This window comes from Saimiri boliviensis, chromosome 1 (assembly GCF_048565385.1).
Source record: "Saimiri boliviensis isolate mSaiBol1 chromosome 1, mSaiBol1.pri, whole genome shotgun sequence".
NCBI lineage: Eukaryota > Metazoa > Chordata > Mammalia > Primates > Cebidae > Saimiri > Saimiri boliviensis.
Genome location: NC_133449.1, coordinates 206,175,558 through 207,087,953, shown reverse-complemented (window position 1 = coordinate 207,087,953; position 912,396 = coordinate 206,175,558). Strand labels below are relative to the sequence as shown.

Here is a 912,396-nt window from a genome sequence, read left to right as displayed (position 1 = left end):
ACTGCCCGATAAAAATGAGATTCTTGAGAACTTGTCTGCTTTATTTTCGGTTCCTTAAATGTATTAACATCAACCATATCCATCAGAAAGGGGCAGGAAGCAGAATGCTCCACTGCCATCCTTCATAAAGTTAGGAAAGTTATTTGAGCCTCTCTTTGTTCTCGCAAGGAATGTAAATAACGCTATTCAGTATGTATAATCACTCGTGGGAAGCTTTAAATCACTACCTAGCAATTATTAACCAGAAATGTGGCAGGTGAAAGGCAAGTGCAGATCTCTGTAGCAACGAAAACGTCTTAGCCTTCCTAAAGGGACACGTATTAACTCAAGAGTTTTTTGTTTGTTTGTTTTTGCTGTTTGTGTGGGGCCTTTTTTTTTTTTTTGAGTTTTAAACTGCGTATAAATGAATGCTGAATTCCTAACCCCTGAAGGCCAGATCTTATATCCAAATGACTATTCAACAGATGCACTTAGATGTATAATAAACATCTCAAACTCAACATGTTAAAAACTGAACTTCTCTTTTCCTCCTCAAACATGCTTCTCCCAGTCGTCCTCATCTTAGTTATCAGTTACTCCATCCTTCTAGTTATGTAAGCCAAAAGTGTTTGGCGTAATCATAGACACTTCTCTTCCTCTAAATCCCTACATCCAATATGTTAGCAAATTCCGCATAATGCAGCTTCAACATATAACAGATAATAACCATTTCTTATCACTTCCTTTGCTATTGTTGCCATCATCATCTCTTATCTGAATTATTATTATTTTTTTGGTATTTTTATTTCTTTTTTTTAACTGCATTTTAGGTTTTGGGGTACATGTGAAGAACATGCAAGATTGTTGCATAGGTACACACACGGCAGTGTGATTTGCTGCCTTCCTCCCCATCACCTGTATCTGGCATTTCTCCCCATGCTATCTCCCCCCAACTCCCCACCCCCTGCTGTTGCTCCCCTATTTCCCCCCAACAGACCCCAGTATGTGATGCTCCCCTCCTTATGTCCATGTGTTCTCATTGTTCAACACCCACCTATGAGTGAGAACATGCGGTGTTTGATTTTCTGCTCTTGTGTCAGTTTGCTGAGAATGATGGTTTCCAGGTTCATCCATGTCCCTACAAAAGATACGAACTCATCGTTTTTGATGGCTGCATAGCATTCCATGGTGTATATGTGCCACATTTTCCCTGTCCAGTCTATCATCAATGGGCATTTGGGTTGGTTCCAGGTCTTTGCTACTGTAAACTGTGCTGCAATGAACATTTGTGTGTATGTGTCCTTCTAGTAGAAGGATTTATAATCCTTTGAATATATACCCAGTAATGGGATTGCCGGGTCAAATGGAATTTCTATTTCTAGGTCCTTGAGGAATCACCACACTGTCTTCCACAATGGTTGAACTAATTTACACTCCCACCAACAGTGTAAAAGTGTTTCTATTTCTCCACATCCTCTCCAGCATCTGTTGTCTCCAGATTTTTTTTAATGATCACCATTCTAACTGGCATGAGGTGGTATCTCAATGTAGTTTTGATTTGCATTTCTCTGATGACCAGTGATGATGAGCATTTTTTCATATGTTTGTTGACCTCATGTATGTCTTCTTTTGTAAAGTGTCTGTTCATATCCTTTGTCCACTTTTGAATGGGCTTGTTTGATTTTTTTCTTGTAAATCTGTTTTTGTTCTTTGTAGATTCTGGATATCAGCCCTTTGTCAGATGGGTAGATTGCAAAAATTTTTTCCCTTTCTTTTGGTTGCTGATTCACCTAATGACTGTTTCTTTTGCTGTGTAGAAGCTGTGGAGTTTGATTAGGTCCCATTTGTTTATTTTGGCTTTTGTTGCCAATGCTTTTGGTGTTTTGGTCGTGAAGTCCCTGACTACACTTATGTCTTGAATGGTTTTGCCTAGATTTTCTTCTAGGGTTTTTATGGTGTTAGGTTTCATGTTTAAGTCTTTAATCCATCTGGAGTTACTTTTAGTGTAAGGTGTCAGGAAGGGGTCCAGTTTCTGCTTTCTGCACATGGCTAGCCAGTTTTCCCAACACCATTTATTAAACAGGGAATCCTTTCCCCAGTGCTTGTTTTTGTCAGGTTTTTCAAAGATCAGATGGTTGTAGATGTGTGGCATTGCCTCCGAGGCCTCTGTTCTGTTCCATCTTACCTGAATTATTAGCAACAGCCTCCTAACTCATGCTCCATAGCCTTTTGTCAGTCTATTTCCTTCCCAGCTGCTAGAATGATTTCCTTAAAACCTGGAGCAGACCATGGCATGCTCTTCAAGTACCTCCAGATGATTCTCATTTTTCTCAGACTGAAAACAGAGTTCATACAATGGCCTGTGAGGCTTGAAACAATTTACTCTGTCCCCCTTCCTCTCTGAGTCCTATTATACTCCCTCTTAGTCTGTTCTAAGTTTCCTGGGCCCCATGCTTTTCCTCAAAAATACCAAACACAGAAACACCTCAGCGTCTTCGAACTTGCTGTTTCTTTCCCCTAAAATGTTCTTCCCCCAGGTATACACATGGCTTCTCTCTTCATTTTCAACAAAATTTCCACACATCACCCTCTTCTGCAAGTTGGTTTTCTGCTCCCTATTGTGTTCCTGAATTCATTCATGCTTTTCTTTGGCAGCTATAATGTATTTATTTCATTGCTATATAGTACTCTATATGAATATATGACAAATTATCTAGTCCATTGTTACTTATCTAGGATAAGTTGCCAATGTTTTGCTAGTACAAAAAAATCCTGCTATAAACATTCTTGAAAACAGCTTCTTGTGCAAAATTCCTGGGGTATAGATAGACTTGTGCATCTTTGATTTTACTCTATAATGTAAAATTGGTTTTTAAATAGTGGTATTTGGTATCAATTTACACACTTAGCAGTATTGTATGATGGTATTATCTGCTCTACATACTTTCTAATACTTTCATTATTGCTAACCTACTTGGTATTAAATGATCTCTAATAATTATTTTATTTCTATTTTCTGGCTACTAATGAGATTGGACATTTTAAAGTATTATTATTGCCTGTATTCCAACAGGGAACACATGACAAATTCAGATAATCAAAGAGACTAAATACAAAGATGTACATGGAGTGTAGGAGAAACCAGGGCTATCAACCACAGCACTGTTTTCATCTCTAGGCCTAAAAGGCTGAGTGGAGGAAGAAATTACTGGAAAACCCAGAATAGAGTCTTGTATAGTAGGGACTTTTATATGAAAGAAACAGGCAGAGGGAGTAAAGAAACAAGGAGAATAAATATCTCAACTTCATTCTTCTCCCACCTAATCTTCCACCAAAACATTCATGGGAATCCCTATTGGCCAATCCCAGCGGCAAGTCAGAGGGTATTGGAACCCTCCTGATATATTCCACAGAGGCTAGGATTCTGGTGAAGAATTCAGGAAATATTATTCAGTTGTATCCCCCACTCAAATCTCATCTTGAATTGTAGCTCCCATAATCTTCACATGTCATGGGAGGGACCCAGTAGGAGATAATTAAATCATGGTGATGGTGACCCTCATGCTGCTGTTCTCTTGATAGTGAGTAAGTTCTCATAACATCTGTTGGTTTTATAAGTGGCTTTCCCCCCTTTCGCTCAGCACTTCTCCTTCCTGCCATCATGTGAAGAAAGACATGTTTGCTTCCCCTTCTGCCATGACTGCAAATTTTCTGAGGCCTCCTAAGGCATGCAGAACTTGTGTTTCAATTAAACTTGTTTCCTTTATAAATTACCCTGTCTCAGGTAAGTATATAGAGGCAAAATAACAATAATAATAAATTTAAATAACAAAACAATAGATAAATGCATGAGCAATTTGGCTTTTCTCTTCTATGAAGTACCTAGCCAACACTTTTGTCGATTTTAATATTAGCTTATTTATTTTTTATTTTTATTTATAGGAATTCTTTATGTGAACAATTATTCCTATAAAAAATAAGGTCAATTTTCTTTCTAATCCTAATGCCTTTTCCTTTTTCTTGCCTTAATATGCTGAATAGAGCTTCCAGTACCAAAACAGTTATAAGTTGCCATTATCTTCAGAAAATATTTTCAGTGAGTTCTCCATTGTGTACTATACTTTTTAAAAAATTTCCAGTGAATAGCAATATTCAGCAAATGCTTCTTCTCCTTTACTGGATTAGGGGTCCACAAACTACCACCCCACAAGCCAAATACAGCTCTACTATCAAATATCTAGAAATTGATATTTCTGTAAATAAAATTTTATTGGAACATAATCAGACTCGTTTATTGAGTAGAGGGCTGCTTTCATCCTAAAATGGCAGAACTTTGTGTTTCCAAGATTGTATAGCCCAAAAAGCAGAAAATACTTACTACCCAGCTAGCTCTTTGCAGAAAACGTTGCAAAGAGATGATTGTGTAATTTTCCTTTGCTGATGTGTTCATATAGTTTTACTAGTTATTCTCAGTTTACCCACCCTAAGTTAATTCTCTTTCCTTTTCTGCCCTATTCCTAGGAAGCTGATTTTTTTGCCGCCTATGTTTCCTAGGCCCCTTGCTCTGGCTTCCCATGACTGCTGACTAATGAGGCAATAGTGCGAGATGGAGGGTGGTACGGCATGGGACATGGGTTTGACAGTAGTTGTCACATTTATAACCTGTCATGGTTTGGGCATGGATAAACTCTCTGCCATAACTCCATCTCTCACTTGGTATGTCCTCCTGCAGGCATAGAGGTTTCTGTCTATTGCTAGAAACAATCTTTTGTTTATTCCCTTTGAATAGTTCCTTAAATTCTCTTCAGTTAAAACCATTAGTGTACTTCATCTCTTTCTTGCCAGGTCTCCTTAAAAAGGTACTCATTAACTGTACGAATGACTTTTCTAACATTAAACCAATCTGACATTTTGGTAATCCACTCAATTTGTTTATAATGCATATTGTTCTATTTGTATCTTTGTATTTGTGTTCCTGAGAGATAACTTGTTATTTTCCTTCCTCATTCTGTCATTCCCATATTTTGATATAAAGTTTACACTGTCCTAATAATATGAATTAAGAAATGTTCCATTTCTACACTATGAATAATTTTTATAAAATTAAAATTATGTATTTCTTAAATTTTGTTATAAATGTTTGGGAAAATCTTCTCACATTATTTCTTGTTAAATCTCTTTTGTAAGTGAAATTTTTCTAAAATTTATCAATTTCATTAAAGTTTCATTAATGTTTATTAGAATAAAGTTGTAATATCCTCAGTCTTGTAAGTATGTGCATCATGTATGGTTATAGCACATTTTGCATCACAATATTGCTTATTTATAAATTCTCTAGGATTTTTCTCTTATTTTTATTTTGATGAGTTTTGTGATATTTGTGTCCATTTATGTGTATTTTGAAAAAACAACTTTTGGCTGTAGCTCGCCCCATCATTGTATGTTTCTTTTCTCTTCTTCTTTTTTTTTTTTTTTTTTTTTTCTTGGATGAAATCTCACTGTGTCACCCAGGCTGGAGTGCAGTGATGAGATTTTGGCTCACTCCAACCTCTGCCTCCTAGGTTTAAGCAATTCTCCTGCCTCAGTGTCCTGAGTAACTAGGACTACAGGTGCATGCCACCACGCAGAGCTAATTTTTTGTATTTTTAGTAGAGACAAGATTTTTGCCATGTTGTCCAGGCTGGTCTTGAATTCCTGACCTCAGGTGATCTGCCTGCCTTGGCCTCTCAAAGTGCTGGGATTGCAGGTGTGAGTCACCATGCCCAGCTTGTATGTTTATTTTCTTTTCTATTAATTTCTGTTATCTGTATGATTTCAAATCTTCTTTCTTTTGGCTTATTCACTTGTTCTTGTTATACTGCATTAAATTGGATACTTTGCTCTTTACTTTTGACCTTTATTTTTAATCAAAATAAGCACAAAATACATAAATTTTTCTCTGAGCAGTTTTAGTTGCATCCCAGAAAAATTTTTAAGAAGTTTTACTGAGATATAATTCACATGCCATACAATTCACTCACTTATAATTCAATAGTTTGGGGTACATTACATTATTAATTTTTAGAAATTGTGGTAAAAATATACCTACCAAAAAAGTTACCATTTTGACCATTTAAATATAATTCTGTGACATAATTGAATTCACCACGTTACGCAAATATCACCAGTATCTATTTCCAAAACATTTTCATTACACTAAAGAGAAACTTTGTAACCTTTAAGCATTAAAGATTAACTCACCACTTCCCTTTCCCCTGCCCCGATTACTACTAATCTACTTTCTATCTCTAAAGATTTGCCTATTATAAATATTTTATAGAGGTGGTATCATATAATATCTGTCTTTTTATTTATTATTTACTTAGCATAATATCTCCAAGGTTCATCCATGTTGTATCATGTATCACTTTATTCCTTTTTCACTTAGCATAGTATCTCCAAAATTCATCCATGTTGTATCATGTATCACAACTTCATTCCTTTTCATGGCTTAATAATCTTTCATTGTATGTATATGCTACATTTTGTTAATCTATTCATCTATCGATAGATCCTTGAGTTGTTTCCACCTTTTGGCTACTGTGAATAATTATGCAATAAATACTGGGTCACAAATATCTGTTTGAGTTCCTACTTTTAATTCCTCTGGATACATATCGAGGAGTGGAACTACTGGATCATATGGTAATTCAGTTTAACTTTTTGAGGAACTAGCAAATTGTTTTCCACAGTGGCCACACCATTTTAAATTCCTATCAGCCATGAGAGTTTCCAGTTTCTCATATCCTCTAATAGCCTGATGGATTCATCTTGCCCACTGCCTAGAAAAGCCAATGCACTGAAGACAGTGGGTACTGGATCAAAGAAATAATTTAATTATCATAGGGCCAATCAAATGGAAGGATGTGAGGTAATTCTGAAATCTGCCCCTGCCAAGAATTCAGAGGCTAGAGTTTTTCAGGGTGCTTTGGTAAGTAGAGGGCTGAGGAACTGAGACAACTGGTTGGGTGGGGAAGGAATCACAGGATTACTGAGACAGGGCTGTCTTTGTGCAGCTGAGTCAGTGCTCAGGAGAGAGTCTCAGGACCTGGTGGTGTGTCTCGGTCTTCCAAAATGCTATATCTGAAAAATACCTCAAAGACCAGTTATTTAGGTTTCACAATAGTGATGTTATCTATGTGAGTAGTTGGGGAAGTTATAAATCTTGCAATCTCTGGTTACAGGACTCTGGGGCAGTAAGCAACTTACAGAAAAGCAAGCTAAGCAATGGCAGATCATTGTTTATGCCTATTCTTTAGCAAAGTTCAAGCTCTACCATAATTCTAACCTTGCCTTATGAATGCAGCTTAAATCTCTGAATAAGTAAAGACCAGTTTAACCTGTGAGGTTAGCAGCAAGACAGAGTCATGTAGATTTCTCTCATTACTTAAAATTCTACAAAGGTGGTTTCAAACCTAAGCAATATTTGTCATATTTCTTTCTTTTTTTTTTTTTTTTTTTTTTTGTAGGATATGATAGCCATTCTAGTAGGTGAGAAGTGGTATCTCATAGTGGGTTTGATTTGCATTTCCCTGATGACTAAAAATGTTGACCATCTTTTCCTGTGATTAATGACCATTTATGTATCTTTTTTGGGGAAATATCTAATAAAGGGTCTTGCCCATTTTAAACTTGAGTTATTTTTGTGCATTGAGTCATAGTTCTTTATATATTCAGGATACGATGCCTTTTTCACATTATATATTTTTTAAGAAACATTACCCCTGTAGTAACTACCTCCGGTAAAACTAGTAATTTTATTTTATTTTTTTGAGACAGGGTCCCAATCCGTCGCCCAAGCTGGAGTACAGTGGCATAATCATGGCTCAGGTAGCTACGACTGGAGTCACATGCCACCATACCCAGGTAATTTTTGTCTTTTTGTAGAGATAGGGTTTCACCACATTGCTTAGGCTGGTGTTGAATTCCTGGGCTCAAGTAATCTGCCTGTCTTGGCCTCCCAAAGTGCCGACATTACAGGCATGAACCACTGTGTCTGGCCAAAATTAGTGATTTTTAACATATTTGTGATATCTTCTGTACAGATTAACAGAAGCCTGACTCTAAGTTTTATTCTTAAGGTCTAGGCAGATTTGCCACTGATTTGCTTCAAGCTATGAGCAAGTCACATAAACCATCCCTATCATTATTTTATTACTGTTTATTCACCATATAAAATTGAAAAATGAATAATATATGTATGTATTTATAAGGATGAAACTCTAAATGGAAATATAAAAAATGCAGAATAAAATACTGTCCAGAAACCCAGAGGCTGTAGGTTATATATTACTATGCAATCAGAAAACATAATTTTGGAGGAAGGGAACCATTCCATTTAGTATTTTTCCTTCTACAACTATATGAAAGTGGTACTGAAAAAGTGAAGGAATCCAGACTCCCTACCCCTCAGCCTTTTCCCTATTCTCCATTTCAACTCCTGGGGCTTCTTCTCTCAGAACTAACAGAAGCTTAAAGGGGATAAAGGGGAGAAGAGGTTGATATGTGATCTCCTCCTACCGACCATGCCAAATAATTGGCTTTCCTCTATCTGCTTCTGCCAAATCCCTTCAAAATTTAGATAATAAGGAGGTCATATAAGGGAAATCCCCTGGGCCCAATATTCTTTAACTGATAAACAAAATGTGGGTGGGGAAACAAAGGAAGCAGCATTAATGGGGTGAGCAAGTAAGGGAAGGAGTAAGGAGGACATTGACAAATTAGAAGTAGAAGAATAATCTTGCCTGGGCCTCAAGCTCTGGTTAAGCTACCAATTTAACTATTTATTAATTTAATGGCACTTAACCGATCTTTGCCTGCTTAATATGAAATTTAACATTGCACAAAGCTAACATTTCTCCCTCAATAATAAAAAGTTTTGTATAAAACAAAAGTTTGAAACTACTTTCTTAAAATGCACATTTTGGTTTTTAATTTTAATGATTAGAAACTCCAACACTGGAAGTGAGTCACACAATCATTTTTAGGCATTTGAGCAAAATATTGTTACATTTTTCTGCACAGTCATAAAATCAGCAGAATGGAATACTTATGCTTTTTACAGCTTAAGATAGGGATCCCAATAAGATGTCTGTGCAAAAATCTACAAGTAAAAATTTTCACATTAGATGTAAGTGAAGAACTGTATTCATAAGAATTACTGGTCACTATTTTATTATTCTACTAGAATATAAGTTCTAGGAGAACAGGGATTTTTATCTGTAACTGATACTTCAGTGCCAGAAAAGTACCTGGAACATACTAGGCATTTAATGTATATCTTCTTTGAATGTATAAATGAATTACATAGTTTAAAAATGTAATATGTTTTCTTTCATAAATCTCAGTGAGTTACTCTTTTTAATGGTAATATAATAAAATTTTACACTTGATGGTAACCATATTTTAAGATAATTTTTAAACAAGGAAATTATTCCCATTGAAAATACAATATTCCTTTATTATAGTTCAGCATCTCCATTTCCTTCTACATAATGCTTTGAACAGTACCACAAGGTGGCATACCAAACCTCATAATAAAGACATTTTAGATGTTTTCGGTCAAAATTTTCTTGCTTACAGAAAAAAAATCCCTTAAGTCCAGGAAAAGGGGATCCCATTCTGGACCCTTTTCTTGAAAACAAAGCTGTATCCTCCTCTCATGCCACTCCCTGCCAGGTAAGAGCTGAGGGCCCTGAGATGTACTCCTCTTCACCTGGAGAACGTCTTTCAGCTCCTTCCTGGTCTGTCTACAGAGGGTGGACAACAATTGAAAGAACTAATTCTAAAGGCCTGGGCTGGTCAAAGGGCACCTCTACAAAAGCTGAGGTCACTTATCCTTGGGAAATAACAGGATTGAGACAGAGACCAGTTCTCCCTGAGTTGCCATTCACTAGTGTGGGGCTCTAAGGAATCCAAGAATCCTAGGAACCTTAGGTATATTTGCTGAGGTAGGAAAAGTTTCTTAGCTTGATTTAGCCCTCCTAAATATTCAGGTATACAGCATGTGAACCTCCATTTTTACTCTTGACAGGGCACTGCAAACACAAACATTAGAGATAAAGACTGTATGTATAAAAATCTCTGGGTATTTTCTGTGCATATTTGTTTATGTAAAAATTGTATTTGGAATCTCTGCATCAGAATTCTGAGATTTCAGTAATAAAATCAGCAATTTCTTTGAATACCATACATTGGTTATTTATCAGGCAGTAAAACAAACTTTGATAATAAATGGCCTATAATAGAATTTGAAAAAAAAGAAAAAGAAAAAGAAAAATACCACTGTGACAGCTATTAAGGCTATCAACTAATATTCTGCTTCTCCTTCCAGGAATATGGTAGGGCTGTACTTAACTGTCTTTGGTAGTAGATATGGCTGTGTGGCTATTTTATTTTTTTAATCTGTGGTTTAGACTCTAACAGCTTGATAAGATAAAATTCATCTACCATAAAGCTCACTTTCAAAAAGTTCATAAAAATATTCAGGAGTGACATAAATAAATATCAACAATCGTCTGGATGTAATGCTGTTAGGGTAAATAGTAATTGAGAGAACTGTAAAGTTGTTTCTATGGCTGATTTCTGATATAAATTGCTGTTGCATCCAGAATTATTTCATAACTATTCTTCCTGTATGTATTTGCCAGATTTGAGTTAACAATGACCAATAAAAATTGTCAATATTCACAGCATACATAGTGACACTTTAATGTATACATTGCAAAGTAATTATAATCAGGCTAATTACCATAGCCATTACCTCACATAATTAACTTTTGGGTGGGCTGTATGGTGGGAACACATAAGATCTACTCTCTTATCAAACTTTAAATATACAATAAAGTATTATTTACTATGGCCACCATGGTGTACATTAGCTCGCTAGAATTTATTCATCCTGACTGAAACTTTGTACCCTTTAACTAATACCTCCCCATTCCCCTCACTCCTAACCCCTGGCAACAACTATTCTACTCTCTGCTTCTGAGTTCAACATTTTTGGATTTTACATATAAGGCTGAAAAAAAATATTCCTTTGTATGCATACATACAACATTTTCTTTATCCATTCCTCCATTAGTGGACATTTAGGTTGATCCATATCATGGCTATTGTGAATAATGCTACAATGAACATGGAAGTGCAGATACCCCTTCAAGATACCTATTTATGTTCCTTTGGATATATAATTCAAAAAGGAAATTCTAGATCATATGGTAGTTTTAAAATTATTTGAGGAGGCTTTATACTGTATTTCATAATGATTATACCAATGTGTCCTCCACTAGCAATGTACAAAGGTTCCCTTGTCTTTACATCCTCACCAGAGCTTGCTCTTTTTTGATGATAGCCATTCTAACAGGTGTGAAATGACAAGTCATTGTGGTTTTAAACTATATTTTTCTGATGATTAGGAATGTTGAACATTTTTTCATGAATCTCTTGGCCATTTCTATGTCTTCTCTGGAGAAATGTATATTCAAGCCTTTTGCCCATTTTTAAATGTGTTTGTTTTCTTGTCATTGAATAGAGTTTCTTATAAATTTTGGATATTAACCCCTTAAACAGACGCAGGGTTTGCAAATATTTTCAACCATTCTATGTTGTTTTCACTGCTGTGCAGAAGCTTTTAGTTTGATGAAATCTTTGTCTATTTTTGCTCTCATTGCCTGTGTTCATTTTTAGATTTTGTACAAAGATAATTGCCAAGACTATTGTTAAGAAGTATTTTTCCTGTTTTCTTCTAACTGTTTCACAGTTTCAGGTCCTAGAATTAAGTCTTTAATCCACTTCGAACTGATTTTTGTATACGGTGTGAAGTACAGGTTCAATTCCATTCTTTTGCATGTGGATAACGAGTTTTATCATTTATGGATGAAGGCGGGTTTTTCCCATTGTGTGTCCTTGCAAACTTGTCAAAAATATACCATAAATGTACCATAAATGCATAGATTTCTTGGCTCTCTTTTGTTCCATTGGTCTATATGTTTCTTTCTATTCCAGTATTTTGAAGTAGTGTAATGTCTCTCGCTTTGTTCTTTAATTTTTAAATTTCATATTACATTCCAGGATATATGTGTACAATGTGCAGGCTTCTTATACAGGTATACATGTGCCATGATAGTTTACTGCACCTATCAACCCATCCCTTAAATTTTAAGCACCACACCCATTAGCTATTTCTCCTGATGCTCTCCCTTCCCTCACCACCACCCCCTGACAGGCCTTGGTGTGTGTTATTCCCCTCCCTGTGTCCATGTGTTCTCATTGTTCAACTCCCACTTATGAGTGAGAACACATAATTTTTGGTTTTCTCTGTGGTAGTTTGCTGAGGATGATGGCTTCCCGCTTCATTCATATCCCTGCATAGGACATCATCTCATCCTTTTTATGGCTGCATTATATTCCATGGTGTGTATGTACCACATTTTCTTTATCAGTCTATCACTGATGGACATCTGGGTTGTTGGTTCCATGTCTTTGCTATTGTGAACAGTGCTGCAATAAACATACGTGTGTTTATATCTTTATAATAGAATGATTTCTATTCCTTTGGGTGTATACCCAGTAATGAGGTTTCTAGGTCAAATTGTGTTTCTGGTTCAAGGTCCTTGAGGAATTGCCACAGTCTTCCACATGGTTGAACTAATTCACCTTTCCTACCAACAGTGTAAAAGCATTACTATTTCTTCACAGCCTCACCAGCATTTGTTGTTTCTTGACTTTTTAATAATCACCATTCTGACTGGCGTGAAATGGTATCTCATTGTGGTTTTGATTTGCATTTCTCTAATGACCAGGGATGTTGAGCTTTTTTTCATGTTTGTTGACCACGTTTTTTCATGTTTGTTGTCTTCTTTTGAGAAGTGCCAGTTCATATTCTTTGCCCACTTTTTGATGCGTTTTTTTCTTGTAAATTTGTTTAAGTTCCTTGTAAATTCTAGATATTAGTCCTTTGCTGGATGTGAAGACTGCAAAAATTTTCTCCCATTCTGTAGGTTGCCTGTTCACTCTGATGACAGTTTCTTTTGCTGCACAGAAGATATTTAGTTTAATTAGATCCGATTTTTCAATTTTAGTTTTTTTTGTAATGGCTTCTGGCAAGTTCATCATAAAATCTTAGTCAATGCCTATGTCCTGAATGGTATTGCCTAGGTTTTCTTCTAGAGTTTTTATGGTTTTGGGTTTTACATTTAAGTCTTAAATCCATCCTGAATTAATTTTTGTATAAAGTGTAAGGAAGGGTCCAGTTTCAGTTTTCTGCATATTGCTAGCCAGCTTTCCCAACACAGTTTATTAAATAGGAATCCTCCCCATTGCTTGTTTTTGTCTGGTTTGCTGAAGATCCGATGGTTGTAGATGTGCGGCCTTATTTCTGAGGTCTCTATTCTGTTCCATTGGTTTATATAATCTGTTTTGGTACCAGTACCATTCTGTTTTGATTATTGTAGCTTTTTAGTATAGTTAGAAGTCAGGTAGTGTAATGCCTCCAGCTTATTATTTTTGCTTAGGATTGTCTTGGCTATGCAGGCTCTTTTTTGAATCCATATGAATTTTAAAGTAGTTTTTTTCTAATTTTGTGAAGAATGTCAATGGTAGTTTGATGGGAATAGCATTGGATCTATAAATTACTTTGGCAGTATGGCCATTTTCACAATATTGATTCTTTTTATCTATGAGGATAGAATGTTTTTCCATTTGTTTTTATCCTCTCTTATTTGCTTGAGCAGTAGTTTGTAGTTCTACTTGCAAAGGCCCTTCATGTGTGATATGGTTTGGCTTTATGACCACATCCAAATCTCATCTTGTAGTTCCCATAATTCCCACATGCTGTGGGAAGGACCTAGTGGGAGATGACTGAATTATAGGGGCAGTTCTCTCCGGTGCTGTTCTTGTGGTACTGAATCAGTCTCACAAGATATGATGGGTTTTAAAATGGGAGTTGCCCTGCACAATCTCTCTTTTCGCCTGCTGCCACTTGCTCCTCTTTGCCTTCCCATGATTGTGAGGCCTCCCCAGCCACGTGGAACTGCAAGCCCAGTAAACCTCTTTCTTTTGTAAATTGCCCAGTCTTGAGTATGTCTTTATCAGCAGTGTGAAAATGGACTAATGAAGTAAACTGGTACCAGTAGAGGCGTTGCTGAAAAGATACCTGAAAATGTGGAAGCAATTTTGGAATTAGGTAACAGGCAGAGGTTGGAATAGTTTGGAGGGCTCAGAAGAAGACAGGAAAATGTGGGAAAGTTTGAAACTTCCTAGATACTTCTGAAAGGCTCTGACAAAAACACTGATAGTGATATGAACAATAAGGTCCAGGCTGAGGTGGTCTCAGATGGAGATAAAGAACCTGTTGGGAACTGGAGCAAAGGTGACTCTTGTCATGTTTTAGCAGAGACTGGTGGCATTTTGCCCCTGCCCAGGATATAGGTGGAACTTTGAACTGGAGACAGATAATTTAGGGTATCTGGTGAAAGAAAATTCTAAGCAGCAAAGCGTTCAATAGATGACTTGGGTGCTGTCAAAAGCATTCAGTTTAATACGAAAACAGAGCATAAAAACTCGGAAAATTTGCAGCTTGACAATGTGATAGAAAAGAATATCCCATTTTCTGAGGCAAAATTCAAGCTGGCTGCAGAAATTTGCCTAAGTAATTAGGAACTGAATGTTAATTCCCAAAACAATAGGGAAAATGTCTTTGGGGCATTTCAGAGGTCTTCATGACAGCCCCTCCCATCACAGGCCCAGAGGCCAAAAAGGAAAAGATAGTTTCCTGGGCTAAGCCAGGGCCCCTCTTCTCTGTGCAGCCTATGAACTTGGTACCCTGTGTTGCAGCATTATTTGTGATGGCATAGATTTAGAGGCAAATGGTTATCCATTGGGGTTGATCTTCTCATGGAGGACCTTAGTGGAGTTTTCTGTATTTCCTGAATTTGAATGTTGGCCTGTCTTGCTAGGTTGGGGAAGTTCTACTGGATAATATCCTTAAGTGTGTTTTCCAACTTGGTTCCATTCTCCCCATCTCTTTTGGGTACTCCAATCAGTGGTAGGTTCAGTCTTTTTACATAGTCCCATATTTCTCAGAGGTTTTGTTCATTCCTTTTCATTCTTTTTCCTCTAATATTGTCGGTCTACCTTTTTTCAGCAAGATAGTCTTCAATTATAGTCTCTAATATTCTTTCTTCTGCTTGATCAATTTGGCTATCAGTATTTGTGTATGCTTCACAAAACTCTTGTGCTGTGTTTTTCAGCTCCGTCAGGTCATTTATGTTCCTCTCTAAACTGGTTATTCCAGTTAGTGTCTTCTGTAACCTTTTATCAAGGTACTTAGGTTCTTTGCATTGCATTAGAACATAAGCCTTTACCTCAGCAAAGTTTGTTATTGTCTACCTTTTGAAGTCTACTTCTGTCAATTCATCCATCTCACTCTCTATCCAGTTCTGTGCTCTTGCTGGAGAGGTGTTGTGATTATTTGGAGGATAGGCACTCTGGCCTTTTGGGTTTTCAGCGTTTTTTCATTGATTCTTTCTCATCTTCATGAGTGTGTCTAGTTTCAATCTTTGAGGCTGCTGACCCTTGGTGAGGTTTTTGTGAGGACATTTGTTGATGCTGTTGTTGTTGCTGTTTTTTTTAATAGTCAGGTCCCTTTTCTGTAGGCCTGCTGTGGTTTGCTGGAGGTTCACTTCAGGCCTTAGTCATCTGTTTTGCTTCCATGCCTGGAGATTAAAGAGGCTGTTGAACAGCAAATATGGATGCCTGTTCCTTCTTCTGAATCTCTGACCTTGAGTGTCATTGACCTGATGCCAGTGCCAGTAGGAACGATCCTATATAGGGTGTCTGCCAACCCCTGTTGGGATAGTCTCATCCAGTTGGGTGGCACGGGGAGCAGGACCCATTTAACAAAGTGATTTGGCTGTTCCTTAGTGGAGGATGTGTGTTGCACTGAGGGAAACCTCACTCATCTGGGCTGCCTGGATTCCTCAAAGCTAGTGGGAAGAAAGATTAAGTCTGTTGGTCCACGGAGATTACAGCCACCCCTCCCCCTAGGGGCTCAGGGCCAGGGAGATCAGAGTTCTGCCCCTGAGCCCTGGGTTGAGTTGTTGGAGTTCCTGCAGGGAGGCCCTGCCGAGGGAGGTGGGATGTATCAGGGTCTGGCCTGAAGAGGCAATCTGGCTGTAGCCTGTCACAGCCGGTGTGCTGGGCTGTGAGGATACCTCTTGGGTCCAGCCATCCAGCCTCCCTGGCTCCAGCAGGGGAAAAGCATGGCTTGGAGCTATAGTGATGGCTGCCATCCTTCACCTTCAGGGAGCTTAGTGTGTTAGGCAGCTGGCAGCCACAATGTTGGCTGCCACCCCTCCCCAAGGTGCTCAGACGGCTTAGACAGCAGGCAGCCACAGCAGTTGTGATAGCTGCTCCTCCCTTCAGGAACTCTGCAGGCTCAGGCAGATTCTAGCTGAGTGGATGCTGAGAATCTGCGTGGCTCTGTGGTTGGAGTACAAGGTCCCAGTGGTGTGGGCTCATGAGTGGGATCTTCCAATCCATGGGTTGCAGAGTTTCATGGAAAAAGGATGATTACCCAGGCTTGGTAGCATGCTTATTCACTGCTTCCCTTGGCTGGGGATGAGGGAAGCCTCCAATTCAATGGGAGCCTCCAATTGCTGATGCTTCTAGTCGGCCATCTTGGCCTCACTAATCCTAGCTGTTTTTTCAGCTCAAGAATGATGTGACTATTCATTCTTTTGTGGTCCCACTCAAATTTCAGAATTGTTTTTTCTATTTCTGTAAGAAAAATGCTGTTGAAATTTGCATTAAATCTATAGATCACTTTCTGTAGTATGAACTTTTAAATAATATTAATTCTTCCAATCCATGAACATGGGATGTTTTCCATTTACATATTCTTCAATTTCTTTCTTCAGTGTTTTATAGATATCAGTATACAGAACTTACACCACCAAAGTCTTTTTTTGCACTACTGTAAATGAGATTTCCTTGATTTCTTTTTCAGATGGTTAGTGTATAGAAATGACGCTGATTTTTGTACATTGAGCTTGTACCCTGCATTTATTTGCAAAATCTATGCATATACTCCTGTAAACTTTAATTTTTAGGTTACTTATAATACCTAATACAATTTTAATGTTAAATAGTTGAGTAGTTATTTTGTATTTTTCATTACATGTTATTTTGTTTGAGTATTTTTCATCTATGATTGGTTGAATCCACAGATGCAGAACCTGCAGACATGGAGAAATAATGGTACTGTACTGAATAGTAGTGGTGTGAGTGGGCACCACTGTCTTCTTCCTGTTCTTACAGGAAATTTTCAGATTTTCACCACTGAGTATGATATTAGCTTTGATCTCATCATACATGGCCTTTGAGGTATATGTTGAGGTACTTTCTTTCTGTACCTAGTTTGTTGAGAGATGTTATCATAAAAAAATATTTATGTCCAATGCTTTTTCTGGATTGATTGAGATGATCATATAACTTTATCCTTCAATTCTATTCATGTGGTGTATCGCTGTTATTAATTTGTGTATATTGAGACACCCTTGCACATCAGGGATACCTTGCATTTGTTTATGGTGTATAATTCTTATATATTGGACTCAATTTGCTAGTATTTTGTTGTGAATACTTGCATCTATGTTCATCAGGAATATTGGCCTAAAATTTTCTTTCCTTGTAGAATCCTTATCTGGCTTTGGTATCAGGGTAACAGTAGACTGTATAGTAAGTATGTACAGTGAGTATGAAAATGTTTCTTCCTCTTCAATTTTTTTTGGAAGAGTTTGAGAAGGATTGGTGTTAATTCTCATTAAATGTTTGGTAGAATTCCCCAATGGAGCCATCAGGTTTTGGTCTTTTCTTTTCAAGAAGGGTTTTTGATTACTGATTCAATCTCCTTACTTGTTACATTGCTCTGTTCAGATTTTCTATTTCTTCATGATTCAATATTGGTAGTTTGTCTATTCTCAGGAATTTATTTATTTCTCCTAGATTATTCACTTTGTTGGCATATAATTGTTCACAGCAGTCTTTTATGTGCCTTTGTATTTTGTTGGTATCAGTGGTAATATTTATTCTTACATTTATAATGTTGAGTTTTTTCTCTTTTTTCTTAGTCACACTAAGGACTTATCAATTTTGTTTATCTTTCCTAAAAACTAACTCTTCATTTCATTGACATTTACTATTTTTCTAGTCTCTATGTTGCTTATTTCTGCTGTCATTTATCTCCTTTTTTTCCTGCTTTGTGCTTAGTTCTTTTTCCAGTCCTTCAGATGCAGAGTCAGGTTATTTCTTTAAAAAAAAAAAAATGCTATAACTTATTCCCATAGAACTGCTTTTGCTCTATCCCATAAGGTCTGGTTATTTTGTGTTTCCCTGTTGTTTGTCTCAAGATATTTTTACATTTCAGTATTGAGTTCTTTTTTGGACCCGTTGGTTGGTTGTTCAGGAATACGTTGTTTAATCTCTACATACTTGCAAATTTTCCAGTTTTCTCCATTTGAAATTTCTAGTTTCATACCACTTGAGTCAAAAAAGATACTTGATATACTTTTATTATCTTCCTAAATTCATTAAGGTTTTGTGGCTTAAAAACCTATCCTGAAGATTGTCCTGTACACACTTGAATGGAATGTGTATTCCACTACGAATGAATAGGAATGTTCTGTATATGTCTGTTAGGTCCAGTAGGTCTATAGTACCTTTCTAATCTGCTGTTTCCATGTTGATTTTCTGTCTGGATGATCTATCCATTAGTGGAAGTAGGGTATTAAAGTCTCTGACTCTTACTGTATTGCTATTTCTTCCATCGATTCTGTTACTTTGCTTTATTTATATATTTAGGTGCTCCAATGTTAGGTGTATATATATTCATCATTGCAGTATCTTCCTGATGAATTGATCCCTTTATCATCATATAATAACCTTGTGAAAGCTTTGCACTTAAAGACTATTTTGTGTGATGTAAATGTTACCACCATGCTCTCTTTTGAATACCATTTGCATGGAATATCTTTTTCTATCCTTTCACTTTTAATCTAACTGTATCCTTTATCTGAAGTCTACTCTAGTCACCATATAGTTACAGCTTGTTGTTCTTTAATCCATTCAGCCACTCTGTCTTTTGATTGGAGAATTCAATGCATTTAAAGTAATTACTGATAGTAAGATGTACTACCTCAATTTTGTACACCGTTTTCACTGTTTTGTAGTTCCTTTTCTCTTTCTTATTCTTTCTGCAATATAACAATGTCTTGTGGCGGCATGCTTTGACTCATTTCTCTTTATCTTTTGTGTACCTACTAGGGTTTTTCTTTGTGGCTACCATGATGCTTACCTAAAACATGTTATAATTGTATCAGTCTATGTTAAGCTGATCACATACAAAAACTTTACACTTTAATTTCTTTTCTCCCCATGTTTTGTTATTAATATCACAATTTGTCTTTACACAATGTATCCATTAACACATTATTGTAGCTAGTTTAACAAATATTTTTGTCTGTTAACTTTCATATTAGAGTTAAAAAGCAATTTACAAACCACCATTACAGTATTCTGAATTTGCCTATATTCTCACCTTTACAGTAAGTTTTATACTTTCATATGTTTTCACGTTGTAAGTTGGCAACTTTTATTTCAACTTGAAGAACTAGCATTAGAATTTCTTGTGAGTCAGGTCTAGTGTGTCAAATTCTCACAGCTTGTTTTCTTGGCACATTTTTCTCTCTCCTACATTTCTGAAGGACAGCCTTGGTGGATATAGTTTCTTGGTTGAGTTTCTTTGGCCAAATATATCATTTGACTCTCCTGGTCTGCAAGGTAACTGCTGATAGTTTTATAAAGGTTCTTGTGCATGTAATAAGTGACTTTTCTGTTGCTGCTTTAAAAATTTGAGAACTTGATGTTTCAGTAAAAATTTATTTATACTTCATCTATGTGGGGTTCCTTGGGATTCATAAACATGCATGTTCATTTCTGTCTCCAGATTTGGGAAATTTTATGTCTTTATGTCTTTTAGCAAGCTTTCTTCCTTTTTTCTTTCTTTGCTTCTTCTAGAAGTCCCATAATGCTCAGGTTTGTTTACTTGATGGTCTCTCAAAGGCCCATAGGCTTTCTTCACTTTTTGTTTCCTCTAACAAGGTAATTTCAACGGCTGTCTTTGAGCTTGTTGATTCCTTATTTTGCTTAATCAAGTATGCTGTTGAAGTTCTTTATTGATTTGTCAGTTCAGTTACTGTGCATTTGAGTTCTAGAGTTTAAATGTGTTTTCTCTCTCTTCATTAAACTTCTCATTTTCTTCATGTAAATTTCCTTATTTTGGTTAGTTGTCTGTGTCCTCTTGTAGCTCATTGGGCTTTATATAATCATTTTGAATTCTTTCCCAGGAAGTTTTTAGATGGCCATTTCTTTATGGTCATTTATTGGTACTTTTTTTTTCTTCTTCTGGTGGCATCATGTTTCTCTGATTATTCATGATGCTTGTAGTTTATGTTGGTATTTGCAGATTTTAAAAAGTAGGCACCTCTTGCAAGCTTAATAGACTGGCTTTGGCAGAGAAAGCCCTTCACCAGTCTGCCAGTCCAGAGGTTCATGGTGGGTAATCTGGTGGGGTCCTCATGGGGGCTGGCCTGATGCTTGGGTCCTCAGGGGCCAGCCTGCATCTAGGGTCTACTGGGCAGACCTCGACCTTGAGCCACAGGGACTGGCCTGGAGTCTGGAACTGTGGAAGCCTACCTGGGGCTCCATTTTAAATTGCACATTTCAGTAGATGTTAGTATATTCAGAGTTATGAAACCATCACCACTAAGTTTAGAACACTGTTATCACCACAAAAAGAAACTCCATACCAATTAGCACTTTGTAGCTATGTTTCACCTTTGTAGAAAAGATGTGCATAACTTTGCAGTAACTTTTAAGATGTACTGCTCAGTTCACCATGTTTTCATTCTCTAGTCATGATGACCTGTTATTCCAAAGATGGGGAACCATGGCCCCACCATTTCACCCTAGAAGTGGTGATGAAAATGCAGACAAGCCCTTGATAAACTAAGAGAAATATCTGGGTGTCCAAGAAATAAAGCTTTGTTAAGCTACTAAGATTTTGGCAATGGTTTTCAGACACGAAATAATGTAGTCTAACACAACTAATAAACACAGGAAAAAGTATGTTTAATGAGAAACTACCTAGGAGAAGCAAAAATTTTAAAAAAAATGTTTAGAGTTGATTATTTAAAAATGACTGAACACTAATCAGCTTCTTGAAATGTCGAAAAAAAGAGGCTGATTTTGAGTCAGGTAATCATTAAAAAGAAGTTACTTCATTTGAGCTAAGAAAAAAACAGGGGGAATGCTGGGAAGATGGCTGCCTAAGAACAGCTCAGGACTTCAGCTCCCAGTGAAAGTGCAGAGGGTGAGTGGACGCCGCATTTCCAGACGAACTCTTATTGCCCACAGACCAGGAGATACCCAGGCAGAGGGGTCGCCAGCGTCGCAGTCCCAGCCGGTGCAGCTGTTTTGGCCCCCGCGGGGCTGATTCCGCCCGCGCGGCTGCTGTGACCACTCCCTGTTGCTGCGGTTCTCCGTACAAAAGCCACTGGTCTGGGAGCCCTCTTAGCTGGCGAGCAGAGCCCTGAGACGGCAGAGCTGCCCAGTCAGCTGAAATAGCGAGTCAGGCCAGGAGATTCCTAGGCAGAAAATCCGCCAGGAGCTGGCGCCGCAGTTCGAGCCGACTCCGTGAGTCGCAGCACGGGAGATCCCGGCGCCTTTTCAACAAGCGACCAGAACGCGGGGTCTTCAACTTAAAAGAAAAGACTCTGAGTCAGGGAGCCAGGTGATCAGGCTCGGTTGGTCCCACCCCTCCACGCCCAACAACAACGAAAACAAAAACAGTAATTGGAATTCCTCTGGGTTGAGCCCTTCAAACCAAGCACAGCTGAACTGGGACGGTCTGGCTCTGTGGGGGAGGGGTTTCCGCCATTACTGAGACTCTCCACCACTACGGAGGCAGGCTGCCATTGCCGAGGCAACCTGCCACAACAGAGAGAGTCCACCATAACAGAGGCGGGGCCACCATTGCCAAGACAGTTCTAACTACGCCCATATAAAAAGGACTACAGGGAAGAGCTCAGGGCAGCTGGGCGGAGCCCACAGCAGCTCAGCAAAGCCCCTGCGGGCAGGCAGTGGCTAGGCGTGCTGCTAGCTGGGCGGGTCCGACCTGAAAGAAAAATCAAAAAAGGCAGTAGTGCAAGGGAAACTCATAAAGCTCCAACTCCCTGGGACAGAGACAGACAACAGGTGGATAAACCCACAAAAATGGGAAGAACCCAGCGCAAAAAGGATGAAAACTCCCGAAACCAGAACACCTCTCCTCCTAAAAGGGACCACAACTCCTCACCAGCAAGGGAACCAGACCGGATGGAGAAGGAGGGTGATGAAATGACAGAATCAGACTTCAGAAGGTGGGTAGTAAGAAACTACAATGAGCTAAAAGAACATGTTCTAACCCATCGCAAAGAAAATAGGAACCTTGAAAAAAGATTGGACGGACTGCTGACGAGAATGGACAGCATAGAGAGGAGTATAAATGAATTGATGGAGCTGAAAAACGCAACACGAGAACTTCGTGAAGCATGCACAAGCTTCAACAGCCGAATTGACCAAGCAGAAGAAAGGATATCAGAGGTCGAAGATCAACTCAATGAAATAAAAAGAGAAGGCAAGAACAGAGAAAAAAGCGCAAAAAGGAATGAACAAAATCTTCAAGAAATGTGGGACTATGTGAAAAGACCTAATCTACGTCTGATAGGTGTACCTGAATGTGATGAAGAGAATGAATCCAAGCTGGAAAATACTCTTCAGGATATTATCCAGGAAAACTTCCCCAACCTAGCAAGGCAGACCAATATTCAAATCCAGGAAATACAGAGAACACCACAGAGATATTCCTCAAGAAGAGCAACCCCAAGGCACATAATCGTCAGATTCACCAGGGTTGAAATGAAAGAGAAAATGCTAAGGGCAGCCAGAGAGAAAGGTCGGGTTACCCACAAAGGGAAGCCCATTAGACTCACAGCAGATCTCTCAGCAGAAACCCTACAAGCCAGAAGAGATTGGGGGCCAATATTCAACATCCTCAAAGAAAAGAACTTTCAACCCAGAATCTCCTATCCAGCCAAACTCAGCTTCATAAGTGAAGGAAAAATAAAATCCTTTGTGAACAAGCAAGCACTCAGAGATTTCATCACCACCAAACCTGCTCTATAAGAACTCCTGAAAGAGGCTCTACACATGTAAAGGAACAACCAGTACCAGCCACTCCAAAAACACACCAAATGGTAAAAAAGAATCAACACAATCAAGAATCTGCATCAACTAACCAACAAAACAGCCAGGTAGCATCAAAATGACAGCATCAAATTCACACATAACAATACTATCCCTAAATGTAAATGGACTAAATGCCCCAATCAAAAGACACAGACTGGCAAATTGGATAAAAAGACAAAACCCATCAGTGTGCTGTATCCAGGAAACCCATCTTACAAGCAAGGATACACAAAGGCTCAAAATAAAGGGATGGAGGAAGATCTACCAAGCAAATGGAGAGCAAAAAAAGGCAGGAGTAGCAATTCTCATCTCTGATAAAATAGACTTTAAAGCAACAAAGATCAAAAGAGACAAAGAAGGACATTACATAATGGTAAAAGGATCACTGCAACAAGAAGAGCTAACGATCCTAAATATATACGCACCCAATACAGGAGCACCCAGATACATAAGGCAAGTTCTTAATGACTTACAAAGAGACTTAGACTCCCACACAATAATAGTGGGAGACTTTAACACCCCATTGTCAATATTAGACAGATCAACCAGACAGAAAATCAACAAGGATATCCAGGACCTGAATACAGACCTGGAACAAGCAAACCTAATAGACATTTACAGAACTCTCTACCCCAAATCCACAGAATATACATTCTTCTCAGCACCACATCACACCTACTCTAAAATTGACCACATAATTGGCAATAAATCACTCCTCAGCAAATGCAAAAGAACAGAAATCATAACAAACAGTCTCTCAGACCACAGTGCAATCGAGTTAGAACTCAGAATGCAGAAACTAACTCAGAACCGCACAGCTTCATGGAAACTGAACAACTTGCTCTTGAATGTTGACTGGATAAACAATGAAATGAAGGCAGAAATAAAGATGTTCTTCGAAACCAATGAGAACGAAGACACAACATACCAGAATCTCTGGGACACATTTAAAGCAGTCTCTAGAGGAAAATATATAGCAATGAGTGCCCACATGAGAAGAAAGGAGAGATCTAAAATTGACACCCTATCATCAAAATTGAAAGAGCTAGAGGAGCAAGATCAAAAAAACTCAAAACCTAGCAGAAGACAGGAAATAACTAAGATCAGAGCAGAACTGAAGGAAATAGAGACACAAAAAACTCTTCAAAAAATCAATAAATCCAGGAGCTGGTTTTTTGAAAAGATCAACAAAATAGACAGACCACTAGCCAGATTAATAAAAAAGAAAAGAGAGAATAACCAAATTGATGCAATAAAAAACGATAAAGGTGATATCACCACAGATTCCACAGAAATCCAAACCATCATCAGAGATTATTACAAACAACTCTATGCACATAAACTAGTAAACCTGGAAGAAATGGATAAATTCCTGGACACCTGCAACCTCCCAAGCCTAAATCTGGAAGAAGCCAAAACCCTGAATAGACCAATAACATGGTCTGAAGTCGAGGCAGCAATAAAGAGCCTACCACCCAAAAAAAGCCCTTGACCAGATGGGTTCACAGCTGAATTCTACCAGACATACAAGGAGGAGCTGATACCATTCCTTCTGAAACTATTCCAGACAATCCAAAAAGAGGGAATCCTTCCCAAATCATTTTACGAGACAAACATCATACCGATACCAAAACCCGGCAGAGACTCAACAAGAAAAGAAAATTTCAGGCCAATATCCATGATGAACATAGATGCAAAAATCTTCAATAAAATACTGGCAAACCGATTGCAACAGCATATCAAAAAGCTCATCCACCATGATCAAGTAGGATTCATCCCGGGGATGCAAGGCTGGTTCAACATACGCAAGTCCATAAACGTAATCCACCACATAAACAGAACCAAAGACAAAAACCACATGATTATCTCGATTGATGCAGAGAAGGCTTTTGACAAAATTCAACAACCCTTTATGCTAAAAACCCTCAATAAACTAGGTATTGACAGAACGTATCTCAAAACAATAAAAGCTATTTATGACAAACCAACAGCCAATATCATACTGAATGGGCAAAAACTGGAAGCATTCCCTTTGAAATCTGGCACTAGACAAGGATGCCCTCTCTCACCACTCCTATTCAATATAGTACTGGAAGTTCTAGCCAGAGCAATCAGGCAAGAAAAAGAAATAAAGGGTCTCCAAATTGGAAAGGAGGAAATCAAATTGTCTCTATTTGCAGATGACATGATTGTATATCTGGAAGACCCCATCATCTCAGCCCAAAATCTCCTGAAACTGATAAACAACTTCAGCAAAGTCTCAGGATACAAAATCAACGTGCAAAAATCACAAGCATTCCTATACACCAGTAATAGACTTCAAGAGAGCCAAATCAAGAACGAACTGCCATTCACAATTGCTACAAAGAGAATAAAGTACCTAGGAATACAACTAACAAGGAACGTAAAGGACCTCTTCAAGGAGAACTACAAGCCATTGCTCAACGAAATAAGAGAGGATACAAACAGATGGAGAAACATTCCATGTTCATGGTTAGGAAGAATCAACATCGTGAAAATGGCCATACTGCCCAAAGTAATTTACAGATTCAACGCTATTCCCATCAAGCTACCAACGACCTTCTTCACAGAACTGGAAAAAAACACCTTAAACTTCATATGGAACCAAAAGAGAGCCCGCATAGCCAAGTCAATTCTAAGCAAAAAGAACAAAGCAGGAGGCATCACACTACCGGACTTCAAACTATACTACAAGGCTACAGTAATCAAAACAGCATGGTACTGGTACCAAAACAGAGATATAGACCAATGGAACAGAACAGAGGCCTCAGAGGAAATACAACATACCCACAACCATCTGATCTTCGACAAACCTGACAAAAACAAGCAATGGGGAAAGGATTCCCTGTTTAATAAATGGTGTTGGGAAAACTGGCTAGCCATGTGCAGAAAGCAGAAACAGGACCCCTTCCTGACACCTTACACCAAAATTAACTCCAGATGGATTAAAGACTTAAACATCAGACCTAATACCATAAAAACCTTACAAGAAAATCTAGGCAAAACCATTCAGGACATAGGTGTAGGCAAGGACTTCATGACCAAAACGCCAAAAGCAATGGCAGCAAAAGCCAAAATAGACAAATGGGACCTAATCAAACTCCACAGCTTCTGCACGGCAAAAGAAACAGTCAGTAGAGTGAATCGGCAACCAACAGAATGGGAAAAAATTTTTGTAGTCTACCCATCTGACAAGGGGCTGATATCCAGAATTTACAAAGAACTAAAGCAGATCTACAAGAAAAAAACAAGCCCATTCAAAAATGGGCGAAGGATATGAACAGATACTTTACAAAAGAAGACATACGGGAGGCCAACAAACATATGAAAAAATGCTCATCATCACTGGTCATCAGAGAAATGCAAATCAAAACCACATTGAGATACCATCTCACACCAGTTAGAATGGCGATCATTAAAAAATCGGGAAACAACAGATGCTGGAGAGGATGTGGAGAAATAGGAACACTTTTACACTGTTGGTGGGAGTGTAAATTAATTCAACCATTGTCGAAGACAGTGTGGCGATTCCTCAAGGACCTAAAAATAGAAATCCCATTTGACCCAGCAATCCCATTACTGGGTATATATCCAAAGGATTATAAATCATTCTACTACAAGGACACATGCACACGAATGTTCATTGCAGCACTGTTTACAATAGCAAAGACCTGGAACCAACCCAAATGCCCAACGATGATAGACTGGATAGGGAAAATGTGGTACATATACACCATGGAATATTATGCAGCCATCAAAAACGAGGAGTTCACGTCCTTTGTAGGGACATGGATGAACCTGGAAACCATTATTCTCAGCAAACTGACACAAGAGCAGAAAATCAAACACCGTATATTCTCGCTCATAGGCGGGTGTTGAACAATGAGAACACATGGACACAGGGAGGGGAGCACTACACATTGGGATCCGTTGGGGGGAAATGGGGGAGGGGCGGGGGGTGGGGAGGTGGGAAGAGATAGCATGGGGAGAAATGACAGATACAGGTGAGGGGACGGAAGGAAGCAAAGCACACTGCCATGTGTGTACCTATGCAACAATCTTGCATGTTCATCACATGTACCCCAAAACCTAAAATGCAATAAAAAATATATATATATAAAAAAAAAAAAAGAAAAAAAAAACAGCCACTTATATTTATCAAAAAGATGTTCCAATATGACTCTCTCATGAACTTTGCTCTGTGGAGGAAAGCAGGATAGGTAGCACTCTGTGATACAATTATGCTTTTTTTTCTATAAAAAAAAAAAAGATTTATTTTTTCTTTCTGGAATTCTGTTTGAAATTTACTTGGTCTGTGGTATAAGATGATGTCCTAGATTGATACCCTATCCTAAACACTTTTCCTTTAGCCTATACTAAACATAATCTTTCTTCTTAAATGAGTAATCAGAATACCCCAGGTCTCTATTTTTGATATCACATCACTGTTCAGTATAGTTGCGAAATAAAATATGTGAGATATTCCGTAATGATCTTAAGACTGACTCCATTCATTACCAATGCTACAGGCCTATGTTTTTATTATTCATCATCACTGCAAAGTCCTCTCAACTAATCTCCATGCCTTGTTTTTTCCTCTTCTAATCTATTCTTGACTAATTGCCAGAATAAATGTCCACAAACACAGTTCTAATTATGAAACTTTCTTATACAAAGAGCTTCATTAGTTTTGTTCTGAGAAAATAAATAATTTAGCCAGGCATTAGTATTATTTTGCTAGAGCTACTGTAACAAAGTCCCACAAACTGGATGGCGGAAGCAACAGAATTTTATTGTCTCACAGTTCTGGAGGCAAAAGTCTGACATAAAGTATTGACAGGGTGTTCTTCTGAGGAATGAGGAAAAATGTATTCAATGCCTATCCCCTAACTTCTGGTAGTTTTCTGGCATCTTTGCCATTTCTTAGCTTATAGAAGCATCATCTTAAACTCTGCCTTTATCTTCACATGGTATTCTCCTTCAGTCTGTGTTCAAATTTCCTCCATTTATCAGAACACCAGTAACACTGTATTAGAGCCCACCCTACTGAAAGATGATCTTATCTTAACTAATTATACCTGCAACGACCTCATTTCCAAATAAAGTCATATTTTGAGGTGGTAGGGGTTAGGACTTTAACACAAATTTTGGGACACATACGAATCCTTAATAGTATTCAAAGCTCTCCATAAGGTTTCCTACTTGCCTTTTCAGCGTTATCCCTCATTACCTTGTTTCTTCACTTTATACCCGAGGTAGTGTATACAACAAGAAGCCCTGCCCTTTTATGAATCATTTCCATCTCTGTGTATTACTTCTCTCCAATTGATTTGTATTTATTCACTAAATCATATACATTCTTCGAGGTCAAGCTTAAATGATCCATCTTCCATAAGGATAAACACAAATTTCCTATCTAAAAACAACTTCTCTCTTTTTTGCCTCCCTAAGTACATTATTTATACCTGTCTTCTGCAATTTTGCATTTTGCAATAGACATTGCAATACAAGTCTTAACTTGTATTGTACATGGCTTACCTAGTCTGTTACTACCAGACAGCAAGTCCTTTTTAAGAACAAGGTACACATTTGACTCATCTTTTACTTTTCCCATGGTTCTTTTCATAGAACTTATAATAAGTATTTATTGAACAAGGTTGTAAATATCACATAAATTACAGTTTAAAGTCTTTGATACTGGTTATTTTATCAGGATTATTCTTTAAGATTGCAGAAAAATTCTTAACAGATGTTTTTGTTGTTGTTGAGACCCGACTCGCCCTGTCACTCAGGCTGGAGTGCTGTGGCATGAGCACAGCTCACTGCAGCCTTGACCTCCTGGGTCAAGGAATGCTCCTACTTCAGCCTCCTGAGTAGCTGGGATCACAGGCGTGTGCCACCACACCTGGCTAATGTTTAAAAATTTTTTGTAAAGATGGAGTCTCCCTATGTTGCTCTGACTGATCTTGAGCTTCTGGGGTCAAGTGATCGTCTTGTGTTGGCCTCCTAAAGTCCTGAGATTTATAGGGTATGAGCCACCATACCTGGGTGATACTTTTCTCTTTTATAGTATGAAAATGAACAAATGTTTTCCAACCAATACACAGTGTCAGACCCTAATCCTGAACCTATCTAACCAATTAGATAATTTGATATTACCAATATCCTGCAAAAGCCCATTAAATAACCCTATATTTTTCATACAATCTTGTTTTTAGAAGTTCTAATAAAACCAAAAGAAGTTTCATTTCATTCATGGTTACAGTTGGTTCAGTACTTATCAAACCCATTCAAAGCAGTTCAAACTTATTGTTGAAAAGGTAGAGAATTTCAGAAAATTTAAAACTGAGAAACGGTACCAAAGCTAGACAAAGATTTTAGAGATTTGAGCTAGAATCTACTTCCTAAGACGTAGGGGTGCTTTGCCTATTCTCTTTTTAGAAGAAAAAGTGAATTCTATATATTACATGCTTTCTTTGCCTTCATATAGATGTATAAGGATATTCAAATGTAGCACAATTTTAAACAAATAAATAACTATAAAATAAAGCTTCCAAATTTGTCATTAAGAATGTGTCAAGATACTTCTTCTATACAACCGTTTTTAATGAATAAGATATCATTAAGAGTTTATACATTCTAAACAAGCACTTTAAATAAATTTTGGTATTTACTAACTTAAGTATTCAAGAACCTGGTTTGAAGAGTCCAACAGACTAAAAGTCTGCTTTTCAAGAGTACTATGATCGTCTATCAATGGAGAGATTTTTGTATTTCTATATTCTAATAGTTCACGATCCTTGCTTGATGTCAGTAATTCATTATCAACTATACCAATAGTTGCATCTTCCACCAGAATATTTGCTTGGTATGCTCCCACCGGAATTTCAGGCACTCCAATGTAGTCATGATCTGCCACTACTGAACTGTGCAAGAGATACAGACTTTCTGAAAGAAGAGAAATCATACATTTGACTTTTAGAATAATAATTAAACATATCTTAAACAATGCTAAGTGAGAAATAAAATCCCAAGTAATAAAAACTAACTATCAAGATTAACTTCTAGGGAGTTCTACTGTCTACTAAATAAATATGAATGTCAAAGAATAAATTAAATGAGATATAAATTTGACAGTTCATACAAAAAAATGCAGGAAAGATCAAGGATTTTAAAACAGCCATTTTTCTGTCCCCTCGACCTGTCCTTGGTAGATATGTATGTATGGTGAACAGCGGGTAGAAGGAGTGAGAATTATGGCATAGATTAAAAATAAAATTATAAGGCTAGGCATGGTGGCTCACACCTGTAATCTCAACACTTTGTAAGGCCAAAGCCAGTGGATTGCTTAAGTCCCAGAGTTCAAGAGCAGCCTGGCCAACACAGTGAAACCCTGTCTCTACAAAAAATACAAAAAAAATAGCAAGGTGTGGCTGCCTGTGCCTGTGGTCCTAGCTACTCAGGAGGCTGAGAAGGATCACTTGAGCCTGGGTGGTTAAAGTGGCAATGAGCTGTGATGGCACCACTACACTCCACTGTGGGCAACAGAGGAAGACCCTGTCTCAAAAAAAAAAAAAAATTATAAAACTATTTTTGATAATGGTATCCTTAATATGCCTCTGTAAAGCATTTTTGGGTGAATTAACAGGGTCATAGAATGACTTTAACAAGTAAATTATTAAATCCTTGCATTTACAACTTGAGATAATTTTCTTATCTTTATAAACCCCATATTGGGAAGATAATATCAAATTGTTACAATATGAAGTTAAAAACAACATGCCAACTCATATCACTCTTCATGTGATAGAAATGTGTAAGAAGGCAGGCTGCAATGAAGTAGCTTAAAAAGCTTAGTTTATTTAAATCAAATTTGATGCCAAAATTCTTAGGAACTTTTAAGGTCTACCTAAGCCATACTGAAGTATTGACAGGGAATCTTCCTTGTCAGCATTTTATTGTATTTTGAGCAAATTTATCATCACCATCAGAAAAAAAATGTTTAAAATGAATGTTAAACTGATGGCAAATCTTCTAAAGAAAGATTAATATGTATGAAAGGATTCCTCCCTATCTGATATTTTAATTCGTTGCAAGAAGACATTATTTTACCAAAGCTGATTAACTTCCTGAACCCCTGCCTTCTCCAAATTTGCCCCCAAAACATCAAAATACAGATAAGGATATATTCATTTATCTCTACTTATTTTTCATTGATTCACCCATTCATTCATTCATGGTCTTACTCTGTCACCCAGGCTGGAGTGCAATGGCATGAATAGCGGGCACTATAGGCACATGTCACCATGTCCAGCTAATTATATTGCCTAGGTTGGTCTCCTAAAGATTTTAAGGGCTTAAGGAGTCCTGAAATCTTAAATTGGAGAAAGCAAAAGAAGATTAATTTGCCTATTTAGATTAGAGACCAATGAAAGTGTCTCAAAGCAGACAAATTTGCTAGTATATTTTGAAAAACAATCCTACTCTACTCAGCCTCATAATGTTATTATGAACAGCTCACTGAACCTATTTCAACCCTAGAAATTAATGCATTTAACAACTTTCAATTTACAAACTTTAATAGATCACACAAAGTTGTTCTCTCTACCAAAATATGGCATAAGTAGGCTTGGGCTTGTATGGCCATTTATTCTGCCTATAATTCTGAAAGACAAAAAAATAAATCACGTGGCCAGCTGCCGTGGCTCATGCCTATAATCCCAGCACTTTTGGAGGCCGAGGTAGGTGGATCACTTGAGGTCAGAAGTTCGAGACCAACCTGGCTAACATGGTGAAACCCCATCGTTACTAAAAATACAAAAATTAGCCAGGCATGGTGGTGGGTGCCTGTAATCCCAGATACTCAGGAGGCTCAGGTGAGAGAATAGTTTGAATCCAGGAGGTGGAGGTTGCAGTGAGGTGAGATCACGCCATTGCACTCCAGCCTGAGTGACAGAGCGAGACTCTGTCTCAAAAAAAAAAGAAAAAGTCATGCAACACATGAGATGCATTATGTCCAATAACAGCAAGAGGGAAGAAAAAATGATCAATAAAATTGAAACATTTTCAGTTTTAACATCAAAATTTGCAATTACTCTACTGTTAATACTGGGTAGGAAGTAGTTATTAAGGGAATTTTAAAAGGTTAGGTAGGGTAAAAATTTCATGGTTTTAAGGCCTGTACACTCACTTCTGCCAAGTTACCAGTGATGGCAGATATCACAGGCATTTAAGAAATGTCCAAAGACTCTCTCAGAGGATTGATAAAGGAATTTTTCTGTCTGAAAAAGCTTTTTTCATACGGATGAAGTAGGTCTATTTTGGAAAAATTTGTCTATATATGTCAATAGGGAAAAATATGCCTAGATGTAAAGCTCTTAGAAATTATCACTTTAATTTGCTGAAATGGACTCAGAGACCTTGAACTTGAGTACCTCATAGTTACACTGGTTAGAAAAAAATGAACATTACTAACCTCACTTGATTTTAAGAGAAGAGCTTCTGTATATAAGTCACACACATACATACACACACACAAACTTTTTCTTCTAAAAACAGTTAACCTTTAAAGTAATTTATTGTAATAAAACCATAGAGAAGAAGGACTACACTCAGCAAATTCTAAACAAATCACTTTATACACAATGGAAATCTACTCTGAATTATGTCAAAGGCCTGTTTGTTTAGAAAAAAATAATTCTCATTTATTCACAAAGCTCAAATATGTTTCAACTCCTACTGTGCTCTAAATCTACTGGAGCTAAGATAAATGCTCTTTAATTTCAATAATCAGAAGAAGACTCTTGAGGCCTTACATGTTGAACAAATAATATTTTGGATACACTGGGTTATATAAAATATATCACTAAAGTTATTTTCACTTATTTCTGTACTTTTTAAAATGTGACTACTAGAAAATTTTAAATTACATAGCTCTTGTATTATTATTCATTGATTAGACAACACTAATTTAAAACAATCCTGAGTTAGGGATAAAAGAACATGATTAAACTTTTTGCCCTGAAAACACAGCGATGGGGAGTAAACAAACAACATATTAAAGGTCTTTCCTAGTCAGTTACATTACACAATATATTTCACTAAGTATTTTTCTTTCCTCACTCTATTAATATGACCTCTGTTTTAAAGCATCATTTCGGTTTTTACCAGACTGAATAAGTAAGTCTTTAGTTTCTTTGAAACTAAAGTATTTTCAAGACATTTCGGGAAGGTGTTAATCAGCAGTTTTGATACCCATTTTTACTATTATTTTTTATTTTCAATTTATTTATTTTGAGATGGAGTCTTACTCTGATGCCAGTCTGGAGTGCGTTGACGCAATCTCAGCTCCCTACAACCTCTGCCTCCTGGGATCAAGCAATTCTCCTCTCTCGGCCACCCGGGTAGCTGGGATTACAGATGCCTGCCACCATGTCCAGCTAACTTTTGTATTTTTAGTAGAGACAGGTTTTCACCATGTTGGCCAGGATGGTCTTGATATCCTGACCTTGTGATCCAACCACCTTGGCCTCCCAAAGTACTGGTATTACAGGCATGAGCCACCACACCCAGCACTGATACCCATTTTTAATGTAGGGTTTTTTAAAGAGATGGGGTCTCAGTCCAGCGCAGTGGCTCACACCTGTAATCCCAGCACTTTGGGAGACCGAGGGGGGCAGATCAACTGAGGTCAGGAGTTTGAGACCGGCCTGCCCAACATGGGAAAACCCTGTCTCTACTAAACACACAAAAATTAGCTGGGTGTAGGGGTGGACACCTGTAATCCCAGCTACTCGGGAAGCTGAGGCAGGAGAATCACTTGAACCCAGGAAGCGGAGGTTGCAGTGACCCAAGATCGCATCATTACACTCCAACCTGGGCGACAAGAGTGAAACTCCATTTCGAAAAAAAAAAAAAAAAGATGTGTTCTCACTCTGTTACCCAGGCTGGAGTGCAGGAGTATGATCTTGGCTCACTGTAGCCTCAATCTCCCTGGCTCAAGTGGTCCTCTGCTTCAGCTCCCTAAGTAGCTATTACCAAAGCTGCACATCACCATGCCCAGCTAATTTCTATATTTTTTCGTAGGGACAGTGTTTCGCTACACTGTCCAGGCTGGTCTTGAACTCCTGAGCTCAGGCAATCCACCCATCTTGGCCTCTCAAAACGCTGGGATTACAGGCATGAGCCACTGTGCCCAGCCTTAACGTAGTTTTAAGGAGTAAACTTAATAGACTAAAAAATCAATTTTTAAATTCCCCTAAGGAGAAAAATAAATAAAAATTACAGCTTCAAAAAAGTCTGATTTGGATTATTTCTTCAATCAGAAAGAAAAAGACAAGGTTTCAGACTACTTAATTTTCTTATTTTAAAGAGGCGTGACTAAACTAATCCTATATATGATCTGATAATCCTCAAACTATTAGAATGTGCTGCCATAGTAGTATATCCTTTCTCAAGACAAAATAACTATAATTTGATACTATACCACTGTCATTATAATAACTAATACTGTCAACAGAGAACTGAATAACTATTGGTTTAGAAATATATAACTGGACTGGGCAGTGACTCACATCTGTAATTCCAACATTTTGAGATGGAGTATTACTCTGATGTCAGACTTACTTAAAATAGCAATGACAAATATTGTAGACCTCGTACTGAATGTGCTCACTCTACATTCAATTCTAGATAAGAATGGATAAGAGGTTGGCAAAAGAATTATATCTGCTTTAGACAGTGTCTTTAATACAGCTATGAAATCTCAAGGCTAGTAACAGCAGCAATGACAAATGTGGATAAATTTATAGTTCTTTTGGCTAGAGCACATCAAAATTTATATCAAATAAAATTTCAATGATTATTCAAAATCATTTTGTTTGCTTTAATCCCACTCAAGGACTCTTTAAAGAAAATCAACTTGTGAGGTGGTTTTCAAGAAAATCGTGAAAAATATTTTCAAGAAAATATGTGATACTGAGGAAAAAGATAACAGAAATTACATTTACTTTGAATTTCTACAAATCAGAGAAATGTAACCTTTTTTTTCCTACTTAACGTGCAGAAGAGAGAGATAATTAAAGGTAGCTCACAACTGAGAGGAGGCACAAACCATGAAAGCAATTATCTTCTAACAAAGAGAATGAAAGTACTTGTGAGTTTTCAGGATTAGAACATAGCTCAAGGTAAGTTTATACTAAACAACTGGGTCTGTCACAAGAAGGCAAGTGCTAAGAGGTTTTAACACAAGAGTTGTACGCCAGATTAGAAGCAGAGTTGAGCTACCATTACTGAGCAGCCCACAAGGGCTTTACCTCTTAAGAAAAGGTGTAGGGTAAGTGTAGGTTATTTATACTGTTGTTACTCTTTTTGTTATTAATATTTGCTAAAGCCTGTTACAGAACTTGTTTATGTTGTTTAAAAATATATTTTCCATTAAATGTTACTCATATCCAAATAATATTAACGCTTCATCTGGCTAAGGTACCAATTAACTCCCTCTCAGTTATCCACCTCAGAGAAGTTCTACGGAAGCAGACACATTAGGACAAAATAAAAGTCTTGATAAAGTGGAGAACATAATCTAAAAGCCATGGCAAAAACATCACTTAACTAGGCTATGAAAGAAAGGGTTACAGAGAACAGGATATCTTGACTGTTCAGAACCAAAGTTAGGGGCAAGCATAACCTTGTTTAGAGTGCTATCACCTCTTCTTACAGCACCTTACAGCATTCTGAGGATACCCCACTCTGTACCCACACCTGGCCCACAACCATGACCTAACTATAAAGCAATATTAAAATTTAATGACATTTTTAAAGTACCCTAATATTTATCTCACAACTGGATTCTCGACAGTATTGTTGTTTTTGGCATTAATGATCATAGTGACTGTTTTCATGCTAAAAAGAGGCAATAAGTGACTAATAGGACATTGTAAGGCCAGGTGTGATGGCAGATGCATGTAATCTCAACACTTTGGGAGGCCAAGCCAGGCAAATCACTTGAGGCCAAGACTTCAAGACCAGTCTGGCCAATGGTGAAATCTCTTCTCTACTAAAAACACAAAAAATTAGCCAGGCCTGGTGGCACATGCTTATAATCCCAGCTACTTGAGAGGCTAAGGCACAAGAATTGCTGGAACACAGGAAGCAAGAGGTTGCAGTGAGCCCAGACTGCACCACTGCACTCCAGCCTGGGGGACCGAGTGAGATTCTGTGTCAAAAAAAAAAAAAAAAAAAAAAATTGAGAAAGCAAAAATAGAGATGATGTTAAGATGTTATCTTTCCTTCAGAGGAAAACAGGTTTAGTATCTCCCACATAAACTATGAAAAACATAGTAGAAATTTAAAAAACAGCCAGGCACGGTGGCTCACACCTGTAATCCCAGCACTATGTGAGGCCGAGGTGGGCGGATGACCTGAGGTCAGGAGTTTGAGACCAGCCTGCCTAACACAATGAAACCCTGTTTCTACTAAAAATACAAAAATTTGCTGGGCATAGTGGCACGAGCCTGTAATTCCAGCTACTAGGGAGGCTGAGGCAGAATTGCTTAAACCCTGGAGGCGGAGGGGGCAGTGAGGTGAGATCACGCCATTGCACTCCAGCTTGGGCAACAAGAGCGAAACTCCATCTAAAAGAAAAGTTCGGTGCTGTGACTCACACCTGTAATCCCCGGCGTGAGGTCAGGAGTTAAAGACCAGCCTGGCCAACATGGACTAGTAATACAAAAATTCACCAGGTGTGGTAGTACATGCCTGTAATCCCAGCTACTCCAGAGGCTGAGGCAGAATTGCTTGAACCCAGGAGGTGGAGGTTGCAGTGAGCCAAGATCATGCCACTGCACTCCAGCCCGAGCAACAGAGTGAGATGGGCTCAAAAACAAAAACAAAACAACAATAACAAAAATCTCATAGGCCTGACAGAAGAGATACTGTCATAAAACAGACTACCTGGGATAGTTAAAACTGTAACAAATTTTATGAAGATGAGAAGGAAAAAGAAAACCTAACAAAAGAGGGGAGAAAGGTTTCTGCTATTTTTAACTTCTCTCCTTACCAAAAGGAATAAAAATGTAGAGAAGTGACAGATAATTTACCTTGTTCACTGGATTCTCTTATATAGGGCTTAAGGTGAGACATTTTGATAGGTCTTTTCAGTCTAGCCCCAGTGTTGTCTCTCAGGACAGCACATCCACTTTCTGTAATATAGTCTATGACACAAGGACCAACCCATTCAGACTGAAAACGACCATCCTTCCACCAATTTTTTCTTTGTCTTAAAACTTCATGACCCACTTTTAAGTGAAATGGATTTAATTGCTTTGGTTTCTTTTTAACAATGATCTTGCTTTTATTTAGTTCATCCAAATTGTTGTTCTCCATCTACAAGCGTAAAAAGAAAAAGAACGAAGAGATGAAAGAGTTATAGCATCTTGAAAGTAAATGCAGATAATGAGAATATTATAACAAAATGGTTACTTATTGGGATGCTACTAAAAGATAGGCATGAATTATATTTAATTCTTAAAACAACATTTCAAAATCAGTATTATTAACCCACTTTATATGAAAGGTAAACTAAGATAGGTTAAGTAATTTGCCAAACTCAAACAACTCAAAGTAGTTAAGATTATAGGTTTGAATCCAGCTCTACTTGATTCCAAAATCCATAGCTTTCTCATTATTGCCTCTCAGCATTTCATAGCAAGTAAACCAACTACTTAATCAAGATAAGCAAAATTTGATAGATAAAAAATTTTGGCAGGTAAGGGTATTGTGTGTGTGTGTGTGTGTGTGTGTGTGCATGCATACATGTACATACTGCAATTTTAAATATAACTTTATAAAGTTTTAGATTACAATTTTTTCTATTAAATAGAATCACCTGGCCCATTGAAGTTGTCTTATTATCCATTATTTTATCAGCTTCTTTAATTGCATCTAGAATTTTGGCAAACATACTTGTATTATCATCATCCACTTCATGAAGACTATCTGAGGTCTCAGGCATATAAGGATTTCGATTAAACATTTGAAAATATGGTGTATTTTTTGTAGACTCCTATTTTAAAGAAAATAAATGTCAATTTTATAATAAAACATTTATCTGGCCAAGAAATAGTCATAACTCAGAAGTACAGAATTATAAAAAGGCACATACCAAGTGAGTTACATTGAAGGCAAATGAAACAGCTGATAGGTGATCATCCCAATTGTTTGGGTGGTCAGCACAGTGTTTGGAGAGAAATGTTTTGATTGTGCTAGGTGTACTTTCTATTGCATTAACATTTCCAGAGGTGGGAGAAACTACAATTTGCTTTATGCCAAACAATCTGCACAGTTCAACATTGATCTGAAAAATATATAAAACAAAGCTGGCTTTTTAAAAATTTGTGTTTTATTTTTCCATTGACTTAAAAAAGTCTTCAAAAGAATTAGAATCTTGCCTTTTTATTGACCGTAACATTCTATATAAAAACATACATAAATATGTAAAATTTTATGCATATAATATGTATAAAATAGTGGTTACCATTTATTGAGTCTTTACCATATGCTGATCATCACACTAGACATTTTACACTATTGTCATTAAATCTTACAAGTTTTTGAGGCTGAAGCTTTAAGAGATTAAGTACCTTGCAGAATACACACATACAACATGGAAGAATAGAACTTAACACTAACCTTGAGTTTAATTTTTTTCTTTTTTTGTGGTGTCGGGAGACAGGGTATTGCTCTGTCACACAGGCTGGAGTGCAGCCTCCACCACCTGGGCTCAGGCAATTCCCTCACCTCAGCCTGCCCAGCAGCTAGGACTACAAGCATCTGTCACCATGCCCAGCTAATTTTTAAATACTTTATACAGATGGAGTTTTGCCATGTTACCTAGGCTGGTCTCAAACTCCTGGACTCAAGCAATCCACCCACCTCAGCCTTTAAAAGTGCTGAGATTACAGGCATAAGCCACTGAACCCAGCCCTCAAGTAATTTTTTAATTTAGTAGACAGTCTCTCAAAAAAAAAAAAACAAAAAAAAACATACACACTAGGTCATAAGTTAATGTTTAGAAAGCACTTAAAACAGTTATTGGCAGTAATAAGCATTTTATAACTTTTATCTGCTACTATTATTGTTACGATATTATGTGCAGCACTTAAAAGAAACCAAGAAGAGTTTACAATACTTGTAACAGTAAGCCTGTTAAATATAAAATAATTTTTCCTATGTCATCCTTCAGACTTATTTTTTCCTTATTATTTTGGGTTCAGTAAACCTTTGGCTCATAAATCTGTCTTTTAAAACAAAGACTATTTCAGATGAGTAGTATCAGAATAAATAAGCAAAGTTAATGAGGGGAAAGCAACAAAAAGAAAACTGCATTTCCCAGACTCCCTTGCAGCTTGGGGTGGTCAGGTGACGTTATTCTAGCCAAAAAGTTGTAAGTAAAAATTGTTGGGCAAACTCAGCTGGTACTAGTTTTGTTTGCTCATTACTCTTTCCCTTCTTTCTGACTGAAATGTAGGCATTGTGGCATGTGCTCTGGCAGCCATGCTGTGAATACAATAGGAGTGACTATCACTGCCAACATTTTTTGGGATAATATATATAAAACATATATTAATGTTTTGGGATAGGGAAGGGCAGTCTGTTACTTCGATTGAATACACTTCCTAGCTGATATACATACTAATTCAGGCTGCCTGTCTTTAATTAAACAGTAATTAGAAAGAAATCCCAGAAAATAGGTGTCATTTGGGTCAGCTTCAATCTGAGTCTTGATCAATGGTTTTAAATGACCCTTGAAAAAGCCTTTAACTTCTTTGTTTCAAAAGGTTGCCTAGGAATGATCCAGGGAATCCATTTGTGAAATGCTATCTTGACAGCCTTGCCCTAGCAGCCCCTCAACCATCAAACCAGATATTCAGTCAGTCCTTACAATTTTAGTTTTCTGTCAGACATTTAAAAAAATTAATTTTCTAACTGATAATGTTTACGATTTTTCCTTCAGAGGCTTACAAAAAGTTCTTTGTGCATTTTATTGAATCAATTTAGCAAATATTCTAAGCTAAGCTATGTTAGAAACATCTGTATTTTTATTCAACTATATAATAAACCTCCCACACTGTCTATTATGTTATAATCTTTGGCAGTGTTTTCTGTATCAGTATTTGCTGACAAAAGAGTTCATTTTGAAATGTCATCATTATGCTTTCTGTGGAATAGTGAGTCCATTTTAATCACAGAAAAAAGAACATGTTTTCCCAATGATATGTCACTTTTTTGGTTTTTTGTTTAAGCAACCTCACAAAATAGGCCCGCAAGTGTTACTTGTTACCCACGCCCCCTTTTTTTTTGAGACAGGGTCTCACTCTTACCCAGGCTGGAGTGCATGATCTTTGCTCACTGGAGCCCTCAACCTCCCGGGCTCAAGCAGTCTTCCCATATCAACCTCCCGAGTAGCTGGACTACAGGTGTGTGTCCCACACACCTGACTAATTTTTGTATTTTTTGTAGAGATTGTATTTCACCATGTTGCTTAGGCTAGTCTCAAACTACTATGCTCAAGTGATCCACCTGCTAGGATTACAACAGACATGAGCCACCCACCACATCCTATTATTACTTTTTTTTATTTGAGACAGGGTCTCGCTGTTGCCCAAACTGGAGTGCAGTGACGCAATCATAGCTTACTGCAGCCTTGATGTCCTGGGCTTAAGTGACGCTTACATAGCCTCCTGAGTTGCTGGCATTATGGGTGTGCAACACCACACCCAGCTAATTTAAAATAATTTTTTTTTTTTTTTGGTAGAGACAGAGTCTTGCTATATTGCATCAGCTAGTCTTGAACTCCTGATCTCAAGTTATCCTCTCACCTCAGTCTCCCAGAAAACTGACATCACAGGTATGAGCCACCACACTTGGACCTATTGTTACCTGTAGTAAAATGGGTTACCAAATAACTTTAAACACAATTGGAAAAACTGCTAGCTAACCATAATGGCTTCACATAATCATTTGCAAATACCTTGAAACATTATATGCACTTAGGGTAAGGCTCTTCATTAATAAAAGTGGAAGTGAACCAATATTTCAAAGAGTATTCTTCATAATTTTGAATTTGATGGCCAATTTCCTATCATATCTGATATATGTGGTTTCCCTTTATCTTCAGAGATTATGTTCCAAGGCCCCTAGTGAATGTTCGATACCGCAGGTAGTACTGACTCTAACTATACAAAGTCTAACTATACTACATTTTTTCCTTTATGTACATACTTATGAGAGACTTTAATTTATAAATTAGGCACAGTAAGAGATTAATAACTACTAATAATTTATAACTAATAATAATACCTATTTTAATAGGACGAGTAACAATATGCCAACATCACTACTCATGCACTTTGGGGACATTCTTAAGTAAAATAAAGGTAACTTGGATACAAACCATGACATTTGATCTGATAACCAAGATAGCTACTAAGTGACTGATGAGGGGGAGGGAGTAGCATATACAATGAGGATATGCTGGACAAAGAGATGATTCACATCCCAGTTGGACAGAACAAGACAGCATGAGATTTCATCACAATACTCAGAATGGTGTACAATTTAAAAACTTATAAATTGTTTATTTCTGGAATTTCGTATTTAATATTTTTGGGCTGTCAGTTGACTATAACAACTGGAAACTCAGAAAGTAAAACTGCAGATAAAGAGGGAGTATTCTAGTTACTATTTGTTTTCATCTCATTGATGTGTCTAACAAAGAGCTGGAAGTTAAGTAGATGTGCCAGCACTATTTTCTTGTGGTGGATGGGTGCTTGCCTTTTAGTATTGTCTGGTTTCACTGTAAGAAATCTAAGCTCCCTGGCCACTTTTGAATAGTGTGGTGAATGGTAGATGATATCCATACATTCAATCAACTGCTGAAAGCAAAAGTATGAGTGAGGAAACGTGCATTCACCCTTTTCTTTCAGGATACCTTCTCATAGCATGTGTGACATACCTGTCTTGTTGACTAAGTTAGGATGCTAATATCAATCTGTATACATTATTAATAAAGCTTCATTTCTTTTTTTGTTTTTAAATATAAACAGAAGTTCTAATAGCCTTCCCCCAAACTGGATTGCACCCACAACCACGCCCAGCTAATTTTTCTGTTTTTTTGTAGAGATGGGGTTTTGCCGTCTTGCCCAGGATGGTCTTGAAGTCCTGAGCTCAAGTGATCCACCCATCTCAGCCTCCTAAAGTGTTGGGATTATAGGCATGAGCCACCAGGCCTGACCGATCATGGGTTTTTAATCTAGAAGTAAAGATTATTTGGTCCAATCTCCTTATTTTAATCTGAAAATAGGTTTACAACAACCCACAGTAAGTATTAAAATCTAAATCTCCTAATTTCCAGTACAACTATCCTTGTAGTATTTAATATCATACCTCTATACCTATAGCAATTTATCTGAATTTATTAAGCACTCTGTAATATAATGCACAAGGCACTGGTTCTGGACACTGAAAGGGAGAAAGATATGATCCCAGACCTAAGTTGTTTATTTGTCTTACCTGTTGAATGAATTCATCTCTTTGGTCCATTATTACTTTCTGAGGAGGTCCATATAAGAAAAATATGTTGATAATAGCTTTAGAAACTTCTGATGCTGAAACATCACAAAGAGGCAAAATCATAACCCATTTGGTGAACAAATCTGTCATGATTATAGCATACACATGACTTCTGTTGCTTGTATGAAAAGGCCCCATCAGATCAGCAGTAACTAAACTCCATGGATTGTCCACCTTGAGAAGGTGCTGTTTCGGTGATACAATAACTGTATTTTTTGCTACTTGGCAATGCCGACAAGCGTATACCTACAAACAGGCACACAATAAAGAAAATACATGCAAATGTTAATACTCAACACAATATAAAAGCAGTCTTATAAATCTGAATTTTAAAATGATTAATAGGTACACTTTGTGTTTTGAAGGAGAAACTTCCGGACAGAGAATCACTGGATTAAACCTATTTAGAATGACAAATAAGTAAAACAATAACAAACAACTGTAGTTGCCATTACAGCTGACCCTCAAAAAACATGGGTTTGGACTGTGAAGGTCAGCTTATACATGGCTTTGTTTTTCAACCAAACACAAACAAAAAATACAGTATTGGTAGGGAGGGATGTGAAACTCAAGTAAACAGAGCTGACTTCTTATATATGCAAGTTCCACAGGGCTGACTGCAGGACTTTGGTATAAGTACATTTGGTTATATGAATGTGATGCTGGAACCAATCCCGTGCATATACTGAGGGAAGATTATACTACCAAATGACCATCTTATGGGTCTTGTTCACATGGAACATAAATGTGGTTCATAATCAATATTTATTAAATGCTTAAAAAGATCTTAAGTTTCCTATAATTTAAAATCAGCATGAAGATTTACAATAATTTCTATATGCACAAAATGTTTCCTTTAAAATTATCACATTAAGAAGCTGATTCATTAATCTATTCCAACCATATTTATTGAAATATAATTTCATTCATAATATATGCTAGAAAAATTTTCTAGGTCATGGAAAAAGAATAAACATAAACAAAACCCATGCTGTTCTGTAGCTTTCATTTGAGTGAGGTGGGAAAAGATTAAAGATTAACTGATCAATTTATGGATAGGTGCCATTTCTCTGTAGATTTCCGGAATTCTACCCTGGAAACTACTTTCAAACTAGCTTCTAAAGAAAAAATTTAAAGTTATTTAATCACATTATAATCACAGTTACTTTTGATCAGAATTTTCATTTTCCAGTTTAAACTTATTTGTTGGATTTTATCACAAATAACTTCTGATTATTCCCCAAAATCATATCATTCTTAAATGATAACAATTTGACAGATTTTACTGAATGCTTGTAAAAAATGCACGGCAGGGAAAAGATATAAATTATCAAAGTCTTTGGAATACCTGAATAGATCCATAAACCAATAACTCACAAATGATACTTAAATGTTGGTTTAATTCCTTATGCTTGAAATGCCAGTCTTTTTGATGCACTGCTACAATTATTAAGGAGATCTTACATATATTCCAAGGAATTCCTACCATTTGGCATATAGTGCACTGGAAAGAGTAGTATCAGTTGACTTCCAGCAAGAACCCCAGAAGTCCTATAAGTGAATTTTCTATTAGGAGAAGTTGAAGGTTCCAATGGGTTACAAAGTTACAAAACTCAGACTTATTTCATTATCCTCAAAATTTGATTTTAGTTTTATTTGGTTTGGGTTGACATTCTAGCTCAATATGAAACAGGCACAAAAGATGAAAGCACATACTTCCCTGTTCAAATTATACTTAAGTGATTTAAAACAACTGTGAAGGAAAATACAACTCCCTTTAAGCAGTTTTTTAAATAAAAATAACCATGCCAAATACACTTAACAAGAGGTGATACCCAGAATAAATCTGGAGAAATAATAAACTTTAAGTATCTATCAGAGTCATTATTCATAATATTCTAAATACATAAGCCATACCCACTGTTTGACATCATTGGTCACAGATGTCCAATAATAATTGGATTCTACCAGAGTGAGGGTCCTGGATATACCATGATGAGCTCCATTGTCATTTTCATGGCATTCTCTTAAGACTTTCTTTTTTTCCTCTTCTGAAACAATTACCAAACGATTTTGTTTTCTGTCTTTTCCAACATAAAACAGCTTTTTTTCTAGAATAAAGGATAACAAAAAGATAGAACTGCAATTTTTAGAGATCTATGTATTTTAAAGACAATCATAGCCTTCTGTTTAAACCATGAAGATTTTTGTTTTGTTTTATAAAATCTTACCGCATTTAAAATAGAATATTTATTTGTAATGATGCTACCACACAAAGGTTCTTAGCTGTAACGTGTACTAGATACTTAGGAAGGGCAGTAACTGCTATAATTTTGTAGATACCAATATAAGTAGAGCAAGCTTTTTTACCAAAGCACATAATAACTACGGAAATATGAAATTATCTCTCTATGGGAGTACTCAAAGTAAGAAGATTTTGCAGGCACTTTCTAAAAATGGAATAGATTAGCAAATAAATTATGTACAGAGAAACAACTTCCTAGAACACAATTTTCTAAAATAATGTTTAATCATCACTGCATTTTTGCAAGCAAACAGCTCTCTCAGCTTTTTCTGGATTTGAGTAGAAGGCAGGGATGGTGAAGTGGGAAAGTGGAAAAAACCTTAATCCTCAAGACAATTCTCTGTTTCCTAGGACACATGAGAAGAATCTGCAGCTGTGAAGAAACCAGGGTATTGGCAGAATCACCTCACTTTAGTCTAACAGATAATGGGTCTGCCTAATCTTAAGTATAAGGGAGTTACTGGTAGGGAAATACACAGGGAGACATGAGCGGGCATTTATTGATTATCCTAGAATTTTATTAACCTGCTTTGGGATAAGCCTAAGAGGCAAAATTCCCATTTAGAACACAAACATTCATTTAATTATCTGGTGACTACTTGTTGCTTATCTCATCCCAAAGTTCTCTCCTCCTTTATAGGTGAAAAAGAAGAAAAAATTATCATGACATTCCAAGATAAATATCCCACTGCCTTTCAAATATTTAATTCATTCAGGGAGATTCAAAGGTCCTAAAATAAATGTGATCCTGAGAATATTTAATAGCACTGGTGGGGGTTAGGGGGACATGATCACAGAAATATAGTTAATTCCTTTCAGTTTTTATTTCAGTAAACAACCCAGTTAACTTTGTCAACATTTTCATATCAAGCATCAAAAATGTTCCTCATTGACAGTGCCATCAGTGCTAGAAAGTGCACCATTAGAGAACACAAGAGAGCAAAAGCAGAAGTTGTTAATTTAGAAAAATGTTTTGTTTTGTTTCATGGTGTCATATTCTGTCTATGAATAAACCTTCCTTTACATGCTTACTGGCCTTCAGTTAGCTTGAGTGTAATTTTAATTTTGCTTTTGATTGAGTAGCATCATCAATTCAACTGCTAATTGTTTAGCAACAAAAATTAATACAGAAATTCTCAAACTTCTACAAAGAAGAATGTAAGGAAGCATCTACACATCTACAACTCAATAAACAAGAGTTTGAACATTCATTTTACCTTTAAAGACAAATTTTTTTGCTGCTCTTCTTATGCCACTTCTCTCACTTGGCAGTGTAGTTGGATGATATTCACCAGTTCGTTTGTAATATGCAATCTGTTTAAGATGAAGATCACCATTTTTTCCACTACGGACCATTGTGAACCTAGGTAAAATGTATTTAAAAAGATAACTTAAATTTTACACTAACTGAATTGCCATTTCAGTTCAGACTTCTGTCATATTTCTACTTACATATGAACTGAGAATTCTCAGAATTTATTTGAGGAAGATAACTGCAGTACAGGAAAGGAACACTGATGTATGTGAATGAAAATACTCAAATGCTATTTTTGAGATATCCCACGACAAATTATCTTATCTCTTTCCATTTGATAAGAAATGTTGAAAATTTTCCACATACTGAGAGAAAAGGAAATGAACCAGTATACTTCAAAAAGGTTTAAAATTTCACTGCTATCAAATGAAATGTTACTTTCATAGGATGGTAACACAGGAGGATCCTGTCATGTGACATTTAAATAAGTAAGTTATAAGAAATAAAATACGGTTTTATATTACTTGTAAATAGATTCATGGTATTTCTTCTTGCCACCTTAGCCTGAAGGTGGTAACTATTTTTGCTCTTGATAGTCACTAGGTGTCATGTCGTTTACTTTGTTACAGTCTATAAAAATGTGCTCCATTAAACTGATTTCAGACATCCCACCAGAATGTCTTCTGTTTTCTGCTAGGATTCTAATACAAATCTTACAACTTTGAAATTATTTAAAAAAAAAAAATGTTTACTGACCACTGGAGGATCTAGGAATGAGACTAAATACTTACCAGAAAAAGAATGCTGGGACAGAGCAGAGCAGACTGTGCCTGTTGCCGTGGCTTAACCAGCTTATCAGTTCACTTCCCCTATGATACAGCTCTTTGCAAATGTAAAAACCATCTTTCTGATCTATTTTTAACCTCCAGAGAGAGTAACAGCACATTTCTTACCTTAGGTTAACATAAAGTATACGTCAATTTAAAAGCAAAGGTTCTGAAATGTTAACACAGTTCCATCATAACCTAAACAACATGTTAATTATTGCTATAAAGTATTATAAGATAATTAGTTTGTTCTAAGTTTAATTCACTTGCAATTGATTATTATATACATAATTTTTCTTTCACTTTCTAATAGCTAGCTGTACCTCAAACCAAAAACATGTACAGTTTCTAAATCATCTCAAAGACAAATGGCTCAGATTTAAGACTTTTTATACAAATAAATAAGACACGCCAACTGGCATAAGGACATACAAATATATCACTGTAATTGAACAAGGAGTCCAGAGTTATATCCACACATGTAAAGTCAATACATTCACAATGAAGGTATCAATATAATGAGGAAAAAGATGGTCACCTCAATAAATAATGCTAGATAACAACATTTTCCCCCCAACCTGTATTGGGGGGAAAAATGAACCTTAACCACCTGCCTCACATCTTACATAAAAATTAATTCTAGATAAATCATAAACTCAAATGTGAAAGATAAACAATGATTCTCGAAGAAAACATAAGAAAAGATCTTTCAAATCTTAGGATGAGCAAAGATTTCTTAAATAGGACACATAAAACACTATCCATAAAAGAAAAAAAAATTAGCAATAGGGATTTATCAAAATAAAAATGTGTACTCATCAAAGACAACATTAAGAAAGTGAAAACACAGGACACACATTGGGAGAAGATATCTTTAATATGCATATCTAACAAAGGACTCAGAACCAGTGTATGAAAAGAACTTGTAAAAATCAAAAAGAAAAGGGCCATAAGCCAATTCAAAAAATGGGGTAGAAATTTTTACATAGCACTTCATAAAAGAGAACATCCAATGGTCAATAAGCAAGTGAAAATGTGCTCAACATCATTATTCCTCAGGGCAATGAAAATAAAACCACAATGACTTGGCTAAAATTAAAAACCACAGACAACATCAAGTGTTGGTGAGGACAGGTAGCAACTGGAACTCTCAAACATTGTGGGAGGGTAAAATGTTACAACCACTTTGGAAAACTAAGCTTCTTCTAAAGCTAAATATACATTTACCCTAAAGGCTTGGCAATTCTAATTTCATATACCAGTGAAACGAGTCTATGACTACCAAAATATGTCTACAAAAATGTTCATAGATACTTTACCGTCAAATAGCCACTAAATGGAAACAGTAAAGGCATCAAGAAGCTTTACCATGTGTTTACTCTGTCCTTGTCTTGTAGCCACTTTTATTGTTACCAAGTTTCATATTGCTTTAGGTCAGTGATTTTCAAACCATCTGTGGTGAAACACTAGTGGTACCTTACTGCTCTCCAATCGGCCACATAAGACCTCTTGATGCCTTTACTTTCCATGTCATCCTCACTACGCTCTCCTCTGCCAGGATTCTGTGGCAAACTTCTACCTCCAAATCAATTTTCAATTCATGAAGCCTTGTATGGTTTCAAGTTGGAAATATAGAACCTGTTTCTCCACCTATCCATTTGCCTGCCTGTCACTGTAGCTCTGCATTAATTGTCCTCAACTCTTAAAAAAAAAAAGAAACTAAAATCATTTTTTCTTTGTGTCCTCTATTTTCATCTCTATACTACAGTGACACATCTTCTTTCAAGTCTAAGGGACAGAAATCTGTCCCTTCTCAGTTTAGATGAAATCAATATACAGACTATATACTGTGAAATTAATAATATACTGTATATAACTTCCTGTTATAGTTTTCCCTTAATAGTTTTTAGAACTATCAATGTCCCAAATCATCTAAACAACCTAAAGGAAAATCTAGAAATATCCCATCCTAGACAGTTGGGAGTATGGTATCTGTAGGAAGATGAGGTTTATAAAGGGCAGATAAAAATTGTGTATTTCCTTCCTTTTAGAAACCAGTTAAAGGTTGCAAAAAAATTCCTGGAGGACTTTAACAGAAAAGGTGGGAGGGAGCTGTTTCAGACCTGTAAAAGTCCACAGTAGGAAAAGACCAAACTCTCACACCTTAGAGAAAGTACAGGCCCCAAAATACCAAGGGGTATGGGTAACTGGAACTGGCTGAAAACAAACTAGCCATTGAAAAAAAAAATTGTGAGTCTGCATAAACCACAGTAGCTTCCATATTTTGCTCTTATATTTAAAAACCTCTTGGTTCCAAGTTCCCACCATCCCTTGTCCTCCTCCCCCTACCCATTTACCTACTGCAGACACAAGAAACTTTTTCTATGTAATATAAGATGAAGTCTTCAGTATATTCAGTTATCTGTGCCATTAAGACATTGTTGGCTTTCCTACTTATAATAAATATACAAAAACTCCTCAGAAAAGGTCTATTTACTGAAATTAACTTCTCTGCTTTGAAATCTTTGACTTTTGAATAATTGAAAATAGAAATAGAGAAATTTGCTCTCCTCAGAGTAAACCTAAAGTACAAAGGGACATGGAGCAAAGGAACCATTATAAAAAATTTTGGAGACAGCTCTTTAAGGTTTTAGTTTCTTTTTTTCTCATCAAAGTAGTGGGAGAAGACTAACATATATCTATGTTATGGAGGAGGAGATAAAAATCAGTGGGAGAAGACATAAAAATCATAAATTTCCTACAGATTTTCATATTTCACAAATGCTTTCAAAAGTGTATTATTTTCATTTTTATATGGGTGAGTTCTGGCTCAACAAACAACAGAACTGAGACTTAAAGGGGTGGTTATTTGCCTGACATAGTCACCTAGATACTTATTTAGACTATCCCTAGCATATTTTTATCTTCCAAATGATTTATTTGACAGAGTGGACACTATGAGACTGCCTCTGAGCATTAACTACTTCTTAGTGGCTAAGGTGTCTAGACTATTTAGCCTACCCTCTACAACCTGGCAGAGCATTATACAGCTTCTTCTCTCACTAGCTTCCTTTGTATACCCATGGCCATATCCTCGACCATTCTCTATACCTTGGTTTACATCATTTTCCACCTGATTAAGTCTTCCATCTTTCAAAATCAAGTTCTAGCACCTCAATAAAGAAAACATTCCATGATCTCTAATCTGAAGTGATCTTGACCTCTCTAATCTCTTTGTACCTACTGTAGAACATCCCATGTTTTACCCTTTTTAATAGTTTTTTGCCTGTTAATCCATAAAAACTTTAATTTGCTCATTCAGTTACTGAGCCCCTCAACCCTTGTATATACTAGATGATGTTAATACAAAGTTAAACAAGATAAATTCCTGTCCTCAAGGAGCTTATGGTATAAATGAGAAGAAAAAAAGAGGAATAAATCAGCATTCATACAGTATAGAGTGGTGTTACCACAGATATATGCAAAGACTACTATCAAAACAGATGTGTAGAGACCTAGATCCATCTGGAGAAGGAGGAAAAGCATTTTGATTGTGAATGAGGTAGAGCTTTGAACTTTATTCCATTGCCACTGCCTTAGTTCACTCACCTTCTATCTGACCTTGCCTCCTCTGTCTCTTAATAGTTCCTGTCCTCACTGCAGTCATGGAGGTCACACTAAAACACAAATCTTATCAAAATATTCACTTAACTCGAAATATGCCTTTTGCCATTCCTGATTGTCCATTTGGGTGGTTATAACAAATATACCACAAACTGGATGGCTTACAAACAGAAATTCCTTTCTCACAGTTCTGGAGGCTAGGAAATACAAGATCAAGATGCCAGCAAATTTAGTGTCTACTGAGGGTTCACTTTCTTATAGGCAGCTGTCTTCTTACTGTAACTTCACATGAGGGAAGGGGGACTTTTAAAAATATGGGCACTAATCCCATTAATGAGGGTTCTGACCTGTGATCAAGTCACCTCCCCAAAGTTCCCATCTTTTTTTTTTTCAGACAGAGTGGCACTCTGTCACCCAGACTGAAGTGCAGTGGTGCTATCTCAGCTCACTGCAACCTCTGCCTCCCAGGTTCAAGCAATTCTCATTCCTTAGCCTCCTGAGAGGCTGGGACTACAGGCGCATGCCACCAAGCCCAGCTAATTTTTGTATTTTTAGTAAAGATGGGGTTTCACCATGTTGGCCAGGCTGGTCTCGAACTCCAGACCTCAAGTGATCCACCCATCTCGGCCTCCCAAAGTACTGGGATTACAGGCGTGAGCCACCATGCCCGTCCTCAAAGTCCCACCTCTTAATACCATCACCTTGGTGGTTAGGATTTCAACATAGGAATTTTGGGAGAATGAAACCTTTAAGACGATAGCACTAATGATATCTAAACACCTCTGCCAGTATACAAGGCTTTATAAAATATGGTCTTTACCAATCTCTCCATGTTTTTCTCTTGGCATTCTCAATTCAAAAAACAATCACAGTTCTTCAAACATCCCATGCAGTGTGCTCACACCTTTTCATTGATATTTTTGCCTGGAATGAACTTTACTGCCATTTATTCAGCCCCTAGTCATCTTTTGAAACTCTGGCTAGGTGTCATTTCCTACAGAATGTCTTATAACCACTCCAACCTGGAATAACTTGAAATTTTAAGAATGAGTTGGAGTTACAAGATCAAATTTCAATCACCAAAATGGAATAGAGATTGGGGTAGAGACAGGAATACCTATATCAGTCAGCTAGGGAACTACTGTAAAATTAACGCAAGAAATGATGAAATTCTCAGTCAAAGCAGTGTCAGTATAAACGGATAGATACATCACATAAGAACTGTGATGGACTAAGTGTGTGGAGTAAATGCAAAGAAGAATCGGATTACTTCTGAAGATCTGGCTTAGAGAGAAAGATGACACTATTAAGCAGGTTGCATTCTTCATGGTTAAGCTCAGCATGTAAAAAGCAGGTGAAGTTAAGGCAATGGAAGAAGGATCAGATGGACAGTGTACAAAGTAGGAAGTGCACTAGATGTATCCTTATCCTTAAACGTTCACATTAATGAGTTCACTCATCTATGAATCCTTTCTGACACATCTCCAATCTCAGGGAGATTTGTGCACACTTTCCTTGGCACGTTCACAGTAATACGTATCAACTGTTATCATAAAATCTGAAATACTTTATTGAATGTGTTAGTTTATATGTCTCTCTCCCAAATATATTGTGAATCTTTAGGGACATGACAATAGCCAGAGAAACAAGAAAAAAAGCCAGAAGAGGTTCTGGTAACAGAAGTCTAGGAAATACAAAGTTCTTAGAAATATACTAAAAGATAGAAGAACCATTATGTAGCTAGTGGCTTTGGCAACAGTATAGAGTAAAGTTAAGAGTATAGTAGGGCAGGTGGCAACCAGACTGCAATGACACAAGAAATGAATGGAAAGTCAGAAAGTGGATTTAGAAACTTGAGCTTAGCTATAAGGCAAGGAGCTACAAGATGGCTGCTTGAGACAGATACAAGGTTCATTCATTGATCTAAAAAATGTTACTGAGTAACTGCTACATTGGAGACAGGATAATAAACGAGATGTAGATTCTCTTGACCCTCATCATCGAGTTTACACTCTAGTGGGGGTTAAAAGTTTTGACAGCCATTTCCATAGCAGCATCACTCAAAAACAACCAAATGATGGAAGCAACTTGTGTCCATCACTGACTGAATGAATAAATAAAATATGGTGTATATATTCAGACACCTTTAAAAGGAAGGAGATTCTGACATGTTACCACATGGATGAATCTTGAGGACATTAAGCTAATCAGGAATGAAATGAACCAGTCACAAAAAGATAAATATTATATGATTCCACCTATATAAGGTACTCATAGAAGTCAAATACAGACAGAAAGAATAATGGTTGCATAGAACAGGGGGTGGGGAGGAGAGAATGAAAGAGTTATTGTTTAACGGGGTCAAGAGTTTCAGTTATACAAAATGAAAAGGGTTCTGGACATGGATGGTGGTAGTAGTTGTACAACAATGTGAATGTACCTAATGCCACTGAACTGTACACTTAAAAATGGTTAACATAGTAAATTTCATGTTATGTGCGATTTGCTACAATTAAAACAATTTTTTTAAACAAGATTGCTTTGCTTTCAACAAGGGAATTAACCCCAAAAATTTAATGCTAACAGAAAGGATTCTAGAAAGACCAATGAAAACAGAGGAGAAAAAAAATTACATGACTGATGGTATGATGTTCCTGAGATGGCAGCAGGGGATGGTATCCAATGCACAAATAGAGGGATTAGTTCTGTGATCTCTTCCAATAAAGATATTATAGTGAGTATAGTAACAGGAGTAAATTATTTATTTCTGAAATACCACTAAACATTCCCATATAGGTTTGTGACTAGAATGTGGAAAGCTGTAATCACTCCCTCTCTACCACTGAGAAAAAGCTGGACAAGATGCCAATTCTCCCCAAATTGATCTCTATAGATCCAATGCAGTCCCAATCAGAGACCCTCAAGCTCTTTTGAGGAAACTGACAGGCTGATTCTAAAACTGATATGGAAAGCTAAAGGACTCAGAATAATTAAAACAACTTTGAAAATGAATATAGTTGAAGAATTTTGCATTATATGGTTTCAGGACTTTCTATAATGCTATGGTAATCAAGACTGTGCTATAATGGCAAAATGACAGGCTTAAATCTATGGAACAGAATAGTGCCAGAAACAGCCACTCAGTTATGGTAAACTGATTTTCAACAAAGGTGCCAAGGTAATTCAATGAAGAAAGGATAATATTTTCAACAAATGCTGTAGCAATTAAACATCCTTTGAAAGAAGATGAACCTCAACTCACATCTCATACAATATGTAAAAATTAATTCACGATAGGCCACAGACCTAAATGTACAACTTAAAACTATACAACTTCTAGAAGACAACAACAACAACAAAATCTTTGTGAGCTTAGGTTGGGTAGTGACTTCCTAGACAGCAAAGAAAAAACACCTATCCATAACGAAAAAAATTAAAACTTTTATTCTTCAAAGAATTGCTAAAAAAAGAGAAATAACACTGGGATAAAATACACATACATGATAAATAACTTGTATCTAGAATTCTAAAGAACTCTCAAAGCTTAACAAGAAAGCAAACAACGCAATTTAAAACATGGAAAAAACAGACACTTCACCAAAGAAGAGCTATGGTTAGCAAATGAACACATGAAAAAATGCTCAACATCAAAAGACAATGAAAAAAATGTAATTAAAACCACAATAAAATACTACTACACACTAACAACAACAAAAATAAAACAAAACCTGACAATAGTAGTTACCACCAAAGATACAGAGCATAGCTGGTGATAACAGAAAATGGTGTAAACATGTTGGAAAACAGTTTGATAATTTCTTATAAGTTAAACATCAATTTACCACATGGTCCAGCAATATCAATCTTAGATACTAAACCAAAAGAAAATGTACACCTAAAAATCTGTAAGTGAATGTTTCTAGAAGTTTTATTCGTAACAACCAAACCTGAAAACAAATGTTTACCAACTGGTGAATGAACAAACAAATTATAGTCGATCCACATAGTGGAATATTATTAAGCACTGATAAGAAACAAACTACAAACAAACCTAACAAATTGAATAAATCTCAAAATCATGCTAAGTGAAATAAGCTAGAGACAAAAGGCTATATACTGTATACTTCTGTTTATATGACATCTGGAAAAACTAAAGTATAAATTTAAAAATTTAAAACAATTTTTAAAAATTTAAAGTTTTAAAAACAATTGCCAATGCAATTGCACTGCATAAGAATGTTTTGGTTAAGGATGAACTGCCTATGAGATAGTGGTCCTATAAGATGATAATCGAGCATATACAGAAACCTCATATAGGGCATTTGATATTAGCACTGCAGATCAAGTGGGAGAAATCAATGATAATAAAGCGGAGCGACATCTGGTTTTCTATACGAAAAAAATACACACACATACACACACACCCCATCTACGTTCATGTAGGTAGAGTCTGTATTCGCTCAACGCTCAAACTGCTTAACAAAGCATTTCTCAGAATTTATCCCCATTGCTAAGTGACTCACGACTACAGCTGCAAACATTTATACAGCATTTTACTATGATTATCCTCACAATACTCCATGAAGCAGACATTAGTTTTATATCCTTTCTACAGGTAAGAAAATGGAGGTTCAGAGATTGTCCAATTTACTGAAAGTAATAGAGTGAGGACATGTGCTGACATTTGTAACTTGGTGTCTCTTCAAATTTCACACTTTTCCCCCCTGCTATACCAATAACTCAATTACCTCTTATCCTTAGCTTCTGTAATACTTGCTTGGTTCAGGCCTCTGTTACACAATATAAAGTGATTTTTTTCTAATAATCTTTTAGATTATAAATGAGAAATGGAAAGATCTTATTAATTTTTTATGTCTACATTGTTTAAGTGTTCAGAACATAGTGGACCTTCAACTGTTTGTAAATGAATAAAGAATTACTTGAATTTCCTGAAAGGATAATTAAAAATAACACTGAATTTAAAAATAGCAAATACTCCAGAGGTAACTTATTTCACGTTAGAAAACATTATACTTCACTTTCACATACATAGCACCATAAGTAAACTGTGTCAAAGGTATAGACTTACGCCTTAACATCCATGTTTGGAAAAGTATGTAATATCTTGTCCTTTTTCACAATTATGAGGATGAAGATAATGAACTTTGTATATGGTAAAGTATAATTATCATATCTAAGTATTATTATCCCTATCAGGCTGTTGAAAGTAACAGAGAACACTTTCTTTTCTCAAAATCTTCATCTACATAAAAAAATATTTTAAAATCTCTTTCCTTTCATTAATGGGGATTAATGCTTTATAGCAATGCTTCTAAAGCTTTACTGCTAAGAACAAAATCAGAAGACTCGGGAGTTCCATCCTTTGATGATGGTATTACAGTCTAATGCAGTTAAGGAATTACTGGTTCTGGAGGTAGAGAGACAGATGACAAAAAGAAATAGAAAATGCATAAGAAAGAAAATTCAGTTCACGAAAAGCACAGCCTTTGAAGTAGATAGTTAAAACTTACTTTTACTGCTAATAATTGGTATTCATATAAAAAAATAATCTGAAAGGAAGTTTTTTTTTGTTTTTTTTTTTTTTTTTTTTTTTTTTTTCCCCCAAAGCCCATATACATACACTACTTGGTCCCTAGAAACAAAGTATTTGAAAAGTAGTTAATATGAGAAACTGGCTTGAAGCTATCATATTCAGGACAAATTTAAGTATCTTCTTATACTCAAAGATTATTAAGTGGATTAAGTGGTTTCAACTACATAAAGACTGTCCTGGGACTTCTTTGGATATGCTTATATTTTCAAGAATTTGTTAAAATAGTTACTTATGTCCTTAAACATGTAGGAATAAGAAAAAATGAAAGTGGTTGCTTACAACTTGTAGTTTTGCAAGACGAATGTCAGGATCCTATTTGGTTAAGCGTTGTACACTTTGTCCCCTGCATAACATCAAATAAAATCAAGTAATTGCTTATTTCCTTTGATAATTTTATGTTTGTGTTCAATAAAGGCAGTTAGGTATTATGTCAAATAAAATTAGGAGTTAACTGTTTCACCAAGGGTTAAAAACAAAGGTACCAATTTAAGCCCCTAAAAAGTTACAATACCCGCTAGTTCCAACCTAAAATCAGCAATTTTCTTTTCTTTTTCTTTTTTTTTTTTTTTTGAGACGGAGTTTCGCTCTTGTTACCCAGGCTGGAGTGCAATGGCGTGATCTCGACTCACCGCAACCTCCGCCTTCCGGGTTCAGGCAATTCTCCTGCCTCAGCCTCCGGAGTAGCTGGGATTACAGGCACGCACCACCATGCTCAGCTAATTTTTTGCACCTTTAGTAGAGACGGGGTTTCACCATGTTGACCAGGATGGTCTCGATCTCTTGACCTCGTGATCCACCCGCCTCGGCCTCCCAAAGTGCTAGGATTACAGGCTTGAGCCACCGCGCCCGGCCTTTGCAATTTTCAATTAACACGTTAATTTGGAGCGGAATTCTGACATTTGAATTATTCTATTTTAAGATCCAAAAAATGGACACGCACAATTTTAGGCAACGTCAAGGACTTGGATATTCAAATACACGTTTCTACAATCTGCTTCACTTGCGAGTATAAATTCATTTAACTATGAGTATCTTCACAGTAAAAATATCTTCATCGCCATATGCATTCACCTGAAGCCACATGGGATAAATGCATTTCCACTTTAAAAAGTATCTATTTTGGTTCAGAAATGCCCATTTAAAAAAAACCCACACTAAGATAAAGTGTACATTTTCCTTTTAAAGTTACGTGACAGGATACCCTCTTGAGCTCACGTTTCTCCCGCCACGTGTTTAAATCTGGAGCAAAATTTCAGATTCAATGACTGATCAAAGTAATGGGGAGAATTCTTCAACGCCAGCCAAATGTGCTTGGAGTTTCAAAAGATACTGAAGTGTGAGGGAGCATTTCCTAAGCGTTTCGGCGCTTCGTTAACTCTTAAGGACAAGGTCCAGCTACACTAAGAATCAGCAGGAAAATGACCACTTGGTAAAACTCAATTACACCCAGCAGCCACCTCCCCAGGCCCGAAGCAGCACTCGCCCTTTCTGCTCAGCTCGCGCGGGACGTCACAACGCCCAAGGCCCTCCCGCCTCAAAGGCGCCTGCGCAAAATCTCCCCACAGACTCAATTAAATCCTTCCTTAGGCCGACAGAGGCGAATGGTTTTGAAATTACTGTCAGGTTATGCCTCACTTAAAAAAAACAGTAGGTATGACACAGCACACCAGAATGACCACTCACCGAGGTGGTCCTAAATTCAAACGACAGGGTTTAAGCTTCCTCTCGAGATTTATCTGGCGCTGCCGGAAGCGGAACTACCCGGCTCCTTAAGAGAATAGTCCTTTTGGGAGCCTTAGAAACCACGGTCAGAAAGGTTAGGGCGGATCGTTTGGCTCTTGCCGGAAATTGTTCCGCCCGGTGAGGTTTCGGCGTGAGACCCGAGGAGGGCGGGGAAGAGGCGTGACGGAGATTCCCGAGGTGTAGTAGCTCGAGGTGCCCTTATGTGGCCCTAGAGCTGCTGCTGAAGGAAGCAGCCTGCGTCCACGCCCACAACTGAAGTCTCAGGACTCACACCTCACCCTTGCCTCCGGCATGAAAGGGGGGAACCTAGACCTGAATGGGCTTGACCGTCTCCCAGCTGCTCGCGTGACGACCGCATTCGTGGCAGGTGAGGGCCCCGAAACCGGAGGAGAACCGGAGATGCGGAATCTGATCATGCCGAGGTTGAGGCGGCTGCTGGGCTTCTGCTTTGTCTCCCGTGCTCTGCACACCCTAAACACGCGCTCCACCAAGGGCCATGTGCCGGAGCGAATGACAGCATGGGCGTGGAGTGACAGTATAGCCTTGAGGGTCCTTTCGCTCCCTGATTTATCCTCCTGCTCCCCCATGGCGTCCCTTTTTCATTTCTTGGGTTTGAGACGCCAGAAATTGCAGCTCAGCTAAAAGGGAACTGCCGAGCTTCTACCCCACGCTGTGTCTGGCTCCACCGAAGTGATTAATCTCGAGCTGTGGGACTGCTGTGGGTAGACGTGGCTGTTCAAAAAATTTTTTTCCTTAGTCTTTATCCCTCTCTGTCAACCCCATACCCACTTAAAAAGAACAAAAGCCTCGTGTGTTGCAGCTTTTCTTAGTAGGGACCGAGGCTGCAGGTCACTGCTGCACCTCCAACTGGAGGGCGTTGCAGCCTTGTGCGCCTTGAAGGAGAAGGGGCCAGGGTGATGATCCCTGAATGGATCTCATTCACGAGGTTCTTGACCACTTCCTGGGAGTTTGCGACTCGGAGTTCTTTGGATAGTAACTGTCTTGCTGGAAGGCTTAACTATGGAAGTGGGAAGCATAGCTGATCTTAGCATGTAACATCCTCGCTGTACACTGGGACGGGATTTTGTTTTGGTGTTAGTAAATATTTTTTGTCTCAGATATATAAAATAATAACGATAGTTGCCATTAACAGAGTTTTATGTGTGCCAAATGCTTTACATATTTTGTCATTCATTCCTCTAAACAATTCCGGGAGGTATGCTAGATTATTATCACCATTTTACAGAGTTAGAAATCGAGGCTTTGAGCAGTCAGCAACTTGCCCTAGTAAACATTTGTTGTAAGTAAACGTTTGAAACTGTGTTAAAAACCAGATCTCTCTGCTTTCAAAATCTGTATTCTATTGTCCCGACCTTGTTCTTCCTCGATTTCAATTTCTTCACTAACATTTTCAGTGTCTGAAAGCATTCATTTATTTTAAAAAATTTCTTGTACCTACTTACATGTCTGAAAAAAGATAGACATGATCTATGTCTATGGAGCATTGTGATGCAGAATTAAGTAGTTCCAAACCCAAAATACTGTACTTACTGCAGCACAGGTTTATGTAAAGCAAATGACTAAACTGATGCACAGAAATTTTTAAAATCAAAGATTGCTGTTTAAATTTTAAATTCATATGACTTTCAGAGTAGTGGTTATGAGGTAGAACATCTGTTGATTACCCAAGTAAATGCTATGCACCCAGTTAAGTAGTGGGAACACAGATTACGTCCTTGTTCTCTAAAAGCGTCCACGCAACTGCAATATAAACAATGTTATGGAACAATTAATATTCTCATGTGAAAAAGGAATTGTGGTTATGTAGGACGATGTTCTTATTTTTTTGGAGATGCATACTAAAGTACTCGAGGTGAGGTATGTTAATACCTAGTACTTTCAAATGGTACAGCAAATGTGTGTGTGTGTGCGTGTGTGTGTGTGTGTGTGTGTGTGTATTAAAAAGAAAGCAAGCAAATATGGCAAAATATTGGCAATTGTGAGTATAATGGTGGGTATATGGATGATTAATACACTGTTCTTTCAACTTTTCTGAGTATTTCAAATTTTTCATAATAAAAAGTTGGAGAGGAAAATACACAACTCTGATGGAAACAGATAAGTGAAAAGATCTAAAATGCCACGGAACATAGAAGATAGGAGAGAGTTTTTAGGTGTATTAACATAAAACAGAGATGTGATAGTTCTTAGGAAAACCTTCACTGAACAGCTTTCAGTTGGTTTTTGAAGAGGGGATAGGAACTTTCAAGGAGAGCAGTGATTTCTGGGCAGAAGGAAATGCAGGTTCAGCAAAAAGGTATTAAATTACAGTTTGAAGAAGGAAAGCTGGAAAATGCTTTTGAAATTTCAGGAAAACTGGTTATGTATTTGCATTAAGACTGAGCAGCAGGAGCAGGAGCTCCCATTTCCTCTGATTTTGAGAGCAGAAATCTACTAGTTTATAGTTGGGCTCCTGAGGGAACCTATGAAAAAGGCTACAATGATGGCTTGGAAATATTAAGCTCTGGTAAGGAGGGGTCTGAATACTAGGTGGAACTGATGGCTGATCCAGGATGTTATTTTGAGGATCAGGTAGCTCTGGCCGCTACCAGTAAAGGTATGAAAGAGACGACTGATTATCCCAGGTAGTAGTGTTCATGATAGTCTTAAGCAGTATGGTTAAGACTAGAAAAGATGTGAAGAGGTCTTCAACAACAGCAGTAGCAAAGGATTTCTGTGGCTTCATTAGACAAGAGGTAAGTAGATATATTCTAAATTGAGTTATTTATATTTGTTACTTACCAGTTAAATCTGTTAGAAAACTGTCATAACAGTATTTAACAAAATATTAAACAGCTGACATTTACTGAGTGCTTAATATGTGCTATTTGCTGTAGTGTCTGTATTGTAATTTAATTGTCAAGACAATATATAAGATTCATAATTCCATTTTATAGATGATTACTAGAGAGGTTCAATACCTTGACTAAAGACACAGAGCTGAGCAACTTTCAGAAAAAGTTTTCAAAATCAGAGTTTTGTGTCTAGAGCAATTGTTCTCATAGTGTGATTCCAAGATGTGCAACATCAGCATCACCTTGGAACTTTTGGAAAAGCAAAATATTGTCCCCCCACCCCTAGAGTTTTTAGTTTAGTATTTTAACAAGCTCTACAGGTGATTCTGTTGCATGCTAATGTTTGAGAACTACTGCATTGAGTGTGGACATTTTTAGTAGCGTTAACACTCATTTCAGATTTCGAAATCAGGTTTAAGGGGTATTTGTCTTTTGTACAGATAGATTCCCAAACCTGGCTGCTCATCCATTTGTAAAAATATAGTTTTTCTAGTTAAGAATTACTGTTTAGGAATTTCTAATCTATGATAAGCCCAGTCACTTGTGTTTTAACAAGTCTATCAGATAATTCTCATGTAACCAGTCCAGTTTGGAACTGCTGCTATAGAAAGAATTTTAAAATTAAAGTAGGTTCAACACTGATATTTGAATAATGTATGTGTCTTTACGCCTAGACAGTTAAACATATGTTGAAATTAATGACTGACCATTGATCAAAATGCTGAATAATGTGGAAGTACTGTAAGCCTAAACTCTACTTGGTTCAATTATCAGCGTTTTAAGTGAAATAACACATATCATTTTGAATGTCTTGTGTGACTTATAATGCTTATAAAATTTCATCTTGTTCTATGGTATATATGCTACTTCGGTGAGAGAAATATATTTGAATTTATGTTTTTAGTTTTCTGGTAATTTATATTTGCAATGCTGTCATAAGGACTATGGAGTCCTGATTTTTGCTCTTAAGTGAGTATAGTGGCCTTCGGTTTAAACAGACCTGGGTTTGATTTTCATTTGCAATCCTAATTGGTTGTGTGATGATGATCAAATTACCTAAACTTTCTTAACCTCAAGTCTTAATTTATAATGACAAAAGAGATACGTAACTACATACGTAAAGCATTTATAAAATGAAGATATTCCTAATTCCAGGATGGATGTGAGATTGTTAAGTCACAAAGTAGTAACTAATTTCTTCCCAACTCTTTTCATGATAAGGCATACATGGAAAATGGTACTATTTGTACAGTGTCCTGGGGAAACTGAAGAGAGTGCTACTGGAAGCAGTTGGCCAGGGAATAACAGCTGCCTTGAAGGCTGAGTCAATTAATTTATTGGCATACTTATAGTTAATTCATGGTGAGGCAACAGGGTAGGAGGCTCTGAATTTACAAATATGGTACTTAATAGGTAACAGTGCCTAATAAATGTTCATTCCCTTGATATTTATGTTTTGGAGGGATATACATAACCTAAGCTGTTAAATAATGTTATAGGTGACCAAAGGTCAAAATGAATGATTCAGAGAAGAAGTCTTGTAAATTGTTAAGGGAAATTTTGTAGAGGAATGTCTATTGGGTACTTGAGATGTGCCAAGCACCAGGAAGACAAAAATTCTGCTTCATCAGTTTTATCTCCTTTTTATTACAGGAAATCTCCAATAATACTCATTTTCAAAAACTGGTTCTCAAACTTTGCTACCCGTTGGAATTACCTGGCAAGCCTTAAACTTACCTGAACTCTACTCTCAATCATTTTGATTTAAGTTGTGTGGAGTATAGCCTAGACCTTGGGATACAAGCACTGTTAGTATATTATCTTATATATAAAAGTATTAAAATGAGCTATATGTACAATTTACAAATAAGAAAATTGAGACCCTAAGAAGTTAACTTACTTGCTCAAGATCAGCTAATTGGAGTCAGTTGGATTTAAACCTAGGTATTTTAGCCCCTGAATCCATGCTCTTAACCACTAGCCTGTTAATTTTTTTTTTTTTTTTGAGACGGAGTTTCGCTCTTGTTACCCAGGCTGGAGTGCAATGGCGCGATCTCGGCTCACCGCAACCTCCGCCTCCCGGGTTCAGGCAATTCTCCTGCCTCAGCCTCCTGAGTAGCTGGGAGTACAGGCACGTGCCACCATGTCCAGCTAATTTTTTGTATTTTTAGTAGAGACGGGGTTTCACCATGTTGACCAGGATGGTCTTGATCTCTTGACCTCGTGATCCACCCGCCTCGGCTTCCCAAAGTGCTGGGATTACAGACTTGAGCCTTTTTTAAAATAACATCTGTTATTCCATCATATATTAAGATGGAATAATGGAAAATAAAAAGAAAGGCTTCCTTCACTTTATGTCCTTTAGAGATCCATTTCTCTGTCCATCTTTTATAAACTCTTCAAAATAACTATCTGTATGACTTCTCTGTGTTTCATCCCCTCTTACTTTCTTTTTGTTTGTTTTGTTTTTTGAGATGAGTCTCATTCTGTTGCCCAGGCTGGAGTGCACTGGCAAAATCCCGGCCCATTGCAACCTCTACCTCCCGGGTTCAAGTGATTCTCCTGCCTCAACCTCCTGAGTAGCTGGGATTACAGATGCACATCACCATGCCAGGCTAATTTTTATATTTTTAGCAGAGAAGGGGTTTCATCATGTTGGCCAGGCTGGTCTCAAACTCCTGACCTCAAGTGATTTGCCTGCCTCAGCCTCCCTAAATGCAGTGCAATTACGTTTAACAAATTGGAAGTTCTTATTATGGTTCCTCAGTCCTTTGTGTGCATCTTAACTACTTACCCAACATGATTTTCTACCATTTTTCCTTTGCTTGCCTGTTCTGCTCTAGTTACCTTACTGTTTAATGAACTTAGGAAATATGCCAAGCATACTTCTGCTTTAGAGCCTTTATACTTTCTTACCTGGAGTGTTCCCACCATATAACCCCATGGTTGGTTTCTCATTTAATTTAAATTCATATTTAAATGTCACCTTATTAAAGAGATCTTCCAACATGTATTTATTTGTTGATTTACCTAGTGCCTACCAAACGAATGAATGAGACGTGTTTCAGACCTAAAGTCATAATCATATAAGGGACATATATCTATATACTTCATGCTGCATTAAAGACTTAAATAGAATGTAAGTGAACAAAACAGGATAGATCAGTCATTAATTTATACCCTTAGGAAAAAAAGCTATTGGATACATACGTTTTTCCCCAAAAGTTGATTTCTACTTACACGTAAACATATTTTGTAAAGTATTTCAAAAATGTGGGAAAATATATATTGAAAATACTATGTATTAGAGCTCTCTAGAGGGACAGAACTAATAGGATAGATATATCTATAAAGGTGTGTTTACTAAGTAGTATTAAGTCACACAATCACAACATCCTGCAATAGGCCATCTGCAAGCTGAGGAACAAGGAAACCAGTTCAAGTCCCAAAGCTGAAGAACTTGGAATCTGATATTTGAGGGCAGGAAGCATCCAGCACAGGAGAAAGATGCAGCCTGGGAGGCTAAGCCAGTCTAGCCTTTTCACATTTTTTTGTTTTTGTTTTGTTTTGTTTTTAAATCCGCCTGCTTTATATTCTAGCTGTGCTGGCTACTGATTAAATGGTGTCCACCCAGATTAAGGGTGGGTCTGCCTTTCTCAGACCACTGACCTAAATATTATCCTCCTTTGGCAGCACCCTCATAGATACACCCAGGATCAATAGTTTGCATCCTTCAATCCAATCAAGTTGACACTGAGTATTAACCATCACAGAATAGCAGGAAACATAGCCCCATAGGTCTGCAGAACTACAACTGTTAGTTCTGCCATTGTGTCAAGGCTCATTAACTGATTTGTTAAATTTTATTTTTATGTATTCCAGACTTTTTACAATGAATACTCTATAATTAAGAAGCTAAAAAATTAATTTTCAGCTTTACCTCTACAACAGATTGTTTTCACTTTTGTTTTAAGACTTTAGAAGGAAGTACAATACAATTTTAAAATAAAGCCATAAAGTGTGTATATACACACTCATCTATTCATGTGTATATACATATAAGTATATGCCTATATATTGCATGGACATACTGGACCTGGCATCTCCCATCATTGACCTTCTGAAGTGGATAGTAAGACATTTATTACATTTCATTACATTATTACGTGTTTCTATTATCTTTTTTATTGGTGTGCTTATCACACTAAAATACAAAATGTCAATTTACTTGGCTGCCACTCTCTTAGACCAAAAGCTCCTTAAGGAAAAGAGCCACGTTTACTTTGACTTTATATAACTAACACCTAATACTATGCCTTTTACAATAAGTAAATAGTATTTGTTAAATAAATATGTCCATTTCAACAAATAATGAACAATTCATTCTTTTAGATTTACATGTTAGAGTCAGTAGGGAGTTTGGTTTATAGGAGTATTTTTTGAAACTATGGTTTATTGAGTGTTTAATATATGCCAATCACTGATGCTGTCTCACTTAATCTTTACAGGGTTGCAGGGTGCTACTGTACTTCCTTTTTCTTTTCTTTTCCTTTTTTTTTTTTTTTTATCAGCCAGGTATTCACCAGAGATACACTCCCTTTTTTATAGACTAATAGCAACTAGCATACATCACTAGTTAAGCAGTGACAGATTAAAACAGATGTATCTAACCCCAGAATGTTCCCCTTCCACTATTGAAATATTCGAGCTGTTTTTAGATGGAAAGAGTAAAAAAATTAAAAAACCAAGAGATATTTGCCAGAACTGAAATCAACTTATCCACCAACATCAAGTTTTACAGCAACTGGAAACTTTCCATTTTTCTTTTTCAGTAAACATTTTTACATGTTAAACAGTACAGAAGGAATAGGAACAAAAGGCTTTGATTTATAAAGTAAATTATTTCTGCTTTAATTTTTAAATTACAAATTATTTTAAATTTTATAACCCTGTTAATTTAAAGTGAAGGCTGACTGGGTAAATTGGTTTTAATGTCTACTGGGGAGTCACCAGTTATACTGGAATTAGATCTTTAAGAGTAGAACTTTTAAAATTACGCTTTTAATTCTACCTAGCATATTGTTTGACTTTTAAGAATATTCAATCAAGTAATTTCTTATACTACCAGTAATCAAATAAAGCATTTGTTATGTGGCTTTATCTTGGCACATAATTAATTTTAATATGACCAGGAAACAAGTACTTATAAATTACGGAAAGGAATATTTTGAGATGATACTGCTCTTAAATAGTACTCATTTATCTATTTGAGACAGTCTTCCTCTGTTATTCAAGCTGGAGTATAGTAGTAGTCATATTTCACTGCAGCCTCAAGCTATTGGGCTCAAGTGATCCTCCCACCTTAGCCTCCCAAGTAGCTGGGATTACAGGTATGAGCCACTGAGTCCATCCATCATATTCATGTATGCCTGGTTATGTAGAAGAGTTTGAATGTCAGTGAATCACATAAAATTGCTTGCAGAATTTAGCGCACATGTACTTTTTTTTTCTGGGGATAAGATCCATAGATTTTATTAGATTTGTTAAGAGTTTTTGACTTCTATACGTTTAAGAGCTGCTGTTAAAATGAAATCTGTTTAGACTCTAATCTTTTTTTGTTCATTTGTGTATGAGACCAGAATGTAGAATGGTTATGTTCCCTAAAAAACCTGTTTACAGATAACTTTTACAAACTGATTTAATATAATTTCAGATTAATTTTATCAGTGGTTTTTAATGCTGCATTAAATTTTGTCTGTTCTTTTCCACGGAATTCAGATATTTTGGAATTATGTGCTAAGAGATTTAGCTTTAATATAATTGTGTTATAACTTCAGTAATTTTCTGTTAATTGGTTTAGATATTTTTAGATGAGGAATTTAATGTGTAGTCTTTTGTTATTTTGTATGTTTGTCAAATTGCTAAAATGTATATTACTGAAGATAAGTCTTAGTTTCTTAATTTTTTTGTTTTTATTATATGTTTTTTTAATTGGAGAAAATATATTTTCATTTTGACAATATACATTAAGTTATTGGTGCTGATTTTGTGTCATTAAAGTGTCATTTAAAATTATTTTTTGCATGAATGTTTCTAGAGTGTACTCTCCAAAATTAATTTTTTCATTGCATTTTAGGTAAAAAGATTGTTATGTCAACTGAGGAAAGCAATAGTCTCACTGTCTTTATATTTTGAATTACTACAACAACTTTGATATCAACAATGAAGCAATGATATCTAGAAACAAAAGAGCATTTGCCGACAGTCATCATAATTTCAAGTGATTGTACAAGCAGAAACAAGCTGTCACAGACCTGTGTGTCAGCTAATATATGGAGAATGCTTTCTTCTGATGCTATTTATTTAGAGGCAGTTTTAATATAAATCATTTCAATCATACCTATATCAAATAAAATAAAAATGAGTGAAGCCCCCAGATTCTTTGTTGGACCAGAAGATACAGAAATAAATACCGGAAATTATCGGCATTTCTTCCACCATGCAGATGAGGATGATGAAGAGGAAGATGATTCTGTAAGTTGTTTGTTTTTTTCTTTGGTGAGAGAAGACCAATACAGTATAGGCTTTTTACTAATCACTGTTAAGGTGAATTAATCTTAAGACTCTTTTTTCCACATACAAATTTGTTGGAAAATACTTTTTCAGTTTTATGGGTGATGTTGTTGAATCTATGGTGAATCAAGAAATACAGTTATGGGTCAGACCTCAATGTTGTTTAATGATGCCTATTTTAGTTTCTTACAGTGATATGCATAGTGTAACTCAGTGCTAGGTAAAAAAAAGTGGCAAAGAGAAACAGTAATCTTGGCCATAAATCCAAAAGGTTTCTTCTATGTAGAAATATATAATAAATAATTGAAGATAAAGAAGTAGAAGGAAAAAATTTTAAGGTACTAAAGAAGATAGATTACTTAACTAGATTCATTAAGCTTATCATGTTACCAATGTGAGTTCTGGTTACCAATGTGAGTTCTGGTTTAACCAGAATGATTATTATCATGTCAATCAGATATGATTATTATCATATCAATAATAATATGATACTCATATTTATTAACTTACAGAAGTCTGTAAACTGAGTGGCTAGAAGGGTAGGCTACCTAAAGTATGTGTTTGTATGTGTGTCTAAAACTTGTTTTCTTTCTGATATAATGTTATATCCATACTGGATCTTAGGAATGATATACATTTATTATGCTTATTTTGTTTATAGTTACATTAGACCAGTATGTTTCTTACTCATCATTTAATTTTTTAAGTAGAGATTGATTTACTCTGAATACTGATTTAAAACACAGACTTACAATGTGTGTTTGTTTTTCATATATTTCTAATTGGAAAGAGAATTTAGTTTAAGAGAAAAATCTGTTCTGTTTGGTAAGAACAAACCAAAAATAATGACTAGATGACTCTTTAAGCCCTTTTTTTATAATAAAAATATCTTTCACAGTGGAGTTACACATACCTGAAATGCAAACTCTACTGTTAACTCATTTAAAACCTTCAATAAAGAGCACTTTTGCTACCTCCGGACCCTGAAAATCTAGATTTCAGGCAGGCTTCTCTTACCAGCTTAAACTTTTCTTCATCTGAACTTTTATCTAGAAGTCCTATAAGTAAAACATAAAAGCAAAGTGTCTCTGGATCACTTAAACTAGAAAGCACTATTGCCTCAGCCTCTGCTACCTTTATACCCCCTTTTCTACAGTTCTTCTGAACATGGTGTGAACACCACTGGCAGATCACAGCCAGTCTAATTACATGTAAAACTTTCATGTCTCATCTATATCTACATCTAGACCTATCCCATCCTTTCCACCTTTTATGTTTTAGTAACATCAAAATTTTTATTTCTGTATATTTATTGCCATACCATGTGTCTTTACTGTTGTGTGTACTCTTTTATTTTTCTGAAATGACCTTATTTTGGGGTACCTTGTGTATTATTTTTCATTCTTCCAAACTCTCCTCAGATTTCACCTTTTACTCTTTCCACTCTCCTTGCTCTTTTTCCCAACACAAATTGAAATACTTCTTCCTTATTACTGTGTCTTTACATTGGCATATATACAGTTGTCCCTCAATATCCATGGGGGATTGGTTTTAGGACTCCCTGTGGATACCAAAATCTGCAGCTGCTGAAGTCCTTTTTAAAAAATTGTGTGACATATAAGCTGCATCTACCCATATGTTTTAATTCATCTCTAGATACTCGTAATCTCTAATACAATATAAATGCTGTGTAAATAGTTATATCATTTAGAGAATAATGATAAGAAATATAGTCTGTGTATGTTCAGTACAGATACTTTTCTCCCCCAAATATCTTTAATATATGATTATTTGAATCCGTGGATGTCAAACCCATGGATATGGAGAGCCAACTGTACTGCTATTCCATGTATCACAATGTTTTTTGTTATTACTGTGTTCCCTGTTAGACTCGAAGTACTTTGAGGACAGGTACTTCTATATATCTAATCTTTAGCACATAGTATGATGTTAAAATATGATGCACAATTATCACTTTACAGGAGCTTGATTTAGTTCATTTGATCTATAGCTTTATATTTATAAAACAATTTATTCCATATCATTCTCCTGTTTTTAAGGTGTCTCTCCTGTTTTTAAGATTTCAAAGATGTGAATATCATGTTTTTAGACATTAACCCTAATAATGCCTCAGATTTATTTAGAAAATTATCTTCATGATTTTAAAGTTTTACCTAATAAAGAAATTCTATAATTGTGCCTTAAGAATGTAAGGTTATTTATAAATTTTAAACTTGGATGTTTCCCATTCATCGTTTCCCATTCATCTTAGCCAATGAGCAGATATTCATTAAATAGATCTATAATAAGTAAGACTAATATATATTAGCATTTTAAAAAATTGTAGAGCAATGTGAAATGTTAGGTTAGAGTACATTTGTTATCTGGGGAAAATCTACTTTAGGAACATAGTGAAATGTGTCAAAACTTTTGATCAGGAAAGAATTGAATAAGGGAATGTAAAAGTAGATGGTCAGAAAGGTAAATACAGAAGACTCCAGAAAGGTCAGCATTTATAATCTGTTTGATTTACCAATTAAATCTAGTACCGATTGGAACTCTACATTTCATGAGTTTGAGGAAACAATACAGAAATATTGTTCTAGGCATAAAAAAAGAACAATTTAATTCTGATGTTATTTAATTTTATTTTTAGATATATTAAGAAAAGCCCAGTAAAACATTTTTGGCCTAGATTATAATGTTATATGAAATGTACAAAGTATCATGGAAGAAGGAAGAATTGAAATGAAAAAACTCAACACAAATTTGTATATTTGATATACAAATGCAAAGATCACAAAATCTTGAGTAATTTAATTAATCTATGAGCTACTCATAAATTAGTTTCTATATCCTGCTTTTTTAGATTTTAGGCTGAATCCTGGTCTTTGAGCTGTTATGAGGATGCAGAGAACAGTAACGCCAATAAATAGGAGTATTGACTATGAAGACAGGGGTGGCAAAGAGATTTGAAACCTCTGTTAGCAGTGTGACTTTCTTTAAAATTTCCTTCCAAGTTGTCATTGATGACCAATGAATATTCAATTCAAACTGCAATAATAATTTAATGCTGTATAACTTTGTACTCAAGACTATGTCTTACTTTAGGCAAGAGAATTCTTTTATCTTTTTGCATACAGTAGATCGGTTTTGACCTTTACTATACTTTACTGGTGTGAGAAGGGTAAATAAATGCTAGAGGTAGTTAAAGAGGGGGTACTTTTTAAGTTTTACATTTCATTGAAAATAGCAACAATATTTGTTCTGAAATTGTTTTTGTTTTTAAATTTCCTCCAGACCTTTGTAGAAAACTGCTTTTTAAGTGTTTATTGTAAAAATGATATAATTAAAAAAAATTCCATTGTTGGTTAATGTGTCACTTTTATTGATTCATCACATGTTTTATCTTCTTTTGGAAAACAAGTTAAGATAGCTGTACTTTGGAGTTCATGTAAAATTAACCTGTTTTTTGTTTTGTTTTTGTTTTAGCCACCAGAAAGGCAGATTGTGGTTGGAATATGTTCCATGGCAAAGAAATCCAAATCCAAACCAATGAAGGAAATTCTTGAACGGATCTCCTTATTTAAGTATATCACAGTAGTAGTCTTTGAAGAGGAGATTATTTTGAATGAACCAGTGGAAAACTGGCCTTTATGCGATTGTCTCATTTCTTTCCATTCTAAAGGTATTAAGGGGAGTGAGGGAGTAACTCCTTTATCCTCTCTGATTATAAAACTAATACATATTAATTATAGACTATGAGATAGAACAAAAATAATTTTTGACCCACTTTCATGGACAGGTGATATTAACATTTTGATATATTTCTTTCCAGTGTTTGTCTTCTATGTGTATTTTTAAATTTAGTGTCATAGTGTGTGTGTAATTTATATATTTAACTTTTTTCACTATTATATCAAGAAGTTTTTTCCCCCACCATATCATTCTCAGATAATGTGGGCTTTAATGGTGACATAGTATATTATTGTGTGGATATACCATAACATATTTAAATTTATCTAATGACCTAACATTTGGACAGTTTCCAATTTTCACTATTAAAAATAAGGTTGTTTGGACTCCTCACTGCATATTTTTGTTTATATCTCTAAGTTTCTTAGGATAAGTTCTTGAATTATTTTAAGCCCCTTTCTATTCTGTATAGAAAAAGGTCTATCATTCCTCATATACATATTTATACTTTATTTTTAAGAACTTAATAATTTAAGATTTTTAGATATTCCTTGCTATATTTTATTAATCAAGCTGAAATATCAATTCAGGTTAAGTATTATTTCATAGCAAAGTCCACTAATCAAAATTATTACTGAGTGTATATCTGAAAGAATCTGTGAATTAAGTGAAATTCCCACTAAGAACTATTAATTGAAAAGACGTGTTCTCAGTTGTAAATGTATTCATATTTAATCATCACTTGTTACTAAAATATGTTGTCCTGAGCTATGTTAAAGTCTTATTTCAGCGAGAAAAAGATGGAGCATGATTGTGCTACCGTAGCCTAAATTGATGTTCATTATTTTGTAGAGAAGTCAAGACACTGATCTTTACAGAATGAGGCTGCTCATTTTAGAGAACCTTAAATTTCTTCCTCCTTGAGAGTAAAGTGTTCTTCTCTTAACCTCACATGGTTCTTCCTGTAAAAGCTACATTTGCCTGTAAAACCTTGATGCTATAGCTAATGTCATATTCCATATACCATCTTTTGGTAGGGAAAAGTTTCTCTTTAATGAAAACAAAAGCAGGAAACTGCAGGTGTTTCTGTTTGCTGAATTCTTTAAGGAGGCTTCAATCATAGACATTGAGACATCTTTACAAGTGATGATTCTGAGAGTCTTTATAAAAAACTTCAAGGATTTGTTATTTGTGGATAAGTAATTCTTGATATAGGGTATCTGTATTTAAATTTTAAAAACTAAAAGAAGTTTAGGAATAAATCTTGTTTTACTGGCCACAGCTTTCTCTTTTGTTTTAATTTCAGTATGTTTTAATACTTTTTCTCTTAACTAATACTGTAAAATATAGTCTCTTCACAGATATGCTTAGTATTCTCTAGCTGCATACTAAAGTTTTGTATCCTTGCTGATTTTTGTCCTTTTCCATAGATATTTATTAAAATATTGTCTCAAGGAATAGTAACTGTGAACATTTATTGAGCACTTATGCCAGGTACTGTGCTAAGTGACTTATATACACAGTATTATTAATTCCTCAAAACTCTACTAGGTAAAACTGGTATAATACTCTTTTTTATGCTGGTGTCAGAGACTTAGAGATACTGAACAAATTTGCTCAAGGTCACATAGCTAGTGGAAGATGAAACCAGAATTTCATTGCTGTTTTATGTCCTTAACTGTTACAGTATACAACTAATGATGTGTATGATGTATAAAATTGAAGACTTTGTGTCAGTTTTTTTTTCCCCTAGAGACAGGGTCTTGCTCTGTCGACCAGGCTGGAGTGCAGTAGTACAGTCACATAGCTCACTGTAACTTCATACTTTTGGACTCAAGTGATCCTCTCACCTTATCCTCCTAAATAGATAGAACTATAGATTGTGCCACTACCCTCAGCTGATTTGTTAAATTTTTTGTAGAGATGAGATCTTGCTATGTTGCCAGGCTGGTGTTGAACTTCTAGTCTCAAGCACTCCTCCCAACTCAGCCTCTCTCAGTGCTGGGATTACAGGCAAGAGCCACTGCACCTGGCCTTGGTGCCAATATAGAAAGTAAAATATAATCATTAAAATTTTTGGGGGGAGGGGTCCTGTTCTTAACCATATCTGCTATTTGATTTGTTTTCATTCTAACTAGAACTTTTACCAGTCTAGAAGTTTCAGGGAGTTAATTTCTAATATTTTAATGACCTAGCCTAGCATGATTCTGCTTATATATTTTATATTTTGAGCATATATGTCATATATAAATTAATTTTTGCTTTTGTTGCCTTCTTGTTTTTTTTGAGATGGAGTCTTGTTTTGTAGCCTAGGCTGGAGTGCAATGGCGCAGTTTCCACTCACTGCATCCTCCGCCTCCTGGTTCAAGCAATTCTCCTACCTCAGCCTCCCAAGTACCTAGGGTTACAGGCATGCATCATCACACTCAGCTAATTTTTTGTATTTTTAGTAGAGACGGGTTTCACCATGTTGGCCAGGCTGGTCTCCAACTCCTGACCTCGTGATCTGCCCGTGTTGGCCTCCTGCTGGGATTACAGGTGTGAGCCACTGTGCCTGGCCTGCTATTTTTAAAGGTACATAAGGTCCTTAGATACCAGCTAATTTATGTGTGTAGGTATCAAAATAAGTGAAAAGAAGAGATGTTAAATATATTTTTAAAAAATTACCAGGTGATTCTGATATACCCATGTTATATGTTATTTATATAGAGATTTCTCTTTGTGTATGAGGTGAATCTTACCTACTTTCAGGTGATTGACAAGTCAGACATTCACTCACATGTCAGTGCTCCAAATTTGGTTATATAACCACTGGTTGCTATGCCTTAACAATCAAATTAGGAAAAAGTAAGATTTAATATGTAAGTTAAATCAAGTTTTATGTGTATATTATTTCATAGCTTTTATAGAAGGCAGTTATATGTTAATGAAATTAATCTTTTATGGGAGGTGGCATCAATTCAAGTTAATCAAGTATAGATGTCAACTTATCTTGAGACTGTACAGAATATGTTAATAATATGTGTTCTTAGGATTTCCACTGGACAAAGCGGTTGCCTATGCAAAACTCAGGAATCCATTTGTAATCAATGACTTGAATATGCAGTATCTCATACAGGATAGGTGAGTGGTAAAGTTGACTGAATTAAGGGAAGGAAAATTAACATTTTTTTAGTACCTACGCTACGTTGACATGTCATCAGATGTTTTTGCATTATTACTTCATTGTACTTTCAAAATAATGGTCAGAATAATTATTCATTACCTAATTTTATAGATGAGGAATCTTAATAGTTAGGAAGATTGGTTAATCTACCCGAAGTCACAAGTAGTTCCCCAAGTAGTAGGACAAAGACTTAAATGAGATTGTTTACTTTCCAGAACCTTTTTTTTTTTTTTTTTTTTTTTTTTTCTGAGACAGATTTTCGCTCTTGTTACCCAGGCTGGAGTGCAATGGCGCGATCTCGGCTCACTGCAACCTCCGTCTCCTGGGTTCAAGCAATTCTCCTGCCTCAGTCTCCTGAGTAGCTGGGACTACAGGTGTGCACCACCGTGCCCCGCTAATTTTTGTATTTTTAGTAGAGACAGGGTTTCACCATGTTGACCAGGATAGTCTCGATCTCTTGACCTCGTGATCCACCTGCCTTGGCCTCCCAAAGTGCTGGGATTACAGGCTTGAGCCACCGCGCCCGGCCTCCAGAACCTTTTAAACCATTGAAAGTTAGGAGCACTTTTTCTGTCATGGGACTGATGATGAACTTAAGACTTTACTTATTATAACTAGATTTTTTTTAATGGTAAAGTATACCTGTTTTGAAAAATATTATACTGTATATCTTAGCATTCATTTAACAAGTAAAAAGCACAGATTTCTAATACATTGTAAAATGAGTATATTTAGGTATTTCATTTAATTGATATTTCACTTCAATAGTTATTATAATGTCACCAGCATTCTGTTTTTTCATGCATTACCATTACAATATGAGATTATATATGAAAATGCTTTGTAAATATGAGACCCTATGGTTTTTTCACTTTGCTATTTTTTTCTATTCTTTCAGAGAGTAACATTATTAATCTCTAAAATTTTAAACATTTTCTCTGTGTTTACATATTCATATATGTGTGTGTATATGTATATATATGTATAGTATATATATATATATATATATGCAGCTGTATAAATGTGTGTTCATTTTAAATGGTTTGAAAAGTAAAAGTTTACCGAAAGCCATTTAATCTTGTCACTATAGCTATCATATTTTTTCATACAGAAAGCAATACATGCATACGATCACATTTTACCAAATTAGAATCACTTTTCTCTAGTATGCTGTGAATGTTTCTCCCTGTCATTAAATACTATTTGAGCATAAGGTTTTTAAGGCTTAGGTCATGTTCTGTCATTGTGATATATCAACTTTAACCATTTTTAAAATACATTTTATGTTCTCAGTTTTAATAATTAGTATCTTAATAAGCTAGAAAAGAATTGCGCATAAATTTTGGTTCTCATTGCTGACCATTTCCTCAGGATACTTTTTAAAATATTTGAAATGACGTATTTGTTTATTTAAAAAATAAAAAGGGTTGATAGACATACTCTTTTTAGTTGTAGAACAGTAATAGTATCTTCTAAGAAAACTACAATAATATATTCATTGTGAAATGGACCAATAAAACAATAAGGATGTTTTCCTTTTTCTTCAGGAGAGAAGTATATAGTATTCTTCAAGCTGAAGGTATTTTACTTCCTCGTTATGCAATTTTGAACCGTGACCCAAATAATCCCAAAGGTAAGAGTAAGAGATTTTGGGTAAGCTTCCTTTGCCACTTGACGTACTTTTGGGCCACATTCTTACAATAATTAACTGGAAGGAATTTAAAGAATTTATTGTATTCCATTAAAAAAAATCTATACAGACAAACATTATATTTAATTAAAATGTGACACTGAGTTAAAAGACTACCTAATAATTTAGAAGTTATTTTTCCTTCTCTTCTTTGGCCTACCTTTGATATATCTCTAAGTAGCATGTTAGAATTTTGAAATTACATTATCAGTAAATTTGTATTGATTTAGGGTGAACAAGTGATTTATCTATGACTATTGAAGTCAGTTTTAGAAATTTCATGCTACAATGCCAAAAACTAAATATTAGCCAATTAGCCAAGAATTTTGAAAGACAGTTGGCCCTGGAACAGCATGGTTTTGAACTGTGGCAGTCTGCTTATTCCTGGAATAAACATAAATTAAAAATTCAGAATTCATGGGCCCCACGTATACTGATAGCAGACTTTTTACATGGATTCTGCAGAGCCAACTGTGGGACTTGAGTATATGAAGATTTTGGCATATGAAAGGGTTCCTGGAACCAGTCACCGGGTATACGAAGGGGCAACAGTACTTCTAAGTATTTATTAATATTTTTAAAGCACTGTTTGCTCTTTTTTTTTCTGGTTGTCTGAAACATAGCATGGAAGCTATACCTAACTTAGTTTGAAGGCGAGATACATGTTTGTCTTAGGAGTTTAATACTCTGCTCACACTTAGTATTGTGGGGAATTTTGATGAATTTATCATACCTTAAGCCATCTTTTATTAAAACTGGAGGGGGAGACAGAATGAGATAGCCAAATATACCCTGTAGTGATTATCCCCTTCCCCACAGGAACACTAAATTGAAAACTAGCCATGCAGGAAAGCACTTTCCTAAGAACAAAAAAATTACCCCACCTAAGTGGTACCTCTAGGAGTCGACAAGAGTTGTAGCTTTCCTAGGCTTAGGGCGCCCTCTAGTGCTAATGCAGCTGCAGTGACCTCAGGCTTAGATCATAACAGTCTTTTTTGAGTATGCGGAAAGCTTTCTTAAGAAGGATGGACGCAAACATGCCCAAGCTGTGAAGACTGAATTAAATACCTAACTCATAGATGCCCAGACATCAGTGAATGTCTACAAGCATCAAGAACATCCAGGAAAATGTGACCTCACCAAGCAAACGAAATAAGGTACCAGTTAACCAATTCTGAAGTGATGGACATATGTGACCTTTCAGACAGAGAATTCAAAATGGCTGTCTTGAGGAAGCTCAAGAACTTCAAGGTAACATGGAGAAGGAATCAGAATTGTATCAGAGAAATTACAACACGATTGAAATAATTTAAAACAAGCCAGAATTCTGGAACTGAAAAATTCAGTTGACAAACTGAAATGTACGTCAAAGTCTTTCAAGAGCAAAGTGGATCAAGTAGTAGAAAGAATTAGTGAACTTAAAGACTAGCTATGTGAAAATACATAGCCAGAGGAGAAAGATAGGAAAATAATGAAACACCCCTACAGGACTAAAGAGACCTTACAGAGGAGTCTGCACAAACTGCCCAGGTAGCACTTTTTCATCTTTTTAGCCCACTCCTTTCTTTGTTTTCCTTTAGGACCTTTGGGACCTACATAGTTAATAAGGGGAAGGGAAGATGGCAAAAAAAAAAAAAAAAAAAAAAATCTTAAAAATAGCCTTAATGGGACAAATCTAAGAATTATTGCACTTAAAGACAACTTAGAGAGATCATGGTAGAAAGTTTATTCAAAGAAACAATAATAGAACTTTCCAAACCCAAAGAAAGATATGAATATCCAGGTACAAGAAGGTCATAGAAGAATATGAAGATTTAACCCAAATAAGACTACCTCAAGGCATGTATTAATCAAACTCTCAAAGGTCAAGGATAAACAAAGGATCCTTAAAGCACCCAGAGAAAAGATGTATATAACATATAAAAGAGCTCTGATAAACTGGCAGCTAACATCTAAGCAGAAAGCGTATAGGCTAGGAGAGAGTGTGATGGCATTCAAAGTGTTGAAGGGAAAAAAAAAACAGCCTAGCATAGTCTGTTCAGCAAAATTATCCTTCAAACGTGAAGACATAATAGACTTTCCTAAACAAAAGCTGAGAGATTCATGAATACCAGTCCTATCTTACAGGAAATGCTAAAAGGAGTTCATCAATCTGATAGAAAAATACATTAACAACAAGAAAGCATCTGAATGTTTAAAACTCACTGGTAATAGTAAGTACACAGATAAATACATAATGCTCTAACACTGTAATTGTGTATAAATCTCATATATTTCAAAGGAAGACTAAAAGGCAAAAATGTCAGAAATAATTACAATAGCTTTTTAAGAGTATAGAAACATAAAAATAGTGACAATAAAAAGGGAAGGGGAATGGAGTTAAAATATAGAGTTTTAAAAATGTTCTCTTTCGTTTCTTTGTAATCAGAGTTAAGTTGTCATCAGTTTAAAATAATTGGTAATAAAATGTTACTTGTGAGCCTTATCATAATCACAGAACAAAAATCTATAATAGATACACACACACACACACACACACACATACACACACAAAGAAATTAAAACATAGTACCAGAGAGAATTACATATATACATATTTGAGATAGGGTCTTGCTCTTCACCTGTGTTGGAGTGAAGTGGTATGATCACATTTCACCGAAGTTGGAGTGAAGCGGCATAATCACGTTTCACTGTAGCCTAGACTTGCAAGTGATCCTCCCACATCAGCTTCCTGAGTAGCTGGGACTACAAGCATGAGCCACCAGGCCCAAGTAATTATTTTTTGTGGAGACAGGGTCTCACTGTGTTGCCCGGGCTGGTATCACGACTCCTTGGCTCATGTGATCCTCCTGTCTCAGACTCCCAAAGTGCTAGGGGCCATCATGCCCAGGCAGAAAATCACTTTCCCACAAAGGAAGACAGGAAGGAAGGGAGGACAAAAAAATAAAAACCTCAGAAAACAAATACCAAAATGGCAGTAGCAAGTCTTTACCTATCAGTAATAACATTGAATGTAAATGGGCTGAAGTCTTGCATCAAAAGACATAGAGTTGCTGAATGGATTAAAAAATAAAACCCAACTCTCTGTTGTCTACCTATGATCATTTCAATTGATGGAGAAAAAGCATTTCTCCATCGTTTGATAAAATTAAATATCCCTTTTTGGTAAAATCTCCTTAAAAACTGGGCATGGAAGGAACTTACCTCTATATGATAAAAGCCACGTATGACAGACTCACATCATATTGAACAGGAAAAAGGTGAAAATATTTTCTCTAAGACTTGGAACAAGACAAGGATGTTCACTTTTGTCACTTTTATTCAACATACTGCTGGAAATTACAGTCAGAGAAAGTAGGGAAGATAAGGAAATAAAGGGCATCCAAATTGAAAAGGAAGGAGTTAAATTATCCTTGTTTACAGATGATATGATCTTATATTTAGAAAATTCTACCGTCTCTACCACAAAACTATTAGAGCAAGTTCAGTAAAGTTGTAGGATACAATAGCAACATAAAAAAAATCCATAGCATTTCTATATGTGAACAGCAAATCATCTGAAAAAGAAACCAAAAAAAGTAATCCCATTTACAATAGCTACAAATAAATTAAATACCTAGGAGTTCACTTATAGAAATGAAGGAGCTCTTCTACAGTGAAAACCGTAAAATGCTGATGAAAGAAATTGAAGAGAACATGCAAAAATGGGAAGATACTTCATTTTCATAGATTGAAAGAATCAATATTGTTATAATTGCCATACTACTCAAAGCTGCCTACAGATTCAGTGCAGTCAGAATACCAAAGACATTCTCCACAGAAATAGAAAAACAATCCTAAAATTTATATGAACCACAAAAGACTCAGAATAGACCAATGGAATAGAATAGAGAATCCAGAAAAAAATACACATATTTGCAGTTAACTCATAAAGGTGACCAGAACGTCCACTGGGGAAAGGACAGTCTCTGCAGTAAGTAGTGTTGGGAAAATTTGATAGCTATCTGCAGAATGAAACTAGACCCCATGTCTCTCCATATATATAATCAAAATGGATGAAAGACTGAAATCTAAGATCTGAAACTATGCAGTTACTAGAAGAAAACATTGTAGAAACACTCCAGGATATTGGTCTGGGGAAAGATTTCTTGATTAAGTAAGGTCTCAGAAACCCAGGCAACCAAAACAAAAATATACAAATGGGATCACATCAACCTAAAAAGCTTCTCCACAACAAAGGAAATAATACAGTGAAGAGATAATCTACGCTAAGGGAAAAAATATTTGCAAACTACTCATTTGACAAGGGACTAATAACCAGAAAACATAAGAAGCTCAAACAGCTCTATGGGAAAAAAAATCTAATTAAAATACGGGCAAAAGATTTGAACAGGTGTTTCTGAAAGGAAGACATACAGATGGCCAATAGGTATATGAAAATATTCTGAACATCACCAATCATCAGAGAAATACAGATCAAAACTATAATGAAATATCATTTCATCCCAATTAAAATGGGTTTTATCAAGAAGACAAGCAATATTAACTGTTTGTGAGGATGTGGAGAAAGGGAATACTATTGGCGGGAATATAAATTACTAAAGCCACTATTGAGAACAGAATGGAGGTTCCTCAAAAAACTAAAAATAAAGCTACCATATGATCTTGCAATCCAACTTCTGGGTATATGTCCAAAAGAAAGGAGATCAGTATATTGAAGAGCTGTTTGCACTCAGGTTTATTGTAGCACCACTTGCAATAGCCAAGATAGAAACAACCTAAGCATCCATTAATGGATGGATAAAGAAAATATGGTACCTATACAAAGTGGTATTATTCAGCCATAAAGATAATGAAATACTGTTATTTGCAACAAAATGGATGGAACTGAAGGTCATTATGTTAAATAAGCCAAGCCAGAAATAAATACTGCATGTTTTCACCTGTGGGTGCTTAAAAAAAAAAAAAAAAACGTAGAACTTGAGCTTAGAATTATTGTTACCGGAGGGAAGGATTACAAGGATAGCAATGATAGGGATACAAGGATAGGGATGAAGTGAGGATGGTTAATGAATATAAAAATATAGTTTGATAGAGTGAATAAGATCCAGTATTTGGTAGTACAAGAGAGTGACTAGTTAACAATAATTTATTTTATATTTTGAAATAGCTAATAGTGAAATTACAATGTTCCTAACACAAATAAATGATAAATATTTGAGCTGATGAATACCCCAACTATACCAATTTGATTATTGCGCATCGTATGCCTGTATCAGAATTTCACATGAAACACAAATATATATAACTATTAGGTACCCATGATGATTAAAAATAAGATTTAAAAAAGATAAAGTCATCATCATCTGAAACAGGAAACTTTTCTTGTCTCGAGGTAAAAAATTAACTTTCTAATTGGATTGTTGGCTTACTTTGCATAAGAGTTCCTTTTCTAACTTAAATAACTTAATGTTTTATAATATCTGTGATACAAATAATCCCACACAGTTTTCGGAAGATGGTGGCATGCTGGAGTTATTTTTCAGTCTTTCTTGATATAATGATTTCATGTCTAACTTTGAATTCTGTAGTGTGGTAGTGTGAAATCGTAAGTCCATAAAATTTTGAAGAACTATAGCTTTTAATGCTATATATATCATAAATTTTGGCATGCTAATTGCATAAACATATTTAATTAAAATCAAGTATATTATCCAAGTTTACTTTTCTTTATGGTCTTTTAGTAAAAAAGTCAATAATAATGTGGTGTCCTGATAATAAGAATATGTGATATTTCCTGCTATCTTGTTTGATTTATAGAATGTAATCTAATTGAAGGGGAAGATCACGTGGAAGTAAATGGGGAAGTTTTTCAAAAACCATTTGTAGAAAAGCCAGTCAGTGCAGAAGATCACAATGTTTACATTTATTACCCAACTTCTGCTGGCGGTGGAAGTCAAAGACTCTTTAGAAAGGTAAAACGTTTGTAACTTTTGTATGAATACTCTTCTTTATACATTTTGTATAAGTGTTATTAAAAGGAATCAAGCATTTAATTGATTATTGAATTCTTGAAAATGTATCATTTAAAGGTAAATTCATAAAACTGATGTACTTTGTTAGAAAAGCATGGCATTATTTTAGTTATTTAATGTTGTTAAGCAGAATTTCTGCCTACAGAATGCCAGGAAAGTTACTTGACTTTTCTTTTCCCTCCCGTTTGTAAATCTGTCAAACTAGAAATTCACTTAAGCAATAACAGTCTTTTAGAATAATGGTCCAGAAAAATAACAGCTCATAGAAAAAGTAACACTAATAACTTTACATACATGAAAGTACACTTAATTGTACTCCCGATAAAATAAATACAAATTAAATCTAGATATAATGACGCTGTATTACTTTTTGGATTGACGAAGATAAAAAATACTGAGGTAGCTGAGAAACAAGCACAAGGCTAAACATTGTTGGCAGAAATGAAAAGTAATATAACCTCTTAGCAACATAATTTAGAAATGTATCAGAATGTAAAATGCACATATATGTATAAAAAATGATGGAAATTCAAATTAAGAACACAGTGAGATACCATTTTAACATCCATTAAAGCAGCAGATATTAAGAAGCCTAACAATAACAAGTGTAAACAAGGATATAGAACAGTAGAAACTTACACCATTGCTGATGAGACCCTACATTGTTAAAATAATTGATAAAGATTATTCATTATCTTCATAAGTTGAATATGAGCACATTCTATCACTGAGCAACTCTACTTTTATTATATACCTTAGAAACACTCATACGTGTTTGCTGTTGGGACACATAAGAATGTTGAAAGCAACGTTGTTATAATTACCAAAGCTTGGAAAACAACCTAAACATACATTGATAGGAGAATGGATGAATTCTGGTGTATTTACACAGTGGAAAATTCTAGAGTAGTAAAAATGAACAAGTTTGGAATACATGCAGCAACCTAGATGAATCCTAGGAGCATAATTAGTATTTATTGTATTTCTATGCTCTTTAATGTACATACAGTAACAATAGAGACTACTAGAGTGTTAAGTATATAGTAAGTTTTATTAAATATTTGTGGTTTTAAAAACTGTATTTGAAAATTTCTAAGATGGAAATAGGTGGTAAATAAATTATTTGTCGTTTTATCATAAAAATGAGAGAAACAATTTGCTTTTTATATCAGTGGACATCTTTCGTTTTCAGATTGGCAGTAGAAGTAGTGTTTATTCTCCAGAAAGCAATGTACGAAAAACAGGCTCATATATATATGAAGAGTTTATGCCTACAGATGGTACTGATGTTAAGGTAAGATTGATTAAATTACATTTTAATTTTATATTTCAGGCTTACCAATGATATCAGAAAAAGAAAGTAACCTTTAGCTAGATGTAGCCAACTTTTATTCTGAATCTCTTTCTTTTTGATTAGGGATTCCTCATGTTTTGTACCATGAACATCTTTGGCAGTCTGAAGCCTATTGACTCTTAAGAGTAGTGTTCTTAAATGCCTAAAACATGTAAGATTATGACGGAGACCAATTTTATTCAAATATAATAAAATATTTATTTAAAACCAACTTTGTGTTACACATAATATGTCTTTAAAGGGGCATTACATAATAAGATAATAGAGGTAAAGGTCTAATAACAACCACAGTTTCTAAGCAGTGATTAGTGTGAGGTTTTGAGATCTGTTATAACCGTGATGTGATATAAAACATGTCTGTCATTTTAGTTGGTGAAAAAAAGCTCTTAACTGCTTTACCTTCAGCCAGTCTCTCTTTACCCAGAATGTTTTCAAAAATGTAAATCTGACTATGAATCTATCCTTAAAAATTCTCTAGGGGATCCTTATTGACCACAGGATAATAACCAGATTCATAATCCTTCCATGCAAGATATTTCAGCCTGTCCTATGTTTGTCTTATAAACCTGATTTCCTACAGTATAAACTACATCTGACTACTTGCCAAAACCTGATTACATCATGCTGTTCTTGCCTCTTTCTTTTACTTTTCTTCTCTTGTCTGCACTCAAATTCATGCCCCTATCCTTTTAAAGATTTTCTTTTGGGAGTTTTTTTTTTTTTTCCCCCTATGAGTTGTATAGTTATTTGCATCTCTCATTTGTCAAACAATTTGAGGAGAGCAATCACACTGTATACTTCCAGGTATTCCCTCACAATACTCAGTATAATAGTTTTCTATAGAGAACGAAACTTCACTTTACCACTTTTGCCATATAATAATTACTTATTACCTTTCTCAATGAACTGAAAATTTGGGCTTGTAAAGTAGAAAGATGTGTCTTTCTATTAGCCTGGATTCTTAACTGTTTTTTAATGATTGTTTTTTTCACTGGATTTGTTGTCTACTAGTTACACACACACACACACACACACACACACACACACATTTATACATTTGTTTAACATTTGTGAAAGGTTTATACAGTGGGTCCAGATTATGCTCATGCTGAAGCTCGAAAATCTCCAGCACTTGATGGCAAGGTGGAACGAGACAGTGAAGGAAAAGAAGTAAGATATCCTGTTATTCTCAATGCACGAGAGAAATTAATTGCTTGGAAAGTCTGCCTTGCTTTTAAGGTAAGATGTTATACAAGCCTATAGATCCTTATAAAGGTAAATTCTAATTTTCTTTTTTGACTAAGACATTATTGGGGCTGATAATTGGAGAAGTAAACTGAGAAAGCAATTAGTACATCTGAATGGTTCATGTACTTTTCAAGTGATTCTTGCAGTGTCACTTTATTCTTTTGTATTATATATAAGAAAACCTGGTCAATTTATTCAGAAATTAAAATTACAGAAATGACTCATCTAACCATAGAGTTTTAGGGGTATTGTCTAACATATTTTTTGAAACTGGCTTTAAGTGTTACTTTCATAGAATTGGTAAAATTTCTTTGTTGAATGATAATAGTTCTTGGTGGTCTAGCCTTGATGATTGGTTCTTTGGCCTGATATAAGATAAAAGATGTTCATGAAAGCAATATAAAAGCATTTCTTAAAAAAACTTTTTTTCTTCTGACATTTGACTAATTCTCTCAATCTGTATTGTTAGATTTCTTCCTAACTTCTATTTAAATAGAAGTAGTACAACCTTCATTTAATGAAGGATAAATATTCTGCCTTTTTGAAATCTTGCCTTAGACTAGTATATATTACTGGTTATTAAATAATAAATAATTACTTTGTGCCTTAATAACTTGAAGTGTCTTTCATGGCAGTAATGTTAGCCTATAAATAAGTTTTAATAGCTTTATAGAAATCCTTTCATTAAACCAGGATTCTGAAAGCTATGACATAAAATCGCATTGTACTCATATCTGATGATTGAACATAAAATGTAGATTAGAAAATTCTTAGAGCCTGAGTGGGAAATTCATGCTTTTTGGCCATTTTCTTCTCCCAAATAAAGTAAATTTATTACAAGTGTTCATGAATATATGGTATTGGGGATTTAAAAGATCACAGGATTTCAACGGGGGGTGGTGGCGCACACCTGTAATCCCAGCACTTTGGGGGACCAAGGCGGGTGGATCACCTGAGTCCAGGAGCTGGAGACCAGCCCTGCCAGCATAGCAAAATCCTGTCTCTACTAAAAATACAAAAATTAGCTGAATGTGATGGCACACACCTGTAATCCCAGCTACTTGGATAGCTGAGGCACAAGGATCCATTGAACCTGGGAAGTGGAGGTTGCAGTGAGCCAAGATTGTGCCACTGCACTCCAGCCTGGGTGATAGAGTGACACTCCCTCTCAAAACAAAACAAAGCAAAACAAAACAAAATAGATTACAGGAATTGCTCTAGAATATATCTTCAAAACTATTTTCCACCCTCCTTGTTTTTTTTATTTTATTAAAGTGATATAATTTCTGCTAGTGTCAAGTTGTTTTTTTGATCAAATCCTTAACAAATTTTTAATCAGATCCTTAAAAAGTTTTTGTATTTTAATCAGATCCTTAAAAAAATTTAAAAAGTTTTAAAATTAAATGTTAATTGAAGAACTTTGTGATATATTATTTTTTTGGCCTCTCTAGTCTCTTATGCGTTATTGTTCTACATCTACTTTATGGTATAAGACTTAGTCATATGGCCTCTATAACATATTTTCAGAGTACTCAAGTTACGAATAAGTAATTTCTTTCATTTCTTATTATGAAGTAGACCAATATATAGTAATATGCTTTTATGCATTTATAAAATTTGATATGTTCTGTTAGGACTGGGAAACTGTGAATCTTAATAATTTCAATGAAACTTTAAAGCTTATAACTTATTTTAAATAGCAAACAGTTTGTGGCTTTGATTTGTTGCGGGCCAATGGACAGTCCTATGTCTGTGATGTCAATGGCTTCAGTTTTGTGAAAAATTCCATGAAGTATTATGATGATTGTGCAAAAATACTTGGGTAAGAGTTTAAAAATTTTTCTTTTTACCTTCATATACTAGTTATTCAGAAATCAAATAATGGTTAACATTAAATGGTCAAGTTTTTTAAGCATTCTAGAGTAAGGATTAGTGTTCATAAAAGGACATCCCTCAGGACTATGCCAGATCCTGAATTATACTTTAGCTTATCAAAGACAGATTAATTTATGATTAGTATAGATGAAAACTTTAACTTCTTATGTTTACAAATACTATAATGTATTGATTATTAGTCAAAAGTTTGTTAGAATACCTTATTCTTCACATTTTTGCCATAAAATTATTTTTCTTCTACTTAATGATACGTAACATTCATGGAATAAATAAGCAGAGTAAAATAGAAATACTTAGAATTCATGACTCTTACGTGACAGTTCATTCTACAAGCCTATGTTACTTGATGATATTCTCTTAAGATTATCAAGTGAATGTAAAAGAAATTATTGTAGATAGAAATGCCATTTTTATATTCTTCAAACTGTTTTCTTAATACCTCGATTCAGAAGACTAGCAAGGCAATAACTATTTTTAAGACATTTTGAGGTAGATATGACAAATCCATCAGAGAGTTACATTAAAAAATGTTCGATAATTGGAGCCAGATTTTAAACAGGTCAAGTATCCTTTATCCAAAATGCCTGGGACCAGAGTGTTTTGGATTTCAGGTTTTCAGATTAAGAACATTTAACCCATAGTATGTTTCAAAGTTTTACAGACTTACCCTTAAAGTGACATTAGGGAGAGTTTGCTAAATTTTAGCATGAATAAATGCTAAATTTAAACAAAGCCAAAAAGTATTATAATTAAACATTTTTCCATTTTAACCCTATTAGTAAAGTATAATAGTGATTTGTTAAAGATGAATACAATATTTAGAGTTGCATTATAGGTGTTCAATAAACTGATAAGAACTTAGCAGTAGCCACACAAAAGAGTCAATCTTGAATTTCAGAAGGTATGTAATTAGATATGATGTAAATCATAGTTATTTCTTTGAATCCAATGTTGATTTATATCTTAAAACTGAAGTAAATAATCTCAAATTTGTGAAATCCCATTGATGTGTTTAATGCATCAATTTATAACTGCTGACATTTATTTTTTCTTAATCAGAATTGATTCTTTGGGTTATTTTTATGTGATATAATCACTAGATAGTTTAACTCTTATAATTCTCTATCATTGTCATTAAGTACCCAGTTTTGTCTTAAAAATGTACTAATTTTAAATATTTTCTTTTTTGTCTTGAAGAAATATTGTAATGCGAGAACTTGCTCCACAGTTTCACATCCCATGGTCAATACCCTTAGAAGCTGAAGATATCCCAATTGTTCCAACGACATCTGGAACTATGTAAATCTGAATTATTTTCATTTAGAAATTGAGTTTCCTTTGTTGTCTGTGCTATTAGGATGAAAATTAAATTTCTGAATGATTATTAGACACTTTACTGTGTATGATTTCATATGATACAGATCATACATGTTTATAAGGGTCCACTAATTGTTACAAATAAACTACTGAAACATGCCTGGATAATTATAGAATTATTTAATCAAGCCATAAAAATAAAGGTACCAACAGGTGTGTTACTTAAAGGTTCATAGTGGTCTTACAGCTTTTGCTCTCTCAAGTCATATCTTGCATAATTAGAACAGTATTGCCAAAATGTTTCATAAAATTCTATTAATAAAAATTATTCCTTTAAATTTATATTAGTTGACTGAATGCTTTTTATTCACAACTTAGGTATTTATATTACCATGTTAAATATTGTCAGATGTACTAATAGAGGGGGAACTAATTTTGTTTTTAATCAGTGTTTTTCATACTTATTTAACAAAAAAGTGTTCAATACAGTTTTTTCAGGTAGTTCAGTTAGTATCTTGCAGGGTTATGTTCTGCAGCTCACATCTTCGGCAAACACTAGATTATACCTCTTAATTCCAGCATACTTCTAAGATGATTTTATCTTCCAGAAATTTGAGTTTTAAATAGTTGTTCTCCTCACATGGGCAAAATTTGGCAAATACATAAATACATCATGTGAAGTTTTATTTTAATTTAATGAAGTCTCAGTCTGTAATGATCTAATGCTACAGAGCAGATATTTAATAAAGCTCAAAAATTGTAGTTCATCTACTTGTATCCCAGAGTTAATGTAGCCATTTCCAGAGAAGAAAAAGTTATATTCTATTATATAGCTTAATATCACCCCCCTCCTCCAGCTTCTTAAGTTCTTTTTAGTATTTGATTTTATTAAGACTAGATTGTTACAGTATTATTCTTCATGGGAAAGATCTTGAAATGGTAAAAGATGGCCCTAAATAAATGACTAAATTTTCATATTAATCTGAATTATACAACACAAATCTTTTTTAGAGAATTAAGAACATAATATATTTTTTCATTTTAGGATGGAACTTAGATGCGTCATAGCTGTTATACGTCATGGGGATCGAACACCAAAACAAAAAATGAAAATGGAAGTGAGGCATCAAAAGTATGTTTTAAGATAAATACTTTAACATGCATGATATAATTTTAAGATTTCTGATAAGTGGTCAACTCTTTTGATTAATACATCATATAGAAAAACTTTTATCTACCATCTCTTGGCCATTTATATTTAAACCAGTGGATGCGTACAAGCTTCATTTAAAATATGTTCATTAGTATCTAAAGTTATTGTGGCAATATTCATAAGTATCAGTCAGCTCTGGCTTTTATTTATTGTTATAAAGGTGTTCTATTTAATCTTTGCTTATCATTCTCTTGTATTGCGTTCTAAGAGTCAGTAATCCCTCAGCCCTTTAGAAGAAAATTAGTAGAATGGAAGTTTCTGTTATTTCTATCCATTGTTTGATTTGGAGATGATAAATTTTGAAAACCTGAGCCATTATGTATGTGTTGACACAAGTATTTTTCAATGTGTATGCAGTGACTTCAGAAAATATATAATATTTTGAATTAATTATATATTTGGTTTCCATGAAAAAAACTTCGAAAAGTAATACAGTGATTATTAGTTTGGTATCATTTAGGAAAGTACTAAGTTTCATCAGTCAAAGTTGAGGAGCAACATGTATAGTGAAAGAAGAAACACAGTACTTGAAATCCATGGATCCTAAGTTCTAATACCATAGGTCATCATTTATTATTTGTTAATTTAAAAATATGTTGGCAATGTTAATTATTGCAAGAGACTAACAGTGCTCTGTCTTTTTTATAAGATTTTTTGATCTTTTTGAAAAATGTGATGGATATAAATCAGGAAAATTAAAACTCAAAAAACCGAAACAGTTACAGGCGAGTATATTTGCTTTCTTGTTGAGTTTTAAGTTTTTTTAATGGTGAAATTACATAAAAATTAAATTTTTTGTTAATTTATTTTATAGGAAGTGCTAGATATTGCACGACAGCTTCTTATGGAGCTGGGGCAAAATAATGATTCTGAAATTGAAGAAAACAAGTCAAAACTTGAACAACTTAAGACTGTATTAGAGATGTGAGTAACTTTTTGAAACCGTTAATTGCAGTACTACATTACTTTCTTTTCTTTTTTATGTATGTGATTTTCCATTTTAATTGCTTTCACATTCTGATCTTTTTACTCTTTATATTACTATAGTTGGGGAGACATGAAGCAAAATCTAATATGAAAGAAATAGATAATTCTATTGAAGGTCTTAGTTTTAGTTTTATTTTTGGTGAGAAGATTAAATGAGGACATCAAACTTGTGTCTTCTGCAAGATACTGCTTAGAATCAGGGCCACATTGCTAACTTGACCACAGATTCATTGTAGTTTAAATATAAAAAATTCGAACTTTTCCTTAATCATGTAAAATGGATACCCACCAATATTCCTATTATAGCTTTACATTTTTAACCTCTTATAATCGTATTTTCTTTATTTTTAGACACATGCATCTGTATTTTTACATATTTCTGTACTTTAGCTCTTCAGAGTTGTCTTTTTTTTTTTTTTTTTTTTTTTTTGAGACAGAGTCTTATTCTGTCACCCAGGCTGGAGTCAGTGGTACCATCTTGGCTCACTGCAACCTCTGCCTCCCAGGTTCAAATGATTCTCATGCCTCAGCCACCCAAGTAGCTGGGACTACAGGTGCATACCACCACGTCTGGCTGATTTTTGTATTTTTAATGGCGACAGGTTTTCACCATTTTGGCCAGGCTGGTCTCGAACTCCTGACCTCAAGTGATCTGCTCACCTCAGCCTCCCAAAGTGCTGGATTACAGGCATGAGCCACGACGCTCAGCCATTTAATTTTTAGAAAAATTTAATGTGGTTAGAATGATTATATATGGCATTTTTTTTTCTGCTAGAATGTTTTGAAGAATTAAACAGGCATGTATAAGTAGAAAGGAGCATTAATATTTGAGGATTAATTTTTCTCTTCATGGTCTATTCTGTTTGTCATTTTATTTTTCAGGTATGGTCATTTTTCTGGAATAAATCGTAAGGTTCAGTTGACCTATCTCCCTCATGGTTGTCCTAAAACATCTAGTGAAGAGGAGGGTATGTCATTCTTAATGCTTATACAGTAGTTTTACTTATATATAGTAACTAGCTGGTCACTGTTGATTACCTTTGGACCATCTTTTGCTTAGTAGTTTAGGGACTGGCATGGTGAGAAACATAAAGTAGAATTATCTTAGCTGTGTTTCCTTTTCTTTAAATAAAGGATAGATTTTTTTTTTTTTTAGATTACCTATTCTTTAAATAAAGGATACATTTTATTATTCTGAAAACTACATAGGACATCCCTTTAACTGTGGGATTGTTTCAGAAAATTTATGTATTTATAACTAAGTGTTATTTAATGGGCCCCTTACATCACCTTTTGTATAACTAAGTGTTATTTAATGGGCCCCTTACATCACCTTTTGTTAGAGGAGGGGCAGAGTATGTAAGAAGAAAGTTCAAGAAGAACAAAAAAACTTTGAAAAAATATACAACTAAATATATCCTGTTTCTAAAATAAATGGATATTTTCCTCCACCCAGTAAACCAGAATAAGTCTTTAAACAAGTTTAGTCTCCTAAGAACAGTCAGCATACAAGTTCATAAATGCATTTACCTTTCAAAAGAGAAGGGTAGGGATTGTGGAAGTCATTCATAGAGAAATGCAGATGGCCAATAAAATAATAATGATAATAATGATAATCTTTCTTGCCTTTCATCTTGGCAAAGTGTTTTCTTCATTTCTGTTTTAAACTGATAATAAAGACTGCTGATAAGAATTCATTGAGACAGGATTTCAGTTTACTAGTAGAATTATAAATTGGCATAGTTTTTTGAAAAGTAATTTGGCAATTTATCAAAAACTTCAAAAAATGTTCTTATGCTTTCACCTTAATTCTGCTTATCAGAATCTATCCCAAAGAAGTTATCAGATGTTCAGGGAAAGATTAATCTAGAGGGATATTCATAGTGATATTACTTATAGTAGCAAAAATTAAAATGATGATTATCTTAAATACAGACACAAATTTATGTTAATCTTTATACATTTATTTTAACATTTGATATATTGCTCTTATCACACTTCATGGCTAATAGTAATACAGGTTAATTTTCTATATCTTAATCTTTATGATCAAAAACATTCTATAAACTAACAATTTTAAAAAGTTACAACTAACTTTTCTTCCATGAAATAATATTGGTTTACATGGCCAAGCTCATAGAACTGCTAACTAGCCGCAGGGGAAGGGGTGATTTCTTCTAATAGTAATGCAGGTTAATTTTCTATATCTTAGTGTTTATGATCAAAAACATTTATAAACAAACAATTTAAAAAGTTATAACTAACTTTCCTTCCATGAAATAATATTGGTCTACATGGCCAAACTCATAGAACTGCTAACTAGCTGCTGGGAAACGGGTGATTTCTTCTCACCTTTAATGAATCATTATTTTTTTAGTGCTTATAATGCTTATTTTTGAATTACTTCTGTTTTCAGAACTACACAGATCTTAAGACCATGAAAAGGAGTAGGACAAAATTAAGTACAGAAACTCATTAACTTACAGTATCTTCTTTGTCCAGGAAAATACTCTGATGTGGAACATGCAAAGATTCCACAATTTCAGATTTAAAAAGCTGCTCTTGATTACCTTTGTTTGCATAAAATTTATCATATTGCATAAAATTTAAATTAGAATAAATGTTAGGCCCTGTCATCTTACATCTTCCTAAAAATGATGTAAATCACCGATTTCCAATCTTAAAAGCATATATATCTGGGGCACGGTGGCTCATGCCTTATTCCCAGCCCTTTGGGAGGCCGACGTGGGTGGATCACTTGAGGTCAGGAGTTTGAGACCAGCCTGGCCAACATGGTGAAACCCCATCTCTACTAAAAGCACAGATATCAGCCAGGCACACACCACTGCACTCCAGCCTGGGTAACCAAGCAACGCTGTCCCAAAAACAAAAACAAACAAACCATACATATCTTCTTCACTTAAACTAATATATTTTCCTTTATGGGACAGCACTGCAGAAAGTGCTTGATAACAAGATAGATAAAACCTGGATTCTGGCATAAGGAGCTATTAATCCAGCAGACATAGCACAACTAAATTAAATACATTGAAGAAATTACTATGAGATCAGGAAAGGGAGAAACAATACATCTCTGAAGAAAATTGGGAGTCATTTTTCTAAAGTATGAGAGAGATTTTCAGATTTCAATAAGATTTAAACAGGTATAGCAATGGGGTATTCCTGATAGAAGCAACTGTGTATAAACAGCATTAGGGAGCATATATGCAATAGCATTTAGGGAACAAAATATTTTACATGTGATGTGGGCCATACTTCACTGCAAAAAGAGAGCACAGAGAAAAAACGAATCTTAAGACAAGTCTGTTTAAAGAAATAAACTTAACATTTGTTTTATTCATTCATATGTATTATAGATAGCCGAAGAGAAGAACCATCTTTACTTTTGGTTCTAAAATGGGGAGGTGAATTAACTCCTGCAGGCAGGGTCCAGGCTGAAGAACTTGGAAGAGCTTTCAGGTGTATGTATCCTGGAGGTCAAGGTAAATCTTAGAGTTTTCTTTAATTTGACTAATTTCATAAATTGTATTTTGAAATGCTCGTTTGTGATATCATGAAATATTTATAGAAACACAGTGAAATGAAAATATAGCTGAAGTGATTTGAGGATTTTTTTTCAGGAGATTATGCAGGATTTCCTGGTTGTGGTTTACTTAGATTACATAGCACCTACAGACATGACCTCAAAATATATGCCTCTGATGAAGGACGAGTCCAGATGACTGCAGCTGCTTTTGCAAAGGTATGAGTAATTTTTTTTTTTTTTTTTTTTTAGAATTATTAGAGTTTCAATCTAATATTACATCTTAAAACATTTTTGGTTGGGCGCAGTGGCTTACACCTGTAATCCTACCACTTTGGGAGGCTGAGGTGGTCAGATCACTAGAGCCCAGAGTTTGAGACCAGCCTGGGCAACATAATAAAACCCTGTCTCTACAAAAAAAAAAAAAAAAAAAAAAAAAAAAAATTAATTACCTGTAGTCACAGCAGTTCAGGAGGCTGAAGTGGGAGGATCACCTAAGTCCAGGAGGTCAAGGCTGCAATGAGCCAAAATCACACCACTGCACTCTAGCCTGAGCAACAGTGTGAGACCCTTGTCTCAAAAAAACAAATTTTTTTTTTTTTTAACTAAGGCAATATTTAAAAATTCCATATTTGGAAATTTCAAGTAAAACCCTCAAATGACAGTAATGAACTATACTATTAATAAAGTTTATTTACTATAAAACTTACCTTATACTTTATGAAAATCAGTATGTAACAAAATTATTATTTTACATATTAATTTTTAAAATCTGTGTTTTCTTTATTTGATATGCTTAGGGGCTTTTAGCTTTGGAAGGAGAGCTTACACCCATTCTTGTTCAGATGGTGAAGAGTGCAAATATGAATGGTCTTTTGGATAGTGATAGTGACTCTTTGAGCAGTTGTCAGCAACGTGTGAAGGCAAGGCTTCATGAAATACTTCAGAAAGACAGAGATTTTACTGCTGAAGATTATGAAAAGGTGGGTCTTAGCAAACTCTTTTATATTGTGAAACATCACATGCAGAAAACCGAAAAGTGCATAAAACATAAATGTAGAGCTTACTGTGTTATAAAGCAAATACACATGTTATCACCCTACAGATAAAGAAATGGAACAACTCTGGCTTCTGTATGCCCCTTCCCAATTGCATCCTGTTCCCTACCTCCTCAAAAAAACTACTATCCTGACTTTTTATGTTCTTTGCATATACAGAATACTTATTTGGAGAATAAGTATAGTCTCTAGCCAGTCTATTCTTATTTTTGGCTTACTATTTTACTCTTCACATTTATCTGCAATCCAGATAAAGTTCACTTTTGTGTGTGCTATGAGCTAAAAATATCAAGGTTGATTTTTCCCCTGCAACTCTATGTATATCTGGGTATCCCAGCAGAACATACTGAAAAGACTGTTCTTTCCCCTACACAGAAGTACCATCTTTATTATATATGGGTGATCGGTTTCTGGATCCTGTATTCTGTTTGTTGATCCTCATGCCAGTGAATAATACTCCCCAACACCACCCTGGATCCTTCTTCAAGTGTTCTTGGATTTTTTTTTTTTTTTTTTTTTTTTTTTGCATTCTTAGGTACATTTTCAAATAAGCTGGTCAAAAATACTGTTGGGATTTTTTATTTAGGTTGTGTTATACATGTAATTGGTGCAAATTTACACCTTTTTCTTTAGTCTTTCAATCTGTGAATGTAGTGTAGCTCATTTATTGAGATATTCCTTAATATCTTTAAATGTTTTATATTTTACAGCATAGAGTTCTTGCACATCTTTATTAGATTTAGGCTGAGGTGATTGATATTATGCAATTATAAATGGTACCTCTTTAAAACTTTTAAAACCATGGTTGATTAGTTTTAGTAGTCCTTTCAAAGAACCATTGTTTAGATTTGTTAGGTCTCTGAGTTACGTGCTTATTTTCCATTTGATTAATTCTCATTGCTTAATATTTTATTTCTTCTACCTCTCTATTTTTATTTTGCTGTTTTTGGATTCTTGAAATTAATAACCCTAGATGGATACTTACTAAAAGTTATTAATGTTCTGTCTTTTACAAAATATGCTCCCTAGGTTGTAAAGTTTCCTTTATGCACTCTTTTGACTGGAGTCATTTATTATATTCATAAATATAAATTTTTCCAATGGAGAAACCGTCTTAAATTCTAGGCTCACTTTCTGGATCACTGACCTTTGAGTTTTGCTTCCATAATTCTTTACTACCTTGTTGTTTCACAGATTCCTTAAAGCATAAGTATAGAAATTCTTTGCTTGAATTTTTACTTACCCTCAGTGGATGTATTAATCCAAACTACCTAGTTCATTATAACCAGAAGTAGAATTGTACTTTATATCTTTTATAATTGTAGAAACTTACTTGATGTGGTTAAATAACTAGCCAAGATAACTGTCAAAACTGGAATGTGGAACTATATTCTTATTGATGACTTTGATTCGTTGTTTAATAAATGGTGTTGGGAAAACTGGCTAGCTATATGCAGAAAGCAGAAACTGGACCCCTTCCTGACTCCATACGCTAAAATTAACTCCAGATGGATTAAAGACATAAATGTAAGACTGAACACCGTAAAAACCCTAGAAGACAACCTAGGCAAAACCATTCGTGACTAAAACACCAAAAGCATTGGCAGCAAAAGCCAAAATAGACAAATGGGATCTAATTAAACTCCAGAGCTTCTGCACAGCAAAAGAAACAATCATTAGAGTGAAGTAGCAACCAACAGAATAAGAAAAAATTTTTGCAATCTACCCATTTGACAAAGGGCTAATATCCAGAATCTACAAAGAACTAAAACAGATTTACAAGAAAAAAAAAAACCCATTCAAAGGTGAGTGAAGGACATGAACAGACACTTTTCAAAAGAAGACATATATGAGAGCAACAAGCATATGAAAAAATGCTCATCATCACTGGTCATTAGAGAAATGCAAATCAAAACTACAGTGAGATACCATCTCATGCCAGTTAGAATGGCGATCATTAAAAATCTGGAGACAACAGATGCTGGAGAGGATGTGGAGAAATAGGAACACTTTTACACTGTTGGTGGGAGTGTAAATTAGTTCAACCATTGTGGAAGACAGTGTGGCGCTTCCTCAAGGACCTAGAAATAGAAATTCCATTTGACCCAGCAATCCCATTACTGGGTATATATCCAAAGAATTATAAATAATTCTGTTATAAAGACACATGCACACGTTTATTGTGGCACTGTTAACAATAGCAAAGACCTGAAACCAACCCAAATGCCCATCAGTGGTAGACTGGACAAGGAAAATGTGGCACATATACACCATGGAATACTATGCAGCCATAAAAAAGAATGATTTTATGTTCTTTGTAGGGACGTGGAGGAATCTGGAAACCATCATTCTCAGCAAACTGACACAAGAGCAGAAAATCAAATGCCGCATGTTCTCACTCATAGGCAGGTGTTGAACAGTGAGAACACATGGACATACAGAGGGGAGCATCACACACTAGGGTCTGTTGTGGGGGAATAGGAGAGGGACAGCAGAGGGTAGGGAGGATGAGGAGGGATAACATGGGGAGAAATGCCAGGTATAGCTGATGGGGGGATGGAGGCAGCAAACCACATTGTCAAGTATGTACCTATGCAACAATCCTGCATGTTCTTCACATGTACCCCAGAACCTAAAGTGCAATTATATATATATATGACTTTAAAATAATTCATTGTAAAGGCATAATAGAATAGTGGTTAAGAGCACCAGTCTGTAGCCAGACTACCTGCATTTGAGTCCTACTCCTTCACGTCCTAGTGGTTTGTTCCTTAAGCAAGTGGCTTAACCTCAGTTCAGTAACCCATCTGGGAAAAGATATCAATAGATGCCTAGACTTATTACATGTAAATAGGTGTTAAGTGGTCAGAAGCATATTTACACATATTAAGAGTGTCAGTAGATTGTCATCAAATTCCATTAAATTAGAGTATTTCTGCTAAATTTTCTTTATGGATAATGACAGCTAAGGTTTAATGGTTTTAACGTGGGGCCAGGCGGCATGGCTCACGCCTGTACTCCCAGCACTTTGGGAGGCCAAGGCAGGTGGATCACCAGAGGTCGAGAATTCGACATCAGCCTGACCAATATGGAGAAACCCTGTCTCAAAAAAAAAAAAAAAAAAAAAGAAAGAAAGAAATGAATAACTAATATTTTTAACATAAATTCTGAATCTACTACCTTCTTGATCTTATTACTATACAGTTCACCCTTGGACAGTGTTGGGTTTAGAAATGCCAATTTCCCTCACAGTAAAAAAAAAAAAAAGGTGTATAACTTTTGACTCTTCAAAAACAACTCCCAAGTTAAGCCTGCTTTTGACTAGAAGCTTTAGCAATAACATGAACAGTCAATTAACACATACAAAGGGTCTTTAAAAAGTTACTGGAAAATGCTCATTATGAAAAATATATATATATACACAAATTTCAACACTTTTTAACACTAAAATAAACTCACATTAACTGGTTATAACATGTCTGAATGGGATTTAGTTTGAGGCACTAATAAGAGTAAAGGCTTCAGTTTGAAGAGAGTTTCTGTAAGGGCAACATGAGTTCTGCTAATATTGAAACAAGAACCAAGAGCAAATTTATGGTGAAGCTTAGTGAAAAAAAATGGGGAAATCATACTTTACAAAAAAGTTATAGGAACAATTTCCCAAAGAAATCACTAGTATACCAATGGATAACTAGTTTTAAGATAGGAGGAGATGATGTCGAAGATGAAGCCTGCAATGGCAGACCATCCACATCCATTTGCAAGGAAAAAATTAATCTTGTTCATGCCCTACTTGAAGAAGACTAACGATTAACAGCAGAAACAATAGCCAATACTGTAGACATCTCAGTTGGTTCAACTTAACACAGTTCTGACTGAAAAATTAAAATTTAGCGAATTTTCTGCTTGATTTGGAGTGCCATAACTGTTGTGCCCAGATCAGTTGTAGACAAGAGCAAAGCTTTCAATGGAAATTTTAAGCAAGTGGGATGAAGATCCTGAAGCATTTCTTTGAAGAATTGTAACAGAAGATGAAACATGGTTTTACCAGGATGACCCTGAAGACAAAGCACAATCAAAGCAATGGCGACCAAGAGGTAGAATCGGTCCAGTCAAAGCAAAAACAGACTACTCAAGAACAGAGGCCATGGCAGTGATTTTTTTGTAATGCCCAAGGCATTTCTCTTGTTGACTTTGTCGAGGGCTAAAAAGCAATAACATCTGCTTATCATGAGATTGTTTTGAGAGAGCCAAAGCATTAGCAGAAAACACCCACAAAATCTTCACTACATAGTCCTTCTCCATCATGACAATGCTCCTGCTTATTCCTCCCAACAAGGACAGTTTTGGGAGGAGATCATTAGGCATCTACCTTGTGGTCCCGATATGGCTCCTTCTGACTTCTTTTTGTTTCCTAATCTTAAAAAAAATTTAAAGGGCACTCATTTTTCTTCAGTTAATAATGTAAAAAATACCCCATTGACATGGATAAATTCCTAGGATCCTCAGTTTTTTAGGAATAGACTAATTGGACTAAATGTCTGGTATTACCGCTTATAAAAGTATCTTGACCTTGACACCTTATGTTGAGAAATAAAGTTTTTTACTTTTATTTATTTATTTATTTATTTATTTATTTATTTATTTATTTATTTTGGTATACTTTTATTTTGAATATCCAGAATATGTAACGTAAGGACCAGAGCCGCCTCCTGTACTCAATTTTATAAATTCTTGATCGGTTGGTGAGGCCAATAGGGATACTTTTGCTTGTCCAATTTGGTTTCTGGGATCATTCAAGTACTCAGGGATCATCTGTTCAAGTGGAATTAATTTCTTAATACTTCTCCATCTGTTTCTCAACCTGGCCTTTGAGAAAGACACCACTCAGCACAAGACTTCACATCTTCTATTTCTTCAGTATCCACCAGGGCAGTATATGGATCCTCTGGTAGAGGAACCTTCAGGGCATTAAAGTTCTCAAAGTCATCCACCAAGCCTGCCTTGGCCACATTGGCCTTGTAGTAAGCCCAGTCAATAGATGGTGGATTCTCAGATAAAGCAGCCACCCTGGAGGTTAGAATCTCATTCCAAGATTTCAGGGAATTAGCAGTGGCCTTTTGGTTTTGGGGTATGATCTCCCAAAATGCTATCCAGTCAATGGTTTTTAGAGCAAGTTTTTCCCCAGCCATCTTGGGATCCTTCACAGACCCCGGCTGCCCACCATCCACAGCCTACTTTTATTTTTTAATTCAATTTTTCCACATGCTTTTTGGAAGTTCCCCAGTATTTTATATTATATATTCCAGTCTTACAATAGAGTGAGCTAGAGAAAAGAAAATATTAAGAAAATTCTAGAGTGAGCTAGAGAAAAGAAAATGTTATTTAGAAAATTGGAAGGAAGAGAAAATATATTTACTATTTCCTAAGGGGAAGTGGATCATCATGGAAGTCTTTGATCTTCATCTTTATTTTCACATTAAGTAGGCTGAGAAGAAGAAGGAAGAGGAGGGGTTGGTCAGTTGTCTCAAGGGTGAAAGGAGTAAAGGAGGTGGAAGGGGAGGCAGGAGAAGCTTTGGTGTAACTTTTAGGGAAAAACCCTGCATATATGTGGTCCTACACAGTTCACATCTGTGGTGTTCAAGGGTCAGCTGTATTTTGAGGTCATTTTAATTTCTGCTATGGAATTATTCTCCAGCTGCTGGAAAGTTTTGTATGTATATGTTGTTCTCTTAGACAGTTAGGTATAACCAGATATAAAATATATACTTTGCTCATTTGTAGCTTACTCCATCTGGAAGCATTTCTGTTATCAAATCAATGCATTTAATTAAAAATCCTGTGAAGACCTGTGATAAAGTTTATTCCTTAATTCAGAGTTTGACTTCTCAAATCAGACATCGAATGGAAGATCCCAAATCATCAGGTAAATGTTCTTCTTAGAGCATAGAGCAGATAAAAGTTACTATTCAATTAAGTACCAATTAAGATTTACCAATCTTAAGAAATCAAGCCTCTCTTGAGCGTTATGTATAGTATGAGTTAATGTATAGCCAGCAAAATAATATTGGCTAAGTTATAGTGGTTTTTATCCATGACAGCATGAAAGAGAAAATAAAATATTCTCATTTGATTATCTTATTATGCAGCATTGCCATATAGTTAAACAGTAAATAGACAGGTTAATAAGAAGGAACAAGCAACAGGAAGGTGACCTGGGCTCTGGCCCCAAAGCTTACTTGGTTAATAACTTAGACAACTCTGGCATCTTGGTTTATTCTGGCAGAAAATGGATCATTTAGACTATTTTGAATGTCTGAGGTTCCTTTCTGCTAAAGATAGTTTGCCTATTCACTTAGTTATGTAAATCTAATAAAAATAGCAGTACAGAAATAGATGAGCTTAAAAGAACTTTGTTATAATTGTTGCTCTTTTTCTTCTTATTGTTATTAAAGTCTATAATATATGGAAAATATCTTTTATAACTCCACTTTCTAACCTTTTGTCTAAGTCTGTAAAAAACATGGTTGCTAATAATGTATGTCTATGGTAACTCCCTAACTTCGTACAGTTGTGTTTTTGAGACTTTAAAAAGTTTCTAATTACTAACATTTTAATATGTATTCTAAATTAGATTTTTAAGTTGCATAAACTAAAAATGTTATGTTGTTTTAGATATTCAGCTTTACCATAGTGAAACATTGGAGCTCATGCTACGTAGATGGTCCAAGTTAGAGAAAGACTTTAAAATGAAGAACGGAAGATATGATATTAGTAAAATCCCTGATATATATGACTGTATAAAATATGATGTCCAGCATAATGGTTCCTTGAAATTAGAAAACACAATGGAGTTATATAGGCTTTCGAAGGCATTAGCAGATATTGTTATCCCTCAGGTAAGTCATTCTTAAGAATCAATTTTTTTTTAATATTGAATAAATAGATACTTTAAAAATGTCTGTTCGTGGATAAAAAGGAGGTAATTGGTTTTTATGTCCTTGGAAAACCAGTAACTTTAAAGAGGAAATTATGTAATTATGAATTTATATTTTAAGCTTCTTATGGTTGTTTTAATCACATTATTTGATTTTCTAATAGTTTGATTACAGTGACTTTTTTTTGTAGACTGTATTTAATAGAGTGGCTTTAGGTTCACAGCAAAATCACACAGAAGGTACAAAGATTTCCCATATGCCCCCTGCCTCTACATAGCGTGTCCTCCCCCGATTATTATTGTCCCCCACCAGAATGGTGCATTTGTTATAACCGATGGACCTACACTGACATATCATCCAGAGTCCGTAGTCCATTAGGGTTCACTCTTGGTATTGTACATATGGGTTTTGGCAAATTTATAATGACGTGTCTGTATCATAGTAGCATAGAGAGTATTTTCACTGCCATATGAATGTAGTAGATCTTTAAAATTTAAGAATTAATACTGTTAGTAATAATATGTGAACAAACTAAACAATGGAAAGCAGTATGGAATAAATAAATTATTGAACACTGTTGTGTGTCTACCATGTATATAATGAAATACGTGGGGAGTAAGACATAAAGATACTTATGGCCTTATGTAAAATTTTTTGCAGCTCTTTTTACTTTATGCAAAAGTATTTTGAAAATAATGTTTAGAGGTCAAGGTATACATAATTGTTCTTTTAGGGGACATGGGTCTTTTCATTATAGGAGAATAAAAATAAAGTTGTAACAAGAATCCAAATAACTAAAATGCAATTAAACAGAATTAGATTGATAATAAAGGGGTAGGTGACAAAACATATTGAGATCAGGAATATGTTAGAAGAGCACAGTTCCAGATGCTGTTTTTGTACCTTCTTTCAACTCAGTACAAGATTATTTGTATATTGTAAAGAGGAAGTTGGAGTAGATCAGATTCCAACTGTGTACTACATCAAGTTTGAAAGCCAGAAAATACAAAATACATAAAAAAAAGATTATGAAAAAAGTTCAAAAAGCCTAACTTACAAATATGTATGTATAAAAATGGTTAAAATAACAGCATCTCTTTCCTAATATTCATAGACAGTACAGGAAAAACTATAGATTTTGAAAAACTGAGAATTCAGACAGTAGTACAACTTACCTCTAGGTATGTGTATACATGTTAACAATTAGCTTGTTTCTTCAACATGAAAGAGAACTATATATTTGTTTGGTCAAATATATAATATAGACAGTTTTAGGTATTACTTTATGAATCTGTGATTTTAAAAGTTATTTTTAAAAGAAGATGAAAATATCTCAGACTTTAAGAATATGTCTTTAGGCCTTAATTACATATACTTAGGAAACAGGACTCATTCCTTCATAATTTCTTTCATTTACCAAGTAAAAAAGGTAAGTTTTATTCTGTAAAAGATAAGTTTTATTTTGCATAATAAGTTTTGGTTTTATAAGTATGCTTTTTAACAATTAGCTCTGAATATAAGACTTTAAGATTATTTATGGAGGTTATAAGCACTTTTCAAGGTAGGCTTTCAATATTTCTGAATGTATCACATGCTCAGAGGCTAAATAAATACACAATCCTTTGTCTAATGTTTAGCATAACCATGTCTGTGCCATTGCATTACTTATTTAATCTCACCCCTCTACTCTTTCCATTATATATACTAAATATTTTACAATTGGGAATGAAAAGTTGGTTTCTAAGAGTTGAGACCAAAAGAAAACTCAAGTGTTAATGGTGTTTTAGATGGTCATTTCTCCTCCTTAGATGGTATATGTATTTCATGTGTATTGTTTATATAGTTAAAGACATTTTTCACCACGTCCTTGTAACTTAAATATTTATAATGAATTTTTTAAAATATCAGAAGAAGCACTAAAGATTAGTATGTTATAAAGGAGTCATCATTTGTATCTCTCAAAGTAATTCTTAAAAGCTCAGCTGTTCTCAGTCTATTACAGTAATTCCCTTTGCTGCAATTAGGTTAGTTCTTCACGATGGTCTGAGAATTTATTTGAAGACAACTCTAAAATTATTTTTCTTGGATGAGTTATTTTTGAAATTGTTTGACTCTTCAGACAAAATTATGCCCAAGTTTACAGAAATCAGTTCTGTTTTTGGTAAATTCATAATTTTAAAAGAAGAGGTCTTTTCATATGCTTTTCTGGAGTCCTGAGATTTTTTTTGTAATTTGAGGAGAGGACAGCTTTGGGTGGTTTATCTTCCTAACTTTTTCATTTGACAATCTTTATTGTAACAGAAACTTTGGAGGTTTTTTTTTTTCAGAGTGTTGAATCAGTTCAATAAATATTATTTTGCTTTGTTACTTTAGCCCTCACAAATCTGAAAACTGTGGACAGAAGGCAGGTATTTTCAGTCACCAAAAAGATAACAATTATAAACATATTTACAGTAATTTATAATGAAATGTGATTTGTAATAAAAAATAGAATTTTGTATACATAGTTCTCAAGCAAATAAAGAGTATTTCAAGCTTCAAGACTTGACTCAGTCAAATAATATAAAATTTTAACTTGTTTAGAATAAACTAATGTAGATTAACAGGGTATCACTGTCTGTGCAAGAGAAATGTATATACATGCATTCTGGTGTACTTCAAAGTGATACTATGCCTTAAAATAACAGTTTCTACTCTTACATTGATTGATTAATTCTTATGTCTATGCTGTGTGAATTATGTAATTGCAATCATAGCTAGGCTTAAGTGATACATAGGATCTGTTTTAGTTATTTTAACAGTAAAACTAATTTTGATAGGTGTTGATGTTATAATAGAATCAAAATTTCACATGTTAACCAGGCTTAAACCTCAGAAAATTGGGTCCCTGGTTTAAAAATAATGCATTATAGCCATGATGGTATGGTGGTAAATAAAAACATTTAAAGACAAAATTTGATGTTAAAATTATCTTAATTGAGATAACACATATTAATTGAAATTTGAAGATGTTTTGTTTGGTTATCTGTAGATTATGAAATGCAAACAGTTCTTTATAGTAGCATTTGCCAAAGAAAGTTCAGTGACATTCTTATTGAAATCACCATAGAAAGTCTTTAAGTAGCTTTATCTGGTATTTTAATCAGTTCTATTTGTGGCACAAATATTGTAACTACATATGAGAACTTGGGTATCTAAAAGTTCTTTGGTCCTAGTTGATAGAGGCAGATGAGCAAATATGTCACTGTTTTGATTAGAGAGATTCCTTGATTATAAAAGTAATCTCTTTGTTATAAAACTAGAAAATACAGATAGAGCAAAAAAATTACTCTAACATTACCAACAAAAGAAAAACATGTCAATGTTTTGGAATATTCTTAAAGGCCTCTTTCCTTAAATTCATTTACATATAATTGTTTCCATAAATGCATATATATAGCAAATACATTCTTTACAAAAAACTGGATCAGAAAAGCATACTATTTTACAACCTAATTTTTTCCTTCATTTAGCCTAAAGAACTTCTTTCCATGCCATTAAAGCTATATATACATTATTATTCCTGATGGCTGAATGGTATGAATATAAGAATAATTAATTTAACTAACTCGTATTTGGAAATCTAGACTTTTAAAATTTGTTTCACTCTCTTTGCACATGTCTTTCCATTCACTCAAGACCATTTCTCTAGCTTCAGAAGCTTTAACCAATTTTTACGCAGACCAGCAGTGTATGAAAATCTATTTTCTCATACCTTGTTAATAACAAATTTTTTAAAAATTATTTCCCTGATGATTTTTTAATTCCAACATTTTTCTTTCATTTACACATAAACACACTGTTGCATATTCACTATTTAGTCGTCTACATTGGCAAAATTATCGAACTAACTTAGCTTTAGTTTAAGGTAAATCACCCCAAGAAGTTTTTTTTTTTTTTTTTTTTTTTTTTTTTTTTTTTTTTTGAGACGGAGTTTCGCTCTTGTTACCCAGGCTGGAGTGCAATGACGCGATCTCGGCTCACCGCAACCTCCGCCTCCTGGGTTCAGGCAATTCTCCTGCCTCAGCCTCCTGAGTAGCTGGGATTACAGGCACGCGCCACCATGCCCAGCTAGAAGTTTTTTTTTCATAGGTCTTTCATCTGTAATCAGTCAGCATTTTCTTTATTAGGCAGTTTTGAGATCTATTGTCTATACTGATGTTATTCCATGTGAATCTTTCTGGAGGTATCTGGTATCAGGAAATAGACTTTAAGTTGAGATATCCTAGAATGAACTTGAAGAGAGAAGGTATGTGTGTTTCTTCCCTCTTCCTTGTTCTCTCTTCTTTCCCACTCTACCCCCACTTTTCTCCCTTCTATCTTTCTCCTCTTTTGCTACTTTGAACTATAATTTTCATTGTAATTACTCTTAAAATTACTATGTTTTCTGGACACTTCACATTATGCTCATTCCTTACAAATCCAATTAACTCATAATGATTATGTCATTAAATTTGATAATTTCATGGAATCTTTGCTCACCGCAAGCTAAAACTTTTAAAATATTGGCCAAAGGTTTTGAAGAATATGTCAGCCTTTTAAATCTTTGACATGTGGAAAGATAAAAATCTCAAGGTTTAATTTTTTTTTCATATATTACATATTGTGCTTTAGCGTTTGTGGCTTTATCCACATTTCTTTTTACATTTAAAACCTTCTGACATAGTGAATACTAGTCATAAAAATTACATTCATCCATTCATTCTCCCCCTTCAGAAATTAATGACTTTTGTTCAGTTCCACCACAAAATCCTTCCAATTATACTTAATAGTTTGAAAATCACACATTTGCAATTGCAAAAAATGTAAACTGGGAGTTATCCAATATTCAAAAAAGGCTTGATAAAATATTTGTCTCTCACTAGACTAATTTAGGAGTGCATTTTTTAGAGTTCTTTGTCATTATATCCTTTTTCTAATGTCATGTGTTTTCTGCTCAGGAATATGGCATAACTAAAGCTGAAAAACTGGAGATTGCCAAAGGCTACTGTACTCCTCTGGTTAGAAAAATTCGCTCAGACCTTCAGAGGACACAAGATGATGACACTGTAAATAAACTTCATCCTGTGTAAGAAACTGTACTGATTATATAAATCTCTAGGCATCTATTTTTACATACTTCAGATTTAAATTATGCCCTAATTTGATGGTCCTATGAAGTAAGGAGTATATCATTGACATACTGTGAAAATAGTATTACCTGGATATTCCTAATAACTTTCAACCTAAGTTATTTTTTGCTCCAGTTTAGAGAAAACTAAGGTGAATGGGGAAGAGGGGATATATGTAATCATTCACATGGGATCATCAATGTCCATTTAGCAGCATTAATGTCTGTGAGCATCTTTAGGTCTATGGCCTCTGTCATTGCTACTAAAGGAGGTAAAATGACCTGTTTACAGTGTACTTGACTAATATTAAGTTCTTTGCTCTCAGAGGTCTTAATTAGTTAGAGTTTGCATCATGTTAGAATAATATGCACTAAGATAAATCCGCTATTGTGGTTGGAAGAATAATAATTTACTAATTATGGTCTTTTACTTCTAGTAAAATTTATTTTAGAAAATAATTTCAATATTTAGTAAGTTTTTTATTATATGGTCATGTTTCGAATTAAATGCATGTCTCCTTTTAATTTTAGGTATTCTAGAGGTGTTCTGTCTCCTGAACGTCATGTTCGTACTAGGTTATATTTTACCAGTGAAAGTCATGTACATTCTTTGCTATCTATTCTTCGCTATGGTGCCTTATGCAATGTAAGTATAATAAGTTATTTCAGTCTAACAAGTGTATTTAATTTTGTAATTAAATCACTAACTGCTATTTTTACTGTGAAATTTTAGTAATTCATTCTTAAGTTTTACTACTTAATGTCATTTTTCAAGGGACTCATATATGTATATGTGTGTGTGTATATATATATATATATATATATATATATATATATATATATATATATATCTCAAGCATTTTGCTAGATTTTAGGGATGAAGATGTTCTCTTCAGAGAAGATCATTTAAGCAAACAATAATATAAAGTGTTTTAGGTGATTTTATAGGCTGGTGGCAGTAAAGAGAAGCCTGGTGAGTTTGAGTCATTTAGGGGTCAGAATTGATGGGACTTTGTGTTTGGTTAGACACTGTGGCACTTACCTACTATTATGTAATGACCTACCAAGACTTAGTGGCTTAAAACAGCCACAGTCATTCCATTTTTATTTTATATTGTTTAGAGGGTTTACTGGGATCAATTAGGAAGTTTCACTTAGGATCTCATGAGGTTATGGTCAGACAGTGGCTGGGACTCATTTATCTCAAGGGTTTTCTCTCCTGTTTGGTGCTTCATGTGGCTGTCAGCTGGGACCTCAGCTGCAGTTGTCGACCAGAACACCTACATCTGGCTTCTTCATGTGACCTGCTTCCTCAAAATAATGCAGCTGAGTTCCAGGAGTGAGCTTCCTAAGAGAGCAAGGTGCAAGTGCATGGCATTTTTATGACCTAACGTCTAAAATCATATAGCATCACTTCTGCTGAGCTCTCTTGGTTGAGGCAATCAGAGATTCATCCAGGTTCACAGGGAGAGGAAATACCCCACATCACTAGATGGGTTGAATGTCACTGTCATATTTTAAGAAGAGTATGTAGAATTGAATGTGTATGTCAGCCATCTTTGGAAAACACAAAATAAGCCGCAGTGATACCCATTGGCCACAATAATTCATACAAAACTCACTTAACACCTCCCTCAGTGCCACCCACTCCACTCAGTACCATGGTATAATAGGGTAATACTACTTGAAGTCCAGAATCTCATCTAAATCAATCATCTCTAAACTAGCCAAAAGATTAGAATGTTTCTTTATTTTTCTGTGCATATATTGGTATATATATCTATGCACATCAGTATACAAAGTGATCTGTAAAATAAAATTATTCAATTTTGTTTTGTTTTAAAAGAAGGGCAGTGAAATATATAGTAATGACTTGGTATATGTCTGTTTCCTAATCAATCTTATTACTGGTCCTTGAGAGTAATTATCAAAGTTACCCAAAGGCTGTTTCAAAGTTCTGTTCCAGTCAAAATTCCAAATCCATATGTTCTTTCTTTTGGTTTTTTGTTTTTTTTGTCCCACTAAAGAATAGCAAAGTAACATCCTTACATAAATATGTGGATTAGTGGGAAAAAATGACCCGTAATTAGCAAGGCAAAAGCTTATATATCCAGGAGTAATGATGGAATTGTTTGTGAGGAGGAGAGGTACATCTCTTACATGGTCCCTTTTCATATATATGGAGGGTATAAAGAGCATAAAGAATACAGGAACTGATAGTAAGCCTATGATTGGAGAATAATAGTAAGTATTGGATAAAATGACATTAGATATGGTTGAAGAGCCAGTGCCTTGTGTTCTGATTGGATTGGGAAGCCATTGAAAGGTTTTAAGCTTTGATTGTTGTGTGGAGAATAGATAGGCGAAAGTGGATATGAGGAAACCAGTTAGAAAACTATTACAATGGTCCAAAAAGATGTCATTTGGACTAGGGTGGGAGTCATGGATCTAGAGCTTGTTGAGCATATATTGAATTCAGGCTGTATTTCTAAAACAAACAAACAAAAAAAAACTGAACAACTTCGTTATTTTAAAAATCAGTGTTGCCAGGGGAAAATAATTACATGTATTTACTAAGGTGAAAATTAAAGTCTATACCAAAATGTTTTGTTTTTATTATCCCAACTTTTATTATCCTTACAAGAATCTGTAAGTAATGTAATTAAAATCTTAGTATATTCCCAGTTGTAATTTTTAGTTATTCAAAATGAACTCAGTAAAATCTTTCTGTAGAATTATTTTTAAGTTTTGTTAAGGAACTAAGATTATGAACAAGACTTCAGGACTATGTATAATGGGGCCTTAATTTTAAAAAATATTTTTGTGGCTTCTTACATATTAATTATGTTCTGAAATTTGCTATTAAATATTACTTAATTTTATCTATTTATTAGAGAAGACCTAGCAAAATCTGTAACTGCAATGTTGAGTTAGCCATTAGATGGTGTTCTTAAAACTGGAGTATCACAAAATCACAAGATCAATTATCTGTTCATCTAATGAAATTTTTCAGTATTTAAATTTACCATTTATGGTAACTTAAATTTAGTGATACTCAGTAATGCTAATTTATGTTTTTATCAGTTTTGAAAAAAATACATCTCTTCACATATTACCTTCTAAACTTGCACACATGCATGTGCACACACATGGAAGTATAATGTCTGAAATAGAAATAAAATACATGCTGAATTTTAAAAAACATACAATCAATGTGTGGTCTTATAATTTGCTTTTTAAAACAAGGCACATTCTGTGCTAAAGTCCATAATATTATATACTCTTATTGTATACAAAAAGGAAATGTTGTGCTTTTATATATTTGTAATGTAGTTATATAATATACAACAAAGGAAATTATCTGTGATGCACGTGTGGTTTAAGTAAATCTTGTTAACTGTTGACTATAGACTTTACTTTGAGTAGTTTTGCCTTTTCAGATAGAATTTTCTACTTTGAATGCTTGTAGTACATGTTCTCTAAGATCCTTTTCAGTTCTGATGCTCTATGATTACATATTTAAAGACCAATGATTCTCAGAATGAAGATGGAGGAATGGTGAAGGAGATGGTAAGATCAATAGAATTTATATATGCCTCCTCCTGCTGATTTTTGAATATCACTTCAGTGTAATTGGGATATTTATTGATAGGCCTATGTTGCATACATGAATGATACAATGGTGGGAAAAAATAGCATTCCTGTTTTAAGATAGTATTCTGTGGTTATGAATATACTAGGTGCTTTGGGACTTAACAAAAGTTAAAAACTGTCTCTTACCCTTACAATTCAGTAGTGTGTATTATATTTCAAAAAATTCTTTATTTTTTGTTTGGTATATGCAGTTAAAAAAAAAATGTTACCACTAGAACTTCTAATACAGGTTATATATCTCTTACCTGAAGTGCTTGAGATCAGAAGTTTTTTGGAATTTGGAATTGCTTTTGGATTTTGGAATATTTGCATTATACTTACTAGTTTAGCATCCCTAATCTGAAAACCCAAAATGATCCAATGAGTATTTCCTTCAAGTATCATGTTAGTGCTCAAAAAGTTTTGAATTTTGGAGCATTTTGGATTTTGGACTTTCAAATTAGGGGTATTCAAACTTGTACTGGTAAGAGATTTTAAAAATATTTTACCAAAACTAGCTTATATACGTTTCTAAGACTTTTAAATGTAGTGCAATTATTTTGAAAAAATGTACATATAATAAGTATTCACTTTATGTGGTATCATTAGGATTAAACAAGCTACCATAGTGACAATAAAGTGGCTTTTAAGTAACACAGTTTGAGAAAATGCTTATCACATATATCTTTTGTTCAGGAATCAAAGGATGAACAGTGGAAACGAGCTATGGATTATTTAAATGTCGTCAACGAGCTCAACTACATGACTCAGATTGTTATCATGCTTTATGAAGATCCTAATAAGGTAAACAGAACTCTTGATTTGTGTTTTTCTGGATATAAATAAAGAGCTTAATGTTTCTAATTTTAAAAATGTTCTGTCATATTTCTTAGGATCTTTCCTCAGAGGAACGCTTTCATGTTGAATTACACTTTAGTCCAGGAGCCAAAGGTTGTGAAGAAGACAAAAATTTACCTTCTGGCTATGGATATAGACCAGCTTCCAGAGAGGTAATGAAGGCAGAACTCTCAGTGTTTAGTTAGTATGATTCTAGATTTTCCTGAGGTTTCTGTAAGAGATTTTTTTATAATGTACTATAAATAGTTCTTATTTTAACGATTGCATAGGAAAATGGCTTAAATTCCTTAAAGTATGATTTGTATAGACCACACTTTTATGCATCTTGAAGTACTTTTGAATTTTATCCTTTGTTTAGATTGCTTGAATTTTAAGGCCAGTGTTTAGAATGAATAACCTTAAACCTTTAATTCACTGACATTGATTTTTTTGGATTTGGTACATGTGATGTGCAGTCCAGTTTTGTTTTCTTCACTTTATGAATAGCCAAGCCCCAGAATCATATATTCAAGAGTTCATTCTTTTTCTGATGCCTATAGTACTACTTCTGATACTGCAGACATGCATTGTGTCTGTATTTTGATTGGTTTCTTAACTTCTAGTCTTACTTGATTGCTCTGTTTGTCTCTCTCTCTCTACCAGTACCACAGTGTTATTTATTATAGCTTTATAATAAACATATTTGGTACAGAACTCCTCCAGTTTTGTTATTCTTAAAGATTATGTTGAATATTTCATGTTTCTCACATTTTCATGTAAATTTTGTAATCACTTTATAATATTCTAAAAAGACTCTTTGAGATTTTAATTGAGATTACATTATTACTCTGCAGATCAATTTGGAGAAAAATGATACTTTTTCAGTATTGGGTTTTCTAGTCTAAAGACTTGGTTTATTTCTGAATTTAACTTTTTTAAATAAAATCATGATTTTTTTCTTTAAAAATAATAGCAAAAACCACAATTACTTTTCACCAAATAATTGTCTTATACCATGTTTGTCAGATTAATTTCTAGTTCCTTTATAGTTTTGATGCTATCATAAATGATTTGTGTAAATTTTATTTTTGTTTATTGTCATACTGAATTTTAACTCAGTTTTGTATAAAAATGTTATAACTAGCAAACTTATAACTTGCTATATGCTGTTATTGGTTCTCATGGTTTACCCCTAGAGTCATTTGGATTTTTAATGTATATGGTCATAACATCATCTGTGAATGATGAAATGTCCAATAAAATGAATAGATTTAGTGATAGTGGACATTCTTATCTTTCAGTGTTTTATGATCCCTTCAAGTTTTACATATCCCTTATTTGATTAAAGAAGTACCTTTTTATTCTCTGTAACCCTTAATTTGATGAGAGTTTTTTGTTGTTGTTTAGTTTTTGTTGTTGTTGTTGTTTTTGAGATGTAGTCTTGCTCTGTCGACCAGGATGGAGTGCGGTGGTGCGATCTTGGCTCACTGCAGTCTCTGCCTCCCAGGATCAAGCAATTCTCCTGCCTCAGCCTTCCAGGTAGCTGGGACTACAGGTGCATGTCACCATGCCCGGCTAATTTTTTGTATTTTTTGTATTTTTAGTGGAGATAGGGTTTCACTATGTTAGCCAGGATGGTCTCGATCTCTTGACCTTGTGATCTGCCCACATTGGCCTCCCAAAGTGCTGGGATTACAGGTGTGAGCCACTGCACCTGGCCCTGATGAGAACTTTTATGTACTCAGCTTATTTTCTTTTGGCCAACATTATATTCATGAGATTCATCAATGTAGTTACATTTAGTTTTAGTTTGTCTATTTTTATTACTTTAAAATACGTGTTTTACTATATTACTATGGCCCAATGTATACAGTATCTTATAGTTGAATATTTGATATAAATTTTTTTAGCTTGCCTGTCTCCCATACTATATTGTAAGATTCTTGCAATCTGGGACTGTGTCTTATTCATCTGTGCCCTAGCACAGTTAACGGCACATGGTATATCCTTAGTAAATACTTACTGAATCATTGAATAATTGTCACATTTAATGTAGTTATCACATTTATTAGAAATATTTGGAATAGATTTAAATATTCTAAAAGTTTTCAATTTAAATGCTGTTTAGTTTATGCTCAGGTTGATGACACTCCAGTATAACAAAGCTGATCTCTATTATTTCTTACTGTCATTTATTATTATTGTTTATTTATTCTTGTACTAGATGAAATATAATTAAACTTTTAGTCTTATGTGGTTTTTTTATTTGTCATTTTACTGTTTAATTTTTCCATAGAGTGTATATAGTTTTGAACTCAGAGAGTCTGTCCTTTCCCTCATAGTACACAACATAATACTAAGCTGTTAGAAGAGTTCGATTAATGTTAATTCATCTGAGTAAACATACTTGTATATGTATTCCAAGTGCCTATACCAATGGTAGTTGAATCTGTTCATCAGAAAAGATTTTTAAAATCTGAATATTAAAAGTGTTTTATATTCTTTGCCCACAGAATGAAGGCAGGAGACCTTTTAAAATTGATAATGATGATGAACCACATACTTCTAAAAGAGATGAGGTTGATCGAGCTGTTATATTGTTTAAGCCAATGGTGTCAGAGCCAATTCATATACACAGGAAGTCCCCACTTCCAAGATCTAGGAAGATGGCCACAAATGATGTAAGTATATATATCAGAGCACATTTTTCATAAAATAAACTAACTATATTTTAATAAAACAGAAAAGAAAATACAGCTTTAATTATGGAGCTTGGGAACCCAACAAAATTTTAAATGTCATTTAATCTATTTTTTTAAATAAATTACAAAAAAATATAGAGGCAGTTCAAAAGTGGATTAGTTTTAGAATGTTGAGCTTGACATATAGTTTTTATAAAAAATTGAATGTAAATATAAAATAAGCTGTTTCTAGGAACTTGAAAAATGAATCTTTATTTTTGTCTTGTCACATTAGAAATATTTACATTAGGTTGGTCTTCAAAAAAGAAATTTTTTTAAAAGCCTGATTTAATGGATCAGGAATAATTTTAGTTAAAAGTATAGAGTAGTTGCAAGAGATTCTTTAGCAATAACTCATTCAAGTGATACTGTAGGCAAAGAAATTAAATTCTGAATTGTTAGCCTGATTGCAAAGTCTTTATAGAAATTTGAAAATTTGATAATATAATTGAAAATTTTACCTTTACATTAAGATCTATAAATAGGTTAGAATAATTCCTGTGCTCTCTAATACAAAAGCATTTAAATAATTACTAAAGTAACATTTAAAAGGAAAGTTGAGAAGTTAGAATGAATCTCATTAAATAAAGCTTTGGCACCTGTATACATTTTTTATACTTTAAGTTTTATTTGGAGTTGTCTCAGTGCTTATAACTTTTCTAAATGCTCTAGTAAAAGTATAAAGGAAGAGGGGCCAGGCACAGTAGCTTACGCTTATAATCCTAGCACTTTGGGAGGCCAAGGCAGGCAGATCACCTGAGGTGAGGAGTTCGAGAGCACCCTGGCCATCATGATGAAACCCTGTCTCTATTAAATATATAAGAATTAGCTGGGCATGGTGGTGCAGGCTTGTAATCCCAGCTACTTGGGAGGCTGAGGCAGGAGAATTGCTTGAACCTGGGAGGTGGAGGTTGCAGTGAGCCAAGATCATGCCCCTGACTGCACTCCAGCCTGGGCAACATAGCAAGACTCCATGTCAATAAATAAATAAATATAAATATATATACACATACATATATACATATGTGTGTGTGTGTGTGTATAAAGGAAGAAATTAACATACAACCATCAACTTTTAGAAAAAATAATTATTTAAATATGCCAAGTCTGAAGAATTAGTTATAACATTTTTTAGCAGTTAATGGGTAACAATGAAAACAACAAAAAGAATTGTGCTCATTTCTACAGCCCTGAATTATACAAATATATGGGTTTTATGATTCTCATATTTCAAATATATATGTGCTCCAATTTGACAATTTTGTATAGGAAAAGATCTGTCCATAAAGTACATTCTTATAACTTAATAATGGAAATTATATAGTTCTTAAGATTCCCTTCAATGTGATGTTTTAAGTTTACAAAAAAAGATGGTAAAAAAGAGGGTGTTTAACAATTATAGAACTTGAAATTTTTTTTTCTATTATAGCTTAGTGGAAAAAGTGAGACATCTGGGATTATGTTCAGGTATCCTTAATTTCAGGAAATTTGGAAAAGCTATATTAGTATAACTTACACTGCTGTTTATGTGAGGGCAGTGATTTTGATATTATTGAATAAGGAATCTATAGTTAATCAAATTATTCAGAATGTCACCATTAAATCCTCTCCTCTGCCCTCCCAAAAGCCTATATGACACTGAATACAGTAAAATGTAAGTCTTTATTTTGCAACCATCTATATTTACAAAACTTGTAACAAAATCACTGCCCTTGTTAATTTTTAAAACGCAGAACACATTTATAAACCTTTTTCTCATAAATACTTAGTTGATTTCAAGAGATTATTTCTATGCCATGCTAAACTTTTACTTCCATAAGGTAAATTACTCAAGTAAAATCTTGAAGACTTTTTCCAGCGTTCATCATCTCCATGGAGATCAGAAGTTTGTACTTCCAAAAGACACACAGAGAAAAAGACTGTTCTCTTCATTTTGTGCAAGTAGATTTTACTCTGTCCTCACTCTTCTCAAACCTGAACATGCAAACATGTAAAATGGGAATGTTTGCTGCATGTTTTGCCTACTGAATCTGTAAATAATCTCTGGAGGGGGTAAATAAATAGATAGCTTGAAAGTATAAGTAGGTAAAGTCTGAGTCCATCTTATAATCTCTGAATTTTAAAAATATGTCAGGCAGACAGATTTAGTTTTCTAAGTTAGGTATATTGAAATCTCTTTGACCCATTGCACAATTCTTTAGTGCCTTCAGTTGAAAATTCACCCAAATAGCACAAAATCTTTCGAATATATAAAATGAAGCAGGAAATCTTTATATTTTAAAAGTTGCTAAGAAAGAAACTTACTAAAATCCTTCCAGTTTTAACAGGGAAGGGACAATTATGAAATGGTATAAGTATTTTGTGTCTTTTAAGGTAATAAAATGTTTCCATAATTGTTATCACATACAATTAGATTTGTCAGTCATTCCTATCAAATTCTCAAATACTGAAATATTTGGCTCCCAATTTGCTGTTTAATAGTTTTTTTAAAAAATTAATAAGCGAATACGAACAAACTGTATTTTTTTTTCTTTCTGATCATTTGGCTCTGTTGTATCTAACTTTGCATGCTCTGCTTTTTTTTTTTTTTTTTTTTTTTTTTTTTTTTTTTTTTTGCCCCCTTTCTCACTTCCAGGAAGAGAGCCCCCTGAGTGTGTCTAGCCCAGAGGGTACTGGTACCTGGCTGCATTATACCAGTGGTGTGGGTACTGGGCGTCGAAGACGCAGATCAGGGGAACAAATCACTTCTTCCCCTGTCTCCCCCAAATCATTGGCTTTCACATCCAGTATTTTTGGCTCATGGCAACAGGTTTTTAAACTTTACTTCATTAAACATTTTTCCTCCCTGCATTCAGAGCAACAAACAGCTGTCTTTGAGGACATCTAATCCCTTGTATTTCACATCAGAGTAAATGCCTCTGTTTTTTAATTTTGAGTTCATTTAAAAATACTTATGATATCTGCCAATTTTACAGGGAAAGAAATCATTTACATGGCATGTGTTTAGCATCTTTGCTGAGAAGTTTCCAAATATCCAGGATTTTAAAAACAATAACTGTTATTCTCCTGGAATTTTAGCTTATTAATAAAATTATTTTAAAAGGAAAGAAATCTTTCTTTGTGACTTAGTTGTCCTTTAAAATTTCAGAAACAAAATTATTTAATTTGATTGTATGAAAATATATTAACATTTTCTTAATTGAAAAAAATAGATTCCATTTGGAATTTGCTGAGAATGTAAACATTTTTTAAAATATCAGAATTTATGTGGCCCAGTGTTAAATGGAAAGATACGTCTAATATTGATAATTTTCTTCCTCATTATTCCATTATTTGGAAATATCTAAGGAACATATACAGTCTGTTTTTCTTTGGGCTATATAATATTTTAATGTTCTCTTTAAGATAAGAGAGAAAATTGCATATGTGCCCATCAACAATATGGGTCAACATAAAATGACTTCAGAAGGACTTTCTGTGATGACATTTAGAAACTTAAAATATACATGATTTCTATTACATTGGAAGGTCTACTGTCACACATGACTTTTCTGATAATTTCAGCAATTTCCCCTCAGAAATATAATGCATTTGATGATAGGAAAAGGGATTATGGTATCCATTAAGGCTGTGAATATTTAAAGGTTACTCTGATAAAGCCCATGCATGGATCAATAATTGTATGGTAACCTCGAGAGTCTCTGTCTTCCTTTCTTTTGTTTGTGGTTGTTTTTTCCCCCCTTCAAATACAGGAGCTGTTTAAAAGTGGGCATATGGCTTCTTTTAAGAGTGAAATTATATCAATCTCTTAATTGTTTCTTTTCATCTGTCTTGTTTCATACATGATGTTTCATTCTGAATGCCTGCTTCGCACCACTTCATTGCAAGGACCTCATATGAAATGGACTCCCTTCAAAAGGGGATCTTGCATGATCTTTCATGTTTTATGTATTTCTACTAATATTTATCATACAGCTTATTAACCTTTGTCTGTCTGGAACAGGCTGCATATGAAGTATGGACTTTTGAATTTATTTTACTGTTTTACTTCATTTATTTTACATTCCTTATGCAGGTTGTATCTGAAAATGCTAATTACCTGCGAACACCGAGAACTCTTGTGGAACAGAAGCAGAATCCTACTGTAGGTATGTGGTATAAAGGAAATGTTTTTCATACCCTTTTTAAACTCACTGTTGTGCACACATGTAAAACTCTTTGGTGAAAGCATGACCAAATGCTATGCTGTAGTTTTTATTTAATGTGTACTAATTCAGAAATGTTAAGTGGTATAACTCAAAGTTTTTGATAAAGAAGAGATAGCATTTAATTTTGTTGCATAACCCTTTTGAATGCCTGCAATAATAACCACTTCATTCAATTGCCAATGCCAGTTTTTAATCTTGTACTTTGTAAGTTAATTTATGAAGGAAACTTCGTTTTCCCAGTTGATAAAGATGAAAAGATGGTATTGCATGCAAAAAGGAGCTTTCCATTTTTCTGATTAAAAATATTTTTAAAGTAGAGAATACTTCAAACCCTATATGGATATATTAATTTTCCTTTGAGCAGCTCTTAAGGAAAAGCCAAGGCAAAACTAATGCACAGTGGCAGTCTTAATCTCTATTAACCTGTAGAACATAATCGGTTCTTTGCTAACACTCAAAGCAACATTAGAAAAGACCTTTCTAAACTTATTTGGTTTAAAGCTCATGGTTGGTAAACTGTGAGATAGTGGCATATTATTTTCTGTAAATAGTTGTCTTCATAGGTTTAATAAGGCATAAATAGATCTCATTGTTAGTTTACGTATGTACCGTGATCTCTGTACTAAGTATATGAACTGTGTTGATGCCTAAATACTTGAGAAGCTCTCTTTAGTTAATTTCATATAGCTTGTAATGATAGCTTTTCATATTTCCACAGTATCTTTATATATTACTCCTTCTTATTGCTGTATCATAGTATGTTTGATAGATATTTATTTAATCCTTCCCCAGTGATGAAAGTGTTACTTGGTTTAAAGACTTTTCCTACAAATTGAGCATCAGTTTATACTGGCCGTTTTATTTGCTAGTAATGTATTTCATTAGGGGTCTTATTAACTAAGATCTTAAGTCATTTGTTAAGTATTTAAAGTGATTTAGGCCTTTATGACTGAGAAGGACCTGGTCTTCTCACAAATAAATAAGTTTTGATATACTTTATTTCATAATAAAGAGTAGTAATTTTTAATTCAGGGGCATCAGGAAAGATTTGTCATTTATAGTTATACATTAAAAAATGCTGATTTAATATGACTTAATGTATACTAGGAGATTTTTTTTTTAATATGGCTTGCCCTTGAAAAATTAACAGAATCCTTTCTTGTCCTAAGTTATTTTTGTGGCAATGTTTTTAATGCTTTCGGATGGATATGTCTCATTATTGTATGGACACTTTTTTCTCTCAAAGATAGCATTTTGTCCAATGTTAAATTGCCCCATTTGTACATATGATAAATGATAGTGGTACTTATAAGTATTGTATTAAAACTGACATCATTAGGAAATTACAAGACTATTGTGAGCCTGTTCAAGGCACTTCCAAAGGTTGCCTTATATGTGGTAAGAGCCATGTTAATTGCATGCTGCATGAATTCCCAATGTGAATGGAAGAACACCCGTTGTGTATGTATTTTCTCTAACTCCCATCAGGGTCTCACTGTGCGGGCCTGTTTAGCACCTCGGTGCTCGGGGGTTCTTCAAGCGCACCTAACCTACAGGATTATGCTCGTACTCATCGTAAAAAGCTGACCTCTTCTGGCTGCATAGATGGTATGTGCACACATGCACACACAGATTCATACCTACACCCATGCACATACCCATGAGCAGTATTTCTCAAAGGCAAATAAATCTAAGGCCACGGACTGATTGAAGTGAAATCCTGTCATCTTTTGCCTAAATGACTATCAGTGCTCTCTGTTATCTACAACTTGGATCCATGTTTCATCAGACAATTAATTTGAATTAGACTTAGAGTACTTGTACAATAAGTTCGTTGAAATGGAATACTTAGAACAGCATTATGTGTATTATTTTAGATAATTGATAGTCCATATTATAAAGAACAAATTTTTCTTTGATCTTTTAAACTTTTATTTATTGTTAATACTTATTTCACTTATTGAGCTAATTAAAGTGAATGGAACGTTTATAAGTAAAGGAAAATGTCATATTGGCAATATTTTTATAAAAATAAACATGGAATGAAAATATTTTAGGATCTCTAGCTGAAGGAGATCCTCAATGTTGTTAATATACCTTAAGTTTTAATATTCAGAATTTTTTGAGGCTCTTGGAAGTGTGTCCTTTTTATTAAGAGAAGTGGTTCTAGCTCTTTCAGGATCATCTTTATTTAAAACATTTCTCATTTATCAACAAATTTATTTTAGACAGTAAACATGGATTTGCCAGAATTGCCAGCTCATCTTGCTTTCTTTCTTTTGTATATTTCATTCGGCACTTTTTCCTCTGTCATCAAGCTAGTTAACTTCTTTTAACCAGTATTTGCCTTATTACCTTCTCTCATTGTCCCTTCTGCATGTCACCTTTCTAACCTCCTCATATATTTGTTTTTCCCCTCTTTTTTTTAAGTGTTCTTCTTTTTGTAGCTGTTACGAATTTCAGGTACCTGTTTTTCTCTTTCTCAGACGCCACACGCGGTTCTGCTGTTAAAAGGTTTTCTATCTCATTTGCTCGACACCCAACCAATGGTACGTTTTGCTTTTATTTTAAAAGATACTCCCTGCTTCATCCCTTTTTTATTTTTATTTTATTTCAAAACATGGGGTATACAGTATCATTCATTTCTTTGTCCTTAATGTCAATTGGCATTCAATTCCAACTGTTATTCACCCAAATTATTGATACTGTCTAGCTCCCTATTCAGCTGTAATTTACATAATAATTTAACATTACTCATCAAACTTTTAAATGACCACGCTGATGAGTTTTAATGCTAAAGTAATACCTAAAAATTTCTTCTAATTTATCGAATGATCAGTGTACATAAATTTTTAAATTACAATTAGTATTCTTAAATTTATCTTAATTCTCAATAACTTTTTTCTTCCTAATTCCTTTTCTGATCACATGGTTGTCTTATTTAGATATTTAAACAAAAATACAGAGCCACCTATGTCAAATAGCCAAGTAAAATGTGTCTTTGAAAAGTTCTTGGGCACCTGATGATGCATATTTCACTGTATAACATCATCTGTTTCTGGCTATTTGTCTAAAGCAAAACCCTGTTTGGTTTGGAGCACTCTGAAAACTTTGTCCAGCATTCACTTTGTTCTTGTTAGCAATGTGGTTTGCTGTTATCAAGCAACCAATTCCCTTTAGTACCACTGCTTTTTCTTAAAATTTAGAGGACTCCTGATAGGAAGAAGATTAAGTTAAGATCTAGAAACCCAACTCCGTTAAATTCCATTTTTGAGGCTAAATAGGAAAGTGTTTCATGACCGTTATTTGTAAGAGGAATTATTGCAGCATTACAGCTTCTAACATAGAGCTTGATATTGTGGGGCAAGAGGGAATATTTACTGATCATTTTACAATAATTCAGGATCAAATAATTTAAAAGAAAACTTACAGATTTGTGCTTGTATTATACATGGAATGAAGATACTTTTATCCCTGGAACTCTTTTTCTTTTTAACTGTGAATAAGTCTTTCAAAAACTCAAGTAAGATCTTTCAGAAACTTTTTAAAGCTACAGGATTCAACACAAGTTTATGGTCATTATCCCACTTCTGGATCCTTTAACAACACATCTAAATAACAATGCACTAATAATTCTTGAAGGTGGAGTAAGAAGATCTCATCCTCAACAAGTAAAAATTTAGCCTTAAAGGTTAATGTACTTTCCCTTCATTGTAGCTGTCTAAATGCTACTCTTTGAAGAAAATGATCCTTATTTGATACAGCTGCAGCTTCTAAAGAAACTATATGCCTAAGAACCTCTTAGAAGAAACACAGAAGTCACAAGAAAAACAGAAGTCACAAAAATTCCAAGAAGAGATATTGCAGGTTTAAGACCATAATTTTTGTACTGAATGCTATGTGTTTAAAGCCAGTATTTGAGGCATTATCTAGGAGAATCTGTGTTTAACTGAAGGTTTTTAAAAATGAAAAAAAAATATTTTTGTTAAATTTAATAGAAATAGAGTAATTTTATACTACTGTGGTTTAGGCTCCTTTAAAAAGTGTGGATGTTCACACATACAAATGCATATATGATGCATTCCTTTCAATTCTACAAATATTTCTTTTGAATTTTAAGGGTGCCTTTTTTCCATTTTTAATACTGTGTTGTCTTATCTGTCCTATGAATTGTCATTTGACTCTTTCACTTTTTATTTCCCCTAACTTTCATGTTATTTCCATCTTTAACACATACCACGGACTTATCCCTCCCTTCATCTTTAGTTCAAGGAACATGGTGAGACAAGTATCTTCTGACAGTGCTTTACCTTATTTTCTGGGCCTCTGTGCAGAACACCTACACCTCTATAGGTGCTGGTCCGTTTCCTCTGTGGAATTTCTAGGCTCCAGTGGTATGTTCTTATAGCTTCTAAACATGTCAGCAGGGTGGCTTTTTAAATTGCTGCACTAACCCTTTCATTGTGCATTATAGGAAAAGTTTACTAAAGATAGGTGGAAACAAATGTAGTCTAGAGGAACTTGATTATATTGTCATTTGCCTGTTATAAAATCTAGCAGGCAAATGAAATAAAATACTTGCTATAAAAGATTTATAAACTTTATGAGGAAAGAAGAAAAGAGCACGTCGTTAAGTTTAGTGTAATGCACAGAAAGGGTTTGTGCTCATTTGCATGAATCTTGTACTTCTAAAAAAAATGTAACAGTTGTGCAAGCCTAATTTCTTTAGTGCTTAATTTAGGTGCTTTAGCTGCTGTTATGGTATAGTTTTGTTTTTGTTTTTGTTTTTAAAGTATATGTAATGTTCTGTCATGCTTCGGTTTGTACCTGAAAATAAAACGTATCAATTTTTCAAGTCCTTTGCTTATTTTCCTGGGAAGGTTAGATTCCCTTTAAACCAAAGTTTCTCTATTCTAACTGAGAATTAGGCAGTTCTTGGATCAATATTTACTTGCAGTATTTAAAGAAATCAAACATCAGTCAATAAAAAATGAGCACACGTCTATTGAAGCCAAGAGTCTTGCAGTCTAAGGGTAATTTTTACTTTTAAGTTAGTGATGTTGGACTTTATGTAATACCTTATTTGAGTATTATAAGTATTTAATTGGAGGAAATTAGTTTGAATTTTTGGAAGAGCAGATTTAGAAAGACTCATTATTTTTAAAAGTATATGAAAGCAATTTTAAAAGCCATTCAGTTGAATAAAGTTTAAATAAACAGGCAATCTTCTTTTTTAAAAAAGTGAATAACCTATATCCTATCTGTTTAAAAACATAAACTGTGTGTTTAAGTGCTTTTGTTTCACTGATGGTATTAATACATATTTGCATGGTTATTTCATGAAATGTTTGTATTTCTGTGCTATTGTTGAATAGGAACATATTTGTATTTTGTATTGCTTTTTACTTGGCCTAACTTTACACAGCCAGTGATTTTAGTAATATAATTATATGTTAATTCAGTAAAGGTAGGTGAAAAACATTTTGTAATTTTAATTCCAGCATAAATGAATGAATGTTGTTTTGGGATCACACTACAGAGTATCATTGGTCTTGGCACGCCTGGAAAAGTATCCAAAATAAGTATTCACAAATAATTGTTTTTCAACAAGAAGTTACCTTTAGCATCCTGGCATCAGGGACACATCATGTGGCATCAGCTTATTCACCTACTGAATAGACCTGACTTCAAAAAATAGAAACTGAAAACTTATATTTCTTTGTTTTTTTTTCCTAGGTTTTTAAAAAGTATTATTCTTAGATTTTACCAATATAGAATGAAATTGTGTGCATGCTGTACTACATGATTACATTTAAAAAGAAATCTTTGTCACATTTTGTTCCAACTCCATATTGCATAGCATCTGGTATCATGACTTCAGAGAGATTGTGTGTTTGCATGTGATAGATTGAAAAGACCTAAACTGTCTAGTTCTAAGCAGTAGTCTTCCTTTTTAATTACTGATTTTTAAATATTCAACTTTTTTTGTTTTTGTTTTTTTCTCTTCTAGGCTTTGAATTGTATTCCATGGTGCCATCTATTTGTCCTCTAGAAACACTTCATAATGCCCTATCTTTAAAGCAAGTGGATGAATTTCTTGCTTCCATTGCTTCTCCATCATGTGACGTTCCACGGAAGACTCCTGAAATTTGTAGGAAATTTTTCTTTCATTATTATTATTTAGATGTTGGGCAACTACATACTATTTGAATATAACAGGAATTATAAAAACATAAAAGCAGGTAGTGGTAATGAGTAGGATTAGAAGTGTAGGAGGCAAAGGAGTGTAAAGGAACATGATTAGGAATTCTTTGGTGTAATGTGAAATGTACCTTTTTTTTTTTTACTCTCTACCAGAATCTTTTCTTCTTACCTAAACCAACAAACAAAACAACAACAATAGAAGTCAACAAAATATAGGAATGTGGTCTTTTCTTAAAACTATGCTTGTAGAAATCTCATATTCCTATTGTACATCATTTTATAGCAAAATTTTTTAAACTGCAAAATATCAGTTCACATTAACCCATTCATACACGCTCATCTCCTGACTACCTTTGGTAAGTAGTTAGAAAGAGCTCTTAATGAAAGAGAGCAAATTAGGACAATTTTTCAAATTGTATACCTTAGAAAACATTCTGAAGAGGTTAATTTGTGCATTTGAAGAGAAGATGTTCATGGTTAAATAAGTTTTAGAAACTGTATTATATCCCACCTCCCTTTGGAGAGGTATAGCTACATTAACATATAAAAGACTGACATTCTTCTATAAAGAAAGCTGTATAACCCAGATTTTCCAAAACTTATTTTTTAGAAAACACTTTTTTTGGTAACACATTAAATATCATGTGGCACTATTCTGAGGGACATCATTTTGGGAAATGCTCAGGGCGTCCTTTTTAGGTGTGAGAAGTCAGCTGGCAGTTGTCATGTTCAGCTCTGTAGGATTCCTCAGTACTTTGGAATTTCCAATACGGAAAGCATTCGTTTAGGGAGAGAGTGCTTTGCTTGGAGTTAAGAGTCTTACTATTCTAGTCGTATCTTAGAGAGTGACAAACTTTCTTTGAATATCATTCCTCTCTTTCTGAGTGCTGAAAATAAATTTTGCTCAAGATAAAATGAGATATTAGAGTTCTCAGAATGAATGCCACTTTTATGTCTGTCATTCCCTTCTCTTTCCTGGGCCATCACATTGTATAATTCTAGAGAGCTCTATTCCCATTATATTCTGTCCAAATGATACCTCCTGCATTTGTACGAAGTAGTGACCTTTCCCTTTTTTGATAGTAGAGGTCAGCTTTCAATCATTAATGGTGATAGAAATGTATATTGGTGAGTGTACTAAAATATTTCACTTTATGGATGGTTTTAAGAAGTAGGGCTTAATTTAAAAATGTGCATATAAATGTGTCTGATTCTGAGAATTGATAATACTCCAAATGAAATAACTTTCCAAGCAATAAAGGTCAGAGTCAGGAAAATGAAGGTGGTGTTCTCCTTTTCTATTCCCTATAACCTGATAGAATGGAAAATGCTGTTACCTCAGAATGCAGTCGAGATTCTGAATACATTCTAGTTTACCCCTTCACCCTTAATGATGTTTCATTAATCTCTGTTTTGAGATTCCAAATCCTTCCCTGTGGCAAGGATTTCAAATCTTAAAATAGAGATTAAAGAATTATTCAAATTAGTAAATAAGAATTTAGGGATAGGTATCAACACTATTAAAATTTTAGAAGACTTGCAGTGAATGGTTTGAAGTTAATAGAAGTAGTAATGACATTGTTATAAAAGGAGAATTTTAGTAGAATATTTACAAAAAGATAATATTTTAAGGTTTATTCTATGGTACTCCTGATCGTTTCATTTTTGTGGTTAGTGAATTCAGTTCATCAGAGTATATCACTGAAGTATGTTAATGAAGCAAAGGATATTAGATTCTTTTTCCAGTTGTGCTAATTTCTAATTAGCTCTTCTTTATATCATGGATACAAATTGTACCTCAGTCCCTCTAGCTTTCTTAAAATTTCATGCAATTAGTTACTGACAGAAATAGATGAGAAAGTAAATGCGCTTACTGTGGCTCATAGGATTGGATAAACCTTAGAGATAATCTAGTTCATTGATCTTCAGACTGTGTTCCCAAGAGCCTTTGAAAATTCCCTGAGGAAGAGAGGATGCTGAATGGTTAGGGCTTGTGCCTTTCATGGTGGCTTCAACCAGAGTATCTGCTTTGGTCTATTTTATTTAAGATTTCATTTAGGAATAGTTTTACTATTTAAAGGAAAAGTTGTAGAAACACATAGTTGAGGAAATCAGTGAGTTAGTGGTCAAGCAAGACTAAAACTCAGGTCTTCTAAAGCCTCTATTTTTTTATTATTATTATTTTTGAATACCAAAGAAAATAGGGTGCCAGTTATGTTGAAAGTATTTGAATCTTACATTTTATGGAATGACTATAGGAATAATATTTATTACATTATAGTATATTTATATTATTTGCAATTCTCTGAATTATCAAGGTGTAGCATCCTATACGTAGAACTATATTCATTTTATGGTGTTTATAACAAGGGAAAAGGAACTGTTAATCATTCTCTGTCTTCCAAGTTTTTTTCCTCATCTGAGACACAATTAATAAATATTGTGGTAACCAGAAGATAGCTTACAATGGGGAAGTGACAAGCTCAGATTGGAGAAAAAGGAGTAGGTTTATTAATAGGATAAGTTAGTGATGGAGGTTCATAGAGTAGGATAAAAATATGCAAGCAGGAAAGGGCTAAGTAAAGCTATATTCTTTTGTGTGATGTTTTAAGACTTTTTATCACTTAGTTTATTTTCATTAGTGACTGCTTTGAGCTCTGTCAGTTAAATGTGTAATCATTCATTATAGGGGTCAACCAGCAAAGGCACATCTGCCATAGCTAGGCCACATTTTGATTTTCAAAAGCACACTGCATCTTTCTTTGCTTAGGAATCTAGAAGCTCATGCCAGTAGTCTCTCCTTCTCCCATACTGTGGCCTGTCCTTGCCCAGAGGATTCCATACTTAAGAATTATCCGTACTTTTCCTTTTCACACCTCTTAATCTCTCCACCTTGGTTAGAAAGAGAACCGAAAAACCCAAATTTAAAATTCCCTCCCTCTCATTTAGAAAACTGGCTAATATAGGAAAATAGTATTAATTTATTACTTATAACTTATTTAGTGTATTCCTAAATATGATAGTTTAGTATACCATTATATTTGTAGATGAAACATCCCTGAATCTGTAATTATTTTTTTAAAGAAACAATTTGAGACTCTATTTTTTTCCCCCTGAGATAGTCTTGCTCTGTCACCCAGGCTGGAGTACAGTGGCACAATTATGGCACATTACAGCCTTAACCTTCCAGGCTCAAGCAGTCCTCCCACCTCAGCTTCCCAAGTAACTGGAACCACAGGCCCAACTAATTTTTTAATTTTCTATGGAAACAAGATCTCCCTGTGTTGCCCAGGCTGGTCTTGAACTCCTGGGGTCAAGCGATTCTCCTCCCTTGGCCTAACAAAATTATAAGTAATAAGTAAATCAAATTATTGTTCTGTATCAGTCAATTGAAATTTATCCTCCCAGTCCCTGGCTAGGCATGGTGGTTCATGCCTGTAATTCCAGCATGAATTACTACGCCAGGATATTACCTATTATGTTACCAGGCAAGAAAACTATGCCATCAGCTCTTTGCCATGGCTTAAAAACCTCAGTTTCTGTCAGGAAAGGATAAAGCCTGTTGCTCTATTCTTGGCATTCCTTTGGTGCATACTATTCAAATGTTTATTATTTACAGTATAAACAAAACATCTATTTGTCTGAGACCATAAGAGAACTGTTTTTTTATTTAAAAAGGTGATTTTGCTGAATTTACCTTTCAAAGCTTGCCTTGACCATTTTCTTCTCTTATTATGTAGGGTCACTAAATTATAAGAAATTTTCTATAATGTTAAGATATAATTGGTAAGAAATTGCTAGGAAATTATTAAAGTAACATGTTTGTTTATTTTTTTCAGCCTCTACAGCATTGCGTTCCAGTCCAATAATGAGAAAAAAAGTATCTTTAAATACGTATACACCTGCAAAGATCCTCCCAACACCACCAGCTACCTTAAAGAGTACTAAAGCAAGCAGCAAACCAGGTTAGGGGTGTGTATGTGTGTGTGTGTGTGTGTGTGTGTGTGTGTGTGTGTGTGTGTGAAGTTTGTGGATTTGCACAGAAATTAGAGGAGTAATAACTTGCTTTTTAAATGTTAAATTTGTTTTAATTAGGATCTTTACCCTTCCTAGAGCATAATGATCCTAAGGGTTAAAAATCTATCTTTTTAGTCTATTGATACGTATTTGGTTTTTTTCCTTGTTGTTTTCTGCTCTCCCCACATCTGTTAACGAAATATATTTCAAAATCATACTTTTCCCCAAACTAATTTGTGGACTGTCTTCTTTTGCTTTTTTTAAAATTATTATTTTTTTGAGTTTAAGGCATCATCTTACATGAAAATTTCTATGGGCGGGTCATGGTGATATACAACTGTAATCCTAGCTACTCAGGAAGTGGCAGTATAAGGATTACCTGAGTTCAGGAGTTCAAGTCCAGAGTAGGCAATATAGCAAGACCCTGTTTCAAGTATTAAAAAAAAGAAAGCAAAAAATTGTTTTCTCTTTCCTGAGACTATTTTCATCTCTCCATTCTTAATCTGATTATGTGACTACCAAATTTAAGTAACTTTTATTTTGTGGCATATTTAATTGTATTTTTTTACTCTTCAAAAATTTCATGGCACATTTAATTGTATTTTTGACCCTTCCTGAAATGCTCTCTCACCCTATTACTCTATTGTGATATTCTATCCATTTATCTTATTCCTCTACTTTTCTTGTTTGATGATCCTTCTTCTTCCTACTTTTTTATCCCAGACGAGAACATGATACTCTATTCATTTTTTTACACTATATCTTTTTTCCTCAGAGAGTTTCATATACCTGCTAGACTTTTCGACAGCCTCATTGCAAATGTCTTCATTCTTCTCTTAATGCTCTCAAATATTCTTTTGGTTAAGGGTTTATGCTTAAGAGTCAGAGGAACCTAGATTAAAATCCCAGTTCTGCTACTTATTAGCTATGTCACTCTGGACAAGTTACTTAACCTCTCTGATCCTTAGTCTCATCGTCATAAAATCAGGGTAATAGTACCTTCTTTATAAAATTCAGAAATGATTGTAATCTTAGATATAAAGTACCTGGCACGCGCAGTAAACACTCAGTGAATGGAAACTGCTATTAATTGTTAATACTGTATCCAAACTGCTCTCTTTATTTCTCCCTAAATAAATTCCCTTAGCATTCATGCCATTTTTTTCTATTATAATGTTCTCCATTTTACTTCACATTCTTCAAGACTCAACCCAACCTCTTCCACTGAGAATGTATTAATATGATTGTCAAAACAAGAACTTCAGTAACACTCTGTGCTACTGATTTGATCTATTATAACTGATTATAGTTCCATCACATTACCAGGCCTTATAAGTCAGGGGGCAATATCTTAAACCACAAATATTACAGATTTGAACCTTGCGCATTCCAACTAATAAGTATATGAAGCAACAGACCATTGAATAGTACCTAAACGTAAGTTGTGGTGCATCCCACATGCCACACAAAGCTAACATTTGTATAGTTCTTTATATTATAAGCATTTTTCTATTAATTCTCATAGTTCTCATCATAACCTTTAGGGGTTAATACCATTCTTATGTCCATTACAGATTTTAAAAAGTAACAGAGATAGTAACTTCATCTCAGCTTACATAGCTAGTAGTCAGTAGACCTAGGATTTGAATGCATTTTGACTCCTAGTACATTGTTCTTTAGACACATAATATATGCATTAATTCGTGTACGTTTTTAAGTTATAAAGTAAAAATAGTGTTATATTTGACATTTCAAATGTTAAGTCAACTTTGCATTCCTGGGATGAACCCTACCCAGTCATAATGTATATTATATATATATGTGTGTGTGTGTGTGTGTGTGTGTGTGTGTGTGTGTATGAAGGTTTATAAAATTCTCTGAGGAAAAATACATAGGGTAAGAAAAATGAACAGAGTAGCATCTCACTGTCTGGGACAAGAAAGCAGGAAGAAGAAGGATCATCAGATAAAGTAGAAAGATCTGAGAGACAGAAAGAATATCATGACAGAGTAATATCTTGGAAGTCAGGGTAAGAGAGCATTTCAGTAAGGATCAACGATAAAATCAAACGTGCCAAGAAGGTAAGATAGAAAAATGTTGATAAAACATAGTTAAATATATATATATTAGTGCTGGACTGAATTTGATTTTGAGAATTTTTGCATCTGCATTGTGAAAGATAGGATATTGGTCTATAGTTTTTGTTTTGTTTCTGTTTTTGTAATGCCCTTTTTAGGATTTGGTATCAGAGGAATGCTGCTTCATAAAATAATTAGGAAGTGCTTTCTGTTTTCTGAATGAGTTTTTATAAGATTTTTCTTTCTTCCTTTAATGTTTGATAGAATTAATTTTCTATCAATTAATTTTGATAGAATTTATGTTTCCTTTTTTTTTTTTTTTTTGAGACGGAGTTTCGCTCTTGTTACCCAGGCTGTAGTGCAATGGCGCGATCTCGGCTCACCGCAACCTCCGCCTCCTGGGTTCAGGCAATTCTCCTGCCTCAGCCTCCTGAGTAGCTGGGATTACAGGCACGCACCACCATGCTCAGCTAATTTTTTTTGTATTTTTAGTACAGACGGGGTTTCACCATATGTTTCCTTTTTGTAATACTTTTAAGTTGTATTTTTTAAAGGAATTTGTTCATTATGTCTAAATTGTCAACTTTTTTACTCTTTTATTATCTTTTTAATGAATGTGGTAATAACTTCTAGTGTTCATGATACAAAGAACCAACTTTTGGCTCTTTATTTTTCTGTTGATTTTATGTTTAAAACATAATTCTTTAAAATTCTTTTTAATTAATTATTTTAATTATTTTCTACCTTCTACTTACTTTGGGTTTACTTTTACCCTCTATTTCTGGCTTCTTAGGTCATTGTTTGTTATCTATTCAAACATTTATAAAATTTTAAGTTTCCCTCTAAGCACTTTAGTTGCAGCTCACAAAAATTATGTTGTATTTTAATTATCATTCAGTTAGAAATATTTTCCAGTTTGTGATTTCTTCTTTAATCCATTGCACATTTAGAAGTATATTGGTTAAATTTCAAATATTTAGGGTTTCTTTTTAATTGTTTTTGATCAATTTCTTATTTAGTTCCATTGCAGTTATAAAAACATACACTGTGATAACAGTTTTTTAAATGTGGGACTTATTTTATGGCTTAACATCTGAAATATTTTGAATATACCATGTGTTCTTTTAAAAAAAAAAGTGTTTATCTTATAGTTTGTTGATCCTAATGGACACTATTTTGTCATTGTGCATTAGATCAAGGTTATTGATAATGTTCAGATGTTCTTTCTTTACCGTTTGGTTTTTCTTTGGCAGAGAGGTGGTCGAGGAAGGGATTGGTTGTTCTGTCAGTTGTACAGAGAGCGACTGTACTCACAACTGCAGAATTGTCTGTTCCTTTAATTTGGTAGATTTTTGCATTGTGTGTTTTGGAGGTCTCTTACTAGCTATATGCATATTTGACTATTGGATGTTCCTAATATTTTGAACTCATTTATTATCATGAATTTTTTGTCTTTAATTTCCAGTAATGCTTTGTTTTAAAGTTTATTTTACCAGACGTGATACAGCTCATCAAACTTACTATGCAAGGCATTCTAAGAATATCTACCTTATGTTTACAGTTTATAGTTCATTAACATTTAATATAATTATTGATATGTTGAGGTTCATCTACTACTTTCTTATATTTTCTATTTATTTCTTTTGATTTTACCTTTATTATAAGGTATACTTTTATTCTTTCCTACCCTACCTTATTTTATACTAATTCAATATTTTAAAGAATTTTATTTAAAATTTTCTATGGGCTTTTGCTATTTTTTTGCATTTTTTTTGGTTGCTCAAAATACGTATATCTAACTTTTCACCATCTACTTAGGGTTAATTTTGTACCATTGAAAGTTAAATGTAGAAACCTTGCAACCGTACAGATTCGTTTACCTTACCCTCTTCCCATCCTTTACACGTAGTTATCCTTATGTGTTACTTCCACATATATTATAAACACTACAATACAATGTTATGATATTTGCTTTAAACAGTCATATGTATTTTAAAGAAACTTAGAGGAGAAAAAGGTTCTATATTTATCCACATATTTGCCATATTTTTAGCTCTTTATTCCTTTCTTGAAGTCTGTGTTTCCATCTGGTTTCATTCGCCTTCAGCCTGAAGCTTTTTAACATTTCTTAATCTACAGGTCTGTTGGCAACAAATTCTATTCATTTTATTATGTCTGAAAAATGGCTTTATTTTGCCTTCATTCTTGCAGTGTAGTTTTTGCCAAATAGAGAATTCTGGGTAGAAATTTTTTTCTTTCAGTGCTTTAAATATTCCACTCTCTTCTGGTTCCCATTGTTTCTGATAAGAAGACTTAGTTAATTTGAATTACTGTTTCCGTAAATGCAATGGGTTGTTTTTCTGTGCTTGCTTTCAGTGTTTTCTCTTTACCTTTGACTTTCAGCAGGTTGACTATGGCATATTTATGTCATTTTTTGTTGTTGTTGTTCTTGTTGTTTTTTTTTTGGTAATACTCCTGGTTCATGTTTACTTTTACTTCTCCTTTTCATTCTGTTGTTAAACCCATCTAGATTTTATTTCAGACATTTTATTTCAGATATTTATTCTTTTAGATGTTCTTTTTGATTCTCTTTAATAATTTTTTTTTGCAGGGATTTCTCTTTTTATTAATTATAAACTTATGTTTCTTTGTCCTAGAGCATAGTTAGAATTGCTGCTTTAAAATTCTTGTCTGTTAATCTGACTTATCTCCAAAGTGATCTCTATAATTTATGCAAGAAAGATGTTTTTCTGTTTCTTAGTATATTAATTTTGGATTATATTGTAGACATTGTGAATGCTGTATTATAGAAACTCTGGATTTTGTTATTTCTGTTACGTTCCTCCAAAGAATATTGTTTTATTTGTTTTTAAACAAAGAGTTAGTCTTTGCTGAACTCCGATTTTAAAACATGGTGTCCCTTGAAGTGGCTGGCAGCTAAAATTTCAGTTCACTTTTTGCTTTAGCTGGGCTTCTTGGAGTTTACACTGTTCATGCCATACATTTGACCATCATTTAAACATAGAAATGTGGGATCATCCCTTTTGAGATTTTCCACCTTACTTTCCAGCAGCTGTAGTTGCCGCAATACTTGTCTTCAGCTTCTTATGTCGGAATTATAGCTATTGTATGTGACACATATTAGGGCCTGTTCTCAGGCTAAAAAGAAGGTGAATATTATTTCATATTGTTCCATTTTTCCAAGTGCTGATTCTTCTCTAGTAACAACCTGCTCTTGTTCACTACTTAGTGTCTTCAGGTAGGTGTTCCTCATATTTAGTACAGAGTGTACATTTGTTATCTGTGGGAAGGTTGTTCTGAAAGGAGCTTACCCTTACATCTATTCATCCATAGTAGAAATGTAATAATGTAATGCCAACTAGAATAGGTTTTGTTTCGTTCTGTTTTTAAGACAGGGTCTTGCTGTCTCACCCAAGCTGGACTGCAGTGGTGTAATCATGGCTTACTGCAGCCTCAACCTCCCAGGCTCAAGCAGTCCTCTCACTTCAGCCTCCTGAGTAGCTGAGACCATAGGTGTGTGCCACTACACCCAGCTAATTTTTAAAGTTTTTTGTAGAGAAGGGTAACTACAAGTCTCACTATGTTGCCAGGGCTGATCTTGAACTTCTGAGCTCAAGCGATCCTCCCACCTTGGTCCTCTAAAGTGTTAGGATTACAGGCACGAGCCACCCTCCCTGGCCATAGCTTTTTGATAACTCATTAAGCCTTCATGTTAGTTTAGATATGGAAGGATGATTCTTAAGTCAAGAGAGTTTCTAGTTTTCTTACCTTCTAGCTTTTTAGAGAGGGATAAGATAAAAGATATAGGAGGATATAGATGCTTGTAGAGAAAATGATAAGTTTGGTCTATGCATATTAAGTTTGTCTTTCTTGTCAGATATCTTTAAAGAAAGTTCCAGTTGGCAGTTGTATATACATATCTTGAGCTAAAGGAAAAGGCCCAGGCCAGAAGTATAAATTTAAAAATCATTAGTACAATGGATGGTAGTTAAAAATTATGAAAATATATTCATTTCCTAGGAAGAATGTAGAGTAAAATGAGAAATTAATTTTGTAAGCGCAGCCCATTGTCATTAGCTTTTTATGTTTGTGTTGAATTCTGAAGAGTAAAAGATTGCATTACAGTTATAACAAGAATTGTTTTGTCAACTCAGCAGTATTACTTGAACCTGGATTGTGTAAATTAAAGCAATAGTTTTTTTTGTTTGTTTTTGTTTTGTGTAGCTACAAGTGGACCTTCTAGTGCAGTTGTTCCTAATACCTCATCTCGGAAAAAGAATATAACTAGCAAAACAGAAATGCATGAACACAAAAAAAACACTGGGAAAAAGAAATGAAATTTTAGCAGAAGCTGGAACTTTTTATACTTATAAAAATAGTATGTTCATATGTTTTTCCTTATGCGTTTATGTGTTCACTTAAAAATGTTTTTAAATCTAGGGGTTTCTTTATATTCAGGTAAAGAACTTTTGTCATGATCAGGAAATGTTTAAAACAATGTTTGTTAGCATTCTGTGAGTAGCAAAACTTGTAGTGATAAAAATTGATTGTTGTTAACATAATGTTTACCATGTGCACATAGTAATGAAAAGGAACATAAAAACCCAGCCAGCTCGTACCAAAGTCACACCAGTAATGCTATGTACTGCAGAGTCTGATGAGATGGCCTTTGTGCACACTTTTATTTTCATGGGATTGCATCTTAGCTGTAAAAAACTTTTAGATTGAAATTTGACAGCCAGGGTTACATATTGGGTACTTTTAAAGTGTCTTTCCAAAGAGATTTCCATTAGAATATTTTCCGCAATTGTTACAGTGACATATATGCTGCAATATTTAACAACTGGAGTATTAGCCACATGGATTATTTTTTCAATCTGTGTTTTGAATTTTTTTATTGTGTGTTATTTAAAATATTACATATGCAGCTGGGAGAACTACACGTTTGTGCACATAGATTTATAATTTGTAGAAAATAGTTTCTTTATATTTCCTTACCGTACAAGGTGCCTTGTTTATCAGGAAAACTTTTTCTTCATATGTTGACAAAAAAGGCACCTTTAGAGTTTCTTTTTAAATATAGTTGACAAGTTTATAAATATTACGATTATTTTCAGAGTTCTTTTTAGGTCTAAAGAAATCAGTACAAAAATGGACATCATTAATGTTAGAAGAAATATGAATTCTGTTAAGCTAGTAAGCAGTATGTATAGCATCTGTTTTTAACCATTTCCATTCTTATCCCTAGTGTATTAGTTGATTACACAAGAAAGCTTAAAGATTGAGCATTTGAAATAAATGTTCTTTATAAATGATTTGATTTTGAAGGGATATTGAAATCATTGTGCTTTGATTTCACCTATGATGTGAAAAATCAATTTATTATTCTTGGTGCTTTTTCCCCTGCCTGATGCACAAATAATTGTGAACCACTTGAAATGACTTAAACTGTAATCCAAACAGGACAACCTGCTAAGAATTTCATGCATTGTTAGTTACATAACTTAAATTGCTAAAGCTTTAGCTTAAAACTTATGTCTAGAAAAATTATTGACTTCCCATAGTATAAATACAACTATTGTAATTCTTCAAAAGAGACTCCTCTCACCTTAGTCATATATGAATTAACTTGTAGGAAATAAGCATATTATATGTTATGTCTTAAAAGGTACCAGATGTAAGAGTCATAAATGTATACAATTAAAGTTCATATACTTCACACGAATGTAAATGTTATATGGAGATATGTCTTGTAAACAGTTGGAATGTATGTAAGTTTTCGGTTTGTGGAAATGTAGTTGATGTACTCACTGTGGAGGTAATAAGGAAACTACTTTTTTAAAGTGGAATCTAATTAAAATATTTTCAGAATCAAAGAGACTTCAATGGTAAATTTTTTAAATTTTCTTTTCTTATCTCTTTTTAGTTTTCAAAGTAGAAAAAGATCAGAATTTTTAAAAATAAATAGCACTTACATTATTAAATAAAATTTATTATTGGCTGTATACATAGCAATATATTACTTTCCAAACTAGAAAGTACAGTGCAACTGACTGTTTCCATTGTTACGCAACAGCTGTTACTTTACTGTAGTCACCATCAAACTCAGTAGTATTGCACTATAGACTAGAAAGTCTATATGTAAGAATCTTAGAATCATTTTCCAGATCAAATAAAAAGTCTATCATATTAGAGCAAAAGGTTATAGTTATCACTATTTAGTGGCAGTTTGACTGAAGCTTCTGCTTCTCACTTTCCTGAGAAGATGAGTGTTTTTTGGTTTTAAATACTAGAAGATAAATTCTTCTTACAGCCCAGTCCTCCAACCCAGAGAGGTGAACTAGCCCAGCATGAAGAATTGTCTAGTCACTCTTAGACATTAATCTTCCTAATATATTATTCAGTTCCTTCACCCTTAAAAGCCATATAATAAGCTCAGACCTAACTTTGCCCTTAAAGTCTAGTGCTGGCAGAATCTGCTGCCCTGGCTTAAATGAGTTACATAGTCCATTCTCAAATACTAGCAAATTGTGGGGGGGGAGGGGAGTGTACAGCAATTTTGGGTGAAGAAAAAACGTGTGCTGAACACCTTATGTCGTGTTTCCACTGAGCAAGATACAGAGGCAGTAAAGTAGCAGAAACATGTGGCAGGGTGCTTAGTATAAACATAGAGCACAAAGGCAAATAGATGGCAATTATGAGAGTAAAGTTAAGGTTCTTCAAGAAATACCCAATTAAAACGCATTAGCTAAGGAAAAAGTTTGTTTTCAGCAGGATTTCTTTTGGGTTCTGTTGACTCTGTCTGACCTGAATGTCCATTGTTAACCAGTTCCATGCCAGTTTGAACAAAGATTTCACATTTTTGTTTTGTGTTCATACTTTGGTAGAAATTTCTCAGTCTTTGTGTGGTTATAAGAGTTTGCTTTACACATAGCGTACAGTGTTTACTAACTTTACATCATTTTATCCTTGCCTTACTATCTTGATAGTGTAGACTGCCTATATTCTTGTTTAGTTGGTGTTGGGATCTCTTCTGTTAGTGTGGCCCAGCAGTTTTAGCCCCCCTTTAATTCTCTTTTCCTGGGTTGAGAGCTATCAACACAACAGAATTCTTGCCAGTGGAAACATTTTTCTATTTTAGACAAGGTCTCATTCTGTCACCCAGGCTGGAGTACAGTGGCACAATCTTAATTCAGTATCACCTCAAACTCCTGGACTCAAGAAATTTTCCTGTTTCAGCTTCCTAAGTGCTGGTACTACAGATGCATGCCACCACACTCAGCTCATGGGAACAATTTTTTCTTTTTTTTTTTTTTTTTTTTTTTTTTTTTGAGACGGAGTTTCGCTCTTGTTTCCCAGTCTGGAGTGCAATGGCTCGATCTCAGCTCACCACAACCTCTGCCTCCCAGATTCAAGAAATTCTCCTGCCTCAGCCTCCCAAGTAGCTGGGAGGCATGTGCTACTACACTGGCTAATTTTGTATTTTTAGTAGAGACAGGGTTTCTCCATGTTGGTCAGGCTGGTCTTGAACTGTAGGTCATCTGCCCACCTCAGCCTCCCAAAGTGCTGGGATTACAGAGGTGAGCCACTGCGCCTGGCCTCATGTGAACAATTTTTATACTCTTCCTGAAGGAGTAATTTGTGATAGGAGTCCAAGTAAAAACAGCTTTCCCTCTGTACATAATCATAGGTACCAAAATAATACTGTGTAAAGTGTTGTTTATATAGGTCAATTTTTGTGAAAGACCTGATTTCTATTTTCAGAGAACACCACACAGTAAAAAATCTATTTAGTATTGTTTACTATATAATTTATGTGGATTATAGCTCTTTAAACATATTGCTATGATTTTTATAAACTGCTTTTCCTTTGGTTCATGTGCTTTGTCATGGATTGTGAGAAAAATCTTTTCGCTTAGGAATTTCCGTTAATTTCTCCTTTTATTATTAATGATTTTACTTTACTTTTTATATATATTATGTGGCTAGGTTTTCTGGTACATGTAAATTCATGACTGCTAGATTTTTATTATAGGTTTTGCTTTATCATGATTAAAATGTCCTTTTTGTCCATTGGATACTTCTTTTTCTATAAATTGTCAGATACTAAGAGTATCACCTATGCTTTATTTTGGCATGTATTTGCCTGATACTCATCTTTTTATTTTTTGGTATTTGTGTCACTTTGTTTTAGGTTATTTAATATAGTATATAGTGGGTTTTGCTTTGTGATTTAATTTTAAGATTCCTTTTACTTAACAGATTAATGTAGTCTGTTTTATGTAATATAGCTTTGCTTTTAGATTATGCTTTCTGTTTTTATTGCTTTAAAAATTTTTGTCTTCCTATAACAATACTTTTCATTGCAAGTAGGAAGACTCCAATTGAAACTGGCTTAAATCATAAGAAAATTTGTTATTATACATTTCTGAAAGTCTAAAGGTGGGGTTGGCTTCAGCCACAGTTGTATTAGCCATATTGTCATCCAAAACCCAAGTGACCTCCCTGTCACCTCTGGCATAGTATAAACTTTATCCCAAAGTTGTTTTCTCTCATGTTAAAAAGATTGCTGTTAGTGGCTGTTAGGACTACATATTTTTTTGTTCATGTCCAACACAATAAAGATTGAAGGAAGTTCTCTCCCAATCCTGGAAGATTAGTATTAAACCATCTACTTCAGTGTGATTGGGCCAACTTATTTGATCATCTACTCACCCCTAGATAAATAGCATTCTCCAGGAGATTCCCATGACCTTCCTGTCCCTAGAGAAGATGATGGAGTCAGTTTCTTTGAAAAGCCTCAGCACCATTGACATTTTGGACCATATAATTCTACATCGTAGGAAACTGTTCCATGCATAGCACGATGTTTAGTAGGATCTCTTTGCCTAGCTGTGAAGTGTTAAAAGTCAGTTAAGGTAATGGTCCGAAATGAAAGTAATAATCACATCTTTATTTACTTACTATGATAAAATTATAAGCAAAAGACCAAAAAGGAAAGTAGTGCCGGCTCCTTGTTCCAGTTTCCCCCTGACCAGCACTGGACGTGGTCGATCAGATGACATGCAGTGTAGGCAGTGGAAATTGTTTCACTGCTAAGGAGCATGAACAAAAGGTTCCTGCCATATTATGGACCTCAGGGACTGCAGACAGAGAGCGAGGAAGGGCTAGGAGTAGAAAAGAGCTGAGAGTGGAGATGAGTGTCTCAGTCAAAATCCACCGATAGGGAGGTCTCTGTAGAGGTAACTGAAAAGTGTCTCAACCAAGGCCCCCTGATAAGGAAGACTCAGCATGGAGGTATCTGGTCTAGGAATGCAGCTAGGTTTATGAGCATGGCCAGCCCAGAGGACCCTGAGCCCTAGCTACAACTCCCTCCAGAGACTGGGTGTGTTCTAAATCTCATGTGAGGAGGGCAGATTTCCTCTATGAAGCCTTTGTAATTGCTATGATTAGGCCTGAAAGATCACACAGCAGACTTCGGCCTGGAACATATCTCTTCACCCTAAATGCCAGCGGCATCCCCTCCAAACCATGGCAGTCAAAAATGTCTCCAGACATCACTAAATGTTCTTTGTGAGGGAAGAATTGACCTTAGTTAAGAACCACTGTCCTAAAGCACATGATTCTGTAGAAAAAATGATACATGACCATTTTGGTAGGAAAAAAGTGGGCATGGATAATGGATACATAATCAGCAATGTACACTATACACTACACTTTCATTATGTTATTCACATTTGTTGTAGGTCGCTTGTTCTGCTAGTGATTTTCTCCTTAACTACAATTTTGAATTATATTTTATTTAATTATATTGTATTTATTTTTTTAGGTGCTGTTGATTCCTTGCTGTGAACAATATCCAATTCGTATATTTTTTTCTCTACTGCATAGTTTTAGTCGATTACTTTTTCCTTTTCATTTCTTTTCTGAACTCTTAGCTTATGTTGCATTTCCTTTGGTTGTTTTGCCATGGTATATCTGGTCAACTAAATTTCTTTATGAACTGTATTTCCTTAAGTTTTTTGAGTTAAACAAAATACTTCGTCACATTTTTCATGTGCTCAGTTGATTTGTTCTTTTCTGTTGAGTGGTTTTTATCTGCTAATTGTTTCTACTGTTCCATTTCTTTTTTTCTTGGAATGTTTGTGCATGAACACTATGCAGGTTTACTCTCAATTATTATTTATCTTTATATGAGATACATTTCTTTCTGGCTCATCTATTTGATACAATTTCTTTTTATATATATATATACAATTTGATATGGTAGGTAGGTTGGCATATTAAGTTCACACAATCCTCCCAAGGTGACAGTGAATCTCCTTATGACAGGATTGTGGGCCTGAGAGAGCTGTTGTAGCCTTTTATTCTCTTGAGTCAACAAAGATTGGCAACTAACTGCAGGGCTACCACCTTTGGAGTCTTTTTCCTCCTGTCTGCCATCTACAGACTGCTGCTTGTCAATGTGACATGCATGCATTTCCTTCTTTGGCTTTGCCCCTCCTGCCACTGTACCAGACAGTGTCCAGGAAATCCTCTACTACTGGCGCTTATCCCATTTCCATTGTTATAAAGAGGAAACTGGGGTTTTTTTTTTTTTTCTGCCTTATATTATGTCATCTATTTTGGAGTATTTTGGTCTAATGACTTTGGCTGCGATCTGGAGCTATTTGACATTTACTGCACTGGGCAGTTCTATCTCCTATTTGGTGGTTTTGTTGAAGATAGTTTATGTTTATCTTCATATTTGGTGATAATTCTTTAAATTAAGACCTGATTTCTCCTTCCTTTTCAAACTGGATGTCATCTCTTTTGTGGTTAATATTCTTTGACAAGAAAGAAGAGGAGAAGGACAAAGTACAAAAGAAGCCTGCCCCTCTTTTGACTTCCCATCTCGATTATATTTTTAAAAACAAGTTAATGTCTGTCCTGCCTACAGTAGTGTTGTCAGAATCAAATGAAATAATATTTGTTAAACTATAAAGACCAAATTTGAAGGACTATTTGTTTTCTTTTGTTGTAATAGAGTTGTATATAGTCCAAATGTCAACTAGGCCTCTGTTTTCAATGATACTTCAGCATTATAGTCAAAGATGTTCGAGGTAGCTCCTAATGCTCTTTTATGGCTGCTCCTGTAGCCAGGAAGCAGCTAACACAATCTAACAGACACCACTCCCCCCACCCTCCCACCCCCACCCCGCCAACCAAAAAAATAAAGGTTATTCTAGCATCTTCCCCTTTTAAAAATCTTTACAATAAGAGAATTAATTCTTCCTAAAGCAGTGTTTAAAAAAGAAAGAAAGAACGTAAGAAACCACTGTAATAAAATCAAGGATACCCTCCCTCCCTGCCTCCCACCTGTCTTATACATTGTGTGTGGTATGAGTGATACCATTGTGTGACCCAGGTAGTATAGTGGATGTGCAGTTGAGATTCCCATTTTAAAGCACTTAGAAAGATGTAACTTGACAAAGAAAGCAGTTCTTTCTTTTGTCATTCTACATGTAGTGTTTCAGGAGTACTTGATATATGGAAATATTTTTTTAAAAAAAGAAAATATGAATATGCCTTCGAAAAGTATTTTGCTGCTTTTAGAAACCATAGGTTTGTCTTAAGTTAGTAAATACTGAATAGAAAGCTTGACGATAAAAGTGAGTGGGTGGATAGACGGATGAATGAAGGAAAAATGAGTAAAGAGAAAGTGGAGGAGGGGTGAGACAGAGAACAAAAGAACACAGGCTGTACTGTTACAAAAAGCAGCATCGCTGATGTGAGGGAAATAAATTAGAAGTCAGATTATTAAGACTTATGCCGCATAGAAATGCTGATTTGTCCTATAATGCCTGTACTCAAAAGTCATGACAATATAATGAGACCTGGGAGTCCCAAGTGTTGTAACTACCACAGTTTAATGTAACTGATTCTTTACTGGTCATCTAGAAGCTTTTTTGAAAGTCCCATTGCCATACCTGCCTCCTCAGTGAGATAGATGGAAAAGCTACAAAGAGAGAAGCAATGAGCCACATTGGAAGAGAACAAAGTTGACTTCACCAGTGGGAAATGCAATTACTTTTCAAAGTGAAAACTGAATGATTCACACTAAGGAAAGCATGGAGTAATTTCAGAACTCCAGTAAGAAGTGATAAATGTCTAATTTGGAATTTTGTGACTGAAAATCTTACATATGCTTTCCACAGGCTGGGCAAGAAGATAGAGCATTGAATAGATGCTTTAATTCCATTTTTTACAATGAACCTTGTGCTTGTGAAAATTTTTATGTTTAACCACGTGGTTATGATTATTTTTATCTACACTTTTTGAGAAGCCTCTTCAGAAAAGAGCAAAGCAGTGTGCTGTAATGGATAGAATAAGGAACAGGGGAAAGGAGATCTGGGTATTAATCTCAGCTCTACTACTATGTGTCTGGGAGACGCTAGAATCTACCATTCCCTCTGCTATTCCTAGCTCCCTTTTTTTCATAGTCAACACATGTTTTTTGAACACTTATTTAGGAATATAACATACCTAAAAAGTTAGTACTGATTCCCAGTATCATACTCTCTTGTTCCCCAGATGCTCTTTTGAGGAATTTACTTGGTTAATACAGTTAATATTATAATACTTTATCAGCATGAGACAATTTATCTGCATAATAGCTTTTTTGTTATGCAGAATACATTTAGTTCTGGATATTGTCTGATATTATGAATGCAAACTATCTTTTTGCATTAGCCTAAATAAAATGAAATGCAGTTATGGGTGAATAAAGGAAATATGGAAATATTTCTGCTGCAAGAAAAAAATTATATACAGCCAGTACACATATTCAGAGGTGCTGTAGTCTTCTAGACTGTAAAGGCAGATGGCTTGGAGGGGAACTCTGAGTGTATAGAATGTGTTTTGTGTTCCCACTGCATATGCATTATTACCCTTGTCTGAGTGGTTGTTTAAACTGACATCTGTAAAACTAAACTGTAAAGTGAGCATCTGGGTTCTGACCTATCTCTTACAGACCATAATGTTGTGATTCTAAGAATATTTCATTCCTTATTGCCTTCTATCCTCTATTCTGACCAGTGCTGCAACCTCCAATAAAAACATTATTTGCCTTATGAGGAAGAATAGACCTTAAACTCATTTTATTTTAATGGTTTGTTGTAATTCATTTTGACCACTCCCCCCTAAAAAAAATTGTCCCTTGGAAACTAGATTGACCATAGGGATCAGATGATCTCATGTTACTGGGTGAAGCCAGGAAGCTACCATATACATAGAAAAGTTGCCAAGTATGGTGTAGGAATTTGGGAGGAATTTATCTGCTCAAAAATTCTCACTTACTTAACTAGATCTAGTGTTTGAAATGTTAGCATTGGAGATTCTGCCTTAAAAATAGCATTGAGAAAGCTCAAAGAACTCCCAGGTAAACACTTAGGTAGCCCCTTCTAAAATGCAAATGCCCTTGGAAGGCCAATTTATTAATCTGGCCATTAACCCTACAGGTAATCTGATGCATTTCTCACAGTGACCTGAAAACAGGCATTCCTTCTCTTTTAAGAGTACTAGCTTTTTCTTCAGATATTTGCCTCTATGTTTCTATATAATAATGTAATACATCTGTTTTGATTTACCAATTTTAGATATTATTTATTGACTTCTTGTTTTGGTAAGTAAGAAATTAACCTTCTAAACTCTACTCTCTTTCCCTCCAATAATTTAATATCAAGTCATTAATCAATGCTTACAGTATTAATGGCTATGTAAATATTGTTATTTCTGAACCAAGTAATATGGTCATTTATTTTGCCATATTTGTTTCAGCTTGGAATTAATTATTTATTTGGTTTTTACTGTGTACATATTTCAAATTCTTTAGATTCTTCAATGAATTGTAAAGCAGAGCTCAGTATTATTTTCAACATTATAGATAACCAATGACTTTTTTTTTTCTCCCTGAATGTTTCCTTCTGTTGCTTGTTAATAGAAGTTGAGCCCAGAAAACTAGAAAAAAACAATGGCAGATTCTTAGAAATCAATCTATGTCATATTACTATTCCTAAGACACAGTGGCTCATGCCTATAATCCCAGCATTTTGGAAGGCCAAGGTGGGTGGATCACAAGGTCAGGAGTTTGAGATCATCCTGGCCAATATGGTGAAACCCTGTCTCTACTAAAAAATAAAAAATTAGCTGGGTGTGGTAGTGTGCACCTGTAGTCCCAGCTACTTGGGAGGCTGAGGCAGAAGAATCACTTGAACTCAGGAGGCGAAGGTTGCAGTAAGCTGAAATTGTGTCACTGCACTCCAGCCTGGGCGGCAGAGTGAGACTCTGTCTCTCACATACACACAAAAAATTTTGTGGTCCTACACAGAACCACTGAAAGAATTTGAAATGAATGCAGGATTCATAAAATTCTGTTTCTAGTGTTAGGCAGAGAGACATTTATATTTTTAAAAATATAAAATCTTCAAAATCCAGTAAGGCATATAGCCAGTTAGATGGAGGTGGCAGAATTGAAAATTTCCATGAGTAAGCAGAAAAATTAGATGATGTATATTTTGAATATGAGGCATTACACAACAACCTCCTTTTCTGGGTCATAGAAGCCTTAACATAGCAACTGTAAACAATGCTCTCAGTAAGAACATGAATCCAGTCCTTGCCAAGGCCAAAGCAATTGCAACAAAAACAAAAACTAACAAATGGGACCTAATGAAACTACAGAGCTTCTGTACAGCAAAAGAGACTATCAACAGAGTAAACAGACCACCTACAGAACAGGAGAAAATATTTGCAAAGTATGCATCTGACAAAGGTATAAGATCCAGAATCTATAAAGAACTTAAGCAAAACACAACTCTATTAAAGTGGGCAAAGTACATGAACAAACACTTTCAGAAGACATGCACGTGGCCAACAAACATATAAAGAAATCTTCAACATTACTAATTAGAGAAATGCAAATTAAAACCAAAACAAGATACCGTCTTACACCAGTCAGAATAGCTATTATTAAAAAGTAAAAAAAATAACATGCTGGCAGGGTTGCAGAGAAGAGGGAACCCTTTATACTGTTGATGGGAATGTAAATTAGCTCAACCATTGTGGAAGGAGTTTGGCAATTTCTCAAAGAACTTAGAATTACCATTCTATTCAGCAATCCCATTAATGAGTATATACCCAGAGGAATATAAATCACTCTATCATAAAGACACATGCATGCGTATGTTCATCACAGCACTATTCACAATAGCAATGATATAGAATCAACCTAAATGCCCATCAGTAGTAGACTGGATGAAGAAAATATAGTACATATACACATAGAATACCACTGAACCCAAAAAAGAAAGAGATAATGTGCTCTGTATTGATAGCAACATGGATGCAGCTGAAGACAATTAGTAAGTGAACTAACGCAGAAACAGAAAAACACCACATGTTCTCACTGGCAAGTGGGAGCTGAACATTGAGTCCACACAGAATTACACAAAGAATTAGAACAGACGCTAGGGCCTACATAAAGGTGGAGGGAGTGAGGATTGAAAAACTACCTATGCTTATTACCTGGGTGATGAAATAATTTCTACACCAAACACCCATGACATGTAGTTTACCTTTATAAAAAACTTGCATTTGTATCCCTGAACCTAAAATAAACGTTAAAAAATAAAAAGGAAAGAAACTTTGAGCTTTAAAGGTGGCTGCTCTAATGACATGAAATGGTAGCTTCAAAATTTTGATGGTGGTATGAGTAACATAATTTATTCCTTAGTGGGAAACAATTGTTTATCTTTTAACAATGGGAAGCTTGAGAATTAAGGAGAGCAATATTTAAGGGAATCAAACTAAAGTAACAACATTTCTTGCATTAAGGAATTATTGCATTTTTGTATTTTTATGTAATTTTTTTTTTTTTTTTTGGAGACAGAATCTTGCTCTGTCACCCAGGCTGGAGTGCGGTGGCATGATCTTGGCTCACTGCAACCTCCACCTCCCGGGTTCAAGCGATTCTCCTGCCAAGTAGCTGGGACTATAGGAACACACCACTACACCTAGCTAATTTTTTTGGTTGTATTTTTAGTAGAGACAGGGTTTCCCATGTTGGCCAGGCTAGTCTTGAGCTCATGACCTCAAGTAATCTGCCTACCTCAGGCTCCCAGAGTTCTGGGATTACAGGCGTGTGCCACTGTGCCTTGCCTAATTTTAATATTTTTTAAAAGTTGGCCAATTGTAGCTAACAGATCAGCCTTGTGATTTCCAATTTTAAGATATATAATTGATTTAATTTGATTTAAAGTTGAAATTAAATTGAATTTTTCAGCATTATAAGAATACCATGAACACCTAGAAATATTTTTCTGACGTCTAAAGCATTTATAATGCAGTTTAAAGTGCTTAAGCGCAGGTATCATGAACTCATCAAGAAAATGGGACTAAACATCAATCAAAAGATCCTTCAAAAAGCTATTAAAATTTGCCAGATTTACAAATAGAAAATATTATCTTTAAGTTGAACTTAAATACTCACAAATTTTGAATTTGTAACTTTAGTAAGTATTTTAAAAACCAAACTACTCTCTAATCTTTTTTGTGTCCCCAAACTGCCCTTGAGACCATTTAAAAAACATTTCACAGAGTCACCTCCCTTCTGCCCCCGTTTAGGCCAAATGCTGAGTTGCATCCCCTATTTTCCAGTCTTACTTCGTGTGCTTTTTAGATTCGATGCCCATACCTTCCCCTGAATCACATGGCCACGGGGACGCAATGTTTTTCCATGAAGGAGGAAGGGTAAGCCTAGAAACCACTGATGTTCCTTACACAGCCTTTCATTCAAGCTCCATGCCATCCTTGCCTGCCACAGAACCATAGGCCCCAAGCCTAGACACTTCCTGGAGCAGTCAGTTTGCTTTTCTTCGGTGTCCGTGTCTGCAGTGCTTTCGATTGCAGTTGCCTCTGCTCTTTAAATTCATTATCACCATGTGGTGAGCTTTCTCCTTTCCAAAAATTTGCTGACATCCCTCACATGATATTATTTTCATTCACATTCTCTTTATGGCTTATTATTAATATTATTATGCTTCTCTTGGTTTAGAGTGGTTTGGGCAGGATGTATAGATAAACTGCACAAGTTCAACCTTCATTTGATGGGAAATCTTATTGTTTTTATAATATGTGTAATAGTCTATTAAGTGATGTACTATAATTTGTTTAAACGTTCCTTATTGTAGAGCACTTAAATTCCTTCCTTCCCTCCCCACCCCCCCCAACCAACCCACTACTTGTTTTCCTCTGATACATTATTTCATTGCAGTAAATCACAAGAGGTAGAATTTTGGGTTGAAAAGCTATAAGAGGGTACAGTGTGGAATAGTAGAAAGTATGAAGTTTGATGACAGTACAATTCAACTCCTGGTTATGTTAATTGCTAGCTACATGATAACCAATTTATTTTTTGTAATCTACCTGAGTCTTAATACTCAAGTTCTAGGCTAACAGACAATATTTATTCTCAAAAATATTCTGCAAAGTAAATAAAGTAAAATAAAAGCAAATAAATAAAATTTAAAGTTGCTGTAAATATGGCTTAAACGAATAAAAAGGAAAGGAGACACTATGATGTCAATATCCTGTTCTGTAACTTCCTTAACTGTTTTAATTCCACATTTACCATTTCCTACCCTTGAAAAGTCTCAAGATTTGGAAAATTGCTTTGTATCAAATTACTTCTAAGTTTTCTCAAATGGCACACACCCCAGGGTTTCTAAGGTAAGCATCTGAAAGGTGAACGGTGTTTTTTGCACCTAACTAGAGCTTAACAATTGGTTTTATAATAAAAATGAGTTCTCTCACTAACAGTCTTTTGTAATCCATATATACAATTATTATACCTTTCTGGAATCTTGCCAGCTTTTAGATATGACGTTAAACTAGTATGAATGAGAATATAGTTTCATTGACTCATTGTTCTACGTGTATTACTAAAAAGCTAATTGCCAAAACTGCACAGAATTTATTCCTAGCTTTGTTTCTGTTTTCAATTGGAAGAGACCAATTTGTAACAGAATCTGTTTGGATTGAAACATGCCCAATTTTTGATTCCTGATTTTTTATTATTATTTAAATACATGATAAGTTCTAGTGACGTGATTCATTCTTATCACACTGAAAATGAGCCATTAAATATTTTGTTGAGAATGCATATCACCTTCCGTGACACCTTATTAGAAACAAAAGTAGAAGCAAAATCATAGACTAGATAAGGGTAGTCATTAGAACATCAGTAAGGAACATAAAGTTATTTTATTACATTTTCAGAACTTTATACATTTTACCAGAAATAAAACATACAATTTAAAAATGCTGGCCAGGCACGATAGCTCACCCCTGTAATCCCAGCACTTTGGGAGGTCAAGGTGGGAGGATCACTTGAAGTCAGGAGTTCAAGACCGGCTTTGCCAACATGGTGAAACCCTGTCTACTAAAAATACAAAACTTAGCCAGGCATGGTGGCAGGCACCTGTAGTCCCAGCAACTCGGGAGGCTGAGACAGGAGAATTGCTTGAACCTGGGAGGCAGAGGTTGCAGTGAGCTGAGATCGTGCCACTGCACTCCAGCCTGGGCGACAGAATGAGACTTCTCTCTAAAGTAAATCATACATACATATAAAATATGCTAAGCCATCTTATTATTAACATGTTAAAATAGTCAAGTAAATTAACTGCTGGCCCTTTATTTGTATAAAGACATATTCTTTTTAGCTGCATCATAAATTGTTTTTCTGAGTTCTACAAAGAGCCCTGGGATTTAGCCAAGTATGCATTATCATTCTTACTTGACAGATAAGATAGTTGACACCCAGAGAGGAAACACAGTAAGTCAGTGACGAAGCTAGAAAAAGAATTCAAGTTGCCCAACCTCTGTACCTTTCTGTCTCACAGTTTGTTTCAAATCTTGCTGAATGGCTGTAGTTCTTAGGGATTTTTGTAGTTCATGATGCAAATAACTGAAGATGTATTTTCCCAATTAGAAGCAGTATTTAGTTAGTGCACAGAAATTCAAGTAACTTGACTGGGTACCAAGAGTCTTCATTCAAGAAATATAGCTCATTTTGGTGTTTTATTTATTCAGCTTACATCTTAACTGTTTTTTTTTTTTTAATCATTCTTAAATTCTGGGATACATGCACAGAACGTGCAGTTTTGTTACATAGGTATACATGTGCCATGGTGGTTTGCTGCACCCATCAACCCATCATCTATATTAGATATTTCTCCTAACCCTATCCCTCCCCTTGCTCCCACCCACAAACAGGCTCCAGTGTGTGATGTTCCTCTCCCTGTGCCTATATATTTTCCTTGTTCAACTCCCATTTATGAGTGAAAACATGCTGTGTTTGGTTTTCTGTTCCTGTGTTAGTTTGCTGAGAATGATGGTCTCCAGATTCATCCGTGTTCCTACAAAGGACATGAGCTCATTCTTTTTTTATGGCTGCATAGTATTCCATAATGTATATGTGCCACATTTTTTTTTATCCAGTCTATCATTGATGGGCATTTGGGTTGGTTCCAAGTCTTTGCTATTGTGAATAGTGCTGCAATAAACATACGTGTGCATGTGTCTTTATAGAATAATGATTTATAATCCTTTGGGTATATACCCAGAAATGGAATTGCTGGATCAAATGTTATTTCTAGTTCTAGACCCTTGAGGAATCACCACACTGTCTTCCACAATGGTTGAACTAATTTATACTCCCACCAACAGTGTGAAAGTGTTCCTGTTTCTTCACATCCTCTCCAACATCTAGTGTTTCCTGACTTTTTAGTGATTGCCATTCTAAGTGGCGTGAGATGATATCTCATTGTAGTTTTGATTTGCAGTTCTCTAATGACCAGTGATGATGAGCTTTTTTTCCATGTATTTTTTTGCTGCATAAATGTCTTCTTTTGAAAAGTGTGTGTTCATATCCTTTGCCCACTCTTTAATGGGGTCGTTTGTTTTTTTCTTGTAAATTTGTTTAAGTTCTTTGTAGATTCTGTACATAGCCCTTTGTCGGATCAATAGATTGCAAAAATTTTCTCCCATTCTGTAAGTTACCTGTTCACTCTAATAATAGTTTCTTTTGCTGTGCAGAAGTTCTTTGGTTTAATTAGATCCCATTTGTCAATTTTGGCTTTTGTTGCAATTGCTTTGGTGTTTTAGTCATGAAATCTTTGCCCATGCCTATGTCCTGAATGGTATTGGCTAGGTTTTCTTCTAGGGCTTTTATGGTTTTAGGTCTTACATTTAAATCTTTAATCCATCTTGAGTTAATCTTTGTATAAGGTGTAAGGAAAGGGTCCATTTCAGTTTTCTGCATATGTCTAGCCAGTAACTCGTTAACTGTGTGTGGTAATGGGAAGAGAACTGAATGAGAATCTGGATGTCTTGTCTCTCTTTTCCTTTTTCTCTACTGGTACATAACCCTGGGCAAATCACTTACCCTCCTTTAACCTTAGTTGCCTCATTGGTAAAACTGGGAATAACATCTGCTTTTCCTGCTTTGCCAGGGGTGTGTGTGTGTGTGTGTGTGTGTGTGTGTGTGTGTGTGTGTTAAGCAACAATAAGATAATATATGAGAGAGTGCTTGGAAAATTATAAAGCACATCACAAAGGTAAAATACTATTATTTCCTCAGTCCTGCCGAGCAGGTGAAAGGATACCACTTAGGCTAATTCAAGGAAGAAAGTGAAAGTCCATTTATGAAATTTCAGCCTTAGCTGCTGTTAGCATTTATTTGCTCCAACAGTACAAGTTGACCATTAGTAAAAATTGCCATATGAAAGCAACTCAAGGATGGCAGTTTACAGTAGGCTGGGTGTCTCTTTCTGAGGTACGAAGATACGTCAGTTAGAGCAAGGTGAAATGTCAAGGTTTAGGGATGACAGTAGAGTGCACACTGTAGGATTAAACCCAAGTTCACTGTAATTTAGTAGTTTACAAGTGGTGTAGTGGTTTTCAGACTTTCTGTCTGACTGCTGGATTTTCAAATTTTCTTACTGAAGAAGGTCAGTTTGGGGAAAGAAATAATTTGGTAAATGTGAGTGCGGGAGTTGTGGTGCTGGGCTGGTGGATATGTACATTCAGGCAACTCATGCAAGCAAGAGCTAAATGTTTAGAGGAAAATTGAATTGTTCAAAATTGTTTTTGACTTTTTATCACAAGCAGTTACTCAAGGAAGATTCATGGAGCCAAGAATGCAATCTGTTGGCAATATGAAATACTTACCTAAAAGACTTGACTGAAATGTGGTATAATAGAGATTCTTGGATTTTTCCTGTTCCATTCTGGTGGGGAGGAGGGGAGCAGAATCTGCCAAATTGATATGCATCTGTGTGAGGGATTTTTTGGGATTGTCCAAATGTCCTAGTGCTTTTGTTGCACTAAAGAAGATGTCCATGACCCTTGTCCATTTTTACCCATTCTGCTCAGCTCTTGATATTCCTTTACTATACAGCTCTGAAATAAAGAATTTGGATCCATAAAAATAAGTAAATGAATGGAAAAGAGGGAGAAAGCAGAAAGAGAATTTATTTGTCAGAAAATTACCATAAAATAATTATTCCTCTGTTCATTGGCAAGAGAATTTATTTTCAAATATATTTAAAGACTCTGTAGTATATCATTGGCTTGCATTGGCCCTTTCAGAAAATATGTCTCTATATGGAACATTGGCCAAGTGATTGAGAGATGATGTTGAGAAGTTCCTTAACCATAAAGCAAGTTTTTCAAACGATCTTTCTTCAGCAGAATACCCCAGTGCTGTGCTGCTTACTGAGAAGAAAAGTAGGCTTAACTTGTTCAATTTTCTTATAAGCCATTGTTTATGGTTAAACTGACTTGAGAAATCAATGTGTATCAAACATATTTTTGATAGCGGATTGCACTATATGTTTCAGATAATGTTTAGAAATGGTTCTTACTTTTATGACATTTATAGTGTGCCATGTCCTAAAGAACAAAGGCATACATTTTCTGTTATTTCGAGACCACTTGCTGGCTCTAATTTTTGCTAAACTCACACCTGAAACACTGCTTGCTCACAGGTGGTGTTGGTAGCACCCAGTCCTTTTTGAATGGTTGATAATAAGCTTTTCTTTTAGAGAAATCATTAATATAGGTCCTCTTGGTATTAGTAGCAATAACTGGGCAAAAAAAAAGTCGAGTAATCAGTTGAAGCAAGAAATAAGCCTAGATTTAACAAAGTTAAAAGGCTTCATTAACTCAGGGGTCCTCACCACCTTGAAAAATGATGTCTGTGATTTTTTTAATGGCTAATTTCATGGGCAGTATTTCCCTCCACCACCAACTTATTTGACCACGAAATCCTTTTTTCATGACAGTACCTCTGGGGAAAGAAAGTTAATTTAGAAATTGATATTAACATGGACATTAGGAAAGCCTTAAAATAGGTTGACTCTGCATTAAAATCAGATACGGTTCCAATCTGGGCTTCGCTACTTATTAGCTACATGCCTGGACATGTTGCAAACACCCTTCTGAGCCTCAATTTCCTCAGCTGTAAAATGAGAACAAGAATACCTCAGATTATGTTTTGAAGATTAGAAGAAACTGTGAGAAGTGGCTGTGTAAATTGCAAGGTATTTTAATTTTAAAGATATAAACTATTATGAAAATAATTGGTATAACATTAAAAGTTGATCTCACTAAGAATGTTTGCCCTACTCATCTTTTTTAAATGTGCTTTGACATTAGATTAATGATCTGTACTAATCGGGTTTCCTGATGTTGTAAAGGGAAATTGTTCTATTTGAAATCTTTCAAATACAGAATTGTTAATTTTAGGAGAAATAACATAATAAGGCAAATGGCTCGCCCCTACCCCTCCAGTCTGTGACACACTTTCCTCTTTTGCCTCCTCTGGCCTTCAGACTCCTGCACAGAATGCATGCACCCTCCTGGCAGCCCTGCAACCCCTGAGCAGGAGGTACTCCTTGGGTGGGTCCAAGTCACAGGGGTGGAGGGCCTAGGCGCCAGGAGGAAACCACCAGCCTGCGTGGAGGAGGTACCCAACATGGCCAGCGGAGCATGAGCGCCTCATATGGCAGATTAGCGGCTCTCTGCATGCTTCCTCCTCTTGTTATAGCAAAATAGTGCACAAAGGTAAACTCTGTGAGCTTTAATTCAGGAAGAAAAGTGGCAATTCACTGGAATAGCAAAGGACACCCCAACCCTGTGGATGAGAAGGTGGGCAAGCAGCCCCTACAACGGCGTTCTGCTGATAATGTGTGAAACCCCAGTGTGTGAGAGGAGCAGCCGGTCTCGCCCTGCATCTCACCTTTCAGCCAGTGATCTGTGCAATACAGGCCAAGGGAGAGCACCCTGTTTCTGCCAAGCCCAGGAGCTAGTTTGGGGAGAGCCTGAGATACCGAAAGGGAAAGACACTCGGAAAAGCTGCAGGCATTTTTCCAGACCTGGGACTGAGAGGAGGACGCTTGTTGTTGTTGTTGTTGTTTTGTTTGAGACGGCGTTTCCCTCTTGCTACCCAGGTTGGAGTGCAGTGATGCAATCTCAGCTCACTGCAACCTCTGCCTCCCGGATTCCAGAGATTCTCCTGCCTCAGCCTCCCGAGTTGCTGGGATTACAGGCGCCTGCTACCACGCCCAGCTAATTTTCTTATTTTTAGTAGAGACAGAGTTTCACCATGTTGGCCACGTTGGTTTGCAACTCCTGACCTCAGGTGATCCACCCGCCTAGGCCTCCCAAAGTGCTGGGATTACAGGCGTGCGCCACTGCACCCGGCCAAGGACCCCTTTTTAAATCTGGGCTCATACAAAGTCAGTCATTGTTTGGTGACCTGGCAGTGGTAGCCACAGAAGGTATTTTAAGGGCCAGAGATTGGAGCGAGGGAAAGGTCTCCACAGCCAGAACCGAGTAGTGAGTTTGGAGCGTGCCCGGGCAGTACGTGCTGAACGTCGTCTCTCTCCCATGCCATGGCTGGAGTGCTGAAGCCTACTGCGGTTCTCCTGAGCAGCATGACTTGTAGCCAGGGCCAACTCTGCGACCTGGAGCAGGTCTGTGTGGGTCATTGATGGGTGCCTCAGGCAGCTGCTTTGGTCAGTTGAAGGAGAGTGCCTCACTAGCTGCAGGGAGCAGGAGGGAAGTGGACCTCACTCACCTGGAGCTCTAATCCTCCGTGCGAACTGCCACTAAGGGAAGTAGGAACGGAGCCCGCCAACATCCCCTTGGGGGTCAAAGGAAATATGAGTGCTGTGCCAGCCACTGAAGGGCATAAACCCAAAGCCTGGGCACAGACTTGGAGATGGGGGTCATCTCTCTCCCCGACATCCTCTCCGGTGTACTTTCATGGACATAGCAGCGCCTCTTCCTGCTGGGGCCCAGGGAGTTTAGGGTGAAAGAGGTACTTCTCAGGCTTTTCCAGTGGCTCCGCTCCCACTGAAGACGAGCGACGTGGGGAAGGAGTGGGGAGGGCCCTTCCAGTGCTTTTCTGTTGCCTCCACCCCTGCTGAAGGCGACCTGGAAGCAGCGTAAGAGCCTCTTGCCAGCTCATTTCTTACTCTGAAGCACCATCTACTGGACTAGAACCTGAATTACACCACCAAGTAAGAATACATTGCTACACCAACCATGTCTGAGAAACGAAGTTTTATCTGCAACCAAGGAACCCTACAGAGCCCCGGTCCCATAACAGCACCCAGAAACAAAGCTAATGATGTGTTGAAACAAAGTTAATATGGCCTGAGAAAGACTCTGTACTTCTGTAGTTAAGTCCTTGTGGATGAACTGTAATCTAAATAGGTAGACAAGATTGACAACCTAACTTAGGAGTATGCACCGTAACAATAGCTGAGTCTTGGCCAATCCCAGCAGCCACATTTCAACAACCTTTGTCACAAAGCAAGTCTCAGTAAATTTAAAAAAAAAATCATATCAAGCATATTTTCAGACCACAGTGTAGTAAAAATGAAAAGCAATACCAAGGGAAACTCTCAAAACCATGTAACTACATGGAAACAAAACAGCTTGCTCCTGAATGACTTTTGGGTAAATAATGAAAATAAGGTAGAAATAAATATTTTTTTGAAACAAATGAAAATAGACATGCAACATACCAAAACCTGAGATATAGCAAAAGCAGTGTTAAGAGGAAAGTGTATAGCACTAAACACCTACGTCAAGAAGACAGATCTCAAATTAATAATCTCACACTGTACTTATAGGAACTGGAAAATAAAGAACAAACTAATCCCAAAGCTAGCAGAAGAAATTACTAAAATCAGAGCAGAAATTGAAATTGAATGAAATTGAATCCTTCAAAGAACCATAAGGATCAACAAAATGAAAAGTTTGTACTTTGAAAGGATAAAGAAGATTGATAGACTACTAGCTAGATTAACAAAGAAAAAAAGAGAGATCAAATAAGCACAATCAGAAATAACAAAGGTGACATGACTGCTGATCTATAGAAATGCAAAAGATCCTCAGAGACTGTTAGGGACACATCTATGTGCACAAACTAGAAAATCTAAAGGAAATGGATAAAATATTGAAAACACACATCCAAGATTGAATCAGGATGAAAACAAAGCTCTAGACAGATCAATAATGAGTTCCAAAATTGAATCAGTAATAAAAAATATATATAAACCAAAAAGTTCTAGACCCTCAGATGGTTTCATAATCAACTTTTGCCATATGTATAAAGTAGAGCTGGTACCATTCCTACTAAAAGCATTCTGAAAAACTGGGGAGAAGGGATTCCTCCCTGGCTCATTCTATGAAACTAGTACCATCCTGATCCCAAAATTTGGCAAAGACACAATGCAAAATGAAAACTACATACCAATATGCCTCATGAACTTAGATGCAAAAATTCTCAACAAAACATTAGCAAACTGAATCCAGCAGCATATCAAAAGTTAATTCAGTACAATCAAGTAGGCTTTATTTCCGGGATACAAGGTTGGTTCAATGTACCCAAATCAATAAGTTTGATTCAACATGTAAACAGAATATTAAAAACTACATGCTCACCTCAATAGACACAGAAAAGCATTCAATATAATTTAACATCCCTTCATTATTAAAACCCTCAAAATACTAGGCATTGCAGGAACATACCTCAAAATAACAAGAACCATCTGTGACAAACACACAGCCAACATCATACTGCACAGGCAAAAGCTGGGGGCATCTCCGCTAAGAACTAAAACAACACAAGGATGTTCATTCTCACCATTCAACATATTACTGAAAGTCCTAGCCAAAGAAATCAGGCAAGAGAAAAAGTCATCCAAATAGGAAAAGAGGAAGTGAAATTATTGATCTTCACTGATAATAGGATTCCATACCTAGAAAACCCTAAAGACTCTGCAAAAGGCCTCTAGACTTCATATATGACTTCAGCAAAGTTTCAGGATACAAAATCAACATTCGAAAATCAGTAGCAAATCTATGCACCAATAACATTCAAGGTGAGCCAAATCAAGACCACAACATCATTTACAATAGCCACGAAAAAAGTAAAGTAGCGAGGATTACATCTAAACAAGGAGGTAAAAGATCTTTACAAGGAGAACTACAAAACACTGCTGAAAGAAATCATAGATGACAAAAAAAGATGGAAAAACATTCCATGCTCATGGATTGGAAGAATCAAAGCAATCCACAGATCCAATGCTATTACTATCATATTAACAATATTGTGAGAATAAGAAAAAAACTATTCTTACATTCATATGGAACAAAAAAAGAGCCTGAATAGCCAAACGACACTTAGGCAAAAACAATAAAGCCAGAGGTATCGCATTGCTCAACTTCACTACAAGGCTGCATCAACCACAACAGCATGGTACTGGTACAAAAGTAGACACATAGATCAATGAAACAGAATAGAAGCTGTGGAAATAAAGCCACACACTTACAACTAACTGATCTTTGACAGAGTTGAAAAAAAAAATAAACAATAGGGAAAAGACTCCCTACTCAATAAATTTTGCTGGGCTGGCTGGCTAGCCACATGCAGAAGAATGAAACTGGACCCTTACCTTTTACCATGTATAAAAACTAACTCAAGATGGATTAAATATTTAAATGTAAGGCCTGTTTGTTCTGTATATATATACTAATATACAAATAAAGAACTTAAACGTACACACACACACACACACACACACACACACACGCAGAGAGAGAGAGAGAGAGAGAGAGAGAGAACGCAGACAACCTATGGAATGAGAGAATGTTTAAGACCTGTTTGCTCTGTTTGTATATAAATATAAATGAAATGGAAGAAAAGATTTGCAAACTATGCATCTACAAAGGTCTAATATTTAGAATCTGTAAGAGACTTAAATCATCCAATGAAAAACAAATAAACCCCATTTAAAAATAAGCAAAGTACATGAACAGACACTTCTCAAAAGAAGGCAATTATTAAGTTAAAAAATAACAGATGTTGGCAGGACTGTGGAGAAAAGGGAACACTTATATACTGTTGGTTGGAATGTAAATTAGTTCAGCTCCCAAAGAGAGCAATTTGGAGTTTTCTCAAAGAACTATAAATAGAAATACCATTAAACCCAGCAATCCCATTACTAGGTTTAATACCCAAAGGAAAATAGATTGTTCTACAAAAAACCCACCTTCACTCATATGTTTATCACAACACTATTCACAAAAGCAAAGACATGGAATCAACATGTCAGTGCCCATTGATAGTGGCTTAAAGAAAATGTAGTACATGTACACCGTGGAATACTACACAGCCATAAAAAAGAATGAAATCATGTTCTTTGCGGCAACACAGATGCAGTTGGAGGCCATTATCCTAAGCAAATTAATATAGAAACAGAAAACCAAAATTTGCATGTTCTCATAGGTGGGAGCTAAACATCAGAGTATATACAGACCTAAACATGGGAAGAATAGACACTGGGGATTCCAAAAAGAGGGGAGGTAGTGAGGTGGGTAAGGGCTGAAAATTTTTCTATTGAATATTATGTTCACTCTCTGGGTGATGGGATCAATAAAATCCCAAACCTTAGCATCATGCAATATACCCTTGTAACACATCTACACATGTACCCCAATAATTGCAAATAAAAATTTGAAAACAAAAAGAAATGGAAATTAAACATAAAAAAGCAGATGTTTCCAGATGGCTCATTATTTTACAACAATATCACATGTAAATTCTTGCATTTTGCTTGTTGAATTAGAGATGATAAGTATTAAAAGGTAGGCTTCATTATTAGTTGGTGAAATACCTGATATTTTTTTCTCACTTGGATTGGCAGTAAAATACTAAAAAATCTAGAAGAAAATTATGTGAGTAAATAGAATAATAGTTTTGAGTTTCACCTCTGTATTATTCCATTCTCACACTGCTATGAAGAAATACCTGAGATGACGGTAATTTATAAAGGGAAGGAGTTTAATTGACTCACAGTTCTGCATTACTGGGGGAGCCTCAGGAAACTTACAATCACGGCAGAAGGTAGAGGAGAAGAAGGCACCTTCTTCACTGGGTGGCAGGTTGGAGTGTGTGCAAGCAGGGGAAATGCCAGACACTTATAAATCCATCAGATGTGCACGAACTCACTATCACAAGAATGGCATGCGGGAAGCCAGCCCCATGATCCAATTACCTCCACCTGGTCCTGTCCTTGACATGTGGGGATTATGGGGATTACAATTCAAGGTGAGATTTAGGTGGGAACACGGAGCCAAACCATATTACCCTCTTTCCAGCATTAGCTAGATTGCTATTGGAGTTCTTATAACCCATAAAATCAAATAAGCAGATTGTGGAGGAGTGTCTTAAGTCTGTTTTGTGCCACTATGACACAATAACTGAGACTAGGTAATTTATTAAGAACAAAAATATATTCTCTCACAGTTCTGGTGGTTGGGAAATTCAGATGCAGGTGTTAGGAGGTTAAAGCTGGGTCTTTCTGCTTCCAGGATAGTGCCTTGAATCTTGTATCCTCCAGAAAGGAGGAACTTCTTTTTGGCAGAAGCACAGGAGAAAGAGAACCTATTCTGAAAAGCCCTTTTTATAGTGGCATTAATTTATTCATGAGAGTAGAGACCCCATGACTTGAATACTTTCCATTAGGTCCACCTTCCAACATTATTGCATTGGAAATTAAGTTTCCAACAGATGAGTTTTAGAAGGATCAATAGCATTGAAACCATAGCAAAGAGCAAGAAAGCAGAGGTCCTTAGACATTACTGAAATAGAGAAATAGAGTGATCTGGTTGATGACAGTCCTTTAGAATAAAATTTGTTATGGGCTGAACTGTGTTCCCCACAGATTCACATGTTCAAGTCCTAACTACTAGTACATCAAGATATGACCGTATTTAGAGATAGGGCCTTTAAAGGGATAACTAAACTAAGTGAGGCCATATAGGTAGACTCTCATCCACATGACTGATATCCTTATAAGAAGAGATTAAGACCACACAAAAACCAAGTGATGACAATCGTATAAGGACAATGAGAAGGTAGCCATCTACAAGGCAAAGAGAAAAGCCTGAGAAGAAACCAAACCTGCTAACACCTTGAAGTTGGACCTCTAGCCTCTCAAACTCCGATAAAATAAATTTCTGTGTTCAAGCCACCCAGTCTGGTATTTTGTTTTGAAAGCTCTAGAAAATTAATATAAAAATTAAATATTTGATTCATGCTTTTTAAATTTACTTTCCCTGAATCTATGCTCAATAAGTAGAGCATTATTAAGAATTAAGAACAAAGGATGATAACCGTGAATAACTCTTCTGCCTACTTGTACTTGATTCATGTTTTAGTCAAATCTCTTGCATACCATTATTATCTAATAAAAATGTATTTGGCTAACTTGGAAGTGGATTCCTGAATCTAAAAATCTTGAATGCTCTCATATTAGAGAAATGGAGTATCAGAGTTAAAAATAAGTTTAGGAGCTAGATAGCCTGGAATCACATTGTGGCTCTGACACTGTAAAATTCATCCATAAAATGGGCATACAAATGGTACCTATTTTATACTGTTGTTATGAGGATTAAATGACTTGATGGATGTAAAGTTTAGAAAATCATTACTATTTTCTTAGCACCCTGTGATACAGTAACAATGAACTTGCAATTCATATATCTAACACCAGGTGACAGTGTGGCCACCCAAGGCTAGACAGCTACATAGTGCAATAGCTGAGCTAGCACCCCTGTCTGAAATACAGGACAACCAAATTCCAGAAGATTTATATAAAAATAAGATGAATTTAAAACTTCTGTGCAGGTTTTAATTATTTAAAACCTTTATAATTTTTAAAAACATCTACATACCAGGTCATAGAAATATTTACAAAATAAAAGCTTAAATAAAACATCTTTTGTATTACTTACTGTCACTATTAGTTACTTTCTGTCACCAAATTCTGGCTCTATAGTTTACTGACTAAATAATCTTTAATAAGTTTCTTATCTTTTATAAACAAATTTTATTATCTGTAAAATACGACATGAACTTAACAACATTTTGTTGAATTCCTATGTCACATTTATTCAAGGAGCCAGGGAGATACCATTTTAGAAAAAGGATAGAAATCCTTGCTTTCATGAAGCTTATATTCTACTGACTGGAATCTAGTGATTAACCAAAGAACCTCCATCATTTAAACGCAGATACAAGTTGTGTACCAGAATGTTAAAGTGAAAATCTCTACCCCAGTTTTCACTGAATTCCCAGAGGCCCAGAATGAAATGATAGATTCAGAGTATCTCTACATTTTGTAGCAATGTGTCATACCATTGATGCAGTACTTGCAAAGGGGATGGTTAACTACTGCAAACTTTAGCTCAATACATACCTCAAGCATATAAGAGAACATGGACAGGTGAATGAATGGATTCTTTTTAAAGACAACTTATTTAGAGAAAGCTGTTGGAGGACGGTGTATAACCACCATAGTGCAGGGTGGGTAATATTTTTTCTCTAAATGAGAAAGCAATCTTCAAGAGAGTCATTGGGAGTTGTTGACATGAGATCCCTGGCATTGAAGCACGTAAAAACTGTGAGAGGCTATGGCTGCTTAAGCCTGAGGGCATAGAGCCAAGAGAAAAGAGCATCAATGGAAGTAAGGTACATCTGTATTGCTAACTGGCAAAAAAGCACACGTGTTTCTCACAGACCAGAAATAAACTCCAAGGGTATTAAGAATCCCTATCTGAAAGGACAATGTGATACCATAAAGGGGATGGGCCATCAGATAGATGCACAGGGCATGCAGAAGGAACAGTGGTTTCCAGTTGGGGTGAGGTGTTGCCAGCCTCAGTCCAAGGGCCTCACAGTCCAAGGGCAGCAGTGTCTTTGAGGAGCTCCACCAGAGAAACAATAAGCGCAGAGGATCCAGCACCCCAGGGTGGTCCCAGAGGATAGATCTGTGTCAGATGAGTAGAACTTTCCTGTTCCTTACTTCTCCTCCCACCCTTACCCCAACTCCAACCCTGAAGTAAGACTCATGGAGAGCAAGAGGGAAGAAATCTGCTGGACCAGTCCCAGCTTTTTCACTGCAGACTTGCAGTCCACAGCAGGCCATGCTGCGGCAGAGAAGGAGTGCTCACTCTGGTGTGAGCTTGGAACATTGTTACACTGCACCAAACATTTTAATTATTAAAACAAGAATATTTTTGTACCTGGAAGGCATTAGAGGATTTATGTTATTATTGAAGTTGTAAAAACTATTATGGGACCTGCCTAAGTTCTCATCCAGAGACAGGAAAATACCTAGCCTTCTCCAGGTAGAATGAAAACACTTAACATGTGTAAAACACTTACCATGGTAAATATTTTCTATTTTCATCATTGTTTCCCTAACCAGCCTTTGTAACTTGCTTAGGTTTGATCCAGAGACAGGAAAATACTTAGTCTTCTCCAAGTAGAGTGAAAACAGATGTAACATGTATAGCATACCTAACGTGGTAAATGTTTTCTGCTCATCATTGTCCCTCTAATCAGCCCTTGTAACTTGCTTGGCTCTGAGTCATACAGCTCTCCTACTGAGGACTGAGTGAAGGTGGCCAAGCATGCCAACATAGTGTACTGGGGAGAGCGGACCAAGCAGAAGTCACACACTCTTCCATTCACACCCCGGGGCTGGCTCAGCCCCTAGGGTCCAGAGGGAGGGGAAGAATCTCTTATTTGAATGTATGATTCCGTTTTTCCAATCTTCAGCACACACTCCTGTGAGCAGGGGAATCTGGCAGGTAAGTATAAGTTGTTTTGATAAAGGAAAAAAGTCAGAGGTGCTTGTTCAGCACAGCTCCTGGTACCAGCAGGCCCGCCGCAGGTATTTGTAGAATGAGTACATGGAGGATGCCTATGGCAGAGTGAGGGAGATTGGATTAGTTCTGGGATGATGGTGATACACCAGCTCTGGCCACCAAAGCAAAAATGGGGTGATTTGAATGGTGCCTTCAGAAACATTTTTTTTTTCCACAAGACCATAGGCATAGGATGTTTTCACTGTAGACTGCCACTCCTTTCAGTAAAGTCAGATTTTTCAGTGTCATGTTCTGCCAATTCTCCCAGGTATAAATAGTAATATAGAGAGAAAACAAAAGTCAAATTAGCCTTGGAAAATGCTGTACACTTTGTCCTTCCCACTTAGATATATACATGAGCATGTTATAGAGTCTTTCAAATTGCAAAGGCTGATTTTGCTAAACCCAGCATATTTACTAACTTTATAGGAGGTCAGAATACTTTTTCTTTCAGCACACTTGCCAATACCCCTCTGACCGGTGTTCTGTTAGAAAAATTCTGGAGAAGACAGGCGAAGGTCTTGTCTCCAGAAAGGCCCTGTGCAATGGAGCAACAGTAAATAAGAGTGTGGAAATTATCGCCGCCACAGTCCTCTAACGTAAAGAGCAGGGCTGCAAGAGAGCCGCATTCAGGAGGAGAAGCAACTTCTGAGGAAGCGATGAAGAATTAAGAAAGGACTGAAAATCACCGAACCCAAAAGATGGGAAGGCCAAAAGGGAGTAGGAGGCCACTGGAGAAATGCAGTGTTTCACAATTTTTAATAAGACAAGACTCAGAAATAATATTTCTTGTTTCTCTAAGGGACAAAAGACTAAGAAGTGCCTTATTCTGTAATTTAGTAAGAATGAATTTTATTTATTAAGATTTCTACATCACTTACTCTGTGGCAGGCACTGTTCAGAGCACATTACAAATATTAATTCATTAAATCCTCACAATAACCCCATAGGGTAGGTACTATTATTGTCATCCCCATTTCACAGGGAAGAGAACTGAGGCATGAACATATTCACTAACTTACTCACAGGCCAGGACTCCAGCCCAGGTCACCTGATTCCAGCACCCATGCTGTATGCTGCCTTTTCAAATCCACAAGGTGGGACCGGAAACAGGGCTGCAGGTGATCCCGTATCACTGAGTCGTTTAAACTTCAACTGCAAATATAAAGAAAAACTCCCCTTCTTCTGTGTCTTCTGAAATGGGAGAAAATTCCTCACCTTCATCAAAAGTGACTGACATTAATGTTTAGTCCTGTAGCTTCTTGATATAACTTTTCATACACCCAAGATGAAACTAAAATCGATGTGGGGGATAGCGCTCCAGGTAAAACAACTTAAGTGATAAAACATGTTACCTCAGCAATGTTGCCTGAGGGGCAGACTTACCTATTTCATAAAAAACGTTAGGCAGAAGTTCTGATGTCATTTCATGCACCATTTAATCAGATTTAACTCTAGAAATAGAAAGGAATGGAAAAGGCTATATATATATATATATATATATATATATATTTTAAATTAACTCATATTTTGGTATAAAAGTAATTCATGCACACTACAGATAATTTTCAAAAACATAAAATTATAACTAAGAAAGTAAAAATTATGTAAAATCCCACCAACTAAAGACAACTGCACTGATTATTTACTTATAGTCCTTTTTTCTATGTTGAATAGCTCTGTGTGTGTTTAACATAATTGAGGTCATTCTGAATACATTCCACAACTTACACATTTTACTTAATGTTATATTATGAACAGTTTCTTAAAATCCCCAAGTCTCTAAAAATCTTTGTATAACTATAATGTTTGCTCTAATGTCTGCCATCTTGTTTTAGGTTTTTATTATGTTTCAGTGCCAGTTTTTACTTTTCAATATAAAGAATAGTCTTCCTTTACTTTTGTCTTCTGCACTGATTTGCATGGTTTTCAGTTCTTGTTCATATTTACAGTAAAACAAAGAGATTTCTAATTATGGAAGTCAAGATTGAAATGGACTGTTTTTGACTCAGTCTACTTTACAGATGAGAAGTTTTAATGTTTTTATTTCTTCATACTTGTCCTCTTCCACTCCTTAATATTTGGTAATATCATTTGGGCTTTAAACTATTATTTAACTATTTATATCTGTATGAAGAATATATAACTATATATTTTTAAAGATATATTTATTTGCAAGATTATAAAGATGTAAATTTATCTTTAAAGATATATATATACATCTTTTATCTATAAAAATCTTCTATAAATATATACAAATATATATTGAACAACATAAATATTTATATTATTTTAATATATTTATTTTTTACTAAATTAAGACTATATAAATATTTATAATATATAAAATATATAATATACATTTATATATTTTATATGTAATACATATTATACATGTTAAATTTTGAATTTATTTATGATATATTTTAAAATATATTAAATTATATATTTTTATTATATATGTTTAGTATATAGTATCTGTTATACATATTTTAAAGATATATTTAAAGCACATATATTATTTACAAGCAAATTAACATTTGCAATAAATTTGTGACCAATTTATACAGAAATAATTTCAAATGTATAAAATATTGCAAAAATAAAAATAGTATAAAGAACAAACACTCCTATAACCTTTACTCAGATTTACCTACTCTTACCATTTTATCCCATTTGAATGCTCTTTCTATTTCTCTCTCTCTCTCTCACACACACACACACACACACAAAATGTTAAGAGTAGGTAAATATATACCTTTTTCCCCCAAGCCATTTGAAAATTATGAGACTCATCAGCAGTTGCTATATTCAGGAGGAAGTGTTTATGAGGAGTAGGATATTTGCATGATTTTACTGTGCTTCCCTATAAATTGCTTATTAATTACAAGGCAGATTAATAAAAAGCAGTAACTCTATAAAGAGTAAATTGGGCAACATTTTGACCTAATGAGCAAAATTACCATCATCAGTGAGGGACAGATGTGTCTCCAGATGTGATACCTCGAGGAAGACAAAACATCACATGGTCAACAATATGTAACTTCAATTTAGCCATACAGAAACATCAAACAGAAAAATTGATATGAAAAAAGACAAAAAATCAGCAAGCAGTAAGGACATAAAAGATGAAAAACATTATCAACCAACTTGACCTGACCAATGTTTATAAAACACTCCACCCAACGAGAGCAGAGTCCACATTCTTTTTAATTTGCACAGGCAACATTCACTAAGATAGACTATATTATGGGTCATAAAACTAGTCTCAATGAATTTTAAATGATTCAAATTATACAAAGTATGTTCTCTGACCACAGTGGAATTAAGTTAGAAATTAAAAACCAAAAGATCTCTGGTTAATTTTTCAATATGAGCACATTAAAATAACACACTTTTAAAGACCCACAAGTTAAAAAAGAAATCAAAAGAGAAATTAGCAAGTATTTTGAACAGAATAAATACGAAAATACAACATTCCAAAATCTCTAAGACACAGCTAACACAGTGATTAGAAGAAAAGGTCTGTATTAGAAAAGAACAAAAATCCCAGAACAGTAATCCCAACCTCCACTTCAAGTAACTAGGAAAAAGAAAAGCAAGTTAGACCTAAAATAAGCAAAGAAAATAGCAATGGTCAGAACTGAAATCAATGAAATAGAAAACAGAAAAACAATTCATAAAATCAATGAAACAAAAATCTGGTTCTTTGAGAAGATCAACAAAATTGTTACACTTTTATGTATACAAATCAGGTGTAAAAAAATGAAAATACGAGTTAACAATATCAGAAAAGAGAAAGGTACATACTTAGATGTCCTATAGATACTAAGAGAATAATAAAGGATAATTATTATGAACAATTTAATGCCAATACATTTGACAACTTGGAAGAAATTGACAAATTCCATGAAAGTTGCAAACTACCAAAGTTTACTACTCATGAAGAAATAGATCACCTGGATAGTATTATACCTATTTTTAAAATTGAATTTTTAGCTTAAAATATTCCTATCAAAAACATTTTCAGGTCCAGGTTGCTTCACTGGTAAATTTTATCTAAGATTTAAGAAAGAAATAATACCAATACAAACTCATCTGGAAAGCCAAAGAGAAGGGCATACTTTTCAGCTCTTTCTATGAGGTTAGAACCACTCTGATACAACACAAGAAAATCAGAAACCAACGTCCTTTATAAACATAGATACAAAAATTTTAAACAAAATTTTAGCATATCAAAGCCAATAATATGTAAAAAAAAAAAAAAGACACTATATCATGAGCAAATGGAGTTTATCTCAGGATGTAAGATTGGAATCACATTTGAAAATAAAATATTGTAAATCACCATATTAATAAACTAAAGGAGAAAAATTACAATGATCTCAATAGATGCAGAAAAAGCATTAGATAAAATTCAGCATCTCTTTATGATAAAACCTCTCAAAAACTGGGATTAGAAAAATACTTCCTCAGCCTAATAAAGAAGGCCAAACCCTATAGTTAACATATTTATTGGTGAAAGACAGTATTTTCCCCCTAAAATGAGGAACAAACCAAAAATGTTCACTACCATCACTTCTATTCAACATTTTACTAGAGATTCTAGCCAGTGTAATAAGGCAAGAGAAAGAAATTTTTAAAAATCTATGTTAGGAAAGACAAATGAAACTCATTGTTTGCAGGAAAAAAATGATTTTTTAAGTAAAAAATTATAAGCACTCAACAAAATTCTTCTAGAACTCAAAGTGAGTTTTGTAAGATGAACAGGATACCAGGTTGATATTTTAAAAATACAGTTGTATTTGTATAAACCATCAAGAAAAATTAGAAATAGTAATTGAAAAATACAACTCACAAGACAAAAAATATGAATTACTTAGGGATAAATCTGACAGAAAATGCTCAAGACCTATACCCTGAAAGCAGTAAAACAGCACTAGGAGAAATTAAAGAAGATCTAAATAAATGGGAGATATGCCATGCTCATGGTTTGGAAGACTCTATCATTAATATATTAATTATACCCAAAATGTTTTATAACTGACACAAACCCAATCAAAATAACAGGAGGCTATTTTATAGAAATAAGATAATTCTGAAATTTAAATTGGATTTCATTAAGATTAAGAATTTTTGCTTTTCAAAAGAAACTATTAATAAAATGAAAATAATCTATGATCTGGGAGAAGGATTATACATCACATATTTGACAAAGGACTTATATCCATCCAGAGTATATTTTTAAAAACACTCAAAGACAATACAATTGAAAATGAGCAGAAATTTGCAATATGTATTTTACTAAAGAGATGAATGGATGGCAAATAAACATGAAAAATGCCTACCATCATTAGTCATTAGGGAAATACAAATTAAAACCACAATATAACACCACTATCCTTGCTGGAGTTATTAAAATTAAAAATATTGATGATGCTAAGTGTTGGCAAGGAAGTCAAAAAACGGGAACCCTCATATACTGCTGGTAGGGATGTAAAATGGTACAACCATTTTGGAAAAGCATTTGACAGCTTCTTTAAAAATTAAACATATACCTGTTATTTGACACAGTCATTTCACTTCTAGGTCACATCCAAGAGAAATAAAAGCATATACACACAAACATTTAGACAGGAGTGTTCATAGCAGCCTTATTTGTAAAGTCTGTAAGCAGGTGAATGGATAAACAAATTGTGATATGGATATACCATGGAATACTATTCAGCATTAAAATAGAAGAAACTATAGCTATATGCAATAACATGAATTAGTTTCCATGTAATTGTGAGTGTAAGAAGCCAGGCAAAAAAAGAATGCATACTATATAATTTAATTTATGTCACATTTTAGAATATGAAAACAAATCTGATGGCAGAAAGCAGATCACTGGTTGCCTGCATGGCTTGGTGGAAAGTCTGTTGGTGGTTCAGAGAATTGCAGGGAGCTGTGAGAAAAAAGGATTACAAAGACACAGGAGGCAACTTGGGATTGAGGGATATCTTTATTTTCTTGATTTTTGTGCCAGCTTAAGGAATGTGTACATATGTTAATACTTATCAAGTTGAACTTTTAAATAAGTAGTTTATTATATTTTAGTTGTACCTCAGTAAATCAATAAACAATAATAGCTGATACAAAGTGGTTTTTTTTAATGTGTCAGGCACTTTTAGTTTTTTATATAACATATATAAGACATATAAATGCATTTAGAACAATAGGCATTCAATAAATATTAGTTGAAAATAAATCCAGTTTATACAAAATCATTTGTGTAAAAATATTTAGCTTATAGTAAACATTTTATCTCTGATTACTTATAAAAATCATAGTTTCCCTTTGACACAAGTTTGGACTAGACAAAAAATACCTGATCAAAAGTCTTTCTTATATGTGGAACCCAATGACAAAAGCAGTAAGAATAGTAGCCACAGTCACTTCTCTCTCCCTCTCTCTCTCTCTCTCTCTCTCTCTCTCTCTCTCTCTATATATATATATATATATATACACTCATGTACATATATGCATGTGTCCACAGCCCCTGCATATATGTATTCCTGTTAGGATTCAGGCTACATACCAGGAGGTGAGCCTCTGGCAAGCAAGCTAATATTACCACCTGAGCTCCCCCTCCTGTCAGATCAGCTTCAGCATTAGATTCTCATAGGAGCAGTAACTGCACATGCAAGTGATCCAGCTTGCACACTCTTTATGAGAATAACTAATGCCTGATGGTCTGAGGTGGAACAGTTTCATCCTCAAACCATCTCCCACCACCCCTCATCTGTGGACAAATTGTCTTCTGTGAAACCAGTCCCTGGTGCCAAAAATGTCGGAGACCACTGATATATGTATACATGTATTTATAGAGTAGTATTACAGAGATTTTATACCCATTTAAGTGGATTAGATTTATTTTTAAGAATCTATTCATGGTACCTAAAATGTAGAGATTTCAAAGTTAATTAACAAGGTGCATGAAACAGTTATTGTTCAATAAATATTTTTAAAACATGAACCCATGCACAATCTTGTTTCTCAAATTATTTTTATATTCATGTAAAAGGCTTTTAATGAAAATAACTTCCAATATTTAAAAAAGTTGGTTTCGATCCCATAGCCTGAAAGTTGCTGCTATTCATGGAAATCACCACTCTCTCTATAAATAGTCTCTAGTTGAAAATGCTAAATAAAATAAATTCTGTTTCCAAAATTATCTTGGCATTGAATTAGCATTATTCGTGCCACGCTAATTAGAGACCATTAAAAATAAAATTGTTCATTGATACAGTTTGGATATGGGTTGTTTGTCCCCACCAAAACTAATGTTAAAATTTGATTCCTGATATGGTGGTACTGGGAGATGGGGCCTAATGGGAGGCGTTTGGGTCATGGAGGCAGATGCCCCATGAATGGCTTGGTGTCTGTTTACCTGGTAGTGAGTGAGTTCTCACTCCAATAAGACTGAATTAGTTCTCACAGAAATGTTCCGGAGAGTGTTTATTTTTTTTTTTATTTATTTTTTTATTATTATTATTATTTTTTTTTGAGACGTAGTTTCGCTCTTGTTACCCAGGCTAGAGTGCAGTGCAATGGCGCGATCTCGGCTCACCGCAACCTCCGCCTCCTGGGTTCAGGCAATTCTCCTGCCTCAGCCTCCTGAGTAGCTGGGACTACAGGCACGTGCCACCATGCCCAGCTAATGTTTTGTATTTTTAGTAGAGACGCAGTTTCACCATGTTGACCAGGATGGTCTGGATCTCTTGACCTCGTGATCCACCCGCCTCGGCCACCAAAGTGCTGGGATTGCAGGCTTGAGCCACCGCGGGTGGTGCGAGAGTGGTTTTTTATAAAGCCAGGGCATCCTTCGAGTATTCCCTCCTCTCCATCATATTGTGAGGCAGCACAAAAGCCCTCACCAGAAACCAGGGTCATGTTCTTGAACTTCCCAGCCTACAGAACTGTGAGCTGACTAAAACGCGTTTCTTATAAACTAACCAGTCTCAGGCATTCTGTTATAGCAACACACACAAAATGGACTAAGACAAGTATTTAATTATAAAATTATAAAATCAGGAAATAAAAAATAATCCTATATCTTGTTTGCTTTTCCATAATTTAAATATCATGCTCTTAATACTTATAGCCTCTGGTTCATCAGAGGACTGAGCTCATTGCAGAGTTTTTTTTTTCTTTTTTTCCCGGAGATGGAGTTTCGCTTTTGTTGCTCAGCCTGGAATGCAAAGGTGTGAACTTGGCTTACTGCAACTCTGCCTCCAGGGTTCAAGCAATTTCCTGCCTCAGCCTCCTGAGTATCTGGGATTACAGGCATGCCCCACCATGTCTGGCTAATTTTTTGTATTTTTAGTAGAGATGGGGTTTCACCATGATGCCCAAGCTGGTCTTGAACTTCTGATTTTGAGTGATCCACCCACCTCAGCCTTCCAAAGTACTGGGATTACAGTTAATTTTTTTAAATGGTAAAGTTAAGACGTAAGGTTTAAAAAATGGAGAGGACAGAAGTATGAAAAAGAGGAGGTAAAATAATGAAGGTTTCTACTATTTAAGTATGAAAGATTACACTAAGTATGCATACTAAATATGCAATTTCCAAAATCACTGTTTAGCCTTGAGCGTGTATTTAATTAGTTCATCAAACATTCAATATTTACTAAACTTATATGCTTAAGGAACTGTGAGAGGCACTATAATAGTTGATTCTTAAATCTCCAAGAAAAAGAGTATGTATTTAAAAAATAGCATAAGACTGGAAACTGAACCTTGTGAAACACATTTAGAAGGCACATGGAAGATGTAAATATGTTTATCATCACAATTACATTGCAAATTAAGCTGGCTCAGATAGCAACCAGTTCATGTAGATGATGGTAAGCAATATATTACGGTCAGCCACAATTTTTGTTCTCTTCTCATTTATTGGTACTCCCATTAAAATTCAGTTGAGAAAGAATTATCATTTGCATCATCATCATCATCATCATCATCATCACCATCCCCCAATGGGTGTTAGCATTTCCCATTCTTTCTCTTACACCACACACATACACACACACACACACACACACACACACACACACAATCACACACACACAACAGCAAAGTTTTGGATCTGATTGCGTAAGTATCAGAATTTCCTTTCTATCTACTTTTTCATACCATGTCTTAAAATGTGAGCACCCAGTTTTTGTTTGTTTGTTTTTCTGGTCAAATCACTTGCCAAATGTGCTTGCTTTCCTTCTTTTCCTCCTTCTTTCTTTCCCTTGACATTTATTAAGCACTTACTGTATGCTAGCACAGAATAATAGTGTGGAAGAAAGAAATGGAAAAAAAGCTGTGGTCCCGGACCTATGCCTTTCACAAGACTTCGAGGATTGCTGAGCAGTTGCTCAATGCTTATTAGGACTGTGCCGAATATCTTGAGGGTCAGGAGATTGCAAGGAGCAAAGATTTCCTCTGACCAGGATGTGGAAACGAAGAAAGTTGCCAGTCCAGGATTTGTAGCAATGGAAAGGCAAGAACAAAGAGACTAAAGAGATAAGATAAAGGTATGCTAGGTTAAGGAAGAAAAGGTTACACTCCAGGAATGTAGCACTATCTCTTCTCTCTTTGTCTAGAAACAAATGTCTGTTTCTCTGTGATTGTCTCTCTGTTTTGGTCTCTCCATCTCTGTCTCTCTCTCTTTCTCTCTCACCCTCCCTCCCCCTAATACACACACACACACACACACACACACACACACACACACACACACACACACGCGCAAATACCTAACAGCTTTAAGGACCAACCTAAAGCACACACAGTGTGATTTCAAGAACCAACTATTTCTGTCTATGATTATTTACCACTGAGAAACAAAGTTTTTCATTTTCCTGGTGATGATGAAAGAATTAAAACATATGTAGAGAGTCTCCAAAGACACTTTTTACTGAAGAACACATGAACCAAACCGCAGATTTATAACTTGTGGATGTTGTGGATGATGAGTCATTAAGGAAGGGCTTACATTTCAAAAATAATCAGTAAGGTGATAGTATAAAAATCACAGTGCCTTGTAAGGAAGTCACAGTTGTCCTACTGTTTGCTAATGGTAGTTAACATAACTTGTATAATAGATTCAACTTGCGAAATTGAGATGGGTGGAGGTACCACTTCCTTAAAAGGCTAGAAACTGTCAGATGCTGAAAGAGGTTAATACAGAGTCGCTCTCTGAAAGACAGTCAGGAGTCTTTTTTGAGTACATACTTAGATGTTCAAAGAACAGAAAAGGTAACTTGGAGGAGGGAAAACCTGGGCTTGGGAACAGTTTAGGACTGTTGTCTTCAGCATTTCCCAGGAAAAAGGGCTCCAGTGGGCCAATAAAAGGACCCTGATAATTTGCTCAAATTCACCGTGGTATGTGTAAATCTTAGGCAAATTCCAAATAAGCAGCCTTCTAACATCATTTTTCCTGGTTTCTTTACCAGGAAAAAATATTTCCCAAGAGAAGTGATTAAATGTATTTTCTACTCCAAATTTGTCTTGCGTGACCTTAGGTGGTAAATTTTTCCAGGGAATGGATGGATTAATACTTTCATTTAGACAGTTAGAAACTGTAGCCTGGGATGAGAGAAAAGAAATTGCAAGGTGCTTTTTGAACACTAGTTTATCTTTCCTAATTACAGACCTCTTAACACTCCAAAGCCTTTGTCACATGCAACAGAAGACGGTAATAAGACTATCTTATTCATAAATAACTGTAGGGAGATTGAGAGTAGTGAACGTCAGTATCCGTACTATGCTGTCCTTGTGAGTCTTCTAGTCATGAATTCTGTTGAAAACTTAGGTAGGATGATCGCTGAAATACAAAAGTCTCTCAGAGCTGGAAGAAGTCTAAGACGTGATAATCACGTTGTAGCATACGTTATGTGTACTGTTATTTAAATGAGTATGTGAAAGTTCTGGGTTTGTCCTTTCACCTAAATTATGATTTGAACTTTAGTGCATGTAAAGTATACATGGACAAAGGCAGAATACTTTGAGAAGTGAATGTTTGAGTTATGATATGTTATTGTGGGGAGTTTTAAATAGCAACTGGAAACTTCCAGTAAAAGATTGATTTTAAATATTTCTTCTTTACCAACATTGTTTCGGGAACACATTGAACATGTGGCTGTTGAAGCAATATGGAAATATGAAATATTAAGGAAATGTCACTTACACATTCTTAAGTTTGGTTTGATGTACACTCACTTGATATCTTGAGGAACTGGGGCTCTGTTGGTGCCATCCTCAATTAAAGTGGGAGCAATGTAGACGTAGCATTTTGCCATTGTTTCTCTATTCATTTAATATGCACTCGCTTGTTACAATGAGTTCAGATTCATTTGTTGTCCCATTTGGTTAGGTGGCTACAATGGCTGATAATGCTCTGACTTTCAAAGTTTACTTGCAATTCATGAAAGCACCCAAGAAAAGAAGGGGAGAGGTGAATGTGGTAACTATGGTTACTTTCATTAAAGGCGGTTTCCCTGTAGTGATTCAAGATGCTTTGTGTCTACTGAGTAGAATCCGTGGGGCAACCTACTCCAACTTCATAGACTCTATTCTCTCTACAAGGTTTTTGAAGGGTAAGGTTTATTTCACATCCATTTCTCAGGCCTCAGTTTGGCAACTAATTTTCCACATGGCATCCTCTCCACTGCCCCCAATTCTGGTATAGGGTTCTACCTTCCCAAACTCTGATCTGTCCTCCATACTAGGGTGCCAGGCTGGACTTCAAGTTGCTGTTGTAGAAATTCTATACATCTTTTATTACTAAGTGCCGTAATTCTCTCAGAGCACCAGCAGTCAAGACTGCTGTATGCATGAAAGTTTTCCCTGAAGAATTTGGAGTTATTAAAGAAAATTAATTACAACAGAGAGGGGAAAACCCTTTTAAATTGTACCCTAAATATGTTTGTTTCCCTAGTCTGAATTCATGGTAAGGAACAGCAACTATTTCTTAACTGCAGTATAATATGGAAAGATGGGGCACACTTTACATTGCTGTAAAGAGCCATGTTTGTTCCCCCAGCTTACCTCACAAGTACCCTTGTTTTCTGATATGTATGTCCATAAAGCATTCCCACTATTAGTTATCTTGGTGGGTCTCTGTTTTTTGCAACTAAGGTTTTTGCTTTCTATAATTTTAGCTCTCCTTAAACCACTCCCACATTTCAGGTACATGGGTTGTATTAATACTGAAAGCAATCTGGAAAAATGAATATTGGTTTTATAGATAAGGAAACAGTGTTAGATAGGTTAAATAATTTGAACAATGTCACATGGCTAGAAATCCTAGACTGTAGACTTTCAAAGTCCATGCTAGCACCAGAAATTTTTATCACATTTTTATCTTGTAAAGTAATTTAATGACGTGATAGGATGTCAAGGCTGCTCCAACTGACCCATAAATGCGCACATATTTTACAGCAATAGGAGCCAAGTTGGTTTTTTTTTTTTTTTCTGTTAACAATTTTTTTTTTCAGGAAAAGAATGAGTATAGAGATGAGTCTTCATAATTTAAAAAGATAAAGATTTTGGCTAAGTGCTTGGGAAGAATAACAAGTTGCAATACTGTAGTAGCTTAATTATTGGGTAAAACAATTCATATGATTTCTGACTAGAAAGTTAACAGATTTAACAAGGCTGTTAACAATTGGAAAGTCTCAAGATTTGGTTGAGAATTTTTGACTGATATTAACATTTTAATTTTTTTAAATGGGCTTTCATTTTACATAATCAAAACTCAAAACATACAAAAGCGTGTATAATAAAAAGTTTACCTCCAAATCCTGTCCCCAAGCCATCAGCTTTGTCAACCTAAAGAGAACTAATATTTTCTACTTCTCATTGTGATTATAATTTGCATTTTTCTAACAATGAGTTGATGTTGAGCATTATTTTATGCGTTTGTTGGCCATATGTGTGTCTTCTTTTGAAAAATATCTGTTCATGTCCTTTGCCCACTTTTTAATCGGGTTGTTTTTTGCTTATTTAAGTCCCTTATAGATTCTGGATATGACACTTTTGTCAGATGCATAGTTTGCAAATATTTTCTCCTGTTATGTAGGTTGTCTGTTTACTCTGTGGATAGTTTATTTTGCTGTGCAGATGCTCTTTAGTTAAAGTAGGTCCCACTTGTCAATTTTTGTTTTGGTTGCAAATTGCTTTTGGAGTCTTCATCATGAAATCTTTACCAAGGCCTATGTCCAGAATGGTATTTCCTGTGTTTTCTTCTAGGGTTTTTATAGTTTTAGGATTTGTGTTTAAGTAGTTAATCATCTTGCATAGATTTTTGTATGTGGTGAAAGGAAGGAGTCCAGTTTCAATCTTCTGCATATGGCTAGCCAATTATCCCAGCACTGTTTATTGAACAGGGAGTCCTTTCCCTACTGCTTCTTATTGTTGATTTTGTTGATAATCAAGTGATTGTAGGTATAGGACTTTATTTCTGGAATCTCTAACCTGTTCCATTAGTTTATGTGTTTGTTTTTGTACCACTATCATGCTGTTTTGGTTACTGTAGCCTTATAATATAATTTGAAGTTAGGTAGTGTGATGCCTTTGGCTTTTTTCTTTTTTTCTTAGGATTGCTTTGGCTATTTGGGCTCATTTTGATTCCAAATAAATTTTAGAATAGTCTTCTCTAACTCTGTGAAAAAGAACATTGACAATTTGATAGGAACAGCATTGAATTTGTAAATGGCTTTGGGCAGTATGGCCATTTTAACAATATTGATTCTTCTATACCATGTCACACCAGTCAAATGGCTACTGTTAAAAAGTAAAAAAAAATAACAGATGCTGGCAAGGCTGGGAAGAAAAGAGGATGCTTACACACTGCTGGTGGGAATGTAAATTAGTTTAGCCACTGCAGAAATAGTTTGGAGATCTCTTGAAGAACTTAAAAAAGAACTACCATTTGTCTCAGCAATCCCATTACTGGGTATACATCCAAAGGAATATAAATCATTCTACCATAAAGTCACATCCGTATTTATGTTCATCATAACACTTTTTGCAATAGCGAAGACATGGAATCAACCTAGATGCCCATCAATGGTAGACTGGATAAGGAAAAAGTGGTACATATACCCCATGGAATACTACACAGCCATAAAAAATAATGAAATCATGTCCTTTGTAGCAACATGGATGGAGTTGGAGGCCATCATCCTATGTGAATTAAAACAGGAATGAAAAAATCAAATACCACATGTTCTCACTTACAATTTGAAGCTAAACGTTAAGTACACATGGATACAAAGAGTGGGACGATAGATATGGGGGCTTATTTGAAGGTGGAAGTTAGGAGGATGGTGAGAATTGAAAACCTACCTATTGGGTATTATGCTTACTACCTGGTTGACAGAATCATTTGTACACCAAACCCCAGCAACACGCAATTTAGGAACGTGACAAACCTGCACATGTACCCTCTGAATCTAAATTTTTTTTTTAAAAAAAGGTGGAAGAAAAAAATTTTTTTAAGTCATTGGCCATCTGTGCCTATTTCCTATTGTACCACATTGCCGTCTTCCTGGACATGTCTTATGTTCAATCCCCAAATCCTTTCCAACAGCCTCTTTCACTTCCCGTTCAATTAAAAAATAGAATAAAAAATTACATTGTCCACTTTTTTGTTATGCTTCTAGAAATATGTTGTAAATATGCATATGTATCCATTTATGTTGCTTTCATCCTTTTTCAGTTTTAAAAAACATTTTATTTTGAGATAATTGTACATTAACATACCGTTATAGGAAATAATAGAGGGATTCTATACGCCCTTTACCCAGCTTTCTCCAATGGTGCCTTCTAGTATAGTACTATATGATAGTGTGTTAATATTATGGTACAGTATCAAAACCACAGTCCAATATCACAACCAGGTTATTAACACTGATACAGCCAAGACACAGAATATTTATGCAATCACAAGAATCCCACATGTTGCTCTTTTATAGCCACATCCACTTCGTTTCCACCCCTACTCCCTTCTTAAACCCTGGCAAACTGTGCTGCATTTCTACAGTTTTGTCATTTCAGTAATCTTGTATAAATGGAATTATACAGTGTGTAGCCTTGAGAGATTGGGTTTTTTCTCTCACTGTAATTTAGTGGAGCTTCAGACAGGTTGTTGCATGTGTGGTTTTTTTTTTAAATTGCTGAGCAGTATTCCATGGTATGTATGCACCATATTTTATCCATTCACTTGTTGAAGGACATCTGTTTCTTTACGGTTTTTGTATATTATGAATAAAGCTAAATGTTCTAAGCATTTGTGTATAGCTTGTTGGGTGAATTTAAGTTTTTCTTTCCCTAGGAAAAATGCTCAGGAGTGTAATTGCTGGGTTGCATGTGGTCGGATGTTAAATGTTTTCTGGATTGTCTAAAGTATCTTCCAGAGTGGCTGTACAATTTTATATTCTTACTAGCAATGTATGAGTGATTCAGTTCCTCCACCTCCTCATCAGCATTTGGTGTTGTCATTATTTTTATTATTTTAGCCATTATGATAGTTGTATAGTGATATCTCATTGTGGTTTTACTTTGTATTTCATGAATGGCTGGTGATCTTGAACATCTTTTCATATGTTTATTTGCTATTTATATATCTCCTTTGATGAAATCTCTTTGTAACTTTGCCTCATTTTCTAATTGTATTATTTGATTTTTTAACTTGAATTTGAAGACATTAATTATAAATTTTAGATACTATGACTTGGTTCGATGTATGTTCTGCAAATGGTTTCCTTCAGTCAGACTGTCTTTTTATTGTTTTTGTTTTTGAAGAGACCAGGTCTCGTTCTGTTACCTGGCTGGAATGCAGTGGCAAAATTATAGATCACTTCAGCCTTGAACTCTCGGAGTCAAACTATCCTCCCACCTCAGCCTCATCAGTAGCTAGGACTACAGGCATATCCCACCATACCTGGTTAATTTTTCTTTTAATTTTTTTGTAGAGATGGAGTCTTGCAATGTTACCCAGGCTGGTCTTGAACTCCTGGCCTCATGCCAGCCTCCTGCCTCAGCCTCCCAAAACACTTGGATTAAAGGCATGAGCCACCATGCCTTGCCCTTAGCTTAGCTTGTCTTTTTATTGTCTTAACAGGATGTTTAATAAAGCAAATATTTTTATTTTTTATGAAGTCTAATTTATCAATTTTTCCTTTTATGAATTATGCTTTTTGTGTTATGTTTAAGAACTATTTATTTAGCCCTAGATCCCAAGGTTTTCATTTTTTCCCTAAAAGTTTTAAAGTTTTACATTTTATATTTAAGTTCATGATTATTTTTCAGATAATTTTTGTTATAAGGTGTGAGACTTAGGTTAAGGTTCAATTTCTTTTTTTTTTTTTTTTTTTTTTTTGAGACGGAGTTTCGCTCTTGTTACCCAGGCTGGAGTGCAATGGCGCAATCTCGGCTCACCGCAACCTCCGCCTCCTGGGTTCAGGCAATTCTCCTGCCTCAGCCTCCTGAGTAGCTGGGATTATAGGCACGCACCACCACGCCTAGCTAATTTTTTGTATTTTTAGTAGAGACGGGGTTTCACCATGTTGACCAGGATGGTCTTGATCTCTTGACCTTATGATCCACCTGCCTCGGCCTCCCAAAGTGCTGGGATTACAGGCTTGAGCCACCGCGCCCGGCCTTGCCTATAGATTTCTAGTGGTTCCAGCACTATTTGTTGTAAAGTCTATCTTTCCTTCATCGAATTGCTTTTGCACTTGTGTCAAAAAGCAGTTTGTCATATTTGCATGAATCTATCTGCCTTCTCTATTCTCTTTCCTTGATCTACATGTCCATTCCTCTATTAATACCTAGTTATGATGGGTATATAAGTCTTGAAATAGAGTAGATTGACCTCTCTCACCTTTTTTTCCTTTTCCAAGATTATTTTAGCCATTATAGGAATTGTGCCTTTCTATATAAATTATGGAACTGATGTTTTTATCAATGAGTCTCCAAACCATGAACATGACATATCTCTCAATTTATTTAGATCTTCTTTTATTTCTTTCATCTGCGTTTTATCATTTTCAGCACACAAGTCTTGTACATCCTTGATTATATATACATCTAAGTATTTTTCTTTCTTCTTTTTTTCTTTTTGGAGACAAAGTCTCACTCTGTTGTCCAGCCTATGGTGGAGTGGTGTGATCACAGCTTACTGCAGCCTTCATTTCCCTGGCTCAAGGAATCTTCCTGCCTCAGCATCCCAAGTAGCTGAGACTATAGGTGCGCACCACCGTGCTCAGCTAATCTTTTTGATTTATAGTTGCTCTGGAGCTCTTGAGTTCAGGCACTCCTCCCACCTTAGCCTCCCAGAGTCTTGGAATTACAGGCATGAGCCACAGTGCCCAGCCTATTTATCTTCTTTTTGCTTGACTATAAGTGATAATTGTTCTTGTCATAATTAGATTGTTGTATGTTTATCTTGTGTTGTGTAACTTTGTTGTTGGAGATGGTGGTGGTTTTTTTTTTTTTTTTTTTGATTCCTTAGGATTTTCATATAGGCAATTATATCAACTGTAAGTAGGGGCAGTTTTATTTTTCCAGTCAAATCTGTATGCCTTTTATTTCATTTTCTTGCTTTATTGCTTACTGGACTGGCTAGAACTTCCAACACTATGCTGAATAAGAGCAGTGAGAAAAGACAATTTTGTTTTTTCCCAGGAACTTAGGGGGAAAACACTCTTTCATCATTAAATATAATATTTGCTGAAGATTTTTGTTGATACTCTTTTTTTTTTTTTTGAAACGGAGTTTTGCTCTCGTTGCCCAGGCTGGAGTGCCGTGGTGTGATCTTGGCTCACTACAACCTCCACTTCTCGGGTTAAAGCGATTCTCTTGCTTCAGCCTCCCAGTAACTGGGATTACAGGCATATGCCACCATGCCTGGCTAATTTTTGTATTTTTAGTAGAGACGGGGTTTTGCCATGTTGGCCAGGTTGGTCTCAAACTCTTGAACTCAGCTAAAACACCCACCTCAGCCTCTCAATGTTCTGGGATTACAGGCATGAGCCACTGAGGCTGGCTTATGATACTCTTTATAAAATTGAGGAACTTCCTTTTTATTCTTATTTTTCTATGAGTTTTTTACAAAAATCATGAATGGGTGTTGAATTTTGTTAAATGTTTTTCTGTAATTTGTAAGATCACGTAGTTTTTCTTTTTTAGTCTGCAACTATGGTGGGTAACAATGAATGATTTTTGAGTATTGACCCAGCCTTGCATCCCTGAAATAAACTTCACTTGGTCACATTGTATATATATATTTTTTATTTATTGCTAAATTCTGCTTGCTAATATTTTGTGAGGTGTTTTGCTTCTACACTCACAAGAAATATTGTCCTTTAGATTTTTCTCTTTTTCTGGTTTTGGTATCAGAATAATACTAACTTCATAAAATGACCTGGGAAGTATTTGTGCATCTTCTATTATCTGGAAGAGATTGTGCAGAATTAGTGTTAATCCCTTTTTAAACGGATGGTAGAATTCTTCAATGAAACCATCTAGGCCCAGAAATTGCTTTTCTGGATGTTTTAAAATTATAAACTCAATTTTCTTAACTGTGGTTATATTTTGTAGGAGGAATAGGGAAAAGTATATCTACTCCTTTCCAGGAGGAGAAGTCTCCCTGTTTAATTTCAACATATTGAACTCTTTTCATCACATTTTTTGTACAATTATAGCATACAAAACACATTGCTCTACATCTTACTTTTATGTACTATTATAGAGATCACTTTATATTCATTTATAAAAAGCCTTTTCATTTTTCAGTATTTGCATAATATTTTATTAAGTAGATGTATCATTATTTCTTGAATCAGTTTCCAATTAATGAACTTTTAAGTTGTTTCTTTTATAATAATGTAATGAATAACTTTGCATATATTATTTTGTTGCAGTGATTTCAATAAAAAAATTACAGAATATTACACACAGCTATATGCATTATAGCAAGTTAGCAGTACAGGGGGCTTTTTTAAGATCCACTGAAATTACCACATTCTGTTTTTATTTTATGGCAATAAAATGGAAGTTACAGGACTCCTACAGACAGAGCGTGGTCTCTATTCGCATCTCATGCTATGTCAAGAAATATATGTCCTGATGTTATTTTAGCTGTTTTAGGCTTCTGCCTGAAGAAAAAAATATTTGATTCTCTAAATGGTTTGGCTCACAAACAGAGGTTGGTGCCCAGTGTTAGTGCCTGCCCAACTTTTGTAGACCTGACTTGGCTAATGTCTGTATGGGATGGTGTGTGTGTGTGTGTGTGTGTGTGTGTGTGTGTGCGTGTGTGTGTGTGTCTGTGTGCGTGTGTGCATTGCAGAGGGTAAGTTTGAGCGTGAGGGGTGCTCACTTTTTTTTTTTTAACTTTTTCCAAGAAAGAAATCGTAGCCAAGGCTGACATGCAAATGCAATTTTCTTACCTCATTGGAAACACTGCCTGCTGAATAAATCGCACCCTGTTCTTTTGTAGAAACATTAAAAAAGCAAGAAGCAACATCTCTAGACATGTCCTTGCTGATATTTAGCAATTTTCTGAGAAGAAGCCAGAGGTCTTGGTATACCTTGATGAAGTTTGTGAATAATTTTGTTTGGCATCTCAGTCCTCAATTTCCCATAGAATTGTCTTCAGAGAATCATGAAATATTATGACACCACATCATAATTGCATAATTACTTGTCTGTCTATTCACTTAATCTTAAGGTACTTGAGGACAGGATTGTATCTTCTCTGTCTATGGTTCCAGAATCTAGCACAAGTGTGGTACATAGTACGTCTTAAAAAATAAGAATTCAAAGGGACCATGAAGACTATCTAATGCTGTCTATTCTTAGGGGGAGGATTTCTTCCTCAGTCCTGATGTTTCAGTCTTAAGGGAGAAAGTATCACTGGTAATTACATTTCTGGCCTACCTCCTTTCCACTATATCCTTCCCAAGGCCAGAGGAGAGCAGCTCATTAGAGAATTAAACTGGGTATGCTCAGCCTAGCTGATTTCATTACCTTCTTGGCAATGAAGTGCCCTTGGGGGAGCAGGTGTTCCCTGTTCCTTAAAACGTAAGTCTTTTTTTTTTTTTTTTTTTTTGAGACGGAGTTTCGCTCTTGTTACCCAGGCTGGAGTGCAATGGCGCGGTCTCGGCTCACTGCAACCTCCGCCTCCTGGGCTCAGGCAATTCTCCTGCCTCAGCCTCCTAAGTAGCTGGGATTACAGGCACGCGCCACCACGCCCAGCTAGTTTTTTGTATTTTTAGTAGAGACGGGGTTTCACCATGTTGACCAGGATGGTCTCGATCTCTCGACCTCGTGATCCACCCGCCTCGGCCTCCCAAAGTACTGGGATTACAGGCTTGAGCCACCACGCCTGGCCTTAAAACCTAAGTCTTATCTCAGCAGTCTTTGATGTGGGAAGCCCTGCCTGCTCCAATGTTGCCTCTTATTGGGTAGATATATCAGTCTAATTATGGAATTTAAAAAATAGAAACATTGCCAACCCAAATGCCCATCAGCGATAGACTGGACAGGGAAAATGTGGCACATATACACCATGGAATACAATGCAGCCATAAAAAAGATTAGTTCATGTCCTTTGCAGGGAAATGGATGAAACTGGAAACCGTAATTCTCAGCAAACTAACACAGGAACAGAAAACCAAACACCACATGTTCTTACTCATAAGTGGGTGTTGAACAATGAGAATACACAGACACAGGGAGGGGAACATCACACACTGGGCCCTGGGGGATGTGGGGCTAGGGGAAGAATAGCAGTGGGTAGGAGGATTGGGGAGGGATAGTATTAGGAGAAATACCTAATATAGATGACGGGGTGATAGATGCAGCAAACCACCATGGCATGTGTATACTTATGCAGCAAACCTGCACAATCTGCACATGTACCCCAGAACTTAGAATATAATAAATAAATAAATAATAGATGCATTGTAATTGTACATTAAACTATGTCCGCCAAAGTTACAGAAACAATTGGCTCCACCTTTATGCCTTTTATTTCTCAATTTGTTTAGAATAGGTCAGGGAAGGAATGCTACTAGGATCGTCTTGAAAACCCTTTCTCTCACCTCTTACTTTATGAATGAAAGGACTGAGGCCAACAGAAGTAAAGCTTAATTTGGCAAAATTCCAGTGGTAGTTTATGATTGTCTGTTCTGTGCTAGTCTAGGTATTGTAAGAAAGAGACAACACGTATAAACACAACTCAAGTTTCTTAAGAAGCTTATAATTTAGTGACCACTGGAGGTCCCACAGCAAGCTGGAACTGAGAAGTGATTTCTGCGTGATGTTTATAATACTTTTATATTTTTCTGTTCCCTTTCTCTATTTTCTTTCTTCCCTTTTATTGATATAATTGGGGTAAATAGGCTTTTCTATGAGAATTATGGAATTTAATTACATTTTCTTTTTATGAAGAATATTTTTGAAATTACAGATTTTAATTATCTGACCTGTCTTCCTCCTCTGCACAAAGGAAGGAGCCCTTCACGACTACCAAATTGTTTGCTGGTAAATGGCTTTCTCGGGTGAGGAAATTAGAGAGGAATGGGAAGCCCTGTTTATAGAATTTGCCAATTTCTATGGTGTAAACACTCATGCCATAGCTGATTTCAAACTACTGATGATTTAACAACCAGCTTGCAAAGTTCCTGAAAATTTAGCAATCAGTTCTTCCGAATCAGAAAAAAGCTGGCTTCAGCAGACCTTAACTACAGGTTCTTCTTCCACTCCTCACAGTAAAAATAGGCTAAATATTTACTGAGCATCTATTATATGTCAGTCTCTGGGCTTTCTCTGGAGGTCAGACATAGTCCCTGACTTCGGGGAATGTATAATCTAAAGGGAGAGATAGTATATTTCAGTACTGTGTGGTATTAGGCTAGGGAAAAGAGAAACATCAGTAGGAATCAGATAACTCTTCCTAGAGGTGGTGACATCTACACTGAAATCTGAGGAATGACAAAGAACTAGTCGGACTGAGAAGGGCAGGGGTGGAGAAGAATTCTCCACAGGAAACAATTATGTACAAGCTTGAATAATGAATAAGCAGTATGTGAGTGTGGAATTAGAAGTGGTCTAGTGAGAGCTGAAGGGCAGCCTGCATCTCCCTCCTGAGTGCCCAATCCACATATCCGGCTTCCTGCTTGACAACTCCATGATGATGTGCCACAGCCACCAAATTCAACGTCTTCCAAAGTAGGTGGCTTCCACCTTTCTCCTCCTCAGGTTGGTCCACAGTACTCACCGTCTCTTACTTCTATAGCTGGATAATATTTGGAGACATTAATTTATGATTTTTTTTTCAACTTGTATTTACCTCCCTTGTTGCCTTGGGGAGAGATGTGGCAGGGTACAGAGGAGTTACCTGCAAAACATTTTTTCATTCTGGCTTTTGCTGAAAACAGCCTAAGCTCCAGAGACAGAATGGAGTTTGCTGGCAAAGGCAGACTGTCTGGGAAAAACAAAAGGAAGAGGAAAGATTTTTCCTTAAGAGATTCTTTGTATCTGGAAAGAAAAGGATAGACGTCAGTATGTCCCAAGGCAGTGGGATTTGCGCCCCTGAACTTGGACCATAATGCTGTAAATATAAATGACTGAGGATGTGTGAGGCTTAGCAGGATGGTCCCAGACCCAGGAAATTCCTCTGGCCTCAGGTGTGGTTCTGGAGCTAAAGGGAGGGAACCAGTGCATAGGGCAGGGCCATCCTATCTGTAGACATGTTGTGCACTGTATCCTGGAGCCATAGGTGGCAGCTCCAGGAAGGAGCAAAGGCAACCTCTGTGGACAGATGAGTGCAAAGCAAAGGACCTCCCCACCACTCCCTGCCATCATCACCCACTCATGGCCTGGTCTGGCATATGCTCTTGGAACTTCGACCCTGCTCCAGGGAGTAAGGGAAGAACTTTATGAAAGAATAAGGGCTTTAAAGTGAAACAAAACATGCAGATTCATTCTTCTCCTTGTGTCCTCAGTGTCTCAAGGGGCTTATCTCTGCAGGCTGTTTCCCTGGCTCCCATCGCAGTTTTGTCAGACTTGGCCAGTGGAAGGTACTGGCAGGAGACTGCAGGGCAGGAGGAGAGGAGAATGTATAGTACACAGCCCCCTTCTCTCTCCAGAGATTGCTTCTGTAGCATATGCCAGTGGTTGTTTCTTCTCTGTGGCCGCAGCTCTCACCAGGTTGGCCATGCTTCCTGGGCCCCGGACTCCTGTAACCTGCCTCCTCTCTCATTTCTGCAGCCAGGGGCTGCAGTTGCTAATTTCTGGATTACTGTGTCATCTCCTGATTAGCTTCTTTTTCTATCACCTATGTTACCACTGTCTTGCATCCAATTACTTCTGTAGATATTCAAAATGGTTTACGTTTTCCTGGTTAGACCCTGCCTGAAACAAATCAGTTATAGAAAAGAAGGCCATGTGGTGTTTCTTGCACACCTGGCTTTGTAGATTCTGAAGATTTTTCTGAAGAATCTTTGTAGATTCTTGAAGGCTCTTGCCTTCAAGAACTCCCAGCAGACTGAGCGAGGTGGGAAGATAAATAGACATGGGTGTGACACCTACCACGGCTGTGATGGACGTGGACATTTTACATCATTATGTTGCTATCAAATTTACCTATTCTGTTCACTCAAGCTGGTTGTTTGCTAGCTGACATCATTTACATCGAGTGGTATAATATTTCCTAGACAACTGACATTTTAAAGTCATTTTAAAGTGATTTTCTGGAAAGGATGCCTTGAGGCAAAGGCATAACTTAAACACAAGGAGCGTGTGAGATGGAGCTTCTGAGTCCCCAGATTCAGAAGGCCTTTCAGGGCTCACAATCTATTCTACATTTGGGCCTAATCCTTTATAAGTATGGTATTTTTCTTTATAGATTAAAGAGATCTTCATAGAACACAGAAAGCTCTGGGAAGGGCTTCTGCATTAACTTGCACCCCTTATGTGCCCCTCAGCCGCAGCCCTTGCAACCCACATCCAATCTGAGTTAAGACAGTACCCAGTCAGCATCTCTAGGTGGCATAAATACATCCTTGATGGGGGCCACACATAAAGCTATTATCAACCATTACTGCCTGGTGAATTGGTTTATTAGGTGTTCTTTGTGACACTCAAGAAATGACTGAAGTTTTGACTGGGTGAAGAGTCAGAGTTAGGATAGGAGCACCGAGCACCACCCAGGGAGGGAGGCAATTTGGAGACAATACCCTCTCAAGAGAGCTAGCCTTAAGCCTAATAAACTAAGAGGGGAATTTTATTGCTTTTGGCCAAAGAACACTGCCAAACTCTCAGAGCAAAGGGCAAGTACAAGACATTCTTCTGAAAAAGTTACAAGATTTCAGACAGGAAGAAATGAAATTAAGTTTCTGAATATAAAATACACAATGTTTTGGAGAGAATGATCATCAGAACAATACACTATTGTGTCAAACAGATTATAATCTGAAATAATTTTCAGTGTGTTCTAATGTACTGATGCAAAAAAAAACCCTTCATTTATTTATTCATATTATGTTGTGCTAGGTTCTATATTTTTGAAGTTACATGCAAATCTATATTGGAAAAAAGTAATATTTTCTAAAATTGTTCATGGAACATTCCTTAAAACTTACTCTTCCCATACCTTCCTGTACGTATTTTGGTGCACATAAGTTGTAGCATAAAATATCTTATAGCTGAGCAGCCTCTGGGAGTCGTTCTGTTAAACTAGGGGTGTTTACATATTTTTTGCCTTTATATTATCAGGGACACATAGATTCTGGAACAAGTGTGAATCAAGACTTGTTTAAACTTGTATTAATCTACTCAAGATTATGTCTTTCATGCTCAGTAAAGCATTTTGTCTGAAAATGTAACAAACTCTCTTGATTTACCCGTGGTAGCGAAATTCGTAACACTTATAAACAATTTCGGGGTTCACTGACTATGTATACTCTCAGCCTTAGCCACTTAGTAAGCATATGACCTAAACTTTCTGCGTCTTTAAAACGTGGATCATAACTGGTTACTTCCTCGTAGAATGGCTGTTGAGAGATGCAAATTTGGATATACATGCCAGTAAATATTCTTACTGCTGAGCTTAACCAGTTCGGCAGAGATGTACATGAATTGACAGAAAAAAATCTTCATCAAAGAAAATAATTTATTGCAAGAAGAGACAAGATAAACATTTGTGCAAATTAAAAAATAGTTAATCCAATCAGAATCAGAATTTGAACTTTATGCCCCCAACACTTTCACTGGATATTAGGAGTTTTCGTAGCATGAAATTTTTAATTTAATGGACTTTTAGTTTTCTGTACTTCTGCTTAGTGCTGAGCCCTTTAAGCAGAGACTCACAAGTGACAAACATCAACACCACTTAACTGGGAACACCGGAGTGTTCCCAGCCCCGCAAGCTGGAGCTCTTTAGTCGGAGTGCGGGGTTTAGACTGGAAAGGGGGTGTTACGACTCCTCCTTCCCACCACCAGTCAACAACCCCGCCCACCCCCGCCAATTCCTTCTGGCCTCTTAGCGCCTTTCTCTCGCCCGCCGGCCCGCCCTTCCTCCGGGTGTCTGAGAGCTGGGCGCAGGAGGCGGGCTCAGTGCTGACGGGCTGCGCGTCTGCAGCCAGAGGGAGGAGGCGGGAAGGCGGGCGGAGGAGGAGGCGGGGGAGGAGGAGGAGGAGGCGGAGGAGGAGGAGGGGGCGGGGACTACGCCGGGCGGTAGCTGGCGCCGTGCGCGGTGGGAGAGGAGAGGGTACCCGACTGGCTTGGCTGGCGGCTGGCGGCCTCTGCCCGGATCTCGGCGCCGCAGTCCTGCGCCTCTCCCGCCCGTCTCCGGCTCCGCGGCCCCGGGCACTGTGGAGGCGGCGGAGCCCTGGGCCATCGGTAGGTTGCACGGGGACGGCGGCTCCATCTGTAACCTTTTGTGCCGCAGAAAAGGTAGTGGCTATGGGGGGCTTGGGGGAGTGGGTTTGCCCGAGTCACCGATCCCTAGTGCCAGCCCCAATCGCGGCGCCGCCCCTTCCTCTCTGCCTCGTGTCTGGGCCGGGCGCACGATGCCCGAGGTGCTGGGGAAACCCGGCCGGACCAGCTTCTGCAATGGGCGGCAGGGCGGCCCCAGCGTCCCACGGCCGCGGTGGACCGGTTCCCAGGCACCCGAAGGGGACTGGGGTCTGGTAAACTGGGTGGGGTCCGCGCGGGGTGCGGGGAGCTTGTGGTTGCCTGGCACAGGGGTGGGGCCGGAGACGCCGTGAGTGTGCAGCGCGTGTGAGTGAGTGTGCGGGGGCGTGCGCCCCCGTGTGCGCGCGTCGTGCGCTCGCTGGGGAGGTGCGGGTACTCGGCGACCCGGAGCGCCTCTCCCGCGTCGCCGCGGTGCGGAAGTCGGGGCGCGTTGGCGCGCACGCTCGCTCCCTCCCTTGGCCGCCGTGCCCGCATCGCGGGGCAGCGGGCCTAGAGGCCCCATTGAGAAGTAGCTTTCCCCAGCCTGCTGCACCTTTGGCCGCGTGCCCGGCCGCGCGCAGGGTGCGACTGCCCGGGCCAGATAGCACCTCAGGGCGAGCCCTGGCGGCCTGATCTCGCCGCCCCTCCTCGTCCGAGTTGCAACCCGGCTGCGAGGCTGCCCGCGCCCTCCGAGCGTCTGCCGGTGCAGTGGGGGTGGACCGGCCGGCTGTGGCCGTGTGCGCGCGTGTGGACTGGGGCCCGGTCCGAGCCAGAAGCGTAAGCGGCAGATGTCGTCGGGCATTGCCGCCCTCGCCCCACCTGTCGCGGGTGGACTTTGGGGCAGGTGGGAAACGGAGGAGAGGGGTTTCGAGGCGGGTGGCAGTCAGACCTCGAGCAACGGCCCCATTGTGAAGCTGCCAAACTCTCTCTAGTGGTGGAATCTGCAGCTCTCCGCCAGAAAGGAGATGGATACGCCAAGGGAATGATGGCCCCGTCCTTTTCCCCTTGCAAGTGTTCCACACCCTTAGGGACTCCCTGCCTCTCCACCCACCTCAGTTTTCAACCGGGTAGATTAGTGATTTGGGTGGAACCAAGATTTCCGCGTGTGTGTGTGTGTGTGTGTGTGTGTGTGTCTGTGGTGCACAGGTAAAGCTGAGAACTTTTTATTTGAGGAGGAGGAAGAATGGAAGCATTTTGTAGTGTGCTTTGCCGCTCCTAGCTGAAAGAACAATTCTTGCACATTTCTGATGTTACTAGGCTCTTCGTTTTCCTTTTTTTTTTTTTTTTTTCAAAGAGCCATCCTAGGGTTGTTAGTGGCTTTATTTTTTCAAATTCTGTAATGCAGGAGTGACACTAGACAGATAGAAATGACCCTTTCGCAAAGTTTGTTTTCCCAGTCATTTCAAAATATAGTATTGGTTATTATTGCAGAAGCTTTTGGCCTCGATTTATGATTACACTATTATGCTTAATGAATGTTTCACAGAATCCTCCGTGTTTTTATTATGTAACTGAATGCATTATAAACTTTAAAATGAACGTGATGAAATATGAGTTAATGAATACAGAGACCTGTTAATTTGATAACAGTTTATTTATAGAATATGCTTTTGCCAACATTTTAGTTTAATTGCAAATGAGAGTGTTAGTGGTAACTACTTCAGTGTATAAGATATATTTATTGATGTTATGTAACAGTCAGTGAATTTGCTTACTTTGTATACTGTATATTTTGGAGAGCTATTATAAAATTAACTCAAAAGTATTTAATATGGCCAGAGTAATACAACTTTATATACAGGATTTAAAATTTATTTGCTGATTTGTAGATGGGGGTGAGGTGGAGGATCAGCCTTCTTTCCTCCAGAGAGAACTTTGATTTTGTCATCAGCCTGTCAAAATGAGTATCTGGTTTTCTTTCCCAAAGGTTAGCTAATTCCACTGTGTACACCTGTCCCATTTTGATGGTGCTTCCTAAGAGGCAAATTCCTTGTAAAGGCTGCATGTTGACCTTTAGTTCCACTTACTATTGGTCATATTTGCAGTGAAACTGGATATTTTTCTAAAAGTAGAAGGATGACACCACGTGATAAGAAGATATTAGTAGCCTAGGTTTAATTTTTACTATCAGAAATGGAAGGATAATGAATGCTACCCTTTAAGGGGGTGGATTGCTATTAAAATAACATAGTAGAAAGAGAAACACATTTTTGTCTTACTGAACGAATATGGGTTATCTTACAAAGTTGGCAAGGTTAATGGTTTGTTTTTAAGGTCAAGGATGGTTTCAGAAAAGGTACTCTAACTCTTCTTAACAACTATTGATGATTTAGTTTTTGCAAATTGCAAATGGTAAAGTTAGTTATTTGAAAGGAACCTCTAAGATGAGCATCTAGGTACAGCTAAACATTTTGTTTTCACTGTTGTGTTGTACTTTGACAATTGAGCCATTTTGTTTCTGCTTAGTGTTCTGTTAATATTCCTCCAGAGATGTTTTGGTTCATCTTTTATTTGTTTTTAGTGGTCTTTGAGGCTAATGTTTACAAAATATTTTCACTATTCTGAAAGGAATTTTTTAAAATTGCTGTTTTTTTCTAAGTGCTTTTTCATTATTGGTTTCTCTCTCTTTTTTTTTTTGAGATGGAGTCTCACTCTGTCGCCAGGCTGGAGTGCAGTGGTCCAATGTCGGCTCACTGCAACCTCCATCTCCCGGGTTCAAGTGATTCTCCTGCCTCAGCCTCCCAAGTAGCTAGGACTACAGGTGCATGCCACCATGCCAAGCTATTTTTTGTATTTTTTAGTAGAGATGGGATTTCACCATGTTGGCCAGGCTGGTCTTGATCTCTTGACCTCATGATCCACCCACCTTGGCTTCCCAAAGTGCTGGAATTACAGGCGTGAGCCTGTAATTTAAGAAGAGACCCGACCTGGTCTCTTCTTAAATAGCCACTCTGAAAATGCTATCTGTTTATTTATTTATTTTTTATTTATTTATTTATTTATTTATTTATTTTTTTTGAGACGGAGTTTCGCTCTTGTTACCCAGGCTGGAGTGCAATGGCACGATCTCAGCTCACCGCAACCTCTGCCTCCTGGGTTCAGGCAATTCTCCTGCCTCAGCCTCCTGAGTAGCTGGGATTATAGGCATGCACCACCATGCCCAGCTAATTTTTTTTGTATTTTTTAGTAGAGACGGGGTTTCACCATGTTGACCAGGATGGTCTCGATCTCTTGACCTTGTGATCCACCCGCCTTGGCCTCCCAAAGTGCTGGGATTACAGGCTTGAGCCACCGCGCCCCGCTTATTTATTTACTTTTTTAAGGTTTTGGTGGGCTTCAGATTAGGGCTATGAAAAAAATGAAAGTAAATGTTTTGGGAGCTAGAATTAGAACTCACAACTTCTACTGTATCAATATCTTTGCCTAAAGTTTGTCTTTTCATAATATAAACTTGAATGATGAATGAGATGTATATACCAATAATTGTAAGGGCTATGTGCTGGGCCTCAAATCTATAACCTCAGTATTTGTGATCGATATTGTTAATTTTTTTCTTATTGCTGTTTTGTTAGTGATCTGTGCTGAAGCCTGAGATTTATGACTTTTTTGTGTGTGTGTACGGATTTTGTTTGGACTTAAACATTTCCAGATGGAGCTTTCTGTATTTTTTGGAAAGTCACTCCCTTCTCTGGGTTCCTAGTGTCATTCAGGTTTACCATTGTATGTATTAGATTCATTTATTTCCATGTCTGTTCTCCTCTCTGGCCCAGTTTCAGGCTTTACTCTTTGTATGTGCACCAGTGCCTGTACACTGTGGGGATATGTAATAAGACTCAAGAAAAATTGTTGAATGACTGAATAAGTGAATACCTAAGTGGTTTCACCATGTTGGCCAGGTTGGTCTCAATCTCTTGACCTCATGATCTGCCCACTTTGGCCTCCCAAAGTGCTGGGGGCATGTAGAAGAACTCAGATCTGAATGGGAATTCACTGTTCAAGCAGAAGGGTGTTTCCCTTTTTGAAAAAGTCATTGCCTTTCTATTGGTATATGTTACTTTTGAGCAGGATAACAAAACAGTCAAACTGAGACACTTTTGAAAGTTAAAGGGGGTTGCTTTAAATAATTATGCCAGGATATTGACTGTGAATTGAGATACACAGTCACTCTATTTTTGAAAGGCATTCTTCTTTATTTACCTGTGATGATAACTACAACGTGAGAAATTTGCTACATTTCATAGTTAATGTTTGCAAACTTTTCTATTTGTAGACGCTTCACTTGCAGTCAAATGTTGGGTGTCTTTTGCTTAGTCACTCATGACTTTCTTATCCAGAAGTCTGTGGGCAGCTCTTGGCCAATGCTTAGTTTTTCCTATTTTTATTGCTTATGGGATAATGTCCCACTGCATTCTGTTTTAGCTTCTTATAACTGGAAGCATTTATTATATCACATAGCCTTTGCTCTATTTACTTCAGTGTTTGTTTCTATGCAGTATTTAGTCTATCTTCCAAGAATTTCACATGGATTCCTTTTCCTCTTGCTGACTGTTTTTTAGAGGAAATCTGTTGATCCCTTTCCAAGCCTTCAGTGTTCAGAACATTGGCCAAAATCAATTGCAAGCAGTAGAGAATTATAAAGTATTCTAAAAGTGTGTGTTATTTGAAAGGTACATGTTATGGAGACTTTTATATTACAATATTTTAATTGTTATAAGTGGGAGATGGGGTGGAATCCTTACTGTCATTTTGTAGTAGATTTCTTTATGGGATTTGTCTTAAAGAAAAGGTATATTCTTATACTAGTTAGTTTCTGATCTTGTTCTTTTTATTTCTTTTTCCCTCTTTTTCACCACATACCTCCTCCTTCTCTTAGCATCTGTGCACAGAGAGCATTTAATTACACACAAAGCATTAAGCAGAGTCAAAAATAGAAAAACTGAGAATGTAATGGAGCTCTTGCACCTTAGTTTTGCTTGTGTTGTTCCCTTGGACACTGTGTTTATATTCTATTTTTGGCTTGGCACTGGGATAATAGGAATAATCAGTTACTACTCTTTGTTTACTATGAAATTACTGACCATTTCCTAGATTTCCACATCAGCTCCAGTGCAAGAGTTAGATAATGTGTTTGAGGCTCCCCTGCTTTCAAATTGAGACTAAAGTTTTAGTTGATTTCTTTCTTTTGGTGTTGAAAAACTGAAAGGGTAAATATTGTTCTGATGCATGTAAAAACTTTGTAAGAATATGTCAGCGAATACATGGGCAAATTATATGAAAGTTCGAATGAGATTTCAGACTATCAAAACTATTCTTTATTTACGATTAAGACATTCAGATATTTCTGTTTCTCCTGCTTGTTTTTCAATTGACATTTCTAAAATTATAAATGAAATCTGTCCCATCTGCGATAGATATAGTCTTGAGAAATGAAGCGGAAATATATAACTGTATTTGATATCCAGCTATATAACCAGAAAGTATTGGTTGATAACATTTGTTCTGTCTTATAATTCATGATTTTAGAAAATATAAGCTCTTAGAAGAAAAATTCCATGATTTAGAAGGATTTTGTATAAGACTATCCACGATATGCCATCAAATCCTAATATTTTTCGAGTTGGAAATAACCTTGCAGCTAGTAGTGAAAACTACCTCCCCCAACCATTTCACAAGTGAGGCGGTAAAGCTTTTAGATAAAGTGCCTCCCCATAAACTTAAAATAGAATTTCATTTATAGAAATTAATTAGTATACATTTGGCAAGATCGTGATTATTGTGTAAAAGGCTATACATGTGGTCTTACCATTGAACAGAGGCCAGAGTGTAAAGTAAATGAACTTTGGAGTCAGACCAATTGGGGTTCTGACTCTTGCTCTGACTCTGATGTAATATCACTTGAAAGACTACTTTAAAATAGGATACTATTAAAGAGTGGTTTAAAAATGGGACAATAATATTTTCCTCATGGAGTAGTTAAGATTAAATGATATAAATTGTATATAGCTTTTGACATATAGAAGATGCTAAAGAAATGTTTTTAAGATTCTCTTTCCCATTAAAAATTCATTAAATAAGAAATGAAGATGAACGTTGTATCTTTAGTATTGGGGAAATTATTTGGGTTAATTATTTAAATAAACATTTTGTCTATAGGTAGCAATATTTGTTATATTACAATTTACTGTGTATTAAAACCAGAGGCCTTGGGAGGCCGAGGCGGGTGGATCACGAGGTCAAGAGATCGAGACCATCCTGGTCAACATGGTGAAACCCTGTCTCTACCAAAAATACAAAAAATTAGCTGGGCATGGTAGCGCGTGCCTGTAATCCCAGCTACTCAGGAGGCTGAGGCAGGAGAATTGCCTGAACCCAGGAGGCGGAGGTTGCGGTGAGCCGAGATCGCGCCATTGCACTCCAGCCTGGGTAACAAGAGCGAAACTCCGTCTCAAAAAAAAAAAAAAAACCAGAGGCTTTATTGATGGTGTAGAATCAAGGCTTAATTTTCTAGATTTTTTGATATTTTGGTTACCCAATTTGAAAATGCTTGGTGGCAAAAGAAATGAAAGGGAGTGTTTCAGTTATCTACATCTAAAGAAGTACCAAAGGCTGATAAACGTGCCAGTTTCTCGGAATATCAGTTCTTGGTGCATTAGTTCCTTCCAGTTTCTCAAGATAAAGAAACACCTATTAAATTCAGTAATTGTCTATTTCTTTTGGATAAAACTCTTCTGCGCTGGCAAGGAAACTAATAAAGTTACAAACCCCTTGCTATTTTTCTTGCAGTTTGTCTTTTGTTTGAGAAGTTATTGTACTATCGTCACTGCTCAGGCTCTGTGCACCTAAGCAGTTAAAATGAATCTTCTCTCCTCATTTGACACCCCTCCAACCACTTCTATTGTTTAGCAAAACAGAAAACCAACAACCAAAGAAATTTTTACAGATGGAAAAGGACTTTAAAGGGTTTCCTTGGTCTCAGCAAATTAACCCTATTAACTGGGGAGGTAGGAAATAAAGATAGAGATTCTCTTACACGTTACCTTCCTAGGTAAGAGAGGGAAGGCACAGAGGAGATGCTAGAAACCTTCAGAATGGTGGTAACCATAAAAAAGTGCTTTTTCAGTCGTTCTCTTTTTTGTTCTTGTCATCCAAGAGCCTTCTTATCATTTGCCTCATATTAGCCTTACGTAAGATTTACATTATCGCTGCTTTATGGCTAAAATGAGTAGATATCAAAAATTAATTGCATAATAATGGCATCATATGTTGTTAAGAGCTTTGCAGCATGTAAAGCATTCACCTACCTCATTTCATTTGGTCCATCTCACAACTGTATTAGGGAGGAGGGGGGCTTATTATGGTCCTCATTTTAGAGATTGGTATTTATGCAGGGTCAAGAGGCAGAGTTTTAGCAAGGCTGTAGCTAGAAACTATGGCCTGTACTTTTAATCCTAGCATAAGCATTATTTTTTTTTTCTCCATAGAGTACTGTAAATCAGTTGAACACCTGAATAGGCCTAGGATGGTGAAACTAATACTTATTACCTTAATTTTACTTGTCTGATTATTTAGCCCATTTAGCTGCTCTTAGTCTCTAGGTAGAATTTAAGCAGCAGAGTACAGAGGAATACACATGATGAAATGTTTGAGGATGCATTTAGTGGAATAAACTCAACATTACTTTAATTGAGTTAATTAATTATTGGATCCTATATAACCTATACTTGGTGTTACTACCTCCTGCTAGTTTCATTCTCTTTTGCAGTTAGAATTGATACCATGTTTTAAGTTGTGTTACTTGTTAAATTAAAGGTTTATTTTTGTATTTCATGTTTAGTACCTGGAGTAGAACAGAAAAATTATTATGTCTGTGTTCCCTTGGGACTCATTGGAAATTGTACAGTGACATCTTCTGGGATTTAGTCTGGTAAGTTGTATTTTGCTTTTTCTGTTTGTTAACAGTTGTATGAAAATAATACCATAATGTGTTTTAAAGACTGCATAAATAAACAAGTGAATATGAAATGTTGGTTAACAAGTGAATGTGAAATGTTGGTGTATTATTGCAAATATATATACTATAATTACAGATTTTTAATGTTGAGAAATGAAATTATTGTTGCAATATGCAAACATTTTACTTGAAATGTTTGACTATTTAAGTTTTCCTTCTTTTAAATTCCCATGAGATAAATCTTACGAAATCATATTTCTAAGTAAAGTAGTTAGAGGTAGTTGCTCCAATTTGGGGCAAATTTTAGTAAAAACATTAATCTCCAAATGTTGCTGAAATAATTTGCAAAAAATTCTGATTATATATGATCATACATAAAGAATGAACTAACAGGTGTCTGACAGGAGCATTATTTTCACTTAGTCAGATAGCAGTTCACTACAAATGTGACATTCTTTTTATCACACCCTGAATTTAAACTGTTAAAAATATGCAATACTGTTTTCTTCCTTTAGTTGTCTTTTTTCAGTGTGTCATCTGTGTATCTTTGCTGACATAGTTGTCCATGTGGCTCGAAGTCTTTGAAGGGAAAAAAAAACTTCATAATGAGCTATGGTAGTTCTTATGGTAGCTCTTCAGCATTCTCAAGACTATATTAGTGTGACTTCGTGTTTTGGTGTGTCATTCTACTCGGCCATTATCTTTGTACATCCTCGCTTTAAATTATGTAGAGAGGTCATAATCCTTGGAAATAGCAGAGTTTCCTATAAGTGATTTCTAAATTTTCAGTCAGCAGCAGAATGATTCAAAGGAATGTTAGGGGAAAACAAACACTTTAATCTCATTAAGTAGATAAAACCTATTAAATTTATGAAAATGCATTTTAGGACATTTGAAAAATGGAAACATTACTAAAATTTTCAGTTTTGTGGAAAAGAGCAAGAAGTTTGAAAACCATAGTATGAAGTACTTTGAGAGGATATTGAATAAAAAATAATGTGGCCTGGTCCCTGACTCAGCTAACAGAAATAAAGCATAAAACTAGGAGCAGTGGGTAGAAGCTACAGGAATATATGTGTGTATATCTGTGTCTATCCATCTTTGTCTGTATATGCCTATATTTGTACAGTTGTCCCTTGGCATCCATAGGGAATTGATCCCAGGACTTCCCATGGATACCAAAATCTGAAAACATGTAAATCCCTGATACAAAATGGCATAGTATTTGCCTATAACCTATGCACATCCTCTTGTATAGTTTAAATAATCTGTAGATTGCTTATAATACCTATAACAATGTACGTGTTACATAAACAGTGGCTGTACTGTATTGTATGCATGTTCAGTATAGATGTAATTTTTTGGTTTTTCAGATATTTTCTCTCTGTGGTTGGTTGACTCCATGGATACAGAACCCATGGACTCAGAGGGCTGACTGTATGTATGCATGCACATGCAGATCTGTATATGAATAAATCAACATTCTAGCAGAGCTGCACAAGGTGAAATGAGTCAACTTGGGAGAGAGTGAGTTAACTGTCACTGAAGGTGTTCAAACATAGGCTGGGCAACTATTAAGATTCCTTTTGATTCTGAAATTATATGGTACAAAAAAATTTTAAATTCGGAGGACCATCTGAAACTTGGAAATATGTGACAAAGAGTTCATTTATTTTCAATGTCACACTTATTGAAGTATAACTTACATAGTAAAATTCATCCTTTTAAAGTATACAGTTTGATGCATTTTGACCAATGTACCCAGTTATATAGTGACCACTACAGTCAACAAATAGAATATTTTCATCACCCCACAAAATTCCCTTTTGCCCCTTTGCAGTTATCACCTCTCCCCACCCTAGCCCTTGGCAATCACTGATTAATTTCAGGCCAATAGTTTTGCTTTTTCCAGAATACACGTACATGGAATCGTGTAGTATACGGTGCAACATCTGCCTCTTTCACTTAGTGTTTTCTTAGTTTGTTCCATTTCATTGCTTAGTGGTATCCATTGTAGAGATGGACCGAAGTTTGTTTATCTCTTTCTCTGTTGATGGATATTTGGATCGTTTCCAGTTTCGGTGACTGTGTATGAAGCTGTCATAAATACTCACATTCAGGTGTTTGTATGGACATGTATTTTCATTTTTCTTGGGTTAGATATCTATGAGTATGGTGACTGGGTTGTTTAATGAGCATTTGTTCAATTTTATAAGCAAATGCCAAATTATTCTCCAAAGTACCTGACAAAGGCTTCTAAGTAGTTAAAATAACTATACCAAAATGTATGTAGATGAAGGAGCCCGATTCTCATTCAGCACAGATTTATTTTTATTTTACATGCAGTTTTAACACGTTTGGTTAGCAGATATTTTCAGCCCATAGCAGATTAGGAACAGTAAATTAGAAGGCCTACGGGTAGGTTGTTAGCAATTATAAGCAGCCAAAAATTATGTTCACATATGACTATACAGTAATTACTGATTAAAAACAAAGCAGGAACTACAAGAGTGAAACTCTTCTATCTGATAAGTTCTATCTGACAGGTTCCCAAACTTATATGCATATTAGAATCACCTGGGAATCTTTTAGGAATTGCAGAACCCAGGCTACATCCCAGATCAGTTAAATCACAAATCTTGGGTGGAACACTGACATCAGTATTCTTTGAATCTCCTTGCATGATTCTGTTGTGTAGACAAGTTTGGGAACCACAGGCTAGAAGCACAGCATGGACTTGGAGCCAGGATGCCTGGGTTGTAATTACGGGCATTAACTACCTATATAGTTCTGGGCAGGCCCCTGTCTTCATGGTTTCAGTGTCTTCTTTATATTTGGAGGTAGAGATTCCAGGTACGTTATTTCCAAGATGATTCTGGCATTAAAACTATATGACTCTAGCCAGGGCTTATACCTGTAATCCTAGCTACTTGGGATGCTAAGGAGGGAGGATTGCTTGAGACCAGCGTGGGCAACACAGTGAGACCTTGTCTCTAAAAGTATGAAAGAAATAATTAACCCGTTGTGGTGATGCACACCTGTGTCCCAGATACTTGGGAGGCTGAGGTGGGAGGATCGCTTGAGCCAGGAGTTTGAGGTTGCAGGGAGCTATCATTGCCCTACTGCACTCCAGCAAGGGTGACAGAGCAAGACCTTGTGTCTAAACAAACAAACCAACACAAACACAAAAATAGGTGACTCTAGATATCATAGATATCACCAGACAGGTATTAGCCATGCTTAGAAGTTCCTGTTTCCCAAATAATGGCTCTATTCCAATGGTTTGATTCAGGTACCTCTTAAAAAGGATTTTCTTAACATGATGACATTTTTATTCTGTATATTTAAGATAGTTATGTTGATATCTGTTTTCTCTTATATGGTATTGCTGTATGTTGCTAAAAAAAAAAGTGGAAGCATATGGAGCAGTGTTTTGATTACTGGGAATGATTTTTTTTTTATATAATCTTTATTTTAAAAAATTCTCAGAATGCAATTTCAAAAAGAATTCTTTGTATAGCAGTTTTGAAACTTACCAGCTATTTTCAGAGCTGGTCTAAGGAGCATCTAGATCATATTTTCAAAATGTTGCTCTTTGTGCCAGATAGGAAGCTTAGCCTCTTGAAGAGTGTTCAAAACTGTGCAGACTTCTCTCTTGTCTGTTTCTGCTGGTGCCTGGGGTTCCGCTGACGTGTGTTATGATTTGGACCTGTTTGCTTTAGTCTCAGCCAGAATACTGGTGTTGGGGTATTGAATGCGGTACCTAATGCTTTTGAAAGGTACACTGTATATATTTTTCTAACATATATAAATAAAATGTTATCTTCCCTTTTTTGAAGGAAAATTTACATTTAGTTTATAAATTTCTTTAAAGAGGTGTCTGAGTGTTTTATGTGAAAATAATATCAGCAGATTGGAGGTCAAAGAATGGCTGTCGTGTCCCTTTCATTTATCTTTCTGTTTTTGGAAAAATTCGAACACATCAACAAAAAGAAAGCACATCATCTTCCTTTCTTCTTTTGATAATTTCTGTTCCTAAGCAATAGAAGGAGAAGCAGGCACTCTTTGAGTGACTGGATAGGTTGTACTCTTTAAAAGTGTTTACATTAATTTTTAGTTATATAAAGTAATATATTATCCATGTTAAAAAACAGAAACATTCTTAATAAGGTTTTGTGAAGGTTGTTATGAAAATCTGAAAAGAACATGTTCTTTGACTCAGCATTTTTACTTCTGGAATTTCTTGCAGAAATACTCATGTGTGTCTGTGTGTACACTTGCATGTTTTCATTGTAGAAAGAAGTAATCACTCTCACGTTTGTAAATACTCAGGAAAAGGAAGGATATATCAAAATATTAATAGAGGTTTCCTCAAGATGTGTCCGGCATTGGTAGGGGATGAAGAATGATTTTGCTATTTATGGTATATCATTATGAATTATTTGGACTGGATAGCTTTCAGTTTCCATGTCTTGCTTTTATCAGTTTCAAAAACAACAAGGAAAAACAGTGATTTGAGCAGGTATGGGGTAAGAAAAAGGTAGAAAGTATGTGGAAGGGAAAGGTGGTTATAAAAAATGTTCATGGACTCTAAGACCTCTTTGAGATATCTCTGTATGGTTAAAGAAATTAGCAAGCAGGATGGTGCCCCAGGCATAGAACCTAGTGAAACAATTTTTGTTTCTTAGAGTATGTTACTGACTCAGACACCCTGTAGCATAGGAGCTGACTATGGGCAATATCTGGATGTATCTTTGTGTTAAGTCATATTCTCAGCTTTTTGGAACCTTCGCTTTTCTTTCTCTCAATGAGAATTACATTGAACCTTACCTTTACATGAAAAATATGTTTGATAAACTAATTCATTCTGTAATAGAGAAAAATAAAGGTGTTTTAAGAGAAGACAGCAAAAAACATTATTTAACTTGGTGGAATGAGTCTAAAAATAGAATTTCATGCCTTTGACATCTCAGCATCTCAGCTAAAGGTTCAGGGAGTTGGAATTTTTTAACGGGCATGCTACTGATATATAAATGAACCCCAAATATAGGAAAGCTAATGAATCAGTTAATTTTTTGAGTTTCTTAGATGAAATTCAGGTATTAGCATACAGTATTTTCAAAAAGAATTCTTTCTATAGCATTTGTCAGACTTACCACCTGTTTTCAAAGCTAGTCTAAGGCGCCAAGGGCATTTAGGTTATATTTTCAAAGTATTGGTATTAATGCCCCAAATTTAGGTTTGGCCTCCAGAGAGTATTCCAAGCTATGCGGATTCTATATGGGTCAGAGGCTTTTGAACATGGTTATCCTGGTGCACCATGTTCTCCTACACATGTGTTGTAATTTGGACCTATTTGCTTTATTTTTAGCCAAAATTTACAATTTCATTCCTTACCCAATGCTTTGTGTACATTTTTTTTTTTTTTGAGACAGAGTTTCGCTCTTGTTACCCAGGCTGGAGTGCAATGGCGCGATCACAGCTTACCGCAACCTCCGCCTCCTGGGTTCAGGCAATTCTCCTGCCTCAGCCTCCTGAGTAGCTGGGAGTACAGGCATGCGCCACCATGCCCAGCTAATTTTTTGTATTTTTAGTAGAGACGGGGTTTCACCATGTTGACCAGGATGGTCTCGATCTCTCGACCTCGTGATCCACCCGCCTCGGCCTCCCAAAGTGCTGGGATTACAGGCTTGAGCCACCGCGCCCGGCATTTGTGTACATTTTTAAAGAATTAGTGTTATCTTTTTCTGGTATCATCTAGTTGGATCCATATGTAGCATCTATGAACATTGCCAGATCTTTCATGTTTTATAAATACTTTGGTGCCATTGTTACTGATTGGATTGTGAGGGAATTTGGTATTGAAGACCTTAGGTGTCTTTTGGAAAGTTGTATTTGTTCCTGGTACTTTCTAAGAAACTCAATTTCAAAAGCATTGTTTAATTACAAGTTGACTTTTCTATTCTTGTTTCATTTTTTTGTTTTAGTTTTCTTCTATCCACAGACATTTTGTTGCTTCTGTAATTGTAACATTAATACTTTTTCTGTTTTCTATTTACGGTGTATTTTTGCTTTAAATTATATATGAAAGACATTAACGGAAGCAAGAAACGTGTCTTTGGTCCCTGAGTTTTAGAGCTCTGGAATGTAGCAGTTGGCATTAGACCTGATTTCTTGATTCACAGGTTATTCTTATTGATGCAGTGGGAAGTGTGGCACCCATTGCATTGTACCGCTAGTAGTATTTATGAAAGTGCTTTGTAATTTTTATCTTGGCAGCAAGCTTTTTTGGATACAAGGTTTATTTGACAATATGAAACAAAATGCTGAGTCATGAATAGGTATATTAAAAATAACAAGCCTGTAAGCATTTATTATTTTTCATGGGAAAACCTGAAGAATATACTGCTAAACACAGGCCATCTCCACTTATCGTGACCATAGCTGAGTTTCCTGATGAATGTCTTTCTATAAGAAATTTTGCTGTGGAAAATGTTGGATGTCCATATATCAAGATAGGTTGACTTTGAGACTGTTCAGTTTTTATTGTCTTCAGTGCCATCTTTGTTCTTTTCTTTTTAGAATTCTGGAATTAGCAGGTAACTAGACTTCTTCCTCTGCAGATGAGGAAGTGCCTAAAGAGCTTCTGTGCATTGTAAAGATAACCTGAGCAAGCTGATTGTGTAACTGTTCTCAGGATCTTGCTTCAATATTTAAATCTAGTCAGGAAATCCTCAGGAATGGAGTAGCGTATAAGTGTTGTTTTCTGAAGAATGGGAGGTATGCTGCTTATTCAGCATTCAGCCCAACTACTAATGAAATATTTGACAATGACAGCTGTCTTTTCTGAAACCCAGCCTCTACCTGGCTTTCCTGGTGCCACATAGTAGATATTTTTTAGAAGGGCAATATGTAAGTAAAAAGAATCCTTTGGAAAAACAAAAGCTGTTGGTGAGAGTCTTGTTTCCAGCATTCATGTTCCTGTGTGAATATCAAGACCTGAAGTAGTTGTGCGTATGGCAGTATATTGTAGAGACCAGTGAAGCAGCCAATAAGCTGTTAGTTTTGAGAATACACTATTTGTAGTTTGGAGCAAAAGGACTGTTGTTTGATAACCATAAAGTACAGTTTTTCAGTTCTGAGGATTGCTCATCAAAGTTCAGCAGATAGCAGCTATGTGTTTTATGTTTAAAATCAACCTTTTCATGTTCCGGTGACTTGAGACCGTCCCGCAGGAGTTTTCCCAAGAATACTGACCTGTTTTGCATTGGCTTTAGGTGCTCTCTTGAATTTTTATGTTGGAGAATATTAGAAATGCTTACTCCTTCAACTTTCTGATTAGATTGTGTTTTCCGTAGTGAATGTTTTTGTCTACCTCAGTAAAATACGGTAGATTTCATACACCAGACTGGTTGAAATTTCCAGAGCTCTTAAACCACATCTGTATATTCTACTTAATAACCTAGGTTAAATCATTGTCTACCAGGTTGATGTGTGAAAATCCTGTTTGGATAGTTCTCTTCCCAAGCCAGTTGACTTTTTTTTTTTTTTTTAAATAGTGTTATTGGCTGTTGGCAACTTAACTGATGAGTTGCTCTTCTAACAATAGTGTCTATTTCATATCAAATCCAATTTTGACCTTCACACTTGTCTTCACATTTCTAATTTTCCAGGTACTTCCAGGTATTTTCTAGCTAATATATAATTTCTGCCTATTTTTCTAAACTGTTGTGTCCCTCTATGCTTTATCTTCAAACCCTAAGGATTCTCAGAATTTCTGACGATTTACCTTGATGCAGCAGGATTGACTTAGTATGGGGAGAAGCGTTTGATAATCTGTTGACCACAAAAGCCTGTACCCATTCCTTTTTACTGCAACTTCGTGCACTATTAACTTGCTTTGCAAATTTTTTCCCGTGTAGACAAAAAAGATGAATTTTAGCCTCGCTTTTGTATGAATTATTGCCCAATTTGGAATGCGTGGGGTCTGAAGTTATAGATTTAAAGAAGTTTATAATATACCAAATGAGAATGCAGAAAGGTACCCATGGTGGAACTCCATGGGTTGTCATGGAGTGCCAGATTTGAAAGAGACCTAGACCGGAGTCTCAGAGCGGACGGACTGCTGGAGTGTCACTGCCTTGGCGACTCTCCTTGGGTTTGGTGCCCCATCTGTGTGTGTGTGTGTGTGTGTGTGTGCCCTTTCCTCCATGGCCCTAGTTAGTTTTTTGCCTCACTGACCCTCCTCTCCTTTTCAGGATGAAGTATCAGAGAAATAGCTACTACCTGTAGCTGCCAGTCAGGTTACATAGGTTGGAGGCCTTGGATATGGTCTCCTGTGTTCTTTCTGGGTTACAAATTAGTGAGAAAGGAAGTACAATTTTGTCATTTGACTCTGAGTAAATATTTGTTTGTTTAGCATAAAAATTTGTTGAAGCTTCATATGTCTCTCTAAAGTTTAGCTAAGAAGTCTTGTATGCATATCAGAGTAGCTGGTAGTCACCTGTTATTCCAGTTCTATCAAGAGAGAAATATGTTACTCAAACATAATTTATTTTATATAAATAATATAAACAATAATATAATTTATTTTTACATTAAAAATATAATAAAGCTGATTACATCTAAAAGGGTTCAGGGACTAGAGTATTTGAGTTAAATAAAAATGGGAAACAGTTGAAGGTTTAGAATAAATAGTAATACTATATTGATCCTTTGGCGTTTGCTTTATTTCAAAAATTGTAATAAATGTTTGTTTTTAGTGGGGATCATAGGGAGGAAAAGATTGAATCTGGTAACTTCCACAACCTTTTAATGAAGGAAATTAGAACATAAATGTAGAGGAATAATGTGCTGGGTTGTTTTATTTTTTTTTTTAAAGCTTTCTAATTGCTTGGATTTTAAATGCATACCCAAACTTCAAGAAATACTTCAATAGGAAGTGGTTATTTTTCTTGTAAAAAGATTCATAAGAGTTATTTAATAAATTTTTAACTAAATTTTTTATCTTAAAATCAGTTGACATCATTTTGATTACCAATCTGAGATACTTTAAACCATGTTATCTACTTCCAATTGAAAAACAGGTAGAAATACAATTTTTCAGAAATGACATTGTCACTATTTCCCTTAGTATTTTATTTTCCAAACTGGGATCTATCTGCAGCTTTTGGGAACCTACCCACAACTTGTGCTACTTCTTGTCAGTGGGGCTTTCCAAACTATGTAATGTGGTAAACATAAGGAACAGTGTTAATATTCATTGTGATTCTGCCATTTATGAAACTATTCAAAAGTGTGATGTCTTGGGTACTGGAAAAACAAAATGTCAAGTCCCTGGTATATTTTGTGATTAAATAGTCAAGTAAAATGACATCTGATGTTTTATATATTTTCAGTATTAAAAATTACATGGTATATTGGATTTAGGATTAACTTTTAAACTACAAAATGATATTCTTTAAGTAATTCATTGGAAATATGGAAGGAAGAACATTTACAAGGTTTGGGGAAACCTTCCCCTAAGACTCCTTATGCAGTAAGAATAGGTTTTTAGGTCAAAATTGGATTCCTTGAAGAAATTGATCAGCTCAATCAACTTTATTATATGTTCCTTAAAGACAAATTGAAAAGAATTGCAGATATCAAGAGCTGCTTTAAATTAAATTAACGGAAAAATTTAACTTTTAAGCCAGAAATATTTTGTGTGTTCTTAAGAAACTGTGTGATTGCTTTCATTTGGTTAATGCTGAGATCTGTATTTGACTCCCTTAATATTGCATTAAGGAATAAACTTTATGTGATTGAGTAGAGTGCTGAATTTAGAGAAGTATTTTTGTTGTTGCTTTTTGTTTGCTTCTCCATCTGAACTCTTTTGTGGTACATCAGACTTTAACTTGCCTTTCAGTTCTTGAAAGTGGATAGCTAGTTATAATTTCATGCCCGCTCTGAAACGTTTAGTAGACACAGATAACATGTCAGTAGTAAGTTGACTGTTTTTCAGGCAAGTGTTACTTCATGCTTCCTGAGCCTTCTAAAAGGACCTGGTCTGGCCCAAGTTTCTGAGTGTTATATTCCTCTGGTCTGGCTCAAGTTTTTGTGCATTATATTCTTCTAATCTAAGTCTGTTTACTTTTAGGATTGTGCAGACTGGTGCTTAAAATGGAAGTCGATATTAATGGAGAGTCTAGAAGTACCCTGACCACCCTGCCCTTCCCTGGGGTTGAGGCCAACTCCCCAGGAAAGGCAGAGGCGGAGAAGCCCCGCTGCTCCAGCACACCCTGCTCCCCGATGCGGAGAACTGTGTCAGGCTACCAGATCCTGCACATGGACTCTAACTATTTGGTTGGCTTCACAACTGGCGAGGAACTCCTGAAGTTAGCTCAGAAGTGCACAGGAGGTGAAGAGAGCAAGGCAGAAGCCATGCCATCCTTACGTTCCAAACAGCTGGATGCAGGACTTGCCCGTTCCTCTCGTTTGTATAAAACCAGAAGTAGGTACTACCAGCCATATGAGATTCCAGCTGTCAATGGCAGGAGGCGAAGGAGGATGCCCAGCTCAGGAGACAAGTGCACTAAATCTTTACCTTATGAACCTTATAAGGCCCTCCATGGGCCTCTGCCTCTTTGTCTTCTTAAAGGTAAGAGGGCTCACTCCAAATCTCTGGACTACCTCAATCTAGATAAAATGAACATCAAGGAGCCAGCTGACACAGAAGTGCTACAGTACCAGCTTCAACACCTAACCCTCCGAGGGGACCGTGTGTTTGCTAGGAATAATACATGAATGACTTGCAGAGAGTTTAAACCTGTTTAGGTCAGCCTATGCTCGGCTAGAAAAAACCCACTGCTGTACTCTGTTCATGACTCTTCACACTATAGATGGTTATATCAGCTAAGTGTTCCTGGAACATAAAAATTGTTTGGATCAAATTTTGAATACAGGAATGAAATCACAGGTACTTGGGGGGGGGGATATCATTCTAGAGCACGCAACTGCAAAGAAAACAGAATGTTGACTGTTAGTTTGTATAGCTTTTTAGCTAGGAAAAAAAGGCTCTGGTACAGTAATTTCATCTGTATGATTCTGACACTCAAATTGGGAATGTTATCTGCTTGGTTGTTGCTGACTTGATATGATTCATTAGAAATTTATATATTAAGTACTCAAGTACTTCTTGAATCTCTGTATTTTACTATAAAATGATAAAATGTATGTAATGATTTGTTTTATGAAATTTAGAACTTGAACATTGCTGAATTGGACCACTTTTATTTTTAAATATTGAGTTTAAATATTTTATAACTGGTTTTGCACTGAAAAAAATTAACATTTCAGATTGACAAGAGAATAATCTTTCTTCACTTGCCTCAATAATATTGAGCAATGAATTTTTTATTTCCGCATGGAAAGTTATTGATCTCTATGGCTGTAAAATATTTCTTTATAGCGTTATTAAAGTGTGTCTTAATAAAATTAAATTTGGGATACAAAGTATTTATTTTACAATGGGTCGGGGGAAGCTTTTCCAGAAAGTTTCCAATATGACGTTTTCATAAGTTGAAAAAACTCTCCTTAGTGCTTATTTTCTACCTTATATTCACCTGGAACTTTAAAATGGAAAGGATTCTTTTAATTGTGGATTATAGGCATAATACTGTTTGCATCTGAATTTTCTGTAAGTGAATAAAACTTTAATAGAGGAACTCATTTTTACTATCGAATGATTAAACTAAGTATGAAGTGATACCATTCAGCATGGCATCAGGTCATTCCACTTTTAGTTCTGTGCAACACAAGCACTCATTGAAATTCCAGTTTCTAGGATTAGTGTAGGAGCCTAACGTGCTTCTACAGTTTTAATGGGTTAATCCTGGATTACTTTACAATTTATGTCAATTGCACTGGTTTAATTTGTTGCTAAAGAAATAATGCCCTGGCTTTAGTAACGAATACAGCTCAACTATTCCTGAATATCTTTTGAAAAAAAATGTGTATGTAACTTACCTTTTGTAAACGTTTCTATTTCTTTTTCCCCCCTTTTTGACTCTTAAAGGTGCAATTTATTACGGAATTGGCATTTCTGGCAGCATAGAACTGCTTACTTTTTATTTTGGGGGCTGTGAGTTTCTTAGGTGTTAGCAATCTTGCTTATAAGAACACCTTTTAATTAATAAGTGGGTCATTCCTGGTGCAGTTGTGATTTTTCTTTAGCCAGAATGAATGGCAAACTCTAGAGTAAAATAAGTATTAGAAAACCCTAGGAACTCTTAATGTTTATTACACTTTCAGTAAGGCAAACTATGTGAAAAAGCCTTGCGGAAGTTGGCCTATATCTTACTGAGTTGATCAGATTTCTCGTTGGGCTGGAAATTTTTGGCTGTTGTATATTTTAACGTAAATTGCACCTTTGTAACATATTGTATTGATGAATGATCACTAAGATTAGCTATGTCTATACAGTCATTAGTTTGACAAGAAATAGAATCCTGTCAGATGCCAAAGAGTGGGATTTTTACGTTTAATGATTAAACACCATTATTTATTGACAATTTACCCTGTGGAACTGTATTATTTCTAACTATGAAATAAAGGGGTGATGTAAACACACATTGTTGTGTGGTGCTTTAAAGCAGGTTCACCATCAGCAGGCTACTTACTGTTCAAGAATTCCACTGAAGCACTTATTTTAAGGCCCTGTTTTTGTTGAACAAAACAGTGACAACAGTAACAAAACCATTTACTTTTGATGCTCATTGACATTTTAAGATAAAAGATGTATTCATAGCAATGATATGTATTCAATCTATTAGGAAACACAGCTGTTTGCCTGTGGGATCTGTTCTGCCCCTGTGCCTAAGTTTCTTAATAATAGCTAAATAAAGATTTGTAGCTTTTTTGTTTTGTTTTGTTTGTTTTGTTTTTACTGAAAGACAGGTGAAGCTCTGTGGCAAAAATAAAGGGGTTAATAGTATGAGATACGTCATACTTACTCTTTTCTGATTAGTAAGCATATATAATTTTAAATTTGGTTTCCCAGAAAGAAAGTTTCAACTCTAGGTCAGTAATTTTCACAATGTGTTTGCAGAACCCCTTTATTAGTTCAGTCTTAGACTTTCTCTGTACCCCATGGAATTGTGTCCTATGGTAGGTAGGAACCAATTTAAAAAAAAAAGCATAGGCTAGATCTCTTTTCATTGAAAAACAATCCCTTTGGACATGGTTTCTATTTTTTAACTTTTTCATTTTTTATTCAATTTAATAGTCTATACTAAATAGGGCACACTTGGCCAGAATATACCTGATGGTGTTATTTTACTGTTCTTGCCCTTAAACATTGCAGTACTACATAACTTTAATATTTTTTATTCTTTTGCAAAGATACCATTTGTTAGAAGCCCAGATGATGCATAAGGGTTGCAATAAAATTTCATTCCTTGCCTCAATCTGAGGTGAGCTGCTTTTGCTCTTCTTCCATTTGGTTGCATTTTACACCTCCGGATGCAGGGCTCCAGTAGTCAGCAGTCATGGAGAAGAGGCTCAATGGGGATGGATTTAACATGTAAAAACCAGTTCAGGACCCCCAGGTCTTCTGCACTCCGGGCCAGCTGGGCTACTGTTCCAGGGCCATCAAGTCCTGTCCATTGTTTATTATGCCTTGTTATAACCATCTATGGTCACTGTGTCTTTTTCCTTCCCTGGGACACTTTATTTAAATTATTTCAATATTTGGAGTCTGAGAAGCTTTTTGAAGATTCTGAGTTAACTTTTAGAGGCAAATTAGTCTTTCACTAAAGAAAATGTTTCTTCAAATCTTAAGAAAAGAAACCTTTTTTAACTTCTTTTTTCATTCTAGCATATTTTTGTCTCAGACTTTTATTCTATTATAATCATTGAACTTTTTAAAATAAACTTTTAAGTGACCCTGTTCTAAGTGGTTCTCATTCAGGGAACAGAGGAGGAAAGACTGTCACAGTTTATAAATGGCATAAATGCTCTGGAGGAGTTAAGGTTGAAAGAGAGCAAGAATGTACATTACTGTAATGCAGAGAGGACAGCAAGTATTAAGTAAAATTGCCTTTTTAAACAATGTAATTTGATTAGAGAAATGGAAATTGATGAGGAAGTTTGCCTTGGAACTGTAATAAATGTGATTGTAAAGCTAGTAAGTGGAGGCTGTCAGCACTTAATGATGCACTTCAGTTTTACCTCTTTAGATAAGAATTATGAACTGGACTTCTTTGATATTTTACATTGGAAAAAGTTAAGGATTTTTCTGGCTGAGAAGACTAGAAGAAAAACAAATGAAGAATGAGCTTGATTTGTTATTTGAGTTTGCCGAGCCCCCAAGGACACTTCTTTCTTTACTCTAGGCAGGGGAGATGTTGAATTTGTATTATGAAATGACTTTGTGCAAGGTTTTGTTTTCCTTCTTATTTATTTGTTGTTTTTTTTAGACCAGAGTCTTGCTCTGTAGCCCAGGCTGGAGTGCAGTGGCATGATTTCGGCTTACTGCAGCCTCCACCTCCTGGGTTCAAGCAATTCCTGCCTCAGCCTGCTGAATAGCTGGGATTACAGGCATCAGCTACCACACCTGGCTAATTTTTGCATTTTTAGTAGGGATGGGGTTTTGCCATGTTGGCCAGGCTGGTCTGGAACTCCTGAACTCAGGTGATCCGCCTGCATCAGACTCCTAAAGTGCTGGGATTACAGGCATGAGCCAACATGCCTGGCTGTGAAAGGTTTTATTAAATGGTTTCAGAGAGAAAGTCTGAAACTAAAGTTGAATGTTGTCACCCCTGATTGTGGAGTTGTGCTTGATGTACAGATGTAGGGGAGAACACAGAATGAGAAAAGGGAACTCAGCATTTATTAGATTGGAAGAGAGTAGTTGCAGTTGGTGCAATCCTTAAGTGATCCTGGCCGGGGTCACTTCTGGAAAGAAGAGCTTTGATGCTTTTGCTTTTGTGGAAAGACACCAACACTCTCAAAGTCTCTTCTGAATGTTCTCAAGCAATGCTTCTTACAGTGATCTGGGGAAAGATGAGGGAATGCTGGGTTCATGATATTGACCTTTAGCCTGATTGGCCAGGAAAACTATTCTTCACCGAACTTTTATGTAGAAGCATTACACATGAAATATATATTTGGAAGACTTTGAATCATCTTTTGTCCCTGTCCTACTGCCTCAGTTAGGGAAAGGAATTTACACAGTAAGAAGTTTTTGAACTTTAAGAAATTCAGATTTTGGCTAAGGGGTTGGAGCTGGGATGGCGAATCCTGAGCATGCCGACCACTGTGCTCCTCATCTATGCATGTGGCAGACATCACTAATCTGTCAGCACATTCTCCCTAGAGTCCAGATGTGGATGCATTATCTTTCTTAACTTAGCACTTGAGGCAGCTGCTACTGAACTGATCAGTTCACTTACATTGCTGATCTGTATAAAAGTTTTGCCTATCACATCCCCACACCCCTTGCAGTGTGCTACACCATACATTTTAAAAATAGCCAAACTTTTGGAGTAGACCAATCTGTAGACCATTCTGGATCCTGTCCTCTAACCAGAGAACAGATGAGAATGGTCCCACACTGTGACCCACAAGGCATCTACTGAGCATATGCTGGCATTCTGGGGACAGAAAGGTTTACAACAGTTTTTACCTTCAAGGACATGCTTATTATTGGGAAAACAGAAAGATAGCCTAAGAGGCATGCCAAGCACATATTTTGTAGACTAAGTAACAACTTAAGAGAGGGGAGCTTAAATCCCATGGAGCTGAAGTCTAAGAAAGAACAGTCTTGTCTATTTTTCTGTCTGCCTGGCAGGCTGATTGGATGTGTTTTTACCTACAATGCTGATCTGTATAAAAGTTGAAATGTAAAGATGTATTTCTTAAAAGTACCTTCATTGGAAAGCCAGGGAAGATGAAAAATATGGGAAAAGCATTATCTTCACAAAATAATTGAATCTGAGAAGCATCAGGGCATGCCAGTGATGTTCAGTTGTTATCTCCCTGTCTCTTCGGTAGGCTGCTGAGATGAACTGAATAGAAGAGATGAGTTAAGATGGAGGGATACTGAAACAACTGAAGCCTTGGAGCCAGCGATCAGGGGAGGCGAGAGCTGGAGAGAGTGAATAAGTGAATGTATGCTTCAGTGATACTTTTTCCCCTTGCATTGCCTTTCCCTTTTTTCTGGGTCAGGGTAGGGTGAGAGTAACAGCGAGAGGTTTACTTAATTATTTAGGATCAGAAACATTTAAAAATGTCTATTTTTGATATACTTTGTATGGGAAAATTATATGGAAAGTATTTTGCTCAAAAGTTTCCTAATGTAGATTATCTTTTGAAATGATCAAATAGAAGAACCTTGAATTAGTTGGTAGATTTATGTATTTTATTTTCAATTGGGTATTTAAAAAAAATACAATTTAGGCATTGTTTTTCTTTTCCTAATTCTTAACATACATTTTTAGCATTATACTCCTCTAAGATTTTAATGCAATTACATGGAAACATTTTTAAGGATCAAGATATTTATAGGATTGAAATATGTTTAGGGGTAGGCAATATAAGGTAATCTAGACAGTTCAAAAAGATAATCATTAAACAAGATGAATTGACTTTTTTATTAGGAGAAAATGACCTATTATATTGCATTTGGTATAACATTGCTTGGTCAACCTCTTTCCGCCCCCTAGAAATTCAGTTCTTAAATATTTTCTGAGTCAAGCTCTCAGAGTGATAGAGATGAGGATTGTATTTTTCTTCTTCAGATTTCCTTTAAATCTTTCCTTGATTTTTTTTAAAAGGACACTTTTGACTAGGATAGATACCAGAGAATAAACATTTAAAGCATGACTTTCCCCACTGGACCAAGTATAGAGATGATAGGAAATGCTTCAAATTGTAATGGTTCCTAATTTGTGAATAGAAAAGATGTAAGAGATACCTCATTTGTATTATGCTAGATACACAATCCAATTAGTAATGAGATAAGGTTCCTTTATAGACAACTAGATGAAGTGATAATAAAAGGTTATAAATGGAATGTTCAGAGGGCTATGATGGCTTTTATATAAAAACGTGTAAAAACAAATCCTTGTTTGTAAGAACCACTAAGACTAAACTACAGCAATTTAGCTCTGAGGATTTGCTCCTTAAAATCCATGGATTCAACCTTAATTTACTAATCCACCAAATATTTATTGTGCTATATTATTATGTGCCAGCCTCAGGGATAAATCATGGGAATAGTGTGGGAATAAGACCCAAAACCCATAGTCAAGAGCAAATAGTTACATTTTTAAATAAGTGCTTCTCAATAAACAGATTTACAACTTTAAGACTTTAGAAGAGAGGAGAAAGTACCTAATTCCACCTCATGTGTGGGATAGGCTTCACCAGGGAACTATGCTTGAGCCTGGAGAGTGAAGAAGAGTTTGCTAGGTGGGTAGGAAGGGTGGGGACCCCAGGCAGAAAAGTGCCTGGGTTGGAATATTCAACTGGAGAATGCTTCAGGGTTCATCCATTCTACTTTGCCTGCAATCGAACCAACCTGGACAGAAGTCTGTCTGTCACTTACATTTCTAAAAAAAATCTCCAGAAAAGGAAATACAGCTTAAACCACATTATCTGAAGAACTTACCAGTGGCGAAATTTCCAATCGTGTTGTTCGAACTGCCAAATAAAATTTTGCAATCAGCATTTCTTCTAATCCAACAACCTTTTCACCTTTGAGGGACTTCCCCAACCTCAAAGAGCCTCTCATCTTTTGTGGGTCTCTGGTGGTCCAGAATTTGCACAGATAATAGTTTTTTCTGTCTTTGGAAGACAAATAAGCTTTTGGACCAGGTAGGCAATGTTGGGCCCTATTTGGGGACATAGCTGGAAACTCTAGGCCTTGAGAGAAAGTCAGAGGTGCTCCATTGCAAAATTAGCCTGATGAGAAGAGGGGAGGGATTCCAGTTGTCTTTTTCCCCACTGCTCTTGTTCTTTCCCAGTGGGGAACAGAATGCCCTGCTCTGCAAGCTCCCAAACTCCACAAGTTCTCTTTTAAGATTAGAGGATGTTGTTCTGCTCTTGAGGCTCTAAGGTTTCTCGTGACTTCATTACCCTGGGCTGAGTGTGTCTAACCACTGTAATTACCTCCAGAATTCTCTGCAGGCCTCTTTTGAAGACTGAAAAAGATAATTTTACTGCGGGGGTAGGAGAAAGGAAGCAGCAAGTGGAAATGCCTGCGGACTGTTTTTGTTTTTTTAATCTAAAAGTAATTTTTAGAAGCCAACAGCTCAGTTTTTCTCTCTTGAAGGGGCCAGCTATAAATAAAGATACTTATTGAAATGCTTGAACCTTCATGTAAAATGTCCTGTGGTTGTGACCATTTTGATTTTGTGGTTTTATTTATTTGTTTAGAGATAGGATCTCACTGTGTTGCTCAGGCTGGCCTTGGACTCCTGGGCTCAAGAAATCCACTCACCTCAGCCTCCCAAATAGCTGGGACTACAGGCACATGTCACTGTGCCTGGCTTAGATTTTGTGCTTTTAAAGATAAAGTCTCATCCACGCTGGCTCCACTCCTTATTTCTTTGCAAGATACGGCTAATCAACATGAGCCTTAATTTTATTTGTTCATAAAATGGGAAAAATAATTTCTACTTCAGAGTTTTTATGAAAATTAGATATAATGTATGTAATATAAAATATCTGTGACATACTAGTTACTGAATAAAGAGCAACCATTTGTAGTAATAAAAACAGAATCTGAAACCCTTAATTTGCCATGTTTTTATTCTCATAACTGCTTTTAAAAAATTCTAGGTAGTAAAATAAAAGCACTACATTTAAATTTAAGCATTTCAGATAAAATGAAATGTATATGTGTGTGATGTGTGAATGTATGTTGTCCCTCTTACCTAATTAATGAACTAAAATTGTGTTTTCTGAGTGTGCTGTTGACATCACACTCAGGGGCGTTGAGATGATCCGACTGGGTATGGGAAAAATAATTAGATGTGCTTATAAAATTATTTTATCCTTTAAAATTTGTACTCGTTGTGTGCATGATATAGTTTTCTAGTATAGTAAATGCATAAAATATATAAATAAAAATACATACAAATATTGGAGATAATAATTCAATGTTTAAACTTTTAAAAATCTCATAACCATAAGAGTTGGCAACCACTGATCTAAATGGCCATTTATAACATAAACATAACACTTATGACAATTCATTTTAAGTTCTATTTTATTTTTAAATTAGAGACAGGGGTGCAGTGGTGTAATCATGCTCGCTGTAACCGCAAACTCCTAGGCTCAAGAGATCTCCTGCCTTGGCAAAAATCCATTATAACTTAAAAGTCCTTCTCATTGAGTCCAATTTACCTTCTTGGAATTTTATATTATTTAATGTTTGAACATAGGTTTGAGATTTAGCAAGATTTTTTAAATGACCATTTTTAAATATTTATAGACACTTTTATTTTGATTCTTATCTACGTATCTTTGCTGATACCTTTCTCTCCTGTGCAGTGGTTCTTTAATTGCTTGAATTTGCTTTTTGGTTCCAAATCTGAGGACTTGATATGTTTGGGAAATAAAAGATACTAGAACAGAACCCACCTGCCTCAATAGGTCTCTGAGGTTTGCATCTGTGAACCTTTTTTTGGGCACTTATAGTTCTGGTTGGGGACTTCTTTAACCATGCAGTGAAACATTTACTGAATATCCCATTTGCAGAATCCATTCTTTGTGCCTAGAATGAGGTTGTGTTCTTGGCAATGGTTTTCAGTCATGTCTTTAAGAGTGTGATACCTCTTTATTCTGCAGGGCTTTCTACTTATCCACAGTTCTCTGATTACTTAAACACCCTTTTTTAGAGGATTAGCAGAATTCCTAATCTTATTCTTTGGCCCATAACACTTGTACACAGTGTATCTTCAGAGGTTGATTCTCTTGCACTGACGGGTAAAAGGTTCATACATTTTCTATACATACTAGACTATACTATGTACTATACTGTACTATGCTTACTATACTAGGGAGAGGGGGCAGTAAAACCAAAGACTCTGTGTTCTGATACACTTTGTTGTCAGAAATTTTGGCAACCAGAGCATAAATAACATGAACGACATAAAGAAAGTATGTCTATAAAGTGGCTTCCTCCTTCCCTTCTCTCTTGACATTTTTACTCCTTCTGTCTGTTTCCTGATGGCTGCCACCACTTCTAAGAGCCAAAATTGACCAAACCCTCTCAGCCCAGCCTGCTGGGTGACAGCATGTAAGGCACTGGGTTAGATGTGGTCCAAGGAGCTGTTTTCCAGTCACCCATACATTGTGCTCTTCATCTTTAGGAACAGCTTACTCTCACCAAACTAGGTAATACCCCAGAAATACTATTTGCTGTAGTTAACTTTGCTACAGTTAACTACAGCCAATTTGCTGCAAGGCACAGTTGCATGTTAACTTTTTCATTATTTCCTTACTCTCCTTGTAGAGAAGAAAATATTTCCCTTTTTTTCAGTCTATGTATCATAACATGTATGTTTACATCTCCCCATTAGACTTGTATTGCTCAGTGCCCAATCTGGTTTCTAGTGTGAATTTTTTTTTTTTTTTTTTTTTTTTTTTTTTTTTTTTGCCTAGAGTAAATAGAGAACCCGGGGGAAAATTTTCAATTATTTCTGCTGGAGTTTTCTTGAGTTGTCAACAATGCCCCTATCTGTTGTCTAGCCACTGTGTAAACTGACTTTGACAAAGACTGCTGGGAATTCAGCTTGTCTTCGTTTTTCATAAAGAAAAATATTAACTATCTTTTGATATTCTTTTCGAAAAATCTCTTGTGACTGGAGCCGTTTACTTTTTCATGGCTTCTGAGGTAAAAACAAATTTGTCTTTTTTTATGCACAACTGTAGAATTCTTCATTTTGTGGCAAAGCCTCAAAATGAGATTAATTCTTGCTTTTAAGGTGTCGTGATGTATCTAAAAGATGGAAAAATGGCAAAAAAAAAAAAAAATTGTTTGGTTGCAAATGAAAAAAGCCAAACAGCCTGCCTGTTAAATCTTCATTCACTACACCTCTGTAGCTATTAGTTTTAATAAAAACAGTGGCAACAATGGAAAATTGGGGTGGAGGAGGGCTTTGTGAGCGTGTGATTGGATCTTTTTTGGAGCTACAGAAATTTTCACAAAACATTTGGTACCTAAAGGCTTTTCAAAGCGGCATTCCATTCATACAACTTAGCTATGCAATCACAGTTTATAACAACCTGGGATGCAGTTGGTGGCTCCGTCAAAAACTTGTACTAACAAGTTTCTTTATGTGGGCTGTATAATAAATAACTGCCCATTCACAGTCTTTGTATTAATATACCTGGGAAGTCTTGTGTTTCCTTCCTAAGGCATGCTGATGATAGGTGTCACGCATCATGCTCAATCAGTGCTTTGTTTTGAAATCAGTTACTATTATAGAGTGTATATATTTTTCTTTTGACAATTTCTGACATTAAAAGTCTTAGGTTTACTCAAATTACGTATTAAGAACCTACCATATGCATAGAACACTTTTAGCACTAAACCATATTAGGTAGTAGATGGCTCTTAAAGATGACAGTTATTGGTCAGAAGCATATGAGTTTTCCTTGAGTTAAATATTGTATGATTTTTATTTTGTGTAAATATAACCAAGGTGTTATGGAGTTGGGTAGTCATGATAGCTTTATTAGCAGTTTGACAATTTGATACTATTTATACACTATTATTAATGTATGATTCAGGAAGAAACTGAAATTCTTCTAGAAAGAGAAAGAATCTTTACAAATAAGTAATTTCACTTAATATTTTTAAAGTATGTGGACAAAAGATCTCAGTACAATTAACCTATGTATGACAGCTTGGGGATAATTGTTTCAGATTTGTTCAAACCCTTACGAAACTGGTAGTGTCAGAATGAAAGGAGCAATGCAAACGATACGGAAACTGAGAAAATCTGAGTTGGTTCAGTAACATTCACCTCCTCCTCTTTTTTTTTTTTTTTTTAAAGAAAATTGTCACCTGGTTTAGATTTAAAAATAGCTGCTCAATTGCAGACTTCCAAGTTTATCTCAATGTTCTCAGCACCATGGGCTCTACGTGGATGCACAGTGTGTGTTAACAGTGCTTTTGTAACCATCTTGGGATTTTTTAATGTCCTGTTATTTCTGTGAAGTCACACAAAAAAGTGACTGCTGAAATATGCAAGAGGTGGTAGGATCTGGAGCACCTTATAAAAGCCTGACCTTATGCTTTAATTTGTTTATCTCCCACACAATCTTTTATTCTCAAAAGTTTGATTGTGTTGTAGTTGGATTTTGTTGATTAGGACAATTATGCTGAATAAATTTAAAATCTCTTCGCATGTACTTTTAGCTTGGGCACATCTTGGTATTACTCAGAGGGGAACCAGAGAGTCCTTCTCAGAATTCCCAGAGTAGGACTGTGGGAAAAAACCACCCAAGAAAGAGCCGTGCTAATTTAGGGAAGAACTTACCTTTGTTCTGCATGCATTTCTGCTGTTCAGCATTGCTAAAGTTGGTTTTCACATTGAAAGCTGCATGACTGGAAGGAGCCAGGACAATCTGAAACCAAGCAGAATATGCAACTGAAAGAACATGCACCTAGAAATCAGACCAAACCTGGGTTTGAATTCTGGGCTTGAACTCTGGTGCTGACATTTTTAGCTATATGATCTTGAGCTACTGTCTTGAGACCTAGTTTACATGTAACTGCTTAGCACAGTGTCTAGTGGAATACTTTTTTTAATCTTTTTTTCAGTTTACTTAGGATAAAGGAACAGACATCACTCACCTTTGACAAGTAATAAAGGATATTTGCATCATTCATTTTAGTTGAATTTTCATTTTTTTATTATTAAAAAAATGCCATGGCATGTCATTGACCATGAAAACTCAGTTTATAAACATTTTGGCCATTTTTTCCCTGCTTTAAATAACAAGTTATTTCAGGAAATCTTTTATATTTAATATTATGCAATAGAAGTGATATGGCTGATGTCAAATCTAAATTGAGTTTCCAAGAAGAGTGTCTATTCATTGTGCATTTGCTTCCAGCTGAATTAGGAAATAAGTTTCCTCTCTTTCATATTTGTACTTCATTTTAATGGTGAAGGCAATTTGTAAAAATAATGCATAATCAAGCTTGTCTATCAAGGTAGATCAGCCTTTAGCCGGCTAATTTAAATTTCTTTGATAACAAAGAAAACGCCCTGTCCATCCATAGCTAAACTACACAGCATCCTTTACTCAGATTGTGAAATTAATAAAATTGTGTAATTTATATACATACGTTTTAAAATGCATTTCTAAATTGCTTCCAGGTCTAAATATGTAGGTTAGTTACAACCAGTTAGACTCTTACAGTATTTTAAAATTCCTTTTTGGAATCAAATGTAATTTAGCTAAATAAATTAATTGAAAAACAAGTTAGGAATTTAAGTGTTGAGGTGACAATGTAGTCTTACCTTGGTTTCAGACATTACCTTTTAAATAAGGCATAGTAAAGCTTTAATTTTGAGTCTTCTAGTTATTAAATTTGCTTCATGTTTTGGTATAATTCTAGGCTAAGACCTTCCGACTTCTCCCCTCTCAGTCCCAAGTCATTAAATGGATGTGGTGTGGGTCATTAAACAGGTGTCCTGTTTCATAATTACATCAATTTATGAATTCAGTTTTGGAAATAAAAAAGCAGTTGTGAAGTTAATACTGGAGATCATGGTAACTAACTTTTTTGTTCTTTTCTAAGTTTTTTTTTTTTTTTTTAATTGACTGTATTGGGATAAGGGATCTGCTTTCTGTGTGATTCCCTAATCTACTTAATTAGTACCTGATACAGGAGTTGTATGAGTTTGTGCCCTGAAATTGCTTATTTTTCGAACATCAGGTTTCTCTAAGAAATATTAACTGAGGACTTTTTTTCCTTTTTATTCCTGAGACAAGCCAGGAACTTTCTAGATTAAACCAGAGCATTCCGATAAACATAACCTAATTTACACATTTAAGAAAAAGTCATTGAAGGTCTGTTCTGTCACAAGGGAAATCATTTTTCCTTTGACATACAAATGAGAGAGAAAAGTTAAATATAGTAGACAATCTTAATGCAGTGACCATGCTGAAGACTCAAAAGTGTGGCTGTTTTTCAGTTTCAGCTCAGTAAATGGGGGCAGTAGGCATAGGAACCCATGGTCAGCTGGAATGAATGAGAGGAAACAGCAGTGACCTTTGCATCAGGGGAAAGACATTCTGCTTCTGGCTTTTCACAGCTTATGTGTTTGTGTTTTTAATGTATGACTGAACCTGAAAGTTCATCTCTAATCTTGATCCACAGGGAAATGGCAGAACTCCTAACGGCCAAATGATACAAATTCAAATTTCCTGTGGAAGAAAGGTCAGTCATATTCTGTTCACCGGGGACAATCTCAGCACAGCTAGCGATCCTTCTGATTAAAATTCCCATTGAGAGCTAGCGATTTGTCTGATTGGAAAACTAAGTAAGTCCTTAATCACCTAGATAAGATGACATCACCAGGGCATCATAAACTGTCCAGCAGATGAATAACCCCTCTCAAATATCCACTTCATTTTAAAATTGAAAACCAAAAACACAGAGCTGCATTTAACAGCAACTATTTATAGTTTTGTGATGGAAGGCCTCCAGTTTCCTATAATTCCCATTGTTCTCTAAAAATAAAGACCCATTTAACCAGGGAGGATTGGCAAGTGACTTGTGATGTATTCGAGTTATTGTTCAATGTGTGAGACTAGGGAGAGTACCAAAACATCGCATCAACACTTCTGGGAACCGGGCTGGATAGGGCACTGCCTTGGCCTACTGTATATACCTGTTTGCACACTTACTGTTGAAAATAACACTTCTGTAGTTGGTTTCTGCTTTTCCAGTGAAACACATAAGCCTTTTTATAAGATAAGCACACAGCATATTTAGTTTGTGACAAGTGATGGACCTAATGAACTACAGCAGCATGGAGGTGATTCAGTTCCCTGCCTCCATCCCTAAGGCTCTTGTGTTTTCTAAATATGGGAGTTTTGTATCTGTACTCAATCTCCATCTGAGACCAGCCTGTGAAGTCTCAGGCTAGCTTTTATCCTGAATTTAAAATAACCTGAGATGCACCATTTTAATCAGAGGCCAAGAAAATCATGTCGAAGAGCAGCCCAACATCCTGTTACTTATTTCTAATACCTGTATTAGGTTTTACCTGAGAGTTTCCACTTAGAATTTACTTCTTTCCTGTTCAATTTTTATGTGGAAAAAAAAAAAAAACAGATAAAACTGTATTATCTTTTGTTTCATTTCTCTTGTAAACCAGAAGAAAGTTAAAAAAATCAAAAGTGTAGAAAAGATATACATGCAGGTTAGGTTCATTTCCAGTCCAACCTTGAAATTACGCAGGGAAGCTGCTGTCTTCCCTGGCTCGGTCGGTGTGTGTGGGGAGCTCTGGAGAACCAGGGACAGTGACTGCGTTCAGAAGGGCCCTCTGAGTCTTTATTTGAGGCTTCTCAACTCATTGCTGAAGGCCTGAAGGAGAATTTGGAGATTTCTCACAATCGATAAATCCTGACATTTTGTTTTTAATCTCTTCCTCAATGTGAACCCTGTCAGATGCTCTGAGAAGACACCTTAACTACAGTTCCCATCCAGAGTCTAAAACTGCTCCAGAGAAGGGCTTTCTTTTCAAGAGTATGATAGTGAATGTACATTCTGATCGTGTAGCTTTTCATATGAAATTATAATAAATTGTGCATGAAGGTGAAACGCTGAGGAAGATGCAGCCTTATTGAATTGAATTTAGTGGATGGTTAATTCTGATGATGCTGAAATATTGCTCATTCTGAAAAAGGCACATTGGCGCCAGGGAAGTCCTTGTATTTGGCATGGAACGGTGACATTTAGCTATTAGGCTGCAGTGAAGCATCTTAGATAGCGCTGAAGGAGTGAGGGCTGAATACTTGAGTGCTTTCACTTGTAATGCGTTTCTGCCTGATTACAATTAAGAACTTTATAGCTTTCCTAAATAGTAAATATGTGACCTTTATTTAAATGGATTTAGAAGGCTTAATGGTCAGTTAAGTTTGGGATATATTTTTAAATGTGGAAGTTGGACATCTTCGGGTATCAGAATGCAGCCATATATTGTGTGTCAAAATGAATTTATTGTGTCTTTCAGATAAATAACTGAAATATGTGACAAAGTGGGAAAATATTGACTCATGCTTAGCAGGTTTTAAAAAGCAAAATAATTCCAAATGTTTATTTATTTTAAAAATGGACACGTCTTAGGAAGCAATGAACAAATGAAGACAAAATCATGGACTGAAAGTTTGATAAAAGTTTGTGGAAAAATAAAATGATAAAGGAAATTGAGGAAAAGAGCCTTGAAACGTTTTCGCTGTGCTGAGTGTGCAATTTCATACTACTAAGAACCGATAGGGTGAATCTTGGAAGGTGATTAGGGTTCTTTTCTCATTGTTCATATAGTATAAGCTACAGATAGTTGTGTCTTTAATAATAATCTGAATTTTAACTTCAATTCTATACTGTCTACGTTTAAGGCCTTGATAGTGTGAAGTTATTCCTAAATTATTTTAGTACTAAATGGTTTTTATTAGTGAGTCTTCACATTTTAGAGAGAAAAAAAATCAAAACTAATTTATCTGCTTGGTGGCCATCGTGCTTTGTATCATGATTTGCTTTGCTGACGCTGAGGACCGTTGCGTGTGAGTGACAGACCGTGTCATACAGTCTCCACCTCAAATGCTGCTCAGGCTGCATAGGGGTCAAGCAAGGACAACAGGAATCTGCGAGAGTAGATTATTTTTAAGGAGGCTCCAGATGGGATTTCACTTATTTATTTAGATTTCATTTGGAAATATATCTAGTTTTGAAATGGTAGCCCATTTGTCAGACATTGACGTAGAAAAGCAAAATAATAGTGATCAAGAGCTGTCTTTAGTGATTTGTGAGATGTATCCTATTTTCTATCTCGTGTTGTGATTTTCTACAATTTATTCTGGTAGAGTCCAGAAAAAAAACCACACATGTCACATTAAAAATACCCAACAATATTAACTGAATATATTTGGTTAAAATTCCTCTACATACAGGAGAACTAAAATATTTAATATTCAATAGTAATGTTTAAAAATCTTCGCCAAGCATATCAAGGATGTCTTATTTTGCCACCTTATCTAAAATTGCAAACCACCCCCAACTTTCCCTATACACTTTGTTTTTTCTCTTAGTTTCTGTGACTATCTAATGTATTAAATATCTTGCTTACTGTGCCTATTTTCCATTTGTTTTATCAGAATGTAAACTCCTTGAGGGCAGGAATGTTTGTTCTGCTCACTGTAGTGTTGACTTAGAACAGTGCCTTGCACATAGTTGGCACTGAATAATAAATATTTGTTGAATGAATAAATTGAATTTTAAGAGACCCAGCATTTATTCATTTAACAGACATTTATTAAGCAGACACTGTGTGCCTGTGCCTCATGTAACTTTGTTAAATATGCAATTCCAAGCACCCTAATGTCCAAAGAGTCTATGATTTTCAGTATCTGTTTGATAATCTATCGAACAATTTACTGTATTCAATAGGCCCTACTGATTTGTAAGAATTAATATGTAACTAAATAGATTCTACAGGGATAGTTTAAATACTAAGATTATAGTATCATGCGCTTTTGAAGAATGGGAAAGAACTGAAAAACGATAAAAAGAGAAATCTTCAAATCCTACACATGATGTACTTGGTCAAATTAGGCAATGTTTTCCATCCCTTGCCAAGTCTAGAGGCTGTTACTGGCTTGTTGGGAGCACACGCCTGGGCTTGAATGCTGGCTGTGCCATTTAAGAGCTGTGTCATTTTAGACATGTTTCTTAGTATCTTTGTATCTCAGTGTCCATATCTGTAAAGTGGAATTCTTGTGAGAATGAAATGAAAAACCACATACAAAGTGCTTAGGACAGCGCGTGGAATGTGGAAGGTGCTCATTGATGGCAGTGCTGCTGTAGGCACTACCCGGCCCAAGCAGTTTCTATTATTTGCATGTTTTTGGATTTGTTTGTATTTGAAAATAGTGTCTCTCTATATTTTTTCACATGAGAAGCAAGTGGCAATCTGAACAGAAAGTACATTTAAGGCACTTGCACGATCTTTCAGATGCTCTATATTTGTGTTTAAAAAAATTAAGTACTGTGTTATTCACACTCTAATATTCTTGTCTTATTAGAGAAAGAGAAACAGTGATTATTAAATGTTGTCTAATTACCTTAGCATGGTGTTGTTTTCAGCCTCTAGGGGAGTCAGGGACATGTACACTGTGTACCCTGCATTCCGGAAAGGAGAAAAACAGAATAGGGGTTGTGAATTCGAGAAAGAATTGAGGGGAACAGTTTTCAAGTGCATTGCGCCCTAGGGACTTGTGTCTGGCATGGGGCTACCAGGGAAGAGACAGCAGAAAAGATAACCAGAGCTGTAAGCCCTCAACGTTGTGATGGAATCTGGACTCTGCTTCCTGGCAATGCAATCTTCAGTCAGTCCCCTGACTTCTCAGAGGTAGAAAACAGTGAAGAGCAAATGCTGTGTAAGCAGAGACTTCCCATGGAATCCTTCTGCTAATGAATTCGCTGTCGTTTTGGGGCCAAATTCCCGAATTGCTATCAAAGTCTTCATTTTCTCAACTGTATATTAGCCATAATTTTTTTTCTTACAGCATTGGTAAAATAAGGCATGAGCTAAATCACTTTGCACTGTGCCTAGTACATAAAAATAAAGATGCATGGTAAATTGTTGTTCCTGTGAGGGGGAATGCCAGCACTAAACTTAAAAGAGTTAGGGACTAAATGAGCTATATAAAGCACTTAGCGCATAGTACCTGTTTTAAAAATGTTCTTCCTTCCTTCCTTCCCTCCTTGTGGCATTCTCATATTTCTTTCAAGAGTAATTTCCACCTTCTGCTTCTTTTTCTCCTTTCCAACAATGTCTCCTCGCTCGGTCTCTGTAAGTGATGCTCAAACAGTGTATCTGCCCACATCTCTTGCTTCGTGATCATGAAATGCAAGATTCAAATGGGATGGCAAGATGGGCCACTTAGCGAATGCCACACATTTCATCTTCCTGAGCTTTCCCACTGAAAACATAGCCACCTACACCCCTCTCTTCTTCCCAAAGATGATTACTCAGTACTTAAAATCACAGAATCGTACCGCTAGAGTTTAGGCCAGAGGTAGAAAGCTGAGAACTTGGGGGCTAATACGACCAGAAACATTTTGTTTCACCTGCCCGGGGTTGGCACAAGTGGTGATTTTAAAATTTTGAATTAGCTTCTAATGTTTTAAAAAGTGAGATATTTCTAATTAAAATATAAAGCACAGACTCACACATATTTCTGGCTACTGTGAAAGTGGGGCAATCTGGCAACACAACGCCCAGATTCTCCTGGGTGACAGTGGTCTGGAGTGAAGCAGCTGCCCCCTGGTGTCCTCTAGTTAGACCCAGCCCCCACCACTGTCTGCCTTTATTTATATTACCTGCACAGCTCCTGACCATACAGTATCCCAGATCTTTCCATTTACGGATATGGGACTGGAAGCCCACCACGGCTTAGTGATGCTTACGGAGGGCAAGGTAAGCTAGTTACTGAGTGAAGGTGTGAATTTGTGTTTTTAAACTCTTAGACCTGTGCTCTTATTATCTCCTTAGTTGAAATGCATAGAAGATCATTATTCAGTGGAGGACAGGTTTTTAAGTGCTTTATGGTTAATTTTCAAATATCGAAGCCCATTATCTTTCTTGGTTAGAGGATGAGTAAATGTAAGCGAACCTCCAAGTTCAATTTTGCTCTTCAGCTCCATGCCCTTCCTTCTGTTTATGGCTCCTGGCCATACCCACTGTGCCCATTTCCAAGTTGTCAGGCACTGCTGGTAGACAATGTCCACTGAAAACTAGGTAGCTTCATTTGATACTGTTTATCCAGGGATGCAAGCTCATGTGCCTATGGGAGCCAGGCAGTTAATGTGTGTGACAGGCTGGGGTGACCTGGGCACTAGCAACCCTGACGGAAGAGCACATTCCTACCTCAGCTCTGGTTGACAGATACCATGGGGGCTTCCTGCTGCCGTCAGATCCCTTTATGTTTTTATTTTTAAGGAGAATCCCCAAGTTAGGATTTTATATGAAGACTTCTGGCTTTAAATTTGGCAATTAATTTATATCCTTAAATAGAATCGTTTTGGCTATAGAGAACAAAGGCTCAACAGTTTATGAGTCCTGCCAAGGAAAAGTCTGGTTGGAAAAAGGAACAGCTGACTACTACAACCGTTGCCATTGAAGGGGCAGCGAGAGATACACAGAAAGCACACAGCTTTGATTTCAGGCAGACCTGACTGTTCTACTGCTATGTGATGCTAACTAAACCACTACTTCTCTGAGTTTCAAAACCCCCATTTAAAAAATAATAATCCCTTAGGTGGTTGATGTGAGGGCCGAAGAGAGAATATAGGTACAATACAGCATTGGTAAGATAAGGCATGAACAAGCCAAGGGGATGTCTTAGCTCCTTTCTTTCTCTGCCAATATTGTCTTGTTTTCTTCGAAACGGTGTATTTGAATTTAAATTTGTATACTCGTTGCTTTGTTTCTTTTTCTTTTTTATTTCACAGTACTATAAAAATGGTACTCATGCCTGCTGTTTGAGGTCCAGGACTGAAAATGATCCTTCAGCAGAGATAAGCTGTATTGAATGTTACCTGGTACACTTAAGAGACATCTCAAACAAGCTATTATTTATGAGATCAAGACAGGAATCAGCAATGAAATAAATTCATATATAGTATTCCCAAGTAGCCATTCACTAAGAAAAAATATGCTCTGTTCTCAAGCAGTATTTCAGTTAAAACAACACATAAATGACAGCAAGTTCATGAGTCCCCCCCTCCCCGCCCCCGCCTTAGTTTTAGGCGTATTTTAATACTCATGACCGAAAAATATATTTTAGAGCTTTTTTCTTTTCTGGGAAAATAAAGGTATTCCCTACTGGATTTGAATGAACTTTGAGAGAATTTTAAATGCCTTTAAGAATAATGAGAGCCTTCGGACAGTGGGATAGCAAGAGAAATGCCCACCTCCTTCCTTGATGTCACCCGGAGAAGCTAAGTAGTGTGGGGAGTGAGATTAAGTTAACTGTAAGTAGAATTATGGGATTTAGAGCCTCTATCTATTGACTCTGTTATTATCCATTTAGGAATTCTTTCATTTGTAACAATTCTTCTGTTAAAGAAGGAAGAAAAGCCACAAAGAAAAGTTTGGAGTTAGGGGAGACCAAGCCAATCATATATTGAGATGCATCCAGAGGTGGGTATCCCTTCCCATTTATTTCTTTGTTTTTACATAGCATCTCTCTCTATCTTTCTCTTTTTCTCTCTCTTCTCTCTGTCTCTCACTTTTCCTCTCCCTTTGTCATCTGATAATATACGAGTGGCTTTTTATCTCTTAGACATTGATTTGCCTTTACCAAAGGAGGAGTAATTTTAGATACATCCAATTTTCAGAAGTAGAAGTGGGATGTGTGAGGCAAGTTTCAATTTCCCCAGGCATATCTCAGCTTTAAAGGAAACGTTCCCATGACAAAAATAAAAAATATTTGATAAAAATCTTTTTATATAACTCCCTATAATTTTTTTTTTCATAACTTGGAAGTGGTCTAAGAGTTGTGTGATGTAGCCGTTGCTAGGGAAACTTGCTTTTTAGTGAACAGCAATTTCCAAAGCAGATGCATTTCCTCTCTAACTAATGAGTGTGTAAATGGTACCTCTGCTTCGTTTTGCCTCAGTATTTTGGAAACAAGTTGAACTATTTTCTTAGGACAGCAGATATCTGCTTTATAAAATTGAAGCAAATAGACTCCTAGTATGTTTTATTTCTGTGCAACTTGTGGTGCATATTTCAAAAGCACATTTGCTGTTTTGGAAGACATTTTACACTTGTTAATGGCAGAAATAATTGCTAGGATTTTTAAAAAGAAGTCTTCTCTGGAAGGTTTAACTATGTTTGGTTGCATGGTAGATTTCATTCCCACAAATCTAACCGCATAGAGGGGAACTCTGCTGATTGGGACTGGGAAGCCAACTGAAAGTCGAGCTGCACACTAGCAAATTGAATATTGTTATGCAAAGTTGGGTGGGAGCAAGGCTATTTCAGAGGCTATAACGTTTCCTTCCAGTTCACTGATCCACTAATTTCCATTCACTTTAAACTGCTCTTGTATTTTTTCAGAGAAAAAAAAAAAGCTATTTTCTACCATTTGCACTGTTCCTAATCTTTGGCTTTGAACAAAATCTGTCTGGGTAACAAGAAGATATGGTCACCCTCCTGCTTTTATGGACAGCTGGCAATGGGTCCAAACACATGCAAATAAGGAATACAGCTATTTCCATAAAAGGTGGAGCCACATATGCCTTCTAATTATGCTCTCAGATTTTAGAAGGAGGAGAAAGATCGATTTAAGGAATTAGGAAAGGAAAAAGCCAGAAAATGGGAACAGCAGCTTGGATAACATAAAGTATTGTCTGAGCAAAAGACAATATACAAACTTTTTAGCATCTCCCTCCCTGCAAGAGACCTCAAAACTTTCTTAATTTGGAGGCTTTTTATAGTATCATGGAAGTGAAAGAATATTGGCCTCCTTATTAGTGGAAATTTACAAGAACTCTCTTGCTAGAATTGTGCAAGATTTTATATGACTTTTTCTTTTTTTAAAAAAAGTCGTTTACTCATTTGTGTCTTATAAGTTTTGTACTTCTTGATTATGTACTTTAGAGAGATTAAAACTATACTAATATTGAGTATATTAGCTGAATGGTTTTAGAGCTCAGTTAATTCAACTTGAAGCTTTAAGTTTTTTTTTTTAAGTAAAAATTATAGTTTCTTAATATACTGCAGTTTCAGACTGCACTGGCATTCTGGTGTGGCATGTGTAAGGGAGAATGGCAAAGAATGCACTTTTAGTATTGTATCTTACACAAGAAGTATCAGGAGGATTCTAAGGCACATAGCGTAAGAGCTGAATTTTCTAGCAAGTTGCTTTAGATTGTAATAGGGAATGGTTGTGGGTTTGGTGAGGTTTATACCCCCTTTTCCCATTGGTATATTGAGCAGATAAATTACGTGCTTCTAGGGAATTGTGAATTTAAAATTTTTTTTGAGTTACACATGGGAATAAAGTTTCTATTCTTGATGGACTTTTTCTTCTTTTTTTTAACTAAACTCCAGACTTTATTTGAATTTCACCAGATTTTCCATTAATGTCCTCTTTCTGTTCCAAGATCCAGTACAGAGTACCACGTTGCATTTAATTACCGTCTCTCACTAATCTTTTCTGGTCTGACAGTTCCTCAGTCTTTCCTTTTTATTTTATTTTTTTCCTTTTCTAAGACTTTAACAGTCTTGAGGAATGTTGGCCAGGTACCCAATAGAATGTCCCAAATCTAGGGTTGTCTGATTATTTTTTCATGATTAGACTGGGAATATGGGTTTTTGGAAAGACTACCACTGAGGCAAAGTGCCCTTCTCGTCCCATCATATCAGGGATAGATGAGATCCATATGCCGTCACTGGTTACATTAGTCTTCACCACTTGGTTAAGGTGGTGTCTGCCAGGCTTCTACTGCAAAGTTACTGTTTTCCTTTTCCCTACTCTATTATTTGAAAAGAAGTCTCTTACATTCAGCCAATACCAGACAGGTGGTGGTGGAAATTAAACTCCATTTCCTAAAGGGAGGAGTATATCTACATACACTATTGAGAATTCTTCTGTAATTAGAGAAAGATTTGTCTCTTCTAATCTGTTTATTTTTGTGATAATTTAGTTACATCAGTATGGATTCTCTATTTCTTTCATACTTTGGGTTATAATCCAATACTGCTTTATTTTGTTGCTCAAATTGTTCCACCTTTGGCAATTGGGAGCTCTTTCAGGGTGGATTCAGTGCTCCTTTGCTGTAGCCTGATTTTTTTTTTTTGTTGCTGTTGATGTTTTAGCACTTCTTTACTTTCTGGCACTGCAAGATGCTGTAGACTGGGTGGCTTAAACAATGTACAGTTACTCCTATAATTTTTGAAGTTGAAAAGTCGAAGATCAAGGTGCTAGCAAACTCAGTTCCTGGTGAAGGCCCTCATTCTAGCTGGCAGATGGCCGCCTTCTTGCTGTATCCTCACGTAGTGGAAAGAGGTAAAGCTCTGATCTCTTCTTCTTATAAAGATGCTGATCCCATCTTGAGGACCCTACCCTCAAGATATATGTAAGCCTAATCACCTCCCAATGGCCCAACCTCTAAATTCTGTGACATTGGGCATTAGGGCTTCAACATGAATTTGGGGGAGACACAAACATTCAGTCCATAGTAGCCCTAATACAATATGAATGGTGTCCTTATACGAAGAGGAGATTAAGACACAAACATACACAGACTGAGAACCTTAGCAAGAAGCCAAGGAGAAAGGCTTTAGAAGAAGCTAAACCTGATGACATCTTGATCTTGGACTTCTAACCTCCAGAGCATTTCTGCTGTTAAAGCTACCCTGTCTATAAGTTTGTGTTAATCTGTTAAAACTAAGACCACACACACACACACACACACACACACACACACACCTGTTGGATATTAGCAGTCTCATATGGGAAAAAGGCATTAATGAAATAATGATGGTGATGAATGGCAGGGGGAAAACTAGACAGTGAGATGTCATCAAACAAGAGCACCTGACCCAAGCCAGGTTTGTGTAGTGGGGCTAGGGGAAGAGAAGGAGTGGGGAAGTCAGTTTTTATGAAGAAAATGACTTTTAAGAAGAGATCTGAAAACCAACCAACAAACAAACAGAAACAGCCAGAGCATAGATGTCAAGGGCAGCGTGGTGAAGAAGAGGCTGGCAAGGTAGACAATTGTATTACAAAGATGGGATCTTGTGCTCTCAATAACCTGCTTTATTCAGTTGGCATTTTAATTCATGTGTCATTAAAGATTCTCTTAACACAGCCTTTCAAACTGAGCTCTCGGAATCCTAGGTGTCCTGAAGTACAACGTTGCCAGGGCTTGGCTCTGCAAAGCTGATCCTACTTCAACCAGAACATCCCCCTGAAAGAATGCTTTTGTTTACATTGGTTTCTAAAAAATATTTACTTAAACAAAAGGTTCTACCCAGAAAAAGTTTGAAAAGCCACCGTTCTACAACATTATTGTTTTTTGTTTTTTAAGAGACAGGGCTTCACTCTGTCGCCGAGGCTGGAGTGCAGTGACACCATCATAGCTCACTGCAGCCTCGATGTTCTGGGCTCCAGTAATCCTCCAGTCTCAGCTTCCCTTATATCTAGCCAATACTAGACAGGGGTCCTTTTGATCATGCCTAATATCTGAATGTGTTTTTGTAATGCTGATATTATAGCCTGGGGCCACAGTGAAGGAGAAAAGACTTACTTTTCCTGCAGAGTATCTACTATGCAACGGAGAAATACTGAGCAGGAGTCTTTCTCATTTGGGAAGTTATTTTCTTGCTGAAAGATATAAAATGCTTTTTAAATTAATTAAAACAAAAATAAAGATAGGCTAGTAAGCAGGCACTATTTTTAGCAAGGACATCCAGATCCATCACTCTGGCTTTCTGTACTGAACACATATAATTTCCTGGTCAAAGGGGATTTAAAGACCACTTATTCCTCTTATTTTATAAATGAGGAGTCTGAGTCCTAGAGGCTTGATCTGTCATAAGAACTCAAGATATATAAGTATTAAATCAAGTACTAGACCAAGAAATAACATATTTCATTTATCACTCAGGTGGCATTGGAGTTTCTAATTATGCTTTCTCCTCTCCCCTGTAATCATAGAGGAAACTTTCTATAGAAAATCTTGGAAAACGTAATTCAAACTCATTTAAGTCAACAAGGGTTTTGTTGAGTAATGTAACTAAAAATCCACAGGTAGGTTTGACTCCAGCAAGGTTTGACCCAGGTACTCAAGTACCTTCTGCAGTGCCTGATTTCTCTCTGCATCTGTTTGTTCTGCTTTCTCTGTGTCAGGTCCATTTTTAAATATACTCTGCCCTTACAGTAATATTAGCCTCTTCTTCTCCAGGTGCACATCTAATTGGAGAAAGTGCTTGCCTCCTTCCTATCTGCCCAGCAAGTCTCCTTGTATTGCATTGTTTTTGATTGAATCATGTGTCCATTACTAAGCCAATTACGTTGGCTAGGATGTTGCACTGCTCTGATTTATCAGACCTGAGTCATGTGCCACACTCCTGGAGCCAGGGATGGAGGCTGCCATTCTTGAATCACAGGGAAAGCTGAGGAAAATTCTGGGTGTTGTTACCCAGAAAAGGAACAGAAGTGGAATGGAAGCCAGCCGGCTCCCAAGTTTCAAATGGTTTTCTGTATTGCATTTAAAAACTTATCCCTTTTCATTTGATTTATTGAGCATCTAATATGTGCTGACATGCAATCAGAACAAAGCAAATAACATCTCTGTCTTAGTCCCTTTTGTGTCTCTCTAACAGAATTCTAAGACTGGGTAATTTATAAAGACAGACATTTACTTTTTCATTGTTCTGGAGGCTGGGAAGTCCAAGATTAAGGCACCAGCAGGTTTGGTCTCTGGTTCCAATATGGTGCCTCGTTGCTGCATCCTCCAGAGAGGAAAAATGTTATGTTCACATATTGTGGAAGAGCAGAAGAAAGGACCCCTTTTTACAGTGGTTTTAATTGATTCATGAGGGTGGAGCCCTCAGGACCTAAACACCTTCAAGTAGGCTTCACCTCCCAACACTGTTGCATTGGGGATTAAGTTACTAACACATGAATTTTGTGGGACACCTTCAAACTATAGCATTCACTGACACATGCAATTTGCAATCTCAGGGAAGAAGTGGGTGTATGTAGAAATAATCATTAAAATAAAAAAGTGTCACAAAAGGGTTAAGTAAAAAATAAAAAGAGGTTACTGCTTATCTATTAAAGATATATGCTGGAATATTTACATAAAAATAATGTGATGTCTGGGATTTTTTTTCAATGTTGTTTGGGTTTGTAGGGCTAGAGTGGGGTAGACATGAAATCAAATGGGCATAGGTTGATAACTGATGAAGCTGGTTGGCAGATATGTGGGGGATTTATACTCTATTATCTACCTCTGTTTGCAATATTCTATGATGACAAGTTTAAGAAAGCAACTTTATGAACAAATATGTTATTGGATAAGTGCCATGAAGGAAAAATAAAAACCTGCATATAATGTGTCAGAGGACCCAACCAAGTTTCCATGGTCAGGGAAGAGTTTACAAGAAAATGATATATTTGTTATAATCCAAAGTGTGACTAGTATTGAGATAATAGGAGTGAGATAAGGGCTGGGCTGGGCATGGTTACACTTTCTCAAAAACACTTCAATCAAATTAGACACTCCTTGTCCTAGGACAGAAGACTGTGGGAGCGGGACAAAGGTCAAAACTATCACTATGGGAGTGCCTCGTAACACAGTAAGGCAGACTGCTGTTTCCTGCTTAACAAGTAGGAATAAACTAAGTTAAGGGAGGTAGGTGAATGGAGGAACAGGAAGTGTTTGGGGGAGATGGAAGGATGTGCATGAAGACTTGTTCTACGCTCTGAATGAGGCACTGTGCCTAGTACTGGTGCTATATAGGGGTGAAGGAGGTTGATCTTCAATCTCATGTTGTCTTGGTCTATGTGGGAGACAAACAACAATAAACAAAGACACAGACAGTCTTTGGCTTAAAATGGTTCAAATTCTGATTCATCAACTTTATAAAGGTGGGAAGGTAATACACGTTCAGTAAGAGCCATACTTTCAAGTTATGAATTTTGATCTTTCCGGGGCTAGTCACATGGGGTAAGACTCTCTAGTGATGCTGGAGAGTGGCAGAGAGCCACAGCTCCCAGTCAACCATGTGATTATGGGGTGACCAACCAGTACTCCACAGTGTACTGTGTTGCCAGATGATTCTGCCCAGCTGTAGGCTAATGCAATTGTTCTGATTACATTTAAGGTATGCTAGGCTAAGCTATGATGTTGGCTAGGTTAGGTGTATTAAATGCATATTCTACTTACAATATTTCAACTTGCAATGTTTTGGGGTTTTCTGTTTGTTTCTGGTTGCCCAGGCTGGAGTGCAGTGGCACCATCTGGGCTCACTGTGGCTTTGATTTTCTGGGCTCAGGTGATTCTCTCACCTCAGCCTCCAAAGTAGCTGGGACTACAGGTGTGCACCACCATGCCTGGCTAATTTTTGTATTTTTAATAGAGACAGGGTTTCACTATGTTGCCCAGTCTGATCTCAAACTCCTGGACTCATGCAACCTGCTGGTCTTGCCCTCCCAGAGTGTTGGTATTACAGGTGTGAATCATGATGCCTGGCCTTGCAATGGTTTTATCAGACATAACCCCATAGTAAGTCAGGAACATCAGCACTGATGATAAGGAGTAAATGCAATGTCCGTGGACATCACCAAGGACAGCAAGATGAATTATCAGCAAGTACTGGTGGAGGAGAAGGAGAAGAAAAAGGGAGAGATAGGAAAAGGCAGCTTAGGAAAGGCTTCCTGGAGGAGTGGTTTTTTTTAAAAAAAAGAAGAAGAAAGAGAGAAAAAAGAAAGAGAAACAATAAAAAAAAAAGAATGAAGGAGAGAAAGAAAGAGGAAGAGGAAGAGGGAGAGAGAACGGAGGTGTTGCTTTATTGCCCAAGCTAGAATGCAGTCTAAAAATGGGGATGCCTATAATTGTGCTTAATAATAGAGACATAAAAAAAATGAGGGAAGAAAATAACTAACAAGTAGCCAACCAATATTTCATTTGAACCTGTAAATAGGTGTGATGTAGTACTGATAAGAGTGTATATTTTGTGTATTTAAGGTGGAGACTTCTATAAATGTTAATTAAGTCTACTTGTTCCGGATCTGAGTTCAAGTACTGGATATTGTGTTGAACTTTCTGTCTCACTGATCTGTCTAATACTGATGTTGAAGTCTCCCACTATAATTGTGTGGGAGTCTAAGTCTCTTTATAAGTCTTATATATCTGGGTATTCCTGTATTGGGTGTGTATATATTTAGAATCTTTAGCTCTTCTTGTTACATTGATCCTTTTACCATTATGTAATATCCCTCTTTGCTTCTTTTGATCTTTGTTGCTTTAAAGTCTATTTTATCAGCAAAAATTGCAACTTCTGCTTTCTATTTATTTATTTATTTTTCTCTTCATTTGGTCGGTAAATCTTTCTCCATCCCTTTGTTTTGAGTCTTTGTGTATCCTTGAATGTGAGATGGGTCTGGATGCAGCATACCGATGAGTCTTGGCTTTTTTTTTTTTTTTTTGCCTGTCTGTGTCTTTGGATTGGGGAATTTAGTCGGTTTAAATTTAGAATTAATAATAATATATGTGAGTTTAATACTGGCATTTAATGTTAGCAGGCTGTTTTGCCCATTAGTTGCTGTAAATTCTTGATTATGTTGATGCTCTTTATTTTTTGGTATTTTTTTAGAAAGGCTGATACTTGTTGTTCGTTTCTATGTGTAGTCCTTCTTTCAGAAGGTCTTGTAAAGCAGGCCTGGTGGTAATAAGATCTCTGAGTCCTTGCTTGTTCACAAAAGATTTTATTTTTCCTTCGCTTATGAAGCTTAGTTTGGCTGGTTGTAAAATTCTGGGTTGAAAGTTCTTTTCTTCAAGGATGTTGAATATTGGCCCCCACTCTCTTCTGGCTTGTAGGGTTTCTGCTGAGAGATCTGCTGTGAGTTTGATAGGCTTCCCTTTATGGGTAACCTGACCTTTCTCTCTGGCTGCCCTCAGTATTTTCTCTTTCATTTGAACCCTGGTGAATCCGGCGATTATGTGCCTTGAGGTTGATCTTCTTGAGGAATATCTTTGTGGTGTTCTCTGTATTACCTGGAGTTGAATATTGTCCTGCCTTGCTAGGTTAGGAAAGCTTTTCTGAATAATATCCTGAAGCGTATTTTCCAGCTTGGATTGATTCTCTTTCTCACATTCAGGTACACCTATCGAACATAGATTAGGTCTTTTCACATAGTCCCATAGTTCTTTGAGACTTTGCTCGTTCCTTTTTATCCTTTTTTCTCTAATCTTGTCTTCTCATTTTATTTCATTAAGTTGTTCTTCAACCACTGATATCTTTTCTTCTGCTTGATCAATTCAGCTGTTAAAACTTGTGCATACTTCGCGAAGTTCTTGTGTTATGTTTTTCAGCTCCATTAATTCACTTATATTCCTCTCCAAATTGTATATTCTTGTTAACATTTCATCAAACCTTTTTTCAAAGTTCTTAGTTTCTTTGCATTAGGTTAGAACAAGTTCTTTTAACTCACAGAAGTTCCTTATCGTCCGACTTTTAAAGCCTGCTTCTGATAATGGAACACACTCGTTCTCCATCAGGCCTTGTTCCGTTTCTGATGAGAAACTGTGATCCCCTGTAGAGGGAGAGGCGTTCTGATTCTGGGTGTTCTCAGCCTTTTTAGGCTGCTTTCTTCCCTTCATTATACATTTATCCATCTGGGGTCTTTATAATTACTGTCTTTATAGTTGGGTTTCTGAGTGGATGTCCAACTTGTTGATTCCCAGTGCTAAAATCTGAGCAACCCACTGCGCCAGCCAAAACAGCGGCGTTAAGATTGATGGTGCTTTCCTGACTCTGCACCAAGAACCGCCGCACCAAGGCAGCGGCAAAACCGCCTCGCCGGCCACAAGAGACGCACTGGCAACCCGTGGGGCTCCTCTGCTGGGAATCTGGTGCGTGAGCAACAAAAAGTCGTCTGAAAGTGTGGTGTCCTCTCGTTCTCTGCGCTTTCACTGGGAGCTACAATCCCGAGCTGCTAGTGATCAGCCATCTTGGATCTCTCTCCTCCTGGAGGAATATTTACTGAACTGATCCTTGAAGGTGGAAGGAATGCTCCTAAAGGGAGGGGCAGGGAAGAGCCCTCCAAGCAGAGGGAACTGCATGGTGCCTCTCCTGGCCTATTTTTGTCGAGCATTCCCTCTTGTGTGATTGTCTCTTCATTGTCACTGTTCCAGCTTCTAGGGGAAGGGATGCTTCTCTCATTACCTCTCTGGGGTTCAGTGAAACCACAGAATGAAGACAGCTTCCCCCACCTCTGATCAGCACTCTTCCCCTCTGTCCTGCCATTGTCCCACACAGTAATCTTACTACTTAAGGCTCCTTGACACTGCTGTTTCTACGGCTTGTGTAGGAGGGAAGCTATAAACAAGCCAGGATGCAAGTCCATGCTTATGGTTTTATTAATAGCTTGAAGTCAAGATTGCAGAGATTCAGAATTTGTCTCAGTAGAATGAAATACACTTAAATGAGTGGCAGAGGAGTTGTCATTGTATGCTGCTGCTGTCACATGGAGTGACACTGTCTTCCTTCTTTCTTCCTCCTACTTTCTAAAGCTTCTAAAGAGACAAGCTTGAGAGAGTGCCTCTTTAGAAGTGGGAGCAGTAGTGGGAGAGAAATTTTCCCTCTCTGGAGCACATGTGACAAGCTTTTATCTGATGTCTTTGGCATAAATAGTGGGATTCCCACTTAAAACTCTGTTATTTTTAAATAAAACAATAGATTGAAAGCATGCTTATCTTCAAAGATTCGTCAAAGCGCTTTCTATGTTTAATACTTGAAGGAGTTTTTTTCTTGCCCTAAGATAATTCATATACAGTGAAAGCACAGGTGAGGTCTTGCCACATTGAATATTTTTAAACCTTTTAGTATTACAGTTTCAGTGTGTGAGCAGGCAGTTTTAAGGGATGCATACCTACATGGGAAAAGAAGATGTAACCTTTCATCAGAATGCCAAAAAGGTTTATGGACAGTCTGTAGTTGACCATAAGATGTAATTTGGAATGGACTTTCAGGTCTTCCATTACATCCCTTGAGGTTGATGGCTACTCTAAAAATGTCTCCTTCCTCTTGGGGCAGGCAGCCCCAGGCCAGTTGGGCACGGCTTGGTGAGCAGAGCGCCTCCTGTGTTTCAGTCTTTGTCCCTTGGCAAGAGCCTCCCAGCAGTGACTGGCTTGCTGCCCGTCTTCAGCTATGTTCAGCAAGAGGGTAATGATTTGTGAACTGCTCTTGTCTGTGTTGCCTAATTTTCTTATTTCCGCCAAGCTTATGTCCTTTTAAACTTGAGGGTTAATAATGATAGCAAATCGAGTTCTCAAAAATACATGAAGTTTCCTTGACCAAAAGATGTTCATTCTCATTAGAAGCATTTAAAAAAATCTGATTTTCCACATTACTTCTTTTGAGCTCACCACATCACCAATCTTCCTATTCTTTTTGTTTCCAGACACATTTCTGCAGTGCCCCTCCCTCCTCCTAAGGGTCTTTTTGAAAACTGTAGTTTATTAATATCCATCCTAGTAAGGATGTTCTCTGGGGAAGGGTCGAGGTGTGGCATATGTGATGTAGTCACTTTAGAAATGGGTCATATTTCTAAAACTGTTAACTTGGGAACTCCTGCACATTTTAAATTAAGAAGATCTGAGAATATTAAAAAGAGAATACAGATTCAATAAATATTTTATTTATATATTTATTGATTTCTTCATTCTTTTATTGAGTGCTAAGTACTGAGCTAGGTGCTGTGGGGAAAGCAGAGATGAATAAGATGTCCATGTCCTTGAGGTGCTTCCAGTTTAATGACACAGACAAAAATCAACATTTTATGATACAAGGTACAGTGGGTTTAATGAACAGGTTATGAATGCTATAGCAGTTCAGATAAGGGAGAGATTCCTTTTGGTTAGCAGGATCTGTGAAAGCTTGATTGCAGTGACTTTTGAGCTAAGGTTGAAGAATGGATCAGATGACAGTGGGATAGGAAGAGAATAATTAAGGGCCAATGGTGTGGCGAGGCATAGATACTATCTGGGGGCAGAGGGTCATGTGGTCAGATTTGACTGAAATGTAGTTTAAAATAATGATAATAACAACAAGAGCAATTACCTTCTGTGTACCTACTATGTGAGTAAATTATTTCTACTCTACACAACCTTATAAGCTCAGCATTATTATTCCATTTACAGACAGAAAATCTTCATCACAGAGTAGTCACGTAACTTACCATGGTTATTTAACTGATAAGTGGTGGTACTGAGAGTCAAATGCAGATCTGTCTGATTCAGAAGACTCTGTTCCTTCTGCTATTCTACAGTCTTCAACTTGTGTATTTGGAGAAGGAAATGAGGAACGATATTTGGCATGCAGATTAAAAAGCCTGAACTTCAGTAGATTATATAGGGCAAGAGATAGGAGGAAGTTCAGTCAAAGGCATGTATTGTGAAGTTGGTTTTACTCTTTCAATTGAATTATTTATCCTACGCCCCATGTCTAAATGATGCACACGGGTGGGGAAAAGAATATGTTTTGATTGCAAGAGACTTGTTAAATTGCGTATTTGTCTGGCAAAGGATTGCTCCTAGCTAGATAACACTATAAAAAACGATGACGATGACAATAAGTAGATGTCTTTGCTGAAAGCCAACAAAAGGACAAAAATGATACTATCTCTGATGCTCACAACTTGTAGCGCAGTTGTATTATCTGTCACCTTGATGGAGTGGAAAGAACAGAGGTGTAGAGCCAGAGAGGACTCGGTTTAAATTTTGCCTCCACCCTTTTCTAGTTATTGAGGTTATTTAATACTTGTGAACCTCAAAATTCTCTTCTGTAAAATATGTATACATGCATATGTCATAGAGTTTTTGTGGATGGTAGAGAAAATGAACTTCTAATGTATTTTATAATAAAAGAGAAATAATTAGGTAATAAAAATAAAATTCTCTATAGAGGCAATGGTATTTCTGAGTATGCCTAAGCAGAAAATGTGAAAATGGCATGACAAAAATATGAATAGTTATAGTATCAAAATTTAGTCTACCTTAATAAAGGTGGTGCTTTTCTCTACAAAAAGAACTGTACACCAAAACAAGCAACCGAGTATATAATGTTGAATTTAAATACATTCTCGGAACTGAGTGCATTTATATCAATATATATAACATCAAAATATTGCTAAAAATTATTGGTTGTAGAGCCTCATGAAAAATACAACTCATTCTTACTATGCTGAAATATGGTTTTACCTCCATTGTATTAATGCAATTCTGTCTGGCTTTTTAATCATAGTTTTTAATTCTTTCTGAGAAAAACTCAGTACATCAAAAGTAGGTCATGCTGTGCATAGATTTCTTTTTCTAGCTTGATGTGCACTTACCTAGTAGATTGTGAATTCAGTTATCAGAATGAAAAATGGATGATTCTGACTTCTCTATTGAACATCAGAAATATAAACGTGTTGAAAGTATTGCTGCAGTTGTTTTGAAAGTAATATTCTTGCAAAGAAACACTTGTCTTGAAGACTGCTTTTGTTAACAGACTCTTCTAATTGAGACCCTTGTGTGGAAACTTCCCAGAGGGAAATCCTATAATTGGTGAAAGCAGCAAGGAAGTGTACAGCATGCAAGGAAGTGTACAGCATGCCAGATAATTTCATCTTCGTGAAGCCCTTGCCCCTAATGCTTTAATTGATCTCATACCTTATTCCAGGGCACAGAACCTCAATTAACTTATTCAAAGAAATATTTGGAACAACTTTTAAGCATATATAATTGTCATTGACTTTAGGATGTGTTTATGCTCATCTTGGAATACATACCTTTTGACCCCGGTCCCTATTGCATTTTCCATAGTGTTGCCTGACTTGTAAAGCAGAAAACAACAACAAGACAAAGCACAAAGCCTCCCAAACTGGAAAAAGATTTTCTTGAAAGAGTTTCTTTTTGGGAAATTAGGATAAAGTACTGAGAAATAAGTCCATCTTGTAAAATATTTTGTCAACTTTTCCCTGCAGTAATCTACATACAAAATATAGTTTTAAAATGTCAGTAAACTCATGTAATAAACCAATTAGTTTATCCCTGACTTGCAATCTAAGTGTGAGTAATTTGTTTTAACCTAGACACACATAAGTGCTACAGCATCATTCACTGCTCTTTCTTAGTATTCAGATTTTCCTCAGCTTGAAAAATATATGTATTTTAACCCTAGGATTGATCCTATTTGAAGAATTTGTCTCATGTAAGTAGTCATAAATTTGAATGCACAAAATATTCATTGTAATATTATTTGTAGAGCAAAAAATATTGGAAATATGTTAAATATTTAATAATAGGGGACTTAAATGAATTAGACTCGATTCATAAGTTAGAATATTATGTAGCTATTAAAATGAATTTTTCAAGGAATAGTTAACACATCAGAAAATTCTGAGTTTGATGTAAAGATTATAATAAAAATTACATGTATAGTGTCTACTTAAATTTTAAAAATATCAAAATATGTTTGCATTGCATATTTCCAGGCTATGAAATTTTGGGTTATTTGTTTTCTTCCTTGCCCATTCTTTCATTCTTTCTTTTAGCAAGTCTTTATCAAGAATCTAACATGGAATAGACCCATTACTAGAGCTGCACATTCAATGTGGGGCAAAAATTAAATGGCCTCTGTTATCATCATGCCACCAGTTTAGTGGGGGAAGATATATATTAATTTTTAAAAATCACACAAATAAATGTAAAATTATAACTGTGATAAGTGCTAAGAAGGATGGTGACTATGAGAGAATACAACAGGGAATCTAGCATAATATGGGGCTTAGTTCACTGAGGAATTGATCAATGAACTAAAATCTGATCTTTGGGTAAGAGATTTAAGCTGATGCCTGGGGGAGAGGAATAGTACTGTAAAGCCCCCATACTGGGGTGGAGCATGGCATGTTTAAAGAAGTGAAAGGAAGCTGAGTGTGGTGATATGGGAAGAGGGCTTTGGGCCAGTCATGAAAGATTTTGTTTTTTTTAAAAGTTTCATTCTTCTGGAACATGGAAAAGAAATTGGGAGCCGGGCACTGTGGCTCATGGCTGTAATCCTAGCATTTTGGGAGGCTAAGGCGAGCAGATCACGAGGTCAGGAGATCAAGACCATCCTGGCCAACATGGTGAAACCCCATCACTACTAAAAATACAAAAATTAGCTGGACCTGGTGGCAGGCACCTGTAATCCCAGCTACTTGGGAGGCTGAGGCAGGAGAATCACTTGAACCAGGAAGGTGGAGGTTGCAGTGAGCTGAGATTGCACCTCTGCACTCCAGTCTGGTGACAGAGCAATACTCCATCTCAAAAATAAATAAATAAATAAATAAATAAATAAATAAATAAATAAATAAATGAAAAAAGAAAAGTAAATTGGTGGGGAAGAGAAACAAAATTAGGGAAACCAGCTGGGAAATTTTAGCAGTAGGACAGGTAAGTGGTGATGTTACATTGGATTAAGGAGATCAAGGTGGGGGTGGAGAGTCAAGTAAAGAATTAAAGGTGTGCTTAGGAGGTAATGATGAAACTGACTTAATGATGGATTATGCACAGGGGTAAAGAAGCAGGGGAAACTGAAGATGACCTCTAGATTTAGGTTGAGTGACTGGTTGGAAGATGGTGCAAATCATTGATACAGGGATGGGGGTGAGGATCAGGCTTAAGAAAGCAGATAATGTGTTTGGTTTAGGACCTGCTAATATGAGTTACCTTTAAGATACTCAAGTGGGGATAATAGAAGTCAGTTGGATATATGGTTCTCAAACTTAGAGAAGTCCGAGTCTATTCACTATCTTATCCCTAGTGCCTGGAACATTTTGAGCACCCAATAAATATTTGTAGAATGAATGGACTGGAGAAGTAAATTTGGGGGTTATTGACTGTGATTGATAACTGATATCCTGTTGGATAAAATTCCTAAGAGCAGAGGATAGAATGAGAAGATAAGATGATGTTAAAAAGCCCCTTAGAAAATCCTCCATTTAATGACTTGCAAGGAGGGAAAGGACATAGAAAAGAAAAAGAGTAGTAAGAAAACTAGTTGAGAGGTTACCATGCAAACCAGCAGAGAGAGAGGTCGGCCATTTCAAAAGTACTGATAGGCCAAGTAAAGTGACAACTGAAAATATTGTGGGAGGTAAGGGGAGCAGCGAGTAACGCGTAACCAAGTTATCTAAATGGTAATGTGGGGGTAAAAAGAAGTTATTATCGTTATTATTTTAATTGACAGTCATTGGAAAGGATGGATTAAGAGTGTGTGTGTGTCAGAGAGAGAGAGATAGAGAAATTTGAAAATATAAGGAAGAGAAGAAATAATCTATTATTTAAATTTCCTATAAAAGTCAGAGGAGGTGAAATTCAGTGCTATTAATTATAAGTTCTAAAGGAATATTTTTAAGGATAATAAATAAAAGCTGTAGTAGTTAGGTGGTAATAAAGGCTTTTCTGTACTATTCTGTATTTTCTAATATCTCTATAAGATGTATGTTCACTTTTATTATCAGAAAATAGGTATAAAAATGAAAAGCATCCTCATTTTACTGTCATTTAAGCCAATATTCTGAACTGCTAAATGAATGGAAATCTAGAGAAAAAGGAATATGTAGCAAATAAAAATCTAGGGTAGATTAAAACGTTTTGGTGAAACTAAACTAAACATAAACAGTTTCTGAGTTTTGAAATTCATTTGAGATTTTATACCAATTTCCCAGGACAGCTGTTTCCTGGAAACTACTTTCAGCCTGGACATTTTGCTAGTTCAGGAACAAGAAGCTATTCTCCCAGATAGGTTACTGTGGCCACTTCTGGGAGAAAAGGTGACATGTTCTGTTCTTGTCAGCATATTTAAAAAGGAAAAAGGGTACATTATTGTTTTCAAAATATTTTTGAGGATAACAGTCAAATGGAGGAGATTTCTTAGCATCATCAAGTTATAGCACCCTTGTGATATATTAGCATTAAGGTCATAAATCCAAACATAATCTTACTTTTGGTAGGGACTTAGAGATCATCTAATTCAGCAAATGTATTTTCAGACCCAGAAATGGAGGCTTAGAGAGAGTGATTGAATTAATATTGCAGCTTCTTTTCCTAGTCCCTATGCTGGTGAGGAGGTACAATTCGTTAAACAGAGAACTTAAATATTTCATAATACATATGAATTCACTCAGGGTAGTGACCCCGACAATAATAAACTATAAAATAGTGTGAGACTTGCTAATATCAGCTCTCATATTCAGAGAATGCCTTCTTGACTCTCGTGTTTTTGGTCTGGTAGAATTCCCAATTAATGGCATAGCCTTATAGCAACATTTCCCAGACAGTGGTAACGAATGTTACTAGTTCTTCTATTAACGTTGCATAATATATTCCTCCTTTGAGGTTCACACCTCACCTTAGCATATGAAGAGTTATCATAAGCCCTAAAGTGAATTATATTTTAAAACTTTTTAAAAGCCAAGCGCATTTATTATACATTTTAAAGAGCTGTATTGTTTTAATAATAGAGCAGGAGAAAACTTTAGAGATTTATTTAGGGTAGCGGGAGTGGGGATAGTCAGATGCAATTGTATGGAGAAACCATCATAGGTGCTTATTGAACTTTGCCTACCTCCCTCCCCAAGGTGCTGATTCCACCAACATTTTGCAGAGTGGATGCACTAGACCACAGCAAAGGCCCTGAAAGAATTGTGGAAAGCCTGTTAAGTAACTATAGGAAACAGCAGAGTTTCAGTCACAGTTACAGTGGTCGCCTATCAAGATGACACAAGGCTTCACCTGATGAAAATCATCTCTTAAAACAATGGAAAATTCCAATCATTAGAGTTTTATGGATGGTTAAAGTTTTGATTCTAACAGGCTCCTGTTAAAACTGTAGTTATTCAAAATGGAAAAAGCAATATATTAGAAGGGCAGGGTGTACGTATGAATGTGCAAGATTATATTGCTAAATTCCAACATTAACAATTATTTAATAAAAGTGTTTTAGTAAAGAATAGGTCATCCAAAGAGTTACATGAGTGTTTACCTCATTTAAATTAAGTTAAGAGTATACAGAGCCTGCATTTTAAAATTGACTTAAAAATTTCACATACCATAAAATACATTCTTTTTTTTTTTTTTTTTTTTTTGAGATGGAATCTCACTCTGTTGCCAGGCTGGAGTGCAGTGGCTTCATCTCAGCTCACTGTAACCTCCACCTCCTGGATTCAAGCAATTCTCCTTCCTCAGCGTGCCAAGTAGCTGGGACTACAGGCTTGGGCCACCACACCCAGCTAATTTTTGTATTTTTAGTAGAGATGGGGTTTCATCATGTTGGCTAGGATGGTCTCGATCTCTTGACTTTGTGATACACCTGCCTCAGCCTCCCAAAGTGCTGGGATTACATGTATGAGCCACGGCGCCCGGGCAATACATTCTCTTGAAGTGTATAATTCAGTGGCTTTTGGTACATTAACAAGGTTATGCCACCATTACCAAAATCTGATTCCAGACAGTCTCATCTAAAAAGAAACCCATAGACATTAGCAATCACTCACACTTTCTCTCTATCCCCAGAGTCTGACAAACACTAATCTTCCTGTGTATATGGATTTGCCTATTTTGCACATTTCATGTAAATGGAAACATACCATATATGGCCTTTTGTGCCTGGCTTCTTCCACTTAGCTTAATGTTTTCAAGGTTCATCCATGCTATAGCATCTATCAATACTTTTTCCTTTTAATGGCTGAGTAATATTTCATTCGCTGTATATCCCACATTATTTATGGGTTGCTTTCACTTGTTGAAAGTTATAAGTTATGAATAATGCTGCCATGAACATCCCTGTACAAGTATTTGTATAGACATGTGTCTTCCCGTTTTCTTGGGTATATATCTAAGAGTGGAATTGCTAGGGCATATGGTAATTCAATGCTTAACTTTTTGACAAACTGCCAAACTGCTTTCTTAAGTGGTTGCACCCTTTTGCCATCTTAATAGCAATGTATGAAGGTTCCAATTTCTAAACATTGTGGACAACATTTGATTTTGTTTGTCTTTTATATTTTAGCCCACCTACAGGGTGGGAAATATTATCTTATTGTGGTTTTCACTGGCATTTTCCTAATGACTAATGATGTTGAGCATCTTTCCTGTGCTTATTGTCTATTTGCCTATATTGTTTCTTTTTTTTGAGATGCAGTCTCACTCTGTCACCCAGGCTGGAATGCAGTGGCATGATCTCCGCTCACTACCACCTCTGCCTCCTTGGTTCAAGCAGTTCTCCTGCCTCAGCCTCCCGAGTAGCTGAGACTACAGGTGCCGGCCACCACACCTGACTAATTTTTGTATTTTTAGTGGAGACAGGGTTTCACTGTGTTGGCCAGGCTGGTCTCAAACTCCTGACCTCATGTGATCTGCCCACCTTGACCTCCCAAAGTGCTGGGATTACAGGCATGAGCCACCATGCCTGGCCTATTTGCCTATATTTTTCGGAGAAAAGTTGATATGGTTTGTTTGTGTCCCCACCCAAGTCTCATCTTGAATTGTGGCTCCCATAATTCCCATGTGTTATAGGAGGGATCTGGTTGGAGATAACTGATTCATGGGGAGTGGTTTTTCTCATACTGTTTTTATGGTAGTAAATAAGTCTCATAAGAGTTGATGGTTTTATAAGGGGAATCCCCTACTGCATGACTCTCATTCTCATTATCTCTTGTCTGCCACCATGTAAGATGTGTCTTCCTTCCCCTTTGCCTTCTGCTATGATTGTGAGGCCTCCCCAAGACATGCGGAACTGTGAATCTGTTACACCTCTTTCGTTTACAAATTACCCAGTTTTGGATATGTCTTTATTAGCAGCGTGAGAACAGACTGATACGAATGTCTACTTAGGTTCTTTGCTCATTCTGAAGTCAGGTTATCTGTTTTTTTTTTTTTAATGTTGAATTGTATGAGTTCTTCATATATTATGGATACTAGTACCTTATCAGAGATAATCTGCAAATATTGTCTCCCATTCTGTGTATTTTTTGATTTCCTGATAGTGTCCTTTGAAGCATAAATGCATTCACTTTTATAACAACTATTTTTAAACTCAAAATTTAGAGGCAGTGGCTAATAGTGAATGAAAACTTAATAGAGAGAAATAAAATAAATGTTCAAGAACATACTATTTTATGGAACCTTTTAATTTCTTTAAACTAGCTAGAATTTTTGCTAAAAATTTAATGTAAAAATATTGAAGGATTTGCTTTTTAACTGGAACTCTTCACTTCATGGAAGGAACAAGATGTCTTTGCCTTCCTTCTTTCCTGACAAAACTGGCTCTTCATTGTACACTTTGCTTAATCAGCATAAGAGACACTCTAGAGCAAGCTCATTCATGTTGAGGCACAAAGATATGTATTGATGAGTGAAAAGGCATCATCTTGTAATTTTCAGTGTCTAAAAAACTCATAGGTGGCTTTCCTAATTCTTCTTTCTAAACCATGTCTCAAGGAGAAAGCAAAAAAAAAAAAAAAAAGCATAAACAAAATCTTAACAAAAACAACAAACAGTATCAGGTATCACTTTCAGTTTGGAGATCAGCGTTTCCCTGCTTATTTAGTGGAACATCTTTGTAACAATTATAATGATAATGGTAAAAACACTTGCTGTCTTTTATTGGATGTGTTTTCATGCTGTGAAATAAATATTTTATGTATCTCTATTCTCCGATGAGAAAACTAATTTTAGAAAGGTTAACTATCTTGCCTTAGGTTGCACAGCTAGTTATTGGTCAAACTATGACGTCACTTTCAGAGGAATTTAGAAGGGAGAAACTTAATCTTATGCCAAATGTCTAGAAAGGTAATATTCTACTTCAGGCTTCCACTGATTATTTCATTTTTAAGGCAGGCTTTATAACTATCCACCCATGACTATTTCCTCTATTCAGGGTTGGGATGCTGTAGATGGTAATAATGTGGATATCAACAACAACAATAGCTTTTTTGAGTACCTCCCTTTGTTACCACAAATCTCTGCAGCTCTAATTGAAAATTATATTGTATCCAGTTTACAAAGGAGGAAGCTGAGGGGTACAGTGGGCTGCAGCTTGTCTAGGATTATGTGCTGGCAAAACCGAGAATGAATCCAGTTTTATTTGACTTTGAAACACCCAGCACCATTACATGTAGACAGAAGTTTTTGACTGATTTGTCTCCATCGTTTAGTTATCAATGGCTGTTATAGGTTTTAAACCTTGGGGTTTAAACATTGTATATAGAAACAGAGATGATGAATAAATTTAGCTTATGCATATAATATAATTATATTAATTATACAGTGAAAATTCTCACATGTATAGAAAAGAAAAGCCAATAGTCAATCAACTTACAGTAGTTATCTATTGGTTGCCTGTCAATTTCTCCCTTTGGCACCAATAGTAACGTTGATTTCCATTTGGGAACTATGTAGATATGAGAAGGTGACACCACGGATGGCTCCGGCGGTTATAAATCAGGTTTGATCTAATTCAGCGAGGGAAGTCCATTTTCCCAGATGTAGTACCTTGTTCCCAGGTGGCCTGATCTGATCTAATAGGAATAAATTTAGGACTTTCCTAAGAATGCTAGGACACAGATGCTCTTCTCCAAAGTGTAAGGGCCTATCCTCGAACCATTTTTGTTGACATGAGAGTCACTCTGTGGACTGATAGGTAGAATGAAGAACTGAGAGAATTGCAGTGAATCACCTCTAGTCTTGATGTTATCACAAATAATCTTGCCTGCATCCTGATCAGCCTTTGAACCTTTGAGTCATGTGAATCATTCCCTTCACCTGTTTAACCATTTGAGATAGTTTCCTAACTTTCGCAACATACCTGTACTGATGCCATCGTCTCTGATCCTACATGCTGTTCCCACTATTCACTTTTTTTCTTGTTTATATGACATTTTATCTTACTAGTCAGCTTTTCATGTGCCATCCGTTCTTTTTGACCTACAAGACTATAAGCTATATTTGTTGCATTAGAAAAAAAAAACAGATGACACTTCCCAAATTATATTTCTTATCAGGAAATGTATGCTTTTTACTTAAGACCTTTGAAGGGTAGAGCAAATACATTTTAGAACAAGAAGTGCCTTTGTCTGCATAATTTTTCTTATTAAGTAGCAATGAAGCATCTAGCTCAGTAGCAAAGGAATTAAAAGCCTATCAGTGGTGGTTTGGTGTTATTAAGAAACGATCACTTTGTCATTCAATTTGCTACTCCGTGTAAAGCAAACTGATGTACATAAGAATTGAGCTATCTAGTGTGAAGAAAATGTGTGTGTGAATGTGGGTGTTAGCACTTTCACACTGGCAAACAAAATCAATATTGTGACATAGCTAGACGATATCCAACAAATAATAAAATGTATCTTAAAATATTCAAAAATTCAACTCATCAGTCTATGCACTTGTTGATCAAAAGTGTTAACAATTTTTATTAGGAGGAATTCTTTGTACTGACAAAAACATGAAGATTCCTCACCCACACATTATAGTAATATGGTTTAGTGACTATTGAAGAGAAGGTACTTTTGAATGGTGTTGGACTATATGCAAATCTAATAGAAAAGTTAGATAGAAAATTTAAAACAGATATAAGATTGATGATATATATAGTTGAAGAATATATATGTAAGTGAATAGTAATTGATTCAAATTTGGAAAGAGTAGCTATTGAACTCAAATATCCAGGATGAAGAAGCTGAGACATAGCTTTCCAATGATCAATTTTGAATGGATTTATGAAAAAACATGACGTTTCTGTCAATTTGAAATTAATGACTTTATTAGGCTGTTTTTGAGACTGGGTAATTTATAAAGAAAAGAGACTTAGTTGGCTCACTGTACAAGCCTGGCACTAATATCTGCTGAGCTCTGGTGAGGGTCCCGGGAAACTCACAATCACCGTAAAGGGCAAAGTGAGACCAAACATGTCCCACGGTGAGAATGGGAGCAAGAGAGCAAGGGGTTGTGAGGTCCCAGACTTAAACAACCAGATCTCATGTGAACTAACTGGGAACTCACTTATCACTTAATCGCCAAGGGGATGGTACTAAAACATATATGAGGAATCTGCCCCCATGATCCAACTTCCTCCCACCAAGCTTCACCTCTAACCTTGGGAATCACATTTCAACGTGAGATTTGGAGGAGATGAACATACAAACCTTATCAATGGCAAAAAATAGCTTGGTGGTTTTGAGGGAGAAGTGGGCTACAGATCCTTGGCATTTCTTTGAAAAATATTGAGTGGTGGGCGTATGCAGAGGAATGTCTGAGATGAAATATCTCAGACATGAAATATCTAGAGGAAAAGAAAATAATATTATAATCTCTTTGATACCATCTTCCTTTTCATTTTCATGACTGAGTCACCCTCAGTTAACTTCAACTCCCAACTTGCTTCTGGCTTCTACAAGTTTACATTGTACCTTGATCCACCCAGTGGAAAACTTCTGTCATTTCTCTCTGAATGCTCTGCCTCTGAACCACCTGTATTCAAGGCCAGTGGTCTTACCTCTTAACTATATCTGCAGTCCATCCATTCCATTCCATTCCCTGACATTGCCTTCTCTTTGTCTCTCATCCTTACTGTTGTAATAGCTTCCTGACTGGCCTCACTTGCTTCCAATTCATTTCTACTCCGTTTCATTATCTTCACTATGGCCAAAGTGAATTCTTAAATCCGGACACTGCCTGCATATTTTGTTGTGTATAAGATTAGATGCTGCTCCATAACAAAGACAAATCTCTGAAGGAAGGATTTTAAGATTTTAAAATTCTTAGATGGCAAGATCTTACCATCTTTCCCAGTCTTTTTTTTTTTTTTTTAAGTTCGATCCCTGCCATTCTCTACCATCCATGCAATGTTCTAGGCTCATGGAAAATAGTTAAATGTTTCTTGAATATGGTATGCATGCATAGATCTCTGAGATGTTGAGATATTGTTTTTATTGTGTCTTTTTCTTTTTTTCTTTTTTTAAATTTTGAGACAGAGTCTCGCTCTGTCACCCAAGCTGGAGTGCAGTGGTGCAATCTTGGCTCACTACAACCTCCGCCTCCTGGGTTCAAGCAATTCTCCTGCCTCAGCCTCTAATCGAGTAGCTAGGATTACAGGTGACTGCTACCATGCCCAGCTAATTTTTGTGTTTTTAGTAGAGATGGGGTATCACCATGTTGGCTAGGCTGGTCTCGAACTTCTGACCTCAAGTGATCCACCCACTTCAGCCTCTCAAAGTTTTGGGATTACAGGCGTGAGCCACCATGCCCAGCTTGTGGTTTTCTTTTTTTTTTTTTTTTTTTTTTTGCTTGGAATGCCAACTCTGTAGCCCAATATTCCTTTTTATCCCATCAAATCAAATGAAGCCAACCCAATCCACTTCCAGAATCTTTCTTCCTCCATGGTAGACAATTTCTCCTTTCTCTGCATTTTCAAAAGCACTTCGTAAATACCTCTCTTTAGCACTTGTCAATGGATGTGTCAGGATCTGTCTTAACATTTCTAATCCCATATTAGATTGTAAACCTCTGTGTATCTCTGGCTCCAGCCAGGCCTAATACATAGTATCATTCGATACCTATTTGTTGAAGGACTGTATCACTGACATCAAGAGGCAAATCTTTCCGAGCCTTTGTAGATGAGTGTACTAACTCAGAAACAGTTTGGTCCCTGGCTTCTGGGGAATGTGCTGTACCTAAGATAATAGCTTCCTCTTGAATTTCTTCCACATATATCTTTACATCCACCAATACAAAGAACACATGCTGGATGGCTAACAAATAGTTGTTTAGAAGATTCCTTATTTTCTTTAAAGGAAAACCTGTATCATAAGGACCTATGCACTCTTGTGTATGCTGTTGTCTTCTAATTAATATTGGCAAGTAAAGAATTTGACTCTAGCTGTGATAAGATTAGGAAATTCAAAAGGAGGTTGCATAACCCCTGTGCTTTTTGCATGTTGGAGAGTGGAGGAAAAGAAAACAGTTTAGTGGCATTACCGGACATTGCTCTTTTGCAACTAACCTCAAGTACTTTCACGGCTGTGTAGAGATGTGATTTGTAATTCAGTTTATAGGCTGTAAAACATACTTGTTTAAAACAGGAGACTTGGAGAAAGAATGCTTCAGTTTAGATACAGTCTCTGCCCGTTAATGACTAACTGTAAGACCTTGAACAAGTCACTCAACCTCTGTACATCTCAATTTTATAACACGGGTTTGTGAACAATTGTTGGAAGATTCAATGAGATAATCTATGTGAAGCACTTAGAATAGCATCAAGGACTAACAAAGGGCTCAACTAAAATTAGTTGCCGTTTTTATCATTCGTTCTCATTAATGAGCTATTACCACTGGCATTCTATATGAAAAATATGAATGTCTGCTTTCTTATTTGTCCGAAACTGCTTGCTCATTCACTAATGTTAATTTTTGATGAAGTCAACCAGTGGTTGTTAATATACATTAAATCATAATTGTGAATGATTAAAAATCTAACTTCAGACACCTACGCAGTACACAAAGTAAATCTATTAATTTAAAGCTGTCAAACTGCCTCGACTCAGTTCTTGGCTAGAATTATCAGAATCAGAACATATTCTTAGAACTATCAGATAGCAAGTTCCCTTACATATATACCTAAACTCTGAACCTTCCAACCATTATGCGTTTTGACTTCTAATAATCTCTAGAAAGAAAAAAAATAGCTGGTTTTGCCATGCTAATTAGTGTGGAATCATTATACCACAAACAACAACAATTATTCACAACATAGTGGGCTTACAATATTAGGAAAATGGTAACATTTTTGGTTTTTAAAAAACTCTAGGTTAATTAGAGTCAATATGCTTGGTCAAGCTTGAAAGAATTTCCAAAATATTGCAATAGAAGTATTGCAAAGAAGGCAAATATTGATTAAAACAAAGTGATTAGTTTGAATGCTTTTTATCTGAACAATGGAATAAATATCATAGAAGTTAATTGGCAGTCAATACATTCCATGCAGTATAGTCTAATTTATTATGCACCTAACAAAGAAATGTCTATGTAAGTGTAAAGTATCCTCAATTAACATTAATATTTTCGTGCTGTCCACTTACAATTTATATGATGTGCAATATAGTACTAATTGCATTAATAATTAATCATGAATCACTCTCAAACAACACAGTGTTAAAACTCTTCTCAAACAGTTGGAAAAGTCCACATGTACAACTCACAATCACATCACTTTGAAGTTGGGTGATGAATCTATTGTAGATGCATTTATTGAAGTCCGTAAAATTTAGGTAATTTTCTTTATGGCAAACAGAATTTATTAGTGGTCAGCTATAACAAGGTCTTTGTACAACTATGGCATTACAGAGTCATCCAGGCAATTCAAATGCAATTCATTGAGCTTTGAGAACTTCAATATGGATGACCTAGAATTTGGGTAAAATAATGCCGTGCAGATCATGGTTTGGGTAAACAAGCTCTTTGGAGTGGCTTTTACTGTTCACTTGCAAGTTTCTTGTGGGAGTATTTCTAGTATTAGACCAAAGGAAAAAAAAAAGAAATAAAAACACATTTATCTCATGCAAAGATTTATATGATCGACTCCAAATTAACTGTACAAATTGGGGGAGAGGCAAAAAGCACAGAGCTAATTAAAATCCCCAGGTGATCCTTAGGTCTCGAATGTGTTTCAGCTTATTCTCCTTCCAAATCTTTTGCAGAGATACAAAAATAAAACAAAAGGAATTGACTTATATATCACTGTGACCTTTCTCTCTACATACTGATGAAGATAATGAGCAGTGGAACAGAGCGTGGGCAGAAGAAGGGAAAGGAAGGGCTCAAGATGATCTGCTAGCATGTTAGGCTTAGCATAATCATGAATTGACTGCATTTGAATAATCTCTTTCCAAATTAAATGAATTTGGATTAAGTGTCCAAATTTTATTTTGGAAAAAAACTAAACACCCCGGTGAACCCCGCAATATGCAATCCCTAACCTGCTGAAACTGCTTGACTGTCTTACACTAAAGTATTCCATTAGCAGTTAAGTTTTCATTGCCTTTGGGCAAAAAGTCAGAGAGGATAGAGAATGTGGTCTGGTACTTGTATACAATGTAGCTGTGACTTTGCCTCTTGAGTACACAGTAGGAGAGTACTGCAACAGACTGCCTTGTCTATACTGCCTTACATTCAGATGACACCAAACCATATAAACAGCAAAAGAAATGTACTAGACATATGTGGGAAATGTACTAGACATTCCCCTTTAAAAGTAAATGTTGAATCTGGGTTCATTGTAAATCAGAGACAGGGATTCTGAAAGAGGATAGAAAAATAAAGATTATTTTGTTGATGAGTCTTGTTTTTTTGTTCACCTTCCTTTCAACTCACTTATGAGGGCTGCATTTTTGTAATATGCCTATGGTGAAATGGTTCGTGCGTGTGTATTTGTGTCTGGTTGGTGTCGTATGTGGGTGCTGTTTGTTGTTGGTATATGTTATGAATTGCATATCGCATCTCCCCAAGATTCCTATGTTGAAACTCTAACCCCCATGAATGGTATTAGGTGGTGAGGCCTTTGGGAGGTAATTAGGTTTAGATGAAGTCATGAAGGTAGGGCCATTATTATGGGATTAGTGTCCTTAAAAGGAGAGAAGGAGACTAGAGCTCTCACTCTGGACTGTATGCAAAACAGCAAGAGGGTCCTCACCAGACGCTGAATCTGCTAGCACCCTCACCTTGGACTTTTCAGAATCACATTTTAATTGTTTAAGCCACCCAGTCTGTGGTATCTTTCTACAGCTTCCAGGACTAAGTATGTGTGTGTTTGTATGTGAATAGCAGTTGGTGGGGTGTTTGTGGATGTCTGGTGGTTGGTGATATGTGTGGTGAATGTGTGTGTGTGTGAATGGTGGCTGGTAGTGTGCGTGGTGGCTGATGGTGTGTATACTTGGTGGTGTGTATGTGAATGTGTTGTGGTTGATAGGAAGTGTGGGTTTAACTTCTGCCAGGTAGGCCACTGAATTAATATCCAGCCATTTTAACAAATGAATCTTTAGCAACTTTAGTTTATGGGGAAGCACAGATTACTGGCCATTTGTTTTACTGTCTTTGTTGCTAGTTTGTTCTAGTGAGATTTTATAGCACTCCTTGCTGAAGTCCTGAGCCTTCTCTAAAAGCACCTGCCCTTTAACTGAAAGTTCTCTAAAAGCAGCTGCGCTTTAACTGAGCCTTCTCTAAAAGCAGCTGCCTTTTCAACTAGGGGAGACCCTCCTAGTTGAAAGTCTTTCAACCTTCTTTAGGAGAAGAAGCTAAATGAATGAGAATGGAGTGAGAATGAGAAAAAATGGGAGGGAGAAGAAAAGAGGGTTAAAGAGAGACAAAAACAAGAGAGACATCCTCTCTATGGAGCTCTGTGCAGCTCTGACAACCATAGCATAATCTTGGCTTTTTCTAAATGAGATTCTCCCTCACCATCAGTGTTGTCTGGGTTCCCAAGGCTAACAATATCTCTAGAGGTGCCTCTGTGATTATTTGCAACTTCTATAAATTAGCTGAGGACTAATGTCCTGGGTGGTGTCACAAACAAGCAAAAGACAGCCATTCCACCAACTTTGTCTGGGACAAAATTAATCTTTTCAACTCTTTGACTAAAAGACCTGATTAATACTAAGCCATAATATCCCCTTTCGGACACATAATAGCCTTCCTTTCTTAGCTCACATAATTTTTAAAAGAATCAAATGAAAAAGGGGAGAGTATCTTCACTATTATTTATCTGTTGAATATACAAGGTGACTCTACTTCAATAATTGCAAGGGCCAGAGAAGAATTATTGCTTCCTTGATTCTGTGACTCTGTTTTGTCCTCAGAAGGTATATCCAAAAAAAATCAATGTCGGCTGGCTTTAGAATAAATGTTTTTAATGGGCCTGCTGCTGCCAAGTCTGTCCAGGATGCTTGATCAATGTCTCTGCACCAGTGATAGAAGCACTGCAACTTCAGCAGCCTGGTTCTGTGCAGATCATCTTAGGGGCTCTCGATTTAAAATGCTTACAGGGGTCAGACAGCTATTATCAATAAGCAGATCAATTAGGCATATGACAATAGGCAATATGAGGGACTGTGTGAAATTGGAGAGTGTATCTCTGATGTAAAGGAGGCAGCTGCCAGTCACCCTCATCAGCTACCATGAGGCAATGAGGGCCCTGTGTTGCAGGAACATCTGATTTTTAAGAGAAAATTTCTCATATGGTTTATCTCTGCATCTAGCATAATAAACAGACTAAGTTGGAGTCACATATGGTAAAACTTGTGAATGGGTCATCTTGAAGAAAATATTAGGGAATCTTCTAATATTAAAACCCCTTGGAGAGGCACATTTTTGTTTCCTAGGGCTGCCATAATAAAATACCACAAACTGGGTAGCTTACAACGACAGAAATTTACTTTCTCACAGTTCTGGAGGCTAACAGTCTAAGAACAAGGTGTCGGCAGGTTTGATTTCTTCTGAGGCCTCTCTCTTTGGCTGGCAGGTGGCCACCTTCTCACTGTGTCCTCACATGGTCTTTTCTTGTACTTATGCATCCCTGGAGTCCCTATTTGTTTCCAAATGTCCTCTTCTTCGGACATCAGTCAGACTGGATTAGGCTCCACTCTAATGGTTTATCTTAATAACCTCTTTAAAGGTTTTTCAAGATACCTCCAGTATCTCACAATGTGACTATATTTGGAGGTTATAGGACTTCAACATATGAATGGAGGAGGGACATAATTCAGCTTATGACGAGGCAACCCTTCACAGCCCGGGTTCTGCAGCGGCAGGCAGCTTGGGCATCTGCAACCCATTCTCCTCATTCAGACCAGTAGACAAGTATGTGTTACAAACAAGGAGAGAACAACTCCAGCATCACATAGGCAGTGACTTAATTAATGGTTTACGCCTATCCCTAGACAAGAATCCTAAAAGAAATTTGTGATTAATACAGATTATAAAGGCTTGCTAGAGAGAGTGTGGAAATATTCAACTCCTGCAACAGAACCAGCTTGTTTCATCAGTGCAAGGCATATTCCATTCTGGAGATGGCATGGTCCTTAAATAGTTAGTAATTGGTACTTCGGTGCATTCCAGCATTTGTTAACAAGCGTAGAGCCTATTCTGTAAGACAAAGCATCTGTGGGGAGAAGTGGTGGTTTATGCTCTCCCTCTGTGTGTCACCACGGTGTTAAAAGTCAGTAACTGCTGCCGGGCGCGGTGGCTCAAGCCTGTAATCCCAGCACTTTGGGAGGCCGAGGCGGGTGGATCACGAGGTCGAGAGATCGAGACCATCCTGGTCAACCTGGTGAAACCCTGTCTCTACTAAAAATACAAAAAATTAGCTGGGCATGGTGGCACGTGCCTGTAATCCCAGCTACTCAGGAGGCTGAGGCAGGAGAATTGCCTGAACCCAGGAGGCGGAGGTTGCGGTGAGCCGAGATCGCGCCATTGCACTCCAGCCTGGGTAACAAGTGCGAAACTCCGTCTCAAAAAAAAAAAAAAAGTCAGTAACTGCTTAGCCTTCCAGATAGAGGATCCCACACTGATAATGAGAATAACTTCACAGCCTGTTTTTCTGGTAAAAATGAGTTTACCTCTTTTGGACAACAACAATTTAAAAAAGCGTACTAGAAACTGAATATCCTATGGAAGTGCCTGAAGCTCTTTACTTTTAAAAAAAAGTTTATGTTTTTCTGCTGGGTGGGATGAAAACCAAAAAATTAATCTGGTAACTTAAGAATTTGATACTGACTTATACAACTCCATAGCAAGAAAAAGAAACAATTAAAAAAACAAAGTACTTGAATAGAGATTTTTCCAAAAAAGACATACAAATGGCCAACACTTATATAAAAAGGTGCTCAGCATCACCAATCAGCAGAGAAATGCATATTAAAACAGCAATGAGGTATCAATTTATACCTGCTAGGGTGGCTATTATCAAAAGGACAAGAGATAAGTGTTGGCAAGTGTGTGGGAGAAAAGGAACAGTCGTACATTGTTGTTGGGAATGTAAATTAGTGCAGCCATTATAGAAAACTGTATGGAGTTTCCTCAAAAAAACTTAAAAAAACTACCATATAACCCAGAAATTCCACTTCTTGGTAAATAACCAAAGAAATGAAATCAGTAACTCTAAGAGATATCTGCACCCCCATGTTCACTGCAACCTTATTCACAACAGGCACAATATGAAAACAATCCAAGTGTCAACAGATGAATGAATTTGAAAAAAATGTGGCACACACACACACAAATCTTATTTGGCCATAAGAAAAGAAGAAATTCTGCCATTTTTGACAACGTGAATGAACCTGGAGACATCATGTTAAGTGAAACAACTCAGACAAAGAAACACAGATACAGGATGATCTCACTTATAGGTGATATATAAGAACATCAAAGTTATAGAAACAATAGAACAGTCATTACCAAGGGGTAGGGATGGCGGAAATAGGGAGATGTTGATCAAATGGCCTGACTTTCAGTTATAGGATGAATAAATTCTGGGGATCTGAGGTATAGCGTGAGTGGTGATGAATGTGTTAATTAATTAGATTGTGACAATTATTACACAATGTATACCTATATGAAATCATCACATATATACAATCTTTAATTGGCAATTAAGTATTTTTTAAAAAGAATTTGACTCAATGTTCTCATTTCACATGTCTATATTTCACTTGGTTACTGGCTGAATCAAAACGGTGTTGTAAGTGCTGCAGCATTTTTGCAATCCAATGAGTAGAGAATCAAAATATGGGGGAGAGAGATCCAAGATGGCTGATTACTAGTAGCTCAGGATTGTAGCTCCCAGTGAAAGTGCAGAGAACGAGAGGATGCCACACTTTCAGACAAATTTTTGTTGCTCACTGACCAGGAGATTCCCAGCAAAGGAGCCCCACAGGTCGCCAGCACGACTCTTGTGGCCGGCAAGGCGGTTTTGCCGGCACCCTGGCGTGGTGGTTCTTGGTGCAGAGTAAATGGGACTGGGTCCCCTTTCGGTCAACGTTTGGAGCTCCGGGAAGGCAGAGTCGCCTATTCAGCTGATTGAAAAAGGGACTCAAGAAGGAAACCAGACCGGAGATTGCCCAGCAGGAAAGCACCACGAAACTTAATGCTGGCTGTTTTGGCCAGCGCAGTGGGTTGCTCAGATTCCTGCGCTGGGAATCAACAAGTTGTATGTCCACTCAGAGACCTAATTTGAAAGTCAGTAATTACAAAGACGAGAGGTGGGTAAATTTACAATGATGGGAAGAAACCAGCAAAAAAAGACGAGAATACCCAAAATCAGAATGCCTCTTCCTCTACAGGGGATCACAGTTCCTCATCAACAAGGGAAAAAGGCCTGATGGAGAACGAGTGCATTCCATTAACAGATTTAGGCTTCAGAAGGTGGATAATAAGAAACTTATGTGAGTTAAAAGAACATGTTCTAGCCCAATGTAAAGAAACTAAGAACCTTGAAAAAAGGTTTGAGAAAATCCTAACGAGAATAGTCAATCTAGAGAGGAATTTAAGTGAATTAATGGAACTGAAGAATAAAACTCCCCGAAGTATGCACAGGTTCTAATAGTCGAATTGATCAAGCAGAAGAAAGGGTATCAGAGGTCGAAGACCAACTTAATGAAATGAAACGAGAAGACAAGATTAGAGAAAAAAGAGTAAAAAGGAATGAGCAAAGTCTCCAAGAAATATGGGACTATGTGAAAAGACCTAATTTATGTTTGATAGATGTACCTGAATGTCATGAAGAGAATGAATCCAAGCTGGAAAATATTCTTCAGGATATTATTCAGGAAAACTGTCCTAATCTAGTAAGGCAGGAAAATACTCAACTTCAGATAATACAGAGAACACCACAAAGATATTCCTCAAGTAGAGCAACCCCAAGACACATAATCGTTAGAGTCACTCACTGGGGTTGAAATAAAGGAGAAAATTCTAAGGACAGCTAGAGAGAAAGGTCAGGTTATCCATAGCAGATCTCTCAGCTGAAACCCTACAAACTAGAAGAGAGTGGGGGTCAATATTCAATATCCTCAAAGAAAAGAATTTTCAACCCAGAATCTTATATCCAGCCAAATTAAGCTTCATAAATGAAGGAAAAATAAAATTTTTTGCAAACAAGCAAGCACTCAGAGAGTTCATCATCACCAGGCCTGCTTTACAAGAGCTTCTGAAAGAAGCACTATACACAGAAAGGAACAACCAGTATCAGTCATCCCAAAAACTTACCAAAAGGTAAAGAGTATCTCCATAATGAAGAATCTATATCAACTAATGGGCAAAATAGCCAGCTAGCATTAAACAACAATATTAAACTCACAAATATCAATATTAATTCTAAATTTAAATGGATTAAATCCTCCAATCAAAGACACAGACAGGCAAATTGAATAAAAAGTGAAAACCCATTGGTTTGCTGTATCCAGATCCATCTCATAAGCAAGGACATACAAAGACTCAAAACAAAGGGTTGGTGGAAGACTTACCAATTAAATGGAGATTAAAAAAAAGAAGAAGAAGAAAAAAGAAAGGAGTTGTAACTTTCGTCTCTGACAAAACAGACTTTAATAGTAACAAAGACTAAAAGATACAAAGAAGGACATTACATAATGGTAAAAGGATCAATGCAACAACAGGAGTCAATGATCATAAATATATATGCACCCAGATAAATAAGACAAGTTCTTAATGACTTATAAAGAGACTTGGACTCCCACACAATAATAGCGGGAGACTTTGACACCACATTGTTAATATCCGATGGATCAATGAGATAGAAAATTAACAAGGACATCTATGACTTGAACTAGACCTGGAACAAGTAAACTCAGTGAATATTTATAGAATTCTTCACCCCAGGTCCACAGAACATACATTTTTCTCAGTATCATATCACACCTATTTTGAAAGTGACCACATAATTGGAAGTAAATCACTCTTCAGCATTTGCATAGCACTTCACAGACTTAAATGAAATATTTGTTGGCTGTTCGTTTATTATCTTCTTCCCTTATTCCTTCCTGTCTCTGCTGTTAAGCACAATTATCAGCATAAAATAAGTTTTTAATACCTATTTTTAGATTGCATTCCAGCCTGGGCAATAGAGCAAGACTGCTTTCTCTCTCCCCCTTTCTCTTTCTCTTTCTTTCTTTCAAAAAATAAAGTAAAATAAAATAAAATACAGGTACATGCCACTGTGCCCAGGAGGCAAATCTCTCTCTCTGTCTCTCTCTCTCTATATATATATATGTATATATATATATATATATATATATATATATACACATATATATATGAGATATTATATCTGGAGTCTTAGAGAGCAGGGTCTTCTGGAAAATTCCCAGGTATCAAATGTTTGTGAGTAGATTCTTGACTTAAGCTTTTGGAGTCGGCTTTTCCACTTAAGAATTTAGTCTCAGAGGCTCTAGTTCATCTCTGTGAAGTGTGAGGGGATGGAAAAACAGGATTGGGGTGAGAGTTGTCATATGCAGGCCATGTGTACCCCAAGACAGAGAAAGCTCATCTGCAGAGAAGGATAAGAATAAAATGGACAGATCAAGAGTAGTAGAAAAGGGGGCCTCTTCACTCCTAAGGAAGTGTTAAGTTAATTATAGCCCCTAACTCCCAATTGCTTGCTTACATCTCTGGTGCACTCCATATATATTTTCTGCCCTTGGGCTTCATGAAATATCCATGTATCTTTCTAGTAAATACCACTATTCACTTAAGATATATTGAAAGTTTCTGTTTATGCAATCAAAATATATCCCAGACCAAATCAAGTAATCAATTAACCATGGGAATTATCAAATTCTGAATAATGATCCCAGATCTTTTCATTTCTTTATTTCTAAATGGTCTTTGTAGTCAATTGTCGATTTTTCCACCAGTTTACAGGCTTCCAAAGTTTTGAAGAAGCAAATGTGATCAGTTTTACTTACCGATTTATATTACTTCTGATCAGACTTTCTATAGTTTGAAAGTTTTATTTCTCAAATAAGGAAGACAAATATGCTAATTTTAATAAAATGGTACTGGTCCATACCTAGCCTTCAATAAACAGCCATAAATTGATTGATGTTTACTTCTTCTCCCAAGTCTTTCATGTGGCACAAACTTTGTATTGTTGGGTAACACATTTCTCATTTCTCGGTGGGTATTGAAGTGGTCTGTGCTTCAAAATGTCTGTTAGAATTGGTGCAACAAATCTATCCACCCGAATTCAGATACTATCAGTATATTTCAAATTTCTTGTCTCTTTTTTTACTCATCTTCTGTGGAGAAGTGCAAAATAGTCTACTACAGAAAAATTTAGGGCTAGATGAAGATTGATTTTAATGGGGAAGATGTGAGATGTGCTGTTTAATTAAAGGTATAGTTTAGATCTCTATTGCTCCTCTAAATTAAGTGCCCTACAGTCACTCAGTATAAAAAGTCAATTGGATAATCAGGGCAAGATCTAACGTAGACTGGCTGTTGCTCTCAGGTATAAAGCTCATGGGGTTAACACTTCCTTTGGAAGAAAGCACCCTCCTGTTACTATGATTTGATAGCTCTGCCTTCAGCTCTAGACGCTGCTGCCAGGTAATTAGTGGTACATCCTCAGAGTAGCCCCTGCATAGCTGTTACATGTAATTTAGGCGAGAATATACCCTCCTTCAATCAGAGCTTTCCTACTGCCTTTACATGGTCTTTTTATTTTAAAAAGGGGTAACAGTTTATACAATTAGAATTGACTTAGGTACAACAATGTGAATATACTTAACACTATTGAACTGTACACTTAAAATGCTTAAGATGGTAAACTTTATGCTATGTGCATTTTACCATCATTCTTTTAAAAAGAAAAAAAGTGGCTTGTGATCTTATTGTTACCTGTGGTTTTCCTGAAGCAATAGGCAAGTGCCTATGTAGGCTACAATGGTTTATTTGGTTTTAAATTTATATTAAAGGTTTTCTTAAATTAACTGCATACTAAAACTCAGTGTTGAAGATTCTCAAGCATCTAGTAAATATTCCTGCTTTCCTCCTGTTCTATTTCTTTCCATGAACATTTATCAAACATTCGTGTATTTGAGACTGGATAGAGGAATGAGAAGCAAGCAGGCTTTGGTTTCTAACCTCAAGGAGCTGCAGACCCGTTGGGATAACTGACAAGCAAATGCTGGGCTACAGTTCTGAGAAAGATGTCTAAACACGATGTTTAGGAAATCCAGGAAAGGATATCCGGCTAATCCTCTGATTGGGATAAAGAGTAGACATGCAGGGCCCACCAGAAATGATATCTGAAGGCAGAGTGCATAAGAAGTAGCTAGATGAAGAAATGAGAGCAGGGCATTGCAGACAGAAGGAACAACATCTAAAAAAAATGCAAAGCATCTGGAGAGGGGGCACAAAATACTGCAAATAATTGTTTCTTTGGTAAGTAGTATTTGTATGAGAAGGAATTGGGCAGAGGATAGGAAAAGCGGGGAAGTGGCAAGAAATGAGGCCCGACAAACAGGGTCAGATCCTGGTATACCATGCTCAGAGGACTGAACTGTGTCCTAAACCTTCCCCAAAATGTTTGAAGAAAACCTTAGAAGGAATTTAAACAAATTCTATCAGACTGTGGTTTAGAAATGTCACTTTGACAATGCTGTTAAAATTTATTAAAATGAAAAAGCTGATGACTTGCCCGTAATTCAGGAGAGAAGTGACAAAAGTCTGAACTAGAGCTGTGGGGCTGGAGGAGAAGAGAGGGAGTTGAGTAATACAAGGGTGATTAGGTATGAGAGGAGTGGGGAGGGAGAAGGAAGGGTCAAGAAGAAGTAGCATTTTAAATGCTACACTGAAGATTGGTGCATTTCACTCTATGAAAATTCCCTTCACCCCAATAACTGTAGTTAATAATCGCTATGCTCAGTGTTGAGCAGTGCAGTGAACTGATGTCTACAAGCTACTCTGAAATAAGATGGAATGATACAAGGCTAGATGAATTGATATGTAATAAAGCAAATACAGCACAAATGATAGTTGGAGAATCTAGGTGTTGGGTTTATGGATGTTTGCTGTATAATTCTTTCAATTTTCCTACAAGACATAATTTTCAGAAGAAAATATGAGGTAAAATGTTGCTCCTATTTTTCTTTATGCAGCGTAGAGAAGTTACAATATGCATTATGATGCAAAACAGCTATAATTTGAATAACAAGAAAACCCCATCACATGCAATGCTTCAGTAGTATATAACATTTTCATACTGTGGCCATACTGATAAACTAATGAATATTTTACTTCAATCTGTTGGTTTTGTGAGCCATATGTTTTTTCTTCTCCAAATTAGCTAGTATATTTGCAGGTAAATGACCAGAAAAACCATACATTGCTGTAAACATCAACAAATAAAATATATGAAGTATTGCTTACTCCAGAGTATGTTATTTCACTTAGAAACTGGTGTGGTTGCTTTTGGGTATTAGGTATGGGAAACAGGGAGAGGGTACTAATTTCTGAGAAACAACTAAATAAACAAAGAATTACTGATTTTTGTGTGTGTGAGCAGGGCAATGCTTGTGTCCTTAAACAAAGTAGACAATCCAAGAAAAAGAGTAGATATGGAATGAAGAGGGTAGGCAGAGAGGATTATTTTAGGTTTTACATGCTGAGCCTGAAGTGTTGCAGGCAGTTGGACATATGGCTTTGGAATTCAAGAGGAGGTTCTGTGCTGGAGATGGGGCGTCATTAAAATATACCAATGAGTCACTGGAATATATCCAGATGGTGATGTAGATGAGACCTTGGGTGAGGGGGCAGAGTGTAAGAAAAGTCGACACAGTTAGGACTATGAGGGACATTTCAAGAAAACAGAGAAGTGGAACCTCCCTTTGAGACTATGAGACTAGGAAGATATGTCCAGATAGGTAGGGGAAGAGGGAGAGGGAGAGGGAGAGGGAGAAGGAAAGGGTGGGGGGAGAGAGGGGGAGAGGGAGAGGGAACCAAAGAGGGAGAGGGAGAGGGAGAGGGCTATCAAGGATCTGAGAGGAAAGAGCCAATCAAAAGGAGGGAGTGGAGGGGAGTGGTTCACAGTGTCAGGTGCTCCCCAGGGTTCAAGTGAGGTTAAGAGGTTAAGGCTAAATAGCTACTACTGGGTTTGGTGGTTGTAAGTGATCAGAAATCATGGTGAGAACAGCTTTGGTGAAGAGGTGAATTACAGCATAATGAGGAGTTGACAAGTAAATAGGACGTTAAGATGTGGATACATCAACTGTAGATTACTCTTTAAAGAAGTGTGGCTATGACAGGTTAAGCAGCTTTTTTTTTTTTTTTTTTTTTTTTTTTTTCTAGATCAGAAGGACTTAAGTATGTCTGAAGGATAAACCCCTTGGAAATAGATTAAATAAACATAAGAGAAGAGGTAATAACTAGAATGGCTGTGAAGGGAAAAGACTCTGAGGCCAGGTGGAGGGTCTGGAGTTGGATGGGTATAGGGAGACCTTCCTGCTTCTCCCACTGAGTTGGGGGAAAGGAGGTGAGGACGGGTGTGATTAGTTTCCTTTTCTGGGTAAGGAGAGAGGATGGCACAGAAGGTGAAGAAGCTCAGTTACTGGCATCTTGTCCTGTGAAGTACATTATGAGGTCACCAGGCAAAAGTGATAGGGAGCGTGGTGAGGTAAGGGACTTATAAAGAAAATAATGTATGGAATTGTGAACAGGAGCAGAAAGAACATGGAAGAAAATGCTGGCCATCAGAAGGCACGGTTGGGTAGTATTTTCCAAGAGCTCTCAGTTACCTAAATATAGATAGTATCTACCTCGCCATTTCCATTCTGAGAAGCTTGTCAGCTCTCAGCTGCCTTCTGCTCTGGGTTTTAGCCTCATTATAGACAGAGTATACCAGGGGCTGATACCTGTTATTTTGTAAAGAAATTTTCCACCTGTACAAATTACAAAAAACAAACAACAACAACAAATGTCTTTAAACATGTTATTCCTGGAAATCCAATTTGAAATATTGTCCATTTTAATGTTTTGATATTAGCATCATAGTCAGATTGACCCCACACCAGTATGACCACCAAAGCTGGGCACGATCTAGTATGTATATTATGTTTTATAGCTTTTCTCCTTGGGCAGGTAGTGTATTCTGCTTCTAGAAGCCTGAATGTTCCCTTATGGCAAGACAGAAGTTGCCAAGTCTAACCCTACTCCCTAGCTCCTACGTACTCAAGTGAGAAGCAAGATGTCACAGCTTTAAATCAAAATTGTGTTATTGACCTTTTGGATTCCCACTGTTCAACTGTCATCTCAGTTTTCTGCTTTCAGAATTGGAAACATTGCCTCCAATCCTGATGTCTACTTTTTCAAATGTGGTTCTGGTTAGAAATCAATCTATGGTCAGCCTCTGGCGTGGGTCTTTCTGCGTGCAGCTCTAAGATGCTTCATTTTGATACTGTACTTCTCATTCTGTATTTATCTCAACATCAATTTCAGTAGCAAGTCTCTCTCTACAATTCCTGGCTTGTAGAGATCCTACAGGTGAGAAATCTCTTGTCTTCTTCAATGTTCATGTCACCCACTGCTCTTTGCTGGTATCCAAAAATCCCAGCACTGCATCTTTCCTGAGTCACTGCACTTAGGTGACAGAACTCCTTGGGGGCTAAACCAGACCTCACTCAGTTTCCCACAGAGTAAGAACAAATGTTTGCAGAAACAATTTGTGAAGTATTGAGTCAATTCAGAATCAAATTTCTATATTATGTCTAACATTTCAGTTCAACTTTGAAAATGGCATTTTTTAATTTAATGCCATTCTTTAGATTCAACGAAGTCATTCAGATTGAATCACTTCACTTGTCTGCCTTCTGTTTATGTACTGGTGCTCCCAGGGTCTTTGTCAACACATATTTGTTGAGGACGTACTTAAGCTTGTCCCTGGTGATAAAGAGGTAAATAAATTATAGTGCCTGTTATCAAACACACTCACAGTTTGGCAAGAGACAAGATAACAATAGATAGCAGCAATTCTCAAAATATAGCAAACAGAGAATCAACTGTAAGGCTAGATTCTTTAGCCCCTCCTTACATGTGGGGGTGTCGAGGAGGTGCCGGGGAATGGTGGTGAGTTGACGTAAAAGATGTGAGAACTACACTTTGAGAAACACTGAAAGACAACATGTAAGGGTTGCAATAAAGGTATTGACTCTGGATGCTCTGGGAGCCACAAAGGGGCTGACTGTCTCTGTCAAGGTAGGTGGTAGAGGTGGGGGAGGCTGAGAAGAGGTTTCAAGGCATAATTCCACTATCTCCTCTCAATGATCTGTGAGGATGGACTGCCCATTTTTGGCTTTGTCTTTAAAACCTCTTCTAAAGGGTGTTCTGCTTGATCTGTATTGTGCACACTTCTGTCTTAGGTGTTTTTATGTTTTCTTTTTACTAAACAATTATACTGTCCGCAACTTTGTGCCATTGGTGTGTCTCTTCCCATTTCTAGACATGTTGTAATTAAGTAACAGTTTCCGTCAAGACTGAGTTTCCCATACTTAGCTCCTTATTTCTGAATTTCAGTTGCTTCATATGCTTTTTGCTTTTAGCAAGCAAGTTCTTTTTCTTAACCCCAAACTGAGAATTCCATTCTTACTTTATCCAGTCATTGAATGCATTGCTTGCTTTGGTCAGTTTGAAAGAAAGACATGGGATATCATCTTGTGGAAGTGAATTGCAGTGAAAGTGTTCAACTAAGAATAAAATGTTTTCTTTCTAGAAATCTATTAGCTCTAATGGGCATGAGTTTTTACTTTTTACTCTTGGACATTTTGCTGAGGGAAGACTATGCAAGCACACCTGTTAGAGCAATTGATGATAAATATATAGAAAGGTTATCAATAGACACTTTAGCTCCGTAACATTTGTGTCTTTCAGTTTGCGCTTTGATGTGGAGAAAGTGCAAAATGTGTCACATGCAAATCTTTATGTAGTTAGTCTCTTAAACAAGTCATCACTGAGAAATGAGGAACAATGTTAAGCTGTGAACTTTTCTCTTTTTCTTTATCCAGTGTATTATTTCCTCAAATTGAGATGTTACATATAGGAACAAGACTTGTGTTATGTTGTCAGGGAGGAGAGATGTGAAAAATTTGTCATGCTTTTTACAAAAGAAGATGCCATGAGCTGAATTGTGTCCCCACCAAAGTTTATACATTCAAGCCCTAACCCCCATTGTGATGCATTTGGAGATATGGCTTTCAGGATAATTAATGGCTTTCATAATAATTAATGTTAAATGAGGTCATAAGAGTATGGACCAAATCTGATAAGACTGCTTGGCCTTATAAGAAGGTCTTTCTCTCCAGGAGCACACACAGAGTAACAGCTAAGTGAGTACACCGCGAGAAGGCTGCTGACTGCAAGCCAGAATGGGAGCTCTCGCCAGAACCCGATCATGCCGACACCCAGATCTTGGACTCTTAGATCCATAACTGTAAGAAAAAAGATTTCTGTTGCTTAATTTACCCAGTCTAATGGTATTTTGTTATGGCAGCCCAAACAGACTAAGACATGACATGCTTATGGGCATCTGTGGAATCTGTCTCTAGTTCTGACTCTACCACCTTTAGCTCTTGTGGCTCTAAAAGTTTTGGAAGACCCCACTTGCCTTTCTGCATAATTAGAGGGTCAGACTGGCTGACTCCTAAGATCTTTTCAGATTTTTGAAATCTTTGATTCTACTTATATCAAATGGAGTTCTTTGTTGAAGAGTGTATATATACCAAGCCTGAAACAGCCGACAAGGCCTTTTTTTGCCTAGCTCTCTCATTTAATGGAAGTGGAAACTAAGGCCTCAATAGTTTAAATGATGTGGCTTTCCCGGTGTTACCCACATACTCCTGGCAATGCCTGGAAGCGTAGTCTTGTTTGTTTCTCTGCGGATTACACTGTTCAGTGGGTTGGCAGCTGTCCAATAAGAATAATATTTTCTGTAATGGACCTGCTTCAGTGGGGCAATGTTAATGAGCTGAAACATACTGAGCTTTTCAGAATAGAGATATTTTTATTATTGCATTTGGTTTATGATAAGAATATTCTGTAAATGTTTTCTTTTGAAGTCACTTATTACTACATGTGAGTATTTTTCTCTATATAGTGCCAATATGTGTACATAGTAACATTTTATTACAAATTCTGTATATGAGAGTAACACATGCATGTGGTAAATAAATAATACAGATGAGATGAAAAGTTTCTTATCCACTCTTCTCCATTCCCAATTATATTTTCCAAAGGCAACATCTTTTAGCTGTTACTTTAAAATTGTTTTTGATGATTACCTTGATAACTTTAGATAATGTACTTATTCCTGTACTCCTCCATAAATCAATGGATTATACCCATAACTCTCTTGGACTTCATATCAAGAGAGTTGAGGCTTATAACTCATTTACATTACTCTTACATCTCTCTCTTCCATGCTTAAGTTAGATAAGTATATTTAGTTTCTCTAAATCTTTGTAACGTTAAACAATATAAAACTCTATAGTTTTGGGCTGGGCGCGGTGGTGGCTCAAGCCTGTAATCCCAGCACTTTGGGAGGCCGAGGCAGTTGGATCACGAGGTTGAGAGATCGAGACCATCCTGGTCAACATGGTGAAACCCCGTCTCTACTAAAAATACAAAAAACATTAGCTGGGCAGGGTGGCACGTGCCTGTAATCCCAGCTACTCAGGAGGCTGAGGCAGGAGAATTGCTTGAACCCAGGAGGCGGAGGTTGCAGTGGGCCGAGATCCTGCCATTGCACTCCAGCCTGGGTAACAAGAGTGAAACTGTCTCAAAAACAAACAAACAAACAAACAAAAAACACCTCTATAGTTTTGATAGAATTTCTTGATTCCTTTCTTTGTAAAATGAGTGCATATATATAGAAGTAGGATCCCTACTCTTTTCTCATTTGTCCTTCCTGATTCTGCATCCTCCTATCAGCTGCACTTCTGCTTTTACATTGGCAAGGCTAGCCTTTACATTCCTTTCTGTAACCACACATGTGTCTCCTATGCTTGTCCAGACCTTGACTTTACAATTTAAAAACCAGTGAAACAATGCTTAATATTTTCTCTTTGAATAATGTTTTGGGACCCCCAGATATTCTGTGCAAATAGATTTTTTGTGAAAACAGAAATTGGAAACTTGCCAGTTAGGCAATTTTGGATTAAAAATTGCATTTATTTGAATTATTATGGGAGATAAATATGTCACTATACTGCACTTTTCTTTTTTAAATGACAGCATAATTAAATTGCCAGAAAGTATCATGAATATGTTTAATTTTTTTAAAACCATGTTAATTTCTATTAAATCAGAATTTCTGGTTTGGTTCAAAAGATCTAATTTGACATTGCATTAAATTGTACTGTTTCAGGAGTCTTGATAATGACTCTTTAACTGTTTTACTCACTGAATTTGGTAAAATTCTACTTTTAATATGCTTCTGCTGTGTGATGCTTAAAATTATTCTATGTAACTAAATCAGAACCTTATTATAAGTCACCTTAGTGTCACACCAAAAATATTTGATTATTGTTAAAGCATTAAGTATGGAAATTGATTTGTGATGAAGGGAAAGTCTTAATCCTAGTAATCTCCCTTGTACTGAATTCTGCTATGTCCAGTGAAACTTGTAGGAGGTTTCTGTGGGTTTTGGGTCAAGTGTGTCAATATTTTAAAATTATGATAACACCTCTAATACATTGTGTTTTTTCTTTTTTGTGACCATATTTTTCAGTATGGTTGCTAGGAAGTGTTCGTATAGTTGTGACTGCAAGTCACTATGCCTTTTTAATGAAAATATAGTCTTGACCTTCCTTGCCTATTTAGCATTTTATATCCTGCAGACATAAATCTCAGAGCTAAGCTTAGCTCACATAGCTCTGTATATTTTCACTTTCCCAAGGGTAGTCATATCATGTCTGAGGTAAGAAGATCAATACAAAATAGGATTCTCTAAGTAAGGGCTAAACTAGCACCAAATATAGCCCTGACAAAGCATTTAGTGGCTTCCTTTTTGTGATATTTATCAAAGCTAGAATGCTGACTAATACCAGGATTTGAGCTCTGCAGAAAACTATATGGAAGCAAAATATTGAGACAGTGTTCTTACTTGTCATGGTGTCTGGAGTTTTTTATTTTTACAATAGTTTGCAGTGGAATTCCCCTTTAAGGCTCTTAACTTCTGACTGAATCACATTTCTCATTATGACAAAATTTATTATTAACTAAGATCACTATAATTTCATGGTCTTTCCTAGATTATAAACTTATGAAGAGCATTGATTATGTTTATTTTCTTTATATCCTTGAGAGTGTACTGCAGGATTTTTCTTATAAATGAGATACTTGGCAAATGCTTATTTTCTGCATGATACTGTGCTAAACTTTTTATATGCATTATTATTACTTTTTTAATTCTCAGAATAACTCTATGAGGTTTAATCCTGTTTTACAGATGAGTAACTTAAGGAAAAGACACCTTAAGTCACTTGACCAAAGACACACAGCTAGTTAAATGATGCAGCTAGGATTGGACTGTGTGCCTGAATTCTTCCAGATTGTCATGTAGTTGGACTCATACAGTATATAGCATTTTTGGATAGTTTCCTTCAGTTAGTAATATGCATTGAGGTTTTTGCCATGTGTTTTCACGGCTTTACAATGTATTTCTTTCTAGTGTTAAATAAATATTTCATTACCTCAACATACTACAGTTCATTTATTCACTTACCTACTGAAGGATATCTTGGATGTATCCAAGTCTTGATCATTATGAATAAAGCTGCTATAAATACCCAAGTGCAAGATTTGTGTGGACGTGCACTTTAAGTTTTTTTTTTTTGTTTTTTTTGTTTTTTTTTTTTGGTAAATACCAAGAGGTGAGATTGCTGGGTCATATGGTCAGAGTTATATTTAGTTTATAACAAACTGCTAAACGGTACTATTTTGCATTGTCATCAGCAATGAATGAGAGTTCCTGTTGCTCTGCATCCTTGCTGGCATTTGGTGTTGTCAGTGTTTTAGATTTTAGCTGTTCTTAGATGTGTGTAGTGGTATCTTGTTTTAATTTGTGATTCCCTTATGACATGATGTTGAACGTCTTTTCATATGTTTACTTGTCATGTGTATATCTTCTGTGGTATCCATTCAGGTCTTTGGCCTATTTTTTAATCAGGTTGTTCATTTTTTTATTGTTGCGTTTTCAGAGGTTTTTGTATATTTTTTATAAGATTCCTTTACCAGATGTGTCTTTTGCAAATATCTTTTCCCAGTCTGTGGATTATCTTCTTCTTCTCTTGACATTGTATTTTGCAGAGCAGAATTTTAAAATTTAATAAAACCCAACTTATTAATTCTTTCTTCATGGATAATGCCTTTGGTGCCGTGTTAAAAGTTATTGCCATATCCAAAGTCATCTAGATTTTGTCCTATGTTGTCTTCCAGTAGTTTTGTGGTTTTGTGTTTTACTCTTAGGTCTACTATTTATTTTGAGTTATTTTATTGAAGAGTATAAGGTCTATATCTAGATTATTCTTTTTTTCATATTTGGATGTCCAGTTTTCACACTTTTTGGAAAGACTATATTTGCTCCATTGTATTGTCTTTGCCCCTATGTTAAAGGTTCTTTGACTGTGTTTATTCAGGACTATTTCTGGGATCTCTGTCCTGTTTCAGTAATCCATGTGTTTATTCTTTCACCAATACCACACTGTCTTCATTACTGTAGCTTTATAGTAAGCCTGAAGGTTGGGTAGTGTTAGACTTCCACTCTGTTCTCCTCCTTCATTATTATGTTGGCTACTCTGGGTCTTTTGCCTCTTGAGAGAAACTTTAGAATCAATATATTGATATCCACAATATAACTGCAGGGATTTTTGATTAGAATTACATTGAATCTATATATCAATTTGGGAAGAATTGACATCTTGACAATATTGAATCTTCCTATTGATAAATACAGGTTCTCTATTTATTTAGTTATTTGATTTCTTTCATCAGAGTTTTGTAGTTTTTCTCACATAAACCTTGTACATATTTTGTTAAATTTAGATGTAAATATTTAAATTGGGGTGAGTTAACGTAAACAATAATGTGTTGTAAATTTCAAATTTCATTTGTTCCTTGTTAGTGTCTATAGAAAAGTGATTGACTTTTGAATCTTAATCTTGTGTTCTGCAAACTTGCTATACTTGCTTTTTAGTTTCAGAAGGTTTTTTGTTGTTCTTTCATTTTTTTCTACAGGTGATGAAGTCATCTGTGAACAAACCAGTTTTCTTTCTTTCTTCCCAATCTTTATCTTTTGTTTTTTTTCTTGTCTAATTGCATTAGTTAGAACTTCCAGTATGATTTTGAAAATAAGGTGAAAGGAACATTTTTGCCTTGTTCTGGTCTTATTAGGAAAGCTTAGAATTTCTCACCATTAATTGATATTAGCTGTAAGTTTTTTGTAACGTTCTTTACCAAGCTGAGGAAGTTTCCTGTATTTTTAGTTTGCTGAGAGGTTTTGCCATGAATGGGTATTAGATTTATCAAATGCTTTTCTGCACCTATTGATATGATCATGTAATTTTTCTTCTTAGCATGTTGATATGATGTACTACGTTAATTGATCATTGAAAGTTGCCTTGCATGCCTGGATTAAATCTCACTTGGTCATGATGTAGAATTCTTTTCATACATTGTCAAATTCAACTTGCCAATAGTTGGCTGAGGATTTTTGCATCTATGTTCATGAGAGATATTTGTCTGCAGTTTTCTTTTCTTGTAATGTCTTTATCTGGTTTCCATATTAGGGCAATGCTTGTCTCACAGAACGAATGAGAAAGTATTCTATTTGCTTCTATTTTCTGGAAGAGATGGTAGAGAGTTGGTATACTTTCTTCTATAAATGTTTGGTAGAATTTACCGGTGAAGTCTTATGAGCCTGATGCTTCCTATTTTGGAAGGTTATTAGTAATTATTAATTCAATTTTCTAAAAAATATAGGTCTATTCAAATTGTCTATTTCTTCTTGTGTTAGTGTTGGCAGATTGTGTCTTCTAGAAACTGGTTCATTTCATCTAGGTTATCAAATTTGTGGGCATAGAGTTGTTCATAATATTCCTTAATTGTCCTCTTAGTATTCTTGGACACTTCAGTGATGTATCCTCTTTCATATCTGTTATTAGCAATTTGTGTGTTCCCTCTTTTTTGGTCTTAGCCCAGCTAGAGATTATTAACTTTATTAATCTTTTAAAAACCAACTTTTGGTTTTGTTGATATTTATTATTAATGTCTCATTTTACATTTCATCAATTTCTGCTCTAATTTTTATTATTTCTTTTTTTGCTTACTTCAGATTTAGTTTGCTTTTCTTTTTTTTTAGTTTAATAAGGTAGAAATGTAGGTTGCTGAGTTTTGGATCTTTTCTTCTCTGTCAAAAAATTCTCAAATTCTATTAATTTCTTTTAACATTTCTTACAAGGCAGGCCTAATGGCAACACATTTTCAAACTTTTGTTTGAGAAAGCCTTTCTCCTTTACTTTTGAAGAATAATTTCACAAAGTACAGAATTCTAGGTTGATTTTTTCTTTTCTCTCAACATTCCAAATATTTCACTCTGCTCTCTTTTTGTTTATATGGTGTGGAAGAAAAGTCTAATGTAACTCTCATCTTTGCTATTCTATACATAAGACATTTTTTATCTCTGATTTCTTTGAATATTTTATCTTTATTTTTGTCTTTTTTAAAACTTCAAAATAATATGTGGCAATAGACTGAATATGTCCCCCAAAATTCATATTCTGAAACCCTAATCTCAGCATATTAGGTATTCGGATGTGGGAACATTGGAGGTAAGTCGATTGTAAGGTTTGAATGCTCGTGAATAAAATTGGTATCCTCATTTTTGAGGCCAGAGAACTAGCTAGAATCTAGCTCTCCTCTGCTCTGTGAGGGTATAGTGAGAAGATGGCAGTCTGCAATCTGGAGAGGGCCCTCGCAGGAATCTGACCATGCTGTCACATGCTGTCACCCTGATCGCACTTTCAAGCACCAGGACTACAAAAAATACATGTTTGTTGTTTAAACTGCCCAGTTTCTGGCATTTTATTATGGCAACTTAAACTAAGATACATGCCTAAGTGTAGTTTTTTTTTTTTTTTTTTTTTTTTTTTTTTTTTGCATTTGTGCTCTGCATCAAGAATCTGTGGTTTGGTGTCATATTTGTTTGGTGACATTCTGAGCTTTTATTGCTTCAAATATTGCTTCTGTTCCTTTTTCTTCTGCTGCAATTCCAGTTATGAGTATATTATACCCTTGGTAGTTGTTCCACAGTTCTTAGGTAATCTATTTTGAGTTTTTTCAGTCTTTTTTCTCTTTGTTTTTCAGTTTTGGAAGTTTCTATTGCCATATTCTTAAGCTCAGAGATTCTTTGCTCAGCCTTGTACAGTCTACTAATGAGCCCATCAAAGACAATCTTTATTTCTGTTACAGTGTTTTCAGTCACTAACATTTCCTTTTTATTCTTTATTAGGATTTCCATCTCTCTGCTTCCATTATTTATCTGTTCTTGCAAGTTGTCTGTTTTTTCCATTAATGTGCCTTTAGCATATTAATCATACATTTCTTCAATTCCTGATCTGATAATTGCAACACTTCTGCCATATCTGACTCGAATGCTTATTGTCTCTTCAAACTATGTTTTTGCCCTTTAGGGTATCTTATAATTTTTGTTGAAAGGTGGACATAATGTAATGAGGAAAAGGAACTGTGGTAAATAGGACTTCATTAATATGGTGCAGAGGTATGGAGGGAGGGGAAGCATCCTGTATTCTGTGATGAGTTTCAGTCTTTTGTTGAACCTGTGCCCCTAAATTTTATCTGTACTTGTCAGTTATTTTTTCTCTATTAAGTGGGACAGGATGGCTAAAGGGGGCTAGGTTTGGGTATTTCCCTTCCTCTAGGTAAGTTAGGCTCTGCTAAAATTCTTGCAGGTGAGGCTCTGGTTAAATAGTTTCACCTGAGGGAGGCATCATTAAGAGCAGAATGCTCTGGGTGCATTTTAAGATGGTTCCTTTTCCCCTCTGCATGCCAGAAGCAAAGGATTTTTCTTTAGTGCTGCTGTGAGAACCTGCTCAAGCTCCTGGAGGTAAATCTCACAAAATTGTGGAGACCCCCTATGGCTGATTCCCCCTGGCATTTTTAACTCTCAGAGTTGTCTGCACCGAGCCTCTAGTAATTTGTCAATTTTCTGTCTTGGCTCTGATTGCCATAGAGGTTCCTGCTCTAGTAAGTCATGATTCTCTATACTTGCTTCTCTATCTTTCCAATATTGGGGGCAGTGGTTTGCCCTGTGACCTCAATTCTCTGTGAGATCTAAGAATAGTTGTTGATTTTTCAGTATGTTCAGCTTCTTACATGCAACGATGGAGTTGTTACTTCTAATCTCTTTACTTGCCGGAGAAACAGAAGTCTGCAAACCCTTGATAACCATTCTGCCTCATGTCTTCCCACAGATTAATTATTGAATTGAATTCTGTGCTGTGTGGTGTCTTAGCCTGGGTTCTCCATAAGGAAAGTCTGAGTTAAAGGCTTATGTGCTATTATTTTAGTAGGAAGTTCAATTCCAGCAGGCAAGAAGGAGGAAAAAAGGGAATGAGATAAGGAAAGCAAGAGCCAATATTGTGTGTTATGGAACTGGACACTTCCTGATATTGAGTTGAATTGACTCTTCAATTTCAAGAAGCTCTTGAAGAGAACATATAAAAATTATTGTTTCAGAATAGTCGGTGGGGTAGGGGGTGGGACTAAGACTATCTGATGTCTCAGTCTTCCATTCATCAAAATTTCACTCCGTGGTGTATCTTCCTTCCCCCACATTTCTGGGTTGCATACATTAGTTAAAAAAAAAAAGAGTCTCATGGTGTCTTAGTTTTGGTTTTCCTGGAAGCAGGGCATGAATAAGTGTTTGGTGCAGCTGCAGGTAGTTTATTAAAATGGTGATCCAGGAAGAAGGAGTAAGGGAGTTGAGAGGAAGAGGGAAGGAGAAAAATACAATGTAAGAATGCATTATTGAGGTTTCTACAGTAAGCAATAGGGGCTCCATTCCAGTACAGAATGCTTCTCAGAATTGTACACTCCATAGGATGGGAGGCTGGGGCATGAAGCCACTATCTCCCATCCCCCACTTACTGAGAGTTGCCTGTGTGGGCTCTTCTCAATGAAGTCACAGAAGAGAGTTGAGGCAAATAAGTCTCTTCCCTCTCTGGGAAGTGCTTAAATATGCATTTGCATGCCTACATGGACATCTGGGATTTTGGAGAAGGCTCCTAGCTTGAAAAGCAGGGATACTGAGATATCAGCATGAGTCTGTGCTTGTGTGTAACTGCCCACAATGGAGGTGGGCCAGAGAGATGTGACATAGATTATCTGATGCCAAGGGGAATTGGGGAAACTGTGGGGCAGATTGTCAGGGCAGTATTTCTTTTGTGGTATGCTGTAAGATTGTGTCTCCAGAATGGTGCTGACATGCTGATTTCAGGTGACTCATATTGTTTATATAGTCGGGGGCCCTGTTAAAATATTTGCGTGGGACTTCACATACCCTAGGGAAACCCTGCCTGTGTGAGGTAGGTTGGAGTCATTCAAAGCTCACTGCAGTAGCTGCAGCTAGAACAACAGAAAAGTAAGACTGAGAGGACATATAGTGGCATATAGGAGGTAACCAGTATCCTTGGCTAAGTGCTTCTTCAGAAAAGTTTTTACAGAGGATTTTTAGAGTCTTTGTTTTTCTTTCTCTTTTGAAATGGAGTCTTGTTTTATCGCCAGGCTGGAGTGCAGTGGCATGATCTTAGCTCACTGCAACCTCCACCTCCTGGGTTCAAGCGATCCCCCTGCCTCAGCCTCTCGAGTAGCTGGGACTACAGGTGCATGCCACCATGCCAAGCTAATTTTTTGTATTTTAGTAGACACGGCGTTTCACCATATTAGCCAGGATGGTGTAGTTCTCCTGACCTTGTGATCCGCCTCCCTCGGTCTCCCAAAGTGCTGGGATTACAGGTGTGAGATACTGCAACTTGCCTATAGCGTCTTTGTTTTTCTATATGAATAGAATGATGTTAGCAAAAATTTTATGAGTGAGTCCACATGTAGAGAGGATTGCAAAATGTGGGTGCTGCAAATTCATTTTATTCTGATATGTACACTCCTTTTCAGAGGGGGAGTCTATTTCTTCAGTTCACGCTTTTGAATCTGGACCAGCAAATAACTAGGTACCTTATAGGTACCTAGATAAGAGAAAGTGCACCACTGGGGCTAGCCTTGTGACTTCCTTTGACTGATAGAACAAGGCAGAAGTGACATTTTGCAAATTCTAGGACCTGGGCCTCAAGTAGTTTTGCAGCTTCTGCCCTTACTGTCTACAATGAGGCCACCATCGAGGGAGGTCAATCTAGCCTACTGTGGGATGAGACACCATGTGGAGGAGAACTAGGGTACCCTGGCTGATGGCCAGCACCACACTCCCAGCATGTGAAAAAGACTGTTGTGGATACACCATTCTGGCAGCCCCTCTCTCTCAATGAAGTCACAGAAGAGAGTTGAGGCAAAACTAGAGGTGACTACACAGCCAAGCCAGAAAATAATGAGAAATACGAAATCATTTTTGTTTCAAGACACTATGTTTAGGTGGTTTGTTATACAGCAGCAGATAACTAATAACATGAACAAAATCCCAATAGTCTTTGGAACCAATTTTTGTGCCTTAATGAGATGGATGACTAAATTAAATGATGTGTTAATAAGTTTGTGAATACTAATAAGGTTTCATGTTGAGTTTTGGAGAGTTCCTCTTCAGTATTTAGCCAATGAAGAAACCACAAACAAGGAATTGCTCTTCTATGCAAAAATGTAAGCTTATGAAAATTACACTCAGTGAAATGAAATGGCAAATAGTGCCTTACGTAGTCTGTGTAACTATAACTAAAAAGAACAATTTATATGTATGAACCCTTGGCTTATGGCAAAAGAGGTGACTGTCATAATGTTCTTATGTAAATGGTGTAAGTTTGTACTCTTCTAAATTATTTTGTGGATTATATAAGTTACTAACTTACTGAAAGGGCTTGAGGGAAGGGGGCTCTGTCTTCTGAGAAGGAACGGAGTTCAGTCTGTGGTATTGTGAAGGGGTCCAGAAACTATCAGTGATAGGAAAAAAGAGAAGCCCAAGAAAATAGATTCCTTATCTTTATCCCTTTGCTTGTGTCTGTAATGTCAAAAGAGCTAGAGATACCAAATGTCCTTATAATAATGTAGAAGAAATCTCATAACCTGCCCTTTTAGCAGCAGAAATTTGAGTTTGATTATCTGATGGAAAAATAGATGTAGAGAATTTTCATAAGATCCCTGATTGAAAGACATCTTTCTGTTACAGTGTTTGGTACAGTAAAGCTGGTTCTTCAATCAACTGATAAACTATATCAAGATTATGCAAATTGATAACTCATCTATCTAACTTTTCTTTAGCCTGCATTGCATATGAACATTGTGATTTACAACAATTGAACTGCAATTGAAAAATTTAAGAGCTTTCACACAAAAATCTGTACTTTCGGCATCTCTTGAAATTTGGATGCTCTGGCCATGGGTCTAGAGTCGGGGACAGCAATCACTTTAGACAGATACCACATTCTCCGGTCAGTAAACTCTGCTTACTATCCTATCAGGCTGGCTGCTGTAGGCATGTGCCAATCATTATAGAATTATTTCAAAGGGGTCAAGAGTCCTGGTAATCTGCACTTGACTATTTGAACAACAATAAATAGCTTCATTTCTCACAGGTGGAAAATGATCAGAAAAAGTGATCTCTTCATGAAATACCAATTTTAAAAATCATTTCTCCTACTAAAAAGCCTAGTTCAAGCAGAAGTTTAACATGTTTAGATAAAAGGTTTTATGTGTCTTCACAGCTGATAAAGAGATCAACTCAGTCTGAGGAGAGGAAGAGATGGGTACAGTTACTTATAGTGAAAGAAAACCCATGTTTTACTCTTGGTATCCTCTGGGAATAAAGATTTCTGTTGAGTCTGAGCAGAGAATCAGAGGCAACCCCTTAAAAGAAGCAGCAAAGACCACTGACCTGAAAAAAATTGTTGAAAACACTTGTATATGTGTTCTCAATTCAGCTTCTACTGACAAGTGAGGACATGCGATATTTGGTTTTCTGTTTTCATGTTAGTTTGCTAGGGATAACGGCTACAGCTCCATCCATGTCCCTGCAAAGGACATGTTCTCATTCTTTGTTATGGCTGCATAGTATTCCATGGTGTATATGTACCACATTTCCTTTATCCAGTCTACCATTGATGGGTGTTTAGATTGATTCCATGTCTTTGCTATTGTGAATAATGCCACAATGAACACATGTGTCCATGTTTCACATAAAGGGGAACGACATACACTGGGGCCTTTTGGAGGGTGGAGAGTGGGAGGAGGAAGAGGATCAGGAAAAATAACTAATGGGTACTAGGCTTAATACTTGGGTCACAAACTAATCTGTACAATAAACTCCTGTGACATAAGTTTGCCTATGTAACAAACTTTCACTAGTACCCCTGAACTTAAAAGTAAAAAGAAAAGGAGGTTATATACACCAAAGAGAGCTTGTATGACTGATGAATAACAAGAAGGTATTCTACGCTCTACCTTCTCTCACTATATTTTAGCTTAATAGAACACCTAGAACTTTAACAGAAACCTATTAAAGAAGGCAAGTAACTCCAAGAGAGTTAATATTAAGTTTTCCACAATCTCAATGAAATGGTGCTTTCAGTTGGAAACTTTGAAAAAATATACCTAGAATTTTGGACTGAAATTTATGTCCATTATGTTGTCAAAGAATGTACCTATTTTAGAGAGTTAAATATATTCCAGTAAGTACACTTAGTTTGTGTGTTCAAACTATTGATTTTTTTTGTCCTCTAATACTATTAAGTTTGTAAAATATGCCCTGTGATTCTGAACTTGATTTTTACGCCAATTATTCGAGTCATGGTCCCAAGAGTTAATTGCCTGCACATGTGTTCAGTCATTTGCTGCCAACTCGGAGACTTTCTTTTAAGAGCATCCTTATGTCCCTCCTCACCAGCCAGAAATGTTTCCAGTGCCGTGCACAGGTAATGGCTCTGTAAATTACTACTATTCAGTCATCTTCTGGACAGGTTTTCTTTAACAGTCAGCAAATGAGCAGGACCTTCAAGGACTGCTCTACAGACTAGTGGGTCTCCTACTTTGTATGGACATAGTTTTCATTGGGAAATGTTTCTGTGGTTCCAGATTTCTATTTCAGGGCACTGAAATAGAGATACATTGTTATGCTTTCATAAAACTTAGTTGAGAGTTCTAATGGAAATTTTATTAATATGATAAACCACATTCATTCATTCATTTAGAAAATATATGTCAGATGGAAACTACGGGCCCAGGATATTAAATAAAATCCTATAGCTTTTCTCTGGGAGTGCACAATTTTCTGCATGAGAGACAAATAAGTGCATGCTTATAAAAGAGTGTGAAAGTACTGTAGTGAAGGTGGGAACTGTGCAACATAGGATAAAAACTGGAGGGAATAGGAAAGTCAGACTATGAAGTGGGTCAGAAAGCATTCTGAGTGGTGACATCCAAAGTGTGTTTTGAAGCAAGGAGTAGGAATTATTTAAGAGAATAAAGAAAGTGACTTGAATGCCATATTAGGAAATTTGGACTTTACCTAGAACTGGGTGTAGTTCCATGTAACACCATTAAAAGATTCTAAGCAAGAAATAAGTTTGACATGATTTCCCTTTTAAAATTAACACTTTGGTTATACATGTGGAGGATGAATTAGGAGCAATGCAAAGTCAGGAGAAAGGACATCTAGTAAGAAGTAGTTAAAATAACTTAGACGATAAAGTATGAGAGCCAGAACTCAAGTACTAGAAATAAGAATATCTATATATCTTTATCTACATATCTTGATGTCTATATCTGCATATAAAGGAATAGATTCAAAAGACATTAAGAGTGAAGAGGATTCATGTTCTGAGAACTGATTGTATGTGTGGGGTGAGGAAAAGAAAGGAGTCAGGGAGAATTTCATTTCTTCTGCTTGGGTGGCTGATTGTACAACTGGATTATCCACAATATGGATGAATAAGGTGGAGGGGCAGATCTTAGGAGACTAATGACAAATGAATCTTTGGACTTTTTGAAGGGCCAGTGGAACACTCAGAGATTCAATTATCATTTGGATACGTGGGTCTGCTGAAGAGGGAAATAGCTGGGCTGGAAATAAATGTTTTAGGGTCTTCAACATATGGAAAATAGCTAAAACCTTGAGAATATATGAGGCCATTCAGGGAGTGTTTGTAAAAAGGAAGGAGAAGATTACCAATTACAAATTGATGAGGCACAATAAACTTTTAAAGGATGATGATTTGGAGTGTGTAAAACTGTTTCCAAAAAACAAGCAAGGACAAGGGCAGGAAGAAAACTCAGAACAGATGTGATTTGGGATATCAGTCTATAGCAATCACAAAACCACTCTTCTTAAAACTTTTAATTTCTATTTATTGGCTGAAAAATAAGTTCTCGACTATCATCATGTTTTCCATTCATCTTTAAGTTTCAACATGCATGTATTTTATCATAGGCATATTTTTATTATCAATAAAATTATGGACCAGGTACAGTGGCTTGCACCTGTAATCCTAGCCCTTTAGGGGACTGAGGCAGGTGGATGGCTTGAGCCCAGGAGTTTGAGACCAGCCTGGGCAATGTGGCAAAACTCCATCTCTACAAAAAATGTTTAAAAATTAGCCAGGAGTGGTGCTGTGCAACTGTAGTCTCAGTTACTTGGGAGGCTGAGGCTGAGGATCACCTGACCTGCAGTGAACTGTGATCACACCACTGCACCCCAGCCTGGACAACAGAGTTAGAGGGAGACCTTGTCTCTAAATAAATGTTATGTAACTATGTATACCAAAAGAAGCACAGTTCACTGATTCACTAATGGGTACTGTCTAGTTTTTTAAACCATGGAAATGATTTCATGGGAGAGTAAAGACACCCCCAAATCTTTGACACTCTTCCCTTTGAAAGCTGGGAGTCTAATATCAATGTCCCCCTTTTTTGAATCTGGGGGGGGCTTTCTGTGTGCTTTGACCAAAAGAGTATGGCAGAAGTGAGGCTCTCCTGGATATTGGTAACTTCCACTTTCCGTCTCTTGGAATAGTCTCTAGGACCCCTGAGCTGCTATGTAAGGAGTCTACTACCCTGAGACTGCCATGATGGAGGGGCCATGTGTGGGTGATTTGGTCAACAGTCCCCTTTCAGCCATCCTTGTTAAGGCACCAGACATGTGCCAGTTTGGGATCTTTCATCTGCCAGCTTAACACCACCAAGGGATCTTTGCTGATCCCAAGCAGAAGGTGATACTTATAGAAATATTTTCTAGATTTGATCTCTTGCAAATAAAAGCTACTAGTGCATCGGTAGTTTCAATGCACAGAACTGCCTGAAGGCATCTAGACTAAAAATGAAAATGCTCTCGGCGAACCAACAAACTAGATCTCACTTTGGTTGTCATAGTTGTCATGGAATAATTGCATCTTAATCCAAGGTCAAAGATGATCTTTTATGCTTACTGTCATCCTATCCCCTACTGTAAGAAAGAGGAAGCCAGTCTGTGGCAGATGGAAAATACAAGATACCCTTGACACTGAGGCATCAGCAGATTTCTTAAATTGGGACCAGTATGTTTGAGAGTCTCATGCTTAACAAGCCAATGTTTACTCTTTTGTCTTTAACTTTTGTTAATTAATTTGTTAAGGATAAATGGCCCAATTGGATGTCATAAAATATAGTTTATTTTAGACTGCGTATTTTTATTTCTCAACTAACACTTTGAGAAGAAGAGATAAAAACTGAAATTACCATTTTTACAACTATCCTTCCATTTATACAATTATAATTTTACAGCTATCCTTCCATTTTTATAATGTATACAATGGTGGGTTCATAAAGGTGGAGTTCTACAAGGATGTTGGACAACTGTAACAGTTCTGGTTCCCATGATAAGAGCCTGTATCTTCTGATGTCACGTGCATATTCACATTGATATTTCACATGGGAAGCAGGAGAACCCTGCAAACATGCTGCATGCATTGCTTCTTTTTTGCAAAGCGGTGAGAAACAAATTGGCACTGAATGTTTTGCGGTGAATTTGGTGAATGGGAAAGAGAAGTAGAGATAGAGATGTGTGAAAAATGTGTAAGGGGAGTCAGTAAATAAAAGACTGAACAAATGCAATTTTAAAAGTGATAGATACTTATACATGTTTTGAAGAAAATAAACAAGGTGATACGACAAAAATGACAGGAGCCACTTGAGATAGGACGGTTGAGTCAGCTTCTCAGAGGATATGCTGCTGAGTAGGTAAGACCTGGGACTCAGCAGTTTACACAAATGCTTTTCAAATATTTGTTTTCCCCTAGCAAGCTACCAACTTCTCCCTTTCCTAGGCACATGTATGGATATCTAGTTTACCAACTCTTGACTGGCTGCAATCCATGGTTAGATTAATGAAACACATTCTAGGAGTAATGTAATTAATTCCACTGTTGGCTGACTCACTTTCTTTATCAATCATATTTCAAAATATATTGAATTTCCAAAAGATCAAATCAGGATAATGCAACAATCATTTTAGAAATGTAAAAAATAATAGTTAATATTTAGCAAGAATTTACTAAATGTTTAGCACTGGCCTGAACACTCTACAAGTATTAATTAATTTACTTTTTACAATAGTCCATAAGATTGATGCTAACAATATGTTTATGTTAGAGATGAAACCAGTTAGGCCAAGAGAAGAAAATAATTTGCCTCTTGTCATGAAGCTAAGAAGTAGAGGAACTGGGGTACAAATCCTCATAGTCAGACTAGTTTCCTTTACACTATGGACACTGTCTTCATAGAATAGCCATTTCATGTAGTTGACACTTTGGTGGGATCATATCAGTTGAGAAAGTTTTTGAATATGATGTGACTTTTTGAGGATGGTACTTTTTTTTTTTTTTTAGGGCAACTGATCATCCTTAACTTGACTTTGGGGAATTCAAGTTAAGGATTATCAGTTACCCTAAAAAAAAAAGTAAATGTGCTTTTTTTTTTTTTTTTAACAGAAAAACTACACTGAGGAAAATGTGTTATAGCCAAGCAACATTCTGTGTAAACAGCTAATAAATCAGAAAAAAAAAAATGTTAACAGTAATTTAGCAGCAAATGGGGTATTTGACCTGCAGCTCCCAGATGAATTCCCAAACGACATGAATAATTTATTTTAGGAGGATGAAATGATATGGGTTAGGTAATGCTTGGTGAGAAATTGCAGTCATAATCGGGGAAATTGCTTCTACTTAGCAGGGTCACCAGTGGAGGAAGGAGCTGGTCCCAGGATGTCATTTGCCACCTTGAGAATCTTGGCAGAAGCAGTAAGTGCTTGCTGCCCATCTGTGATCCAACTAGAGAAGTTCAAGTTAGCTTCATTTTCCAGAGGCCTCAAAGGCCGTTTGAATATCTAGTACCCAAATGGCCTCTGTGCTATTTCTAAGAGGTTTTGCTCCAGTCACCTCTCCTCATCTCAGAGCTACAGTTACATTTCCTAGATTTGCACAGATGCGAAGATCTCCTAGAACTAGGATAAGCTGTCAAGCTGTAGGGCAGCTCAGTTGCTTCTTGGAATTTATGCCCTAAGGGACAAACACTCTACAGAGCATTTTGAAAGCTGACAGCTTAGTGTTGGCAGCTGAATTTTGACATTCATGCTATCATCAAAACTCTCTCAAACAGCTGAAACTGTAGGTATGTGACAGTTAAGCCTTCTGTGAGTCATGTTTATCTGGCAGCAAGAATGCTATCAGTTCCTTTATTATTTTATTATCCTGTGCATTTCAGTTGCTTTTTTGTTAATGTATTAAAATTAATGCATTGTTGAGATATCTAAAATGACAAAGTAAATCAAGAGTCACTTTTAGAATTTTAGCATCAATACTCTCTATGCTCAATTTAAAGATATGGATTTCCTGCTTCAAAATATTGACCTGGAAAATTTACCACTGAGTTTCTGAAAAATGTAAAAAGCTGTACAAGAATTCACACAACTGGTAGTCTCTATAAAAGCTCATACTTAGTCCTTTCCCTGTGGACTTATATGGAGGTAATGAAAAACCGTATTTCTTCCCAGGCTAGAGCTGACGTAATTGCTAATGTTGAAGTCTGAAAACAAATTTTATTAAAATAAGGAGTTGAAAGTGGAGTTCTTCTTCTTCTTGTTCTTTTTTTAATACAACATGACCCTCTTAATTTTCACGCCTTTAAATGCTGAAAAAAATAAATGTTTGACAAATGAGAAAGGTCAGAGTTAGAACTATTTAGAGAAGGGTGTGTTAGAAAGAGTTGAGAGTTGTTGGTTCCTTTTTTTGAGCAAAGAGTGAATAACACTCCTGTTGCTATGCTTACTTCCCATGCCTATTTTCATTAATAAAAACAAAACTGAAATTATATTACTCATGATAAAATATATTGCTCTTTGGTTTCTAGAAAAATGGCTAAAAACACAATCTTTCTGTTTAAGAAACCACCCTGTTAGCCTTCAGCCTCTGAAGAACCTTCACCAAAAAATGCATCAAAGAATCCTCTCTTATGCTTAAATACTAGATGAGCACAAATTAAAATGTGTCAGTAAGGTAACTAACCCAACCAAATCCCCCTGATTGCCACAGATTGAATGTGAAAGTGTGAAAATTTTTCGATGTCCTTTGATTTGTGACTGGAACTGACTGATAAAACAGCCTCAAGATGAGTCATGGTCGTATTTTCCATGTGTGTACTCAACACCAAACAGTCAGTCCATTTAGTAAATTAAACTTCCTCCAAACAATCCTCAGTGCAAAGAAAGGAAATATTCTTAGTTGGACTTTTCTCAGAAGTTTTCCATAGACACAGATTTTGAATTAATCAGTGCCCCAGTCTGCTGCATAGGCTAAGTTGAATGGTAGCTTTGTAACAGTGTTAATAATAAATAACAGTAACAACAGTATCTAACACACAAAGAATGTGTGTGATATGCTAGGTACAATTCTAAGTCATTCATGTACATATATACATGTATACACAAACATGCACATTATATATCCATATCTACATATATGCACACATATATGTATAGTCTTTAACCCTAATTATCTCCATTTTGCAAAGAAGGAATTAGAGGATCAAAGAGATTAAATAGTTTGTCCAAGGTCACAAAGTTATGAGAGTATTATTTAAGTCAGGATTATCTCGTTGTAGTGCCTGTGTTATTTATTTCCTCATTATATTTCCCTTTGGTTGAGTCAACGGACCTTTTACATGTTGAAATATATTCATTTGAAGTTACCTGCACCACAAGAATTTCAAAATTCCATGTGAGTTCCTTCAAAAATGCGGTCAACATAGTGAAGAGAAATAACCACAATGGAGGTGATTTTTCAGAGCTTCCACACAAAAATGTCTGGAGGCAGCCTCGATAATGGAAAAATATTGATTGAGAGTTCAAAAGGTGATGAATTCAGGACCGATAGCAGCCAAATTTATATCCCTAAAGTTTCCCTCTCATATTTTCAAATTCTCCTTTCTTCATTTGAAAAGCTGATTTTTAGAAGTGATGACAGAAGTATTACAGAGTCAGCCCTAATAGCAGCTGTCAGCTCAGATTAGCGCAAGTAAAAATGTCTCCGTTTCTTCTGCACATCTGTTGTAGTTTTGTTTTTGTTTTTTGTTTTTTTTAAAAAAAATCTGTGGATAGTGGGCTATAGTATGGTGTACGAATTTTTTTCCTATATTTAACGTATTTTCTGTATTTCCTTTTTCATTACTTCACTTCATTTCCTGAAAGTTTTTCTATTAAGACACACTAATTGCATAGCTCCAAGCAGGCACCAAAGAATAAATAAAAGTATGAATGCTTGGCTTAAATAAAGATTTATTGGAGCTTAAATATCTTGCCCTTATGATTTTTATGTATAAAAATTTTTTATTTCTATATCAATCACCTCTGAGTTTTGAAGTGCTTTATGACAGCTATTTATTCCAATATTAAGATAAGCTGGTTTTGAGATGTAAGTTTTTGCTAAGATGTCTGTGTGCTTGGTCAGAAAATTATATGACCCTGTGTCATTTCCTTTATTAGTAATTTAAAACAAATAAACACGCAAAAAAACAGAAAAAATGAGCAAGCTATTTGGGTGGCAAAAGGTAAGATTTTTAGATTGCTTAATTTTGTCTTTGCCGAAGGGCTTTTAGTAAATGCTTTTAAGCATGTGTGCATATGCACGAATGCTCTCTCTCTCTCTCTCTCTCTCTCTCTCTCTCTCTCTCCTCTCTCTCTCTTTCTGTCTCTCTCAGTTCCTTTTGTACATTTCTCACTATTGAGATAGAATGGAGCTTTATTTGGAATTTCTACTAAAGGAAGTGACTGAGTATTATCACCGTCAGTTTCCTCTTAATTTCCGAGTGGGATAGCTCTCTTAGGGCCAGCGGCAGCCGTCATTCCACCACATGTGAGCTGCCTTCTGTCGTGTGTGGTCAATATAGAGGAGGAATCACTGTAATAGAGGTGATAGTTTCAATGTTTCAGATACAAAAATGTGTGGAGACAGAGTTGGTAATGGGAAAATATTGATTTGTGAGTCGAAGCTCATCAGGACTGATAACAGCCACCTTTACACCCCACGAAGCTTTCACAGAGTTTGGCTTCTGGCCAGCTCTAGCTCTGTCAGAAAGGCAATCATGAAGAATGGAAAATAGAGGGGTTTATACTCAGACTTTAAAAGTTCTCAAATTCCATTCCAGATGGCACCAGAGATTTGAAATTTGTTTCTACAACATCTGAGCCTCAGTCTCCTTATCATTAAATTTGGAGTAAAGCTATGTATTTTTACTTTTTTTCCAAGGGCTAAAATGAGAAGATGAAAGCCTGTTAAATTTTCTGGGTCTCTCAGCAAATGTTTCTGGGCCTCTCAATAAATATGTCTATTTCCAGTTTGCTAGTAGTCTGACAACAATTTCCATTTTTAGAATGACAGTAAAAATAGAAGAGTAGATATTGATTAAAGTATATCTTTCTTGGGTCAAGACATTTACTTTAGGACTCTTCCTTCTGGAATTTGTGATGCTTTACCTCAGCAGTTTTCAAAGTGTGGCCCACGATGGCCGACATCTGAACCACTTGGGGTGTTCGGTAATAAAGTCAAATCACCTGTCTCTACCCTGGACTTACTGAATAAAATTCTCTGTGAGGAAGGCACCTGGGTGAATATGTATTTAACAACTTCCCCAGGAGAATTTTCCCCTACAATGAAGTTTGAGAAGCACTTCCTTACCTTATATACAGCGCTTAATACTTTATAAACGATAAATCACTTACACTCTTACACTGTCATTTGCCACAGCAACCTTGTTAGATACAAAGAGCAGCTACATTTCCTTTTCAGAGATGGGGAAACTGAGACTCAGAGAAGTTTCTCACCCAAGGTTACAAAGACAGTAAGAAGCAGGACCATATTCAGGGCTTCCTCCCCAGTCCTCTTTCTACCTCATCTCACCCATTCTTTTTCTACATGAGAAGGTGCTAGCTGCAGATAGTTTGGGGCATGCGAGTGAGTCCATGCAATACTCGATAGGCAATAGAGACAGAACAGAGATTTTCAAGTAGTGCAATGATTTAATCAAATCTGTAAGGCAGCCCAGGGAATGGCTTGGAGAGAGGACAGTCAGAAGCCAGGGAGTGAATTGGGAGACGGATGTCCTTTCTTCCACATCTGTAGTGTTGACTAGGTTTCTCATGCCAAAATTTTTCAAATAGCAATGCAGAAGGCACCAGAAATGAAATGCTTTTCATGAACAATATGTTGTTATGAAACCTCAGAAAATGGTTCTCTAAGGTCCTTATTAAATTTTAACATTAATCACATTAACATGGCTGAATACTCTAACAGGTTGTGAATTCCCTGAAAATAGAACCATGTCTAATACATCTTTGTAGTCCCAGAATCTAATTTTGTGTTGGCTGTATAATTTCATTAACTATATTTGTTGTTTGCTTACTGAACTTTAGTGAATGATAAAAACATTTGTTTTATATTGACAAATATTAATTATTTTGAATATACATAGTTCACATTTTACATACTTAATATATACCATCAGATTGCCTTAGGCATATTTACTCTCTGACCATCATGACCACTTGCTCTATTATTAATGATGTCTATTTTACACACAAGAAGCACAGAGTGGCCAGGTAACTCATCCAAGGTCAGTCACTTGGCCAAGTTCTAATCCTAGTGGAATTTGAATTTGAATTATGTAGCTTGCTTCCAAAGCCTTGCTATGCTACATTACGTACACAAATTTATCTGTATGTTTTAATTGCTTATCACTGAATATTATTTCATATTGCTATAAATTTAATAGGTATACCATATGCGATGGTGACAAACAACCCTCAAATATTAGTGGGTTGCCCAATAAAAGTTTATTTCATATTTAAAGCCTAAGGTGGCTCAAGTGACTTTGTCGTGTGGCTCTCATCCAGGCATGACTCTGAAACCAGGGCTTCTTTCAGCTTTTCCTATTCCAGATGGAACAGGTGTCCTCCAGGCTGGAGCAGGCGGAAGAGAAATGAAGGAGGCACACCAGCTCTTAATAGCCTTGATCCATAAGGTCACATGTCACATCTGCTCACATTTCATTGGGCAGCACTATTCACATGGTTCAATTAACTGCAAGGAAAGCTTGGAAAAGTAGAGAAGCGTATGGATATTTGAGAAGCATTAATAATTTCTGCCACAATAAAAAGAATAATAATAAATACATAAAAATAAAACATTGGGAGTAATGCATTTGCTTTCAGGCCTTGGCTCTGTACTTAGTTCAACGAACTTGATAATGTAATTTACCTGTTTTGAGTAAGTTTCATCATGTATAAAATGGGTATAGTGAGTGAAATACAACTCATAGGTTGTTGTAGTAAGTGAGATGGTAGGTATAATGATTACAACACAGTAGTGGGCACACAACAGGTGCTCAATATAGTATAGCTATTGTATTAGATAAACAGAATTAATAGGATCTCTCTATTTATTTAAGGAATTGACTCACACAATTATCAAAGCTAGGCAGTCCAAAGTCTGTAGTTTTGAGTCTGAAGGCCAGAAGCTGCTGTAGAAACAGGAAGAGATTACATTTCAGTTTAAGAACAACCAGGAAGGAGAATTCTCATATGGGAAGGCCAGCCTTTTATTTTGTTCAGGTGTTCATCTGATTGAATGAGGCTTACCTACATTTTGGAGGACAGTCTACTTTAATCAGTCTACTGATTTAAATGTTAATCTCATCCCACCCTCTCAGAAACACCCAGAGTAATGTCTGACCAAATATCTGGTTACCTCATGTCCTAGTCAAGTTGGCACAAAAAATTAACACAATCATTTTTATTACCATCACCATTATTATCTGTGCACACTCAAACCAGTCAACCTGTTTATAGTCAATAGAAAGGGTTTTCTCAATGAAGTTAATTTTTTCCTCAATGAATAATTGGATGTCTGCAAATGCAGATGAGATTGTGATGCCTAGAGTGGGCAAGTGAAGTTGGTGGCCCTTTTACGGGACTCCCACCTTGACAGTCAAATAGCCAGTCATGAAAAGTGAGCACAGTTAGATAATTTTAAAAGATGTTGACCAGGCGTGGTGGCTCATGCCTGTAATCCCAGCACTTTGGGAGGCCGAGGTGGGTGGATCACGAGGTCAAGAGATCGAGACCATCCTGGTCAACATGGTGAAACCCCGTCTCTACTAAAAGTACAAGAAATTAGCTGGGCACGGTGGTGCATGCCTGTAATCCCAGCTACTCAGGAGGCTGAGGCAGGAGAATTGCCTGAACCCAGGAGGCAGAGGTTGCGGTGAGCCGAGATCGCGCCATTGCACTCCAGCCTGGGTAACAAGAGCGAAACTCTGTCTCAAAAAAAAAAAAAAAAAGATGTTACATGGAAGACTCGAAACAAAATAGTCTCATCAATCTGGTTTTTCTCCTTTTTGCTACACTTTCTATAGTAGCCATTTTGGTGTTATTTTTATTCAAATACTATTTGTAATGCTTAGTTCCGTTTTAGCTAGGCTTTCACAATCATATTAAAGCTAATCACATCTATCATCCTCAATTTTGCATTTTGCGAAGTCTTTACTGAAAGAGTCTCCAAACAATCAGCAAGGCAAGAAGGAAGAAACTCTGCCAAAGTCATTCAGGTTGTTTAAAGAAAACAATTGGCTGATTAACTTAATGTATTACTTTCAGCTGGTTGTCATCATGGAACCACAGATGCAGAGACATTCCAGAGCCATGTTCATCCCTGAAACACACTGGATAGGCACAGATGCCTGGAAAGATATTGTATTCTTGTTGCCCAGAAGTCTAGCAGACATAGACTTTGTCGAAATGGTGGAGAAAATAAATTCCAGAGACATGGTGCTTTCCAGAAAAATGACTTAAATTTTTGGAAAATCCAACAGGGAACCTTCCTTTGAGTTCATGAAGGCAGCTGTGTACACTCAAGCCAGTCAATCTGTTGGACTAAAATAACTGGTCAATTAATAATTATTACTAACCACTTGTTTGAAAGCACAGTAAGTCTTCCCAGTGAGTCACAGAGGCCAGATAAGCAGTGTGGACAATAAGGAAGGATTAATTTCTACAAAGTCTTATTTTTGGAGTAACTCCCAAAGTGTATAGAATAATGACTCTAGATTGCTCAACTGATGTGGACCTCAAAGTGCACACCTAGGATGTTAAAAAGAAGCATCTATAATGAACTAGGCCAGAAAAATCTTAGTTTTATTTTTAAATAGTGAAAGATGAGTCAAAATGTTTGTGTCATTTTATATTAAAATGACTTAAAATTGCAAATGCTTTTCTATCATACAAAAAAATAGCTTTGACATATTAGGTTGGTGCAAAAGTAATTTCAGTTTTTGCCAATTTTTTAATGGCAAAACTATTAAGCTGATGCAAAAGTAACTGCAGTTTTTGCCTTTTTTTCTTTTTTTTTTTTTTGAGGCGGAGTTTCGCTCTTGTTACCCAGGCTGGAGTGCAATGGTGAGATCTCGGCTCACCGCAACCTCCGCCTCCTGGGTTCAGGCAATTCTCCTGCCTCAGCCTCCTGAGTAGCTGGGATTACAGGCACGTGCCACCATGCCCGGCTAATTTCTTGTATTTTTAGTAGAGACGGGGTTTCACCATGTTGACCAGGATGGTCTCGATCTCTTGACCTCGTGATCCACCCACCTCAGCCTCCCAAAGTGCTGGGATTACAGGCGTGAGCCACCGCGCCCGGCGCCATTGTTTTTAGTGGCAAAAACTGCAGTTACTTTCGTATCAACTTAATAGCTATATAATTTGAGACATTTGATAATACTTTATGAGTTTTAAGCAAATCAAGGGTTTGAAACATCAAAGTTTTCATTTTACTTTTAATAGTAAGCAAGCTCTCTTTTGTGTTTCGTGATAATTATTGTTGCAGAATAAGGCAGAGCTAGATATTCTTGAGAACTCTCTTCCTGATTTATATATTGACCCGCACGGGGCTCATCATGCCTCTGTGAAGGTTAACATACATCTCAACTTCAGGGACGTCAAAATGTGAGTTATAGAAAAATAATACACTATCTACGTATTTTGCAGTTAACCATGGTTTATCACAAAAAGGAGTCTTTACAAAGTTAAATAGAAAGGGTTATTAGCATATGCAAACTTACCAATGTATCACTTAAGTTGATTTAGTCATATTCAGCAAGGGAGAAAATATGCCACTCCAACCTTTCCACTCTCTTTTCTATCTGGATAATCCTGCGATATAGTTTATAAGGTTTTGTGTGGAATCATAGATGTAAATGATAAAATCTGTCACTTAGAAAGATTTGTGCAAAGCCATGTTGCAAAGTGACTCAGTTTATATGGTATGATATAGGCGAAGGGAGAGGAGTCAGCAGAGGTGTGCTGGAAAGAGTTAACAAACAGATTGCTTAAAAATGTACGCAAACTTTTGCATATGTAAGTTTCTTATCAATTTTATTGATAAAGAGGATGTGTAGCACACCCTTTGTAATTTAAAAAACAGTGTTTATTATAAATCATATATATTTAGAATGCTTTCATTTATGTTTTTCAAACATTTTGTATCCTTAGTCAAATTGTTTGCAATTGATGAGCAGTTACAGTTATGACGTGAATGTTGGTTGGTATTTTCATGTAGTGAAACAACAAAAATGGAACTTTACTCATTTCTCAATGACCTGAGTGGTTCTTTTGCTGGCTCACATAATAGTTTTTAAATACTGAAAGAACATTTAGAATTTTCACAATGTAATGGATACAAACATGACACAATTAATTTTAATCACATTGCTAACATTTCTATTCCTCTCCTAAGTCTCAGCATCAACAAGACAATGAATCAAGTCCTGATTTGTAGCATTTGCCCATTTTCCTGGTGTAAATACTCCTACCATGGCAGATTTCAGGCCTCGAGTGTAACTGTGGAGTCAGGAAGAGATCCTCAGTAGCTCACCATTATAGGTATTCCCATCATAATAATAGATATAAACAACACAGAAAGCATAAATAACAGTAAAGTGTAGTAAAATCTTAAGTGATGAGTTTTACATAGTTACAGTACCTTTAACCTTGATTGATTATTTGAAGTTTAAATAACTTAATTTTTATGGTTGTGTTTAACTGGCATTTATGAGCTAAGCCAGCTTTAGTGTAGAAGAAGGAGTGGGGATAATTTTCACCACCTCTCATTTTCCCATAATTGCATTTCTTTGACTTTTGAAGGCTTTAAACTCTCCAACAGTACTTTTTTGACATTGTAAATGAGATTGTAAATTTCATCAGGAAGCATCCACATTATTCTAATATTGGTAGCTCCAACAGCTCTTAGTACAATCATATATATATTAGGCACTTAGCAAATCCTGACTAAATACAAATAAAGATGCAGAGATATCTAAACTGATACCTTAAACCTACCAATTAACAACTTAATTATTTTAGCAGGGGTTCAATGCCACTCCAGTACCACTCTAAGAAATGCCTACTGAGCGGAAATGGGATGGGTGGGCAGGGGCAAAGTGTAGGACTATCGAGGAAGAAAGCATTGACTTTCCTCATAAGCTGTTGCTTAAGTGGTGATCATAATAGAAATATTCACACAGACTTAGGATTCAGTGGCCAGATTCTGGTTGCTGAACTCTGGTTCATTTATTTATTCAACAACATTTTATCAAGCACATACTGTGGTTTAGACTATTCTAGGTACCATGACCATAGTACCAAAAAACCCCAAGCCTGTGCCCTCACAGAGCTTACATTCTATTAACGAGGGGCAGTTAACAAACAAGTACAGGTATAGTATGTCAGACAGTAACAAGCACAATGGAGAAATATGAGCAAGAAAGAAGTTTAGGATGAGCCAGGGTAGTGGTAGGGACTTGCTAATTATATAGAATAGTAGAGGAAGACCTCTCTAAGAATGGGACATTTGAGCAGAGGCCTGAAGGAAATAAGGTAAACAGCCATTTATATCATACCACTTATCACGTATTTCCTGTGTTTGGAAAGCTCTTGCTCCATATAGCATTATCATATGATATATTTCCTGTACTTATATGGGATAAGTACAGGAGTCTGAAGGTGGGAGCACGGTTGATATATTTGAAGACAAGCATGGAGTCTACTGTGTCTTCAGTGGAGTCAGCAGGGAGGCAGTGGTAGGAGATGAAGTCAGACAGCATGCAATGAGGAAAGACAAAGAGGGCAAATGTGTAAGCTGATCTATGCAGAGAAATTTGAACGAAAAGAGCTGACCGCCTTGGCTCCCTCTCCTCACACCAGCCTATGCCTCATTTTCTTGAAGACCCATTCCCCAGCTTAGCAGCTGTGTGCCCAGCACACCCTGGCTCTAAGAAGGGAGCTTGGCCCTCTGGGTTTGTTCTCTGTCCATTGGCATATCTCTGTTGGCCAGTCTGTCCAGGAGTCACTCTGTCCATGGGTCAGTCTCTCCTTCCTTCTGTCTTCCTATCGTTCTTTCTCAATTGGTTCCTCTCACTCTTTAGGGCTGCCCGATTTCTCTCTTATCACGGTTTTTTTTTTTTTTTTTTTCCATGAGATGGAGTCTCTTGTTCTGTTGCCCAGGCTGGAGTGCAGTGGTGCGATCTTGGCTCACTGCACCCTCTGCCTCCCAGGTTCAAGCAATTCTCCTGCCTCAGCCTCCTGAGTAGCTGGGACTACAGGTGCACACCACCATGCCTGGCTAATTTTTGTGTTTAATTGAGAAGGGGTTTTACCATGTTGGTCAGGCTGGTCTCGAAATCCTGTCCTTGTTATCCACCTGTCTCGGCCTCCCAAAGTGCTGGGATTACAATCATGAGCCACAATGTCCGGCCTCTCATCACGTCTTTACTTCTCTCCTAGCCTCATTTCCAGTTTTGGCTTCCTTATGACTAAAGTGTGCTATGGCCCCAACATGGCATCCTGACTTCTTTACAGAGGAGTCTGCCTCCAAGCTTCTGGCTGGTCTGGCCACATACCCCAATTCATATCCCTCTGCGTTACATCAAGTTGGCTTGGTGACCTCTTCTCTGGCCAGCCAGTAGCAGATCACCTTAGTCACACCTGTCCTCTGGACCAATTGCCCCAGACCAGGATTATTTAAATAAAACTTGTCCATCTGCCAAAAAAAAAAAAAAAAAAAAAAATCAATCCAATCTGGGTCTCAGGTCCCTTCTAAGCTACCCCTCAGGGCCCTTGTAGATTCCAGGATCCTGCCTTCTTATTACCTTCCCAACTACTCTGCACACTAGATTTGGCTGAATCCTTACACCTGGACTTCTGCCTTTGCACGCATATGGTCACACTCAGGTCTTGACAATCTTGGTCCAGTGCCTCTCAGGAGCATCTGCCGTGTTAGCATGTTGAATGTCGCCCTTCATGACTCTGCACAGACTTTGGTTCCAGAAATGCCCATTCTCACTCATAATATGTCATATATCTTGTTCTGCTTTATCTATTCACATAGTTGCTGACCTGTCATAATAAGACATTTTTTAAAATGTAAGTGATTCAAATGAAAGGAAACCTTAATTGGTATACAGAGCAACACAAGTTTCAGGTGTTTTTGATCCAGGGCTCAAATGATAACAGGATCTGCTAGTTTTCTAATTCCTGGTTTATCCTAAAATTGGCTTTGGGTTTAGGCTTCACACGGTGGCAAGGTGGCAGCTCCAGACCTGCCTTTTCAGGTCAAATCTGACAGAAAAATAGGATTTTTGTCTTTCTCTGGTGTCTCAGAAAAAGTATCATCATATGTTTTCATCCTTATTACCTATCTCTGAACCAGTCACTCTGGCTAAGGTAATATGAAGCCCTGATTATCTAGGCCTGAGTCACAGCTACTCCATGGAGGCAGATGTAGGTCATCAAACCTTTCCAAAGCATGTGGACTAAAAATGAGGAAGCACGGTGTTTGTTTCCCAGAGGAATATTGGGGTATAGTAGCCAAGAGAATGAATCGATTTGGGTGGTAAAACAACTACACATTCCCCACACCTGCTGCATGTTCTTCTAGTATGCTCACTGCCCCCACTCATTTAGAAGTAGGTTCTGTACTCAGGGCTATGACCTAAATTCCCAACTAGCTTTAATTATATCTATCCATTATGGGCTCCACATATTAGGGCAATCAGTGGCTCACACACTGTAGTGTGGACTAACACCATCAGTATTACCTGGGAAGTCATTAGAATGCTAATCCTTGGGCCTCACTTCAGATATACTGGATAAGAAACTCTGGGGGTTGGGACCAGCGATCTGTAAAGAAGCCCTCCAGGTTTTCCTGATTCGTGTTGAAGTTTGAGCACTTCAGCATGGATCTAGGTCTCTAGGTTTCTCTTTGTTATACTCTGTTTTAGGGCTATTCTGGACAAACGGCAGGGCTGAGGCTAGACCAGCACTCCATTCATCCTCTAGGCAAGCAGTGCTGGTACATGTGTTCACCTGTGTCTTGTTTCCTTTCCGCCTATTCCATACTGCCCCCAGGTCTGAATTTTTGCTCATTTCCCAAGACCACTGCACCTGGTGGTAATAATTTTTGTCAAAGGGATGATGCCCAAAAGCTCAATTGATTCTGAAGGTAATTTTGTGAACTTATACTAGATTTGTAACATTTTAACCTCTTTAATGTTTTTTCATATATTCTCTCTATGTATATTATTAATGTTTAGGGTTTACTATATGACCCAATTCAGGATGCTATATCTAAAATGCCATAGTCTGGATGGTTTAAACAATAAATGTTTATTTCTTTCTCATGATTTCTGGAGGCTGGGAATTCCAATACCAAGGTGTCCGTGAGAGCCACTTCCTGGTTTGTAGATGGTTGTCTACTTGCTGGGTCCTCACATGACAGAAGGGTCCAGGGAGCTCTTCAAGGGTGTCTTTAACAAAGCCTCTAATTCCATCGTAACAGATTATGACCTAATCACCCCCACCAAAGCTCAGCCTCCTAATAATATCCCGTTGGTGGTTAGGCTCTCAACATATACATTTGCTGGGGAGTAGGGAAGACAAAAATATTCAGTACATAACATTCTGTATGTTTTAATTCATCAGAATCAGCTTTAGATTCATAATAGTTTAATTCCAATGACATATAGAAACATTAGTTCTAGTCCTATATAGCTCTATCCCCTTTCCCAGCTTTTTGTGGTATTGTTATACATATTATATCTATGTACAGACCCAAAATATATTGTTACGATTATTTTATAATCTGCAGTAATTTCCTAAGATCAATATAACTTTGTTTCAACAACCCACTTCTTTCTGTTGTTATTGACAAATATAGATATATTTGAAGCAGAGTCTGGCTCTGTCACCCAGGCTGGAATGCAGTGGCTTGATCTCAGCTCACTGCAACCTCTGCCTCCCAGGTTCAAATAATTCTCCTGTCTCAACCTCTTGAGTAGCTGGGATTACAGGTGCCTGCCACCATGCCTGGCTAATTTTTCTATTTTTAGTAGAGACAGGGTTTTGCAGTGTTGGCCAGGCTGGTCTCGAACTCCTGACCTCAGGTGATTCACCTGCCTTGACCTCCTAAAGTGCTGGGATTACAGGTATAAGCCACAATACCTGGCCAACAAATATATTATACATATACTTTATATCTATGTTATAGAACATAATATAGCATCATGTTATTATTATCAGGTCTAGGGCCATGACTACACCAAGTGTCACACTCAGGGTTAGCTTTGGGCCTCTGCTGAGGTCTAAGGGGAGTGGGTGGATGGGTGATAGCTAAAGAAACCTCTGTGGTGGGGGTGCGGTGCGTGTCATAAGCAGGTGAAATGTAGTTTTATTCAGAGCGCTCTCATTAGCAGCTCTGTCGTACTACCTCTCCCACACTGTCTGCCTTTATCTCTGCTGTCTGCTCCAGCTCTGTTGCTCCTCTCACCAACTGGCCCTGTGGCTCTGGCTGCTCCCACACACAGCTGCACCACCAGCCTGCAAGGCCAGCTCTCCCTTGCCTTCAGGGTCAGCAGCTTAACTCTTTCTTTCTCTGGGCATGAGCCCTTGCCTCCTGTGCCCTGGCTCCCCTCTGTCCATCTGCAAGATGGACAGCTCTGGTACTCACTCTCTCTGGACGCCACTGCAAGAGCCAAGTCCAGCCATGCCCAAGAGCCAAGCAGAGCCACATCCCCTATACACAGTGTTAGCAGGGCAGTTATATTTTTAACAGACAATAGTGGTTCAGAGCCAAGCATGAAATTACACAAACAGGTTATGTAACAAGTGGAGTATGCGTAGGTGCCTTTAAATTCACCGAGTCACTCTGGCCTGGATGTCCACCTCAGCCTATTACTTGACCAAAGCACATCCATGTACCTTACGATTATATATGCATTATTTTATACCACGCTTTTAAAAATCAGTTATTATAAATAAGGAGAAAGATACGCACTTACACTGCTTTTCATAATTATGTAACTACCTTTACCAGTTTTCTTTGTGTGTGTGTGTGTGGATTTCAATTACTGCCTGAGGTTGCGTGCTTTCAGTCTGAAGAGCTTCCTTTAGTATTTCTTATAAAGTGGGTATGTTAGTGACAAATTCTCTCAATTTTTGTTTGTCTGAGAAAGTATATGATATGCTTAGGTTTTGTGTCCCCACCTAAATCTCATCTTAAATTGAAGTCTCCATGATCCCCACCTGTCAAGGAAGAAACCACCTAAATCTCATCTTAAATTGAAGTCTCCATGATCCCCACCTGTCAAGGAAGAAACCAAGTGGAGGTAGCTGAATCATGCAAGTGGTTTCCGCTGTGCTATTTTCGTGATTAGTGAGTGAGTTCTCGCGAGATCTGTTGGTTTTCTTGAGGAGATCTTCCGGTTTGCTTGGAACGTCTTCTGGCTGCCTTGCCATAAAAGCGCTGCGCTTCTCCTTCACCTTCTGCCATGATTCTAAGTTTCCTGGGACCTCCACAGCCATGCTGAACTGTGAGTAAATTAAACCTCTTTCTTTTATAAATTATCCAGTCTCAGGCAGTTCTTTATAGCAGTATGTAAACAGACTAATACGGTGTTTCACTTTCAGTTTTAAAAAGTGGTTTTTTTGGCCATAGGGTGTTTGGTTGCAAGTTTCCTTCCTTTGAGCACTTTGAATATGTTGTCCCACTACCTCCTGACCGCCATTGTTTCTTCTGAGAACTCACTGTTAATTTTATTGGGGTCTCTTGTAAAAGAACAGTTATTGTCGCTTTCAAGATTTTCTCCTTGTCTTTGAATATTAGCACTCTTACTATCATGTGTCTGTTTGTAAATATCTGTGCATGTATTCTACTTAGAGGTCATTGAGCTTTCTGATGTGCAGGTTGTTTTCAATAAATTTGGGAAGTTTGTAGCTATTATTTCTTTGAATATTTTTTCTGCTCCCTTTACTCTCTCCTATCCTTCTGGTAATCCCATTTATGCATATATTTGTGCTTTTGATGGTGTCCTACTTTTCTCTGAGTCTTTATTCACTTTTCTTCTGTTTTTCTCGCTATTCTTTTATTTGCATATTTATCTGTCAAACTTCACCAATCTTTATTCTGCCAGGTCACACATATTTTTGAGCCCTTCTAGTAATTTTTTATTTCAGTTATTGTGTTTTTCAATTCCAGAATTCCCATGTGTTAAAAATAATTTCTTTTTGGTCTTTAATGATAGTCTGTATTTGATGTAAATTTTCTTTTATCATGATGCCTTTCTTTAGTTCTGTGAACTCATATTTATAATGTCTATTTTGGAGTCTTTCTGTTAAGTCAATCTCTGCTGCCTGACTTTTTCTGTGTATGGGTTATACTTTCTTGTTTGCTTGCATGTTTTATAATTTTTTTTGAAAACTGGGCATTTTAGGTAACATATCAGCTCTGGCTGTTGCTTCTCACCTGAAGTTTGTTCTTGTTACTTATTCCTTTTTTTTTTTTTTTTTTTGGTCACTGGCTGATTCTTTTAGGAAACTTTGTTTTCTGCCCATAGTGTTAAGCCTCTGGTGTTGTGCCCTAAGGAGGTGTAGTTTTGGGTCTGCCCACAGTCACCCTGAGGTCACAGTAGTATTAGTAGGGCTTTCTGGAAAGTCTCTTTCTCTGAACTCATTCAGCACTTAAACTAGACTAATTGCCTGCTGATTTCTCTATTATTATCCAACAATACTCTGAAGTTTAAATTCTTCCACAAGCTAATGCAATCAAACTGTGGCTCTTTTGATGGAATATTTTCTGAAGTCCGTGCTTGATATTTATTCTGACCCCAGGAGAGCTCCTCTCTGCTGTCCTATACCCCTGGTTCCCTCCTGTAGACTAGCTGACCTACAGTCTAGGCTGTATCTTCATTAAGTCCACAAATCTCCAAATTGCCTTTCACCATAACCTTCACTGTTCTTGAGAGAGCACTTAGGTTTGAACTTCTCCATACTCTATTGCAAATGAAATTAATTCCTCTGGGAAGCCATTCAAAACTATTTGCTTTAAAGCCTCCTTCTCCCCTCAAGCAAAATCTCTAAATTAAGGTTTAAAGCTGGGGGTGGGAAAAATAGCAAGCTTTCCTTTGTGTGACAACCCTGCTCTAGGAGCTTAGTACTAAGTAAAGGAGAGAGAAAGAGATCTGAGGTCTCTTAGGTTGTTTCTTCTGAGGTGGAACCACTGCCTCAAAAGCCAGAGTATGGCAATTAGGTGCCCAGTATTCTTAGTCTGCTGCACTTACTCCACAAGTGGGTACTTTGCACAAGGCCACCTTATTGCTTAACTGCTCTCACCTGGGCTTAGCCATGGCAACAGGTGGCTGGGGCAGGATGAGAAATGCTGAAGCCCTGCTCTTCCTGGGAAGAAAACCTTTGACTAGGTAGGAGCAGGGGTGGTGCCGGAGGGAACTCTGGGTTTGTGGCTATAGCAGTCTGGAGTGGAGTATCTGCCTCATTGAACTGGGAGCAGTCAAGGAGGGCATGGTCTTGGTTTATATTCCACAGATTCTCATTTTTCTTACTAATTTTTTATAGATTTTCTTGAATGTATATATATATTTTTTCATTTGCTGTTTGTGCCTTGGAAAATATTCTAAGACTTAAAATAAGTGGTTGTTTTTCTAAAAATAATTTTCTCCAGTATTACTGAGAAGCAGGTCAGCAGAGCTCCTCACTCTGCCATGGCAGAAGTCAGTCTCCTCTTCAATAGATTTTAATCAATGCCAGTTGTCTAAATCATGCCTAAAATTAAGTGTGCACTTCGGACACCAGGGGATCTATATGGATGCATGTAGAACAATCCTTCAGTCCGAGATCCAGATGCTTGGCCTCATGCCACATGGACATGACCTGACAGTTCTGACCTCCTTAAAAGTTCCATATTGCTATGAACGTTTTCCCATGTCATGAGCCCCTTGGCAGAAACTGTGATGGGAAATGATGCCAGTAAAGAAGAGAGGAGGATGAGAGTAGACTGCCTTTTATAGTTTTGTCCAACATTAACTCAATCCTTGTCACTTGAAGTCACCATGGATGCTGCCTCTCCAGTGTGCGTTGACTTCTTTTTACAGGGTATGCATGTTTCTTTATTCTTGTTTTTTAGTAACTGTGCAGAATTTTCTGTTGCTTGATAATTTTTTAAAACATCTGTTATTCAAGGACACTGGCCTAGGATCACAACTCCCCTAAAGGGATAAATATTCGCTTCAAAGCCTGGGTGTTCTCAGGTGCAGTACAAGTGCAGCCTGTAGGTCATGGATATCTCAGAGATACAGCCCTCAGAATGCCTGGGGCATGCCCTAACTCAATGGCCATTTGCTCATGCAGTTGGAAACAGGGACTATTTATCTATTCAGCCAACATAAATTGAACAACTACAGACTCCAAGATACTCTGAGAGAACTGATGATATTGGGGAAGCATTCATAGTCTCTTCAGGGAGTTTATGTTCTTACAGGGAAAGCAGAAAAGTAAGTAGCAGTTATAATGTCATGTGACGCTGTGACAGAAGTGGAGACGCACAGGCTGCCTCTTTCAGACACCGCCCCCTCATGCTGGTATCCAGAAAGCAATGCTGAGATTTCATGGTAGGGAATGGGAAGGTGGCAATGTGTAGATCCCTGCTTTTTTTGCGGGGGAGGGGAGGGTCTTCTTGAAAGCTGAGAAGTGAGAAGAGAGCTGAAAATGTACAAGAGTGTGCCCAGGCAACTGTTTTCTCTTTGCTTTTCTAATAAAAGCAGAAAAGAAAAGAGGTTTTGTCAGCAGTGGAAAGCAGGGCTGCTGGCAGTGTGACAGTGGCTGTGACCTAGGAAGGGAGAGTCTCCACTCCAGGAAGACCTTCTCCTCAGCGATGTCCAGTTCAGGAACTGACAGCATTGGCACAGGCGCCACTTGGCAAGATGGAGGTAAATTATGGACCATGTCAGTTTTGCTGCTTGAAAATTTTGGATGGCAGTACCTCTCAGATATAAAGACAGGATGAGTCTCTCTCTTGGAAGGACTAAAAGGAGCTTATTTGGACTGGCCTGTCAAAGCTTACCAGTGGGAGACACTCTCCTTGTGATGCTGAAATGCCTGGGTGTTATCCTACTAGAAAGAAGGAAGCGTTGCATACCTTTGGTAATGGACCTACAATTTACTGTTTATCCCATCAAGCATATTATGTTGAATTTGAGCAGCTACAGTGCTGAGCTGGCAAGGAGGAGGCCAATTCTTCAGGTTGACTTAGAAAGTGGGCAGAAATGACAGTGGCCATAAAACAGATACTAGGCAAGGCCTCAGGTCAGAGGCAGGAAAAGTGTGACAGAGCCACCCTAGGCCAGAGAAGTAAGCAGGTTCCAGGGAATAGCCAGATGTGGGTTGGTCTGGGCATCAGAAAGTGTTTTCAGAAAGCACATTTAGGCACCTGCGGAGGCCATGGGCAAAGGGTGAGGGTATGGATGGAACTTCTGAGCTTTTTCTCTTCCAGCTTCCATCTGCTTTAGGGACACTTTCAAGGTTTGGTCTGGCACATTTCGCAATAGCACGCAGTGGGTTCACTACAGTAGGTTAAAGGTTGGTTGTGCACTATGCACAAATGGAGATGCCTGGGGTTTCCAGACTTGGTCAGCTCTCTGAGGGTGAAGAAACAGGCCCTCATCATGATTTACCCTCACTTTTGAAAAATACTTTTAACTACTCTCCCTCCCTTTAGTCTGGTTCCAGGAGCCCACTCTTCGTCATGGTTGCCAGAGTGGAAACTGACTGTGTCTCCCTCTTGGTCAGAGCTTTCAGTGGTTGTCCAGTGTCTGTAGAATAACGCTCTTTAGCAGAGATCATAGAGCCTTCCTTGACCTGGCCTCTACCTGGCTCTCTGCTGTCTGGTTGCCACTCCTGTGATATGTGCACACATTTTATATTCCAGCAGTAGCAAGCCACACACACACACACACACACACACACACACACACACACACACACACAGCATTTTGCTTCGTGGTTTTACCTTTGCTTATATTTTTCCTTTTGCTTGAAATGCTCTTCCCTTTGCCCCTCCCCTTTTTACTTTCCCAGGCATTACTTCCTTGAAGTATTTTTAGCCAATTCATTCTGCCTCTCAAGACCTTGTACTTAACCTCTGATCTTGCACTCACCATATTGTGTTACATGCATACTTCTCTGCCTTCCTCGCTTACCCATGAGCTCCTCCAGGCTATGTCTTTATATTTTTGTATCAAGCAGAACTAGAAATAATGCCTGGGACATAGTTGGTACTCTAAAATATTTGGTTGTATAAATGAATGAATTTTTTTTTTTTTTTTTGAGACAGAGTTTCACTCTTGTTGCCCAGGCTGGAGTGCAGTGGCACTGTCTTAGCTAACTGCAACCTCTATCTCCCAGGTTCAAATGATTTCTCCTGCCTCAGTCTCCTGAGTAGCTGGGATTACAGGTGCCCATCACCATGCCTGGCTAATTTTTTTTTTTTTTTAGTAGAAATGGGATTTCACCATGTTGGCCAGGCTGGTCTTGAACTCCTGACCTCAGATGATCTGCCTGACTCAGCCTCCCAAAATGCTGGGATTACAGGTGTGAGCCACCACACCTGGCTCAGGAAATTATCTTTAACTGCCACCCGAATCACTAATACTAGATAGCATCTGTTCGGTTTCCGACTACAGTCTGGAAGCAATAGGTGCCTTCATTTAACCATTGGACCTAGAAATGTAGCAACCCATAGCCTGTTAGGCTGAATGCACCTGAAAGCCTCAGGAAATCTTGTCACTGTGCATTCTATTATGTGACTACAACTTGAGCTGAATAGGGAGAAATGAATCCTGGCCAGCACTGAGTATCGTGCCAGGAATAGAACAGTGGGGCCATTGCAGTCAGTAGAATGAAAGGTTACCATGGCGTTGTCAGGGAGTTTTCTTGAACTATGGCCGGACCATATTTCTCCTTCCACCTCAGCCACTGCTTCATGCTACTAAATAGAGAAGCCTTTGGCTTTCGTATCCATGGAGGAATGTAGCACGCTGCTTATTGCCTAAACCTGTCCCTGCGGAAAGCTGCCTGCCCTTGGAGTTTCTCAGCAGGACAGTAAATGTGATCTCAGTCTCTCCCAGCGGCTCAGTAAATGTCATCTGATATAGAGTGCCTCATCCAGGTGACACAACGAGAGCTGAAATCACCTCGGGTCGTCTTTACTGTTGCACTCTGTATGCACAGCGCATCCTAGTCGCCCCGCTTAGAGTAATTCTCATTATGATTTCCTTTTCCTTCTCTAAGCTTAAGCTAGGCTGACCTCACTGAGTGGAAAGTCAAAGGTGTCAACTGAATGATAAACTCTTTTCCTGTTCAGGTACAGTGTGGGATGTTAGGTTTTCCACCCGAGGGGAGGATGAGGGCTGAGTAGGGCTGCAATAGAACAGACAGAATGCAGTGCACTTCCAAGATTTGAGTGACATGCTGCTTAGGTAGAAAGCACACCATTTCCTTTCCTGTTCAGAGCGAGAGAGTTTTTACCTTCACACAAACGAGGCTGTTGAAAACCATAATATTTTAAAATACCCACATCAACCAAACCTTTGTTTTGAATGTAAACCTATGGAAATGAACACTCACAATCTGCAGTAAAAAAGGACCATCTCTTGATTTTGGATGTTCCCTTGCTAAGCACACATTCAGGGTGTCATTGCTGGCAATGGAAAGCCCAGAGTGCCAGCAGCCTCCACACTGTGATTTAGGGAAGGGAGGGACTGAGAGTATTTTAGTCAGAGGAACTGGTTCTCTGCTTAGCCTCAATATTTCATAAAAAGCTCATTGCAGCAAAATTTTCATTTGGCAGCATCTGCGGTGCTATCATCTTGATATCTTCACATTAAGTAACAAAGGCACTTCAAGGTCAAATGAAAGTCAAATTGGCATGATAAATATTCATTGTCAGCTTCTGTTAATCCTATGTATTTTCTGTAAGGATCCAGGCAAAGCATGTCATCAGCAGTGTTTGTAGGAAAATAAAAAGTTATAGGAATTCTGGGGTCATAGAGCAAATAAAACAGTTCAAATGTTAAGCTATATATGATATAGTGAGAAAATCACTAGAATGCACTCAATTCTGACACTGTTGGTCTCTGACAAATCATTTAAATGATATACCTCAGTTTTCCAAACTGTAAAGTTAGGAGAATGAATTACATAATTGTCTTTTATTCTTATTCCTATTCTAAGTGATAGCTTTTTCTAGATGCAATTAGAACTTCCAAAGTATTGCAAAACACTGAAACATACTAGGAAAAAAATGTGAGGTTTTTTTTTTTCCCCCTGAGCACTTAAATAATAGAATAGGTATCAGTTTCTTAAACAAATGGAATATAAATCACAAATAGACTTTTAAGGTTAGGAGAGAAGCCTGCAATGTGCAGGAACTAGATTAAAAGGAAACTGGCCTGTTTACATTTCTACTGTAGGGTGATGGATGCTGTAGCAATAATGGACCTTTACTGGAATTATTTTAGAGGTTATGAGATTACATGTGGCCTGTGTCACCTGGTGGTCAAAGACTGGGATGCCAAGTGTGTGTACCTTTATCAATGGCCAAGCTTAAAATGACTGAGAAACAGCTACTTCTGAGAAGACTTGGAAAGTTAGGTATTCTATTTGAAAATAATATAAGCATTTGTTTCTGGAATTCTGCCCAGTAACCCAGAACACACAAAAAGGTCTTAAAATAATTTGATCAGTGTTTCTGTGAAAGAATACCAAAGCCATAGATTTTGTCACTGGCAAGACAGAAAATGCATTATAAGGGAAGACGACATGTGTCTTGGGATGATGGCTTGGTCTCGAGGGGGTTGGGGAGAGTTAACTGACAGCAATTAGGAATAATGATTAATGCCAACCTAAACTTCTGAAGTCTGCCTTGACTTGTTTGTCAGGGTGTGTTGGTGTTTGCAACGTGGCTTTTTGGTTTGCCTCTGGAACCTGATGCAGTTTTGCCTGCAGTCCTTGATACTGTCTGTTGGCCCTGTTTTGAACACTAACATGAAAAGATGAAAAGAAATCCTCAGAAATACCCTTTTTTCTCACCTGGTCATCTTAGACAGTATCCACAATTGCATTCCTAGAGGTATATTCATCTTCCTGGCATTATTTTTTTGGTGTATTCACAAAAGTCTGTGGCCATCATTCTTCCATAAGCTGATCTGTTATTTAGCTTCTTGGATGAAATGTTGGTAATCATTGTAAAAATGATGGGTTTATGTTGATATGTCCATGGACCTTTCCTGTTAGGCCTGGGGATGGGGAGATAATGTGAGGGCTGGGGACATTAAAAGCAGATTCTAGATCCCTGCAGTGAGCTCCTTGTTGGTTAAATATTTGGTTTACATTGGTTATATTGGGCAACTTTAGTAGAGGGTATTGTTGAAGAAGTGGAGAGCAGTTTTCTGATTGGCGGGACCTGGTAGACATTAGGCTGCATTTATTAGTAGGCTCGCCTTGCAGTTCAGGGTTCACTGGCATAGATAGACTAGCAGTGCCTCTCAATCCTGGTTTCTCAGGCTATACAGTACTAGGTCGGTTAGGTTGAGTGGGTAATGAGGAACTTGGGAAGGTGGTAGAAGACACCTACTTGACTTCAGGTCTAAACCTTTTTCTTTGGCTGCCTTTGTTGCTGTTGAAAAGTTGGGGGTATTTTGTAGTTCACAGGTTGGCAAACTATGACAAGAGCAAAAAATTCTGTCTTGCTTCTTGTTTTGTAAATAAAGTTTTTCAACACAAACATGGTTATTTATCTACCTATTGTCTATGGATTCTTCTGCATGAAAACAGCAGAGTTGAATAGCTGCAAAAGTGAACTCTAAGACCTGCAAAACATAAGATATTTACCTTTTGGTCCTGTATGGAAAGTTTCCTGATCCCTGCTATAGTTGGTTGCAAGTAATCTGTTAAGATCTTCTCTTGGTGTTCTGTAGTGTTGCTCAAATGAATTTAGAGGTGAATTTCTTTTTATTTTTTCTGCTTGAGATTTGTTGTTCTTTCATCAATTATTAGCCTTACACTCTTTGATTGTTGTCTCTTCCCATGTTTTCTCTGCTCTTAAAACCCTGGTTAAATTTCTTAGCATCTCTCATTCTAGTCTCCATTTATCTTAACTCTTATTTTTCATTCCATAGGATCTCTGTGCTACATCCTAGATATTTCTACACAGCTGCTTTCTGCTTCAATTTCCTAACTCATTATTTGTCTGTTAAGATTTTCTATTTCTTCATAATTCAATCTTGGTAGATTGTCTCTATGGCTTTATTCATTTCTTCTAGGTTATTCAATTTGTATAATTGTTCACAGTAGTCTCTTAAGACATTTTTAATGTTGATCTTCTCTGTGGCTTTTCTAGTCTCTATTTCATCTCTGATCTTTGTTATTTCCTTCCTTCTACCAACTTTAGACTTAGTTTATTCTTTTTTCAGTTCCTTGAGGTGAAAAGTTGGGTTGTTTGAGATTTTTCTTTTTTCTTCATGTAGGCATTTATTACTCTAAATTTTCTTCTTAGAACTGCTTTTGCTGCATCCCATAAATTTTGGTAGGTTGTTTTCATGTTCTTTTATCTGAAGGTATTTTAAAATTTCTCTTGATTTCTGTTTTGACCCATTAGTTATTAATTTCCATGTATTTGTGAATCCTCCAGTTTTCTTCCTGTTATTGATTTCTAGTTTCATAGCACTGTGTTGCAAAGATACTTGATATTCCAATCTTCTTAAATTTTTAAGACTTGTTTCATCGCCTAACATATGATCTAGCATGAAAAATGTTCTGTGTGTGCTTGAGAAGAATGTGTGGCTCTGCTGCTGTTAGAATGTTCTACTCTGTTTATTAGGTTTATTTGGTCTAAAATGTAGTTCCAGGCCAATATTTTGTTATTGGTTTTATATCTGGATGATACATGCATTGTTGAAACAAACAAATGATCTATAAATAGGTGACGGGGGATGGAGGCAGCAAACTACATTGCCATGTATGTACCTATGCAACAATCTTGCATGATCTGCACATGTACCCCGAACCTAAAGTACAATAAAAAAACATATATAAAGAGCTAGAAATAATTAACAATATTTAACAAAATAACAATAATGAAACAGCAATCATAAGTCCTAATTTACCAATAATTACTTTGAATGTAAATTGAACAAACTATCCAATCAAAAGATACAAAGTGGCTGAAGGGATTTAGAAAAATCAAGACCCTCTCTCCCAGTCCTAGGCGCTTCGGGAACCGCAGCTTAGGTACAGACATGACCAAGTCCAAGAACCACAGCACACACAACCAGTCCCGAAAATGGCACAGAAATAGTATCAAGAAACCCCGATCACAAAGATACGAATATCTTAAGGGGGTGGACCCCAAGTTCCTGAGGAACATGCGCTTTGCCAGGAAGCACAACAAGAAGGGCCTAAAGAAGATGCAGGCCAGCAAGGCCAAGGCCATGAGTGCACGTGCCGAGGCCATCAAGGCCCTTGTAAAGCCCAAGGAGGTTAAGCCGAAGATCCCAAAGAGGGGTGTCAGCCAAAAGCTCAATTGACTTGCCTACATTGCCCACCCCAAGCTTGGGAAGGCTGCTCATGCACGCATTGCCAGGGGGCTCGGGCTCTGCCGGCCAAAGGTCAAAGCCAAGGCCAAGGATCAAAACAAGGCCCAGGCTGCAGCTCCAGCTTCAGTTCCAGCTCAGTCTCCCAAAGGTGCCCAGGCCCCTACAAAGGCTTCAGAGTAGCTATCTCTGTCTGCCAATGTGAGGACAGAAGGACTGGTGTGACTCCCCCGGGGCTGCCATCTGCATGGGGCTGGGGTCCTCCTGTGCTATTTGTAAAAATAAACCTGAGGGAGGATTTGTTAAGAACAAAACAAGACCCAACTATATGCCACTTTAAAGAGACTTACTTTAGCTTTAAGGACAAACATAGACTGAAAATTAAGGCATGAAAAAAGGTATTCCATGCAAATGTAAACCAAAAGTAAGCAAGGATATATATACTTGTATCAGGCAAAATAAACTAAGCCAAAAATGCAAAAAGAGATAAAAGTGCTATTAGACATTGATAAATAGGTCAATCATTAGAGGATATAATATTTGTAAATATGTGTACACCCAGCACTGGATCACCTAAATATATAAGGCAAATATTAACAGATCTGAAGGAAAAATAGACAGCAATACGGTGACAGTATAGGACTTCAATAGTCTGGATACCCATTTTCTGATTCACTAATTTCTCAGTTGTATTCTTTCAGCTATTAAATCTATTATTGAGTTTTATATTTCAATTATTACATTTTCCCCCAAATCTAGAAGTCCTATTTAGCTTTTTTCAAATTGGCCTAGTTATCTTATTTGTATTTTCATATCTCATCTTTTGCTTCTTTAAACATATCAAGCATATTTACTTTAAATTATATGCAGCCAATTTTAGTAAATGAAGCTATTGTAGGTCCAATTCTGCTGTTTTATCCTCATTGAATTAGAAGGTACTGATATATTTATGAGTTCTGTATTGTTTCTAGTGCTGAACTCAGGTTGCTTGGGTCTTCTCTGTGGAAATTCTTTGAGCATTTTTATGTGGTGTTCAGGGTACAGAGCATGCCATACCACTAGAGAGTTGTTCTAAATCACGTTCGCCATACCAGTTATACCAGAGATCCTTCGATGTTAGAGGTTATTGAAAATTTTCCTGGACTATTAATAAAACTTATGCTTTGATGTTAAATTATCTATAACTTCCTGGAATCTCTTCTTGCTTTTTACTTGAATATTGAAGAAGGGAAGGTGAATCTTATATTATCCCAGGGATCCACAGAGATATGATAAAAGCCAAGAATCATTTTCTGTCTAGAAATCTTATATGGTTGTTTTTCAAATATACCCCGTCACAATTGTCTTACTTCCAACATTCCTCAAAATTGGATGTCAAATCTGCATCACCTTACTCCTTAAATCTATTCCAGATGATTATTCTTGCTCCTTCATGCAAATTCCTCTGCTCTCTTGAGGCAGATGACATTTGATAAACCTTCTTCTCTGTTACCTTGTCCCTGAAATCTACCCTTGGAATAATCATTCAGTCTCTAAAGACTCTGGGTCTGCCATGGTCTTTTGTTCTACTTTTAGTTCTGACCTCATCTTGGGTGAATTCAAAATCTCAGATTTCTGGCTTTTTCATCTTCAAAATAACCTTGTCAACTATTGTATAGTTCCATAGTCATAAAAAACTTCTCCATCTTGGAAATCAAACAACTAGATTTTTTCTTTTTGACCACAACTTCCTGTCCATTTAGGTAACTTACTATGCTGTTGCTGATATACCAATCCTTTGATCTCACTGAGACCTCCATTCTATTTACCCTCTATTTTAAATGTTTCAAACATTTCTCATACTTTTTATTCTCTTCTTATCCTTCTCATGTTTTATAATTCAGGACTTCAAACACTGCTGTATTAATACCGAAAGCTGACTTACCACATCCTCTTTCTATTATTCTAACTTGGCAAAACCTCAGTCCTTGATGAAACAAAATGCCCATTTTTTTCTACTTCCATATCTGGGCTGATGAGAGAGTTCTTGAAGAAATATCATGATTTCCACTTTACTACTGGTTTACTAGATTATTTGGACATATTTCTTCTGTTGAAAATGACGAGAAATGCTGAATATACTATAAAAATATCTCTTTTAAAACATCGAGGAATTGGCCGGGCGTGGTGGCTCAAGCCTGTAATCCCAGCACTCTGGGAGGCCGAGGCGGGTGGATCACGAGGTCGAGAGATCGAGACCATCCTGGACAACAATGTGAAACCCCGTCTCTACTAAAAATACAAAAAGTTAGCTGGGCATGGTGGTGCGTGCCTGTAATCCCAGCTACTTAGGAGGCTGAGGCAGGAGAATTGCCTGAGCCCAGGAGGCGGAGGTTGCGGTGAGCTGAGATCGCACCATTGCACTCCAGCCTGGGTAACAAGAGCGAAACTCCAACTCAAAAAAAAAAAAAAAAAAAAAAACATCGAGGAATTAAAAATATATTAAGGAATTACCAGACCAAAATTTAAGGGAAAAATAACTCAAAAAAGTAAGCTGAGTACTGAAGCCATGTGGCCCAGAGGCATTTTGTAACATGGTAAAAATTACACTTTGTTTTTTGTAGCCTCATTAGATAAGAGATCATAATTTAAGGTCCAGAGCCAACTCAAGTGGAAAAATCTAATAAGAGACGGAGCCCTGACCCTATCCCATATATATATATGACATCAAGCACATATTAAAAAATATATATTTGTGTATATATATGTTTTTAAGTATATATATTTGTGTGTATGTATATTTTTTAACATGTGCTTGAAGTCAATAATGAAGCTTGTCATAGGCTAGTTCTATTTCTAAGGCAGTGCAACTTAATCTATTCTGATTGGTAAAACAATATCCTTGGGAGCAGAATTTACAGAATGCTTAGAAATAGCTGCATTAATTATTTCACATTATAAGCCCATCAAGTGGGCTTCATCCCTTTGTTATACTTGCCTGGTAAAACCCCACTTAAGTTCAACCCAACTCCCTGCCTACTACTATGCACAGGGTGAATGTGGTTTGAGAAGTGTACACATTCAGGCTGACTGCCCATACTCTAGTTGATGACTTTCCCATCACTGCCAAGAAACCCATACACAGTTCTTTATATATATATATATATATATATATATATATATGTATATATTTAAGTTCTGGGATACATGTGCAGAATGTACAGGTTTGTTACACAGGTATACATGTGACATGGTGGTTTACTGCACCCATCAACTTGTCATCTATATTAGGTATTTCTCCTAATGCTCTCCCTTCCCTTGCCCACCACCCCTGACAGGCCTCAATGTGTAATGTTCTTCTCCCTGTGTCCATGAATTCTCATTATTCAACTCCCGTTTATGAGTGAGAACATGACATGGCAGCATTTGGTTTTCTGTTCCTCTGTTAGTTTGCTGAGAATGATAGTTTCCAGCTTCATCCATGTCACTGCAAAGGACATGAACTCATTCTTTTTTATGGATGCATAGTATTCCATGGTGTGTATATGCCACATTTTTAAAATCCAGTCTATTATTGATGGGCATTTGGGTTGTTTCCAAGTCTTTGCTATTGTGAACAGTGCTGCAATAAACATAAGTGTGCATGTGTCTTTATAGTAGAATGATTTATAATTCTATGGATATATACCCAGTAATGGGATTGCTGGGTCAGATATCACCACACTATCTTCCACAATGGTTGAACTAATTTATACTCCAACCAACAGTGTAAAAGTGTTTCTATTTCTCCATATCCTCTCCAGCATCTGTCGTTTCCTGACTTTTTAATGATCACCATTCTAACTGGTGTGATAGGGTATCTCACTGTGGTTTTTGATTTGCATTTCTCTGATAACCAGTGATGATGAGCATTTTGTCATGTTGGCCACATAATTGTCTTTTGAGAAGTGTCTGTTCATATCCTTCACCCACTTTTTGATTTTTTTTTTCTTGTAAATTTGTTTAAATTCCTTGTAGATTTCTGGATATTAGCCCTTTGTCAGATGGATAGGTTGCAAACATTTTCTTCCATTCTGTAGGTTGCCTGTTTACTCTGATGATAGTTTCTTTTTTTTTTTTTGAGACGGAGTTTCGCTCTTGTTACCCAGGCTGGAGTGCAATGGCACGATCTCGGCTCACCGCAACCTCCGCCTCCTGGGTTCAGGCAATTCTCCTGCCTCAGCCTCCTGAGTAGCTGGGATTATAGGCACGCGCCACCATGCCCAGCTAATTTTTTGTATTTTTAGTAGAGACGGGGTTTCACCATGTTGACCAGGTTGGTCTCGATCTCTCGACCTTGTGATCCACCCGCCTCGGCCTCCCAAAGTGCTGGGATTACAGGCTTGAGCCACCGCGCCCGGCCGATAGTTTCTTTTACTGTGCAGAAGCTCTTTAGTTTAATTAGATCCCATTTGTCTATTTTGGCTTTTTTTTTTTTTTTTTTTTTTTTTTTTGCCATTGCTTTTGGCATTTTAGTCATGAAATCTTTGATCTTTGACTATGCTTATGTCCTGAATGGTATTACCTAGGTTTTCTTCTAGGGTTTTTATGGTTTTAGGTTTTATTTTTAAGTCCTTAATCCATCTTGAGCTAATTTTTGTATAAGTTATAAGGAAGGGATCCAGTTTCAGTTTTCTGCTTATGGCTGGCCAGTTTTCCCAACACCATTTATTAAATAGGAAATCCTTTCCCATTGCTTGTTTTTGTCATGTTTGTCAAAGATCAGATGGTTGTAGATATGTGGTGTTATTTCTGAGGCCTCTGTTTTGTTCTATTAGTCTATGTATCTGTTTTGGTGCCAGTACTATGCTATTTTGGTTACTGTAGCTTTGTAGTATAGTTTGAAGTCAGGTAGCATGATGCCTCCAGCTTTCTTCTTTTTGCTTAGGACTGACTTGGCTATACAATCTCTTTTTTGGTTCCATATTAAATTTAAAGTAATTTTTTTCTAATTCTGTGAAGATGGTCAATGGTAGCTTGATGGGAATAGCATTGAATATATAGATTACTTTGGGCATTATGTTCATTTTCATGATAGTGATGCTTCCCATTTATGAGCATGGAATGTTTTTTGATTTGTTTGTGTCCTTTCTTATTTCCGTGGGCAGTGGTTTGTAGTTCTCCTTAAGGAGGTCCTTCACATCCCTTGTAAGTTGTATTCCTATGAATATGGGTGCTCCTATATTGGGTGCATATATAGCTCTTCTTGTTGCATTGATCCCTTTACCATTACATAATGCTCTTTGTCTTTTTTGATCTTTGTTGGTTTAAAGTTTGTTTTATCAGAGACTAGGATTGTAACCCCTCCTTTTTTCTCTCTCTCTCTCCATTTGCTTGGTAAATATTCCTCCATCCCTTTATTTTGAGCCTCTGTATGTCTATTCACATGAGATGGGTCCCCTAGCACACCAATGGGTCTTGACTCTTTATCCAATTTTCCAGTCTATGTCTTTTAATTGGGGGCATTTAACCAATTTACATTTAAGGTTAATATTGTATGAATTTTATCCTGGCATCATGATGCTATCTGGTTATATTTCACATTTTTGATGCAGTTTCTTCATAGTGTTGTTGGTCTTTATATTTTGGCATGTTTTTGCAGTGGCTGGTACCAGTTTTTACTTTCCATATTTAGTGCTTCCTTCAGGAACTCTTGTAAGGCAGACCTAGTGGTGACAAAATTCCTCAGCATTTGCTTGTCTGTAAAAGATTGTATTTCTCCTTTACTTATGCAGCTTAGTTTGGCTGGATAAAATTCCGGGTTAAAAATTATTTTCTTTAAGAATATTGCCTCTACTCTTTTCAGGCTTTTAGGGTTTCTGCAGAGAGATCTGTTAGTCTGATGGGCTTCTGTTTGTAGGTAACTTAACCCTTCTCTCTGGCTGCCCTTAACATTTTTTCCTCCATTGTAACCTTGGTGAATCTGACAATTATGTGTCTAGGGGTTGCTCTGCTCAAGGGGTAGTGTTCTCTTATTTCCTGAATTTGAACATTAGCCTGTCTTGCTAGATTGGGGAATTTCTACTGGATAATTTCCTGAAGTGTGTTTTCCAACTTGGTTCCATTCTGCCTGTCACTTTTAGATATACCAATCAATTGTAGGTTTGGTCATTTTACATAGTCCCATATTTCTTGGAGGCTTTGTTGGTTCTTTTTCATTCTTGTTTCTCTAATACTGTCTTCATGCTTTATTTCATTCAGTTGATCTTCAGTCTCTGATATCCTTTCTTCTGCTTGATTGATTCAGCTATTGACACTTGTGTATGCTTCACAAAGTTCTCTTGCTGTGTTTTTCAGCTCTGTCAGGACATTTATGTTCTTCTATAAACTAGTTATTCTAGTTAGCAGTTCCTGTAACCTGTAACCTTTTATCAAGATTCTTAGCTTATTTGCATTGGGTTAGAACATGCTGCTTTAGCTCAGGTGAGTTTGTTATTACCCATCTTCTGAAGCCTGCTCTGTCAATTCATCAAACTCAGCCTCCATCCAGCTGTGTTCCCTAGCTGGTGAGGAGTTGTGATCCTTTGGAGGAGAAGAAACATTCTCTTTTTGGAATTTTCAGCATTTTTGCACTGGTTTTTCCTCATCTTTGTGGATTTGTGTACCTTTTGATCTTTGATGCTGATGACCTTTGGATGGAGTTTTTGCATGGGTGTCCTTTTTGTTGATGTTGATGTTATTGCTTTCTGTTGGTTAGTTTTCCTTCTAATAGTCAGGGCCCTCAGTGCACGTCTGCTGGAGTTTGCTGGAGATACACTCCAGACCCTGTTTTTCTGGATATTACCAGCAGAGGTAGCAGAACAGCAAAGATTGTTGCCTGCTCCTTCCTCTTAAAGCTTTGTCCACGAAGGGTATCTGTCAAATGCCAGCTGGAGCTCTCCTGTATGAGGTGTTGGTCAACCCCTGCTGGGAAGTGTCTCCCAATCAGGAGGCATGGGTGTCAGGGAACCACTTGAGAAGGCCGTCTGTCCCTAAGCAGAGCTCAAATGCTCTATTGGTAGATCTGCTGCTCTCTTCAGAGCTGGCAGCCAGGAATGTTTAAGTTTGCTGAAGCTGCACCCACAGCCACCCCTTCCTCCAGGTGCTCTGACCAAGGAAGACAGGAGTTTCATCTATAAGCTCCTGACTGGAGCTGGTGCCTTTCTTTTAGAGATGCCCTGCGTAGAACAGAGAAATCTAGAGAGGCCGTCTGGCTATAGCTTCTTTTCTGCACTTGAGACTGACCCCATATTAAGTCATAACATCAAAGGACTAGGCTGTAAAAGAAAAAGGGAATCAGAAAGAAACTGCCGGAAAGGTTGCTTTGGAACTATACAGACAGAGAAGAAGAAATAAAGGAAGGGAAAAATTACTCCTTGAAAGTTTTGGACACAGGTTAAATTTTGTGCAGATTTGCAGACTGATTTCACATATTTTGGGTGGTCCAGAGAAAGCTCAAGCCATGAATTTGTTTTAGGGTGGTTCTAATCTGGCATTGCCCTTAGTTTCTAGGCAGAAGTAAATTCACAGTCTCCTTGCAGGAAAGTAACTGTATTCTAGACCCCAGGGAATCCTCACAAATATTTTTCTGGGCAAGTAAAATTATATTATCAAAACTAAAAGCAAGTAGATAAGGCAACAGAAAATTATAAGGAGAAAACATTAGTATTAACAGAAGAAACAGGTCTATAAAGACAACATATTGAAATAATAGGGCATAAGTTGTAAACATCTGTGCTTACTCTTTTTAAAGAAATAAGCAGCAAACACAAAAAGTCTAAAGCTTGACCTACTAGACTTAAAAAAGAGCCCAGTAATACTTCCAGACATGAAAAAAAAAAAAAAAAGGTAACCCTAATTAAACCCTCTGTCTGGATCTACAACTAGGGGGAAGGTGAATGAAAATATAGATGAAAAGAAAATATATAGAATAGATAACGGGGAGACAAAAAAGAAAAAGATACCAAAGGAGAGGTTAAAATTCATGGAAGAAAGTATAAGGAGAGGGAAAATGAGGACGAAGGCAATTTTTGAAGAAATGATTGAGAATTTTACATAACTGAAGTATGCTAATCCAATTATTCAAAAACCAATTAGATTCAAAAACCAAGTAGAGTAAATATGAATGTCATACTTGGATATTTTACAATAAAACCTCAGAACACCAAAGAGAATCATTTTAAAGCAGCTAGAGAGTTGTCGGTACTTTCAAAGGAGCAATAGTAAGGCTGATTGCTGACTTCCACCATCAGCAATGAAAACAGGAAGTCATTGGAATGACATTACCACATAGTTGGGGGAAAAACCCCTGCCAAGTTAAAGTTTTGTATCCAGAGAAAAATCTTTAAGGAATAAAGATGAAATAAGATTATTTTTAGGCAAATAAAGAAAGGACACATTTACCCCCAGCATACTATCATTAAAGGAAATTCACACTAGGGAAGGGGAGCCCAAATGAAAAACCTAAAATGAAAGAAAAAGTAGGGAATAAAGAAAGTAATAAATACAGGGTAAATATAAATGAACATTTATTTCAGATAATAATTATGTAGCGTTAAAGCATGGTATAAAAATACATGATGATAATGACATGTTATGAGAAAATTCAGTGAAAGCATTCTATGGTCTTTTGTTATCTGGCACAAGTTTAAATGTCTTAATAAGCTTTAAAATATACATATTTATAGTTAAATATAACTTTTGTTTTAGTTTCAGGGGTACATGTGCAGGTTTGTTCTATAGATAAATTGGATGTTCTGGTATTTGGTATACATATTTTGTCATCCTGGTAATAAGCATAGTACCTAATAGGTAGTTTTTCAATCTTCACCCTCATCCCAGCCTCTATCGTCAAGTAGACCCAGTGTCTCTTTTTCACTTCTTTGTGTTCAGTGTGTTCAGTGTTTAGCTCCTACTTACAAGTAAGAACATGTAGTGTTTGATATTCTGTTTCTGCGTAAGTTTGCTTAGGATAAAGCCTCCAGCTCCATCCATGTTGCTGTAAAGAACATGATCTCATTCTTTTTTATGGTTGCATAGTATTCCATGGTGTATATGTACCACAGTTTCTTTATTCAGTCTACTGTTGTTGGGCATTTAGGTTGATTCCATGTCTTTGCTATTGTGAATAGTGCTGTGATGAACATGAGCCTGTATGTATTTTTATGGTAGAATGATCTATGTTACTTTGTGTATGTACTCAGTAATAGGATTTCTGGGTCAAATGGTAGTTTTGAGTTCTTTGAGAAATCTCCAGACTGCTTTCCACAGAGGCTGAACTAATTTATACTCCCAACAGCAGTGTATAAGCATTCCCTTTTCTCCACAGCCTCACCAGCATCTGTTACCTTTTTACTTTTTAATAGTTGTTCTGACGGGTGTGAGATGGTATCTCATTGCGGTTTTGATTTGCATTTCTCTAATGATTAATGATGTTGAGAATTTTTTCATATTCTTATTGGCTGCATATGTCTTCTTTTGAAAAGTGTTAATGTACTTTGCCACCCTTTTAATGGGGTTGTTTTATGTTTATTAATCATAAGTATAATGTACATACATTTCAATATGTATATTTCATAATAAAGTCAATAAAATTTTTAATTCAGTGATTTGGTTCACTGTAAATTTATGATCATCAATTTGAGTTAGCAGGACTCTTGATGCTGCCAAGCAGTTCTACCTGTTCTCTGTTGTCATATTCCTCACATTCCGCTTAGGAACTAACACAAATCTTCCTCAAATTTCTCCAGTCTCCTGCTCTTCCCCTCCTCCCAGCATCTTGCTCTTCCCCTGCTCCTAGCATCTCCTCATCTTCAGCACATTAACTTACCTCTCTGTTTCATTTCTCAATCTGCTAAAGCAGTGGTTTTTCAAACATTTTGATCTGAGGACCCCTTTAAATTCTTGAAAATTGATGACCTCAAAGAACCCTTGTCTAGGCAGATACCCACAAGGCATTACCTATTCTGAGATGCTGAACATTTTCCAAATGGATACTCTGTCCTATTTATTTTCACTGAAGAGAAAACATCACAAGAACAGAATTTGTGTTACTAACCTTGAACTCCATGGTACCTGACTCAGAACTTGATACTTTTTTTTTGTTGTTATTATTAATTCTATAGGGTCATTTTTCTGTTCTAATTATTTTGGTAAATGTGAAAGAGTTAGTTGGTATTTCAGCTGAGTTTCTTCTAAGATTCTCCTTTAGGTGCTTTGAGTATATTTAAAAGAAAGAGAATAGTTTATGAAACAAAAGTAGAAAACCAATTCATTCCATTCCTAGGAATACTCAAAAAAGAAAAAAAGAGACCCAATTTCACACTCCAGCTGAAGTCTGTCTTATATCTGAGAAAATTGCCCCAGGTGTTCACAGTGGAACTTCTGCTTGAGATTCTAATATGCTAAAGATGATTTCTCAGGAGATGTTATTTCTCTGAAAAGTGAATGAGAAAAAAGCTTTGTCAACAGCAAATTAAAATAAAGCTGAGGTACAATATTATTATTCTGGCCAAATGTAGTGATTTTATTCCACCTCTAGGAAAAGCAAGAGATCTGTAAGTATGCCCAGGAGGAAAGCAGGGCTGATCAGGGATGCACACAAACTGAAAGTGAGTTTGTGATGGCTCTGCTGCAAGACCATCTGCCCTTGCCTCTACTGAATGAAGATTTGTATTTTAGAATTTTAATCTCTCAAAGCCCTTAAAAAGAATATATAAGACAATGACTTGCAGCAAATTTCATTATATGTGTGAATAGTGCTGTAGTCAGATTCTGGTGTCATTTCACACATTGTATTTTTACTATTGCTAGGTAGGCTGCTGCTGGCCCTAAGGCAGTGTGTGTGTGTGGGCAGGGGGCTGGGTTTGGGGAAGTCTTTGACAGGGAGGATGGGTGAAAGGCGGTGGGGAGGAAGAGGTAGGCAGGGGCAAAGCTGGGAAGAAGTATATCTGACTTGTCCTTGTAGATTTAGTATCTAGGCCATCCTGGGTGACAGTTACCAACACTGAACTTAGATGTTACAAATGGGATGATATAAAATGGGATGGAATGTAGCTGGTGATGTCTTAGTAAATAAAACATGGGTGCTTGATGCCACCTAAGAAGTTACTTGCTTTAAAAAGTAAAATTAAAAGGATGATTTCATTCTTCATAAGTAACCCTCGTACAAACAAACAAAAAACAGAACTTGCTTCACACCTGAGTCTACCATTAAATCTGAAATCTGGTCTGAGAGGCAGAGAGAACCAGCTTCCCTGCAAAGCCTTAAGCGGGCCCTTTGTGCTCTCCAGCTTTCATTGAGTACACAGGTTGCCCTAGTGATGAATGTCCTGCTTTGTGTGGTCTCAGCATTTTTTTCTAGAGAGGCTGTTTTAATGAGAAGGTGAATAGAGGGGGCTTCTTTTGAAACTAGGATAAGAGGAGGGCCACTTCTGAAAATGCAAGCATAATGGTGCCATTCCTTCTCACAGAGATCTGACAATCGCCCCCTCTCTTTCTGTCTGTCTTTCTCTCTCTCTCTTTCTGTCTCTCATTTCTCTTTTTATTACTAAGTGGCTTTCAGAAGGCTGCTTTGGCTAAGTACTGTTTTGGATTGGCCTATGGTCTCAATCCCCTGGGATCTTCTTTTAGAAGTAAAGAGTAACCAATTAGATCTCATTTTGTCACCCTGGCCTCATCTTTCCTCTAAAAAGGGACTATTCTTGATGTTTTAGGGTAGGACACAGCCCTGCTCCTTTCTCCTACCTATTTTAAAATGCTGTACTTTTTCAGATTTACCCACGCACTAAGAATTATGCTTCAGCCTGTTTGAAGCTTTCTTCTCCTTCAGGATCCATTGTGCAAGGCATATGAAAGTATGTGGGAGAAAACCATGTAATTGCTATATTTTAGGACTCGCTTGAGGCTAGCTTTGATAGAACACACACAGTAAACTCTTGATTATCCATGCTAATGGAAGGAATAGTAATTCAGACCAGATACATTGTTTCTATCTCACTTTGCAATGTATGAAGTGATTTTTTTTTTAAGGCAGTACCAGGTGGTTTACTGAGACCCTTAACAGTGAAATATCTTTTGGGATGCCGCTGTTTGGTAGACAAAATTATGAGACACCATTCTCCTTCCTCTTCCTGCTCCACATCACCTGGCACAGACTCCTAGTGCCTTCACCTCATATATTCCTTTTTATGTCCTCCTTTTCTTATCAGAGCGAACTCTTAGAAAACTAGTAAGTGGATAAGGCCAACTAACTAATTAAAGGAGCTCACCATAATTTAAATAGGAGTGAAGTCCCAAAACTAAGGAAACGAAAATGACGAATATATGTATCATATTCAATATTTGCATTAAAAGGGTGTCCAGTTTCATGATAGGAAGGTATTTGTTGTTATTGTTTTGATGGTACATATTTTTGTTTTGTTTATCACTGCATCCGCAGTGCGTAGAATAGTGCCATGCATATGATTTGCACGTAATAAATTTTTGTGGTATAAACGAATGAAAAATAATTTTCTTATTTATTGAGACAGGCTCTCCCTCTGTCGCCCAAGCTGGAGCGCAGTGTGTGATCACAGCCCACTGCATCCTTAACCTCCTGGGCTGAAGCGATCCTACCACTTCAGCCTCCTGAGTAGCTGGGACCACAGGCATACCTAATGATACCTGGCTAATTTTTTAAAAAATGTTGTAGAGATGGGGTCTCTGTATGTTGCCTAGGCTGGTCTTGAACACCTGGGCTCAAACAATCTGCCCTCCCCAGCCTCCTAAAGTGCTGGGATTACAGGCATGAGCCACCACACCCAGCCATAATTCTCAAAATGCTTCTTCACGTACTTTGTGTTTTTCCTATTCCTACAACTCTCCTAGAATATAGATGCCACAACTATTATTAAAATAAATATTGATTTATCTTCCCTTTTGTTTATCTGTAACTAATTTACATATAAACATATGTAATGTTCCTTATAAATTCTAATTTCTTATAAACAGAATATATAATGGAAGGTTTTTTTTAATGGACAGCCTTTTTGAACTGATGCTGTTTTGCACTTTGCCGATTTGTCAGACAAAGTGCATCATCACTTGGGAGACATCATCTTTATGGAGACAGCTTTTCTTTGGTGATAAGGGAAAAAGTAGTCTGCTGCTCATAGACCATGTCTATCACCGGAACTAATCTGTCACAGGGTGTTTGTGTGTGATAAACCACTTACTGCACAGAGTAATAGGAATCTCACCCAAGTTATGCACACTCCAGCCTATTTTTTTCTTAATAAATAGAGTTAAGCAAAAGAGCTCTCAGATTGTCCCATTTTAGTTGAGAGAAAAGCAAACAGAAAAGGTCAAAATGGACTGGCACTCCTTTTCCTTTGTGGTCCTCTGTAAGGAGTTTAAGATGGCAATGGAATATTAAGGTATATGGCTTTTGATTTCACCTGAGGTGGTGGAGATAGGCTCAGATTTAGGAACTCCCGGCATGCACATGTTGTGCTAGTGGAGTGAGTGAATTGCTTGGCTTTGGAGCCAAAGCTGGGTTGAGTACCAGCTCTTATCAGTGTTACCAATGGAACGATTTACTTAGGGCTTCTCAGCTTCTGTTTCCTCATCTATAAGATAATGACAACAGTAGCATCGATTTCATCAAGAGAGTTAGATTTTAGTTAATTTTTTAAAAGTCTGCAAATAATTTTATACACGGTATGCACACACACAGTTGCTGTGGCTTTGATTAGCACTCCTCGAGTATCTACTGTGAGCCCAGAATCATGCCAGGTTACTTTCATATGCTCTGCAACTTAATATCTATACCAACCTACTTTTTCCTTGTGAGAAAACCGAGGCTCATAGAAGTCTAATAATATAGTCCACACAGCCATTGGGGTGCTGGGAATTTGGATCTCTCTCTGTCTTTGCATTATATCAGGCGTCCCTAAACTACCGCCCGTGGGCCGCATGCAGCCCCCTGAGGCCATTCATCCGGCCCCCTGCCACACTTCAGGAAGGGGCACCTCTTTCATTGGTGGTCAGTGAGAGGAGCATAGTATGTGGCGACCCTCCAATGGTCTGAGGGACAGTGAACTGGCCCCCTGTGTAAAAAGTCTGGGGACACCTGATCATGTGGCCCCTCTGGGGTTTCAGAGCCCAAGCAAGTTGAATTCATTCCACGGCTATGTCCTCAATAATAAATACCTCACCTTAGGATATTGGGGAGATAAGATACAAGAACACTTATCAAAGCAAGGATTTATCAAATTCTCTGGACATTTCTCCTCTTTGACGTTCTTTGGAGGGTATTTTTGGTGCTGAGGCGTGACAGGGCTCGGCTAAAGTGATACTTCCTCAAGAGAAGTGCTCCCTGACCACCTCTCTGAGGTTGTTATTAAATTACACCATAGCTGCTATTGTGGCATTTATCATGGCCTGAAAATATGTGTGTATTTGCTTGAGTCCTTGCCTGTTTAACCCCAATGCACTGTAAGATCCCTGAGAAAAGGAACTTTGCTTTGTTTACGGCTATATTTTCAGTGCACAGTGCTCAGACACTGGGAGGGACTCAATAAATATGCAATCAACTTACAAATGAAGAAGTCCAACTGCTGTGAAAAGGCTGCAGTCCTGGGAGGCAAGCTTTGTGTTGGAGCAATCACGCTGCCAGGCTTTCAGTAATAGATAAAAAGGTGGGGGTGGGGTGAGGAAGAGTTGCCTGAATTCTCTGCCCGTAGATCTGCTTCATGCCCTTTTGATGGCAGGAGGGAGCTGTCCTGGTTTTTTTTTTTTTTTTTTTTTGGCCAGGGAATGAGGCCTTGAGGTACAGCCTGTGGCTAAATACGTCCCAGCTCAGCCTCTGCTTCATCCTCATTAACTCCACTTCCTAGCTGGCCAGAGGGAAAGATTAATTTAGTGCCCAAGCTTAATAAATAGATGCTTCTGGTCTTATATTTGATGCATTGCTTTCAGAGGCTGAGAGCTCATTGAAGTGCCAGTTTCAAGATGTCAAGGGCAAGCAGCTGGGCTTGAGGGAAGTGCAGAGATATTTCTGCTGAGCCTTTGTTCCCCAGCCCATCTTGCAATCATCAAAACTGCAGCGACGGCAGGAAAAGCCTTCAACATCCATTTCCTGTGTAACCTAAAAACCACGTTTCTGAAACGGATGCCTTCGTAAGACACTGCCGCATACCTGATTCTGTGAGCATGCCAAACCACTCTTGCCTACAATGTAGTGTGGGAAAATTTTGTTTGTCACCATACATACGTTTTTTTGGTCACCACATGGCATCTGACGTAGAAATCTCTAATCTCTTCCCTCTGGAAGACCTTGGCAGAGTTTCCGCTTTGAAGGGAGCTTGGTTCTGGGCAGCCATCTCTAGTGTAAATAGAGTCTGAGGTACTAGACAGTAAACAACGTTGTATCCCGCAGGGTCTGAGGTGACCTGAATAAGTTCTGGAGTGCGTCCACCATAGCGATGACATCATTATATCATGTGTATGCCCATGTCTATGTGTAATTGTAATGTGAAATACAGAGCTAAAAATAAACTCCTGGGTGAAAAGAGATGAGCAGGCTGAAGAGGCTGAGGAATATTAACCTCTAAGATGCAGCTTGGTTACAGCAGCTGTAGGATCGCAGTGCTCCTAGTATCAATGGGTGGGTGGGTGTGTGTGTGTGTGTGTGTGTGTGTGTGTGTGTTCCTTTTTGTTGTTAATATTTCAGCCTGGAGGAATGAGAATTTTGCAGTTTATCCACCCTTCAACCCCTCCAAGTCTTCTAAGAAGCCTTTGTTTCATTTAATCTTGTCCTCAGTCCTCTCGCTTACATACATTTGCTTTTCTAGATAGTGTAATTAATTTCCCTCAAGTGGGGAGACTGATTAAGCAGGCAGAAACAGGACATAAGCATCACTTTACTGTGGCAGTTCCTTCACTCTCTGTTGACATTGACTTTGGACGAGAAGGTATGTGACCTGGGAGGAGTTCCTGACTCTTGTTCAACATACCACCCACAGCACCCTTTACATTCCTTGATCTGAAAGAGAGGCAACCACAGGGCACAGTTGTTGCCCTTGATTAGGAATGAAGTGTTACTCTTGGAGCGGGTATTCTTTGAAACAATTATCAAGTAACTAAGATTATTTTTGTTAAACCCACACATCACTTTAACCTCTGTATTATGAGTTGTGCTAAATGTACATTAGTAAGAATATAAAGATTGTTTTTACTTTTCTTCCCTGATGACTATTTTAAACTCGGACTAAACAACCGGCATGGACTAAACGATCATCTGGCAAGATATGGCTCCTTAATTCCCACTCCCTGTTGTCTACACGTTGACTTCTATTTAGACAAAGACACTACCACTTTCTACCAAAAGTTAGTTGTGTAACTTCTGCATCTCTTGTCCATCCCTTGATCCTGCTTTTCTCCATTTGGACAATGATTTTATTTCTTACTGGTTTTAATAACCTCTGGTTTCAAAGTTTTCTAGTTCACTACTTCGGCACCTTCTAACAAGGTGTACTACATGCTCATCACATCTTACGATTCACCAGTTCCATTGAGGGGTGTGTGTGTGTGAGAGAGAGAGAGAGAGAGAAACAGATTTAACAAAATCATTCGTTAACACTTGCTCTGTCTGCAGTAGCAACTGTTACATGATTTTCAAGTTTCTTTGTGTTCTGTTTTTGTCACTGTGATCTTGAACAGGCTATTAAACAGCTCTGAACCCTGGGCTCCTCATTAGTAAATGGGGATAGAGAAGGAAAGTTTAATTCTCAGTGGGTGTTGGGACTGGCAAGGCATCTAACACACATGAAAATCTTCAGTATATTTTTTATGTCTTTGCTGAAGTAGAAAAACCAGTGCTGAAGTTGCAAAAATATGCATCTTGGAATAGATCAGAATGTATATTTAACCGACTGGAAAGTCCACTTGACAAAATTGGTTTGAATCCTACATCAAATCTGTTGGTATTAAATTGTTATTTTGACAATTGAATTTTTGAACTACTTTAATTGCCTGTAATCTCAGTGCTTTGGGAGGCTGAAGCAGGCAGATAGCTTAAGCTCAGGAGTTCAAGACTAGCCTGGGCAACAGAACAAAAATCCCATCTCTATTAAAAATACAAAAATGAGCTGGCTGTGGTGGCACATACCCATATCCCAGCTATTTGGAAGGCTGAGGTGGGAGAATCACCCTGCGTCCTGGAAGTCACAGCTGTAGTGAGCCATGATTATGCATGACACTGTACTCTAGCCTGGGTGATGGAGTAAGACCATGTTTCAAAAACAAAAAAATTTTTTTAATTAAAATGACTCTTCTGAAAGTTTCAAATAGAAAATAAAGTACTAAAAACAATACCACAAAATATATCATTGGCCAAGTATGTTTATTTATATGATTCATATATTTATGTATAGTTATTGTCATGATTATGGTAACTAAACTTATTTATATTTACTTATATATGGTTATTTAGAAAATTTAGAGAATTAAATGATAAATGGCACTGGACCCAGAGTGTATATAAAAACAGGCTTAGAATAACAATCTGATTGGAAGAGCTAGAGTTGGTTTTAATGTTTGCATGGCAGGCCCACTGTCTTCATGCAGTTTGTATGCTTGTCAGGGATGACTTTGATGCTGCTGAAAATATGGCACTTGTATTAAAGCTGCATTTGCGTAGCAAGCCCAGTGTTATTACTTAACTTGTAGGCCTACTGGGGGCTTTGAGTACATTGATGAGCCAGTAGTGGGGCTGCAATTTGTTTTTGCCACCACTGTAGAGAAATTCTGTCCAAGATATATTCAGAGTTTCTGTTTTAAGTAGAATTTGTTTAAAATATAGTGTGAAGAATAGACATGTAAAGAATTCAGATGTTGCCAATTTCACTCACCACTAATTCCTCGAGTTGGAATGATTTTTCTTCTCACAGAAACAAGGTGTTTGAAAAAGTAGTTGAGAACTGCAAATGTGATATCAGAGTTATACACGTGCTGTGATTTTTTTTTTTCCCTAAGACACAATATGTTTGCAGGATCTGTGATGTTTGCTCACTTTAAGTCTGGATGCTTGGATAAGCCAAGGGTTCTCTAACTCTGTGTTGAAGAGACAGTAAGATTATAGTTTTTTCATGTTTTCTAAAAGGCCACTTTTTTTTCATATTTTACGTTGGCATTTCAAAGGGCCAGTGATGTGCATCAGGAAGAAGGTAGATTTGCCTCTTGCACAGGAGATACACATTTTAGAATTCATCAAACCTAGGTCTCGAAGCACTTATATAATTTGACTTGAGGTCACTCTGTCCCCAAATCTTTTGTTACACATTGTGCCTGAAGCCCTAAGATATCGCATATCTTTGGGTGAAATCACTATAATGATTAATAACTAAAATATGATCTGGAAAAATTGTAGTATCCTAACTTTGCAGACTCAAATTTATAAGACATACATATATATATGTCTTATAAATTTATATATGACATATATAAGACATAAATTTATGAGACATATATGTCTTATAAATCTTATATATATGTGTGTGTGTGTGTGTGTGTGTGTATATATATATATATATTTGACTATCCCAGGAACTGCATTTAACTTTGTAAATCAAGGAACTAAATTTCGCATAGGCAGAAGACGACTGGCAGCACAGACTATGCTGTAGTACTTGTTACATCATTTTTTATTTTATTCAGTTAGTCAATAATATTAATAAATTAGTACTGTCTGTAAACACCAAGACTGGAGTGAAACTTGCATTTTTTACACCAAACATCAGCCATTGCAACTTTTATTGATCACTACTTCTCTTGATCACTATGTAAATATAATCACTTACTAAGAGTCTTAGTTTTTACAATAAGAACACTTCTGGGACATTTACACACAAGATATACAATCTAGAATTTATGAAAATTCATTCACAGATTTTATAACCAACAGAATAACTCAGTGTTTGTTCTTTTTAACAGTAGTAGTTACAATTCTGAGAACATCTTTTATCGAGTCTGAGTTCTTATAACCACTCTTCCTTTTGATAAGCGGAGAACAGAAGAGAAAATGAGATACTGTGACCATGACATGCTCACAGTCACAAAACAAGTATAATTAATCTGAAGTTGAAGCTTATCTCCCACTTGTCATATTGTTTTCTGCCTAGATCCCTGAACACTGTATTTAGAACCAGTTTGTGAACATAGTCTCTGTATTTCCCAATTCATCATTATTTATTCATTTCTGGAGTTTTCAGTTCATTTCCAAAATTTTTCTGCATATTAAAAATGGCCACTGCTTTCGATTTGGGATTTGATGTGCCTAATAACACTATTCCCTCTTGTCTAAGTCAGAACACACACACAGCACACCACGTGTGACGTGCCGCATGCCCCATTCACCCCACACACATACACATAGAGAAGAGGGGAGAGAAGGAAAAAGAGATGGCAGGTCACAGGAGACATGTGAAGAGACAAGACTCAGATTTATTATGCAGATAAAAGTGGGCAGGAACGCTAAACTCACGTGGAAGCCACATGTGCTTGGTGACACTGAATTGAGGGGATTAAAAACAGTGGTAGAACAGGACAAACTTAGATCTCTCTTCAGCAATGCTTCCTGCAAATTGTCTGGCTCTGAAGGAGAGAGGGCCCCAGAAGGTCTGAATTGGGCATGCTCAGTTACTTCTCCTAGGCTCACCAGGCTGATCCTTTACCCTATCAGGAGGACTGAGAGAGAGTGGAGAAAAACCAGAGGTATTATTCTAGGGAAATAGTCCACATTTTTACTGGAATGAGAATATGATTTCTAGTAATAGAATTTTATCAGTTAACAATTTTTATTTATAAAAAAGGGAAATGAACTCAGTAACAGAATCCAATAAATGGGAAAATTTAAAAACTGGATCCTGTAGGTGACTCATGGAGCTGGAAAGGGTGAACACGTAGGCACTGGGATGTGTAGACACAGGGACGCTCCTAGAATGATGGCAGGAGGAGCATGGGAACAGTTTCTGTGGGTCTAGTATGGCTCTCCAAAGGATTCAGCCACCGTTTCCTTTGGCTCTGTGTGTTTCTGCTTAAAATTCAATTTGTGGGAGTTTAAGCCTCATTAGTTTAGTTTGGTTTAAATACCCACCTCTATTGTCAAGGAATTTATAGTATAGTATTGATAGTTTCATCAGTTTCTCATTGTATGGGGAGAAGTCATTCACAAAGGGAATTTATACTGGAGAGTTTTTTTTTTTTTTTTTTTTTTTTAAGTAGTGCAGGCATTACATATTCTGATTAGGTTCTATTATCCTGAAAAAAGGATAATCTGTACATTTTATTAACATGGGATTATACCTATTTTCATTTAAAAAATGAGAGTAGTATAATTTTTCTTTAAATTGTCATATCACTTTGGAATGTCTCTTTGGAACAATAATTAAAAGTATGCTCTAAGCCTTTTTGAAGGTTGATATAAAAAGGCTGCATGAAGGACAGCTTCACAGGAAATGTGAAAATATGAAGACAAAATCTTATTTTGTGGTTCAGAACACAAAACTGTTTTTCATTCTAGATTAAGCATTTTAAAATTTGATAATGAAGGTCATCTAATCCATCATGTCTTTTTTGCCTTGGCTACCAGGAAACTCATAGCTTGTCTTTTTTTCAATTATTAAAGGTCTTCTTAGCCTGGGTCTTTCTATCACATGTCTCTTGTGTTTTATCCTTGATTAAATAGTATTCAGGCCTCTTATGTTATCATTAAATTAACTTTCTTTTGAATGTAGGATGATTAGAGTAAATACAACTAGTTGATTAGCTGTATAACTAAAATGGTTTAATGTATACACAGCTGAAACTTCACTGGAAAATGATATGGGACATTAAACATGGATTAGTATTTCTCTTGGCTGGATTGATACTTCACAATGTACTCAGTTGCTTTCCCAGAGTCCTATGAGTTGAGTGAACTTCATTAACTTCTCCAGCTTAAGGGGTGTGTGTGTGTGTGTGTGTGTGTGTGTGTGTGTGTGGTGGGGGAGGAGGAGCTGAGATTGACACACACAAAAGCTTTCCTGATAAACCTAATGTCATCAATAAGGAGAGTTTCCCCAGCCCAGACAGTACGGTAGCTTAGAACATAGGTGTATTCAGTAGTAAGGCTTTTCCTGGGTGAAAGAATGAAGTAAATAGTTTCCATCCTCTGCCCTTCTTCTCTAGTGCTCCCACCTCTGCCCTAAGAGGCACTTTCTGCTATCGAGATGGTTAATTTTAGTGTCAACTTGACTGGATTAATGCATGTCTAGAGACCTGGTAAAACATTATTTCTGAGAGTGTCTGTGAGGGTGTTTCTAGAGGAGATGTATTTGGAAGTCAGTGGACTGAGTGGGGAAGATCTGCCTTGGAGAGGGTATTGGGGGTGGGTACCATCCAATCAGCAGGGTGCCAAGCCAGAGCAAAAAGGGCTGAGGAAAAGCAATTTCCTCTCTATCCTGGAGCTGGGATACTCTTCTCCTGCCCCTGGACATCAGAACTCCAGTTTCTTTGGTCTTTGGACTCTGGGACTTGAATCAGTGTACTGTCCCACCTCCCACCTCGACTCTCAAGCCTTCAGCCTTATACTGAGAGTTTCACCATTAGCTTCCCGGGTTCTGAGCCTTTCTGACCTAGACTGAGCCACAGCACCAGCATCCTGAGGTCTCCAGCTTGCAGATGGCCTGTTGAGGGACTTCTTAGTCACCAGAATCATGCCAGCCAATTCCCCTAATAAACCCCTGTCATGTATATGTATCTTTCTGTACACCTATATTCTGTGGATTCTGTCTCTCTGGAGAACACTGACTTACACAATTATAAACTCTATCCAAACTCTGGCCTTTCTTCTGTCTTGCCTCTTCAGTTACCTTTTTGGGTGGCAGGAAGACAATGGCTCCTTCTTGGGAATGCAAGTGGATTTTTATGAAGGTGCCTTAATGCCTATGTAGGATTATTGGTGTGGGACCTTTGAGCAGAATGAAGTTGGTGGGAGTAGCTTAGAGGCCAGTGTTTTTCACTGGGTTCTCACACAGCCTCTAGAGGAAACAATACAAGAAGGATGAAAATTCACCAAACAAGAAGGAATGTTTTAGCATTTGCTGTGATTTAGCACTATGTTCAGTGCTTGACCCTTTGTTATTTTATTGCAGTGGTAGAATATATGATACAGTACGTTCTTATGTACATTTCCTGAGGCTGTCATGTCTTATATCATTTAGGTCCTTGGACATTCTTCTCAGCTTGAGAGTCTCATGTTATGATACTTTGGGTTTCCACGTAAGTAAAGCCTGGGACAAGAACTTGAATGCAGGCAGTTTATTTGGGAGACAATCCCAGGAAGGAGCATGCAGTAATGATAAGAGTGAAAGCCAAGCATAAGGTTGTGGTATCAAGGGCATTGTTATAGACAACAGGGGCTCCATTCTGCTGAGATTGATGAAGCATGCTCAGAATGCTCCTGAGACTTGTCTGCCTGGAAGACAGGCAGAAAGCTGGGGCATCCATCCACTAGCCCTTGCCCCTTCTTAGCTGAGAATTTCCCTGAGAAGGTAACTCCCTCTGCACTTCTAGACTATACCGAAGCAGACAGAATAGGCTCCTGAAATATCAGAGAGGCCCTGAGCAGAAAGCAAAAAGATGCAGATTATGTTTGAGGTGGGGTGAGGGGAGATAGTTTCATCTAAGCTTTCATATATTATCTATCGCAGCTGTCCTAAAATCAGAAGTGGTTTGTGATACAAGGTACTTGAGATGTCTGCCAATGAAATAATAGGAAAAATCTCTTGGTCTCTGCCCCCAGTTCCTGGCACCGAGCTCCTAAAACCCGTAGATTTTCCTGAGCAGTAAGGGCACTAGAAGAATCTTTCGTTCTGATATTTAGTCTCTGCCCTGGTTACTGACACAGAGATCATAATTTCCTGGGTTATAGGAGCATCTTTTGCTCTAATGAAGAGACTCTTGGTGGGCTCCTAGATGAAGTTCCTCACCAGAAAGGTGAAGCCATTATTATAAGCTTGGAGATTTCAGCCCCATCCCTATTCTCTGGAGAAGAGAGAAGGGCTGGAAATGGTCAATAACCCATCATGCCTATGTGATGAAACCCCTGTAAAGACCCCTGAACTAGGGGATTGAGAAAGCGTCCAGGTTAGTGAACACTTCTGAGTGCCAGGAAGGTGTTATACCTCCCTCAGTGGGGACAGAAGCTTCTACACGCAGGAACCGTCGAGATCTTGTTCGGTGTATTTCCTTACCTGGCTGTTCACCTGTTTTTCTTACATTCTTTATTAATAAACTAAGTATGAATAAAGTATTTCCCTGAGGTCTGTGAGCCATTCTAGCAAATTAATCCACGAGAGGGCTGTGGGAATCCCGGATGTATAGCCCATCATAGGTCACAACCTGGGGGTTGTGACTGGCATCTGAAGCGGAGGCAGCCTTGTAGAACTGAGACCATAACCTGTGGGATCTGATACTATCTCTATGTAGGTAGTGTCATAATCAGATTGAATTTGAGGACAACCTATTGGTGTCTGCTGAAGAATTGCTTGGTTGGTGTATGTGAAAATACTTTGACACATCTGATGTCAGAAGTGTTGCGTTCAGTAGTGTGAGTAGAGGGAAAACAGTTTGCGTTTTCTTCTTACTGCTATCAAGCTTACTCTGGTTCATTTACCACTCCTTTCATCCATCCATCTATTCAACCAAATACACTTATTTAGCACCCATTCTATTCCAGGAAATGTGCTAAGCCCTAGAAGCATAATGGAAAAGCATGACATGATCCTCATCTTTAAGGAGCTTATATGTTATTGAGGAAACAGATGAGTTCATAAAAAGTAGCAAAAGTCAATACAAGATTCCAATAAAGTAAATATCAGGGACTCTTGGTCTTGGAAGAGTCACAGAAGGTTGTTCTTTCTGGAAGAAGCAAAACATGAGGTGATATAAAAGCCAGGTCAGGTATTACCGTTAAACCTCCTATGACTGGTCTTATGGTGCTCAGTAAAAGTAGATGGATTGGTTGGAGTTCTGACAGCTTTACCTATTAAAATACAGTCTTTAGCAATTTCTGTCAAATGACTCATTACATATTAGTTTCTTTTTGCCATAGTTTGAGTCTTCAGTATTCAGTTTCTTTTTGTCATAGTTTAAGTAATTGTTGGTTAAGATAACGTTTCCATTCCATGGCCATCTTTTCTTGGTTACCATTTTATTTTTTTGGCTCTACATACACCGTTGCTGAAAAACCAGAAATTCACCTCTGTGAATAAAGTGACCTGAGCGTTGCTTATTGTTGAACTTTTTGGCAACTTAAGCAAATGCCAAAAGAGAACCCTTCAAGGAGGCAGGGAGTAATTAGGGGCTGCAGACTGTCAGCTGCTAACAAGGTCCAAGAAGTTTCTTGCTGTGTGAGTGGATTTCCTAGATTTGTCTGGGTTGGAGTTTAAATAAAAAGCCGTTTTGGCTGCTGATGTCATGTTCCAGAACGCCCAGGTGTGCTCTCCCACAATGCAGTTGCAAATGGAGACTGTTTAGCATCACTTGCTGCTGAGAGCAACTTAAGCTTGCATCTGAGGTGTCACTTTCTGCCTACTGTGGGAAATTCTTCCCAAATGGTCCTTGGCTGGCATCTTGCCCCAGCTAAAATCGATGTAGTATAATCCTTTGAATCTGGGCATGGGGCCAGCAGAGCAGGCACATAATTCTCATGTGGCAGGGAAAGATGGACATGGGGGAGCTGCACAACCTTATCTCTGTAGTCATTTACACAGTCTAAAATAGCAGAGTCATACTATATAATGGAAATTCATGCTAATGATCTTTCTTCTTTCTTTCATATGGAGAGAAGATTTCCCTGGGCATATTAGGAGAAATTCATTCATTACTTAATTTATCTATTCAAAAATATTTATTAAGTTCCCACAATGTGCTGGGCACTGCTGAAGCTCGAACATATGGTAATCAACAAGATTCAGAAGATCCCTGCTCTCATGGAGATTATATTCCCATGGTAGAGGCAGGAAGGAGACATAAAATCATATAAACAAGAAAATGATCAGATGATAAATGGCTATCTATTAATAGAGAAGTAGAGTGATATGATAAGGAATGTCTGGGTGGATTTTCTGAAGGCTGGTGGGTGTGAAATGTTGGAGCCCATTAGTGGAGCAACAGAACTGTGGGGCATAAAAGCCGGGGTGACAGTGGATGACCTGCATTGGTGACAATGATGTGACTGTGAGGAGTAGTGGGAGGATCATCTATTGGGAGAATGTGAGTAATCAACCTAATCTGGATGGGATAATCAATGGGTATGAAAGGAAAGGGGGTAAATAAAAGCTACCTTTGAGCTGGGAGTGCAAGCCTCTTAGTGGCCTATGGTGTTGCACCTGGGAAGGAAGTCCCACTTGCTGCGAGGAGGCCAGAATGAGCCTCCTCTTTTCTCATGCAGTGTTGTATGGACTGGGATACAAGATGCAAATGCTGATTCTCTCTGTGAACTGGGTAAGAGAACTGAGGGCTTCTCCAATTTTCAGGACAATGAAATCCCTTCACACACTCTGTCATCATTCTTTCCTCGAGGGATCTGTTCTCCTAACACTTACAGGATCTATGACTTTATCCCTTAAGGAGGATGCAGGAGCCAAGAGATACATGATTTTTCCACTGTATATATGTACCTGCTATGAACTGCAGGCTGGCAGGCAAATTTTCTATCTCCTTCCGTGGCAGAGCAGAAAGCAGAATGTGCGTATCATTGGTTTTCAAAAAACATGTTATCAATATCTTAAATTTTTTTCTTTCAAGTTTCTGTCCAAATGTCATCTACTTAGAGAAGCTATTTCTCACCATCCTGTGAGAGATGGGGATTCACCATGTTGGCCAAGCTTGTCTTCACGTGATCCGCCTGCCTTAGCCTCAGTGAGGGCTAGGATTACATGCGTGAGCCACCCATGCCCAGCTAAAAATGTAATCCCACTTCTAGGAAGTATTTTCTTAGAATAACTTTCTACATAATTTTAGTTTCTGTTTCGGGGGGACATTAGGTTTGAATGTTTTCCTTGTTATCATGTATAGGTGGATTTCTAATAAGCTATATAATCTCAATTTATTAAATGACAGGTTTATTCTGGTTATTACTTTACTTGGATTTCTCTGCCATCCAAAATTGTGCTTTATAGTTATCTGATCTCCTTCTTGCTTTACTTTTGTCTTCTTTTATACTTCCACTAAATTAATAAAACTTTCTTGATCCTTTTCTTCCGGGTTTCTAATTATTTATTTTATTATAATCTTTAAGGATTTTTAAAAATTTGTCATACATTCTTAAGTAAATATAAATGCAGTCAAACTCTCTGGCAAACTTGCCATCATCAGTAAAAGGGCTATTGGATGTCCTAATGTTGACTACTACATCTCATATTCAATGCTTATGCTGCTTGGTTGTGTCAGATCTATTTTTGTGTGTTTGGTTTCTCTAAGAAGCAGAAGCCATGACAGAATTTGATATACAGGAAATTTATTAGAGGAAATAAAGAAGAGGGAGCAGGAGTTAGACAGGAAGACCTTGAGGTCATCATGTAGGATTGACAGTGGTGAAGAAGAGATACAAGAAATAGTTGAACAGGAAGAACCCTGGACTGCAGTGCAGTTCAGAGAAGGTTTTGGTTAGGATGACGAGGAGTTCCTGAGCAAACGCTACCCAGCAGAAGAATTTCCTATTGGACAACAGCAGTCTAGCTCTTGTACCCTTGAGAATAGACCTCAGAGTAAAGGAATAAGTCCAAACATTCAGTAGCTGGGGCTGTCAGTTAAATATCCTCTTCTCAACAAATTATCTTGAAAGGATATGCGAGTGGCACACCTCCATGGCCTCCACAGCCTTAGAAAAATATCTCAGACCCATATTCAAGCTAATTCTTTCTTCAGTTCTGTTTAACCTAACCGTCAGTTTTTTACTTTCAATAATCACGTTTTTCAGTTTTAGAGGTTATGTTTGTTTTTCGAATCTGTATAATACTCTTTTTCAGTATCTTAATCTCTTCTTATACTTTCTATACTCTTATTTTTTAACCATTTTAATTGTTTATTTTACAATTTATTTTGTAGGCCCCTCACTCATTTTGGATAGTTTTCTAACATGTGTCTGAATGACCGGGTCTCTATATCACCTCTTCCTCACCCAGTTACCAGGTGCAGACTTCCTTGAGAAGAGTATGATTTTGAGAAAGGTGGCTCTCTGCAGCTGGAGTGGATCTTGAAAGAGATGACAGCTGGAGCTGTCTGCTGACCACATACCCTGCAGCTTTGCAGCAAGTCTTTCCTTGAAGGAGGATCTAGACAGTAACTCTCTGTGTCTACCACACACTTTAAAATTTATACTGTTTAGTCTTTTCTCTACTCACCTTTTTTTTTTGAAGAATGTAAGCCCTGTTTTCGAAGCAAAACATGGCCTAGAAGAAATAGAAAGCCTCTGTTTGTAAGCGGAGAGAAATTAGGTGGGATGAGTTGAGTAGACATAGATTCTGATGGATCTCAAATAGTAGAGAGTTTGGATTAATTGGTGCAGTGGTTTTCTAGTGTTGTCATAACAAATTACCATACACATACCTGCTTAAAACAGTACATGTGTGTATCTCATAGCTCTGTAGCTCCAGTCTGAGTCCTCTGGATCTCACAAGACTGATCAAGGTGTTGGCGGGAATGGGCCCTTAGCTGGAGACTTTTTTTAAAATTGTACTCAGGCTCTGAGGTTCATGTGCACATCCTGCATCCTGCAGGATTGTTGCATAGGTACATACTTGCCATGGTGGTTTGCTGTCTCCATTCCACCCGCTCCCCCCTACCCCCATTACCTACATCAGGCATTTCTACCAGTGTTATCTCTCTCCATCCTCCCCGCCCCATGACTGTCCCTCCCCTCCCCTCCACCCCCCACACCTACCCCGGTGAGTGTTGTTCCCTTCCCTGTGCCCAAGTGTTCTCATTGTTCATCACCTGCCTATGAGTGAAAACATGCGGTGTTTGGTTTTCTGTTCTTGTGTCAGTTTGCTGAGAATGATGGTTTCTAGATTCATCCATGTCTCTACAAAGGACACTAACTCATCTTTTTTTATGGCTGCCTGGTATTCCACGGTGTATATGTGCCACATTTTCTTTGTCCAGTCTATCACTGATGGGCATTTAAGTTGATGAATTTGCTTTTTCATTCACTGTGCTGCTTTATTTCTCATCAGAAAATGCCAATTTTTATCCTGTTGATAGATGAAGGCAGCATTACTTTCCAATGGGGGAGACAGGTCATGTTTTATGATTCCTAAAATGACAGCATTCAGTAACCTTACCTGCATTTATGGATAGAAATAGTTTGTCTCATGGCTGAGACTGCAAGAATTTGGGCCAGTGGGAAGAAAGGAGGAGGAGGCAGTGCTGGATGTGTCAGGTGAGAAGTCTGAAACAGCAGCAGAGGAGATGAATTGATTGGCAAAGTCTGGATGTAATGCAGGGCCCTGAACCCTGGACCGAAGTGGGCATCAAGAGATCCACCGTCCTTCTGATACATGTATGCTGTCATCACTGAGCACGTAGATGCCTTTCCTGGAAGTTTCATTAAAATTCTAGGTAGTACATTGGGTCCAGAAGGACCATTTAAAGAAGTAAAACAAATGAAAACTAGGTCGACAGTAGGAAAACAATTCCTGAAGCAATCAGTGGTAGGAGGAGGATGAGAGATGAGAGGAAAGAACTTTTTAAAAGCAACTTTCCTTTTCTGAGACGATAAAAAAAGAGAGTGAGGCTTTAGGGCAGTGGGGAGGAGTGTTAGCTATTGCACATCAGTGGAGTAAAAGGCTCTAGAAGAATATGAGCCTTATTTGCATATTTTCTGGAAATGTGTCAAGAAGAGTGAGTGCATCTCTGTATGCAAAACTTCACCCAAAATAGATTATCTGAGTAAAGGAAATATTATCAAGGGAGCTACCCTGCCTATTGACATTTATTTAACTCTTTCAGAAGAAAATACACTTTGGCAAGAGCTTTTTTGGGGAAAAAAGAATGTATCTAATTTCCAAACACAAGAAAAGGCAACAGATTCAAAGCCAAGGACTATTCTTAGGTTGAACTTTCGTAGTGCCTTAATTTAGTCAGCTGGAGAAATGCTTCTTTAAAGTATAAAATTATTTAAATTTTCTAAAAGAAAGCTTTTCATTCTGGTTTTAAATCTGGAATTTAAAGTTGCCTTTCTATTAATTAGTGATGGTGACTATGTTTCTGAGGGTACTCATTGTTGGATAGATGGGGAACTTGTCCCATTGACTTAGCAAGCAGAGCTGTTCCCTTATCAAGTCATGGGGGTAAAGTTGTGGGGGCGCTTTTGACAAAATATGAATGACAGTGCCCTAGATCTGTATAAATCACTAGGGACACAGCTCAAAACTTATTGTTGAATAAAAAAGCAAGTGGCAGAAGGATATATACAGTGTGCTATTTCTGGATACATGTAAGTCTAAAAAATTGGAAAGAAAATTATGTATATTGTGCTACTGGTTGCCTGGTGTGGGCGAGTTGCCTGTGGGACAAAAAATAAAGAGAAATGAGAAACGAGGTTGATGGTTGTTAAAGGAAATTTCGATTTCAATCCTTCCCTTCCTCCCTTTCTTCCTTAAAAGAATGCATGCATAAATTTCTGAGGCAGTTTTATTTAAAATTATACATGTCTGTGTTCTAGGGAGAAAGATCATTAACTGAAACCATATTTGTATGTGTGTGTGTATGTGTATATATTCTATCTATATAGATGTAATATATATATATATGTTCAGTGTATCAAAATGCCAGTATGAGAACTCTGAGATGACACTACTAATCTTCTATCTATCAGGTATTCCGTAGAAGAAAATGATTTTTAAAATCCAACCCATATTTCAGCAATCAGGGCCAGAAGAAGGATTGGAAACACTTTGGGCAGAGAATTAAAGGTGAGGGGGAAAAAACACGTGAAGAGACAAATAGTGTAGGAGAAGACTGAGTGGAGAGAATATAGGCAAAGAGAGCCGTGTGGGACAGTCAAAAGTGTATACATATTCCTCTAGGCACACCAACTGCAGTATAAAGTAAGCCAACCCAGTTGGTCAGTATCTGGTAGTAAAACAAATAATTTGAAATTTGTGGATTAAAAAAAAAAAACGTTTAATTTGAACCAAATAAGTGTCATAAAAATTCATTAGGCTAAAGTGTGAGAAAATGAATCTGTAATGTTGGGTAGACCAGAAGCATGTTTATCATAAATTTGACTAAAACATTCTTCTGTGTGTCTGTGTTTTTGTGTTAAATGAGGAACCAGAGAAGATGCTGGCTCTTAAGAGAGGGTGGGAACAAGATCCACTAAGAGAGGCTTTGATCTGTGAACACAGACTTCAGCATTACAGGGACAGATACTCCTTTCAGCTTTTGTCTGGAAGGTTTCCCTCTAGCAATACACAGACCAAAGCAAAAGATATTAATAGGAATGGTGTGGGCATGAATCCATCTCTCTTATAACGGATTGGCCTGTAGTGTCGTGCTATCCTGGATCTTATAAATGAAGCTGTATAAGTGAGGCCATATAAGTGGAAAGTTGGTATGGCAGGGAACACACATATGTTGGATCACATTTCATTCTTTGGTCTTGCATTTCCATGCTCTTCGCTTTCCTTTGAGAACATTTTTAATCTAATCTTAAGGCTTCAAATGAAAATAGGCAGGCTAGCATTTGTAAATTTTCTTAGAGGCCTCTCCTTATCCACTTTGCACTTTACCTAACTGGCCATTTAATTTCAGTGACTAATAAATAAATTGATCTTGGATGTAGAGCTGGGGGAGTTAGGGATAAGAAAAGACATACTCCAAAGAAGGGGAAGGAACTAACAGGTTTTGGTGAGAAGATTACCTTTGGTGCTTCAATGCCTCCTGCAGGAGACATCCACCTTAGGTGGGTTTTGCATTGGTGACCTTGAACCCTTCCTTCACTGTACAAGCTGAGCAGATATTCTGCTGAATAGAGCAGAAATAGAACTACTCATGGAGAGTAGTAACCAAGCTGAATAAATCATGGTTTCAGAACCTGACCTGACTTTTTTTTTTTCCAGTAGAAATTTGTGCTTCTCTAATGGAAGGGTTTTGGAATACAAGGGCATAGACAATTTTCTGAAAACAATTAGAGCTCTGTAATACAGGCATGTCTAATAATAAATATAAATTCTTTGGCAAAAACGAATATGAAGTTTTATTGATAAATTGATGGTTGCACAGGAACTCTAGGCCATATTGACTTTAATAAAACATTAAGTGGTTTAATTAAATCATTAATTCCACCCTCAGTTCCATTTTTCAAAAGGCACTCAATATAAAAATAAAATGGTTGCTTTTTTTAGCTGCTTCTCTTTTCCTCTATAATTCATTAAGACGAGTCTATAGATTGGCTTATTGCTATTCTGTTATGCAGCACTTGCTACGATTTCAAGAATATAGCACTTTAAGCAGGATACCAGGAGGTATTGATCTTAAGGTGACATCTTCCTTCACTTTCCATAAAAAGGTTTTTTATTCCAGAAAAATCTATAAAATGTGTATGAATGCAGAGGTTTATGTCATCACATTATAATAGTAAAATAATTGTTAGCTTATTCCTCTCATCTGTGGGGAAAACTTACTGAAAGGTATGTGAACAGTTTAAAATGCATATGATGATAGTTACAATGTATTAGCTTTTAAAATTAATTTTTATTCTATGAGAATAATACATGGCAATAATTTTAAAAATCAGGCTTACAAAGCAAAGTATAATCTACCTCACCTTCCCTATACTTCAGTCTCACTCTCCAGAGGCAGCCATTTCTTTGAATGTGTATTTCTGTATTTTAAAAAATAAGCTATCTTAGCCTAGATCCTCTAAAAACAAATGAACTCAAGAAACTGTTTTTTGATACTTTATTTGTGTGGCATAAGCTTAGAGGGGTGAGAGTGAGGAAAAGGGGAAGTCAGGCAACAAAAGCACAAAACAATGCCATGTAATTTATCACCATTGGACATTAGCAATCATGTCACCTGTGCATGTGAACTTCTCCACATGGGCTGTGATGAGGAACGCTGTCTCAGAATACTGTGGGGATGGGAAGAAGGAAGGATAATTGATCTGTTTGGCTTCTTCTTGTCTCATTTTTCCTTTAAGTCAGAGTTCACTCCATGGGACATTCAGTCTTTCATGCTTGGATATCATGTCATCTGGCCCCTGGTGGTCACCAGGGAAGACCTACCCCATTCGCTGTGGCGTGGCATTTCATTGAAGTCCAGGGCTGGAAGGGTGACCCAGTATGAATGTGCTTTGCGTGTGGGGTGCGTGGACCATACAGGTGGTGGACTTCCTCTTAACGCCAGTCATTTGGGGGACTTGGCAGAATGGTGGATGTGGGGTCAGTGGCTCAGCCTATGGGAAGGTAGCAACTTCAGAAAGGAGATGACAGGAATTATAGGAGGGGTTGTACAACATACATACGATGTCTTATTCCCTGATTTATCAGTTTGTGACTTTAAATATTGAAGTCTTAATATTGGCCAATGAGTATTTAACTCTCTTACACTTCCTTTCTTTTCATTCCTACTCCATTGTAGTTATATAATAATTTTGTTTTAAGTAATAGTCAATGTTTGCACTAATATGACTACATAAATTGTTATTGCTGACAAGTAGTGAATATAATTATAATTTCTTTCTTATACAACTTTTAGTTTTGTCCTATCTACCACATTTTTATTTGCATTGTTTTCTAAGTACTTGTTCTATTTTTCATTACAACTGGCAATGAACTTTTTTTTTTTCATTAATCTTTACATATATTAGCGTCTGTAAATTCCATTACTTATTTCTCCAGCCCTCTCACTCAGAGCCCTAGGTCCTGCCTTATCATGGGCAGAATGTTTTTCAGACCTGACAATGTGGAATCCTTGTTTTCTGGATCTCATGTTTTACTTTGTCTTGGTTAATTTCCTTGTTTTGCTTGATTGAGTCCAGTCCACAGTGGTTTCCTAAGCTAAATGTGGTAGACTCTTCCAGTGCCCTTCCCTAGTCAGTTTTCCTCTTGCCCTGCAAAAATGGAGGGTGACAATTCACTGACTCCTTGCAGTCATGTAGGGCCACTGACTAGTTCTAGTCAGTGAGCCCTTAGAAGAGACCTGTGCCTGTTATAGGCCAAAGCAGTTTCTTCCCCATGAAGGAAACCTTCTCTGGTGTTGAGAAGGTCACAAGATCAAAAACAAGCCTGGATTGTCAGATTGCCATGGGAGACATTTGCCCTGGAGGGTCTCCTTGACTCACACAAACTCTGAGCATGTGAGAGAGAAACTTGTGCAACAGTAAGCATTTGGCGTAACTTGTAGCCTGGCCTCTCCTGACTGTTAGAAAAAGACTTCACGGGAAATGCAATTTTGAGTCCTTTCAGTCTAAAAACATTGGTATTCTGTCCTTACCACTGATTACTTGACTGGATATAGAATTCTAGATTATAAAGAAATCCGATGTTATTCTTATTCTCTTTTTGTATGTAACCTAGCTTGTCTTGCTGGAAGCTTTTTCTTTTTTTTAAGATGGAGTCTCACTCTGTCACCCAGGCTGAAGTGCAGTGGTGTGATCCTGGCTCACTGCAACCTCCACCTCCTGGGTTCAAGCAATTCTCCTGCCTCAACCTCCTGAGTAGCTGGGACTATGCCCCCCCACCCCACCCAGCTAATTGTTTTTGTATTTTTATTAGAGATGAGATTTTTTCCATGTTGGCCAGGCTGGTCTCAAACTCCTGACCTGTAGTGATCTGTCTGCCTCAGCCTCCCAAAGGGCTGGGATTATGGGTGTAAGCCACTGTACCCAGCCAAGGGTTCTTTTCTTATTTCTTGTGTTCAAAAAGTTCACCATGTTGCATCATGGTACAGATATTTTTTCCTTGTTTTTTTGTTTTGTTTTGTTTTGTTTTGTTTTTGTCTTTTAATTCATTGTGTTGGACACTATGAAGGTCAATTTAGAGATTTATATTGTTCATCGTCTCTGCTAAAATGTGTATTGTATCTTTGATTTTCCTTATTTTTTTTCCTTTTGTAATTTCTCTTAGTTGGATATTATGTAGCCTGGAATTACTCTCCTTTTTCATCATATTTTCTTGTATATTTCCTTTGCCTTTTTGTTCTACTTTGTAGAAGAAATCCTCAATTTTGTCTTTAAATTCTTCTACTGAATTTAAAAATTTAATTCATTCTGTTTTTCTTCATGAATCTTTTTTTATATTTTATAGAATCCTATTTTAAATCTAAAAATAAATTTATACGTATTTGAATTGTTGCTCCCTATATTCTCTCTATTCTTTTCGGGGTATTTTGTCTTTCTGTTTTTTGTTTTTTAAGCTTTCATGTTGGAAGTTTTTCTAAATATCTGATAATTTGCTGTCCAGTCGTTCAAATGCTTTGCACTAAGGTACTAATTAGAACCTATGTGCCTGGGAGGTAATTTTTGACTAGTCTTTTTGGTGAGAGAGTGCTTCCAAATATCTATAGATTTATAAGACCATTCACTTTCCCCTGGGAAGATTACCATAGTCTCCTACCTGGTTAAGTACAAGCCTGATTGCCAGCCTTTTTAGAAAATAACAGAAGGAGGAACTCCCATTTAATGAGTATGAAAACCTTCCCTAAGTTCTCCAGATGCCCAAGTCTGGAGACTCCTGGGTTCAGTTTCTCAGATAATAAATGTCTGGCTTTCTGTGGTGAGAAAAGAAGATTGTTATGTGGTTGTAAACAATGGGAGAAGAATGTGCCCATGGAAGGGTGGACTTAAATGTGTTATTGGGGCAAAAGAAGGGGGAGGAAGATGTCTGCAGAGAAGGGCGGTTCACAGGTGTGTGTGTGGGGGGAGTTGGAACCTAGATGGAGTGAGAAGAGCATCCATACAGAGCATGGCCCTGCATGAAATCTCAGTCTGCTCAGGGTGAGGAGGTTGTTCTCTAGGAGCACTTTGTACCTCAGGATGTTGGAACCCAGTGGGTGAGGACGGCTTCACATTGGGTTGGGAAGGATCATTGTCTGATGTGGGATTTTAGAGTCTGGGCTGGGTGAGGAAGGTTTCCATGTGGTAAAAGATGGTTGAATTGGTTTCCTAGGGTTGCTGCAACAAATTATCACAAACTTGCTGACTAAAACAATAGAAATTAATTTTTTCACAGGTCTAGAGACCAGAAATTAAATATTAGTTTTACTGAGTTAAAAAATCAAGGTGTCATCAGGGCTTTGTTCCTTCTGGAAACCAGGGAAGAATCAACTTCCATGATTTTTTCATCTTCTAGAGGCTGCTGGCAGTCCTTGGCTTGTGGCCCTGCGTCATTCCTCTGTTTTTCTTGTCACATCTCCTTTTCTGATGCTGGTGCCCCTGCCTGTTTCTTATAAGGTTCCTTGTGATATTGGACCAGCCTGGATAGTCCAGGGTAATTTCTTCATCCCAAGAGCCTTCGCTACATCTTCAAACCTGCTCCTCTTCTTTAAAAGCAAAACAAAATAAAACAATAACAAAACATAAGGTGGTATTCCCAGGTTCCAGAGATTAAAATGTGAATAACCTTTAGGGGGACATTTAAAGCCTATGACAGATATATACACACACAGACGTTCAATAGCTCTGCTTGCTGAGAAGGGCTGTCAGAATCAACACCCCAATGGCAGTGAATACACTAGTGACTAGGTCTTGGCCTCCACTATGTTTCGGATTTTATAGGAGGTATATTTAGGGACATACTTTTGTACCTGCCTTCATTGGGCTGCACAGGGTATAGTGTAACCCTGAGCAAGGTGGCTATCTGTAGCTGGGACACTCCCTGAACTGTCTGACAGCTGACAGTATTCTTAGTTTCAGCCAAAGGAATCAGGATTTTTTGCAGAAATGGCTGATTCCAGAATTGGGGAGGGAAAGTACACTGAGTCTGGAATGTCTTTTTATGCCATAAAGCAAAGAAGCTCTCAAGGAATGTTGTGGGCATATCAAATAAACACAGAAGACAGTTTAAAGGAAATCTCACTGACCAAATCTGAGATAATTTGAGGCTTAAAATAAGTAATGATAAAGATAGATTATAATCTATTGAATAAAATAGGAAACCACTAATCCATATTGATATACATAATAAATTGAAAATTTGAACTATTTACATGGTTCAAAAGTACCTCTGCACAAACTATTAGTTACAGGAGAATAAAGAATAACTTTGCATGGAGAAGCCTGGTGGACTTCACCTTATTCAAGTGATCAAAGTGTACATAAGTAATAAATAATAGAGACCATATGCTACCTGATAGGCTGCAAAGAGAAGAATACAGCCCACATCTGTGACATTTTTAACCTAGTCAGTATAATCAGAATAATCAAAATTGAGGATATTGCGATGCAGACTGACCTGTAAGCCTCAAAAGTTCCCAGTTAATGAATGTCAAGGAACTGTTCCAGATAGAATACTAAAGAGACAACAAGTAAATGCAATGTGTGGTTCTGAGGTACATCCTATAAAGGACATTAATGGGACAGTTGGTGAATGAGATCTGAATATTAGTTGGTGGTAGTATATCAGTGTTAACTTCATGATTTTAATGGTTGCATTGTGATTATGTAGTAAAGCATTCTTGTTTTTGAAAATACATTAATGTATTTAAGTGTGATGAGTGTCATGCCAGCAACTTATTCTCAAATCATCCAGAAATAAATTTCTTTTTATAGGATTTGTAACTTTTATGTACATTTGAGATTGTTTTATAAAATTATAGTTGCTTCCCTGGTTTTTGCCAAGCAGCTCATAGCATTCCTTCTAGATTGATTATTGATACTCTCTAGGGTGAAGGGAAGTATCTAAGAAGATTAAAGTGCAAAATGAAGGAATAAAAACTTACAGGGAATATTATTTCATTGCTTTCTACCCACCCTGACATGTGTCTCCCAAGGTTGACTTCTTTCCTACTCAAAGTCTCTTTCTTTCTCATGTCAGCTCCTCTAAATCCTCAACATTAAAGCTATAAGCCACTGATTTGCTTTCTGATATTTTATTCCCAGTGCCAGCTTAGTGCCAGGCACATAGGACATCAGTGGACATTTAAAGAATTAATTAGTGGTGTCCTCTGGAAATGAAGTTGGCAACAACAAAGTCCTAGAAAATAACTTTGTTCAACCATCAATTAACATTTTTCATTAATATGAGAACTCAGCAGCAAAAGTTTTTGTTTGTTTTGCTTTCTGTGTTATTTTAAATGAGATGATTCTATTTATGGTTCCTCCATCTGCACACATTTTCCTGAACAATCTCAGGCAATTAGCTTCCTGGAATATTGCTGTGTGGGAAGTTCCTCTATTCCATAATCTTTTACTCTTACCTGCTATAGTTACCATCTCTCAAGAATTTATGGAGGAAGATACTTCTCTGACTTCTCTTCAACATGTGACTCCAGATTATAGGATTTTTCTTCGGTCTTCATAGGTGGAAAATTTAATTGGTTTTGTCTCTGACCAAAATCTTACTTGCTGTGCAAACACCCTCCATGATTAACTCTGGATTCAAATCCTAGTATCCAATATTAAAATTCTAGTAACAGCTAACACCTAGATTCCTAGGTGTCAATCATTGTGCTGAGCCTTTTAATGTACCAGTTCATTAATCCTTACCACGACTTTATGAGATAGGTACCATTTTTTACATACCTTTGGTAGCTGAAGAGACATATGTTAGTCTGAGCTTCTAGCAACAACTCCCAGATCTTCATGACAAAACTGGGCTACCAAGGATTTGCAGCTCTGACCACCATCAGAGAGCTGCCTGTCCAAATGAAGCTGCTTTCCCCCATCAGCTTGAGAATCAGTCTTTCAACAGAAATGCTCCTGCTTTGCTATCTTCCCACTTAGTTCCAAATTCAATTCTTGTATTTGTGTATCTGATTGACAGAAAAATCATATCTGGAACCCAAGCTGCTAGGAAGTCTGGGAAATAACCTCTGCAGAGTAGCTCTGTGGTATGGGAAGGAATACAAAAAGGACTTTGGAATAGATACAGAACAGGCTAATCATCGATATGTCACAGAGTGAACTTCACTTTTGGGATTGCTTTATGTTGATACATGCCTACAGCAAATTTGCAAATGCATCCTAAAGTACGAATCACTTTAGTTTCAACATCTGAGTTCATGCAGCCCTCAACACTGACTTCTTTTAGTGTACCTATCTGAATGAGATCTGTTTCAGCAATTCTATGAACTCACTTTTTCTTGTTCTCTTAAGAGCTCTGGCAGGTTCCAACATGAATAGTGAATTTTGTTGATTTTTGGTTTAGTATTTATAGAATCATAGATTTCCTAATTTATCAGTCACCTGGAAAGTGTAGCCTTCCATCTCTCAGCTTCTTAGTGATAAAAGACTGTGAGGTGCAGTACTCAATCTTCGGCCAAGACTTCTTGGAGAAGGAAACTCATGTTTCTATTGCTGTGTGTTTTTTCTCAGTACTATATGAAAGCTATAGCTCAGCATTTTCCAATAGAAATATGCTGTGATCCATGTTTGTAAATTAAATTTTTCTAGTAGCTACATTAAAAACCTAAAAAGGAACAAGTCAGCTTATTTTTAATATATTTTATCTAATCCAATATATTCAGTGTCTTATTTTAACATGTACCCAGTAAAAATTATTACTGAAATATTTTACATTTTTATGGCACTAAGTCTTCTAAATCTAGTGTATATTTCACACCACCAACACATCACAAACTACATTTCAAGTGCTCGATAGCCACATGTGTCTAGAGCCTACCTTATTGGACAGTGCTGTTGTAACTAGAGAGATAACTGCTGAGTTTGGTACAGAATGTGATGGTCATGTATGTTTCGGTATTCGTTGTCTTGCTTCCCTGTAATGCAGAGGTCTCTGAAAGGGGAATGAATCTGTTAACATCACTTATTTTGGTAACATGGACATGTAGCAGAAAGCTGGTAGCTCCACCATGCCTTTATTCTGCCCTAAGTGTTTTTGGCCTTTTTAACTATACATGGCTGAAATGTTCTAGCTAAGGATAAATTTATGATCTATATGATCTAGCCTGTACTTCTTAGTACCAGCTACCCAGGGAACCTTATTTCTTTCAAAGACATTCGTAGTTGGGCTGGATTTTGATGCAGTGACTATAAAGTAGAAAGTACTTCTTTTCCATTGCTCTATGGTGATGAAATGATGAAACTTTCAGACCCTTGGTGCGGTGGGCCTGAATTTTCTCTCTTCCTGCATAAAATTAGTCCTTCATGATCTTTTGCTCCTCTTTTGCGGAACAGAAGGTCAGTGTTCACTAGAACTAGACATTGACTATTTGTCACATTCTCCAGCTGTGTTGTCTTGTCATATCTCCTGTCACTGATGTCCTATGCAAGCATAACATGCTTACCATTTTGGGCCAGGAAAATTTATTCCACCAAAAATTTCTAGCGTTTTCTTGCTGTTTCTTATTTGTGTCCTTATGGGAAACTCTCAATACAATGGTTAGTGGTCTTTAGATTTTAGGAAAATTAACATTTGAATACCTTATATGAAGTGATACAGCCATTCCTATGGCATAATTCTTACTTCTGGTGACCTAGTTATTATGCCTTTGCAGATAAATTTTCTTTAAACACATCAAGAACTCACCATCTTATGACTGAGCTCTCAATCTGTCAAGGTTCAACCTATGGTTCTATGTCAGCAAACTGACTTTGATTTTTCAGGAGAGACCAGAAGGGAAACTCTTTTCTCTGGGTCCCCATTGTTTCTATTCTCTCTTCTATTTTCTACTTCTACTGAAGTTCCTTGCCATGGTATTGGCTTCTCAAAGTAAATCTTTGCCACTCAGCTCACTTTCTGTGCTATACAGGAGCTGTTGTCTCAAATCCCATGATTCTCAGGTAACCTCCAGATAAGATCTTTCAGGTTCCAACAGACCAGTTTATTTATCTTGAAAATGAGAGTAAAAATAATCATCCATTTCACTCCTTTTTAAAAAAGAGGATGGAAACTTCAAACAAGTTGGTTACTTTGAACCTTTTCCTTTCTGTTCTATCACATTCACCTGTAAATGGATAGGCAGCTTCTTTCTGAGTCATGTTGGTAATCATTCCACAGGATTTATTTTTAAGGTAATTTAAAGGTACTTTTAGGATAAAGTTCTCTACAGTCAGGGCTGGGTATTTACTTCTCTTTTTATCATAATTTTTTTATCTCAATGAGTCATTTACTTTTTACATTTTACTTTTTAAATATTTTAGTACAAAGCAAGAATTTTACTATATGACAATAGAATATTGAATGTTCTTTGCATGTGACACCATTGACTTATAATTTTAGGACTTATGCTTTGTGTTATTCTTGTATTGGCAGATAATTTTTTTAAAAGGACACCAAAACATGATTTTTTTTTTTTGAGAAAAAAACAGCAGAGTTTTAGGGGTACAAGTTGAGGTCTTGGAAGAAGGTAAAACTAACTAAATCATGAAGATGTTTAACATATTTAAAGACCCATTACCACTGGCAATAATTAACTGAGCCAAATAGTTGCAGAGTAAAAAAAAAATAATCTAGCATAAAACATCTTACTGTCTTAAAATTATTCCATGACTGTAGTTATCAGTGATAAAAGTCCAAGGCGTGGAAGAGAATCAGATCCTTTAGAATCCAGTTTTGTTCTCTCTCACTGATCGTTGGTTGACATTACAAATAATTGTAGGGATTGGGTAGTGTCAACCATATGCCATGCAAATTTACCATATTCATTTTTAAGCTTTTATAATTAGTTGAAAATGATGACAATTTATTTAATTGCAAATTTGAGTAGTAGTGTTTTAATAGCTAGTCAGTTTATTTAGGAATTGTCCTATCTCTTAGCAAAATGCTTGGCTTCAGTGCTAGAACAACGATTACTTTATAAGAGTCTATCGCAATTCAATCATGCCTCTCTTCCCAGTTCACCTCAGTGATGGTAGGAAGCCCAGCTTTCTTAGGTATCCATAATTACCTCATCTTCATACTGGGCTCAGTCTATTTGCAGATCTGGCTCAATCTCCTTTGCCCTTAGTGCTCTGGAGCTCCTGTAAACTCCTTTGCATCTTCAACATTTTTTCTGATTGTTCATTTGTTTTTCTTGCTCCCACAGAAATCCAGCTATTCCCAAAGAGGCTTCTTCTCCTCTTCTGGGTCTTAGTTTAATAGAACTTCCCTGCCTATCCTATATAACTAACATCACTTTTCTCTCTCAGAATAAGCTATTTTCCTCCTTGTGTTCATCACTTTTTGTACTTGTTTAATTATGTATTGTTTCATTAGTTTATGGCTAGACTCCCCCACTAGGGAGCACTCCTCGTGGTCAGCTCCTCAGTGAGGACAGAGACCTTGTTTAAAAGGCAGCTGTTCTCTAGCACCTGGCACACATTGAGGATGAATCTGTAAATCATCAATGAGGCTAAAAATCAGAATACATTTTAAAAATCAGTTTTATCATTTGGCTAAAAATATTAATGCTGCGGTCTTAACTTTTTCTCTGGTAAACTGTCTATCAATTGTATTATGATCTATTCCCGCTTTCACCAATGCACATGAGAAAAATAAATAAATCCTGTGTAGTTTTCAGGTGGCTACAGTTATTTGATTTGATTTCTGAAGTATTCTGAGTTTGAAGCAGAATATGATGGAACAGTAATCTTATTTGTCATGACATGTTTGTTCATTCTCAGTGAAAAACTGGAACTTTTACCACTCTAGCAATCCACTGATTAGCACCTATATCTTCTTTAGCTGAACTGACATACACATGATTCTAAGCTGTTCCTTTATTTTCAGCCAGGTATAAGCAGTTCCTGAAGTAAAATGCCACAGTCATGAACAGAAAAATGTATGCTGTCAGGGAAAAGAGGAACTTCCAATTGTTAATGATACTTACCTCTTCAGGACTGTAGCAGAAAAGGGAGCCTCCATTATTGCTAGTACATTTCAAGGGATTTTTGTCCAATTAAAACTGTCATGGAATTTTAAAATGTATTATCTCAGATTATAAACACATACATGCACACAAATTCCTCTAAAAAAATCAAGATGTTCTCATGAGAATAAGGAAAAAGAATCGCTGAAAATATCAGTATATTCTTGTGGAAATCTATAAATAACTAATTCACAATAAATGTTGAAAGAATTAGGGCTGTATGTAAATATATTGGTCCAATTACTATCAGATTTCACATGCAATTTACATTCCAGAGAAAGGTGAGAGAAGCTAGAACAAAAAGACCATGTGAAAGTAGAGCAAAACTATTGGGTCGTATTACCTCACCTTGCTGTAAAAACTAGAGTAAAATTTCCCAACAAATATATTCTAAATTATTTTACAGCATAGAAAAAGATAACATGGATCATTTAAAGATAAAGTCATAATTACAATGACTAAAACTGAATTCACTGAGCAAAACATTTTATGTCTGCAAGTTGAGAAACTAATGAAGCATAAAGGACAAATATGTATAATCAGTTGGAAAAATCTGAGAGGGCAATTTTAACAAAATAAAGGATTTGGTGTGGTTCAATGGCATTTATCCAAGAGGGTTCATGTTTCAAACTCACATTCACAATGTAATACTTCATCGCTTTTCTGCTGAATCAACACAGTTACAGCACTCTACAAAAGGTCAAGTTTTGAACCTAGTGTTATTTGAACAATGTCTACTTTATCTTGTTTTCTATTTATAATTTTAATTTCAGATAACTATACCTTCCTTATAATCTCAAAATAAATTGTAATTTACTGTGTAACATAGTAACCTTTTAAATATATGGGGTAATTGATTGCTCAGTAAAATTAATAGTGTCTCAAGAACTGTTTCTTAAAGTAGTTTTGAAATCTATTTTGGGCTGTGTCTACCTAGTGCAAAAATAAAGGTGAGGACTGACTATCTGAAAAGCCAAATGACTTGTTGCAGATAATACAGTCAGTTGATGTCAGAGCTGGAAACAGTATGATGGTCTACAACTTAGTTGTGGTGGGCAGTGACTACCTTTGCTATAAGTAATAAAATCTTTTGTCTCTGACATAGGAATTTTGTGTCTTCTGCAAGCACCAATAGAATTGTAGCAAGCTGGCTCGTTAAACTATATAGTTACTCTGATGGTAATTTTTTGGCTTCTAGGGCTTCTCTATACCTATGTATTTAAACCTATGTAAGTAGGCTAAAATCCTAACAGTTGGCTTCCTAAAAACTTAATTTTGTTTGAAGTACAACCCTTCTTTCCCCAAACTATACTCCAAAAGCAGCAGCAGCAACAACAACACAACAAATACACGGTGTTAGGGCTGCAGAGCTCCCAGAGTTTATTTTTTGTATATAATGTGACCTCATCTCTTTGGTCACAAGTAATTGATCTTTCAGTTTTTTGGAACTGGGATTGAAAGAGAGAAATGGTTCTCTCACCATGACCTGTACCTGAGAACATACAAACTTGAAGCTATCAGCTAAACTCCTGTTCCTCCATGTGGATTAGGAAACAATACCAGTTTGAGAATTATTCATAAAATGACATATGTCCTACTTTGCCTGGGACATTCTCTGCTTACATCTGTTGTTCCAGTGTAATTATTAATAGTGTCTTCTCTCAAAGTGTTCTGATTTAGAAGCAAAATTATATGGTCACCATCCATAATCACTCAAGACTCTTTGGTGGCAAATGATAGTAGTTCAACTTGAAGAGCAGCTGCTTAAGTAACAATCTGGGTCTCACCATCCAAGGCAAGAGACTCAACTTGTGAGAATTTGGAAAGAGTGGAGGGACAGCATCTACTTATATGAGAGAGAAAGTCACTTGGAAGTATGAAGTCTCCCTATTTCTCAACTTTGGAAAGGGGAATTCTCCATTTTTGAGACTGGTTCTCCTTTAAGTGTTACTGGGTAGGCCCTTGCTGTACTGGTCTTATGCAGAGTAACTGACCCTATCATCCTGATGCTAGATATGATTGCTACAAAGGTTTTGCCACCCCATTCTCTAGCCATAGATTTTATGAATATGCACGTTAAGCAGCCTTCACGTGTGGATGTTGTTAAGAGGCTGTGACTGTCACTCCATTATTGGAACACTAAGCTTGTGAGAGTTATTTATATCCTACTGCTCAAGGTCATCATCAAAGTCTGATTTTTCACACACAAAAAATTTGCATCCTCTGGCATAAATGGCTTAAGACTCAGATTCATGCACTCAAGCTCTATACCAATTAAAGCCAACTTGCAGGGAGAAAGAACAAAGCACAAAGAGTAATAGAGCCAAAAGAGAAAATACTTTGAGTTTCTTCTCATGCTTTAGTCACTGCTCATGCTGCCCCTGATATGTATGTCACCATTTCTTCATAATTGTAATATATTTATTCTCAAGTTCTCCCAAAAAGCTTTCTGTAATACTTAATCCTTAAAGTCTTAATACAACTAGAATATAAACTAAAAATTAGCAGATTCAAATTCCATCTGTGATCATATCAGTAACTGTAACTGGGATTCCTTTGTTTATGCTTTTACTAGATAAATATTTAAAGCTTAGTGTATGTTGTACATTGTGCCAGCTTCAGGGCATAGAGTAAGCAGGATAGACACATTCCTACCTCCCTGAAGGTATCAAACCAATAATTACAAATGCCAAGATCCTTCCTAGTCTGCTTCAAAAGGTTGATCAAATAACCCACTAGCATATTTAAAACTAGTATATTCAAAACTTTGTGCATCCTGGGTATTCATCTGCTTTGGGCTAATATCCCGTGAAGAGTTACTGAAATGAAAATTCTCTTAAGAATGGATTTCATTTTTAAAAGACAGATTTGGAGACACATGAAAGGATATTTATTCACCCAGATGTACATGTATAAAATGGCACTTAGGACATAAGTTTATTATTAAAGAATGATTACTTTAAATAATTGATATGTTGTTGAAATGAGTTTTACATGATTTTTGGGCAAACTTAGTTGGGAAATACAATTCTACATTAGCTAAATCTCTATGGAGAAAGTGGGTTTTTTTTCCCCCAAAAATTAGGGAATAAAAATTGCTCCAAACTCAGGAATAAGTTGGGAGTGATTTGGAGACAAGGATTCATTAAGAACATTTTCTCAGGCTGAGTGGGTGAGACAAATAAGAAAATAGATGGATCGCTTTTGCTGTTCCCCTCTTAAGGAAAGAAATCATTATGTTCTTTGATATTTACTCATTTATCCTCATAGAACATAATTCTACTGGGAAACTCAAACACAAAACGGTCTAGCGATTTTCCTTCTAATCTGCACGTTAAGTCAATAGATGAGGCAGAACAAGAATTGGAGTTACACCAGTACTAATTAGGCCCTGCAGGGACCTTCTGAGAACATCTGGATTTAGGATAGGGCTTCTAGGAATACTGATGGAAAATCTTCCAAGTTTACCAAGGAGCTGGGCTAGCAAAGTTTTGACAACCATAGGCTGTGGATTCAAAGTGGCAATATTATGTGGCATTTGACCCAGAAAGCTGAAACTACATTTGGCTCTCTCTGTTAGGTCCTCTTAAGATAGAAACCCTGATGGATGGCTCCTCTATCCTTTCTACCAGCAGATAGTGAGGTGAAAGAGATGAGATGTATTCCTTCCAGAGCTGTACACAGAGATGTGAAGTCTGTATGTAAACTGATAAATCCTTGCTAATGATACTGAAAATAGACTTCAGTGGGGCCACATACTCTTTCACAGCTTTTCATACACCATTCATTTCATTCTTATAAGCATATGAGGTAGATATTATAATTACCCTCACCTATGGATGAGAAAACTAAAGCAAGGAAAATTAAAGTAACCTGCCCAAGGTCATAGCCAGGAAACGGCAGAGCTAAAATCTGAACTCGCATGCCCTGGCTGCTGAGTATATGATTGGAGTTTTGTTTTGTTTTGTTTTTTTTCTCCTAACTCTCCTTAATGGTAGTAGGCCGGTAGCAGTCAGTGCCTGTGGCCCACAGTAGGTGCTCAATGAATATTTAGCTAACTGACTGATTATTGGGCTTATTGAGAGATCTTGTTGGTTTGCCAAAAGGCTAGCCCTAAAAGTGCAGTCAGATGCTGCATATGTAGAAGGCCGGTCTTGCCTTCTACATACTTTTACCTTTCTATTGTATCTATAGGAGATGGGATCTTGGGAAATGTTCTTAAATTAGAACTGAAAAGTTCTTTTGGGGTCACATGTCTCTTTGAGACTCATAAAAGCTAAGAATTTTGTCAACGTAAAAATAAATGCTCATGTAATATTTTGCAAAACAGTCCAAGACCGTTTTGATCTCTAGAAGCTTCTAGGAACAGAAACAATAGGTTCGGGTGAGTGACTCTGAACTTTGAATGTTGATACTTTTCACTTTCAAGTGATTTATATGAATGCTTGATTCAGAGAAAACTGTATTCAGATTTTACTGAAGGTAGTTGCTTTTGTTTTTCTCCTTCAAGGGAAAGCTCTGCCAGTGCTACAGTGAGCCTTGGTCACTAACTGGCTGCCTAGGAATGGCATAGTCTGTGCATTCCATGGCCGGGCTCCAGAACGGCAGAGCGCACCGCTGGGGAGCGGATGTGTGAGCCCCAGGTTTCTGACGTGAACGTTACTGATGCTGCCCCTGCTGAAAGACCTCATTATCATCATGGCAAATACTGGGAGAACAAAGGGACCATTTTCAGAACAGAGAGCTATCTGTTATTGTTAATTGAATACTTTCTGATTATGATATTAAGTTGGTCAGAGTATGACAGCATGCCTTTTTTGGCATCAGTTCATTTTGGCAGCTTCTCTTAATACGTGAACTGAGCAGCACATTCTTACACACTCACAAGCCTTTTTTATCTGAGTTGTAGTGAATGACAGCAGCAAACTATAGCCAACTTTTTGAAGACTTCAGTCTTTTTGGTGGGGCAGAGGTGACAAGCATAGGGAAATACTATGCATTTCTGTATCTTTTGCACATTTAAGACTCTCTAGAAAAGGATATAATGTGAACTAACATGAAGTCCTTCCATGTGATTGTAGAAATGCAAGCAAGATTTATTGCTGGAATCGACGTATGTCAGTTTTTAGCTAAAGACTGGAAGTATTTGACAATTTAGGTGTTGACAACTTTGGGTAGTGAGCGGTTACATGATCTCATGATCTCTGTGAAACTATACCACATTGTTTTGGGTACAGTAAGCAGTAGGATGAGTATGTGAATACTGGATGGAGTGATGAAGACCTGAATTCAGTTTTGGTTTTGCCATTAACAACCTATTTGGTTTTCAATAAGCAGTTACCTTCTTGAGCCTCTTCTGCGAAGAAGAGGGGTTGAGCTATGAGGTCTTTGTGAGGTTTGAAACACAGTACCATTATTTTATAAAACATGCAAGATATTAGTGTGTGAGTTTCTCCAGAGCACTTGAATCTTACAGCTGAACTCCTTGAAATATGTGATTCATGTTTCATTAGTGAGGCAGTGGGGCTTCTGTGTACCTCACAACATGTTGGATACACACAGAGATTGTTCCACTGAGAAATGAAACCAATAATTAGGGTTTCTTTAGAATTTCTTTGTATTTTACTTTCAGTATCAAGAGAAGAGCATTCTTCATTTATTTTTAGTTTGCAGTGTGACAGAAATTCAGGTAGTATGTAAGGCCCATGTCTTTTAGTTTTCTCCTCGAATTCAGCCTAATTCCTTATTTTACTTCGTATACCAATAGCTATTATTTTCTTTCATCTTGGAAGTCTTGGGAGGCACTTGGGCCAGTTGATTGTAAAACAGAGAGAGGACCTTGTTTTGATGAATTATTTATTCATCTTTTTAAAATATATGTATATTTTATTGCGTTTTAGGTTTTGGGGTACATGTGAAGAACATGCAAGATTGTTGCATAGGTAAATACATGGCAATGTGGTTTGCTGCCTTTCTCCCCATCACCTATATCTGGCATTTCTTCCCATGCTATCCCTCCCCAACTCCCCACCCCCCCACTGTCCCTCCCTTAGTTTCCCCCCATAATCCCCAGTGTGTGATGCTCCCCTCCCTGTGTCCATGTGTTCCCATTGTTCAACACACAATTTATTCATCTTTTAAGCCTCTTTATTTTCATGATTTTAATCTTCTCAAATATCATCTTCCTGCATCATGGCCTACAGTCATTCTAGGAAGCAAACAGCCTAAGCACATTTAGCAAAGAATGTCAAGGATAGAACATGATAAGTTTTACTGTACTTAGGCTTTGAAAAGACAGAGTACAGGGCATACAATATTTTGCTGCTAACATATGCAGCCCACGGGGCAAAATGTGAGAGTATTAGTGATGTGGATGTAAGTTATATACCTCCGTGTCACATTCGATATTAGAACGGTGCTTTGATTCAAAAACAAAATCATAATCTCATCACACAGTTTCAATACATTGGAAGAACATTCATTTGAAAAGCTATATAATGATACACATCGTATTCCTCCCTACACGTTGGTGATGATTTTGTGGATCCTTTTAAAAATTAGTCTCTTTTGTATTGTGGATTGTTCTAGAGGTCAGTTCATAAAGTCCTCAATAGCCTAATGCAAATGAAGCCATTTTTTGAAAGATATTTTCAGAGCTGTAATCCAGTTGCAGGAAAAAAAAAAAAACACACACACACACACACACACAAAACAAAACAAAACAAAACAAAAAAACAGACAAAGGGCGGGTCATTACACAACTTGTTGGATTCTGGGGAGAAGAAATATTACAAAATCTATTTTATAATTTTTTCTCTTGGTTATTTAGTTTGAAATTAATAGGATAAACCATGCTCCTTAGGTTGTTGAATTTAATAAAAAATATAAAATACCAAATGTTAAATATGCTGTGGTAGCAATGAAATATGCTAATATAAGTAATAGGATCAGAAGAGGGTATAATGTTTATAAATAGTCATTAGGTTATAGGGTTTTAAAAATTGTCATTAGTATTTTATTGTTTCTATTTAACTTTAAAGCTTAACTGGTCAAACACATAGTAAACAAATATTGTCATAAAGGCAAAACATTTCTTTGTTAAACTCTTGACACTTCAGCAAACATGGTGTGATGCTTTATGAAACATGCCTATTTAACATTTACTCTAAGGGAAGTTAATAGATACTGTTAAAAACGCATAGGCACACAACCACTAAAACAGTTTACTAGCATTCTTTCCAGAAGTCTGCCTCGGAAACACTAATAGGTGATTGTGCTTTGTGATTCTCTAAGAGGATATATGATTTGTGCCATTCTTTAAATTTACTTTAGGAGTAAGTGGACTATTTTGTGAAACCAGAGTTTCATGTACTGTATGACACTCTGCTTTTATGCTTAGAAATATTTCTGTAATGACTCAATATTGTTTCTTATTGATAAAATATCTATGGATTTTGGCAATGAGATTCAACTATTCAACCTCATTTCTTAGAGAATCCAGTGGATTTTATCAGATGGAAGTTAACTGTGTTTCATCAACCTTTTCTCTTGATCTGCTAGCTGGATGGATGAAGCCTCCCCTTCAAGGGAACTATCTTAATCTGTCACCCAGACTGTATAGCACAAGCCCTGGAAAGAAGATTCTGGCAAGGCATTTCTAGCGGTTTTATTCTCATGATCCTCTTGCTTTAGCTCATCTTTAGAAATGAGTAAAACAGGCAGGTTAATGCGCTGGGAGAAGACCTAGAGAGACCTTTTCTCCATTTTCCAAATGATCACATGATGGAATTCCTGAAATTCCACTTTTAGAGTATTATTTTTTTGGGTTAAAACAGTATCTGGTTCTTACAAACATCTTTGGAAGTTTTACCATGCCATGTGTTTTAATAAATGACTGTGAATTTCTTTATTAGATCCTTTTTTACTGGGTAGGGTCCGAGGGATGGTCATGAAGCAGTTGCAGGTAGGGATGGGAGCTGGAGGATGCTGGATGTCTTGAGGATCAGAGTTAGGTCACGGAGACTTGAGGGATGGAGATCCTCTAGGTACCAGAGAACACTTACCTGGCCTCATGGCTTTCTCTCTGCTGACTTTACTGCTATTGTTTTTCAGTGTCATTATGAACTAAGTGCCCAGTTGTGGGTGTCGAGCTTGATACTGAACATATCATGAATGAGATATGTAAGTCCTATATCCTTCAATGGCTTATAACAAAACCAAATATCTGACCAAATTCAGATAGACATATTAGAAAGAGTTGTAAGAAAAGAGGTGAAACAGCAAATCTGTGAATTAATAAATTATAACATGGATTATCGTGATAGTGCATTTTTTATGTTGAAGCCTGAGTCAGCCCCTGCCTTGGGAAGAATTGTGGACTATTTTTCCATTTGAAAAAAAAAATGCTTCTAGAAGAGTTATCTAAGGATGCATTGACAAAAGTCCTGAGAGTATTGGCTATGAAGACTACAAAGGAAGGGGGAGAATTTAACTGAAGATGTGAAGTTGGAGTTGGAAAGAAAGGATGAGAGTTTGCTAAGGTGGCCTTTTCAGGACTGGTAAAGGAGAAATACAAAGATCCTGACTTACTGTTGGTTTTCTGTTTCATTTTCTGCCCAGAAATAGAAAGTCTTGAACTCTTCAGATGGAGGTTTCAGTTCAATTACTAACTGCTTGGAACTAAGGGTCTGTTTACTCACCCTATAGCCTTGCACATATAAACCACCTAAAAAGGAGGAAAAAAAAGGGAGAAGAGGGAAAGAAGGGAAAAAGAAGTCTGAAAAGGTGTTAAGAAATTTTTGTGTCTGAAGGAAATGCTAGTCCAGGTGTCTCATTTTACAGATGAAGAATCTCAGACTCCATTAGAATATGTAATTTAAGGTCACATGGTAGTGATTAATGGCAAGACTGGTAATAGAATTTAGATTTCCTGGTTTCCATTTTTGCAATCTTCTTACTTCATGTTCAGTATTTTGCTTTGGGTTACTGTGTGCCTAAACTAGCTTCTTTACCTGAAGGACACATTTTGAAATACAATTTTCTGTATCAAAGAGTGACACCTGCAATATCACATTAAGAGGAAAATTAAATAGTATTTGCTTAGGCAGAACCACTAAAGAATCCTTCCTGAAGAATTACAAAGATTTCCGGCAGTTTCTGCATCTTACACAATTCTCACCTGATTTTTGCATATGCAAAGCACATTTAAAATATGAACCCATAGAGTAATATGAGAGAGCCAACTGAATTAACAATGAAAAGAAATGACTGGTTTTAAAAGGTAAGTTCTCCCTCGTGATCCTTTGAATCCATGTTAGTGGTTATAAATTGCTTGGCCTGAATCTTGTTTCCATTATTTGGGGTTAGGGAGAAAGATCTCAATCTAGGAGAAAATTCTGAAAAATTAAAACCCTTGTTTGCTTTTCACAGTGTCTTGATGCTCTGAGGCAGCCTGAAGCTCATGTACTGGCTCTAGACAGTATAAGTAATGGTGATGATTAGATGTTTAAAACCCTCTTGCTCACTCCTGTCATCTTCCCCCACATCCTCCCAAGAGCCGCTTCAGTGAACTACGCTAACAGACAAAATGTTAAAATACCATTTGGATTTTTGCCACTTTACCTGATAACTACTCTATGCGAATGCATTAATAAGGTACTATGCAGGGAAAACATAGCCCTTTTGAATGTGGCTGGCTTTTGTTTTCCTTTAATACTTAGTAACAAAGTACACTGCCAGGAAGATACAAATTTTTCATTTTAAACAGAATGAATGGTTTTGGACTTTAAAAATTAGAAAAAGGTTGCTTACTTTATTGTTGGGGGGTATTAGATGCAATATTAATTCCTTTACTATTTTCATTTTAAAATAGTTCATTTTAGAACTAACTTCAGAAAAAGCATTCATTCTAGAAATGACAGATTTTTTTTTTTTTAACTTTAGTAGGCTCCAGTAACATGGTGTTTGCCAAAATAGGGCGATTTTTTTCCTTGAGCTAGTTGCATGTATCTGTCTGTATCTGTATCTGATTTGTATTTATATCTATATAATACCTTTATTGAGATATAATTTATATACTATAAAATTCATCCATTTAGAGTGTACAATTCAATGATTTCAGTTTATGGAGTTGTGAAACTATCACCATAATCTAATTTTAGGACATTTTCATCACCTCAAAAAGAAACCCCATACCCGCTAATGGAAGTAGCTGCTGCCCTCATGTCAGCTGCAGCAGGGAAGCCTGCAGGGGGCTGCACACTTCATGGAGCCAATGGGAACACAGCCCCTTCTGAGTTGGGACGGGAGCTTCCTGTGCCTATGCTGCCACCCATACCACAGCTGCATACCCTCAGGCCTCCTGTTGTATGGAGTAAGCAGGAGCCTGACCCTCCTGGGTGGGGCTACAGCCCACCAACCTCAGCTGTGGATGGAGCCTTCCTGTGCACTTGAGGAAGCTGGGAACAGGCAGGATCTACCTTCCTGGGTGCATCTGCAGCTGCCACGTTGTTGGCTGCAGAACTGGGCCCCAGCTCTAGGAAGCAAGCAGGAACCAGGGACAAGTGGGAGCCTTGTTCCTTCCTATGGCAAGGTGGGAGCTCCAGGGTGCAACTGTGGCTGTCCCACCAGCTGAAGGACCCAGTTGTCTCTGTAGCCTGCACCCTCGCGGGCTCCAGGAAGGAGCCCCTCTTCCTGTCGCTGCAGGCTCAGGGGAGTCTGCTCCTGCTGCTTGGCCTTTCTCTGCTCCTGGACCTGCTTTGATCTCCCAGCGGGTATTGAGGCCAGCCCTGGGGGCCATGAATGGAAGCAAGAGGCAGATTGATCGCTGGGGAGAAGAGGGCAGGTCTTTAGTAAGGTCCCACCTTCAGGCCAGGGAGGGCCTGAAGACCAGGGGCCGAGCTTCCAGTCCTGGAGTGAGGACTTGTGGAGCCACTTTTGGGCCCACCCATGGCCAGCCATGGACCAATTGGCATTCACTTCCCCCCTTCTGAGGTCCATAAAAGCCCTGGGCTCAGCCAGAGCAGTCAGAGGATGGCTAGAGTAGGAAAAGGGCCAGGAAATGATGGGGATGAGCCACAGAGAGGAGTGCCCCATCCACTGAGAGCTGCAGAAATGACCTGCCAGCAGAGAGTTGCTACCCTCTCTGCTGAGAGCTTCAGAGATCTGTGGAAACATCTAAATGACTTACTGTCAGAGGGGAGCCACTCTTTACAGGGCCTCCTCTCTGCTGAGAGCAGAACACTAGAGGGAGGACCTGCCAATAGAGAGGATCTACCCACTCCTCTGAGCTCTTCTAATGCTAAACAAAACTCTTCTTCTTCACCCTTCACTTGTCTGAGTACCTCATTCTTCCTGGACACAGGACAAGGACTTGAGCAAAGGCACTGAGGTTTCCAGCCAGAAAATCAATACCCCAAAGATCCCATAACACCACTAGCAGTAACTCCTCATAGCAGTAACTCCTCATCTGTTACACCTATCCAGCCCTGGGTAATCCTACTTTCTGTCTCTATTGAGTTATTTTCTGAGGCACTTAATATCAATGAAATCATATAATATGTGGTCTTTTGTGGCTGGCTTCTTTCACTTACTATGATGTTTTCAAAGTTTGTGTTGTATATCAATAACTTCATTTCTTTTTATTGCTAAATGATATTCCATTGTATGAATATACCATATTTTACTTATTCATTAATTGATAGACGTTTTATTTTCTCTTTTTTTGGCTATTAATATGAATTTTTGTGTGCAAGTCTTTAGATTTATTTTATATTTCTTTTAGTATGTACTAGAAATAGAGTAAGCAATATGCTAGATATTTTAGGACTATAGGATACCTCAAGGTGTATCAGTTTATTTTGATAGTCTTTAAAACTTTATTATTATTTTTTAGAAATAGGGTCTTGCTCTGTTGCTCAGGTTAGAGTCAGACTTGCGGGCTCATGTGATCCTCCCATCTCAGCCTCCTGACTAGAACTACAGGCACACATTATCATGCCTGGCTGATTTTGCTATCTTAATTTTCTTCTCCAATCTACTGTATACCACGTTTATATGCTGCTGTGCTAGTTTCTGGCTTCTTCCTACTTCTGAGATTTTTTTCTCATGTGTCTGAGGAGATATAAATACTCTCATTTATCATTATCCTTTTTGAGAACAGATAGAAGGTTTGTCCAAGAGGTGTCTGTTACAAAGATTTTCTGACCATTTTTCTAACCAGTTCTAGGGAAGAAATGATTGGCAGTAAAGATATCCAATTATAGCTCCATTACCTCATTTGAGGTGACCTCATTGAGCTGATCTCTCTCTGTTATGAGATAGCAGCAGTAATTAGCAAGCTAATTTGGATAGAGACTTCTTACAGGAATTGTGCAAGCATTACATGTTCCATTTGTTGTGATAATGTAAAATATATCTTTCCGAGACATGCACACAGACCTCGCTGTAATTTATTCAAGAGCAATAGTCAGCAGTCACAGTTGGTTACTTCTAGATTTTTCTGGAGAGAGAGAAAAGGAAAAAAAATCTCATCAAGTGTATGGTGAATGGAAGGGATCTTCAGGCCTAAATAGAGACACTTGACTAAGGGGCTTCTGGCATACTCGCACTGTGGCTTTTTCATCAGCACGTACGGGTGAGCCAGCAATGCATGTTGTTAAAGTATTAACACTCTCCTTGACAGTAAGGAAAGCCTCTAAAGAACTGATGAGGCTATTTCTCCAACTCCCACATTGCATGTTAGAATTGTATTTATCTAGCTGAAAGTAAAATGTGGGGTTAGTGTCTAATATGGATTTTACAGGAAACTCGGGCTGTGTTGCTTCTCACATCTTGCTTTTTCCCCTTAGATTACTTTTATCTCTTCCTTGCTTTACTTTGCTGTCCTCAGTATTCTTTCAGCATCTCAGGTGACTGTTACAAGAAATAATTAATGCCAGCAATACTGTAGATACCTCCCCAAACAGGAAATGTCATATAAGGTCTCCCAGATCTCTAATGAAGAACATAAAGAGACTGAAATAAAACAGTAAAGCATCTGAGATACTGCAGTCAAGGATCCAGGTCTCTATGTAACAATGACCACAGAAGCCAGGATCTCAAGAACAAAGCAACTAGTAGCAGGCATATTGCAAATAAAGTTGAAAGGAAGTAATCATCTAAATACTATCTCTAAGATTCTGAACATAAAACTGACCACTTGGACAAATACACAGCAGAGACTAAGTGATTCTATATACTTCTTCAGCATTTTTGGCTGTGATCCCAAAATTGAATTCATACAGACCTTGGCATATTTTCATATTGTTAGAGCAAAAGCTGTGTGAAACATTGTGTTGTACCATGACATTTTCAATTCAATCAAACTCTATTCTGTTGTCATTAAAATACTGGCCACAATGTACTGTGTTCATTGCATGACTTACTAATGGGGGTCAGGAGAACAAAGAAGCAGGCCAAGGTGGAATGTACAAGAGTTAAGCAGAGATTGGGCAATACAAGTAAAAAAGGGATTGTAGTGCTTAGCATCAATTAGATGAATGAAAAATTAGCATTAGAACTGCATAATCTTTGTGAATATAATATTCCTTGTATATTGAAATGATTAAGTTAAATTGAGTATTTTAGTGCCTATAGTGTTCATAGCATATCATGAGTTCAGCCATTCTTAACAAATTATTCTGCTGTCCTCGTGGCTCCTGTGGTTCTTGTGACAAGTAGCTGGACTGAGTAGACCCTGCCTATTGCAGTGAGTGTGCTGATATCCAGACTGCAGAGACCAGACAAACAGTATTACTGACCAAGTGCTACTTTGAAAATACTAATTTCTGCTGGGGGTACTACATTTAAGATTGTGGCTAAGAGTCTGGGCATGGGATTTAGGCATCATTTGTTTACATTTTGTCTCTAATCATTTAATTGCTGGGTTACCATCAGCATGTTAACTTTTGTAAGCCTTAGTTTCTCGCCTATAATGATAAAATAACAATGGATGTTTTGTTTAGATCAGTCTTAGATATCAAACACAAAGTACTTATCCCAATCCTTGACACATAGGAAACATTTAACACATGCTAACCTTCCCACTCCAAAATGCCTAAGCAGGATGATACAGCCCTCTAAAAATGTGGCTTATCAAGGAATGATTCTTAGTGAAGAATGGAGAGAACACATTTCCTTTGAGAATGTCGCACAGGAGATTTGAATATGCCTCCATCCTATCATGAATTTCACTATGTTGGCTCACTGGCTTTGAGCCTCAGGACAGAATTCAAGTTAGGATGTACAGGAAAGTTGATCAGAACACTTAGAAAAAGGATATACGCCTCAACCTAATACTCAAATCAAAAAAATGCTAAAGGGCTTCAGAAGAGCTCTTGCATAGACACCTTAACCCTGAAGAAGGGTTAGTAGCTGATCAGCCTTGGAAGAGCTTCTATCTGGACCCAATAGCAGTTCAGAGTGGGAGCGGGGAGGGGATGGTGGTAAAGTTCACCTTCTGGAACAAGGTACGTCCTCAGGCAAATGGGTTTTTTTTAATTCAAGAGTAGAATCATGTAAAAACAAAAATCACAGGTTTCTATTTTAGAATATGGCCTAGATATAAATTTTCTGTTGGAATTTTAGTAAAGGAAATGTTATTTTAATCTGTATTTGAGATAAGTTGGGCTAGAAATTGAGGACCTGTGGAAATAGAAATATTCAAATAGTAGGGCTGGGAAAAAATGGATGCGTTTGGATTAAGTATTTTTATAAAACATAATATATTTTCAAGAGAGGAACTAAAAAAGGTAATGTCTTTAACATGGCAACTACAGGAATCTGGTACTCACCTTCTCCACAAGGAGAAACCAAAGTAGTGAGTAGGTAATTACAGTTTGAACAGATAATCTAAGAAGAAATGCTGGAATTCAACAGGGAAGTGAAAGGCAACACCTAAGGCAAGGAAGGAGTGGGAAACAAGGCAACTTGCTCAGCCCAGAGCACTATTTATTTCCGATTTAGGGCTTGGTTTATCCTTGCTTTTCTAGTTTTTGAGGTACATAAGTAGATTGTTTATTTGTTCCACTTTTTTGATGTTGGTATTTGTTGCTGTAAACTGTCCTCTTAGCAGTGTGCTTGTTGTGTCCTCTAGATTTTGATATATTATGCTCCCATTTTCATTTGAGACACTTTTTGACTTCTTAATAAAGAGTTAATAGTTGCTCCAGAGCATGTTACGTAATTTTCATGAATTCGTACAGCTTCCAAAGTTCTTTTTGGTATTAAATTTTTAGTATTAATTTGATATTGGTATTCTGCTGTATTCTAAGAGATTTGATTTGATTTAATTTCTTAAAAATTGCTGGATTTGTTTTATGGCTTAACATGCTTTATTTTAAAGAATATTTCATATTCTGATGAGCAGAATATGCTGTAGCTGTTGGATGAATGTTCTGTAAGTATCTGTTTAGTTCATTTGGTTTAAAGTACAGATTAAGTCCAATGTTTCTTTGTTTTCTGCCTAGATGTTCTGTCCAATGCTTAAAGTAGGATGTTGAATTTTTCAGCTATTACTGTTTTGGGGTATATTTCTTTCTTTAGCTATAATAATATTTACTTTATATTCTGTATGCTCAGTGTTGGGTGGTATATATTTTTATTTGCCATATTGCCTTGCTGATCTGAGTCCTCTATCACTATATAATGAGCTTCATTGTCTCTTTTCACATGTTTTTTGCCTTAAAGTCAATTTTGTCTGATATAAATAGAGCTACTCCTGCATGCTTTTGGTTTCTATTTGTGTGGAATATTTTTTTCATCCCTTTACTTTTAGTTTATATATCTTTACACGTGAAGTGAGTTTCTTGAAGGCAGCATATAGTTGGGTGTTGTTTTTTATTTTAGAGTATCTTTTGTTCTTTTGCTTTTGTGGTTTACCTTTATGATTTTGTGGTCTTAAAAATTGATACAATTTGATATCTCTCTCTCATTTGTTGTCCGTTCTACTTTATACTTTTGTATCTTTTTATGATGGTAGCAATTCTTTCTCTTCCAGATTAGGGCTTCTTAATGCTTAACATCTTGAGCACTTCACGTCAGACAAGCGGTGATGAATTCTCTCAGCTTTTGTTTATCTGGGAAAGATATTATTTTTCTTTTATTTCTGAAGAATAGCTTTGCTGAGTATAGTATTCTTGGCTAGCAGTTTTCTTTCTTTCAGCACATTGAATACGTCATCCCATTTTCTCCTGGCCTGTAAGGTTTTTGCTGAGAAAGCTGCTGTTAATTTGGACAGTCACTCATATGTGACTTGATTTTTTTTTTCTTGCTGGCTTTATAATTATTTCTTGGTCTTTTACGTTAGACACTTTCACTAGTATGTACCTTGCAGAAGACTTTTTTGGATTGAATATATTTTGGAGTCTTTAAGCTTCCTGTATCTAAATTTCTGTATCTCTTGATGTAGACTTAAAAGTCTTCAGCTGTAGACTTAAAAGTTTTCAGCTGTTTTTTAACTAAACAGATTTTTGAATGCCTTTGTTCATTCTTTTTCTTTAGAACTTCCAAATTTTAAAAATTTGTTCACTTTTTGGTATCTCTGAAGTCAAACGTAGGATTTCTTCAATCTTTTAAATTTTTTTTCTTTTTTATTATTTGTCTAACTGGGTTATTTCAAATGGCCTGTTTTGAAGTTCAGAAACTATTTCCTCTGCTTGATCTATCTATTGTTAAAGCACTCCACTGTATTTTTTATTCATTGAATTCTTTAGTTCTAGAATTTCTGTTTGATTCTTTTTTATATTTATGTCATTGTTGAACTTTGCATTCATGTCCTGAATTGTTTTTCTGATTTCTTTGTTTTGTTTATGTGTGTTCTCATGTGTTTCACTGAGTTTCCTTAAGATCATTATTTTCCCTTATTTTTCATGCATTTCACAGGCTTCTTTTTCTTTGCGATCTATTTGTGGAGGATTATGTTTCTTTGGAGATGTCATGTTTCTCTACTTGTGCATGTTTTTGTGCATCTGGTATAACACTTACTTTCCAATTCTATGGATTGGCTGCTATAAGGAAATACTGTTTTATGTAGGTCTACATATTGTATTGATTGGGTAAGATGCTTTGGCTTTGATTCTGAGTTTGTGCAATAGCATGGTCTTTGTACAATTTCTTCAGCTCTAATGATGTAATTGCAGTCTACGAACTCTTTAGTGACTTAGGCTGAGGTTGTTGATAGACGCTGTGATGCAGCATTGCTGGGAGTGGGAACACCAAGTCAGACAGTCCTTTGGCCCTTGGATGATATGTGCTAGTGCTGGCAGTTGCAGTGAGGTAGGATATACTTTTGGGACTGCAGGTGGCATGCATGAGCTCTGAAAGTAGGCAGCATGCCAGTTCTTAGTCCTTTGGATGGTACATCTGTCTCCAGGTCTCCAGATGCTGTGCATTAATTCCCAGACCTGGGTGGGTGAGTGCCAGTAGTGGTGGCAGGTGAGGTGAACCTATCCTTAGAGCTCTGGACAGTGCTTGCAGAAATCAGATAACTGTTTACATCTGGAAAGAGTATCATATGACAGAAAGGCCAGGCATCTGGTCAATTGAGCTCTAGTTTTACCTTCCAACTGGCTTTTCAGTTTTCTAATCTATCTCCATTATTAAATGAGGGGATGACAAATTACTCACACTTCATGGCAATGATGGTCAGTTAAGGTAATTTGAATATTCATTAAGTGCACATAAAATTGTCATTTTTGGAGCATATAATACCTTAGAAAAGATAACCATCAGAAAATAAAATACAAGGTAAAGGATGATAATTGTCAAAAGACAAATAAGTTCAGAAAAGGGAGGTTTATTTATCTAGGACCATCTGAGATTGCTTCTTAGTAGAGATGGACAGCACTTGAATAGATGTTTGAAGGACAGCTAGAATCTGGACAATTTATATTGGGTTATGAGTAGGTAGGAGATAGCTCAGGAGAGGGAACTAGCACAAATAAAATCATCGGGTCAGAAAAATTTTAACAAGGTGGAGTGTGGTAAGGAAATAGAATATAGCATTGTTTTTGGTGGAATGTTGGGTTCTTTAGCAGAAACAGTGAAAGATAAAGCCAGAAACAGGATTTTCTGAACAAAATATAAGGCCCTGGAATGCTCTGGAGGCAACAAAGGACAACATAAGTCTCTAGAAAGAGTTATGCAATGATAAGAGCTGAATATAAACAGGAATTTCATTTTCTTCTTCATCAATTTTTTTCTTTTTATTGATATAACTTAGGCTACCAGGGTTCAAATTCTGTCTTCACCATTTACTAGTCAGGAGAACTTAGGCAAATTGTTTAACCTTGCTAAGCATCAGTTTCTAAACCGGTAGGTGGGATAATAACCTACCTTATAGGGTTGTTGTAGAAATTAAATGAAACAATAAATAAAAGCACTTACAGAGTGCCTAGTACAAGAGCTCCTCTCACTAAATGATAGCTGCTGCTTTTGATGTTATTATATTTAAGCTATTTAATAGAACAGTTTTGCAATTCTTTAATTAGGACTTTTCTGTTCAAGTAGGGCCTCTGACCTTTTGGGATAAGAAAAGCCACTTAGTGGCTGTCATTACTATTTTTAACCTCTTAATCAGTGGCAGTTTCTGGGCCCCAGGGGTTTTAAAGCACTTTGTTAACATTTCTGAATTTGGAGTAATCTGTGCATTCAATCCCAAGCATTTTCTTTCTGTCTATGGAAACAGTCTCTTGAAAATTAGCTTAATTGATTTGGTAATTAAAGGAGTTCAGACGTTTGTAGTGATATTTTATAATAGAAGTCCCAGTCAGTGACTACTTTGGAGGCTTAATTATTTTGTTTACCTAATTCCCATCCTGCTATCAATTGCTTAATGCCATGAATTTGGGGTTAAATAGAAACAGCCTGTTTTGTAAGGGCTTAGAGAGACTGTCTATATCTTTTCATAGTTGAATGATATTCAGGTCATATTTTAAAATGGGAGGGAGGGTGGAGGAGAGTCATTTCATTGTTCATCTTGAGTGATGAAAAACGGACCATGGTGTGATGCTCCCTGTGTACTTCTTGTACACTTCCAAGGTAAAAATGGTCACTGGATGTCTCCTTCCAATTTGATGTGTCTACCTATCTAAACATAAACATTTATCCTAAAAGAAGAAATTAAGTGACTGAGATTCCAGGATGCTCACAATTGCTAATGACTGCCAATTATTAAAGGATTACTCACATGGGAAAAATTCAACTGCTAATAAAACAACAATAATTTATTATGACAAAAATTATAAGAAAGTGAAATTATTTTGTGGAAATTGGTGCAATTATTTTATTATATTTGTATGACCATTTTGTACATATAGCTTTAAAATATATAATTGAGTAAGTATGAATAATATATACAGTAAAACATAAAATACAACTAATGTATGTAAGAGAGAGCTTTTTCTGTATAGAGCTTTCTTAAGTCACTTTAATAGCAATGAGTCATTTCATCTTCTCAACAGTTTTTTGGAATATTAATAGATAACTGTTATTTATTCCTATTTTATTAATGAGAAAACCAAGTTCTAGGAAGTTAAGCAGTTTTCCCCAGAAAAATAGACAGTTAATTTTTTTTGTTACTTGTCCAAATTAGGAATACTATGTGCTATAATTTGGATATTTGACCACTTCAAGCCTCATGCTGAAATTCATTCCCAGTGTTTTGGGGGGGGGCTAATGGGAGGTATTTGGGTCATGGGGGTGGCAAGGGATGCTTGTATTTTGCAATGTGAGAAGATGATGAATTTTAGGAGTTTAGGGGTGAAATGCCAGGGTTGGATATTTGACCCCTCCAAACTTTCAAGTTATATTTGATCCCCAATGTTGGAGGAAGGGCCTAATGGAAAGTGCTTGGGTCATGTGAGCAAATGCCTCATGAATGGCTTGGTGCTGTTTTCATGTTAATGAGTGAGTTTTGCTCTGTTAGTTCCTGCAAGAGTTGGTTATTACCAGAGCCTAGTACCTCCCTGCTCTCACCTTCTCTCTTGCCATGTGATCTTTGCACACGCTGACTTGCTTTCCCTTTCCACCATGAGTGGAAGCAGTCTGAGGCCCTCACCAGAAACAGATGCTGGCACCATGCTTCTTGTACTGCTTGCAAGAACTGTGAGCCAAATACATCTCTTCTCTTTGTAAGTTACCCAGTACCAATGACCAAGACATTATAAAAAGAGAGTGAAGTCACTACCTAAGAAAACTATTGGCATTGACTCTGAATGCATCAATGACAAAAAGAATAAAGGAATTTACTATTCACTTTTCCAGGCAATAGAATATGGGGAGAAGGGTACACTGGAGTTAGCCTGGCTGTCTTCACATCCCACCTTAGTTACTTGCTACATTTGATCTTGTCAAATTTTGTATACTTTGCAGCCACTCCCATTCTAATTTGTAAGAAGGGAACAGTAATAATACCTCTTCTCTGGAGGACTGATGAAAGAATGTAGGTAAAGTACATGGCACAGGACCAGGTAGAAGATCAATAAAACTAATATATTGCTACTATTATTATTACAATTACTACTATTTCAAGTGAAATTTGAGTCCATACCTGAGGCTTGGGTGGTGTGAATGTTGGCATAGAAATACAAGCAGCCATCTTTCAGGATGCAATAGCACTGGACTCACATGTCTGTGCTTATATCCAGCTGGTGCAGAAGGCCCAGACCCTCTGGGTTCTTGATAGCCAGAGGTGGGAGGCTACTGTTGTGCAGAGTAACATCTTCCCAGACATGATTCTGAATATGTAACACAAAAGGGTTAGCTGAGTGGTCATCCTGTGCCAAAAGCCGAGATCAAGTCTGTCTTAGGGAAGCCACTGCCCTAAATGTTTCTTGCTAAGAAATCTGAATACTCAAGCAACTAATCAGAAAACCCAAACTTATCCATTGTCTACAGGGAACTTCTCTTCTTCCTTCTCATGTTCATAGACATCCCTTCTCTTTGGCTTCTATTTTATTCTGAGAAAAATCAAAAGTGTATCAGCCAAAGAACAGGGAATCATGTATAGAAAGGAAATGGAAACAAGCACCTTAGCAAAGACTGTTTTTAATGCCCCTGTCCGTAAGTGCTGAGCCTGATAGGTGAGGTGACATGTCTGGGAAGATGTTACCTCATTCACCATTAGGATTGTCTTCCTAGCCCTGTTCCTGGTGTGCGCACTGTGACTAATAGCAGTCCTTGGTTCATACTTTTCCTTATCTGTAACCCTCATTTGTGCAATGGAACAAGTTAAAGGCCCCAGGCCAGCTCAGGTCTTAGGCTCTCCTGGTCAGTGACATGGAAGACCAAAGATAAATGAAAATTCTCTTCCCTGGAGGGCAGCCCTTCCTCCTCAGGCCTGGGAGACAGGCTCTTTCTGGGAACTGTGACCTGCAGCTGGGAACACTGTGCTTTATCTCTTTATCAGAAGGCACTGCCTGTGCTTGTCAGTTCCTCTTCTTTGTTTGGTTTCATTTTTGCTCTTTAGTTTTAACATGACAGGGCAAATGATTTCAGAAGGCAGAGTTTGCTGTATTCTTTGCTGTGAAGCGAGAGTTTGGGTGGGAGTTTGGCTGGGAGTTTGGGTGTCCATTTTTTTCACTTTGCTTCAGACACTCTGAGTGCATTAGCAGAATAGATAGCTCTTAAAAATATTGAGGCTCATTAGGATGACGTTTTGGAGAGATGGATGAGTGTGTCCAGAGTTGTGTTCCAGGTAAAATGAAACACAAGTCCTGTTTGTCAATAATGATGCTTGTTACTGTTAAGGACAGTTACAAGGCACCTGGCAGTACATTTAGGCTCAAACAATACACATGTTCCCAAAGGCAGAAGAGCCAAAATATGGAGAAAAGATAATTGATCATTACTTTTGCCTGTGTGCCATTTTGTGAGGAAAAGAGCATATTTAAAGGAAATCTATAATCTCATTAGAAATCATTTTTATATCATAAAAATGAAACAATTGGTATTAAAGCAAATTTTCTCACAACAGTTCATACAAGTTCAGAAAGAGAAATGTCAGATGCCTTAGGGGTCGAGATGATGACTCACCTGTTGATGTTATGAAGTTATCAGATTGTAGGTGAAATTTGAATTAAAAACTATATTTCTCCAAAGCTTGGAATTATGAGTGGGCATAAATAGTGAAAATCGGCCTATTATGTCTAGAGAACAAGGATGTAAACATAAAGCAATGTATTTCTGAATTATAACACACTCATTTTCTAGTAAGCTGCTGAATCAATAGCACCATCCTGAGAGAACCCTGAGTTCTTATCTTTGGGGAATAAAAAGAAAACAGCATCAGTGGTTTGTCATCATGGGGAACTACTAGACTTCTTCGTGTGAAACAGAAATTCCACCCCGGTTCGCAACTCCCCACTGAGTCTTACTGAGAAGGATGGCATACAAACCCCTGAAAATGAAAGCAGCAGCAGGAATGCAAGCTCCCCCATAGGATCTGGGCAAAAAAAAAAAAAAAAAAAAAAAAAAACCCTGTGGACTTTAGAACCTCTTTCCCAGCTTTGAGAACACATCTGAGATGTCCTGGGGTAAACGGCATGACATCTAACATGTTCCTTTCCCCCTCTGAGAAGAAATGCAAAATGAAAGCAGAGATAAATATCAAGGATATCCTACCTGGTGGACAAGATGGGCTGCTTCGTGCATTTCCTCAAGCCACCTGAAAGACAGTCAAGTGCGAAGAACTGTCCTTGGGGAACTGGAGAAGTGTCACTTGGAGGAGCTTGTTCTTACCGAACCCATTGTTGAGACAGAACAGTCTTGAAGCTCAGATACATTTCATTGTTCTAAGTGTATTGTTGAAGGGTGACACATTTGTAAAATTGGTGTTACTAGGTAGCAAAATCGCACTTCTACTTGGTATATTTGAAATAAATTATTCTTATTCTTCTCATTTACTATAGTTTACTTAATGCCTGAGAATAAATGGCAATATTTATGAAGGTATATGAATTTATTCACACCAGCAATGTTAATAACAATTGGTATATTAACTATAAGGTACTGGCTAGTAAAATATGAGAAGACTGGTAAATAGTTATTGTCCTGAGTCTTTCCCTAAATGTTCCTTGGACATAGAGGCCATCTTTAATGTGCCTTTAATGCCCTTCCCTGAAGACCAAATTTTCTTAGTTTCGCCTCCTTAGCTAGGAACCAACCTATTCAGCCCACCCTATCTTGCCAATCTGTTTCAATTTTCTTTTAATCCCCTAACTTCCAATCAAATCATGCTGCTTGCTACTCTTCCCAAAGCTTGATTTATTCCCTTTGCCATGCTCTGTTCTGTTTCTTTGTTATATGTTTACCCAATCCTATGCCATACCCTTCATAAACAAGTCTTTCCTATAGCCACATCTAGAAACCCTCTCTTTTTACTCTCAATTCTGATGCCAATTTGTCTTCTCCTATAACACTCCTCAGATTTTATTTTGGATTCAACAGATTAAAATAAATGCCCTGTCTTCTTAGTTAAGAGAGTTTTTTTTTGAAGGCAAAGATTGGCTCTTCACCATACTAATAATCTATAGAGATTTTAAAACAGTGTCTTTGGACATACTAGATAGCCAAAATATTTTGTGCATTAATTGAAGTACAGTCAAGTTGCTATCATTGTGTGTTCTTGTTGTCTTTTAAAGTGCCATGCATTTGAATATACAGTGTTCCACAAATAGAGACAGTTATTGTTTGCCTAACAGGTTTCAGACCTAGGACTAACTTTACAATTGGAGCTGGGCCAAAATGTTCTTAAGGAAACATGTCATTGATACTAAACACTATTGACCTGTGGCCTTCCTGACATTTACCCTTTCTCCGTCACTCTATCCCACCCCTCACTCTAGCATTACTTTTACTAGTTTTCAGTCGGCACATTGGATTGACCAATGATCTCCTTTCTGTCAGGGCCAAAGTAATGATCGTGGTGGCTAAATGATCAGAGCTCGTAGGCTACCCTCTTAGGTTGTAAGCTCCGCCTCCGTTTGGCTTGTATGCTCACAAGATATTGACTAGTTTCATTCTTCTGCAAAGCTACATTATTATTAATAATATTTTGTTGTTCTCACAATCTTTTATTAAGTTGTCATCCTGACAAATTATTTTTATACCTGGAATGATTTATTCATCCAGTCAGCTTAGAGTGTATACACTTAGCCAATTTTGGAGATGCTGGATGAGATCTGCGACAATAATTATGTTTTTCAAGAAAAAAATGGAGATCTAAGGTGAGTTAGCATACAATCCTTATGTTCTTTGGAAATTGTTAGAAAAAATCTGGAGGGAAAATGAATAATCAAACTTATAATACCTAAGGGGAAAATAATACATTTATTGACTCATGCTGTGAATGTATTGTTTCCTTTCCTGCTTCTAGTCTTAAGAATGTGTAAGTTTGCTGTGGAAGAGGCATTTCTCTCATTCAAAGTGAAACTAACAAGATAAAAAATTAGTGAATTACCTTTTCAATTCTGGGTTTGAGGTTACACAGAGGCAAAAAGTCCTATTTCCAGACTGTGGTGCACAGTTAAACACAAATGATTTTTCCAAGCTGTTATCAACGTTAACTTCTGCACCTTCTAATTTTATTACTTCTAGAGGTGGTCGTCTTCCTTCATCCTGTAATTGATAAGAAAGATGTTCAATATGGGCACTGTAAGCAAATCCAGGGAGAAAAAGAGAGGAAAGGAGGACTAAAATGATAGTTTTGAATTGTTTTTTGGTTCCGAAATGAAAATAAAACCAACAATTTTTTTTTGTGGATTATGTTCCATGATATTCCAACTTTTCTAGCCATGACATTTTCCCACGTCCCTTTTAAATAGTTTATGTGGATTTATTTATGTCAACTTTGGAGAATATTATTCATTATTAATGTTCATTTTTTTCCCACCAGAAAAAAAATCAAAAGTTGATATCACAAAATATATATGCTTGGTAGTGAAATACAGCTCTAGTTAGTATTTACAGTAAACATATATTTCATGCTTCTTGTAAATCAGGCCCGCTTCCAAATTCTTTACATCTATTAATTGATTTTTCTTCACTAAAGCTCATAACATAGTTATTCTTTTTTTAATTTATTATTCTTTAAGTTCTGGGGTACATGTGCAGAACATGCAGGTTTGTTACATAGGTATGCACAGGGTATGGTGGTTTGCTGCACCCATCAACCTGTCATCTACATTAGGTATTTCTCCTAATGCTATCCCTCTGCTTGTCACCCACTCTCTGACAGGCCCCAGTGTGGGATGTTCCCATCCCTGTGTCCATGTGTTCTCATTGTTCAACTCCCAATTTTGAGTCAAAACATGTGGTGTTTGGTTTTCTATTCTGGTGTTAGTTTGCTGAGAATGATGGTTTCCAGCTTCATCCATGAACACATCTTTTTTTATGGCTGCTTAGTATTCCATGGTGTATATGTGCCACATTTGCTTTATCCAGCCTATCATTGATGGGCATTTGGGTTAGTTGCAAGTTTTTGCTTTTGCGAACAGTGCTGCAACAAACATATGTGTGCATATGTCTTTATAGTAGAATGATTTATAATCCTTTGGGTATATCCCCAGTAATGGAATTGCTGGGTCAAATGGTATTTCTGATTCTAGGAATCACCACACTGTCTTCCACTACAGTTACATTAATTTACATTCCCACCAACAGTGTAAAAGCATTCCTGTTTCTTCATGTCTCTTCTGGCATCTGTCGTTTCCTGACTCTTTAATGATCAACATTTTAAGGGGCATGAGATGGTATCTCATTATAGTTTTGATTTGCATTTCTGTAATGACCAGCAATGATGTGCTTTTTTTTTCATATGTTTGTTGGCTGCATAAATGTCTCCTTTTGAGAAGTGTCTATTCATATCTTTCACACACTTTTTGATGTGGTTTTTTTTTTTCTTATAAGTTTGTTTAATAACCTTTCTAGATTCTGGATATTAGCCCTTTGTCAGATAGATATACTGCAAAACTTTTGGTTGCCTATTCACTCTGATGATAGTTTCTTTTGCTGTGCAGAAGCTCTTTAGTGTAATTAGATCCCGTTTGTCTATTTAGGCTTTTGTTGCCATTGCTTTTGGTGTTTTAGTCATAAAGTCTTTGCCCATGCCTGTGTCCTGAATGGTGTTGCCTAGGTTTTCTTCTAGGGTTTTTATGGTTTTAGGTATTACATTTAAGTCTTTAATCCATCTTGAGTTAATTTTTGTATAAGGTGTAAGGAAGGGGTCCAGTTTCAGTTTTTGGCCTATGGCTAGCTAGTCTTTCCATAACCATTTATTAAATAGGAAATCATTTTTCCATTGCTTGGTTTTGTTAGGTTTGTCAAAGATCAGATGGTTGTAGATGTGTGGTGTTATTTCTGAGGCCTCTGTTCTGTTCCATTGGTCTATATATCTGTTTTGTTACCACTACCATGCTGTGTTGGTTATGGTAGCCTTGAGTATAGTTTGAAGTCAGATCGTGATGCCTCCAGCTTTATTCTTTTTGCTTAGTATCGTCTTGGCTATATGGGCTCTTTTTTGGTTCCATATGAAATTTAAAGTATTTTTTTTCTAATTCTGTGAAGAAAGTCAACAGTAGCTTGATGGAGATACATTGAATCTGTAAACTACTTTGGGCAGTATGGCCATTTCACAATATTGATTCTTCCTATCTAGGAGCATGGAATGTTTTTTGATTTGTTTGTCTCCTTTTTTATTTCCTTGAGCATTGGTTTGTAGTTCTCCTTGAAGAGGTCCTTCATGTCTCTTGTAAGTTGTATTCCTAGGCATTTCATTGTCTTTCGAATAATTGTGAATGGGAGTTGACTCATGATTGGGCTCTCTGTTTGTCTGTTATTGGTACATAGGAATGCTTATGATTTTTACACATTGATTTTGTATCCTGAGACTTTGCTGAAGTTGCTAATCAACTTAATGAGATTTTGGGCTGAGACAATGGGGTTTTCTAAATATACAATCACGTTATCTGCAAACAGAGAAAATTTGACTTCCCTACCCTTTATTTTTTTCTCTTGCCCAATTGCCCTGGCCAGAATAGTATGTTGAGTAGGAATGCTGAGAGAGGGCATCCTTGTCTTGTGCTAGTTTTCAAAGGGAATGCTTCCAGTTTTTGTCCATTCAGTATGATATTGGCTGTGGGTTTGTCATAAATACCTCTTATTATTTTGAGTTACATTCCATCAATACCTAGTTTATTGAGGTTTTTAGCATGAAGGGGTGTTGAATTTTATCGAAGGCCTTTTCTGCATCTATTGAGATAATCCCATGGTTTTTGTCATTGTACTTTTCATGTGATGGATTATGTTTATTGATGGATTATGTTTATTGATTCGTATATGTTGAACCAGCCTTGCATCCCAGGGATGAAGCCGACTTCATCATGGTAGATAAGCTTTTTGATGTGCTGCTGGATTTGATTTGCCAATATTTTACTGAGGATTTTTGCACTAATGTTCATAAGGGATATTGGCCTGAAATTTTCTTTTTTTGTTGTGTCTTTACCGGGTTTTGGTATCAGGATGATGGCCTCATAAAATTAGTTTGGGAGGCATCCCTCTTTTTCTATTGTTTGGGATAGTTTCAGAAGGAATGGTACCAGCTCCTCTTTATACCTCTTATTGAATTTGGCTATGAATCCATCTGGTCCTGGACTTTTTTTGGATGGCAGGCTATTAATTACTGCCTCAATTTCAGAACTTATTATTGGTCTATTCATGGATTCGACTTCTTTCTGGTTTAGACTTGGGAGGGTATATGTGTCTAGGAATTTATCCATTTCTTCTAGATTTTCTAGTTTTTGTGTTTCTCTTTATAGTATTCTCTGATGGTAGTTTGTATTTCTGTGGGATCAGGGGTGATATCCCCTTTATCATTTTTTATTGTGTCTATTTGATTCTTTTCTTTTTTATTAGTCTGGCCTGCAGTCTATTTTGTTGATCTTTTCAAAAACGAGCTCCTGGATTCATTGATTTTTTTGAAGTGTTTTTTGTGTCTGTCTCCTTCAGTTCTGCTCTGATTTTAGTTATTTGTTGTCTTCTTCTAGCTTTTGAATTTCTTTGCTCTTGTTTCTCTAGTTCATTTAATTATGATGTTAGGGTGTTGATTTTAGCTCTTTTCTGCCTTCTCTTGTGGGCATTTAGTGCTATAAATTTCTCTCTAAACACTGCTTTAAATGTGTCCCAGAGATTCTGGTATACTGTGTCTTTGTTCTCACTGGTTTCAAAGAACTTACTTATTTCTGTCTTCATTTTGTTATTTGCCCAGTAGTCCTTCAGGAGCCAGTTGTTCATCTTCCATGTAGCTGTGCGGTGTTGAGTGAGTTTCTTAATCCTGAGTTCTAATTTGATTACACTGTGGTCTGAAAGACAGTTTGTTATGATTTCCATTCTTTTGCATTTGCTGAGGAGTGATATGGCGCATATGCTAAGGAGTGATTTATTTTAGAGTAAATGTGATATGGTGCTGAGAAGAATGTATATTCTGTTGATTTTAATGTTTTGTAGTTATCTATTAGGTCCATTTTGTCCAGAGCTGAGTTGAAGTCCTGAATATCCTTGTCAATTTTCTATTTTTTGATCTAATATTGGCAGTGGAGTGTTAAAGTCTCTTACTATTATTGTGTGGGAGTCTGAGTCTCTTTGTAGGTCTCTAAGAACTTGCTTTATGAATCTGGCTGCTTCTATATTGGGTGCATACATATTTAGGATAGTTAGCTCTTCTTGTTGCATTGACCCCTTTACCATTATGAGATGGCCTTCTTTGTCTCTTTTGATCTTTGTTGGTTTAAAGTCTGTCTTATCAGAGACTAGAATTGCAACCCCTGCTTTTTCTTCTTTCAATTTGCTTGGTAAATATTCCTCCATCCCTTTATTTTGAGCCTATGTGTGTCTTTGCATGTGAGATGGGTTTCTTGAATACAGCACACCAATGGGTGAATCTTGATCCAATTTGCCAGTCTGCGTCATTTACTTGGGGCATTTTGCCCATTTACATTTAAGGTTAATACTGTTTTGTGTGAATTTGATCCTATCATTACGATGCTAGCTTGTTATTTTGTCCGTTGGTTAATGCAGTTTCTTCATAGTATCAATGGTCTTTAAAATTTGGTATGTTTTTGCAGTGGCTGGTACTGGTTGTGTTTAGAGCTTCCTTCGGGAGCTCTTCTAAGGCCGGGCTGGTGGCATTACAAAATCTCTCAGCATTTGCTTGTCTGTATAGGATTTTATTTTTCCTTCACTAATGAAGCTTAGTTTGCCTGGGTGTGAAATTCTGGGTGGAAAATTCTTTTCTTTAAGAATGTTGAATATTGGTCTCCACTCTTTTCTGGCTTGTAGGGTTTCTGCAGAGAGATCTGCTGTTAGTCTGATGGGCTTCCCTTTGTGGGTTACCCAACCTTTCTCTCTGGCTGCCCTTAACATTTTTTCCCTTCATTTCAACCTTGGATGAATCTGACGATTGTGTGTCTTGGGGTTGCTCTTCTCTAGGAATATCTTTGTGGTGTTCTCTGTATTTCCTGAATATGAATGTTGGCCTGTCTTGATAGATTGGGGGATTTCTCTTGGATAATATTCTGAAGAGTGTTTTCCAACTTGGTTCCATTATCCCCATCGCTTTCAGGTACACCAAACATAGGTTTGGTCTTTTTAGATAGTTCTGTATTTCTTGGAGGCTTTGTTTCTTCTCATTCTTTTTTCTCTAATCTTGTTTTCACGTTTTATTTCATTAAGTTGAACTTCAGTCTCTGATATCCTTTTTTCTGCTTGATCAATTAAGCTGTTGATACTTGTGTATGCTTCAAGAAGTTCTTTTGGTGTGTTTTTCAGCTCCATCAGGTCATTTATGTTCTCTTCTTAATTGATTTTTCTAGTTAGCAATTCCTCTAACATTTTTTCAAGGTACTTAGCTTCCTTGCATTGGGTGGAACATGCTCCTTTGGCTCAGAGGTGTTTGTTATTACCCACTTTCTGAAGCCTACTTCTGTCAATTCATCAGATCTATTCTCCGTCCAGTTTTGTTCCCTTTCTGACGAGGAGTTGTGATCCTTTGGAGGAGAAGAGGCATTCTGGTTTTTGGAATTTCCAGCCTTTTTGTGCTGGTTTTTCCTCACCTCGTGGATTTATCTACTTTTGGTCTTTGATGTTGGTGAACTTTGGATGGGGTTTCTGTGTGGATGTCCTCTTTGTTGATGATTATGCTATTCCTTTGTATTTGTTAGTTTTTCTTGTGACAGTCAGGCCCATCTGCTACAGGTCTGCTGGAGTTTGCTGGAGGTCCATTCCAGACCCTGTTAGCCTGGGTAATACTAGTGGAGGCTGCCGAACAGCAAAGATTACTGCCTGTTCCTTTCTCTGGAAACTTTATCCCACAGAGGCACCCACCAGATGACAGCCAGTGCTTTCCTATATGAGGTGCTGTCAGGCCCTGCTGGGAGACTTGGGGGTCAGGGACCCACTTGAGGAGGCAGTCTGACCCTTAGTGAAGTTCGAATGCTGTGCTGGGAGATTCACTGCATGTTTAAGTCTGCTGAAGCTGCCTCCATAGCTGCCACTTCCCCTAGGTGTTCTGTCCCAGGAAGATGGGAGTTTTATCTATAAGTCTCTGACTGAGACTGCTGCCTTTTTTTCAAAGATGCCCTGCCCAGAGAGGAAAAATCTAGAGCAGTAGTTGCTCTTATCATCTCCATTTACAGATTAAGAAACTGCCACATGGAGAGAATAAAGAATATTTTTCTTTAAAGTACAGTACCTTCAGATATCATAATATGTATGAAAACTAAATCATTTTATAGGTAAATATTGTATTTGTATTTATTTTACAACTGTATGTCACAACATCCTGTCCATTTTTCATGTCCTTTTTGAGAACATCTGCACTGAGACTTACCACAGTCACTCATTTTACATGTATAATTTAGTGACTTTTTAGTAAATTTATAGAATTTGGAAACTGTCATCATAATCTAGTTTCAGAACTTTTCCAGGAACCCCCAAATTTCCTTTGAGCCTGTTTGTAAGTCAGTTGCTACTGCCTCACACCCCCAATCACAGGCAACCAAAAATATGTTTTCTGTCCTTACACATTTGCCATTTCTGGACATTTCATGTAAGTAGAACCATATAATGTGTGGTCTTTTGTGACTGGCTTCCTTTATTTGTTATAATGCTTTCAAGTTTGGTCCATGTTGTATCAATTATCAGCACTTCATTTCTTTTTATTGCTGAGTTATATTCTATTGTATGAATATGCCACATCTTGTTTATCCATTTGCAAATTGATAGACATTGACTTTCTAGTTTGGGCTTTCTTAAATAATGACTCTGTGAACATTTGTGTACAGGTCTCAGAGTAGACATATGCTTTCATTTCTCTTTGGTAGATTACTTTGGTGAAGTTGTTGGGTCAAGTGGTAAATTTAACTTTAACTTTGTAAAAAACTGCCCAACTATTTACTAAATTGGCCATGCCATTTTAAAGCCCCATGGGCAGTATATGAGTTTTTCAGGTTCTCCACAACCTCACTAATTCTTGGTAATGTTCGTCTTTTTGATAGTAGACATCCTAGTAGGTGTTACCTCATTATGGTTTTTATTTGCATTTTTCAAAACACTCATGATGTGGAGCACCATGAAATGTGCTTATTAACCACTAGTCTATCTTCACTAATGACATATCTTTACTTTGGTGAAATATCTTTAAAATATTTATAAGAAATAATTTTCTGGGCAATCAAATGATATATGAAAAGGGTATAAGTCAGAAAAACCTTTTTGGGTTTCTTATTAATGTTATTCCTGTAATTGGGCACTAAATAAATACTTGTTGAATAACAAATATGTTCCTTTGAATCTAAGTGTCTTAGATTGTATAGCTTAGATCACATACATATTGTATACATCTGTGCATATGTGTATCACAAAGAGATGTGTCCTAGCTTAATAATCAATTTTAGGTAATAAACTCCTTCAAGATGCTGATGAAAGCTATGAACTCTCCCTCAAAATACACGTATGTGTATGTATGTCTGTACATAGACACAAATGCAAAAATTTCTTGCAAGTAACAGGTAGAGGGATAGAAGAATATTATTCAACTAAAAGTAATATCTCATAGTTGTATGGTATTTTCATGGACTCTTTTATTCACAACCACTTTGTGAAGCAGAAAGGTAGTATCTCCATTTTCTAGAGGAACAAACAGATTTGATGAGATGGTTCAAGGTTTAATGGACAGAAACAGAGAGATAGAACTTACTCCCTGGTTTCCTAGCTCTGTCTTCCCAGACTGTTTCTGTTGAATGCCTGGCTTCTTGAGCCACTGGAATTTGGAGAACTGCTCGGTGTTACAGTCAGCATTTGAAGGCTGTGATATTCAACATTTTAGTAGACAGAATATTTCCAGATATCATCAACTTTCCTGGAATATAGACAGAGATCTAGAACTTTGATCTGTTTAAGTAAATATCCAGATGGTAGCACATCTTATAATAATTGTATATAGCCAATAATATAACATTAGAAACCAGAATAATATATTTTCATTGGCTTTAATAAGGCTAAAGACTTTGTATGTCTGCTCAGAGTGGCTAATTATATGTTATTTTCCAAGAAGCATCTGAAATGATAAAAAGAAATGAGGAAACATAAACAAGTCCTGGATATTTTATTCTGTTAGTAAGTGACAGGTCTACTCATTTGCTAAAAGCAAATACTCACTGGGCCTGCTTTCCTGTGGACCCATTATTCAGATAAGATGACATAATATGTTGATCTGCCAGTAGCAATGCTGTTAGGTTACTCTGGGACTGACTGCCAGTGTTCACCCACATCCTTTGCTGTAGGGAATTCAAAGGAGTTCTGTCATATGGCACAGACATGCAACCAAGAATAGTACAAGGATCTTTCCCTTATGAGTCACTTCTGAGGAGATCTTTCCCTTCTGCTAAAGTTGCAACTGTGTGAGATGAATGAATAATTACTGAATGGACTGAATTTAAAAACCAGGCCTATGATCTCCTACATGGTCTCCATCATGGCCCAGATTCCATTTTTACCAGTTTCAGCTGCTGCCTCATTGGCCCTGCTTATGAGCCTGCTGTGGTCCTGGGAGCCATGGAGACAGATCCTGAGTAGTGTGTGGGTGCTCCTACAGCTGAACTTACCCGTCTTACCCTTCTCAGTTCACCTCTCCCAAGCACCTCTAAACTCCACTCCTGTGGATATACAGGGGTCAGAAAAGATTCCCCTTTTAGTCTAATCCTAATGCTGTTTGGATTATGGTACTATATTCCACAATAAAATGTTTTCTGACTATAAGGGACAATTAGAATCCTTCTATCTTACTGCCACGTCCTTGGGGGTTTTAACTCCTCTCTTAAGCAAACTCAATCCCTAAGTTTGGCAATAATTCCTAAATTGCTTCTGATTGATTCCTTCCCTCCAGTTCTGCCAAAAAGTCTCTCCTCTCCTACGTTGGTGCTGGAAACAGTGAAGATTTTTAAGACTCTGGTTTCTCTACAACTTTAAATTATCCTTTCTAAGGCACAGAAAAGCTCCAGCTCTATTTTTCTATTCCTGAACCAAATTGTAGATCCAGCTGTGTGCAGGATTGATTAAAATAACAGAGATGCTGAAAGGATTTACTGAGGAATTGTTTAGTGATGTCCAGAAGCAATAGACTAAGAATAAAGGAACCTGGGTTGTTTGTGCTAGGTGGCCTTGGATAATGTTGACATTGTCTCTTATGGAAATAATATTTTTACAGAAATCATCCAAAAGTCACACTGCTTAGAAAAGGAAAATAGTAAACAGTAATAATGACAAAAACTCAACCCAGAGTGAGTACACTTTTAAATTATTTCTATATAGAAAATAGAAGGGCATTTGTGACTCTCCATAACTTGGGTCCTCTGCTAAAATAAAATCACCTGCAAATGTTTTAAAATTATTTGCTGTGGTTAAGATTTTGGTCTGAACCTGCTATAAAGTTTTTAATGTTATTGGTAGGCCACCTTATTTAAGAAAAGGGAAAAGTCTGGGACCCTCTACCAATATGTTTCATTTTATCTGGAGGCACAGCCATGAAAATCCATACACTAAAGAGGGGCAAAAAGGCATCTTTAGCCATGAGAAAGAACTAATTCTCAGTGGGAAAACAGAGCCAGAATAAAATTTAGAGGGAAAGAAAGCATGTCCTAAAGCAAAACACCACATGAAAAGGTGCATGAAATACACATCTAGAGAGCTCTATTTAAAGCTGGGAGTTTAAGGCAAAATTGAGGAATGGCTGTCCCTCAGAGCTTTATTAATGATGCTGAGAGCTTTATCTCTAGGTGGCAGTTTGGAGGCACCCCCCTCCCTGTCAGTGACTGGAAACCGTCACTCCTCAATAGCTATGAGATGATGGCCTCTGTCCATGTCATAGCTGATAGAATCAGGACAGCATCAAAGCCTGCAAAAGTAAGAAGGAAGGAAAGATGTAAGAGTGCTTTCTCTGAAGTGATCTTTGTTCTTTGTCCTGTGAATAAATAGAAGTCTTGACTCCCTAGGGACTATAAGCCCCTCTCTATACCACTCAAAAGTATTTATGTATGCATGCATTTCCATATGTATGTATTGTTTACTTATTTATGCAAGGTTTCCCTTTTTCCTTTCAGGCAGGCCAGAAAGAAGGGACAAAAACCAAAGAACAGAAAGTAAAATGAACATGCAAGTCAGACCCTTGATCATGGGTGGTACTGGGTTCCTTGTGTAAGCTTTGAGAACTTGACATTTCTCATATTACTTTTATCAGGAAATTGAGATGAAGACAATCTCATTGCTCCCAAATTTGCAGTGACTCTCTAAATAGAAGTACCTGAATAAGATATTTCATCTTTAAATATTGCTATGGCTCTTTGCTTTTATAAAGATGCCTGGCTGCAAACTCAGAATTTTTTGCATTTCTTTTAAGTTTGTCTGGAATGAGGGACCATTTTTCAGCAGTGATAAATTCATGCTGGCTGCACGATGCCATTTCCTGGCACCAGGAACCTAGAGAGGAAACGCTAGGTTCCAGGAAACATAGGCAGCTCCTGGGGCTGAAGGAGTTCATGGGTATCAGACCAGCACATTATACTCTGCCCAGACAGGTTTCCTGCTGGCAAGTTAGCCAAGGGAGAAGGATGCTGATGGTATTGGAGTCTGAGCTGCTTAGGCTCTAAGCTTTGAAGAGACGTTTCTGGCCTTAGTCACATGGCTCAATTGTCACCTTTTTCCTTGGCTCCTAGATGATCCCTTAGAGTATAATAACTACCACCCACTACTTTTGTCATAACAGAAAGACTGTGAAATAATAAAACTGAGTGACAGTAATGACCTTGTTAGACATTGTCAGAAAGTTACCAAGTGAACCTTAAAATCAAGACATTCTGAATCTAAGTTCTGAAATGAGATGTTTGTCCCCCACCCCTCTGACCCCAGAACTCATCTTGTTGTTCATTTGTAGATGGATACTAGAGCTAGATGATCTGGGTTGGAATTCTCACTGTACTTTTATTAGGTCACCTTTGTGACCTTAGGCTGTGACTTAATCTCTTGGTGCCCCAGTTTCCTTATTTGTAAAGAAGAATTGTTATAAGGATTGAGTTAATATATGATTGAGTTAATATATGCATAAGGCATTCAGAACATTGCCTGGCACGTCATCCAGGATATATAAAATACTAGCTTCTATTATGTAGAAATTAGATGAAAGTGAAGAGTGAGAACCTAGGGAAGACGTTAACAAAGAAGCTTTAATGGGGGTGCTAAGGGTAAATTTATTAAAAGTAAATTCCTACATCTGTATTTCTTTTCCTCCAAGAATTTCGGACTGTATGAACGGGGTGAGGGCTTTCTCTCTGAATTTCAGTGATTTCATATATAATGGAGGAAACTGCACCTTCCTTTGTGAAGATGAGACGAGATTATTTACATCGTTTGGTCCATAATGACGGTTCAATGAAGGTTTTCTCTTTCACATATCTGGAGTTTACTTTCAGTTTAAGCACAAATGAAGCATACAACAATGTCTCTAGGAATCAAGAAAGCTGTAGAAGAAAAGATCCTCCAGAATCAGTAATGGTTATTACTGGGAGGGCAGCTGGGCTGGAGGCGGGGCAAGGGCTAAGGTGGGGGTGGGATGGACAGAGAGCAGAGAGGGGAGACAGACTGGGCGTCATTTTACTATTTGGAAAGGAGTTACGATGCTCTGGTTGGCTGCTGTGCTGGGATTTCTGTAATTCAGGTGGCAGAGCCCATTTAATGCTAATCTTACACTATACTCAGAGATTTGGGGATTTAGCACTTTTCTCTAGTTAAACATAGAATCTCCCATAACCCACAGATAAAGGCTGACTTCACGGCAGACTGGGTCTTCCTTCCTCTGTGATCACATTCTGAGAGGCTACCTCTGGGCCTTGGCGAAACCCTGCCCTTTGCGTACCTGGAATAACACCCTGGGCTCTAAACCTCCTCTCCTTTCCTTTCACCAGGGCTTCCTGAATATGTCTGTACCTTCTTGCCAGACACTGTACTAGGCACTCAGGTTCCTCCTGGCCTCAAGCCTTTGATTGATTTCCTACCTTTAGTTCTCTCTCATTCTTGACAACAGTTCCTCAGTCCACTTTCCTTGGAGGCTCTTAGATCCTTGGATTTTTCTAAATCCAGTGTGTCCATTATTACTTGTGACCCTCTCCTGGCCCCTTCTGCTTCTCATTATGAAAGGAGTGATCAGGTTTTGCTGAGAGGAAGTGTTCTGGTTCTCAGTGGACCCAGATGTTTATCTGTCCACATGATGGCTCGCTCAGTGCTTCTGAGTACAGGAAGAGTGGTTCTCTTTTTCTCCTCTGTTTTTGAATCCCTCTATATTTTTTATTTTTAAAATTGAGGTAATAAACTGGAAGAAAACTTTTGTTTTTCCTTTGACATATCACCCTTCTTTTTAATTCTGCCGATACCACTTTGGTGCAAGACCTTAATGTCATGCGTGTGTCAACACAGCAGGCTCCAAGCTGAGTTTCTGTGTCGGACTTTTAACAATTTAAACAGTCTGATAGTGCCCACCCAAAGTCTACTTCCATTGCACTGTCTGTGGTCCCGGTCCTCAGCTCCAAATTCACTCTTTGTTGCTTGATTTGTAAAAATACATCTGAATCCTTCAAATATGTTTTCCATCACCAGCAAAACTCGTTTTGTGGGCTGTAACTAAACTTTTTTAATGAGGTCTGAACCTTCACTTACAAAACTCTCCTTCCTTGGGTACTCTCTTATTTTAGACACTTTTTTAGAGTTCTTTTTTTATAATTACTCTCCTATTGGTTAATAGTTCTTATACTAAACTTCCTTCCTCTGTTTAAATTAGTCTGTGTATGTTAACTCAGCTGCACTGTGGTGCACAGATACTTGGTCGAAAAGCATTCTAGATGTTGCTGTGAAAGGTGTTTGCTTTTTTCTTGAAAGGAGAGATTATAGTTTATTAGGATTTTCTTTACTTCCTGGGTTTGTCATTAATTTGTGTGAGGTAAGAAGTTAGTTATTGTTTTCCTTTTATTGATACATAATATTTTACATATTTATGGGGTATATGTGAGTGTTTGTTACCTGCATAGGATGTATAATAAACAAGGCAGAGCATCTGGGATATGCATTACCTTGCATACTTATCATTACTATGTGTTGTTATCATTTCAAGTCTTCTAGTTATTTTGAAATATACAAAATATTGTTGCTAAGTATAGACACCTTATTCTGCTAGAAAACATTAGAATTTATTTCTTCTAACTTTATGCTGTGAACATATTTTTAGATGTGATTCACACTTAATAGATAATGAATAAAGCAGATTACCCTCCATAATTTGGGAGGGTCACTTAATCAGCTCATTCAATCAGCTGAGGTACTTAAAAGAAAAAGACTGAGGTCTTCCAGAGGAAGAAGTAATTATGCCTCCAGGCATTCCCTTAATCTTTCCCTCTCCCTCTATGTATATATGTTTATATACACATACATACTTAGGTATGTGTGTGTATATACATGCAGTTGCCCCTTGAACATCACAGGTTTGAACTGCACAAGTCCACTTTAATGTTGTTGCTACTGTGGCGAGCTCAAGTGTCAGGAGCATACACTTATCAGTAAGGCTTTTGGCTTACGGTAGGTTATGGGACAAGTTGACCCTTGAACAACACAGGACTTAGTGGGCATCAATCCCCTGCATAGTCAAAAGTCTTCATGTAACTTTGATTCCCCCAAAACTTAACTACTAATAGCCTACTGCTGACTCAAACCTTGCCAATAATCACATACTTGCAACACTTGAGCTTATCACAATAGCAAAATAAAAATCCAGGTAGAAGTGGAATCACACCGTTCACACCCATGTTTTTCAGGGGTTAACTTGTAGTTAAGTTTTGGAGGAGTCAAAATTTCTATTCAGGTGTTTGACTGTGAAGGTGGGTTGGCATCTCCATCCCCCAGGTCAACTGTATACACGTGCGCATGCGTGTGCGCACACACACACACACACACACACACACACACTTGACTCTGTTTTCTCTGGAGAACCCTGTGTTATTTCTATCTCCTGAATAGACCCACACTGATAGACTAATGAACTCATCAAAAATATCCAATCAAGTTGATTTTCCATGTCCTTTATAATCTGGCTCAATCGTAACTATTGACTTTGAGTAATAATAATCAGTGTCCCAGAACATTCCACAATCCCACACTCCTTTCTCCTTTGCCTGTGCTCAAGTTTCCCTCCTCACTCACGCCCTCCCATGGCTCCTTCAATCCACATCCCACGTATCCTTCAAGGTGCAGCCCAAACTCCTCTGCCTTCCTGAAGTCTTCTTTGCCTCCTGTGGTCAACACTAATCTCTCTCTTCCTATAAAGCATGCACTAATCACACAATTCAGTGCACAATTATATAATATCTTGTGTAGTTCTTTCTTCCAGTATTTATTGAGATTAAATTGTTATGTACCAGGCACTGTGCTATGCCCTTTTCCCCCGCAAGATGACTTTTGGGTGGGAAACATGAATGATGATGTTGATGATACTTTCTATTTCCTTAGTGTCAATTACTATCCAGACATTTTCAACATTAGCTTACTTAAGTGTCATGATTTGTAAGACGAAGTGGTCTGCATATTTTATATATGAGAAAATTGAGGCTGGAATGTCTTATTTATTGGGCTTGCAAGTAAAACAGCCCTTGACATAACAGAATTCAACTAAAAAAGGTCAGCCCGAAAACCTCTTTTTACTAGATCATAGCTATCATTCATAAAAATTCTTGAGATGGCAAGCTTACTTAGAGCAACCATTTGAGGGAGTAAATCTGAAAACTTTTAATTTAAAATTTTAAAAATGTGGTGAAATATGTACAACATTAGATTTACCATTTTAATGACTTTAAAATGCAGCCATCACCATCATTTATCTGCAGAAGTTTTTACGTCTTCCTAACTGAAAATCTGTACCCATAAATAATCACTCACTATTCACCTCTGCCCCCAGTCCCAGGAGACCACCATTCTACTTTCTGTGTCTGCGAATTTGACTATTCTGTATACTTCATATAAATGAAACTATAAAATGTTTGCACTTTTGTTACTGACTTTTTTCACTTAATGCCGTGTCTTCGGTTTCTTCCATATCATAGCATGTATCAGAATTTCCTTCCTTTTGAAGGTTGAATAATAGTCCCCTGTATTCCATAATCTGTTTACCTACTCACCTGTCAATAGACACTTGGGTTACTCCCACATTTTTCCAACTGTGCATAATGTTCTTATGAGCATGAGTATGTAAATATCTGTCTGAGTCCCTGCTTTCATTTTTGGGAATATATGCTGAGTAGAATTGCTGGATCATATGGTAGTTCTCTGTTAAAGTTTTTGAAGAATGGCCATACTTTATTCCAGGTGTCCCCAAACTTTTTACACAGGGGGCCAGTTCACTGTCCCTCAGACCGTTGGAGGGCCGCCACATACTGTGCTCCTCTCACTGACCACCAATGAAAGAGGTGCCCCTTCCTGAAGTGCGGCGGGGGGCCGGATAAATGGCCTCAGGGGGCCGCATGCGGCCCACGGGCCATAGTTTGGGGGTGCCTGCTTTATTCCATAGTGATTGTACCATTTAACATTCCCACTAGCGGTGTATGAGGGCTCCAGTTTCTCTTCCTCCTTGCCAACACTTGCAATTTCCTATATTTTGATAATAGCCATTCTCACGGGTGTGAAGTCATAGCCCCCTGTGGTTCTGATTTGCATTTTCCTAATGATGAATGACATTTAGCATTTTTTTCATTTGCTTACTGGGGATTTATACATCTTCTTTGAATAAATGTTTACTCAATGCCTGTGCCCATTTTTTAATCAGGTGGGTTTTAAAAATTAATAGATAAATAAAAATTATAATATTTATCATGTACAACATGCTATTTTGAAATATACATACATTGCAGAATGACTAAATCAAGCTTATTAATACATGCATTACTTCACATACTTATTTTCATGGTGAGAACACATAATCTCTCAACAACTTTAATGATTTAGTTGTCTCTTCTGGGAGATTTTTCATCAAATACTCTGTGTGTGGGCCTGTGCGCTTCCCTAATAGTCATCATGTAATTAAAGATTTTTTTTTTAAATTTCTGATGAACAAAATGAGATTAGGATATTGGGAGTATGATCTTTTATTCTTAGGAAAGACACTTAAAGATCAGTGCACTCCCTTTTCAGAAGGTGACCAACAGGCATATGAGCAGGGGGAGAAAACATATAATGTGTGCAAAATCTTTTTGTGCAGCTGAAAATTTTAGTTGCCTGGTGGTTTATTATTTCTAGTAAATAACAGAAGCCTTCCCACTGAGCCTACTTCAACTGAGAGATGCCATCTTATGATCCACTGTGGAAGCCGAAGCCCAGGGAGGTCATAAAAGGAGTCAGAACATCTCTCCCTCTTTGCAGTAGGTGCTGTGTCATACCCAAAGCAGTGACTGGGAGTCTCTAGTGATCTTTATCTTTAAACTCAAGAAATCTGGATGGCTCAGTCATTTGAAAAAAGGAAATTTTTTACCAGTACAGTGCTAAAAATAGTTTAGGCAATTTCCGAATGGTGTTTAACTGTCTCAAGTGAAGATGAACTCTTTGGCTGTGGTTCTTCATATTTGTAAGGGTTTGTCTTGCTGATTTTGGCAAGGTTATTAAAAAATCCACTGTGAGGGCCACATAATTTACATTCTCTAAATGAGGAAATGTAAGCAAGTGCAGTTAAGTAATTTGACCAAGGAAATGCAGCTGATAGTTGGAAAACCGAGGATGTGAACTGAGGCTTTCCTAACCACAACAGAGACTGTCTCCATGAAATGAGACTTACTTCATAAAGCCTAGATTTACTAAATCCCACACTCACATTAATTCTAGAGGTCAGACATGTTATTATCTCTATTTTATAGTGGAGGGAAAAGGCTTCGACGAGCTCCTGGAATTGCCCAAGTCCACTCAGGTAGCCAGAGCAGGGGTGAGTCCTGGACTCAGTTGTAGAACTCATCTCTAATCTCTTTTTAGATGGATTCTCTCATGTAGGTCTTATGCTCCCAGGTAGAGACAAGTTTCATCTCGGAAGGATTACATGTGTTTCCTTGGATAGTAGCTAGGACAGTGCTGGGTCCAGGGGAAGGGCTTAGTTCAACACATGCTGGCCAAGGTGAACAGCTGTGAAGGAGCTCGTGATTCTGATATCTGGCATAAAGGTTTCTTCTGAAATACATTTCTGGTGTCTTGCTTTGTTTCTTCATAGCTAGCTATAATGGAACCTGTACAGAGAGAAGTCTTCTAGTTCTGTTTTTAGTAATCTCTTCCTTTCCCTGAATTGGGTGAAGGACACTTCTCTGGTGGCTTTTGCCTTCTTTCATTCCTCAAGGCTCTACTAAAGTAGACTGGCCCTGCAGGATGAGCTATTCTGGACAGAGATGCTGAGGATGGAGTGAGCCAGAAGGAGGCCTAACTTCAGATTGCATGAAGATGTGGAAGAGTTATTCTAGTCACTGGCTAGGCAAGTGCTTTGGAATGATGTGTAGGTTTAATTTGTTATTCTATTCCACATTTACATAGAAACAGAATAATTGACTGGGTATTAAATTTCCCTTAAGTGGAAAAAAAAACCATGTAAAACCTCAAAGCTAAGTGGTATTTTCTTATAAAATCTTTTAACTCTATGAATTCTTTTTATTCTACTCAAAGGATTTTTAAAAAATGGATCCTTCCCTGGCTTTGCGGCTCAGAGACACTATTCTTTGGGATTAAAGTCTGTGATTTATTGGAAATATTATTGAATGTAATAGCAATAAGAATAGCTACCTTTAATTTTCTGCTTGTTTTGTTCCAAGGATTGTGCTAGGCCCTTCATATATGTTAGTTTATAAAATCCCAACAATATCGCTTCAGGATCTGTATAGTCACCTTTAATGTCAATTTGAATTATGCAAATTTGGAAGGCATTACATAAACATCAGGCACAAAATCCAAAATAAGGCAGATACCCCCAAATTAAATTAAAAAAATCAAGAGTTTAAAACACATGAGCCAAGATAATTTTGTTTATTTCTACAGATACTTATATAGCTGATAATTAAAGTACATGTGTGAGGATGTGGAGAAAAGGGACCCTCATACACTGTTGGTGGAAATCTAAATTATAGTAGTACAACCACCAGGAGAATGGTTTGGAAGTTCTGCAAAAAAACTAAGAATAGGGCTATCATATGATCCCACAATCCCACTGCTGGATTTATAGCCAAAAGAAAGGAAATCAATACATCAGGGAGACACTAGGACTCCAATGTCTGTTGCGGCACTGTTCACAATAGTAAAGACTTGGAAGCAACCTAAGTGTTCATCAACAGATGAATATATAAAGAAAATGTGGTCCTTACATGCAGTGGAGTACTATTCAGCCATAAAAAAGAATGTGATCCTGTCATTTGCAACAACATGGATGGAACTGGAGGTCATTACATTAAGTGAAATAAGCCAGGCACAAAAAGACAAACATCACATTGTTCTCACTTGTTTTTAGGATCTAAAAATCAAACCAATTAAACTAATGAACATAGAGAGTATAAGAATAGTTACCAGAGGCAGGGAAGGATAGTGGAGAGTGGGGTGGAAAGTATGGTGAGGATGGTTAATGGGTACAAAAAAAATAGAAAAGAATGAATAAAACCTAGGACTTGATAGCACAACAGGGTGAGTATAGTGACTAATAATTTAATTTTACATTTAAAAATAAGAGTGTAGTTGGATTGCTTGTAACACAAAAAAATAAAAGCTCGAGGATATGGATACCCCATTTTACCTGATGTGATTATTATACATTTCATACTTGTGTCAAAATATCTCATGTACCCCATAAATACATATACCTATATACTCACAAAAATAAAAATTAAAGTATCTGCCATTCTTCATCAAGTTTATCCTTGAATTCTATCAGCACTTGGGAATGCACTTCTTCCATAAAATGCAATTGTTTTGTATTGTAACCATATAGAGCACAGGACAGTGCATTTCCTTTGCATAGTGAGCAATCAGTAAATGACCATTTGGCAGACTTGGACAGGATAAAAGGGAAGTGTGGTCAGAGAGCAGCTGGTTCATTTTTTAATCTTTGGAATGTGAGCCCGACCCCTCTCCTTTCATCCCTTTCTAGCTCATGAACAAAGTTTGCATTTCCAGCTGAGGTTGCATGATATACTTGTGATGTCCAGCTGAGTATCACTAAGTGGTTTTAATTTTGTCTTCTAAATCTTGCTCATGAATTTCTTTCTTCCTCTCCCTCTGTCCCTCCCTCGTGCCTTCTTTCTCTTCCTTTCGCCTTTCTTCCTTCCCCAAAATAGGACATGCACGAGGGTTTTTTGTACATAACATTTCATTTTGAAATAATTGTTGATTCACAGGAAGTTTTAAAAAAATACAGAGAGGTATCATGCGCCTTTCACTCAGTCCCCCACGATGGTAACATCTTAAATAGCTATGGTAGCACGTGTTGTTTAAATGTAGTAACAGCTAACTGAGTTTAAGTGCCCAGGAAAAATCTAGATTGAAATGCCTTCTCCTTCTGGCCTAAAACCGTGGCAGGTATCGTCAAGGTCCTGCAAGCAGAAGGGTGCAAGCAGTATCTTGAAATTTTTAGTGATTGTGTCTTCGAATTTATGTTTTATAAGTGAAGCATGGTAAAGCTTCCATTCGTCTGCCTCCCCATTACATCCCTGTCTTGCTGGGGTCTTGGCCTTAGGCTCCTTGGCTTCTACCTAGTGACAGAGTCTTGGCCTTAGGCTCCTTGGCTTCTACCTAGTGACCAGCACTGTCCTCTGCCTCAGGAAGGGTGCTGGGTTTGGGTGCAGGAGGGTTTGGGTGGAGACAATGCACCAGGTACTTGTGATGGTCTGCACTTGCCCAACAAACCTTTTTGTGCCCTAGGAAGTGCCATATTAAGTAACACATACAAAACACCATAACAAATCAAGACAGAGATGGTGGGCAGAGGAAAGGGAGAAGCTTTCAAACTGCATTTTGAACAAGGGGCCAACAGTTTCTTTTTGCACAGGACCCCACACATTTTGTCACCCCTACTTAAGGCTATTTTATAGCCCAGCCTCTTGCAAGAAACTTAGGCATAAAGATTAATATTTATCAGGAAATAAGAAGTCTCAATAGAAGCACAGAGGAATACCTGTTTGTGAAAGTCTATAATAGTTCTCACTAATGCCAGAAAAATCCTCCTAAAAAACATTAAGTGATGGACTGCTCTAAACCTGCAGTGCTCTTCACTTACAGAACACAATCCATAGCCAGAACCTGGCTGTAAGAACTATCCATGAATAATCTACCCTCATCTTATCTGCTGAATTTCAGGTTTCAGCAGACCTTGATTCAAACCCTGCTTGCTTCCAACTAAATACGGTTTCTGCTTTCCCAGCTCTGTGCTTTTGTTTATGCCATTTTATTTTTCCTAAATGCCATTTTTACTTATTCTTTGAGGATGAACCATCACTTCTCTCCTGAAGTTCCCAGACTGTGCCCACCTTACAGCATGCACACTGGTTTCCTCTGCCTATATTGCTCTTCTTCTAGGACTTGACTGGCTACAGTCATTGTCATTCAGAGAGAAGATCACCTCTTCAAAGAGGTCTACTTGATCAGCTGCTCTAAGCTAAACTGCATCCCATCCATTCATGTCATATTAATTGTATTTATCACTTCAAAAATAAACTTGATATATTTATTTTTTTACTGGCATAATGATGATCTCTCCCCATCAGAACAGAGTCCCTTTTTGCCTTTTTCACTTCTGTCTCCTGAGTGCTTCAGATGGTGCCTACCATATATTTATTGAATAAAGGAAAGGCCCCTTCCCTCCTCCAAACAGGCTCACAGTATATGTCATATTTTGCTTACATATTTTCTCTCCTCTTGTATACTGCTAACTTCTTGAGTGGTGTGGGGGATGATTTTCATTCCTTACAATGGCTAGGAGAGGCCTAGGTAGGCTTCAATAAGTCTGTCTGAATGAATATATGAAAATAAATGGTGCCGAGGAAGAGCATTTTTTTTTTCTCTTTCGGAACAACTGAACAAAGCATTAAGCCACAGAGATCAAAACTAATTGCTGGAACGAAAAGCACATGCCATTAGCATTCACTGCATCTGTATCAAGGACAGCCTTGGAAAAGTGTGTAATTAACTAACGGCATGCAGTACTCAGAGTGACCTCTGCGCTCATCACAGTGCCATTCTGTTCAGGTAATTGGTTGCCTTTGTGGCCTGTGAGATGAAAAGTTTCCCAAAATAGAGACCAGGGATGAGGTTTAGTTCTTACGGGGGAGTTCAGAGAGAAAAGGCACCTTTTTAAATAAGCATTGAGTATCTGTTATTCTTTTAGCAAAGTAATTTGGTTGTCATTATTAATAAAATGGAGATACTCATCTACAAATCATTTTGGGTACCTAAGAGGTATAAAGAAGGTAAAGTGAGGCATTAATATAGGAGTGGCAGGTTTCAGACAGAAATGAGCCCATTAATTCAAAATGGTATACATTAAAAAAATAGAGGAGTGATCTGTTCTGGTTATTCTGGACGAGGAGAACATGAGACTTGCTGACCAGCTCAACTGGGTTGAGATGAGACTTCTTCAGCATTTTGATAGAGTCTGGAGTCACAAAAGACCCATGCAGGCACTGGGGCAGAAAGCAACTATGCACGAGGCCAGGAGATTTGGCAGACAGAGAGAGGGGAAGTGAATGGTCTGAAACTTATTTGCACAACTCCCTCTTCCCTTACCCTAGAGAAGAGCTTCTCACTGGTAGAACCTGAGTTTCATGGCTTCCCATGGGCATACCCTACTGTGCTGAAAACGTGGTTGGCTCCTTTCTTCCCTCAACCGCACAGAACTTTTGTGATGGGAAGCTTCAGTGATGAGACCACAGTGGTTTCACTGTTGTGGGGAGTTAGCGTGTTCAGAGAAGATTTCTTGAGAGGGAAAGGCAGTGTGTGGCACACACAGAAAAAGACAACTCTGCAAACTGGCAGAAATGAAGGTGAGGCCACAGATGCTAAGACATGTCTTCTGGGGACAGATACCTCCACCGGAAGCCCAGGTGGGCTGCAGGTGCTGACAGAGAAACGTGTGTGATGCAGGGTGATGGAGAATGGGCAGGGCAAGTGATTTTAGGGCATCCTTGCGGAAAAGGTCCTGGATGGCTGACGTGTAATCTTCTCTCCGGGAAATAAATTCCCTTTATGTGATAGGAGCAGCATTGCTGGGCTTTTACAGACTTTCCTTCTTCCTCCTGGCTTTGTTTCTCTTCAGTCTTCCAAATGATATATTGGGCAACTTTGGGCCATAGTGACAGGAGGACCATGGGCAGAGGTGACAGCCTGAAATCTTGCATGCAGTAATACCTGGAATTGCAATCCTGCCCCCTAACCTGCAGGGGGCATGAAAGAGGGGAGCAATGATGCTCAAACCAGTCTGAAAAATAGTGCTAGGTAAGAAAGCTATTGCTTTTCCTCTCTTTTCCGCTATGAAGAAAATCATTCTTATTTCTTGTAAAGGGGAAATTCTATGTAGCCTAGAATTACCTCTGAAGCATATTTTTTCCTTTCAAAGGCATCTACTTTTGTGCTTACTGCCATCTTTGGCCTTGCGTCTCCACTCTTTGTGGCAGTACAGAGCAGTCTGCCTTTACACTAGTTCAGTTGGGAATTTGAGCTGGGTTTTTGCATTGGCTAGATGTTTCCGGCTGGTGAGTAAATTATTTATTTGTCACATCAGTCACCTAGTAAAGCAGCCCTTGCTTTCTAAGACTCGTAGCTCCAGTGTGCTAAATAGTACCCAGGGGTTCCAGCTCCTGCCAAAACAAGGAATAGTTTAGGAGCAAAGGGAATCTGGCAAGTCCCTTCAGCCCTAACTCCAAAATTCACCTCCAGTATGTCTCCTTATTTCAGGTCTATGCAGTCAGTGCTATGCTTGGACAGGCCAGCTGTGTCTGGATTGCTGTGACTGCACCTCTACTGGCCTCCCAGTTCACCCTTGGTCCTCCTCCAAGCTATTCTCTGCTTGGCAGCCACAGGCATTACATCTGTTTTCTATCACTGCTGCATTAAATTTGCTACCAATTTGGTGGCTTAGAACAACAGAAATGCATTCTCTTATAGTTCTGGAGGTCAGAAGTCTGAAATCAGTTTCACTGTGCTAAAACCAAGGTATGACAGGGGTGCACGCGTTTTGGAGGCTCTAGGAGAGAATATCTTGGCCAGCTCTAGGGTCTGCCCCATTGCCGAGGCTCATCACCCTTATTGCTCCAACCTCTGTCTGAAAGAACCCTTAACTTGGCCACTTACATCCTATCACTTCATAGCACTTCATATCATCATACTCTGTAGTGGATTCTCTATGTGTTTGTTATATCTCTTATTAAAATGTTAACCCGATGAGAGCAGGCATTATTTTGTTCTGCTTGTCAACAGTATTCCCAATGCCAGCCATGATACGTCGCAAATATTTGACATCCACCAAACATCTGTTCATTGAAAAGGATAGCATGAGGGTCTTAGGGAGGTCAACATATAGCATCACTCTCTGCTTTACGTGTCATCAGTTTCTCCATTCAAACTTGGCTATAAGAAGCATAATTGTGTCAGATTGGCAGGTGTTTCCAGTTATAGAATCCACTGTTTTTTGCAAAGAAGGAATGCAATGTTAATTGTGGGACTGCTGGTAATTAGGCTAGGACCTTTTATTACTTCATTCTCAAATGCCCTGGTGAATCAATCATTTCAGCTCCCACTTAATGGAAGATACTATGGCTTGTGTTAAGTAACTTCTTAAATTTACAGGGCCAGTAAGTAGTAGAGTGGACTCTGAATACAGGTTTTATGCCACCAAGCGCACACACTATAGGGTATGTACCTTTGAACACATGAAAATACTGTTTATATTTTCTGACACCTTGTTATTTCTTAGTAATTTTATATGGCCCAATTATACTAATTTCATTGACATATGCTGTACTACTAAAGTGCTACCCTTATAGCTCTTTGTTATAGTTCCTTAATCTTATACTATCAGCTTCATAAAAATCAATTAATATCCTAAATGTTAAAGGCTAGTGGTTTGATTATTTTATTCCTTAGATGTTTGTTTCAGTAGTTGCCTTAGTAATCCTTAATTAATTTTAGTTTTTTTCTAAATTCAATTGAGATTTTGAGTAATGATAACATTTTGATAATAGTGATATCGACAGCAGTCAAATTGATTTTTTTTTTTTTTAAATTCTAGGGTGAATGCCATTTAGGACCTTCTTAGTGAACCAGAAAAAGCTGTGCGTAGGTTCTTCTTGTGAAATTCTGGCTCCAAACCAAAAGCTCTCTAGATGTATATTTTTTCATAATTTCTTTTTAACATTTTTAAAAAAGAATTCCTTATTTTAATTCAGTTATTTTTTAGACTTGATGTCATTTTATTTTTGTTCTTTGAAAAATTAAAGACTTTGTGTACATAGTACACAAAATAGTTCATAAAGACAAGTGAAAATGCTATTGAATAAACATTGCCATTTAAACTATTGGCTTTTGACAATCAATGGAAATAAAAAGTACTTATCTAAATTGATTAAACTGGTTATCTATGGTGTGCACACCTCAGAGACTGAGCTATAAGGAGGCGATTATAGAACTTCTATTTTTATATCTTTGTCTCAAATAGAATAATAAATTAAGCTTTGTGAGTATTTCCTATATAGCATGTCCCTGGCATTGCCATGTAGTTTGTATTTCAGAGAGTCACAAGTTAGGAACCTGCACCTGACGCTTCCATCTGCTGAGGGACAGAGTGTGGGTTCCATAATATGAAGGTATTGTCTATACAGCCACGTGTTCACTTTCAGCACTATTGCAGTGTTAAGTTAGTGCCTTGTTAAGTGGGTTATGGAATTATTTTATGTTTTGAAAATTCCTACGATACTTTCTAATGACATGGGGCAGTGATCACAAAAATCTTTTGCATAACACAGAGTTCTGACGGTTATGTCACAGGAATGTCAAATTTAACGATGAATCATATGTTGCTTTCTTTAATAGTAATAATAAACAACTAAACCTCACCCGCCAAATTTGCTGACCTTTTTCTGTGATGACAAGTAGCTATCCATAGTATGCTACAGAGTAAACAGCTGAAAAAATAGACTTGATATGCCCCTTCCAGGTAAAGGTCACATTTTAATAATGAATGAGAAAGGAACTGCTTTTGAAAGAAATTCATATTATTAAAAAATGTATTTTGGGAATGTTTCAATCATTAATAATTTAGCTGGCATAAATAGTGGGTTGCACCTATAAAAACGTATATCTACACACTTAAGGGACTTTGAATTTTCAAATCTTTCAAATAACATATTTTGAATCATTTCTTAGAAATAGAAAAATGCACTACTGCTTGGTTAGTTTGCTTGAATGAATGGCATAAGAGAAGATGGAAATTTACTAGCTAAATTTAAACAAAAACATGTGTTTAATTGGTAGATGGTATTACAAAATGAGTACCACAATTTAGGAAGTATAGCCAATGAAGCACTTCTGCCATTTGGATGTCTGTATCTTTAGAAACTGCTTTTTTTTTTTTTTTTTTTTTTTAAATTTATGATAGCTATTAAAACTGTGTAGGAAAATAAACTAAATTCAACCAGGCCTTTGAATTCCCATCTGACTAAATGTTAAATAACTAAATATTTAATCAGTTGGTTTCAATTACAATATTTTTAGGATGAGAGACAATATAAAGGGTTTTTTTTTAACTTCTAATAAAGTTTTAAATGCTTTATTTCATCTCTTAACATTTATATTTTTGCATAGACTAGCATACGAATGTGGTAATTTATAAATAAAGAGCCATATGTTGGGGATGCATGCTTAAAATTTTCTCTAAGGTATATGTAATCACCTCAGGGATCACTGGACTGGACTCCCCACTCTTGGAGTAAACAAGTAAAATAAACTGGGGAGTTGGGACAAACTTTTCAATTCTTTCTTAAAAAAAATTCCAAAAAAGTAATGTTTAGAAAAAATACTACCATTTATTTGTATTTTAAAAAGAAAGAAAAATTGACCCCACAAAATTAGGAAGGGTATAATTTCTGAAGAAAGAATACACTACTGAATTGAAAATAATGTGCTTATGAACAACTTAATACAATGTCCTTAATTTTTTTTTCCTGTGGACTCTTTGACTATTATGGGCCAGTATTCATCTACAAACACGAATTCTCACTGTTTTCTCTTTTCTAAATGTAATTATTCATGTTCCTTTTCTTTCCTTTTTACTCTGCCATGAGTTCCCTAACGCTGTATGCATTTTGACCTATTCTGTGACAATTATTCTCCATCTCCCTGGGCACAGGGCTCCATAAGCCTCCCTCTCCTCTCCGGATCCTGACCCCGCACATCCCATCCCAAAGCGCCACTGGCACTATTGCTATTAAAACAGTGACCTCACCATTGACAGAGAATGAACATTTTCTCTTTTTTCATTTACTTTTGCTTCCTGGATGCTTATGGTCTCCTCTAACCCTTTGACATTTTTGGTTATACCCAAATATCCATTTGGCTCTTCTTCTCTCAGATATTATGTCCCCTGACACAACTACTTTTTCAAATTATGAAAGTCATTTGAATTCTGAGCCTATCTTTTGTGATACTAGACATGTGTGCGTCTGTGGCTCTAATCTTAATCAAACTTCACCTTCCTATTTTCTTGGTTATCACTGAAAATGTCAAGTTACAGACTTTGAGAAAAAACACCTCAAACTTCACTGATGTATCTGCTTCCAATAATGTGAATATTGATAAAAAAAATTGTGTACATTTTCTTAGCTAATTATTCATTAGTCATTTGATGTCTATATTAAAGGGAAAAAAAAGACCTAAGAAACCAAAACCGTATTGAAATCTCCACAAAGTTCCGCAGTACTCATAGTTGAATAGTATGTTTTTTAATCACCAAAGTCATCTTTTAGTCATAGGAAATGAAGTAAATTGAAAGGAACCTTCATGAAAACAAGATCTGTTAATATCATTCTAGTTTTCTTCACACTGTCAACAAAGAGAATCTTTATTGTGCTTTCACTTTCAGTGTATTGCGTAAGTCTGTGCCCTTTGAAAAGTTATCAAACAGAGGTTACCGTTTTATGCACATGTGCCAAGATTCTCAACAGTGGCACAGTTAGGATAAACCCTAGACAAAATTCATGCTTGGTGTAATCCCTGCTCCCCAAAATACTATATTTCCATTCTTGAGTCAACCATTTCTTTTGTGTATCTCTTGCCACATTACCAGATGGTCAAGGTGCCACACACAGCATTAGTTCTCACCAGGAAATCCCTATTTTATCTCCTCCTCCCAAACATAAAGAAGTAAATTGATGGAGAGTTGGCATTCACCTTTGAAAGTTATTGGTTTCTAGTATACAACAACAACAAGTGGACTTAGATCCAGGAAGAATACAGCATTTTATTTGTCGTCGAGCTCCCCAGGAAAAATAAAAATTAGAACAAAATGGAGACTGAGACTGTGCTGAATTACAGAAGCAATGATATTCTGAAGGCGTTTCAAAGAGAGCTGATACAGTAGAAATAAAAAAATAAGATACAAGGGAAGAAGTGAAATCAGCAATGAGGTGGCAGGTGAGGGGATACTTTTCCTTCCCTGGTCTTCAGGTGATGAAAAAAGGCAAGGCTGTCTTCAAGAGGAGTAAGTGATGCGGGTATTTTCTCTCCTTGTACAGACCTAGACCTTGGAGATGGTCAGAATATTGCGAGCCCAGCCACCATCTCAAATGATGATCGGGACTTCTACAAGGCTTTTTGGTGGTTTGTAGTCCAGAGATTTCAGACAAAGATATTTAAATGTGTAAATCAAAATACATAGGATTATAAAGCAAACCAATTATATTAAAATACCATTATTATTATATACCAAATATTAAGGGAAAATTTGTGACATGGTAGCATCTGCTTCTTTAAAGCATATTAAACAATAAGATTGAGTAATATGACTGGACGCTACCTTTTGCAGTAGTGATGAATATAAACTATGTTGCAGTATATGAATAACTGTAATATAAAATATCTGCAATTTCTGTTAAACATTTGGCAGAGAGAACAGCCAATTTTATGACGGTTTGCTGCCTGTTTTATAATTTAAGAAAATTTTAGCGTTCAGTTGAATATTAGTGATAAAGAGATAGTGTTTCTCCCCATCCAACTGAAGAAACTTTTAATACTATACCCTAAGGGGCATTTGGACTCCAGGTTAAGATCCTCCGTATCTACAGGCTGAAGTCGTTGGTGAAGAACTGTAAAGGAGGGTTTCTACAGTGGTACGATTCAAGACTGGTAAAAGGAGTGAAGGATAGCAGGAAGAAGTTTAGGAGATTCACAACGGAGATATTTCTGAGATAAAATTTCTTCCCTTAATTCTTAGCGCCATCACCCAAATTCAGCCTCTCATTTCTTGCCTGAATTAATACAATGCCTCCCAACTGATCTTACAACCCAAGCTCCCAGCACCACCTTGCAGTCCTAAAAAATAGCTTTATTTATGTTTCAGTTATGCTTCTGGGTTCAAAAGACACTCAGTGGGTCTTTATTGCCCCCCAAATAAAGGGCAGCTCTTAAGTCTGAATTTAGGAGTCTTTATTATTTGGCTTTGGTCTAGCTTTCTAATCGGTCTCCATTAGTCTTCTCCACATACCCCATGATGCAATCAAATGGGCTCACTTATGGCTCCCTGGTTGGATCCCAACACACTCCTGTCTAGCCTTTCCTTAGGCTTTCGCCTCCATGTGGAATTCTCTTCCCCACACTACATGTGCAGAAATCCTACCCATGTTAAAAGTTTAAGTTCAGCAGCCACTTATTACGAGAATAGAAATTTGTTTTATTCAATTTGGTTTCTAGAATAACGATTAGCTATATCCCTGACATATGAAAGATGGTTAATAAGAGCATTTTTTTTTTTGAGACAGAGTTTCGCTCTTGTTACCCAGGCTGGAGTGCAATGGCGTGATCTCGGCTCACTGCAACCTCCGCCTCCTGGGTTCAGGCAATTCTGCCTCAGCCTCCTGAGTAGCTGGATTACAGGCACGCGCCACCATGCCCGGCTAATAATAAGAGCATTTTAAATGAATGAACACGAAGGTTAAACATGGGATCTTGGGGAAATCTCAAGATTAGAAATTGGTGAATTTAAGATGGAATTCCAGGTAGCATGTTTCAGCAGCATGTGTGAAAGACTGGAAGAAGGGGTCCTACCATTTAGAAGAATAGGGAGTTAATAAGTAATGAATTGGAGCTCTTGTCTCACTTTATTTGGATATATTTTATTGGGTTTTATTTGTTTATCTTGTTTTTATTATCAATATCTCCTCTATGAAAAGGAGAAGGTGGTGATACCATAAGAAAGGGGCCCTGCATAGTGGTGCCAGCTGATTCCATCATGGTGGTATGAATATCAGCAGCCCTGTGTGTGCTATGGAAGGTTGCTGCACCTACTGACTCATCCTCTAAGTTCCCTCCCATCCCCTCACATATACCCATGTAACAAACCTAAATGTTCTGCACATGTGTCCCTGAACTTAAAGTAAAATACAATACAATACAATAAATGAAATCATGCAAAAAAATATCAGCAGTTGGATGGGAGGTCTACAGAATATCCTTTACAGTGAGAGTATTTTTTAAAAAGGTTCCTTCCCACATAAACTCAGACTTTCCCTTTCTTAAATGTTACCTGCCTTTAACGTAAATGAGATTCTGGATAGAAATTCTCTTGCTAACCAACTCCAGCTTTCCAGTTCCCATAGTACCCATTATAGAACAATGCAATCTCAAGGCTGCTGATGATATCAGATCTGATGAATTCTCTGTTCTCTATAAATTATTCAAAAGCAATTTCAGCTTACCAGAAATGAATTTCCCTTTCTATGAAAAAGACAAGTTTTGGTCATTTTCACCTTAAAATAACCTAATGATAATCAAGAGTAAATAGATGGATACAGAATATTTATCAGGAAATTTGTCCTTTGAAGGCTGAACTGACCTATATTCATATCTCTTTGCTAGATTCAAATGCAACTTGATATCTGTTAGATTAAAGAACCAGGGAGAATTAATATTAAACTGACCTTGAGCTGTCTCAATTTCTGATGAAAAGTTTCAATTGCAAATGTTTCTCCTGTGCTTTCAGAACACATTTTTCATAGTGAGAGAAGGCACTCCATTTGCAAGCTTTTTAAAATTTCTTGAGTAGAATTTTATGCAACTTATTCAGTATTATAATTCTCTTGATATAACCCTAATGCACCTGACCACCACACAAAATGGCAGTGAAGACAATGGGATTCAGTGACCACAGCCTAGCTTGCTTTGTCATTGTGTTTGGCCCAAGGAGACAGGAGATAGCAGTCTGTGCCATTATGCAATATTTAGGACAAGGATGAGTCAGTTTAAATGGAAACGTTATCTTAGTTCTGAGGTAAAAGGGCAGCTCTGCAAGCAAATGCCTTTTATGTAAACAATGATGGCAAACTTATCCCAAAGGGAAAAATGCAAATGACATATGTACTTCACATGAATAATTTGTCTTAATTGTCCATTCTTGGACTCATACCCCACGAATTCCTTGTTAAGAACAAAGACACCAATTTTCATTGATTGATTCTCCCTTTGCTGCTTTAGCAGGTAATTTACTCAAATAAGTTACTTCCAGGAAAAAAATAATAAACTAGGGAACCATAAGATAATTTCCACCCTAATGAAGCCTCTGACATTTTGGTTAAAACACTTAAAGAAGTGTGAATGGTGGTTTAACAGCCTTCGTGCAAATGTTGCCAGGTTTCTGGAGCACCTTTTTCCAAAGGCCCTGCTGCTGCTGTTGCTAATGTTAGGCATCATGACCTACTGGAAAAGTCCGTGGAAGAAAGTTATTGTATGCTTTTATTTCAAATTTTTAGCGTACAATAGAAAAAATCAGGCATTATAAGCGAGATAATGCTGCTGTTCTGTTTGGTTATTGGAGTTGGGTTAGTGGAAAGCTTATTAAAGAAACTCCAATACCTAATTAAGGATGGAAAGTAGGTAAGGAGTCTAGATTTACTGTTCTGGGTGCAGTTTTCTAAATTGAATAAAGATATCAGAGGATATGAAGAAGATACTGATTTTCTTTATCACTCCAAACGCATTTACCATGTCATCATTGTTTGCTGCGGGAGTTGAAATGGCATCCTCCCAACCCACAATTTTACCAACACAACTGCGACTCCATTGTGTCCCAGCAACACGATGAGATGAAGGTTCAATGCTCTTGAGATTTAGACACAGCCCGTTACTGCCCACAAAATTTCACCAGCCATGGGAAAAACAATATTGTATCTTTGAAGGATGGCCAATGTCTTTTTAAATTCAACTTTAGAAGGAAACATGCTCCTTTATATTTATATCTTACTGATTAAAAATCAGTTAAAAATACAAGTTGCCAAAGGAAATTTGTCTTTTAAAAAAAATCACAAATTACCAAAGGAAATACGTCTTTTTTTAATAAAGAGAAATATTAAAGATCTCATAAAAACTCTGTTCTGCAGGTTTTTTATGATGATGCATTCGTCTTCTCTTTTCTCTCAGAGATGTTTTAGCCTCTTTCTACTTTGAATGATCAACCCTGTGCAAAGAGAAAGGCCATGCTATTTGAAGAGCTGATAAACTGACAAAAATATGAATTTGCAGAGCATCAGTTCTCACCTTGAGTGTGCATGATATTCATGATGTGTGTTTATTAATATCCATATTCCTGAGCCCCATATCATAAATACCAATTCGGTAGACCTGATGTGATGCCTGGAGTATCTGAACACTGCCTAGGTGGTTCAATGAGAAACACTGAGACAGAGAGGTAGGAATAGGCCTGTTATTTTAAGAGGTCTTTCAAGAGCTGCTTTTATGTACCCACAGCTTGCATTTGGCATCCTCAGTTTATCCTGAGTGAGTCTTTCTGTGTCTCGTGATGTCCGCCTCCCCTTCCAGCACTCCCCCATCTACAAGCGCCACACTGCTACACTCAATTGCCTACCCCTGCACCCTAGGGAAAGGCGACACATCTGATGTGGTCCAGAAAGATCCCTCTCCCGTTCCTCACTTGAGCTTTATTTCTTTTGATATTTTTCTTTATACCAGGTAGCAGCACTTAAGAAGCAGCCTGATAAACTATGTAATGCTTATTAGGAATATAATGATGGAAAATAGCTTAATGCTCCCTCTTCAGGTCCTTTGTGTTAGCTGTTTCATTTCCCCCAGATCTTTGTTTTACCTTACATCACATCTTCTGAGACAGGTTTCCCTGACTATCCCTTGAAAATAGCCTCCCAGCCTCATCCCACCCTTCCAGCCATTCTCAAATCCAAATACTTACCACCGTCTAAAATTGTCTTCTTTCTTTTCTGTCTTTTCCCATAGTAAAGCGTAACTTCATGAGAACTGTAGGCCTTGTCTACTGTTTTTGCAGCTCTATCCCTGCCATATAAATAAAGTTCTCAATAAGCATTTGGTAAGTAACCAAATAGATATTAATTTCTCCCAGGAGTATATTTTTAAAGTGGACATGGAATAGATGGCTGTGCTTTTATCCCTGGGAATTTCAGGTACTGGGCAGCCTGGAAAGGAAGCTATTTTGGGATACTGGCCTTCTGATTTACAACCTGAACATACCCTTGGCAAGAGGGATTTAGTGGTAGGGGGAAAAGCAGAAGGTGACAGGAGAAAGAGAAGCAAAGGGGTGGATTTCTTCCCATTCTAAAACGTGCTTTTTTGGGGCATGTTGGGGAGGCTTCTTAATACTGGAGAGAGAGCTCCAACAAAGTATAATCCTAAGAAATGTGGTCATCCTATAACAGACAACATTCCCCACATACCCTAACACCCTCTGAATCCAGAACCAGCTGCTTAATGCCATTCCTTTATTAGGAGAAGTTATCCAAAGTCAGACGCTGGTAACCAGTATCCACAGGGGGATTTCAGATGAACATCAGCTGCCTGGCTTAAGTGCTGTATCTGCTATTGTAAATTGAATAATTTTTGGTCCTTGTTTTTCTATTTTGGAAGAGAGGATTGGTCTAAATTATTTCTTGTGTCTCTCCCAGCATTAACAGGAATTCTATGATTCAAACTATTCAGGGTCGCTGAAAATAATCATGCATGAGTAAGCTACTCCATCTACTGGGCATCTCTCAAATTACAAATATGATACCACTGAGGTATGGGAGCTTGGAGACGACCTTAAGAGCTCAATTATATTAACCATACACATATATTGAGTTGTTCCCTTCTTTCTAAATGCTTCAACCATTCTTCCATTAATTGGGAATTCCTCTGCTTTACTTCTGTGAACTCAGCAGGTGATGCTCACAAATGCTACTTAATAGTTCATGTATTTGCCTCTCTATAGTCATACGGCTTTCTTTCGGGTCTGACACGGTTAGGATGTGGGAACAGGTGAGATCTAGAGTAGAAGCAGATTGTTGGAAAGAGGTCAAGATCCCAGATGTAAACCTAGAAGCTGGGATAGGGGTGTGGTCTCCAGGAGCAGGTGGTTTGCAGGTAGGCACAAAACTAGGGACAAATGCATTAGGAAGGAAACTGAATGTCGTGAAAAGAAAGAACATCATCTTTTTAGTCAAGCAGACCTGAGTTTGAATCTGTACTACTTGGCTCCATGACCACAGGCAGTTTACTGAGAATGAGGTAAAAATGTGTCAAGGGGATGGAATCTAGTATTTGAAACTATGTACCAGGACCTGAAATCATTGGTTTACATACATTACCTAATAAAATCCTCATAAAAGCCTTATCAAGTATTACATACACATAATTTTCTATTAAATATTGGTGACTCATTGCTTTTCTTATCCCACACACTCTTCCTGGATAATCTGGCCATGTTTGTAATTTCAGCAACAACCTGTACAGCTCCACCAGACATTTGATTATTGCTGGTTAGAAAAGAAAATGGAGAATGATAGTATTCAATGGCTATTTCAAAGATTTTGCATTAGAATAGGAAGAGAAATATGGAAAGTTATGAGAAATGTGCATTCAAGTAGCTCCCCTAACCATCCCCTTCCCCAGAATGGTGGAGACAAATATGTTTTTAGGTTGAGAAAAAGTGAGATCAAAGATATAGGCAAGGCAAGTCCAGACAAGACAAACCACAGGAAGACAGGTCCACTCTCATGCTAAGATGCTTTTGTCTAGCAGACAAGTACTTCAAAGCAGCATTTGACTCTACTGACCACTTCCTTCTTCTTGAAACACATTCCTCTTTGGGCTCTGGGAACAAAAGACACCCTTTGTTTTCCTCTTGCCCAGTTCCTGCTCTGGCTTTATGATGCAATCATCCTCCTGCACCAGACTTCTGACAGACTCTGTCCTCTACCCAAGGCCTTTGTCTTCAGATCTCTTCTTTTGTAGCCGCCATTCTTCCTAGGTGACCTCATGGCATATAATACCATCTCTAAATGCTAGTGATTCACACAGTTGAACCTCTTTCCAGATTTCTCCCCAGAGCGCCAGCATTGTTTCTACCATATAGTCACCTGAATATTTAACAGGCATGGGGCCATTTGGGTTGCAATGAGACCATAAGGTGCCATCAGAAATAAACAATATTGTTTCCTTTCACCATCCATTCACACCTATTCTTTGGGCCTGTTTCTTTTCTGCTTCTCGGTTTAATTTCAGGGTAAATCCCCTAGAGTTACCCATTTTCTGGTAATTTTTAGTTAACTAAAAGTTGTAGTATAAAATCATCATTCTAAGATTTTGGGCTGCAGAGCCAAACTGACCTTCAAAGCTCACACTCAATTCCACTTCTCTACCCTACCTCCATTTAGTTTTAGAGCTTTATAGCTTTTAAAAGTGAATTGTTAGCCTCTTGGCAATTTTGGAAGGGAATATTGCTCACTTTTCTTTGATAAAAGGAAATAAAGATTAACAGGCCGTAGCTACAAAAGACATTCAGGATACATGAATAAAATATTTAATCTTATTTCATGCTCCAAATTTCATTCTTTGTTCAAAATGAAGTCTCCTCTCACTATTGTGTGCCATGCCACCCCCTGGACTCCTCACCCAGCATAGCAAATATGCTGCGATGATCAGAATTCCTGAAATAGAGACAAGTATTTCAAGCATAACACTGTGTTTTTCTTTGAGCATGTGTAGAGCCCAGTGTGTGAAGTGCCTCCCAGTCCCCCCCACACTCCCACATTTGGGTTCTTGCATGTACAGATTTATAGAACAGAACACAAACTGGCTTGCTCTGCTACAGTGTACAGGAAATACCACTTTTTGTTTTTAACCTGGCTGAATTTATAAAGTTAAATTCTCTTACTGGAACCTATGGGCTAGATATAGGTGATTTTGTGGCTAGATGGCCTATGCGGTACATGTTTCCATCATTTATTCCATTATTTATCTTTTTTTTTTTTTTGTATCTTCAGATTTTCTCTCTACTTGATACTACCTCCATCAGGCATTCACACTTAAATTGGTGTTTCAGATCTTAAAAACTATGAAAACACAACTCTTCCCTCATATTACCTTCCTTTTCAGCTGTCATTGGAGTTCTCCTTTTGCTAATGACAGACTGGAGTATCAACTCTGTTACTTAAAAAAAAAATTAAAAAGCTAAAGTGTATGTTTCTTCAGATACATCAGAGAACTGGTAAGACAGTGAAGACCACTGGGGCTAAAATCGGTCAGACAGTGAAGACCACTGGGGCTAAAATCCAGCAAAAGATGAGTCCAACATTGGGGTCACTTCTGTTTAAAAGGGCTGAGAAGCTGTGCAGAGCTTTTAAGAGATTCATAGCATTGAGACCCCATCAGGGAGGTGGTCCTGATATACAAGAATCTGAGTTAAAACCTTGAAAAATAATGCTGGAAATTAGGGCAAATGGGAAAAAGACTAACTCTCATAGGGATGGAAAGTTGACTCACAATCATTTTAGCACTAATTACATGAAAACAACCTTGGATTATTAATATTCTTATTTTCCCAAAAGAAACAAAATTGCAGAAATGGCAGAGAGAAACAGACCTACAGAAAATCCAGATAAACCATCAGACATGAACTTTAACATGACTATGATTAATATGTTCAAGGAAATAAAAGACAAGTTTAAAAATTTCAGCATAAACAGAAAACTGTAAAATCAAATGGAAACTATAAATGATAATATTTTTGCAATTAGCAACTGTGGCGTTAATCTGCTATTAAACTATAGAGTTAGAGGTATGTCAGAAGAATATAATACAGAATAAAGCAGAGAGACAAGAATAATGTTATGTTGGCTTTCATTCTTTTGAGAAATTAGCTAATGATGTTATTATTACAATGAGAGCCCCTCCCACACGGAAAAAAACTGAAAAGATGCATTCAAAGTTCAGAATGAAAACAACTACCAAATCTAGACCTCTATGTCCAGTAAAGCAATTCTCAAAGCATGAAGGAAGTATAAAGATATGTGCAAGGATAACTGAGAATTCATTACCGGCAAACCTCTTACTAAGTAGTTTTTCTGCTGGAAGGCAGCACATAATCTCAGGTTAAAATTCTGAATATGTGGTAACAGGTAAATATCAATAGGAGGAAGTAAATATGTAGGTCCATATAAAAGAATGTTGATTATATACAGGAATTCTAATAGGATTTGCATGTTGTGTATATAATATAGAATATCCAGGTACCTACATAAGAATGCCAATCACATTGTCAATTATAGTATTACAGTAGTTCAAACTGAACTGTGTGTCTTACCTGTCACTCTATACCCTTGTAAATTCCTCCTATTTCAGTAAATCATACATTATCCAATCAGTTTCTTTTGCCAGAAATTTTATTCTTATTTACCCATCTCTGTGCTATAAATGAAAAGTTTGTCCCCCCACCAACCTCCCCAGTTTCATTTGTTGAAACCTAATTGCCAAAGGGAGTACATTTAGAAGTGAAGATTAAGTCATGAGGGTGAAGCCCTCATAAATGAGTTTATGGACTTTATAAAAAGAAATTCCAGATACTCCCTTGTCCTTTTCACCACGTGAAGACAGAGTGAAAAGACAGCCATCTATGAACCAGGAAGTGGGCTCTCGCCAGACAATGGATCTAACAGTGCCTTGATCTTGGCTCTCTGCTTTTGGCCTTGATTTTGGCCTTTGATCTTGGCCTTGATTTTGGCTCTTTATAAACAAAGTAAAGCCTTTCTCAGCCTTTAGAACTGTGAGAAATATATTTCTGTTGTTTATAGACCATCTAGTTAATGGTATTTTGTTATAGCAGCCTGAACAAACTAAGATGTGCTGCCACATTTAATCCAGCACCAAATCCTATTGATTTTAGCTCTTAAATATATCAGAATATCTATCTAGCTTTGTTTATTACTCTCACGTGGGTCACCCCTCTTGCACAGACTGGCACTGGCTTTTCCAAGTAGTATTTCTATTCCACTCTTGTCCCTTTTTAATTTATTCTCTACATAATGGAATTATCTTTTGAAAATTCCCTTGCCTACACCATTTTGGTGGTTTTCTATCACAGTTAGAAGAACACCCAGCTGTCCCTATTATTGCCTCAAGGCTCTGTGTAGTTGGCCTCCTGCCTACCTCTTTAGCCTAATCTCCTTCCTTCTCTGCCCTCCCCCATTGACTTTTTCTGAGTTCCTCAAACATATCATGCCTTTCCAGCTGAGGGATTTCACATTTGTTGTTGCTTCTGCCTGGGGAGTTCTCATCCCAACTTTCTGCCTGGCTAACTTTTCCTCCACCCTCCCCTCAGACCTCAACTAAAATGTTATATCTTTAAAAAGGGATTCATTTTATCTCTTCCTCCTCCTATTTATCCCAGACCCTCCATTTTGCTTTTCTGCCAGTTGTCAACTTAACTGCTTCTCAGCTCCAAGTTCACCTCTGGATGTATACTCTGCAATAACGGGCAGAATTCCTTTACTTAGTTCCTCTTTATAGAAAGTATGGTGCTAAGCAAAGGAGGCTAGAGGAACCTTGCAAGTGAGAGGGGTGCTCCTGCTCTTCCCATCTGCTTCAGGGTAGGTGGGCAGGATGGGAGTGTGGACATTAGGGGGTGCTTTGTCCCAGCCATACATCCAGAATGCACTGTCTCTCTGAGACCTTGCAGCCCTCTCATGGTCTAGTAATTGTCTTTCTGTGACCCTCTCAGTATAGGCATTCTAGACTCTGGGTCTGCTGCCTGCCAACCCAGACGGAGTGATTCTCTTTGCTCATTTCCTGTCTCTCCTGTGTTTTTCTTCTGCCGCATTTCCTACACCACCACCTCCTAACAGGGCCTTCTTAACAGAAACACCTCATCCTCCAGGCCTCTTGCCACATAGACATCCTCATTCTCACTGCAAACCCACATGCCAGCCACCAGCTGAGGTTTGCCTGACCCATCTGTGGCCCAAAGATTGCTTCTTGTTTGCCCTGTGACTGCAAACTAACCCTGGCCTGGAAAATTTGCTGCCCTGCCATCCAGTGGATTCAAGGACATCTCTCCAATGAGATCTGAATTCCCAGCCTCTGAGAAATGTCTCCCTTCTAGGTCTGTCCTTCTTTGGGTATGCTCCCTTGGTACCATAAACAGTTATTTTTATAGCCTGTAGTTATTCTTTTATTATAGTTTAATAACTCTTTATATTAAACTCTCCCTGTTTAAAACACCAGTTGATTCTATTTCTTGATTGGATCTAGATTGCTACAATTCTCTTTTCCCTCCCTTTAATTTTTCTTACAGTACTAATCGGACTGCATGTTTTGTGTATCTCTTTCTTAATATCAGTCTCTTCCATGGAACTATAAGCACAAACAGGGCAGGCACTGTGTCTGTTTTCTATTTTGTTGTCTTCCCAGCACTTAACATAATGCCTGGCTATATTTGTTGCATGAACGAATATGGTTGAGTTCATTTTCTGCTAATTTATTCTGTTATCTTCTTCTGATGCCCCATTAACTACTCCCAGTCATTGCTATCTATTCTGAAAATCAGACGTAATGTATTCCGAAACCTGTAGCACCACAGGGGGTCTGGTTTTGGCTCTTTATAAACAAAATAAAGCTATATTTTATATTCTCCTATCTCCACACTAAAACCTCTTGTGTTTCTGGGGCATAATGGGGACTTGAAATAAAAATAAAGGGTCAGGCACAGTGGCTCATGCCTATAATACCAACACTTTGGGAGGCCAAGGCGGATGGAACACCTGAGGTCAGGAGTTCAAGACCAGCCTGACCAGTATGGTGAAACCCTGTCTCTACTAAAAACACAAAAATTGGCCAACCATGGTGGTGTGCATCTGTAGCCCCAGCTACTCAGAAAGCTGAGACAGTAGAACTGCTTGAACCTGGAGGTGGAGGTTGCAGTGAGCCGAGACCACATCACTGCACTCCAGCCTGAGTGACAGACACTGTGTCTTAAAAAAACACACAGAATAAAATAAAACTACGCACCACCATCACCACCACAGCAAAAAAAAAAAAAACCCTATTGTGGTAGTGATGGTCTCAACTGAAGTTACTCACAATAGTTTTTTTCTTAGCTGTGTTCAAATCATAAGATTCACATCTCTTTTCCCAAAAAGACTAGCAGCTAAAAAGTACATTTATATTTTAACTCCAACTACTAATAACACTACCGTTCTGATTTTTCACATAAATTCCACCCCAGGATTCATACCTTCAAATCCATACAGGGCCTGGTGGGTAATTTAAATCGCTGGGCTCAGTGTAAGGAAATGAGGAGGAGTAGGGATTATGGCAAATTGGAGAGTCCATGCTTCACCTGAGTGCATTTAATTAAGAAACATATAAAAACACTGTGCTAGCCAAACGTAACGTCTGCAGACAGCACCAGTCCTATGACTGCCACCTGGAAAACCCAGACCTAACTGGCTCCAAGAACCCTTCAGAGTTTCAAGAACCAGGATTCTTAAAACATGAAGTGCTTGACATAGTCTTGCCATATATTTATAACTGAGGAAGGGCATTAAAAGGTAGCATCTGTCTTTTTTTTTTGAGACAGTCTCGCTCTGCTGCCCAGGCTGGAGTGAAGTGGCATGATCTTGGCTCACTGCAATTTTCACCTCCGAGTTTCAAGCAATTCTTGTGCCTCAGCCTCCCCAGTAGCTGGGATTTCAGGCATCCACCACTGTACCTGGCTAATCTTTGTATTTTTAGCAGAGATGGGCTTCACCATGTTGGCCAGGATGGTCTCAAACTCCTGGCCTCAAGTGATCCACCTGCCTCAGCTTCCCACAGTGCTGGAGTTGCAGGTGTGAGCCACCAAGCCTGGCCAGCATCTACTATTATCATTTCACAAGAGGAAACACAAATTGTTACCCAAAGTTAGGAAGGACATAATCTCAGAATAAAGAAAAAACCATTCCAAGAAAGAATAATTGGCAAGATTATGTTAGTTATTTTTATCTTTTTGCTATAAATGGGAATAAACTTGTTTATGGTACTCACCCAAGTTACAAATAAGAATTACCTTGAAAGCTTAAAAAGGAGCCTATAATTTCCGTGGCCACACTCTTGGAGATTTGGGAAGTAAGGGAGAAGCAAAGAGTTTGCATGTGTACTTTGGAAAACTTCTCAGGAGGCTTCTGAAAGCCTACCAGTTGAAAACTTCTAGTTTGTTCTACTTTAATACTCTGAACACAGAGACCAGGGACAAGACTATCCTTTCTCATCCTGATTAGAGAGAATCTTGTTCTTCTGCACTGGAGGGAGACAAAGTTTTTCAAAGTAGCCATATGGCTCACATTGCCATGAAAGGCAGATCACTTCATGGTCTATGTCACAAATAAGCAATTCATAATTTAGAAGTAGAAAGTCTTCAAAATAATTCAATATGCAAAATTATTCCTTATTTTAAAGAAGTATCAATTGCCTAATTGATATATTCCTTCCTTTGTGCCAGAAAGGAAGCAAGATTGTTTATATATGTGTGTGTGTGTGTCTATGTGTTTATTATATCTGTATATCTTTATTATATCTTTATCTATGTCTTCATTATATCTGAAGCTTAAAATTAAGAAACTAGAGCAATGCAAAATAAAGGCAGAAAAAATAAGATTGTATTACAAATGAGGTAAACACTCAAAACTCCTGCTGTGAATGCTCGCTAGAGGTGGGTCATGTGACCCAGAGTTGTTAGATTAGAGAGGAGGAGGTCCTAGAGGAGGGAGTCTACTCAGCTCCCATCAGTTGTTGCTAGAGAATTTTTCAAGAGAATTTAGAGATTGAGATTTCTATGAAATCTCTGTTATGATCTTTGCATCTGATTAATCCTAGCACTTTTGGAGGCTGAGGTGGGCAGATCGCCTGTGGTCAGGAGTTCAAGACCAGCCTGGCCAACATTGTGAAACCACGTCTCTACTAAAAATATAAAAATTAGCTGGGCATAATGACAGGTGCCTGTAATCCCAGCTACTTGGGAGGTGGAGGCAAGAGAATTGCTTGAACCTGGGAGGCAGAGGTTACAACGAGCCGGTATCACGCTGTTGTACTCCAGCCTGGGCGACAGAGCGAGACTTCCTCTAGGAAAAAAAAAATTAGACACTGTGTTACATAGAGCTGAGAAAACACCTGTGCTGATGAGATGTGGCTTGCAGTTTGATAGTTTGAACTGCACATTAGAATCACTTGAAGCGCTTTCTCCAAATACCGAGGCCTCAGCTCCATCCCAGACTTGCTGAATTAGAAACACCTGGGAGGAGAACTGAGTGTATCTTGAGAGTGTTCCCTAGGAAATTCCAACGTTTACCGATAGTTAGAAATCACTGCTTCAATGAAATCTGGAAAATGAAAAAGGCATTCCAGGCCGCTTCTCTGGCACTCGGCTTCAGAAGCCATAATGACATCCAGGCCCCATCACTTGGACAACAGTGCCCAGGCACTGATTGTGCCCTGCCTCGATTTCTCTAGGGTACTAGGCATGCAGTTCAGTTCTTAGATTTTGGATTTGATAAGGAAGTTTTCACAGAGGATCTGACAGTAGGAATAAACAAGATAGAAACTTATGTGCCAGCCTTGACTTATGCAGCAGCAGAGAAAATAGATTACAATTCTCTGAGCTCCTGATGAAGAAAAAGTTCCTGGGAAGTCACAGGCGAGAACACCACCTTACAAGACAATACTTTGGTCACGGAATGGTCCACGTGACCAGTTCTTTCTGAGATTTCTTGTTCTTACCTGTGTCAGCCCTCAGCCCTCCCCTCAGTTTACCCTTCTATATTTGTAATAGTAGAGGCAGCCATCATATTTCAGCACATACCACCTCTTCCTCCAACCCTTCACGATCCTGGAGTGAGTCCTCTTATGTAGGTAGTCACGGCAGGTGGGCCAAGGTGTATTGGGACAGCGGCTGATACCAGATCCCACCACCAGGGTCAAGATGTCTGTACCTAGAAGCATGCATTTGAGATAATTTAGCGGCTGAAAATTTTATAATCAACTGGAAGAACTGTTACTATTTAGAAAGAATGGATGAGGAAAAAGTTACATTTTTTAAATAAATGCAATGAAATAGAATCCTACAATTGGAATGAACCAGAGAGTTCCTCTGTAATTCAAACACTCATATTTGAGGACAATGAAAACTGGAGAGGTAAAGTAACTTCATTGAGGACCCATAGCCCATAAGGCGATGAATGAAATGTGCCACCCAGGTTTCCTGACTTCTAGTGCAGACCTCTTTCCATTGAACCACCCAGCCATGGTTGTCCTGGTCATGGGCTCCTCAAGTCTGTTCATTTCTACTGTTTATAATAATCAAGATGCATCTTTAAACAGACTTTGATTTACTTCCTAAGAAGGAGGATGAGTGGGGCTTAGCTACCTTTCTACCTTTTGACTCAGGTTAGCCAAAGGCAGGATCTAAGTCACTACTTGTCACTATTGCCAATATTGTCTCTGATAAAAATCAATGACAAACTTTTGAACTTGGAAATAGACAGAAGTTCTAGGTAGGGCAAGCTACAAACGTTTCTTTTTCTCCTTTTCCTCCTTTTTCTTGCCTATTTAACATACTGCTGAGGATTTAACCCTGAGCTTCCGGATTCCTGTCCTCTCTTTTATAGAATGCCTTCTTTGGTGCCTGAACACTAGTGGCATCCCTTTCCCAAAGGATTGGTATGGTGCATAGCTTGAGGAAAATTGTCCCTGTCCCTGTTAATATGAGGTCACTGTTTACCCACTGTGCTTTGATGGTGCCAGCATGGACATAGGCTTTTATTGCACACCTACTTCTTGATGCCTCTAGAAAATTCTCTGAATGTCACTCAGACGGATAGCAACCCTGACATGCTTTGAAGACTGCAAGTGGGATCTGACTTCATTTACAATTCCTCTGAGAGGAAGGCCACATCCCTGAAGGAGGATAGTTGGCTTTGGCAGCGCTGACTTCATCATGATGTCTGACATTGAGATTACCGATCTGTTTAGAGCTGTCTATGGAAATGGGGGTCAGCGAGGAGACTCCTCTTCTATAAATGACAAGCTCCAACCCAAGGGATCATTCCTGGCTGAGCTACATGGCCCTGAAAATAAAGATTTGTCCCAGAAAGGCTGACACAATCTTAACTTTAGCAGCACGCAAAGCACCTTGGTAATTAAATAACTCTCTGTGTGTCAAGATAATTCTTCATTGCCATGTAAATACATTTTAATTTATTGAACTGCCCTTAAGCTCCTGTCAAAAACACATGCAGTAAAATGAGAAGAAATGCTCCAGATTGACCGGCAACCCACAAATGTCTTTGTCTTTGGACTTCCGTCCCCAAAGAACTGCACTCCTGGACTAATATACATAGTTGACACGTCTGCCAATTTATTTATGTACTGCTGCAGTGGGCTGCCCCTTGAGGTCATTTTCCTTTTGCTTACACAGACTGCATATGGGTTTCTCTGATACTGATCAGGCTAAGTGTGTGTTTCAGCCCAGCCATAAACATAACTTGGTGCACCACAAAAAATTCTCTGTGGGGCAGGGATACAGATGGCCCTGCTGAAGCATGGTGTCATCATATTAGAGGAGAGTTTTTTCACATTCAGAGTTAGGACATGATCCTGATGCAGGGGGACTTGCTGGGTTGCAAACAGCTGTCGGGAACAGTGGTTTTATGCTCATAACCAGATCCTATCTGGGGTTCAGGGGACTTGGGTCTGACATTCACAGAGGTTTGATTTGAGACTTTAGACTTCTGATATTATCTTCAAATGAGGTTGTTTGTATAGTCATTGTAATTTCTGTGTAAGTGTTAAAAGAACCACACTGTCAAGTGCAAACATTTAAAACCTCCTGGTTTTGTTACTACTTGTTTATTAACTTACTGGGACCCTAAATTATGGAAGTGCCTTAGCTTACTGTTTTCCAAACTAAACGTAGATGCCAATTAGCTTATGGGTCTGTTGAAACTGCATATCCTCATTCTGTAGGGCTGGTATGAGGCCTGAGACTGTGTTGTAACAAGTTCTCAGGTGATGTCAGACTGCAATTTCAGTCCCAAGTCCCCAGGCATCTCTGTTTCTGAGAGTCTCTACTCATTAATACAGTCCTTGTCACCAACCAGATTTCTTCTTTTCCTTACCTGTGATTTAGTTTCCCATCTGCTTTCACTTTCAGTTGCAGTATTTCTCAGCAACAGAATTATTAGGTTTTTCCTAACCCCCACTTTTTTCTGTAAGTATCTCCCCACTTTGGAGAAAGGAAACCCATAACCATTGCCTTTCTCTTCTGGAGATCCCCAAAATCTTGCTTTTTGGGGGGACCGTGGGAGGAAGGATGTGGGTATGTAAATGTCTACAGCCTGAGGTGAAACAGTCAAGAGAGATGTTAGTTTCATGAGATGAAAGAGTTTGAAAATCCACATTTTTAGGGAATCCAGTTATTTGGTAATGGCCTCCTTACGTCCTTAAGTCCTTAAAAAATAAAAGCTATGCAGCAAACTCTTCTTCCCTAGCACTTTGGTCTAGGGTTTTGGAAGTAAAGAATTGTGGGTGAGATTATTTACAGCTACAGGAAAGAGAAAACTGGTTTCTTTTTCTAATTCACACTTTCTCCTTGGATCATGGTCTTCTTATTATGTCACCAGTCTTAAACTGTGTCACAGTCTCACCTCGACTGTCAGACAAATTCCACCACTCTCTCAGGTGCAGGCGAGAAATATGCAAGACGTGTACTTTCCTGAGAGCTTGTACTGTGCTCAGTAGCTGAGGACCTACACTCCAGAGGTGCTTCTGTATTTGCTTTTAGTAAAGCCTGCACTTAGTAAAACAAGGAAGCAAAGAAATTCCAGGTTGATTAAACCTCACTGTTTACCATTACTCTCTTACCGGTGATTAAATTTTCCATTTGATTCTGCAAATAACCAGCCCTTATAAAAGCCAAAACCTGGATCATTGGAGGTCAGGAGTTCGAGACCAGCCTGGCCAACATGATGAATCCCTGTCTCTACTGAAAATACAAAAATTTAGACAGTTGTGATAGCAGATGCCTGTAATTTCAACTGCTCGGAAGGCTGAGGCAGGAGAATCACTTGAACTCGGGAGGCAGAGGTTGCAGTGAGCCAAGACTGCACCACTGCACTCCAGCCTGGGCAACAGAGCGAGACTCTGTCTCAGAAAAGAAAAGAAAAGCCAAAACCAGAAAGTAAGAAAAACCTAATTTAAATAAAAATTCTCATGGAGAATGTGTCATTCACAATGTGACACCAAGTGCTTTTATAAGTCTCCAGTTTTGCTTTTCCCATCTATTCTCAGCTGCAAAATAAAGCTAACTTGTATAGATGTGTGTGACTAGTAATTTTGAATAGTATTTTTAATTATAAAATTAGACTTTACAACATATAGTAAATCCCCCTTTTAATTTTAGGCTATGGAGATAAGATAACACTTGCCTCAGAGTCTAACAAAACAGATTTCTAATCTTAAAGCTGTAACCTTTTGGGCTTGCCTCTAAGATGTGGAGCTGTGCACTGATGCTGGGTTGGGTGTGAAAGAATCACCAGGGAGAGTTGATTAAAATTACAAATGTGCAGTCACCACCAGGAATTCTGCATTTAAAAGAGTTTCCAGGCGAGTCTGACATACAGCTGGATTTAGGATTCAGTGTTCTGGGAAAAGCGATTTGCTGTTCATAAATCTAGATCAGTGAAGTAGCAACCAGTAGTAGGATAGGATTTTGCCACAGTTTTAAATGTGTGGGAATGAGTCTGCAAAAACACATAGCGGTCAAAAAGATATCGGCTAGACTTTCAGGACTTTTATGCAAACAGAAGTAAGATGCAGGTGGAAACCTTTAGATTTCTAAATGAGCTCTTAATAAATACTTCATAAATATGTATTCCAAGACCTCCATATGACACATGAATTTAACAAAAGATTCTATTCATTGTGTCTTGATTATTGCTTTCTTCAGACAAGTTGATACTTTTCCCTCCAAAAGAGAACCCTCAAAAACTTGTTTCAAATTCTGTATATTCCAGAAAACACACTGACCATTTATAGAATCGTTAACAAAATGAAATATGTAAAGAAAGTACTACATAAAATTTAGTTCTTCCTATTTTTTATTCCTTTTCTCTTCTTCCTTAGTTTCATAGTCACCTATATTATATTCTTAGAGGCCCAGTGCTTCTCGGTAATCCTGCTATGATTTTCCTTTTTTTCACCATTATTGCCTGTAAATTTTAGAAGATGGAGAAACTTAAATCATGTAGGGCGAGTCCCCATCCCTGGAGGCATTCATTTGTTGCTTTGGACTCAGATGCAGATCATTGAGTGAATCATAAAACTGGGGGCTTGTCGCAAGATAGTCTAGAGTACAAGGCTCCCTTTTTGCTTTGTTTTCTTTATTTTCTCCTCACATGTTTTGCTTTCTATAATAGGCAGTCACAAAATGTGTTTGATGTAGGAATGTAGGCACACTATTTTGTGTATCTTTTAATTTATGTACATGGTATCACCCTAAGAACTCCTTCTCTCCCTCCCTCCCTTTCCTTCCTTGCTTTCTTTCTCCCTTCCTCCCTCCCTCCTTCCCTCCCCGCTTCCTCTCCTTATTCATTCTCCCTCCCTTCCTCTCTTCCTCACTCCTTCCTTCCCACCACCCACCTTCTCTCTCTCTCTCTCTTTCTCTCTCTCTCACGCGCGCGCGCACACACACACACACACACACACACAATTCAAAACCATGTTTTAAAAACCTATCCATGGTACTACCTAAAAGCATATCTTGTACATTGTTTCAAAATGAGGCACAGAAGTTCAGAGTAGGCATCCATTAAGGCTTACTTACCTATTCCCCTAGAGATAGGCACCAAGATTGCTTCTGATTCCTTTCTACCACATTGAACACTGCAATGAATGCCCTCATATGTGGCCCCTCAATGGTTTCTTTGGGCTTATCTGCCCAAAATGGGACTGTTAGGACGTGAGTTAAAAGCACTTCACTAGGTTCTGCCAGATTGTTCTCTGAAATGTCTCTGTCCCAACAAGAATGTATGAGTATTCTCACGTCCTTGTATCTGTACATTCTTGTCAAAGCTGGCTGTTATCTGATTTTCTAATGTATTTTCTTTCCTAATCTAGCGGCTCTAAAATATCCTGTTGCTAATACGCATTTCTGTGATTACTAACAAAGTTATTCTCCAACAATTTATTTTACTGACACTATGCTTTTAACTTTAAAATCGCATCTTTAATATAGTTGAATACACCTTTGTATATGGTATAAAATGGACTGTACAGTGTATGAAGGTATGAATTCAACTTATTTTACAACCTTTATCATACATAATTTTAATAAACATTTGAGTATGTTTCTGAGCTTTCAAGTCCATTCTATTCCACTGGCCTCTGGTCTGTACCGTGAGAGTACCATACTTTTTTTTATTACCCTTTTGTAATATACTTTAATACCTGGTATGAAAAATTCCTTTGTCATTACTTGCTATATTCACAAATGACATAGCTATTTGAAGACATTTATTTTCTACATATGTTTGTGGATAAGTATAACAGGGTACTCAAAAATTTATAAAATGTTATGGGAATTTACATTTTAGATTACTTTTTGGAGAATTAAAATCTTTACAAATTTTTTTCACCAATAAATCTACTATAAATTTCCAGTTATTTAGGTCGTCTTTTATGCACCTGGATAAAGTTGAATTAGTCAGAATTTTTGATGTTAGAACAAAGAGAGGTTGTTATAGTCAGCACTGTTCTTCTGAATCTCAAAACAAGTTTCTCCATTAAATATTTTTGTTCCTTTTATGTACTTGTCTCCTATTTATGATTAGGTTTTTAGTAGAGAGTCTTTATCAAGTTATGAAAGGAAACTGTTGTTTTTACTATTTAGGGGATTTAAATACAAACACACACACATATGATACTTTATTAAATCGTTATTTTGTACTGTCTGTTGAGATAATCATGTGATTTTTTTCTTTATATTAATGTGATGAATTATATTAAAATTTTTTTTCATAAACTCTAAGGGTATAAACTTTACTTGATTATGATGTAGTGTACGTATTTTTTTAAAAGTTTGATTTAGATATTTACCATTTTTGTTAGAATTTGTATATCTATATATTCATTAATAAAATGGACATATTTTTCAAAATATGTTTATCCGGTTCTGGAATCTAGGTTACAGCAGCTTCATAAAGTAAGCTGAATAGTCATTCACTATTTTCTGGAAAAACTGTATAGAATAGGGATTATTTGTTGTTTAAAAGTTGGATAGGTCTTCTCTGTAAAAATGAGAAAACTAGTATCCTGGGCTTTTGAATGGAGTGGGGATGGAAATGAGGTGGGGATGGAAATGGGAGAGACATGAAGTGGTGTCTTTGTTTATTCTGTCAGTATCTTTAATTATGATAGTCTACAAATTGTCTATTCTTGCGCTAATTTAGGTACTCTAAATGCTTCTAGAAAATGTTTTCATTTATCTGGTTTTAAAGTTCATTAGTCTATAGTTGTTCAAAGTAGTATTTTATTATTTCAAAAACCATGTATGTTTTTGCCTTTTTACTTTCCTTTGTTCTCTATTGTGTCTATTTACTTTTTCTCTTTTTACTGTTTATCAGTGATGCCACAGATTTGTCTGTATTGTGAATCTTTTGAGAGAACCAGCTCTTAATTGTATTAATATGCTGTAGTTTTCTTTTACTTCCCGACTTCAGTAATTTCTACCGCAAACTTTTTTTTTTATTTCTTTTTGATTTCTTTGGGTTTATTTTATGGCTTCTCCCCCCTAACTTATTGAGTTGAAACTTTACTCAATTAAATTTTTCTTGCTTTTGATAAAGATATTTTAAGTATAAATTCCCTCTAAATAATATTCAGTTGTGTTCTATAATTTTAACGTGTTGTTTTTATTGTTACTCAGTTTTAAATGGTATAATTCTTAGAAGCATTTAAAAAATTTTAAACCATGTAACTTTAAAGAAAGTTATTCTTTATTTAGTTTTAATTTAATTGCATTACGGATAAATAATATAATCTGTATGATGTTGAGTCTTTGGAATTTATTGGGGTTTCATTCATGGCCTGATTATCATCTTTTATGAATATTTCATTGTATTTAGAAAAAAATATGCTTTGTGGAATGTAAGTTCAAATTTATTAATGCTTTCTTCAAGTTTTATGTACTGATACTTTTAAACAAGTTTTATTGTGGTAAGAACATTTAACATATCTACCCTGTTAACAAATGTTTAAGTGTACAATACACTATTGTTGACTACAGGTACAGTATTGTAGAACTGATCTCTACAGCTTATTCATTTACATAACTAAAATTTATTACTGGTTAATTAGCACTTCCCCTGTCCCACTTTCCCCAGGCTCCTGACTACCACCATTCTATTTTTTACCTCTATGATTTTGACTGTTTGAAATGCCATAAGCAAGTAGAATCATGTTGTGTCTGTTCTTTTGCAATTGGCTTATTTCATTTAGCATGATGTCCTCAAGGTTCATCCATGCTGTCACATACTGCAGAATTTCCTTCTTTTTTAGGGCTGAATAATATTCATTTATATGTATGCATACTTTTAAAATCTGTGTTGATGGACACCATGGTTTCCACATCTTGGCTATCATAAATAACACTACAATGAACATGGGAATGCACATATCTCTTTGAGATAGTGATTTTATTTCTTTGGCATAAATACTTAGAAGTGAAATTCCCGCATCATATGGTAGTTCTCCTTTAATTTTTTGACGACTCTTTATGCTATTTTCCAAAGTTTTGCATTCCCGCCATCAGTGTGCAAATTTTCCAGTTTCCCCACAGTCTCACTAACATTTGTTGTCTATGGTTTTTTTGATAGTAACCATTCTGGTAGGTGTGTGGTGATACCTCACTGAGGTTTTGATTTGCATTTCCATAATAACTAGTTACATTGAGTATTTTTTTCATATATCTATTGGCCATATGTATAGGCTAGGAGAAATTTGAATCAGGCTATTAGTGCTATTAATTTGTATGAGTTCCTTCTATATTTTGCAGATTAATCCCTCAGCAGAAGCTTTTTTAGTCTGATGTAGTCCCCATTATTTATTTTTGTTTTTGTTGCCTGTGCTTTTGGTGTCATATCCAAAGCATTATTACCAAGACCAATATTAAGAAACATTTCTCCTTTGCTTTCTTCTAGGAATTTTAAGGTTTCAGGTCTTACATTTAAGTTCTTAATCCATTTTGAGTTGATTTTTGTGTAAAATGTAAGATGAGGATCTAATTTCATTATTTTGCATGTGGATAATCCAGTTTTCTTAGCTCCACCTATTGAAGAGACTATCTTTTCCCCATTGTGTATTCTTGGCACCCTTGTCAAAGATCAGTTGGCCATATATGCATAGATTTATTTCTGGCCTGTCTATTCTGTTCCTTTGATCTTCCTCTCTTTATGCCAATACCATATGCTTTGACTACTATAGTCTTGTAATATATTTTGAAATTGGGAAATGTGACTCCTCCATCTTTGCTGTTCTTTCTCAAGATTGATTTGGCTATTTGTGGCTTTTTGTGGTTTCATGTAAATTTTAGAATTTTTTTATTTCTTTAAAAATTCCTATTGAGGTTTTGATAGGGATGACCATGAATCAATAGCTTGCTTTGGGTAGTATGAATATTTAAATATTATGATGTTTTCCAGTCTATAACACAGGATGTCTTTCAACTATTTGCATCTTAATCTCTTTCATCAATGTTTTCTCATTTTTAGTATATAAGTCTTTCACTTCTTAGTTAGGTTTAAGCCTAGGTATTTTAATTCTTTTTGCTGCTATTGTAAAGGGGATTTTCCTCCTAATTTCCTTTTCAGCTAGTTTGCTGTTAGTGTATAGAAACACAACTGAATTTTGTTTGTTGATTTCCTATCCTGCAATTATACTGAATTCAATTATTAGTTCTAACAGTTTGTTTTTGGCATTTTTAGGGTTTTCTATTTATAAGATTGTGTTGTCTGCAAACAGGGATAATTTAACTTCTTTCTTTCTGATACGAATATATTGAAACTGCCAGAGTTCCAACACTGGCGAGACACTATTTTGGGCATCCCTGGAGAAGGTAGTGAAATGGATACACACATCAACCTTCTCCCTCCCCAAGGGTAGCAGTGTTGGGAATTTTTTTGTCCTTGCTTTATGCGGAGCAACAGGAAGGATCCACGGTGCTTCCCAGCACAAGCCGCTGTCTCTTCTCTCAGAGCTCCATGGCCAGCAAGACAGAAGCTAGTCACTGCTGACGTCCCTTGGAAAAGTTGGGGTGCTGGATGTACAAACCACACCCTCTCCCTGTCCTTAAAAAGGTTGTAGCTTATGGGTTCTTCTTGATTGTATAGTGCTGTGCTCAATGTAAGGATTCTGTCAAGAGTATGTGCCAAACCTCCCTACTGGCTTTGGTGAGTTTAGCCTAGTGTTTGCCTGGGATGTGGGCCTTGCAGTAAGTTTCTGGATTTCTTACAGAGAGAATTTGTCAGATAATGTTATAGACAATAGAAAACTTCACTAAGATTTTCCATCACCTTTGTTTCCCATGATTACTATAAAATAATTTTGGATTTATATTTATTCTTGTTACAGTGTTTCATTTAAGACTATTTCAGACAATGTTTTATAAAGCTATGAATACTCACATATGTCTTTTCTGTGCACTTACATTTAAGTAATAGCTTAGCTGGATAGTATAATATAGCTATTTTCTGTATCAACCCCTCTTCAGGACAAACAATTTTATCTAACTCAGAACTTACCAATCTCATAAAGTGGTAAGACAAAAAACAAATAAAAATTAAGCATTATTAGAAAATAATATCAGCAAGATGCCAGAGTAGGAAGATCATTTTCCGCCTTCTAAACATATGAATTGATTAATAATTCACAGACAAATTGTCTTTGTAAGAAATCCAGAAACTTATTGTAAGTCTCCACATTGTATACCAGTATCCAATGCTGTTAAAAAGTCTGATATCGGCCAGGCGCAGTGGCTCACGCCTGTAATCCCAGCACTTTGGAAAGCCGAGGCGGGTGGATCACGAGGTCAACAGATCAAGACCATCCTGGTCAACATGGTGAAACCCCGTCTCTATTAAAAATACAAAAAATTAGCTGGGCATGGTGGCGCGTGCCTGTAATCCCAGCTACTCAGGAGGCTGAGGCAGGAGAATTGCCTGAACCCAGGAGGTGGAGGTTGCAGTGAGCCGAGATCGCGCCATTGCACTCCAGCCTGGGTAGCAAGAGTGAATCTCCGTCTAAAAAAAAAAAAAAAAAAAAAAAAATTCTGATATCAATCAGATTTTAGTGGTTTTCTGTCTTGAAACTTAAATTTTTTTTTTTTTAATCTTTGATGTTCTTAAATTTCACTACAATATGGCAATGTGGGGGTTTTATTCCTATCTATTTGGTGATCTATAAGTGTTTCCCAAGTTCTCTATTCTTTCTTTAAGTCTAGAAAAGTCTAATTTTTTTCTTCAAAAATATTTATCTTTCCATGTGCTTATTTACTTTTTCCTTTAAGCATTCTTGATTGAAATATCATATTGACTCTTCTAATTGTATCTTATGTATTTCTTAACTCTTCCTATACATTTTCTTTCTTTCTTTTTTTTAAAAAAAACTCTTTCCTGATTCTTTCTATGAAAGTTTTTATATTAAATATTTTGGATCATTAAAATTTTTTCTACTGTATTTTTTCTGTTATTCAGCTCACCTACTGCATTTTTTATTTCAACAATTATCTTCTTTATACCTGATGTGGAATATCTGTTTTCCCTTATGTCAGCTTTTTCTGCTTCATCATATTCAATATCATACAAATGTCATTTTTCACCAATTTTATATTTATTGATCTTACTTTAAATGCTTGTTCTTTCAGATCTATTAATTTATTTTGGTTTGATTGTTATAGTTTGTTCCATGTATTACCTTTCTCTTATTGCAGTTATGTTTCTCAGATGTCTTGTTATTTTTACTAGATAACTCTTAGTGCTCTGGGATTAATAAGTACTTTGGCTGGAAATGTGTACAGGGAGAAAGTTTAAAGTCAAGAACATAGCTGACATCCCTCCTGGTGAGTGTGCTGGTGGAGGCAGGGTACTCCCCAGCTCAGTAAGCCTCTTGGACCGCTATATTGGCTCAATCACTCTGTTTGCCTCATTTGCTTCCTTACAAAATGACCCCGAATCTTAGGGACTCTCCCTTTTCCTTTGCCATAAACTCTACCCTTCCTCAACAAAAAGCCATGCTATAATTACTTAGTCCTAGGATGTGCAGGAGATTACCTTGGTAAGGAATGATGGGTGCTACCCTGATATTACCCCACTGACTCCATTGTAGGTCCTGTTGTTTCTATGGCTTTCAGGTGATGTGGTGGGGAACTGGTCTCCCAGGTCCATATGGAATCGAGAAAACATTAAGAAGCAGTTCCTCAGCTCAGTCTGTTCCTTACATGAGGTGTTCAGCTCTCATTTACTACTGGCTGTAATTCCCACCTTTTCTAATATGCACATAGATCAAATGATCTTGCCCTTACTTTAGCATCTCAGATCTCTAATTCACTTTCATGTTTTTGAGGTATCTCTGATGTTGGGTTTGAGAAGAATTGGAACACAGAATTAAGATATCCTTTGGGGAGAAGAGCGAAGGTGGCCACCAAGGAGTGGTTGAACCCAGATTCTAACAGCAGAAAAGTCAATCCTCCCAAGTAACTACCAGGGGCAGCTAGGATGATGAATATAGCTTTTCTTTCAGTATCAGTTTTGGTTCCTTATCTTGTCAGAAATCAGAAACCTCTCCATTCAAGTTTTAGAGATGCTTTCTGTTTGTTTCCATTAACTGATGTAGTGAGGCTGAATGGTTTATTGCTGCAAAGAACATTAAGCCTCTTCAGGAAAAAATAAAAGTACTAAAAGTAGCAATTTCTAAAAGTAGGTTTTATTTAACTCAGAAAATTGGAAACATAATTATGAGGAAGAACGTAGGAATAGCTAAATCCAGATGAGTAAGATTATCTTACAGTATGGAATACTAATAGTTCATTAGTGTAATCATTATATTATCTCAGTTGTCATCTGTACTCCACACAGGATATTCGTGTAACACATACAAATAGCTGTTGCACATGCTAACTGAGAATGGCCTTGGATTCCTGGTGCAGCCAGTCTAGTACCACAGCGCAGCAAAATACCAAGCCAAATCCTACATCAAGAAGTTTCAGAATCACTTATGAAAACACAGCATTTGTTAGTGATGGGTTTTTTTTGTTTTGTTTTTTGGCTGCTAGTCTACACTAGAGAAGTCTTGCTGTTGCTAATCCCTAAGCATGATTTCATCATGAGAGAAAGGCAAATGGTACTTACTACTCAGCCAGTTACACTTACTAATTGGCACATGTGACCTGTCCCAAATGCACACATTTTTAATATCTCATTGCCTGCTAATAACCTTCAGAGGCACTGAAGCACTCATGCAGACTTTGGTAAGCCCAGAATAGAAAACCACACCAAATAACTCTGTGATGGAACACAGCATTTACCAGCTGGATATTTTTAGGTCTGTAGGGAGATAGGGTTAGTAACACAGTGACAAAAAAGTAAGTTGTTTTGCAGAGAAGAGATGGCGTTACCTTTCCACAAAGTGAAATGTGAGGGATACAGGGTGTGGGGCATATATCCTCACTGTTATTGTGATGATTCCGTCTGTATCACAGTTGCTTTAAGGCCATCCTCAAGTGGCCCTGGGAGAATCTGTAGAAGCTTTAAATCTGTAATTTCTTCGTTTCTTTCTCTCTCTTTTTATGTTAAAATTCTGAGGCTTTTAACCTAAAAGCTGATGATGGAAAGAAAGAAAAGGAAAAAGGGAGGGAGGGAGGAAGGAAGGTGTGAGGAAAGGATGGTAATAGTAAATGAATGCTTGTAATGAGAATTTTTCGGTGCGTGTGCAAGGAGTTTAAGTAAATATTTTGACAATAATAGAGTATGTTTTGCTTACTGCCATTTTCTGGCTTCAGTTTAGTGGCTGACCTTCAATACAGAAGGAAAACTGGACAGAACTGTGTTTTAATTTCTATGAAAACTTATGCAGACGACAACGCATTCAAGGCGCTGTGGGAGAGAAGTGCACTTAGACCTGTAGGTGTCCCCTCCCACACTGGAACTCTGTGTGGCAGCTTTCTGCTCCTTCAGATTAATTCTGGATTCTGTAACTGGCCCACCTACCTTTCATTGCAAGGTTCACAGCTTCTGCAAGCTCGACACTGATGACCCCAGTGCCATTGACAGCCAGCACCACATCTACAATCCGCAGCCCGGCTTCGTTGGCGGCACTGTCTGTGAGTAGACAGACAACAGTCTCATTGAGGGAGGGTCCCAAATGGAGTACCCTGCTATTTGTCCTCTTTTTAAAAGGCTCTTTCTCTGAAGGGTCTTTCTTTCCAACTTTAGACAATTGCCGATGTCATTAATAAGGAGGAAAATGCTCTCCTTGCTGCCTCCCTTTCATTTCCAGGACGTGGTTTCCTCACAAATTCAGCCAGGCTGCTGCATGGCCTCTTTGCAATATAATAGCAAAGCTGCTCAGAAACTCAATCTATTCATCCACCAGAAGGTTGAACTGCTAGTTCTCATTCCCTCATTGCTGCTAGGTTTCTTTGTAACCCTGAGAAAATCATTTAACCTCAATATCTCCATCTATAAAAAGGGGGGTGGGGGCAGCGCTTCTCTGCAGGATTGTTGAGAGAGCAAGTAATTGAAATACTTATGAAGTTGTGGCAAAAACAGATCCTGGAGTAGTGAGGGGAAAAAAAAAATCAAGAGCTGTTTTCACTTTCATTGTATAGGCTCCTTTCTGAGCCATCTCAGAAAGGAAACCAAAAATAGCCTAAGTCTAAGGACTTCGGCTTTGGAAGATGGGAGGGGCCTTCCCAGAGGTTGGTTATTTTATCCCATAGTTTTCTAGCATCCGCACTTACTACAAAATACCTAATATTCTTTAGAGCTGAACAGGATATAGTAAGCCATTTCAAGGTTAACTCATTTTTAATGAGGTCTCTCATGTCTTTGACCAAAATTATTTCTGCTGCAATTTAAATCTGCTTTTATTTTTTGCTTCAGTTTAAACCCATTTCCTCTTTCTTAGGACTCAGTGCTGGGTATATGTGTACTATTCATGGATTTGAAGAATACTGTGCAGTAATATCAGGCTTTTAGTATTTAGAATGTCATAAGCCTTATTAAAGAATTTTATTTGCAAAGTATGACTCAACAGATAATGACTTAAAATGTTTACGGTAATGACTACATTTTATCTAAATCTGTCCGTAGTAGGAGTTTTCTCTGCTTGGATAAACAATGGCCCATCAATGTAGGAAGGCAGATAAAAAGTAATGAATATTATGGATAATATTTCCATTCATAATACAAACATAATGAATTAAAGTCTCATGGCATGGTTGATCATTTGAATATATTCCTTCACAGTGTTTTCTAGGGATGAGGTTTCACTATGTTGCCTAGGCTGGCCTCAAACTCCTGGACTCAAAAGATCCTCTAACCTTGGCCTACCAAAGTGCTGGAATTACAGGCATGAGCCACGGCATTTGGCTTTTTTTTTTCTCCTTGAGACAGAGTCTCTCTCTGTCACCCAGGCTGGAGTACAGTGGCATGATCATGGCTCGCTACAGCCTCAACCTCCCAGGCTCAAGTTATCCTCCCACTTCAGCCTCCCAGGTTATCCTCCCAGGCATGCACCACCATGTCTGTCTTCTTCTTCTTCTTCTTCTTCTTCTTATTATTATTATTATTATTATTTTGTAGAAATAGAGTCTTGCTATGTTGATAAGACTGGTTTCGAGCTCCTGGCCTCGAGCAATCCTCCTGCTTTGGCGTCCCAAAGTGCTGGAATTACAGGCAGGCGCCACCAAACCCAGCCCCCGTAGTCTTAAAGTACTCAAAGAACTTGCTTACAGAAATGCCTTCTGAATCAAATTCCAAAATGACACAGGTCCAGAGATGATTTCTTATCAATTTTTGCTTTCCCCATGGTACTAACTATTATATCTTATATATAGTAGTCTTCCAATAAATACATATCGAATGAATGAATGATCCAAATATTATATGATTCTGTCTTTAAGGAGTTTTAAATTCTATTGAAAAAGAAGATATGCACAATCAAAAAGAAAAATAACTTTGTAATACAAATGTATTCATGTGACAAATGTAAAAATAAATAACAAAGAATTTATTTTGTGTTGTGAAACTTCAAAAAAGGGAATTGTCTCTGCTATACAGAGTAGTTAAGAAATGCTTTTCAGAGGAAGTGGAATTTGGTCTGACTTTGATAAATAGATTTTCCACAGTGGGGAGCAGTGGAAGGACAGAGTGACAGATTTCTGGATGTTGACAAATCTAATTCCTCTTCTATCTCAGCTCACAGCCAGTTTTTTTTTTTTCTCAAGACTCTTTTGTATGCGATGTGAATGAGTTATAACCACAGAATGTGAATAAAAGTGGTGTGTGCCACATCTAGGCCTGGCTCATAAAACATCCCAAGGCCCACCCTTCATCCTCTTCTCATCTTCCTGCCAGATGCAGATGACTTGAAGGCCATAGGGGATGACAGATTCATAAGAAAAAGGGAACCTACATCATGGAACATAATGTGGTATAAAACCACCCTTCGGTCGAGAATATCCACTCTGTACTATTCATGTGCGGGACTAAAGACTTCTTTTTGTCTAAAAGCATTAAGACAAAAGCTCTTCTATCAAAGCTAGCATAACCTCAAATGATCAGCAAGCCAAGAAGGAAAAGTTTTCTGAGCAAAGGTACAAAACCAGGCTGTTTTAAGACATGCCGAAGAGTCGGTGACTCAGATGAACTGGAGCAAAGGCTATGGGTGGGCAGGGTCGGTGCTGAGCGTAAGATAAGAAAAATCGCCAATATTTAAAGGATCTTAAAGGTGAAGATGCAGAATGTACTTGATTCTTCAACAGTAGAGAGCCGTTAACGGTGGTGAAAAGAAAATAGATATGCAGTGATTTATAAGAAGAATTAATTTAGAATAGGGAGAGGTTAAGCAGATCAGCATGGATATCATTACTAGAATTAATACAGGTCTTCGGTGTGACTCTGGAAATGAGAAATGAAATGAAGGAAAGTTATACAATTCTGTCATGAAACCGGAAACACTTTTTTGAACTCATTTGGGTACCTGTCTGTCTACTCTTAATGGGTCATAAGCACCTCATAAGCAAGTAAAATTTTTTTCTTATTTATTATCCTGTGCTTAGTATAGTCTCTGACATATGGTAGGCAGTTTTAAAAGTTAGTTGAATATATGTGTTTGTTTTTAGATACACTGAAATAACCTTGAAAGAGAAAATTGGAAATATTCATTGGATTGATAGAAAAATATGTTTGAAAACTAGGGAGTGAGATGTGCCTGAGAAATAGATTCAAGGCAGGGCATGGTGGCTCATGTCTGTAATCGTAGCACGTGGGAGGCCAAGGTTGGCAGATCACTGGAGCCCAGGAGTTTGAGACCAATGTGGGCAACATGGTGAAATCCAGTCTCTATAAAAAATATAAAAATTAACCCTGTGTAGTGGCATGAGGGGGCTGAGGTGGGGGATCCCATTAGCCCAGAGTGGTGGAGGCTGCAGTGAGCCATGACTGTACCACTACACTTCAGCCTAGGCAACAGAAGTGAGACCTGATCTCAAGAGAAAAAAAAAACAACAACAGAAATAGATTCAAGATTCATGACCAAAGGGTCAAATGTAAAAAGAGAAATGCAGAGCATTGAAGAAAAAATGTTGAAGAATAATTACCTTTAGGGAGAGGGAGGAAAAGAGGAAACAGAAAGCAACACAAAGTAGGAGCAGATGGACCTTATAGAACAGAGAAGCGAAACTAGAAAATCAATGTAAGACACAAGAAGCGTCTCAAGATGTAGGGAATAGTCAACATTTCTATAGCAACGCCATCAAAGTAACCATAACATGGCGTTTCTAATAGTTCATTCAAGAATTAAGAAGAATGAGAAATGAGGAAAGGTGATTAAATCTGAGGTGGGAAAGTAAATGATAACTACAGAGCTTCAAGAAGGATTATGGAAGTGGAAGAAAAATGTATGAGCCATTTGTGCTGATGAATATATATTAAATGATTGACTAAAGTTATAAATTAATTAAAGGTACGTATCTCATAACAAATTGTTTCTCTAAGTAAAATTTGTTTTTAAGCAATCTTATGTAAAGCATCTCACAGTATGAAAATGATCTTTTTTAAAACTACTGAGTTATAATGCACATGCATATACTTCACTTAAATTGTACACTTGAAGTGTGCAATTAAATGGTTTTTAGTATATTCATGGAGGTGGACGACCATCAACACCATGAATGTAATCCTAGCGTTAAAATCCTATTTTAAAACATTTTTTGTCACTCTAGAAAGAAACTCCATAACCAATAGCAGTTATTCTGTATTCCTCCTTACTACTCCTCTGCCCCAGACAACCACAAATCTGCATTCTGTCTCTATTGACTTGCCCATGGTGGACATTTCATATAAACTGAATCATATAATATGTGGTCTTTTGTGTTTGGCTCTATCCACTTAGCATAACGTTTTCAAGATTCAGTATGTCACAGCCTGCACTATATTCCTTTTAATTGGTGAATAATATTCCATTGTACGGATACAGCCCATTTTGTTTATCAGTTGATAGGCACTTGGGTTATTTCCACTTGATGTTTTTTATAAATAAAGCTGCTATGGAAATTTAGGTACAAATTTTTCTGTGGATATATGTTTTCATTTGTCTTGAGTATATACCTAGGAATTGGATTGTTAGATCAGAAGGTAACTCTATGTGTAACTTCCTGAGAAATTGTCAGTCTGTTTTCCAGAGGCTATACAGGTTTACATTCCCACTAGCACTGTATGAGTATTTTGGATTTCTCTACATTCTTGCCAATATTTGTTATTATCTGACTTTAAAAAAGCATAGCTGTTGTAGTTTGTATGAAGTGGTATGTCATTGTAGCTTTGGTTTGAATTTCCCTGATGACTAGTGATGTTAAACGTTTTTTTCACATGTTTGTTGGCTATTTGTATATCTCTGGAGAAATGTCTATTCAAATCCTTTGCTCATTTTAAAATTTGTGTTACTTATCTTTGCATTATTGAACTATGAGAGTGAAAATGATTCTTGTTTGTAGAGGACTTATTTCTAGTATACAATCCTTTTGAATAGTTCATTTTATTGTTTTTACCTTTAATTATAAATGGTGCAGACTATATTCCTTTATTTTATAGTATAACTTATGCTTTTCTCCTGTGTGTATTAATCATGGTGGGAGTTTGAGGCATTACTTCGTCAAAGAGGGAGATATTTTAAGGTGACCCTGTAATATGCTTCACACATATTTGCCCTATTTGATTCTGGTCTTGGGAGCAGATGGCAGTATTCAACCTACATTGCACAGGAAGGTATAATATGAGGTAGTGGGAAAATGAGACTGGTTTTCTAAATTTACATCTCCCTCCTATAGGATGCTTTACTACACAGTTCTGTCTTATTAAAAAGAGCTAAATGCTGAGTTACTTCATTCTTTTATGCATATTTGCATATAATGCAGAATCTGAAAACCTTATAATTTCAAAGGCGGCTTGTATTTTTCATTTTTAAAATTGTATTATAACAGCAGCATTTTAAATTCTAGAGCTTCTAGGAAAATGGGTTTATCCATAATTTCCTCTACGGTTTGCTCTTCTCTAAATGTATAGTTTTCCTTTCAAGTTTACTTAGCATCAAAGTTGGAACATCTGTTTCTTTTGTTTATGCCAATAGATTTCAGAAGCATTTAGGCTTTCATAGAAAATGTTCATGCAAATGCCGTCCGGGTGTGGGCAATTAGTTATGTAAGCTACTAGCAAGCTCAGTCTCTGTATGCTGATGGATAATCATTTCCATTCCACCTACAGGTCTCCTTGCTTTATCTTTTTATCTTCAGTGTGTAATTAAGCCTCTCTAGTGCATCCAGAACAATGTTTTGTGGTGTGAATAAGATTCTCAGAAGTGCTGAAAATATGTGTAATTTTAAAGTCCCTCAACCCCTCATTTAGTAGATTTGAGTAGACAATGGACTTCAGAGGGTGCTCTTCAGCACAGAGGAATACATTTTTAAAAAAGAGAAGTAGACTCAGCAGCTACTTAAAATCCTGCCAGGGCAGCATTTTCTATGTTGAATAAAATCCTAGGTTAACTCTGTATTGTACCATTTCTTCTGTAGTAAAGTTGCCTCAGCTTTTCCTATTACTAAACCTCAGGGCCTCCTAAATACAAAATCATCTGCAATGCAAATATTTTTATTTGTTTCACATTGAATGTTTGAGATACAGTTAACTACATGAGTTTGAACAGTTGCCAAGGTATCAGCAATTAAATAAGTCATAACATTTTATTAGACTGCATTTCTTTCATCTAGAAAGGCAGGCACAAAAAGGTGTGTCAAGATTTTGGATAGTTTGCAAAAATCCAGTGAACTTATTAAGTCAGACCTGTATGACTTTAAAGGGTAATCATTTTTTATATTCCAAATTTCCTTGTTTCTTTAAGATTGATCTTGTGAAGTCAGAGGTTGAGAGAGGAAAGAAGAGGTAAATGTAGAGAAATGGGAAAGGAGAAGAGAAAAAAACAGGAAGAGGAGAAGAGAGTTGGGATATGTGAAACATACAATAATAAAGTCTCCATGAATAAACATTTATTTTGTTAAGGCCAAATTTCTTTTAAAAATTCAGAAGCCATTTTATGATTTAAAACATCTGCCTGTCTTTGTGTCTTTAAAAGAGATTAATATCACATACAATTGTTTTTTTTTTCTTGCTCATTCAAAAGGTATTAAGGGGCCAACTAAGGTTGACCTTGGACAAAATTTGCAATCTCTGTCATCTGTCATCTGAGTCCTGTTACTAAGCTTCTCTTCAGCCCTTTTTTCCCATTTGTCTGTGGTCTACACTTCTACCCCTAAATTTCATCAACATTTGGGAAGTTTCACTGATTGCTCTAACCATTTAAGAAATTATTTGCCGGGCGCGGTGGCTCAAGCCTGTAATCCCAGCACTTTGGGAGGCCGAGGCGGGTGGATCACGAGGTCGAAAGATCGAGACCATCCTGGTCAACATGGTGAAACCTCGTCTCTACTAAAAATACAAAAAAACTAGCTGGGCGTGGTGGTGCATGCCTGTAATCCCAGCTACTTAGGAGGCTGAGGCAGGAGAATTGCCTGAGCCCAGGAGGCGGAGGTTGCGGTGAGCCGAGATCGCGCCATTGCACTCCAGCCTGGGTAACAAGAGCAAAACTCCGTCTCCAAAAAAAAAAAAAAAAAAAAAAAAAAAAAAAAAAAAAAAAGAAAGAAATTATTTGCTAAATTGTCATCTATTTATTTGATTAACTGATAAAACTTTAATTGAAATTCACTCACATCAAAGTAAAAATAAACTGATGTACTTGCATTTTATTATCTAATTATAGAGAAAAAGGCTGTTTATCTGGATAAAATAATTATCAGCTTGGTAACTTGGCCCTTCGCTTTTCTATAAATATTTTAGAATCAAATGGATAATTTTTAAAAAACAAAAAGCCCAAAAGCTTAAACAAAAACAACTAGTCTCCTAGAATACAGATTGAAATTTGAAGAATTGATATCTTTAAATATTAAGATTTAAGAAAAATGAATGTATTTTCCTGCTGTTAATTTAGGTATTTTATTTTAAAATTTATTTCCATAGTATTTTATTTTCAAAGTAGTAGTATTCACATCTTAATTAGAATAATTCCCATCAATTTGCTTCTCTCTCACTCCCCTCTATCCCCAGGGCTTTCTATTCCATACTTTCTGTGGCAATCTTAGATGTCCACCATCCAGCTCTATCTGCTGTGAGGGTTGAAACTGACTGAAAGCCTTCAACTGCCACCCTTATCCATCTTGCCCCACACTGAGGCCATGTTCTTATGCTGCTTCCATCTAGTAACTAAATTTGGAGGGGCTGTTAGAATCAGGCTTTTTCTGGCCTGTCTCTAAAGGACCCTCTGCTCTGGGACTCCCTATTGGTCTGTCTCAGAATTTCTCAGGGCCACACTGCAGTTTAAGACTCTTACCCAACCCTGATTCCTTTCTCCTCCTCTTTTGAAGGTGCCCAGCTGACCCGCCTTCAGGCTTGGAGGCTGTTCTGCCCACTCATACTCTGTTCCATTTGCTGAGCACAGTGATTTCCTCCAATCTCTTGTGCATCTATTTTCATCTGGATGTCTATTTTTCAGATGATGGAAATTGAGAAAAAGTGACTCCCTTTGTTAATTTAAAGAAATTTCTATTTGTTTCTAATTTTTAAATATTTTTGTAAGTCATGGGAAGGTAAGAGCAGAAGGGATCAACAACACATGGGGAAGGATTGGCTTTCAATAGGAGAAAGAGAAAGGGGAACACAAGTACAAATTCAAGTACATTTGAAGATATAGAGGTGGGATTTCTGACAAATAGAAAATAGAGATAGGAAATAACATAATACATACTTGCAAGTCTGAGGCAGGCTCAAGCTGAGGAAGGAAAGAAGCTTTACATTGGGTAAGAATTCAGAAATTTTGATTATTATACTAGATTGACCTGTAGTTCTGTGATTATTAGACTAGACTGGACTTATAAAGACAAAACAAAGGGCGATGCCTTTATTGTCTAAGAGAGACTGCAAAAATCAGTATTCATCCCATAACTCACATAGAGAGGGAGGAATGGATTAGCAAGGCAAGTTAAATGAAGAGGTTTGAAAATAAGTTATTTTATGTAATATAGCGACTGAACCCTGCTCATTCCATAAACAGTTAAATATTTGAGGCAATGTTGGTTCAGGTGTATAGTTAAGAAGAGCTCATATGCTATTTAAAGTATTTAATATTTTTCTTAATAGTTGGGAATAATCTTTGTCAGAATCAAGTCATAAAAAATTCAAAGGCAATTCTTTGATAGGAATGACAGGAATTTTAAAGAAAGTGATTAGCCATCAAGTACTGTTATACCAAGAAGAGGCAAAACACCTCATTTGTGGACACCAGGTGGTGAATTGTTCATGTGAGTGTTATTACTCATTCATAGCAGAGTATCACTGTGTCAGTATGGCTTGGGGCTGAGAGGTCAGAGGTCTTCTCCCAACACCCCCTTCTCTTCTCTATTATATACTAACTCATTGAAGGTAAAGAAGCATCACTCTACCCTCAGGTTCAGGGTAGGCCCTGGTTTCTGGAAACTCAGTCAGGACAATTCCATTCCCCTTGCATTTAGCCTAAGTGAAATAGCTCACAGTAGTCCCCAAGGAACATGGCAACATGATTGCATTTGAGATTTGAAGCCTGTTTCCACTCTCCTTCTGAATCTATGATTTGCGATGTGAAGGGTGAAACCGCTGAGATTGTTTTAAATCCAGATGGAAAGCTTGCAACACCAAGGAAGGGGGTGAAGGAAATTATGCTTTTGATGAAAGGAATCAGCCACCAGAACAAATCAAACACTTGTGCTATTTCAGAGCCTTCAACTTTTGTGAGTCAATCCATCCCCTTCATTGCTTAACACTGGGAGTCAGATTTTCTTTTAGTTGCAACAGAAAATCCAAACTGACATAAATCTTAGCCAAATAACTAGTTCTATAGATTAAAATTCTGAGATCTGAATCCTGCTATTCCCATGATTATAGCTATGTAACTGTAGGTGAATTTAACTACTTAGTGGCTTAATATAGTCATCTGTTAAATGGAAGTGATAATATGTTTCAAGTTCTGTTGTATAAATTACATGGACCAATCCTACTCAAACTATTCTAGAAAATACAATAGGAGGGACTACTTCCAAACTCGTTCTACAAGACCAGTATTACCCTGATACCAAAACCAGACAAAGACACATCAAAAAAATAAAACTTTAGGCCAATATCACTGATGAACATTAATGCAAAAATCCTCAACAAAGTACTAGCAAACCAAATTCATCAACACATTAAAAAGATCATTCATCATGACCAAGTGGGATTTCTCTTAGGAATGCAAGGATGGTTCAACATACAAAAATCAATCAGTGTGACACATCGTATCAACAGAATGAAGGACAAAAGCATATGATCCAAAAAAATGCTGAAAAAGCATTTGATAAAATTCAACATCCCTTCAAGATAAAAATCCTCAAAACACTGGGCATAGAACATACATCAACATGTTAAAAGCCATACATGCCAGACACATAGCTAATATCACACTGAATGGGGAAAACCTGAAAGTCTTTCCTCTAATATCAGGAACATGACAAGGATGGCCACTTTCACCAATGTTATTCAACATAGTACTGGAAGTCCTAGCAAGAGCAATCAGAAAAGAGAAAGAAAGAAAGGGCATCCAAATTGGAAAGGAAGAAGTCAAATTATCCTTGTTTGCAGATGATATGGTCTTATATTTGGAAAAACCTAAAGACTCAACCAGAAAACTATTCGAACTGATGAACAAATTCAGTAAAGTTGCAGGATACAATATCAACATACAGAAATCAGTAGCATTTCTAATATGCCAACAGCAAACAATCTTTAAAAAAGAAATCTAGAAAGTAATCCCATTTTCAATAGCTACACATACAATAAAAAATCTAGAAATTAACCAAAGACATGAAAGATCTCTAAAATGAAAACTAGAAAATACTGATGAAAGAAATTGAGGAGAATACAAAAAATAAAAAAAAGAAAAGATACTTTACATTCATGGATTGGAAGAATCCATATAGTTAAAATGCCCATATTTCCCAAAGCAATATACATATTTATACAACCCTTATCAAAATACCAATGTCATTCTTCATAGAAATAGAAAAAACAATCCTAAAATTTATGTGGAACCACAAAAGACACAGAATAGCCAAAGCTATACTAAACAAAAAGAAAAAAACTGGAGGAATCACATTACCTTATTTTAGATTATACTAAAGAATTATAGTATCTCAAATGGCATGATACTAGGGTAAAAACAGACACAAAGATCAGTGGAACAGAATAGAAAACCCAGAGATAAATCAATACATTTACAGCAAACTCATTTTTGACAAAGGTGCCAAGAACATACGTTGGAGACAGGACAGTATCTTCAGTAAATGGTGGTGGAAAAAATGGATATCCATAAGCAAAAAGATGAAACGACTCCTATCTCTGGCCATATAAAAATCAAATAAAAATGGATTAAAGACAAATTTAAGATCTCAAACTATGAAACTACTACAAGAAATCACTGGGAACACTCTCCAGGACATTGGACTAGGTAAAGATTTCTTGAGTAGTATCTAACAAGCACAGGTAACCAAAGCAAAAATGGACAAATGGGATCATACCAAGTTGAAAAGCTTCTGCACACAAAGGAAAGAATCAACAAAGTGAAGAGACAATCTACAGAATAAGAGAAAATATTTGCAAATAATCAGAATATATAAGGAGCCCAAACAGCTCTATGGGAAAAAAATCTAGCAATCTGATTTTAAAATGGGCAAAAGATTTGAATAGATATTTCTCAAAAGAAAACATACAAATGTCAAACAGGAATATGAAAAGATGCTCAATGTTGTTGATCATCAGAGAAATGCAAATCAAAACTACATTGAGATACCATCTCACCCCAGTTAGAATGGCTTTTATCTAAAAGTCAAGTAATAATAAATGCTGGTGAGGGTGTGGAGAAAAGAGAACCCTCGTATACCATTGGTGGAAATGTAAATTAGTGTTAACTAATATGGAGAACAGTTTGAAAGTTCAAAAAAAAAAAAAAGGAAAAAAAAACTAACAAAAATAGAGCCACAATATGATCCAGCTATCCCACTTCTAGGTATATACCCCAAAGAAGGAAAATCAGTATATCAAAGAGATATCTGTACTCCAATGTTTATTGCAGCACTATTCACAATAGCCAAGATTTGGAAGCAACCTAAGTGTCCATCGAAGGAAAAATAGATAAAGAAAATGTGATACATATATACAATGGAGTACTATTTTGCCATAAAAAATGATGAGATTCATTAATTTGCAAGAATATGGATGGAACTGGAGGTCACTATGTTAAATGAGCCAGGCATAGAACAATAAACTTCACATATTCTCAATTATTTGTAGGAGCTAAAAATTAATTGAACTCATGAAGATAAAAGAAGGATGGTTACCAGAGGCTGCAAAGGGTAGTGGGAAGTGGGGGGAAATGGGGAAGATTAATGAGTACAAAATAATAGAAAGAATGGATATGATCTAGTATTTCCAGCACAATGTGGTGACTGTGTAAAAAATAATATAATTGTATATTTTAAAATTACTAAGAGTAGAATTTGATTGTGTGTAAAAGAGGATAAATGCTTGAGGTGGTGAATATCCCATTTACCCTGATGAGATTATTACATATTGCATGCCTAAACAAAAATATCTCATGCAACCCATAAACACATACACCTACTATGTACCCATAAAAAATAAAAATAAAAAAAATTAAAAATAAATTACACAGGAGAACATATATAAAATGCCCCATTCAAAACAAGTATCCAATGAATGTGAGTTCCTTTCCTCTTTATAACATTATATAGCTTTTAAATTTAAAGTGAAAATAATTTCTACTTAAAAATAAGTACATTTCTTTCTTTACATAGATGTGAAATAGATAACCAAGTTACTTGGTACTTAGATATTTTCCCCATGTTTATAGAAGACTAAGCCTCTACATTTCACAGTTTGTGACACTGATAATCTGGCATAAGGGACAACCTGTAAGAAGTTTCCTTAGGATAAGTCCCAGACTGAATCTTAACTTCCTTGCTGCTCTAGGAAGAGCTCACATTCTATCTAGACACTCGATATTTCTTTTCTCTATTCTCACACACTGATACTTGATTAGACAATTCTGTTAATAGAATAGGTTATCTGAGCACTGTTTCTTGCCCATTGGTGTCACCTATAGCTGTGAGACCCTGGGCTAAGAGGCAACAATTTAGTGTGCTGCACCTGTCACTCCTGTGGTCTTTATAAGAGCTGAGTAGTCATCCCCTTTTTTATGCATATGAGAGCAGATTCTCAAAGGAGTCACAGGGCATGCAACAGAGGAATCCTGAGGCTGACAAACAAAGGAAAATGAAATGTAACCCTGAATAATAAGAAGGCCAAATAAGGCATAAGGGCAAAACAGGAAGGCTTGTAATCCTCCTGAGGTGGTACTCTTCCCTCCATCTACCCCGTGCTGTCCCATCCTTCAGGTACACAGGGCTCTCATAGTCACTCAACAAGCACTTGTTGGTAGGGTATCTACTCTGTTGCCTTTGGGATACTGCATGAGGAAGAAACGATGGATAAGAAAGATACACTTTCTGACTGGGAACTCATAGTACAGATCAGGAGATAGATAAACAGATCACTGACTATAATGTAATTCAGAAACCTGCTGGTGGCCGTCAGTCTCCCTCTGTCATAACCTTGTTTGGTCTCCCCTTTGGCACCATGGTGGGTATGGATATCTTTATCTTATATTTCTACCAACCTCACTGTTCTGGCTCCAATTTTTTCAAAGTGTTGATCTCAGATTATTCTCATGTTAGAAATCAGGAAACAAAGGATTTAACTTTCATTAGACATCTACTAATTTCTAATTCACTAATTAGGAATCAAGAAAGCTACCAGAAATTATTAAATAATGACAAACGGGCAGCTATTTACTCATAAGACTCTTCTCATTCCCAGAATTGAGCTTCATTTCCCTAGTACCAGGTATTCTTTTGTAGGAAGACCAATGTTCTATGTATACTAGATGAGTATGTTGCATAAGGAAAACACAGTCTTTAAAAAAAAATCTGGTCATGAGATTCCGACTTCTCTATCATCATGGATTTTTGGTATACTGAGATTTAGAAATTGCTTCTATTGCATATGTGTGCTTTATAGGACTATAATATTAAAGGCTATTTAGTATATTTTGCTAGAGTTGAGATGATTGTGCTGGTCTGAATTAAAGCTTCTATAGTGAGACTACTTACTGGTATCCACTTCAGTAAATATGATTTTTTGGATAACTGAATTCGGAATCCCCAGGGACAATCTCCAGTTCCTTTACATAGCTTCACCATTCACTCATGAACCAAAAAGAAAGCAAAAAGGAGCATTCATTTGAGTTAATTTTTGGGGTACTATAAATATATTTACAATGTAGCTGCTATTTATTGCCTATTACATGCCAGGCCTAATAAAAATGCAGCTTATACGTACTATCTAATTTAATGTTCACAACAGCCTATTATTTTTCTCTATTTAGAAAGGCGGGAACTAAGGCATAGAGAGATTAAACAAATGGTAAGAGGTAGTGCTTGCTACCTCTGGGCAGCATGACTCCCTGGCCCTTAACTCCTAACTACTGTGCACGGCTTCCCATAAGGCACTCGAGCCTTACAGATCTGAGTCACTCAGATCTGGAAGTAATGAGATCTGTATTATAAGGCTATACATTGGAAATGACAAAACAGAATCCTCAGCCACACATTTAGGTATTAATAGAATGCAAAAAACAAAACAAAACAAAAACAGCTGCACAATTGAGCTTCTCAGAATAAAACAGTAACAATTGGGCCTTGTGGAAGCTGCAACTGTGAGGTTGTTCTGGTTGGAAGATAGAGTTCCAAGAGCTTCACAGGAAGAATTCATGGCTTTTTACACTAGTCTAGTGATCTTTAATTAATGTGGATCAGCTGTCTCTCACTCTGCTTTTTCATGGAACTTCTCCTTTTTCCTCCTTTAACATTATCATTCTGCTACCTTTACAGTCTTTTCTGTGTATATAGGCACACCTCGGAGATACTGTGGGTTCAGATTTAGATCTGTGAGCAATAAAGGGAAACTCACAAAAATCAAGCCACACTAATTACTTGGTTTCCCAAAAGTTAAGTTTACACCTAGGTAGTCTATTAAGTGTGTAACAGCATTATGTTTAAAAAAGTACAATGTACATATCTGAATTTAGAAATATTTTATTGCTAAAAAATGCTTACCTAACAATCATCTGAGCCTTCAGCCAGTGCTCATCTTTTTGCTGGTGGAGGTTCTTGCCTCAGTGTTGCGTTGCTGGCTGTTGACTGATAAGGATGGTGGTTGTTGAAGGTTGAGGCGGCTGTGACAATTCCTTAAAATGAGACAATGAAGTTTGTCATCAGTTGCCTCTTCCTTTCACGAAAGATTTCTCTGTAGTGTGCAATGCTGTTTGATAGCATTTTAACCACAGTAGAACTTGGTTCAAAATTACAGTCAATCCTAACTATGCCACTGATTTATTAATGAAGTTTATGAAATACTCTAAATCCTTTGTGGCCATTTCAACAACGTTCACAGTGTCTTCACCAGGAGTAGATTCCATCTCAAGAAACACTTTCTTGGCTCATCCGTAAGAAGAAACTCCTTATTCATTCAAGTTTTATCATGAGATTGCAGCAATTCAGTTATATCTTCAGGATTTGGTTCTCTTGCTCTTCCCACCACAGTCACACTTACTTTCGCCAATGAAATCATGAAGCCCTGAAAGTTATCCATTAGGGTTGGAATCAACTTCTTCCAAAATGTTGATATTTTGACCTCATCCCATGAATCACAAGTATTCTAATGACATCTAGAATAATGAATCCTTTCCAGAAGGTTTCCAATTTACATTGCCCAGATCCGTCAGAGGACTCACTATCCACAGTAGCTATAGCCTTATAAAATATATTTATTAAATAATAAGATTTTAGAGTCAAAATTACTCCCTAATCCATAGACTGCAGAATGAGTGTTGTATCAGTAAACATGAAAACACTAATCTTTTCGTACAGCTTCATCAGAACTCTTGAGTTATGAGGTGCATTGTCAATGAGCAACAATATTTGGAAAGGAAAGAGATTTTTTCTTAGCAGCAGGTCTCAGCAGGTGTATACATGTACATAGGTGTACCTATGTACATACCTATAGGTACCATATGTGTATATATGACACAAAAGAAAAGCATAAATATAACAACATTCTATATGTCTCAGGAAGTAAATAACAGTGAATTATACAAAATGGTGGTTCTTTGACCATAAAAAATAGTAGATTGCAATAAGTATACTTTCTTACAGTTTACATCAGGTTTTAGCCAAAATACAGTGAGGGGAGAAATTATATTTTATTCATCCTTGTGTTCTCAGGTTCCTGCCATAAACATTCAATGAATATTTGTCAACTTAGTAAGTATATTATATAATATACATTGTATATAATTTATATCTAATTATATGTGAATATACACAGATGTGTATGTGAATATACATTTATATTTGTTGTTCAGCCGAAATTCTAATAAAAATTAAGAAAAATAAGAGTGGGAGATCGAAATAGCTAAGATTCCGGGTGTGGTGGCGCAAATTCCAGCTACTCGGGAGGCTGAGGCAGGAGAATTGCTTGAGCGCGGGAGGGGAAGGTTGCAGTGACCTGAGATCGTGCCACTTCACTCCAGTTTGGCAACAGAGTGAGACGCTGTCTGAAAAAAAAAAAAAAAAAAAAAAAAAAAAGATCGAGCACAGTGGCGCTTGTAATCCCAGCACTTTGGGAGGTTGAGGTGGGTGGATCACGAGGTCAGGAGTTAAAGACCAGACTGGCCAACATGGTGAAACACCATTTCTACTAAAAAATACAAAAATTAGCTGGTCATGGTGGCTCGTGCCTGTAATCCCAGCTACTTGAGGGACTGAGGCAGGAGAATTGCTTGAACCGGGACCAGGGAGGCAGAGGTTGCAGTGAGCCGATATTGCACCACTGAACTCCAGCCTGGTATACAGAGCAAGATTCCATATCAAAAAAAAAAAAAAAAGCTAAGATGGATAGAAACATCCCAGTATATAATTTTCATGCATATAATTTTATTTCATCCTTTATAATGCTGTAAGGTAGGCAGAAGAATAATAGTATAGAGATTTTTCTAAATCTATATAGCTGGTAAATTTCTAAATAGTACTAAAATCCAGTTATTTTTATTCATTCAAATATGTATTGGCTACCTATGATATGTATTGGCTACTTTTTTGGTGCTTGAAATACATCAGTGAACGAATAGAGATCCTGATCCTGAGAATCTTACTTTTAGCTTGGTGTCCTTTCACTAAACCATCCTATTGCTTAAATGAAAGTCAAGTATAGAAAATGTTGTGCTTTCTTAGGGCTACACCTAGAGCCTCATCATCTATTTTTGTGTTGCTGTTCTGATTTATTTTATTTTTTAAAATGTTATTTTTTTGTGTGTAAGAACACTTAACCTGAGATTTACCCTTTTTGCAAGTTTTAAAGCTTGCAATATGTTAATGTTGACTGTACTTACAATGTTGTACAAATCTCTAGAGCTTATTCGTCTTGCTTAACTGAAAATTTATGCCCCATCACCTATTTTGATTTTCATAAATTCCATCCTGAATACTTTAAGTTTTAGATTCAAAATCCCATGTTTATTTTTCAATGAGTGGTTAAGGTTAATTCATCCATATTATGATGTGAATATACATAAGTATTCTAAATGTGCAAAATGCAAACCTTGTATTCTCTTATGTATCTGTAGAAAACTCATTCATATTTACATCATTTCCTCAATAAAATCCTTCACTGTTGAATTTCATATTTATAAGAAAAACTAAGAAAGGTTACATTTTACTCTACAGTTAAAACGAATGACATTATATATAACAATGATTACATCTTAGGAATACCAGTGAGGTTAAGATGAAACTAAGCACATATTGATGCATGTGCTGAAAATATTATGCACCTCTTTTAGAGCCTGTCATACTCTCAAATGTATCACCTCTCTGTGTGCATGTTTAGCAACTCCCCTTAGTGCCTGGAACATTTTAGGCATAGTGTTTGTGAAATTTATGATTGTATAATTAATTTAAAGTCTTTTTAAAAATCTGAATCTACATTTGCCTGAGGTAAATTGTTTATTATTTATGTTACTGTATATTCTCACTTATAAGTGGGAGCTAGACTATGGGTACCCAAAGGCATACCTAGTGGTATAGTGGACTTTAGAGACTCAGAGCAGGAGTTTGGGAAGGGATTGAGGGATAAAAAGCTACATATTGGGTACAATGTACAGTACTCGGGTGATGGAAATCTCAGATTTCAGCACTACGCAATTCATTCACGTAACCAAAAACTATTTGTACCCCAAAATCTACTACAATATAATATATATTATTTATAAAATAAAATACAAAAGTTGTTTATTGTTTATGAAGGCTATTTACGCCAATAAAACAGAAGTTCACAAAAGCTCAAATTTTGTATCAAAGATTGGACTGCAATAATTTCACATGCTGAAGCTTGTAATTGAAGTAAAAGTTTGCCTTTTAATTGTAAACCATTATTGCCTTAGAGAAATATACATAGCTATTAATTTTTAGTTCACTAAATATATCTTATGCAAACATCATGGAATTATTAGACTATTAATGAAGTCTGTAAAAATACATAACAAATACTTATTAAATGAAGGTTTAATTATTAAACAATTACACAAAATGTAAAAAGGCTATAAAATGATATATATATAGTACATCAAAATAAATACATTATAATACCAAATGCATATTTCATATATGTTTGGAAACCAGGATTAGAATTTAATGTAATAACAAGCAATGCAGAAACAATAAAATAGTTACACTGCAGAACTGGAATACTAAGTGATAATTTGTTACTTCTTTATAGTGTCTGGTGCATTTTATCAAATTAGTAAGTATTTTTTACTCACAGGATGAACCCAGACTCTTGACTCTGCCTACATTAATCTTTATTCCAACTTTGGAATTATTCTCCTATGTTTCAATGAGCCGTTAATGCAACTTTTAATAGCTTCAGATTCTCTCATGATGTTAAGAAATACATGGTACATATGTTATCATATGGGAACATACCTAATTTCAGTTCCCAAACACTCCTTTGGTGTTTATATTTGCTGACTTCAGAGAGCCTGGAGTCTGGCTACATGTTCTCAAAGACATATTCATTTTACCATAATTGTAGCATCCCTTACCAGCTACTGGATGAGGTATTTTTCTAAGACATCTGGAACGATGCTCTGGATTTCCATCATCCCCTCGGAAAACCCATGCTGCTGAATGAAAATTCTCTGTGTGGAATCCTTTTTCCTCGTGTCAACTTGAAAGCCAAGGTTCACAGAACAGTCCTCTTCTGAGGTGACTGAGGAGCAAGCAGAAAAGTTGATAACATCATTTACATTCTGGTAAGAAGATTCATGACTGATGGTTAAGGTGGGAAAGTAGTTGAATGCATACAGGTGTAAAGTCTGGATTAATGAAGAGTGTTCTCTTCAAAAATAAGTTGCTACATTTGTAAGATAGTTCTCCTGGGAAGAACTTATATAATAATGCCAAAATATTGTAAATCAAGACAGGTGTTGCTTCAGGGCCTAAAGGGTGGAAGCCTGTGCATTAGAGGAAGTACTATTTCATTTTGTGAAGAAAAATACAGAAAATATAATTGGCAAGACCCATATATTAGTATTTACAGATCAAGATGAAATCACATTAAAAATTAGCTTTAGGGTCTCTTTCAAAGTTCTAAGTACATGAAAAAAGATTATCAAGTACAAAAAACACTTTTTTTCCTCTGTGCCTCAAAGACACTGTAAAAATGTTCATTCCTAAAAAACTCATTGTGATCTTCAATATAGAGTAAAGCACATATGGAAGCATGTACAGCTGTATTTAACAGTTTCTTTCATGGAACTTAGAGTTTTCTATGTATTCAGGAGTCTTTTGGATAGTGTGGAAGGCTGTGCCTGTAATGGAAATGAGATTGAATTTCTGTATTACTTTCCCAGTGTTTCTTTGTGGCTCTGTTGTGGAGGTTAAAACCTGAATAAAGTCATGCCCCAAGCCTTTCAGTCTTTCAAGAGGACAAGAATAAAGAAGCACTATTGAATAACCAAAATATACTTTTGAGAAAAGCATACGTCACTTACTTGCATTTCTCAAATACCGTGAAGCGGGTGGGCTTTGAAAACCACAGCAACTCTTTTTAAAGAACAACAAAAATCCTGCCCTTATTCTCCTCTGTTTCCATTTCTTCTCTTATACCATAATTGCTCCAGTGCTTTTTCTTCTGAAAAATTCTAGATAAAGACTTTTTCTTCTTCCCCCCATCCTATCTGCTGTAGGTCAATTATATAAAGCCTATGGAAGAAATGGTTCTCTTGCTCTAACTGATTTTCTCTGGACTATCATTCCTAATGGTTCTGGTATTTTTATTTTTATTTTTTTGTCTTTATATTTCTACTTCTGCTTTCCTGGCACTGAACTGAAGAGATTGTTAGTCATTGTCCCAATACGCAGATGAATGTGCAACGATAGGTTTCTAACTCAAACAGTTGTTTAACTTGAGTCAAAACGTTCCAGGTGGTATATTGACAAAGCATCCAAGAGCGTAATCTCTTGCAGACAGTTTTTTTTCCAAACCCCAAATATCTGTAATGTTGGCTCTTATATTTTTTATTTTTTTACACCAAATGAGATCGCACTATTCATTTGAAAGCTAAAGCAATTTCAGGTACCTTCATTACTCATTTATTGAACTGATTTAAAATAATTCTTGTCTCAACCTGACAAAAACAAGCAATGGGGAAAGGATTCCCTATTTAATAAATGGTGTTGAGAAAACTGGCTAGTCATATGCAGAAAACTAAATCTAGACCCCTTCTTTACACTTTATGCAAAAATTAACTCCAGATGGATTAAAAACTTAAATGTAAGACCTAATACCATAAAAACCCTAGAAGAAAGCCTACGTAATACCATTCAGGAAATAGGCATGGGCAAAGATTTCACGACTAAAGCACCAAAACCATTGGCAACAAAAGCCAAAATTGATGAATGGGATCTAATTAAAGAGCTTCTGCACAGCAAAAGAAACTATCATCAAGGTGAATAGGCAACCTATCTAATGGGAGAAAATTTTTACAGTCTATCCATCTGACAAATTAGAATCTACAAAGATTTTAAACAAATTTACCAGAAAAAAAGCAACCTTATCAAAAATAGGTGAAGGATATGAACAGACACTTTAAAAGAGAACATTATGCAGTCAAAAAAATATGAAAAAAAGTTCATCATCACTGGGCATTAGAGAAATACAAATCAAAACCACAATGAGATACCATCTCATACCAGTTAGAATGGTGATCATTTAAAAGTCAGGAAATAATAGATGCTGGAGAGGATGTGGAGAAACAGGAATGCTTTTACACTGTTGGTGGGAGTGTAAATTAGTTCAGTCATTGTGGAAGACAGTGTGGTGATTCCTCAAGGATCTAGAACCAGAGATACCATTTGACCCAGCAATGCCATTACTGGGTATATACCCAAAGGATTATAAATCATTCTGTTATAAAGACACATGCACACATATGTTTATTGCAGCACTATTGACAATAGCAAAGACTTGGAACTAACCCAAATGCCCATAAATGATAGACTGGATAAAGAAAATGTGGCACGTATATACTATGGAATACTATGCAGCCATAAAAAGGGATGAGTTCATGTCCTTTGCAGGGACGTGGATGAAGCTGGAAACCATCATTCTCAGCAAACTCACACAGGAACGGAAAACCAGATACCTCATGCTCTCACTCATAAGTGGGAGTTGAGCAATGAGAACACATGGACATAGGAAGGGAAACATCACGCACTGGGGCTTTTGGGGGGTGGGGCACTAGAAGAAGGAGAACATTAGGAGGAATACTTAATGTAGATGACAGGTTGACGGGTGCAGCAAACCAGCATGGCACATGTATACCTATGTAACAAACATGCACATTCTGCACATGTATTATAGAACTTAAAGTAAATAATAAATAGTAATAATAATTACTGTCTCATGAGTAAGCTGTAATTATAGGCACAGTTGGAATAGACAGATGAGTAAGACAAGGGACTTCAGATGCGGTAAAAGAGTTCACAGAAAGGCAAGTGATTATGGCTGTGGGAAAGAGGAGTATTATAAGACTGGACCTTGAGAAGTAGATAATCTTTCTTTTGGGTGGCAGAGATGGATAAATATGGTCTAGACAAGTGGCCCGGCCTGGGGAAGCAGGTACTGGCAAGATAGACTATGCTGATGGTGTGAACAAGTTTGTGTGTGTGTGAAAATAATGAGGATGACATATGGGAATATCATGCAGTGATAAAGTTGGAATGTAAGTTATATGATTATTTTATAAGACATGTTATTTACTGGAATAAAAATTACTGAAACTTTGTAATGGGATACTTCAAACCAGGATATAGGATGCTTTTCTTCATATGTCATATTTCAAAACTCCTTAATAATTTTTTGCTTTCATTTGTTGAGTAAGTCTGAGTGTGACATTTGACTTTGAAGGGTAGGAGGAATAAACAAAAACATAGTAATTTATTAACCTATCTTTCTGAGCTTTAAGGCTAAATCAAAGCTTTGTGTTACAATAGTATTGCTGAAGTTACAGAAGTCCTAAAGGGTTTTAAGTATTAAAGTATCTTTCCTTGTTTGATTTATGTCCTATATCCTTGGCCTTAAAACTTCAGCTACATTTTATATTAAAATATTCATAAATTTTTTATGAGTATAACTTACACAGATTTCTGGGCCTACTGATTTATCTTTATTATTTTTTTTTCATGAGCAAGAGTTGTCCACGGTGGATGTGTGATCATCTTCCTATCATGTAAAGGTCTAAGGCAGGGGTCTTTAAATTATAGGGATCTTCATTTTTATCAGCATGCGTGAGACTCTTAATACAACTCACTTATTTACGAACAGATTTGATTATGTGGATGAGCAGTTCTCTGTTCATTCAGTAACCAAGACAGAGCGAATCAACATATTCTTACATAAACTGAGACATAAAATTTGTGTTAAAATCCAATGGAGCAGCAAGCTACACACCTGCTGCTAACTTAGAGCTGCTAGATTTTTCAAGAACTGTCCCTATAGAACTTTGAGCCAAATAGAAAACAAGTCCAAATATATCTTTGTCACGATACCTTTCTCACCAAAATTTGGTTTGCTAGATGAACTTTTAATAAATGAAACTTTAAGATAAAATGAGCTCTTAAACATGCTTATTATGACTGAAATTGTGTTTGAATATTTTTGTCCTTGAAAAATTTAAATACTGGACTTCCTTTTAATTACCCCTTTTGACTTTAGGATAAAAAGGATAAAATACTTATGCCAGTTCCTGGTGTCTTTAGACATTCTCGTACATCTTTCATTGTATTATTTGAGGATAATGAAAAGGTGGTGTATAATGAAGTGAAACCCTGATTGGACTTTCCCAAAGAGAGATCAGGGCTAGATTTAAAGGTCCAACTGGAGGCAATGTGTTGTAGGGATTAAGTGCATAGACTCTGGGTCAGGCTGTCTGGGTTTGAAACTCTGATCCACCATTATCCGCAGGTGACTGACCTCGGACAAGTCATTCATCCCGTGACTCAGATTCCTCATTTAGTAAAATGAGAATAAAAGTATAGTATTTATCTCATTGTGATGTTGGGAGAATTTACAAGCCAATCCATTGAAAACACTTAGAATAGTGCCTGACATTTAGCAAGCATATCATAATTGTTAGCTCTTATAATTAGAAGTCAGAGTTATCTTGCCTTTCTTTCTTGTCTTTTTTTCTCTGTTTCTGTGTGTCTCTCTCTCCTCTCTGCCCCCCTTCATTCTTCCTGTTTCCATGGAAAGTAATATTTGGAAAATACATTTTCATCATAATTTTAATAGCTGAATGAATAAGGGAATTGCTATCAAGTGTCCTTGCATGATTAGACCCAAATTCTTTCCACATCTGTTTGTGGTACAGGAACCATTTGAGATGATAAAAATCAGAGCTCCATTTTGCAGGCCTTTCTGATTTTAGTTTACAGCCTTCAAGTTATTTACCTGGTGTGCCTTAGTCAGCATTCCCCACAGCCTGGATGAATTGATCAACTGTGTCCACATACATAAATATGTCATTACTAATATCTTTTCCAGTTATTACGTAGGAAGTCAGAGATGAGTGAGATTAACAGAGTGAAAAACACCAGCTGTAATGATGCTCGATAAAGCTGTCAGGTTTTAAGTCATGGGTTAGTAGCATATCCTGACTCTAAAAATGAGATAAAATTTAAACCGCACATTAAACAATGCTAGCCCCAGCAGCTCTTAGTGAATTGCAGTCTCTCCTGAAAAGTTTCTGAAGAAATACAATATGCCTTCCGTGTGTTGTAGCTTGGATAAACTGAAAAATAGAAATGGTAGATGTTTCAATTCTCTTCTGCCTAAGGTGAACCAAACTGTTAGTACATACAGTTTTCATTCAAAACAGAATTGACCCAAAAGAAAATACAAACATTAGAATTTGTATAAGTTATACAGCTGATTCCTGTGTTTCTTCAACTGGAGTACTAGGAAATTATTTAAATGACTTTCTAAAAGGAAAATAACTCCCTGATTTGTGGTGTTTGTCAGTTTCCATTGTATAAACACTCCCACCGTGGCCAGCGCACTCCCACCGTGGCCAGCGTCAGCTACTGACCTGCTGTTCCTGAATTGCAGGGTTAGAAAAATCTGCATAGTTGGTTTCTGTGAGCCACTGGAGCTGCCTGCAGCACACCTGTGGTTGCTTCTTTTGCTCAAGAAATGCAGAGCAGACTTGAATGTCTAAGAGGACCAGTAATGAAGAATTTGGCCATAAAACAGCAGACACAAACTGAAAAAAGTCTAGGTAGCTGAAGGATACAGTGAACTAGAGTAAACTAGAAGGCAATGAAAACTAGAGGAGCAGATTCCATTCTCTAGGACATAAGAAGATACTCCGTAGTTCATCAAACTATACTGTTTTCATTCAATCTAATTTATTATTTTAGGTCAGTTTAAATCAATCATAGATCGTCCTAGGTAATATGGAAGCTATGACTATGGGTAATAAGTTTTTATGACTACTGTACATATAACATTTCATTTATTTTTCTTATAACAAAATTTTTCATCCCTCAGTTTCCTTAACCCTTGTTATTAAGATGGGTAGAGGCTAATTATTGCAGTGTTGGGGTTAATTTTTGAACACTTTGATCATTTTGGTTGCGCTGTTTTAGAAGTATAAACTGCAGTTGAATTTCTCTGCTTATAACAAAAAAGGAATTTTAAGGATAAAAAAAACTCAGAAAAAATAAAATAAAAACCAATGGCTATCAGTATTATATGAGGGAAGCAGTGCTATAACACAGCCTTTTTAACTGGCTACAAGACAGCTCAGGGGCCTTTGAATCAAAGCAATATCTGAAGGGGACTTCAAGTTGTTTGCTGTGACACGTGTGTAATATGGAGACTCCGTCTGTCTCTCCTATGATGTTTTCAGTAAATTCTGTATTTCTCACTGTTGCTTTTGTATGAGTATATTCTTTGGTGAACCTAGAAGCAAATACACTATTATAGACAACTGATACTGAATTTACATGCATAAGAGTTGTATTATTACATGAAAATAAATAAAATTTTCCAGGATGGCAAGGTCTGTGAAACAGAAGGCCAAGAAAAACATAAATGGCAGTTCAAGTAGATTGCTGTCTAGGAAATACAGTTTGAGGAATCCTTCTTATGAAACTTCAGGTTTTATTCACCTCCAGACTAGAGAAAATTATAACACATAGAAAAAAATGCTTCTACCCCCATTTGTAGCTTGGACACTGAAGACTAAAACCACCTACCAGCATTATTTTTTCATCAAGAGTAACATGACATTATTCTGCAGTTTTTAGCACAGTTTTATTCTTTTTAGAGGCCCTTTACCAGGTAAATACCTTATTATTCAGTACTTCACCCCAAAACATCAATTCCTCAATAGGAAGCACCAACAGATTATTCTTAGTTCCTTTGAAACCCTCATCTTTAGCTTGCCATTTCCATCAGTCCTGAACTATTAAATCACAATCCTTATTCAATTCTAAATAAGCTCTTACACTGATTATCTACATTAAACCAAATTTCTAATTTTTAATAAAATCCAACTTTGCCTTCCCCCCTCTGAAATACTATCAAAGCTCTATTGAGGGGAAATCCTCTTTTATCTCTGTAAGCAATAAATAGGTTATGTCTTATCAATGGGTCATATTGGTGATATTTGATGACCTGGCATTCAGCAGCATCATTGTTGTAATATGAGAACAAAGCACTCATGTATCATAGAGCTGAGACATGAAAAATATGATATCCTCGAATAGTTTGAGGAGAATTCAGTAGAAATCACTATTTACAAAGTGTGGGCAGGGTTTAATGAAATCAGGTGTGTTAGAGTGGGATAAAGACTAATCGATCCAACACTAAAAGGGTAACAGGACAGCGCAAGTACCATTTACTAGAACATAACAGCCATAGAAAGCAGTATGGAGAGGGCCAATTTATGGGAGTGTGGCTTTAGGGACAAAGCCAGCCCTTGGCACACCACAAGAGGAGACCAGGGGCAGTAATAACAGGGCCTCACTCTACTCACTATTTCTAGGCTCCTCCTGATCCTCCCCACTTGTCAACCCCAACAGGAAGCCCAAAGGCAAATTAGTCCCTTGATATAGTTCAAATCAATGAGACTCCTGGGGCAAAGAGAAAGGTGGAGAAGGTGGAAGAAGAATCTAGAGGGACAAATGGAAGCTGTTCTCAGAGATGGCTTCGAGATAGTGGAGTAAGCATAAACTAGTCTCCCATTTTCATCAAAATGCTGGAAAACATATTCCCTATGATGTATTCCTGCAGTCTCTTATTTTGTGTATACTGTGTCAAGTTCAATTACACATATTTAGGAGCAGGAGTTGTTGCTAAATTTTTATGCATAATAAGAGGATTTCAAAGTCCAGAAAACTATGAGGAAGAATATATATAGTGTGTGTGTATGTAGTGTGGTATGTATTTTAAGGTCCACGGATAGGTATTTGAAAATAAGAAGGTCATTCTCATTATGTCAGAAACTTGGAAATACCTGAAATCTAGAATCAACCTGTAGACCATGGAGTGAAATCACAGCCAAAAATATATGTGAGCATGTTTTGATGCAGAACAGTGAGAGCATCAAGAAAGCTCCATGCCCAAAGTGTGAGAAGCCAGAACCCAGAGAAGCCTCAGGTGCAGACAAGAGGGTAATGAATTAAGGTATTATGGCAAAAACAGCAAGGTAGTTTAATGCTCATATATCGTCCAATTTGAGCTCCACCAGCAATCAAATAGCAATAATGATTGTACCTGCCTCTAGCCCAGAACAAATGAGTGTGTGAAAAAGTCAGAGATTGAGGTCCAAAGACACGCAGATGGGATATGGACTACCCTGTGGCAGAACTCAGTTGTTGCAGCCTGAAGCATTCTTATTTACACCAATAAATACAGCAAAAACCATTGTGGATGCTTCACTGCATGCCCATGTGTGTTGCTCAATCGGAGACAGCAGTCAGGTGGATAGAAAAGGAACCGAAGAATGAGCACCCAGGTGAAAATCACAGAGTATTTGGGAAAAGCCAACACTGTGCAAGATAGACAACAAACTCAGCAAATGTGAAAAGCGTATTTGAGGAAACAGTTGATAGAGCAATTTGACTAAAACTTTACACAATATGCTTAACATTCTCAGACGTATAAAAAAAATAACAGTTCGATAAAAAGCCACTTAGAGATTTTTGAAATTAAAAATAGAGTTTTTGAAATAAAAAAGCTAAAAAAACCAAAAAAAAAAAAAAAAAAAAAACCAAGCTGAAGAGCTAAAAGGATTTAGACGAGGGATGAATTGCTGAGCTGGAAGATGGCACCAGGGAGTTTTCTCAGAATATAGCCAAAGAGGTGAAGAGATGCAAAAAAGGGGAAGGCGTATAGCAGATAGATCCAAAAGTTTCATTTTCTATCTGAAACACATGCCAGAAGAAAGCAAAAAAGAAGGAGGGAAATTCATAGTTGAAAAAAAAAAAACAACCCTAACAATTTATGAGAGTTGAAGAAAGAAAGAATCAACCTTAAGCAGCCAAGCAAGAAAAAAATATTCAAAATATACACACTAAGAGTCCCAGTAGAAGAAAATTTTAGAGAACCAAGGATACAGAGAAAACCTTGAACAATACCAGAGACACTGGATTAAGGACAGAATTTCTGAGAATCAGATCAGATTCAGACTTCTGATCCACACCACTAGTTACAGGAAGACATTAAATCAGTTTCTTCAGTAATTTGAACCTAAAATTCTATACCAAACTATCATTCAGTATTAAGAGAGAAATAAATACATTTTCAGATACACAAGAATTCAGTTTACCTCTCACAGAATCTCTTTGAAAAAAATATTAGAAGATTGTTTATTTAAAAAGGAAAATGAAATAATTCCTGTTAGAAATAATTGGTACAAAAAGCAATGGTGAAGAAAAATTACTAAAATATATTAAATGTTGTCAAACTATTGTTAAAAATATACACAAGCTGGATACAGTGGTTCACACCTGTGATCCCAGCACTTTGGGAGGTTGAGGCAGGGAGATCATGAGGTCAGGAATTCAAGACCGGCCTGATCAACATGGTGAACCCCCATCTCTACTAAAAATACAAAAATTAGCTGGGTGTGGTGGCACATGCCTGTAATCTAGCTACTCAGGAGGCTGAGGTAGGAGAATCACTTGAACCTGGGAGGTGGAGTTTGCAGTGAACCGAGATCGCACCACTGCACTCCAGCCTGGGTGACACAGGAAGACTCTATCTAAAATTTACATATATATAGATACACACATTAAATTCTAGAGTATGTAAATACAGCAGTTGAAAAGGGGAAAGGGAAATAGAAGTAGAAGAAAATGAACATTAGAACAAATGTTTAGCAGTGGGATTATTTTATTGGAAGTCTAATATAAGAAGTACATTCTTCAGGGAAGTATTCCAAGGGCGTATGAACAATCAAGAGATAATAAAACAACTTTATAAAGTAGTATATGTCAAAATACAAATGTAGGATTTCAGATCTTGGGTCTTTGCTGCCAAATAGGAAGAAGCCACTGGAAGACTAAGAGACTGATTGAGAAACAAGAATAAAAATTATCAGAACAAAATGGAGCATTTAAATTGGATTCTTCACTGTTTATACAAATAAGAAGGCTGCGGTGGTGATAATACAGTACAGTGTTTAATTATTTAAATTACTTATAATCTTTGCCCACACATTTACAGCTGCATTCAATCCCTAACCTGTGCCAACTTTCTAACTTGCTCTGAATAAATTATACCACTGCCTTCATGAATTGTACTTGTGTCATTGGCACAACCTAGGACAATCACTATTGTCTTTTCATAAAGACATTATTCTCAGCATCATGATACTGTCCTTTGCTTTTCTCTCTTTAGTGAAATTTGCTCATTTCAGTATCTGTGTTTTCCTCAATAACTGGGTTGTTTTTGTAAATAATATGTAAATAGAAAATGTCTATTTGTTGGATGAGTATCTTTTAATATCTTTAGCTGTTAGAATCTTGGGGCCAGGTTAGTGGCAGTATGTGCTAAGTGTACAAATCCCCCCTCTATTTTTTTAGCCCATGTTTTTCCTTCACTTGGATTTTCTAATGATGAGCTATCTTTCATTCTCAGTTGCCTCTGACTGTGGGACTGAGGTTTAATACTGGTAGAATAATAGACTCTCAACAGAAAGAGAAACATTGTCAAGAAAACCATTTAAACAGACTCACTCATTTCAAAAATTTTAAAATTAAAAGAGAAAATATTGCTTATAATTAAACACATTTCTCTTATTCTTTTATACATATTTTTGTAAGCCAGCTCAAATTTCTAGAAATAGGATACAAATATAATTCAATAAAGGACTCTATGGTTAGTTTTTTTTAGTATCAAGAAAAAAGCAGCCCTTACCAGGCAGTTGTGTGTTTTCAAGAAAGTAATTTAGTAAGTTGAAATTCCTTAGTGGATAATAGTTGATGATTCCAAAAATATGTTTTTTATAAAAGCTTATAATCTCTGTGTTGCCATGTTCAAGCAAGAGTTTACGTTCTGGATATAAAAGGATGAGAGATTGGTTACATTTCAGTAAGTCATTGCATTTACTATGGTTTTGGAAAAGAAGCTGTCTGTCTACTCACTGGATTCTTCTGTGCTGTTGCTGGCAAATGAGCTCCCAACTGCTGAACTGGGTCTTTTGCCTTCTTTGTATGGCTGCCTCCTCCTGGCCCACTGGTCAGTTGCTTCTTCCTGGGAATCATCACTAGCTTTTCCAGCTTTTAGAATCAATTCCCGGGATAACTTTTGGAGACTATTTATTTCCAAATACCAATACAGATTAAAACACATTAAATATGAAAGTGAGACAACATTTTCAAGATACATCAGTCAAGATAGAAATATCGTATAGTCCAGTCAATGAAACATAGAATTACAGTAGACTAGGACTAGAATAATTTCATTCAACTTTTTCATGGTTCACTTTCAAACTTGTATTACTTAACAAAAAGAGCCACGTATCTTAAAAAAAATAGATTTATATGGGAGGAAAAAAAAAAGTGGGGAGAATAATCACCAAGCATTGCCTCTGTGGATTCAATTCAACGGGTATTCCTAGGGTATTAGGAGTATGCTTGATATTTTATTAGTTACTGTGGAGAAATACAAGTAAATTTTTAACTATATCCTCTAAACACTCAGTAAGGAAATAAAATATTATTACCTGAATAGCCTGTGGAATTAAAATCTATGATACTGAGTTTTCTATTAAACTCAAGTACTTAGGGTTTGACTTTTTTTTTTTTTTTTTTTTTTTTTGAGACAGAGTTTCGCTCTTGTTACCCAGGCTGGAGTGCAATGGCGCGATCTCGGCTCACCGCAACCTCCGCCTCCTGGGTTCAGGCAATTCTCCTGCCTCAGCCTCCCGAGTAGCTGGGATTACAGGCACGTGCTACCATGCCCAGCTAATTTTTTGTATTTTTAGTAGAGGCGGGGTTTCACTATGTTGACCGGGATGGTCTCGATCTCTCGACCTCGTGATCCACCCACCTCGGCCTCCCAAAGTGCTGGGATTACAGGCTTGAGCCACCGCGCCTGGCCTTGACTTTTATTAATCAGTAGTATACAAATTTCATAACACTTTTGCTGCATATGTTGGTTAAAAGTGAAGAAAAGTGAAAAAGCCAAAATGCATGAAGGCTTTGTTAATTTTGAATTTGAATCAATAGCAACTTGGAGTACTTTAGTTCCAAACTGCTGCTTTCTCATCACAAACCATGAAATCATGAAACAGTGTATTAACTGGAAGGAAAAAATCCCAAACTACTGCCATACAATCAAACTTTTTTTAAAAAAAGCTGAGAAAAGTAAAAAGAAAACCCAAATAGGAGAACATATAATACCTAGAAAGCAATTTGGTGAGTTAGAATTAAGATTTTATTTGATGTTACTTTTCGATACTGTATGAAAGGCAGGCAACATAAATTTTAAAAGAGGTCAGCTCTTGTTTTTTTTTTTTTTTTTTTTTTTTTTCTGAGACGGAGTTTCGCTCTTGTTACCCAGGCTAGAGTGCGTGATCTTGGCTCACCGCAACCTCCGCCTCTTGGGCTCAGGCAATTCTCCTGCCTCAGCCTCCTAAGTAGCTGGGATTACAGGCACGTGCCACCATGCCCAGCTAGTTTTTTGTATTTTTAGTAGAGACGGGGTTTCATCATGTTGACCAGGAGGATGGTCTCGATTTCTTGACCTCGTGATCCACCCGCCTCGGCCTCCCAAAGTGCTGGGATTACAGGCTTGAGCCACCGCGCCCGGCAGCTCTTGTTTTTTCCCTTTTTTTTTTTTTTTTGAGACAGCATTTTGCTCTTGTTACCCATGCTGGAGTGCAATGGTGTGATCTTGGCTCACTGCAACCTCTGCCTCCTGGGTTCAGGCAATTCTCCTGCCTCAGCCTTCTGTTCTTTATTTTTATTCTATTCCCAGCAGCAAATGAGTACTGACAATTGGATCTTTGAAAATTAAAACCTAATTTATCAATATTAAAATTTATTCTCACCACTATTTAAATAAAAATTGAGATATATCTATGAAGAAGTAAGTGTCTTTATTTACATATATAATTATTAATGATCCATTTATGTAACAACTTAAAATTCACTTGTCAGAGGTCTGGCAAGGTGGTTGACATGTGTAATACCAGCACTTTGGGAGGCAGAGGAGGGAGGATTGCTTGAAGCCAGAGGTTTGAGAATAGCCTGGGCAACAGATCAAGACCCCCATCTCTACAATAAATTTTAAAATTAGCTGGGTGTGGTGGCGTGTACCTGTTGTCTGAGCTACTTGAGAGGCTGAGATGGGAGAATCGCTTGAGCCCAGAAGTTTGAGGCTGCAGTGAGCCATAATCCTACCAGTATACTCCAGCCTGTGTGACTGGGTGAGACCCTGTTTCAAAACAAGAATTCATTTGTTAAGGTCAAACAGGTGAGGAGGAAGAAGAATCATTACCTAATTCCTTTTATTTTCCATTACTTTGCTGTGGATGCCTACCTCTTATGAGGGTGACAGAAAAACAAATTTATTCTTTAATAGTCAGCATTCGCTTTCTACGTACTAATTTCTAATATGTTGGTTATTGGAGCTGCCACAGTGAGCAAGATGACTTTTGCTCACTGGAATTTTACAGAGTGGTAGAACTTTTAAAAATAATATAGAACTGATCTCTGGCTATTTCTCCAATGCTTGTTCTAGTTCTGCTATTTTTTGAGATTGAGAATCTAGGTTAACGATGAAGGCATCCATCAGGAAGAGAATTTTCTAGTATCAAATATTTTACATGTAATAGCAATTCCTTTTTGAAAGTGTGGAGTATAAAAGAAGTCTTATGAACCTAGGAAATTATGTGTGATAATGTGGCCCTGGGATATGGTAGGAAGACTTTTCCTCCAGGATCATTTCATATACTTTTGTACAAAAGTATACTTTCATATACTTTTGATCTTTTCGAATTAGGGGAAAGTATATGTTCTACAGTGTGTTTTAAAATGTGATTCGAAACCACTGAAATGCCCACCAAGCACAAAGTATCACTTCCTGCTTGGTATTTGTGGACTCGTAGGTTTGCAAAGAATATAGAAGGTGATTTGTTCCAACCAGCCTCTCTGTGCTCAAAATATTTCTACAAAATTTCTACCAAGTAATCATTTAATATAAGCTTGAACACTTCTCAGACTCAAATTTATTCCCTATTGAGTCAGTCTAATCCTTGCATATTACAATTTGATAGAAAGTTTTTGCATGATGCCTTGAATCTATGTCTCAGTAATCTTCCTTCACGTGTGAGCCTCCCCCTTATTTCATGAATACCCAGTAGCTATTTAACAGGCTTTTCAAGGAGTCAGGCAATTTATTTGTACTGAAATGAAGACATCCAGCTCTAGCTCTCTTGAGGGACTCTGTTAAAATGCACACTATCACTTTGTAGCAACAATATGTTAATCCACTAAAAAACACAAATGTTTTATCAACTGCTATGGTTTGAATGCATGTGTCCACCAAAAATTCATATGTTGGAACCTAAGACCCAATGTGATATTATTAAGAGGTGGGGCCTTTAGAGGTGACTAAGTCTTCAGGGTTCTGCTCTCATGAACTGGCTTAGCGCTCTTTAGAAGGGGTAGAGTTAACTAGGCCTTTTTGCCCTTCCGTTTCTGCCATGTGAGGATGCAGCAACAGGTAGTGGCAAGACACTTAATACTTCACCAGACACTTAACACTGGCACTTTGACCTTAGACCTCTCAGCCTCCACTACTGTAAAAAGCAAATTCATGGTCTTTATAAATTACGCAGTCTCTAGTATGTTGCTATAACAGCACAGATGGACTGAGATAGCAAACATGAGTGTGAAAGTGGAAAGCTACCACCTTGAAAGCCAGGGCAGGGCCTGGGAAGTGAGTGGGAAGACCATGAAAAAGAAGCAGATCTGGGAGGAGCCCTGCTGGAGAAAAACAAGGCATCGCCGCTGAAACTGGATCTTGGGCTGTGCATGTGCTGAGAAATGTTGAGGTGGGCATGGGTGTCGAAAGCTCCTAATTTCACCAGAAGTCAGCTTGCTGGAAACTATCCCAACAGTCATATTCTGCTAAGAAATGAAATCACTTATTATTCATCTTTCTATTCCCAGTGCTTGGTGTAGAGCTTGGGACCACAGACTTTCTCAGATTTGTAGTCCTCCTTACCTTTCTGTCTTGATGTGAACTCTTAGAATCACTCCTACTTTAGGAGAAATAAAACATTTTACACATTGTATGTAAACTTTGTGTTATATTACACACAAGGGCTGTTTATGGCTATTTCTATGCCATGTAAAATATCATCTGATCCTTCTTATTGTCTGTAATTTTCTCAGGCTAGCCTACTTTTGGTTTTCTCATTACATTTTTTTATGATATAGAATTTCTGGAACTTTGGCAGAACTCTTAAAGATGTATTTACTCCATTAACAGCTGAATAAATTAATCCTTGAGCCACTACCTTTTTACTCATTAATGTACAGCCCTTACCTGGCAGAGAAACTCAGTGTTTAGTTACTGAAACTTTGACTGGTATCCCTTTATAACATGGTGGCGGTTATTCCTGCCACACCCCCATACCACACCCACCTCCTTTTGTTTATCTAGTTCAGAGTTCACAGATTGTTTACTTTGTTCTGTGTCTCCCAAATCTCATGACGTGCAGACTCATACACTGAAAAATCCAGGTCTCCTGCCATCTGGAAAAGTCAGAAGGCCTGTCTGTACTGGACCTGTGTTTTGCTTCCCTTAGGACACACTCGCTAGTTCACCAACACTCCAGACTTGCTCACATACAGCCTGCTTTCCTCACTTACATCACCCGCCTGTCCCTGTAGACACTTCACATTGTGACCTCTAATCTAGTTGATTCCTAAATGCACACACATGGTAGAAGAAACAACACAAAGATTACAGTGAGCACTCATGTCAGGGACGCTGAATTTGAGACACATGCATAGATATTAAGGGGTCAGAGGACCCCTTTTCAAAATGTAAGCGTAGGTTTGTGCCTGTATCAAATTTATAATTTTCTGGTAAAACAGTCTAAAAGTGTCCCAGTTTCTCAAAGCAATCTACTTCCAGAAAAAATTACACAGTTCTGCCCTCAGATATCATAGCATAAAGACAGTAATGCTGAGTAAAGTATAAAAATACTCATAGTTCTAGGAGAGTTAAATCTGTGCAAACATTTATAGATTTAAATATTTTTATATAATTGCTGAACTATTTCCTTTTTTATGTTATTATTTATTTTGGTATGTAAACAGAATACTATACAAAGAAACTTATGTGACTTCCCTGCCTTGAATTTTTTATTCAATAAATATTTGATCAACTATACTACAGGACAGGTGCTATCTAATTTTATGAATATACAATGATCAGAACAGGAAAAATCCATGCCCTCCTAGAACTTACATTCTAATGAAAGAGGACAGAACAAAACCAAAATAAACCAGCAAAATATATAGCAGATTAGAAGGCAAAAAAGTGCTATGTATAAATGGAACAAAAGAATAGCATTTGCTTGGGTTGTAATGAAGATGGTTCAGATTGCAATTTAAATAGAGTGGTCTGAGAAGACCTTCCTGAGGACACACTGTGAGCAAAAAATCTAAAGGAGATGAGAATGAACCATGTAGACATATAGGGGAAGACTGGTCCAGGTAGTGGGAGCAGTCCATGCAAAGGGCCTGATGTGGATCTGGGCTGCAAGGTTCTAGAAAGTAAGTAAATGTGGCCGGAAGAGTGATCAAGGAAAAGGATCCAGGGGGAGAGTTGTAGGAACAGCCTTTTGATGAATCAGTAACACAGGGAACCAGTAGCCAAAATTGTTTACCAAATGGGACAGTTTCAAAGTCTACTGATGTGTAAGATCAACTTTGAGAGAATTCTGACTTGAATTATTGATTTTCTTAAGAAATGTTCCTCGTTGGGAGAGGCAGGTACAGGGAGGAACGTGGCTTTAGAAGTAGAGTCAACTTGGGAGATAGTCGTCCAGGTGAGCATGTGTTTCCTTTGGGAGGCACAATTATTCTTATTGCAGGTTCCTTTGCAGTTCCAAATAACTGTAGACTGAAGCCAATGTTGGGATTAATGTCATTGATCCTGATTTCTGGATGGATATCGGCACTAGGAAGCTGTCCCCATGACTGACAGTCTTTGCTTTAGGGTGTTCATATCAAGCAGATGACCATAGAGTTTTCATACTGTTCTGGGGCATTTACTCTTTACAAAGCAAATGTCATCTGTTATTCTAACAGGCAATTGATTATCCTTTTCGTATTTTATTTCTACTTCTAAATTTTACTAATTTCATTTAAAAATCTAGAGACAAAACTACAAAGAAACTATAGCTTCTCCTTTAAGTTTCATCATTCCAAATATTGTTTCTGATGCTATTAGGATTATTGCCAGCAGTTTGTAAGACAGTTTTTACTCATTCAAAATGTAATTTAATTTGCAATATGGAATAATGCTAACATTAAATATAAAATAATTTGGACTCATTGAAAAAAACAAGGGCTTTCTAGAAGTAACCAAAATGATATAGTGCTGCTCCGAGATTGAAAGCAGACAAGCAGAATTATGTACTTAGGAAAGAACTTCCATCTTAGCCCTTCTTGAGGTCTGGAGAGCTTCTGGGTTCTATCAATGGTTTGATCTGGTCCAAGTAATGCACAAGGGAGGTCAGAAGTCTGCTGGAGGTTAGAGGCCCCAAGGTGGCTCAATGAGGATTAGGCATGGTCGTTTCTGTTTTTTGTCCTTTGTTTTAATTACTATTCCACATGGCCTCTCGAGACATACATACAATGCTTCTGAAACACCACAGCAAGGTTTAAAAATATGTTTTATTACAAACATATTCTTCCAATTCTTCTGAATATGCTTAGCTTGCAAGAAAGAAAGAAATGGTGGATTATTTAAGAGTGGCAAAAGGCTAACATTTCCTACAAAATTGATTTGGCAATATAGCGACCTTTTGAAGAGAAATTGATTTTTTTTTACTTTACATTAAACTGCATGCTTGGAGATGCACTATTTATGGGTGGAGTGGGTGATAATGTAAAGAAACAGGCTGATATATGCTTGCCTGTGTTCATCTAACTCTAAAATATACAATATATCTTTAGCAATAAAGAAAATATCCCAAGCAATTTAAAAAGCCCTCATCTTAAGACTTTCCAAAGCTAAAATATGTAAAAATAATGCAGGTTAATAATTCTGTACAGCCCACCGTACCTTTCAAAGCTTGCTTCTGAGGTGACATCAACATGTGTATTTGGTGATAGTAATTTTCCTTTGAGTCATTTTTGTTCTTATCTTCTTCAGAGTTTGGCCTTGTTGATGCAATTCTTTGGCACCGTGTTGGCTCCTGTTTAAAACTAGTTAGTACAGTGCCTTCTTTATCTTGCTTACCATGTAGGTCGACATTGCTTGTCAGTGTTTTCTCAATAAGAAATAGATTATCTGAAGCACACGCTGCACAGTTGGACTCAGCAGTGTTTGCTGAAAAATGAATTTGAAAACAGACTTTGTCATGATTCTCATTTAACAGGTCTTCAGAATCTCTGTGGCATGCTTTCTTCACCACTGGTATTATCTGGCAATTCTTTTTCAAAATTTTCCGGAGAACTGGGTGTTTGGGGTTTATCATTCCCATGGTACAATTAGAATAAACTGTGTTTCTTTATCATCTTGAGTAATTACTTTTTGTTCTAACTCATCAGTTATGAAGGTCATAACTAGCACTTTTGTTTTGCTAGGGGCTGCTATCTCTGGATGACTTGCCTGAGCCATCATGCTGTGGCTAATACCATTGAGTGTGCTCCTGGCTGCTAGGCTGCTGCCAGAGGCAGGCCTGAGATGTAGACACGGTGTAATCTTCCTTTCCAGTAGTTGCTGTGCTTTTGCATGAGAGTCATTATGTAAAATGGCTTTGCTAAAGTCTCTGTCAGTCACATCAACGTGCCCCTTCTCATTTAATCTATCACACACTCAGTGCAGTGATGAAAAGAAAACGTACTCTCAGGGTTTTCTTTAGGTTTCTAATGTCTGGTGGCCCAGTGAGGCGGGCTGAATGAGGTTCAAGACTGCAGAGTAGTTTGACTGGAAGGGAAAGATACAGAATTTGACTTCTCACAGCATTCTGCAGGTGGAGTCTTGCTTCCTTTGCAGTAGATGTTGGCTGTCTTTGTTCCTATGAGCTGCATGCTCACAGAAGATGAAGAACTGAAGTTGAAGCCTTTGCCGTCTTGAACTGGAATGATGACAGTAATGGTACTTGGCAAATAATTTATTTCTTCTGTGCTTTGCTGTATGTGTGAGTCTGATGTGATATTTCCTAGGATATCAAAGGTGATTTTTCTCTTTTTCCATATCCTTAGAATCCTCAAAAGATATTTTACTTAAATCTACATTACTTAAACTTGTGGTCTTTTGGGTATTACATGAAGTAGGAAGAATTTTTGGGAAGAGTCTTAGACTCAGAGAGATGTTTCTTTCTGGGGGTGTTCTGACTAATTTTAAAGACCTTCTGCCGAGAGATAGCAGATTCTACCTCACAATCATCTAAGACTGTAGACAGTGTGTCAGGCTTATTTTTCTTTCTCTCCAGAGTTGAGGTTAGAGAAATCATAGCTGTATCAACATTCTTCTCCTTCTGGACAGCACACACGCCAGGAGGAGAGACACACAAACAATCTGAACTCTGATGCTTGTTTTCATGCTGCCACATTTCAGGGTGCCTAATACCAGGCTGTGATGGAAACCTGAAAGTTTCTTTGGTGGTGTGATTAGAGGAAATATTTCTGTATTTAGTTACTTTTTCCTTTCTTTTAGAATGAGTTATATTAATTAATATATTCTGTGTCTTACTCAAGAAGTTAACTTTAATTTCTTTTCTTTCAATGCTTACTTTCAACAAGGGGCTCTTGGCTCTGGTGATTTCTCCCTCATATTTAGAGGGCACCTTAGGTTTTAGTTCTTCCACCAATAAATCCTTATGTTTAGGAAAGCAGCTCCTTGAAGTGTAGCATCTCTGAATGGGTTTGATAGAGAAACGCTGGCCACATTTTGGATGTCTCTTTTTTGTTGGGAACTATATTCCTCATTTATAGAGAAAGCTTTTCTTGATTTATATTTGCACATTGAAAGCCCCACATTTCACTTCTGTAATAAATTTGCCTTCTGCTGGATTAAAGGCTTCTGTTGTGCTTGGGAGATTCTGTAATGTTTTCTTGTAATGATTCTCCATAGTCATTAAATACGATCATAGGTAAGACTTTCTCCAGCTACTGAGAGGCAGCCAAAGGAGGATCATCATTTCCCTTCTACCTAGGTATTTTGCTGTCAGATGGATGCTGTTTATTATCTTTAGGGAGAAAAAAAGAATTCTGCTTTTCATTCACAGAAGCAGACGTACTCTCATCTCCATTTTCCTTAGATTTCCCTAATGCCCCAGCCTGATGAAACACAGGCTCCAAGGTGTCTCCTTTGACTTCCTTTTCAAGAGATTTGATATTTTCTTGGCATGCTTGGCCAGCAGGCTGAGATACACCTAAAGAGGAAGCAAAATAGTACAAAATAAAATGGTTTATGTGTCCATTTAGAGAGCAGATGTTCCAAATTCTAGAATAAAGTGCAATGCAAATCCTTTGTAACTATTTTGGGTATCAGTTTTCACTCATTTCTGGTATGTCAAAGTATTTTTTCACAAAAGTTCATTTATAATAAATATATCATTTAAAAATCAACCAATTCTCTTAGAGTGTAGAAATATCACCTGGTAGTTTTAGGAAGTAAGAATTTAATTAAGCTTTACTCTAAAACAGCAACTTCCAAGAGTGGGTGAAATGAAAATTTCACAAGAAATATATGCATCTAAATTTTAAGCACAAGTCTTGGTAAAGAACAGTTTGCTATGATCAGGTATTTGAACACAGCATTATACTATAGTCAAGCACAATATAATTTGAGATGGTACCACAAATGAAGATGTGGGTAAAAAGAATGGAAGAAACAGAAGTATGGCTTCTAGACAGACTTTCAAACCTGTCCAGTAGTATCCTTTGCCCTGGGCTTTTTATAGAAAGGTTCACAACCTCAAATGTCTGTGGCATTTAGACAGGTAACATAAACAAGTGAAGCAGGCTGGGTGTACATATTCTCTGCTATTCAGCTCCAGGCAATAGTTGCCACATGGAAAGGTGTCCTAGTATAACTAGATCCTCTTGTTTTTCAGAAGAGAACTAGAGTCTGGATTTTTTCTATACTGTAAAATCTCTTAATTTCTAATAATTGGTTCAAAAAAATTTTGGTAAGATGACCCTCTATAGGTGGAGGCCAATATATACATAGGGGCCAGCTTTGGCCCAAGAGGTACCAGTTTGCAACCTGAGCGCCTCTGTTTTATAATATTAAAATATATTCCTGTGAGACACTTGTGAACCTAAGCGTGAGGCACCAGAGCTTGTGTAAAAAACAATGAACAAAAAGATCTCAAATTCGCTTTTAAACTACATCTGAAAGATATTATTTGTTAAGAAAGGGCCGGGCGCGGTGGCTCAAGCCTGTAATCCCAGCACTTTGGGAGGCCGAGGCGGGTGGATCACGAGGTCGAAAGATCGAGACCATCCTGGTCAACATGGTGAAACCCCGTCTCTACTAAAAATACAAAAAACTAGCTGGGCGTGGTGGTGCATGCCTGTAATCCCAGCTACTTAGGAGGCTGAGGCAGGAGAATTGCCTGAGCCCAGGAGGCGGAGGTTGCGGTGAGCCGAGATCACGCCATTGCACTCCAGCCTGGGTAACAAGAGCGAAACTCCGTCTCAAAAAAAAAAAAATAAATAAAAAAAAAAGAAAGAAGAATAGGGAAAAGCGAATAATTACATCATAAAAATTGATGAACCAGGTGTCAAAAAGGGTATTTTAAGTAAGTTGATTACATTTAAAATTGGAATGGACTATTTATACATTTATTTTAAATGTTTTTAACTTGAACATGACTTATTTATACTTAAAATTTTTTACATAAAATGCTTATAATTATATAAATACTTATATAGAGAATAAATAAATTCAGCCGGAAATTCTCAGTAATGGCGGACATCCCCTCCCCCATAGAGCTGGACCATCCCGGGTTCAGCTGTGCTTGCTGTGAATCTCTCAACCCAGAGTGTTTTCAAGTACTGTTTTTTTTTGTTTTGTTTTGTTTTGTTTTTTTTTGTGGGAAGGAGGGTGGGACCAGCTGAGCCTGATCACCTGGCTCCCTGACTTAAAGTATGCCCATCAATGATAGACTAGACAGGGAAAAATGTGACACATATACACCATGGAATATTATGCAGCCATCAAAAATGATGAGTTCGTGTCCTTTGTAGGGACATGGATGAACCTGGAAACCATCATTCTCAGTAAACTGACACAAGAGCAGAAAATCAAACACTGCATGTTCTCACTCATAGGCAGGTGTTGAACAATGAGAACACATGGACACAGGGAGGGGAGCATCACACACTGGGGTCTATTGGGGAAAATGGGGGAGGGCCGGGGGTGGGGGGTTGGGGAGAGAGAGCATGGGGAGAAATGCCAGATATAGGTGAAGGGGAGGAAGGCAGCAAATCACACTGCCACGTGTGTACCTATGCAACAATCTTGCATGTTCTTCAAATGTACCCTAATACCTAAAATGCAATAAAAAAAAATCAACAGGAAAAAGAAAAGCACTGAGCATACTAAAGTCCCTTGAGGATTCTGACCATTCCCATTGCCTCCCTTCTAGCTGGAAGGAGGATCTTCTCTCTTAGCAGGTACTGAAACAGTTTCCAGTGGGTCTGGTCACAATCTGAGATCCGTAATATGACGTTGTAAGAGAAAAGACATGGAGATCTATCTCTTAAAGGCCATTTACAATAGACCATGGACACAATAACAGTTTATAGACCGATGGGTTACCTTCCAGAACTGACCATTACAATTTATTCTTCAAATAACATCTTCATGTCATGCAGGAGCCATTCTGTTTATACTCCCTTTCAATTTTATAATTTCATATTTTATAGCCTCTTTTAATTGACAGCATTTTAGTTTCTGCAAAAAGGGATATAGACCAGAGAAAGTTACATAATAATGCATGGATAACAGAGTCTAACAATAAGGGGTCTTAATAGTTAGTCCATGTGGGAATAAAGAATTATTTTTGTTTAAATTTTTATTATTTACAATATCATTAATACAGAAGTGTATAAATAACTATAGGCTAAGCTTCAAAATAATTTTATTTTTATATGTTTTAATCTTCCTAGTTTTATAGACAGTCCTGTGATAAAGAAGAAAGTACATAAACTAAGAAGTTCATTTTATACGTACTTAGAAAATCATTTAATTGGACTTACATAGTGTGGTATTCAAGATTTCCCATTTCTTATAGGCTTTTCTTCTTTTCCTCCTCATTTTGGGGAGCTGTGGGTCTTCAGTTTTCCCTGCCCTTTGAAAACATCAAACACATTTCAAATAAATTTCAAATTATTTTCCCCTCAGAATTTAGGTTTAATCAAATTATGAGCTCAACTCACTTGCCAATTTGGTAGCATGAGTATCTTTCTCTAGTATCTCCATATTCTTTTCCTTTGAATATATTTTAATGTTGTAATTACATTTAACTTTTTTGTTTAGTTCCATCTCAACTATTTAGTGCATTGTTAGACATATGTGTATATAAGCAAATATTCAAACATATAGATATGTACTATATATACATATATGTATTTGTAGACATTAGAATGCAAGTTGTAAAATCATATTGTTTAATTATTTTTATGTCTCATTGTTTCTTATCTTAATAGAAACACCCATTTTTTTTTTTTTTGGTAAAGTTGACCTAAATCCAGTATTATGACATTTGTAGCCCTGCTAAAAATTCAGTGGGGTAGAGAGATGGTTTGCCTTCATTGCACTGCCATTATATGCAACCATATTTAAATTTTATGATTGAGTACATAAATTGGTAGAGTTGGTAATTCATTGTAGAAGACCAAATTAATTCTTTACCTTAACTGTGAAATAAAGAGTTATATTCTCTGTTGATGATGTCTTCACTAATATAAAGTGTTGGAAAAGGTATCTGTGGGAAGACCATCTCCTAACTTCCCAATTATTACCTTAAGTAGGCACCTGCCTGTGCTCAGAGCTAAGCCTGATTCCAGTTACTTTACTTTAAAAGAATTAATTTGTCTGTAAAGATGAAAAGGAAATAGTTTCCCATGGAAGCGGTTTGTTTTAAGTATATTTGGTCAGGCTGTGTCTTTGGACACTTGAGTCAAAAATCTTGACTCGTTTGTTTTACATAAAATGAGGCTGCTTTGCAGCCAGTTTTGGCAAAAATTAATTAAAATTCTTCATATCTCATCTCTCTCCTCAAAATCCTCCAAATCACAGTATCTGTTGATGTAAAATCCTTTTCATTCCATAGCCTCTCCAAATCTCGTAATTTTCTGCAAATTCTTTTTCCTTAGGCTGCCTTTCTTACATAGATCAATTATATACTCTTTTGGCATCTTTCAATTATCCTGTCTACTCGCTCCCTCAAGAAGCAAAACTACATCCCTGTGGCTGAGGAGGTGAGCAATAACTCACTCTTCTTAGAAGGCCAGTGTAGGGATTGAGTTGGGTAGAGGATTACCAATGGACAATTTAAAAATATCTTTATTTTTTTAATCCATGTCTTACACATTTTGCCTTTTCTAATTTAAAAATGCTTCAGAAACATTTGACTAGGTATAGCTACTATAGAAAAAAAGTATGGAGGTTCTTCAAAAAATTTTTTAAAAACTACCATAGGATCGTATAATTCCATTACTCAGTATATATCCAAAGGAAATAAAATCAGTATTTCAAAGAGCTGTCTGCACTCCCATGTTTATTGCAGAGGTATCAGGAGTCAAGATATAGAATCAACCTAAGTGTCTAACAACAAATGGAGAAAGAAAATGTATATATAAACAATACAATATCATTCAGCCATAGCACATGGAATCCTGCTATTTGTGACAACATGGATGAACCAGGAGGACATCATATTAAATGAAATAAGCCAGATACAGAAAGAAAATACCATGTCATCTCATGTGGAATCTTAAAAAACAGTTGATATAATAGAAGCAGAGAGTAGAACCATGGTTACCAGAGACGGGAGGGGAAGGGGTTAGGAAGGTGGGGAGTGGTTGGTCAACAGGTACCGTATCAATTAGATTGAACCAAAGAATTCTGATGTTCTGTTGCACACTAGGGTGACTGTGGTTACCAGTAAAACTGCATATTACAAAACAGCTAGAAGAGAGCCTTTGGAATGTTCTCACCACAAAGAAATGATAAATGCATGATGTAATGGATACACTAATTACTCTGATTGGATCATTATACAACACAGCTATGTACTGAAATATCAGATTGTACCTTACAAATATGTACAAATACAGTGCCAAATATACAAATACTTTGTTTTTTAAAGCACTCGACTATGTTAGTGATTATTTCTCTATGGTTTCACATAGTTTGAACAGAAAAATGTAGCCTACTGCAGTGTGTTTAGTTAAGAGCACTGGACTTTGACTCAGAAGATCTGGGTATGTACTGTGGCTCAGCTGCTTACTCAGCTGGTTCTATATCTGTGAGCCTGAGTTCCCTTTACCTCTAAGATAAAAATGATAACAAAATTTAACTTACAAAGTTGTCTTGAAGAAACACAACTGAAAACATTATTAATGGTTCCAGTGAAATGGTATTTGGTATTCTTAACCTTCATTACAGTATATATACGTAACAATTAGAATGTACCCATGATTAAAGCTGAGCAGTGGCTGTCTTTGGGAAACTAGCCATCATTTCAGAGCTGCTGGTGAGAGCTTCCATAAAGCTCACCAAACCATATATTCTTTTTGAGCTAGAATGTCTAGAGGTTTTCAAAACATCCAAAGCTCTCATTTTATATGTGAAAAACTGGGGCCCAGACCATCCATGCTTCCTGAATCTCACTATAGTGGCACATGTGGTATAGATGCACTGGTGATACGGTTAGGCTTTGTGTACCCACCCAAATCTCATCTTGAACTGGAATCCCCAATTACAATTCAAGGAGTGGTGAGAGTTTTCCCCATGCTGTTCTTATGACAGTGAGTGAGTTCTCATGAAATCTGATGGTTTTGTAAGTATTTGGAAGTTCCTCCTTCATACATATTCTCTCACCTGCTGCCATGTAAGACATCCCCTTGCACCATGATTGTAAGTTTCCTGAGGCCTCCCTAACCATGCGGAACTGTGAATCAATTAAACCTCTTTTGTTTATAAATTACCCCGTCATTGATAATGTCTTTATAGCAGTGTGAAAACAGACTAATACACTTGGATTGCTTCTGATCCTACAGAGCAAATTTTATAGTCAGTTTTCACTTTAGCATTGAGAAAGCACAACTTTGTTCCAGAAAATTGAATGTGCTGTTTCATATGAACCTAATATCTAGCACAGTGCCAGATACATAATAGGTACTTAATAAATATGCATGAATAAATTAGATAGCACCACTCTGTACCTATGGTTTTAATAAAATGCCTTTAATAAAATAAAAATTATGTTTTTAAATATACTTTCCTTTTATAATGTATATAATTTGTCAGAAGTTAAAATTCTGTTTTTTAATAAATAAATTGCTAGGATTTCTTCCTACTATTATCTGTCTTGCTCTGAACTTCTGTAAGAGGCACCCAAATCAGATGTTGGCAGTGTCTGGAATCATTGGTTGTAGGAGTACTATCAATTCTATTTTGATTGAATGGCAGCAAATATTTCTTCCTTTTTTTGCCTGTTAAACATGGCATAGCTAGCTGTAGCTGCATTTTCTAAATTGATCCTACACAAAATGAGGAGTAGGAGAATATATTTTTTAAAATCCTAGGCTTTTGTTTCTGTACCTTCTTTGTCCTGTATGACCCTCTTCCTTCAATATGGTTGGCCATTTCATGCTCTCTCCAGCCTCTCTCCCTATTTTAGAAAGGCCTAATAAACATACCATAAAATGCTTAGGACATAAGCAATGTAGGGACACTGAATAAAGTTTTAGACTGTTAAAGAATTTGACATTTGATTTTTCAGAAAATTTCAAAATAGTCACTGTTAGAAAAAGTAGAATATTGTTGAACTTCCTCATACGTGGTTTAGAATTTGTTGTTTTAATTTCACATGGAGACAGCAAAATCATTTTAAAGTTTTCCTACAATGATTTCATAATATTTACATATTTTCTATCTCTAAAACAACTATTTTATACTGTCTCTCTTCTCAAACCTTGTATCTGTCCTCCTCTTCCCACACTCTCAATGGTGAACTTGACACATTCCTTATAGGAAACAGAAGCTGATTGAAACTCTTTCTGCTTTTCAATACTAATTGTTAGTTAATGCAAATTAACTTCATTGAATTTATATCATATTCTCTGAAATCTCTTTTATTTTGTGGAAAAATTTTATCTGAACCATTTTCCTGCAATTGTCCTCTCCTTTCCTGAAATATCCATTTCTGTTTTTCACTACATCACTCCATCTACCATCACATGTCACTTTTCACCTTTACAACAACACATCTTGATGGATTTGTCTGTGTTTTCTGAGCCCACTTTCTCTCCTCACAGCTTTTCCCAAGCCCATTCCAGGAACTACCCTATCACTTATCCCTACCACTCCACTGAGGGTACTCTACCCACATCACCAGTGACATCCATATTGTCAAAGGCAAGAGTCAATTCTGCATCATCTTAGGCACACTCTCAGAATTTGACAGCTTATCACTCTGTTCCACTTGCATGACTTTTTTTTTTCTTTTAACTCTACAGTGTCACACTCTTCTGGTCCTTATCCTGCTCTACTGGGCATTCCCTCTTGGATGCTTTTGCTGGATCTTCCCTTGTTCAGACTCTAATCTTTGACATCTTCAGGGTTATTTTCACTTCTTCATTAACTCTTTCCTTAGGAATCAAAATAATATACATAGGTAATTCTGAAATTTGTAACTTTACTCCTAAAATCTGTAATTTCTTAAGCCCAGAAGTCCAGGCTTAAATATCCAGCTGCCAAATTGATATGTCTACTCATAGGTCTAATTGAAATCCCAAACTCATAAGATCCCCAACTGAACTCTTAGCGTCACCTGCCTTCAATTCTTTTCTTCCCCAAATCTTTCCAGTCTCAGTCAACAGCATAACCATCCATCTAGCTTAAGTGAAACATCTAGGTGTTGTCCTTGACCCTTCTCTTTAACCTTCCTCATCCCATCCATCAGCAAGTTTGCCCTACTTGGTTTCTAAATATCTTATCCCAAAAATGTCCATTTGTTTTCTACTCCATTGTTACCACACCAACCTAAGCCACCAGATATATTTTTTAAAATCTGGGCTAGTGCAGTAACTTTCTAGCTGTTTCTCTTCTATATTTATATCCTTTGATTATTTATATAGCAGCCAGATTGATTTTTTAAAAAATAGTAATTAAATCATGTTATCCCACCCCTTGCTTAAAACTCTCTAATGGCCTCTCATTTCACTCTGAAAAAATTTTAAGCACCTCACTTTTTTTACACATATATAAAAAACATTTTATTCACAAATAAAATATATCACTAGTAGACCTTTGGATATACATTAAGGAATCCATTTCACTACAGATATCTTGAGTTTATATTTTTAATAAATGTTTATTTTTCTATACAAAATTGGCAATAAAGCTCAGAAAAGTTACTCTGATTGCTGTTATATATCAGCTGAATCCTATCATGTCTGATGTCTTTATATTGGATATTACAGGTCTTTTTTCCAACTGGGCTTTGACTCATTACTATAAATTACAAGAAGAAAGAGGAAAAACGTAAACTGGAAATACTAACAATATCTTTTTACTGCAAAATTGCACAGTGATACTGTTATTCTCAGAAAATTATTGGAAAAGATTTTTGGTGGGTAAAGATATTGTTATAAAATTTTACTGGTGTCATTTTTCTGACAAATTACCTAAAAATTTCAGTGGCTAAGTTGAAACATTTTCCTTGAAACGATCCAAGGAAATGTGCTATTACCAATAAAAAGAGAAAGATTCACAAAAGGGTAGATAATGATCACTATTAAAATTCTAGGAGGAGACTAAATATGAAATAAATTCAGAAGGCTAAATGCTTGACTTCCAGAATAACACAGCATCTAGTATTCTTTGTAATGCCTCTTGGCTTCAGTTTTCTATAGAATCAGAAAGAATTCTTTGTACTTTTTATTATGACTTCATATTCCCAATTTTAACATAATGTCTATGCTCTCTGTACTATGTTTTTAAGGAAATTCATACTTGTAAAACACGTTCTGAAAAGTTCAAGTGTAAAAATATTTGAAGAAAATTTAAAATTTCCATTTACTTTTAAAAGTATGTTTAAAGTATATAAACTTATCCATTACTGTCATTTCTGATTTTAAATAGCATGAGATTTAAGCTATAGTCCTTAAATTTAAAAAAATAAAGTATGAGAATAAGAAGAGTTATTCTTATAGTAACAGTAGTTACTATAAGTAGTTTGAATAATGCCCATATATCACTTCAGACTTGATCTCAGCTTCTTGTTTACAAAACTGGGACCTGATCAGCAATTCTTAGTGAATAGTTTGCCGTGTCTTGAAAGTTTAAGAAGCCTTAGTTAAGATCATTGAAGACTGTTTCAGTGCCTATTGCAAGTTGTTCTTTATACTTTAACTTTCTTCTCTCTGTTGAAAAATACTGATAAGTAAATGTATTTATATCTGTATCTGTATGAATTTGTATGGATAAATGTTTGAATTCATTAGTTTAAAATTTTTAATACAAACATTCAAAGCTCATATGTGATTAAACTATTTTTTACTTTACCCAAGCATATGATGGACAGGTTGTTGAGGCACACAAGGAGTATTCAAGTCCATCTACAGAAAAGGCCCTTGGTGATCACTGGAGCATAAATCTCTTAAGGTCTTGAGTTTAGAAAAATAGGTATAAAAAACTTCAATACTAAAATAACTAACTTTAATCATAAGCTTTGTTGGAATGCCATCACTCTCTTTGACCCACAATTGGTCAAATGTAACTTAATAGATAAAGATAATCCTTGTAATCCTTGGAGAAAGAAGCCCACCCTACAAACTTTTTTTTTTTTTGAGATGGAGTCTTGCTCTGTTGCCCAGGCTGGAGTGCAGTGGCCTGATCTCGGTTCACTGCAACCTCTGCCTCCTGGGTTCAAGCAGTTCTCCTGCTTCAGCCTCCTGAGTAGCTGGGACTACATGCACTGCCACCACATCTGGCTAATTTTTGTATTTTTAGTACAGATGGGGTTTCACCATACTGACTAGGCTGGTCTTGAACTCCTGACCTCAAGTGATCTGCCCACCTCGGCTTCCTAAAGTGTTGGGAATACAGGTATGAGCCACCGCACTTGGCCCCACCCTACAAATATTAAGTCAGTCTCTGAGGAAATGAAATGCAGATAGAAAAGAGGATTGCGTAGTGTGGAATTTATTATCATTTCTAAAGTTGTAAAGAATTGGGAAAGAAAAAAATTCATATTAGTAAATCAAAAGAAAAATGAGCTTAGTGTCTATGTGTGATACAGTCAGTAATAACAGAAAATCTCTTAACAGTTCCGAAGTGTCTATTCTTTGTTTGGCTGTGGGTATGTGTGAGATCATCTATCCAGCTCCCTCATTTATTACTGGAGAAAAGTGGGAGAGATGTAGCAAATTGCCCAAGAAACATGGTCCTGAGATGCTGCTTCGCTTTCTCTCTCCACCATGATAAGATTCTGAACGTGAATAATTTTCTTAAGATTTTTGAAAGATATTCACTGCTTTACTCTTAAACGTAGAGACTCTTCCTGACATGCTTCATGAATGACCCCTTTCCTCTTTCACTTTATTTTGGAATTATAAAGTTAAATTTAAATTGAGAAAATCCAATGTACTTAGAGATGGCCTTTGAATTTGGCATTTGGCCCTATGGACTTGAAGTTCTGAGCTGAACTTTGTGTAAGAATGTAAGTATAATGTAAATTTCAAGGAGTTTATAGGTTAGCACAGGAATTCTCAAATTTGAAAGTGGGTTAAGAATCACTGGGCAAATTGCTAAAAATGTAGATTTTGACCCTCACTTTAGAGATTTGGAGTCTGATTAGTGATCCAGGTGTATGTAATTTTAATGAGCACCCACTCTTCCATCCCCTTATACGCATACCAAGTGATTTTGTTTAGAAATCCCACTGAAGCAGATCCAACTGAGTAGGTAGAATGGAACTTCATTAAAAAAATCTTTGAAAGCCTTAAGATTTTAGACTAGGGTGGCACTGAAGAAACTTTCTACGAATTGCTTCACTTTATTCTACCTCATTTTTCTTCTCTCTCAATTGCCCACACTAAGGCTTGAATCTTTTGTTTTATTGTTTTGGCTTAAGATTCTCTCTTTCTGTATCAACAAGCTCCTAGGAAGAAAAATCAGTGATAGATTGCTTTTCATTTTTTTCTCAGCCCAGTGTGAAGAGGCTCTACCCAAATTGTGTTCTAAATCAATCTTACGTGTTAGCTTACCAACATCCTTTTCTCATCTTGTACTAACTGGGACTTGTGATAAAAATCTAGCAAGTCAGGTTACCAGGCCAGGGCTGCTGGAGTAAGAAGGCAAATCATGTCTTTTTGATTGCTTGCTCTCCTGTGCTCAAATTCAGCTTCTCAGAGGCAAAGGGTTCCTATAGTTTGGGTTTAACTGTCTGTAAGAACTGAAACAATTGGCAAGGACATGGAGAATTATAGTGTAGTGGAAGTGTTTGGAAGGAGGGCATTTGGCAGGATGAATGAGGTATTTGGAATTTGATCTTCCTGTTTATGATGAAGGATCCATCAGCTCATTTCCTTAGTACTACGGCATCTGTAGGGCATATTCTTTATCCTGGGATTGAACCAGACCTCTTGCTCCACAGTTAACTTGACTTGAGTCACTTGTGCTTCAGAGGAAATTTATCACTGTGTCCAGCAGACATACACAAAACACCTCAGTGTATATTGCCTTAGGATTTTCCAGTCTTTTGTGGAACCTCTAGAGGTATGGGCCAAAATGTAGGATCCACAAGGGCTAAGACCTTGTCTGTCTTACTGTTTGATATGTTCCTATTCCATATGTGTGGAGGGAACATAGTATTCAATAAATATTTGTTGGATGACTGACTGCCACTTTATTGTTTCCCAACTTCAGTCATTTGCATACTACCTTCACAAATTTTACAATATCCATAAAATAGCTGTGCTTTTATTGTAATAGATTTTTATTCATTAACTTTTTACTTTAGCTTCATGTTAGATAATATATGTGAAATCCTGGGTTATATCTAACACATATTAAAACAAAAACAAATAATAAAAAGGAAATATCTCATCTTGCACCACTCCAAACTATTGGACATTCCAGCAATGGTATGTGTCCCTTGCTTTAGAAGATTTTAAAGATACAGTCATATTCTATGTGCTATCATAATGACATTGTTAGACTAGAAATCCCTGAAGAACTATATTTTGCTTTGCTTCATTTCCTCTCTGGCTTTTTTAGAATGACTATTAGACTGGAAGTTTAGTTAATCCCACATGCAGAATGATGCATGAATTAAGTATCACTGTATGAAGAGAAATCACCCTATCCAATTACAATTACAACCCTAGCTACTCTCTATATTTTTTGAATTGGTAGTTCTGAGAAATCTGTAATTATGGTTTTCCCCTATGCTGACCTTGACCAGCACAGGGAGTTTCAGAATCTATCTAGAGAAACCCATTTCTAAAACTAACTCAGTCCTAGCTGACATTTTACATTATTCCTCTTTGACTAATTATAGTTCACAGTAAGAAGTGATAACTTCATTTTAACACATGTAAGTATTTCAAATAATAAAAAGTTTGCTATAAAGGTGTATTTTCATTAAGATGAAAAAAGAAAAAATAAAGTGCATATATGTACTTAAATATATGATTGGATGCCTTGTGAAAGCAAGAGAGTAGGCACAAGGGCTAACTGAATACATCTCAGGGACTACTTAATTTTTGGCTCAAGACTTTCTGTACCTATTAATTAAATGAATAATGCCTTTGAGTTTTCTAAAAGAGGAATGCTATCTCTTTTTTTGCTTATTGAAGTGGAGCCACACTACTTTAATAACCATGTCACACAAGAGCTATGCTTCTCTGAAGACTTAATAATTGCTGAATTGTCAACTCTTGCTGGGTTTAAATGACATCATCTTAATTTTGAAATATTCAACTTTAAACCTCAGTTTGAAGTAGCGTTTGAATATACCTTCAAACAGAAATCTCTGAGTGTAATTCCTCTAAAACATGAAATCCCTGTAACTCTTTCAATGAAGTTGTGTTGATGTTCCCCAGGGGCAGAGCTCTTCAATTCTGCTGACACCAGAGAGTTTCAGATTGCCGAAAGCAGAACCCCTTCACGTCTCTATTCCTTTTCAGTCTAGAATCAAGGAAAACTGATGTATAACTACCATTTAATGGTGACCTTCCTTTTATATAGCTTAAGCTACTGACTGTGCTGTATTTTTGCCCACTGTCATAAAAAAAAATGTGTAAACTGCAGTCTGGCTAATGATGAGGGAATGTGAAATTATGCTTAGAATTAATCTGTCAGGTTAATTTAATCACTTTATGATTGGTTTTAAATTGGGCAGATAATCAGTGCCAACGTTCCATTCCATCTCAAATTCACTGAGGTCTGGACAGTCTCATGGCATAAGAATAATTTATCAGTGGATTTTGGTTAGTGTGTGTACATCTTCACAAATCAGGTAACATTCAGAATTTCTATTCCGTTTTTTGTAATAATAATCAGGGACCAGTCTACAAAAGGGTCATAACATCTGGTAAGAGTTGAAGATCTGAAACAACACAGTGAAATTCCTGGTATCATTTTAAAGATCTTTTTGAAAACTTGCTCAATGGATGATTTTTTTTTTCCCCTGGAGAGAAGATACCAAGACTATCTTATAAGCATCCTAATTGTAATTTCATCACATGTTTAGTACAGATTTCTTTAACAAGTTAAATGACTTTACATATAATTAAAAGGTCAATTGCTAGCAACTAAGGAACTATCTTAAAACAAACATAGACAATAAAGGTTTATTTTTCAATTTACTTTCCAAATATATGATTTAGGAATACTTATTTACATTATTTCAATCTGACGTTACATAAACAAGCTAAAATTTAAATTCTTTGAGAGGAAAAGGTGATTTAAAAAATCTAATATTCAAATTCCAGTAAGCATAGGGAAGGTAAGAAGAGCTGGCTGAATTCTTAATGGTAAAAGGAGTCTTTCATAGTAAGTTTACATTTCCATAAAAATCATAGTAAGAACAAGTCATCTAAAAAAATCTTGCTTTCCAAATGCATAATTTATTTGAAATAACCAAATGTAAAGATTAGCAACAGCAACATTGTAAATAGGCTATTTTGCAGTTTGATTTGGGATTATTTACAAAAAGATATTGGCCAGAATATTTTGCCTATGAAAGTTTTCTAAATCACAGAGTAATTGCAATTGTAATAGAAAAAATTTTAATGTCCTTAATGTCTTCTTTCATGAAATCAGATCACAATGTTTTAGGTAATTAATATATTTCAAAACAATTTAATATAAACATTTAAGTAAAATTAAGTATAAAATTAATGAAAAAAATTCTAACTTAATAAGATGAGAAAATCATTTTGATGATTAGTAAATCTAATCCTGCAATGGAAACAAAGCAGAATATAAGAATTCAAAGCAAGGTCTACTGCTTTGGAATGAAACTGACCCTTCCTGCATTCAGAATGAATTTCAATTATGTTTAGAAGCTTAGCTTGTCAGTTGCATTTTCCTTGCTTTCCAAATGCACAATTTACTTGAAATAACCAAATTAGGATATGGATAGTGCTTATTCAAATGTGCACATGATGTCTTTCTTAGAATAAATAAAAGAGGCCTAAACACATTGATTATTTAGAATTTTCTTTGGATGTATCCATCCTCTCAATTGGGTAACAAAGTAAGTTACAAACAGCTGTTGGATATTTTGTGACTGGAAAGAAGTGTTATTAAATTGTATTCATATATAACATTCAAATATATTCCCTTTGCTATTATCCTTTGCCAAGGAACTAATTTAGAACTCCAAGGATTAAAATAGAGAATATGGCATTCAAAAAGGAAGAAAAAAGCATGTATAATCACCTCACCTGGGTAAAGCCTTCATAAATTGTTCGGCTCTGAAGGAGACATGGATAAAATGCAATATGTATTTTCGAAAAGCAAGAAACTGAAGATTTGAGTACCTTTCCGTGTTCTCCTGTGGATTTTTCTGGGTTCTCTAAATCCAAAATCTGATTAGCATATTTAATCTTACGCAGCATCAGGAATGATCACCCATCCTTTAATCAGTCTATTATTATCTGTCTTAACCATCTCTAACAGTCTGTTTATATTCAAATATACTTTTAGTAAACAATGATGCACTGTATACTTTTGTAGCTTCAGAATTTTGATAGGGATATTTATGAAACACATACGATGTTCACATGGTGCAGATGAAATGGAAGCAAGCCAAACAAAACCAAAACTTAAATGATCTTGTTCAGCTATTTAGAGGGGTTGGGTTAAGTATTAGGTAATTCATTTACCTTTGTGTAGTAGACAGGGGCAGAAGCAGTATGGTATATAGTATGGTAGAGGTAATAGACTTTGATTCAGAAGACTTACGTTTTAGTCAATTTCTATATCAGACCTTGACCTTGGGAAAGTGGCTTCTCAGATTCAGTGTGCTCATTTGTAAAACTGGGATAAGTATTATATAGTTCCTGATTTAGAATTTTTAACATCCCATGAAATACGTAAATGAAAATTTACAAGTACAGTTTAGAACCGTAAATAAATGAAAAATTATTTCTACATATACTAGTAACATATGGAATTGGCCATAAGTATTCAGGTGGTCTTTAATGAATGTTATTAATGCATAACAAAGATTTAGAAAGCTTGCTACGGCTCTACAAGAACATAAATTATGGTATAAATAAGGAGTTGAAGGAAAGGAAAATGATGAGACTTGAAGTCAAAGAGGTAAATTGCTATGCTAAGGAAATAAGACTTTCCCTTTTTCCAAGGACAGTGAGGGGCATTGTTCTGAAGGGTTTTAAGTAAGGCAAAGACTAGATGAGATTGTTCCTTAGCAAGATCTCCTTGGCTGCAGTGTCAAGAATAGATTGGCAGTGGAACTGCAAAGTAGGGAGATCAGTGTAGGAGGCTGATGCAGAAACCAGATGAATCATCTGAAGTAGGATGGTGGTAGTAGAGGGAGAGAAGAGGTAAAGGGAAAGAGAGGGAGATATCAAGATTTGTGAAGTATTAAGAAATAAAATGATAGGATCTAGAGGTTGTTTGGTTGAGGAGTGGAGTGGGGTAGAGGATAAAGCAGACAAATTAAAACAGTGCCCAAACTTCCATGTTGGACAATAACACAGGAATACAGAAACAGGAACATGCTTACGAAAAAAGATAATTTAACTTTAGACATGCAGTCTTTGGGAGGCTCTGGGTCATCCAAGCAGGTGTGTTAGACAGTTGGAGAGACAAAATTGAGATTCAAATAACTAGTGAATGACCTGCAGAAATGTGTAGAGGAGCAAGAGTAGAAGATTCAACCCGAAAAATAACCAAAATTTAGGAGACTAAAGAAGGAAACTGAGAGACTGGAAGTGCTTTTGTCAATACAGAGTTATTAAGAAACATCTTTAAGATAGCTCTGGTAAGAAAGGAAAGGATCTGGAATGAAATGTTTGGGCTTAAGCTTTGACTCTCCTATTTATTAATGACATGACTTTGAGAAGTTACCCCATTTTAGCCAAGTGTAAAATGGGGATAATAATACTAACATTCACTTTATGGGGTTAAGGATAAAATAATTGTCAACCTTCTATATATAAAGTCACGTGTAAAAGTTACTAGTATTATGAGAATAAACCAAACAGTTATGCTTCCTTAAAAGCTTGTTGTAAATAGAGATCTGTAAGTCTTAGAAATGTAAACAACAGGTAAAAAATAACTTTTATAAAGTCCAGAAGTCTAAATTTGCAGAAAAATTACAATTTATTAGTACTGATGTTAGATATACTGAAGGAGAATGTATATATTGTTTTTAGTGTATAAAACAAAGTTATTTATATGATACATTTACCATTATAATAGAATGAAAAATGTAAAAATGTGTTTATTTTTCATGAGGTGTAGGAAGTGGCTGGGAACTAAAAAAAAAAAAAAAAAAAAAAAAAATTGGTATGGCAAGCCTAGCAATTTGTAGGAAAAAAATGGTGTTTTTTGGGAATAATAATTATTAGATATCTCTACAGCCATGAAAACTTTGAGGTCCACACAGATATGTGAATATTTTCTCCTGTTATCCCAGAACACACACAGTTCCCAGTGGCTTTCCACTCGGAGATACACTCCAATGGAAGCCCTCAGTATGAGACAGAGGGGAGACGATGGTCGGGACCAACAAAGCACCTGAGGTTTGAATTTGCACACATCCTTGAGCATCCTTTCTTTGGAGTTCCATATTCTTCAAACTGCTTGGTACTATTCAGATTTGTTCCCTAAACACAAGTAAATCTAACAAAAAAAAAAGCAAAATAAGACTTAGCAGTAAAGCTGTTGGATAAATGGCATTTTAAATCATTTTTACTCCCACTGATAGAGATGTCTTCGGCTCACTGCCACCTGAGAGCAGTAATAAATATTTATAAAGTACTCTGCTGAGATGTTTGAAACATCACACTGCTCCAACAGGCAATTTCAGGCTAGAGCGAAATGGGCAGGATAAAAGGTAAACAAAATAAACTTCAGACTAGATCACTTGTCCACTTACTCTGTTCTAAAGGAAACAAGAGTAACATTCTCAATTTCTACTGCTGGGTGGAACTTCCACATTACTAAAAATAAAATCTCCTCACAAGTTAAGTGGTTAGAAGAATGTTCTTAATCCTCTACAGGTGAGGCAAAGAGTTTGCCTGGTATAGTTCCCCTGAGCCCAGGAATGGAAAGCCAGGGTAGTTTTTTATTCTTTATGCTGGTTTGTCTGTCTCTTATCAGACTTCTAGTTAGAAAAATGTTTCCATTAGGAGAAAGTTTCCACACCCCCCCTCAACTTAAAATCTGCTTAAAATCTCACAGCAGACCCACTATTCTGGAGAGTATCACTATACCGGAAGTTGCAAAAAGGAGAAAAATCTGTTGTCTGGTGCTTCGGCTTTGACTACTTAGCAAATAAATAAATAAATAAATAAATAAATAAAACAGTAATCTTGAAGGAATAAAGAAAAGTTAAAAGTGTCACTCACTTCCACCAGTGAATATAACTAAATATGGATATCCTTCAGTAAAAATAATTTGCCTCTTAACCCAATTGACATGTCCAAATATTTGTCCTATAGTTGAAAATTCATTTTCTTTCTTAAACAAGAATTCAGCCTGCTGATCACCCATTTTCCCTATGCCATCCTTATTATTTAAATGACCTTCCTTTTGATCATTTCTAGTTTTGGGCAAATCAATGGAATTATTTGAAAATCTATCATATATAGTAAACTGCACTCCCTCTTTCAGAAATTCTTTTGAATTCTATCCTGATTGTCGTGAAAGGATGTTAGGGTATAGAATAGGAAAAAATACTTCTTAATATTTTGTTTAGTTTCAACAAGTAATTCCTCTAATGAAGGACTCAGTTTGAAGACACAGGCACTTGGCAATGTTACTACCTTTGCCCCAAAATATAGCCTCTCATCTGCTCCTGTGGGGTCAAAGCACTCAAGCATTTGCCTCCACTTACCGAGCACCCTACCTCGTCTTCAGAACATCAAACTCTTACCTTTTCCAGTCTCTTAGCAGTTAACTGTTGCTTTGCCTCGGGATCTAGATCTTATACATTTGAAGACAGAAACTCCTGATTTTGCACGTTGGATTTACTTTGTCCTACACCTTTTTTTTTTTATAATAGAGACACAGCCCTTTTAATTTAATTAACAAATACACAAATTTCACTCAATACCCACCAACCATCTCTCTCTCTCTCTCTCTCTCTCTCTCAGAACCTAATAACTGGGTCTCAGCTCTGATAAAATTTGCATTATGAAAATTTTACTCTAATAGATTTGTTTTATAGAACATCTTCACTAATATTTTGCTGTACCTACCTTAGCGATATAGTTCCAGGACCAGCTATCTATTGTTGTTATGTGGGATTTAATTTAGTTTATTTGGCTTATTAACGAACTTACACTTCCTCCTTCCATCTCATGGTCTCTCCCTTTGTTCTATTCTTTTTTGTTTTCAACCAAATCCCTGAGTCTTTAAAAGAATTTCTCATTTTCCAACTAAATAAAATATGTGAAATTTTCAACATGTGAAAATTTCAAAATCCAACAAATGGCAATATTAGGCAAGTAATAAAAATACTAGATATATTGCTTTAAACCTGAAGAGCAAAAATTATTAACTTTATATATATGTATATATGTATGTATGTATGTATGTTTGCATTTGACCTCAAACTATATTTTAAGATTCAAATCAAAATTTTAAGTTTTCCAAACACAGACACTTTTTAAAGGGCTTTTGCATTTTTCATACACATCATTCTAAATGGGTCAACAACTGAAATTGTGCTTCTCTCATTTTTCAGAAGATTTATCAAAACATGTTAAACACACAGGCAAAACAATTTTTAAAAAATTTTATTATTACATTCATTTCCAGTAGAATACATTCATGGCACTAGCAGGTCTATTCTTTGAAATGGCCATTCCTCTATTTACATAGCTTTTCACCTCTCAGAGGCTGGCAATTTAAGAGTTGTTATTAAAAAAAATAATTTACATAGATGCTGATTTCCCCCAAGGATTAAATATCTAAAACAAATTGTATAACCATATTGTTGACACTTTATATTCTACTCTTCTATCTTAACATTATGAAAACCTGGAATTTTACAATGTAATCTTAGAATCTGTAAGTATTAAAAGTATATTTGAAATAAAACAACCTCCAGACACTCTATTTCATCATAATCCAGGTACATTAATTTCCATATACTTATATAGCTTGGATTTATTATGTATCTAACTAAATGTTCTATGTCAGTTTTAATTTTGTTTAAATTCTTGATACCAATAAGATTCATCAACTTCTAAGAAAATCACTGTTCATTTGTAAAATAAAGTTTTATCTGACAAAGTTATCTTTTATTTAAGTTAAATAAATGTTAAGTATCTAAAATTTTAATTAACAATATTTGGTAAGTTAAACTTATTCTTTTAATTTTGTCTATATATATTTTCAGTCATAGCTTCTAGTTGCTATTACAGGGAGAATAGTCCTCTGCATTATATAGTACAGACTCTTGTAATTAATTAGTTATATAACTTTCACTAATTAGTTAAATTCACCTTTCACAATTTCCTTTTCCTTATCTATAAAACAAGGAAAGTGAATTTCATATATTATCCTTAAGGTCTCTTCCAGTTTTAACATACATTAGTAAAGAGCCAAATTATACAAATTTTTATGTTCATATACTACAATACCTTTTAAATGAATTTCAAAATAGCCTTATAAAATATGAGTTTGTATGTTACAAATTTGTGAACTAGTATGTTTTGCTTTATCCAGAATCTTACCGATTCAGCTCTAAAATATACTTATTTTATCAAGGCTTCTTAGAATTTGTTGAAATAAGGTCAAAGCCCAGATATATCTGAGCATAATAAATATTATTGGTAATGATTATACAATTTTTGCTAACGCAGATGCATCGCTCATCACAAAATGAAATAAAGCCAATGTTTTAAATTAAATACGTAAATCTGCCTGGGACTTACTTATTTAATATCTGATCTTTGAGGAGAATTCCTTTCAAGTTTAATTTCAGTGTAAAAGCAGAGAATCTTGATTTGTCTTAATAACAGCTTTAGGTATAAGCAGCATATAAAATGTATTAATTAATTTTAGGTTTAAAAGAGAGGTCCCAGATACAATAGTATGACTTTCTCCTTCATGAGAGTATGGTATTGAAATCACTAGTAGAGTTAATTATTAAATTAGAAAATTCTTAAGACTGGTCAAATTAGACAAGTGGCAACACTATTAACACCCTCACTGCTAGAAAATGGAACCCCAAGGAAAGAGCTTGTGGGACTACAATGGGAAGATGCGCAAAAACTAGATATTGACAACTTAAAGGTAACAAAAGGACTAAAAAATCAATACAAGCGAATACAAGCTAAAAATTCATTAAAATTATTTTGTTTCATTTATCAAATCAGGAACTTTCTTCCTCATCAGTTTAATGCTTAAAAGAGGCACTAAAAGTTATGCACATCTCCAGAACATACTTCTTTCCAACGTGATGTCTCTTATTAGAAAAACAATTTTGTGAAGACTGTGAAAGACAACCAAGAAAAAAAGTTCAGAGAAGGCTGACCTAGATTTAACAACAAAATCTGAGGCAATATTGTAATTTGTAAAAATATGAATTCTGGGCTGGGCGCGGTGGCTCAAGCTTGTAATCCCAGCACTTTGGAAGGCCGAGGCGGGTGGATCACGAGGTCACGAGATCGAGACCATCCTGGTCAACATGGTGAAACCCCGTCTCTACTAAAAATACAAAAAAATTAGCTGGGCATGGTGGCGCGTGCCTGTAATCCAGCTACTCAGGAGGCTGAGGCAGGAGAATTGCCTGAACCCAGGAGGCGGAGGTTGCGGTGAGCCGAGATCGCGCCATTGCACTCCAGCCTGGGTAACAAGAGCGAAACTCCGTCTCAAAAAAAAAAAAAAAAGAATTCTGTGATTAAGACAGAAAGAACACTTTGAAAATATTTCCAAAACCCAACATGATATTCTGTGTTGTGACACTCGAAACAGTACTGAGTAATCTCTAATATCACTTGAGGAATGACTGTTATTAGAAATTAAATAATACTCAAAGTTGAGCTCTTAGATTTAGAGATTGGGATTTATTCTAATCCAGTGTTTGATTAATTGATGTGCAATAGCTCGGCTTGGTGGCACAAAGAATGCCTGCTGCTTCCCTTTGGTCAGAACATCCAGGACCTAAAACACACCAAAATAGAATACATTAGGATTTCAAAGCTGTCATATTTAAATATTATTCTCATGCTTACATAATTTAATTAAAACGTGATGACTTTTAGAGTGAATAACAACAGGAGAAAGTGACAACATCCATATTAACATGCAGAGATTTTTTTTTTTGAGGGGTGGGGTGGGGAACAAGGTCTTGCAGTCTGCCCCCCAGGATGGGGTGCAGTGGTGCAGTCACGGCTCACTGAAGCTTTGATCTCTGGGGCTCAGGCGATCCTCCTGCCTCAGCCTCCCAAGTAACTGGTACCATAGGTGTACACCACCACACCTGGCTAACTTTTTAAAAACTGTTTGTGGACACAGGGTCTCCCTATGTTGCACATGCTAGTCTCAAACTCCTAGGCTCAAGCAAGCTTCCTGCCTTGGTCTCCCCAAGTTCTGCAATTACAGGTAGGAGCCACCACACCCAGCCTCAATATGCAAAATTTAGAACAGCATTTTTAGTTGCTTCACTGAGTTAGTGATTCCATTTTTTAAATGTTCTGGAAAGACACATTCCCTTATGAAAATGGTGTCATGAAAAAGTAAAATATATGCTCCATACTTAATTTTTAAGCAAAGTCAACTTTTGGAACAGCTTCTTTTTTATAAAATTTGTAAGCAATAATCTAATTTCCATCTTTTAGGGTTAAGCATAGAATAAAATTAATTTTATGTAGGCAAAGTCAGAATTTCAGTTCAGATGAGTAATTTATCTTTTAGTATATTATTTAGGAATGGTGTTTTAAAAAATTAAGTGCATGTTTATTATATAGTTATGTCATTCTTGTCCTTAAGTACATTTTAAAATGAATAAAAACTTTTTGAAAATTTTAAGCATTCTTACTGATGTTTTTTGAGAATTACTTGTTTTAATGTTATAAACTAAAATATAAAATGAGAATAATGTTCCTGTTTCTCACCTATGAATTAATGTTTACCTAAGCCCACTGATAGGAATTATTGATGTGAAGGAATGGAATCTGAAATTCAAAATGGCACAGATTCATCTCTACTACAAAAATCTCACAGAATAAATTAATACAGATTACATTAGTGAAACATACTCCTCCTGTTTGGAATTACTAATTACAGTGTAATACATGTATTACAGCCAAAGCCCTCATGTATTTTCAACTTGCTGAAAATATGCATCTTTGCTCTGGGCCCAAACCAGTACAGTCAGGGAACAATCAATAGAAGAAGGAAATTAAATTGAACTTTACCTGTTCTCTTGTGAACCAGCGGGCATCCTCTATTTCATTCTTGTCAACTTTAATTTCTGTAGACACTGCCAGAGCTAAGCAACCAATCATTAAGGAGGAAGGCATTGGCCATGGCTGACAAGAGACATACTGAACATGGCCAACTTTGACTCCACTTTCTTCTTCTACTTCTCTCCTAACAGCATCTTCTATTGTCTCTCCTAATAAAATGGAGCAAAAGAACAAGATGCTGATGAACATGCCCTGGACACTTTGTGTCCTGAATGGTTCAAACATCTGAAAATCACTTTGGACAGAAACCCAATTCAAATCATCAGAAAGCAGAATCTTAAAACTAGACTGCAATCGAAGAAAACCTAATTTTTTAAAGTACGTGACCTCATATATAACATCAAAATACCAACAATAAACTTTTCATTTTTTTTAAAGGTCCGAATTTGTCAGTTATATTTTAAAAATAATAATTATAGCACCTACAAATATCCAATACCCAATATTGGTTAAATACAATGCAAACACTTTATATCTTATCTCGTTTATATATTGTCCACTAAATAGTTATAAATTAAATATTTTTTAAAAATAGCTCTTTCACACTAAAAGTTTGAAACTCTCCTATTATGCTGTCAAACAATTATTGCGGGTAACTCTTCAGTTCATTCAAAGATTAAAATCCACATAAGATGAAACCTCATAATTTTTCTAAGGAATTGTTTTCCTGTAGATGACTTTTGACTCTGCTATGATAAAGTGATGCCTACACATGTGCTTTATATTTCTAATTTGTTGGAATTAAGAGAATAGGGGAAATCATTTCCAAGTAAAATTTATCTGGAAGTTTGGAAACATTTTGCTAAATATTGCTGTATTTAGCAAAATATAAAATACAGCTTTCTAAGTCAAATAGATTGATAAGTTTCCTTCACAAAAATTTACAACTTATAGTAATCAAAAGAACACATATAGTAAAAAAAAGAATTACAGATTAGAATATATGCAAAAGCATAACAAAAGAATAGCATATACTATATATTTAAGAACTTTTAAAATCAATAAAAAAGGATAAACAATGAAAACAAAACTAGGTGAAAGATAAGCATCTAAAATTCAGAGGAAATAAAATTGAATGCCTAATACGCATTTGAAAAAAGATGTTCCATCAGCAGCAAAATGAAAATGAAACGAGCTACGATTTCATTCACCCCTCAGAATAACAAATTTGAAAGTCTGAAAATCCAAACTTGATGAAGATGTGGCATAATGGAACATTTCATGTTCTGCCGGAGAAAGTGTAAACTGGCAGAAACACTTCAGAGACAACTTGGCAATAGCTAGAAAAGGTTAAGATGCTCATATCCCATGAGCTGGTGGTTCTACTCTATATAACCTAGATAGCTCTTGCCAAGTATGCACAAGGAGAAGTATAAAAATATTAATTGCAGTGCTGTTTGTAATAATAAGAACTTTAAAATAAACTAAATGTCCAATGAGCAGAATGCATAAGTAGTGGAATATTCATAAATGGATTACTACCCAGCAGTTAAGACAATGACCTAGAACTACGAAAGACAGCACAGTGATTTGGAGCAAGGACTCAGAAGCCAGCATGCCCAGGTTTGAATCCCTTCCCTATCACTTAGTTGTTTGACATTGAGCAAGTTATTTAGTCCCTATGCCTAGTGCCCCAATCAGCAAAATCACTGTAACTGTGTATTTTATAAGGCTGTAGGAGGAACATATTATATATATATAACACAGCCTGATACCGTTTTATGTATATGATCCTCCTCCAGAACATGGCCTGATACCATATGTTTACAATTATTATCTAGCAATGCAAATTAATATTGGAAATTGAAATTGAGATAAAACATTAATTAGATATATTCATTCACTCTGCAAATATTTATTGACCTTACATGTGCTATAGGCATGTGCTATGAGGGTTTGGAATACAGCAGTGGATAAAATTAAGTCCCTGCCCTTATAAAATTTATATTCTTGAAACAGCAGGTAAAAAATTAGTAAGTACATATGTACATAGTATATGAGGTGATGAGTGCCATAGGGAAAAATCAGGCAGGATGATAGGGATAGGGACTGTGAATGCAGGGCAGTGGGGCTCACTAATGTATCTGGGGCAATCAAGTAAGGCTTCTTTGAAAAGGTGACAGTTGAGTCTAGATCAGAAGGAAATGAGGTGGAACCTAGATATCTGGGTCAAAAGCAACATACCAAAGAGCAAATACTGAATTTTTAATAAAACAGACCAAGTTACATATGAGAATTATAACATGTTTAAATTATATTAAAATTGTATCATGTTTAAAAGACTTTAAAATCCAGTTTTGTAACATGATAATTTATCAGGGATTATTTCTCAAATGTTACCTAAACTTTGTATTTTGAAATTATAAGTTAGATAAAAATTAAGAAAAGGCTTACCAGGCTCAATAAATCCAGCAAGGCAAGTAAACATGCCTGGGGGAAATCTTTTCTGCCTGCCTAAAAGACATTTGGTCCCATCTGGATGAATAACTTGCATGATTACTACTGGATCTGTTAAAAACAATCAGATATATGAATGGCAGAAAAAAAAGAATTAAGACTCATTGTGCAAACACTGTCTGATAGGATAATGTAAAGATGTATCTCCTATAGGGACAGAACTCTTGTCTGGTTGTAATTTACGAGATTGCTTCTTTCCGCCCTAATGTAGCTGGTAACAGAATATCTCAGAAATTGTATAGAATAGTGTCAGTAAGCTAGAGGAAGACCATTTTTTGTCCTTCTTACCCCAATCATAATAGCAACATTTATTCTGTACTTATGGACATTAGGTGTATCATTCCTTTTTAATGAAAAAAAATTTGAGTAGGTAATACATGGAAATAAGGAAAATTCAAATTTTACCACAGTAAATAGTTAATTTCCCTCTCCCATCCTATTCCTTAACAAACTGTTTTTAAAAGTAAATGTGATACTATGGTTAGATTTAAGTCATTAAATAAAATTTCAATAACAGTTCATCTCTCTAGAAGTTACCAATTCAGCAAATTCTTCTCACTACATCATGACTAAGAAGTAGGAATTAAATGTAAAAGGCTCCTGAGCAACAAAAACAGATGTCACTAAGCCATGTATTTTTCTCCTCAGAGGCCGCCTCAGGTGTTACTGAGCCTATCTATTTTTTTTTTTTTTTAAAGGTCTGGGTTATCAGATTTCCAAATCTACAGCAGACTCAAAACAGCAATTAGAAGAGAGGGTACAGGCAGACATTCACTGTGATGAAAAGCTAGGGACAGGCTGTACTGCTTTGGTAATGCCTCAAACAGGTAATACATTCTTGGGGCTTTTTCTCCACTAAGTGAAGCCAAACTGGTTGGCTTCTGAAATCATGTATCATAACACATAAATTCATAGTGAGTAACCCCACGTTAAGAAATGGCTATTGATGTACCATGATTTTTACTTGAAAATCATGAAAATATATAACACTTTTAACACTTAACATTCTTAATGGTTAAACATGTTTTTCAGAAAAAGGTAAACTCTTAAGCTCCTCACAAATTTCTCTTTCTAGAATATCTTATTCCCCAAGATCCAGGTGGCTGAGATAGAAAATAAGGGGCTTACCAACTCGTGGGTAGGATGTATTATGAACGCCATTCAGACTAGGACAGTCTTCTTTTAAACATACTCTCTTATAGCCACCTTCTTCAATTTTAGTTCCACTTCCACAGGTTGGGCAAAACTTATATCGACTGTGCCAGGCAAGAACAGATCTTGCTTGAGCTACAACCCCTTAAAAAAAAAAGCGTAAAAAGTTTAATTCTGTGACAAATTAAAATCAATGTATAAGTACATTTTTTCAAGCTATCATCAGAATAGCTGTGTGATCAGGGGTTTTAGTATTTCTAGTTTTATAATGTGTATTTTTCTTTTAAAGTAAAAGATTTAATTTCCTGGATGACAAAAATTAGATTTAACTTCAGTATGAATAAAATATAACTCTCATGTGATATATAACATATATAAGATAGATGTTAGTACGTGTACTAACATCAATCTTATATACTATATTAGATCAGGCTTTTACTGTAGGTGATTTTAAAATGTGGGGTATTCATGATTCTATGAATCATGAGTTTATAAATTGATTTTACTATCGTGATTTTTATAAATCACTATTTATAAAATAGAGTGAGTTTACAAACTGATTTTGGAATAGTGATTCTTATAAAAATATGCCACGAAGGCAGTTCTTAAGTGAGACTTGTACTCTAAAGGAAATAATACTAGGAAACTGTAGGGCTATCACCACTCTCTTGGTGACCATGCCACTGATGGTCCATGCTGTTGTGGAGCACATCCTATTTTCAACTGGAGACTGCATGTACACAGCATAAAACATGCTGCATTTACTACAGTCATGGTTAACTTTGTTTACAAAAAAAAATGCCTAATAGAATAAATCTTAAAATATATAAACTTTAGCTAGAGGTTTTATTCTGGTCGTTCAAAAAAGAATATGACCTGGCCAGATATATTACAGTTAAGGCAGTAAGACTAGAAATGCTACATTTTAAATGCTTGACAAAGTTACCTCCCCGGCCCCAAAATACATTACTTGGTCTACAGATTTTTGAAATGAACAACATAGTAAGAAAAATTCTAACATTGTTTAAACTGGGAAAAAGATAAATAAAACAATTCTAATGACCAGATATTACATTTTTGCCTACTACATGACCTTATAATATGTAATTTACACTAGGGTATTTACATTATTTCAGAATCATCACAATAAGAAAAGTTAACATTTATTGAGTACTTACAATGTGCCAAGCATCATGCCAGGAATTTTATATAGATTATTTAATGTTTAGAGCAATCCTAAAGAAGATAGGTACACTATTACCATTTTCTGGAGGAGTAAACTGAGTCACAGAAAAGTTAAATAACTGTGTAAGCTCACAGAGCAAGAAAGTTAAAGGGTCTCAGTTTTCCTACAAGGGAAATAAAGCAAGCAATTACCTCATTTATCAGATCTTTTTGATCTTGAAATGATATATACAGGTCTAAAGAAAAGAAATTTTCTTTAAAAAGTTTGATGATTTTCCACAGGTATGAATAAAACATACCACATCAGACTTTGAGGAGGAGACATTTAAACAGTCTCTGGAAGGACCGACATCACCTATGGGAAAGTGGTCACTGACATGTGACCTCTTCCTAACTTCCCATTAACTCATCAATCTACCATAATCTGGCTTCTGTTCCTTTCACTTCACTGACATTTCTCTTATCAAATTTGTCAGACAAAGATTCTTAAAAAAAAAAAAACAACAACAAAACAATTGCTTTCATCTTACTCAAGTTAGTAACAGTATTCAATACATTTGACCACTCCCTCCTGGAAATACTGTGCTTGCTTGGTTTCCCTGAGGATAGCCTCTTGGTTTCTTCCTACCTCATGGCCACACTGTTTCCAACTTCTTTGATGGCTCTCCTGGCTGTAGTTTACGTTTGAATTTAGGGGGATTCAGATCTGATTCTGAGAGTATTTCTTGCTTGCTCTCAACTCTCCAAGTAATCTCAGTAGTTTTTTGGGATTTAAGTATCTTTGTGTTGATGACTCCTATATGACTATCTCCAGTTCAGACAGCTCCTGATTCATTTCTAAAACTTAGTATGCCCAAAAGTAAACTCTTATTTTATTTACTCCAAATCTGTCCTGCTTTCCTTGCTCTACCCATCATCCTATATTATCAAGAAATGGCATCACTATCTATCAAATTATTAAAGTCTCTAGCTTAGCAGTCATTCCTAATCTTTTCCTTCATATTAGTATATATCCCATAGCCAATCCAACAGCAAAGACCATTGATTCTATCTCCAGTATTTATCTTGCACATCCTCTTTCCTCCATTTCTACTATCAGTACCTTAATTCATGCCATGTTACCATAATCTCTCACTTAAAAGGGTCTTAACCTACAAATCAAGCCCTATCCATTCTACCTCAAGAAAATCTCAAATTCTCTCTTCATCTTCATCTCTACTGCTTCCATTCTAACTCAAGCCATTGCAGTCTCTTACTTGGGCTACTGTAATACTGTACTCAATTCCATCTTAACGAGACTCCCAACGTTCACACTTAATTACCTACATGTGTATATTTTATGCTCTATCACACAGCCAGTGTGCAGTTTTGTTTGTTTTTTTAAAATATTTTAAACAAAGATTAGGTTACATTTAAATGGCCCTTAGAATCAAACCCTAATTTCTTACCATGGCATAAAAAGCCCCAGCAGCAGAAAACAAAACAAAACAGTGAAGGTCTTTGCCATCATGTTTGCTGTGTAGCATGAGCTCAAGAATGATTCACTTAAAATCATATGAGATCATTATGCACCAGGTTCAATTCCAGGAAATCAGCCTGAGATGATTAGAACTACTAACTGAGAGTAGTCCCATAGGGTAAGAACTGCAGTAGGAGGTTTCTGATGAAGACAGTCTAATTTCACTGCTTACTGGAAAAAGTGTGCCCCTGGAAACAGCAAATACAGCTCCAACTCCATTCTAAAACCCAGATTTTAAGCAGTGCTCATTTCTTACCAGCTTCTTTTTCTTTCAATTGGAGAAGAGCTGGCATTGGAGGATGAAGAAAATAACAATTTTCATGTCTTTGTTTGAATTCTTCGGCAGCAATAGGATCTATACCTAGGGCAAACCAGGCAACCAACCCATCTTCCTCCTCTCTTGGGACTTCACCAGCAAAATTAAGTAGCTTTTCTTTCATTTCAAGTTCTACTCCAAGGAAAATCAAGGTGATCTTCTCAGGCTGGGCCAAATAATCCTTTATATCTGTGTAGTTCAGCTGACAAAGCCTGACTTCTGGTTGTTGGAAACTTTCTTTATTGCCACCTAGAGTGACCAAGGGATTTAAATCCGAGAAAAGAATAAAAACTGTGGCTGGATGGCTTTCTTTAGCTAGTAGCCAGTCAGAATTATTTCTCTTTTCACTTTTCCGGTCCAGTAGTGTTTTGCTAAAATAATTTTCACATTCTTCCACTTCATTCGTTAGGAACCAAGGCTTCTTCCCACCTTTGGCAGGAGTTAGTAAATCAGCTATATGCTTATAACCCCAAAATACAGCAATATCCAGTGCAGTCTGCCTTGATTTATTGACAAGTGATCTGTCACACCTATAGATAAAAGAAAAAATTGGGGAGAAAAAGTAAAATATGAAGTAAACACTTTCTCCCTTTTATTTCAATAAAATATTTCCAGTTGCATATTATAGTTCTTCTTTTTAGTGATTAAATAGATTTTTTTTTTCCTTCTGGTCCATAGTTTACCATTGGGAAGGTTAAAAGAACTATAATCATAAATGACAAAAAGAGATAGTGGAGATTTACAATTTCTGGATAATTACTTACAAAATAAAAAAGCATTATGCTTTATGAACTATAAAGAGATACCAAAATTCTACAAGAAGTCCTTGGTAGTCATAGTGAGACTTGCATTTTCTATTTGGGAGAAAAATATTAGACTCCTCATAAAATTGCTTTGCTATAAAGTTATAATTTCTGAGTGAAAAAGGTTACAATGTTTTAAGTTAGAAAAATTATGCGACATTTTTATATAAATTAGCCAATGAGTTATCTACTAGTTCAACAATATAAATATGGAAACAAGCAAAATTTAAAAGTAAATATGTAACAAAGAAATTAAACCACAATCCCTTTGAGGTGGTACAGCCTAAAATGTTTACCCTTTCTCAAGCAGAAATTGGACAATCTCTGGGTGCCCATTCCTTGCCGCATACATTAAAGCTGTCCAGCCATTTTCAGAAGTTTCATTGAGAAGAGATGGAGAATGACTGAGTATTCCTGTTAACTTGGCAATATCTCCTTCAGCAGCTGAACAGTGAAACTGTGTAACTATTTCTTGCTTTGGACTTCTTTTTACAGAAGACATTTCTTACTTAAAAGAAGAAAAATAAGGTAAAAAAGCTTATTTATAACTGCTTTATCAATGAATGATATTGCTAGAATAATAGCAAGGGCTTCCAAGGCAATACACTCTTCAAAAGGCAATCATTATACAGCATACATTTCAGAATGTTATCAGTTTAAAATTATAAATACAATGTAATTTATATGTCCACGGGAGTTACACAAAATAATGTATAAAAAGCTCTGATAGTACAGATGAGGGGGCCATATCTTTGGGAGGGGGAACCAGATAACATATTATATAACAAGGAGGTATTTAAGGTAGACCACAGGGGACTTCATTACAGGATAGAGACATGAAGGGGAGAGCATGAAAAGAGATGGAAGTAAAGGCAGAGATTTTCTAAGTTTCACATGAAAAGAGTTTATTTGACCTTGCACAATTAATTCTGTAATCTATTTAGGACCTATTTTTGTTCATGGCGTGAGGTAGGGGTGTCAAGATACTTTTCTACCCCAATGCATAATCCATTGACTCAGCATTATTCTTGAAATTAACATGTTTGTCCCACTGCACTGACACAAGTATGTCAAAAATCAGATGACCATGTATTTTTGGTTCTTTATTGGAGAGTTCTGTTGGTCACTTTGTTGTCCTTGAATCATAGCAGCTTTTAAAAATATTAATATTATCTGCTTTGTTACTCCTTTGTTTCAGTGGGGAAAAAAAATTGAGATAATTGTCCCATACCTCTTAAATATTGCCTAATCATGGATTGCAGACAGCAGAGCACAAACTAAGCTCTTTGTTTTTCTTTTTTTTGGGGGGAGGGGGAGGAGAGTTGAAATGGTTTATGTTTCAACTGTCTGTGAACTTCTATTTTTTTAAGTACCATTTTTTATATGAAATGCCATTAAGAAAAGATTTGAGATTCTAACTACATTTCTATCATTCTAAGCAGTAAGATTTTTTAGCTAAAAAGACAAAGAATTATAGCTCATAGTTTTTGATAGCTGCCGTCTCCTGGGTTCTGAAAGGGCAATCTGGCTGGTGAATTGAGTAGTAGGAATAGTAGAAACAAAGTTTAGGGAAAACAAGGAGTAAAGATTATTTTTTTTTGTTTTGGAGCTGTTCACTTTTCCTATTTGTGTCTTTCTGCTACTTATAAATAGGTTAAAACTGCTCACAGTCATAAAAACACTTGGATAAAACCTAATAGTGAAAATCTGTTTAGAAATGAAACTCTAGAAGTAGTATCTACATGAGAATAATTTTTTATTTATTCTAGAATTTACTTCGCTATTCTTTTATATTGAAATTTCTAAATACTTTTTAGAAATTAAAGTATTTAATTAAAGTATTTATGTTTTTATGCATAACGAAAGCTATAACTTTTCAGGACTTGACTTTGAAGCACTGCTGTACAATTCCTGTATCGATCTCCCTTCCAAATTGCCTTTCTCTCAAGTTTATTTTCCATAAACCCGTATTATACAGTTTTTTTTTCCAGCTAGGTGTACTTTGAATAATATTTCACTGTCTCAGGTTCCGAGGTCACCAGCGTTCCCTCACATTCTCACAGGGCATACCAGGTGACTGCAAAATTGTCCTTCAAAACTGCAGCATCATTCACTACCCCCAGGGCAAAGCTTATGCATATGTTATTCTCTGGAGACAGGAAGTGGAAAATGTACACTTTTCCCTCTAACTTTCTCAGCAGAAAAGCCATCGTACCATTATTCATTCCGGAGAAACGCATAAAGTCTAATACCCAATTGTACTGTTTGATTTACGATTTCAAGTCTCATTGACAGGTTATAGAAGGTAAGGATTTGAAGGCAGAATAAAGTGCTGCCCTTGTGTTCCAAGAAGCTCATGGACTATTCCGAGAAATCATTTTAAAGAATATTAAATTTAAAGGGACATAGATTTTTAACAAACCAACATCCACTTCTACTGCCCGTAACCCGGGGCCCGTGACTTGCGCATGCTCAGATAGATCAAGTGGGGCAGGACAGGACCTCAAATGTCGCTGTGTCACTGACACATTGGAATTCGATCATTTAACGAATTCCATCCACTCCCTGGGCTCTCAAAACCAATTAAGCGCCACCCGTGCACGGCCTCTGAAAACGGTAAAATGCATTGAGATATTTTACTTTCTTGACACTGCTGTGAGATTCCTTCTTTGCAGGTGAAATCACACCGAGTACCACCTCTTTCTCCCCAACTCAGCTTGGGCAGGGAACTCGACCAACCTCAGGGCCGCCTGAGCCTCCGCCCTGTCCCGGGAGCCCCAGCAAACGCGTCCTTGGCTCCCGCGCCTGCGCCCACCTACCCAGCGCGAGGCTGCGCCACACGACCCAGCAGGGCCGGGCAGGGCAGCGCGGGGACCAAAGAGCCCAGGGAACTGGTCACCGCCCCTAGAGGGGACACTGAGACGGCTAACTTGCTGCTGCTGCTACTAACCCAAAGGTCACCACAGTAGAGGCAAGCAGGATACAGCCGAAGGATTAAGATATCCTACTTGCTTTTCTCCGCGCTGAAGGCAGTCTTCCTGACTTCCGGTGGAGATCTGTGGTCTCTCGAGGCTTTATGGGAGTTGTAGTTTGAAGCTCACAAGCTGGGCGCGATGGGAGAAGGGGCGGAGATTGGGAGTGGAGGTGTTTGGAAGCCGGCGCGGGAGATCTCGTCCTAAAGGATTCGTGCTGAATGAAGGGCTGAAAATCCTTCTCCTGACACTGTGATGTATAGACGGAACGCGGTGCAGGCGATCGGAAAACTGTAGGTCTGAGGAAACGATTTAAATTTAACAATGTCTCTCACCCAGTTCCACAGCCCTGTCTCCAATACAGTCCAAGGCAGTTGCGTACTCATTCTTTCCTGTTAAATATTCCTGGAATATTGGCTAGACCAAGTCACTCTTCAACAAGTTATTTGGCCTCTGTAACACCTTAATCAATCACCCCATGTGAAAACTGGTATTACATACTGAGGCCTAACTCACTCAGTCCTTTCAAAACTATGTATCAAGCGCCCGCAAAACCTCCTTGGGTTGTGAGATTTAAATAGGATAAGCATGCAAAGCTCTTAGGACGCCGTGAAGTGCAGAGCTGGCACCCACATCAAAATTATTGTTGTTATTTTTCAGTTCCTCCGCTTTTATTCTCCTAAACCTACAGAAGTAGAGTCCAAGATTACAAAACTAGTTGTTGGCTGTCTTCTAACTTCCAGAACGGAGCTTTTTCCTTTATTAAATTCTCTCCTTGGTAATCAGCAACAGCTACAGGGTTTCTTAAGATTATTGTTTCCCACGCAGATTTTACCCTTGGAAACTCCTTCTCACTGTGACATTGATTATGACGGCTTCTTCTAACACACTGTGCTTTTTTTTTTTTTTTTTTTTTTTTTTTTTTTTTTTTTTTTTGAGAGGGGAGTCTCACTCTGTCATCCGGGCTGAAGTGCAGTGGTGCAATCTTGGCCAACTGCAACCTCTGCCTCCCGGGGTTTCCAGTGATTCTCCTGCCTCTGCCTCCCGACTAGTTGGGATTACAGGTGTGCACCACCACACCGGCTAATTTTTGTATTTTTAGTAGAGACAGAGTTTCACCATGTTACCCAGGCTGGTCTTGAACTCCTGACCTCAAGTGAGCCTCCTGCCTTGGCCTCCAAAAGTGCTGGAATTACAGGCATGAGCCACTGAGCCCAGCCACACTGTACTTTATGTGACTAGTTGTCTTCAGGCTTTAATAATTTCAGTGACCAGACAGGCAGTAAGAAAGGATTAGTTACTTCACTTGGAGTACCCAATGTTGCATTCAAATATATGTTAGATAGATTAGTATAGTGAACCCTCATGTATTAATGATCCAAAGTCAATAATAATTAATATCTATTTCTCCCAGTTCTTAGGATTGTTTTGAAGTAAATTCCAGTCCCTATATTGTTTCGATGGTAAATATTTAATAATAAACTTGTTGGAAATGTGAATTATATCTAAAATATAAGGGCTTTGAAAAATAGGCTGGGCATGGTGGCTCATGCCTGTAATCCCCACCACTTTGGGAGGCTGAGGCCGGTAGATCACAACGTCAAGAGATCGAGATCATCCTGGCCAAACATGGTGAATCCCCATTTTTACCAAAAATATAAAAATTAGCTGGATATGGTGGCACACACCTGTAGTCCCAGCTACTCAGGAAGCTGAGGCAGGAGAATCACTTGAATCCAGGAGATGGAGGTTGCAGAAGTATGTATTGAGCTGAGATTGTGCCATTGCACTTCAGCCCAGGTGACAGAGCAGGATTCTGTCCCCACCCCAAAAAATAAAAGAAAAACAACACAACTTCAATAGAACTAGTATGACATATGTAACAGTAATTCTGTAATAACAGAAACATTCAATATAAAATTTACTCACTTTCCTCAGAAATTTTATATTTTCCAGTTGATTCACTTAAACAAACTCTCCACATTACATTTGATTTTTAAAAATCTGTGGAATCCTTCCTCTTGCCCCCCCCTTTTTTTTTCTGGCAGTTTATTTGCTGAAGAGTGATGATCGTTTGTTCTAGTTTTTCACATTCTGAATTTTGCAGATTGCATTCCTGTGGTGTCCTTTTCCCCTGTATTTTTTGTAAGCTGGCAATTAGCTTTATAGAATTACTCAGATTAAAGTGTGATTTTATTTTCCACAAAAGACTTTATAGGTGTTATTGTTTACTTTGTTTTGAATACTTTGAAATCTCCTGTGAGGTCTGAGAATTGCTTAAACCCAGGAGGTGGAGGTTGCAGTGAGCCGAGATCACACCATTGCACTCCAGCCTGGGCAACAGGAACAAAACTGCATCTATATTTACTCTGTATTCAATACAAAGTAAACTGATAACATACATGTTATCAACTTGATAAATATTAAAATACAGCAAATATAATGATGAATATATGACATTGATATATAATTATAAATATAAATGTGCAAATATATTTAAATATTAACTTTAAGATAAATATGATATTTGTTATCATACATTTTTCCATCAGCTTTTTAGCCAATAGTTTTATCAGCCATTCATTATTATCCACATTCATTATTTCCTTATGAGTTGCAAAATAACGATATTCTAATTTGATATTCACATTTACTAACAAATTATTTTGTAATAAAGAACTTCATCTAATTAGCTTATGTGGAAAGAGGAAAAATATGTGATTTTCATAATTATTTTAATTTTCTGAATAATTAGTTCCCTAATAACCTTCAGGTTTTTAAATATATAAACATGCCTTGTTTTATTGTACTTTGCTTTACTGCACTTCACAGATAGTACATTTTTTACAAATTGAAGGTTTATGACAACCTTGTAGCAAGCAAGTCTATAGGTGCCACTTTCCCAACAACATGTTCACTTTGTATATCTACCACATTTTGTAATTCTTGCAACATTTCACACTTTTCCATTATTTTATCTGCTATGGTGATCTGTGATCAGTAATCTTTGAGGTTACTTTTGTAATTGTTTTGGATTGCCACAAACTACACCCATTCAAGTTGGCAAACTTAATCAATACCTGTAGTGTGTGTTCTCACTGCTTCATCCACCGGTTATTCTTGTCTCTCTCCCTCTCCTTAGGCCTCCCTATTCCCTGAGACACAACAATATTGAAATTAGGCCAATTAATAACCCAACAGTGGCCCCTAAGTGTTCGAGTGAACGCAACACACACATCTCTCACACATTTTAAATCAAAAGCTGGAAATTATTAAACTTAGTGAGAAAGGCATGTCAAAAGACAAGACAGGCCAAAAGCAAAGCCCCTTCTACTAAAGAGTTCACCAGGTTGTGAAGGCAAAGGAAAAGTTCTCGAAGGAAATTAAAAGTACTGCTACAGTGAACACATGAATGGTAAGAAAGTGAAACCGCTTTATTGCTGATATGGAGAAGCTTTTAGTGGTCTGGATGGAAGATTAATCTAGCCATAGTATCTCCTTAAGCCAAAGCTTAATCCAGAGCAAAGTGCTAACTCTCTTCAGTTCTATGAAAGCTGAGAGAGGTGAGGAAACTTCAGAAGAAAAGTTGGCAGCTAGCAGAGGTTTGTTCATGAAGTTTAAGGAAAAAGCCTTCTTTATAACATAAAAGTGCAAGTTGAAGCAGCAAGGGGTGTTGGAGAAGCTGCAGCAAGTTATCCAGCAGGTCTAGCTAAGAGAATTGATGAAGGCAGCCGAACTAAACAGCAGACTTTGAATGCAGAAAAAACAGCCTTCTATTGGAAGAAGATGCCATGCAGGACTTTCATATTAAGGGACAACAAATCAATGCCTGGCTTTCAAACTGCAAAAGACACACTGATGCAACTGGTGACTTTGAAGCCAATACTCATTTACAATTTTGAAAATCCTGGGGCCCTTAAGAGTTCTGCTAAATCTACCCTGCCTATGCTCTCTAAATGGAACAACAAAGCCTGAATGACAGCACATCTGTTTACAGCATGATTTACTGAATTTTAAGCCTACCATAGACGCCTGCTACTCAGAAGAAAAGAGTTCTTTCATACTATTACCGTTATTTGACAATGAACCTGGTCACTCAAGAGCTCTGATGGAGATGTACAAGGCAATTAATGTTGTTTTCATACTTTCAGGCACAACATTCTGCAGCCCACAAATCAAGGAGTAAATTTGATTTTCAAGTCTTATTATTAAACAAATACATTTTGTAAGACTATGGCTGCCATATATAGGGATTCCTCTGGTGGATCTTAGTAAAGCAAATTGAAAGCCATGTGGAAATGATTCACCATTCCAGATGTCATTAAAAACATTTGTGATTCAGGCTGTGGGCAGTGGCTCATGCCTATAATCTCAGCACTTTGGGAGGCCGAGGCGGGAGGATCACCTAAGGTCAGGAGTTCAAGATCAGCCTGGCCAACATGGTAAAACCCCATCTCTACTAAAACTACAAAAATTAGCCTAGCGTGGTGGCAGGAGCCTGTAATCCCAGCTACTAGGAGGCCCTGAGGCAGGAGAATCACTTGAACCCAGGAGGCGGAGGTTGCAGTGAGCCGAGGTCACGCCATTGCACTCTAGCCTAGGACAAGAGTAAAACTCTATCTTAAAGAAAGAAAGAAAAAAGAACATTTGTGATTTGTGGAAAAGATCAAGCTATCAACATGAACAGGAGTTTGGAAGTCAACCCTAACAGATGACTTTGAGTGGTTTAAGACTTCAGTGGAGGAAGTAACTGCAGATGTGGTGGTAGTAGCAAGGTAATTCAGATTAGAAGTGGAACCTGAAGATGTGTCTGAATTGCTGCAATCTTATGATAAAATTTGAATGAATAAGGAGTTGCTTCTTATGAATGAGCAAATGTAAGTGGTTTCTTGAGATAGACTGTACTTCCTGGTGAAGATGCTGTGAATGAACATTATGGAAATGACAACAAAGGATTTGGAATATTACATCAATTCAGTTAATAAAGTTTGCGAAAATGGGGGTTTGAGAAAAGGGACTCCAATTTTGAAAGACATTCTATTATTGGGTAAAATGCTATCAAGCAGCATCACATACTACAGAGAAAATTTTTGTAAAAGGAAGAGTAAATGATGTGGCAAATTTTATTCTGTCTTATTTTAAGAAATTGCTACAGCCACCCCAGCTTTTAGCAAACACCACTCTGATCAATCAGCAGCCACCAACATTGAGGCAAGACCCTCCACCAACAAAAAGATGATGACTTGCTGAAGGCTCCAATGATCATTCATATTTTTTAGCAGTGAAGTATTTTCAATTGATATGTATATTTTATTAGATATAATGCTATCCCACACTTAATAGACTACAGAATAGTATCAACATAACTTTTATATGCACTGGGAAACCAAAAAGCTTATGTGCCTCACTTGACTGTGTTATTTGCTTTATCGTGGTGATGTGAAACCAAACCCACAATATCTCTAAGATATGCCTATATTTATGAACACATGGATGTTAACATTTTTAATGTATTTCAGGTCATTGAAGGCATTATTATTTTGAAATATTTTTATAATATTTATTACCTCGATCCTCAAATTGTTTCTTACTTGACCAGTGGGAACCTGCTCAATGGGCTTCTGAGTTTTTTGGACCAGAACCCTGCAGTGTTTGGAAGCTTATTTCCTTTCTGGTATGACAAAATGTTTTAGGCTAAGCTTGTAAATATTTTGCTCCAGACCCAGAGGCAGGCATTTTCCCAAGGAGCCTTGTTTCCTTTTAGTGAGAAATGGTATTTAGATATGACAGTCTTTGTAGTTGTGGTGCTCATTGCTGAAGGGTTACAGAGTATCTCCATGCATGTAACTTTCTCCCAGGGAAATTGAACAGTTACAGATCTTTTACAATAAGATTTCACATTTAAAGGACAATATGGTGTAATATCCATAGATATTAATGAAATAAAGTACTGTTTTCATTTTATCACATTTCCATTTAGAAACAAGGCTACTGTATACAAGAAAAAGTTAAAAATTCTAGCATTATCTTTGGATATTCTCCTTAATATGGACCCAACATATATTTTTAGTAATATTTTTCCCAGAATTTCCTATATAAAATATTTCTGATCTAGACAAACTGGCCTACATATTGCACTGACCTGGGATATCTCTTGCTCTCTCCCACCTCACTGCTTGTGCCCATGCCACTTTTCCTACCTTAAATGCTTTCCTTTTTCCAAATCCTACCCACTTTTCAAAGCCCAGCTCAAATACCACTTAATTGGATCTTCACTACTGTCTGTAGACTTATCGGTTTCCCACTAGTATCTCCTTGCTCTTACCACTGCATTGTATGCCGCTGCTTCCAAATGCCAGCATCTATATTTCTTTGCCTGACAGTTTCTTTCTTTTCAAAAAAGGACCTTGCTCTCCAGCTCAGCAGATCAGCAAAGCCAAATAATTCATACCTCTTGGGGCATGACAGGAATTGCTATATGAATACCTCAGCCTTTCTCACCCTTAACTCAGAGGCACATGTCCTACACCAGCTGCCAGCTTTCTCCAAGGGGATCAAGTTCTCTTTATCTAGAGTGGACACGTGGTTAAGGACCAACTCTCTTTATGACTGCCTTCCCTTCGCTGTTTCCCTACCATTCCTCACATCTTCACTTCTATACCACTTTTTTTTTCCCCTAGATACCCAATTTCATGTGAATCCTTGTACCAGGGCTTGCTTCTTGGAAAATCTAACCTAAGACAAGGATATTTTCCTGCCTTTCAATTCATAAACTCGATTATGTGGTGATTTGCCTCCTCTGCATAGCTTGGGGAGAATCATTAACCCAATGATTAAGTAAGTAGATCCCTATTATCAGTTATTCTAGAAGACACATTCTCTTGTCTTTATCAGAAAAGTGCTGTTACAAATCAGTGCATGAAATTTTGATTGTCCTTGAGATGAATAATTTGGAGTTCAAATGTTAAACTACTTTATTTTCTTGCCTTTTTTTCTTTCATTTTACAAAATGTCTTGTCCTTCACTTTTACTAGCCCTCTAAGACCACATGGACCTCTTGTTGTTTAGTTTTAGCTGCTTTGGAAAGTTACTTGGTTTCTTTTTTGAGTTCCCTGCAAATGAACACATAGACTCTTTCTTAAGGCAGAAGTATGTTAAATGTATTCTTCAAATTTAGTAAAATCCGGTCATTTTTCAACCAGCACAAACTGGATTTTATGGGCAATATGTAAATATGAGTTTAGGTAATTTTACTTGGTAATTAACCTTATGCTATCTGGAGATACGTCTTATTCTTGCCACACATTGCTTTTTATTTTTTGTATTAATGTTTCATGTATTTTTGCCTTTTTCTCTAACTCTAATAGGTTGTAGTTTCTTTAAACATAAAGAGTATGATTTTTAAAAAAGTATTCTCCAGTAATAGCTGCATTTCTTTCATTAGCTAAGGCACTTAATAAAGTTGGTGAATGGTAATGATGAGATATATCGGGAACTGTGCTTTATATTTAGAGGTGAATTCAATGTACAGGTGAAGAGGATATCTCCAGCTCTACATAGGGCCTGGATATTAAATAGTTTCATATGTGACTAAAGATAGAAGAGTTTCTAATTTTTTTATATTATATACATATTCTGCATTCTTTTCTTTCTTTTTTGAGACAGAATCTTGCTCTGTCTCCCAAGCTGGAGCACAGTGCACTGTGTCAGCTCACTGCACCCTTCACTTCCCAGGTTCAAGTGATTGTCCTGCCTCAGCCTCCCGAGTAACGGGGACTGTAGGTGTGCACCACCATGCCCAACAAATGTTTGTATTTTTAGTGGAGACAGGGTTTCACCATGTTGACCAGGCTGGTGTTCAACTCCTGGCCTCAAGTGATCTGCCCGCCTTGGGCTTCCAAAGTGCCAGGATTACAGGTGTGAGCCATCACGTCTGGCCTCTATTCTACATTCTTAAAAACATCAAGTTTGCTCTGGACTTAGGACCTCTGTGCTAGCGGTTTCCTCTTTTTTTGCAATACCCTTTTCCTAGATTTGCTAATTACAGTCTCCTTCTTGCATCCATGTGTCAGCTCAAATGTCATCTTTTTAGGGGGCTCTCAGGATCGCTCAGTTTACAGTGTTTCTCCTACTGATATTTTTTTTATTTCTGGGATTCTTATTTTTGAAATTTCTTTTTTCCTCATGTTTACTTATTGTGTTTCTTTATTAGAATGTAAACCACTGCATGAGAAAGTCCTCATTTATCTCACCGGGCTATTTTTCTAGGATCTGGGATTTTGATTAGGCATATAGGAAACGCACAGTGAATATTTTTTTATGTTAAACAAGTGTTTGTTTCTATGTTAAGTAAATATATTTTTTATGTTGCTATAATACCTTGGTAATTAGAACTTCTCAACTAACATTAAGCAAGAACATATCTGACTCTCTGTGTGGTTGTGTTTACTTGTATGTTTATGGAATTTAGGCAGGAAAATAATATCTTGTTGCCTCTCTCAAGGAGTTCCTTGTCTAATGAAGTAAAGTAGATGGCAGGTGGTAAACGATTACTTGCAGCATGATAGAGTGAAGACAAAGCAGACAGCACATTCAGGGCACCCATAGTGGACTTGCAGGGCAGGATCAGAAACGGTATAATGGAGACTTAAAGAGATTACCCATGTTTTTTTCTTCTCTCCATCTGGATCTTCTGGGAAACCAGTATGGCCTAGGTTCCTTGCAGCCAGGCATGGCCTTGTTACTAGCTGTAACCAATGCACTGTGGACAGAAGTGGTGGTGGTCTTCTGAGTCGAGGGAGTAAGAGTCAGGATTCCACCCCTTCAGATCCTTATTACTCTGTTCTGGCAATGTTGAAAGCACATGTTAAAATGACAAGGTCACAAGGAGACAGGACTGGCATTCACTCTTGGGAGAGAGCTGTCATGGAGAGCTGTCATATCTGCCATGGACTTTGAGTGAGAAATCAACCTTTGTGGTATAAGCCACTGAGATTTCAGGGCTAAGTTGCCACCTGACCATAGCATAGTCTGTTCTAGTACAGAATACAGGGAAGAGATGACCTCTGAACTGAGTTTTGGAGGGCCACGAACAAAGACTGGACAAAATCCGTATTTTAAAAACTCTCTGTTCCATCTTGCCAGGATAGAACCTGGTCCCTTAAAAGAGTAGGAGCAAATTTAGAGATAAACGTAGGTTAATGTTCCAGACGCTAAAGCGGTAGCAGAGTCTAAGTGTCAGATACGTCAGAAGAACACACCATAAAATCCTGATATGCAAGGGTCCTGGTAGGCCAAGTGCTGATGGCGCTCTGTCAGCAGTCCCCAGCTTGTCTGATTTAAGGCCTATTGCGCTCACTCTGCTTTTACAAATACATTTCCCTTTACTGAAAATGACTGCATGTAATAGCAGTTGGCAGAGATGACCAGAATAAAACACTTTACCCTTTGTGATGTCTACATCCAGAAATGCCTTTAATCTTTAAATGCACCCATTTATGTTTTTTATGGGTAACAAGCCACTTTTGTTGAGTTTAATGGTAATTTCATCTCTTATTATTTTTCTTTTTTTTTTTTTTTTTTTTTTTTTTTTTTTTTTTTTTTTTTGAGATGGAGTTTCGCTCTTGTTACCCAGGCTGGAGTGCAATGGCACGATCTCGGCTCACCGCAACCTCCGCCTCCTGGGTTCAGGCAATTCTCCTGTCTCAGCCTCCTGAGTAGCTGGGATTACAGGCATGAGCCACCATGCCCAGCTAATTTTTTGTATTTTTAGTAGAGACGGGGTTTCACCTTGTTGACCAAGATGGTCTCGATCTCTTGACCTTGTGATCCACCCGCCTCAGCCTCCCAAAGTGCTGGGATTACAGGCTTGAGCCACCGCGCCCGGCCCCTATTATTTTTCAAAGAACAACTTTTAGAGTATTTTTACTCTTGGAAGTAAATAGAAATGACTGTATTTTCCATGCAAACATCAATTTAGTTTATGCATTTTATAAAGAATTCCCAAACAGTGGTTTATTCTTGTTTACAAATCATTTCTTCCCCTTTGCTGTATGAGTTGTGTTTTATGAAGCAACCACCATGATGTGAGGAGGAGTCTGTCTGATCAGAGGCAGAATTAACATTGCTTGAAAGAGCAGCATTCTTTCTGTGTACTCAAGTTAATTGGTGCAGTAATTTAATCATTGAGCCTCTGTTCACATTTCATGTGTAAGTCACTTAAACCTGATTTTTTTTCCTTTGCTTTTTTTGAATGTCTAGGTTGATGAGTATTTAAATAAATTTGTAGCATTTAAAAATGTCCTCAAAACTGATTGCAGTATGACAGCCCTCAGATTTTGTATTCAGTTTTAGTTTAGTTATTTTGAAGCTTTCAGATGAAAAAAACACCTAAATTTAATATTCTGCAACAGGTTTTTCTATCACCATGCCGAAGCCCAGAGGAGCACAGTATGTTTTTTGAGTTTTAGTCTTCTATTTTTTTCCTTAGGATATTTTTGACCCCAGATACTTTTTCCTTTAAATTTGACTGAGCTGTGATCATGACTCTGACCTCTAGCCTTGAAAGAAGAGGAGTTATGCCTCTCAGGAGCGATGCCTCAGGCACTTTGCAAGTCTGCTGGCAGGGATTATTTCCCAGGCTGTGAAGTGATGACCTTCTACAGAAAGTGAATGTCTGCAGTGCACGTAAATTCCTTCAGCCAGGATTGAGAGCATTAGGTTTGTTACCTGCTCTATGAATCAGAGTTTTCCTTCTCTATGGAGGACAGGTAATTCAGCGGTATATTTAAAGCCACATGTTATGTGCTCACATGTTGGTTAATTTACTGTTGGAGGTGAATATATTCTGTTTTCGAGCTCCATAAAGAATTAGTTCAGAAGTAAAACTAGAAATCTGGAATAAAAAATTAGGATGACTTTACTGTGATTAAAGGACATCTTACCTGTCATTTCTAGACAAAGTGCCCTGACAGGGCTCTCTCAGCTGTTTCCAACTTGCCTGATTTTAGTATCTCAGAGAGGGTTTCTGTTGCTTCCTAAGCTATCATTACAACAATAATATAATGCTGATTGCTACGATATTTTCAGAATACATTAAAAGGAGGAATGAAATTTAGAATGATTAATAAACACTTTTGGAATTTGTGGAATGGCATTTTGTTTTTATTCTCTAAATAGAACTGTCAATCGGAATCTAGTAAATTTCTAGAGTTTTGAAAAATTAGAATATTCATCTTTTTGAGGAATATAGTCTTTCAAAAAGCACATGTATATTTTTAGGACAAAAACTGATTTTAAACATGTGAAGATTTTTAACATTGATGTTAAAAATCAATTGATATTAAAAAAGATTTATATATTTTAAGTCCTTGTGAAAAATCCTTGAGAATCCACTTATTGCCACTATCCTGTTTAGCAAACTCTAATATAAATCTAACTGACAGAATTGTGGGAAAGGCAGAGTAATTTAAGAGTGTAGCTATGTCACTGAAGGCCATGTGAAATACCTGGAAAGCCAGGATAAGGAACTATTACCAGATACAAAATGTCACTACAGATAGCTTATAAAATATTCCATTTTGTTCTAGTTATAAAGTTATCTGCAATGGATGAAAATATTTCCAATTTAATCCACACAGAGTTTTTCTGGTAATAGGACCATCCGTGTGGTATTTGTGCAGGACTAGGCCCTTTGGTCTGCAATAAAATTTGAACAGTGATTCATTCATTCATTTATTCTTTCAAAAATGGATAAGGGCTTCTTAAAGTATTGGTAAATAGTACTCAAAGGTACAACTTAAAATTCTATTGTTAAATATTTCTCTTTTTCAGAATTTAAACAAAGTGGAGAAAATTTCTCAAAATATATCTAAGTGCACTAAATCCAACTGCTTAAGATCCAGTAGATAAAGCATAATTTACCTATATTATATCTCACTATTCTCTCTTTTGCTTGGCTTCTATTTTTTTCCTAGCAAAGGAAATTGATGATATATTTAGATGCAACATTTTGTAAAAGGCCCTGGCCTATTGAATCTGGTAAAACAGAGATAGAAAACAGAAACAATATTACCTTTGTTCTATCACCAATATGGTGGCCTGGAATAATTGGATACTGGCTGTAGCACTGTATTAGCCGGTACCCTTCACCCTCACCTTTGCCTGCCCTCTCTCTCCCTCCCAGTCTCTCACCCCTTTTTCTGTGATCAAAATTTTCATTTTGCTTACTTACATGAGAACAACTAGAGTGATGTAGCCAGGATAGCGATTACATTTCTTTTAAAAAATTGATCCTATTCATGAAATCAGAATATAATTAAATCATTGAGTTTTAATGACCTCAAATAGGATAATAGTATATTATAACTTGATTTGTAGTCCTACTTTTGGAAAGATACATACATTATCTTTGTGGAATTGTATAGGCCCAAAATGTAATGAATGATGTAAGTCAACATGGTTTATAGTCTAAAATATTTTTATCATATAGCAGTTTCTGCCTCCTGCTTGGTATTTCCACTGTGCCACTATCATTTAAGTTCCTACCAAGATTACCGAAGTGGTTTCATAACTGCTTTATTTGTCTTAGATCTCATGTTTAAATTTACCTCCCAGAATATAGCCTCCCAGAAATAGTGTATCTTTTAAAATCTAATTGGTCTCCATTTTTAAAAATTCTTTATTACTATGTATCACCTACAGGAGAACATACAATATGAGATCCTTTTTCTTCAATTGCAATACTATAAATTAAAATTTTTTTTGAGGACATATACTATCTATATATGTGTGTGTATAAAGTATTGTACATGTGTATATGTATAAAATATTAGACACAATATGCTATGCACAGGAGCAGAATTTTAAAAAGGATGTGTCGTGGTAAGAATAATTTTAAAAATAAAAGCTGTGGCTGGGCGCGGTGGCTCACACTGTAATCCCAGCACTTTGGAAGACCGAGGCGGGTAGATCACGAGGTCGGGAGATTGAGACCATCCTGGCCAACATAGTGAAACCCCGTCTCTACTGAAAATACAAAAAAAAATTAGCTGAATATGGTGGGCATGCCTGTAGTCCCAGCTACTCGGGAGGCTGAGGCAGGAGAATTACTTGAACCCAGGGGGCGGAGATTGCAGTGAGCTGGGATCGGGACACTGCACTCCAGCCTGGGCAACAGTGTGAGACTCCATCTCAAGAAATAAAAAAATAAGTAAATAAAAGCTGCAATATTTTCTTCTCATGTATTTGTATTGTGCAGCTTCTGGTGTGTGCACGCAACTTTGGAGAGCTCCATCACTGCCCTATTTGCATCCTACCCTAAAGCCACAGCTACAGGCTATGGCAAGTTAACGCCTCCTATTTCCTTTGTTAGAAATACCTACCTCACTCCACCCACTCACCCATATACCTTCTTGTTGAGTAATTTTACATAATTTTCAAAACTAAGTTCATGTGCCACTATCTCAGGGAAACATTATAATCCCTTGTCTGCTTCCAAAACATTATAAATTAAGCTTTTCCATAATACTTTATAGTATAGTTATTTTTTCTTCTTAATATTTTATAGCATAGTTTTTTGTTTTTTTTTAAATACCACAAAGATTAGGAGCTTCTCTGTGGAACACCTATCTTGTTCATTCTTAAGTCATTATAGGCAGACACAATGCCCAGCAAGTGCTATACCTTCAGCATAAGTTAAATGAATCATGCGTGAATCAGGAACGAAGAAAAGGAAAGAAGGAAGGGAAGGGGAAAAGGAAGGGGAAGGAGGAGGGAGTGGTGAGGGAGTGGGGGAGAGAAGGGAGGGGAGTGGGAGAGGGAGGGGGGAAGGGAGATGAGGATGGAGGGAGGGGTTAATGGGTGTGTTCAAGATAAGACAGCCAATCATGGTAAAAGGAGGATTTTTAATGAATGTCTTTTAAGAAAGATAATTTTGTATTTTTTTGGTGACAAATTCTGTATATTATATATCAGTATCAAACATAAATATTGTTATATTACTGTTCTCTGTTTTTCTCTAGGTTCTAAATAATTATGTGGTAACCTTTTCCTATTCAAAGCTTTATTTTTGACTTCTAGAAAAAAAATTTTCTTGTTTTATGTAATGCCATAGGACTAGCACAAATACATAAAATATTGACGTGCTTAAATTTCCTTTTGAAATGAGTGTAGGATAGAGCAAATCATAGGAAGCAGGTTATGGATAAGGATAATGTATTTTGATGATATTCAAATTTATTCAGCAAAGACCAAATAAGTCAGAACAGATTTGCTGGTTCATCAGTTGTGCTGCTGCTGTATTCTTATTAGTAAACTGTAACACATTTTACAAAGACTCAATCGTTTCCCACAGGGCACAGCTCTAGGTTAAGCCTAAAAAGCAACTTTCATTATAGATCGTTTATTGAAAGTGGAGTGAAGCAATTACAGTATCTCTCTGAAGAGGTATACTGGCCAAACACTCTACTTTGGAATAGTACTTTATAATGGATTAGTTATTTAATACTTTGGCTATTATTGAAACTTGGAAATGTGTATAGATGCCCCTTTGGGTTTATTGATACTGTTAGAAAAGCAACAGATATATTCTGGAAAAAAAATATCCTCATCAAGCCTTTTCAATGTTAAAATGTAGACATTTGCCAGTCATTGTTTTAGTTTTTTAGTTCATAGAACCAGTCAAAGTTGTTTTGAGGATTTATGGAAATTAATATCCATTTGTCTCACAGTGGTAATTATTTTGTGGTGTGTTGATATAATCAAATTTTCATTCTATTGATGTTTTGTACAAATTTTGATATAAAAATATAAAGGCTCTTCTTTTATATTTGGTGTGTGAATTTCCTCATTTGACAAATTAGAATTAAATATATGAGATCTATTTTTTCATAATCGGCCAATCATAAAATCTAGGCCTATTTTAGTCAAACTAGTGTTTCTAAGAAGTCAAATAGTTTCCTTAGAAATGATTGACTCTTTTCTCTTGAAAATAATGGATTTTTATCACTTTCGTCTTATATTAGAGCTAGGATACTTTCTTTTTATTTATTTAAAAGCTCCAACTTTTTTTAATATGTCAAATTTATTTAAATGAAACTGACTCTTGTGATTCTTTCTTGACATTTTCAAATATTATTTAAATTTAGGAAAATTTTTTTTGCCAGCTAGTAAATAATTGCTGAAATTTCTCTAGTTAAATGACATATCATATATATAAAATTAATAGCTTGCAAGAGATTGTCAATGGCATTGAAATCTGAATCTAAGACGTATTTCATTAAATATTTGCACAGAGTTGTTATATATTTATATATTTAAAAGTTCCATGGGACTTTTTTTTTAACATTGTCATTTTTAAATATTGATTCTTAAAGAGATACAATAGAAACATACTTTAGGTTTACATTGCAGGTGCATGCTTGAGGCTGTAGCTGTTATTTATAGTGTTACAATTACTACACATTGATTTGTTCTTGATTTTAGCTTTTCCAACAGTGCATTTTCATTATCAAGGACAAAATCTGGTTCACAGATAAAATTTCTCAACCCCATAAGTACAATAAAAATGAATTCTCGAAAGTTGAAGTAACAATGAAAGAAATAAACTATAGCAATGGAAATAACGGATTTAGATGAACAGCGTTTGTATTACTTGATACATTCACGTGATTTCTACTAGTATGAAAGTTCAATAATTCAAGTGAATGGAATTATTAAAAAGATATGTTTGATATGTACTAATGAAATAATAGTTTCTTCTTTTTCTTGCCATCACTGTGTTTGATTTCTTCCCCAAATTATTTTTGCTTCAACCATATAGGTGTAATATTTGGTTGAAGTGGAATTTCAATACTGCTTGCCTAGGTTCAAAACTTGACTCTGCTACTTATGAGTTGTGGTTTTGGGACACTTAATCTGTGCCTCGCTTTCTATTTTTCAATCAGAATAATAGAATAATTAATAGTAACTTTCTCATAGAATTGTTATGAAGATTAAATGAGTAAACACATGCAAAAAGTTGAGAATAATATTGGCATGTATAATTTAAACAATGCTGGAGTTATTAATCTTTTTATTGTTATGGACATTAATGTATTTTTGTCATTGAAATGGAAGAATGTTACAAAAAAAAAAAAATCTGATGTGTGTGGTGATGCATACCTGTAATCCCAGATACTCCTGAGGCTAAGCCAGGAGAAGAATCACTTAAAAAAAAAAAAAAAAAAAAAAAAAGAGCAAAGAAAAAGAAATGGGAGAGTGTTGGAGAGTGTTCATTCAATGAGCACCTAGAAGTAAAAAGTGAATTGCATGATTAAATTCTCTCATTAATACGGTTTATTGTGGTTGTAATGGTGGTAAAGAAGCAGAGATAGTCTCCTAGTCTCCAAAATGACCTGGCACTCTGACAGTTTAAACTACCTACTAAAGTTGGCAGAAACTGTATGCAGCCATCACTGCTGCTTCTGTTGTGACCCTGGGACCCTTCTTTTAGATAAGGAGTTATGGCATTACATTATATAGCCTTGGATTTTGACCATTGGTATATAAATTCTGATCATATCAAGGTATCTTGTAGTGTTAATACACATGTAAGTAATAATAATTTTAATACATTTAAGAGACTACAGTGTACATTGTGTTATTTGGTTCCTTATGCAGATAGGAAAAATCACTATCTTCATTTTTCTGATGAAGGCTCACTGGCTTAGAGAAGTAAAATGCCTTACCCAAGGTCACACAGTTAATCGTGGTGGCAGGAGGCATAGAACTGGCCTCATGTCTAATTTGTATTTATTTTATAGCTATTTATAGTCACCCAAACTGTATTAAAGATGACATTGTCTTAAGAAAAAGGTACTTATGCAAAAGTAGAGTTAATATCTAGATTGTGTAAGTACTTAAAGTCACTGGTGTTATAAATTAACTAAGGAAGTAGGACAAATACTTACAATTGCTTTGGTTTATGCTATTTGAAAGATTCAGAATCCTTGGTATCAGGTTGTTTTCATAATAAACAAGAAGCATTTTTCAAGACCTTTTTCTTAATTGATATGTTTTAATAAGTTTTATAACATTCAGTTTTTAGTATAGTCTACATACTAAAATTAGTATATATTGTCCATATACTAAAATGAGAATGTTTTTGAAATATATTTTAAGACAAAATATGTATTTATGATAAATGTATTGGCAATTGTTAAAAAAAGGAATGAAGTGATAAATCTATGGTTTAGTAAGTAAATTGTGTGAAGACCCCTAAAATCATTAAAAGCGTGATAACTTGAAATCTAAAAGAGTTTATTTAAAATATAAGCTTATTAGCAATAATAAATGGACTTGTAATAAAATATTTACATTCTTACCCATTAGTATCTGATTAATTAGAATATTTTAGACATGTACCGGTTTTTGCCAGGTTATACTGCAGTAACAATCAACCTCTAAATTTCAGTGACAACAATATAAGTTGATTTCTTGTTCATGTTACATGTCTATTGCAGATTGACATGTAACACAGTCTCACATTATTGTAACACAGCCTTACATTATTGTTCTTTCTTGTATGTTCAAAGGGAAAGGACATGGTGGAACTACAAGATAACATTAAGGTTCCTGCTTGGCAGTGCCACAAGTCACTTGGGCTTATAATTTGGACTGGCCAAAGCAAGTCATGAGAAGCAGTGAGTATTTTGAACTAATATTACCATATACTACAAATGTCATTATAATTCCTAGGCATGGACTCTGCTTAAGAGAAATATTGCAGTTTGTGTGTGTGTGTGTGTGTGCACGCACACACTTACAAAAATTGTATCTCATGGACAATATCTACATTTTTTAGCTTTTTTATTGTTGGCTAGCATTGTAATTTTTTTATATCAAAATTTCCTTGCATTTTAAAAAAATGTCAGCAAATTATTGGAGTCAAGACTTTGGCTTCAAGAAATAACATCCCACAGCCAACTAGTGTATCGCAAGGGAGAAGGGTGTGTATGGATACAGGGGAGTGTCGTAGAAAGTATGGGTAGAAGTACTGCTGTGTTCATGTGGAACTAGAAAGTTGTCAGGCATTATTCCCTCTCTTTCTTTCTGTATTTTCTTCTTTCTCTATTTCTATATGTGTGTTTTCTTCTTTTCTCTTTGCATATGGGCATTTCTCCCTGCCTTTTTATTCATTTCATACTCAGCAGCAGCACCATAGCCCCTTAGTTTACCTGTTTCAACTTTAGAAAACATCAAAGACTCAACTATCTTTTCTGAATCCCAATTCTGAATTCCCAAAAGAGAGAAGCACCAGCTGGTAGGTTGTAAGTGGCCCACCAGTAATTCAAATCATGGAATTTAAATCTCTATGGATTAGGGGAGGTGAGAGGAGAAGTTTGTAGAAAGAAGATTGGACAGACAATCCAAAAGCTGTCTATTGTTTAAAGATTAAATTTCCTACTAAAATTGGGAACTTCAGATTTCTTTTTTTAAATAATAATTTTCATGAATATGGGTTAAAGAAGTTTTCAGTTATGGTGTTTGGGGAATTCTGATAAGCACACTGAAAAAGCTTTAAAGTTAACGAACAGGGCAGTTCTGAAGCTGTTAAATTGTAAAAGGGAAAGCTATTGGATATACTCACGTTCTTGTATACACTTTGTTCTTTTCTTACCCCAGAGGCAGTGTTAGGTCAATGCTCCAACTACACAAGTAGCCATCAGACCCAAGGCTACTGTTTCTCTAGAATAAGGGAGAAAAAGAAATAAATCCTCAATATTCTTTTAAAAAAGTATTTCAGTTTTTCACAGACATTAAAATGTGCGTTAAGTTTGTCTAATATAATTTCAATATTCTTTTAAATTCCATGAAGTTTAGTTGCACTGGCAAAGCAGATTAAATATATCGGTACATTATACTTTTTTCTCCATCTATTGATTTAGAAAGTTTGTAAACCTAAGAAAGGTAAAGAGGCTAATATAGTGATTTCCCATATATCCTTCCACTGGATTCACTAATTTTTGCCACATTTGCTTATATCTTCCTACATACATTGAACATGGTTTACTCAATTAAAAGAAGATCAATTGATTCCCTCTGGAAGAACTTTATTGCCTTTACTTTATTTTGTACTTCATCCTCTGCTTTTTTTGGTCACATCGAAAATGCTCCTGTAAAAAATATAACTCAGTCTAATACGAATAACCAAAATGGTTCAGGGGCCTTTTCAGTCACCTATTAAACCCCTCTGTTATGGCAAGAGATTTATTACAGCATAGATATCACTTTACCTGTTGTCATTGGTTTGCACACAAAATGTCTTTAAATTTTGTGTTGATGCTTGCTTTCTTGACCACTATGCCTGAGCCATTCCATTTATTTTTATTTCTATTTATGCATGCTGGAAAATGATTTAGAGTCAACAGCAGGTGGCAGTGCTAGCAAACATTGTGCTTTTGGTACATAAACAGCTTGGAAACGAATGTCTTTCAATACCACAGGAGCAATACAATTAGTAAGGAGTCCTTAAATAAAGACCTGTGCTTATCTCCAATTAATTTTATTTTGGGAATTATTTTTGAAATCAGTTGAAAATTATGGATAAGTGTATTTAGAAATACTGGTTTAGAGACTGAATTTTGTTATCATTGTGGGATCAAATAACAGAAAAACAGGTTTGTTTTATCTTTGTTTCTGGCTAATTCCATAACCAGAAAGAAATGTGAATACTTTAGAAAGATTAGGTAGTTTGAATCTTGTTAAAATTTGCTGGAAAAATGTCACAGCAACATTTATTTTTATTGATGAAAAGGTAGTTATGTATTTTGAAATTTCGTGGCAAACTTTAAGAAAGCTCTTATCAAGCAAAACTACTCTGATTCACCAAGGTAACAAGCTTAAATTGCTCTTGACATTTATGGAAATAATTTTTAAAATCCTCTTTCGTTATAATTTGTTTCAAAGACCATAATTTTGTTGTAATTCGCTTCTTTCATTTTAAAGAAAAGGAACCTGACAAGCAAGACATTTTTGTTTTCATTGAGGAATTTGTTTTTTTCAACTTTTGTGTCATTTTACCAGAAACAGTAAAGACTTTTTAGGCAGTCATATCAACAACTGTTTTATATTCCTGGATTTTAATAGTTCTATACACATGTTTAAATGACTTATGGATTATTTAAATATTTGTATGTTTATAGGTTCATATATCATCTAGATATCAGATAAGAGCAGGTTAGTTGATTTCTGTTACTAATTGATTATTTAACTTATTAAGAACTCCGAACATTTAAAATTAGCATAGAATTGAAAGTTCATGTAGTTTAATGAGATCGTTGCTCCAATGGAGAAACTGAGACCCAGGAGAGATTTCAGTGAAGAAGATACTTATTGGTGTAGAAGGACCTTGTTACATTCTGTCTGGATTCTCAGGCTGTCTCAGGAAGAACTCAGTTGCAAATTATTATTTTATTATGCTCTTAGAATAACTGTATTTGGTAGGTTTTGTTATTTTAATATAAAGAAAATTACTGATAAATATTCTGTCCTCACAAAGAAGCATGCATTTTAGCCATTTCTCTAATTAACTGGTTGGTCTCATATGCCCATTTGTTAGATGCATAATTAAAATTCAATTCTTTCTGAACTATAGCTTCAGTGCCTTTTGAGAAATACCCTATGTAGTGGCAACTATTATTATTCCTACCTTTTAAGACCGACAAGTGAAAAAAATGATAAAATGTTTAAGTTACATTAAGATAAAATAGCAAGTCACCAAAAGATGTGAGGACAATAGAACTCTTAGGCATGATTACTGATTCCCCAAGGAGCAGCCTTTTCCATGAAAAACAAACAAGACAGTGAAATCTTAACATTTTCTTCAAGGATTACATTAAAATTAGGAAATGAGATGGAAACATTCTATGCATTACATGTGGAATAAATCATTTTGAAACAGAAGCACATTGCCTGTTCTCAATAAGATATCAATGATTTATTGAAGTTATTAGTTAACTCAAACACACAATTTTTGGCATACTATTGAAAGTTACTTTTGATTACATTTTAATTATTAGTCCATTAAAACCTATTATTTATATACAATAGGTTTTTTATAAGGTTAGGCAAATCACTGTTTTTGAAAATTCTCGGGTCATGTGTGGAGCTAAGCAAAAGTGCCTTAGAAATAGAACTTTAGTTTGGCCTGTGGTAATCTATGTTTTAAATTACAGCACAACTCATTCCAAATCAATATAATGAATTGATTTGTAATGTCTGAGGCAGGACTGCTTTCTTTGGATTTTGTCTATTGAATGTGCACTGCAGTTAAAGCATCCTTTTTCTGCATAATTAAGTCTATGTTCCTGGCCTTTCACTGAGTTTAAACTGGGTTTAAAAAGCAGAAATGTATGTTAAGGGAAAATTATGCACATCCATTATTCTAAGTCTTATAAATATTGAAGCATTTTTCCCTGTTAGTAAGAAATGGAAGAGAAATTAAAGCTGAATGCCCTGAACTTTAGTTTTCCTGTCTGAGGACATTTTAAACTATTTTAATCCTGGGAAGCATTGAACACACTTCCCTCAAATGCCTAAATTGCCTTAATACACAGTAACATTTTTTATTCTTAGAGAGATGGCAATGTTTAAATTATGGTATATGAGAGTGAGGGAACAAGATCAAGATGGTGATTTGAAATCTGAAAATTCTGAAAAGATTTTGAACTAATATATAAATGAAAAGAACTATTGTTAAAAAATCAATTCAACTAATATTTATTGAGCACATGTAATAGTGCCTTATATGCGGCAGACACTGGGTTAGTCACTTCATAAATAAATATCTTCCAATTTCACAACAACCCCACAGGTTGTTTTATTCCACATCTACATATAAGAAACTAGAAAGTCAAGTTATTGAACCTAGGATTAAAACATGAATCTTCATCATGATCATTTGGTTCCAAAAGCAACACGCTGCTTTGCCACCTACCAGTTGTCAAGTGCTAGAGATATAAAAATGAATAAACTCAGCTCTTGCCTTCAAGAAATTCATATGGGTGGTCTATTGGGAGAGAAAGCCATTCAAACAGTTTACATTATCGTGATAAATCCCAACATATAATGATGTACTATGGTAAGGAGGGAATTATTTCTGATAATGGGAGCTAAATGCGTAATCATTGAGATGTGAAAAGTATAGTGCTGAAGACCTTAAAAGTAGTGTTGCATTTTGAAGGACCTGGAATTTTATGCTCAACAGCTTAGGACTCCTGCGTTATTCTGCTTTCTATCAACCATCATTTGTTTCCTAAATGGTTGTTGGCACTAGTGGATTTAGTAGTTTTATGTCTTTGAATATACATTTGAATGCTTTGAAACTCCAAATTATTGAAAATTAGTAATTCTCTAAGTTTGATTTCACCAGAATTTTGTAGGACAGGATACAGTTTACCAAGAGTTATTTGCAATTCTCATTAACAAAAAAATTGTTTTATATTTTAAATATATTCATACTAACACAGTAGATTTCAGTTGTCAATAATCATTGTAAAAGAATGCATACAGGAAGAAGTACAGGTAGTGTTGGCATCTTCATATCACAATTTTCAGGGTTTATGAAATATAAAGGGAATCAGACAATGTACATGGCTGCAGTATAAGAGAGATGACTTTCAGGAGCTTAGATTTTTTAAAAATATAATTGTAGACAAATAATATTTTTGGAGCTGTCAATAACTGTCATGTTCTCAAGTATATATTTGCTGTCATTACATATGACAATGGATTGAATTACAAATAAGCAACCCCTATAAATGGATACCTTGCAAGGTTTGCAGATGTTGGTAAGTCCTATGTTGTCAGCTATTGGAGATAATTATATTTTAAAGTGGAAACTCAAAATTTTAAATTTAAATTTAATTGTAATTTGGAAATCGATAGAAACTTTAAATACTTGGAGTGTCATCCTATGTAATATCTTATTTTAGCTTGGGGATATTGTATTTTCCATCTCCTCAATGGATAATGTCTCCTATAATGTTATCCAGTTATATGGGATTTATTGCACTGTTGGTTAGTGCATTTTTGTGGCCTTAATATCAGTAGTTTTATTTTGAAACAAAAGTTGTTGATTTATGGGTATATGTGTAAGTTCTGAAATATTTTTCTGATAAAAAATATGGATATCACAAACTTCAAACTCTTAGAGGGCTCAAGTTACACTTTTCTTCAAGAAAAGATATTTTAAAATGTGTAGCATCACCCTGGAAAAAACCAATTGTGTAGAAATGCAACTGTTCTCCCCATAAGCACTGATACTGGCTCCTCCCACATCTATACGGTTTTATCTGTTGTTTCTTTTCACCACAAAGCAGGTTTCCTTATCACTGTCAGAAGCATGAAATCAGACATCAAGCTTGCCATTAAAACTTTTCACATTTTTCCTAAATGTTTTCTAAACATGAAACTGTAATAGAAAGAAGATTTGAAATCAGGAAAGAAATAAGCAATATTTCTTTTTATTATGGATGTCAACGATCATTAGATTTTTTTTTAAAGATCTCTGGGTTAAAGGTGTGCAATATTCCTTAGACAATATATGAGTCAGTTGAGCTATAGTTTCTGTATCTATATACATTTGCGTGTGTTTAATCTTGTTATGGCTACTTCTTAATAAAAGAGAACCTCATTTCTGGGGTTCTTTGTAGGATATTATACTGGTTTAGAACTCATTTTTATGCCTTGTATATATAAACAGGAGCAAACAGATTTTTGACTTTACCATGGCAGTATTATGAAATAACTATGATACCAAATGATAGCCTTACTATTGAATTGTTTGGTACCTAGGAGGCAAAAATCTTAAATTCTTATTAGCTTGTTAATATGTCAGATGTAATTGGAAAGTATGAAGTGTTTCCTAATTATTACCTTAGTAACTCCAACTCTATGTACTTTTGTTTTTTTTTAAAAAACAATATAAAGAGGTGTGAGCTTTGATTGGTATTTGGGATTATAAAATAACAGATTTAAGGGTGTAAAGTGTGTAAATATCATTATTCTAATAAAAATTCAAATTTATAAGATGAAACCTTTGCATAGCCTTGAACAAATTTGCTCCCAATAGTGAAAATCCTAAAATGACCATTAGAGGGTGCAAAGGCATTGCAGAAATGAACAGACTATTCCTAGAACGAGAAATAACTGAGAGAAGTGTATCTTTGTGACCATGAAATGCTTAACATTTCAGAAAACATTCAAAGCTTCCAGAGCATTTAGTCGAACATGAGATAAGTGTATGCTCATCTGAGTATAATCCTACTTTTCTTACTTGATTTCTTCTGAATGAGCAAGTTGTTACTATGTTGGTTCTTGAAAAGCTTAAATAAGATCAAATCAGTAAACTGATGTTAAAAGGGGGCGTTAGATGCCATCAGAGTTGCTACAATCGAAAAACCGAATCCAGGGTTTTATTTTTTTTTTAGATCATAAATTATCATTTTAGAGAAATTTAGATTGTAAGTTTTACTCTTCATCTGTAAAGACAAACTTGGTTGAGGAGAAAGAATCAATTCTTGAGAAAAAGAGGCTTTGGGAAAGTTTGGAAAAGAAAGACAAAATTGCTATAAGTATCTTCTAATTCAACATATAATGCAACATTTGTATTCATTTTTTAATGTGGCCATTAAGATTATTTTCAATGTCAGATGAAATAATTTTGTGGCAGATATCTATTGATTGACCTTAATAGGTTCTTTGCTTTTTTGAAAATTTTGAGATGCGAATCCACCCAACCTAAACAAAACAATGAATCTAACATTAACTGTAAATATTAATAGATTATTTGACAGAAGGAGCATGCAGGTTGATTCTGATATAGCATTTGTTTTAATAAGTTTTCATTGCATAGTCTTAGTTGTACAGAAAGGTGAAATTAAATTTTTCAAAAATATTTTTTGTTTGTTTTATGATAAGTTTAGAAGAAATTGAAAACTGCATCTACTGTTATTTATAAGTGAGAGGAAATAAAATAACGAAGATTGAATATTTAATTTTAAGGCTATATCTCAAAGAACTGCTTTAGACATAATCTCTGTGATGATTTTATGTAAGCTTTTAAAAATAAAATCAACTGTCAAAGTGAAATGTCACAGGTGTTAAGTCAATGAAAACATTTTATTTTGTTGTTGTGGGTTGTCATCTGCTAAGAGATGCCTCAAAGCTTCCAGCATTCCTCATTTTCACACTGTTGGGACCTTAGAACCACAGGAAGCACCTAAAAATTATCATCCTTATTTTATTTATTTTGATGACTATCCTTCTTATGGAGGAGCTGAATTAAGAGATGATCTACTGTAAGGAGCAGTAACTAGTCATCTCAAAAAGTCCAGAAACACAAATAATTTAGCTGTCATCAATTTATTCAATATTGAGTTACCATATGCCAGGCATTGGCCAACCTGGTATATTTTAAGATCGATCAGTACTTAGTACTTAGAGTTTTAGGATGCTGAACTTAATGTTCCTTTAGATTCTACTGCTACTCAGAAGATGTAAGATCTCTCAGTATCTTTAACAAATATTTCAGTCACTCCAGTAATTTCTGGATACTACAGAATTGAGTATAACTGAGTTATGAAAGGCAGTTGTATTTTCTAATTTAGTGTTGATATGAGCCTTCTGTGGCTCATTATGCTCCATTGATACTCACCATAGTACTCAATTAATTTTGTACTTTGATTGCACAGATTTGATACTATTTTGACTTTTAATGCCAGGGAGGGCAGAGAGTTCCACACTGGAAAAAAAAAAAGTTAGTGTTTAGAAGGAGTTGTGTTATACTGTGAGTTTGCCTATTTTTTTCTCCCTCATAAGTCAGTGGGAACAGCCAAAGGTTATTTAATTCATTCCTCAACCTGTCCTAAGGACTCTCTGCCATCCTTCAAAGACAGATTGATAGTTATCTTCTTAAAATGTCTCAAGGGAAGGAAAAATCTATAAGCTACCTTGGTGACCCATCTAAGTGTGGAATAACCCTCATACATTTATACAAGAAAGAATGAAGAAAATTCTAGTTTGACATAAAAGTCATCATTTATGATGAGTCACTCTGAGAATGAGGGGGCGACTGCACATTTCTTCTATTCCCTTTTGGGGAAGATGAATGACCTCTTACATGCTTAACTTTCCCCTTGTGTTCTGCTTGAAATAATCGTGATCCTGTGAATGTTACATGAAAGAAAATCAAGAACAGCTGTCAGGCAACATATATAATTTTGGGAAAATGAGAGGTTGAGGAAACCCCTGAATATCTTCCTCTTCAACATCTTTTTTTTTTCATAATTCATAGCTTGCTTTCTGACTTTCCTCTGGTCACATCTATTTCTCCCAACTAATTTTCTCCCAGACTCTTGTCAGTGAATGCAAGCTTGAGTCATAGCAAATCATGGCACTCAAGTGCACAACTCTCTAAGGCTCTGTCATGGAAAGGAGGCAATTAAAGAAGAGGAGGAGGAGAAAAGGAAAGTGGAGGAGCTGACTTAAAGTGAATGAGGCTGAGGCTAGGCAGGCCTCAAATCTGGAATGTTCATCTCAGTCCTACCTTGGAAGTTGATGCCCCAGGGGTAGGGTGAATGGATGATGGGTGAGGGGAATATATTTCCAAGAAGAAAATAGACAGAAAATAGACGGAACCTCAATATAACATTAATGCATCGTTCTGTTAGATCTCAGGGATAACTATGTTTCCCTGGCCACACTTACTGGTTTGGAAATTGGAAGAAAACAAGATATAAAAAGCAACCGAAGCAGGAGTTATATTTGAATAATACAGTAATTTTGGAATAATTTCTCTGGAGATGGTCTATTCAAGAGTTTTGTGGATATGATGCTATTTTAATGAAAGCAATATGAGAAATGCGTCATATTATCACCTAATCAAGCTGTGATAATGTTTCCATTGGATATTACATCAGTATTTTGTTCTGATTCCAGATGAAATTTAAGGTGTTGACTACCTACTATAAAGTCCAAAATTATCTGGATTATGTTTACTTTATTCCCTCCTCATGTTATAAATTATGAATTTAGACTTCAGGGGCATGCTTGCTACTAGATTTTAGATTACACGGATGAGAATTGTAGAATAAAACTTGTTTTGCATGCATGCATTTTTGCTTAGGAAACACTGGCTAGCTTTTTTGGGGGGCGAGAAGAAGAATATCTAAGCATATAAACAGCATCTATTAATATTAGACTTCCTTTGAAAAAGTTGTATTTCAAAATTTTAAATATTTCAACTATTTAAAATGACCAGTTCCTTGAAGTTTCAAAATATTATTCTGCATGCATAACCTTGAGCTTAAGTTTTACAGATTTAAGTTTACGTTCTAAAATAATGCAATTCTGGCTTAGGGACAGGGGATGGGAATGTAAAATGATTCCAAAATGTAAAAATGTTACTTTTTAACTTTCTTTTATAAAATATATTATTGAACTTTCTAGGTATTTTAATGAATCCCTTGTTGAAATAGACCCATCCTGGTTGTCTCCTTATGGGAACCCAACTTCCACTCTGTCTCGACTCTAATTCATTGTTTGTTTTATTTATAGTGGCCAGCATTGTCTATTTTTTAATTAAAAGACTTATTTTTGGCCGGGCGCAGTGGCTCAAGCCTGTAATCCCAGCACTTTGGGAGGCCGAGGCAGGTGGATCATGAGGTCGAGAGATCGAGACCATCCTGGTCAACATGGTGAAACCCCGTCTCTACTAAAAATACAAAAAAATTAGCTGGGCATGGTGGCACGTGCCTGTAATCCCAGCTACTCAGCAGGCTGAGGCAGGAGAATTGCCTGAACCCGGAGGCAGAGGTTGCGGTGAGCCGAGATCGTGCCATTGCACTCCAGCCTGGGTAACAAGAGCGAAACTCCGTCTCAAAAAAAAAAAAAAAAAAATAGACTTATTTTTAAAGCAGTTAGGTTTATAGAACAATTGAGAAGAAAGTACAGAGAGTTCCTATATATCTCTCCAACCCCCCACAGTTTCCCTTATTACTAATCTGTTGCTACATTTTTATCACCAATGAGCCAATACAAGTGCCTTATTATTAACCAAAATTCATAGTGGACATCATCATTTACTCTCTGTGTTTTAATCTTATGATTTGGGGATAAGAGGTCCAAAATGGGTACCATAGGCTAAAATCAAAGTGTAAGCACAGCTGCCTCCCTTCTAGAGGCTCTAGAAAGAATGTTTTTTATTGCCTTTTTCAGCTTCTAGAGGCCACCTACTTTCCTTGCCCTGCAACTATGTCCTCCTTCTTCAAAGCCAGCAGCATAGCGTCTTCGACTCTCTCTGACTTTGACCCCATTTCTTTCATCACATCCTCTTTGTCTATCTCCATGTCTCTTTCTGATTCCCATGTAATAAGGACAATTTTGATTATATTGGGCTCATCCAGGTAATTTAGGAAAATCTCCCATTTTCAAGATCCTTAATCGCATCTGCAAATTTCGTTTTGCCATGTAAGGTAACATATTTACAGGTTTGAGGGATTCAGATGTGGACATCTTTTGTTGGCCATTATTTTTCAACTAGATGAACTCTCTTACATTTCTAGGTTACTTACGGATTCCCTGTCTTCAGCAATTATTTGATTACATTTGGATCTAATCCATTTACTGTACCACTTATTCCTCATCTATTGTTGTCTTAATGGACTTACTTTTCTCCTTATTCAATTTATATTCTATGGTCCTTTACCACAATTACTCCCTAGAAGATAACTTTCAACACCTCTCTCCCCCATCCTGAAGCCTCTCCTGCCTTCTGTAATATTCATCAGGCTGTGTCCGTAGTTAAGTCCATCCAACTCTCTGCCTACCTACTTTGCCCCTGTCCCTGCACCTGAGCAGCAGAATGTGGCTAGGAAAAAACTCACACGTTCAGGAGTAACTTTCTTATCCCCTTCCTCCTGTTTCCTTGGATGCCGAGCGACTTAAATAATAACTGCCCTGTCTCTGGCCTCTCATTCACTCTGCACTGAATGGGGAGTTGTGACTTTATCTACTTGGGTGTTTGAAAGGAGAAATTGGAGTCTCTCCCTCCTCACCCTTGGGATCTGACTGCTTGCAGGAAGTATGAGGTCCCCTTAGCTCTGTGCTGTGCTGCTATGAGAGGGCTCTGTCCTGTGGGGAGTTTTCAGTTTTCCAGCACTGACAATAACTGTGTTAGTGAGCCTACCTAATTTTGGGGCTTTAATATTAGGAAGTTCACTTGCTCACAGATATCAGACATATTTTCCAAAATCAAGATAAAATAAAAGTAATATCTGCTTTCCTATTTGCATTTTTCTCACCTTTTTTTCTCAGTTGAGAGAAAACTCTGAGTCCCTTGAAACTCTCACCACTCTGTCTACAGTAGCCACTCTCAATTGCTTTGTCCTGAATGATTCTTCTTCATAATGCTTGACCTATGTATTTATTTGTTTGCTGTCTGTTTCCTTTGCTAAATATAAGGTACATGAGGGTAGGATGTTTGTTTTAGTCTGTTCCTAGAACCTGGAACAGTTCTTGGCTTATAGCATGTTTTGAATGTATATTTGTGGAACGATTATTGAGGGTAAGAATGTGAGAACATTTTCAGTATCATCTGAAGGTTCAATTTTGACTCTTGTAATTTTATTTTGCTTTATCACAAATATGTCAACTCTCAGTTTTCTAAGGAAGAGGTAATTGATTTGGAGATTAAGCATGGTAAATATAATAATATTTCATGTGTTTAAAGTTAAGTCAACTACAAATCAGCCAAAAATTCTTCATAGTAATTTTCCATGAAACTTTGTAATAACTAACATATCAAATTGTGTTGCTTTAACCTGGGGACATTCTTTTCTTTGTCAATCAGAGGTATAGAATAGTAATTTAAATGTTGGAATCCAAGCAAAAAAGCAGAGAGATTAATATTTTTAAACCTCTGAAAATTAGAAAAAAAGGATAAGATTGCTATTAAAAGCATGCTATAAAGTACAAATTGGCCCAGCACCACAGCTCATGCCTGTACTCCCAGCACTTTGGGAGGCCAAGGCAAGTGAATTATGTGAGGTCAGGAGTTCGAGACCAGCCTGGCCAATATGAAACCCCGTCTTTACTAAAAATACAAAAATTAGCTGGGTGTGGTATCAGGCACCTGTAATGCAAGCTACTCAGGAGGCTGAGGCAGGAAAATCACCTGAATCCCACAGGCGGAAGTTGCAGTGAACTAAGACCACACCATTGCACTCCAGTCTGAGTGACAGAGTAAGACTCCGTCTCAAAACAAACAAACAAACAAACAAACAACAACAACAACAACAACAAAAAGCAAACAAAAAAACAAATTTTGGTTTGGAAAAAAAAATTGTTTTCCCCTCTCTCTGAGTTCAACTGGATTGAAAAAATATAGTAGGATATCCTCTTTTGAAAGCCATAATGAAATTTGGCTTCTTTAGCAATGGTTAGAAAAATGCTACTAGACAAGACAAAAGTTAATTCCAATTGTCAAACTGAAAGATGCACCAGACAGCTATTGTTCTTTTCTGGTAATAGACCCAGGTTTTTCTTCTGGGAGTTTTCCTTCTCCCATTTGCAGTCCATGTGATTGGCATGGGCCTTACTGCTCTCCTAGGTCCAGAGGGCATCACGAGGATCAAGCTTGAGTGATCACCACATTCCATGTCTCTGGCCACCTTTACTGGTGAACATTTACTATGGACTCATGATCCAAGCTGTCCTGATTAATGCGAATGCCAGGACTTTTGTTGGAGCTCTTGGGAACGAAGTAAGCATTTTAGATAGAGTTGATCTGATTAGTAGGGTATAAGATTGTACAAAAATGTTTTTAGGAAATAATAAAAAAGACCATGGCTGCCAGTGGCTATGTTGCTTGAGGCAGGCCAACTCACCAAAATCCATTCTCCAAAAACTAATTATCTGAAATTAAATTTTTCTAATAAAAATTTGTAGTATGGAAAACATACCAATTTACCAAAATCTTATTTATTTTAACAACTTGTAAAGATTACCACAATTTATACTGGGCGAAATGCTTTTAAAAGTTTATGAAGATTACTAGGTTTTAATTTTCTTCATATAAGCAGTTCAAATAACATTCTAGTTGATGAATTCTAAAGTTTATAGGGTTATTTTTCTTAAATATATGTATATTTAACATTTAGAAAGCAATATTTCATCACAATCAATAGCATTTCATGTGAATTTTTTCCAATATCTGTTTACTTTAAATATTTTAATGTCTTTTAATATCATCAACATTTAGCATTCTTAAGATCCCTCTGCCAATTTTCCATGTGACATTTAAACCTTAGTTTATTTCTAACATGTCATAGCAAAATGTAATATTTTGGGTGACTTTTCCTCTCACTTTCTAGTTAATTTTAGGCTTTTGACATATCTTCTAATTTTAAGGATTTTTAGCCGATTAATTTTGATCCTTCAAATTATTGTATTTTTGTGTCACATGTCAAATCTGACATAGTAATCATATGGTACATTATAGTAATAATTGTAATTGCCTCTGGACATCCTAATTTCCTAAACACTGCTTTGAATAATTTTACCTTTTTACGTCAAACCTCTTAGTGAGTTATTTCCAAGTTCATATACCCAATTATTTATTGTGAGAAATTAGAATAAGCATTCATTTCTTATGGATGATTTTTGTGATATATTTTCTCTAATTTTTGGCATGTTTAATTTTATTTTGTCAATTCCCCAAATGGCACATCAGCCTACTTTACATCTAGCCATTAAAAACCAAAATTTCTGAAAAGAGTTGACAGTAGACAAATTTATGTTCATGAATTTGCCTTTGGAAAAAAAGAATTTTAGTAAAATGATCTAATATCCTTTCTATCACAAAGGAGAGCCTTACTAATTATGACTTTAATGCAGAGCTGAGAGATAGAGACAGATTGCTGACAATCTCATTTGACCACCTGGATCCTGCTGCTGTTGGAGACAGATTGCAGATTGGATTCCCAGGAATGTCAACTGTGAACTGGAGAGTGGGCTCATAACAGAGAGAGTATGTTAGGAAGTGCTCTTGGGACTGACACCTGCGAAAGGGAAGTGAAAGAGGCCGGTTGGTCTGAGGAAGAAGTTGGGCTGTGATGCACTGTCACCAAGGCCCACAGACAATCCCACTGGTGATTGCAACATGTTGGCTTGATCTAGTTCAACTCTTTTCCTAGCATCATGGGACCAGGGACACTGAATTTTAATCAGAAGCTTGCATGAGAAACACGGAATGAGATGAGGAAATTGGAGACTTTTTTTCAGCTCATGGTAAAACCTGAGGAATCTTGCACAGTGTAGGATTTCTGTCTGGTGACTGTTTATGTCTTCTAGATGTGAGGTCTCTCTTCCATGGAATGTGTTGGACAGAATTATAATGCCAATTCTACCTCCAGAATCTGCATTTTCCAGTTTCATTATTCATCATCAATATTTTTATGACAAAATTTAATTTTCCTTATTTTCTAGTTCTGGAAAGTCCTCATCAGAACCTCTATCAGTTATAGCTCCTGTGTAAATCCTCTTGCCTTTGACTATTACACTAAATATATTGTTTCATAGAGATAAATGGGCACATACATAGTTTTATTACATAGGAACTATACTATTTGTGGAGGGGGCATCTCCAGCTAGGACTTGCACTTATATTCTGTATAAAGTGGGGCCTGTTTTCTTTGAAGCCCAAGACTACATGGTCAGCTGCCACAGCACTTCGATCTGTCTCTGAATACTTTGAAGAATATAGATCTTTGTATTAGGTTTCTTAGAAGGATACACAGAAATTTTATATAATGCATCACAGAGCAAACTTCTAAAAATTCTCTGAGCACCTTTATCCCTGTACTCAAACTTTCTCAGACATCTAATGGTTATTCAGTGAGTGGTTATTCAGTTGTATACACTATTCCAGGTGCTGGGGAGACAGAAGTAACCACGAAGGAAAAATTTCTTAAATATTTGAAGTTTAGTAGCTAGTGAGAGAAAAGAGACAGTAAACAAGCAAACACAATAAATAAACAAGATCGTTTCAAATAGTGACAAGTACTACGTAGAAAATATAACAGGGTAATAGAGAGTCGAATGGTGGGGGGCACTTTAGATAGTATGATTAGAAAAGGTCTTGATGAGGTGACACTTTGGCTGAAAACTGTACAGAGAGAGAATTGACTATATAAAGGTCATGGGGAGGAGAATTCCATGCAAAGTAAATAAATGGATGAGGGTGGTGGCATAGGCAGGAGCCAAATCGTACATGGCCTTAGAGACATAAATAAGTTGCTGATTTTTGTTTTGATTGCAATAGGACTCCAATGGAGACTTAAGAGAACTATATAATCTGATTCATGTTTTAAAATGATCACCGAAGATTTTGGGCACATAAAGTTGTCAGAGAGACAGCTATTGTAGTAATCCAGGAGAGAGGTGATGATAGCGTGGGTTTGTGGAGTGTCAGAGAAGATACTGAGAAGTTGTAGAATTATGATATATTTTGGAGAGGAAATCTTAAGACTGGCTAATGATTGAGATAATGGTGGGGAAGATGGCAGTGAGGAAAAGAATGGAATCAAGGATGGTAACTTTTCTGTCTATTTCTTTCTGCAAGCGGTCTCCTCGTAAGGTGGTATTCTTCCTTTACCACCTCTGCGTCTGCCGCAGGTCATGTTAGTGATGGACTCCCTCCCAGGTACTCTCTTCAGAGACAGCCTCTGGGAAGTTAAGTTCATTGTTTGCTCTGGCTGCCTTGTTTTGGAGAAGCGGGACTACTGGAATTCTGATAGCTGCACATTTCACTCTTGATAACATCATGTTATAGTCACTTAGCTTTGTTCTTACCGTTACTTCTGTCTTAAATTGTTTTGACCTCTCTTTCTGACCTCCTCCAACCCTTTCTTGCCTCTAGAAAGACATTTTTATCCTTCAGATATTAACTTCTCTCTTTAATTCTTCCCTCTTTACCAGTGGAATCGATGACTCTGCTTTCACATCTTTTTGTACTTAGCTGTAGTATTTTATGCCACATTATATCTTCATTGTTTAACTTTCTGTCTCATGAAAATGTTGAACTGTTCAAAGGTTAAGAAAATGAAATGTCTTTTTTCAAAAAATGTTTATACTCCTAGCACAGAGCCTGGCACATTATAGACTTTGAGGAAATGTTGGTTCAATTAAAGGCACTGAATTACTTCCTGTTCCATTTCAATTAGTTTTGTTTGGTAACCACGTACTTAAATAATCAAAAATATGTTTGAATAGCACCTACATGCCATTTCTTACAAAAACAGTTATTGTAGGTTCTTAATGTTAATCTAAAGGAGTATTTAGAATTTTACATTATATCTTTTCAGTCTCTAATTTCTTTGCTTTATTAGAACAAACAGATGGCTCAGAAAGTTAATCTTTATGTGTTTACTGTGGAAAAAATGTTAAATGTTCATTGACCTCTATCTAGCCTTTTCCCCTAGACATACTAATATCCATTCTTAACTGCTTCGGCTCTATGCTGCTTGATTCACTTGTCACCAGTTTGTTGCAAAGTTGCCACATAAACTCTGCTTAAGTGGAAGGTGTGGATCCACTAGGCTTTTTTTTTGAGAAGTATCTTGCTTTAAAAAACAACTGTAGAGATGCTGATGGTGAGAGTGATGTCAGGTATGTAGGCACAGATTCATCTTCTGAAGACATGCATTTCTTTTAATTTTGGAAGGTACAGTTTTTTAGGCAAAAGGACAGGAGGAGAGAAACAATTTGATGATTCAAATTTAAAATGGGAAAGACACTCCTGCATGTCATATTTTGGCAAGCAGGGGCAGAGGGATCAATGCACCTTTCACATTTTCCCAAGGTGAGAATTGTGCTAACTTTAAACTGGGAAAAGGCATTAGTTGATAGAATATGTTTTTAGAGTAATAAATTTTTAGCAGGGTTGAATAAGTATTTTTCTATGTTAATCATAGAAGGGGAACCAAAATAATAATTTTTTTGACCAAGAATAGAACCAAAAATTGTGCCACTATCACTAGCATCTAAAGAAACTTAAAAAGTAAGTCTGTGATTATATTTGAGTCTCAAGCATCTTACTGTTAAAACATATTGGAAACAACCTGGTATTACCTCATCTTAAACAAACAAACAAACAAACAAAAAAACCTATCTCTTCACAAAATTTCCACTCCAGCCTGGTTTCTCTGCTTCTTTTTACAGCAAAAGTCCACGAAAAAGTTACCTATCCTTGCAATCTCTAATTCCTCTCTTTGTATCTCTCATATGTGTACTCTTCTCAGGTTTCTGCCACTCCACATCCCACCAAAGTTGCTCTCATCAAGGTCAACAAAGACCCTCAGGTGCTAAATTCAATTCTCAATACTCATCTTACTTGACTTATTAGCAGCATTTTACACAGTCGATAATTCCTGTTTCCTGAAATCTCTTTCTTCACTTAGCTCCCAGGACACCACACTTTCCTGGATTTCTTTCTGTATTTCTCTGTGCCTTTTCTCTCTCCACTTTTTTAGTTTATCTTATTATCCTGTCCCTTGATGTTGGCTTGGTCTGGAACTCAGACTTTAGATAGCCTCCTCTCTACTCTTCCTACTTTGCTGATCTCCTGTGCCTCATGGCTTAAATATTATCCAGTGTCAACAACTGCTAAATTTGTATCTTTGTCTCAGAGCTCTCCCATGATTTCAGGACCATATATCCATCTGACTATTTGAAACATCTGTTCATAGGCTGGGCATGGTGGCTCATGCCTGTAATTTCAGGACTTTGGGAGGCCGAGGTGGGCGGACCATGAGGTCAAGAGATTGAGACCATCCTATCCTGACCAACATGGTGAAACCCTGTCTCTGCTAAAATACAAAATTAGCTGGGCGTGGTGGCACATGCCTGTGGTTTTAGCTACTCAGGAGGCTGAGGCAGGAGAATCATTTGAACCCCGGAGGCGGAGTTGCCGTGAGCTGAGATTGTGCCACTAAACTCCAGCCTGGCAACAGAGTGAAACTCTGTCTCAAAAAGGAAAGAAAATAGAAGATAAATCTATTCAGATGTCTAATAGGTATTTCAAAATTAACATGTCCAAAATGGATTCTTACTCTTGTCCTCCCCACAAATTTGCTTCACTCACATACCCCATATCAGTTAAGGACAACTTCAAATTTCTACTTGCTCAGGCCAAAAATCTTAGGATCGTTTTTGCTTACTTTCATTCTCTTAGGTTATATTCACTCTATCAGAATGTACCTTGACTTGACCTTCGAAATATATACAGAGTTTTGCCACTTCTTAAAATCTCTGCTTCTCTCTGGATCTAACCTATTGATATCCTCATTAGGATTATTGTAATAGTTTCCTAACCAGTCTCTCACTTTTACACCTGTCCCTCTCCAGCGTATTCTCAAACAGCATTGTGAGTGGTCTTGTTAAACCGTAACCCAGAGCAGATCATTCTTCAACTTAAAATGCAAGGGCTTGCTGTGTTTTTCAGAACCAAGTCCTTACATTGACTTTTACAACTCTACTAGGCCCCTTTACTTCTCAGATGTCCTCTGCAACACTTTAATCACATTGGGCGTCTCACTTTTCCTTGAACCTACCAGGTGCTATCCCATATCAGGACCTTTGAACTGGCTTTTCGCTTTTCCTGAAATGCAGTTCCTCCAGATAACGCGTATGGTATGGCTCTATCTATATTGCTCTTCAAGTCTTTCCTCACTTGTCACCTCTTCAATGATGCCTATTCCAAGTAAGACATTTAAATTTGCAACCTCTTTGCCTGTGTACTCCAAATGTACGTTACTCTTGGTCAATTTTTTTTCCTGCAGTTCTTTTTACCTTTTAATATTTTGTATATATGGCAGAAATAATGGTTTGTACAGCTCAGTAGATTGCTAGGCTATAGTCTCAGTCTTCTTGCATTTGAGTGGGACATGTGACTCATTTTTGCCAATGGAATGTATGAGGAAGTGATGTATATCATCTCCAGGCCAAGATCTTTAAGTGCAGGTGTTCCTTTTCCATGTTCATTTCTTTTCTTCATTTCTTGGCTAGATGCAGATGATTAGTGGGAGCTGCTAAAAGGAAGGAGCCTAACTTTCTGAATCACAGTGCAGAAGGATGTCCATAGAGCACCTAGTTAGACTATGATGTGAGGAAGAAAGCAATCTTTATTTCTGTCCCATTGTTATGTTCAGCCTCTATTCCGATTAGTTAATGCCTGTGCTGATGTAGAACTCTTCATCACTGATAGGCATACAAATGGATAGTGTATTCTCTTGAAGCAGTGGGCTAGGTAATAGCTGTTAATGGAGAGGAGTGGCAATAAATAAGACATGGATACTGTAGGCAGGGTAAACGATTTTGACAGTTCCCTTAAATGAATTCAATAAAGATCATATGTCTTCAAGGTTATGAGAATTAACTATAATTTGGGCTAGTTTGTCTGAAATTTATATCTTAACTTGCAAATTTGAAGAAATTCTAAGATTTTTCTTTTTTAAAAAAATATTGTAGATGTTTATAAGCAAGCATTTAACTTAAACAGTTATTCTTGTCAACATAAGGTTAAACGAAACTCTAATGAATACATGCCTTGTTTTCCTAGCCATGACATGCATGCTAACTTGTGATCTCTACCCTGCAGAGTCACAACTGAATCTTAGTTGGGAACAGATTGTGTCAGATAGGATACTGCAGAGAAAGAAAAAGAGAAGGCTCTACATTCCTGAACAGATGGAGAAGTAGATCTTAGGGGCAGACATGAAGCTGAATTCCAGGCAAGGCAGAAATCTTAGATAATGAGATGGAACAAGATAGAAAGATCTCTGATCCTACTACAGATGTCTGAGTTAGAAATTGGGAGCCAATTATTGTATTTATGGTTCCAGAAACTAAGGAAATTTTCAGGTAAAAGGAGAAGAGTTCAGGTGCTACTGAAGGTTTGAGTGATGGTGGCAGAGAAAGAGCAGACATTTTTACCATTACTACCCAATAAGTGCCACCAAAATGCTTTATTAATAAATGAAAGGGTTGAGTAAGCAGTCAAGTTTAATTTATGAATTTAAAAATGGCTACTAAACAGTCTTCAGTTATTTAATGTGTTAAAATGTTTGATTATACCTTGGCAATAATCTGAACGTAAATTTTGTTTTTATAACAACAACTTGCTCTTGCTTATGTGAGCCAATTTTTAAAAAATGAACAGTACATATAATGACATCTTGGGATACAAAGTAAATATATTATTTGTGTGAAAGCCACTTAATTAACAGTAACTTAAAATAATCAATTTTTTAAGAGACATATGCATTATCCCTGTGTGCCCAGAACTACCAACACTTAGTGTGTATGTAAGTGACCATGAGTGTCAATATTTTTAAAGTCCATGGGCCAAGCATGTTTCTTCAAAATGCAGAAAATTGGAATTTTTATATGTAATCCCATGTGCTTGACTTTCTAGGACAGGAAATTACGGTTTGTTTCTAAATTGAACATTTAGGAAAAAATCTGGATTATATAGCTGCTGATTTTGTGTTGAAATGGACATTTGTTTCAAGAAAAACTCATTGCCCACAACCACAGTGATTAGGATTCAATGCCCAAGTGTATGGCACTTTATTCGTAAGAATGAGGGATGAGCAAAGTTGTACTTACTCATTTTTGCTCTGTTGGATCTAGTTGTGTTTTGGTGGTAGCCTGGAAGCAGTGTTGACCCTCAGCCTGCTTGCTGAAGACATGACGGCTGATGCTACTGCCTTTTATCAGCTTCCTTCATATTGTGTCCATATTACCCTCTCACAATCCATAGGCAGGATGTGAGTGTTCTGATGAATAGTTCAGAGGTTGTTCACTTTTGATCTTACATTTAAAGGGAATCAAAGCAAGTGTCTTAGGAGATCACACTGTAGTTACTACCCTAGTTAGTGCCATGTTTGGTAACACTATGTGAAAGGATAATGTTTTGAGAATTTTGTTTTTAAAAAAGATTTCTCTCACCCTGTTATTTTCTCTCTTTTTAATGCAGGTAAAATATTAGCTGTTTCTTTTCCTCAGAAAAGGTTTATGGAAGATCATAAATATAAAAATAATAGCTAAAATTTATTGGAACACCTTCTACATGCCAGGGGCTTTACTAAACATTTACAGATGGGAACACTTAATTCTCACAGCATCCCCTGAGGTAGGTACCACTGTAATTCCCATTGTTCAGGTGAGAGTGTAAAGCTGCAGCAGCTACATTATGATTCTGCAAAGCAGAAATTGCTGTCTAGCCCTTTTCTTTCTAGCAAGGTATATTAGTTCATTCTTGCATTGCTATAAAGAAATACCTGAGACTGGGTAATTTTTAAAGAAAAGAGGTTTAATTGTCTCACAGTTCTGCAGGTTGTCCAAGAAGCATGGTAGTATCTGCTTCAGGGGAGGCCCCAGGGAACTTACAATCATGGCGGAAGGGAAAGCCATTCATGAGAACTCCACCCCCATGATCCAGTCACCTCCCACCAGATCCCACCTCCAAATTAGGGATTACAATTCGACATGAGATTTAAATGAAGATGGACATCCAAACCATATCATGAGGTTTCCAAAAGCCAAAGTCCCTTGAGAAGATTAAAACTGATGTCCTGGAAATAGAGAAGAATGGAAGTGGCTCTAAGGGAAAAACAAGATAGAGGAGGATTTCTTTTCTTTTCTTTTTTTTTTTTTTTTTTTTTTTTTTTTTTTTGAGACGGAGTTTTGCTCTTGTTACCCAGGCTGGAGTGCAATGGCGCGATCTCGGCTCACCGCAACCTCCGCCTCCTGGGTTCAGGCAATTCTCCTGCCTCAGCCTCCTGAGTAGCTGGGATTACAGGCACGCACCATCATGCCCAGCTAATTTTTTGTATTTTTAGTAGAGACGGGGTTTCACCATGTTGACCAGGATGGTCTCGATCTCTCGACCTCGTGATCCACCCGCCTCGGCCTCCCAAAGTGCTGGGATTACAGGCTTGAGCCACCGCGCCCGGCGGATTTCTTTTCTTTTTTAATGAGATGGAGTCTTACTCTGTCATCAGGCTGGAGTGCAGTGGTGCAATCTCAGCTCACTGCAAACTTCACCTCCTGAGTTAAAGCGATTCTTCTGCCTCGGCCTCCCGAGTAGCTGGGACCACAGTCACGTGCTACCACGCCTGGCTAATTTTTTTGTATTTTTAGTAGAGACAGGGCTTCACCATGTTGGCCAGGATGGTCTCAATCTCTTGAGACCTCGTAATCCACCCGCCTCGCCTCCCAAAGTACTGGGATTGCAGGCCTTAGGATTTAAAAAATATATATATTTTAATGCATTTTAGGTTTTGGGGTACATGCGAAGAACATGCAGGTTTGTTGCATAGGTACATACATGGCAATGTGGTTTGCTGCCTTCCTCCCAATCACCTGTATCTGGCATTTCTCCCCATGTTATTCCTCCCCAATTTCCCATGCCCCACTGTCCCTCCCGTAGTCCCCTAGTTCCCCCCCCCACAGACCCCAGTGTGTGATGCTCCCCTCCCTGTGTCCATGTGTTCTCATTGTTCAACACCCGCCTATGAGTGAGAACATGTGGTGTTTGATTTTCTGTTCTTGTGTCAGTTTGCTGAGAATGATGGTTTCCAGGTTCATCCATGTCCCTACAAAGGACACGAACTCATCGTTCTTGATGGCTGCATAGTATTCCATGGTGTATATGTGCCACATTTTCCCTGTCCAGTCTATCATTGATGGTCATTTGGGTTGGTTCCAAGACTTTGCTGTTGTAAACAGTGCTGCAATGAACATTCGTGTGCATGTGTCCTTATAATAGAACAATTTAAATCCTTTGGATATATACCCAGTAATGGGATTGCTGGGTCAAATGGAATTTCTATTTCTAGGTCCTTGAGGAATTGCCACACTGTCTTTCACAATGGTTGAACTAATTTACACTCCCACCAACAGTGTAAAAGTCTTCTTGTTTCTCTACATTCTCTCCAGCATCTGTTGTCTCCAGATTTTTTAGTGATTGCCATTCTAAACGGCATAAGATGGTATCTCAATGTGGTTTTGATTTGCATTTCTCTAATGACAGGTGATGATGAACATTTTTTCATCTGTTTGTTGGCCTCATGTATGTCTTCTTTTGTAAAGTATCTGTTCATATCCTTTGCCCACTTTTGAATGGGTTTGTTTGTTTCTTGTAAATCTGTTTTCATTCTTTGTAGATTATGGATATTAGGCCTTTGTCAGATGCGTAGATTGCAAAAATTTTTTCCCATTCTATTGGTTGCTGATTCACTCTAATTATTGTTTCTTTTGCTGTGCAGAAGCTGTGGAGTTTGATTAGGTTCCATTTGTCTGTTTTTTGGCTTTTGTTGCCAGTGCTTTTGGTGTTTTAGTCATGAAGTTCTTGCCTATGCATATGTCCTGAATGGAAAGTTTTGCCTAGGTTTTCTTCTAGGATTTTTATGGTGTTAGGTCTTAGGTTTAAGTCTTTAATCCATCTGGAGTTAATTTTAGTGTAAAGTGTCAGGAAGGGGTCCAGTTTCTGCTTTCTGCACAGGGCTAGCCAGTTTTCCCAACACCATTTATTAAACAGGAAATCCTTTCCCCATTGCTTGTTTTCGTCAGGTTTGTCAAAGAACAGAGACCTCAGAGGCATGTACATCCATCTGATCTTTGAGGAGGATTTTTTGGTGGCTAAAGTGAGACCAGGAAGAGAAGAGAGATTTGTGGATCTCAGGAGAAGCAAGAACTTGCTGTTTGCTTCCGGAGCAGGAATTAGTATTCAATGGCAGGGTTGGAAAATACATACAGCCTATGGGCCAAGCCCAGTCGGTTAACTGTTTCTTATAAATAAATTTCGTTGGAACACAGCTATGCTCTTTTGTTTACATATTGTATGTGGCTGCTTTCACACTACAATGGCAGAGTTGAGAAATTGCCATAGAGACCATATGGCTTGCACAAAACCAGACATATTTACTATCTTGACCTTTAGAAAAAATGGTTACCAACCTCTGTTCTGTGGTGTTGCTGTCATCATATCTATTTTAGGTGAGGCTACTTTACATCAATCTGATACTCACAAATTATTTTCCTGTGTCGTATGACTCTATTAAAATTCATGTAGTATTCTAAGAGTTGTGAGTTACGCTAATTCTTGAACAGATTTTAGTGGTTTAATATCATTTAAAAAATTAAACTTTATTTTGATTTCTAGATATATGTCTTTCATTTGCTAGAAGTAAAACAAAATTAATTTTTCTAAGTACATGTACTTAATAATGGTTTATTTTTAATGCATATTTTGGAAAGTGTAACTTTGTTTTTTTTAGCAGCCTATTGCATACCTATTCTTTTCTATCAAGCAATTATTACTTTTTTCCCCCATTCTGACCCCAGTTTCACTGATTCACCCTCCCCTGCAACAATTTAAAATAGTGCCAAGGCAAGTTGCTTGTTCCTGTCTTGAATCTGTCAAGCTGTTAACTAGTTTCTTCTCAGGTGTCTGCTGAAAATGAAGCAGGTTTTCAACAACTGTTTCAGGGACTATTTGGTGAGGGTTACATCATTATTTTCAGCTACAAGAGGGTCCTGACCAAGAAGAGGTAATACTTTTGTTCCTTGTGCTCTAAATATTTTGCCAAATTGCCATCTTCATATAGATTAGTAACTCCACATTTATTTGGTACAGGCAACAGAGCCCATAGAATAATTTATGATCTAAAAGCAGCTTGAAATAGCAGAATTGCTGTTAGTGCTTAGAAATTAATTTAGAAACCACTGTCTGTTAGTGTAATGATTTACCATTGTTTTTGATCCATGTTGTGGAACTTAAGAGTGTTAATTAAGAATTATGGAGTAGGCCAAATAGAATCTGGTAAAGTTTCATGTTGAAGCAAAACAATCGGTTATTAAACTATTTTGAATATAATAGACATTTTCATATTTACAGATTAAGTTGTGATTGATACTATTTAATGTCTGAGGACATGAATCACACTAATACCACATATTATTCTATAATTTGTATTGTCTAAGAGATGAATATGTATATCTTTTATGAATTTTTTAAAAATTAACAAGAAAAATATGCCAAGTTAGAAGCACTTGAATGGATTCAGGATTGAAGTAAGCTTTAAAGTGGATAATTTTGTAAATCAGAAAAAGAGTGGTGATTTTTAAGGGTTGATTTGAAAAAGTATCAAATAAACAAAAATTAATCATGATGAAAAAGTGAAGATTCATGGAGTGTTTAAAAAATGTAGTCTGTCAGAACAGTGTATCCCTGAAGCAAAGCTCAAAAATGTTTCCCCTAGGGAGCTACCTGAAATCTTCTACTAAAAGCAGTGATGGTGATGATAATGGCCATTAATATTTTACAGCATTTTCCAGATTATGATGCCATTTCTCAAAATGTAGCTCATTTGATTTTTGTGGTATCTCTGTAAGGTATCTTGATTTTCTGAATTTCTTTAGTTATGCTTGCCTCCGTTTCTCTCAGTGGTGCTTTATCAGGGATGTATGTCTGTGTCAGATAGGATTCCAATTCAGGAAGTACATCTGAGATTTAGCCTCCCTTACCTTTTTTAAATCCCCTTCCTAAGTGATTCTAACACATAACATCAGGATAACTTACATAACAATTTAATATGCTGCCTTGCTTATATTTGTTTTCAAATTTGATTTTTCTAGCTAGGCAGCAATTATTTAATGATTTGTATTTAATTATTTAATGAATTATAAGGATTCATAAGAGTTATTTTACACATACAGAAGTGTATCGCTTAGAAATTAAAACTTGACAGTAAAATATTTTTAAAAATCTCATTTGCCAAGAATTGAATTTGCTCCAGTTAACAACTCTTTTAAAAGTAGTAGGTAGACAAGGTAGACAGCATTGTGTTAGCTGATGCAGTGGCTTCCGAGCTGAGTAAAACATGATTCTTGCTCTCAAAGAGCTTGCAATGCAAGAGGTGAGATAAAACAAAGCAGAATATTATTACAAGAAGACATTCTCTAGTTAAATGAGAATTATTCCAGTTAGCATAATTAGGCTGTCAATGACCAAAGAAATCAGAATGCAGCATCGTCCACCCAATACCCAAAATCCATTGCATGATTGGTAACATTTTTCGGAAGCCTGTTGAAGAGGTATGATCTCTCCCTCTCCTCTAATGTGTTGGAAATCAGGAGAGTCTGCCTGTAGTGGGAGAGGAGCAGACACACTAAAAACTGAAAAATACAATGGTGTGTAAGGAAAGTGCAGATTACAAATGAAGGGAGGGTCTGAGGCAAGTTTAAGTAGACAAATGAGAGTTAAAAGACAAGAAGAACAAGTTGATTGAAAATGGGACAAAATTTGTGACTAACTCAGCCCAGGTTTTTGTGTGCTCCCAGAAAATGTTTGTAGCCAGTAGCCTAGGTGCATTTAAAAGGGTTGTGACAAGTGGTAACTTAGAAAGAAGTACCAAAATGGTATTAATGTATGGTTAGTTGGATAATGATAAATAAAAGTTATTTTGCAAATAGGTAAAGAAATCCTTGAAGTGAAAATTGTCTGTTAGTCTCAAAAACTGCACTCTCTCTCTAGTAATTAATTCGGGAGGGGTAGATACTTTACCGCTATGCATCATGCTGGATGACTATCATGATGACGTTGTCTACTTTTACCATCTAACAAAAGCTTGTCATGCAGTTTTTTTTTTTTTTTTTTTTTTCCCAGCGAGGAAATCTCTGTCAGGTTTGCTAAAACATAGACTTATTGTCTGACATTTTTTTTCAGGCTTTCACTTTATGAGACTACCTGTGGTTTTGCTCCTAATAGGAACCCATTTTTTTTACTATCTTTTTAGATAAGTAGCACCCTATTTTTACTACAAGCCAAAGACAGTATCAAATTATTAGATTTTTTTTTTTTTTGAGGAAATTTCAACTTGTAAAGGAAGGTAGAATCATACCTTGATGAAGAAAGTCTAGGAAGGCAGTATGCTTTTGAAAGTGCTTAGCCTTTCTACTATGTATGTTGGCCATCTGGCTTTACTGTTTCAATTAGTAATTATTAAGTGCTTATTATAGGCCAGGCAGTATTCTTGATGTTAACAGAACACGGTGAATAAGCCAGACAAAAATCCCAAGGATGATATGGTTTGGATCTTTATCCTCACCCAAATCTCATGTTGAATGGTAAGTCCCAGTGTTGGAGATGGGCCCTGGTGAAAAGTGACTGGATCATGGGGGTGACTGTCTCATGAATAGTTCAGCACCATCCCCTTGAAGCTGTCCTTGCCATGGTGCGTGAGTCCTCACGAGATCTGGTTGTTTAAAAGTGCGTAGTACCTCCCCATTATCTCTCTCTTACTCCTGCTCTTGCCATGTCAATTGCCTGCTCCTGCTTTGCCTTCTACCATGAGTAAAACCTCCCTAAGATCTCCCCAGAAGCAGATGCTGACGTGCTTGTAAACCACTTTTCTTATAAAGTACCCAATCTCAAGTATTTTTTCTAGTAATACAAAAATAGACTAGTGCACAAGCTAAACGTTTTTATTAAACAAGGAGACAAGTACATGAACAATATAATAACTGCTAAAAGAAATCAAAACAAAAGGGTTGGGACAGAAAGTAATGTGGCGTCTACTGAAGCTCTAGGGTCTGAATTTTTTAAGCAGTGTGAACCACACCACAGAAAATCAACAGCTGGATAGAAAGAGCAAGATTATGGGTGGGAAGACTTATTAGACATTTCCCAATACTGACTCTACGGAAGTGTTCATGTAAGTCATCTTTAAACAAAATCCATGAATCATTAAAGAAGTATTCTTACTTGACAATTCTGTCACTGCTTTTCTAAAATCAAAGGTAATTTCTCAACTGTAAAAAGCCAAGTAATTAATATTGTTCTTACATTTAGTTCCTTTCTATTTTCGGGGTGGGGGGGTCGGGGGGGAGAAATTCAAAGGCAAGTGAGAACATTGCATAAAAAATCATTTAAATCTCTAATTTCCATAATACCTCAAGGAAGGAATACAGACCACTGATAATTTGGTAGTTTCTAGGAGTTGGAGTCAACCTGAAAATCAAGAATCCTAATAGCAGTTGTTTTATTTATGTTTTTTTTTTTTGCACTATTTGGAATTTAGGTTTGGACAAAAATATCTTATCCCATGTAGATTCTTAGCATTCCGTTATAGAAGAGAGTCTTAAGTTGCAAATATCTAGACCTAGGTATCATAGCTTATGTAGATAAAATTGAAAACACTGAGCACTAACCAAGAACTTAATGCTGCATAGAAATATTTTATTAATCCAGTCATTCTTAATTATACATTCTTGATCTAAAATCATATAGATTTATTGGGTTATGATTTGAAACACTTTGTCAAATTTATATGTGTATAATATTAAATATATATAATTTAACATACACACACATACACACTGCACATATTTTTACTTAGTTCCTTCAGTTTTCAAAGCAGTATTACCCCAGTTTGGCAGATGAGGAAACTGAAGCTCAAACTTTTCAAGTGTCTTGAACATGTTTACAGCAAAACTAGGCCTTTAACACACTATTTCTGATTCCAAAGTCCATCCTTATTCACTCTGCCATGCTGAATTTGGAAATGTTGATGAAAAATAAAGGCTTTAATTGTTTTGTTTCCTTGATGAAAAATAAAGGCTTTAATTGTTTTGTTTCCTGCTTTTGGTAATCAGATGAAAAGTATAGGTTTTCAGGGGAGAAAATTTTAATTATTCTATATACACAACAAACAACTTTTTAGACTCTGGAAGTGTCTAGTCACAAAAAATTGGCACCCAGAAAGCAAAATGATTTTATTTTATATAAATTATTGAAGCAGCATTTCCAAATAGTTGTTGGAAATGTTTTGTTAATCTTGTATAATTATTGTGGGATATAAAGTTAATGAACATGGATGCCCAGGATGTTTCAGGATGCACTGCAGGAAGCACTGTATGGCAGTTACCACATTTATTCCAGTCCCATTTCACAGACAAAGAACCTGAAAGAATTAAGGTACAAAGAATTTAATTTGTGCAAATGAAAAGCTCAGCTCACCTGGCTCCGAAGTGTCAGCCAGCTGTGCTCCTTTGCAGTTAAAAAATGTTCATGTTCTTTATAAACCATCAGAATAATTATTCACTCTTTCAGATGAGACTACTTCTTACCTGGTTCTAATAGTGAGATTTAGCCTGAATATGGTAAAATCTAGATTCTTCTTTTATAGCTGTAAACTTTAATAAATGTTATGTATCATTTTTTAAATCCTTTCCCAGGAAATTTTGGAATATTTCAGACCACTGGAAACATTTAGTTAACTGAAGCTTATTATGTGGAAAGCTTAAAGATTAAATGCCTTTCTTATTGTTTATCATCCAACCTACTATTATACTGAAACAAAGTATTAGCAATTGGGGAAAATAGAACCACTGGCTGTTTGACAAAGACTAATTCCTGTACAGGGACTTGTAGGTCAGAATGAACTTCATCCCGATTCTCACTTCTAATGGATTCATAAGTGGGATGGGCTTTTTATTTATATTGCAGTGTAATAACTCTCTAATAGGGATGTTGGTAGTGAGTTTTGAAGCATTGTGCTATAGTTCATCACTCTGATTTCAGCTTTCAAAATCATTTCCATTTCTAGTACTAGAAATGTTTTACTTTAAACAAGAACTTTGAGTTCCCAGCAGGCTTCATACGTATTGATTTGGTAATCCGTATACTCAGTGCATGATTTTAAATTGTATTCATTACTGCAGCCTGTATTCTCAACAACTAGATAGGTGGTCACCAAGGAAGCTAGCCACTAAAATGGCTGACTCAGAACAACTCAAATTGCATATCACTTTCAGATACTGTAGTACGTTAAAAAGCATTGTTCTTATCAGTTCTTATGAGCTAAAGAAACAGTGTGTTTTTTGTTCGTTTATTTGTTTTTTATTTGTATTTTTTAAATGAGAAAGTATTTAGAAAAAGAAATGAAACCACAGAGATCAACCCTGCTTTTGTTTAAGTAAAATGAATGTCCTGTTATAGAGAAGGAATATTTCAATCTTGTTGAAGAGGTAAATTAGAAACGACGATTCACTGTCGAGATGTATCTTGCACATTTGATGGAAAATTACTGAAGAGAAGCAGTCACATTTCAGTGTCTCAGACCTGTTAGGAAATGAGAGCAGTTTCTCTCTGCGGAATTGTTACTGTGAAAAACAGGCTGCCTTGTAACACTGCAGTGCCTGATTTCAAGTCCAAGTTTATATTGGGCCTTCAACAAGGTGTGGAACAGTAATAGGATGTGGTGTTTTGATATAAGGCCGTTTATAAGTCTGATCCGTAAAAGCTCATGACATTCTGAGAATTCTCTGCTCTGATTTTTCTCAGGTAAAAAATGTAAGGGGGTCAGTGTTAGACACTCAAAGTTGTTAAACAAATATTAAGCAATTATTACTTTATGAGCACATTTTCTGCATTTCTCTGCTATGGTATATCTTTGGCAAGCTTAAATTGCTGAAAAAAACATAGATATACTGATACTCATGATAACTTCGGAATAGTATAAACCATCTTTAATTATCCTAAGATAATACAGCTGTCCTACTCATATTGTTTTCAGAAATGTTTAAGACCAATTATAATAAGACCCAGCCTCCTGGGATTTTCTTTTCACTGGGTAAGATTTCTGGAAAATCCTAATTTATCTGATTTGGTGTCTGTGAGAAACTAATTTCCAGCCTACAACTAGTTCTCATACAGATGTTTTTGTTGTCTTACAAAATTCTGTGTTTCATAGTCTGCAATTACCATTATACTGACATGTGAATAAAGAGCTATAGTGATCACATTTGTCCCAGGCATGCTTGCTTTGGCAGACCCCACTTATCAAACAGTCTAATTCTAATGCAGATATTTGAATCATCACATTACATATACTTTTGATAAAAAATTTTAAGATAATTTTATTTTAATGGAATTAGTTATTTCTTTTGCTCTGGAGATTGAAATTTTATTATGTTTATATGTGAATTGAGTCACAGGTGACATAACATTTTTGTAGATATTACTCAAATATCTCATTAATTTTAAATTTTGTTTCCAATGATATATAAATATTTTCAGGTCCTTGGAAAGCTCAAAAAGTCTCTTGTCTGTGTTTGTAATACCCAATATAAAAAATGACCCTAATTGTGCAAAGCTAGTCTAAACTATTGCTATTCTATACAAAGATGTAAGACAGCCACTGCAATACTAGTTTCATGGTTCTTATGGAAAAGTTGGTAAGTGTTTGCTCCCACTTTTGTAAGAGGTAATGTTGAAATGCTTAGGCTACTTGAGACAAAATGCTGTCACCTTGAGGATAGTGTAACTACAGGATCAGTGTTGTAAATCCCATGTGAAATTGCCACTTAATATGGAACAAGTATCATTTTGATACCAGCTTTCAATCTAATTAATAAAATGATCATGGGTTAATCATGCATTCACACGCATTGGTTAATCACACACGCATATACTCTTATGTATATATAACCTTTCAAGCTAATTATGTTATATACCCCTTTATAAACAGGAGACAGAAGGCTTTCTTATCCCCACCTTACCACACTGTAGACACAGCAGATTAAAAAAAGAAAATAAAAGGTTGAACCTTGTGGATCAAAGATGAGGCAGGTGATATAAAATGGATTAAAGTTAAAATGAAGATAAATTGCTGAAAGCAAACAATGACATGAGAAAATGCAAAAAGCTTTCAAGGTTAAATAGAGTGATAATCTCAAAAGCCAAATGAATTTAAAAGTTCTTTTCGGTTTTATCACAACCTTTCACAAATAAGACCTTAAAGAGATACCTGGGTAAATATGATGAGCTGCTGCAGTAGTTAACCACAGGAATACCATATCTATCATCTAATTCCTTTTTTCTCGCAATTTTTCTCCTATGTACAACAAAGTAAAACCTCAGTTTGAGGCAATTTTAATGGATTATTAATATTTGGGTCATCTCAATACAATGCATATTTAATTTTAATTCAAATCATTGGTTCTGTCAAATGTAGATGCCATTTATTAATTTGAGAAAGAATGTTTAAGTTGTAAAAGTGGGTAACATCCTAGTATAGAGTTCTGTGCCAATATGGCTGGGTTTTATATTTAATGTCTACATAGAACTACTAGTTTTATTGTGGCATTACTTAAAATTTTCTTTTTTTCATGTTATTTTGTATAGTTTCTGATGGCTTTTGGATCTTGTGGCTTGGTCCCTCAGCAGCTTACCAGCCAGCAGTCCTTTGTTTTGTATCTTAGATTATTTGGTGGATTATCATGGCAGTGACCAACTGTATTGGAAAGAAAAGCTATAAGCAAAACTGTGATGAGTCTCTTAAAGCCCATAAAATGAGTGAAAAGACTTTTGATCACATGTAATATTTAGGAAATATCCTGGTAAAATTTTAGTTGTGTAAGAAATGATATGTGCATATACTACATTAAAGCCTTGGTCACTGACTTATTTTATGTTGGTGTTGAGTATTTCTAGTTTTCAACAATGCTAAGTTTGTTTGTTTGTTTGTTTGTTTTTAAATAAGAAAATTGGGAAGGGGATTATAATACAACTTAATTTAACAAATAAAACTTTAAAAGGTCACAAAACTCTTCATGTGGTTTCAAAGAGAAGTTATAAATTGTGCTGACATTATTTGATTTTTTAATAGAAAAATTACTATGTGAGAATTTTATAGTTTAATGATATCATGGATTAGAAAAATATTATAACCCAAATTAGAGTCTGTGGAAAACAGAATGAATAATTTATTTATTCCAGAGCTGAGACATGAATCTTGTTTTCAAATAGAACGTAGAGTTATTAACATAGAGAATAAAGGAAAATAATTCATGTTAAAATGATTGTTAAAATTCAGGATAGTACACATTCAAGAAAGACAGACCTTTTTAGTCATCTCTTTATTTGTGAGAAATGACTAAACCCTTTTACCTAATTAAGGTAAAAAATCAAATCTAGAAGAGAGATGAATGTATGTGGGGGCTCACCATTTTTAAAAATATGGGAATTAGGCCAGAAGGTTGTTAGGTAATAGTGACTGCTATCCTGTGGTGGAGCTGGGAAGCAATTTCTAGACAATCAGACTAGTCCTGCTCTGAGAAAAAACACAATATATATTTAGCATGGGTGGTGTGGGGAAAGAGAAAGATCAGTGAAGATTGTAGGTGATAAGAGTGAAGCTGAACTCTTACTCTGGATCAATTATAATTGGCAGGGTTTGGGTTTAGGAAATTTCAGATAATTTAGAACAGTCTTTCTCAGTGTGCTACTTGACTTCTTGGAGTACTTAGTATGAAATTAGAAGGTAAACAGGCACAGTGTTAAATAAAACCAAGCCACACAGAAAGAGAAGCACCCATTTGCAATCTTTTCTTCTAGTTAGTGTACGGAAAAAACAAATCAATGTGGTGCTAATACGTACCTAAGAACTCTCTAGCATGTGTTGACCTCTCTATTTAATAATTAGAGAGCAAGCCTTGGCAAGCAACTGCATCTAGCTAGATGTTTTGACATATTTTATGACACATGATATTGATTTTTCCCTTACAATAGTGATAGGAAGCTTTTATCTTAAAATACATTTATTTAAGTAAAAGTAGTGATTCCATTTAAACTAAAATATTAAGTACATAAGCATATAGGCTTTAGACACCAGTCATGACAGCAGTATGCAAATGAAGGGAGTTTGATCAACGTTGATCTTGGAAAGATATTTCAAACCCTCTTTTATTTACGAGAGATTCTAGAGGAGTTTGGTCAAGCAATACTTGCTAAGAACTCTTTAGTTGTATCTCTACCTTTTTAATAAGAACCCTCTTCATTGGGAAGGGATGCAACCCACCCTCCACCCCGCTTGTCCAATGCTAGAAAAAACAATTGAAAAAATGGTAGAATGGATAGACTATGGATTTGTGAAATCAAATGGACCACTCTTAAAATGAAAAAGAAAGTACCATCTTCACCACCAGACACTTATACTTAGTGATTGTGCAAATTTGTTTGCAATATTAACATTTATAGTGTGAAAATGAAGAAAACAATGGTTTCTTCATTGACTTTTTTACATATACCGTTTATAATACTGCTTGGGCATTTGAAAATAAACTATATTTGATTAACATAGTTGCATAAAACATAGCTAAAACATGAAACCTTAAACACCAACCATAGACACATTCCCTGATCATTAGTAAATCGTAACATAAGCATCTGTAAAACATGTTGCACTGAGGAGGCAGTGATTCTTGAATGGTCTGGGGTGTATTTGGCAGGAGTTAACTTCCCTACTCTGACTCTTGTTTGCACTTTTCTTACCAGATCAGGGTCATCTAAGAAATTAATACTCAGCAAGTTTTATGACTTTTCAGCAACTCATAAATTTAGAAGTTGCTGCTTAAGTGGACAGCGAATGTGAATGGATTAATTTATGGAGTCTTTGAGGCCTCTAATAACTTTCTGTAAAGATTATTTGATATATTAAGAGAGCTTTTGCACTGCCGATTTATTTATTGCATATTTTTTACCCTCTGCACCATAGGCATTAAAAAAATTACTTGAGTCCTAACTAAATTTAGAAATAGCTGTGTTGAGTATGGGGTATGGAAAAAAGCTAAGTTGGATAACAGGTATATAAGACTACCAAAAGGAAATATTTCTTTATCTATTGAACTTTTATGGTAAAATACTATTCCAAAGATGACTTCCACAGGTTGTACGGCAGAATTGGCCATTTTCATGTTCTTGCTCACCTGGCCCCCGAAATTCCTTTCTTTTCTCTGCACTTTACGATTTTTCTTTTTTAGCTTTACCCGTTTGTTTTTGTATTACAATTAGTAAGGTACACATATGTCTTTTTTTTTTTTAATAGGTTTTGTATCTATTTAGCAAAAGTTGAAGTTATTCCAGTTTTGTCATTTGATGCCTGAGTGTCCTTGGAAAGGTTACTCAGTCTTTCTGTCTCAGTTTCTCCAGCTATAAAATGGGGTAATAACAGTACTTATATCTTAGAATGGCTGTGAAGATTGAGTGAAATCATTTGTGTAAAGACTTAGAACAATGCCTACAGCCATATATAGGAAAGAATCAAAAGCCTTTAGATATTTAATTTTGGTGGTTGTATTCCAGTGCTTTTTTCAAGAAATACACAAAAGAATGATGGATTGCAGTAATGAAAAAAAAGACAAACAACAACAAAAACCCCAAAACTCCGAAATCCAGGACTCTTGATTTTCATCTTGTTTCTGTCAATGTTTGTGTAAACTTAGCTGATCCAGAAGATTTCCTGTGCTATAGCTTCCTCATTTAAAAGTGTGCTTATTTGAACTTGATGTCTCTTGAACTTCCAGTTTAAAAGTTCTGTGACTATTATGATATTTTCTGTCAATGGAAGGACATTTTTAAAATATAAATTAATGTGTTAATATTCTCTGCATATGATATACTGGGTTTACAGTTCAATATTAAGGTCTTATTGAAATCACTATAATGAAATGATCTTTCAATCTGTATGAATCTCATTTAAATGAGTAAAAGTAAGATGCATACTTATTATATACAATTTATTTTGTATCTATTTAGCAAAAGCTGAAGCTGAACAGATCATTTATCAGATGAACTTATCTGATGGGACCAGATACTAGTACAACTGAATAAGATGCCTCAAAATGTAATGCATGAGTCATATTTCCAGAAAAAAAGTTTAACTAATGCTTTGGTAAATTCTTTCTATAAGATAATGCTTTAAAATGCTTTTATATGAATGATTGCTGAATACTTAATTTATTATTCTGAAATTCTCCCCTTGACCCAGGTTTCAAGGAAAATTGACATTTAAATCTTAGTGACTGGAAAGTGGAACTGACCCATTCCACTGAGTTGTTCTTAAAGCTTGGGATTAAAAGAGATTACCATGGATCCTTCCTGGTTGTGAATCACGTCACAACACATGAATGATTCAATCTTCTCTTTACTTCAAATACCTAGCAAGTATAACCCTTTTCTTTCCCCTCTGTTGAGTTTTGACAGGTAATATTTAGTGCTATCTCTCATTCCTTGTCCCTCTGTCCATCCACTGCAAACCATTGTAATCTGATTTCTCTCCACTTCATTGAAACTGCTTTGGCAAAGGATGATGACTTCAAAGTTGTTAAGTCCAACAAGATACTTTTATCCCTTTTTTTTACTCTGCTGCTTTAGACAACGTTGCTACATTCTCCTTCTTTAAACTTTTAAAACAGTAAACATACTTCTTCTGTGTCAATATTCTTACCTTGTTCTTTTCCTTTCTCACGGATTGGTTCTTCATGTTTGAGACTTTTCATTATCTTTTTTACCTTAATTTCATCCATTCTTACACACTCAAGCAGAAAATCTTTGAGCTCTGTTTTCAAAATGTACCCAGGGTCCTACTATTTTTTACCACTCTAAACTGTGATAATTGTTTTCTTAAATAATAGTGTAGCTTCCTAATTCATTTCTCTGTTTTTTTTCCCTTGCCCCATAAGTAGGTTCTGCAGATAGCCAGAGTAGGTCTATTATAACTTAAATCATATTACTTTTCCAATCTAAACTTCTAATGGTTTCTAATATTATTCAGATTGAAAGCTGAAGTTCATACAATGGCCATCAAGGCTCTACTTGATTTGGCCCCTTGTTATCTCCCTGATACCACTTCCTTCCACTCTCCTTCTTGATTAATATTCTTCATTTGTATCAGTTCCTTATTGTTCCTCTAACATACTGCGTAGAATCTTTACCTCAGGGCTTTGGAATTTGCTGTTTCTTCTTAACAGAAAACTATTTCCTAAAACATTCATGTGATTCACCTTCTCGCTTAAGATCTCAGCTCAAAAAAAAAAAAAAATCTTAAAATTGCATAACTTCCAGGCCACTCTCTATAAAATAATGCTACCCACTTCCTCCTTACCTTATTTGATTTTTCTTCATCTTATTATACTATTGATGACTGCCAAATACTTAATCTTAATTTTCCTTCTAAGCTTCTTGATAAACATTTCCACTTAATTGTCCCACAGACACCACGATTGCACATGTCCAACCTGAAGCTCATTGGAAATGCCAGAAATACCCAACTGTTTGTAACCTGGACAAAACCTGTGGCTTCATGCTTCTATCCAATTACTCATATTAATTTTTCACCTGTAACACTCTTGCTCACCTGCTAATTTGTATTCATGCTACAAGATCAGATTTCATTTCTTCTCGTAGCCTTTTATTAACGTAATTCCCACCCACCAAGTGGTTAGTTGTTCCTCCTCTGCTTCCATAACACCTTAAGCTTATCTTTAACTACTGTATGTATTGAATTATAGTGATACGTTTCCTTTAATTATCTCTCTTCTCTAATAAACTGTAATCTCCTTAAGGATAGCGACTACGCTGTACATATCTTTCTATTCTTAGTACCTCAGTATTCGCAGCATGGAAGGAACTCTAGGAATGTGTGTTAAACTGACCAGAGTTAATGTTCCTTAAAGAATGACAGAATGTGGAGGAGGCTTATTAGCCAAAGAGTAAAGAAGAGAGGAGAGGAGAAACAGTAAGAAAGGAACTTTGTGACTGAGCCGACTCATCAGGATTAATCTTTATACAATTCCAAAAATTTGAGGACTTGGATATTGGAGGTGGAAGTAGGGGTGGAATAGGGTTGGCGGGGCAGTTCTGCCATTGGCTGTGGATATTTTGAGAGAGAAAAGATAATAGAGGTAGAAAAACAGAGCTTTATTCTTTTAGCAGCTTCACAACAGCACCAGTTGTCTGACCCAGCTTTAGCTGTCCTGTTGGGTGGTGGGGGAAGGATCAATCACACAACAGTAAATTCTCAGGAGCCCCAGAGTCATCTTGTTAAGAGAAGAAAAGTAGAGAAAAACATCCTGTTTCAGAGAAACTCCATGAATAAACACTTTAAAGAACAACACTTGGTATATTTTCAACATACAGATAATTGGATAATAGGCTTCATTTGATGCATGGCTTTTTTTTTTATCCTTTTCTGACTAATGGCAATTAAGATGTTGAAGTGTAGCGTAGATAATTCAGTGGTTGTTGCCATGGCTAGTAATTACAGAGTCAGAATAGAAATCTCCTGATTCCAAATATTTGGTTTTAAATTTCTTGTTTATTTAGAAAGAAATGAGTTCAAAGACATGTATTCAAGTGCTGGCTTCTTTCCCTACTACCAGTCAGACAAATTTTCTTGGATTCAGTTTCTTGATCTTTAAAATGAGAGTAATAATGTTTGTTCTACAAAGCTCCCAGGGCTGTCATAAAGCTCCAATAAAAGCCGCAAAGGGAAGAGGTACTGTTTTTAATAAAATCATAAAAATAGGAGGCCATCTTATTGGTAGATACTAAATCAGTTTCATTTAAATTATATTATTTGATGTTTGGTGTCTTAAAATGACAAACAATATTTAATTTATTCAAGTTAATGTTATTTTGCTACTGTTACTTCCAGAATGACTAATGTACTGGATAAATTGATTATGACTGAATGGGAACCTGCCTCTAAAACAGTGTCTGCAGGGCCCACACTCAAAAGCCAGTTAGTTATAGATGAGCACATGATCTTTTGTTTCTGCTGGTAGCTTACCTGAATGAATTCCAAAAAGAAATCATGTTATATTGATTTCCTATCTGTAGTAGGTTGTTGTATAGCCAGCTTGGAAAGTATACATGATTGTACCAATTAGTAATATTTGTTAGAGGAAGCAGAATATCTTTATAATAAGTACTTTGCAATTGTTTTTATTTTTTTCAGAAAAATTAATGCTGTGAAAATTTTAATTAGCAATATTAAGAGAATATTTAATGTGGCCTTCCAGTAGATAATTGGAAGTGAGACAAAGTGGAATCACTCCCGTTTCCACCATCGATTCTCAATCCCATGTATTCTTCATATGGGAAAACCATACAGGGTCACTAATTTAATGCATACACTGCCATTTTCTTGTAGGCTATTGCTTTTAAGGTAGTGTTCTGGCTTTATCTTCAGTAGGATGTTGCAGTGTTCTGTGAGGCCTGATGCTTCTGGATGGTATACTTCTTTCTCTTGAAAGCTCATATGTTAGTCAGGTGCTATATTGTGTGGAATTCCATGCATGCAGAATGAACACAATCTATAAATCTTCAAATAGTGGTACTGGCTGAAGCACTGTGAGAAGGATTGGCTGGCCTCTGCTCTGTAAAGTTATGAAAACTTTATTTGGTATATATATTTATCCCTATGAGGATTAACTATTGGTGCTTTCAGGATGAAGAGACCCATTATGTCCAGCTAGCCAAGACTGTCTGGTTGGTTTCCTCAAAGACTAGTGCCATATCATAAAAATCAGCATTTGCTTTTGTTGCTGGCAGGTTGCATATTCAAAAGCAGTGACCACTCCCTTCATGTGTACACAATGCTATTTCTAGGATGGTCAATGATGAATCCTAGTTAACATAAACTGACTGAGTTGTTTTCTCTACTTACATGTTTAGTTCCTCTTCTATGGTGCTGGTTTCAGTGAGTGTTATTAATTATATTAGTTCCTCCTTATCCACAAAGGATAAGTTCCAGGGTCCCAGTCGATACCTGTGGATAGTACTTAACCATGTATGTATGTATATATATATATATATATATATATATATATATATAATGTTTTTTCATATTTATGTGTGTGTACACACACACAGAGAGATACACACATACCTCTGATAAGGTTTAACTTATGTTAGGTGTGGGAAGAATTTAGGAAAACTAATAATAAAGTAAAAGAATTATAACAATATTCCAGGATGACTTCCCTTGTGCTTTGGGGCCATTATTAAGTAAAATAAGGGTTACTTGAATACAAGCACTGTGGTACTATGTAGTCTAATAACCTAGAAAACTGCAAAATGGCTAATGGGAAGGTAGCATAGACAATATGGACCTGCTGGACAAAGGGGTGATTCACATCCTGGGTGAGACTAAGCAGGATAGTGAGGGATTTTGTGATGCCATTTAAACTTTTGAATTGTTTAGTTCTAGAATTATCTATTTATGATTCCCAAACTGCTGTTGACCATGAGTAACTGAAACCATGAGTAACTTAAACATGGAAAGTGAAACTGTGGACAAGGGGAGAGTACTATGGCTAATAGAGATTGCCAAATCCTCTCCTTGAGAAAAACAAACAACTATAAAGCTGCATGAACTTACAAAATCAACCCTTTCCACACTCTGTCCATTGAGGAACAGAGTGCAGCAATCTGAGAAATATTTGTGCTTGAAAAATTGATGAAATATAGGTAAAAGGTCTCAAGGTCTATTTATATGATGACAAAGGGTGATAGAATTAATATAGCTCTGGGACAAGACTATAAATGAATATCATTGTTTGTCCCACGTGAATGCCATACTGCTTCTGATCTTACATGTTTAGTGTAGAAAAACAATGCATTTATGAACTCACTAGATATCTGAGGTTCCTTAACTTTTGTTACCACCCTCATATCATTATCCTTTTGCATGGTACCATTACAGCTTAGTAATTACCAGCCAGCTTTGCTGTTCTCGCAGGCATTGGCACCTCTCATCACTTCCTCCCCTTATATCTTTCAAATATATGAAGTGTTGCATTGCAAAGGGCTTTGCCCTCTGCTGAGACATTTTCCCAGATAATCAGCAGCAAAATCTTCAAAAATTTGGCCTGCGTCTTGTGGAAGCAGCTATCCATGTGCCATAGTCTACTGAAGATGGAGTCTTCTTTGCCAGCAGGGAGGTGAGTGAGTCATTCTCCAAACTCTTTCCTTCTGACTGTGGTACCACCTATTTCAGTTCAGCTCCTCCAAGAGGCAGACATCAAGACAGTATTATATGTGCAAGAGATTTATTGGGGAAAAAGCCCATGAACGATTTAGGGGAGATGAAGGAGAGGGAGAAAGTATGAGAGGTAGGGAGAAACCTGATACCATAATGCAGCTGTGACACCTGTAAAAAATAGAAAGAAGTAAGGAGGATGAGAGAGGAAAAGCTGTAGACTAAAGTTCTGAGAGAGTTCTGCCCAGGCTGATGGGAAGTCTTAGAGCAAAGATTGCCTATTAGAAGAGTCCTCCAGTTGCTGTGAGCCGAGATTGCACCACTGCACTCCAGCCTGGTGCCTGGCGGCAGAGCAAGACTCTATCTCAAAAACTAAAGAAAAAAAAGAAGAAGAAGAGTCCTCCATGAGAGTGAAATGGCCAGGACGTAGTACCTTCTCACTGGAGTGTCAGTTGTTGGCTGGGATCAGCCTGAGGGAAGTATGCCATGACTTTGGCCTTTTGTGGGGGAGCGGAAGGGCAGCAGCTGGAAGCTGTCAGCCAATTATGCTATCTAAGCAGGTTCTCCAGAAATAAAATCTGTGTGGCATACTTCCATGGCCACCAGGCTTCTCTCAGGGGGGCTAGGAAGAGAAAGGGGTAAAGAAGAAATTTATACATTGTTAAATTGTTTTACTTGATATTAAAATAGTATATTTCTTTTGTGACACAAGAATTAATCATGACAATTAAAAATGATTAAAAACAGAAGCATGCATAGATGCATATGCTTGTCTCCTCTTTCTAGGTTTAGACTAAAGAAAATATAGTTTAAAAAGGAATAAATATGCAATAGCTCTGGAATACAAGAAGTGAGACTATAAGAATAACAGAAAATTGGAGGAATTTCTGATACTGTCATATCCATAGGAAATTATACATCAAAAGGCACTTGAGATAGCTAAAAATGGTTTTAGGGATGGCTCCATGTTCCTAGTATGTAGATGTGAAGCAGCAGGGTCTCTGGGGTCTCCATAGGTCAGTGGTGTTTGATGCTGAGGGGTTAAGAGCTCATTTTTTTTGGCCACAGCATTTTCTCTTTATACAGAGTGACACCAGCCATTCAGGCACTACTGTCCACTTTCGGCCCGTGTTCCCATTCAGCACATGCCCTTGATCCTGCTCCTGACCAGAAGCAGATGCCTTCATCTACTGCTGCACACAAATTTTGTAGCAGGTATGGCATAGGCAGAAATTACAGTGCCTGGATGAGAGAATATGCCCACATCCAAAAGATGGGTCTTGGACACTACACTCAGCAGCAAGCAGTCCTTGCCTCCACCTCACTGCCCCAATCACTACTGGAGGTAGTTGTGTTGCTGTTGTTGTTGTTGTTGTTGTTTTTTTTTCAAAGCACCACGGACATCTGAATAATGAGATGTTTAAAAGCAAAATTAGATCAACAGGCAACCAAGTGCTTCCAAACATTTAGTGATAACCAAATCCATGAAAATTAATGAATAACACCAGAAAAAAAAAAAAAAAAAACAAAGAAAAACAGGATGTTAAGGAAGTAAAAATAATATTCTTAAAGGGATAAAATAAGTTGATGTGACAATTAAACAATGAAAGGTTGTTAAAAATAACAAGAGTTCATGAAAATAAACTCAACAGGGCCTAGGTGCGGTGGCTCATACCTCTTATTCCACCGAGGTGGGAAGATCGCTTGAGCCTAGGTGTTCAAGACCAGCCTGGGATGTATGGTGAAACCTCGTCTTTACTAAAAGTATGAAAATTAACCAGGCGTAGTGTGCCATGCCTGTCATCCCAGCTACTTGGGAAGCTGAAGCGGGAGGATCACCTGAGCCCAGGAGGTCAAGGCTGCAGTGTGCCGTGATCATACCACTGCACTCCAGCCTGTAAAAGAGTGAAACCCTGTCTCAAAAAAAAAAAAAAAAAAAAAAAAAGATGAATATTTTAATTAGTGATTAAGGTTGAACAAAGCAGTTCACCTAGAATTCAGCACAAAAAGATGAAAAGTATTAAAGAATAATTTATGTAGGTTCAAAAATAGCTGTATTTGTCAACAAAGATTTCCGTAAGGAGAGAACATTGCATGACAGTACCTGTAGTTTCATATACTCTCAAATATTGGTTAATCATTAAAATATTTCTTACAAATTCAATAGGTTAAAAATCGTGAATGGTGTTTAATTTGCATTTATATGACAACTAGTGTAGTTCAGCATCATTTTTCTATATGGATATGTATGTGTAATACGTGTATACATCTGTGCATATGTATATATGCACGTATATATTTGCGAGTGTGTCTGTGCATTACCTTGACTACTTTTTCTATTAAATTATTTTTTTTCTTCTGATATATTGTATTGACATGTATCTTCTTTGTATGTAAAGGCTAATAGTCCTCTGCCAGTCATATAAACTATAAATATACTATCTCAGTTTATAATTTTAAAAATCAGCTATGAATATTTTGTCTTCCATAAGACTTAAAAAAAATTTATTCAAATACGTTGCTTTCTTTCATGTTCTCTGGGTCTTTCGACTTTCTTAAGTATTCCCTTTCTTCTAATCCTCCAGTCTAAGCTACTTTTTATTTCACTCCTTTATAGCTATCTTTTTCTATTTTAGATATTAAATCAATTTTAAATGTGTGTTTAATTATTATATGAATTAAATATTGATTATATTCTCATATAAGGGTGTGTGTGTGTGTGTGTGTGTGTGTGAATATAAAAATGCACATTCTCTTTTTGGTTTTATTGATCACTTTACTAATTTCTAGTATCATGTCATTTTAATTACCAAAACTTTATAACTTATTGAGAATGTGATTCCATATTGTTCTCTTCTGAACTGATGTCCTCTAGAAAACCTTTGGAACTTATATGCTCAGGTTTCTGTATGAATTACACCTTTTAGTTTTAAAATAAAACACATATACATAAAATCACATACATACAACACATATGTAACTTAATAATCAATTAATATAATGTGAACACTCTTGTGGCCATGACCTGAGTTAAGAAATGGAATTTTGCCTGCCATCCTAGAATCCATCTATGTGCCCTATCCCAATCTGAATTTCCCCAATAGTAACCACTATCTTGATTCTGTACTAATTTTTTTCTTGAGTTTCTTTATAGGTTTATCACTTAAGTGATAAACACACTTAAGTGTGCATCCTAAGCTAGAGTGTTACAGATTAATATAGAGGCTCTTTTAAATTTTTTAATTTAATTATTATAGAGACTCTTTTTAATTTTTTCTTCGGAATTCATTTGTTGAGGAACCTAGATCATTTGACCTACTGATTCTCTAGTCTGGATTTTGGCAATTTCATACTTAAGTGCTATCCAGTTCAACACATTACTCTGCCCTCTGATTTCCTGCCAAGTGACAGTTGGATCCAGAGGCTTAATGGGCTAAGGTTTTATTCCTTTAGCAAACATTTTGATGGGCTTTTGTTTTTTCATCAGAAGGCACAGAATGACTTGTTGCTCTGAATTTCTGTCTCTCTCTTTTATTGTTATGTTATCAATTATTGATGTTTAATGTCTTGAATACTCAATTTATTAAAGGTTGCAGAATGATGATAGTGTAATTCTAGTATTTTATTTTCATTTGTCAGCTAGGATAATTTTATGAAGAGGTGCTTTTCCTCATCTGCTAGATAGTTACCCAGTGGTACAATTCATAAAAGGAAGGCAATATAGATGCAAAATTATTACCCTTAATTTGTCACTTTTCAAGATATTGATTGCAGTCAACTTCTGGAAACCCATTGGTGTCTTTTCCCTATCATTATGAACTCATAGATGTACTTTAATCCATTGGCATTATTATCTTGTTGAAGCTCAAACTATCACATCTTTGACCAGTGGAACCCTCTTCCAATTGGTTCATGAGTGTTTTTAATGTGACTTCAGTCGTTTTTGATCACTTAACTTTCTATCTGGTTTGACAAAGTACTTCAGGATTATTTTATGCATTTTCTTTCTCAGTTCTAGGATCAGGCTTTCTCTAAGAAATCAAACTCAGGCTTATTTTAGTAGAAAATAAGATTAAAATCTGAATGTTAGAACACTTACCTATTTGGGGATGGTAATTGTTCATAGAATTTTAATAAAATTAAATATATAGAAAGAGCATGGAAACACACATCCTCACAAAAATATACATTTAAATACACGGATCTTCAGAGAATATGCTTCTCAAGTTTATGTTGATAGCTTTAATTCAATCTAAGTACTACAAGGTTTTTACTTAAACTTCCTTAAAAACATAGAAGAGGTTATAAATATTTTATAATTTCTTATTTTCTTTATTCTGCATTACACATGTAACAGTTTCAGAATAATAATACCAATATACCACTCTCAGTATGATTATAGAACACAATTATGTGATTTTTACATATGCTATCCTCATTTCTTGCTCATACTTCGTAGTTGAACTATAGCTACAAGGTCTGAGCATACAACAATTATATACTATATTCTTTCCCTTTTTAAAAACTCTCATTTATTTTTAGTTCTAAATGTAATTATAATTAAAATGCTCACCATATGTGCTTATGGTGATATTTCTCTAGACATGTTGATTGTTAGAATCCTTTATCTAATAAATTCATCAGCAAGTGTTTAAGAGAACATTCTGAATTGTTCAGTGTTGCTAAGATTTGTTTTATGTTCTTTATATTTGAAAGCCAGTTTTGCTAGACATAAGTCCTTGATACATGTATTCTGTCGCTGAGATTTCCAAATATATTTTCTGTTTTCTTCTGGCATAAAGCAGTGCTGCCGAAGTTTGATGATAATCTAACTTTCTTTACTTTATAAGACAAATGCTGTTTTAAAAAATGCCCAAAGAATTTTTTTCTTTTAGAGCCCAGAAGTTTTTCTGTAGTCTACTTTAGTGACAGTAGTTCTGAGACCAAATTATCAGGTATATGTATGTGTGCTCTTTTACTATGCAATTTCAAATCTTTACTTCAAGGGAGTTTTTTTGAATAATAGTTTTTAGTATTTGTTCTGTGCCCTTGCTTTGATTTTTATTTCAGGGACTCCTGTAATCTATATCTTGGATTCTTTTTCCAAGACAACGTCTTCAATATTTTATCTTTTCAATAGTTGTCACTCCTTTCTAGTCCATTTTTGTCTTTTTGTTTTCAAAAATTTTTGAAGTACAATTTACATTAAGTAAAATTCATCTGTTTTCGTATACAATGCTTCAAGAAATGCAGAAAGTCTTGTGATCACTACCAAAATCAAGACATGGAACAAATGCAGCAACTCTCAAAATTTCTCTGTGCTTCTTTGTAGTTGAGAATTTTCTCCTCCGAATCCCTGTCATCTTTTGTCTCTACAGTTTTGCATTAAAAGAATGTCATATAAATAGTATCATACAGTATGCAGATTTTTGAGTCCTTGTTCTTTCACTTGGTAACATGCGTTTAAGATACATCCATATTGTTGCATTTATTATAGTTTATTACTTTATCACTAAGTAATATTCTATCATGTAGGTGTACTAGAGTTTGCTTCTTCATTGCACAGCAGAGGGACATTGGGTTGTTTCCAGTTTGCAGAAATTATGAGTAAGCCTGCTCTTATAATTTGTGTAAATGGTTTGTATAAGTTAAATTTTTATTTCACTTGAGGAAATATGTAGAATTTGAGTTGCTGGTTGATAAAGTATATGTTGAGAAAGGTATTCTACAACTAGATAGAATGATGCTAATGTGAGAAAAGAGGAAAAATTCCCCATCTAGGGAAGTGACGAAATGGTGTTAAGTTCTCAGTCTCAATATTCAAGGTCCAGTTGCTTCTTTGTCCCTTAACTTGGTTGTCCAATTATTCCCTGGATTTCATGAAATAAACTAATGTCCCTTGGATAATTTTTTTTGTTCCTCCAGGCAGTTCTAAATAGATTTCTGTCACATGCAAACAAGTAAGACTTGTATTATAGGAACCTTTGATTGGGCCTTTAGAGGTTAACTAGCCATTGTGCTAAACTCTTAACATGTATTTTATAATTTGTGTGCTAGGATTAATCAGCCTTGTCCATTGGTTGCAATAAAGATATAACTCATTTTATAAAAAAGAGAGAGAGGAGAAAAAAATCAAAAGTAAATAACTGTATATGGAACTGATATGTTTTCTAAATATTATAAACATGCTGTCAGGCACTATCAATGCATTTCTTGTTTCTAAGAAATACACTTTTCATTACAAATGATTTCATGGTTTAGTACAGGCATTTTAATGTTGACAAATAAAGTACATGTATACTTTGCACAAAAGAACAAGCCACATTGCTTTGAATTCATAAAAATTTATATGTAGATTAATTCTTTGGTGTGTATATTGATAAATAACATATTCATGAACTGAGACTTTAAAATGAAAGATTTAATATCATGATGGCTAAAGCTTGCTATTTCTGTTGGTTCTAACAATATTCTGCTTTCTGGTTCACTTGGGAACAGATTTTCACAATACAAATAGTATAAAAGGTCCCTAAATATGGCCGTAATCTTTATTGAATAATTTAAGATATTTTGATATCCCTTCTGTTTTGGAAAGAATATTCTTTTTCTTGAATCATTTTATAAGGACACATATCATTATTGCTATATGAGTGGTCCAGATGCTACGTGCTGTTACAGTTGAAAAGAAGCAGAGTATAGTTTCTGGGTAGGAAGGCTCAGGGAAAGCTTCATGAAGGAGGTGGCACTGGCACAGGGCCTTGGAAATTATTGGTGCCCAGAGACCATTGACAGCAATAGGAATATCTATTTTAAATTAAAATGTATGTAATATACTAAATTGGGGTTCAGATAAAAGAATCACCTTCAAAGAAATAATTAAATTTCTTTTTCGTAGTTATTTGAACATTCCATTGAAATAAACAAATCCATACGACTGGATTCTTGGCTAATTAAAATAAAAATAATGCCCTCTTTGATCCTACCTCCTGCTGTTGAAATTGGTGAAGGTAACTTCTAAAATAAAATTATATTATTCTCTAATTTGCAATGGAATATTTTATTGTATTTAGCATGAGTCTATATTGTACCTTTATTTGTAGATGACTGTCATAAGTTGCAGCAAGAGATGTTTTACAATTTTCATGATCTCTTGGAAAAATAATAGGTCATTAAAAACAAACATTTATTCATCAGAGATCAAAGATTCAGTGTAGTCATTTAGTAAAATATGCTTTTAGACTTAAAAATGACTCAAATGGATTTTTCAAGTAATAAAACAATCTCAAATGCAATAAGAGCACACTTAAACAAGAAAAAATTATGGCATTTAGAAGCAATAGAAAAACTAATATATAGCCTATTTGTAATTGATTAAAACAAGACCTCTGACATATCTGTGTACTAAGGGGCTTGTTCATGGAGCCATTGCTAAGCAGGAAAGTGTCGCTGATTATTTATGAAACATTTAAGAAATTGTGGCTCATACTTGGCATAAATTCTAAATTAATCCCTTGAGGACTTGTATTATATGCAGCATTATCAGCCTGATTTGCTGACCCAAACAGATTAGAGACCATTGTAGAAACTTGTGAGCAGAACTTTTCTAAATGTTTGCAAGATGTTACAAGACTTGAAATATATTCTTCCATCCCCAAGATTGCTTTAATAGGCAAGAAACCACAGACATTGTCTAACAATATTTGTGTATGCTTTAGTAAATGTGATGTTATGTATGTGGTACCACATTAACTATCAGATGAATGAGTTTGATCCACTATGTGAATTGTATTTAGTAATGCAGTAGATCACATGCTTTGAAATGATTGTCTGTGTGCCATTGTTGATTGATTCCCTCAGTTTTCAAATACATTAGTGAGATGTGGGGTGATCTGAGACCCCGGGCACATCAGCTTCATCCATTTTAGCAAGCACATGATATAAGTTCCAATCTCTAAATATGTTTTGCCAATAAAAGGTTGGGAAACACTGAAAGCAGCATTTATTGAGCAATGGTTAAGTAGAACATATTGTCCTATGAATTAAAAATGGTTTATAAACAAGTAAACAACAAGATATTTTATGCTTTTACGTGTTTAAAATCGAATGTAACAGAGATGTTTAATGAATAAAAACAGTCACAAACTCAAGTTTCTAATTTCTGCTTAAATGAATTTATCATATCTCCAAAGCCCCCATTTCTACTATAATAGAAAACAATTTTGCCAAGGAATCTTCCAGTTTTAAGCTGTATCTTCTGTATAAACTCAGGCAACTTCAAGGCTCTTTTGTTCCTCTTCCCTGGGATGATCTTGGCTGCTGGTCCTTCCATATCTTTCTGACATTGGATGGAATGGGAAGGGTCTGAGATTCCTATCTGCGGCATTCACTGCAGGTGTAACATGCCATCTGTCCTCTCTGTGTCAGCAAAATGCAGTGATTGCTCTGGGAAGATCATTCTGCCCTGTAGGTCCCTCACTGCTCATCCTCTTACCCTTCAGGGGTGCCATATCTTTATTTTTGCCTAACCTCTCTGCTTCAATGGGCAGGAGAGTCTTTTTGGATTCTCTCCATATCTCATAGGGTTCCAGGAGAAATGAGCATCAATCTCAAGGTACTTCTCTGCCTAGATCTGCCCTGCTGTGATTCATACCCCAAAGCAGTGGCTCTATATTGGCAAGTATCATGCTCTTAGGCTGCCTCTTTCCAGAAATCCACACAAGAAGTGAAGCTTTTCTGCCTTCATATTCTCAAAATGCTTCATTATTTCTACGCACTCCACTTGGTTTCAGGCCTTCAGTGGAAGAATGGAGAACTGACGCACAGCAGTTGCATGTAGCTTCCCTCTCCCAATCCTCGCCAAGCTCTTTCTCCCACTGCACATATGCACATTCAAAGTTCTAGACAACTTGTCTTACATAGGCATATTCCTTCCTTGTATTCACTGCAGCTTATAATCTAAATAAGTGTTTTTCAAAATGTTTTAATCAAAACCTTCTGTGAGAAATACATTTTTGTGTCAGGCCCAGAAATCACATACTGAATTTACTGTTACTAATTGCAATGGATTCTATTGTATTTCATTTCAAAAAAATAGTAATGCTGATTGGTCTCAGTAAATTGATTTCCTGACCTGCCTGTGGGCCTTGACCAACAGTTTGAAAAACAATGCTATAAACCTTTACTCTGAGTTCCTACTTGCACCCGAGAAGTGGAACCCGGTTTTAATAAACCCAATAGACATCTTCCACACTTGAGTGGCTGGATCAGGCGGATGAAAGAGCTTTGACCTTCAGAACAAAATTTATTCTGTGTGCCTAAAAACTCCATTCAGAAATCCATTTGAATCATTTCTTTGTTCTATATTCCACTCTATACATTCAACAATGAATATCTCTGGGCATATGAGCATAGAACAGCAAGAAAAATGAGAGACGGCATCTACGAATTTTATCCTGCTACATATAAATCAGGACTGAGTATCACCGAATTTTTAAATGCTACAGAAATCTAGATAGATTAGTTTTCCCAACTGAGCAGTTCACAAAGGACAATGAGATTCAGAGTGGTTATCTAACTTGCCCAGTGACACAGAGCTTGTTAGATCCCAAACTCAGACTTTTCACTTTTGGCTGTCATGTCAGCATTCTTTCCACTTGACACTATTTCAGTATCTTCTTAAAATGAGAAAATTTTGCAAATGATGTATAATGTACTAACATGGGGTGGGGCTGATGTGTATGATGCATTTAATAATTGTTAGCTCCTTTTTCCTTCTTGACCTTAAAGGATCTGTGGTTGAAGTATTCATTATGTTAGATTCAGTTCCTAATTTTCTATATTTCTATTCTCTTTTTCCTTCCTTTCTTCAAATTTATAGTGCTGAGAGAAGAGCATGCAGTTTTCTGCTCATATGCCCAGAGTATACTGCCTACATACTTTTGTGGAGTCATTATTAAGCTTTGGTCTTAAGGAGTCTGACAACTCATCTTCCATAAAACAAAGTTTTGGGGATTAAACTGGTCATCACCTAGCTCTTTGGCTGATTTACTCAGTAGTATAAAACCCTCCTCTATTTCAACTCTTCTTAGAGAAAACATATTATACACTGTTGTAAAAATACCTGGACAGTTGTGATGATTTATGTCAGGGATGAACAAAAAGCTTTATTTGGAAAAAAAAAATAGGTATTTAAGAAAAAGCACTTAGCCCTTTTAGAAAGTGATTTATCAATACATGTCAAAGATTTCGGAAATATATTTAGTATTTATCTGTTGTGATTAATAGCAAAATATTGTATACAGCTTAAATATAAGCAGTAGTAAGATCATTAAGTGGATTATGACACTTGTCCAGAATAAATTATTATGTACCCCTGAAATGTGATATTGACAATCAGTGCCTGTGACTATGGGGAATGTTTGTGTTTTAAAGGTTTTATAATGGACATATTAAACTACATCCTCAGAATGAGATTAACTGTGTGTAAACAATTATATAGAAAACTATTGGAAGAAATAGATCAAGATTTAATAATGATTATCTTTGGGAGATGGACTTATAGTGGTCATATTTTTTTCCTTTTGAATCTTAACTTTTTCTTCAATTATCATGCATTACATATACTCAGAAAAAGTAATTTGAAAAGGCATTTAAAATATGTAGAATTAGTTTTAAAAGTTGAAATTGAAAAAAAAAATTCAGGCTTTAAGCTTTTAAAATATTTACATTGTGTTTCATTACAGTGTTCCCAAAAGCTTTGCGAGTTGAGGCATTAGTGCAGTTTTCCAGGTGAAATATCCTGAGGTGATATTTCAGTGGATAACAGCCCTTGTTAATAATGCAAAGTTTGAAAACTATGTTGAACAGAAAGAACATCAACTTTAAACAACAGGTGGAGTTATTATTTAGCATTTTGAGTGGGGTATACTCTTTGTCTTCTGTTGCTATTTATAATTTAGGACTATTATTTGATTCAGAATAGAGGAACAAGTTGAAAAGCGAAGAAGTGAATAGCCCCTATAACCCTTTCCTCTATGAGGATGGTATCTGCAATCAATCCTACTAGAATGAGCTGCAGATACAAATGGGTCTGCTTTCTTGAATTCACTGGCTGTACCCACAGTCCACACTGCAGTAGCTGAAGCAATCTTCCTTTCAAAATATTGATTTCCCATGGAATTGTCACTTGAAATGATGGATCTACAGTTGGGTTGGGACCTGGAGGAAAGATGGTTGTGTTTGTGTTGCAGGCATGAATCTTGATAGGCTTTGTCCTCCACACAGAGGACAAAAGGAAAGAAAAGAAATTATTAGATTTGAGAGAAAGATTAAGGAAAATGCTTTAATCATCTTCAGATTTTACAGGCCAATTTCTAACACTTAGAACAAGTTATTTATGAGCCCATCATTTCACAGTTGAATTTTTTTTCTATTGTTCCTAAAGCCAAAGTAGTCAGAGTTATGGTTATGTACTTTACAACAGAAATGCAGAAAGGTTTACTTTGTTGGCTAGAGTATTTATTGGTAGTAATTTTCTGTTTCTCAGAGGAGGTCTGAAGGCTGATCTTTGGGTCACAGTGATAATCGTCCTTTGATCATAAGTCAGATTTCCCAGAGCTCTGCAAGTTTCCATTTAAGAAGGGCCTGATTCCTAGTTCCTTCTTTCCATCCTGAGATTACTAGACCTTCCTCCCTTCCTCCCACTCTCTCTTCTCAACTTCTCTTACATAATATAAATTTCATCTTACCTGTATCTTCTTTTTCTGTAATTTGTCGTTACTTTTTTTTTTTTTTGCCATACTTTGAGGCCAGTTATTTCATCCTTTCTTCTTCTTTTTTTTCCCCTTTATTCTCTATGTTTTACTTCAGAAACAGCCCAACTTCATTGGTTTGAAGTTCATTAGTCAGACTGGTAATTCACCTGATACAGGCCCTTATTCTATTATTCTAGATAGGCACAAAGCTATTGATATATCTTTTTGTTTTCATAGTTTTAACAAATAGCCTGTGATGCAAAGCACATGCCTGAGATTGTTTATGCTCACGTATTTAAGTATACGAACACATTAGGTTGGTAAAGCAATTAATGTATAACTATCATCAGTGAATGCAACATTATTCATAAATAAATTTTATAATAGCAAAATTTTGGCTTTATTAACAGACAATAGTTTTTAACCATTTTATACAGAAGTTTTTTTTTTAATCACGAATTTCTCTGCCTATACCAAGTATAGTAAACCAAATTAAGCCATTTGTAGATGATGAAACATTATCAGTATATACATATAACAGGTCTCTTAGGGATTTTTTAGTCACCAGGTTATTGTTTCTTCAGTCTAAATGACCACTGTGATTCTTGGTTATTGTTTTTTTTTTTTTTGTGTGTGTGTGTGTGTGTGTGTGTGTGTGTGTGTGTGTGTGTGTGTATCCTTTTTGTCAGCTGGTTTTTCTATCTTCAATGTATGTGCTTTCTGCCTTCTCTAATTTTCTGCTTTTAATCTGCTACAGCCTAGAAGAATCATATCTAAACTTAGCAGAATTTTGTCCACAGTAGAAGTATTCACTGAATGATATCTAAAAACCAAAAAAAATTAAATGTAAAGAGAGCTTTAGTACACATTTTTTATCTCTATTTTTAATTCACTGTGGTCTATAATATGTTATTCCCTGATTCTTTCTTTTTTTTTTTCTTTTCTTTTTTTTTTTTTTTTTGAAACAGTGTCTCACTCTGTCACCCAGGCTGGAGTGCAGTGGCACAATCTGGGCTTACCGCAATCTTTGACTCCTGGGTTCAAGCAATTCTAGTGCCTCAGCCTCATGAGTATCTGGCACTACATGTGCCTGCCACCAGGTCCTGCTTATTTTGTATTTTTAGTAGAGATGGGGTTTCACCATGTTGGCCAGGCTGGTCTCAAACTCCTGACCTCAAGTGATCCATCTACCTCAACCTTCCAAAGTGCTGAGATTACAGGTGTGAGCCACTGCACCCAGCCTAGTTCTTGATTTTTATTAGGATAGCAGAAACATAAAATTGTTGAGTGAGTATAATATTGAAATATTTCACTATTTATAATCAATATCCATAATAAATAGGTAGATGAACTATCAAAATGTTGTGACGATTAAATATATCCTGTATGGAAGTATTTCATACATTAAAGTCACCCAGTAGGAAAGAAAGAGAGAGAGCTGGACAGAGAGAGAGCCACAGATTGTTCTCCTAGTGAAGAATTGGCTGAAAAGGCCTGGCTTAGAACTTATTTGGTAGATATCTCTAGCATTTTTCACTGAATCACCATTTTTGACACCATTGTCAGACTAATAGCAATCCGACCTTCATCTTTGTTTTGTTTAGGACACATTCCATACATTTTATTTAGAGAATATATTTTGTGTGGAAGATGGACTAGGATGTGTGTTATATGGATGAATGTAAGGTGAAATTGAGCATAAAAACATTGACTTGTACCAGTGGTTCTGGCAGTCAACTGAATTTTGAGAAAACTGAAAAAGGTAGTATTAATTTGGCATATGCTTGCTAATGATAACCTAACATCATGACAGTATCTTATTATTGAATAATGAAAACATTTTTTAGAAGAAAAACAAACAAGAAAAGGAGAAAGAAAAAAAACAATTAAAAAAAAGGAAGAAGAGGAAGAAAGAGGAAGAGAAAGAGGGAGAGAGAACTGGGGTGTTGCTTTATTGCCTGGGCTAGAATGCAGTCTAAAAACGGGTATGCCTATAATTGTGCTTAATAATAAATACATGAAAAAAATGAGGGAAGAAAATAACAAACAAGCAGCCAACCAATATTTCATCTGAACCTGTAAATAGGTGTTATTTGGTACTGATAAGAGTGTATATTTTGTGTATTTAAAGTGGAGAGTTCTATAAATGTTAATTGAGTTCAAATCCTAGATATCGTTGTTAATTTTCTGTCTCATTGATCTGTCTAATATTGATGTTGAAGTCTCCCACTATTATTGTGTAAGAGTCTAAGTCTCTTTATAAGTCTTATATATCTGGATATTCCTGTACTGGGTGCGTATATATTTAGGATCTTTAGCTCTTCTTGTTGCATTGATCCTTTTATCATTATGTAATGTCTTTCTTTGCTTTTTATGATCTTTGTTGCTTTGAAATCTATTTTATCAGAGGTAAAAATTGCAACTCCTGCTTTTTATTTATTTATTTATTTTTGCTATCCATTTGGTTGGTAAATCTTTCTCCATCCCTTTATTTTGAGTCTTTGTGTATCCTTGCATGTGAGATGGGTCTGGATGCAACATACCGTGGGTTTTGGCCTTTTTTGCCTGTCTGTGTCATCGGATTGTGGATTTAGTCAATTTAAATTTAGAATTAATAATAATTTATGTGAATTTAATACTGCCATTTAATGTTAGCTGGCTGTTTTGCCCATTAGTTGACGTAAATTCTTGATTATGTTGATGATCCTTACTTTTTGGCATTTTTTAGAAAGGCTGATACTGGTTGTTCCTTTCTATGTGTAGTGGTTCTTTCAGAAGCTCTTGTAAAGCAGGCCTGGTGGTGATGAAATCTGAGTGCTTGCTTGTTCACAAAAGATTTTATTTTTCCTTCGCTTATGAAGCGTAATTTGGCTGGATGTAAAATTCTGGATTGAAAGTTCTTTTCTTTAAGGATGTTGAATATTGGCCCCCATTCTCTTCTGGCTTGTAGGGTTTCTGCTGAGAGATCTGCTGTGTCTGATAGGATTCCCTTTATGGGTAACCTGGCCTTTTTCTCTGACTGCTCTCAGTATTTTCTCCTTCATTTCAACCCTGGTGAATCTGGCATTATGTGCCTTGAGGTTGGTCTTTTTGAGGAATATCTTTGTGGTGTTCTCTGTATTACCTGGAGTTGAATATTGCCCTGCCTTGCGTGGTTGGGAAAGTTTTCCTGAATAATATCCTGAAGTGTATTTTCCAGCTTGGATTGATTCTCTTCATCACATTCAGGTACACCTATCAAACATAGATTAGGTCTTTTCACATAGTCCCATATTTCTTGGAGACTTTGCTCATTCCTTTTTATCCTTTTTTCTCTAATTTTGTCTTCTCATTTTATTTCATTAAGTTGGTCTTCGAACTCTGATATCTTTTCTTCTGCTTGATATTCGGCTGTTAAAACTTGTGCATACTTCATAAAGTTCTCGTATTGTGTTTTTCAGCTCCATTAATTCACTTGTATTCCTCTCTAAATTGTGTATTCTTGTTAACATTTTGTCAAACTTTTTTTCAAAGTTCTTAGTTTCTTTGCATTGGGTTAGAACAAGTTCTTTTAATTCCCAGAATTTTCTTATCATCCACATTTTGAAGCCTGCTTCTGACAATGGAACACACTCATTCTCCATCAGGCCTTGTTCCATTGCTGATGAGGAACTGTGATCCCCTGTAGAGGGAGAGGCATTCTGGTTTTGGGTATTCTCGCCTTTTTAGGCTAGTTTCTTCCCTTCGTTTTAGATTTATCCATCTGTGGTCTTTATAATTACCGTCTTTGTAATTGGGTTTCTGAGTGGATGTCCAACTTGTTGACTCCCAGCCCTAAAATCTGAGCAATCCACTGCACTGGCCAAAACAGTAGTGTTAAGATTGATGGTGCTTTTCTGACTGCACCAAGAACCCCCGCACCGAGGCAAAACTGCCTCACCGGCCACAAGAGTCGCACTGGTGACCCGTGGGGCTCCTCTGCTGGGAATCTCCTGGTGTGTGAGCAACAAAAATTCATCTGAAAGTGTGTCGTCCTCTCATTCTCTGCGCTTTCACTGGGAGCTACAATCCTGAACTGCTAGTGATCAGCCATCTTGTATCTCTCTCTAAGAGAGATCTCTCTCTCTTTCATTTAAAAATCTCTCTCTCTTTCATTTAAAAATGAAAACATTTTTAAATAGCAATAACCCTCCCAATATAGGCATAAGCACATAGTAGGATTCAGGTGCCTATTTCAGATTCTAGCAGTAAAATGCTGATTCATCAGAAATCTTTATATTAGGAGTATAAATCAAGTCTCAATAGTGAAATAATTTATACTCTAAAAAATAAAATAAACCAACCTAATATTTCTGAAAAATTCTTCAATAAATTAAAAAAATTTTAAATGTTTTCTAGGAAACTTAGGTAGCCAGGGTTCATCCTTTTATTACTGATGTAACATTGATAAATAAAGTTTTTTTGTAATGGTATTTTAAGGGAGACATCTCTCCTCTTTCAGCACAGTAGGCCTGTATGAATCCATTAAGTTATCTTACAAATCAAATTCTGATTAGACATGCTTATAGAATTGTATCTAATATGCATTTTCTATATAAATAAACATTTTATATTAGTCTTTTTTGTACATGTGCATGCATTATTAATGAGAAATCAATGTTGTTTAGAAAACCATTTTACATAGATCATCACCTTAATTTTAACAAATATTCTATTTCATGTTGAGTATATAGGCTGTTTTATTGCTAGATACTTTTGATAAATATGTACTATTTGTTAGTCATCTTTGTTTAGATGAACATGCATTTCTGACATTTATCTATCTTTTTTACCAGTCACTGCTATTTATATTAGTAGGCAATGCTGTTTCCTATTTAACTTTGGTATGATCATTATACAAGTATAATTTTGAGCTTAGACACCTGTTTACACATCTATTATGTCACAAACAAAACCATTTCTAGTGAAAGTATTTCAAAGGAGAGAGGTGATAGTATGAGTGAGACATTTGTCAAGCTTAACCCTAAAGCAGTTTTGAATTAGATTTTTTCATACTATTAGTATGCATAAATTCCTGAGGATGCTTCTTGGTAGGCAGTATAATTGAGATGCTAGTGAGTATGAATGAAGTAGCAGGGCTTTTATTGATAACTCTTGGATCTAAGCCCTTAGCTTATAAATATTGAAGATGTGTTAACATGTATTGATGTTTGGTCATGAACCAGAGTTCAGTGAGATACATAAAGAAGGCACTGAATACATAATAAATGAAGAAGCCAAGACTCTGCTGTCACAGTGATGATGTACTTTCATTGTTTTTTTTTTCCACATGGAGAATATTCTTGAGTGTCACATTTTTGTAAAGGAGTAGTATGGACTCTTTTAGTGCACAGGTTTGCCAAACTTCAAGAATTAACACACACACAAAAATCTCATAGTAAGATTCTCAGAGAATGTGGAGTATTAGGTATTCTAAAGATAAAAGTTTGGTCCTATTACCTGAGTTATTTTCCAGCTTAACACTAGGAATCCATTTTGGAAACCAATTTCTACACACTATTATGTGAATATCATGTTAGTGAGTTTATCAAAAACTGTATGAATGCTCTCCACCCTAGTCAAATATTTTGTCTTGTATACAGCAATGAAAGGTATATGAAAAGAAAAGCTGATTTTGAGAAAATGAAATATTTAAAGTTACAGATTTTGTTATTAAATATGTTATTAAATATTTCCTGAATTAGGAGAAATCTGAAGCTATAAGGAGAATCTTCAAGAGCAAAAGTAATGAAAATATACATTAGTTAATGAAAAACGTATTTATTTCTTATACTTTTTTTTTTAGGAGGGCTGAGGGAAAAGCTGTTAGATCAAGCTTTTGATGGTGGGAAGAAAGTTCTGACCGAGGTTTTTGTCTGCTTTCCTTGAGAAGTTTTCTGAGTATGAGTTTTAACAATATGGGTAATCAGAAATTTGGAAAAGAAAGAAAAGGCTAGTCTTGCAGGATGTCAGGAAAGGGCATGGGCAAGCATTAGACAAAAAGAACACACACAGAAAAGACCCCTAAAGGGTTGAATACCCAGCTTGTCACAAAAATGCTTAATGATGGAGCAAAGATAAATTTGTCAGTTTCTCATATGTTGAATATTCATTATATAGTCTATGCAGCTGTATCTTAGAATGCCGTTTCCTTTTTTTGTAAAGAAACATAGAACAGATTACTTTACTGATTTATTCTTAGGAATTATATCGTGTAACTTACATGCCAAAGTGAGCTATTGTGAGATAGCACTTTAAATGATTATTTTGCTATCTCCAGTAATTTTTTTCTTATTGTATGATCAGATTTATGCTATCCATTTTTTTTGAAATAGGCAACAATTGCATGAAAATGAACATTTCTCTACCTTATACTCAAGGCATTCTGATTGGTATTTATTTATTCAGTGTTAAATAAAACTAGTGCTATATTTAAAGCATATATGCACATATATGTTCAGGTATGAACATTGTTCCTGACTACTTATTAATAAGAGATCTTAATTAATTCTCTAGAAAATTTCACAGGTTAATGCAAAATCCAATTATATGATCTTAAATTCAGCAACCTGTGATTCAAATTTTACAGAGCTTGGAAGTAACATTAATAATATTGTACTGAAGTTTCTAACTTGGAAGTAACATTAATAATATCTTATTGGAGTTTTAACTCTATATTTTAAACTGATTTAAAATACCATTTTAAACTTCTACGGTATTTCTTAAAGATAAATCTTTGTTTTTGTATCTATGTAATCTATCTATCAGTCTGTCTGTCCATCCATCCATCCATCCATCCATCCATCCATCCATCCATCCATCCTATGTGGAAAGTATGATACCTGATTGCAGACGTGTATTTGAGATGAAGCTTTCTCATGCTTAAGCTTCAGGGCCCCTGACTTGCTCAGACCCCTTCCAAAGCTCAGTGTATTTTCTTCCAGGGATGCAGAGCAGAAGCCTGGAGATCATGCTGCAGATGGTGGCCCTGGGACTGTGGGTGGTTCTGGGCTACCAGCATCTCCACATCTACTGCAGCCCCAGGTGAAAACCTAACCCTGGTTGATTTTATTGTTCCTCCAGCCCCTATCAGATCCTGTCTTTGACTCCCAGGGTGAAGGATCTGAAAAATGCTATTCTCTCCCTGCTTGGAATGGAGGGCTCTAAAGGCCCTGGTTTGTGGCCACCAGGGATAGCTCACAAGAGGCAAGAAGGATCTAGTCAAATCCATTGGGTGAGGGATGTCTTGTGAGATCAGAATACTGAGATACTCCAAGAACTTGTCCACAGGGAGTATAAACTACCATAAAACCATGGCTTTATAGTGAACATAAAACAACATTTAAAAAAGATAAAACTCTGTGTGTTAAAGCTGGAAAAATCTTTCTAATCTATCAATAGCACCAAGTGAATTTCCACCAACCATCCCAGGGGAAAGACTGAATTATCTTTTTACTCAAAATTATATTCAAATGGTTATATAAAGAGGCAACCAAAGAGAATAAACCCATACATGTAGAGAAAAAAGTATTATAGAGGAATTATAGAAATGGCAAATTAATAATAATAATGAAATAGTATTTTTGTGGGTTTCATTATGTTCACGGATTTGTCAGCTTTAAAAAACTTCATGATTTGTTTTCTTTTGTTTTGAGATAGAGTTTCAGTCTTTTTGCTCAGCCTGGAGTGCAATGGCGCAATCTTAGCTCTCTGCAACCTCCACCTCCAGGGTTCAAGTGATTCTTCTGCCTCAGACTTTTACATAGTTGGGATTACAGGTGCGTGCCACCAGGCCTGGCTAATTTTATATATATATTTTTTAGTAGAGAGTGGGTTTCACCATTTTGGCCAGGCTGATCTTGAATTCCTGACTTCAGGTGATCTGCCCACCATGGCTTCCCAAAGTGCTGGGATTACAGGTGCGAGCCACTGCGCCTGGCCTTCATGATTTGTTATGATTCATTTCCTTGTTCTAAATATAGCTCACTTTCAGACAATTCATATTCATAATTCTATATTATTATTTGAAAAATAGGGGCCAGGCTACACAAAACCTGTATTCCTCTTCCTCCAAGCACATAGTAACTGTTTTATTCCCCTCACAATCCATAAATTTGCATTGACTACATAAGTGATAATGATTTTGTCTACTAAAAACGATCATATATGAATATGTAGTTTCTATTATTTTTCACTTACGTATCATGTTATTTGTAGTAGATTAAATCATGGCCGCAGAAGATATGTCTATGTCCTAACACCTGGCATTGTAAATGTTATCTTATTTGGGAAAAGTTAACAATATTTAGAAGTTTTTGAATCTGTAATTATTAAAGATCTTGAGATAAGAAAGTCATCCTTGATTTCCCAGGTAGGCCCTAAATCTAATGATGAGAGATGACAAAGCAGACAGACAAAAGAGGAAAAGGCAATGTGAGCATGGAGGCACCATTGGAGTGGTGTGTACACAAGTCAAGGGATGTCAACAACCACCAGTGGCTATTAAGAAGCAAATAATGCAGTCTCCCTGGCAGCCCCCAGAGAGAATGCAGCCCTTATGTACCTCAATCATTTTCTTATTTCTGGCTTCCAGAAATGTAAGGGAATACATTTCTGTTGCTTGAAGTCATCCAATTTATGGTAATTTGTTATAGCAGCCACAGGAAAGTAGTACACATCTAATTTTATCAGAAACATTTTCTAATGTTATCACTGATGCACATTTTAGTGTAGCAAAAACAAATGACCAGAAATTAAGTAAAGAAGGTGACAGTATGTACAAAGAGAAACACATGGAAGATTTGTGAAGACAGAGAAAAATCAGAAATTTATATTCATAAAATGGAAAATTCAAACAAGTTTTTCCTCTTCTTTTTCAATGTTTTTCGATATTGCAGTTTATACTTTTCTATTTGTGTGAGACAAGGGCTTGGTTAAAGAATGAACTCTTTCTTTACACTTTTGTTGTGAATTAGGAAACAGGCAAGGATCATTAGGCAGTTCTGGGACCAGAGTCATAGGAGGAAAGAAGAGAGAGCCACAAACGTTTTGAAACACTCACTTTACAAAGAGGCAAATTATATTTCAGCTATATGAACAACCACCTAAAATACATCTTTTAAAAAAATATACAGATCAAAAGTATATCATCAGACCAGTCGCAGTGGCTCAAGCCTGTAATCCCAGCACTTTGGGAGGCCGAGGCGGGTGGATCACGAGGTCAAGAGATCGAGACCATCCTGGTCAACATGGTGAAACCCTGTCTCTACTAAAAATATGAAAAATTAGCTGGGCATGGTGGCATGTGCCTGTAATCCCAGCTACTCAGGAGGCTGAGGCAGGAGAATTGCCTGAACCCAGGAGGTGGAGGTTGCGGTGAGCCGAGATCGTGCCATTGCGCTCCAGCCTGGGTAACAAGAGGGAAACTCCGTCTCAAAAAAAAAAAAAAAAAAAAAGAAAGAAAAAGAAAAAAGTATATCATCACAACAGGAGATTTTGAATTTTCTTTTTTTTAATTGCATTTTAGGTTTGGGAGTACATGTGAAGAACATGCAAGATTGTTGCATAGGTACACACATGACAGTGTGATTTGCTGCCTTCCTCCCCATCATCTATATCTGGCATTTCTCCCCATGCTATCTCTCCCCAACTCCCCAACCCTGCTGTCCTTCCCCTATTTCCCCCCGATAGACCCCAGTGTGTGATGCTCCCCTCCCTGTGTCCATGTGTTTTCATTGTTCAATACCCACCTATGAATAAGAAGATGTGGTGTTTGATTTTCTGTTCTTGTGTCAGTCTGCTGAGAATGATGATTTCCAGGTTCATCCATGTCACTACAAAGGACACAAACTCATTGTTTTTGATGGCTGCATAGTATTTCATGGTGTATATGCGCCACATGTTTCCTGTCCAGTCTATCATCGATGGGCATTTGGGTGGGTTCTAGGTCTTTGCTATTGTAAACAGTGCTGCAATGAACATCCGTGTGCATGTGTCCTTATAGTAGAATGATTTATAACCCTTTGGATATATACCCAGTAATGGGATTGCTGGGTCAAATGGAATTTCTATTTCTAGATCCTTGAAGAATCGCCACACTGTCTTCCACAATGGTTGAACTAATTTACACTCCCACCAACAGTGTAAAAGTGTTCCTATTTCTCCACATCCTCTCCATGATCTGTTGTCTCCAGATTTTTTAGTGATTGCCATTCTAACTGCTGTGAGGTGGTATCTCAATGTAGTTTTGATTTGCATTTCTCTAATGACCAGTGATGATGAGCATTTTTTCATCTGTTTGTTGGCCTCTTGTATGTCTTCTTTTGTATAGTGTCTGTTCATATCCTTTGCCCACTTTTGAATGGGCTTATTTGTTTTTTTTTCCTGAAAATTTGTTTTAGTTCTCTGTAGATTCTGGATATTAGCTCTTTGTCAGATGGGTAGATTGCAACATTTTTTCCCATTCTGTTGGTTGCCGATTCACCTAATGACTGTTTCTTTTGCTGTGCAGAGATTGTGGAGTTTGATGAGGTCCCATTTGTCTATTTTGGCTTTTGTTGCCAATGGTTTTGGTGTTTTGGTCATGAAGTCCTTGCCTACACCTATGTCTTGAATAGTTTTGCCTAGGTTTTCTTCTAGTGTTTTTATGGTAGTAGGTCTTATGTTTAAGTCTTTAATCCATCTGGAGTTACTTTTAGTGTAAGGTGTCAGGAAGGGGTCCAGTTTCTGCTTTCTGCACATGGCTAGCCAGTTTTCCCAACACCATTTATTAAACAGGGAATCCTTTCCCCATTGCTTGTTTTTGTCAGGTTGTCAGGTTTGTCAAAGATCAGATGGTTGCAGATGTGTGGCCTTGCCTCCGAGGCCTCTGTTCTGTTCCATTGGTCTATATCTCTGTTTTGATACCAGTACCATGCTGTGTGATTACTGTAGCCTTGTAGTATAGTTTGAAGTCCGATAGTGTGATGTCTCCTGCTTTGTTCTTTTTGCTTAGAATTGACTCAGCTATGCGGGCTCTATTTTGGTTCCATATGAAGTTTAAGGTGCTTTTTTCCAGTTCTGTGAAGAAGGTTATTGGTAGCTTGATGGGGATAGCATTTAATCTGTAAATTACTTTGCGCGGTATGGCCATTTTCACGATATTGATTCTTCCTAACCGTGAACATGGAATGTTTCTCCATCTGTTTGTGTCCTCTCTTATTTCATTGAGCAGTGGGTTGTAGTTCTCCTTGAAGAAGTCCTTTACATTCCTTGTTAGTTGTATTCCTAGGTATTTTATTGTCTTTGTAGCAATTGTGAATGGCAGTTCATTCTTGATTTGGCTCTAAGTCTGTTATTGGTATATAGGAATGCTTGTGATTTTTGCACATTAATTTTGTATCCTGATACTTTGCTCAAGTAGCTTATCAGTCTCAGGAGATTTGGGGCTTAGATGATGGGGTCTTTTAGATATGCAATCATGCCATCTGCAAATAGAGACAATTTGACTTCCTGCTTTCCTATTTGAATACGCTTTATTTCTTTTTCTTGCCTGACTGCTCTGGCTAGAACTTCCAATACTATATTGAATAGGAGTGGTGAGAGAGGATATCCTTGTCTAGTGCCAAGTTTCAAAGGGAATGCTTCCAGTTTTTGCCCGATCAGTATGATATTGGCTCTTGGTTTGTTGTAAATAGCTTTTATCATTTTGAGATACGTTCCATCAATACCTAGTTTATTGATAGTTTTTAGCATAAAGGTTGTTGAATTTTGTCAAAGGCCTTCTCTGCATCAGTTGAGATAATCATGTGGTTTTCGTCTTTGGTTCTGTTTATGTGGTGGATTACATTTATAGACTTACGTATGTTGAACCAGCCTTGCATCTCTGGGATGAAGTCTACTTGATCATGGTGGATAAGCTTTTGATATGTCATTGCAGTCAGTTTGCCAGTATTTTATTGAAGATTTTTGCATCTATGCTCATCATGGATATTGGCCCGAAGTTTTCTTTTCTTGCTGAGTCTCTGTCAGGTTTTGGTATCAGGATGATGTTGGTCTCATAAAATGATTTGGGAAGGAGTCCCTCTTTTGGGATTGTTTGGAATAGTTTCAGAAGGAATGGTACCAGCTCCTCTTTGTATATCTGGTAGAATTCAGCTGTGAACCCATCTGGACCCTAGATTCAATCTATTAATGTGCCTGTTTACTTGAGTATATAAAAATCTTAAGTTTTTTATAATTTTTAAAAATATTCACTTAAGTAAACCTACTTGTTTTTTTCCTTAAGTGTACAAATGTTTTAATGTGAATATATAAGATAAATCACATAATAACAGATGAACAAGTTTTCTTCACTACACAGAGACAGTGCTTACTTAGAAATTAAAGTGATGTGACTATTAGAAAATAGGATTTCAATCATACATAATATATCTTAGAAAATATGCTGAACTAACATATATAGAAATATTATTTTAATTTTATCCATCAAAGTAATTCAACTATTTATGTTTAACAATGGTTTCCTACTTTGGTGTTTCTGTGTATTAAATTCTCATATATCGTCTTTGGAAGATACAGTCATTTTTTTTTTTAAATTGAGGAAATTATGAGTTATAGCCATGGAAAATCAGACTTACTGTTCTTTGTAAGAGTAAAGATTATGGTCAATGTTATATTTTAAAAATCAGATTAAGTAAGAAGGACTGCTTTCTCTATCTTGTTTTGTACTAGAAGAATTGTTTTTTCCTAAAGGGAATACAATGAATTTTTATCAATATTGGTCTAGATCTTAAGGGTTGGTGGCCTCCGTACATTAGCAAGACAAACGGAAGATAATAGGTTCTCCTATTTTAGTCTGCCCTTTTCCCCATCCCAAACTATCCTCTGACTCCAATTTTATTTATAAATAGTATAAATTGCTTCTTATTATCTTCAAGTTAAGTGTAAGGTGTTTAACATTCATGAATAAGCCCTTTTGAGTTAAATGATTCTATCTCCTGTTACTGCCTCCCCTCCCCATCCTCTTACTCAGCCCTCAGTCATTTTATATTCTAATTATACTGAATTATTGAACCATGCTATTCTACGTCTCTGCACAATGTTACAAGTATGGAAAGGGTTCTAGATGAGATGCAAACATGATGTAATTTGCAAAACTGGTGGGGTTAGCCTTTTTTCTGTGTATTGAGACATCTTTTATAAGAACTCGTTCTGAGGAAAAACGAAGAATGAGTGTATAAGTGAACCAACCTGAGAAGGGCAGAACCAACCTCAACATGTTGTCAGTCATTTGTCCACCTCCTTCTTGGGCTCACATCTGAATCCTATGGAGACTGTCAGAGAAGACTGTAAAAACAAGTCACTACGCAGTTTCCTTAAAAATCTATGTAAAACATTAGGACTCCAGAGGCATTGCTTTGTAAGTGTTCTCCCTCAATGGAACAAAAGACAACTCCCTGGAGATTCGATTATGTGAAGGCTACACTGGTGGCTCCCAGGGAATTGTGCAAGGACACCTGAAAAATACTCCCTGTGCCTGACACTGTGTTAGACACTTAGAAACCAGCAAGAATGAGAAGCTCCTAATAGGGTTTCATCGTACAACACAATCTGAATCTACTGATACCAAAGAGGTGCTCTTGGGAACATACTTTTTCCCCTAAGGACATATAAGATACTACCTGGGTTCTTATAAATATCTGATGGTAATGATGATGGTGGAATTGTTAAGGATTGGGCATTCTGGAATACTTGACAGAGAAAAGATATTAAAAAAAATGGGACTGCTGGTTTTAATTTATGACCCCTTTTAAAGGCTTCAGAAATCTTAGATCACTTCAAAGTTCCAGTGTCTTCCCTGCCCATACACACTTTCTTTTACCTTTGTAAACAATAAGCTTCTGAAGCACTTGTGGTCAGTAGATCAGTTCCAACCCAGTCTTCTTTTAGAGCAAGTCTTGAAGAGCTCTTAACTGCTCATGGGTTTTAGTTTATTGTTTAAATTTACCCATATCAAATGCCAAATTTTTTCAGAAAAAGCTTTTTCCAACAACCTCACTCAAGCGCCACGGCAATTTGGCTATAATCTCCTTTGGGCTGCCTCTGCACTTTGTGTATGCTTCTGTTCCTGCAGTTGCACATTTTATGTACACTGTCTCCCTGTTAAGGGTTTCTCATTCTTGCTGGTTTCTAAGTGTCTAATACAGTGTCTGGTACATACTAGGAACTTAATAAATTGTCAAATAAATGAATGCACTGAATGCTACTTTTAGGCTGAGACTATTTCTTCAGATATTACCATCAAAAAGAAGACATTTCCCCATGCCCCTTCAGTATCCATTATGCTTTAGTTCTTATTTCCTTTAGATACCCAAACCTTGATCTTCCCTTCACAGTAGGCAACCCTATTCTGGTAGTTTGTTTCTTGTTTTGCCTCCTTCCTTCTCCCTCTTTGCAAACATACTATTCAGTGTTCTAGTCAATTGAACCTTGCTAAGTGAATGCATCTTTTCTGATTTACTCATTTATGTTGCTATATTAATGGCTAGAAATGGCTAAAATGTGTTCCTTTAATGCCTATTTAAATGTTATCAAATGGAAAGTGTCCTCACAGGGTTAATAAGAATCATATGCCGGGTTCTGGGCAGAAATATAGTTATAATTAAGCATTGACCAGGCTGCATTTAGGCCTCCTTCCTTGCAATTTTATGTCAGCTAGCATGAGATAGTAGCTATTTGCATTCTCATTGTTCTTATAGATAGAATTTCTGAACTTAGACTCATAAGGCTTTTGTTTAATAGCTGATTTGCATCCCCATTGTTCCTATAGATAGGACCACTGACATTAGAATCATAAAGCTTTTGGTTTAAGAATTACTTAAGATCTTTTTCAGGTCCTGAATTCCAGCAGAACAGCTGGCACCAACCAGTTTAAAGCGACTCCTCCTGCCCCACTACCGAGCCCCTTCACACCACAGAGGAACTGAATCAGCCTGAGAATGTGGTTTATTCATCCACTCATCCCATGACTTCATCCTGTACTAGTCAACCAGTCAGCAATCCCCCACACCTCAGCCCACTCCAAATCATCCCTTAAAATTCCTAGTCCTAAACTCCTCAAGGAGCTACATTTGAGGTTTCCTTCCATCTTTTTATTTGGCTGTCCTATAGGTAGTAAACTCTCTGCACCAATTTCTGATGTCTCAGTATATTGACTTGCTGTGCATTGGGCAACTGAACCTATTGCAAAAGTATAAAATTTCACTAGAAAGAAAGCCCTTTAACTGAAACAAGTAACTCTAATGTGGTGAGATTTTGGACTCTGTGGCAGGTATGCAGATGAGATTTTTGATGAGGAGGTATTTTTCAGGTGTCCTTACTTTATGATTTCCTATAATGTTAGTCATTCCCGCACTTCCTCCAAAATGAGTAAATTGCTCTGAGTTGTAAGGGTACTCCAAGATAACTGAAGGCTCACTGAGGAGAGGGTGAGATGTTCCATTTTTGTTTCCTGACTTTACTACTCTCATCTACATATGCAAAGCCCCACATTTATCATGGAATGTCACTGAGCTGAATAAGACCAGTAGTAACAGTTACTAGCAAAGCCAGTCCAATGCTATCTTCAAGATAGATCTGGTCTTTACATTTCTTGTTTTGCTTTATGATAACCCACAAATAAAATTGAGCTGAGGAACGAATTTTTGCATGATCACATTATAAGCTAAAATCTTCTGGTCTTATACAGAACTCAACTTCGTGCACTGAAAGAAGTAATAGGTCCAGGAGAATTCTAGAAACCTGAAGCAGTTATTGGATCTGATGGTATAACAATAGTTAAAAAGCTTATTAGTTGGTGGCTCAATGAAACTGCAAATACAAATTTATGTCTATAAAACTATAAAGCTTTCACATCATGACTCTGTTTTTACTAACTTTGAATTCCACCAATGCTTGTAACTATAAATGCAATCTTTTTATTCTTCCATTTACAAGTGATGATCCTGGTTAGATAAATGGGGCATCCCAGGCAAGTAGCAGTGCCATATTGTAACCGGGTGCAGATGACAGAGACTCTGCCCCCTCCCTGTGTTCGCCTAAGATGTAACTCGGTGTGTCCAGGTTCCTGGGCTCACTTGCCCCAGGAATGGGGAAAGGGCCCTGGCACCCGCTGAGCTTACTGTTCAAGTCAATATTGGACCCAAAGAGTTGAGCAGAAAACGATTTATTAGGCAGAGAGAGAGAAAGAGAGAGAGAGAGCGCTCCCAAGCTGCCCTGGGAGGAGAATCCAAAGGGGTTATCTGGTAAAGGGCGGGAGGGGAGGGGCTGGGGGGTGAAGAGGGGTGGAATTTTAACCCCGGAGTTATTCCCGCCTCATTCTTGCTCTTGTCCAATGAAAGGAGTTCTTTCAAACCTCCTGTGGAGTGATTGATCTTTGACTATGATCCCAGATTGGTTGCCTGGGCCCACAACAGAGCCCCTCCTCCCAGGGCTTTTGGCGGGCTTTCCGAAGGAAAAGAAGCTCACCTGGAATTTCTACCTAGCTGCCCACGGGAAAGTTAAAGAACTTTACGTTTGAAACCCCTCTGGTCTCCGCATGGGGGTGTGGATGGAGGTATGGCCCTGGGAAATTCCTGACTTTGCAACACAGGCAATTTTCCTTAACACAGTCTCTCAATATTCGGACAAAAGCTGTTATGATTCTTTAGCCCCCATTTGCTGAAGAAAAGGAAAAATTCTTAGAAATTGCCTGATAAAATCTTATATAATTCTGCACATGAAGAAATTGGAGAAGTTAATTGGCTTTCTGTTTACAGAGGCTGCAAAAACCAGAAGCCAGGTTTTGACTGAGCAGATCAGAGCCAGAATATTTGTTTGCCTCTCAGTCCATTTATCCTTTCATCATATCATGCATTTTATGACTTAAATCCAGAGTGTGGCTTCTGTGGTATCTGAGAATGCAAAAATGGCTGAGGTGCTCTTGGAAGTTTTTAGAGTTTATTTCCCTGACAAAGGGAAAAACTGAAGCTAACTCTAATGGCTTATTTTAAGTATTTACTAAATGAATTCTTGGTTTTAGGCATTGAAAAATCTAAAACCACAATGAAGACCATACTAAAAAACATGGACTATTACATAATTATTTTTAAAGAAGAAATTACTTATAAAACATAATAATTATATTTAACTGTAATTTGGAAAGTGTGTGAAAATTTGAGAGCATTCTTTTTTTCCCCCAGTAAATATAAACACCAATAAACAGGAACCTATAAAGTGCCAGTCCCCATGGAAAGTGCTTAGTATGCAATGATAATAGTGTAGGCATGACTCCTGTCTTCACTGGGCTTATTATCTAGTGGGAGATATAGGTAAGTAAATGGGTAAGACATACGGTCAAAAAGTACAATTGTAGGGAAAGTACAAGGTATTGTGTATTTAGTAAGGCTACCTTATCCAGACATAGAAGTGCTAAAAGATTTGTCATGAGTGCTATTTAAGCCACAAAGACAATGGTGAAGAGAAGTTAACCTAGTGAGAACAGAAGTTGTTTAGAGATGAACAAGTATTACACGTAGAGGGAGCAGCAAGTGGAAAGGTTCCAAATTAAAATAGAAAATAATTTTCTAGGAACTGAGAGAAATTCAGGATTGCTGAAATATGCCTCCTATAATTTTTTTCTGTGGCTATTTCAATTGTAAGCACACAAGGTTATTTTTTCTCAGGGCACGCATTGTTTATCAAATGAGTACTTTATCTAGACCTGGACATTTAGGGAACAATTTTTATTCCTTTTTATTTTCTAAAGAAGGAGCAGAATACTAATCTCCAAACACACTGGTTGTTTATTATCTCTACCGGAGGTAGAGGTATGTGACTGGCTATGGTAATGTTGCTCCTAGGAGGAAATACCATGTTTTTACATGACTTAAAGCCTATGAATCATGAAAAATAGATACCTTCTGGTACCGAATTGTGGCTGTTATCACTTGTAACTTAGAATGCAGGCATTGTGCTCAAAAGCCTTGTGCAACTTGTCATATACAATTGTCAATGTGTTTCCAACTTCTAGCTGTCTTAAGGCTTGGAAGTTTCTTCTGCCACACTGGACAATTCTACGGGAAACTAAAAGGAAAAAGACATGTAGGAAATTATTGTAACCAATAATGGCTGTTTGTAGCAAACTGGTGATAAAGAATTTTCCTGTTTTTATTTCCCTGCATTGAAACATCTTGTTCTATTCTGCAAAAGCTGATACTTATATATTAAGTTGGGCCTTATTAAAGTGATTATGAAGATTTCTAATGTATAAATATTTTCTATTAAGTTATAATTTTCAATCATCATCAATATTACTAGGTAACATTTGAGTCATGTTACTATATATCAAACACTGTGCTGTTTCTATGCATTTTATTTAATCTGTATATGATCCTTATGAAGTAACCCTTATTTTCTCTGCCACACAGTTAAAGAAACTGAGGCATAGAAAGGTTATATACTTTGTCCAAAGTCACAGAGTTCATACACGGGTAGGAGAAATTTGCATCTAGCTGAGTTCAAAGCTCATTTGTGTACCAGATTGACTATTGCTGAAGATAGTGGCATCATAAAAGATCACAAGAAGAGTAAACTAGCAGCATGCTCAAGAATCCAAGTAGAGTATGTCAATAGAGTGTAATATTAATTCTAAAAAATGTTTCTTTGGTATGATGAACTGTCTTCTTATGGGTATTTTTGGTATATGTGTTAGGTTAAAATTAACTTGCAGTTCTTGTGGATGCTAATAAGCTGCCCTGTTTACCTTTAAGCTGAACTTTACAAATGGTATTGTACCTTTATAACCTTGACATTTATTAGGGTTTGAAAAGTGCTGTTCACTCCTTTAGAAAAGAGAGTAAATGTACTCCTACTTTAGAGTGCTACAACAACAAAAAAATCCGTGCTATATGTGCTAAGTGTTTGAGTGGTTCTTTATGGCATATGAAGCTCTTTTGCATTATTTTATTCATACGGTTCTCCAAGAGAGATGGGGTGGGTATTATTGTCCCTATTGTGCTGAAAAAGAAACTGATGCTCAGTAAGTGAAGGATGAACCAGAATTAGAAAATGGAACTCTAACAGTCTTCCCTTATATGCTGCTGCTGCTTATACAACTCAGAAGAAATACAGATTTTAGAAATTTTATAGGGAATAATATATGAGGACATAGCTTTCCATTGAGTAAGCTAGAATGTGACACCGTTCCTTGACCTGCTTAACATTACTGAATATGACTTGGCTGATAATATCACCGAAGACAGTGAAAGTCCCAAGTATAACAACTCATAATGGTGCATGGTGTTTTCGTGGTCCCTAATTTGTGTCAGTGGAAGATGAGACTTCACAGAACTTCACTTTTCCTCTTTACCTTATACTAAAGCCACCACGAGGGGAGGAGAGATATCTATAAGAAGATGCATCATAAACCCCCAGGAAAACTTGGGAAGTTCCTGTAATTTTTATGGAGAAAACCAATTCACTTATATGGCTAGGTTTTAAAAAGAATTTGTCTTTTTAACAAATAAAGCAACAGTAACTTTAGTTTTAGAGCCCATTGTAATTAGGGGAAAACTCTTTTTCACAAACTTGCCACAGTATTTTTTGCTGAAATTTTTATTTAAAGAATCTGTGCTATGTTTTAGAAAATTCAACTCTTGGCTAGAATTTCCCATGATTTAGTTATAGAAATAAGAATGAGGCAAGTGGCAAAATAATTGAACTGAAAGTATAGATTTTGGTAAATGATGTTGAATAAGATCTTGGTAATAGCACCCATAAACCAGCAGTATTAGCCAAAAGCAAAATATGTGAAATGTTTAGTGTATGTAGAAATGGGAGGACAAGTAGGGTCAAATAAAAAAGGTTAAAAAAAATCCATGTGTATTAGCCAATTAGATGCCAACTTGATAGTGTATTTTAGATTAGAATAGTGTTAGCGATTTTGCAATAATCACACACCATGGATTCTTTGTGGTCTCCAATATTATGCTTTTAAAAGGTTCCTTTGGTTGAAGAAATACTTTATTGTGAGATAACTACTAATAGCTGGAATCTTGGGGAGAAAAGTTGCCCATTGTCTTGGCCAAAACATCTGATGCGGACACAGAAGGCAGCAACTTGAAGAAAGTAAAATGACACCAGGGCTGATGGGCTGATTTAAGGCTCTTTTAGAAAGAGAAATTGAGGGCTACCCAGGGCAAGCACTGCATGACTCTGGCAAGTAGATCCAGTCTCTCTGCTTCAGACATGGGTTTTAATCAAATCTGTTGTAACTGGGGTTAGCAAAACTCTAGTTTAGGTAATTACCCTTAGCAATATCTATCATGGGTATGCCACAGACTAGCCCAGTGACCTTGAACTAATACTTAACCTCACTGAGTCTTTCTCTATGGCACAATCAATACACTTCCTGTTCTTTTTAGGTCTTAACAGGGAACACCTGTGAGCAAATAACATAGTAAATGTGAAGTTTTGAGTTTCTCAGAGGAAAAACACGTTATCTACTAAAAATCATTGCAATGATTAAAGTTAATAATTATCATTAGCAGTACATTGGGATAAACAATCCTGCCAGTCAGGATTTGAGTAGCTTTTAGCTAAAAATCATCAGAGTTCAGCTTAAACCTTATGATGGTTCTACTGGAGTAGATACAAGGCTTAGGTATAATAAAAGTTTTGTTTTTTAGGAAGGGCATACCATAGGTTGATTTAGGACCCTCAAAACCATTTTCTTAAATTAAAAAAAAAAATTGGAATTGAAAGATGCTCCAGTATCAGACAAAACCTGTTCTGTTAGATGAGATTTCTTCAATTCAGTGACAATTGACTGTAGTTTTTGATTCTGTTCCCTTCATACATGTCCCTTCCTTCTGGACTCCTCCATATACAACTGTGAAACAATTGGAAAGCTACATACTCAACAGTCTCGACTCAGAAACATACAAACACCTAGTGTTCAATTCTTTCCAGTGTCTTATCAGCATTATTTTTTGTTTCTGTACGCATGATATTTGCATCACAGTAAATACTTACTATAATCAATGTCTGTTTTTAGTAGAAGTGCATTGTTTTTCACCTGTGCTTGCTGAAGTTTGGGGTATACAGGTAAGGACTGGCTGCTCATATGAGAGACTGCATGTTCTTTGTGTGGAATTTAGGGCAATTCTATGGCTGGTCATTGCCTCTTCTCCATCTAACACTGGTTGCTTGGTAAAACTTGGTGCAGCTGATCTCTAGTCTCTAAATGATGCCTCCCTGGTATGAAACTTGAGATGGGCTTTGGTGCCTAGAGGGTATTCTCTCTGCAGCCTCCTAACTTCAAAAATTCTATCTTCCTCTTACTTCTCACAACACCTAATAGATGATATCTGTGTGGGTTGCTGGAGTGACCACCTCCCACTGCCTAAAATGACTTCTGCAGCCTGCTCTAGACGCTTAGAAAACCCCAGAGCCCTACCCTGGAGATTCAGCTCAGAGAGAAGCAGAGGAGAACAGTCTTTTCTCTATTCTCAGTTATTTGCACGTCCTGGTGTTCAGCAAACAGCCAGCTCTATAATGAGATGACTGAAAGATGTTTACCTGTTTTCACAAAGGAGAGCAGAAGGGAATGGAGAAAATGCCAGTGCTCTACAAATTCTCTCCTTTGATTTCCTCTCCATGGATGCCCCTTCTCTAATAGCCTCTTTATGTATTTTTCGGTGGTAATATTTTGGTTTCAGTGGAAATTCCTAAGGACATATAAGTAGCAGAGAGATTCGTTTTCCACTTTATCTCCCCACATTATCCTTTAGTGAATATGGATATTTAGAAATGTGCTTTAAAGAGTGATTTTCATCTGTCCTCTTTAGTTAGGCAAAACAACACAAATGTATTTTGTGATAAATGAAATCTCTATCCTATTATAAGATGCCAAGGAAAGATGACAGGAGAGAAAAAAATCTAGGCTAACAAATAAAAATGATGGCTACCAATTTTTGAATGCCTATTAGGTTTAATATATGTGATATATAAATATTAATTCCAGAAATAAATTGCCTATTTAACTGATGTGGAAACCAAATCTAAGAGACGTCACCACATACCCAATAAAAAACAGAGGAGATGTTCAAATTCAGGTTTGGTTTACTTCAAATTCTATATTCTTTCTGTTATACCCCTTATCCTGCCATTCCTCTTGGTTGGCCAGGATCTGAGTCCCATTCCCAAGTATGAGAATTGCCTTTATCTTATGAGTCTTGGAAAAGGTATATTCACCTTCCATTATAGAAAGTGAAAATATTGGATACACACTTCCCCAGCCTCTTTTGGAGGTAAGACATGGACTTATAACCTAGGCTCTGCCAAGTTAGATGCTCTCACCCCAAAAATAGAGGATACTTGAGGGAGTTCTTCCTGTCAGCAGTAGCAGTTGCATGAAGGTTGAATTTCAGGGTAATAAGAGCAATACTTTTGATCCCTGCATCCAGTGTTCAGGGATAGCAACGCTCGTAATGAAGGCTGCAAAGTGCGATCCCCTGGGACAGCAGCCGTGACATCCAAATCTATCAGGTCAGTAGCCTGATTTGGGATATTATTCTTGGCTATGTCTCTGCTTCTCCATTTCAACAGGTCTGAAGTCCATCTAACATATATATATATTTTTAAATAAATCTCTTCTTCTTTAAATCTACAGTATTTGAATCATTTTAAGTCTATTTTCTTCCATCTTTTATTTATGTTTTCTGGGTTTAGGGCCCATAGAGTTTACCAGAAAGCTGGGTTGTCAGTATTATTATTGAATGTGTTTTGCAAGCTATTGTTTATTTAATTTCCTTAAAGACTAGTGTGACTTTTAGAATGTAAAGAATATCATCGCTGCAACTTACTTGGAAATATGCAAGAGCACAAACAATTTTTCCTGTAACATAGTAGGCATAGGCTTTGGAATTTGTGAAAAGAGAAGCAAAATAAGCATTTCAAGTAAGTAATGTTATAAAGTGATGCTCTTCAGTTGCCATCTGCCTAGCAACACCTGCTCAGTTCAAGGGTTAATGCACATGAAACCTGTCCTACTCTTTTCACTCCTTCTTTGCTTTGTAACTGACCAATCTCTCCTTTGACTTTACCTTTCCATTCTTATTACTTTATTTTAGCTTTGTTTTTGTTTTGTTAAGCTTACTCCAAACACACACATACACAGGTGCTATATTCAATGGCTCCTTGAGGGCAGATACACGGTCTCATTTGTATTTTTCTCTGCAAAGTCAAGCCCAGTTTTTGGCATGAAGTAGACAATCAGGGAATATTTATTTGAAGAAAATAATGAGTACTTTAGATTGTGATATGGTTAATTTCTCCCAAACTTCACCTTTGTTCAAGTCAAATATTCAAGATTTCTCTTTGTGATTTATATAATTCCTCATTAAGCTTTGGTGATTGACTTGGCTTCTACCAAATCCCAAGTTTCTAAATTCCATCCTTTACACATTTTCTCCCAACCCCAAATCCTTTAATGTAAATCAACATATAATGCATGTGCCCTGCACAACCAGTTGGCAAAGGATCTATGACTATTGTTTTAAACTTTAAAAACCCCCTCTGAAAAACCATGATGTTAATATCAGCATGTTTTAAACTGTTCCATACTTTCACTTTTCCTGTTCCCATTCCGTGCAGCGACTTTGAACCCATTATGACTTGGAAGAAAGCTTTTGGTTGCTTCATGACAGATGGTTTGTGTTGGTTATGTTAAACGTTTTAAATATAATTTGAGGGAGAGAGAAGTTTAGATTGGACTTAGACATGCCTTTAACTTTGTATGCTTACAGGCTACCTTCCAAAGTTCTGAGGTACAGTCATTATCCTAGCCTATAGTGTAAAACTATTTGTGTTATCAGTCTCAGAATTCTGAATTTCATGCTGTGAAATATGGGGGTTCCATTTTGTAACACTCCCTTTCTAGAACCTACTCTTTATTTTCAAAGAGAACAAGGGTTGTAGGGGAAGAAAAGAATGAGGATAATAATGGCTCCATTTTTACAAGCACCCTGTCAGGTTTTTGTGATGTAACCTCTGTAAATTTAAGTAAAGGCAGGTGAGAAAGACCCAGGGGCTCCAGCCACACAAGGCTGCCCTACATGTACCTACTGTTCTATCTAACCCTAACTCTCTCCTAGTCTTTTAAAGGAGAAAAGAAAAGGACATGAATAGTTCCTGTCTGTTGTACTGCAGACTGGATAGAATATATCAAAGAGGAAATTATACGTCTGGGATTTGGAAAACATTCATTATAGCTGATCATAGAACAAATTGACATGGACTTTTGCAATGTGCTGGCCTTACAGTAGATTTAAATATATAGAACAAAGGCAAGGACAGGCAGTAGCGTGACCTTGCTTTCCAGTCAATTTCTTTAAATATCCTTTTAAGATTTCTGTATTTCAGGCTTAAAAAAAGATACTGAGCTCCTTCTTGAAAAAGAAACTATGTTAAAGGTTATATTGTATAAAAAGATACCTTAAAGGCATTTACAGTTTATTGGGGGAGGAGGTGTCAAAGAAATATAACAAATTATAATATAACATTTAATAACAATCATATTGAGTAATTACCCTGTGCTTCAAATAATTATGATTATTTTATTAATAAGACCTCCTTTGACCTTCATAACCACCCTATTATTATCTACATTTTACAAATAAGGAAACTGAGATATAGGGAGTTAGACAACTTGCCTAAGACCACACAGCTAGTGAATAGAGGAGTAGAATTCATACCCAGCCAGTCTGGCTGCTGAGCATGTATTCTACACAATCCTGCTTTTTACACAATAATAAGAGAAGATGTAAGGTGGTATTTGTTAAACGAATGTGTATTCCAGAGATAGAAAAATGATGGATTGGGATAAATCTGCTTCTTAGGGGGTTACATCACTTTCTGCTTGCCATCCTATTGTTTAGAAAAGTTGCTATTTTTTTGTTTTAATTTTTATTAGTTGAGAGTACTTAAAAACTGAGGGATTTTTACATTGACATCCAGATGTAGACTTCTCTTGACAATTCAGAAGATTTGGATATCTTTGCCCACATTCTTAGGAGAAAATACTGTCTACAGCTAAGTAGATTCTGTTCACTTTAGAATTGGCATTTCTCTTCAGTTTGCCACAGTCCCACCACTCCCTCTTGTTTCCCACAGAAGCATTGAGTGTCAGCTGCCATTTATCATCCTGCTTCCATAGTTTTTTTTCTCTTGTGGTAGAGTTAGGGAGGAAAATGTCTCTTATACTCATGTCTGTATCAAGTGTAAGAAAAATGAGAAATATATGTAGATACTAGGCATTTACACTTACTCATGTTTTCTGCCAGGTTTGTAAACATGAGGTTGTATTCTATGTAGGCTGTAGCACAAGGCACACTTGGACAAGAAACCTGCGCTGAAAAACGAAAGGAATTTTCTTGGGTCTCAGAGAGTAGATGGATTTTGTAGGCAGAGAGAGGTACAGCAAGGTACCTTAGGGAAGGTAGGAAGTTTAAATGGGTACAAATCAAACTGCAGTTTTTACAAATAAAAGATTCAGTAGCAAAATAAGCATTATCAGTTTTCAACTAGAGTAATTTGTGATGGTTTTGGTGACTTCCTGTGTTGAAATGCAAAGAATGCTTAAACAAGTCTAAGAATATTTTAATGAAAGGGCCAATCATGTCTTCTTTTTCACTTTGTCCCTTGTCTGCAAGACAGACACAAAAATGCATACACACGCACAGAAACATACTGGGAAATACACATAAACGTGTGAACAGCCACATACACACTGCTTTTTTTTTTCTTTGAATTGTTTAATGGGTTTAGGGGACAGGGTGATTGTTATAACTGTAACAGTAACTGAATTGCCAGACTATAATTACATCAGATGATTTGGGTAACAGCATTAGAGAGCTTATTTTCTTTCAAGTAGGCACTTACAGATCTACTGGGTCACAGATGCAATAATGATTAACGGCTGGGCCAGTGATGCCTTAAAGATAGAATGGACAGATGACCATGTCCATGTGATTGCCAGTCATTTAATGGTTTGACGTTCCAAATCCCAGGCCAGGCCTTCTGTCGTGGTTTTATCTCTACCAGTCCTGAGTGCAACCTCCTCTAACCCTTTCTCCAGATGAAAAAGAAATGCATTAAAATGTAGTTTTAAATAGGTTATTAAGTTGGCATCTTTCAGAATAATAGAGAACAATTTCAGAACTGTGCTTGAATGCATTTGACCACATCATCTTCATATACAATGAACCTCACTGAGTGCCAGTTTGCTACACTTCACTGTACTTAAAGGTAGTTCTCAACATAATAGTCCATTCCAATTTATCTTATTCCAGTAAAATGAGTATTTTGTAAACTCCAGAGGCACAATTTCCCTTCTTATGTATTCAATCTTAAAAGTATCACATTTAAACAAAAAGCAAACCTTTAAATACCGCCCTCATTCTTCCATATGCCTGTATTTAAATGACTATATATCAGAGTGAAATAATTTGTGATAACTGCAAATTCTTAAGATGTAGCCTGGCTAAGTGACTTCTGTTCAATACCAAAATATTGCTTAATAAACTGCTTGAGGCAAAATAGAAGTTTCACAAATGTTAAGTGTATTTTTCTCTCTTCTGATATAACTTGATTTAAAACATGTAGATGGGATCCATGCACAATGAAATTACTGTCCTGCAGGTGCATAGTAACAAACATAAAATATGGAAAGTATACGCAAGGCATATGGGAAACCAAGTGTTAACCAAGCTTTAGAATTGAGAAAAGTCTCCCTAGCATTTGATGCAGTAGAAAGGGTCTAGATATTTTGGAGTTTTATCTCGTAACTGTTAATTTTAGTCTTTAAGGTATTCCCTCCTTCTCCTTTCCTCTCTCCCTCCATCTCACCCTTCTTTCAACCTTTAGTCTACTCTGTCATTCCTTTGTAAATTTAGTAGCTACTGTGTGCCAGTTACTGTGCTAGCTGGTGGGAATACTAACATCCTTACATTGGTTTGTTAGGGCTGCTATCACAAAATACCACAGAATAGGGCTTAAACAGGAATTTATTTCTCACAATTCTGGAGGCTAGAAGTTAAGATCTAGATGGTCAACAGATGTAGTTGCTCCTGAGGCCTCTCTCCTTCACCTGCAGGTGGCTGCGTTCTCAGTGTGTGCTCATGTGGCTTTTCATTTGTACACAGACATCCCTGGTATCTCTTATAAGGACACAAGTCATATTGGATCAGGGCCTACTCATATGACCTTATATAAGCTTAATTACCTCTTTAAACGTCCTATCACCAAATAGTCACATGATAAGGTACTGGGAGTTAGAACTTCAACATATTACTTTTTTTCAGTGATGGGGGACACAATTCAGTTCTATAATATATCCTAAGATAAGGCACCTATCTTAGAGAAGCTTATGATACGAGGAATAGGACAGAGAAGTAAACAAAAGTATGAATCATTTGATCAAAAAATATCATTTTACCTCTCAATTTCTCAGCATTTTTGTTTGTTTGTTTTTGTTTTTGTTTCCCCTGCTAATGGAAGATTGGGTAGATAATATCCAGGCTCGCTTACAGCTTTTGATGTCTATGTCTGAAGTTAGGGCTAAAGCACAAAGTGAAATAAATACGGAGGATGGGAGGGGAACCTGACTGGGCAGCAGGGAGAGCAGCAACAGGAGGGTGACTGTTGCTTTCCCAAGAGCCACTGCTCGACCTCCATCAATCCTCTTCAATTTTCTAAGAATGCTTTTCAGTCCATCATCTGTTTTAGGGAGTTGGTGATTTTTATCAGTCAGTCACCTGCCAACCCTGCATTCTGTAAGAAGGAACCAAAATTCAACAAATTTTCTCCAAAAACCCACCCCCAAACAAAACTCTTCTTGGAATTGGGCAGATGTCATATTGTCTGAATTTAGGAACTGTTTCCTTAAAAGAATTCCAAAAATATGTACCACCACATCAACAACATAACTGCTGGCCCACATAATATTGAAGGAATACAAAGGAAACCCTTAGTGTTGCATATTCAGAAACAGTAATATAGGGCTTATTTTCATAAGTTGTGATTCTTCTTTCTGAAAGTGAATTTCCCCTTTTTCTTTTACCTTTTATCCAGTGTGAAGTAATTTAAAAATCCATTAACACATATTGCCATGTTAATTGGATGATATTTTTCAAGGTCAAGAAACTATCAATAGATATTGAATGGTGACTATAAATAAACTCATCATAGTAATTAGATTTGTCAATTAAAATTGGGAACAGCTAACTCTTTATGACTGGATTAAAGCTAGATCATTTTGGAAAAATAATTTTGCTCAAACATAATAGGTGAAGAATACTTGATGATCTCATATGCAAGTTTGATGCCGTGAATGAAATAAGCTCTTGTTTTTTTTTAATATCAAAAGATTAAGAAAATCCTGGAAATGTGGATACTTATGAATTTTCTCTAAAATACAAAAAAATTAAAACAAAGTAAAACTCCAATGTAGTATGTATCAATGGGTAATAAGTTCTAATATTTGTTAAAAACTTGGTCTATACTGGTCTGTATACTAAAACTTCAAATGCATTATCTATTTTATTTCTTGTAAAAATTGCATGAGGTATATAATTATCTTCTCTTTGCAGGTGAAACTTTTCCAAGGTTGCTCTTACTAGTAAGTGCTGGAGCTAGATGAAAATTTAGGTCCATCTAACTCCAAGCCTGATGCCCTCTCCACCTCTCCACATGTGCATGACTAGATAAATATTTTAATTAGTATTACTTTGTTCATTATTTCCTCCATGTGATAAGGTTTCTGGTGAAGAAAAATGGAACCCTTGTTTCAGTTTTTATAGATTTGGAAAAGCTATTCTGAAAACCAAACAACATATTTATTGTATATTTCTCCATTTTTTTAACTTGGAAATTATACAGTATATACATGTGTGTGGCCACTATTTGTATGTATTTTTGTTGGTGACACAGAGCTATATATTTTTCCACATTTGTGTTCTCTCTTTTTAAGGCATCCAAATTGCATAGCACTTTTAACATCATTGGTCTGGAAATGCCAGGTGTTTGTTGCATGGAAGGGAGGTGTGATTATCAACTCCTGAAGGCCACAATCTGATAAATTCATGCAGAAAATAATTATTTAGTGCACATCATATTCCAAGGCCTGGTCTAGGTGCTAGCTGTATAGCAGTGGAGTCAAAAGACGACAATCTCTGAACTCAAAAGGCTTCTATTTTGGGAGTAGAAAGACAAAATCAGAACATGGTCTCAGATCTATCTCATCACAAAGTGCACTCTTTAGCATTAAACTATTCTGCCTGCTCATATCAGCTGAGTTACTTTTTTTTTTTTTAAACTCAACAAAAAACTGCTCTTGGTGGTGGTTGTGGGGGTTGAAGGGCCATAGAGTGTATGGTTGATAGCTGGAGTGTAACACTAAGGTTCACCTTAGTTTATGGAAGTGCCATACTGCCTGCTGACATGACATCTGAGAACATGATGCACTAGGGAGGGCTCCACACTTTTTGATTGTTGCAATAAAATGCCTGGAGTATATGATATGCCAGATTTCCAAAGAGACTAGCCCCAGAAACTTCTGTCATGAACATTACTGTACAGGGTAGGTTTCAATACTGAAAACCAACTTGAATGCCACCTTTTAATTTACTCAAATGAATGTTTTTATTGAGCAATCACTATGTCTTAGGCTCTAAACAATAGATATAAAAGATGAAAAAGAGTCTTATTCTCAAATAATCAAGATTTAGTGGGAGAAATCACTACAAAATAATTATAACTACTGATAAATACTGGTACATGTATAGATACATATATATACATATATATGTTCATATACATTACCATGTTAGTATGCACATATATAAACCACTGTGAATGAGGATTCTTTATATCTGGGGAGGTAAAGGAAATGTGCATAGTGAGAGGTGATATTTGGGCTAGATGAAGGCTTACTTATAGTTTTCGAGGAAAAGGATGAGGGTGGATGAGTGAGGGCTTTTCAGTAAGTTAAATGCAAAGCAAAGATTTGGTGACATGACAAAAGGGGACATCTAAAACAAATATCAAATATTTTGACATTGATAGAATACTGGCTGTAAGGGTAACTGAAAATAAAGCTGAAGAGAACACAATGTGTGCTGTGCTGGATCTGAGGGTAAGGAATGTGAACTCGGCTTTTAATCTGATGATGAGGAATGTGAACTCCTTTCCATGCTCCTCAAATTAAGAACAGATACTTCAGGGAATATGGGGTTGTCAAAGTGGTACAGAGGTAAATATATAAACCTGGCCTCTCTGTAATACCAACTTTTTCTTAATTACCTTGAAGAAAAAAAGAACACCTGATTTAAAAATACTAACCATGGATAAATTATGAAGAAGAATGCAAAATTCACATGCGTTTTTAACTTTCACATCTATTTGTTGAAGTGCAATATACAGAGAGAAAAAAATCAGTGTAGAGAAGGTGAATTTATGCTGATGGCAACCGGTACTCCATCAAGAAATAGACTATTAGCAGCACCCCTGAAAATCCCTGGTGTGCCTTTCCAGTCTTTCTCTACTTCCTTTCACCAAGAGGAAGCCCTGTCTTGACTACTAACAGCAGAAGTTAGTTTCACCTGTTTCTGAACTTTACAGACATGAGTATTCTTTTGTGGCTGGCTTCAGCACACAACATGTGTGGGATATTTAACAATACTTTGTGTGTAATTGTAAACTGTTCACTCTCACTGTGATATAGTGTTCATGTGTGAGTATACCACATTTTGTTTATTCATTCTGCTACAGCTTGGCATTTGGATAGTTTGCAGATTTTCACTATTACAAATAGATGTGATCTGACATAAAACTGTCTATTCATGAACATATGTCTAACAGCAAAGTTGCTATAGGTTTGAATATGTTTACCTTTAAAACACATAATTTTTCAAAGTGGTTGTGTGATTTGCACATATACTAGCAGTGGACAGTATTAGGAGTTTGGTTGCTCTACATTCTTGATAAAATTTTCCATCTTTTTGATTTTAGTCATTCTGATTGTGATTTTTGGGAGGCAAAGGTGGGTGGAATTTGAGTTCAGGAATTTGAGACCAGTCTGGCCAACATTGTGAAACCCTGTCTCTACTAAAAATACAAAAATTAACCAGGTGTGGTGGAAAGCACCTGTAGTCCCAGTTACTCAGGAGGCTAAGGTGGGAGAATTACTTGAACCCAGGAGGCAGAGGTGGCAGTGAGCCAAGACCTTGCCATTACACTCCAGCCTGAGTGACAGAGTAAGACTCTGTCTCAAAAAAAAAAAAAAAAAAAAAAAAAAAAGAAAACAAAAGAAAAAAAAAAGAACTTCCTGAGTGTGGGTAATTTATAAAGGAAAAGAAGTTTAATAGACTCACAGTGCTGCATGGCTGGAGAGGCCTCAGAAAACTTACAATTGTGGAGGAAGGGGAAGCAGGTAACTTCTTCACAAGGCAGCAAGAGAGAGAGCAGAGCAGGGGAAACCATCACTTATAACACCATTGGATCTTCTAAGAACTCACTCATTATCATGAGAGCAGCATGGGGGAAGTGCCCCCATGATTCAGTCAACTCCCACCTGGTCCCTCCCTTGACATAATGGGGATTACAATTTGAGATGAGATTTGGATGGGGACACAGAGCCAAACCATATCACTTTTGTTATTTAGATATCCTCTTTGGATATGTTTATTCATCTTGGGTCCATCTTTTCATTGGGTTTTTATGCTTTTGTTTTTCTTATTGATTTGTAGTAATTCATTATATATTATAGATATGAGTTCTCTGCCAAATATCTGTATTGCCAATATCTTCTTGCAGACTGTGTTGATGTATACATGTTTTTAGCTAATATATAAGACTTGAATAAAATTATGTTCAGTTTAATCACTTTGGGTTATGCCCAAGTCAAAAGTCACTTCATCAAACACTATCTAGGTATAGGTGTAGTCGTTGGTTTGGGGGATATAACTGCTCTCAGGGTTTTCAGTAGACAGAGGTAGGTAATAGACACACACACACAAACACAAAATACAACTGTATTTCTGTATCTATCTGTATATTATTAAATCAATCAGTTCATAATATACACATATATATACACACATTTATACACACACACATACATGTACACATACACACACACACACACACACACACACACATATATATATATATTTAATTCCAATCCAACACCATAGGTTTCCTTTAATTTTTTTCTTTTCTATAATTGTTAGTCTTTTCTCTACAGTGAGAAACCTGTTTCCCTTTGTTCTCAACATAGTTACGTGATCACTGTCACTGTCTGTAGCCAATCTGCCGTCTCATCATCTTTCCCTTCCTACCCTCTGGACCTTGTCTTCCTAACTGCTCAGGCTTTAGTACCTGTTACCAGGCTGCTCCCTTACATAACATGAGCTTCTCTTCCACTGCCGCTCTGATACTTCTAGGTAGGCTGTTCCCACTGCCCCTACTCCCTTTCTGCTTCTGAGAAGCCTTTTTCACCCATCAGTGCCCCAACTTCTCACTTGCCCAGCAGGCATCTACCTTGCCTGGCATTATTTGTTAGTTTTTTTTAATTGAATTATTCAGGAAAGGGAAGGTAGAAGAGAAGGATAATGAAAAGAAACTATTTAATTTCCTATTTTGTGCTTTTTTCCAAATGTTATAAATTTTACATTTACTTTAAGTAAATACGTCAATCTTTTGAGTGATTTATTATATCAGCTTTGGGCTTAAAATGTGATGTCATATAGAGATATTGAAAATATATTATTTTTTCTAACTTTCTACATTTATTTATCTAATCAATAAAATATTACTTTTGTTATTTAATGTGAGGGGAAGATCTAAGCTAATTTTTTCTTACTATTGCAATCTCACCTTCTTTGCTTTACTCTTAATTTTATTTCCTGTGGCCCCCCGCTTATCCCTTTTCTTTTTTAATCTGCATTTATTTTTCCTCTCTGCAATCCTGTCTCTATGTTCCCTCGAATCCTGCCACCAAAGGTCACAGACTCTGCCAACTCCTCCCTACGGTGCCCTTTGCTTTCCCCTCTGCCCTCATCTGGATGCTTTCAGACTATCAAAACTCCCACTCCTTGAGTAATTGTCAGCTAGGTTTTAGGCAATCAGGCTGATGAGTCATTCCCAGTCATGAATGCCAAATAAATCACAGATATGTAAGACTCATCTTAAGAAAGGTTCGGCAGAAAAGGACCCTCTGGTTCTCTAAGATCTTCCAGCCCTAATGTCCAGTGTGCAGCCAATATCAGCAGAATTATGTTTTTATTCTTCTTATTAGGGAACTGTCTTGCCCTAAGCAAAGAGGGACTTCCTGCTCCAATAGGCTTTTACCCCTGGAGTACACTGGTCAGAAAAGGCTTCCTATAATATCTAGATCAAATATTTCATCTGTAGGAGAGGTAAGTTAAACGTTGCAGAAGCATCTCAAGACAGTGTCTTCAAGCCTACTTGTTCTTCCACTCCTTGTTCCCAGATGAACAGAGAAATGCTGCATTTGAGTGCTGGAAACAGCCATGGATGTGAACTGGTTTACATTAACTTCTCAATGTAATACCATGAAAATCACAATCACTCATTTGATTGCTGCAGGTTTTATATTACAATATCACTTACATTTTCTCAATATCAGATTTTAAAGTTCTATGGCATGATTATCAGTCCACAACTTTAAATAAGTAGCCATTGAGGGAGCAAAGAGATAAAGATGCTGTTTAAAGAATATGCATTGAAAGGACTAAAGGTCAGTGAGTAATTTTCCTTTTCTCTTGATTCCCAAATGAATGCCTTTGTGAGGAACTTTGTATTTATTTTAGGGAGATGCTTATGTCCTGAGTAAAGTCAGAAAAGGCACTAAAATAATGTGGTTATAATTAGGAAATAGTTGGGGATGAGGAGGGAGAGGGAACTTATATATGTGTGCTGAGTGATATTTGAAAACTATCTTCAAGGTGAAACTAATAAGCTAAACCTTTGCCAATCTTTCTGAAACATACAGTCAACCTTCATTGATATAAGGGAGCAGTGGTGTGTATAATTAGCAAAGAGAGGAGAGTTCCTTACCCTTTTCTATTAATGTGAGCAAGGGGGAATTGATTCAGGTTGCTTAGTAGACAGGAGAGGAGAGGATCTCTTTTCTCATCAAATCTTCAACACTTTTTCTTCCTTCTCTTCATTTTAAGCTATAATTTTGTTTATTTCACAGAAGAGAAATAATCAGGAGAGAATTTTCTGTCTTTCTGTCTTCACATCCTTCAACCCTGTACATCTGCACATATACACTCTGCCTTCCTTCTTCACTGTGGAGGGAACATGTTTCTAGCTATGGCAACACCCTTCACTCGCCCACCCTCCAACCCCCGGTATTTGTTCTTAAGTCTCTATCCCTCTGGCTTAACCAAGGCCATTACTCCAGTGATCTCTTTTCTCTTACTTCATCATTTAGTGCTTTTTTTTTTTTAACCAAATCCTTCTTTTCAATGAACAAATATATAAGCTTTCTGAACAAATACACAAGCTTTGTCTCATCTTAAAAACAAATTACAACCATCACACCCCACCCCTGCAAATTTCTCTTTACCACATTTATCTGCTCTTTTTTCGAATGAAAGTCCCAGGAAGGGCTGTTCTATACGTACTATAGACCATTTGTCCCCTTTCGTCTTTGAACCCACTTGCTGACCTTGGAAGAACTCTCATAAAGGATGCCTGACTTTCATGTGAATAAATGAAATGGTCAGTTCTCTGTCCTTGTCTTACTTTACCTCTCAGTATCTTTTCACACAGTTAAGTATGTCCTCATTCTTCAAAGACTTTGTTTAACTGATTTCTAGGATGCCACTTTATCTTGGTCGCCTCCATCACTAGAGATTCCTCCTTAGTCTCTCCCCACTGTCCTGACCTTTAAAGTTTAGAGTGCAGTTTCCTATTGTTCTTTTTATTCTCATGGCTTTAAATATAGTATTCACTCTAGCCAAAACTTCTTTGCCTGGAGGCTGTTTACCCAGATATAAACAGCCTGGTTTTGGGGTTTTGTTTTGTTTTACTCTTTCTTTTTTTAGACTTTATTTGATCAGTCTCCGATCAAATATTGGGCTTTCTGTAAGATCTTCCCTGATGAACCTACATAGAAGAGCCTCTCCCATCAGTCCCTGTACCTCCGACCTTTCTATTCTTCCCCAAGCTCTAATCAACATTTGACTTGCTGTATATTTACTTGCAAAAATTTACTTGGAATGTAAACTTGCTGAGCTGATGTCAGGGTTTTTACTTTGTTGACTGTTGAATCCTGGCAACTAAAACAGCACCCGGCACATAATAGGTACAGAGTAAATATTTATTGAATGGGTGGATGACTGACTCATGGTAAAGGCAACAAACAATTTCTTACCTTGTTAAAAAACTATAGAGGCTGGAGTACTATCATGTTTGGGGAGCAGAATAGGAAGGTGGAAAAGGACATTTGGGAAGATAATGGTGGCCAGAGCCCAAGCACCACCTAGTTGGCGCCAAACCAGCGTCTTTGGAAGAGAATTCCAGCTCTTGAGTGAGAATAAAGTGACTCATGTGGCATACAGGTGGGTTATTGATTTTTCAGGCATAAAAAATTAGGATATGCTCATGTGGAGGTAGATAGCCCCAGAAATTTTTGGTCAGTAGAAGGAAAAACCTGAGATGTGTAAGGTAAGAAAAGCTATTTCCAGGACAGACTGACCTTATGAATTCTTAAAGTTTATTTGTCAGAAACTGTAACTTCTTCAATATATATATGTATTTAAAAGATGGAGTACCAATGTTCTTTTCTTAGGAAGTATTTTTGGCTTACAAAAAGAGGCAGGAGAAAAAATAACAACATATTATGTATATGAGAATCAGCAGCTGCAGTGCAATGAAAATAAGGCAATGAGTTTTTTAAATTAAAAATATTCTAATTTAAAGTCTCCTGTCTCTTACTATTAAAGAAAAGTTCTTTAAGGCAACAAGATACAGCTATAGAAGCTTACAATCTGTTTTAATCTTGGGTCTACTGCAAAAGTAATGGAATAGCAAAATGGGAATTACTTAAATTCTTATTACTTGAATTTCTTTATTTGTATATTGAGGATGCTAGACTGGAGTAAAATAAGCAAATATATTTCATCTTCTTTGCCAATGGCAGCTAATTGGTAGGGGCATCCTAGAGTGCTGTATGGATAAGCATTTGAGGCCACAACTAGGCTCAGCAGAAAAGAGAGTTGAAATTGATTGGTGCTGTCTGCCTTGGGTTTAGGGAAGATGAATGGCAGATTGTGTGCTGTGTCTTTGCTATTCTGGACTATATGATCTCTAGGGTATTTTTCAGTTCTAAAATTCTATGTTTAGAATGTGTAGTATATTAAGTATAATCTTTACAATAATGATAATGATAAGATTTTACATGTAAAATGTTAAATGTTATTTTTAGTGGATGTTTTTGGAGAATCTAAATATGTTTCATAATGATTTCTTCTAAAGCTACTGGGATTTATATATTATTCAAAATATTTTTATATTGTGTGCTCAGTAAAACGTAACTGTATATAAGCAGAATATAGAAACAATAGTGATATTTTGCCGTGAAAAACCCAAGTTAGAATCAATGAATATAATTCACAGAAATCAGGTTTTAGTTTAGTTCAAAATAATCTTGCAGTTTTCCCCACTGGCTTTGCCTCATAATATACCCATAAGAAATACTATTTTAGCATACAGCTAAAATAGTTGCGTCCAGCATTGAAGCATTTCAGCTACAATTTTCTCAAATTACAATAGAAACTTCTAGAATTGGATGGCAGAGAACGGTTGATCTTCATCTCACTTCTTGGATAGACAGCTGAACATTGCTAAGTTAACAGAATTGTAGGGGTTTGACATAAGGGGCTATGTCTAGAGATATTTAGAGGTAATTTAACTTTCAATATATAACCTTAATTAAAAGGTACAAACAATGTCTGTGTCCATTTGTATTTCTTACAGCAATTCTTTCCTGACACCTACCCACAATATATCATGTGAAAAAAAAATTTTGGGTCCAATATGTGGATTAAGATAACTTTTCAAGGACAGTACCAAACATGATAAAATAATGTAACTAGATGAAAGATGGCATTATGTTTTGAATATTTTTTTGTAACAGTAACCTAAGTAATCCCAGGAAAGACATGTCAGTTTGTGGAAGTAAGCATGTTTTGGTCATGTAAATATTCAAGTGGATGCTACTGCAAATGGCTCATCTTCAAACGTTACTGAATTTGGTATGTAAGTACTTATAATTTTTGAATGGAGATAACTTAAGTAAAACCGAATAAAAGTGTTTCCGAATACATGATTCCATGTGCAATCCTGGATTTATCTGTAGTGTTTAGATAGTCTGAACTCTTTTTCTCTAATTCTTAATTTTAAATATATAATTAAGGGATTTTTTTTTGTTAATGGAAAAGGATCTTTAGAAATCATCAAAATCAAGGCAGGGCATGGTGGCTCACGCCTGTAATCCCAGCACTTTGAGAGGCCACGGTGGATGGATCATAAGGTCAGGAGATTGAGACCATCCTGGCCAACATGGTGAAACCCTGTCTCTACTAAAAATACAAAAGCTAGCTGGGTGTGGTGGCACTTACCTGTAATCCCAGCTACTCAGGAGGCTGAGGCAGGAGAATCGCTTGAACCTGGGAGGCAGACATTGCAGTGCGCTGAGATCATGCCACTGCACTCCAGCCTGGTGACAGAGCAAGATTCTGTCTCAAAAAAAAGAAAAAGAGAAAAATCATCTAACTCAGTATTCTCATGTTTCTTTCTTCTCCTTTATTTTACTTTATAGTTTATATAATTTCTGTATTCAGCTTGGTTCTTTGTTTTTGTTGTTTTCCTATCTGTCTGATCTAACTCATTATTTTGGAACAAATACACCAAGTCCTGCTTTCTAGATGACACTTGGTAGGAGCCAAACACATGAAATGAGGTGTCTGCGAATTAACTGAACAGTGGTTTTTGGGTTTACACCCTGACCAAATTGTCTGAATTTAGACTAAAATGGGTTGACAGTTTTCCTACTTAGGCTATCTGAGTTATTCTTTATTGAAAGCTGTTTCGATTCATTGTGTCTGTTTTACTCACATCCCTGTAATCTCTAATTACTTGCCTCAAGGTGACTGACTATGGTGTGCAAGCTGCTCTTGTACTGGAGGCTTTGTTTTATAATACAGTCATCTCTTACTGGAAGGGTCCACATTTTGTTCATCTTTCTTTTCACACATCTTGGACAGGGCTTTCTACTCAGTAAGCCCATACTTGAGATACAGGTTAAGCAGTTTTGCTACAAATTAGGCCCTCAACTATGTGGTTCTAATATGAATTACTCTAGAGCCTTAGTTGAATCACTTTGGATATTCTTTTTGGCTCTTTCAAAGTCTTCCCAAGCTTTGACCATTTTTGAAGACCTCATGTTATGGGAACTTTGTTTTAATATTTGGGATGGTTTTGACAGTTGTAAAATATCCTAGAGTTCCAAGGCCATTATTTTCTTTTGCATTTCGTAGATTGATTGCAACTCCAAAATTACTTTTTATTGAGTCTTACTCATGCTTATAGATGAACATTTCTGAATAAATGGTATATTCAGGAGATTTAGGGAATTTGACTACAAATTTCTTTTTGTCAGTGATGACCCAATAGAGGAAAAAGAATACTGATATTTAAGAACACTTAAAAAATGCAGAAGTGAGAATCTCATAGTAACCATAAGGAATTCAGACTAGATGTAGATAAGCCTCTTCAGTTTACGTAGGAAGAAAGTAAATCAAATAAAGATTAGATGGGTTGTACAAGATGTACACTAGTTAGTAACTGAAAGATTACTAGACTCCTATTCCAGTGCTCTTTCAACTTCACTGTCCTGGAAGGTAAATGTAACCTCCTCAGTTCAGTTCTTTCTCATCTCTATTCCCACCCCTTCTGCTATCTAGAATAAATCATAAATAATCAGTGTTCTTCTAAGCCTTTTCCTAAAACAAAAGAGAGACAGTGAAAGGCTGCTGAACTTGGTATAGTTAAATATGAGACACTGGGTAGGGTGTATAATGAGTGGTTAAACATGGAAGACTTCATACATCATGTTTATCTAATGTTTTCAAAGTCTTTAAAAAAATTCTTCACTAAGTTGCCTAGGCATTTACAGCAAAGTCTAACCACCCCCATCACTATCAACATTACCCTGCAATTGTTTTCTTCCTGATTCTGTTATACAGAATTGCATTCCAATTTAGGTTACTTTAACTGTCAGAAATATCAGAAAGAGCTTTTGCACTTTAAGCAATCTTCCTAAACTCCTGTCCAGTAGATACAAGGCAAGCGATTTTGAAGCAATCCTTGTTTTGACTTCCCATTGCCCTTTCACCTGAGATGTAACTTTCAGCTTATTAGCTCTTTCTGACATTACCTTGAGAGTTATACTGTGCTCTACCTAGAGAGGTAGATTGGAAGAGGTCACACAACTCTAGCCTTGCCGGGATCTATTTGTAAAACCCATATTTTGTTTAGATACTTGACATCTAACATTTCAGTTGCTCAAGTGCTCACGGTTATCATTTTCAATGAACTGAAACTTACCATTTTAGCTGTGGGTCAGCCTTTTACTTGGTTTTTATTGTGAGGTATTACCCATCCTAAGTTATAATAAAATCATTTTTATTTTGCTTTTTAAAAATCTGAAGAAATATTATCAGCATAGAATCTACCAGTTACTTCTGTAGGCATTTTACTTAAAGACAAGAAAGAACAAAAGAATAAGGACCTCCCTTCCCAATATTTTTAGCACAGTATGCTTTGGTAGGCAGCAAATCACAGGGCTGTACTCTGCTAGACCTTCAGAAAGAAATGGAGCCAATTAATGTACAATTACTGGCAGCAGTGCTTTATTTATAGGGTCTTTTACAATGAAACTTTTTAAAAGGCTAATTGTAGGCATCTGCTTCATGTACCTTAGCAGTGACATAGCCGGTATTTGCTAAGATCTTCTGAGCTTTTACAGCTTTACACAAAAGGACATATTGGCAATTTCGTTTTCCTATGTAATAAGGAGACTATGCAAAATAGTAAGCTAGAATTCAGCATTGTTGTAGAAATGCTCAATGTCACCAGAGCGATTGACTTGTTCCACCTGGCTTTCAGACATTTGGAGAAGTAAAACATATGTACCTTAATTGCAAAATGTAGGCTTAATGAACGTGCAGGCGTTATGTTATACCAAATGCAACAATCGACATGATGGCAAGCTACTTAAGAACATGTCACAATGTTTGGCTTTTAAGACGTTTGCCTTTGGCAATGTTTCAGAGAAGAATATGTTCCTTACATTTGCAGTCCTGTGAGCCTTTAATAATAAAGTGTTCAGCATATGAAGCCGGTATTTATTTTAAATTGCTATGTCAATATTTTTGTTTAAAAGCAGGCTTGATTCCCTGTGTGGACTTTGTTGAAGCCTTCTATCACTGCTTTTTATTTGAGTTTGATTTAGCTTCTTTTCCCCCTGATTTGGTGTTTTGCAGAATGGCTTGCTTGAAAGCCTTCTGATTGGGTTGGGGGGATAGAGTTGCTGTGTGAATTTCAAAGCCCAGAAAATGCAAAAGGAGCTGAAGGCATCAGAGAAGTGACTGCAATCAAGCAGCATTGGTTGTGTGACCTTGATGCTTCCCAGAATAGCCACCACATTTGGAATAAGGGAAGCCCTGAATTCAAATGCCTCAGCATGACCTCACTACTGGCAGCCTTCTTTCTCCTACTGAGATGTTTCCAGGACTAATGCCAATGTTTAGTCCAGTTGTAGGAATCTAAAATATCAGGCTTTTGTTTTCAAAACCACAAAATAGGCTGAGGTGGACAGATCATGAGGTCAGGAGATTGAGACCATCCTGGCTAACATGGTGAAACCCCGTCTCTACTAAAAATACAGAAAATTAGCCAGACGTGGTGGCATGAGCCTGTAGTTGCAGCTGCTAGGGAGGCGGAGGCAGGAGAATCACTTGAACCTGGGAGGTGGAGGTTGTAGTGAGGCGAGATCGTGCCACGGCACTCCAGCTTGTGCAACAGAGTGAGACTCTGTAACAAAAGGAAAAAAATATTACAAAATAAAGGGAGCTAGTCTGGAATATTGCATAACTGATTAAATCCTAATATGATGTCAAAACAAATTTCCCCAGCAGTTGAAAGAATGCCTCATCTACCGCAGATACAATTGCTTTGTAGATGCCATGAGCTCTTCCAACAAATTTTTGGGCAGTTCTGTTCATGAATTCTCACAATTCACCATCTCAGGCACATCTCTGTGGGGTAGTTAAAATTAAAATGCCTTTTCTTGAAGGCAGTATGAAACAATATGCATCATCTATACACACTGAGCTGAAAAAATACTGTATTCATAAATTAAATTGGACATTTTGAAAGGTTAACACAAAATGCTACTTTGCTCTTGGTAATCAATAAGAAAAAAAGACTTCAGGTAATTAAAATCTGTGAAGTGAACATTTCTCATTTGGAATCTATTAAGAAGAATATAAGCAGACAGAGGCAAGAGATAAATAACGAAAACAAGTCAACATTTTTTGTTTTGTGGTGGCAAGGAAATGTAACAATAGATAGTCTGAGATCTGAAGTAATAAAACATGTTACAGAAAATATAACCTTTACATTATACAGTATGTGTAAAATAGATGTATATTACTTAATTTAAATGTTAGGCCGTGATTTAAAAATATGACTGTTCTATATGCTAGGCTCCAGTTTAGGTTGTTTAGGGCCTCCTCACTGAAATTTTGGCCTAGGAACCAGCGTGTAGCATAGGTGCTTGCCAGAAGTGTGGAATTTTAGGTTCCTTTTAGCCCTACTAATCAGAATTAGGAATGTAATCATATCTCCTGGCGATTCACAGGCAAACTAAAGTTTGAGAAGCATGTGTTTGGATGACTGCTTTATAGGAAGGTGAGTTGCCTCTTAAAAAGTCCTGTGCATTATTTACAACCCAAGTCAGTAGTTTCTTGGCTAAATATGAGAGTAATAACTGATTCTACAGAGGGTATAATAGTTAATGTGTCTTCTATAGTACCTGCCTTTCTATCATGCACAAATAAGGAAAACGCTGAGAATGAAGACAGACTCCATGCCCAGCACAGCTTGCTTTTGAGCCCTAATTGCACAACTTTTCATTTTGTCTAACAGCGATATTCTTTTCTCATTCTTTGTCATTTGCCTATAGAAATTTGATCTGCTGCCAGGGTACAGGGTTTTTATAACCCAGACTTTAGAAATTGTTACAGTGTGATTTTTTTGGATTCTTTTGCTGGAATAATCTCAGCTCCTTAAATTTTTTTTTTCTAGAATTCTGACCTTGCCTAGAGATACTAGATTTTGAAGGATGTGAAGGCTTGTCCTTCCTTACTACTTGCTCTCCTGGCTTCTTTGGAACCACCCAGCTAGCAATGTTTGAAGGGAGAGTTAGGAGGTTGGTTCCCTTTCTGGTCCACTGTCAGCTGAGAGTACCTCAGATCAGAAAGCACTTCTATGCTTTCCCTTCATTGTTCACACAGCTCTATGGTGCAGTGGATAGTGTGTTGGCCTTCTAGCAGAGCCTGATGTGTGTATTCAACAAAAGCAGTACCTCTAGATGACTATCTACCCCACCATCACTTCTTGGTGATATAAACCACAACTGCATGTACTCCTTGGCTGGGTCAGTCCTTACGTTGCCTGCCTATGATTTCTGCTTTCCTCATTTAGCCTTCTGGTTTTAGGTACACCACTTCTGTAGATAGAGTGTATGCTAGAGTATAAAATTAATTGTGCTTTCTCTTCATGTTTCATACAGCTTTTAGGACACTGAAGTCCTTTATGATTCTTTTTAGTTAACATGGAGGTACAAATATGTGTTGTTTTTAAGATACAAGAAATACTTTTGAGAAGGGTTAAAATATATGGCTTCTAGGTAATAAACATTAACTATCTATTTATCTCTATAATTGTTTTTTCCCAATGAAGAGTAGGAACCTGTGCTGTGTGGTGTGCAGTATAAAGATGAATTATAAAATACATGGTCTAGAGCACCTGGTGCACATAACTGTCATAAAAAGGGAGGCCACTGTGTAAATGCTATGAAAATCGAAATGACAAGAAAAGCATTCGGCGTTTAGAACAGAAAGAAAATGCTCATGAGTTAGTATTTAGGAAAAGGTTCAAAGAAGAGACAATATCTGAACAAAACAGAAACAGTCCAGGGAAATGGTATTTCCAGCCTGGGGAACAGGGAGGGTACAGATACTAAAACAGATTTATACAAGATGCATCTAGAACCGTAATGAACATTTAGGTGAAGTTGAATATATGTGAAGGTCAGTGGTGGAAGACAGGGAAATCTGAACACAATGTACTAAGCATATGAACTAGATTTCTGGAAGGAGCAGAACTGTTAGAGATGAAAGTGGGAGAAGAATAGTACAAAGATATAAAGTTTAGCAACCAAAATGCCTGACTGCTAATGATTAGCCATGGAAGGGTCACAGTTAGCAGTGAAGAAATGTATATAAAGTCATTCTCTTTTCATTCTGAGTAATGTTTCTTATTCATAGGAAAAAGGATATACTAAAAACCAATGACACCACTGAGTTTATTCTGAACCATATTAACACAAAGACAAAAAAATACACGGGCTATATGTTTTGCCAAATGCACCTAGTAGATTGAGAATCCGGGAAACCAATTGATTAAACTTTGCAGCTCAGGACAGAGGAAGCAAGTAACAATGATTTGTTGTCACGAACCAAAAGAGAACAAGTAAGATGATCTGAATGGGTAATAATGTGATGGAGAAAGCACTTTTCCAGGGCTTAAGACAAAGAGTACAAAAACTATGACCCAGTTTATGAGGTCAAGTCACTTTTGGCAAGTCACTTCAAATTCCTGGGCTTCATGTCGTCATCTGTAGGAGGACAATAACCTCAGTAATTTTTTCCTAAATCTAACGTTTTCTAAATCTATGATTCCTGTGGAAATTCCTGGTCAAAGTTAACACATTATACCTAATTTTCTACTTCTTTTGAAGGTCACTATGAACAAACGAAATCTGATTGAGAGACTATGCTGTGCAAGGTGATAAGGTAGGTAGTTTATGTTTCTTTCTCAATATCAAAATAATTTACTTTTTATCTTGAATCTTTCTGTTATTTTGATTCACATGAAATCATTGTTGGATACTGAGTATCAGAGTTTCAGTACTCAGAGTACTCAGAGTTTCAGAAAAAGCCCCAGTAGCCCTAAGACTCCTATTCACTGCCTTTGTGGCCCATTGGACTGATCAGAGGAGGATGAGAAGAGGGCACAACTTAGAAGCTATGACTTGGGGCATCCTAAGGTGGGTCTGTGAGTAGGACATGATGTTGGGTATCCAGAAAAATAGTCTAGTCCTATCCCCTGCCTGAGTTCATGATGCTTAAACTTCAAGTTATGTTTTTTGGGTTTTTTTTTTTTTTTGGTTTATACTGTGAAAGATTTTTAACACAATTTGTGATTAAGACTTTTGCTCTCAAGTGTCAAATAGTTTATGCACCACAGGGAATGTCTGCCAATCAAATAGTTTCAATGGAATATTTTTTTAAAATTTAGTGTCTGTAATCACCTCTAATTATAATTTTCTGCACAGTCTACTCTGGAAAGAAAACTTGAAAAATATTTAAAGAGTTGTATTTTCATAAAGCTATTCACAATTAATGCCAAGTAAGTGTTTGAATGTCAAGGTAAAGACAATGCTAATTTGACCTTCTTCAATTTTTATATGGAGGCTGTGAAGTTTGGGTAGGATAAAGAGAAAAGAACCTTTTATTCCCAAAGGCTTTAAAAACCTGCCTTTAGTAGGCACTGTGTGCCTTCTTTTTGTAATCTCAGTTTTTATAGTCTCTTTGTCAATTGTAAGAGGTGTGGGAGGCTAGTTTATATCTTTTAGAAGGGACACCTGGGTCAACAGGTTGAAAGAACTTTGAAAGTTATTTGTATCTTTGCCAGTAACCGCATTGTGTGAGAATCGCCATAGCTGGTGTGTAAACTACCTTTGAATAAGAGGCAGCAAATGGAATTTATCAGGGGACAATGCCCTTTGTTTAGAAGGAGCAACAAAAGATGAATAAAAGGACACAGCCAGTCTTCTGTGTTTAGTGTCCCATTTTTCCAGATAAAAAAGGGGATAATATTCAATCTTGATCGTGCACAGAGGCCTTGAGTACTTTAAGGAGAGGGAGAAAGTAGAGAAATGAAAAGGAAATAAAGCAACCAATATGTTCTTGAACTGTGACTTCAAGCAGCTGCATTTAAAAAACAACCATTACATTTTGTGGGTATATCTGTGAGGCTTATCCATTATGTGTGCAAACACAATCTGATTAGTATTTGTTATAAGCTCATCTTGTCTGCTTTTATTACAGACATCACCTTCAGATGTGGGGCCACTGCAGCTATTAAATCAGGAATATTTAGCTATTATTTGTAATAAATGTCAGCAGGGCTGAACTGAAGCCAGCAGGAAATGTTCAGGGCAGAAAACACACTGACATTCATTCATGCAAATTTGTACCACTGGTAGAATTAATCATAAAGAGGGAGGGTCGAGCATACAATGCATTTATATTACTGGTTTGGCCAATTCTCTTCTTCCTGAATATGAGAGTTATAAGGTACAGAAAGCAATCTGCTGACAAATAGTCCCATATGAAGTACAGGCAGCAAGATTAACTTTCCCAGGCAGGCCGGTCTGGTTTATTGTAGACCACCCCTCCTTCCCCCACACTGTCCCCGGCCCTCTAAGGCAGAGGTTCTTTTTCCTCTTTAAAAGAAATCTAGATTTATCATCCACATAACTCTTCCCTCTTAAAATTACAGGGACACTCCCTGCATACTACTGAGTGTTGGACCAGCTTACCCTATAATAAATTAGAGTGCTTACATCACATGGCGACCATGTGGACTTAGGAACTGGGTTGTTGACTATTAAGAAACTGTCATTTACCAAAAACAAGAGAATTTTAATCTTCCTTAATCTCCCTTGGTGTGAAGTGAGGTTGAACAACCCATACAACTGAATAATTTAATCTCCCCAGAGAAGATTGTAATCACCATTATCAAACACAGTTCTCACTTACACTGAACGTCAAGGAGTATAATTTAATTCTATGAATAAAGTTAACAGCAGAAAAGAATTAATGCACTAATTTTTTTAGAAAGGTGAGAAAGATACAGGATGAAAATATATCTTTGCATTTTTCTCATTTTCTTCTTGCATGAAATTATTATTCACCAGGAAAGAAAAACTGCTGAAAAGAGTTGACAGCAAAATTATAGGTGACTTGAAAGATATTAATTATTCTTGTGTTTTAGTCTTATGACTTGAATAAAACACATGGAGACCAAGAGGTAAAAATATGCCTGATAAAGTTAACACAAAAGTGCTTTAAAAGATGATATACTAATATTGGTAAAAATTAAGAAATTCTTCTAAAATGCTTCATATATCATGAAAGTTAGTTCAAAGTAGTATTTATCTAAAATGGTGCCATTTCCCTTCCTTTGCTGCTTTATGCACGTATTTATAGCATGGGTACTACAAACCGAAGCACTTTTCATACTAATTCTATCATGATAGCATCATGTTTTTGACATTAATTTTCTTAGCCTAGGTGTTAGGAGAGCACTTTTATAAGTCAAATAGAAAGGGAAATTTTTGTTGATTTAAAGAAAATTTTGATTTGTGCTTTAATTGGGGTGATCATAGCGGCATTAAGGTGAGGGGTAGAAACCTATTTTCACGTAGGGGGTATCTGGAATACCAATGGAGAAAACCAAAAAAGCTGATGCAACATTGTGATTTCATAACTTTCCAAAGCTGAGCTACTCTTTTTAACAGTACCCTATGGGATACTTGTTTAGTCCATAACTCATGCTACAGAATGTTTATAGCATTATAGAAACATATTTTAAAATAAATGGATAAAAAGGATATATATTAATAATAGTAGTGCGTTAAACATCTGTTTATAAGAAAGGTCAATATCGGGGGATATTTTCACTGCAGATATACAGACTAACTGGACTTGTATCCATCTCTAAAGCTGAATCAAAATTTTTACATTGGGTTTCCTGGTGGCCAAGAAGAAATGGCAACATGACCTTTATGTAATTGAATTGTTGGAAAGAAAAAAGTTTTAGAAATTTGAAACAGGTAGACTCTATGGTGCCCCATGATCTCTGTCTCCTGGCATTCATGCTGTATGTAAGCCTTTCCTCTTGAGTATCATCAGGACTCATGAACTGTAACCAACATAACATGGCAACAGTGACAAGACATGTACATAAGATTGTACCTCTTGTCCGGGTGCAGTGGCTCATACCTGTAATCCCAGCACTTTGGGAGGCCAAGGCAGGCAGATCATGAGGTCGGGAGATCAAGACCATCCTGGCTAACATGGAGAAACACCGTCTCTACTAAAAAATACTAAAAATTAGCTGGGCATGGTGGCACACACCTGTAGTCCCAGCTACTCAAGAGGCTGAGGCAAGAGAATTGTTTGAACCTGGGAGGCAGAGGTTGTGGAGAGCTGTGATCGTGCCATTGCACTCCAGCCTGGGCAACAAGCGTGAAACACTATCACAAAATAAATAAATATAAAAGGTTGTACCTCTCGTCTTGCTAGGGCTTTCAAATATTCTCCTTTACTGGCTTTGAAGAAGCAAGATATCATATTGTGAGCTGCCTTGCAGAGAAGGCCACATGGCAAGGGGACAGCAACCTCTAGCCAACAACTAAAAAGAAACTAAGGCCTTCACTGTGGTAGCACAAGGAACTGAAATACTGCCAACAGCCACATTAGCTGAGAAAGGAATCATTTCCCTCTTGAGCTTCAGATGAGACTGCAGCCTTGGTTGACACCTGTCTTGAAGCCCTGTGAGATCCTGTAGCAGAGGGCCCAGCCAAGTCATTCTTATGCTCCTAGCCTGCAGGAATTGTGAGATAATAAAAGCGTCTTGTTATAAGCAGTAAGTTTGTTATAATGTTGTGCAGCAGTAAATAACAAATGCGTAAGTTTAAGAAATTGTTTTTAGTTTCTTTGCTGTTTGGTGGCTAAAACCGTTCTTTACTTTTAATTCATCTTTGGAACCAAAGGATTGCTTTCTCTTTCACATCAATTGCCTGCAGCTTCTCCTCCTCTTAAAAACTTGCTCCCTTTGCTCTCTAAAGGCAATTACTTTAGTTTCCTGTGTATAGTCCCCTTTTCGTCTTGAGACAGCTCTCTTCTCTCTACACCCAAGGAAAAATGAGTGTTCAGTCTCTGGAGAGACCAGTTAATGTTTTTCCTTCCTCTTCTAAAAGATTGTGATGTTGCTTTAACTAATAAGCATAACCCAATTTACAAAGTAAAAATTTTATAAGGGATGTAATATGAAACACATTTTACCCAAAAGTGTCAGGCTCTGTTCTAAATGCTTCCATGTTTACTTATTTTACATTAATACACAACATTTTTTTGAGAAAAACTGAAGCACAGAGAGGCCAAATAACTTTCTCAAGCTTACACATTTGTTAAGTGCAAACTGGAATCAAATTCCCAGTGATTTGGTTTCAGAATCTGTACTTTTAACTACTATGCTATGCTGCCTCTCAAATGCTCTTAATAGGTTAATACAGCAACAAGAGTGAATATGATTACTGAAGAAAACTGAATCTAAATTTCCTGCTGGTGCTAGCAAATGATGAAATGCACCGTCATTTAATTTTCATTGTGTTTGAAGAATGATTTTATGAAATGGGCAATGAATCAACCTCCATATACTAAAAGAAGATTCAAAGACTTGTTCTGAAGACACTTTAGCTTCCCAAGTTGGGCAGATGACCTAAATCACCTCTTCATTGGGAGCCTTATGTCAGTGTCAACTTTAATTTATCTGAGCTTTATTAAGAAGGTAGCATATTCTTTCTATATGAGTATTCTTATTGAGCCTTCAAATTGAAGCAGTGTAACCAATGGATGTATCTTTTAGGGTAAATCACCTTTGGTCTCCTATAGCCACTCTTCTATCCCCATAATTTATTCCATGATTGTTGAAGTCTTGTGTGGTGTAGTAGTTAATTTTAGGTGTCAACATGGCTAGGCCATAGTGTACAGAAATGTGGCTAAGCATTATTCTGGATGTTGTGAGAGTGATTTGGATGAGAGTAATATTTCAATCATTAGAATTTGAGTAAAGCAGATTGCCACTCATAATATGGGTGGGTCTCATCCAATCTGTTGAATGCATGAATAGAACAAAAGACTGACCTCTCAGTGAAGGAAATTCTTCCAGCCGATGGCTTTAGACCTTGAACTACAGCATCAGCCCTTGTTGGGTCTCCAGGCTGCCAGTCCACGCTGCAGATTTTGAACTTGCCAGACTCCAAAACCTGATAAGCCAATTCATTATAATAAATGTCTTTCTGCATATCTATGCACACATCTTATCAGTTCTGTTTCTTTGGAGAACACTGACTAATACAATAGCCATTTTTCTTCAGGGGAGGTGGTTGGTCTTCCATTTCAGCCACAGAAGGTAAAAGTGAGGAGTGAGGGAAATTCTGCTGGGGACATTTTGGGAAATATTAACTCAATGATGAAAGGTGATACAAAAGAGGAGATCTTTCCTTTTATCACGGTGGACTTTGTTGGCAATTGTGATGCCAGGAGCCATGCTGTTCCACTTGTGATGATGGGAGAAGGTAGCCAGAGGAACCAAGGCAATGCTTTCAGGATGGCAGAGCAGGAAGCTGAGATTCCTGGTACCCAAGATGTCATTTAGCTGCTGAGTAAGTCAACCTAAGAAACTAGAGTTTAGTACTTTTTTTTTTTTTTTTGGAGACGGAGTCTCACTCTGTTGCCAGGCTGGAGTGTAGTAGTGCGTGATCTTGGCTCACTGCAACCTTCGTCTCCCAGGTTCAAGCGACTCTCCTGCCTCAGCCTCCCGAATAACTGGGACTACAGGTGCATGCCACCATGCCCAACTAATTTTTGTATTTTTAGTAGAGATTGAGTTTCACCATGTTAGCCAGGATGGTCTCGATCTCTTGACCTCATGATTTTCCCACCTTGGCTTCCCAAAGTGCTGGGATTATAGGTGTGAGCCACCATGCCCGACTGAGTTTAGAACTTCTTGACATGCAAAATAATAAATATATTTTAATTTTTAACTTCTTGACATGCAAAATAATAAATATCCATATTGTTTAAATGAATCCTCATTATTTTATTTATTGTTGAAATATTGTTTACTGTAATATATGTCTCTAGGGAGTTAAATTAATTGGCCAGCTATTGAACTAACTGGTTTGCTATGTGTAGTAATTAGGTATTGATTACCAAATAGTTACAACCCCATAGGAATGTAGGTCTAGGCAGTTAATGTGTTTGAACAATAAGGTGTGGTAGGGCTTATGGAGTACCTGAGGAGAGTGTAGTCTACCTAAAGGAACAAATATTCCACTCCTAAAAATTGCTACCATTTGAAAATTCAATGCTGGTATTATATTTTTTAGCAAATCTGAAAATCCAGATTTTTCTGTGGAATCTCTAAATTTTTGAACATTTATGATTAATTCAATTTATAAAAAGAAAATACAAGTGGGCCAAGAATCAAGGTTGAAGACTAGAGTCTATCTACATGTATCTAGTTTGTATTTTCTGTGGAGAATTTACAAATAGAATGCTTTGGTGTCTAATTTTATGTTATATAATTAGTGTTTATCTCTTCTCCATTATACTACATAGTAGGACTAATGATTCTTAAGGCCATTGTTGGATAACAATAACAAGATCACTTTACCTGAATATAGAAGAATATTTATCTTCCCATTTGTTTTAATTTAAAGCATTGTAAAGCATTGTAAGCATTATAAAGTTTAAAATAGAAAGAATGTGGAGCACATTTTTTCTAAACCACCATTTAAGTTTGATATTTGCCTTTCAGGAGACCATTTCCTCTGCAGAGATCTATGAATATTATTTCCATTTTGTTTTGAAACATGCTTGCTGATTTAGTGACACTGTCCATCTAGATTTTAAGTTCAGTGTGCGTGAATATACAAAAATTCCTATGTTGCTCTGGTGATTTTTTTTTGACGCTGCTAAAATTATATAACCTTCTGAAAGTTATGTATTTTTCCTATCAGCAACATATAAAACTTGAGAATGAAAATCATAACATTCTTTTCAATTAAGATACAATGATTCCTTTTGGTTAATGAATAGATGACAAATATGTATTTTTTAGGGGTAGCCAATGTTACTGTCTTTGTAATTCTTCAAGATTAGGAATATTACCTTTTAAATAACTTGTAATAGGGTCAGTTTGTGAAGTCATCTAAGCCCTTAAACTTTTCATAGTTCCAACTCAAATAACATTTTTGGGATAAGTTCCATATGTCCTGTAATAAGCAAATAATGTAGTGCTTCCTTTTATTTATCCCCAAATATAGAATTTAATAATGGACCACAAACATAAAAATATGTGTATAACTTGTCATCATAGATGGGACTGTGTGATTACACTATATTTCTTTGCACAGTTAAAAATACTTTAAGCCTGTAAATGTATAATGAAATGGAGATAGTGATATTGCTATTATTCAATGCAGTGGTAAAAAAATAATTGTAGTAACAACTCATGCCAGCATGGTATCACTTATCAAAGATAACTTACACTTTCTCTAGGACATGGGTCCTGCATGCACATGACAAAGACATTCTGAATTTTCCTTTTGATTTGCTTGTAACACTTTTCAGGCTCTTGGCTAATTATGCCAAATTCTATATATCAGTCTTCTATGTGAATAGAACAAATATATGTTAAGCATGATAGAAGTTTCTTATTGAATGTGTACACAGAATTCAATGACTAACAAATATGATTTAATTCCTTAGGGAAGAAGAAAGAAATAAAAATGCTTCAAACACTGAGCCTTGGTGTTCACAATGAATTGAAATAATTTGGTCTTCATTAAATGTGGGGTTTACACCTGCTTGAGAAGGCTTTTTATTCTGTAGGGATTTTGATGCTCTCCGCTTTATATTCTAGGTGTTTAATTCATGCAAAATGGAATCTTAAAGGAAACATGGCCCCAAATTAATTTATTCTGAGGATGAAATATTTAAAAATTTTAATCCTCTTCTGAAGTTACTTTTTGCCATGTGCAGGATGAGGAAATTTTTAGAGGTCCTGGAAGCAGTAGGATAGGGATGGGAATTTTTGGATTTATTAAATTTAATTTGAAAGCTTCCACATTTGATTCCTCAGCTGGCAATTTTAAACCAGAGCATGTATGTTGGTTAGAAATTAAATTTTTACTATGGCTAAAAAGTTGATTTATTTTTGTTTGTTCTCAACCACTCTTTTGAAAAGAATGAATATAGAATATTTTTGTGAAATTCATATAGTGCATCAGTTTTATTTTTTTGGCAGCTGTGATTTCTCTGGTTATTTGAATACGATGTAGTGATCCCATATGGCTGTAATATGAAGTACTTAAATCGCTTCCAGTTGAAGTAGAAAATATGTCAGAACTCATTAAGAAGTTACCCATACACTGTATTGCTTTTTATAAATTGCTTCTTAAATTATAGTTTAGCATGATGCACATGAACATCACCAAGATCAGGTATTATTTAAACTAAATTAATACATTTTACAAGTAGTTACTGTCATAGCTATTCTCTGATGCTCTGCCATTGAGTAATCCTTGTTCTTTGGTAAATTATTTAAAACATAGACTTTTATTTTCATTCTCATTGAAAGTATATGTTAAATAAATTCTATAGATTGTTATGTTATAGATGTCAACTCTGGTGCCTAACAAATTATGGCCCTTCTCAGGTCAGTCTTCCCTATCCACATGCATTATTGAAGAATCCAACCTGTGTAGATGATGAAGTTCTAGCCCCCTTGATTTAGCTGATTGACTCTAGGAAGGTACCAATAGCATAAACAATGCCTTGTGTGGAATGGTGTTCAAGGTCTATCATATTCTCTTTTGTGAATTTGAATTTGAAAATGGAGATACAGTTAGTGATTAATAAGGGTGGGAGGGTAAGGCTGAATGATCTCATGGGATAGAGGTAGAACCCTTAGTCGTAACTAGAAGCCAAAGTTCTGAGGAAGCAGAACTCTGCCTAAGCAGAAGTTACAAAGAGGAGAAAGGATTGCAGATCTGTCTCTCTCTGTATGAACAGGAATAATGAAGCATGTAATAGGCAAGTAACAAAATTAAAGTAATACCAGAAGAGTGGTGTGAAGATTCTGCCATGTTACAAGGATTTTGTCTTTCTGGACACCAGAGTGTCTTGGGTTTCTGTAGCCATATATCCTTAGGGTACACTTCCTATTACATAAGAAAATTGAAGTATGTTTCTGTTTCTTAACACAGAGTACAATACATTTTTTTTTTTTTTTGAGACAAGGCCTCGCTCTATTTCCTAGGTTAGTATATAGTGACACTGTCATGGCTCACTGCAATTTCCACCTCCAGGGCTCAAGCGATCCTCCTGCCTCAGCCTCCTGAGTAGCTGGGACTACAGGTGCATGTCACTGCACCCTGCTATTTATTTATTATAGAGGCAGAGTCTCGCTATACTGCCTAGGCTGGTCATGAACTCCTGGCATCAAATAATCCTCCTGCCTTGGCCTTCCAAAGCACTGGGATTATAGGCATAAGCCACCATGCCCAGCCCAGAACCTAGATTTACATGAAATATTTTTATCGTCCTAATATTTTAAAGCAAATAGAATCCTGTATACTTTAAGAAATGGTGGGAACTAAAGTGCTTTTCACAGGGAATTATAAAATAAAGTAGAATTCCATTAATAGTGGTAACAAAAAATAAAACCTCTCCTTGCTGCTAGTATTGCCTTTATCACTGGCAATATTAGTAAAAGAATTTCCAGAATGTAACTCAGTAGTAGTACTTCTGCTGTAACGTTTTATGTAATTGTAGAAGGATTGTTTATAGAAAAATAGGGCTTCTTAAATGGCAACCATGTGTAAGAGTCTGTAAGAGGTGCTTCAAACATAATTTTACATTTACAAAAGTCTTCAGGGTCTGTGTTGTTACCCCGTTTTGCAGGCTATGAAACAGAGGTACCAAGCTGCTAAGTAATTATGTGCTCTGGGTCAGACAATGTGCACGAAACTTAGGTTTGAAACCCAGGATTGTCTGGCTTTTAAATTCATATTGTGGCCATTATATCCCCTTAATAAAAACAAACAAACAAAAATGACCAGGCATTTGGTAAAACTTAAGACCTATATTCTTGTAAACTTGTTCTAATGGCAATGCCTATATTTATGTACTAATAGTATTTGGAGCATTGTCTACATTTTTTTTTTTTTTTTTTTTGAGACGGAGTTTCATCCTTGTTACCCAGGCTGGAGTGCAATGGCGCGATCTCGGCTCACCGCAACCTCCGCCTCCTGGGCTCAGGCAATTCTCCTGCCTCAGCCTCCTGAGTAGCTGGGATTACAGGCACGTGCCACCATGCCCAGCTAATTTTTTGCACTTTTTTAGTAGAGACGGGGTTTCAGCATGTTGACCAGGATGGTCTCGATCTCTCGACCTCGTGATCCACCCGCCTCGGCCTCCCAAAGTGCTGGGATTACAGGCTTGAGCCACCGCGCCCGGCGCATTGTCTACATTTTAAACCTTCCAAGTTAACTAATTTAAAGAGAAAAGCACATGTTTTTGTTTGTAATTTCTAAGGCATCAAAATAAAACACATAGTAGAGTTATTTCTAGTTTTACTTTTTAGAGTATATACTAAAAAAAGTAATAGTGACTGAAATGCCCATCTCTTATCTTGAGATGGTTGTCTTTCAGTGTCCATAATGATATATTTAACATTCTTACAATATGTAGACCAATATACTAGTCACTTTTATGTTTAACATTATCAGTATTACTCTTAATACCAGTTCCCCAAAGTAGAGACTTTACTGGTGCCATAAATCATTTTCAGGACTACTGAGTTTCTTCCTTCATTTCTGCATGATAAAGCAGCACATCCTATTTGGCCATGGTTTTCAACCCCAAAAAACAATTCTAATGTTTATTTTTAGGAACTCTGTGAATTCTGCAGATATCAAGGAAAAGATGGTGGTATGTGTCTCTTGAAAGACTAAATAATGGCCGGGTGTGGTAGCTCACACCTGTAATCCCAGCACTTTGGGAGGCCTAGGCTGGTGGATCACGAGGTCAGGAGTTCAAGACCAGCCTGACCAAGATGGTGAAATCCTGTCTCTACTAAAAATACAAAAATATAGCCAGGCATGGTGGTGGGCGCCTGTAATCCCATCTACTCGGGAGGCTGAGCCAGAGAATTACTTGAACCCGGGAGGCAGAGCTTGCAGTGAGCCGAGTTTGCAGTGAGCCGAGGTTGCACCACTTCACTGCAGCCTGGGTGACAGAGCGAGACGCTGTCTCAAAAGAAAGAGAAAACAAAAAAGAAAAAGAAAGACTAAATCAGGGATTGCAAGCACAATAGTTTCCCAAAACCCCACCAACACTTCCTTCTAGCACTTGCTTCCTAGAAGCCTAGGGTCTAATTCATTTATTTATTTGTATCTTATTTTTTATTTTTTTGAGATGGAGTTTTACTCTGTTGCCCAGGCTGGAGTGCGGTGGTATGATCTCAGTTCACTGCAACCTCCATCTCCCAGGTTCAAGTGAATCTCCTGCCTCAGCCTCCTGAGTAGCTGGGGCTATAGGCACGTCCCACTACGCCCAGCTAATTTTTGTGTTTTTAGTAGAGACAGGGTTTCACCATGTTGGCCAGGCTGATCGTGAACTCCTGACCTCAGGTGATTCTTGTAGGAGTATATGCTTTTGTTTTCCCGCCTCAGCCTTCCAAATGGCTGGGATTACAGGTGTGAGCCACCACGCCCGGACTAGGGTCAAATTTAAAACACAATTGTTGTAACTAATTCCTATTCCTGGTTAAAAAAAATCCTTTCTCATTTTTACAAGTTTTTAATTTTACTCCTGAATTTTTTTTTTGTCCTGTACTCATGTGCATTTTTGGGGTCATATGTTTATATTTTAGACTGTCTCCAATTATTTTTAGAAAGAACATATATTCTCTTTCCTCTGAATAACCATGAATCTCTTGTATCAAATAAAAATAAAAGATAATTTAGCTGTTAAATCTATGAAGCCAAGGAAAATTACAACCAGAGAAATAATTTATTGACTATATTAATGAAATTTATCAGTCTTATCACACTTCCTATATAATAATACTACCTTTCAAAATGTTACTTAAAAAGGGTTGCCTTCGTCAACTTTTTTTAGAGTATTATCTTACTAGCTGCTTGAAAAATGTGAAAAGGCAAACCACAAAAGCTGTATATGTTTGAAAGCTGATCTTCATCACTAAGAGGAAATACTGGCTTTTGACTTTTGTATTCATTGCACACAGCAGTGAATGGTGGTTATTTTACAACACCAAACATTCTGTGGTGAGATTTGCTGTAATAACAAACCAACAGGTTTAAACCTCAGAAATGACCTTTGAAAGGGCAGGCATTCAATTTTGACAAAAATGTTCAACAGCAGGCTTGAGGGTAAAATATAAAAATTTTAAACCCTATAATTAGGCAGCTTATTTAAAAACACAGAATGAGAGGCACAGATGGTTCATATTAACAAAAGCAAACAAACAAAAGACTGAAAACAGGAGTATAAAACTAGCGATGGCAAGAGGTGAACTATAATACTTTAACAGACTGGCCCTAAAATATGTATGTCTTGGTCAATCAGCATTTATGGCGAATTGGAGGTACAAGACAATACAAGTCATTGCTCGAAAGAAATTTACCATTTCTTGAAGGTGATAGAACTTACATCAGTTACATAAATCTAAATACAAGTGAAATCTCTATATAAAATTATTTGTACAGGAATATGTAATATTTTGGAGAAGAGAGAAAAGTCTCATGCATGAATAAAGAAAAATACAAATTCAAGTTGCTATGTCTCAGTACATTGCAAGGGTTATACTTCTCTCCATCTGTTCTTCTCCCAAATTGTATCACACCAAAATACAGAAAAATTGTATTCATTTCCAAGAGTAATCACTGCATTAAAACCATTGGTCGAATGCTCAGAATATTTATGAACCATCTACTGTGTCTGCATGGTATTTCATTAAAAGCTATGTGAGGGTAAAATGATAGCTTTTTATTTTTTATTTTTTTAGATGATAGCTTTTTTTGTTTCCCCTTGCTCTGTCACCCAGGCTGGAGTGAGTACAGGTGCAGTGGCGCAATCCTGGCTCACCACAGCCACCCTTCCTGGGTTCAAGTGATTCCCCTGCCTCAGCCTCCTAAGTAGGTGGGATTACAGGCACCTGCCACCACACTCGGCTAATTTTTGTATTTCTAGTAAAGGTGTGATTTCACCATGTTGTCCAGGCTGGTCTTCAACTCCTGACCTCAAATGATCCAGCCACCTTGGCTTCCCAAAGTGCTGGGATTAAAGGTATGAGCCACTGTGTCCGGCCAGAAGATGATAGTTTGGATGGGGAGATGTTCATAAGAAATACCATGAATGGTTTTGTGCTTATGAGTGAAGTTGTTTGTGATTATGGATGATGGGGAATAAAGAAGCGAGAGTGAAGGTTCGTGTTCCACAAACTGTATATTGGACTTGCTTTTCCTTCCTCTTTTTAGAAATACTTCTCCTTTCTTATATTCCTCAGATACTTAAGTGCTGAGCCCAAGGTGGTTAGAGTAGAGGAAGAATGTGGCTGGATTGCTTATGGGGCAGTATTTTAGTTTTTCTTTTCTATTCGTCTCAAATCTTGACTTGAGTTTTGGTCACAGTAAATTCTCCTTGGTGACTGTTGTTGACTATGTATACAAAGAAGAATTAGATTATTTTGCTTGTCTGGAGGGTTGACATCCTTGATCTCTCCTAATTTGAGGCCCAGAGCAAGGGAAGAGAAGAAGACTTCTCAAATGCCAACTGACTCTAAACTTTGGTTTTATGAATGTCCTAGGTATGTGATTGTTGTCCTTCACAGATACTTTCTGTGAAGCTGTCAATAGGAAGCTAATCTATTTGATCTCTTAAATAAAGTGAATGGTTGCAAGGATGCCTGCTTATAATGGAACACTATTCTATATCAAATTGCTTTTATTAACTTTATCAATTGAAAAACTGAGTAGCATAGAAAGTTTAGTGACTTCCTAGCACTGCCCAGCAAGTCATTGTCAAAATGATATCTACTTCTGAAATTGAGTGAAAAGCCTAAAAATCAGGTACTTGTATATGTGCATTTTTTTCTCAGTCCTCATAGAGGCTCCATTATGTTTTCTGTGGCCATGTGTTTCTCTCAGCCAGCCATGCTTCAAAAGCACCAACTTTCAGAAGCAGTAGCTCTGGGAGTGGCACCATTGGTGGCATTTGGTTCATCACTGACCTGGGAACCCTGCTCTGGACAGCAGCCCATCCACACAGACGTGCCTGTGATTGATCCACAAAATGCTCTCGTTCCATGAGGGCCAATATTAATCAGACTGAATGAGCTGAACAGGCCAGGGGTAGTAATGTGTGTGCAGAAATCTCCCACCAATTTTTCTTCTGCATAACTATAAACTCCACTTGTCAGAATAAAGAATTTTCTTCCCATTTGCAAGGTTTCTCATTCTGAATTCTCCATGTTTTCTCTCTGCTACATTAGCCCTGAATGAGCTGTGAATGGGATAATGTGGATTATAGGAAGATAGGATGGTCAAGGGAGTAAAGCAGGGAGGGTGATCCTTTTCACAGCTGCTGTTCTAATAGCTGGTTCAGTCTTCCGGGTGGGCAGCTCAGTCATCAGTACTAGCTCTATAGACAGTGGACCCTTCCAGCTGCTAGTACCTTTGTCATACTTACTGTTGCATTCAATGCTAGTCTGACGGTGCAGTGTTAGCAGAATTTTTCTAACCTTGGGTATAGAAGAAAAGCAAAACAGTTACATGATGAATGGGTCAGAGACTTTTCTTATCTCTCCTTGGAAGAAAATACTTATTTTCTTATTTTTTAGACAAACGAGGATGGAATAAAGCAGCATTTGGTAGGGAAAGCGATGAATCAAAGAATGTCCTTATGTTTCAATCAATACTAAATGCTTCATTGACGTGTATTCCACTGGGAGGGTGGAACTGGGGTTGCCGTAGAATAATTCGAGGATGGTACACTGAGAATTATGTGTGCCCTTCGAGCAAATACCACAGATAGTGAAGTCTTCTTCTGTGTGCCTCTGTGGCAGGGCTCCTCCTTCCTGGAGGTAATAGAGAAGTATCTACAGATGTTTTCTGCAGATGTCTCCCAGTGGGGCTTCCCTCTTACTGTGTACTTTCTCTCATTGCCTGTTTCCTTTCTTAGTTCCCATATCTATTCGTTTCCTCCCAGTGAACGTTTTGCTGCTGTTTTGTCTCTCACATCTGTTTGCTTGTTCCCCTGACTCTGACTTAACTTTGTCCCCTCTCCTTCCTTGCATCTGTGATATAGCAAGAAAACCACCTGTTCTTTTCCAGATTTCTTGTCAAAACTCACTTCTGGAAAAAGGTTTCAGTACATTACCACAATAATTGCATTTCTAAATACTAATAGTTAGGTATGCAAAAGAAAAAATATGCACACACATACATATACAATAGAAATCGGCTTCCTGTCTCTAAATTAAACCATCCATTATATGTTAAATATATGCTACATTTAATGCATTTATTTATTTAATACACATTTATTAGCTAAAAGGACCCCCACAATTTAGATTTAGAAAGAAATTTGCCTGATCTACAATGAAACAGTACTCGGAGAAGTAAACTAATCAGTAAAAATCAAAACTTGGTCTATCAATATTGAAGCTGTATTCTCCTTTTTGTCTTCCATTATGACACATTACCGGTATACTAGACAGAATAAAAGAGTCCGGTAAAAACTGTTGGACCAGATAATGTATCCTATCAACAGACAGTTTTTTTTTTGTTGTTGTTGTTTTTGTTGGTGTTTTGGGGAAGGGTTTGTTTGCTTGTTTGTTTTGAGATGGAGAGTCTTTCTCTGTCTCCCAGGCTAGAGTGCAGTGGTGCGATTTCGGCTAACTTCAACCTCCGTCTCCTGGGTTTAAATGATTCGCCTGCTTCAGCCTCGTGAGTAGCTGGGATTACAGGCACCCACCACCGTGCCCGGCTGATTTTTGTATTTTTACTAGAGATGGGGTTTCATCATCTTGGCTGGGCTGGTCTCAAACTCCTGACCTTGTGATCCACCCACCTTGGCCTCTTAAAGTGCTGGGATTATAGGCGTGAGCCACTGTGCCCAGCCAACAGAGAGGTTTTTAAAAGTTCTGTGCAATGATAGCATATATAGTCTCTTAAATTTGTTATATATTTCCTAGAAATTCATTTTTCTCTTACTTCTTTGTACTGCTACCCTTTCTCCTTTAGGTTTTTCTACAAAACTTTTTGTTTTCTCATTTATTATCCCCATACTATTGCTTGCTTTTATTCTCTATTCTTCTAAACTTTCATTCAAATTATGCAACTAAATAAATGTTTAAAAAGTATACTTTTTATCTGGTCTTGCAGTGAAAGATAATTTGATAACCTAAGAAAGATTTCTTAAACAGTTTTCTTTAGTATATGTCATATAGTTAACGCTGATATAGAACCCTTAGGATGTATTTGTTGGTAACTAGTTATGTATCCAATCTTTCTGTCTATCTAGTCTTGGAACCTAAAAATACAGAAGTATGCACCTTGCTCAAGACAAAAGAAGCACAACCATGTTGGAGTGCAAGAATTTGTACAGATTTTAAGAATGTGCTTCAACCTGGCTCTCACATTTAAGAATCAATTGTAAAACACAAAGAAAGGAAATTCTAAAGTGTATCATCATGTTCATAGAAATAAATAGTATAAAATGGAGGCAGAGAGGAGATGAAATAGAACAGAAGATGAAAATAAATGCCAAATTTGGAGACATTAAAATAATTCTGTAGCATATTTTTTTTTCTTGGGGTTAATTCTGATTTTTGTTAGGATACTTTGTCTTCTTAATAGCAGAGTTGATTGATCGTTTTGACCCTAATTTTTATCCTGGGTAAAAGTCACAACCACAAAGGCAAATCACATTTTGTGTGTGTGTGTGAAAATATTCCAGATGTGGCACAGTACTCTTTTTTTTTTCTTTTTGATACAGAGTCTCACTCGGTTGTCCAGGCTGGAGTGCAGGGGAGCTATCTCGGCTCACTGCAACCTCTGCCTCCTGGGTTCAAGTAATTCTCCTGCCTCAGCCGCTTGAGTGGCCAGGATTACAGGTGTGCACCACCACGCATGGCTAATTTTTGTATTCTTAGTAGAGACAGGGTTTCACTCTGTTGGTCAAGCTGGTCTTGAACTCCTGACCTGGTGATCTGCCCGCCTTGCCTCTTAAAGTGCCGGATTACAGGTGTGAGCCATCGCACCCAGCCAGTACTCTTGATGCTTGTAGTTTTGTGTTACAGTATGTTTGGGAAATACCTGTATTTGTGAACCCTATGGATATCTGACCACTTTCTTTGCCATCGTATTTGACAATATGTTGCTAAAGATGTCTATGAACCAGTGAGAATTATCTCATTTTTATTTTCAGTGCCCGAGGACAGAAGAGAATCAAAGATGATTCATAATAATGTTCTGAACCCACGGTTTTTAAGAAATACATACTTAACTACATAATTGGGTGACTTCATTTAGGGAGGAGAAATTAGTGCACTTTATTTAAAAAAGAATGTTCCAAGGGCAAACAAGACTTTAATGAAAATTCATTAAAACATTTTTTAAAGTACTTTAAAAAGTATTTTTTAAAAGGTACTTTAAAAAGTCCTTGGGTGGAAATATACTCATTTCCAATACAAGCACCGGGTGGAAATATACTCATTTCCAATACAGGCACCTCTCTGGTATCATTACATCAAGACTAAAGGACCATTTGAGCCTCTCAACCACCAAGGGGAACAGAGACTTGAGCTGAGTAAAGTGAACAAATCTCTCCACTTTAGCAGATTTTTAAAAAATCAGACTTCTTTCTAAGGTTGTAAAACAAAGTTTCAGAGTTCCTCTCGCTCATCAGTTTCTCTGTAGTGTTTTTCCCCTTTCTTTCTGTCATCCTGAGTGAGTAGTAAGTATATACTTTCAGAAATCAGTAGTTTTCCATTTTTATGCTCCAAAATCGGCTTTATGTATAACACAACAGAAGAATAAATATTGACTAACACATTAGCTTATATCAGCAGTTCTGATTAAAAGAATCATTGTGTGTGTATGTGTGTGTGTGTGTGAGAGAGTGTGTGTGTATGTGAGAGAGAGAGAGAGAGAGAGATTGTTATAAATATTTTTCTAAATATATTTTAAAGGGAAAAAATGTGGAACTATTAGTAAAGAATGAAGAAAAGATCTCAAGATATAAAGAAGAATTAATTTAGAGCAAATGGCCAGGGGAGTTTCTATTTGAATATCATTTGCAATTTAATAATGATTGAACAAGATAGTACAAAATAGGAAGGGCTAAATTAGTGGCATTCAATCTAGTTTTCTTCCAATAATTGTTACCAGAACATGAGAATAATTTACTGCCTCCCTGTGGAACAAGGCAGGTGACCCCCTTCAATACCCTGCTGATAACTCTCCCCCTGATATTGCTAGCAGGAGTGTCCTTATCTATAGAATGCTTAAAGTGGGGAGTGCTTGTTTCAGATTACCTATGGTAAGCAAACATAGAATCTATGGATTGATGAAACTTCACTCTTTGGGACCTCATATATTACTCTGGTTCAGAAAATTTGTCAAATAGTGATGGAAGATCTTGTGGAGCCATGCGGGAAATTCCAGAGCTTCCTCCACTTCATCTTTGCCTCTTGATTCAGTGGAAAACTTCTAATTCATGCATGTCTCATTTGACAATCCAACACACTTTGTTGCTTCAAAAATAACTTCCATTAATAATATGACAGCATATATATATATACATATATATCATATATATGTATATATAATTATATATATGATATATATGTATATATAGTATATATACACACATATAATTATATATATACACATGTATATAATTATATATGTGTATATATATAATTATAATTATATATATACTATATATGTGCATATATACATATATAATTATAATATATAATTATATACATATATAATTATAAAATAAAAATATGAATATAACTAAAATGATTTAGTTATATTATTTAATTATATATACACGTATATATAATTATATATATACGTGCATATATACATATATAATTATATACACGTGTATGTTATATATATAATACATATACACACGTATATATACATATATAAGTATATATACGTGTGTATATATAAGTATATACTTATATATGTATATATACATGTGTATATATAGTTATGTATACATATATACATGTATATATAATTATGTATACATATATATGCATGTATATATGTATCTATATACACCTATATATATACACACCTATATAAAAATGTATATATACACATATATACATGTATATATGTGTATATATACATATATATAATTATATGTGTATATACACATACATAATTATATATACGTATATATATGTGTGTGTGTATATATATAGGTATGTATATAAAACGTCATTGAATTCTCACAAGAACTAAGTCATTGCCCTCATTTTAAAAGAGAAATGACTGAAACTCTGAGAGGTTACTAACTTGGCTTCAATTATACAGTAAGTGGTAGAATCTGGTACCATGCTAGGCCTTTTGGGTACAAACAAAATATAAAATCTGGTTTCTGGCATCCTACAATACTCCTCTATCTTTCAAAAAAATGGTGTTCCTACCCCCTCCAAGTAACCTCAGACTTTACTATGAAGAAAGACAATACAGGGTTACAGTAGTAGTAGTAAGAGAAAAAGCTATTTTATACTGTGTGTACAAAAGACTTCTTTTTGGAGGACTTCTAGTTCTGTTTCAGCATGTTGGAAGTCATATTTCTCAAGAAATATGTACAAAGTCTCTATGAGGAAAACTACAAAGCTAACAAAAGATATCAAAGAAGAACTAAATAGAGCTATATTCCATGTTCATGGATAGGAAGACTCAGTCTTGTCAGAATGTCGTTTCTTCTCAAGTTGATCATAGATTCCAAGCAATCCCAGTCTGATTTTCAGTGCGTCATTTTGTGGATATTGACAAACTGAGATGTGTAGAGAATAGGATAATTTAAATGGGCATTGGACATTTTTCATGTCATATACTCTGTAATGTCATAAATCTCAGTCACCAAACCAGAGGTGACTTAACTTCACTTTACCTTTATGACTTCACTTTTTACAACCTACTCCAAGCCTCTTTTTACTGAGTAATGGAAATAACGTCAGTGCAAATTGTCATCCCTTCTTTGAAGTTGATTATAATTACAAAGGGACTTTGTATAACTCACGCAATGCAATGAGATTGGAGCACCCTTTGGTGCTTAATATTTGTTGAGTTGTACATCTCATTGGGTCCTTGGTCTTTGTGGGTTTTTTTCAGGCCATTGCTGTTTACTCTCTTAAATTTGGCTAACAGTCCTCATAGGGTCTGCTGAATCCCAATTCTAGGCTTCTTTTCTTCCTGAGTTATTCTGGCAGGCAGTGGAAATGGTGAGCTTGTCATAGGCCCATTGTCCTAAACCCACCCTGCAGCCATTGCTCTGGTGTCATGTCTAGTGTGCAGAGATATTCTGGAGTCTTCCTACCTCTCCAGGATCTACTGGGCAGTGACTTAGTTTCTCTATAATATGCAGTCTCCACAGCTATTTGAAATTATTGTTTTGCTTCAATCTGGAGCCTTGATCTAAGATGAGGGGTGTGGCTAGGCTGTGTGCAGGCATCTTTCTTAGGGACACACCAGAATCTGATCTCTCATTGCTTTTTCTCTTAATGGAAGTAGAAAACTTTACTTTTACTTCTTATATTTGTTATATCCTTGATATGTCCTAGAGCTTAGGTTATTGACACTCTTAAGCTTGTTCTGGATTTTTCTGCTGTGCTGAACTTTTCACGGATGACAAGGCTATGCAGATCAAGTGAGAAAAGTTTTAAGAAGTAACAAGAAATAAATGATATTATTATTTAGTATTCTCTGACCATCTCTTATATGAAGATGAGGGAAATAAGAATTGTGGAGATTTAAAAAGAAGGTGAAATCAAGAAGTACAGCTAAGACTAGTAGGTGGGTAGTTCAACTTTTTCTTCTTCCATGATGCCACAGTACCACTAAAACTCCAAGGACAAAAGAGAAATGTTACAGTAATAATAAATAATAACAACAGGTAACATTTATTTATGGCTTAGTCTGCTGGGTACTTCTGTAATGAATACTTGTAAATTATGGCATTGAATCCTCACAGCTACAGGGGGTAAATGTATTTCTTCATTTTACAGGTGAGAGAACTGAGGCACAAAAAGGAGCATTGAATGCACAAGGAGAGGCAATAACTGTCTCCAGCTGTAATACTATGCTACCCTGGTTAGGTGGTTGTACTAGTTATTGGTGGTTTATGTTGCTTCATAACAAATTATCCTGAAACTTTGCACCTAAAATCAATAAACATTTTATACAGTTTCAGTTAGGGATTTGGGAGCAACTTAACTCGATGTTACTGACTGAGAGTTTTTCATCAAATTGCAGTATGGTGTAAACTGAGTCTGCAGTCACCTGCATAACTGGGGCTGATGAATTCCTTTCCAGATTGGGTTGGTTGCTAACATGCCTAGTTAATTTGTGCTGGCTATTAGCAAGAGACCTCAGTTCTTTGCCAACTGTCCCTCTCCATAGAGTTGCGCTTAAGCTTTTTAGTGACATGGTGGTTGGCTTCCAAAAAGAATGATGATTAGCAAAGAAAGAGCAAGAGTGAGAGACAGAGAGACAGAGGGAGGAAGAGAGCCTTCAGTAAGTTTTAGGATGGCGAGTAACACCAGGCTGGAGTGCAATGGTGCGATCTGAGCTCACTGCAACCTCCAACTTCCAATTTTAAGTGATTTTCCTGCCTCAACCTCCTGAGTACCTGGGACTACAGGCTCACACCATCATGCCCAGCTAATTTTCGTATTTTTATTAGAGATGGATTTCACCGTGTTGGCCAGGATGGTCTCAATCTCCTGACCTCGTGATCTGCCCACCTCAGCCTCCCAAACTGCTGAGATTACAGGCATGAGCCACAGTGCCTGGCCAACTTCAGGTTTTACCTCTTTCAAATTCTTATATTGGTGCCCTAACCTTTGATAGGATAGTATTAGGAGATAGGGACTTTGTAAGGTAATTAGATCATGAGGGTTTAGTGTCCTTATAAGAAGATAAAAATTGCTAGTACCCCTCACTCTTTGCCATGTGATGATATAAGATGTCAGCTGTCCGCAACCTGGTAAAGAGTCCTCATCAGAACCTGACCATGCAACACCCTGATCTAGGATTTCCAGCCTCCAGACTGTGAGAAGTTAAGTGTTTGTTGTTTAAGCCACCAAGTCTATGGTAATTGTTTTTGGCAGCCTGAACTAAGACAATAACGTGGACTAGGAGAAATACACTGTCACTTTTGCCACTTTTATTTGTTAATTTGTTAATTTCATTTAGTTTGATGGAAGTCAGTCTAAGTCAAGCATATATTCAAGGGTAGAGCAATTAGTCTTCACCTTTTGAAGGGAGAAATGTGAAAGAATATGAGGCATGTTTTAAAACCACCACAATAGGCATTCTACATTTATCATGAACATTGTAATTTAGTCCAAATTAACTTCTTACTCTTTAAATGTATGTGTGAAAAATATTGTCACAATAAACACATCCAAGGTGGCTATATTATGAAAAATATGTTGCATACAATTGAATCTACCAACACCTTGGCTAACGTTATGGCATAAAAACAGTAATAGCTTGGATGTTTGCTTTATTGTGCTTGGGAATCAGTTTTTTAATTTATAAAGATAACAATTTCCTCTGCCTTATTTGTGGCTGTTTTGTTGGTTTTGTTCTGTTTTTTTTTTTTTTTTTTTTTTTTTTTTTTTTTTTTTTTTTTTTTTTTAGGGAGTCTGGCTCTGTTGCCCAGGCTGGAGTTCAGTGGTGCAATCTTGTCCCACGGCAACCTCCCCCTCCCAGGTTCAAGCGATTCTCCTTCCTCAGCCTCCCAAGTAGCTGGGACTACAGGCACATGCCCCCATGTCCAGCTAATTTTTTGTACTTTTAGTAGAGAAAGGGTTTCCCCGTGTTAGCCAGGATTGTCTCCATCTTCTGACCTCGTGACCTGCCATCCTGGGCCTCCCAAAGTGCTAGGATTATAGGCATGAGCCACCATGCCCAGCCTTGTGGCTGTTTTTAATGTATTTTCCATTTTCACCCTTGATATATTGAAGTCAGACTCTGTGGTCCATTCATCATCCCTGAGTTGCATTCATAGATAAAATGCAGTTTATAGCCTCCAGCTCTACATGCATGGGTTTAAACCCTAGTCTTACCACTTAAGAATTTTGTATTTTTGAATATTTAAATAGTTTGTCTCAATTTCCCTGTCTGTAGAATGTAGATGAGAATAGTGCATATGCCATGTGACTACGATGAGTAAATTATGTACCTGCATGTCAACTGTTTAGCGCAGTGCCTGACACATAAATGGCCAATACAGGTTATTTGCAGTGCTCTCATTTTTAAAAATTAGAACAAAACTGATATACACTGACATTTATTTATTTTTTTAAAGTAACTGACAAGTGACATGAGACCACTAATTTCTTTCTCATGGATATTATGTTATTTAAATATGTCCTCTTTTAGCAAACAAAGCTTTAAACTAATCAGCTATCAAACATCTGATTTTTAAGCACCTTATTTTCAAAGAATTTATCCATATTCACTTAGGATCAGAACAATGGCCAAATTGATTTACTATTCCCCCCTTAAGGTCACTTGGTTAATGACAATAAGACAGTTAATTGTGGTAGAGTTGCAGGTCAAGCTTCCCAGCTACTCCAGTTTGACTGAGAATTTGCATCTTGCTTTCTCTTTTCGGTCTTGTTCTCTATTAAGTCAGATCTCTGATGATTGTGTTATCAATCACACTAGCAACAGTTAATATGCCCAATAATATACTTAGAAAATAATGTATAATCTTTAGTGATAAACTTCTGTTGCTGTTTTTATTGCACATGGTAAGTAAAGCAATATGCGAATACCTGAGTTGGTAAATGGAATGTACCAAGATGTATAGTTGACTCTTTTTTTATAAATTTAGACAGTATTCAAATCACTTAGCTCCTGGGCTTTTTATGATTATGATTCTTAGATTGAATCTCTGGAAACGTAAATAATTTAATTATTTGAACTCAAATCAGTGTGGGCTTGTCTTCTCTTATTATGAATATCATCATTATTTAATGACAACACTGGAATTTTCTGTTTTATGGAAAGTAATGAATCATCCGGCTATCTATGAAGGTAGAGTATGACAGATGTGACAGTCCACAGAAGATTCTGTCAGGTAATTTGGCTTCAATTTACCTCGACCAGCCAGTTCAGTGCTTAAAATGACTTACCTCTCAAGCATATAAATGGGCATTATTGTCCAACTTTATGTAACATTTTTCCATCTAGGCTGTTTTTTTTCCAGAGAATATGGTGGGTAAGAAAAATAGGACATTTTCCTTTGGTTGGTTTGTGAAGATTTTCATTCCTGGAGGTGCATCAGAATTATCCACAGGGCTTTAAAAGATTCAAATGCCAAGGCTTCATCTTAGACTTACTGATTTGGAGAATCTAGGGACAGATACACAGGTTTAAAGATCTCTTATTGCTAATTTTAATGCACTCTTAGGTTTAAGAATCATCACATATGCTGAAGTTTTAATTGAGAAAAATACCAGCAGTCACTTTGCAATTTTCTTTTTCCGAAAAGTATAGATTAGAAATGAATGCAATATCTAGTACGCACTAAACAAGCTCTGTCATAGTAGAGATTTTTCACAGAGCTTCAAAGCTCGTGTTAAAGGAAATAAGAAAGCTCTAACAGGGAACCTCTCTGTTCTTATAACTTGGGTTAGAAAAATTTCTGGAAAAAGTTCTGTTCTTTGAGGAAATCTAATAAACCAATTATGAGCTGCATTTTATTTTTACTTTTACTTTTTACCTTTCGACAAACTGATAAACATTTCAAGGCTTTTTTCCCCCCTCATGTATGATTTTGTAGAATTCATTGACTTATGATTCAAACGTAAGGTGGTATGTGATTGGATTTTTGTGATAAACTTTTTGTTTATAATTAACTGGATTCTATAATCTTGCACATGTCATTTGCTAATTTCAAACTTTAAAGTCTCAGAATATAATGAGTCACATTAATCTTGCACTATACTGAAACTTTCTTGAGGCAGCTACAAGGTTAATATCTAATGAATGAATAAATTCCCCAAATCTGCCCCATTTTCACCCCTTATTTCTTTTGGCCTGATAGAAATGCTGTGGGGCATGTTTTATTATAACAGATATGTGAGTCTGTGTGTGTGTGTGTGTGTGTGTGTGTGTGTGTGTGTGTCTGTGTCTGTGTATGTATGTCTGTGTATTTATTTGTTGTGACCATCTAGTACTCTTTAAAAGAGAATGAAAAAAATGTATGTACTGAGAATTCAATTCTCCACTCTGTTTCCTTTGCTATATCACATTATAGCACCTCTTTGAGATGTGGTTTTAAGCCTTGAACTTGAAATGTTAATTGGTTTGTTTTTACAAACTGGACAAATTCTTTAAAACCCTCACCATTCTGCTCCTCACAATAAAATTAGCCACTTTGCACTTATATTTTCTGGTTCCAGGATACATGTATGTTACTCTGGAAAAACATCTTACATTTTGTGAAAGATGGTTTGGAAGAATTAAATGTGTACAAAGTGAATGATGCTGGCAACAAAAATTATTTTTGGAAAGCCTGCCTTTATTCAAACTAGTTTTTCAATAGAAAATAAGACACATGTTTTCTAGCAGCATTTATGAAGCTTTTACTAATTTTTAAGTGATTTTGCATATTTTATCATGTTTATAGCACATTTAATCCTCAAACATCTAGGAATAAACTTGAAACTTTGTACCTGAATGATTAAAGAAATGGAGAAAAAGTTGTGACTTTCTTACTATAGTTAATAGTTTTAATAAATAAAATAATAAATTTTATAATTTATTTTAAAAGTTTTAATAAATAAATTAAAATAATAAATGAAATCTACTATTTAATGAGTAATTGTAACATATCAGAAATTCTGCTACTTGGTGTATATGTATCATCTCACTTAATCCACTCAGCAACACAATAAAGTAGATAATGGCAATGAGGAAACAAAGGTTCAGGGCCATTGCCTTGCTGAACAGCAGACAATAGGTGGCATGGTAAGCGGCTAGGTTTGGCACTCAATCCATTGGGATTGGAAGTCCTGTTCTTAACAATACTACTGTGCTCCTGGGGCTTAACTGCGATTTTTCTAACAACAATTACCTTTTTTCCCCATTATATTATGCTTTCATTTTATTACCGCAACTATAGACTCAAATCAATGAAGACAATGTAAATGTGCTGACCACATTTATGAACTGTAGATTTTAGTTAAACTAAATGAAGCATTATACAATTTATACAATAATGAGTATGTAATGAATTTTATTATTGATAAATACTCCAAAATAATTATTATTTGATTGGATTTACTGTTTTATTGCCTCCTAGCTTGCAGAACAATATTCTGACTGTCATTTAAATTGAGATTTGTTATTTTATAAACTGTCATTCACAAAAAAATACATTCACTCAAAATAATGTTTTGCCTCTCTCGGAAGCATACCCTTATTGACAGGTGTAGTTTAAAAAAATTATTCTGGATCATGGTGACATAAGTAGCTAGTGCAGGAGAACATCCACAGAAGAACATAGCCTTGGAAAGGCCAAATATTCTGGTGTTCAAGAAATCTACCTTTTAAAAACGGGCCTCACATTTACCCTTTACACCATGCCTGGCTGGAATTGTGCTTCTGTAAATGTGTTGTTTCTCTTAGTCCAATTTACTGGCCAGATGTCTGTGTCATAAAACCACCATCACCACCACCACTCCTGGTACTAATTAGCACCCCGTTTGTCAGCTTCAGTCCAGTGGTGGGGATGTGAGTGGTTATAAATACTGTAATACCTTCTCACCTGTGAAAGTAGCTCTTCCAAAGACAAAGAAGAAAGCACAGCAGGCAGGAAGCCTGCATTATTGCCACCTGAGCTGTTCCTTTCTCTGGACAATTTCAAGTCTTAACATCTGTTCTAAACACTACGTTTATTAAACTAAATAACAAAATACATTCATCTGTATATAATAGTCCTCCCAGGGGACACAGAATGGGATTTCCCTCTTTCTAAAGAAAGTGAAACAGTTGACAGAGTCTTGTGTCTGTTTAATGTCACGAAAAGCAGCCTGGGAAATGGAAAAGGAACTTATTAGGAAAGATTTTTTTTCCCCTCTTTGACCGTGGTATGACTGTTGCTGAAGATATGCTTATGTGAATTCTCCTACAGTTTTTAATTACTGGGTTTAATTGTTGGCAGGTGGGTAAGAGTTCTGTTACATGTAATGTTTAATTGTTTATCCTTTGCTCTTTGTTAGAAATTGAATGCATTTTGGAATGCATTAGTTTGAAAATGAGACTCGAGAGGTCTGTTGTGATAATGTGTTCTTTTCCCTTCTAGAGGACAAAATAAACTCAGGTGGTATAGTTCTAATTCTTGCAAGGTCAAAAACTTTCCTTACAAGTAGAAATTACATGACCAATGAATATAGAGGTCATCCACTTAACATTCTTAATAAAAGTTTTTTTTTTTTTTTTAAAAAGGAAAATGTAGCCATCTTAGGTAGATCTAAAAGCCCATTGTAAAGCCAGCACAAAGGGTATCAATAAATATTGTAACTTTTTCCCTTTCGTATGACAGTTACAACTTGGCTTTTACTCTCTCACTTTTATTCCTTTGCCTCCTAGTCTCCTAAAGACTTCACCTAAATTTTGAATGCATTTCCTCCATTACAAGGCTGTCAGCACTCCCATACCCTGTAGTCTCAATCCTCTACAGGCCTAAAACTCCAGCAAGCTATAGAGCTCAAAGGAAGTGAGTTGGCTTTTAGAAAAGTGAGTGGAAGAATAAAAAAGCCTAAAGGGTTTCAGAGAAGTAAAAATAAACTGGTTATAGGTGTAGAGAGAAAGTCCAGTCAAGGATGCAGTTCTAGGGTAGGCATAGGATTGGAGTATTGGAGTGGAGGATAGCACTAAAATGAGAGTAGAAAGTTAAGAGAAAAAAACGTGTGGAGGATAACTCTTATGGAAGATGAGAGGTATATTTGATGAATATTGGAGGAAAACATGCTTTGAGGATGTTGATGAAGCTTTTAAAATGAGGGAAAAAAAGAAAAGAAGGTTTAGTACTTATTGATCTTGTACTTACATTAGTGATGTCTGCACTGCGCCAAGGGTGATTATCACATACCTCAGCAGACACGCTATTTCTTATTGTGACCCACATGTGATTATACATTTATGGTACATACATGACCACTGGCTCACATGTTGAATATCGAAATGACAAATGAGAGCCTGAAATTTTGTAAAAACATACCTGTGGTGTGACATGTGACAAAAATACTGTGTCATATGAGTTGCTATTTTGTGTTTGACAACAAGGAATTTTATTTGGGCATGTTAAACAAGGAGTGCTATATTTCATTTACAAAGAGCTTCTAGCTATGAGTTTTATGAACCCAATAAGGAGGTCAAGTTTGGCTGCAGTTAAACTTACTTAGATTGATTATTTGGATTGCTTACTTATTGTAAAGTGGCTTCTTCTCCTTTTTCTTTTTGACCAATTATACATGCAGAGAAAACTTAGATATATCTATCCAGACTTTGCTCTATCAGACCAACATTGCACATTAATTCACATTCTCATATATTTCCTCCTGTTCAGTTTGAAATGTCTCAAGCAGATTCCTTTGGTTTCTTTCTCCATGAGTTTAAAAAGTATCTGCATATTTTACTTCAGTTTAAGATATTACTAATTGAATTTTCACTTTAGTTTTATTTCACTTATTATGCATGTACTTTTTTTTCTTCTTCCTCAAATATCATGGTATGCATTTGGGTAGATCCAGATTAAGTATGATGAATAAATGCTACATAAAACTGAGCAATGTAGTATTCTTTAAAAAATATATATCCAATTGCCAGATACATGGATATGTAGTTTTATGCTACATAAAACTGAGCAATGTAGTATTCTTTAAAAAATATATATCCAATTGCCAGATATATAAAGGTGTATAACATGATGATTTAATTTGCATACATATTGTGTAGTGGTTGCTACAATTAACTAAATTAATTAACACATCCATTACCACCAATGCTGTATTTTACAACCCTGACCTTATCTTATAACTGAAACTTTATATTTTTTGGCCAACATCTCCTGATGTCCCCCAACATCCAGCCCCTACTAACCACTATTACACTCCGTTTCTATGAATTTGAATTTTTAGAGTCCATATATAAACGAGATTATTCCAGTGTTTGTTTTCCTGTATCTGGCTTATTTCACTTGGCCTAATGTCCTCCAGTCTCATCCATATTGTCACAAATGGCAGGATTTCCTTCTTTTTTTATGGCAGTATAATAGTCCATTGTGTATGTATTCGAACACACATCCATTTTCTTTATCCATTTTTCTGTTGATGAACACTTAGGTTGTTTCTATACCTTGGCTATTGTGAATAATGCTCCAGTAAACATGAGGATGTTGATGGCTCTTCAAGAAGTAATTTTATTTCCTTTGGCTGTATATCATACTCTTACTACTTTTTTATTTTTAAACAGAAGAAGGAAGGAGAGAGCTGGAAATATTTAGTGAACAGAACTCCTGACTACATCAAATGGGCTTAGAATTCAAGATTAAAAATAATTATCTCTCTTGAAGGTATGATGTCTTTGAAGGTGTGATCCCTCCAAATGTGCTTTTCATTAGTCCTTTAAAGATGTCCAAAGCTCTGTTAATATTAGATCTTTTGTTTATGACTTATTCCTCCTCTCATGAAGCCTACAGAATCTTCTTTATCTCCTGTTTTCTGAATTTCAATGACATGTTTTCTTGAGCTGGGCCCAGAGGCCCATTTGATTGGAAACTCATATTCTTTTCTGGGAAAATTGTTTGAGATATTTAATGATTTTCTCCCTTCTTTCTTTCTAGAACTTCTATTATTTGGATATTAATGAGAGTATTTTTGATATTTTCCTTACATGGTATGATTTCTTTCAAGTTGGTTTTTTTAAAAAAATATTATTTTGGTTTCCCTACTGTTAGAAACTTTTCTAAGATGTCCTTTCATATTTCCAAAGCACTTAAATGCTGATTGGAAACTCTGAACATTTAGATGGGGTTTACATCTGGGTACCTTACTCTAGATTAACTTGGATGGACTGTTTTCTTTGGAAACCCCTGATACCATTATCTTTAGGTCTTTCCTCATGAAATGTCCAGACTCCCATGACAAGTATCATTCTGATTGTCCTCCTGGGGAGTGTAGGCCTGGCTCCTGGTATTCTGGGATCCAGGTGAGAAAAGACTGCTGTGAATGAGGAGTAGGATGCTCACTTACTACTTCGGCTCTCCCAGTTGCTGTCAACCGTGCTGGTAAACTAGTTCCAAAGAGTCTTTTTCTTAAGGAAAATAAACTTTCGATTTTCTGCAGGGATTGTGGAGAAGCAGTTCTTTGGTTGCATAAAGTGCAGGAGAGGGAAGTTATCTGTGGGTTTTAACTGCTTCTAAGAAAGATTTTCAACCTCCTTCCTTTCTTTAGTTCTATTTTCATCTCTTCTCCAGACGTAACTAATAACTCTAATGCCTGAGTTTTGTGGGTTCTGCAAGTGATTGTTTGCTTTTTTCTTCTCTCTATGGCCTACTCATTGTTGTTTTAATAGAGCTATTCTCCTTTGAAATGGTTATTTTCTTTCAGTTGGGCCAGCTTTTGCTATATTGTTCTTAGAAAATTAATGCAAATATTCCCTCCTACATTTGACACTAAGTAAAAAAATTCCAAAACTCTACAAATGCAGCTAAGCCTGTATATGACTTTGATTATATAATACCCATCTAACCTCAAAGTTTTTCTCTAGTTATAGATCATTATATGTTTTGATCCACTGCATTGTTTGGTCTAGCATTAAAAGGCAAGATTACCAAGCACTTTGGGAGGCTGAGGCAGGCAGATCACCTGAGGTCAGGAGTTCAAGAGCAGCCTGGACAGCATGGTGAAACCCTGCCTCTACTAAAAATACAAAAATTAGCCTGGCATGGTGGTGGGTGCCTGTAATCCCAGCTACTCAGGAGGCTGAGGCTGGAGAATCGGTTGAACCCAGGAGGTGGAGGTTGCAGTGAGCAGAGATCGCGCCTCTGCACTCCAGCCTAGACAACAAAAGCAAAACTCCCTCTCAAAAAAAAAAAAAAAAAAAAAAAAAAGGCAAGATGAGATGGTTTCAAGACTGTTCTGACAAAGCTGAGTATTCTAACATGGGCACAAACATGCGGGAGTGATAACTGCAACAAAATAGAACATCAATGTTCTGGCATTAAAAAGTGACCCTAGTGTACACAAATTAGTAATAACACATTATTATCGAAATGAAATTTTATTTAATGAATGCTAACAGGAATTAACTCTCTGTATTTCATTGAAAAAAGTTTCATCCATTTGAATTCATAAGATACTTTTCTCCTTTTTAATTTGTAACTCTAAAAAGATTTTGCAGATACTGAAACTGCTGCCAATGTTATAAATTATGACATATTCAAATTAGTATTGCACTGAGTATTTAAAAATGAAAAAAGAAATGCACAAATACCTTTAAAGTATTAAATTGTTGAAATAACATTTTTATTTGATTCTAAATGCATGTAAAACTTCATAAAATATTACCTTAAATTATTCTCTAATTGGTTACTTTGAAGGGAAATGTGTGAATAATTAAAATTGCCTACTTTTTTTTTTAAATTGCCTATTTTGTTTGTAAGTTATTTTTCTATTGTAGATGATGTTATTAAATAGCTAGTCTAGTTGTGTGTGTGTGTGTGTGTGTGTGTGTGTGTGTGTGAATTATTGATACTTGAGAGATTAGAGTTCACTCAAAGACATGAAAGAAACAAACTTTCAGGAATTGATGTTAAAAATAGTCTGGAAACTCATGAGACTGATGTTTCTCAAGAATTACTTTAGCATTTTAAAATTCCGAGCCAATATGTCTACACAGAAAAGCAATCAGTCTCTGAATTTGGTTCTCTGTGGCCTGATCCTCATTCTACTTGGTTCAAGAGAACAAATACTTCTTTTGTTGATCCAGATGGATTAGTAAGAGTGAACCAGAGCACTTTTTTTTTCCCCCTTAGGACAATCCCAGGTTGAGAAGAGCTTGGCTTCGTTTTTTGTTTTTAGAAATTTTCTACTTGATAATGCCTTGTTATGCATGGGTGGGATTTTTTTTTTTTTTTTTTTTTTTGCTGCAGTTGAGACTCCAGAAAAGGTTCAATGTGCAATATTTTCAGCTCAGTGGGGACTAAACAGAAAAAAAGGCCATTATTCCCTTGATTATCAAAGAGTCATTTATCTAGTATCTCTTCTATTAGGATTACAGTACAGAAAGTGGAAATAAATAAGGCCTGTGGTTTGCCAACATGTATTTCTATGTACTAAACTATATGAATTGTACTCTTAGAGTTTTATAGCAATTGTTTGGGTTTATATCATAAAAATTTAATAAGATTATTTTCTGATCACCTAGCATCTACTTCAAAAATAAAGAAAGGGAGAGGGAGGTACAGGAATAGATCCAGGTAAACTGAAGGGCCACTGCAGTCTGCAGGTGAGGTAGGATAAAGGCTGATAATCTCCATGCTCCCTGAGATCAGCCTGCACAACTCAGAATAATGATACTATAAAGAGAAAGTGGTGATGACGGCAACAGTAATAACAATAATGATGATAATAGTAGTTATTGTAGTGGTTTTAATTTCCTGATTGTTTCTGTGTGCTGAGATTTATTTACTTCGTGTGGATTTTCATAGTGATCCTTATGATAAATATGTGAAAACCATATTGATTCCCTTATTCTATAATTTTTGTAACAGATGTATAGAGATGTTAAGTAATCTGCATGAGGTCACATAGTTAAAAGAGGCAAAGCAGGATATGCACTCCTATAGCTATGTTATGCTCTGCTGAATAGATTTCATGTGATGGCTCTGAGTCATTCAGAAAATGTTAAATTGTATGCAACCCTTTTTGGTTAAGAAGATAGAGAAAACCGTAGTATGCTTAGAGGAATAAATGTTAATTTATTCAGAATCGCTCATTTTCTTTTATCTAAATGCAATTGCATGTGAGGGACAGCTAAACAAGGCCGCGTGACAAACTTCTCAAGGATAGGGAGGAAATGGCAGATGTGTATTTATTATAGGCTTTAGTCAAATCAGCAGGGTCTGACGAAGGACATTTGGGATGTCTGAGATGAGGGCAGTTGATGGAAAAACACTGGGGACTGTTATTGAAAATTTATTTGATGATAGCAAAGCCTTTCAAAATTGTCTAAGGGAAAATTTGTTTTAAAAGAAAAAAAAATCCTGTAACTGTAGATAAGTTAGAATAAAATTCAACAGCAGGAAAGATACAGAAACAGCCAGGACAACCCTTACCATTAGGTACAGACCTGATGAAACTATTTTTTTTTTTCTCCTGTGAATGAGTATTGTCTTGATAATTAAGAAAAAATTAGCCAATCTATCAGGTGTCAGTCTCTATAGACTGGGTGTGCATATGTCTAGAAAAACACATCATAAAGAAGTTTTGCTATCTCAGACTCAAAAGTGGGGCTAGTTTTCTTTGACCTAACTAATTTTTATCAAGTTAAAAAATAAACAGTGACCCATTAGATAAAATTTCATGCATGTATATCAGGATATATGCAATTGCTAACGATTTGATTGACAGACATGTTAAATTGAACAGATCATGAAACGTTAGAAAAAACAATCGGTAAAAGCTAGAACCAAGTCAGCTGGGAATAAATGCTTGCAAATATAGAAATGACCAAAATTTAAAAATATATTTGTAATTGAGAAATGCCTGACTTGAAAAAATGTGTCTGCAAACTATCTGTCAAAGAAGACTATAAAGAGAAATAAGAATCTCAAAGCTAGATGTGAAATCTATGTGTGAGTTTATAACATCAGAGATTATTAAAAATTGTTGGTTATATTTCTGATGGTATTATCATTGATGAAGTGGCATAGGTAACTTAAGATTTTAAAAGTCCCTAGTTGGATGTCCAAATAAATACCAAAATAGTGGCTGAAATAGAACACACAAAAAATAATTTTAAAGTTCCTAAATATTCACATTTCTTGAATTTTCAAAAATCGTTTACTAGACATCTGTTTAATAGCCATAATATAAGTGGTAATTTAAAAATGATTTAATGTTCTAGAATGAAATATAGAAAATTAAAGTCAGCTCTTGAAAATAATTGCATGTTAATTTTTTTTCTTTTTGAACATGTTATAGGATCACTTTTTTTTTTTTTTTTTTTTTGAGATGACTTCTCACTCTGTCACCCAGGCTGGAATGCAGTGGCTGATCTTGGGTCAACTTCTGCTTCCCAGGCTCGAGCGATTCTCCTGCCTCAGCCTCCCATGTTGCTGGGATTGTAGGCACGTGCCACCATGGCTGGCTAATTTTTCTGTATTTGTAGAGATGGAGTTTCACCATGTTGGTCAGGCTGATCTTGAACTTCTGACCTTGTGATCCACCTACCTTGGCCTCCCAAAGTGCTAGGCGTGAGCCACCACACCTGGCCAGGATGGCATTTATATGACTCTTCTTTCATATTTCATACCTTGTATTCACTGCATTGCAACGTATTTTCATATCATTTGCTGTGTTGTAGTAGAGATTATTGTTTTTTAATGCTCTGAAGTTGAATTGTGGTGATTTATCTTCATAAATAGACTAAAGCCTTAAAATATGTGAATCAATATATTTTCTAAACAACATATGACATTATGTAATTGTGTCTTTAGTAATTTAATGCATAAACAATGTGATTCTTATGTGCACTAGTCTTTTGTATATAAGAATGAAATAGAGGTTCAATAAAATATATAGTGTAGTGTGGCTTTAAATGTCTTAAGCCCAGAGTTCCTTTTATGGCAAATGTACTTGGATATTATTTTTGAGAGAAACTTAGACATGCATTATAATATCCTAAACATATCCAAAGTTTGAAAGTAGATAATTAAAATTTGGGGAAATGTCAGAGTAAGTAGTAACATATAATATTTACAACCACACTTGTACACAGATTCTACTATCTCATGTTACTTGTTTTGTGATGAATGATTTATTTCTACTAGGCATGTTTATCATGTGCAGCTCTAATAAAAGCTAGACTGGGTAGGGAATGAAATCGGACAGTTTCTCTTTCTTTAAGACCAAATAGGTTGATGGTAAATAGAAAGGTACCCATTATTTTTTATAGGTATGTTGTGTGGACATCTGGATATAGAAATAGCATAGATTATATCCTTATCATAGACAGTAATATATTTCAAATAGTAGTTCTCAGTTTTATTCAATACATGTTCCACCTTCTTTCCATATCCCCTACTTATAATCATAGAATTATTCTTCCCATCTCCAAGATCCTGATACACTTTCTTCCCTATCAACCTAGCTTGAGAAATACTAATCTAAAACATAATTCTAATAACAGTGACTCCATTTTTGATCTGAGAACAGCCCTCCTCTCTCTAGGTCCATATGGTTTGGTTGAGCTTATTGCAACTCTAGCCTGGGGAGTGAGCAATGGCTCATATAGATTCCTTATCCCTGGTTGTAGTTCAGAGACTGATACATGAAGAAAGTAGGTACACAAGATTCAATTCCAATAAAAAAAATTGTCATGAAATATTATGAAGGTTTATTCATTTATTTTTCTGGGGGTGAGAGACTGGTTTTTGTAAGGAAAAGGCAAGGCTGGAAATAATCAGTACCTGTAATATAGAGAGCCCATACTTAAAATATAGTCATCATAAAACAAAGTTGGACCAAGAAATGGAAAGTGATGGAATACCAATCATGTTGTTTGAGCCTCTGGATCCAACCATGCCTGAAGCTAACATTTCCCCTGAAAATTTTAGTCACATAAAATAACACATTAGTGCCCTTTTTTTCCTTGGCCTAAATGAATTGAGTTGGCTTTCTGTCTATTGTATGTAAAAATATGTTACAAAAATGACTCATGGAGAAATGTGCATTTCAGTAATTAATTATTTATTTGTCACATATATGTAAAATACAATATAATTCCCTTCTAGCTTGTTATTTCTCTTATCTACAATCTTTCCAGCATCATGAATACTGATTATATATTTAATTACCAAAGTATACATTATTCTTGGAGCTCGAACAATCACATTATTCTGATTGGATATTAACAATCATGTCCTCTTAACCCAGGTGTGGTTAGCTTATTATACTGTTTAACTGCAACACTTTTATCATTGAAACTGACATTCTTTTGTGCTGTTTATGGCTTTCCTAATTCATCGCTTTGCTTGGTTTATGTATTTTGTTACCTATTTTCTCTCTCTGTCTTTGTTTTTCCAACTGGGTTTCAGGGATTGAAGTATTATTTGACTCATAGCTTCCTATACTTTCTCATGTATATGGTATTCTACACTACTAACTCTTAGCCTATAACTTTGTTATAGTTGCTTAATTACTTATTGCCTCCTTATTATTTTTTTTTCCTTTGACCATTCTTAAAGGACCTTCCAGCAGAAACTTTCATCAAAGGAGTTTTGTGAGCTAGGCATGCTTGGATTCCCTAGTAACAGTGTCTCAGCACATAGTAGGCCTTCAGTAAATGTTTACTAAATTAATATAAACATACCTTAAGAAAATGCCATTCTAGAGTTGTGAGAAAATAAATGCTGTTTCAAAGCTGCCTGATATGTGCTCAGAGAGACAATTAGACAAAATGAGAAGTGAACTTACTTATCTCACCTTCAATGTAGAGTTAATTTTGATGATGGCTGTTAATCACTTATTGCTATTTAGAAGGTAATAGTAGACATGTCTCTCTATTTGTGAGGTTGTGTCTTCCTGAAAATGCTCTATGATTGAAAAATAAAACCTCAAGTGATAGTAAACAATTATTTATCGTTCAGTACAAGTTTCTATATTATTTCATCTATTTTTTTTTAAGTTTATGGGACTCCAAGGAGACTATTAGGAAGACAAGGCCACTGTACCTTTGGCATTGTAATATTGCTGCAGTCTTTGTTTCAGATGCTCTCGCATGCTCACTGACCAGAATCTGCCCTCATGGAGACCTCTAATGGCCCAGCTCCTCATTTTCTTCAGTCATTATTCCCTCTGACTGCACTTGATTCCTTGCTTTGTCAGAATTTTCATCAGTCACCTTTACAGAGTCCTAACACTTTAGATTGCCTTGTACCTTTAACCTATAGCCAGATCTGCCGTGTCTGGATCAACCCCTGACCAGTTTAATCATTTTTAATGCTCATAGGCTATATAATAGCTATTGAGAGTTACTGGAAAGTGTCAGTTTGACTCATTGTGGCCTCAAACATTTAGTTCACTGCAAAAAGCAAATTTTTAAATTCATGTATCAATATCCCAGTACCATTTTTTCTTAATTTCAGATTACCTCAAACATTTAATCTCATTCCATTAGCCTCAATTTGTTCAGATAATCTCACGTCCTCTCTTAACAATAAAATTTATTTCTTTTGTCACTACTTTGGCTGTCTTCCTTCTCTACTCACAAGTACCCTTTGTTAATATTCATCTTTCTTCTTTGCTTCATTTCTTTATCTGAGGTAGATCTGCCCCTTTCTCTTTCTGGGCCTAATTTCAATCCATTTTCTCCTCACAGTCTCTGCTCTCTCATTTTTTTTTTCTTAATTTAAAACGTCCTTAATCTTTTTATCTCCAAACTTTTCTTCCCTGCAACCTGTAAAGTAAACAGGTTGCCAAAATTTTCACTATTGCCAACATTTTCGATTCAAAATTAACAACAATTGTGTATGGGTAATTATCTACTCTATTTTTTTTTGATACAGGGTCTTGCTCTGTTGCCAGGTGCCAGGCTGTAGTGCAGTGGCACCATCTCAGCTCACTGCCACCTCCAACTCCTGGGTTCAAGCAATTCTCCTGCCTCAGCCTCCTGAGTAGCTGGGACTACAGGTGTGTGCCACCATGCCCAGCTAATTTTTTTGTATTTATAGGAGAGACAGGGTTTCACCATGTTGGCCAGGATGGTCTCGCTCTCTTGACCTTGTGATCTGCCCGCCCCAGCCTCCCAAAGTGCTGCAATTACAGGTGTGAGCCACCATGCCTGGCCAACTCTAATTTTAAGCCACTATTTATTTAGTGGTGCCACCCTTGAGCCTACTGAAATCCTCTCTTTAAATTCACTAACAAAATTTTATTTGCCAAATTCAACAATTTTTTTTTTCTGTTTGTACTCTCTGAACACTTGGCTCTGTCTGCTGCCTTGTCATTAAAACTATTTCTCCCTTTGCACATCCTGAAGACTGTGTTTTTCTTAACAGTGGACTCTTCCTGAAACTCTCCACTCCTATTTCTACTTTATTTGTACTTTATATCTGCTTGGAGACTTCATATACTACTATTAGAGTAATTTTTTATAATACTGCTTTATCATTGCAACTATGATGCTTGAAAGCCACGACAAGTTCTAAACATCACAGTATGGCATCCAAGGACAGCAGCCTTGGCCTAACTTACCTTCCCTGTCAGCTTCTATGCCATCCCAATAGGGATCTTATGTTCCATCCCAGCTCATTTTCTCACTTTGCTAAAATTGTTTCTACGGTTATGATACTTTCCTTCCATTTTGCCACCTAAAATTTCCATGATTGAGAAGAGTTACTTTTAGCAGCTACCACAAAGCTTTTGCTAGAATTTCCAAGCATCTGTGATAAACAGAAAAGTTAAGTCACTCCTGCTTGCTTTGAAATATTTCCTTCCTATGCGGAGAAAGTTAATCTTCATTAACTTCCAGATGAGCTATCCACAGCATATTGGTATGTGCTAATGAATATCTAAAGAGTGCCAGAACTTGGCTAGTCTTAGGGATTATCTAAATGAAAAAAACATACCCTGTGCTCAAAAGGATCTCACAGCTATCTTGTCCCTTAGGACATTAAGCCTAGCTTTAGCTCATATCTGAAAGCTTTAACTAGTATGAGTATGGCAACATTTGTTTTTTTTTAAATTAAAACACTCCCAATTGTGGGAGGTAACAAGATGCTTTATCAGTTCTTAAAATCATGGCAAGTTCACTTTTATTGTGTTACCAAAATCAGTGACACTTTTAGGTTAGAATGTGAAATTCAACTATTTTTCTTGATGTAGTATTTTTTACCCAATGTGACATTCAACTATTTTTCCTGGTGTAGTATTTCTTACTCAATTATAGACTATGGAAAATTTCATACTAGGTGAGTTTATAATTACTTGTTGACTTACTAAATTACTAAACAAAAATCCTATCCATTCCTATTTAAAGGTTTTCAAAAGAGAATAATTGTATTAGTCTGTTCTCACATTGATAAGAATAAATATCCAAGACTGGGTGATTTATAAAGAAAGGATGTTTAATTGACAGTTCCACATGGCTGGGAAGGCCTCAAGAAACTTACAATTATGTTGTAAGGCACCTATTCACAGGGCAGGAAGAGAGAGAATCAGTGCCAGCAGGGGGAGTGCCAGATGCTTATAAAACCATCAGATCTCATGAGAACTTACTATCAGGAGAACAGTATGGGTGGAACTGCCCCCATAACTTAATTACCTCTACTTGGTCCCACTCTTGACACACGGGGATTATTACAATTCAAAGTGAAATGTGGGTGGGTACACAGAGCCAAACCATATCATTCTTTCCCCTGGCCCCTCCCAATTCCCATGTCCTCACATTTCAAAACAAAATCATGCTTTCCCAAAAGCCCCCAGAGTTTTAACTCATGCTAGCATTAACCCAAGACTCCAAGTTCAAAGTCTCATCTGAGACAAGGCAAGTCCCTACTGCCTATGAGCCTATAAAATCAAAAGCAAGTTAGTTACTTCCTAGACGTAATGGGGTTGCAGGTAATGGGCAAATATACCCATCACAAATGAGGAGGTTGGCCAAGTCAAAGGGGCTATAGGCCCCAGGCAAGTCCAAAAATCCAGTAGGGCAGTCATTAAACCTTAAAGTTCCAAAATAATATTTGACTCCATGTCTCACATCCAGATCACACTGATTCAAGAGGTGAGTTCTCACAGCCTCGGGCAGGTCTGCCCCTGTGGCTTTGCAGGGTATGGCCCCACTCCTGGCTTCTTTCATGATCTGGTGTTGAGTGCCTGTGGCTTGTCCGGGCACATGGTGCAAGATGTTGGTGGATGTACCATTCTGGGGGAGTGGAGGATGGTGGCCCTCTTCTCACAGCTCCACTAGCCAGTGCCCCAGTAGGGACTCTGTGTCAAGGCTCCAACCCCACATCTCCCTTCAGCACTGCCACAACAGAAGTTCTCCATGAGGGCTACCTCCCTGCCACAGAATTGTGTTTGGACATCCAGGCGTTTCCATAAATCATTTGAAATCTAGGCAGAGATTCCCAAACCTCAATTCTTGACTTCTGTGAGCCAACAGTCTCAACACCACATGGAATCTGCCGAGGCTGGGGCTTGCACCATCTGAAGAAGTGGCCCAAGCTGTACTTTGCCCCCTTTAGCCATAGCTGTAGCTAAAGCAGCTGAGACACAGGGCACCATGTCCTGAGGTGGCACAGAGCAGAGGAGCCCAGGACTCAGCCCATTAAACCATTTTTCCCTCCTTGGCCTCCAGGCCTGTGATGAAAAGGGCTGCTAGGGAGGCGTCTTACATGCCCCAGAGACATTTTCCCCATTGTCTTGGTGATTAACATTTAGTTCCTCATTAATTATGCAAATTTCTGCAGCTGGCTTGAATTTCTCCCCAGAAATTACTGTATTAGTCCATTCTCATGCTACTATGAAGAAATACTCAAGACTGTAATTTCCAGAAAAAAAAAAAAAAAAAAGGTTTAATTGACTCAAGTTCTACATGGCTAGGAAAGCCTCAGGAAACTTATAATCATGGTAGAAGGCACCTCTTCACAGGGTGGCAGAAGAGAGAATGAGTGTCAGCAGGAAAATGCCAGACACTTGTAATATTGGTTTTCTTTTCTATCACATCATCAGGCTGCAAATTTTTCAAACATTTATGCTCTGCTTACTCTTGAATGCTTTGCTGCTTAGAAATTTCTTCTGCCAGATACCCTAAATCAGGCGTCCCCAAACTTTTTACACAGGGGGCCAGTTCACTGTCCCTCAGACCATTGGAGGGCCGCCACATACTGTGCTCCTCTCACTGACCACCAATGAAAGAGGTGCCCCTTCCTGAAGTGTGGCAGGGGGCCAGATAAATGGCCTCAGGGGGCTGCATGCAGCCCGTGGGCCGTAGTTTGGGGACGCCTGCCCTTAATCATCACTCTCAAGTTCAAAGTTCCATAGATCTCTAGGGCAGGGGCAAAATGCCACCAGTCTCTTTGCTAAAGCTTATCAAGAATAACCTTTATTCCTGTTCCCAACACATTTCTCATCTCCATCTGAGACCACTTCAGCCTGGATTTCATTGTCCATATCACTGTCAGCGTTTTGGTCAAAGCCATTCAATAATTCTCTAGGAAGTTCTAAACTTTCTCACATTTTCTTGTCTTCTTCTGAGCCCTACAAACTATTCCAACCTCTGTCTGTTACCTACTTCCAAAGTTGTTTCCACATTTTCAGGTAACTTTACAGCAATACTCTAATACTCCCAGTACCAATTTACTGTATTAGTCCATTCTCATTTTGCTGTGAAGAAATATCCAAGACTAAGTAATTTATAAAGGAAAGAGGTTTAATTGACTTGCAGTTCCACATGGCTGGGAATGTCTCAGGAAACTTACAGTAATGGTGGAAGGAGAGAGAATGAGTGACAGCAAGAAAATGCCAGACACTTATAAAATCATTAGATCTCATGAGAACTCACTTACTATCACGAGAACAGCATGGGGAAAACCACCCCAAAGTATTCAGTAACCTCCACTTGGTCCCACCCTTGCCACATGGCCTTTATAAAGCTTAAAGTTTTAATACTTATCCCTTCCTTGTCAGCCTACTGTCCTCTGGGGTATAAATTTAAATTCAAATATATTTTTGTGTAGGAGTGAGGCAAAGCCTTTAGGTACTCCAATAGTGGCTATTAGCTTGGTGTCTCTGTCTGACTAGAGGTCTGACTGACTTCCTTGCATCCTACATAAATTCTTTTTTTTAAAAAAAAAAAAAAAAGAAAAATTACGGGTTAGTTTTCCTTGATATAGAACTCCTTTGGACAGCAAGTTCTCTGACATAAACCCAAGGGTCATTTCTTGAATATTAGGGATCTAATGAAGCATTTCTAGTATGTCCAAAAAATACCTAGAGCAGAAATGTTTGAAATCAGTATTTCTCCTGATAGAAACATAATGCAAATAAATGACTTAAAAAGCTGGTCCAGTCTGTAAACTGTCTATTATATACACAGAGAAGAGATTTAAAAAATGATTTTAAAGTCGCATTCTCCCTTCTCCCTTGTGTACTTAACTGACTCAGAACAGCTAACGCTATCCATTCTGTTCACAGAACATGCTGTTCTCTGCCCAGGACTTGCTGAACAAGCAGAGCTAGCCGGCTACTCTCCTACTCTGCTGTCTGATATGTTTGTGTAGTTCTATTACCAGTTGGCTTGTATACTTAGCACAGTGTATTCCCAAACCATTTGTGTCAATTATTATTATGATTACATAATTTAATTGATAATCTGTGAGTTAATGTAGTATGAGTGTGAAAAGAGAGTTGTTTTCATGATAACTAATTAGAACGCTCTGCAAAGGCTTGATAAAAATGAATTGCTAAAAATACTGTTTGCCGTCAAATTGAGTGTGAGCAAGTCAAATATAAACCATGAAGGGAGCGTTATTAGAATGTAGATATTTGCTTTTCAGTAACATTTGAAAAATTCGTGCCCTACTTAAAAGATACTATGTAGGAATTGTATATAGTGGCTTATATATACGGTTAAAGAAAGAAAATGGAGAATTGCAGCAAGCAAATTCACACATTTTTTTTTAAAGAAAAGACCTTGTCTTGCATCAAAAATATTAGATAATGGGTATGACTTATTTTTCACATAAAATAAAATATAAAAATATGTGTATATAGCATTTTAATATTTTAAAATTATATACATATGTGTGTGTGTGTGTGTGTATATATATATATATATATATATATATATATATATAACATTTTGAATATTTTATTTTCTGCTTTTTTAACTATCCAACCAATCACTGTTCTGGATAACATAAGACCCTGTGTACTGTAAATGCTTTAGTCCTAGTAATTGTCTTTTGCTGCTTATTTTAACTTGGAACCACCAAATCCGCACGGTAGAAAGTAGATTCTTTGCTTGGTCAAGCTGAGTTTCCCTAGCATGCTATATTATTCTGAATGAAATTTCTATTATCTTCCCAAAATTCTTTCTCATCTTTTTCACATATATCTGATGGTAGAACATATCTGACTTTCAACTACGCTAATCGTGTCATAGATTTTATGCCTCTGATTGTGCTACTTGGGATTCCATCAGCCTCCCACTCACCTGATCCATCTGCTTTGTCCCCTAACAAAGTCCTCTTCAAATATTCTCACTCAACTATTCACCTCCTTTGTGTAATCATCCCAGCAGGGAAATCCTTTTGTCTTATGGGAGTAATCACTATTCCCCACAGAGCAGCATTTGTCACTCTTAGCCAGAGTCTAAGCTTCTTTTTGGGGAAAGAGTATGTATTGATTTTTTATGTATCCTCAAATCCTAGCAAATGCTAGATATTCAGTAATGTGTATAGAATGAAGTAACAAAAGATCAAATTTGTTTTACATGGAAAGTTGAACTAACAACTAGAATCTTTAGAGAGTAAGAACTCCCTCAGATGCCAGTGAATTCCCTCATCATTCTACGTTGTTACCTTTCTTCTCTTTTTTTTTATTCCACAGATATTCCTGAATTTATTGTCTCAACTTTCATACCTCTTATTAATCCTAAGCCCACTATATTTCAATTTCAGCCCCTGAAAATTTATGGAAGATTTTTAAGAAGATGGTAAACAACCACTGACAAAGAATTCTAGTAGGAATTGAACTATCAGATGCTCGGTTGGGTCATATTAAATTTAAAGCCCTCTCTTGCCTTGATATTCCATGAATTACCTTTCAGTAACTCACAAATTTATGGTGCCCTTCACATCCCACGATATGGGCTGTCATCTATTCTACTTTGTAGCCATGACTCTCTTGTGGAACCTCTCTATTATCACCTAATTAGTGATACACAAGAGAGTGGGTGAAGTTCTCATTTACCAGCTTACCAGCTTTCTAACAAATCCACAGCCAAGGGGATGTGCTCTGTACAATTGAAAGTTTGTCCTGGGAGTTAGGTAGGCTTGATTACGTATGTCCACATACTACTCTTTATTGCCAGAGGTTAACAAAATGATATAATAGATAAAATGTGTGTGTGTGTGTGTGTGTGTGTGTGTGTGTGTGTGTGTATGTATGTGTGTGTTTCTTACTCTGTAACCACAATCTGTAAAAGAGAGAACAATATACTTCTCTATGTATACTATGTGTAAAGGAACTAGCAAAAAATAAATAATAAGATTGAGATAGATGCAAAAACTGTGTCACGTCCCATTGTTAAATGTATTCAGAAGGTCTGGGGTGAAGATGGTTCAGTGCACATCTTCTGGTTATAGCTGGGCATGAAAGCTGGCAGCAGTAGATTTGACTCGGGATGAGCAGTTCTGTAAGGCTAAATGGATATGGGAGCAGCAGGGTCTTGAGACCTCAAGTGGAATGCCAATTTCTGTCACAAGTCTGTCACATACTCAAAGATTTCATTACAGACAAAGAGTAATAACTTTGTTACTGGTGGGACATTTAATAGGACTACTAAAAGTTTAGATATTACCTTAGTCGCAGTATTTGTAACAATGAATATTTACTGTCCTGATGCCCTGTAGATAATCCTACCCATTCTGGTCAATGGGTGATCATTTCATTTCTTTGTTGGTTATTTCCTAAAGACACGTTATATATATACACTCTACCACAAGTGGTTAAAAACTTTGAAGTCTTGTTTCTTTCTGATTATATGTGGCTGAAAAGCTTATTTCTCTAGAGTTAATGTTGTTGAAAGCAATTTGGTTTAAGAGTCAGCACAAAAAGTAGAAATTTATCCATATGACTTTCTATTGTGTTTACAGAAGCAAAGGCACTAAATAAGTTTATGCAGGACTGTGAAAATTTACTTTGAGCAGCACAAGAAAATATTTTGGAACAGCATTCCTAGAAATCTGATTAATGCTAGCATTGAAAAGTGTGTGTGTGTATCTGTGTGTATGCGTGTGTGTGTTTGTGTGTGTGTGTGTGTGTGTGTGTGAGAGAGAGAGAGAGAGAGAGAGAGAGAGAGAGGTATGAGGGTGGATAGTAAGAGGTGAGAGAGAGAGAGACCTACAAACAATAAGAAACAAAAATGTACTTCATCAAACATCTAGCAAGTCAAACAAGACAAAGACAATAAACACATGAGCACTTTGAAAAATGTACAAAATATTCAATTGAGGGTATGTGGGCTTGAAGCACAGTTAGGTATATCCTTTAACCACCCAAAATTGCACTTCAATTCAAGTTCTTGTCAAACAAAGCTATATATATCAGGCACTTAAAATAAAAACTGACATGAGTACCAGCTATTAGATGAAGACAATCAACCCTTTAAGGTTACTGGTTAGCAGTATCTGTAACCTACATTTAGCTGTGACTGATTCAAGTATATGTCCTTGGATTAGAGAGCAAAGCATTCTGGTAGACAAAATTAATTGGTAAAATTTAGGTATATGATTGAATGCACCAAAAATGAATCACATGGAAGACAGAAATTAATTTATATTCATAACAAAATTACCCTTTGGTTCATTGACATCAAGGAGCAAAATAATTCTGGGATGGAGAGAAATTCAGGTTAGAGTTGAGAGATTTTGCCAGTTATACAATTACCTTGTGGCCTGAAGGGGCCAGTGTCTTGCCCCAGGCAATGCTATCACTCTCAAGTATTCCAAAACCCTAAACAATTCACTCAATTCTCTACCAAAATTGTATGCATAGATGATAATCCAGGGGAACTGGGGAGCTCCAGATGCCCTATTATTAATATCTGGTCTCCAATATTTCATTCAGAAAGTAATGACTTTGGTTCCTTGGACCCTCTGAAAGAAACTACAATAAATGTGACTACACTTTATAATAAGTGACAAATCTCTCTTGCTCCCTTTTGGTATTCATTGTGATATCATTAATCAGTGCTGAACTCCTGATAATAAATCTTGATGCTCCCAAGAAAGTGAAAATGCATTATTCCCCTGTTGTCCAGTATTCTGTATGCCACACTCTTTGTTATAAACAACTAGAAAGTTCTAGGAAAAGCGTTTAGTTTAAATTCAGCTATTCAACTCTTTCACTTTTGAGACTGTCATGACTACCTTGGGATCTCATTAACTGTGAAGATTGCTTTGTCATTTGTCTATTGTCCCTGGAAGAAAAATAAAATTCTTTCTTTTTGATTTTGAACCGGTAGTCTAGTATGTTTGTTTTTTCAAAATATATACTATGAATATGCGTATTTGCCGGTTTTAGTATCCAAGGCAGATGATGCACATAAAAAGGGAGAGAAAAATTAGGTCCATTGATCCACTTCCTGATGGAAACATTATCCATCTGTTCTTAATAGACTGTAATCAGCCCTATTTATTTTTGATTTTTTTCCTAAAAAAACTGACAATGACAAAATAAAAAATGCATTTAGGATTTGAGAAAAATAGTTTCCTCATTATGAATCTCTACGAGATCAAATTCCTATTGTATCACAGATTACATCATGAAAGCATGATTAACAAAGTAATACTCTTACAATGTGCAATCAAAACAGAAAGAGTTGGCATTTGGTGTATGACTCTCATATTGTTAAATGTATTTTTTATTAAAATAACAGTAATATTTATTTATTGAAAAAATTAATGGGTCTATAAAATAAGACTTTCAATAAAAGTATCTTCTCCTGTACCACACCCAGATCCTGCTTCCTTGAAGAACTACATTCCAGTCTTTTGGCTCTTTTGTTCCATGTTAACCTCATATTTCTAAATTAAATGGTTTCTATTTGTACATTCATTTATACCTTATGTTCTTTTCCTTTTATATTGTCCCACCATAGTTATATCATACTATTTGATTAAATTCGTGTTTACTCATCTTTCCATTATTGCTTTTTTTTTTTTTTTTTGAGACAGAGTCTCGCTCTGTCACCAGGCTGGAGTGCAGTGGCGGGATCCCAGCTCACTGTAACCTCTACCCCGCCGGGTTCCAGCACTTCTGCCTCAGCCTCCCAAGTAGCTGGGACGACAGGCACATGCCACCACACCCAGCTAATTTTGTTATATATTTAGTAGAGATGGAGTTTCACCATATTGTTCAGACTGATCTCCATCTCTTTACCTCGTGATCCGCCTGCCTCGGTCTCCCAAAGTGCTGGCATTACAGGCATGAGCCACCATGCCCAGCCTATTTTGTTTTTATTAGAGTTGAAAATTGCCTCACTTTTCATAATAAGCAAGTTATTTTTCTCTCTAATTATCACTAATTTCCTTCATACGCTTCCAGAGAACTGTGAAACACCTTTTAGTACTTTTTCCACATGGTAAACTATATTAGATAATTAACTTAATTTTTTTTTTTTTTTAAATCAGGAGACATCTGATGTGGAGTCCTCCCAGACTAACTGTATGTAAAAGATATCTTGCACATGGTCCCTGCGTGTGCGTTCACACAGACTATGATGTGAGTGGCAGCCACTATGACCAGTCCATGCAGTGCAGAAGACCTGTGCTCCCTTGTGCATTGTACCTACTTGTGCCAAACTGCACTGGTTGTTCTCTCCCCCTGATACATGACTGTCGTCCCAGGTCTTCCCTTTTCCCTTCATTTCTCTCTGTGTTCTATTTCCCATTTCCCAGATTTCATACTTTCCTCTGTCTTGGTTCTGTGCTTCATTTCAGTGGAGCTCTTTCTCAGTAAGTACCGGGAAAACATGCAAGGAATGAAAAGCGTTCAGGTTTGATGGTGTCTTTACTCTCATCGTTGCTTGATTGGTTGGTTATAAAATTATAGTTCAAAATATTTCCCCTTAGACTTTTTAGGGCATTTTTCGCTATTACTGTTGAGAATTGGTATGCCATTTTGTATCATGGTCCTTTGTGTCTAATAATTTATTTTTATTTATAGAAGCTCTTTATACAAAATATGCTGAAATTTTATGTTAATGTGCCTTAGTGTAGGTCTTTTTCAATTCCCCGTGCTTTGTGCTTAAATTTTATTATTATTATTATTATTATTATTATGATAACTAATCTTCAGTTGTGGGAAATATTATTTCTTACGTAATTTTTGCTTTCATTATTTTTCCATTTTACCAGGAATACTTATTAGGTAGATGTTTGGCTTCTTGTATTAGCTTTTAATTTTCTTATCCCTTTTCCCTGGAGAGTTTTCCAACTCTCTTCCTCCCTTCTCTTGATCTGCTTTTTTTTCTCTGCTTTTAATCTTTTTTTTTGGGGTGGGTAGGGGGTGGGGGGGGTGGAGTTTTGCTCTTGTCACCCAGGCTGGAGTGCAGTGGCGTGATCTCGGCTCACTGTAACCTCCACCTCCTGGGTTCAAGCAATTCTCTTGCCTCAGCCTCCCAAGTAGCTAGGAGTACAGGTGTCCGCCACCACACCTGGCTAATTTTTTGTATTTTTAGTAGAGATGGGATTTCGTCATGTTGGGCAGGCTGGTCTCGAACTCCTGTCCTCATGATCCACCTGCCTTAGCTTCCCAAACTGCTGAGATTACAGGCATGAACCACTGCATGCAGCCTTTTAAAATCTTTAATATAAGATTGACTCATATCTTTCAAACTTGCTATTGAAATTTGTTTTTCAGTAATACTGTTTAAACATTTTTATGTACACATTCTGTTCTTAGGACCCCATTTAAAAAAACTACAACCTTTTAACCTTTTCTTGTTTTTTGAATGAATTAGCTTCTTTTCTCTCTCAAATAATGTTTTTTTTTTTTTTTGCTCCACTACATTGTCTCTGTTTCTGCCAAGTTTCTTTGATCTGTTGTATCCTTTCATGTTGGAGGGTTTTCTCAAATCTCTTTTGGTTCTTGGATATCATTCAGATTTAAAAGTGAGGATGAAACAACTGATTGGAAGCTTTACGGTGTATAAATCAGGTGAGGTGTTATTTATAAATTATGGCTAGTATGGATTTAAGAGAGAACCAGATTCATTGTGGGAACCTCTGAATGTCTTATTGACCTTTTCTCTGGTCATTTCCTCCAGATATTAATTCACTATGCTTTAGAGTGTCTGGCTGCTAGCATAATAAAAACTTAGGTGGGAGAGAAAATTGGAAACTCATTGTTCAATACATAGGATTTAACTTTATTCTCCTGTAGTTCCTCCCTGCCATCCCCATGTTATCAGCCTCTATGGTCAATTCATGTATAACTAAGGCTATTCCTCTCTTTAGTTTGGTTGTCTGGGGTAGAGGTCTTGGCCTGAGAAGAGGGATTGTCTACTCTTAATACATACGTCTGCTGTCAGCACTCTACTCAACAAATTCTTCACTTTCAAAGGCTTTCTTGAGGATGTTGAGAATTCTGCAGCATAAACTGGCTTCATCTCACTGGTGTGCCCCACTGCATGTGCTAACAGTTTAGTTGTCTCCACACAATTAAGTACATTACGACTCATGGATTTCATTTCCATCTCCTAACATTTGTGGATGTCTTTTGCTCTCTGTTGTTTCGTTTTATTTTTCTTGTGGTTTAAAACTCTATTCTCTTGTTATTATCATTTCCATAGGGGTTCAGAAGGGAGTAGACATAAATACATATGTAAAATCTGCCATGTTTAATGTGAAATTCTGTAATAGAATTTTATATATCAAATCGCCCCATTAAAAATGTCTATGTGTTTATATATTTGTGAATTCTATTTCTATAGGCTATTTCTGGGTCTTTATAGAGAGGATGAAACCCTTTTTTCCAAAAATATCTTAAAGATATGAAAGGTTAAGGAAAAATATCTTAAAGATATGAAAGTGTTTGCCTCTAGGGTGTGGGTTTTAGTATTATAGCATATAGGTGTAGAGAGGTGAACAGGAAAATTACTATTTTTTTCTATAAGCCTTTTCATTTCTAATTAGACTTTTAAACTAAGTGCTTATATGACCTAATGAAATCTAAAATGAAAAATTAAAATATACAAACAGAACCATAACTAAATGTAGTCTAGTGCTACCCAGCGTTTAGTCTTCCTTTCAATAATGTTCAACAATGAAGTTTAGGAAATCTCTTTGTTGTTGAGTAGACTCACTTGACTAATGACCTAACCAGGACCAGCCTTGATTATTAGTATTTGAATAAATTAATTATGAAATTAGGAGAAATTCCCCTCTGGCATAAAGAACCATGGTAGATCAAACAGGAAAAAGCATTTTGAAGTATATATGTATGTATGTGTATATATATATATACACACACATATATATATATTAAAGACAAGGTTTCACTGTGTTGGTCAGGCTGGTCTTGAACTCCCAACCTCAGGTAATCCACCTGCCTTGGCCTCCAAAGTGCTTGGATTACAGGTGAGCCACCACGTTCAGCCTTGAAGTAGATATTTTAGTAGACTCTTATTTTCCCTTCTTAATAAATATTACCATGTTACCCATGTTGCTCATGTCAAATACATAGGAGTCATTCTCAATTTCATTTTACTGCCTCTTTCCTCCTATCCAATCCATCAGCAGTAGCTGATGGTTGTACCAAAAACATATCCAGATATCTCTATTTCTCTTGACCATTACCTGACTCAAGCTACCATCTTCTCACTACTGGACCACTGTTATGGCCACCTTCCCATTTCCTGGCATTTACATTTATCTCCCACTAATCCATTCTCTGAACATCAGTCAGAATGATCTTTTAAAAATGTAAGTCAGATCACATTCCTCCCCCCCTCCCCTCCCCTCCCCTCCCCTCCCCTGACTTTGTCATCACTTCTCCCTTTCTCTGACTCTGCACTCTCCCTCTTTCCCTTTAAAGAACTTTTGTGATTACATTGGATCCACCTGGATAATACAGAATGGCCTCCTTCCTCTTAAAGTCCTTAACATACATCTTCGAAGTACCTGTCATAATGTAAGGCAACATATTCATAGATTTCACTTACTACATGGATATCTTTGGCAAGGCAGGACACTAATCTATTTACCATATGAACTGAGAATATTGCACATAAATGTCATCTGGGTCAGAACATAATTTTAACTCTAGGAGGAGAGTGCCAAAAACAATCAAATAAACAAGATAACTCATGCTAAAATATTTTATTACTTTTTTATAATCATAAAAGAATCCCATGTTCATGTGGTTAATTCAGTTTGTAAAGAAAAAAATATGTATATAGGAGGAAGCAAAAACTTATTGAAAATTTCAAAGCCCACTGATAATCAATGTTAAAATTTGATGCTTGTATTTCCAAATCCTTGTATTTCAAAGAAAAATATCACTCTATGAACACAATGATGATGTATGATGAATGCTTCAGTAGTATTGGGAGACTGCACATATCTCTGATAGAGACACAGATAGAAAAGGATTAGCTTCTGCTCAAGCCTTATATGTTTGTTATTCTGAATAATTGGTTGATTACTTCCTGTTTTATTGACTCACTTTGAACACGAAATGTTCATTTTCATATCTCTGCTTGTTAGTCACTTGTCTTAGTCCTGGGACTAACTATTAACTAGATATCACCTGACTTTGTCTAAATTTCTTCTAACATGAACCTTCTTGGTATTCATGTCACTTTATTATTTTAAGGCTCATACTTAGATTTTATTCTATGGAAAATTTCTTTGGAATTTGAATTTAAATTACTTTAGATGTATAGAAAGATTAAAAAAAAATTATTCCTTGGGCTTTTGTTTGTCTAACACAGATCTAAAGTCTTTCTCTGGCTAAAGAATTGTGAGTTTTCAGGATTTAAGAAGTTAGAAAAAAATCAACCAAATTAATGTATCAGCCAATAAAACTCAAGTATGTTCTTTGAAAGACTAATAAAATAGCAGCAATTGTGGCAACACAGATATAGAAAAAAGAGAAATTTTATATGGTGTGTTTTTAATAAAACAGATATAAATAAAGATAGCAATTTTAACAAGATATAGCTTTGTATATGATAAATTAACATGAAATCCAAGAATTTTTTTGACACATGCATGTATCATCAATGGCCATACTTCTATGTTAAATTAGGAGTAATAAACAACCTTATGAAAAAGGCACCAGACCCAACCTATTTTTAGAAATAATTTTGTTCAAAAGTTCAAAAAAACAGTAAATCTTTAACCTAGATAAATTGTTCTTGACAATAGGAAAATGAGGAGAGTCACTATCTCCTTTTATGTAGGGTTCAATCTCAGGGATTTGAAAGTCATTCAATATATCAATGTAATATCTTACACTAGTAGAATAGGATAGAACAAGCAAATGAGCACCTCAATATATGTAGAAAACCATTTGATAAACTCCAACATTTGTTCATGAAAAACATTTAACAAGTTAGAAATAGAAGAAAACAATCTGATAAACAGCATGCATTTAAAACATATTTAAAATTATAACGAATGACGAATAGTACAATGTTACTTTTAGGACATGAAAGAAACCCATTTATTTCTTCTTAGTTTTGAAAACAATTGAAAATTGACACAGAAAGCACAAAGGTAAGGATAAAATACGGCGGCTTTATTACTGACAAAGATTCTTAAATAATGTGACTCATATATGTAGCTGTATTGATTTTCTAATTCTTTCCTCTTGTATTGAACTTGCTGTCTATATGGAAGCCTTCCTTGACCTATCTCAGCATGAATGCTGCATGGGTACTCATATAATTTAGGAAAAGTATTTCTAAGAAAGAGTAGCCCAGAAAGAAGGATCAGAGGATGGTTGGTTCCTTCTAAACCCATCAGTTTATTAAAGTGGTGCCAATAGCTACACAGTGTTGTAAAGTAGAATGTTTACGGGAATGTGAGGAGTGAGGGATAAGATTATCCTTTAATAACTTCTTCTTGAAGCCTGAAACAACATAGTGATTCCCACAATATACCCACTATTTGCTATTAAATTTTATTACCTGGACAATATACTAAGTCATCAAGAATAAATACAGTTTGGGGAACTGAAAGAAAGAGAAAAAGGTAGTTTTTATTTGCAGATAATGTAATCACCTACATGCAAACTGGAAAAAAGTAAAGTGTTAGAAGCATCAAGAGAGTTCCACAAAGTTGTTTTATATACTATTGGCATTTGGAAAAAATGGGAATAATTATAAAAAGGCATAATGATGCATGTTGAATTTCATGCCCACCTTTCTGGGCATGAAATGTTCAAAGAACATTTGAACAAAGGAAAAATGTACTATTTTTATTGATGAGAATATGAATTTCAAAATGATGAAAACTTTTCTTCAAATCACAAACTGTACATTCAATGCAGTTCTGATTATAATTCCAAAAGTATTTTTTCCTGTGAAAATTTACAAACTGATTTTAAAATTCATATGAAATTCCATTAATAGTTCAGTAGGAAAATATAATATGAAGAATGCTTGATAAAGGAACTCAGAAGCAGACTGATGCTTAAATGGAAACTTGATATACTTAATGTACAATAAGAGAGGAAAGAAAGATTACTAAATAAATGACGTTTATGTAATGGGCTTAAATGTGGAAAAGAAAATTCAGTATACCATATACAAATTAAACTATATAAGTTATAGACATATGTGAAACAAAATTTCAAACCAATTAGAAGAGATTATGGGCAGATATTGTTATATATTATTGTAATAAATATTCCTTAAGTCAGACACTAAAACATAAAGGGCAAGTTTTATCAGTATGTCGTTTTCAAAATTTAGTATTCTGAGAAATTTTCACATATATGATAAAGAATTACAGCCAAAATTTCATGAGCTTTAGTAGGCCCCTAAATTATTTGAAAATTATGCAGAATAGCAAAATTGTATGCACATGCATTTTTATAGTAGTTTTATCAGTCTTTGAGGTGAATACATGATCCTCAAAATTAATGACAAGAACCACTATTCTAGCTAAATTGTTGCTAAACTACATACACAAACACACACACACATATGCACACCCTCAACACAGCAGGAGAGAGGTACTTAATTGATCTGTTCTAATTCCAGCATACCTGACACTTGGCTCTGCCATTGCCTCTTGACTTTCAGGCAGAATACATTAATAGCACTCTCCTCATGCAGAATATGATTGGCTTTCTAAAGGTTTATCTGTTATGACAGTCCAGAAGGAAGATGGATTTTCCTGGCTTTTGCACAAGATCTATACTGAACTTGTTCTCTTCGAGAATTAAAAATTAGGACTAGCTAAACCTGATAGCTTGAGTACTGTATCTACCTCTCTCAAGAGTCCTTGGGAAGAAGAAATGGTTCTCACGATTGTCTGGAATAAGCTTTATTCTCCAAGACTTTCAGATTTAGCAAATAAAAATATAGGAGGTCCAATTTAATTTGAATTTTTTTATGAAACCCCATAAATGACTACTTTTTAGTATATTTTATGAAATATGTTTGACATGCTCATATTAAAAATTTGTTTATCTGAAATTCAAATTTAACTAAAGTGCCATAGTGTACCTGGCAATGCTAGTGCTGTTGGTTTGAAGGTTCTAACTTTGGCCCACATCTAAGTGACTTGAGTAGGAAAGAGGTATCTATTCTTTAAACCATAAATGGGATTTTATTAAAATGTCTCATTGACCCAGAAAATGCCTCAATTCTGGACTCTTAAATTTATTGCTGGAGACCAAAACTTTTCATCATTCATTAAGATTCAGAAAAATAGTCATACTTTAGTTCACCAAGATCACCAAAAGTATTCAAATCATTTAAAACTCTAAAAATTTAAGTCAAGTTTCTAAAATACCAAGAATCATAAGTCACATACAGTCTTTGAGAATGCTTCTTCTCCCATCTTTACCCCTTGTGGGAATACAGCCTACTGCATGGTAAAGGTGACACCATCTTGAAGCAAAACCACCGTGATGACCAACGTTTGACTCCAGCATACCACGATGTTCCTGTAGCATTGACAACCTCCCTTAAAGAGACAGTGTTTATGTTGTAGATAACTCCTCATAAAGATGTTTCTCTAGCCTCCCCAGTGGTTACAAATTTTGCTAATAAGTCTGAGACATGACCAGTTTGCACATATCTTTACTAAAAGAGTTTGCTGTATAAAGGATACTTTCTGGAGAGCAAGTATGGGAATCCACTGTCTCTAGGCACTGTCACTTCTGTTTGTAAATTCTTATTAAGGATTTCTTTCTGGGAAACTGGGTTTGTCAGCATCTTTCGCCTCTCAGCTCCCACTGCCTTTGGGAGAAGATTTACATATACCTGCTCACTGAGGAACATATGCCCAACCCCATATACCCACATAACCCATGTACACATGCACATTATTATTACTAGCAAGTCTGTTGTTTGATTTTAAGTTTCATATTCCAAATACATCTTAGGTGTGCATTATGTAGAAAATCAGAGAATTAACATGTGAAAATGAATCTTACCAAAATGTGGTCAAAATTAAAATTTTAACCATACAATACATTTCGAGTACAATAAATTTAAGGTGTTTTCCAAATCTATGTTTCTGTGATCCATGGCATTTTAGAACATTAATTGAATTATGCTTGATATGTGAATAAATTATTTTTGGCAATCTTGAGGCTCTATAGCATAATTTTGTGTTTTAGAATTATCCATGAAGTTAAACATAATAAAAAATAATCTGGCTCTTTTGAACTAAATTACTATAGCAATCCAGAGAATGTGTGTTTTCTGGGCCATTGAGAAATATGCATAATATAAAGTCTTAATTCTAGTAACTTCTATTTTGTAATTCAAAGAAAAACATTTAAGGATGGATGTTGTGGTGGGCAAAATAATAATTCCCCGAAGAGTTACTATTTGAACCTATAAATATAATAATATATGGCAAAGGGAAATTAATGGTATAGATGGAATTGAGGTTGATAATCAGCTAACCTTCCACTAAAGAGATCATCCTGTAATATCCAGTGAGCTCCATGTAATCAGAAGGACACTATTGTAAGAGGGAAAGAGAAGAGGTGTTTAAAGAGCCTTTGTTGCTGGTTTTCGAGATGGATACTGTAAGTCAAGGAATGCAGATTGCCTAAACGACTTAAAAAAAAAAAAAAACGTTTTTCCTAATACCTCCAAAAGGAATGCAACTCTGTTGAGATACTTGTTTTAGCCCAGTGAAGCCCTTTTTGGAAGTCTGACCTGCAGAAATATAAGACATTTGTGTTGTTTTAAGCCACTAAAAAAGTTCCTGGTAAATTTTTAGCAGCAAATGTGATACAGTCCATATAACACAAAGGATTTTCAATGCTTAGGCTGAAGTTTCTCTCTTCAAAGATAATATTCTGTATTTGTATATTTAATTTTTAGCCAACATTTATTTGGACTGCTATATGTAAGTACCTTTCTAAGTGCTTAACATATTTCATTTCATTTTTTTTTTCAACCAATCAGGTCAGTTATTATTATGTTCCCTTTATAGATAAAGAGACTGACCCTAGAAGAGGTGAATTAATTTGTCTATCTTTGAAAATTGAAATAGAGCTATCTGATTCTAAAAGATCTTAAGTGTTAAATTATATGTCATCTTCATTAGCGCAAATAGCTGATATGTGATGTGCACATACTTAAAACAAGTAAGTTTTTTTAGTGGAAGAGGGTAAAATGTTCTTAAGAGTATGAAGATTACAGAAGAAAATAAGAGAATTTTGTGTTAAGAAAAGTTTGCCTGAATCATTCATAATTTTGTAATCTGGGTAGATTTCTAAAAAGACAGTTTACTGGTTTAATTGAAAGTTGTACCCTTTCTAGCTTCATGCTAATGTTGGCTTTTTTTTTTTTTTGAGACGGAGTTTGGCTCTTGTTACCCAGGCTGGAGTGCAATGGCACGATCTTGGCTCACCGCAACCTCCGCCTCCTGGGTTCAGGCAATTCTCCTGCCTCAGCCTCCTGAGTAGCTGGGACTACAGGCACGCACCACCATGCCCAGCTATTTTGTATTTTTAGTAGAGACAGGGTTTCACCATGTTGACCAGTATGGTCTCGATCTCTTGACCTCGTGATCCACCCACCTCGGCCTCCCAAAGTGCTGGGATTACAGGCTTGAGCCACCGCGCCCGGCCGGCATTTTGTTATAAATTTAAAAGAAGATTTTAATATTAATTCAAGTTATGACCTTAATTTGTGTTGGTTGTACTTTCAGTTCTGATAAAAACATGAGTCATGAACATGACCCTGGATATAATGTTGTTAAAAGAGAAATCAATGAATGATCTAAGTAATTCACAGCAATAGCTATCATAGTGGCCTGAATAAAGCAAAACTTAATTTTCTCAGACTTCACTATATGATCATGGCCTGTTGATGAAACAAAAGATGAGGAATTTGCTTTACTACTTAATTTTAGAATTGTCTAATGCCATTTTTTTACTTTGTTTTATTTTATTAAAATTTATTTGGAAACAACCAGGTACCATGAATCAAATACCTTCTATTCAATTATTTGCCGTATCTCCTACTTGAATGTAATCTCCTTGAGAACTGGGGTATGTCTCATCTTTTCTTTGTTCCCAGACAAATAACATGGTGGGCTCACAATAAATGATAAATAAGTGTATTTTCATTATCAGGTAAATTGTGTATTACTTATAACTGATATTTCCCAAAGTGTTACGATTTGGCGGAAAAATAGGAATTGACTGTAAAGTAAGAAAAGCAGTTAATTTTCTCCGATAGACATCTTTCTTCTCCTTCTAAAAAGTGAATACAATAGTATTTTATTTCTGTTTCTTGCACCATGATGTAGTGTTTTACATCTGATGGGTAATGTCCCTATCTTTACCAGACTGAATTTCAAGAAATGTTTGTCTTATAATTGTGAAGCCAAATGTTTTGTCCATTGCACATGAAAGAAAACGTGGGCCAATTTAGCTGATCTTACTGAAAGGTCCTAGAGTGCAAACTGGATTCTTGGGCTGAAAAACTGTCATCAAAATTCAACTTTCTCTCATCTCTTAGCTCTGTGTTCTACTGTGTTGGCCACATTTCTCCAGGAGTACCAAATTGTTAGCATCACAAAACTAATTTTAGGGGGAAGGGAAACCTGCTTTTTAGATTTGAGACTTTTCGCCATAATTGATCTAATGTGGATTTTATGACCTTCCTGTACCAATCATGTGGCTGAGCAGTGGCAAAATTCTGATTGGCTAAGCATAAGTTTTGTATCTCATATCTGGAGATGGATTCAGTTATACTAGATCAAAATAGAAAAATAGAAGGAGAGTGGAATCATCATTATCACCGGAAGCGGGGTGGATGCTAGGCTGCAAAATCAACAAATAATCACTAGATTTAATTTTTGTTGACCTTGCTTTATAACCAAAGTGTAAGGAAAACAGTCAACATTTGATTATTTTGACAAATGGCACTGGGCACTCTCTTTGCCTAGTTAGAAAGAGATAAATTTAGTTTCTCCTTTGAGGATTGTGGAAGTGACTTGACCTTTGAAAGCGTAAAAGTAACAGAACTGACATCAGCTCAAATGAAACTAGTTCTCCATAATCAGGTAAAAATTTGCTGAGCAATGCTTATTCTACTAGCAGATTACAATAAAAAGATGACACACGGAAGAATTAAAGTAGCTGTTAATTTTAGATTCTTGCTAGTTTTAGTTACAAGAAAGAATTTAATTAACTTCAGTTTGGGTAGACAGCAGAATAGAACATCTGCTTTCTTAATCTAGAGGGAGTTAAAATCAAAGTTTTGAACCATTAAAATAGAAGGGTTGGGAATCCCAATTGAACTTTATAGCAGAAGAACAAGTAACAAAATATTACTTTCCTAAAACTGCCTACATTACTAGCTCCAGTTGTTTTAGACTGTTTTAACAGCAGAGTGGGTTTGTTATTAATCAGGTGAAACCCTAAACCTCTGTATGTATAAGTTCTGTGCTATTTAAATTTATGCAGTAACCTTCTAAGAGAGAAGATTTGAGAAAGTTTAGTAACTTAGGTGAGCAAGTACATTTACTCACTGAGGTGAACTTTTAATCAATTTCTGTTAAATGGCAATGTGATTGGGATCCAAGAAAATGAATCTCGTTTACCACTCACATTATCTTACTAATTGAAGTCAAATGAGTAAGAGTCATGCATTACATTTGGTGCTCTGATGTGTATACTTCTCTGGTTTGATTTCTAATCCACAAAACTCATTGATGTGGCAATATGATACAGTGAGACCTTAGCTAGCTTACAGAAAAGCGAAGCACAATGCGTAAGACACTCCTCTGAAATCCAGTTCAATGAAAGATAGCGTTTAAGGCTCCCTGAATGAATTACAGCCTGGTAAGATACTGCTATAAAAGCAGCAAAACCATTAACATAGACAGTAGAGATGCTAGGCTGGAATGCTTTTATATGCCAATTTAATGTTTGCGATTATGCTGCACAGATTCAGTCCTTCATAAAACCATTTCTATGGTAACAGGGAAATGTTGAAAGCTCATAACACATAACTAAGACTTTCTAAAATTCTGACTAGGCTAAAGAATATGTTATCTTCTTTTAATGCACAAATTTGAGAAATTGAAAATTACTGAATAACACATGAAGTAGAAGATCTGACGTCTTACAGTTAAGCCTCCTGAAAGCCTTATTTGATAGCTTATTAAATGCATCTGGTATATTTAAAAGTAAGACTAGAGAGTGAAAAAAAGAGTTGAATCTGTAAAATGCTTTAGTCCAAATAAGCCTTTAGCACTTTGGTGATAGTAAGGAAATGTAGCCAATCTGTCTGCTGGAATTTACCGTTAGGATCTTTTACAGTTTTTGAATGGGATATTGTGAAGATGCAGCACAGAGATTTCAGGAACAAATAAACAGACAGAAGATAACCCATGGAAACTTTTAATAATATGGTAGTCATGTAAATGCTTTCTTCAGAAATTAACTTTGGGGACTTTGGCATTTATTTTCTCATAACAAGGGTGAATCGATTATTGAATGGTTGAAAGCACACAATGCATATTGATCTGTTCATGCATAGCCGCTCTCTCCCAGCAGGCTCCTTCCTGCCTGCAACATATTTTTAAATAGGATTACTACTCATTAAATTACAATGACCTGGAGCACTGGTCAAATAAAATAAAAAATTGCCTTGACTCATGGTGGTTTGAAGCATTGCCATGGACGCTCGGTGGCTTGCCTTCCCTACTGGAAGTTGATCTGAAGGATGTACATGGATGACTGCTTCAATGACTAAAATTTGGTCAAGAAAACCCCCAAATTTTGTCCCTAAGATTGCCTGAAACTTAAACATGGCCAAAGTTTTATATCATAATTACCTTTTTAATGAATCCTTATTAAACAAGAAAAATTTTTAGTCAAAATGGATTATTTTTTGTGTGACAGTCTGTGAGCCTCTCATCCAAGAAATTACATTTTAGCTTAATTAAATGTTGCAGTTCTGATGTGTACACAAACCTATATTTTTTCTATGATAACAGACCATGTTTTGTATTTATACTATATAAAGCAATCTTTTATAAATCAGTGAGAATACCTGTGTGGCTGAGGTGAGAGGATCACTTGAGTCCAGGAGTTCGAGACTAGCCTGAGCCATATAGCAAGACATTGTCTTTCCAAAAAAATTTTAAAAATTATCCAGGTGTGTTGGTGCATGCCTGTAGACCTAGCTATTCAGAAGGCTGAGGGTCACTTGAGCTCAGGAGGTGGAGGCTGCAGTGAGCTATGATCTTGCCACTGCACTGCAGCCTGGGTGACAAAGCAAGATCCTGTCTCAAAAAATAAATCAATCGGCAGGGACAAAGTAACTGTCTCCCTTGATTTTATTAGCAAAGGGGACATTTTCCTTTTTTTCTTTTTGTTTGTTTAAGGCAGAGAGAGAGTATCAGCAATCACCTTAAGAATTCTGAGTATATAAAATGTATATGAATTAAATAATTGTAGGAAAGTAGGAAGAAGTATGATGTGAACATACTAACATTTTCCCAAAAGTTTCATATTATTCATGTCGTCATTCTTGACACCTGGAAAGAAAGACTATATAAAGACTTGTTATTCCTTCCTGGCTACACATTATTATGCCATGATTTAACCTACCTTTCCATTTCACAGTCTATCTCGTAATTTCTCCCTTCCCAATATATTTACTGATGCATAGACACTTGATGTGTGTATCAGATATTTATCTGAGAAATTCAGACCCCAAGTCATGATAAAGATTTTGAAGGGCCCATATTCCCTATTCAGAAGTCTTGTAACTCCATATCTACCAGCCTCCCCCTTATACACTTTCACTCATTGTGGATTTGTTATTAGTAGAAAGATCATATAATCTCATTACTTCTGACAACCTGGAGCCAAGTCACAAAGCTCCTGTGATACAGTGTCAGGATCATAAGGTTAATCATAAGGTCTAAATTTGCTTTCCTTTGGGAATCATGTAATCTAGCTTCTGTTTTCACTTCCAGAAACATGTTTAGTTCCAGGTCTTCTGTCTCTCAGACATTCCAATTATTGCTAAATGTGTTCATTCTGGTATGATTCTGACTTCCATATGTCTAACTGAACTATTGCAACTGTTTAGAAACTGAGACTTCTTAACACTTCAGTTGAGCCCTTGGAAGTCAGGGATTGAATAGCTGTCAGCTTAGAGTCCTTAATACCCTATTAGAGAACTTTCTATATGTTGTCTCTATATCCATACTATTTCTCCACACTCAGAAGGAACCTCATTTTCCTCTGGAGTGTGATATAGAACCTTTTGCAACCCCCTGATCATCCTATGTAAAGTGACAACTTCTCCCTCCAGTGCTTCAGGTATTCCCTGTCAAGTCTCTTTGCTTAGATTTCCTCCCCAGCGCTTATTGGACATATTATACATTTAATTGTATATTTATTGTTGGTTTCCTTCTACTTGAATGTAAGCTTCTTTAGGGCAGAGACTTTGCAGACTGCTATTTCTCCTGTGCCCAGAACATCACCTGATATGACTGCTAAGTAAATATTAGTTGAGTGACTTACTAAATGAATAAAGGACATAGTTTTGAGGACTAAGAATCTCAGTCTCATCACAATCTCATGTGTGCTGAGATTAGGAACATTCATTGACAGTGAGATTGCCTCAGCTGTAATTCATGGGTCTTCAAGGAAGATATAAAAATGAGAGACCAAACTGCGTCCCTGGGATATAAAAAACTGCTGACAATTCTTTTAGCTTACACAGTTTCACACTTGTATTCATTGGCCCATTCTGATAATTTATATGTGAATAATGGATGTTGTCTGTTTCCCAGAGAAAGACAGAAGAGTGGAAGGTGAAAATGATTTTCCAAAAAGTAGAATGTGGTCTATTGGAGAGCAATGATAACTCACATTGATGGGTAGGAGTCTGTGTAGCAGCCTTGCCTTATTACTGGTGGTGAACTAAGTTATTCACTTCTGAGGCTCAACAATGTACCTATTGTTTGCGCATAAATTTTTAATGGGTTGTGACCTTGCTAATGGAATGTTCAGAAAACTTAACAATTCTTTTACCATAAATCCTAGGAGAAACTAGCTCCTGGTGATAGGTCCCATGCAGATTTTGGTTGAGGTAATAAATAATAAGGCCATTTAATAGAAAGAAATATCATCACAAAAGAGAGATTGTCCCTCAATCAGGATGAATTTAAGAATGGGAATTTACAATGCAACAAATAATGTCAGCTCTTTAGGAATAATCGGTCAAATGGAATATTCAGCCTCACTTGAATGATTTTAGATTATTAGCCATGATTTTATTTAAAAAGTTAAGTATTGCATACACCTGTGAATTTTAAAGTCTAATCAATAAAAAGAAAAAAATGACGAAAACTAAGCTGGCTAAAGTATAAAACATGAACATCATTAGGGATATGAGAGGATGTGAGTTTCCAGAAATATCTAGAACTGATGGTCTTTCCTCTGTGCTGACCATCATTTCCTTCTAAAAGTTGTGCTGCTTTCTTGGACTTCTTCCCTTTCTGATTTTCCTTCCCAAGTCTTACCCACACTGAGGATTTCCTTCTTCAGAAAACCTTCCCTGTCAGAATTTATACTGAAATTTATTCTATGAAATCCTGGAGACTTTTTACTTACAAATCACTTTAAATGCTAGTTTTCTCATTCCTTAACAGGATTTTAATTAACAGTGGGCAAGGTCCATGATGGCTTCTGTTTAACCTCCTCCTCCTCCGTTTTCTCCTCCTCTTCTTTGTCCCTGTATTCTTCTTCCTGTATTTCATTTAACTGCTGGCTCAGTGATAGAGCTGGATATGATTTCCATTTTATGGTGCTTAATACAGTTTGTGGAACAGGTGGAAAAGTTGAAAGGTTTAGAATCAGACAGATTTGGCTTTTAGTTAATTTTCTGTGACCTGCCAGTTCTCTGACCTTGGGCTAATTTCTTCTCCTTCTTTTTCAGCGACCTTCTTAAAATAATATACTTATAGTGTTTTGGTGACAATTAACTTTGATAACATGTGTAACTTGTCTGCAATATAGGATATACTCAACCATGTCCTATCTCTTCTTTTCATCTTGATTTTACTCATTTGACATTGTGAAGAGTGCAATTATTTGTATGGGTCATGAAAACTTGTGTGAGAGATTTTAAATGAAACTTTCCTGGCTGCTCTGTGTGATATTACTTTAAGGTGTTGGGGAAAGTAGAAGATAAAGGAAAACATTCAAGTAATTGGTCGTTTTTAGGTCATTTCGTCATTGAAATGGTCTTTTTGAAAAAGATATTTTCCCCCCTTTTTTCCCCTCCCTTCCTCTCTCCCTTCTTTCCTTTATTCCTACCTCTTTTCCTTTTGAAATTATAACACTTACTTTCAGAGGTAAAATTCAATTAAATATCTTTAACACAGTGGCTTATAAAGTAGGCATATGTATAAAAGGGCTATTCAATTTTATGACATCACAGACACACAAAAAATGGCATGTCATGATTTTAAATGTTCCTTTAGTTTGACAAACAAGAGTCAGTATGCACAAATACTTTTGATTGAGAAGATACATTCTCCAAACACTCAGGACTTTGATTTTGAAATGACAGCTCGGTCTGATTAGGGACATCTTGCTATCATTTCAAAATTTTATCTAATTTCAGCCATTCAGCTTGACATTTTTTTCCTATATTTCCCATTGATGATTCACATTTCCAAAAATGTACAATATTAACCTCCATGTTCCCTAAACTGAATCTAATTTTGTTTCTTGCTAATATTTCCTTTCACTCAGATCCGTTTGTCTAGGTGCTACATTCTTGTTCAAGTTGCAGTATCACCCAATTTTACATAAACCGAAAATTTCATGATCTTTATTCCAAAGTATTACTGATGGTGGGAAATAAGACAGATTTATTTTCAGTCCTATGATCACTTCCCCAATTGGACCCTATTATTATTATTATTTTGTTTGCAGCCTTGAAAATCGATTTTATTCTATAGAACTGTATTTTTATAGAAGCCAATTTAAATTAACTTTTGAGTATGACATAAAAATATTTTCAGAATCAGAATGTATTATGTCTACAATATTTCCTTTACTATTTTTTTGTTTTATCAAAATTAAAATTTGAAGAAATAGCAGTTTTCGCTTATAATGGATCAAAGTTGCTGAGCTTTTTATATTATTTTCTGTATACTTTCAATATTTCTCTTACTTTTCATTTTATTATTCCAGAATTTTAAAATTTGTGCACTAGGCGACTATAGATAGGATTAGTATGGCTAATTTGCTTTTATTCAATGTTTGGCAATTTTATACAAATAAAACATTTTTTTATTTTTAAATTGTTTTATTTTTATAATAATACTAATGTAAGGGAGACGTATTCTGGGGTCTCTAAAATAACCTTGGGTAATTTAGAAGTAGTGTTTCTAATTACTGAACTTTTAAAAACTCTGGCAATAATACTTGTTTCTAAATATTTCTCATATCTACTCATACTCATATAAATTTTTGTTTACTATTGATTCCATGATCTAATTTTTATCTATGGGCCATTTGTTTTACTGAGAAAGAAGATGCATTTTCAAAATATCTAAGGACCATATTAAATTAAAAGATGTATTTCTAGCATTAAAATTTTAGTTGCCCTATAGTCACCCTTAATGCTCTCTCTTCTTTTCGGCCGTTTAGAATAATTTTGCCTAAATAAAGCTTTTTTTATTGCTTACTTGCCAGTACTTAAAAAAAATTGCCATGTGAAACTGGCATTCTTTCCCTTAGACTTAATGTATATGCTTATGAGTCATCGTAAAATCTCAACTTAAAGTACTTGGAGGTCTGCCTCCTACTCCAACAAGCTCTAATGAAAAAGGAAATACCTAGGAGAGGGGTATCCACAAGAATGACTTAAATATAAAGAGGGAAGCTAACCTCAATCTCACTCTATGGGCATATTTATTATTTTCATTACCATATGCTGGACTTCTATTTCTCTTTGTCATTTCTGATTTCTTTTCATTTGGCTTTTATTTGGTACGAATCAAATGAAATATTTTCTTTTTTTTTTTTTTTTTGAGACGGAGTTTCGCTCTTGTTACCCAGGCTGGAGTGCAATGGCGCGATCTCGGCTCACCGCGACTTCCGCCTCCTGGGTTCAGGCAATCCTCCTGCCTCAGCCTCCTGAGTAGCTGGGATTATAGGTACACACCACCATGCCCAGCTAATTTTTTGTATTTTTAGTACAGACGGGGTTTCACCATGTTGACCAGGTTGGTCTCGATCTCTCGACCTCGTGATCCACCCGCCTCGGCCTCCCAAAGTGCTGGGATTACAGGCTTGAGCCACCGCGCCCGGCCTCAAATGAAATATTTTCTAAGAAGCAAAATACTTCTAGATCATTGCAGTCTTTAACAATACAAGCAATATCCAACAGAGATTGTAATTAGAGATTCCTTTGAATTTCTTGATTTTTGTGGTGTAAATGGGTACTTGCCTATATTTAAAAAAATCTCTTTCTACTTCTTTTGCTCAGAGTTCATCTTATTCAAATTTTAAAATTAAACAAAATTTTCTTTAAGGCTCCTAACCTCTGGCCAGGTGCAGTGGCTCACATCTGTAATCCCAGCATTTTGGGAGGCTGAAGTGGGTAGATAATTTGAGGTCAGGAGTTTGAGACCAGCTTGGCCAACAGGGTGAGACCCCGTCTCTATTAAAAATCTAAAAATTAGCTGGGTGTGGTGGCAGGCGCCTGTAATTCCAGCTACTTGAGCGGCTGAGGAGGAGAATCGCTTGAACCCAGGAGGCCGAGGTTTCATTGAGCCGAGATCACACCACTGCACTCCAGCCTGGGCAACAGAGTAAGACTCTGTGACTCTGTCTCAAAAAAAAAATAATAAAAAAAAGATTCCTAATCTGTTAACCTCTGTTTAAATCATTCCTTCTGAGATATTTAATAATTTAGTAACCAGGCAGTTGGAGTATTCATTTCTTGCATTACGTTGGTACAGGGATGACAAAAGATGGTTCAAAATTTTTCCTTCTGCTAAAATGAAACATTCCTGTGTTGTCTTCCTTTAGTTTGGTCAACCTAGATAGGCTGCATTAAATTATGTGAATTTACTTGTATTACTGCATAAACTAGCCAATATGAACCTCTCCTAAGATAATCCTTCTCATGATTTTTTTTCTTTTTCTTTTTCTTTTTCTTTTTCTTTTTTTTTTTTTTTTTTTGAGACAGAGTTTTGCTCTTGTTTCCCAGGCTGGAGTACAATGGTGCGATCTCAGCTCACTACAACCTCTGCCTTCTCGGGTTCAAGCAATTCTCTTGTCTCAGCCTCTAGAGTAGCTGGGATTACAGGAATGTGCTACGTCCTGCTAATTTTGTATTTTTAGTAGAGATGGGGTTTCACCATGTTGGTCAGGCTGGTCTTGAACCCCTGACCTCAAGTGATCCACTTACCTCGGCCTCCCAAAGTGCTGGGATTACTGGTATGAGCCACTCTACCCAGCCTCTTGTGTCTTACAAATGGAGAAAAATTAGAACGTATGACTTAAGAGTTGAGAAAATTTGGTCATGTGGTTATATATCATGTTCCCCAAATCATAATGTATCTCTCTCTCTGCCTAGTCTTTCCATAAGTAAAATCAGTTCTGTTGAGTTGACTTCAGTGTTAGGGGCTCATCTGGGTTAACTGAATCTGATCATGTTTATCTCATGAGATTTTAATTGGTATAATGCATTATGCATTCAGCCCCAAATTAATGATTATCTACTGAGTACAATAGAGTTATTGATGACATCATATTTTAACATGCTAGCAATTCAATAACTATTTCTAAAATTTTAAAATTTAAAATTTAATCTACTTTGTATGGATAATCATTTACATGGCTCAAAAATTCAAAAACTCTAAAATGGTAGACAGTAATAGTTTACCCCAAACCAATGATTATCAACCACCTGATTGTTCTTCACGTAAGAATCCAAAGTTATTCCTTTATTTATATCCTTTGAGAAATATTATATGCATATATAAGCAAGTACGTAGTTGTCCTTTTTAAATATTTTTAAAACAAATGGTAAAATATTATAGTCATACATATGAGACGTCATTATTTCGTATTAGTACATTAAAATCTTTTTTCTTTTACTATAAATGTGACATATAGATATACCATAGTTTATTTAACTAGTTCCCTATTAATTGATTTTTAGATTGTTTCCAAACTCATGCTAGTGCCAACAATGCTACATCGCATAACCCTGAATATGTTTTTCTTTACCCATCTGAGTTGAAATCAATAACTGTTCAACATATAATATTTGACTCTTTTGTAATAATTTGGGGTTTTGCCTCATAATTCAATTTATGGAAGTTTTCCTTTTATTAAGTTAAATTTTTAAGCATTTTCAATTAAAACAACATTTTTATCACTGAAAACAAGGAAGTCATTATTTTTTCTGAATTAACTTTTAAAGAATATAACGTTGAATGGCTGGCTCATTGTAAGTTAAAAAAATAAAATGATCTGATGTTAGGTTTTACCTATTCAACTAAAGTAGCATGAGAATATTGGAAGAAAACAAATTTGAAGGATAACTTTCTATATGAAATTAAAGTATCAGTGAATGAAAGGAGGAGCTTTCTTTCTTAGTTGTACATCCAATTATGGTAGTTATGAATCTGCATATGACAAAGATTTTGGGTTTGCTGCTTCCCACACTTGATGTTGATGATAGGAAAAATTTAAAAAACCAGACATTCATTTGGGGCTTATTACATTATGGAATTATGGAAACAGGGACAAAATCCCAAAATCTCTCTTCCTATAATTACATTTTCACCTCCTCATGAGGTGCACACCTGTGCCTTGTTGGCAATTGTACTCGATGGGAAGTCACACATCACGTAGCTCCAGTAAGGGAGGAAATTGGTTTCCTGCAATATGTATCCTTTCAGATGACACTGAGTGTTTCTTACTGAAGATTTGCAAACTAAATAAATAAAAAGACAGGAAAAATCTTTGAACAGAATTCAGTGCCAGAGATCATCTGGCATGAAGGGTACATATCTGTATGCCATGGGTGATGGAATCATAATGACTTTAATAAATGCTCATGTCTCAGTTTATTTAAAATTTAATAGCAATTCAAGGAAGAAAGCTTTAGAATAAAATTATGTATACTAGCTATGAACTTTGCATGAATTTTCAGGCTAGCTCAGCTGAACAATAGGATGTGGCAGTGTGTTTATTTGCCATATGCGTTCAGCATTATCTTCCCCTCCCTCGCCCCTGCCCAGGCTTCATGGGAAACGTTCTGCAGCTGTAAGACTTTTCCATTGTAGGATTTTGTCTGAATTTCTTCTCCATAGCCAATTTTATCTTGGGTTTTTGGAGATGTTATTTTGTTCGATATTCTTCAGCTTCTTAGATTTTTCATTTTTTGCTTTAATAGTTACAAGCTTCCATGCTACCTTTCCTTTCTAAGACTTAGTTTTACATGTTTGCTATTTGGAATGTGATTTATTTGAATGTGTTCTTCTACTTCTTTAATACAGCAAAGTTTATATGTAAGGGGAAATTAACACATTTATGTACTGATTTTGAAGATTTGGATTACTCAACAAGCAGTTTAGATATATGATTAAGTCATAAGCAAAATAGGGAAATCACTCAAAATTTTATATGAAGTCATGGATATTTTATATATAAACATAAAAGTAGTCATAATGAGAAAAATGGAAAATTTGTTAAAATTTTTATGGTCATTTAATGATTTGCCGTTGTTTTAATTAAAATTATGTCTGAAGGGTCCCATGAAATCTCAAATAATGCTTAATACTTTTAATAATTTTAATCTGATTATTCCTCCCACCTTATACAAAACTTAACTCAAAATGGATAATAGACTTGAATATAAATCTGAAACTACTAAAGAATAAACACTATTATGTTTTGTAAGATTCTAAAATATTTTTAGAAGAAAACTTAGGAGAAAGTAATCTAGATCTATGGGTTGGCCAATAATTCTTAGGAGTGACACTAAAATCACTATGCATAGAAGAAAAAAATTAATAAATTGGACTTCATCAAAATTGAAAACTTTTGCTCTACAGAAGACCATGTTAAAAGGATAAAAAGATAATCTACAGACCAGGAGAAAATATTTAAAAACCACATTATCTGACAAAGGATCAGCAGTAAAAATACCCAGAGAACTTTCAGATTTCAACAATAAAAGACAACAAAAACCCAATTAAAAACAGGCAAAGTAAATGAATAAACATTTCATCGAAGAGGATATATTATCTTATGTAACCCTAAGCACATGGAAAGTGTTCAACATCATTAGTCATTAGGAAAATACAAATAAAAACGATAATTAAATATTACTACAGACCTATCAGTGGGACTAAAATAAAAATTTGTTGGCCAGGCGTGGTGGCTCACACCTGTAATCTGAGCACTTTGGGAGGCTGAGGCGAGTGGATCAGGAAGTCAGGAGGTCAAGACCAGGCTGGCCAAGATGGTGAAACCAGCTCTACTAAAAATACAAAAATTAGTTCGGCGTGGTAGCATGTGCCCATAATCCCAGCTACTTGGGAGGGTAAGGTAGAGAATTGCTTAAACCTGGGAGGCAGAGCTTGCAGTGAGCCAAGATACAAAAATTAGCTGGGCTTGGTGGTGAGCACCTGTAATCCCAGCTACTTGGGAGGCTGAGGCAGGAGAATCACTTGAACTGGGAGGCAGAGGTTGCAGTGAGCTGAGATCGCAACACTGCACTCTAGCCTGGGCAACAGAGCAAGATTCCATCTCAAAAAAAAAAAAAAATTTAAAAAGTAGGGCAAGGTACAGTTGCTCACACCTGTAATCCCAGCACTTTAGGAGGCTGAGACAGGCGGATCACAAGGTTAGGAGTTCAAGACCAGCCTGGCCAATATGGTCAACCCCTGTGTCTACTAAAAATACAAAAATTAGCCAGGCATGGTGTCAGGCATCTGTAGTCCAAGCTACTTGGGAGTCTAAGGCAGGCGAATTGCTTGAACATGGGAAATGGAGGTTGCAGTGAGCTGAGATCGTGCCACTGCACTCCAGCCTGGGCAGCAAGAGGGAAACTCTGTCTCAAAAAAATAATAAATAAATAAATGGTTAAAAAAAATGTGTTACATCCATACTGTGGAATACTACTGAACAACAAAGAGAAACAAACTATTGTTATATGCACCAATTTGGATACATTTCCAAAAAATTATACTGAATGAAAAGAGCCAATCTCACAAAGATTGTGTAATTTCATTTTTATAATGTTCTTGAGATGACAAAATTATAGAAAAGATTAATGATTGGTAGGGGTTACATTTAGGGAGGGGAAAGTAGGTGTGGTTATAATAGGGCAAAAGTAGGGTTTATTGCGGTAAAGGAGATATTCTGTATGTCAAGTGCATTAATCAGTATCCTGCATGTCATGTGTACTGTTATTTACAAGATGTTATCATTGGGGAAATGAAAGTAATGGGTGTGTGGGAATCTCTTTGTGTTACTGCTTACAGCTTCAGTTTATCTATAATTATCTCAAAATAAAAACATTCAAAATGATAGAAAATTCAAATTTCAATGTCCATAAATAATGATTTATTGGTACATACTCATTTATTATTTGTAAATGTTTATTATTTTAAAAAATGATTTATTTATTGGCCATAGTAATTTGTTTATGTATCATCCATATATGTTTTTGTGTTACAATAGCAGAGTTGAATAGTTGTTACAGAGACCTTACGGCCTGCAAAATCTAAATAGTTACTGTCTGGGTTTTGAGAGAAATTGACCTGTGTGATAAAGTTTCCATATTCATTTCTGCTTCAGCAGCTGCTGTTTTTGCTAAGATTTCTTAACATTTCCTTGATGGCTTAGTTCTGACCCTTTCCTGCCATTGATCACGTCTTCAGGGAGACAATGAGCTTTTGGTCAGTGCTCTGCTGTTAGCTTTAGTTCTGGTCCAGTCCAGAGCTCATCTTATATTTTAGGTCTGAAAACTTATTCTTTGCTTTATTCCTGAGGACAGCCTTCTGATTGTATGCCATGTTAAATAGGTGATTCCTGGATGTCTGTCTTGAGAATGTTTTTTTGTAGGTTTGTTTAATTTTGCTTTTGAAACATGGCAAATATCTTGTTCTGGATTTCTTCATTCAATAAATATTTATGAGATATAAGTATTTAGTGTATTTATATGGCCCTAGAAATTCAGGCTCAACAGGACAGATAGTTTTGTACTCTGATGTTACTTAAATTCCCATGGGAGAAACAGGCAAAGATGTTCAGTCCAAGAAGGGAACTGTTTGATTGTGCACCCTATGGAAATATGAACCCAACAAGAGAAACTCAGGAACAGCATTCAAGTCTTGCTGATAGCAATTATCAAAAGCCCAAGATGCCGACTACCTTTAAAACTTACCTTGTTTGAGCAAGGTAAGAAATGTGGCCAGCATGCAGTAGGTGGTGTATGACATGAATTTGAAGAGGTGACAGCAAACAGATCAGCTGGGGCTCTATAAGACCTGGCAGTGATGAGTTCAGGTTTTGTCATAAATGCCAGAAATCCATTTGAAAAATTTAAGCAGAGGAATAACATGAACTAATTTATCTTTTTAAAGGATCATGTTGACTGCTTTATGGGTAATAGAAAAGTTGTAAAGTCACTCTTGTAGTATTAATAGTTTGGACAATAGACAATAATTTCTGTGTTTTTTTTTCAAATTCATTTCATTAAGAACGCATGTTAATAAAGGAAGAAAAGAGTGAAAGAATAAGAGTAAGCACTAGAAATAGGTAATTATTTCAAAAGCTGTCCGTGGAACCAAGAACATGAGAACAATCTAAGTACCTTGGTGATTTGATAACCTGAGGGCTGAGAATCTTAGGAAATCAAAAGGAGAGGAAGGTTCATGATATCAACTGATATTAAAGATTACCTCCAGAGTAGTGTGGTCCACATAGTATACAGTAATCAGAGTTCTCCAGAGAAACAGAACCAATATGGTGTGTGTGTGTGTGTGTGTGTGTGTGTGCAAGCGCACATGCAAGTGTTGGTGTATCTATATCTAATCTGTATCTGTGTACGTGGAGAGAGAGAGAAAGAGACAGTTTAAGGAGTTGGCTCACTCTATTAAGGAGTCTGCCAAGTCCAAATTTTGTAGCGTAAGCAGGCTGGCAGGCTAGATACCTAGGGAAAGTTAATATTGCAGTGTTAGTCCAAAGGCATACTGCTAGATTTCCTTTATCTTCAGGGGAGATGAGTAACTTTCTTAAGGTCTTCAACTGACTGGATAAGGCCTACCTGTATTGTGAAGGATAACTGAGTAAGTCTGCTTTACTCAGAGTCTACTGATTTAGATGTTAATCTCATCTAAAAAATACCTTCATGGCAACATCTAAATATGTTTAACCAAATACCTGGGTACCGTGGCCTAACCAAGTTGCCACATAAAATTAATCATTCTACCTAAGAAAGTAGAATTCTAGGTACAGCATCGCTGAAGAAACACACTCTGCAGGCCATAGCATAGGGATCTTAGTAATAATAGGTCGAGACAGTTGACCAATGACCAGAGAGACACACAGTCTGGCTTTGGGGTTGCACAAGTCTTATTACAAACCTTGTTGAGAAAGTAGCTAGAGTACCTTAGGGAAAGCAGTCAGGTGATGGAAAGGCCTTTCTCTCAGAGATATGGACAAAGCAGAAAATGCATTTCATAAAAGTGGCTACGTGCAAGCTTGAATGGCATTTGTAATCAAAGAGTTATTGCTGGCCTTGAATTATATCTTTGAAAGCTCCTCACAAAAATCTACGCCAGAAAGATGTGCTTCCTGTTATATTTGCAAGGAGATGTTTGATTTTTTACATTACCTTTATTTTATTGGAAAATATTTTAGAGGAAAATCATTTCCATTATCAAATAAGACTCCAAATCAAACCTATGTTTCACTCCAGTCCTTCCAATTTGTGGGGACTGACAGAACAAAGCACACATGTCACCAAGACTGGCTGTTTTCTTTTTAATATTGTCCCTAGCCTCCTATAAAAAAAAATTCTCTTAATGCCAGAGATAGTGTGGTATAAGAAAAAACATATGATTTTTTATTTAAATGGAACTAGTATCAAATTCTGGCTTTGACATTTCTATTGTTTGTCCTTGGATAAGTTCTACTTAAGCACTTTAAGGCTCAGTTTTCTTATCTACAAAATGGAAATAACAATTCCTCTTTTGTAGAGCTGCTGGGAGGAGTAAATGAGACAGTCTAGGTGTTCCGAAAACATTGTACTTCTTTTCTTCTAACTCTCACCGAATAAAAGGAGGTTATTATTAGGTATTTTGGAAAATATCTTGATTGTTTAAAGGAGTACTTAGGATTATTCAGAAAAAAAAGGAATGGAGAATCATTTGAGAGAGTTTATATGTGTTGGTATAGCTCAATATCAAGCTTTCATTTCTTCTTTTGGGCTCTTTGTAGTATGTTTCTTTAAGATTCTTACGTTACACTGATTAGTTGACAGGTTAAACCATTTTGATTTCTATAAAATGAGTTTTTTGGCATGCTCATTGACTACATGTTTATGGTATCAACCAGACAGTCCTTATCAAATAGTATCAAAATGGAAAGCTAAATAAATCATTGAGGGCATTAATTGTATTCTATTTATACCGACTAGTCCTTTGCAAATCAAGGAAGATTTTCCTCATAGGGTCTCAAGAAAATTTTTACTGAATTTAAATTTATGTCCACAGATCAACAGTATCACATATTTATTTACTTATTTATTTTTGACATAAAGCAACTATTAGATTAAACAGGACCCACCTGCAAGGGGATGATAAAGAAGTCAGACAAATGATCAAATGAAAGTCAGCTGCTGAATCAAATATAAATCTGATTTACCTTGATATTCCCTTTTTATTTAATTTTCATGGATATCTATCTAGAAATTCCACCTTTATCTACTGAAAGCAGATTCTTCAATAGTTCTAAACTGAAAGGTATTCTGAATACAGAAGTTCAGTAAATGGGGAGACCATTATGTTGAAGGCATGGGATCAATAAACATAAGTGTAGCCAGGAGAAATTTTCTGAATCGTGATATTTTCAAAGGAATGATGACTTCTAAAGAGAGCAACAAACTTAAAACTAAAATAATCTTTAGAAATCTAAAGCAGTGGCTGGGCACTGTGGCTCACACCTGTAATTCCAGCACTTTGGGAGGCCGAGGAGGGTGGATCACCTGAGGTCAGGAGTTCAAGGCCAGCCTGGCCAACATAATGAAGCTATGAATCTAAAGAAAACATAAAATTAGCCAGGCGTGGTGGTGGTAGATGCCTGTAATTCCAGCTACTTGGGAGGCTGAGGCAGAAAAATCACTTGAAATCGAGAGACGGACATTGTAGTGAGTCAAGATTGCACCATAGCACTCCAGCCTGGGCTACAAAAGTGAAACTCCATCTTAAAAAATAAAAATAAATAAATACATAAATAAAATAAAAATCTAAAGCATTGTGATAATTCTTTGCTAAATAAATGTTAATTGAATTTTGAATTTAGGTATCTAAAATAGATTTCACCAAGTGTCATTCAGAGCTGAATTTATCTTAGGGAGGTTTACGTAAATTGTAGGTAAATGTAGTGTTAGTACAGGAGTGACGATGTAAAGAGAGTGATAACAATCTGTACATTCAAACTTTAACAAGTTACATAGCAGAGTTACTATTGTAGCTTTTGGGTAGAGGGTTTATATCTTTTCTCTTCAACATCCCAAGGGATCGTAGATGCACTATCAAGATATAAAGAAAAACTCTGAAAAATATTTTAGATTTGTTATGTAACAAGATTGAAAAAGCATTGTCTGATCTAACCTGCTCATCTCAACAGAAGTAGAGACTTAGACCCAGAAGTGACCTGTATTGAACAACACCAATGCCAATTGTTATAAAAATCATACGATCAAATTAGGCAAGCAGTCACTGTCATCAGACTATTTACATGTGAACATCAATTATAGGGAGAAACCAGAAGGTATAGTTCTTTCAGATGTACTTGACACAGAAAAGATAAGACATGAGAAGGTGAAAAGAGAAGAGAAAAGTATTTAGAGAAATAGACAGGGGTTAGCCTGATTGAGATTACCTTTGAGGGATTTGCAATTAGCTCAGCCCAAGCCCTTAGTGTCATGGTTTTTAATCTTTGTAATTGGCCAAAAACAAAACAAACAAAACAAAAAACAAAACAAAACAAAACAAAACAAACAAAACAAAACAAAACAAAACAACATGAGGAAGGTTTTTTTTTTTTTTTTTTTTTTTGAGACGGAGTTTCGCCCTTGTTACCCAGGCTGGAGTGCAATGGCGCGATCTCGGCTGACCGCAACCTCCGCCTCCTGGGCTCAGGCAATTCTCCTGCCTCAGCCTCCTGAGTAGCTGGGATTACAGGCACGTGCCACCATGCCCAGCTAATTTTTTGCACTTTTAGTAGAGACGGGGTTTCACCATGTTGACCAGGATGGTCTCGATCTCTCGACCTTGTGATCCACCCGCCTCGGCCTCCCAAAGTGCTGGGATTACAGGCTTGAGCCACCGCGCCCGGCGCGAGGAAGGTTAAATGACAAGAAAGACTTTATTCAAGATTATTGCAGCAGGGATAGAAATAATTATAATGGAAGAGACAGATTGAACTCAACTCTGTTTTGACAAAAGGTAGTATTTTTAAGCAGCCTTGAGCTAGCGCAAAAGTACTGGAGGACATTGGTCAATGTAATTAGGTTATCTATGTCTAATTCTCACTTAACAATGTTACACTTCTACTTTTCCCGCTCCAGGAGCCTGGAGATAGGGGCTTTGTAATTCTTTTGTTTCCTTCTCTCCCTCCCTCCCTCTCTCCCTTTCTCTTTCTTTCTTTCTTTCTTTTCTTTCTTTCCTTTCTTGCTTTCTCTTTCTTGTCAAGGTCTCACTATTTTGTATTTTGTCCGGGTTGGCCTTGAACTCCTGGGCTCAAGTGATCCTTACACCTCAGCCTTCTGAGCAGGTAGGACTAAAGCTACTGCACCCAGCCTTATTATTCTTAATAATTACTTTCCAAATAAATGGCTCCTAGTTCCCAGGAGTTGGGCTGTAAGATTGGCGAGAGGCTAGAAGAATGTTAATGTCTCAAAAGGGCAGAGCAAGAATTTACAGCACGTTTTCTAAAGCAAATGCTGTTAAGAAGTGGCAGGTCAGGGGCCTATAGTCAAGAAGAAGTCTGTCAATCTGAGAGAAATATTAAGGCTGTCTTAGTTTCATTTTATTGCTCCGTAAGTAACATTTCATTTATTTTCACACATAAATTTTGTTCTTGTCTAATGAGTCATATAATCCTTATAAAGTGATATTGCCACCATTTTTGCAATGAAGAATCAGAAGCTCAAAAAGTCAGTCTCAAAATAAGGACTTGAAGGGAGCTGCATTTAGGTTTCTGACTCTAAGTCTGGTGCCAATTCTACTATATTAACTGGTTTCTTTAAGATAACAATGAACATTGTGATAACGTTTACAGTTTCTATAGCACTTTCATGTAGATTATCCAATTTGTGCTTCACACTGAGGCAGAGATAGACTGTAATTATCTTCAATTATAAATAAAGTAATTAAAGTGTTGGGAAATTAAATGACGTTTCAAATAATGACACTGGAATCCAAGTCTCCAAATGCCATTAACTAATGAATTAAACACATATTTAGACAAATGCTCAATATTCATCAAGTTCTATGTCAAGAGCTAGGGATTTGAAAGAAAGCAAGGTCTCTGCCCTCATGGAGCTTACATCCTAATGAGAATTGGTAGAATGAAAGGAAAGAAATGTGAGAACAAGATAATGAGGGAAAACTACAAGGGTAATGAGAAAAAAGCATAACCTGTCAGGGTGGGTGGTGTTTACATGTTTGGGTGAGATAGACGAGGGTGGGTGGTGTTTACGTGTTTGGATGAGGAAGGCTGCTCAGAGGAGCAAACATCTAAGCTGAGAACTAATGTAATAACATTCCTAACAGAGGGGACAAAAATTATGTTAGTTTCGAAAGGAACAATAATCAGCAAAACATCTAGTATGAGAAAGACACAGTTCCAAGTCCGTTGTGAATTTGAATCACTTAATCCTCGTAGCATCCTTTTGAGATTATTATTATTATAATAGTAATAATAATGCTATTATTACTATTATATATTATACAATATATTATATATTAGTTATTAATTATTAATATATATCATACATTAATATATATAACAATATTATTATTATAATATAATATTACTATTATAATATAATATAATAATAATACTATTATATTATAATAATATTATAATACTACTACTATTATTATTCCCAAGTTATAAGTAGGAGAATTGTCCCGTCTTGCATAGAGAAGTTAAGTAAATTGGCCAACATTGCATAGCTGGAAAGTGCCAGAGCCAGGGCTGCAATTTGCATGTATGCAATCTACCTTCTTAATGCAATACACCGTGCTGGTGCTGAAACGGCAGCAGGAAGGCTAGTGTGGCAGAAGCATGATGAGAAGGTAGGAGTCTAGACAAAGCTTGAGTTAAAAAGGGGGCACGAAAATCAGATCATGCAGGGCTTGTGAGCCATAGTTTATATTTTCCTATAAACTATGGAAATCCACCAGAGTGTTTTCATCTGGGAGAGAAGCAGGAAAATCTCATGGAATCATGAGACACAAAAGTGCTGCAGGGAAATCTCATACCATCTGATTCACCTGCAACACTTGGTTTCTATCTCCCCAATGCTTAATATTCATGTTTAGGAGCTAACTTCTCCTGAGCCAGCTACCATCAGCCCTCCACATGTGATAAGAGGTGAGGGTAGGGAGGAAAAGGGTGTGTTTGGGAAAAGCTGGGGCTGAATCTGCATCATAACGTACTGTATGGAAACACTCCAGTAAAAAACTCAAGGATACAATATTGATACTGAAAAATATCTGTGTGAGGTCAACACAGGAGAGCTGCAGGAGATACAAACACTGTAAGTGACCATTCTGTTTTCACACTCCATCTAACCCCTTATCACTAGTGGTGCAGTTATAGAGATTTTTTTTTCAGTAACCAAATTTATGGCTTATTACTCTGTTGTTGGCATGTTACTCTAAAGATTTATGTCTCTTTGAAGAGATCATGTTTATTATTTGTGTGTCAGGATAGTACATCTGGGTCAAAATATAAATATAAATAAACAACATCTTCCAAAGGAGAGTCAGGAGGAAAGCTGAAATCTTTTCTCAACTCTAAGCACGTGGAGTTTAGGGATATTTGATATGTACTTGGGAAAGAATGTGATTGATGTTTTGGAAGTTAATGGGAACTCAAAAATTAAACAAAATGTGTATGACCCACTGCCTTAAACATGTCTAAATTTTTGTAGCAGTTTGCATTATAGATTTTACAATCATTTTAATGTCTTAAAAATAGAAACACTCGCACAAAGATTTAGTGACTTTCAAGTCAAGCAAATTACTTGATGAAGGGAGATCATAGAAAAATATCTTTCCTAATGGAAAAGGCTGGGAAAACCTAAAAACCCTCGAGATTAAAACACTAAAAAGATTAAGCCAATTTAGTTCCAATCAGCATACTTTTCTGTAGGCAAGAGAGTATTTTCAGCAATGTTCAATGAGTTTTTAAAATTATATTTGGATGGTGAAGTGACTATGATACTGTTACAATATGGGAAGAAAAGTTGATGGCACTTCTCTCCCTCATTATTTGCAGCACTTCCTTGAGTACAGTTGGTGGTCTTGTTACAGGCAGAAGGGCCCACTCAGCATATCCAGTATTAGATATTTCCTGCTTATAAAGTTGCATCTGGGAAAGACTGAAGATGAATGCATTGAGAGCGCTGAGTGCCACAGGATGAAGCTCATGTTGAGTGCAAATGTGAACATAAGTATACCGGGAAGTAACTGTTTCTTTCCCTTTCTTCCTGGATGTTGGTAGAATATCATTCCATGAATATCTAGGTGGATATTGTCTTTACTTAACAAATCTGGCTTTCAGATTGTCTAGTTGGTAAATGCTCTCAGAATCTCCAATGTGCCAGACACAGACAGCTGTTCTTGTTTGATTATCGACTTAACTATGAAATGTGTCTCCTGACATTTGCTTGTGAGGGTAGCTTTGGCAGAGTTGGTAAGAAGGAGAAAAGGTAATTCTGTGTCAGTTAAAATGCATCATCGTTTTAATTGTTTTTGTTCAATTTCTGATAAAATAGCTATTGAAACTTTGCCCACACATCTTCTGTGTGGAAATCCTGGGCAATTATTCTGCTGTAGGGGTTCTCGGTGCTGTGTTGTATCCATTTGGCCCTGCTTCTCTTTGGTGTGATTTCATGTTGATGAATGATCATTTTTCCTCTATTCTAATAAGGCACAGTACAAGATAGTGGGGAGGGGGAAAGAATAATTACCATTACCATTCATGAGGAAACGTAATTATGAAAAAACTATCTTGTTTCCTTGGAGCACTGGGGATAAACTGCCATGACTTAGAAACATTTTGTGAATTTGCAACGATCTTCAAGACCAACTGTTGTTTACCATGTTAATTTCTTATTGATTTTTAGCAATTTTAAATTCTTAAAGCTTAGCTTAGCATGCACCTCTAGACTTTTTAATTAGATCTGTATATAAAAATCCAAAGTGTTGATGGAACTTTTATGAATTGTTTTAAGATCTGGGGAAAAGGGGGGGAAAAAAGAGAAGTACTTTATCTTTTGTTTAGTACTCACTTTCGTTATGGAGATTGTGATGAAAATAAAGGATAATTTTACTTTCATTAGAATATGTTGAATATTCTAAATCGTCTTAAAATATTTGGCTTTAATGTCATTCCCATTATAAGGGTTAAAGCATGATATTTTCATTACCCAGTGTTACAATAAATTTTATAAAATAAGAAAAATGTTAAAATTTTATTTTGCTTTAGAAAGAACATATACTTTTTCCATTTAATTTTCTACAATGGTAATTCATTTACTAAGAGAACCATGAATTCTTCTTCTAAAAACTGAAGAATTGCAGAATGATTTGCTGAGGGCAATACATATGTCATACAAAATATAAAAGTTTTATATTCTTTGTTTTTCAGTGAGAAATGTGGTCTAACATCTTCCAACTAGATAATTTTGCCTCCTATATGAATAGGAAATAACTCATCTTGCACCCACTGTGATCATCTTTCAGTGGGATTAATTCTGATTCTTCCCTGATCCCCACCCAACTTGTCTCTTCACCTTCATTCTCACACACCACCAATGAGCTCACTGTGTTTTAGTGGAGAGCCCACAGAAATTTGGTACAAGGCTTGGTGCTGAGTCTGGTTTATGCCACCAAATAACAGTTAGATTAGATTGTAAGTGAATTATTTTGATCATAATTTCTTTCTTTCTTTATTTTCTTTCTTTCTTTCTTTCTTTCTTTCTTTCTTTCTTTCTTTCTTTCTTTCTCTTTCTTTCTTTCTTTCTTTCTTTTTCTTTCTTTTTCTTTCTTTCTCTTTCTCTTTTTCTTTCCTTCCTTTTCCTTCCTTCCTTCCCTTCTCTTCCTTCCTTCCTTCCTTCCTTCCTTCCTTCCTTCCTTTCTTTCTTTTCTTTCTTTCTTCCTTTCTTTCTTTCTTTCTTTCTTTCTTTCTTTCTTTCTTTCTTTCTTTCTTTCTTTCTTTCTTTCTTTCTTTCTTTTTCTCTCTCTCTCTTTCTTTCTTTCTTTCCCTTTTCTTGAGACAGGGTCTCACTCTGTCACCAGGCTGGAGTGCAGTGTAGCCATCTCAGCTCATTGCAACCTCCACCTCCAGGCTCAAGCAATTATGTCTCAACCTCCCAAGTAGCTGGGATTACAGTTGCATACCATCACACCCAACTAATTTTTATAGTTTTAGTAAAGACAGGTTTTCACCATGTTGGCCAGGATGGTCTCGATCTCTTGACCTCGTGATCAGCCTGCCTCAGCTTCCCAAAGTGCTGTGATTACAGGCATGAGCCACTGCGCCTGGCCTCATAATTTCTTCTTTACATGTTTCAAAGAGTTTTGTGAGAGGAACATAAGATACATAGAGGTGCTTTTTAATGGTAGTGCCACATAAATAAGAGACACCATTATTCCTGAGGCACAGCCCATATTATGCCATTCCCTTCTCAAAAATCTTAAATCATTGCTCTTGCCTAAATTCCAACCTTTTAAAAAATCACTGAAGGTATCTAATCTCTCACCTATATATGTATGAATACATATATGGGTCTTCCAGTTATTACAGTTGTATAATAAAATGTTCCAAAACCTAGTAGCTCAAGACAGCCTAGATATCTATGTAGATGGAAGATTAGAGACTCTGAAATTGGAAATACGGACATGTACACAACACACACACCCACCCTCTACTCACCTACAATTCCAGTCCTGTTTCCTTACTCTCTTTTATACACTCTTGATTCAACAGTTTTTCAAGTTTTTCCTTTTTAATGTATTAATTCTTTGTATAAAATTTTCTTTTTCTAATGTTCAATTTATTCTCTTCCATTCATGTAGTCTTTCATGACCTTATCCTGTTACATATAGAAGAAATTCTTCATATCTCTGAAAAATCATACTTGTTTTTCTTTGTTTTATTACTTTCTATTTTATTTACGGAATGGCCTTATCTCCTACCCTATACATTCCTGAATGATTCATTATACCCCAAATGCCTAGAACTTCCATTGCACATTCTAGCTACTCTATAAATATTTGCTGAATGAATAGAAAAGAGCATAATACCATTTTCCTTATTCTATGAGGTCCTTTAAAAAAAGTTATTGTGCTTCTAAAGATCCTTCAAAAAAAAAAAAAAAAAGACCTGTTATTGTGATGATGGCGGATAGTATGTACAAACAGCAAAAACCTGCACATTTAATTACATGTCAGCCTTCATTTTTTATTGAAAATTAAGTAATGAGAAAAATCTTTCAGTAAAAATTACCTTTCTCTTTGTGCAGATTTACTACTAAGTATTATTGATTTCTTCTGACAAGCTCCCCAAGTTAATAATTTCTCTTGCTTGGACTTTGACTCTCAAGGACAAGATACTGGAATATTGCAAGTGAGATATAAAGAATAAGAGAGAGGTATATCTATCTTGTTTGCTTTACCACTTGGCCATATTAGGCATTGTGTATGAGTGTGTGTGTGTGTGTGTGTGTGTGTGTGTGTGTGTAAGTGTGTGTGTGTGTACTGAGGACAGCCCTATCAGACTCATTTGGGAAGATTTTTCACCTTACTTAATCTTATTGACAGGTCAAAGTATTTAGTGGCCTTCCTACCATTTGTCTTCATGTTTTTGATCGGTCATGAAGTTCTCTTATTTCATTGGAAAAAATCTAACACTGATATGGAAATGTTGATACCACATCTAAAAGACAGTGAAGGCAAAGGGAAGAGTCAAAGTCACTAGTGGAAATTTATCTACAAGTTCCATCTGAATGTCTTGTATGTGAGTTTTAAACTTATTACAGTTGTATGATAAATGTCCCCAAACCTGGTAGCACAAGACAGCCCTTGATTGTGTTCACAGATTCTGTGGGGTGAGGACATTGTTAAGGCGAAGTGTGTCAGCTTGTCTCTGCTTTACAATGTCCAGGTCCTCTGCTGGAAGACTTGGAGACCAGAGGCTAGAGTTACCTGATGGCTTCTCTGAGTATGTCTCTCTGTGTCTCTGTGGTCTCTCTCTGTGATCTTGACAAATTGGAAGCTTTATGGTAGCCAGATGTTTTACTCATTGGCTCCCAATTCTCTTGTCCTTAAAAGAAACAGTATGTATGGAAAGCCAGCAAAAGCTGAATTGTTTTTGAACCTAGTCTCAGAAGTTATACAGCATCACTTCTTGTATTCTGTTTGTCAAGACAGTCACGAAGTCCCATCCAATTTCAAGGAAGGGTGTTCGATGAAGGTTAGTGGCAAGGATCTGGAAGAAAATATGAGACTAGAAATCTTATTGTGGCCATTTGAGGAAAATACAATCAAATGTAGTAGTTATCTTGAAATTTCAATTAAATTATGGTTTAGGATTATACATTTTAAACATAAATAATCATATTAAGCCTTGCTTTGTGAGTGTATTCCTGACACTGTGCCTCTAGCTTTATTGTCATATTTTGGGAGGAATTAGGAATTTTTAGTTTTTCTAGTAAATTGCCCCAGCATTACTCATATGCTTAAGAGCAACAAACAAAATTAAATGGACATACTTAAACAAGTGTATGCTCCTGCAATAATTTCTCTGAAAGTAATGACCATGTAGAAATAATTAGCATTTCAAATTATGTTAAAGTCAATTCCTTTTTGCTAACCTGAGTCAGCAGACACTAACCAAACTTAGAAGGACTATTCTAATTTCAGCATACAATATCCAGAAATAAAGCAATGTGAAGGACTCCATGGCCTTCAGAGATGGAACTTTGCCCCTTATCTCAAAGCCTTTTATTTCTAAGATGTGTGCTGCTTCCAGCAGACCTGACTCATTAATGCCTGTCTTCTTTCCATGTTGCTCTGGATGGTCAAAGCGTCATTATTGAGAAGCTATCTCGTGCAGGGCACACTTTTTTTCCTAATTGCTTTGCATAGAGATGAGTACTTTTTCAAGGTTGAAGGCTTTGGATGAGAAAAAGACTGCTATTGAGCTAATCAGAGCATATGTAGGGAAGGGAAGGGGGTCAGTGATTTTCTAAGAAGAATAGTCTTCTCTCTTTTCCTTTTCCTTTTTCTGTTTTTAAATATGGGCACAGTCAATACACCTTAATAGTTGTTTATCCTTGTTTTGTTTTATTCCCCATTGTATATCCATTTTGTCTTTCACAGGGATACTCTTTTGAAATGCACACATTAATTTTAAGAAGGAATAAAATCAATATTTTTATGATATTGTCACAAGATCCTTAGGGTGTCACTTTGCCAGCTGGAAACCTGTGGCTGGTGGTGCCTTTGCCCAAGTTTTGCTTGGGCCTGCTGGGCTCATTCTCACCACTTGACCTGGCAGGGTGTGTTTGGCTTTTGCTACTGGCCCAGATCCCATGCCTGCCAAGGGCAAGCCAGCTGTGAAGCAGGGGGTGTATGAGAGTGAGCATGGGGTCCGCACTGTGCACAGCCAGACATGCTCACTGTGGCAGGGTGACAGCTCCAGGCACTGACATGGCACTGGCTCCCTGCTGTGGCTGGACCAGACATACCACAAGCAGCTTTGACTCTGGAACCAGGAAACATGGGGGTGCTCGGAATCTTGGAGATGCCAGGAACACACAGAGCCCTAAAGAGGGTGTCACAGCCCTGACTCTGAGAGCTCCTAAGTTTGGGGTACCCGAAGAGTCACAGCTCTTCTCTCCTCATCACAGGCAACGTGGAGAGCAGAGGGGCAAGTTGCAGCCCTTTTTGTGTTACAGCTCCTTCAGTCCCATCGTCTGGTGGGTCCAGAGTTCTCGTTATATGTCCGGGAAAAATGAGGTATGCAGACAACTGGAGGGTGAGCAAGGTGGGGAGGTATGTTTTATTGAGCAACAGTATGGATCTCAGAAGACCCAAAGTGGATCGCTCCTTCCCACAGGCAGGTCATCCTGATGTCTCTAGCTCTCAGTGGGGAGGAGACCTGGAATAGGTAATATCTACAGACAGGTTTTCCTGATGAATATACAGCTCTCAGCGGAGAGGAAACCCACAATGGGTAGATCCCATCTTCAGGCAGATTCTCAGTCATCTGCCCAAGTCTGGCTGAGTCTGGGGTTTGTGTGGGCTTCAGAGGGGAGGAAGTATGTGCTAACTGGTCCATGGAAAAATGGCCATAGACAGGCCCAGAAAAAGCGCCAGAAGTTCTCACTCTGATCTCTGGAATTGGCAGCTCAGCCCCCTGGCTCCTGGCAGTACCTGGCTTGAAGGTGGGGTATCACCAGGTACCTGCCCCTTTCTTCTCAGGAACCTGTCTGCCTCCTGCTGCCTTCAATATGTTGTCCACAGTGCCCACTGTCCATGCTGAGGGGAACTGCAGGCCTGCACCAAGCCTCCCTTAGCCCTCTCTCAGCCTACCTCTTATGCTCATGGGTGCCCAAAGTCCAGAGGGGGCCAAGGTGGCAGGGAGCTGGTGTGTCAGCACTGCCCTGATTGCACGTACACCCTGCCAGGTTGTGACAATGCCGGGGCTCGTCCACAACTTTGCACCAAAATCCAAGTGGGTACTAGGAGTAGGAAGAGGCCAGGCAGTGGGATTAGGTACTTCGAAGCCTGTGGGGGTGGGGATTGGTGGCTTCCCAGGCCCCTGAGAGGGCAGGGATGCTTGAGTCCCCAGGCATGGCTCGGCGGCTGCAGCCTGGGAGCATGGGGCTCCTGCCCACCAACTCAGAATGAGTCAGGGCTCCATAGAGCATGCAGCCAAGGAGCAGGGGGTTCTTGCCCCATCAACTCAAAATGAATCAGGGCTCCGTAGAGCATGCAGGCTGGCCATGCCTCCCCCAGTGCAGTAATCCTCTTTGCAACAGCTGCTTCAGATGGGCCTCTGCTGCCATCAGTATGGACCCTAACTCTTTTAGAAAATGACCTTTTACATCCTTATGAATATTGCTATCAGTTGGCATATTTTTGCAAATCCCTCTAAATTTATACCCTATGAAACTGAAGACAGAAAATACATACTTTAGTGTGTAACTTCAGTGTGTGCTTCCAGAATATGTCATGATCTAACTGTTAGGACACAGTGGTAGACCATGCTTTTGTTATTGCTGTTTTGCATACAACTGATAGTTGACAGATTAAGTCTATGCTTCAAGTGCCATTTTATTTTCTGCTGTGGTTGTTTTGTGCATTTTAATTTAATGTAGCTTATTGTATTTTTGCCCTGAGATGATTCATGCAAAAGTGCTATTCAATAAAACAGAACACATACCTCTTAGTTGCTTACATATTTCCATTTTATATACATTAGGAGAGCTAAAGTACAAAAATGGAAATAAACTTTTTGCTTCAATAATGGGTATTCTGGTCTTTGCTCTGAAGGAGATAAGAGTGCTGATTGTGTAGCTTCATGAATTGTAGGTCTTAGTGTTAGGACCCATTGGAATGGAGAAACTCAAATGAGGTCACTTACGATGGACTGTTCTTACCCTCACCATCTTTCTATGGCCCAGTGACACCTGTAATGAGATATGTCAGGGACAGGGTGCAATGTTAGTTGCCAGCATTCTGTGCTTTTCCCAATGATTCAGCTAACTACTGGTGCTACTAATAATAAAAAGGAGAAAATAGAAAAGGAAGAAAGAAGGGCCATGCAAGAATGGAAGGAAAACATGACTACATATAAGGCAGGCAGGTGAAAAATTGGATTAGACATACAGAGACAATTGCTCTCTAATTTGTGAAATAATAAAATTTGAAAATGAAATTTCAGCCAAAGGAAATAGCGTGGACATACGGACCAAATTGAGTCAAGATTGTAGAGTTAGAATTTATTTTTTAAATCAGTTTTCTATTTCTCTTAATACTTATTTCCTTTCAGAGTCCCCAGTGATGAAGATATGTGCATATGCATCTTTTATATAAATATTTTAAAATATTTTTTCTGTCATGCTAGTTAGAATGGCGATCATTAAAAAATCTGGAGACAACAGATTCTGGAGAGGATGTGGAGAAATAGGAACACTTTTACATTGTTGGTGGGAGTGTAAATTAGTTCAGTCATTGTGGAAGACAGTGTAGTGATTCCTCGAAGACCTAGAAATAGAGATTCCATTTGACCAAGCAATTCAATTACTGGATATATATCCAAAGGATTATAAATTGTTCTATTATAAGGGCACATGCACATGTATGTTCACTGCAACACTGTTTACAATAGCAAAGACTTGGAACCAACCCAAATGCCCATCGATTATAGACTAGACAGGGAAAATGTGGCACATATACACCATGGAATACTATGCAGCCATCAAAAGCGATGAGTTTGTGTCCTTTGTAGGGACATGGATGAACCTGGAAACCATCATTCTCAGTAGACTGACACAAGAACAGAAAATCAAACACCACATGTTCTCACTCGTAGGCGGGTGTTGAACAATGAAAACACATGGACACAGGGAGGGGAGCATCACACACTGAGGTCTGTGGGGTGGGGGGCTGGGGGAGGGACAATGCGGGGTAGAGAGTTGGGGAGGGATAACATGGGGAGAAATGCCAGATATAGGTGAAGGGGTTGGAGGCAGCAAACCACATTGACATGTATGTACCTATGCAACAATCTTGCATGTTCTTTGTATGTACCCCAGAACCGAAAATGCAATTATATACATACATATATATATATATATATATATATATATAATGTTTTTCTGGAATCTACGCTACACCAAACCCTTAGTTGTTTATTCTGACCTTTAGGTTATATAGTGACTTTCCCCCAATATATCTCACACTTCTGTATTCAGTAATAATGCCTTCAGTATACTGGATGTCTTCTCTAAACCAGAAATGCTATAACGCTGTTCTCTCTCTCTCTGTGTGTGTCTCCCTCTCCGTCTCTCTCTCTCTCTATATACATACACATATGTATATGTGCACACACACATATATGTGTGAAATAGATTGTTTTTCTTTTATTATACATACATTAAAATTTAGGTTCATAAAATTTGCCCAAAGTTATGTAGTTTTAAATTGGCAAACCCAGAACTACCTCTTCTTCAAAAAGTATCTGTGCTTTCCCTAGTATTCTGTCAGTTCTGTTGGTCAGAATTAAGTGATGTGATTTAGAATAATCATTCTTCTTTTGGCTTCTGCCTAGTAAGAGATAAAATTATCTGTAAGGCTGATCCAGTTTTAAGAAGGTCCACTGTCAGCAGAAAAAGGGATGAGCTTGTGTCAGAACATTTGACATTGCTTACCAAATCTCTTTTGAGTTTTTCTATAATGTTGCTCATCTCTGATAGCACAGTCTATAGAATATTAATTATTAAAGTTATTTGCAGAAGTTGTTCATGTTTTCTAAAGAAAAGATACAGCCCTGGCCGGGCGTGGTGGCTCATACCTGTAATGCCAGCACTTTGGGAGGCCGAGCAGGTAGATCATGAGGTCAGGAGTTGGAGACCAGCCTGGCAAACATGATGAAACCCCATCTCTACTAAAAATACAAAAAATTAGCTGGGCTTGGTGGCTCGCACCTGTAATCCCAACTACTTGGGAGGCTAAGGCAGAAGAATTACTTGAATCTGGAAGGCAGAGGTTGAAGTGAGCTTAGATCACACCACCGCACTCCAGCCTGGGCAACAGAGCGAGACTCAAGTCTAAAAAAAAAAAAAAAAAAAAAAAAAAAGAATAGCCCTAGTGTCTCCTCCAAAAAATAAAAGTAGCTTAGTGCTTCCTCATCCTTATGATCATCTGAAAAAGAAAAATTCTGGGTCAATCAAATGAACATTATCACCTCTGTGTGACTTCCTTATTACTCTCACATATGATTAACTATGTTTCTCTTGGTGTTGAAACAGCAAATAGCCTGTAGGCATTTTTAGCATGTGTTTTTGACAGCAGCAGAAAGATATTTTAGGGAGAAATTTTAATTGGAATGTCAAAAAATTGTATGAGAGAAAATCCATCTCTGGATAATTTTTATACGAAATATATAATTTAGTAGTATTCGTAAATTACATATGGTTGGGGTGAGGGTGGGAGTGAGGGCTTGGAAAGAGACCTTTAGGTTTCTAAGGATCTCAGTTTTCTCTGAATTCTACTTGTGGCTTCTCAGATTTTCACTCAGTTTGTCCTCCAGTCATATGATTCACCTTCTCTCTTATTAGAATTTCAGAGTGAGTTTTCTTCTCCTTTTACCCAATGAGCAAAATCCTTCCATTACTGTATTCAGTGAATCTATATCCTATGACATTTTGTTTATTTCAATATGTTAGTATGCATAGCTGGCTTTGATCAGTTTCAGCATGCAAGATATTTGATATTGTTTGGTTCTGTAGTGTAGAGCTGAAGTGGGCCCTGTGACTGTGGCAGATGTATAAAGTGACCTGGGACATAGCTTGTATCAGTTTATCTCCTCCTGAGGATATTACAACACAAAGGCAAGACCTTTTGGGGCTCCCTCTGTTCATCTTTGCATAAGAGCTATGTTTGCTGTTTGAATTTTGGGGCATAGTAGTCTACAATACCTTTATTCTTTTTAAAGTGTTGATATTTAATTCAATTCTTATATTTCTGGGAAACACTAACAAATATTTTCATTGTATGTAATAGTTTAGTTGTAGTTTTAGTAGAGAAAATACCTTAAATAGTTTAATTTGGGATACACAAAAATTAAGTGAGCAGGAATTGAGCTTGATAGGAAAGTGGGGAGAGCTGCTGGATTGTGTCTTTGTTCTTTAGATACTAATAGTTGACAGACTGCTTATGTGTGTGAAAGAGTGAGTTTGTTAGGGCCCTTAGGGTCCCATGGTGCCTATTAAGGCTTTCCAAGTAACAACTGAATTTCACTGGGCTCTAAGTGCTTTGGGTAGATAGATGGCTGATGTTCAGATTTAAATGTTACTCCTTCCTGAAGGCCCTATTTTTTGAAATACTGATATAGCTTGTAAATTCGCTGAATACAAGAGAACAAAAGTGACTGCTATTCACCAATTAAATTCTTTCCTCCCAATGCAGAAATCAATCCTGTACTTTAGTCATTGGGGGAGATAAAACTCTAGGCCAGCAACCAGCTGTGATGGCAGAAGGAAAGGCAATGCAAGTTTAGAGGCAGGAGCCACGCTTGGCTAAAACAGAAGAAAAGGGACTCAAACTGACATTGGACTGAAGGGCATGTATCCTGTATTCTTAGTATAAGCGGATAGAATCAAAATGGACCATGTAGGACAAAGGGCTAACTTGAAAAATTGGTTCAAGCGCTTGGTTGTCTCCCAGAGATGAGAAGGAGCAGTCTTCAGGTCATATCCCAAGGGTGGACAGAAAGCAATACTCAGCCTCACTTTGCTTTCAGTGATTATGAAAGCAAAGCCCAGGAGACGTTTGTTAGAGTAATGAAACAGGCATATTATGGGTGAGCAGGGACCAGGTGACCCGGGACAGGTGGGCTGAATGCAAAGTGCATTAGAATGAATAACTCAAGGCAGTGATTGCAACTAAGATCAAATTGGAAAACTTTCAGAGGCAGTGACTAAGACATCACAAGGCCCACAATACTAAAGAGAATACATGTGTAAGTTAATTGAGCTAATGTAGGTCAGTCTTCGATCAGAACATCTATACTTCAAAAATGGCATTCACAGACCATTATGTCTTTTATGTGTGCTTATCAGTAAATGGTTGTAGAAAAGAATTCTGTTCATTAGTGAAAAAGTAGCCCAGCAGTACTGGAACAGTGAATTGGCTCTAGAATTTTCCCCATGTACAACTTCCCTCCCCTCACTGATTCCTGACTTATGAATACTAGAATTGTGTTTTATCCCTGCTGTGGAAAATGGTGGTGGCTCCATGTCTTTTACTGTAACTAAGCAATCTCTGATGGTCTTGTCACACTCTTTTTCAATCTGCTTGCCCATGGATTGGCGAGTCTTTCTGGGTCAGCAATAGAAAAAAAGCAATCCCAGAAATTCCTCCTTTTAAAATGGTATTCTTAGGATAATCCAATGTTTTCACTATTTTACATCAAAGGCCACTGCAAGAATAGCTCACAGGATTGCAGCCTTGAAGAAGCATGGGGCTAGAGCTTCAGAGGCCACCAGCTTTACCTGTGTTCTTTTTTGTTGAGCTCTGAATAAGCCATACACAGGGAACATCACAGTGGTAACTCTGGCTTAGTGATCACAATTTCCTACTTTGTATTTTTGAAAAGTTTCACTTCTCAAAGGGCCTAGATCAGTAGTCCCTTTAGATCAGACTTGGACAGGGTTTTTGAAACTTCATTCAACCACAGAAATTTAAAGTTGCCTAGAATTGTGGCATGCATTATCCCAAAGTGAATTATTTTGCATGTTATGTCTCTGTAAACAACTAAACTGCACAAACACACACACATGTATGTTTAAGAGATATTTATTTATTGAATATATTTTTGGTGACCACATTTTTGGAGTATATAACTGTCAAAACCAGTTATGTTCTATCCTCTGAAGTGACATAGGTAATCTTATTGTACATATTTGTACTTTGGTGGCAATTAGTTTATTACATGAGACAGCCAGTTATGACCAAGGACTTGAGTGAATAAGAGGCAGGAGATAATGCACTCATGAGACAAAGAAGAGAAGATAGAGGGTAATAAAATGCAGATTAGTGTGAGATAGTGCTTATATGACCAAACAAATGACTTCATGGGAGGTGGAAATGGAATTCAGGAAACCCAACTGATTTTTAAAAAATTATTAAGATTTAAATGATCTCCTTTACTGTTAGTCATCTCTCCTTTATATATATATATATATATATATATTAATTCACTATGTTGGAAATTTGAAGTCTATCACTTCTCTATGTTTTTTTTTTTTTTGCCTTTCTTTTGTTACTTAGTAATAATAACCAAAACAAAAATAACTATTCTTGTATTTTTTGCTTCTCTTTTTTTGCTTTTTCTTTTGAGACAGAGACTTGCTCTGTCAGTCAGGCTAGAGTGCAGCGGCATGATCTCAGCTCACTGCAACCTCTGCCTCCTGGCTTCAAGTGATCCTTCTGCCTCAGCCTCCTAAGTAGCTGGGACTACAGGCACATACTACCATGGCTGGCTAATTTTTGTATTTTTTGTAGAGGTAGGGTTTTACTGTATTGGTCCGACTGGTTTCAAACTCCTGACCTCGGTGATCCATCTGCGTCAGCCTTCCAAAGTGCTTCTTTAAGCATTCTTCTGAAAAATGTTTACACAGAAAGCATATAAATGCATAAATAGCCACATCATGAGTGACACAGCTGAGCCTAACCATCACAAGTTTCTGATTTCTGGTCCATTTTTTGTTTGTGTTGATTTAAAGGAAGAGACTGCGGCAACATTATAATAAGTAAAAAGTTTATTTGGGCCAAGTTTAAATATCGCAAACTGGGATACATAGATCCCCAAGTTTTACCAAATATATGCTCCAACTAGCTGCAGTTACAAGTGGATTTTTCAAAGGGAAAAAGGAAGAGCAGTTCTTAAATTAATGTAAGGTGTCTGTATAGGTTGTTCTTCGTATCACAAATTCTGGCAAGGTAAAGGTAATAAGTAAGGGTCACATTATGCAATGTGTGCTAACATTTTAGGTAATTTATCAGCTAGTCTAGAAACTACCAGTAAGAAAAATACAAAATGAATTTAGGAAATTAACCCCACTAACCCAGGGATAGGTGCAGGAGGCATGACTGGTATCTCTGGGCCTGATAAATTTTGCACACCTCACATTCTTCAGACATTCTAAGCTACTTTTCTTTCCAGTTTCTAAGCATAATGGCAAAAAAGCAAACAAACAGAACCAACTTAGATGTATTTTTGTTCTGTTTCTTGTACATGAAGCAATCAAACCAATAACATTGATTTGGTGTGTCTAAATCATATATAAAGGTTTCTTAGTGCAATCGATGTTTCCAAATTTTAGTTTGCTTTTTCATTTCCTGTTAAGTTTTTTGACAAATGTTAAAATTGTGAAATTTATTTTCACTGTTTTTCTTTTTCAAAAATATAATATAATAATATAGGCATGTTCATTCCTATCTATAAATTTGAGAATCACTGTGACACCTTTGAAAAGGTTACCAAAACTCCAGGGGTTCTGTGTAGGACCTGCTGCTTGCCGTGCATAAAGCCAGTCACAGAGAGGACAATTATTGCAAAGGAAGAAGACCTTTATCGGGTGCTGCACAAGAAGCTGATAGATCAGTTTCAAATCCATTTCCCTGTTGGACTAAAACTACGGGTTTATCTACCAGGGAAGAAATGTAATAATGTATAAGAAAGCAGGAACTAGTGAGGGATGAGGAAGCAATCATGATGGAGAGGTCATGCATCTCATTTTCTCCATGTGGTGATCTAGTGAGTCTCAGTTCTTTGATACTTTTTTTGAGAACCTGCAGGTCCTTTCCTGAGGAACTCAGATAAAACTGCAAACTTGACTTTCTCAAGTTGCCGCTTGGCCTTCTTTTAAGTGTATTTTTTTTTTCTTTTTGTTCCTGCTCTAAACTTTTTAATAAACTTTCACTCCTGGTCCAAAACTTGCCTTGGCCTCTTCTTCTGCCTTATGCCCCTCAGTCAAATTCTTTGTTCTGAGAAGGCAAGAATTGAGGTTGCTGCAGACCTATATTGATTCCTACCAGTAGCATACTTTGGTGCCATGTCTCAGATACGTTCCATTGCTAACACTTTCTGATTGCTAATAGTTTTATGCCTGTTTTACATTTTGGGTATTTGTTAGAACAATTAGAAAAATGTTAAATACTATTGGGAAAGCCAGCATGCTAATCTCATTCTTGAAACCTCTAAAAATTAATTACCAAAAATAATTTTGATCTTATTTAAGAATATAGAATGGTGAATTGTTCAGTTCGTAAAATATGTATCAGGAATAAGTATTGCATATTATACTGTATCTTTCTGGAATATATTGAAATTATCAGGAGTATTGTCTTATTTGACCATACTACCATTAAAGAGATTTGTTATGGTTATATCTTTCTCTTCCTGAATTAAAACCAACCTGATCATGTTAGATGCCCTATTGAATTCAATTTACATATATCTTACTTAGAAACATTTTAATCTATATTCATAAATGAATTTCCTCTAGGGTTATTTTTATGTTGTTAAATGTGTAGTATTAATAAAATTGAGGCTTAATGTCAGAACAGAATTGTAAGCAAATAGAGAACAACAGAACATTTTCAGTCTCTCCCCACTGTACCATTCGGTCTCTGACCACACTTTTCTCAAGGCAGTATGCTTTTGAAAAGCCACCCATTTGCTTCTTTCCTGTTGTTCCTTTCTTTTTTTTTGGTTGTACCAACTAATTGCTTTAGAAAGTTATTTCCCAAATTCCTCCCACAAGTAACATTTAGGTAAATAAGGATCTTTAAAGTTAGCATGAGAGACTTACTACATCCTTGTGTGTATCCTAGAACATTAAAGAGCAAGGCCAGAGACTCCTGAGAAACATTGACATCAAACATTTCTCCTAGAATCCTTTGATTAAAAAGAAACAGAGAAGGAACCAGGAGAAAAGGCAACATTGTTGCTAAAAGAAAAAAAAAAGTCTTAGGGAAAGGTTTTCTTTCAGGAAATGTCTGGTTGAGGACATTGTCTGATTCTAATGGCAGAGTTACAATTAGACCATCAAACTTTCTAAAGATCCTTCCATCTTAAAGTTATTCTTTCCTATATTCTTTAGTGATGTATATATCATGTTAATTCTCTGTACCTTTGGAGTGTGAAAGAATTGGCTGCAGAAGCATCAAACTTTCTAAAGATCCTTCCATCTTAAAGTTATTCTTTCCTATATTCTTTAGTGATGTATATATCATGTTAATTCTCTGTACCTTTGGAGTGTGAAAGAATTGGCTGGAGAAGCTTTCTTTTGAAACATTTTATAATTTGTTTCCTAACTTAACTTTCTTCTATGGCTCTTGATTTGTTTCAGCTTTTTTACTTCTACTTGAACTAAATTTTGTAACTATTTTCCCTGAAAGAAATCCATCTCACTGATGTTTTCAAATTTATTATCACACAGTTGTGCATACATAATTAAAAAATAATCTTTGTTGTTGCTTGTGTAGGTCCTTTGACAATTAATCATTAATTTGGTAAATTATTTCAGGTCGATCCCCCGAGCTGTGTTTTCACTCTGAAGGTTTTACTGAGATATTTTCACTAATTTCTAATTACAACAGGAAAATTAAGTTTCTTTTTATGAGCTTCCCTGTATTACATGTGGCAGTTCTAATGTTGACAACCATATTGTGTCACTTGGATTTCTGTGTCTGGGTGCTGTGTGGGTGCAGTATCTTTTCTTCATTCAGAGTTCTAAATTTGCCCTTGGCAGGAAGCTATCTCCATTTTATGACACGCTAATCTATGAGCTATGTCTCTCCTTTGTCTGTTGTTGTAAACAAACCTGGGATGACTGAGAGTATTTCTCTAGTGAATCAGTAGACTGCTTAACATTCTACAGTTTCAAGCATGACGGTATAAGAGACTCATAAATACCCAGGTTGTCTCGCCTTATCACTGACTTTCAGGAAATGATACTCAACTTTCATATCTTAACTTTGGAATGGAAACTTGGAGGTCTGAGAAGCCTGAAAACAATTTCATCGAAAGATTAGGGAATTCTTTGCATTAGCCCCTTATGGAAGTCAAGTGTATCTCTTGTTTTCTATCCTTTTAGCTTTCTATTGACCTTCATTGAATATAAAGTATAATTCCTTCTATTTCACCACAGAATATAGGAAATGATTAGGAATCAGGCTGGAGTGCAATGGCACAATCTTGGCTCACTGCAACCCCCGCCCTTCCAGTTCAAAGGATTCTCCTGCCTCAGCCTCCCAAGTATCTGGGATTACAGGTGCACGGCACCACACCCAGCTAAATTTTGTATTTTTAGTAGAGACAGAGTTTACCATGTTGGCCAGGCTGGCCACACACTTTTAAACCATCAGATCTCCTAAAAACTCACTCTCATGAGAACAGCAAGGGGGAAATCCACTCCCATGATTCAATTACCTCCCACCAGGTCCCTCCCCAAGCACTGGGAATTACAATGCAACATGAGATTTGGATGGGGTCAGGTCACAGAGCCAAACCACATCACCACCCTAACAGACTGTTGTGCAAAAAAAGAAAAAAGGACAGTATATGTGGCTACGATAGCAGAATATATTGTTTTCTTATTCCAGAGACTAATGAGGAGGCCAGAGAAGAAAGTACTGGACCAGGCATAGTGGCTCATGCCTGTGATTCTAGCATTAGACCTTTGGGAGACTGAGGTAGGCAGATCACTTGAGGTCAGGAGTTCAAAACCAGCCTAGCCAATATTGTGAAACACCGTCTCTATTAAAAATACAAAAAAAAAAAAAAAAGCTAGGAATGTTGAGGGGTGCCTGTAGTCCCATCTGTTTGGGAGGCTGAGACAGGAGAATTGCTTGAACTCAGGAGGTGGAGGTGGCAGTGTGGCGCCACTGCACTCCAGCCTGGGCGACAGAGTGAACAGGAAGCTTTTGTTTAATATATTGAACTTTGACCTCAGATTTAATTAAATACTTGGTTTCAAAAAAATTGTACAAAACGATAATTTATATATTAAAATTGCAAAAAAATAAAGACATGGAATCAGGTTTGCTCCTCGTAATAAACCAGCTAATTAAAATAGAATTTTCCTTTTTCCTTCCATACCTCACTCCCTCTCTCCTTTTTTCTTCTTCTCTCCCTTTCTTTTTCCTTTCTTCCCTATGTACTTCTCTCCCTCCCTCCTGTCTTTTTTTTTTTTTTTAAACTTCTTTTCACATGTAGGGTATGTTGGAATGGCATATATTTATGACAGGGATATATGCTACATGTAACATTATTAACATCTGAACGTCTAAGTTTATGAATTCCTGTTGAAGCTGCTGCAAATTTGGTGAACCAATAACAATTGGAACATCATTTGGAGTTGGGTCACAGATAGCTGCGGGTGGGGATCTGAAGTGGAAAAAAAAATCACTATATGGCTGCAAAGTAGATGACTGTACACCTGCCATAAGGTTGGGGGCCAAATGAACCAAGATGGCATTCTGGTACTCAGGAGCAAAAGAGAAAACAAATATCTATTAGAAGTGTGCAATGTAGAGAATGTTATATGTTGATGGTAAACTTAGAGGAGGTGGTGGCATGTAAGATGGCAGTGCAACATGGTTATCACATCTTACAGCTGAGGGGGGTTAGCAGAGTTGTCTGCACAAATTTAAGGATGGAAGGTCATAGCTGTGTGGATGTGGTCCTACAACAATCATATACTAACATAAGCTGTAATATGAAAAGGAGCTGTGAGAACCCATGTTGACTCTTAAAAGATGATGGATGGCAGAGATGAATTACTTGATAGCTCTCTAGAGTTCATTCCCGGAATGTTTCAAAATGCTTAAAGAATTCTCCAGCATGAGAGATAGTGTTAAGACAAGAAGGGTCTGCTGGGCATTTAAATGACTATTGTACAGTAGTGCTGGGCAAGAGCAACCAATGTTATTTCCTGATTCTTAAGAACTAGGTGGATAATTGGACAGAGTTGATGTCATAGGGTCATAAGCTTAAATGATGCTTTTATTTCAGTTGTGGTCATTTAAATCTTCAAAAACTTGATTTATTATTAATTTGCCAGCAGTTTTTCCAAGGTAAACCTTGATAGACGATCATCTGATTTAAAAAAAAAATGTGTTAATATTAAGGTGTATTTTTGGTTGGCATTAAATCATTGTGAAAAACATTACAAAACTGCCATCTCAACTGTTACTAAAAATGCAATTTAGTAACAATTTAGTTTGTTTTTTAATAGAATAAATTGTAAAAATTTAATTTATAATGGAATGATCTCCAAATTGGGGAGGTCAGGGAGGAGAACATATTAATGCGTATTTAATGCAATTCAGAACACTAATTAACTTTATCTGTGGGTTTTTGCTATGGCATTAAATGTAAACCTTTCCAAAAACCAGGATAAAATAAGATGTTGCACGTTTGCATTAAAATTTTGTTTTATTATAAGCTGAATTTCTATGCAGCTTTTAATTCTAAAAAGCGCAGTGATTAACTCAGCTGATGAAGTAAAGGCTTATAACACTTATTTTTCTTGTGTGAATTAATTTTTGAATTGTGCAAGAATACACTAAGTACACTAAAGCATGTATTTTTCAGCTTTTGGAAATTGAAATAACACAAAAATAATATTTTTAAAATGCTCCAAAGTCAAATACCTTCTAACCACAAATGAATTAGAGAAATTTTGTAGTCTTGTGTTTTTGTAGATGGGGATTTCTAATGAAAAGTCTGCCAGTCTGTTACCCAGATGGGACAGAGTCTGTTTCTAAACAAAACATCTCCTCTCCAGTGTCTAAGGGTCTAAAGGTGTCATTTCTCCTAAAGAAAAGTAAAAATAAAAGAATTAGAGCTAAAAGTTATGTAACTGAGGTATTCTAGCTTTTGTTAAAAACATAATTAATACATGAAACAATTAGCAAGCATAAAAATAAACCCATAAACAGAATCCACTCTTAGATTAAATTTGTTTACCTAAATTTTAGTATCAACCATATTGACATCATGGAGAACTGTCAAGAGAGCTGACATTCTTAGAAGACATAACATCACCTGTAACCTTTAAAGAAAGCTGCTTTGTGAAAATCCCTAAAGGCAGAGTGGTCAGACTGGCATTTGTATAGTGTGGTGGGAGATGTTAAAATAACAACACCCAGAATCCTTTCAAGCAATTTTTATGCCACGGACAGTGAGGCTTCTGGAAAGAAATCTATAAGCAATGATTTGTCACCACTTACGTAAAGTCAAATAATTTCAGACTTTTTTTTTTCCAGATCAGAAAATGCTATATGCAAAGTGAATAATAAATCAAATTTCAATTTTTCATCTTGATATATACATCTCTGAGGATTTTATTTTTAAAGCTAACATTTATTTCTTCATTCTCTGTAGAACTAAAGTTCAATTTTATAACTTTGCAAAATTTTCAATCACTTTATTCAGTGTAACAATTACAAATGCAACATATTTGTAATAAAACTGTCAACCATGGTTCAATTCAAAATGTATCATGGGGAAGTCACACTTCTGAACTGGGAAAAATCTGGTACTTTTTGTGAGAAGCAATGAAAGACTCACAGGACACAAAGAATCAAATAGTATTTTGCCATACTCACTGCAGTTTGAAATCCAACTTTTCATAATTATAAACCAAATTTTAAGAATTTTTAAAAACTATTATCTCTACCTTTTAGAACTAACATTGGTGTGCAACTTCTTTTCCTCAGCTCTTGTCTACTCTTAAGAAAATATCAAATTACTGCATATTGCATAAATAGAGGACTACCTACTAATATTTGACCCTAAATCACTGTACTTTTTACTATCAATGGGCCTTTTGAGATCATTGTGATCCATATGGTTATTGTGTGTATGTGTGTGTATGTATGTTTGTGAGATTTAAAAATGAGATTATCCTTCTCCAAACCATCCAACACATCTCTTGGAAGACGTGTACATACTCTGTTTGTTACATGCTTTGTAATTCTGAATACAGTCTGTAATTATTTACTAAGGCTATTACCTTGAATGTATGTATCAGAGATTTAACATCATTAGCTTGTTTAAAGGAGTCAAGATTTCAATTATTCATAGTTGCGTGTGTGATGATGTGTAGTGTTTATCTTGTTTGATTTCAAACACAAAATAGTTTTTAATGTAGATTAAGAGTGATTATTTGTGAGGTTCTGGTGTTCTCACAGTCATCATTTTGTATTATAAAAAGAAAAACAGTCTGAAATTACTGATGGTCTTTTTCTACTTAAACCAGCAAAATATTTTACTTGTATATTGATAAGATTAAATAAATATGAAAACAGTTGAATGTGGCAATTAACCAAATATATTTATGGCTAGATTTGAAACCATAGTTTACTTAATATACATATGTATAGGTTTACTGTTTGAATACTATCTCTTAAAATAAGCTACTATTTGTAATTTGCATATTTGTGTCTCCTTCTAATCACATTTTAAATTCTTAGAGGGTAGAGCTCTGATTTTGTGCACGCTTGAATCCCTGTTAAACAGGGTTTTATATGTAGTAGGCATTTGATTGTCAAAGAAGTAAAATTCACCTTGTGATTCTGAAAATTTACTAAGTCATACTGTGGGTGTTTTGGTTGGGTATTGGGAGTCACTGAGCTTAAATATTAGGACATGGTAAGATTAATTATAATAACCTCATGTTTTCTCAAGTAGCCAGGCAATAGGTACATCAGGCCATAGTAATCCTATGTAGAAATTTCCCTGGTGTACAATTCATCCATGGAGGATAAGTTTAATTACTGAATCTTCCTTTCCTCTTTGTTCAGTCTAAACTTGAGTTATATATAATTTATTGTGAGTATATATTATCTGGGAAGTTTTCTAGATTCATCCTTAAAGAATTGGACTTCCTAATTTTGATTCTTTAGGGCAGCTTCTTACATTGGAAATAAGACTAGCAGCAGTAGACTACCTTAATACAAAAAGATAGAATGGAAATTTTTTTTTAGATTGAAATCCTTTAGGAATCATATTGAAAATTCCTTGTGAGTGGAAATTGTTCAAAACATTGTGTTTTCTGTTTTCTGGCTAAAGTTTTAGTAAAGTACATCTATTACTGTTGTTAAGACCATAATTTAATTTTAATGAAGAATTCTATTTACTGATAACACACAATGGTTTGAAAACATTCATTAAATCAGGTTACATATATTCAGAAGTGACTTGTTTAACATCAAAAACAAATTGTTGAATACTAGGAAATTATTTATCCTCTTGAGCTGGAATAATGTAGAATGTCATCTTGTTCTTAGATAATAGTGACACAATCTGATCATTTTTAGTTCTCCTGGCAGAAGGAAACATCTATGCTAGAATTTACAAATTAGCAAAGTCACTTTCTGAGATAAGATTGTATAACAAAGACCAACCTTTGCCTAATATATTTTAGTTTTTGTCTCGTTACAAGTTACATACACACATTGCTTTAAAGAGTACATAATGATCCTATGGCAAACTTTTAAATCTCCAAGTTACTTGCTTTGTGAAGTTCATTATGACCAATCTATGAAAGAGAGAGTGACTTTTCGTAACTGACTTTGAGACAGCTATACCAACTCTTTCTTTTTTGGCACTGAAATAAAATATAAAATTCAAAGACGGCCAACTGGCCTGATCTGCTTTGATGCTTCCTACCCTAAATCTGAGTCTTTTGAATCTTAAACTTCTGACCTGACCATGATTTCTGATATGTTTGGACATACTTCATGAATTATTGGTTCCACTTCAATAATTCTAATCATTAAAAAGAATGCCGTTTTCCTGCAATAGAGACTTAGAAGCAATTAGTTTGATCGACAAAAAGCATTATTAGAAAATGAATATTTTTATTTTCAGGATTGTTTCAGATGTTTTTTATTCTTTATTTCATATTATACTTTTAGTCATTTAATTTTACCTCCTACTCTTTACAATACTGAAATGTAGTACTGAAATGTAACGTATAATACTAGTGTAATAGTTGGGAAAATCAACTGGAAAACAGTAAACACATTGCACACATTTAGAAAAATGTCCTGAACAGCAGGAGTTGTGTATCTGAATGTGAATGAGAAAATATATGTATGCCTATAGAAAATGGTAGAAGAAATTGACTCTGGATATATTAGAGAAGTTATGGGTATTGGTTATATACTTTTGCTTGTCTGTATGACTTGATTTTTCTTGAGTGAGCCTGCATTGCTTTTGTAAAGCAACTTAACCCTGCTCCCATTTGTCATGTCTCAAGGGAGTGAGTGTGCAGAGAAAGAAGGTCTAGTCCTAGACTTCGCAAGATGCCTCAAATGAGAGATGAAAGGCAGAATTGGGTCTGAGAAGGAGATTAAAAGGAAATATGTCAGTGGGCAAGTTACATAAATGTGAGCACATACTCACACACAGTTTTTCTCAAATGCTATAACACAGCCAAATATTATTCTTCTCACATATTAAGCAAAACAGTACTTTGAGAAAAAGACTCAGCTAATAATACTCAGATGTTCTATAAATATTCACAATGGTCTGCAAGCTGGATGCTGATTCATTCTGCCTAGTAGTTTATTCCCCCTGTGACTCCTTTTTCAGTGCAAAAAAATGATATTTGAGCAGACAGGATCAGCATGATGCAAGAACTGGTAGGAGATCCGTAAAAGAACGTCACTGCTTTGAAAATAGTCTTACCTCATTTCAGTTTCACAATATTTTTAAACATTCTGTAATTTTGGTCAATGTATGGTTCCATATTTGCAGTTATAAAGTGTTACTATTTACACACAAATTGCAGATACAAGATTTGTTGATCTTTCTGTCTGTCATAAAACATTCAGAAAATTTTAGAAAGCTTGTATGTATGGATGGATATAGGAGCATCACATAGCAGGGCTGAGTTCCTAGAAGCCAGGGATAATTCAAAATAGGATAAATCAAGAAAAGTTTTTTAGAAGAATAAATGTAAACAGTAGATGCCTCCTTCAAATGCATAGTCAGCTTTCTAGCATATCTTGAAAATTCTTTTTATTTTTTCAGCATTTTTCTTAAAAATACTCAGTGATCTCTCTAATATTAACATTATGGAGAATTGTAGTGGGTGAGTCACAGTTTGTATCAGTCAGAGTCCTTTCAGAAGACATCATCCATAGATTAATTAGAACAGGAATGTGATTATAAAGAATTATTAACTATGACAGAGGATTGAAGTTACTAGGCATTGACTAGTAAGAAAAGAATTCTGAAGAATATAATATTAGTAGATAGAAAGAGCAATGCCTTGTGCTAGGGATGAGATAGCAGACTGGCTCCTGTAGGGTTGCCACTCCATGGCTGAGATGCAGCCTTGTTGGAGAGGGCACAGCTGTGGTTTACTGAATGGCAGAAAAAATCGTTTCACTGCTGAACTGGCAGAACTTGCTAGAATCTGTCTTCTAGAACTTACTAGAAATCTATTTATGAAGGTGCTGGAGAAGGATGTTCACTATGAAGTGCCTCTCCAAAAGGCTGTCAAAACAAAACCTCCTGGGACAGGTGACTGAGGAAGCTGCTGACTGACCCCTGGGTGTAGCTGAATCCCGTACACAGCAGGAGTCAGGTGTGGTGGAATCTTCCTGTGCGGTAGGTGCTTGGTACTAGAGAAGCTGCAGGTGCTGCAGGAGGCTGCCAGGGAACATGCCAGAACCTGGAAAGAAAACCTCTTTCTTATGTAGGGCCCTTCCAGAGCCCTCTTGGCAAAGCTTAACATCAACCAGCTAGCAAAGGAAAAAATTATTTAAAAGACCCTTCTCATTTTTCATAGAGCAGGAAATGAAGGATATATTTGGAGCTGAGGGGACAATAAGTTGATATCTGGCACAGTCTTTATCTTTATATATATTTTTACTACTAAATTGTTACTACCGATTTTTTGATTTCCAGTTTTTTTTTTTTTCTCTTCTTGGTAGCAACAAGCACCAATATGGCCATTTTGGAACTCAGAAAATTGTACTTCAAAGTAAAGGTCTAAGAAGCAGCCTCCAAAGTAGTTTCTCTCTGACCTTCTCTTTCTGTCCTGTCTTTCACCCTTCATTTTCTTTTTCCCAATCCTGCTGACCCTGCTCCATGACCCATAGAAACTACAATTCCTTTTCTCCTAGGCAGGTCATAGAAACCTGAGCCGACTTTTTCAAAAGTCAGCTATAAAGTCTAAAATGTTCCTCTAACTGTCTCTTCCCCCACCTTTCTGTGTAACTGCTGGCCATAAAGAAGTTAAGGCCCTTCTTCTAGAGGAGTCCTACCTTGTACCTAGAGGGAAGAAATGCTACACAGAGAGGCCAACAATAATCTGAAAGACAGGCCTCGCTGAGTCTCCCCACTCAGTCTATCGGCATCAGATCATACCCTTTGTTTCCAATCATATTTCTAAAGGGCTGCCATTCTTCATTGAACCTGAGAGGTGAGACCTTCTTGCCTCCTTCAATTTCATGTCTTCCCCCCACTTCCAGATGGAAAGGAGAGTAAAGAAGGAAAAATAAAATAAAATACCAAAGAGCTTGGAAAATGACTCCCTCTTTAGTTCCCAGCATCTCTACTATCTGTTAACCTTGAAAGAGCTGCAAATGAATGTTATCCCTGCCGGCTGGAGCCTGGCACTGGTTCACGCCACCACATCTCCATGGGCCAGGCTCCCTCCTGGAAACATCTCTGCCAACAAACAGCTTGTTGCTTTTGTCTTGTCTCTGTAAGCCCCCCTCCCTTGCTGGTCCCCACTCACGCTGCATATGAATTATCAAATCAATGAAGCTAAAAGATTGTAGGGTTGGATGTCCAGCAAATGGACAATGATATAGTTCTGCCTCAATTTCCCCTTTAGCATTGTAGGCGTATAAAAGGGGAGAGAAGCAGCAGCTCGGGGAGCTCGGTGAATGAGACTGTTGCCCACTGCAGCTCCCAGCCGAATAAAAGGCCCCCACCTTCCTCAGTTCTGTGTTCAAGAGGTTTGTTCCCTGCTGCTCCTGCTACAAACCTAAGCATAAAATAGTTTTCCTTGTATCTTTATGTCTTCATTCTGAAGACTCCTGTGTTACATGAAACCATGATCAAATAAATTTGTTATACTTTTCCCTTATTAACCTGTCTTTGTTATAGGGGTGTTGGCTGTGACCCTTAGGATAGAAAGGAAAGGGATAGTGCCATTTCAACCCTTGCAATTCTGGCAACCAAGGTGGGATGGTGGTCACACCTGACTCATTCCAAAGCATGCAGATAAAATTTTAAGACAACTTACAAAAATCTAGCAAAAAAGGTAAGCATTTGTGTCAAAGCCAATTCTCCAAAATCTCTGTAGTGTCCAATCAAGAATGGAAGGTAAAGGTTTTTCTTTAGTCCCTACTCCCACTTTTGTTTTTCCAGATTCAGATTGACAGAAGAAAACCATCTGTCTGGATTGTGACTCTTGGATAAATTTGGTTTTAGTATACCCATTAGATATTTATCCTTTTGCTCTCATGGACAATTACCATTTTCCTCTTGTCTCATTTGGTGTTCTGAGACTTGGCTTAGCTTGCTGCCTGTAGCGGGCATGTAGGTTACTGGATTTGTTTGGACAGCAGTCGACTGAAAAGTTGGGGGCCCATAAAAAGAATATGCTTGACAGAAATATGTGTTGAACTCTATCTGCAGCTAGCAGACTATTGCTAGCCCTCAAAGAGTTTCTTTCAATTGTCTTTGGTGGTAGCTCTGGATCTTGTGAGGATGGCTTATTTTGCACTTGTTTGGGTATGCCTTATACATGCTTCGGTAAGTCATAAAAGGCTTACTGGCTTTGGTTCTGTAGATACCTTTGATTGAAAAGAAAAAACACAAAATTCAGAAATGTTTTCTGGTTTATCCAGCTGAAATGTGGTAAGAGATTTAAAGGGACTTTTTTTTTCCAGTGCTATATTTTCTGAAATCAACGATCTTAGTCCATTTAATTTTGTTATAAAGGAATACTTGAGTCTTGGTAATTTTTTTTTAGGTGAAGTTTCACTCTTATTTCCCAGGTTGGAGTACAATGGTGCAATCTTTGCTTACTGCAGTCTCTGACTCCTGGGTTCAAGGAATTCTCCTGCCTCAGCCTCCCCAGTAGCTGGATTACAAGTGCCTACTGCCATGCCTGGATAGTTTTTTGTATTTTTGGTAGAGACAGGGTTTCGCCATGTTTGCCAGGCTGGTCTCAAACTCCTGGCCTCAGGTAATCCACCTGCCTTGGCCTCCCAAAGTGCTGGGATTACAGGCGTGAGCCACCATGTCCAGCGAGTCTGGGTAATTTATAAAGAAAAGAAATTTATTCTCCTCATGGATCAACAAGCTAAGAAGCATAGCACCAGCAACTGGTTGGCTTCGGATGAGAACCTCAGGCTGCTTTTACTCATGGTGGAAGGCAAACAGAACCTACTTAATGCAGAGATCACATAGCAAGAGAGGAAGTAAGTGAAATGAGAGGAGGTGCCAAGCTCTTTTAAATAACCAGCTCTCACGGTGTGTTAGTTTGTTTTCACACTGCTGATAAAGACATACATTAGACTGAACAATTTACAAAAGAAAGGTTTAATTGAACTTACAGTTTTATATGGCTGGGGAAGTCTCACAATCATCACAGAAGGCAAGGAGGAATAAGTCACATTTTATGTGGATAGTGGCAGGCAAAAAAAAAAAGGAAGATAGTTTGTGCAGGGTACTGCCTCTTTCTTTATTTTTATTTATCTTTTTCTTTTTTTGAGACAGGGTCTTACCCTGTCACCCAGACAGGATTGCGGTGGCACAATCTTGGCTCATCACAACCTTGGCTTCCCAGTTTCAAGCGATTCTCTTGCCTCAGTCTTCTGAGTAGTCAGGATTACAGGTGTGTGCCAAAACCACTTGGCTCATTTTTGTATTTTTAGTAGAGAAGGGGTTTCATCATGTTGGGCTGGTCTTGAACTCCTGACCTCAAATGATCCACCTGTCTTGGCCTCCCAAAGTGCTGGGACCTCAAATGATCCACCTGCCTTGGCCTCGCTAAGTGCATACTCAGCATGCCTGGCTGAGACCACCTCTTTTTAAAAACATGAGATCTCATGAGACTTATTCGCTATCATAAGAACAGCATGGGGAAGACTTGCCCTCATGGTTCTATTACCTTTTACCAGGTTCCTCCCATAACACATGGGAATTCAAAATGAGATTTGGGTGGGGACATAGCCAAATTATATCATTCCACCCCTGGCACCTTCCAAATCTCATGTCCTCACATTTCAATAACAGTCGTGCCTTTCCAACAGTCCCCCAAAGTCTTAACTCATTTCAGCATTAACTCAAAAGTCCATAGTCCAAAAGCAAATCAAAGGCAAGTCCCTTCCACCTATAAGCCTGTAAAATCAAAAGCAAGTTAGTTACTTCCTAGACACAATGGGGGGTACTGGCATTGGGAAAATACAGCCATTCCAAATGGGATAAATTGGCTAAAACAAAGGGCTGCAGGCCTCATGCAAGTCTGAAATCTAGCAGGGCAGTCAAATCTTAAAGATCCAAAATGATCTCCTTCGACTCCATGTCTCACATCCAGGTCACACTGATGCAAGGGATGGGTTTCTAGGGTCTTTGGCAGCTCTAGACATGCGGCTTTGGAGGGTACAGTCTCCCTCCTGGCTGCCTTCACAGGCTGGCGTTATCTGCAGCTTTTTCAGTTGCATGAGGCAAGCTGTCAGTGGATCTACCATCATGGGATCTGGAGGATAGTGGCTGTCCTCTCACAGCTCCACTAGGTGGTGCCCCAGTAGGGATGCTGTGTTTGGTCTCTGACCCCACATTCTCTTCCATACTGCCCTAGCAGAGGTTTTCCATGAGGGCCCCATCTCTGCAGCAAACTTCTGCCTGGTCATCCAGGCATTTCCATATATCTTCTGAAATCTAGGCAGAGGTTCCCAAACTCCAGTTCTTGACTTCTGTACACTCACAGGCTCAACACCATGTGAAAGCTGCTGTTTCGGTTTCTAACCGAAGTACCAAGCTTGGATTTTTCTTTTTAAAGAGGCAGGTTCGTGGGAAGGAAAAACACCAGCCAGGATACAGATAGAAATGAAAGAATTTATTAGAAATGAAAGAATTTATTTACAGAATGGAAGTACAGGATAAAAATGGAAATGAAAACGTTATTTACAAGGTACTATACCCAGAAGAGCCCCTTCTGCACATCAACACTGGCAAACAGCAGCACAGGTTATCGTAGCACTTCCTTCTTCTCACACCAACACCAGCAGCACGGGTTAGTGTGAGACAGCCTCTCACACCAACACCGGCAAATAGCAGCACGGGTTAATGTAAGACAGTTTCTCACACCAACACCGGCAAATAGCAGCACGGGTTAATGTAAGACAGTTTCAGCGCTTCCTTCTTCTCACTAACAGCTTTTTTCTGGCTGCTTTTATACATTAGGGTTTGTACAAGGACAAATACAGACCTCCTCTTGGAATTAAACCTTCATTATGCAACCCCATCCTTGAAATTGTTTATCAAAATTGCAGACACGAAAATTGGCCAGATTTCCGTGCCTTATCAAAAATATGTCTGGGAACTTCTGAGCTCGGAATGCTCCCAGACACTGTTCAAGGAAATGAAGGTAAACTACTTTTCTCAAGTGGAGTTCTGGTCATAGCTCATGTCCTTAAATGCCCCTACAGCTGCTAAGACTTGGGGCTTGCACTCACTGAATCCAGAGCCCAAGCTCTATGTTGACCCCTTTTAGCCAAAGCTGGAGTAGCTGGGAAACAAGTCCCTAGGCTGCACATAGCATGGGGACCCTGGGGACCCTGGGCCCAGTCCACAAAACCACTTTTTCCTTCTGGGCTTCTGGGCCTGTGATGGGAGGGGCTGCCATGAAGACCTCTGACCTGCCCTGGTGACATTTTTTCCATTGTCTTGGTGATTAACATTCGGCTCCACGTTACACAAATTTTTGTAGCCAGCTTGAATTTTTCCTTAGAAAATTGTTTTTTCTTTCCTATCATATTGCCAGGCCGCAAATTTTCTGAACTTTTATGCTATGCTTCCCTTATAAAACTGAACACGTTTAACAGCACCCAAGTCATCACCTCTTGAATGCTTTGCTACTTAGAAATTTCTTTCACTAGATACCCTAAATCATCTCTCTCAAGTTCAAAGTTCCAGAAATCTCTAGGGTAGGGGTAAAATGCCACCAGTCTCTTTGATTAAACATAACAAGAGTTACCTTTGCACCAGGTCCCAACAAGTTTCTCATCTCCATCTGAGACCACCTCAGTCTGGGTTTCATTGTCCATATCATTATCAGCATTTCAGTCAAAGCCATTCAACAAGTCTCTCGGAAGTTCCAAACTTTCCCATATTTTCCTGTTTTCCTCTGAGCCCTCCAAACTGTTCCAGTCTCTGCCTGTTACCCAGTTCCAAAGTTGCCTTCACATTTTGGGGTATCTATTCAGCAGTGCCCCACTCCATTGGTACCAATTTACTGTATTCATCTGGTTTAATGCTGCTTATAAAGACCTACCCAAGACTGAGCAGTTTACAAAAGAACGAGGTTTAAATTGAACTTGTAGTTCCATGTGGCTAAGGAAACCTTACAATCATGGTGGAGGGCAGAGGAACAAACCACATCTTACATAGATGGCAGTGGGCAGAAGTGAGAGAGAGCTTATGCAGGGGAAACCTCTTTTTAAAACCATTAGATCTGTGAGACTTACTCACTGTCACAAGAACAGCATGGGAAAAACTTGTCCCCATTATTCAGTTACCTCCCACCAGGTTCTTCCCACAACACATGGGAATTCAAGATAAAATTTGGGTGGGGCACAGCCAAACTTTATCACATGGGAACTAAATGAGTAACAATTAATGCATTACTGCTAGGCTGGCACCAAGCAATTTGGGGGGAATCCTTCCCCATGACCCAAACACCTCATATTAGGTTCCACTTCCAACTTTGGGGATAAAATTTATACATGAAGTTTGGGGGATACAATTTAAACAAAAATTAAGCATTGGCTTAATTAAAAGCTCATAAACTATACATTTTTCAAGGCCTCTGTGCTCTCTGTTGGATTGAGAACATTAGAGTTCTGGCTACCATATGGTGGGACCTAAATGAGACTCTTGCAATTCTGATATTCCTTGAGGAGTATCAGAAAATGTGCCACTGACCCTTCTTTCTGGGTCCCCTGTTTTCCTAATAGAGCCCCAAGCATTGTGGATGGGTGCCTGTAAAGCTCTGATTTTACATTGAGTTCCCTGATCTTTTTGGATTTTGGAGGTACCAAGGGTTACTTTATACTGTGAGAGGACACTTGACCTTTGACTGTATGATAACTAATGATTCACTGGCAAAAGCTGCAATTTTTAAGGTAACTGAGAGCAGATACAAGGAGTGCTTATTACCACAGAGGATGAAATTTGGCATTTTGTCCCATTTCTTTGCAAATTTAGATAAGAATAGCCTCATATTTCTGACTGAGTCAAACAGAAACTGACAGTAAATGGCAGTTTGGTACAAGAAAATTATTGGCTAAGTTGGTTAAAAGGATCATAGAGCCAAATCCACAACTTGACAGTGGACACAGTTTGGGCATCTGCAGGCTGTTGCAGAACTTATCATCAAAGGGTGGGGCTCCTATGGTTGCCAAGCTAGTCACAAAGTAAATTAATTGATGTTGGATAGCCTCAGAGGGAGTATCCTTGTGGTGAGGTGTACTGTGAAAGCACAGCACAGCCCACCCCTGTGGTCTTTCCATTTTGGACATTTTTCTGGGCTCTGAGAGATCTGAAATTCAATATAAATCTATGACTCTTAATTTCTGGATATCTGAATGATCTGCCTTCCAGCTGTACCTGCCTTTTATATGTATGAGTATTAGGTACTAGGCACTACAATGCTTTGTCAGCCCTATTCACGAATGGATTCTACCTCATTTGTTTTTTAAGAAACAAAAATAAATTAAAATGCCACTTTTCTAAGTAGAATGGCCTCCAATATATGACTCTCAGATATTCAGCTGGTTAATTTGAAAAGACTTGTGAATCTTCTCGGCTCATCTGTATGTTTTTGTAAAACGTTGTAATAAAGGCTGCCTGGGCATCCGTTTTTGAATCCTCTGTGTCTCATCTAACTGACACACCTGAAACCAATACTTCCACCCATCAGGGTTCTCCTATAAAGTGGCTATCTTGAGAAATCTGTCAGACCAAAGCTAGAGTTTAGAGTCACTTTCCAGAATAAATCTTCCAGATCTAATTATGAAAAAATGCAACAAATCTAGTTTCAGAAGAAATGAATATTTCCTCCACCCAGATGAGTTTTGGGAACATTCAGACCTAAAATCTAGTCCACAGCTTCCATAAAACTTATCTTTGACAATAAGCGCTATGCTCTAAGGACTTTCCTAGAGATAAAATAAAATACAAACTAACTGAAATGACCTTCAGTTTGTATAATATAAGACAATCTTTGTTAAATAAAGGTAGTTTAAAAACTGTAAACTACCTTTATTTAACGAAAAATAAAGCTGGTAAAATAAAAACATAAATGTCTTAAGAAAAAAAAAACCTGTGAACTAGCTTTATTTAACAAAAATAAAGTTGGTAAAATAAAAACATAAATGTCTTCAGAATTGTCAGCATACATTTTTGCCTGGGGTTTCTGGTCAGACAGGTTTGTGTTGTCTCTACTAGTGCTTTAAAATCATAAAACTATAAATATAACCTAAGAGCAGAATACACAGTTAAGATGAATTACTAAATTACTTAGCACATATCAGTTATAAAAGTTTCAGTCTGTCTTTTTGTTTTCGTCAGTGATCGTTTTGATACTTCCCTAATTAATTGGTGAGCTGAAGCTTTGGCAACCAACTGCTGAGTTATCCTGAAGTCTTGCACACATCTTGCAATTGGCGTATATCTTTAGTTTTAAGTTTCTGGATTCTGGCATCTGAAGAGATGGCTATGGTAAAGGCTGGGGACATGTGTGTGCCCACAGCATCTCAACTGCCAGCTGCAGGACAGGCCATGCCCAGTGGGGCCCCATGTGTCTGGTGTCTTAGAGGCCTTGGTTAGAACAAGGCTGACTGATTCAGGGTTAGCTTGATTTTGCTTTTTCAAAAATAACTGAAATACACGGCTTTGTTTTCCATGATCAATTTAAATATAACGTTCAAAGCAAATAGGTAAATGTAAATGAGATAAACAGTTATAAATAAACTTTTCATAATTTAAAAAATTCTTTGCAGTAATTTAAAATCTTAAAGTTAAATTAAATAATGGCTAATAATGAGATGTCTGAGTCATTTCTAAATAAGTTAAAATACTAAAACATTAATTATTACACATAAATTTAAGTCTATATATTTTGGCATATTGCTTTTATATGATATAGAAAGCTAAATATATCTATATCTATCAATAAACAAAAAATGAGAAAAATGTCTCTCTAAAATATATAGTGTTAGTCTACTAAATACTGGTTTATAATTGCTATGGATTACAATTCTAATTAATATATATAATTAAAGCTATATACAAGAGAAATATTTCTGTATACAGAGTACATAAGGAAAGTAAAATGTTATAAGAATGTGTTTTTTGTTGAGAAAAAATAATTTTGTCTGGTTTAAACATTATTTAAAAGTGCTTTAGAAGTGAAGAAACAGAAAAAATAATATAGGCAAAACTAAATGTCTGTAAGTTATTTAGAAATGAGATAAAATGTAAGAGGATATAAATGCTTTATAGAAATTTTATCTGTGTGGTCAAAGCTAAGATTGGATGGATTTCTTAATAAGGTTTTATAAAATTAGCTTAGTATTTGTAAGACACTGGTACAGGTATAAAATTTTGTTTTCTCTTTTGAACAAGATTTTAATGTAGCATTAATAAGGGATAGTAAAATACTTTTTTCACTTTAAACCGCAAATAAATAAATAAATAAATAAATAAATAAATAAATAAATAAAAGGGACGAGATGGAGAACCAGATTCTATGTGCTTCAGAGTGTCTTTATGAAATCTTTACACTATTTGGGAAACTGAGTCTTCTCTCTGTTAAAGAGTAAAAGGTTTTTGTTTAAGAAATCTTTTAGTTAACAGTGTAGTTAAATAAATGATAATTATTTTTTATAATCTATGATCCTATTATGATCAAGTGTTTTAAACTTTTGACATATTTGACAGGTTTACCAACATTAAATTTCCAAATTCTAAGTTATCTTTTTGACCTCAAACTAACTTTGTGATGTTCCAGAGGGCTTCTGAAGTTTCTGGAAAAAAAAAAATGAAACAAATCAGGCTTATTTCATATGAAAAGGATTGTTAAATAGAAAATAATGATTACCACTCTATGTACTGTATTTGCATGAATGTGTTATTAATATGAGTTCTAAAATTGTATGAATGTCCTAAAATTTTGACATGTCTTGGTATATGTTAGTGATAATAATGATTATTAAGTTAAATTGTTACAGGCCAAAGAAAATAATAAAATTTCACTATCAATTGCATTTTTAAGGTACTCTTTTAATCTTTTGATAACAGTTAATTGCTTTACTCTGTAACTCTTTTAAAATAAGCATTTTATAATCAGCTACAATTGGAATTTGCTGCTTCTTCAACAAAATTCATGAAAAGGACTCTGACAAGTACTCTTAAACACAAATTTCTGATAACATTTAAGATAATATAATTGGACTGGGTAAAAATTTCAGAACTCTAATTTAAAAAGACTAAAAATTTTTAACTTCAAGCAAAACAAGGATTTGTTACATGACACTAAACTGATAAAGGATTATTATTTTTAAATGGCTTTTTGTTTGAGACATTGCTGATTCTCTTGGTCTTCCATAGCTTTACGGCAATTTAGTAAAGTATACTCTTGTGATAAGAATAAAAACCTTTGCCTTTCTTTTTACTTGATTTATTTAAAATTTGGAAACTATTTGTGAGTATTCTCATATTTTAGCAATATAGACATTTGCACGTTAATAAGAATCTGTACTTCATTCTTGGCACAGTGGCTCATGCCTGAAATCCCAGCATTTTGGGAGGACAAATTGGGCAGATCACTTGAGGCCAGGAGTTTGAGACCAGCCTGGCCAATATGGTGAAACCTTGTCTCTACTAAAAATATAAAAATTAGCTTGGCATGATGTTGCACACTTGTGATCTCAGCTACTTGGGGGGCTGAGGCAGGGGAATTGCTTGAACCTGGGAGGTGGAGGTTGCCGTGAGCCAAGATGCTGCCACTGCATTCCAGCCTGGGTGACAGATTGAGACTCTGTCTCAAACAAACAAACAAACAAAAAATCACAAAAATTTGTTCTTCTAATAATAGGGCAATTAAAAACAATGACTATTTTACCAAAGGTTTGATTGGAATGTCGTATTTTCAGATACCACCAGAATGCTTTCAGGGTTTGAAGTTCACTTTTATACAGCCAATAAATAAAATAAAATTTGAAAATCTGCCCTGATACCTTGTCCACAGCCTTTCCTTTCAGGGGTTTTAGAATTGTGTTAAGTAAAGAATGTCACTTCTCTGACAGGCCAAGGAAAGATATTTTGGGGACCTCATAAATAGAGAAGATTAACCAATTTGGACAGGTATTACAGATACAATCTGAGGGTGAGACAAATCCTTGCCTGGCTTCATAAGCATCCAGAGGCTTTTAAAAATCAAATCTAATATTCTTTTTAAACAGTTCTAGCAAAGTGAACTTAAAAAGAGCCTATATGATAAATCACGACTCCTCTTGTACTTTATGCAAATAATCATGCCAAGTTAATGAGACTAAACTCAATTTGCAGATAAATTAGTCTTATCATGATTATTTTTGGTAAAATTTGGGGAAACTGGAGAGAGAAGATTGTGTTTCAAAAGAAAAGCTATAGCTAGATTGCCACTCTCTGCTCCTACTCCATCTAAACAAGTTTCAAATCTAACATCTAAAAATGTTCTTGACTGCTGCCTTCTGGACTCAAAAAATAAAAACGACTGAATTTTGTAGTTTTGTGTAACCATTAACCTTTTTCTTGTATTTCCATAACAATGCCTATTATTAGATACGTGATTGCTCACACTCTATAGAGCCCTGATATGGATGTATATGATATTTAGATGGTGGACGCCCAGCTGCCACAGCACTTCCCGAAATGAAACACAACCGTTCACTGTTGAACTGGACTGTCCCAGTCTCAGGACTGAGAGACTGATTCAATTCCTTATGAGACGTCCACCAACCCAATTTTTGAGCTGCAAAACTTCTTGGGGGAAGTTTCAGACTGGGGAATATTGGGGCTCAGACAATGGTACCCAAAATAAAGGCCTAAGGAGCAATCTCAGAAGCAAAGTCTCTCTCTAACGTTCTCTTGCCCTCCTGTTTTTTGTCTTTCATTTTTCCCCTAGGAAAGCTATAGAAACTAGAATTCCTGTTTCCCAACCAAGGCAAGCTGCAGAAACCAGAACCCATTTTTCTCAAAGTCAGCCATAATACTTAAACATTTTACTCTAACTGTACCTTCTCCATCCTTTCTGTGTAACATCTGGCCATAAAGAAATTAAGACTCTCAGCCAGCTGTGATGGTTCACACCTGTATTCCCAGCACTTAGGCAGACCAAGGCGAGCTGATTGCCTGAGCTAAGGAGTTTGAGACCAGCCTGGGCGACACAGTGAAACACCATCTTTACTAAATAAAAAAATTAGCCAGGCTGGGAGGCGTGCACCTGTAGTCCCAGCTACTGGGGAGGCTGAGGCAGGAGAATTGCTTGAACCCGGGAGGTGGAGGTTGCAGTGAGCCGAGATCGCGCCCCTGCACTGCAGCCTGGATGACAGAGTCAGAGTCTATCTCCAAAAAAAAGAAATCAAGACTTTCCTTCTAGAGGGGCCCTACCCTGTACCTAGAAGGAGGAATGCTGCACAGAGAGGTTGAGAAAAATCTGAATAGACAGGCCTTGCTGAGTTTCTCCACTTAGTCATACCGTTAGATCATACCCTTGTTTCGCAGTCTTATTTCTTTCTTTCTTTCTTTTTTTTTTTTTTTTTGAGACGGAGTTTCGCTCTTGTTACCCAGGCTGGAGTGCAATGGCGCGATCTCGGCTCACCGCAACCTCCGCCTTCTGGGTTCAAGCAATTCTCCTGCCTCAGCCTCCTGAGTAGCTGGGATTACAGGCATGTGCCACCATGCCCAGCTAATTTTTGTATTTTTAGTAGAGACGGGGTTTCACCATGTTGACCAGGATGGTCTCGATCTCTCGACCTTGTGATCCACCCGCCTCAGCCTCCCAAAGTGCTGGGATTACAGGCTTGAGCCACCGCGCCCGGCTGGCAGTCTTATTTCTATAGCGCTTTCCATTCTTGATTGAACCTAAGCATAAAAATAGTTTACCCTGCATTTTAATGTCTTCATTCTGAAGGCTCCTATGTCACATGAACTATAATCAAATACATTTGTTATACTTTTCTCTTGTTTCAACCCCATAGCTGTTTAATGATCACTCGAAAAATAAAGACTATAAAAAGATTCTAAAGGACACATATTAAAACAGTGGTATATGCATCACGAATCACTTATAAAATATTTTAACATTTAAAAAATATGTTGCTCAGACGATAGAAATATTTACCAGTTTAAATATTTTTTTTAAGGCAGAGTCTTACTGTTGTCACCTGGGTTAGAGTGCAGTGGTGTGATCTCAGCTCACTGCAACGTCCGCCTCCTGGGTTCCAGCAATTGTCCTGCCTTAGCCTCCTGAGTAGCCGAGATTATAGGCACCCACCACCACGCCTGGCTAGTTTTTGTACTTTTAGTAGAGATGGGGTTTCACCATGTTAGCCATACTGATCTGGAACTTCTGATCTCAGGTAATCCACCTGCCTTGGCCTCCCAGAGTCCTGGGATTATAGGTACCAGTTTAAATAAACTTATAATTCAGTCAGCTCACTTATCATTTTAGAAGTTAAGCAATTCTTGATGTATGTATTTTTTTGACATTCTTGTTATATTATGCATAAAATGGGATGCATAAATATATTTAATTTCTTGTTAATTTCATACAAAAATATGATCTTATTGAGTACAACTTCCATCCTGTGGCTAAGCTACTATTATACCCTTTACTGTTAGTAGAACAGAGGAGAGAATATAGAATGATCACGAGAAACCTATTATTGCTAAAAGGGATAAATTTTGTTTAATCTTCTAGGTGATTACTCAGTCACTTGCATAGTTAAAATTGCATTTGTGCATGTGTAGGGGAGAATTTTCTTAGCTCTTCAAGCCATTTTACCTTTTAAAGTTCCACATTAATTTTAGAGAATAATAGTTGGGGGTTCTGGGCCTAGAGCCCAGTACTCTATATCCTAATCTCTAATTTGAATTAGTCATTCTGTGAAATTATTCATGTCATTTAACCCTGCTTTTTAGCTTCTCAACCTCTGAATAAGAGTCACTTTTTTATTGTTATACTGAAATCAATAATATTATATTTTAAAATGCCTTCAAATCTATACAACCTATAAAAAGGGCTTAAGTTATATTTTATGAGCACTTTTATTAAAATGGAGTTTTCTTTCCTTAAAATCAGGGCTAATAATAAAAGGAGAAAAGCATTTTCCAAGATGGGTACTCAGTTCACATTCCTGGCGTATGAAAGACAATGATTTCATGTAAGAGAGTGCCAGGTATGCCTTTGGGCTTTATATTAATTTGTGAAACATTCCTTTCATTATGTTTCCTGTTCAAAAATTATGCACATTTGAATCAAAGCCCAATGACAGTGTCTAGTAACTGAAAAATATTTATTTCTCCTTGGAAATCATACCTGCTTAATTACCCAATCTTTTGGGAACACGGCCAAAGCCTGGAGTGAGTCTTTTGTTGCTGAAAAAAAGAAAAGAGAGAAAAATAATTTGGTGCTGAGGGGAAACAACTCTCTTACAGCTCTTGTGGCCCATCCTGTCATGTTTTAAATTACCCTGCTAACCTGCTGTTGTCATCTGGTTTCATGTCACTGGAGTTTGTGTCATATGATAACCCCAAGCTCTGTTCCTTTACTATATTTCTTTTTGCTTCTGCTCTCTCATATTCTTGTCCATCTTGCTCTGGCTTGTTCATATTCTGGGAGTAATGGGGTGAAGTTAATATAAGATATTTAACTCTCAATTACTCAGGGGCTAATTATCCAGTCTATTGATTGCTTGGTCCATCCTCTGCTTTTTCTGTCTTTAAAAGGGTGGTTGACTGCCCATTAGCAGTTAAACCAGACAAGAGTAGGGGGTGGAAAGAGAAAGTGATAAAATTGAAATCTTTCTATTTGCAGCTTATTAGTAGTGCTAGTGCTAGTTAAGAGCCTAGGTGAATGGCAAAAATGTGGTGTAGGTAGATTTAATTTAGTCTTATTTTTCCTTGTCTTCTCTTACCATGGATAATTGAGTTGGCTTCATTACCCTGTTTATATAGTTAATTCTCAGAAGCTGGGCTTTTTACTGCTTTGGAGCAGTCACTTAATTGGCACTTAAGGCATTTGAGGGAGCTATGGGGATAAGCTATATAGACTGCAGTTTTCAAGTAAGGAAACGGAAACACATAGTCTTAAAACTGAAGAAGGGCACTTGGAGGAATCATGGGTAACTGACTTTCATTCTTTGGTATGAGTTTACAGATACATGGATCTGATAGTAACATCGAACAGTGATTCTTCTTATCCAGTGGTTCCTCACAGTGGTGTCTGAATCACCACTACAGCCATGCAGAGTTGTGATTTCAGACTTGGCTCAGAGTTTGTGTCTCAGTTGTGCTATTTCTTCCAGATGAATAAACTTCAGCTAGAAAAATGTATGGGATATAGTAAACACTCAAAAAAGAGTCAGTTTAATTCAAATTGTGGTAATAATAGTTATAGTGGTAGCATTACTAATAGTCATGAAGTTCCCTGAGTTATTTTTAATATTTCGAAAAGAATAAATGAAACCATACTGATGGCAAGATCATGTAGGCTGTGACTTAATTCACATAGGCTTATATAGTATTGTAATCTCAAAATTTGGTTTTATGAGTTTGTCTTTCATAGTAGAAAGGTTGGGAATCAATGATCCAATATAATTCCCTTATTTTGTAACTACAAATCACAGGTCTGAAGAATACAAGTATTTTCTCAAGGTCACCCAACAGGAAAAGGGCGGATGCCAATAGAACAAGAAATGATGGACTGGTGAATCTTAAGTGATTTTTTTCCCCACAATTACACTGGTCTTAAGTCATCAACGATGTAACTCCTACAACGAATAAGTGACTTATACTTATCTTCTCACTACTCTGAATAGTCCTCACTGCCTGTGTTCTTAATTTCTTGATTGGAAATGGGACAAAGAAATAATTTTTATGAACCAAGAGAAAATAAAGAAATGATGATGACAGCAAAACCTTATGGTCAAGAGAAAATGTAAAGGCTAAAATTACAGGCTGGATTAAATGCTCTGCTGTGGTAGAGATAGTCGAGTGTCCACCAAATTTTATGTTACCCCTTAATAACATGGAGATATCTCTGAGGAGTGAGCAGAAATATCTTTGGGATTTGGTTGTCTAGCCAGGAATTACATTTTACAACCCTGTTTGATTTAGGTGTGGCTATGTGAGCTACTTTATACAAATAAATGTCAGTGGAAGTAATTATGTGTCATTTCTAAGGCAAGTCTTAGGAAATAGATATACCCTTTCCATAGTCTTTCTTCATTCACCAGTTGATGCAGAGAACTACAATACCCTAGAGTATAGAGGAGCTATAAGATACATGGCTCCTGGGTCCTTGAATCACCACATGGAAGAAAGCAGCACTTCTGATAGGAATATTTACATTGAACTTCTAAGTGAAATAAACTTCTGTCATTCAAACTAATAACATTTGAGGGAGGCATGCTAATGCTAATCCAAATAACATCTGTACTATTTTTCACACTAAATATGATAAACTGCAATATCTAAATAAAAATATATATGCATATATATATATACATATATATTGCATTTTAGGTTTTGGGGTACACATGAACAACATGCAAGATTTTTGCATAGGTACATACATGGCAATGTGATTTGCTGCCTTCCTCCCCATCACCTCTATCTGGCATTTCTCCCCATGTTATCCCTTCCCAACTCCCCACCCCCTCTCCTAGATCCCCACCGACAGACCCCAGTGTATGATGCTCCTCTCCCTATGTCCATGTGTTCTCATTGTTCAACAACTGCCTATGAATGAGAACATGTGGTGTTTAATGTTCTGTTCTTGTGTCAGCCTGCTGAGAATGATGGTTTCCAGGTTCATTCATGTCCCTGCAAAGGACACGAACTCGTCATTTTTTTATGGCTGCATAGAATTCCATGGTGTATATGTACCACATTTTCCCTGTCCAGTCTATCATTGATGGGTATTTGGGTTGGTTCCAAGTCTTTGCTATTGTAAACAGTGCTGCAATGAACATATGTGTGCGTGTGTCCTTATAATAGAACGATTTATAATCCTTTGGATATGTACCCAGTAATGGGATTGCTGGGTCAAATGGAATTTCTATTTCTAGGTCCTTGAGGAATTGCCACACTGTCTTCCACAATGGTTGAACTAATTTACACTCCCACCAACAGTGTAAAAGTGTTCCTATTTCTCCACATCCTCTTCAGCATCTGTTGTTTCCAGATTTTTTTAATGATCGCCATCCTAAGTGCCGTGAGATGGTATCTCAATGTAGTTTTGATTTGCATTTCTCTAATGACAGGTGATGATGAACATTTTTTGATGTTTGTTGACCTCATACATGTTTTCTTTTGAAAAGTGTCTGTTCATATTCTTCGCCCACTTTTGAATGGGCTTGTTTGTTTTTCTCTTGTAAACTGTTTTAATTCTTTATAGATTCTGGATATTAGCCCTTTGTCAGATGGGTAGATTGCAAAAATTTTTTCCCTTTCTGTTGGTTGCTGATTCACTCTAATGATAGCTTCTTTTGCCGTACAGAAGCTCTGGAGTTTAATTAGGTCCCATTTGTCTATTTTGGCTTTTGATGCCAATGCTTTTGGTGTTTTAGTCATGAAGTCCTTGCCTATGCATATGTCCTGAATGGCTTCGCCTAGGTCTTCTTCTAGGGTTTTTATGGTGTTAGGTCTTATGTTTAAGTCTTTAATCCATCTGGAGTTACTTTTAGTGTAAGGTGTCAAGAAGGGGTCCAGTTTCTGCTTTCTGCACATGACTAGCCAGTTTTCCCAACACCATTTATTAAACAGGGAATCTTTTCCCTGTTGCTTGTTTTTGTGAGGTTTGTCAAAGATCAGATGGTTGTAGATGTATGGCATTGCCTCCGAGGCCTCTTTATGGTTCCATTGGTCTATATCTCTTCTTTGGTATCAGTACCATTCTGTTTTGATTACTGTAGTGTTTTAGTATAGTTTGAAATCAGGTAGTGTGGTGCCTCCAGCTTTGTTCTTTCTGCTTAGAATTGACTTGGCTATGTGGGCTCTCTTTTGGTTCCATATGAAGTTTAAGGTGTTTTTTTCCAGTTCTGTGAAGAAGGTCATTGGTATAGTGTTGAATCTGTAAATTACTTTGGGCAGTTTGTCCATTTTCATGATACTGATTCTTTTTAACCTTGAGCATGGAATGTTTCTCCATCTGTTTGCATCCTCTCTTATTTCCTTGAGCAGTGGGTTGTAGTTCTCCTTGAAGAGTTCCTTTACATTCTTTGTTAGTTGTATTCCTAGGTATTTTATTCTCTTTAGAAGGAAAATTCAGTGTGGCATGAGTTTTTCTCTTTATTTTGAAAAGGCTTCTTGTAGTTATTTGGCAAGATGTTCATATTCGTTCAGTAATGTTAAATATATCCACTTACAGCATTCCTCTCAAATAATGTTTGTGATGGCAAACAAAATTAATTGTGTGTCAAGTTATTTCAATTAAAAACTATCGTGAGTAGAGCATCCTGAAGAGCACACACTATGTACGTAAGAAAGCATGAAGTCAAGGAAAGGAACAGTAATCTAATACATACTTTTAAATAAATGTAATATGACTTGGCCATTGATGCTATGCAATTTATAGTAATTCATGTGAGTTTCTATAACTAAGATTTATTTTCATAGTGAAATCAAGTTTGTAAACTTTTTTCTCGGTTTATTATTTCAATAGTGTCTCAAAACACTATTGATAGTTCTTTCTATTATGTCACTGTTTAATAATCATATATTCACACCCAGACATGTGCACGCATTTTAAAAGATAAAGTCTTGCATCTGACCACCACCAGCACCCCAGTTCCTCGTACAGTTTTTCTTTCAACGTTTTATCTAAATCCTCATGCCAGAGCTTTCTTCATGTCCCTCACTTTCTGCCAATCTTTATTGATTCCCTGCCATAGAGCCTTTGATCTCAGAGAATCTTTTTCTTTTTCTTTTTTTTTTTGGTTCAGCAGTGGATATTTCCTTATTAACTTATTTTTATCTGATTATAAAAATTTTAAACATTATAGAACCACTAGAACACAAGTGAGAATAAACAAGAATTTTTAAATGATCCATGATCACACTTCCCACTACCATATTCACTTTAACACAGATACAGTTTTGAAATAAAAGTTGTACCTGACATTTAATGTCATATTTCTACCTGTCAGCTTTTAGAACAAATATTGAAATGCTGGCTACATTAAATCTTTACTTTGAAAGTCAGGTTTTAGTGCTCATGAGGGAAAGTGAAGTTTAATAAAAAATTCAGAGTAAAATTTTGGGCAACTTTAAGGCATATGGAATTCCTAAGACTCCTCAGTTTTTAAAAGATTGAATACTTATTTATAAATATTTATTATACCTAATAATGTTTATATTCAAACCCATACTAATACTATTTTTGGAACTGTTATTTTTTATGAGTTATTGAGTTGCCTAATACTTTGAGCCTATTCAACTTGAAGACTGAATTCAGTTTTCAGTCATTTCTAAGCTTATGTTAAAGTCTTGGGGCCAGGTGTGGTGGCTCACATCTGTAATCTCAGCACTTTGGGAGGTCAAGATGGTAGATCACTGGAGGTCAGGAGTTCAAGACCAGCCTGGTCAACACGGCAAGAGTGAAATTCTGTCTCCAAAAAATAAAAAAAAAATAAGTAAAGTCTTGGTCTTTAAAAGACTTGAATGACAGACGTTTAGAATTGGCTTAAGGAATGAGTTCTGGGTCAAGAAGTTGTGGGTGGCTTTTGTTGGAGGAATAGTTAAATCATCATGCTAGATCAGGGCTGATAGGCCAGTTCCCTAGGAGGGTAGCTTCCAGATTGCATGGTTTTAATGTAAGCAATTTTGCCAGCTACTTCACTCAGTAATATTGTGGACAGCATAATGTGAGCTATGACTCTACTTTCTCTCTAGTTCCATTGCCTCATTTCTCCTACACATCACAACACTGAGAAGGATCAAAACAAGTATTTTCTATACAGCATAACTCTTAAATTTCATCAGTACTCAACTAAGAGAGAGCAACCTGACTTGAAGACTGGAGGGGAAAAACCAAGAAGGGTCAGTGCTGAGTTTACTGAAAACATACATAATTGGGCAAAATTATCGATGGTTTGACATATTATTCAATGTAATGTGGATTCCACATGATTTTCTGCATGTTAATAGACTTCAGAACTAATTTCTGAGTAGGACCCGGGACTTAGGGTTTATTAGAGTTGGAAGAAACATTATGCTTCATGTTTCTTTTGTAGCTTCAGCTCCTAGTGAGGAGTAATTTCCCCCTGCCTTTCTTTCTTCTTTGCTTTCTTTCCCCCCTCCCTTCTTTTATTCTTTTTTTTTTTCTTTTCTAACGGGACCAGCCCCATGGAATTTGTGAAAACAGGAGATTAAGTGTTTGAGTCTTCCACATGTACTGCGCACTTTTTTTGTTTTTTCATTTCTCTGATACAACTGAATCAAGCTTGCCTTCGGAATCAGTCTGAGAGGTGGCTGGTAAAATTTTTTGGCAAAACAAAAAGGCTTGCCTGAACTTGATCCTAGAAATCTGACCTATTCCTACTGTCAGCTTTACCTTTTTGTCCGAACAATAACTTCACTTGTCCCTGTCCCTAACTGGACATGATTTTTATAGTCCACAAACAGAAATTTGAATTAAAATGCACAGGTCTCAGGGAAAATCAGTTTTTACTTAGAATCATTTGTACTGGGAGTCAAAAATTGCTCTAAGCCTTTGACTTCAAAACAAAGAGGAGAATTTGAAGTATATGTGTTGAGGGTGGGGGTGGTGAGGGATAAATTGGAAGTGGGATAAATTTACAACTCAGGAAGATTAGACACCACAGAAAAAGCTAGGTTTAAATTTCCTACTTCATCTTTCTGCCCAAGGCCAGCCCTTTTCCTCTTCAACTATGTGAGTGCAAATAAAAAAGAGAGGCATTGAAAGTATGCTACTGATACGATCCGTTTTTCCATATTCCTTTTTATAGAATTTGTCTTCCCAACTATGAAATACATACCAACATTTTGGAATGATCTTGCTGACAGTTCAAGAAGAATGTAATCAATAGACACTGTGTTGCTAATCAAATCTAGTTTTTTTTTGTTTTGTTTTTATAGTGGTGGTGGTGGGGCAATCATATTCCATTTCTGTTTACAGAAATCTGGTTCAGAAGTAATTATTGGCAACATCCCTTTTCCGTGCCACAGAAATGATTTTTTTTTTCAGTATATATGTCATAATAAACTTATTCTGTGAGGGAAGAAGAGAGATGAATGAATCTTGGCATCCTTGCTTTATACTCAGAACATAGCTATTCGTTAATTTTATTATGCTGCAAAATAAAATATGCAAGTTTATCTTTTAAAATAACTCAAGAAATGATAATGAATTGCAAAGGAGAGCATAAGAATATGGAGGAACAAAAACAGAACAAACTGTTTTATTTTTCTCAATAGGAAATTAAGCTATACCTTTTTTTTAACATAAATATTAATGATCAGTAATTCAATTTCTTGTCTGTCCGTGTTTTAAATCCTGCAGTGTTGGCTCTGGTTGCTTTGATATCCAGTCTGTTTTTGTTATCATTGGGCTAACACAGTGGAAGACAGTGCTGTACTCTGCCCAGGGCTCTATCAAGTCTCCGTTTGGAAATAGTTTTCCATTGAAAGACTCAGAACAATAACTGGCTTTCCTGTTATTTATTATAATCTATAAAGGGAAAAATTGCTATTCTAAAAGTAAAAGGTAATATATTTAATGGTTTATTCAATTAGACCTATTGTTTTCTGATAGCCACCCAGAATGTTTGGAAACAATCTATAAAATTAACATCTAGGTACAAGAGACTCCCAATAAATAGTTGTGACAACAACAAAAACAAGAAAAAATTAACAAAGAAGCAAAATGAGAACTGATAAGTCCTTAAGTCTGAAAGGAATTTGTCAGGAAATGTTTCCAATTTCAAATCATACCAGGTAGGAAAAAATGCAGAGGTGATATATCCTACAAACTGAAATTCGGTGCTTTATTCTTTTCTCTCAACTCAGTGAAAAATGGTCCCATCTTTATTATAGTCTTTAAATAATTATTAGGCTTAATTGCCACAGTGCATAGAAATTTTAAAATTAGCAAGTGGAGCTTATCTCTCCACAGTGCTCAGTGTTAATAAAACATGCTGCTCCATAAACACATTTCACATCATATTTGTCCATGATTATTTCATTGTTTTTTCAAGTGCAGATGCCAGCAGACAAAGTGTTGCTGAATTCCTGTAATTACCAGCATTTGCCTCGATTTGGGTCCATGAAGTATGTAGTCAATCTCTGTTGTCTTCTGCCTCCGTTTTGAATCTGTCCCCTGTGCAGGAATGTCAAAAACACCATTTAGCTACGCAGCCTGCTCAATTTTAAAAAGGGAAAATCACATTCAAGCTACTAATTAAGAAAAGAAGAGAAGTGAGCTGTGAATTAAAAAAAAAAAAGAAAAAAAACTGCCTTCTAAAAGGCTTTAATGAGAAACTTGCAACTCTGCTGCATCCAGAAAAAGAATGATCCTTATTTATCAAAGCTAAATTCTACCATAGCAGTTAGCGGTGAGATTTAACTGACTCTTTAATATTTTAAAAACAGCCAAATGAATGTAAATTCAGGTGATTTCTATTTCTTTTCTATCTTTAAATGGGAGCTTAATTAATTGATTTTTTCAGTTATCAAGCACTTCTTTTTCTAAAAGATTCTTCCATCCATTTAAGATCCTTTCAATATTTTGTTAAATCTGCATTTCTTTGAAAAACTACGCTGATGACCTATTGGGCCTAGATATTTGGCAAAATGATCATAGAGTTGTTTCTTCAATAGAATACTTCTCCCAAGTACTTTTTCTTAATGATTCTCAGAACATTTAGAATAAATCATGTTGATCACCATGTGATTTTCACCAAAATCAAATGTGCATCACCAAAGGTAAATGATTTTAAAAGGTAAATACCAAACAGTAAAAAAAAATCCATCTTCCATATAATATTACAATATGGAGACTACTTCTGCAATAAGGATGTTAAAAATGCCAATTGTAGACAAAGAAGTAGAATCCAGGCAGGCTCTATAACCATGTGTAGTTTGAGTGCAGGAAATATGTCATATGTTACTCTTTCTAAATTAATTATTTATTATTTTAATGCTATATATAGATTGATGAAAAATATGAAAAGGTAAGCGTGTTCAGCTATACTTTGCTGATTTGGTCTAAGGGGGTAAATTACAGTAGGAACAGAGTTATATGAAACCATTTGAATCCCTTATGCTTTTTTATGTTTCCTATGATAATTTGAACATAGTTGTCTAGACAACTGCCCTTATGTCTACTGTCATCCTCCCAGAAATCAGAAATATATTAAAGTCTTATCAATAGCTCACCATGTTTAGGTTTTACTTTTTCTGTCTTAGGACCTAGGTCCAGGGGCACTTACAGAGGCCAGCCACTAGATGCTGCTAGTATTCTTTCCATTGAGCAGGATTCTGCCAAATAAGCTTTCCATTCCAGGATGTCAACAGACATTTAGGTTTGTCTTCTGAAATTGGCGCCATTTGACCTTCACCCATAGCTGTAGCTTTGTTGCCATCTACAGTATATTCCTAACCTTGGGTAGCAGGAATTTAAGGAGGTCTAAGTTTTGAGACTTACTATTAAATCACCTTGCAAGATATTATCCCAGTCCTTATATGAATTTTATTTTCCTCCATGCCTGCGTTTCTAAGACCTCATGCAGTGCCCATGAAGGTCGGATGCTTGGCAGTCTCTCTTCTTCTTTTACCTCCAAATTACTAGAGTGTTACGTATCAACTTGATTTTGACAACTAGGTCCCTGCTACCTCTTGAGTGTTTGCCCAGCCTTCTAACTGCTGACCCATCTGGATTTTCTGTTAGTTAAAATACATGTTCTATGTGTATATTCAAAGTTCGTTCAGCTAGCAGGGCAAGATGGCTTCACTTTGGTGCTCAAATAAATACACAATTTTAATTTACTAGCTGGCTAAAAGAGTAATTTTTTTCTTTTCTATGACCACTCTTCACCCTCGTCTCCTTCTACCAAGCTGTTTAGTAGAGTAAAATTGATGAAGATAATGTTATTTGATATGGAGAATTGTTCTTTGTCCAAGATTTTGGAAACAGTCTCTCTTTCCTATAATAATATTAAAACTTTGAGTCTTATATGAATGAATTTTGTTGCCCAAATAGTTACAACTTTAACAGATACTTACAATGAGGTATTTTCGAAAATAGTAACATTATTTGAGATTATTTTGGTAAATATATTTTTATTTCAAACCTCAGAAAGATACGGACATAAAACTCCAAAATGTGGCCGGGTGTGGTGGCTCATGCATGTAATCCCAGCACTTTAGGAGGCCTAGGAGGGCGGATCACGAGGTCAAGAGATCGAGACCATCCCGGCCAACATGGTGAAACCCCATCTCTACTAAAAAAATACAAAGTTAGCTGGGCACGGTGGCATGCGTCTGTAGTCCCAGCTACACAGTAGACTGAGGCAAGAGAATTACTTGAACCCCGGAGGTGGAGGTTGCAGTGAGCCGAGATGGCACCACTGCACTCCAGCCTGGTGCCTGGCAACAGAGTGAGACTCTGTCTCAAAAAACAAAAACAAAACAAAAAAAAAAACCAAAAAACAACAAACCAAGAACAAAATGTTAATTTTTCCTGGTATTGTATGATATTTCTGTTATTAGAATATTTAGAACGTTATGAACCAGTATTCTACTAAACTGTGTACGTTGTCTCTTTTAAGCCACCTAGACTCATGAAGTAGGTAGGTGTAGTTATTCACTCTATTTTTCAGTTGACAAAACAAAGCAGAAAGAGTTTACATAATTTGCCCAGTGTCTCACAGTTGACAAGCTGTGGGTCATTAACTCAAATATAAGTTTAGTCTATAAATTAATGTAATATACCACCTTAGCCTACTTTGTTTCATATAATTAAATTTGTTTGAAAAAATTAGAATAAATACTCTTTGATTTAAATATATTCTGATGAAAAATATAAATTGTGAAAAGTGAGCTTTGTTGAATTATTTGCTTTAAATATATTTCTGGTATCTCTAAACTGGGAGTTGGGCTTTTACATAGTAAGAGCTACTTGGTATGAAATACCTAGGAAATTTCTTATACAAAAACATATCTCTAAAGAAAATTTTGATATAAAGTTGGCAAAGTTATTTTTTTTCTCATAAAATTTCTGAGTTCTTCAGGGAACCAGTTTCTTTGAGACAGAGTCTCGTTCTGTTGTCAGGCTGGAGTGCAGTGGTGCGATCTTGGCTCACTGCAATGTCCAACTCCTTGGTTCAAGTGATTCTCCTGCTTCAGCCTCCTGCGTAGCTGAGATTACAGGCATGCTCTACCATGCCAAGCTAATTTTTGTATTTTTAGTAGAAACAGGGTTTCACCATGTTGGCCAGGATAGTCTCCATCTCCTGACCTTGTGATCCGCCTGCCTCAGCCTCACAAAGAGCTGGGATTACAGGCATGAGCTACTGTACCCGACTCCAATTTCTTTTAAATGATAGCTAGATCTCCAATCAGACAAATTGTCCACCTTTCACTTGTGATACTGGCTGCCTGTCATTTGGGAGAAATACATGGTATTTGTTCAATGTGCTCTAGCAGGCGGTGGGGGGATTGGGGAGGGATAACATGAGGAGAAATATCTAATGTAGATGATGTGGGGATGGATGCAGCAAACCACCATGGCATGTGTATACCTGTGTAACAAACCTACATGATCTGCACATGTACCCGAGAACTTAAAGTATAATAAAAAAGGAACAGGTTTGATATAAAAAGCATTGAAAAATCATTGCATATGGTAATATATATGGATTTTAAAAACCTAACCTTTGTACCACTGTTTTATCAAAATACTGCAAAGAGAGGATTTCCTTTCTAATTCTCCCAATAGCATGATTATAATTTAATTCAGTTAAGAGGAAGAATAATTCAGATGCTCACAGCTTAAAAAGTAATAACAATTTTGTGACCTACTTCACAGCTCTCTCAATGACTGCATAGCTATGAAGTTAGGAACATATTCTTGTCCAATAAATACTGAGTTTCATTGGGTACAAACAACTTGCCTAGTACTATTGGTTGGAGAAAGAGGATTCAGATGTGGATTCTGCCATCATGAAAATTGTTTTAGAATAGAAGAAACAAAACTTACAGAGAATATAAAGCAGAAAAATCCTAGGTGACATGATAGATATCATAATATGGGTGTCAAAAGAAGATAGGTCTTCCACCTAAGATAATGTTGCAAAATGTTTAGTGTACAAGCCTTTAATAAACATTTGAAGTTCATTTATCCTAATTGAGAGTAGGTTTCACAGAGAAAAAATATTGTACATAGCATGTCAGTATTGTAATAGATTTTTATATTGGTCATTGACGGTGATCTGTTCAGTTACTTTTCAGTGGTTTTGTCTGATTTAGTAACGTCTGAGCATGATATCTTAAGTGTGTATTAACCCATTTAACTTGGACATTCACAGTAGATCTCAAGTGAGAGGTGGACTCTGTGCTTAGAATTAGCATTAACTAATTGTGACAACTTTGTTAATGGCATTTGTGTCTCGTTTCTTTTATTTCTAAATGTTAGATTCATGTATTCCTCAATATCTCAGAGAGAAGACTGTCTCTCTAGGTAAAAGCTGAGATGAATTATTCATACGGGAGAAAAGTGTACTAAGGAAGATTGTTTGTGAAAAGGTAGAGGAAATAAGAGAAGTAAGATGATCAAAACCAAAGAAGAGAATGGACAGAGGAGTAGAACAAAACAGTGTTCCCAGAGGAATTAAAGTAGGAAGTTAAAACTCTAAGTTGAACTTCTTAGGGATGGAGGATGGATCTCTTCCTTCAATGGACAATCTATCAAGATGTGACCAATGAAAGACTGGAAATTCCCACATAGGTATTATGTTTTGAAATCTTGATTGTAATCTCATGATGATCATCCTAAAGGAACTGTTTTCAGTTATTCAAATGTCAAATGTGAAAAATTATAGCTCTAGTCAAAATGGCATAAATGATTACTTTCAAATCGATACCTGGAAAAAAATTTTAAAGCAAAAGTCATCTGAAGGACTATTCCTAAGCAAGAAAAGAAAAATTAATCATTTCTAGGCAGGCTTTAATCTTAAAATTTAATCCTTAATTTAAAAATTTTTAGTTATTCAAATTTAAAAAATGGTCAGATTTTGAATGTGCAAGATCTAACTACCACATATATATGAATAGTTTGTTGAGATGAGACTTATAAAGACTTGAGGTAGTTATAAATGTAAGTGTATTTCGAATGACTCAATAAAAGTATAATAATCTAAGTATTTTACTATTTCTTATTGTATTACTCTGGACTAGAAGATGATGTTGAAACTGAATTCAATAATGAAGGAGGAGGTAGCCTGTCCAGTGTAACTAAAACATGTTTTTCCAGTTAAGTTATGCTTCTATTAGGGCTTTTAGAACTTTTGAGTTTAACATCACTTTTTAGTTAATATTGTAGGGATTGTATTGTTATACATCTGTCATTGTGTGTTTTAGGGTAATGAAATATACATCTGTCATTGTGTGTTTTAGGGTAATGAAATATACATCTGTCATTGTGTGTTTTAGGGTAATGAAAATCCACGTGGTCCTCATAACACCACGTGGATTTTCACCACGTGATACATCCCTTTGTAACAAATTAACCCGTGGTAGAAGAATGTGTTTACTTGATACTGACTGATTGGTGAAAAGATACATGGTGTTGATGAATATAAACAAAAAATAGTTGAGAAAAAATGAACAGCTATTCTCTATTTCGATGTGTTAAACATATCTTTTAGAAAAGAAAAAAAGGCATGGTTTATATAATTGGATGATTAGTAAATGGGTTAATAAATATCTGACTTTTCAAATCAACTAAATACTGAATATTTTAATTCCAATATATATGTTAACATAAAAATCACATTTGAATTTAAAGCTAAATGCCAAGATGCTTGCCAAGCCCTGAAATAAGTTTTATATTTTTTAACTTGTTCAGGAAAAAAATATTGGTCTTACCTCTCCATGCTTCTTGCAGATGTAGGGACTGGTTACAAGTAAAAAGAATAATATGAAGTTCCCAGTATAAGCATATTAGGAAGAGCTGACTGAATATGTCCTAATAAACTAGTAAATATATGTATACCACTATTACTACTATATAAAGCAAAACTCTGAAAGATTCTCTGCTGCTGGAAAAATTTGAAATGTTTATGTTTTTATGGGTTTAGGCTTTTAACTTTAAAAATGGATACTTGTTTAGTATCTAAGATAATAATATCTAAGGGTAAATGACATCCTGATACCCATGTTTCCACCTGAATATCAGAATTTACCTTTATATTTATCCTCCAAATCATATAGCTCAAGTTTGCGCTCCCAACAAGGCTCCTTCTCCATAAGCCTTTGTACACATTTAAAAATACTTCTTCAAAAATAACACAGATGAATTTACTCTAGCTTCTGTAGTTCTAAGCATGAGATGACATTGGTCTTATTTTATCAACTCTGCTCAGATATAGAAATCATTTAGATAACAATGATTAAGCTTCTTAGCAATTCATTTTCTTTTCTTTTTGTGGGGAAGGGTAGTTTGTTGAAAGGAAAACAGTAAGGAAAACATGAAGTAATAGAATTCAATAAATTTTAGAACATTTATAGAAGATCTAAGTGTAACAGATGTTAATACATTAAAGTTCTAATAGTGATTTCATTGGGTGAAGACAAGCATAAAATCTTATTACTTTTATTTTTTGTTTATATTTTTCATCTAGATTGTCTGATAGCTTAAGTTTATATTCTGGTGAGGTAACTACTCCATGTGCATTAGTACAATGACAATCATGACTAAAATTTGCATGTAGTGTTGACTACAAGGGCACTGTTTTAAGTGCTTTCACATATATTAACAATTCTCACCTTCAAAACAACTACATAGAAGATGGAATTTTTTTCATATAAGGAAATAAGGTTGCAGAAAAGTTATGTAACTTGCCTATGGTCACCATAAAGTAATGGTTAGGAACGTGATTGGAACTTAAGCGGTATGACTTCAGAGTTCAATTTTTAAACATGCTTCATCTGGTTTTTTGTATAGCCCTAGGTACAGATTCACCTCTTTGCCACATTGTGTGTGTGTGTGTGTGTGTGTGTGTGTGTGTGTGTGTGTGCGTGTATACGATATATATTTTTCATTTAAGACTGTTTACCCATTTTAAAAATTTAAAAACATTAGCCAGGTGTGGTGGCATATACTTGTAGTCCCAGCTATTTAGGAGGCTGAGGCAGGGGGATTGCTTGAGCCCAGGAGTTAAAAACTGCAATGAGCTATATGATTGCCCCCACTGCACTCCAGCCTGGGAGACAGAGCAAGAACCTGTCTCAAAAATAAATAAATAAACAAAGATATAAAAGCATTAAAGTCACGTGTAAACTGGAGAACTATTATGATTTTACCTGAGAAAATGGAAAACTCTAAAGGAAAATACATTTCTTAATCCAGGCCTTGCCAACATCCAAGTTGGATTTGGGAACATATTTAAGGTTCCCACTGCTATTCATCACATGGCATATCCCTCTAGAAATTATATGCAACATACTCTAATCTGTCAAAACTAAATATAAATCTATAGCTGTGTTGCTCAAATTCTCTAGAAAAATAATATTCATGGGATAGAGAAAACACGGATGTAACATTTTGTTTTAAAAATAGACATTACAATATTTTAAATATAGCACAAGCTATAATGTCAACATTTTGAAGGAATATAACAAAAATAAGTCAAGCTAATTAGCTAAATTTTTCATAGTGCTTCAGTATCAGTCTTTTAGGTATAATTTTTCATAGCAAAAAAATGTCTTTCATTGTTCCAGTGTGCAATTACGAGCCTAAAATCAAATACCACACTTGCTAATATGAATTTCCTTTCAAATTAACCCAAAACATTGATTTTGTTGATTTAAACACCATAAATTAATCTTTAATACCACAGTCCTTTATTTTTCTTCATTCAAAATTCACATTCCATTTTTTTCCTTTTATCCCACGTCAGAATGCTGTGCCTTCAGCAATGACAAGAAAAACATGGAAAAGGGCTAAATTGCATTGTCTACTACTTTTTTTGTGTGTCTGTCTGATCACTCAGGTTAATGAGGACCCCTTAGGTTATCAGAGGACTCCTAACAATAAAGTTTAGCAATTTAACAGGATCCGTGTCAAACAGTGATTATAAAATGGTGATTTTTTTTTAACCCTTCAAGGCATTTTCCTCTCTGCTTATGGAAAATAACTTCTGGCATGATGGGATAGACTACAGGATATTGACGCCTTTTGAAAAACATCTACTCTGAGGTTGCAGTGAGCTAAGATTGCACCATTGCACGCCAGCCTGGGCAACAGAGTAAAACTCTGTCTCCAAATGTTTACTTTAAAATAGAAGGACATCCAGCTAAGACAAAAGCAACAATGAAATAAAAATGAGGAAACAGGTTAAGTCACTTGTCTGTGTATCTATTTAGGGATATTTGAAGATGACTTTAAATAATTCAGTAATTAGGAATAGATCAAAATAAATCACACACACATAATATGTGATGAATGAATATTTGCACTAGAGCAGCAGCAAACGAAGTGCTCCTAGAGACCTGCAGATGGTTTCCTGAATCGTGGGATTTATTGATAGTACGGCAGGAAGATTTTTCCATGGGACTGGGGTTTACCAATCTGAAGTTTCTCAAGAAATCTTGGAAAAGACGTGTTAAATTATGCTATCAGAGACTTCACTAGTGTGCCGAGAGTGTGCCATCACTAGCTGTACATTAAAACATTACACTGAAGACAAATAGTCAACTTTCTCAGCAATATCCATACCATATAAGCAACGTGCATTGGACCAAATTTTTTTTAGAAGAAAAAAGATTGAAGCATGACATACTTATTAAAAATGACTAAAATGTAAGGTCTTCTTAGGACAATGGAATTATGACTTAAAATACATAAACAAATTTCTTGTGATTTGTACAGATTTGTTAAAATGTGAACATTTTCTAACTGCCTTCGGGTAGAAACCAATATTTTTCAGGATGCTGTATTTCACTCCTGTAAAGACTTTTTCTTTATTGTCACATTCATAAGGCTGATACTTACATGTAAGTTGTTCGTGTTGCAGAAAAAGGAGGTTATACTTAACCACGGATTATCTTTAATATTGTACAGTTAAACTGCATTTCTGATGTTGCAAAAAAAAATACTGTTTGAATGGCTCTAGCAAAATGTGACTACCCAAATGCAATTAAGTTGCTGCAGTGGTAATTATTTTACATCTTTTAAAATTCTCTCTCCTTTTTTTTTTTTTTTTTTTTTTGGTATCTTTGATACTCTGCTCTTTCGCACAGCAGGCAGCTGAGATACAAGAAATTTGTCAAAAGCGCTTCAAAGTTGTTTCTAACAGTCTTGGTGGTCAGACCATTTTGCCTTTTTAGGAGGAGGGAGCCAGAAGTTGCCAGCAAAAATACAAATGAACATTGCTTGCCAAAACTAACAAATTAATAATAGAAATATTTGAATTTGATTCAAATTTCTCATATACCAGACTACCTGCTCTTTAAGAATGGGAAGATCAAGAGCTTTGAAGTTAATTCGAATAACAAATACCAATTAGGAATATTTAATGAGTAATACATATGAACATTTAAAATATACAATGTTAGGAAGCAAGGCATTTGTAGAGGTAGCTAGCAGGTATTTCTGATATGTGTGAAGCTACCCCAAATTGGGCTGTTGAAAAATAATATTTTTAAATATCTACACCTTTATTAGAATTGCAGGAAGTACTTTCAGTGTTATTTGAACACCTTTCCAGCTTGTAAGTTACGTGGCAAAGCTCAGATGCGGTAAAAACATGATGGATTAGAAAGAGACTTTACATCTTAAAAAAAGAAAGATGTTCAACTGCATTGTCAAAGGAACTATACTTATTTGAATTAACGGCTGCTGACTTTTGCCTGGGGTTTTTTCCAGATGTCAACAGAAAGGATAAACATAATCCTCCATTATTCTCCCTGCATTTGCCAAGCACTAAGGCAAAGTCCAGGTGAATAGCAAAGACAGTCTAGGGAAAAATAAACCCTGCAATCCTCTTCCCAGTCCTTCAAAGCAGAATTAATGCCACGTTAATTGGAATGTTTCTTTTTGTTCAGAGAATTTCTTGAAAATTCTGGTGCTAGGAAAAGCCTATTGTTATGTTTTAGTTGAAAATGGATTGAAAAAATATTTTAAATGGTATTGTTATTGATCTTCTGAAAATAACAGCTGAGTACACTAATAAACCTAATAAACAAGCACAACAAAGTCCATGATCTTATTCCTTGAGATTTCAGAACACAACAATAACAAATTTTCTCTGATATAGACTAACTGGATTCTCAGGAGGCTTACAATGCCTTGATCACTCTTTTCAAAGTGACTTGAGGAAGTGAGTTTCAACAGTAGAGATATGGGTCTGACAAGAGGTGCCTGATAGCAGTAAGAAAATGCAATATTGATCAAGCAACCAACTTTCACTGGTGTCAATTTTAATGTGTAAAATGGAGACGTGTAAGATCTTTTCTGGTAGATACCTTAAGCACCAGAGGGATCAAATTTCTAAACATTCAGTCCTTCCTGGTGACATTAGTAGGTTATGCAAAAAATACCTGGAACAGCTCCTTTAGGGAGTGAACAAATAAATTTCTCTGTTTATTTTTATTTTGTACTTCTCATACTGAAGAACTTCTTCTTTCTTTCCTTCCTTCCTGCCTGTCTATCTTCTTTCCTTTTTACCTTTCTTTCCGTTTCTGATCTCAAGTTCTTTTAAAACTTAATAAAAACAGCCAAAACATCTGCTTGAGATAAGATGCTTATTGGTTTTCTCATATCCAAAGTTCAGAGACGTGCTGGCTTCAGCTGATAGTTGATCACTAATTACCCTGAGTAGCTAGTTTTTTTTACTTTTTAATATGGGCTTCCTTCTAAAGAGTACCTCTTTTCTGGTAGCTTTTACAGAAAATAAAGAAAGTTTTTCTCTGAATTTTATCTTTTCTCATAGCCAAAAATCAGATCTTGATCCATCCCTGAATTCATTGGTTAGCTAAACAGATGGGATTTCTGAATTGCTCAAGCCAAGGAATTTTAGTTTGGGTTCAATATCATTCCAACTGCATGATATAGAAGGGAGAAGATGCAATTCACTGAAAGGAATCTGAATACTATACTCACTTGCTGGGCGATCTCACCTGGTCCTGAGACTTTGAATCTGATCAAACATCATGACTCCTATATACATAATCTCCAGTTTTCTACATTCCTGTTAAGTTTCATTGTTTTGTGCATCACATTTTCCACTCCGTACTTCTACTTTGATGTCTAATAGGCCTTTACAAGTTAGGATGTCCTTAACCACCTCTTGGTTTCCATCGTCTGTTTGCTATTGTCCCCCTCTGCTTTTTCCCACCTCGGTAAAAATTCATCCAGTTTCTAAGCTCAACTGTCTTGGAATCATCCTTGAGTCCTGTCTTTTTTTCATACTTGCAGTCTGTTCAGTTTCATATTTGTTATGTATCCTGTCCTCCACCTTCCCCCACTACTGATCTAATAAAGCTACCAGCACCTTATTTCTGTAATAACCTCCTGACCATTCTTGAGGATTCAACTTTCATCCCCCGTAGTTGACTCTACTCACCATAACCACAGTGAAGTTTTAAAAACTTCGTTTTTGTCAGAAACACTAAGTGTTCTCCCATCACACTGAGATACAAATTCCAGACATAGAAGTCCTTCATCATCTAGCCCTCAGATATCTCAATGCCTTCATTGTTGTTTTTCAAGTTAAAATCTCTGTTCCAATCATACTGCCTTTCTGGCAGGTCCTCAGAAATCATACATTTCTTTTTCTGAGCATCTTCACTTGCTGTTTCCTTTGCCTGAAATGCTATTCTGTAAGATTTTGTCATAGCTTGGCTTAATTCCTCATTTTCACCCATGTCTCAACTCAATTTCACCTTCTCAAAGATAACCTTTCAGACCCCTACACTCCCATGTACAACTGCCTCCTATCCCATTTGTTTTTCTCTATCCCTTTACTCTGATTTATTTTTTAAAGTATTCCATCAACGTTTTTCCATAGGACTAGTGAATAATTTATATATATGTGTATATATATATTCCATATCATTTCATATATATTATATTTTTAATAACACTTGCTTGTAACCTCTATGAAGACAGTAAATTTATTTTCACTGCTGTATAGACTGTACCTAGTGTATTGGTTGGAACATGAATATTCAACAAATATATGTTGCATGAAGCCTGTAATGGGAGGTTTTACCTAAACTGCAGTAAGGACTGAAATATGAAACAGTCGTAATGGTAAATTATTTCCTCTTGTCTATTTTGCTGACATCAGTATTTTAACTAAAAGAATGGTTACCCGTTTTTTGATACTGCTATTCATTTCTTCCCCTTTTCTTCTTTTTGTGTGCGTGTGTGTGTGTGTGTGTGTGTGTGTGTGTGTGTGTGTGTGTGTAGGGATTGCCTTTAGCTGTTTTGCTTCATTGGATACATAAAAACGTCAATGAGTAGAAGAAAATAAGAAATTATGCATTTGGGAGATTATTTGTAATTATTATCTGTTTTTTAAAAATTAAAGATGGATCTTTTTTCTTCCTTTGGTGAAGCAATATTTACTGAGTAGAAATAGTCTGCCTCAGTAGTATATCTTGAAGTTCTAGAGTTCACAGTTATATTAACATGCTACATTTCCTGGATATCTATGTTTCTATATAAGAAGTAGTGGGCTAATGTATTTTTAAATCAGCTGTTTTCCTTTTCCTATTTGTCATATGTTAAACATAACTAACAGTCTGTGGGACATATCACCTGCCTTTGAAACAGTAATACATGTGTGGGAAAGAATTTTAAGAAGGTATTATTATAAACGACTTACCTTCTGTGTCACAATTTACCAGTACCTTATTGGGCTCCATTTGTTTAAACTTAATAAAGAATGTTCAACTTCAGGCAAAATACAGATGTGGGATCCTTTCATTTGCCATTAGAATAAGAACTTGCATGGACACTATTAATTACATAGATTGTAAAGCATTTTTTTCAACATGAAACATTATCTCTTTTAAGTCTGATCTTATCATATTATTAAACAAATATATGATTTAGGAAAAAAGTTTATTTCCCCTTCTTCTTAGGAATATTTAATATTTTAAAATAATTACACATTTATTAAAAAAGAAACTGATGTTTTCTGTTTGATGAATTTTTCCCCCACTTTTTAAAAAAAATTTTATTTTTGAAGACTGAGTCTTGCTGTATCACCAGGCTGGAGTGCAATGGCACAATCTCAGCTCACTGCAACATCTGCCTCCTGGGTTCAAGTGATTTCCCTGCATCAGCCTCCCAAGCAGCTGGGACTACAGGTGCATGTCACCACACCTGGCTAATTTTTTGTATTTTAGTGGAGTCGGGGTTTCACTGTGTTGGCCAGGATGGTCTCAATTTTCTGACCTCGTGACCTACCTAGCTCAGCATCCCAAAGTGCTGGGATTACAGATGTGAGCCACCACACCTGGTCTTCCCCCCAACTTTTAAGAGGTAAGAATAGTGCAAATTTGGATGTGGAAATGAAAGTAAGATTTTTTCCAAGTTCTTCCAAATTCTTCCAGTTAAATATTGCAAGACTTCTGGAAGCTGCCTTTATATATACATCCCAAGTCATATCACCTAATAGATTCTCAGTAAATATTTGTTTTATGAATGAACATCTGGTAATGTTAAAGTTAATGAAGAGATATTGATGTTTCATTGAACATGGAATATCAAGGCACCGTAACTATAATCTCAGGAATGTTATCTATCAAGATACTGAAGGTATCTTTAATTTTGTTTTGTTGAGTAATTCCTACATATGTAAAGTGATATACTATTCTAAAACCTACAGTTCTGGCCGGGCACAGTGGCTTATGCCTGTAATACCAGCACTTTGGGAAGCCAAAGTGGGCAGATCACGAGGTCAGGAGTTTGAGACCAATCTAACAAACATGGTGAAACCCTGTCTCTACTAAAAATACAAAGATTAGCTGGGTGTGATGCCAGGCGCTTGTAACCCCAGCTATGCAGGAGGCTGAGGCAGAAGAATCTCTTGAACCCAAGAGTAGAAAGTTGCAGTGAGCCGAGATCTCACCGCTGCACTCCAGCCTGGGTGAGAGAGCAAGACTCCATCTCAAAACAACAACAAAACAAAATAACCCGTACAATTCTATTGGCTGAGTGTCATAGCTCATGCCTGTAATCCCAACACTTTGGGAGGCTGAGGTGGGTGGGTCACCTGATGTCAGGAGTTCAAGACCAGCCTGGCTAACATGGTGAAAACACTGTCTCTACTAAAAACACAAACATTAGCCAGGTGTGGTTGTATGCACCTGTAATCCAAGCTACTCAGGAGGCTGAGGTGCAAGAATCCCTTGACCCTGGGAGGCAGAGGTTGCAGTGAGCCCTGATTACACCACTGCACTCCAGCCTGGGTGACAGAATGAGAGCCTGTCTAAAAAAAATAAAATAGGCCAGGTGCAGTCGCTCACACCTGTTCTTTTGGGAGGCTGAGGAGGGTGGATCTCAAGGTCAGGAGATGGAGACCAGCCTGGCCAGCATGGTAGAACCTCATCTCTACTAAAAATACAAAATTAGCGGGGCGTGGTGGCATGTGCCTGTAGTCCCAGCTATCCAGGAGGCTGAGGCAGGAGAATTGCTGTAACCCAGGAGGCAGAGGCTGCAATGAGCCAAGATTACACCATGGCACTCTAGCCTGAGCGACAGAGGTCAACTCCATCTCAAAAAAAAAAAAAAAAAAAAAAAAAAAAAATCAAGTAAAATTCCATTAATTTTTACATATGTATACATATATTCACCATTCAAATCATGATATGGAAATTTCCTGCACCACGAAAGAAAGGTTCATTCCCTAATGCCTCCTTTGTTGTGTGCCCACTTACAGCATCGAGATTTCTATTATTCTGACTTCTGTATGGGCTGAATCCTCACCTCCATCAAATTCATATATTGAACTTGTAATCCCTAGGACCTCAGAATGATGCTGTATTTGGAGATAAAACCTCTCGAGAAGTAATTAAGATTAAATGAGGTCCTGGGGTGGGCTTGAATACAATACTAGAAGAGGAGAAGATTAGGACACAGCTAGCATAGATGGAAGAATGACCATGTGAGGACATAGCAAGAAGCCAGCGGTCATCTGCAAGCCACAGAAAGAAACCTCAGAAAGAAAGCCTGCTGACACCTTGATCTTGAATTTCTAACCTCCAGAAATGTGAGAAAATAAATTTCTGTTATTTAATCCATCCAGCCTGTGGTGTTTGGCAGACCTAGCAAACTACTACAATTACCATTGATTAATTTTGTCTGTTCTTTAAAATTACATAAATAAAATCATACTCATTTGTGTTTGGCTTCTTTCACTCAATATGTGTTAAGATTCATTATGTTGTTATGCATATCAGTAAACTGGCTGTTTTCCCTGTAGATCTTGAAGAACCAAGATCTAGAAAGAGGTGAAAAGAATTAGTGGTCCATTGAGTGGACGATACCAGGAAAGGTAGGGAGATACAAAGATATATGGCACATTTAGGGAATTGTGGGTGTCTTAAAGGGCAGGAGTCCGGACACCTGTGGGAAATGCTGCATGTGTGTAGGAAATTGAGGCAGGAGAGGGAGACAGGGGCCAGTATCTCTGAGTGAAAGGAAACTCAGAAGATTTGAACAAATTGGAACAAGGTAAGAGGTAAGAATCCTGAACCTCGTTGTTGGATTTTCTGGGGATGTCTGCCCTGTCTCTTGAAGTCCCCATTACCTAGTGTAAACTTGGGATTTTTATAGTTGAGTAGTATTCTACTGCATGAATAAATCACGATTTATCTGTCCGTTGTTTTGTGATAGATATTTGAATTTGTTTTCTAGTTTTGGGCAATTATAAATAAAGCTGCAACTAAAAAGTGGACATACATTTTTATTTCTCTACTATAAATATGTATATGTATAAGTAGAATACCTAGGGTAAGAATATGTTTAACTATAAATTGATAAACAGTTTTACAATATTGTACCACCTTGCACTCACCAGCAAAGTGTAAGAGTTCCATTTGTTTCATATTCTTGTAAAAACTTGGTTTTATCAGTCTTTTGAATTTTACCCTAGCTAGCGGTGTGTACTAGTAAATATGTCATCATAAATTTAATTTGCATTTCCTTCCTGATAACTATCAATGTTGACCACTTATTCATATAGTCTCTGAGTATTTGATATTCTCTTTTTTAAAAAATGTCTCTTCCAGTAAAGGACTCTCTTGAATATAGAATATACAGGAAAGGGAAAGATCAACCAATTCACTGACCACTCAAAGTCAGTTCTCCTAGTCCCACTGAAACGGGGCTAACAAATATTTGAAAGAACTGAGGCTTAATTACTGGGTCTTCTAGTTTCATCCACTCCTTCTTGAAAGCCCTGAAATTTCTTTCAGGATGATGAATTCTGTTTCTACTGATATGTGACATTATAAAAGTGACAGGTACACTTGAAAATTATGGCAGAGTGTACTTTGGAGGGGTCCCATTTTCTATATAAAAGCCACTGGGTTCATTCTTTATATAATTCTGAACTAAAATGAAAATTAATATATGGTAATATGAGTTCATCTCATGAGAATACTTATCTTGAGAATACCACTTTTATCTAAGTGTTCATTAGCAAAGGTAATAAATCTAATATTGTCTCCCAAATAATCATACATTAAAAAACTATTCCTGAACCAGGATACAAATGTGCATTGCCTGAATTAACTAAAGAACATTTTTTACAGAATCTTAGAGATCAGTTTTAAGTAGATCCTAAGACATCATTAACTATTTTTTTTTTTTTTTTTTGCTTTCTACAAAAGAGAGCCATCTCTCTTTATCAAGCAAGGCTCATACACTTCGTTTAGAATTTTTGACATTTGCAGATATAAATAGAGCATATGAACAAGAGCAGGACATTTAAGTGACTCTTTTAGCAGAGTTCTGAAAGTAAGGGTTATGCACACTAATAATATGATTATCAAAATTGTTTCTGATGATATATAGTATTGAAAAATGGGCCTGATGATTTCTTAGCCTGCACTCTACCTAAGGGAAATGGAAATAGATGAAAAGATGTACAGCAGTTAAAAAGATCAGGATACTGAAAGAGCAGTTATCATTATTATAGTAAATTTGGTCCAGAACATTTGAAGATGAGTCTCTGCACTTGGTTGATAACCATTGCCCTGAAGGAACCCACAAATGATTTCCCTTGGAAGCAGGCTAAGAAAGATAATTCCAAAAGGACCTTCTTGATTATAGTTAATAAGCTTTTCAGTCCATAATGATATCCATGCACATGGAATGAATGAATTCCTGAAGTGGAATTCTGAATTCAGTGGGTCTCAAAGATTTTCATAGGCAAAAATAATTCTTCATGTGTCTAAGGAGTAGACATTCATCTATGTAGGTGAAAACTGGAATGTACAATACATGTATGCCCTCTTTCGAGAATACAAATTCTTACTTTTATGTGTATTTGGCCATTTGCATTGATGTCTGTGAGATTAGGTATTATCCAATGGGAATGGCATAGTCATTCTTTTTTCTTTTTCTTTTTCTTTTTTTTTTTTTTTGAGATGGAGTCTCACTATGTTGCCAGGCTGGAGTGTGGTGGCATGATCTCGGCTCACTGCAACCTTCACCTCCCAAGCTCAAGCAATTCTCCTGCTTCAGCCTCCTGAGTAGCTGGGACTACAGGAACATGCCACCATGCCCAGCTAATTTTTGTACTTTTAGTAGAAAGGAGGGTTTCACAATGTTGGCCAGGATGATCTCAATCTCTTGATGTCGTAATCCGCTGGCCTTGGCCTCCCAAAGTGCTGGGATTACAGGCATGAGCCACCATGCCTGGCCGGCATCGTTATTCTTATTTCAATTACATTTTATATTTTTTAGCAGGTGTTTTCACTTCATGTATATCAATTATGACTCAGAAACAGTGTAGGTTTCTATTTTAGATATGTAAAAGCTGATTATAATATTCACCTACACAGTGTTATTTAAGTTTGGATGGGATATTTTCAGTCAAGAAACTATATCAGCCTTTCATGGCAATGAAAGACTTAGAGGTGGGCTTTGGAGCAGAACAGCTTGGCTTTGAATCCTGGTTGCAATACTTATCAGCTATTTGACTTTGGTTTCTTCATCTGTAAAATATGAATAATGATGATAATAACACCTACCTCATAAGGTGTTTTTAAGATTAACTCAGGTAACAGATGAAGACTTAGCGTGGTATATGATAAACCATATAATAGGCATTAAACGATTAATAGGCAGCAGATATTGTTGTCATTCCTTCTAGATCAGTGAGTTTTCTGAAAGGGATGGTAACAATGGTGAAATTACCTTCTATTATATTTCCAACCTAACCAGCTGCTTCACCATTATGTGCCGTCAACTACAAGAGCAAAGAAATTATAGATGGCTTGGAACAAGCCACTTCCTCTGCCTGAGAAATAATTTAGAATTAATTTTGAGGTTTGGGCTTCACAGTTCATCAGTATTATATTATTTTTATAGATAGAATTAGATGACTGTAAGTAGAATAGCACATTAAGCCTTCAAAATTTGATATTCCACAGCAGTTTAAAAGTACTAATTCAAGATAGACAGACCTGCCATGGTTGAAGAATCAAAATGAAGTTTAGAGTTATTCAGAAAACATGCACAATTCCAAAAGGCAATATGGGTAATTCATAGCAAATAGTGGCAGCTTTATAAAACATCATTATCAATAAACGTTTATAAGCATCCACTAGGGCCAAGACCATACCTGGCACTGGAAATTACACAATGATTGCTGAGCTCTCAATTTCACTTTGGCTCTGAAGACATAGCCATGCATTGTTGCATAAGGGAGTGAGATGGGAAATGATCACAGTAAGATTTTATTGTGACTACTGAAAAGACATGCCACAAATGGTTCAGGTGCTTGATGGTATGATCGTCAATATGATTATGTTCAAGTAAGTAATATTCATTAACCCAACTTCAATAAATGTATGAATTATTGCAATGAACATTTTTAAAGTCTTGAAAATAATGCTTTCTTTAATGCCTTTTATTTATACTACTCAGTTTTGTGATAGCTTGAAAACCATGCATGTGTGCATGCACACACACAACATAAAAGAGAAATCATGAGGAGATTTCTCAGGAAAATATTTAAAGACACCAAAATATTTAGGCCACAACAGTCAATTTAATTAGCAAACACAGTGAGGGCTAATGAGTAATTCAGTTTCACCAAGTCAGACACTGTCTTGCCACTGTACTTGATATAATGTATGTTAGCATGAAAATAATAGATTGAGAACAGATAGTTTAGCTTCACTCATATTCTGTATTTTTTGGGTCATCAGTGACTAGGTGCTGTACCTTGTTAGGTAAATACATATTTCAGCATTGCATGGTGTTACAATGCCAGTAACATTACTTTTTATTTTCAGATAAAAACTTTTAATTACTACATTGGTTACATCTATCTTTAATAAAATGTCCCGTGTGTTTTTTTGTAGAAGAGAAACCAAGTATGTAATTTCTTAGGCTAGTGCTTCTCAAAGTTTGTGAAGACACTTAACTTGAGGATCCATTCCATTAAAATGTAGATGCTAATTTATTAGAACTGAGGAGAAACTCAAACACTTTTGCATTTCCAAGAAGCTCTGAGTTGATGACTCTGCATGTAGTTCCTGCACCATATTTTGAGTAGCAAAGTCTTAGACAATACATTGACATAACATTATTTTAAATGGAAATACCTTGTGTCTAGGGAAAGAGAAGCCTTGATTGTTATTGGAATCTGGTTTCTACAAGTGCCAGAACTATGAGGAAAGTCACTCTAATTACTTTCTATGAAACTCTGAGAAGAAATTCTACATCAAGAATACTCATTTTTCTAGTTACGAATTCCATGTTTCCTAACCTGTATCAGTAATGAAGTGGCATTTTTTTTGTAAATATATAAGAGTAAGCATATTAAAAAGGAAGCCTCATTCTGAAAAATAAAGTTGAAATGTTTCATTTCTATTCCTTTGCAAATTAGCACAAGAGGCTATATTTCTAATCTTGAATCTTGCCATCTGTTATCTTACGTTAGTGCCTAATTGTTTATGCATTTTGATATAATTTTGAAAGAATATCAGATGTAGGTTTATCTTTCCATAGTTCTTTATTCCTTGTATCCTGGAATCTTCCTACCCATATAACTAGTTTGAGAGGCCAAGTCATATTACTCTAGAAGGGAACATAAGAAATAATCTGAAAGGAATAGAGAGTGAAATTCTTAGGGTTTGAGTTCCCAGGTGGACTTTTATAAATCGATTGCAAAGTCAGTAGCCTGAAAGTCAAAGCTCTTCTGAGTTGGAAAAGATGGGAGTGTATTCAGAGATAGTAGATTTGTTTTGTTTGAATTCCAAAAGATGGGCTCTGAATATCAAGAGCAAAACCTAGAGGATTCATAGAACAGAGTTTATGCAGTAAGGTGCAGACTCCGGAAGACTGGATGAATGACATGAAAGCAGTGTGCCCACTCCAGTGAATCCGGGTTTGATCAGTGGTTGGAAGATTAGAACGAATGAGACTAGAACTCGAAGGCTGCCTGAAATCACAGTCTGGGTAGTGTGGAATAGGGAGTGGGGCTGGAGAATAAATAAAAACACACATATGTTTAGGGGACTCAGAGAGTGGAAGGAGCTGATCTCACACTACAGATCTCTTTGGAAGACCTGTATCTAGAAGCAGAACAGCAGAAGCTGAGAGAAACAGCTCTGACAGTAGGTCTGGTGGTAATCAGAGTCCTGTCCTCATAAGTGTGAAGGGGATTGTACCTCCCCCAAAAAAAAGCCTGGGTCAGGATAAGGGGTCAATCCGTACTTGATCTGGGTTATGGCAGGATGAAGGATATCAGCAGAAAATGTCAGCATCTTATAGAAGAGACTGGACAATTTCCACACAATGTGGAGAACAAAAATTCTTGGGTCAGATACCTGACAATAGAAAGAGCCTTTGAAAGCATAGATGATGTCCAATAAAACAGGGAAAGGGAAACCAGATGGAAATGGGAGTTGTAAAAGAATCCTCAGGAACAACCTGAACTGACTGAGTTGATCTAAAGAGAGATCAAGTTTAAGGAAGAGGTGGCTCTGTTTACCTTCAATTGTACTCTGTTTACCTTGAATTGTAAATATTGAATTACCTTGTCATTAGAAATTGAGAGATGGAGGTAATAAGCTAAATTAAGTTTAACAGTGTAATAATAAAGTTGCAATTTATTAACCTGAGTCTGTGACTATGTCAATTTATAATCTCTATAGCAAAATGATAATAATAATCAAAATGCTAACCCTGCTTACTTCAATTCTAAATAATAAAAGAAAAATAGATTTATATAGAATTTTAGAGTAGGAATCAACCTTAGTGATAATTGATTCTTACCACTCTCCTTCTTACAATCTTTGGATACTTTTCCGTGTTCTCAGAATAAGTCCCCAGATCCTTAAGGTGGCCTCAGAGACCTTCTGGATCTGATGCTTTGTCAGCTCCACCACTTGATCTTGCCCCATGGCTCTCTTTGTTTCACCCACATGTTCTTCTTAGTGTCTCTGAGACTTGGCCAGCTCCGTCTCACCTCAGGACCTTTTCAGATACTGTTATGTTTGCCTGGAAGACTTTCTCTTCCAACCACAAACCAAGTCATGCTTTCTTATTAAATGAGTGTGTGTTTCACCCTGTACTGCTTCTTTATACTACCTATCACAATTGAAATTGAAACGTATATGGATAATGTCAGCCTTCTCTTATAGGCTGTAGGTCCTCAGTGGTCCAGACACTAGGTCTGCTGGATTCATTGATGTAGCACATAGCTCCAGTGTATAGCACAAGCCTGACGTGCTCATTAAAACGTGGGGCGGGAGAGAGCAAGAGAATGGATGATTGATACAATCTAACACTCTCATTTTACACAGGGGAGTGTGGGGTTTGATATGATAAATATTTCCAGAGATCCTTAACTGTAAACAAAAAGGCGTTTTATTATAATTGATGTGAGGTTGGGAAGAAATTTTCTCCAATGCTCAGAGATACTCAAAATACACTCAGGAATATTGTCTAGTTTAATAAATCATTACACCATTCCCTACTTCTCTGGTGCTTTTTTGTATACATTATGTCTTTTTTCTTTGTGAAATTTGCTTTTAATAGAATCATCTCGTGACAGTAAGAAGGGCAATTATTAAAAAGTCAGTAAATAATAGGTGCTGGTGAAGCTGTGGAGAAATAGGAATGCTTTTGCACTGTTGGTGGGAATGTAAATTAGTTCAATCTTTTGAAGACAATATGGCGACTCCTCAGGATCTAGAACCAGAAATACCATTAGACCCAGCAATCCCATTACTGGGTATATATCCAAAGGAATATAAATCATTCTACTATAAGGACACATGCACACATATGTTTATTGCACACTATTTACAATAACGAAGGCATGGAACCAACCCAAATGCCCATCAATGATAGACTGGATAAAGAAAATGTGGTACATATATACCATGGAATATCATGTAGCCATAAAAAGGAATGAGATCATGCCTTTTGCAGGAACATGTATGAAGCTGGAAGCCATCACCCTCAGCAAACTAACACAGGAACAGAGAACAAAACACTGCATGTTCTCACTTTTAAGTGGGAGCTGAACAATGAGAACACATGGACACAGAGAAGGGAACAACATATACCAGGGCCTGCTGAGGGGTGGAGGGTGAGGGGAGGAACCTTAGAGAATGGAGCTATAGGTGCAGCAAACCATCCTGGCACACATACACCTATGTAACAAACCTGCACGTTCTGCACATATATCCCATTTTTTAAGACAAAGAAGAATCACATTTCAATTAAAATGTTTTGTCACATTTCAATTAAAATGTTAAGGCTTGACCTTTTGCAATTTTTATTTATTAAAATCAAATTGGTCTCTTTGACTAGCTCATTAAGTTTTGTGGTTTTTGAAAGATGATTATGCACCAGATGACCAATTGGCCTTGAAATATTTTCTTAGCCAGAAAACCATACATTTTGAAAAGATGTTTGCCATACCTGCAAAATGAAGCAAGAAAGACCAATAAGACAGCTACAAATATTACTAAAGAAGAGAGTTTCAGCTTGTATTCTCTTATATAAGATTATATAACTATAAATTGCACTAAATTGGTACTAATTTGGTCATCTTAGCTTTGATATGCTTCCAGTCTCAAAATTCTATACACTGCAGCCTCGAGGGGGCATTCACACTAGGTTTGAATGAAATGCATTTTGCGGCACAGCAGGAGGAAATTTTTATTTTATTCCTGGTTTTCTGTTGCTTCTTGGTGTGGAAGCTGTGGAAACAATCTTATCAATATTTAGCATCTTTTCTCTAAAATGACAAACTTTAGAAAAATAATTCAATATCAAGGTAAATAACCATACTTCTAGCTGTCTGAATATGCTTTAAACACTGTTGGAAAAAGAGAATATCTTCCCTAAGAAAGCTATATGCATGTCAGACAACTATTTTTTTCCCATAAGACCTCATAAATAATAACTAATATTGTGCTAGGACAATAGAGGATATTCTCAATCTCCTCTGGGTGCCAGGTAGAACACTGGCTGTTAGCTCAGCTTTATGACAAAGTATTATTTTTCTGCTAAAACAGATAGATTTTGAATTGACATTTCAACATCACAGAATAATACATAGTGTCCTTTCAAATGCTCCTCTAGGATACATCAGGAAAGCAACTATTAAGTGAAATGTGTGACAGCAGGACTTCATTCTACTTTTCTTATTTGAGTGTTTATTTGTTTGAATTGGCCATAGATAGGTTCCTAAGGATTTGAACTGTGTCAGAAATGATTTGATTTAAGTCAAAAAATGAGCACAATCACACTTTGTCAGCAGTCCCCAAATGACTCCTTATGGGGAGGTGCCACCTTCATGGACAAAATGCAGTTAAGTTCAGAAAAGCTTTCATGGGATTGTCTCATTTGTAAAGTAGATTTAAGACTTGAAAATGACATAGGAATATTTACCAGCTACAGATATTAACAAAATAATTTCTACTTCCAGATACGTGGATATGGAAGTGTAGAGACGTGTAGGATAGCTTGAAAATAGCATACAAATATTACCAGTAGAGATGTTATCAGAATAATTTCTGTATCTATAACTGTAGACTTAGAGATATGTTAGAGTAATGATTAAAGAAATGAATCCTGTGGGAAATTTATCACAGTAGGATTTTATTGTAAGTGTGTGTGCGTGTGTGGAGTGAAATGTCTTATTGATTGTTGCATTTACTATGTATAGTTATTGTATATGAAGGAACGTTCAAATCTATTTCATTTTTCTATATGAAAACTTCTTGTTATGCTTCATGTGCAGCCCTCTTCACAGATTTGAAGAAGTTAGGTTTGTTTCTGGAATCATTCATTTGACAGGTTCATTTCTAGATTTATTTTCCATTTGTAAGTTCAAATATGAGATTGTTTCCAATGTAAAGAAGACCCACCTTGAACATTTTAACAACCTACTTAAAGATATTCCTTCTGGTCACACCTTTCTTATATACACCCACCCTTGCCCATCTGAGCTCTTTTAGTAAACTGTCAATTGCATCTTTTTTCCCAATTCTTCTGAAATCATTTTTAATCATTTAGATGAAAGCTGCCAGTCCTTATTCATTTTACCTCTCAAAAGGACTCAAAAGGCACTACATTCTCATTTGCATGCTAATCCTTTCTTTCGGTCTTGCATTATTTTTAGTAGCACATTTGGCTTCTCTAACATGAAATTAAGGCTGATAAAACAGAGCTATTTCATTGAAACTGCAGTAAGTGACATTATAGGCATAAGTATTATTAATATTAATTTTAATATTACAGATGCTTAATTGAGAGTTTTCTCAAGAACTTAATTTATAAATCTGGTTAAATATTATATTTAGTTTGTATTAGTGTAATCCTTTAAAAATCATGTTTTTAAATCTATGTAAAACATTTTGGTAAAAAGATGTTTCAAGACCCTTCAGTCAGCAAAGTGAAGATAAGAACTTTGATTCTCTTCTTAGACTACTCTTTATTTGAACGATGCAGGTTTCTCTATAGTGATCAAAGTGAATCACATGAAAGTGAATAGGCCAAAGGGAATACTCTAGAGAGTTTGGATATTTTTAAAATTGCCAATTCATATAAATTAGAACTCAAATCCATATCAATTTTATAACATAGTCAAAAGAAAGATGTCAGCCATTTATTTTGAATTCCTAAAATATGCCAGGTACATTAAAGCACCATGTAATTTTAACCATTCAGATGAGGACCCCATGGAGACAAGAACACTGATGACCACAGAGGTTGAATAAGTTACCTAATATTGTACCTCCAAAAATAAAAGAAGTGGGAGATAGACTTAGGTTTCTCTGGTTCCAAAGATGGTGATCTACTGAATTATTGGATTAGTTTCTTGCATGTTTGCTTGTCTTACCTATAATAATTAAAAAGATTATTTTATTCTCTTTGGTAATGAAACTCTGAAAAGCAGGTTTGTTGTGCCCTGGTTACCAGTTTTTCTGAGTCCAGGAAGACAGAACACCCTCACACACAAGTCACATGACTTGAATTTATTACTTACCGATGGGTAGCCAGGAACAACAGAAGCCTAGGATTCCTCGTCAGCCAGTCCACACCAAGGCTCAGTGAAGCTGCTTAGGGTAGATGGATCTCATCTGTAAGTGCCCCACTTGTATCACAGCTGAGGGACTACTGAGTTGAAGGGTATCCTGTTTTTAGGAGAGATTGAAATAGAGTTTGGGCTCTTCTGAAAAGTCTCTTCCTATTTCAGGATGCTGCATTTCCAGCACATTCTGTGGTTATTGTTGAAAACTACAAGTGAGAAAGAGGAGAGAACTGGGTCAATCAAGACTACATGGAGAACTGTCCTGCATCCTGAACTGTTGAAGACAATGTCAACGATGAAAAACCTTAAATTCTAAGATTCAGGGTTGCATTGAATCTCTGATGTAGAATTTAAGGTTTTTCCATTGACACTGTCTTCTTTCCCTGCATTTTTAAATGATTCAATAAGAGAAATGTTTGGGTGAAAACTAATTCAAGATTTCCCTTATCAATAAGCAATGGTATTTGGGGGTAGCAATTACAGAACCTTATGTTCTCAAGTTTCAAGCATATTTTATATGATTATTAATATTTAAAATATTTTAGGAACTATTGAACAATTTATTTCTACTACTTGGTAAGGCATAAAAGTGAATCTCACCAAATACGTGTTCACTTTCACTCTTTATCTTAGACAGTTATGTTACGAGATTGGTCTAGAGTTTGTTCTGATTTCAGAGGATGATAACAATCGTATAATCATTAATATTTATATTGTTTCCACAGCTATATGGAAAAGATGGTTAAAAAAAGGAACACATATCAAGAGATATGATAATAGATGAATATGTTAATCAGACTCTGACTCCAATTATACAATGAGATCAATATATGTGAAAGATAAATTATTCTTCTTTTGGTTGGGGGAAATAAAATAAAAAATAATTAATTGACAGCAGAGCGAAGGCAAAAAACTGTATCTGTGCAGACATAATCAATAAAGGGTCAGAATTTGACCTCAGGTTACTGCAGTCCGTATCCCATCCTTCACAGCAGCCCAAGTGTTCTGGATATCTCCCAGTAGGGCCTGGAAAGGTTTTTAGATTAGGGCAAGGTCATACAGGTCCTTAAAAAGGGTTTTGGATCTCTTAGGCACAGGTTGGGTGGCGGTTGCTTCCTGGAGTTGACCTCAAATGGTACCTTTCACAGTTGGGGAGTAAGTCGCCCCCCTCCCACCCATTCCCACTCTGATTCAGGAGTTTGTGATGCTTCTGGGAAAGTATCTGCTGGGCTTGGTGGTCTAAGACAATTATGCAGGCCTGCTGAAGTCCTAAGAAGACCGAGGCACATTCTTCCTCTGCAGTGAGTCCATCTCCTGCGCTAAGGCATAGGTTCAGGCCCTCACAAGTCAGTGTTATTTCTAGTCAGGCATCAGGCTGAAAAATGTTTTCTCCTTATTCTTCATAATTCCCACAGCTGCTGCTAAGTCCAAGATCCTGAGTTCCATGGGGCTGTTGAAGAGCCCTAGGTCCAAAGAGGAAAAGAGCTTGCCTGAAGTCACAGAGTCAGGAAGCAAAGCTGAGAACAGAATAAAATGCAGCCATATTATTTTGACAGCAAAGCTGTGAGAGGGGGGCGATTCTTCCCTTATGAGAAAGCTGAATCACAGAGAGGTTAAGCAACTTGTCTATGGTCATACAGCTAGTAAGAAAGGCTAATAATAACAGGAACATTAATAATGTTAATAAGCAAACGTATTTGGCATTACTGTGCACTAAGCATTATCTCATTGAGAACTCACAGTCCTAGGAAACTGAATATCAGAGAAGTGAAATAACAAGTGAAAGTCAAACAGCAGCTGAGTGCAGTTGCTCATGCACTTTGGGAGGCTGAGGCAGGTAGATCATGAGGTCAAGAGATTGAGACCATCCTGGTTAACATGGTGAAACTGCGTCTCTACTAAAAATAAAAAAAATTAGCTGGGCGTGGTGGCGCACACTTACAGTCCCAGCTACTTGGGAGGCTGAGGCAGGAGAATCGCTTGAACCCAGGAGGCAAAGCTTGCAGTGAGCCGAGATTGTGCCATTGGCCATAGCCTGAGCAACAAGAGTGAAACTCTATCTCAAAGGAAAAAAGAAAAAAAGAAAGTCAAATAGCTAGTAAGTAGATACTGAGGTACATGAGCTAACATTTATGGAGCGAGCACTCTGCATTCCAAGTACCTTGCTATGTATTAATAATTCTCACATCCCTGTAGAGAGAAAAGGTATAATTGTTTCAATTTTATAAAGGATGAAAGTAGACTTAGAGCAGTTTATTTAAGTAGTTATTTGATGAAGGTTGCTGCTGTAGACTGAATTGTATTCCCCAAAAATTCATATGTGAAAGCCTCAACCTCCAATGTGATTGTACCTGGAGACAGAGTCCAGGAGATAATTACAATTAACTGAGATCATAAGGGTGGGGCCCTAATCCAATAGGATTGTGGCATCCTAAAAATACAAAAATTAGTCGGGCATGGTAGCAGGCACCTGTAATCTCAGCTACTCAGGAGACTGAGGCAGGAGAATTGCTGAAACCAGGGTGGCAGAGGTTGCAGTCAGCCTAGATTGCACCATTGTACTCCAGCCCAGGCGACAACAGCAAGACTCTGTTTAAAACAAAAAAAGAAAAAAATTCATTTGTTGAAACTTAACAGCCAATGTGATAGTATTAAGAAGTGTGGCCTTTTAAGAGGTGATGAAGTCTTGAGGGTGGCACCTTTATGAATGGAATTAATAACCTTTTAAAGGGACTTAAGGGGATGAGTTTGCATCTTCCATTCCTTCTGCCATGTGAGAACTCAGCATTCCTGCCCTCTGGAGGACACAGCTACAAGACACTGTTTTGGAAGCACTCAGTAGCCCTTCACTAGATACTGAGCCTGCCAGACCCTTGAGCTTGGACTTCTCAGCCTCCAGAATCAAGAGAAATACATTTCTATTGTCTATAAATTACCTGGTCTTTGATTTTTGTTGTAGCAGTACAAATAGAATAAGAGAGAAACAGAAACCTCTCTTTCTCTCCACGATGGGAGGCTACAACCGAGACAGTAGTTATATGCAAACCAGGGATAGAGGCCCTCCTGAGAACTGGACCATGCTGGCACCTTGGTCTCAGACTTGCAGTTTCCAGAACAGTGAGAAAATTAATTTCTGTTTTTAAGCCACACAGTTGGTAGTATTTTGTTATAATAGCCCTATCTGACTAATAATGTTGCATAGCTAATAAATATGAAATGGTAATAATAAACTAACATATATTAAGCAATTACTTTGTCCCAGATTTTGTTATGAATATTATATTCATAATTATTTCAATATTATGTCATGTCACAGAGTCAAGGAACTGCACAAGGCCGCATAGGCAGTGAGTGGCAGAGCCAGCACTGTAACTCAGATCCCTTGAGAGAGTGATGCTTTTGTTGGGAGGGGAAGTTGCTGAATGCTGAGGCCCTTCATCCTGGACCAAGACAAGGATTCTTCAAGGTATTCCTACTTGGAGTGGGCATCTGCAGGGCATGGGCATCCACAATGTGGCATTCTCACCTACAGCTTCAGTGGCATCAAGCCAGCATACCTTCCCGATGCTGCAGGCTGACATGACCAAGACATGCAGACTCTAGCCCCCAATTATCATGGAGGAGAAGAAAACCAGGCTGAGGGATCCCAAGATGGGTGTGAAGCTGCCCAAAACAATGACCATATAGAGGACATGAAAGAGGTCATCACTGGGCAGTCCAGATCTTTGAGTCTTGTTTATTCTTGCCAGTGGGACCTCATCTCCAGGGCCCCTGTTTTTGTCCCCACCTGGTGTCTCCACTCTGGAGAAGTCTCTGTTTGTTTCCCTTTGGGAGAGAAGCAGTACTCTGATGTCTCATCAGGGAAATGGGGCTCAGCAGGCCCTGTGCTAGCCTTGGATGGGGAGGAATCCTATTTTGTTCCCTGGACTTAGCCCCAGGGCACCTGTGAGGTTCTTTCTTGGGAAGGAGGGAAGGCATGAGGAGCTGATTTATTCCCTGGCCAACTGAGGAAATAATTCCCAAGCACCAGAGAACTCTGTTTGTTCTATTTTATAGATAAGAAAGCCGACGTTAAAAAGAGAGGAAGGAATTTGAGGAAATTTGCTGACACCCTTTACATAGCCCTCAAACTGATCATACTAAATAAAATAGAAGACTTTTGATTGTTTGTTTTTTAAGGATCTAAGCAGCAGAGTCTCCCCTCCCTTGATAGCAGAATGCTCCAAGGTGGGGTTTTCACTGGGACATTAGTGTGCAGTAGGAGTTTTCCTCCACTGAGAGTTGACTCACAGGTGGGTGTACTGGGTCCTAGTTTTGCAGCTGAGACTCCTGACAAGTTGTTTCGCCTTGGAGGTTGTATCCCTATAAAGGAAACAAACTTTTCGTTTTTTATGGCTCATAATATTCCATGGTGTAAATGTGCTACATTTTCTTTGTCCAGTCTATCACTGATGGACACTTGGGTTGGTTTCAGGTCTTTGCTATTGTAAACAGTGCCATAGTAAGCATATGTGTGCATATGTCTTTATAATATAACAATTTATAATGCTTTGGGCATATACTCAGTAATAGGATTGCTGGATTAAATGGAATTTCTATCTCTATATCCTGGAGGAATCACCACACTCTTCCACAATGGTTGAACTAATTTACACTCCCATCAACAGTGTAAAAGTGTTCCTTTTTCTCCACATCCTCTCCAGCATCTGTCTCCAGATTTTTTAATGATCACCATTCTAACTGGCATGAGACGGTATCTCACTATCTGATTTGCATTTCTCAAAAGACCAGTGATGTTGAGCAGTTTTTCACATGTTGGCCACATAAATGTCTTCTTTTGTAAAGTGTCTGTTCATATATTTTGCCCATTTTTTGATTTTTTTTTTTTTCTTGTAAATCTGCTTTAGTTCTTTGTAGATTCTGGATATTAGCCTTTTGTCCAATGGGTAGATTGCAAAAAAAAGTTTTGCATTCTTTTGGTTGCCAGTTTACTCAAATAATTGTTTCTTTGCTGTGTAGAAACTCTTAAGATTGATTAGATCCCATTTGTCTATTTTGGCTTTTGTTGCCATTGCTTTTGGTGTTTTAGTCATGAGTCCTTGCCTATGCCTAGGTCCTGAATGGTACTGCCTATGTTTTCTTCTAGCGTTTTTATGGTGATGTTGGAGTTGTGGGGTTCAGGGGAATGCTCAGCTCGCTCCCCAGTGGGCTCCAGGCTCTTGGTTTCCCGCTCTCTCAAGAATGAGTGTGGGGACCATGGCAGGCATGCTTGTAAAGTAAAATACTGGACCCGAAAAGCTTTTGCAGAAAGTGATTTATTTAGGTAGAGAAAGAGAAAAAGGAGAGGAAGAGAGAAGCCTTCCACGAGAGAGAAAGTGTGGAAGGGGACCCCAGAGGGGAAATCTGGCCAGGTGTAGGGACAAGGACTTTTAACCTGGAAGAAATTCCTTCTTTCTTCAAACCCCCTGGCCAATGAAAAGAGTTCCTTTAAACTTCTGCTGGAGTGATTGACTTTTGACCCTTTGCCGTGCTCATGAAAATTAAAACAGAAACCGTTAAATCTTCTGGATAGAGAGGCATGGGAGGGGTCATGACATTGGGAAGTTCTTGCTCTTAAAACTATGTCCCCTTGTGGACCCAAAAAGAGAACACATTCCCTCAGTGTTAGGTCTTATGTTTAAATCTTTAATCCATTTGGAATTAATTTTAGTGTAAGGTGAAAGGAAGGGGTACAGTTTCAGCTTTCTGCATATGGCTAACCAGTTTTCCCAACACCATTTATTAAACAGGGAATCCTTTCTCCATAGTCTGTTTTAGTCAGGTTTGTCAAAGATCAGATGGTTATAGACGTGTGGCATTTCTTCCAAGGCCTCTGTTCTCTTCCACTGGTCTATATATCTGTTTTGGTACCAGTACTATGCTGTTTTGATTATTGTAGCCTTCTAGTATAGTTTGAAGTCAGGTAGTGTGATGCCTCCAGCTTCGTTCTTTTTGCTTAGGATTGTTTTGGTTATGCAGGCTCTCTTTTGGTTCCATATGAAGTTTAAAATGTTTTATTTTTTTCCATTTCTGTGAAGAAGGTCGATGGTAGCATGATGGGATAGCATTAAATCTATAAATTACTTTGGGCAATATGGCCATTTTCACAATATTGATCCTTCCTAACCATGAGCATTGAATATTTTTCTGTTTGTTTGTGTTCTCTTATTTCCTTGAGCAGTGGTTTGTAGTTCTCTTTGAAGAGGTTTTTTACATCCCTTGTTAGTTGTATTCCTAGGTATTTTATTCTCTTTGAAGCAATTGTGAAGGGGAGTTCACTCATGATTTGGCTCTCTGTTTGTCTGTTATTGGTGTATAGGAATGCTTGTGATTTCTTCACATTCATTTTGTATCCTGGACTTTGCTTAAGATGCTTATCAGCTTAAGAAGGTTTTGGGCTAAGACGATGGGGTCTTCTAAATATACGATCATGTCATCTGAAAATAGAGACAATTTTACTAAATGCCCCAATCAAAAGATACAGACTGGCAAACTGGATAAAAAGTCAAGACCCATCGGTGTGATGTATTCAAGAGATCTATCTCACATACAAAGACACACATAGACTCAAAATAAAGGGATGGAAGAAGATTTACCAAGCAAATGGAGATCCAAAAAAAGCAGGGGTCACAATCCTAGTCTCTGATAAAATGGACTTTAAACCAACAAAGATCAAAAGGGACAAAGAAGGGCATTACATAATGGTAAAAGGATCAATGCAACAAGAAGAGCTAATGATCCTAAATATATATGCACCCAATACAAGAGCACACTGATACATAAAGCAAGTTCTGAATGACCTACAAAAAAACTTAGACACCCATACAATAATAGTGGGTAGACTTTAACCCTCCATTGTCAATATTAGACAGATCAACGAGACAGAAAATCAACATGGATACTCAGGACTTGAATGCAGATCTGGACCAAGTGGACCTAATAGATATCTACAGAACTCTCCACCCTAAATCCACAGAATATACATTCTTCTCAGCACCACATCCCACTTACTCGAAAATTGATCACATAATTGAAAGTAAGTCACTCCTCAGCAAATGCAAAAGAATGGAAATCATAACAGTCTCTCAGACCACATTGCAATCAATTAGAACTCAGGATTAAGAAACACTCAAAACTGCACAATACATGGAAACTGAACAACTTGCTCCTCAATGACAAATGGATAAACAATGAAATGAAGGCATAAATAAAAATGTTCTCTGAAACCAATGAGAATGAAGACACAATGTACCAGAATCTATGGAACACATTTAAAGTAGTGTCTGGAGGGAAATTTATAGCAATAAATGCCCACATGAGAAGCGAGGAAAGATCGAAATTTGACACTCTGTCATCAAAATTGAAAGAGCTAGAGGAGCAAGATCAAAAAGCTCAAAAGGGAACAGAGGACAAGAAATAACTAAGATCAGAGCAGAACTGAAGGAGATAGAGACACAAAAATCCCTTCAAAAAAATCAATAAATCCACGAGCTGGTTTTTTGAAAAGATCAACAAAATAGACATACTGCTAGCCAGATTAATAAAAAAGAAAAGAAAGAAGAATCGAATAGCTGCAATAAAAAACAATAAAGGAGAGATCACCACCGATTCCACAGAAATACAAACTCCCATCAGAGATTACTACAAAGAGCTCTATGCACATAAACCAGTTAATCTAGAAGAAATGGATAAATTCTTGGACACTTGCATCCTCTCAAGACTAGACCAGGAAGAGTTTGAAACCCTGAATAGGCCAATAACAAGGTCTGAAGTTGAGGCAGTAATTAGTGGCCTATCAACCAAAAAAGTCCAGGTCCAAACATGTTCACAGTCAAATTCTATCAGACTTACAAAGAGGATCTTGTACCATTCCTTTTGAAACTATTCCAAAAAATAGAAAAAGAGGGAATCCCTCCTAACTCATTTTATGAGACCAACATCATCCTGATACCAAAACCTGGCAGAGACGCAACTAAAAAAGAAAACTAGGCCGGGCACGGTGGCTCAAGCCTGTAATCCCAGCACTTTGGGAGACCGAGGCGGGTGGATCACAAGGTCAAGAGATCGAGACCATCCTGGTCAACATGGTGAAACCCCGTCTCTACTAAAAATACAAAAAAAATTAGCTGGGCATGGTGGTGCATGCCTGTAATCCCAGCTACTCAGGAGGCTGAGGCAGGAGAATTGCCTGAACCCAGGAGGCAGAGGTTGCGGTGAGCCGAGATCGCGCCATTGCACTCCAGCCTGGGTAACAAGAGCGAAACTCCGTCTCAAAAAAAAAAAAAAAAAAAAAAAAAAAGAAAACTTCAGACCAATATCCATGATGAACATTGATGCAAAAATCTTCAATAAAGTAGTGGCAAACAGCGCATGAAAAACTTATCCATACCAATCAAGTAGGCTACATCCCAGGGATGCAAGGCTGGTTCAACATATGCAAGTCTATAAATATAATCCATCACATAAATAAAACCAAAGACAAAAACCACATGATTATCTCAGTAGATGCAGAGAAGGCCTTCAACAAAATTGAACAGCCCATCATGCTAAAAAACTCTCAGTAAACTAGGTATTGATGGAACATATCTCAAAATAATAAAAGCTATTGACAACAAACCCACAGCCAATATCATACTGAATGGGGAAAAACTGGAAACATTCCTTTTTTAAACTGGCACTAGACAAGCTACCCTCTCTCACCATTCCTATTCCATATAGTATTGGAAGTTCTAGCAAGAGCAATTAGGCAAGAAAAAGAAAAAAGTATTCAATCAGGAAAAGAGGAAGTCAAATTTTCTCTATTTGCTGCCACATACTTTTAAACCATCTGATCTCCTAAGAACTCACTCACTATCGTGAGAACAACAGGGGGGAAACTGCCCCAATCGTGCAATCACCTCCCAGCAGGTCCCTCCTTTGACACGTGGGGATTACAGTTCAGGATGAGATTCGGGTGGAGTCACAGAACCGAATCGCATTAGGGGCTGTCATATTTGGCCCCAGGCAGACGTAGGCAGGCTTCCTGTCTGACTGCTGTCTTCACCGATTGGTGTCTCCCATTTCCCACTCTGTCTCGTGAGGTCAGCACTTCACAGGGTGGTTACGGAGATCAATGAAGGTCAAGACCTTAACATGAGGTCTAGCACATGACAGGCGCTCAGTAAATGCTGCTCGTTTCCGTGTCTTAAATAAACAAGGAGATAACTCTCACTCTCTCCATAGTTGTATTCACTTAAATTTTTAAAGCCTATTCACGGCAAGGCATTTATATATAGTGTGAGGAAGGCAAATAGTTCAATTGAATCCCCATTGAGGGTATTACTTGCCAGATATTGGGGCTTTTTATCATCTCTACTAGCCACTTGCCCTTGTACTATTCTTAGAAATAAATAATATGTTCTAATTCTGAACTGACTGAAAAACAGACTATGAAAATGCCTTTTTTAGAGAAATTAGATTTGGAGGTAAGAAAATCCATAGCCCAATTCTCGGATTCTTAGAGAGAGCAGGTTCTGAGAGACAGATGCCACTACAATCCATGGCGTTCGTCTCTGTCCTTTCAATGGTACATAATATATTAACATTTTTGGACTGACAGAAGATAACTATAGTCGCTTTGTTTTTATGCAAAGTATGAAAGAACTCTCAAAACATTTTTATTTTTGTCCTCTGACTTTTCATATCTTATTTTTTATTCCAATATATTGTTTGTTTTGGTAACTTTTAAATCACTGCTGAGAGTGCATAATTTAAACTGCATTTATTTAAATAAATGCAGAATCTTTTGTATGTACTAGGACTTCTTTGTGTGTATGGTAGTCATTCAGCAACTATTTGCTGATTTGAATATTTTAATTAGAAAAAAGATGGGAAGCATTGTCTTCATGCCATTTTAGATAATCCATGAGTCCTATTGACGAAGGGATTTAAGCCAGAAGGCTATCGAAAAAAGGGTAAGATATTAAACTCCACAGGTAGGAGGAAAGAGTGTGCTAGGGATAACAATCCTTATACTATGAGATTTAGGGTCTTGACAGATAGAGAAAGTGGATTAAAGAGGACATGAAAGCAAATGCGCCTATTCAGCTGCTGATCAGAAAATGACAGATGGATTCACTAAGAAAGTTGAAAAGGCACACCAGAAAAAGAAAAGAATACTATTATTTAAGGTAATGGAGACATTCTTCACAGATCCTTTCTGGAAAAACTAGCAGGCAAGTTTATCCCCTGATTGAAGAACTGAATACTTTCAATCAAAGCACCATGAGTTCACCTAATAAAAGTTTTCGGAGCAAAAGTGAAGAAAAATAGAAGACATTACAGGTGGCAAGCATTTTACCTTTGTTCATTTGGCAGTGCCACTGAGCAATTACGTTAACTACCTTCAGGCAGTGTCTCTCAAAGTATGGTATGGGATCGCTGAGTTTCCATAGACCCTTTCAGAGTTCTATGAGGTCAACATTATCTTCACGATATTACAAAGATGTTATTTGCATTTATCATGCCATTTTTCAAAAGTACACAGAGACATTTTTTCCCAGAGGCTACATAAAGTGTGATATCATAACAGATTGAATTAAGAAGTAGATATGTGAGTGTAACTATCTTCTATTTACTAAATATACTAAAGAGACTTCCAAAAGTTTAAATAATACTGTTTCTCTATTTGTTGTTGTTCATTTTCAAAAGTTAATTATTTTATATTTAAAAAGATATTTATGTTAACACATGATAGGCTTATTATTTTTGTATCATGAGTTAATAAGTATATGTTTTTAATTCTCGGTGTTTGATTTTAAATATATATTAACAGACAACATCCACAAAAGTTCTTAACACCATTAATAAATTTTAATGGTATAAAGAGACCCTGAAACCAAAAAGTTTTAGAACCTCCGTCTTAAGAAATATGAGCACATTCTTCTAAAAACGGCGTATGCAGTATAGACTGCAGATGATCATCATGTTCATTTCTCTTCTTCTGGCAGAATGGAAGGAATATATTTCCTCAAATTCCTGTAATTAAGCAGCCCTGTGGGACTAGTTCTAGCAGTGTATTAAGGTTGGCAGTGACGTGCTTCACTGTCATCTCAGAAGGTCTGATGGCTGACATGAGATTGGTAAGCACTCTCTTTTCCCCCAGTTGTGACCTTGGAGGCATGTTGTTGACATAAAGTTGCCAAAGATAAAAACAGTAAAATGCCGAGCAAACCCTGGAAGGAGAGCTGCTCTTGAGAACCACATGCACTGGCAATAGACAGTGTGAGCAAGAAAAATACAGTATTCATAGAGGCAAATCTCTGAGATTTGAAGCTTGTGTATTATCTTTGCATTAACTATCCTGTCTTGGCTTATACCTTATTATTCATAGAAAAGTCAGCATGATCAGAAAATTTTAGGGGTTCATTACACTGACAGTAAAGGGAAAGTCTTTATGCTAATAAAATAAAGAGTGGTTCAGGCCGGCTGCAGTGGCTCACACCTGTAATCCCAGCAGTTTCAGAGGCTGAGGTGGGCGGATCATGAGTTCAGGGGATTGAGACCATCCTGGCTAACATGGTGAAACCCTGTCTCTACTAAAAATACAAAAATTATTTGGGCATGGTGGCACACACCTGTAGTCCCAGCTACTTGGGAGGCTGAGGCCGGAGAATTGGCTGAACGTGGGAGGTGGAGGTTGAAGTGAGGCAAGATTGCGCCACTGCACTCCAGCCTGAGCAACGGTGAGGGTGAGACTCTGCCAAAAAAAAAAAAAAAAAAGAAGAAGAAGAAGAATGGTTCAAAGTAGTTTTTCAAACTTGTCACTCATTATTTTTGATGTTTTAGAGTTAATTATAAAAATGATATCAGGCTTTATAAAAATGTACTTAATAAGGTAATAGGTAGGTCCTTAAGCTTAAGGAACATGTGACTTAATGCTGTTCTTTTATTTTAGGTGCCGTGGGAAACTTGATACTCAAATAATAATAACTTACACGTATGGAGAGAAATGGTCTCATGCCCTTATTGAATGATAGTTATTAAATGAACCCTATGCAGCATGCACTTTGCTGGGGATAACACAGTTTCAAAGACAGTCTTCAATGTCACCCATTAACGTACAGACAGGAAATTGAGGAAAGGCAAAGGGCAAAATCTGCATGTCAGCTGAGTTGGCTGCATTTTCAAAAGCTTTCCAGAAAGTCTCCCCAAGGACATGCCCTTACATCTCATTGTCCAGCTATGAGGAAGGCTGTAAATCATAGGCTGTTTGTAGGCAGATTGCCACCTTGAAGAAAATTCATTCATGTTAATAAGGTGGAGGAGTAGGTAGACATTGAGTAGGCAGCTAGGCATGTATTACACAATTACCTTTGGTAATTACCTTTGGTAATTGTGGATTTTTCTATCTCAGTTGCACCAAAAACATCTAGACTCTCATGCAGTGCCAAGGAATAATGTCCTCAGTCCCCAGTGTTCCAGAATGCCATGGGGTCACCCACCACCATGATCCACATGGCTGCTTCAGCATGTGGCATTCTCCAGGGGCATTCTCCTCATATGGCCATGTTGCAGATTGGAGAATTGAGGCCCTATGAGGAGAATAAAATCTTTGGATTTTCCAATTCGCAACCTGTGCAGAGATGCATGACAGTTGTTCCTCACATACTACTCTGGGAGTCAAGCCCAGTTTCCTTTTGGTCTTGATCCCACAGACCTCTGTTCTCAACTCCTTCCTTGTTCCCATAACTGTTGGTTTATTTCTAATTGTAGGGAAATTCGTTTGCCTTCATGTTTCAACCTAGTCATTCGCCTACATGTAAAAATCCTCTCCACCCTCTGGAAGCTGGGGATTCATGGACAATGTTTCCCTTCTGCCCTTATGGATCTCTTCGTAAAGCAACATTTACAAGACTAACAACCTGCTTGAATAAAAAAGATGCAGAAATAATATATTTAATATTATAAAGTGTTATCCTATCACATAAGCGATTGTGTTTTCAATACAATGTTGTAAGATTTCTGATATGAGTATGCAGAATGTGCTGTAATACGCCCCAGGATTCTGTTCTGGGGGTCTCAGGGATGATTTTCTGCAGAAGGTAATGTCTAAACTGAAATAGTGGTAGAATCTATCTAGTTGAAAATAAAAGAGGGAAGAAAGGTAAAAGAGAATAGAGGGAGAGAGAGAATAAAAAGCATTCCATAGAAAGGAAACAGCACATGTAGAGACAAGAAAAAGATGATGAGTTAGGGGATTGTCAGTAGTTAAATACATGGCTTGAGAGTACAGGGTAAAGTAGGGAGGATGGTGATGGAGAAGGGGCTAGAGAGAAGAATAAGCTCATTTGGATTTTACTCATGGAAAGCTGAGCAGCCCTAATGATTATGCTTTAGTAACTCTCTTTGGCTACCACATGAAAAACAGATTGCAAGCTGTGCAAGATTGGAACTGGGGAAACCTGTTGGAGATCTGTTGTAATTATTTTAGCATGAGATTATGTGAGGTTGACCTAATGTCATAGCAGTGGGAAGGAAATAACTGAAGGAATTGAAGAGTTATTATGAATATAGAACAATTGGAACATCAAAAATCAACTTTTGTCTTTGGATTGGCAGTTAAGTGTGTGTTGGTATAATCTCTGACACACACACACACACACAAAAAAAAAACAAATCAAAAACAAAACAAAAACAAAAAAAAACAAGAGAAGAACGAAATTCTGTGCAGTAGCTCTCCCATCCAAAGTTTCAACCACTTCCCATTTTCTGCTCTGTTTTTATTTTATATTTGAGACAGGGTCTCTATTTTTCAATTTCTTTTTTTTGGCGGTGGTGGGGGGGAGGGACAGTGTTTCACTCTGCTCCCAGGGTGGAGTGTGGTGATGCAGTCTTGGCTCACTGCAGCCTCAACTTCCCAGGCTCAGGTGTTCCTCTTACCTCAGCCTCCCGAGTAGCTGGGACTACAGGTGCATAGGGATAATTTTTGTAGCTTTCGTAGAGATGAGATTTCACCATGTTGCCCAGGCTGGTCTCAAACTCCTTTGCTCAAGCTATCTGCCCAACTCAGGCTCCCAAAATGCTGAAATTACAGGCATGAGCCGCTGCACCCAGCTATTTGTTTTTAGAACTTAACCATATCTTTTACATCGTTTTATCATTTGTGTACCTCACTAGAATATAAACTCCAGTGGGAATATACTTGTGCAAATTTTGTTTTCTGTTGCATCCCCAACTCCTAGAATATTGCCAAGCACATAGTGAGCTACTGAATAAATATTTGACAAATGATAGGGTGAGTGATAAATTCACTAAATAAGCTGCAATGGGTCCATAGTAAAATAGTAAAATACAGCAGTTCAGTGCTTAGATTTGCTGAATGTGAATTGCCTTCAGACATTACATGGGAGGTGTCCATATATACCAGAGACATGGATATGGAGTTCAGATGTTATCTCTGGTGTAGAAATAGAGTTTTTTTTGGGGGGGAGGGGTGTCCTCAAATGATAGGTAAATTTTGAAACAATGAGAGTGAATGAGATATCCATTTTGTAATTCAACTCTTGGTTAAATAAAATAGCCTACCACTGTTCTTTGTAGCTACTTCTGTTTCTGATAGAAATTTCCCTTGTTCACCAGTGAGACCATGAAAAACTTATCATTGTTGTCGCTTGTCTCACATTTCACTCTCTGAATGTCTTTCTCATCAGGAATGGTGTCCCTTCTTTAAGGAATGTAGTTTCTTCTTTATTTCATCTGACATGTATCATCTTATATATCATGGTTTGGTTATTTAGGTACTTCAAGGATTTTGGTGATTGATAATTAAAAAACTGCTAGAAGCAAAGGATCCTTATCTTATATTCTTTTCTGCCCCTGAAAAAAATGTATACTCACCAAAGGCTTTGTCACACACCTCCCATTTTCCTTCGTTCTCATTATTCTTCTTTATATTTTGTAAATGACCCAAATCTAAATGATATTTTCTCAGGAGAAAGAGTTTGGAATTTTAGAAAAAAATATTCTTTTTTTTAGAGCTGGCCTCTAATTTGTCATTGATTGTGTTAACAGAGAATTCAATACATCTACTCACCAGACAGAGGCAGAACCAAGTTTTGTAAATGAGTCCTGTAAGGTAGAGTTTAGTGGCAGCTTCCTGGAGTAGCTGTTTTGGGGATGGCTTTTTTTTTTCTTTAGAGTAGGTTTGAGAGGAGTCCTTACTTGTGGAAGAACTGAGCATGGTGCTTAGAAATGTGACTGGAAACAAGACATGCGCCTGAGGAACTGGTGGGGGCCAGGAATCACGAATACATTATTTTTATTCCAGGCAGCAAGGTGTGCCACAGCAATTTTAGGAGATTCTGGACAGAGTCATGAAGTGGGAGATACTAAATTGACTAACTTCAGTGATGGGAAGAAATAGTTCCAGATTTTAGATGACAACTAAAGCAATAATTTTCTTACAGCCCTTGATTAATCTTAATTCTGTGTAAGAACTTAAAAAAGCTAGGGGGTTGGGGATGTGAAAAAGGGGACTATCTGTTGTATTAGTTCACTTTCATAGTACTATGAAGAAATACCTGAGACTGGGTAATTTATAAGGAAAAAGAGGTTTAATGGACTCACAGTTTCACATGGCTAGGGAGGCTTCACAATCATGGCAGAAGGCGGAGGAAGGAACACAGGCATGTCTCACAGTCTTGCATGGTGGCAGGCAGAAGGGTGTGTGCTGGGAAATGGCCCTATATAAAACCCTCACTTCTTATGAGACTTATGGACTATCATGAGAACAGCATGGGAAAAACCTACCCTTATCATTCAATTACCTCCCACCTGGTCTCTCCCATGACACGTGTAGGCTTCTGTTCATCCAGTGTGAGGGCTGGCTATAAGGTTATTATAAAATTGTTCATCATCAATCTAAAAATGACTCCGAAAATATGAAGGAAATCATTGAAAATCTGGCTTTTCCATATAAATTATAACATTTGTGAAGTGAGAAACTACATGTTATTTTAAAACACAGTATTTGTCATATATTCCAATGTGTTGTCTGCGTAAATAAAACAAGAGATATTGATCATCCCTTTATTATTTACAAAAATAATTCAGAATCCTGTTTTAATATATTTTTTAAAAGAAACTCAGAGTTTGCTGTATGCAGGGTGTTCACTTTTAGCTTTTCATTACCTGACTTAGAAGTCTTATAAGCAAAAAATTGAGGTACAGAGGAATTCACCTAGAAAATTACTGGTAAAGTTTGAAATGGAGCCAGCAACTTCATATTCTCGTCTTTGTGGCAGATGATAGTAATGATTCTTAAAATTTTTATTCCTTGTGGATAGAGTAAGTTCTTTAAGCAATCAGCTACTGTGCTGTAGTTGATTTTCTCCTTATCACTATAAAAACTGTTAGAGATGAGCTGATATTCATTAAGAGAGAGGCTTGAAGGTAGAATATAGACCCACCCATTTATAATACAGTTCCCAGAGAATTGTTTGAAGCTCTGAGCAGGGGTCTCTGCATCTCACACCTTACCCTCTTCCTTCATGCACAAGTATAAGACCTTCTGACATACTTAAAAAGTTTTTAAAGTAACAATTGAATCTTCTTATTCCTTTGGGGGTAATGATGATATAATTATTATCTATGGAAACCACACGAGCTCTTCATTGAAAATTCAGTAACAATTGCAGATAGAGTTGAATGAGCATCACTTATTTCCTTCTAGTTTAAAACTTCCCCAAATTGCAAAGGCAGATTTTCCACTGACCCTCCTTCTAAAAGAATTGTTTTGATCCTAGCACCATAAGCTTTGTGGCTAACACCATTTCAGATTCAAACCCATTTCCTACCTCAGGCTTAACACTGAAAGTCACAATTTTAATAGAATAATTCGTTTTTGAGAGTTAAGCAGCCAAGCAATAATGTCAGCTACTGCTATTTATTAATAATAAATGTAAAACACCAAGATAAAATATACATTCTTAAGTTAATCAGACAATGTGACTTCAGGAATTACAACAAAATCTTTCAGCTGTTCCTTGAAACCATTGGAGCATCAAGTTCAATATTGATTTAAAAAAATCTGTAGGCACAGGCATGGAATACACAATGAATCTCTTTGTATAGTCTGCACAGTGCATGCTTTTAAGGTCAATTTGTGTACATGTATAACACAAGGAATCTGTATTTAGGAAAGTGTGCCTTGTGGTTAAAGATTTGCTCATGTGAGCTAAATTACCTTGAAGTATCTGGCTTGCCATACTGCCATGTGATTTAATGTTGCTCCTCCTGCTCCATTCACTTCTATGTGGCAGAAACTTCCAAGGAAGGTCAGTGGTATATCTAAGAGATTATGACAGCTGAATTATGGTTTTAAACAAGTTTGGCTTTTACACTACCTTAGAAAATGAAATAGCTTTTGATTTATAGTCATTTTACATTAATATGCATTTCTCTCTTGTATTTCACTTGAAATTAGGCAGGCCACATTTATACATTCTACATTACTTCTTGAGGTGCCTACTGAATTACATATTTTAAACAAATCATTCTGACTAAGTTGACATCAGGTGCAAACAATGAGAGAGAATAAGTAGGAGGCTCTGAATTTTCCTAGCTATTAATAGCAACATTAAAGGCATCAAGACCTCTGTATGATGTGCTAGTCAAGGTGTATTTTTCTGTAAATGATCTTGTACCCAGCAAAAATAGAAAAAGGCACTGGATCAGAGGTCCTATGATAGCTGTCATGAGATTTTTTTCCCTATGGACAGTTTGGGAAATAAATTTTCAGGTTTCTGGGTCTTCAATAATAGGAAACTTTATCTCACATTTTATAAACATATAAATGGCAGAAAATAATGCTCTTTTACCTTAAAAAATGTACTATTTTCATTTCTGGGAGGTCTTATAATTTTCTTTGCTTCCGTAACCATTGTTGGCTTACTGAATGGAAACTTTACATCCCTCTGAATCCTCTTTCACTTTACTTTGGATTATTTTCAAGGGTATTGTAACTCAGGCTTTAGAGGGCAAGCTGGAGAATTGACTGATGATTGCAAATTTTACTTCTGTAGTTGACTGCAGCTTTTTGAACTTGAAGACAGGCTACTCTGGATTCTCTTGAGTGCTTTTGAAAAGTAATATATTTTATAACACAAGAAGACCAACTTACATCTGCATTAGTTTATGGAAGAGTGGATCTAATAACATTAATTCATTGATCTCGTTTTCAACAAATATCTGACATGTTCCTATTATCTACCAGGTGTTGTAGGAATTGAGGATACAGAAATAATTATGACAACGTCCATGTTTTTACAGTGCTCTCCCTTTTTACTGTGGAATTAATATGTTATTAATGTTACATACTGAGATTGTCTCTGAACTCTGAACATTTTAGTTTTTATTACTGTCTGAAACTGATGACTTCTTTTTCACAAAATTAAGGGACTATTAGGAGAGAAGGAATGGCTTATTTAAGAATAATGAAAGATAAAAGGAAGGGAGAAGGTTCATAGAAAGCAATGATGCCGAGGCGCTTACTCATGTTCACTCATTCTCAATGGCTTTCCTTGGGGAAAGGATACTTCTCATATTTTAGTTCAAATAGTGACTCATTAATAAACGGAAGACTTCTTGCATTTCCATTGTATTTATCTAAATTATGTGGAAGAGTTTCTTTAATAGTATTCAGAACACTCAATCTGAAGACACTATGTCAAAGAAGAATTAATGTAGTTTTACAGAGGAAAGAGATGTAGGACTCCATAAACAAAGAGATGACAAAATAAAAATGTCCATTTAAAAAATCTCATAGAAATATTTTCACAACCACCTGAAAATCTTTACATGTAACTCTGTTCTTTAGTAATAGAAAGTTTATAGTTACTTTGAGCATCATGATCTTTTGCTTTTAGAGGAACGACTTAACCAGAAGCTCTAATCTCTACAGAAGGAAGTATTTGCTCTTTTTTTTTTTTTTTTTTTTTTTTTTGAGACAGAGTCTTGCTGTGACACCCAGGCTGGAGTGCAGTGGCGTGATCTTGACTCACTGCAGACTCTGCCTCCTGGATTCAAGCAATCTCCTGCCTCAGCCCCTTGAGTAGCTGGGACTTCAGGCCTGTGCCATCGTGCTCGGCTAATTTTTGTATTTTTAGTAGAGACAGGATTTCACCATGTTGACCACAACAGTCTTGATCTCTTGACCTCATGATCCACCTGACTTGGCCTCCCAAAGTTCTGGGATTACCAGTGTGAGCCACAGTGCCCAGCCATGTTTACTCATTATTATAGGTTTATACCTGACTGCATGAAGCAACTTGTACTTCTAGAACTCATGATCCTCCACAACACTCCTGTCACTTCAGCCAAGCTTCACTTAAAGATTAGGTCAATGCAAGCCTTCATGCACTGTTAATGAAAATCTGTCTACTGCTTCCAACTCAATCTGTGTTTCTTCACATATTCCTGTCTTCATCATCATATTGATTGATGTTTACTACATATTATATGCTTCTTAAGCATTGCTCTGTACCTACCATGTGCTATATTTGGACCAGTAACAAGTTGTAGGTAAACAAGGAAAAACTCCTTGATATTGAGAAGTTCATAGTTTAGTGCAATTTTTCTTCACTGCAAACAAGCATTGGACTCAACCTGGGGACTATAAAAAATACAAATTCTTATCCCTCACCAAGTCTGAGTGAAGAATTAAGTCAGTATCTCAAAATGTTTCACTATGTCTGTTGCACACCTGCAGCTGAGTACCCCTGGTAGTGTAATGGGCCTTCATAACAAATGATTCCAAAGAGATGCAACAAATATTATTGCAGGGTGCAATATGTAGTGTGATTACGAATAGGAGAGCACCTGGTTCTGTATGGGTGAATCATCAGGCTGAGGAAGTGATAGTTAGCTTAAATGATAACTGGAATTAGATGGGCAAAGCAGCTAGGGAAGTTCAATGTGTGCAAAAATACACAGGCATGGAATAAGTAATATCTTAACAGTTTTCGAATATATAGAAAAGTTTCAAGAGTCATGTAATGAATACATATATGACATTCACCTGTATTTAACAATTGTTAACATCCTAAAAGAACACTTTGAAAAACCAAAACCAAATCAAACAACAGTGATAGCATGAACAATCTTTTAGCTTCTTCTTAATGAAAATATCTGGAAACTGGAGATTGTGATATTCAAATTGTATTTATTTTTTCTGACACATAAATACTATACACCTATTAAAAAGTTAACATTCTTCTACCTAAAATAATTCCACTGCATTTAGGAAAAAAATAGACTCTTTGATCTGTACAATTCCATCTATTGCTAAAAGTTAATGATTCTCTGTGTGTGTGTGTGTGTGTGTGTGTCTGTCTTGTTAAACAAAATAGAACAACCATATGATTTGCTCTATAAAGCAGGTATATTTTTAAGATAATACTGTATGAAAACCTCTCTTCCCCACTGACATCTCAATTTGTAAAAATTCATTAGAAATTTTTAAAGGAAATTATTAGATATATTGCAGTCCTGAGCTGCTCCTTTGCTCTCAGTAAAGATCTATGGTAATACTGAGGAAGAAAGAAAGGAACAGTCAATAAAGGCATTTGAGATCCAATATTTTCCATGAGCAGTACATTTTCCATGAGCAGCTTGAAAATTGGCGGCTCTGGGTGAAAAAAGAGCAAGAGTTAATGTTCAAGATGACAGTTTTTTGACCCTGAAGATGAATGCAAAGGTAGATAGCATATCAACTTGCATAAAATGTTTTTGGAAGCAGATAACACACATATTAAAAAGCATGCTGGAACTTGGCCTAACCCAGTCCTATGTTCTGTATTGACTTGTCTTTGATTTTAATTATACAATATGGACTTTTAGAGCATTGATAATCTCATGAAAAAGTTTGGACTAAAAAGTTTTTCAGTTACCTTTTGAAGATGTATGTCTCAAAATTTTATGTAACATCCTTTAGAAATTGTACTAAAATATCACCTCTGTCCATAAATATGGTTATTTAATTTTTTTGAAATTATTCAGATTTGTTTATTGATTTTCATTGTATAATCCAAGAATATATTTCTTAAACAATATGCAATGCATATAAGAGAAAAATATATATTATATAAGATTTATTTGTATTAATATTATTATATTGAGAAATAGGAAATTTTTAGAACCACTGAGGTGGAATTTAGACTTTTCCTCAGTGTAAGCATTATTTTCTTAGTCATCACATTAAATTGAATCTGTTTGAATCTGCTTCTTATGGTTTGTAGTTGTTCATGACAGATAATGCTTTATGAATGCAGATATGTGAAAAGCTTTGCAATGTCACATGTTATTTGTGTTTAACGTTTATTATCGTCAGATTGAAACTACTGAATGCAAATATCTCTCAGGTGTTCATACCCCCAGGAATGATTTTCAGGACACAAATGCTAGTTGAAAGTATGTGCTCAGTCATTTCTGAAGTGAGTTTTTTTTTTTTCTTTCTTGAGGCATGAATGACAACCTCAACATCAAACTGATGGTGAGTCCACAGACCTTTATAAAATATAGAGCTTGATCTAGAAATAAAAAACAAATAGTCACCATAGGTACTTAAGTTTAAGATAGTGTTCAAACCCTATTCATGAAGACTATCACTTGAGGGGAAAACTTGTCCCAGATTTTCAATATACATTCTATTACATAGATTTTGGAACATTTTAATAATGAATATAGCTTCTTATATGTTAACAGGAGTGTTTGCATGAAAACATGGCGCTTAGAATTATTTGTCTTGGTTGCCTTAAAATCTGAAGTAGACAATTTCTGTATTTTAACTGTCCAGCATCAATTTTCATTTCTTATCAGTACCTTGATTTTCTTTTAAAAAATGATCTCTCTCCCATTCTGCATGGTCTGGATGGTGAAATAAATCACTTCTTTTTGACTTAGGGAAACTGAAGGGATCCCCACATTTCTATACACAGATACGATTGTGGAATACATGTGAAACCTAGGCTTAGCCAAACAGTTTCTTCTTTTAGTATCATAAATCTTGAGTGGAATGAAACAGAATGGAAGCAATAGTGGATGCTCATTTATTCCAGCAGTTTTCTCTTTCAGAAAAGCAGTTCTAGTCTTGGATCCTACTTTGATTCTAATTCTGGTTCACCTTAACTCCATCCATTTGATAACTCTCTGATAGCCTTCAAATAAATTTATTTTTACTTAAGTTAGCTAGAATGGATTTATTTTGTTTGCAAACAAATAACTGTAACACAGGATACATTGAAGTTCAGTAACATTGTTAACACAAGCAACTTGAGCAAGGAAATTAATATAGCTTTTAAGCTTCTAGTCCAGACCTTTGTTGGTGTCTGGAGGCTATCAATTAGCTGCCACCTTTTTTGAATCGTTTTTAAACTTTGAAAAGTCCTTTTGCTCTTGACCTTCAGAAATGAACAATTCTCATAAAATATTAAAAGATATGGACCTGATTTATTTTAGTGGAATGAAAATGAAAGGAAAGGATTTCTTTTTTTTTTAGCTTGACAATATCGATGTCTACTTTCCTCTAATTTTAATGCAGAAGCTGTCAGTATACATTAGAGACAACTCAGTAAATCTTTACGGAGCAGAGACATTGAAAAATATTCTCCTGATTATCCATTTTTCTCTTGAGACCAGGACTACACTACACATGATATACAATATGTCTCAACCAAAATGGAAAATGTAACTAATTATCATTTAATCAAACATACCAGAGATTTAAGAAAAAAAGAAGATAAGCAAATATAGTCTGTTTCTAACTGATCAGGGAGATAAAGTTCCGTTTTTGAATTATACATCTCATATACCTTCTTCCTATCTTTGTCTTTCTTCTCTCTCTCTCTTTGTTGTGTGTACAGTCACCTATTTCAATCTTTGTGTTGCTCATTTGCAACAACAACAACAAAAATGCATGAGAAAGATTTACAGGCCACAGTACTCTTATAAAGCATAGATGGAAAGCAATTGCTTCTATTGAAATCATGGCCATTTCACTGATACGCATATGGACATAAATAAGCTAGTGCTTCTTTAATGCAGCCATACCTTGGAGACATTGTGAGTTTGGATCCAAAACACAGCAATAAAGAGACTATTATGATAAAGCAAGCCACATGAATTTTTTCGTTTCCCAGTACATATAAGAGTTATGTTTATAGTATACTGTAGTTTTTTTGCATGCAATAACATTTTGTCTAAAAGCAATGTATAAACCTTAATTAATAACATTTTATTAATAAAAATGCTAGTAATCACATGAGTCTTCAGTGACTACTCATCTTTCTGTTAAGTGTGCAGTCTCACCTCGATGTTCATGGCTGCGGACTGTTCAGAGTATTGGTTGCTGAAGCTTAGAGTACCTGTGTCAACTTCTTAAAATAACACAACAATAAAATTTGCTGCACCGATGAACTCTTCCTTTTATGAAAGATTACTCTAGAATGTGACTTTCTTCTTTTAAAATTGGAATCAATTCTCTCAAAACCTGACACTGCTTTATCAACTAAGTTTATGTAATATTCTAAATTCTTAGTTGTCATTTTGGCAATGTTCACCGCATCTTCTCCATGAATAGATTCCATTTCAAGAAGCCACTTTGTTTGCTCATCCATAAGAAACAACTTCTTATCCATTCGATTTTTATCGTGAGATTTCAGCAATTCAGCCACATCTTTGGGCTCCACTTCGAATCCTAGTTCTCTTGCTACTTCCACCCCATCTGCAGTTTCTTTCTCTAATGAAGTCTTGAACCCATCAATGTCATCCATGAGGTTTGGAATCTACTTCTTTCAAACTCCTGTTAATGTTGATATTTTCATCTCCTCAAATGAATCACAAACATTCTTGATGGCATTTAGAATGGTAAATCCTTTCCAGAAGGTTTTCAATCTGCTTTGTTCAGATACAACAAAGGAATCACTATCTGTGGTACTTACATCCTTATAATATGTATTTCTGAAATAATAATAGTTGAAAGTCAAAATTACTTCTTGATCCATGGGTTGTAGAATGGTGGTTTTTCTAGCAGTAATGAAAACATTAATCTCCTTGTCCATCTCATCACAGTTCTTGGGTCAGTTGCATTGTCAATGAACAGTAATATTTGGAAAGGAATCTATCTGCATACTAGATCTCCATAGTGGACTTAAAATGTCAGTAAGGCATGCTATAAACAGATGTGCTGGCATCCAGACTTTGTTCTTCCATTTATAAAGCATAGACCAAGTAGATTTAGCATCATTCCAAAGAGCCCTAGGATTTTCACAATGGTAGATGTGCAGTATCTTCAACTTAAAGTCATCAGCTGCATTAGCCCCTAACAAGAGACTCAGCCCCTCCTTTGAAGCTTTGAAGCCAGGCATTGACTTGTCTCAGCTATGAAAGTCCTACATGGCACCTTTTATCAATATAATGAAAATTAGGCTGTTTTTTTTTTCAATAAACAGCTTTACAGCTGTTTCATCTCCACTGAAAATCTGTTGTTTTGTGTAGGACCTTCATCATTGATCTTAGCTAGATCTTCTGGATAATTATCTGCAGCTTCTACATCAGCACCTGCTGCTTTACCTTGCACTTTCATGTTATATTGATAGCTTCTTTCTATAAACATCGTAAACTAACCTCTGCTACATTCAAACTTTTCCCATGCAGCTTCCTCACCTCTCTCAGTCTTCAGAAAATTAAAGAGGGAGAGGCTTGCTTTACATTATGCTTTAGCCAAAGGAAATGTAGCTAGTTTGATTTTCTATACAGACCACTCACACTTTCTTCATATCAGTGATAACCTTGTTTCACTGGAATAGCAGTTTCTATATCCTTAAATAATTCTTTCTTTGCATTTATAACTTGGCTAGCTGGTGCAAGAAGTCTAGTTTTTGGCTTATTTCAGCTTTTGACATGCCTTCCTCAGGAAGATTAATCATTTCTAGCTTTGGATTTAAAGTTAGAGATATATGACTCTTCCTTTCACTTGAATACTTGTAGTCCATTGTAGGGTTATTAATGTGCCTAATTTCAATAGTTTAATATCCTTGGGAATAGGGAGGCCCAAGGAGACAGAGAAAGACTGGGAGTGGCTGATCAGTGAAGCAGTCAGAATGCACAAAACATTCATCAGTTAAGTTTGCCATCTTATATGGGCAAGGTTCTTGACACCCCAAACCAATTGCAATAGAAACATTAAAGATCACTAAACTTGCTCTGTCACCAGGCTAGAGCGCAGTGGCACGATATCAGCACACTGCAACCTCTGTCTCCCGGATTCACGTGATTCTCCTGCTTCAGCCTCCTGAGTAGCTGAGATTACAGGCACATGCCACCATGCCAACCTAATTTTTGTACTTATCCTCGATTTCCCAAAATGCTGGAATTACAGATGTAAACCCCTGCGCCTGGCCCTGTGTTACTCTTTCAGTGATTTTCACTGTAGTGGAAGAGAGATCCTGGTTACAGGATGTTGGTCCTGGTTATGGTGTACCTGCTTACTTTCTATGTACATAATCTTAGGAATAAGTTATTTAACCTTTTTCAGGACTTGCTCTTTATGTAGTGTAATAAAATGCTTGGATCAACTGATTGCTAAGGACCTTTTTTTTTCCTCTAAAATGAAAACAGTAGATACTGTTACAAGTGATTGTTTTTTATTTATTGCACAGAGCAGTAGATTACTTTCCAGAATGTCACTTTACTTTGCTAAAGAAACTAATCCCATGGATGCATATCTTGACAATCACTTGTAACGGTATCTATAAATAAAGATAAAAAAAGATCATGCATACTTTGCTGTGTTTCTCTGCATTAGTTTTAGGCTCTGATAGGAAATCTCTTCATGGAGTGAAATCTTTACTTAAAATATCCCATGAATAGGATGACACATCTAAAATTAAAATTAGATCTTACTAACCAAAACACGGTATTTGAATCACATCCTCTGAGTTTTATCTTGAAATTGAAGGCTTAGTGCTGGCTATTGCTTTTGAGTGGCTTACTACTTTGGATATAAAACCTTTATGCTTTGCCTATAGGAGGAAAGTATTTTACAACTTAAATCACTGTATGATTTAATCTCTCTATTCTAAAAGTATATTTTAAAAATCTCTATCTCAGAATAAATTTAATTTTACAGAGATTTATTGCATTCTAGGCATAGTAGAGAAAGATGTGTGTACAAAAGAAAATAATTGCTGCATTATGCAATAGTTAACTGCACCGCTCTACTGCCTGAATATAACTTTTTCAACATTCAACTTTTTCCCCCTTACTATATCTATGCTTTGAATTCATGATGACTTTTATTTCCTTAATTCTTCAATTTTCTATTTTTCTATCTAGGCTTCCATTTCTCCTGTATCTTAAAGTCATGAAAACTCATTTCAGTCCCCCTTTCTTCAATATCCTCAACATCTTTGTCTCTCTGTCTTCTATACCTGCACTTTAAGGCCAATTGTCAACCTAGATTGTTTGTTGTCTCTGTTGACTATATCCAGGCTGCCCAGCACTGCTAAGGTAGATATCACGTACCTATAGGAGAACCAGAGAGAGCAGATTTATAGCTTCTAATTTCAGCTGGGCACTTAAATCTCCCTGTAGATCTTATAAGCTTTTACTCAAAGTGTCTTTTCTATATACTATTGTTTAGGTTCCTAGAACTCTTCCCAAATTCCCTTGCCCATCCTTATCCCTTGAGTCCTAGAACTTGACTATGCCTTGGAATTCATAGAGAAAAAACAGGCTGGACTAGGGGGACTCTCTTAGGTTTAACCTTTCATCTGCAAAATACCTGTGTCCACTCCAGCTTTTTTCCCCTACCTTTTCAAAGACAGCAGCGATTCTTTCTGTTAATAATAACTTTAAAAATCCTGCCTACTTTGAAATGGACCTCATCATCCCTAGTTCCTCAGGGACTTCAACCCATCCAGTATCCTGGCTGACTCATAACGTCAACGTTTCTTTCTACACTGACTCTTTTCAACAAATTTCTGTTTTTCCAACCGAAAATAATGAATAAACCCAGAACTCACTTTCATTTGATATATTCTTCCAGGCATTATATTATATAATTTAATTCATTAATAACAAACTTTATCAAAAGAATATCCTTCATTTCTTACTCAATGGTACTGATATATTGGTCACTGTAATTAGGATCCTGCCACTCAAAATCTATGGAACTACATTTGCCAAAATTACCAAAATTATCTCATTGCATAATTTAATGGACACTTTGTGGTTTTTATATAATTAATTTCTGAGGAGCATTTGCTAGTAGCGTTGACCATTTCATTTACATTAAAATGCTTTCATCTCTTGGTGTCTTTTTCTTCTATTTTTTTGAGCTATCTTTCTTTCAGCTTCTGTTTTAGACCTATATTGTCTACCATACCCTATGTTTCTGTGTTTTCCATAGTTTCATCATAAGCTCTATTATCTTCTCACAATATATTGGATAAGAAAGTTGTGAACTCTGCCAGATTTTCTGTCACCTGAATATTACTATCAACTACTTCTATGTTTTTTTCTGCATTAGAAGTAAAAATGTGGCTGGGCACAGTGGCTTATGCCTATAATCCCAGCACTTTGGGAGGCCAAGGTGGGTGAATCACGATGTCAGGAGTTGGAGACCAGCCTGGCCAATATGGTGAAACCCTGTCTCTCCTAAAAAATACAAAAATACTAGCTAGGTGTGGTGGAGTGTGCCTGTAGTCCCAGCTAGTCAGGAGGCTGAGGCAGGAGAATCACTTGAACCCAGGAGGTGGAAGTTGCGGTGAGTCAATACCGTGACACTGCATTCCAGCCTGGGCAATGGAATGAAACTCCGTCTCAAAAACAAAAACAAAAAAAAGTAAAAATGTTTCTGACAAGGCCTGTGGCTATGAGAAACATATATCAATTGATGACTCCACAATTCATATCTCAAACACAAATTTTCTCTCACATATCATATCTCTAAGAAATCTAAGAAAACTCCTGTTGGCTTCCCAGTGGTACCTGAAACTCAACTGGTATAAAACCATGCCTATAATTTTGATGTCCTAAATCTCCTTTCATTTTATCCTCTTACCACAAGGCACTTCTGTTTCCCTTGGTTTTATAAGCCATGTACTGGAGATCATCCTAGATTATTCTAGCCCTCTTCATTCCTACTGTTTACTAAATACTGTCAATTTCTAAATACCTCATCAATGAATTGTGTTATCTACATATTCATAGACTCTATCTTATCTCTGTTTCTCATAATCGTCCACTGTATTATTTTAATTGTGTTTTAACTGATGTTTCTGTCTCCCATTTAACTTCCTGTAATTCTCTATATTTTGTATTTTAATGATTTGACTTGTGTAAAATCTTTAAATTGTTCTTTATTACCTTCAAACAGAATGTAAACTATCTTGGGTATGAAAGACCATACATAGGTCTTATTCAATTTTTTCATGTCATTCCCACCTTGCAGCTTTTGTTTGGACCACACCTTGTTCAACCTACGGCCAGCAGGCTGCATATATCCCAGGATGGCTTTGAATGTGAACCAAATTCACAAACTTTCTTAAAACATTATAATTTTTTTGTGAGTCTTTCTTTCTCTCTCTCTCGCTCTCTTTTTAAGCTCATTAGCTATTGTTAGTGCTAGTATATTTTATGTGTGGCCCAAGACAATTCTTCTTCTTCCAGTGCAGCCCAGAGAAGCCAAAAGATTGGACACCCCTGCTAATACATATTCTTTGAATTATCTTTCACTTTAAACATAATGTCCTTTTTTTTTTTTTAACTATATTCTAAGTTCTGGGACACATGTGCAGTATGTGTAGGTTTGTTACATAGGTATACATGTATCATGGTGGTTTCTGTACCCATCAACTCGTCATCTACATTAGGTATTTCTCCTAATGCTATTCCTCCCCTACTTTCCCACCCCCCAACATTTCCCAGTGTGTACTGTTCCCTCCCACCCTCCGTGTCCGTGTGTTCTCATTCTTCAGCTTCCACTTATGAGTGGGAACAAGCAGTGTTTGGTTTTCTGTTCCTGTGTTAGTTTGCTGAGAATGATGATTTCCAGCTTCATTCATGTCCCTGCACAGGACATGAACTTGTCCTTTTTCATGGCTACACAGTATTCCATGATGTATATGTACCATATTTTCTTTATTCAGTCTATCATTGATAGGCATTTGGGTTGGTTCCTAAACTTTGCTATTCTGAATAGTGCTGCAGTAAACATATGTGTGCATGTGTCTTTATAGTAGAATGATTTATATTCCTTTAGGTATATACACATTAATGGGATTGCTTCAAAAGTTACTATAAATATAATCTCTCAAAAACATTTAATGCCTCTCAGTAGTCTATCCCAAACCACAGGAAGCAATTGTTGAATTGTCTTGTGTCCTTTTAACATCCTGTTCTTCTCTTTTAACATACAACTACTTATGCCGTACATATGCATATTGTAGTTATTGGGTAAGTTTCTATCTAGTTTATAAGAATGTAAGATCTATGAGGATAAGAGCTCTATCTTTTTCTGAGTGCCTAGTGCCTTGCTTAGTGCCTACTGGATATAGATAATACAGAATAGAAGATTGATAAATGAATTAATTCTAATGACTAGCAAAGTCCAATGACAGTGTAGATTTATAAAAATACTTTGTAAATTTAAAAGGTGACTGAGATTTTAAAGGCAAATGGAATTTATGTATCCATGGATATGGAGCTCTGATTTTTAACTACTCTCTACCAAAAAGTCATACATGACCCAAACCTTCTTTACTCTCAAGTTAGCTAGTATGAACGGATATCAAAAATGGTTTGAATACATTCGTTAATGGTTACCAAGTTAAATAAAAACATGGAACAACAATGTTAGGGTAGTATAACTCTTTTGTCTTGAATGGTAATCAAGTTTCCCACAGAATCTCTTCTTTTTGAAGGAGCTAGAAAGATATTTATACTTAGTTTTTTCAGCCTGGAATTGCTCATTCAGCCTACCTACAGAATCTACTTTCTGCTAATTCTCACAAGTAATACAATCTGTTCCATAAAACTCCTCCTGTCTGCAATATTGACTTTCCTGTCTACTAACTTTACTCTTGATTGATCTGATTTGCTCCTCAGGTTCAGTATAATTTTCTTGCTACAGACATGGACAATAGATATTATGGTCCTAAGTCTCAGGTATGTAGCTTCAGCCTTTCTTTTGGCATAATCCTTCCTTAGTTATTCTAGGTCAGTGCTTCCCAACTATAACTGTACACTCTAAATACCTGTAGTGCTTACAAAGTACAGATTAGCAGTGTCCAACACAGACCAATTAAAGAAATTTCTGGGGACTAGGTTCAAGCATGGGTATTTTAAAAGCCAGATATTAGTATTATTGACAGAGCCTCTCTGGCCCAATATGGTGACACTTTCCTGTTCTAAAAGCAGATAAAGTACTTAAGTTTTTTCAGCTGCCAGAGCCAATGTACCTCTTTCTTTTTAACAGGGAGCTGGGCAGAATCTAGAATTTATTGTAAAGGTGGAGATTTTGATTGAGGCAATGTTCCAGTAAAGGAATTCACAGTAAAATAGAGGAAAATAGGTTTAGAATGATACAACAAATAATTCACAAAACTTTGAAAAATCATTGGTTCAATTTACCTGTGTGCTGAGACAAACCAGATTCCTAAACTATTACCCTCATTGGAAATCTCTGTTTTGGAAACAAAGCTTTCTAGTAATTTATAAGGCTTTTGTTTTTCTCCAGATTACCTCTAGTAGAAGATGCTTTCAAGCTTTTTAGTTTTGGGCTGTTTGGTTAAATTTTACTTTTCAATTCGAATTTTAAGTTTCATCCAATTAAACTTCAACCTGTGATTTTTTTTTTTTTTTTGTACCATACTGTTAAAACACTATTGGTAACATATACTGAATGGTTTCTTTCAGTGACATCCATACAGTCAATAATGTTTTTCCAACATTTTTGTTTCTGGGGAGCTCTGAAAGTTGAAAAGCTAAATCTCTGAACACATTGTTTTTATATAGAGGACAAAAATGAAATAGGCTTGCTTTGAAATTAGAAATTGCTAATCCTATTTCCTAAAGCTGTTAACAGTGAGTCCCTTTTTACAATTGGATTATCCACTGATCCCAGGTGTGTGTACCATGTGTGATGGAAATTGAAAAAGCCTGTATGACTAGCTGCCATTGATTTTATGTTACTGCGCAATGGTAAATGTGCCATCTCTTTAACACCACTTTCAATGGCTCTATTAAAGTGCACTTTCAAGATTAGAAGTGCATGAAAGTCAATCATTAAGTGAAGAGAAAATTAAAACTACAATTATTAATGAGACTGACAACTTTTGGCTGGCTCAATAATTATTTAATTTTTAAATTATTTTATACAAATGTGCAGGTGTTATCAAAGTTATCATGTTTTACTGAGAGATAATTGCTCTTTTTTTTAATGTTGTTTTTCTCGTTGGATAACCTCTGAAGCCTCAACTGATCTGGTCCTCATGTTAGAATAAAACACAACCCTGACTAATATACCCTTATAAAGGGGTACTGCAGTTGTCTACAGTCTACAGTTGTCTACTGTCCCCCTTTATAAGGTTATATTAGGCAGGGTTCTCCAGTCGTGATGGTTAATATTGTCAACTTGATTGCATTGAAGGATGCAAAGTATTGTTCCTGGGTGTGCCTGTGAGGGTGTTGCCAAAGGAGTTTAACATTTGAGTCAGTGGGCTGGGAGAGGCAGATGTGAGTGGGCACCATCTAATCAGCTGCCAGAGCAGCTAGGATAAAGCAGACTTGCGGAGTCTTCTGGCCATCATCTTTCTCCCATGCTGGATGCTTCCTGCCTTCTAGCATCAGCCTCCAAGTTCTTCAGCTTTTGGACTCTGGGACTTACACCAGTGATTTGCCAGGGGCTCTCAGGCCTTCAGCCACAGACCGAAGGCCGCACTGTTGGCTTCCCTGCTTTTGAGGCTTAAGGACTTGGATTGGCTTCCTTGCTCCTCGGCTTGCAGATGGCCTATTGTGAAACTTCACCTTGTAATTGTGTGTCAATACTTTTAATAAACTCCCTTTCATATATACATCTATCCTATTAGTTCTGTCCCTCTAGAGGACCCTGACTAATACACCAGAGAACTAGAATCAATAGGATGTATACACATAGAAAAAGATTTATTCTAAGGAACTAGCACTCATTCACACTGTTATGGAGGTTGGCTAGTTCCATGATCTGCAGGGTGAATCAGTAAGCTTAAGGCCCAGAAAGAGCTGATGATTAGATTAAAATATAAAGACAGGAAAAAGCCGAGGCCCCAGTTAAAAGGCCAAGAGGCAGAAATAATTCTCTCTTACTTGGAAGGAAAGTCAGTCTTTTGTTCCAGTTGGCCCTTCAATTGATTAGATGAGGCCCACTCACATTATGGGAGCAATTTGCTTTACTCAGTCTATCAAGTAAAATGTTAGTCTCATCTGAAAAAACCCTTACAGACACACCTAAAATAATGTTTGATCAAATATCAGAGCACCCTGTGGGCCAATTAAACTGACATATAAAATTAACCATTACAAATAGTAAGGACACGTAAAATGTCATTATTAATTGGGATTCAGAAAGCATGGTTTGAAATATCTTAACTCATTTCCACATTTAAATAACAGCTAAAAATATTCCACCAATTCTCTCTGGCTAGAAGAGTGTTTCCAAACTTTAACCCTTAGCATAGAACACAGAGATACATAACTGAAGCAGGAAGTGACTTCTTCTTTGGTAGAAATATAAAACCTCAAGTGTTGATGTGGTCCTTCTGCCAGCCACTCTCATAAAAGTTGGCAGGGTGCAGTGGCTCATGCCTGTAAACCTAGCACTTTGGAAGGCTGAGGCAGGCAGATCAAGACTCCATCTCAAAAAAAAAAAAAAATGTCTAGGGGTCCACAGTCATGAGTTTTTCTGACCATGCACATTTCCAACTCAGTAAGTACTATGAAGAAGATTAGTATGTTTGTTCATTCTTAGCATAGATGAGCATAACTACCTCATAATTCTTGCATTATCAAAGTGTCATTTGTACTTCGATTGCTTTTTTCCATCTGTCTACACACAGAGACATACATTTCAAATTTATTCTTTTTACTGTTTTATTTTACATTTATTTAAATATTGTCAAGAAAAGAATGTTAATATTACATTTATGAAATCATGCAGTTTGTGCACTAGCTCTATTTTCCCAACAGACAGTAAAATAAATGCATAATTAATACAATTAAAAAAATCTGTGTGCTACATAACATAACCTGATTACCACCAATGGTTTGAAAAAAATAAGTTTGTAAAAATTATTTTAAAGGACCATAATACCAGCCACAACTTGAAAAGTTTAAAGTAACTATTTTTAAAAATAAATGTTTAATCCTATAAATATGTCTAAAAGAGTAAAGTGGGCTTTTGTAAACCAGCGGCTATACAGTAATAAAAATAGATGGTAAATTTGATTATATAATATTCACATTGCTCTATTGGTGGTTTAGGCCTAAACATATGAATATTTGTGTATTTATAAATAAATTTGATGTAATATATGATATTAATATATTATGAGATGTAAAACATAGACCAAAATTAAAAATGTGAATGGATGGTATATAAACATACATAGAAATACATATGAAACATATTTCTCCACTATTCAGTTGATAGTCTTGAGCAATCTTTAGTGCTTATACTCCATCAGATGAAATCTGTAAATCGGCATCAGAATTTGGCTGCTCACATGAATCAATCATTTCACAGTTCTTAAAGACCCTCTATTTATTTGCCTTAATCTCTTGCTTTATTACCTTCCTCTTCACAGTTTTCAATTATTTGTATACTTTAATTTTAGTTGTGGGTAGAGTTAGCAGAGCAAAACAATGGATAACAGAATAAAAGAACAACTGCAGAAGGACCAATACGAGTAGATTTAGGTATCCTGATTAGTGGTGTTCAAGAATGTTAAACAGATTTATTTTTCTAGGAAAGTTACAGTTTTTTTTTTTTTTGAAGTAAATAGCTGAATTGGCAAAGAGATACTTTGTGGACTGCCAACTCAGTATTATGTTTACTATGTACTTAAGGACAAACAAGGGTCTTTCAATTTTTGCTTATGAAGACAAAGAGAAAACCTTCTGTTTTAAGTAGCATGTGGCTTATAGAAGCATCTTATTAAAATAACATTTTCCCTGTGGGCATATGTATTAAGAACCAGTTTACCCAGCCTAAAATCAATTACTTCTGCCTATGGCAATGAAGGTCTGAGTTAAACATAATTCTCAAAGGTAGTTAGCATTCCATTGAAGGTTATTGCTTCTATCCAAGAGAGGACTTACCCCATTTAATCAATTCTCTGAGGGTTAAACCTTGGATAGTAAACAATTTAGATTATAAATAGTGCAATTATTAAGTATAACAAGACACTGTGTTTTAACTAGATAATTCATGTAGTAATCAATGGCTAGCAAGAGTTCTGATTATTTAATATTTACTTAAACTTTTCTTCAGAAGTCAACATAAAACAATTTTATTTATTAACTTATTTCTATGAGTCTAGACTTGCTGTCTCCCTCTCTTTCATATATTCTGCTCATTTAGTCAGAGGTGTTTGTTTATTTGTTTCTTTGTTTCTAAATAAGGAACTGAGGTTACTTTCCTGCTTAAAATGTCCACCTGCTCTTCCATGTTCTCTGGCAGAATCCAAAGGCCTTTACAGGGCTGGCTTAGTAGGGTTTTCATTATCTGACTCCTGTTTACTTTCCTAGCCTCAGGTTTTATCTCAGTAACTCTCCTGTTTTTTTTTTTTTTTTTTTCCTTCCTTTCTTCCCTTTAATTCTACAGTTTTGTCATTCTAAATTTATTTAAAAAATTTCTTCAAACACAGTTCAGTCTCTCACTTTTGAGTGTTTAGGCTGTTGCCTCTGTTAGGAAATTTCTTCTGTTTTTGCCTTACTCATTTATTTCAATGTTTAGGATTGAACATGGAAACCAATATCGCTGGACATCCTTTTCTCACTTGCCAAAACAAGATTAGTATTCTTTCTCAAAAGTCCCATAATGCTCTGGTTTTTTCCTATCATATGTCTTTCCATCCTGAAGTTGCTGCTTTATTTAATACCATGTCTAATACTTCTGTGTGCCCATTATGTTCCTGGAGACTAGGTGCTAAGCAGATGGTAGTTACTCAAGACATGTTTATTGAGTAATTAAGTGATTAAAATATTAGTTAATGTACAAGTGTTTCTCAATTTCTTGGTTAATACAGAAGCAATTCTTGACACACCCCCAAAATTTGATGCACTTCTGTCAGAAGCCATGGTTTATTCTGTAGTGTGCTAATGGAAAGTGGGCGTCATAGTAAGGTCTCTATGAGTATGAGGTGGATGAGGGTGTGTGTGTGTGTGTGTGTGTGTGTGTGTGTGTGTGTTCAGTTTGAAAAGTCCCCGGATGCTCTGATAAGGTTTACCTGATGTAATATGGCTTCTGTGCTAGATTTAGTAATTTAAGGACAGTCATTTGAATTCTTCCAAAATTAGCTACCTGTTTTAATACAAATTTGAAAACCTTTGAACTAAAAACTTGGGGAGAAAAGAAAAGATCTAATTATTTGGGGACAATGGCTAACCGATTACCTACCTATGCCTTCATTTTCCCATTCTGTTCCTAATAGTATTATTCATCACCTGGCAATTCTTTACTTGCCATCTGTGTAGAATATAGGTGCTACTATTAATGGTGCATCCAAGAATATGACTTAGCCATAAGAGACACCTGCTAAGATTTCTGTTTAATGGGAATATGGAGGTGTTTGTTAGCTCCCAGTGTATATCTAAATAGCATAAATTTTAAATTATAGGTAGAATTCTGTCAACAGCTACTATACCTTTTTCTAGCAATATCCAGGAAAAGATTTTGCCAATATAATCAGATGAGAAAATGAAATAAATTATGAATATTAAAGAGTAAAACATTTTAAAAGAAAAACAGTGGATTTTGAAATCAGCTTTTATAAAAAATGGAAGAAAGTTTCAGAATTCTTTTAGATTAGTAAAACTGAGTCATAGCAGTCATTATACTAGCAGGATTTACTGAAATATTTGGGGAGGCATATGGTATTAAAGCCAGCAAAAAATGGTTTTAATGAACTATTTAAAAATATTATACCTTATGTCTTAGAGAAAGAATATTGTTATACAGAAAAACTTACTTTTTGAGAATGAATCACTGATGAAAATTGATGGATTAATCAATTAATGGTGTGAAGGTAGAGGCCTCACCTCCTGGAAAAACAAATTTGACTCCTACCTCACACAGAATAAATTGCTTGATGATTTAAATGTGAAAATATTTTTATAGTACTAAAGGAAATATGGGTAAATTGTAGAAGTATTGACATTAGTAAGATATTTTGAAACGTAATACCAAAAGCCAAAATTATTTCAAACCTCTCCAGCAAAAAAAAAAACACAAAAAAACTACATGATAAAAAATATGTAATGTATATCATTTGTGATAAACCCTAAGAAATTTGAAAATGTTATCTTAGTAATGTTATCAGAGTAATGGGGAGAAACATACTCTTATACACATATTGTATGTGATGCATCAATTAAAAACCTAATTAAAGGTTTGAAATTTTTCATCCAAAATTTAGTCTATGCTAAGGATACATGTACAAAGATGTTATCATAACTCCAAAATGTTAATTTCTGTGGAAGCAGGGAATTAGTGCATTTTTTTTTCCGTTTTATGCAAAGTATGTAGAACAGTGTCAAGTATATGAGGTAACTGACTACTGCCTCTTCATGAACCCTTTGTTCTAGTCAAACTGAGCCCCTAAACAACACATAGGGGTAACTTCATTTTATGGTATCTATTTTAATAGTACTTGAAGTATTCTTTCTTCTGAAAAGGCCTTTCCCTTTGTCTCTGTCCAAATTTTTTCATTTGTCCCAGATGTGTTTTAATTTTTGAAAAATAATTTTTAAATTTTTTCCATTCCACCATTTATTTTGTATTTCTCATATAACATTTAATTCCATATGTGTGTGTGTGTGTGTGTGTGTGTGTGTGTATAAATATATATGTATATATAATCTTTGTTCTTCTGAACATGTAATTTACACTCAAAAATATGTTTTTTGATGATATAGGTCAATGCCTTATTTATCATTTTATATTGTATAGTTGATAGAAAACACTTTCAACGGAGCAGAAGATTTTTTGAATTATAGAGCTGAGAAGAATTTTTCAGAAATGGTGCAATTACAGTCTTTCTTATATAGAATCTAAAAAAAAAAACAAAGAAAAGATAATGTTTACAAAGTAGCTTAAAAATCTAAGGGAAAATGTCAAAATTATTCTCAAGTTAAGCTTTTATTTCACCTGCCAAATACAGCTTATGTATATATTTTTAAAATGTAACTAATTCAAGGATAAAGCATTGGAATTAGGAGTTTTTTTTTTTTTAAACCAATGTTTTATTCATTCTAAGTCATTGTTTTGTTCCATTTCACAGTAATTAATTTATGTCAGTGATCTTATCAGATCACACATGCAGGAGTCACAGCAAAAGTAATTTTGAAGCTAGCATGAGTAAGAGATTCAGAACAGATAAATGCTTACAGAAGTTTTTTATGATTTTTCTCTAACCTACAAATATCTGAACTCTTTCTGAGCTGATCCATTTGAGAATTTAAGACCAGCAAGTTTAGATAAGCATCTTAGGAATTATGACTCTGTTTTCTCAAATGTGGCAGGTGTGCAGAACTTTATTTTGGCTTGCTTACAGAATCTTAATCCATGAAGGAAGTATGCCACTTTATCTGTCTCAGTCATTAGTTCTACTGACACTATAAGTCGGGAGATCCAAATGCAATCACGGAGAGCACACACCTGCTTAATGCTTAACAGCTCTTGTCATAGTGGTCATTTAAACACAAGGTGGTACTAAATATGTCCCTATTTTCTGGGCAAGTCATTGTCGGGCTGGCAGATTTCCCCACCGAGAGGCTTGTCTAACATGGCTTCTGCCGCCATCGCGTCCTGCACTTCTCCGTTAAGAAGCAGTCATTCATCTGTGAGTTCCGCATTGCTTCCGCTGGACTCTCAAAGCACTCTGAACTTAACAATACCCAGATGCTCCAGGACTGGCTGATTGTATTTTCGATTTTCCAGGAATGGCCAAGTAGATATGTGTTAGACTTGGGTTGACGGAGTCAGAGCAAAACAGCCTACTCCACAGCTAAAAACAGGAAGTCTCACAATGAGTTGCCCCAAGTCTCTGAGGTGGGGAGAAACAAGGCTGATTTATTTTGAAAGTTTTCTTGCTTAGATCTCATTAGAGTGCTTAGGAGGCTGCCGCGACTACCCTCAGGTATGTGCAAGAGCTTTAGCCCAGGGAAAGAGTTGAGCAAAGCTGTCCTATAGAGATCAGGCCTTACCTATAGTATCACCAGAAACAACGATAATCACAACCACCACCACCCAAACGGGTATTTTCTGCTTTTACTTATACCAATAATGCATGTCTACTCAGGCTGTGCATTTGCCTAGATACTATTGCTAAAATGCTCTCAGCTCATTTTTTGATGTTAATCATGCTATTATGCTGTAATGTTACAGATCTGATCTCTCATTTAAAAAAACACAGTTGAATTTTATTTTAATTTGCCTTTTCTCTTGATTTTCAAAGTTCCAGCATTTTGGCAGTCTAGGAAAATGTTTCACACTTTTTTTTTTCCAGATTAAAACAATGCCTGTAGCATTCATCATTTAAGAAAATAGTGTTTTTCTCTTTCAGATCCCAATTTCCACTCATTATTAGAGAGCTGAATTCTAAATCAAAGATTGTGGAGAAGAGATGTGCAACCTGAATAAAACATTTCCAGAAAAACCTGAATAATGGTCCCGAATAAAGGGACCTGAAATGTTCTTGAATGGTAATTGGAAGAAATTCAAGTGTGTGTATTCAGGAGCACATGTACTAAGAGGTTAGTTATTATTATTCCTAGTGCTATTTAACATTTATGGGGCCCCAATAGTATATTTAGTTCTGAATTGAACACAAGTGGTCTGATAAGTGATCTCCCATCTAAATTATCCATGTGGAGATTCATCTGTAATCATTCTTTGTGCAGAGAAAGGCAGCACTGACAAACAACCCGAGTAGGGGGACTGTGAATGCAGCAGTATCATCTAACTCATAGCCAAGTGAAAGAATTTGTTCAGACAAATAGGACCTTTGAAAATATCACTGACACAATTTTTTTCCTCTTACTTGATTTTTCTGTGACTGGACACACTTGTTGGACTCATATCACATCAATGAAAAATTGGAGAAAGAAGTAAAGTTTTAGAAGGAGACTGTGATTAGGTTTAATCTCTGACCTCAACGACTTTATACCCCACAGATAAGTAATACAGTCTCTTTCTTGTCAACAATGTAAAACAAGGATGGCTACTTTTGAGATGCTGTCTCTGATACTTAATTCTGAAAACCACAATAGAAAAAAAATACTGAAGGAATCAATACCATAGTACAAAGGAAATTATAAATAGGAACCCATTCCTATGATAATTCAATTTAAGATGGAATTGAGAAAGGGAGATGTGTGTGAGTCATGGTAGAATCTATAGAAATAAATACATACTTCTATGTATGAATCTCTGTCAGTTACTCTCTACACACTAAGGAAAAAAACGCTCCCACCTCCTAAGAAGAAACTAAACATCCACCAATAATAAGAACACAGGGGACATTGAATTCTAAGCTAAAACACATAGACTTTGTTCCCTAGCATTGGGGAGCTGTTGAAAATTTTTGAGCAGGTGAGTGACATGTCCAGAATTGCATTTTATGAAGATTAACCTGATGGCATTTTCAGGATTGATTAGCGTGAAGCCTGTATTGTGACAGAGCAGATTGTGGTAATGCAAGTCTGAAATATGGTGGTGGCAATGAGAATAGAAAGGAAAAAATTGATTTGAGAGATCCATGACAGTGGAACGACGGGACTTGATTATTAAATATGGGACCTGAAGTAGAGAGATGTCAGAGATGACTCCAGATGCTTTGAGCCTGGATGAGAAATCCAGTATGGAAGAGAAAATATGTCCTGACTGTCAGTGGTTTATTATTATCTCCTAGACGCTGTGAATCATGTAATCGATTGTATTTTTAAAATCTTGGGTCCAAATCCATGTTCCGCATCTACTAAGCATACCATGTAATCCTAGCATCTGTTTTTTGGACAGTAATCCATTGCCAACCACAGGTAATACATTACAGAAACGTATTGTGTGTGGCAAAACTACAGTTGACGAAACTAAGAGACTGCAAAAACATCACATTTAAAATACTAAAAAATAAACCTCAGTAAATAAAAATTCTAGTAAAAGTCTGCTTCTAAAATAAAATGGATCGATCTGAGTTAAATACCTGCTTTAGTTTTAACCATCTCATCAAAACAAAAGCACCACACACACACACACACACACACACACACACACACACGGAACTCTTCTCTGGAATTGATTTTGTTTGTTCAGATGATATGATAGAAGTGGCATATTCTGCTGAGGCCGATTATCCTAGAAGTTTTGTATTATGTAGGCTGTATTTCTTTATAAAGTTTTCAAACTACCTTTTACTGTCTTGAAATTTAATGTATCTGACAGTTGCATTCTCCATTGCCTTTTTAGTAAGTCTCAGACAAATGTTTGTGTACCTGCTTGGCATGTTCACAAATTGCTAAGATCATGAAGGACAAGTATTTCTACTCTTTCATATGCACATTGAGATCATGGGATTTAACTTGATTCCTTATACCTGCAGAATCCCCTAGACTTTTTCAAGTTTTCCACAGAAGAAGAGAAGTGAAATTTCAGTAGTCTTTTGCTTAAGGAGATTGAAACTATTCTGTGTAAAACTGTATACATGCAGTTAGAACATTTTATGCCTATATATATAACTGTTTTATAAAAAAATAAAAACATGATTGTCAAAGTCCCAGTGGATAAGGTATTATAGTACTAACTTCGTTTATGACCTCAAATGTTTCCACCTTCATTTTCTTCTGTTTTTTTTTCTTCTTATTAAAATTTTTATTTTCTTTAATTGTGGGTTTTTCTTTTTGTAATTCTCATATATCATTTAGCTGAGATTCTCAAACTGTAGCAGTCTCATAGTCATATAAAGCCAGAGGATAAATGTCACTATCTTCATGTAAAGTATAAAAGTATTCCTCCGGCCGGGCATGGTGGCTCAAGCCTGTAATCCCAGCACTTTGGGAGGCTGAGGTGGGTGGATCACGAGGTCAAGAGATCGAGACCATCCTGGCCAACATAGTGAAACCCCGTCTCTACTAAAAATACAAAAAATTAGCTGGGCATGGTGGCGTGTGCCTGTAATCCCAGCTCCTCAGGAGGCTGAGGCAGGAGAATTGCCTGAACCCAGGAGGCGGAGGTTGCGGTGAGCCGAGACCGCGCCATTGCACTCCAGCCTGGGTAACAAGAGAGAAACTCTATCTCAAAACAAAACAAAACAAAACAAACAAACAAAAAAGTATTTCTCCAATTATTTTTGAAGACGTTTCAAAGCTTTAGTTTCAATATAAACATTTGTTGTTGATGCTATTGTTGTTGAGTAAAGGCAGTGTTCACAGGAATTGAAGTAATAAAAATTTCAAAGAGATGCCATGATTGAAGCAGGCAGCTTTAGACTCCACCTATAATTTTGAAGGACTTGTTCACAAAATGATGTGCAACTTAATGGTCAAGATTTCAGTTGTAGGAATCAGACAAATTTAGTTTGAGATCTGATTGCATTATTAACTAGCTGTGGCAATGGGCTTAATTTCACTAAGCTTTAGAGTCCATAAAATGGGAGAATAATAATATTTACTTCACAGCATTGTTGCAAAGTTGAAATAAAATACTATTATGTGTAAAGTATGTAGCAAGGGCCTGTCACATAATTAGTGGTGTGTGTATGGTTTCCTGTGTTAATCCATAGCTGTTTGTAGTCATAACAGAAGGTACTCATTTGATCTTGGTAATTTTAAAACAGCTTCCTAGGAAACTTCAGGAGTTGAATAGCTTTTTTCCTCTTCAATGCTGTGGAAACATTATACACCTTCCTTTACTACCATATACATTTCTGCATTATCATTGTGGTTTAATTATTTGGTTCCTTTTGTTCCTCCAAGGAAACTGTGGGCTTCCTGAATACTTGCTCTGAGAAAGGATATGGATCTCTCAGTGTACACTAAATGATTTGTGTAAAATCATAGCTTACCCTAATATTAAATATTTTAAATAGCATTAGGACATGGAAATACTCTAATAACATGATAAAGTTATTTGTGTTGAGTTTTAGTCATATTTAGGTAATGAATACTTTTTAATGAAAATATAAAGCTAAATTACAGAAATGACTCTAATACATGGTATACTAAGGACAGAGCTAAACAGTTGGTACATTTGAAAAGACCAATGGAAATGCTGGATCACTTATGAGATTAAATTCCCATTTTAAGTGAGTTAAAAAAATGCAAGCATTTCAAACATCATGATTCAATTTTCAATTCACTGTATTATTTCATGGGCAAAGTGCTTATAATATTCATATATTTTCATATTCCTTGATGGAACTGATTTATTGTTTTGAGATTAGATACAAATGTATATGAACAAATATAATGCCTCATTAGAAATTTCCTCCTCAAATGCCTATAGATGCAGATCTTATTTGCAATGCAATAAATAACCTGAAATAGTTTCAAAGTTTGAGGGCAATCTATTCATCTTTATCCCTGAGTTTTTTATTCTGTGATATATCAATAGCAACATACATGGCTTTCTTATATACTTTTAACACTTTGCCCAAAAAACTATTTTCTTTTAAGTCCTCAAACCAAGCAGAAAGAAGAAATAACTTAGGTAAAACTAAACACAATAAAGTCAATATAGCACAAGGTAGACTTAATCAAATTAGAAAAATGTGACCCATCACATTAATGCCACTTGTTCTTAGAAAAAGATATAGATAGAGATGATTACTTTAGTAATCTGAGGATAATATTCACCTCATTTGAGCCTGAGTTATCTTGGCAAATTGAATCATGTAGATTTTACTTTTTTCTGTAAATAACATAGTGACCCACGTCCTCTGATGTCATCTGACTGGTGACTTCTTTTTAGCATAGCGTGCATTTTGAAATATGTGGATGAAGACATTTAGCATCACTACTTCTCTGTTTTCTTTTCAAAAGATCATTGGAGAAGAGAGAGTGAATGCTTGACTCTTTAAGTATAAGATACTTGGAGCATTTTATGTTTCCTCTATATGGAGAGATTTGGACGAGTCCTTCATTCATAGGTGTGAGATTATCTGAAGGACTGCTTATTTCTAGGACTTGGAGTCTTGAAACATAGTTTCTCAAAATGTAGTAGGTGAATTGCTGCTGGGACATAAGGTTATTTTAGGTGGTAGATGAACAAACACCTTTAACAGCTGAGATTTTTGTAATTTTGAATATGAGGTAGAAAAAACAGCTAATTAAACATATTGGATATTTAATGAGATAAGTGAAATTAGTGAATATATAGATATATCTCTTACTTTAGATATTAATACACTCTCACCTCCCCGCCCCCCATAGCAACATCACCACTTCTCTATATTCTCATTGAAGAAGATAGTGAGTCCTTGGCTCTTTAAAAGTAAGGTGTTTTGAACATTTTAGGAATTTTTCTATACTTGGAAAGATTTGGAAGAGTCCTTCTTTCATAGGTACCATATGCTAATATTATAATATAATATAATAGGTAGTGACTACAGCAAATACCTGTATTCTTTTTGATGATATATTAATATGTCTTACAAGGATATGGCAGCCAAAATTATGAAGAGATTATACTCATGGCTAAACTTTGAGAAATGCTGCCCTTAAAGTGAAAGATTGATTAGGTAAATGATACATTCTTTGTTCAGTTCCTGTGTCTTTCCTCAGTCAGGAAGACTGAGCATTTTGTTGCTATCACCACCAATGAACAAGAGAGAATGCATTAGGATAACATTTTCCAATGAAAAAGCATAAGCTCGATGTGCTGCCTACTAATGTATTATTTTGCTTATTTTGGTTTAAGGTAACACAAGAATTGTTTTTAAATTGTAAATCGTGCAGAAAGTTAATCAGTTTGAAGGAGGGATTTTTTTATTTCTGGTTACAAAATTTGGGTATCCTGGGGATTACATGTTGGGTAAATCTGTTTGCATATTTATTCTTTCAATTATATATTCAATAAATATTTATTAGGTTTCTACTTTTTTCTTTCAGTTGACTATAAAACACTTATTGTGACATACATATTTTACAAAAATTATAGACGTCACTTTTGTCGATACAAAGAAAAGAGAAACGCCTACAATTGTTAGGTAAAATTATCTTTGCAGATTTTTGTGCTTTTTTTGTCATAAGAATAGAAAACAATATTTTGCAAGTTGTGGGTCATAGACTATCTGAAGTACTTCCCAATATTCAAGTTCTCTTGGTGGTGTCTGGAAGTCCACAATTTTAACTAATTTTTAGGTGATTTTTATGTGTATTTCAAAGTTTAGGAGCCACTGAGAAAGAGAGTAGATAATCAGTCAACTCTTTGTGCAGAGTTTCACATATAAATGAATGCTAAACATTCTCCTTAAATAATTATGAAGTATGGTTCTACAATTTGAGGATTAGCGGATTGCTTTTATTCTTTCATTCTCAACCCCTTCAGCCCCTGCCTGAGGCATACACACATAGATCCCTAACACTTGAACCTAAAACTGCTTTTAAAAATATTGACTCTTCTACTATTATGTCCTTATATTAACCTGAAGACCACCCAAATGCAATGATTTAATTTCACTTCATTTTCAAGATGCTTAATTAAATAAACAACACACTCTATCTCTCTCTCTTAAATATGAAAGCTGAAAAACAAAATGTCTTCACAGAATACTACAGATTGAACCTGGCTATGCTTCAAGATATTTTCATTGATTCATTTGATACATTTTCTATTGAACTGATCAAAAATTGTCAGAACAATTGTCAGTTTTAGGATAATTTTATTGCTGCTTCTAGCTGTAGCCTGGTGGGGGGTGGGGGGGAAGAAAGACAAATGTAAACACATCTCATTCTAATGCAGAGATGAATAGCACTGAAGGAGTCCCAGAGTGGCGTTTCTGGCTTCAGTCAACAAAGCTGAAAAGCAACCTGGGACAAACAAGGAAAAATGGAGGGGAAATGTTCCCATAAATTCAAAATTAAGTTCCTTCTTCAATTTCCTTGAAACAAACTCCCTGTGGTGAACATCTGGCAAGCCATTAACTTTTGTTACTTTATTTTATTAAAAAATCTTAAGGTGAGAAAAATTTCTCTGTTTGGAGACTTGATTCAGCATTAAGGCTAAAAGTCCAGGCCATTGTGCTGTCATTTGCATAGTACTCATGATCCATTAGGGCATATCACACTTACAGCTGTTACTGTTTTCCATCAAAGGTTACGGTTATTTGTCATTTTTTAAAGTCATTAATTCGGAGTTATTTTTTAAATATATAGATCAGCTGACTGGTGGCCCATGTCTGCTTGAAGATTCTTTATACTTTGTAGCTTCTTACCTGCATTTTTTCACTGCATTATTTTCAACAGGAGCTTGAGCGTCAAAACTATTTACATAGAGCTTTCTCAATGATCCATCAGAAGGATGTGAACTGTTGATTGCACGGCTTTCTTTATTTGCACAGCTGCTATAACCTTCAATGTAAATTATTTTCTTACTCTCTCTTTTCTTCTTCATATTTTTTTTTTGTGAGCTAATTGTCACTTTCTTAAGTAAACATGCGTATTCCACCACCAGAACTATTCTTGCACATCATCTTTATGCCATTGCAGTTGCTTATTAGTCAGGTTTTTTTTTTCTGTGAAAAGTGCTGAGTAAATGTTAAACAAATAAAAATTATTTATTTTTTTGCTGAGTATAATGTAATTTATGAACTTGCATCTTTATATTTCCTTGATTATATGTACCCATTTGTCTACTATCTGTCTATCTAAACTCATTTATCTTTCTTATTTAACATATGAGGTGTGTTTGTCTGTTCTCATGCTGCTAATATAGACATACCTGAGGCTTGGTAATTTAAAAAGGATAGAGATTTTATGTACTCACAGTTCCCTATGGTTGGAGAGGCCTCACAATCATGCTGGAAGACAAAGGAAGAGCAAAGGGACCCCTTACATGGCAGCAGGCAAGAGAGTGTATGCAGGGGGACTCCTCTTTATAAAACCATCAGATCTCATGAGACTTATTCACTATTATGAGAGAAGCATGGGAAAGATCCACTTCCATAATTCAGTTATCTCCCATTGAGTCCCTCCCATGACATTGGGAATTCTGGAAGCTACAATTCAAGATGAGATTTTGATGGGGACACAGCCAAATTATATCATGAGGTTTAAACAAAGCAGTCGTAAGTTTAAAATGTACTCAGTTTTATGAATAAATCTAATACATTTTTTCCCCTACAGCAATGCACAAATATAATTTCTACTTATTATAACTGCCTTGTCCCTGGACAGCGATACAGTACATATGGCAAGCTGCTACCTGATTCTCAATCTTTTATGAGTAAAAACATACATATTTTCTCCTTCTTTTGGCTTTTTGTTTAATGAAATACAGAAAAACTTCAATATTGTTTTCTGAGCAATTATAATAGCTAGTTTTTAGTTTATAAAACACTTAATTATATTATTAATTTTGAGATATAGGAGATTAAGTATAAGTAGCTGAATTTTGTGTTTTGTGTGTGTATTCTAATATGATACATAGTGAGTTACATTAAAAAATACAAAAAAGGCTTATTTATATTTTCCTCAAATAATCTCAACTTAACTAAATATCTACATCTATACTGATCAATGTATAAAATGTTATGCTGTTTGCAGAATGAATTTTATAGAACCCCTTTGAATTTAGCAGTAACTTTAGAAATTGAATCTGGATTGGTATGATTATGGAAATGAGAAATCAAGCAGGAAAGATAGCATTTTGAAAATAGAAGACGGAGGTTCAGATTTCAAGGATTTTTATAAGAGGTTGTATGAAGAGTAAGTGCAAAATTCCATGATTCTAAATATGCTACTCTTTCCAAAATAGTAAGTTTCATTTTAAAAAATATTTTTAAATTTTATTGAGGTATTTTTAAACACACATATGGAGTAGAGTATAAAAATTAAAACAATTTTATATGTATAATTGAGCCTCATAACTTCTTGGGAAAAATAGAAGATCCATAAAGAATTTCACTTTTGTATTGCTTTTTAATTGTAGGAACACTTTACAAGTATTCCAAAACCCAGGTGTATGTAGAATTAAAACATGAAAGCCCACTTTTAGGCTCTAAGCAGCAAATTCTATTTCTTTCTGCCATTATAACTGCAGTTTCTTATCTATTTACTGGTACTTAATTTTCTTTTTTCACTTAAAATATATCTTGGAGTTCTTTTTGTATGATTTATTTTGTTCTTTTAAATTACTTCATAATTTTTCATAGTCGAGATATAATTTTCAGATGGGAGAGTTCACTGGCCTTCATTGCAGGACATGCAATAGGGGTGGCTGTATATTCAGCCACTGCAAGCTCAAATCCCTTATGGGAGAGGAAGCATGCAGACCGGCAAGTGCAGGAGCCAGGATGAGTGTTCTGGGCTCTAGCCCCAAGGCAGTGTCTAGACGTGGGTCTCTGACTCCTTACGTCTAAATGGGAGTATGTTACAATGCACTCTTTCAGCTTTGCTGTTTGCAGACAGCTTGCATGAACCAGCTGAGTATCTTCTCTGTACTCAGGTTCTTGTCCAGCATCCAGGAAGAATCAGGTCACACACAGACTTGAGGGATGAATGCAGGGTTTGTACTGAGTGGTGGAGGTGGCTATTAGCAGGATGGATGGGAAGCTGGAAAGGGGATGGAGTGGGAAGATGATCTTCCCCTGAGGTTTGGGTGCCCAAAGGCCAGTCTCCTCTCCAGTCATCCCCAGCTGAAATTTTCCTGGTGTACAGATGCTCCTTCCTTTTTCTCCTTCTCTGCCACGCTGTTCTGCCATTTGTCTGCTTGCCTTCACCTGGAGCTTGGGATTTGGGGCTTATATAGGTACAGTATAGGGAGCATGGTGGGCCAGAAGGTAACTTTTTGAGCATGAAAACAGGAATGCCTGTTCTCACTTAAGGCCATAGTTTCCAGGCTTGAGGATGGGGCCTATGCCGGGGAATCACCTTCTTCTTCTACCCAGTATTTCCTTGTCTCCTGTCTGTATCAATTTTATTTATAATTTCTTCATTGTTGAGAATTTTGTCTATATTTTTGCTATTAATAAATTATGTTTTAATGAACTTCCTTTTCATATTTCTGAGTGAACAAGTGAGGTTTTTTTTTTTTTTCTCTTTTTTTGAGAGATGGAGTCTCATTTTGTGGCCCAGGTTGGAGTAGAGTGGCATCATCTTGGCTCACTGCAACCTCCACCTTGCAAGTATAAGTGATTCTTTTGCCTCAGTCTCCTGAGTAGCTGGGGCTATAGGCACACATGACAATGCCTGGCTAATTTTTGCATTTTTTTTAGTAGAGATGAGGTTTCACTCTATGTTGGTTGGCTAGGCTGGTCTCAAACTCCTCACCTCAGGTGATCTGACCCCCTCTGCCTCCCAAAGTATTGTTATTACAGGCATGAACTACTGTTCCCAGCCCCAAATGAGTAATTCTAACAGATGGATTTCTAGAGACAGGACTGTTGGTTTGCCATCATACTCACATTTGTGTTTGATACATCTGTCATAGTACTTTCTCCTATCAACTGTGTACAGAAGACCATTTGTCTCCACCAGTGCCAAACCAGATATAACCAATACTAATTATTACATCTTATTTTATTTTTTATTTTCTTGATTATTGGTTATGCTGATTAGCTTTTCAAATATTTATTTTCTCTTTGAAGTACCTATCCTTATTTCAATGATTTTCTATAAGTTTTTTTTTCATATTGGTATATAGAAATACTTTATATAATCAAGCTAAAATATAGACATAAAAGAGGCAGAAGAGTGAGGTAACTTACCAGTCTTACGTTTTTTCAACTGCAGTAAAGGCATCTACTTCATAGTAAGGGCTGAATAACTTTTAGCTGTTTTTATTAACCTTCTATGATAAGTATTGAAATCCACAGTGCTCTTTCTAAAGAAATCTCTTATTAAAATTCTTTATGGAATATAGAAGTACAAAATAGAATTGACGTGTTCTAAAAATGTTACATACATGTATTTCTATTACTTGATGTGCATATACCTAAAGGGGATCAGTAAGATGGTGTGTGGGCACTTGCTGCATTTTAAGTAGAAACTCATTATTTGATGCATTTAATCAATATTGAGAAAGGGAAGTTTTCTCAGATCTCCTCTCCAAACATATATCTATCTGATTTATCTAAATGTACCTATTGTATGGTATAAATTAATAAGATAATTACTGATATTTAATAAATTTATTATTTGTACCTGTAAGTAATGTGTGTAGAAGATTTATATGGGAATTAATTTTAAATTTGTTACACTATTTCAGGGTATTGGTAAGTTTTGTGGAGTTCCACTATTGTCTATTTTCTTTGAAATTTTAGTTCCAGAGTTTATATTTTATGTATGGATATGTGTATATACAAACATATATGCATATTATATACACACAAAATATATATGTATATGTATTTGTACATTTTATCAGAAAAACATTATTTAGAGAAATAGAGGACAGATGAACATAAATCTGACCAGCAGACATGCCTTGTTCTTGAAAAATAAGAATCTAATACTAGTGTCTATGCAGACAGATTTTGGCAGGTAATTTTTTAAATTAAAGCCTATGTAAAGTCTTTTTCCCTTATAACTTTTCATCATTGTAATTCCCTAAAATTACTAATAATCTCCAAAGACTCTTGCATACTTTTATCACCTTGCTCTTTTTGTCTTTCTTCAAGTTGCTTATGCTATTGCTATTTTATTTCAAAACTTGCTTCTTACCCACTCTGTCTGCTAACTGAGGTTTTACCTTCTGAGGCTCCTGGAGCTGCCTTTCTTTGCCAGCTGACTCTACTCAACGTGCTTCTGAACACTCGCATCTGCCTTTTCATCTTTCCCTTTATACCATCTCTCTCTTTCCTGTCTTCCGCTGCACTGAGCTTGTTTTATTTTGTGTGCATAGACAGAAAATGCCCTTATGACAAGAAATGCCACTACTAATCTTGTTTTATATTTCTAATGTGTATTTTATTCAATTCTTGTTTCATTTTTTAACCTATGTACTGACACAGTGTCAGGCTTATTTCAAGATTTTTAACTCAGTCAACACCAACTGGCATGTATTAAGCTAGGAGAAAAAAAAAGAAATCAAACAGAATAAGAATTACTGGAAATCAACGGTACTTTCTGGATGAAGGACTTTGGTAATTGAATTGTTTCATAGCCACTAGGTGTAGGGAAAGGAATACAAAATGCCGAAGATAAAACTGAGGAGAATTGCTGAGTCTGTTGAAGTAGATTTGAATAATTTGTTCCTGTGATAGAACCTATTTCTATGGAAAAGCATCATATGACTGAACCTGAAAATAAAATTACTGTCAGATGTAAAGCTCATTGTGAACACAGTAGCATCCCCCCGAAATGTAGAACATTAAATAATATAACCAAATGCCTAGTTATGATTTACCATCAGTATCAGGAAACAAACACACAGGCATTAGGTTTAGAGCAGTTTTTTTTCTATATATGTTAATAGGAATAAGTAAATGGAGAGATTAAAATTTTTTCTGTTTCTGACATGCTACTGAATACATTGAGGCCAGCCTAGAATTTTAAACCTTCTTGAAAATATATTTTCAGCATTCCTATTCCAGGATAACTCTTGGCACATTTTGATGTAAATTTTTTTTTGTTTAAATAATTCCACATGTACATGTATGCATGCACTTATAAGGTTTAAAAAAAAAAGTCGAATAGGATTGTTTTGCTCCAGAAAGAAATGTTGTTATATAATGATAAAAAAATAAAATTGAATATTAAATACAATGAGAAATACAGGTTTAAATTGGTTCACAATAATACATTATCTTTTCCAAAGCCAGAGATCATTACTGAATTAATCTTTGAAAAATTCTTTCTATTCATAGGCCTTAAAAATGGTGTACTCTTGTTTTGAAACTTGGAGAATGCCTTATACACTGTTTGCAGGCCAGATCCCTTGTTTCAGCTATAAGAATAGGCTGGCTGGTCTTCCACAGAAATGCTATTAAAAAGTTGTTAACTTTGGTTCCTTAGGATCTAATGTCTTACATTCTGAAAAAAAAAAAAAAAAAAAAAGGAACTTTGAATTTTTTTTTCTATAAAAATATGGTAACCTTAAAAATGAACAAAACAAAATGTTGGTATCATATTTAAGTATATAATTACACAAGAAGTTTAGAGTTTTATGTAGTCTAGATCACATTAGTATTGACCTTTTTCAATCCATTCTATATAGATGTATACCTTACCAAATCAAACATAATTGCCATTTCTTTATAGATCAATTAAATTTGACTACTTTTATTTCAAAAACCACATGAATTTTTGCTAGTTATATCTTGTGAAAGAGGAGAATTTATGCTAAGGCCATCCCGATCTCTCTGCATTTTTTGAGGATTGGAAATTAACTAGTAGATAAGTGATCCTTACAGAAAGCTAAGTACACACTGAACTTATGAAGCTATTGAAGAAAAAAAACAGGGCAGGCTTGGAATTAAAGTCCTGCTGTGTCTGCTTCAGGTGCTTTTTACTTTATCTTTATCATTTTAATTAGGAGGGCTCAAGACTGGAATAGCAAATGATTAGTCAAGTCAGCAATTCCAATTCAGTGTTGGAGATGTAGGTGAACATTCTTGTTCACTCAGGGACTTTCGCTCCAGCTCTCCTGTCATTGTCCTGTACTTTTTCACATGTTAAAAACATACAATTGGAATAATATTCAGTATGACAATAGCACAAGATAACAATGTCAATACAAAGAAATCACAGTATACCAATGGCTGGATCTACCGATTTTATGACAAAGTTGAAAGAACAATGACAGCTAAAGATAAATAACATACGGCTTTTGTTACATGCTCAGGCACTGAGAACATTACATTTTCTTATATATTCTATTGCACAGGTAGGGATTCAGAACACTTGTGTTTGTGGTTGGTGACATGAAACAGATGCAGTTTTGCATGTATTTATATATGTATGTATATATATTTCATTTTTTATTTATACATAAATATATATGGCTTACACAGATTTGTGATTTATATATATTAATATATATAATGAAATACACACACACATTTCATTTTATCCAAACTGGTAGATATTTCCTCTCCCTTTTCTACTGACAGTGATAATACCATTTAGATCACTGAGGATATATTTTTCCTAGGAGCTCAGATTATAATAATATAATATTTATATAAAACCTTATAATTTAAACAAATCTTCATATTTATCATCTACTTAGTGTAGTTATCATTGTGTGTGCCAAGCATTTTTATTCCTTAACATTAAAGAACTAAAAGGAAGACAGTTTACATAATGTAGTCTAGTTTTCCTCAACCTATTTAATATTGTTTTCTGTATTACATGCATGTTCTTGAAGAACAAAAATCTGATACTAGGTTACTGATCCCATGAAAAATTCCAGAGGTAAAAATCATAAAGAAAATAAAAGGACTAATCAATTTGAATACAAAATACTTTTTATGTTTCTGAGTGAAATAATTAAAACCTACATAGAGGAATGAGGAGAATAATGATGGAATAGCATGATATTTTAAAATCGTTATCTATTTTTAACAGTTTCCTTCTCCTATTGAAACTTTCTTCATTCAGTAGCTCAGTATTCACCTTCCTTATTTCAGAAAAGGGCTAAGACCACAAAAAGAAAAAAAAAACAACACATGGATTCTGAATTTTCACATTCAAGTAGCCAATTCAAATTGGTAGCCAAGAGTTATTGCTCCTTTTACCTCCTATACCCCAACAAGATGAATAATTGTGCCACAAAATAATAAATATGTAGACAGGATAGATTCCTAAGGAAAGGTCGTTAGGAGGCATTTCTTGCCGGGAATGGGCCTGGATAAAGCAATAATGTTTTGGGGCAATTTGAGAACACAGATGACTTGTCCTTCCCTTTCTAAATAAAGCACAGACAATGTCAGGATCCACAGATGAAGGCTATAAGATATGTTTGTTCAGAGATAAACACATGGAATGCAGAAGTTTCATGCTTCAGTATGGCTCCCAAATAATAGAATGAACCCCTGTGTCTCTGGCCAAGTCATATTAGTAAATGAATGGACAGGAGTTTCTGAAGAAGCCCTGCAGTTGGAAAAAGGTTGGTTTAATTGTACCTACATGGACTGATGTTTGTGGACCTGATGGAGTTAAATATAGCTGAAGTCTTTGTGTAGAAGGTAGATGGTCTTCCTCCTGCCCTGGCACAGCCTCTTGAAATCTAATGCAATCCTGGGTGGAGAAGTCTAAAATTATTGCAGTTATGCCTGGATAGCTGAGCTGAATGAAGTTAATAAGCAGAGAGTTTTTTTTTTTGTTTGTTTGTTTTTGTTTTTTTTTTTTTTTTTATAATACAGTTTTGGTGAAGTTCTTACCTATTGTAAGAACAAGGTTTTCTTTCCCTGAGGCTAAACAAGATTCCTTAACAACATGGTAAGAGGGTATCAAGACAAATCTAGTCGAGTTTAGACAGTGCTAGGGGATCTGAGAAGAAGGGCCTCACACTACATCTCCCAGCCTGAGCCAGAGGAACTGAGACAGAAATCCTAAGTAGGGTGCATGTACAAGTGGTCCTAGGACTTTATTTTTTCTTCATCTCAGGGTAATGCTCAGTGAAGTAGCAACATGGCATCATGAAACAAGCCCTGAGTAGAGACAGTCTTAGGAAAACTTGGCAGAGTGTCTGGGCACTGTGGTAGCCTGGGAGGAGTGGAAGATGGTCACAAGTGGCAGAGAAATAGACAGAAACTTGGCTCCATAGACTTTAACGAAGCCTAGTCAAAGAATAGTCCTGGGGACCCCGGAAGGATACTAATACATTAGAAAAAGCTGGGCTTGATTTGATGGTTTGTAAAGATAGGTGATTCAGAATACTGTGAGTGAATTAAAATCGAAGGCAAGATGTGAACAGAGGCACCCCGAGTGGATGCTGGCATAGCTAATGACCCTGGCAAAATGCACCTTTACACTTGGGCACACCTTTCTTTTGATCTGTGAACACATCCCAGAGGTAGGAAATGGGAGAATGGGGAGATGGTGGTGAATTGCCTAAGATTAACTTCTACCATATGGAGGAATCTGGTCTCCAAATGAAATTATTTTATAGAAAACTATGCTTACATTTCTGGACAAACTGAGTTTATGAAATGTGATTTATAATACTTTTAATTTACATGCCATTGTACACTTTTCAAATTATATTCTTTTACTTCAGTTGCACATCTGCAGCTGTGGGTACTAGCAAAACGTATTTTATGTTACCCATACTGTTAAAATGGAGTCTTTACAACTGAGACCTACTGAAATTAGGCATTTTAAAAGCCTCTGAAATTAGAATCTTTGTTCTTTCTTTTTGAGAATTTTAGAATATTCTAGTGGTCTGAAAAATCTATCTAGATTTCAATGTTCTTCAGACTTTTCTGATTAATGGCTATTCTTGATCAGAATAATTCAGAAAATCAGTACAATAATGAAACAATTTTGGTCTAAATTTAGGAGCTAGGCATCAAAAGTCAATTCTGATCCTTACATTGTCATTAAGTGACTATTAAAGTCGACTATTGTTATCATTTTGCTTGAATTTCTATTGCTATGAAAAATTTTAAGTAATAAACATGAATTACTTTATTATAGGGAATTGCTAATTCATCATTTTATGCTTAAAAAAATCTTCCAAAGCAGGGACATTTTATTTAGGTCTGGTAATGTTAAAATACAATCTACATAAAATATTATTAAGGTCTGGACATATTTGCTATTAATTCAAAAGGTTAAAACGTTAAGTGAAACTAAATATAAATTCAAATAAAAAGCTGGGCATATGTACTGGGCCGAAAGGTACGAGTTACTTGTAATTAAATGTTTAATGTTACTTATATGTGGTGGCTAGATGTAACTATAAAGGCATGCTACAAAAGAATGGATAATTTTGATAAGTTGTTTAAAGTAGTATTTTATTAGTCTTAGATACCACTTTAATGAGTTTGAATATCAATCGTATGCTATATTATAGTTAATACTTCTGAATGTTATTTCATGGCCTGTATGTGGATTTTATTCTCACATTCTGGGTATAGTCTTTGAACTGATTCAGAATTTTTTGTACTTCTGCTAGTTATGCTTTTGTTGAACTGCCTTAAAAATGCACATTCAAATAAATTTGCTTCTTTTAATTGTTCCATATAATGATGTTTCTATAAAAGATACAGTTTTAAAAAGGGCTGCCTATGACTTTCATGTCTAATTTCTTTTCATTCAGCCTAGCTGATGACAGCATAATTTTAAATTTCACAAGTACCAGTTGTTTTATTTCAGCTGGAGGCAAAATTTACAGAAACTTATGGAAACTCAAGGAAATTCACATCATTCAATTACTTGACTCTCCCAACAGCCACATCTTCCCATATTCCAACAGCCGCATCTTCCACACAGAAAGGATCTGTGTATAGTAAGAGCTAAACACCTGCAAATGGACACAAAAAGAACATTAAAAACAGATAATACATGCAGAAGCCTGAGTAATTTTTAAAAATTTTAAATATAATCATATTTTTCCCTTTTAAAACATATTAGGGTTTTCTGTGTCCTAAGAGTCAAGTGGAAAAAAAATACTTAACAATTACTTATAAGACCTGTCATGTCCTATTCCCTGCTTACCCCTCAAAGTTCACTTGGTATCTTTTTGTATCTTCCTGTAGCTTTATTGGCCTTTTGTGACAACTTCAGTATCCTATGCCCTTTTTAGCCTTTGTTCCTTTGTGTGTGCTGATTCCCAATGCCTGAAAACTCTTCTCCCTATCCTCTACAATCTGACTAACTCTTATGTGTCCTTCAAGTCTCAGCTTCAAATATCGTTTCTTCTGTGAAGACTCTTCTGACACTTCAAACAGAATTAGGTTATTGCTCCTGAATAGAACTTTTTTGTGGCTGTTCCCTACCATCTACCTCAGATCTTGACACATTAAGGACATTCAAGAATGCCTCTTGACTGAGAAGTCTTAGGAATTATGAAGCCTCTCAGATTAGATTTAAGTATAGAAACATCTTTATGTGGGAGTTACTGAGGTCTCTGTTTGCTGTTTCACCACTTCCTCATATTTCTTACCTTACAAATGTAAGCTTCCATTCAGAATTAGTATCTAGGCACAGTTTGAGAGCTCTTGATCATCAAATATGTAGCTCTAACCTTCAAAACTCAAATGCCAAGTCTTTCATATTTTCCTTCTTTCTTGATACACATCATAAGAACTGATTGGGAAATACAGAGCTAGGAAGAAGTTGAACATAAGAGCTCAGACATAGCCCTGAAAAAATTCCACATTTATGAGACCCAAAGATGAGGCAATAGAACATGCCTTATTTTGGCCATCAGATATGGGATCTACTTCCGAACTTGTTTTATGCCCTGATAAAAATGGTTAAAAGAGTATGAAGATAAACAAGGACAGATTAATCAGTCTGCAAGTGTACCCAGAGGCTGGGTGATAAGCATTACATCATGGCTTATTTATATCCATGAAAAAAGAAATTGTGATTTTAATAATACATTTTCTTTTTTCATAATTTCATTTTCTAGTTCAAGTTATTTTTTTCTTTGTCTTAATTCACTGTGCTGTGAGAGTCCTGTGAGAATGGCCCAGTTGGCTCAACAGCAGTCTGGAAACTCAGGTGCTATGTAGCCTATTCCCTGCTGGGCTTTTAATTTGCTGTGTAACCTTGAACATACTTCTTAATATCTCTGTGCTTCCATATCAGGATTTGTAAAAATAGTGGAAAAAAGTATTAAACTGCAGGCATATCTGTGAAGAAACACTAGTAAATGTGGTTGAAAAGCACTTTGAAAATATAAAGTCCTAACCATAAGAAAAAGAGAAAATCAGCCAAAAGAACAGCTGAGAATGGCCTTAAATGTATTTTGCTGTTGACGGAGAGATTTAGGTTTGATGTGAGGAAAATTTTCCTGACATTACGTTGTTAAAATAGGCTACCTCTTTGGCTTATATTTTCCTGCTGTTTCACATTTTATTATGTCAATGAGAATCTTCCATCAAGGTATATGTGGAAGCTATAAAATAGAAACTGTACTATAACTTGTTATATGAGATATGGCTTTGAGTTAATGGTCTTCATTAGTGGTCAGTTTCCATCTGTATCTTAGATAATGACTAGGCAGAATCTGTCAAGTAAATAGCATTGTTTGGTGGCTCCAGAATTTCACAGCTTAAATTATTGATCTTCCTAAGAATATTTAGTACTTAATAAAATAGTCAACCTAGAAATCCAAAGTTGTAGAAATTGAGGCATTTGAGACCAGGGAAAGGGTACTTTTATTTATTTGCTTTTAGTCAGAGGTCCTTCTTGGGGCTGCAGAAATCACACTCTTAAGTGATCACTTGTTTTCAGCTTAATTCCAAATTTATTATCTGATCTATTTAAACTCTTTCTTGAGTACATGGTAAAGTGTTGGCATCTAAGAAGAGATACATTTCTGGAGGGAAAGTTTAAAATAGTGACTTAGGAATTAAAATGTGTACATAAAATATTGTCTAAAGGGATTTTTAAAATTCACTTTTAGATGTCATATTATGAATTCGTAGGAGCTCATTGGTTTCCAGAATGTTAATATTGTTCTCTTGAACTTTAGTATTAAAATTTATTGCAGCTTTTTTGCTGTGATACCCAAACATGATTAAGGTGATAATATTGACGATATTAACAAAATATAAAATCCAATGTAAAAGTTCTACTGCATTAGTATATGGTTAAGTGCGTTTTTTTCTTTTTCGCATTTTTTAAGATTATCCTAAATATGTCGTAAACTCTGATGAATGTGCATAGTATTTCCATTAATTTATCACAAGTAGATCTTGTGATGCTTACAAAGAAGAAAGGAGTCTGAAGATTGTGAGATCATTTTAGTTTACTCATAGCTTTTATTTTACAGTTTCAGTAATTTATCTCAAGTTTTTGTCTCTAACTTATCCTCCCTTGATAAATAATTTTTTAAAGAATTTAGAATTATTACTTTCAAGTAAACTTGCAGTGTTTTCTAATTAAAATCTAAACCTTTAGGCATCTAGTTTTTAATTGTGACTATTGTGAAATAAAATTAAATTTGGCCTAAAGCTGCCTCTGTGTTTAGCAAACCATGACCTAACTTATTACATAAGCAACATGCAACCTAACTTATGGATGTAAACAAACTGCAACCTAAATTAAGAGAATATTCTTATAACAAATAGCTGAGTCACAGCCAATCACAGCAGCCATGTTTCAGCCAATCACAGGCTGCCAACTATTCAGAACAGGCTCATATAAGGCAAACACCTAGCCAAAACTAATATATTTCTGTATGTCACTTTCTTTTTCTATCTATGACTATTGCCTGCCCACATTGTGGGTCAAGCTCTGTGAACCTCTCTTGGTTCTGAGTGCTTCCTGATCTTTGAATAATTATTTGCTCAAACTCTGCTAAATTTAATTTGTCTAAATTTTTTAACAATATATTTTATTGCATTTTAATTGTTTAATTGTTGAAAATATAGAACAGGCTTTCTGAGTTATGGTCACAGCACAATTAGCTATCAAATTGAGACGATTCCCCTCCTTATCCTCAGGCTTGAAATTTATTTTTGATATGAACTTTGTCTTTCTGTTTACAATTTCCAAATTTTTAAATGGCAAAATTATATATTTTTTCTTTTTATTATGACATGATTGAAAAATCCCTACTCAATACTCAATACAACATATAGTATTAATAACATTTTAGACTCATCATGAAGTTTCTTTTATGATCAGAGTAAGCATGTTATTTTCCAAGAGGAATAGGCAAACTTTTCCTTTTAAAAGCATAGGTTAAATTGAGTAAATCTTTATAAGAGTGAATGGAAGAAAAACAGAGCCAATGAAGGCAGAAGATATATTTTACTTAGAAAAGCAGACACAAAATTTATAGTGCCCTCTTTAAATAATATATTAGTTTGACCCCACTGTGCTATATATTTTTATATATTTAATGTGAACTTGGGGACTCATTTAGGTTTGGACCAAGCTATTCTTACCTGTATACCTTCACTCTACCAGTGAAGTTGTTGCTACTTACAGGACAGAAAAAAGCAGTAACTCACATATCTCAGTCCTCTGAGACAAGTTGAGTTTTGTCAACTGCCACAAAACATTTTCTTTGTGGAGGGTCCACAGCAGCATTCAATATATTTAGGAGCTTTGCCTTGTGGCATATGTTCTACTGGTCATTAATAACATTAATACTTCTATTTTTATATGATTAATAAAATTGAAATTATGTGCTTATGTTATAATGGAAAGTGAGGAACTGATCATCATTTCCTGAAATACACTGTGCAGCAGGTGTCCCCAAACTTTTTACACAGGGGGCCAGTTCACTGTCCCTCAGACCGTTAGAGGGCCGTCACATACTGTGCTCCTCTCACTGACCACCAATGAAAGGAGTGCCCCTTCCTGAAGTGCGGGGGGTGGGGGGGTGCCGAATAAATGGCCTCAGGGGGCCGCATGCAGCCTGCGGCCGTAGTTTGGGGACGCCTGCTCTACAGGCTTAAAAATAAACAACCAAATAAATATCTTGTCTTCAAATTAAAGCTATAGAGAAACTCTTTTTTCTCTATACCTGATTTACACGTACCATCAGGATTTGTTTTCTTTTTCCTTTTTTTTTTTTTTTTTCTGTAAGGATTGACTTGTTAATATTTACAAAGTATTTTGAAGGTGTAAACTGCTGTGCAAGTGCTAAGCCCAAGAAAAAGTATTTTATACAAAATCTGAGAGCTGACTTGTACAGCATCTGGCTTTGTGAGTGAATAGAGCAAAGATGATTAAAATCAACATCATTTGTAATTTAAAATACCGTGAACAACAAAGAAGATCCAACTACAGCTTTCATTTGGCAGGCTGCAAATATAGATTGCTGAACAGCGGTAGTCTGTCAATATAAAGCATTTAGCACTTCACTAAGCTACTTCAGGAAAAGAAATATGAAATCAGATTTGGTGTAACATTTATTTTAATGGATTAACTATGTCATTATTAGAAAGAAAACTACAATTCAACACAATCCAAGAAAGTCTTTGCTATAGAACTTACCAATGTGGTGAATGTTCAGAAAGATGAAACCCTTTCCATGAAGCCTTTCCCTAGCTCCACCCATTTTGAATGTGCAGAGGGATGATGACAGAATTCACTTGCACAAAAGAAAGCATTGTATTCATAAGAAAATATTGATAACAGATAAATGGTTGATACTTGTTGATCACAGACCATTCATGTAAGGTGGAGCTTTGGAATGCAGGTTTCCACAATCCTAGTGTCATAAAATGAAAAATATTTTATATTACTGTCATAAATGTTAATTGAGTCCACACAATATTCTCGGGACTTTGAGGGAATGCTTTTACTTACCGTATTTTTATAAAACCAGTTCTAAAAAATAATTTAACTCTGCTCTTAGGGAGTATCCAGATGAATAAGGCACAGACGACAGACTCACAGAACTAGCAGTAGGGAAATTATAATAAAATGCATAAGTGGACATCTATACTACAAAAAAGAATGTGGAAGTTAGATAATTAAGATATTATTTTGATATTTTAAGAATTTAGAGGAAGACACTTTGCCTTCATTGGGGAAATCAAATAATGCGTTTAATTAAAATCATATAGTTCTGCCAATTTATCTATATACCTATCATCTTTGAATTATTTCAGATAAAAGGATTTAAGATAACAACAGCAATAAAAATTTTCTTTTTTTTTTTTTTTTTTTGAGACGGAGTTTCACTCTTGTTACCCAGGCTGGAGTGCAATGGCACGATCTCGGCTCACCGCAACCTCCGCCTCCTGGGTTCAGGCAATTCTCCTGCCTCAGCCTCCTGAGTAGCTCGGATTACAGGCATGTGCCACCATGCCCAGCTACTTTTTTGTATTTTTATTAGAGACGGGGTTTCACCATATTGACCAGGATGGTCTCGATCTCTTGACCTTGTGATCCACCCGCCTCGGCCTCCCAAAGTGCTGGGATTACAGGCTTGAGCCACCGCACCCGGCTCATTTGTTTATTAAATCTATAAGTATTTTTCCTGACTCTGTTGTATTTATATTTTTTATTTTTCTTTTGTTGTTGTTGTTTTGAGAAAGGATCTGTCACTCAGGCTGGGGTGCAGTAGAATGATCATAGATCACTGTAGCTTCCAACTCCTGACTCAAGTGATCCTCCCATCTCAGCCACTGAAGTAGCTGGGACTATAGGTGCACACCACCATGCCTGGCTAATTTTTAATTTTAATTTTTTTAATTTTTATTTTTGTATAGACAAGGTCTCACTATGTTGCTTAGGCTGTTCTGAAATTCCTGGCCTCAAGAGATCCTCCCACCTCAGCCTCCCAAAGTGCTGGGATTGCATGTGTTAGCCACCAAGCCTGGTCCTATCCTGACTCTTAAAGTATTAAAAAAAACAAAAGTCTGGTCCATAGATTAATTATTTGTGTGTGTGTATGATACATTACTTAGATTACTATGCTTGAGGACAGTCCACTCATTTTTTTAAAAGTCGCAACATGATTCATTTCCATATTTTTATTTAAAGTCTGGGAAGATAGGTTAGAATCAGTAAGCTTTAATCATCCCATTGGCCAGTGATCCTTCTCAATAACAAAACAAGATATTGTCTGCCCCAAAATGTAAAGAGAACTAGATCTACAGAAGTAGAAAAACTATGCTTTATTACCATTGTAATACCTTCTACTGACATTCTTATTCTGTAGCTTGTGGCCCTCTCACACCCAGGTTCCTCACATTTCTTCTTAATCTCCCATCGTCCATATTCCTGGGAACTTAACAGTCACCAGTTTCTTTTCTGCTGCTAGAGTTTATCATAACTGCCTTTTAATATGCACATTCAGTAAAAAGTATTTAAAGTATACAGACGTTAACAAAATCTCTCATGATCTCACTACCCAGGATAATTATTTTTTAAATGATTTTGGTACATATCCTTTAAACCATTTTTTCCAACCTGACTTCTTTAAAAAGTTGTTATAATATTATATAAATACATGCTTACTTAATCTCATTTTATCAACCTTCTAAAGATTTCTTCTGGAAGGTGTTGCTGGTGCCTTTTCACCATTATTTAAATTTCAAGAAATGAGAAATACCAAATGCATCTAAATCTCCATGATAAAAAGAAGTTAATTTACAAAGCTCAAAACTAAAAATAACATATTTGAGCAATGTCAACATTACTATTTGCCTAAAATGTTTGAGTATGAAACCTGTATCCATTCATCAATTAATATTTGTTGAATGCTCATTAAATGCTGTGAGAAACACTGGGAGGAGCACAGTATTTTGCAATGCAATGGGATGTGACGGGCTGGCAGAAGTGCTGCCCCATCGAGCATTATTTGTGTGATCATGGAGTAACCATTTCTATACACGTCAAGCTCTTCACTAGTCACTGGGCTCCTTGACTTAAGAATACATAATTCATTTTTGAATCATTAGCACCTAACACAAAACATAACACATATTGGGTGGTTAATGAACTGAATTAAACAACAGGACTATATTGGATAACTTTAATCCAACTTAAAGTCTAATTTTGATGAATAATTCCTAAGCTATATGTCAGTCATTCATCACTAAAATCACAACTAACTTTGGTTTTTCACATATGTCAAGTTCTTACACTGTGACAGGCAACGTGTTTTAAATACATTGGCTATAACCTTCACAAACTCTAAGGGGTAAAGACCCTTGTTTTCATGATTTTATAATAACAGATTTAGAATATTAATTTTCTCAAGTTCTTATAGCAAGGGGAGAACAGCGTGTGAATCCAATTTAACACTTACTATAGCAGACTTTCACAGATGATACCTTAAAGGAAGGCACCAAAGTTCAGACAACTGGAACTTTCAGAACTTAACATCATCACTGGCTTAAAAGCAATCTGTAAAGTCCTTAAATTTATTTGCACCATTTTTTTTCAGAGGAGGGACAAAAATTGTGACATGCTACTCTAGATGAAACAACTCAGTTGTGTTAAGTAGGGGTAAAACATGCTGGAAAGTTTTCATGTACTGTATTCATTTCTCAATTCTGCATGTGAAGAAGGATATTTTCAAAGTGGGACTTATCCCAAAAGACAGTGAATAAATTAAAAACAATTTCTTTTAAGGTTAAAGTAACAGGGTTTTACAAGCTTGAATATCCTATTCAAAATATTCCAGATTGGAGGATGCATCTGTGAAAGTCTAAATGAAATTTGTTCCATGTGATTAGAGTTCAGACTTAAGAACAATGAATGGAAATTCTTAGGGGAGTGAATTCAAGTCTTTAAAGGAATATCATTTTAACAGTTATGGCTGTCTGTCCCACAAGAGAGCAGGTGACTGTGTCCTTGATCTTTATTACCAGGGCCTGGCATCATGTCTTACTTGTAGTCACCTTTCAATGTTGATTTACTAAGTAAATGAATAGATTTTCAAACAAACAGCATAGAGGGTTACTTGGTAAGGTAGTGGGTTCCTATTAATGGAAGATTAATTCTCAATTTGAAGGGGAATCGGCAGTATTCTGTGGAAGGATTACTGAAGAGCCTAGTATGAGAAAAGCCTGGGAGCAGGCAAAATACAGATGCTCAGCTAGGAAAACCTGGTTGTCAGGTTGCAGTGGAGGTTAAAGTTGGGCAATGAGCTAAGGACTCCTGCTTAGAGGGTAGATCAGTGCTGGGGGTGGGGCTGAGGCTGCAGAGCTGCACTAAGAGGTTCCAGCTGTTAGAGAACAGGTAGGCCATTTACATGAGGAAGTCTTAGATGCCTTTGATATAAAAGATTTTAGCATTTTGATGAGTTAAGATTACTTGAACACTTGGAAAAATAAAATTGCAGATCTTTTCATAAACTGTTAGTAATTACTAAAAAGAAATCATTTCCAGAAATAGTGTGTTCAAATCAGCGGCTCTCAAATATGACAGTATAACTCCCAACTGAGAGTATTAATTCTGATTTAGGAATGAGATGAAATTATTTCTAAGTTAACTTTTCTCTTAAAAAAGCAAAAAAAAAAAAAAAAAAAAAAAAAAAAAGACCGGGCTCACTGGCTCACGCCTATAATCCCAGCACTTTGGGAGGCCGAGGCGGGTGGATCACGAGGAACCCCGTCTCTACTAAACAAACAGAAAAATTAGCCAAGCACAATGGCGCGTGCCTGTGGTCCCAGCTACTCGGAGGCTGAGGCAGGAGAATTGCTTGAACCCAGGAGGCGGAGGTTGCTGTGAGCTGAGATCGCGCCATTGCACTCCAGATTGGGTAACAAGAGCGAAACTCCGTTTAAAAAAAAAAAAAAAAGCCCTCTCCTCTCTTCCTACTGCTGATAAAATAAAATTAGACAGTTGTTAAAAGTTTTGGATGTTCTTTGACACACAGAAATATTTCTTCACTTATATTTATGAATCTCAGCAAAATAGTTTAAAAGTGAAAATTTAATTAACCCTTTTAACTTTTTTATTTGCATTATAGTAAAGAATAGCCTAATTGTTTTAATTATTTAATTAATGATCTATAATTTTAGTTTTTAGGAGCCTAATATATCTGTTTTAATGTTTTCTAAAGTTGAAAAAAAACCTCTCCACTTCAAATATCAATTTTTCTCCTCTTCCAAATAAGAACCCCAAAATTTAGTTGACTACCTTGCTGCCCACCTCAAAGACTAGATTCTTCCTACCAATGACTATGTCCAAATGAAAATATTTTGATCAGTGAAAACTAAGTATTATATGCAACTTTTAGGAAATATGCTTAAAGGGAATGAGATTCCCGATCTCATTCCTTTTGTTCCTGGGATGTGGATAGGATGCCTAGGGCACAAACAGCCATCTTGTGCAGTTAGGCAGCATACTGAGGATGGTGGAGTATCAGAAAGCTACAAAAGTGTTCTGAGCTGTTAAATTCGGTTATCTAATCCTGATTAGATAAGTTAATAAATGTTCATCTTACTTGGAATCTTATACTGGTGTTGTTATTGTGATTGGCATTGTTAACGTCCTATGTAACTGAATGCTAATACACCAGAAGATTCAAGTGTCATGAATAAACACAGCCACATACTCTCACATTTGTGTAACACCGTTGTAATTGATTTGTATGGGAGCTGCTCTGGAACCTTTACAGCTCTGACACTGATGAGAGTTTACCAAATATTTTTGGCCATTTGAACCATCACAAATTGACATAGATGAATGATGTGTTTCTAAATCTTACCTGCTGGGAAACAGGAAAGCTATCTCAAAATCTTTCTCCAAACCTAGTACTCTCTAAGTTGTTGAAATATATGTTTGGAAAGTGAATCATATCTAGTAGAGGGAATTTTTAAAATAACTTTTTAAAGTTTAGATACATTGCCATATTGTCATTTGAAGTCTGTAATCGTATAAAAATATTGTGATATTGTTTTATTTAAATAACACTACAGTTTTGGCTATTCATTCACATGATGTGTAGTAGGGTACTTATATTGAGACCTAGCTCCTTGTTTTTGCTTTATGGTCGAATACCTTTTTATCCCATGAGTTTGCTTTTTAACATAGACTTGACTGCAATAAGTCAACTCAAATTTTGCTGAGTACCATTTGTGGAACCTGGAGTCAAAGGCTCCTTCCTTGCCTTTGGGTGCTCAGGGCATTGTGCCAATATTTTGATTTGAGGTCATGTTATTCCTTTATTCATGGTGTTCACAATGTGGCTGTTAAATGTATACCTATATTAAGAATTCCTGCTGTTAGAGTAGGTGTACAAAATAAAACTCAAATCATGTGTAAATGCTCCATAGGGAAATTGGGCAAAGTCTGTGAAACTGGTTTTTTAAAAAGCATAAGGAGTGTTTTAAGAACATCTTTAGTAGGAGCATCCAAATTACTTTTCTTTTTAAGTCTTGTTTTAAACAATAGTTCATCTGAGGCAAGAGAAATGTATAAAGATTTTTGTGATTCTAAGAATATCCATGAAAGAAAATAATTGAGAAGATGCTTTATAACAAAAGTGATTCCAGATAATTGTTCTCAAAAGTCATCTGTTAAAAATAACATCTGAAAATGCTATGTTGTAGAAAAGATTTGCAATGCACTATTGTGCAAAAGTTATTAATCCATGTGTGATTATCATGTATGCATAATAGAAGTCTGTACTTACGAACATTCATCAATATAAATGAATCATATAGTAGAGAAGGAAAGTAGGTTTTTCAATTTTATTTTAGCTGATTCTAATGTGAATCTAAGTGCACAGTTTGAAGAAATAAATTTATTTTTCTAATCATAAATAAGAGGTCAATGTCACAGGTGTAGATATGGATATAGATAGTATATGTCAATATCTATGTATATGTTATTCACTCACTTCACTCTTAAGTTTTCAAATGTAATATACCTATATAAATATGCATATGTCATAAGTATACAACTCAATGGATTTTTGCAAACTGAAAATACTCAGATAACTAGGACTTAAGTTTAAAAAAAAAAAATTGACAACTTTCCAGATACCCACTTTTGTTCCCTTGAAGTCACAAGCTCACGACAATGGGAACCACTATCCTGACTTCTAGTAGCATAAAAAATTTTGGTTTTTGACATTTTTTTCATTTTGAAAGTTGAGAACTCAAATATTTTCAGCTAAGTGAAGAATGCAAAACAATCTTAAGAATTCAACTCAATACATTTTTACACATTTATACATTTGTATAACCATAATTCAGATCAAGATACAGATGTCTCCCATGCCAAGACTTTCCTCATGTTCCACTCTAGCCAATAGTCACTCCATTTCCAGAGAGAGGCTTTGTTAGCTGATGTGCTGGCTGCAGAGGCTAGAAGTGGATGAAATGTAGTCCTTGTCCCCAAGGAATGTATAATAGATGATTCAGATCCATAAGCAGGAAATTTCAATATTGTGTGCTAAGGGTTATGATGGAGATAAGAAAGGAATGCCCTAGGGCCTTCTAGGAAGGGCAGCTAGGTCCTTCTTATTCTTCTTTTTTTTTGAGATGGAGTTTCGCTCTTGTTGCCCAGGCTGCAGTGCAATGGTTTGATCTTGGCTTACTGCAACCTCTGCTTCCTGGGTTCAAGTGCTTCTCCTGCCTACACCTCCCAAGTAGCTGGGATTACAAGCATGTGCCACCACGTCCAGCTAACTTGTGTATTTTTAGTAGAGATGGGGCTTCTCCATGTTGGTCAGGCTGGTCTTGAACTCTTGACCTCAGGTGATCAGCCCTCCCAAAGTGCTGGGATTATAGGTGTGAGCCACTGTGTCTGGCCCGCTAGGTCCCTCTTAAAACATCAGGCAAGTCACTGAAAGCAATGATTAAACTAAGAGGTAAAATATGGGAAGGATAGCCAGGTAGACAAACTATGGAAGAACAACATCTGTAGAACACTACGCCAGAAATCAAAGGGCCTGGAGTTCCATATGACTGTACCTTAAAATGTTAGGCAGAGAATGATAGAACATAATCAGGAAAGATCATCAGAGACCAGGTCATGCAAGAAATATGGACTTCATCCTGAGGTTGTGGCAAATGTGACATGGTTAAATATAAGCTTCAGAAAGTTCACTGGCTGTAGTTTAGACAATGAATTGAGAAAAGCAAGGTTGAACACAGGGAGAAGAAAGGTGATAGTCTCAAGATTCTAAGTTACAATAGAACCAGAGACAAAAAAACAAGAAATATAGCCAACATTAATCAAGCCAGATACTACTAAGTACTTAAATAACATCTCCTATGGCACCTCACCACAGCAACATGAGTAGATTTTATTAGCTCAATTTTACCGGTGATGAAACTGACACATAAAATTGAGCAGCATGCTTAAAAATCACACAATAATGTATGGCACCAAGATTCAGACTCAAAATGTCTAACTTAGGTTTGCCTTCTTAAGTTCTCTGAGTAAAATTCTTCTTCTTAACACATTTAATTCATTATTAACAAATGTCTTAAGTTTACATGAATTATAAACTTATAGAACTTTTCTTTAAGGGAAGAAGGTTCTTAATTTTTCTCTTATTTAATCTGCATTCACATCTTCACTCGTTCTTCCAAATATATACAAATTTCTCAATTTTGATCTAAGGTATTAACATGGTTTGGCTGTGTCCCCACCTAACTCTCATCTTGAATTGTGGTTCCATAATTCTTGTGTGTCTTGGAAGGGACCTGGTGGGTTGTAATTTAAACATGGGGATGGTTACCCCCATGTTGCTGTTCTCATGATAGCAAGTGAATTCTCATGAGAGCTGGTGGTTTTATAAAGGGCTTTTCCCCCTTTTGCTCAGCACTTGTCTCTTTCCTGCTGCCACATAAGATGTATCTTTTCTCTTCCTTTGCCTCCTGCCATGATTGTGAGGGCTCCCCAGCCATGTGGCACTGCAAGTCTATTAAACATTTACTTCTTTATAAATTACTTAGTCTCAGGTATTAGCAGCATGAGAACAAACTAATACAGTAAATTCGTACTGGTAGAGTTGGGTGTTGCTGTAAAGATACACAAAAATGTGAAAATGACTTTGGAACTGGGTAACAGGCAGAAGCTGGAGCAGTTTGAAGGGCTCAGAAGATAGGGAAATGTGGAAATGTTTGGAACTTCCTAATGACTTGGCGGACTCAGAAGACAGGAAGATGTGGGAAAGTTTGGAACTTTCTGGAGACTTGTTGAATGGCTTTGACCAAATGCTGATAGTCATATGAACAGTGAAGTCCAGGCTGAGGTGGTCTCAGATGAGGATGAGAAACTTGTTGGGAACTGGAGCAAAGGTCTCTCTTGTTATGCAAAGGGACTGGTGGCATTTTGTTTCTGCCCTAGAAATCTGTGGCACTTTGAAATTGAGAGAGACAATTTAGGATATGTGGTGGTAGAAATTTCTAAGTGACAAAGCATTAAAGAGGAAGCAGGGTATAAAATTTGGAAAATTGGCAGCCTGATGATGTGACAGAAAAAAAAACAAACAAACTATTTTCTGGGGATAAATTCAAGCCTGCGGCAGAAATTTGTAGAAGTAACAGGGACCTGAATGTTAATCACCAAGACAATGGGGAACTGTCTACAGCAGGCATCCCCAAACTTTTTACTTGGGGGGCCAGTTCACTGTCCCTCAGACCGTTGGAGGGCCGCCACATACTGTGCTCCTCTCACTGACCATCAATGAAAGAGGTGCCCCTTCCTGAAGTGCAGCGGGGGGGCCAGATAAATGGCTTCAGGAGGCCGCATGCAGCCCGTGGGCCGTAGTCTGGGGATGCCTGGTCTACAGGGAATGTCAGAGAGCTTCATGGCAGCCCCTTCCATTAAAGCCTGGACGCCTAAGAGGAAAAATAGTTTTTCTGGGCCAAGTCAAGAGTTCTTCTGCTGTGTTTAGCCTAGGGACTTTGTTCCCTGCATCCCAGCTGCTCTAGCAGTGACTGAAAGGGACCAATATAGAGGTCAGGCCTTGGCTTCAGAGGGCGCAAGCCCCAACCCTTGTCAGCTTCCATGTGGTGTTGAGCCTGTAGGTGTGCAGAAGCCAAAAATTGAGGCTTGGGAACCTCTGCCTAGATTTCAGAGGACATATAGAATGTTCAGGCAGAGGTTTGCTGCAGGGATGGCGTCCTTATGGAGAACCTCTGCTAGGGCAGTGTGGAAGAGAAATGTGGAGTTGGAGCCCCCACACAGAGTCCCCACTAGGGCATTGTCTAGTGGAGCTGTGAGAAGAGGGCTACTGTCCTCCAGACTGCAGAATGATAGATCAACCGACAGCTCACACCGTGTACCTAGAAAAGCCTCAAATACTCAATGCCACCCCATGAAAGCAGACAGGAGGGGACCTTTACACCACAAAGGCCCAGGGGCAGAGCTGATCAAGACAGTGAGAGCCCACTTCCTGCATCAGCATGACCTGGATTTGAGATATGGAGTCAAAGGAGATCATTTTGGAACTTTAAGGTTTAATGACTGCCCTATTGGATTTTGTACTTGCATGGGCCCTGTAGCCCCTTGGTTTTGGCCAGTTTCTCCCCTTTAGAATGGATATATTTACCTAATGCCTGTACTTTCATTGTATTTAGGAAGTAACTAAATTGCTTTTGATTATACAGGCTCATAGGTGGAAGGGACTTGACTTGTCTCAGATGAGAACTCACACTTTTGAGTTAATGCTGGAATGAGTTAAAACTTTGGGGGAGTTTCGGGAAGGCAGGATTGTGTTTTGAAATGTAAGGACATGACATTTGGGAGGGGACATGTGTGGAATAATATGGCTTGGCTGTGTCCCCACCCAATTCTCATCTTGAATAGTAGCCCCTATAATCCCCATGTGTCCTGGGAGGGACCCAGTGGAACATAATTGAATCATGGGGATGATTACCCCCATGCTGCTGTTGTTTGATAGTGAGTGAATTCTTGTAAGATCCGATGGTTTTATAAGGGGCTTTTCTCCCTTTTGCTTGTCACTTGTCTCTTGCCTGCCACCATGTAAGACATGCCTTTGCTCCTCCTCCTTTTTCTGCCATGATTGTGAGGCCTCCCCAGCCATGTGGAACTGTGAGTCCATTAAACCTCGATTTCTTTATAAATTATCCAGTCTTGGGTATGTCTTCATTAGCAGAGCGAAAATAGATTAATACAGGTATCATAATACTAAAACTTACTTGCAGCTTTTTGACTTTTCTGCTAGTAATTTGCTAGATGAACTTAGTATATCATTAAAACTTGCTGGGCTTTATTTTCTTTGTAACAAACCAATAAACACAACAAAACAAACCTCATTTTTATTCGATGTTGTTTTAATTGTCATCTAAATTCAGGACACACTCCTTAGCATAACACTCCAAACCCTCTGAATTCCTGATGCAGTCTGTGACTACACTCGTTTTTCTCACTCAACATGTCCACAGATCAGAAGTCAAACCACCTGAAACTTGTTTTTCCTTGGACATACCTGATTCTTTCACACTTTTGTTCTTGTTTTGAAATCTGTCTCCTTCTCTGTTAAAATGCAAGGCAGTATTCAAGGCCTAGATTTAGGAATCTTCACCCACCCCTCACACCTATCCTTCAGACTCAATTTAGTTTCCCTCCTCTGCTAAACCATTGTATTTCTGAAGCATTGTTCTTTGTTTATACCTTTATAGCACTCAATGAGCATTCTACTTGGTGCATGCTATGGCTTGATCACTTTCAACAAAAAGTATATGTTGCCAACTTAGTCCTCAATGCAACAGTGTTGGGAGGTATGGCCTAATGAGATGATTGGGCCATGAGGCCTCTGCCCTCATTAATGGATTAGTTCCATTATCTCAAGAGTATATTTCTTATATAAGCCAAAACTTGAAAGTAATAATTCCATCTCTCTGCAAAGATCAGCAATGTTACAAATCATTTTCTGATCTTGCAGTCAAGTTCCAGGAATTGGGTACTTTCCTCTGTTTCTGATAAGTATCTGGCCTATTCTTATTCTGTTTTTTTTTTTTTTTTTTGAGACGGAGTTTCACTCTTGTTACCCAGGCTGAAGTGCAATGGCGCGATCTCGGCTCACTGCAACCCCTGCCTCCCGGGTTCAGGCAATTCTCCTGCCTCAGCCTCCTTAGAAGCTGGGATTACAGGCACGTGCCACCATGCCCAGCTAATTTTTTATATTTTTAGTAGAGATGGGATTTCACCATGTTGACCAGGATGGTCTCAATCTCTTGACCTCGTGATCCACCCGCCTCAGCCTCCCAAAGTGCTGGGATTACGGTCTTGAGCCACCGTGCCCGGCAAGTATCTGGCCTATTCTAATAACTAAGGCTGTGCTTTGTTTCTCTATGTTTAAGTCCATGCCTTAATTTATCCTACAGGGAATATGGGGTCAGAAGTGTAAAAAAGGACATATGGTTTAGGGAAACATTTGACTCACACCTCTAGGAAGACTAGATATTGGATTGTTTAAATACACATATATGCATGTTCACAGAGAAGGCAAGAGCAAAACAGTGCAGCAAAAGACAGTATTGTAAGATTGAGGAACACCATGAGTGCCAATGACAAACTGAAAATGAAGAATAATAAGGGAGTTGCCTTGCTAAGAGATGAATGAAAGGCAAAAAGAATAAAATACCTAGGAATACAGTTAACCAGGGAAGCAAAATGTCTCTACAGAGAAATATAAATCACTGCTGAAAGAAATCAGAAATGAGACAAACAAATGGAAAAACATTTCATGCTCATGGATAGGAAGAATCAATATTGTTAAAATGGCCATACTACTGAAAGTAATTTACATAGTCAATGCTATTCCTAGCAAACCAACAATGACACTTTTTACAGACTTATAAACAACTATTCCAAAATTCATATGGAACCAAAAAAGAGCCCAGATAGCCAAGGCAACTCTAAACAGAAAAAACAAAGCTGGAGGCATTAAACTACTGGACTTCAAACTATACTACAAGGGTATAGTACCAAAATAGCATGGTACTGGTACAAAAACAGACACATAGGCCAGTGGAAGAGATTAGATAATATAGAAACAGAGCCACACATCTAAAACCATCTGATCTTCAACAAAGCTGACAATAACAGGCAATGGAGAAATAACTCCCTATTCAATAAGTGATGCTGAGATAACTGGCTAGCCATATGCAGAAGATTGAAACTGGATCCCTTTATTTCACCATATACAAAAATGAACTCAAGATGAATGTATGAGTCCTTTTTTTCTTTTTTTTTCAGACACAGTCTTGCTATGTCACCCAGGCTGGAGTGTAATGGCATGATCACAGCTCACTGTAACCTCCACCTCGCTGTTTCAAGTGATTCTCCCATCTCAGCCGCCTGATTAGCTGGGACTACAGGCACACACCACTAAACCCAGCTAATTTTTTTGGTAATTTTAGTACATGTGGGGTTTCACCATGTTGGCCAGCCTAATCTCAATCTCCTGACCTCATGATCTGCCTGCCTCAGCCTCCCGAAGTGCTGGGATTACAGGTGTGAATGACCGTGCCTAGCCATGAGTCCATCTTCATGTTGCTGATAAAGACACACCTAAGACTGGGAAGGAAAAGAGATTTAATTGGACTTAAAATTCCACATGGCTGGGATGCAGGGCACCAAGTCCCAAGGCTGCACACAGTGTGGGGATCCTTGGCCCAGCCTACAAAACCATTTTTTCCTCCTAGGCTTCTGGATCTGTGATGGGATGGGCTGTCATGAAGACCTCTGTCATGTCCTGGAGACATTTTTTCCCATTCTCTTGGGGATTAACATTCGGCTCCTTGTTACTTTTGCAAATTTCTGTAGCCAGCTTGAATTTCTACTAAAAAAAATGGGCATTTCTTTTCTTTTTTTTTTAAATTTTTATTTTATTTTTTTTTTAGAGATAGGGTTTCACCATGTTGGCCAGGTTGGTCTTGAACTCCTGGCCTTAAATTATCTGCCCTTTTGGGCCTCACAAAGTGCTGGGATTACAGGCTTGAGCCACCATGCCTGGCCATGGGCATTTCTTTTCTACTATATCATCAGGCTGCAAATTTTCCAAACTTTTGTGCTCTGTTTCCCTTTTAAAATGGAATGCTTTTAACAGCACCCAAGTCACCTTTTCAATGCTTTGCTGCTTAGAAATTTCTTCTGCCAGATACCTTAAATCATCTCTCTCAAGTTGAAAGTTTGACAAATCTCTAGGGCAGGGGCAAAATTCAGCCAGTTTCTTTGCTAAAACATAACAAGAATCACCTTTACTCCAGTTCCCAACAAGTTCTTCATCTCTATCTGAGACCTAATTGTTAATATCACTCTCAGCATCTTTGTCAAAGCCATTCAACAAATCTCTAGGAGGTTCTAAACGTTCCCACATTTTTCTGTCTTCTTCTGAGCCCTCCAAACTGTTTCAACCTCTGCCTGTTACTAAGTTCCAAAGTCACTTCCACATTTTTGGTTATCTTTTCAGCAATACCCCACTCTACTGGTACCAATTTACTGCATTAGTCTGTTTTCATGCTGCTGATAAAGACATACCTGAGACTGGGAGGAAAAAGTGGTTTAACTAGACTTATAGCTCCACATGGCTAGGGAAGCCTCAGAATCATGGTGAGAGGTGAAAGGCACTTCTTACATGGCAACAACAAGAGAAAATGAGGAAGATGCAAAAGCTGAAACTCCTGATAAAACCAACAGATCTTGTGAGACTTATTCATTACCACAAGAACAGTGTAGGGGAAACTGCTTCCGTGATTCAAATTCTCTCCCACTGGGTCCCTCCCACACACATGGGAATTAAGGGAGTACAATTCAAGATGATATTTGTATGGGAACACAGAGCCAAACCATACCAATAGATTAAACACTTAAAGTATAAAAATGCTAGAAGGAACCTATGAAATACCATTCAGGACATTGGCCCTGGCAAATATTTCATGATGAAGACTCCAAAAGCAATTGCAACAAGAGCAAAAATCGACAAGCAGGATCTAATTAAACTAAAAAGCTTCTGTTTGCAACACATACTATCAACAGAGTAAAGAGACAGCCTAGAGAATGGAAGCAAACATTCACAAACTATGTATTCAACAAAGGTCTAATATCCAGAATCTGTATGGAACTTAAACAAGTCAACAAGCCAAAAAGAAACAACTCTATTAAAAAATGGGCAAAGAACATGAACAGACACTTCTCAAAAGAAAACATACATGAGGCCAATAGACATAAGAAAAAATTCTCAACATCACTGTATTTAGTTTCTATAATTTGCATTAGAGAAATGCAAATGAAAACCACAATGAGATACCATCTCACACTAGTTCAGAATGGCTATTAGTAAAAAGTCAAAAAACAAAAACAAACAAAAAAAAACCCCAGGTGCTGGTGAGGGTACAAGTTAAAGGGAACACTTACATGTAGCTGGTGGGAATGTAAATTAGTTCATTCACTGTAGAAAGCAGTTTGGAGATTTCTCAAAGAACTTAAAACGGAAGTACCATTTGACCCAGCAATCCCATGATTGGGTATATACCCAAGTTATATAAATTATTCTACTACAAAGACGCATGCACAAGCATGTTCATTGAATCACTATTCATGATAGCAAAGACGGAATCAACGGACTATATTCCCTGGTGTGTATAAATAGATAAATAAATAAATAAATGCAGCCATACAAGAAGAAAATCCTGTCCTTTGCAGCAACATAGATGCAGCTGGAGGCCATTATCCTCAGGAAATTACACAGGAACAGAAAACCAAATGCCGCATATTCTCACTGATAAGTAGGAGCAAAACACTGAGTACATATGGACACAATGAACGTAGCAATAGATAGACATCAGGGCTTACTTGAAGGTGGAGGGTAGAAAGACGGCGATGATAAAAAAAAAAACTATTAAGTACTATATTTGTTACTAGGGTGACAAAATAATCTGTGCACACCAAACTTCCATGACTTCAAATTTATCCATGTAACTAACCTGCACATGTACCCCTTGAACCTTAAATGAAAGTTGGAAAGAAGAAAAAAACGAGATACATGAAAGGAAAGAAAAAATAATTTGTTAGAAAGGTATGGGAGGATGCTGGAGGGGCCAAAAGCTAAGAATAAAACTTACAATTTATCACAGTTTATACTGACGGCATTGGCAAATAGTTCTAATTGTTCTCTCTTAAGTGGACCTTTACATGTTGTTTTGAAATATTCTGAATCATATTAAAAAGATTTGTAGCTATTGATGGATAATGAGAGCATGTAGGATTTGAAGTTATATTCAATGTGCTAATACTTAGATAACATGATCAGTACATTTCTGTTGGTTAGGCTGTGGATGATTTTATTACATCTTTGGTTCTCTCATTTGACTGAATTTTTCTGCATTAAGCATTTTGCTGTCTTTTACAGAAAAGCAAACTGTTAATATTAAAAAGAACATAAATATAAACAAAAAATACACTCAAAGACTTATCCTGCTTTATTTACAAAGTCTATCTTTGGATGATTGAAATTATTTAGATATTTAAAGAGTTATATATCAAAATTAGCATGATACAGAACTAAAAAGTTCTATACCATATATACCATAATTAAGTATATACCATAATTAGTATGGTATATAACTTTCTAGAACAGCTTTTTTTAGAAAATGTATTACATTAATACTTACCATATGTTCTAAATAACTATTATATTTCCTTTCATGCATTTTTTTACATTGCCTACTTTTAAAATCCCTCAGAAAATTGTTTAAAATGTTAGAATAATTCATTGCCTAATGCAATAAGCATTAAGTTAATAATGTTATGTTTATTCATTTATTTTGCAATAGTACTTCAAACTTCTTTTATTTCAATGCTGGCAATGTGATAATAAATGAAAATATTTTCAAGACTGATTTTATCGATAGTCACTCCAACTCAAGTGATTAAAGAGAATACCATAGTGTGTAGTTTCTAAATGATAGTTTTATTCCCTGCAAAATAGTTATTCATCTTGGTTTGCTGCTCTAGTGGAATTTTGTTTAAGACTCTAAGGTTCATATTAAAAGGCAGCTGTGTCTTAGTCTTGCTTTAAATTCTTATTAATATAGTACACAAAGAAAGGACAACTAGTCAAAGAACCAAAATGTATATATCTTAATCCTAAAAGTGCTATCACTTCAAAGTGAATTACAGCACTATATGGAAAAAGGCTTGCATTGTTATTTAAGTTCATCCATTCATTTCAACAGGATTAAAATAAATGGTGCACTTACCTTACACAGCATTGAAATGCATGGTGATGGAAAGAAAGGGTGAACTTCAAAGATGCAATGTGCAAGATTTCAGATTTGATGGAGGGATTTACTTCTCAAATTGTCATTGCCATTGACTGGATTTACTAATCAATGAGCAAAAATTGACTGAAATGAGAAGCTGTGCCTAAAACTAGTAAATCTATAATTCATATTTTACTTTTGCTTGTTGAAAGACAGGGCAATTTTGATCAGTGGCTGAGACAGCATTATATTGGAACCCTAAACTTTTATTCTGGGTTTTTACTTAAGGCTATTTCAAAATCACATCTAAATGTGCTTTATAACGTTAGAAATGTTTTATTAAAATAATATTTAGAATTCTACATTTTAATTATGCCTTGATTTATCTGGTCTTATGAATTCCTGTGATTTACATTTTTAGCCTTTGTTTATTTTATATTGCTTCAGCTATTTTTTCAAGCATTAGGATGATTAGGTCATAAATCTTACTTTGTCACTGAAGTTTTATATTATACAAAATGCCTGATTAATTAAATAAATTAATCAAAACTACTATATAGACTGAGAAGGTTTAGTGATTAGTTGTCATATAGTTTTCCAATAATTATTTTAAGCCAATTCATTTTCTTTGTAAATATATATATATATATATATATATATATATATATATGTGTACTCATCATGATTAATTTGAGGTATGTGCACCATGACTGTGGCAGCGATGAGCAAAATATCATCTTTCAAAAAAAATTTTTTTTTTACAGAGTTTAGGTTTAGGGTGATTTTAAGAAAAACTTTCAGAAATAGTAGTAATGGCCGTATAACCTTGTAAATGTAACTAATGCCACTGAATTGGATACTTAAAACTGTTAAAATTTCATATTTTATGTTATACATATTTTGTTGAAATAAAAACTTCTAAAATGAAACAAGAAAAAAGAAATTAAATTGTATGTTTGCTTTATAATCACAACTCACATTTTTGGAACATTAGGTTTGGGGGTCAAAGGATTTATGTCACTGTATCACAACAAGTTAGTGCAGATGATAGATTTTTGCTGGAAATTTTGGGAAAGAAATAGTTATAAGGTGTTCTCATCAGGAGCTTTGTACCAATTCTCCCTGGTTAAATATGAACTGGGCTTTCAAATTCTGCTGAGTGAAAGCTGCAGCATTTTCAGTTGGTAATGTCTTGAAATTTTCCATCTGATTTAGTCAGCTAGGGGTTTTAGGAGTTCCCTTTCCAATATTGAGGTTGAGGTGGTTGGCAACCTGATCCTTTTATTGCTTCTGGGTCCCTCCCTCAACTCTCTGCAGCAGCCAAACGCTGTTCGGAGGCATGTGGGGAACCAAAGAGTGTGAATCTCACATCCTCTTAAAATTCTTTCTGTTTGGACTAGTCATCCCAGTATACAAAACCATCTCTGAGAAATGGAAAGGGAAAAGCTCAGAGTGAGAGAAGTGGGATATTTCAAAATTTTGCCAAAAACAGCAAGGCCGGAAAATCCTTGGCAAAACAGAAGAGCTGGCTACTTTAACACCTTTCTCATTCCTAGGATCCCGGGTGATTGAATCTCGCCTCCTGTTAACTACAGTGCTACTGTCCCCAAAGGTTCTGTTTTTGCAGGTGGAAAAGCAGTCGGAGCAGCAGCACCTTCTCTCCAACTCAAACATTCTTTTCCAGGCCCTCTGTGGTGCAGTCTGCTCCAGTGAGCACAGTATTCAGTTATCAAATCCCTGAAGACCCATTAGACTTTAACCAAATGACAGCCTGTAAAGTTCCTTGGCGCGAAGAATTAGGTTGAGCTGTTAACCTTCCCCATGCAAAGGACAACAAAGAAATTCTAGTAAGAGGTAAAAGGACAGACACTCGATTTACTGTTTTACTATTAAATTCTCATCTTTTGTTCATGGAAATAAATGTGCCCGCTTTTCACAGCCATTTTTCCTTTGGCAACTGGCATAGGGGGCTACCTGCAGCAGCAGCCTCTTTGCCTCTCTGCCATTTATTATCCCATTCCAGCTTGCTGCCTACTCCACTCAAGCACCTTATATAAAGTGATACCACTTAAGCTGAAGCGCTAAAGTCCACCCGCCCTAAATGGGATATGGAAATGTGGGAATATTAGCCCTTAAACAGTAAGCTAAAATTCTTTCATCTATATATCCCTCAGGCAAACTGGGTTTTAAAGCAGGTTGCCTTTTGCTTTATAAATCAGCAGTTGGATGTGTAACTGGAACTTTTATTTATTTTTTTTAATATCAAAATGACTCTTGGGTGTTGATCTGGCAAGTGGAAATAACAAAGAAGGGCTGTATAAGTAGTTTTGGAATAGCAGTTAAAGTCTCATAATCTGACTTTAACAATTGATTTTGCTCCAAATTTCCATGTTGGTATTATTCAGCTTTTGGCCCAGGATCTGGAAATGGAACTTTTCCCAATGAAACTCAGACTATGCTTACCCTGTTCATAGTTTGGGTAGGTAAAATTTAAACATCTGATTTGCAAGCCAGCTTCTAGAAAAAGAAGATGAAAAGACCATTTCATTTATTCCCCTGGTGGGATAGAACATTTTCTTACAATATGTTTTCCAATTTACTTTTGAATTTATGGAGCTTAAGAAAAGTACCATTCCATTATCTAACAGTTCTTGCTAATAGGCAGTTTCCTTAAATACCCAGCCTAAATTTTCCATTGCTCATCTGACTTCAAATCTTCACCATTTTCCAATCATATGTATTTTATAACTTAATGTTTGCCAAATCCTTAGTTAATAGACACTCTCGAGATTGTAATTTTAAAACAATGCATATTAAGTGATTTTGTTCCCTTAGAAATTCTGTAAACTACTGATTGAATGTCTGAATCATTTATGCCCTATCTCTAGAGTGACAACTTTCTTTGTAAACAAATACTCTGGAAAGCAAGAGATGAACCCATTTATTTCGCCTAGCTAAGAGAATTGTTTTGCTTCACTTAATGCTGTCAGGGTCTTTAAGAAAGAATAAAATGTAAAGTGAGCATGCTTGTGGTTATTCTCTGAGATTGAGCCAAGAATAGTATATATGGAAAGAAACAATGCATTTTACAGAACTGGTGAGCAGCAATTTCTTTCAATCACTAATAACTTGTGGGGTGTTCAATCGTTGACCTACCAGCAAAAGTTGTCTTTCATTACCAGTTCTTTGATATATTTGAAACTTTTGGTCCACTCACACTTCACTGTTATATTAGGTATTGAAAAGCCATCCTTACTACACTTGCCAATTTAGCTGCTGTATGGATTAAAAATGTTGCAAATATTTTCTGCATATTCCTCCTGATAATTAATTTCAGCTATTTGGTAATATCAGCTAGTATCAACTGAGTAGAGAAATGTGTTAAGGTACCACAGGATGCTGTCAGCAAAATCCGTACTATGGGAAACTGGATACACAAGGATCTGGTTTCTTCAACAAATAAATGCAAAGCAGAGAAAGAGGAAAAGGGAGAGGGAGAGAGCAAGAGAGCGAAGAGACTTAAGAAGTACATATCAACCATATCAACCAGTAATAATGCATGCACCTTATCTGGACTTTTATTTAAGAAAAAAATGAAAATTAAGACATTTATGGGAAGGAATTTAAGTAATATACATTTTATAAATAATGTCACTAAGAGAGTGCATGTCTAATGTTCTCACTGCAAAAATGTTAAATATTTGAGGTTATGTATATGTTGATTAACTTGATTTAATTTTTCCACATTGTATTAAAAAATCATAACACAATTTGTATCCCATAAGTATATATAACTGTAATTTGTCAGTATGTAGTAAAAAATTTAAAAATGAACAATAGAGATTTGTTAGCATTAAGAAATCATTGTAATCTTTTTAAAAAGTAATCATGTTGTAGTAATGTCTTAAAAAAAGAAACCCATATATATGAACCTTTTAGTCTGTATATATATTCAGTCCATATTATATATATATATATATAAACTATATACATGTATTTACCCATACATATATACATATCTATCTACATATCTAGATAGATATGAATAAAATTATATGTTGTTCATAATTTCCTTAGAAATATAATATATTCAGAAATATAATCAGGGATGTGACAGGTAGATAAGCATATCAAAAATATAAATTCTGCTCCTGGCGCGGTGGCTCACGCCTGTAATCCCAGCACTTTGGGAGCCCAAGGCGGGTGGGTCACAAGGTCAGGAGATCGAGACCATCCTGGTCAACATGGTGGTCTCGTAGACACATGGAAACCTCTTGTCTACTAAAAATACAAAAAATTAGCTGGGCATGGTGGTGCGTGCCTGTAATTCCAGCTACTCAGGAGGCTGAGGCAGGAGAATTGCCTGAACCCAGGAGGCGGAGGTTACTGTGAGCCGAGATTGCGCCATTGCACTTCAGCCTGGGTAACAAGAGTGAAACTCCGTCTCAAAAAAAATATATATATATGTATATATATGTATATATGTGTATATATATGTGTATATATATGTATATATACACATATATATACACATATATACATATATATACATATATATAAATTCATCATACATTGAAAATAATTGATATTACATAGTAGGGATATGTGGGTTTGTCCCATTTTTTATCTTTTTGTATGTTTGAAATTTTCCAAAATTGAAGGCAAAGAAAATTAAACTAAAACAAAAATAATAATTAATGGCAGTTCCTGCAATCATTTGAAAAAAGTGTGATTTATAACAACTTATAAAATTTGTTACTATATAGAAGTGAGCCAAAAGGTTTCAAACGCTAATGGTTTTATGTTATAAACTGCCAATTCTCCTATGTGAATTAGTTTATATTTCTTTCACCAAGAACCCTGTAGAGCAACATGGGGACTTTAAGGGTTAGTCTATAGTGGGAAAATTTATTTTCAAAAAGGATCTGACAGCAAATAAAAACATTGCAAAAATCATTCAGAGCAGAGTATGATCCGATTTACTAAAAGTGGTACTCATTTACCAAAATGATTAAATTATAGTCAGGATACACCCTGAAGTACCCACTTCAGTAGACAGACTAGAATATATTTAAGAAACATGGAACACTGCACTACATGGGTGCTTTATCTTTCACAAACTAATCTTATGTTTCCATTATAGTGGCATGCGCTAACTCTGCTTTCATCACATATTTCACTGGTGCTTAGAACATGAAACATGTTGCAAAGACCATATTTTTCCTAATTTTTTTCTACAGATATTGGAAGACAAGCTGCCTATGAAAAACAATTCTTGACTCAAAAAAAAAATTGTGGTATAATAATGAGACTTAGAAATGCCACAAATGGGAATAGGATCAGCCATAACAAGAGTGTTAATTTTTGTTGGTAATGCATGTCTGGCTTCTTTTAAGCAAGTGTAACTATATGCTTTGGAAAAACCATACCCTAGTAGTTATTAGATGAATTTACCTCCATAAATGAGAGAAATATCTGTTCTTAAAATTAACTATTCAATGTAAGAGTTCCTAAATATATGATCTGTCAAAAATCATATTCTGGCCTTTGGATATTTGAAAGGAAATCATTATGAATTTAGGGGGCCAGAGCCATATATATATATATATATATATATATATATATATATATATATAATCTACAGTGTACTATGCTTATGAGAACTACTCATTTATCACATTTGAGTGTAGTTAAACTGAGTACTTCAAAGCCGCATTTGACTTCAGTTTCACTTCTCCACTGTAAGTTATCAGCACTCAACAGAGTGAACAATTTGAGAGGTGTGCAACTCTTGATCTCCTTATTGATCTCTGGTTTCTCTGATAGAAATTATGAGTTTTCATTTTTACTCAACAGCCTGTAGGAAAGAGAAATCAGATTCAGACTACAGCACGTGCCCGACAGTATGTCTGCTGCATTGCATGAACAGCCTTGCTGCAGCCAACCATAGTGGGGTAAGTTGTAGATCTATAGCACCGAATTACTTTATATCAGTTATTTCATTAGATTTTATGCATTACCACAAAATCTCATTTTGTTCTGACAAAAATTTTAGTGAAATTCTGTTTCAGGAAATTACCAAAGCCCCCTCAGTGCCTGTAATAATTTATATTAAATATTCTACTTGTTTTTTAGATGTTCATGATGAGATAGAGACCAAAGTTTTTTGCCAAAAGACACATGAATTTCTAGGAAACTTCATCATATTAGATGTGTAAAATATTTTTTTAAGTATGCTCTTTAAAACAATAGATTTTATTTGCAATGTTTTGGGAACTGTTTTATGTAGTCCATCTTAAAGAGACAATGTGAATTATTATGAACTACGGTTATTTGTTTTGAATACAAAATTATTTTTCTATTAATTGTGACCCATCATTTTCTCAAGAGAAGGATGGGTTAAATAAACAATTAATTTATGCTATGACAATTGTGTTTCCCATGGAAATAATTTTCTATTATCTACACATAATAGTGATTACCTTGATTAAAATGTTGATGAACACTTCATTTATCTGTCAGTGTCACCCGTAAAATTATAAAAATAGAAAGATGAAACAATTGGATAAAGATTTCCTCCCTACTTTAAAATAGTTTCAAAATGAGGATATATTATGAATTGACTGAGTGGAAAGAGATAGTATCACCACCAGTATCCGTTATACAAAGTCCTGATTTCATGTTTCTGTCATAAACCCTAAAAGCTGGAAAAAGCCATAGTCTGTCACTTTTTCATTTTTCTCAGTTCATGTTTTCTTGAACTGCTGATTTCACTCTGAATGTTTGTGCATATACCAAACAAATATTTTGCTTCACAACCATTTGTTTATCCCAAAGTGACCATAGTTCTCTCCTGGTTTACAACTTTCATTACTGTGTGCCTATTATTAGCACCCCTTTCACCCTAAAATATCCTGAGTTAGACTATAAATTATGTGATCAACATAGCTCATATCTTTGTGCATAATTAATTCCAGAAATTCTACTTGACTTTAGAATCCTGCTTTTTATGAAATAGATCTTATTCAGTTATTATCTAAGTTGTGATTTGTGCTGCCTTTTCTATGAATGTCAAAAATAAAATAAGAAATGCTGAAAATGTAGAAGGTTTTTAATAACAGTAGAAAATATGATTTAGAAACTATTAAACACTTGTATTTTATTAATTTTGGAGAAAAGGTAGATTATAATGAAATAAAAAATATACTTTAGCAATTATGCGTTGATGCGTAAGCATAAAGAGAGGAGTTTCTCAAGAATTAAAGTATATTAGTCTGATAAATATTTTTACAAACTATTTTCTCTGAACAGACTGAAGCAGTCTGTTCAACAATACATTGAGGTAAAATATTAAAAGTACAGAGAATTTAAAGTATTACAATATATTCATTATGTAAATTATATTGGAAAGTTAGCATTATGCATATATATATTTTAAAGTGGGTCAAGTACAGCACCTTAATTGATCAATGGGGAAATCAGCTTATGACATTTAAATTCACCCATGACCTGATGTAAAAAAAGAAATTGTTTCCTCTGTGACATTGGATTGGCATCAATTATCTCCAGGGAAATGGAAACCCCTGAACTGATGCTTTAAAGGATAAAGAGCCTTTCAGGTACCTCTAAAGTGTGTTTTAGTAAACCATGCAGATTGATGTAATAGTATCCCAAATGTAACTTTCAGAATGCAATAGGAATAATAATTAGGTAAAATGTTATTTTAAGATTTTATTCCCAAATGGTCCATTCCTTTCATATTCTAAATTCCAATGCCCTTGTAGGTCCAATTAAGAAGCTTAATTGAAGAATTCCAAGTTAGCAGACTGCCCTGGCACCCAGAGGATATTCTACCTGGTAAGGATAGCGCTGAATTGGACAGAAAGAATACTCACAAAGGTTAGTAGAGATATATGTATTTTTTAATGTGACATTTATTTTTTAATTATATGAAAAATTAAGCCTGAGTGCACCTATTTTCTTTTTTTCAAATCTAATATTAAACTATCTATCTCTTCATTCCCACTCCCTGCTCACCCTGGAATCCCTTTCATTCTTAAGTAATGGATAAAATGCACAAGCTGTAGTAAATTTTAATTTATTATCATTATTTTTCTGCTAAGATCTGTGGCTTAGTGTGTTCGAAATGCAGGTTGAAGCAAGTCATTTTACGACTTCCAGTCACTTCTTCCAAAGTAGAACTATTAGAACAATCAAAGCTAACGTTTGACTAAGTGTACAAGAGAGAGAATTGCTATATGCATTTGATTTCATACACACATTAGCACCGAATTATACACAGCCTTATGTTGAAGAGTGCATTGTCATGATGCACTTCAACTCTTTTATATGGGGCCTTTGTTGGCATGTCTTTTACCTTATTAACATGGAGGCAGGTATTTTCTTTACGAAGGATGAATACCACATAAAATGCATGGCAGAGAGTGAATTACTTGTGTGGTATTTACATTTCTCTGATAAATTATATGGCAATTATTGTGTTATGCCATTAATATTTTTTTTTTTTAGGAATTACCCTTACATCTTACTTGTGAGTCATTTCATAAACAAAAAAGTATAATTATTAATAAAGAACCATTAATTTTAATTAAAAATAATTAGAACTTGATAGATAATATATGCAACAATAGGATATAGGGCCAAAGGCATTTTAATAATTTTTTAAAGATATACTTTACTGTGGGCTTTTCCAAACTATACAATGAAAAACCACAGTATTTGTTTTTTTCTTGCAATAAATGGAAGCTAAAATTGGATATAAAACTTTTCTATTTCTATCTAAAGATGATTTCTTAGGATGATTATCTTTTGTGTTTTCTTGTTGTGATAGTAAATACTTGTAAATAATTATTTCACAGCTTCCACTGTCCTGCTCTCATTTTTTTTAAGCTATCTCCTTAGTTTGAAGGTCATTTTTTTTTTCTATCCATTGGCATTCTAACCTAGTACTCAACTGACTCAGACAGACCAACTTCTTTAATTTCCATACATTAATATTCTCTGAAGTGGCACCAATAGTGCTAACAATTTTCTCACTGACCCAGCAAGTGTTACTTGTCTTTAGTCATGATCCAGAAAGACAGTCTCTCCCACAAATCCTGCATATAAAATTAGTGCCTCATTCATGGGACAAACGGTGAACTTTTGTATTGTTGCAAGGCTACCTAATGACCAAATTTCCCTGTGCTGCCAGTTTCTACATTCGTCTTCTAATGTTGCATATTTTACTGTCACACATATGGGTTAAACAAACACAGCTCATGTTCAAATATTCTATATTTGTCAAGACGTTCAAATATATTGGAATTGAATTGTTCCTTATTCCTGTGTATCTGTAAAGGGACAAAAGCTAGCGAAACAATTACCATGTTTTTGAAGCTAGTGCTTACTGATGTTTTGCTAAATTATATGAGGAACTGAAATGTGGTCTTTTCTTGCTACAGTTGACATTTTATGTGTCCTTAAAATATGTAAATAAGAGAAAATTGCTAAGAATATAGTTTTGTTATAGCTCAAACACTTCCTGATGCTTTATTTCACATAGGTCTCTATCTTCTGTATACTTTGATTGAGAAAACTGGAACTACACATAGTTTTGCTTCCAACAGGTGCTATGACAGAAATTTTGAAAAGCTGTGTGTTCTTTGAGAAACAGGGCTTCCAGAATTTGTTTCTGTTTGTCATCTTATTCAAAACTGTATCCCCACCCCCAAAGAAAAACTATTCTACCTTTAATCTTCTGACTTTTAAATGATTAGTGCTTAGTTAATGACAGCTGTCAGGCATTACCAAAACTGCAGGGAACAAACTTGGTGAAATAGAAAGTAGAAAATTCTGAAATATAAGGAAAGGAAGTTCTAGAAAATGGTGTATAGTAAATAAGAACTGTTCACCACAAAGTTACTGCTCTAATTTTCAGTTTTAGGTTAATTTTCATCCTGAAAAACTTGATCAGATATAAATTAGGATACCTCCATTTTTATTGTTTTAAGAATATTTGTTAAATATGATAATCTCTTTTGCGTAAACATGTGTCTTTAACTTCCTTGTTTCAGAGGCAGACAACTGTAATATATCATCTTATTTCAGCATAAGTTTTAGTCTGCTAAAATATTTTTTGTCCTGACAGAAATTGGGAAAAGTTTCAGGTCTACTTTATCAAAAATAGTGCCTCACTACACAATTTTTTGTCTTAGCACTATACGTTTTTAAAATAAAGTCAAAGTATAGGCATCTGGGTTAAACAACTACTGCTCAACTTGAGATATTCTATAGCTTTTGGACAGTTAAAATAAAGAATTAAACTGCCAGAATGTCACAGGTTTATTGTTTGAATGATCACACACACACATAGAATATATTTGTATGTGAATGTGTGTGTGTATGTGACTGTGTGTGTTTGAGGTGGGAGAAGTGGCTGTTTCGCTCTTTGATTTAAATTGGATACTTCAGTGATATTTTGGGGAGATATTTATGTGTGGTTTTTCAATATTCAATGTCTATATTTCAATTTTACATTGGAAAATAATTTTATGATAAATACAAATAAGGTGAAGGACAAGTAAATTTCCATTTAGAGCAAATTGTGAAACTTTCTTTTAGACAAAACTTTGTTTAATTTGCTTTAAGCATCACTTTTTAAAACTATGAATTAATATTAGCAAATAAAGTTTCAGAATTTGAATTGAATTACTACTGAATTCAACACTTTGGAACCAAGAACAAAAGACAGTAAACTACTAAATTGTACCTTACATAATATAGAAATCTGTTGCAAGAGAATTTACTTTTTTATTTTAGAAAGTACTAAATCTCTTATTCTTCGAAATTTCTTACAAAAATGAGTATTATCTTCTATTCAAATGATTGTAAGTAAAGTAAAGAGTTAGCTTGACCTTAACAACTTTAACTCCTGTATTAACTTTGTACATACTTGAGAATTATAGGCACAGCTGAGTAAATTACAGGGAGACTAATTAGAAAAACAGAACAACAGGTGACAATTTGGTCCAGCTGCCAAAATCCTAGATTATTAATTTCTTATTTATCTATCCTTTTTCATTTTACAGTTTTTCTCTTGATATTAGATACTGTGCTCATTCCCTATTGTTCATTATAATGAATACTTAGCCATATGAAATATTTGTTCATTTCAAGGGAATTCCCCCTGGTTTCAAAAAAGAATGCAGAAGCCATTTCAGAGCTTAATTAGGGAAATTTGGAACCTCTATGCTTGTTCAATCAATTTTATCACAAGTAAAAGCATTTTAACTATTCCCTTTGTCTATGCAATCGTTTGCAACCCAGCAGAAAAATTCCATTCCCTCCACAGTAAGCTTAACCAAGCAGGACAGTCAGTTGGAGTGAGGTCACACTGGAAAATGTTTTTAAAAGGGTTTTCTAAACCCTTTAAAAATTTAAGTTAAGTTTTAATGAGCATTGCAGAAGAGTTAGATCCCCAGGGGGCAAATCAATTTTGAGTGTTGCACTGCCTGTTCCTTTTAGCCTCTGAAGTACCACCTTAGCTGACTTTTCAGTGGTTATGTTGAGCCAGATATTCAGGATGAAAGAATGCAAATATACAGCCTGTGAATTTCTCCCTCACCCAGGGGTCACCAAATCTTTCAGCCATTTTATTTTTTCAAGTGGTGAGAGGGATGGAATGGGTAGAACAAAGTAGTTGGCTATTTCAATACTAAGAGAGGTATGAGGTTTAAAGTGGGCTATGGCAGGCTCTGGAAGCCTGGGATACGCTTAGTAATTTTTTTTCCCTCCCTTCGGCCTAGGTCAGTTTCTGGCATACAGCAAGTTTAGGATTCAGCCTGGGACCCACTGTGGTTTAACGTGACAACCGAAAGATGAAAGAAAGCTCCCTAGTTACATCCAGTGAAGTCCGGAGCCCATGTTTACTTTCAATTTTCTCTCATATATGTGCTGTTTAAGGGATTTTTAGACTCTCATAAGCTTGGAGATGTAGGATTCCTCCCTATACAGGTTGCACAATGGCTTCTTCTCCACATATTTCCTCAAATAAACTGACACCAGGCATCCTACTAAAAGGGCATTATGCTCCAGAGTGTACTTCTCTGGCACTATTTACTACATTCTGCTAGGTCCCAGCAGTAAGGAAATTATATATTAAAGATTAACTGAGCATATCATTTCCTCTCTCTAAGCTGCCGTGAAGTAAGCCTGCAGACTGCTGCTCCGTGTTTTCGCACTGTGTCCCTGTGAAAGAAAAGTTGTGAGGCTGGATGAGTGTATGTCCTTCATTCTATCTATGAATAAATATTTAGCCTTTGATTTATGGTAATGTACAGTTTTGAGTTTTTATTCCCGAAGATATTTTATTATTATTTTTACCTGTTAATCTTTTCAAATCATTACTTAAAGCTCATCTTCTCAAAAAGATCTGCATGATAACCCTATTGAAAGTATCACATCCCATTATTTTACATCCTTGCTCAGTTGTTTTCTCATGACATTTCCTACCACCTAACACAATATATACTTTTCTTATTGAAAGTATATTGCATACTTTCCCTATTGTCATGCATGCTGTATTTGGGCAGGAAGTTGTTTGTTTTGTTTACTTATACATCCCAAGTACCTAGAACACAGTCTGGTCTGGCACAGAAAGGCTGTCAAAGAAATGTTGCATTTTGTAAGTTTATTTAATAATTATTATTAATAAAAATATAGTTTTGGATACATTAATATACAGTGATCTCACATAATATTACATTCATTGGTATAGCTGAATTTTATACTGTATTTAATATTTACACTAACCCCATGAATAGCAGATATGATTTGGGTGGGTGTTCTCTCCAAATCCCATGTTGACAGGTAATCCCCAGTGTTGGAGGTGGGGTCTGGAGGGAGATGATTGGATCATGGGGGTGAACCCTTCATGATTGGTTTAACACCATCCCCTTGGTGATAAATGAGTTCTCACCCAGTTAGTTCTCATGAGATTTGGTTGTTTAAAAGTCTGGGACTCACATCTCCCCCAAGTCACTCTCCCTTCTGCCATGATTGGAAGCTTCCTGAAGCTTCACTAGAAACAGATTCTGGTACTATGCTTTGTGTACAGCCTACAGAACCATGAGCCAATTAAACGTCTTTTCTTTATAAATACCCAGTCTCGGGTGTTTATAACAATGTAAGAATGGAGCAGTACAATGGCTATTATTCCCATTATACTGATGAGGAAACAGAATTTGTTCAAGGTCATGCAGGTTGTGAGACGTCAAGAGGGACTGATTGGTTGAGAAGAAATTTTGCTCTTGTTGTCCAGGCTGGAGTGCAACAGTGCAATCTCAGCCCACTGCAACCTCCAGCTCCCCAGTTCAAGCGATTCCCCTGCCTCAGCCTACCGGGTAGCTGGAATTTTAGGCATGCACCTCCACACCTAGCTAATTTTTGTACTTTTAGTAGAGATGGGGTTTCATCAGATTGGTCAGGCTGGTCTCAAACTCCTGACCTCAGGTGATCCACCCACCTCTGCCTCCCAAAGTGCTGGGATTACAGGCGTGAGCCATTGTGCCCAGCCTCAAGAGGGAATTTATGTCCATTCTTATCTGACTCCCGTGGGCATATTCTTTATACTGTTCACAGTGCTTTATTTATCTCTGAAAGGTCTAGGAGAAGGCCTTGAAAAACACATGTAATCATATTAATGTGGTGAAACATTGAATTCCAAATGGATTATTGTTGATTAGAAATTTGCTTTTTTAAATCTGAATTTTCTTTGGGTATTTGAATTCATCTATAGTAAATAATCTCCAACTCTGAATAGGTCGGTTCTCTTAAAAAAAAAAAATGGAGTCTAGTTGCTGGCCAGAATTCAGGCTAAATAGACATCTCCTGGCTTCTTTGCATTTATTTGACCAACTTGTATATAATCCTTAGACTTCTGGTAATAAGAGACTCTAAAGATGACTGGCATCTTATTTTGCTTTTCTCTTTCTTTCTTTTTGTTTCTTATTTCTTTCTCTCTTCCTCCCTTCTTCCCTTCCTCCCTTTCTTCCTCCCTTGTTCCCTTTCTCTCTCTCTTTCCTTCCTTCCTTCCTTCTTTCCTTCCTTCCCTCCCTCCCTCTCTCCTTTTTTATCTCTCTCTTTCCTTCCTTCCTTTCTTACTTTCTTTCTTCTTTCCTTCCTTCTTTCTTTTTTTTTTGACGGAGTTTTGCTCTTGTCACCCAGGCTGGAGTGAAATGGCACAATCTCAGCTCACTGCAACCTTCAACTCCTGGGTTCAAGCAATTGTCTCGCCTCAGCCTCCTGAGTAGATGGAATTACAGGTGTCCACCACCACACCCGGCTAATTTTTGTATTTTTAGTAGAGACAGGATTTCACCATATTGTCCAGGCTGTTCTCAAACACCTGACCTCAGATGATTCACCTGCCTCAGCCTCCCAAAATGCTGGGATTACAGGCATGAGCCACTGCACCCAGCCTGGCATCTTATTTTCATACTTAGCTATTTGATAAATATTTTGTAGCTGCTTCATAAGAAGTTGCTTGAAAGTATAAGGAACATACACAATAATCATAACCAATTTAACGTAATTTTACCTGGGTGAATTGTTTCAAGTGCCTTTAGAGTGACAATATAATTTCTTTTAGACTTTTCGATTGGATGCATCCCTTGTTTAGAAGCACAATAAACAATACAAGCTATTTAAAATTTCAGCAATAGTGTGGGAAAAAAGATTAAAAAGTCATTTTTCTGAACATGAATTTTCCAAGACATCATTACATTTGACAGGATGGGTTAGATTATGCTAGGGAAACAAGCAACCTGCAAGATCTAAGTGCTTTACAATAACAAAATGAATTTCTTCTGTGTGGCATGCATCCGTCGCTGGTGTGCTGCTGTTCACATCCGTCGCTGGTGTGCTGCTGTTCACATCCATCGCTGGTGTGCTGCTGTTCAGCATATTCACTCCAGGACTTAGGCTGAGATGTGCCTCTATCTAGGACATTACCACTTGCTCCAAAGAGAAGAAAGAGATGTAGCAACTCAAATGCAAACTCTTACAACTTCTGCTCAGCAGTGACATTTCATCGGCCTAAACAAATCACTTGTCTATGCCTGAGTTTAACAAGGCAAGGAAGGGCACCATGGGCCACACGCCACAACCAGGTGACAATGAGTAGAGGGTGCATATTTTTCCAGGGAGATGAAGTGAATAATTTTACATATTAATGTGATTGACTTAAATTATTTTTTCAAATGTGACTTACTGAGTTTTTATTTTTTTTTATCTCACAGTAAATTAGAGTATTTTCCCTCCATTTTTGCTACATCTTAAATACAGCTAGGTAGATTATGTTGTGCTTATATAACTCTGAGCTCACCAATGATTTCCATTGACTTTCATCTTATGTAAAAAACAGCATTCTCTTCTACATTTTCTTGAAGGTAACTCTATTTACAATTAGAAATAGTGTTTGTTCTGAAAATTCACTTGTCTGAATACCACATCCAACATGTGCTCTCCCACTTTTTAAGTTCCTCTCACATGTTTACAGGTACACGTTTGTTGGCATACCCCTGCTAACCTGGAAAAATCTGTATCAAGTATGCTTTCCAAACTGTAGTGCCTTTCATGTAATGAGAACACAGCTGGCATAGTGGATTGATTCCATGTATTCTGAACATACGGCTTAGAAAAGGCCACAGGAGTCCAGATCAGGAAAATTGATTCCAGTTAGAAGAGATGTATTGGGGTCCATAGTCCCGTGAAGAAAAATACTGATTTATAAATATCAGCTTCATTAGGCACCTGTCTGCACAATTTGCTCAAGTTATTCAAATTTCAAGTAAGAATAGCAGTGAGGGATTATGCTTCAGTTTGAATATCAAAATATCTTTTGACCAAAGTCAGAACTACAGAGTAATATGACATCTAAAACTCTTTCGTGCACCTCTCTCTACTGGTAATCTGATGGTTGACTTCATTATTCATTTGAGATTCCAAATTACCAACAGGCTAATAGTGTTTCTCTTTGTTCCATAATACGTTTGGACAGCTTTTGTCCTCTTGCTGGAGATACTAAAACAGTAAGGATTACAGCCCTATTTCTCCATTTTTGGTCTTCAGGAATGAGTGAGGGGTGGAAAGACAGGTATGTGAGCAAAGCTCTGTTCGCTTAAGGGCTTTCTTATTCCCAGCAAAGGCAGATGGCCCCTTGCATTGCATCTTTCATCCCACACGTTATCAGTTGCCTTAGGCTTTCAGATAACTTTAAGAATAAACACTTTTTGCTAATGTGAGAGTTGGTTATTATAGTTCTGTCAGCTGCTTCCACTGACTTGCCCTGAACTCCCAAGAGTCTTAGGAGAAGAAAATTCTAAGACATGACGGATCAATATCCATGTCATTCCTTTTGAAAAGTAGCAAACAATAATCATGGGAATGGATTCTTACCCTCCCTCCTCAATCACTTACTTTATTCATACTTTCTACAATCTAGAGTGTCTCTTAGGACACTACAATGCTGAACATTATTCTTTCATGCAGCAGCTCCTTTAGGAAGTACTATTTGATTTCCTATGATTGCTTGGCAATGTTAGATTTTGAAACACAGCATGAGATCCTTGTATTCATTCCATAGCCCATTAGCTTAAGGTGATTTCTAACACTGCATTAGTGTACATGGAACACAGAGTCAAATTGTTCCCTCTATTCAGTGCCTTTTCTTAAAGATACCATGTCTGGAAGTATAAGGTTTTGTGCACAGTTGGTGGGTTCCAAGGAATGGCTGTGAGTTTCCTACAGCTTGAGAGGATCTAACACTGTGCTTCAGGGATTTTCCAGGTATTTATCCCTCCAGATCATCATTCTCCACTTTGTTCAATCGTAGAGGTGTTGCCATTGTGCAATGCATCAATAGCTACACTTGCCTTCTGGCTTCAGGTTTGATCAAGTTAGGCACTGGCAGGAGATTAGAGGGTGAAAGGAGAGTAAGGTAGGGACGTTCACTCCCACAGCTCCCACCTACTGCATTTCTTTACAGCAGCTGCTCCTTCAGTCCTGAAAGTGTAACGGATCCCCATGTCACAAGCGCTGATATTCTGTACCATCTCTTCTTGGTTTACCTTGACACTACCCATGCTTATAAATAGTCCTTTAGATACCTCTCATCAGTTACCACTTTTGATGTAATATCTTTTTTTTTTTTCTCCTATGAATTTGACTGATAGAAGTTTGAATTTAACAAACGGTTACAATTTTGAGTGACTGATCCAAGCAATTATGCATCTCCACTGTATACAGCTCATTCTTCTGAGGTTGTTTTCTACAACTTGTGGGTGAAATTGCTACTCTTTAATTGTAACTCACCAACTTTTATTTTACAACTGTGCTCTTCGTTTTCTGAATTAAAACATCTTCCTTCCCTACCTAAATAGTCCTCCAGTTTTGATAATGTATGTTCCTAGATTGGAATGCAATGGTATATGGACAGAAATCATTTTTATGCATTGAGCATATGTAACTATTTATTTTTAGGAGCGTTGAGAACAAACAAGAGTGTGAGAAAAGTGACTTAGCTCTATGATAGGTTTTTGCAACTCTGAGAAAGACTTTTAACATCTGTAGATTTTAATTTCTCCTTATGTGAAGTGAGGGAACTGGACCAAATAAGTGTTTTGTCCCATGACTATAATTTATTCTTTTATTAACCCTCATCTCTATGCCAAGCACTCAGAGACTGTTTATAGTGTGTTAATCTAGAGTACCTTAGTGGAGAATGATGCTAGAAGTGTCAGTTTTGTTCCTAAATTATTTTTCTTGATTCTAGTTATCCTTTGGAAGACTTACAAATGATAGTCTTTAGGTAGGGTGTGAACTCCTTTGAAACTGTATGTCAGAAAATTATGCCCTGCATCTTCTGAGGCAACTGCCCACAACTTTCCAGATTCTCAAAGGACTAATGTCTCTCTTTATCACGAAAGATTAAGGACCACTCTCTTTTGCCCTTTCCTGACCCCTACTCATGGAAGACATGGGGGTTTTAGAGTTCCAGACCAACAGATGCTTAATTTGAATATATTTAAATGCTTCCACAAATGCATTTATCATGTACCATAAGCCATTTTCTTTTCACAGGTTTCAAATTTTTTTAGTATCTACTGATGGATTTTCGGATGAAAAGATTAACCCTTGAATCTTAGAAATGAGAAAGAGGCTTTTTGTCTATGTTACTTATTTTATAGCTATAAACAGCAGGTACGTTCAAGGACTCTGTTAGGATAAAGAGAAGAAACTGATTTCTCTCACAGAGAAAATCAGATTAGGAGACTTTATTTTAAAATGAAGTGTCTGGGTTCTGTTTCTCAGAGTGCTTTTCATTCTCGGAAACACTGACTTATCTTATGGAATTCTCATTGAAGCTTCTGTCTTTATCACACTGCCCTATCAAGTCTTTGGTTTTTCTTTCATTGATTCTCTTTTCTCCTGTTTTCTCTTTACAAGAGGCATCAGGACACATCTACATGATAGCAAATGAAATAACACATCAGTATTTTTATACAGGCTCAAATTCTAGAGGAGGTAGAAAATTACTTTGCCTGTGGGTGATGCTTGTGTTTCCAAAATATTCCTCTCTCTTCTATATATGTTACTATCCTCAATATTCCTGAAAAAATAGAATAGTAGTTTCACCAGTGATTGTGTTTCTGTCTCTCTACCTGCCTACCTATCTACCTACCTTTCATTTTTCCATCTACCTGTTCATTATCTATCTATTTACCAACACATATATGTAGAATTTTGAAACAGTTTTAAGTACTTCACAAGAATTAACTCATACTTTGTGAAATCCTCAAAACCAGTGATTCTTGAAGTTTTCAGTCTCAGAGGTCTCTTATACCCATAAAACTATTGAAGAAACAAACAGCTTCCATTTATATAGGCTTTTTTATTAGGTATGTTTCACATTAGGAAATAAAATGAAGACAATTTAAAATATTTACTAATTATTTTAACAACCATAATGATGAATCCATTATATGCTAACCTAAATAACATTTTTAATAGAAAATAAAATATTTCTAACATAAAAACAGTGTCATGAAAAGAGTTACACTATTTAATATTTTTCAAATCTTTGTAATGCTTGGTTTAGTAGGAAAAAACTAGACTTCCGTATCTTCCTTTGCATTCAATCTGTTGTAATTTTGAAGTTTTCAGAAAGCAAATGAAAAAATTCCAGCTTCATTTAGATATCTAGTTGGAAAATGTAAGACAATTTTAATAACCTAAAGTTTATTTCCAATGTTGAGTCTGAAATCATGTCAATAAATTTTTCATAGTCTGTTACATTTGAATCCATTGGAACATTTTTCACATTGAATAGATATTTTTACCCATGTAGAATTTTGGAACATCATGCATTATTTGGAAAATGTTGGTTCACTCTATGTCTTGGCAGGGTTTACACATGTCATTATGAAATATAAAAGATCAAGATATAATAAAATTAATATTTTTACTGTTTAATGATTCACCAATAATATCCTTAAAGAAAACTGGCTTTTTAAAAAATGTGTTAGGGATACAATGATAATTTTAGGGTTACTACTTTGGTTTGTGAGAATTAACACAGGGAAAAGGGCGAATAATATCTTAACATTATTATGGAAGTAGTTTTTACATCACAAAGCTACTGAAAGTACCTCTGGGATCCCCGCATGTCCATGGGGCACACTTTGATAAGCACTGCTCAAAATAGTCCTTTGAGTAGGGTGGCATCGTTATCCTAATTTTATAAATGGGCAAACTGATGAAGAAAGTTTATGTGGCTTTCTCTAGGGTACCACCTAGTAAATGAAGGAAGTGGGATTCAATTACCAAATCCATGCCCTTAACTCCCATTTTGATAAATAAATATTTTTTCACTCCTCACCTTACTTGACCTATGTCAGCTCTCATCGATGCTATTTTCTTTCTCAGCTACACTCTTACCTTTGCTTACAAAGCATCATCCTCTGCTAGTTTTCCTGTACCTCATAAGCACCTCTTTTCCAGTCTCTTTCAGTAGCATTCTCCTGCACCCATCCATTCCGAAAGCTGGAATACCTTAAGGCTTCATTATTTCTTCTCCTCTCTTCTTCTATTTAAATTCTCTCTAGGCAGTATCCATGAGCACGGCTTCAGTTACCATTGATATGCAAATGACTCACAGATTTCTATCTCTTGCTCTGATTTCTCATCTGCCAAATACTTTATTTTTAACTCATTTTACATGATTTCTTCTCTCAAAGGCATCCTAAACTCTATACTTGGAACTGGGCATCCTCCTTTTATGCCTAACCCTAGCCTAAAGCTGGTTCTTTTCTGTTTCTAATTTAATAAATGTGATTATTGTCTACTCAGTTATAAGACAGAATATCAGGAGTTACTCTTGTTACTTTTTCTCCCTCAACACCATTCCTCACTGCCTTTAATGCTCTCACCCTAGAACAAACCGCCGTCATCATTTTCAGGACGCTTACAACAATCTTCCTCCTATCGATTCTCCACGGTGCAGCCAGATTATCATGCAAGTTCAAACCTGCTTTATTTCTGCTAAAATCTTTTAGGGACTCTACTTTGCCTTTAGGATAAACTCTGAAACTTCAAGATGGTCTATAATGAGGGCAACAAAAGTCCCCAGTTATTTGGTATGTTCCCCAGCTGTGCCTGTTGTTATTAGTAAGAACCTGTTTGATTTTCAAATGTGCCTTGGTTTGGTTGGTGAACCTACATGGCCACACTATGCAAATAATCTGATCTCTGATGTCATCATGTACAAAGGTCTCTCCTACTCTTCACTTCACTATAAATGCTTTTCTCAAGTCTATGAGTTATACACATTTTTATTTATTTACCTCTTAAATTTTCAGATTTTAGCCCAGTCTTCCCATTTTAAGATAGGCTTCCACATTCTCCCTGTTTCAGTCCCATAGCTTCATACACACTCTCTTTTATAGCTCTTGTCTCATTGTAGTGGGGGGATTGGGATAAATTTCCATATCCCGTCTTAGACTAGCAGCTTTCTGGAGGCGATGAGTGTGTCTTTTTAGTTCACCTTTGTATCCTCCAGTGTCTTTCAATATTTGGATACGGTAGTCAGTATTTTTTTGAAGGAATAAATTCACAATGCTTGAAATAGTGTTAGTAATTCATATTTTCCCCAACCTTTGTGGAAAAGTTAATTTTTAATTATTTCAAACATTCTTTTAAAGTGCAGATGTAAATAGACTTAAGCAATGTTAAGATCTCCTTTTTCTGAGGTGGTTCATCAGATAATTCCTTCTCTCTATAGAAAGAGCCAGGAATAAAACTAGACTGAGAGTAAAGGAAAGAACAGGGTAGTGGTAGAAGTTAAAGTGTATATGTATGTGTGTGTGTGTGTGTGTGTGTGTGTGTGTGTGTGTCAGAAGGGAGGAGATTTTCTTTTTCTATTTGACTCCTGCCTTGTAGTTTTGTGGGCTAAAGTGTCAAGTAAAATGCAGACACCTGCACTGGAGAGAAATATTTTGATATAGGCAAGCCATTGGGACCGGCTTTTCTATTTTTTCCTGGTGAGGAGTTTTATTGTTGGCTCACCAGTTTCTCCGCCGTCTACAACGATTGCTCTTGCTCTCTGAAGAAGACGCAAGGGACAACAGTGCCCGATATGCAGGTATAGAGGTAGTCTGAGAAGTCACTGTAGATTTGTTTAATGAGCATGTAGGGGATACAGCCTCTGCCTCTAAATCTTCAGGATTTTCCAGAAGTTCCATATTGATATAATGCCCTGAGTCATAGGTAATCTAACAGTGACCTCTGCTATAAATGCCTTGAAGAAAGCTTCCTTAAAAGGGGTCACTGTAGGATGATGCTCAATTTGATAAATGTTCTCACATATTTTAGCCCATTGTTTGTCAGGGGATCCGAAAATATAAACTCTGGTTCTAGTAGCAGGGACATTTTTCAGCTAAAATTATGAAAACGCCAAGTGACCTCTGATCTACTTAGAGAGCGGGAGACACTTCACATTACTTTGCTGACCCAGGAAGTGGCAAATGACTACTATAATTACATGATTCAAAGCTCCTCCTCAGCCTCTGCTTTCACCTTGAAGGCAGATGATGTAATAACCACATGTCAAAGCATCTGAGAATATATTGAAGGCCTATGGTATTTAGTTTATTCAGTCCCAAGACAAGACTTATAATCTATTCCCTTGAAACATACCAGACACATTTGAAACACAGTTTTGTGCTGTGCATTTTCTGTGACTTAATAGTAATTTTGTTTTGCAGTTTGAAAAAATCTTTCCAATGACTAATATTCAGTCATTAATACAATAACTGACAATGTTAGACCATTTTATAAAATAAAAAATAAAACTTGTTTTTATTAGTTACCAACACTTTCTTTCCTCATGGTTTTTCCTCAACTTTGCTTTTGTGATTGTTTTTACTATAACTTTGCATAATTTAGTCATTAGTGTCAATATCTAGAGAAGGAAAACTTTCATTTCTGTAGTCTCACTGTTACTAAGTGTAGCAATGAAGATTATTCCTTCAAATCTACGAAACTACTCAAATAAATCAATTTCAATTAACAGATTTTATCATAAATTCATTAACTTACTGTGTACTTTGAGAAAGATTTTAAATTTTGCTTTATAGCTTTTGTTTCATAATCAAAGTTATCAAAGGAAATCTTTCATTAAGATGACAGACCATAAATACATAAAATAATGTTGTAAACATAAAAACTCAAAACTTGATTGTTTTGAAACTTTTGAGTCAAGTTTTAAATGTAATATTTCTTTATTCACAATATAAATTAAATGCCACTTAAGAACATTTTCCATCGTGAGTGATTCTCATCTTGAAGTTTAAATTCATTTATACGTTTTGCCTCATATGCTTTAAAATAAATGCTCTATTAACATTCTTATTTTTTTGAGATGGAGTCTCGTTCTTGTCGCCAGGCTGGAGTGCAGTGGCATGATCTTGGCTCACTGCAACTTTCGCCTTCTGGGTTCAAGTGATTCTCTTGCCTCAGCCTCCAGAATAGCTGCGACTACAGGTGCCTGCCACCATGCTCGTCTAATTTTTGTATTTTTAGTAGAGATGGGGTTTTGCCATGTTGGCCAGGCTGGTCTTTAACTCCTGACCTCAGGTGATTTGCCCGCCTCAGACTCCCAAAGTGCTGGGATTACAGGTGTGAGCCCCCTTGCCTGGCCCTTTATTAACATTTGCTTGATAAATGTTGATTAAACATGGGCAGTGTTGAGAACTTAAAACTACACATTTTTAACACCATTCAATGTTTATTAAGTACACATTTTAACATTCCTTTATTATTGAATGTGACACACTGAATTGTCATTTCTTTCAGTGTCTCTCCTAAAATGTGTAGGAGTATTTATTAGAAAAATGTGATTTATTTAAATTTCCATCTACTGAACAAGCACAATTTCTTGTCCTTGGCCAGCATTCAATAATGGCTCGCCGAATTAGTAAGATACCTACTACATGACATGATCATAATGAATAAACTCACCAGAGAGAAAATTGACCACTCAGAGACTCAAATTCAGATAGGTAAGGCAAACACAAATATGCCAGCAAAGAGAGTTGTTGACATGATATGGAATTAGGAGAACTGGTACATTAGTTCTTGTATTCTGGTGTATATCTATGGGGGAAGGAGGAGTGTCAGCCAGCGAGAGGGCATGGGCAGTGGAAGCTGAACACATCACAGGAGAAAGAGATGCAGCATAGACTTAAAGGAAAGCAATTATCCTAAATATTAATTACTTCATTCAACACATATTTATTGAGCACTTTCTATATGCATTTTTTTAAATTCTGAGAATGTACCAGTGGGCAAAACAAAGTCCCTACTCAGGATCAAATTCTAGTGAATGAAAAAATGTTTTGGAGAAAAAGGGGGTTCATTTATTACAGAGACAATAGGAAGATGTTCATCCCATTGAAAGATGTACATTTTACATCATCTGTAAGAGAAGAGCTTTCCAGAGAAGAGTCCAGGATTTCCACCAAGTTCTCTCAATGTGTAATAGATCTCTCTGAGATTAATTATTCCCATTGGCTCACTTAATCCTAATACTCTGCATTTTTAGATGGCTTCCTCAGAGTTGGTCTTGACTTATAGTGGAGATAAAGGTAAAGGCAAGGATAAAGACGAGTAAATTAAGGAGTTCTTTACTAGAGAGAAGAAAGGTGGAAAGAAAATATGAGACTATATTAAAGTTTATTTTCAGAGGAAAGTGAAATGAGCAAAGATGCTTGTGAAAACAATATCCCTACTTGGCAAAGAGCTCATGCCATTATAGTCACATTTAACTTTGATACTCTCATATTTCTTTAGAGCATTTCACTCATTGTGGTAAATAGATATTCTTCTTTAATTTACTTTTCTTCTTTACTTCTTTCATAAAGTTTAATACATTACAATTTTCTTTACAATTCAAGGATAAATATCCTTGGCCATCTTTTGTAACTGTTACTCATTTTTCTTCTTATATGTTATTACTCAAACAGTTGATGGTTATAAATTTTTCAGAAAATTGTTTTGCTCATTTTTCTCTTTTAGCTTTTCTGATTAAAAATTATCTTTATATTTAGACACTATAAGTTTGCCTATTTTTATATTAGAGAAATCCCAAGATGTGAATTTCATTAGAAGGATTCTTTCAAAACTTCCTCTTTAGGAAATTTTATCATGAATTTTTACTGAAGAAGAAAACACTTGCCTATATTAAAATTGGGAACTAATGAAGAATGTAGGTCTATCTCTTCCCTAGTCAATGATGCAAATATATAATGCACGTCTCAGCAATATAGCTACATTGACCACTCCACTTTTCATGTCATTCAATTTAATGCCAAAAAGCTATTTTCATATGGCTTTCTAATTTTTCTTTTAAGTGCATTTTAAAAAGCAGATACAGCTTAAGATAATGTATCATTCAAAGGCAAGATATAAATATGTAAGTAATCACTATAACTGTTTTTATTTATCTTTGTACTTCCAGATTTCTGCATTCATTTTCATGTATTTTGGGTTCTATTTAAAACTCTTGCTACTGCCTACAAAGCCACTCTTCACTCTGCATAGTCTAATTTTATTAGAGCAAAAACATTTTTGTAGGTAGATTCATCAATTCACTTGAAAATTCAGTTGACTATTACATAGTTTAATAATCTCCAGACTGTGCAAATTTGGAGACTTAGATTTCTTCAGTTTAAGTACAGTTGACTAAACCTAAGAATTTAGTAGTTAATACCAGTTACACATTTGCACAGTCATTCTTAATGTTTATAAAGGTATTGGGTTTGCATAACATTTGCTTTGCTGTAATAGTCAATCAGGTTTAGTCATTCTTAGTTTGATAAGACTGGACATGTGATTAAAGTATGTTTAGAGGGAGTGAAACTTGGAAAATAGTTAAACTTATTTGATCACATAAGGTGATAGAAAGATAAAGATAAATGAAAATAGCGGGTGTCAGGAGTGGATTCCTTAAGGACCACCATATCCATTAAACATCATTCTTTTACTTTAAAAATATTTAAGATTAGCTTAATTATCCATTTTCTCCATCAACCTATGCATTTTAACTATAGTATTTTTACCACTTGTGATCCCACTTTGACTTTTTTAAAAGTTACTTTCCTATGTGGCTTTTCTCTTCCTTTTAAATGACAGAATACAAGAAAATCACTTAAACTGCAACCTCTAAAACCACTTAATCATATCTTATCTGTAAAACGGAGTTTGTGGCCGGGCGTGGTGGCTCACACCTGTAATCCCAGCATTTTGGGAAGCCGAGGTAGGTGGATCATGTGGTCAGGAGTTCCAAGAGCAGTATGACCAACATGGTGGAATCCTGCCTCTGCTAAAAATACAAAAATTAGCCAGGTGTGGCGGCACTCACCTATAATCCCAGCTACTCAGGAGGCTGAGGCAGGAGAATCGCTTGAACCCAGGAGGTAGAAGCTGCAGTGGGCCCAGATGGCACCACTGTTCTCCAGCCTGGGTGACTGAGTGAGACTCCATCTCAAAAAAATAATAATAAAATAAAATAAAATGGAATTTGTATCCTAACCACAGAACATTCTCATTGGTGTTAGAATAGTAAAATCTTAATTTTCAGAGTTATGGAGTTGAAAGGCTACCACCATAAAATGTGCATGATGACATTTACACAGCTTCAGTGACATGACACTTTAGAATGAGAGCTCCCAGTCTCTTGACTGAGGCCCACCTGGAATTCATTATAGACCATAATATGGTTCTCAGAGCCTGACCAGATTATTTATAGAGCTTGACCTGACTGTCGGGAAATAATGACAGCATTTTATACTTCTGCTGTACCCTACTTCTCAGTGTTCCTTACCAACATGAATAAATTCTTATATCACTTCTGTGCGGTATTGGATAAATATTATGACATCGAGTTTTACAGATGGGGAAGTAGAAAATGAAGCACAGATGTTCAATAATTTCCTTCAATTTCCAGTCACTATATAGGACTTTTCCAAAAGCCGTTTAAATAACATCAAGGATAAAAACCAATGTATAGGGAAGTAGAAATGGGTGGAGGGGAGTGGGGCACATTTGAGTCAATTGAATATGGAAAAGCCGCTGTGGGAGTAGTTAAGCTGGAATGCGATTGAAAAAAACGTGGGGGGATTAAGTTACTATGATTTATTTGTACCTTCTTCCCTACTTACTGCCAAAAACAATTTGAAATTGGAGAATTTAGTATATCTGTCCTCCCCTTCAGTATTCCTGCTAGAAAAAAAGAATGAGGACAGATTCTAGTAATAAAATTATGTAGATTCCTCATGAGGGATTGTTGCTCAGTTGGACATTACACTCTCTGGTAATGAGTTTGTAGATGGAATAAGACAATGTTGGCTGGGAATTTGTATTTTTTAATATATTTACCACTAGAATTATCTTCTTAATTTTTTTCTCTCCCTTAATTTTTATCAACACCTGCTCATAGCTGATCACTTCATCACTGACCAAACAATATATATAGAGAGAAAGAATGCATTTCATATACCTCTATTATATATGTTCTAATGTGTCTCTCTCTATATTTTATACATATATACCTTGTACAATATGTTATATACAGTGGGCTCTCCATATCAATGGGTTCTATATCAATTGATGCATAATTCTTGAATACAGAGGGTCGACTGGGAGACCTGACATTTGCAGATTTTGGTATCCATGGAAAGTTCTGTAACCAATTGCTGGTGGATGTGAGAGGTGCCTATATTTAAGGTGAAAGTCAATGGAGAAGGCCACCATGGGAATGTAGCCAACTCCAGGTGACCCTGCAAAGAGGAAGTTTGGAGAATAAAAACCTTTCCATAACTAAATCCTCTGGAAGCTGGAAAGTCAACTGCTGTGATCACACAGATGAGACTCCTGGCTTGGAAAGAGAGGGGAAAAGTGTGAACAGCAAACTGGGAGCGACAAATAAAACATATCTAACTTTTCCTTCCTAACACAAATTTGAATTATGTCCTAATCTATTCTCATCCTGACCTGAGCTCTCTTGATTCAAATTGTCTTCAATCAAAATTCTTTGTTTCAGATAGCAACAGAGATTATCCAAATGAAATGGAAATAAATTAATTACAAATAATATTCAAATAAAAAATAACCGGTGATACCTGCTAAAAAATTTAGTGACCAACATATATCTTAAATAATGTGTCTCCTTTAATTTGGTCTTCCCATTAATAATGTGGTAAACTAAAGACTTAAGGTAGTCCAGCCTATGAATCAGGAGTAACATATTCATGAGTTTTTCTTTTGTTTGCACATAGATTTAAAGGTTATTTACTTATCAGTTATAACTTTAAATCTTATAAAAATTATTGTTACATAATTTGGAATTGAATGTTTTCTTGTGTGAAAATGAAAGAGTAGTGAAACTAGACAAAACTGAATGTAGTAAAAGATACTCTCACCTTGCCATCAATATGGAAAAACTTAATTTAAAATAGTTTCCAGAAACATCAAGATAAGGTATATATTAGTATGTTAAATATTGTCATTCTTCATAGCAGTAACTATGTATTATTCATCCTTGTACTCCTGAAAGCCAAGCTGGCCAGTACAAGGTGTATAAAAATGTCTTATAAATATGTTTCTTTCATTGTACAACTTTTGTATTGCTTATATAAAATATATATAATGAGAAGTGATTTTTTTTTCTATTAGTCGTTAAGTATTCATTTCATATGTAGTTGATGTGAAATGCAGATGTGGACCCACATTTGACCAAACTTGTTCATTACAGAGTTATCACAGTCTCTGGATCTAATCTAGGAAATATGCTGTTTTCTTGTATTAAGTCAAGACTCTATGACCTGCTCCTCTACCTATTCTCACCTTCTTCTTCCTATGTAGAGTTTAAGAATGGCCTTCTCTGCTAAAAATGCTCTCTGATTAGTTAGTTATTTCCTGCTTCCTGAACTATGAAGACATCTTCTAGGAATACTCAAGAATCTGCTATATAGCTGCAAGTTATCTTTTAAGGTTAATTCCTCATTACCTTCTTACACAAAGCCACCACTAGCATATAGAGCACAGCTGTACAACTTTTAAAAAGGCCAAAAGATGTATCTACCAATTCTAGGAGGGTATAAACCTGAAGACACAAGTCTGGGCTGAAGCACATGGTTGCCCTTGTGAGAAGAAAAAGGCCCTTCCTCTGAATGAACACACCCTGCACACCAGGGCACAAGGTTTGTCTAGAAGAGCACAGCTGGACATCATAAGGTGCAGAACTACACACCTGGCATCCTTGTCCCTACACATTGTATGATTCTGTTAAGGTACAATTTGTTACTCTCCAAACATACTAACAAATACCTGCTTGGGTGCTTGATTCATGTTACTGCTCCTCATTTATGCGTTTGCATAATTTATTTTCTTATTGCATAAACTATTTTCTTATATTTTTTCTCAACCTCTACCTCATTCAGTTAGGCACTCCACCTATATTGTATGTATACCTATGTAGCAGGCCTTATGACCAGAGTTGGGGATGCACAGAAAATGCAGATTTCTTTTTCATGGCATCACTTCTCATCCCCACAACTCAATATGATAATTCCTTTCCCTAACCACCCTACTTCCCAATACATATAATATCTTGCCTGTACTTTCCTTTGGGAATTTGTATTTTCTACTTTTTCTAGTAAAGTTTTGGCAAACATATATTTTCTTTGCCATTCAATTTAATGGCATAGACTTAAAAATCTTGTTATCTGGAATAGTGCCTAGCCCTGTAGCTTGAGAATATAAATTAAACTTAATTGAATTATGTATTACCTTCCCTGTAACTTTAATTGTCACGTTATGACTCTAACGCAGTCTGCGTATTGTATGTCAGCAAAGTTGAGTACCTTTTCCTTTCAGTTACACTTCAAGTTACTTAAGGATTTCATCCTTTTGCTAGAGTTCTCAACCAGTATTTAGTGGCATCTTTCAGACATGTGGCACTTACACAGCTGGAAAAAAGATGGTAGAATTATATGTTTTTTCCTTTTTCTTGTTTTTGGCAGCTCTTCATCTAATGATATTATAATTTACACATAATAGCTTTCTTATTCTGCTAAATTCCTCATCAACAGGTGACCTTGATAGATATTGCTGTCAACATCTTCAATTTTTTCTTTCTATTTATCTTGACAAATCCCTTGGTGCAGTATTAATTTAATTTTATCTACCTTAGCATGGAGTTGATTGTTTTAGCTCATTTTAATGCTCCTTCTATATAGGTGGCCCTTAGTGTTCACAAGAAATTGGTTCTAGAACCACTACTCCCCGTCTGTCTCACTGCAGATTCCAAAACTTTCAGTTCCTTATAAAAAATGGGATTTGCATATAATCTACACAATCCTCCCACATACTGTAAGTCTTCTCTAGATTATTGAATAACTCATTATGATGTAAATGCTACAGAAATAGTTATGCTCTGCTTTTTATATACATTTTTTTAATTGTGGAATTGTTATTTTTATTGGGGTTTATAAAGATTACCTCTATCCATAGTTGGTTGAAACTGCAGGTACAGAGAGCTGACTGTATTCTGGTAACCATTTCTTCTTTTTTTTCATTTGGGCCTACCAAGGGTGATGACAATTCTGCTTTGATTAGAACTGTGTTATCTCTGTCTCTTTGTTGCGTGCGGCAACTTTTAGAAATAATCTCTTTCTTAAACCCTCTTCTAATTTTGATAGTGTAAGATGGACATTTGTTTTCTGGAGGAGAGACTGCATGATTAAGAGGACAAAAATGGAAGTGAAGGTTATAACTAAACTTACAGTCCTAAGCAGAAACAACATACAGATACTGCCTAGAGGGCAAATAGTCAGACACAAAGTTCAAGATCACTCGGCCAGACTGAGGAACAAACCTGTGGAGAACAGACATTAGAGACTAGAAAAATAGCAGATCTAAAATTCTATGAAGGCACCAGAATATAAGAATGAAAAGATTATGTCAAAGCATGCAGTGAAATGGACATGAGACACCAGTGAGAAATAGAGCCTTGGTGTTAAAGGTGATTACATTCTTTTGCATTTATCCTAGGCACTGTAGAGATAGGGAAAAGACGTGCATCTGTAACTGGTTGAGCTGCTGGTTGGAAGCACACAATTAAAATAATAGGGTACACAAGATTGTTTATTGTTGTTGGTTGTGTTAAACAATGAATGCAAAAAATAACTTGCTATAATAGAAAGATACCACTTAAATAAATGTGCCATTAATGGAAAAAGGGTGTCTTTTTCCAAGAAAAATAAAATAAAATAAAATAATAGGGTACAGCAATAATTTTCCTTTATTAACATAATAGAGCAATTATTTTATTTATCCTTTAAAAAATATGCCTTTTAAGGCCATATATGTATATACTGATCCTCCTCAAAATCTTCCAGTTCTTCTGTCACATTTGAACCCCTACTATTTTGTAGTGACCTGAGGATAATATAGCCAAGTCATAGCAAATTAGATTCAGAATTATTCAAGTGGTGTGATAGGCAGAATGATTACCCCAAAAGTTGTCTACGACTTATGCCCAGAGCCTGTCAATATGTTACTTACCTGGAAAAAGAGTTTTGCAGATGTAATTTTAAGTTAGGACCTTGAGACTTGAAGATTATCTTATATTATCTGTTAGGGCCAATCTATTCACATGAGTCTTAAAGAGTAGAGAACCTTTCCTGGCTATGGTCAGAGAAAGAGATATGAAGGAAGAAAGAAAGGGTCAGAGAGATGTGACTTTCTTGGCTTTGACAATGGAGGAACGTGGGTGGCATCTAAATTCTGGAAAAGGCTAGAAAACAATTTTTTCCCTAAAGCTAACAACAAAAGAAATTTCAATCCTGCCAAAACCTTTATTTTAGCATGGTGAGACCCCATGCTGGACTTGTGATTTATATGTTTATAAGATCATAAATGTGTATTACTTTGATCTAATAAGTTTGTGGAAATTTGTTACAGCATTAATAGAAAACTAATACCAAAATCAGTATAGAGTACGAAACTTGCAATACTTTGGATAAGGAAATAAAATATAACAGAAAATCCTGGCTGCCTTGGAAAAGACTTGATAAGGTCAAATGCCTATCAGGAAAGACCCTATAAGGGTAAAAGGAAAAAAAAGATAAGAAAAAGCAAATAAGTAGATCAACAGTGAGTTTGGCCAGTGAACTATGTAAAAGGTCAACAATTTATGAGTAGAAAATGTGGTATTATTCAGAAATTCAAGACTACTCAAAAAAAATTTTTTTTTTGAGATGGAGTCTCACTGTGTCACCCAGGCTGGAGTGCAGTGGTGCCATCTCGGCTCACGGCAACCTGCACCTTCCTGGGTTCAAACAATTCTCCTGTCTCAGCCTCCTGAGTAGCTGGGACTATAGGCACACGCCACAACACCCAGCTAATTTTTGTATTTTTAGTAGAGATGGGTTCACCATGTTGGCCAGGATGGTCTCCATCTCTTAACCTCATGATCCACCTGCCTCAGCCTCCCAAAGTACTGGGATTACAGGTGTGAGCCACTGCGCCTGGCCTATCCACATTTTTTGACAGATGAGAGTTGACAGTGACAAGATAGGGAGAAAAGGAACTTTATAACCAAGCAGCATTCACTGGTGCACCTGTAGTTATGTGAAGTATCCCCTCTCTTGCTCACATCTATGTAGTTTTAACTGTTGCATGGTACACTTGTTTACATTTTTTGCCATTGCCAGAAGCTGAAGAAGCTCATTCAGTATACCACAGACCTGATGGCAGCACTGGCAATGATTATAGAGATACTGGATTTGGATCACAACATTTTAATATTGACTTCCCCAAAATTAAAATAATTTAAATATTCTGAAATGATGTTTCCTCCATTTCAGAAAGATAAATAAAGCTGTATATGCTATAGTAATGATAAATCTGGACATGCTGTGGGAATGATTTTCAGATGATGACCCACAAGTCCTTCCTAGTCAATAAATTTAAGGAAATACTTTAGAGTTGGAGAGTATGATTCTTCCCTTACTTAGAGCTAGAGAAGAAAAGGTCTTCACATTTGAAAGGAAAGGTATGTTAAGGTATACAATGAATTGTATCTTTCCTTTCAAGTCTGAAAGTCAATATATACAATTAGTTGAGGTATACAATTGATTTCAAAAGCAGTTGTATCATAAAAAACAAGTTTGAAACATTTCTAAAAGCCTTCAATATTTTTAAAAAATTGACGTATTAGATTTTATGATGAGCATGCATTTAAAAAACCAGAAGTCAGCTGGATAATTCAATGAATGTAGATTTTTCCCACATTGTCATATTTCAGTACAATTCACAGCTGTATAAATAATGCCATTCATAAATAGAACTCAAGCAAATTCAATTCTGTTTCTATTAATGTGAAATGTCCTAAACTTTTCCACTTTTGTTTGCCTGAAGAACATGTATGTCTTGGCACACAAAAGCTCTCTTGTGTTCAAATATAATTGTAAAAAAAAAAAATGTTAAAACACCACCTCAAAATCCTAAGGGCACCAAGCAATCATCTTTCCAAAGAGGTCTATATTTTCAGACATGACGTGTGTTACTGATTGTGGAACAAAATCCACTGTATAATTTCTGCGGTTGTCTAAAACTGACAAAGCAGCTGGGAGAAAATCGTACTGGTTGCAGTTTCCCCACATTTTCTTTCATCTAGCTCTGAGGAATTCTTTTTCAAAGTATACACAACATAATCCAAAAAGAGGGACTTTTTTGAATGAAACATGTTCTGTCTTAAGCAAGTTCTAAAGCGATCCAAATGTGAAGCCTTAGAATATGATGATACCTACTCCATGGAGGCCTGACAGTAAGTCATGTTATACATCGATGCTTTCATGGGTTTCTCTGTTAGTAATTCCGGATGGCATGTCTGTGCTCCGGCTGTGCACGCTAGGTAAATCATCTCACTCACGATCAACAGATATCCAGATGCGCTTTAATTGGAAAACACTTATTTTTGCCAGTTATTTGTTACTTTTAATACAATCTGATTTAAGAACATGGAGCCCCTTGTTATTCATAATACTGAGCTCTTTTTCAGGAGAGCAGGTTTTGGAGATATATGTGCTGCCTGATCAATGTTGTTTTCTGAGAATTTGTGTGTTCCTTATATTTGTGGTTCAGTCTTAAGAAATGCTGCTGTAGCATCTTCTGCACCTCTCAACACCACCTCCTTGCCAACTCTTATTCTGGACCAAAAAGGACTTCAAAAGAAAAGCATGTTTGCCACAGTTGAAAAATGATTGCTGTTAATGCCAGGGTCTTAGTATCAGCTCTTCAAACCACCATCATTAATCTTAATTAGAAAACTAAAGCAAACGTTTTTTACCATTTGCAATTAATATCGGACCTAATTTGAATTCAGATTCTAAACAGAACTCACTGTCTGCCTGTGTTGGAAAGTGTGTTTTATACCTGCCGGTACCAATATTGTTTTAGCAAGGAAGGGAAGAACGGAGCACTGACTGACATCAGAATAATCTGTGTCGACCATAAGCATTAATCTTATTTAGAAAGTCAAGCTGAACTTTGTCAAAGAAGAAAGGTTTAGGGAAAAAAAAGCTTACTTCAAGCCTATACAGAAGTATCAAAACACAGAGGTTAATCTTAGAATTTCTCCCACTGAGGAGGCAGCAGATATGGCCATTCATAGCAAAGACCTTGTCTTTCGTTCTTTCTGGTATTATTCCACATTGAGAAAAACATGTGACAGGTGAGCTCTTCACAGGAAAATGGCGAAAGGTACTCGTGCTACCCTGCATGGAAACGATTTTTTTAATTATATAAAATAGTAAGTTGAAGGTACTATTTATAAATAAAAATCTCTAAATATTTAGAGAGATATTTAGAGACAATTTAGGGATATTACCTCCGACTTTGTGAGTACTTCAAGTCACTTTAAATTTTAATTGAATTTCACTGAATTACTAAATCAGAAATAACTCTAAGGAGATACTGACCTAAACTACTTATTATAGAAGAACCACAATTTATCTTATGTTCAAATTGAATCTTTTAACACCTATGGGCTCCTCTTTTCTTTTTCTTTTTCGTTTTCTTTTGAGAGGAAGTCTTGCTCTGTTGCCCAGGCGGGAGTGCAGTGGCGTGATCTCGGCTTACTGCAACCTCAGCTTTCCGGGTTCAAGTGATTTTCTCCTGCCTCAGCCTCCTGAGTAGCTGGAACTACAGGCACGGGCCACCTCACACGGCTAATTTTTTTTTTTTTTTTTTTTTTTTTTTTTTTTTTAAGTAGAGACGGAGTTTCTCCATCTTGGCTAGGCTGGACTTGATCTCCTGACCACCCTCCTCAGCCTCCCAAAGTGCTGGGATTACAGGCATAAGCCACCATGCCTGGCCTCCTCTTTTCTTTCTAAAGGTCTGTAAATGAGGTCTGTGAGTTTGAGGACTTTTCTGTAGTATACTGGTTGGTGGAATACCAAGCTTTGGTGCTTAGAACCTAAATACAAATTTTCTGGTATTAAGAATACTTTATTTTTAAAATTTTTACCAACTGCTATAGTAAACTGATATTTGTATCCATGTAAATAAACATATAAACATATAAATATTCATAAACATTCTATTGTTTTATAAATATAACAATTTTATTGTTATATAAATATAAACACATATATGTTTATTTACACACAACAGTTTACTCTCTATTGTTTATATATATATATACTATAAACTGATATATATCAATTTACTATATATTAGTACTTACATGTGTATAAATACTGGTTTATCATAGCAATGTATCTATCTATCTACTTGTGTTACTTGTCCTTATACATTTTTCAAATGTGGAAAGATAAGATAAGGAAAAGTATATAGTAGCAGGCAAATCAGGGCTAAAATTCTTGGTATTCTCAGTATTTAGGTTTTAGTAAATTAATAACTAACCTGCCTTTCAGCTTTAACACCCTCCCGTAAACAAAGCTAAAATTTATATTTGAGTGTTTGACCTAGTTGTATTTGGCTGGGGTAGAGAGATGTGACTGCTAAGGATTACCCTAAAAGTCTTAGGAATTTCTGATGCTAGTTTGTGTCTAACCAAACTTTGGTGTCTTGATCTTATCAAATAGGGAATACAAGGTATTAATATGGTTGAAGATGGATGTTGTATATGTGAGAATTCATTATAGTAATTTCTATTATTTGTATCCATATTTGAAAATATCAGTAATGCAATATTAACCAAAGAAACATGGCCCAGGAATATTGATAGACATAAGGACAAAATGAAACTGAAACTCAAACATGACATCTCGCTCTGCTGACATAAAAATATATCCCGATATATAAACCCTTTCCTCAGAGTGTATCCTTTTCATTCCCTTTCAACCCAGAAACTTTTTCCAAACAAATGGAGTTCAATTTCTCCCAACACTAAATACTTTGGTAATATCAGAATTGAGAGATTTTGGCAACTGTGAAGAATTTTGGCCTTTCAAAGAGTATTCACCCTTGGCCTTGTTAATTTCAGCATGGGAATGCTGTTTTCCTCAGACTTTTATATAATATGGTTTTATGTGTGTATACGAGTGACTTTTTAATGTTAGATGTTCAGCTATCAGAATTTATGTTAAAATAGTTCTATTCTGGCTCTGAAATATCTTGGATGAATTAACATGGGGATCATTTATGTAGACAATATTCATTATTCTTATTCAGAAAGTCATATTGCTGATGGCCATGAAAATATTTTATTTTGTTTCTGAATTTTCAATTGGCAACTAAATAAAAAACCCATTTTCAATGACTGCCAGTAAATAGCTCATGTATTTCTATGCTTCATTTTCTTAAACTAGCCTATAAAGTTTAAGTGTGATGAAGCTGCAGAATAATCTTCCCTTGCAAAGGGCATCAGTAGACACCTAGTTTGTATTTTCTTATCACCCCATGTTTCTCACTAAATACAGCATTGTCTTTATCTTCTTATCTCTAGTTATAAACTCCTTCATTAAAACATGAGGGGAATTGTACTAGTAAACATGATGAATTGAGAAATGTCTTTGAAATCTGTAGTTTAGTGAATAACTCCAGCAGCAGACGAACACTCTGTAATAAATTTGAAATACTTTAACTGTGGAACATATTACCATCTGCTTTCAGTGTTTTTTTTTTTTTTTTTTTTTTTTTTTTTTTTTTTTTTTTAGGCTTGGAATCTATAAGGTTTTAAAATAGAAAAGAAGAATGTCACAGAAAAAAAATGTTTGGCAGTCCCAGTGGTAATCCCTGTTCTGTGTTTAGTGCCACATGTTGAAAGACACTAATGCCAAACTGCCTATTGTGGCAAGATGTACATTTTTCCTATTTGTTGGAGTCACCCTTAGAATCAATACTATTTTTTCTTTATCAGAATAGGGAACAGATCCAATTCACTAAAATACAGAATGAAGTTGGAACAATAATATATTTTGAAGATATGAAATAGCTAGTTCAATATTTCTTGATGAACACATTAGTAAATTGATTTACAAGTCTAATTACCCGCCATTTAAGATCTTTCAACATACAGTGATTCTAGACCAAGAAGTGAGTGACCATTTTTCATATTGAACACAATACAGTAACATTAATTTTGCCATCTCTCCATCAGTGCATTAATTCTGTCAGATCTGATATTAAGATTTATAAATAGAAGTCTCAAAATTTTGGGTAAAAAAAATGTAATATAAAAAATACATTATAAATTACATCCAACTTTTGGGTTAGAGGCAAAATGCCTAGAAAACTCTTAAGTAAAATTTTAAAAATTTGATTATACTCTTAGAAAATAATTTATATTAATTCAAGGAAAATATCTTCTTATAAATTCTAAATATTGGCATTGATCTCTGGGAAAAATGTAAGAAACAACATGAAGAAAAACAAAATAATTATTTTCATATAATTTGCTAATAAATATAAAGAGAGGGATAGCAGCAACTTTAAACCAAACAGGATACCAAAATCTAAAACTATAAAATAAGAGCATCCTATGAAGTCAAAGTAATGTATACCTAATTGTTTTAAGTTAAAATAATATTCAAAATCTCGGGCCAGGCGCAGTGGCTCAAGCTTGTAATCCCAGTACTTTGGGAGGCTAAGGCGGGTGGATCACGAGGTCAAGAGATCGAGACCATCCTGGTCAACATGGTGAAACCCCGTCTCTACTAAAAATACAAAAAATTAGCTGGGCATGGTGGCACATGCCTGTAATCCCAGCTACTCTGGAGGCTGAGGCAGGAGAATTGCCTGAGCCCAGGAGGCAGAGGTTGCGGTGAGCCGAGATCGCGCCATTGCGCTCCAGCCTGGGTAACAAGAGTGAAACTCCGTCTCAAAAAAAAAAAAAAAAAAAAAAAAATTCAAAATCTTTTAGAATTCTCAATCTTGGGAGATAAACATGTTCAGATTTGTAATATTCACTGTATGATATTTCTACATACCACTAGAGGCCACACAACTCCAAAAATGAATGAAATGATTACATGGCCTGCTAATCAAAGTCTGAAAGAAGATAACTAAGTGGAAAGATTTATCATTGTCTGTATAGCAAGACTTTATATCATGGACCTTTCCCTGGAAGAGTTTAGTTTGTCCTTGTGACGCCACTAGAACTGGTAGACTTTTTACTACCCTCTTTATCTGCAGCATATTCTTACTCTACCACCGGAGTATATGAGATGTGCTTGCGTGCACAGCACATGAACACTTGAACGAAATATACCTCTGAATTTTCTGAATTCTCTAAGAGAAAGTTGTTAGAAAAAGATATGCAGTCTTATAATTTAGAATGCTAAACATTTGCTTTCTTTCCTGTTAGAGAGAATTTTTAAATAACAATGTTTACTTTTGTAACAAAAATACGACATTTTCTGTGTCAAACTTTGCATGATATCACACACAATTTTTATAAGAATTTGGTGAACATCCATGGAAATGAGCTGCCTCCTTCATTTACAAGCCCTCCTCCTCCCAGATGATCTGAGAATAAGCGTGGGAATACATGTTTCATTGCCGGTAAACAGACCAGTCTTCTGGATCTCTTCTTACATCCTAAGTAAAATTAGATGTAGCATTTTCAGCCTGGTTTCTAAATGTTTTGTCTGCCAGCCGGCAGCTCGTCACCTTGATCAGACTTAACCAATTAGTTGACTTCTCTGGTTCTGGGCTAGATTTGAATCAGGTGAAGCTTTAATACCATCTCAGCAAAAATTTAAACTGTGACCTTTATGGTAAGTAAGTATTGTCCAGGCTCTGGAAATTTATTTTGTGAAAAACTGGTAGCACCTCTGCTAAGTTTTATGGAAGACATAGTAATGTTAGCCAGCATTTCACTAAGTGTGTTACTCCGGGAACCTCTGTTTTCCTGATAAGGAAACACAATTTTCATTCTTTTTCACCTAGAGAAAGTGTGAGACAGAGAGGTCAAATGGCATTGTGATAGCAAACTAATATCTAAGGTAAAAGGACACTATAACCTTTTACAATGACAATTTATAAAATACATTATTTTAGAATTAATAGATCAAAGTCCTAAAGGCTTTCTCTAACATTCAGAGCAATGTAGAGATTGCGCAGGGGATATAAAATCATCTAAAGGACAATTATTTCTTCCAAAAAGCTAACAATCTAGATACAAACCTACAAATATAACTTCAATAACAATCCAACTATATCTGTTTGCACTAATATGTCAGAAAGAGTTAAAATAAAAGGCTGGTCAAGGATATGATGTTATTACTAGAAAAATAAGTAAACACAGTGAATTCTTCTTAAAAAATAATTCAAATACCCCCAAACCTAAAATGCAATAAAAAAATTAAAATAACTACATGGGGACTTAAAAAATAATAATAATTCAAAGTATAAAATATTAAACAAAAAAAGGAATGTTTATCTGATATCAATAGAAGTAAATACAATCTTCAATGAAGCTGAAAAATTATTAATATTTTTCCTTGAAACAAGATAGCTTCATGACACATAAAAATGCTGCAAACAATGAAACATAAATAAAGAGTTTGGTGGGATTCTTTAAAGTATCGTCAATATTTTAAAAACCAAAGGAATTTTAAAAAGAGGTATACAGATTATTTTTGTCATATAAATAATTTTTAATGTATGTTTATATATGTCTATAAAAAGCTGTCAAATATATCTATATTATATTTAGAGAAAAAATTCTCTATCACCAAACAATGGTAGAGAAAATAATCAATAAATCCCAATGTAGATGTCTTTGTTTCAACAATATTAAAAAATAACTGTAAATTAATAAAAGCTTTAAATAATGCTAATCCTTAGTATTCACAAAAATTACCATGCAGAATAACCGTTACATGAAGATTTATATAACTGGAGCGATATATAATATTCATTCATAGCCATGCTTAATATTTTAAATGTGTCGAACTACCTAAATCTGGACTCAAACTACCTCAAACAAGCGTCTTGAAACAATAAGCTGTTTCCAAAATATACATGCAAGTACAAAGGATCAAAAACATAAAACCTCTCAAGAAAAAGAAAAGAGGGAAGAAAAGCAGATAAGCGTTTTATAAAACCAAAATGTTAAGACTGTGTTGGGGTCATTCAAAGATAGGCAATCGCCATTAGAAGAGAATAGGGAATTACAAAATAGACCTCATACTTACTAGGAACTTTGCTTTATGACAGATGTGGCCTGGCAGGTTTTGGGCCAAAGAAGTGACTATTTCATAAAAAGAGTTGGAAAATGTGGATTTCATTAACTAGGAACAAGGCAGCAACTATACAAATTTGACTGTATAAAAATTAAGAGCTTTAGGTCGTGAAAATGCATTTCGGAGAAAGTGAAAAGAGAAAACATAAACGGACATAAAATAGTTGCAACAAATGTAGATAACAAAGCATTCATTTCAAAATATATGAGACCTCTCATGGAACAATCAGAAAACAAGTAAAAAGAATAGAAATGATATTCTAACATAATCAGGAATTTTGTAAGAAAAGTAATACAAGTGGCCAATAAAGATATGAAGATGCCCTGAACTCATTAGTAAGAATAAAAGTATAATGCAAGATAGCTATGCAATACTATTTCAGTCCCATTCAATAGGCAGAAATTAAATCTGACTGTACTGAATTTTACAGATGATGTGGATCACAGAGGTCAATTATGCTGGCAGGAGCATAAATTGGAACAATCAGCATGGAAAACAATTTGGCATTGTCTTGTAAAATGAGCTTTTGCTTCCCCTATAACCCTAATAGTTTAACTCCTAGTATTTATCCAAGAGAAACTCTTTCAGAAGTCTACAAGGAGCATGTATAATTAAGGTTCAGAAAAGTATTTTTTTGAAGGGAGAAAACTTAAAACATCATGAGTCCCATGAATATGATAAATACGTAAATACATTGCATTACAATCATGCAATAGAATATGCATCAGGAAACATAATGAATGAATTACAGTTATATGTAATAACACTGACTATTTTATAGTAGTATTGGATGGAAGGTCACATGCAGTATGATCACTTTCATAGGAAGTTTGAAAATAGGTAATAAGTAAAACTATGTTGTTCAGTTGCATGTAAATAAATACACAAATGTACACACACATATTGAGAAGGGGAGTTGAATAGAAAAGGTGCACATAGAAGAAAATCCCACATAAGTTAATGGTGATCATTTAATTCTTGTGTCACATGCTGAGTTCTCATATGTTCATTATATTCTTAAAAGTAAATTAAAGAAAAGAAGGCTAATGATACCAATGTATCGTGGCTGAAAGATTTTATTAATTCAATCATCTATGCCTTGGATCTTTTACAAAGTAATGTATTGTTTAAGGAAGAAAAGAAAAAAAAATTTTTGTATTTTTTAAAAATTTATTTTATTGCATTTTAGATTTTGGGGTACATATGAAGAACATGCAAGATTGTTGCATAGGTACACACGTGGCAGTGTGATTTGCTGCCTTCCTCCCCATCACCTATATCTGGCATTTCTCCCCATGCTATCTCTCCCCAACTCCCCACCCCCGACTGTCCCTTCCCTATTTCCCCCAAACATACCCCAGTGTGTAGTGCTCCCCTCCCTGTGTCCATGTGTTCTCATTGTTCAACACCCACCTATGAGTGAGAACATGCAGTGTTTGATTTTCTGCTCTTATGTCAGTTTGCTGAGAATGATGGTTTCCAGGTTCATCCAAGTCCCTACAGAGGACACGAACTTGTCATTTTTGATGGCTGCATAATATTTCATGGTGTATATGTGCCACATTTTCCCTGTCCAGTCTATCATTGATGGGCATTTGGGTTGGCTGCATTTCTTTGCTATTGTAAGTAGTGCTGAAATAATCATACATATCCAAAGGAATATAAATAATTGTACTATAAAGAAAAAGTATTAATCCAACCTGTTTAATAAATATTACATGTGAACATTGCATTTTGAAACTGTTCAAATATACCAAATAATTCATATTATTACTTAGAACAAAAAGTCCAGAAAGAAAAACTACAGATTCTGTTACACTATTTGAAGCAGCATACAAAAACAATCTTGAGGAAAAAAAAAAAAAAGTAGAGACTGACAAATTGAAAAAAATAGAAGCATAGAATTAATTCAACTTAATCCCTGTATCATTGGCTACACACACACACATACATCAAAGAGAGAGAAAACACAAAATATATTAAAATATATTGGCTATGAGAAGAAGGTATATAGTCATAATTTAATATAAATTTAACTATTTGGATTATTATTTTAACATCTCACTTAAATGGATCAATAGCTGAGCAGATACAAATTATTCACATTTTTTTAAACGGCTAATTGATAAATTCTCAAAGCATTTCAGCTATCAGAAAAATCACATTGTGTAAAAAACTGCAGAAAACACAAAATATAAATTCTCATTTTTTCCAAACTAGTAAAATTCTTCTCTCAACCATTTCTAAAACACATAAAAAGAAAATGACAGATCAATCCTAATATATATTCAAAATTAATAAAAAATATTAACAATATAGTTCAGTGGTACATTATAGAAATAACTAAAATTAGTTCTAATATGACAAAGGTGATTTAATAATTGAGAATAGGTAATACAAAGCAAGACATTCCAAATAAAACTTTGTAAACATATTTATATTTTTGTAATGGCATTTTAGAAGATTTCAATTCTTATGTAATTAAAAATTTAGTTATTTAAGGTTAAGAGAGATTCCATGAATATAATGAATAATAAATAAGCTACATCATTGTTCATTTTAATTCAAATTAATAATAAAATGATTTGACTTTCTTTTATCAGAAGCATACATAATTGTTCTGGCAATTCTGATTACTGAATGCTGAAACAGAATTAGAGTTCTGTTTCTAATTATTTCAAGGAAAAAGATGAGTTTTAAGACATCCTGTCTAAAACTTTATGTAATATATATAATAGATATAAGGGTAATATATCAATATCTATTATATCTAATAGATACATAGACATTACATAAAGCCTTAAAGAGTCAGTCAATACTTGTGTTTTATATAAGTTCAGTATTTTTTTTCCTATGAAGTAAGTACTCTAAATAAATTATGTCATCAATCAAAAATAGAAAACTGACTTCATTTACAATCTCTCCTCCAAAAAGTAAAAAAAAGAAAAAAATGACATGGAAATAATTATTTAAAAAACTATATAATAATAAAAAAATTATAAAAATTTTTAGTTATCAATTAAATTTAAATATATGGATAATCACAATTTAACCCTAGATTTTAAAAAATGAATTTTTTCTAAATATTTATTAATTTACACAAAACACATTAAAACTCCATAGTACTGATTTTGCCTCTAGCCAAAATTTTTGCCAAGTTATCTGGAAAAATTAATTTCTGGGAATAATAATGAAAAAATAAAGCTCATTGTCTAAAATATTGTACTGAGGAAAAGATTATTTCTTATAAACAGTCATATTGGATTTTCTTCTTATATCTCAAAATAAATTTTAGGTTGATAAAGTATCAAAGTTATAAAATGAAAATAAAAATAGAAAACTGAATAAAATTCAGGTAAATATTGAACTGATTTATGGATAAGAAATAAAATGAAATGATTAAAAATTCGACACAAATTTAATAGATTGCTAAAAAAATAAATGATACTAAAGAACATTACTAAAATTAAATGTAAATGAAGGACTAGGAACATTATAAGGAATGCAGCTAAAAATTGGTATCTTCAATCTATCAAAAAGCATTGTAATAACAGACAGTGGATGTGAAAAGTCAACATAAGAACTATGACTAGAAAATTAAAATTTAAAATATTTAATTTTAATTATAAATGCTATTTAAATCAAATTGATTTATTAATAATAAAGCAGGAAAATGCAGGAAAGTTAAAAATAATTAGGACACAGATGAAACTGGAAGCCATCAATCTCAGCAAGCTGACACAAGAACAGAAAACCAAACACTGGATGTTCTCACTCATAAGTGCGTGTTGAACAATGAGAACACATGGACGTAGGGAGGGGAACATCACACACTGGGACTGGGGGTTGGGGGGTCAGGAATAGCAAGTGGTGGGGGTATTGAGGATGGATAGCATTAGGAGAAATACCTAATGTAGATGACGGGGCAAAGGATCCAGCAAACCACCACCATGGCACATGTATACCTATGTAACAAACCTGCATGATCTGCACATATACCCCAGAGCTTAAAGTATAATAAATAAAAATTTTTAAAATAGAATAATACTAATTAAAAAACAAAGAAAATTCATACATGATGAAAGATATCACAAACTAAAGAAAGATTAGGAGAAAAAAATAATAGTAAAATAAACAGTGAATTTCACTTTTAATGGAAGGGTAAATGAAGACAATCTCTCTGTAAAGCAATTAATTATTATCTTAAAATATTATTCTTTGAAATAGTAATTTTTAGAATCAGTTCCTAGAAATAATCAGTGACACAAAGTTTTATATATTGGATAAATATATTCATTAAAATATGATTGACAGCAAAAAAACAAACAAATGAAATGTGAACTATGATAATTGAATTATAGCCCTAAAATGAATATTAATTATTAAAATGACATTTTAAACTTTTCAGAGGAATCATTTAATTATTTTATACAAATTAATATGTAAACATTATTTTAAGAAGTAAGGAAAAGAGTCAAATAAAATAACCAAAATGTGTCTCTATCGGAAAATAACACATTTGGAGCATATCATTATTGGTCTCTTAGTACATAGATTTATACAAATTCTTCGAGTTCATTACTTTCTGAGAAAATATTTTTTTGCGTTATTTATAAGCCAAAAAATGTTCTTTATAGTATTCTTGTGTTATAATATATTCTCCTCAGATCTCTAGATAATTTGGTCACTTGTGTCTGCAATCTGTTATGAAAAAAATCTATGGCCAATATGACCAAGCCTACCTCTCATCTCCATGAATGACTTGATATTTTCTTCATGGACCCTGAAGAATTTTTCATTTTTCAGCTTCAATAGTATAATCACAATATATTTCCACGTCTCTTATTCTATGTCGGTTTATTTTTATTTATTTTTTGTTTTTTATTTTTTTTTTTGGTGACAGAATCTCACTCTGTCACCAGGCTGGGGTGCAGTGGCGTGATCTCGGCTCACTGCACCCTTTGCCTCCTGGATTCAAGTGATTCTTCTGCCTCAGCCTCCCGATTAGCTGGGACTACAGCTGTGTGCCACCATGCCCAGATAATTTTTGTACTTTTAGTAGAGACAGGTTTTCACCATGTTGGGCAGGATGGTCTAAATCTCTTGACCTCCTGATCCTCCCACCTCAGCCTCCCAAAGTGTTGGGATTACAGACATGAGCCACCATATGTCATATTTTTTAAAAAGCAGTGTACCATTTTAAGATTCATACATACTTTTATTTCAATGTTTGTTTCATTTGTTGGATCATCTGCTTTTACCCAGTGGAAGCCTTATTTACATAAATGCTATGTTTTTTTCAGGCATGGCTAGTTGAACACAATTTTTCTAATTTGGTTTTTAGTTCTATAAGTTTTGTATTGATCCTTTTAACTATGAGCTCACTGTATTTTCTTGATTGTGAGGCAGATACCTTTTTTTCCCCTTTGTTTCCTGCCATGAGTTTCAGATTGGAGTCTTTAACATTAAAAAAAAAAAAAAGTGATGTACATTTTCTTTATCTCTTTCTGTGTTATGCTTGCTAATTTGCAATGCATTTTCTATTCATCTTGTTCATGAATATGGTGAGCTGTGCCAAAACCCTTGTTTGTTGTTGCATTCTGTGGATCCATTCTCCTTGACCCCATGAGTGCTCTATCTGAAAGCTATTTTCCTCCATAACCAACTACCATTGTGATTTGAGATGTGACTTTTTGTTTCACGTTAAAGCAAGAGTTTTGTGGCAACTATTGTCTTTACTTGATACGGGGAGCACTGCTTAACTTTCGTTTATTCGATGTTATGAACCAGGGTTCTCTCTACTTAGGCAGTAGTATATCAGGATCCCTGGGCAGAAGACTTGGGGCCTTGAATCATTCCCTACACTTCCACTTGCATCACTTGAAAATGGCTAGGAGCTTTTATTCTGTAAGATTGGAAACTCTGCTTTACTTCGACTTCCTGGTAACTGTGTTTACCTATTTATTTTCAAATTTAATACTATTGAGAAGTTTGGAGATTTTCTTGATTCACATTCTTGCTCAAAATGACATCAAGGTGTTATAACATAGACATTGATGCAGTAGGTTTTATTTCTTAGCTTGGTCAAACTTTTTTAAAAGATTATGACGTGAAATTATGCTTCTAAATTTGCTTAAAGCTGTTGGAGATTTTTGCTTGGTTGTTACTTTTTAAAATTTTATCTAATACTGAGGGAAGTAGATTTTGTGATTCTGCTTTATTACCAAGAAATCTCCTTTTAAATATGATACATTTTTTGGAAAAAAAGAGACAACCATATAAACATGAAATACCTATTTCTAAAACAAATAAGTGTTTTAAGAAAGAAATGTAAAAGAATGAGTAATTTCTTTTAAATATTGTTTTTTCATTTCCCCTGCTTTTGAAGTAATTATTATGAATATTTGGAGGGTCTAAGAAAAAAACTGAATTATTTTGGAAATATGCAAAAAATTCTCAATCATGAAAGAATGAAATTTAAAATATAATATTGGTATTTTACAGTATTTAATTACATTTTTTAGGTTAGCGTGTAAAATGTTCAATTGGCAGAACCTTATATGAAGTCTTTTAAATATATAATGTAAAGGAAGTTTGAACACAATAATATGCAAATGTGGGAACTTTTGAGGAACAGACAGAGGTTTAACTTCAAATTAGTATTTTAAAATAAAAATGTATTCAATTCTATATCTAGCACTTTCCAATGGAAACCAATTCTAGGAAATGTCCCTTATTTCCTGAGCCTGGGCACCTGAGGATTTTGGTGTGAGTCCTTTTCCTGCAGCAACTGTGATGACTCCTTCAGCAACTGTGATGATCACATTTCTGGTTTCCACAGACCAAACTTACTTTGAAATCAGCTTCAGGACTGATACAGTATTACCAACACTTGTGAAAGTTCCAACAATAAAACAAATATAACTGTAGCCTCTTCTCATTAGATCCTTTAAAAAAAAAAAAAAAAAAAAAAAAAAGATGGTATAGCAAGCAACACCCCTCAAATACCCATAGGCTCTGAGACAAAAGAGCCAATTTCTATGGTTTGTTTCCTTCTATTAAAATTGTTTGAAACAGAACACATTAGAGATCTTCCAAGAAATTTAGAGGGTTAAAGTTTCAATGTTCAATAGTGAAGTACTGGTTTAAGATTAAAGTGATGCTAATTTTAAGTTTTGGATTTGTGACTGCTGAAAAACCAATAATTTTGTCTCAAACTATTGGATTATAGAATAACCACAGTAGAAAACACAGGGCTGTGGAGTGCTTTGTTCTAATATGAGGTATATTATATATAACACATCCTTTTTCACATTAGGAGGTGAGATGTGTATATTTCACTTAATTGGAAACATCCTTTCCCCCTAGAAAAGGTGATTCATAAAGTCCTATTGGAGAGGGCACACTCACAATTCAAGATATAAAACCGACCCATGCAGTCACAAAACAATGAGGAACTGAACCTACTGCAGGCAAATGACTTCAATTCATTACAAAATGAAATTTAGGACTGGACTATTTCATTCTGGATTGCTTTTTGCAACCTCGTAATCTGTTTAATGGAAGTAATTTGTTAATAAAACAGTGGTAAAGAAATAGAAGTATCTGTTTACAGCAGTTCTGTTACAGTTCTTGTGCTTATGCCTGCTTTCATTATTCATAGAGAAAGGTGCACAATGTAGTCTGGTGTATATCAGTAATAGAAAAACACTTACAGGATGATGGGAAAGGACGTCATCAGTAGAGTATAATGTCTGTATTCGGAATCATTATTGACCCCTTTGGAATGTTTTTTCAACCTTAAAGGCAATAGATCTTGAAGCAAGCTAAAAGCTACGATAAAAACATATTTTATCTTTAGACCTTTAAACAATATCTCTTTGATCTAAATGGTCTCTCTGCTTCAGCAATTACCACTTAAGTTTTTCTCATTTCTTCACTTGGGAGCACATATATTCTAGTCTGAACCAATAGTAAAATTCTAGAAACTAAACGCTTTTTCAAAAATAGATGAACTTTTTTTCTCTTTATCTGTGGAAGATATTTTTTTTCTGTTTAACCACATTTATTGATAACATATTTGAGTTCTTTCTGTAATCTGCATGAAACCTTTAGATCCCTTAATAAAAACAGGGAGAAGACAAACAATCATAATCCCCTCAAACTAAAATGGCAACAACTTTTTAAAAGTTTATTGAAAAAAATAGTAAGATTTTTTGATAATCTGTGAATAAAATAACCAGTTATATTATTTTCAGTTCTGAATGAGCTGATTTCTTATTTTAGTTAGATTTAATAAATGAATTGCAAATAGAATCTTTAAAAAAGGTATTTGCTATGTAAAATATAATTTTAATTGGGTAAATTCTGAATATGTGTTATAACAGAATACTGTATAAAAGAAAAGAATGTCTAAAATGAAAAATTTCATCTACTCTGTGAAGAAAAGTCCCTTTAAAACACAATTTATGGTTTGATACCTTAAAATATCATGTATAAAAACTGCATTCTTGGGCCAGGTGCGGTGGCTCACGCCTGTAATCCCAGCACTTTGAGATGTCAAGGAGGGTGGATCACAAGATCAGGAGATCAAGACCATCCTGGTCAACAAGGTGAAACTATGTTTCTACTAAAACATAAAAAAATAGCCAGGTGTGGTGGCCTGTGCCTGTAGTCCCAGCTACTTGGGAGGCTGAGGCAGAGGAATCGCTTGAATCTGGGAGGCAGAGGTTGCAGTGAGCTGAGATCATGCCACTGCATTCCAGACATCTAAAAAAAGAAAAAAAAACTGCATATTTTGTAAATTTGCTTAAAGCTGTTGAGAATTGCTATAAAGTGATGAGAAAAGCTTTATTCAGAATATCAAAACAAGTTATATTAAATAATACTGGGGAAAATTTTTAATTATAAGATGAATAAGTTATAGAGAATCTAATGTACAGCATAGTATTTATAGTTAATAGTATTGTATTGTTCATAAAAAATTTGATGAGAGCAGATTTTCCTTACCTCCATTCCCCACATGCAAAATTATAACTATGGGTGGTTATGGGTGATAACAGATGTTTAAATTAATTTTATTGTGGTCGTCATTACACAATATATACATATATGAAGTCCTCACATTTTACACTTTGAATATATGCAATCTTTGTCAGTTGTAAAGCTGAAAAAAAGACTTGGGTGGGATCCTCTGATTTAAATCATTTTAAACATTATTTTAAAAGATGGATAGTTTTTTTTAAAATTTATGAAATCATATATATGGTCTAAAAATTAGATGGGAATTTTAAATTCCAATATTATTTTCAAATTAAGGATTTTCTGTGTAGTAGCATGTGACCAACCTACCAATTATTGCATTGCTAAATATGGGCCATATGTAAATCTTAACTCCATCACACTTCATAGCTAGTGATGTTACATAAACCATTTGAGGTAATTTCTTCATAAGTAAAATGGAAATAAGGATCATTTCTACCATATATGGATTTGCATTATTAAAGGAGATTACACATCAAAGCACAGAATCTGGACTAGACGCAACGTTTAATGACATTAGCTCATCATTAGTAGATGTTTGAAGAGAGAGAACTCACCAATTACAATGGTGCCTGTTGGGCTGTGCTGATGGAATGAAACTCAGAATAAGGGAAGGCAGATTTTATGTGCCCATTCAAATTAACTTTCCTTGGACTAGTTCTATCAGATTTTAAAACAAACTGTAAATTTGCAGTACTTAACATATGTCATTCAATTCCTAAGTGTTGCACCTGATGTGATTTCTAATCTCTAGCACTCACCATGTCACAGACAGGAATAGACACAGAACTATATCCGTGTAAAGGGCATTTACCTATAGAAGATGATAGAAATTTCTTATGAGCCTTCCACAAAATCTGCCAAATACATGTGAATGCATTCGCTTATTCAAATCTTCTGTGCTGATAGCTCTGTGCAAGAGCAGCTACATACTTTGCGGGGCTCAGTGCATAATGACAATGCCAGGATCCTCTTTAAGTAGTAGAAAACAAGTACTAGGAAACGTACTAAAATATAAAACCTTTTTCTTTTTTCTGCAGTTATATTTCTTAACCTGAAATATAAAAATTATAGATATACATATGTATATACGTGTGTTTATTGATATGTTTAATTTACTATTGAATCTCATTTCTCCTCCAGCTTGGGGATAACTGTGGGGCCATTGCAGATACTCCCAGGCAACTGAGAGCCCTGTCCCATAACTAAGCAGGCTTGCATGGGCCCCCAGTTTCTGAGTCCCTCTCCCCCAAGCTGCCAGACCAACAAACTGCCTTATAGAGGACAGGGACATCAAGCCCAGGCCACAATCTAAATGGACTAACAACTCAGGTGGACTAACAACTTCAAAGAATGTTTGACTTCTGCTCTGGCGGGTGAGCACTAGCTAACCAGATCAGGAGTGGGTAAAGAATGACCTGCACCAAATCCCATTGTGCCCTTCCCCAAGACTCCACAGGGTGGGCACACCTTACCCGCCCTCCAGACACTCCTGCTTAGGCTCCAGCTGGTGACCCAGGACACCAACAGTCTCTGGGAAAGAGAGGGGAAGGAGAGACCAAGAATATGTCCAGAGAAAGTGGAGGGAGATGGGACTGCTGGTGAACAGAGGTTCCAAGTCCCTGTGGGTATGCTCTGCTTTCTAAAGAGCTTCACCAGCGAAACACAAATCCAAAGATCAAAAAGTATTAATATTTTCAAGATAGAGATTGCAAGCATTAAACCACAAGAGCTAGCCCTTCTCCTCCCAGAGCCTTGACCTCCGCCACTGTGCTGGTTGCAAGCCCATGAAGGCAGCACTTGTTCTGAAGGCAGTTGAAGGGGTGTGTGTGTGCGTGACAGATTGAGAGAGAGAGAGAGAGAGAGAGAGAGAGAGAGAGACTGGAACATCAAGTAGTATTGAGATGCTGGTATTCATTTCTATCTAAATAATATCTGTTTATTTTTAATGTTATATTTATGAGTACATATAAATCATAATAACCTCTGAGTATTACTTGAAGACAGTCTTTGGAGTTGGGTGCATCCCTGACAGCAACCTGCCTTCCCAACATTCTAACACTGCTTTTCAGATAGACCTACAGGGAGATTTGTGTGCTTATTATCCAACCGATTTTCCTAACTGCCATCCCCACTGCCCTCATTGACTAATGTGACTAAATGCTTTTCCTCCTGTTTCTGTAGATAGACTATTAGGTTTCTCTGTGTGATTTAATTAAATAGGTTTCTCCCCAGAGTTCAGAGACAAAGTCAGAAAATACTTTCTGAAATTGAAACAATTAGGTATACACATAAAATACATGAAATTAAGAGGAAAGATTTGAAGGACGCTGTTTCTATTACTTTCTTCTTTAAAGAAATCCACTCATTCTCTGATTTCCCACATGCTTAATTCTGGGAGTGAGAATAGGAGTGTGTCTTCTGCTCTTGACCAAAAGCTGCTTCTTTGAATAGTCCACCATGTTGTTTTCTCATATTCCTCACTACTCTTAGCCAACATTTCTTACATGCTTCTGAGAATTTGGCAACTGACTTAGGATCTGCCTCCCTCTTTCAGGTCTTTACAGTGGGAGCCTCAAGGATCTGTTGGCAAGATGAACCCAGCACCGTAGCAATTTGATTTTCATGAGGAAAGCATGATGTTCATCCTACGTTAGCATCAGCCCACACCTAAAGTTACTTAGTAGAGCTAGTCATTACTGTCAGCTCTTTCAATTGAGAAATCTTAGAGTCAGTCCATTACTTGACTTTTAACTCCAAACTCTTCTCACCAGCTGACTCTTACTGCATTTGTTCATCCTACACTCATCCCAATTTCCAGTCCTGTGCCTTTTCTTCCTGACACAGCTAAGCCTTCATTCTTCTCTTTCTTCCCTTTTCCATCCTCAGCTCCTTGGACTGTCGATAATCTTGCTTGTTTTCTCTTCCAGCACATACACTTGCAAGATTCCAACTTTGATTCCATTCAAAACATCCTTCTCTGTTTCTGTGCCTTACAAGTATCACAGCTAAAAAATCAAATCAAATCAAAACAAAACAAAACAAAACAAAACAAAACAAAACAAAACAAAACTACCCGTCATTGAATTTTACTTCAGATTTACAGTTCAAATCTTCAACTAAGCAAGACCTTCATTGTTCCCAGGATATATTGTTTGGCCATCAATAGGTTTTTTTCCCCTTCCCTGGATGTATGTTCTCACATTTTTGTCACTTTCCACATGGCCTTGATTCTATTTTAGCATTTCTTCAGCAAATAACCTCCCCACATCTGTAATAACCGAGGGAGTGAGAAGGAAGCACCACGCTCTGAGTTCAAATTACGAGTCCTTTATTCAGCCAGCAAGTGAGTCAGCTAACACTCAAAATCTCTCGGCCCCAAGGAAAGGGCTTGATTTACCTTTATACTTTGCTTTAGGTAGGGGAGGGGACAGCCTAGCTGAAGCAGAATTTTACAGAAGTAGAACAAGCAAGTTAGTAGGAGGAGGCTGGTAATCAGCGGGCAGGAGGTTCCCGGGATTGTTGGTTGCTAAGGACATTTCCATACAATTAGTAAGAGGGGTAGCAGGGGGAACTTTCCATACCATCAATCACCATGGAAGGTATTCTCACTAGCAGATAGACTTGCCAAGCAGGATGTGCTTACAATGGTTACAGGTGCTGTGAACAGTATGAACTACACTTAACGGTTCAAAGCTTTGAGTACCTGAGGGGCTGCGGCAAGGAGGGAGAGGCTCCAGAGAGCTTGGTCAGGTTTGCAGCTAAGATGGCGTCAGTTAGGCTAACCCAGATTAGGTTATTACAATCACAGAAAATAGAAATATAGTTAGAAATAAAAACTATAATGTGTGAAAAAAATAACAGAGAGATGAAAAGGATATTAGATACTGCAGATAGTAGATAATAGAAAGCTAGAAATAGCCCAGATGTCACATACTCATCCCCCACTTCCTCTTGAAACTGTGAAGGTATATGTGTCTGCACCAATTCTGGTCTTTCCCCTTTCATACTCCTTGTGCAGGAACAGAAGTGATTTCTGGTCTTTTTTTGGGAAATGTGCTTTTCTGTTTTTATCTTCAACACTGTCTTATAGTTTGGCCCTTTTCTTCCAGCAGATGAGAAATTGCTTGTTTCCCTCACCTTATCCATATGGGAAACAAAAACTTAATCCCCTACGTCATTATGCTCTCTACCAACCTCTCTATCTCTAGTTTACAGTTAAAGTTTTGGAAATAATATTCTATATGGCTATTGCAGGTAGTCATATACAAATTATAAGCAAACATTTACTTCCACTTGATTACCAAACATACTATAACTCAAGACCCCAAAGATGTTCTAAGGACACTGTCTCACTTTTCTTGTCCAGCTCTAACTTTTCTGAGGTATTTGACGTCACTGATTACTCTATCTTCTTGATTCTACCGTAAGCCTTTGGTATTTGCCCTTCCATTTTTCGTCTTCCTTCCATGACCACTACTGCTTTGTTCCTTTTATAGGATTTTCATAGTTTTTATTTTGGTTTTAATATGAAGGTACCCAGGTTTTCATCTTTATCTCATTTCTCTTTCTTCAATTTCTAGGTGAAAGTATCTAAACACATAAATTTGCACTCCTACAAATGACCAAGATGGAGTAACAATGACAGGATATACCCTTGTGCCTAAACAACTAAAAATATAGATGCAATCTATGAAATAATGATTTTCAAAACATCGGCATTTGGCATTGAATGGCATTGAGTCTTGAGAGACAGGAAGCAAATGAGGTAGAGACTGATTGCCCCAGCTTACTGACTTCAAGCCATTTCCAGGCTACAGTTCAGGAAGCGGAAACCCAGGTTGACACTAGCACACTCACTGAGTTGAGGAAACGGGGCTGAGAATCTGAAGACACCAAGACAGGCTGAGTTCACCCATCAGGATACTAGATAGGGGAGGTTCACAGGTAGAGAACAGAGGAGATTTGCACGTTCTCCTCTAGTCTTCAGCAGAGTAGCGATTAGCAGATGTTTTCAAGGAAACTACTTGAGACGGTGGATTAGAAGAAACAACAGCTAGAGCTCTCACAAGAATAAGAAGAGAGAGCACCTGCCCCTCGGCCAGACGGGACAGTTTTGTAGCAGTTGTGCCATTAAAGAGAATACTGAGAAAGGTCTACGTAGAGGGAAATAATTCTACCAAAAGTAAATTCTGCTTTAGACCTGAAAGAATCTCTTAACAAATAAGTTAATTGTATTCTAGAACAAAGCTTAAGAAAATTTACAGGAATACAAAAGTATTCATTACTCAACAAGGTGAAATTTATAATAATCTGTCATATCATTTCAAAAAACTGTAAGGTATGCAAAAGAGCAGAAAAATATGACCTACAAAAAGGAAAAACACCATTCAGTTAAAACCAACTCAGAATTGACATAGATATAAGTATTAGGAGCCAGGGACATTACAATTCTCATTTTAAATGTATTAAATTTGTTATAAAAGGTAGGAGAAATATTGAACATGTTGAGTAGAAAAACGGAAAATCTAAAGATGACCCAAATGGAACTTTTAGAAATAAAAACTATGTGCATGTAAAGCTATCAAATACACCTTTACATTAAAAATATTTTACACTTGCATACATAATAGGGTAATAGTGATAAATTGATAAAAATATAAACTTACAAATCATAAAATTAACAACATTTAAGTTTCATAATTTTATATAATGCAATAAATAATGCTTTTAGTGTATATATTTTTTGAATATAATATTTTCTTGGCTTGTATTTCTGCAAATTCATTTGTTAGGTTATCAAAATTTGTATTTTTAGTGGCTTGATTTTCAATTGATATAATTGAAGCTGATATCAATAGCCCTTGGCAAATCAAGATTTCAGATAATTTTTGATAACTGTAATTTAGAGAAAGCTCCTACTGATTCAACTGCTTCTGGAGCTGTTAAGAGTCTTTATAGACTGTGACTGCTTAGAAAAACATTCTGATAAATTGTTTTAAAATATAGATTTTGTTATATCTAGAGCTGATGATTCTTGAGGAACATTTTTTTTCTCAAAGTATGTAATTCTTCACAGAAATTAATTGCTAGTAACTGAATTCATCTTCAAGTGCAAATTTATACAATGACATTTTATTTTCTTCTTTGACATTTTCTTAACTTGTAAAGATTGTTCATTAAACCAAAAGTGATTTTATAATTTGTGTATAATTCAAATGCCTGTTTATGCATTCTGTGGTTGCATCTTCAATTGCAATTAAACATTAATTTTAAAATTATCTTGTTAATGATTATTTAATTTGAAGCTTTATATGAATATAATGTCTTTATCATCAAATAGTTGTCTTTAAATTTAATTTTTATTTATCTAAGTCTGTCAGTATTGGCTTTGCAATGTTGCAGCAGTTTAAAAACCAGAAATTCCACACTCTTTAAAGGATTCTAATAACTCCTTAATATATGTTATTGCAATGTCCGATTGTATTCTTTTAATTAGTTGTAATTTGCTGACAAACTGTATTTTCTGAGTGTCAACAGTTTTAAATCTCAGTCCCTGGAGTTAACATTTTTACAGATGCCAGTGGACTAGGCTAGAGAAAAGGGCAAGCCAGCCTCCATGCACTGCAGCCAGAAGGAGCCTTTCTTCTCTTGCTGGGCTATTGACATGGTGGTCTTTACTGCTATTTGTATTGATGCTGTTGCAGACAGATTTGTATCCAAGTCCTGGCTGGTATTTTCCTTCAAAGCTTCTTGAGTCTTGGACTGCCTAGTGATATGGTAAGCCAAATCACATGTGTGCTAGATGCTGCTGAGTGTTACCTTCCATACCCAGGGATACATTCCATTGCCCCGTAGGACTTGATTTACAAACACAGATTCAAAGATAATAATTATGAATTTCAAGATAGCAACAGTGGAGCATTACACTAAGGGTGGGGGTCTCTTTTGAAAATGAACCTTGTGGGACTGCCCTTATCACATGCCCCTAAAGTGGTCAATTATATTTACAGAGGTTGTTCAGGTTTAGGTGCTATTCAATGCAGAAGTTTTTTATCAGGCTGTCATTTATTTTTTAAAATTTGCTGTCTTTTAAATCTAACTTCTTTCATGTATTGGTTCCATCCTTTGACTAGATTCCTGCATGGTTGCAAAAGTGGCTGTAGGTCTTCTAGGTCTCTTGCCTGCATATTACACAGTACAGACAAAAAGAGTGTTTTTTTCTGTAATTCTTAAGTGTCCTGAGATTCTCACCAGTTACTCATGTTTGGTTTACATCATTGTTTACCTAAGACTTAGGCTATATGATTGGCTTAGTCAAGCTTGTATGTTTCACTAGTACAGTTAGTTTTCCTAGTGCCCAACAAGGAAACTAAGGATTGTTAGGAAGTAGGACTTGATCCCATGGGAGAAATCACAAATGTGCACCACAGTATATTTCTTGAAATAATGACTGAGTGACTGGAATACTTCATTCTGAGAGAGGCCTGTAAATATGCCTCTTGTTTCCAAAATCTTAACTGAAATTGTAGCTAATATTATATAAACTGCTGTCTAGATAATTACAATATGGAAATTGTTAAAAAAAAATTCTGATAAGAAAAACCCTATTGCCTTCTAGGGGATATAGGAAAAGAAGTATTTGGGACTACATGTGCTGTTTGTTGTTGTTATTGTTTGTTTGTTTGTTTTTCTGGGCACTGCTAGAGTAATGGATCTCAAAGGTTTGAATGACTAGTACTAATTCTGTTCTCAATATATGTATCTCTAAGGATATACAGAATTAAATACTGGCTCGATGTAACATGAGATACCATAATTTAAACATTATACTGAATGGGCAAGTCCCAATGGCTCATACTGTATTCCCAGCACTTTGGGAAACCGAAGTGGGTAGATCCCTTGAGGTCAGGAGTTCAAGACCAGCCTGACCAATATGGCAAAACACTGTCTCTACTAAAAATACAAAAATTATGTGGGTGTCGTGGTGCATGCCTGTAATCCCAGCTACTGGGGAGGCTGAGACAGGAGAATCATTTGAACTTGGAAGGTGGAGGTTGCTGTTAGCTGAGATGGCACCACTGTACTCCAGCCTGAATGACAGAGTGAGACCATTTCTCGAACTAGTAAACAAACAAAAACAAACAAGTGAAAAAATTATACCAAATGTAAAAAAGTGTTAATTTATCTAGATCACATACACTGAATAGTAAAACCAGGCATTGAATGAAGAAAAAATTATTTATTTGCTTATTAAAAAACATGACATACAATTTAATTAATTCCCAAGGTATTTATTTATTTTTTACCATGAAAGCCACTAACCCACCTTTATGGGTTAAGTTATTCCTGTAAAATAAAGATTAAAGAAGGTTAAATTTCACCCTTTCAATTTATTCTTGGTTTGTGTATTCAATTAATAAGACATTAAATTACTAGTGTTTGAATCTGGCAATTAGCCATTATTTTTAATTGAAATGGTATTTGCAAACTAAGCATGTAGTTTCTTGTTATGCAATAAGTGATGTTGATGTGATGAAAGAAGTAAGCTGTAAAAAATGGTCATTATATATTTTAACATGATAAAATTTTTCAGGTTAGCAGTTGGTATAATTGCTATGAATGTTATACCAAGTTCATCTATTTCTTGGACAACCTTGAAGAATAAAAGTGCAGTTTAAAGATGTTATAAATTTTTAAAAAAATTTTTTATTGTGGCAAGAATAATTAATCTGAGGCTTATTCTTTTAAACTTTTAAGTGTACAATACCATATTTTTGACTACAGGTAGAGTTCTGTTGAAATTATTTATATTGTTGAAATGGAACTTTTTTGTCTATTGATTGTAATTCATCTTGTCCCCTCCCTCGTCCTGCTGGAAATAACCATTTCACCCTCTGATTACAGAAAATTGACAGTTTTAGATACCACGTATAAGTGGAATCATGTAGTATTTGCTTTGAGTGACTCATTCATTTCATTTGGCATAATGTCTTTGTTTTATTCATGTTGTTGTATGTTGAAGAATTTTCTTCTTTTTTAAGGCTGAGTATGTTCCATTGCATGTATATTCCACATTTTCTTTATTCATTCATCTGTTGATGAGCATATGTTGTTTTCACATCTTGACTACTGTGAACATGGTTGCAGTAAATCTGGGAGCACTAATATCACAACACCCTGATTTCAAACTATTTGAGTAAATACCAGAAGTGGTATTATTGGATCATACAGTAGTTCAATTTTTTAATTTTGAAGCACTTTCATTGTATTTTCTGTGGAAGTTGCACCATTTTTCTTCCCATTATTAGCATATGAAGGTTCTCCTTTCTCCACACCCAACACTTGTAATCTTTTGTCTTTTAGATAGTAGTTATTCTTACAGGTGTGAGGTGGTATCTCATTGTGATTTTGGTTTGCATTTCTCTGATGGCTAGTAATGTTGAGCATTTTCCTGTGTACCTATTGGCTGTTTGTATTTCTTCTTTGTAAAAATGTCTATCCAGAAATGATGCTAAGCATCCCGTAGCGCTAAAGATAGGCCCCTATGACAAATAATTAATTGGCCTCAAATGTCAACAGCATCACTGTTGAGAAATATTGGTCTCTTTGTTAATTAAAAAATATGGAATTACAGAGGAATCAATTTGCTTCTTCATTTAATAACTATTTACCAAAAAACTAAGCAGTATAGTGTTTGTTCTAGATTCTGAGACTGGAGATAAATATGACATCGTTCTGAAAGATCCGATTCTGGCAATTGGTGGCCTAGAGACCCTGAAAGCCTCCTGTAATATGATATTTGAAAATTCTCAATGAAATATTTTTTTTTTTCCTCTTCTTTTTTTCTGGTCTTTAACTACTAGGTGTCCATAGCCACCCTCCCCCTCAGCCCGTAATCATGGTATTCAAAAGTGTCTTCAGATAGGGTTAAATACTCCCTTGCAGATGGGGGCAGGAATTACTCATAATTTGGAACCACTAATATTTGACAATATGAGAAGACATTTTGCTTTGTTGATAAAAATGATATTCTTGTCCTTTGAATATAAGAGTTTTAGCCAACATGGTTGAACTTTGTGGTGAAAATGAAATTACTTGCAATTATTTCTTCCCTTGCTTGACTCTATCCTTGACACTCTTTTAAGGAGCAGCTATGCCAGAGAAAGGTATTCCTCTAAACCCCTTAGATAAAAACAGGCCAATGGACATTAGGGGTGTGTGTGTGTGTGTGTGTGTGTGTGTGTGTGTGTATGCACATGTATGTGTGTGAAATATACTTTCCTCTGTGTGACTGCAATGAAGCCAATTAATGTAGAAAGCTTTCCTGCCCAGATTCTGTCCTATCTTTCTATGCTCTTTCTTCTCTGTCACCATCACCCAGTCACCTACCTGGTCTCTCCCAGCACAAGTTGACCATTGCACTAATGCACATAAGAAATTTAGTGTCAGTCTTGGATAAAGCAGTAGGGCCACTCATGTGGCATGGATATATGAGTCCTTTATGGTGACAAAGGAAATTAAAACTCTTGCTGTGAAAGGCAGATGAGCTCTATTGGTGAGATTTATATAGTTACTAATGCAGCTTTTATTTGTTCTGCCAAAATATTCACTGTTTTTCTCCACTCCATGTATCACTCTGTTTACACTGACAGATATTTTAAAACTCATTAATTATTTAAGGACAAGAGAAGCATTATTAAGGATACGTCAAAATAAAGGCTTTTGGGGAAGATGCTTCATTCAGAGAAGAGCTGAGGAAAAATGTATAAGACAAGAACTCCTGCTCTTATTAGACTGATTAGCAAAGCACTATCCTTGTTTCAACCAACAAACATCTGTTGACAGTAAATTTTCTGTTTAGGAAGACCAATGAGACAGAAGACATGCCCCTCCAGTAGCTTATCATTAGGATGACCAAACTGGGGCATTTTCGAGAGTGAAAGGGTGCTATTAATAAATCCACTGGATAAGAGGCATGACAAAGAACCAGCTGGCTCCAAACCAAGATGAATTGGCTCCAAATTTTATCATAGTAGTTGGGGAGTTAAGATACATCATCAGCTAGATTTTTATGATCTTCTACTTAGACATATTACAGATGAAACACTGAATTATTGAAGAAGGCTAGAAGAGTGCTGAATTCTTGTATGCTGGGCACAAGGGGTGGAAGGAGGAGACAAAATTTGTAAAACACTCTCAGATGACCAACTGACATCGTTTAAGCACTAAACGTGTTATCCATGCAAAACAGAAAAAAAAATGTCTATCCAAGACTTTAGCTACATTTGTTTTTATATAGAGACAGAGTTTCACTGCGTTTCCCAGGATGGAGTACAATGGCTAATCACAGATGTGATTATAGCACACTGCAGCCTTACCCTCCTGGCCTCAAGGGATCTTTTTGCCTTAGCCTTCTGAATAGCTGAAATTACGGTGTGCTACACCATGTCTGACTAGA

At 36.3% G+C, this 912,396-nt stretch overlaps 4 protein-coding genes, 1 long non-coding RNA gene and 2 pseudogenes across 33 annotated transcripts; 4 read left to right on the top strand and 3 right to left on the bottom strand.

Annotated features, from left to right (window-relative positions):
- Positions 1–28,156: 28,156 nt before the first annotated feature.
- GIN1 (gypsy retrotransposon integrase 1) lies at positions 28,157–58,452 on the bottom strand. Of its 4 annotated transcripts, none has more exons than XM_074383076.1 (9): positions 58,326–58,452; positions 47,369–56,985; positions 46,540–46,685; positions 44,935–45,128; positions 42,958–43,263; positions 38,549–38,740; positions 38,273–38,449; positions 37,485–37,770; positions 28,157–30,333 (listed from the first exon to the last, which is right to left on the bottom strand). In XM_074383076.1, exons 2-9 carry the CDS (start codon positions 47,521–47,523, stop codon positions 30,059–30,061), a joined length of 1,731 nt encoding a protein of 576 aa, XP_074239177.1. In that variant the 5' UTR covers positions 47,524–56,985; positions 58,326–58,452; the 3' UTR covers positions 28,157–30,058. The 4 variants fall into 4 exon arrangements, with proteins under 4 accessions (XP_074239177.1, XP_074239181.1, XP_039323926.1 ...); XM_074383080.1 differs by having other exon boundaries at positions 56,922–56,985; XM_039467992.2 differs by lacking the exon at positions 47,369–56,985.
- Positions 58,453–58,511: 59 nt separating this feature from the next.
- Positions 58,512–136,719, top strand: PPIP5K2 (diphosphoinositol pentakisphosphate kinase 2). 22 transcript variants are annotated; one of them, XM_074382964.1, is made up of 34 exons: positions 58,512–58,752; positions 62,894–63,048; positions 64,275–64,379; positions 67,377–67,774; positions 71,306–71,501; positions 74,542–74,632; positions 76,223–76,308; positions 82,186–82,340; positions 83,593–83,694; positions 84,832–84,993; positions 86,703–86,824; positions 88,096–88,197; positions 89,261–89,347; positions 90,078–90,153; positions 90,243–90,352; positions 91,298–91,383; positions 93,793–93,918; positions 94,057–94,178; positions 94,760–94,942; positions 100,802–100,943; positions 101,693–101,916; positions 106,935–107,062; positions 107,636–107,750; positions 110,630–110,674; positions 111,434–111,541; positions 111,631–111,747; positions 114,088–114,255; positions 116,951–117,124; positions 118,391–118,463; positions 120,012–120,131; positions 121,010–121,072; positions 124,534–124,674; positions 128,567–128,692; positions 135,068–136,719. In XM_074382964.1, exons 4-34 carry the CDS (start codon positions 67,661–67,663, stop codon positions 135,178–135,180), a joined length of 3,777 nt encoding a protein of 1,258 aa, XP_074239065.1. In that variant the 5' UTR covers positions 58,512–58,752; positions 62,894–63,048; positions 64,275–64,379; positions 67,377–67,660; the 3' UTR covers positions 135,181–136,719. The 22 variants fall into 22 exon arrangements, 21 of the variants coding, with proteins under 21 accessions (XP_074239065.1, XP_074239063.1, XP_010338358.1 ...); XR_012512954.1 differs by lacking the exons at positions 62,894–63,048; positions 64,275–64,379 and adding an exon at positions 134,235–134,356 and having other exon boundaries at positions 135,068–135,152; XM_074382962.1 differs by lacking the exon at positions 64,275–64,379.
- LOC101033831 (ATP synthase peripheral stalk subunit d, mitochondrial pseudogene) lies at positions 99,742–100,209 on the bottom strand (annotated as a pseudogene).
- Positions 136,720–188,917: 52,198 nt separating the features above from the next.
- MACIR (macrophage immunometabolism regulator) lies at positions 188,918–210,016 on the top strand. 4 transcript variants are annotated; one of them, XM_003920714.4, is made up of 3 exons: positions 188,918–189,115; positions 197,004–197,093; positions 207,259–210,016. In XM_003920714.4, exon 3 carries the CDS (start codon positions 207,282–207,284, stop codon positions 207,903–207,905), a length of 624 nt encoding a protein of 207 aa, XP_003920763.1. In that variant the 5' UTR covers positions 188,918–189,115; positions 197,004–197,093; positions 207,259–207,281; the 3' UTR covers positions 207,906–210,016. The 4 variants fall into 4 exon arrangements, with proteins under 4 accessions (XP_003920763.1, XP_074239058.1, XP_074239055.1 ...); XM_074382957.1 differs by having other exon boundaries at positions 188,918–189,169; XM_074382954.1 differs by lacking the exon at positions 188,918–189,115 and adding an exon at positions 189,193–189,405.
- Positions 210,017–301,795: 91,779 nt separating this feature from the next.
- On the top strand, positions 301,796–864,972 carry LOC141580654 (uncharacterized). 2 transcript variants are annotated; one of them, XR_012512938.1, is made up of 6 exons: positions 301,796–301,899; positions 504,745–504,962; positions 524,980–525,087; positions 622,303–622,357; positions 857,416–857,513; positions 859,344–864,972. It is a non-coding gene; the product is annotated as an uncharacterized LOC141580654 (long non-coding RNA). The 2 variants fall into 2 exon arrangements; XR_012512939.1 differs by lacking the exon at positions 301,796–301,899 and adding an exon at positions 451,294–453,621.
- LOC141580653 (large ribosomal subunit protein eL29-like) lies at positions 301,811–312,264 on the top strand (annotated as a pseudogene).
- NUDT12 (nudix hydrolase 12) lies at positions 493,306–504,936 on the bottom strand. Its single transcript, XM_010340023.3, has 6 exons — positions 504,731–504,936; positions 503,572–504,161; positions 500,588–500,755; positions 499,397–499,510; positions 496,952–497,151; positions 493,306–495,695 (listed from the first exon to the last, which is right to left on the bottom strand). Exons 1-6 carry the CDS (start codon positions 504,934–504,936, stop codon positions 495,585–495,587), a joined length of 1,389 nt encoding a protein of 462 aa, XP_010338325.1. The 3' UTR covers positions 493,306–495,584.
- Positions 864,973–912,396: the final 47,424 nt, after the last annotated feature.

Bases quoted from the DNA above. Each gene is read 5' to 3' on its own strand.
- PPIP5K2 (XM_039467994.2), top strand. From the start codon at position 67,661: ATGAGTGAAGCCCCCAGATTCTTTGTTGGACCAGAAGATACAGAAATA. The intron at 83,695-84,831 runs GTAAGATTGATT...CATTTGTGAAAG, and splicing joins CAGATGGTACTGATGTTAAG to GTTTATACAGTGGGTCCAGA. The intron at 93,919-94,056 runs GTAAATCTTAGA...ATTTTTTTTCAG, and splicing joins TATGTATCCTGGAGGTCAAG to GAGATTATGCAGGATTTCCT.
- GIN1 (XM_074383076.1), bottom strand. From the start codon at position 47,523: ATGTGCTGTTACTCTCTCTGGAGGTTAAAAATAGATCAGAAAGATGGT. The intron at 46,686-47,368 runs GTAAGTATTTAG...CATTTTACCTAG, and splicing joins GTCCCAGCATTCTTTTTCTG to GTTCACAATGGTCCGTAGTG. The intron at 30,334-37,484 runs GTAAATTATCTG...CTCTTCTTTCAG, and splicing joins AAGAGAATCCAGTGAACAAG to AAAGTCTGTATCTCTTGCAC.
- MACIR (XM_003920714.4), top strand. From the start codon at position 207,282: ATGGAAGTCGATATTAATGGAGAGTCTAGAAGTACCCTGACCACCCTG.
- NUDT12 (XM_010340023.3), bottom strand. From the start codon at position 504,936: ATGTCTTCTGTAAAAAGAAGTCCAAAGCAAGAAATAGTTACACAGTTT. The intron at 504,162-504,730 runs GTAAACATTTTA...TTTTATCTATAG, and splicing joins CAATTTCTGCTTGAGAAAGG to GTGTGACAGATCACTTGTCA. The intron at 499,511-500,587 runs GTAAGCCCCTTA...TGTTTTTAACAG, and splicing joins TACATCCTACCCACGAGTTG to ATCCAGTAGTAATCATGCAA.